Source organism: Durio zibethinus, chromosome 3, assembly GCF_047325235.1.
Source record: "Durio zibethinus cultivar Kanyao isolate XHJ-2024 chromosome 3, ASM4732523v1, whole genome shotgun sequence".
Classification (NCBI taxonomy): domain Eukaryota; kingdom Viridiplantae; phylum Streptophyta; class Magnoliopsida; order Malvales; family Malvaceae; genus Durio; species Durio zibethinus.
Window position 1 is genome coordinate 22274600 of NC_143164.1, and position 1153433 is coordinate 23428032.

Here is a 1153433-nt window from a genome sequence, read left to right on the forward strand (position 1 = left end):
ATTACATTGGCATGTTAAAAATATGAAGATGTTCTTGAACCCACCTACCACCCGTTCGATCCCCGGCTTGCGCATCCTGCCTGTTTGGTCGACTGAGCGCTCGCACGCTCGTTTTGTGGGTTGACTTCGGCATACGAAGTTCATCGCCAGTCTAAGCATACAGAGTTCATTCCCAGTCTAAGATCAGACCGAATTGAAGGTTGCGGTAGTAGGATTGACAGCACGCAGGGGGGACCGGGCCGATCCCTGACTTGCACATTTTGCCTCTCCGATCGGCTGAGCGCCTGTACGCCTATTTTGTGGGTTGGCTTAGGCATAGGGAGTTCATTCCATGTCTAAGCCCCAGCTGGACCTAGGGTTGTGGCAGTGGGACCGACAGCATGTAGAGGGGGATCGGGCCGATCCCCGGCTTGCGCATTATGCCTCTTCGATCGGCTCAGCGTTCGCACGCTCATTTCGTGGGTTGACTTATGCCTATGGAGTTCATTCCCAGTCTAATATCAGATAGGATTGAGGGTTGCAGCAGCAGGATCGATAGCACGCAGGGGACATCGGGCTGATCCTCGGCTTGTGCATTCTGCCTCTCCTGTCGGCTGAGCGCCCGCACGCCCGTTTCGTGGGTTGGCTTAGGCATAGGGAGTTCATTCCATGTCTAAGCCCCAGTCGGACCGAGGGTTGTGGCAGCGGGACCGGCAGCACGCAGAGGGGGATTGGGCCGATCCCCGGCTTGCGCATTATGCCTCTTCGGTTGGCTCAGCGCCTACACGCTCATTTAGTGGGTTGACTTAGGCATACGGAGTTCATTCCCAGTCTAAGATCGGATCAGACCGAGGGTTGTGGCAGTCGAATCGACAGCACGCAGGGGGGACCGGGCCGATCCCCGGCTTGCGCATTCTGCCTCTTCGGTCGGCTGAGCACCCGCACGCTCATTTCGTGGTTGGGTTAGGCATATGGAGTTCATTCCATGTCTAAGCCCCAGTCGGACCGAGGGTTGTGGCAGCGGGACTGGCAGCACGCAGAGGGGGATCGGGTCGATCCCTGGCTTGTGCATTATGCCTCTCTGGTCGGCTTAGCACCTGCACACTCATTTAGTGGGTTGGCTTAGGCATAGGGAGTTCATTCCATGTCTAAGCCCCAGCCGGACCGAGGGTTGTGGCAGCAGGATCGGCAACACGCAAAGGGGGACCGAGTCGATCGTCGGCTTGCGCATTATGCCTCTTTGGTCAGCTCAGCGCCCGCACGCTTGTTTCGTGGGTTGACTTATGCATACAGAGTTCATTCCCAATCTAAGATCAGACCAGACCGAGGGTTGTGGCAGCAGGATCGACAGCACGCAGGGGGGACCGGGACGATCCCTGGCTTGTGCATTCTGCCTCTCCGGCCGACTGAGCACCCGCACGCTCGTTTCGTAGGTTGACTTAGGCATACGAATTTCATTCCACGTCTAAGCATACGGAGTTCATTCCCAGTCTAAGATTTTGAGCCACGATGCACATGCTGGGCTTGGGCATGTGCTGGTGCCGCATTTTTTTTGCCCGGGGCACCATGGTCGGAGCATCATCGGAGAGCCTAACCGACGGCATTGGGGGTTCCGACGATTGGGGGGACAGGGGGTGTGCGCACATGGTGTACGATGGGTGCTGGTACTTGGCCCTTATATTGGCCCCCTATCCCTCATCAAACCTCGAGAACTCACACCCCCTTAAAGAGCATTTGAGATTTTATAGGTTTGCTGCCAGTAGCCATTAAAGTGTCTGAAATGGGGACACTTTTTTCAAACGGTCACAAAATCTTCTCCACTTCGAGTTTTTAGCTGAATTTTTTTATGCATGCCAACAAAAATACAAGGATTACCTCTACCAAATTTAGGGACAAAACTCTTTCTAAAAAAATTTTAAAAAATCCTGAACCGCAAAAAGTTTTGAAAATCATGAAAAATAGAAAACGGTCGTCTTGCCACGAAACTTCACATGAAGGCTTAGGGGACCATTGTATGAATTTACACGCCATAAAAATGGCATTGGCATGGCAGAAATATGAAGATGTGCTTGAACCCACCTACCACCCGTTCGATCCCCGACTTGTGCATCCTGCCTCTCCGGTCGACTGAGCATCCGCACGCTCGTTTCATGGGTTGACTTAGGCATACGGAGTTCATCCGTAGTCTAAACATACGAAGTTCATTCCCAGTCTAAGATCAGACCAGACCGAGGGTTGCGACAGTAGGATTGGCAGCACGTAAGGGGAACCGGGCCGATCCCTGGCTTGTGCATTCTACCTCTCCGGCCGACTGAGCACCTACACGCCCATTTTGTGGGTTGGCTTAGGCATAGGGAGTTCATTCCATGTCTAAGCCGCAGTCCGACCGAGGGTTGTGGCAGCGAGATTTACAGCACGCAGAGGGGGATCGGGTCGAACCCCAGCTGGCGCATTATGCCTATATGGCCGGCTTAGCACCCGCACGCTCATTTCGTGGGTTGACTTAGGCATACAGAGTTCATTCCCAGTCTAAGATCGGACCGGACCAAGGTTTGCGGTAGCAAGGTTGATAGCACACAGGGGGGACCGAGCCAATCTCCGACTTGCACATTCTGCCTACCCGGCCGGTTAAGCGCCCGCACGCTCATTTCGTGGGTTAGCTTAGGCATACGAAGTTCATTCCATGTCCAAGCATATGGAGTTCATTCCCAGTCTAAGATCGGACTAGACCAAGGGTTGCGACAGCAGGATCGATAGCATGTAAGGGGGGATCGGGCCGATCCCCGGCTTGCGCATTCTGCCTCTCCGACTGATTGAGCGCCAGTACGGTTGTTTCATGGGTTGGCTTAGGCATACGGAGTTCATTCCATGTCTAAGCTCGAGCCGGATCGAAGGTTGTGGCAGCAGGACCGAGAGTGGGATAGACGGTACGCAGAGGGGGACCAGGTTGATCCTCGGCTTACGTATTATGCCACTTCGATCGGTTGAGCGCCAGCACGCTCGTTTCATGTGTTAACTTAGGCATACGGAGTTCATCCCCAGTCTAAGCATACGTAGTTCATTCCCAATCTAAGATCAAACTGAACCGAGGGTTGCGGCAGCAGGATCGACAGCACGGAGGGGGGATCGAGCTGATCCCCGGGTTGCGCATTCTACCTCTCCGGTCGACTAAGCACCCGCACGCTCGTTTCGTGGGTTGGCTTAGGCATACGGAATTCAATTCATGTCTAAGCCCCAGCCAGACCGAGGGTTGTGGTAGCAAGACCGACAGCACGCAGAGGGTGATTGGGCTGATCCCTAGCTTGCGCATTATGCCTCTCCGATCGACTCAGTGCCCGCACGCTCGTTTCATGGGTTGACTTAGGCATACGAAGTTCATTCCTAGTCTAAGATCAGACTGGATCAAGGGTTGCGGTAGCAGGATTGACAGCACGCAAGGGGGATCGGGCTGATCCTCAGCTTGCACATTCTACCTCTCCGACCGGCTGAGCGCCCGCACGCTCGTTTCGTGGGTTGGCTTAGGCATACGGAGTTCATTCTATGTCTAAGCATACGGAGTTCATTCCCAGTCTAAGATCAGACCGGACTGAAGGTTGTGGCAGTAGGACCAGCAGTAGGATCAATAGCACGCAGGGGGGATCTGGCTAATTCCCGGCTTACGCATTCTACCTCTCCGGTCAGCTGAGTGCCCGCATGCTCGTTTCATGGGTTGGCTTAGGCATACGGAGTTAATTCCATGTCTAATCCCCACCCAGACTGAGGGTTGTGGTAGCAGGACCGGCAACGGGATCGACAGCATGGAGAGGGAGAGCTTGCTGATCCCCGGCTTGTGCATTATGCCTCTCTGACCGGCTAAGCGGCCGCATGCTCGTTTCGTGGGTTGACTTAGGCATACGGAGTTCATTCCCAGTCTAAGATCGGACCGGACCGAGGGTTGCGATAGCAAGATCGGTAGCACGTAGGGGGGACTGGGTCGATCCTCGACTTGCGCATTCTACCTCTCTAGCCAGCTGAGCGCCCGCACACCCGTTTCATGGGTTGGCTTAGGCATAAGGAGTGCATTCCATGTCTAAGCCCCAACCGGATCAAGGGTAGTGGCAGCAGGACCGGCAGACACAGAGGGGGATCGGGCCGATCCTTGGCTTGCACATTATGCCTCTTCGGCTGGCTCAGCACCTGCACGCTCATTTTGTGGGTTGACTTATGCATACGGAGTTCATTCCCAGTCTAAGATCGAACCGGACCGAGGGTTGCGGGAGCAGGATCGACAGCACGCAAAGGGGGATTGGGTCGATCCCTGACTTGCGCATTCTGTCTCTTTGGCTAGCTGAGCGCTCACATGCTCATTTCATGGGTTGGCTTAGGCATATGGAGTTCATTCCATGTCAAGCCCCAGTCGGACCGAGGGTTGTGGCAGCAGTACTGGTAGTGGGATCAACAGCACGCAGAGGGTGATCGGGCTGATCCCCGACTTGCGCATTATGCCTATTCGGCCGGCCTCTCCCACAGGTTGAGCGCCTGCATGCTCGTTTTGTGGGTTGACTTCGACATACAGAGTTCATCCCCAGTCTAAGCATACAGAGTTCATTCCTAGTCTAAGATCAGATCGGATCGAGGGTTGCAGCAGCAGGATCGGCAACACGTAGGGGGGACTGGGCCGATCCCCAGCTTGTGCATTCTGCCTCTTCAGTCGGCTGAGTGCCCGCACACCCGTTTCATGGGTTGGCTTAGGTGTAGGGAGTTCATTCCATGTCTAAGCCCCAGGCGGACCAAGGGTTGAGGCAGCGGGATCGACAACATGTAGAGGAGGATCGGGCTAGTCCCCAGCTTGCGCATTATGCCTCTCCAGCTGGCTCAGCGCCCACACGCTCATTTTGTGGGTCGACTTAGGCATGCGGAGTTCATTCCTAGTCTAAGATCAGATTGGACCGAGGGTTACGGTAGCAGGATCGACAGCACGCAGGGGGGGATCGGGCCGATCCTCGGCTTGCGCATTCTGCCTCTCCAGCCGTTGAGCGCCCGCACGCTCGTTTCATGGGTTGGCTTAGGCATACAGAGTTAATTCCATGTCTAAGCATATGAAGTTCATTCCCAGTCTAAGATTGAACCGGACTGAGGGTTGCGGTAGCGGACCAGCAGTAGGATCGACAGCACGCAGGGGGCGACCGGGCTGATCCTCGGCTTGCGCATCATGCCTCTTCGGCTGGCTGAGCGCCCGCACACTCGTTTTGTGGGTTAACTTAGGCATACGGAGTTCATCCCCAGTCTATGCATACGAAGTTCATTCCCAATCTATGATCGGACTGAACCGAGGGTTGCGACAGCAGGATTAGTTGACTGCAAGGGGGACCTGGTCGATCCCCGGCTTGCGCATTCTGCCTCTCCGGCCGACTGAGCACCTGCACGCCCGTTTCGTGGGTTGGCTTAGGCATAGGGAGTTCATTCCATGTATAAGCCCCAGCCAGACCGAGGGTTGTGGCAGCAAGACTGGCAGCACGTAGAGGGGGATCGGGCCACTCCCTGGCTTGCGCATTATGCCTCTTCAATCGGGTCAGTGCCCGCACACTTGTTTCGTGGGTTGACTTATGCATACGGAGTTCATTCCTAGTCTAAGATCAGATCGGATCGAGGGTTACGGTAGCAGGATTGACAGCATGTAAGGGGGCATCGGGCCAATCCTCGGCTTGCTCATTCTGCCTCTCCGATTGGCTGAACGCCCGCAAGCTCGTTTCGTGGGTTGGCTTAGGCATAAGGAGTTCATTCCATGTCTAAGCATACGGAGTTCATTCCCAATCTAAGATTTTGAGCCACGGTGCACATGCTGGGCTCGGCCATGTGCTGGTGCCGCATTTTTTTCACCCGGGGCACCATCATCGGAGCATCACCGGAGCACCGTCGGAGAGCCTAACCGGCAGCATTAGGGGTTCCGATGATTGGGGGGCCGGGGGGTGTGCGCACATGATGTGCGATGGGTGCTGGTACTTGGCCCTTATATTGGCCCCCTATCCGTCATCAAACCTCGAGAACTCATGCCCCCTTGAAGAGCATTTGAGATTTTATAGGTTTGCTGTCAGTAGCCATTAAAGCGTCTGAAATGGGGTCACTTTTTTCAAATGGTCACAAAATCTTCTCCACTTTGAGTTTTTAGCTGAATTTTTTTATGCATGCCAATAAAATACAAGGATCAAATCTACTAAATTTGGGGAAAAAACTATTTCTAGAAAAATTTTTAAAAATCCCGAACCGTAAAGAGTTTTGAAAATCGTGTAAAATAAAAAACGGGTCGTCTTGCCACAAAACTTCACATGAAGGCTTAGGGGACCATTGTATAAATTTACAAGCCATAAAAATGGCATTGGCTTGGCAAAAATATGAAGATGTGCTTGAACCCACCTACCACCCTTTCGATCCCCGGCTTGCGCATCCTACCTCTCTGGTCGACTGAGCGCCCGCACGCTTGTTTCGTGGGTTGACTTAGGCATACGAAGTTCATCCCTAGTCTAAGCATACGTAGTTCATTCCCAGTCTAAGATCAGACCGGATCGAGGGTTGTGACAGCAGGATCGGCAGCACGCAGGGGGGATCGGCCCGGTCCCCGGCTTGCTCATTCTGCCTCTCCGACCAGCTGAGCGCCCACACGCTCGTTTCATGGGTTGGCTTAGGCATACGAAGTTCATTCCATGTCTAAGCCCCAGCCAGACCGACGGTTGTAGCAGCGGGACCGACAGCACGCAGAGGGGGATCGAGCCGATGCCCGGCTTGCGCATTATGCCTCTCCGACCAGCTCAGCACCCGTACACTTGTTTTGTGGGTTGACTTAGGCATGCGGAGTTCATTCCCAGTCTAAGATCAGACCAGACTGAGGGTTGCGATAGCAGGATCAACAGCACGTAGGGGGGATCGGCCCGGTCCCCGGCTTGCGCATTCTGCCTCTCCGACCAGCTGAGCACCCGCACGCTCATTTCATGGGTTGGCTTAGGCATACGGAGTTCATTCCATGTCTAAGCATATAGAGTTCATTCCCAGTCTAAGATTTGAGCCACAGTGCACATGCTGGGCTTGGGCATGTGTTGGTGCCGCATTTTTTTTGCCCGGGGCACCATCACCGGAGCATCGTCGGAGAGCCTAAGCATCCGGAGCCCATGTCTTCGCATACAGAGTTCATTCCCAATCTAAGATCAGACCAAACCAAGGGTTGCAGCTGTAGGACCAGCAACAAGATCGGTAGCACGTAGCGGGGGACCAGGCCGATCCTCGGCTTGCGCATTCTGCCTCTCCGATCGGCTGAGCGCCCGCACGCTCGTTTGATGGGTTGGCTTAGGCATACGGAGTTCATTCCATGTCTAAGACCCAGTCGGATTGAGGGTTGTGGCAGTGGGACCGACAGCACGCAGAGGGGACTGGGCTGATCCCCGACTTGCGCATTATGCCTCTCCGGCCGGGTCAATGCCCACGCGCTCGTTTTGTGGGTTGAGTTAGGCTTACGGAGTTCATTCCCAGTCTAAGATCAGACCGGACCGAAGGTTGCGGTAGCAAAATCGACAACACGCAGGGGGGACCGGGCCGATCCCCGGCTTGCGCATTCTGCCTCTCCGACCGGTTGAGCACCCACACGCTCGTTTAATGGGTTGGCTTAGGCATACGGAGTTCATTCCATGTCTAAGCATCCGGAGTTCATTCCCAGTCTAAGATCGGATCAGATCGAGGGCTGCGGCAGTAAGACTAGTAGTAGGATCGATAGATGCAGGGGGGACCGGGCTGATCCCAAGCTTGCACATTCTGCCTCTCTGACCGGCTGAGCGCCCGCATGCTCGTTTCGTAGGTTGGCTTAGGCATACAGATTTCATTCCACGTCTAAGCCCCAATCGGATTGAGGGTTGTGGTAGCAGGATCGATAGCGAGATCGGCAGCACGCAGAGGGGGATCGGGCTGATCCCTGGCTTACGCATTATGCCTCTTTGGCCGATTGAGCGCCCGCACTCTCGTTTCGTGGGTTGACTTAGGTGTACGGAGTTCATCCCCAGTCTAAGCATACAGAGTTGATTCCCAGTCTAAGATCGGACCGGACCAAGGGTTGCGGCAGCAGGATCGGCAGCACGTAAGAGGGACCGAGCCGATCCCTGGCTTACGAATTTTGCCTCTCCGACTGACTGAGCGCCCACATGCCCGTTTCGTGGGTTGGCTTAGGCATATGGAGTTCATTCCATGTCTAAGCCCCAGCCAGACCGAGGGTTATGGTAGCGGGACCGACAGCACACAGAGGGGGACCGGGCTGATCCTTAGCTTGCGCATTATGCCTCTTCGGTCGGCTCAGTGCCCGTACTTTCGTTTCATGGGTTAACTTAGGCATATGGAGTTCATTCCCAGTCTAAGATCGGATCAGATCGATAGTACGTAGGGGGGACCGGGCTGATCTTCGGCTTACGCATTCTGCCTCTCCGACTGGCAGAGCGCCTGCATGCTCGTTTCGTGGGTTGGCTTAGGCATACGGAGTTCATTCCATGTCTAAGCATACAGAGTTCATTCCCAGTCTAAGATTTTGAGCCGTGGTGCACATGCTGGGCTCAGGCATGTGCTGGTGCCGCATTTTTTTCGCCCGACGCACCATCGTCGGAGCATCGTCGGAGAGCCTAACCGGCGGCATTGAGGGTTCCGACGATTGGGGGGCCGGGGGGTGTGCGCACATGATGTGCGATGGGTGCTGGTACTTGGCCCTTATATTGGCCCCCTATCCCTCATCAAACCTCAAGAACTCACACCCCCTTAAAGAGCATTTGAGATTTTATAGGTTTGCTGCCAGTAGCCATTAAAGTGTTTGAAATGGGGACACTTTTTTCAAACGGGCACAAAATCTTCTCCACTTCGAGTTTTTAGCTGATTTTTTTTGCGCATGCCAAGAAAAATACAAGGATCACCTCTAACAAATTTGGGGACAAAACTCTTTCTAAAAAAATTTAAAAAAATCCCGAACAGCAAAAAGTTTCAAAAATCGTGAAAAATAGAAAACGGTTCATCTTACCATGAAACTTCACATGAAGGCTTAGGGGACCAAATGTATGAATTTACAAGCCATAAAAATGGCATTGGCATGGCAGAAATATAAAGATGTGCTTGAACCCACCTACCACCCGTTCGATCCCTGGCTTGCGCATGCTGCCTCTCTGGTCGGTTGAGCACCCGCACGCTCGTTTTGTGGGTTGACTTAGGCATACGAAGTTGATCCCCAGCCTAAGCATACGGAGTTCATTCCCAGTCTAAGATCGAACCGAACCGAGTGTTACGGCAGTACGATCGACAGCACGCAGGGGGATCGGGCCGATCCTTCGCTTGCGTATTCTGCCTCTACGCCCGGTTGAGCGCCCGCACGCCCTTTTCATGGGTTGGCTTAGGCATAGGGAGTTCATTCCATGTCTAAGCCCCAGCTGGACCAAGGGTTGTGGTGCGCCAGGCACATCAGGTGCACCAGCAAGTGAGCCAGAGGTTAAGGCCCGCAGAGCAAGCGTGCTGGCGGGTATCTATGCGCAAAGCCTAGCAAACGAGTTCAGAACACCCGCCCAACTTGTAGGCCAGCCCGTGAGACCAAGGCCTGGCATACAAGCTGCCCGCACCACATCCAGAAGGGCCCAAGGTGCTGGACACGCAAGGGAAGCTTCTGGAAGCAGGCAGGATCAGTTGGAGCATCCTGGCAGATTTGGTTGACCTTGAAAATCAAGAGTTAGCATCCTGATTGATTGTAATTTGTATAATCCCATGATTTTAGCCTTTATTCTAGGGATATGCCATTAAGTTGTAGCTGGAGCCTCAACTATAAATAGAGGGCTGCTCCACCCTCATTTGTACACCATCAAACACTTCTATTTCAGTGAATACAAGAGCATTTCCAGAATTCTATCTTCTTATCCTATTTCTCTTTAACTTGCGTAATTAGCCCTTCCCATTGTTCTAGTGCCCGCACGCTTGTGTTCTCAGCTGACTTAGGCATAAAGGAGGAGATTCCAAGCCTAAGGTCACACGGTTTCTGAGTCTAAGGTCGGAGCCCGTGACAGTTGGTATCAGAGCAAGTTCGATTCTGCGTGTTTGTGTTGTGCAGGTTAGATCATGATTGAGGAGATGGCATCCCAAAGCAGCGTTGCTAGCCAACAACCAAAGGCCCCAGAATATGGGCATGGAAGAGGCAAGAAAGCCAGTTCTAGAGATATCTGGTCTACCATAGACAGTAGGCTGGCCAAGGTGGAGGTGATCGTAGGCAACATGGGAGAGAAGCTTGAAGAGGTAGAGACTCACATTGCATCGCTAGAATCCATGGGGGAAGAGATCCAAAGTGAGCTTGAAGCTGCTCTCAACAAAGGCATGGACGTGTTCACCTAAAAGAATCAGACCTTGGAGGCTGAAGTGCTGACCTTGCGTGATGGCATGGAGGCCATGCGCCAGCGGATGGAAGAGCTTGCCAGTAAGCTCGTTGCTTGCAATACTGCCATTGGGAATGGCATGTTTGTTGGAGTGTCCAAGTCCAGATTGGATGTCCCCAAGCCTAAGGAGTTAAAGGGGACTAGGGTAGCCAAGGAAGTAGACAACTACCTATAGGGTATGGAGCAGTACTTACAGGCCATGGGCATGCAAGACAAGGTGATAAAGGTAAGCACTGCTGCTATGTATCTCACTGATGTAGCCTTATTGTGGTGGAGGTGCAGGTGTGATGATGTCAGGCGTGGGAGCACCAAGATTGGAACCTAGGCAAAGTTCCAAAAGGAGTTCAGAGAACAATTTTAGCCAGAGTATGCCGATGATGAGGTGTGGGCAAAGTTGCGCAGGCTGAGCCAGTAAGGGGACATAAGGGAGTATGTCCAAAAATTCTCTGAACTGATTCTACAAATCTCGGATCTAGGTGAGAAGGATGCCTTACTTGCTTTCATGGATGGGCTGAAGCTATGGGTGAAGCATGAGCTACAAAGGAGAGGAGTTCATGACTTGGCTAAAGCCATGACTACTGCTGAGGCCTTGATAGAGTTCAAGCCTTTGGACAAGTTCGAGTCTACCAAGCCCAAGGGTAAGGGCAGGGATGATAGGGATCGAAAGAAACAGTCCAAAGGGAAGGATCGTGACCAGGAGTCCAAGGATGGAGTCCGAGACCATTCGACCAAGGATGGTGAGAGGAAGCCACCAGGAGGCAAGTGGAAAGCAAAAGGGGACCGAGAGCCACTAGTATGCTACCTATGTGGAGGGAGCCACATAGCATGCAATTGCCCGCAGAAGGGCAAACTGGTTGCTGTAGACAAGGAGTCTGACGAGGAGCCAGAGTCAGGGGCAGCAAAGCTTTGGTCGTTGGTGCTCAATGTTGTCCAAAGTAAGGGGAGCACCAACGCTTGTTTCGTGGGTTGGCTTAGGCATACGGAGTTCATTCCATGTCTAAGCATACAGAGTTCATTCCCAATCTAAAGATTTTGAGCCATGGTGCACATGCTGGGCTCAGGCATGTGCTGGTGCTGCATTTTTTTCGCCCGACGCACCATCGCCGGAGAGCCTAACCGACGGCATTGAGGGTTCCGACGATTGGGGGGCCGGGGGGTGTGCACACATGATGTGCGATGGGTGCTGGTACTTGGCCCTTATATTGGCCCCCTATCCCTCATCAAACCTCGAGAACTCACACCCCCTTAAAGAGCATTTGAGATTTTATAGGTTTGCTGCCAGTAGCCATTAAAGTGTTTGAAATGGGGACACTTTTTTCAAATAGGCACAAAATCTTCTCCATTTCGAGTTTTTAGCTAAATTTTTTTCTGCACGCCAAGAAAAATACAAGGATCACCTCTAACAAATTTGGGGACAAAGCTCTTTCTAAAAAAATTTTAAAAAATCCCAAACCGCAAAATGTTTCAAAAATCATGAAAAATAGAAAACGGGTCGTCTTGCCATGAAACTTCACATGAAGGCTTAGGGGACCAAATGTATGAATTTACAGGCCATAAAAATGACATTGGCATGGTAGAAATATGAAGATGTGCTTGAACCCACCTACCACCCGTTCGATCCCCGGCTTGCGCATCCTGCCTCTCTGGTCGGCTGAGCGCCCGCACGCTCATTTCGTGGGTTGACTTAGGCATACAAAGTTGATCCCCAGCCTAACCATACGGAGATCATTCCCAGTCTAAGATCGAACCAGACCGAGGGTTGCGGTAGTACGATCGGTAGCACGCAGGGGGATCGGGCCAATCCTTGGCTTGCGCATTCTGCCTCTACGCCCGGTTGAGCACCTGCACGCCCTTTTCGTGGGTTGGCTTAGGCATAGGGAGTTCATTCCATGTCTAAGCCCCAGCCAGACCGAGGGTTGTGGTGCGCTAGGCACATCAGGTGCACCAGCAGGTGAGCCAGAGGTTAAGGCTCGCAGACCGGGCGTGCTGGCAGGTATCTGTGCGCAAAGCCTAACAAACGAGTTCAGAACACCCGCCCAACTTGTAGGCCAGCCCGTGAGACCAAGGCCTGGCATACAAGCTGCCCGCACCACATCCAGAAGGGCCCAAGGTGCTGGACACACAAGGGAAGCTTCTGGAAGCAGGCAGGATCAGCTGGAGCATCCTGGCAGATTTGGTTGACCCTGAAAATCAAGAGTTAGCATCCTGATTGATTGTAATCTGTATAATCCCATGATTTTAGCCTTTATTCTAGGGATATGCCATTAAGTTGTAGCTGGAGCCTCAACTATAAATAGAGGGCTGCTCCACCCTCATTTGTACACCATCAAACACTTCTATTTCAGTGAATACAAGAGCATTTCTAGAATTCTATCTTCTTATCCTGTTTCTCTTTAACTTGCGTAATCAGCCCTTCCCATTGTTCTAGTGCCCGCACGCTTGTGTTTTAGGCTAACTTAGGCATAAAGGAGTAGATTCCAAGCCTAAGGCCGCACGATTTTTGAGTCTAAGGTCGGAGCCCGTGACAGTTGGTATCAGAGCGAGTTCGATTCTGTGTGTTTGTGTTGTGCAGGTTAGATCGTGATTGAGGAGATGGCATCCCAAAGCGGCGTTGCTAGCCAACAACCAGAGGCCCCAGAATATGGGCATGAAAGAGGCAAGAAAGCCAGTTCTAGAGATATCTGGTTTACCATGGACGGTAGGTTGGCCAAGGTGGAGGTGACCGTAGGCAACATGGGGGAGAAGCTTGAGGAGGTAGAGACTCACATTGCATCGCTAGACTCCATGGGGGAGGAGATCCAAAGTGAGCTTGAAGCTGCTCTCAACAAAGGCATGGACGTGTTCACCCAAAAGAATCAGACCTTGGAGGCTGAAGTGCTAACCTTGCGTGATGGCATGGAGGCCATGCGCCAGCGGATGGAAGAGCTTGCCAGTGAGCTCGTTGCTTGCAAGACTGCCATTGGGAATGGCATGTTTGTTGGAGTGTCCAAGTCCAAATTGGATGTCCCCAAGCCTAAGGAGTTCAAGGGGACTAGGGCAGCCAAGGAAGTAGACAACCACCTATAGGGTATGGAGCAGTACTTCCAGGCCATGGGCATGCAAGATGAGGCGATAAAGGTAAGCACCGCTGCTATGTATCTCACTGATTAGCCTTATTGTGGTGGAGGTGTAGGTGTGATGATGTCAGGCGTGGGAGCACCAATATTGGAACCTAGGCAGAGTTCCAAAAGAAGTTCAGAGAACAATTTTAGCCGGAGTATGCCGATGATGAGGCGTAGGGAAAGTTGCGCAGGCTGAGCTAGCAAGGGGACATAAGGGAGTATGTCCAAAAATTCTCTGAACTGATGCTACAGATCTCGGATCTAGGTAAGAAGGATGCCTTACTTGTTTTCATGGATGGGCTGAAGCCATGGGTGAAGCATGAGCTACAAAGGAGAGGAGTTCATGACTTGGCTAAAGCCATGACTACTGCTGAGGCCTTGATAGAGTTCAAGCCTTTGAACAAGTTCGAGTCTACCAAGCCCAAGGGTAAGGGCAGGGATGATAGGGATCGAAAGAAGCAGTCCAAAGGGAAGGTTCATGACCAAGAGTCCAAGGATGGAGTCCAAGACCATTCGACCAAGGATGGTGAGAGGAAGCCACCAGTAGGCAAGTGGAAAGCAAAAGGGGACCGAGAGCCACTAGCATGCTACCTATGTGGAGGGAGCCACATAGCACACAATTGCCCGCAGAAGGGCAAACTGGCTGCTGTAGACAAGGAGTCTGACGAGGAGCCAGAGTCAGGGGCAGCAAAGCTTGGGTCATTGGTGCTCAATGTTGTCCAGAGTAAGGGGAGCCGCAAGCCAAAGGGCTTGATGTTTACGGATCTAATGGTTGTGGGTCAGAAGGTGAATGCACTGGTGGACACAGGTGCCTCACATCTTTTTATTTTAGGTGATAGAGCCTGGAAGCTCAAACTAAAGGTGTAGAAAGGGATTGGTACCATTAAAATGGTGAACTCCAAAGAGGTTCCAACCATTGGAGTAGCACGGGGAGTGGAGTTGCAACTTGGAGACTGGAAAGGCAAGGAGACCATAGAGGTAATACCCCTTGATGACTATGAGTTTGTGATTGGGTTGGATTTCCTTGTTCGGATTAATGCCCTCCTTATGCCTTTTGTCGATTGTGTTTGCATCTTGGATGCACGGTGCCAATGCCTAGTGCCATTGAGGAGAGGGTCCGGAGTTAGGTCACGGGTGGTGTCAACCATCCAATTTGCCAAGGCGGTAAGTAGACAAGAAGACACCTTTTTGGCAGCCTTGAAATATGACGAGCCAAGGGAGAAAGAGACCGAGTCACCCATAGAGGTGCTAAAGGTGCTGAAGACCTTTAGTGATGTGATGCACGCAAAGCTGCCTAGCAAGCTACCACATAAGAGGGAGGTAGACCACAAGATCGAGTTGGTGTCTAAGGCCAAGCCACCAGCTAGAGCCCCTTACCGAATGTCTCCACCAGAGTTGGAGGAGTTGAGGAAGCAGCTCAAAGAGTTAGTTGATGCTGGCTTCATCAGGCCATTGAAGGTGCCCTATGGTGCACCGGTTCTATTCCAGCACAAGCATGATGGGTCGTTGTGATTGTGCATAGACTACCGAGCTTTGAACAAGCTAACCATCAAGAACAAGTACCCTATCCCACTCATTGCAGACTTGTTCGATCAACTTGGGAGCGCAAGGTGGTTCACTAAGCTGGATTTGAGGTCGGGCTACTATCAAGTCAGGATCGCGGAGGGAGATGAGCCAAAGACAGCATGTGTCACTCGATATAGTTTGTATGAGTTCTTGGTAATGCCTTTCGGACTCACGAACGCCCCAGTAACATTCTGCACCCTTATGAACAAAGTACTTCATTCGTTCCTTGATCGATTTGTTGTGGTTTATTTGGATGACATTGTGATCTACAGCCAGACTTTGGGAGAGCATGTAGACCACTTGAGACAGGTGTTCGAGGTGTTACGGGTGCACAAGCTGTTTGTCAAGAGGGAGAAGTGCTCATTCACCCAGCAAGAGATCCCGTTCCTAGGCCACATAGTGAGAGGTGGCAGGATACTCATAGATGAAGGCAAGATACACGCCATCCTAGAGTGGCAACCGCCAGCCAAGGTCACTGAGTTGAGATTGTTCCTTGGGCTGGTTAACTACTACAGGCGCTTCATCATAGGTCACTCAGCAATAGCCATGCCATTGACTGACTTGCTCAAGAAAGGGAGAGCATGGGAGTGGAGCGCAGGGTGCCAGGAAGCCTTTGATAGGTTGAAGTGGGCTATGACCGAGGAGCCAGTCTTGGCCTTGCCAGACTATGCCAAGTCGTATGAGTTATATACGGATGCATCATACTTTGCCATAGGGGGTGTGTTGATGCAGGAAAGACGTCCAGTCACGTTCGAGAGCAAGAAGCTGAATGAGACTGAACGCAAGTACACGGTCCAAGAGAAAAAGATGACTGTAGTGGTACACTGCTTAAGCACTTGGCACCATTACCTGTTGGGGTTGAGGTTCGTGGTGAGGACGGATAATGTGGTGACCAGCTACTTCCAGACACAGAAGAAGCTGTCCCCCAAGCAGGCGAGATGGTAAGATTTTCTTATAGAATTTGATTTTCAGAGAGAGTACAAGCCAGGACGGGCGAACCTAGTGGTAGACGCCCTGAGCAGAAAGGCTAACCTTGCTGCCATTAGCCAACCAGAGGGGTCATTGGTGCCGCGCATCAAGAAGGGACTTACGCATGATCCTATAGGCAAGGCTTTGATAGAGTACACCCAGCAAGGTAAGACTAGGCAGTTTTGGTTGTAGGATGGGTTGCTGTACACCAGGGGCAGTAGACTATTTGTGTCGTAGCACAGGAAGCTCCACAAGGAAGTTTTACAAGAATGCCATGATTCAAGATGGGTTGGACACCCCGGAGTGAGCCGTACCCTAGCGCTGATCGAGGATCGGTACTACTGGCCGCACATGAGGGACGATGTGGAGACCTATGTGAAGACTTGTCTTGTGTGCCAATAGGACAAGGTGGAGCTCAAGAAACCAGGGGGTCTTTTAGAGCCATTTCCAGTGTCAGAGCGACCATGGGAGAGTGTTTCTCTAGACTTTATAGTCGGTCTACCTAAAGCAGAAGGGTTTGGAAGCATCATGGTAGTGGTGGACAGGTTTTCAAAGTATGGAATCTTCATTCCAGCAACCAAGGAGTGCCCAGCCAAGGAGGCAGCTCGATTGTTCCTGAAGAACATGGTTAAGTACTGGGGAGTGCTGAGAACCATTGTTAGTGATCGAGACGGGCGTTTCACGGGTAGGTTCTAGACTGAGTTGTTCAAGCTGTTAGGGTCAGACTTAAACTTTTCCACCAGCATGCGTCTACAGACTGATGGGCAGACAGAGTGAGTAAATGGACTATTGGAGATTTACCTCAGGCACTATGTGAGTGCCACACAAAGGGACTAGCCAAAGCTGCTAGATATTGCGCAGTTTTCCTACAACTTACAAAGGAGCGAGGCAACGAACCAGAGCCCATTTGAGGTCGTGATAGGGCAACAACCACTAACACCCGATTCGATTGCTGCAGGTTATACAAGGCTGAATCCAGCAGCATACAAGTTTGCCAAGGCATGGCAGGAGCAAACTAACTTGGCCAGAGTTTGTCTAAACAAGGCGGCCAAGAGGTCAAAGAAGTGGGCAGACCAGAATAGGCGGGACGTGCAGTTCCAGGGTGGAGACTTGGTGTTTATGAAGCTGCATCCCATTGTGCGCCATAGGGGGCTGCACAAAGGCCTAGTCCGGAGGTATGAGGGACCTTTCCAAGTAGTCAAGAGGGTAGGCAAGGTTGCCTACAAGCTGGATATGCCACCTAAGCCGAGGGTACACCCGGTGTTCCATGTGAGCATGCTCAAGCCGTTCCATAAGGATGAGGGAGATCCAGGACAAGCAGAGTCAAAGCATGCACCATTGGGAGCAGGGGCCTCATATGAGAAGGAGGTCCATAGCATCATAGCTGATCGGGAGGTGAGACGAAAGAATTATCAGCCAAGACAAGAGTACCTGGTGCACTGGAAAGGACTTCCAGACAGTGAGGCAAGCTGGGAACCAGCAGATGACTTAGGGCAGTTCGAGGACCAGATCAGGCAGCACCATGTAGAAGACACAACGAGGGCGTTGCATAATCAGGTGGGGGAGAATGTCATGCCCTAGATGGGCACGCCAGGCACATCAAGCGCACCAGCAGGCAAGCTAGAGGTTAAGGTCCGTAGACCAGGCGTGCTGGCGAGTATCTGTGCGCAAAGCCTACCAAACGAGTTCAAAACGCCCGCCCAACTTGCAGGCCAGCCCGTGAGACCAAGGCCTGGCATACAAGCTGTCCGTACCACATCTAGAAGGGCCCAAGGTGCTGGACACACAAGGGAAGCTTCTGGAAGCAGGCAGGATCAGTTGGAGCATCCCGACAGATTTGGTTGACCCTGAAAATCAGGAGTTAGCATCCTGGTTGATTGTAATCTGTATAATCCAATGATTTTAGCCTTTATTCTAGGGATATGCCATTAAGTTGTAGCTGGAGCCTCAACTATAAATAGAGGGCTCCTCCACCCTCATTTGTACACCATCAAACACTTCTATTTCAGTGAATACAAGAGCATTTCCAAAATTTTGTCTTCTTATCCTGTTTCTCTTTAACTTGCGTAATCAGCCCTTCCCATTGTTCTAGTGCCCGCACGCTTGTGTTTTAGGCTGACTTAGGCATAAAAGAGGAGATTGAAAGCCTAAGATCGCACGGTTTCTGAGTCTAAGGTTGGAGCCCGTGACAGTTGGTATTAGAGCGAGTTCGATTCTGCGTGTTTGTGTTGTGCAGGTTAGATCGTGATTGAGGAGATGGCATCCCAAAGTGACATTTCTAGCCAACAACCAGAGGCCCAAGAGCATGGGCATGGAAGAGGGAAGAAAGCCAGTTTGTGCACGTAGGATCGGACTGGACCGAGGGTTACGACAGCAGGATCGATAGCACGTAGGTGGGACCGAGCCAATCCCTAGCTTGGGCATTCTACCTCTCCGGCCGACTGAGTGCCCGCACGCCCGTTTTATGCGTTGGCTTAGGCATAGGGAGTTCATTCCATGTCTAAGCCCCAGCTGGACCGAGGGTTGTGGCAGCAGGACCGAAGCACGTAGAGTGGGATCGGGCCAATCCCCAGCTTGCGCATTCTGCCTCTCCGGTCGGTTGAGCGCCCACACGCTCGTTTCGTGGGTTGGCTTAGGCATACGGAATTCATTCTATGTCTAATAGTTTGAGCCACGATGAGCATGCTGGGCTCAAGCATGTGCTGGTGCCGCATTTTTTTCGCTCGGGGCACCATCACCGGAGCATCACCGGAGAGCCTAACCGACTGCATTGGGGGTTACGACGATTGGGGGGGCCGGGGGGTGTGCGCACATGATGTGTGATGGGTGCTGGTACTTGGCCCTTATATTGGCCCCCTATCCCTAATCAAACCTCGAGAACTCACACCCCCTTAAAGGGTATTTGAGATTTTATAGGTTTGCTGCCAGTAGCCATTAAAGTGTCCGAAATGGGGACACTTTTTTCAAACGGTCACAAAATCTTCTCCGCTTCAAGTTTTTAGTTGAATTTTTTTATGCATGCCAAAAAAAATGGAAGGATCACCTCTACCAAATTTGGGTACAAAAATCTTTCTAAAAAAATTTCAAAAAATCCCAAATCATAAAAAGTTTCAAAAATCATGAAAAAATAGAAAACGGGTCATCTTGCCATGAAACTTCACATGAAGGCTTAGGGGACCATTGTAAGAATTTACAAGCCATAAAAATGGCATTGGCATGGCAGAAATATGAAGATGTGCTTGAACGCACCTACCACCCGTTCGATCCCTGGCTTCGGCATCCTGCCTCTCTGGTCGGCTGAGCGTCCGCATGCTCGTTTCATGGGTTGACTTAGGCATACAGAGTTCATCCCTAGTCTAAGCATACGAAGTTCATTCCCAGTCTAAGATTAGACCAGACCAAGGGTTGCGGTAGCAGGATCGACAGCACGCAGGGGGGATCGGACCGATCCCTGGCTTGTGCATTCTGCCTTTTCGATCGACTGAGCGCCCGCATGCCCGTTTCATGGGTTGGCTTAGGCATAGGGAGTTCATTCCATCTCTAAGCCCCAACTGGACCGAGGGTTGTGCCAGCGGGATCGACAGCACGCAGAGGGGGACCGGGCCGATCCCTGACTTGCGCATTATGCCTCTCCGATCGGCTCAGCACCCGAATGCTCGTTTCATGGTTTGGCGTAGGCATACGGAGTTCATTCCTAGTCTAAGATAGGATCAGACCAAGGATTGCGACAGTAGGATTGACAACACGTAGGGGTGGATCGAGCCGGTCCCCGGCTTACGCATTCTGCCTCTCCGGTCGACTGAGCGCCTGCTCGCTCGTTTCGTAGGTTGGCTTAGGCATACGGAGTTCATTCCTTGTTTAAGCATACGGAGTTCATTCCAAGTGTAAGATCGAACTAGACTGACGGTTACGGCAGTAAGACTAGCAGTAGGCTCGACAGCACGCAGGGGGGATCGAGACGATCCTCGGCTTATTCATTCTGCCTCTCCGGCCTGCTGAGTGCCCACACGCTCGTTTCGTGGGTTGACTTAGGCATACGGAGTTCATCCCCAGTCTAAGCATACGGAGTTCATTCCCAGTTTAAGATCGGACCAGACCGAGGGTTGCGATAGTAGGATCGACAGCACGTAGGGGGGACCGAGTAGATCCCCGGCTTGCGCATTCTGCCTCTCCGGTCGGCTGAGCACCCGCATGCCCATTTCGTGGGTTGGCTTAGGCATACGGAGTTCATTCCATGTTTAAGCATACGGAGTTTATTCATAGTCTAAGAGTTTGAGCCACAGTGCACATGCTGGGCTCAGGCATGTGCTGGTGCCGCATTTTTTTTGCCTGAGACACCATCACCTGAGCATCGTCGGAGAGCCTAACCGACGACATTGAGGGTTTCGGTGATTAAGGGGGCCGGGGGGTGTGCGCACATGATGTGCGATGGGTGCTGGTACTTGGCCCTTATATTGGCCCCCTATCCCTCATCAAACCTTGAGAACTCACACTCCCTTAAAGAGCATTTGTGATTTTATAGGTTTGTTGCCAGTAGCCATTAAAGTGTCTGAAATGGGGACACTTTTTTCAAACGGTCACAAAATATTCTCCACTTCGAGTTTTTAGCTGAATGTTTTTGTGCATGCCAAAAAAAATACAAGGATCACCTCTACCAAATTTGGGAACAAAACTCTTTCTAAAAAAATTTTAAAAAATCCTGAACCACAAAAAGTTTCAAAAATCGTGAAAAATAGAAAACAGGTCGTCTTGCCATGAAACTTCACATGAAGGCTTAGGGGACCATTGTATGAATTTACAAGCCATAAAAATGGCATTGGCATGGCAAAAATTTGAGAATGTGCTTGAACCCACCTACCACCCGTTCTATCCCCGGCTTGCACATCCTGCCTCTTTGGTCGGCTGTGCGTCTGTACGATCGTTTCATGGGTTGACTTAGGCATACGGAGTTCATCCCTAGTCTAAGCATACAGAGTTCATTCCCAATCTAAAATCAAACAGGACTGAGGGTTACAGTAGCAGGATCAGTAGCACGCAGGGGGGACCGGGCTGATCCTAGACTTGCGCATTCTGCCTCTCCGATCGACGGAGCGCCCGCACGCCTGTTTCGTGGGTTGGCTTAGGCATAGGGAGTTCATTCCATGTCTAAGCCCCAGCTGGACTGAGGGTTGTGGCAGCGGGACTGACAGCATGTAGAGGGGGACCAAGTCGATCCCCGGCTTGCGAATTATGCCTCTCCGGTCGGCTGAGCGCCCACACGCTCGTTTCGTGGGTTGGCTTAGGCATATGGAGTTCATTCCATGTCTAAACATACGGAGTTCATTCACAGTCTAAGAGTTTGAGCCACGGTGCACATGCTAGGCTTGGGCTTGTGCTGGTGCCACATTTTTTTTGCTCGGGGCACCATCACCGGAGCATCACCGGAGAGCCTAACCGACGACATTGGGGTTCCGGCGATTGGGGGGGCCGGGGGGTGTGCGCACATGATGTGCAATAAATGCTGGTACTTGGCCGTTACATTGACCCCCTATCCCTAATCAAACCTCGAGAACTCACACCCGCTTAAAGAGCATTTGAGATTTTATAGGTTTGCTGCCAGTAGCCATTAATGTGTCTAAAATGGGGACACTTTTTTCAAACGGTCACAAAATCTTCTCCGCTTTGATTTTTTAGCTGAATGTTTTTGTGCATGCCCAAAAAAATGCAAGGATCACCTCTACCAATTTTGGAGACAAAAATCTTTCTAAAAAAATTTTAAAAAATCCCAAACCATAAAAAGTTTTGAAAATCATGAGAAATAGAAAACGGGTCGTCTCACCGCGAAACTTCACATGAAGGCTTACGGGACCATTGTATGAATTTACACGCCATAAAAATGGCATTGGCATGGCAGAAATATCAAGATGTGCTTTAACCCACCTACCACCCGTTCAATCCCCAGTTTGCGCATCTTGCCCCTCTGGTCGGCTGAGTGCCCGCACGCTCGTTTCGTAGGTTGACTTAAGCATATGGAGTTCATCCCCAGTCTAAGTATATGGAGTTCATTCCCAGTCTAAGATTGGACTGGACCGAGGGTTGCGACAGCAGGATCGATAGAACGCAGGGGGGATCAGGCCGATCCCCGACTTGCGCATTCTGCCTCTCCGGTCGGCTGAGCGCCCGCATGCCCGTTTCGTGGGTTGGCTTAGGCATAGGGAGTTCATCCAATGTCTAAGCCCCAGTCGGACCGAGGGTTTTGGCAGCAAGATCGGCAGCACGTAGAGGGGGACCGGGTCGATCCCCGACTTGCGCATTATGCCTCTTCGGCTGGCTCAGCACGCGCACGCTCCTTTCGTGGGTTGAATTAGGCATACAAAGTTTATTCCCAGTCTAAGATCGGACCGAACCAAGGGTTACGACAGTAGGATTGACAGCACATAGGGGGGGATCAGGCCGATCCCCGGCTTGCGCGTTCTACCTCTCCAACCGGCTGAGCACCCACACGCCCATTTCATGGATTAGCTTAGGCATAGGGAGTTCATTCCATCTCTAAGCCCCAGCCGGACCGAGGGTTGTGGCAGCGGGACCGGTAGCACGTAGAGGGGGACCGGGCCGATCCCTGGCTTGCGCACGACACCTCTTCGATCGGCTTAGCGCCCGTATGCTCATTTTGTGGGTTGATTTATGCATATAGAGTTCATTCCCAATCTAAGATCGAACCGAACTCAGGGTTACGATAGCAAGATCGACAGCACACAATGGGGGACCGGGTCGATCCCCGACTTACACATTCTGCCTCTCCGACCGGCTGAGCACCTGCACGCTCGTTTCGTGGGTTGGCTTAGGCCTACGAAGTTCATTCCATGTCTAAGCATACGGAGTTCATTCCTAGTCTAGGATTTTGAGCCACGGTGCACATGCTGGGCTCGGGCATGTGCTGGTGCCGCATTTTTTTCACCCGAGGCACCATCATCGGAGCATCACCGGAGAGCCTAACCGACGGCATTGGGGGGGCCGGGGTGGTGTGCGCACATGATTTGCGATGGGTGCTGGTACTTGGCCATTATATTGGCCCTCTATCCCTTATCAAACCTCGAGAATTCACACCCCCTTAAAGAGCATTTGAGATTTTATAGGTTTGCTGCCGGTAGCCATTAAAGTGTCTGAAATGGGGACACTTTTTTCAAAAGGTCACAAAATCTCTCCACTTTGAGTTTTTAGCTGAGTTTTTTTTTGCATGCCAACAAAAATACAAGGATCACCTCTACCAAATTTGGGGACAAAAATCTTTCTAAAAAAATTTTAAGAAATCCCGAACCGCAAAAAGTTTCAAAAATCATGAAAAATAAAAAACGGGTCGTCTTGCCATGAAACTTCACATGAAGGCTTAGGGGACCATTGTATGAATTTACCAGCCATAAAAATGGCATTGGCATGGCAGAAATTTGAGGATGTGCTTGAACCCACCTACCACCCTTTCTATCCCCAGCTTGCATCCTGCCTCTCTGGTCGGCTGTGCATCTGCACGATCGTTTCATGGGTTGACTTAGGCATACGGAGTTCATCCCTAGTCTAAGCATACAGAGTTCATTCCCAATCTAAGATCAAACAGGACTGAGGGTTACAGTAGCAGGATCAGTAGCACACAGGGGGGATCGGGCTGATCCCCGGCTTGTGCATTTTGCCTCTCGATTGACTGAGTGCCCGCACGCCCGTTTCATGGGTTGGCTTAGGCATAGGAAGTTCATTCCATGTCTAAGCCCCAGTCGAACCAAGGGTTGTGCCAGTGGGACCGACAGTACGTAGAGGGGGATCGGGCCGATCCTCGACTTGCACATTCTGCCTCTTTGATCGGCTCAGCACCCACACGCTCGTTTCGTGGGTTGACTTACGCATACGGAGTTCATTCCTAGTCTAAGATCAGACTGGACGGAGGGTTACGGTAGCAGGATCGATAGCATGCAAGGGGGGACTTGGTCGATCCCCGACTTGTGCATTCTGTATCTCCGACCGACTGAGCATCTGCACGCACGGTTGTTTCGTGGGTTGGCTTAGGCATACGGAGTTAATTCCATTTCTAAGCATACGGAGCTCATTGCCAGTCTAAGATTGGATCAGACCGAGGGTTACGATAGCAAGACCAGGAGCAGGATCGACAGTACACAGGGGGGATCGGGCCGATCCCCAGCTTGCGCATTCTACCTCTCCGGCCAGCTGAGCGCCCGCACGCTCGTTTCGTGGGTTGGCTTTGGTATACGGAGTTCATTCTATTTCTAAGCCCCAGTCGGATCGAGGATTGTATTAGCAGGACCGGCAGCGGGATCGGCAGCACGCAGAGCGGGATCAGGCTGATCCCTGGCTTGTGCATTATGCCTCTTCGGCCGGCCACTCCGATCGATTCAACACCCGCACGCTCGTTTCATGGGTTGACTTAGGCATACGAAGTTCATTCCCAGTCTAAGATTGGACCAGATCGAGGGTTACGATAGCAGGATCGACAGCACATAGGGGGGACCGGGCCGGTCCCTGGCTTGTGCATTTTGCCTCTCCGGTCGGTTGAGCGCCCGTAAGCTCGTTTTATGGGTTGGCTTAGGCATATAGAGTTCATTCCATGTCTAAGCATACGGAGTTCATTACCAATCTAGCATTGGACCGGACCGAGGGTTGTGACAGCAGGACCAGCAACAGGATCGGTAGCATGCAGGGGAGATCGGGCCAATCCTCGGCTTGTGTATTTTCCCTCTCTGACCGGCTGAGCGCCCGCACGCTTGTTTCGTGGGTTGGCTTAGGCATACGGAGTTCATTCCATGTCTAAGCCCCAGTTGGACTGAGGGTTGTGGCAATAGGACCGACAGAGGGATCGGTAGTACGCAAAGGGGGACCAAGCTGAACCTCGGCTTGCCCATTATGCCTCTCCAGCCGGGCTCTCCGGTCGGTTAAACGCCCGCACGCTCGTTTCATGGGTTGACTTAGGCATACGGAGTTCATCCCCAATCTAAGCACACGGAGTTCATTCCCAGTCTAAGATTGGATCAGACCGAGGGTTGTGGCAGTAGGATCGATAGCACGCAGGGGGGGCCGAGCTGATCACCGGCTTGCACATTCTGCCTCTCCGATCGGTTGAGCACCCGCATGCCCGTTTCGTGGTTGGCCTAGGCATAGGTAGTTCATTCCATGTCTAAGCCCCAGCTGGACCGAGGGTTGTGCCAGCGGGATCGGCAGCACGCAGAGGGGGATCGGGCCGATCCCCGGCTTGCGTATTTTGCCTCTTCGGTCGGCTCAGCGCTCGTACACTCGTTTCGTGGGTTGACTTATGCATATGGAGTTCATTCCCAGTCTAAGATTGAACCGGACCGAGTGTTGCGTTAGTAGGATCGATAGCACGTAGGGGGGGATCGGGCCTATCCTTGACATACGCATTCTGCCTCTTCGGCCTGCTGAGTGCCCGTACGCTCCATTCATGGGTTGGCTTAGGCATACAGAGTTCATTCCATGTCTAAGCATACGGAGTTCATTCCCAGTCTAAGATTTTGAGCCACGATGCACATGCTGGGCTCGGGCATGTGCTGGTGCCGCATTTTTCTGGCCCGGGGCACCGTCGTCGGAGCATCGTCGGAGCATCATCGGAGCATCGCTGGAGAGCCTAATCGGCGGCATTGGGGATTCTGGCGATTGGGGGGGCCGGGGGGTGTGCGCACATGATGTGCAATGGGTGCAGGTACTTGGCCCTTATATTGGCCCCCTATCCCTCATCAAACCTCGAGAACTCACACCCCCTTAAAGAGCATTTGAGATTTTATAGGTTTGCTGCTAGTAGCCATTAAAGTATCTGAAATGGGGACACTTTTTTCAAATGGTCACAAAATCTTCTCCACTTCAATTTTTTAGCTGAATTTTTTTGTGCATGCCAACAAAAATACAAGGATCACCTCTACCAAATTTGGGGACAAAGCTCTTTCTAAAAAAATTTTAAAAAATCCCGAACCACAAAAAGTTTTGAAAATTGTGAAAAATAGAAAACGGGTCGTCTTGCCACGAAACTTCACATGAAGGCTTAGGGGACAATTGCATGAATTTACAAGAAATAAGAATGGCATTGGCATAGTAGAAATATGAAGATGTGCTTGAACCCACCTACCACCCGTTCGATCCCCGGCTTGCGCATCCTGCCTCTCTGGTTGGCTGAGTGCCCGCACGCTCGTTTTGTGGGTTGACTTAGGCATATGGAGTTCATCCCCAGTCTAAGCATACGGAGTTCATTCCTAGTCTAAGATCGAATCGAACCGAGGGTTACGGTAGCAAGATCGATAACACGCTAGGGGGACCGAGCCGGTCCCTGGCTTGCTCATTCTGCCTCTTTGGTCGGCTAAGCGCCCACACGCCCGTTTCATGGGTTGGCTTAGGCATAGGGAGTTCATTCCATGTCTAAGCCCCAGCCAGGCCGAGGGTTGTGGCAGTGGGACAGGCAACACGCAGAGGGGGACCAGGCCGATCCCCGGCTTGCGCATTATGCCTCTCCGACTGGCTCAACGCCCGCATGCTCGTTTCATGGGTTGACTTAGGCGTACGGAGTTGATTCCCAGTCTAAGATAGGACCAGACCGAGGGTTGGGGTAGCAGGATCGATAGCACGCAAGGGGGATCGAGCCAGTCCTCGGCTTGCGCATTCTGCCCCTCCGGTCGGTTGAGCACCCGCACGCTCATTTCATGGGTTGGATTAGGCATACGAAGTTCATTCCATGTCTAAGCATATATAGTTCATTCCCAGTCTAAGATTGGACCAGACTGAGGGTTGCGGCAGTAGGACCAGCAGTAGGAACGATAGTGCACAGGGGGGATCGGGCTGATCCCCGGCTTACGCATTCTGCCTCGTCGGTTGGCTGAACGCCTGCACGCTCATTTCATGGGTTGACTTAGGCATACGGAGTTCATTCCCAGTCTAAGATCGGATCGGATCGAGGGTTGTGGCAGCAGGATAGACAGCACTCAGGGGGGACCGGGTCGGTCCTCGACTTGCGCATTCTGCCTCTTCGACCGACTGAGCACCCGCATGCTCGTTTTGTGGGTTGGCTTAGGCATACGAGTTCATTCCATGTCTAAGCATACGGAGTTCATTCCCAGTCTAAGATCAGACCACACTGAGGGTTGCGGAAACAGGACCAGTAGCAGGGTCGACAACACGTAGGAGGGGATCAGGCCGATCCTCGGCTTGTGCATTCTGCCTCTTCGATAGGCTGAGCACCCGCACGCTCGTTTCGTGGGTTGGCTTAGGCATACGGAGTTTATTCCATGCCTAAGCTCTAGCCGGATCGAGGGTTGTAGTAGCAGGATTGGTAGCAGGATCGGTAGCATGCAGAGGGGGACCGGGCTGATCCCCAGCTTGCGCATTATGCCTCTTCGGTCGGCTGAGCTCCTGCATGCTCATTTTGTGGGTTGGCTTAGGCATACATAGTTCATTCCATGTCTAAACCCCAGCGGGACCGAGGGTTGTGGCAGCAAGACTAGCAGCAGGATAGGCAGCAGGATAGGCAGCATACAGAGGGGGACTGGGCTGATCCCCGGCTTGTGCATTATGCCACTCCGATCGGCCTCTCCGGCCAGTTGAGCACCCACACACTCATTTCGTGCGTTGACTTAGGCATACAGAGTTCATCCCCAGTCTAAGCATACGGAGTTCATTCCCAGTCTAAGATCGGACCGGATCGAAGGTTACGGGAGCAGGATCGGTAGCATGCAGGGGTCACCGGGCCGATCCCTGGCTTGCGTATTCTACCTCTCCGGCTGGCTAAGTGCCCGCATGCCCATTTCGTGGGTTGGCTTAGGCATAGGGAGTTCATTCCATGTCTAAGCCCCAACCGGACCGAGGGTTGTGGGAGCGGGATTGGCAGCACGCAGAGGGGGACGGATTGATCCCCGACTTGCGCATTATGCCTCTTCGGCCAGCTCAGCGCCTGAACGCTCTTTTCATGGGTTGACTTAGGCATACAGAGTTCATTCCCAGTCTAAGATCGAACCGGACTGAGCAATGCAGTAGCAAGATCGACAGCATGCAGGGGGGGCTCGAGTAAGTCCCCGGCTGGTGCATTCTACCTCTTCGACCGGCTAAGCGCCCGTACACTCGTTTCGTGGGTTAGCTTAGGCATACAGTGTTCATTCCATGTCTAAGCATACGGAGTTCATTCCCAGTCTAAGATCCGATCAGACCGAAGGTTGCAGCAGTAGGACTAGTAGCAGGATCGATAGCACGCAGGGGGACCGTGTCGATCCCTAGCTTTCCCATTCTGCCTTTCTGGCTGGCCTCTTCGGCCGACTGAGCATCGGCACGTTCGTTTCGTGGGTTGACTTAGGCATACAAAGTTCATCCCCTGTCTAAGCATATGGAGTTCATTCCCAGTCTAAGATCTAATCGGGCTGAGGGTTGCGATAGCAGGATCGGCAGCACGCATAGTGGATCGGGTCGATCCCCAGCTTGCGCATTCTGCCTCTACGGTCGACTGAGCGGCCGCACGCCCATTTCGTGGGTTGGCTTAGGCATAGGGAATTCATTCCATGTCTAAGCCCTAGCCAGACCGAGGGTTGTGGCAGCGGGACCGGTAGCATGCAGAGGGGGACTGGGCCAATCCCTGGGTTGCTCATTCTGCCTCTCCGACTGACTGAGTGCCCGTACGCTCGTTTCATGGGTTGGCTTAGGCATACGGAGTTCATTCCATGTCTAAGCATATGGAGTTCATTCCCAGTCTAAGAGTTTGAGCCACGGTGCACTTGCTGGGCTCAGCCATGTGCTGGTGCTGCATTTTTTTCACCTAGGGCACCATCACCGGAGCATCGTCGGAGAGCCTAACTGACGACATTGGGGGTTTCGGCGATTGGGGGGCCAGGGGGTGTGAGCACATGATGTGCGATGGGTGCTGGTACTTGGCCCTTATATTGGCCCCCTATCCCTCATCAAACCTCGAGAACTCGCACCCCCTCAAAGAGCATTTGAGATTTTATAGGTTTGCTGTCACTAGCCATTAAAGTGTCCGAAATAGGGACACTTTTTTCAAACGGTCACAAAATCTTCTCCACTTTGAGTTTTTAGCTGAATTGTTTTATGCATGCCAAAAAAAAAATACAAGGATCACCTCCACCAAATTTGGGGACAAAACTCTTTCTAAAAAAATTTAAAAAAATCTTGAACCGAAAAAGGTTTCAAAAATCATGAAAAATAGAAAATGGGTCGTCTTGCCATGAAACTTCGCGGGAAGGTGTAGGGGACCATTGTATGAATTTACAAGCCATAAAAAAGCCATTGGCATAGAAGAAATATGAAGATGTGCTTGAACCCACCTACCACTCGTTCAATCCCCGGCTTACGCATCCTGCCTCTCTGGTCGGCTGAGCGTCCGAACGCTCATTTTATGGGTTGACTTAGGCATACGAAGTTCATCCCCAGTCTAAGCATACGGAGTTCATTCCCAGTCTAAGATCAGATCGCATCGAGGGTTGCGGCAGCCAGACCAGCAGCAAGATCGACAGCACGCAGGGGGGGATCGAGCCGATCCTCGGTTAGTGCATTGTACCTTTCCGATAGATTGAGCGCCCGCACACTCGTTTCATGGGTTGGCTTAGGCATACGAAGTTCATTTCATGTCTAAGCCCTAGCCGGATCGAGGGTTGTGGTAGTAGGACCGGTAGCGGGATCAACAGCATGCAGAAGGGGATCGGGCTAATCCTCGGCTTGCGCATTATGCCTCTCCAGTCGGCCTATCTGATCGGCTGAGTGCCCGCACGCTTGTTTCGTGGGTTGACTTAGGCATACGGAGTTCATCCCCAATCTAAGCATACGAAGTTCATTCCCAGTCTAAGATCAGACCCGACCGAGGGTTGCAACAGTAGGATCGACAGCATGCAGAGAGGACTGAGCCGATCCTCGGCTTACGCATTCTGCCTTTTCGACTGACTGAGTGCCCACACGCCCGTTTCATGGGTTGGCTTAGGCATAGGGAGTTCATTCCATGTCTAAGCCCCAGCTGGACCGATGGTTGTGGCAACGGGACCGACAGCACGTAGAGGGGGACCGGGTTGATCCCCGGCTTGCGTATTATGCCTTTCCGGCTGGCTCAGCACCCGAACACTCGTTTCATGGGTTGACTTATGCATACGAAGTTCATTCCATGTCTAAGATCGGACCGGAACGAGGGTTGCTGCAGCAAGATTGACAGCACGTAGGGGGGACCGAACCGGTCCCTAGCTTGTGCATTCTACCTCCCCAGTCGGTTGAGCGCCCATACGCTTGTTTCATGGGTTGGCTTAGGCATACGGAGTTCATTCCCAGTCTAAGATCCGACCGGATCGAGGGTTGCGGTAGTAGGACCCGTAGCAGAATCGATAGTATGCAGGGGGGATCAGACCAATCCACGGCTTACGCATTCTGCCTCTCCGGTCGGTTGAGCAGCCCCACGCTCGTATCGTGGGTTGGCTTAGGCATACGGAGTTCATTCCATGTGTAAGCCCCAGCCGGACCAAGGGTTGTGGCAGAAGGACCGGCAGCGAGATCGGCAGCACGCAGAGAGGGATCGGGCTGAACCCTGGCTTGCGCATTATGCCTCTCCGACCGGCCTCTCCGATAAGCTGAGCGCCCGCACGCTCGTTTCGTGGGTTAACTTAGGCATAAGGAGTTCATCCCCAGTCTAAGCATGTAGAGTTCATTCCCAGTCTAAGATCAGACCGGACCGAGGGTTGCGGCAATAGGATCGGTAGCATGCAGGAGGGATCGAACCGATCCACAGCTTGTGCATTCTATCTCTGCAGCAGGCTGAGTGCCTGCACGCCCGTTTCATCAGTTGGCTTAGGCATAGGGAGTTAATTCCAATTCTAAGCCCCAGTCGGATCGATGGTTGTGGCAGCGGGATTGAGAGCACGCAGAGAGGGACCGGGTCGATCCCCGGCTTGCACATTATGCCTTTTCGGCCTACTCAGTGCCCAAACGCTAATTTCATGGGTTGACTTAGGCATACGAAATTCATTCCCAGTCTAAGATCAGACCGGACCAAGGGTTGCAGCAGTAGGATCGATAGCACGAAGGAGGGGATCGGGCCAGTCCCTGGCTTATGCATTCTACTCTCCGGCCAGCTAAGCGCCCGCACGCTCATTTCATGGGTTGGCTTAGGCATACGGAGTTTATTCCATGTGTAAGGATATAGAGTTCATTCCCAGTCTAAGATCAGACTGGACCAAGGGTTACAGCAGCAGGACCAGTAGCAGGACTAGCAGCAGGATCGACAGCACGCAAGGGGGATCGGGTCAATCCCTGGCTTATGCATTCTGCCTCTCAGGCCGACTGAGCGCCCGCACGCTCATTTCGTGGGTTGACTTAGGCATACGGAGTTCATCCCCCGTCTAAGCATACAAAGTTCATTCCCAGTCTAAGATCTAACTGGACTGAGGGTTGTGGTAGCAGGATCGACAGTACGCAGGGGGGAACGGGCCAATCCTCTACTTACGCATTCTGCCTTTCTGATCGGCTGAGCGCCTGCACGTCCGTTACATGGGTTGGCTTAGGCATACAGAGTTCATTCCATGTCTAAGCATACGGAGTTCATTCCCAGTCTAAGAGTTTGAGCCATGGTGCACATGCTGGGCTTGGGCATGTGCTGGAGCTGCATTTTTTATGCCCGGGGCACCATCGTCAGAACATCACCAAAGCATCACCGAAGAGCCTAACCGACGGTATTAGGGGTTCCGGTGATTGGGGGCCAGGGGGTGTGCGTACATGATGTGCGATGGGTGCTGGTACTTGGCCCTTATATTGGCCCCCTATCCCTCATCAAACCTCGAGAACTCACCCCCCCTTAAAGAGCATTTGAGATTTTATAGGTTTGCTGCCAGTAGCCATTAAAGTGTCTGAAATGGGGACACTTTTTTCAAACTGTCACAAAATCTTCTCCACTTCGAGTTTTTAGCTGAATTTTTTTGTGCATGCCAACAAAAGTACAAGGATCACCTCTACCAAATTTGGGACAAAACTTTTTCTAAAAAAATTTTAAAAAATCCCGAACCGCAAAAAGTTTGGAAAATCGTGAAAAATAGAAAACGGGTCGTCTTGCCACGAAACTTCACATGAAGGCCTAGGGGACCATTGTATGAATTTACAAGCCATAAAAATGGCATTGGCACACGTTCGTTTCGTGGGTTGACTTAGGCATACGGAGTTCATTCCCAGTCTAACATAAGACCGGATCGAGGGTTGCGATAGCAAGATCGATAGCACGTAGGGGTGGATCGGGCCGATCCCCGGCTTGCGCATTCTGCCTCTCCGGTTGGCTGAGCGCCTGCACGCTCGTTTCGTGGGTTGGCTTAGGCATACGGTGTTCATTTCATGTCTAAGCATACGGAGTTCATTCCCAGTCTAAGATCAGACCAGACCGAGGGTTGCGGCAGCAGGATCGGCAGCACGCAGGGGGGGACCAGGCCAATCCTCAGCTTGCGCATTCTGCCTCTTCGGCCGGCTGAGCACCCGCACGCTCGTTTCGTGGGTTGGCTTAGGCATACGGAGTTCATTCTATGTCTAAGCCCCAATCGGACTGAAGGTTTTGGTAGCAGGACCGACAGTGGGATCGGCAGCACGTAGATGGGGATCGGGCTGATCCCCGGGTTGCACATTATGCCTCTTCGGCTGGCCTCTCTGGTCGGTTGAGTGCCCACACCCTCGTTTCATGGGTTGACTTAGGCATACAAAGTTCATCCACAATCTAAGCATACAGAGTTCATTCCCAGTCTAAGATTGGATCGGACCGATGGTTACGACAGTAGGATCAGCAGCATGCTAGGCTTTGCGCGCAGATACCTGCCAGTACGCCTGGTTTGCGGGCCTCAACCTCTGGCTCGCTTGTTGGTGTGCTTGAGGTGCCTGTGCACCCCTCCTAGGTCATGACACTTGGCCCTTATATTGGCCCCCTATCCCTCATCAAACCTCGAGAACTCACACCCCCTTAAAGAGCATTTGAGATTTTATAGGTTTGCTACTAGTAGCCATTAAAGTGTCTGAAATGGGGACACTTTTTTCAAACGGTCACAAAATCTTCTCCACTATGAGCTTTTAGCTGAATTATTTTATGCATGCCAAAAAAAATACAAGGATCCTCTCTACCAAATTTGAGGACAAAACTCTTCCTAAAAAAATTTAAAAAAATCCCGAACCGCAAAAAGTTTTGAAAATCGTGAAAAATAGAAAACGGTCCAACTTGCCACGAAACTTCACATGAAAGCTTAAGGAACCATTGTATGAATTTACAAGCCATAAAAATGGCATTGTCACAGTAGAAATATGAAGATGTGCTTGAACCCACCTACCACCCGTTCGATTCCCGGCTTGTGCAACTTACCTTTCTGGTCGACTGAGCGTCCGCACGCTCGTTTCATGGGTTGACTTAGGCATATGGAGTTCATCCCCAGTCTAAGGTCGAACCGGACTGAGGATTGAAATAGCAGGATCGACAGCACGCAGGGGGGACCAGACCGGTCCCCAACTTGCACATTTCGCCTCTCCGATCAGCTGAGCGCCCGTAAGCTCGTTTCGTGGGTTGGCTTAGGCATACGGAGTTCATTCCATGTCTAAGCATATAAAGTTCATTCGTAGTCTAAGATCAGACTGGAAGGAGGGTTACGGTAACAGGACCTATAGCAGGATCGATAGCACGCAGGGGGGACCGAGCCAATCCTCGGCTTACGCATTCTACCCAATCGTCGGAGAGCCTAACCGACGGCATTTGGGGTTCCGACGATTGGGGGGGCTAGGGGGTGTGCGCACGTGATGTACGATGGGTGCTGGTACTTAGCCCTTATATTGGCCCCCTATCCCTCATCAAACCTCGAGAACTCACACCCCGCTTAAAGAGCATTTGAGATTTTATAGGTTTGCTGCCAGTAGCCATTAAAGTGTCTAAAATGGGGACACTTTTTTCAAACAGTCACAAAATCTTCTCCACTTCGAGTTTTTAGCTGAATATTTTTGTGCATGCCAAAAAAAATACAAGGATCACCTCTACCAAATTTGGGGACAAAAATCTTTCTAAAAAAATTTTAAAAAATCCTGAACCGTAAAAAGTTTTAAAAATTGTGAAAAATAGAAAACGGGTCGTCTTGCCACGAAACTTCACATGAAGGCTTAGGGGACCATTGTATGAATTTACAAGCCATAAAAATGGCATTGGCACAGCAAAAATATGAAGATGTGCTTGAACCCACCTACCACCCATTCGATCCCTAGCTTTCCATCCTGCCTCTCTGGTCGGCTGAGCGTCCGCACGCTTGTTTCATGGGTTGACTTAGGCATACAGAGTTCATCCCCAGTCTAAGCATACGGAGTTCATTCCTAGTAAAAGATTGGACCGGACTGAAGATTACGACAGCAGTATCGGTAGCACGCATGAGGGACCGGGTTGATCCCCGACTTGTGCATTCTACCTCTCCGGTCGGTTGAGCGCCCGAACGCCCGTTACGTGGGTTGGCTTAGGCATAGGGATTTCATTCCATGTCTAAGCCCCAGTCGGATCGAGGGTTGTGGTAGCAAGACTGGCAGCACGCAGAGGGGGATCAGGTCGATCCCTGACTTGCGTATTATGCCTCTCCGGCCAACTCAGCGCTCGCACGTTCATTTTGTGGGTTAACTTAGGTGTACAGAGTTCATTCCCAGTCTAAGATCAGACCGGATCGAGGGTTTTGGCAGTAGGATAGACAGCACGTAGGGGGGATCGGGTCGATCCTTGGCTTGCGCATTCTGCCTTTTCGACTGGCTAAGCGCCCGCACGCTCATTTCATGGGTTGGCTTAGGCATACAGAGTTCATTCCATGTCTAAGCATACGAAGTTCATTCCCAGTCTAAGATCATACTGGATCGAGGGTTACGATAGCAGGACCAGTAGCAAGATCGACAGCATGCAAGGGGGGATCGGGCTTGTCCCCGACTTGCGCATTCTGCCTCTCTGGCCGACTGAGCGCCCGCATGCTCGTTTTATGGGTTGGCTTAGGCATACGGAGTTCATTCCATGTCTAAGCATACGAAGTTCATTCCCAGTCTAAGATCAAACTGGATCGAGGGTTGCGGTAGCAGGACCAGTAGCATGATCAGCAGCACGTAGGGGGGACCGGGCGATCCCCAACTTGCGCATTTTGCCTCTCTACCGATTGAGCGCCCGCACGCTCATTTCGTGTGTTGGCTTAGGCATACGGAGTTCATTCCATGTCTATGTCCCAGTCAAACTGAGGGTCAATAGCACGCAGAGGGGGACTGGGCTGATCCCCGACTTGCGTATTATGCCTCTCTGGTCGGCCTCTATGGCCGTTTGAGTGCCCACACAGTCGTTTCATGGGTTGACTTAGGCATACGAAGTTCATCCCCAGTCTAAGCATACCGAGTTCATTCCCAGTCTAAGATCTAACCAGACCGAGGGTTGCGGCAACAGGATCGACAGAATGAAAGGGGGATCGGGCCAATCCCCGGCTTGCCCATTCTGCCTCTCTGGCCGACTAAGCCCCCGCACGCCCGTTTAATGGGTTGGCTTAGGCATAGGGAGTTCATTCCATGTCTAAGCCCCAGTCAGACCGAGGGTTGTGGTAGCGGGACCGACAGCACGCAAAGAGGGATTGGGTCGATCCCCAGCTTGCGTATTATGCTTCTCCGGCCAGCTCAGTGCCCGTACGCTCGTTCATGGGTTGACTTAGGTGTACAGAGTTCAGTTCATTCGCAGTCTAAGATCAGACCGGATCGAGGGTTTTGGTAGTAGGATCGATAGCACGTAGGGGGGATCAGGCTGGTCCTCGACTTGCGCATTCTACCTTTCCGACCGGCTAAGCGCCCGTACGCTCGTTTCATCGGTTGGTTTAGGCATACAGAGTTCATTTCATGTCTAAGCATACGAAGTTCATTCCCAGTCTAAGATCGGACCGGACTGAGGGTTACGATAGCAGGACCAGTAGCAAGATCGACAGCACGTAGGGGGGATCGGGCTGGTCCCCGGCTTGCACATTCTGCCTCTCCGGCCGATTGAGCACCCGCACGCTCGTTTCGTGGGTTGGCTTAGGCATACGGAGTTAATTCCATGTCTAAGCATACGGAGTTCATTCCCAATCTAAAATCGGATCGGACCAAGGTTGCGGTAGTAGGACCAGTAGCAGGATCGACAGCACGCAGGGGGGGCCAGGTCGATCCCTGACTTGCGCATTCTGCCTCTCCACCGGTTGAGTGCCCGCACGCTCGTTTCGTGGGTTGGCTTAGGCATACGGAGTTCATTCCATGTCTAAGCCCCAGTCGGACTGACAGTCGACAGCACGTAGCGGGGGACTGGGTTGATCCCCAACTTGCGCATTATGCCTCTCTGGCTGACCTCTCCGGTCGACTGAGCACCTGCACACTGGTTTCATGGGTTGACTTAGGCATACGGAGTTCATCTCCAGTCTAAGCATACAGAGTTCATTCCCAATCTAAGATCAAACCAGACTGAGGGTTGTGGCAATAGGATCGACAGAACGCAGGGGGGATCGGTCCAATCCCCGGCTTGCCCATTCTGCCTCTCCGGTCTGCTAAGCGCCCGCACACCCATTTCGTGGGTTGGCTTAGGCATGGGAGTTCATTCCTCTGGCTCACCTGTTGGTGCGCCTGAGGTGCATGTGCACCCCTCCCAGGTCGTGACACTTGGCGCTTATATTGGCCCCCTATCCCTCATCAAACCTCGAGAACTCACACCCCCTTAAAGAGCATTTGAGATTTTATAGGTTTGCTGCCAATAGCCATTAAAGTGTCTGAAATGGGGACACTTTTTTCAAATGGTCACAAAGTCTTCTCCACTTTGAGTTTTTAGCTGAATTTTTTTGTGCATGGCAAAAAAAATACAAGGATCACCTCTACCAAATTTTAGGACAAAAATATTTCTAAAAACATTTTAAAAAATCCCAAACCCCAAAAAGTTTCAAAAATCATGAAAAATAGAAAACGGGTTGTCTTGCCACGAAACTTCATATGAAGGCTTAGGGGACCATTGTATGAATTTACAAGCCATAAAAATGGCATTGGCACAACAGAAATATGAAGATGTGCTTGAACCCACCTACCACCCATTCAATCTCTAGCTTGCGCATCCTGCCTCTTTGGTCTGTTGAGCTTCCGCACGCTCTTTTCGTGGGTTGACTTAGGCATACGGAGTTCATCCCCAGTCTAAGCATATGAAGTTCATTCCCAGTCTAAGATCAGACCAGACTGAGGGTTGCGATAGCAGGATTGACAGTAAACAGGGGGACCGGGTCGATCCTCGGCTTGCGCATTCTACCTCTCCGACCGGCTGAGCGCCCGCACGCCCGTTTCATGGGTTGGCTTAGGCATAGGGAGTTCATTCCATATCTAAGCCCCGGTCAGACCGAGGATTGTGGCAGCAGGATCGACAGCACGTAGAGGGGGACCGGTCCGGTCCCTGACTTGTGCATTTGGCCTTTTCGATCGGCTCAGTGCTTGAACACTCGTTTCGTGGGTTGACTTAGGCATACGGAGTTCATCCCCAGTCTAAGCATACGGAGTTCATTCCCAGTCTAAGATCAGATCAGACCGAGGGTTGCGACAGTAGGATCGACAGCACGCAAGAGGGACCGAGTCGATCCCCGACTTGTGCATTGTGTCTCTCCGACCGGCTGAGCACCCGCACACCCGTTTCATGGGTTGGCTTAGGCATAGGGAGTTCGTTCCATGTCTAAGCCCTAGTGGCACCGAGGGTTGTGGCAGCAGGACTGGCAGCATGCAAAAGGGGATCGGGCCGATCCCTAGCTTGCTCATTATGCCTCTCCGACCAGCTCAGCGCCCGTACGTTCATTTAGTGGGTTGACTGAGGCATACAGAGTTCATTCCCAGTCTTAGATCAGACCAAACCGAGGGTTGCGATAGCAAGATCAACAGCACGCAGGGGGGATCGAGTCGGTCCTCGACTTGTACATTCTGCCTCTTCGGTCGGCTGAGCGCCCGCACGCTCGTTTCGTAGGTTGGCTTAGGCATACGAAGTTCATTCCATGTCTAAGCATACGGAGTTCATTCCCAATCTAAGATCAGACCAGATCGAGGGTTGCGGTAGCAGAAACAGTAGCAGGATCGGCAGCACGTAGGGGGGATCGGGCCGATCTCCAGCTTGTGCATTCTACCTCTCCGACTGCCTGAGCGCCCGTATGCTCATTTCGTGGGTTGGCTTAGGCATATGGAGTTCATTCCATGTCTAAGCCCTAATCGGACCGAGGGTTGTGGCAGTAAGACCGACAGCAGGATCGGCAGCATGCAGAGGGGGACCAAGGTGATCTTTAGCTTATGCATTATGTCTCTCTGGTCGGCCTCTCCGGTTGGTTGAGTGCCTGCACGCTCGTTTCGTGGGTTGACCTAGGCATACGGAGTTCATCCCCAGTTTAAGCATACCGGACCAAGGGTTGCGGTAGCAGGATCGGTAGCACGCAGGGGTACCGGGCCGATCTTCGACTTGCGCATTCTGCCTCTTCGGCCGGCTGAGTGCCCGCACGCCCGTTTCGTGGGTTGGCTTAGGCATAGGGAGTTCATTCCATGTCTCACCCCAGCCAGACCGAGGGTTGTGGCAGCGGGATCGGATGCACGCAGAGGGGGATCGGGCCGATCACAGACTTGTGCATTACGCCTCTTCGATTGGCTCAGCACCCGCATGCTCGTTTCATAGGTTGACTTATGCATACGGAGTTCATTCCTAGTCTAAGATCAGACTGGATCGAGGGTTACGGTAGCAGGATCGATAGCGCGTAGGGCGGGACCGAGTCGATCCCCGACTTGCGCATTCTACCTCTCCTATCAGCTGAACGTTCGTACGCTCGTTTCGTGGGTTGGCTTAGGCATACGGAGTTCATTCCATGTCTAAGCATACGGAGTTCATTCCCAGTCTAAGATTTTGAGCCACGATGCGCATGCTGGGCTCGGGCATGTGCTGGTGCCACATTTTTTTCGCCCGGGGCACCATCGCCGGAGCATCGTCGGAGCATCATCGAAGAGCCTAACCGACGGCATTTGGGGTTCTGACGATTGGGGGGCCGGGGGGTGTGCACACATGATGTGCGATGGGTGCTGGTACTTGGCCCTTATATTGGCCCCCTATCACTCATCAAACCTTGAGAACTCACACCCCCTTAAAGAGCATTTGAGATTTTATAGGTTTGTTGCCAGTAGCCATTAAAGTGTCGGATATGGGGACACTTTTTTCAAACGGTCACAAAATCTTCTCAACTTTGAGTTTTTTGCTGAATTGTTTTGTGCATGCCAACAAAAATACGAGGATCACCTCTACCAAATTTGGGGACAAAACTCTTTCTAAAAAAATTTAAAAAAATCTTGAACCACAAAAAGTTTTGAAAATCGTGAAAAATAGAAAACGGGTCGTGTTGCCACGAAACTTCACATGAAGGCTTAGGGGACCATTCTATGAATTTACAAGCCATAAAAATGGCATTGGCATGGCAGAAATATGAAGATGTGCTTAAACCCACCTACCACTCGTTCGATCCCCGGCTTCTGCATCCTGCCTCTCTGGTCGGCTGAGCATCCGGACGCTCATGTCATGGGTTGACTTAGGCAGACGGAGTTCATCCCCAGTCTAAGCATATGGAGTTCATTCCTACTCTAAGATTAGACCGGGCCGAGGGTTACGACAGTAGGATCGACAGCATGTAGGGGGGATCGAACCGATCCTTGACTTGCGTATTCTGCCTCTCCAGCCGGCTGAGGCCCCGCACACCCGTTTTGTGGGTTGGCTTAGGCATAGGGAGGTCATTCCATGTCTAAGCCCCAGCCAGACCGAGGGTTGTGGCAGCGGGACCGATAGCACGCAGAGGGGGACCGGGCCAATCCCTGACTTGTACATTATGCCTCTCCGGTCTGCTCAGCGCCTGTACGTTCGTTTCATGGGTTGACTTAGGTATACGGAGTTCATTCCCAGTCTCAGATCCGACCGAACAGAGCGTTGCAACAGTAGCATCGACAGCACGTAGGGGGGACCAGGCCGATCCCCGACTTAGGCATTCTGCCTCTCCGATCGGCTCAGAGCCCGCACGCACGCTCGTTTCGTGGGTTGGCTTAGGCATACGGAGTTCATTCCATGTCTAAGCATACGGAGTTCATTCCCAGTCTAAGATTGGATCGGACCGAAGGTTGCAGCAGCAGGATCAGCAGCACACAGGGGGGGACCGAACGGATCCCCGGCTTGCACATTCTGCATCTCTGGCCGACTGAGCACCCGCGCGCTCATTTCGTGGGTTGGCTTAGGTATACGGAGTTCATTCCATGTCTAAGCCCCAGTCGGACTGAGGGTTGTGGTAGTAGGATCGACAGCATGAAAAGGGGGATTGAGCTGATCCCTGAGTTACGCATTATTCCTCTCCGGTTGACTGAGCGCCTGTACGCTCGTTTCATGGGTTGACTTAGGCATACGGAGTTCATCCCCAGTCTAAGCATATGGAGTTCATTCCCATTCTAGGATTGGACCAGATCGAGGGTTACGACAGTAGGATCGATAGCACGCAGGGGGATCGAGCTAATCCCCGGCTTGAGCATTCTGCCTCTCTGGCAGGCTGAGAGCCCGCACGCCCATTTATTGGGTTGGCTTCGGTATAGGGAGTTCATTCCATGTCTAAGCCCCAGCCAAAATGAGGGTTGTGGCAGCGAGACCGACAGCACGCAGAGGGGGATCGGGCTGATCCCTGGCTTGCGCATTACGCCTCTTTGGCTGGCTCAGTGCCTGCACGCTCATTTCATGGGTTGACTTATGCATATGGAGTTCATTCATAGTCTAAGATCGAATCAAATGGAGGGTTGCGACAGTAAGATCGACAGCATGCAGGGGGGAACCAGGTCGATCCCCGACTTGCACATTCTGCCTCTCTGATCGGTTGACTGCTCGCACGCTCGTTTCATGGGTTGACTTAGGCATACGGAGTTCATCCCCAGTCTAAGCATACGAAGGTCATTCCCAGTCTAAGATTGGATCGGACCGAAGGTTACGACAGCAAGATCGACAGCACGCAAGAGGGATCGGGTCGATCCTCGACTTGCGTATTCTGCCTCTCTTGTCAGCTGAGCGCCTGCACGCCCGTTTCATGGGTTGGCTTAGGCATAGGGAGTTCATTCCATGCCTAAGCCCCAATCAGACCGAGGGTTGTGGCAGTGGGACCGACAGCACGTAGAGAGCGACTGGGCTGATCCTCGGCTTGCGCATTATGCCTCTTCGGTCGGCTCAACGCCCGCACGCTCGTTTCGTGGGTTGACTTATGCATACGGAGTTCATTCCCAGTCTAAGATTAGACCAGACTGAGGGTTGTGGCAGTAGGATCGATAGCACGTAAGGGGGATTGGGCCGATCCTCAGTTTACGCATTCTACCTCTATGGCTGGCTAAGTGCCCGTACGCTCGTTTCGTGGGTTGGCTTAGGCATACGGAGTTCATTCCATGTCTAAGCATACGTAGTTCATTCCCAGTCTAAGATCAGACTAGACCGAGGGTTATGGTAGCAGGACCAACAGCAGGATTGATAGCACACAGGGGGGACCGAGCCGATCCCCAGCTTGCGCATTCTGCCTCTCCGGTCGGCTGAGCGCCCGTACGCTCCATTCGTGGGTTAGCTTAGGTATACGGAGTTCATTCCATGTCTAAGCCCCAGTCGAACCGAGGGTTGTGGTAGCAGGACCAGCAGCGAGATTGGCAGCATGTAGAGAAGGACCTGGCTAATCCCCGGCTTACGCATTATGCCTCTCCAGTCGACCTTTTCGGTCGGTTGAGCACCCGTACGCTCGTTTCATGGGTTGACTTAAGCATACAGAGTTCAACCCCAGTGTAAGCATACAGAGTTCATTCCCAGTCTAAGACCAAACCAGATCGAGGGTTGCTGCAGTAGGATCAGCAGCAAACAGGGGGGATCAGGCCAATCCCTGGCTTGCGCATTCTGCCTCTTCAGCCAGCTGAGCACCCGTACACTCGTTTCGTGGGATGGCTTCATAGGGAGTTCATTCCATGTCTAAGCCCCAGCCAGACCAAGGTTTGTGGCAGCAGGACCAACGGCATGTAGAGGGTGACCGAACGGATCCTCGACTTGTGCATAATGCCTCTTCGACCAGCTCAGCGCCTGCACGCTCATTTCATGGGTTGGCTTAGGCATACGGAATTCATTCCATGTCTAGGCATACAGAGTTCATTCCCAATCTAAGATTTTGAGCCACGATGCACATGTTGGGCTCGAGCATGTGCTGCTACCGTATTTTTTTCACTCAGGGAACCATCGTCGGAGCATCGTCGGAGAGCTTAACTAAAGGCATTGGGGGTTCCGACGATTGAGGGGGTCGGGGGGTATGCGCACATGGTGTGCGTTGGGTGCTGGTACTTGTGTCACGGGCTCTGACCTTAGACTCAGAAACCGTGTGACCTTAGGCTTGGAATCTCCTCCTTTATGCCTAAGTCAGCCTAAAACACAAGTGTACGGGCACTAGAACAATGGAAACGACTGATTACGCAAGTTAAAGAGAAACAGGATAAGAAGGTAGAATTTTGGAAATGCTCTTATTTTCGCTAAAACAGAAGTGTTTGATGGTGTACAAATGTGGGAGGAGCAGCCCTCTATTTATAGTTGAGGCTCCAACTTACACTTAATGGCAATATCCCTAGAATAAAGGCTAAAATCATGGGATTATACAGATTACAATCAATCAGGATGCTAACTCCTGATTTTCAGGGTCAACCAAATCTGCCAGGATGCTGCTGATCCTACCTACTTCCAGAAGCTTCCTTTGCATGTCCAGCACCTTGGGCCCTTTTGGAGGTGGTACGAGCAGCTTGTATGCCAGGCCTTGGTCTCACGGGTTGGCCTATAAGTTGGGTAGGCGTTCTGAACTCATTTGCTAGGCTTTGCACGTAGATACCAGCCAGCATGCTTGGTCTACGGGCCTCAACCTCTGGCTCGCCTGCTGGTGCGCCTAATGTGCCTGGCGCGCTCTCCCAGGGTGTGACATTCTCCCCCACCTAATTGCACAATGCCCTCGTTGCATCTTCTGCATAGTACTGCCTGATTTGGTCCCCGAACTATCGTAAGTCATCTGCTGGTTCCCACCTCGCCTCACTATCTGGAAGTCCCTTCCAGCACATCAAGTACTCTTGTCTTGGCAGATAGTTCTTTCGTCTCACCTCCTGATCCGCTATGATGCTGTGGATCTCCTTCTCATATGAGGCCCTTGCTCTCAATGGTGCACGCTTTAACTCTGCTCGTCCTGGATCTCCCTCATCCTCATGGAACGGCTTGAGCATGCTCACATGGAACATCGGGTGTACCCTTGGCTTGGGTGGTATATCCAGCTTGTAGGCAATTTTGCCTACCCTCTTGACTACTCGAAAAGGTCCCTCATACCTCCAGACTAGGCCTTTGTGTAGCCCCCTATGGCGCACAATGGGATGCAGCTTCACCAACACCAAGTCTCCAACCTGGAACTACACGTCCCGCCTATTTTGGTCTGCCCACTTCTTCGGCCTCTTGGCCGCCTTGTGTAGACAAACTCTGGCCAAGTCAGTTTGGTCCTACCATGCCTTGGCAAACTTGTATACTACTGGATTCGACCTTGTATAACCTGCAGCAATCGAATCGTGTGTTAGTGGTTGTTGCCCTGTCATAACCTTAAATGGGCTCTGGTTCATTGCCTCGCTCCTTTGCAAGTTGTAGGAAAACTACGTAATATCTAGCAGCTTTGGCCAGTCCCTTTGTGTGGCACTCACATAATGCCTGAGGTAGACCTCCAATAGTCCATTCACTCTTTCTGTCTGCCCATCGGTCTGTGAATGCATGCTAGTGGAAAAGCTCAAGTCTGACCCTAATAGCTTGAACAACTCAGTCTAGAACCAACTCGTGAAATGCCCGTCCTGATCACTAACAATGGTCATCGGCACTCTCTAGTACTAAACCATGTTTTTCAGGAACAATCAAGCTACCTCCTCGGCTGGGCACTCTTTGGTTGCTGGAATGAAGATTCCATACTTGGAAAACCTATCCACCACTACCATGATACTTCCAAACCATTCTACTTTGGGTAGATCGACTATAAAGTCCAAAGAAACACTCTTCCATGGTCGCTCTGGCACTGGCAATGGCTCCAAGAGACCACCTAGTTTCTTGAGCTCCACCTTGTCTTATTGGCACACAAGACAAGTCTTCACATAGGCCTCCACATCATCCCTCATGTGCGGCCAGTAGTACCGGTCCTCGATCAGCACTAAGGTACGGCTCACTTCGGGGTGTCCAGCCCACCTTGAATCATGGCATTCTTGCAAAACTTCCTTATGGAGCTTCTCGTGCTCGACACAAACAGTCTACTACCCCTGGTGTACAGCAAGCCATCCTACAACTAAAACCACCTAGTCTTACCTTGCTAGGCGTACTCCATCAAAGCCTTGGTTGTAGGATCATGCGTAAGTCCCTTTTTGATGTACGGTACTAGTGACCCCTCTGGTTGCCTAATGGCAGCAAGGTTAGCCTTCCTGCTCAGGGCGTCTACCACTAGGTTCGCCCGCCCAAGCTTGTACTCCATCTGGAAATCAAATTCTGTAAGAAAATCTTACCATCTCGCTTGCTTGGCGGATAGCTTCTTCTGTGTCTGGAAGTAGCTGGTCGCCACATTGTCCGTCCTGACCATGAACCTCTACCCTAATAGGTAATGGCACCAAATGCACAAGCAGTGCACCACTGCAGTCATCTCCTTCTCTTGGACCGTATACTTGCACTCAATCTCGTTCAGCTTCCTATTCTCGAACGTGACTGGATGTCCCTCTTACATCAACATGCCCCCTATGGCAAAGTCTGATGCATCCATATGCACCTCATACGGCTTGGCATGGTCTGCCAAGGCCAAGACTGGCTCCTCGATCACAGCTGACTTCAACCTATCAAAAGCTTCCTGGCACCCTACGCTCCACTCCCATGCTTTCCCTTTCTTGAGCAAGTCAGTCAATGGCGTAGGTATTGTTGAGTGACCTTTGATGAAGCACCTGTAGTAGTTGACCAACCCAAGGAACGATCTCAACTCAGTGACCTTGGCTGGTGGTTGCCACTCCAGGATGGCATGTATCTTGTCTTCATCCATGCATATCCTGCCACCTCCCACTATATGGCCAAGGAACGGGATCTCCTGTTGGGCGAATAAGCACTTCTTCCTCTTGAGAAATAGCTTGTGCGCCCGTAACACCTCGAACACCTGTCTCAAGTGGTCTACATGCTTTCCCAAAGTCTGGCTGTAGATCACAATGTCATCCAAATAAATCACAACAAACTGATCAAGGAATGACTGAAGTACCTTGTTCATAAGGGTGCAGAATGTTGCTGGGGTGTTCATGAGTCCGAAAGGCATCACCAAGAACTCATACGAACCATACCAAGTGACACATGCTATCTTTGGCTCATTTCCCTTCGCGATCCTGACTTGATAGTAGCCTGACCTCAAATCAAGCTTGGTGAACCACCTGCACTCCCAAGTTGATTGAACAAGTCCGTAATGAGTGGGATGGGGTACTTGTTCTTGATGGTTAGCTTGTTCAAAGCCTGGTACTCTATACACAGCTACAACAACCCATCATGCTTACGCTGAAATAGAACTGATGCACCATAGGGTGCCTTCGATGGCCCGATGAAGCCAGCATCAACTAACTCTTTAAGCTACTTCCTCAACTCCTCCAACTCTGGTGGAGACATTCGGTAAGAGGCTCTAGCTGGTGGCTTGGTAGGTAGCTTTGCGGGCATCACATCACTAAAGGTCTTCAGCACCTTTAGCACCTCCAAGGGTGACTCGATCTCCTTCTCCCTTGGCTCATCATATTTCAGGGCTGCAAAGAAAGTGTCTTCTTGTCTGCTTACCACCTTGGCAAATTGGATGGCTGACACCACCCATGACCCAACTCTAGACCCTCTCCTCAATGGCACTAGGCATTGGCACCGTGCATCCAAGATGTAAACACAATCGATAAAAGGCACAAGGAGGGCATTAATCCGAACAAGGAAATCCAACCCAATCACAAACTCATAGTCGTCAAGGGGTATTACTTCAATGGTCTCCTTGCCTTTCCAGTCTCCAAGTTGCAACTCCACTCCCCGCGCTACTCCAATGGCTGAAACTTCCTTGGAGTTCACCGTTTTGATGGTACCAGTCCCTTTTTGCACCTTTAGTCCGAGCTTCTGGGCTCTATCACCTAAAATAAAAAGATGTGAGGCACCTATGTCCACCAGTACGCTCACCTTCTGACCTGTAACCATCAAATCCGTAAATATCAAGCCCTTTGGCTTAAAGCTCCCCTTACTCTGGACATCATTGAGCACCAACGACCGAAGCTTTGCTACCCCTGACTCTGGCTCCTCGTCAGACTCCTTGTCTACAGCAGCCAGCTTGCACTTCTACGGGTAATTGCATGCTATGTGGCTCCTTCCACATAGGTAGCATGCTAGTGGCTCTCGGTCCCCCATTGCTTTCCACTTGCCTACTGGTGGCTCCTCTCGCCATCCTTAGTTGAACGATCTCGATCTCCATCCTTGGACTACCGATCACGGTCCTTCCCATTAGATTGCTTTTTCTGATCCCTATCGTCCCTGCCCTTACCCTTGGGTTTGGTAGACTCGAACTTGTTCAGAGGCTTGAACTCTATCAAGGCCTCGGTAGTAGTCATGGCTTTAGCCAAGTCATGAACTCCTCTCTTTTGTAGCTCATGCTTCGCCCATGGCTTCAGCCCATCCATGAAAGCAAATAAGGCATCCTTCTTGCCTAGATCCGAGATCTGTAGCATCAGTTTAGAGAATTTCTGGACATATTCCCTTATGTCCCCTTACTGGCTCAACCTGTACAACTTTGCTCGTGCCTCATCATCGACATACTCCAGGTAAAATTATTCTCTGAACTCCTTTCGGAACTCTACCTAGGTTCCAATCTTGGCACTCCCATGCCTGACATCATCACACCTGTGCCTCTACCATAATAAGGCTACATCAGTGAGATACATAGCAGCGGTGCTTACCTTTATTGCCTTGTCTTGCATGCCCATAGCCTGGAAGTACTGCTCTATACCCCAAAGGTAGTTATCTACTTCCTTGGCCGCCCTAGTCCCCTTAAACTCCTTAGGCTTAGGGACATCCAATCTGGACTTGGACACTCCAGTAAACATGCCATTCCTAATGGCAGTCTTGCAAGCAACAAGCTCACTGGTAAGCTCTTCCATCCGCTGGTGCATGGCCTCCATGCCATCATGCAAGGTCAGCACTTCAGCCTCCAAGGTCTGATTCTTTTGGGTGAACACATCCAAGCCTTTGTTGAGAGCAGCTTGCAACTCACTTTGGATCTCCTCCCCCATGGAGTCTAGCGATGCAATGTGAGTCTCTACCCCCTCAAGCTTCTCCCCCATGTCGCCCATGGTCACCTCCACCTTGGCCAGCCTACCGTCCATGGTAGACCAGATATCTCTAGAACTGGCTTTCCTCCCTCTTCCACGCCCATGCTCTTGGGCCTCTGGTTGTTGGTTAGCAGTGTCACTTTGGGATGCCATCTCCTCTAACCTGCACAACACAAACACACAGAATCAAACTTGCTCTGATACCAACTATCACGGGCTCCAACCTTAGACTCAGAAACCATGCGACCTTAGGCTTGGAATCTCTCCTTTATGCCTAAGTCAGCCTAAAACACAAGCGTATGGGCACTAGAACAACAGGAAGGGCTGATTACGCAAGTTAAAGGGAAACAGGATAAGAAGGCAGAATTCTGGAAATGCTATTGTATTCACTGAAACAGAAGTGTTTGATGGTGTACAAATGAGGGAGTAGCAGCCCTCTATTTATCGTTGAGGCTCCAGCTTACACTTAATGGCTATATCCCTAGAATAGAGGCTAAAATCATGGGATTATACAGATTACAATCAATCAGGATGCTAATTCTTGATTTTTAGGGTCAACCAAATCTGCCAGGATGTTGCTACTGATCCTGCCTGCTTCTAGAAGCTTCCCTTGAGTGTCTAGCACCTTGGGCCCTTCTGAATGTGGTACGGGCAGCTTGTATGCCAGGCCTTGGTCTCACAAGCTGGCCTGCAAGTTGGGCGGGCGTTCTAAACTCGTTTGCTAGGCTTTGCGTGCAGATACCCGCCAGCACGCCTGGTCTGCGAGCCTCAACCTCTGTCTCACCTGCTGGTGCGCCTGATGTGCCTGGTACACCCACCCAGGGCATGACACTTGGCCCTTATATTGGCCCCCTATCCCTCATCAAACCTCGAGAACTCACACCCCCTTAAAAAGCATTTCAAACGATCACAAAATCTTCTCCACTTTGAGTTTTTAACTGAATTTTTTTGTTCATGCCAACAAAAATACAAGATCACCTCTACCAAATTTGGGGACAAAACTCTTTCTAAAAAAATTTTAAAAAATCCCGAACCATAAAATGTTTCTAAAATCATGAAAAATAGAAAACGGGTCGTCTTGCCATGAAACTTCACATGAAGGCTTAGGGGACCATTGTATGAATTTACAAGCCATCAAAATGGCATTGGCATGGCAGAAATATGAAGATGTGCTTGAACCGACCTACCACCCGTTCGATCCCCGACTTGCGCATCTTGCCTCTCTGGTCGACTGAGTGCCTACACGTTCGTTTCGTGGGTTGACTTAGGCATACGGAGTTTATCCCGAGTCTAAGCATACAAAGTTCATTCCCAATCTAAAATTGGACCAGACCGAGGGTTGCAACAACAGGATCGACAGCACGCAGAGGGGACCGAGCCAATCCCTGGCTTGCGCATTCTGCCTCTCTGGTTGGCTGAGCGCCCGTACGCCCGTTTCGTTGGTTGGCTTAGGTATAGGGAGTTCATTCCATGTCTAAGCCCTAGCCAGACCGAGGGTTGTAGCATTGTGACCGACAGCATGTAGAGGGGGATCGAACCGATCCTCGACTGGTGCATTATGCCTCTCTGGCCAGCTCAGCGCCCGCACGCTCGTTTCGTGGGTTGACTTAGGCATACGTAGTTCATTCCCAATCTAAGATCGGACCAGATCAAGGGTTGTGGCAGTAGGATTGACAGCACGTAAGGGGGAGATCGAGCTTGTCCCCGGCTTGCGTATTTTGACTCTCTGGTCGACTGAGCACTCGCATGCACGCTCGTTTCATGGGTTGGCTTACGTATATGGAGTTCATACCATGTCTAAGCATACGAAGTTCATTCCAAGTCTAAGATCGGATCGGACCAAGGGTTACGATAGCAGGACCAGCAGCAGGATCGGCAGCACATAGGGGGGGACCAGGCTGATCCCTAACTTGCACATTCTACCTCTCTGGCCGGCTGAGCGCCCGCACGCTCGTTTCGTGGGTTGGCTTAGGCATATTGAGTTCATTCCATGTCTAAGCCCCAACCGGATCGAGGGTTGTGGTAGCAGGACTGGTAGCAAAATTGACAGCACGCAGAGAGGGACCGGGTTGATCCCTGACTTGCATATTATGCCTTTTCGACCGGCTTCTCCGGTCGACTGAGCGCCTGCACGCTCGTTTCGTGGGTTGACTTAGGCATACGGAGTTCATCCCCAGTCTAAGCATATGGAGTTCATTCCCAGTCTCAGATTGGACTGGACTAAGAGTTGCGAGAGTAGGATCGACAGCACGCAGGGGGGACCGGGCTGATCCCTGGCTTGCGCATTTTGCCTCTCCGGCCAGCTGAGCCATTAAAGTGTCTGAAATGAGGACACTTTTTTCAAATGGTCACAAAATCTTCTCCACTTTGAGTTTTTAGCAAAAATTTTTTATGCATGCCAACAAAAATATAAGGATCACCTCTACCAAATTTGGGGACAAAACTCTTTCTAAAAAAATTTTAAAAAATCTGGAACTGCAAAAAGTTTTGAAAATCGTGAAAAATAAAAAATGGGTCATCTTGCCATGTAACTTCACATAAAGATGTCGGGGACCATTGTATGAATTTACAAGCCATAAAAATGGCATTGGCACGGCAGAAATATGAAGATGTGCCTGAACCCACCTACCACCCGTTCGATCCCCGGCTTGCGCATCCTACCTCTCTGGTCGGTTGAGGGTCTACACGCTCGTTTCATGGGTTGACTTAGGCATACGGAGTTCATCCCTAGTCTAAGCATATGGAGTTCATTCCTAGTCTAAGATCAGACCAGACCAAGGGTTGCGGCAACAGGATCGACAGCACGCAAAGAAGATCGTGCCGATCCTCGGCTTACGCATTCTGCCTCTCCAGCCGGCAAAGTGCCGCACGCACGTTTCATGGGTTGGCTTAGGCATAGGGAGTTAATTCCATGTATAAGCCTCTACCAGATCGAGGGTTGTGGCAGCGGGACCAGCAGCACGTAGAGGGGGACCGGGTCGATCCCCAGCTTGCGCATTTTGCCTCTCCAGCCGACTGAGCGCCCGCACGCTCATTTCGTGGGTTGGCTTAGGCATACGGAGTTCATTCCACGTCTAAGCATATGGAGTTCATTCCCAGTCTAAGAGTTTGAGCCACGGTGCACATGTTGAGCTCAGGCATGTGCTGGTGCCGCATTTTTTTCGCTCGGGGCACCATCGCCGGAGAGCCTAACCGACGGTATTGGGGGTTCCGGTGATTGGGGGGCCGGGGGGGTGTGCGCACATGATGTGCAATGGGTGCTGGTACTTGGCCCTTATATTGTCCCCCTATCCCTCATCAAACCTTGAGAACTCACACCCCCTTAAAGAGCATTTGAGATTTTATAGGTTTGCTGCCAGTAGCCATTAAAGTGTCATAAATGGGGACACTTTTTTCAAACGGTCACAAAATCTTCTCCACTTCGAGTTTTTAGCTGAATTTTTTTGTGCATGCCAAAAAAAATACATGGATCATCGCTAAACTATTTGGGGACAAAACTCTTTCTAAAAAAATTTTAAAAAATCTTGAATCGTAAAAATTTTCAAAAATCGTGAAAAATAGAAAATGGGTCGTCTTGCCACGAAACTTCACATGAAGGTGTAGGGGACCATTGTATGAATTTACAAGCCATAAAAATGGCATTGGCATGGCAGAAATATGAATATGTGCTTGAACCCACCTACCACCCGTTTGATCCTCAGCTTCGCATCCTACCTCTCTAGTCGGCAGAGCGTCCGTACGCTCGTTTCGTGGGTTAACTTAAGCATACGGAGTTCATCCCCAGTCTAAGCATACGGAGTTCATTCCCAGTCTAAGATCGAATCGGATCGAGGGTTACATCAGCAGGATCGGCAGCACGTAGGAGGGACCGATTCGATCCTCGGCTTGCGCATTCTGCCTCTCCGGCCTGCTGAGCACCCTTGCGCCCGTTTCGTGGGTTGGCTTAGGCATAGGGAGTTCATTCCATGTCTAAGGCCCACTAGGATCGAGGGTTGTGGAGCGGGACCAGCAGCACGCAGAGGGTTATGCCTCTTCGACTGGCTCAGCGCCCGCACGTTCATTTCGTGGGTTGACTTAGGCATACAGAGTTCATTCCCAGTCTAAGATTGGACCAGACTGAGGGTTGCAGTAGCAAGATCGATAGCACATAGGGGGCATCGGGCCGGTCCCCGACTTGCACATTCTACCTCTTCGGTCGACTGAGCACCCGCATGCTCGTTTCGTGGGTTGGCTTAGGCATACGGAGTTAATTTCGTGTCTAAGCATATGGAGTTCATTCCAAGTCTAAGATCAGACCGGATCGAGGGTTGTAGCAGTAGGACCTACAGTAGGATCGACAGCACGTAGGGGGGGATCGGGTTGATCCTCGACTTGCGCATTCTACCTCACTGGCCGGTTGAGCGCCCATACGCTCATTTCATGGGTTGGCTTAGGCATACGGAGTTCATTCCGTGTCTAAGCCCCAGTCAGACTGAGGGTTATGGTAGCAGGACTGGCAACGAGATCGACAGCATGCAGTGGAGGATCGAGCTGATCCCCGGCTTGCACATTATGCCTCTCTGACCGGCCTCTCCGATCAGCTGAGCGTCGCTCGCTCGTTTCGTGGGTTGACTTAGGCATATGGAGTTCATCCCCAGTCTAAGCATACGGAGTTCATTCCTAGTCTAAGATTGGACCGGATCGAGGGTTGCGGTAGCAGGATCGGTAGCATGCAGGGGGGACCGAGTCGATCCCCGGCTTACGCATTCTGCCTCTCTGGTCGGTTGAGCACCCGCACGCCCATTTCATGGGTTGGCTTAGCCATAGAGAGTTCATTCCATATCTAAGCCACAGCCAGATCGAGGGTTGTGGCAGTGGGACTGACAGCACGTGGAGAAGGATCAGGTCGATCCCTGGCTTACGCATTATGCCTCTCCGGTCGGCTCAGCACCCACACATTTGTTTTGCGGGTTGACTTAGGCGTACAGAGTTCATTCCCAGTCTAAGATCGGACTGGACCGAGGGTTGCGATAGTAGGATCGACAGAACGTAGGGGGGACCGAGTCGGTCCCCGACTTACGCATTCTGCCTCTTCGACCGATTGAGCGCTCGCACGCTCGTTTCATGGGTTGGCTTAGGCATACGGAGTTCATTCCATGTCTAAGCATACAGAGTTTATTCCCAGTCTAAGATCAGACCAGATTGAAGGTTACGACAGCAGGACCAGCAGCAGGATCGACAGCACGCAAGGGGTAATCGGGTCGATCCCTGGCTTGCACATTCTACCTCTCCGGCAGATTGAGCCCTTGCACGCTCGTTTCGTGGGTTGGCTTAGGCATGCGGAGTTCATCCCATGTCTAAGCCCCAGTCGGACTGAGGGTTGCGGCAGCAGGACCGGCAACGGGATCGACAGCACGTAGAGAGGGATCAAGTCGATCCCCGGCTTGTGCATTATGCCTCTCCGACTGGCCTTTCCGGCCGACTGAGTGCCCGTACGCTCGTTTCGTGGGTTGACTTAGGCATACGGAGTTCATCCCCAGTCTAAGCATACGGAGTTCATTCCCAGTCTAAGATCAGACTGGACCGAGGGTTGCAACAGCAGGATCGGCAGCACGTAGGGGGGACCGGGCCAATCCTCGGCTTGCCCATTCTGCCTCTCAGGCCGACTGAGCGCCCGCACGTCCATTTCATGGGTTGGCTTAGGCATAGGGAGTTCATTCCATGTTTAAGCCCCATTCAGATCGAGGGTTGTGGCAATGAGACCGACAGCACACAGAAGGGTACCAGGTCGATCCTCGGCTTGCGCATTATGCCTCTTCGATCGGTTCAGCACCCGAACGCTCGTTTCATGGTTTGGCTTAGGCATACGGAGTTCATTCCCAATCTAAGATCAGACCAAATCAAGGGTTGCGGTAGCAGGATCGACAGCACGTAAGGGGGGACCGAGCTGGTCTATGACTTGCACATTCTACTTCTCTGGTCGGTTGGCCGCCCGCACATTCCCAGTCTAAGATCGAACCGGATCAAGGGTTGCACCAGCAAGATCGACAGCACGCAGGAGGGGACCAGGTCGATCCTCAACTTGTGCATTCTACCTCTCCGACCGGCTGAGCACCCGTACTCTCGTTTCATGGGTTGGCTTAGGCATACGGAGTTCATTCCATGTCTAAGCATACGAAGTTCATTCCTAGTCTAAGATCGGACTGGACCGACGGTTGTGGCAGCAGGACTAACAGCAGGATCGACAACACGCAGGGGGGATCAGACCGATCCCCAACTTGCGCATTCTGCCTCTCTGACCGGCTTCTCCGGTCGGTTGAGCACCCGCATGCTCGTTTCGTGGGTTGACTTAGGCATATGGAGTTCATCCCCAATCTAAGAATATGGAGTTCATTCCCAGTCTAAGATCAGACCAGACTGAGGGTTGTGGCAGCAGGATCGGCAGCGCGCAGAGGGGACCGAGCCAATCCACGACTTTTGTATTCTGCTTCTTCAGCCGGCTGAGCGCCCGCACGCCTATTTCGTGGGTTGGTTTAGGCATAGGGAGTTCATTCCATGTCTAAGCCCCAGCCGGACCGAGGGTTGTGGGAACGAGATTGGTAGCACGTAGAGGGTGACCGAACCAATACCCGACTTGCGCATTCTGCCTCTCCGGCCTGCTGAGCGCCCACACGCTCATTTCGTGGGTTGGCTTAGGCATACGGAGTTCATTCCATGTCTAAGCATACGAATTTCATTCCCAGTCGAAGAGCTTGAGCCACGGTTCACATGCCGGGCTCGGGCATGTGCTGGTGCCGCATTTTTTTCGCCCGGGGCACCATCACCGGAAAGCCTAACCGGCGGCATTGGAGGTTCCGACGATTGGGGGGGCCGGGGGGTGTGCGCACATGATGTGCAAGGGGTGCTGGTACTTGGCCCTTATATTGGCCCCCTATCCCTCATCAAACCTCGAGAACTCACACCCCCTTAAAGAGCATTTGGGATTTTATAGGTTTGCTGCCAGTAGCAATTAAAGTGTCTGAAATGGGGACACTTTTTTCAAATGCTCACAAAATCTTCTCCACTTTGAGTTTTTAGCTGAATTTTTTTGTGCATGCCAAAAAAAATACAAGGATCACCTCTACCAAATTTGGGGACAAACTTTTTTTGAAAAAATTTTAAAAAATCCTGAATCGTAAAAAGTTTCAAAAATCGTGAAAAATAGAAAACGGGTCGTCTTGCCACGAACTTCACAACGGGATCGGCTTACGCATTCTGCCTCTTCGACCGGCCTCTCTGGCCAACTGATCACCCGCATGCTCATTTCGTGGGTTGACTTAGGCATACGGAGTTCATCCCCAGTCTAAGCATACGAAGTTCATTCCAGTGTAAGATTGGATCAGACCGAGGGTTGCGACAGTAAGATCGGCAACACGTAAGGGGGACTGGGCCGATCCCCGGCTTGCGCATTCTACCTCTCCGATCGGCTGAGCGCCCGCACGCCTATTTCGTGGGTTGGCTTAGGCATAAAGAGTTCATTCCATGTCTAAGCCCCAGCCGGATCGAGGGTTGTGGCAGCGGGACCGGCAGTACATAGAAGGGGATCGGGCTAATCCCCGTCTTGCGCATTCTGCCTTTTAGGCCGACTAAACGCCTCACACTTGTTTCATGTGTTGGCTTAGGCATACGGAGTTCATTCCATCTCTAAGCATACGGAGTCATTCCCAGTCTAAGATCAGACTGGACCGAGGGTTACGACAGCAGGATCAGTAGCATGCCGGGTGGATCGGGTCGATCCTCGGCTTGTGCATTCTACCTCTCTGGCCGGTTGAGCACCCACATGCCCGTTTCATGGGTTGGCTTAGGCATAGGGATTTCATTCCATGTCTAAGCCCCAGTCGGATCGAGGGTTATGGTAGCAGGACCAGCAACACGCAGAGGGGGATCGAGCCGATCCCCGGCTTGTGCATTATGCCTTTCCAGTCGGTTTAGCGCTTGCACGCTCGTTTCGTGGGTTGACTTAGGCAGACGGAGTTCATTCCCAGTCTAAGATTGGACCGGACTGAGGGTTACAGCAGCAGGATTGATAGCACACAAGCGGGGATCGGGTCGGTCCTCAGCTTGCGCATTCTACCTCTCTGACTAGCTGAGCACCCGTATGCTTGTTTCGTGGGTTGGCTTAGGCATACGTAGTTCATTCCCAGTCTAAGGTCAGACCGGATCGAGGGTTACGGTAGCAGGACCAACAGCAGGATTGGCAGCATGTAAGGGGGACCGGGCCGATCCTCGACTTGCACATTCTGCCTCCCCAGCCGGTTGAGCACCCGCTTGCTCATTTCATCGGTTAGCTTAGGCATACGGAGTTCCTTCCATGTCTAAGCCCTAACCGGACCAAGGGCTGTGGCAGCAGGACCGACAGCGGGATCGACTACACGCAGAGAGGGACCGGGCTAATCCCCAGCTTGAGCATTATGCCTCTCCAATCGACTGAGCACCCGCACGCTTGTTTCATGGGTTGACTTAGGCATACGGAGTTCATCCCCAGTCTAAGCATACGGAGTTTAATTCCAATCTAAGATCGGACCGAACTGAGGGTTGTGGCAGTAGGATCGGCTTAGGGAGTTCATTCTCGATCTAGGATCGAACTGGACCGAGGGTTGCGATAACAGGATCGACAGAATGCAAGAGGGCACCGGGCCGATCCTCGACTTACGCATTTTGCCTCTCCGGTGGACTGAGTGCCCATATGCTTGTTTTATGGGTTGGCTTAGGCATACGGAGTTCATTCCATGTCTAAGCATACGGAGTTCATTCCCAGTCTAAGATCAGATCGGATCGAGGGTTACCACAGCAGGATCGACAGCACGCAGGGGTGGACCTAACCGATCCCCGGCTTACAAATTCTGCCTCTTTGATCGGTTGAGTGCCCGCACGCTTGTTTTATGGGTTGGCTTAGGCATACAGAGTTCATTCCATGTCTAAGCATACGGAGTTCATTCCCAGTCTAAGATTGGATCGGACCAAGGGTTACGACAACAAGACTAGCAGCTAGACCGACAAGATGCAGGGGGAGACCGGGTCTATCCCCGGCTTACGCATTATACCTCTCCAGCTAGCTGAGCATCTGCACGCTCGTTTCGTGGGTTGGCTTAGGCATACGGAGTTCATTCCAAGTCTAAGCCCCAGCCGAATCGAGGATGGTGGCAGCAGGACCGACAGCAGGATCGACAGCACGTAGAGGGGGACCGGTTAATCCCCAACTTGCACATTATGCCTTTTCGATCAGCCTCTCCAGCCGGTTGAGTACCCGCATGCTCATTTCATGGGTTGACTTAGGCATACGGAGTTCATCCCCAGTCTAAGCATGCAGAGTTCATTCCCAGTCTAAGATCGAATCAGACCGAGGGTTGTGGTAGTAGGATCGTTAGCACGCAAGGGAGATCGGGGCAATCCCCGGCTTACGCATTTCGCCTCTCCGACCGACTGAGCGCCCACACGCCCGTTTCGTGGGTTGGCTTAGGCATAGGGAGTTCATTCCATGTCTAAGCCCTAGTCGGACTGAGGGTTGTGGCAGCGAGACCGACAGCACGCAGAGGGGGACCGAGCTGATCCCCGACTTACGCATTATGCCTCTCTAGTCGGCTCAGTGCCTGAACGCTCGTTTCGTGGGTTGAATTACGCATACGGAGTTCATTCCCAGTCTAAGATCAGATCGGACCAAGGGTTGTGGCAGCAGGACCAGCAGCAGGATCGAAAGGACACAGGGGGGACCAAGCCGATCCCCGACTTGCACATTCTACCTCTTCGTCGGCCTCTCCAGTTGGCTGAGCGCCCGCACGCTCATTTCATGGGTTGACTAAGTTATACTGAGTTCATCCCCAGTCTAAGCATACGAAGTCCATTCTCAGTCTAAGATTGAACCAGACCAAAGGTTGCGGCAGCAGGATCGATAGCACGCAGGGGGGATTGGGTCGATCCACGGCTTGCGCATTCTGCCTTTTCGGTCGGCTGAGCGCCCGCAAGTCCGTTTCATGGGTTGGCTTCGGCATAGGGAGTTCATTCCATGTTTAAGCCCCAGTCAGACTGAAGGTTATGGCAGCGGGATCGACAGCACATAGAGGGGGACCGAGCCAATCCACAGCTTGTGCATTCAGCCTCTCCGGTCGGCTGAGTGCCCGCACGCTTGTTTCATGGGTTGGTATAGGCATATGGAGTTCATTCCATGTCTAGGCATACGGAGTTCATTCCCAGTTTAAGAGTTTGAGCCACAGTGCACATGCTGGGCTCGGGCATGTGCTGGTGCCACATTTTTTTTGCCCGAGGCACCATTGTCGGAGCATCACCAGAGCATCGCTGGAGAGCCTAACCGGCGGCATTGGAGGTTCCGACGATTGGGGGGTCGGGGGGTTGTGCGCGCGTGATGTGCGATGGGTGCTGGTACGTCACATGAAGGCGTAGGGGACCAATGTATGAATTTACAAGCCATAAAAATGGCATTGGCATGACAAAAATATGAAGATGTGCTTGAACCCACTAACCACCCGTTCGATCCTCGGCTTGCGCATCCTGCCTCAGTGGTAGGCTGAGCGTCCGCACGCTCGTTTTCTGGGTTGACTTAGGCATACGAAGTTGATCCCCAGTCTAAGCATAGGGAGTTCATTCCCAGTCTAAGATCGGATCGGACCGAAGGTTGCGACAGCAAGATCGACAGCACGTCGGGGGGATCGGGTCGATCCCCGGCTTGCGCATTCTACCTCTCCGACTGGTTGAGCGCCCACACGCCCGTTTCATGGGTTGGCTTAGGCATAGGGAGTTCATTCCATGTCTAAGCATACGGAGTTCATTCTCAGTCTAAGATCGCATCAGATCGAGGGTTGTGGTAGCAGGACCAGCAGCAGGATCGGTAGCACGCAGGGGGGATCGGGCCGATCCCCAACTTGCGCATTCTACCTCTCCGGTCGGCTGAGCGCCCGGACGCTCGTTTCATGGGTTGGCTTAGGCATACGGAGTTCATTCCATGTCTAGGCATACAGAGTTCATTTCCAGTCTAAGATTGCACCGGATCGAGGGTTGCGGTAGCAGGACCAGCAGCAGGATCGGTAGCACGTAGGGGGGATCGGGTCGATCCTTGACTTGCGGATTCTGCCTCTCTGGTCGGTTGAGCGCCCGCACGCTCGTTTCGTGGGTTGGCTTAGGTATACAGAGTTCATTCCATGTCTAAGCCCTAGCCGGACCGAGGGTTGTGGCAGCAGGACCGACAACAGGATCAGCAGCACGCAGAGGGGGACCGGGCTAATCCCCGACTTGCGTATTATGCCTTTCTGGCCGGTTGAGTGCCTGTACGCTTGTTTCATGGGTTGACTTAGGCATACGGAGTTCATCCCCAGTCAAGCATACGGAGTTCATTCCCAGTCTAAGATCGGACCGAACCGAGGGTTGTTACAGTAGGATCGACAGCACGCTGGGGGGACCGGGCTGATCCCCGACTTGCGTATTCTGCCTTTCCGACCGACTGAGCACCCACACGCCCGTTTCATGGGTTGGCTTAGGCGTAGGGTGTTCATTCCATATCTGAGCCCTAGCCAGATCGAGAGTTGTGGTAGCGGGACTGGTAGCACGCAGAGGGGGTTCGAGCCGATCTTCGGCTTACGTATTATGCCACTCCGGTCGGCTCAGTGCCCGCACGCTCGTTTCTTGGGTTGACTTAGGCATACGAAGTTAATTGTCGGTCTAAGATCAGACCGGACCGAGGGTTGCGGCAGCAGGATTGACAGCACACAGGGGGGACCGAGCCGATCCCCGACTTACTCATTCTGCCTTTCCGACCGGCTGAGCGCCCGCACGCTCGTTTCGTGGGTTGGCTTAGGCATACAGAGTTCATTCCATGTATAAGCATATGGAGTTCATTCCCAATCTAAGATCGGACCAGACCGAGGGTTACGGCAATAGGATAGATAGCACGTAGGGATGGACCTGGCTAGTCCCCGGCTTACGGATTCTGCCACTCCGGCTGGCTGAGCGCCCGCACGCTTCTTTTGTGGGTTGGCTTTGGCATACGGAGTTCATTCCCAGTCTAAGATTGGATCGGACCAAGGGTTGTGGTAGCAGGACCAGCAGCAGGACCGACAGCATACAAGGGGAGACCGGGTCATTCCCTGACTTACGTATTTTGCCTCTCCGACTGGCTGAGTGCCCGCATGCTCGTTTCGTGGGTTGGCTTAGGCATACGGAGTTCATTCCATGTGTAAGCCCCAGCTGAACCGAGGGTGGTGGCAGCAGGACCGGTAGCGGGATCGACAGCACGTAGAGGGGGACTGGGCTGATCCCCGACTTGCGCATTATAACTCTCCGATCAACCTCTCTAGCCGGCTGAGCACCCGCACGCTCGTTTCATCGGTTAACTTAGGCATACGGAGTTCATCCCCAGTCTAAGCATACGGAGTTCATTCCCAGTCTAAGATCGGATCAGATCGAGGGTTGCGACGTAGGATCATCAGTACGCAGGAGGGACCGGGTCGATCCTCGGCTTACGCATTCGCCTCTCCGGCCGGTTGAGCACCCACACGCTTGTTTCATGGGTTGGCTTAGGCATAGGGAGTTCATTCCATGTCTAAGCCCCAGCCAGACTGAGAGCTGTGGTAACGAGATCGGTAGCACGCAGAAGGGGGCCAAGCTGATCCCCGACTTGCGCATTATGCCTCTCCGGCCGGCTCAACGCCTGAACGCTTGTTTCGTAGGTTGAATTAGGCATACGGAGTTCATTCCATGTCTAGGCATACAGAGTTCATTTCCAGTCTAAGATTGCACCGGATCGAGGGTTACAGTAGCAGGACCAGCAGCAGGATCGATAGCACGTAGGGGGGATCGGGTCGATCCCCGACTTGCGCATTCTGCCTCTCCGGTCGGTTGAGCGCCCGCACGCTCGTTTCGTGGGTTGGCTTAGGTATACAAAGTTCATTCCATGTCTAAGCCCTAGCCGGACCAAGGGTTGTGGCAGCAGGACCGACAGCAGGATCGACAGCACGCAGAGGGGGACCGGGCTAATCCCTAACTTATGCATTATGCTTCTCCGGTCGGCTGAGCACCTGCACGCTCGTTTCGTGGGTTTACTTAGGCATACGGAGTTCATCCCCAGTCTAAGCATACGGAGTTCATTCCCAGTCTAAGATCAAACCGGACCGAGGGTTTGGGCAGTAGGATCAACAGCACGCAGGGGGGATCGAGTTAGTCCTCGACTTACGCATTCTACCTCTTCGATCGACTGAGCGCCCGTACGCTCGTTTCATGGGTAGGCTTAGGCATACGGAGTTCATTCCATGTCTAAGCATACGGAGTTCATTCCCAGTCTAAGATCAAACCAGACCGAGAGTAACGGTAGTAGGACCAGCAACAGGATCGACAGCACGCAGGGAGGGACTGGGCCGATTGAGCACCCACACTCCCGTTTAGTGGGTTGGCTTAGGCATAGGGAGTTCATTCCATGTCTAAGCCCCAGTTGGACCGAGGGTTGTGGCAGCGAGATCAGTAGCACGTAGAGGGGGATCGAGTAGATCCTCGGCTTGCGCATTATGTCTGTCCGACCGGTTCCGTGCCTGCACACTCGTTCCATGGGTTGACTTAGGCATACAGAGTTCATTCCCAGTCTAAGATCAGACCGGACCGATGGTTGCGGCAGTAGGATCGACATCATGAAGGAGGGGACCGGGTCAGTCCCCGACTTGCGCATTCTACCTCTCTGATCGGCTGAGCACCGGCATGCTCGTTTCGTGGGTTAGCTTAGGCATACGGAGTTCATTTCCAATCTAAGATTGGACCGGACCAAGGGTTACGGCAGCAGGACCAGCAACAGGATCGGCAGCACGCAGGGGGGGATCAGGCCGATCCCTAACTTGCACATTCTACCTCTCCGATCGACTGAGCACCCGCAAGCTCGTTTCGTGGGTTGGCTTAGGTATATGGAGTTCATTCCATGTCTAGGCCCCAACCGGACTAAGGGTTGTGGCAGCAGGACCGGCAGCGGGATCGACAGCATGCAGAGGGGGACCGGGCTGATCCCCGTCTCATTTCGTGGGTTGACTTAGGCATACGGAGTTCATCCTCAATCTAAGCATATGGAGTTCATCCCCAGTCTAAGCATACAGAGTTCATTCCTAGTCTAAGCTTGGATCAGACCGAGGATTGCGGTAGCAAATCCAGCAGCAGGATCAGCAGCATGCAGGGGGGATTGGGTCGATCCCCGGCTTGCGTATTCTACCTTTCGGTCGGTTGAGAGCCTGCACGCTCGGTTCATGGGTTAGCTAAGGCATACGAAGTTCATTCCCAGTCTAAGATTTTGAGCCATGGTGCACATGCTGGGCTTAGGCATGTGCTGGTTCCACATTTTTTTCGCCTGGGGCACCACCGTCGGAGCATCGCCAGAGAGCCTAACCGACGGTAATGGTGGTTTCGACGATTGGGGGGCCGGGGGGTGCACGCACATGATGTGTGATGGGTGCTGGTACTTGGCCCTTATATTGGCCCCCTATCCCTCATCAAACCTTGAGAACTCACACCCCCTTAAAGAGCATTTGAGATTTTATAGGTTTGCTTCCAGTAGCCATTAAAGTGTCTGAAATGGGGACACTTTTTTCAAATAGTCACAAAATCTTCTCCACTTTGATCTTTTAGCTGAATTTTTTTGTGCATGCCGACAAAAATACAAGGATCACCTGTACCAAATTTAGGGACCAAACTCTTTCTAAAAAAATTTTAAAAAATCTCGAACCGCAAAAAGTTTTAAAAATCATGAAAAATAGAAAACGGGTCGTCTTGCCATGAAACTTCACATGAAGGCATAGGGGACCATTGTATGAATTTAAAAGCCATAAAAATGGCATTGGCAAGATAGAAATATGAAGATGTACTTGAACCCACCTACCACCCATTCGATCCTCGGCTTGCGCATCCTGCCTCTCGATCGGCTGAGCGTCCACATGTTCATTTTATAGGTTGACTTAGGCATACAGAGTTCATCCCAAGTCTAAGTAAATGGAGTTCATTCCCAGTCTAAAATCAAATCGGACCGAGGGATGCAACAGCAGTATCGACAGCACGCAGGGGGGACCGGGTCGATCCCCGACTTGTGAATTCTGCCTCTCCGGTAGGCTAAGTGCCTGCACGCCTGTTTCATGGGTTGGCTTAGGCATAGGGAGTTCATTCCATGTCTAAGACCCAGTTAGAGCTAGGGTTATGGCAGCGGGACCGACAGCACGCAGAGGGGGACCAGGCTGATCCCCTGCTTACGCATTGTGCCTCTCCAATCGACTCAGTGCCCGCACACTCGTTTCGTGGGTTGACTTAGGCATACGGAGTTCATTCCTAGTCTAAGATCGGATCAGACAGAAGGTTACGGCAGCAAGATCGACAGCATGCAGGGGGGATCGGGTCGGTCCCCAGCTTGTGCATTCTGCCTCTCTGACCAGCTGAGCGCCCGTACGCTCGTTTTATGGGTTGGCTTAGGCATACAGAGTTCATTCCATGTCTAAGCATACGAAGTTCATTCCCAGTCTAAGATCAGACCAGATCGAAGGTTGGGGTAGTAGGACCAGTAGCAAGATCGATAGCATACAGGGGGGATCGAGTCGATACCCAGCTTGCACATTCTGCCTCTCCAACCGGCTGAGCGTCCGCACGCTCGTTTCATGGGTTGGCTTAGGCATATGAATTTCATTCCATGTCTAAGCCCCAGTCGGACCGAGGGTTGTGGTAGCAGGACCGACAGTGGAATCAACAGAATGTAGAGGGGGCCTGGGTTGATCCTCAGCTTGCGCATTATGCCTCTCCGGCTGGCTGACGCCCACACGCTCATTTCTTGGGTTGACTTAGGCATATGGAGTTCATCCCTAGTCTAAGCATACAAAGTTCATTCCCAGTATAAGATCAAACTGGACCGAGGGTTACGGTAGCAGGATCGATAGCACGCAGGGGGGATCGAGTCGATCCCCGGCTTGTACAATCTGCCTATCTGACCGACTGAGCACCCGCACGCCTATTTCCTGGGTTGGCTTAGGCATAGGGAGTTCATTCCATGTTTAAGCCCCAGTCGGACCGAGGGTTGTGGTAGTGGGATCGACAGCACGCAGAAGGGGATCGGGTCGATCCCTGGCTTGCGTATTATGCCTCTCCAGCCGATTTAGCACCCGAACGCTTGTTTCATGGGTTGACTTAGGCATACGGAGTTCATTCCCAGTCTAAGATCAGACCGGACCGAGGGTTGTGGTAGCAGGATCAACAGCACGTAGGGGGGATCGGGCCGATCCCCGGCTTACGCTTTTGCCTCTCCAGTCGACTGAGCGCCCGCACGCTCGTTTCGTGGGTTGGCTTAGGCATACGAAGTTCATTCCATGTCTCAGCATACGGAGTTCATTCCCAGTCTAAGATCGAACCGGACTGAGGGTTACGACAGCAAGATCGACAGCATGTAGAAGGGACCAAGCTGATCCCCGGCTTGAGCATTCTGCCTTTCCGGCCAGCTAAGCACCCGCACACTCGTTTTGTGGGTTGGCTTAGGCATACGGAGTTCATTCCATGTCTAAGCCCCAGCAGGACCGAGGGGTGTGGCAGCAGGACCGACAACTGGATCGGTAGCACGTAGAGGGGGATCGGGCTGATCCCTGGCTTCCGCATTATGCCTCTCTGGCCGGCCTCTCCGACCGGCTGAGCGCCCGTAAGCTCCTTTCAAACGGTCACAAAATCTTCTCCACTTCTAGTTTTTAGCTGAATTGTTTTGTGCATGCCAACAAAAATACAAGGATCACCTCTACCAAATTTGGGGACAAAACTCTTTCTAAAAAAATTTTAAAAAATCTCAAACCGTAAAAAGTTTTGAAAATTGTGAACAATAGAAAACGGGTCGTCTTGCCATGAAACTTCACATGAAGGTGTAGAGGACCATTGTATGAATTTGCAAGCCATAAAAATGGCATTGGCATGGTAGAAATATAGAGATGTGGTTGAACCCACCTACCACCCGTTCGATCCCCGGCTTGCGCATCCTGCCTCTCTGATCGGCTGAGCATTCGCATGCTTGTTTCGTGGGTTGACTTAGGCATACGGAGTTCATCCCCAGTCTAAGCATGTGGAGTTCATACCCAGTCTAAGATCGGATCGGACCGAGGGTTGCGACAGCAGGATCGGCAGCACGCAGGAGGGATCGGGCCAATCCCCAGCTTGCGCATTCTGCCTCTCCGACCAGCTGAGCACCCGCACGCCTGTTTCATGGGTTGGCTTAGGCATAGCAAGTTCATTCCATGTCTAAGCCCTAGTCAGACTGAGGGTTGTGGCAGCGGGACCGGCAGCACGCAGAGGGGGATCGGGCCGATCCCCGGCTTGCGCATTATACCTCTCCGATTGGCTCGACACCCACACGCTCATTTCGTGGGTTGACTTAGGCATACGGAGTTCATTCCCAGTCTAAGATCAGACCGGACTGAGGGTTACGGTAGCAAGATCGACAGCACGCATGGGGGGACTGGGTCGGTCCCCGACTTGCGCATTCTGCCTCTCCGACCGGCTGAGCACCCACACGCTCATTTTGTGGGTTGGCTTAGGCATACGGAGTTCATTCCTAGTCTAAGATCGGACCAGACTGAGGGTTGCGGTAGCAAGACCAGCAGTAGGATCAGCAGCACGCAGAGGGGGACCAGGTCGATCCCCAGCTTGCGCATTCTGCCTCTCTGACAGGCCTCTCTAGCTGGCTGAGCATCCGCATGCTCGTTTCGTGTGTTGACTTAGCCATATGTAGTTCATCCCTAGTCTAAGCATACGGAGTTCATTCCTAGTCTAAGATCGAATCGGACCGAGGGTTAAGGTAGCAGGATTAGTAGCACACAGGGGGGACCGGGCCGATCCCCGGCTTGTGCATTCTGCCTTTCCGATCGGCTGAGCGCCCGCACACCCGTTTCGTGGCTTGGGTTAGGCATAGGGAGTTCATTCCATGTCTAAGCCCTAACCGGACTAAGGGTTGTGGCAGCAGGACTGACAGCACGCAGAGGGGGACCGTGCCGATCCCTGGCTTGCGCATCCTGCCTCTCCGGCCGGCTAAGAGCCCGCACGCTCGTTTCGTAGGTTGGCTTAGGCATACGGAGTTCATTCCATGTCTAAGCATACAGAGTTCATTCCCAGTCTAAAGTTTGAGCCACGGTGCACATACTGGGCTCAGGCATGTGCTGGTGCCGTATTTTTTTCGCCCAGGTCACCATCGTCGGAGCATCGCCGGAGAGCTGAACCGACGGTATTGGGGGTTTCGACGATTGGGGGGGCCGGGGGGTGTGCGCACATGATGTGCGAAGGGTGCTAGTACTTGGCCCTTATATTAGCCCCCTATCCCTCATCAAACCTCAAGAACTTAGACCCCCTTAAAGAGCATTTAAGATTTTATAGGTTTGCTGCTAGTAGCCATTAAAGTGTCTGAAATGGGGACACTTTTTTCAAACATACACAAAATCTTCTCCACTTCGAGTTTTTAGCTGTATTTTTTTGTGCAAGCCAACAAAAATACAAGGATCACCTCTACCAAATTTGGGGACAAAACTCTTTCAAAAAAATTTTAAAAAATCCCAAACCACAAAAAGTTTTGAAAATCATGAAAAATAGCAAACGGGTCCTCTTGCCACGAAACTTCACATGAAGGCGTAGGGGACCATTGTATGAATTTACAAGCCACAAAAATAACATTGGCACGGCAGAAATATGAAGATGTGCTTGAACCAGCCTACCACCCATTCGATCCACGGCTTGCGCATCCTATCTCTCTGGCCAGCTGAGCGTCCATATGCTCGTTTCATGGGTTGACTTAGGCATATAGAGTTCATCCCCAGTCTAAGCATACAAAGTTCATTTTGAATCTAAGATCAGACCGAATCGAGGGTTACGATAGCAGGATCGATAGCATGCAGGGAGGACCGGGCCGATCCTCAGCTTGCGCATTCTGCCTCTCCGGCCGACTGAGCGTCCGTACGCCCGTTTCATGGGTTGGCTTAGGAATAGGGAGTTCATTCCATGTCTAAGCCCAACCAGACCAAGGGTTGTGGTAGCGGGACCGACAGCACGTAAAGGGGGATCGGGTCGGTCCCCGGCTTGTGCATTATGCCTCTCTGGCTGGCTCAGTGCCCACACGCTCGTTTCATGGGTTGACTTAGGCATACGAAGTTTATTCCCAGTCTAAGATCGGATCAGACCGAGGGTTGTGGCAGCAGGTTCAACAGCATGCAGGGGGGACCGGGTTGGTCCCCGGCTTGCGCATTCTGCCTCTTCGACCGACTGACCGCCCGCACGCTTGTTTCGTGGGTTGGCTTAGGCATACGGAGTTCATTCCTAGTCTAAGACCGGATCGGACAGAGGGTTGCGACAGCAGGACCAGCAGCAGGATCGACAACACGCATGGGGGATCGAGCCGATCCCTAGCTTGCGCATTCTGCCATTCCGATCGACTAAGCACCCACACACTCATTTTGTGGGTTAGCTTAGGCATACGGAGTTCATTCCATGTCTAAGCCCCAGCTAGACCGAGGGTTGTGGTAGCAGGATCAGTAGAGAGATCATCAGCACACAGAGGGGGATCGAACTGATCCTTAGCTTGCTCATTACGCCTCTCCGACTAGCCTCTCCGGCCGGCTGAGCGCCCGCTAGCTCATTTCATGGGTTGACTTAGGCATACGGAGTTCATCCCAGTCTAAGCATACGGAGTTCATTCCCAGTCTAAGATTGGACCAAACTGAGGGTGGCGGTAGTCGGATCGATAGCACGCATGGGGGGCCCGATCGATCCCTGACTTGCGGATTCTGCCTCTCCGGCCGATTGAGCGTCCGCACGCCCGTTTCGTGGGTTGGCTTAGGCATAGGGAGTTCATTCCATGTCTAAGCCCCAGCCGGACGGATGGTTGTGGCAGCGGGACCGACAGCACATAGATGGTGATCGGGTCGATCCTCGGTTTACGCATTATGCCTCTCCGACCGACTCAGCGACCAAACCCTCATTTCATGGGTTGACTTAGGCATACGGAGTTCATTCCCAGTCTAAGATCGGATCGAACCGAGGGTTACGATAGTAGGATCGACAACACGCAGGGGGGACCGAGCTGATCACCGGTTTATGCATTTTGTCTTTTCGGCCGACTGAGTGCCCACACGCTCGTTTTGTGGGTTGGCTTTGGCATACGGAGTTCATTCCATGTCTAAGCATACGGAGTTCATTCCATGTCTAAGATCGGACCAGACTGAGGGTTGCGACAGTAGAACCAGTAGCAGGATCAGTAGCACGCAGAGGGGGATCGGGCCGATCCCCAGCTTGCACATTCTACCTCTCCGATCGGCTGAGCTCACGCACGCTCATTTCGTGGGTTGACTTAGGCATACAGAGTTCATCCCCAGTCTAAGCATACGGAGTTCATTCCCAGTCTAAGACCTAATCGGACCGAGGGTTACGATAGCAAGATCGACAGCACGCGGGGGGGACCAGGCCGATCCCCGGCTTACGCATTCTACCTCTCCGGCTGACTGAGCGCCCACATGCCTGTTTCATGGGTTGGCTTAGGCATAGGGAGTTCATTCCATGTCTAAGCCCTAGTCGGATCGAGGGTTGTGGCAACAGGACCGGTAGCACGCAAAGGGGGACCGAGTCGATCCCCAGCCTATGCATTCTACCTTTTCAACTGGCTGAGCGCCCGCACGCTTGTTTCATGGTTTGGCTTAGGCATACGGAGTTCATTCCATGTGTAAGCATATGGAGTTCATTCCCAATCTAAGATCGAACCGGACTGAGTGTTACGGTAGCAGGACCAGCAGCAGGATCGACAGCACAAAGGGGGGACCGGGCCGATCCCCGGCTTGCATATTTGCCTCTCCGGCCAGTTGAGCGCCCGCACGCTCGTTTCGTGGGTTAGCTTAGGCGTAGGGAGTTCATTCCATGTCTAAGCCCTAGTCGAACCGAGGGTTGTGGCAATGGGACCGGCAGCACGCAGAGGAGGACCGGGCCAATCCCCAGCTTGCGCATTCTGCCTCTCCGGTCTACTGAGCACTCGCACGCCCATTTCATGGGTTGGCTTAGGCATAGGGAGTTAATTCCTTGTCTAAGCCCCAGTCGGACTGATGGTTGTGGCAGCAGGACCAGCAGTATCTAGGGGGGACCAGCTCGATCCCTGGCTTACACATTCTACCTCTTCAACCAGCCTCTCCAGTCGGCTGAGCACCCGTACGCTCGTTTCGTGGGTTGACTTAGGCATATGAAGTTCATCTCCAGTCTAAGCATACGGAGTTCATTCCCAGTCTAAGATAGGATCAAACTGAGGGTTACGGCAGCAGGATCAGTTGCACGCAGGGGGGACTGGGTCGATCCCCAGCTTGCGAATTCTACCTCTTCGGTCGACTAAGCGCCTGCACACCCGTTTCGTAGGTTGGCTTAGGCATAGGGAGTTCATTCATGTCTAAGCCCCAACCAGAATGAGGGTTGTGGCAACGGGACCGGCAGCACGTAAAGGGGGACCGAGCCGATCCCGAATTGCACATTCTGCCTCTCCTGTCGGCTGAGCACCCACACATTCGTTTCGTGGGATGGCTTAGGCATATGGAATTCATTCCATGTATAAGCATACGGAGTTCATTCCCATTCTAAGAGTTTGAGCCACAGTGCACATGCTGGGCTCAGGCATGTGCTGGTGCCACATTTTTTTCGCCTGAGGCACCATTGCCGGAGCATCGTTGGAGAGCCTAACAGGAGGCATTGGGGGTTCCGGAGATTGGGGGGCTGGGGGGTGTGCGCACATGATGTGCAATGGGTGCTGGTACTTGGCCCTTATATTGGCCCCCTATCCCTCATCAAACCTCAAAAACTCACACTCCCTTAAAGAGCATTTGAGATTTTATAGGTTTGCTGCTAGTAGCCATTAAAGTGTCTGAAATGAGGACATTTTTTTCAAACGGTCGCCAAAATCCTCTCCACTTCAAGTTTTTAGATGAATTTTTTTATGCATGCCAACAAAAATACAAGGATCACCTCTACCAAATTTGGGAACAAAACTCTTTCTAAAAATATTTTAAAAAATCTTAAACCATAAAAAGTTTCAAAAATCATGAAAAATAGAAAATGGGTCGTCTTACCACAAAACTTCACATGAAAGCTTAAGGGACCATTGTATGAATTTACAAGCCATAAAAATGGCATTGGCATGATAGAAATATGAAGATGTGCTTGAACCCACCTACGACCTGTTCGATCGCCGGTTTGCGCATCCTGCCTTTCTGGTCGGCTGAGCGTTCGCACGCTCGTTTCGTGGGTAGACTTAGGCATACGGAGTTCATCCCCACTCTAAGCATACAAAGTTCATTCCCAGTCTAAGATCAGATCGGATCAAGGGTTGCAGCAGTAGGATCGACAGCACGCAGGGGGGACCCGATCAATCCTCGACTTGTGCATTCTACCTCTCCGACCGACTGAGTGCCCGCACGTCCATTTTATGGGTTGGCTTAGGCATAAGGAGTTCATTTCATGTCTACGCCCCAGCCCGACCGAGGGTTGTGGCAGTGGGACTGGCAGCACGCAGAGGGGGACCAAGCCGATCCCCGACTTGTGCATTATGCCTCTCCGGCTGGCTCAGCACCCGCACGCTCATTTCATGGGTTGACTTAGCCATACGAAGTTCATTCCCAGTCTAGGATCGGATCGAACTGAGGGTTGCTGCAGCAGGATCGATGCCCAGCTTGTGCATTCTGCCTCTTTGGCCGGCTGGTTGCCCACACGCTCGCTTCGTGGGTTGGCTTAGGCATACGGAGTTCATTCCATGTCTTAGCATACACAGTTCATTCCCAGTCTAAGATCAGACCGAACCGAGGGTTGCGACAGCAAGACCAGCAGCAGGATCGATAGCACGTAGGGGGGATCGGGTCGATCCCCGGCTTGTGCATTCTACCTCTCTGGTCGGTTGAGCACCCGCACGCGAATTTCATGGGTTGACTTAGGCATACGAAGTTCATTCCTTGTCTAAGCCTCAACTGGATCAAGGGTGGTGGCAGCAGGACCGACAGCGGGATCGATAGCACGCAGAGGGGGATCGGGCTGATCCTCGACTTGGGCATTATTCGTCTCTGACAGGTTGAATGCTCGCACACTCATTTCGTGGATTGACTTAGGCATACGGAGTTCATCCTCAGTCTAAGCATACGGAGTTCATTGCCTGTCTAAGATCAAACTGGATCGAGGGTTGTGGCAGCAAGATCGATAGCACGCAGGGGGGACTGGGCCGATCCCCGACTTGCGCATTCTGCCTCTCCGGTCGGTTGAGCACCCTCATGCCCATTTCGTGGGTTGGCTTAGGCATAGGGAGTTCATTCCATGTCTAAGCCCTAGCCGGACCGAGGGATGTGGCAGCGAGACTGGCAGCATGCAGAGGGGGATCGGGTCGATCCTCGGCTTGCGCATTATGCCTCTTTGGATGGCTTAGTACCCGAGCGTTCGTTTCGTGGGTTGACTTAGGCATACGTAGTTCATTTCTAGTTTAAGATCGAATCAAATCGAGGGTTGTGGCAGTAGGATTGACAGCACGCAGAGGGGATCAGGCCGATCCTAGGTTTACGCATTCTGCCTCTCCGGTCGACTAAGCGCCCGCACGCTCGTTTCGTGGGTTGGCTTAGGCAGAAGGGTTCATTCCATGTCTAAGCATACGGAGGCCATTCCATGTCTAAGCATGTGACAGCAGGACAAGCAGTAGGATCGGTAGCACGTAGGGGGATCGAGTCGATCCTCGGCTTGTGCATTCTGCCTCTCCGACCGGCCCTTCCGGTCGATTGGGCACCCGCACACTCGTTTCGTGGGTTGACTTAGGCATACGAAGTTCATCCCCAGTCTAAGCATACGAAGTTCATTCCCAGTCTAAGATCAGACCGGACCGAGGGTTGCAGCAGCAGCATCGACAGCTCGTAGGGGGGATCGAGCCGATCCTCGGCTTGCACATTCTACCTCTCCGACCGGCTGAGCGCCCGTACGCCTGTTTTGTTAGTTGGCTTAGGCATAGGGAGTTCATTCCATGTCTAAGCCCCAACCGGACCGAGGGTTGTGGCAGTGGGACCGACAGCACACAGAGGGGGACCGAACCGATCCCTGGCTTGTGCATTCTGCCTCTCCGATCGGTTAAGCGCCCGTACGTTCGTTTCATGGGTTGACTTAGACATACGGAGTTCATCCCATGTCTAAGCTTACGAAGTTCATTCCCAATCTAAGAGTTTGAGCCACGGTGCACATGCTGGGCTAGGACAGGTGCTGGTGTCGCATTTTTTTTGCTTGAGGTACCATTGAGGTACCAGAGAGCCTAACCGGCGGCATTGGGGGTTCTAGCGATTGGGGGGGCCGGGAGGGTGTGCGCACATGATCTACCTCTCCGATCGGTTGAGCGCCCGCCCACTCGTTTTGTGGGTTGGCTTAGACATACGGAGTTCATTCCATGTCTAAGCATATGGAGTTCATTCCCAGTCTAAGATCAGATCGGACCGAGGGTTGTAGTAGAGGACCAGTAGCAGGACCAGCAGCAGGATCAGCAGCACGCAGGGGGGACCGAGCCAATCCCCGACTTGCGGATTCTGCCTCTCCTTCCGGCTGAGCACCCGCACGCTCATTTCATGGGTTGGCTTAGGCATACAGAGTTCATTCCATGTCAAAGCCTAAGTCGGACCAAGGGTTGTAGCAGCAGGAACGGCAACAGGATCGATAGCACGCAGAGGGGGACTGGGCTGATCCCCGACTTGCGCATTATGCCTCTCCGGTTGGCTGAGCATCCACACACTAATTTCATGGGTTGACATAGGCATACAGAGTTCATCCCCAATCAAGCATACGAAGTTCATTCCCAGTCTAAGATCAGACTGGACCGAGGGTTGTGGCAACAGGATCGATAGCACGCTAAGGGGATCGGGTCGATTCCTGGCTTGTGCATTCTACCTCTCCGATCGACTGAGTGCCTGAATGCCCGTTTCATGGGTTGGCTTAGGCATAGGTAGTTCATTCCATGTCTAAGCCCTAGTTGGATCGAGGGTTGTGGCAGTGGGATCGGCAGTATGCAGAGGGGGACCGAACCGATCCCCAGCTTGCGCATTATGCCTTTCCGGCCAGCTCAGCGCCCGAACGCTCATTTCATGGGTTGACTTAGGCATACGGAGTTCATTCCCATTCTAAGATCGGACCGGACCGAAGGTTGCGGCAGCAGGATCGACAGCACGTAAGGGGGGACCAGATCGGTCCTCGGCTTACGCATTCTGCCTCTCCAGCAGGCTGAGCATCCATACGCTCGTTTCGTGGGTTGGCTTAGGTATACGGAGTTCATTCCATGTCTAAGCATACGGAGTTCATTCCTAGTCTAAGATCGGACTAGATCGAGGGTTACGGTAGTAGGACCAATAGCAGATTGACAGCACGCAGGGGGGGACTAGGCCGATCCCCGGCATGCACATTCTGCCTCTCCGGTCAGCCTCTGCGGTTGGTTGAGCGCCCGCACGGTCATTTCATGGGTTGACTTAGGCATACGGAGTTCATCCCCAGTCTAAGCACGTGGAGTTCATTCCTAGTCTAAGATCAGACTAGATCAAGGGTTGCGACAGCAGGATCGGCAGGACACAGGAGGGAGGGGGTCGATCCTCGGCTTGCGCATTTTGCCTCTCTGGCTAGTTGAGCGCCCGCACGCCCGTTTCTTGGGTTAGCTTAGCCATAGGGAGTTCCATCCATGTCTAAGCCCCAATCGGACCAAGGGTTGCCGCAGCGGGACTGACAGCACACAGAAGGGGACCAAGCCAATCCCCGGCTTGTGCATTCTACCTCTCCGGCCGGTTGAGTGCCCGCACGCTCGTTTCTTGGGTGGGCTTAGGCATATGGAGTTCATTCCATGTCTAAGCGTACGGAGTTCATTCCATGTCTAAGAGTTTCAGCCACGGTGCACATGCTGGGCTCGGGCATGTGCTGGTGCCACATTTTTTTCGTCCGAGGCACCATCACTGGAGCATCACCCGAGAGCCTAATCGACGGCATTTGGGGTTCCGACGATTGGGGGGCCCGGGGGGTGTGCGCACATGATGTGTGATGGGTGCTGGTACTTGGTCCTTATATTGGCCCCCTATCCCTCATCAAACCTCGAGAACTCACACCCTTTTAAAAAGTATTTGAGATTCTATAGGTTTGCTACCAGTAGCCATTACAGTGTCTGAAATGGGGACACTTTTTTCAAATAGTCACAAAATCTTCTCCACTCCGAGTTTCTTGCTGAATTGTTTTATGCATGCCAACAAAAATACAAGGATCACCTCTACCAAATTTGGGGACAAAACTCTTTCTAAAAAAATTTTAAAAAATCCTAAACCGTAAAAAGTTTCAAAAATCATGAAAAATAGAAAACGGGTCGTCTTGCCACAAAACTTCACATGAAGGCTTAGGGGACCATTGTATGAATTTACATGCCATAAAAATGGCATTGGCATGGCAGAAATATGAAGATGTGCTTGAACCCACCTACCACCAGTTTGATCCCCGGCTTACGCATCCTGCCTCTCTGGTCGGCTGAACGTTCGCACGCTCATTTCGTGGGTTGGCTTAGGCATACAGAGTTCATCCCCAGTCTAATCAAACAGAGTTCATTCCTATTCTAAGATCAGACCGGACCGAGGGTTATGGTAGTAGGATCGACAGTACGCTGGGGGGACCAAGCCAAACCATGGCTTGCATATTCTGCCTCTCCGACCGGCTGAGCGCCCGTATGCTCCTGTCGTGGGTTGGCTTAGGCATAAGGAGTTCATTCCATGTCTACACCTCAGCTGGACCAAGGGCTGTGGCAGCGAGACTGGCATCACGTAGAGGGGGATCGAGCCGATCCCCGGCTTGCGTATTATGCCTCTCCGACCGGCTCAGCACCCGCACGCTCATTTTATGGGTTGACTTAGGCATACGGAGTTCATTCCCAGTCTAAGATCAGATTGAACTGAGGGTTACGGTAGTAGGATCGACAGCACGCAGGTGGGGACCAAGCTAATCCCTGGCTTGCTCATTCTGCCTCTCCGACCGGCTAAGCACCCGTACGTTCAATTCGTGGCCTGGCTTAGGCATACGGAGTTCATTCCATGTTTAAGCATACGGAGTTCATTCCCAGTCTAAGATCGGATCGGATCGAGGGTTGTGGTAGCAGGACCAGCTGCAGGATCGACAGCACGCAGGGGGGACCGGGCCGATCCCCAGCTTGTGCATCTACCTCTCTGGCCAGCTGAGCTCCTGCACGCTCGTTTCGGGGTTGACTTAGGCATACGGAGTTCATCCCCAGTCTAAGCATACGGAGTTCATTCCCAGTCTAAGATCAGACTGGATCGAGGGTTGTGGCAGCAGGATTGGCAGCACGCAGGGGGGCTAGGTTGATCCCCGACTTACGTATTCTGCCTTTTCGACCGACCGAGCGCCTGCATGCCCGTTTCGTGGGTTGGCTTAGGCATAGGGAGTTCATTACATGTCTAAGCCCCAGTCGGATCGAGGGTTGTGGTATCGGGATCGGCAGCATGTAGAGGGGGACCGAGCTTATCCCCGACTTGTGCATTCTACCTTTCTGACCGGCTGAGTGCCCGCACGCTCGTTTCGTGGGTTGGCTTAGGAATACGGAGTTCATTCCATGTATAAGCATACGGAGTTCATTCCAGTCTAAGAGTTTGAGCCATGGTGCACATGCTGGTTTCGGGCCTGTGCTGGTGCCGTATTTTTTTCACACGGGGCACCATCGTTGGAGCATCGCAGGAAAGCCTAACCGGCGGTATTAGGGGTTTCGGTGATTGGGGGGGCCGAGGGGGTGTGCGTACATGATGTGCGATGGGTACTGGTACTTGGCCCTTATATTGGTCCCCTATTCCTCATCAAACCTCGAGAACTCACACCCCTTAAAGTGCGTTTGAGATTTTATAGGTTTGCTGCCAGTAGCCATTAAAGTGTCTGAAATGAGGACATTTTTTTCAAACGATCACAAAATCTTCTCCACTTTGAGTTTTTAGTTGAATTGTTTTGGGCATGCCAAAAAAAATATAAGGATCACCTCTACCAAATTTGGGGACAAAAATCTTTCTAAAAAAATTTTAAAAAATCCCGAACCATAAAAAGTTTTAAAAATCGTGAAAAATAGAAAACGGGTCGTCTTGCCACGAAACTTCACATGAAGGCTTAGGGGACCATTGTATGAATTTACAAGCCATAAAAATGGCATTGGCATGGCAGAAATATGAAGATGTGCTTGAACCCACCTACCACCCGTTCGATCCCCGGCTTGCGCATCCTGCCTCTCTGGTCGGTTGAGCGCCCGCACGTCGTTTAGTGGGTTGACTTAGGCATACGGAGTTCATCCCCAATCTAAGCATATGGGGTTCATTCCCAGTCTAAGATTGGATCGGACCAAGGGTTGCAGCAGCAGGATCGACAGCACCCAAGGGGGATCAGACCGATCCCTGGCTTACGCATTCTGCCTCTCCGACCGACTGACCGCCCGCACGCCTGTTTCATGGGTTGGCTTAAGCATAGGGAGTTAATTCAATGTCTAAGCCCCAGCTGGATCAAGGGTTGTGGCAGCGAGACCGGTAGCACGCAGAGGGGGATCGGGCTGATCCTCGGCTTGCGCATTATGCCTCTCGAGCCGGCTCAATGCCCACACGCCCGTTTCGTGGGTTGACTTTGGCATACGGAGTTCATTCCCAATCTAAGATCAGACTGGACCGAGGGTTGTGGCAGTAGGATTGACAACACGCAAGGGGGATCGGGTCGATCCTCGACTTGCACATTCTGCCTCTCCGGCCGACTGAGCACCTGCATGCTCGTTTCGTGGGTTGGCTTAGGCATATGGAGTTCATTCCATGTCTAAGCATATGGAGTTCATTCCCAGTCTAAGATCAGACCAGACCGAGGGTTGCGACAGCAGGTCCAGCACAGGATCGACAGCATGCAGGGGGAATCAGGCCGATTTGCAACTTGTACATTCTGCCTCTCCGGCCGGTTGAGCACCCGCACGCTCGTTTCGTGGGTTGGTTTAGGCATACAAAGTTCATTCCATGTCTAAGCCCCAGTCGGACCGAGGGTTGTGGCAGTAAGATCAGCAGCGGGATCGGCAGCACGGAGGAGGGGATCGAGCTGATCCTCGGCTTGCGTATTATGCCTCTTCAGCCGGCCTCTCTTGCTGGTTGAGCGCCCGCACGCTCGTTTCATGGGTTGACTTAGGCATATGGAGTTTATCCCCATTTTAAGCATACGGAGTTCATTCCAGTCTATGATCAGATCGGATAGAAGGTTGTGGCAACCAGACCAGCAGTAAGATCGACAGCACACAGGGGGGCCGAGCTGATCCCTGGCTTGTGCATTCTGCCTCTCTGGCCGACTGAGCACCCAGACGCTCGTTTTGTGGGTTGGCTTAGGCATACAGAGTTCATTCCATGTCTAAGCATACGGAGTTCATTCCCAGTCTAAGATTTTAAGTCACGGTGCACATGCTAGGCTCAGGCATGTGCTAGTGTCACTTTTTTTTGGCCCGGGCACCATCGACGGAGCATCGCCAAAGCATCACCAGAGAGCCTAACCGACGGCATTGGGGGTTTCGGCGATTGGGGGGTCGGGGGGTGTGTGCACACGATGTGCGATGGGTGCTGGTTCTTGTGTCACGGGCTCTGACCTTAAACTTAGAAACTGTATGGCCTTAGGCTTGGAATCTCCTCATTTATGCATAAGTTAACTTAAAACACAAGCATACGAGCACTAGAACAACAGGAAGGGCTGATTACACAAGTTAAAGAGAAACAGGATAAGAAGGCAGAATTCTGGAAATGCTCTTGTATTCACTAAAACGGAAGTGTTTGATGGTGTACAAATGAGGGAGGTGCAGCCCTCTATTTATAGTTGAGGCTCCAACTTACACTTAATGGCAATATCCCTAGAATAAAGGCTAAAATCATGGGATTATATAGATTACAATCAATCAGGATGCTAACTCCTAATTTTCAGGGTTAACCAAATCTGCCAGGATGCTGCTGCTGATCCTGCCTACTTCCAAAAGCTTCCCTTGCGTGTCTAGCACCTTGGGCCCTTCTGGATGTGGTACGCGCAGCTTGTATGCTAGGCCTTGGTCTTACGGGCTAGCCTGCAAGTTGGACGGGCGTTCTGAACTCGTTTGCTAGGCTTTGCATGTAGATACCCGCCAGCATGCCTGGTCTACGGGCCTCAACCTCTAGCTCACCTGTTGGTGTGCCTGATGTGCCTGGCGTGCCCACCCAGGGTGGGACATTCTCCTCCACCTGATTGCATAACACCCTCGTTGTGTCTTCTGCATGGTACTGCCTGATTTGGTCCCTGGACTGCCATAAGTCATCTGCTAGTTCCCAGCTCGCCTCACTGTTTGAAAGTCCCTTCTAGCACACCAAGTACTCTTGTCTTGGCTGATAGTTCTTTCGTCTCACCTCCCGATCAGCTATGATGCTATGGACCTCCTTCTCATATGAGGCCCTTGCTCCCAATGGCGCACGCTTTGACTCTGCCCGTCCTGGATCTCCCTCATCCTCATGGAACGGCTTGAGCATGCTCACATGGAACACCAGGTGTACCCTCGGCTTGGGTGGCATATCCAGCTTGTAGGCAACCTTGCCTACCCTCTTGACTACTTGAAAAGGTCCCTCATACCTCCAGACTAGGCCTTTGTGTCGCCCCCTATGGTGCACAATGGGATGCAGCTTCACCAACACCAAGTTTCCAACCTAGAACTCCACGTCCCGCCTATTCTGGTCTGCCCACTTCTTCGACCTCTTGGCCGCCTTATGTAGACAAACTCTGGCCAAGTCAATTTGCTTCTGCCATGCCTTGGCAAACTTGTATGTTACTGGATTCAGCCCTGTATAACCTGCAGCAATCGAACCGGGTGTTAGTTGTTGTTGCCCTGTCACAACCTCAAATGGGCTCTGGTTCGTTGCCTCGCTCTTTTGCAAGTTGTAGGAAAACTGCTCAATATCTAACAGCTTTGGCCAGTCCCTTTGTGTGGCACTCACATAGTGCCTGAGGTAGACCTCTAATAGTCCATTCACTCGTTCTGTCTGCCCATCGGTCTGTGGATGCATGCTGGTGGAAAAGTTCAAGTCTGACCCCAACAGCTTGAACAACTCAGTCCAGAACCTGCCCGTGAAATGCCCATCCCGATCACTAATAATAGTCCTCGACACTCCCTAGTACTTAACCATGTTCTTCAGGAACAATCGAGCTGCCTCCTCGGCTGGGCACTCCTTGGTTGCTGGAATGAAGATTCCATACTTGGAAAACCTGTCCACCACTACCATGATGCTTTTAAACCCTTTTACTTTGGGTAGACTAACTATAAAGTCCAGAGAAACACTCTCCCATGGTCACTCTGGCACTGGCAATGGCTCCAAGAGACCACCTGGTTTCTTGAGCTCCACCTTGTCCTGTTGGCACATAAGACAAGTCTTCACATAGGCCTCCACATCGTCTCTCATGTGCGGCCAGTAGTTTCGATCCTCGATTAACACCAAGGTACGGCTCACTCCGGGGTGTCCAGCCCACCTTGAATCATGGCATTCTTGCAAAACTTCCTTGCAGAGCTTCCCGTGCTGCGGTACAAACAGTCGACTTCCCCTGGTGTACAGCAAGCCATCCTGTAACCAAAACTGCCTAGTCTTACCTTGCTGGGCGTACTCCATCAAAGCCTTGGCTGTAGGATCATGCGCAAGTCCCTCCTTGATGCGCGACACTAGTGACCCCTCTAGTTGGCTAATGGTAGCAAGGTTAGCCTTCCTGCTCAGGGCGTCTACCACTAGGTTCACCCATCCCAGCTTGTACTCCATCTGGAAATCAAATTCCGCAAGAAAATCTTGCCATCTCGCCTACTTGGGGGATAGCTTCTTCTGCGTCTGAAAGTAGCTGGTCGTCACATTGTCCGTCCTAACCATGAACCTCGACCCCAACATGTAATGGTGCCAAGTGCGCAAGCAGTGTACCACTACAGTCATCTCCTTCTCTTGGACCTTGTACTTGCGCTCAGTCTCGTTCAGCTTCCTGCTCTTGAACACGACTGGACGTCCCTCCTGCATCAACAAGCCCCTTATGGCAAAGTCTGATGCATCCGTATGCACCTCATATGGCTTGGTATGGTCTGGCAAGGCCAAGACTGGCTCCTCGGTCACAACCTGCTTCAACCTATCAAAGGCTTCCTGGCACCCTGCGCTCCACTCCCATGCTTTCCCTTTCTTGAGCAAGTCAGTCAATGGCGTGGCTATTGCTGAGTGACCTTTGATGAAGCGCCTGTAGTAGTTGACCAGCCCAAGGAATGATCTCAACTTAGTGACCTTGGCTGGCGGTTGCCACTCCAAGATGGCATGTATCTTACCTTCATCCATGCGTATCTTGCCACCTCCCACTATGTGGCCAAGGAACAGGATCTCCATCTAGGCGAATGAGCACTTCTCCCTCTTGACAAATAGCTTGTGCACCCGCAACACCTCGAACACCTGTCTCAAGTGGTCTACATGCTCTCCCAAAGTTTGGCTGTAGATCACAATGTCATCCAAATAAACCACAACAAATTGATCAAGGAATGACTGAAGTACCTTGTTCATAAGGGTGCAGAATGTTGCTGGGGTGTTCGTGAGTTCGAAAGGCATCACCAAGAACATATACGAACCATACCAAGTGACACATGCTGTCTTTGGCTCATCTCCCTCCGTGATCCTGACTTGATAGTAGCCTGACCTTAAATCCAGCTTGGTGAACCACCTTACGCTCCCAAGTTGATCGAACAAGTCTGCAATGAGTGGGATGGGGTACTTGTTCTTGATGGTCAGCTTATTCAAAGCTCGGTAGTCTATGCACAATCACAACGACCCATCATGCTTGCGCTAAAATAGAATTGGTGCACCATAGGGTACCTTCGATGGCCTGATGAAACCAGCATCAACTAACTCTTTGAGCTGCTTCCTCAACTCCTCCAACTCTGGTGGAGACATTCGGTAAGGGGCTCTAGCTGGTGGCTTGGCCTCGGACACCAGCTCGATCTTATGGTCCACCTCCCTCTTAGGTGGTAGCTTGCTAGGTAGCTTTACGGGCATCACATCACTAAAGGTCTTTGGCACCTTTAACACCTCCAAGGGTGACTCGATCTCCTTCTCCTTTGGCTCATCATATTTTAGGGCTGCCAAGAAGGTGTCTTCTTGTCTGCTTATCGCCTTGGAAAATTGGATGGCTGACACCACCTGCAACCCAACTCCAGACCCTCTCCTCAATGGCACTAGGCATTGGCACCGTGCATCCAAGATGCAAACACAATCGACAAAAGGCACAAGGAGGGCATTAATCCGAACAAGGAAATCCAACCCAATCACAAACTCATAGTCGTCAAGGGTATTACCTCAATGGTCTCCTTGCCTTTCTAGTTTCCAAGCTGTAACTCCACTCCCCACGCTACTCCATTGGCTGGAACTTCCTTGGAGTTCACCGTTTTGATGGTACCGGTCTTTTTTTGCACCTTTAGTCTGACCTTTCGAGCTCTATCACCTGAAATAAAAAGATGTGAGGCACCATGTCCACCAGTGCACTCACCTTTTGACCCGTAACCATCAGATCCGTAAACATCAAGCCCTTTGCCTTGCTACTCCCCTTACTTTGGACAGCATTGCTACTCCTCATCAGACTCCTTGTCTACAGCAGCCAGCTTACCCTTTTGTTGGTAATTGCACGCTATGTGGCTCCCTCCACATAGGTAGCATGCTAGTGGCTCTCGGTCCCCTTTTGCTTTCCACTTGCTTGCTGGTGGCTTCCTCTCGCCATCCTTGGTTGAACGGTCTCAGTCTCTATCCTTGGACTCCCGGCCACGGTCCTTCCCCTTGGACAGCATCTTTCGATCCCTATCGTCCCTGTCCTTACCCTTGGGCTTGGTAGACTCGAACTTGTTCAGAGGCTTGAACTCTATCAAGGCCTCGACAGTAGTCATTGCTTTAGCCAAGTCATGAACTCCTCTCCTTTGTAGCTCATGCTTCACCCACGGCTTCAGCCCATCCATGAAAGCAAATAAGGAGTCCTTCTCACCTAGATCCGAGATCTGTAGCATCAGTTCAAAGAATTTCTAGACATACTCCCTTATGTCCCCTTGCTGGCTCAGCCTGCATAACTTTGCCCGCGCCTTATCATCGACATACTCTGGGTAAAATTATTCTCTGAACTCCTTTTGGAACTCTGCCCAGGTTCCAATCTTGGCGCTCCCATGCCTGACATCATCACACCTGTGCCTCTACCACAATAAGGCTACATCAGTGAGATACATAACAGCGGTGCTTACCTTTATCGCCTCATCTTGCATGCCCATGGCCTGGAAGTATTGCTCCATACCCTAAAGATAGTTATCTACTTCCTTGGCCATCCTAGTCCTTTTGAACTCCTTAGGCTTGGGGACATCCAATCTGGACTTGGACACTCCAACAAACAAGCCATTCCTAATGGCAGTCTTGCAAGCAATGAGCTCACTGGTAAGCTTCTCCATCCGCTAGCGCATGGCCTCCATGCCATCGTGCAAGGTCAGCACTTCAGCCTCCAAGGTCTGATTCTTTTGGGTGAACACGTCCAAGCCTTTGTTGAGAGCAGCTTGCAGCTCACTTTGGATCCCCTCCCCTATGGAGTCTAGCGATGCAATGTGAGTCTCTACCCCCTCAAGCTTCTCCTCCATGTTGCCCATGGTCACCTCTACCTTGGCCACCTACCGTCCATGGTAGACCAGATATCTCTAGAACTAGCTTTCCTCCCTCTTCCACGCCCATGCTCCTGGGCCTCTGGTTGTTGGTTAGCAGCGTCACTTGGGGATGCCATCTCCTCTAACCTGTACAACACAAACACGTAGAATCGAACTTGCTCTGATACCAATTGTCACGGACTCTGACCTTAGACTCAGAAACCGTGTGGCCTTAAGCTTGGAATCTCCTCCTTTAAGCCTAAGTCGGCCTAAAACACAAGCGTACGGGCACTAGAACAACAGGAAGGTCTGATTACGCAAGTTAAAGAGAAACAGGATAAGAAGGTAGAATTCTAGAAATGTTCTTGTATTCACTAAAATAGAAGTGTTTGATGGTGTACAAATGAGGGAGGAGCAGCCCTCTATTTATAGTTAAGGCTCCAGCTTACACTTAATGGCAATATCCCTAGAATAAAGGCTAAAATCATGGGATTATATAAATTATAATCAATCAGGATGCTAACTCCTGATTTTCAGGGTCAACCAAATCTGCCTGGATGCTGCTGCTGATCCTGCCTGCTTCCAAAAGCTTCCCTTGCAAGTCCAGCACCTTGGGCCCTTCTGGATGTGGTGCAGGCAGCTTGTATGCCAAGCCTTGCTCTCACGGGTTGGCCTGCAAGTTGGGCGGGCATTCTGAACTCATTCGCTAGGCTTTGCGTGTAGAAACCCGCCAGCACGCCTGGTCTGTGGGCCTCAACCTCTGGCTCTCCTGCTGGTGCACCTGATGTGCCTGGTGCGCCCACCCTGTGCATGACACTTGGCCCTTATATTGGCCCCCTATCCCTCATCAAACCTCGAGAACTCACACCCCCTTAAAGAGCATTTGAGATTTTATAGGTTTACTGCCAGTAGCCATTAAAGTGTCCAAAATGGGGACACTTTTTTCAAACGATCACAAAATCTTCTCCACTTCGAGTTTTTAGCTCAAGTGTTTTGTGCATGCCAACAAAAATACAAGGATCACCTCTACCAATTTGGGGACAAAACTCTTTTCAAAAAAATTTTAAAAAATCTCGAGCCACAAAATGTTTCAAAAATCGTGAAAAATAGAAAACGGGTCGTCTTGCCACGAAACTTCACATGAAGGCTTAGGGGACCATTATATGAATTTACAAGCCATAAAAATGGCATTGGCATGGCAAAAATATGAAGATGTGCTTGAACGCACCTACCACCCGTTCGATGCCTAGCTTACGCAACCTGCCTCTCTGGTCGGCTGAGCGCCCGCATGCTCGTTTTGTGGGTTGACTTGGCATACAGAGTTCATCCCCAGTCTAAGCATATGGAGTTCATTCCCAGTCTAAGATCGGACTGGATCAAGGGTTGTGGTAGCAGGATAGGCAGCACGCAGGGGGGATCGGGCCAATCCCCAGCTTGCACATTCTGCCTCTTCGGCCGACTGAGCACCCGCACGCCTGTTTCGTGGGTTGGCTTAGGCATAAGGAGTTCATTCCATGTCTAAGCCCCAGTAGGACCAAGGGTTGTGGCAGCGGGACTGGCAGCACGCAGAGGGGGACCGGGCCGATCCCTGGTTTACGTGTTATGCCTCCCCGGTCGGCTCAATGCTTGCACATTCATTTCATAGGTTGACTTAGGCATACAGAGTTCACTCCCAATCTAAGATCTGATCGGATCGAGGGTTGCGATAGCAGGATTGACAGCACGTAGGGGGGGACCGGGTCGATCCCTGGCTTACGCATTTTGCCTCTCTGACCGGCCGTAAGCTCGTTTTGTGGGTTGGCTTAGGCATACAGAGTTCATTCCATGTCTAAGCATACGAAGTTCATTCCCAATCTAAGATTGGACCGGATCGAGGGTTGCAGCAGCAGGACTAGTAGCAGGATTGGCAGCACGAAGGGGGGGATCGGGCCGATCCCCGATTTGCACATTCTGCCTCTCCGACCGACTGAGCACCCGCACGCTTGTTTCGTGGGTTGACTTAGGCATACAGAGTTCATCCCCAGTCTAAGCATACGAAGTTCATTCCCAGTCTAAGATCAGATCAAACTGAGGGTTACGGTAGCAGGATCGACAACACGCAGGCCGATTCCCGGCTTATGCATTCTGCCTCTTCGATCGGTTGAGCACCTGCACGCCCGTTTCATGGGTTCGCTTAGGTATAGGGAGTTCATTCCATGTCTAAGCCCCAACCAGACCGAAGATGTGGCAGCGGGACTGACAGCACACAGAGGGGGACCGGGCCGATCCCCAGCTTGTGCATTATGCCTCTTCAGCCTGCTCAGCGCCCGTACGCTCATTTCGTGGGTTGACTTATACGTACAGAGTTCAATCCCAGTCTAAGATCGAACTGAACAGAGGGTTGCGACAGCAAGATCGACAGCACGCAGGGGGCAACCGAATTGATCCCCTGCTTGCGCATTCTGCCTCTCCGGTCGACTGAGCGCCTGCACGCTCGTTTCGTGGGTTAGCTTAGCCATACGGAGTTCATTCCATGTCTAAGCAAACGGAGTTCATTCCCAGTCTAAGATTTTGGGCCACGGTGCACATGCTGGGCTCGAGCATGTGCTGGTGGTACATTTTTTCCGCCCGAGGCACCATCGTCGGAGCATCGCCTGAGCATCACCGGAGAGCCTAACCGACGACATTAGGGGTTCCGGCGATTGGGGGGGCCAGGGGGTGTGCACACATGATGTGCGAAGGGTGCTGGTACTTGGCCCTTATATTGGCCCCCTATCCCTCATCAAACCTCAAGAACTCACACCCCCTTAAAGAGTATTTGAGATTTTATAGGTTTGCTGCCAGTAGCCATTAAAGTGTCTGAAATGGGGACACTTTTTTCAAATGGTCACAAAATCTTCTCCACTTTGAGTTTTTAGCTGAATTGTTTTGTGCATGCCAACAAAAATACAAGGATCACCTCTACCAAATTTGGGGACAAAACTCTTTCTAAAAAAATTTTAAAAAATCCCGAACCGTAAAAAGTTTCAAAAATCACGAAAAATAGAAAACCAGTCATCTTGCCACGAAACTTCACATCAAGGCTTAGGGGACCATTGTATGAATTTACAAGCCATAAAAATGGCATTGGCATGGCAGAAATATGAAGATGTGCTTGAACCCACCTACCACCCGTTTGAATCTCGGCTTGCGCATCCTGCCTCTCTGGTCGATTGAGCACCCGCACGCTCGTTTCGTGGGTGGACTTAGGCATACGGAGTTCATCCCCAGTCTAAGATCAGACTGGACTGAGGGTTGCGACAGTAGGATCGACATCGCGGAGGGGGACTGGGCTGATCCCCGACTTGCGCATTCTACCTCTCCAGTCGGCTGAACACCCGCACGCCCGTTTCGTGGGTTGGCTTAGGCATAGGGAGTTCATTCCATGTCTAAGGCCCAACCGAACCGAGGGTTCTGGCAGCGGGACCAGCGGCACGCAGAGAGGGATCGAGCCGATTCCTGGCTTGCGCATTATGCCTCTTCGATCGGCTCAGTGCCCGTACGCTCCTTTCATGGGTTGACTTATGCATACGGAGTTCATTCCCAGTCTAAGATCAGACCGGATCGAAGGTTACAGCAGCAGGATCGACAGCACGTAGGGGGGACCGGGTCCATCCCTGGCTTGTGCATTCTGCCTCTCCGGTTAGTTGAACGCCCGCATGCTTATTCCCAGTCTAAGATTTTGAGGCACATTGCACATGCTGGGCTCGGGCATGTGCTGGTGCCGTAATTTTTTCGCCCGGGGCACCATCGCCGGATCATCATCGAAAAGCCTAACCGGCAGCATTGGGGGTTCTGGCGATTGGGGGGGCCGGGGGGTGTGCGCACATGATGTGTGATGGGTGCTGGTACTTGGCCCTTATATTGGCCCCCTATCCCTCATCAAACCTCGAGAACTCACACCCCCTTAAAGATAATTTGAGATTTTATAGGTTTGCTGCCAGTAGCAATTAAAGTGTCTGACATGGGGACACTTTTTTCAAACGGTCACAAAATCTTCTCCACTTCGAGTTTTTAGCTGAATTGTTTTGTGCATGCCAACAAAAATGCAAGGACAACCTCTACCAAATTTGGGGACAAAAATCTTTCTAAAAAAATTTTAAAAAATCCCGAACCGTAAAAAGTTTCAAAAATCATGAAAAATAGAAAACGGGTCGCCTTGCCACGAAACTTCACATGAAGGCTTAGGGGACCGTTGCATGAATTTACAAGCCATAAAAATGGCATTGGCACGGCAGAAATATGAAGATGTGCTTGAACCCACCTACCACCCATTCGATCCCCGGCTTGCGCATTCTGCCTCTTTGGTCAGCTGAACGCTCGCACGCTCATTTCATGGGTTGACCTAGGCATACGGAGTTCATCCCCAGTCTAAGCATATGGAGTTCATTCCCAGTCTAAGATTTTGAGCCACGGTGCATATGCTGGGCTAGGTCTTGTGCCGCTGCCACTTTGTTTTCACCCGGGACACCATCGCCAGAGCGTCGCCGGAGCATCGCTGGAGAGCCTAACCAGCAGCATTAGGGGTCCGACGATTGGGGGGTCGGGGGGTGTGCGCACATGATGTGCGATGGGTGCTGGTACTTGGCCCTTATATTGGCCCCCTATCCCTCATCAAACCTCGAGAACTCACACTCCCTTAAAGAGCATTTGGGATTTTATAGGTTTGCTGCCAGTAGCCATTAAAGTGTCTGAAATGGGGACACTTTTTTCAAACGGTCACAAAATCTTCTCCACTTCGACTTTTTAGCTGAATATTTTTGTGCATGCCAACAAAAATACAAGAATCACCTCTACCAAATTTGGATACAAAAAGCTTTCTAAAAAAATTTTAAAAAATCCCCAACCGTAAAATGTTTCGAAAATAATGAAAAATAGAAAACTATTCGTCTTGCCACGAAACTTCACATGAAGGCTTAGGGGACCATTGTTTGAATTTACAAGCCATAAAAATGGCATTGGCTCGGTAGAAATATGAAGATGTGCTTGAACCCACCTACCACTCGTTCGATCCCCGACTTGCGCATCCTGCCTCTTTGGCCAGCTGAGCCCCCGCACGCTCGTTTTGTGGGTTGACTTAGGCATACGGAGTTCATCCCCAGTTTAAGCATACGCCGTTCATTCCCAATCTAAGATCGAACCGGACCAAGGGTTGCGATAGCAGGATGGGTAACACGTAGGGGGGACCGAACCGATCCCTGACTTGAGCATTCTGCCTCTCCGACCGGCTGAGCGCCTGCACGCCCGTTTAGTGGGTTAGCTTAGGCATAGGGAGTTCATTCCATGTCTAAGCCCCAACGGGACCAAGGGTTGTGGCAGCAGGACCGACAGCACGCAGAGGGGGACTGGTCCAATCCCCAGCTTGCACATTATGCCTCTCCAGCCGGCTCAGCGCCGCAGGCTCGTTTCATGGGTTGACTTAGGCATACGGAGTTCATTCCCATTCTAAGATTAGACTAGACCGAGGGTTGTGGTAGCAGGATTGAAAGCACGCAGGGGGGACCGGGTCGGTCCCTGGCTTGTACATTCTACCTTTGCGACCGGCTGAGCACCCGCACGTTTGTTTCGTAGGTTGGATTAGGCATACGGAGTTCATTCCATGTCTAAGCATACGGAGTTCATTCCTAGTCTAAGATGGGATCGGATCGAGGGTTGTGGCAAAAGTACCAGCAGCAGGATCGGCAGCACGTAGGGGGTACCGGTCGATCCCCATCTTGTGCATTCTGCCTCTCCGGCCGGTTGAGCACCCGCACGCCCGTTTCGTGGGTTGGCTTAGGCATAGGGAGTTCATTCCATGTCTAAGCCCCAGTCGGACCAAGGGTTGTGGCAACGAGACCGACAGCACGTAGAGGGGGACTGGGCTGATCCCCGGCTTGTGCATTATGCCTCTTCGGCAGGCTCAGCATTCACATGCTCATTTCATGGGTTGACTTATGCGTACGAAGTTCATTCCCAGTGTAAGATCGAACCAGACCGAGGGTTGCGATAGCATAAACGATAGCATGCAATGGGGGACCGGGTCAATCCCCGGCTTACGCATTCTACCTTTCCGACCGACTGAGCGCCCGCACGCTTGTTTCATGGGTTAGCTTAGGCATACGGAGTTCATTCCATGTCTAAGCATACGGAGTTCGTTCCCAGTCTAAGATTGGATTGGATCGAGGGTTGCAGCAGTAGGATCGGCAGCTCGCAGGGGGGGATCGGGCCGATCCCCAACTTGTGCATTCTGCCTCTCTGACCGGCTGAGCTCCCGCACGCCTGTTTCATGGGTTGGCTTAGGCATAGGGAGTTCATTCCATGTCTAAGCCCAAGCCGGACCAAGGGTTGTGGCAGCGGGACCGGCAGCATGTAGAGGTGGACCGGGTCGATCCCCGAATTGCGCATTATGCCTTTTCGGTCGGCTCAGCGCCCGCACGCTCGTTTCGTGGGTTGACTTATGCATACAGAGTTCATTCCCAGTCTAAGATCAGACCAGACTGAGGGTTGCAGCAGCAAGATAGACAACATGCAAGGGGACCAGGCCGATCCTCGACTTGCGCATTTTGCCTCTCCGACCGGCTGAGCGCCCGTACGCTCATTTCGTGGGTTTGCTTAGGCATACGGAGTTCATTCCATGTGTAAGCATACAGAGTTCATTCCCAGCCTAAGATTTTGAGCCACAGTGCACATGCTGGGCTCGGGCAGTGCTGAAGCCACATTTTTTTCACCTGGGGCACCATCGTCGGAGCATCTCCGTAGCATTGCCGGAGAGCCTAACCAGTGGCATTGGGGGTTCCAGTGATTGGGGGGGCCGGGGGGTGTGCGCACATGATGTGCGATTGGTGCTGGTACTTGGCCCTTATATTGGCCCCCTATCCCTCATCAAATCTTGAGAACTCACACCCCCTTAAAGAGCATTTGAGATTTTATAGGTTTGCTGCCAGTAGCCATTAAAGTGTTTGAAATGGGGACACTTTTTTCAAACGGTCACAAAATCTTCTCCACTTTGAGTTTTTTGCTGAATTTTTTTGTGCATGCCAACAAAAATACAAGGATCAGCTTTACCAAATTTAGGGACAAAACTCTTTCTAAAAAAATTTTAAAAAATCCCGAACTGCAAAAAGTTTTGAAAATCATGAAAAATAGAAAACAGGTCATCTTGCCACGAAACTTCACATGAAGGCTTAGGGGACCATTGTATGAATTTACAAGCCATAAAAATGGCATTGGCATGGCAAAAATATGAAGATGTGCTTGAACCCACCTACCACCTTTTCGATCCCCGGCTTGTGCAACCTGCCTCTCTGGTCGACTGTGCGCTCGCATTCTCGTTTCGTGGGTTGACTTAGGCATACAGAGTTCATCCCTAGTCTAAGCATATGGAGTTTATTTCCAGTCTAAGATCGGACCGGACTGAGGGTTATGGTAACAGGATCAGCAGTAGGATCGACAGCACGCAGGGGGGATCGGGTCGATCCCCGGCTTGCACATTCTACCTTTTCGACCAACTGAGTGGCCGTACGCTCATTTCCTGGGTTGGCTTAGGCATACAGAGTTCATTCTATGACTAAGTCCCAGCCGGACCGAGGGTTGTGGTAGCAGGACCGACAGCGGGATCGGCAGCACGTAGAGGGGGATCGGGTTGATCCCCTACTTGCACATTATGCCTCTTCGGCCGACGTCTCCGACTGGCTAAACGCCCGCACACTCATTTCGTGGGTTGACTTAGGATACGGAGTTCATCCCCAGTCTAAGCATATGGAGTTCATTCCCAGTCTAAGATTGGATCGGATCGAGGGTTACGATAGTAGGATCGACAGCACGCAGGGGGGATCGGGTCGATCCCCGGCTTGCGCATTTTGCCTCTCCAACCGGCTGAGTGCCCGCACTCCCGTTTCGTGGGTTGGCTTAGGCATAAGGAGTTCATTCTATGTCTAAGCCCCAATCGGACCAATAGTTGTGGCAACGGGATCGGCAGCACACAGAGGGGCACCGGGTCGATCTCTGCTTGCGCATTATGCCTCTTCATGGGTTGACTTAGGCATACGAAGTTCATTCCCAATCTAAGATCGAACCGGACCGAGGGTTGCTGCAACAGGATCGATAGCATGCAAGGGGGCACTGGCCCTATCCCTGGCTTGCGCATTCTGCCTCTCCAATCGGTTGAGTGCCCACATGCTCATTTCGTGGGTTGGCATAGGCATACAGAGTTCATTCCATGTCTAAGCATAAAGAGTTCATACCCAGTCTAAGATCAAACGAGACCGAGGGTTACGATAGCAAGACCAGTAGCAGGATCGGCAGCACGCAGGGGGGGACTAGGTCGATCTCCGACTTGTGCATTCTGCCTCTCCGACCAGCTGAGCACCCGTACGCTCATTTCGTGGGTTGGCTTAGGCATACGGAGTTCATTATATGTCTAAGCCCCAGTCGGACTGAGGGTTGTGGCAGTAGGACCGGCAGTGGGGTCGACAGCACGCAGAGGGAGATAGGTTTGATCCCCGGCTTGTACATTATGCCTCTCCGATCGGCCTCTCCGGTTGGCTGAGTGCCTGCACACTCGTTTCGTGGGTTGACTTAGGCATACGGAGTTCATCCCTAGTCTAAGCATATGGAGTTCATTCCCAGTCTAACATCAGACTAGACCGAGGGTTGCGATAGCAGGATTGGTAGCACGCAGGGGGGATCGAGCCGATCCCTGGCTTATGCATTCTGCCTCTCCGACCGACTGAGCACCCGTACACCCGTTTCATGGCTTGGCTTAGGCATAGGGAGTTCATTCCATGTCTAAGCCTCGATCGGACTGAGGGTTGTGGCAGTGATACCGACAGCACGTAGAGGGGGACTGGGCTGATCCCCGGCTTGCGCATTATGCCTCTTCGACCGGCTCAGCGCCCCGCACGCTCTTTTCGTGGGTTGACTTTATGCATATGGAGTTCATTCCCAATCTAAGATCAGACCAGACCGAGGGTTGCGGCAATAGGATTGAGAGCACGCAGGGGGGGATTGGGTCGATCCCCAGTTGTGCATTCTGCCTCTTCGACCGGTTGAGCACCCGCACGCTCGTTTCATGGGTTGGCGTAGGCATACGGAGTTCATTCCATGTCTAAGCATATGGAGTTCATTCCCAATCTAAGATTTTGAGCCACGGTGCACATGCTGGGCTCGGGCATGTACTGGTGCCGCATTTTTTTTGCCCGGGGCACCATCGTCGGAGCATCATCGGAGAGCCTAACCGACGGCATTGGGGGTTCCTGCGATTGGGGGGGCCGGGGGGTGTGCACAAATGATGTGTGATGGGTGCTGGTACTTCGCCCTTATATTGGCCCCCTATCCCTCATCAAACCTTGAGAACTCACACCCCCTTAAAGAGCATTTGAGATTTTATAGGTTTGCTGCCTGTAGCTATTAAAGTGTCTAAAATGGGGACACTTTTTTCAAACGGTCACAAAATCTTGTCCACTTCAAGTTTTTAGCTGAATTTTTTTGTGCATGCCAACAAAAATACAAGGATCACCTCTATCAATTTTGGGGACAAAAATCTTTCTTAAAAAATTTGAAAAAATCCCGAACCGTAAAAATTTTTGAAAATCATAGAAAATAGAGAATGGGTCGTCTTGCCACGAAACTTCACATGAAGGCTCTGGGGACCATTGTATGAATTTACAAGCCATAAAAATGGCATTGGCATGGCAGAAATATGAAGCTGTGCTTGAACCCACCTACCACCTGTTCGATCCCTGACTTGCGCATCCTGCCTTTCTGGTCGACTGAGCACTCGCACGCTCATTTCGTGGGTGGACTTAGGCATATGGAGTTCATCTCCAGTCTAAGTATACGGAGTTTATTCCCAGTCTAAGATCAGATCAGACTGAGGGTTGCGATAGCAGGACCAGCAGCAGGATCGACAGCACGCAAGGAGGGACCAGGTCGATCCCTGGCTTGCGTGTTCTACCTCTTCGACCGGTTGAGTGCCCGCACGCTCGTTTTATGGATTGGCTTAGGCATACGGAGTTCATTCCATGTCTAAGCCCCAGCCGGACCGAGGGTTGTGGCAGCAGGACCGACAGCGGGATCGACAGCACGCATAGGGGGACCGGACTGATCCCCAGCTTGCGCATTATGCCTCTTCGGCTGGCTCAGCACTCGTACACTCGTTTCGAGGGATGACTTATGCATATGGAGTTCATCCCCAGTCTATGATCGGACCGGACCAAGGGTTGTGGCAGCAGGATCGACAACACGTAGGGGGGACCAGGCTCATCCTCGGCTTGCGCATTCTACCTCTTCGACCGACTAAGCGCCCGCACGCTCATTTCATGGGTTGGCTTAAACATACGGAGTTCATTCCATGTCTAAGCATACGGAGTTCATTCCATGTCTAACCGACGGCATTGTGGGTTCTGGCGATTGGGGGGGCCGGGGGGTTGTGCGCACATGATGTGCGATGGGTGCTGGTCCTTGGCCCTTATATTGGCCCCCTATCCCTCATCAAACCTCGAGAACTCACACCCCCTTAAATAGCATTTGAGATTTTATAGGTTTGCTGCCAGTAGCCATTAATGTGTCTGAAATAGGGACACTTTTTTTAAACGATCACAAAATCTTCTCCACTTTGAGTTTTTAGCTGAATTTTTTTGTGCACGCCAACAAAAATAAAAGGATCACCTCTACCACATTTTGGGACAAAACTCTTTCTAAAAAAATTTAAAAAATCCCAAACCGTAAAAAGTTTCAAAAATCATGAAAAATAGAAAACGGGTCGTCTTACCACGAAACTTCACATGAAGGCTTTGGGAACCATTGTATGAATTTACAAGCCATAAAAATTTCATTGGCAGGGCAGAAATATGAAGCTGTGCTTGAACCCACCTACCACCCGTTCGATCCTCGGCTTACGTATCCTGCCTCTCTGGTCGGCTGAGTGCCCGCACGCTCGTTTCGTGGGTTGACTTAGGCATACGGAGTTCATCCCCAGCCTAAGCATACGGAGTTCATTCCCAGTCTAAGATCTGACCAGACCAAGGGTTGCGGCAGCAAGATCGACAGCATGCAGAGAGGACCGAGCCGATCCCCAGAATGCGCAATCTGCCTCTCCGGTTGGCTGAGCGCCCGTACGCCCGTTTCGTGGGTTGGCTTAGGCATAGGGAGTTCATTCCATGTCTAAGCATACGAAGGTCATTCCCAGTCTAAGATTTTGAGCCACGGTGCAAATGCTGGGCTCAGGCATGTGCTGGTGCCGCATTTTTTTTGCCTGGGGCATGATCGCCGGAGCATCGTCGAAGCATCGCTGGAGAGCCTAACCGGCAGCATTGGGGGGGCCGGAGGGGTGTGTGCACATGATGTGCGATGGGTGCTGTTACTTGGCCCTTATATTGGCCCCCTATCCCTCATCAAACCTCAAGAACTCACACCCCTTAAAGAGCATTTGAGATTTTATAGGTTTGCTGCCAGTAGCCATTAAAGTGTCTAAAATGGGGACATTTTTTTCAAACGGTCACAAAATCTTCTCCACTGCGAGTTTTTAGCTGAATTGTTTTTTGAATGCCAACAAAAATACAAGGATGACCTCTACCAAATTTGGGGACAAAATTCTTTCTAAAAAATTTTTAAAAAATCCCGAGCCGTAAAAAGTTTTGAAAATCATGAAAAGTAGAAAACGGGTCATCTTGCCACGAAACTTCACATGAAGGCTTAGGGGACCATTGTATGAATTTAGAAGCCATAAAAATGGCATTGGCATGGCAGAAATATGAAGATGTGCTTGAACCCACCTACCACCCGTTCGATCCCCGGCTAGCGCATCCTGCCTCTCTGGTCGACTAAGCGCCCGTACGCTCGTTTCGTGGGTTGACTTTGGCATACGGAGTTCATCCCCAGTCTAAGCATACGGAGTTCATTCCCAGTCTAAGATCAGACTGGACCGAGAGTTGTGGTAGCAGGATCGGTAGCACACAGGGGGGACCGGACCTATCTCCGGGTTGCGCATTCTGCCTCTCCGGTCGGCTGAGCGCCCGCACGTCCGTTTCGTGGGTTGGCTTAGGCATAGGGACTTCATTCCATGTCTAAGCCCCAGCTGGGCCGAGGGTTGTGGCAGCGGGATCGGTAGCACGCAGAGGGGGATCGGGCCGATCCCCGATTTGTGCATTATGCCTCTCCAGCAAGCTCAGCGCCCGCACGCTCATTTTGTGGGTTGACTTAGGCATATGGAGTTCATTCCAAGTCTAAGACCAGACCAGACCGAGAGTTGTAGTAGCAGGATCGACAGCACGTAAGGGGGGACCGAGTCGATCCCCGGCTTACGCATTCTACCTCTCCGTCTGGTTGAGTGCCCACACGCTCGTTTCGTGGGTTGGGTTAGGCATACGGAGTTCATTCCATGTCTAAGCATACGGAGTTAATTTCCAGTCTAAGATCAAATTGGATCGAGGGTTACGGCACCAGGATCGACAGTACGCAAGGGGGGATCGGGCCGATCCCCGGCTTGTACGTTCTGCCTCTCCGACCGGCTGAGCACCCGCATGCTCATTTCATGGGTTTGCTTAGGCATACGGATTTGATTCCATGTCTAAGCCCCAGCCGGACCGAGGGTTGTGGCAGCAAGACTGGCAGTGGGATCAGCATCACGTAGAGGGAGATCGGGCTAATCCTCGGCTTGCACAATATGCCTCTCAATCGGCCTTTCCAGTCGACAGAGCACCCGCACACTCGTTTCATGGGTTGACTTAGGCATACGGAGTTCATCCCCAGTCTAAGCATACGGAGTTCATTCCTAGTCTAAGATCGGATCGGATCGAGGGTTGCGGCAACAGGATCGGCAGCACGCAGGACGGATCGGGCCGATCCCCGAATTGTGCATTCTGCTTCTCCGATCAGCTGAGCACCCGTACGCCTGTTTCGTGGGTTGGCTTAGGCATAGGGAGTTCATTCCATGTCTAAGCCCCAACCGGACAGAGGGTTGTGGCAGTGGGACGGACAACACACAGAGGGGGACTGGGCCGATCCCTGGCTTGCGTATTATGCCTCTTCGACCAGCTCAGCGCCCGCACGCTCGTTTCATGAGTTGACTTATGCATGCAGAGTTCATTCCATGTCTAAGATTGGACCGAATTGAGGGTTGCGGTAGCAGGATCAACAGCATACAGGGGGGATCGGGCCGATCCCCGGCTTGTGCATTCTACCTTTCCAGTCAGCTGAGCGCCCGCACACTCATTTCGTGGGTTGGCTTATGCATACGAAGTTCATTCCATGTCTAAGCATACGGAGCTCATTCCCAGTCTAAGATTTTGAGCCACGATGCACATGTTGGGCTTGGGCATATGCTGGTGCCGCATTTTTTTCACCTGGGGCACCATCATTGGAGCATCACCGGAGAGCCTAACCGGCGGCATTGGGGGTTCCGGTAATTGGGGGGGCAGGGGGTCCGCGCACATGATGTGCGATGGGTGCTGGTACTTGGCCCTTATATTGGCCCCTTGTCCCTCATCAAACCTCAAGAACTCACATCCCCTTAAAAAGAATTTGAGATTTTATAGGTTTGCTGCCAGTAGCCATTAAAGTGTCTCAAATGGGGACACTTTTTCAAACGGTCACAAAATCTTCTCCACTTCGAGTTTTTAGCTGAATTTTTTTTAGCATGCCAAAAAAAAATAAAAGGATCACCTCTACCAAATTTGGGAACAAAACGTTTTCTAAAAAAATTTTAAAAAATCCCGAAGGCAAAAAGTTTTGAAAATCATGAAAAATAGAAAACGGGTCGTCTTGCCACGAAACTTCAAAAGAAGGCTTAGGGGACCATTGTATGGATTTACAAGCCATAAAAATGGCATTGGCATGGCAGAAATATGAAGATGTGCTTGAACCCACTTACCACCCATTCGATCCCCGGCTTGCGCACCCTGCCTCTTTGGTCGACTGAGCGCCCGCACGCTCGTTTCGTGGGTTGACTTAGGCATACGGAGTTCATCCCTAGTCTAAGCATACGGAGTTCATTCCCAGTCTAAGATCAAACCGGATTGAGGGTTGCGACAGCAGGATTGACAGCACACAAGGGGGATCGGGCCGATCCCCAGCTTGCGCATTCTACCTCTCCGGCCGGTTGAGTGCCCCCACGCCCGTTTCGGGGGTTGGCTTAGGCATAGGGAGTTCATTCCATGTCTAAGCCCCAGTCGGACCAAGGGTTGTGGCAGCGAGATCAGCAGCACGCAGAGGGGGACTAGGCCGATCCTCCACTTGTGCATTATGCCTCTCCCGCCAGCTCAGCGCCCACACGCTCGTTTCGTGGGTTGGCTTAGGCATACGGAGTTAATTCCCAGTCTAAGATCAGATCGGACCGAGGGTTGCGACAGCAGGATCGACAGCATGCAGGGGGGATCGAGCTGGTCCCCGACTTGTGATTCTGCCTCTCCGACCGGCTGAGTGCCCGCACACTCGTTCTATGGGTTGGCTTAGGCACACGGAGTTCATTCTATGTATAAGCTTACGGAGTTCATTCCCAGTCTAAGATCGGACCGGACTGAGGGTTACGGCAGTGGGACCAGCAACAGGATCGGTAGCACGCAGGGAGGGACCAAGCTGATCCCCGGCTTGCACATTCTGCCTCTCCGGGCAGCTGAGCGCCCGTACGCTCGTTTCGTGGGTTGACTTAGGCATACAGAGTTCATCCCCAGCCTAAGCATACAGAGTTCATTCCCAGTCTAAGATAGGACCGAACCGAGGGTTACGGTAGCACGCAGGGGGGACCGGGTCGATCCTCAGCTTGTGCATTCTGCCTCTCCGACCGGCTGAGTGCTCGCACGCCCGTTTCGTGGGTTGGCTTAGGCATAGGGAGTTCATTCCATGTCTAAGCCCCAGCCAGACCGAGGGTTGTGCCAGTGGGACCGGCAGCAAGCAAAGGGGGATCGAGCCGATCCTCAACTTGCGCATTATGCCTCTCCAACTGGCTCAGCACCCGTACGCTCATTTCGTGGATTGACTTAGGCATACGAAGTTCATTCCCAGTCTAAGATCTGATCGGATTGAAGGTTACAGCAGCAGGATCGACAGCACGCAGGGGGGGATCGAGTTGGTCCACGGCTTGCACATTCTGCCTCTCTGACCGGCTGAGCACTCGCACGCACATTTTGTGGGTTGGCTTAGGCATACAGAGTTCATTCCTAGTCTAAGATCGGACCGGACCGAGGGTTGCAGTAGTAGGACCAGCAGCAGGATCGGTAGCACGTAGGGGGGATCGGGTCGATCCCCAGCTTACGCATTCTGCCTCTCCGGTCGACTGAGCGCCCGCACGCTCATTTCATGGATTGACTTAGGCATACGGAGTTCATCCCCAGTCTAAGCATATGAAGTTCATTCCCAGTCTAAGATCGATCCAGACCGAGGGTTGCGACAGTAGGATCGGTAGCACGCAAGGGGGACAGGGTCGATCCCCAGCTTGCGCATTCTGCCTCTCCGACCGACTGAGCGCCCGTACACCCGTTTCGTGGGTTGGCTTAGGCATAGGGAGTTCATTCCATGTCTAAGCCCTAGCCAGACCGAGGGTTGTGGTAGCGGGACTGGCAGCACACAGAGGGGGACTGGGCTGATCCCTGGCTTGCTCATTATGCCTCTTCGACCGGTTCAGCGCCCGCACGCTCGTTTCGTGGGTTGACTTATGCATACGGAGTTCATTCCTAGTCTAAGATCAGATCGGACTGAGGGTTGCAGCAGCAGGATTGATAGCACGTAAGGGGTGATCGGGCCGATCCTCGACTTGCGCATTCTGCCTTTCTAGCCGGCTGAGCGCCTGCACGCTCGTTTCATGCGTTGGCTTAGGCATACGGTGTTCATTCCATGTCTAAGCATACGGAGTTCATTCCCAGTCTAAGATTTTGAGCCACAGTGAACATGCTGGGCTTGGGCATGTGGTAGTGCTGCATTTTTTTCGCTCGAGGCACCATCGTCGGAGAGCCTAACCGACGGCATTGGGGGTTCCGACGATTGGGGGGGTCGGGGGGATATGCGCACATGATGTGCGATGGGTGCTGGTACTTGGCCCTTATATTGGCCCCCTATCTCTCATCAAACCTCAAGAACTCACACCCTCTTAAAGAGAATTTGAGATTTTACACGTTTGCTGCCAGTAGCCATTAAAGTGTCTGAAATGGGGACACTCTTTTCGAACGGTCACAAAATCTTCTCCACTTCGAGTTTTTAGTTGAATTTTTTTGTGCATGCCAACAAAAATACAAGGATCACCTCTATCAAATTTGGGGACAAAACTCTTTCTAAAAAAATTTTGAACAATCCCGAATTGTAAAAAGTTTCAAAAATCATGAAAAATAGAAAACGGGTCGTCTTGCCATGAAACTTCACATGAAGGCTTAGGGGACCATTTTATGAATTTACAAGCCATAAAAATGGCATTGGCATGTCAAAAATATGAAGATGTGCTTAAACCCACCTAACACCCGTTCGATCCCCGGCTTACGTATCCTGCCTCTCTGGTCGGTTGAGTGCCCGCACGCTCATTTCGTGGGTTGACTTAGGCATACAAAGTTCATCCACAGTCTAAGCATATGGAGTTCATTCCTAGTCTAAGATCAAACTGGACTGAGGGTTACGGTAGCAAGATTGGCAGCATGTATGGGGGATCGGGTCGATCCCCAGCTTGTGCATTCTGTCTCTCCGACCGGCTGAGTACCCGCACGTTCGTTTCATGGGTTGGCTTAGGCATATGGAGTTCATTCCATGTCTAACCCCCAACCAGACCGAGGGTTATGGTAGCATGACCGGTAGCACGCAGAGGGGGACCGGGCCAATCCTCGGCTTGCGTATTATGCCTCTTCGACTGGCTCAGCACCCGCATGCTTGTTTCATGGGTTGACTTAGGCATATGGAGTTCATTCCCAGTTAAGATCAGACCAGACCGAGGGTTACGACAGTAGGATCGACAGCACGCAGAGGGGACCCGGCCGGTCCCCGGCTTACGTATTCTGCCTTTCCGACCGGTTGAGCGCCCGCATACTCATTTCGTGGGTTGGCTTAGGCATATGGATTTCATTCCATGTCTAAGCATACAGAGTTCATTCCCAGTCTAAGATCAGATCGGATCGAAGGTTACGACAGTAGGACCACCAACAGGATCAGCTGCACGTAGGGAGGGACCGGACCAATCCCCGGCTTACGCATTCTGCCTCTCCGATCGGCTGAGCGCCCGTACGCTCAATTCGTGGGTTGGCTTAGGCATACAGAGTTCATTCCATATCTAAGCCCCAGCCAGACTGAGGGTTGTGGCAGCAGGACCGGCAGTGGGATCGGCAGCACGTAGAGGGGGACCGGGCTGATCCCCGATTTACGTATTATGCCTCTCCGACTGGGTGAGGGCCCGCACGCTTGTTTTGTGGGTTGACTTAGGCATATGGAGTTCATCCCCAGTCTAAGCATACGGAGTTCATTCCCTGTTTAAGATCGAACCAGACCGAGGGTTGCGATAGTAGGATCGACAGCACGTATTCTGTCGATCAGACTGATCCCCGGCTTGCGCATTCTGCCTCTCCAACTGACTGAGCGCCTGCACACCCGTTTCGTGGGTTGGCTTAGGCATAGGGAGTTCATTCCATGTCTAAGCCCCAGTCAGACTGAGGGTTGTGGCAACAGGACTGGTAGCACGCAGAGGGGGACCGACCCGATCCTCGACTTACGCATTATGCCTCTTCGGCCGACACAGCGCCCGCACGCTCGTTTCCTGGGTTGACTTATGCATACGGAGTTCATTCCCAGTGTAAGATCGGATCATATCGAGGGTTATGGCAGCAAGATCGACAGCATGCAGGGGGGATCGGGCTGATCCCCGGCTTCAGCATTCTGCCTCTCCGGTCGGCTGAGCACCCGCACGCTAGTTTCGTGGGTTGTCTTAGGCATATGGAGTTCATTCCATGCCTAAGCATACGGAGTTCATTCCCAGTCTAAGATTTTGAGCCACGGTGCACATGCTGGGCTCGGGCATGTGCTGGTGCCCCATTTTTTTCACCCGGGGCACCATCGCCAGAGCATCGTCGGAGAGCCTAATCGACGGCATTAGGGGTTCCGGCGATTGGGGGGGCCGGGGGGTGTGCGCACATGATCAATGATTGGTGCTAGTACTTGGCCCTTATATTGGCCCCCTATCCTTCATCAAACCTCAAGAACTCACACCCCCTTAAAGAGCATTTGAGATTTTATAGGTTTGCTACCAGTAGCAATTAAAGTATCTGAAATGGGGACACTTTTTTCAAACGATCACAAAATCTTCTCCACTTCGAGTTTTTAGCTGAATTGTTTTTGTGGATGCCAACAAAAATACAAGGATCACTTCTACCAATTTTGGGGACAAAACTCTTTCTAAAAAAATTTTAAAAAATCCCGACCGCAAAAAGTTTCAAAAATCATGAAAAATAGAAAACGGGTCGTCTTGCCACAAAACTTCACATGAATGCTTAGGGACCATTGTATGAATTTACAAGCCATAAAAATGGCATTGGTATGGAAGAAATATGAGGATGTGCTTGTACCCACCTACCACCCGTTCGATCCCCGGCTTGCGCATCCTACCTTTCCGGTCGGCTGAGCACCCGCACTTTCGTTTCGTGAGTTAACTTAGGCATACGGAGTTCATCCCCAGTCTAAGCATACGAAGTTCATTCCCAGTCTAAGATCAGACCGGATTGAGGGTTGCGGTAGCAGGATCAGCGGCACGCAGGGAGGACCGGGCCGATCCTTGGCATGCGCATTCTGTCAGAGCATCGCCGGAGAGCCTAACTGACGGCATTGTGGGTTCTGACGTTTGGAGGGGCCGGGGGGTGTGCGCACATGATGTGTGATGGGTGCTGGTACTTGGCCCTTATATTGGCCCCCTATCCAAACCTTGAGAACTCATACCCTCTTAAAGAGCATTTGAGATTTTATAGGTTTGCTGCCAGTAGCCATTAAAATGTCTCAAATGGGGACAATTTTTTCGAACGGTCACAAAATCTTCTCCACTTCGAGTTTTTAGTTGAATTTTTTTGAGCATGCCAAAAAAAATACAAGGATCAACTCTACCAAATTTTGGGACAAAAATCTTTCTAAAAAAATTTTAAAAAATCCCAAACCGTAAAAAGTTTCAAAAATCATGAAAAATAGAAAACGGGTCATCTTGCCACGAAACTTCACGTGAAGGCTTAGGGGACCATTGTATGAATTTACAAGCCATAAAAATGGCATTGGCACGGTATAAATATGATGATGTGCTTGAACCCACCTACCACCCATTCGATCCCCGACTTGCGGATCTTGTCTCTCTGGTTGGCTGAGCATCCGTACGCTCGTTTCATGGGTTGACTTAGGCATACAGAGTTCATCCCCAGTCTAAGCATACGGAGTTCATTCCCAGTCTAAGATCGAACTAGACCGAGGGTTGCGACAGCAAGATCGACAGCACGCAGGGGGGGACCAGGTCGATCCTCGACTTGCGCATTCTGCCTCTCCGACCGACTGAGCGCCCACACTCTCGTTTCATGGGTTGGCTTAGGCATACGGAGTTCATTCCATGTCTAAGCATATGAAGTTGATTCCCAGTCTAAGATTTTGAGCCACGGTGCACATGCTGGGCTTGGGCATGTGCTGGTGTGGTATTTTTTTCACTCGGGGCACCATCACTAGAGCATCGTCGGAGAGCCTAGCCAGCATTGGGGGTTTCGATGATTGGGGGGGCCAGGGTGGTGTGCGCACATGATGTGTGATGGGTGCTGGTACTTGGCCCTTATATTGGTGCCCTATCCCTCATCAAACCTCGAGAACTCACACCCCCTTAAAGAGCATTTTGAGATTTTATAGGTTTGCTGCCAGTAGCTATTAAAGTGTCTGAAATGGGGACACTTTTTTCAAAGGGTCACAAAATCTTCTCCACTTCGAGTTTTAGCTGAATTTTTTTATGCATGCCAACAAAAATACAAGGATCACCTCTACCAAATTTGGGGACAAAACTCTTTCTAAAAAAATTTTAAAAAATCCCGAGCCGCAGAAAGTTTTGAAAATCATGAAAAATAGAAAACGGGTCGTCTTACCACGAAACTTCACATGAAGGCCTATGGGACCATTGTATGAATTTACAAGCCATAAAAATGGCATTGTCATGGCAGAAATATGAAGATGTGCTTGAACCCACTTACCATCCATTCTATTTCCGGCTTGCGCATCTTACCTTTCCGGTCGGCTGAGCGCCCGTACGCTCGTTTCGTGGGTTGACTTAGGCATACAGAGTTCATCCCTAGTCTAAGCATATGAAGTTCATTCCCAGTCTAAGATTGAACCAGATCGAGGGTTGCAGCACCAGGATCGATAGCACACAGGGGGGATCGAGCCGATCCTCAGCTTGTGCATTCTGCCTCTCCGGTCGGTTGAGTGCCCCCACACCCATTTCGTGGGTTGGCTTAGGCATAGGGAGTTCATTTCATGTCTAAGCCCTAGCCAGAACGAGGGTTGTGGCAGCGGGGCCGGTAGCACGCAGAGGGGACCGGGTTGATCCCTGGCTTGCGTATTATGCCTCTCCGGTCGGCTCAGCACCCGCACGCTCATTTCATCGGTTGACTTAGGCATACAGAGTTAATTCCTAGTCTAAGATCGGATCGGACCGAAGGTTGCGGCAGCAGGATCGATAGCACGCAGGGGGGACTAGACCGATCCCTGACTTACGCATTTTGCCTCTCCGACCGGTTGAACGCCCGCACGCTCATTTCATGGGTTGGCATAGGCATACGGATCGAGGGTTGCAGCAGTAGGTCCAGCAGTAGGTCAAGCAGTAGGTCGGTAGCACGTAGGGGGGGAAGGGACCGATCCTCGGCTTACGTATTTTGCCTCTTCGATCGACTGAGCACCCGTACGCTCATTTCGTGGGTTGGCTTAGGCATACGAAGTTCATTCCATGTCTAAGCCACAGCCGGACCGAGGGTTGCGGTAGCAGGATCGATAGCGGGATCGGCAGTACGTAAAGGGGAACCGGGCTGATCCTCGGCTTACGCAATATGCCTCTCCGACCGGTTGAGCGCCCACACGCTCATTTTATGGGTTGACTTAGGCATACGGAGTTCATCCCTAGTGTAAGCAAACGAAGTTCATTCCCAGTCGAAGATCAGACCGGACCGAGGGTTACGGTAGCAGGATCGGTAGCATGTAGGGGGGATCGAGCCAATCCCTGGCTTGCGTATTCTGTCTCTCCGGCTGACCAAGCGCCCGCATGCCCATTTCATGTGTTGGCTTAGGCATAGAGAGTTCATTCCATGTCTAAGCCCTAACCGGACCGAGTGTTGTGGCAGCGGGACCGGTAGCACACAGAGGGGGACTGGGTTGATCCTCGGCTTACGTATTATGCCTCTTCGGTCGGCTCAGCGCCCGCACGCTCGTTTCGTGGGTCGACTTATGCATATGGAGTTCATTCCCAGTCTAAGATCAGACCAGACCGAGGGTTGTGGCAGCAGGATTGACAACAAGCAAGGGGGACTGGGTCGATCCTCGGCTTGCGCAATCTGCCTCTCTGGTCGGCTGAGCGCCCGTACGCTCGTTTCATGGGTTGGCTTAGGCATACAGAGTTCATTCCATGTCTAAGCATACGGAGTTCATTCCCAGTCTAAGATTTTGAGCCACGGTGCACATGCTGGGCTCGGGCATGTGCTGGTGCCGCATTTTTTTCACCCGGGGCACCATCGCCAGAGCATCATCGAAGAGCCTAATCGGCGGCATTGGGGGTTCCGACAATTGGGGGGGCCGGGGGGTGTGCGCACATGATCTACGATTGGTGCTAGTACTTGGCCCTTATATTAGCCCCCTATCCTTCATCAAACCTCAAGAACTCACACCCCCTTAAAGAGCATTTGAGATTTTATAGGTTTGCTACCAGTAGCAATTAAAGTATCTGAAATGGGGACACTTTTTTCAAACGGTCACAAAATCTTCTCCACTTCGAGTTTTTAGCTGAAATTTTTTGTGGTTGCCAACAAAAATACAAGGATCACTTCTACCAATTTTGGGGACAAAACGCTTTCTAAAAAAATTTTAAAAAATCCCGACCGCAAAAAGTTTCAAAAATCGTGAAAAATAGAAAACGGGTCGTCTTGCCACAAAACTTCACATGAATGCTTAGGGACCATTGTATGAATTTACAAGCCATAAAAATGGCATTGGTATGGCAGAAATATGAAGATGTGCTTGTAGCCACCCACCACCCGTTCGATCCTCGGCTTGCGCATCCTGCCTTTCCGGTCGGCTGAGCACCCACACTTTCGTTTCGTGAGTTAACTTAGGCATACGGAGTTCATCCCCAGTCTAAGCATACGAAGTTCATTCCCAGTCTAAGATCAGACCGGATCGAGGGTTGCGGTAGCAGGATTAGCGGCACGTAGGGGGATCGGGCCGATCCTTGGCATGCGCATTCTGTCTCTCTAGCCGACTGAGCACCCGCACGCCCGTTTCGTGGGTTGGCTTAGGCATAGGGAGTTCAATCCATGTCTATGCCCCAGTCAGATCAAGGGTTGTGGCAGCGGGTCTGGCAGCACGCAGAGAGGGATCGGGCCGATCCCCGGTGTCACGGACTAAGCTTTCTCTCAGCAAGTAATAGATCGTGCGGCACTTGAGTGGGCACTCCCAACCAAGTCAGCCTTCAATAGATCGATATCTAAACAAATAACCATAAGCCATGGTTAGTCCCAAGCATTCACAATAAGACACAATATATCGAGATCGATCTCAAGCACACACACAAGAAGGCATATTCACATCGAGAAAAAGAAAAACACATCAAGGCAACAATCGAGACATTCAATCGAGGTGAGTTTTATTATAGTCAGGAATCATACATCGAGACCTCCCACCATCAACAGGGCCAGGGGGCAGCCCTTGGTGGGTGGCCTAGGCTCGCATAGCAACCGATGAGACAGCCCAACACTACGCTGTCGGCTCACCCCCTAAAGAGCCTTAGAGATTTTAGAGCTATGCTACTAGTAACAATTAGAATGTTTGAAATGGGGACACTTTTCCTAGCACAAGGGATCTACCTGACCATGGCCCTATACATGGGTGGCTTATGGCAACCTAAGTCCCAGTCATAGCCCTATACAAGGTTGGCTCATGACATCTTCCCCCACCTATTCTATCGACGTCCTCGTCGACTTGCTGGCTTGAAATTCTTTGATCTTCCTTTGAAATCTTTGGAGGTCATGTTCTCTCTCCCAACTGGTTTTTTCTAGTCCTAATCCCTTCCACTTCACTAAGTACTCCCGAACTAGTCTTCGAGATATCTTGGTTTCCCTATCAGCTAAGATCTCTTCGACTTGATGCTTTGAGGGTGGCTTCATGGTGATGGCGGCTCTAGTTGGCTCCCTTTGGCTAGCATATGTAGGATCTGCATGGAAAGGTTTTAGGTTGCTCACATGAAATACTGGGTGCACCTTCATCCACTTTGGTGGGTCAATTTTGTAAGAAGCATTCCCCACCTTGGAAAGGACCCTTACTGGACCTTCATATTTATGCACCAGTCTATGATCTCTCTTTCTTAAGAACCTGGTTTGTTCAGGAACTAGTCGAACAAGAACCAAATCACCAACTTGAAATTATTGAGCCCTACGACCCTTGTCTACCCATTTTTTCATCCGTTTTGATGCTTTCTCCAGGTAGGCTTGTGCAATCTCTGTGTTTTGTTTCCACTCCTTGCTGAGATTGAAGGCTCTCAGATTTTTTCCTCCATATTGTTCCAAGAAAGTGTAGGGTAGCCTTGGTAATTATCTGGTGACCACCTCAAATGGGCTCTTATTGGTGAAAGAGCTTTTGTTGGAATTAAAGCAGAGTTGAGCCATGTCCAATAATGAAGGCAGTATTTCTGATTGGCTTGAACAAAGTGCCTCAAGTATTCCTCTAATAATCCATTGAACTATTCTGTTTGACCATCGATTTGAGGGTGATAGCTTAAGGAGATGTTGAGTTGGGACCCCAATATCTTGAAAAGTTCTCTCCAGAAGGACCCCGTGAATCTCAGATCTCGATCGCTGATAATGTTTTGAGGGAGGCCCCAATATTTGATCACATGTTTGAACAATAGTCGAGCTGTGTCTTCCACTGTGCAATACTTGTGAGCGAGAATGAATGTGGTGTACTTAGAGAACCGATCAATCACCACCAAAATAGCTCCAAGGTCACCAACCTTGGGTAGGCTCAAAATTAAATCGAGGAAGATGCTTTCCCATGATTTGGCAGGTACTGGTAGTGGTTCAAGCATGCCTGCAGGTTTCCTCCTTTCAACCTTGTCTTGTTGGAAAATGAGGCAAGTCTTCGTATAGTCCATCACATCTTGTCGCATGTGAGGCCAATAGTATCCCTGTTTCAATAACGCCAAAGTACGTTGCTAGCCCGAGTGTCCTACCCATGGTGTGTCATGACATTCCCTCATCAGCATCTGTCTCAGACCTTCTACTCTCGGCACAAACACTCGAGGCCCCTTAGTTCATAAGATCCCATTTTCTTGCCAGAAGTACTTGGACTTCCCTTCTTCCACTAGCTTTAGGATGGCACAAGCTTGCGGGTCCTTCCCTAAATGATCTCCAATCAACTTGTGAATGTCTGTAATGGCTCTGCTAGCTGCCATTAGGGTAATTCTTCTAAGGGCTGCTAAATTTGCTCGCCTGCTCAATGCATCGGCCACTTGATTGGTCTTTCCAGTGGTGTGCTCAAAATAAAAGTCAAACTCCGCTAAAAATTCCTGCCATCTAGCTTGTTTTGCCTAAGCCTTGGTTGGGTGAGAAAATGGCTAATGGCCGCATTGTCTGTCTTCGCGACAAAGTGTGAACCCAACAAGTAATGTCACCAAGCCCTCAAGCAGTGAACCACCACTAGGAGTTCTTTTTCTTGGGCCGTATATTTCCTTTCAGCTTCACTTAGCTTCTTACTTTCAAACACTACCGGTTCATGTTATTGCAAAAGCACTCCTTCAATAGCAAAATTAGATGCATCTATCTGAACTTCAAAAGGCTTTTCAATATCAGGGAGAGCTAAGATGGGATCCTTCATAATAGCATCTTTCAATCCCTCGAAGGCCTCTTGGCATTCACTCGTCCAACACCATTTATGCTTCTTCTTCAATAGCTCCGTGAGGGCCGTGGTCTTACAAGAGTACCCTTCCACAAACCTTCTATAATAGTTGGCTAGTCCCAAAAATGAACGGAGCTCACTAACGTTCTTCGGTGTTGTCCACTCCTTGATGGCCCTAACCTTTTCCATGTCCATTCGAATGTGGCCACGTTCAATAATGTGCCCGAGAAAATGGATTTGGGTCTGAGCAAATGCACACTTCTCCCTTTTTACGTATAACTGGTGGTCCTGTAATCTTTAAAGTACCTGGCACAGGTGTTCTTGATGTTCTTCCAAGGTGGAGCTATATACCACTATATCGTCTAAATAGATGACTACAAATTTGTTTAGGTAGTCATGGAATACCTGATTCATCAATGTACAAAATGTGGCAAGAGCATTGGTCAGTCCAAAGGGCATAACAAGAAATTCAAATGCACTATACCGTGTCACACAAGTGGTCTTTGGCTCATCTCCTTCAACGATTCTGACCTGATGGTAGCCAGATCTCAGGTTCAATTTGGAGAAGTACTTGGCCCGGCTCAATTGATCAAACAAGTCTGCTATAAAGGGGATGGGATATTTGTTTCTTACGGTGACTTTGTTCAGGGCCCTGTAGTCAACACATAATCGCAAACTTTCATCATGCTTCTTCTGAAATAGCACTGGCGCTCTGAAATGAGCCTTTGATGGTTTGATGAACCCGGCTTGTAGCAACTCATCTAACTGTTTCTTAATTTAGCCAACTCTGGTGGGGCCATGCAGTAAGGAGCTCTAGCAGGGGGTTTCACTCTTCGAAGGAGCTCAATTTCATGGTCCACTACTCGTCAAGGGGGTAGAACCTTAGGCAATATCTCTGGCATCACCTTTTCGAATTCTTCCAACACTTTTCCCACACCATCAGGTATTGGTTCTACTTTCGACCCTTCTTTATAGATCGACACAGCCACAAAGGAGGGTTCCTCTCTTTTTACCCTTTTTCTTGAACTGTAAAGTTGAAATCATTTTCTTCCCACTCTTTGGTAAGATGTTGGCTGGCACCACACATGGGTTTTCCCCTAAGAACAACAAGCAGCTAGCGGCGGGGATAGGGATGGCCTGAGCTAACATCATGAAGTCTAATCTGAGAACAACATCAAAGTCATCCATGGGAGAACTGTAAAGTCTACCTTTCCTTCCCATGGCCCTAATCGGGTTGTCACACTCTTGGAGCTTCCACTGATCGTAAAGGCTGGCGAGTTGACTGCCTTCATTTGTCCACAGTCTTTACTAATCTGAAGACCACACCTTTTTGCTTCTTCTGGTGTGATGAAAGTGTCGGTTGCACCCGTATCCGCCATAGCCTTAGTGGCTTTCTCATTGATCATCAAGTTCACATACATCAAGCTTCTACTCTGGTCTTTCTTTATAGTGTTTAATTGGGTACGGAGGGCATTGAGGAACCTTATTGAACCCATCCTGGCTGGCTCCTCTTCAGCTTCTTCAATGTTCTCTGGCGCTTTTATAGACTCTTGAGATGAGGTCCTTAAGGCATTAAGGGCTCCCCCGTACGGGCATTCAGCCACCCGATGCGGCCCCTTGCAAAGAAAGCAAGCTAGCGGTTGCCTAGGCTTGAAAATCCCTGTGTTGCTTGTCTTGGGTTGGGTGCTATCTTGACCAAAGGACCTCCTGTCTGATCCCCCACTGAAGGGCTGGTCTAACCTGGTCATCTTTCCCCCACTCTCAAAGTTGAAGCTACTACCAGCTGATGGAGGATTTTTTCATTTTGAAGAGCCATCATTGTAATCGTGGAGACGTTCAGCTGCAGCCATGGCCATGGCCACATCTTGCACTTTCTGCCTTTGTAGTTCTATCCTCGCCCAAGGCTTGAGGCCATCAAGAAAATAGAACATCTTGTCTTTTTCAAACATGTCTCGAATATCCAACATCAGGGTAGAAAAGCTCCTTACAAACTCTCACACCATTCCTGTTTGCACCAATTCTCGAAGTCTCTTTCGAGCCATATACTCCATATTCTTATGGAAAAATTGGTTTTTCAATTCTCGCTTTAGATCTGTCCAAGTCTTAATCGGGCACTCGTCATCAATAAACTTGGAGCACCACCATAGCTTGGCATCCCCTGCGAGGTACATCGATGCCATTGCTACCTTGTCTTCCTTTGAATCCATGTGTACAGCTCGAAAGTACTGCTCCATGTCAAACAAGAAATTTTCAAGTTCCTTAGCATCCCTTGCCCCTTCATAGCATCGAGGCTCCGGCACCTTGGGCCTTTTTCCTCTTTTCATCGAGCTTAAACCCGATCTGGCCATAGCCATTTGTAGGATGCTCACCTGTGCTCTGAGCTCCTCAAACTCCTTTTAGAGAATTTTCAAGGCATCTCTAGCCTCTTCGCTCACGTTGTGGAGAGTATTGGATAACTCCCGCTGGGTTGTCTTGATCTCCCTCACTCGGTCTTTAGTCACCATATGAGTTTTCATTGCGGCCATCACGGCCTCAAGTTCTTCAATTCTCTGTTGATTATTGGGTCTACCACTTGTGGCCATCCCATCCATTTTTCTAGCACTTCTCAATCGTGCTCTGATACCACGTGTCATGGACTAAGCTTTCTCTCAGCAAGCAATAGATTGTGCGACACTTGAATGGGTGCTCCCAACCAAGTCAGCCTTCAATAGATAGATATCTGAACAAATAACCATAAGCCATGGTTAGTCCCAAGCATTCACAATAAGACACAATATATCGAGATCGTTCTCAAGCACACACACAAGAAGGCATATTCGCATCGAGAAAAAGAAAAACACATCGAGGCAACAATCAGGACATTCAATCGGGGTGAGTTTTATTATAGTTGGGAATCTTACATCAGGACCTCCCACCATCACTAGGGCCAGGGGGCAGCCCTTGGTGGGTGGCTAGGCTCGTATAGCAACCGGTGAGACAACCCAACACTATGCTGCCGGCTCACCCCCCTAAAGAGCCTTAGAGATTTTAGAGCTATGCTACCAGTAACCATTACAATGTTTGAAATGGGGACACTTTTCCTAGCACAAGGGATCTACCCAGCCATGGCCTTATACATGGGTGGCTTATGGCAACCTAAGTCCCGGTCATGGCCCAATACAAGGTTGGCTCATGACACCCGGCTTTCGCATTATGCCTCTCCGGCTGGCTCAATGCCCGCACGCTCATTCCGTGGGTTGACTTAGGCATACAGAGTTCATTCCTAGTCTAAGATTGGACTGGACCGAGGGTTGCGGCAGCAGGATTGACAGCACGCAGGGGGGACCGGGCGATCCCTGGCTTGCGCATTCTACCTCTCCGACCGGTTGAGTGCCCGCACGCTCGTTTTATGGGTTGGCTTAGGTATATAGAGTTCATTCCATGTCTAAGCATATGGAGTTCATTCCCAGTCTAAGATTGGACCGGACCGAGCGTTGAGACAGCAGGACTAGCAGCAGGATTGGCAGCAGCAGGGGGGGACCGGGTCGATCCCCGGCTTGTGCATTCTACCTCTCCGGTCGGCTGAGAACCCGCATGCTCGTTTCGTGGGTTGACTTAGGCATATGGAGTTCATCCCTAGTCCAAGCATAGGAGGTTAATTCCCAGTCTAAGATCAGACCAGACCGAGGGTTGTGATAGAAGGATTGGCAGCACGCAACGGGGATCGGGCCGATCCCCGGCTTGCGCATTCTGCCTCTCCGGCCGACTGAGCGCCCGCACGCCCGTTTTGTGGGTTGGCTGAGGCATAGGGAGTTCATTCCATGTCTAAGCCCCAGCTGGACTGAGGGTTATGGCAGCGAAACCGGTAGCACGCAGAGGGGGATCGGGCTGATCCTCGGCTTGCGCATTATGCCTCTTCGGTCGGCTTAGCACCCGTACGCTCATTTTGTGGGTTGACTTATGCATACGGAGTTCATTCCCAGTCTAAGATCAGACCGGACCGAGGGTTATGGCAGCAGGATCGATAGCACGCAGGGGGGGACCATTCCGATCCCCGGCTTGCGCATTCTGCCTCTCCGGTTGGCTGAGCGCCCGCACGCTCGTTTCATTGGTTGGCTTAGGCATACGGAGTTCATTCCATGTCTAAGCATACGGAGTTCATTCCCAGTCTAAGATTTTGAGCCACGGTACACATGCTGGGCTTGGGCATGTGCTGGTGCTGCATTTTTTTCACCTGGGGCACCATCGCTGGAGCATTGCCGGAGCGTCGTCGAAGAGCCTAACCGACAGCATTGGGGGTTCCGGCGATTGGGGGGCCCGGGGGGTGTGCGCACATGATGTGCGATGGGTGCTGGTACTTGGCCCTTATATTGGGCCCCTATCCATCATCAAACCTCGAGAACTCACACCCCTTTAAAAAGCATTTGAGATTTTATAGGTTTGCTGCTAGTAGCCATTAAAGTGTCTGAAATGGGGACATTTTTTTCAAACGGTCACAAAATCTTCTCCACTTCGATTTTTTAGCTGAATTTTTTTTTGCATGCCAAAAAGAATACAGGGATCACCTCTACCAAATTTGGAGAAAAAAATCTTTCTAAAAAAATTTAAAAAAATCTCGAACCGCAAAAAGTTTCAAAAATCATGAAAAATAGAAAACAGGTCGTCTTGCCACGAAACTTCACATGAAGGCTTAGGGGACCATTGTATGAATTTAAAAGCCATAAAAATGGCATTGGCATGGTAGAAATATGAAGACATGCTTGAACCCACCTACCACCCATTCGATCCCCGGGTTGTGCATCCTGCCTCTCTGGTCGGCTGAGCGCCTACACGCTCGTTTCGTGGGTTGACTTAGGCATACGAAGTTCACCCCCAGTCTAAGCATACGGAGTTCATTCTTAGTCTAAGATCAGACCGGATCGAGGGTTGCGACAGCAGGATCGACAGCACGCTAGAGGGACCGGACTGATCCCCAGCTTACGCATTCTGCCTCTCCGACCGACTGAGCGCCCGAACGCCCGTTTCGTGGGTTGGCTTAGGCATAGGAAGTTCATTCCATGTCTAAGCCCCAGTTGGACTGAGGGCTGCGGCAGCGGGACCAGCAGCACATAGAGGAGGACCGAGCCGATCCCTGGCTTGCGTATTATGCCTTTCCGACCGGCTCAGCACCCGCACGCTCATTTTATGGGTTGACCTAGGCATATGGAGTTCATTCCCAGTCTAAGATCAGCCCAGACTGAGGGTTGCAGAAGCAGGATCGATTGGACGTAGGGGGGAATCGGGTCGACTGAACGCCCAAACGTTCATTTCATGGGTTGGCTTAGGCATACAGTGTTCATTCCATGGCTAAGCATACAAAGTTCATTCCCAGTCTAAGATCAGACCAGATTGAGGGTTGCGATAGCAGGACTAGCAACAGGATCGACAGCACGCATGGGGGATCGGGCTGATCCCCAGCTTGCGCATTCTATCTCTTCGACTGGCTGAGCGCCTGCACGCTCATTTTGTGGGTTGGCTTAGGCATACGGAGTTCATTCCATGTCTATGTCCCAATCGAATCGAGGGTTGTGGCAGCAGGACCGATAGCAGGATCGACAGCACGTAGAAAGGGGCCGAGCATTTCCTCGACTTACGTATTCTGCCTCTTCGGTCGGTTGAGCACCCGCATGCTCATTTCATGGGTTGGCTTAGGCATAGAAGTTCATTCCATGTCTAAGCCCCAGTCGGACCGAGGGTTGTGGCAGAGGATCGGCAGTGGGATCAGCATCATACAGAGGGGGACTGGGTTGATCCCCGGCTTTCGCAATACGCCTCTCCGACCGACTGAGCACCAGCACGCTCGTTTCATGGGTTGAATTAGGCATACGGAGTTCATCCCTAGTCTAAGCATATGGAGTTCATTCCCAGTCTAAGATCGGACCAGACCGAGGGTTGCGGTAGTAGGATCGGTCGCACGCAGGGGGGATCGAGTCGATCTTCGGCTTGCACATTCTACCTCTTCGGCTGGCTGAGTGCCCGCATGCCCATTTCGTGGGTTGGCTTAGGCATACAAAGTTCATTCCATGTATAAGCCCTAGCCAGACCGAGGGTTGTGGCAGTGGGACCGACAGCACACAGAGGGGGATCGGGCCGATCCTCGGCTTGCGCATTATGCCTCTTCAGTAAGCTTAGTGCCCGCACGCTCGTTTCGTTGGTTGACTTTTGCATACAGAGTTCATTCCCAGTCCAAGATTGGATCGGATCGAGGGTTGTGGCAGCAGGATTGACAATACACAGGGGGGAATCGGGCCGATCCCCGGCTTGCACATTCTACCTTTTCGATCGACTGAGCGCCCGCACGCTCGTTTCGTGGGTTGGCTTAGGCATACGGAGTTCATTCCATGTCTAAGCATACGGAGTTCATTCTCAGTCTAAGAGTTTGAGCCACGGTGCACATGCTGGGCTCGGGCATGTGCTTGTGCCACATTTTTTCACCCGAGGCAACATCGTCGGAGCATCGTCGGAGAGCCTAATCGGCGGCATTGGGGGTTCCGGTGATTGGGGGGGCCGGAAGGTGTACGCACATGATGTGCAATGGGTGCTGGTACTTGGCCCTTATATTGGCCCCCTATCCCTCATCAAACCTTGAGAACTCACACCCCATTAAAGAGCATTTGAGATTTTATAGGTTTGCTGCCAGTAGCCATTAAAGTGTCTAGAATGGGCACACTTTTTTCAAACGGTTACAAAATCTTCTCCACTTCGAGTTTTTAGCTGAATTTTTTTGTGCATGCCAACAAAAATACAGGGATCACCTCTACCAAATTTGATGATAAAACTCTTTCTAAAAAAGTTTTAAAAAATCTTGAACCGTAAAAAGTTTCAAAAATCATGAAAAATAGAAAACAGGTCGTCTTGCCATGAAACTTCACATGAAGGCTTAGGGGACCATTGTATGAATTTACAAGCCATAAAAATGGCATTGTCATGGCAGAAATATGAAGATGTGCTTGAACCCACCTACCACACGTTCAATCCTCGACTTACGCATCCTGCCTCTCTGGTCAGTTAAACGTCCGCACGCTCATTTCGTGGGTTGACTTAGGCATACGGAGTTCATCCCCAGTCTAAGCATACAGAGTTCATTCCCAGTCTAAGATCAGACCGGACCGAGGGTTGCGATCGAGTCAATCCCCGGCTTACGCATTCTGCCTCTTCGGCCGTCTGAGCACCCGCAAGCCCATTTCATGGGTTGGCTTAGGTATAAGGAGTTCATTCCATGTCTAAGCCCCAGCCGGACTGAGGTTTGTGGGAGTAGGACTGGCAGCACACAGAGGGGGATCGGGCCGATCCGCTGCTTGCACATTATGCCTCTCCGATTGGCTCAGCGCCCGAACGCTCGTTTCATGGGTTGGCTTAGGCATACGGAATTCATTCCATGTCTAAGCATACAGAGTTCATTCCCAATCTAAGATCAGACCGATGATAGTGACAGTAGGACCAGCAACAGGATCGACAGCATGCAGGGGGGATCGGGTCGATCCTCGGCTTACACATTCTGCCTCTTCGGCTGGCTGAGCGCCCGTACGCTCGTTTCATGGGTTGGCTTAGGCATACGGAGTTTATTCCATGTCTAAGCATACGGAGTTCTTTCCCAATCTAAGATTGGACCGGATCAAGGGTTGTGATAGCAGGACCAGCAGCAGGATCGGCAGCATGCAGGGGGGGACCGAGTCAATCCCCGACTTACGTGTTCTACCTCTTCGATCGGGCGAATGCCCGTACGCTTGTTTCATGGGTAGGCTTGGGCATACGGAGTTCATTCCATGTCTAAGCATACAGAGTTCATTCCCAGTCTAAGATCAAATCAGACCAAGGGTTACGGCAGCAGGACCAGTAGCAGGATCGATAGCACGTAGGGGGATCGGGCCAATCCCCGACTTACGCATTCTACCTCTCCAGCCGGCTGAGCACCCGCACTCTCGTTTCATGGGTTGGCTTAAGCATACAGAGTTCATTCCATGTCTAAGCATACGGAGTTCATTCCCAGTCTAAGATCGGATCGGACCAAGGGTTACGATAGCAGGACCAGTAGTAGGATCGACAGCACGTAGGGGGGATCAGATCGATCCCCAGCTTGTGCATTCTGCCTCTCCGGTCGACTGAGTGCCTGTACGTTCGTTTCGTGGGTTGGCTTAGGGATAGGGAGTTCATTCCATGTCTAAGCCCCAACCAGACCGAGGGTTGTGGTAGTAGGACCGACAGCGGGATTGGCATCACGCGGATGGTGACCGAGCTGATCCCCGACTTGTGCATTATGTCTCTCCGATCAACTGAACGCTCGCACGCTCATTTCATGGGTTGACTTAGGCATACGGAGTTCATCCCCAGTCTAAGCATATGGAGTTCATTCCCAATCTAGGATCAGATCGAACCGAGGGTTGCGGTAGCAGGATTGACAGCATGCATGGGGGACCGGGCCGATCCTCGGCTTACACATTCTGCCTCTCCGACCGGCTGAGTGCGTGCACACCCGTTTTGAGGGTTGGCTTAGGCATCGGGAGTTCATTCCATTCCTAAGCCCCAGTCAGACTGAAGGTTGTGGCAGTGTACCTACTGCACGTAGAAGGGGATCGGGTTGATCCCCGGCTTATGCATTATGCCTCTTCGATCGGCTCAGCGCCCGCACGCTCGTTTCGTGGGTTGACTTAGGCATACGGAGTTCATTCCCAGTCTAAGATTCGATAGGATCGAGGGTTGCACCAGCAGGATCGACAACACGTAAAGGGGATCGGGCCGATCCCTGGCTTGCGCATTCTGCCTCTCTGGCCGGTTGAGCACCCGTACGCTCATTTTGTGGGTTGGCTTAGGCATACGAAGTTCATTCCATGTCTAAGCATATGGAGTTCATTCCTACCCTAAGATCAGACCGGATCGAAAGTTACGATAGCATGACCAGCAGCAGGATCAGCAACACACAGGGAGGACCAGGTCGATACTCGATTTGCGCATTCTGCCTCTACGACCGGCTGAGCGCTCGCACGCTCGTTTCACGGGTTGGCTTAAGCATACGAAGTTCATTCCATGTCTAAGCCTAGTCAGACCGAGGGTTGTGGCAGCAGGACTCGCAGCGGGATCGATAACACGCAGAGGGGGACCGAGTTGATCCCCGACTTATGCATTATGTCTCTCCGATCGACCTCTTCCACCGGCTGAGAGCCCATACGCTCATTTCGAGGGTTGAGTTAGGCATACGGAGTTCATCCCTAGTCTAAGCATGTGGAGCTCATTCCCAGTCTAAGATCGGACCGGACCGAGGGTTGCGATAGTAGGATCGACAGCATGCAGGGGGATCGGGTCAATCCCCGGCTTACGCATTCTGCCTCTCCGGTCGGCTGAGCTCCCGCACTCCCGTTTCATGGGTTGGCTTAGGCATAGGGAGTTCATTCCATGTCTAAGCCCTAGTCGGACCGAGGGTTGTGGTAACAGGATCGACAGCACACAGAGGGGGACCGGGTCGATCCCCGGCTTGCGTATTATGCCTTTCCGGTGGGCTCAGCGCCTGAATGCTCGTTTCATGGGTTGACTTAGGCATACGAAGCTCATTCCCAGTCTAAGATCAGACGGGATCGAGGGTTGCGGTAGCAGGATCGATAGCACGCAGGGGGGGATCGGGTCGATCCTCGGCTTGCGCATTCTGCCTCTCCGATCGGCTGAGTGCCCGCACGCTTCTTTCATGGGTTGGCTTAGGCATACGGAGTTCATTCCATGTCTAAGCATACGGAGATCATTCCCAGTCTAAGATCAGATCGGATTGAGGCTTGCAGCAACAGGATCGACAGCACGCGGGGGGGACTGGGCCGATCCTCGGCTTGATCATTCTGCCTCTTTGGTCGGCTGAGCGCCCGCACGCTCGTTTCGTGGGTTAGGCATACAGAGTTCATCCCCAGTCTAAGCATACGAAGCTCCTTCCCAGTCTAAGATTGAACTGGACTGAGGGTTGCGGTAGTAGGATCAACAGTACGCAGGGTGGACCGAGCTGATCCCCAACTTGCGCATTCTGCCTCTCCGACCGGCTGAGCACCCGCATGCCCATTTCGTGGGTTGGCTTAGGCGTAGGGAGTTCATTCCACGTCTAAGCCCCATTCAGACCAAGAGTTGTGTCAACGAGACCGACAGCATGCAGAGGGGGACCGGGCCGATCCCTGGCTTGCGCATTCTGCCTCTCCGACTGGCTGAACACCCGTACACTCATTTCGTGGGTTGGCTTTGGCATACAGAGTTCATTCCTTGTCTAAGCATACGGAGTTCATTCCTAGTCTAAGAGTTTGAGCCATGGTGCAAATGCTGGGCTCGGGCATGTGCTGGTGCCGTATTTTTTTCACCTGAGGTACCATCGCCGGAGCATCACCGGATAGCCTAACCGGCGGTATTGGGGGTTCCGATGATCGGGGGGGCTGGGGGGTGTGCACATATGATGTGCGATGTGTGCTGGTACTTGGCCCTTATATTGGCCCCCTATCCCTCATCAAACCTCAAGAACTCATACCCCCTTAAAGAGCATTTGGGATTTTATAGGTTTGCAGCCAGTAGCCATTAAAGTGTTTGAAATGGGGACACTTTTTTCAAACGGTCAAAAAATCTTCTCCACTTCGAGTTTTTAGCTGAATTTTTTTGTGCATGCCAACAATTGTGAAAAGTGAAAATTGTGAAAATTGTGAAACTCTTTCTAAAAAAATTTTAAAAAATCCCGAACCGTAAAAAGTTTTAAAAATTGTGAAAAATAGAAAATGGGTCGTCTTGCCATGAAACTTCACATGAAGGGGTAGGGGACCATTGTATGAATTTACAAGCCATAAAAATGGCATTGGCACGACAAAAATATGAATATGTGCTTGAACCCACCTACCACCCGTTCGATCCCTGGCTTGCACGTCCTGCCTCTCTGGTCGGCTTAACGTCTGCACTCTTGTTTCCTGGGTTGACTTAGGCATACGGAGTTCATCTCTAGTCTAAGCATACGAAGTTCATTCCCAGTCTAAGATTGGATAGGATCAAGGGTTACGACTATAAGATCGGAAGCACACAGGGGGGTCCGCCCCGATCCTCAGCTCGCGCATTCTGCCTCTCAGACCGGCTGAGTACCCGCACGCTCGTTTCATGGGTTGGTTTAGGCATAGGGAGTTCATTCCATGTCTAAGCCCCAGCCGAACCGAGGGTTGTTGAAGTGGGACCGACAGCACACAAAGGGGGATTGGGTCGATCCCCGGCTTGCCCATTATGCCTCTTCGGTCGGCTCAGCACCCGCACGCTCGTTTTATGGGTTGACTTAGGCATACGGAGTTCATTCCCAATCTAAGATCAGATCGGACCGAGGGTTGCGGTAGCAAGATCGATAGCACACAAGAGGGAACCGAGCTGGTCCCTGGCTTGCATATTTTGCCTCTCCGGCCGATTGAGCCCCCGCATGCTCATTTCGTGGGTTGGCTTAGGCATACGGAGTTCATTCCATGTCTAAGCATATGGAGTTCATTCCCAGTCTAAGATTGGATCGGACCGAGGGTTGCGGTAGCATGACCAATAGTAGGATCGATAGCACGTAGGGGGGATCGGGCCGATCCCCGGCTTGCGCATTCTACATCTTTGGCCGGTTGAGCTCTCGCATGCTCGTTTCATGGCTTGGCTTAGGCATACGAAGTTCATTCCATGTCTAAGCCCCAGTTGGACCGAGGGTTGTGGCAGCAGGACCGGCCGCAGGATTGACAGCATGTAGAGGAGGATCGGGCTTATCCCAGGCTTGGGCATTATGTCTTTTCGGTTGACTTCTCCGACTGGCTGAGCGTCCGCACGCTCGTGTCGTGGGTTGACATAGGCCTACGGAGTTCATCCCCAGTCTAAGCATACGGAGTTCATTCCCAGTCTAAGATCGGACCGAACTAAGGGCTGCGACAGCAGGATCGACAGCATGCAGGGTGGACCAGGCCGATCCTCGGCTTGCGCATTCTACCTCTGCGGTCGGTTGAATGCCCGTATGCCCATTTCGTTGGTTGGCTTAGGCATAGGGAGTTCATTCCATGTCTAAGCCCTAGTCGGACCGAGGGTTGTGGTAGCGAGATCGACAGCAAACAGAGGGGGACCGAGCTGATCCCTGACTTGCGCATTATGCCTCTTCGGTTGGCTCAGCACCTGAACGCTCGTTTCGTGGGTTGACTTAGGCATATGGAGTTCATTCCCAATCTAAGATTGGATCAGATCGAAGGTTGCAATAGCACGCAGGGGGGATTTGGCCAGTCCCTAGCTTGTGCATTCTACCTCTTCGGCGGGCTGAGCGCCCGCACGCTCGTTTCATGGGTTGGCTTAGGCATACGGAGTTCATTCCATGTCTAAGCATATGGAGTTCATTCCCAGTCTAAGATCGGATCAGATCGAGGGTTACAGCAGCAGGATCGACAGCATGCAGGGGGGACCGGACCGATCCACGGCTTGCGCATTCTACCTCTCTGGCCGACTGAGCGCTCGCACGCTCGTTTCATGGGTTGGCTTAGGCATACGAAGTTCATTCAATGTTTAAGCCCCAGTCGGACTGAGGGTTGTGGCAGCAGAATCGACAGCAGGATCAACAGCACGCAAAGGGGGATCTGGCTAATCCCCGGCTTGTGCATTATGTCTCTCCGACCAGCCTCTTCGGTCGGCTAAGCATACGCATGCTCGCTTCGTAGGTTGACTTAGGCATACAGAGTTCATCCTCGGCTTGTGCATTTTGCCTCTCCGATCGGCTGAGCGCCCGCATGCTCGTTTCGTGGGTTGACTTAGGCATACGAAATTCATCCTCAGTCTAAGCTACGGAGTTCATTCCCAGTCTAAGATCAAATCGGACCGAGGGTTGCGATAGTAGGATCAGTAGCACGCAGGGGAGATCGGGTCGATCCCCGGCTTGCGCATTCTACCTCTCCGGTCGGTTGAGCGCCCGTACGTCCGTTTCATGGGTTGGCTTCGGCATAGGGAGTTCATTCCATGTCTAAGCCCCAGCCAGACCGAGGGTTGTTGTAGAGGGACCGGCAGCATGCAGATGGGGACCGGGCCGATCCCCAGCTTGCACATTCTGCCTTTCCAGCCGGGTGAGCGCCCGCACGCTCGTTTCATGGGTTGGCTTAGGCATACGGAGTTCATTCCATGTCTAAGCATACGGAGTTCACTCCCAGCGTAAGAGTTTGAGCCACGGTGCACATGCTGCGCTCGAGCATGTGCAGGTACCGCCTTTTTTTCGCTTGGGGCACCATCACCGGAGCACCGTCGAAGAGCCTAACCGGTGGCATTAGGGGTTCCGACGATTGGGGGGCCGAAGGGGTGTGCGCACATGATGTGCGATGGGTGCTGGTACTTGGCCCTCATATTGGCCCCCTATCCCTCATCAAACCTCAAGAACTCACACCCCCTTAAAGGGCATTTGAGATTTTATAGGTTTGCTGCCAATAGCCATTAAAGTGTTTAAAATGGGGACACTTTTTTCAAATGGTCACAAAATCTTCTCCACTTCGAGTTTTTAGCTGAATTTTTTTGTGCATGCCAACAAAAATACACGGATCACCTATACCAAATTTGGGGACAAATTTCTTTCCAAAAAAAATTTTAAAAAATCTTGAACCATAAAAAGTTTCAAAAATTGTGAAAAGTAGAAAACGGGTCGTCTTGCCATGAAACTTCACATGAAGGTGTAGGGGACCATTGTATGAATTTACAGGCCACAAAAATGGCTTTGGTAGGGCAGAAATATGAAGATGTGCTTGAACCCACCTACCACCCGTTCGATCCCTGGCTTGCGCATCCTGCCTCTCTGGTCGGCTGAGCGTCTGCACACTCGTTTCGTAGGTTGACTTAGGCATCCAGAGTTTATCCCCAGTCTAAGCATACGGAGTTCATTCCTAGTCTAAGATCAGACCAGACCGAGGGTTGCGACAGTAGGATCGACAGCACACGGGGGGGACCGGGTCGATCCCCGACTTGCACATTCTGCCTCTCTGACCGGCTGAGCTCCCACACACCCGTTTCATGGGTTGGCTTAGGTATAGGGAGTTCATTCCATGTCTAAGACCTAGTCGGACCGAGGGTTGTGACAGCACACAGAGGGGGATCGGGCCAATCTTCAGCTTACGCATTATGCCTCTCCGGTTGGCTCAGCACCCGTACACTCATTTCGTAGGTTGACTTAGGTATACGGAGTTCATTCCCAATCTAAGATCGGATCGGACCGAGGGTTGCGGTAGCAGGATCGACAGCACACAGAGGGGGATCGGGTCGGTCCCCGGTTTGCGCATTCTGCCTCTCCGATCGGCTAAGTGCCCACCCGTTAGTTTTGTGGGTTGGCTTAGGCATACGGAGTTCATTCCATGTCTAACCATATGGAGTTCTTTCCCATTCTAAGATCGGACTGGATCAAGGTTTGCGATAGCAGGACCAACAGCAGGATCGGTAGCACGTAGGGGGGGACCAGGCTGATCCTCGGCTTGTGCATTCTGCCTCTTCGACCAGTTGAGCACCCGCACACACATTCGTTTCATGGGTTGGCTTAGGCATACGGAGTTCATTCCATGTCTAAGCATACAGAGTTCATTCCCAATCTAAGATCAGACCAGACCGAGGGTTGCGGCAGTAGGATTGACAGCCCGCAGGGGGGACCGGGCTGATCCCTGACTTACGCATTCTACCTCTTCGATCGGCCGAGCGCCTGCACTCTCGTTTCGTGGGTTGGCTTCGGCATACGAAGTTCATTCCATGTCTAAGCCCCTGTCGGACCGAGTGTTGTGGCAGCAAGACCGGCAGCGGGATTGACAGCACGTAGAGGGAGATCGGGCCGATCCCCGGCCTGCCCATTATGCCTTTCTGGCCAGCTGAGAACCGCATGCTCGTTTCGTGGGTTGACTTAGGCATACAGAGTTCATCCCCAGTCTAAGCATACAAAGTTCATTCCCAGTCTAAGATTAGACCGGACCAAGGGTTACGGTAGTAGGATCGGTAGCATGCTGGGGGGACAGGGTCGATCCCCGACTTGCGCATTCTGCCTCTCCGATCGGCTGAGGGCTTGGACGCCCATTTCGTGGGTTGGCTTAGGCATAGGGAGTTCATTCCATGTCTAAGCCCCAGTCAGAGTGAGGGTTATGGTAGCGAGACCGGTAGCACGCAGAGGGGGATCAGGCCGATCCCCGGCTTGCGCATTATGCCTCTTTGGCCGGCTCAGTGCCCGCACGCTCGTTTCGTGGGTTGACTTATGCATATGGAGTTCAGTCCCAATCTAAGATCGGACCGGGCTGAGGGTTGGGGTAGTAGGATTGACAGCACGCAGGGGGGATCGAGCCGATCCTCGACTTGCGCATTCTGCCTCTCCAGTCGACTGAGCACCCTCACGCTTGTTTCGTGGGTTGGCTTAGGCATACGGAGTTCATTCCATGTCTGAGCATATGGATTGCTTTTCCAGTCAAATATTTTGAGCCACGGTGCACATGCTGGGCTCGAGCATGTGTTGGTGCCGTATTTTTTTCACTCGGGGCACCATCGTCGGAGCATCGTCGGAGGCATTGGGGGTTCCGACGATTGGGGGGACCGGTGGGGTGTGCACACATGATGTGCAATGGGTGCTGGTACTTGGCCCTTATATTGGCCCCCTATCCCTCATCAAACCTTGAGAACTCACACCCCCTTAAGAGCATTTGAGATTTTATAGGTTTGCTGCCAGTAGCCATTAAAGTGTCTGAAATGGGTACACCTTTTTCAAACGGTCACAAAATCTTCTCCACTTCGAGTTTTTAGCTGAATTTTTTTGTGCATGCCAACAAAAATACAAGGATCACCTCTACCAAATTTTGCGACAAAACTCTTTCTAAAAAAATTTAAAAAAACCCTGAACCACAGAAAGTTTCAAAAATCATGAAAAATAGAAAACGAGTCGTCTTGCCACGAAATTTCACATGAAGGCTTAGGGGACCATTGTATGAATTTACATGCCATAAAAATGGCATTGGCAAGGCAGAAATATGACAATGTGCTTGAACCCACCTACCACCCGTTCGATCCCCGGCTTGCGCATCCTACCTCTCTGGTCGGCTGAGCGCCCGCACGCTCGTTTCGTGGGTTGACTTCGGCATACGGAGTTCATCCCCAATCTAAGCATACGAATTTCATTCCCAGTCTAAGATTGGATCGGATCGGGGGCTGCGACAGCAGTATCGGTAGCATGTAGGGGGGAGCGGGTCGATCCCCGGCTTGTGCATTCTGCCTCTCCGGCCGACTGAGCACCCGTACGTCCATTTCATGGGTTGGCTTAGGGATAGGGAGTTCATTCCATGTCTAAGCGCCAGCCAGACTAAGGGTTGTGGCAGCGGGACTGGCGGCACACAGAGGGGGATCGGGCCGATCCCCGACTTGCGCATTATGCCTCTCCGACCGGCTCAACGCCCACACGCTCGTTTCGTGGGTTGACTTAGGCATACGGAGTTCATTTCAGTCTAAGATCGGACCAAACCGAGGGTTGCGAGAGTAGGATCGATAGCATGCAGGGGGGGACCCGGCCGGTCCCTGGCTTGTGCATTCTACCTCTCCGATCGTTTGAGTGCCCGTACGCTCGTTCCATGGGTTGGGTTAGGCATACGAAGTTTATTCCATGTCTAAGCATACGGAGTTCATTCCCAATCTAAGATCGGATCGGACCGAGGGTTGCGGCAGCAGGACCAGCAATAGGATTGGCAGTACGCAGAAGGGGTTCAGGTTGATCCTCGGCTTACGTATTCTACCTCTCCGACCGGCTGAACGCCCGCACGCTCATTTCGTGGGTTGGCTTAGGCATACGAAGTTCATTCCATGTCTAAGCCCCAGCCGAACCAAGGGTTATAGCAGTAGGACCGATAGCGGGATTGGCAGCACGTAGAGGGGGATCGGGCTGATCCCCGGCTTGCACATTATGCCTCTTCGGCCAGCCTCTCCGGCCAGCCTCTCTGGTCAACTGAGCACCCACACGCTCATTTCGTGTGTTGGCTTAGGCATACGGAGTTCATCCCCAGTCTAAGCATACGGAGTTCATTCCATGTCTAAGCATACGGAGTTCATTCCCAGTCTAAGATCAGACTGGACCGAAGGTTGCAGTAGCAGGACCAGCAGCAGGATCGACAGCACGCAGGGGGTGACCGGGCCGATCTCCAGCTTGCGCATTCTGCCTCTCCGGCCAGCTGAGCACCACACGCTCGTTTCATGGGTTGGCTTAGGCATACGGAGTTCATTCCATGTCTAAGCATATAGAGTTCATTCCCAGTCTAAGATTTTGAGCCACAGTACACATGCTGGGCTCGAGCAAGTGCTGGTACCACATTTTTTTTGCTCGGGGCACCATCATCGAAGCATCACCGAAGCATCATCGGAGAGACTAACCGGTGGCATTGGGGGTTCCGGCGATTGGGGAGGCCGGGGGGGTGTGCACATATCATGTGCGATGGTTGCTGGTACTTGGCCCTTATATTGCCTCCCTATCCCTCATCAAACCTCGAGAACTCACACCCCCTTAAAGAGCATTTGAGATTTTATAGGTTTACTGCCAGTAGCCATTAAAGTGTCTGAAATGGGGACACTTTTTTCAAACGATCACAAAATCTTCTCCACTTCGAGTTTTTAGCTGAATTTTTTTGTGCATGCCAACAAAAATACAAGGACACCTCTACCAAATTTGGGGACAAAACTCTTTCTAAAAAAATTTTAAAAAATCTCGAACCGTAAAAAGTTTCGAAAGTCATGAAAAATAGAAAATGGGTCGTCTTGCCATGAAACTTCACATGAAGTCTGAACGCCAGCACGCCCGTTTTGTGGGTTGGCTTAGGAATAGGGAGTCCATTCCATGTCTAAGCCCCAGCCAGACCAAGGGTTGTGGCAGCGGGACCGGCAGCACGCTGAAGGGGATCGGGTCGATCCTCGGCTTGCGTATTATGCCTCTTCGGTCGGCTCAGTGCTCGTACACTCGTTTCGTGGGTTGACTTATGCATACGGAGTTCATTCCTAGTCTAAGATTGGACAAGACCGAGGGTTGCGATAGTAGGATCAATAGCACGCAGGGGGGATCGGGCCATCCCCGACTTGCGCATTCTACCTCTCCGGTCGGCTAAGCGCCCGCACGCTCGTTTCGTGGGTTGGCTTAGGCATATGGAGTTCATTCCCAGTCTAAGATTTTGAGCCTCGGTGTACATGCTGGGCTCGGGCATGTGCGGGTGCCGCATTTCTTTTGCTCAGGGCACCATCGTCGGAGCATCGTTGGAGAGCCTAACCGACGGCATTGGGGGTTTCAGAGATTGGGGGGGCCGGGGGGTGTGCACACATGATGTGCGATGGGTGCTGGTACTTGGCCCTTATATTGGCCCCCTATCCCTCATCAAACCTCGAAAACTCACACCCCCTTAAAGAGCATTTGAGATTTTATAGCTTTGCTGCCAGTAGCCATTAAAGTGTCTGAAATGGGTACTCTTTTTTCAAACATTCACAAAATCCTCTCCACTTCGAGTTTTTAGCTAAATTTTTTTTTGCCTGCCAACAGAAATACAAGGATCACGAACCGAAAAAAGTTTTGAAAATCATGAAAAATAGAAAACAGGTCGTCTTGCCACAAAACTTCACATGAAGGCTTAGGGGACCATTGTATGAATTTACAAGCCATAAAAATGGCATTGGCATGGCAGAAATATGAAGATGTGCTTGAACCCACCTACCACGCATTCGATCTTAAGCTTGCGCATCCTGCCTCTCTGGTCGGCTGAGCGCCCGCACGCTCGTTTCGTGGGTTGACTTAGGCATACGGAGTTCATCCTTAGTCTAAGCATATGGAGTTCATTCCCAGTCTAGGATCAGATTGGATCGATGGTTGCGGTAGCAGGATCGGTAGCACGCAGGGGGGACCGAGCCGATTCCTGACTTGTGCATTCTGCCTCTCTGACAGGCTAAGCGCCTGTACGCCCGTTTTGTGGGTTGGCTTAGGCATACGGAGTTCATTCCATGTCTAAGCATATGGAGTTCATTCCCAGTCTAAGATTGGACCGGACCGAGGTTACGGCAGTAGGACCAGCAGCAGGATCGGTAGCACATAGGGGGGATCGGGCCGATCCCCGGCTTGCGTATTCTGCCTCTCCGACTGACTGAGTGCCTGCACGCTCGTTTTGTGGGTTAGCTTAGCCATACGGAGTTCATTCCATCTCTAAGCGCTAGCCGGACCGAGGGACGTGGTAGCAGGATCGGCGGCATGCAGAGGGGGATCGGGCTGATCCCCGGCTTGGGTATTATGCCTCTCCGATCGGCTGAGTGCCCGCACGCTCGTTTCATGGGTTGACTTAGGCACACGAAGTTCATCCCCAGTCGAAGCAAATAGAGTTCATTCCCGGTCTAAGATCAGATCGGATCGAGGGTTACGGTAGCAGGATCAAGGGTTACGGTAGTACACAGAGGGGATTGGGTCGATCCCTAGCTTACGCATTCTGCCTCTCCAGCTAGCTGAGTGCCCACACGCCCATTTCGTGGGTTGGCTTAGGCATAAGGAGTTCATTCCATGTCTAAGCCCCAGCCGGACCAAGGGTTGTGGCAGTGGGATCAGCAGAACGCAGAGGGGGATTGGGCTGAACCCTGGCTTGCGCATTATGCCTCTTCGGTCGGCTTAGCACCCATACACTCGTTTCGTGGCTTGACTTATGCATACAGAGTTCATTCCCAGTCTAAGATCAGACTGAACCGAGGGTTGCGGTAGCAGGATCGACAGCAAATAGGGGGGATCGAGCCGATCCCCGACTTGCGCATTTTGCCTCTTCGACCGATTGAGTGCCCGCACGCTTGTTTCGTGGCTTGGCTTAGGTATACAAAGTTCATTCCATGTCTAAGCATACGAAATTCATTCCCAGTCTAAGATTTTGAGCCACGGTGCACATGCTGGGCTAAGACATGTGCTGGTGCCGCATTTTTTTTGCCCGGGGCACCATCGTCGGAGCATCGTCGGAGAGCCTAACCGACGGCGTTGGGAGTTCCGACGATTGGGGTGGCTGGGGGGTGTGCGGACATGATGTTCGATGGGTGCTGGTACTTGACCCTTATATTGGCCCCATATCCCTCATCAAACCTCGAGAACTCACACCCCCTTAAAGAGCATTTGAGATTTTATAGGTTTGCCGCCAGTAGCCATTAAAGTGTCTGAAATCGGGACACTTTTTTCAAACGGTCACAAAATCTTCTCCAGTTTGAGTTTTTGGCTGAATTTTTTTGTGCATGCTAACAAAAATACAAGGATCATCTCTACCAAATTTAGGGACAAACATCTTTCTAAAAAAATTTTAAAAAATCCCGAACCGTAAAAAGTTTCAAAAATCATGAAAAATAGAAAACGGGTCATCTTGCCACGAAACCTCACATGAAGGCTTAGGGGACCATTGTATGAATTTAAAAGCCATACAAATGGTATTGGCATGGTAGAAATATGAAGATGTGCTTGGACACACCTACCATCCGTTTGATCCCCGACTTGCGCATCTTGCCTCTCTGGTCGGCTGAGGACTCGCACGCTCGTTTCGTGGGTTGACCTAGGCATACGGAGTTCATCCCCAGTCTAAGCATACAGAGTTCATTCCTAGTCTAAGATCAAACCGGGTCGAGGGTTGCGGTAGCAGGATCGATAGCACGTAGGGGGGACTGGGCCATCCCTGACTTGCACATTCTGCCTCTCCGGCCGGCTAAGCGCCCGCATGGTCGTTTCGTGGGTTGGCTTAGGCATATGAAGTTCATTCCATGTCTAAGCATATGGTGTTCATTCCCAGTCTAAGATTTTGAGCCTCGGTGTACATGCTGGGCTCGGGCATGTGCTGGTGCCGTATTTTTTTTGCTCGGGGCACTATCGCCGGAGCATCACTGGAGAGCCTAACCGGAGCATTGAGGGTTCTGGAGATTGGGGTGCCGGGGGGTGTGCACACATGATGTGCGATGGGTGCTGGTACTTGGCCCTTATATTGGCCCCCTATCCCTCATCAAACCTTGAGAACTCACACCCCCTTAAAGAGCATTTGAGATTTTATAGCTTTGTTACCAGTAGCCATTAAAGTGTTTGAAATGGGGACTCTTTTTTCAAACGGTCACAAAATCTTCTCCACTTCGAGTTTTTAGCTGAATTTTTTTGTGCATGCCAACAGAAATACAAGGATCACGAACCAAAAAAAGTTTTGAAAATTGTGAAAAATAGAAAACAGGTCATCTTGCCACGAAACTTCACATGAAGGCTTAGGGGACCATTGTATGAATTTACAAGCCATAAAAATGGCATTGGCACGACAGAAATATGAAGATGTGCTTGAACCCACCTACCACGCATTCGATCTTAGGCTTGCGCATCCTGTCTCTCTAGTCCGCTGAGCGTCCGCACGCTCGTTTCATGGGTTGACTTAGGCATATGGAGTTCATCCTCAGTCTAAGCATAAGGAGTTCATTCCCAGTCTAGGATCGGATCAGACTGATGGTTGCGGCAGCAAGAGCGGTAGCACGCAGAGGGGACCGAGCCAATTCCCGGCTTACGCATTCTGCCTCTCCGATCGACTGAGCGCCTGTACGCCCGTTTCATGGGTTGGCTTAGGCATATGGAGTTCATTCCATGTCTAAGCATATGGAGTTCATTCCCAGTCTAAGATCGAACCAGACCGAGGGTTACGACAGTAGGACTAGCAGCAGGATCGATAGCACACAGGGGGGGATCAGGCTGATCCCCGGCTTGTGCATTCTGCCTCTCCGACTGACTAAGCGCCTGCACGCTCATTTCGTGGGTTGGCTTAGCCAGACGGAGTTCATTCCATCTCTAAGCCCCAGTCAGACCGAGGGTTGTGGTAGCTGGACCGGCAGCACGCAGAGGGGGATCGGGCTGATCCCTGGCTTGCGTTTTATGCCTTTCCGGTCGACCTCTCCGGTCGGCTAAGTGCCCGCACGCTCATTTCGTGGGTTGACTTAGGCCCACAGAGTTCATCCCCAGTCGAAGCAAACAGAGTTCATTCCCACTCTAAGATCGAATCGGATCGAGGGTTATGGTAGCAGGATCGATAGTACGTAGAGGAGATCGGGCCGATCCCCGGTTTGCGCATTTTGCCTCTCCAGCCAGCTGAGTTCCCGCACGCTCATTTCATGGGTTGGCTTAGGTATAGGGAGTTCATTCCATGTCTAAGCCCCAACCAGACCAAGGGTTGTGGCAGTGGGATCAGCAGAACGTAGAAGGGGATTGGGTCGAACCCTGGCTTGCGCATTATGCCTCTTCGGTCGGCTCAGTGCCCACACACTCATTTCGTGGCTTGACTTATGCATACGGAGTTCGTTCCCAGTCTAAGATTGGACCAAACCAAGGGTTACGACAGCAGGATCGACAGCAAGCAGGGGGGATCAGGCCGATCCCCAGCTTGCGCATTCTACCTCTTCGGCCGGCTGAGCCCCCGCAAGCTTGTTTCGTGGGTTGGCTTAGGCATACAGAGTTCATTCCATGTCTAAGCATACGGAGTTCATTCGCAGTTTAAGATTTTGAGCCACGGTGCACATGCTGGGCTCGGGCATGAGCTGGTGCCACATTTTTTTTGCTCGGGGCACCATCGTCGGAGCATCGCCGGAGAGCCTAACCCACGGCATTGGGGGTTCCGACGATTGGGGGAGCCGGAGGGTGTGCAGACATGATGTGCGATGGGTACTGGTACTTGACCCTTATATTGGCCTCTTATCCCTCATCAAACCTCGAGAACTCACACCCCCTTAAAGAGCATTTGAGATTTTATAGGTTTGCTGCCAGTAGCATTAAAGTGTCTGAAATGGGGACACTTTTTTCAAACGGTCACAAAATCTTCTCCAGTTTCAATTTTTAGCTGAATTGTTTTGTGCATGCTAACAAAAATACAAGGATTATCTCTACCAAATTTGGGGACAAAACTCTTTCTAAAAAAATTTTAAAAAATCCTGAACCGCAAAAAGTTTCAAAAATCATGAAAAATAGAAAACGGGTCGTCTTGCCACGAAACTTCACATGAAGGCTTAGGGGACCATTGTATGAATTTAAAAGCCATACAAATGGTATTGGCATGGCAAAAATATGAAGATGTGCTTGGACACACCTACCATCCGTTTGATCCCCGGCTTGCACATCTTGCCTCTCTGGTCGGCTGAGGACTCGCATGCTCGTTTCGTGGGTTGACCTAGGCATATGGAGTTCATCTCCAGTCTAAGCATACAGAGTTCATTCCCAGTCTAAGATCAAACTGGATTGAGGGTTGCGGTAGCAGGATCGACAGCACGTAGTGGGGACCGGGCCGATCCCTGACTTGTGCATTCTGCCTCTTCGGTCGGCTGAGCGCTCGTATGTCCGCTTCATGGGATGGCTTAGGCATAGGGAGTTCATTCCATGTCTAAGCCCCAACCGGATCGAGGGTTATGGCAGAGGGGGATCGGGCCGATCCCCAACTTACGCATTATGCCTCTCCGACCGGCTCAACGCTCGCACGCTCGTTTCGTGGGTTGACTTAAGCATACGAAGTTCATTCCCAGTCTAAGATTAGACTGGATCGAGGGTTGCGACAGCAAGATCGACAGGACACAGGGGGGATCGGGTTGATCCCTGACTTACGGATTCTGCCTCTCCGACTGGCTGAGTACCCGCACATTCATTTCATTGGTTGGCTTAGGCATACGGAGTTCATTCCATGTCTAAGCATACGAAGTTCATTCCCAGTCTAAGATCGGATAGGACCGAGGGTTACGGTAGTAGGACCAACAGCAGGATCGACAGCACGTAGGGGGGATCGGGTCGATCCCCAGCTTGCGCATTCTACCTCTCCGGTCGACTGAGCGCCCCCACGCTCATTTCGTGGTTTGGCTTAGGCATACGAAGTTCATTCCATGTCTAAGCCCCATCCGAACCAAGGGTTGTGGTAGGACCGACAACGGGATCGACATGACGTAGAGGGGGACTGAGCTGATCCTCGGCTTATGCATTATGCCTCTCCGGTTGGCTCTCCGACCGGCTGAGTGCCCGCACGCTCATTTTGTGGGTTGACTTAGGCATACGGAGTTCATCCCCAGTCTAAGCATACAGAGTTCATTCCCTGTCTAAGATCAGACCGAACCGAGGGTTGTGGCAGTAGGATCGGTAACACGTAGGGGGACCGAGCCGATCCCTAGCTTGCGCATTCTACCTCTTCGGCCAGCTGAGCGCCCGTACGCCCGTTTCATGGGTTGGCTTAGGCATAGGGAGTTCATTCCATGTCTAAGCCCCAGCCAGACCAAGGGTTGTGGCAGCGGGACCGGCAGCATACAGAGGCAGACCGGGCTGATCCCTGACTTGCACATTATGTCTCTTCGGTCCACTTAGTGCCTACACGCTTGTTTCATGGGTTGACTTATGCATACAGAGTTCATTCCCAGTCTAAGATTGAACCGAACTGAGGGTTGAGGCAGCAGGATCGACAGCTCGCAGGGGAAACCGGGCCGATCCTCGACTTGCACATTCTACCTCTTCGATCGGCTGAGCGCCCGCACACTCATTTCATGGGTTAGCTTAGGCATACAGAGTTCATTCCATGTCTAAGCATACAGAGTTCATTCCCAGTCTAAGATTTTGAGCCACGATGCACATGCTGGGCTCGGGCATGTGCTGGTGTCGTATTTTTTTTGCTCGGGGCACCATCGTCGGTGCATCACCGAAGCATCACCGGAGAGCCTAACCGGCGGCATTGGGGGTTTCGATGATTGGGGGGGCGAGAGGGTGTGCGCACATGATCTACGATGGGTGCTGGTACTTGTGTCACAGGCTCTGACCTTAGACTCAGAAATCGTGTGGCCTTAGGCTTGAAATCTCCTCCTTTATGCCTAAGTCAGCCTAAAACACAAGCGTACGGGCACAAGAACAACGGGAAGGGCTGATTATGCAAGTTAAAGAGAAACAAGATAAGAAGGCAGAATTCTGGAAATGCTCTTGTATTCACTAAAAGAAAAGTGTTTAATGGTGTGCAAATGAGGGAGGAGCAGCCCTCTATGTATAGTTGAGGCTCCAACTTACACTTAATGGCAATATCCCCAGAATAAAGGCTAAAATCATGGGGTCATACGGATTACAATCAATCAAGATGCTAACTCCTAATTTTTAGGGTCAACCAAATCTGCCAGGATGCTGCTACTGATCGTGCCTACTTCCAGAAGCTTCCCTTGCGTGTCTAGCACCTTGGGCCCTTCTGGATGTGGTGTGGGTAGCTTGTATGCCAGGCCTTGGTCTCACGGGCTGGCCTGCAAGTTGGGTGGGCGTTCTAAACTCGTTTGCTAGGCTTTGCATGTAGATACCCACCAGCACGCCTGGTCTGCGGGCCTCAACCTCTGGCTCGCCTGCTGGTGCGCCTGATGTGCCTGGCGCGCCCACCCAAGGCATGACATTCTCCCCCACCTAATTACGCAATGCCCTCATTGCGTCTTCTGCATGGTACTGCCTGATTTGATCCTTGAACTACCATAAGTCATCTGCTAGTTCCCAGCTCACCTTACTATTTGGAAGTCCCTTCCAGTACACCAAGTACTCTTGTCTTAGCTGATAGTTCTTCCGTCTCACCTCTCGATCAGCTATGATGCTGAGGACCTCCTTCTCATATGAGGCCCTTGCTCTCAATGGTGCACGCTTTGACTCTGCCCGTCCTGGCTCTCCCTCATCCTCATAGAACGGCTTGAGCATGCTCACATGAAACACCGGGTGTACCCTCAGCTTAGGTGGCATATCCAACTTGTAGGCAACCTTGCCTACCCTCTTGACTACTCAAAAAGGTCCCTCATACCTCTAGACTAAGCCTTTGTGCAGCCCCCTATGGTGTACAATGGGATGAAGCTTCACCAACACCAAGTCTCCAACCTAAACTGCACGTCTCGCCTATTCTGGTCTACCCACTTCTTTGACCTCTTGGCCGCCTTGTGTAGACAAACTCTGGCCAAGTTAGTTTGCTCCTGCCATGCCTTGGCAAACTTGTATGTTGCTGTATTCGACCCTGAATAACCTGCAGCAATCGAATTGGGTGTTAGTGGTTGTTCCCTTGTCACAACCTCAAATGGGCTCTGGTTCGTTGCCTCGCTCCTTTGCAAGTTGTAGGAAAACTACGCAATATCTAGCAGCTTTGGCCAGTCTTTTTGTGTGGCACTCACATAGTGCCTGAGGTAGACCTCCAATAGTCCATTCACTCATTCTGTCTGCCCATCGATCTGCGAATACATGCTGGTGGAAAAGTTCAAGTCTGACCCTAATAGCTTGAACAACTCAGTCCAGAACCTACCCGTGAAATGCCTGTTCTGATCATTAACAATGGTCTTCGACACTCCCCAGTACTTAACCATGTTCTTCAGGAACAATCGAGCTACCTCCTGGGCTGGGCACTCTTTGGTTGCTGGAATGAAGATTCCATACTTGGAAAACCTGTCCTCCACTACCATGATGCTTCCAAACCCTTCTACTTTGGGTAGACCGACTATAAAGTCCAGAGAAACACTCTCCCATGGTCGCTCTGGCACTGGCAATGGCTCCAAGAGACCGCTTGGTTTCTTGAGCTCCATCTTGTCCTGTTGGCACATAAGACAAGTCTTCACATAGGCCTCCACATCGTCCCTCATGTGCGGCCAATAGTACCAATCCTTGATCAGCACCAAGGTACGGCTCACTCCGGGGTGTCCAACACACCTTGAATCATGGCATTCTTGCAAAACTTCCTTGTGAAGCTTCCCGTGCTACGACACAAATAGTCTACTACCCCTAGTGTACAGCAAGCCATCCTGCAACCAAAACTGCCTAGTCTTACCTTGCTAGGCGTACTCCATCAAAGCTTGGCTGTAGGATCATGCGCAAGTCCCTCCTTGATGCACAGCACCAGTGACCCCTCTGGTTGGCTAATGGCAACAAGGTTAGCCTTCCTGCTTAGGGCATCTGCCAATAGGTTTGCTCGCCTCGGCTTGTACTCCATCTAGAAATCAAATTTCGTAAGAAAATCTTGCCATCTTGCCTGCTTGGGGGATAGCTTTTTCTGTGTCTGGAAGTAGCTGGTCGCCACATTGTCCGTCCTAACCATGAACCTCGACCCCAACAGGTAATGGCACCAAGTGCACAAGCAGTGCACCCCTGCAGTCATCTCCTTCTCTTGGACCATGTACTTGCACTCAGTCTCGTTCAGCTTCTTACTCTCGAACGTGACTGGACGTCCCTCCTGCATCAACACGTCCCCTATGGCAAAGTCTGATGCATCCGTATACACCTCATATGACTTGGCATGGTCTGGTAAGGCCAAGACTGGCTCTTCGATCACAGCCTGCTTCAACCTGTCAAAGGCTTCCTGGCACCCTACGCTCCACTCCCATGCTTTCCCTTTCTTGAGCAAGTCAGTTAATGGCGTGGCTATTGCTGAGTGACCTTTGATGAAGCGCCTGTAGTAGTTGACCAGCCCAAGGAACGATCTCAACTCAGTGACCTTGGCTGGTGGTTGCCACTCCAGGATGGCATGTATCTTGCTTTCATCCATGCGTATCCTACCACCTCCCATTATGTGGCTAAAGAATGCGATCTCCTGCCAGGCACTTCTCTCTCTTGACAAACAGCTTGTGCACCTGCGACACCTTGAACACCTGTCTCAAGTGGTCTACATGCTCTTCCAAAGTTTGGCTATAGATCACAATGTCATCCAAATAAACCACAACAAACCGATCAAGGAATGACTGAAGTACCTTGTTCATAAGGGTGCAGAATGTTGCTGGGGCATTCTTGAGTCTGAAAGGCATCATCAGAACTCATACGAACCATACCGAGTGACACATACTATCTTTGGCTCATCTCTCTCCACGATCCTGACTTGATAGTAGCTTGACCTCAAATCCAGCTTGGTGAACCACCTTGCGGTCCCAAGTTGATCGAACAAGTCCGTAATGAGTGGAATAGGGTACTTGTTCTTGATGGTCAGCTTGCTCAAAGTCTGGTAGTCTATGCACAGTCACAACGACCCATCATACTTACGCTGAAATAGAACCGGTGCACCATAGGGAGCCTTCGATGGCCTGATGAAGCCAGCATCAACTAACTCTTTGAGCTACTTCCTCAATTCCTCCAACTCTGGTGGAGACATTCGGTAAGGGGCTCTAGCTGGTGGCTTGGCCTCAGACACTAGCTCGATCTTGTGGTCCACCTCCCTCTTAGGTGGTAGCTTGCTAGGTAGCTTTACGAGCATCACATCACTAAAGGTCTTCAGCACCTTTAGCACCTCCAAGAGTGACTCAGTCTCCTTCTCCCTTGGCTCATCATATTTTAGGGCTGCCAAGAAGGTGTCTTCTTATCTGCTTACCACCTTGGCAAATTGGATGGCTGACACCACCCGCGACCCAACTCCAGACCCTCTCCTCAATGGCACTAGGCATTGGCACCGTGCATCCAAGATGCAAACACAATCGGCAAAAGGCATAAGGAGGGCGTTAATCCGAACAAGGAAATCCAACCTAATCACAAACTCATAGTCATCAATGGGTATTACCTCAATGGTCTCCTTGCCTTTCTAGTCTCCAAGCTGTAACTCCACTCCTCACGATACTCCAATGGCGGGAACTTCCTTGGAGTTCACCATTTTGATGGTACCAGTCCCTTTCTGCACCTTTAGTCTGAGCTTCCGGGCTCCATCACCTGAAATAAAAAGATGTGAGGCACCTGTGTCCACCAATGTGCTCACCTTCTGACCTGCAACCATTAGATCCACAAACATCAAGCCCTTTGGCTTGTAGCTCCCCTTACTTTGGACAGCATTGAGCACCAATGACCCAAGCTTTGCTACCCCTGACTCTGGCTCCTCGTCAGACTCCTTGTCTACAGCAGCTAGCTTGCCATTCTACGGGTAATTACGCGCTATGTGGCTCCCTCCACATAGGTAGCATGCTAGTGGCTCTCGGTCCCCCTTTGCTTTCCACTTGCCTGTTGGTGGCTTCCTCTCGCCATCCTTGGTTGAACGATCTCGGTCTCCATCCTTGGACTCCAGGTCACAGTCTTTCCCCTTGGACTACTTCTTTCGATCCCTATCATCCCTGCCCTTACCCTTGGGCTTGGTAGACTCAAACTTGTTCAGAGGCTTGAACTCTATCAAGGCCTTGGCAGTAGTCATGGCTTTAGCCAAGTCATGAACTCCTCTCCGTTGTAGCTCATGCTTCACCCACAGCTTCAGCCCATCCATGAAAGCAAATAAGGTGTCCTTCTCACCTAGATACGAGATGTATAGCATCAGTTCAGAGAATTTCTGGACATACTCCCTTATGTCCCCTTGTTGGCTCAACCTGCGCAACTTTACCCGCCCCTCATCATCGGCATACTCCGGGTAAAATTGTTCTATGAACTCTTTCTGGAATCTTGCCCAGGTTCCAATCTTGGCGCTCCCACACCTGACATCATCACACCTATGCCTCCACCACAATAAGGCTACATCAGTGAGATACATAGCAATAGTGCTTACCTTTATCGCCTCGTCTTGCATGCCCATGGCCTGGAAGTACTGCTCCATACCCCAAAGGTAGTTATCTACTTCCTTGGCCACCCTAGTCCCCTTGAACTCCTTAGGCTTGGGGACATCCAATCTGGACGTGGACACTTCAACAAACATGCCATTCCTAATGGCAGTCTTGCAAGCAATGAGCTCACTGGTAAGCTCCTCCATCCGCTAGCGCATGGCCTCCATGCCATCGTGTAAGGTCAGCACTTCAGCCTCCAAGGTCTGATTCTTTTGGGTGAACACGTCCAAGCTTTTGTTGAGAGCAGCTTGCAGCTCACTTTGGATCTCTTCCCCCATGGAGTCTAGCGATGCAATGTGAGTCTCTACCCCCTCAAGCTTCTCCCCCATGTCACCCATGGTCACTTCTACCTTGGCCAGCCTACCATCCATGGTAGACCAGATATATCTAGAACTGGGTTTCCTTCCTCTTCCATGCCCATGCTCCTGGGCCTCTGGTTGTTGGTTAGCAGCGTCACTTTGGGATGCCATCTCCTCTAACCTGCACAATACAAACACGCAGAATTGAACTTGCTCTGATACCAACTGTCACGGGCTCCGACCTTAGACTCAGAAATCATGCGGCCTTAGGCTTGGAATCTCTTCCTTTATGCCTAAGTCAGCCTAAAACACAAGTGTACGGGCACTAGAACAACGGGAAGGGCTGATTATGCAAGTTAAAGAGAAATAGGATAAGAAGGCAAAATTCTGGAAATGCTCTTGTATTCACTGAAACAGAAGTGTTTGATGGTGTACAAATGAGGGAGGAGCAGCCCTCTATTTATAGTTGAGGCTCTAGCTTACACTTAATGGCAATATCCCTAGAATAAAGGCTAAAATCATGGGATTATATAGATTACAATCCATCAGGATGCTAACTCCTGATTTTTAGGGTCAACCAAATCTGCCAGGATGCTACTACTGATCTGCCTGCTTCTAGAAGCTTCCCTTGAGTGTCAAGCACCTTGGGCCCTTCTGGATGTGGTGGGGCAGCTTGTATGCCAAGCCTTGGTCTCACGGGCTGGCCTGCAAGTTGGGTGGGCGTTCTGAAGTCGTTTGCTAGGCTTTACACACAGATACCTGCCAGCACGCTTGGTCCGCGGGCCTCAACCTCTGGCTCACCTACTGGTGCACCTGATGCGCCTGGCGTGCCCCCCTAGGGCATGACACTTGGCCCTTATATTGGCCCCCTATCCCTCATCAACCCTTGAGAACTCACACCCCCTTAAAGAGCATTTGAGATTTTATAGGTTTGCTGCCAGTAGCCATTAAAGTGTCTGAAATGGGGACAATTTTTTCAAACGGTCACAAAATCTTCTCCATTTTGAGTTTTTAGCTGAATGTTTTTGTGCATGCCAACAAAAATACAAGGATCACCTATACCAAATTTAGGGACAAAACTCTTTCTAAAAAAATTTTAAAAAATCCTGAATTGCAAAATGTTTCAAAAATCATGAAAAATAGAAAACGAGTTGTCTTGCCACGAAACTTCACATGAAGTCTTAGGGGACCATTGTATGAATTTACAAGCCATAAAAATGGCATTGGCATGGCAGAAATATGAAGATGTGCTTGAACCCACCTACCATGCGTTCGATCCCTGGCTTGTGCATCCTGCCTCTCTGGTCGGCTGAGCGTCCGCACGCTCATTCCGTGGGTTGACTTAGGCATCCAAAGTTCATCCCCAGTCCAAGCATACAGAGTTCATTCATAGTCTAAGATCAGACCAGACCGAGGGTTACGGTAGCAGGATAGGTAGCACGCAGGGGGGATCGGGCCGATCCCCGGCTTGCGCATTCTGCCTCTTCGGTCGGCTGAGCGCCCATATGCCTGTTTTGTGGGTTGGCTTAGGCATAGGGAGTTCATTCCATGTCTAAGCCCCAAGCTGACCGAGGGTTGTGGTAGCGGGACCGGTAGCATGCAGAGGGGGACCGGGTCGATCTCTGACTTTCGCATTATGCCTTTTCGGCCTGTTCAACGCCCGCACGCTCATTTCGTGGGTTGACTTAGGCATACAGAGTTCATTCCCTATCTAAGATCGGACCAAACTAAGGGTTACGGCAGTAAGATCGACAGCACACGGGATGGACCGGGCCGATCCCCAACTTACGCATTCTGCCTCTCCGGCCGGCTGAGCACCCGCACGCTCGTTTCGTGGGTTGGCTTAGGCATATAGAGTTCATTCCATGTCTAAGGATACGGAGTTCATTCCTAGTCTAAGATCCGACCGGACCGAGGGTTGCGACAGCAGGACCAGTAGCAGGATCGATAGCACGCAGGGGGAGATCGAGCCGATCCTCGACTTGTGCATTCTACCTCTCCGGCCGATTGAGCACCTGCACGCTCGTTTCGTGGGTTGGCTTCGGCATACAGAGTTCATTCCATGTCTAAGCCCTAACCGGACCGAGGGTTATGGCAGTAAGATCGGTAGAGGGATCGATAGCACGTAGAAGGGGACCGGGCTGATCCCCGGCTTGAACATTATGCCTTTTCGATCGACCTCTCTGTCCGACTGAGTACCTGTATGCTCGTTTCATGAGTTGACTTAGGCATACAGATTTCATCCACAGTCTAAGCATACGGAGTTCATTCCCAGTCTAAGATCGGACCAGACCAAGGGTTGCGGCAGCAGGATCGATAGCACGCAGGGGGACCGGGCCAATCCCCGGCTTACGCATTCTGCCTCTCCGATCGGTTGGGAGCTCGCACGCCCGTTTCATGGGTTGGCTTAGGCATAGGGAGTTCATTCCATGTCTAAGCCCCAGCAGGACCGAGGGTTGTGGCAGCCGGACCGGCAGCACGCAGAGGGGGACCGAGCTGATCCCCAACTTGTGCATTATGCCTCTTCGGCTGGCTCAGCACCCGCACGCTCATTTCGTGGGTTGACTTATGCATACACAGTTCATTCCCAGTCTAAGATCGGATCGGACCGAGGGTTACGGTAGCAGGATCAATAGCATGCAAGGGGGACTGGGCCGATCCTTGGCTTACGCATTCTGGCCCTTTAGCCGGTGAAGCACCCGTACGCTCATTTCGTGGGTTGGCTTAGGCATACGGAGTTCATTCCATGTCTAAGCCCCAGCCGGAATGAAGGTTGTGGCACAGGACCGGCAGCAGGATTGGCAGCACGTAGAGGGGATCGGGCTGATCCCTGACTTGCACATTATGCCTCTCCGACTGGCTGAGTACCCACATGCTCGTTTCGTTGGTTGACTTAGGCATACGGAGTTCATCCCAGTCTAAGATACAGAGTTCATTCCCAGTCTAGGATTGGGTCGGACCAAGGGTTGCGGTAGCAGGATCGCCAGCACGCAGGGGGGACCGGGCCGATCCCTGACTTGCGCATTCTGCCTCTCCGGTCGGCTGAACACCCACACGTCCGTTTCATGGGTTGGCTTAGGCATAGGGAGTTCATTCCATGTCTAAGCCCTAGCCGGACTGAGGGTTGTGGCAGCGGGACCGGTAGCATGTAGAGGGGAACCGGGTCGATCCCCGAGTTGCGCATTATGCCTCTTCGTCTGGCTCAGCGCGCGCACGCTCTTTTTGTGGGTTGACTTATGCATACGGAGTTCATTCCCAATCTCAGATTAGACCGAACTGAGGGTTGTGACTACAAGATCGATAGCTCGCAAGGGGGGACTGGGGCGATCCCCGGCTTGTGCATTCTGCCTCTCTGACCGGCTGAGCGCCCGTACGCTCGTTCCGTGAGTTGGCTTAGGCATACGAAGTTCATTCCATGTCTAAGCATACGGAGTTCATTTCCAATCTAAGATTTTGAGCCACGGTGCACATGCTGTGCTCAGGCATGTGCTGGTGCTACATTTTTTTCGCCCAAGGCACCACCGTCGGAGCATCGTCGGAGCGTCGTCGGAGAGCCTAACCTACGGCATTGGGGGTTCCGGCGACTGGGGGGGGAAGGGGGTGTGCGCACATGATGTGTGATGGGTGCTGGTACTTGGCCCTTATATTGGCCCCCTATCCCTAATCAAACCTCGAGAACTCACACCCCCTTAAAGAGCATTTGAGATAGGTTTGCTGCCAGTAGCCATTAAAGTGTCCGAAATGAGGACACTTTTTTCAAACGGTCACAAAATCTTCTCCACTTCGAGTTTTTAGCTGAATTTTTTTGTGTAAGCCAAAAAAAATAAAAGGATCACCTCTACCAAATTTGGGGACAAAACACTTTCTAAAGAAATTTTAAAAAATCCCGAATCGTAAAAAGTTTCAAAAATCATGAAAAATAGAAAATCGATCATCTTGCCACGAAAATTCACATGAAGGCTGAGGGGACCATTGTATGAATTTACAAGTCATAAAAATGGCATTGGCATGACAGAAATATGAAGATGTGCTTGAACCCACCTACCACCCGTTCGATCCCCGGCTTGCGCATCCTACCTCTCTGGTCGACTGAGCACCTGCATGCTCGTTTTATGGGTTGACTTAGCCATACGGAGTTCATCCCCAGTCTAAGCATATGGAGTTCATTCCCAGTCTAAGATCCGACCAGATCGAGGGTTGAGCCAATAGGATCGACAGCATGCAGGAGGGACCGGGCCGATCCCCGGCTTGCGCATTCTACCTCTCCGATCGGCTGAGCGCCCACACGTCCATTTCATGGGTTGGCTTAGGCATAGGGAGTTCATTCCATTTCTAAGCCCCAGCCAGACTGAGGGTTGTGGCAGCGGGACCGACAGCACGTAGTGGGGGACCGAGCCGATCCCTGGCTTGTTCATTATGCCTCTCTGGCTGGCTGAATGCCCGCACGCTCGTTTCACAGGTTGACTTAGGCATGCGGAGTTCATTCCTAGTCTAAGATTAGACCAGACTGAAGGTTGCGATAACAGGATCGATAGCACGCAAGGGGGGTCCGGGCCGATCCCCAGCTTACGTATTCTGCCTCTTCGGCCGACAGAGCGAACGCACGCTCATTTCATGGGTTGACTTAGGCATACGGAGTTCATTCCATGTCTAAGCATACGGGGTTCATTCCCAGTCTAAGATCGAACCGGACCGAAGGTTGCGACAGCAGGACCAACAGCAGGATCGACAGCACGCATGGGGGGACCGTCGATCCCCAGCATGTGCATTCTACCTCTCCGGTTGGCTGAGCGCCCGCACGCTCGTTTCGTGGCTTGGCTTAGGCATATGGATTTCATTCCATGTCTAAGCCCCAGCCAGACTAAGGGTTGTGGTAGCAGGACCGACAGTGGGATCGATAGCATGCAGAGGGGGACCGGGTTGATCCCCAGCTTACGCATTATGCCTCTCCGACCGACTGAGCGCCCGTACGCTCATTTCGTAGGTTGACTTAGGCATACGGAGTTCATCCCTAGTCTAAGCATACGGAGTTCATTCCTAGTCTAAGATCGGACTGGATCGAGGGTTGCGACAGTAGGATCGACAGCACACAGGGTCGATCGGGCTGATCCCTGGCTTACGCATTTTACCTCTCCGATCGGTTGAGCGCCCGCACACCAGTTTCGTGGGTTGGAATAGGCATAGGGAGTTCATTCCATGTCTAAGCCCCAGCCAGACCGAGGGTTGTGGTAGCGGGACCAGCAGCACATAGAGGGGGATCGAGCTGATCCTCGGCTTGCGTATTATGCCACTTCGGTCGACTCAGCGGCCGCACGTTTGTTTCGTGGGTTGAATTATGCATACGGAGTTCATTCCCAATCTAATATCAGATCGGACCAAGGGTTGCAGTAGCAGGATCGACAGCACGCAGGGGGGAATCAGGTCGATCCCTGGCTTGTGCATTCTGCCTCTCTGGTCGGCTGAGCGCCCGCACGTTCGTTTCGTGGGTTGGCTTAGGCATACGAGTTCATTCCATGTCTAAGCAAACGGAGTTCATTCCCAATCTAAGATTTTGAGCCACGGTGCACATGCTGGGCTCAAACATGTGCTGGTGCCGTATTTTTTTCACCTGGGGCACCAACACCGGAGCGTCGTCGGAGAGCCTAACCGGCGGGATTACGGGTTTCGACGATTAGGGGGGCCAGGGGGTTTGTGCACATGATGTGCGATGGGTGCTGGTACTTGGCCCTTGTAGTGGCCCCCTATCCCTAATCAAACCTCGAGAACTCACACCCCCTTAAATAGCATTTGAGATTTTATAGGTTTGCTACCAATAGCCATTAAAGTGTCTGAAATGGAGACACTTTTTTCAAACGGTCACAAAATTTTTTCCACTTCGAGTTTTAGCTGAATTTTTTTGTGCATAACAAAAAAAAAAATACAAGGATCATCTCTACCAAATTTGGGGACAAAACTCTTTCAAAAAAAATTTTAAAAAATCCCGAACCGTCAAAAGTTTTAAAAATCATGAAAAATAGAAAACCGGTCGTCTTGCCACGAAACTTCATATGAAGGCTTAGGGGACCATTGTATGAATTTACAAGTCATAAAATGGCATTGGCATGGCAGAAATATGAAGATGTGCTTGACCCACCTACCACCCGTTCGATCCTCGGCTTACGCGTCCTGCCTCTCTGGTCGGCTGAGCACCCGCACGCTCGTTTCATGGGTTGACTTAGGCATATGGAGTTCACCCCAGTCTAAGCATACGGAGTTCATTTCCAGTCTAAGATCGAATCGGATTGAGGGTTGCGGTAGCTGGATCGACATCATGCAGGAGGGATCGAGCTGATCCCCGGCTTGCGCATTTTACCTCTGCGGTCGACTGAATGCCCGCACGCCCGTTTCGTGGGTTAGCTTCGGCATAGGGAGTTCATTGCATGTCTAAGCCCCAGTTGGACTGATGGTTGTGGCAGCGGGACCGACAGCACGCAGAGGGGGACTAGGTCGATCCCTGGCTTGCGCATTATGCCTCTTCGGTCAGCTCAGCGCCCGAACGCTCGTTTCGTGGGTTGAGTTAGGCATGCGGAGTTCATTCCCAGTCTAAGATCAGACCGGACTGAGGGTTGCAACAGCAGGATTACCAGCACGCAGGGGGGGTCCAGGTCGATCCCCGGCTTGCGCATTCTACCTCTCCGATCGACAGAGCATACGCACGCTCATTTCATGGGTTGGTTTAGGCATACAGAGTTCATTCCATGTCTAAGCATACGGGGTTCATTCCTAGTCTAAGATCAGGCCAAACCGAGGGTTATGACAGCAGGACCAGCAGCAGGATCGACAGCACGCATGGGGGGACCATGCCGATCCCCGACTTGTGCTTTCTACCTCTCCGATCAGTTGAACACCCTTACGCTCCTTTTGTGGGTTGGCTTAGGCATACGGAGTTCATTCCATGTCTAAGCCCCAGTCGTACAGAGGGTTGTGGCAGCAGGATTGGCAGCAGGATTGATAGCATGCAGAGGGGGATTGGGCTGATCCCCGGCTTGCGCATTATGCCTCTCCATCTGGCTGAGCACCCGCACACTCGTTTCATGGGTTGACTTAGGCATACGGAGTTCATCCCTAGTCTAAGCATACGGAGTTCTTCGGCTGGCTCAGCACACGCAGGCTCGTTTCGTGGGTTGACTTATGCATACGGTGTTCTTTCCTAGTTTAAGATCAGATCAGATTGAGGGTTGTGCCAGCAGAATCGACAGCACGCAGGGGGGATTGGGCCGATCCCCGGCTTGCGCATTCTACCTCTCCGACCGACTGAGCGCCCGCACGCTCGTTTCATGGGTAGTTCATTCCATGTCTAAGCATACGGAGTTCATTCCATGTCTAAGCATATGGAGTTCATTCCCAGTCTAAGATTTTGAGCCACGGTGCACATGCTGGGCTCGGGCATGTGCTGGTGCCGTATTTTTTTCGTCCGGGGCACCATCGTCGAAGCATCGTCGAAGCATCGTCGGAGAGCCTAACCGGCAGCATTGGGGGTTCCGACGATTGGGGGGGCCGGGGGGGTGTGCACACATGATGTGTGGTGGGTGCTGGTACTTGGCCCTTATATTGGCCCCCTATCCCTCACACCCCCTTAAAGGGCATTTGAGATTTTTTAGGTTTGCTGCCAGTAGCCATTAAAGTGTCTGAAATGGGACCACTTTTTTCAAATGATCACAAAATCTTCTCCACTTCAAGTTTTTAGCTGAACTATTTTGTGAATGCCAACAAAAATACAAGGATCACCTCTACCAAATTTGGGGACAAAACTCTTTCTAAAACAATTTTAAAAATTCCCGAACGGCTAAAAGTTTTGAAAATCGTGAAAAATAGAAAACCGGTCGTCTTGCCACGAAACTTCACATGAAGGCTTAGGGGACCATTGTATGAATTTACAAGCCATAAAAATGGCATTGGAACGGTAGAAATATAAAGATGTGCTTGAACCCACCTACCACCCGTTCGATCCCCGACTTGTGCATCCTGTCTCTTCGATCGACTGAGCGCCCGTACGCTCGTTTCATGGGTTGACTTAGGCATACAGAGTTCATCCCCAGTCTAAGTATATGGAGTTCATTCCCAGTCTCAGATCGAGGGTTGCGGCAGCAGGATCGACAGCATGCAGGGGGGACCGGGCCGATCCCCAGCTTGCGTATTCTGCCTCTCCGGCCGGCTGAGCACCCGTACGCCCATTTCATGCGTTGGCTTAGGCATAGGGAGTTCATTCCAAGTCTAAGCCCCAGTCGGACTGAGGGTTGTGGCAGCCGGACCGAGGGTTGATCCCTGGCTTGCGCATTATGCCTCTGCAGTCGGCTCAATGCCCGCACACTCGTTTCGTGGGTTGACTTAGGCATACGGAGTTCATTCCCAGTCTAAGATCAGATCGAACCGAGGGTTGTGGTAGTAGGATCGACAGCACGTAAGGGGGACCGAGTCGATTCTCGACCCAGACATTCTGCCACTCCGGTCGGTTGAGCGCCCGCACTCTCGTTTCGTGGGTTGGCTTAGGCATATAGAGTTCATTCCATGTTAAGCATACAGAGTTCATTCCCAGTCTAAGATCGAATGGACCGAGGGTTGTGGCAGTAGGGCCAACAGCTGGATCGGCAGCACACAAGGAGGGATCAGGCCGATCCTCGGCTTGCGCATTCTACCTCTCTGGCCGGCTGAGCTCCCACACGCTCGTTTTGTGGGTTGGCTTAGGCATACAAAGTTCATTCCACGTCTAAGCCCCATCCGGACCGAGGGTTGTGGTAACAGGACTGACAGCAGGATCGGCAGCACGTAGAGGGGGACCGGGCTGATCCCTGACTTACGCATTATGCCTTTCCAGTCGGCTGAGCGCCCGCATGCTCGTTTCATGGGTTGACTTAGGCATACGAAGTTCATCCCCAGTCTAAGCATACGGAGTTCATTCCTAGTCTAAGATCGGATCGAATCGAGGGTTACGATAGCAGGATTGGTAGCACGTAGGGGGGACCAGGCCAATCCTCGACTTACGCATTCTGCCTCGCCAGTCGGCTGAGTGCCCGCACGCCCGTTTCTTGGGTTGGCTTAGGCATAGGGAGTTCATTCCATGTCTAAGCCCTAGCCAGACCGAGGTTTGTGGCAGCGAGATCGACAGCACGCTGAAAGGGACCGGGCTGATCCCCGGCTTGCGCATTATGCCTCTTTGATCGGCTCAGCACCCGTACGCTTATTTTGTGGGTTCACTTAGGCATACAGAGTTCATTCTCAGTGTAAGATCAGACTGGATCGAGGGTTACGACAGCAGGATTGACAGCACACAGGGGGGATCAGATCGATCCCCGACTTGGGCATTCTACCTCTCCGGCCTGTTGAGCACCTGCATGCTCGTTTCGTGGGTTGGCTTAGGCATACAGAGTTCATTCCATGTCTAAGCATATGGAGTTCATTCCCAGTCCAAGATCGGATCAGACCGAGGGTTGCGGCAGCAGGATCAGCAGCATGTAGGGGAGGATTGGGCCAATCCCCGGCTTGCGCATTCTGCCTCTCCGGCCGGCTGAGCGCCCCCACGCTTGTTTCGTGGGTTGGCTTAGGCATACGGAGTTCATTCCATGTCTAAGCCCCAATCGGACCGAGGGTTGTGGCAGCACGATCGGTAGCGGGATCGACAGCATGCAGAAAGGGACCGAACTGATCCGCAGCTTGCATATTATGCCTCTTCGACCGGCCTCTCCGATCAGTTGAGCGCCCATACGCTCATTTCATGGGTTGACTTAGGCATACGGAGTTTATCCCCAGTCTAAGCATACGAAGTTCATTCCCAGTCTAAAATTAGACCGGATCGAGGGTTGCGGTAGCAGGATCGACAGCACGCAGAGGGGACCGGGCCGATCCCCGGCTTGCGCATTCTACCTCTCCGACGGGCTGAGCGACCGCACGCCTGTTTCGTGGGTTGGCTTAGGCATAGGGAGTTCATTCCATGTCTAAGCCCCAGCCGGACCGAGGGTTGTGGCAACGAGACCGACAACAATCAGAGGGGAAGCGGGCTGATCCACGGCTTGCGCATTATGCCTCTTCGACTGGCTCAGCGCCCGCATGCTCATTTCTTGGGTTGACTTATGCATACGGAGTTCATTCCCAGTCTAAGATCAGACCAGACAGAGGGTTGCAGCAGCAGGATCGACAGCACGCAGGGAGGGACCGAGCCGATCCCCGGCTTACACATTCTACCTCTCTGGTCGGCTGAGCGCCCACACGCTCGTTTCATGGGTTGGCTTAGGCATACGGAGTTCATTCCTTGTCTAAGCATACGGAGTTCATTCCCAATCTAAGATTTTGAGCGATGGTGGACATGCTAGGCTTGGGCATGTGCTGATGCCGCATTGTTTTCGCCCTGGGCACCATCGTCGTAGTATCGTCAGAGAGCCTAACCGGCGGTATTAGGGGTTCCGGCGATTGGGGGGGCCAGGGGGTGTGCGCACATGATGTGTGATGGGTGCCGGTACTTGGCCCTTATATTGGCCCCCTATCCCTCATCAAACCTTGAGAACTCACACCCCCTTAAAGAGCATTTGAGATTTTATAGGTTTGCTGCCAGTAGCCATTAAAGTGTCTGGAATGGGGACACTTTATTCAATTGGTCGCAAAATCTTCTCCACTTTGAGTTTTTAGCTGAATTTTTTTGTGCATGGCAACAAAAATACAAGGATCACCTCTACCAAATTTGGGGACAAAACGCTTTCTAAAAAAATTTAAAAAAATCACGAACTATAAAAAGTTTTGAAAATTGTGAAAAATAGAAAACGGGTCGTCTTGCCACGAAACTTCACACGAAGGTGTAGGGGCCATTGTATGAATTTACAAGCCATAAAAATGGCATTGGCATGGCAGAAATATGAAGATGTGCTTGAACCCACCTACCACCCGTTCGATTCTCGGCTTGCGTATCTTGCCTCTCTGGTCGATTGAGCGTCTGCACGCTCGTTTTGTGGGTTGACTTAGGCATACAGAGTTCATCCCTAATCTAAGCATACGGAGTTCATTCCCAGTCTAAGATCAGACCGGACCGAGGGTTGTGGCAGTAGGATTGGCAGCACGTAGGGAAGACTAGGCCAATCCCTGACTTGCGCATTTTGCCTCTCTGGTCGGCTGAGCGCCTGCACACCCGTTTCATGGGTTGGCTTAGGCATAAGGAGTTCATTCCATGTCTAAGCCCTAGCCGAACTGAGGGTTGTAGTAGTGGGACAGACAGCATGCAGAAGGGGATCGAGCCGATCCCTGGCTTGCGCATTATGCCTCTTCGGTCGGCTCAATGCCCACACGCTCGTTTCGTGGGTTGACTTAGGCATACGGAGTTCATTCCCAGTCTAAGATCGGATCAGACCGAGGGTTGCGGTAGCAGGATCGACAGCATGCGGGGGGGCGACCAGGATAGTCCGAAGCATCGTCAGAGAGCCTAGCCGGCGATATTAGGGGTTTCGACGATTGGGGGGGTTGGGGGGGTGTGCGCACATGATGTGCGATGGGTGCTGGTACTTGGCCTTTATATTGGCCGCCTATCCCTCATCAAACCTCGAGAACTCACACCCCTTTAAAGAGCATTTGAGATTTTATAGGTTTGCTGCCAGTAGCCATGAAAGTGTCTAAAGTGAAGACACTTTTTTCAAACGGTCACAAAATCTTCTCCACTTTGAGTTTTTAGCTGAATTTTTTGTGCATGCCAACAAAAATACAAGGATCACCTCTACCAAATTTGGGGACAAAACTCTTTCTAAAAAATTTTTAAAAAATCATGAACTGTAAAAAGTTTCAAAAATCATGAAAAATAGAAAAGGGGTCGTCTTGCCACGAAACTTCACATGAAGGCGTAGGAGACCATTGTATGAATTTACAAGCCATATAAATGGCATTGGCATGGCAGAAATATGAAGATGTGCTTGAACCCACCTACCACCCATTCGATCCCCGACTTGCATATCCTGCCTCTCTGGTCGGCTGAGCGTTCGCACGCTCATTTCGTGGGTTGACTTAGGCATACAGAGTTCATCCCCAATCTAAGCATACGAAGTTCATTCCCAATCTAAGATCGGACAGGACTGAGGGTTGTGGCAGTAGGATCGACAGCACGTAGGGAAGACTGGGCCAATCCTCGGCTTGTGCATTCTGCCTCTCTGGTCGGCTGAGTGCCCGCACGCCCATTTCGTGGGTTGGCTTAGGCATAGGGAGTTCATTCCATGTCTAAGCCCTAGCCGGACCGAGGGTTGTGGCGGCGGGACCGACAGCATGCAGAGGGGGATCGAGTTGATCCATAGCTTGCGCATTATTCCTCTCCGGTCGGCTCAACGCCCACACGCTCGTTTCGTGGGTTGACTTAGGCATACGAAGTTCATTCCCAGTCTAAGATCGGATCAGACCGAGGGTTGCGGCAGCAGGATTGACAGCACGCGGGGGGTGACCGGGCTGGTCTGAAGCATCGTCAAAGAGCCTAGCTGACGGTATTGGGGGTTCTAATGATTAGGGGGGCCGGGGGGTGTGCGCACATGATGTACGATGGGTGCTGGTACTTGACCCTTATATTGGCCCCCTATCCCTCAGTAAACCTTGAGAACTCACACCCCCTTAAAGAGCATTTGAGATTTATAGGTTTGCTGCCAGTAGCCATTAAAGTGTTTGAAATGGGGACACTTTTTTCAAACAGTCACAAAATCTTCTCCATTTCAAGTTTTAAGCTGAATTTTTTTGTGCATGCCAACAAAAATACAAGGATCACCTCTACCAAATTTGGGGACAAAATGCTTTCTACAAAAGTTTTACAAAATCTCGAACCGTAAAAAGTTTCAAAAATCATGAAAAATAGAAAACGGGTCATCTTGCCATGAAAGTTCACATGAAGGCGTAGGGGACCATTGTATGAATTTACAAGCCATAAAAATGGCATTGACACAGCAAAAATATAAAGATGTGCTTGAACCCACCTACCACCCGTTCGATCCCCGGTTTGCGCATCCTGCCTCTCTGGTCGGCTGAGCGTCCGCACACTCATTTTGTGGGTTGACTTAGGCATACGAGTTCATCCCCAATCTAAGCATACGGAGTTCATTTCCAGTCTAAGATCGAACCGGACCTAGGGTTGCGGAAGTAGGATCGACAGCACGTAGGGGAGACCGAGCCAATCCCCGGTTTATGCATTTTGCCTCTTCGGTCGGCTGAGCACCCGCACGCCCATTTCGTGGGTTGGCTTAGGCATACGGAGTTCATTCCATGTCTAAGGCCCAGCCAGACTGAGGGTTGTGGTAGTGGGACCGATAGCACACAGAGGGGGATTGAGCCGATCCCTGGCTTGCGCATTATGCCTCTCTGGTCGGCTCAACACCCATACACTCATTTCATGAGTTGACTTAGGCATACAAAGTTCATTCCCAGTCTAGGATCGGATCAAACTGAGGGTTGCGGTAGCAGGATCGACGACATGCAAGGTGCGATCGGGTCGGTCCCCGGCTTGCACATTCTACCCCTCCGGTCGGCTAAGCGTCGGCACGCTCATTTCATGGGTTGGCTTAGGCATACGGAGTTCATTCCATGTTTAAGCATACGGAGTTCATTGCCAGTCTAAGATTAGATCGAACCGAGGGTTGCATCGACAACATGCAGGGGGGACCGGGTCGATCCCCGACTTGCGCATTCTACCTCTTCGGCTGGCTCAGCGCCCGCACGCTGATTTCATGGGTTGGCTTAGGCATACGGAGTTCAATCCATGTCTAAGCCCTAGCCAAATCGAGGGTTGTGGTAGCAGGACTGGTAGTGGGATCGACAGCATGCAGAAGGGGACCGAAATAATCCTCGGGTTACGCATTATGCCTCTCCGACCGGCTGAGTGCCCGCACACTCATTTCATGGGTTGACTTAGGCATACGGAGTTCATCCTCAGTCTAAGCATATGGAGTTTATTCCCAGTCTAAGATCGGATCGGACCGAGGGTTACGACAGTAGGATCGACAGCACGTAAGTGGGACCGGGTTGATCCCCGACTTGTGCATTCTACCTTTCCGACGGGCTGAGCGTCCGCACGTCCATTTCATGGGTTGGCTTAGGCATAGGGAGTTCATTCCATGTCTAAGCCCCATAAGGAGTTCATTCCATGTCTAAGCCCCAGTCGGATCAAGGGTTGTGGCAGCGGGACCTTCAGCACACATAGGGGGACCGGGCCGATCCCCGACTTGCGCATTATGCCTCTCCGGGTGACTCAGTACCCGAACACTCGTTTCATGGGTTGACTTAGGCATACGGAGTTCATTCCCAGTCTAAGATCAGATTGGACCGAGGGTTACGATAGCAAAATCGATAGCACGCAGGGGGGACTGGGTCGATCCTCGGCTTACGCATTCTACCTCTTCGACCGGCTGAGCACCCACACGTTCTTTTCGTGGGTTGGCTTAGGCATACGAAGTTCATTCCATGTCAAGCATACGAAGTTCATTCCAAGTTTAAGATCAGATCGGACTGAGGGTGATGGCAGGAAGACTAGCAACAGGATCGGTAGCACGTTGGGGGGATCGGGCTGATCCCCGGCTTGCGCATTCTGCCTCTCCGGCCAGCCTCTTCGACTGGCTGAGCATCCGCACACTCGTTTTGTGGGTTGATTCCCAGTTTAAGCATACGGAGTTCATTCCCAGTCTAAGCATACGGAGTTAATCCCCAGTCTAAGCATACGAAGTTCATTCCCAGTCTAAGATTGAACCGGACCGAGGGTTATGGCAGCAGGATTGGCAACACACAGGGGGGATCGGGTCATTCCCCGGCTTGCGCATTCTGCCTCTCCGACTGGCTGAGCTCCCGCAGGCCAGTTTCATGTGTTGGCTTAGGCATAGGGAGTTCATTCCATGTCGAAGCCCCAGTCAGATCGAGGGTTGTGGCAGCGGGACCGGTAGCACGCAAAAAGGGACTGAGCTGATCCCCAGCTTGTGCATTCTGCCTCTCCGACTGGCTGAGCACCCGCACGTTCGTTTCGTGGGTTAGCTTAGGCATACGGAGTTCATTCCTTGTCTAAGCATACGAAGTTCATTCCTAGTCTAAGAGCTTGAGCCACGGTGCACATGCTGGGCTTGGGCATGTGCTGGTGCCACATTTTTTCCCCCGGGGCACCATCGTCGGAGCATCGCCGGAGCATCATCGGTGAGCCTTATCGGCGGCATTAGGGGTGCCGGTGATTAGGGGGCCGGGGGGTGTGCGCACATGATGTGCGATGGTTGCTGGTACTTGGGCCTTATATTGGCCCCCTATCCCTCATCAAACCTCGAGAACTCACACCCCCTTAAAGTGCATTTGAGATTTTATAGGTTTGCTGCCAGTAGCCATTAAAGTGTCTGAAATGGGGACACTTTTTTCAAACGGTCACAAAATCTTCTCCACTTCGAGTTTTTAGCTGAATATTTTTGGGCATGCCAACAAAAATACAAGGATCACCTCTACCAAATTTGGGACAAAACTCTTTCTAAAAAAATTTTAAAAAATCCCGAACCGTAAAAAGTTTTAAAAATCGTGAAAAATAGAAAACGGGTCGTGTTGCCACAAAACTTCACATGAAGGCGTAGGGGACCATTGTATGAATTTACAAGCCATAAAAATGGCATTGGCACTACAAAAATATGAAGATGTGCTTGAACCCACCTACCACCCATTAGATCTCCGGCTTGTGCATCCTGTCTCTCTGGTCGGTTGAGCATCCGTACGCTCATTTTGTGGCTTGACTTAGGCATACGGAGTTCATCCCTAGTCTAAGCATACGGAGTTCATTCCCAGTCTAAGCTCGAATCGGATCGAGGGTTACAGTAGTAGGATCTGCAGCACGCAGGGGGGACCGGGTCGATCCCCCACTTACGCATGTTTAAGCCCTAGCCGGATCGATGGTCATGGTAAAGGGACCAACAGCACGAAGAGGGGGATCGGGTCGATCCCCGGCTTACGCATTATGACTCTCCGGTCGGCTTAGCACCCGTATGTTCATTTCATGGGTTGACTTAGGCATATGGTGTTCATTCGCAATCTAAGATCAGACCGGATCGAGGGTTACGGTAGTAGGATCGACAACACGTAGGAGGGATCGAGCTGGTCCCCGGCTTGCGCATTCTATCTCTCCGGCCGACTGAGCACCCGCACGTTCGTTTCGTGGTTTGGCTTAGGCATACAGAGTTCAATCCATGCCTAGGCATATGGAGTTCATTCCCAGTCTAAGATTGGACTAGATCGAGGGTTACGATAGCAGGACCAGTAGTAGGATTGGCAGCATGTAGAGGGGGACCAGGCCGATCCCCGACTTACGTATTCTGCCTCTCTTATCAGCTGAGCACTCGCACGCTTGTTTCATGGGTTGGCTTAGGCATACGGAGTTCATTCCATGTCTAAGCCCCAATCGGAACGAGGGTTGTGGCAGCAGGACTGGCAGCGGAATCGACAGCATGCAAAGGGGGATCGAGTTGATCCTCGGCTTGTACATTATGTCTCTCCGGTCAGCCTCACCGTCGGCTAAGCGCCCGTACGCTCGTTTTGTGGGTTGACTTAGGCATACGGAGTTTATCCCCAGTCTAAGCATACGGAGTTCATTCCTAGTCTAAGATCAGACCGGACCGAGGGTTATGATAGTAGGATCGACAACATGCAAGGGGAACCAAGCCTATCCACGGCTTGCGCATTCTGCCTCTCCGGCCAGCTGAGCGCCTGTACGCTCGTTTCGTGGGTTAGCTTAGGCATAGGGAGTTCATTCCATGTCTAAGCCCCAGTCGGATCGAGGGTTGTGGTAGCGGGATCGGTAGCATGTAGACGGGGGCTGAGTCGATCCCCAGCTTGCGCATTATGCCTCTCCGATCAACTTAGCGCCTGAACGCTCGTTTCATCAGTTGACTTAGGCATACGGAGTTCATTCCCAGTCTAAGATCAGATCAGATCGAGGGTTGCAGTAGCAGGACCAGCAGCAGGATCGGTAGCATGCAGGGGACCATTGTACGAATTTACAAGCCATAAAAATGGCATTGGCATGGCAGAAATATGAAGATGTGCTTGAACCCACCTACCACCCGTTCGATCCCCGACTTGCGCATCCTGCCTCTCTGGTCGGCTAAGTATCCGCACGCTCGTTTCGTGGGTTAACTTAGGCATACGGAGTTCATCCCCAGTCTAAGCATACAGAGTTCATTCCCAATCTAAGATTGGACTGGACCGAGGGTTGCGGCAACATGATTGGCAGCACGCAAGGGGGACCGGGCCGATCCCCGACTTACGCATTCTACCTCTCCGGTCGGCTGATCACCCGCACGCTCGTTTCATGGGTTAACTTGGGCATACGAAGTTCATCCCCAGTCTAAGCATACGGAGTTCATTCCCAGTCTAAGATCAGACTGGACTGAGGGTTACGACAGCAGGATCGACAGCACGCAGGGGGGACCGGGTCGATCCCCGGCTTGCGCATTCTGCCTCTCCGACCGGTTGAGTGCCTGCACACCCGTTTCATGGGTTGGCTTAGGCATAGGGTGTTCATTCCATGTCTAAGCCCTAACCGAACCAAGGGTTCTGGCAGCGGGACCGACAGCACGCAGAGAGGGATCGGGCCGATCCCCGGCTTGCGCATTATGCCTTTTCGGCTGGCTCAGTACCCGCATGCTCATTTTGTAGGTTGACTTAGGCATACAGAGTTCATTCCCAGTCTAAGATCGAACAAGACTGAGGGTTGCGGCAGCAGGATCGACAGCACGTAAGGGGGACCGGGCCGATGCCCGGCTTGCGTTTTTTGCCTCTCCGACCAACTGAGCGCCCGCACGCTCATTTCGTGGGTTGGCTTAGGCAGACGGGGTTGATTCCATGTCTAAGCATATGGAGTTCATTCCCAGTCTAAGATCAGACTGGATCGAGGCTTACGACAATAGGACCAGCAGCAGGATCGGTAGCACACGGGGGGGGATCGGGTCGATCTCCAGCTTACGCATTTTACCTCTTCGGCTGGCTAAGTGCTCGAACGCTCGTTTCATGGGTTGGCTTAGGCATACGGAGTTCATTCCATGTCTAAGCATATCGAGTTCATTCCCAGTCTAAGATCAGATCAGATCGAGGGTTGCGATAATAGGACCAGTAACAAGATCGGCAGCATGCAGGGGAGGACCGAGTCGATCCCTCGCTTATGCATTCTGCCTCTCCGACCGACTAAGCGCCTGCACGCTCTTTTCATGGGTTGGCTTAGGCATACGAAGTTCATTCCATGTCTAAGCCCCAGTCGGATCAAGGGTTGTGGCAGTAGGACCGGTAGTGGGATCGACAACATGTAGAGGGTGATCGGGCTAATCCCCGGCTTGTGCATTATGTCTCTTCGATCGACCTCTCCGACCGGCTGAGTGTCCGGATGCTCATTTCATGGGTTGACTTAGGCATACAGAGTTCATTCCCAGTCTAAGATTGAATCAGACCGAGGGTTGCGGCAGTAGGATCGACAGCACGCAGGGGGATCGGGTCGGTCCCCGGCTTGCGCATTCTGCCTCTCTGGTCGGCTGAGCGCCCATACACTCATTTCGTGGGTTGACTTAGACATACGGAGTTCATTCCCAGTCTAAGATCGGACCGAACCGAGGGTTGCGGCAGCAGGATCGACAGCACGCAGGGAGGATCGGGTCGATCCCCGACTTGCGCATTCTACCTCTCCGGTCGATTGAGCGCCCGTATGCTCATTTCATGGGTTGGCTTAGGCATACGGAGTTCATTCCATGTCTAAGCATATGGAGTTCATTCCCAGTCTAAGATCGGATCAAATCGAGGGTTACGGCAGTAGGACCAGCAGCAGGATCAGCTGCATGCAGGGGGATCGGGCCAATCCCCGGCTTACGTATTTTACCTCTCTGGTCGACTGAGTGCCCGCACATTTTTTTTGTGGGTTAGCTTAGGCATACGGAGTTCATTCCGTGTCTAAGCCCCAGTCGGACCGAGGGTTGTGGCAGCAGGACTGGCAGCAGGATCGGTAGCACGTAGAGGGTGATCGGGATGATCCCCGGCTTGTGCATTATGTCTCTCCGGCTGGCCTCTCTGATCGACTGAGCACCCGTACGCTCGTTTCGTGGGTTGACTTAGGCATACGGAGTTCATCCCCAGTCTAAGCATGCAACGTTCATTCCCAGTCTAAGATCAGACCAGACCGAAGGTTGCGACAGTAGGATCGACAGCATGCAGGGGGGACTGGGCCGATCCCAGGCTTGCGTATTCTGCCTCTCCGGTCAGCTGAGCGCTCGCACACCCGTTTCGTGGGTTGGCTTAGGCATAGGGAGTTCATTCCATGTCTAAGCCCTAGCCAGATAGAGGGTTGTGGCAGCGGGACCGACAGCATGCAGATGGGGAACAGGTCAATCCTCAGCTTGCGCATTATGCCTCTCCGGTCGGCTTAGTGCCTGAACACTCATTTTGTGGGTTGACTTAGGCATACGGAGTTCATTCCCATTCTAAGATCGGATCGGACTGAGGGTTGCGATAGCAGAATCGATAGCACGCAGGTAGGGATCAGGTTGGTCCCTAGCTTACGCTTTCTGCCTCTCCAGTCGGCTGAGTGCTCGCATGCTCGTTTTGTGGGTTGGCTTAGGCATACGAAGTTCATTCCCAGTCTAAGCATACGGAGTTCATTCCCAGTCTAAGTTTGCATCGGACAAAGGGTTGCAGCAGCAGGACCAGTAGCAGGATTGGCAGCACGCAGGGGGGACCAGGCCGATCCTCGGTTTACGCATTCTACCTCTCTGGCCGGATGAGCGCTCGCATGCTCGTTTCGTAGGTTGATTTAGGCATACGGAGTTCATCCCAGTCTAAGCATACAGAGTTCATTCTAGTCTAAGATCAAACCGGACCGATGGTTGCGGTAGTAGGACCAACAACAGGATCGACAGCACGCAGGGTGGGATTAGGCCGATCCTCAGCTTGCGCATTCTATCTCTCTGGTTGGCTGAGCGCCCGCATGCTCGTTTCGTGGGTTGGCTTAGGCATACGGAGTTCATCCCATGTCTAAGCATACGAAGTTCATTCCCAATCTAAGATCAGATTGAACCGAGGGTTGCGGCAGTAGGACCAGCAGCAGGATCGGCAGTACGCAGGGGGGGACCAAACCGATCCTCGACTTGCACATTCTACCTCTCCAGTCGGCTGAGCGCCCGCACGCTCGTTTCATGGGTTGACTTAGGCATACGGAGTTCATCCCCAGTCTAAGCATACGAAGTTCATTCCCAATCTAAGATCGAATTGGACCGGAGGTTGCGGTAGTAGGATCGGCAGCACGCAAGCGGGATCGGGCCAATCCTTGGCTTGCACATTCTGCCTCTCCGACCGGCTGAGCGCCCGCACGCCCGTTTCATGGGTTGGCTTAGGCATAGGGAGTTCATTCCATGTCTGAGCTCCAGTCGGACTGAAGGTTGTGGTAGCAGATCGGCAACACACAGAGGGGGACCGGACCGATCCCCGGCTTGTGCATTCTGCCTCTTCGATCGACTGAGCGCTCGTAATCCCGTTTCATGGGTTAGCTTAGGCATACGGAGTTCATTCCATGTCTAAGCAAACGGAGTTCATTCCTAGTCTAAGATCGAACCGGATCGAGGGTTACGGTAGCAGGATCGGCAGCATACAAGCACGATCGGGGCGATCCCTGGCTTACGCATTCTACCTCTTCGACCGACTGAGTGCCCGCACACCTGTTTCGTGGGTTGGCTTAGGCATAGGGAGTTCATTCCATGTCTAAGCCCCAGCTGGACTGAGGGTTGTGGCAGCGGGATCGACAGCACGCAGAGGGGGACCGAACCGATCCCCGGCTTGTGCATTCTGCCTCTTCGACCGACTGAGCACCTGCACGCTTGTTCCATGGGTTGGCTTAGGCATACGGAGTTCATTCCCAATCTAAGATTGGACCGGACAGAGGGTTGTGGTAGCAGGACCAGCAGCAGGATCGACAGCACGTAGGGTGGGATCGAGCTGATCCTCAGCTCGATCATTCTGCCTTTCTGGTTGGCTGAGTGCTCGCACGGTCATTTCGTGGGTTGGCTTAGGCATACGGAGTTCATTCCATGTCTAAGCCCCAGTCGGACAGAAGGTTGTGATAGCAGGATCGACAGCGGGATCGACAGCACACAGAGGGAGATTGGGCTGATCCTCGGCTTGTGTATTATGCCTCTTCGACCGGTTGAGCGCCCGCATGCTCGTTTCGTGGGTTGGCTTAGGCATACGGAGTTCATCCCCAGTCTAAGCATACGAAGTTCATTCCCAGTCTAAGATTGGATCGGACCGAGTGTTGTGACAGCAGGATCGACAGCATGCAGGGGGGACTGGGCTGATCCCCGACTTTCGCATTCTGCCTCTCCGACCGGCTGAGCGCCCGCGCACCCATTTCATGGGTTGGCTTAGGCATAGGGAATTCATTCCATGTCTAAGCCCCAGCCAGACCGAGGGTTGTGGCAGCGGGACCGGTAACACGCAGAGGGGGACGGGTCGATCCCCGTCTTGTGCATTACGCCTCTCTGACTGGCTCAGCACCCGAACGTTCATTTCGTGGGTTGACTTAGGCATACAGAGTTCATTCCCAGTCTAAGATCGGATCGGACCGAGGGTTGCGGAGTAGGATCGACAGTACATAGGGGGACTGGGTTGGTCCCCGGCTTGCGCATTCTACCTCTCCAGTCGGTTGAGCACCCGCACGCTCTTTTCGTGGGTTGACTTAGGCATACGGAGTTCATCCCCGGTCTAAGTATACGGAGTTCATTCCCAATCTAAGATCGGACCAGACCGAGGGTTACGGCAGCATGCAGGGGGGATCGGGCCGATCCCCGACTTGTGCATTCTGCCTCTCCGGCTGGTTGAGAGCCCAGACACCCGTTTTGTGGGTTGGCATAAGCTTAGGGAGTTCATTCCATGTCTAAGCCCCAGCCGGACTGAGGGTTGTGGCAGCGGGACCGACAACACGCAAAGACGGACCGATCCAATCCCCGACTTGCGCATTATGCCTCTCCGGTCGGCTCAGTGCCCGAACATTAGTTTTGTGGGTTGACTTAAGCGTACGGAGTTCATTCCTAGTCTAAGATCAGACTGGACTGAGGGTTGCGGCAACAGGATCACAACATGCAGGAGGGTATCGGGTCGGTCCCCAGCTTGCGCATTCTGCCTCTCCGGTCGGCTGAGGGCCCACATGCTCATTCTATGAGTTGGCTTAGGCATACGGAGTTCATTCCATGTCTAAGCATATAGAGTTCATTCCCAGTCTATGATCGGACCGGACCGAGGCTTGCGACAGCAGGACCAACAGCAGGATCGACAGCACGCAGGGGGGATCGGGCAGATCCTTGGCTTGCGCATTCTACCACTCCAACCAGTTGAGCGCCCGCACGCTCGTTTCGTGGGTTGACTTAGTCATACGGAGTTCATCTCCAGTCTAAGCATACATAGTTCATTCCCAGTTTAAGATCAAACTGGACCGAGGGTTATGGCAGTAGGATCAACAGCACGCAGGGGGGACCAGGTTGATCCCTGGCTTGCGCATTCTGCCTCTCCGATCGGCTGAGCGCCCGCACGCCCGTTTCGTGGGTTGGCTTAGGCATAGGGAGTTCATTCCATGTCTAAGCCCCAGCCGAACCGTAGGTTGTGGCAGCGAGACCGACAGCATGCAGAGGGGGATCGGGCCGATCCCAGACTTGCGCATTCTACCTCTCTGGTCGGCTGAGCTCCTGCACGCTCGTTCCATGGGTTGGCTTAGGCATACGGAGTTCATTCCATGTCTAAGCATACAGAGTTCATTCCCAGTCTAAGAGTTTGAGCCATGGTGCACATGCTAGGCTCGAGAATGTGCTGGTGCCGCATTTTTTTCGCTCGAGCCACAATCGTCGGAGAGCCTAACCGACGACATTGGGGGTTCCAGCGATTGGGGGGCCAGGGGGTGTGCACACATGATGTGCGATGGGTGCTGGTACTTGGCCCTTATATTGGCCCCCTATCCCTCATCAAACATTGAGAACTCACACCTTCTTAAAGAGCATTTGAGATTTTATAGGTTTGCTGCCAGTAGCCATTAAAGTGTCTGAAATGGGGACACTTTTTTCAAACGGTCACAAAATCTTCTCCACTTCAAGTTTTTAGCTGAATTGTTTTATGCATGCCAACAAAAATACAAGGATCACCTCTACCAAATTTGGGGACAAAAATCTTTCTAAAAAAATTTTAAAAAATCCGAAACCGCAAAAAAGTTTCAAAAATTGTGAAAAATAGAAAACGGGTCATCTTGCCATGAAACTTCACATGAAGGTGTAGGGGACCATTGTACGAATTTACAAGCCATAAAAATGGCATTGGCATGGTAGAAATATGAAGATGTGCTTGAACCCACCTACCACCCGTTCGATCCCCGACTTACGCATCTTGCCTCTCTGGTCGTCTAAGCGTCTGCACGCTCGTTTCATGGGTTGACTTAGGCATACAGAGTTCATCCCCAGTCTAAGCATACAGAGTTCATTCCCATTCTAAGATCAGACCGGACCAAGGGTTGCGACAGCAGGATCGACAGCACGCAGGGGGGATCGGGCCGATCCCCGGCTTGCGCATTCTGCCTCTTCGATCGACTGAGCTCCCGCACGCCCATTTTGTGGGTTGGCTTAGGCATAGGGATTTCATTCCATGGCTAAGCCGTAGCTAGATCAAGGGTTGTGGCAGCGGGACTGACAGCATGTAGAGGGGGATCGGGCTGATCCCCGACTTGTGCATTATGGCTTTTCGATCGGCTCAGTGCTCGTACGCTCCTTTCGTGGGTTGACTTAGGCATACGGAGTTCATTCCCAGTCTAAGATCGGATCGGACAAAAGGTTGCGATAGCAGGATCGACAGCACATTGAGGGGATCGGGTCGGTCCCCGGTTTGCCCTTTTTGCCTCTCCGATCGGTTGAGCGCCCTCATGCTCCTTTTATGGGTTGGCTTAGGCATACGGGGTTCATTCCATGTCTAAGCATATGGAGTTCATTCCCAGTCTAAGATCGGACTGGACTGAGGGTTATGGTAGCAAGACCAGCAGCAGGATTGGCAGCACGTAGGGGGGACTGAGTCGATCCCCGACTTGCGCATTCTACCTCTCCGGCCGGCTGAGTGCTCGCACGCTCGTTTCGTAGGTTGGCTTAGGCATACAGAGTTCATTCCATGTCTAAGCCCTAGTCAGACCGAGGGTTGTGGTAGCAGGACCGACAGCGGGATCGACAGCACGCTGAGGGGGAGTGCCTATACGCTCGTTTCATTGGTTGACTTAGGCATACGGAGTTCATCCCCAGTCTAAGCATACGGACTTCATTCCTAGTCTAAGATCAGACTGGACCGAGGGTTACGACAGCAGGATCGGTAGCACATAGGGGGGACCGGGCCGATCCCTGACTTGCGCATTCTGGCTCTCTGACCGGTTGAGCACCCGCAAGCCCATTTCGTGGGTTGGCTTAGGCATAGGGAGTTCATTCCACGTTTAAGCCCCAGTCGGACTGAGGGTTGTGGCAGCGGGACCGACAGTATGCAAAAGGGGATCGAGCCGATCCCTGACTTGCGCATTATGCCGCTTCGACTGGCTCAGCACCCGCACGCTCATTTTGTGGGTTGACTTAGGCATACGGAGTTCATTCCCAGTCTAAGATTGGACCGAACCGAGGGTTGCGACAGTAGGATCGGTAGCACGTAAGGGGGGATCAGGTCAATCCCCGGCTTGCACATTCTGCCTCTCCGACCGACTGAGCGCCCGCACGCATGTTTAATGGGTTGGCTTAGGCATACAGACTTCATTCCATGTCTTAGCATACGAAGTTCATTCCCAGTCTAAGATCAGATCGGACCGAGGGTTGGGCAACAGGACCAGCAGGAAGATCGACAGCACGTAGGGGGGACCGGGTCGATCCCCGACTTACGCATTCTGCCTTTCCAATCGGCTGAGCGCCCGTACGCTCGTTTCATGGGTTGGCTTAGGCATACGGAGTTCATTCCATGTCTAAGCCCCAGCCAGACCGATGGTTGTGGCAGCAGGACCGACAACAGGATAGACAGCACGTAGAGGGGGACCAGGTTGATCCCCGGCTTACGTATTATGCCTCTCCGACGGCTCAGTGCCCGTACGCTCCTTTTGTGGGTTGACTTAGGCATACGGAGTTCATCCCCAGTCTAAGCATACAGAGTTCATTCCCAGTCTAAGATCAGATCGGACCAAGGGTTGCGACAGTAGGATCGACAGCACGTAGGAGGGACCGGGCTGATCCCCCACTTGCGCATTCTGCCTCTTCGATCGGTTGAGCACCCGCACGCCTATTTCATGGATTGACTTACGCATAGGGAGTTCATTCCATGTCTAAACCCCAGTCGGGCCGAGGGTTGTGGCAACTAGACCACCAGCATGCAGTGGGGGACCGGGTCGATCCCCGACTTGCGCATTGCGCCTCTCCGATCGATTGAGCGCCCGCACGCTTGTTTCGTGGGTTGGCTTAGGCATACGGAGTTCATTCCATGCCTAAGCATATGGAGTTCATTCCCAGTCTAAGATTTTGAGCCACAATGCACATGCTGGGCTCGAGCATGTGCTGGTGCTGCATTTTTTTCGCTCGGGGCACCATCACCGGAGAGCCTAACCGACGCCATTGGGGGTTCCGACGATTGGGGGGCCGGGGGATGTGCGCACATGATATGTGATGGGTGCTGGTACTTGGCCCTTATATTGGCCCCCTATCCCTGATCGAACCTCGAGAACTCACACCCCTTAAAGAGCATTTGAGATTTTATAGGTTTGCTGCCAATAGCCATTAAAGTGTCTGAAATGGGGACACATTTTTCAAATGGTCACAAAATCTTCTCCACTTCGAGTTTTTAGCTGAATGTTTTTTTGCATGCTAACAAAAATACAAGGATCACCTCTACCAAATTTAGGGACAAAACTCTTTCTAAAAAGATTTTAAAAAATCCTGAACCGCAAAAAGTTTTGAAAATCATGAAAAATAGAAAACGGGTTGTCTTGCCACGAAACTTCACATGAAGGCTTAGGGGACCATTGTATGAATTTAAAAGCCATAAAAATGGTATTAGCATGGCAGAAATATGAAGATGTGCTTGAACCCACCTACCACCCGTTCGATCCCCGGCTTGCGCATCTTGCCTCTCTGGTCGGCTGAGTGCCCGCACGCTCATTTCGTGCGTTGACTTAAGCATACAAAGTTTATCCCCAGTCTAAGCATACAGAGTTCATTCCCAATCTAAGATCAGACCGGACCAAGGGTTACGGCAGCAGGATCGACAGCACGCAGGGGGGACTGGGCCAATCCCTGGCTTGCGCATTCTGCCTACCCTGCTGGCTGAGCGGCTGTACGCCCGTTTCGTGGGTTGGCTTAGGCGTAGGGAGTTCATTCCATGTCTAAACCCCAGTCGGACCGAGGGTTGTGGCTTGCGCATTATGCCTCTTCGATCGATTCAATGCCCGCAGGCTCGTTTCGTGGGTTGACTTATGCATACGGTGTTCTTTCCTAGTCCAAGATCAGATCAGATTGAGGGTTGTGGTAGCAGGATCGACAGCATGAAGGGGGGATCAGGCCGATCCCCAACTTGCGCATTCTACCTCTCTGGCCGACTGAGCGCCCGTACGCTCGTTTCATGGGTTGGCTTAGGCATACGGAGTTCATTCCATGTCTAAGCATACGGAGTTCATTCCCAATCTAAGATTTTGAGCCATGGTGCACATGTTGGGCTCGGGCATGTGCTGGTGCCTCATTTTTTTCGCCCAGGGCACCATCGTCGGAGCATCGTCAGAGAGCCTAACCGGTGGCATTGAGGGTTCCGGCAATTGAGGGGGCCGGGGGGTGTGCACACATGATGTGCGATGGGTGCTGGTACTTGGCCCTTATATTGGCCCCCTATCCGTCATCAAACCTCAAGAACTCACATCCCCTTAAAGAGCATTTGAGATTTTATAGGTTTGCTGCCAGTAGCCATTAAAGTGTTTGAAATGGGGACATATTTTTCAAACGGTCACAAAATCTTCGCCACTTCGAGTTTTTAGCTGAATTTTTTTGTGCATGCCAAAAAAAATACAAGGATCACCTCTACCAAATTTGGGGACAAAACTCTTTCTAAAAAAATTTTAAAAAATCCCGAACCGCAAAAGTTTTGAAAATCATGAAAAATAGAAAACGGGTTGTCTTGCCACGAAACTTCACATGAAGGCTTAGGGGACCATTGTATGAATTTAAAAGCCATAAAAATGGTATTGGCACGGCAAAAATATGAAGATGTGCTTGAACCCACCTACCACCAATTCGATCCCCGGCTTGCGCATCCTGCCTCTCTGGTCGGCTGAGCGCCCGCACGCTCGTTTCATGGGTTGACTTAGGCATACGGAGTTTATCCCCAGTCTAAGCATACAGAGTTCATTCCCAATCTAAGATCAGACCGGACCGAGGGTTGCGGCAGCAGGATCGATAGCACACAAGGGGGATTGGGCCAATCCCCGGTTTACCTATTCTGCCTACTCGGCCAGCTGAGTGCCTGCACGCCCATTTCGTGGGTTGGCTTAGGCATAGGGAGTTCATTCCATGTCTAAGCCCCAGCCGGATCGAGGGTTGTGGCAGCGGGACCGACAGCACGTGGAGGGGGACCGGGCTGATCCCCGGCTTGCGCGTTATGCCTTTTCGGCCTGCTCAGCGCCTGCACGCTCATTTCGTGGGTTGACTTTGGCATACGGAGTTCATTCCCAGTCTAAGATTGGACTAGACCGAGGGCTGCGGTAGCAAGATCGATAGCATGCATGGGGGATCAGGTCGATCCCCGACTTGTGCATTCTGCCTCTCTGGCCGGTTGAGCGCCCACACGCTCATTTTGTGAGTTCATTCCATGTCTAAGCATACAGAGTTCATTCCCAGTATAAGATTTTGAGCCAGGGTGCACATGCTGGGCTCTGGCATGTGCTGGTGCTGCATTTTTTTCGCCCGGGGCACCATCATCGGAGCATCGTCGGAGAGCCTAACCGGCGGCATTGGGTGTTCCGGCGATTGGGGGGCCGGGGGGGTGTGCGCACATGATGTGCGATGGGTTCTGGTCCTTGGCCCTTATATTGGCCCCCTATCCCTCATCAAACCTCCAGAACTCACACCCCCTTAAAGAGCATTTGATATTTTATAGGTTTCCTACCAATAGCCATTAAAGTGTCTGAAATGGGGACACTTTTTTCAAACGATCACAAAATCTTCTCCACTTCGTGTTTTTAGCTAAATTTTTTTGTGCATGCCAAAAAAAAGACAAGGATCACCTCTTCCAAATTTGGGGATAAAACTCTCTCTAAAAAAATTTTAAAACATCCCGAACCGTAAAAAGTTTTAAAAATCGTGAAAAATAGAAAACGAGTCGTCTTGCCATGAAACTTCACATGAAGGCTTAGGGGACCATTGTATGAATTTACAAGTCATAAAAATGGCAATTGCATGGCAGAAATATGAAGATGTGCTTGAACCCACCTACCACTCGTTCGATCCCCGGCTTGTGCATCCTGCCTCTCTGGTCGGCTGAACGCCTGCACGTTCGTTTCGGGGGTTGACTTAGGAATACGAAGTTCATCCCCAGTCTAAGCATACAGAGTTCATTCCCAATCTAAGCATACAAAGTTCATTCCCAGTGTAAGATCAGACCGGACCGAGGGTTGCGGCAGCAAGATCGACAGCACGTAGGGGGGACCGGGCCGATCCCCGGCTTGCGCATTCTGCCTTTCCAGCCGACTGAGCGCCCATACGCCCGTTTCATGGGTTGGCTTAGGCATAGGGAGTTCATTCCATGTCTAAGCCCCAACCAGACCGAGGGTTGTGGCAGCAAGACCGACACCACGCAGAGGGGGATCGGGCCGATCCTCGGCTTGTGCATTTTGCCTCTCCGATCGGTTGAGCGCCCGCACGCTCGTTTCGTGGGTTGACTTAGGCATACGGAGTTCATTCCCAGCCTAAGATTGAACCTGACCGAGGGTTGCGATAGCAAGATCGACAGCACGCAAGAGGGACCGAGCCGATCCCCGTCTTGCACATTCTGCCTCTCCGGTCGGCTGAGCACCCGCACGCTCATTTCGTGGGTTGGCTTAGGCATAGTTCATTCCATGTCTAAGCATACGGAGTTCATTCCCAGTCTAAGATCAGACCAGACTGAAGGTTTCGGCAATAGGACCAGCAGCAAGATCTGCAGCACGCAAAGGGGGATCGGGCTGATCCTCAGTTTGTGCATTCTGCCTCTTCGCCCGACTGAGCACCCGTACGCTCGTTTAATGGGTTGGCTTAGGCATACGAAGTTCATTCCATGTCTAAGCCCCAGCCGGATCGAGGGTTGTGGCAGTAGGACTGGCAGCGGGATCAACAGCATGCAAAGGGGGACCAGACAGATCGTCGGCTTACGCATTATGCCTCTCTGGCCGGCTGAGTGCGCGCACGCTCGTTTCGTGGGTTGACTTAGCCATACGGAGTTCATCCCCAATCTAAGCATATGTAGTTCATTCCTAGTCTAAGATCAGGCTGAACTGAGGGTTACGACAGTAGGTTCGGCAGCATGCATGGGGGATTAGGCCGATCCCTGGCTTGCAGATTCTGCCTCTCCGGCTGGTTGAGCACCCGCACGCCCATTTCATGGGTTAGCTTAGACATAGGGAGTTCATTCCATGTCTAAGCCCCAACCAGATCGAGGGTTGTGGCAGCGGGACTGACAGCACGCAAGGGGGACCGGGTCGATCCCTGGCTTGTGCATTGTGCCTCTTCGATCGACTCAGCACCCGCACGCTCGTTTCGTGGGTTAACTTATGCATACGGAGTTAATTCTCAGTCTAAGATCGGACCGGACTGAGGGTTATGGCAGCAGGATCGACAGCATGCAGGGGGGACCGGGCTGATCCCCAGCTTGCGCATTCTGCCTCTCCGATCGGCTGAGCGCCCGCACGCCTGTTTCGTGGGTTGCATTAGGTATAGGGAGTTTATTCCATATCTAAGCCCCAGCCAGATCGAGGGTTGTGGTAGCGGGACCGGCAGCATGCAGAGGGGGACCGAGTCGATCCCCAGCTTGCACATTATGCCTCTTCGACTGGCTCAGCGCCCGTACGCTCATTTCACAGTTTGACTTATGCATATGGAGTTCATTTCCAGTCTAAGATCAGATCGGACTTAGGGTTGCGGCAGCAGGATTGGTAGCACGTAAGGGGGATCGGGTCGATCCCCGTCTTGTGCATTCTGCCTCTCCGGTCGGCTGAGCACCTGTACACCCATTTCATGGGTTGGCTTAGGCATAGGGAGTTCATTCCATGTCTAAGCCCTAGCCAGATCGATGGTTGTGGCAGTGGGACCAGCAGCACGCAGAGGTAGACCGGGCCAATCCCCGGCTTGCGCATTATGCCTCTTCGGCCGACTCAGTGCCCGCAGGTTCGTTTCGTGGGTTGACTTATGCATACGGTGTTCTTTCCTAGTCCAAGATCAGATCAGATTGAGGGTTGTGGCAACAGGATCGACAGCACACAGGGGGGATCGGGTTGATCCCCGGCTTGCGCATTCTACCTCTCCGGCCGATTGAGCGCCCGCACGCTCGTTTCATGGATTGGCTTAGGCATATAGAGTTCATTCCATGTCTAAGCATACGGAGTTCATTCCCAATCTAAGATTTTGAGCCACGGTGCACATGCTGGGCTCGGGCATGTGCTGGTGCCTCATTTTTTTCGCCCAGGGCACCATCGTCGGAGCATCGTCGGAGAGCCTAACCGGTGGCATTGGGGGTTCCGACGATTGGGGGGGCCGGGGGGTGTGCACAGATGATGTGCGATGGGTGCTGGTACTTGGCCTTTATATTGGCCCCCTATCCTTCATCAAACCTTGAGAACTCACACCCCTTTAAAAAGCATTTGAGATTTTATAGGTTTGCTGCCAGTAGCCATTAAAGTGTCTGAAATGGGGACACATTTTTCAAACGGTCACAAAATCTTCTCCACCTCGAGTTTTTAGCTGAATTTTTTTTTGCATGCCAAAAAAAATACAAGGATCACCTCTACAAAATTTGGGGACAAAAATCTTTCTAAAAAAATTTTAAAAAATCCCGAACCATAAAAAGTTTTGAAAATCATGAAAAATAGAAAACGGGTTGTCTTGCCACGAAACTTCACATGAATGCTTAGGGGACCATTGTATGAATTTAAAAGATATAAAAATGGTATTGGCATGGCAGAAATATGAAGATGTGCTTGAACCCACCTACCACCCGTTCGATCCCCGGCTTGCGCATCTTGCCTCTCTGGTCGGCTGAGCGCCCGCACGCTCGTTTCGTGGGTTGACTTAGGCATACGAAGTTTATCCCCAATCTAAGCATACGGAGTTCATTCCTAATCTAAGATCAAACCAGACCGAGGGTTGCGGCAGCAGGATCAACAGCACGCAGAGGGGACTGGGCCAATCCCCGGCTTGCGCATTCTGCCTACCCGACCGCTGAGCGCCTGCACGCCTATTTCGTGGGTTGGCTTAGGCATAGGGAGTTCATTCCATGTATAAGCCCCAGTCGGACCGAGGGTTGTGGCACCGGGACTGACAACACGTGGTGGGGGATCAAACCAATCCCCGGCTTGCACATTATGCCTCTCCGACCGGCTCAGTGCTTGCACGCTCATTTCGTGGGTTGACTTAGGCATACGGAGTTCATTCCCGGTCTAAGATTGGACCAGACCGAGGGTTGCGGCAGCAAGATCGATAGCATGCAGGGGGGACCAGGCCGATCCCCGGCTTGTGCATTCTGCCTCTTTGGCCGGTTGATCACCCACACGCTCATTTCGTGAGTTCATTCCATGTCTAAACATACGGAGTTCATGCCAACAAAAATCTTCTCCACAAAATCTTCTCCACTTCGAGTTTTTAGCTAAATTTTTTTGTCCATGCCAACAAAAATACAAGCATCACCTCTACCAAATATGGGGACAAAACTCTTTCTAAAAAAATTTTAAAAAATCCCAAACAGCAAAAAGTTTTAAAAATCATGAAAAATAGAAAACGGGTCGTCTTGCCAGGAAACTTCACATGAAGGCTTAGGGGACCATTGTATGAATTTACAAGCCATAAAAATGGCATTGGCAGGGTAGAAATATGAAGATGTCCTTGAACCCACCAACCACCCGTTCGATCCCCGGCTTACGCATCCTGCCTCTCTGGTCGACTGAGTGTCCGCACGCTCGTTTCGTGGGTGGACTTAGGCATACGGAGTTCATCCCCAATCTAAGCCTACAGAGTTCATTCCTAATCTAAGATCGGATCGGATTGACGGTTGCGATAGCAGGATCGGTAGCACGCAAGGGGGATCGGACCGATCCCCGGCTTGCGCATTCCGCCTCTCCAGGCGGCTGAGTGCCCGCACGCCCGTTTCATGGGTTGGCTTAGGCTTAGGGAGTTCATTCCATGTCTAAGCCCCAGTCGGACCGAAGGTTATGGCAGTGGGACCGGCAGCACGAAGCGAGGGACCAGGCCGGTTCCTGGCTTGTGCATTATTCCTCTCCGATCGGCTCAGCGTCCGTATGCTCATTTCATGGGTTGAATTAGGCATACGAAGTTCATTCCTAAAGTAAGATCAGACCTAACCGAGAGTTGCGGCAGCAGGATCAATAGCACGCAGGGGGACCGAGTTGGTCCTCGACTTACGCATTCTGCCTCTCCAACCGGTTGAGCACCCGTACGCTCGTTTCATGGGTTGGCTTAGGCATACGTAGTTCATTCCATGTCTAAGCATATGAAGTTCATTCCCAATCTAAGATTAGATCGGATCGAAGGATGCGATAGCAGGACCAGCAGCAGGATCTACAGCACATAGAGAGGATCTGACTGATCCCCAGCTTGTGCATTCTGCCTCTTCGATCGACCTTTCTGGTCGGCTGAGCGCAAACACGCTTGTTTTGTGGGTTGGCTTAGGCATACGGAGTTCATTCCATGTCTAAGCATACAGAGTTCATTCCCAGTCTAAGATCAGATTGAACCAAGGGTTGCGACAGTAGGATCAACAGCACGCATGAGGGGACCGGGCCAATCCCCTTATTGCGCATTTTGCCTCTTCGGCCCACTGAGTGCCCGCACGCTCGTTTCGTGGGTTGGCTTAGGCATACGGAGTTCATTCCATGTCTAAGCCCCAGCCGGACCGAGGGTTGTGGCAGCAGGACTGGCAGCGGGATTGCCAGCACGCAAAGGGGGACCAGGCTGATCCTCAGCTTGCACATTATGCCTCTCCGATCGGCTGAGCGCCTGTATCGAGGGTTGTGGTAGCATGATCGACAGCACGTAGGGGGGACCAGGCTGATCCCCGGCTTGTGCATTCTGCTTCTCCAACCGACTGAGCACCAGTACGCCCGTTTCGTGGGTTAGCTTAGGCATAGGGAGTTCATTCTATGTCTAAGCCCTAACCGAATTGAGGATTGTGGCAGTGGGACTAGCAGCACGCAGAGGGGGACCGAGCTGATCCTCGACTTGCGTATTATGCCTCTCCGACTGGCTCAACGCCCGGACGCTCATTTCATGGGTTGACTTAGGCATACGAAGTTCATTCCCAGTCTAAGATTAGATCAGATCGAGGGTTACGGTAGCAGGATCGACAGTAAGCAGGGGGGACTGAGACGATCCTTGGCTTACGCATTCTACCTCTCTGACCGACTGAGCGCCCGCTCGCTCGTTCCATGGGTTGGCTTAGGCATACGGAGTTCATTCCATGTCTAAGCATATGGAGTTCATTCCCAGTCTAAGATCAGACCGGTCCAAGGGTTGCGGTAGTAGGACTAGCAGCAGGATCAGTAGCATGCAGTGAGGGATCGGGCTGATCCCCTACTTGCGCATTCTACCTCTTCGGTCGGCTGAGCGCCCGCATGCTCGTTTCGTGGGTTGGCTTAGGCATACAGAGTTCATTCCATGTCTAAGCCCCAGTCGGATTGAGGGTTGTGGTAACAGGACCGACAGCGGGATCGACAAGACGCAGAGGGGGATCGGGCTGATCCCCGGCTTGCACATATGCCTCTCCGGTTGACCTCTCCGGTCGGTTGAGCACCCGCACACTCATTTCATGGGTTGACTTAGGCATACAGAGTTCATCCCCAGTTTAAGCATACGGAGTTAAATCTCAGTCTAAGATCAGACCAGACTGAGGGTTACGGTAGCATGATCGACAGCACGTAGGGGGGACCGGGCTGATCCCTGGCTTGCACATTCTGCCTCTCCGGCCGGCTGAGCGCCCGCATGCCCATCTCATGGGTTGGCTTAGGCATAGGGAGTTCATTCCATGTCTAAGCCCCAGTTAGACCAAGTGTTGAGGCAGTGGGATCGGTAGCACGAAGAGAGGGATCGGGTCGATCCCCGGCTTGCTTATTATGCCTCTTCGACTGGCTCAGTGTCTGAACACTCATTTCATGGGTTGACTTAGGCATACGGAGTTCATTCCCAGTCTAAGATCGGACTGGACTGAGGGTTGCGGTAGCAGGACCAGCAGTAGGATCTACAGCACGTAGGGGGATCGGGTCGATCCCTGACTTACGTATTCTGCCCCTCCAGTCAGCCTCTTCAGTCGGCTGAGCGCCCGCACGCTCGTTTCGTGGGTTGACTTAGCCATACGGAGTTCATCCCCAATCTAAGCATATGTAGTTCATTCCTAGTCTAAGATCGGGCTGAACTGAGGGTTACGGCAGTAGGTTCGGCAGCATGTATGGGGGATTAGGCCGATCCCTGGCTTGCAGATTCTGCCTCTCCGGCTGGTTGAGCACCCGCACGCCTGTTTCATGGGTTAGCTTAGAGATAGGGAGTTCATTCCATGTCTAAGCCCCAACAAGATCGAGGGTTGTGGCAGCGGGACTGACAGCACGCAGGGGGGACCGGGTCGATCCCTGGCTTGTGCATTGTGCCTCTTCGATCGACTCAGCACCCGCACGCTCGTTTCATGGGTTAACTTATGCATACGGAGTTAATTCTCAGTCTAAGATCGGATCGGACTGAGGGTTATGGCAGCAGGATCGACAGCACACAGGGGGGACCGGAACGATCCGCAGCTTGCGCATTCTGCCTCTCCGATCGGCTGAGCGCCCGCACGCTTGTTTCGTGGGTTGCATTAGGTATAGGGAGTTCATTCCATGTTTAAGCCCCAGCCAGATCGAGGGTTGTGGTAGCGGGACCGGCAGCATGCAGAGGGGGACCGAGCCGATCCCCAGCTTGCACATTATGCCTCTTCGACTGGCTCAGCGCCCGTACGTTCATTTCATGGTTTGACTTATGCATATGGAGTTCATTTCCAGTCTAAGATCAGATCGGACTTAGGGTTGCAGCAGCAGGATCGGTAGCACGTAGGGGGGATCGGGTCGATCCCCGTCTTGTGCATTCTGCCTCTCTAGTCGGTTGAGCACCTGCACGCCCATTTAATGGGTTGGCTTAGGCGTAGGGAGTTCATTCCATGTCTAAGCCCTAGCCAGATCGATGGTTGTGGCAGTGGGACCAACAGCACGTAGAGGCAGACTGGGCCAATCCCCGGCTTGCGCATTATGCCTCTTCGGCCGACTCAGTGCCCGCAGGCTCGTTTCGTGGGTTGACTTATGCATACGGTGTTCTTTCCTAGTCCAAGATCAGATCAGATTGAGGGTTGTGGCAACAGGATCGACAGCACACAGGGGGGATCGGGTTGATCCTCGGCTTGTGCATTGTGCCTCTTCGATCGACTCAGCACCCGCACGCTCGTTTCGTGGGTTAACTTATGCATACAGAGTTAATTCTCAGTCTAAGATCGGACCGGACTGAGGGTTATGGCAGCAGGATCGACAGCATGCAGGGGGGACCGGGCCGATCCCCAGCTTGCGCATTCTGCCTCTCCGATCGGCTGAGCGCCCGCACATCCGTTTCGTGGGTTGCCTTAGGTATAGGGAGTTCATTCCATGTCTAAGCCCCAGCCAGATCGAGGGTTGTGGTAGCGGGATCGGTAGCATGCAGAGGGGGACCGAGTCAATCCTCAGCTTGCGCATTATGCCTCTTCGACTGGCTCAGCGCCCGTACGCTCATTTCATGGTTTGACTTATGCATATGGAGTTCATTTGCAGTCTAAGATCAGATCGGACTTAGGGTTGCGGCAGCAAGATCGGTAGCACGTAGGGGGGATCGGGTCGATCCCCGTCTTGTGCATTCTGCCTCTCCGGTCGGTTGAGCACCTGCACACCCATTTCATGGGTTGGCTTAGGCATAGGGAGTTCATTCCATGTCTAAGCCCTAGCCAGATCGATGGTTGTCGCAGTGGGACCAGCAGCACACAGAGGCAGACCGGGTCAATCCCCGGCTTGCGCATTATGCCTCTTCGGCCGACTCAGTGCCCGCAGGCTCGTTTCGTGGGTTGACTTATGCATACGGTGTTCTTTCCTAGTCCAAGATCAGATCAGATTGAGGGTTGTGGCAACAGGATCGACAGCACACAGGGGGGATCGGGTTGATCCCCGGCTTGCGCATTCTACCTCTCCGACCGATTGAGCGCCCGCACGCTCGTTTCATGGATTGGCTTAGGCATACAGAGTTCATTCCATGTCTAAGCATACGGAGTTCATTCCCAATCTAAGATTTTGAGCCACGGTGCACATGCTGGGCTCGGGCATGTGCTGGTGCCTCATTTTTTTCGCCCAGGGCACCATCGTCGGAGCTTCGTCGGAGAGCCTAACCGGTGGCATTGGGGGTTCCGGCGATTGGGGGGGCCGGGGGGTGTGCACACATGATGTGCGATGGGTGCTGGTACTTGGCCCTTATATTGGCCCCCTATCCTTCATCAAACCTTGAGAACTCACACCCCTTTAAAGAGCATTTGAGATTTTATAGGTTTGCTGCCAGTAGCCATTAAAGTGTCTGAAATGGGGACACATTTTTCAAACGGTCACAAAATCTTCTCCACTTCGAGTTTTTAGCTGAATTTTTTTTGCATGCCAAAAAAAATACAAGGATCACCTCTACCAAATTTGGGGACAAAAATCTTTCTAAAAAAATTTTAAAAAATCCCGAACCACAAAAAGTTTTGAAAATCATGAAAAATAGAAAACGGGTTGTCTTGCCACGAAACTTCACATGAATGCTTAGGGGACCATTGTATGAATTTAAAAGATATAAAAATGGTATTGGCATGGCAGAAATATGAAGATGTGCTTGAACCCACCTACCACCCGTTCGATCCCTGGCTTGCGCATCCTGCCTCTCTGGTCGGCTGAGCGCCCGCACGCTCGTTTCGTGGGTTGACTTAGGCATACGGAGTTTATCCCCAATCTAAGCATACGGAGTTCATTCCCAATCTAAGATCAGACCAGATCGAGGGTTACGGTAGCAGGATCAACAGCACGTAGAGGGGACCGGGCCAATCCCCGGCTTGCGCATTCTGCCTACCCGACCGGCTGAGCGCCTGCACGCCTGTTTCGTGGGTTGGCTTAGGCATAGGGAGTTCATTCCATGTCTAAGCCCCAACCGGACCGAGGGTTGTGGCAGTGGGACTGACAGCACGTGGTGGGGGATCGAGCCAATCCCCGACTTGCACATTATGCCTCTCCGGCCGGCTCAGTGCTTGCACGCTCATTTCGTGGGTTGACTTAGGCATACGGAGTTCATTCCTAGTCTAAGATTGGACAAGACCGAGGGTTGCGGCAGCAAGATCGATAGCTTGCAAGGAGGATCGGGCTGATCCCCGACTTGTGCATTCTGCCTCTCTGGCCGGTTGAGCACCCACACGCTCATTTCGTGAGTTCATTCCATGTCTAAACGTACGGAGTTCATGCCAACAAAAATCTTCTCCACAAAATCTTCTCCACTTCGAGTTTTTAGCTAAATTTTTTTGTCCATGCCAACAAAAATACAAGCATCACCTCTACCAAATATGGGGACAAAACTCTTTCTAAAAAAATTTTAAAAAATCCCAAACAGCAAAAAGTTTTAAAAGTCACGAAAAATAGAAAACGGGTCGTCTTGCCAGGAAACTTCACATGAAGGCTTAGGGGACCATTGTATGAATTTACAAGCCATAAAAATGGCATTGGTAGGGTAGAAATACGAAGATGTCCTTGAACCCACCAACCACCCGTTCGATCCCCGGCTTACGCATCCTGCCTCTCTGGTCGACTGAGTGTCCGCACGCTCGTTTCGTGGGTGGACTTAGGCATACGGAGTTCATCCCCAATCTAAGCCTATAGAGTTCATTCCTAATCTAAGATCGGATCGGATTGACGATTGCGGTAGCAGGATCGGTAGCACGCAGGAGGGATCGGATCGATCCCCGGCTTGCGCATTCCGCCTCTCTCGGCGGCTGAGTGCCCGCACGGCCGTTTCATGGGTTGGCTTAGGCATAGGGAGTTCATTCCATGTCTAAGCCCCAGTCGGACTGAAGGTTATGGCAGTGGGACCGACAGCACGAAGCGAGGGACCAGGCCGGTCCCTGGCTTGTGCATTATACCTTTCCGGTCGGCTCAGCGTCCGTATGGTCATTTCATGGGTTGAATTAGGCATACGAAGTTCATTCCTAGTCTAAGATCAGACCTAACCGAGAGTTACGGCAGCAGGATCGATAGCACGCAGGGGGACCGAGTTGGTCCTCGACTTACGCATTCTACCTCTCCAACCGGTTGAGCACCCGTACGCTCGTTTCATGGGTTGGCTTAGGCATACGTAGTTCATTCCATGTCTAAGCATATGAAGTTCGTTCCCAGTCTAAGATTAGATCGGACCGAAGGATGCGATAGCAGGACCAGCAGCAGGATCAGCAGCACATAGGGGGGATCGGACTGATCCCCAGCTTGTGCATTCTCCCTCTTCGATCGGCCTTTCTGGTCGGCTGAGTGCAAACACGCTTGTTTTGTGGGTTAGCTTAGGCATACGGAGTTCATTCCATGTCTAAGCATATAGAGTTCATTCCCAGTCTAAGATCAGATCGAACCAAGGGTTGCGACAGTAGGATCAACAGCACGCATGGGGGGACTGGGCCGATCCCCTTATATCGCATTTTGCCTTTTCGGCCCACTGAGTGCCCGCACGCTCCTTTCGTGGGTTGGCTTAGGCATACGGAGTTCATTCCATGTCTAAGCCCCAACTGGACCGAGGGTTGTGGCAGCAGGACTGGCAGCGGGATTGACAGCACGCAAAGGGGGACCAGGCTGATCCTTAGCTTGCACATTACGCCTCTCCGATCGGCTGAGCGCTTGTATCGAGGGTTGTGGTAGCATGATCGACAGCACGTAGGGGGGACCAGGCTGATCCCCGACTTGTGCATTCTGCTTCTCTGATCGACTGAACGCCAGTACGCCCGTTTCGTGGGTTAGCTTAGGCATAGGGAGTTCATTCTATGTCTAAGCCCCAACCGAATCGAGGATTGTGGCAGTGGGACTGGCAGCACGTAGAGGGGGACCGAGCTGATCCCCGACTTGCGTATTATGCCTCTCCGACTGGCTCAACGCCCGAACGCTCATTTCATGGGTTGACTTAGGCATACAAAGTTCATTCCCAGTCTAAGTTTGGATCAGATCGAGGGTTGCGGCAGCAGGATCGACAGCACGCAGGGGGGACTGGGATGATCCTTGGCTTACGCATTCTACCTCTCTGACCGACTGAGCCCCCGCTCATTCGTTCCATGGATTGGCTTAGGCATACGGAGTTCATTCCATGTCTAAGCATATGGAGTTCATTCCTAGTCTAAGATCAGACCGGACCGAGGGTTGCAGTAGTAGGTCTAGCAGCAGGATCAGTAGCATGCAGTGAGGGATCGGGTCGATCCCCTACTTGCACATTCTGCCTCTTCGATCGGCTGAGCGCCCGCATGCTCATTTCATGGGTTGGCTTAGGCATACAGAGTTCATTCCATGTCTAAGCCCCAGTCGGATTGAGGGTTGTGGCAGTAGGACCGACAGCGGGATCGACAAAACGCAGAGGGGGATCGGGCTGATCCCCGGCTTGCACATATGCCTCTCCGGTTGACCTCTCCGGTCGGTTGAGCACCCGCACACTCATTTCGTGGGTTGACTTAGGCATACAGAGTTCATCCCCAGTTTAAGCATACGGAGTTAAATCTCAATCTAAGATCAGACCAGACTAAGGGTTGCGGTAGCAGGATCGACAGCACGTAGGGGGGACCGGGCCGATCCCTGGCTTGCACATTCTGCCTCTCCGGTCGGCTGAGCGCCCGCACGCCCATTTCATGGGTTGGCTTAGGCATAGGGAGTTCATTCCATGTCTAAGCCCCAGTCAGACCAAGTGTTGAGGCAGTGGGACCGGTAGCACGAAGAGAGGGATCGGGCCGATCCCCGGCTTGCGCATTATGCCTCTTCGACTGGCTCAGTGTCTGAACACTCATTTCATGGGTTGACTTAGGCATACGGAGTTCATTCCCAGTCTAAGATCGGACTGGACTGAGGGTTGCGGTAGCAGGACCAGCAGTAGGATCTGCAGCACGTAGGGGGATCGGGTCGATCCCTGACTTACGCATTCTGCCTCTCCGGTCAGCCTCTTCAGCCGGCTGAGCGCCCGCACGCTCGTTTCGTCGGTTGACTTAGGCATACGGAGTTCATCCCCAGTCTAAGCATACGGAGTTCATTTTCAGTCTAAGATCAGATCGAACTGATGGTTGCAGTAGCAAGACCAGCAGCAGGATCGATAGCACGCAGGGGGGACCAAGTTGATCCCCAACTTGTGCATTTTGCCTCTCCGGTCGACTAAGTGCCTGCACGCTCGTTTCGTGGGTTGGCTTAGGCATACGGAGTTCATTCCATGTCTAAGTATACATATTTCATTCCCAATCTAAGATTTTGAGCCACGGTGCACATGCTAGGCTCGGGCATGTGCTGGTGCCACCTTTTTTTCACTCGAGGCACCATCACCGGAGAGCCTAACCGATAGCATTGGGGGTTTCGATGATTGGGGGGGCTGGAGGGTGTGCACACATGATGTGCGATGGGTGCTAGTACTTGTGTCACGAGCTCCGACCTTAGACTCAAAAATCGTGCGGCCTTAGGCTTGGAATCTCTTCGTTTTTGCCTAAGTCAGCCTAAAACACAAGCGTTCAGGCACTAGAACAATGGGAAGGGCTGATTTTGCAAGTTAAAGAAAAACAGGATAAGAAGGCAAAATTCTAGAAATGCTCTTGTATTCACTGAAACAGAAGTGTTTGATGGTGTACAAATAAGGGAAGAGCAGCCCTCTATTTATAGTTGAGGCTCCAGCTTACACTTAATGGTAATATCCCTAGAATAAAGGCTAAAATCATGGGATTATACAGATTACAATCAATCAAGACCTCCTTCTCATATGAGGCCCTTCTCATCCTCATGGAACGGCTTGAGCATGCTCACATGGAACATCGAGTGTACCCTCAGCTTGGGTGGCATATGCAACTTGTAGGCAACCTTGCCTACCCTCTTGACTACTCGAAAAGGTCTCTCATACCTCCGGACTAGGCCTTTGTGCAGTTCCCTATGGTGCACAATGGGATGCAGCTTCACCAACACCAAGTCTCCAACCTGGAATTGCACATCCTTCCTATTCTGGTCTGCCCACTTCTTCGACCTCTTGGCTGCCTGGTGTAGACAAACTCTGGCCAAGTCAGTTTGCTCCTGCCATGCCTTGGCAAACTTGTATACTATTGGATTCGGCCCCGTATAACCTGCAGCAATCGAACCGGGTGTTAGTGGTTGTTACCCTGTCACAACCTCAAATGGGCTCTGGTTCGTTGCCTCGCTCCTTTGTAAGTTGTAGGAAAACTGTGCAATATCTAGCAGCTTTGGCCAGTCCCTTTGTGTGGCACTCACATAGTGCCTGAGGTAGACCTCCAATAATCCATTCACTCATTCTGTCTACCTATCGGTCTGCGGATGCATACTGGTGGAAAAGTTCAAGTCTGACCCCAACAACTTGAACAACTCAATCCAGAACTTGCCCGTGAAATGCCCGTCCCGATCAATAACAATGGTCCTCGGCACTCCTCAGTACTTAACCATGTTCTTCAAGAACAATCGAGCTGCCTCTTTGGCTGGGCACTCCTTGGTTGCTGGAATAAAGATTCCATACTTGGAAAACCTGTCCACCACTACCTTGATGCTTCCAAACCCTTCTGCTTTGGGTAGACAAACTATAAATTCTAGAGAAACACTCTCCCATGGTCGCTCTGGCACTGGCAATGGCTCCAAGAGACTACCTGGTTTCTTGAGCTCCACCTTGTCCTGTTGGTACACAAGACAAGTTTTCACATAGGCCTCCACATCGTCCCTCATGTCCGGCTAGTAGTATCGGTCCTCGATCAATGCCAAGGTACGACTCACTCCGGGGTGTCCAGCCTACCTTGAATCATGGCATTTTTACAAAACTTCCTTGCAGAGCTTCTCGTGCTGTGGCACAAATAGTCTACTTCCCTTGGTGTACAGCAAGCCATCCTGTAACCAAAACCGCCTAGTCTTACCTTGCTGGGCGTACTCCATCAAAGCCTTGGCTGTAGGATCGTGCGCAAGTCCCTCCTTGATGCGCGGCACCAGTGACCCCTCTAGTTGGCTAATGGCAACAAGGTTAGCCTTCCTGCTCAGGATGTCTGCCACTAGGTTCACCCATCCCGGCTTGTACTCCATATGGAAATCAAATTCTGTAAGAAAATCTTGCCATCTCGCCTGCTTGGGGGACAGCTTCTTCTGCATCTGGAAGTAGCTGGTCATCACATTGTCCATCTTAACCATGAACCTCGACCCCAATAGGTAATGGCACCAAGTGCGCAAGTAGTGCACCACTGCAGTCATCTCATTCTCTTGGACCGTGTACTTACGCTCAGTCTCATTCAGCTTCCTGCTCTCGAACGCGACTGGACGTCCCTCCTACATCAACACGCCCCTATGGCAAAGTCTGATGCATCCGTATGCACCTCATACGGCTTGGCATGGTCTGGCAAGGCCAAGATTGGCTCCTCGGTCACAGCCTGCTTCAACCTGTCAAAGGCTTCCTGGCACCCTGTGCTCCACTCTCATGCTTTCCCTTTCTTGAGCAAGTCAATCAATGGTGTGGCTATTGCTGAGTGACCTTTGATGAAGCGTCTGTAGTAGTTGACCAGCCCAAGGAATGATCTCAACTTAGTGACCTTGGCTGGCGGTTGCCACTCTAGGATGGCGTGTATCTTGCCTTCATCCATGCGTATCTTGCCACTTCCCATTATGTGGCCAAGGAACAGGATCTCCTGCTAGGTGAATGAGCACTTCTCCCTCTTAATAAATAGCTTGTGCACCCGCAACACCTCGAACACCTGTCTCAAGTGGTCTACATGCTCTCCCAAAGTCTGGCTGTAGATCACAATGTCATCCAAATAAACCACAACAAACCGATCAAGGAATGACTAAAGTACCTTGTTCATAAGGGTGCAGAATGTTGCTGGGGCATTCGTGAGTCCGAAAGGCATCACCAAGAACTCATACGAACCATACCAAGTGACACATGCTATCTTTGGCTCATCTCCCTCCATGATCCTGACTTGATAGTAGCCTGACCTCAAATCCAGCTTGGTGAACCACCTTGCGCTCCCAAGTTGATTGAACAAGTCCATAATGAGTGGGATGGGGTACTTGTTCTTGATGGTCAGCTTGTTCAAAGCACGGTAGTCTATGCACAGTCGCAACGACCCATCATGCTTGTGCTAAAATAGAATCGATGCACCATAGGCTGCCTTCGATGGCCTGATGAAGCCAACATCAACTAACTCTTTGAGCTGCTTCCTCAACTCTTCCAACTCTGGTGGAGACATTCGGTAAGGGGCTCTAGTTGGTGGCTTGGCCTCAGACACCAGCTCGATCTTGTGGTCCACCTCCCTCTTAGGTGGTAGCTTGCTAGGTAACTTTGAGGGCATCACATCACTAAAGGTCTTCAGCACCTTTAGCACCTCCAAGGGTGACTCGATCTCCTTCTCCCTTGGCTTATCATATTTCAGGGCTGCCAAAAAGGTGTCTTCCTATCTACTTACCACCTTGGTAAATTGGATGGCTGACACCACCCGTGACCCAACTCCAGACCCTCTCCTCAATGGCACTAGGCATTGGCACCATGCATCCAAGATGCAAACACAATCGACAAAAGGCACAAGGAGGGCATTAATCCGAACAAGGAAATCTAACCCAATCATAAACTCATAGTCGTCAAGGGGTATTACTTCAATGGTCTCCTTGCCTTTCCAGTCTCCAAGCTGTAACTCCACTCCCCGCACTACTCTAATGGTTGGAACTTCCTTGAAGTTCACCATTTTGATGGTACCAGTCATTTTCTGCACCTTTAGTCTGAGCTTTCGGGCTCTATCACCTGAAATAAAAAGATGTGAGGCACCTGTGTCCAGCAGTGCGCTCACCTTCTGACCCACAACCATCAAATCCATAAACATCAAGCACTTTGGCTTGCGGCTCCCCTTACTCTGGACAGCATTGAGCACCAACGACCCAAGCTTTGTTGCCCTTGACTCTGGCTCCTCGTCAGACTCCTTGTCTATAGTAGCCAGCTTGCCCTTCTACGGGTAATTACGTGTTATGTGGCTCCCTCCACATAGGTAGCATGCTAGTGGCTCTCGGTCCCCTTTTGCTTTCCACTTATCTACTGGTGGCTCCCTCTCGCCATCCTTGGTTGAACGGTCTTAGTCTCCATCCTTGGACTCCCGGTCACAGTCCTTCCCCTTGGACTGGTTCTTTTGGTCCCTATCGTCCCTACCCTTACCCTTGGGCTTGGTAGACTCGAACTTGTTCAGAGGCTTGAACTCTATCAAGGCCTCGGCAGTAGTCATGGCTTTAGCCAAGTCATGAACTCCTCTCTTTTGTAGCTCATGCTTCACCCACGGCTTCAGCCCATCCATGAAAGCAAATAAGGCATCCTTCTCACCTAGATCTGAGATCTGTAGCATCAGTTCAGAGAATTTTTGGACATACTCCCTTATGTCCCCTTGCTGGCTCAGCTTGCGTAACTTTGCCCGTGCCTTATCATCGGCATGCTCCAGGTAAAATTGTTCTCTGAACTCTTTTTGGAACTCTGGCCAGGTTCCAATCTTGGTGCTCCCACGCCTGACATCATCACACCTGTGCCTCTACCACAATAAGGCTACATCAGTGAGATACATAGCAGCGGTGCTTACCTTTATCGCCTCGTCTTGCATGCCCATGGCCTGAAAGTACTACTCCATACCCCAAAGGTAGTTATCTACTTCCTTGGCCGCCCTAGTCCCCTTGAACTCTTTAGGCTTGGGGACATCCAATCTGGACTTGGACACTCCAGCAAACATGCCATTCCCAATGGCAGTCTTACAAGCAATGAGCTCACTGGTAAGCTCCTCCATCCGCTGGTGCATGGCCTCCATGACATCGCGCAAGGTCAGCACTTCAGCCTCCAAGGTCTGATTCTTTTGGGTGAACACGTCCAAGCCTTTGCTAAGAGTAGCTTACAGCTCACTTTGGATCTCCTCCCCCATGGAGTCTAGCGATGCAATGTGAGTCTCTACCCCCTCAAGCTTCTCCCCTATGTCACCCATGGTCACCTCCACCTTGGCCAGCCTACCATCCATGGTAGACCAGATATCTCTAGAACTGGCTTTCCTCCCTCTTTCATGCCCATGCTCCTGGGCCTCTGGTTGTTGGTTAGCAGTGTCAATTTGGGATGCCATCTTCTCTAACCTGCACAACACAAACATGCAGAATCGAACTTGCTCTGATACCAACTGTCACGAGCTTCGACCATAGACTCAAAAAACCGTGCGGACTTAGGCTTGGAATCTCCTCCTTTATGCCTAAGTCAGCCTAAAACACAAGCGTACAGGTACTAGAACAATAGGAAGGGCTGATTACGCAAGTTAAAGAGAAACATGATAAGAAGGCAGAATTCTGGAAATGCTCTTGTATTCACTGAAACAAAAGTGTTTGATGGTGTACAAATGAGGGAGGAACAGCCCTCTATTTATAGTTGACACTCCAGCTTACACTTAATGGCAATATCCCTAGAATAAAGGCTAAGATCATGGGATTATACAGATTATAATCAATCAGGATGCTAACTCCTGATTTTTAGGGTCAACCAAATCTGCCAGGATGCTGTTGCTGATCCTGCTTGCTTCCAGAAGCTTCCCTCACGTGTCCAGCACCTTGGGCCCTTCTGGATGTAGTGCGGGCAGCATCTATGCCAGGCCTTGGTCTCACGGGCTGGCCTGCAAGTTGAGCGGCCGTTCTGAACTCGTTTACTAGGCTTTGCGCGCAGATACCCGCCAGCACGCCTGGTCTACAGGCCTCAACCTCTGGCTCGCCTGCTGGTGCACCTGTTGTGCCTGGTGCGCCCACCCAATGTGTGACACTTGGCATTTATATTGGTCCCCTATCCCTCATCAAACCTCGAGAACTCACACCCCCTTAAAGAGCATTTGAGATTTTATAAGTTTGCTACAAGTAGCCATTAAAGTGTCTAAAATGGGGACACTTTTTTCAAACGGTCACAAAATCTTCTCCACTTCGAGTTTTTAGCTGAATTTTTTTTTGCATGCCAACCAAAATACAAGGATCCCCTCTACCAAATTTGGGGACAAAAATATTTCTAAAAAAAGTTTAAAAAATCTCGAACCGTAAAATGTTTCGAAAATCGTGAAAAATAGAAAACGGGTCGTCTTGCCATGAAACTTCACGTGAAGGATTAGGGGACCATTGTATGAATTTACAAGCCATAAAAATGGCATTGGCATGGCAGAAATATGAAGATGTGCTTGAACCCACCTACCACCCGTTCGATCCCCGACTTGCGCATCCTGCCTCTCTAGTCGACTGAGCGCCCGCACGCTCGTTTCATGGGTTGACTTAGGCATATGGAGCTCATCCCCAGTCGAAGCATACAGAGTTCATTCCCAGTCTAAGATCGGACCAGATTGAAGGTTACGGCAGCAGGGTCGGCAGCACGCAGGGGGGACCGGGCCAATCCCCTGCTTGTGCATTCTGCCTCTCTGACCTACTGAGCGCCTGCACGCCCGTTTCGTGGGTTGGCTTAGGCATAGGGAGTTCATTCCATGTCTAAACCCCAACCGGACCGATGGTTCTGGAAGCGGGACTGACAGCACGCAGAGAGGGACCGGGTCGATCCTCGGCTTGCTCATTATTCCTCTTCGATCGGCTTAGCGCCTGCACACTCGTTTCATGGATTGACTTTGGCATACGGAGTTTAGTCCCAGTCTAAGCTCGGATCGGATCAAGGGTTACAGTAGCAAAACCAGTAGTAGGATCGGCAGCATGCAGGGGGGACCAGGTCGATCCCTGGCTTGCGCATTCTGCCTCTTCGCCCGGTTGAGCGCCTGCATGCTCGTTTCATAGGTTGGCTTAGGCATACGGAGTTCATTCCATGTCTAAGACCTAGCAAGACTGAGGGTTGTGGCAGCAAGACCGGCAGCGGGATTGGCAGCATGCAGAGGGGGATTGGGCTGATCCTCGGCTTGCACGTTATGCCTCTCTGGCCGGCTGAGTGCCTGCACGCTCGTTTCATGGGTTGACTTAGGATGCGGAGTTCATTCCATGTCTAAGCATATGGAGTTCATTCCCAGTCTAAGATTTTGAGCCATGGTGCACATGCTGGGCTCGGGCATGTGCTGGTGCCGCATTTTTTTTGCCCGGGGCACCATCACCGGAGCATCACTGGAGAGCCTAACCGGTGGCATTGGGGGTTCCGACGATTGGGGGGGCCGAGGGGTGTGCGCACATGATATACGATGGGTGCTGGTACTTGGGCCTTATATTGGCCTCCTATCCCTCATCATACCTCAAGAACTCAAACCCCCTTAAAGAGCATTTGAGATTTTATAGGTTTGCTGCCAGTAGCCATTAAAGTATCTGAAATGGGAACACTTTTTTCAAACGGTCATAAAATCTTCTCCACTTCGATTTTTTAGCTGAATTTTTTTGTGCATGCCAAAAAAAATACAAGGATCATCTCTACCAAATTTGGGGACAAAACTCTTTCTAAAAAAATTTTAAAAAATCCCAAACCGAAAAAAGTTTTGAAAATCATGAAAAATAGAAAACGGGTTTCTCTTGCCATGAAACTTCACATGAAGGCTTAAGGGACCATTGTATGAATTTAAAAGCCATAAAAATGGTATTGGCATGGCAAAAATATGAAGATGTGCTTGAACCCACCTACGACCCATTCGATCCCCGGCTTGCGCATCCTGCCTCTCTAGTCGGCTGAGCGCCCGCACGCTCGTTTCGTGGGTTGACTTAGGCATATGGAGCTCATCCCCAGTCGAAGCATACAGAGTTCATTCCCAATCTAAGATCGAACTAGATTGAGGGTTGCGGCAGCAGGATCGGTAGCACGCAGGGGGGACCAGGCCAATCCCCTGCTTGTGCATTCTGCCTCTCCGACCGACTGAGTGCCTGCGCGCCCATTTCGTGGGTTGGCTTAGGCATAGGGAGTTCATTCCATGTCTAAGCCCCTACCAGACTGATGGTTCTGGCAGTGGGACCGGCAGCACGCAGAGGGGGACCGGGTCGATCCTCGGCTTGCACATTATTCCTCTTCGACCGGCTCAGTGCCCGCACACTCATTTCGTGGGTTGACTTTAGAATACGGAGTTCATTCCCAGTCTAAGATCGGATCGGATCAAGGGTTACGGTAGCAGGACCAGCAGCAGGATCGAAAGCACGCAGGGGGGAACGAGCCGATCCCTGACTTGCGCATTCTGCCTCTTCGCCCGGCTGAGCGCCCGCACGCTCGTTTTGTGGGTTGGCTTTGGCATACGGAGTTCATTCCATGTCTAAGCCCTAGCTGGACCGAGGGTTGTGGTAGCAAGACCAGCAGCGGGATTGGCTGCATGCAGAGGGGGACCGGGCTGATCCCCGGCTTGCGCATTATGCCTCTCATACCGGCTGAGCACCCACACGCTCGTTTCGTGGGTTGACTTAGGCATACGGAGTTCATTCCATGCCTAAGCATATGGAGTTCATTCCCAGTCTAAGATTTTAAGCCATGGTACAGATGCTGGGCTCGGGCATGTGCTGGTGCCGCATTTTTTTTTTGCCTGGGGCACAATCGCCGGAGCATCACTGGAGAGCCTAACCGACGGCATCGGGGGTTCCGGCAATTGGGGGGGCTGGGGGGTGTGCGCACATGATGTGCGATAGGTGCTGGTACTTGGCCCTTATATCGGCCCCCTATCCCTCATCATAGCTCGAGAACTCACACCCCCTTAAAGAGCATTTGAGATTTTATAGGTTTGCTGCCAGTAGCCATTAAAGTATCTAAAATGGGAACACATTTTTCAAACGGTCACAAAATCTTCTCCACTTCGAGTTTTTAGCTGAATTTTTTTGTGCATGCCAAAAAAAATACAAGGATCACCTCTACCAAATTTAGGGATAAAATTCTTTCTAAAAAAATTTTAAAAAATCCCGAACCACAAAAAGTTTCAAAAATCATGAAAAATAGAAAATGGGTCGTCTTAACATGAAACTTCACATCAAGGCTTAGGGGACCATTGTATGAATTTACAAGCCATAAAAATGGCATTGGCATGGTAGAAATATGAAGATGTGCTTGAACCCACCTACCACCCGTTCGATCCCTGTCTTGCGCATCCTGCCTCTCTGGTCGGCTGAGCGCCCGCACGCTCGTTTCGTGGGTTAACATAGGCATACAGAGTTCATCCCCAGTCTAAGCATATGGAGTTCATTCCCAGTCTAAGATCGAACCAGAGCGAGGGTTGCGGCAGCAAGATCGACAGCTCGTAGGGGGGACCGGACCGATCCCCGGCTTGCGTATTCTGCCTCTCCGGTCGGTTGAGCGCCCGCATGCCCGTTTCGTCGGTTGGCTTAGGCATAGGGACTTCATTCCATGTCTAAGCCCCAGCCGGACCGAGGGTTGTGGCTGCAGGATCGAAAGCACGCAGAGGGGGACTGGGTCGATCCCCGACTTGCGCATTATACCTCTTCGGTCAGCTCAGTGCCCGCACGCTCGTTTCATGGGTTGACTTAGGCATACGGAGTTCATTCCCAGCCTAAGATCAGACCGGACTGAGGGTTGCGGTAGCAGGATTGATAGCACGCAGGGGGGATCGAGTCGATCCCCGGCTTGCGCATTCTGCCTCTATGGTCGGCTGAGGACCCGCACGTTCATTTCATGGCTAGGCTTTGGCATACAGAGTTCATTCCATGTCTAAGCCCCAATCGGACTGAGGGTTGTGGTAGTAGGACTGACAGCGGGATCGGCAGCACGCAGAGGGGGACTGGGCTAATCCCCGGCTTGCGCATTATGCCTCTTCGGCTGACCTCTCCGACTGGCTGAACGCCCACACACTCATTTTGTGGGTTGACTTAGGCATACGGAGTTCATCCCTAGTCTAAGCATACAGAGTTCATTTGCAGTCTAAGATCGGACTGGACCGAGGGTTGCGGTAGTAGGATTGGTAGCACGCAGGGGGGACCGGGCTGATCCCCGGCTTGGACATTCTGCCTCTCCGTCTGACTGAGCACCCACACGCCCGTTTCATGGGTTGGCTTAGGCATAGGGAGTTCATTCCATGTCTAAGCCCCAGCCAGACCGAGGGTTGTGGCAGTGGGACCGACAGCACGCAAAGGGGGACAGAGCCGATCCCCGACCTGCGCATTATGCCTATTCGATCGGCTCAGCGCCCGCACGCTCATTTCGTGGGTTAACTTATGCATACGGAGTTCATTCCTAGTCTAAGATCGGAATGGACCGTGGGTTGCAGTAGCAGGATCGACAGCACATAGGGGGGACCAGGCGATCCTCGGCTTATGCATTCTGCCTCTTTGGTCGGTTGAGCGCCCGCATGTTTGTTTTGTGGGTTGGCTTAGGGATACAGAGTTCATTCCATGTCTAAGCATACGGAGTTCATTCCCAGTCTAAGATTTTGAGCCACGGTGCATATGCTAGGGTCGAGCATGTGCTGGTGCCGTATTTTTTTCGCTCGGGGCACCATCGTCGGAGCATCGTCGGAGAGGCTAACCGACGGCAATGGGGGTTCCGGTGATTGGGGGGGCCGAGGGTTGTGCACACATGATGTGCGATGGGTGCTGGTACTTGAAAATTATATTGGCCCCCTATCCCTCATCAAACCTCGAGAACTCACACCCCCTTAAAGAGCATTTGAGATTTTATAGATTTGCTGCCAGTAGCCATTAAAGTGTCTGAAATGGGGATACTTTTTTCAAACGGTCACAAAATCTTCTCCACTTCAAGTTTTTTTATGCCAACAAAAATACAAGGATCACCTCTACCAAATTTGGGGACAAACCTCTTTCTAAAAAAATTTTAAAAAATCTCAAACCGTAAAAAGTTTCAAAAATCGTGAAAAATAGAAAATGGGTCGTCTTGCCATGAAACTTCACATGAAGGCTTAGGAGACCATTGTATGAATTTACAAGCCATAAAAATGGCATTGGCATGGCAGAAATATGAAGATGTGCTTGAACCCACCTACCACCCATTCGATCCTCAGTTTGTGCGTCCTGCCTCTCTGGTCGGCTGAGCGCCCGCACGCTCGTTTCGTGGGTTGACTTAGGCATACGGAGTTCATCCCCCATCTAAGCATACGGAGTTCATCCCCAGTCTAAGCATACGGAGTTCATTCCCAGTCTAAGATCAGACCAGACTAAGGGTTGCTAGGCATACGGAGTTCATCCCCCGTCTAAGCATACGAAGTTCATCCCCAGTCTAAGCATACAAAGTTCATTCCCAGTCTAAGATCAGACCAGACTGAGGGTTGCGACAGCAGGATCGGTAGCACACAGGGGGGATCGGGCCGATCCCTGGCTTGCGCATTCTACCTCTCCGGTCGGCTGAGTGCCTGCCCGCCCGTTTCGTGGGTTGGCTTAGGCATAGGGAGTTCATTCCATGTCTAAGCCCCAGTCGGATCGAGGGTTGTGGTAGCGGGACCGACAGCACGCAGAGGATGACCAGGCTGATCCTCGGCTTGCGTATTATGCCTCTCTAGTTGGCTCAACGTCCGCACGCTCATTTCATGGGTTAACTTAGGCATACGGAGTTCATTCCCAGTCTAAGATCAGACCAAACCGAGGGTTGCGATAGTAGGATCGACGGTACATAGGGGGGACCGGGCCGATCCCCGGCTTGCGCATTCTTTCTCCGCGGTCGACTGAGCGCCTGCACGCTCGTTTCATGGGTTGGCTTAGGCTTACGGAGTTCATTCCATGTCTAAGCATATGGAGTTCATTCCCAGTCTAAGATCGGATCAGATCGAGGGTTACGATAGTAGGACCAACAGCAGGATCGACAGCACGCAGGGGTGGATTAGGCCGATCCCCGGATTGTGCATTCTGCCTCTTTGACCGGCTGAGCACCCGCACACTCGTTTTGTGGGTTGGCTTAGGCATACAGAGTTCATTCCATCTCTAAACCCCAGCCGGATCAAAGGTTGTGGTAGCAGGATCGATAGCGGGATCGACAGCACGTAGAGAGGAATCGAGCTGATCCCCAGCTTGCGTATTATGCCTCTCCGACCGACCTCTCCGATCTACTGATCGCCCACATGCTTGTTTCATGGGTTGACATAGGCATACGGAGTTCATCCCCAGTCTAAGCATACAAAGTTAATTCCCAGTCTAAGATCGAATCGGATTAAGGGTTGTGGCAGCAGGATTGGCAACACGCAAGGGGGACCGGGCCAATCCCCGGCTTGTGCATTCTGCCTCTCCGATCGGTTGAGCGCCTGTATGCCCGTTTCCTAGTTTGGCTTAGGCATAGGGAGTTCATTCCATGTCTAAGCCCCAGCCGGACCGAGGGTTATGGCAGCGGGACCGACAACACATAGAGGGAGATCGGGCTGGTCCTCGGCTTGCGTATTATACCTCTTCGGTCGGCTCAGCGCCCATACACTCGTTTCGTGGGTTTACTTATGCATATGGAGTTCATTCCCAGTCTAAGATCAGATCAGACTGAGGATTGCAGTAGTAGGATCAACAGCACATAGGGGGGGATCAGGCTGATCCCTGGCTTGCGCATTCTGTCTCTCCGACCGACTGAGTGCCCGCACGCTCGTTTCGTGGGTTGGCTTAGGCACACGGAGTTCATTCCATGTCTAAGCATACGGAGTTCATTCCCAGTCTAAGATTTTAAGCCATGGTGCACATAATGGGCTCGGGCATGTGCTGGTGCCACATTTTTTTGACCCGAGGCACCATCGCCGGAGCATCGCTTGAGCATCGCCGGAGAGCCTAACCGACGGCATTAGGGGTTCCGACGATTGGGGGGACCGGTGGGTGTGCGCACATGATGTGAGATTGGTGCTGGTACTTGGCCCTTATATTGGCCCCCTATCTCTCATCAAACCTCGAGAACTCATACCCCCTTAAAGAGCATTTGAGATTTTATAGGTTTGCTGCCAGTAGCCATTAAAGTGTCTGAAATGGGGACACTTTTTTCAAACGGTCACAAAATCTTCTCCACTTCGAGTTTTTAGCTGAATTGTTTTGTGCATGCCAAGAAAAATACAAGGATCACCTCTACCAAATTTGGGGACAAAACTCTCTCTAAAAATATTTTAAAAAATCTTGAACCGCAAAAAGTTTCAAAAATCGTGAAAAATAAAAAACGGGTCATCTTGCCACAAAACTTCACATGAAGGCTTAGGGGACCATTGTATGAATTTACAAGCCATAAAAATGGCATTGGCATGGCAGAAATATGAAGATGTGCTTGAACCCACCTACCACCCATTCGATCCCCGGCTTGCGCATCCTACCTCTCTGGTCGGCTGAGCGCCCGCACGCTCGTTTCGTGGGCTGACTTAGGCATACGGAGTTCATCTCTAGTCTAAGCATACAGAGTTCATTCCCAGTCTAAGATCAGATCGGACCGAGGTTTGTAGCAGCAGGATCGACAGCACACAGGGGGGATCGGGCTGATCCCTGGCTTGCACATTCTGCCTTTCCGACCGATTGAGCACCAGCATGCCTGTTTCATGGGTTGGCTTAGGCATAGGGAGTTCATTCCATGTCTAACCCCCAGTTGAACCGAGGGTTGTGGTAGTGGGATCGACAGCACGCGGAGGGGGACCGAATCGATCCTCGACTTGCGCATTATGCCTATCCGGTCTGCTCAGGGCCCGCACGCTCGTTTCGTGGGTTGACTTAGGCATACGGAGTTCATTCCCAGTCTAAGATTGGATCGGACCGAGAGTTGCGGTAGTAAGATCGACAGCGCGTAGGAGGGGACCAGGTCGGTCCCCAGCTTGCGCATTCTACCTCTTAGGTCGGTTGAGGGCCCGCACGCTCGTTTCATGGGTTGGCTTAGGCATATGGAGTTCCTTCCATGCCTAAGCATACAGAGTTCATTCCCAGTCCAAGATCTGACCGGACTGAGGGTTACGGCAGCAGGACTAGCAGCAGGATCGACAGCGTGCAGGGGGACCGGGCTGATCCCCGGCTTGCGCATTCTGCCTCTCCGATCGGCTGAGCGCCCGCACGTTCGTTTCGTGGGTTGGCTTAGGCATATGGAGTTCATTCCATGTCTAAGCCCCAGCCAGACCAAGGGTTGTGGCAGTCGAACTGGCAGCAGGATCGATAGCTCGCAGAGGGGATCGAGCTGATCCTCGGCTTACGCATTATGCCTCTATGACCAATATTTTCGGTCGGCTGAGCGCCCGTTGGCTTAGGCATACGGAGTTCATCCCCAGTCTAAGCATGCAGAGTTCATTCCCAATCTAAGATCAGATCGGACCGAGGGTTGTGGCAGTAGTATCGACAACACATCGGGGGGACCGGGCTGATCCCTGACTTGCGCATTCTACCTCTACGATCGGGTAAGCACCCATACGCTAGTTTCGTGTGTTAGCTTAGGCATACGGAGTTCATCCCATGTCTAAGCCCCAACCGGATCGAGGGTTGTGGCAGCAGGACGGTAGCGGAATCGGTAGCATATAGAGTGGGATCGGGCTGATCCCTGGCTTGCGCATTATGCCTCTCCGGCCGGCTGAGTGCCCGCACGCTCGTTTCGTGGGTTGACTTAGGCAAACAGAGTTCATCCTCAGTCTAAGCGTACGGAGTTCATTCCTAGTCTAAGATTGGACTGGACTGAGGGTTGCGCAGGAGGATCGATAGCATGCAGGGGGGATCGGGCCTATCCCCGGCTTACGCATTCTACCCCTCTGACCGGTTGAGCACCCGCACGTCCGTTTCGTGGGTTAGCTTAGGCATACAGAGCTCATTCCATGTCTAAGTCCCAGCCAGAACCAGGGTTGTGGCAGCGGGACTGGCAGCACATAGAGGGGGACCAGGCCGATCCTCGGCTTGCGCATTATGCCTCTTCGGCCGGCTCAGTGCTCGCACACTCATTTTGTGGGTTGACTTATGCATACGGATTTCATTCCCAGTCTAAGATCAGATCGGACCGAGGGTTGAGGTAGCAGGATCGACAGCACGCAGTGGGGGACCGGGCTGATCCTCGGCTTGCGCATTCTGCCTCTCCGACCGGTTGAGCACCCGCACGCTCATTTCGTGGGTTGGCTGAGGCATACGGAGTTCATTCCATGTCTAACCATACGGGGTTCATTCCCAGTCTAAGATTTTGAGCCACGGTGCACATACTGGGCTTGGGCATGAGCTGGTGCCGCATTTTTTTCCCCCGGCGCACCATCGTCGGAGAGCCTAACCGATGGTATTGGGGGTTCCGGTGATTGGGGGGCTGGGGGGTGTGCACACCTGATGTGCGATGGGTGCTGGTACTTGGCCCTTATATTGGCCCATTATCCCTTATCAAACCTCGAGAACTCATACCCCCTTAAAGAGCATTTGAGATTTTATAGGTTTGCTGCCAGTAGCCATTAAATTGTCTGAAATGGGGACACTTTTTTCAAAGGGTCACAAAATCTTCTCCACTTCGAGTTTTTAGCTGAATTTTTTTGTGCATGCGAACAAAAATACAAGGATCACCTCTACCAAATTTGGGGACAAAAATATATCTAAAAAAATTTTAAAAAATCCAAAACCGTAAAAAGCTTTGAAAATCGTGATAAATAGAAAACGGGTCGTCTTGCCACGAAACTTCATATGAAGGCTTAGGGGACCATTGTATGAATTTACAAGCCATAAAAATGGCATTGGCATGGCAAAAATATGAAGCTGTGCTTGAACCCACCTACCACCCGTTCGATCCCCGGCTTGCGCATTCTGCCTTTCTGGCCGCTGAGCGCCCGCACGCTTGTTTCGTGGGTTGGCTTAGGCATATGGAGTTCATTCCATGTCTAAGCCCCAGCCGGACCGAGGGTTGTTGCAGCAGGACCGACAACGGGATCGACAGCACATAGAGGGGGATCGGGCTGATCCCCGGCTTATGCGTTATGCCTCTCTGGTCGACTGAGCACCCGCACGCTCGTTTTGTGGGTTGACTTAGGCATACGGAGTTCATCCCCAGTCTAAGCATACGGAGTTCATTCCCAGTCTAAGATCAGATCGGACCGAGGGTTACGGTAGTAGGATCGGCGGCACGCAGGGGAGAATGGGTTGATCCCCGGCTTGCGCATTCTACCTCTCCGATCGGCTGAACACCCGCATGCCCATTTCGTGGGTTGGCTTAGGTATAGGGAGTTCATTTCATGTCTAAGCCCCAGCCGGACTGAGGGTTCTGGCAACGGGACTGGCAGCACGCAGAGGGGGACCGACGGCATGCAGAGGGGGACCAGGCCGATCCTCGACTTGCGCATTATGCCTTTTCGACTGGCTCAGTGCCCGCACGTTCATTTTGTGGGTTAACTTATGCATACAGAGTTCTTTCCCATTCTAAGATCAGACCAGACCAAGGGTTGCGGTAGCAGGATCGACAGCACACAGGGGGGATCGAGCTGATCCCCAGCTTGCGCATTCTACCTTTCCAGTCGACTGAGCACCCGCACTCTCGTTTCGTGGGTTTGGCTTAGGCATACGGAGTTCATTCCATGTCTAAGCATGCAAAGTTCATTCCCAGTCTAAGATTTTGAGCCATGTTACACATGCTGGGCTCGAGCATGTGCTGGTGCCACATTTTTTTCGCCCAGGGCACCATCGTCGGAGCATCGTCGGAGAGCCTAACTGGTGGCATTGGGGGTTCCGGCGATTGGGGGGTCCAGGGGGTGTGCGCACATGATGTGTGATGGATGCTGGTACTTGGCCCTTATATTGGTCCCCTATCTCTTATCAAACCTTGAGAACTCACACCCCCTTAAGGAGCATCTGAGATTTTATAGGTTTGCTGCCAGTAGCTATTAAAGTGTCTGAAATGAGGACACTTTTTTCAAAGGGTCACAAAATCTTCTCCACTTCAAGTTTTTGGCTGAATTGTTTTGTGCATGCCAACAAAAATACAAGGATCACCTCTACCAATTTTGGGGACAAAACTCTTTCCAAAAAAATTTAAAAAAATCTTGAACCGTAAAAAGTTTCAAAAATCGTGAAAAGTAGAAAACAGGTCGTCTTGCCACGAAACGTCATATGAAGGCTTAGAGGACCATTGTATGAATTTACAAGCCATAAAAATGGCATTGGCATGGCAGAAATATGAAGATGTGCTTGAACCCACCTACCACCCGTTCGATCCCCAGCTTGCGCATTCTACCTCTCCGGTCGGCTGAGCGCCCGCACGCTCGTTTCGTGGGTTGGCTTAGGCATATGGAGTTCATTCCATGTCTAAGCCCCAGCCGGACCAAGGGTTGTGGCAGCAGGACCGACAATGGGATCGACAGCACATAGAGGGGGATCGGGCAGCACATAGAGGGGGATCGGGTTGATCCCCGGCTTGCGCATTATGCCTCTCTAGTCGGTTGAGCACCCGTACGCTTATTTTGTGGGTTGAATTAGGCAAACAGAGTTCATCCCCAGTCTAAGCATACGAAGTTCTTTCCCAGTCTAAGATCAGATCGGACCGAGGGTTGTGGTAGTAGGATCGAAGGCACGCAGGGTGGAATGGGCCGATCCCCGGCTTACGCATTCTACCTCTCCGATCGGCTGAACACCCGCACACCCATTTCGTGGGTTGGCTTAGGTATAGGGAGTTCATTCCATGTCTAAGCCCCAGCCGGACCGAGGGTTCTGGCAGCGGGACTGGCAGCACGCAGAGGGGGACCGACAGCATGCGGAAGGGGACCAAGCCGATCCCCAGCTTATGCATTATGCCTTTTCGACTGGCTCAGCGCCCGCACGTTCATTTCGTGGGTTGACTTATGCATACGGAGTTCTTTCCCAGTCTAAGATCGGACCGGATCGAGGGTTGCGGCAGCAAGATCGACAGCAGGCAGGGGGGATCGGGTTGATCCCCGGCTTGCGCATTCTACCTTTCCAGTCGACTGAGCACCCGCACTCTCGTCTCGTGGGTTTGGCTTAGGCATATGAAGATGTGCTTGAACCAACCGACCACCCGTTCGATCCCCGGCTTGCGCATTCTTCCTCTCCGTTCGGCTGAGCACCCGCACGCCCGTTTCGTGGGTTGGCTTAGGCATAGGGAGTTCATTCCATGCCTAACCGTAGCCAAATCGAGAGTTGTGGCAGCGGGATCAGCAGCACGTAGAGGGGGACTGAACCAATCTCCGGCTTGCGCATTATGCCTATCCAACCGGCTCAACGCCCGCACACTCGTTTTGTGGGTTGACTTAGGCATACGGAGTTCATTCCCAATCTAAGATTGAATCGGACCGAAGGTTGCAGTAGCAGGATCGACAGCACACTGGGGGGTATCGGACCGATCCCCGGCTTGCGCATTCTGCCTCTCTGGCCGACTGAGCGCCCGCATGCTCGTTTCGTGGGTTGGCTTAGGCATACAGAGTTCATTCCCAATTTAAGATCGGATCGGACCGAAGGTTGCGGTGGTAGGTCCAGCAGTAGGATCGATAGCACGCAGGGGGGATCGAGCCGATCCTCGACTTACGCATTCTGCCTCTCCGGCCAGCTGAGCACCCATACGCTCGTTTCGTGGTTGGCTTAGGCATACAGAGTTCGTTCCATGTCTAAGCCCCGGTTGGATCGAAGGTTGTGGTAGCAGGACCGACGACGGGATTGGCAGCATGCAGAGGGGGACCGACCTGATCCCCGACTTGCACATTATGCCTCTTCAGTCGGTTGAGTGCCTGCATGCTCATTTCGTGGGTTGACTTAGGCATACGGAGTTCATCCCCAGTCTAAGCATACGGAGTTCATTCCCAGTCTAAGATCAAACCGGACCGAGGGTTGCGGTAGCAGGATCGACAGCACGTAGGGGGGACCAGGTCGATCTTCGGCTTGCGTATTCTGCCTCTCCGGCCGGCTGAGCATCCGCACGCCCATTTCATGGGTTGGCTTAGGCATAGGGAGTTCATTCCATGTCTAAGCCCCAGCCGGACCGAGGCTTGTGGCAGCGGGACCGATAGCACACAGAGGGGGACCGGATCGATCCTCGGCTTGTGCATTACGCCTTTTCGGCCAGCTCAGTGCTCGCACGCACATTTCGTGGGTTGACTTATACATACAGAGTTCATTCCCAGCCTAAGATCAGACCAGACCGAGGGTTGCGATAGTAGGATCGACAGTACGATGGGGGGGACTGGGTCGATCCCCAGCTTGAGCATTCTGCCTCTCCGATCGGCTGAGCGCCCGCACACTCGTTTTTTGGGTTAGCTTAGGCATACGGAGTTCATTCCATGTCTAAGCATATGGAGTTCCTTCCCAGTCTAAGATTTTGCGCCACGGTGCACATGCTGGGCTCGGGCATGTACTGGTGCCACATTTTTTTCACCCGGGGTAGCACGCAGGGGTGATCAGGCTTATCCTCGGCTTGCGCATTCTGCCTCTCAAGCCAGCTGAGCACCCGTACGCTCGTTTTGTGGGTTGGCTTAGGCATACGGAGTTCATTCCATGTCTAAGCCCTAGCTGGCCCGAGGGTTGTGGTAGCAGGACCGGTAGCGGGATCGACAACACGTAGAGGGGGACCAGGCTGATCCCCGGCTTACGCATTATGCCTCTCCGATCGACCTCTTTGGCCGGTTGAGCACCCGCACACTCATTTTATGGGTTGACTTAGGCATACGGAGTTCATCCCCAGTCTAAGATCGGACCAGATCGAGGGTTGCGACAGCAGGATTGGCGGCATGCAGGGGGGACCGATCCAATCCCCGGCTTGCGCATTCTATATCTCCGGCCGGCTGAGCGCCCTCACACCTGTTTCATGGGTTGGCTTAGGCATAGGGAGTTCATTCCATGTCTAGGCCCCAGCCAGACTGATGGTTGCTGTAGCGGGATCGGTAGCACGCAGAAGGGGACCAGGCCGGTCCCCGGTGTCATGGACTAAGCTTTCTCTCAGCAAGCAATAGACCGTGCGGCACTTGAATGGGCGCTCCCAACCAATTCAGCCTTCAATAGATCGATATCTGAACAAATAACCATAAGCCATGGTTAGTCCCAAGCATTCACAATAAGACACAATATATCGAGATCGATCTCAAGCACACACACAAGAAGGCATATTCGCATCGAGAAAAAGAAAAACACATCGAGGCAACAATCGAGACATTCAATCGGGGTGAGTTTTACTATAGTCAAGAATCAGACATTGGGACCTCCCACCGTCACCAGGGCCAGGGGGCAGCCCTTAGTGGGTGGCCTAGGCTCGCATAGCAACCGGTGAGATAGCCTAACACTACGCTGTCGGCTCACCCCCCTAAAGAGCCTTAGAGAATTTAGAGCTATGCTACCAGTAACCATTACAATGTTTGAAATGGGGACACTTTTCCTAGCACAAGGGATCTACCCGACCATGGCCCTATACATGGGTGGCTTATGGCAACCTAAGTCCCAGTTATGGCCCTATACAAGGTTGGCTCATGACATCCTCCCCCACCTATTCTATCAACGTCCTCGTCGACTTGCTAGCTTGAAATTCTTTGATCTTCCTTTGAAATCTCTGGAGGTCATGTTCTCTCTCCCAGCTGGTTTTTTCTAGTCCTAATCCCTCCCACTTCACTAAGTACTCCCAAACTAGTCTTCGAGATATCTTGGTTTCCTTGTCAGCTAAGATCTCTTAGACTCGATGCTCTGAGGGTGGCTTCATGGTGATGGTGACTCTGGTTGGCTCCCTTTGGCTAGCATCTATAAGATCTACATGGAAAGGTTTTAGGTTGCTCACAGGAAATACTGGGTGCACTTTCATCCACTTTGGTGGGTCGATTTTGTAAGAAGCATTCCTCACCTTGGAAAGGACCTTACTAGACCTTCATATTTGTGCACCAATCTACAATCTCTCTTTTTTAAGAACCTGGTTTGTTCAGGAACTAGTCGGATAAGAACCAATCACCAACTTGAAATTGTTGAGCCCTACGACCCTTGTCTGCCCATTTTTTCATCCACTTTGATGCTTTCTCCAGGTAGGTTTATGCAATCTCTGTGTCTTGTTTCCACTCCTTGCTGAGATTAAAGGCTCTCGGATTCTTTCCTCTATATTGTTCCAAGGAAGTGTGGGGTAGCCTTGGTAATTATCTGGTGACCACCTCAAATGGGCTTTTATTGGTGGAAGAGCTTTTGTTGGAATTAAAGCAGAGTTGAGCCATGTCCAATAATGAAGGCCAGTCTTTTTGATTGGCTTGAACAAAGTGCCTCAAGTATTCCTCTAATAATCCATTGAACCGTTCCATTTGACCATCGGTTTGAGGTTGATAGCTTGAGGAGATGTTGAGTTGGGACCCCAATATCTTGAAAAGTTCTCTCCATAAGGACCCCGTGAATCTCGAATCTCGATTGCTGACAATATTTTGAGGGAGGCCCCAGTATTTGACCACATGTTTGAACAATAGTCAAGCTGTGTCTTTTGCTGTGCAATACTTGTGAGTGGGAATGAATGTGGTGTACTTAGAGAACCGGTCAATCACCACCAAAATAGCTCCAAGGTCACCAACCTTGGGTAGGCTCGAAATTGAATCGAGGGAGATGCTTTCCCACGATTTGGTGGGTACTGGTAGTGGTTCAAGCATGCCTACAGGTTTCCTCCTTTCAACCTTGTCTTGTTGGCAAATGACGCAAGTCTTCGTATAGTCCATCACATCTTGTCGCATGTGAGGCCAATAGTATCCCTGTTTCAATAACGCTAAAGTGTGTTGCTAGCCCGGGTGTCCCGCCCATGGTGTGTCATGACATTCCCTCATCAGCATCTATCTCAGACCTTCTGCTCTTGGCATAAACACTCGAGGCCCCTTAGTCCATAAGATCTCATTTTCTTGCCAGAAGTACTTGGACTTCCCTTCTTCCACTAGCTTCAGGATGGCACAAGCTTGCAGGTCCTTCCCTAAATGATCTCCAATCAACTTGTGAATGTCTGTAGTGGCTCTGCTAGCTGCCATTGGGGCAATTCTTCTAAGGGCCACTAAATCTACTCGCCTGCTCAATGCATTGGCCACTTGATTGGTCTTTCCAGCAGTGTGCTCAAAACAAAAGTCAAACTCTGCTAAAAATTCTTACCACCTAGCTTGTTTTGCCGTAAGCCTCAGTTGGGTGAGAAAATTGCTAACGACCGCATTGTCTATCTTCACGACAAAGTGTGAACCCAACAAGTAATGTCACCAAGCCCTCAAGCAGTGAACCACCACCAGGAGTTCTTTTTCTTGGGCCATATATTTCCTTTCAGCTTCACTTAGCTTCCTACTTTCAAATGCTACCGGTTGATGTTGTTGCAAAAGCACTCCTCTAATAGCAAAATCAGATGCATCCCTCTGAACTTCAAAAGGCTTTTCAATATTAGGGAGAGCTAAGATGGGATCCTTCATAATAGCATCTTTCAATCCCTCGAAGGCCTCTTGGCACTCACTCGTCCAACACCATTTATGCTCCTTCTTTAATAGCTCCATGAGGGCCATGGTCTTGCGAGAGTACCCTTCCACAAACCTTCTATAATAGTTGGCTAGTCCCAAAAATGAGCAGAGCTCACTAACATTCTTTGGTGTTGTCCACTCCTTGATGGCCCTAACCTTTTCCATGTCCATTCGAATGTGGCCACGTTCGACAATGTGATCGAGAAAATGGATTTGGATCTGAGCAAATGTACATTTCTCCCTTTTTACGTATAACTGGTGGTCCTATAATCTTTGAAGTACCTGGCGCAGGTGTTCTTGATGTTCTTCCAAGGTGGAGCTATATACCACTATATCGTCTAAATAGATGACTACAAATTTGCCTAGGTAGTCATTGAATACCTAATTCATCAATGTACAAAATGTGGCAGGAGCATTGGTCAGTCCAAAGGGCATAACAAGAAATTCAAATGCACGATACCGTGTCACACAAGTGGTCTTTGGCTCATCTCCCTCAACAATTCTGACCTGATGGTAGCCAGATCTCAGGTCCAATTTGGAGAAGTACTTGGCCCGGCTCAATTGATCAAACAAGTCTGCTATAAGGGGGATGGGATATTTGTTTCTTACGGTGACTTTGTTTAGGGCCCTGTAGTCAACACATAATTGCAAACTTCCATCATGCTTCTTTTGAAATAGCACCGATGCTCCAAAAAGAGCCTTTAATGGTCTGATGAACCCGGCTTGTAGCAGTTCATCTAACTATTTTCTTAGTTCAGCCAACTCTGGCGGGGCCATGCGGTAAGGAGCTCTAGCAGGGGGTTTCACTCCTGAGAGGAGCTCAATTTCATGGTCCACAGTTTGTCGAGGGGGTAGAACCTTAAGCAACATCTCTGGCATCACCTCTTCGAATTCTTCCAACACTTTTCCCACACAATCAGGTATTTGTTCTACTTCTGACCCTTCTTTGTAGATCGACACAGCCACAAAGGAGGGTTCCCCTCTCTTTACCCCTTTCTTGAACTACAAAGCTGAAATCATTTTCTTCCCACTCTTTGGTAAGATGTTGGCTGACACCACACATGGGTTTTCCCCTAAGAACAACAAGCAGCTAGCAGTGGGGATAGGGATGATCTGAGCCAACATCATGAAGTCCAATCTGAGAACAACATCAAAGTCATCCATGGGGGAAACTGTAAAGTCTACCTTCCCTTCCCATGGCCCCAATCGGGTTGTCACACTCTTGGAGCTTCCACTGATCGTAAAGGCTGGCGAGTTAACCGCCTTCATTCATCCATAGTTTTTACTAATCTAAATACCACACCTTTTTGCTTCTTCTGGTGTGATGAAAGTGTCGGTTGCACCCGTATCCACCATAGCCTTAGTGGCTTTCTCATTGATCATCAAGTTCACATACATCAAGCCTCGACTATGGTCTTTCTTTATAGTGTTCAATTGGGTGCGGAGGGCATTGAGGAACCTTATTGAACCCATCCTGGCTGGCTCCTCTTCAGCTTCTTCAATGCTCTTTGGCACTTTTACGGACTCTTGAGACGAGGTCCTTAAGGCATTAAGGGCTCCCCTGTACGGGCATTTAGCCACCCGATGCAGCCCCTTGCAAAGAAAGCAAGCTAGCGATTGTCTAGGCTTGAAAATCCCTGCGTTGCTTGTCTTGGGTTGGGTGCTATCTCGACCAAAGGACCTCCTATTTGATGCTACTGCCAGCTGATGGAGGATTTTTTCATTTTGAAGAGCCATCATTGTAATCGTGGAGACATTCAGCTATAATCATGGCCGTGGCCACATCTTGCACTTTCTGCCTTTGTAGTTCTATCCTCACCCAAGGCTTGAGGCCTTCAAGAAAATAGAACATCTTATCCTTTTCGGACATGTCTCGAATATCCAACATCAAGGTAGAAAAGCTCCTTACAAACTCTCACACCGTTCCTGTTTGCACCAATTCTTGAAGTCTCCTTCGAGCCATATACTCCACATTCTCAGGGAAAAACTGGTTTTTCAATTCTCGCTTCAGATCAGTCCAAGTCTTAATCGGGCACTCATCATCGACAAACTTGGAATGCCACCATAGCTTGGCATCCCCTGCAAGGTACATCGACGCCATTGCTACCTTGTCTTCCTCTAAATCCGTGTGTACAGCTCGAAAGTACTGCTCCATGTCAAACAAGAAATTTTCAAGTTCCTTAGCATCCCTTGCCCCCTCATAGCATCGAGGCTCTAACACCTTGGGCCTTTTTCCCCTTTCCATCGAGCTCAAACCCGATCTGGCCATAGCCATTTGTAGGATGCTCACCTGTGCTCTGAGCTCCTCAAACTCCTTTTGGAGAATGTTCAAGGCATCTCTAGCCTCTTTGCTCACGTTGTGGAGAGTATCAGACAACTCTCACTGGGTTGTCTCGATCTCCCTCACTCGATCTTTAGTCACCATATGAGTTTTCATTATGACCACCGTGGCCTCAAGTTCCTCAATTCTCTGTTGATGATTAGGTCCACCACTTGTTGCCATCTCATCCATTTTTCTATCACTTCTCAACCATGCTTTGATACCACGTGTCACGGACTAAGCTTTCTCTCAGCAAGCAATAAAACATGCGGCACTTGAATGGGTGCTCCCAACCAAGTCAGCCTTCAATAGATCGATATTTGAACAAATAACCATAAGCCATGATTAGTCCCAAGCATTCACAATAAGACACAATATATCGAGATCGATCTCAAGCACATACACAAGAAGGCATATTCGCATCAAGAAAAAGAAAAACACATCGAGGCAACAATCGGGACATTCAATAAGGGTGAGTTTTATTATAGTCAGGAATCATACATCAGGACCTCCCACCATCACCAGGGCCAGGGGGCAGCCCTTGGTGGGTGGCCTAGGCTCGCATAGCAACTGGTGAGACAGCCCAACACTACGCTACCGGCTAACCCCCCTAAAAAGCCGTAGAGATTTTAGAGCTATGCTACCAGTAACCATTACAATGTTTGAAATGGGGACACTTTTCCTAGCACAAGGGATCCACCCGACCATGGCCCTATACATGGGTGGCTTATGGCAACCTAAGTCCAGTCATGGCCCTATACAAGGTTGGCTCATGACACCCGGCTTACGCATTATGCCTCTCTGGTCAGCTTAATGCTCGGACGCTCGTTTCGTGAGTTGACTTAGGCATACGGAGTTCATTCCTAGTCTAAGATCGGATCGGATCGAGGGTTACGATAGCAGGATCGATAGCACGCAGGGGGGATTGGGTCGATCCCCAGCTTGTGCATTCTGCCTCTTCGGTCGGCTGAGCGCCCACACGCTCGTTTCGTGGGTTGGCTTAGGCATACGGAGTTCATTCAATGTCTAAGCATATGGAGTTCATTCCCAGTCTAAGATCGGACCAGGCCGATCCCCACCTTATGCATTTTGCCTCTCCAGTCAGTCGAGCGCCCGCACGTCTATTTCATGGGTTGGCTTAGGCATAGGGAGTTCAGTCCATGTCTAAGCCCCAGCCAGACTGAGGGTTGTGGCAGCGGGACCGACAGCACGCAGAGGGGGACCGAGTCGATCCTCGACTTGCGCATTATGCCTCTTCGATCAGCTCAACGCCCGAACACTCATTTTGCAGTTTGACTTAGGCATACAAAGTTTATTCCCAGTCTAAGATTGGATCGAACCGAGGGTTACGGTAGTAGGATCGACAGCACGTAGAGGGGGATCGGGTCGATCTCGAGTTGCGCATTCTGCCTCTCCGACCGGCTGAGCGCCCGCACGCTCGTTTCGTGGGTTGGCTTAAGCATACGAAGTTCATTCCATGTCTAAGCATATGGAGTTCATTCCCAGTCTAAGATCGGATCGGACCAAGGCTTGCGGTAGGAGGACCAGCAACAGGATCGACAACACATAGGGGGGATCGGGCCGATCCTCGGCTTGCGCATTCTGCCTCTCCGGCTAACTGAGTGCCCGCACGCTCATTTCATGGGTTGACTTAGGCATACGGAGTTCATCCCCAGTCTAAGCATACGAAGTTCATTCCCAGTCTAAGATCAAATCAGACCGAGTGTTGCGACAGCAGGATCGGTAGCACGCAGGGAGGATCGGGCCGATCCCCGGCTTGTGCATTCTGCCTCTCCGGCCGGCTGAGCGCTCGCACGCCTATTTCATGGGTTGGCTTAGGCATAGGGAGTTCATTCCATGTCTAAGCCCTAGCTGGACCGAGGGTTGTGGCAGCGGGACCGACAGCACGCAGAGGGGGACCGGGTCGATCCCCGACTTGCGCATTCTACATCTTCGACCGACTGAGCGCCCGCCTACCCATTTCATGGGTTGGCTTAGGCATAGGGAGTTCATTCCATGTCTAAGCCCCAGCCAAACCGAGGGTTGTGGCAGCAGGACCGGCAGCACGCAGAGGGGGACGAGCCGATCCCCGGCTTGCGCATTATGCCTCTCCGGTTGGCTCAACGCCTGAGCGCTCGTTTCTTGGGTTGACTTAGGCATACGAAGTTCATTCCCAGTCTAAGATCGAACCAGACCGAGGATTGTGACAGCAGGATTAACAGCACGTTGGGAGGGATCGGGCCGATCCTCGGCTTGTTCATTCTGCCTCTCCGGTTGGCTGAGCGCCCGCACGCTCATTTCATGGGTTGGCTTAGGCATACGGAGTTCATTCCCAGTCTATGATCGGATTGGACCGAGGCTTGCGGCAGCAGGACTAGCAGCAAGATCTGCAGCACACAAGGGGGGATCGAGTCGATCCCCGGCTTGCATATTCTGCCTCTCCAACCTTCTGACTGCCCGCACGCTCGATTCTTGGGTTGACTTAAGCATACAGAGTTCATTCCCAGTCAAAATCATTTTGTGGGTTGACTTATGCATACGGAGTTCATTCCCAATCAAAATTGAACCAGACCGAAAGTGGCGGTAGTAGGATCGACAGCTCGCAGGAGGGGACCGGGTTGATCCCTGGCTTGCGCATTCTGCCTCTCCGGTCGGCTGAGCGCCCGTACGCTCGTTTCATGGGTTGGCTTAGGCATACGGAGTTCATTCCATGTCTAACCATACGGAGTTCATTCCCAGTCTAAGATTTTGAGCCACGGTGTGCATGTTGGGCTCGGGCATGTGATGGTGCTGCATTTTTTCGCCAGGGGCACCATCATCGAAGCATCGTCGGAGAGCCTAATTGGCAGATTAGGGGTTCCGACAATTAGGGGGCAGCACGATCGACAGCACACAGGAGGGACCGGGCCGATCCCCGGCTTACGCATTCTACCTCTTCGGTCGGCTGAGCACCCGCACGCCCGTTTCGTGGGTTGGCTTAGGCATAGGGAGTTCATTCCATGTCTAAGCCCTAGCCGGACTGAGGGTTGTGGCAGCGAGATCGGTAGCACGCAGAGGGGGATCGGGTTGATCCCCGGCTTGCGCATTATGCCTCTTCGGCTGGCTCAATGCCTGTACACTCATTTTGTGGGTTGACTTATGCATACGGAGTTCATTCCCAATCTAAGGTCAGACCAGACCAAGGGTTACGACATCAGGATCGATAGCATCCAGGGGGGATGGGGCCGATCCTCGACTTACTTGTTCTACCTCTCCGACCGACTGAGCGCCCGCACGCTCATTTTTTGGGTTGGCTTAGGCATACGGAGTTCATTCCATGTCAAGCATACGGAGTTCATTCCAATTCTAAGATCGGATCGGACCGAGGGTTGCGGCAGTAGGGCTAGCAGTAGGATTAACAGCATGCAGGGGGGACCGAGCTGATCCCCGGCTTACGCATTCTGCATCTCCGACCGGCTGCGCACCTGCACGCTCATTTCGCAGATTGGCTTAGGCATATGGAGTTCATTCCATGTCTAAGCCCCAGTCGGACAGAAGGTTGTGGCAGTAGGATCGGCAACGGGATCGATAGCACACAGAGGGGGATCGGGCTGATCCTTGGCTTGCACATTATGCCTCTCCAGCTGACCTCTCTGGCCGGTTGAGCGCCTTCACGCTCGTTTCATGGGTTGACTTAGGCATACGGAGTACATCCCCAGTCTAAGCATACGGAGTTCATTCCCAGTCTAAGATCGAACTAGATCGAGGGTTACGGCAATAGGATCGACAGCACGCAGGGGGGACCGGGCCGATCTTCGGCTTGTGCATTCTGTCTCTCCGATCGGCTGAGCGCGCGCATGCCTGTTTCGTGTGTTGGCTTAGGCATAAGGAGTTCATTCCATGTCTAAGCCCCAGCAAGACTGAGGGTTGTGGCAGTGAGATCGACAGCACATAGAGAGGGACCGGGCTGGTCCCTGGCTTACGCTTTATGCCTATCCGATCAGCTTAGTGCCCGTACGCTCATTTCATGGGTTGACTTAGGCACACGAAGTTCATTCCCAGCCTAAGATCAGACCGGACCGAGGGTTGCGACAACAGGATCGACAGCACATAAAGGGGATCAAGCCGATCCCCAGATTATGCATTCTGCCTCTCCGGCTGACTGAGCATCCACACGCTCATTTCATTGGTTGGCTTAGGCATACGGAGTTCATTCCATGTCTAAGCATACGGAGTTCATTCCTAGTCTAAGATTAGACCAGACTGAGGGTTGCGGCTCTAGGACCAGCAGCAGGATCGACAGCACGTAAGAGGGGACCGGGCCGATCTTTGGCTTGCACATTTTGCCTCTCCGATCGGCTGAATGCCCACACGCTCGTTTCATGGGTTGGCTTAGGCATACGAAGTTCATTTCATGTCTAAGCCCCAGTCGGACCGAGGGTTATGGCAGCAGGATCGGCAGCATGTAGAGGGGGACTAGGCTGATCCCCAGCCTGCGCATTATGCCTCACCGATCGACCTCTCCAGTCGACTAAGTGCCCGCACCCTCGTTTCGTGGGTTGACTTAGGCATACGGAGTTCATCCCCAGTCTAAGCATACGGAGTTCATTCTGAATCTAAGATCGGATCAGATCGAGGGTTGTCATAGCAGGATTGGCAGCACACAGGGGGGATCGGGCTGATCCCCGGCTTACGCATTATGCCTCTCCGACGGGCTAAGTGCCCGCACGTCCGTTTCGTGGGTTGGCGTAGGCATAGGGATTTCATTCCATGTCTAAGCCCCAGCCAGACCGAGGGTTGTGGCAGCGGGCCCGACAGCACACAGAGGGGGATCAGGTCGATCCCCAGCTTGCGCATTATGCCTCTTCAACTGGCTCAGCGCCCGCACACTCGTTTCATGGGTTGACTTATGCATACGGAGTTCATTCCCAATCTAAGATAAGACCTGACTGAGGGTTGTGGTAGTAGGATCGACAACACATAGGGGGGACCAGGTTGATCCCCGGCTTGCGCATTTTGCCTCTCCTGCTGGCTGAGCACCCGCACGCTCGTTTCATAGGTTGGCTTAGGCATACGAAGTTCATTCCATGTCTAAGCATATGGAGTTCATTCCTAGTCTAAAATTTTGAGCTGCGATGCACATGCTAGGCTCGGGCATGTGCTGATGCCACATTTTTTTCACCCGGGCCACCATCACTGGAGAGCCTAAACGACGGCATTGAGGGTTTCGACGATTGGGGGTTTCGACGATTGGCGGTTTCGACGATTGTGCGCACATGATGTGAGATGGGTGCTGGTACTTGGCCCTTATATTGGCCCCCTATCCCTCATCAAACCTTGAGAACTCACACCCTCTTAAAGAGCATTTTAGATTTTATAGGTTTGCTGCCAGTAGCTATTAAAGTGTCTGAAATGGGGACACTTTTTTCAAATGGTCACAAAATCTTCTCCACTTCGATTTTTTAGCTGAATTTTTTTGTGCATCCCAAAAAAAATGCAAGGATCATTTCTACCAAATTTGGGGGCAAAACTCTTTCTAAAAAAAGTTTTAAAAATCCCATACCGTAAAACGTTTTGAAAATCATGAAAAATAGAAAACGGGTCGTCTTGCCACGAAACTTCACATGAAGGCTTAGGGAACCATTGTATGAATTTACAAGCCATAAAAATGGCACTGGCATGGTAGAAATATGAGGATGTGCTTGAACCAACCTACCACCCGTTCGATCCCCGGCTTACACATCCTGCCTCTTTGGTCGGCTGAGCGCCCGTACGCTCGTTTGGTGGGTTGACTTAGGCATACGGAGTTAATCCCCAGTCTAAGCATACAAAGTTCATTCCCAGTCTAAGATTGGACCAGACCAATCTAAGCCCCAGCCGGATGAGGGTTGTGGCAGCGAGATCGACAGCATGCATAGGGGGACCGGGCCTATCCCCGGCTTGCGCATTATGCCTCTCTGACCGGGTCAGCCCTTGCACGCTCATTTTGTGGGTTTACTTAAGCATACAGAGTTAATTCCCAATCTAAGATCGGCTCGGATAGAGGTTTGCAGCATCAGGATCGACAGCATGCAGGGGGACCGGGCCGGTCCTCGGCTTGCACATTCTGCCTCTCCGATCGACTGATCACCCGGACGCTCATTTCGTGGGTTGGTTTAGGCATACGGAGTTCATTCCATGTCTAAGCATACAGAGTTCATTCCCAGTCTAACATCAGAGTGGATCGAGGGTTACGGTAGTAGGACCAGTAGTAGGATCGACAGCAAGCAGGGGGGACCAGGCCGATCCCCCGCTTGCTCATCCTGCCTCTCCGGTCGGCTTGACCGTTCGCACGCTCGTTTCATGGGTTGACTTAGGCATACAGAGTTCATCCCCAGTCTAAGCATATGGAGTTCATTCCCAGTCTAAGATCGAACTAGATCGAGGGTTGCGACAGTAAGATCGATAGCACGCAAGGAGGATCGGGTCGAACCCCGGCTTGCATATTCTGCTTCTCCAGCTGGCTGAGCACCAACATGACCGTTTTGTGGGTTGGGTTAGGCATACGAGTTCATTCCATGTCTAAGCCCCAGTCGGATCGAAGGTAGTGGCAGCGGGATCGGCAACACATAGAGGGGGATCGGCCCCGATCCCCAGCTTGCACATTATGCCTCTCCGACCGGTTCAGCGCCCGCACGCTCATTTCGTGGGTTGACTTAGGGAAACGGAGTTCATTCCCAGTCTAAGATCAGACCGGACTAAGGGATGCAGCAGCAGGATCGACAGCACGTAGGGGGGAGCGAGCCGATCACGGGCTTGCACATTCTGCCTCTCCGACCGGCTAAGCTCCCGCACGCTCGTTTTGTGGGTTGGCTTAGCCATACGGAGTTCATTCCATGTCTAAGCATACGGAGTTCATTCCCAATATAAGATTTTGAGCCATGGTGCACATGCTGGTGTCACATTTTTTTTGCCTGGGGCACCATCGCTGGAGCATCGCCAGAGAGCCTAACCGGCGGCATTGAGGGTTCCGACGATTGGGGGGCTGGGGGTGGTGTGCGCACATGATGTACGATGGGTGCTGGTACTTGGCCCTTATATTGGCCTCCTATCCCTCATCAAACCTCAAGAACTCACACCCCCTTAATGAGCATTTGAGATTTTATACGTTTGCTGCCAGTAGCCATTAAAGCGTCTGAAATGGGGACACTTTTTTCAAACGGTCACAAAATCTTTTCCACTTTGAGTTTTTAGCTGAATTTTTTTGTGCATGCCAACAAAAATGCAAGGATCACCTCTACCAAATTAGCTGAGTGCCCGTATGCTCTTTTCATGGGTTGACTTAGGCATACGGAGTTCATCCCTAGTCTAAGCATACAGAGTTCATTCCCAGTCTAAGATGGGATCGGATCGAGGGTTGTGGCAGCAAGATTGGTAGCATGCAGAGGGGATCGAGCCGGTCCCTGGCTTGCGCATTCTGCCTCTCCGGCCAGCTGAGCGCCCGTACACCCATTTCATGGGTTGGCTTAGGCATAGGGAGTTCATTCCATGTCTAAGCCCCAACCGGACCGAGGGTTGTGGCAGCGGGATCGACAGCACATAGAGGGCGACCGGGTCGATCCTCGACTTGCGCATTATGCCTCTCCGGTCAGCTCAACACCCAAATGCTCGTTTCATGGGTTGACATAGGCATACGGAGTTCATTCCCTGTCTAAGATCGGACCGGACCGAGGGTTGCGGTAGCAGGATTGACAGCACGCAGGGGGGACCAGGTCAGTCCTTGACTTACGTATTCTGCCTCTCCAGCCGGTTGAGCGCCCGTACGCTCGTTTCGTGCGTTGGCCTAGGCATACGGAGTTCATTCCATGTCTAAGCATACGAAGTTCATTACCAGTCTAAGATCGGATCAGACCGAGGCTTGCGGTAGTAAGACCAGTAGCAGGATCGATAGCATGCAGGGGGGGACTGAGCCGATCCTCGGCTTACGTATTCTGCCTCTCCGACCTTCAGACCACCCGCATGTTTGTTTTGTGAGTTGACTTAAGCATACGGAGTTCATCCCCAGTCTAAGCATATGGTGTTCATTCCCAGTCTAAGATCAAACCGGATCGAGGGTTGCGGCAGCAGGATCGGCAACACGTAGGGGGACCGAGCCGATCCCCAGCTTACGCATTCGGCTTCTCCGGCCGGCTAAGCGCCCGCACTCCCGTTTCATGGGTTGGCATAGGGATAGGGAGTTCATTCCATGTCTAAGCCCCAGTCGGACCAAGGGTTGTGGCAGTGGGACCAGTAGCACGCAGAGGGGGATCGAGCCGGTCCCTGGCTTGTGCATTCTGCCTCTCCGACCGGCTGAGCACCTGCATGCTTGTTTTGTGGGTTGGCTTAGGCATACGAAGTTCATTCACAGTCTAAGAGTTTGAGCCATGGTGCACATTTTAGGCACGAGCATGTGCTGGTGCTGCATTTTTTTCACCCAGGGCACCATCACCGGAGCATCATCGGAGAGCCTAATCGGTGGTATTAGGGCTTCCGGCGATTGGGGGGGCCGGGGGGTGTGCGCACATGATGTGCAATGGGTGCTGGTACTTGGCCCGTATATTGACCCCCTATCCCTCATCAAACCTTAAGAACTCACATCCCCTTAAAGAGCATTTGAGATTTTATAGGTTTGCTACCAGTAGCCATTAAAGTGTCTGAAATGGGGACACTTTTTTCAAACGGTCACAAAATCTTCTCCACTTCGAGTTTTTAGCTGAATTTTTTTGTGCATGCCAAAAAAAAATACAAGGATCACCTCTACCAAATTTGGGGGAAAAATCTTTCTAAAAAAATTTTAAAAAATCCTGAACTGCAAAAAGTTTCAAAAATCATGAAAAATAGAAAACGGGTCGTCTTGCCACGAAACTTCACATGAAGGCGTAGGGGACAATTGTATGAATTTACAAGCCATAAAAATGGCATTGGCATGGCAGAAATATGAAGATGTGCTTGAACCCACCTACCTCCCGCTCGATCCCCAGCTTGCTCATCCTACCTCTCTGGTCGGCTGAGCGTTCACATGCCCGTTCCATGGGTTGACTTAGGCATACAGAGTTAATCTCCAATCTAAGCATATGGAGTTCATTCCCAGTCTAAGTTCAGACCGGACCGATGGTTGTGGCAGCAGGATCGGTAGCATGCAATGGGGATCGGGCCGATCCTCGACTTGCGCATTCTGCCTCTCCGGCTGGCTGAGCACCCGCACGCCCGTTTTTTGGGTTGGCTTAGGCATAGGGAGTTCATTCCATGTCCAAGCCCCGTCGGATCGAGGGTTGTGGCAGCGGGACCGACAGCACGCAAATGGGGACCGGATGGATCCTCGACTTGTGCATTATGCCTCTCCGATCGACTCAGCGCCCAAACACTCATTTCATGGGTTGACTTAGGTATACGGAGTTCATTCCCAGTCTAAGATCAGACCAGACTGAGGGTTGCGACAGTCGGATTGACAGCACGTAGGAGGGACTGGGCCAGTCCTCGGCTTATGCATTCTGCCTCTCCAGCCGACTAAACGCCCGCACGCTCGTTTCGTGGGTTGGCTTAGGCATACGGAGTTCATTCCATGTCTAAGCATATAGAGTTCATTCCCAGTCTAAGATCGGGTAAGATCGAGGCTTGCGACCGCAGGACCAGCAGCAAGATCGGCAACATGCATGGGGGATCGGGTCGATCCCCGGCTTACGCATTCTACCTCTCCGGCCGACTGAGCACCCACACGCTCGTTTTATGGGTTGACTTAGGCATACGGAGTTCATCCCCAATCTAAGCATACGAAGTTCATTCCCAGTCTAAGATTGAGCCGGACCAAGGGTTGCGGTAGCAGGATCGACAGCATGCAGGGGGATCGGGCCGATCCCCGGCTTGCGCATTCTGCCTCTTCGGTCGACTGAGTGCCTGGACGCCCGTTTCATGGGTTGGCTTAAGCATACAGAGTTTATTCCATGTTTAAGCCCCAGCTGGACCGAGGGTTGTGGCAGTGCGACTGGCAGCATGCAGAAGGGGACTGAGTCGATCCCCGGCTTACGCATTCTGCCTCTCCGGCCGGCTCAATGCCTGTAGGCTCGTTTCATGGGTTAACTTAGGCATATGGAGTTGATTCCCAGTCTAAGATCAGACTAGACCGAGGGTTACGACATAGGATCGACAGCACGTAGGGGGCACCGGGCCGATCCCCGGCTTGCGCATTTTGCCTCTCTGATCGACTGTGCGCCCGCAAGCTCGTTTCGTGGGTTGGCTTAGGCATACGGAGTTCATTCCATGTCTAAGCATACGGGGTTCATTCCCAGTCTAAGATTTTGAGCCACGGTGCACATGCTGGGCTCAGGCATGTGTCGGTGTCACATTTTTTTCACCCGGGGCACCATCGTCAGTGCATCGTTGGAGAGCCTAACCGACGGCATTGGGGGTTCCGGCAATTGGGGGGCCGGGGGGTGTGCACACATGATGTGAGATGGGTGCTGGTACTTGGCCCTTATATTGGCCCCCTGTCCCTCTTCAAACCTCGAGAACTCACACCCCCTTAAAGAGCAATTGAGATTTTATAGGTTTGCTGCCAGTAACTATTAAAGTGTTTGAAATGGTGACACTTTTTTCAAACGGTCACAAAATCTTCTCCACTTTGAGTTTTTAGTTGAATTTTTTTTTGCATGCCAACAAAAATACAAGGATCACCTCTACCAAATTTGGGGACAAAACTCTTTCTAAAAAATTTTTTAAAAATCTTGAACAGCAAAAAGTTTCAAAAATCATGAAACATAAAAAACGGGTCGTCTTGCCACAAAACTTCACATGAAGGCGTATGGGACCATTGTATGAATTTACAAGCCATAAAAATGGCATTGGCATGGCAGAAATATGAATATGTGCTTGAACCCACCTACCACCCATTCGATCCTCGACTTGCGCATCCTGCCTCTTAGGTCGGCGGAGCATCCGCACGCTCATTTCATGGGTTGACTTAGGCATACGGAGTTCATCCCCAGTCTAAGCATACAGAGTTCATTCTCAGTCTAAGATCAGACCGGATCGAGGGTTGCAGAAGCACGTAGGGGGGACCGGGTCGATCCCCGGCTTACGCATTCTGCCTCTCCAACCAGTTGAGCGCTCGCACGCCTGTTTCGTGGGTTGGCTTAGGCATAGGGAGTTCATTCCATGTCTAAGCCCCAGCCGGACCAAGGGTTGTGGCAGTGGGATTGGCGACACGCAGAGGGGGATCGGGCCGATCCTCGGCTTGCACATTATGCCTCTTCGACCGGCTTAGTGCTCGTACACTTGTTTCGTTGGTTGACTTAGGCATACGGAGTTCATTTCCAGTCTAGGATCGGACTGGAGTGAGGGTTGTGACAGCAAGATCAATAGCATGCAGGGTGGGACCAGGCCGATCCCTGGCTTGTGCATTCCGCCTCTCCAGCCGGCTGAGCGCCCGCACGCTCATTTCATGGGTTGGCTTAGGCATACGGAGTTCATTCCATGTCTAAGCATACGGAGTTCATTCCCAGTCTAAGATCAGATTGGACTGAGGGTTGTGATAGCACGACCAGCAGTAGGATCGATAGCATGCAGGAAGGATCGGGCTGATTCCCGACTTGCGCATTCTACCTCTCGGCTTGCTGAGCGCCCGCACACTCGTTTCGTGGGTTGGCTTAGGCATACGGAGTTCCTTCCATGTCGAATCCCTAGCCGAACCAAGGGTTATGGTAGCAGGACCGATAGCAGGATCGGTAGCATGTAGAGGGGACCGGGCTGATCCCCGACTTGCGCATTATGCCTCTCCAGCCGACCTATCCGACCGGTTGAGCACCTGCACGCTCATTTTGTGGGTTGACTTAGGCATACGGAGTTCATCCCTAGTCTAAGCATACGGAGTTCATTCCCAGTCTAAGATCAGACCAGGCTGAGGGTTACGGTAGCAAGATCGATAGCACGCAGGGTGGATCGGACGGTCCCCGGCTTGCGCATTCTGCGGTTCCGAACGGCTGAGCACCCGCACGCCCGTTTTGTGAGTTGGCTTATGCATAGGGAGTTCATTCCATGTCTAAGCCCCAACCAGACCGAGGGTTATGGCAGCAGGACTGGCAGCATGTAGAGGGGGACCGGTCTGATCCTCAGCTTGCGCATTATGCCTCTCCGATCGACTCAGTGCCCGAACGCTCGTTTCGTAGGCTGAGTTAGGCATACGGAGTTCATTCCTAATCTAAGATCGGACCAGATCGAGGGTTGTGGCAGTAGGATCGATAGCACGTAGGGGGACTAGGCCGGTCCCTGGCTTGTGCATTCTGCCTCTCCGACTGGTTGAGCACCTGCACGCTCGTTTCATGGGTTGGCTTAGGCATACGGAGTTCATTCCATGTCTAAGCATACGGAGTTCATTCCCAGTCTAAGATCGGACCAAACCGAGGGTTGCGACAGCAGGACCAGCAGCAGGATCGACCAGATGTATGGGGGGACCGGGCATTTGTGAACTCACACCCCTTTAAAGAGCATTTGAGATTTTATAGGTTTGCTGCCAGTAGCCATTAAAGTGTTTGAAATGGGGACACTTTTTTCAAACGGTCACAAAATCTTTTCCACTTCGTGTTTTTAGCTAAATTTTTTTGTGCATGCCAAAAAAAATACAAGGATCACCTCTACCAAATTTGGGGACAAAAGTCTTTCTAAAAAAATTTTAAAAAATCCCAAACTGCAAAAAGTTTCAAAAATCATGAAAACTAGAAAATGGGTCGTCTTGCAACGAAACTTCACATGAAGGCTTAGGGGACCATTGTATGAATTTGCAAGCCATAAAAATGGCATTGGCACTACAGAAATATGAAGATGTGCATGAACCCACCTACCACCCGTTCGATCCTCGACTTGTGCATCCTACCTCTCTGGTCAGCTGAACGTCCGCATGCTCGTTTCGTGGGTTGACTTAGGCATACGAAGTTCATCCCCAGTCTAAGCATACGGAGTTCATTCCCAGTCTAAGATCAGACTGGATCGAAGGTTGTAGCAGCAGGGGGAACCGGGTCGATCCCCGGCTTACGCATTCTACCTCTCTGGCCGGTTAAGCGCCCGTACGCCCGTTTCGTGGGTTGGCTTAGGCATAGGGAGTTCATTCAATGTCTAAGCCCCAGCTGGACCGAGGGTTGTGGTAGCGGGACCGACAACATGTGCATGCCAAAAAAAATCCCAAACCATAAAAAGTTTCAAAAATCATGAAAAATAGAAAACGGGTCGTCTTGCCACGAAACTTCACATGAAGGCTTAGGGGACCATTGTATGAATTTACAATCCATAAAAATGGCACTGGCATGGCAAAAATATGAAGATGTGCTTGAACTCACCTACCACCCGTTTGATCCCCGGCTTGCGCATCCTGCCTCTCTAGTCGGCTGAGCGTCCGCATGCTCGTTTCGTGGGTTGACTTAGGCATACGGAGTTCATCCCCAGTCTAAGCATATGGAGTTCATTCTCAATCCAAAATTGGATCGGCAGCATGAAGGGGGGGACCGGCTCGATCCTCGGCTTACGCATTCTGCCACCCCGGTCGGCCTCTCCAGTCGGCTAAGCGCCCGTACGCTCGTTTCGTTGGTTGACTTAGCCATGTAGAGTTCATCCCCAGTCTAAGCATACGGAGTTCATTCCCAGTCTAAGATCGGATCAGATCGAGGGTTGTGGCAGCAGGATCGACAGCACACAAGGGGGATTGGGCCGATCCCAGCTTACGCATTCTGCCTCTCTAGACGGTTGAGTGCCTGCACACTCGTTTCATGGGTTGGCTTAGACATAGGGAGTTCATTCCATGTCTATGCCCCAGCCAGGATGAGGGTTGTGGCAGCGGGACCAGAAGCACATGGAGGGGGACCGGGCCGATCTTCGGCTTGCGCATTCAGCCTTTCTAGCCAGCTGAGCGCCCGCACGCTCGTTTTGTGGGTTGGCTTAGGCATATGGCATTCATTCCATGTCTAAGCATACAGAGTTCATTCCCAGTCTAAGAGTTTGAGCCATGGTGCACATGCTGGGCTCAGGCATGTGCTGGTGCCACATTTTTTTCACCCGGAGCACCATCGCCGGAGCATCCCTGGAGAGCCTAACAGGAGGCATTGGGGGTTCCGATGATTGGAAGGGCCGGGGGGTGTGCACACATGATGTACGATGGGTGCTGGTACTTGGCCCTTATATTGGCCCCTATCCCTCATCAAACATTCAGAACTCACACCCCCTTAAAGAGGATTTGAGATTTTATAGGTTTGCTACCAGTAGCCATTAAAGTGTCTGAAATGGGGACACTTTTTTCAAATGACAACAAAATCTTCTCCATTTTGAGTTTTTAGCTGAAGTTTTTTATGCATGCCAACAAAAATACAAGGATCACCTCCACCAAATTTGGGGATAAAACACTTTCTAAAAAAATTTTAAAAAATCCCGAACCGTAAAAAAGTTTCAAAAATCATAAAAATAGAAAACGGGTCATCTTGCCACGAAACTTCACATGAAGGCTTAGGGGACCATTCTATGAATTTAAAAGCCTAAAAATGGCATTGGCATTGCAGAAATATGAAGATATGCTTGAACCCACCTACCACCCGATCGATCCCTGGCTTGCGCATCCTGCCTCTCTGGTCGGCTAAACGTCCGCATGCTGTTTCGTAGGTTGACTTAGGCATACGGAGTTCATCCCCAGTCTAAGCGTATAGAGTTCATTCCCAATCTAAGATCGGACCAGACCGAGGGTTACGGTAGCACGCATGGGGGATCGACCAATCCTCGGCTTGCGCATTCTGCCTCTCCAGCCGGTTGGGTGCCCTCACGCCTATTTCATGGGTTCGCTTAGGCATAGGGAGTTCATTCAATGTCTAAGCCCCAGTCGGATTGAGGGTTATGGTAGCAGGACCGACAGCATACAGAGCCAGACCAGGTTTATCCCTGGCTTACGTATTATGCCTCTCCGGCCGGCTCAGCCCTTGATCGCTCGTTTCGTGCGTTGACTTAGGCATATGGAGTTCATTCCCATTCTAAGATTAGACCGGACCGAGGGATGCGGCAGCAGGATCGAAAACATGTAGGGGGGACCGGGTCGATCTCCGACTTGTGCATTCTACCTCTCCAACTGGCTGAGCGCCCGCACACTCATTTCGTGGGTTGGCTTAGGCATATGGAGTTCATTCTATGTCTAAGCATACGGAGTTCATTCTATGTCTAAGATCGGACCAGATTGGACCGAGGGTTGTGGCAGTAGGACCAACAGTAGGATCAGTAGCATCGGAGGGGATCGGCTCGATTCACGACTTGTGCATTCTGCCTCCCCGGCTGGCCTCTCCAGCCGGTTGAGCGCCCGCACGCTCGTTTCATGGGTTGACTTAGGCATACGAAGTTCATCCCCAGTCTAAGCATATGGAGTTCATTCCCAGTCTAAGATCAGATCGGATCGAGGGTTGCAGCAGCAGGATCGACAGCACACAGGGGGGACCAGGCTGATCCCCAAATTGGGCATTCTGCCTCTCCGATCGACTGAGCACCCGCATGCCCGTTTCGTGGGTTGGCTTAGGCATAGGGAGTTCATTTGATGTCTAAGCCCCAACCGAACGGAGGGTTGTGGCAGTGGGACTAACAGCACACTGAGGGGGACCAAGCCAATCCTCGGCTTGCACATTCTGCCTCTCCAATTGGCTAAGCGCCTGCACGCTCGTTTCGTGGGTTAACTTAGGCATACGGAGTTCATTCCATGTCTAAGCATACAGAGTTCATTCTCAGTCTTAGAGTTTGAGCCATGATGCACATGCTGGGCTCAGGCATGTGCTGGTGCCACATTTTTTTGGCCCAGGGCACCATCGTCGGAGCATCATCGGAGCATCGCCGGAGAGCCTAACCAAAGGCATTGGGGGTTCCGACGATTAGGGGGCCGGGGGGTGTGCGCACATGATGTGCGATGGGTGCTGGTACTTGGCCCTTATATTGGCCCCCTATACCTCATCAAACCTCGAGAACTCACACCCCTTTAAAAAGCATTTGAGATTTTATAGGTTTGCTGCCAGTAGCCATGAAAGTGTCTAAAGTGGGGACACTTTTTTCAAACGGTCACAAAATCTTCTCCACATCGATTGTTTAGCTAAATATTTTTAACCATGCCAACAAAAATACAAGGATCACCTCTACCAAATTTGGGGACAAAACTCTTTCTAAAAAAATTTTAAAAAATCCCAAACTGCAAAAAGTTTCAAAAATCATGAAAAATAGAAAATGGGTCGTCTTGCAATGAAACTTCACATGAAGGCTTAGGGGACCATTGTATGAATTTGCAAGCCATAAAAATGGCATTGGCACTACAGAAATATGAAGATGTGCTTGAACCCACCTACCACCCGTTTGATCCCTGACTTGCGCATCCTACCTCTCTGGTCAGCTGAACGTCCGCATGCTCATTTCGTGGGTTGACTTAGGCATACGAAGTCCATCCCCAGTCTAAGCATACAGAGTTCATTCCCAGTCTAAGATCAGACTGGACCGAAGGTTGTAGCAGCAGGGGGAACCAGGCCGATCCTCGGCTTACGCATTCTACCTCTCCGACCGGTTAAGTGCCCGTACGCCCGTTTCGTGGGTTGGCTTAGGTATAGGGAGTTCATTCAATGTCTAAGCCCCAGCCGGACCGAGGGTTGTGGTAGCGGGACCGACAACATGCAGAGGAGGATCGGGCTGATCCTCGACTTGCGCATTACGCCTCTCCGACCAGCTCAGCACCCGTACGCTCGTTTCGTGGGTTGACTTAGGCATACGGAGTTCATTCCCAGTCTAAGATTGGATCGGACCAAGGGTTGCGACAGTAGGATCAACAGCACGTAGGAGGGATCGGGCCGGTCCTCAACTTGCACATTTTGCCTCTCCGATCGACTGAGCGCTCGCACGCTCATTTCATAGGTTGGCTTAGGCATACGGAGTTCATTCCATGTATAAGCATACGAAGTTTGATTCCCAATCTAATATCGAATCAGACTGAAGGTTACGGTAATAGGACCAGCAGTAGGATCGGTAGCACGTAAGGGGGGATAGGACTGATCCTCGGCTTGTGCATTCTGCCTCACCAATCGGTTGAGCGCCCGCACACTCGTTTCATGGGTTGGCTTAGGCATGCGGGGTTCATTCCATGTCTAAGCCCCAGCAGGATCGAAGATTGTGGTAGCAGGACCGACAGCGGGATCGACAGCACGCAGAGGGGGACCGAGTTGATCCCCAGCTTGCGCATTATGCCTCTCCAGCCGGCCTCTTCAGTCGGTTGAGTGCCCACATGCTTGTTTCATGGGTTAACTTAGGCATACGAAGTTCATCCCCAGTCTAAGCATATGGAGTTCATTCCCAGTCTAAGATCAGACCAAATCGAGAGTTACGATAGCATGCAAGGGGGCACAGGCCAATCCTCGGGTTACGTATTTCGTCTCTCCGGTCAGCTGAGCACCCGCACGCCCGTTTCATGGGTTGGCTTAGGCATAGGGAGTTCATTCTATGTCTAAGCCCCAGCGGGACCGACAACACATATAGGGGGATCGGGTCGATCCCCAGCTTGCGCATTATGCCTTGCCGATCAGCTCAACGCCCGAACGCTCATTTCGTGGGTTGACTTAGGCATACGGAGTTCATTCCTAGTCTAAGATCAGATCGGATCGAGGGTTACGACAGTAAGATCGATAGCATGCGAGGGGCGATCGGGCTGATCCCTAGCTTGCGCATTCTGCCTCTCCGACCGGTTGAGCACCCACACGTTCGTTTCATGGGTTGGCTTAGGCATACGGAGTTCATTCCATGTCTAAGCATACGGAGTTCATTCCCAGTCTAATATCAGACCAGATCGAGGGTTACGGTAGCAGGACCAGCAGCAAGATCGACAGCACGCAGTGAGGGATCGGGTTGATCCTCGGCTTACGCATTCTGCCTCTCTGATCGGTTGACCGCCCGCACGCTCGTTTCGTGGGTTGGCTTAGGCATATGAAGTTCATTCCCTATCTAAGCCCAGTCGGATCGAGGGTTGTGGCAGCAAGACCGATAACGGGATCGGCAGCACGTAAAGGAGGATCGGGCTGATCCTCGGCTTGTGCATTATGCCTCTCCGATCGACCTTTCCGATCGGTTGAGCACCCGCACGCTCATTTTGTGGGTTGACTTAGGCATATGGAGTTCATCCCCAGTCTAAGCATACGGAGTTCATTCCCAGTCTAAGATCGGACCGGACCGAGGGTTACGATAGCAGGATTGGCAGCGGGGGGGACCGGGCTGATCCCTAGCTTGCGCATTCTACCTCTCCGACTGACTGAGCACCCGCACATCCGTTTCATGGGTTGGATTAGGCATAGGGAGTTCATTCCATGTCTAAGCCCCAGCCGGACCAAGGGTTATGGCAGTAGGACCGATAGCACACAGAGGGGGATCAGGCCGATCCCTACTTGCGCATTATGCCTCTCCGACCGACCTCTTCAGTTGGCTGACTGCCCGCACGCTCGCTTCATGGGTTGACTTAGGCATACGGAGTTCATCTCCAGTCTAAGCATACAGAGTTTATTCCCTGTCTAAGATCGGACTGGACCGAGGGTTACGACAGTAGGATCGACAGCTCGTAGAGGGGACTGGGCTGGTCTCCGGCTTACGCATTCTGCCTCTCCGACCGGTTGAGTGCCCGCATGCACATTTCGTGGGTTAGCTTACGCATACGAAGTTCATTCCATGTCTAAGCATACAGAGTTCATTCCAGTCTAAGATCAGATCGAATCGAGGGTTGTGACAGCAGGATCGACAGCACACAAGAGGGGACCGAGCCGATCCTTGGCTTGCGCATTCTGCCTCTCCGGTCGGCTAAGCGTCCGCACGCTCATTTCGTGGGTTGGCTTAGGCATACAGGGTTCATTCCATGTCTAAGCCCTAGCAGGACTGAGGGTTGTCGTAGGAAGACCGGTAGTGGAATTGACAGCACGTAGAGGGGGACCGGGCTAATCCTCGACTTGCGCATTATGGCTCTCCAGTCGGCCTCATCAGTCGGTTGAGTGCCCGCACACTCGTTTCGTGGGTTGATGTAGGCATACGAAGTTCATCCCCAGTCTAAGCATACGGAGTTCATTCCCAGTCTAAGATCAGATCGGATCGAGGGTTGTAGCAGCACGCAGGGGGGATCGGGCCGATCCCCGGGTTGCGCATTCCACCTCTCCGGTGGGGCTGAGCACCCACACACCCGTTTCGTGGGTTGGCTTAGGCATAGGGAGTTCATTCTATGTTTAAGCCCCAACGGGATTGGCAACACGTAGAGGGGGACTGGGCCGATCCCCGGCTTGTGCATTATGCCTCTCTGATCGGCTCAACGCCCGAACACTTGTTTCGTGGGTTGACTTAGGCCCCAGTCGGATCGAGGGTTGTGGCAGCGAGATCGACAGCATGCAGAGGGGGATCGGGCCAATACTTGGCTTGCGCATTACGCCTCTCTGATCGGTTCAGCGCCCGTACGCTCGTTTCGTGGGTTGACTTAGACATACGGAGTTCATTCCCAGTCTAAGATTGGATCAGACCGAGGGTTGCGGCAGCAGGATCAATAGCACGTAGGGGGGATCGGGCCGGTCCCTGGCTTCCGCATTTTGCCTCTCCAGTCGACTGAGCGCCCGCACGCTCGTTTCATAGGTTGGCTTAGGCATACGGAGTTCATTCCATGTCTAAGCATACAGAGTTCATTCCCAGTCTAATATCGGATCGAACCGAGGGTTGTGACAGCAGGACCAGCAACAGGATCAACAGCGCAGTGCGAGATCGGGTCGATCCTCGGCTTGCGCATTCTGCCTCTCTAGTCGGCTGAGCACCTGCACGCTCGTTTCATGGGTTGGCTTAGGCATACGGAGTTCATTCCCTGTCTAAGCCCCAGCCGGATCGAGGGTTGTGGCAGCAAGACCGGCAGCGAGATCGACAGCACGCAAAGGGGGACCGGGTTGATCCCCGACTTGCACATTATGCCTCTCCGACCAACCTTTCCGATCGGCTGAGCCCCTGCACGCTCATTTCGTGGGTTGACTTAGGCATACGGAGTTCATCCCCAGTCTAAGCATACGGAGTTCATTCCCAGTCTAAGGTTGGATAAGACCGAGGGTTGCGACAGTAGAATTGGCAGCACGCAGGGGGGACCGGGCCGATGCCTAGCTTGCGCATTCTGCCTCTCCGGCCGGCTGAGCACCCGCACGCCCGTTTCATGGGTTGGCCTAGGCATAGGGAGTTCATTCCATGTCTAAGCTCTAGCTGGACCAAGGGATGTGGCAGCGGGACCGACAGCAGGCAAAGGGGGATCGGGTCGATCCCTGACTTGTGCATTATGCCTCTCTGGCTGGCGCAGCGCTTAAACGCTCATTTCGTGGGTTGACTTAGGCATACGGAGTTCATTCCCAGTCTAAGATCGGATCGAATCGAGGGTTGCGGCAGTAGGATCGATAGCATGCAGGGGGGACCGGGCCAGTCCCTAGCTTGTGTATTCTGCCTCTTCGACCGGTTGAGCACCCATACGCTCATTTTGTGGGTTAGCTTAGGCATACGGAGTTCATTCCATGTCTAAGCATACAGAGTTCATTCCCTGTCTAAGATCAGACTGGATCGAAGGTTGCGATAGCAGGACCAACAATAGGATCAACAGCATGTAGGAGGGGATCAGGTCGATCCCCGGCTTGTGCATTTTACCTCTCCGGCCGACTGAGTGCCTGCACGCTCGTTCCGTGGGTTGACTTAGGCATACGGAGTTCATCCCTGGTCTAAGCATACGAAGTTCATTCCCAGTCTAAGATTGGATCGGATCGAGGTTTGCAGTAGCAGGACCAGTAGTAGGATCGACTGCACACAAGGTGGAACGGGCCGATCCCCGACTTGCGCATTCTGCCTCTTCGGCCAGCTGAGCGCCCGCACGCTTGTTTCATGGGTTATCTTAGGCATACGGAGTTCATTCCGTGTCTAAGCATACGGAGTTCATTCCCAGTCTAAGATTTTGAGCCACGGTGCACATGTTGGGCTCGGACATGTGGTGGTGCCACTTTTTTTTCACCCAGGGCACCATCGTCAGAGCATCATTAGAGTGCCTAACCGGCGACATTGGTGGTTCTGACAATTGGGGGGGCCGGGTGGGTGTGCGCACATGATGTGCGATGGGTGCTGGTACTTGTGTCACAGGCTCCGACCTTAGACTCAGAAATTGTGCGAGCTTATGCTTGGAATCTCCTCCTTTATGCCTAAGTCAGCCTAAAACACAAGCGTATGGGCACTAGAACAACAGGAAGGACGGATTACGCAAGTTAAAAAGAAACAAGATAAGAAGGCAGAATTCTGGAAATGCTTTTGTATTCACTGAAACAGAAGTGTTTGATGGTGTACAAATGAGGGAGAAGCAGCCCTCTATTTATAATTTAGGCTTCAGCTTACATTTAATGGCAATATCCCTAGAATAAAGGCTAAAATCATGGGATTATATAGATTACAATCAATCAGGATGCTAACTCCTAATTTTCAGGGTCAACCAAATCTGTCAGGATGCTGCTGCTGATCCTGCCTGCTTCTAGAAGCTTCCCTTGCGTGTCCAGCACCTTGGGCCCTTCTGGATGTGGTGCGGGCAGCTTGTATGCTAGGCTTTGGTGTCACGGGTTGGCCTGCAAGTTGGGCAAGCGTTCTGAACTCGTTTGCTAGGCTTTGCGTGTAGATTCCCCCCAGCACGCCTGGTCTGCGGGCCTCAACCTCTAGCTCACCTGCTGGTGCGCCTGATATGCCTAGCGTGCCCGCCCAGGGTGTGACATTCTCCCTCACCTTATTGCACAACACCCTCGTTGTGTCTTCTGCATGGTACTACCTTATCTGGTCCCCGAACTACCATAAATCATCTGCTGGTTCCCAACTCGCCTCATTGTCTGGAAGTCCCTTCCAGTGCACCAAGTACTTTGTCTTGGCTGATAGCTCTTTCGTCTCACCTCCTAGTCAACTATGATGCTGTGGACCTCCTTCTCATATGAGGCCCTTGCTCCCAATGGTGCACGCTTTGACTCTACCAGTCCTGGATCTCCCTCATCCTCATGGAATGGCTTGAGCATGCTCACATGGAACATCGGGTGTACCCTCAGCTTGGGTGGCATATCCAGCTTATAGGCAACCTTGCCTACCCTCTTGACTACTCGAAAAGGTCTCTCATACCTCCGGACTAGGCCTTTGTGCAGCCCCCTATGGTGCACAATGGGATGCAGCTTCACCAACACTAAGTCTCTAACAAGGAACTGCATGTCCCGCCTATTCTGGTCTGCCCATTTCTTCGACCTCTTGGTCGCCTTGTGTAGACAAACTTTGGCCAAGTCAGTTTGCTCCTGCCATGCCTTGGCAAACTTGTATGCTGCTAGATTCGACCCTGTATAACCTGCAACAATCAAACCGGGTGTTAGTGGTTGTTACCCTGTCACAACCTCAAATGGGCTCTGGTTCGTTGCCTCGCTTCTTTGCAAGTTGTAGGAAAACTGCGCAATATCTAGCAGCTTTGGCCAGTCCCTTTGTGTGGCACTCACATAGTGCCTGAGGTAGACCTCCAATAGTCCATTCACTCGTTCTGTCTGCCCATCAGTTTGCGAATGCATGCTGGTGGAAAAGTTCAAGTCTAACCCCAACAGCTTGAACAACTCAGTCCAGAGCCTGCCCGTGAAATGCCTATCCCGATCACTAACAATGGTCCTCGACACTCCCCAGTACTTAACCATGTTCTTCAGGAACAATCGAGCTACCTCCTCGGCTGGGCACTCCTTGGTTGCTGGAATGAAGATTCCATACTTGGAAAACCTGTCCACCACTACCATGATGCTTCCAAATCCTTCTGCTTTTGGTAGACTAACTATAAAGTCCAGAGAAACACTCTCCCATGGTCGCTATGGCACTAGCAATGGCTCCAAGAGACCGCCTGGTTTCTTGAGCTCCACCTTGTCTTGTTGGCACACAAGACAAGTCTTCACATAGGCCTCCATATCGTCCCTCATGTGCGGCCAGTAGTATCGATCCTCGATCAACGCCAAGGTACGACTCACTCCGAGGTGTCCAGCCCACCTTGAATCATGGCATTCTTGCAAAACTTCCTTACGGAGCTTCCCGTGCTGCTGCACAAATAGTCTACTTCCCCTGGTGTACAGTAAGCCGTCCTGCAACCAAAACCGCCTAGTTTTACCTTACTGGGTGTACTCCATCAAAGCCTTGGCTGTAGGATCATGCGTAAGTCCCTCCTTGATGCATGGCACCAGTGACCCCTCTGGTTGGCTAATGGCAGCAAGATTAGCCTTCCTGCTCAGGGCGTCTACCACTAGGTTTGCTCGCCCTGACTTGTACTCCATCTGGAAATCAAATTCTGTAAGAAAATCTTACCATCTCGCCTGTTTGGGGGACAGCTTCTTCTGTGTCTGGAAGTAGCTAGTCACCACATTGTACTTCTTAACCACGAACCTCGACCCCAACAGGTAATGGCACCAAGTGCGTAAGCATTACACCACTGCAGTCATCTCTTTCTCTTGGACCGTGTACTTGCACTCAGTCTCGTTCAGTTTCTTGCTCTCAAACGCGATTGGATGTCCCTCCTGCATCAACACACCCCCTATGGCAAAGTCTGATGCATCCGTATGCACCTCATACGGCTTGGCATGGTCTGGCAAGGCCAAGACTGGTTCCTTGGTCATAGCCCACTTCAACCTATCAAAGGCTTCCTGGCACCTTGCGCTCCACTCCTATGCTTTCCTTTTCTTGAGCAAGTCAGTCAATGGCGTGGCTATTGTTGAGTGACCTTTGATGAAGCGCCTGTAGTAGGTGACCAGCCCAAGGAACGATCTCAACTCAGTGACCTTGGCTGACGGTTGCCACTCCAGGATGGCGTGTATCTTGCCTTCATCCATGCATATCCTGCCACCTCCCACTATGTGGCCAAGGAACGGGATCTCCTGCTGGGTGAATGAGCACTTCTCCCTCTTGACAAATAGCTTGTGCACCCATAACACCTCGAACACCTATCTCAAGTGGTCTACATGCTCTCCCAAAGTTTGGCTGTAGATCACAATGTCATCCAAATAAACCACAACAAACCGATCAAGGAATGACTGAAGTACCTTGTTCATAAGGGTGCAGAATGTTGCTGGGGCATTCGTGAGTCTGAAAGGCATCACCAAGAACTCATACGAACCATACCGACTGACACATGCTATCTTTGGCTCATCTCCCTCCGTGATCCTGACTTGATAGTAGCCTGAACTCAAATCCATCTTGGTGAACCACCTTGCTCTCCCAAGTTGATCGAACAAGTCTGCAATGAGTGGGATGGGGTACTTGTTCTTGATGGTCAGCTTGTTCAAAGCCCGGTAGTCTATGCACAGCTGTAATAACCCATCATGCTTGCGCTGAAATAGAATCGGTGCACCATAGGGTGCTTTTGATGGCCTGATGAAGCCAGCATCAACTAACTCTTTGAGCTGCTTCCTCAACTCCTCCAACTTTGGTGGAGACATTCGGTAAGGGACTCTAGCTGGTGGCTTGGCCTCGAACACCAGCTCGATCTTGTGGTCCACCTCTTTCTTAGGTGGTAGCTTGCTAGGTAGCTTTGTGGGCATCACATCATTAAAGGTCTTCAGCACCTTTAGCACCTCTAAGGGTGACTCAGTCTCCTTCTCCTTTGGCTCATCATATTTCAGGGCTACCAAGAAGGTGTCTTCTTGTCTGCTTACCGCTTTGGCAAATTGGATGGCTGACACCACTCGTGACCCAACTCTAGACCCTCTCCTCAATGGCACTAGGCATTGGCACCATGCATCTAAGATGCAAACACAATCGGCAAAAGGCACAATGAGGGCATTATTCCGAACAAGGAAATCCAACCCAATCACAAACTCATAGTCGTCAAGGGGTATTATCTCAATGGTCTCCTTGCCTTTCCAGTCTCCAAGCTACAACTCCACTCCCCGCGCTACTCTAATGGCTGGAACCTGCTCGGAGTTCATCGTTTTGATGGTACCAATCCCTTTCTGCACCTTTAGTCTGAGCTTCCGGGCTTTATCACCTGAAATAAAAAGATGTGAGGCACCTGTGTCCACCAGTGCACTCACCTTCTAACCCACAACCATTAGATCCGCAAACATCAAGCCCTTTGGCTTACGGTTCCCCTTACTTTGGACAACATTAAGCACTAACGACCCAAGCTTTGCTACCCCTGACTCTGGCTTCTCGTCAAACTCCTTGTATATAGCAGCCAGCTTGCCCTTCTGCGAGTAATTGCATGCTATGTGGCTCCCTCCACATAGGTAGCATGCTAGTGGCTCTTGGTCCCCTTTTGCTTTCCACTTGCCTACTGGTGGCTTCCTCTCACCATCTTTGGTTGAACGGTCTCGATCTCCATCTTTGGACTCCCGATCATGGTCCTTCCCCTTGGACTGCTTCTTTTGATCCCTATCGTCCCTGCCCTTACCCTTGGGCTTGGTAGACTCAAACTTGTTCAGAGGCTTGAACTCTATCAAGGCCTCGGCAGTAGTCATGGCTTTAGCCAAGTCATGAACTCCTCTCCTTTGTAGCTCGTGCTTCACCCACGGATTCAGCCCATCCATGAAAGCAAATAAGGCATCCTTCTCGCCTAGATCCGAGATCTGTAGCATCAGTTTAGAGAATTTTTGGACATACTCCCTTATGTCCCCTTACTGGCTCAGCCTGTGCAACTTTGCCCGGACCTCATCATCGACATACTCCAGGTAAAATTGTTCTCTGAACTCCTTTTGGAACTCTGCCCAGGTTCCAATCTTGGTGCTCCCATGCCTAACATCATCACACCTGCGCCTCTACCACAATAAGGCTACATTAGTGAGATACATAGCAGCGGTGCTTACCTTTATCGCCTCGTCTTGCATGCCCATGGCCTGGAAGTACTGCTCCATACCCCGAAGGTAGTTATCCACTTCCTTGGCCGCCCTAGTCCCCTTGAACTCTTTAGGCTTGGGGACATCCAATCTGGACTTGGACACTCCAGTAAACATGCCATTCCCAATGGCAGTCTTGCAAGCAACGAGCTCACTGGTAAGCTCCTCCATCCGCTGGCGCATGGCCTCCATGCCATCGCGCAAGGTCAGCACTTCAGCCTCCAAGGTCTGATTCTTTTGGGTGAACACGTCCAAGCCTTTGTTGAGAGTAGCTTGTAGCTCACTTTGGATCTCTTCTCCCATGGAGTCTAGCGATGCAATGTGAGTCTCTACCCCCTCAAGCTTCTCCCCCATGTCGCCTATGGTCACCTCCACCTTGGCTAGCCTACCGTCCATGGTAGACTAGATATCTCTAAAACTGGCTTTCCTCCCTCTTCCACACCCATGCTCTTAGGCCTCTGGCTGTTGGTTAGCAGCGTCACTTTGGGATGCCATCTCCTCTAACCTGCACAACACAAACACATAGAATCAAACTTGCTCTGATACCAACTGTCATGCGCTCCGACCTTAGACTCAGAAATCGTGCGGCCTTAGGCTTGTAATCTCCTCCTTTATGCCTAAGTCAGCCTAAAACACAAGCGAACGGCTACTAGAACAACAGGAAGGGCTGATTACGCAAGTTAAAGAGAAACAAGATAAGAAGGCAGAATTCTGGAAATGCTCTTGTATTCACTGAAATAGAAGTGTTTGATGGTGTACAAATGAGGGAGGAGCAGCCCTTTATTTATAGTTGAGGCTCCAGCTTACACTTAATGGCAATATCCCTAGAATAAAGGCTAAAATCATGGGATTATACAGATTACAATCAATCAGGATGCTAACTCCAGATTTTCAGGGTCAACCAAATCTGCCAGGATGCTGTTGCTGATCCTACCTGCTTCCAGAAGCTTCCCTTGCGTGTCCAGCACCTTGGGCCCTTCTGGATGTGGTGCGGGCAGCTTGTATGCCAGGCCTTGGTCTCACGGGCTGGCCTGCAAGTTGGACGGGTGTTCTGAACTCGTTTGCTAGGCTTTGCACGCAGATACCTACCAGCACGCCTGGTCTGCGAGCCCCAACCTCTGGCTCGCCTGCTGGCGCGCCTGATGTGCCTGGCACACCTGCCCAAGGTGTGACACTTAGCCTTTATATTGGCCCCCTATCCCTCATCAAACCTTGAGAACTCACACCCCCTTAAAGAGCATTTGAGATTTTATAAGTTTGCTGCCAGTAGCCATTAAAGTGTCTGAAATGGGGACACTTTTTTCAAACGGTCACAAAATATTCTCCACTTCAAGTTTTTAGCTGAATTGTTTTGTGCATGCCAACAAAAATACAAGGATCATCTCTACCAAATTTTGGGACAAAACTCTTTCTAAAAAAATTTTAAAAAACCCTGAACCGTAAAATGTTTCAAAAATCGTGAAAAATAGAAAACGGGTTGTCTTGCCACGAAACTTCACATGAAGGCTTAGGGGACCACTGTATGAATTTACAAGCCATAAAAATGGCATTGGCAAGGCAGAAATATGAAGATGGGCTTGAACCCACTTGCGCATCCTGCCTCTCTGGTCGGCTGAGCACCCGCACGCTCGTTTCGTGGGTTGACTTAGGCATACGGAGTTCATCCCTAGTCTAACCATATGGAGTTCATTCCCAGTCTAAGATCAGACCGGATCGAGGGTTGCGACAGTAGGATCAACAGCACGCAGGGGGGATCGGGCCAATCCCCGGCTTGCGTATTCTACCTCTCCGGTCGGCTGAGCACCCGCACGCCCGTTTCATGGGTTGCCTTGGCATAGGGAGTTCATTCCATGTCTAAGCCCCAGTCGGACTGAGGGTTGTGGCAGCGAGACCGACGGCATGCAGAGGGGGACCGGGTTGATCCCCAGCTTGCGCATTATGCCTCTCCGGTCGGTTCAGTGCCCGCACGCTCGTTTCGTGGGTTCACTTAGACATACGGAGTTCATTCCCAGTCAAATATCAGACCAGACCGAGGGTTACGGTAGCAGGATCGATAGCACGTAAGGGGGACCGGGTCGATCCCCGGCTTGCGCATTCTACCTCTCCGGCCGGTTGAGCGCCCGCACGCTCGTTTCATGGGTTGGCTTAGGCATACGAAGTTCATTCCATGTCTATGCCCCAGCCGAACTGAGGCTTGTGGCAGCAGGACTGAGGCTTGTTGCAGCAGGACCGACAGCGGAATTGGTAGCACGTAGAGGGGGACTGGGTTGATCCCCGGCTTACGTATTATGCCTCTCCGACCGACTGAGCACCCACACACTCATTTTGCGAGATGACTTAGGCATATGGAGTTCATCCCCAGTCTAAGCATACGGAGTTCATTCCCAGTCTAAGATCGAACCAAACCGAGGGTTGTGGTAGCAAGATCGGCAGCACGCAGGGGGGACCTGGCCGATCCACGGCTTGCGCATTCTGCCTCTCCGACAGGCTGAGCGCCCGCACGCCCGTTTCGTGGGTTGGCTTAGGCGTAGGGAGTTCATTCCATGTCTAAGCCCCAGCCAGATCGAGGGTTGTGCCAGTGGGACCGGCAGCACGTAGAGCGGGATCGGGCCGATCCCTGGCTTGCGCGTTATGCCTTTTCGATCGGCTCAGCACCCGCACGCTTGTTTCGTGGGTTTACTTATGCATATGGAGTTCATTCCCAGTCTAAGATTGGACCAGACCAAGGGTTGTGGCAGCAGGATCGACAGTACGCAGGGGGGACCATGCCTATCCGTTGCTTGCGCATTCTGCCTCTTCGGTCGGCTGAGCGCCCGAACGCTCGTTTCATGGGTTGGCTTAGGCATACGGAGTTCATTCCATGTCTAAGCATATTGAGTTCATTCCTAGTCTAAGATTTTGAGCCACGGTGCACATGATGGACTCAGGCATGTGCTGGTGCCGCATTTTTTTCACCCGGGGCACCATCGTCGGAGCATCGCCGGAGAGCCTAACCGACGGCATTGGGGGTTCCGGCGATTGGGGGGGCCAGGGGCTATGCGCACATGATGTGCGATGGGTGCTGGTACTTGGCCCTTATATTGGCCCCCTATCCCTCATCAAACCTTGGGAACTCACACCCCCTTAAAGAGCGTTTGTGATTTTATAGGTTTGCTGCCAGTAGCCATTAAAGTGTCTGAAATGGGGACATTTTTTTCAAACGGTCACAAAATCTTCTCCACTTCGAATTTTTAGCTGAATTTTTTTGTGCATGCCAAAAAAAATACAAGGATCACCTCTACCAAATTTTGGGACAAAAATCTTTCTAAAAAAATTTTAAAAAATCCTGAACCTTAAAAAGTTTCAAAAATCATGAAAAATAGAAAACGGGTAGTCTTGCCATGAAACTTCACAAGAAGGCTTAGGGGACCATTGTATGAATTTACAAGCCATAAAAATGGCATTAGCATGGCAGAAATATGAAGATGTACTTGAACCCACCTACCACCCATTCGATCCCCGGCTTGCGCATCCTGCCTCCCTGGTCGGTTGAGCGCCCGCACGCTCGTTTCATGGGTTGACTTAGGCATACGGAGTTCATCCCCAATCTAGGCATATGGAGTTCATTCCCAATCTAAGATCGGACCAGACCAAGGGTTGCGGTAGTAGGATCGGCAGCACGCCCGTTTTGTGGGTTGGCTTAGGCATAGGGAGTTTATTCAATGTCTAAGCCCCAGTCGGACCGAGGGTTGTTGCAACGAGACCGACAGCACGCAGAGGGGGATCGGGTCGATCCCCGGCATGCGCCTTATGCCTTTTCGGTCGGTTGAGCGCCTACACGCTCGTTTCGTGGGTTGACTTAGGCATATGGAGTTCATTCTCAGTCTAAGATTAGATCGGATCGAGGGTTACAGCAACAGGATCGACAACACGCAGGGGGGACCGGGTCGATCCCTGACTTGCGCATTCTACCTTTCTGACCGGCTGAGCGCCTGCACGCTCGTTTCATGGGTTGGCTTAGGCATACAGAGTTCATTCCCAATCTAAGATCAGATCGGATCGAGGGTTGCGACACTAGTATCGACAGCATGCAAGGGGGATCGGGTCAATCCTCGGTATACGCATTCTACCTATCCGGTCGGTTGAGCGCTCGCACGCTCATTTCATGGGTTGGCTTAGGCATACGGAGTTCATTCCATGTCTAAGCCCCAGCTGGACCGAGGGTTGTGGTAGTAGGACCGGTAGCAGGATCGGCAGCACGCAGAGGGGGACCGGGTTGATCCCCCGGCTTGTGCATTATGCCTTTCCGACCGGCCTCTCTGGCCGGCTGAGAGCCCGCACGCTCGTTTCGTGGGTTGACTTAGGCATACGGAGTTCATCCCCAGTCTAAGCATATGGAGTTCATTCCCAGTCTAAGATTAGACCGGGCCGAGGGTTGTGGTAGCAGGATCGGCAGCACGAAGGGGGGACCGGGCCGATCCCCGACTTGCGCATTCTGTATCTCCGATCGGCTGAGCACCCGGATGCCCGTTTCATGGGTTGGCTTAGGCATAGGGAGTTCATTCAATGTCTAAGCCCAAGCCAGATCAAGGTTTGTGGCAGTGGGACCGGTAGCACACAGAGGGGGACCGGGCCGATCCTCAGCTTGCGCATTATGCCTCTTCAGTCGGCTCAACGCCCGTACGCTTGTTTCGTGGGTTGACTTATGAATACAGAGTTCATTCCCAGTCTAAGATCAGATCAGATAGAGGGTTGTGGCAGCAGGATCGATAGCACGTAGGGGGGAACGGGCCGATCCCCGTGTTGCGCATTCTGCCTCTCCGGTCGGCTGAGCGCCCGCACGCTCGTTTCATGGGTTGGCTTAGGCATACGGAGTTCATTCCATGTCTAAGCATATGGAGTTCATTCCCAATCTAAGATTTTGAGCCATGATACACATACTGGGCTCGGGCATGTGCTGATGTCGTATTTTTTTCACTCGGGGCACCATCACCGGAGCATCACCAGAGAGCCTAACCGATGGTATTGGGGGTTCCGACGATTGGGGGGGCCGGGGGGTGTGCACACATGATGTACGATGGGTGCTGGTACTTGGCCCTTATATTGGTCCCCTATCCCTCATCAAACCTCGAGAACTCACACCCCCTTAAAGAGCATTTGAGATTTTATAGGTTTGCTGCCAGTAGCCATTAAAGTGTCTGGGGACACTTTTTTCAAATGGTCACAAAATCTTCTCCACTTCGAGTTTTTAGCTGAATTTTTTGGTGCATGCCAAAAAAAATACAAGGATCACCTCTACTAAATTTGGGGACAAAAGTCTTCCTAAAATTTTTTTAAAAAAATCCTGAACCGTAAAAAGTTTCAAAAATCATGAAAAATAGAAAATGGGTCGTCTTAACATGAAACTTCACATCAAGGCTTAGGGGACCATTGTATGAATTTACAAGCCATAAAAATGGCATTGTCATGGCAGAAATATGAAGATGTGCTTGAACCCACCTACCACCCATTCGATCCATGGCTTGTGCATCCTGCCTCTTTGGTCGGCTGAGCGCCCGTACGCTCGTTTCGTGGGTTGACTTAGGCATACAAAGTTCATCCCCAGTCTAAGCATACGGAGTTCATTTCCAGTCTAAGATCGAACCAGACCGAGGGTTACGGTAGCAGGATCGGTAGCACGCAGAGAGGATCGGGTCGATCTCCGGCTTATGCATTCTGCCTCTTCGGGCGACTGAGTGCTTGCACGCCCATTTTGTGGGTTGGCTTAGGCATAGGGAGTTCATTTCATGTCTAAGCCCTAGCCAGACCATGGATTGTGGCAGCGGGACCGGTAGCACGCAGAGGGGGACCGGGCCGATCCCCGGCTTGCGCATTATGCCTCTCCGGTTGGTTCAGCGCTCGCACGGCCATTTCATGGGTTGACTTAGGCATACGGAGTTCATTCCCAGTCTAAGATTGGACCAGACCGAGGGTTGTAGTAGTAGGATCGATAGCATGCAGGGTGGACATGGTCGATCCCCGACTTGCACATTCAGCCTCTCTGGTCGGCTGAGTGCCCGCACGCTCGTTTTGTGGGTTGGCTTAGGCATCCGGAGTTAATTCCATGTCTAAGCATATGGAGTTCATTCCCAGTCTAAGATTTTGAGCCACGGTGCACATGCTGGGCTTAGGCATGTTCTACTGCCACATTTTTTTCGCCCGGGGCACCATCACCGGAGAGCCTAAACGACGGCATTGGGGGTTTTGGCGATTGGGGGGGCCAGGGGGTGTGCGCACATGATCTGTGATGGGTGCTGGTACTTGGCCCTTATATTGGCCCCCTATCCCTCATCAAACCTCGAGAACTCACACCCCCTTAAAGAGCATTTGAGATTTTATATGTTTGCTGCCAGTAGCCATTAAAGTGTCTGAAATGGGGACACTTTTTTCAAATGGTCGCAAAATCTTCTCCACTTCGAGTTTTTAGCTAAATTTTTTCGTGCATGCCAAAAAAAATACAAGGATCAGCTTTACTAAATTTGGGGACAAAACGCTTTCTAAAAAAATTTAAAAAAATCCTGAACCACAAAAAGTTTCAAAAATCATGAAAAATAGAAAACGGGTTGTCTTACCACGAAACTTCACATGAAGGCTTAAGGGACCATTGTATGAATTTACAAGCCACAAAAATGGCATTGGCATGGTAGAAATATGATGATGTGCTTGAACCCACCAACCACCCGTTCGATCCTCGACTTACGCATCATGCCTCTCTTGTCAATCCCCATTACGGCAGCAGGATCGGTAGCAAGCAGGGGGGATCGGGTCGATCCCCGGCTTATGTATTCTGCCTCTCCGACTGGCTGAGCATCCGCACACCCGTTTCATGGGTTGGCTTAGGCATAGGGAGTTCATTCCATGTCTAAGCCCCAACCGAACCAAGGGTTGTGGCAGCGGGACCGGTAGCACGTAGAGGGGGACCGGGCTGATCCCCAGCTTGCGCATTATGCTGCTCCGGTCGGCTCAGCGCCCGCACGCTCATTTTATGGGTTGACTTATGCCTACGGAGTTCATTCCTAATCTAAGATCTGATTCGACCGAAGGTTGCGATAGCAGGATCGACAGCACGTAAGGGGGGACCGGGTCATTCCCTGGCTTGCGCATTCTGCCTCTCTGACTGGTTGAACAGCCACACTCTCGTGTCATGGGTTGGCTTTGGCATACGGAGTTCATGCCATGTCTAAGCATATGGAGTTCATTCCCAATCTAAGAACGGACCGGACTGAGGGTTGCAGCATAGGACCAGCAGCAGGATCGGTAGCATGTAGGGGGGACCGGGTCGATCCCCAGCTTACGCATTCTGCCTCTCAGTCGACTGAGCCCCCGCACGCTTGTTTCATGGGTTGGCTTGGGCATACGGAGTTCATTCCATGTCTAAGCCCCAATCAGACCGAGGGTTGTGGCAGTAGGATCGACAGCGGGATCGGCAGCATGCAGAGGGGGACCAGGTTGATCCTCGGGTAACGCATTATGCCTCTCCGGTCGGCTAAGCACCCGTACGCTCGTTTTATGGGTTGACTTAGGCATACGGGGTTCATCCCCAGTCTAAGCATAAGGAGTTCATTCCCAGTCTAAGATCGGGCCGGACCAAGGGTTACGGCAGCAGGATCGACAGCACGGGGGGGGGACCGAGCCGATCCCCGGCTTGCGCATTCTGCCTCTCTAGCCGACTGAGCGCCTACACGCTCGTTTTATGGGTTGGCTTAGGCATAGGGAGTTCATTCCATGTCTAAGCCTCAGTCAGACCAAGGGTTGTGGTAGTGAGACCGACAGCATGCAGAGGGGGACCGGGCCATTCCCCAACTTGCGCATTATGCCTCTCCGGTCGGCTCAACGCCCGCATGCTTGTTTTATGGGTTGACTTATGCATACGAAATTCATTCCTAATTTAAGATTGGGCCGGACTAAAGGTTACGGCAGTACGATCGATAGCATGTAGGGGGACCGGGTCGATCTTCAGCTTACGCATTCTGCCTTTTCGGCCGGCTGAGTGCACGCACTCTCATTTCATGGGTTGTCTTAGGCATACGGAGTTCATTCCATGTCTAAGCCCTAGCCAGATCGAGGGTTGTGGCAGCGGGACCGGTAGCATGTAGAGGGGGATCAGGTCGATCCTCGGGTTGCGCATTATGCCTCTCCGGTCTGCTCAACTCCCATACGCTCGTTTCATGGGTTGACTTAGGCACACGGAGTTCATTCCCAGTCTAAGATCGGACTAGACTGAGGGTTGTGGCAGTAGGATCGACAGCACGTAGGAGGGGTCAGGTCGGTCCCCGGCTTGTGCATTCTACCTCTCCGATCGACTGAGCGTCCGTACGCTCGTTTCATGGGTTGGCTTAGGCATACAGAGTTCATTCCATGTCTAAGCATACTGAGTTCATTCCTAGTCTAAGATCAGACCGGATCGAGGGTTACAGTAGCAGGACCAGCAGTAGGATCGACAGCATGCAGGGGGGATCGGATCGATCCCTGGCTTACGCATTCTGCCTCATCGGCCGGCTGAGCTCTCGTACGCTCGTTTCGCGGGTTAACTTAGGCATACAGAGTTCATCCCCCATCTAAGCATATGAAGTTCATTCTCAGTCTATGATCAGACTGGATCGAGGGTTGCGGCGGTAGGATCGACAGCACATACGGGGGGTCGGGTCGATCCCCAGCTTGCTCATTTTGTCTCTTTGACCGGCTGAGCGCCCGCACACTCATTTCGTGGGTTGGCTTAGGCATACGAAGTTCATTCCATGTCTAAGCACACTGAGTTCATTCCCAGTCTAAGATCAGATCAGATCGAGGGTTACAGCAGCAAGACCAGCAGCAGGATCGGCAGCACGCAGGGAGGGACCGGGCCAATCCCCGACTTATGCATTCTGCCTCTTCGACCGACTGAGCTCCTGCACGCTCGTTTCGTGGGTTGACTTAGGCATACAGAGTTCATCCCCAGTCTAAGCATATGAAGTTCATTCCCAGTCTAAGATCAGACTGAACCAAGGGTTGTGGCAGCAGGATCGGCAGCACGTAGGAGGGCCCGGGTCGATCCCCGGCTTGCGCATTCTACCTCTCCGATCGGTGGAGAACCCGCATGGTCGTTTCATGTGTTGGCTTAGGCATAGGGAGTTCATTCCATGTCTAAGCCCCAGCCAGACCGAGGGTTATGGCAGGGAGACTGACAGCACGCAGAGGGGGTCCGCACCCATCCCCGGCTTGCACATTATGCCTCTCCGACCGGCTCAGCACCCGCACGCTCATTTCATGGGTTGATTTAGGCATACGGAGTTCATTCCTAGTCTAAGATCGGAATGGATCGAGGGTTGCGATAGTAGGATTGACAGCACGCGGGGGGGACCGAGACAGTCCCCAGCTTCTGCATTCTACCTCTCTGACCGGTTGAGCACCCACACGCTCGTTTCATGGGTTGGCTTAGGCAAACAGAGTTCATTCTATGTCTAAGCATATTGAGTTCATTCCAGTCTAAGATTGAACCAGATCGAGGGTTATGATAACAGGACCAGCAACAGGATTGGTAGCACACAGAGGGGGATCGGGCCGATCCCTGGCTTACGCATTCTGCCTCTCTGGTTGGCTGAGCGCCCGCACACTCGTTTCATGGGTTGGCTTAGGCATATGGAGTTCATTGCATGTCTAAGCCCCAGTTGGATCGATGGTTGTGGCAGTAGGACCGGCAATGGGATCAGTAGCACGCAGAGAGGGACCGGGCTGATCCTCGGCTTACGCATTATGCCTCTCTGAACGGCCTCTTCGATCGGATAAGTGCCCGCACGCTTGTTTCGTGGGTTGACTTCGGCGTACTGAGTTCATCGCTAGTCTAAGCATACAGAGTTCATTCCCAGTCTAAGATCGGACTAGACTGAGGGTTGCGACAGCAGGATTGACAGCACATAGGCGGGACTGATCCGATCCCCAGCTTGCGCATTTTGGCTCTCCGGCCGGCTGAGTGCCTGCACAACCATTTCATGGGTTGGCTTAGGCATAGGGAGTTCATTCCATGTCCAAGCCCCAACCGAACCGAGGGTTAAGGTAGCGAGACCGACAGCACGCAGAGGGGGACCAAACTTATCCCTGACTTGTGCATTATGCCTCTCCAGCCAGCTCAGTGCCCGAACGCTCATTTCGTGGGTTGACTTAGGCATACGGAGTTCATTCCCAGTGTAAGATCGGATCGGATCAAGGGTTAGGGCAGCAGGATCGACAGCACGTAGGGGGACCGAGCCGATCCCCGGCTTACGTATTCTACCTCTCCGGTCGGTTGAGCGCCCATACCCTCGTTTCGTGTGTTGGCTTAGCCATACGGAGTTCATTCCATGTCTAAGCATATGGAGTTCATTCCTAGTCTAAGATCAGATCGGACTGAGGGTTGCGATAGTAGGACCAGCAGCAGGATTGACAGCACGCAGGGGGGACTAGGCTGATCCCCCTTTTGCACATTTTATCTCTCCGGCCGGCCTTTCCGGTCGATTGAGCGCCCGCACGCTCGTTTCGTGTGTTGACTTAGGCATACAGAGTTCATCCCCAATCTAATCATATGGAGTTCATTCCCAGTCTAAGATCGGACCGGACCGAGGGTTGCGGTAGCACGCAGGGGGGACTGGGTCGATCCCCGACTTACGCATTCTGCCTTTCCAGCCGACTGAGTGCCCGCACACCTGTTTCATGGGTTGGCTTAGGCATAGGGAGTTCATTCCATGTCGAAGCCCCCAGTTCGACTGAGGGTTGTGGCAGCGGGACCGACAGCATACAGAAAGGGACCAGGTCGATCCCCGGATTGCACATTATGCCTCTCCGACCGGCTCAACACCTGTACGCTCATTTCATGGGTTGACTTAGGCATACAGAGTTTATTCCCAGTCTAAGATTGGATCGGACCGAGGGTTCTGGCAGCAGGATCAGCAGCACGCATGGGGGGAGATCCCTGGCTTACACATTCTGCCTCTCATTCAGCTGAGCACCTGAATGCCTGTTTCGTGTGTTGGATGAGGCATAGGGAGTTCATTCCATGTCTAAGCCCCAGTCGGACCGAAGGTTGTGGCAGCGGGATTGACAGCATGCAGAGGGGGACCAGGCTGATCCCCGGCTTACGCATTATGCCTCTCCAGTCAGCTCAGTGCCCGAATGCTTGTTTCGTGGGTTGAATTAGGCATACGAAGTTCATTCCCAGTCTAAGATCGGACTGGACTGAGGGTTGTGGCAGCGGGATCGGTAGCACGCAAGGGGGGACCAGGACAATCCCCGGCTTGCACATTCTGCCTCCTTACTAGGCTCAGCAGAGAGTTTGAGTCACGGTGCACATGCTGGGCTCAGGCATATGCCGGTGCCACATTTTTTTCGGCCAGGGTACCATCGCCGGACCATCGTCAGAGAATCACCGAAGAGCCTAACCGGCGGCATTAGGGGTTCCGACGATTGGGGGGGTCGGGGGGTGTGTGCACATGATGTGCGATGGGTGCTGGTACTTGGCCCTTATATTGGCCCCCTATCCCTCATCAAACCTTGAGAACTCACACCCCCTTAAAGAGCATTTGAGATTTTATAGGTTTGCTGCCAGTAGCCATTAAAGTGTCTGAAATGGGGACACTTTTTTCAAACGGTCACAAAATCTTCTCCGCTCTAAGTTTTTAGCTGAATTTTTTTATGCATGTCAAAAAAATGCAAGGATCACCTCTACCAATTTTAGGGACAAAACTCTTTCTAAAAAAATTTTAAAAAATCTCGAACCCCAAAAAGTTTCAAAAATCGTGAAAAATAGAAAACGGGTCGTCTTGCCACGAAACTTCACATGAAGGCTTAGGGGACCATTGTATGAATTTACAAGCCATAAAAATGGCATTGGCACAGCAAAAATATAAAGATGTGCGTGAACCCACTTACCACCCGTTCGATCCTCGGCTTGCGTATCTTGCCTCTCTGGTCAGTTGAACGTTTGCACGCTCGTTTCGTGGGTTGACTTAGGCATACAAAGTTCATCCCAGTCTAAGCATACAGAGTTCATTCCCAATCTAAGATCAGACCAGATCGAGGGTTGCAACAGCAAGATCGATAGTACGTAGGGGGGACCGGGCCGATCCCCGACTTGCACAATCTGCCTCTCCGACCAATTGAACACCAGCACACCCGTTTCATAGGTTGGCTTAGGCATAGGGAGTTCATTCCATGTCTAAGCCCCAACCGGACTGAGGGTTGTGGCAGCAGGACCGACAGCACGCAGAGGGGGATCGGGTCGATCCCCGGCTTGCGCATTATGCCTCTCCATCCGGGTCAATGCCCGTACGCTCGTTTCATGGGTTGAGTTAGGCATACAGAGTTCATTCCTAGTCTAACATTGGATCGGACCGAAGGTTGTGGCAGCAGGATTGACAGCATGCAGGGGGGACCGGGTCGATCCTCGGCTTGCGCATTCTACCTCTCTGGTCGATTGAGCACCCGCACGCTCGTTTCGTGGGTTGGCTTTGGCATACGGAGTTCATTCCATGTCTAAGCATACGGAGTTCATTCCCAGTCTAAGATCGAACTAGATCGAGGGTTACGGTAGCAGAACCAGCAGTAGGATCGGTAGCATGCAGGGGGGATCAGGTCGATCCCCAACTTGCGCATTCTGACTCTCCAGCCGGCCTCTCCGACCGGCTGAGCGCCCGCAGGCTCATTTCATGGGTTGACTTAGGCATACGGAGTTCATCCCTGGTCTAAGCATACGAAGTTCATTCCCAGTCTAAGATCGGACCGGACCGAGGGTTGCGACAACAGGAGCAGCAGCACATAGGGGGGATCGGGCCGATCCCCAGCTTGCGCATTCTGCCTCTTCGGCTTGCTGAGCACCCGCACGCCCGTTTAATGGGTTGGCTTAGGCATAGGGAGTTCATTCCATGTTTAAGCCCTAGCCAGGCCGAGAGTTGTGGCAGCAAGACCGGTAGCATGCAGTGGGGGACCGGGCTGATCCTCGGCTTGCGCATTCTGCCTCTTCGGCCGATTGAGCGCCTACACGCTCGTTTCGTGGGTTGGCTTAGGCATACAAAGTTCATTCCATGTCTAAGCATACGGAATTCATTCCTAGTCTAAGAGTTTGAGCCACGATGCACATGCTGGGCTCGGGCATGTGCTGGTGCTACATTTTTTTCGCTCGGGGCACCACTGTCGGAGCATCACCGGCGCATCACCGGAGAGCCTAACCGGCAGCATTGGGGGTTCTGACGATTGTGAGGGTCAGGGGGTGTGCACACATGATGTGCGATGGGTGTTGGTACTTGGCCCTTATATTGGCCCCCTATCCCTCATCAAACCTCGAGAACTCACACCCCCTTAAAGAGCATTTAAGATTTTATAACTTTGCTGCCAGTAGCCATTAAAATGTCTGAAATGGGGACACTTTTTTCAAACGGTCACAAAATCTTCTCCACTTCGGTTTTTTTATGCCAACAAAAATACAAAGATCACCTCTACCAAATTTGGGGACAAACCTCTTTCTAAAAAAATTGTAAAAAATCCCGAACCGTAAAAAGTTTTGAAAATCGTGAAAAAGAGAAAATGGGTCGTCTTGCCATGAAACTTCACATGAAGGCTTAGGGGACCATTGTATGAATTTACAAGCCATAAAAATGGCATTAGCACGACAGAAATATGAAGATGTGGTTGAACCTACCTACCACCCATTCGATCCCCAGCTTGTGCATCCTGCCTCTCTGGTCGGTTGAGCGCCCGCACGCTCATTTCATGGGTTGACTTAGGCATACGGAGTTCATCCCCAGTCTAAGCACATGGAGTTCATCCCCAATCTAAGCATACGAGTTCATTCCCAGTCTAAGATCGGATCGGACCAAGGGTTGCGGCAGCAGGATCGACAGTAGGATTGACAGCCCGCAGTGGGGACCGGGCCGATCCCCGGCTTGCTTATTCTGCCTCTATGGTTGGCTGAGCACCCGCACGTTCATTTCGTGGGTTGGCTTAGGCATACAGAGTTCATTCCATGTCTAAGCCCTAACTAGACTGAGGGTTGTGGCAGCAGGACCGACAGCGGGATTGGCAGCACGTAGAGGCAGATCGGGCTGATCCTCGGCTAGCATATTATGCCTTTCCGGCCAACTGAGCACCCGCAAGCTCGTTTCATGGGTTGACTTAGGCATACGGAGTTCATCCCCAGTCTAAGCATATGGAGTTCATTCCCAGTCTAAGATCAGACCGGATCGAGGGTTGCGACAGCAGGATTGGCAGCACGTAGGGGGAACCGAGTCGATCCCCGACTTATGCATTTTGCCTCTCCTACCGGTTGAGCACCCGCATGCCCATTTTGTGGGTTGGCTTAGGCATAGGGAGTTCATTCCATGTCTAAGCCCTAGCCGGAATGAGGGTTGTGGTAGCGAGACCAGCAGCAAGCAGAGAGGGATCGGGTCGCTCCTCGGCTTGCGCATTATGCCTCTTCGGCTGGCTCGGCGCCCGCACGCTCGTTTCATGGGTTGACTTATGCATACGGAGTTCATTCCCAGTCTAAGATCAAACTAGACCGAGGGTTGTGGTAGCAGGATTGACAGCACGTAGGAGGGACCGGGCCGATCCCCAGCTTGCGCATTCTGCCTCTTCGATCGGCTGAGCGCCCGCACGCTCGTTTCATGGGTTGGCTTAGGCATACGGAGTTCATTCCATGTCTAAGCATACAGGGTTCATTCCCAGTCTAAGATTTTGAGCCACGATGCACATGTTGCGCTCGGGCATGTGCTCGTGCCACATTTTTTTCACCCAGGGCACCATCGTCGGAGCATCGTCGAAGAGCCTAACCGACGGCATTGGGGGTTCCGACGATTGGGGGGGCCGGGGGGTGTGTGCACATGATGTGCGATGGGTGCTGGTGCTTAGCCCTCATATTGGCCCCCTATCCCTCACCAAACCTTGAGAACTCACACCCCCTTAAAGAGCATTTCAGATTTTATAGGTTGGTTGCTAGTAGCCATTAAAGTGTCTGAAATGGGGACACTTTTTTCAAACGGTCACAAAATCTTCTCCACTTCGAGTTTTAAGTTGAACTTTTTTGTGCATGCAAAAAAAAATACAAGGATCACCTCTACCAAATGTGGTTACAAAACTCTATCTAAAAAAATTTTAAAAAATCCCGAACCGCAAAAGGTTTCAAAAATCGTGAAAAATAGAAAACGGGTCCTCTTGCCATGAAACTTCACATGAAGGCTTAGGGGACCATTGTATGAATTTACAAGCCATAAAAATGGCATGGCATGGCAGAAATATGAAGATGTGCTTGAACCCACCTACCACCCGTTCGATCCCCGGCTTGCGCATTCTGCCTCTCCAGTTGACTGAGCGTCCGCATGCTCGTTTCGTGGGTTGGCTTAGGCATACGGAGTTTATTCCATGTCTAAACCCCAGCCAGACTGAGGGTTGTGGCAGCAGGACCGGTAGCAGGATCGACAGAACGCGAAGAAAGATTGGGCTAATCCCCGGCTTACGCATTATGCCTCTCCGACGGGCCTCTTCGGTCGGCTGATCGCCCATACGCTCATTTCGTGGGTTGACTTAGGCATACAGAGTTCATCCCCAGTCTAAGCATACTGAGTTCATTCCCAATCTAAGATCGGATCGGATCGAGGGTTACGGCAGCAAGATCGGCAGCACGTAGGGGGGACCAGACCGATCCCTGACTTACGCGTTCTGCCTCTCCGACCGGCTGAGCGCCCGCACACCCGTTTCATGGGTTGGCTTAGGCATAGGGAGTTCATTCCATGTCTCAGCCCCAGCCGAACCGAGGGTTGTAGGAGCGAGACTGGTAGCACGCAGAGGGGACCGGGCCGATCCCTGGCTTGTGGGTTGACTTATGCATACAGAGTTCATTCCCAGTCTAAGATTTTGAGCCACGATGCTCATGTTGGGCTCGGGCATGTGCTGGTGCCGTATTTTTTTTACCCGGGGCACCATCGCCAGAGTATCGTCGGAGAGCCTAACCGGCGGCATTGGGGGTTTCGACGATTGGGGTGCCGGGGGGTGTGCGCACATGATGTACGATGGGTGCTGGTACTTGGCCCTTATATTGGCCCCTTATCCCTCATCAAACCTCAAGAACTCACACCCCCTTAAAGAGCATTTGAGATTTTATAGGTTTGCTGCCAGTAGCTATTAAAGTGTTTGAAATTGGGACATTTTTTTCCAACGGTCACAAAATCTTCTCCACTTCGAGTTTTTAGCTGAATATTTTTGTGCATGACAATAAAAAATACAGGAATCACCTCTACCAAATTTTGGGACAAAACCATTTCTAAAAAAATTTTAAAAAATCCCAAACCGCAAAAAGTTTCAAAAATCGTGAAAAATAGAAAATGGGTCGTCTTGCCACGAAACTTCACATGAAGGCTTAGGGGACCATTGTATGAATTTACAAGCCATAAAAATGGCATTGGCATGGCAGAAATATGAAGATGTGCTTGAACCCACCTGCCATCCGTTCGATCCCCGACTTACGCATCCTGCCTCTCCGGTCGGCTGAGCGCCCGTATGCTCGTTTCGTGGGTTGACTTAGGCATACAGAGTTCATCCCCAGTCTAAGCATACAGAGTTCATTCCTAGTCTAATATCAGACCAGACCGAGGGTTGCGGCAACAAGATCGACAGCACGTAGGGGGGACCGGATCGATCCCCGGTTTATGCATTCTTCCTTTCTGGCAGGCTGAGCGCCCATACGCCTGTTTTGTAGGTTGGCTTAGGCATAGGGAGTTCATTCCATGTCTAAGCCCTAACTGGACTGAGGGTTGTGGCAGCGAGACTGGTAACATGCAGAGGGGGATCGGGCTGATCCTCGGCTTACGCATTATGCCTATCCGATCGATTCAACGCCTGCACACTCGTTTTGTGGGTTGACTTAGGCATACGGAGTTCAATCCCAATTTAAGATCAGACCGGACCGAGGGTTACGGTAGCAGGATCGATAGCACGTAGGGGGTATCGGGTCGATTCCCGGCTTGTGCATTCTGCCTCTCCAATCGGTTGAGCGCCCATACGCTCGTTTCATGGGTTGGCTTAGGCATACAGAGTTAATTCCATGTCTAAGCATATGGAGTTCATTCCCAATCTAAGATCAGACCAGATTGAGGGTTGCGGTAGCAGGTCCAGCAACAGGATCGACAGCACACAGGGGGGATCGGGTCGATCCTCGGCTTGCGCATTCTGCCTCTCCGACTGGTTAAGCACCTGTTTGCTCGTTTCGTGGGTTGGCTTAGGCATATGGAGTTCGTTCCGTGTCTAAGCCCCAGTCGAACCGAGGGTTGGGGTAGCAAGACTGGTAGTGGGATCGGCAGCATGCAGAGGGGATCGGATTGATCCCGGTTTAAGCATTATGCCTCTCCAATCAGCCTCTCTGGTCGGTTGAGCGCCCGCACGCTCATTTCGTAGGTTGACTTAGGCATACGGAGTTCATCCCCAGTCTAAGCATACGGAGTTCATTCCCAGTCTAAGATCAGGCCGAATAGAGGGTTACGACAGTAGGATCGGTAGCATGCAGGGGGGACCGGGCCGATTCCTGACTTGCATATTCTGCCTCTCCAGCCGACTGAGTGCCTGCATGCCCATTTCGTGGGTTGGCTTAGGCATAGGGAGTTCCTTCCATGTCTAAGCCCCAACCGGACCGAGGGTTATGGCAGCGGGATCGACACCATGCAGAGGGGGACCGGGTTGATCCTCGGCTTATGCATTATGCCTCTTCGACCGGCTCATCACCCGCATGCTCATTTTGTGGGTTGACTTATGCATACGGAGTTCATTCCCAGTCTAAGATCAGATCGAACCGATGGTTGCTACAGCAGGATCGACAGCACGAAGGGGGGACTGGGTCGATCTGTAGCTTGCACATTCTGCCTCTCTGATCGACTGAGGGCCCGCACGCTCGTTTCGTGGGTTGGCTTAGGCATACGGAGTTCATACCATGTCTAAGCATACAGAGTTCATTCCTAGTCTAAGATTTTGAGCCACGATGCACATGCTGGGCTCGAGCATGTGCTGGTGTCACATTTTTTTTGCCCGAGGCAGCACGCAGGGGGGACCAGGTCGATCCTCGGCTTACGCATTCTGCCTCTCCGATCGACTGAGCACCCGTATGCTCGTTTCGTGGGTTGGCTTAGGCATACGGAGTTCGTTCCATGTCTAAGCCCCAGTCCAACCGAGGGTTGTGGTAGCAGGATCGGTAGCGGGATCGATAGCACACAGAGGGGGACCGGGCTGATCTTTTGCTTGCGCATTATGCCTCTCCGGCCAGCCTCTTCGGTCGGTTGAGCACCTGCAAGCTCATTTCATGGGTTGACTTAGGCATACGGAGTTCATCCCCAGTCTAAGTATACGAAGTTCGTTCCCAATCTAAGATCGGATCGAATCGAGGGTTGCGGTAGCAGGATCGATAGGATGCAAAGGGGATCGAGCTGATCCCCGGCTTACGTATTCTATCTCTCTGACCAGCTGAGCACCCGTACACCCATTTCATTGGTTGGCTTAGGCATAGGGAGTTCATTCCATGTCTAAGCCCCAGTCGAACCGAGGGTTGTGGCAGTGAGACCAACAGCACGCAGAGGGGGACCAGGCCGATCCCTTGTGTCACAGACTAAGCTTTCTCTCAGCAAGTAATAGACCGTGCTTCACTTGAATGGGCACTCCCAACCAAGTCAGCCTTCAATAGATCGATATCTGAACAAATAACCATAAGCCATGCTTAGTCCCAAGCATTCACAATAAGACACAATATATCGAGATCGATCTCAAGCACACACACAAAAAGGCATATTCGCATCGAGAAAAAGAAAAACACATCGAGGTAACAATCGGGACATTCAATCAGGGTGAGTTTTATTATAGTCGGGAATCATACATCGAGACCTCCCACCATCACCAGGGCCAAGGGGCAGCCCTTGGTGGGTGGCCTAGGCTCGCATAACGATCGATGAGACAGCCCAACACTACGCTACCGGCTTACCCCCTAAAGAGCCTTAGAGATTTTAGAGTTATGCTACCAAGAACCATTACAATGTTTGAAATGGGGATACTTTTCCTAGCACAAGGGATCTACCCGGCCATGGCCCTATACATGGGTGGCTTATGGCAACCTAAGTCCCGGTCAAGGCCCTATACAAGGTTGGCTCATGACATCCTCCCCCACCTATTCTATCGACGTCCTCGTTGACTCGCTGGCTTGAAATTCTTTTATCTTCTTTTAAAATCTCTGGAGGTCATGTTCTCTCTCCCAGCTGGTTTCTTCTAGTCCTAATCCCTTCCACTTCACTAAGTACTTTCGAACTAGTCTTTGAGATATCTTGGTTTCCCTGTCAGCTAAGATCTCTTCAACTCGATGCTCTAAGGGTGGCTTCATGGTGATGGCAGCTCTGGTTGGCTCCCTTTGGCTAGCATCTGTAGGATCTGCATGGAAAGTTTTCAGGTTGCTCACATGAAATACTGGGTGCACCTTCATCCACTTTGGTGGTTGATTTTGTAAGAAGCATTCCTCACCTTGGAAAAGACCCTTACTGGACCTTTATATTTGCGCACCAGTCTATGATCTCTCTTTTCAAGAAGCTGGTTTGTTCAGGAACTAGTCGGACAAGAACCAAATCACCAACTTGAAATTGTTGAGCCCTACGACCCTTGTTTGCCCATTTCTTTATCCGCTTTAATGCTTTCTCCAGGTAGGCTTGTGCAATCTCTGTGTTTTGTTTCCACTCCTTGCTGAGATTAAAGGCTCTTAGATTCTTTCCTCCATATTGCTCCAAAGAAGTGTGGGGTAACCTTGGTAACTGTCTGGTGACCACCTCAAATGGGCTCTTATTGGTGGAAGAGCTTTTGTTGGAATTAAAGTAGAGTTGAGCCATGTCCAATAATGAAGGCCAGTCTTTTTTATTGGCTTGAACAAAGTGCCTCAAGTATTCCTCTAATAATTTGTTGAACCATTTCATTTGACCATCGGTTTGAGGGTGATAGCTTGAGGAGATGATGAGTTGGGACCCCAATATCTTGAAAAGTTCTCTCCAAAAAGACCCCGTGAATCTCGGATCTCGATCACTGACAATGTTTTGAGGGAGGCCCTAGTATTTGACCACATGTTTGAACAATAGTCAAGTTGTGTCTTCTGCTGTGCAATACTTATGAGCGGGAATGAATGTGATGTACTTAGAGAATCGGTCAATCACCACCAAAATAGCTCCAAGGTCACCAACCTTGGGTAGGCTCAAAATTAAATTGAGGGAGATGCTTTCCCACGATTTGGTAGGTACTAGTAGTGGTTCAAGCATGCCTGCAGGTTTCCTCCTTTCAACCTTGTCTTGTTGCCAAATGAGGCAAGTCTTCGTACAGTCCATCACATCTTGTCGCATGTGAGGCCAATAGTATCTTTGTTTCAATAACGCCAAAGTGCGTTGCCAGTCCAGGTGTCCCGTCCATGGTGTGTCATGACATTCCCTCATCAGCATCTATCTCAGACCTTCTGCTCTTGGCACAAACACTCGAGGCCCCTTGGTCCATAAGATCCCATTTTCTTGCCAGAAGTACTTGGACTTCCCTTCTTCCACTAGCTTCAGGATGGCACAAGCTTGCGGGTCCTTCCCTAAGTGATCTCCAATCAACTTGTGAATGTCTGTAGTGGCTCTGCTAGCTGCCATTAGGGTAATTCTTCTAAGGGCCGCTAAATCTGCTCGCCTGCTCAATGCATCGGCCACTTGATTGGTCTTTCCAGCGGTGTGCTCAAAATAAAAGTCAAACTCTACTAAAAATTCTTGCCACCTAGCTTGTTTTGCCGTAAGCCTTGGTTGGGTGAGAAAATGGCTAACGGCCACATTGTTTGTCTTCACGACAAAGTGTGAACCCAACAAGTAATGTCGCCAAGCCCTCAAGTAGTGAACCACTGCTAGGAGTTCTTTTTCTTGGGTCGTATATTTCCTTTTAGCTTCACTTAGCTTCCTACTTTCAAACGCTACCAGTTGATGTTGTTGTAAAAGCACTCCTCCAATAGCAAAATCAGATGCATCCGTCTGAACTTCGAAAGGCTTTTCAATATCAGGGAGAGCTAAGATGGGATCCTTCATAATAGCATCTTTCAATCCCTCGAAGGCCTCTTGGCACTTACTCGTCCAACACCATTTATGCTCCTTCTTTAATAGCTCCGTGAGGGCCGTGGTCTTATGAGAGTACCCTTCCACAAACCTTCTATAATAGTTGGCTAGTCCCAAAAATGAGCGAAGCTCACTAACGTTCTTTGGTGTTGTCCACTCCTTGATAGCCCTAACCTTTTCCATATCCATTTAAATGTGGCCACGTTCAACAATGTGATCGAGAAAATGGATTTGGGTCTGAGCAAATGCACACTTCTCCCTTTTTATGTATAACGAGTGGTCCTGTAATCTTTGAAGTACTTGGCGTAGGTGTTCTTGATGTTCTTCCAAGGTGGAGCTATATACCATTATATCGTCTAAACAGATGACTACAAATTTGTCTAGGTAGTCATGGAATACATGATTCATCAATGTACAAAATGTGGCAAGAGCATTGGTCAGTCCAAAGGGCATAACAAGAAATTCAAATGCACCATACCGTGTCACACAAGTGGTTTTTGGCTCATCTCCCTCAATGATTTTGACCTGATGGTAGCCAGATCTTAGGTCCAATTTGGAGAAGTACTTGGCCCGGCTCAATTGATCAAACAAGTCTGCTATAAGGGGGATGGGATATTTGTTTCTTACGGTGACTTTGTTCAGGGCCCTATAGTCAACACATAATCGTAAACTTCCATCATGCTTCTTCCGAAATAGCACTGGCGCTCCGAAAGGAGCCTTTGATGGTCTGATGAACTCAGCTTGTAGCAGCTCATCTAATTATTTTCTTAGTTCGGCCAACTCTGGCAGGGCCATGCGGTAAGGAGCTCTAGCAGGGGGTTTCACTCCTGGGAAGAGCTCAATTTCATGGTCCACTGCTCGTCGAGGGGGTAAAACCTTAGGCAACATCTCTGGCATCACCTCTTCGAATTCTTCCAACACTTTTCCCACACCATCAGGTATTGGTTCTACTTCTGACCCTTTTTTGTAGATCGACACAACCATAAAGGAGGGTTCCCCTCTCTTTACCCCTTCTTTGAACTGCAAAGCTGAAATCATTTTCTTCCCACTCTTTCGTAAGATGTTGGCTAGCACCACACATGGGTTTTCCCCTAAAAACAACAAGCAGCTAGCAGCGGGGATAGGGATGACCTGAGCCAACATCATGAAGTCCAATCCAAGAACAACATCAAAGTCATCCATAGGGGAAACTATAAAGTCTACCTTCCCTTCCCATGGCCCCAATCGGGTTGTCACACTCTTAGAGCTTCCACTGATCGTAAAGGCTAGCGAGTTGACCGCCTTCATTCATCCATAATTTTTACTAATCTAAAAACCACACCTTTTTGCTTCTTTTGGTGTGATGAAAGTGTCGGTTGCACCTATATCCACCATAGCCTTAGTGGCTTTCTCATTGATCGTCAAGTTCACATACATCAAGCCTCTACTTTGCTCTTTCTTTATAGTGTTCAATTGGGTGCGGAGGGCATTGAGGAACCTTATTGAACCCATCCTGGCTGGCTCCTTTTTAGCTTCTTCAACGCTCTCTAGCACTTTTATGGACTCTTAAGACAAGGTCCTTAAGGCATTAAGGGCTCCTTTATGTGGGCATTCAGCCACCCGATGCGGCCTCTTGCAAAAAAAGCAAGCTAACGGTTGCCTAGGCTTGAAAATCCTTGCGTTGCTTGTCTTGGGTTGGGTGCTATCTCAACCAAAGGACCTCCTGTCTGATCCCTCACTGAAGGGTCGATCCAATCTGGTCATCTTTCCCCCACTCCCAAAGTTGAAGCTACTGCCAGCTGATAGAGGATTTTTCCATTCTGAAGAGCCATCATTGTAATCGTGGAGATAGTCAGCTGCAGCCATGGTCGTGGCCACGTCTTGCACTTTCTGCCTTTGTAGTTTTGTCCTCACCTAAGGCTTGAGGCCCTCAAGAAAATAGAACATCTTGTCCTTTTCGGACATGTCCCGAATATCCAACATCAGGGTAGAAAAGCTTTTTACAAACTCTCACACCGTTCCTGTTTGCACCAATTCTCGAAGTCTCTTTCGAGCCATATACTCCACATTCTCAGGGAAAAATTGGTTTTTCAATTCTCGTTCCAGATCCGTCCAAGTCTTAATCGGGCACTCGTCATCGACAAACTTGGAGTGCCACCACAGCTTGGCATCCCCTACGAGGTACATCGATGCCATTGCTACCTTATCTTCCTCTGAATCCATCTGTACAGCTGAAAGTACTGCTCCATTTCAAATAAGAAATTTTCAAGTTCCTGAGCATCCCTTGCCCCCTTATAGCATTGAGGCTCTAGCACCTTGGGCCTTTTTCCCCTTTCCATCGAGCTCGAACCCGATCTGGCCACAGCCATTTGTAGGATGCTCACCTGTGCTCTGAGCTCCTCAAACTCCTTTTGGAGAATGTTCAAGGCATCTCTAGCCTTTTCGCTCACGTTGTGGAGAGTATCGAACAACTCCCACTGGGTTGTCTCGATCTCCCTCACTCGATCTTTAGTTGCCATATGAGTTTTCATTATGACCACCGTGGCCTCAAGTTCTTCAATTCTCTGTTGATGATTGGGTCCACCACTTGTGGCCATCTCATCCATTTTTCTAGCACTTCTCAACCGTGCTCTGATACCATGTGTCACGGACTAAGCTTTCTCTCAACAAGCAATAGACCGTGCGGCACTTGAATGGGCGCTCCCAACCAAGTCAACCTTTAATAGATCAATATCTGAACAAATAACCATAAGCCATGGTTAGTCCTAAGCATTCACAATAAGACACAATATATCGAGATCGATCTCAAGCGCACACACAAGAAGGCATATTCGCATTGAGAAAAAGAAAAACACATTGAGGCAACAATCGGGACATTCAATCGGGGTGAGTTTTATTATAGTCGGGAATCATACATCGAGACTTCCCACCATCACCAGGGCCAGGGGGTAGCCCTTGGTGGGTGGCCTTGGCTCGCATAGCAACCGATGAGACAGCCCAACACTACGCTACTGGCTCACCCCCCTAAAGAGCCTTAGAGATTTTAGAGCTATGCCACTAGTAACCATTACAATGTTTGAAATGGGGACACTTTTCCTAGCACAAGGGATATGCCCGGCCATGGCCCTATACATGGGTGGCTTATGGCAACCTAAGTCCCGATCATGGCCCTATACAAGGTTGGCTCATGACACTCGGCTTGCGCATTATGCCACTTCGGTCGGCTCAGCGCCCTCACGCTCATTTCATGGGTTGACTTAGGCAAGCAAAGTTTATTCCCAGTCTAAGATCGGATCAAACCGAGGGTTGCGGTAGCAGGATCAGCAGCATGCAGAGGGGATCGGGCCGATCCTCGGCTTGCATATTCTGCCTCTCCGACTGGCTAAGCGCCCGTACGCTCGTTCGTGGGTTGGCTTAGGCATACGGAGTTCATTCCATGTCTAAGCATACAGAGTTCATTCCCAGTCTAAGATAAGACTGAACTGAGGGTTACGGCAGTAGGACCAGCAGCAGGATCGACAGCACGCAGGGGGGACCGGGCCGATCCCCGGCTTGCACATTCTACCTCTCTAGTCGGTTGAGTGCCCGCACGCTCGTTTCGTGGGTTGGCTTAGGCATACGGAGTTCATTCCATGTCTAAGCCCCAGTCGGACTGAGGGTTGTGGTAGTAGGACCGACAGCGGAATCGACAGCACGCAGAGGGGGATCAGGCTGATCCCCGGCTTGCGCATTATGCCTCTTCGGCCAGCCTCTCCGGCCCACTGAGCGCCCGCACGCTCGTTTCATGGGTTGACTTCGACATATGGAGTTCATCCCCAGTCTAAACATACGGAGTTCATTCCCAGTCTATGATCGGATCGGACCGATGGTTACGGCAGTAGGATCGGCATCATGCAAGGAAGACCGGGTCGATCCCCGGCCTGCATATTATGCCTCTCCGACTGGTTCAACGCCCGCACGCTCATTTCGTGGGTTGACTTGGGCATACGAAGTTCATTCCCAGTCTAAGATCAGATCGGACCGAAGGTTGTGGTAGCAGGATTGGTAACACGTGGGGGGGACTGGGCCGTTCCCCAACTTGTGCATTCTGCCTCTCCGACCGGCTAAGCGCCCGCACGCCCATTTCGTGGGTTAGCTTACGCACAGGGAGTTCATTCCATGTCTAAGCCCCAGTCGGACTGAGGGTTATGGCAGCGAGACCGGCAGCACATAGAGGGGGACCGGGCCGATCCCCGACTTGCGCATTCTGCCTCTCCGGTCGGCTGAGCGCCCGCACGCTCATTTCATGGGTTGGCTTAGGCATACGGAGTTCATTCCATGTCTAAGCATATGGAGTTCATTCCAATCTAAGAGTTTGAGCCACGGTGCACATGCTGGGCTCGTGCATGTGCTGGTGCCATATTTTTTTCGCTTGAGGCACCATCGCCGGAGCATCACCGGAGCATCGCTGGAGAGCCTAACGGGCGGCACTGGGGTTCAGGCGATTGGGGGGGCCGGGGGGTGTGCACACATGATGTGCGACGGGTGCTGGTACTTGGCCCTTATATTGGCCTTCTATCCCTCATCAAACCTCAAAAACTCACACCCCCTTAAAGAGCATTTGAGATTTTCTAGGTTTACTGCCAGTAGCCATTAAAGTGTCTGAATGGGGACACTTTTTTCAAACGGTCACAAAATCTTCTCCACTTCGATTTTTTAGCTGAATTTTTCTTTGCATGCCAACAAAAATACAAGGATCACCTCTACCAAATTTGGGGACAAAACTCTTTCTAAAAAAATTTTAAACTATCCCGAATCGTAAAACGTTTTGAAAATCATGAAAAATAGAAAACGGGTCATCTTGCCACGAAACTTCACATGAAGGCTTAGGGGACCATTGTATGAATGTATAAGCCATAAAAATGGCATTGGCATGGCAGGAATATGAAGATGTGCTTGAACCCACCTACCACCCGTTCGATCACCGGCTTACGCATCCTGCCCCTCTGGTTGGCTGAGCGCCCGCACGCTCATTTTGTGGGTTAACTTAGGCATACGGAGTTCATCCCCAGTCTAAGCATACGGAGTTCATTCCCAGTCTAAGATCGAACCGGACCGAGGGTTGCGACAGTAGGATCTGTAGCACGCAGAAGGGATCAGGTCGATCCCCGGCTTGCGCAATCTACCTCTCCGGTCGACTGAGCACCCGCACGCCCGTTTCGTGCATTGGCTTAGGCATAGGGAGTTCATTCCATGTCTAAGCCCCAGTCAAATCGAGGGTTGTGGCAGCGGGACCGGTAGCATGCAGAAGGGGATCGGATCAATCCCTGGCTTGGACATTATGCCTCTCTGATCGGCTCAGTGGCCGCACGCTCGTTTCATGGTTTAACTTAGGCACACGGAGTTCATTACCAGTCTAAGATCGAACCGGACTGAGGGTTGCGACAGCAGGATCGACAGCATGCATGGGGGGACTGGGTCGATCCCTGACTTGTGCATTCTGCCTCTTCGGCCGGCTGAGCACCAGCACGCTCGTTTCGTGGGTTGGCTTAGGTATACGGAGTTCATTCCATGTCTAAGCATATGGAGTTCATTCTCAGTCTAAGATCAGATCGAATTGAGGGTTGCTGCAGCAGGATCTACAGCACGTCGGGGGGGACCGAGCCGGTCCCCAGCTTGCGCATTCTACCTCTTCGGCCGACTGAGCGCCCGCACGCTCATTTCGTGGGTTGACTTAGGCATACGGAGTTCATCCCCAGTCTAAGCATACAGAGTTCATTCCCAGTCTAAGATCGGATCGGACCGAGGGTTGCGACAGCAGGATCGGCAGCACGCAGGGGGGACAGGGCTGATCCCTGGCTTCCGCATTCTACCTCTCCGGTCGGCTGAGCACCCGCACGTCCGTTTCGTGGGTTGGCTTAGGCATAGGGAGTTCATTCCATGTCTAAGTCCCAGCCGGACTGAGGGTTGTGGTAGCGGGACCAGCAGCACACAGATGGGGATCGAGCCAATCCCTGGCTTGCGCATTATGCCTCTTCGGCCAGCTCAATGCCTGCACGCTCGTTTTGTGGGTTGACTTATGCATACGGAGTTCATTCCCAGTCTAAGATCGGATAGGACTGAGGGTTGCGATAGCAAGATCGACAGCACACAGGGGGGGATCGGGTCGATCCTTGACTTGCGCATTCTACCTCTCTAATCGACTGAGCACCCGTACGCTCGTTTCGTGGGTTGGCTTAGGCATATGGTGTTCATTCCATGTCTAAGCATACGGAGTTCATTCCCAGCCTAAGATTTTGAGCCACGGTGCACATGCTGGGCTCAGGCATGTGCTGGTGCCATATTTTTTTTTGCCCGGGGCACCATCACCGGAGCATCGCTGGAGAGCCTAACCGGCGGCATTGGGGGTTCTGACGATTGGGGGGGTCGGAGGGTGTGTGCACATGATGTGCGATGGGTGCTGGTACTTGTGTCACGGGCTCCGACCTTAGACTTAGAAACCATGCGGCCTTAGGCTTGGAATCTCTTCCTTTATGCCTAAGTCAGTATAAAACACAAGCGTACGGGCACTAGAACAACGGGAAGGACTGATTACGCAAGTTAAAGAGAAACAAGATAAAAAGGCAGAATTCTAGAAATGCTCTTGTTTTCACTGAAACGAAAGTGTTTGATGGTGTACAAATGAGGGAAGAGCAGCCATCTATTTATAGTTAAGGCTCCAGCTTACACTTAATGGCAATATCCCTAGAATAAAGGCTAAAATCATGGGATTATACAGATTACAATCAATCAGGATGCTAACTCTTGATTTTTAGGGTCAACCAAATCTACCAGGATGCTACTGCTGATCCTGCCTGCTTTCAGAAGCTTCCCTTGCATGTCCATCACCTTGGGCCCTTCTGGATGTGGTGCAGGCTGCTTGTATGCCAGGCCTTGGTCTCACGGGCTGGCCTGCAAGTTGGGCGGGCATTCTGAACTCATTTGCTAGGCTTTGCGTGCGGATACCTACCAGCACGCCTGGTCTGTGGGCCTCAACATTTGGCTCACCTGTTGGTGTGCCTGATGTGCCTGGCGTGCCCGCCCAGGGCATGACATTCTCCCCCATCTGATTGCACAATGCCCTCATTGCATCTTCTGCATGGTACTGCCTGATCTGGTCCCCGAACTGCCATAAGTCATATGCTGGCTCCCAGCTCGCTTCACTGCCTGGAAGTCCCTTCCAGTGCATTAAGTACTCTTGTCTTGGCTGATAGTTCTTTCGTCTCACCTCCCGGTCAGCTATGATGCTGTGGACCTCCTTCTCATATGAGGCCCTTGCTTCCAATGGTGCACGCTTTGACTCTGCCCATCCTGGATCTCTTTCATCCTCATGGAACGGCTTGAGCATGCTTACATGGAACACCAAGTGTACCCTCGACTTGGGTGGCATATCCAGCTTATAGGCAACCTTGCCTACCCTCTTAACTACACCGTCCCAATCACTAACAATGGTCATCGGCACTCCCTAGTACTTAACCATGTTCTTCAGGAATAATCAAGCTGCCTACTCGACTGGGCACTCCTTGGTTGCTGGAATGAAGATTCCATACTTGGAAAACCTGTCCACCACTACCATGATGCTTCCAAACCCTTCTGCTTTGGGTAGACTAACTATAAAGTCCAGAGAAACACTCTCCCATGGTCACTCTGGCACTGGCAAAGGCTCCAAGAGACCGCCTGGTTTCTTGAGCTCCACCTTGTCCTGTTGGCACATAAGACAAGTCTTCACATAGGCCTCCACATCATCCTTCATGTGCAGCCAGTAGTACTAGTCCTCGATCAACGCTAAGGTACGGCTCACTCCGGGGTGTCCAGCCTACCTCGAATCATGGCATTCTTGCAAAACTTCCTTGCAGAGCTTTTTGTGCTGCGGCATAAACAGTCTACTTCCCCTGGTGTACAGCAAGCCATCCTGCAACCAAAATCGCCTAGTCTTACCTTGCTGGGCGTACTCCATCAAAGCCTTGGTTGTAGGATCATGCATAAGTCCCTCCTTGATGTGGGGCACCAGTGACCCCTCTGGTTGGCTAATGGTAGCAAGGTTAGCCTTCCTGCTCAGGGTGTCTGCCACCTGGTTCACCCCCCCAGCTTGTACTCCATCTAGAAATCAAATTATGTAAGAAAATCTTGCCATCTCACCTGCTTGTGGGATAGCTTCTTCTACATCTGGAAGTAGCTGGTTGCCACATTGTCCGTCCTAACCACGAACCTCGACCCTAACAGGTAATGGCACCAAGTGCGTAAGTAGTGCACCACTATAGTCATCTCCATCTCTTAGACCGTGTACTTACGCTCAGTCTCGTTCAACTTCCTGCTCTCGAACGCGACTGGACGTCCCTCTTGCATCAACATGCCCCCTATGGCAAAGTCTGATGCATCTGTATGCACCTCATATGGCTTGGCATGGTCTGGTAAGGCCAAGACTGGCTCCTCGGTCACAACCTGCTTCAAGCTATCAAAGGCTTCCTGGCACCCTGCACTCCACTCCCATGCTTTCCTTTTCCTGAGCAAGTCAGTCAATGGTGTGGCTATTGCTGAGTGACCTTTGATGAAGCGCCTGTAGTAGTTGACCAGCCCAAGGAACAATCTCAACTCAGTGACCTTGGCTGGTGGTTGCCACTCTAGGAAGGCGTGTATCTTGTCTTCATCCATGCGTATCCTGCCACCTCCCACTATGTGGCCAAGGAACGGGATCTCTTGCTGGGCGAATGAGCACTTCTCCCTTTTGACAAACAGCTTGTGTGCTCGCAACACCTCAAACACCTGTCTCAAGTCATCTACATGCTCTCCCAAAGACTGGCTGTAGATCACAATGTCATCCAAATAAACCACAACAAACCGATCAAGGAATGACTGAAGTACCTTGTTCATAAGGGTGCAGAATGTTGCTGGGGCATTCGTGAGTCTGAAAGGCATCACCAAGAACTCATACAAACCATACCGAGTGACACATGCTGTCTTTGGCTCATCTCCCTCCGCGATCTTGACTTGATAGTAGCCTGACCTCAAATCTAGCCTGGTGAACCACCTTGCGCTCCCAAGTTGATCGAACAAGTTCACAATGAGTGGGATGGGGTACTTGTTCTTGATGGTCAGCTTGTTCAAAGCCCGCTAGTCTATGCACAGTCGCAACAACCCATCATGCTTGTGCTGAAATAGAACCGGTGCACCATAGGGTGCCTTCGATGGCCTGATAAAGCCAGCATCAACTAACTCTTTGAGCTGCTTCCTCAACTCCTCCAACTCTAGTGGAGACATTTGGTAATGGGCTCTAGCTGGTGGCTTGGCCTTGGACACCAGCTCGATCTTGTGGTCTACCTCCCTCTTAGGTGGTAGCTTGCTAGGTAGCTTTGCGGGCATCACATCACTAAAGGTCTTCAGCACCTTTAGCACCTTTAAGGGTGACTCGGTCTCCTTTTCCCTTGGCTCATCATATTTCAGGGCTGCCAAGAAGGTGTCTTCTTGTCTATTTATCACCTTGGCAAATTGGATGGCTGACACCACCCGCGACCCAACTCCAGACCCTCTCCTCAATGGCACTAGGCATTGGCACCGTGCATCCAAGATGCAAACACAATCAACAAAAGGCACAAAGAGAGAGTTAATCCGAACAAGGAAATCTAACCCAATCATAAACTCATACTCGTCAAGGGGTATTACGTCAGTGGTCTCTTTGCCTTTCCAGTCTCCAAGCTGTAACTCCACTCCCCACGCTACTCCAATGGCTAGAACTTCCTTGGAGTTCACCGTTTTGATGGTACCAGTCCCTTTCTGCACCTTTAGTCTGAGCTTCCAGGCTCTATCACCTGGAATAAAAAGACGTGAGGCACCTGTGTCCACCAGTGCGCTCACATTTTGACCCACAACCATCAGATCCGCAAACATCAAGCCCTTTGGCTTACGGCTCCCCTTACCCTAGACAGCATTGAGCACCAACGACCCAAGCTTTGCTACCTTTGACTCTGGCTCCTCCTCAGACTCCTTGTCTATAGCAGCTACCATGCCCTTCTGTGGGTAATTGCACACTATGTGGCTCCCTCCACATAGGTAGCATGTTAGTGGCTCTCGGCCCCCCTTTGCTTTCCACTTGCCTGCTGGTGGCTTCCTCTTGCCATCCTTGGTTGAACGGTCTCAGTCTCCATCCTTGGACTCCCGGTCACGGTCTTTCCCCTTGGACTGTTTCTTTCGGTCCCTATCGTCCCTACCCTCACCTTTGGGCTTGGTAGACTCAAACTTGTTCAGAGGCTTGAACTCTATCAAGGCCTCGACAGTAGTCATAGCTTTAGCCAAGTCATGAACTCCTCTCCTTTGTAGCTCATGCTTCACCCATGGCTTCAGCCCATCCATGAAAGCAAATAAGGTGTCCTTCTCACCTAGATCCAAGATCTGTAGCATCAATTCAGAGAATTTCTGGACATACTCCCTTATGTCCCCTTGCTGGCTCAGCCTGCGTAACTTTACCCGTGCCTCATCATCGACATACTACGGATAAAATTGTTCTCTGAACCCCTTTTGGAACTCTGCCAGGGTTCCAATCTTGGCACTCCCACGCCTGACATCATCACACCTGCGCCTCTACCACAATAAGGCTACATCAGTGAGATACATAGCAGCGGTGCTTACCTTTATCACCTCATCTTACATGCCCATGGCCTGGAAGTACTGCTCCATACCCCAAAGGTAGTTATCTACTTCCTTAGCTGCCCTAGCCCCCTTGAACTCCTTAGGCTTAGGGACATCCAATCTGGACTTAGACACTCCAGCAAACATGCCATTCCCAATGGCAGTCTTGCAAGCAACGAGCTCACTGGTAAGCTCTTCCATCCGCTAGCGCATGGCCTCCATGCCATCGCGCAAGGTCAGCACATTAGCCTCCAAGGTCTGATTCTTTTAGGTGAACACGTCCAAGCCTTTGTTGAGAGCAGCTTGCAGCTCACTTTGGATCTCCTCCCCCATAGAGTCTAGCGATGCAATGTGAGTCTCTACCCCCTCAAGCTTCTCTCCCATGTCGCCCATAGTCACCTCCACCTTGGCCAGCCTACCGTCCATGGTAGACCAGATATCTCTAGAACTGGCTTTCCTCCCTCTTCCATGCCCATGCTCCTGGGCCTCTGGTTGTTGGTTAGCAGCGTCACTTTGGGATGCCATCTCCTCTAACCTGCACAACACAAACACACAGAATCGAACTTGCTTTGATACCAACTATCAAGGGCTCTGACCTTAGACTCAAAAACTGTGTGGCCTTAGGCTTGGAATCTCTTCCTTTATGCCTAAGTCAACCTAAAACACAAGCGTATGGGCACTAGAACAACAGGAATGACTGATTACACAAGTTAAAGAGAAACAGGATAAGAAGGTAGAATTTTGGAAATGCTCTTGTATTCACTGAAACAGAAGTGTTTGATGGCGTACAAATGAAGTAAGAGCAGCCCTTTATTTATAGTTGAGGCTCTAGCTTACACTTAATGGCAATATCCCTAGAATAAAGGCTAAAATCATGGGATTATACAGATTACAATCATTCAGGATGCTAACCCCTGATTTTCAGGGTCAACCAAATCTGCCAGGATGCTGCAGCTGATCCTGTCTGCTTCCAGCAGTTTCCCATGCATGTCCAGCACCTTGGACCTTTTTGGATATGGTGCGGGCAGCTTGTATGCCAGGCCTTGGTCTCACGGGCTGGCCTGCAAGTTGGGCGGGCATTCTGAACTCGTTTGCTAGGCTTTGCACGCAGATACCTACCAGCACGCCTAGTCTGCAGGCCTCAACCTCTGGCACGCCTGTTGGTGCGCCTGATGTGCCTGGCGCACCCACCCAAGGCATGACGCTTGGCCCTTATATTGGTCCCCTGTCCCTCATCAAACCTTGAGAACTCACAGCCCCTTAAAGAGCATTTGAGATTTTATAGGTTTGTTGCCAGTAGCCATTAAAGTGTCTGAAATGGGGACACTTTTTTCAAACAGTCACAAAATCTTCTCCACATCGAGTTTTTAGCTGAATGTTTTTGTGCATGCCAACAAAAATACAAGGATCACCTCTACCAAATTTGGGGATAAAACTCTTTCTAAAAAAATTTTAAAAAATCTCGAACCGCAAAAACCTTTGAAAATCGTGAAAAATAGAAAACGGGTCGTCTTGCCACGAAACTTCACATGAAGGCTTAGGGGAAAATTGTATGAATTTATAGGCCATAAAAATGGCATTGGCATGGTAGAAATATGAAGATGTGCCTGAACCCACCTACCACCCGTTCGATCCGCGGCTTGTGCATCCTGCCTCTCTAGTCGGTTGAGCGCCCGCACGCTCGTTTCGTGGGTTGACTTAGGCATACAGAGTTTATCCCCAGTCTAAGCATACAGAGTTCATTATGCCTCTTCGGCCGGCTCAGTGCCCGAATGCTCGTTTCGTGGGTTGACTTAGGCATATGGAGTTCATTCCTAGTCTAAGATCAGATCGGACTGAGGGTTGCAACAGTAGGATCGGCAGCACGCAAGGGGGATCGGACCGATCCCTGGCTTGTGCATTCGGCCTCTCTGATCAGCTGAGCGTCGGCACGCTCGTTTCATGGGTTGGCTTAGGCATACGGAGTTCATTCCATGTCTAAGCATACGGAGTTCATTCCCAGTCTAAGATGGGACCGGACTGAGGTTTGCGGTAGTAGGACCAGCAGCAGGATCGACAGTACGAAAGGGGAGACCGGGCCGATCCTCAGCTTGCGCATTCTGCCTCTCTGGCTGGCTGAGCGCCCGTACGCTTGTTTTGTGGGTTGGCTTAGGCATACGGAGTTCATTCCATGTCTAAGCCCAGTCAGACTGAGGGTTGTGGTAGCAGGACCAGCAGCGGTATCGGTAGCTTGCAGAGGGGGATCGAGCTGATCCTTGGCTTACGCATTATGCCTTTCTGACCGACCTCACCGGCTGGCTGAGCGCCCGCACGCTTGTTTCGTGGGTTGACTTAGGCATACGAAGTTCATCCCCAATCTAAGCATATGGAGTTCATTCCCAGTCTAAGATCGGACCAGACCGAGGGTTGCGATAGCAGGATCGGTAGCATGCAAGGGGGATCGGGTAGATCCTCAGCTTGCGCATTCTGTCTCTCCGATCGACTGAGCGCCCTGCATGCCCGTTTCGTGGGTTGGCTTAGGCATAGGGTGTTCATTCCATGTCCAAGCATATGGAGTTCATTCCCAGTCTAAGATCGGATCGGACCGAGGGTTGCGATAACAGGACCAGCAGTAGGATCGACAGCATGAAGGGGGGACCGAGCCAATCCCCGGCTTGTGCATTCTGCCTCTATGGCTAGCTGAGCATCCGTACGCTCGTTTTGTGGGTTGGTTTAGGCATACGGAGTTCATTCCACGTCTAAGCCCCAGCTAGATCGAGGGTTGTGGTAGCAGGACCGACTGCGATATTGACAGCACATAGAGGGGGATCGGGTTGATCCTCGGCTTGCGTATTATGCCTCTCCAGCCGACTGAGCACCCGCACGCTCGTTTCGTGGGTTGACTTAGGCATACGGAGTTCATCCCCAGTCTAAGCATACGGAGTTCATTCGCAGTCTAGGATCAGACCAGACCGAGGGTTGCGGTAGCAGGATCGACAGCACGCAGGGGGGACCAGGTCGATCCCCAGCTTAGGCATTCTTCCTCTCCGGCCGACTAATCGCTCGCACGCTCGTTTCATGGGTTGGCTGCATACGGAGTTCATTCCATGTCTAAGCATACGGAGTTCATTCCTAGTCCAAGATTTTGAGCCACGGTGCACATGCTAGGCTTGGGCATGTGCTGGTGCCACATTTTTTTTGCCTGGGGCACCATCGTCAGAGCATCATCAAAGAGCCTAACCGGTGACATTGGGGGTTCCGATGATTGGGGGGGCCGGGGGGTGTGCACACATGATGTGCAATGGGTGCTGGTACTTGGCCCTTATATTGGCCCCCTATCTCTCATCAAACCTCGAGAACTCACACCCCCTTAAAGAGCATTTGAGATTTTATAGGTTTGCTGCCAGTAGCCCTTAAAGTGTCTAAAATGGGGACACTTTTTTCAAACGGTCACAAAATCTTCTCCACTTCGAGTTTTTAGCTGAGTTTTTTTGTGCACGCCAACAAAAATACAAGGATCACCTCTACCAAATTTGGGGAGAAAAATCTTTCTAAAAAAATTTTAAAAAATCCCGAACCGAAAAAACTTTTGAAAATCGTGAAAAATAGAAAACGATTCGTCTTGCCACAAAACTTAACATGAAGGCTTAGGGGAAAATTGTATGAATTTTACAAGCCATAAAAATGGCATTGGCATGGCAAAAATATGAAGATGTGCTTGAACCCACCTACCACCCATTCGATCCCCGACTTGCGCATCCTGCCTCTCTGGTCGGCTGAGCGCCCGCACGCTCATTCCATGGGTTGACTTAGGCATACAGAGTTCATCCCCAGTCTAAGCTTATGGACTTGATTCCCAATCTAAGATCGGACCAGACCGAGGGTTGAGGTAGTAGGATCGGTAGCACGTAGGGGGGACCGGGACAATCCCCGACTTGCACATTCTGCCTCTCCAGCCGGTCGAGCGCCCGCATGCCCGTTTCATGGGTTGGCTTAGGCATAGGGAGTTCATTCCATGTCTAAGCCCCAGTCGGACCGAGGGTTATGGTAGTGGGACCGGCAGCAGGATCAACAGCACGCAGAGGGGGACCGGGCTGATCCCAGGCTTGCGATTATGCTTGCACACTCGTTTCGTGGGTTGGCTTAGGCATACGGAGTTCATTCCATGTCTAAGCATACGGAGTTCATTCCTAGTGTAAGATCAGACCAGACCGAGGGTTTCGGTAGTAGGACCAGCAGTAGGATCGGCAACACGTAGGGGGGATCGGGCCGATCCCTGTCTTGCGCATTCTGCCTCTCCGGTCGGCTGAGCACCTGCACGCTCATTTCGTTGGTTGGCTTAGGCATACAGAGTTCATTCTATGTCTAGCCCCAGTCAGACCGAGGGTTGTGGTAGCAAGCCTGGTAGCGGGATCGGCAGCACGCAGAGGGGGACAGAGCTGATCCCCGAGTTACAATTATGCCTCTCCGGCCGACTGAGCGCCCGCACGCTCATTTTGTGGGTTGACTTAGGCATACAGAGTTCATCCCCAGTCTAAGCATACGGTGTTCATTCCCAGTCTAAGATTGGACCAAACCAAGGGTTGCGGTAGCAGGATCGACAGCACGCAGGGGGGACCGGGCCGATCCCCGGCTTACGCATTCTGCCTCTCCGGCCAACTGAGCGCTCGCACGCCAATTTCGTGAATTGGCTTAGGCATAGGGAGTTCATTCCATGTCTAAGCCCTAGCCAGACCGGGGGTTATGGCAGCGGGACTGGCAGCACGCAGAGGGGGAACAGTCCAATCCCTAGCTTGCGCATTATGCCTCTTCTGTCGGCTCAGTGCCCGCACGCTCATTTCATGGGTTGACTTATGCATACGGAGTTCATTCCTGGTCTAAGATCGGACTGGACCGAAGGTTTCGACAGCATACAGCGATAGATCGAGCTGATCCTTAACTTACGCAATCTGCCTCTCCGACTGGCTGAGTGCCCGAATGCTTGTTTCGTGGGTTGGCTTAGGCATACGGAGTTCATTCCATGTCTAAGCATACGGAGTTCATTCCCAGACTAAGATTAGACCGGATCGAGGGTTGCGGTAGCAGGACCAGCAGCAGGATCGACAGCACGCAGGGGGACCGGGCTAATCCTCGGCTTACGCATTCTGCCTTTTCGGTCGACTGAGCGCCCGCACGCTCGTTTTGTGGGTTAGCTTAGGCATACGGAGTTCATTCCATGTCTAAGCATACAGAGTTCATTCCATGTCTAAGCATATGGAGTTCATTCTCGGTATAAGATTTTTAGCCACGGTGTACATGCTGGGCTCGGGCATGTGCTGGTGCTGCATTTTTTTCACCCTGGGCACCATTGTTGGAGCATCACCGGAAAGCCTAACCAACGACATTGGGGGTTTTGGCGATTGGGGGGCCGGGGGGTGTGCACACATGATGTGCGATGGGTGCGGGTACTTGGCCCTTATATTGGCCCCCTATCCCTCATCAAACCTCGAGAACTCAGACCCCCTTAAAGAGCATTTGAGATTTTATAGGTTTGCTGCCATAGGCATTAAAGTGTCTGAAATGGGGACACGTTTTTCAAACGGTTACAAAATCTTCTCCACTTCGGGTTTTTAGCTGAATTTTTTGTGCATTTCAACAAAAATACAAGGATCACCTCTACAAAATTTGGGGACAAAACCCTTTCTAAAAATATTTTAAAAAATCCTGAACCGTAAAAAGTTTCAAAAATCATGAAAAATAGAAAACGGGTCGTCTTGCCACAAAACTTCACATGAAGGCTTAGGCGACCATTGTATGAATTTACAAGCCATAAAAATGGCATTGGCATGGCAGAAATATGAAGATGTGCTTGAACCCACCTACCACCAGTTCGATCCCCGACTTGCACATCTTGCCTTTCTGGTCAGCTAAGCGCCCGCACGCTTGTTTCATGGGTTGACTTAGGCATACGGAGTTCATCCCCAGTCTAAGCATACAGAGTTCATTCCCAGTCTAAGATCAGACGGGACCAAGGGTTGTGGCAGCAGGATCGACAGCACGCAGGGTGGATCGAGCCGATCCCCGGCTGGCGCATTCTGCCTCTTCGGTCGGCTGAGCATCCGTACACACATTTTGTGGGTTAGCTTAGGCATAGGGAGTTCATTCCATGTCTAAGCCCCAGTCGGACCGAGGGTTGTGGCAGCAGGACTGGCAGCACGCAGAGGGGGACCGACCCGATCCCCGGCTTGCGCATTATGCCTCTTCGGTTGGCTCAGCGCCCCCACGCTCATTTTGTGGGTTAACTTAGGCATATGGAGTTCATTCCCAGTCTAATATTTGATCTGATTGAGGGTTACGTAGCAGGCTCGATAGCATGTAGGGGGGACCGGGTCGATTCCTGACTTGTGCATTCTACCTTTCCGATCAGATGAGCACCCGCACGCTCGTTTCATGGGTTGGCTTAGGCATACGGAGTTCATTCCATGTCTAAGCATACAGAGTTCATTCCCAGTCTAAGATTAGAGGGTTGCGATAGCAGAACCAGCAGCAAGATCGGCAGCACGTAGGGGGGACCGGACCGATCCCTAGCTTACGCATTCTGCCTCTTCGGCCGGCTGAGCACCTACGCGCTTGTTTCATGGGTTAGCTTTGGCATACGGAGTTCATTCCATGTCTAAGCCCAGCTGGATCGAGGGTCATGGCAGTGGGACCGACAGCACGCAGAGGGGGACCAGGTCGATCCCCTGTTGCGCATTATGCCTCTTCGGTCGGCTCGACGCCCGCACACTCATTTCGTGGGTTGACTTATGCATACGGAGTTCATTTCCAGTCTAAGATCAAAACGGACTGAGGGTTATGGTAGCAGGATCGACAGCACATAGGGGGGGACTGGGTCGATCCCCGGCTTGCACAATCTGCCTTTCCGGTTGGCTGAGTGCCCGTACGCTCGTTTCGTGGGTTGGCTTAGGCATACTGAGTTCATTCCATGTCTAAGCATACGGAGTACATTCCCAATCTAAGATTTTAAGCTACGGTGCACATGCTGGGCTCAGGCATGTGCTGGTGCCGCATTTTTTTTGCCTGGGGAACCATCGTCGGAGCATCGTTGGAGAGCCTAACCGACGGCATTGGTGGTTCCGACGATTGGGGGGGCCGAGGGGGTGTGCGCACATGATGTGCGATGGGTACTCATACTTGGCCCCTATATTGGCCCCCTATCCCTCATCAAACCTCGAGAACTCACACCCCCTTAAAGGGCATTTGAGATTTTACAGGTTTGCTGCCCGTAGCCATTAAAGTGTCTGAAATGGGGACACTTTTTTAAACGATCACAAAATCTTCTCCACTTTAAAGTTTTAGCTGAATTTTTTTGTGCATGCCAAAAAAAATACAAGGATCACCTCTACCAAAATTGGAGACAAAACTCTTTCTAAAAAAATTTTAAAAAATCCTGAACCGCAAAAGGTTTTAAAAATCATTAAAAATAGAAAACGGGTCGTCTTGCTACGAAACTTCACATGAAGGCTTAGGGGACCATTGTATGAATTTACAAGCCATAAAAATGGCATTGGTATGGCAGAAATATGAAGATGTGCTTGAACCCACCTACCACATGTTCGATCCCCGACTTGCGCATCCTGCCTCTCTGGTCGGCTGAGCGCCCGCACGCTCATTTCGTGGGTTGACTTAGGCATAAGGAGTTCATCCCCAGTCTAAGCATACGGAGTTCATTCCCAGTCTAAGATCGGACCGGATCGAGGAATGCGGCAGCAAGATCGGTAGCACGCAGGGGGGATCGAACCGATCCCCGGCTTGCGCATTCTGCCTCTCCAACCGGCTGAGTGCCCGCACGTTCATTTCATGGGTTGGCTTAGGCATAGGGAGTTCATTCCATGTCTAAGCTCCAGTCGACTGACGATTGTGGTAGTGGGACTGGCGGCACGTAGAGGGGGACCAGGCCGATCCCAGGCTTGCTTATTATGCCTCTCCGGTCAGCTCAGCGCCCGCACGCTCATTTTGTGGGTTGACTTAGGCATACGGAGTTCATTCCTTGTCTAAGATCAGACCAGATCGAGGGTTACGGCAGCAAGATCGACAGCACACAGGGGAGACCAGGCTGGTCCCCGGCTTGCACATTCTGCCTCTCCGACCGGCTGAGCGCCCGCACGCTCGCTTCGTGGTTTGGCTTAGGCATACGGAGTTCATTCCATGCCTAAGCATACGGAGTTCATTCCCATTCTAAGATCAAATCCGACTGAGGGTTGTGGCAGTAGGATCAACAGCACGCAAGGGGGATCGGGCCAATCCCCGACTTGCGCATTCTGCCTCTCCGGTCGGTTAATCGCCCGCACGCTAATTTTGTGGGTTGGCTTAGGCATATGGAGTTCATTCCATGTCTAAGCCCCAGCCGGATCGAGGGTTGTGGCAGCAGGACCGGCAGTGAGATTGCCAGCACGCAGAGGGTGACCGGGCTGATCCCCGGCTTGAGGAATTCCTGTCCGAACGACCTCTCCGACCGGTTGGGTGCCCGTACGCTCGTTTCATGGGTTGACTTAGACATACGGAGTTCATCCCCAGTCTAAGCATACGGAGTTCATTCCCAGTCTAAGATCGGACCGGATTGAGGGTTGTGGCAGCACGCAAGGGGGACTGGGCCGATCCCCAGCTTACGCATTCTGCCTCTCCAGCCGGCTGAGCGCCCGCACGCCCGTTTCATGGGTTGGCTTAGGCATAGGGAGTTCATTACATGTCTAAGCCCAAGCCGGATCGAGGGTTGTGGCAGTGAGACCAGCAGCACGTAGAGGGGGACCTGGCCAATCCCCAGCTTGTGCATTACGCCTCTTCGGTTGGCTCAACGCCCGCACGCTCGTTTCATGGGTTGACTTATGCATACGGAGTTCATTCCAATCTAAGATCGGGTCGGACGAGGGTTGTGACAGCATGATCGACAGCACGTAGGGGGACTGGGCCGATCCCTGGCTTGTGCATTCTGCCTCTCTGACAGGCTGAGCGCCTGGACGCTCGTTTCGTGGGTTGGCTTAGGCATACGAAGTTCATTCCATGCCTAAGCATACGGAGTTCATTCCCAGTCTAAGATTTTGAGCCACGGTGCACATGCTCAGCTCGGGCATGTACTGGTGTCACATTTTTTTCACATGGGGCACTATCGTCGGAGCATCACCGGAGAGCCTAACCGATGGCATTGGGGGTTCCGGTGATTGGGGGGTCGGGGGGGTGTGCGGACATGATGTGGGATGGGTGCTGGTACTTGTGTTACGAGCTCCGACCTTAGACTCAGAAACCATGCGGCCTTAGGCTTGGAATCTCCTCCTTTATGCCTAGGTCAGCCTAAAACACAAGTGTACGGGCACTAGAACAACGGGAAGGGCTGATTACGCAAGTTAAAGAGAAACTGGATAAGAAGGTAGAATTTTGAAAATGCTCTTGTGTTCACTGAAACGAAAGTGTTTGATGGCGTACAAATGCGGAAGGAGCAGCCCTCTATTTATAGTTGAGGCTCCAGCTTACACTTAATGGCAATATCCCTAGAATAAAGGCTAAAATCATGGGATTATACAGATTACAATCAATCAAGATGCTAACTCCTAATTTTCATGGTCAACCAAATCTGCCAAGATACTGCTGCTGATCCTGCCTGCTTCCAGAAGCTTCCCTTGTGTGTCCAGCACCTTGGGCCCTTTTGGATGTGGTACGGGCAGCTTGTATGCCAGGCTTTGGTCTCACGGGCTAGCCTGCAAGTTGGGCAGGCGTTCTGAACTGTTTGCTAGGCTTTGCACGTGGATACCCACTAGCACACCTGATCTGCGGGCCTCAACCTCTGGCTCACCTACTGGTGCACCTGATGTGCCTAGTGCACCCGCCCAGTGCATGACATTCTCCCCTACCTGATTGCACAATGCCCTCGTTGCTTCTTTTGCATGGTACTGCCTGATCTGGTCCCCGAACGGCCATAAGTCATCTGCTGGTTCCCAGCTTGCCTCACTATCTAGAAGTCCCTTTCAGCGTACCAAGTACTCTTGTCTTGGCTGATAGTTCTTCCGTCTCACCTTCCGGTCAGCTATGATGCTATGGACCTCCTTCTTATATGAGGCCCTTACTCCCAATGCTGCACGCTTTGACTCTGCCCATCCTGGATCTCCCTCATCCTGATGGAACAACTTGAGCATGCTCACATGGAACACTGGGTGTACCCTCTGCTCGGATGGCATATCCAGCTTGTAGGCAACCTTGTCTACCCTATTGATTACTCGAAAAGGTCCCTCATACCTCCAGACTAGGCCTTTGTGCAGCCCCCTATGGTGCACAATGGGATGCAGCTTCACCAATACCAAGTCTCCAACCTGGAACTGCATGTCCCCCCTATTCTGGTCTGCCCACTTCTTCGACCTCTTGGCCGCCTTGTGTAGACAAACTTTGGCCAAGTCAGTTTGCTCCTACCATGCCTTCGCAAACTTGTATGCTATTGGATTCGGCCCTGTATAACCTACAGCAATCAAACTGGGTGTTACTGGTTGTTGCCCTGTCACAACCTCAAATGGGCTCTGGTTCATTGCCTCGCTCCTTTGCAAGTTGTAGGAAAACTATGCAATATCTAGCAGCATTGGCCAGTCCCTTTGTGTGGCACTCACATAGTGCCTGAGGTAGACCTCCAATAGTCCATTCACTCTTCTGTCTACCCATCGGTCTGTGGATACATGCTGGTGGAAAAGTTCAAGCCTGACCCCAATAGCTTGAACAACTCAGTCTAAAACCTGCTCGGGAAACGCCCGTCCCGATCACTAACAATGGTCCTTGGCACTCCCCAGTACTTAACCATGTTCTTCAGGAACAATCGAGCTACCTCTTCGGCTGGGCACTTCTTGGTTGTTGGAATGAAGATTCCATACTTGGAAAACCTGTCCACCACTACCATGATGCTTCCAAACCCTTCTGCTTTGGGTAGACTGACTACAAAGTCCAGAGAAACACTCCCATGGTCGTTCTGGCACTGGCAATGGCTCCAAGAGATCACCTGGTTTCTTGAGCTCCACTTTGTCCTATTGGCACACAAGCAAGTCTTTACATAGGCCTCCACATCGTCCTCCATCTGCAGCCAGTAGTACCGATCCTCAATCAGCGCCAAGGTACGTCTCACTCCGAGGTGTCCAACCCACCTTGAATCATGGCATTCTTGCAAAACTTCCTTATGGAGCTTCCTATACTACGGCACAAACAGTCTACTGCCCCTGGTGTACAGCAAGCCATCCTGCAAACAAAACCACCTAGTCTTACCTTGTTGGGCATACTCCATCAAGGCCTTGGCTGTAGGATCATACGCAAGTCCCTTTTTGATGCATGACACCAGTGACCCCTCTGGTTGGCTAATGGCAGCAAGGTTAGCCTTCCTGCTTAGGGCATCTGCCACTAGGTTCGCCCGCCCCGACTTGTACTCCATCTGGAAAACAAATTTCGTAAGAAAATCTTGCCATCTCGCTTGCTTGGGGGACAGCCTCTTCTGCATCTAAAAGTAGCTGACCGCCACATTGTCCATCCTAACCATGAACCTCAACCCCAACAGGTAATGGTGCCAAGTGCGCAAGCAGTGCACCACTGCAGTCATCTCCTTCTCTTAGACCGTGTACTTACGCTCAGTCTCGTTCAACTTCCTGCTCTCGAATGTGACTGGACGTCCCTCTTGTATCAACACGCCCCCTATGGCAAAGTCTGATGCATTCGTATGCACCTCATACGGCTTGGCATGGTCTGGCAAGGCCAAGATTGGCTCCTCGGTCACAGCCCGTTTCAACCTGTCAAAGGCTTCCTGGCACCCTACGCTCCACTCCCATGCTTTCTCTTTCTTGAGCAAGTTAGTCAATAGCGTGGCTATTGCTGAGTGACCTTTGATGAAGCGCCTATAGTAGTTGACCAGCCCAAGGAATGATCTCAACTCAGTGACCTTGGCTGGCGGTTGCCACTCCAAGATGGCATGTATCTTGCCTTCATCTATGCGTATCCTGCCACCTCCTACTATGTGGCCAAAGAACGGGATCTCCTGCTGGGCAAATGAGCACTTCTCCCTCCTGACAAATAGCTTGTGCGCCCGCAACACCTCGAACACCTGTCTCAAGTGGTCTACATGCTCACCCAAAGTTTGGCTGTAGATCACAATGTCATCCAAATAAACCACAACAAACCGATTAAGGAATGACTGAAGTACCTTGGTCATAAGGGTGCAGAATGTTGCTGGGGTGTTCATGAGTCCAAAAGCCATCACCAAGAACTCATACGAACCATACCGAGTGACACATGCTGTCTTTGGCTCATCTCCCTCCGCGATCCTGACTTGATAGTAGCCTAACCTCAAATCCAGCTTGGTGAACCACCTTGTGCTCCCAAGTTGATCGAACAAGTCTGCAATGAGTGGGATGAGGTACTTGTTCTTGATGGTTAGATTGTTCAAAGCCCGGTAGTCTATGCACAGTCGTAACGACCCATCATGCTTGCAATGAAATAGAATCGATGCACCATAGGGTGCCTTCGATGGCCTGATGAAGCCAGCATCAACTAACTCTTTGAGCTGCTTCCTCAACTCCTCCAACTCTGGTGGAGACATTCGATAAGGGGCTCTAGCTGATGGCTTGGCCTCAGACACCAGCTCGATCTTGTGGTCCACCTCCCTCTTAGGTGGTAGCTTGCTAGGTAGCTTTGCGGGCATCACATCACTAAAGGTTTTCAGCACCTTTACCACCTCCAAGGGTGACTCGATCTCCTTCTCCCTTGGCTCATGATATTTCAGGGCTGCCAAAAAGGTGTCTTCTTGTCTGCTTACTGTCTTGGCAAATTGGATGGCTAACACCACCCATGACCAAACTCCAGACCCTCTCCTCAATGGCACTAGGCATTGGCACCGTGCATCCAAGATGCAAACACAATCGGCAAAAGGCACAAGGATAGCGTTAATCCAAACAAGGAAATCCAACCCAATCACAAACTCATAGTCGTCAAGGGGTATTACCTCAATGGTCTCATTGCCTTTCTAGTCTCCAAGCTACAACTCCAGTCCCCGTGCTACTCCAATGGCTGGAACTTCATTGGAGTTCCCTTTCTGCACCTTTAGTCTGAGCTTTCAGGCTCTATCACCTGAAATAAAAAGATGTGAGGCACCTGTGTCCACCAGTGCACTCACCTTCTGACTCGTAACCATCAGATCCGTAAACATTAAGCCCTTTGGCTTGCGGCTTCCCTTACTTTGGACAATATTGAGCACCAACGACCCAAGCTTTACTGCTCCTGACTCTGGCTCCTCGTCAGACTCCTTGTCTACAGTAGCCAGCTTACCTTTCTGTAGGCAATTGCGCGCTATATGGCTCTCTCCACATAGGTAGCATGCTAGTGGCTCTCGGTCCCCCTTTGCTTTCCACTTACCTGCTGGTGGCTTTCTCTCGCCATCCTTGGTTGAACGGTCTCGATCTCCATCCTTGGACTCCCGGTCACAGTCCTTCCCCTTGGACTGCTTCTTTCAGTCCCTATTGTCCCTGCCCTTACCCTTGTGCTTGGTAGACTCGAACTTGTTCAGAGGCTTGAGCTCTATCAAGGCCTCGGCAGTAGTCATGCCTTTAGCCAAGTCATCAACTCCTCTCCTTTGTAGCTCATGCTTCACCCACGGCTTTAGCCTATCCATGAAAGCAAATAAGGCATCCTTCTCACCTAGATCCGAGATCTATAGCATCAGTTCAAAGAATTTCTGGACATACTCCCTTATGTCCCCTTGCTGGCTCAGCTTGCGCAACTTTGCCTGTGCCTCATCATCGGCATACTCTAGGTAAAATTGTTCTCTGAACTCCTTTTGGAACTCTGCCCAGGTTCCAATCTTGGTTCTCCCACGCCTGACATCATCACACTTGTGCCGCTACCACAATAAGGCTACATCAGGGAGATACATAGCAGCAGTGCTTACCTTTATCACCTCGTCTTGTATGCCCATGGCCTGGAAGTACTGCTCCATACCCCAAAGGTAGTTATCTACTTCCTTGGCCGCCCTAGTCCCCTTGAACTCCTTAGGCTTGGGGATATCCAATCTGGACTTGGACACTCCAGCAAACATGCCATTCCCAATGGCAATCTTGCAAGCAACGAGCTCACTGGTAAGCTCCTTCATCCGCTGGCGCATGGCCTCCATGCCATCGCGCAAGGTCAGCACTTCAGCCTTCAAGGTCTGATTCTTTTGGGTGAACACATCTAAGCCTTTGTTGAGAGCAGCTTGCAGCTCACTTTGGATTTCCTCCCCCATGGAGTCTAGCGATGCAATGTGAGTCTCTATCCCTTCAAGCTTCTCCCCCATGTCGCCCATGGTCACCTCCACCTTGGCCAGCCTACCATCCATGGTAGACCAGATATCTCTAAAACTGGCTTTCCTCCTTCTTCCACACCCATGCTCCTGGGCCTCTGGTTGTTGGTTAGCAGCGTCACTTTGGGATGCCATCTCCTCTAACCTGCACAACACAAACACGCAGAATCGAACTTACTTTGATACCAACTGTCACAGGCTCCGACCTTAGACTCAGAAACCGTGTGGCCTTAGGCTTGGAATCTCCTCCTTTATGCCTAAGTCAACCTAAAACACAAGCGTACGGGCACTAGAACAACAGGAAGGGCTGATTCCACAAGTTAAAGAGAAACAGGATAAGAAGGCAGAATTCTAGAAATGCTCTTGTATTCACTGAAACAGAAGTGTTTGATGGTGTACAAATGAGGGAGGAGGAGCCATCTATTTATAGTTGAGGCTCCAGCTTACACTTAATGGAAATATTCCTAGAATAAAGGCTAAAATCATGGGATTATACAGATTACAATCAATCAGGATGCTAACTCCTGATTTTTAGGGTCAACCAAATCTGCCAGGATACTGCTGTTGATCCAGCCTGCTTCCAAAAGCTTCCCTTGCGTGTCCAGCACCTTAGGCCCTTCTGGATGTGGTGCGGGCAGCTTGTATGCCAGGCCTTGGTCTCACGGGCTGACCAGCAAGTTGGGCGGGCGTTCTAAACTCATTTGCTAGGTTTTGCGCGTAGATACCCGTCAGCACGCCTGGTCTGCAGGCCTCAACCTCTGGCTCGCCTGTTGGTGCACCTGATGTGCCTGGCGCGCCCACCCAGGGCGTGACACTTGGCCTTTATATTGGCCCCCTATCCCTCATCAAACAGCGAGAACTCACACCCGCTTAAAGAGCATTTGAGATTTTATAGGTTTGCTGCCAGTAGCCATTAAAGTGTCTAAAATGGGGACACTTTTTTCAAACGGTCACAAAATCTTCTCCACTTCGAGTTTTTAGCTGAACTTTTTTGCACATACCAACAAAAATACAAGGATCACCTCTACCAAATTTGGGAACAAAACTCTTTCTAAAAAAATTTTAAAACATCCAAAACCGTAAAATGTTTCGAAAATCATGAAAAATAGAAAATGGGTCGTCTTGCCACAAAACTTCACATGAAGGCTTAGGGGACCATTGTAAGAATTTACAAGCCATAAAAATGGCATTTGAATAGCAGAAAAATGAAGATGTGCTTGAACCCACCTACCACCCTTTCGATCCCCGCCTTGCGCATCCTGCCTCTCTGGTCGGCTGAGCACCCGCACGCTCGTTTCGTGGGTTGACTTAGGCATACGGAGTTCATCCCCAATGTAAGCATCCGGAGTTCATTCCCAGTCAAAGATCAGACCAGACCGAGGGTTCTGACAGCAGGATCGACAGCACGTAGGGGGGACCGGGCCAATCCCCAGCTTGTGCGTTTTGCCTCTCTGATCGACTGAGCGCCCGCACCCCCGTTTCGTGGGTTGGCTTAGGCATAGGGAGTTCATTCCATGTCAAAGCCCCAGCCAGACCGAGGGTTGTGGCAGCGGGACTGGCAGCACACAGAGGGGGATCGGGCCGATCTTCGGCTTGTGCATTATGCCTCTCCGGCCGGTTCAATGCCCGCACGCTCATTGCGTGGGTTGACTTAGGCATACGGAGTTCATTCCTAGTCTAAGATCGAACCGGACCGAGGGTTGCGACAGCAGGATCGACAGGACACAGGAGGGGACCAGATCGATCCCTGGCTTGCATATTTGCCTCTCCGGTCGACTGAGCACCCGTACGCTCCTTTCATGGGTTGGCTTAGGCATACGCAGTTCATTCCATGTCTAAGCATATGGAGTTCATTCCCAGTCTAAGATTAGATCAGATTGAGGGTTGTGGTAGCAGGACCAGTAGCAGTATCGACAACACGTAGGGGGACCGGACCGATCTTCGGTTTACGCATTCTGCCTTTCCGACCGACTGAGCGCCCGTATGCTCGTTTCATGGGTTGGCTTAGGCATACGGAGTTCATTCCATGTCTAAGCCCCAGCTGAACCGAGGGTTGTGGTAGCAGGACCGGCAGCACGCAGAGGGGGACCGGGCTGATCCCCAGCTTGCGCATTATGGCTCTCCGGCCGACTGAACGCCTGTACGCTCATTTTGTGGGTTGACTTAGGCATACAAAGTTCATACCCAATCTAAGCATACAGAGTTCATTCCCAGTCTAAGATCGGATCAGATCGAGGGTTACGGTTGCAGGATCGGCAGCACGCTAGGCTTTGTGCGTAAATACCCTCCAGCACACCTAGTCTGCGAGCCTCAATCTCTGGCTCGCCTGCTAGTGTGCTTGATGTGCCTGGTGCGCCCACCCAGGGTGTGACACTTGGCCCTTTCATTGGCCCCCTATCCCTCATTAAATCTCGAGAACTCACACCCCCTTAAAGAGCATTTGAGATTTTATAGGTTTGCTGCCAGTAGCCATTAATGTGTTTGAAATGGGGAAACTTTTTTCAAACGATCACAAAAGCTTCTCCACTTTGAGTTTTTAGCTGAATTTTTTTGTGCATGCAAACAAAAATACGCGGATCACCTATACCAAATTTGGGGACAAAACTCTTTCTTAAAAAATTTTAAAAAATCTCGAACCGTAAAAAGTTTCAAAAATCATGGAAAATAGAAAACGGGTCGTCTTGCCACGAAACTTCACATGAAGGCTTAGAGGACCATTGTATGAATTTACAAGCCATAAAAATGGCATTGGCATAGCAAAAATATGAAGATGTGCTTAAACCCACTTACCACCCGTTCGATCCCCGGCTTGCGTATCGTGCCTCTATGGTCAGCTGAGCGCCCGCACGCTCGTTTCGTGCGTTGACATAGGCATATGGAGTTCATCCCCAGTCTAAGCATACGGAGTTCATTCCCAGTCTAAGATCGGACAGGATCGAGGGTTACGATAGCAGGATCAGCAACATACAGGGGGGACCGGACCGATCCCCGGCTTGCGCATTCTGCCTCTTCGGCCGGTTGAGCACCCGCACACCCATTTCATGGGTTGGCTTAGGCATAGGGAGTTCATTCCAGTCTAAGCCCCAGCCAGATCGAGGGTTGTGGCAGCGGGATCGGAAGCACACAGAGGGGGACCAGGCCGATCCCTGTCTTGCGTATTATGCCTCTTCGGCCAGCTCAGCACCCGCACACTCGTTTCGTGGGTTGACTTATGCATACGGAGTTCATTCCCAGTCTAAGATCAAACTAGACTGAGGGTTGCAACAGCAGGATCAACAGCACGCAGGGGGAACCAGGCCGATTCCCGGCTTGCGCATTCTGCCTCTCTGACCGGCTGAGCGCCCGGACGCTCGTTTCATATGTTGGCTTAGGCATACGGAGTTCATTCCATGTCTAAGCATATGGAGTTCATTCCCAGTCTATGATTTTGAGCCACAGTGTACATGCTGGGCTCGGGCATGTGCTGGTGCCCCATTTTTTCACCTGGGGCACCATCATCGGAGCATCGTCGGAAAGCCTAACTGACGGCATTGAGAGTTCCGACGATTGGGGGTCCGAGGGGGTTTGTGCACATGATGTGCGATGGGTGCTGGTACTTGGCCCTTATATTGGCCCCCTATCCCTCATCAAACCTTGAGAACTCCCACCCCCTTAAAGAGCATGTGAGATTTTATAGGTTTGCTGCCAGTAGCAATTAAAGTGTCTGAAATGAGGACAGTTTTTCAAATGGTCACAAAATCTTCTCCACTTCGAGTTTTTAGCTGAATGTTTTTGTGCATGCCAAAAAAAATAAAAGGATCACCTCTACCAAATTTAGGGACAAAACTCTTTCTAAAAAAATTTTAAAAAACCTCGAACCACAAAAAGTTTCAAAAATCATGAAAAATAGAAAACGAGTCATCTTGCCGTGAAACTTCACATGAAGGTTTAGGGGACCATTGCATGAATTTACACGCCATAAAAATGGCATTAGCATGGCAGAAATATGAAGATGTGCTTGAACCCACCTACTACCCGTTCGATCCCCGACTTGCGCATCCTGCCCCTCTGGTCGACTGAGCGCCCGCACGCTTGTTTCATGGGTTGACTTAGGCATATGGAGTTCATCCCCAGTCTAAGCATACGAAGTTCATTCCTAGTCTAAGATCAGACAGGATCGAGGGTTGCGACAGCAGGATCGGTAGCACGTAGGGGGGATCGAGCCGATCCTCGGATTGTTCATTCTGCCTCTCCGGTCAGCTGAGCGCCCGCACGCCCGTTTTGTGGGTTGGCTTAGGCATAGGGAGTTCATTCCATGTTTAAGCCCTAACCAGACTGAGGGTTGTGACAGCAGGACTGACAGCACACAGAGGGGGACCGGGTCGATCCCTGACTTGTGCATTTTGCCTCTTCGGTCGGCTCAGTGCGCCCGTACGCTCATTTCGTGGGTTGAATTAGGCATACGAAATTCATTCCCAGTCTAAGATCAAACCAGACCGGGGGTTGCGGCAGCAGGATCGATAGCACGCAGAGGGGATCGGGTCGATCCTCAGCTTATGCATTCTGCCTCTCCGACTGGCTGAGTGCCCGCACGCTCGTTTCGTGGGTTGGCTTAGGCATACGGAGTTGATTCCATGTCTAAGCATACGGAGTTCATTCCTAGTCTAAGATTGGACTGGACAGAGAGTTGTGGCAGCAGGACCAGCAGCAGGATAGTCAACACGCAGAGGGGACCAAGTCGATCCTCGGCTTGCTCATTCTGCCTCTCAAGCTGGTTGAGCGCCCGTACGCTCATTTCGTGGGTTGGCTTAGGCATACGAAGTTCATTCCATGTCTATGCCCCAATCGGACAGAGGGTTGTGGTAGTAGGACCGGCAGCGGGATCGACAGCATGCAGAGGGGAACCGGGCTGATCTCTGACTTGCACATTATGCCTCTCCAACCGGCTGAGCACCCGCACGCTCGTTTTGTGGGTTGGCTTAGGCATACGGAGTTCATTCCATGTCTAAGCATACGTAGTTCATTCCCAGTCTAAGATTTTGAGCCACGGTGCAAATGCTGGGCTTGGGCATGTGCTGGTGCCACATTTTTTTCGCCCGAGCCACCATCGTCGGAGCATCGTCGGAGAGCCTAACCGGCGGCATTGGACGTTCTGACGATTGGGGGGGCCGGGGGGTGTGCGCACATGATGTACAATGGGTGCTAGTACTTGGCCATTATATTGGCCCCCTATCCCTCATCAAACATCTAGAACTCACACCCCCTTAAAGAACATTTGAGACTTTATAAGTTTGCTGCCAGTAGCCATTAAAGTGTCTGAAATAGGGACACTTTTTCCAAACAGTCACAAAATCTTCTCCACTTCGAGTTTTTAGCTGAATTGTTTTGTGCATGCCAACAAAAATACAAGGATCACCTCTACCAAATTTGGGGACAAAACTTTCTAAAAAAATTTTAAAAAATCCTAAACCATAAAAAGATTCGAAAATCGTGAAAAATAGAAAACGGGTCATCTTGCCACGAAACTTCACATGAAGGCGTAGGGGACCATTGTATGAATTCACAAGCCATAAAAATGGCATTGGCATGGCAGAAATATGAAGATGTGCTTGAACCCACCTACCACCCGTTCGATCCCCGGCTTGTGCATCCTGCCTCTCTGGTCGACTGAGCGTCTGCACGCTCGTTTCATGGGTTGACTTAGGCATACAAAGTTCATCCCCAGTCTAAGCATACGGAGTTCATTCCCAGTCTAAGATCAGACCGGATCAAGGGTTGCGGCAGTAGGATCAACAGCACGCAGGGGGGACCGGGTCGATCCCTGGCTTGCGCATTCTGTCTCTCCGGCTGACTTAGCACCCGCACGGCCGTTTTGTGGGTTAGCTTAGGCATAGGGAGTTCATTCCATGTCTAAGCCCCAGCCGGATCGAGGGTTGTGGCAGCGGGATCAGCAGCACGTAGAGGGGGATTGGGTCGATCCTCGGCTTGTGCATTAAGCCTCTCCGACCGGCTCAACGCCCGCACGCTCGTTCCGTGGGTTGACCTAGGCATATGGAGTTCATTCCCAGTCTAAGGTCGGACCGAACCGAGAGATGCAATAGCAGGATCGGTAGGACGCAGGAGGGACCGGCCTAATCCCCGACTTGCGCATTCTGCCTCTCTGGCTGACTGAGTGCCCGCACGACCGTTTCATGGGTCAGTTTAGGCATAGGGAGTTCAGTCTATGTCTAAGCTCCTGTCGGACCTAGGGTTGTGGCAGTGGGACAGGCAGCACGCAGAGGGGGACCGTGTCGATCCCCAGCTTACGCATTATGCCTCTCCGGCTGGCTCAGCGCCTGCACGCTCATTTAATGGGTTGACTTAGGCATACGAAGTTCATTCCCAGTCTAAGATCAGATGAGATCGATGGTCACGGCAGCAGGATCGACCGCACGCAGGGGGATCGGGTCAGTCCCTGACTTGCGCATTCTGCCTCTTCAGCCGGTTGAGCGCCCGCACGCTCATTTCGTGGGTTGACTTAGGCATACAGATTTTATCCCCAGTCTAAGATAGGATCAGATCAAGGGTTGTGACAGTAGGATCGACAGCACGTAGGGGGGATCGGGTCGATCCTCGGCTTGCACATTCTACCTCTCCAGCCGGCTGAGCGCCCGCACGCCTATTTCATGGGTTGGCTTAGGCATAGGGAGTTCATTCCATGTCTAAGCCCCAGCTGGACCGAGGGTTGTGGCAGCGGGACCGATAGCACGTAGAGAGGGACTAGGTCGATCCTCGGCTTGCGCATAATGCATCTACGACCGGCTCAACGCCCGCACGCTCATTTCATGGGTTGACTTAGGCATACGAAGTTAATTCCCAGTCTAAGATCGGACCGGACCGAGGGTTGTGGTAGTAGGATCGACAGCACGCAGGGGGGATCGGGTCGATCCTTGATTTGTTCATTTTGCCTTTCCAATCGACTGAGCGCCTGCACGCTCGTTTCATTGGTTGGCTTAGGCATACGGAGTTCACTCCATGTCTAAGCCCCAGCCGGACCGAGGGTTGTGATAGCAGGACCGATAGCGGGATCGATAGCATGCAGAGGGGGATTGGGCTGATTCACGGCTTACGTATTATGCCTCTTCGATCGACCTTTTCGGCCGACTGAGCACCCGCACGCTCATTTCGTGGGTTGACTTAGGCATACAGAGTTCATCCCCAGTCTAAGCATATGGAGTTCATTCCTAGTCTAAGATCAGACCGGACCGAGGGTTGCGACAGTAGGATCGGTAGCACGTAGGGGGGCCGAGTCGATCCCCGACGTGCGCATTCTGCCTCTCCGATCGGCTGAGCACCCGCAGGCCCGTTTCGTGGGTTGGCTTAGACATTGGGAGTTCATTCCATGTCTAATCCCCAGCCGGACCAAGGGTTGTGGTAGCGGGATTGGTAGCACGCAGAGAGGGACCAGGTCGATCCCCGGCTTGCGCATTATGCCTCTCCGACCGGTTCAGCTCCCAGACACTCATTTCATGGGTTGACTTATGCATACGGAGTTCATTCCCAGTCTAAGATCAGATCAGACCGAGGGTTATGGTAGTAGGATCGACAGCACGCAGGGGGGAACCGGACTGGTCCCTGGCTTACGCATTCTACATCTCCGATCGGTTGAGCGCTCGCACGCTCGTTTTGTGGGTTGGCTTCGGCATACGGAGTTCATTCCATGTCAAAGCAAATGGAGTTCATACCCAGTCTAAGATTAGATCAGATCAAGGGTTACGGTAGCAGGACCAGCAGCAGTATCGATAGCACGCAGGAGGGACCGACCAATCCCCGGCTTGTGCATTCTGCCTCTCGGTCGGCTGAGCGCCTGCACGCTCGTTCCGTGGGTTGGCTTAGGCATACGGAGTTCATTCCATGTCTAAGCCCCAGTTGGACCAAGGGTTATGGCAGCTGGACCGGCAGCAGGATTGGCAGCACGCAGAGGGGGACCGGGTTGATCCCTGACTTGCGCATTATGCCTCTCCGGCTGGCCTCTCCGGTCGACTGAGCGTCCACACGCTCATTTCATGGGTTGACTTAGGCATACGGAGCTCATCCCCAGTCTAAGCATACAGAGTTCATTCCCAGTCTAAGATCAGATCAGATCAGATCGAGGGTTGTGACAGCAGGATCGACAGCACACAGGGGGGATCGGGCCGATCCCCGACTTGCACATTCTGCCTCTCCGACCGACTGAGTGCCCGCACGTCCATTTCGTGGGTTGGCTTAGGAATAGGGAGCTCATTCCATGTCTAAGCCCCAGCCAGGTCTAGGGTTGTGGCAGCAGGACCGATAGCATGCAGAGGGGGACCGGGTCGATCCCCGGCTTGCGCATTATGCCTCTTCAACCGGTTCAGTGCCCATACGCTCATTTCATGGGTTGACTTATGCATATGGAGTTCGTTCCCAGTCTAAGATCAGACCAGATCGAGGGTTACGGCAGCAGGATTGACAACACACAGTAGGGGATCAGGCCGATCCTCGACTTGCGCATTCTGCCTCTCTGGCTGGCTTAGCACCCTCGGCCCATTCATTCCATGTCTAAGCATACGGAGTTCATTCCCAGTCTAAGATCAGACCGGACCGAGGGTTGTGGTAGCAGGATCGGTAACACGCCCGTTTCGTGGGTTGGCTTAGGCATAGGGAGTTCATTCCATGTCTAAGCCCTAGCCAGACCGAGGGTTGTGGCAGCGGGATCGGCAGCACGCATAGGGGGACCAAGCTGATCCCTGGATTGCGTATTATGCCTCTTCGACTGGCTCAGCACCCGCATGCTCGTTTCATGGGTTGACTTATGCATACGAAGTTCATTCCCAGTATAAGATCGGACTGGACCAAGGGTTGTGGCAGTAAGATTAACAACACGTAGGGGGGATCGAACCGATCCTCGACTTGCGCATTCTGCCTCTCTGGTCGGCTAAGCTCCCGCACGCTCGTTTCGTGGGTTGGCTTATGCATACAGAGTTCATTCCATGTCTAAGCATATGGAGTTCATTCCCAGTCTAAGATTTTAAGCCACGATGCACATACTGGGCTTGGGCATGTGCCGGTGCCATATTTTTTTTACTCGGGGCACCATTGCTGGAGCATCGCCGGAGAGCCTGAACGACGGCATTGGGGGTTCTGGCGATTGGGGGGGCCGGGGTGTGTGCGCACATGATGTGCGATGGGTGCTGGTACTTGGCCCTTATATTGGCCCCCTATCCCTCATCAAACCTCGAGAACTCACACCCCCTTAAAAAGCATTTGAGATTTTATAGGTTTACTGCCAGTAGCCATTAAAGTGTCTGAAATAAGGACACAAACAGTCACAAAATCTTCTCCACTTTGAGTTTTTAGCTGAATTTTTTTGTGCATGCCAAAAAAAATACAAGGATCACCTCTACCAAAATTGGGGACAAAACTTTCTAAAAAAAGTTTAAAAAATCCTGAACCGTAAAAAGTTTTGAAAATAATGAAAAATAGAAAATGGGTCGTCTTGCCATGAAACTTCACATGAAGGCTTAGGGGACCATTGTATGAATTTACAAGCCATAAAAATTTCATTGGCATGGTAGAAATATGAAGATGTGCTTGAACCCACCTAGCACCCGTTCGATCCCCGGCTTGCGCATCCTGCCTCTCTGGTCGGCTGATCAACCGCACGCTCGTTTCGTGGGTTGACATAGGCATATGGAGTTCATCCCAATCTAAGCATATGGATTTCATTCCCAGTCTAAGATCGAACCGGACCGAGGGTTGTGGTAGCAGGATCGGCAGCACGTAAGGGGGATCGGGCCGATCCCCCCTTACGCATTCTGCCTCTCCGATCGGCTGAGCACCCGTACACCCATTTTGTGGGTTGGCTTAGGCATAGGGACTTCATTCCATGTCTAAGCCCCAGTCAGATTGAGGGTTGTGGCAATGGGACCGGCAGCACACAGAGGGGGACCGGGTCGATCCTCGGCTTGCGCATTATGCCTCTTCGACCGGCTCAGCGCCCGCACGCTTGTTTCATGGGTTGACTTATGCATACGGAGTTCATTCCCAGTCTAAGATCAGACCGAACCAAGGGTTGTGGCAGTAGGATTGACAGCACATAGGGGGGATCGGGTTGATCCCCGACTTGCGCATTCTGCCTCTCCGACCGATTGAGCGCCCGCACGCTCATTCCGTGGGTTGGCTTAGGCATACGGAGTTCATTTCATGTCTAAGCAAACGGAGTTCATTCCTAGTCTAAAATTTTGTGCCACGGTGCACATGCTGGGCTCGAGGATATGCTGGAGCTACATTTTTTTTGCCCGGGGCACCATCGTCAGAGCATCGCCGGAGAGCTTAACCAGCGGCATTGGGGGCTTCGACGATTTGGGGGGCCGGGGGGGTGTGCACACATGATGTGCGATGAGTGCTGGTACTTGGCCCTTATATTGGCCCCCTATCCCTCATCAAACCTTGAGAACTCACACCCCCCTAAAGAGCATTTGAGATTTTATAGGTTTGCTGCCAGTAGCCATTAAAGTGTCTGAAATAGGGACACTTTTTTCAAATGGTCACAAAATCTTCTCCACTTCAAGTTTTAAGCTGAATTTTTTTGTGCATGCCAAAAAAATACAAGGATCACCTCTACCAAATTTGGGACAAAACTCTTTCTAAAAAAATTTAAAAAAATCCTGAACTGTAAAAAGTTTCAAAAATCATGAAAAATAGAAAATGGGTCGTCTTACCACGAAACTTCACATGAAGGCTTAAGGGACCATTGTATGAATTTACAAGCCATAAAAATGGCATTGGCATGGTAGAAATATGAAGATGTGCTTGAACCCACCTACCACCCGTTCAATCCCCGGCTTTCGCATCCTACCTCTCTGGTTGGCTGAGCGCCCGCATGCTTGTTTCATGGGTTGACTTAGGCATACAGAGTTCATCCCCAGTCTAAGCATATGGAGTTCATTCCTAGTCTAAGATCGGATCAGACCGAGGGTTGCGACAGTAGGATCGACAGCATGCAGGGGGGACCGAGCCGATCCTCGACTTACGCATTCTGCCTCTCCAGTCGGTTGAGTGCCCGCATGCCCGTTTCGTGGGTTGGCTTAGGCATAGCAAGTTCATATCATGCCTAAACCCCAATCAGACCGACGGTGGTGGCAGCGGTACTGGCAGCACGCAGAGGGGGACCGGGTCGATCCCCGACTTACGCATTATGCCTCTCCGGTCGGCTCAGTGCCTGCACGCTCGTTTTGTGGGTTAACTTAGGCATACAGAGTTCATTCCCAGTCTAAGATTAGACCAAAATGAGGGTTATTACAGCAGGATAGACAGCACATAGGAGGGGACCGAATTGGTCCCCGACTTGCGCATTCTACCTCTCCGATCGACTGAGCGCCCGCACGTTCGTTTCATTGGTTGGCTTAGGCATACGGAGTTCATTCCATGTCTAAGCATATGGAGTTCATTCCCAGTCTAAGATCAGACCGGACTGAGGGTTTCGACAGTCGAACTAGCAATAGTATTGGCAGCACGTAGGGGGACCGGGTCTATCCCCAGCTTGCACATTCTCCCTCTCCGGTCGGCTGAGCGCCCGCACGCTCATTTCGTGGGTTGGCTTAGGCATACGGAGTTCATTCCATGTCTAAGCCCTAGTCGGACTGTGGGTTGTGGCAGCAAGATCGGCAGCGAGATTGGCAGCACGCAGAGGGGGATTGGGCTGATCCTCGGCTTACGCATTATGCCTCTCCGACCGGCTGAGCGCCCGCATGCTCATTTTGTGGGTTGACTTAGGCATATGGAGTTCATCCCAAGTCTAAGCATACGGAGTTCATTCTTAGTCTAAGATCTGATCGAATCGAGGTTTGCGACAGGAGGATCGGTAGCACGTAGGGGGGATCGGGCCGATCCCCGGCTTGTGCATTCTGCCTTTCCGACCGGCTGAGCGCCCGTACACCCATTTCGTGGGTTGGCTTAGTCATAGCGAGTTCATTCCATGTCTAAGCCCCAACAGGCCCGATGGTTGTGGCAGCGGGATTGACAGCACACAGAGGGGGACCGAGCCGATCCCTGGCTTACGCATTATGCCTCTTCGACCGGCTCAGCGCCTGCACGCTTGTTTCGTGGGTTGACTTATGCATACGGAGTTCATTCCCAGTCTAAGATTGGACTGGACCGAGGGCTGTGGTAGCAGGATCGACAGCACGTAGGGGGGACTGGGTCGATCCCCAGCTTGCACATTCTACCTCTCCGGCCGGCTAAGCACCCGCACGCTCGTTTCGTGGGTTGGCTTAGGCATACGGAGTTCATTCCTTGTCTAAGCATACAGAGTTCATTTCGAGTCTAAGATTTTGAGCCATGGTTCACATGCTGAGCTCGAGCATGTGCTGGTGCTACATTTTTTTCGCCTGGGGCACCATCGTTAGAGCATCGTCGGAGCATCGTCGGAGAGCCTAACCTGTGGCATTGGGGGTTCCTGCAATTGAGGGGGCCGGGGGGTGTGCGCACATGATGTGCGATGGGTGCTGGTACTTGGCCATTATATTGGCCCCCTATCCCTCATCAAACCTTGAGAACTCACACCCCCTTAAAGAGCATTTGAGATTTTATAGGTTTGCTGCCAGTAGCCACTAAAGTGTCCGAAATAAGGACACTTTTTTCAAATGATCACCAAATCTTCTCCACTTTGAGTTTTTAGCTGAATTATTTTGTGCATGCCCAAAAAAATACAAGGATCACCTCTACCAAATTTGGGGATAAAACTCTTTCTAAAAAAATTTTAAAAAATCTCGAACCGCAAAAAGTTTCAAAAATCGTGAAAAATAGAAAACGGGTCGTCTTGCCTCAAAATTTCACATGAAGGCGTAGGGCACCATTGTATGAATTTCCAAGCCATAAAATGGAATTTGCAAATAGAAATATGAAGATGTGCTTGAATGCACCTACCACTCGTTCGATCCTCGACTTGCGCATCCTGCCTCTTTGGTCGACTGAGCATTCGTACGCTCATTTCGTGGGTTGACTTAGGCATATGGAGTTCATCCCCAGTCTAAGCATACGGAGTTCATTCCCAGTCTAAGATCGGATCGAATCGAGGGTTACGGCAGCAAGATCGACAGCACGTAGGGGGGACCAGGCCGATCCTTGACTTACGCATTCTGCCTCTTTGATCGGCTGAGCGCCCACACACCCGTTTTGTGGGTTGGCTTAGGTATAGGGAGTTCATTCCATGTCTAAGCCCCAGCCGGACCGAGGGATGTGGCAGTGAGACCAGCAGCATGTAGAGGGGGATCGAACGGGTCCCTGACTTGCTCATTATGCCTCTCCTGTCGGCCCAGTGCCCGTACGCTTATTTCGTGTGTTGACTTAGGCATACGGAGTTCATTCCCAGTCTAAGATCAGACCGGACCGAGCGTTGCTGTAGCAGGACCAGTAGCAGGATCGACAGCACGTAAGGGGGATTGGGTCGATCCCCGACTTGCGCATTCTGCCTCTCCGACTGGCTGAGCGCCCGCACGCCCATTTCGTGGGTTGGCTTAGGCATAGGGAGTTCATTCCATGTCTAAGCCCTAGCTGCACCTTGGGTTGTGGTTGTGGGACCCGCAGCATGCAGAGGGGGATCGGGTCGATCCTCGGCTTGCGTATTATGCCTCTCCTCTCAGCTCAGTGCACGTATGCTCCTTTCGTGGGTTGACTTAGGCATACGGAGTTCATTCTCAGTCTAAGATCAGATCGGATCGAGTGTTACGGTAGCAGGACCAGCAGCAGGATCGACAGCACGCAGGGGGGATCGAGCCGATCCTCGGCTTGTGCATTCTGCCTCTCCGATCGACTGAGCACCCGCACGCTCATTTCATGGGTTGGCTTAGGCATACGGAATTCATCCCCAGTCTAAGCATACAGAGTTCATTCCTAGTCTAAGATCAGATTGGATCGAGGGTTGCAGCAGCAGCATCGACAGCAAGCAAGGGGGACCAGGCTGATCCCCGGCTTGCACATTCTGTCTCTCCGACCGGTTGAGCGCCCGCACACCCGTTTCATGGGTTGGCTTAGGCATAGGGAGTTCATTCCATGTCTAAACCCCAGCTGGACCTTGGGTTGTGGCTACGGGACTGACAGCACGTAGAGGGGGATTGGGTCAATCCTCGGCTTGCGCATTATACCTCTTTTGCCTGCTCAGTGCCCGTACGCTCATTTCATGGGTTGACTTTTGCATACGGAGTTCATTCCCAATCTAAGATCAGATCAGACCGAGTGTTGTGGTAGCAGGACTAGCAGCAGGATCGACAGCATGCAAGGGGGACTGAGCCAATCCCCGACTTACGCATTCTGCCTATTCGACTGGCTGAGCACCCGCACACTCATTTCGTGGGTTGGCTTAGGCATACAGAGTTCATTCCATGTCTAAGCCCCAGCCGGACCGTGGGTTGTGGTAGCAGGATCGATAGCGGGATCGACAGCACGCAGAGGGGGATCGGGCTAATCCCTGGCTTGCACATTATGCCTCTTCGGCTTGTGCATCTTGCCTCTCTGGTCGACTGATCACCCGCACGCTCGTTTCATGGGTTGACTTAGGCATACGGAGTTCATCCCCAGTCTAAGCATATGGAGTTCATTCCCAGTCTAAGATTGGACCGAACCGAGGGTTACGGCTATAAGATCGGCAGCACGTAGGGGGTCGGGCCGATCCCAGGCTTGTGCATTCTGCCTCTCCGGTCGACTGAGCGCCCGCACACCCGTTTTGTGGGTTGGCTTAGGCATAGGGAGTTCATTCCATGTTTAAACCCCAGCCGGATCGAGGGTTACGACAACGGGATCGACAGCATGCAAAGAGGGACCGGGTCGGTCCCCGGCTTGCTCATTATGCCTCTCCGATCGGTTCAGTGCCTGAACGCTAGATTCGTGGGTTGACTTAGGCATATGGAGTTCATTCCTAGTCTAAGATCAGATCGGACCGAGGGTTACGGTAGCAAGATCGGTAGCACGTAGGGGGGATCGGGCCGGTCCCCAGCTTGCGCATTCTACCTCTCCGATCGGCTGAGCGCCCGCACGCTCGTTCTGTGGGTTGGCTTAGGCATACAGAGTTCATTCCATGTCTAAGAATAAGGTGTTCATTCACAGTCGAAGATCAGACTAGACCAAAGGTTATGGTAGCAGGACCAGTAGCAGGATCGACAGCACGCAGGGGGTCTGGGTTGATCCCCAGCTTACGTATTCTGCCTCCCAACTGGCCTCTCCAACTGGCTAAATGCCCACACACTCGTTTCGTGGGTTGACTTAGGCATACGGAGTCATCCCTAGTCTAAGTATACGGAGTTCATTCCCAGTCTAAGATCAAACCGGACCGAGGGTTGTGGCAGTAGGATCGGCAGCACGTAGGGGGGACTGGGCAGATCCCTGGCTTACGCATTCTACCTCTCCGACCGACTGAACGCCCGCACGCCCGTTTTGTGGGTTGACTTAGGCATACGGAGTTCATCCCCAATCTAAGCATACGGAGTTCATTCCCAATCTAAGATCGGACCGGACTGAGGGTTGTGGCAACACGATCGGTAGCACGAAGGGGGGACTGGGCTGATCCTCGACTTGCGCATTCTGCCTTTCCAACCAGCTGAGTACCTGCACGCACGTTTCATGGGTTGGCTTAGGTATAGGGAGCTCATTCCATGTCTAAACCCAAGCCGGATAGAGGGTTATGGTAGCAGGACCGACAGCACGCAGAGGGGGATCGAGCTGACCCTTGACTTGTGCATTATCCCTCTCCGGTAGGCTCAGCGCCAGCACGCTCATCTCATGAGTTGACGTAGGCATACGGAGTTCATTGCCAGTCTAAGATCGGACTGGACTGAGGGTTGTGGTAGCAGGATCGATAACACGCAGACGAGACTGGGTCGGTCCCCGGCTTGCTCATTCTGCCTCTCTGGCAGGCTGAGCGCCCGCACGCTCGTTTCAGGGGTTGGCTTAGGCATACGGAGTTCATTCCATATCTAAGCATACAGAGTTCATTCCCAGTCTAAGATCGGACCGGACCGAGGGTTCTGACAGTAAGACCAGTAGCAGGATCGGTAGCACGCAGGAGGGGACCGGGCCAATCCTCAGCTTGTGCATTCTACCTCTCCGGCCGGGTGAGCGCCCGCACGCTCGTTTCATGGGTTAGCTTAGGCATATGGAGTTCATTCCATGTCTAAGCCGCAGTGGACCGAGGGTTATGGCAGCAGGATCGGCAACGAGATCTGCAGCACATAAAAGGGGAACGGGCTAATCCCTGACTTACGCATTATGCCTCTTCGGTCGGCCTCTCCGGCTGGCGGAGCACCCGCACGCTCATTTCGAGGGTTGACTTAGGCATACTGAGTTCATCCCCAGTCTAAGCATACGAAGTTCATTCCCAGTCTAAGAGCGAACCAGATCGAGGGTTGCGGTAGTAGGATTGGCAGCATGCAGAGGGGATAAGGGCGATCCCCGGATTACGCATTCTGCCTCCCCGGTCGACTGAGCGCCCGCACGCTCGTTTCCTGGGTTGGCTTAGGCATAGGGAGTTCATTCCATGTCCAAGCCCCAGCTGGACCGATGGTTGTGGCAGCGGGACCGGTAGCACACAGAGGAAGATCGGGCCAATCCCCGACTTACGCATTATGCCTCTCCGGTCGACTCAGCACCCGAACGCTCGTTTCATGGGTCGACTTAGGCATACGGACTTCATTCCCAGTCTAAGATCGGACAAGACCGAAGGTTGCGGTAGCAGGATCGATAGCACGCAGGAGGGATCGGGTCACTCCCTGGCTTTCGTATTCTACCTCTTCAACGGTTGAGCGCCTGTATGCTCGTTTCATGGGTTGGCTTAGGCATACGGAGTTCATTCCATGTCTAAGCATACATAGTTCATTCCCAATCTAAGATCGGACCGAACCGAGGGTTACGACAGCAGGACCAGTAGCAGGATCGGTAGCACGCTAGGGGGGACCGGGCCGATTCCCGCAAGCTCGTTTCGTGGGTTGACTTAGGCATACGGAGATCATCCCCAGTCTAAGCATACGTAGTTCATTCCCAGTCGAAGATTAAACCGGATCGAGGGTTGTGGCAGTAGGATCGGTAGCACACAGGGTGGATCAGGTCGATCCCCGACTTGCGCATTCTGCCTCTTCGGCATGCTGAGCGCCCGTACGCCCGTTTCGTGGGTTGGCTTAGGCATAGGGAGGTCATTCCATGTCTAAGCCCCAGCTGGACCGAGGGTTGTGGCAGCGGGATCGACAGCATGTAGAGGGAGACCGGGCTGATCCTCGGGTTGCACATTATGCCTCTCCGATCGGCTTAGCACCCGAACGCTCATTTCGTGGGTCGACTTAGGCATACAGAATTCATTCCCAGTCTAAGATCAGACCAGACCGAGGGTTACGGTAGCAGGACCAGTAGCAAGATAGGCAGCACGCAGGGGAGACCAAGCCGATCTCTGGCTTACGCATTCTGCCTCTCTGTCTGCCTCTCTGGTTGGCTGAGCGCCTGCACGCTCATTTTGTGTGTTGACTTAGGCATACGGAGTTCATCCCCAGTCTAAGCATACGGAGTTCATTCCCAGTCTAAGATAGAACCGGACCGAGGGTTGCGGTAGCATGCATGGGGGATCGAGCTGATCCCCAGCTTGCGCATTCTGCCTGTTCCGTTGGCTGAGCGCCCGCACGTCTGTTTCATGGGTTGGCTTAGGCATAGGGAGTTCATTCCATGTCTAAGCCCCAATCGGACCAAGGGTTATGGCAGCGGGATCGGCAGCACGTAGAGGGGAACCGAGCTGATCCCCGGCTTGCGCATTCTGCCTCTCCGGTCGGCTAAGCGCCCGTACTCTCGTTTCGTTGGTTGGCTTAGGCATACGGAGGTCATTCCATGTCTAAGCATACAGAGTTCATTCCCAGTCTAAGAACCGAGGGTTACGGCAGCAGGATCGGTAGCATGTTGGGGGGAACAGGTCGATCCCCTCTTACGCAATCTACCTCTCCGGTCGGCCTTTTCGGTTGGCTGAGTGCCCGCACGCTCGTTTCGTGGGTTGGCTTAGGCATACGGAGATAATCCCCAGTCTAAGCATACGAAGTTCATTCCCAGTCGAAGATCGAACCAGACCGAGGGTTGGGGTAGCAGGATCGATAGCACCCAGGGGGGATCAGCCCGATCCCTAACTTGCATATTCTGCCTCTCCGACCTGCTGAGCGCCCGCACGTTCGTTTCGTGGGTTGGCTTAGGCATAGGGAGTTCATTCCATGTCTAGGCCCTAGCTGGACCGAGGGTTACGGCAGCGGGACTGGTAGCACGCAGAGGGGGACCGGGCCGATCCCCGACTTGCGCATTATGCCTCTTCGATCGGCTTAGCACCCGAACGCTCGTTTCATGGGTCAACTTAGGCATACGGAGTTCATTCCCAATCTAAGATCGGACCAGACTAAGGGTTATGGCAGCGGGACCAGCAGCAGGATCGACAGCACGTAGGGGGGACCAAGCCGATCTCTGGCTTACACATTCTGCCTCTTCAGTCAGCCTCTCTAGCTGACTGAGTGCCCGCACGCTCGTTTTGTGGGTTGACTTAGGCATGCGGAGTTCATCCCCAGTCTAAGCATACGGAGTTCATTCTCTGTCTAAGATAGAATCGGACCGAGGGTTGCAGTAGCATGTAGGGGGGACCGAGCCGATCCCTGGCTTACGCATTCTGCATCTTCGATTGGCTGAGCGCCCGTACGACCATTTCGTGGGTTGGCTTAGGCATAGGGAGTTCATTCCATGTCTAAGCCCCAGTCGGACTGAGGGTTGTGGTAGCAGGATCGGCAGAACGTAGAGGGGGACCAGGTCGATCCCCAGCTTGCGCATTCTGCCTCTCCGACTGGCTGAGCGCCCGCACGCTCGTTTCGTGGGTTGGCTTAGGTAAACGGAGTTCATTCCATGTCTAAGCATACGGAGTTCATTCCCAGTCTAAGAGTTTGAGCCACGGTGCACATGCTAGGCTCGAGCATGTGCTGGTGTCGCATTTTTTTTGCTCAGGGCACCATCGCCGAAGCATCACCGAAGAGCCTAACCGACGGCATTGGGGGTGCGCACATGATGTGCGATGGGTGCTGGTACTCGGCCCTTATATTGGCCACCTATCCCTCATCAAACCTCGAGAACTCACACCCCTTAAAGAGCATTTGAGATTTTATAGGTTTGCTGCTCTCCGGTCGGCTGAGCGCCTGCACGCTCATTTCGTTGGTTGTCTTAAGCATAGGGAGTTCATTCCATGTCTAAGCCCCAACCGGACTGAGGGTTGTGGCGGTGGGACAGGCAGCACGTAGAGGGGGATCGGGCCGATCCCCGGCTTGCGCATTATGCCTCTCCAGCCGGCTCAGTGCCCGCACACTCATTTCGTGGGTTGACTTAGGCATACGGAGTTCATTCCCAATCTAAGATCAGACTAGACCAAGGGTTGAGGCAGCAGGATCGACAACACGTAGGGGGGACCGGGTCGGGCCCCGACTTGCGCATTCTGCCTCTCTGACTGACTGAGCGCCGACACGTTCGTTTCATGGGTTGGCTTAGGCATACAGTGTTCATTCCATGTCTAAGCATATGAAGTTCATTCCCAGTCTAAGATCGGACCGGACCAAGGGTTATGGTAGCAGGACCAGCAGCATGATCGACAGCACGCAGGGGGGACCGGGCCAATCCTCGACTTGTGCATTCTTCCTCTTCGGCCGACCTCTCCGGTCGACTGAGCACCCACACGCTTGTGTCATCGGTTGACTTAGGCATACGGAGTTCATCCCCAGTCTAAGCATACGGAGTTCATTCCCAGTCTAAGATCAAACCGGACCGAGGGTTGCGGCAGCAGGATCGACAGCACGCAGGGGGGATCCGGCCGATCCTCGGCTTACGCATTTTGCTCTCCGATCGGCTGAGCGCCAGCACGCTCGTTTTGTGGTTTGGCTTAGGCATAGTGAGTTCATTTCATGTCTAAGCCCCAGTCGGACCGAGGGTTGTGGCAGCGGGACTTGCAGCACGTAGAGGGGGATCGAGCTGATCCCTAACTTACGCATTCTACCTCTTCGGCCGGTTGACCACCCGCACGCTCGTTTTGTGGGTTGACTTAGGCATACGGAGTTCATCCCTAGTCTAAGCATATGGAGTTCATTCCCAGTCTAAGATCGGACCGGACTGAGGGTTGCGACAGCAAGATTGACAGCACGTTAGGGGGGATCGGATTGGACCCCGGCTTGCGTATTTTGCCTCTCCGGTCGGTTGAGCACCCGCACGCTCGTTTCTTGGGTTGGCTCAGGCGTACGAAGTTCATTCCATATCTAAGCATACGGAGTTCATTCCCAGTCTAAGATCAGACCGGATCGAGGGTTGCGGTAGCAGGACCAGCGACAGGATCGACAGCATGTAGGGGGGACCGGGCTGATCCCCGACTTGCGTATTCTACTTCTCCGGCTGGCTGAGCACCCGCATGCTCGTTTCATGGGTTGGCTTAGGCATCGGACTTCATTCCATGACTAAGCCCCAGCCGAACCGAGGGTTGTGGCCGTAGGACCGACAGCGGGATCGACAGCACGCAGAGGGGGCCCTGGCTGATCCCCGACTTATGCATTATGTCTCTCCGGTCGGCCTTTCCGGTCGGTTGAGCACTCGTATGCTCATTTCGTGGGTTGACTTAGGCATATGAAGTTCATCCCCAGTCTAAGCATACGGAGTTCATTCCCAGTCTATGATAGGACCGGACCGAGGGTTATGGTAATAAGATCGGTAGCATGCATGGGGGATCAGGTCGATCCCCGACTTGTGCATTTTGCCTCTCCGACCAGCTGAGTGCCTGCACGCCCGTTTCATGGGTTGGCTTAGGCATGGGGAGTTCATTCCATGTCTAAGCCCCAACCGGACCGAGGGTTGTGGCAGTGGACCGGCAGCATGCAAAGCGGGACCAGGTCGATCCCCAGCTTGCGTATTCTACCTCTCCTGCCAGCTGAGCGCCCGTACGCTCGATTCGTGGGTTGGCTTAGGCATACGGACTTCATTCCATGTCTAAGCCCCGGCTGGATCAAGGGTTGTGGCAGCAAGAATGGCAGTGGGATCGGCAACACGCAGAGGGGGACCGGGCTTATCCCTGACTTGCGCATTATGCCTCTCCGATCGGCCTCTCCGGTCGACTGAGGGCCCGCATGCTCATTTCATGGGTTGACTTAGGCATACGGAGTTCATCCCCAGTCTAAGCATACAGAGTTTATTCCCAGTCTAAGATCGAACCGAATCGAGGATTGCGATACTGGATCGATAGCATGCAGGGGTGATTGGGCCGATCCCCGGCTTATGCATTCCGCCACTCCGACTGGCTGAGTGCCCGCACGCTCATTTCATGGGTTGGCTTAGGCATAGGGAGTTCATTCCATGTCTAAGCCCCAGCCAGATCGAGGGTTGTGGCAGTGAGACTGACAGCATGCAGAGGGGGATCGGGCTGATCATCGGCTTGTGCATTGTGCCTCTCCGACCGGCTCAACGCCCGAACGCTCGTTTCGTGGGTTAACTTAGGCATACGGAGTTCATTCCCAGTCTAAGATCAGACCGAGGATTGTAACAGCAGGATCGACAGCATGCAGGGGGGATCGGGCTGGTCCCTGACTTGTGCATTCTGCCTTTTCAACCGACTGAGCGTGCACACGCTCGTTTTGTGGGTTGGCTTAGGCATACGGAGTTCATTCCATGTGTAAGCATACGGAGTTCATTCCCAGTCTAATATCAGACCAGACCGAGGGTTATGGTAGTAGGACCAACAGAAGGATCGGCAACATGTAGGGGTGCCTAAGTCGATCCTCGACTTACGCATTCTGCCTCTCCAGTCGACCTCTCCGACCGGTTGAGCGCCCGCACACTCATTTCGTGGGTTGACTTAGGCATACGGAGTTCATCCCCAGTCTAAGCATACGGAGTTCATCCCCAGTCTAAGCATACAGAGTTCATTCCCAGTCTAAGATCGAACCGAATTGAGGGTTGCGGTAGTAGGATCGGCAGCACGTAAGGGGGACCGGGTCGATCCCCGGCTTGCGCATTTTGCCTCTCCGATCGGCTGAGCGCCCGCACGTTCATTTCGTGGGTTGGCTTAGGCATACGGAGTTCATTCCATGTCTAAGCATACGAAGTTCATTCCCAGTCTAAGAGTTTGAGCCACAGTGCACATGCTGGGCTTGGGAATGTTCTGGTCCCACATTTTTTTCGCCCGGGGCACCATCGCCGAAGCATCACCGGAGAGCCTAACCGATGGCATTGGGGGTTCCAGTGATTGGGGGGCCGGGGGGTGTGCGCACATGATGTGCGATGGGTGCTGGTACTTGGCCCTTATATTGGCCCCCTATCCCTCATCAAACCTCTTGAAGTCACACCCCCTTAAAGAGCATTTGAGATTTTATAGGTTTGCTGCCAGTAGGCATTAAAGTGTCTGGAATGGGGACGCTTTTTTCAAACGATAACAAAATCTTCTCCACTTTGAGTTTCTGGCTGAATTTTTTTGTGCATGCCAACAAAAATAAAAGGATCACCTCTACCAAATTTGGGAAGAAAACTCTTTCTAAAAAAATTTTAAAAAATCCCGAACCATAAAAAGTTTTGAAAATCGAGAAAAATAGCAAACGGGTCGTCTTGCCACGAAACTTCACATAAAGGCGTAGGGGACCATTGTATGAATTTACGAGCCATAAAAATGGCATTGGCATGGCAGAAATATTAAGATGTGCTTGAACCCACCTACCACTCGTTCTATCCCCGGCTTGTGCATCTTGCCTCTGTGGTCGGCTGAGCGTCCGCACGCTCGTTTCGTGGGTAGACTTAGGCATACGAAGTTCATCCCCAGTCTAAGCATACAGAGTTCATTCCCAGTTTAAGATCAGACCAGACCAAGGTTTGCGATAGCAGGATCGGCAGCAGGCAGGGGGGATCAGGCCTATCCCCGGCTTACGCATTCTGCCTCTTTGGTTGGCTGAGCGCCCGTATGCCTATTTCGTGGGTTGGCTTAGGCATAGGGAGTTCATTCCATGTCTAAGCCCCAGTCAGACCGAGGGTTGTGGTAGTAGGATCGACAGAACGTAGAGGGGGACCGGGTCAATCCCCGGCTTACGTATTCTGCCTCTCCGACCGGCTGAGCGCTCGTACGCTCGTTTCGTGGGTTGGCTTAGGCATACGAAGTTCATTCCATGTCTAAGCACCTGTCAAAGGCTTTCTGGCACCCTGTGCTCATCACAGCCCGCTTCAACCTGTCAAAGGCTTCCTGGCACCCTGTGCTCCACTCCCATGCTTTCTCTTTCTTGAGCAAGTCAGTCAATGGTGTGGCTATTACTGAGTGACCTTTGATGAAGTGCCTGTAGTAGTTGACCAGCCCAAGGAATGATCTCAACTCAGTGACCTTGGCTGGCGGTTGCCACTCCAGGATGGCATATATCTTGCCTTCATCCATGCGTATCCTGCCACCTCCCACTATGTGGCCAAGGAACGGGATCTCCTACTGGGTGAATGAGCACTTCTCCCTCTTGACAAATAGCTTATGCACCCACAACACCTCGAACACCTGTCTCAAGTGGTCTACATGCTCTCCCAAAGTCTGACTGAAGATCACAATGTCATCCAAATAAACCACAACAAACCGATCAAGGAATGACTAAAGTACCTTGCTCATAAGGGTGCAAAATGTTGCTGGGGCGTTCGTGAGTCTGAAAGGCATCACCAAGAACTCATACGAACCATACCGAGTGACACATGCTATCTTTGGCTCATCTCTCTCCGCGATCCTGACTTGATAGTAGCCTAACCTCAAATCCAGCTTGGTGAACCACCTTACGCTCCCAAGTTGATCGAACAAGTCTGCAATGAGTGGGATGGGGTACTTGTTCTTGATGGTCAGCTTGTTCAAAGCCCGGTAGTCTATGCACAGCCGCAACGACCCATCATGCTTGCGCTGAAATAGAACCGATGCACCATAGGGTGCCTTCGATGGCTTGATGAAGCCAGCATCAACTAACTCTTTGAGCTGCTTCCTCAACTCTTTTAACTCTGGTGGAGACATTCGGTAAGGGGCTCTAGCTGGTGGCTTGGCCTTGGACACCAGCTCGATCTTGTGGTCTACCTCCCTCTTAGGTGGTAGCTTGCTAGGTAGCTTTGCGGGCATCACATCACTGAAGGTCTTCAGCACCTTTAGCACCTCCAAGGGTGACTCGGTCTCCTTCTCCCTTGGCCCATCATATTTTAGGGCTGCTAAAAAGGTGTCTTCTTGTCTACTTACCACCTTGGCAAATTGGATGGCTGACACCACCCGTGACCCAAGTCCAGACCCTCTCCTTAATGGCACTAGGCATTGGCACCTTGCATCCAAGATGCAAACACAATCGGTAAAAGGCACAAGGAGGGCATTAATCCGAACAAAGAAATCCAACCCAATCACAAACTCATAGTCGTCAAGGGGTATTACCTCAATGGTCTCCTTGCCTTTCCAGTCTCCAAGCTGTAACTCCATTCCCCGCGTTACTCCAATGGTTGGAACTTCCTTGGAGTTCATCGTTTTGATGGTACCAGTCCCTTTCTGCACCTTTAGTTCAAGCTTTCGGGCTCTATCACCTGAAATAAAAAGATGTGAGGCACCTGTGTCCACTAGTGCGCTCACCTTCTGACCTACAACCGTCAGATTCGTAAACATCAAGCCCTTTGGCTTGCGGCTCCCCTTACTATGGACAGTATTGAGCACCAACGACCCAAGCTTTGCTACCCCTGACTCTGGCTCCTCGTCAGACTCCTTGTCTACAGTAGCCAGCTTGTCCTTTTGTGGGTAGATGCGTGCTATGTGGCTCCTTCCACATAGGTAGCATGCTAGTGGCTCTCGGTCCCCTTTTGCTTTCCACTTGCCTGCTGGTGGCTTCCTCTCACCATCCTTGGTTGAACGGTCTCGGTCTCCATCCTTGGACTCTCAGTCACGGTCCTTCCCCTTGAACTGCTTCTTCCGGTCCCTATCGTCCCTGCCCTTACCCTGAGGCTTGGTAGACTCGAACTTATTCAGAGGCTTGAACTCTATCAAGGCCTCGGCAGTAGTCATCGCTTTAGCCAAGTCATGAACTCCTCTCCTTTGTAGCTCATGCTTCACACACGGCTTCAGCCCATCCATGAAAGCAAATAAGGAGTCCTTCTCACCTAGATCTGAGATCTGTAGCATTAGTTTAGAGAATTTTTAGACATACTCCTTTATGTCCCCTTGCTGGCTCAGCCTGTGCAACTTTGCCCCGTGCCTCATCATCGGTATACTCTAGGTAAAATTGTTCTCTGAACTCCTTTTGGAACTCTGCCTAGGTTCCAATCTTGGTGCTCCCACGCCTGACATCATCACACCTGCGCCTCCACCACAATAAGGCTACATCAGTGAGACACATAGCAGCGGTGCTTACCTTTATCGCCTCATGTTGCATGCCCATGGCCTAAAAGTACTGCTCCATACCCCAAAGGTAGTTATCTACTTTCTTGGCACCCCTAGTCCCCTTGAACACCTTAGGCTTGAGGACATCCAATCTGGACTTGGACACTCCAGCAAACATGCCATTCCCAATGGCAGTCTTGCAAGCAACGAGCTCACTGGTAAGCTCCTCCATCCGCTGGCGCATGGCCTCCATGCCATCGCGCAAGGTCAGCACTTCAACTTCCAAGGTCTGATTCTTTTGGGTGAACACGTCCAAGCCTTTGTTGAGAGCAGCTTGCAGCTCACTTTGGATCTCCTCCCCCATGGAGCCTAGCGATGCAATGTTAGTCTCTACCCCCTCAAGCTTCTCCCCCATGTCGCCCATGGTCACCTCTACCTTGGCTAGCCTACCGTCCATGGTAGACTAGATATCTCTAGAACTGGCTTTCCTCCCTCTTCCACGCCCATGCTCTTGGGCTTCTGGTTGTTAGTTAGCAGTGTCACTTTGGGATGCCATCTCCTCTAACCTACACAACACAAACACGTAGAATCGAACTTGCTCTTATACCAACTGTCACGGGCTCTGACCTTAGACTCAGAAACCATGTGGCCTTAGGGTTGGAATCTCCTCCTTTAAGCCTAAGTCAGCCTAAAACACAAGCGTACGGGCACTAGAACAACAAGAAGGGCTGATTACGCAAGTTAAAGAGAAACAGGATAAAAAGGTAGAATTCTAGAAATGCTCTTGTATTCACTGAAACAGAAGTGTTTGATGGTGTACAAATGAGGGAGGAGCAGCCCTCTAAGGCTCCAGCTTACACTTAATAACAATATCCCTAGAATAAAGTCTAAAATCATGGGATTATACAAATTACAATCAATCAGGATGCTAACTCCTGATTTTCATGGTCAACCAAATATGCCAGGATGCTACTGTTGATCCTGCCTGCTTCCATAAGCTTCCCTTGCGTGTCCAGCTCCTTGGGCCCTTTCGGATATGGTGCGGGCAGCTTGTATGCCAGGCTTTGGTCTCACGGGCTAGCCTGCAAGTTGGGCGGGCATTCTAAACTCGTTTGCTAGGCTTTACGTGCAGATACCCACTAGCACGCCTGGTCTGCAGGCCTCAACCTCTGGCTCGCCTGCTGGTGTGCCTGATGTGCCTGGTGCACCCGCCCAGGGTGTGACACTTGGCCTTTATATTGGCCCCTTATCCCTCATCAAACCTCGAGAACTCACACCCTCGTAAAGAGCATTTGAGATTTTAAAGGTTTGCTGTTAGTAGCCATTAAAGTGTCTGAAATGGGGACACTTTTTTCAAATGGTCACAAAATCTTCTCCACTTCCAGTTTTTAGCTGAATTTTTTTGTGCATGCCAACAAAAATACAAGGATCACCTCTACTAAATATGGGGACAAAAATCTTTCTAAAAAAATTTTAAAAAATCTCGAACAATAAAAAGTTTCAAAAATCATGAAAAATAGAAACCGGGTCGTCTTACCACGAAACTTCACATGAAGGCTTAGGGGACCATTGTATGAATTTACAAGCCATAAAAATGGCATTGGCATCGTAGAAATATGAAGATGTGCTTGAACCCACCAACCACCTGTTCGATCCTTGGCTTGCACATCCTGCCTTTCTGGTCGACTGAGCATCCGTATGATCATTTCGTGGGTTGACTTAGGAATATGGAGTTCATCCCTAGTCTAAGCATACAGAGTTCATTCCCAGTCTAAGATTGGACCAGACCGAGGGTTGCGGCAGCACGCAAGGGGGATCGGGCCGATCCCTGCCTTGCACATTCTGCCTGTCCCTATCCCTTATATTGGCCCCCTATCCCTCATCAAACCTCAAAAACTCACACCCCCTTAAAGAGCATTTGAGATTTTATAGGTTTGCTGGCAGTAGCCATTAAAGTGTCTGAAATGGGGACACTTTTTTCAAATGGTCACAAAATCTTCTCCACTTTGAGTTTTTAGCTGAATTTTTTTGTGCATGCCAACAAAAATACAAGGATCACCTCTACCAAATTTTGGGACAAAACTCTTTCTAAAAAAATTTTAACAAATCCCAAACCACAAAAAGTTTCAAAAATCATGAAAAATAGAAAACGGGTCGTCTTGCCACGAAACTTCACATGAAGGCTTAGGGGACCACTGTATGAATTTGCACACCATAAAAATGGCATTGGCATGGCAGAAATATGAAGATGTGCTTGAACCCACCTATCACCCGTTCGATCCTCGGCTTGCGCATCCTGCCTCTCTGGTCGGCTGAGCGCCCGCATGCTCGTTTCGTGGGTTGACTTAGGCATACGGAGTTCATCCCTAGTCTAAGCATACGAAGTTCATTACCAGTCTAAGATCGGACTAGACCGAGGGTTGCGGCAATAGGATTGGTAACACGCAGGGGGGACCGGACCGATCCCCGGCTTTCGCATTCTACCTCTCCGGTCGACTGAGCGCCCACACGCACATTTCATGGGTTGGCTTAAGCATAGGGAGTCAATTCCATGTCTAAGCCCCAGCTGGATCGAGAGTTCTGGCAGTGGGACCGACAGCACGAAGAGGGGGACTGGGCTAATCCCCGGCTTGCGCATTATGCCTTTCCGACCGGCTCATCGCCTGCACGCTCATTTCATGGGTTAACTTAGGGATACGGAGTTCATTCCCTGTCTAAGATTGGAATGGACCGAGGGTTGCGGCAGCAAGATCGACAGCATGCAGGGGGGATCGAGCCGATCCCCGCTACGCATTCTGCCTCTCCGACCGGTTGAGCGCCTGCATGCTCTTTTCGTTGGTTGGCTTAGGCATACGGTGTTCATTCCATGTCTAAGCATACAGAGTTCATTCTCAGTCTAAGATTTTGAGCCACGGTGCACATGATGGGCTCGGGCATGTGTTGGTGCATCATTTTTTTCGCTCGGGGTGCCATCGTCGGAGCATCGCCAGAGAGCCTAACCGGTGGCATTGGGGGTTCCGACGATTGGGGGGCCGGGGGGTGTGCGCACATGATGTGCAATGGGTGCTGGTACTTGGCCCTTATATTGGCCCCCTATCCGTCATCAAACCTCGAGAACTCACACCCCCTTAAAGAGCATTTGAGATTTTATAGGTTTACTGCCAGTAGCCATTAAAGTGTCTGAAATGGGAACACTTTTTTCAAACGGTCACAAAATCTTCTCCACTTCGAGTTTTTAGCTGAATGTTTTTGTGCATGCCAACAAAAATACAAGGATCACCTCTACCAAATTTGGGGACAAAACTCTTTCTAAAAAAGTTTTAAAAAATCCCAAACCTCAAAAAGTTTCAAAAATCATGAAAAATAGAAAACGGGTCGTCTTGCCACGAAACTTCACATGAAGGCTTCGGGGACCATCGTATGAATTTACAAGCCATAAAAATGGCATTGGCATGGCATAAAATTGAAGATGTGCTTGAACCCACCTACCACCCGTTCGATCCCCGGCTTGGGCATCCTGCCTCTCTGGTCGGTTGAGCGCCCGCAAGCTCGTTTCATGGGTTGACTGAGGCTTACGGAGTTCATCCCCAGTCTAAGCATACGAAGTTCATTCCCAGTCTAAGGTCAGACTAGATCGAGGGTTGCAACAGCAGGATCGGTAGCACGTAGGGGGGATCAAGCTGATCCCCTACTTGCGCATTCTGTCTCTCCGACCGGCTGAGCGCCCGCATGCTTGTTTCATGGGTTGGCTTAGGCATAAGGAGTTCATTCCATGTCTAAGCCCCAGCCACACCGAGGGTTGTGGCAGTGGGACTGACAGCACGTAGAGGGGGATCGGGCCGATCCCCGGCTTGCGCATTATGCCTTTTCGACTGGCTCAGTGCCCACACGCTCGTTTCATGGGTTGACTTATGCATACGGAGTTCATTCCCAGTCTAAGATCGGAGCAGATCGAGGGTGAGGTAGCAGGATTGACCGCATGCAGGGGGGGATTGGGTCGATCCCCAACTTGCGCATTCTGCCTCTCCGACCGGCTGAGCATCCGCACACTCGTTTCGTGGGTTGGCTTAGGCATACGGAGTTCATTCCATGTATAAGCATATGGAGTTCATTCCCAGTCTAAGATTTTGAGCCATGGTGCACATGCTGGGCTCGGGCATGTGCTAGTGTCGTATTTTTTCCCCCGAGGTACCATTGTCGAATCATCGTTGGAGCATCACCGGAGAGCCTAACTGGCGGCATTAGGGGTTCCGGTGACTGGGGTGCCGGGGGGATGTGCATACATGATGTGCGATGAGTGCTGGTACTTGGGCCTTATATTGGCCCCCTATCCCTCATCAAACCTTGAGAACTCACACCCCCTTAAAGAGCATTTGAGATTTTATAGGTTTGCTGCCAATAGCCATTAAAGTGTCTGAAATGGGGACACTTTTTCAAACGGTCACAAAATCTTCTCCACTTCGAGTTTTTAGCTGAAATTTTTTGTGCATGCCAAAAAAAATACAAGGATCACCTCTCCCAAATTTGGGGACAAAACTCTTTCTAAAACAATTTTTAAAAATCCTGAACAGCAAAAAGTTTCAAAAATCGTGAAAAATAGAAAATGGGTCATCTTGCCACGAAACTTCACATGAAGGCTTAGGGGACCATTGTATGAATTTACAAGCCATAAAAATGGCATTGGAATGGCAGAAATATGAAGATGTGCTTGAACCCACCTACCACCCATTCGATCCCCAGCTTGCGCATCTTGCCTCTCTGGTCGGTTGAGCGTCCGCACGCTCGTTTCGTGGGTTGACTTACGCATACAGAGTTCATACCCCATCTAAGCATACGAAGTTCATTCCCAGTCTAAGATCGGATTAGATCAAGGGTTGCGACAGTAGGATCGACAGCACGTAAGGGGGATCAGGCCGATCCCCGACTTGTGCATTCTACCTCTCCGGTCGACTGAGCGCCCGCACGCTTGTTTCATTGGTTGGCTTAGGCATACGGAGTTCATTCGATGTCTAAGCATACGGAGTTCATTCCCAGTCTAAGATTGGACCGGACCGAGGGTTACGACAGTAAGACTAGCAGTGGGTTCGGTAGCACGCAGAAGGGGACCTGGCTGATCCCTGACTTGCGCATTATGCCTCTCCGTCTGGCCTCTTCAATCGATTGAGTGCCCACACGCTCGTTTCGTGGGTTGACTTAGGCATACAGAGTTCATCCCCAGTCTAAGCATACGAAGTTCATTCTAGTCTAAGATCAGACCGGACCAATGGTTACGACAGCGAGATTGGTAGCACGCAGGGGGACCGGGCCGTTCCTCGACTTACAGATTCTGCCTCTCCGATCGGCTAAGCGCCTGCACGCCCATTCCGTGGGTTGACTTAGGCATAGCGAGTTCATTCCATGTCTAAGCCCCAGCCAGATTGAGGGTTGTGGCAGCGGGATTGATAGGACGCAGAGGGGGATCGGGCTGATCCTCGCCTTGCGCATTATGCCTCTTCGACCAGCTCAGCGCCCGCACGCTCATTTCATGGGTTGACTTATGCATACGGAGTTCATTCCTAGTGTAACATCAGATCAGACCGAGGGTTGTTGCATCTGGATTGACAGCACGTAGGGGGGACGGGCCGATCTTTGGCTTGCGCATTCTGCCTCTCCGACCGACTGAACGCCCGCACGGTCGTTTCGTGGGTTGGCTTAGGCATACGGAGTTCATTCCATGTCTAAGCATATGGAGTTCATTCCCAGTCTAAGATTTTGAGCCACTGTGCACATGCTGGGTTCGGGCATGTGCTGGTGCCACATTTTTTTTACCTGGGGCACAATCATCGGAGCATCACCGGAGCATCGCCGGAGAGCCTAACCGATGGCATTGGGGGTTCCGACGATTGGGGGGGTCGGGGAGTGTGCACACATGATGTGCGATGGTTGCTGGTACTTGGGCCTTATATTGGCCCCCTATCCCTCATCAAACCTCGAAACTCACACCCCCTTAAAGAGCATTTGAGATTTTATAGGTTTGCTGCCAGTAGCCATTAAAGTGTTTGAAATGGGGACACTTTTTTCAAATGGTCACAAAATCTTCTCCACTTTGAGTTTTTAGCTGAATTTTTGGGATCACCTCTACAAAAATACAAGGATCACCTCTACAAAAAGTTTGGGACAAAACTCTTTCAAAAAAAATTTTAACAAATCCCAAATCGCAAAAAGTTTCGAAAATCATGAAAAATAGAAAACGGGTCGTCTTGCCACGAAACTTCACATGAAGGCTTAGGGGACCAATGTATGAATTTGCACACCACAAAAATGGCATTAGCATGGCAGAAATATAAAGATGTGCTTGAACCCACCTATCACCCGTTCAATCCCCGGCTTGGGCATCCTACCTCTCTGGTCGACTGAGCACCCGCATGCCCGTTTCATGGGTTGACTTAGGCATACGTAGTTCATCCCCAGTCTAAGCATACAGAGTTCATTACTAGTCATAGATCAGACTAGACCGAGGGTTGCGACAACAGGATTGACAGCACGCAGGGGGGATCGGGCCGATCCCCGACTTTCGCATTCTGCCTCTCCGGCCAGCTGAGCGCCCGCACGCCCGTTTCATGGGATACCTTAGGCATAGGGAGTTCATTCCATGTCTAAGCCCCAGCTGGACCGACGGTTGTGGCAATGGGATAGACAGCACGAAGAGGGGGACCGGGCTGATCCCCGGCTTGCGTATTATGCCTCTCCGGCTGATTCAGCGCCCGCACGCTCGTTTCGTGGGTTAACTTAGGCATACAGAGTTCATTCCCCATCTAAGATTGGAATGGACTGAGGGTTCCAGCAGCAGGATCGATAGCACATAGGGGGGATCGGGCTGATCCCCGACTTGCGCATTCTGCCTCTCCGGCCGATTGAGCGCCCGCATGCTTGTTTTGTTGGTTGGCTTAGGCATACGGAGTTCATTCCATGTCTAAGCATATGAAGTTCATTCCCAGTCTAAGATTTTGAGCCACGGTGCACATGCTGGGCTCGGGCATGTGCTGGTGCAGCATTTTTTTCACCCGGGGCACCATCGTCGGAGCATTGCCGGAGAGCCTAACTGGTGGCATTGGGGGTTCCGACGATTGGGGGGGTTGGGGGGTGTGTGCACATGATGTACGATGGATCGGCAGCACGCAGGGGGGACCGAGCCGATCCCCGGCTTACGCATTCTGCCTCTCCGGCTGGCTGAGCGCCCGCACGCGCATTTCATGGGTTGGCTTGGGCATAGGGAGTTCATTCCACGTCTAATTCCCAGTTGAATCGAGGGTTGTGGCAGCGGGACCGATAGCACGCAGAGGGGGATCGGGCCGATCCTCGGCTTGCGCATTATGCCTCTCCGGTTGGCTCAGTGCCTGCACGCTCGTTTCGTGGGTTGACTTAGGCATATGGAGTTCATTCCCAGTCTAAGAACAGACCAGACCGAGGGTTATGGCAGCAGGATCGACAGCATGTAGGGGGGATCGAGCTGATCCCCGGCTTGCGCATTCTGCCTCTTCAGTCGGTTGAGCGCCCGCGCACCTGTTTCATGGGTCAGTTTAGGCATGTGGAGTTCATTCCATGTCTAAGCATACGGAGTTCATTCCCAGTCTAAGATCAGACCGGATCAAGGGTTGTGGCAGCAGGATCGATAGCATGCAGGGGGGATCGGGCCGATCCTCGACTTGCGCATTCTGCCTCTTCGGCTGACTAAGCACCCGCACGCTCGTTTTGTGGGTTGGCGTAAGCATACAGAGTTCATTCCATGTCTAAGCGCCAGCCGAACCGAGGGTTGTGGTAGTAGGACCGACAGCGGGATCGGCAGCACGCAGAGGGGGATGGGCTGATCCCCGGCTTGCGCATTATGCCCTCTGGTTGGCCTTTACGATCGACTGAGCGCCCGCCGCTTGTTTCATGGATTGACTTAGGCATACAGAGTTCATCCCCAGTCTAAGCATACGAAGTTCATTCCTAGTCTAAGATCGGACGTGATCGAGGGTTGCGGTAGCTGGATCCGCAGCACGCAGGGGGGATCGAGCCGATCCCCGGCTTGTGCATTCTGCCTCTCCGATCGGTTGAGCTCCCGCACACCAGTTTTATGGGTTGGCTTAGGCATAGGGAGTTCATTCCATGTCTAAGCCCCAGCTGGATTGAAGGTTGTGGCAGCGAGACTGGCAGCACGTAAAGGAGGACCGGGTCGATCCTCGGCTTGAGCATTATGCCTCTTCGACCGACTCAGCACCCACACACTCATTTCGTGTGTTGACTTATGCATACGGAGTTGATTCCCAGTCTAAGATTGGATCGAACTGAGGGTTGCAGTAGCAGGATCGACAGCACACAAGGGGGATCAAGTCGATCCCCAACTTGCGCGTTCTACCTCTCCGGCTGACTGAGTGCCCGCACGCTCGTTTCGTGGGTTGGCTTAGGCATACGGAGTTCATTCCATGTCTAAGCATACGGAGTTCATTCCCAGCCTAAGATTTTGAGCCACGATGCACATGCTGGGCTCAAGCATGTGCTGGTGCCGTATTTTTTTTGCCCGGGGCACCATCATCGGAGCATCGCTGGAGAGCCTAACTGACGGCATTGGGGTTTTTAATGATTTGGGGGGCGGAAGGGGTGTACGCACATGATGTGCGATGGGTACTGGTACTTGTGTCATGGGCTCTGACCTTAGACTCAGAAACCATGTGGCCTTAGGCTTGGAATCTCCTCTTTTATGCCTAAGTCAACGTAAAACACAAGCGCACGGGCACTAGAATAATGGGAAGGGCTGATTAGCAAGTTAAAGAGAAATAAGATAAGAAGGTAGAATTCTGGAAATGCTCTTGTATTCACTAAAACGGAAGTGTTTGATGGTGTACAAATGAGGGAGGAGTAGCTCTCTATTTATAGTTGAGGCTCCAGCTTACACTTAATGGCAATATCCTTAGAATAAAGGCTAAAATCATGGGATTATACAGATTACAATCAATCAGGATGCTAACTCCTGATTTTTAGGGTCAACCAAATATGCTAGGATGCTGCTGCTGATCCTGCCTGCTTTCAGAAGCTTCCCTTGCATGTCCAGCACCTTGGGCCCTTCTGGATGTGGTACAGGCAGCTTGTATGCCAGGCCTTGGTCTCACAGGCTGGCTTGCAAGTTGGGCGGGCGTTCTAAACTTGTGTGCTAGGCTTTGCGTGTAGATACTCACCAGCATGCTTGGTCTGCGGGCCTTAACCTCTGGCTCTCCTGCTGGTGCACCTGATGTGCCTGGCATGCCCGCCAAAAGTGTGACATTCTCCCCTACCTGTTTGCACAACACCCTCATTGCATCTTTTGCATGGTACTGCCTGATTTAATCCTCGAACTACCATAAGTCATCTACTAGTTCCCAGCTCACCTCACTATCTAGAAGTCCCTTTCAACGTACCAAGTACTCTTGTCTTAGCTGATAGTTCTTCCATCTTACCTCCCGATCAACTATGATGCTGTGGACCTCCTTCTCATATGAGGCCCTTGCTCCCAATGGCGCACGTTTTGACTTTGCCCATCTTGGATCTCCCTCATCCTTATGGAACGGCTTGAGCATGCTCACATGGAACACCGGGTGTACCTTCATCTTGGGTGGCATATCCAGCTTGTAGGCAACCTTGCCTACCCTTTTGACTACTCGAAAAAGTCCCTCATACCTCTGGCCTAGGCCTTTGTACAGCCCTCTATGGTGCACAATGGGATGCAACTTCACCAATACCAAGTCTCCAACCTAGAACTGCGTATCTTGCCTATTCTGGTCTGCCCACTTTTTCGATCTCTTGGCCGCCTTGTGTAGACAAACTCTGGCCAAGTCAGTTTGCTCCTGCCATGCCTTGGCAAACTTGTATGCTACTGGATTCAGCCCTGTATAACCTGTAGCAATTGAACTGGGTGTTAGTGGTTATTGCCCTGTCACAACCTCAACTGGGCTCTGGTTCATTGCCTCGCTCCTTTGCAAGTTGTAGGAAAACTACGCAATATCTAGTAGCTTTGGCCAGTCCCTTTGTGTGGCACCCACATAGTGCCTGAGGTAGACCTTCAATAGTCCATTCACTCATTCTGTCTACCCATTGGCCTGCGGATGCATGCTGGTGGAAAAGTTCAAGTCTGACCCCAACAGCTTGAACAACTCAGTCCAGAACCTGCCCGTGAAACACCCGTCCCGATCACTAACAATGGTCCTTGGCACTCCCCAGTACTTAACCATGTTCTTTAGGAACAATCGAGCTGCCTCTTTGGCTGGGCACTCCTTGGTTGCTGGAATGAAGATTCCATACTTGAAAAACCTGTCCACCACTACCATGATGCTTCCAAACCCTTTTGCTTTGGGTAGACCGACTATAAAGTCCAGAGAAATACTCTCTCATGATCTCTCTGGCACTAGCAATGGCTCCAAGAGACCACCTAGTTTCTTGAGCTCCACCTTGCCTTGTTGGCACACAAGACAAGTCTTCATATAGGCCTCCACATCGTCCCTCATGTGCGACCAGTAGTACCGATCCTCGATCAACGCTAAGGTACGGCTCACTCCGGGGTGTCCAGCCCACCTTGAATCATGGCATTCTTGCAAAACTTCCTTGCGAAGCTTTCCGTGCTGTGGCACAAACAATCTACTCCCCTTGGTGTACAGCAAGCCATCCTGCAACCAAAATCGCCTAGTCTTACCTTGCTGGGTGTACTCCATCAAAGCCTTGGTTATAGGATCATGGACAATTCCCTCCTTGATGTACGGCACCAGTGACCCCTCTGGTTGGCTAATGGCAACAAGGTTAGCCTTCCTGCTCAGGGCATCTGCCACTAGGTTCACCCGCCCCATCTTGTACTCCATCTGGAAATCAAATTTCGTAAGAAAATCTTACCATCTCGCCTGCTTGGGGGATAGCTTCTTCTGCGTCTGGAAGTAGCTGGTCACCATATTGTCCGTCCTAACCATGAACCTCGACCCCAGCAGGTAATGGCACCAAGTGCACAAGCAGTGCACCACTGTAGTCATCTCCTTCTCTTGGACCGTGTACTTGTGCTCAGTCTCGTTCAGCTTCCTGCTCTCGAATGCGACTGGACGTCCCTCCTGCATCAACACGCCCCCTATGGCAAAGTCTGATGCATCCATATGCACCTCATACAGCTTGGCATGGTCTGGCAAGGCCAAGACTGGCTCCTCGATCACAGCCTGCTTCAACCTATCAAAGGCTTTCTGGCACCCTGCGCTCCACTCCTATGCTTTCCCTTTCTTGAGCAAGTCAGTCAATGGTGTGGCTATTGCTGAGTGACCTTTGATGAAGTGCCTGTAGTAGTTAACCAGCCCAAGGAATGATCTCAACTCAATGACCTTGGCTGGAGGTTGCCACTCCAGGATGGCATGTATCTTGCCTTCATCCATGCGTATCCTACCACCTCCCACTATGTGGCCAAGGAACGGGATCTCCTGCTAGACGAATGAGCACTTCTCCCTCTTAACAAACAGCTTGTGCACCCACAACACCTCAAACACCTGTCTCAAGTGGTCTACATGCTCTCCCAAAGTCTGGCTATAGATCACAATGTCATCCAAATAAACCACAACAAACCGATCAAGGAATGACTGAAGTACCTTGTTCATAAGGGTGCAGAATGTTGCTGGGGCATTCGTGAGTCTGAAAGGCATCACCAAGAACTCATACGAACCATACCGAGTGACACATGCTATTTTTGGCTCATCTCCCTCTGCGATCCTAACTTGATAGTAGCCTGACCTTAAATCCAGCTTAGTGAACCACCTTGCACTCCTAAGTTGATCGAACAAGTCCACAATGAGTGGGATGGCGTACTTGTTCTTAATGGTCAGCTTGTTTAAAGCCCGGTAGTCTATGCACAGTCACAACAACCCATCATGCTTGCGCTGAAATAGAATCGGTGCACCATAGGGTGCCTTCGATGGCCTGATGAAGCTAGCATCAACTAACTCTTTGAGCTGCTTCCTCAACTCCTCCAACTCTGGTGGAGACATTCGGTAAGGGGCTCTAGCTGATGGCTTAGCCTCGGACACCAGCTCAATCTTGTGGTCCACCTCCCTCTTAGGTGGTAGCTTGCTAGGTAGCTTTGCGGGCATCACATCACTAAAGGTCTTCAACACCTTTAGCACCTCCAAGGGTGACTCGTCTCTTTCTCCCTTGGCTCATCATATTTCAGGGCTGCCAAGAAGGTGCCTTCTTTTTTGCTTACCGCCTTGGCAAATTGGATGGCTGACACCACCCGTGACCCAACTCCAGACCCTCTCCTTAATGGCACTAGGCATTGGCACCGTGCATCCAAGATGCAAACACAATTGGCAAAAGGCACAAGGAGGGCGATAATCCGAAGAAGGAAATCCAACCTAATCACAAACTCATAGTCATCAAGGGGTATTACCTTAATGGTCACCTTGCCTTTCCAGTCTCCAAGCTGTAACTCCACTCCCCGCATACTCCAATGGCTGGAACTTCCTTGGAGTTCACCGTTTTGATGGTACCAATCCCTTTCTACACCTTTAGTCTGAGCTTTCGGGCTCTATCACCTGAAATAAAAAGATGTGAAGCACCTGTGTCCACCAGTGCACTCACCTTCTGACCCGTAACCATCAGATCCGCAAACATCAAGCCCCTTGGCTTGTCGCTCCCCTTACTCTAGACAGCATTGAGCACCAACGACCCAAGCTTTGCTGCCTCTGACTCTGGCTCCTCGTCAGACTCCTTGTCTACAGCAGCCAGCTTGCCCTTCTACGGGTAATTGCACGCTCTGTGGCTCCCTCCACATAGGTAGTATGCTAGTGGCTCTCGGTCCCCCTTTGCTTTCCACTTGCCTGCTGGTGGATTCCTCTCACCATCCTTGGTTGAATGATCTCGGTCTCCATCCTTGGACTCCCGATCATGATCCTTCCCCTTGGACTGCTTCTTCCGGTCTCTATCATCCCTGCCCTTACCCTTAGGCTTGGTAGACTCGAACTTGTTCAGAGGCTTCAACTCTATCAAGGTCTTGGCAGTAGTCATGGCTTTAGCCAAGTCATGAACTCCTCTCCTTTGTAGCTCATGCTTCACCCACGGCTTCAGCCCATCCATGAAAGCAATTAAGGCATCCTTCTCGCCTAGATCTGAGATCTATAGCATCAGTTCAGAGAATTTTTGGACATACTCCCTTATGTCCCCGTACTAGTTCAGCCTGTGCAACTTTGCCCGTGCCTCATCATCAACATACTCAGGGTAAAATTGTTCTCTGAGCTCCTTTTAGAACTCTGCCCAGGTTCCAATCTTGGTGCTCCCACGCCTGACATCATCACATCTACGCCTCTACCATAATAAGGCTACATCAGTGACATACATAGCAGCGGTGCTTACCTTTATCGCCTCGTCTTGCATGCCCATGGCCTGAAAGTACTGCTCCATACCCCAAAGGTAGTTATCTACTTCCTTGGCCACCCTAATCCCTTTGAACTCCTTAGGATTGGGGACATCCAATCTAGACTTGGACACTCCAGCAAACATGCCATTCCCAATGGCAGTCTTGCAATCAATGAGCTCATTGGTGAGCTCCTCCATCCGCTGGCGCATGGCCTCCATGCCATCACGCAAGGTTAGCACTTCAGTCTCCAAGGTCTGATTCTTTAGGGTGAACACGTCCAAGCCTTTGTTGAGAGCAGCTTGCAGCTCACTTTGGATCTTCTCCCCATGAAGTCTAGCGATGCAATGTGAGTCTCTACCCCCTCAAGCTTCTCCCCCATGTCGCCCATGGTCACCTACACCTTGGCCAGCCTACTGTCCATGGTAGACCAGATATCTGTAGAACTAGCTTTCCTCCCTCTTCCACACCCATGCTCCTGGGCCTTTGGTTGTTGGTTAGCAGCGTCACTTTGGGATGCCATCTCCTCTAACCTACACAGCACAAACACGTAGAATCGAACTTGCTTTGATACCAACTATCACGGGCTCTGACTTTAGACTCAGAAACCGTGCCGCCTTAGACTTGGAATCTCCTCCTTTATGCCTAAGTCAGCCTAAAACACAAGCGTACGGGCACTAGAACAACAGGAAGGGCTGATTACGCAAGTTAAAGAGAAATAGGATAAGAAGGCAGAATTCTGGAAATGCTCTTGTATTCACTGAAACAGAAGTGTTTGATGGTGTACAAATGAGGGAGGAGCAGCCCTCTATTTATAGTTGAGGCTCCAGCTTACACTTAATGGCAATATCCTTAGAATAAAGGCTAAAATCATGGGATTATACAGATTACAATCAATCAGGATGCTAACTCCTGATTTTTAGGGTCAACCAAATCTACCAGGATGCTGCTGCTGATCCTACCTGCTTCCAGAAGCTTCCCTTGCGTGTCCAGCACCTTGGGCCCTTCTGGATGTGGTGCAAGAAGTTTGTATGCCAGGCCTTGGTCTCACGGGCTGGCCTACAAGTTGGGCGGGCGTTCTGAACTCGTTTGCTAGGCTTTGTGCGCAGATATCGTCCAGCACGCTTGGTCTGCGCGCCTCAACCTCTGGCTCACCTGTTGGTACGCTTTATGTGCCTAGTGTGCCCGCCCAGGGTGTGACACATGGCCCTTATATTGGCCCCTTATCCCTCATCAAACCTCGAGAACTCACACCCCCTTAAAGAGCATTTGAGATTTTATAGGTTTGCTGTTAGTAGCCATTAAAATGTCTGAAATGGGGACACGTTTTTCAAACGGCCACAAAATCTTCTCCACTTCGAGCTTTTAGCTGAATGTTTTTGTGCATGCCAACAAAAATACAAGGATCACCTCTACCAAATTTGGGAACAAAACTCTTTCTAAAAAAATTTTAAAAAATCCCGAACCATAAAAAGTTTTGAAAATCATGGAAAATAGAAAACGAGTCGTCTTGCCACGAAACTTCACATGAAGGTTTAGGGGAAAATTACATGAATTTACAAGCCATAAAAATGGCATTGGCATGGCAGAAATATGAAGATGTGCTTCAACCCACCTACCACCCGTTCGATCCCCGGCTTACGCATCCTACCTCTCTGGTCGGCTGAGCGCCCGTACGCTCGTTTCATGGGTTGACTTAGGCATACGGAGTTCATCCCCAATCTAAGCATACAGAGTTCATTCCCAGTCCAGGATTGGACCAGACCGAGGGTTGCGACAGCAGGATTGGCAGCACACAGAGGGGACCGGGCCAATCCCCGGCTTGCGCATTCTGCCTCTCCGATCAGTCGAGTGCTCGCACGCCCGTTTCGTGGGTTCGCTTAGGCATAGGGATTCATTCCTTGTCTAAGCCCTAGCCGGACGGAGGGTTGTGGCAGCGGGACTGGCAGAACATAGAGAGGGATCAGGCCGATCCCCGGCTTGTGCATTATGCCTCTCCGGTCGGCTTAGTGCTCGGACGCTCGTTTCGTGGGTTGACTTAGGCATACGAAGTTCATTCCCAGTCTAAGATCGGATCGGATCGAGGGTTATGGCAGCATGATCAACAGCACGCAGGGGGGGATCGGGCCGATCCCTGGCTTACGCATTCTGCCTCTCCGGTCGGCTGAGCACCCGCACGCTCGTTTCATGGGTTGGCTTAGGCATACGGAGTTCATTCCCAGTCTAAGATCAGACCGGACCGAGGGTTGCGGCAGTAGGACCAGCAGTAGGATCGACAGCACGCAGGGGGGATCAGGCCGATACCTAGCCTGTACATTCTGCCTTTTCGGTCGGCTGAGCGTTCGCACTCTCATTTTATGGGTTGGCTTAGGCATACGGAGTTCATTCCATGTCTAAACCCCAGCTGGACTGAGGGTTGTGGCAGCAGGACCGACAGCGGGATCGGTAGCACGCAGAAGGGGATAGGGCTGATCCCCGATTTGTGCATTATGCCTCTCCGGTCGGTTGAGCGTCCACACGCTCGTTTCGTGGGTTGACTTAGGCATACGAAGTTCATCCCCAATCTAAGCATATGGAGTTCATTCCCAGTCTAAGATCAGACCAGATCGAGGGTTGGGGCAGCAGGATCAGCAGCACGCAGGGGGGACCGGGTCGATCCTCGGCTTGCACATTCTGCCTTTTCGATCGGTTGAGCACCCTGCATGCCCATTTCATGGGTTGGCATAGTCATAGGGAGTTCATTCCATGTCTAAGCCCCAGCCGAGCCGAGGGTTGTGGCAGCGGGATCGACAGCACATCGAGGGCACCGGGTCGATCCTCGACTTACGCATTCTGCCTCTTCGATCGGTTGAGCACCCGCACGCCCATTTTGTGGGTTCGCTTAGGCATAGGGAGTTCATTCCATGTCTAAGCCCCAGCCGAACCGAGGGTTGTGGTAGCGGGACCAACAGCACACAAAGGGGGATCGAGCCGATCCTCGGCTTGTACATTATGCCTTTCCGATTGGCTCAGTGCCCGCACTCTCGTTTCGTGGGTTGACTTAGGTATACGGAGTTCATTCCCAGTCTAAGATTGGACTGGACCGAGGGTTACGGTAGCAAGATCGACAGCACACATAGGGGGATCGGGCCGATCCCCGGCTTGTGCATTCTACCTCTTCGGCCGGCTGAGCGCCCGCACGCTCGTTTCATGGGTTGGCTTAGGCATACGGAGTTCATTCCATGTCTAAGCATATAGAGTTCATTCCCAGTCTAAGATCGGACCGGACTGAGGGTTGCGACAGTAGGACTAGCAGCAGGATCAAGAACACGTAGGGGGATCGGAGCGATCCCTAGCCTGCACATTCTACCTCTCCGACCGGCTGAGCGTTCGCACGCTCGTTTTGTGGGTTGGCTTAGGCATACAGAGTTCATTCCATGTCTAAGCCCTAGCTGGACTGAGGGTTGTGGCAGCAGGATCGACAGTGGGATCGGTAGCACACAGAGGGGGATAGGGCTGATCCCCGGTTTGTGCATTATGCCTCTCTGGTCGGCTGAGCGTCCACATGCTCGTTTCGTGGGTTGACTTAGGCATACGAAGTTCATCCCCAATCTAAGCATATGGAGTTCATTCCAATCTAAGATCAGACCAGACCGAGGGTTAGGGTAGCTGGATCGATAGCACGCAGGGGGGATCGGGCCAATCCTCGGCTTGCGCATTCTGCCTCTCCGGTCGGTTGAGCACCCTGCACACCGATTTCATGGGTTGGCTTAGTCATAGGGAGTTCATTCCATGTCTAAGCCTCAGCCGGGCTGAGGGTTGTGGCAGCGGGATCAGTAGCACGTCGGGGGGACCGGGCCGGTCCTCGGCTTACGCATTCTACCTCTTCGGCCGGCTGAGCGCCCGCACGCCCATTTTGTGGGTTGGCTTAGGCATAGGGAGTTCATTCCATGTCTAAGCCCCAGTCGAACCGAGGGTTGTGACAGCAGGATCGACAGCACGTAGGGGGGACCGAACCGATCCTCGGTTTATGCATTCTGGCTCTCCGGTCGGCTGAGTGCCCGCACGCTTATTTTGTAGGTTGGCTTAGGCATAAGGAGTTCATTCCACGTCTAAGCATATGGAGTTCATTCCCAGTCTAAGATTTTGAGCCACGATGCACATGCTGGGCTCGAGCATGTGCTGGTGCCGTATTTTTTTCACCCGGGGCACCATGGTCGAAGCACCACCGGAGAGCCTAACCGACGGCATTGGGGGGTTTCGACAAGTGGGGGGCCGGGGGGTGTGCGCACATGATGTATGATGGGTGCTGGTACTTGGCCCTTATATTGGCCCCCTATCCCTCATTAAACCTCGAGAACTCACACCCCCTTAAAGAGCATTTGAGATTTTATAGGTTTGCTGCCAGTAGCCATTAAAGTGTTTGAAATGGGGACACTTTTTTCAAACGGTCACAAAATCTTCTCCACTTCGAGTTTTTAGCTGAATTTTTTTGTGCATGCCAACAAACATACAAGGATCACCTCTACCAAATTTGGAGACAAAACTCTTTCTAAAAAAATTTTAAAAAATCTCAAACAGCAAAAAGTTTTGAAAATCGTGAAAAATAGAAAACGGGTCGTCTTACCACGAAACTTCACATGAAGGCTTAGGGGACCATTGTATGAATTTACATGCCATAAAAATGGCATTGGCGTGGCAGAAATATGAAAATGTGCTTGAACCCTCCTACCACCCGTTCGATCCCCGTCTTGTGCATCCTGCCTCTCTGGTCGACTGAGTGCCTGCACGCTCATTTCGTGGGTTGACTTAGGCATACGAAGTTCATCCCTAGTCTAAGCATACGAAGTTCATTCCCAGTCTAAGATCGGACTGGATCGAGGGTTGCGGCAGCAGGATCGACAATACGTAGGGGGGATCGAGTCGATCCCTGGCTTACGCATTCTACCTCTCCAACCGAATGAGCACCTGCACGCCCGTTTCATGGGTTGGCTTAGGCATAGGGAGTTCATTCCATGTCTAAGCCCCAGTCAGATCGAGGGTTGGGGCATTGGGACCGACAGCACGCAGAGGGGGACCAGGCCGAACCCCAGCTTGCGCATTATGCCTATCCGGTCGGCTTAGCGCCCGTACGCTCATTTCGTGGGTTGACTTAGGCATACAGAGTTCATTCCCAGTCTAAGATCAGATCAGACCGAGGGTTACGGCAGTAGGATCGATAGCATGCCGGGGGGATCGGGCCAGTCCCTGGCTTGCGAATTCTGCCTCTCCTGCCTGCTGAGTGCTCGCACGCTCGTTTCGTGGGTTGGCTTAGGCATACGGAGTTCATTCCATGTCTAAGCATATGGAGTTCATTCCCAGTCTAAGATTGGATCGGACCGAGGGTTGCCACAGTAGGACTAGTAGCAAGATCGACAGCACGCAGGGGGGGACTGGGCCGATCCTCGGTTTGCACATTCTACCTCTCCGATCGGCTGAGCGCCCGCACTCTCGTTTCGTGGGTTGGCTTAGGCATACGGAGTTCATTCCATGTCTAAGCCCTAGCCGAATCGAAGGTTGTGGCAGCAGGACCGGCAGCGGGATCGACGGCACGTAGAGGGAGATCGGGCTGATCCTCGGTTTACGTATTATGCCTCTTCGGTCGGCTGAGCGCCCGCATGCTCGTTTCATGGGTTGGCTTCGGCATACGGAGTTCATCCCCAGTCTAAGCATACGGAGTTCATTCCCAGTCTAAGATCGAACCGAACCGAGGGTTGCGGCAGCAGGATCGATAGCACGTAGGGGGATCGGGCCGATCCCCAACTTGCGCATTCTGCCTCTTCGATTAGCTGAGCGCCCGCATGCTCATTTTGTGGGTTGGCTTAGGCTTATGGAGTTCATTTCGTGTCTAAGCCCCAGTCAGACTGACAGTTGTGGCAGTAAGACCGGTAGTGGGTTCGACAGAACTCAGAAGGGGATCAGGCTGATCCCTGGCTTACGCATTATACCTCTTCGGTCGGCCTCTTCGATAAGCTAAGTACCCGTACGCTCGTTTCATGGGTTGACTTAGGCATACGAAGTTCATCCCCAGTCTAAGCATACGGAGTTCAATCCCAGTCTAAGATCAGACCGGACCAAGGGTTGCGACAGCAGGATCGGCAGCACGCAGGGGGGACCAGGCCAATCCTCGGCTTACGCATTCTGCCTCTTCGACTGGCTGAGCACCCACACACCCGTTTCGTGGGTTGGCTTAGGCGTAGGGAGTTCATTCCATGTCAAAGCCCCAGCCGAACCAAGGGTTGTTGCAATGGGATCAGCAACATGTAGAAGGGGACCGGACTGATCCCCAACTTGCGTATTATGCCTCTCTGATCGGCTCAGCGCCCGTACGCTCATTTCATGGGTTTACTTAGGCATACGGAGTTCATTCCTAGTCTAAGATCGGATCGGACCGAGGGTTACGGTAGCAGGATCGACAGCATGCAGGGGGATTGGGTCAATCCTCAGCTTATGCATTCTGCCTCTCCGGTCGGCTGAGCGCCCGCATGCTCGTTTCATGGGTTGGCTTAGGCATACATAGTTCATTCCATGTCTAAGCATGCAGAGTTCATTCCTAGTCTAAGATCAGACCAGACTGAGGGTTACGGTAGTAGCATCAATAGCACGCAGGGGGTGACCGGGCTGATCCCCGGCTTACGCATTATGCCTCTTCGATCGGCTGAGCACCCGCACACATGTTTCGTGGGTTGACTTAGGCATACGGAGTTCATCCCCTATCTAAGCATACGGAGTTCAATCCCAATCTAAGATCGGATCGGACCGAGGGTTGCGACAGTAGGATCAGAAGCACGCAGGGGGGATCGGGTCGATCCTCGGCTTACGCATTCTACCTCTCTGGCCGACTGAGTGCCCGTACGCCCGTTTTGTGGGTTGGCTTAGGCATAGGGAGTTCATTCCATGTCTAAGCCCCAGCCAGTCCTAGGGTTGTGGCAGCAGGACTGGCAGCACGTAGAGGGGGATCGGGTCGATGCTCGACTTACGCATTATGCATTTTCGGTCGGGTCAGTGCCCGCACGCTCGTTTCGTGGGTTGACTTATGCATACGGAGTTCATTCCCAGTCTAAGATCAGACCAGACCGAGGGTTGTGACAGTAGGATAGACAGCCCGTAGGGCGGCACCGGGCCGATCCCCAGCTTGCTCATTCTGCCTCTCCGGTCCGCTGAGCGCCCGCACGCTCGTTTCGTGGGTTGGCTTAGGCATACAGAGTTCATTCCACGTCTAAGCATACGGAGTTCATTCCCAATCTAAGTTTTTGAGCCATGGTGCACATGCTGGTCTCGGGCATTGTTGGTACCTCATTTTTTTCGCCCGGGGCACCATCGTTGGAGCGTCACCGGAGCACCGCCAGAGAGCCTAACCGGCGACATTGGGGGTTCCGGGGATTGGGGTGGCCAGGGGGTGTTCACACATGATGTACGATTGGTGCTGGTACTTGGCCCTTATATTGGCCCCCTATCCCTCATCAAACCTTGAGAACTCACACCCCCTTAAAGAGCATTTGAGATTTTATAGGTTTGCTGCCAGTAGCCATTAAAGCGTCCGAAATGGGGACACTTTTTTCAAACGGTCACAAAATCTTCTCCACTTCGATTTTTTAGCTAAATTGTTTTGTACATGCCAACAAAAATACAAGGATCACCTCTACCAAATTTGGGGACAAAACTCTTTCTAGAAAAATTTAAAAAAATCCCGAACCGTAAAAGGTTTCAAAAATCGTAAAAAATAGAAAATGGGTCATCTTGCCACAAAACTTCACATGAAGGCTTAGGGGACCACTGTATGAATTTACAAGCCATAAAAATGGCATTGGCACGGCAGAAATATGAAGATGTGCTTGAACCCACCTACCACCCGTTCGATCCCCGGCTTGCGCCTCCTGCCTCTCTGGTTGGCTGAGTGCCCACACACTCGTTTCATGGATTGACTTAGGCATACGGAGTCCATCCACAGTCTAAGCGTACGTAGTTCATTCCCAGTCTAAGATCAGACCGGATTGAGGGTTGCGACAGTAGGATCAACAGCACACAAAGGGATCGGGCCGATCCCCGGCTTGAACTTTCTGCCTCTCTGGCCAGATGAGCGCCCGCACGCCCGTTTCATGGGTTGGCCTAGGCATAGGGAGTTCATTCCATGTCTAAGTCCCAGCCAGATCGAGGGTTGTGGCAGCAGGACCGACAGCACGTAGAGGGGACTGAGCCGATCCTCGGCTTGCGCATTATGCCTCTCCGACCGGCTCAGCACCCATACGCTCATTTTGTGGGTTGACTTAGGCATATGAAGTTTATTCCCAGTCTAAGATCAGATAGGACCGACAGCACGCAAGGGGGATCGAGCCGGTCCCTGGCTTGTGCATTCTGCCTCTCCGGCCGGTTGAGCGCCCGTACGCTCGTTTCGTGGGTTGGCTTAGGCATACGGAGTTCATTCCATGTCTAAGCATACAGAGTTTATTCCCAGTCTAAGATTTTGAGCCACGGTGCACATGCTGGGCTCGGGCATGTGCTGGTGTCATATTTTTTTCACCCAGGGCACCATCACCGGAGCATCATCAGAGAGCCTAAGCATACGGAGCCCATGTCTAAGCATACGGAGTTCATTCCAAGTCTAAGATCGGATCGGACCAAGGGTTGCGATAGCAGAACCAGCAGCAGATCGATAGCATGCAGGAGGGACCAGGCCAATGCCCGACTTGCACATTCTGCCTCTCCAGTCGGTTGAGCGCCCGTACGCTCGTTTCATGGGTTGGCTAAGGCATAGGGAGTTCATTCCATGTCTAAGACCAAGCCAGACTGAGGGTTGTGGCAGCGGGACTGATAGCACGCAGAGAGGGACCGGGTCGATCCCCGATTTGCACATTATACCTCTTCGGCTGGCTCAGTGCCCGTACGCTTGTTTCATGGGTTGAGTTAGGCTTACGGAGTTCATTCCCAGTCTAAGATCAGATCAGACCGAGGGTTGTAGTAGTAGGATTGACAGCATGCAGGGGGGATCAGACCGGTCCCCAGCTTACGCATTCTGCCTCTCCGGCCAGCTGAGCACCCATACGCTCGTTTCATGGGTTGGCTTAGGCATACGAATTTCATTCCATGTCTAAGCATATGGAGTTCATTCCCAGTCTAAGATCGGACCGGACCGAGGCTTACGGCAGCAGGACCAGCAACAGGATCGGCAGCACGCAGAGGGGGATCGGGCCAATCCCCGACTTTGCGCATTCTACCTCTCCGGCCGGCTGAGCACCCGTACGCTCGCTTCGTGGGTTGGGTCAGGCATACGGGGTTCATTCCATGTCTAAGCCCCAGCTGGACCGAGGGTTGTAGCAACAGGACCAGTTGAGGGATCGGCAGCACGTAGAGAGGGACCGGGCTGATCCCCAGCTTGTGCATTATGCCTCTCCGACCGACCTCTCCGGCCGGCTGAGCACACGCACGCTTGTTTTGAGGGTTGTCTTAGGCATACGGAGTTCATCCCCAGTCTAAGATCGAACCAGACTGAGGGTTGTGGCAGCAGGATCGACATCACACAGGGGGGACTGGGCGGATCCCCGACTTACGCATTCTGCCTCTCTGACCGGCTGAGCGCCCGCACGCCCATTTCGTTGGTTGGCTTAGGCATAGGGAGTTCATTCCATGTCTAAGCCCCAGCTAGACCGAGGGTTATGGCAATGGGACCGGCAGCACATAGAGGGGGATCAGGCCGATCCCCGGCTTGCGCATTATGTCTCTTTGATCGGCTCAGCGCCTGCACGCTAATTTCGTGGGTTGACTTATGCATACAGAGTTCATTCCCAGTCTAAGATCAGACTGGACTGAGGGTTGTGGCAGCAGGATCGACAGCATGCAGGGGGAGATCGGGTCGATCCCCATCTTGCGCATTTTGCCTCGTCGGCCGGCTGAGCACCCGCACGCTCATTTCATGGGTTGGCTTAGGCATACGGAGTTCATTCCATGTCTAAGGATATGGAGTTCATTCCCAGCCTATGATTTTGAGCCACGGTGCACATGCTGGGCTCGGGCATGTGCTGGTGCCGCATTTTTTTGCCCGCGGCACCATCACCGGAGCATCACATGAGAGCGTAACCAACGGCATTGGGGGTTCCGACGATTAGGGGGCCGGGGGGTGTGCGCACACGATGTGTGATGGGTGCTGGTACTTGTCCCATATGTTGGCCCCCTATACCTCATCAAACCTCTAGAACTCACACCGCCTTAAAAAGCATTTGAGATTTTATAGGTTTGCTGCCAGTAGCCATTAAAGTGTCGGGAATGGGGACACTTTTTTCAAATGGTCATAAAATCTTCTCAACTTTGAGTTTTTAGCTGAATTTTTTTATGCATGCCACCAAAAATACAAGGATCACCTCTACCAAATTTGGGGACAAAAATTTTTCTAAAAAAATTTTAAAAAATCTCGAACCGTAAAAAGTTTCAAAAATCGTGAAAAATAGAAAACGGGTCGTCTTGCCACGAAACTTTACATGAAGGCTTAGGGGACCATTGTATGAATTTACAAGCCATAGAAATGGCATTGGCATGGCAGAAATATGAAGATGTGCTTGAACCCACCTACCACCTGGTCGATCCCCGGCTTGCGCATCATGCCTCTCTGGTCGGTTGAGCGCCCGCCCACTCGTTTCGTGGGTTAACTTAGGCATACGAAGTTCATCCCCAGTCTAAGAATACAAAGTTCATTCCTAGTCTAAGATCGGACCAGATCGAGGGTTGCGACAGTAGGATCGGCAACACGCAGGGGGGACCGGGCTGATCCCTGGCTTGCACATTGTGCCTCTTCGGTCAGCTGAGCACTCGCACGCCCATTTCATGGGTTGGCTTAGGTTGTGGCAGCCCTAGCTGGACTGAAGGTTGTGGCAACAGGACCGACAGCACAAAGAGGGGGATCGGACCGATCCCCAACTTATGCATTATGCCTCTCCGGCCAACTCAGTGCCCGCACACTCGTTTTGTGGGTTGAGTTAGGCATATGGAGTTCATTCCCAGTCTAAGATCGAACCAGACCAAAGGTTGTGAGAGCAGGATCGACAACACGCAGGGGGGACCGGGTCGGTCCCCGACTTGCGCATTCTACCTCTCTAATCGGCTGAGTGCCCACAAGCTCGTTTCGTGCGTTGGCTTAGGCATATGGAGTTCATTCCATGTCTAAGCATACGGAGTTCATTCCATGTCTAAGCATACGGAGTTCATTCCCAGTCTAAGATTAGATCGGACCAAGGGTTGCGGCAGCAGGACCAGTAGCAGGATTGGTAGCATGCAGGGGGGACTGAGCTGATCCCCAGCTTGCGCATTCTGCCTCTACGATCGGCTGAGCGCCTGCATGCTCATTTCCTGGGTTGGCTTAGGCATGCGGAGTTCATTCCATGTCCAAGCCCCAGTCGGACCGAGGGTTGTGGCAGCAGGACCGGTAGCGAGATCGGTAGCATGCAGAGGGGGATCAGGTTGATCCCCGACTTACGCATTATGCCTCTCCGACCGACCTCTTCGGCAGGCTAAGCACCCGCACGCTCGTTTCATGGGTTGACTTAGGCACACTGAGTTCATCCCCAGTCTAAGCATACGGAGTTCATTCCCAGTCTAAGATCAGACCGAACCGAGGGTTGTGGCAGTAAGATCGGTAGCACGCAGGGGGGACCGAGCCATCCCTGGCTTACGCATTCTACCTCTCCGGCTGACTGAGTGCCCGTACGTCCATTTCTTGGGTTGGCCTAGGCTTAGTGAGTTCATTCCATGTCTAAGCCCCAGTCGGATCGAGGGTTGTGGTAGCGGGACTGGCAGCACGCAGAGGGTGACTAGGCCAATCACTAGCTTGCGCATTATGCCTCTTCAGTCGGCTCAGCGCCCGCACGCTCATTTCGTTGGTTGACTTATGCATACGGAGTTTATTCCCAGTCTAAGATCGGATCAGACTGAGGGTTACGATAGCAGGATCGACAGCATGCAGGGGGGACTAGGTCGATCCCCGGCTTGCGCATTCTACCTCTCCGATCGGTTGAGCGCCCGCACACTCGTTTCTTAGGTTGGCTTAGGCATACGGAGTTCATTCCATGTCTAAGCATACGTAGTTCATTCCCAGTCTAAGATTTTGAGCCATGGTGCACATGCTGGGCTCAGGCATGTGCTGGTGACGCATTTTTTTTGCCCGAGGCACCATCGTCGGAGCATCGCAGGAGAGCCTAACTGACGGCATTGGGGGTTCTGGCGATTGGGGGGCCGGGGGTGTGCGCACATGATGTGCAATGGGTGCTGGTACTTGGCCCTTATATTGGCCCCCTATCCCTCATCAAACCTTGAGAAATCACACCCCCTTAAAGAGCATTTGAGATTTTATAGGTTTGCTGCCAGTAGCCATTAAAGTGTTCGAAATAGGGACACTTTTTTCAAACGGTCACAAAATCTTCTCCACTTTGAGTTTTTAGCTGAATATTTTTGTGCATGCCAACAAAAATACAAGGATCTTCGCTACCAAATTTGGGGATAAAACGCTTTCTAAAAAAATTTTAAAAAATCTCGAACCGTAAAAAGTTTTGAAAATCATGAAAAATAGAAAATGGGTCCTCTTGCCACGAAACTTCACATGAAGGCTTAGGGGACCATTGTATGAATTTACAAGCCATAAAAATGGCATTGGCATGGCAAAAATATGAAGATGTGCTTGAACCTATCTACCACTCGTTCGATCCCCGGCATATGCATCCTGCCTCTCTGGTTGGCTGAACGCCCGCACTTTCATGGGTTGACTTAGGCATACGGAGTTCATCCCCAGTCTAAGCTTACAGAGTTCATTCCCAACATAAGATCAGACCGGATTGAGGGTTGTGGTACCAGGATCGGTAGCACGCATGGGGGATCAGGTCGATCCCCAGCTTACGCATTCTGCCTCTTCGACCGACTGAACTCCCACACGCTCATTTCGTGGGTTGGCTTAGGCATAAGGAGTTCATTCCAAGTCTAAGCCCCAGTCGGACCGAGTGTTGTGGCAGTGGGACCGACAGCACGCAGAGAGGGACCGGGCCGATCCCTGGCTTGCGCATTATGCCTCTCCGGTCGGCTCAGTGCCCACACACTCGTTTCATGGGTTGACTTAGGCATATGGAGTTCATTCCCAGTCTAAGATCGGACCAGACCAAGGGTTCTGGTAGCAGGATCAATAGCACGTAGGGGAGACCGGGTCGGTCCCCGACTTGCGCATTCTGCCTCTCCAACCGGCTGAGCGCCCGCACGCTCGTTTCATGGGTTGGCTTAGGCATACGGAGTTCATTCCATGTCTAAGCATACGAAGTTCATTCCCAGTTTAAGATCGGACTGGATCGAGGGTTGCTGCAGTAGGACCAGCAGTAGGATCGGTAGCACGCAGGGGGGGACTGGGCTGATCCCCAGCTTGTGCATTTTGCCTCTCTGGCCGACTAAGCGCCCGTACGCTCGTTTCATGGGTTGGCTTAGGCATACGGAGTTCATTCCATGTCAAAGCCCCAATCAGACTAAGGGTTGTGGTAGCAGGACCGACAGCAGGATTGGCTACACGCAGAGGGGGATCGGGCTGATCCCCGGCTTGTGCATTATGCCTTTCCGGCTGGCAGAGCGCCCGCACACTCGTTTCGTGGGTTGAATTATGCATATGGAGTTCATCCCCAGTCTAAGCATACGAGTTCATTCCAAGTCTAAGATCGGATTGGACTGAGGGTTACAGTAGCAGGATCGATAGTACATAGGGGGGATCAGGCCGATCCCTGGCTTGCACATTTTGCCTCTCTGATCGGCTGAGCGCTTGCACGCCCGTTTCGTGCGTTGGCTTAGGCATAGGGAGTTCATTCCATGTCTAAGCCCTAGCCGGACCGAGGGTTGTGGCAGCGGGACCGGCAGCACGAAAAAGGGGATCAGGTCGATCCCTGACTTGCGGATTATGCCTTTTCGGTCGGCTCAGCGCCCGCATGCTCATTTTGTGGGTTGACTTATGCATACGGAGTTCATTCCCAGTCTAAGATTTTGAGCCATGGTGCACATGTTGGGCTCGGGCAAGTGCTGGTGTCGTATTTTTTTCACCCAGGGCACCATCACTGGAGCATCACTGAACTGGAGAGCCTAACCGTATTTTTTTTGCTTGGGGCACCATCGTCAGAGCATCGCAGGAGAGCCTAACCGGCGGCATTGGAGGTTCTGGCAATTGGGGGTCCGAGGGTGTGTACGCACATGATGTGTGATGGGTGCGGTACATAGCCCTTATATTGGCCCCCTATCCATCATCAAACCTCGAGAACTCACATCCCTTTAAAGAGCATTTGAGATTTGATAGGTTTGCTACCAGTAGCCATTAAAGAGTCTAAAATGGGGACACTTTTTTCAAACGGTCACAAAATCTTCTCCACTTCGAGTTTTTAGTTGAATGTTTTTGTGCAAGCCAACAAAAATAAAAGGATAACCTCTACCAAATTTGGGGACAAAACTCTTTCTAAAAAAATTTTAAAAAATCCCGAACCATAAAAAGTTTGGAAAATCGTGAAAAATAGAAAATGGGTCATCTTGCCACTAAACTTCACATGAAGGCTTAGGGGACCATTGTATGAATTTACAAGCCATAAAAATGGCATTGGCATGGTAGAAATATGAAGATGTGCTTGAACCCACCTACCACCTGTTCGATCCCCAGCTTGCGGATCCTGCCTCTCTGGTCGACTGAACGCTTGAACGCTCGTTTCGTGGGTTGACTTAGGCATACGAAGTTTGTTCCTAGTCTAAGATCAGACTGAACTGATGGTTGTGGCGGTAGGATCGACAGGACGCAGGGGGGACCGAGCCGGTCCCCGACTTGCGCATTTTGCCTCTCGACAGGCTGAGCTCCCGAACGCTCGTTCCATGGGTTGGCTTAGGCATACGGAGTTCATTCCGTGTCTAAGCATATGGAGTTCATTCCCAGTCTAAGATCGAACTAGACCGAGCGTTGCGACAGTAGGACCAACATTAGGACCAACAGCAGGATCATCAGCACACAAGGGGGACTGGGTCGATCCCTGAATTTTGCATTCTGCCTCTCCGACCGACCTCTCCGGTCAGAAGAGTGCCCGCACGCTCGTTTCATGGGTTGACTTAGGCATACGGAGTTCATCCCTAATCTAAGCATAGGGAGTTCATTCCCAGTCTAAGATCGAATCAGACCGAGGGTTGCGGCAGCAGGATCGGTAGCACGCAGGGGGGATCGGGCCGATCCCTGGCTTGTGCATTCTGCCTCCCCGATAGACTGAGCGCCTGCACGCCCGTTTCGTGGGTTGGTTTAGGCATAGGGAGTTCATTCCATGTCTAAGCCCCAGTCGGACTGAGGGTTGTGGCAGCGGGACTGACAAAACGCAGAGGGGGACCGGGTTGATCCCTGACTTACACATTCTGCCTCTCCGATCGGCTAAGCACCCGCACGCTCGTTTCGTGCGTTGGCTTAGGCAAACAGAGTTCATTCCCAGTCTAAAATCAGACCGGATAGAGGGTTATGACAGCAGGACCAGCAGCAGGATAGCAGTACGCAGGGGGGACCGGGCCGATCCCCGACTTTTGCATTCACCTCTCCGACCGGCCTCTCCGGTCTGAAGAGCGTCTGTATGCTCATTTCGTGGGTTGACTTAGGCATACGGAGTTCAACCCCAGTCTAAGCATACGGAGTTCATTCCCAGTCTAAGATGGAACTAGACTAACGGTTGCGATAGCAGGATTAGCAGCACGCAGGGGGGACCAAGCCGATCCCCGACTTGCGCATTCTGCCTCTCCGATCGAATGAGCACCCAGATGCCCGTTTCGTGGGTTGGCTTAGGCATAGGGAATTCATTCCATGTCTAAGCCCTAGCCGGATCGAGGGTTGTGGCAGCGGGACTGACAGAACGCAGAGGGGGATTAGGCCGATCCTCGGCTTCGTATTCCGCCTCTCTAGTCGGCTGAGTGCCCTCACGCTCATTTCGTGGGTTGGCTTAGGCATACGGAGTTCATTCCATGTCTAAGCATATGGAGTTCATTCTCAGTGTAAGAGTTTGAGCCATGGTGCACATGCTGGGCTCGAGCATGTGCTGGTGCCACATTTTTTTCGCCTGGGGCACCATCGCCGGAGCATCGACGGAGAGCCTAACCGACGGCATTGGGGGTTTCGACGATTGGGGGGGCCGAGGGGTGTGCGCACAGGATGTACGATGGGTGCTGGTACTTGGCCCTTATATTGGCCCCCTATCCCTCATCAAACCTCAAGTACTCACACCCCTTTAAAGAGCATTTGAGATTTTATAGGTTTGCTGCCAGTAGCCATTAAAGTGTCTGAAATGGGGACACTTTTTTCAAATGGTCACAAAATCTTCTCCACTCTGAGTTTTCGACTGAATTTTTTTGTGCATGCCAACAAAAATACAAGGATCACCTCTACAGAATATTGGGACAAAACTCTATCAAAAAAAATTTTAAAAAATCCCAGACCGTAAAAAGTTTCAAAAATCATGAAAAATAGAAAACGGGTCGTCTTGCCACGAAACTTCACATGAAGGCATAAAGGACCATTGTATGAATTTACAAGCCATAAAAATGGCATTGGCATGGCAGAAATATGAAGATGGGCTTGAACCCACCAACCACCCATTCGATCCTCGGCTTATGCATCCTGCCTTTCAGGTCGGCTGAGTGTCTGCATGCTCATTTCGTGGGTTGACTTAGGCATACGGAGTTCATCCCTAGTCTAAGCATACGGAGTTCATTCCCAGTCTAAGATCAGACCGGATCGAGGATTGCGAAAGCAGGATCGGCAGCACGTAGGAGGGACCGGGCCGATCCCCGTCTTGCGTATTCTGCCTCTCCGATCGGCTGAGCGCTCACACGCAAGTTTGTGGGTTGGTTGAGGCATAGGGAGTTCATTCCTTGTCTAAGCCCCAACCGGACCGAGGGTTGTGTCAGCGGGACCGGTAGCACGCAGAGAGGGATCAAGTCGATCCCCGGCTTGCGCAATATGCCTCTCCGGTCAGCTCAGCGCCCGCACGCTCGTTTCGTGGGTTAACTTAGGCATACAGAGTTTATTCTGAGTCTAAGATCAGGTTGAACCAAGGGTTGCAATAGCAGGATCGACAGCACGCAGGGGGGACCGAGCCGGCTCAGCGCCCCCACTCTCGTTTCGAGGGTTGGCTTAGGCATACGGACTTCATTCCATGTCTAAGCATACGGAGTTCATTCCCAGTGTAAGATCAAACCAGACAAAGGGTTGCGGCAGCAGGATCAGCAACAAACAGGGGGGGATCGGGCCGATCCTTGGCCTACACATTCTGCCTCTCTGGTCAGCTAAGCGCCCGCACGCCCACACGTTTGGTTGGAGAGGCATACGGAGTTCATTCCATGCCTAAGCCCCAGTCAGACCGAGGGTTGTGGTAGCAGGACTGGCAGCGGGATCAGTAGCACGCAGAGGGGGACCGGGCTGTTCCTTAGCTTGGACATTTTACCTTTCCGACCAGCCTTTCCGGTCGACTGAGCGCCCGTATGCTCGTTTCGTGGGTTGACTTAGGCATACAGAGTTTATCCCCAGTCTAAGCATACGGAGTTCATTCCGAGTCTAAGATTAGACTGGTCCAAGGGTTGCGATAGCACAATCGATAGCACGCAGGGGGAATCGAGCCGATCCTCGACTTGTGATTCTGCCTCTTCGATCGACTGAGTGCCCACATGCCCGTTTCATGGGTTGGCTTAGGCATAGGGAGTTCATTCCATGTCTAAGCCCAAACCGAATCGAGGGTTGTGGTAACAGGACCGACAGCACATAAAAGGGGACCGAGTCGATCCCCGGCTTGCGCATTATGCCTCTCCGGCCGGTTCAGTGCCCGAACGCTCATTTCATGAGTTGACTTAGGCATACGGAGTTCATTCCCAGTCTAAGATCAGATCGGACCGAGGGTTGCAGCAGTAGGATCGATAGCATGTAGGGGGGGCCGGGTTGGTCCTCAGCTTACGCATTCTGCCTCTCCGGTCAGCTGAGCGCCCGCACTCTCATTTTTTGGGTTGGCTTAGGCATACGGAGTTCATTCCATGTCTAAGCATACGGAGTTCATTCCCAGTCTAAGATCAGACCGGACTGAGGGTTGCTGCAGTAGGACCAGCAACAGGATTGGCAGTACGTAAGGGGGATCGAGTCGATCCCCGACTTACGCATTCTGCCTCTCTGACTGGGTGAGCGCCCGCACGCTCATTTCGTGGGATGACTTAGGCATACGGAGTTCATTCCCAGTCTAAGTTTGAACCGGACCGAGGGTTGCAGTAGCAGGATTGGTAGCACACAGGGGGGACCGGGTCGATCCCCAGCTTGTGCATTCCACCTCTCTGACCGATTGAGCGCTTGCACGCCCGTTTCGTGGGTGGGCTCAGGCATAGGGAGTTCATTCCATGTCTAAGCCCTAGCAGGATCGAGGGTTGTGGCAACCAGACTGGCAGCACATAGAGGGGGATAGGGTCAATCCCCGGTTTACGCATTCTGCCTCTCCGGCAGCTGAGCGCCCACACGCTCGTTTTCTGGGTTGGCTTAGGCATACGGAGTTCATTCCATGTCTAAGCATACAAAGTTCATTCCCAGTCCAAGATTTTGATCCACGGTGCATATACTGGGCTCGAGCATGTGCTGGTGCCACTTTTTTTTCGCTCGGGGCACCATCGTCGAAGCATCGTCGGATAGCCTAACCGGTGGCATTGGGGGTTTCGACGATTAGGGGGCTAGGGGGTGTGCGCACATGATGTGTGATGGGTGCTGGTACTTGGCCTTTATATTGGCCCCCTATCCCTCATCAAACCTCGAGAACTCACACCCCCTTAAGGAGCATTTGAGATTTTATAGGTTTGCTGCCAGTAGCCATTAAAGTGTCTGAAATGGGGACACTTTTTTCAAACGATCACAAAATCTTCTCCACTTCGAATTTTTAGCTTTTTTTTTTGCACATGCCAAAAAAAATACAAGGATCACCTCTACCAAATTTGGGGACAAAACTCTTTCTAAAAAATTTTTTAAAAATCCCGAACCTTAAAAGGTTTTGAAAATCATGAAAAATACAAAACGGGTCGTCTTGCCACGAAACTTCACATGAAGGCATAGGGGACCATTGTATGAATTTACAAGCCATAAAAATGGCATTGGCAAGGCAGAAATATGAAGATGTGCTTGAACCCACCTACCACCCATTCGATCCTCGACTTACGCATTCTGCCTCTCTGGTCGGCTAAGCGTTCCCACCCTCGTTTCGTGGGTTGACTTATGCATACGATGTTCATCCCCAGTCTAAGCATACGGAGTTCATTCCCAATCTAAGATCGGATCAGACCAAGGGTTACGACAGTAGGATCGACAGCACGCAGGGGGGACCGGGCCGATCCTCGACTTGCTCATTTTGCCTCTCCGACCGGCTGAGCACCCGCATGCCCATTTTATGGGTTAGCTTAGGCATAGGGAGTTCATTCCATGCCCTAGCCGGACCGATGGTTGTGGCAGCGGGATCGGCAGCACGTAGAGGGGGATCGGGCTGATCCCTGACTTGTCATTATGCCTCTCCGACCAGCTCAACGCCTGCACGCTCGTTTTGTGGGTTGACTTAGGCATACGGAGTTCATTCCCAGTCTAAGATCAGACTGGACCGACGGTTGCGGCAACAGGATCGATAGCATGCTGGTCTCGGGCATTGTTGGTACCTCATTTTTTTCGCCCGGGGCACCATCGTTGGAGCATCACCGGAGCACCGCCAGAGAGCCTAACCGACGACATTGGGGGTTCTGGGGATTGGGGTGGCCGGGGGGTGTTCACACATGATGTACGATTGGTGCTGGTACTTGGCCCTTATATTGGCCCCCTATCCCTCATCAAACCTTGAGAACTCACACCCCCTTAAAGAGCATTTGAGATTTTATAGGTTTGCTGCCAGTAGCCATTAAAGCGTCCGAAATGGGGACACTTTTTTCAAACGGTCACAAAATCTTCTCCACTTCGAGTTTTTAGCTAAATTGTTTTGTACATGCCAACAAAAATACAAGGATCACCTCTACCAAATTTGGGGACAAAACTCTTTCTAGAAAAATTTAAAAAAATCCCGAACCGTAAAAAGTTTCAAAAATCGTAAAAAATAGAAAATGGGTCATCTTGCCACAAAACTTCACATGAAGGCTTAGGGGACCACTGTATGAATTTACAAGCCATAAAAATGGCATTGGCATGGCAGAAATATGAAGATGTGCTTGAACCCACCTACCACCCGTTCGATCTCTAGCTTGCGCATCCGGCCTCTCTAGTCGGTTGAGCGTCCGCACGCTCGTTTCGTGGGTTGACTTAAGCATACGAAGTTCATCCCCAGTCTAAGCATACAGAGTTCATTCCCAGTCTAAGATCAGATTCGATCGAGGGTTGCGGCACCAGGATCAACAGCACGTAAGGGGGACCGGGCCGATCCCTGACTTGCGCATTCTGCCTCTCCGACTGGCTGAGCACCCACACGTCTGTTTCATGGGTTGGCTTAGGCATAGGGAGTTCATTCCATGTCTAAGCCCCAGTCAGACCGAGGGTTGTGGCAACGGGACAGACAGCATGCAGAAGGGGACCGTGTTGATCCTTGGCTTTCGCATTATTCCTCCCCGGTCGACTCAGCGCCCGAACGCTCATTTTGTGGGTTGACTTAGGCATACGGTGTTCATTCCTAGTCTAAGATCAGACCGGCTTGAGGGTTGCGATGGTAGGATCAACAGCATGCAGGGGGGATCGGGCCGGTCCTCAGCCTGCGCATTCTGCCTCTCCGGTCGGTTGAGCGCCCGTATACTCATTTCATGGGTTGGCTTAGGCATACAGAGTTCATTCCTAGTCTATGATTGAACCAGATCGAGGCTTGTGATAGCAGGACCAGCAATAGGATCGGCAGCACACAGGGGGGGATTGGGTCGATCCTCGGCTTGCACATTCTGCCTCTCCGGTCGGCTGAGCACCCACATGCTCGTTTCGTGGGTTGACTTAAGCATACGGAGTTCATCACTAGTCTAAGCATACGGAGTTCATTCCCAGTCTAAGATCAAACTGGACCGAGGGTAGCGGCAGCAGGATCGACAACATGTAGGGGGGACCAGGCCGATCCCCGGCTTGCGCATTTTGTCTCTCCGACCGGCTGAGCACCCGCACGCCCATTTCGTGAATTGGCTTAGGCATAGGGAGTTCATTCCATGTCTAAGCACCAGCCGGACCAAGGGTTGTGGCAGTGGGATCGGAGCATGCAGAAGGGGATCGGGTCGATCCCCGGCTTGTGCATTCTGCTTCTCTGACCAGCTGAGCGCACGCACGCTCGTTTCATGGGTTGGCTTAGGCATACAGAGTTCATTCCATGTCTAAACATACGGAGTTTATTCACAGTCTAAGAGTTTGAGCCACGGTTCACATGCTGGGCTCGAGCATGTGCTGGTGCCACATTTTTTTCGCCTGAGGCACCAACACCGGAGCATCATCGAAGAGCCTAACTGGCGGCATTGGGGGTTTCGACGATTGGGGGGCCGGGGGGTGTGCACAGATGATGTGCGATGGGTGCTGGTACTTGGCCCATATATTGGCCCCCTATCCCTCATCAAACCTCGAGAACTCACACCCTCTTAAAGAGCATTTGACATTTTATAGGTTTGCTTCCAGTAGCTATTAAAGTGTCTGAAATAGGGATACTTTTTTGAAATGGTCACAAAATATTCTCCACTTTGAGTTTTTTGCTGAATATTTTTGTGCAAGCCAAAAAAAATACAAGGATCACCTCTACCAAATTTGGGGACAAAATGCTTTCTAAAAAAATTTTAAAAAATCTCGAACCGCAAAAAGTTTCAAAAATCATGAAAAATAGAAAACGGGTCGTCTTACCACAAAACTTCGTATAAAGGCTTAGGGGACCATTGTATGAATTTACAAGCCATAAAAATTACATTGGCACGGCAGAAATATGAAGATGTGCTTGAACCCACCTACCACTCGTTCGATCCCCGGCTTGCGCGTCCTGCCTCTCTGGTCGGCTGAGCGTCCGCAGTTCATCCCCAGTCTAAGCATACGGAGTTCATTCCCAGTCTAAGATCGTATCAGACTGAGGGTTGCGATAGCAGGATCAGTAGCACGCAGGGGGGACTAGGCCGATCCCCGGCTTGCGCATTCGACCTCTCTGGTCGGCTGAGCACCCACATGCCCGTTTTGTGGGTTGGCTTAGGCATAGGGAGTTCATTCCATGTCTAAGCACCAGCCGGATCGAGGGTTGTGGCAGCGAGACCGGCAGTACGCAGAGGGGGACGGGATCGATCCCCAGCTTCCACATTATGCCTCTCCGGTCGGCTCAGCACACGCACGCTCATTTCATGGGTTGACTTAGGCATACGGAGTTCATTCCCAGTCTAAGATCAGACCGGATCGAGGGTTGTGGCAGCAGGATCAACAGCACGTAGGGGGGACTGGGTCGGTCCCCGATTTATGCATTCTGCCTCTTTGATCGACTGAGTGCCTGTACGCTCGTTTTGTGGGTTGGCTTAGGCATACGGAGTTCATTCCATGTCTAAGCCCCAACCGAATCGAGGGTTGTGGCAGCAGGACCGACAGCGGGATTGGTAGCATGCAGAGAAGGACTGGGCTGGTCCTCGGCTTGTGCATTATGCCTCTCCGGCTGGCCTCTCCAGCTGGCTGAGCACCTACACATTCGTTTCATGGGTTGACTTAGGCATACGGAGTTCATCCCCAGTCTAAGCATATGGAGTTCATTCCCAGTCTAAGATCATACTGGACTAAGGGTTACGACAGCACACAGAGGGGGATCGAGCCGATCCCCGACTTGTGCATTCTACCTTTCCTGCCGGCTGAGTGCCCGCACGCTCGTTTCGTGGGTTGGCTTAGGCATACGGAGTTCATTCCATGTCTAAGCATACGGAGTTCATTCCGAGTCTAAGATCGGACCGGACCGAGGGTTGCGACAGCAGGATCGACAGCACGCAGGGGGTCCCGGTCGATCCCCGACTTGTGCAGTCTGCCTCTCTGGCCAGCTGAGCGCCTGCATGCCCGTTTCGTGGGTTGGCTTAGGCATACAGAGTTCATCCCCAGTCTAAGCATATGGAATTCATTCTGAGTCTAAGATCGGACCGGACTGAGGGTTGCGGTAGCAGGATCGACAGCACGTAGGGGGTCCGGGTCCATCCTCGACTTACGCATTCTGCTTCTCCGGCCGGCTGAGCACCCGCACGCCCGTTTCATGGGTTGGCTTATGCATAGGGAGTTCATTCCATGTCTAAGCCCCAGCCGAACCAAGGGTTGTGGTAGCGGGACTGGCATGACACAGAGGGGGACCGGATTGATCCCCGGCTTGCGCATTATGCCTCTTCGGCTGGCTCAGCACCCGAACGCTCATTTCATGAGTTGACTTAGGCATACAAAGTTCATTCCCAGTCTAAGATCAGATCAGATCGAGGGTTACGACAGCAGGATTGATAGCTCGTAGGGGCAGACTGGCTCGGTGCCCGGCTTGCGCATTCTGCCTCTCTGACCGGTTGAGTGCCCGCACGTCCGTTTCATGGGTTGGCTTAGGCATAGGGAGTTCATTCTATGTCTAAGCCCCAGTCAAACAGAGGGTTGTGGCAGCGGGACAGGCAGCACATAGAGGGGGACCGAGCCGATCCCTGGCTTGCGCATTATGCCTCTCCGACCGACTCAGCGCCCGCACGCTCGTTTCATGGGTTGACTTAGGCATACGGACTTCATTCCCAGTCTAAGATCGGATCGGACCGAGGGTTGTGGCAGCAGGATCAATAGCACGTAGAGAGGGATCGGGCTGGTCCCTGGCTTGCACATTCTGCCTCTCCTACCGACTGAGCGCCCGCATGCTCGTTTCGTGGGTTGGTTTAGGCATACGGAGTTCATTCCATGTCTAAGCCCCAGCCGGACCAAGGGTTGGGGCAGCAGGACCGGCCATGGGATCGGCAACATGCGGAGGGGGATCGGGCTGGTCCATGGCTTGCACATTATGCCTCTTCGATCGACCTCTCCGGTCGACTGAGCGCTCGTTTCGAATCGTAAAAAGTTTTAAAAATCGCGAAAAATAGAAAACGAGTCGTCTTGCCACGAAACATCACATCAAGGCTTAGGGGACCAGTGTATGAATTTACAAGCCATAAAAATGGCATTGGCATGGCAGAAATATGAAGATGTGCTAGAACCCACCTACAACCCGTTCGATCCCCGACTTGCGCATCCTGCCTCTTTGGTCGGCTGAGCGCCCGCATGCTCGTTTCATGGGTTGACATAGGCATACGGTGTTCATCCCCAGTCTAAGCATATGGAGTTCATTCCCAGTCTAAGATCAGACTAGATCGAGGGTCACGGCAGCAGGATCGATAGTAGGATCGACGGCATGTAGGAGGGATCGGGCCGATCCTCGACTTGCGCATTCTGCCTCTCCGATCCGCTGAGTGCCCCTACACCCGTTTCGTACGTTGGCTTAGGGATAGGGAGTTCATTCCATGTCTAAGCCCCAGCCAAACCGAGGGTTATGGCAGTGGGGTCGACAGCACGTAGAGGGGGATCGGGTCGATCCTCAGCTTGCGCATTCTGCCTCTCCGACCGGCTCAGCACCCGCACGCTCGTTTCATAGGTTGACTTAGGCATATGGAGTTCATTCCCAATCTAAGATCGGACCAGACCGAGGGTTGTGGGAGCAGGATCCACAGCACGCGGGGGGGAATGGGCCAATCCCCGACTTGCGCATTCTGCCTCTCTGGTCGACTGAGCGCCTGCACGCTCGTTTCATGGGTTGGCTTAGGCATACGAAGTTCATTCCATGTCTAAACATACAGAGTTCATTCCCAGTCTAAGATTTTGAGCCACAGGGCACATGCTGGGCTCGGGCATGTGCTGGTGCCACATTTTTTTCGCCTGGGGCACCATCGCCGGAGCATCGCTAAAGAGCCTAACCGACAGCATTGGGGGTTTCGGCGATTGTGGGGGTCGGGGGGTGTGCGCACATGATGAGAGATGGGTGCAGGTACTTGGCCCTTATATTGGCCCCCTAACACTCATCAAACCTCCGAAACTCACACCCCCTTAAAGAGCATTTGAGATTTTATAGGTTTGCTGCCAGTAGCCATTAAAGTATTTGAAATGGGGACACTTTTTTCAAACGGCCACAAAATCTTCTCCACTTCGAGTTTTTAACTGAATTGTTTTGTGCATGCCAACAAAAATACAGGGATCACCTCTACCAATTTTGGGGGCAAACCTCTTTCTAAAAAAATTTTAAAATAGCCCGAACCATAAAAAGTTTCAAAAATTGTGAAAAATAGAAAATGGGTCACGTTGCCATGAAACTTCACATGAAGGCTTAGGGGAACATTGTATGAATTTACAAGCCATAAAAAAGGCATTGGCATGGCGGAAATATGAAGATGTGCTTGAACCCACTTACCACCCATTCGATCCCCGGCTTACGCATCCTGCCTCTCTGGTCGGCTAAGCACCCGTACGCTCGTTTCATGGGTTGACTTAGGCATACGGAGTTCATCCCCAGTCTAAGCATACAGAGTTCATTCCCAGTCTAAGATCGGACCGAACCGAGGGTTACGACAGTAGGATTGGCAGCACGCAGGGGGGATCGAGCCGATCCCTAGCTTATGCATTCTGCCTCTCCGATCGGCAGAACGCCCGTACGCTCGTTTCATGGGTTGGCTTAGGCATACAGAGTTCATTCCATGTCTAAGCAGATGGAGTTCATTCCCAGTCTAAGATCAGATCGGACCGAGGGTTGCGACAGCAGGACCAACAGCAGGATCTGCGTCACGCAGGGGGGACCAAGCCGATCCCCGGCTTATGCGTTCTACCTCTCCGGCCGATTGAGTGACCGTACACTTTTTTCATGGGTTGACTTAGGCATACGGAGTTCATCCCCAGTCTAAGATCGAACCGGACTGAAGGTTGCGGCAATAGGATCGACAGCACGTAGGGGGGACCGGGCCGATCCCGGCTTGCTCATTTTGCCTCTCCGGCCGGCTGAGCACCTGCACGCCGATTTAGTGGGTTGGCTTAGGCATAGGGAGTTCATTCCATGTTTAAGCCGCAACCGGACCAAGGGTTGTGGCAGTGGGATCGACAGACGCAGAGGGGGATCGAGCCGATCCCTGGCTTGCACATTTTGCCTCTCCGGTTGGCTAAGCAGCAGCACACTCGTTTCGTGGGTTGGCTTAGGCATACGAAATTGATTCCATGTCTAAGTCCCAGTTGGACCGAGGGTTACGGCAACAGGATCGGCAGCACACAGAGGGGGACAGGGTTGATCCCTGACTTGCGCATTATGCCTCTCCGACCGACTCAGTGATTGAACGCTCATTTCGTGGGTTGACTTAGGCATACGGAGTTCATTCCCAGTCTAAGCACGCGGAGTTCATTCCCAGTCTAAGATCGGACCAGACCAAGGGTTGAGGCAGCAGGATCGACAAGACGCAGGGGGGACCAAGCCGATCCCCGGCTTGCGTATTCTGCCTCTCCGGTCGGCTAAGCACCCACACGCCCTTTCATGGGTTGGCTTAGGCATAGGGAGTTCAGTCCATGTCTAAGCCCCAGCTGGACTGAGGGTTGTCGTAGCAGGACCAATAGCACGTAGAGGGGGACCGGGCCGATCCCCGGCTTGCGCATTATGCCTTTTCGACTGGCTCAGCACCCGCACGCTTGTTTAATGGGTTGACTTATGCATATGGAGTTCATTCCTCATCTAAGATTGGACCGGATCGAGGGTTGTGATAGCGGGATCGACAGCACGCAGGGGGGGATCAGGCCGATCCCCAGTTTGTGCATTCTGCCTTTCTGGCTGGCTGAGCATCCGCACGCTCATTTCGTGGGTTAGCTTAGGCATACGGAGTTCAATCCATGTCTAAGCATACAGAGTTCATTCCCAGTCTAAGATTTTGAGGCACGGTGCACATGCTGGGCTCAGGCATGTGCTGGTGCCACATTTTTTTTGCCTAGGGCACCATCGTCGGAGCATTGCCGGAGAGCTTAACCGATGGCATTGAAGGTTCCGGCCATTGGGGTGGTCGGGGGGGTGTGCGCACATGATGTGCGATGGGTACTGGTACTTGGCCCTTATATTGGCCCCATATCCCTCATCAAACCTTGAGAACTCACACCCCCTTAAAGAGCATTTGAGATTTTATAGGTTTGCAGCCAGTAGCCATTAAAGTGTCTGAAATGGGGACAATTTTTTAAAATGGTCACAAAATCTTCTCCACTTCGAGTTTTTAGCTGAAGTTTTTTGTGCATGCCAACAAAAGTACAAGGATCACCTCTACGAAATTTGGGGCAAAACTCTTTCTAAAAAAATTTTAAAAAATCCTGAACCGCAAAAAGTTTCCAAAATCATGAAAAATAGAAAACGGGTCGTCTTGGCACGAAACTTCACATGAAGGCTTAGGGGACCATTGTATGAATTTACAAGCCACAAAAAAGGCATTGGCATGGCTGAAATATGAAGATGTGCTTGAACCCACCTACCACCCGTTCAATCCCCGGCTTGCGCATCTTGCCTCTCTGGTCGGCTGAGCGCCCGTACTCTCATTTCGTGGGTTGACTTAGGCATACGGAGTTTATCCCCAGTCTAAGCATACGGAGTTCATTCCCAGTCAAAGATCAGACTGAACCGAGGGTTGCGACAGCAGGATCGGCAGCACGCATGGGGGACAGGGCTGATCCCCGGTTTGCGCATTCTGCCTCTTCGGTCGACTGAGAGCCCGCATGCCCGTTTCGTGGGTTCGCTTAGGCATAGGGAGTTCATTCCATGTTTAAGCCCCAGTCGGACCGAGGGTTGTGGCAACGGACCGGCAGCACGCAGAGGGGGATCGAGCCGATCCCCGACTTGCGTATTATGCCTCTCCTACCGGCTAAGCACCCCCACGCCCATTTCATGTGATGGCTTAGGCATAGGGAGTTCGTTCTATGTCTAAGCCCCAGCCGGATCGAGGGTTGTGGCAGCAGGATCGACAGCACGCAGAGAGGGACTCAGTCGATCCTCGGCTTACGTATTCTGCCTTTCCGGCTGGCTGAGCGCCCGTACGCTCGTTTCATGGGTTGACTTAGGCATACGGAGTTCATTCCATGTCTAAGCATACGAAATTCATTCCCAGTCTAAGATTTTAAGCCACGGTGCACATGCTAGGCTCGGGCATGTGCTGGTGCCGCATTTTTTTTGCCCAGGGCACCATCGTCAGAGCATCGTCGAAGAGCCTAACCGGTGGCATTAGCGGTTCTGACGATTGTGGGGGCCGGGGGGTGTGCGCACATGATGAGCAATGGGTGCAGGTACTTGGCCCTTATATTGGCCCCCTATCGCTCATCAAACCTCTAGAACTCACACCCCCTTAAAGAGCATTTGAGATTTTATAGGTTTGCTGCCAGTAGCCATTAAAGTGTCTGAAATGGGGACACTTTTTTAAAATGGTCACAAAATCTTCCCCACTTCGAGTTTTTAGCTGAAGTTTTTTGTGCATGCCAACAAAAATACAAGGATCACCTCTACCAAATTTGGGGCAAACCTCTTTCTAAAAAAATTTTAAAAAATCCTAAACCGCAAAAAGTTTCCAAAATCATGAAAAATAGAAAATGGGTCGTCTTGGCACGAAACTTCACATGAAGGCTTAGGGGACCATTGTATGAATTTACATGCCACAAAAAAGGCATTGGCATGGCAGAAATATGAAGATGTGCTTGAACCCACCTACCACCCATTCGATCCCCGACTTGCGCATCCTGCCTCTCTGGTCGACTGAGCGCCCGTACTCTCATTTCGTGGGTTGACTTAGGCATACGGAGTTTATCCCCAGTCTAAGCATACGAAGTTCATTCCCAGTCAAAGATCAAACCGGATCGAGGGTTACGGCAGCAGGATAGGCAGCACGCACGGGGGACGGGGCTGATCCCCGGCTTACGCATTCTGCCTCTTCGATCGACTGAGAGCCCGCATGCCCGTTTCGTGGGTTCGCTTAGGCATAGGGAGTTCATTCCATGTCTAAGCCCCAGCCGGACCGAGGGTTGTGGCAATGGACCGGCAGCACGCAGAGGGGGACCGGGTCGATCCCCGACCTGCGCATTATGCCTCTCCGGCCGGCTGAGCACCCCCACGCCCATTTCATGGGATGGCTTAGGCATAGGGAGTTCATTCTATTTCTAAGGCCCAGCCGGACCGAGGGTTGTGGCAGTGGGATCGGCAGCACGCAGAGAGGGACCAGGTCGATCCTCGGCTTGCATATTCTGCCTCTCCGGTCGGCTGAGCGCCCGCATGCTCGTTTCATGGGTTGGCTTAGGCATACGGAGTTCATTCCATGTCTAAGCATACGGAATTCATTCCCAGTCTAAGATTTTGAGCCACGGTGCACATGCTGGGCTTAGGCATGTGCTAGTGTTGTATTTTTTTTGCCTGGGCACTATCGTTAGAGCATCGTCGAAGAGCCTAACCGGTGGCATTGGTGGTTCTGACGATTGTGGGGGCCAGTGGGTGTGCGCACATAATGAGCAACAGGTGCGGGTACTTGGCCCTTATATTGGCCCCCTATCGCTCATCAAACCTCTAGAACTCACACCCCCTTAAAGAGCATTTGAGATTTTATAGGTTTGCTGCCAGTAGCCATTAAAGTGTCTGAAATGGGGACATTTTTTTCAAAAGGCCACAAAATCTTCTCCACTTCAAGTTTTTAACTGAATTGTTTCGTGCATGCCAACAAAAATACAGGGATCACCTCTATCTAAAAAATTTTTAGAAAATCTTGAACCGTAAAAAGTTTCAAAAATCTTGAAAAATAGAAAACGTGTCATCTTGCCACGAAACTTCACATGAAGGCTTAGGGGAACATTGTATGAATTTACAAGCCATAAAAATGGCATTGGCATGGCAGAAATATGAAGATGTTTTTGAACCCACTTACCACCCATTCGATCCCCGACTTGCGCATCCTGCCTCTCTGGTCGGCTAAGCGCCCGCACTTTCGTTTTATGGGTTGTCCTAGGTATACGGAGTTCATTCTCAGTCTAAGATCAGACCGGACCGAGGGTTACGACAGTAGGATCGGTAGCACGCAGGAGGGATCAGACCGATCCCTGGCTTGTGCATTTTGCCTCTCCGGTCGGCTGAGCGCCCGCACGCTCATTTCGTGGGTTGACTTAGGCATACAGAGTTTATTCCATGTCTAAGCATACGGAGTTCATTCCCAGTCTAAGATCAGATCAGACCGAGGGTTGCGACAGCAGGACCAGCAGTAAGATCTGCATCACCCAGGCGAGACTGGGTCGATCCCCGGCTTACGCATCTCCCTCTCCAGTCAGCCTCTCTGATCGGTTAAGCGGCCGCACGCTCGTTTCGTGGGTTGACTTAGGCATACGAGGTTCATCCCCAGTCTAAGCATACGGAGTTCATTCCAGTCTAAGATTGAACCGGATCGAGGGTTGCGGTAGCAGAATCGATAGCACGCAGAGGGGATTAGGCCAATCCCCAGCGTGCGCATTTTGCCTCTCCGATGGACTGAGCGCCCGCATGCCCGTTTCGTGGGTTGGCTTAGGCATAGCGAGTTCATTCCAAGTCTAAGCCCCAATCGGACCTAGGGTTGTGGCAGCAGGACCGACAGCACGTAGAGGGGTATCGAGCCAATCCCCGGCTTGCGCATTCTGCCTCTTCGGTCAGCTAAGCGCCCGCACGCTTGTTTCGTGGGTTGGCTTAGGCATACGAACTTCATTCCATGTCTAAGCCCTAGCCAGACCGAGGGTTATGGCAACAGGATCGGTAGTACGTGGAGAGAGATCGGGTCGATCCCTGGCTTGCGCATTATGCCTCTCTGGCTGACTCAGCAGTTGAACAGTCGTTTCGTGGGTTGACTTAGGCATGCGGAATTCATTCCCAGTCTAAGATCGGACCGGACCAAGGGTTACGGTAGCAGGATCAACAGCATGCAGGGGGGATCGAGTCGGTCCCTGGCTTGCACATTCTGCCTCTTCGACCGGTTAAGTGCCCATACGCTCGTTTCGTGAGTTGGCTTAGGCATATAGAGTTCATTCCATGTCTAAGCATACGGAGTTCATTCCCAGTCTAAGATCTGATCAGACCGAGGGTTGTGGTAGCAGGACCAGCAGTAGGATCGATAGCACAAAAGGGGTGATCGGGCCGATCCCCGGCTTATGCATTCTGCCTCTCCGATCGGCCTATCCGATCAGCTGAGCGCCCGCATGCTCATTTCATGGGTTGACTTAGGCATACGTAGTTCATCCCCAGTCTAAGCATACGAAGTTCATTCCCAGTCTAAGATCTAACTGGACCGAAGGTTGCGGTAGTAGGATCAATAGCACGCAGGAGGGACCGGGCTGTTCCCTGGCTTGCGCATTCTGCCTCTCCGGTCGACTGAGCACCCGTACATCCATTTCATGGGTTGGCTTAGGCATAAGGAGTTCATTCCATGTCTAAGCCCTAGTTGGACCGATGGTTGTGGTAGCGGGACCGACAGCATGCAAAGGGGGACCCGGTCGATTGGGGGTTTTGACGATTGGGGGGCTAGGGGGGTGTGCGCACATGATGTGCGATGGGTGCTGGCACTTGGCCCTTATATTGGCCCCCTATCCCTTATCAAACAGCATTTGAGATTTTATAGGTTGGTTGCCAGTAGCCATTAAAGTGACTAAAATGGGGACACTTTTTTCAAACGATCACAAAATCTTCTCCACTTCGAGTTTTTAGCTGAATTGTTTTGTGCTTGCCAACAAAAATACAAGGATCACCTATACCAAATTTGGGGACAAAACTCCTTCTAAAAAAATTTTAAAAAATCTCGAACCGTAAAAAGTTTCAAAAATTATGAAAAATAGAAAATGGGTCGTCTTGCCACGAAACTTCACATGAATGCGTAGGGGACCATAGCATGAATTTACAAGCCATAAAACTGGCATTGGCATGGCAGAAATATGAAGATGTGCTGGAACCCACCTACCACCCGTTCGATCCCTAGCTTGCGCATCCTTCCTCTTTGGTCGGCTGAGTGTCCGCACGTTAATTTCGTGGGTTGACTTAGGCATACGGAGTTCATCCCCAGTCTAAGCATACAGAGTTCATTCCCAGTCTAAGATCAGACTAGATCGAGGGTTGCGACAGCAGGATCGACAGCACGTAAGGGGGATCGAATCGATCCCCGGCTTACGCATTCTACCTCTCCGACTGACTGAGCGCCCGCACGCCTGTTTCGTGGGTTGGCTTAGGCATAGGGAGTTCATTCCATGTCTAAGCCCTAGCCAGACCGAGGGTTGTGGCAGCGAGATCAGCAGCACACAGAGGGGGATTGGGCTGATCCCCGGCTTGTGCATTATGCCTCTTCGGTCGGCCTCTCCGACCGGTTGAGCGCCCATATGCTCGTTTCATGGGTTGACTTAAGCATACAGAGTTCATCCTCAGTCTAAGCTTACGGAGTTCATTCCCAGTCTAAGATCAGATTGGACCGAGGGTTGCGACAGCAGGATCAGCAACACGTAAGGGGGACCAGGCTGATCCTCGGCTTACGTATTCTACCTCTCCGGCCGGTTGAGCGCCTGCATGCCCGTTTCGTTGGTTGGCTTAGGCATAGGGAGTTCATTCCATGTCTAAGCCCTAGCCGGACCGAAGGTTTTGGCAATGGGACTGTAGCATGCAGTGGGGGACCGGGCCGATCCCTGGCTTGCGTATTATGCCTCTCGACTAGCTTAGTGCCTGCACGCTCATTTCGTGGGTTGACTTAGGCATACGGAGTTCATTCCCAGTCTAAGATCAGACCGGATCGAGGGTTGCGGTAGTAGGATCGACAGCACGCAGAGGGGATCGGGCTGATCCCCGGCTTGCGCATTCTACCTCTCCGGTCGGTTGACCACCCGCACGCTCGTTTCGTGGGTTGCCTTAGGCATACAGAGTTCATTCCATGTCTAAGCCCCAGCCGGACCAAGGGTTATGGTAGCAGGACTGGCAACAGGATCGGCAGCACGCGGAAAGGGATAGGGCTGATCCCCAGCTTATACCTTATGCCTCTCCGGTCAGCCTATCCCGTCAGTTGAGCGCCCGTAGGCTCGTTTCATGGGTTGACTTAGGCATACGGAGTTCATCCCCAGTCTAAGCATACAGAGTTCATTCCCAGTGTAAGATCAGATCGGACCGAGGGTTACGGCAGCACGTAGGGGGGATCGGGTCGATCCCTGGCTTGGTCATTCTGCCTTTCGACCAGCTGAACGCCTGCACGCCCTTTTCGTGGGTTGGCTTAGGCATAGGGGGTTCATTCCATGTCTAAGCCCCAGTCGGAGTGAGGGTTGTGGCAGCGAGATCGGTAGCACGCAGAGGAGGACCGGGTCGATCCTCGGCTTGCGCATTATGCCTTTTCGATCGGCTCAGCGCGTGCACGCTCATTTCGTGGGTTGACTTATGCATACGAAGTTCATTCCCAGTGTAAGATCAGATCGGACTGAGGGTTGCGACAGCAGGATCGACAACATGCAGTGAGGGATCGGCCTCTCCGACCGCCTAAGTGCCCGGACACTCGTTTCGTCTGTTGGCTAAGGCATACGGAGTTCATTCCATGTCTAAGCATACGGAGTTCATTCCCAGTCTAAGATTTTGACGGTGCACATGCAGGGCTCGGGCATGTGCTGGTGCCTTATTTTTTTCGTCGGGGGCACCATCCCCGAAGCATCGTTGGAGAGCCTAACCGGCGGCATTGGGGGTTCCGACGATTGGGGGAGCAAGGGGGTGTGCGTACATGATGTGCGATGGGTGCTGGTACTTGGCCCCTATATTGGTCCCCTATCCCTCATCAAACCTCGAGAAATCACACCACCTTAAAGGGCATTTGAGATTTTATAGGTTTGCTGCCAGTAGCCATTAAAGTGTCTAGAATGGGGACACTTTTTTCAAACGGTCACAAAATCTTCTCCACTTCGAGTTTTTAGCTGAATTGTTTTGTGCATGCCAACAAAAATATGAGGAGAACCTCTACCAAATTTAGGGACAAAACTCTTGCTAAAAAAATTTTAAAAAATTCGGAACCGTAAAAAGTTTCAAAAATCTTGAAAAATAGAAAATGGGTCGTCTGGCCATGAAACTTCACATGAAGGCTTAGGGGACCATTGTATGAATTTACAAGCCATAAAAATGGCATTGGCATGGCAGAAATATGAAGATGTGCTTAAGCCCACCTACCACCCGTTCGATCCCCGACTTGCGCATCCTGCCTTTCTGGTCGACTGAGTGCCTACACGTTCGTTTCATGGGTTGACTTAGGCATACGGAGTTCATCCCCAATCAAAGCATACGGAGTTCATTCCCAATCTAAGATCGAATCAGACCGAGGGTTACAGCAGTAGGATCGACAGCATGCAGGGGGGATCGGGTCGATCCCCGGCTTACGCGTCTGCCTCTCTGACTGACTGAGCACCTGCACGCCCATTTTGTGGGTTGGCTTAGGCATAGGGAGTTCATTCCATGTCTAAGCCCCAACCAGACCGAGGGTTGTGGCAACGGGACCGACAGCACGCAGAGAGGGACGGGGTCGATCCCAGGCTTGCGAATTCTGCCTCTCCGATCGGTTGAGCACCCGCATGCTCGTTTTGTGGGTTGGCTTAGGCATACGAAGTTCATTCCATGTCTAAGCCACAACCGAACCAAGGGTTATGGCAGCAAGACCGGTAGCGGGATTGGCAGCACGCAGAGAGGCACCGGGCCGATCCTCGAGTTGCACATTATGCCTTCGATTGGCCTCTCCTGCCAGCTGAGTGCCTGCACGCTCGTTTCCTGGGTTGACTTAGGCATACTGAGTTCATTCGAAGTCTAAGCATACAAAGTTCTTTTCCAGTCTAAGATCGGATCAGACCGAGGGTTGCGGTAGCAGGATCGACAGCACACAGGAGGGACCAAGCTGATCCTTGTCTCACGCATTCTGCCTCTCTGGCCAACTGAGCACCCGCCCGCCCGTTTTGTGGGTTGGATTAGGCATAGGGAGTTCATTCCATGTCTATGCCCCAGCAGGACTGAGGGTTGTGGCAGCGGGACTGGCAGCATGCAAAGAGGGATCGGGTTGATCCTCGGCTTGCGCATTACGCCTTTCTAGCCGGCTCAGCGCCCGCACACTCATTTCATGGGTTAACTTAGGCATTCAAAGTTCATTCTCAGTCTAAGATCAGACCGGATCGAGGGTTGCGGTAGCAGGATCGACAGCATGCAGGGGGGGACCTAGCCGATCCCCGGCTTACACATTCTGCCTCTCTGACCGGTTGAGTGCCCGCACGCTCGTTTCATGGGTTGGCTTAGGCATACGGAGTTCATTCCATGTCTAAGCATACGGAGTTCATTCCCAATCTAAGATCGGACCGGATCGAGGGTTGCGATAGCAGGACCAGCACCACAATCGGTAGCATGCAGAGGGGGTCGAGCTGATCCCCAGCTTACGCATTCTGCCTCTTCGGCCGGTTGAGCGCCCGCACGCTCATTTCGTGGGTTGGCCTAGGCGTACAGAGTTCATTCCATGTCTGAGCCCTAGCCAAACTGAGGGTTATGGCAGCAGGACCGACAGCGGGATCGATAGCACGCAGAGGGGGATTGAGCTGATCCTCGACTTGCGCATTATGCCTATTCGATCGGCCTCTCCGGTCGGCTGAGCGCCCGCACGCTCGTTTCGTGGGTAGACTTAGGCATATAGAGTTCATCCCCAGTCTAAGCATATGGAGTTCATTTCTAGTCTAAGATCGAGCTGGACCGAGGGTTACAGTAGCAGGATCAACAGCACGTAGAGGGACCAGGTCGATCCCCGGCTTATGCATTTTGTCTCTTCAGCTAGCTGAATGCCCGCACGCCCATTTCATGTGTTGGCTTAGGCATAGGGAGTTCATTCCATGTCAAGCCTAGTTGGACCGAGGGTTGCGACAGCAGGACCAGCAGCACGTAGAGGGGGACCGGGCTGATCCCTGGCTTGCGCATTATGCCTCTTCGGTCGGCTCAGCGCTTGTAGGCTCGTTTCATGGGTTGGCTTATGCATACGGAGTTCATTCCCAATTAAAATCAAATTGGACCAAGGGTTGCAGCTGCAAGATTGAAAGCACGTAGGGTGAGACCGAGCCAATCCCTGGCTTACACATTCTGCCTCTCTGGTCGACTGAGCACATGCACGCTCGTTTCGTGGGTTGGCTTAGGCATACGGAGTTCATTCCATGTCTAAGCATACAGAGTTCATTCGCAGTCTAAGATTTTGAGCCACGGTGCACATGCTGGGCTCAGGCATGTGCTGGTGCCACATTTTTTTCACCCGGGGCACTAATGCCGGAGCATCATCGGAGAGCCTAACCGGTGGCATTGAGGGTTTCGACGATTGGGGGGGCCAGGGGGTGTGCGCAATTGATGTGGGATGGGTGCTGGTACTTGGCCCTTATATTGCCCCCTATCCCTCATCAAACCTCGAGAACTCACAACCCTTTAAAGAGCATTTGAGATTTTATAGGTTTGCTGCCAGTAGCCATTAAAGTGTCTAAAATGGGGACACTTTTTTCAAATGGTCGTAAAATCTTCTCCACTTTGAGATTTTAGCTGAATTTTTTTGTACATGCCAAAACAAATACAAGGATCACCTCTACCAAATTTGGGGAAAAAAATCTTTCTGAAAAAATTTAAAAAAATCTCGAACCGTAAAAAGTTTTGAAAATCATGAAAACTAAAAAATGGGTCGTCTTGCCACGACACTTCACATGAAGGCTTAGGGGGCCATTGTTTGAATTTAAAAGCCATAAAAATGGCATTGGCATGGAAAAATATGAAGATGTGCTTGAACCCACCTACCACCTGTTCGATCCCCGGCTTGCACATCCTGCTTCTCTGGTCGGCTGAGAGCTCACACGCTCGTTTCATGGGTTGACTTAGGCATACGGAGTTCATCCTCAGTCCAAGCGTACGGCGTTCATTCCTAGTCTAAGATCGAATTGGACAGAGGGTTGCGACAGCAGGATTGAAAGCACGCAGGAGGGATCGGGTCGATCCCCAGCTTGCACATTCTGCCTCTTCGGTCGGCTGAGCGCCCGTATGCCCGTTTCGTGGGTTGGCTTAGGCATAGGGAGTTCATTCCATGTCTAAGCCCCAGCCGGACCAAGGGTTGTGGCAGCGGGACTGGCACCACGTAGAGGCACACTGGGTCAATCCCCGGCTTGTGCATTATGCCTTTTCGATCGGCTCAGCACCCGCACGCTCGTTTCGTGGGTTGACTTAGGCACACGGAGTTTATCCCCAGTCTAAGATCAATCCAGACTAAGGGTTGCAGTAGCAGGATCGACAGCACATAGGGGGGACCGGGCCGATCCCCGACTTGCGCATTCTGCCTCTCCGACCGGTCGAGTGCCCGCACACTCATTTCGTGGGTTGCCTTAGGCATACGGTGTTCATTCCATGTCTAAGCATACGGAGTTCATTCCCAGTCTAAGATTTTGAGCCATGGTGCACATGCTGGGCTCGGGCATGTGCTGGTGCCGCATTTTTTTCGCCCGTGGCACCATCGTCGGAGCATCGTCAGAGAGCCTAACCGACGGCATTGGGGCTTTCAGTGATTGGGGGAGCCGGGGGGTGTACGCACATGATGTGCGATGAGTGCTGGTACTTGGCCCTTATATTGGCCCCCTATCCCTCATCAAACCTCGAGAACTCATACCCCTTAAAGAGCGTTTGAGATTTTATAGGTTTGCTGCCAGTAGCCTTTAAAGTGTCTGAAATGGGAACACTTTTTTCAAACGGTCACAAAATCTTCTCCATTTAGAGTTTTTAGCTGAATTTTTTTATGCATGCCAACAAAAAAACAGGGATCATTTGCCAAATTTGGGGACAAAACTCTTTCTAAAAATATTTTAAAAAATCTCGAACCGTAAAAAGTTTCAAAAATCGTGAAAAATAGAAAATGGGTCGTCTTGCCACGAAACTTCACCTGAAGGCTTAGGGGACCATTATATGAATTTACAAGCAATAAAAATGGCATTGGCATGGCAAAAATATGAAAATGTGCTTGAACCCACCTACCACCCATTCGATCCCCGGCTTGCGCATCCTGCCTCTCTGGTTGGCTGAGTGCCCGCACGCTTCTTTCGTGGGTTGACTTAGGCATACAGAGTTCATCCCCAGTCTAAGCATACGGAGTTCATTGCCAGTCTAAGCATACGGAGTTCATTGCCAGTCTAAGATCGAACCGGACCGAGGGTTGCGGCAACAGGATCGATAGCACGCAGGGGGGACCGGGCTGATCCTCGACTTAAGCATTCTGACTCTCCGGTCGACTGAGCGCCCACACGCCCGTTTCATGGGTTGGCTTAGGCATAGGGAGTTCATTCCATGTCTAAGCCTCAGCCAGACCAAGGGTTGTGGCAGCGGGACCGGTAGCACACAGAGGGGGACCGGGCCAATCCCCGGCTTGCGTATTATACCTCTTCAGCCAGCTCAGCGCCCGCACACTCGTTTCGTGGGTTGACTTATGCATATGGAGTTCATTCCCAGTTTAAGATCAGACCAGACCGAGGGTTGTGATAGTAGGATCGATAGCACATAGGGGGGGACCGAGCCAATCCCCAGCTTGCTCATTCTGCCTCTCCAATCTGCTGAATGCCTGCACGCTCGTTTCGTGGGTTGGCTTAGGCATACGGAGTTCATTCCATGTCTAAGCATACGGAGTTCATTCCCAGCCTAAGATTTTGAGCCATGACACACATGCTGGACTCAGGCATGTGATGGTGCCACATTTTTTTCACCCGGGGCACCATCGTCGGAGCATCATCGGAGAGCCTAACCGATGACATTAGGGGTTTCGATGATTGGGGGGCCGGGGGGTGTACGCACATGATGTGCAATGGGTGCTGGTACTTGGCCCTTATATTGGCCCCCTATCCCTCATCAAACCTCGAGAACTCACACCCCCTTAAAAAGCATTTGAGATTTTATAGGTTTTCTGCCAATCGGCATTAATGCATCTGAAATGGGGACACTTTTTTCAAACTGTCACAAAATCTTCTCCACTTTGAGTTTTTAGCTGAATTTTTTTGTGCATGCCAACAAAAATAAAAAGATCACCTCTACCAAATTTAGGGACAAAACTCTTTCTAAAAAAATTTAAAAAAATCCTGAACCACAAAAAGTTTCAAAAATCGTGAAAAATAGAAAATGGGTCGTCTTGCCACGAAACTTCACATGAAGGCTTAGGGGACCATTGTTTGAATTTACAAGCCATAAAAATGGAATTGGCATGGCAGAAATATGAAGATGTGCTTGAACCCACCTACCACCCATTCGATCCTCGGCTTGCGCATCCTACCTCTCTGGTCGGCTGAGCGCCCGCGCGCTCGTTTTGTGGGTTGACATAGGCATACGGAGTTCATCCCCAATCTAAGCACATGGAGTTCATTCCTAGTCTAAGATCGGACCAAATCGAAGGTTACAGCAGCAAGATCAGCATCATGCAGGGGGGACCGAGTCGATCCCAGCTTGCGCATTCTGCATCTCCAGTCGGCTGAGTGACCGCACGCCCGTTTCGTGGTTTGGCTTTGGCATAGGGAGTTCATTCCATGTCTAAGCCCCAGCTGGACCGAGCGTTGTGGCAGTGGGATCGGCAGCATGCAGAGGGGGACCGGGTCGATCCCTGACTTGCGCATTATGCCTCTTCGGTCTGCTCAGCGCTCGTACGCTCATTTCTTAGGTTGACTTATGCATACGGAGATCATTCCTAGTATGTGATTGGGTCAGATCGAGGGTTGCGGTAGCAGGATCGACCACACGCAGGGGGATCGGCTTGCGCATTCTGCCTCTTCGACCAGTTGAGCCCCCGCATGCTCGTTTCGTGGGTTGGCTTAGGCATACAGAGTTCATTCCATGTCTAAGCATACGGAGTTCATTCCCAGTCTAAGATCGGATCGAACTGAGGGTTGTACCAGTAGGACCAGCAGTAGGATCGATAGCACACAGGGGGGACCAGGTCGATCCCCGACTTACGTATTCTACCTCTCCGGTCGACTGAGCACCCGTACGCTTGTTTCGTGGGTTGCTTAGGCATACAGAGTTCATTCCATGTCTAAACCCCAGTCGGACCGAGGGTTGTGGCCGCAGGACCGATAGCGAGATCGACAGCACGTAGAGGTGGACCAGGCTGATCCTCAGCTTACGCATTATGCCTCTCCGATCGGCCTCTTCGGTCGACTGAGCGCCCTCACGCTCATTTCATGGGTTGACTTAGGCATACGGAGTTCATCCCCAGTCTAAGCATATGGAGTTCATTCCCAGTCTAAGATCGGACCGGACCGAGGGTTTCGGTAGCAGGATCGACAGCACATAGGGGGGATCGGGCTAATCCCCGACTTGCGCATTCTGCCTCTCCGACCGGTTGAGCGCCCGCACGCCCCGTTTCGTGGGTTGGCTTAGGCATAGGGAGTTCATTCCATGACTAAGCCCCAGCCGAACTGAGGGTTGTGGCAGCAGGACTGGCAGCACGCAGAGGGTGATCGGGCCGATCCCCGGCTTGCATATTATGCCTCTCCAATCGGCTCAACGCCCGAACGCTAGTTTCGTAGGTTGACTTAGGCATACAGAGTTCATTCCCAGTCTAAGATCTGACCAAACCGAGGGTTGCGGCAGCAGGATCGACAGCATCAAGGGGGGACCAAACCGGTCCTCGGCTTGCGCATTTTGCCTCTCCGACTGGCTGAGCACCCGTACGCTCGTTTCATGGGTTGGCTTAGGCATACGGAGTTCATTCCATGTCTAGGCATACGGAGTTCATTCCATGTCTAGGCATACAGAGTTCATTCCTAGTCTAAGATCAGACCAGACCGAGGGTTGCGGCAGCAGGACCAGTAGTAGGATCGACATCATGCAGGGGGGTCAGACCGATCCCCGACTTACGCATTCTGCCTCTCCGACCGGCTGAGTGGCCGCACGCTCGTTTCGTGGGTTGGCTTAGGTATACAGAGTTCATCCCCAGTGTAAGCATACGAAGTTCATTCCCAGTCTAAAATCAGACCAGATCGAGGGTTACGGTAGTAGGATCGACAGTACGTAGGGGGGACCAGGCCGATCCACGACTTGCGCATTCTGCCTCTCTGGCCGGCTGAGCACCCGTACGTCCATTTCATGGGTTGGCTTAGGCATAGGGAGTTCATTCCATGTCTAAGCCCCAGTCAGACTGAGGGTTGTGGCAGTGGGACCGACAGCACACAGAGGGGGACCGAGTCGATTCTGTCTTGCGTATTCTACCTCTCCGGCCGGTTGAACGCCCGGACGCTCGTTTCGTGGGTTGGCTTAGGCATCCGGAGTTCATTCCATGTCTAAGCATATGGAGTTCATTCCCAGTCTAAGAGTTTGAGCCACAGTGCACATGCTGGGCTCAAGCATGTGCCGGTGTCGCATTTTTTTTGCTAGGGCACCATTCCCGAAGCATCGTCGGAAAGCCTAACCGGTGGCATTGGGGGTTTTGACGATTGGAGAGCTGGTTGGTGTGCGCACATGATGTGTGATGTGTGATGGGACTGATCCCCGGCTTGAGCATCCTGCCTCTCTGGTCGACTGAGCGTCTGCACGCTCGTTTCATGGGTTGACTTTGGCATACGGAGTTCATCCCCAGTCAAAGCATACGGAGTTCATTCCCAGTCTAAGATCAGACCGAATGAAGGGTTGTGGTAGTACGATCAACAGCACACAGGAGGGACCGAGCTGATCCCCGGCTTGCGCATTTTCCCTCTCTAGTCAGTTGAACACCCGCACGCCCGTTTCTTGGGTTGGCTTAGGCATAGGGAGTTCATTCCATGTCTAAGCCCCAGCTGGACCGAGGGTTGTGGCAGCGGGACTGACAGCATGCAAAGGGGGATCGGGCTGATCCTCGATTTGCGCATTATGCCTCTTCGACTAGCTCAGCGCCTGCATGCCCGTTTCATGGGTTGACTTAGGCATATGGAGTTCATTCCCAGTTTAAGATCGGATCAGATCGAATCAGATCGAGAGTTGCATCAGCAGGATTAACAGCATGCATGGGGGGATCGGGCCGGTCCCCGACTTGCGCATTCCGCCTCTCCGACTGGTTGAGCGCTCGCACGCTCGTTTCATGGGTTGGCTTCGGCATAAGGAGTTCATTCCATGTCTAAGCATACAAAGTTAATTCCCAGTCTAAGATCGGACCGGACCGAAGGTTACGATAGCAGGACCAGCGCAGGATCGACAGCACGCAGGGGGGACCAGGTCGATCCCCGACTTGCACATTCTGCCTCTCCGGCCGACTGAGCCCCTGTCCGCTTGTTTCGTGGGTTGCTTAGGCATATGGAGTTCATTCTATGTCTAAGCCCTAGCCGGACCGAGGGTTGTGGTAGTAGGACCGACAGCGGGATCGGTATCACGCAGAGGGAGACCAAGCTAATCCCCGGCTTGCACATTATGCCTCTCCGACAGGCCTTTTTGGTTGGTTGAGTGCCTGCACACTCATTTCATGGGTTGACTTAGGCATACGGAGTTCATCCCCAGTCTAAGCATACGGAGTTCATTCCCATTCTAAGATCGGACCGGAACGAGGGAAGTGGTAGCAGGATCGGTAGCACGTAAGATGGATCGGGTCGATCCCCGACTTGCGCATTCTGCCTCTCCGACTGGTTGAGCGCCCGCACTTCCGTTTCTTGGGTTGGCTTAGGCATAGGGAGTTCATTCCATGTCTAAGCCCCAGCCAAACCGAGGGTTGTGGCAACGGGACCGGTAGCATGCAGAGGGGTACCAGGCCATCCTCGGCTTACGCATTATGCCTCTTCGGCTGGCTCAGCGCCCACACGCTCATTTCCTGGGTTGACTTATGCATACGGAGTACATTCCTAGTGTAAGATTGGACCGGAGCGAGGGTTGTGATAGCAAGATCGACAACACACAGAGGGGGACCGGGCTGATCCCTGACTTGCAGATTTTGCCTCTTCGGCCTGCTCAGCGCCCTCACACTCGTTTCATGGGTTAACTTATGCATACGGAGTTCATTCCATGTCTAAGATCGGACCGGACCGAGGGTTGCGACAGCAGGATCGACAGCATATAGGGGGGATTGAGCCGATCCCCGGCTTGTGCATTCTGCCTCTTCGGTCGGCTGAGCGCCCGCATGCTCGTTTCGTGGGTTGGCTTAGGCATACGGAGTTCATTCCATGTCTAAGCATATGGAGTTCATTCCTAGTCTAAGATTTTAAGCCACGGTGCACATGCTAGGCTCACGCATGTGCTGGTGCCACATTTTTTTCGCCCGGGACACCATCGTTGGACCATCATCGGAGTGCCTAACGGGCGACATTAAGGGTTCCGGTGATTGGGGGGGCCGGGTGGGTGTGCGCACATGATGTGTGATGGGTGCTGGTACTTGGCCCTTGTATTGGACCCTTATCCCTCATCAAACCTTGAGAACTCACACCCCCTTAAAGAGCATTTGATATTTTATAGGTTTGCTGCCAGTAGCCATTAAAGTGTCTAAAATGGGGATACTTTTTCAAACAGTCACAAAATCTTCTCCACTTCGAGTTTTTAGCTGAATTTTTTTGAGCATGCCAACAAAAATAGAAGGATCACCTCTACCAAATTTGGGGACAAAACTCTTTCTAACAAAATTTTTAAAAATCCCGAACCATAAAAAGTTTCGAAAATCATGAAAAATAGAAAACGGGTCGTCTTGCCACGAAACTTCACATGAAGGCTTAGGGGACCATTGTATGCATTTACAAGCCATAAAAATGGCATTGGCATGGCAGAAATATGAAGATGTGCTTGAACCCACTTACCACCCGTTCGATCCCCGGCATGCGCATCCTGCCTCTCTGGTCGGCTGAGCGGCCACACGTTCGTTTCGTGGGTTGACTTAGGCATACGGAGTTCATCCCCAATCTAAGCATACGGAGTTCATTCCCAGTCTAAAATCGAACCGGACTGAGGGTTGCGGCAGCAGGATCGGCAACACGCAGGGGGGACTGGGCCGATCCCCAGCTTGGGCATTCTGCCTCTCCAACCGACTGAGCGCCCGCATGCCCGTTTCATGGGTTGGCTTAGGCATAAGGAGTTCATTCCATGTCTAAGCCCCAGTCGAACCGAGGGTTGTGGCAGCGGGATCGACAGCACGTAGAGGGCGATCGGGTCGATCCCCGACTTGCGCATTATGCCTCTCCGACCGGCTTAGCATCCACACGCTCGTTTCATGGGTTGGCTTAGGCATACAGAGTTCATTCCTAGTCTAAGATCGGATCAGACCGAGGGTTGTGGCAACAGGATCGACAGCACGTAGGGGGGACTGGATCGGTCCCCAGCTTGCGTATTCTGCCCCTCCGGCCGGCTGAGCGCTTTTACGCTCATTCTGTTGGTTGGCTTAGGCACACGGAGTTCATTCCATGTTTAAGCATACAGAGTTCATTCCCAGTCTAAGATTGAACCGGATCGAGGGTTACGGCAGCGGGACCAGCAGCAGGATCTGTAGCATGCAGGAGGGATCAGGTCGATCTCTGGCTTACGCATTCTGCCTCTCCGACCGACTAAGCGCCCGCACGCTCATTTCGTGGGTTGACTTAGGCATACGGAGTTCATCCCCAGCCTAAGAATATGAAGTTCATTCCCAGTCTAAGATTGGACTAGACTGAGGGTTGCGACAGCAAGATCGGTAGCACGTAGGGGGGATCGGGCCGATCCTCAGCTTGTGCATTCTGCCTCTCCGGTGGGCTGAGCACCCGCACACCCGTTTCGTGGGTTGGCTTAGGCATAGGGAGTTCATTCTATGTTTAAGCCCCAACCGGATCGAGGGTTGTGGCAGCGGGACCGGCAGTAAGCAGAGGGGGATCGGGCCAATCCTCGGCTTGCGCATTATGCCTCTCCGACCAGCTCCGTGCCCGCACGCTCGTTTCGTGGTTTGACTTAGGCATACGGAGTTCATTCCCAGCCTAAGATCAGATCAGACCGAGGGTTGTTACAGTAGGATCGACAGCACGTAGGGGGGATCGGGCCGGTCCCCGGCTTGTGCATTCTACCTTTCTAAACTGCTAAGCAACCGCACGCTCGTTTTGTGGGTTGGCTTAGGCATACGGAGTTCATTCCATATCTAAGCATACGGAGTTCATTCCTAGTCTAAGATCGGACCAGACCGAGGGTTGCAGAAGCAGGACCAGCAGCAGGATCATAGCACGTAGGGGGGACCGGGTCGATCCCCGGCTTGTGCATTCTGCCTCTCCGATCGGTTGAGCGCCCGCACGCTCGTTTAATGGGTTGACTTAGGCATACGAAGTTCATCCCTAGTCTAAGCATACGATGTTCATTCCCAGTCTAAGATCGGATCGGAGCGAGGGTTGCGGCAACAGGATCGACAGCACGCAGGGGGGATCGGGTCGATCCCCGGTTGCGCATTCTGCCTCCTCGATCGGCTGAGCGCCCGCACGCCCATTTCGTGGGTTGGCTTAGGCATAGGGAGTTCATTCCATGTCTAAGCCCCAACCGGACCAAGGGTTATGGTAGCGGGACTGGTAGCACATAGAGGGGGATCGGGCTGATCCATTGCTTGAGTATTATCCCTCTTCGGTCGGTTCAGCACCTGTACGCTCGTTTCATGGGTTGACTTATGCATACGGAATTCATTCCCAGTCTAAGATCGGATCGGACCGAGGGTTACGGTAGCGGGATCGACAGCACGCAGTGGGGACCGGGTCGATCCCTGGCTTGGGCATTCTACCTTTCCGGTCAGCAGAGCGCCCGCACGCTTGTTTCGTGCGTTGGCTTAGGCATACGGTGTTCATTCCATCTCTAAGCATACGAAGTTCATTCCTAGTCTAAGATTTTGAGCCACGGTGCACATGCTAGGCTTGGGCATGTGCTAGTGTCACATTTTTTTCGCCCGAGGCACCATCGTCGGAGCATCGCCGGAGAGCCTAACCGACGACATTAGGGATTCCGATGATTGTGGGGGCCGAGGGGATGTGCGCACATTTTGTGCAATGGGTGCTGGTACTTGGCCCTTATATTGGCCCCCTATCCCTCATAAAACCTCAAGAACTCACACCTTCTTAAAGAGAATTAGAGATTTTATAGGTTTGCTGCCAGTAGCCATTAAAGTGTCTCAAATGGGGACACTTTTTTCAAACAGTCAAAAAATCTTCTCCACTTCGAGTTTTTAGCTGAATTTTTTTGTGCATGCCAACAAAAATACAAGGATCACCTCTACCAAATTTGGGGACAAAACTCTTTGTAAAAAATTTTTGAACAATCCCGAACCTTAAAAAGTTTCAAAAATCATGAAAAATAGAAAACGGGTCATCTTGCCATGAAACTTCACATGAAGGCTTAGGGGACCATTGTATGAATTTACAAGCCATAAAAATGGCATTGGCACGTCAGAAATATGAAGATGTGCTTGAACCCACCTACCACCCGTTTGATCCCCAGCGTGCGCATCCTGCCACTCTGGTCGGCTGAGCGCCCGCACGCTCGTTTCGTGGGTTGACTTAGGCATATAGAGGTCATCCCTAGTCTAAGCATACAGAGTTCATTCCCAGTCTAAGATTCGACCAGACCGAGGGTTACGGCAGTAGGATCAGCAGCACGCAGGGGGAGTCGGGCTGATCCCCGGCATGCGCATTCTGCCTCTCCGATCGGTTGAGCACCCGCACGTCTGTTTTGTGGGTTGGCTTAGGCATAGGGAGTTCATTCCATGTATAACCCCCAACCGGATCGAGGGTTGTGGTAGCTGGACCGGTAGCACACAGAGGGGGACCGGGCCGATCCCCGGCTTCCGCATTATGCCTCTTCGACCGGTTCAGCACCCGCATGCTTGTTTCGTGGGTTGACTTAGGCATACAAAGTTCATTCCCAGTCTAAGATCAGACCAGACTGAGGGTTACAGTAGCAGGATCGATAGCACGTAGGGGGGACCCGGTCGGTCCCCGGCTTGTCCATTCTACCTCTCCAATTGGCTGAGCGCCCACACGCTCGTTTCGTGGGTTGGCTTAGGCATACGGAGTTCATTCCTTGTCTAATTCCCAGTCTAAGATTTTGAGCCACAATGCACATGCTGGGCTTGGGCATGTGCTGCTGTCGTATTTTTTTCACCCGGGGCACCATCACTAGAGCATTGTCGGAGAGCCTAACCGACGGCATTGTGGGTTCCGGCGATTGGGGGGCCGGGGGGTGTGTGCACATGATGAGTGATGGGTGCTGGTACTTGGCCCTTATATTGGCCCCCTATCCCTCATCAAACCTCGAGAACTCACACCCCCTTAAAGAGCATTTGAGATTTTATAGGTTTGCTGCCAGTAGCCATTAAAGTGTCTAAAATGGGGACACTTTTTTCAAACGGTCACAAAATCTTCTCCACTTCGAGGTTTTAGCTGAATTTTTTTAAGCATGCCAACAAAAATACAACGATCACCTCTACCAAATTCGTTGACAAAAATCTTTCTAAAAAAATTTAAAAAAATCCCGAACCGTAAAAAGTTTAAAAAGTTATGAAAAATAGAAAATGGGTCGTCTTGCCACAAAACTTCACATGAAGGCTTAGGGGACCATTGTATGAATTTTCAAGCCATAAAAATGACATTGGTACGGTAGAAATATGAAGATGTGCTTGAGCCCAGCTACCACCCGTTCAATCCCTGAGTTACGCATCCTGCCTCTCTGGTTGGCTGAGCGCCCGCACGCTCGTTTCATGGGTTGACTTTGGCATACAAAGTTCATCCCCAGTCTAAGCATATGGAGTTCATTCCCAGTCTAAGATCGGACTGGACTGAGGGTTGCGGCAGTAGGGTCGACAGCACACAGGGTGGACCGGGTCAATCCTCGACTTGCACATTTTGTCTCTCCTGCCGGTTGAGCACCCACAAGCCCATTTCATGGGTTGGCTTAGGCATAGGGAGTTCATTCCATGTCTAAGCCCCAGTCGGATCGAGGGTTGTGGCAACGGGACTGGCAGCACACAGAAGGGGACCGGGTCGATCCCCTGCTTACGCATTATGCCTCTTCGATCGGTTCAACACCCGCATGCTCATTTCATGGGTTGGCTTAGGCATACGGAGTTCATTCCATGTCTAAGCATACGGAGTTCATTCCTAGTCTAAGATTGGACCGGACTGAGGGTTACGGGAGCAGGACCAGTAGCAGGATCGACAGCACGTAGGGGGGATCGGGCCGGTCCCTGGCTTACGTATTTTGCCTCTCCGACCGGCTAAACGCTCGCACTTTCATTTCGTGGGTTGGCTTAGGCATACGGAGTTCATTCCATGTCTAAGCATACAGAGTTCATTCCCAGTCTAAGATCGGATTGGATCGAGGGTTACGGTAGTAGGACCAGTAGCAGGATCAGCAGCACGCAGGGGGGTATCGGGTCGATCCCTGACTTACGTGTTCTACCTCTCCGGCCGGTTGAACGCCCGCACGCTCGTTTCGTGGGTTGGCTTGGGCATACGGAGTTCATTCCATGTCTAAGCATACAGAGTTCATTCCCAATCTAAGATCGGATCGGATCGAGGGTTGTGGCAGTAGGACCAACAGTAGGATCGACAGCACGTAGGGGGGACCGAGCCGGTCCTCGGCTTGCACATTCTGCCTCTTCGACCGGCCGAGCACCCGCACGCTCGTTTCATGGGTTGACTTAGGCATATGGAGTTCATTCCTAGTCTAAGATCGGATCGGACTGAGGGTTGCGATAGTAGGATCGACAGCATGCAGGGGGGATCGAGCCGATCCTTGACTTACACATTCTACCTCTCCGACCGACTGAAAGCTCGTACGCTCGTTTCATGGGTTAGCTTAGGCAGACGGAGTTCATTCCATGTCTTAGCATACGGAGTTCATTCCCAGTCTAAGATCAGACCGGACTGAGGGTTGCGGCAGTAGGACCAGCAACAAGATTGATAGCACGTAGGGGGGATCGAGCCGATCCTCGGCTTGCGTATTCTACCTCTTCAGTTGGTTGAGTGCCTGAACGCTCATTTCATAGGTTGACTTAGACATACGGAGTTCATCCCCAGTCTAAGCATACAGAGTTCATTCCTAGTCTAAGAACGAACCGGATCGATGGTTGCGGCAGCAGGATCGATAGCACGTAGGGAGATCGAGCTGATCCCCAGCTTGTGCATTCTGCCTCTCCGATCGGTTGAGCACCCGCACGCCCATTTCGTGGGATGGCTTAGGCATAGGGAGTTCATTCCATGTCTAAGCCCCAGCCAGACCGAGGGTTGTGGCAGCAAGATCGACAGCACGCAGAGGGGGACCAGGCCGATCCACGGCTTGCACATTTTGCCTCTCCGACCGGCTGAGCACTAGTGTCACACCCTGGGCGGGTGCGCTATGCACATCAGGTGGACCAGCAAGTGAGCCAGAGGTTGAGGCCCGTAAACCAGGTGTGTTGGTAGGTATCTGTGCGTAAAGCCTAGCAAATGAGTTCAGAACGCCTGCCCAATTTGCAGGCCAGCCCGTGAGACCAAGGCCTGGCATACAAGCTGCCCGTACCACATCCAGAAGGGCCCAAGGTGCTGGACACACAAGGGAAGCTTCTGGAAGCAGGCAGGATCAGCAGGAGCATCCTGGCAGATTTGGTTGACCCTGAAAATTAGAAGTTAGCATCCTGATTGATTGTAATCTGTATAATCCCATGATTTTAGCCTTTATTCTAGGGATATTGCCATTAAGTTGTAGCTGGAGCCTTAACTATAAATAGAGGGTTGTTCCACCCTCATTTGTACACCATCAAACACTTCTGTTTCAGTGAATACAAGAGCATTTCTAGAATTCTGTCTTTTTATCCTGTTTCTCTTTAACTTGCGTAATCAGCCCTTCCAATTGTTCTAGTGCCCACACCCTTGTGTTTTAGCTAACTTAGGCATAAAGGAGGAGATTCCAAGCCTAAGGCCGTACAGTTTCTGAGTCTAAGGTTAGAGCCCATGACAGTTGGTATCAAAGTAAGTTTGATTTTGTGTGTTTTTGTTGTGCAGGTTAGATTGTGATTGAGGAGATGGGATCCCAAAGCGACGTTGCTAGCCAACAACCGGAGGCCCAGGAGCATGGGCGTGGAAGAGGCAAGAAAGCTAGTTCTAGAGATATCTGGTCTACCATGGACGGTAGGCTGGCCAAGGTGTAGGTGACCGTAGGCAACATGGGGGAGAAGATTGAGGAGGTAGAGACTCACATTGCATCGCTAGACTCCATAGGGGAGGAGATCCAAAGTGAGCTGGAAGCTACTTTCAACAAAGGCTTGGACGTGTTCACCTGAAAGAATTAGACCTTGAAGGCTGAAGTGCTGACCTTGCATGATGGCATGGAGGCCATGCACCAGCGGATGGAAGAGCTCGCCAGTGAGCTCGTTGCTTGCAAGACTGCCATTAGGAATGGCATGTTTGTTGGAGTGTCCAAATCCAGATTGGATGTCCCCAAGCCTAAGGAGTTCAAGGGGACTAGTGCGGCCAAGGAAGTAGACAACTACCTATGGGGTATAGAGCAGTACTTCCAGGCCATGGGCATGCAAGATGAGGCAATAAAGGTAAGCACTGCTACTATGTATCTCACTGATATAGCCTTATTGTGGTGGAGGCGCAGGTGTGATGATGTCAGGCGTGGAAGTGCCAAGATTGGAACCTGGGCAGAGTTCTAAAAGGAGTTCAGAGAACAATTTTACCTGGAGTATGTCGATGATGAGGCACGGGTGGTGTCAGCCATCCAATTTGCCAAGGCGGTAAGCAGACAAGAAGACACGTTCTTGGCAGCCCTTTAATATGATAAGCCAAGGGAAAAGGAGACTGAGTCACCCTTAGAGGTGCTAAAGGTGCTGAAGACCTTTAGTGATGTAATGCCCGTAAAGCTGTCTAGCAAGCTACCACCTAAGAGGGAGGTGGACCACAAGATCGAGCTGGTGTCTGAGGCCAAGCCACCAGCTAGAGCCCCTTACCGAATGTCTCCACCAGAGTTGGAGAAGTTGAGGAAGCAGTTCAAAGAGTTACTTGATGCTGGCTTCATCAGGCCATTGAAGGCGCCCTATGGTGCACCAGTTCTATTCCAGTGCAAGCATGATGGGTCATTGTGGCTGTGCATAGACTACCGGGCTTTGAACAAGCTGACCATCAAGAACAAGTACCCCATCCCACTCATTGCAGACTTGTTCGATCAACTTGGGAGCGCAAGGTGGTTCACCAAGCTGGATTTGAGGTTGGGCTACTATCAAGTCAGGATCGCGGAGAGAGATGAGCCAAAGACAGCATGTGTCACTCGGTATGGTTTGTATGAGTTCTTGGTGATGCCTTTCAGACTCATAAATGCCCCAGCAACATTCTGCACCCTTGTGAACAAGGTACTTCAGTCATTCCTTAATCGGTTTGTTGTGATTTATTTGGATGACATTGTGATCTACAACCAGACTTTGGGAGAGCATGTAGACCACTTGAGACAGGTGTTTGAGGTGTTGTAGGTGCACAAGCTATTTTTCAAGAGGGAAAAGTGCTCATGTGCCCAACAGGAGATCCCATTCCTTGGCCACATGTGGTAGGTGGTAGGATACGCATGGATGAAGGCAAGATACACGCCATCTTGGAGTGGCAACCACTAGCCAAGGTCATCGAGTTGAGATTGTTCCTTGGGCTGGTTAACTACTACAGGCGCTTAATCAAAGGTCACTCAGCAATAGCCACGCCATTGACTGACTTGCTCAAGAAAGAGAGAGCATGGGAGTGGAGCGCAGGGTGTTTGACAGGTTGAAGCGGGCTGTGATCGAGGAGCCAGTCTTGGCCTTGCCAGACCATGCCAAGCCGTATGAGGTGCATACGGATGCATCAAACTTTGCCATAGGGGGCGTGTTGATGCAGGAGGGACGTCCAATCACATTTGAAAGCAGAAAGCTGAACGAGACTGAGCGTAAGTACACGGTCCAAGAGAAGGAGATGACTGCAGTGGTGCACTACTTGTGCACTTGGTGCCATTACCTGTTGGGGTGAGGTTCGTGGTGAGGACGGACAATGTGGTGACCAGCTACTTCCAAACGCAGAAGAAGCTGTCCTCCAAGTAGTCTAGATGGCAAGATTTTCTTGCAGAATTTGATTTCTAGATGGAGTACAAGCCAGGACGATCGAACCTAGTGGCAGACGCCCTGAGCAGGAAGGCTAACCTTGCTGCCATTAGCCAACCAGAGGGGTCACTGGTGTCGGGCATCAAGGAGGGACTTACGCATGATCCTACAGCCAAGGCTTTGATGGAGTATGCCTAGCAAGGTAAGACTAGGTGGTTTTGGTTACAGGATGGCTTGCTATACACCAGGGGTAGTAGACTATTTGTGCCGTAGCACGAGAAGCTTCGCAAGGAAGTTTTGCAAGAATGCCATGATTCAAGGTGGGCTGGACACGCCGGAGTGAGCCGCACCTTGGCGCTGATCGAGGACCAGTACTACTGGCCTCACATGAGGGATGATGTGGAGACCGAAAACTTGCCTTGTGTGCCAATTGGACAAAGTGGAGCTCAAGAAACCAGGTGGTCTCTTGGAGCCATTGCCAGTGCCAGAGTGACTATGGGAGAGTGTTTCTCTGGACTTTATAGTCAGTCTACCCAAAGCAGAAGGGTTTGGAAGCATCATGGTAGTGGTGGACAAGTTTTCCAAGTATGGAATCTTCATTCCAGCAACCAAGGAGTTCCCAGTCGAGGAGGCAGCTCGATTGTTCCTGAAGAACATGGTTAAGTACTAGAGAGTGCCGAGGACCATTGTTAGTGATCGGGACGGGCAGGTTCTGGACTGAGTTGTTCAAGCTATTGGGATCAGACTTGAACTTTTCCACCAGCATGCATCCGCAGACCGATGGGCAGACAGAGCGAGTAAATGGACTATTGGAGGTCTACCTCAGGCACTATGTGAGTGCCACACAAAGGGACTGGCCAAAGCTGCTAGACATTGCGTAGTTTTCCTACAACTTGCAAAGGAGTGAGGCAACGAACCAGAGCCCATTTGAGGTTGTGACAGGGCAACAACCACTAACACCCGATTCGATTGCTGCAGGTTATACACTAACCGTAAAAAGTTTTGAAAATCGTGAAAAATAGAAAACGGGTCATCTTGCCACGAAACTTCACATGAAGGCGTAGGGGACCATTGTATGACTTTACAAGCCATAAAAATGGTATTGGCACGGCAGAAATATGAAGATGTGCTTGAAACCACGTACCTCCCGTTCGATCCCCGACTTACGCATCCTACCTCTCTGGTCGGCTGAGCATCCACACGCTCGTTTCGTGGGTTCACTTAGGCATACGAAGTTCATCCCCAGTCTAAGCATACAGAGTTCATTCCTAGTCTAAGATCGGACCAAAGCGAGGGTTGCGATAGTAGGATCGATAGCACGCTAGGGGGACCGGGTCGATCCTCGGCTTGGGCATTCTGCCTCTCCGGTCGACTGAGCACCCGCAAGCCCATTTCATGGGTTGGCTTAGGCATAGGGAGTTCATTCCATGTCTAAGCCCAAGCTAGATCGAGGGTTGTGGTAGCGAGACTAACAACACGTAGAGGGGGATCAGGTCGATCCCTAGCTTGCGCATTATGCCTCTTCGGTGGGCTCAATGCCTGCACGCTCGTTTCGTGGTTGACTTAGGCATACAGAGTTCATTCCCAGTCTAAGATCATGCAGGAGGGACCGGATCGGTCCCCGACTTACGCATTCCACCTGTCCGGTCGATTGAGCGCCTACACGCTCGTTTCATGGGTTGGCTTTAGCATACGGAGTTCATTCCATGTCTAAGCATACGAAGTTCATTCCTAGTCTATGATCGAACTGAATCAAAGGTTGCGGTAGCAAGATTGGCAGCACGCAAGGGGGATCGAGCTGATCCCCGGCTTGCGCATTCTGCCTCTCCGGTCGGCTGAGCACTTACACGTTCATTTCATTGGTTGGCTTAGGCATACGGAGTTCATTCCATGTCTAAGCCCCAACTGGACTGAGGGATGTGGCAGTAGGACCAGCAGCGAGATCGACAACACGCACAGGGGGACCAGGATGATCCTCGGCTTGCACATTATGCCTCTCAGGCCGGCTAAGCGCCCGCATGCTTGTTTTGTGGGTTGACTTAGGCATACGAAGTTCATCCCCAGTCTAAGCATACGGAGTTTATTCCCAGTTTAAGATCGGACCAGACCGAGGGTTGCGACAACAGGATCGGTAGCACACAAGGGGGACCAGGCCGATCTCCGACTTACGCATTCTGCCTCTCTGGGTGGCTGAGCACGTGCACGCCCATTTCATGGGTTGGCTTAGGCATAGGGAGTTCATTCCATATCTAAGCCCCAGCGGAACCGAGGGTTGTGGCAGAGGGGGACCGGGCCGATCCCCGGCTTGCGCATTATGCCTCTCCAATTGGCTCAGCGCCCGAACACTCGTTTCATGGGTTGACTTAGGCATACGGAGTTCATTCCCAGTCTAGGATCAGACCAGATCGAGGGTTGCGGTAGCAGGATCAACAGCACGCAGGGGGGACCGGGCCGATCCCCAGCTTAAGCATTCTACCTCTCCGATCGTCTGAGCGCCCGCACGCTCGTTTCGTGGGTTGGTTTAGGCATACAAAGTTCTTTCCATGTCTAAGCATACAGAGTTCATTCAAGTCTAAGATCAGATCGGACCGAGGGTTACGGTAGTAAGACCAGTAGCAGGATCGACAGCACATAGGGAGGACTGGGTTGATCCCTGGCTTGTGCATTCTGCCTCTTCGACCAGCCTTTTCGACTGGCTGAGGCCCATACGCTTGTTTCATGGGTTGACTTAAGCATACGGAGTTCATCCCCAGTTTAAGCATATGGAGTTCATTCCCAGTCTAAGATCAAACCGGATCAAGGGTTGTGGCTGCAGGATCGGTAGCACACAGGGGGGACCGGGCCAATCCCTGGCTTGCGTATTCTAGCTCTTTGGCTGGCTGAGCGGTCGCACGCCTGTTTTGTGGGTTGGCTTAGGCATAGGGAGTTCATTTCATGTCTAAGCATACAGAGTTCATTCCCAGTGTAAGATTGGATCGGACCGAGGGTTATGGTAGCAGGACTAGTAGCAGAACTAGTTGCAGGATCGATAGCACGTAGGGGGGATCGGGTCGATCCCCGGCTTGCGCATTCTGCCTCTTCGATCGGCCTCTCCGATCGATTGAGTGCCTGCAGGCTTCTTTCATGGGTTGACTTAGGCATACAAAGTTCATCCCCAGTCTAAGATTGAACTGGATCGAGGGTTGCGGCAGCAGGATCGGTAGCACGCAGGGGGGACGGGGCCAATCCCCAACTCGCGCATTCTGCCTCTTTGGCCGACTGAGCGATCGCACGCCCATTTTGTGGGTTGGCTTAGGCATAGGAAGTTCATTCTATGTCTAAGCCCCAGCTAGACCGAGGGTTGTGGTAGCAGGACTGGCAGCACACAGAAGGGGACCGGGTCGATCCCCGACTTGCATATTCTACCTCTCTGATCAGCTGAGCACCCGCACACTCATTTCGTGGGTTGGCTTAGGCATATGGAGTTCATTCCATGTCTAATCATACGGAGTTCATTCCCAGTCTAAGAGTCTGAGCCACGGTGCACATGCTAGGCTCGGGCATGTGCTGGTGCCACATTTTTTTCACACGGGGCACCATCATCGGAGCATTGTCGGAGCATCGCTAGAGAGCCTAACCGGTGGCATTGGGGGTTCTGACGATTTGGGGGGTCAGGCGGTGTGCGCACATGATGTACGATGGGTGCTGGTACTTGGCCCTTATATTGGCCCCCTATCCCTCATCAAACCTCGAGAACTCACACCCCCATAAAGAGCATTTGAGATTTTATAAGTTTGCTGCCAGTAGCCATTAAAGTATCTGAAATGGGGACACTTTTTTCAAATAGTCACAAAATCTTCTCCACTTCGAGTTTTTAGCTGAATTTTTTTGTGCATGCCAACAAAAATACAAGGATCACCTCTACCAAATTTGGGGTGAAAAATCTTTCTAAAAAAATTTTAAAAAATCCCGAATTGCAAAAACTTTCAAAAATCACGAAAAATAGAAAACGGGTCGTCTTGCCATGAAACTTCACATGAAGGTGTAGGGGACCATTGTATGAATTTACAAGCCATAAAAATGGCATTGGCATGGCAGAAATATGAAGATGTGCTTGAACCCACCAACCACTCGTTCGATCCCCGGCTTACGCATCCTGCCACTCTGGTCGGCTGAGCGTCCGCACGCTAATTTCGTGGGTTGACTTAGGCATATGGAGTTCATCCCTAGTCTAAGCATACAGAGTTCATTCACTGTCTAAGATCGGACCGGACCGAGGGTTGCGATAGTAGGATCAACAGTACGTAGGGGGGACCGGGTCAATCCCTGGCTTGCGCACGCCCGTTTCGTGGGTTGGCTTAGGCATAGGGAGTTCATTCCATGTCTAAGCCCCAGCTAGACTGAGGGTTGTGGCAGTGGGACCGACAGCACGTAGAGGGGGATCAGGTCGATCCTCGGCTTGCACATTATGCCTCTTCGGCTGGCTCAGTGCCAGCACGCTCGTTTCGTAGGTTAACTTAGGCATACGGAGTTCATTCTAGTCTAAGATCGAGCCAGACTGAGGTTACGACAGCAGGATCGACAGCACGTAGAGGGGGATCGGGCCGGATCCCGGTTTGCGCATTCTGCCTCTCCGGGCGGTTGAGTGCCCGTACGCTCGTTTCGTGGGTTGGCTTAGGCGTACAGAGTTCATTCAATATCTAAGCATATGGAGTTCATTCCCAGTCTAGGATAAGACCAAACTGAGGGTTACGACAGCAGGACCAGCAACAGGATCAACAGCATGCAAGAGGGACAGGGCTGATCCTCAGCTTGCGCATTCTGCCTCTCTGGCCTGCTGAGCGCTCGTACGCTCGTTTCGTGGGTTGGCTTAGGCATACAGAGTTCATTCCATGTCTAAACCCTAGCCAAATCAAGGGTTGTGGCAGCAGGACCGGTAGTGGGATCAACAGCATGCAGAAGGGGACTGGGCTGATCCCCGGATTGGGCATTATGCCTCTCCGATCGACTCAGTGCCTGAACACTTGTTTCGTGGTTGACTTAGGCATACGATGTTCATTCCCAGTCTAAGATCAGACCAAAACGAAGGTTGTGGTAGTAGGAACGACAGCACACTGGGGGGGACCGGGTTGATCCCCGGCTTGTGCATTCTGCCTCTCTGACCGACTGAGCGCCCGCATTCTCGTTTCGTGGGTTAACTTAGGCATACAGAGTTCATCCCTAGTCTAAGCATACGGAGTTCATTCCCAGTCTAAGATCAGACCGGACCGAGGGTTGTGGTAGTAGGATCGCCAGCACGTAGGGGGGATCGGGTCAATCCTCGACTTGTGCGCGCCCGTTTCATGGGTTGGCTTAGGCATAGGGAGTTCATTCCATGTCTAAGCCCTAGCCGGATCGAGGGTTGTGGTAACGGGACTGACAGCACGTAGAGGAGGATCGGGCTGATCCCCGGCTTGCGCATTTTACCTCTCCGGTCGGCTCAGCACCCGCACGCTCATTTCATGGGTTGACTTAGGCATACGGAGTTCATTCTCAATCTAAGATTGGACCGGACCCAGGGTTGCGATAGCAGGATCGATAGTACACAGTGGCGGATCGGGTCGTATCCCGGCTTGCGCATTTTGCCTCTCCGGTCAGTTGAACGCCCATACGCTTGTTTCATGAGTCGGCTTAGGCATACGGAGTTCATTCCATATCTAAGCATATGAAGTTCATTCCCAGTCTAGGATCGAACCAAACCGAGGGTTGCGGTAGTAGGACCAGCAACAGGATCGACAGCATGCAAGGCAGACAGGGCCGATCCTCGGCTTGCGCATTCTGCCTCTCCGGCCTGTTGAGCACTCGCACGCTCATTTCATGGGTTAGTTTAGGCATACAGAGTTCATTCCATGTCTAAACCCCAGCCGAATCGAGGGTTGTGGCAGCAGGATCGACAGTGGATCCACAGCACGCAAAGGGGGACCGCGCTGATCCCCAGCTTGGGCATTATGCCTCTTCGGTCAACTCAGTGCCTGAATGCTTGTTTCGTGGTTGACTTAGGCATACGATGTTTATTCCTAGTCTAAGATCAGACCGGACCGAGGGTTGCGGCAGCAAGATCGACAGCATGCTGGGGGGACCGGGTTGATGCCCAACTTGTGCATTCTGCCTCTCTGACCGGCTGAGCGCCCGTACGCTCATTTAGTGGGTTAGCTTAGGCATACGGAGTTAATTCCATGTCTAAGCATACGGAGTTCATTCCCAGTCTAAGATTGGACCAGATCGAGGGTTACGGCAGTAGGATCGACAATAGGACTAGCAGCAGGATCGACAGCACGCAGGGGGACCGAGTTGATCCCTGACTTGCGCATTCTACCTCTCCGATCGACTGAGCACCCGTACGCTCATTTTATGGGTTGACTTAGGCATACGGTGTACATCCCCAGTCTAAGCATACGAAGTTCATTCCCAGTCTAAGATTGAACCAGACCAAAGGTTGTGGCAGTAGGATCGGTAGCACGTAAGGGGGATCGGGCCGATCCCCGACTTGCGCATTCTACCTCTCCAACCGGCTGAGCGCTTGCACGCCCGTTCCATGGGTTGGCTTAGGCATAGGGAGTTCATTCGATGTCTAACTCCCAGTCGGATCGAGGGTTGTGGCAGCGGGACCGGCAGCACACAGAGGGGGACTGGGCCAATCCCTGGCTTGTGCATTCTGCCCCTCCGGCCGGCTGAGCGCCCGTACGCTTGTTTCGTGGGTTGGTTAGGCATACAGAGTTCATTCCAGTCTAAGAGTTTGAGCCATGGTGCACATGCTGGGCTAGGCCATGTGCTGGTGTCATATTTTTTTCACCTGGGGCACCATCATCGGAACATCGCTGGAGAGCCTAACCAGCGGCATTGGGGGTTCCGGTGATTGGGGGGCCGGGGGGGTTTGCGCACATGATGGGCGATGGGTGCTGGTACTTGGCCCTTATATTAGCCCCCTATCCCTCATCAAACCTCGAGAACTCACACCCCCTTAAAGAGCATTTGAGATTTTATAGGTTTGCTGCCAGTAGCCATTAAAGTGTCTGAAATGGGGACACTTTTTTCAAACGGTAACAAAATCTTATCCACTTCCAGTTTTTAGCTGAATGTTTTTGTGCATGCCAAAAAAAAACAAGGATCACCTCTACCAAATTTAGGGACAAAACTCGTTCTAAAAAAATTTTAAAAAATCTCCAACCGCAAAATGTTTCAAAAATCGTGAAAAATAGAAAACGAGTCGTCTTGCTACGAAACTTCACATGAAGGCGTAAGGGACCATTGTATGAATTTACAAGCCATAAAAATGGCATTGGCCTGGCAGAAATATGAAGATGTGCTTGAACCCACCTACCACTTGTTCGATCCCCAGCTTGCGCATCCTGCCTCCCTGGTCGTCTGAGCGTCCGCACGTGTGTTCGTGGGTTGACTTAGGCATACGGAGTTCATCCCCAGTCTAAGCATATGGAGTTGATTCGTAGTCTAAGATCGGACTGGACCGAGGGTTACGACATTAGGATCGACAGCACGTAGGGGGGATAGGGCCGATCCCTGGCTTGTGCACTCTGCCTCTCCGACCGACTAAGTGCCCGTACGCCTATTTCATGGTTTGGCTTAGGTATAGGGAGTTCATTCCATGTCTAAGCCCCAGCCAGATCGAGGGTTGTGGCAGCTGGGCCGACAGCACGTAGAGGGGGATCGAACCGATCCCCGGCTTGCGCATTATGCCTCTCCGACCGGCTCAGCGCCTGCAGGCTCGTTTCGTGGGTTGACTTAGGTATACGGAGTTCATTCCTAGTCTAAGATCAGATCGGAATGAGGGTTGTGGCAGCAGGATTGATAGCACGTAAGGGGGATCAGGTCAGTCCTCGGCTTACGCATTCTGCCTCTCCGACCGGCTGAGCACCCGCATGCTTGTTTCGTGGGTTGGCTTAGGCATACGGAGTTCATTTCATGTCTAAGCATATGGAGTTCATTCCCAGTCTAAGATTGGATCGAACCGAGGGTTACAGCAGTAGGACTAGCAACAAGATCGACAACACGCAGGAGGGGACCGGGCTGATCCCCGACTTGCATATTCTACCTCTTCGGCCGGCTTTGCACCCGCACGCTTGTTTCATGGATTGGCTTAAGCATATGGAGTTCATTCCATGTCTAAGCCCCAGCCAGACTGAGGGTTGTGGTAGCAGGACCGACAGCAGGATCGACAGCATGTAGAGGGGGACTGAGTTGATCCCCAGCTTATGCATTATGCCTCTCCGATCGGCCTCTCCGGCCCACTGAGCGCCTGCATACTTGTTTCGTGGGTTGACTTAGGCATACAGAGTTCATCCCCAGTCTAAGTATATGGAGTTCATTCCCAGTCTAAGATCGGACCGGACCGATGGTTACGGTAGCAGGATCTACAGTATGCAGGGGGAATCGGGCCGATCCTTGACTTACGCATTTTACCTCTCCGACCGGCTGAGTGCCCGCACGCCCATTTCATGGGTTGGCTTAGGCATAGGGAGTTCATTCCATATCTAAGCACCTGTCAGACCGAGGGTTGTGGCAGTGGGACCGGTAGCACATAGAGGGGGACCGGGTCGGTCCCTGGCTTGTGCATTATGCCTCTTCGGTCGGCTCAGTGCCCGAATGCTCGTTTTGTGCGTTGACTTTAGCATACGGAGTTCATTCCCAGTCTAAGATCGGACCGGACCGAGGGTTGCGATAGTAAGGGGGATCGAGCCGGTCCCCAGCTTGCACATTCTACCTCTCCGATCGACTGAGCGCTCGCATGCTCGTTTCATTGTTGGCTTAGGCATACGGAGTTCATTCCATGTTTAAGCATACGGAGTTCATTCCCAGTCTAAGATCGGACTGGACTGAGGCTTGTGACAACAAGACTAGCGATAGAATCGGTAGCACGCAGAAGGGATCGAGCTGATCCTCGACTTACGCATTCTGCCTCTCCGACCGGCTGAGCGCCTGTACACTCATTTCATGGGTTGACTTAGGCATACGGAGTTCATCCCCAATCTAAGCATACGGAGTTCATTCCCAGTCCAAGATCGAACCGGACCGAGGGTTGCGGTAGCAGGATCGACAGCGTGCAGAGGGGGATCGGGTCGATCCCCGGCTTGCTCATTCTACCTCTTCGATCAACGGAGCACCCGCACGCTCATTTCGTGGGTTGACTTAGGCTTACAAAGTTCCTTCCATTTCTAAGCCCCAGCCAGACCGAGGGTTATGGCAGAAGGATCGACAGCGAGATCGACAGCACGTAGAGGGGGATCGAGCTGATCCCCGGCTTACGTGTTATGCCTGTTCGGCTGACCTCTCCGGTCGGCTGAGCGCTCGCACGCTTGTTTCGTGGGTTGGCTTAGGCATACGGAGTTCATTCCATTTCTAAGCCCTAGCCAGATCGAGGGTTGTGGCAGCAGGACCGATAGCAAGATCGACAGCATGTAGAGGAGGACCAGGCTGATCCTCAACTTGTGCATTGTGTCTCTCCGGTCAGCCTCTCCGACCGATTGAGCGCCTGCACGCTCGTTTCGTGGGTTGACTTAGGCATATAGAGTTCATCCCCAGTCTAAGCATACGAAGTTCATTCCCAGTCTAAGATCGGACCGGATCGAGGGTTGGGGTAGCACGATCGACAGCATTCTACCTCTTCGACCGACTGAGCACCCTTACGCCCATTTCATGGGATGGCTTAGGCATAGGGAGTTCATTCCATGTCTAAGCCCCAACGAAACTGAGGGTTGTGGCAATGAGACCGACAGCATGCAGAGGGGGAGCGAGTCGATCCCCGGCTTGCGCATTACGCATCTTCAGTCAGCTCAACGCCCGAACGCTCGTTTCGTGGGTTGACTTAGGCTTACGAATTTAATTCCCAGTCTAAGATCAGACTGGACCGAGAGTTGCGGTAGTAGGATCGACAGCACGTAGGGGGGACCGAGCCGATCCCTAGCTTGCACATTCTGTCTCTCCGACCGGCTGAGCACCCGCACGCTCGTTTTGTGGGTTGTCTTAGGCATACGGAGTTCATTCCATGTCTAAGCATACGGAGTTCATTCACAGTCTAAGATCAGACCGGATCTAGGCTTGCGGCAGCAGGACCAGTAGCAGGATCGACAGCACGAAGGGGGGACCGGGCCGATCCCTGACTTACGTATTTTGCCTCTCTGGCCAGTTGAGCACCAGCACGCTCGTTTCGTGGGTTGACTTAGGCATACGGAGTTAATCCCTAGTCTAAGCATACGGAGTTCATTCCTAGTTTAAGATCAAACCAGGTCAAGGGTTGTGACAGTAGGATCGGTAGCACAGAGGGGGGACCGGGCCGATTCTCGGCTTACGCATTCTGCATCTCCGATCGGCTGAGCGCCCGCATGCCTGTTTCATGGGTTGGCTTAGGCATAGGGAGTTCATTCCATGTCTAAGCCCTAGCCGAACCGAGGGTTGTGGCAGCGGGATCGCACCATGCAGAGGCGGATCGGGCCGATCCTCGGCTTGCTCATTCTGCCTCTCCGACCGGCTAAGTGCCCGCACACTCGTTTCATGGGTTGGCTTAGGGATATGGAGTTCATTCCGTGTCTAAGCATACGGAGTTCATTCCCAGTCTAAGAGTTTGAGCCATGATGCACATGCTGGGCTCAGCCATGTGCTGGTGCCACATTTTTTTCGCCCGGGCCACCATCGTCGGAGCATCATTAGAGAGCCTAACCGGCGGGATTGAGGGTTCCAGCGATTAGGGGGCCGGGGGTGTGCGCACATGATGTGCGATGGGTGCTGGTACTTGGCCCTTATATTGGCCCCCTATCCCTCATCAAACCTCGAGAACTCACACCCCCTTCAAGAGCATTTAAGATTTTATAGATTTGCTGCCAGTAGCCATTAAAGTGTCTGAAATGGCGACACTTTTTTCAAATGGTCACAAAATCTCCTCCACTTTTGCGTTTTTAGGTGAATTTTTTTGTGCATGCCAAAAAAAATACAAGGATCACCTCTACCAAATTTGGGGACAAAAATCTTTCTAAAAAAATTTTAAAAAATCCTGAACTGTAAAAAGTTTTAAAAATCGTGAAAAATAGAAAACGAGTCATCTTGCCACGAAACATCACATGAAGGTGTAGGGGACCATTGTATGAATTTACAAGCCATAAAAATGACATTGGCATGGCAGAAATATGAAGATGTGCTTGAACCCACCTACCCCCCGCTCGATCCTCGGCTTGCGCATCCTGCCTCTCTGGTCGGCTGAGCGTCCGCATGCTCGTTTCATGGGTTGACTTAGGCATACGGAGTTCATCCCCAGTCCAAGCATACAGAGTTCATTCCCAGTCTAGGATCGAACCAAACCGAGAGTTACGGTAGCAGGATCGACAGCACGCAGGGGGGACCGGGTCGATCCCTAGCTCACACATTCTACCTCTCCAACTGGCTGAACGTTCGCACGCCTATTTCGTGGGTTGGCTTAGGCATAGGGAGTTCATTCCATGTCTAAGCCCCAGTCGGACTGAGGATTGTGGTAGCAAGATCGACAGCATGCAGAGAGGGATCGGGTCGATCCCCGACTTATGCATTATGCCTCTCCGACCGACTCAGCACCTGCAGGCTCGTTTCGTGGGTTGACTTAGGCATACGGAGTTTATTCCTAGTCTAAGATCAGATCGGACCGAGGGTTGCGATAGCAAGATCGATAGCATGTAGGGGGGATCGGGTCGGTCCCCGGCTAGCACATTCTGCCTCTTCAGTCGGTTGAGCGTCCACACGCTCGTTTCATGGGTTTGCTTAGGCATACGGAGTTCATTCCCAGTCTAAGATCGGACCAGATCGAGGGTTACGGTAGCAGGACCAGCAGCAGGATCGATAGCATGCAGGGGCGATCGGGTCGATCCCCAGCTTTCGTATTCTGCCTCTTCGACCGACTGAGCGCCCGTACGCTCGTTTTGTGGGGTGGCTTAGGCATACGGAGCTCATTCCATTTCTAAGCCCTAGCCGGACCAAGGGTTGCGATAGCAAGACCGATAGTAGGATCGGTAGCACGCAGAGGGGGATCGAGCTAATCCCCGGCTTGCGCATTATGGCTCTCCGGCCAGCTGAGCGCCCGCACGCTCGTTCTGTGGGTTGACTTAGGCATACGGAGTTCATCCCTAGCCTAAGCATACGGAGTTTATTCCCAATCTAAGATCGGACCAGACCGAGGGTTACGACAATAGATCGGTAGCACACAGGGGGGATCAGGCCGATCTCCGGCTTGCGCATTCTGCCTCTCCGGCTGGCTGAGCGCCCATACGCCCGTTTCATGGGTTGGCTTAGGCATAGGGAGTTCATTCCATGTCTAAGCCCCAGCCAGACCGAGGGTTGTGGCAGTGGGATTGGCAGCACGCAGAGGGGTACTGGGTCGATCTTTAGCTTGTGCATTATGCCTCTCCAGTTGACTCAGTAGCCGAACGCTCATTTCATAGGTTGACCTAGGCATACAGAGTTCATTCCCAGTCTAAGATCGAATCGGACTGAAGGTTGCGATAGTGGATCGATAGCACGCAAGAGGGACCGAGCCGATCCCCGGCTTGCGCATTCTGCCTCTCCGGTCGGCTGAGCACCCGTACGCTCGTTTTGTAGGTTTGCTTAGGCATACGGAGTTCATTCCATGTCTAAGCATACGGAGTTCATTCCCAATCTAACATCAGATCAGACCGAGGGTTGCGATAGTAGGACCAATAGTAGGATCGGCAACACGTAGGGGGGATCGGGTCGATCCCCGGCTTGTGCATTCTGTCTCTCCAACCGACCTCTCCGACCGACTGAGTGCTTGCCCGCTCGTTTCGTGTGTTGACTTAGGCATACGGAGTTCATCCCCAGTTTAAGCATATGGAGTTCATTCCCAGTCTAAGATTGAACCAGATCGAGGGTTGCGGCAGCAGGATCGGTAGCACGCAGGGGGGACCGAGCCGATCCTTGGCTTGCGCATTCTGCCTCTTTGACCGGCTGAGTGCCCGCACACCCATTTCATGGGTTGGCTTAGGCATAGGGAGTTATTCCATGTCTACGCCCCAGCTGAAACGAGGGTTGTGGCAGTAGGACAGGTAGCACGCAGAGGGGGACTGGGTCGATCCCTGGCTTGTGCATTCTGCATCTCTAGCCGACTGAGCGCCTGCATGCTCGTTTCATGGGTTGGCTTAGGCATATGGAGTTCATTCCATGTCTAAGCATACGGAGTTCATTCCCAGTCTAAGAGTTTAAGCCACGTTGCACATGCTGGGCTCGGGCATGTGCTGGTGCCACATTTTTTTTGCTCGGGGCACCATCGTTGGAGCATCGTCGGAGCATCACCAGAGAGCCTAACCGACGGCATTGGGGGTTTCGACGATTGGGGGGGCCGGGGGATGTGCGATGGGTGCTGGTACTTGGCCATTATATTGGCCCCCTACCCCTCATCAAACCTCAAGAACTCACACCCCCTTAAAGAGCATTTAAGATTTTATAGGTTTGCTACCAGTAGCCATTAAAATGTCTGAAATGGGGAAACTTTTTTCAAATGGTCACAAAGTCTTCTCCACTTCGAGTTTTTAGCTGAATTTTTTTGTGCATGCCAACAAAAATACAAGGCTCACCTCTACCAAATTTGGGGACAAAATTCTTTCTAAAATAATTTTAAAAAATCTCGAACCGTAAAAAGTTTCAAAAATCATGAAAAATAGAAAACGGGTCGTCTTGCCACGAAACTTCACATGAAGGCACAGAGGGGGATTGGGCTGCTCCCCAACTTGCTCATTATGGCTCTCCGATCGGCTTAGTGCTTGCACACTCGTTTCGTGGGTTGTGTTAGGCATACAGAGTTCATTCCCAATCTTAGATCGGACCGGACCAAGGGTTGCAATAGCAGGATCGATAGCACGCAGGCGGTGATCAAGCCGGTCCCTGACTTGTGCATTCTGCCTCTTTGGTCGACTGAGCACCCGCACGCTCGTTTCATGGGCTGGCTTAGGCATACAGAGTTCATTCCATGTCTAAGCATACGGAGTTCATTCCCAGTCTAAGATCGGACCAGACCGAGGGTTGCGGCAGCAGGACCAGCAGTAGGATCGGTAGCATACAGGGGGCATCGAGCTGATCCCCGACTTATGCATTCTGCCTCTTCGGCCAGCTAAGCGTCCGCATGCTCATTTCGTGGGTTGGCTTAGGCATACGAAGTTCATTCCTTGTCTAAGCCCTAGCCTGACCGAAGGTTGTGGCAGCTGGATCGACAGCAGGATCGACAGCACGTAGAGAGGGATCGGGCTGATCCCCGGCTTACGTATTCTGCCTCTCCGATCGGTTGAGCACCCGCACGCCCGTTTTATTGGTTAGCTTAGGCATAGGGAGTTCATTCCTTGTCTAGGCCCCAGTCAGACCGAGGGTTGTGGCAATGGGACCGACAGCACGCAGAGAGGGATGGGCCGATCCTCGGCTTATGCATTATGCCTCTCTGGCTGGCTCAGTGCCCGCATGCTTATTTCGTGCGTTGACTTAGGCATACGAGCTCATTCCCAATTTAAGATCAGATCGGACTGAGGGTTGCATAGCAGGATCGACAGCACGCAAGGGGACCAGGCCGGTCCTCGACTTACGCATTCTGGCTCTTCGGTCGACTGAGTGCCCGTAAGCTCGTTTAATGGGTTGGCTTAGGCATATAGAGTTTATTCCATGTCTAAGCATACGAAGTTCATTCCCAGTCTAAGATCAGACCGAATCGAGGGTTGCGACAGCAGGACCAACAGTAAGATTGGCAGCACACAGGGGGGATCGAGCTAATCCCCGACTTGCGCATTCTGCCTCTCCGGCCGGTTGAGCGCCCGTACGCTTATTTCATGGGTTGGCTTAGGCATACGGAGTTCATTCCATGTCTAAGCCCCAGCTGGACCGAGGGTTGTGGCAGTAGGACTGGCAGCGGGATCGGTAGCTTGCAGAGGGGGACCAGGCTGATCTCCAGCTTGTGCGTTATGCCTCTCTGGCCAGTTGAATGCCTGCACGCTCATTTCATGGGTTGACTTAGGCATACGGAGTTCATCCCCAGTCTAAGCATACGGAGTTCATTCCCAGTCTAAGATCGGACCGGACCAAGGGTTGCGGTAGCAGGATCGACAGCAAGCAGGAGGGACCGGGTCGATCCCCGGGTTGTGCATTCTGCCTCTTCGGCCGGTTGAGTGCCCGCTCGCCCGTTTCGTGGGTTGGCTTAGGCATAGTGAGTTCATTCCATGTCTAAGCCCCAGTCGAACCAAGGGTTGTGGCAGCAAGACCGATAGCACGCAGAGGGGGATCGGGCCAATCCCTGACTTGCGCATTCTACCTCTCCGGCCAGCTGATCGCCTGCACGCACGTTTCGTCGGTTAACTTAGGCATACGGAGTTCATTCCCAGTCTAAGATCAGATCGGATCGAGGGTTGCAATAGCAGGATCGACATCACGCAGCGGATGGATCGACCCGGTCCTCGGCTTACGCATTCTGCCTCTCCAGCCGGTTGAGCACCCGCACGCTCGTTTTATGGGTTGGCTTAGGCGTACGGAGTTAATTCCATGTCTAAGCATACAGAGTTCATTCCCACTCTAAGATCGGATTGGACAGAGGCTTGCGGCAGCAGGACCAGCAGCAGGATTGGTAGCACATAGGGAGGGATCGAGTCGATCCTCAGCTTACGCATTCTGCCTCTTCGGTCGGCTGAGCGCCTGTACGCTCGTTTCATGGGTTGGCTTAGGCATACGGAGTTCATTACATGTCTAAGCATATGGAGTTCATTCCCAGTCTAAGATCGAACTAGACCGAGGGATGCGACAGCAGGACCAGCAGCAGGATCGGCAGCACGTAGGGGGGATCGGGTCGATCCCCAGCTTACACATTTTGCCTCTCTGGCCAACCTCTTCGGCTGACTGAGCACCCGCACGCTCGTTTCGTGGGTTGACTTAGCCATACAGAGTTTATCCCCAGTCTAAGCATACGGAGTTCATTCCCAGTCTAAGATTGAACCAGATCGAGGGTTGCAGCAGCAGGATCGATAGCACATAGGGGGGACCGAGCCGATCCCTATCTTGCGCATTCTGCCTCTCTGGCCGGCTGAGCGCCCGCACACCTGTTTCGCAGGTTGGCTTAGGCATCGGGAGTTCATTCCATGTCTAAGACCTACGCAGACCGAGGGTTGTGGCAGCGGGACAGGTAAGCACGTAGAGTGGGACCAGACAGATCCCCGGCTTGCGCATTCTGCCTCTCCAGCCGGCTAAGCGCCCGCACACTCATTTCGTGGGTTGGCTTAGGCATACGGAGTTCATTCCATGTCTAAGCATACGGAGTTCATTCCATGTCTAAGCATACAGAGTTCATTCCCAGTCTAAGAGTTTGACCCACGGTGCACATGCTGGGCTAGGGCATGTGCTGGTGCCATGTTTTTTTTCCTCGGGGCACCATCGGCAGAGAGCCTAACAGGTGGCATTGGGGGTTCTGGTAATTGGGGGGGCCGGGGGGTGTGCGCACATGATGTGCGATGGGTGCTGGTACTTGGCCCTTATATTGGCCCCCTATCCCTCATCAAACCTCGAGAACTCACACCCCCTTAAAGAGCATTTGAGATTTTATAGGTTTGCTACCAGTAGCCATTAAAATGTCTGAAATGGGGACACTTTTTTCAAATGGTCACAAAATCTTCTCCACTTCAAGTTTTTAGCTGAATTTTTTTGTGCATGCCCACAAAAATACAAGGATTACCTCTACCAAATTTGGGGACAAAATTTTGAAACATCCCGAACCATAAAAAGTTTCAAAAATCGTGAAAAATAAAAAATGGGTTGTCTTGCCACGAAACTTCACATGAAGGCTTAGGGGACCATTGTATGAATTTACAAGCCATAAAAATGGCATTGGCACGGCAAAAATATGAAGATGTGCTTGAACTCACTTACCACCCGTTCGATCCCCGGCTTACGCATCCTGCCCCTCTGGTCGGTTGAGAGTCCACACGCTCATTTCGTGGGTTGACTTAGGCATACGGAGTTCATCCCCAGTCTAAGCATACAGAGTTCATTCCCAGTCTGAGATCGAACCGGACCGAAGGTTGCGACAGCAGGATCGGCAGCACGCAAGGGGGACCGGGCTGATCCCTGGCTTACACATTCTACCTCTCCGGTTAGCTGAGCGCCCGCACGCCCGTTTCGTGCGTTGGCTTAGGGATAGGGAGTTCATTCCATGTCTAAGCCCCAGTCGGACCGAGGGTTGTGGCAGCGGGATCGACAGCATGCAGAGGGGGACTGGGCCAATCCCCAGCTTGCGCATTATGCCTCTCTGACCGGCTCAACGCCCACACGCTCGTTTCATGGGTTGACTTAGGCATACCAAGTTCATTCCCAATCTAAGATCAGACCAGACCGAGGATTGTAACAGCAGGATCGACAGCACGTAAGGGGGATCAGATCGTTCCCCGACTTGCTTATTCTGCCTCTCCGATCGGTTGAGCACCCGCACGCTCATTTCATGGGTTGGCTTAAGCATACGGAGTTTATTCCATGCCTAAGCATACAGAGTTCATTCCCAGTCTAAGATTGGACCGAACTGAGGGTTGCAGCAGTAGGACCAGCATCACGTAGGGGGGACTGGACTGATCCCAACTTGTGCATTTTGCCTTTACGGCCGACTGAGCGCCCGCACGCCCATTTCATGGGTTGGCTTGGGCATAAGGAGTTCATTTCATGTCTAAGCCCCAGCCGGACGAAGGGTTGTGGCAGTGGGACTGGCAGCACGCAGAGAAGGACCGGGTCGATCCCCGACTTGCGCATTATGCCTCTCCGACTGGCTCAGCGCCTGCACGCTCGTTTCGTGGGTTGACTTAGGCATACAGAGTTCATTCCCAGTCTAAGATCAGATCGGATCGAGGGTTGCGGCAGCAGGATCGACAGCACGTAGGGGTGGACTGGGCCAATCTCCGGCTTGCGCATTCTGCCTCTCCGATCGACTGAGCGCCTGCACACCCATTTCGTGGGTTGGCTTAGGCGTAGGGAGTTTATTCCATGTCTAAGCCCCAGCTAGACCGTGGGTTGTGGCAGCAGGACCGGCAGCACGTAGAGGGGGACCGGGCCGATCCCAGGCTTGCGTATTATGCCTCTCTGGCTGGCCTAGCGCCCTCACGCTCGTTTCATGGGTTGACTTAGGCATAAGGAGTTCATTCCCAGTCTAAGATCAGCTGGACCGAGGGTTACGATAGTAGGATCAACAGCACACAGGGGGGGATCGGGTCAGTCCCTGGCTTGCGCATTCTGCCTCTTCGATTGGCTAAGCGCCCGCACGCTCATTTCGTTGGTTGGCTTAGGCATACGGAGTTCATTCCCAATCTAAGATTGGATCGGACCGAGGGTTATGGCAGCAGGACTAGCAACTGGATCGACAGCACGCAGGGGTGGACCGAGCTGATCCCTGACTTACGCATTCTGCCTCTCTGGCTGGCCAAGCACTCGCACGCTCATTTCATGGGTTGGCTTAGGCATACGGGTTCATTCCATGTCTAAGCCCCAGTCGGATCGAGGGTTGTGGCTACAGGACCGATAGCAAGATCAGCAGCACGCAGAAGGGGATCGGGCTATTCCTTGGCTTGCGTATTATGCATCTCTAACCGGCCTCTCTGGCCGGCTCAACGCCCGTACACTCATTTCGTGGGTTGGTTTAGGCATACGGAGTTCATTCCATGCCTAAGCATACGAAGTTCATTCCCAGTCTAAGATTGGATTGGACTGAGGGTTACAGTAGTAGGACCAATAGTAGGATCGACAGCACGTAGGGGGGACTGGGCTGATCCCTGACTTGCGCATTCTGTCTCTTCGACTGGTTGAGCACCCACACGCCCGTTTCCTAGGTTGGCTTAGGCATACAGAGTTCATTCCCAGTCTAAGATTAGACCGGACCGAGGGTTACGACAGCAGGACCAGCACAGGATCGACAGCACGCAAGGGGACCGGGCTAATTCGCGACTTGCACATTCTGCCTCTCCGGCCGGGTGAGCGCCCGCATGCTCGTTTCGCGGGTTGGCTTAGGCATACAAAGTTCATTCCATGTCTAAGACCCAACTGGACCAAGGGTTATGGCAGCAGGATCGGCAGCGAGATCGATAGCATGCAGAGGGGGACCGAGCCGATCCCCGGCTTGTGCATTATGCCTCTCCGGCCGGCTCAACGCCCGCACACTCGTTTCGTGGGTTGACTTATGCATACGAAGTTCATTCCCAGCCTAAGATCAGACCAGACCAAGGGTTGCGACAGCAGGATCAATAGCACGCATGGGGAGATCGGGCCGGTCTTCGGCTTGTGCATTTTGCCTCTCCGGTCGACTAAGCACCCGCACGCTCGTTTCGTGGGTTGGCTGAGGCATACAGAGTTCATTCCATGTCTAAGCATACGGAGTTCATTCCCAATCTAAGATCGGACCGGTCTAAGGGTTGCGGCAATAGGACCAGCACAGCTTCGACAGCACGCAGGGGGACCGGGCCAATCCACCGCTTGCGCATTCTACCTCTCCAGTCGATTGAGCACCTGCACGCTCATTTCATGGTTTGGCTTAGGCATATGAAGTTCATTCCATGTCTAAGCTCTAGCCGGACTGAGGGTTGTGGTGACAGGACCGGCAGCGGGACCGACAGCACGCAAAGGGGGATCGGGCCGATCCTCGGCTTGCGCATTATGCCTCTCTGGCCGGCTCAGGGCCCGCACGCTCGTTTCATGGGTTGACTTATGTATACGGAGTTCATTCCCAGTCTAAGATCAGACCGGATCGAAGGTTGCGATAGTAGGATCGACAGTACCTAGAGGGATCGGGTCGAACCCTGGCTTGCACATTCTGCTTCTCCGGTCGACTGAGCGCCCGCACGCTCATTTAATGGGTTGACTTAGGCAAACGGAGTTCATCCCCAGTCTAAGCATACAGAGTTCATTCCCAGTCTAAGATTGGATAGAACTGAGGGTTGCAGCAACAGGATTCGCAGCACGCAGGGGGGATCGGGCCAATCCCCAGCTTGTGCATTCTGCCTCTCCTGTCGACTGACCGCCCGCACGCCCGTTTCGTAGGTTGGCTTAGGCATAGGGAGTTCATTCCATGTGTAAGCGCCAGCCGGACCGAGGGTTGTGGCAGTGGGACCGATAGCATGCAAAGGGGGATCAGGCTGATCCCTGGCTTGTGCATTATGCCTCTTTGGCCGGCTCAACGCCCGCACGCTCGTTTCATGGGTTGACTTATGCATACGGAGTTCGTTCCCAATCTAAGATCGGATCGGATCGAGGGTTGCAGCAGTAGGATCGACAGCACGCAAGGGGGGATTAGGTCGATCCCCGACTTGCACATTCTACCTCTCTGGCCAGTTGAGTGCCCGCGCGCTCGTTTCGTGGGTTGGCTTAGGCATATGGAGTTCATTCCATGTCTAAGCATACGGAGTTCATTCCCAGCCTAAGATTTTGAGCAACGGTGCACATGCTGGGCTTGGGCATGTTCTGGTGCCGTATTTTTTTTGCTTGGGGCACCATCGTCGGAGCATCGCCAGAGAGCCTAACTGGCGGCATTGGGGGTTCCAACAATTGGGGGGGCCGGGGGGTTTGTGCACATGATGTGCGATGGGTGCTAGTACTTGCGTCACGGGCTCCGACCTTAGACTCAGAAACCGTGTGGCCTTAGGCTTGGAATCTTTTCCTTTATGCCTAAGTCAGCCTAAAACACAAGCGTATGGGCACTAGAACAACGGGAAGGGCTGATTACTCAGGTTAAAGAGAAACAGGATAAGAAGGCAGAATTCTAGAAATGCTCTTGTATTCATTGAAACGTAAGTGTTTGATGGTGTACAAATGAGGAAGGAGCAGCTCTCTATTTATAGTTGAGGCTCCAACTTACACTTAATGGCAATATCCTTAGAATAACGGCTAAAATCATGGGATTATACAGATTACAATCAATCAGGATGGTAACTCCTAATTTTCATGGTCAACCAAATCTGCCAGGATGCTACTGCTGATCCTGCCTGCTTTTAGAAGCTTCTCTTGCATGTCCAGCATGTTGGGCCCTTCTGGATGTGGTACGGGCAGCTTGTGTACCAGGCCTTGGTCTCACAGGCTGGCCTGCAAGTTGAGCGGGTGCTCTGAACTCGTTTGCTAGGCTTTATGTGCAGATACCCACCAGTACGCCTGGTCTGTGGGCCTGAACCTTTGGCTCACCTGCTGGTGCACCTGATATGCCTGGCGTGCCCGCCCAGGGCTTGACATTCTCCCCCACCTAATTGTGCAATGCCCTCATTGCGTCTTCTACATGGTACTACCTGATCTGGTCCCTGAACTACCATAAGTCATCTGCTGGTTCCCAACTTGCCTCACTGTCTGGAAGTCCCTTCCAGTACACTAAGTACTCTTGTTTTGGCTTATAGTTCTTTTGTCTCACCTTCCGGTCAACTATGATACTGTGCACCTCTTTCTCATATGAGGCCCTTGCTCCCAATGGTGCACGCTTTGACTCTGCCCATCCTGGATCTCCCTCATCCTCATGGAACAGCTTGAGCATGCTCACAATAGGTTTGCTGCCAGTAGCCATTAAAGTGTCTGAAATGGGGACACCTTTTTCAAACGGTCACAAAATCTTCTCCACTTTGAATTTTTAGCTGAATTTTTTTTTTGCATGCCAATAAAAATACAAGGATAACCTCTACCAAATTTGGGGACAAAACTCTTTCTAAAATAATTTTAAAAAATCTCGAACCGCAAAAAGTTTTAAAAATCGTGAAAAATAGAAAACGGTTCGTCCTGCCACGAAACTTCACATGAAGGCATAGGGTACCATTGTTTGAATTTACAAGTCATAAAAATGGCATTGGCATGGCAGAAATATGAAGATGTGCTTGAACCCACCTACCACCCGTTTGATCCCCAGCTTGCACATCCTGTCTCTCTGGTCAGCTGAGCGTCTGCACGCTTGTTTCCTGGGTTGACTTAGGCATACAGAGTTCATCCCCAGTCTAAGCATACGAAGTTCATTCCCAATCTAAGATCGGACCAAACCGAAGGTTGCGGCAGCAGGATCGACAGCACGCAGAGGGGATCGGGTCGATCCCCAGCTTGCGCATTTTGCCTCTTCGATCGGCTGAGCACCCACACGCCCATTTCGTGGGTTGAGTTAGGCATAGGAAGCTCATTCCATGTATAAGCCCTAGCCGGACTGAGGGTTGTGGCAGTGGGACCGACAGCATGCAGAGGGGGATTGAGCCGATCCTCGACTTGCACATTATGCCTCTCTGACTGGCTCAATGCCTACACGCTCGTTTCGTGGGTTGATTTAGGAATACAGAGTTCATTTTCGGTCTAAGATTTGACCGAACCGAGGGTTGTGATAGCAAGATCGATAGCACATAGGGGGATCGGGTCGGTCCCTAGCTTGCACATTCTGCCTCTCCGATCGGCTGAGTGCCCGCACGCTCGTTTCATTGGTTGGCTTAGGCATACAGAGTTTATTCCATGTCTAAGCATACGGAGTTCATTCCCAATCTAAATCGGACCAGACCGAGGGTTACGGTAGTAGGACCAGCAGCAGGATCGACAGTATATAGGGGGTGACTGGGTCGATCCTCGGCTTGCGTATTCTGCCTCTTCGACCAACTGATCACCCGTACGCTCGTTTTGTGGGTTGGCTTAGGCATACGGAGTTTATTCCACTTCTAAGCCCCAGCCGAACCGAGAGTTGTGGCAGCAAGACTGGCAGCGGGATCAGCAGCACGCAGAGAGGGATCGGGCTGATCCTTGGCTTGTGCATTATACCTCTCCGGCCTACCTCTCCGGTCGGTTGAGCGCCCGCACGCTCATTTCATGGGTTGACTTAGGCATACGGAGTTCATCCCCAGTCTAAGCATACGAAGTTCATTCCCAGTCTAAGATCGGACCGGACCGAGGGTTACGGCAGCAGGATTGATAGCACACAGGGGGGACCGGGCTGATCCCTGACTTATGTATTATGCCTCTCCGATCGACTCAATGTCTGAACGCTCGTTTCATGGGTTGACTGAGGCATACGAAGTTCATTCCCAGTCTAAGATCGAACCGGACCAAGGGTTGCAGCAACATGATCGATAGTAAGTAGGAGGGATCGGGTCGGTCCCCAGCTTACGCATTCTGTCTCTCCGACCGGTTTAGCACCCGCATGCTCATTTCGTGGGTTGGCTTAGGCATACGGAGTTCATTCCATGTCTAAGTATACGAAGTTCATTCCCAGTCTAAGATCGGATCGAACCGAGGGTTGCGACAGCAAGACCAGCAGTAGGATCAGCAGCACGTAGGGGTGGACCAGGTCGATCCTCGACTTAGGCATTCTGCCTTTTCGACTGGCCTCTCTGACCGACTGAGCGCCTACACGGTCGTTTCGTGGGTTGACTTAGGCATACGGAGTTAATCCTCAGTCTAAGCATACGAAGTTCATTCCCAGTCTAAGATCAAACAAGACTGAGGGTTGCGACAGTAGGATCGGTAGCACGTAAGAGGGATCGGGCCAATCCTCGACTTGTGCATTCTGCCTTTTCGACCGACTGAGCACCCGCACACCCGTTTCGTGGGTTGGCTTAGGTATAGGGAGTTCATTCCATGTCTAAGCCCCAGTCAGACCGAGGGTTGTGGTAGCAGGACTGGCAGCATGCAGAGGGGGACCGGGCCAATCCCCAGCTTGCACATTCTGCCTCTTTGACTGGCTGAGCGCCCGTACGCTCGTTTCATGGGTTGGCTTAGGCATACGGAGTTCATTCCATGTCTAAGCATACAGAGTTCATTCCCAGTCTAAGAGTTTGAGCCACGATGCACATGTTGGGCTCGGGGCATATGCTGGTGTGGCATTTTTTTCGCTCGGGGCACCATCACTGGAGCATCGTCGGAGCACGCAGGGGGGACCAGACTGATCCCCGACTTGCGCATTCTGCCTCTCTGGTCGACTGAGCGCCCGCACGTTCGTTTCGTGGGTTGGCTTAGGCATAGGGAGTTCATTCCATGTCTAAGCCTCAGTTGGATTGAGGGTTGTGGCAGCAAGATCGGTAGCGGGATCGGCAGCACGCAGAAGGGGACCGATCTAATCCTCAGCCTGCGCATTATGCCTCTCCGACCGGCGGAGCGCCTGCACACTTGTTTCATGGGTTGACTTAGGCATACGGAGTTCATCCTCAGTCTAAGCATACTGAGTTCATTCCCAGTCTAAGATCAGATCTAAACGAGGGTTGCGACAGCAGGATCGACAGCATGTAGAGCTGACCGAGATGAGCCTCGGCTTGTGCATTCTGCCTTTCCAGCCGGCTGAGCACCCGTATGCCCATTTCATGGGTTGGCTTAGGCATAGGGAGTTCATTCCATGTTTAAGCCCCAGCTGAACCAAGAGTTGTGGTAGCGGGACCGGTAGCACACAAAGGGGGATCGGGCTGATCCTTGGCTTGCGTATTATGCCTCTCCGATCGACTCAGCACTCGAACGCTCGTTTCATGGGTTGACTTAGGCATACAGAGTTCATTCCCAATCTAAGATTGGATCAGACCGAGGGTTGCGACAACGGGATCGACAACACACAGGGGGGATCAAACCGATCCCCGGCTTACGCATTCTACCTCTTCGGTCGATTGAGCGCCCGCACGCTCGTTTTGTGGGTTGGCTTAGGCATACAGAGTTCATTCCATGTCTAAGCATACGGAGTTCATTTCCAGTCTAAGATTAGATCAGACTGAGGGTTATGGTAGCAGGACCAGCAACAAGATCGACAGCATGCAAGGTGGACCTAGCTGAACCTCAGCTTGCGCATTATGCCTCTCCAGTTGGCTGAGCGCCCGCACGCACGTTTCGTGGGTTGACTTAGGCATACGGAGTTCATCCCCAGTCTAAGCATACGGAGTTCATTCCCAGTCTAAGATCAAACTAGACCGAAGGTTGCGGCAGCAGGATCGGTAGCACGATGGGGGATCGGGCTGATCCCCGACTTGCGCATTCTGCCTCTCCGGTGGCTGAGTGCTCGCATGCCCGTTTCGTGGCTTGGCTTAGGCATAGGGAGTTCATTCTATGTCTAAGCCCCAACCAGACCGAGGGTTGTGGTAGCGGGGCTGGCAGCACGTAGAGGGGGACCGGGTCGATCCTCGACTTGCGCATTATGCCTCTCCGATCGACTCAGTGCCCGAACGCACATTTCATGGGTTGACTTAGGCATACAGAATTCATTCCCAGTCTAAGATCGGATTGGACCGAAGGTTACAGTAGCAGGATCGATAGCACTCGGTCCCTGCAGGCTCGTTTCGTGGGTTGGCTTAGGCATACGGAGTTCATTTCATGTCTAAGCATACGGAGTTCATTCCCAGTCTAAGATCAGACCAGATCGAGGGTCGCGACAGTAGGACCATCAGCAGGATCGGTAGCACGTAGGAGGGATCGGATCGATCCCTGGCTTACGTATTCTACCTCTCTGATCGGCCTCTCCAGTCGGTTGAGCTCCCGCGCACTCGTTCCATTGGTTGACTTAGGCATACGGAGTTCATCCCCAGTCTAAGCATACGAAGTTCATTCCCAGTCTAAGATCGGACCGGACTGAGGGTTTTGACAATAGGATCGACAGCACGCAGAGGGGACCGGGCTGATCCTTGGCTTGCGCATTCTGCCTCTTCGATCCACCCACACACTTGTTTCATGGGTTGGCTTAGGCATATGGAGTTCATTCCATGTCTAAGCCCCAACCGGACCAAGGGTTATGGTAGCGGGATCGGTAGCATGCAGAGGGGGATTGGGCTGACCCCCAGCTTGCGCACTATGCCTCTTCGGCCGGTTCAGCGCCCGCACGCTCGTTTTGTGGGTTGATTTAGGCATATGGAGTTCATTCCTAGTGTAAGATCGGACTAGACCGAGGGTTGCGATAGCAGGATCGACATAACGTAGGGGGGATCGGGTCGGTCCTCGACTTACGCATTCTACCTTTTCGGCCAGCTGAGCGCCCGCACGCTCATTCCATGGGTTGGCTTAGGCATACGGAGTTCATTCCATGTCTAGGCATACGGAGTTCATTCCCAGTCTAAGATCAGATCGGACCGAGGGTTACGACAGCAAGACCAGCAGCAGGATCTACAGCACACAAGAGGAGACCAGGTCGATCCCCGGCTTGCGTATTCTGCCTCTCTGACCGACTGAGCGCCCGCACGCTCGTTTCGTGGGTTGACTTAGGCATACGGAGTTCATTCCCAGTGTAAGATCGGACCAGACCGAGGGTTGTGACAGTAGGATCGACAGCACGCAGGGGAGATCGGGTCGGTCCCCGACTTATGCATTCTACCTTTTCAGCCAGCTGAGCACCCGCACGCTCATTTCGTGGGTTGGCTTAGGCATACGGAGTTCATTCCATGTCTAGGCATACGAAGTTCATTCCCAGTCTAAGATCGGATCGGACCGAGGGTTACGACAGCAGGACCAGCTGCAGGATCTGCAGCACACAGGGGGAGACTGGGCCGATCCCTGGCTTACGTATTCTACCTCTCCGACTGGCTGAGCGCCCGCACGCTCGTTTCGTGGGTTGGCTTAGGCATACGGAGTTCATTCAATGTCTAAGCCCCAGCTGGACCGAGGGTTGTGGTAGCAGGACCGGCAGCGAGATCGGCAGCACATAGTAGGGGACCAGGCTGATCCCCAGCTTGCGCATTATGCCTCTCCAGTCGGCCTCTCCGACCGGCTGAGCATCCGCACACTCGTTTCATGGGTTGACTTAGGCATACGGAGTTCATCCCTAGTCTAAGCATACGGAGTTTCATTCCCAGTCTGAGATTGAACCAGACAGAGGGTTGCGGTAGCAGGATCAGCAGCACGTAGGGGGGATCGAGCCGATTCTCGACTTGCGCATTCTGACTCTCCGATCGACTGAGCGCCCACACGCCCGTTTCATGGCTTGGCTTAGGCATAGAGAGTTCATTCCATGTCTAAGCCCCAGTTGGATCGATGGTTGCGGTAGCGTGACCGACAGCACATAGAGGGGGATCGGGTCGATCCTCGAACTGCGCATTATGCCTCTCTGGTCGGCTCAGTGCCCGAACGCTCATTTCGTGGGTTGACTTAGGCATACGAAGTTCATTCCCAGTCTAAGATCAGACCGAACAGAGGTCCCCAGCTTGCACATTTTGCCTCTCCAACTGGCTGAGCGCCCGCACACTCGTTTCATGGGTTGGCTTAGGCATACGGAGTTCATTCTATGTCTAAGCATACGGAGTTCACTCCCAGTCTAAGATCAGACCGGACCTAAGGTTGCAACAGCAGCACCAGTAGCAGGATCAGCAACACGCAGGGGGGGATCAGGCCAATCCCTGGCTTACGCATTATGCCTCTCTAGTCAGCTTCTCCGGCTGGCTGAGTGCCCGCACACTCGTTTCATGGGTTGACTTAGGCATATGGAGTTCATCCCTAGTCTGAGATCTAACCAGACCAAGGGATACGGCAGTAGAATTGGCAGCACGCAGGGGGGATCGAGCAGATCCCCGACTTGTGCATTCTGCCTCCCCGGCCTTCTGAACGCCCGCATGCTCGTTTCGTGGGTTGGCTTAGGCATACGGAGTTCATTCCATGTCTAAGCATACGGAGTTCATTCCTAGTCTAAGAGTTTGAGCCAAAGTGCACATGCTGGGCTCGGGCATTTGCTGGTGCTACATTTTTTTCGCTCGGGGCACCATCGTCGGGGCATCGCCGGAGAGCCTAACCGGCGGCATTGGGGGTTCCGACGATTGGGGGGCCGAGGGGGTGTGCGCACATGATGTGCGATGGGTGCTGGTACTTGGCCCTTATATTGGCCCCCTATCCCTCATCAAACCTTGAGAACTCACACCCCCTTAAAGAGCATTTGAGATTTTATAGGTTTGCTGCCAGTAGCCATTAAAGTGTCTGAAATGGGGACACTTTTTTTAAACGGTCACAAAATCTTCTCCACTATGAGTTTTTAGCTGAATTTTTTTGTGCATGCCAAAAAAAATACAAGCATCACTTCTACCAAATTTGGGGACAAAAATCTTTCTAAAAAAATTTTAAAAAATCTTGAACCGTAAAAAGTTTCGAAAATTGTGAAAAATAGAGGACGGGTCGTCTTGCCTCAAAACTTCACATGAAGGCGTAGGGGACCATTGTATGAATTTACAAGCCATAAAAATGGCATTGGCATGGCAGAAATATGAAGATGTCCTTGAACCCATCTACCACCCGTTCGATCCCTAGCTTGCGCATCCTGCCTCTCTGGACGACTGAGTGTCCCCACGCTTGTTTCATGAGTTGACTTAGGCATACAAAGTTCATCCCCAGTCTAAGCATACGAAGTTCATTCCCAGTGTAAGATCAGATAGGATCGAGGGTTGCGACAGCAGGATCGGTAGCACGCAGTCGGGATCGGGTCGATCCCCGACTTACGCATTCTGCCTCTCCGGCCGGTTGAGCGCCCGCTCGCCCGTTTCGTGGGTTGGTGTAGGCATAGGGAGTTCATTCCATGTCTAAGCCCCAGCCGAACTTAGGGTTGTGGTAATGGGACCGACAGCACGCAGAGGGGGATCGGGTCGATCCCTGGCTTGCGCATTATGCCTCTCTGGTCGGCTCAGCGCCCGAACGCTCATTTCGTGGGTTGACTTAGGCATACGAAATTCATTCCTAGTCTAAGATCAGACCGGATCGAGGGTTGCGGCAGCTGGATCGATAGCACGTAGGGGGGGCCGGGTTGATCCTTGACTTGTGCATTATGCCTCTTAGGCTGGCTGAGCACCCGCACACTCGTTCCATGGGTTGGCTTAGGCATACGGAGTTCATTCCATGTCTAAGCATACGGAGTTCATTCCCAGTCTAAGATCAGACTGGACGGAGGGTTACGGTAGTAGGACTAGTAGCAGGATCAGCAGCACGCAGGGGGGACAGGGCCAATCCCCGACTTGTGCATTCTGCCTCTCTGACTGGCCTCTCTGGCTGGTTGAGCGCCCGTACGCTCATTTCTTGGGTTGACTTAGGCATACAGAGTTCATCCTCAGTCTAAGCATATGGAGTTCATCCCCAGTCTAAACATATGGAGTTCATTCCCAGTCTAAGATCAGACCAAATCGAGGGTTACGATAGCAGGATCGATACCACACAGGGGGGACCGGGCCTATCCCCGACTTACGCATTCTGCCTCTCTGATCGGTTGAGCACCGTACGCCCGTTTCGTGGGTTTGCTTAGGCATAGGGAGTTCATTCCATGTCTAAGCCCCAACCGAACTGAGGGTTGTGGCAACGGGATTGGCAGCATGCAGAGAGGGACCGGGCCAATCCCTGACTTGCGCATTCTACCTCTTCGGCTGGCTGAGCGGCCGCACGCTCATTTCATGGGTTCGTTTAGGCATATGAAGTTCATTCCTTGTCTAAGCATACGGAGTGCACATGTTGGGCATGAGCATGTACTAGTGCCGCATTTTTTTCGCTCGGGGGACTATCGTCAGAACATCGTCAGAACATCGTCGGAGAGCCTAACCGGTGGCATTGGGGGTTCCGGCGATTGGGGGGGCCGGGAGGTGTGCGCACATGATGTGCGATGGGTGCTGGTACTTGGCCCTTATATTGGCCCCCTATCCCTCATCAAACCTCGAGAACTCACACCCCCTTAAAGAGCATTTGAGATTTTATAGGTTTGCTGCCAGTAGCCATTATAGTGTCTGAAATGGGGACCCTTTTTTCAAAAGGTCACAAAATCTTCTCCACTTTGAGTGTTTAGGTGAATTTTTTTGTGCATGCCAACAAAAATACAAGGATCACCTCTACCAAATTTGAGGACAAAACACTTTCTAAAAAATTTTTAAAAATCCCAAACCGTAAAAAGTTTCAAAAATCGTGAAAAATAGAAAATGGGTCGTCATGCCAAAAAACTTCACATGAAGGCTTAGGGGACCATTGTATGAATTTACAAGCCATAAAAATGGCATTGGCATGGCAAAAATATGAAGATGTGCGTGAACCAACCTACCACCCGTTCGGTCCCCCACTTACGCATCCTCTGGTCGGCTGAGCGTTCGCACGCTCGTTTCGTGGGTTGACTTAGGCATGCAGAGTTCATCCCCAGTCTAAGCATATAGAGTTCATTCCCAGTCTAAGATCAGACCAGACCGAGGGTTGTGGCAGCAGGATCGACAGCACGCAGGAGGGATCAGGCCTATCCTCGACTAGCGCATTCTGCCTCTCTGACCTGTTGAGCGCCCGCACGCCCATTTCGTGGGTTGGCTTAGGCACAGGGAGTTCATTCCATGTCTAAGCCCCAATCGGACCGAGGGTTACGGTAGTAGGATCGACAGCACGTAGGGGGAACCGGGCCGATCCTCAGCTTACGCATTCTGCCTCTCTGGTAGGCTGAGCACCCACACGCTCATTTCATGGGTTGGCTTACGCATACGGAGTTCATTCCCAGTCTAAGATCAGACTGGATCAAGGGTTGCAGTAGCAGGATCAACAGCACGTAGGGGGGATTGGGTCGATCCCCGACTTGTGCATTCTGCCTCTTCGACAAGCTGAGCGCCCGCACGCTTGTTTCATGGGTTAGCTTAGGCATACCGAGTTCATTCCTTGTCTAAGCCCCAGTCGGTCCGAGGGTTGTGGCGATAGGACCGACAGTGGGATCGGCAGCACGTAGAGGGGGATTGGGTTGATCCCCGGCTTGTGCATTATGCCTCTCCAATCGACCGTTCCAACTGGCTGAGCGCCCACACGCTCATTTCGTGGGTTGACTTAGGCATACGGAGTTCACCCCTAGTCTAAGCATAAGGAGTTCATTCCCAGTCTAAGATCGGATCGGATCGAGGGTTGCGACAGTAGGATCGATAGCACGTAGAGGGGATCAGGTCGATCCCCGACTTGTGCATTTTACCTCTCCGATCGACTGAGTGCCTGCTCACCCGTTTCATGGGTTGGCTTAGGCATAGGGTGTTCATTCCATGTCTAAGCCCCAGCTGGACCGAGGGTTGTGGCACTGGGACCGACAACATGCAGAGGGGATCGAGTCGATCCCTGGCTTGCGTATTATGCCTCTCTAGCTTGCTCAGCGATCGAACGCTCATTTCATGGGTTGACTTAGGCATACGAGTTCATTCCTAGTCTAAGATCAAACTGGACCGAGGGTTGCGGCAACAGGACCGATAGCACACAGGGGGGACAGGGCTGGTCGCCGGCTTGCGCATTCTACCTCTCCAGCCGGTTGAGCGCCCGCACGCTCGTTTCGTGGGTTGGCTTAGGCATACGGAGTTCATTCCATATCTAAGCAAATGGAGTTCATTCCTACTCTAAGATCAGGCCGGACCTAGGGTTGCGACAGTAGGACCAGCAGCAGGATTGACAACTTGCAGGGAGGATTGGGCCGATCCCTGGCTTGCGCATTCTATCTCTCCGATCGGCCTCTCCGACCGGCTAAGCTCCCGCATGCTCATTTCATGGGTTAACTTAGGCATACGAAGTTCATCCCCAGTCTAAGCATACGGAGTTCATTCCCAGTCTAAGATCGGATCAAACTGAGGGTTATAGCCACAAGATCGGTAGCACGCAGGGGGGACTGGGTTGATCCTCGGCTTGTGCATTCCACCTTTCCGACCGGCTGAGCACCCATACGCTCATTTCATGGGTTGGATTAGGCATACGGAGTTCATTCAATGTCTAAGCCCCAGCCAGACCGAGGGTTATGGCAGCAGGACCGACAGCAGGATTGGTAGCACGCAGAGAGGGGTCAGGCTGATCCCTGGCTTGTGCATTATGCCTCTCCTGTCGGCCTCTCCAACTGACAGAGCACCCGTACGCTCGTTTCATGGGTTGACTTAGGCATACAGAGCTCATCCCCAGTCTAAGCATACGGAGTTCATTCCCAGTCCAAGATCAGACCAGACTGAGGGTTGCGGCAGCAGGATCGATAGCACACAGGAGGGACCGAGCCGATCCTCGGCTTGCGCATTCTGCCTCTCCATCCAGCTGAGCACCCGCATGCCTGTTTCGTGGGTTGGCTTAGGCATAGGGAGTTGATTCCATGTCTAAGCCCCAGCTGGACCGAGGGTTGTCACAGTTGGACCGACAGCACGCAGAGGGGGACCGGGCCGATCCCCAGCTTGCACATTATGCCCCCCTGGCTGGCTCAGCCCCCGAACGCTAGTTTCTTGGGTTGACTTAGGCATACGGAGTTCATTCCCAGTCTAAGATCAGACCGGCTAAGGGTTGCGGCAGCAGGATCGACAACACGCAGGGGGGACCGGGCTAGTCCTCGGATTACGCATCTGCCTCTCTGGTCGGCTGAGTGTCTGCATGCTCATTTTGTGGGTTGACTTAGGCATACGGATTTCATCCCCAGTCTAAGCATATAGAGTTCATTCTGAGTCTAAGATCAGGCCAGACTGAGGGTTATGGTAACAGGATCGATTGCACGCAGTGGGGACCAGGCCGATCCCCAGCTTGCGCATTCTGCCTCTTCAGTCGGTTGAGTGCCCGTATGCTCGTTTTGTGGGTTGGCTTAGGCATACGGAGTTCATCTGCAGTCTGAGCATACGGAGTTCATTCCCAGTCTAAGATCATATCGGTCCGAGGGTTGCGATAGCAGGATTGGCAGCATGCGGGGGGGACTGGGCCGATCCCCAGCTTACGTATTCTGCCCTCCGGTCGGCTGAGCGCCCGCACGCCCGTTTCGTGGGTTGGCTTAGGCATAGGGAGTTCATTCCATGTCTAAGCCTCAGCTTGATCGAGGGTTGTGGCAGCGGGACCCTTTTTCCTAAATTGGACCCATTCTGAGGCTTAGGCATACAGAGTTCATCCCAGTCTAAGTATACGGAGTTCATTCCCAGTCTAAGATCAAATCAGACCGGGGGTTGCAACAGCAGGATTGGCAGCACACAGAGGGGATCGGGCCGATCCCTGGCTTGTGCATTCTGCCTTTTCGTGGGTTGGCTTAGGCATAGGGAGTTCATTCCATGTGTAAGCCCCAGTCGGATCGAGGGTTGTGGCAGTAGGACCAGCAGCACGCAGAGGGGGACCGAGCCGATCCCCGGCTTACGCATTATGCCTCTTCGACCGGCTCAACACCTGTACGCTCATTTCATGGGTTAACTTATGCATACGAAGTTCATTCCCAGTCTAAGATCAGAGTAGACCGAGGGTTGCGACAGCAAGATCGATAGCACGCAGGAGGGATCGGGCCGATCCCTGGCTTGCACATTTTGCCTCTCTGGCCAGCTAAGCGCCCGCACACTCGTTTTGTGGGTTGGCTTAGGCATACGGAGTTCATTCAATGTCTAAGCATATGGAGTTCATTCCCAGTCTAAGATTTTGAGCCACGGTGCACATACTGAGCTTGAGGCTTGTGCTGTTGCTGCATTTTTTTTGCCCAGGGCACCATCGCTGGAGCATTGTCGGAGAGCCTAACCGACGGCATTGGGGGTTCCGGGGATTAAGGGGGCCGGGGGTTGTGCACACATGATGTATGATGGGTGCTTTTACTTGGCCCTTATATTGGCCCCCTATCCCTCATTAAACCTCGAAAACTCACACCCCCTTAAAAAGAATTTGAGATTTTATAGGTTTGCTGCCAATAGCCATTAAAGTGTCTAAAATGGGGACACTTTTTTCAAACGGTCACAAAATCTTCTCCACTTCAATTTTTTTGCTGAAGTTTTTTGGGCATGCCAAAAAAAATACAAGGATCACCTCTACCAAATTTGGGGACAAAACGCTTTCTAAAAAAATTTTAAAAAATCTCGAACCATAAAAAGTTTGAAAAATCGTGAAAAATAGAAAACGGGTTGTCTTGCCACGAAACTTCACATGAAGGCTTGGGGGACCATTGTATGAATTTGCAAGCCATAAAAATGGCATCGGCATGGCAGAAATATGAAGATGGCTTGAACCCACTTACCACCCGCTCGATCCCCAGCTTGCGCATCCTGCCTCTCTGGTCGGCTCAACGCCCGCACGCTCGTTTCGTGGGTTGACTTAGGCATACGGAGTTCATCCCCAGCCTAAGCATACGTAGTTCATTCCTAGTGTAAGATCGGACCGGGCCGAGGGTTACGGCAGCTGGATCGACAGCACGCAGGAAGGACCGGGTCGATCCCCAGCTTACGGATTCTGCCTCTCTGGCCAGCTGAGCGCCCGCACACCCATTTCATGGGTTGGCTTAGGCATAGGGAGTTCATTCCATGTCTAAGCCCCAGCCGGACTGAGGGTTGTGGCAGCGGGACCGACAGCACGCAGAGGGGGATCGGGTCGATCCCCGACTTGTGCATTATGCCTCTTCGATAGGCTTAGTACCCGCACGCTCGTTTCGTGGGTTGACTTATGCATACGGAGTTCATTCCCAGTCTAAGATCAGATCGGACCGAGGGTTACGGTAGTAGGACCGAGCCCATCCCCGGCTTACGCATTCTGCCTCTCCGACCGGCTGAGCGCCGGCACGCTCGTTTCGTGGGTTAGCTTAGGCATACGGAGTTCATTCCATGTCTAAGCATACGGAGTTCATTCCCAATCTAAGATTTTGAGCCACAGTGCACATGTTGGCTCAGGCATGTGCTGTGCCACATTTTTTTCACCCGGGGCACCATTGTCGGAGCATCACCGGAGAGCCTAACCGACGGCATTGGGGTTCCGGCAATTAGGGGGCCGGGGGTGTGCGCACATGATGTGTGATGGGTGCTGGTACTTGGCCCTTATTTTGACCCCCTATCCCTCATCAAACCTCGAGAACTCATACCCCCTTAAAGAGCATTTGAGATTTTATAGCTTTGCTGCCAGTAGCCATTAAAGTGTCTGAAATGGGGACACTTTTTTCAAACGGTCACAAAATCTTCTCCACTTCGTGTTTTTAGCTGAATTTTTTTGTGCATGCCAACAAAAAATACAAGGATCACCTCTGTTTAATTTGGGGACAAAACTCTTTCTAAAAAAATTTAAAAAAATCCCAAACCGCAAAAAGTTTCAAACATCATGAAAAATAGAAAACGGGTCGTCTTGCCGTGAAACTTCACGTGAAGGCTTAAGGGACCATTGTATGAATTTACATGCCATAAAAATGGCATTGGCATGGCAGAAATATGAAGATGTGCTTGAACCCACCTACCACCTGTTTGATCTCCAGCTTGCGCATCCTGCCTCTCTGGTCGGCTGAGCGCCTGCACGCTCGTTTCATGGGTTGACTTAGGCATACGGAGTTCATCCCCAGTCTAAGCATACGGAGTTCATTCCCAGTCTAAGATGGAACTCGGTCGAGGGTTGCGGTAGCAGGATCAGCAGCACATAGGGGGGATCGGGCCGCCCCGGCTTACGCATTCTGCCTTTCCGGTCGACTGAGCGCCCGTGCGCCCGTTTCACGGGTTGGCTTAGACATAAGGAGTTCATTTCATGTCTAAGCCCCAGTCAGATCAAGGGTTGTGGCAGCGGGACCGGCAGCAAGCAGAGAGGGACCGGGCCGATCCCCGGCTTGCTCATTATGCCTCTCTAGTCGGCTCAGTATCCGTACGCTCATTTCGTGGGTTGACTTAGGCATATAGAGTTCATTCCCTAACTAACATCAGACCGGACCGAGGGTTACGATAGTAGGATCAACCGCACACAGGGGGGATCGGGTCGATCCCCGGCTTGCGCAATCTGCCTCTTCGGCCAGCTGAGCGCCCGCATGCTCGTTTCGTGGGTTGGCTTAGGCATACGGAGTTCATTCCATGTCTAAGCATACGGAGTTCATTCCCAGTCTAAGATTTTGAGCCACGGTGCACATGCTGGGCTTGGGCATGTATGGGTGCCACCTTTTTTTCACCCCGGGCACCATCGTCGGAGCATCACCGAAAAGCCTAACAGGCGACATTGGGCGTTCTAACGATTGGGGGGCAGGGGGCGTGCGCACATGATGTTCGATGGGTGCTGGTACTTGGCCCTTATATTGGCCCCCTGTCCCTCATCAAACCTTGAGAACTCACACCCTCTTAAAGAGCATTTGAGATTTTATAGGTTTGCTGCTAGTAGCCATTAAAGTGTTTGAAATGGGGACACTTTTTTCAAATGGTCACAAAATCTTCTCCACTTCGAGTTTTTAGCTAAATGTTTTTGTGCATGCCAAAAAAAATTCAAGGATTACCTCTACCAAATTTGGGGGTAAAAATCTTTCTAAAAAAATTTTAAAAAATCCGGAATCGTAAAAAGTTTCAAAAATCGTGAAAAATAGAAAACGGGTCATCTTGCCATGAAACTTCACATGAAGGCTTAGGGGACCATTGTACGAATTTACAAGCCACAAAAATAGCATTGGCATGGCAGAAATATGAAGATGTGCTTGAACCCACCTACTACCCGTTCGATCCCCGGCTTGCGCATCCTGCCTCTCTGGCCAGTTGAGCGTCCGTACGCTCGTTTCATGGGTTGACTTAAGCATACGAAGTTCATCTCCAGTGTAAGCATACAAAGTTCATTCCTAGTCTAAAATCAAACCGGACCAAGGGTTGCGGTTGCAGGATCGGCAACACACAGGGGGGACCGGACCGATCCCCGGCTTACGCATTATGCCTCTCCGACCGACTGAGCGCCCGGACGCTCGTTTCGTGGGTTGACTTAGGCATATGGAGTTCATCCCCAGTCTAAGCATACAGAGTTCATTCCCAGTCTAAGATCGAATCGGACCTGGAGTTGCGGCAGCAGGATTGATAGCACGCAGGGGGGATCGAGCTGAACCTCGGCTTACGCATTTTGCCTCTCTGGCCGGCTGAGCGCCCGCACGCCCATTTCGTGGGTTTGCTTAGGCATAGGGAGTTCATTCCATGTCTAAGCCCCAGCCGGACTGAGGGTTGTGGTAACGGGACTAGCAGCACGCAGAGAGGGGTCGGGCCGATCCCCGACTTGCGCATTATTCTTTTTCGGCCGACTCAGCGCCCGCATGCTCATTTCATGGGTTGACTTATGCTTACGGAGTTCATTCCTAGTCTAAGATCGGACTGAACTGAGGGTTGCAGCAGCAGGATCAACAACACACAGGAGGGGACTGGGTCGATCCCTTACTTACGCATTCTGCCTCTCCGGCCGGTTGAGCGCTCGCACGCTCGTTTCGTGGGTTGGCTTAGGCATACGGAGTTCATTCCATGTGTAAGCGTACGGAGTTCATTCCCAGTCTAAGATTTTAAGCCATGGTGCACATGCTGGGCTCAGGCACATGCTGGCACTGCATTTTTTTTGCCCGAGGCACCATCGCCAGAGCATCGCCGGAGCATCGCCGGAGAGCCTAACCAGTGGCATTGGGGGTTCCGTCCATTGGGGGCCGGGGGGTTGTGCGCACATGTTGTGCGATGGGTTCTGGTACTTGGCTCTTATATTGGCCCCCTATCCCTCATCAAACATCGAGAACTTACACCCCCTTAAAGAGCATTTTAGATTTTATAGGTTTGCTGCCAGTAGCCATTAAAGTGTCTAAAATGAGACACTTTTTTCAAATGGTCACAAAATCTTCTCCACTTTGAGTTTTTAGCTGAATTTTTTTGTACGTGCCAACAAAAATACAAGGATCACCTCTACCAAAATTTTGGGACAAAACACTTTCTAAAAAAATTTTAAAAAATCCCAAACCGTAAAAAGTTTCAAAAACTGTGAAAAATAGAAAACGGGTCGTCTTGCCACGAAACTTCATATGAAGGCTTAGGGGACCATTGTATGAATTTACAAGCCATAAAAATGGCATTGGCAAAGCAGAAATATGAAGAAGTGCTTGAACCCACATACCACCCGTTCGATCCCCGGCTTGCGCATCCTGCCTCTCTGGTCGGTCGAGCGCCCACACGCTCGTTTCATGGGTTGACTTAGGCATACGGAGTTCATCCCCAGTCTAAGCATACGAAGTTCATTCCCAATCTAAAATCGAACCGGACTGAGGGTTGCGACAGCAAGATTGGTAGCACGCAGGAGGGACCGGCCGATCAACGACTTGCGCATTCTACCTCTCCGACTGACTGAGCGTTTGCACGCCCATTTTGTGGGTTGGCTTAGGCATAGGGAGTTCATTCTATGTCTAGGCCCCAGCCAAATCGAGGGTTGTGGCAGTGAGACCGACAGCACGCAGAGGGGGATCGGGCTGATCCTCGGCTTGCACATTATGCCTCCCTGACCGACTCAGCGCCCGAATACTCGTTTCATGGGTTGACTTAGGCATACGGAGTTCATTCCCAGCCTAAGATCGAATCAGACTGAGGGTTACGGCAGCGGGATCGACAACATGTAGGGGGGACCAGGTCGATCCTTGGCTTGCACATTCTGCCTCTCCGATCGGTTGAGCATCTGTACGCTCGTTTCGTGGGTTGGCTTAGGCATACGGAGTTCATTCCATGTCTAAGCCCCAGCCGGACCGAGGGTTGTGGCTACAGGACCAACAGCGGGATCAACAGCACGTAGAGAGGGACCGGGCTGATCCCCGACTTGTGCATTATGCCTCTCCGACCGGCCTCTCCGGTCGGTTGAGCGCCCGCACTCTCGTTTCATGGGTTGACTTCGACATACGGAGTTCATCCCCAGTCTAAGAATACAAAGTTCATTCCCAGTCTAAGATCGAACTGGATCGAGGGTTGCGGCAGTAGTATCGACAGCACGCAGGAGGGACTGGGCCGATCCCCGGCTTGCGCATTCTATCTCTCCGACCGGTTGAGCACCCGCAGGCCCGTTTCATGGGTTGGCTTAGGCATAGGGAGTTCATTCCATGTCTAAGACCCAGCCGGACCGAGTGTTGTGGCAGCGGGACTGGCAGCACACTGAGGGGGATCAGGCCGATCCCTGGCTTGCGCATTATGCCTCTTCGATCGGCTCAATGCCCGTACGCTCGTTTCATTGGTTGACTTATGCATATGAAGTTCATTCTCAGTCTAAGATCGGCCCAGACCAAGGGTTCCGACGACAGGATCGACAGCACGCGGGAGGGACCGGGTCGATCCCCGACTTGCGCATCTGCCTCTCCGATCGACTGAGCGCCCGCACGCTCATTTCGTGGGTTGACTTAAGCATACGGAGTTCATCCTCAGTCTAAGCATAAGGAGTTCATTCCCAGTCTAAGATCGAACTGGACTGAGGGTTGTGGCAGTAGGATCGACAGCAAGCAGGGGGGATCGAGCCGATCCCCGGCTTGCGCATTCTGCCTTTCCGACCTGCTGAACACCCACACGGCCGTTTCGTGGGTTGGCTTAGGCATAGGGAGTTCATTCCATGTTTAAGCCCCAGCTGGACCGAGGGTTGTGGCAGCGGGATCGGCAGCACGCAGAGGGGGAGCGGGCCGATCGCTGGCTTGCGCATTATGCCTCTCCGGCCGGCTCAGCGCCCGTACGCTCATTTTATGGGTTGACTTAGGCATACGAAGCTCATTCTAGGTCTAAGATCAGACCAGACCGAGGGTTATGGCAATAGGATCGATAGCACACAGGGGCGACCGAACCGATCCTCGGCTTGCGTATTCTGCCTCTCCCGCCGGTTGAGTGCCCACACGCTCGTTTCATGGGTTGGCTTAGGCATACAGAGTTCATTCCATGTCTAAGCCCCAGCTGAACCGAGGGGTGTGGCAGCGAGACTGACAGCACACAGAGGGGGACTGGGCCAATCCTCGGCTTGCACATTATGCCTCTCCGACCGGCTTAGCACCCGCACACTCGTTTCGTGGGTTAACTTAGGCATACGGAGTTCATTCCCAATCTAAGATCAGACCGGATCGAGGGTTGCAGCAGCAGGATCAACAGCACGCAAGGTGGATCGGGTCGATCCCTGGCTTACGCATTCTGCCTTTCCAGCCGGCTGAGCGCCCGCATGCTCATTTCAGGGGTTGGCTTAGGCATACGAAGTTCATTCCATATCTAAGCGTATGGAGTTCATTCCCAGTCTAAGATCAGACCGAGGGTTACGGTAGCAGGATCGACAACACGCAAGGTGGACCGGGTCGATCCCCGGCTTATGATTTTGCCTCTCCGGCCAGCTGAGCACCCGCACGCTTGTTTCGTGGGTTGGATTAGGCATACGGAGTTCATTCCATGTCTAAGCATACGAAGTTCATTCCTAGTCTAAGATCAGACCGGATCGAGGGTTACGATAGTAGGACCAGCAACAGGATCGGTAGCACGCAAAGGGGGACCGGGTCGATCCCTAGCTTGTGTATTCTGCCTCTCCGATCGGCCTCTCTGGCCGGCTGAGCACCCGCACGCTCGTTTCATGGGTTGACTTAGGCATACGAAGTTCATCCCTAGTCTAAGCATATGGAGTTCATTCCCAGTCTAAGATCGAACCGGACCGAGGGTTCTGGTAGCAGGATCGACAGCATGTAGTCGATCCTTGACTTGCACATTCTATCTCTCCGACTGACTGAGTGCCCGCACACTCGTTTCATGGGTTGGCTTAGGCATACGGAGTTCATTCCATGTCTAAGCATACTGAATTCATTCCCAGTCTAAGATCAGACCGCACCGAAGGTTGCAGTAGCAAGACCAGCACAAGACTAATAGCATGAAGGGAGGGACCGGGCCAATCCACAGCTTATGCATTCTGCCTCTTTGATCAGTTTAGGCATAAGAAGTGCATTCCATGTCTAAGCCCCAGTAGGACTGAGGGTTGTGGTAGTAGGACCGACAGCGGGATCGGTAGCATGCAGAGGGGGACAGAGCTGATCCCCGGCTTGCGCATTATGCCTCTTTGACTAGCCTCTTCTATCTGCTGAGTGCCCGCATGCTCGTTTCATGGGTTGACTTAGGCATACGAAGTTCATCCCCAGTCTCATTCCTGGTCTAAGATCGGACCAGACCGAGGGTTGTGGTAGCGGGACTAGTAGTAGGATCGGTAGCACGCAGGGGGGGACTGTATCGTTCCCCGACTTGCATATTCTGCCTCTCTGGTGGATTGAGCGCCCGCACGCTCGCTTCGTGGGTTGGCTTAAGCATACAGAGTTCATTCCATGTCTAAGCCCCAGTCGAACCGAGGGTTGTGGCAGTAGGATCGGTAGCACACAGAGGGGGACCGGGCTGATCCCTGACTTGCCCATTATGCCTCTCCGGTTGGCCTCTCCGGTTGGCTGAGCACCCTCACCCTCATTTCGTGTGTTAACTTAGGGATATGGAGTTCATCCGCAATCTAAGCGTACGGAGTTCATTCCCAGTCTAAGATCGGATCGGATCGAGGGTTGCGACAGTAGGATCGACGGCACGCAAGGGGGACTGGGCAGATCCCCGGCATATGCATTCTGCCTCTCTGGCCCGTTGAGTGCCCAGACGCCCGTTTCATGGGTTGGCTTAGGCATAGGGAGTTCATTCCATGTCTAAGCCCCAGCCAAAATGAGGGTTGTGGTAGCGGGACCGACAGTATGCAGAGGGGGATCGGGCCATTCCTCGACTTGCGCATTATGCCTCTTCGGCCTGCTCAGCGTCAATACGCTCATTTCGTGGGTTGACTTATGCATACAGAGTTCATTCCCAGTCTAAGATCAGATCGGTGTGAGGGATACGACAGCAGGATTGATAGCACATAGGGGGGATCGGGCTAATCCCCAACTTGCGCATTCTGCCTCTCCGACCGACTGAGCGCCCGCACGCTCGTTTCATGGGTTGGCTTAGGCATACAGAGTTCATTCAATGTCTAAGCATACGGAGTTCATTCCAGTCTAAGATTTTGAGCCACGGTGCACATGCTGGGGTTGGACATGTGCTGGTGCCGTATTTTTTTTGCCCGAGGCACCATCGTCGAAGTATTGCCGAATAGCCTAACCAGCGGCATTGGGGGTTCCGACGATTGGGGGGGTCGGGGGGTGTGCGCACATGCTGTGCGATGGGTGCTGGTACTTGGCCTTTATATTGGCCCCCTATCCCTTATCAAACCTCAAGAACTCATACCCCCTTAAAGAGCATTTGAGATTTTATAGGTTTGCTGCCAGTAGCCATTAAAGTGTCTGAAATGGGGACACTTTTTTCAAACGATCACAAAATCTTCTCCACTTCGAGTTTTTAGCTGAATGTTTTTGTGCATGCCAATAAAAATACAAGGATCAGCTCTACCAAATTTGGGGATAAAACTCTTTCTAAAAAAATTTTAAAAAATCTTGAACCGCAAAAAGTTTTGAAAATCATGAAAAATAAAAAACAGGTCGTCTTGCTACAAAACTTCACATGAAGGCTTAGGGGATCATTGTATGAATTTAGAAGCCATAAAAATGGCATTGGCATGGCAGAAATATGAAGATGTGCTTGAACCCACCTACCACCCATTCGATCCCCGACTTGCGAATCCTGCCTCTCTGGTCGGCTGAGCATCCGCATGCTCGTTTCGTGGGTTGACTTAGGCATACGGAGTTCATCCCCAGTCTAAGCATATGGAGTTCATTCCCAGTCTAAGATCAAACTGGACCGAGGGTTGTGCAGTAGGATCGGTAGCACGCAGGGGGACTGGGTCGATCCCCGGCTTACGCATTCTGCCTTTCTGGCTGGCTGAGTGCCCACACGCCCGTTTCGTGGGTTGGCTTAGGCATAGGGAGTTAATTCCATGTCAAAGCCCCAGTCGGACCGAGGGTTGTGGCAGTGGGATCGGTAGCACGCAAAGGGGGATCGGGCTGATCCCCGACTTGCGCATTATGCCTCTCTGACTGGCTCAGTGCCTGCACGCTCGTTTCGTAGGTTGACTTAGGCATACAAAGTTTATTCCTAGTCTAAGATCAGACCAGACCGAAGGTTGCGGTAGCAGGATCGATAGCACAAAGGGGGGGATCGAGTAGATCCTTGGCTTGCACATTCTGCCTCTCTAGCCAACTGAGCGCCCGCACACTCATTTCATGGGTTGGCTTAGGCATTCGAAGTTGATTCCATGTCTAAGCATACGGAGTTCATTCCTAGTCTAAGATTAGACCGATCCCTGGCTTGTGTATTCTGCCTCTCCGGCCGGTTGAGCACCTGCACGTTCATTTTGTGGGTTGGCTTAGGCATACGGAGTTCATTCCATGTCTAAGCCCCAGCTGGACCGAAGGTTGTGGCAGCAGGATTGACAGTGGGATCGACAGCACGTGGAGGGAAACTGGGCTGATCCTCGGCTTGTGCATTAGGCCTCTCCGATCGGCTAAGCACCCGTACGCTCGTTTCATGGGTTGACTTAGGCATACGAAGTTCATCCCTAGTCTAAGCATACAGAGTTCATTCCTAGTCTAAGATCAGACCGGACTGAGGGTGGCGACAGTAGGATCGGTAGCACGTAGGGGGGACCGGGCCAATCCCCGGCTTGCACATTCTGTCTCTCCGGTCGGCTGAGCGCCCGTATGCCCGTTTCATGGGTTGACTTAGGCATAGGGAGTTCATTCCATGTCTAAGCCCTAGCCGGATCGAGGGTTGTGGTAGCGGGACTGGCAGCACGCAAAGAGAGACCCGACCGGTCCCCGGTGTCACGGACTAAGCTTTCTCTCAGCAAGCAATAGACCGTGCGGCACTTGAATGGGCACTTCCAACCAAGTCAGCCTTCAATTGATCGATATCTGAACAAATAACCGTAAGCTATGGTTAGTCCCAAGCATTCACAATAAGACACAATATATCGAGATTGATCTCAAGCACACACACAAGAAGGCATATTCGCATCGAGAAAAAGAAAAACACATCGAGGCAACAATCGGAACATTCAATCGGGGTGAGTTTTATTATAGTTGGGAATCATACATCGGGACCTCCTACCATCACCAGGGCTAGGGGGCAACCCTTGTTGGGTGACCTAGGCTCGCTTAGCAACCGGTGAGACATTCCAACACTATGCTGTCGGCTCACCCCCCTAAAGAGCCTTAGAGATTTTAGAGCTATGCTACCAGTAACCATTACAATGTTTGAAATGGGGACACTTTTCCTAGCACAAGGGATCTACCCAGCCATGGCCCTATACATGAGTGGCTTATGGCAACCTAAGTCTCGATCATGGCCCTATACAAGGTTGGCTCATGACATCCTCCCCCACCTATTCTATCGACGTCCTCGTCGACTTGCTGGCTTGAAATTCTTTGATCTTCCTTTGAAATCTTTGGAGGTTGTGTTCTCTCTCCCAGCTGGTTTCTTCTAGTCCTAATCCCTTCCACTTCACTAAGTACTCCCGAACTAGTCTTCGAGATATCTTGCTTTCCCTGTCAACTAAGATCTCTTTGACTCGACACTCTGAGGGTGGCTTCATGGTGATGGCAGCTCTCGTTGGCTCCCTTTGGCTAGCATCTGTAAGGTCTGCATAGAAAGATTTCAGGTTGCTCACATGAAATACTGGGTGCACCTTCATCCACTTTGGTGGGTCAATTTTGTAAGAAGCATTCCCCACCTTGGAAAGGACCCTTACTGGACCTTCATATTTGTGCACCAGTCTACGATCTCTCTTTCTCAAGAACCTGGTTTGTTCAGGAACTAGCCGAACAAGAACCAAATCACCAACTTGAAATTATTGAGCCCTATGACCCTTGTCTGGCCATTTCTTCATCTGCTTTGATGCTTTCTCCAGGTAAGCTTGTGCAATCTCTATGTTTTGTTTCCACTCCTTGCTGAGATTGAAGGCTCTTGGATTTTTTCCTCCATATTGTTCCAAGGAAGTGTGGGGTAGCCATGGTAATTGTCTAGTGACCACCTCAAATGGGCTCTTATTGGTGGAAGAGCTTTTATTGGAATTAAAGTAGAGTTAAGCCATGTCCAATAATGAAGGCCAATCTTTCTGATTGGCTTAAACAAAGTGCCTCAAGTATTCCTCTAATAATTCATTGAACCGTTTCATTTGACCATCGGTTTAAGGGTGATAGCTTGAGGAGATGTTGAGTTGGGACCCCAATATCTTGAAAAGTTCTCTCTAGAAAGACCTCGTGAATCTTGAATCTCGATCGCTAACAATGTTTTGAGGGAGGCCCCAGTATTTGACCACATGTTTGAACAATAGTCGAGCTGTGTCTTTCGCTGTGCAATACTTGTGAGCGGGAATGAATGTGGTGTACTTAGAGAACCGGTCAATCACCACCAAAATAGCTCCAAGGTCACCAACCTTAGGTAGACTCGAAATTAAATCGAAGGAGATGCTTTCCCACGGTTTGGTAGGTACTGGTAGTGGTTCAAGCATGCCTGCAGGTTTCCTTCTTTCAACCTTGTCTTGTTGGCAAATGAGGCAAGTCTTCGTATAGTCCATCACATCTTGTCGCATGTGAGGCCAATAGTATCCCTGTTTCAATAACGCCAAAGTGTGTTGCCAGCCCGAGTGTCCCGCCTATGGTGTGTCATGACATTCCCTCATCAGCATCTGTCTCAGACCTTCTGCTCTTGGCACAAACACTCGAGGCCCTTTGGTCCATAAGATCCCATTTTCTTGCCAGAAGTACTTGGACTTCCCTTCTTCCACTAGCTTCAGGATGGCACAAGCTTGCAGGTCCTTCCCTAAGTGATCTCTAATCAACTTGTGAATGTCTGTAGTGGCTCTGCTAGTCACCATTGGGGTAATTCTTCTAAGGGCCGTTAAATCTACTCACCTGCTCAATGCATCGGCCACTTGATTGGTCTTTCCAGCGGTGTGCTCAAAACTAAAGTCGAACTCCACTAAAAATTCCTGGCACCTAGCTTGTTTTGTCATAAGCCCTGGTTGGGTGAGAAAATGGCTAACGGTCGCATTGTCTGTCTTCACGACAAAGTGTGAACCCAACAAGTAATGTCGCCAAGCCCTCAAGTAGTGAACCACCGCCAGGAGTTCTTTTTCTTGGGTCGTATATTTCCTTTCAGCTTCACTTAGCTTCCTACTTTCAAATGCTACCGGTTGATGTTATTGCAAAAGCACTCCTCCAATAGCAAAATCAGATGCATCCGTCTGAACTTCAAAAGGCTTTTCAATATCAGGGAGAGCTAAGATGGGATCCTTCATAATAGCATCTTTCAATCCCTCGAAAGGCTCTTGGCACTCACTCGTCCAACATCATTTGTGCTTCTTCTTCAATAGCTCCATGAGGGCCGTGGTCTTGCGAGAGTACCCTTCCACAAACCTTTTATAATAGTTGGCTAGTCCCAAAAATGAGCAAAGCTCACTAATGTTCTTCGATGTTGTCAACTCCTTGATGGCCCTAACCTTTTCCATGTCCATTTGAATGTGGCCACGTTCGACAATGTGACCGAGAAAATGGATTTGGGTTTGAGCAAATGCACACTTCTCTTTTTTTACGTATAATTGGTGGTCCTGTAATCTTTGAAGTACCTGGTGCAGGTGTTCTTGATGTTCTTTCGAGGTGGAGCTATATACCACTATATCGTCTAAATAGATGACTACAAATTTTTCTAGGTAGTCATGGAATACCTGATTCATCAATGTACAAAATGTGGCAAGAGCATTGGTCAGTCCAAAGGGAATAACAAGAAATTCAAATGCACCATACCGTGTCACATAAGTGGTTTTTGGCTCATCTCCCTCAACGATTCTGACCTGATGGTAGCCAGATCTCAGGTCCAATTTGGAGAAGTACTTGGCCTGGCTCAATTGATCAAACAAGTCTGCTATAAGGGGGATGGGATATTTGTTTCTTACGGTGACTTTGTTCAGGGCCCTATAGTCAACACATAATCGTAAACTTCCATCATGCTTCTTCTGAAATAGCACTGGTGCTCCGAAAGGAGCTTTTGATGGTCTGATGAACCCGACTTGTAGCAGCTCATCTAACTGTTTTCTTAGTTCGACCAACTCTAGCGGGGCCATGCGGTCAAGAGCTCTAGCAGGGGGTTTCGCTCCTGGAAGGAGCTCAATTTCTTGGTCCACTGCTCGTTGAGGGGGTAGAACCTTAGACAACATCTCTGGCATCACCTCTTCGAATTCTTCCAACATTTTTGCCACACCATCAGGTATTGGTTCTATTTTTTACCCTTCTTTGTAGATCGGCACAGCCACAAAGGAGGGTTCCCCTCTTTTTACCCCTTTCTTGAACTGTAAAGCTGAAATCATTTTTTTCCCACTCTTTGGTAAGATGTTGGCTGGCACCACACATGGGTTTTCCCCTAAGAACAACAAGCAGCTAGCGGCGGGGATAAAGATGACCTAAGCCAACATCATGAAGTCCAATCCAAGAACAACATCAAAGTCATCCATGGGGGAAATTGTAAAGTCTACCTTCCCTTCCCATGGCCCCAATCGGGTTGTCACACTCTTGGAGCTTCCACTGATCATAAAGGCTAGCGAGTTGACCGCCTTCATTCATCCACAGTCTTTACTAATCTGAAGACCACATCTTTTTGCTTCTTTGGTGTGATGAAAGTGTCGGTTGCACTCGTATCCACCATAGCCTTAGTGGCTTTCTCATTGATCGTCAAGTTCACATACATCAAGCCTCTACTCTACTTTTTCTTTATAGTGTTCAATTGGGTGCGGAGGGCATTAAGGACCCTTATTGAACCCATCCTAGCTGGCTCCTCTTTAGCTTCTTCAACGCTCTCTGGCACTTTTGCGAACTCTTGAGACGAGGTCCTTAAGGCATTAAGGGCTCCCTTGTGTGGGCATTCAGCCACCCGATGCGGCCCCTTGCAAAGAAAGCAAGCTAGTGGTTGCCTAGGCTTCAAAATCCCTACGTTGCTTATCTTGGGTTAGGTGTTATCTCGACCTAAAGACCTTCTATCTGATCCCCCACTGAAGGGCTGGTCCAACCTGGTCATCTTTCCCCCACTCCCAAAGTTGAAGCTACTGCCAGCTGATGAAGGATTTTTCCATTTTGAAGAGCCATCATTGTAATCATGGAGACGTTCAGCTGTAGCCATGGCCGTGGCCACATCTTGCACTTTCTGCCTTTGTAGTTCTGTCCTCGCCCAAGGCTTGAGGCCTTCAAGAAAATAGAACATCTTGTCCTTTTCAGACATGTCCCGAATATCCAACATCAGGGTAGAAAAGCTCCTTACAAACTCTCGCACCGTTTCTGTTTGCACCAATTCTCGAAGTCTCCTTCGAGCCATATACTCCATATTCCCAGGGAAAAACTAGTTTTTCAATTCTCACTTCAAATCCATCCAAGTCTTAATCGGGCACTCGTCATCGACAAACTTGGAATGCCACCACAGCTTGGCATCCCCTGCGAGGTACATCAATGCCATTGCTACCTTATCTTTCTTTAAATCTGTGTGTACAGCTCGAAAGTACTGCTCCATGTCAAACAAGAAATTTTCAAGTTCCTTAGCATCCCTTGCCCCCTCATAGCATCGAGGCTCTGGCACCTTGGGCCTTTTTCCCCTTTCCATCGAGCTCAAACTTGATCTAGCCACAGCCATTTGTAGGATGCTCACCTGTGCTCTGAGCTCCTCAAACTCCTTTTGGAAAATGTTCAAGGCATCTCTAGCCTCTTCGCTCACGTTGTGGAGAGTATCGAATAACTCCTGCTGGGTTGTCTCGATCTCCCTCACTCGATCTTTAGTCGCCATATGAGTTTTCATTGCGACCACCGCGACCTCAAGTTCCTCAATTCTCTGTTGATGATTGGGTCCACCACTTGTGGCCATCTCATCCATTTTTCTAGCACTTCTCAACCGTGCTCCGATACCACGTGTCACGGACTAAGCTTTCTCTCAGCAAGCAATAGACTGTGTGACACTTGAATGGGTGCTCCCAACCAAGTCAACCTTCAATAGATCGATATCTGAACAAATAACCATAAGCCATGGTTAGTCCCAAGCATTCACAATAAGACACAATATATCGAGATCGATCTCAAGCACACACACAAGAAGGCATATTCGTATTGAGAAAAAGAAAAACACATCGAGGCAATAATTGGGACATTCAATCGAGGTGAGTTTTATTATAGTCAGGAATCATACATCGGGACCTCCCACCATCACCAGGGCCAGGGGGCAGCCCTTGGTGGATGGCCTAGGCTCGCATAGCAATCGGGGAGACAGCCCAACACTACGCTGCCGGCTCACCCCCTAAAGAGCCTTAAAGATTTTAGAGCTATGCTACCAGTAACCATTACAATGTTTGAAATGGGGACACTTTTCCTAGCACAAGGGATCTACCCGGCCATGGCCCTATACACATGGGTGGCTTATGGCAACCTAAGTCCGATCATGGCCCTATACAAGGTTGGCTCATGACACTCGGCTTGCGCATTATGCCTCTCAGGCCGGCTCAACGCTTGCACGCTCGTTTCGTGGGTTGACTTAGGCATACGGAGTTCATTCCCAACCTAAGATCAGACTGGATCGAGGGTTACGGCAGCAGGATCGACAGCACGCATGAAAGATCGGGCCGATCCCCAGCTTACGCATTCTACCACTCCGACCGACTGAGCACCCGCACGCTCGTTTTGTGGGTTGGCTTAGGCATACGGTGTTCATTCCATGTCTAAGCATACGGAGTTCATTCCCAGTCTAAGATTGGACCGGACTGAGGGTTGTGGCAGTAGGACTAGTAGCAGGATCAGTAGCACGTAGGGGGGGACCAAGCCGATCCCCGGCTTGCGCATTCTACCTCTCCGGTCGGCTAAGCACCCACGCGCTTGTTTCATGGGTTGGCTTAGGCATACGGAGTTCATTCCATGTCTAAGCCACAGTCGGACCGAGGGTTGTGGCAGCAGGACTAGTAGCGGGATCGACAGCACGTAGAGGGGGACCGGGCTGATCCCCAGCTTGTGCATTATGCCTCTTCGGTCAGCCTCTTCAGCTGGCTGAGCGCCCACACGCTCGTTTCATGGGTTGACTTAGGCATACGGAGTTCATCCCCAGTCTAAGCATATGGAGTTCATTCCCAGTCTAAGATCGGACCAGACTGAGGGTTACGAAAGCAGGATCGTTAGCATGCAGGGGGGACCGGGCCGATCCTCGACTTGCGCATTCTGCCTCTCCGGCAGACTGAGCGCCCGCACGCCCATTTCGTGGGTTAGCATAGGTATAGGGAGTTCATTTCGTGTCTAAGCCCCAGTCGGACTGAGGGTTGTGGTAGCGAGACCGACAACACGCAGAGGGGGATCAAGCCGATCCTCGGCTTACGCATTATGCCTCTTCGATCGGCTCAGTGCCCGCATGCTCGTTTCGTGGGTTGACTTATGCATACGGAGTTCATTCCCAGTCTAAGATCAGACCGAACCAAGGGTTATGATAGCCGGATCGACAGCACGTAGGGGGGACCGAGCCGATCCCCGGCTTGCACATTTTGCCTCTCCGAATGGCTGAACGCCCGCACGCTCATTTCATTGGTTGGCTTAGGCATACGGAGTTCATTCCATGTCTAAGCATACAGAGTTCATTCACAGTCTAAGATTTTGAGCCACAGTGCACATGCTGGGATCGGGCATGTGCTAGTGCCACATTTTTTTCGCCCGTGGCACCATCGTCGAGCATCACCGAGAGCCTAACCGGCGGCATTGGGGGTTCTGGTGATTGGGGGGGCTGGGGGGTGTGCGCACATGATGTGTGATGGGTGCTGGTACTTGGCCCGTATATTGGCCCCCTATCCCTCATCAAACCTCGAGAACTCACACCCCCTTGAAGAGCATTTTAGATTTTATAGGTTTGCTACCAGTAGCCATTAAAGTGTTTGAAATGGGGACACTTTTTTCAAACGGTCACAAAATCTTCTCCACTTCGAGTTTTAAACTGAATTATTTTGTGCATGCCAAAAAAAATACAAGGATCACCTCTACCAAATTTGGTGTCAAAACACTTTCTAAAAAAATTTTAAAAAATCCCAAACCGTAAAAAGTTTCAAAAATCTTGAAAAATAGAAAACGGGCCGTCTTGCCACGAAACTTCACATGAAGGCGTAGGGGACCATTGTATGAATTTACAAGCCATAAAAATGGCATTGGTATGGCAAAAATTTGAAGATGTGCTTGAACCCACCTACCACCCGTTCGATCCCCGGCTTGCGCATCCTGCCTCTCTGGTCGACTGAGCATCCGCACGCTCGTTTCATGGGTTGACTTAGGCATACGGAGTTCATCCCCAGTCTAAGCATATGGAGTTCATTCCCAATCTAAGATCGGACTAGACTGAGGGTTACGGCAGCAGGATCGACAGCACGCAGGGGGTACCGGGCCGATCCCTAGCTTACGCATTCTGCCTCTTCGGCCAGCTGAGCACCCGCACACTCGTTTCATGGGTTGGCTTAGGCAGAGGGAGTTCCTTCCATGTCTAAGCCCCACCCGAACCGAGGGTTGTGGCAGCAGGACAGGCAGCACGTAGAGGGGGAATGGGCCGATCCACGGCTTGCGCATTATGCCTCTCCGATCGGCTCAACACCCGTACGCTCGTTTCATGGTTTGACTTAGGCATACAGAATTCATTCCTAGTCTAAGATCGGACCGGACCGAGGGTTGCGGTAGCAGGATCGACAGCACATAGGGGGGATCGGGTCTGACCCCGACTTGGGCATTCTACCTCTCCTGTCGGTTGAGCGCCTGCACGCTTATTTCGTGGGTTGGCTTAGGCATACGGAGTTCATTCCAAGTCTAAGCATACAGAGTTCATTCCTAGTCTAAGCATATAGAGTTCATTCCCAGTCTAAGATCTGACCAGACCGAGGGTTACGGTAGCAGGACCAGTAGTAAGATCGATAGCACACAGGGGGGCCGGACCGATCCTCAACTTGCGCATTCTACCTCTCCGATCGACTGAGCGCCCGCACGCTCGTTTCGTGGGTTCGCTTAGGCATACGGAGGTCAATCCATATCTAAACCCCAACCAGACCGAGGGTTGTGGCCGTAAGACCGGCAGCGGGATCGGTTGCACGTAGAGGGGGACTGGGCTGTTCCTTGGCTTACGCATTATGCCTCTCCAGTCGGCCTCCCTGATCGGCTGAACGTCCGTACGCTCATTTCATGGGTTGACTTAGGCATACGGTGTTCATCCACAGTCTAAGCATACGGAGTTGATTCCCAATCTAAGATCGGATCAAATCGAGGGTTGCGGTAGCAAGATCGGCAGCACGTAGGGGGGACCGGGCTGATCCTCGGCTCACGCATTCTGCCTCTCCGGCCGGCTGAGCGCCCGCACGCCTTTTTCATGGGTTGGCTTAGGCATAGGGAGTTCATTCCATGTCTAAGCCCCAGCCGAATCGAGGTTTGTGGCATCGGGACTGACAGCATGTAGAAGGGGACCGGGTCGATCCCCGGCTTGTGCATTATGCCTCTCCGGTCAGCTCAGCGCCCGAACGCTCATTTCATGGGTTGACTTAGGCATACGGAGTTCATTCCCAGTCTAAGATCAGACTGGATCGAGGGTTGTGGCAGCAGGATCGACAGCACGCAGGGGGCGTCGGGCCAATCCCCGACTTTCGCATTTTGCCTCTCCAGCCGGCTGAGCGTCCGCATGCTCGTTTCGTTGGTTGGCTTAGGCATACGGAGTTCATTCCATGTCTAAGCATACGAAGTTCATTCCTAGTCTAAGATCTGACCAGATCGAGGGTTACGGTAGTAGTACCAGCAGCAAGATCAGCAGCACGTAGGAGGGATCGGGTCGATCTTCGGCTTGCGCATTCTGCGTCTCCGATCGACTGAGCGCCCGCATGCTCGTTTCGTGGGTTGGCTTAGGCATAGGGAGTTCATCCCCATTCTAAGCATACAGATTTCATTCCCAATCTAAGATTGAATCGGACCAAGGGTTGCAGCAGCAGGATCGGCAGCATGCAGGGGGGACCGGGTCGATGCCTGGCTTGCGCATTCTGCCTCTCCGGTCGGCTGAGCGCCCACATGCCTATTTCGTGGGTTGGCTTAGGCATAGGGAGTTCATTCCATGTATAAGCCCCAGTCGGACCAAGGGTTGTCACGGTGAGACTGGTAGCACGTAGAGGGGGACCGGGCCGATCCCCGGCTTGCGTATTCTGCCTCTCCGTTCGGCTGAGCGCCTGTACGCTCATTTTATGGGTTGGCTTAGGCATACGGAGTTCATTCCATGTCTAAGCATACGGAGTTCATTCCCAATCTAAGAGTTTGAGCCACGGTGCACATGCTGGGCTTGGGCATGTGCTGGTGCTGTATTTTTTTCGCATGGGCCACCATCGTCGGAGCATCACCGGAGAGCCTAACCGACAGCATTGGGGGTTCCGACGATTGAGGGGGCCAGGGGGTGTGCGCACATGATGTGCGATGGGTGCTGGTACTTGGCCCTTATATTGGCCCCCTATCCCTCATCAAACCTCGAGAACTCACACCCCCTTAAAGAGCATTTTAGATTTTATAGGTTTGCTGCCAGTAGCCATTAAAGTATCTGAAATGGGGACACTTTTTTCAAACGGCCACAAAATCTTCTCCACTTTGAGTTTTTAGCTGAATTTTTTTGTGCATGCCAAAAAAAAATACAAAGATCACCTCTACCAAATTTGGGAACAAAATTCTTTCTAAAAAAATTTTAAAAAATCCCAAACCGCAAAAAGTTTCAAAAATCGTGAAAAATAGAAAATAGGTCGTCTTGCTACGAAACTTCACATGAAGGCGTAGGGAACCATTGTATGAATTTACAAGCCATAAAAATGGCATTGGCATGGCAGAAATATGAAGATGTGCTTGAACCCACCTACCGCCCATTCGATCCCCGGCTTGCGCAACCTGCCTCTCTGGTCGGCTGAGCGTCCGCACGCTCGTTTCATGGGTTGACTTAGGCATACGGAGTTCATCCCCAGTCTAAGCATACATACTTCATTCCAGTCTAAGATCGGACCAGACCGAGGGTTGACGCAACAGGATTGCCAGCACGCAAGGGGGATCGAGCCGATCCCCGGCTTGCGCATTCTACCTTTCTGGCCGGCTGAGTGCTCGCACTCCTGTTTCATGGGTTGGCTTAGGCATAGGGAGTTTATTCCATGTCTAAGAACCTGTCGAATCGAGGGTTGTGGCAGTGGGATCGGTAGCACACAGAGTGGGATCCGATTGATCCTCGGCTTGTGCATTATGACTCTCCGGCCGGCTCAACGCCCGCACGCTCATTTCGTGGGTTGACTTAGGCATACAAAGTTCATTCCCAGTCTAAGATCAGACCAAACCAAGGGTTGCAGCAGCAGGATCGATAGCACGCAGGGGGGACCAGGCTGATCCCCAGCTTACACATTCTGCCTCTCCGGTCGGTTGAGTGCCTGCACACTTGTTTCATGGGTTGGCTTAGGCATATGGAGTTCATTCCATGTCTAAGCATACGAAGTTCATTCTCAGTCTAAGATCGAACCAGACCGAGGGTTGTAGCAGTAGGACCAGTAGCAGGATCGGTAGCACACAGAGGGGACCGAGCCGGTCCCTGGCCTGTGTATTCTACCTCTCCGACCGACTGAGTGCCCACACGCTCATTTCATGGGTTGGTTTAGGCATACAGAGTTCATTCCATGTCTAAGCCCTAGCCGGACCGAGGGTTGTGGCAGTAGGACCGGCAGCGGGATCGACAGCGGGATTAACAGCACACAGAGGGGGATCGGGCTGATCCCGAACTTGCGCATTATGCCTCTCCGACCGGCTGAGCACCCACATGCCCGTTTTGTGGGTTGGCTTAGGCATAGGTAGTTCATTCCATGTCGAAGCCCCAGTCAGACAGAGGGTTGTGGTAGTGGGACCGACCGTACGTAGAGGGGGAACGGGTGGATCCTCGGCTTGCGTATTATGCTTCTCCAGCTGGCTCAGCACCCGAACGCTCATTTCGTGGGTTGACTTAGGCATACGGAGTTCATTCCCAGTCTAAGATCAGACCAGACCAAGGGTTGCGACAGTAGGATCGACAGCACGTAGGGTGGACCGGGCCGATCCCCTGCTTGCGCATTCTGCCTCTTCGATCTGTTGAGCACCCACACGCTCGTTTTGTGGGTTGGCTTAGGCATACGGAGTTTATTCCATGTCCAAGCATATGGAGTTCATACCCAGTCTAAGATCAGACAGGACCGAGGGTTATGGTAGTAGGACTAGCAGCAGGATTGGCAGCATGCAGGGGGGATAGGGCCGACCCCCGACTTGCGCATTCTATCTCTCCAGTCGGTAGAGCGCCCGCACGCTCATTTCGGGGGTTGACTTAGGCATACGGAGTTCATCCCCAGTCTAAGCATACAAAGTTCATTCCCAGTCTAAGATTAGACCGGACCGAGGGTTGCGACAGCAGGATCAAAAACACGCAAGCAAGATCTGGCCGATCCTTGACTCACGCATTCTGCCTCTCCGATCGACTGAGTGCCCGCACACCTTTTCGTGGGTTGGCTTAGGTATAAGGAGTTCATTCCATGTCTAAGGCCCAGCCAGACCGAGGGTTGTGGCAGCTGGATTGGCAGCATGCAGAGGGGGATCGGGCCGATCCCTGACTTGCGCATTATCCCTCTCCGGTCGGCTCAGCGCCCCGCACGCTCGTTTCATGGGTTAACTTAGGCATACGGAGTTCATTCCCAATCTAAGATCGAAATGGACCGAGGGTCATGACAGTAGGATCGATAGCACGTAAGGGGGTACTGGGCCAGTGCTCGACTTGCGCATTCTGCCTCTCCGGCCAGTTGAGTGCTCACACACTCGTTTTATTGGTTGGCATAGGCATACAGAGTTCATTCCATGTCCAAGCATACGGAGTTCATTCCCAGTCTAAGTTTGGACCAGATCGAGGGTTGCGACAGCAGGCCTAGCAGCAAGATCGTCTGCTCGTAGGGGGGATCGGGTCGATCCCCGGTTTATGCATTCTGCCTCTCCTGCTGGCTGAGCGCCCGTATGCCCGTTTCATGGGTTGGCTTAGGCATAGGGAGTTCATTCCATGTCTAAGCCCTAGCCAAACTGAGGGTTGTGGCAGTGGGATCGGCAGCATGCAGAGGGGGACCATCCGATCCCTGGATTTCGCATTTTGCCTCTCCGACCGACTGAGCGCCCGCACGCTTGTTTCGTGGTTTAGCTTAGGCATACGAAGTTCTTTCCATGTCTAAGCATACAAAGTTCATTCCCAGTCTAAGAGTTTGAGCCACGGTGCACATGCTGGGCTCGGGCATGTGCTTGTGCCGCATTTTTTTTGCCTGGGGCACCATCATCGGAGCATCATCGGAGAGCCTAACCGGCGATATTGGTGGTTCCAGCGATTGGGGGGGCCGGGGGGTGTACGCACATGATGTGTGATGGGTACTGGTACTTGGCCCATATATTGGCCCTTTATCCCTCATAAAACCTCAAGAACTCACACCCCCTTAAAGAGCATTTGAGATTTTATAAGTTTGCTGCCAGTAGCAATTAAAGTGTCTGAAATGGGGACATTTTTTTCAAACGGTCACAAAATCCTCTCCACTTTGATTTCTTTTCTGAATTGTTTTGTGCATGCCAATAAAAATACAAGGATCACCTCTACCAAATTTGGGGACAAAACTCTTTCTAAAAAAATTTTAAAAAATCCCGAACCGTAAAAAGTTTCGAAAATCGTGAAAAATAGAAAACAAGTCATCTTGCCACGAAACTTCACATGAAGGCGTAGGGGACCATTGTATGAATTTACAAGCCATAAAAATGGCATTGCATGGCAGAAATATGAAGATGTGCATGAACCCACCTACCACTCGTTCGATCCTTGGCTTACGCATCCTGCCTCTCTGGTCGGCTGAGCGTCCGCACGCTCGTTTGGTGGGTTGACTTAGCCATATGGAGTTCATCCCCAGTCTAAGCATACGGAGTTCATTCCTAGTCTAAGATCAGATCGGACCGAGGGTTACGACAGCAGGATCGACAGCACGCAAGGGGGACCTGGCCGATCCCCGACTTGCGCATTCTGCCTCTCCGACCGACTGAGCGCCCGCACGCCCGTTTCGTGGGTTGGCTTAGGCATAGGGAGTTCATTCTATGTCTAAGCCCCAGCTGGAGCGACGGTTGTGGCAGCGGGACCGGCAGCACGCAGAGGGGGATCGATCGATCCTCGACTTACGCATTATGCCTCTCCGACTGGCTCAGTGCCTGCACGCTCGTTTCATGGGTTGACTTAGGCATATGGAGTTCATTCCCAGTGTAAGATCAGATCAGACTGAGGGTTGTGGTAGCAGTACCAGTAGCAGGATCGGCAGCACGCAGGGGGTACCTGGCCGATCCTCGGCTTGTGCATTCTGCCTCTCTGGTCGGCTGAGCGCCCAGACGCTCATTTCGTGGGTTGGATTAGGCATACGGAGTTCATTCCATGTCTAAGCCCTAACCGGACCGAGGGTTACGATAGTAGGACCGGCAGTGTGATTGACAGCATGTAATGGGGGACCGGGTTGATCCCCGGCTTACGCATTATGCCTCTCCGGTCAGCCTCTTCGGTTGGCTGAGCACTCGCACGCTCATTTCATGGGTTGACTTAGGCATACGGAGTTCATCCCCAGTCTAAGCATATGGGGTTCATTCTAGTCTAAGATCAGACCGGATCGAGGGTTACAACAGAAGGTTCGGTAGCACGCAGGGGGGATCGGACTGATCGTCAGCTTACGCATTCTGCCTCTCCGACCAGCTTAGCACCCACATGCCCGTTTCATGGGTTGGCTTAGGCGTACGGAGTTCATTCCATGTCTAAGTGTACGGAGTTCATTCCCAGTCTAAGATCAGACCGGACCGAAGGTTGCGACAGTAGGATCGATGGCACGAAAGGGGGCCCAGGCCTATCCCCGGATTACGTATTTTGCCTCTCCGGTCGACTGAGGGCCCGCACACCCATTTCGTGGGTTGGCTTAGGCATAGGGAGTTTATTCCATGTCTAAGCCCCAGCCAGACCGAGGGTTGTGGCAGCGAGACCGACAGCACCCAGAGACGGATCGGGTCGATCCTCGACTTACCCATTATGCCTTTTCGGCCAGCTCAGCGCCCGCACGCTCATTTCATGGGTTGACTTAGGAATACGGAGTTCATTCCCAGTCTAAGATCAGACCGGACCGGGGGTTACGATAGCAGGATCGATAGCACGCAGGGGAGGACCGGACCGGTCCCCGGCTTGCGCATTCTGCCTCTTCCATCGGTTGAGCACCCGCACACTTGTTTCATGGGTTGCCTTAGGCTTACAGAGTTCATTCCCAGTCTAAGATCAGATCAGACCAAAGGTTGTGGCAGCAGGACCGACTTACGCATTCTGCCACTCCGGCCAGCTTAGCACCCACACGCCCGTTTCGTGGGTTGGCTTAGGCATACGGAGTTCATTCCTTGTCTAAGCATACGGAGTTCATTCCTAGTCTAAGATCAGACTGGATCGAGGGTAGCGACAGTAGGATCGATAGCACGCAGGGGGGCCCAGGCCTATCCCCGGCTTGCGTATTCTGCCTCTCCAGTCGGCTGAGCGCCCGCACACCCATTTCGTGGGTTGGCTTAGGCATAGGGAGTTCATTCCATGTCTAAGCCCCAGCCAGACCGAGGGTTGTGGCAGCGAGACCGACAGCACGTAGAGAGGGATCGAGCCGATCCTCGGCTTAGGCATTATGCCTTTCCGACCAGCTCAGCACCCACATGCTCGTTTCATGGGTTGACTTAGGCATACGGAGTTCATTCCCAGTGTAAGATCGGACCGGATTGAGGGTTGCGATAGTAGTACCAACAGCAGGATCGACAGCACGCAGGGGGGATCGGATCGATCCTCGGCTTGCGTAGTCTGCCTCTCTAGCCGGCTGAGCACCCAGACGCTCATTTCATGGGTTGGCCTAGGCATACAGAGTTCATTCCATGTCTAAGCCCTAATCAGATCGAGGGTTACGGGAGTAGGACTGGCAGTGGGATTGATAGCACGTAGAGGGGGATCGAGCTGATCCTCGACTTGCGCATTATGCCTCTCCGGCTGACCTCTTTGGCTGGTTGAGCACTCGCACGCTCATTTCATGGGTTGACTTAGGCATACGGAGTTCATCCCCAGTCTAAGCATATGGAGTTCATTCCAGTCTAAGATCAGATCGGATCAAGCATTGCGATAGAAGGTTCGGCAGCACGTAAGGGGGATCGGGCTGATTGTCAGCTTACGCATTTTGCCTCTCCGGCTAGCTTAGCACCCACATGCCCATTTCGTGGGTTGGCTTAGGCATACGCAGTTCATTCCATGTCTAAGCATATGGAGTTCATTCCCAGTCTAAGATCTGACCAGACCAAGGGTTACGACAGTAGGATCGGCAGCACGCAAGGGGGCCCAGGCCTATCCTCGGCTTACGCATTTTACCTCTCCGATCGGCTGAGGGCCCGCACACCCATTTCGTGGGTTGGCTTACGCATAGGGAGTTCATTCCATGTCTAAGCCCTAGCCAGACCGAGGGTTGTGGCAGCAGGACTGATAGCACACAGAGAGGGATCGGGTCGATCCCTGACTTACGCATTATGCCTTTCCGGCCAGCTCAGCGCCCGTACGCTCATTTCATGGGTTGACTTAGGCATACAGAGTTCATTCCCAGTCTAAGATTAGACCGGACCGAGGGTTGTGATAGCAAGATCGACAGCACGTAGGGGAGGACCAGACCGGTCCCCAGCTTGCACATTCTGCCTCTCCGACCGGCTGAGCACCCGCACGCTTGTTTCATGGGTTGCCTTAGGCATATAGAGTTCATTCCCAGTCTAAGATCAGATCAGACCGAAGGTTGTGGCAGCAGGACCGACAGCGGGATCGACAGCACGCAAAGTAGGATCGGGCTGATCCCCAGCTTGTGCATTATGCCTCTCCGGTCGGCTGAGCGCCTGCACGCTCATTTCATGGGTTGACTTAGGCATATGGAGTTCATCACTAGTCTAAGCATATGGAGTTAATTCCCAGTCTAAGATCAGACCGGATCGAAGGTTGCGACAGTAGGATTGACAGCAAGCATGGGGGACTGAACCGATCCCTGGCTTACGCATTCTGCCTCTCCGGTCGACTGAGCACCCGCACGCCCGTTTCATGGGTTGGCTTAGGCATAGGGAGTTCATTCCATGTCTAAGCCCCAGTCGGACTGAGGGTTGTGGCAACGAGATCGATAGCACATAGAGGGGGACCGAGCCGATCCTCAGCTTGTGTATTATGCCTCTCCGGTGGGCTCAATGCCCAATCACTCATTTTAAGGGTTGACTTAGGCATACGAAGTTCATTCCCAGTCTAAGATCGGACCAGACCGAGGGTTGTGGTAGCAGGATTGACAGCACGCAGGGGGGATCGGGTCAGTCCCCAGCTTGCGGATTCTACCTCTCCAGCCAGCGAAACACTTGCATGCTCGTTTCGTGGGTTGGCTTAGGCATACGGAGTTCATTTAATGTCTAAGAGTATGAAGTTCATTCCCAATCTAAGATCGAACCGGACCGAGGCTTGCGACAGTAGGATCGGCAGCAGGACCAGCAGCAGGATCGACAGCACGTAGAGGGGGATCGGCCGATCCCCGGCTTGCGCATTCTACCTCTCCGACCGGCTGAGCGCTCGCATGCTCATTTCATGGGTTAACTTAGGCATACGGAGTTCATCCCCAATCTAAGATTGGATCAGACCGAGGGGGACCAAGCTGATCCCAGGCACGCAGAGGGGGATCGACTGATCCCCAACTTGTGCATTATGCCTTTTCGATCGACCTCTCCGATCGACTGAACGCTTGTACGCTCATTTCGTGGGTTGACTTAGGCATACGGAGTTCATCCCCAGTCTAAGCATAAGGAGTTCATTCCCAGTCTAAGATCGAATCGGATCGAAGGTTGCGGTAGTAGGATCAGTAGCATGCAGGGTAGACTAGACTGATCCCCGGCTTGCGTATTCTACCTCTCCAATCGGTTGAGCACCCGTACGTCCATTTTGTGAGTTGGCTTAGGCATAGGGAGTTCATTCCATGTCTAAGCCCCAACGGAACTGAGGGTTGTGGTAGCGGGATTGGCAGCATGCAGAAGGGGACCGAATTGATCCCTGACTTACGGATTATGCCTTTTCGATCGGCTCAACACCTGAACGCTCATTTCGTGGGTTGGCTTAGGTATACGGAGTTCATTCCCAGTCTAAGATCACATCGGACCAAGGGTTACGATAGCAAGATCGATAACACACAGGGGGGATTGGGTGCTCGCACACTCGTTTCATGGGTTGACTTAGGCATACGGAGTTCATTCCATGTCTAAGCATACAGAGTTCATTACCAGTCTAAGATTAGACCGGACTGAAGGTTACGGTAGCAGGACCAGCAGCAGGATCGACAGCACGTAGGGGGGATCGGGCTGATCCTCTACTTGCGCATTCTGCCTCTTCAGTTGGCTAAGTGCCCGCACTCTCATTTCGTGGGTTGGCTTAGGAATACGGAGTTCATTCCATGTCTAAGCCCCAGTCAGACTGAGGGTTGTGGCAGCGGGACTGGCAGCAGGATCGACAGCACATAAAAGGGGGTCAGGCTGATCTCCGACTTACGCATTATGCCCCTCCAGCCTGCTGAGCGCCCGCACACTCTTTTCATGGGTTGACTTAGGCATACGGAGTTCATCCCCAGTCTAAGCGTACGAAGTTTATTCCCAGTCTAAGATCAGACCTGACCGAGGGTTGCGACAGCAGGATTGATAGCACGCAATGGGGACCGGGTCGATCCCCGGCTTACGCATTCTGCCTCTCCAGCTGACTGAGTGCCGACACGTCCGTTTTATGGGTTGGCTTAGGCATAGGGAGTTCATTCCATGTCTAAGCCCCAGTCAGACCGAGGGTTATGGTAGTAGGACTGGCAGCACGTAGAGAGGGACCGGGCCGATCGTCGACTCAGCGCTCATTATGCCTCTCCTGTCGGCTCAGTGCTCGAACGCTCGTTTCGTGGGTTAACTTAGGCATACAAAGTTCATTCCCAGTCTAAGATAGGATCGGATCGAGGGTTGCGATCGTAGGATTGATAGCACGCAGGGGGACTGGGCCGATCCCCAGCTAGCGCATTCTGCCTCTCCGATAGGCTGAGTGCCCGCACTCTCATTTCGTGGGTTGGCTTAACCATGCGGAGTTCATTCCATGTCTAAGCGTACAGAGTTCATTCCCAGTCTAAGATCAGATCGGACCAAGGGTTGTGGCAGTAGGACCAGCAGCAAGATCGACAGCACGTAGGGGGATTGGGTTGATCCTCGACTTACGCATTCTGCCTCTTCGACCGACTGAGCGGCCACACGCTCCTTTCGTGGGTTGGCTTAGGCATACGGAGTTCATTCCATGTCTAAGCATATGGAGTTCATTCCCAGTCTAAGATCAGATCAGACCAAGGGTTGCGACAGCAGGACCAATAGCAGGATCAGTAGCACATAGGGGGGATTGGGTGGATCCCCAGCTTGCGCATTCTGCCTCTCCAGCCTCCGATCAGTTGAGTGCCCGCACGCTCGTTTCGTGGGTTGACTTAGGCATATAGAGTTCATCCCCAGTGTAAGCATACGGAGTTCATTCCCAGTCTTAGATAGAACCGGACCGAGGGTTGCGACAGCAGGATCAACAGCACGCAAGGGGGACCGGGTCGATCCTCAGCTTGTGCATTTTACCTCTCTGACCGGTTGAGCGGCCGCACGCCCGTTTTGGTGGGTTGGCTTAGGCATAGGGAGTTCATTCCATGTCTAAACCCCAGTCGGACTGAGGGTTGTGGCAGCAGGACCGACAGCACGCAGAGGGGCACCGGGTCGATCCCCGGCTTGCGTATTATGCCTCTCCAGCCAGCTCAGCGCTCGGACGTTTGTTTCAGGAGTTGACTTAGGCATACGGAGTTCATTCCCAGTCTAAGATCAGACTAGATCGAGGGTTACGGTAGCAGGATCGACAGCACGCAAGGGGGACTGGGCCTGTCCCCTACTTACGCATTCTGCCTCTCCGATTAGCTGAGCGCACGGAGGCTCGTTTCATGGGTTGGCTTAGGCATACGGAGTTCATTCCATGTCTAAGCATATGGAGTTCGTTCCCAGTCTAAGATCGGATCGGATCGAGGGTAGCGGCAGCAGGACCAGCATGCTCATTTCATGGGTTGACTTAAGTGTACAGAGTTCAATCCCAGTCTAAGATAGAACCTAACTGAGGGTTACGGCCGTAGGATCAACAGCACACAGGAGGGACCGAGCCAGGCCATGGCTTGTGCATTCTACCTCTCCGACCGGCTGAGCGCTTGCACACTCATTTCATGGGTTGGCTTAGGCATACGGAGTTCATTCCATGTATAAGCATATGGAGTTCATTCCCAGTCTAAGATCGAACCAGATCGAGGGTTGCAATAGTAGGATCGGTAGCACGCAGGGAGGGACCGGGTCGATCCCCGGCTTGCGCATTCTGCTTCTCCGACCGGCTGAGCACCCGCACGCTCGTTTCGTGGGTTGGCTTAGGCATACGGAGTTCATTCCATGTCTAAGCCCCAGTCAGACCAAGGGTTGTGGTAGCAAGACCGGCAGTGGGATCGACAGCAAGTAGAGAGGGATCGAGCTGATCCCTGGCTTGCGTATTATGCCTCTCCGGCCGGCCGCTCCGACCAACTGAGTGCCCGCACGCTTGTTTCATGGGTTGACTTAGGCATCCAGAGTTCATCCCCAGTCTAAGCATACGGAGTTCATTCCCAGTCTAAGATCGGACCGGACCGAGGGGTGCGATAGCAGGATCGGTAGCATGCTGGGGGGACCGAGCCAGTCCCCGACTTGTGCATTCTGCCTCTCCGACTGGCTGAGCACCTGCACGCCCGTTTCATGGTTTGGCTTAGGCATACGGAGTTCATTCAATGTCTAAGCCCCAGCCAGATTAAGGGTTGTGGCAGCAGGACCGACAGCACGTAGAGGGGCATTGGGCCGATCCCCGGGTTTGCATTATGCCTCTCCGATCAGCTCAGCGCCCGAACGCTGGTTTCGTGGGTTGACTTAGGCATATGGAGTTCATTCCTAGTCTAAGATCAGACCGGACCGAGGGTTGCGGTAGTAGGATCGACAGCATACAAGGGGGACTGGGCTGATCCCCGGCTTGCGCATTCTACCTCTCCGTCCGACTGAGCGCCCGCACGCTCGTTTCGTGGGTTGACTTAGGCATACGGAGTTCATCCTCAGTCTAAGCATACGGAGTTCATTCCCAGTCGAAGATCGGATTGGACTGAGGGTTACGATAGTAGGACCAGCAGCACGCAGGGGGGACTCAGCCGATCCCTGCTTGCGCATTCTACCTCTCCGACTGGCCTCTCCGACCGGCTGAGCGCCCGCACGCTCGTTTCGTGGGTTGACTTAGGCATATGGAGTTCATCCTCAGTCAAAGCATACAGAGTTCTTTCCCAATCTAATATCGGATCGGGCCAAAGGTTGCGGCAGTAGTATCGATAGCACGTAGGGGGGATCGAACTGTTCCCCGACTTACGCATTCTGCCTCTCCGATCGGCTAAGCGCCCGCACGCCCGTACGCCCGTTTTGTGGGTTGGCTTAGGCATAGGGAGTTCATTCCATGTCTAAGCCCCAGCTGGACCGAGGGTTGTGGCAGCGGGACCGACGGCACGTAGAGGGGGACCAAGCTGATCCCCGGCTTGCGCATTATGCCTCTCCGACTGACTCAACGCCCATACGCTCGTTTCATGGGTTGACTTAAGCATACAGGGTTAATTCCCAGTCTAAGATCGGATCAGATCGAGGGTTGTGCCAGTAAGATCGGTAGCACGCAGGAGGGACCAGGCCGATCCTCAGCTTACGCATTCTGCCTCTCCGATCGACTAAGCGCCTGCACGCTTGTTTCATGGGTTGGCTTAGGCATACAGAGTTCATTCCCAGTCTAAGACCGAGGGTTGTGGCAGTAGGACCAGTAGCAAGATAGGCAACACGTAGGGGGGACCGGGCCGATCCCCGGCTTTCGCATTCTACCTCTTCGACTGGCTGAGCCCCCGCACGCTCATTTCATCGGTTGGCTTAGGCATACGGAGTTCATTCCATGTCTAAGCCCCAGCCGGACTGAGGGTTATGGTAGCAAGAACGGTAACAGGATCGACAGCACGCAGAGAAGGATCGGGCTGAACCCCAGCTTGCACATTATACCTCTCCGACCGACTTTTTCAGCTGGATGAATGCCCGCACGCTCATTTCATGGGTTGACTTAGGCATACGGAGTTCATCCCCAGTCTAAGCATACGAAGTTCATTCCCACTCTAAGAACGAACCGGATCGAGGGTTGTAACAACAGGATTGACAGCACGGAAGGGGGACCAGGCTGATCCTCGGCTTACGCATTCTGCCTCTCCGATCGGCTGAGCACCCGCAAGCACGTTTCACGGGTTGGCTTAGGCATAGGGAGTTCATTCCATGTCAAAGCCCCAGTCGGACCTATGGTTGTAGCAGCAGGATAGATAGCACGTAGAGGGGTACCGGGCTGATCTTGGCTTGCGCATTAGGTCTCTCCGATCGGTTCCGTGCCTAAATTCTCATTTCATGGGTTGACTTAGGCATACGGAGTTCATTCCCAGTCTAAGATCGGATCGGATCGAGGGTTGCGACAACAGGATTGATAGCATGTAGAAAGGGATTGGGCCGGTCCCCGACTTGGGCATTCTGCCTCTCAGGCCGTCTGAGCGCCCGCACACTCATTTCATGGGTTGGCTTAGGCATACAGAGTTCATTCCATGTCTAAGCATACGGAGTTAATTCCCAGTCTAAGATCGGACCGGACCGAAGGTTGTGGTAGTAGGACCAGTAGCAGGATCGACAGTACGCAGGGGGGATGGGGCTGATCCCTGGCTTATGCATTCTACCTCTTCGACCGGTTTAGCACCCGCACGCCCGTTTCATGGGTTGGCTTAGGCATAGGGAGTTCATTCAATGTCTAAGCCCCAGCCGGACTGAGGGTTATGGCAGCGGGACCGATAGTACGCAGAGGGGGACCTGGTCGATCCCTGGCTTGCGCATTATGCCTCTCCGGTCGGCTCAGTACCCGAACGCTCATTTCATGGGTTGACTTAGGCTTACGGAGTTCATTCCTAGTTTAAGATAAGACCGGACCGAGGGTTGTGGCAGTAGGATTGACAGCACGCAGAGGGGACCGAGTCGATCCCCAGCTTGCGCATTCTGCCTCTTCGATCGGTTGAGCACCCGCACGCTCGTTTCTTAGGTTAGCTTAGGCATACAGAGTTCATTCCATGTCTAAGGATGCGGAGTTCATTCCCAGTCTAAGATCGGATTAGACCGAGGGTTGCGACAGCAGGACCGGTAGTAGCATCGGCAGCACACAGGGGGGACTAGACCAATCACCAGCTTGCGTATTCTACCTCTCCGATCGGCCTTTCCGGTTGCCTAAGCACCCGCACGCTCCTTTCGTGGGTTGACTTAGGCATATGAAGTTTATCCCCAGTCTAATGATATGGAGTTCATTCCCAGTCTAAGATCGGACCAGATCGAGGGTTGCCACAGTAGGACCAACAGCACGCAGGGGGGACTAGGTCGATCCCCGGCTTGCGTATTCTGCCTCTTCGGTCAGCCTCTCCGACCGATTAAGCCCCCGCACGCTCGTTTCGTGGGTTGACTTAGGCATATGGAGTTCATCCCCAGTCTAAGCATACGGAGTTCATCCCCAGTCTAATATCAGACCGGACCGAAGGCTGCGACAACAGGATCGACAGCACATAGGGGGGACCGGGTCATTCCCTGGCTTGCGCATTCTGCCTCTCCGATCGACTGAGCGCCCGCATGCCCGTTCCGTGGGTTGGCTTAGGCATAGGGAGTTCATTCCATGTCTAAGCCTAGCCGGACCGAGGGTTGTGGTAGTGGGACAGGCAACATGCAGAGGGGGATCGGGCTGATCCTCGACTTACGCATTATGCCTCTCCGGCCAGCTCAGCTCCCGCACGCTCGTTTCATGGGTTGGCTTAGGCCTAGGGAGTTCATTCCATGTCTAAGCCCCAGCCTGATCGAGGGTAGTGGCAGCGGGATCCGTACCACATAAAGGGGGACCGGGCCAATCCCCGGCTTGCGAATTCTGCCTCTCCGGTCGGCTGAGCACCCGCACGCCCATTTTGTGGGTTGGCTTAGGCACAGGGAGTTCATTCCATGTCTAAGCCCTAGCCAGACCGAGGGTTGTGGCAACGGAGCCAGCAGCACGCAGAGGGGGACCAGGTTGATCCTCAGCTTCCGTATTATGCCTCTCTGACCGGCTTAGCGCCTGCACGCTCGTTTTGTGGGTTGACTTAGGCATACGGAGTTTATTCCCAGTCTAAGATCGAATCGGACCGATGGTTGGGGCCGCAGGATCGACAGCACGCAGGCGGGACCAGGTCGATCCTCGACTTGTGCATTCTGCCTCTCCGGTCGGCTGAGTGCCCGCACGCTCGTTTCATGGGTTGGCTTAGGCATACGGAGTTCATTACATGTCTAAGCATACGGTGTTCATTCCCAATCTAAGATCAGACCGGATCGAGGGTTGCGACAGCACGACCAGTAGCAAGATCGGTAGCATGCAGGGGGGTCAGGTCGATCCCCGACTTGCGCAGTCTGCCTCTCCCACCGGCTGAACGCTCGCACGGTCGTTACGTGGGTTGGCTTAGGCATACGAAGTTCATTCCATGTCTAAGCCCCAACCAGACTGAAGGTTGTGGCAGCAGGACCGACAGCCGGATCGGTAGCACGCAGAGGGGGACCGGGCTAATCCCCGGCTTACGCATTATGCCTCTCCGACCGACCTCTCTGGCCGACTGAGCGCCCACACGCTGATTTCATGGGTTGACTTAGGCATGCAGAGTTCATCCCCAGTCTAAGCATACGGAGTTCATTCCCTATCTAAGATCAGATCGGATCGAGGGTTACGGCCACAGGATCAGTAGCACGTAAGGGGGATCGGGCCGATCCCCGGCATGCCCATTCTGCCTCTCCGACCAGCTAAGCACCCGCGTGCCCGTTTGTGGGTTGGCTTAGGCATAGGGAGTTCATTCTATGTCTAAGCCCCAGCTGGACCGAGGGTTGTGGTAGCGGGATCGACAGCACGCAGAGGGGGACCAGGCCGATCCCCGGCTTGCGCATTATGCCTCTTCGGCCGGCTCAGCGCCCTTATGCTCGTTTCGTGGGTTGACTTAGGCATACGAAATTCATCCCCAGTCTAAGCATACAGAGTTCATTCCAAGTCTAAGATCGGACCGGACTGAGGGTTGCGACAACAGGATCGACAGCACGTGCGGGGGGACCGGGCTGATCCCCGGCTTGCTCATTCTGCCTCTTCGGCCGGTTGAGCTCCCGCACGCTCATTTCATGGGTTGGCTTAGGCATACGGAGTTCATTTCATGTCTAACCATACGGAGTTCATTCCTAGTCTAGGATTTTGAGGCATGGTGCACATGCTGGGCTTGGGCATGTGCTGGTGCCGTATTTTTTTCGCCCGGGGCATCATCATCGGAGCATCGTCGGAGAGCCTAACCGACGACATTGGTGGTTCTGGCAATTGGGGGGGCTGGGGGTGCTAGTAGTTGGCCATTATATTGGCCCCCTATTCCTGAACAAACCTTTAGAACTCACACACCCTTAAAGAGCATTTGAGATTTTATAGGTTTGCTGCCAGTAGCCATTAAAGTGTCTGAAATGGGGACACTTTTTTCAAACGGTCACAAAATCTTCTCCACTTCGAGTTTTTAGCTAAATATTTTTGTGCATGCCAAAAAAAATACAAGGATCACCACTACCAAATTTGGGGACAAAACACTTTCTAAAAAAATTTTGAAAAATCCCGAACCGCAAAATGTTTCAAAAATTGTGAAAATTAGAAAACGGGTTGTCTTGCCATGAAACTTCACATGAAGGCTTAGGGGACCATTGTATGAATTTAAAAGCCATAAAAATGGCATTGGCATGGCAGAAATATGAAGATGTGTTTGAACCCACCTACCACCCGTTCGATCCCCGGCTTGCGCATCCTGCCTCTCTCGTCGGGCTGAGCGCCCGCACGCTCGTTTCGTGGGTTGACTTAGGCATACGGAGTTCATCCCCAGTCTAAGCATATGGAGTTCATTCCCAGTCTAAGATCGGACCGGACAGAGGGTTACGGTAGCAGGATCGATAGCACGCAGGAGGGACCAGGCCGATCCCCGGCATGCGCATTCTGCCTCTCCGGTAGCTTGAGCGCCCGCACGCCCATTTTGTGGGTTGGCTTAGGCATAGGGAGTTCATTCCATGTCTAAGAAACAGCCAGATCGAGGGTTGTGGCAGCGGGATCGGTAGCACGCAGGGGGGGACCAGGCTGATCCCCAACTTACGCATTATGCCTCTCTGGCCGGCTCAACGCCTGCACACTCGTTTCGTGGGTTGACTTAGGCATACAGAGTTCATTCCCAATCTAAGATTAGACTAGATCGAGGGTTGCGATAGCATCATTGATAGCACGTAGGGGGGATCGGGCCGGTCCCCGGCTTGCACATTCTGTCTCTCCGGTTGGCTGAGCGCCCGCACGCTCGTTTTGTGTGATGGCTTAGGCATACGGAGTTCATTCCATGTCTAAGCATACGGAGTTCATTCCCTATCTAAGATCAGATCGGACTGAGGGTTGCGGTAGCAGGACCAGTAGCAGGATCGATAGCATGCAGGGGGGATCGGGCCGATCTCTGACTTGCGCATTCTGCTTCTCCGACCGACTGAGCGCCCGTACGTTCATTTCGTGGGTTGGCTTAGGCGTACAGAGTTCATTCCATGTCTAAGCATACAGAGTTCATTCCCAATCTAAGATCAGACCGGATCGGGGGTTGCGACAGTAGGACCAGCAGCAGGATTGGTAGCACGTAGGGGGGATCGGGTCGATCCTCGACTTTCATATTCTACCTTTTCGGCCAGCTGAGTGCCTGCACACTCGTTTCATGGGTTGGTTTAGGCATACGGAGTTCATTCCATGTCTAAGCATATAGAGTTCATTCCAGTCTAAGATCGGACCGGATTGAGTTTTGCGACAGTAGGACCAACAGCAGGATTGGTAACACGCAAGGGGGATTGGGTCAATCCCCGGCTTCTGTATTCTGCCTCTCCGACCGACTGAGCACCGACACACTCATTTCGTGGGTTGGTTTAGGCATACGGAGTTCATTCCATCTCTAAGCCCTAGTCGGATCGAGGGTTGTGGTAGCAGGACCGACAACGGGATCGGTAGCACACAGAATGGGATCGAGTTGATCCTCGGCTTGCACATTATGCCCCTTCGACTAGCCTCTCCGGCCTGCTGAGCGCCCGCATGCTCGTTCCATGGGTTGACTTAGGCATACGGAGTTCATCCCCAGTCTAAGCATACAGAGTTCATTCCCAGTCTAAGATTAGACCGGACCGAGGGTTGCGATAGCAGGATCGATAGCACGCAAGGAGGATCGAGCCGATCCCTAGCTTTCGCATTCTGCCTCTCTGGTCGGTTGAGCACCCATACGCCTGTTTCGTGGGTTGGCACAGGCATAGGGAGTTCATTCCATATCTAACCCCCAGCCAGACCGAGGGTTGTGGCAACGAGATGGTAGCACGTAGAGGGGGACCAGGCCGATCCCCGACCTGCGCATTATGCCTCTCCGACCAGCTCAGCACCCAAACGCTCGTTTCATGGGTTGACTTAGGCATACAGAGTTCGTTCCTAGTCTAAGATCGAACCAGACCGAGGGTTGTAGTAGCAGGATAGACAGCACGTAGGGGGGACCGATCCGATCCCCGACTTGAGCATTCTACCTCTCCGATCGGTTGAGCGCCCGCATGCTCGTTTCGTGGGTTGGCTTAGGCATACAGAGTTCATTCCATGTCTAAGCATACGGAGTTCATTCCTAATCAAAGATCGGACCGAACTAAGGGTTGTGGTAGCAGGACCAGTAGCAGGATCGGTAGCATGTAGGGGTGATCGGGTCAATCCTTGGCTTACGCATTCTGCCTCTCCAGTCGACTGAGCGCTCGCACGCTCGTTTCATGGGTTGACTTACGCATACGGAGTTCATCCCCGGTCTAAGCATACAAAGTTCGTTCCCAGTCTAAGATCAGATCGAATCGAGGGTTGTGACAGCAGGATCGATAGCACATAGGGGGGATTAGGCGAAACCCTGGCTTACAGATTCTGCCTCTTCGGCCGGCTGAGCACCCGCACGCCCGTTTCATGGGTTGGCTTAGGCATAGGGAGTTCATTCCATGTCTAACCCCCAGTCAGACCGAGAGTTGTGGCAGCGGGATCGATAGCATACAGAGGGGGACTGGGCTAATCCCCAGCTTACGCATTCTACCTCTCTGGTCGGTTGAGCACCCGCACGCTCGTTTCGTGGGTTCGCTTAGGCGTACGGAGTTCATTCCCAATCTAAGAGTTTAAGCCACGGTGCGCATGCTGGGCTTAGGCATGTCCTGGTGCCACATTTTTTTCGCCTGGGCACCATCGCTGAAGCATCGCCGGAGCATCACCGGAGAGCCTAACCGACGGTATTAGGGGTTTCAACGATTGGGGGGCCCGGGGGGTGTGCGCACATGATGTGCGATGGGTGCTGGTACTTGGCCCTTATATTGGCCCCTATCCCTCATCAAAACCCCAGGAACTCACACCCTCTTAAAGAGCATTTGAGATTTTATAGGTTTGCTACCAGTAGCCATTAAAGTGTCTAAAATGGGGACACTTTCTTCAAACGGTCACAAAATCTTCTCCACTTTGAGTTTTTAGCTTAAGTTTTTTGTGCATGCCAACAAAAATACAAGGATCACCTCTACCAAATTTGGGGACAAACCTCTTTCTAAAAAAATTTCAAAAAATCTCGAACTGTAAAAAGTTTCAAAAATCATGAAAAATAGAAAACGGGTCGTCTTGCCACAAAACTTCACATGAAGGCTTAGGGGATCATTGTATGAATTTAAAAGCCATAAAAATGGCATTGGCATGGCAGAAATATGAAGATGTGCTTGAACTCACCTACCACATGTTCGATCCCCGACTTGTGCATCCTGCCTCTCTGGTCGATTGAGCGTCCGCACGCTCGTTTCGTGGGTTGACTTAGGCATACGGAGTTCATCCCCAGTCTAAGCATACGAAGTTCATTCCCAGTCTAAGATCGAACCGCACTGAGGGTTGCAGTAGCAGGATCGGCAGCACGCAGGGGGGAACGGGTTGATCCCCAGCTTACGCATTCTACCTCTCCGGTCGGCTAAGCGCCCGCATGCCCATTTCGTGGGTTGGCTTAGGCATACGGAGTTCATTCCCAGTCTAAGATCGAACCAGAATGAGGGTTGTGGTAGCAGGATCGACAGCACATAGTGCGGACTGGGCCAGTCCCCGGCTTGCACATTCTGCCTCTCTGACCGACTGAGCACCCGCACGCTTGTTTCATGGGTTGGCTTAGGCATATGGAGTTCACTCCATACCTAAGCATACAGAGTTCATTCCAAGTCTAAGCAGGATCGATAGCACGTAGGGGGGATCGGGTCAATCCCTGACTTGTGCATTATACCTCTTCGGTCGACTGAGCGCTTGCATGCTCGTTTCCTGGGTTGGCTTAGGCATACGGAGTTCATTCCATGTCTAAGCCCTAGTCGGATCGAGGGTTGTGGTAGCAGGACTAGCAGCGGGATCGGTAGCACGTAGAACGGGATCGGCCTGATCCTCGGCTTGCACATTATGCCTCTTTGACTGGCCTCTCCGGTCGGTTGAACGCCTGCACACTCATTTCGCAGGTTGACTTAGGCATCGGAGTTCATCCCAAGTGTAAGCATACAGAGTTCATTCCCAGTCTAAGATCAGACCGGACCGAGGGTTACGACAACATGATAAGTAGCACATAGGGGGGACCGGGTCGATCCCCTATTTTCACATTCTGCCTCTTCGATCGGTTGAGCACCCGTACGCCCGTTTCACGGGTTGGCTTAGGCATAGGGAGTTCATTCCATGTCTAAGCCCTAGCCGGATTAAGAGTTGTGGCAGTAGGACTGACAGTTCGTAGAGGGGGACCGGGCTGATCTCGACTCGCACATTATGCCTTTCCGACCGGCTCAGCATCTGAACACTCGTTCGTGGGTTCACTTAGGCATATGGAGTTCATTCCCAGTCTAAGATAGGACCGGACCGAGGGTTACGATAGTAAGATCGATAGCATACGGGGGGGGATTGAGTCGGTCCCTGACTTGTTCATTTTGCCTTTTCGATCAGCTGAGCGCCCGTACGCTGGTTTCATGGGTTGGCTTAAGCATACGGAGTTCATTCCATGTCTAAGCATACGGAGTTCATTCCCAGTCTAAGATCGGACTGGACCGAGGGCTGTGACAGTAGGACCAGTAACAGGATCGGCAGCACGTAGGGGGGGACCAGGCTGATCCCCGATTTACATATTCTACCTCTTCGACTGCCCTCTCCGATCGGTTGAGTGCCCTTATGCTCATTTCGTGGGTTGACTTAGGCATACGGAGTTCATCCCCAGTCTAAGCTTACGGAGTTCATTCCCAGTCTAAGATTAGATCGGACCAAGGGTTGTGACAGCAAGATCGACAGCATGTAGGGGAGACTGGGCCGATCCTCGACTTACGCATTCTGCCTCTCCGACTGGCTGACCGCCCGCACATTCGTTTTGTGGGTTGGCTTAGGCCTAGGGAGTTCATTCCATGTCTAAGCCCCAGCCTGATCGAGGGTAGTGGCAGCGGGATCCGTACCACATAAAGGGGGACCGGGCCAATCCCCGGCTTGCGCATTCTGCCTCTCTTGCCAGCTGAGCGCCCGCAAGCTCGTTTCGTGGGTTGACTTAGGCAAATAGAGTTCATCCCTAGTCTAAGCATATGGAGTTCATTCCCAGTCTATGATTAAATCGGACCGAAGTTGCGACAGTAGGATCGACAGCACATAGGGGGGACCGGGCCGATCCCTGACTTGTGCATTCTACCTCTCCGGTCGGCTGAGCGCCCGCATTCCCGTTTCATGGGTTGGCTTAGGCATAGGGAGTTCATTCCTTGTCTAAGCCCTAGCTGGACCGAGGGTTGTGGCAGCGGGACCTGCAGCATGCAGAAGGGGACCAGGTCGATCCCCAATTTGTGCATTATGCCTCTTCGGTCGGCTCAGCACCCGCACGCTTGTTTCGTGGGTTGACTTAGGCTTACGGAGTTCATTCCCAATCTAAGATCAGACCGAAGTGAGGGTTGCGGCAGCAGGATTGACAGCATGTGAGGGGGATCAAGCCAGTCCCTGACTTACGCATTCTGTCTCTCCAATCGGCTAAACACTCGCATGCTCGTTTCGTGGGTTAGCTTAGGCATACGGAGTTCATTCAATGTCTAAGCATAAGGAGTTCATTCCCAGTCTAAGATCAAATCAGACAGAAGGTTGTGACAGTAGGACCAGCAGCAGGATTGGCAGCATGCAGGGGGGATTGGGCCGATCCCCGGCTACGCATTCTACCTCTCCGATCAGCTAAGCGCCCGCACGCTCGTTTGGTGGGTTGGCTTAGGCATACGGAGTTCATTCCATGTCTAAGCCCCAGTCCGACTGAGGGTTGTGGCAGTAAGAGCATCAGCGGGATCGACAGCACACAGAAGGGGACCAGGCTGATCCCCGGCTTGCGCATTATGCCTCTCCGATCGGACTGAGCGCCCACATGCTCATTTCATGGGTTCACATAGGCATACGGAGTTCATCCCCAGTCTAAGCATACGGAGTTCATTCCCAGTCTAAGATCGGTCCGGACCGAGGGTTGCGGTAGTAGGATCAACAGCACGCAGGGGGGACCGGGCCGATCCCCACCTTGCATATTTTACCTCTCTGACCTACTGAGCACCCGCTCGCTCGTTTCATGGGTTGGCTTAGGCATAGGGCGTCCATTCCATGTCTAAGCCCCAGCCGGACTGAGGGTTGTGGCAGCGGGACCGGCGGCAATCAGAAGGGGACCTAGCCGATCCTCAGCTTACGCATTCTACCTCTCCGGCCGGCTGAGCACCCGTGTCACGGACCTAAGGGGGAGTCTTAAATCCCACATCGAACATAATAGGAGGGTCACTGGGGTATAAAAGGGTTCACACCATCTCCACTTTATGAGGCACCTTTTGTAGGATAAAACCGTAAGGCAAGGGGGGCCAGAACGGACAATACCTCAAAAGGTGTGAACCGTGGCGATCAAGCTGATTCGAGACACCGGAAGGGTGATGCCCGAGTCTCAGAGCCACACGGGTTTGAAGCTTGAGTCTCGACCCGTGACACCTGCACGCTCATTTCGTGGGTTGGCTTAGGCATACGGAGTTCATTTCATGTCTAAGCCCCACCCGGACCGAGGGTTGTGGTAGCAGGATTGGCAACAGGTTTGACAGCACGTAGAGGGAGACTGAGCTGATCCCTATCTTGTGTATTTTGCCTCTCTGGCCGGCTGAGCGCCCGCACGCTCATTTCGTGGGTTGACTTAGGCATACGGAGTTCATTCCCAGTCTAAGCATACAGAGTTCATTCCCAGTCTAAGATCAAACCAGATCGAGGGTTGCAGTAGCAGGATCGACAGCACGCAGGAGGGATCGGGCCAATCCCCGGCTTACGCATTCTGCCTCTCCGGCCAGCTGAGCGCCCGTACACCCGTTTCGTGGGTTGGCTTTGGCATAGGGAGTTCATTACATGTCTAAGCCCCAGTCGGACCGAGGGTTGTGGCTGCGAGACCGACAGCACACAGAGGGGGATCAGGTTGATCCCCGGCTCATGCATTCTGCCTCTCTGGCCGGCTGAGCGCCCGCACACTCGTTTCGTGGGTTGGCTTAGGCATACGGAGTTCATTCCATGTCTAAGCATACAGAGTTCATTCCCAGTCTAAGAGTTTGAGCTAGGGTGCACATGCTGGGCTTAGGCATGTGCTGGTGCCACATTTTTTTTGCTCGGGGCACCATCGTCGGAGCATCGTCGAAGAGCCTAATCGGCAGCATTGGGGGTTCCGACGATTGGAGGGGCCGGGGGGTGTGCGCACATAATGTGCGATGGGTGCTGGTACTTGGCCCTTATATTCGCCCCCTATCCCTCATCAAACCTCGAGGACTCACACCCCCTTAAAGAGCATTTGAGATTTTATAGGTTTGCTGCCAGTAGCCATTAAAGTGTCTGAAATGAGGACACCATTTTCAAACGGTCACAAAATCTTCTCCACTTTGGGTTTTTAGCTGAATTTTTTTGTGTGTGCCAAAAAAAATACAAGGATCACCTCTACCAAATTTGGCGCCAAAACGCTTTCTAAAAAAATTTTAAAAAATCTTGAACCGTAAAAAGTTTTGAAAAGCATGAAAAATAGAAAACGGGTCGTCTTGCCACAAAACTTCACATGAAGGCGTAGGGGACCATTGTATGAATTTACAAGCCATAAAAATGGCATTGGCATGGAAAAAATATGAAGATGTGCTTCAACCCACCTACCACCTGTTCGATCCTCGGCATGCGCATCCTGCCTCTCTGGTCGGCTGAGCGTCCACACGCTCGTTTCGTCGATTGACTTAGGCATACAGAGTTCATCCCTAGTCTAAGCATATGGAGTTCATTCCCAGTCTAATCTTGAATTGGACCGAGGGTTGCGACAACAGGATCGACAGCATGCAGGGGGGACCAGACCAATCTTCGGCTTGCGTATTCTGCCTCTCCGACCAACTGAGCACCCATACACCCGTTTCGTGCGTTGGCTTAGGTATAGGGAGTTCATTCCATGTCCAAGCCCCAGCCGGACTGAGGGTTGTGGCAGTAGGACCGGTAGCACGTAGAGTGGGATCGGGTCGATCCTCGGCTTGCGCATTATGCCTCTCCGGCCGGTTGAGTGCCTGCACGCTCATTTCGTGAGTTGACTTAGGCATACGGAGTTCATTCCCAGTCTAAGATTGGAATGAACCAAGGGTTGCGACAGCAGGATTGACAGTACATAGGGGGGACCAGATCGGTCCTCGGCTTGTACCTTCTGTCTCTCTGGTCGACTGACCACCCGCACGCTCGTTTCATGGATAGGCTTAGGCACACAGAGTTCATTCCATGTCAAAGCATACGGAGTTCATTCCTAGTCTAAGATCGGACAAGATCAAGGGTTGTGATAGTAGGACCAGCAGCAGCATCAATAGCATGCAGGAGGGACCGGGTCGATCCCCAACTTATGCATTCTGCCTCTCCGACCAGCTTCTCCTACTGGTTGAGCACCCATATGCTCGTTTCATGGGTTGACTTAGGCGTACGGAGTTCATCCCAGTCTAAGCATACGAAGTTCATTCATAGTCTAAGATCTAATTGGACTGAGGGTTGAGGTAACAGGATCGGCAGCACGCAGGGGGGACTGGGTCGAGCCCCAGCTTGCGCATTCTGCCTCTCCGATCGACTGAGCGCCTGCACGCCCGTTTTGTGGGTTAGCTTAGGCATCGGGAGTTCATTCCATGTCAAAACCCCAGCCAGACCGAGGGTTGTGGTAGCGAGACCGACAGCACACAGAAGGGGTTTGGGCCGGTCCCCGGCTTACGCAGTCTGCCTCTCCGGTCGGTTGAGGGCCCGCATGCTCGTTTCGTGGGTTGGCTTAGGCATAGGGAGTTCATTCAATGTCTAAGAATAAGAAGTTCATTCCCAGTCTAAGAGTTTGAGCCACGGTACACATGCTGCGCTCAGGCATGTGCTGTTGCTGCATTTTTTTTGCTCGGGGCACCATCGCTGGAGCATCATCGGAGCATCGCCGGATAGCCTAACCGACGGCATTGAGGGTTCCGGTGATTGGGGGGCCGGGGGGTGTGCGCACATGATGTGCGATGGATGCTGGTACTTGGCCCTTATATTGGCCCCCTATCCCTCATCAAACCTCGAGAACTCACACCCCCTTAAAGAGCATTTGAGATTTTATAGGTTTGCTGCCAGTAGCCATTAAAGTGTCTGAAATGGGGACAATTTTTTCAAACGGTCCCAAAATCTTCTCCACTTTGAGTTTTTAGCTGAATTGTTTTGTGGATGCCAACAAAAATACAAGGATCACCTCTACCAAATTTGGGGACAAAACTCTATCTAAAAAAATTTAAAAAAATCTCGAACCGTAAAAAGTTTCAAAAATTGTGAAAAATAGAAAATGGGTCTTCTTGCCACGAAACTTCACATGAAGGTTTAGGGGACGATTGTATGAATTTACAAGCCATAAAAATGGCATTGGCGCAGCAAAAATATGAAGATGTGCTTGAACCCACCTACCACCCGTTCGATCCTCGGCTTGTGCATCCTGCCTCTCTGGTCGGCTGAGCACCCGCCTGCTTGTTTCATGGGTTGACTTAGGCATACGTAGTTCATCCTTAGTCTAAGCATACGGAGTTCATTCCCAATCTAAGATCAGACCAGACTGAGGGTTACGGCAGTAGGATCGGTAGCATGCAGAGGGGATCGAGCTGATCCTTGGCTTGCGCATTCTGTCTCTCTGGCCAGCTGAGCGCCCGCACACCCGTTTCCTGGGTTGGCTTAGGCATAGGGAGTTCATTCCATGTCTAAGCCCCAACCGAACTGAAGGTTGTGGTAGCGGGACCGATAGCATACGTAGGTTGATCGGGCCGATCCCCGGCTTGCGCATTCTCCCTTTTCGGTCAACTGAGTGCCCGCACGCTCGTTTCGTGGGTTGGCTTAGGCATACGGAGTTCATTCCATGTCTAAGCGTATGGAGTTCATTCCCAGTCTAAGATCAGACCAGACCAAGGGTTGCAGTAGCAAGACTAGCAGCAGGATCGACAGCATACAGGGGTGGACCGAGTTGATCCCCAACTTTTGCATTCTGCCTTTCCAGCTGGCCTTTTCGGCCTACTAAGCACCCGCACGCTCGTTTCATTGGTTGACTTAGGCATACAGAGTTTATCCCCAGTCTAAAATCGGATCGGACCAAAGGTTGTAGTAGCAGGACTAGCAGCAGGATCGACAGCATGTAGGGGTGGACCGAGCCGATCCCTGGCTTTGATATTCTGCCTCTCCAACCGGCCTCTCCAGCCTGCTGAGCGCTCGCACGCTCGTTTCATGGGTTGACTTAGGCATACGAAGCTCATCCCCAGTCTAAGATCGGATCGAGCCGAGGGTTGCGATAGCAGGATCGACAACACGCAGGAGGGGACCGAGCCAGTCCCTGACTTGCACATACTGCCTCTCCGGTCGGCAAAGCACCCGCACGCTCGTTTCGTGGGTTGACTTAGGCATACGGAGTTCATCCCCAGTCTAAGCATACGGAGTTCATTCCCAGTCTAAGATCGGACAGGACCGAGGGTTACGGCAGTAGGATCGGTAGCACGCAGGGGGGATCGAGCCGATCACTGACTTGCACATTTCGCCTCTCCGGTCGGTTGAGCGCCCGTATGCCCGTTTCGTGGGTTGGCTTAGGCATAGGGAGATCATTCCTTGTCTAAGCCCTAGTCAGATCGAGGGTTGTGGTAGCGGGATCAACAGCACGTAAAGGTGGATCAGACCGAGGGTTGCAACAGCAGGATCAACAGCACGTAGGGGGGGATCGGGCTGATCCTCGCCTTATGCATTCTGCCTCTCCGGTCGGTTGAGTGCCCGCACGCTTGTTTCGTGGGTTGGCTTAGGCATATAGAGTTCATTCCATGTTTATGCATACGGAGTTCATTCCTTGTCTTAGATCAGATCGGACTGAGGGTTACAGTAGAAGGACCAACAGTAAGATTGGCAGCACGTAGGGAGGATCGAGCCGATCCCCGGCTTGCACATTCTACCTCTCCGACCAACCTCTCCTGTTAGCTGAGTGCCCGCACGCTCGTTTCATGGGTTGAACTAGGCATACGGAGTTCATCCCCAGTCTAAGCATATGGAGTTCATTCCCAGTCTAAGATCGGACCGGACCAAGGGTTACGGCAGCAGGATCGACAGCACGTAGGGGGACTGGGTCGATCCCCAGCTTGCGCATTCTGCCTCTCCTGTCGGCTGAGCGCCCATACGCCCATTTCATGGGTTGGCTTAGGCATAGGCAGTTCATTCCATGTCTAAGCCCCAACCGAATCGAGAGTTGTGGCGGTGAGATCGGTAGCATGCAGAGAGAAACCGGGTCGATCCCTGGCTTGTGCATTCTGCCTCTCCGATCGGTTGAGTGCCCGCACGCTCGTTTCGTGGGTTGGCTTAGGCATACGGAGTTCATTCTTTGTCTAAGATCAGACTAGACCGAGGGTTCCGGTAGCTGGATCGATAGCACGTAGGGGGGACCGGGCTGATCCCCGGCTTGTGCATTCTGCCTCTTTGGTCGGCTAAGCACCCGCATGCACGCTCGTTTCATGGGTTGGCTTAGGCATACGGAGTTCATTCATTGTCTAAGCATACGGAGTTCATTCCCAACCTAAGATCGGACTAGACCGAGGGTTATGGCAGTAGGACTTGCAATAGGATCGACAGCACGTAAGGGGGGACCAAGCCAATCCCTGGCTTGCGCATTCTGCCTCTCCGATCGACTGAGTGCCTGCACGCTCATTTCGTGGGTTGGCTTAGGCATATGGAGCTCATTCCATGTCTAAGCCCCAACCAGACCGAGGGTTGTGGCAGCAGGACCGGCAACGGGATCGACAGCACGCAGAGGGGGATCGGGCTGATCACTGGCTTGTGCATTATGCCTCTTCGATCGGCCTTTCCGACTGACTGAGTGCCCGCATGCTCATTTTGGGGGTTGACTTAGGCATACGGAGTTCATCCCCAGTCTAAGCATACAGAGTTCATTCTCGGTCTAGGATCAGACCGGACCGAGTGTTGCGACAGCAGGATCGGCAGCACGCATGGGGGATTGGGTCGATCTTCGGCTTCCGCATTCTGCCTCTCTGGTCGGCTGAACGCCCGCACGCCCATTTCATGGGTTAGCTTAGGCATAAGGAGATCATTCCATGTCTAAGCCCCAGCCTGACCGAGGGTTGTGGCAGCTGGACCAGCAGCACACAGAAGGGGATCGAGCCAATCCCCGACTTGCGCATTATGCCTCTTCGGCTTGCTCAGCGCCCGCACGCCCGTTTCGTGGGTTGGCTTAGGCATAGGGAGTTCATTCCATGTCTAAGCCCCAGTCAGACAGACAGTTGTGGCAGTGGGATCAGCGGCACGTAGAGGGGGATCGGGCCGATCCCTGGCTTGCGCATTATACCTCTTCGGTCGGCTCAGCGCCCGCACCCTCGTTTCGTGGGTTGACTTATGCATACGGAGTTCATTCCCAGTCTAAGATTGGATCGGATCGAGGGTTGTGGCAGCAGGATCGACAGTACGCAGGGGGGACCGGGTCGATCCCCCGCTTATGCATTCTGCCTCTCCGGCCGGCTAAACGCCCGCACACTCGTTTCATGGGTTGGCTTAGGTATACGGAGTTCATTCCATGTCTAAGCATACGAACTTCATTCCCAGTCTAAGATTTTGAGCCATGGTGCACATGCTGGGCTCGGGCATGTACGGCTCCCACATTTTTTTCGCCCGGGGCACCATCGTCGGAGCATCGTCGGAGAGCCTAACCAGCAACATTGGAGGTTTCGGCGATTGGGGGGGTCAGGGGGTGTGTGCACATGATGTGCAATGGGTACTGGTACTTGGCCCTTATATTGGCCCCCTATCCCTCATCAAACCTCGAGAACTCACACCCCCTTAAAGAGCTTTTGATATTTTGTAGGTTTGCTACCAGTAGCCATTAAAGTGTTTGAAATGGGGACACTTTTTTCAAACGATCACAAAATCTTCTCCACTTCGTATTTTAAGCTGACTTTTTTTGTGGATGCCAACAAAAATACAGGGATCACCTCTACCAAATTTGGGGACAAAACTCTTTCTAAAAAAATTTTAAAAAATCCCGAGCCGTAAAAAGTTTCAAAAATCATGAAAAATAGAAAACGGGTCGTCTTGCAACGAAACTTCACATGAAGGCTTAGGGGACCATTGTATGAATTTACAAGCTATAAAAATGGCATTGGCATGGTAGAAACATGAAGATGTGCTTGAACCCACCAATCACCCGTTCGATCCTCGACTTACGCATCCTGCCTCTCTGGTCGGCTGAGCGCCCGCATGCTCGTTTCGTGGGTTGACTTAGGCATACGGAGTTCATTCCCAGTCTAAGATCAGACCGGACCGAGGGTTACGACAGCAGGATCGGCAACACGTAGGGGGGATCGGGCCGATACCTGGCTTGCGCATTATGTCTCTTCGGTCGGCTGAGTGCCCGCACGCACATTGGTTTTGTAGGTTGGCTTAGGCATACGGAGTTCATTTCATGTCTAAGCATACAGAGTTCATTCCCAGTCTAAGATCGGATCGGATCGAGGGTTGTGATAGTAGGACCAGCAACAGGATCGGCTGCACGTAGGGGCGATCAGGCTGATCCCTGGCTTGCGCATTCTGTCTCTCCGGCTGGCTGAGGCTTGCACACTCATTTCATGGGTTGGCTTAGGCATACGGAGTTCATTCCATGTCTAAGCCCCAGTCAGACCAAGGGTTGTGGCAGCAGGACCGACAGCGGGATCGACACCACGTAGAGGGAGACCGGGCTGATCCCTGGCTTGCGCATTATGCCTCTTCGACTGACCTCTTCGGTCGACTGAGCGCCCGTACGCTCGTTTCATGGGTTGACTTAGGCATACGGAGTTCATCCCTAGTCTAAGCATACGAAGTTCATTCCCAGTCTAGGATCGAACCGGATCGAATGTTGCGACAGCAGGATCGACAGCACGCAGGGGGGATTGGGCTGATCCCCAGCTTATGCATTCCGCCTCTCTAGCCGACTGAGCACCCGTACGCCAGTTTCGTGGGTTGGCTTAGGCATAGGGAGTTCATTCCATGTCTAAGCCCCAGCCGGACCGAGGGTTATGGCAGCTGGACCAGCAGCACGCAGAGGGGGATCGGGCCGATCCCTAGCTTACGCATTATGCCTCTTCGGCTTGCTCAGCACCCGCACGCCTGTTTCGTGGGTTGTCTTAGGCATAGGGAGTTCATTCCATGTCTAAGCCCCAGTCGGACTAAGGGTTGGGGCAGCAGGACCGGCAGCACATGTAGGGGGACCGGGTCGATCCTCGGCTTGCGCATTATGCCTTTTCAGCCGGCTCAACGCCCACACGCTTGTTTCGTTGGTTGACTGATGCATATGAAGTTCATTCCCAGTCTAAGATCGAACTGGATCGAGGCTTGTGGCAGCAGGATCGACAGCATGCAGGGAGGGACCGGGCCGATCCCCAGCTTGCACATTCTGCCTCTCTGGCCGGTTGAGCGCCCGTAAGCTCGTTTCGTGGGTTGGCTTAGGCATACGGAGTTCATTCCATGTCTAAGCATATGGAGTTCAATCCCAGTCTAAGATTTTAAGCCACGGTGCACATGCTGGGCTTGGGCATTTGCTGGTGCAGCATTTTTTTAGCCCGGGGCACCATCGTCGGAGCATCGTCGGAGAGCCTAACCGACGGCATTGGGGGGCAGAGGGCAATGCGCACATGATGTGCGATGGGTGCTGGTACTTGGCCCTTATATTGGCCCTTATCCCTCATCGAAACTTGAGAACTCACACCCCCTTAAAGAGCATTTGAAATTTTATAGGTTTGCTGCCAGTAGGCATTAAAGTGTCTGAAATGGGGACACTTTTTTCAAACGGTCACAAAATCTTCTCCACTTTGACTTTTTAGCTGAATTGTTTTATGGATGCCAAGAAAAATACAAGGATCACCTCCACCAAATTTGGGGACAAAACTCTATCTAAAAAAATTTTAAAAAATATCAAACCGTAAAAAGTTTTAAAAACTGTGAAAAATAGAAAATGGGTCTTCTTGCCACAAAACTTCACATGAAGGCTTAGGGGACCATTGTATGAATTTACAAGCCATAAAAATAGCATTGGCACAGCAGAAATAGGAAGATGTGCTTGAACCCACCTACCACCCGTTCGATCCTCGGCTTGCGCATCCTGCATCTCTGGTCGGTTGAGCGTCCGCATGCTTGTTTCGTGGGTTGACTTAGGCATACGTAGTTCATCCCCAGTCTAAGCATACGGAGTTCATTCCCAATCTAAGATCAGATCGGACCGAAAGTTACGACAGCAGGATCAGTAGCATGCAGGGGGGACCGAGCTGATCCCCGGCTTGCACATTCTGCCTCTCTGGCCAGCTGAGCACCTGCACGCCCGTTTCTTGGGTTGGCTTAGGCATAGGGAGTTCATTCCATGTCTAAGCCCTAGCCAAACCAAGCATTGTGGTAACGGGACCGACAGCACACAGAGGGGGATCGGGTCAATCCCCGGCTTGCGCATTATTTCTCTCCGATTGGCTCAGGGCCCGCACGCTCGTTTCATGGGTTGACTTAGGCATACGGAGTTCATTCCCAGTCTAAGATCGGACCGAATTGAGGGTTGCAGCAGCAGGATCGACAGCACGTAGGGGTGACCGGGCCGACCCTGGCTTGTGCATTCTACATTTTCGACTGGCTAAACGCCCGTACGCACGCTCGTTTCATGGGTTCGCTTAGGCATAAGGAGTTCATTCCATGTCTAAGCATACAGAGTTCATTCTCAGTCTAAGATTGGACCGCACCGAGGGTTGGGGCAGCAAGACCAGCAGCAGGATTGGCAGAACGCAGGGGGGGACCAGGCCGATACCTGGCTTGCGCATTCTGCCTCTTCGGTAGGCTGAGCGCCCGCACGCTCATTTCATGGGTTGGCTTAGGCATACGCAGTTCATTCCATGTCTATGCCCCAGTCGGACTGAGGGTTATGGCAGCAGGACCGGCAGCGGGATCGACAGCACGCAGAGGGGGACCGGGCTGATCCCTGACTTGCGCATTATGCCTCTCTGACCGGTTGAGTGCCCGCACGCTCGTTTTGTGGGTTGACTTAGGCATACGGATTTCATCCCCAGTGTAAGATCGGACTGGGCTGAGGTTTGCGGCAGTAGGATCGACAGCACACAGAGGGGATCGGGCTAATCCCCGATTTATGCATTCTGCCTCTCTGGTTGGCTGAGCACCCGCATGCCCGTTTCATGGGTTGGCTTAGGTATAGGGAGTTCATTCCATGTCTAAGCCCCAGCTGAATCGAGGGTTATGGCAGCGGGACCGACAGCATGCAGAGGGGGACCGGGCTGATCCCCAGCTTGCGCATTGTGCCTCTTCGGCCGGCTCAGCACCCGCACGCTCGTTTCATGGGTTGACTTATGCATACAGAGTTCATTCCCAGTGTAAGATTAGACCAGACCGAGGGTTGTGGCAGCAGGATCGACAGCACGTAGGGGGGACCGGGTCGATCCCCGGCTTGCGCGTTCTACCTCTTCGACCGGTAGAGCGCCCGCACGCTCGTTTCATGGGTTGGCTTAGGCATGCGGAGTTCATTCCATGTCTAAGCATACGGAGCTCATTTCCAGTCTAAGATTTTGAGCCACGGTGCAAATGCTGTGGTCAGGCATGTGTTGGTGCCGCATTTGTTTTGCACGGTGCACCATCCTGGAGCATCGTCGGAGCATCGCTGGAAAGCCTAACCGACGGCATTGGGTGTTCCGACGATTGGGGGGTTGGGGGGTGTGCGCACATGATGTACGATGGGTACTGGTACTAGGCCCTTATATTGGCCCTCTATCCCTCATCAAACCTCGAGAATTCACACCCCCTTAAAGAGCATTTAAGATTTTATAGGTGTGCTGCCAGTAGCCATTAAAGTGTCTGAAATGGGGACATTTTTTTCAAACGGTCACAAAATATTCTCCACTTCGAGTTTTTAGCTGAATTTTTTTGTGCATGCCAACAAAAATACAAGGATCACCTCTACCAATTTAGGGACAAAAATCTTTCTAAAAAAATTATAAAAAATCCCGAACCGTAAAAAGTTTCAAAAAATTATGAAAAATAGAAAACGGGTCGTCTTGCCACGAAACTTCAGATGAAGGCTTAGGGGACCATTGCATGAATTTACAAGCCATAACAATGGCATTGGCATGGTAGAAATATGAAGATTGGCTTGAACCCACCTACTACCCGTTCGATCCCCGGCTTGCGCATCTTGCCTCTCTGGTCAGCTGAGCGCCCGCACGCTCGTTTCGTGGGTTGACTTAGGCATACGGAGTTCATCCCCAGTCTAAGCATACAGAGTTCATCCCCAATCTAAGCATACAGAGTTCATCCTCAGTCTAAGATCGGATCAGAGCGAGGGTTGGACAGTAGGATCGGCAGCACACAAGGAGGACCGAAACGATCCCTGGCTTGCACTTTCTGCCTTTCCAGCCGGTTGAGTGCCTGCACGCCTGTTCCATGGGTTGGCTTAGGCATAGGGAGTACATTCCATGTCTAAGCCCCAGCCAGACCGAGGGTTGTGGCAGCGCAACCAGCAGCACGCAGAGGGGGACCGGGCTGATCCTCGGCTTGCGCATTATGTGTCTCCGGTCGGTTCAGCACCCGCACGCTCGTTTCGTGGGTTGACTTAGGCATACGAAGTTCATTCCCAGTCTAAGATTGGACCGGACTGATGGTTGCGGCAGCAGGACCGACAGCACGCAGGGGGGACCGGATTGGTCCTCGGCTTATGCATTCTGCCTCTCCGGTCGGTTGAACGCCCACACGCTCATTTCATGGATTGGCTTAGGCATATGGAGTTCATTCCAGTCTAAGATTTTGAGCCATGGTGCACATGCTGGGCTCGGGCATGTGCTGGTGCCGCATTTTTTTTGCCCGGAGAATCGTCGGAGCATCGTTAGAGAGCCTAGCTGGTGGCATTGGGAGTTCCGGCGATTGGGGGGGTCGGGGGGGTGTGCATACATGATGTGCGATGGGTGCTGGTACTTGGGTCTTATATTGGCCCCCTATCCCTCATCAAACCTTGAAAAATCACTCCCCCTTAAAGAGCATTTGAGATTTTATAGGTTTGCTGCCAGTAGCCATTAAAGTGTCTGGAATGGGGACACTTTTTTCAAACGGTCACAAAAACTTCTCCACTTCGAGTTTTTAGCTAAATTTTTTTGTGCATGCCAAAAAAAATACAAGGATCACCTCTTCCAAATTCTGGGACAAAAATCTTTCTAAAAAAATTTTAAAAAATCTCAAATCGTAAAAAGTTTCAAAAATCGTGAAAAATAGAAAACGAGTCGTCTTGCCACGAAACTTCACATGAAGGCTTAGGGGACCATTGTTTGAATTTACACTCCATAAAAATGGCATTGGCATGGCAGAAATGTGAAGATGTGCTTGAACCCACCTACCACTCATCCGATCCCCAGCTTACGCATCCTGCCTCTTTGGTCGGCTGAGCGCCCGCACGCTTGTTTCGTGGGTTGGTTTAGGCATACGAAGTTCATTCCATGTCTAAGCATATGGAGTTCATTCACAGTCTAAGATTTTGAGCCACGGTGCACATACTGGGCTCGGGCATGTGCTGGTGCCGCATTTTTTTCACCCGAGGCACCATCGCCGGAGCATCGCCAAAGAGCCTAACCGGAGGCATTGGGGGTTCCAACGATTGGGGGACCGGGGGATGTGCGCACATGATGTGTGATGGGTGCTGGTACTTGGCCCTTATATTGGCCCCCTATCCCTCATCAAACCTTGAGAACTCACACCCCCTTAAAGAGCATTTGAGATTTTATAGGTTTGCTGCCAGTAGCTATTAAAGTGTCTGAAATGGGGACACTTTTTTCAAAAGATCACAAAATCTTCTCCACTTCGAGTTTTTAGCTGAATGTTTTTGTGCATGCCAACAAAAATACAAGAATCACCTCTACCAAATTTGGGGACAAAACTCTTTCTAAAAAAATTTTAAAAAATCCCGAACCGTAAAAAGTTTCAAAAATCGTGAAAAATAGAAAACGGGTCGTCTTGCCATGAAACTTCACATGAAGGCTTAGGGGACCATTGTATGAATTTACAAGCCACAAAAATGGCATTGGCATGGCAAAAAAATGAAGATTTGCTTGAACCCACCTACTACCCGTTTGATCCCCAGCTTTCGCATCCTGCCTCTCTGGTCAGCTGAGTGCCCGTACGCTTATTTCGTGGGTTGGCTTAGTTATACGGAGTTCATCCCCAGTCTAAGCATACAAAGTTTATTCCCAGTCTAAGATCAGACCGGACCGAGGGTTACGATAGAAGGATCGGCAGCACGCAGGGGGGACCGGGTTGATCCCCAGCTTGCGCATTCTGCCTCTCCGACCGGCTGAGCGCCTGCACATCCATTTCTTGGGTTGGCTTAGGCATAGGGAGTTCATTCAATGTCTAAGCCCCAGCTGAACCGAGGGTTGTGGTAGTGGGATCGATAGCATGCAGAAAGGGACCGGGCCGATCCCCTGCTTGCGCATTATGCCTCTTTGACCGGCTCAGCGCCCGCACGCTCATTTCGTGGGTTGACTTATGCATACGGAGTTCATTCCCAGTCTAAGATCAGACCGGACCGAGGGTTGCGGTAGCAGGATCGACAGCACGCAGGGGGGACGGGTCGATCCGCAGCTTGTGCATTCTGCCTCTCCGGCTGGCTGAGCGCCCGCACACTCGTTTCTTGGGTTGGCTTAGGCATACGGAGTTCATTCCAAGTCTAACCATATGGAGTTCATTCTCAGTCTAAGATTTTGAGCCACGGTGCATATGTTGGGCTCGGGCATGTATTGGTGCCTCATTTTTTTAGCTCGGGGTACCATCGCCAGAGCATCATCGGAGAGCCTAACCGACGGGATTGGGGGTTCTGACGATTGGGGGGGTCGAGGGGTGTCCACACATGATGTGTGATGGGTACTGGTACTTGTGTCACGGGCTCCGACCTTAGACTCAGAAACCGTGCGGCCTTAGGCTTGGAATCTCCTCTTTTATGCCTAAGTCAGCCTAAAACACAAGTGTACGGGCACTAGAACAATGGGAAGGGCTGATTACGCAAGTTAAAGAGAAACAGGATAAGAAGGCAGAATTCTGGAAATGCTCTTGTTTTCGCTGAAATGGAAGTGTTTGATGGTGTACAAATGAGGGAGGAGCAGCCCTCTATTTATAGTTGAGGCTCCAGCTTACACTTAATGGCAATATCCCTAGAATAAAGGCTAAAATCATGGGATTATATAGATTACAATCAATCAGGATGCTAACTCCTGATTTTCAGGGTCAACCAAATCTGCCAGGATGCTACTGCTGATCCTGCTTGCTTCCAGAAGCTTCCCTTGCCTGTCCAGCACCTTAGGCCCTTTTGGATGTGGTGCGGGCAGCTTGTATGCTAGGCCTTGTCTCACGAGTTGGCCTGCAAGTTGGGCAGGCGTTCTGAACTCTTTTGCTAGGCTTTGCATGCAGATACCCGCTAGCATGCCTAATCTGCAGGCCTCAACCTCTGGCTCACCTGTTGTGCACCTGATGTGCCTGGCGTGCCCGCCCAGGGCGTGATATTCTCCCCCGCCTGATTGCACAATGCCTCATTACGTCTTTTGCATGGTACTGCCTGATTTGGTCCCTGAACTACCATAAGTCTTCTACTGGTTCCCAGCTCACCTCACTGTCTAGAAGTCCCTTCCAGTGCACCAAGTACTCTTATCTTGGTTGATAGTTTTTTCGTCTCACCTCCCGATCAGCTATGATGCTGTGGACCTCCTTCTCATATGAGGCCTTTGGTGCACGCTTTGACTCTGCCCGTCCTGGATCTCCCTCATCCTCATGGAACAGCTTGAGCATGCTTACATGGAACACCGGGTGTACCCTCGACTTGGGTGGCATATCCAGCTTGTAGGCAACTTTGCCTACCCTCTTGACTACTCGAAAAGGTCCCTCATACCTCCGGACTAGGCCTTTGTGCAGCCTCCTATGGTGCACAAAGGGATGCAACTTCACCAATACCAAGTCTCCAACCTGGAACTGCACGTCCCGCCTATTCTGGTCTACCCACTTCTTCGACCTCTTGGCCGCCTTGTGTAGACAAACTCTAGCCAAGTCAATTTGCTCCTGCCATGCCTTGGCAAACTTGTATGTTGCTAGATTCGGCCCTGTATAACCTGCAGCAATCGAATCGGGTGTTAGTGGTTGTTGCCCTATCATAACCTCAAATGGGCTCTGGTTCGTTGCCTCGCTCCTTTGCAAGTTGTAGAAAAACTGCGTAATATCTAGCAGCTTTGGCTAGTCCCTTTGTGTGGCACTCACATAGTGCCTGAGGTAAACCTCCAATAGTCCATTCACTCATTCTGTCTGCCCATTGGTCTAGGGATGCATGCTGGTGGAAAAGTTCAAGTCTGACCCCAACAGCTTGAACAACTCAGTCCAGAACCTGCCCGTGAAATGCCCGTCCCGATCACTAACAATGGTCCTCGGCACTCCCCAGTACTTAACCATGTTCTTTAGGAACAATCGAGCTGCCTCTTTAGCTGGGCACTCCTTGGTTGCTAGAATGAAGATTCCATACTTGGAAAACCTGTCCACCACTACCATGATGCTTCCAAACCCTTCTGCTTTGGGTAGACCGACTATAATGTCTAGAGAAACACTCTCCCATGGTTGTTTTGGCACTGGCAATGGCTCCAAGAGACCGCTTGGTTTCTTGAGCTCCACCTTGTCCTGTTGGCACACAAGACAAGTCTTCACATATGCCTCCACATCATCCCTCATGTATGGCCAGTAGTACCAGTCCTCGATCAGCGCCAAGGTATGGCTCACTCCGGGGTGTCCAGCCCACCTTGAATCATGGCATTCTTGCAAAACTTCCTTGCAGAGCTTCCCGTGCTACGGCACAAACAGTCTACTGCCCTGGTGTACAGTAAGCCATCCTACAACTAAAACTGCCTAGTCTTACCTTGCTGGGTGTACTCCATCAAAGCCTTGGCTGTAGGATCATGCGCAAGTCCCTCCTTGATGTGCGGCACTAGTGACCCCTCTGGTTGGCTAATGGCAGCAAGGTTAGCCTTCCTGCTCAGGGCGTCTGCCACTAGGTTCACCCGCCCCAGCTTGTACTCCATCTGGAAATCAAATTTTGCAAGAAAATCTTACCATCTCGCCTGCTTGAAGGATAGCTTCTTCTGCGTCTGGAAGTAGCTGGTCACCATATTGTCCGTCCTAACCACGAACCTCGACCCCAACAGGTAATGGCGCCAAGTGTGCAAGCAGTGCACCACTGCAATCATCTCCTTCTTTTGGACCGTGTACTTGCGCTCAGTCTCATTCAGCTTTTTGCTCTCGAACGTGACTGGACGTCCCTCCTGCATCAACATGCCCCCTATGGCAAAGTCTGATGCATCCGTATGCACCTCATATGACTTGGCATGGTCTGGCAAGGCCAAGACTGGCTCCTCGATCACAGCTCGCTTTAACCTGTCAAAGGCTTCCTGGCACCCTGCGCTCTACTCCCATGCTTTCCCTTACTTGAGCAAGTCAGTCAATGGCATGGCTATTGCTAAGTGAGCTTTGATGAACACTTGTAGTAGTTGACCAGCCCAAGGAACGATCTCAACTCAGTGACCTTGGCTGGTGGTTGCCACTCCAGGATGGTGTGTATCTTGCCTTAATCCATGCGTATCCTGCCACCTCCCACTATGTGGCTAAGGAACAGGATCTCCTGTTGGGCGAATGAGCACTCCTTCCTCTTGACAAACAGCTTGTGCACTCGCAACACCTTGAACACCTGTCTCGAGTGGTCTACATGCTCTCTCAAAGTCTGGCTGTAGATCACAATGTCATCCAAATAAACCATAACAAACCGATTAAGGAATGACTGAAGTACCTTGTTCATAAGGGTGCAGAATGTTGCTGGGGCGTTCGTGAGTCCGAAAGGCATCACCAAAAACTCATACGAACCATACCGAGTGACACATGCTGTCTTTGGCTCATTTCCCTCAGTGATCCTGACTTGATAGTAGCCTGACTCAAATCCAGCTTGGTGAACCACCTGCGCTCCCAAGTTAATCGAACAAGTTCACAATGAGTGGGATGGCGTACTTGTTCTTGATGGTTAGCTTGTTCAAAGCTCGGTAGTCTATACACAGCCGTAATAACCTATCATGCTTGCGCTGAAATAGAACCGGTGCACCATAGGGTGCCTTCAATGGCCTGATGAAGCCAACATCAACTAACTCTTTGAGCTACTTCCTCAACTCTTCCAACTCTGGTGGAGACATTCAGTAAGGGGCTCTAGCTGGTGGCTTGGCCTTGGACACCAGCTCGATCTTGTGGTCCACCTCCCTCTTAGGTGGTAGCTTGCTAGGTAGCTTTGTGGGCATCACATCACTAAAGGTCTTCATCACCTTTAGCACCTCCAAGGGTGACTCGGTCTCCTTCTTCCTTGGCTCATCATATTTCAGGGCTGCCAAGACGGTGTCTTCTTATTTGCTTATCACCTTGGCAAATTGCATGGTTGACACCACCCGCGACCCAACTCTAGACCCTCTCCTTAATGGCACTAGGCATTGGCACCGTGTATCCGAGATGCAAACACAATCGGCAAAAGGCACAAGGAGGGCGTTAATCCGAACAAGGAAATCCAACCCAATCACAAACTCATAGTCGTCAAGGGGTATTACCTCAATGGTCTCCTTACCTTTCCAGTCTCCAAGCTACAACTCCACTCCCCGCACTACTGCAATGGCTGGAACTTCCTTGGAGTTCACCATTTTGATGGTACCAGTCCCTTTCTGCACCTTTAGTCTGAGCTTGCGGGCTCTATCACCTAAAATAAAAAGATGTGAGGCACATGTGTCCACCAGTGCGCTTACCTTTTGACCCACAACCATCAGATCTGCAAACATCAAGCCCTTTGGCTTGTGACTTCCCTTACTCTAGATAGCATTGAGAACTAATGACCTAAGCTTTGCTGCCCCTGACTCTAGCTCCTTGTCAGACTCCTTGTCTATAGCAGCCAGCTTGCCCTTCTGTGGGTAATTACGTGCTATGTGGCTCCCTCCACATAGGTAGCAAGTTAGTGGCTCTCGGTCCCCCTTTGCTTTCCACTTGCCTGCTGGTGGCTTCCTCTCACCATCCTTGGTTGAACGGTCTCGATCTCCATCCTTGGACTCCCGATCACGGTCCTTCCCCTTGGACTATTTCTTTCGGTCCCTATCATCCCTGTCCTTACCCTTGGGCTTGGTAGACTCAAACTTGTTCAGAGGCTTGAACTCTATCAAGGCCTCGATAGTAGTCATGGCTTTAGCCAAGTCATGAACTCCTCTCCTTTGTAGCTCATGCTTCACCCGCGGCTTCAGCCCATCCATGAAAGCAAATAAGGAGTCCTTCTCACCTAGATCCTAGATCTGTAGCATCAGTTCAGAGAATTTCTGGACATATTCCCTTATGTCCCCTTGCTGGCTCAGCCTATGCAACTTTGCCCGTGCCTCATCATCGGTATACTCCGAGTAAAATTGTTCTCTGAACTCCTTTTGGAACTCTACCCAGGTTCCAATCTTGGCGCTTCCATGCCTGACATCATCACACCTACACCTCTACCACAATAAGGCTACATCAGTGAGATACATAGCAGCGGTGCTTACCTTTATCGCCTCGTCTTGCATGCCCATGGCCTGGAAGTTCTGCTCCATACCCCAAAGGTAGTTATCTACTTCCTTGGCCACCCTAGTCCCCTTGAACTCCTTAGGCTTGGGGACATCCAATCTAGACTTGGACACTCCAGCAAACATGCCATTCCCAATGGCAGTCTTGCAAGCAACGAGCTCACTGGTAAGCTCTTCCATCCGCTGGGGCATGGCCTCCATGCCATCACCCAAGGTCAGCACTTCAGCCTACAAGGTCTGATTCTTTTGGGTGAACACATCCAAGCCTTTGTTGAGAGTAGCTTGCAGCTCACTTTGAATCTCCTCCCCCATGGAGTCTAGCGATGCAATGTGAGTCTCTACCCCCTCAAGCTTCTCCCCCATGTCGTCCATGGTCACCTCCACCTTGGCCAGCCTACCATCCATGGTAGACCAGATATCTCTAGAACTGGCTCTCCTCCCTCTTCCATGCCCATGGTCCTGGGCCTCTGGTTGTTGGTTAGCAGTGTCACTTTGGGATGCCATCTCCTCTAACCTGCATAACACAAACACGCAGAATCAAACTTGCTCTGATACCAACTATCATGGGCTCTAACCTTAGACTCAAAAACCGTGTGGCCTTAGGCTTGGAATCTCCTCCTTTATGCCTAAGTTAGACTAAAACACAAGCGTACGGGCACTAGAACAACAGGAAGGGCTGATTATGCAAGTTAAAGAGAAACAGGATAAGAAGGCAGAATTCTGGAAATGCTCTTGTATTCATTGAAAATAGAAGTGTTTGATGGTGTACAAATGAGGGAGGAGCAGCCCTCTATTTATAGTTGAGGCTCCAGCTTACACTTAATGGCAATATCCCTAGAATAAAGGCTAAAATCATGGGATTACACAGATTACAATCAATCAAGATGCTAACTCCTGATTTTTAGGGTTAACCAAATCTGCCAGGATGCTGCTGCTGATCCTGCTTGCTTCCAGAAGCTTCCCCTGCGTGTCCAGCACCTTGGGCCCATCTGGATGTGGTGCGGGTAGCTTGTATACCAGGCCTTGGTCTCACGGGCTGGCCTGCAAGTTGGGCGGACGTTTTGAACTCGTTTGCCAGGCTTTGCGTGCAGATACCGGCCAGCACGCCAGGTCTGTAGGCCTCAACCTCTGGCTCGCCTGCTGGTGTGCCTGATGTGCCTGGCACACCCACCTAGGGTGTGACACTTGGCCCTTCTATTGGCCCCCTATCCCTCATCAAACCTTGAGAACTCACACCTCCTTAAAGAGCATTTGACATTTTATAGGTTTGCTGCCAGTAGCCATTAAAGTGTCTGAAATGGGGACACTTTTGTCAAACGGTCACAAAATCATCTCCACTTCGAATTTTTAGCTGAATTTTTTTTTGCATGCCAAAAAAAATACAAGGATCACCTCTACCAAATTTAGGGGCAAAATGCTTTATAAAAAAATTTTAAAAAACCCCAAACCGCAAAATGTTTTGAAAATTATGAAAAATAGAAAACGGGTCGTCTTGCCACGAAACTTCACATGAAGGCTTAGGGGACTATTGTATGAATTTACAAGCCATAAAAATGGCATTGGCATGGCATAAATATGAAGATGTGCTTGAACCCACCTATCACCTGTTCGATCCCCGGCTTGCGCATCCTGCCTCTCTGGTCAGCTGAAAGCCCGCACGCTCGTTTCATGGGTTGACTTAGGAATACAGAGTTCATCCCCAGTCTAAGCATACAAAGTTCACTCCCAATCTAAGATCGGACCGGACCGAGGGCTGCAACAACAGGATCGACAGCACGCAGGGGGGACCGATCCAATCCCCGGCTTGTGCATTCTGCCTCTCCGGTCGATTGAGCGCCCGTACGCCCATTTCGTGGCTTGGCTTAGGCAAAGGGAGTTCATTCCATGTCTAAGCCCCAGCCAAACCGAGGGTTGTGGCAGTGGGATCGACAACCCGTAAAGGGGGACCGGGCCGATCCCCGGCTTACGCATTATGCCTCTCCGGCCGACTTAGCACCCGCACACTTGTTTTGTGGATTGACTTAGGCATATAGAGTTCATTCCCAATCTAAGATCAGACCGGACTGAGGGTTGCAGTAGCAGGATCGACAGCACGCGGAGGGGGACCGAGCCGATCCTCGGCTTGCGCATTCTGCCTCCCTGGCCGGTTGAGTGCCCGCACGCTCGTTTCGTGGGTTGGCTTAGGCATACGGAGTTCTTTCCATGTTAAAGCATGCGAAGTTCACTCCCAGTCTAAGATCGGATCGGACTGAGGGTTGCGGCAGTAGGACCAGTAGTAGGATCAGCAGCACACAGGAGGGACCGGGCCGATCCTCGACTTGCGCATTTTGCCTCTCCGACCGGCTGAGCGCCTGCACGCTCGTTTCGTAGGTTGGCTTAGGCATACGGAGTTCATTCCATGTCTAAGCCCCAGTCGGACCGAGGGTTGTGGCAGTAGGACCGACAGCACGCAGAGAAGGACCGGGCTGATCCCCGGCTTATGCATTATGCCTCTTCGGCCGGTTGAGCGCCCGCACGCTCGTTTCGTGGGTTGACTTAGGCATACGAAGTTCATCCCCAATCTAAGCATACAGACTTCATTCCCAGTCTAAGATCAGATTGGATCGAGGGTTGCAGCAGTAGGATCGACAGCACACAGGGGGGACCGGGCTGATCCCTAGCTTACGCATTTTACCTCTCCATCCGGTTGAGCACCCGCATGCTCGTTTCGTGGGTTGGCTTAGGCATAGGGAGTTCATTCCATGTCTAAGCCCAGCCGAACCGAGGGTTGTGGTAGTGGGATCGACAGCACGCAGGGGGGACCGGACCGATCCCCAGCTTGCATATTCTGCCAGAGTTCTGCCTCTCCGACCGGCTGAGTGCCCGTACGCCCGTTTCGTGGGTTAGCTTAGGCATAAGGAGTTCATTCCATGTCTAAGCCCCAGCTGGACCAAGGGTTGTGGTAGTGGGACCAGCAGCACGCAGAGGGGGATCGGGCCGATCCCCAACTTGCGCAATATGCCTCTTCGACCGGCTCAATGCCCACACGCTCGTTTCATGGGTTGAGTTATGCATACAGAGTTCATTCTGAGTCTAAGATCGGACCAGACCGAGGGTTACGGTAGCAGGATCAATAGCACGTAGGGGGGACCGGGTCGATCCCTTGCTTGCCCATTCTGCCTCTCCGATCGGTTGAGCGCCCGTACGCTCGTTTCGTAGGTTGGCTTAGGCATACAGAGTTCAATCCATGTCTAAGCATATGGAGTTCATTCCCAATCTAAGATTTTGAGCCACGGTGCACATGCTGGGCTCAGGCATGTGCTAGTACTCTATTTTTTTTGCCCGGGGCACCATCGTCGTAGCATCGTCGGAGAGCCTAACCGACGGCATTGGGGGTTCCGGTGATTGGGGGGTCGGGGGGTTGTGCGCACATGATGTGCGATGGGTGCTGGTACTTGGCCCTTACATTGGCCCCCTATCTCTCATCAAACCTCGAGAACTCACACCTCCTTAAAGAGCATTTGAGATTTTATAGGATTGCTGCCAGTAGCCATTAAAGTGTCTGAAATGGGGACACTTTTTCAAACGGTCACAAAATCTTCTCCACTTCGAGTTTTTAGCTGAATGTTTTTGTGCATGCCAAAAAAAATACAAGGATCACCTCTACAAATTTGGGGACAAAACTCTTTCTAAAACAATTTGAAAAAATCCCGAACCGTAAAAAGTTTTGAAAATCGTGAAAAATAAAAAACGGGTCGTCTTGCCACGAAACTTCACATGAAGGCTTAGGGGACCATTGTATGAATTTACACACCATAAAAATTGCATTGGCACGGCAGAAATATGAAGATGTGCTTGAACCCACCTACCACCCGTTTGATCCCCGGTTTGCGCATCCTGCCTCTCTGGTCGACTGAGCGATCGTACGCTCGTTTCGTGGGTTGACTTAGGCATACAAATTTCATCCTCAGTCTAAGCATATGGAGTTCATTCCCAGTCCAAGATCAGACTGGACTGAGGGTGGCGGCAGTAGGATCGGCAGCACGCAGGAGGGATCGGGTCGATCCCTGGCTTGCGCATTCTGCCTCTCTGGCCGGTTGAGCACCCGCACACCCGTTTCGTGGGTTGGCTTAGGCATAGGGAGTTCATTCCATGTCTAAGCCCCAGTTGGACCGAGGGTTGTGGCAGTGGGATCGACAGCATGCAGAGAGGGACCGGGTCGGTCCCCGACTTATGCATTATGCCTCTCCGGCCAGCTCAGCGCCCGCACGCTCATTTCGTGGGTTGACTTAGGCATACGAAGTTCATTTCCAGTCTAAGATCGGATCGGACCAAGGGTTGCGACAGTAGGATTGACAGCATGCAGGGGGGACCAGACCGATCCCCGGCTTACGCATTCTACCTCTCTGGCTGGCTGAGCACCCGTACACCCATTTCATGGGTTGGCTTAGGCATAGGGAGTTCATTCCATGTCTAAGCCCCAGTCAGACCGATGGTTGTGGTAGCGGGACCGACAGACGCAGAGGGGGACCGGGCCGATCCTCGGCTTGTGCATTATGTCTCTCCGACTGGCTCAGCGCCTGCACGCTCATTTCATGGGTTGACTTAGGCATACGGAGTTCATTCCTAGTCTAAGATCGGACCAGATCGAGGGTTGCGGCAGCAGGATCGATAGCACGCAGGAGGGGACTGGGTCGATCCCCGACGTACGTATTCTGCCTTTTCGACCGGCTGAAAGCCCGCACGCTCGTTTCGTGGGTTGGCTTAGGCATACGGAGTTCATTCCATGTCTAAGCATACGGAGTTCATTCCTAGTCTAAGATCAGACCGGACCGAAGGTAGCGACAGCAGGACCAGCAGCAGGATCGGCAACACACAAGGGGGGACCGGGCTGATCTCCGACTTGCGCATTCTATCTCTCCGGTCGACTGAGCGTCCGCACTTTCATTTCGTGGGTTGGCTTAGGCATACGGAGTTCATTCAATGTCTAAGCCCCAGCTGGACCGAGGGTTGTGGCAGCAGGACCTGCAGCGGGATCGATAGCACGCAGAGGGGGATCGGGCTAATCCTCGGCTTGTGTATTATGCCTCTCCGACCGGCCTCTCCGGCTGGTTGAACGCCCGCATGCTCGTTTCGTGGGTTGACTTAGGCATACGGAGTTCATCTCCAGTCTAAGCATACAGAGTTCATTCCCAGTCTAAGATCGGATCAGACCGAGGGTTGCAGTAGCAGGATCGACAGCACGTAGGGGGATCGGGTCGGTCCCCGTCTTGCTTATTCTACCTCTCTATTCGGCTGAGCGCTCATACGCTCGTTTCGTGGGTTGGATTAGGCATACGAAGTTCATTCCATGTCTAAGCATACGAAGTTCATTTCCAGTCTCAGATTAGACCGGACCAAGGGTTGAGATAATAGGACCAATAGCAAGATCGACAGCACATAAGAGGGGATCGGGCCGATCCCCGGCTTGCACATTCTGTCTCTTTGATCAGTTGAGCACCCACACACTCGTTTTATGGGTTGACTTAGGCATACGGAGTTCATCCCCGGTCTAAGCATACGGAGTTCATTCCCAGTCTAAGATTGAACCGGATCGAGGGTTGCGGTAGCAGGATAGGCAGCACGTAGGGGGGATCGAGTCGATCTCTTGCTGGCGCATTCTGCCTCTCTGGCAGGTTGAGCGCCCGCACGCCCGTTTCGTGGGTTGGCTTAGGCATAGGGAGTTCATTCCATGTCTAAGCCCCAGCGAGACCGAGGGTTGTGGCAGCGAGACCGACAGCACTTAGAGGGGGACTGGGTCGATCCTCGGCTTGCGCATTCTGCCTCTCTGATTGGTTGAGCGCCCACACGCTCATTTCATGCATTGACTTAGGCATACAGAGTTCATCACCAGTCTAAGCATACGGAGTTCATTCCCAGTCTAAGATCAAACCGAATTGAGGGTTGTGGCAGCAGGATCGACAGCACGTAGGGGGGACCGGGCTGATCCCCGGCTTACGCATTCTACCTCTCTGACCGACTGAGCGCCCGCACACCTATTTCGTGGGTTGGCTTAGGCATAGGGAGTTAATTCCATGTCTAAGCCCCAGCCGGATCAAGGGTTGTGGCAGTGGGACCGACAGCAAGCAGAAAGGGACCGGGCCGATCCCTGGCTTACGCATTCTGCCTCTCCGACTGATTGAGCACCCGCACGTTCGTTTCATGGGTTGACTTAGGCATACGGAGTTCATCCCCAATCTAAGCATACGGAGTTCATTCCCAGTCTAAGATCAGACCGGATCGAGGGTTACGACAGCAGGATCGATAGCACGTAGGGGGGCCAGGCCGATCCCCGGCTTACGCATTCTACCTCTTCGGTTGGTTGAGTGCCCGCATGCTCATTTCATGGGTTGGCTTAGGCATAGGTAGTTCATTCCATGTCTAAGCCCCAGCCGGATTGAGGGTTGTGGTAGCAGGACCGGGCTAATCCCCGACTTGCGCATTATGCCTTTCCGACTAGCTCAACGCCCGAACACTCATTTCGTGGGTTAACTTAGGCATACGGAGTTCATTCCCAGTCTAAGATCAGACCAAATCGAGGGTTACAGCAGCAGGATCGACAGCAAGCAACGAAAGACCGGGCCAATCCCCGGCTTGCACATTCTGCCTCTCTGACCGACTGAGGGCCTACACGCTCGTTTCATGGGTTGGCTTAGGCATACGGAGTTCATTCCATGTCTAAGCATACGGAGTTCATTCCCATTCTAAGATCAGATCAGACCTAGGGTTACGACATAGGACCAGCAGCAGGATCGATAGCACATAGGGGGGACCGGGCTGATCGTCGGCTTACGCATTCTGCCTCTCCGACTGGCCTCTTCGACCGACTGCGCGCTCGCATGCTCATTTCGTGGGTTAACTTAGGCATACGGAGTTCATTCCTAGTCGAAGATTGAATCGGACTGAGGGTTGCGACAGTAGGATAGGCAGCTCGCAAGGGGATCGGGTCGATCCCCGACTTGCGCATTTTGCCTCTCCAACCGGTTGAGCGCCTGCACGCCCAGTTTATGGGTTGGCTTAGGCATAGGGAGTTCATTCCATGTTTACGCCACAGCCAGACTGAGGGTTGTGCCAGTAGGATCGATAGCACGTAGAGGGGGACTGGGTTGATCCCTGGCTTGCGCATTCTGCCTCTCCGACCGGTTGAGCGCCTGCACGTTCGTTTCATGGTTTAGCTTAGGCATACGAAGTTCATTCCATGTCTAAGCATACGGAGTTCAATCCCAGTCTAAGAGTTTGAGCCACGGTGCACATGCTAGGCTCAGGCATGTGCTAGTGCCGCATTTTTTTCGCCCAGGGCACCATCGTTGGAGCATCGTCAGAGAGCCTAACCGGCGACATTGGGGGTTCTGGTGATTGGGGGGCCGGGGGTTGTGCGCACATGATGTACGATGGGTACCGGTACTTGGCCCTTATATTGGCCCTCTATCCCTCATCAAACCTCGAGGACTCACACCCCCTTAAAGAGCATTTGAGATTTTATAGGTTTGTTGCCAGTAGCCATTAAAGTTTCTGAAATGGGGACTCTTTTTTCGAACGATCACAAAATCTTCTCCGCTTCGAGTTTTTTGCTGAATTTTTTTGTGCATGCCAACAAAAACACAAGGATCACTCTACCAAATTTGGGGACAAAACTCTTTCTAAAAAAATTTTAAAAGATCTCAAACCGTAAAAAGTTTCAAAAATCATGAAAAATAGAAAACGGGTCGTCTCGCCACAAAACTTCACATGAAGGCATAGGGGACAATTGTATGAATTTACAAGCCATAAAAATGGCATTGCCATGGCAGAAATATGAAGATGTGCTTGAACCCACCTACCACCCGTTCTATCCCCGGCTGGCGTATCCTGCCTCTTTGTTCGACTGATCGTCCGTACTCTCATTTCGTGGGTTAACTTAGGCATATGAAGTTCATCCAAAATCTAAGCATACAGAGTTCATTCCCAGTCTAAGATCGAACCGGACAGAGGGTTACGGTAGTAGGATCGATAGCACGCAAGAGGGACCAGGCCTATCCCCGGCTTGCACATTCTGCCTCTCCGATCGACTGAGCGCCCGTACGCCCGTTTCGTGGGTTGGCTTAGGCATAGGGAGTTCATTCCAAGTCTAAGCCCCAGCCAGACTGAGGGTTGTGGTAGCGGGACCGACAGCACGCAGAGGGGGATCGAGTAGATCCCCAGCTTGTGCATTACGCCTCTCCGATCGACTGAGTGCTCGCACGCTCATTTCGTGGGTTGACTTAGGCATACGGAGTTCATTCCCAATATAACATCAGACCAGACTGAGGGTTGTGGTAGCAGGATCGACAGCACGCAGGGGGGATCGGGTCGGTCCCCGGCTTGTGCATTCTGCCTCTCCGATCAGCTGAGCGCCCGTACGCTCGTTTCATGGGTTGCCTTAGGCATACGGAGTTCATTCCATGTCTAAGCATATGGAGTTCATTCCCCATCTAAGATCAGACCGGACCAAGGCTTACGGTAGCAAGACCAGCAGTAGGATCGATAACACGCAGGGGGGACTGGGTCGATCCCCAGCTTGCGTATTCTGCCTCTTCGACCGGTAAGCGCCCGTACTCTTGTTTCGTGGGTTGACTTAGGCATACGGAGTTCATCCCCAGTCTAAGCATATGGAGTTTATTCCCAACCTAAGATCAAACCGGACTGAGGGTTGCGGTAGTAGGATCGACAGCACGCAGGGGGGACCGGGCCGATCTCCGGCTTGCGCATTTTACCTCTCCCTTCGGCTGAGCGCCCGGATGCCCGTTGCGTGGGTTGGCATAGGTATACGGAGTTCATTCCATGTCTAAGCCCCAGTCGGACCGAGGGTTGTGGCAACGGGACCAGTAGCATGCAGAGGGGGACCGGGCTGATCCCTAGCTTGCACATTCTGCCTCTCCGATCGGCTGAGCGCCCGCACGCTCGTTTCGTGGGTTGGCTTAGGCATACGGAGTTCATTCCATGTCTAAGTACATAGAGTTCATTCCCAGTATAAGAGTTTGAGCCACGGTGCACATACTGGGCTCAGGCATGAGCTGGTGTCGTAATTTTTTTCACCCAGGGCACCATCGCTGGAGCATCGTCGAAGAGCCTAACTAGCAGCATTGTGGGTTCTGGTGATTGGGGGGGCCGGGGGGTGTGCGCACACGATGTGTGATGGGTGTTGGTACTTGGCCCTTATATTGGCCCCCTATCCCTCATCAAACCTCAAGAACTCACACCCCCTTAAAGAGCATTTGAGATTTCATAGGTTTGCTGCCAGTAGCCATTAAAATGTTTGAAATGGGGACACTTTTTTCGAACGATCACAAAATCTTCTCCACTTTTTTCACCTCTACCAAATTTACGGACAAAACTCTTTCTAAAAACATTTTAAAAAACCCCGAACCGTAAAAAGTTTTGAAAATCGTAAAAATAAAAAACGGGTCATCTTACCACGAAACTTCACATGAAGGCATAGGGGACCATTGTATGAATTTACAAGCCATAAAAATGGCATTGCCATGGCAGAAATATGAAGATGTGCTTGAACCCACCTACCACCCGTTCGATCCCCGACTGGCGTATCCTGCCTCTCTGTTCGGCTGAGCGTCCGTACGCTTATTTTGTGGGTTAACTTAGGCATACGAAGTTCATCCCCAATCTAAGCATACAGAGTTCATTCCCAATCTAAGATCGAATTGGACAGAGGGTTGAGGCAGTAGGATCGGTAGCACGCAAGGGGGACCAGGCTTATCCCCGGCTTGCACATTCTGCCTCTCCGATCGACTGAGTGCCCGCACTCCCGTTTCGTGGGTTGGCTTAGGCATAGGGAGTTCGTTCCAAGTCTAAGCCCCAGCCAGACTGAGGGTTGTGGTAGCGGGACCGATAGCACGCAAAGGGGGATCGGGTCGATCCCCAGCTTGTGCATTATGCCTCTCCGACCGGCTGAGTGCCCGCACGCTCATTTCATGGGTTGACTTAGGCATACGGAGTTCATTCCCAATTTAACATCAGATCGGACCGAGGGTTGTGGTAGCAGGTTCGACAGCACGCAGGGGGGATCGAGACGGTCCCCGGCTTGTGCATTCTACCTCTCCGATCGACTGAGCGCCCATACGCTCGTTTCATGGGTTGCCTTAGGCATACGGAGTTCATTCCATGTCTAAGCATACGGAGTTCATTCCCCATCTAAGATCAGACTGGACCAAGGCTTACGGTAGCAAGACCAGTAGCAGCATCGACAGCACACAGAGGGGATCGAGTTGATCCCCGGCTTGCGTATTCTGCCTCTTCGACCGGTAAGCGCCCGCACGCTCGTTTCGTGGGTTGACTTAGGCATACGGAGTTCATCCCCAGTCTAAGCATATGGAGTTTATTCCCAGTCTAAGATCAAACCAGGCCGAGGGTTGCGGCAGTAGGATCGATAGGACGCAGGGGGGACCGAGCCGATCTCCGGCTTGCGCATTCTACCTCTCCCGTCGGCTGAGCGCCCGGACGCCCGTTGCGTGGGTTGGCTTAGGTATAGGGAGTTCATTCCATGTCTAAGCCCCAGTCGGACCGAGGGTTGTGGCAACAGGACCGGTAGCACGTAGAGGGGGACCGGGCTGATCCCCAGCTTGCGCATTCTGCCTCTCCGACCGGCTGAGCGCTTGCACGCTCGTTTCGTGGGTTGGCTTAGGCATACGGAGTTCATTCCATGTCTAAGCATATAGAGTTCATTCCCAGTATAAGAGTTTGAGCCACGATGCACATGCTGGGCTCAGGCATGAGCTGGTGTCGTAATTTTTTTCACCCGGGGCACCATCACCTGAGCATCGTCGAAGAGCCTAACCGGCGGCATTGTGGGTTCTGGCGATTGGGGGGGCCGGGGGGTGTGCGCACACGATGTGCGATGGGTGTTGGTACTTGGCCCTTATATTGGCCCCCTATCCCTCATCAAACCTCAAGAACTCACACCCCCTTAAAGAGCATTTGAGATTTTATAGGTTTGCTGCCAGTAGCCATTAAAATGTCTGAAATGGGGACACTTTTTTCGAACGATCACAAAATCTTCTCCACTTTTTTCACCTCTACCAAATTTGCGGACAAAACTCTTTCTAAAAAAATTTAAAAAAATCTCGAACTGTAAAATGTTTTGAAAATCGTGAAAAATAAAACACGGGTCATCTTACCACGAAACTTCACATGAAGGAATAGGGGACCATTGTATGAATTTACAAGCCATAAAAATGGCATTGGCAAGGTAGAAATATGAAGATGTGCTTGAACCCACCTACCACCCGTTCGATCCCCGGCTTGCGCTTCCTGCCTCTCTGGTCGACTGAGCGTCTGCACGCTCATTTCGTGGGTTGACTTAGGCATATGGAGTTCATCCCCAGTCTAAGCATATGGAGTTCATTCCCAGTCTAAGATTGGACCGGATCGGGGGTTGAGGTAGCACGCATAGGGGACTGGGTTGATCCTTAACTTGCAAATTCTGCCTCTCCGGTCGGCTCAACGCTCGTACGCCCGTTTCATGGGTTCGCTTAGGCATAGGGAGTTCATTCCATGTCTAAGCCCCAGCCGGACCGAGGGTTGTGGCAGTGGGATTGGCAGCACATAGAGGGGAATCGGGTCGATCCTCGGCTTACGCATTATGCCTCTCCGATTGGCTCAGCACCCGTACGCTCGTTTCGTGGGTTGACTTAGGCATACGAGTTCATTCCCAGTCTAAGATCAGACCAGACTGAAGGTTGAGGTAGCAGGATCGACAGCACGCAGGGGGGATCAGGCCGGTCCCCGGCTTACGCATTCTGCCTCTCTTGTCGGCTGAGCGCCTGCACGCTCGTTTCGTGGGTTGGCTTAGGCATACAAACTTCATTCCATGTCCAAGCCCCAGTTGGACCGAGGGTTGTGGTAACAGGACCGACAGCGAGATTGGCAGCACGCAGAGAGGGACCGGGCTGATCCCCGGCTTGTACATTATGCCTATCCGGTCAACCTCTTCGACCTGCTGAGTGCCCATAAGCTGGTTTCATGGGTTGACTTAGGCATACGAAGTTCATCCCCAGTCTAAGCATACGGAGTTTATTCCCAGTCTAAGATCAGACTAAATTAAAGGTTGTGACAGTAGGATCACAGCATGTAAGGGGGATCGGGCTGATCCCTAGCTTGTGCATTCTGCCTCTCTGGCTAGCTGAATGCCTACACGCCCGTTTCATGGGTTGGCTTAGGCATAGGGAGTTCATTCCATGTCTAAGCCCTAGCCGGACCGAGGGTTGTGGCAGTGGGACCGACAGAACATAGAGAGGGATCGAGCTGATCCTCGGCTTACGCGTTATGCCTTTCTGGCTGGCTCAGCGTCCGAACATTCGTTTCATGGGTTGACTTAGGCATACGGAGTTCATTCCCTGTCTAAGATTTGACCGTACCGAGGGTTGCGATAGCAGGATAGATAGCACGCAAGGGGGACCGGATCGATCCCTGGCTTACGCATTCTACCTCTCCGGTTGGCTGAATGCCCGCATGCTCGTTTCGTGGGTTGGCTTAGGCATACGGAGTTAATTCCATGTCTAAGCATACGGAGTTCATTCCCAGTCTAAGATCAGACCGGATCAAGGGTTGCAGCAGTAGGATTGACAACACGCATGGGGGACCGGGCTGAACCCCAGCTAGCGCATTCTGCCTCCCCTATCGACTGAGTGCCCGCACGCCCGTTTCGTGGGTTGGCTTAGGCATAGGGAGTTAATTCCATATCTAAGCCCCAACCGAACTGAGGGTTGTGGCAGCAGGACCACAGCACGCAGAAGGGGACTGGGCCGATCCCTAGCTTACGCATTATGCCTCTCCAGCCAGCTCAGCGCCCAAACGTTTGTTTTGTGGGTTGACTTAGGCATACGGAGTTCATTCCCAATCTTAGATCGAATCGGACCGAGGGTTGCGGTAGTAGGTTCAACAGCACGTAGGGTGGGATCGGGTCGTTCCTCAGCTTATGCATTCTGCCTCTCTGACCAACTGAGCGCCCGTACGCTCGTTTTATGGGTTGGCTTAGGCATACAGAGTTCATTCCATGTCTAAGCATACGGAGTTCATTCCTAGTCTAAGATCGGACCGGACCGAGGCTTACGGTAGCAGGACCAACAGCAGGATCGACAGCATGCAAGGGCAAACCAGGCCGATCCTCAGCTTGCATATTTTGCCCCTCCGACCGGCTGAGCGCCCGCACACTCGTTTTGTGGGTTGACGTAGGCATACGGAGTTCATTCCCAGTCTAAGATCAGATCAGACCGAGGGTTACGGCTGCAGGATCGATAGCACGCAGGGGGGACTGGGCCGGTCCCCAGCTTACGCATTCTGCCTTTTCGATTGGCTGAGCGCCCGCACACTCGTTTTTTGGGTTGGCTTAGGCATATGGAGTTCATTCCATGTCTAAGCATACGAAGTTCATTCCATGTCTAAGATCAGACCGGATCGAGGGTTACGGTAGCAGGATCGACAGCACACAAGGGCGATCGGGCCGGTCCCCGGCTTGTGCATTCTGCCTCTCCTACCGGCTGACTGCCCGCACGCTCGTTTCATGGGTTAGCTTAGGCATACGGAGTTCATTCCATGTCTAAGCCCCAGCCAGATGAGGGTTGTGACAGCAGGACCGGCAGCGGGATCGGCAGCACGCAGAGAAGGATCAGGCTGATCCCTGGCTTGTGTATTATGCCTCTCCGGTCGGCCTCTCCGGTCGGCTGAACGCCCGCACGCTCGTTTCGTGGGTTGACTTAATTATACGGAGTTCATCCCCAGTCTAAGCATACGAAGTTCATTCCTAGTCTAAGATCGGACCGGATCGAGGGTTACGATAGCAGGATCGGGAGCATGCAGGGGGGATTTGGCCGATCCTTGGCTTGTGCATTCTGCCTCTCCGGTTGACTGAGCACCCGCATGCCCATTTCGTGGATTGGCTTAAGCATAGGGAGTTCATTCCATGTCTAAGCCCAAGCCAGACCGAGTGTCGTGGCAGCGGGACTAGCAGCACACAGAGGGGGACAGGGTCGATCCCTGGCTTCTGCATTATGCCTCTCCAGCCGGCTCAGCGCCCAAACGCTCATTTCGTGGGTTGACTTAAGCATACAGAGTTCATTCCTAGTCTAAGATCGGATCGGACCGAAGGTTGCGGCAGCAGGACCAACAACAGGATCGATAGCATGCAGGGGGGACCGGGTCGATCCCCAGCTTACGCATTTTGCCTCTCCGATCAGCACCTCCGACCGGTTGAGTGCCTGCACGCTCGTTTCGTGGGTTGACTTAGGCATAAGGAGTTCATCCCCAGTCTAAGCATATGGAGTTCATTCCCAGTCTAAGATCAAACCAGACCAAGGGTTGCGACAGCAAGATCGGCAGCACGCAAGAGGGACCGGACTGATCCTCGACTTATGCATTCTACCTCTCCGATCGACTTGCGCATTCTGCCTATCTGGTTGACTGAGCACCCGCACGCTCATTTTGTGGGTTGGCTTAGGCATACGGAGTTCATTCCATGTCTAAGCCCCAGTCAGACCAAGGGTTGTGGCAGTGGGACCGCAGCACGTAGAGAGGGACTAGGCTGATCCCTAGCTTGCGCATTATGCCACTCCGGCCAGCTCAGCGCCCAAACGTTCGTTTCATGAGTTGACTTAGGCATACGGAGTTCATTCCCAATCTTAGATCAGATCGGATCGAGGGTTGCGATAGTAGGATCGACAGCACATAAGGTGGGACTGGGTCAGTCCTCGGCTTATGCATTTTGCCTCTTCGATTGGCTGAGCGCCCGTACGCTCGTTTTATAGGTTGGCTTAGGCCTACAGAGTTCATACCATGTCTAAGCATACGGAGTTCATTCCTAGCTTAAGATCGGACCGGACTGATGCTTGTGGTAGCAGGATCAACAGTAGGATCGACAGCATATAGGGGCGAACCGGGCCAATCACCGGCTTACGCATTCTACCTCTCCGACCGGCTAAGCGCCCGCACACTTGTTTCATGGGTTGACTTAGGCATACGGAGTTCATTCCTAATCTAAGATCAGACCGAACCAAGGGTTGCGACAGTAGGATCGACAGCATGCAGGGGGGACCGAGCAGATCCCCGGCTTGTGCATTTTACCTTTTCGATTGGCTGAGCGCCCGCACGCTCGTTTCGTGGGTTGGCTTAGGCATACGGAGTCCATTCCATGTCTAAGCATATGGAGTTCATTCCCAGTCTAAGATCGGACCGGACCGAGGGTTGTGGTAGCAGGATCGACAGCACGCAGGGGGGATCGGGTATTCCATGTCTAAGCATATGGAGTTCATTCCCAGTCTAAGATCGGACCGGACCGAGGGTTGTGGTAGCAGGATCGACAGCACGCAGGGGGGATCGGGTCGATCCCCAGCTTGCGCATTCTACCTCTCCTACCGGCTGAGCGCCCGCACGCTCGTTTCGTTGATTGGTTGAGGCATACGGAGTTCATTCCATGTCTAAACCCCAGCCAGACTGAGGGTTGTGGCAGCAGGACGACCGCAGGATCGGCAGCACGCAGAGAAGGATCGGGCTGATCACCGACTTGTGTATTATGCCTCTTCGACCGGCCTCTCTGGTCGGCTGAGCTCCCGTACGTTCGTTTCATGGGTTGACTTAGGCATACGGAGTTCATCCCCAGTCTAAGCATACGGAGTTCATTCCTAGTCTAAGATCGGATCAAATCGAGGGTTACGATAACAGGATCGGGAGCATGTAGTGGGGACCGGGCCGATCCTCGGCTTGTGCATTCTGCCTCTCCGGTCGACTGAGTGCCCGCATGCCCGTTTCATGGATTGGCTTAGGCATAGGGAGTTCATTCCATGTCGAAGCCCCAGCCGGATCGAGGGTTGTGGTAGCGGGATCGGCAGCACACAGAGGGGGACAGGGCCGATCCCTGGATTGTGAATTATGCCTCTCCAGCCGGCTCAGTGCCCAAACGCTCATTTCGTGGGTTGACTTAGGCATACGAAGTGCATTCCTAGTCTAAGATCGGATTGGACCGAGGGTTGTAGCAGCAGGATCGACAGCACGTAGGGGAGGATCGGGCCGATCCCTGACTTACGCATTCTGCCTCTCCGACTGGCCTCCTTGGCTGGTTGAGTGCCTACATGCTCGTTTCGTGGGTTGACTTAGGCATACAGAGTTCATCCCCAGTCTAAGCATAAGGAGTTCATTCCCAGTCTAAGATCAAACTGGATCGAGGGTTGCAGCAATAGGATCGGCAGCACACAAGGGGGACCGAGCTGATCCTTGACTTGCGCATTCTACCTCTCCGACCAGCTTGCAGATTTTGTCTCTCCGGCCGACTGAGCTCCCGCATGCTTGTTCCATGGGTTGGCTTATGCATACGGAGTTCATTCCCAGTCTAAGATTGGATCGGACCGAGGGTTGCGGTAGCATGATCGATAGCATGCAAGGAGGGACCGGGTCGGTCCCCTGCTTGCGCATCCTACCTCTCTGGCCGACTGAGCACCCGCACGCTCGTTTCGTGGGTTGGCTTAGGCATACGGAGTTCATTCCATGTCTAAGCCCCCAGCCAGACCTAGGGTTGTGGTAGCAGGACCGGCAGCAGGATTGACAACACTCAGATGGGGATCGGGCTAACCCCTAACTTGTGCATAATGCCTCTCCAGCCAGTTGAGCGCCCACATGCTCGTTTCATGGGTTGGCTTAGGCATACGGAGTTCATTCCATGTCTAAGCATATGGAGTTCATTCCCAGTCTAAGAGTTTAAGCCACGGTGCACGTGCTGGGCTCGGGCATGTGCTGGTGCCGCATTTTTTTCGCTCGGGGCACCATCACTAGAGCATCACCGGAGAGCCTAACCGATGGCACTGCGGGTTCCGACGATTGGGGGGGCCGGGGGGTGTGCGCATATGATGTGCGATGGGTGTTGGTACTTCACCCTTATGTTGGCCCCCTATCCCTCATCAAACATTGAGAACTCACACCCCCTTAAAGAGCATTTGAGATTTTATAGGTTTGCTGCTAGTAGCCATTAAAGTGTCTGAAATGGGGACACTTTTTTCAAACGTTCACAAAATCTTCTCCACTTTGAGTTTTTACCTGAATTTTTTTGCGCATGCCAACAAAAATTCAACGATCACCTCTACCAAATTTAGGGACAAAAATCTTTCTAAAAAAATTTTAAAAAATCCCGAACCGCAAAAAGTTTCAAAAATCATGAAAAATAGAAAATGGGTCGTCTTGCCACGAAACTTCACATGATATCGTAGGGGAACATTGTATGAATTTAGAAGCCATAAAAATGGCATTGGCATGGCAGAAATATGAAGATGTGCTTGAACCCACTTACCACCCATTCGATCCCCGGCTTGCGCATCTTGCCTCTCTTGTCGGTGAGCGTCTGCACGCTCATTTCGTGGGTTGACTTAGGCATACGGAGGTCATCTCTAGTCTAAGCATATGGAGTTCATTCCCAATCTAAGGTTGGACTGGACCGAAGGTTGCGACAGCAGGATCGATAGAATGGAGGGGGGACCGGGCCGATCCCCGGCTTACGCATTCTGCCTCTCCGACTGGCTGAGCATCCCCCCGCTTGTTTCGTGGGTTGGCTTAGGCATACGGGGTTCATTCCATGTCTAAGCATACGGAGTCCATTCCCAGTTTAAGAGTTTGAGCCACGGTGCATATACTGGGTTCGAGCATGTGCTGGTGCCACATTTTTTTCGCCTGGGGCACCATCACCGGAGCATCGTCGGAGCATCACCGGAGCATCACCGGAGAGCCTAACCGGCGGCATTGGGGGTTTCGGCGATTGGGGGGGCCAGGGGGTGTGTGCACATGATGTGCTATGGGTGCTGGTACTTGACACTTATAATGGCTCCCTATCCCTCATCGAACCTCGAGAACTCACACCCCCTTAAAGAGCATTTGAGATTTTATAGGTTTGCTGTCAGTAGCAATTAAAGTGTTTGAAATGGGCACACTTTTTTGAAACGATCACAAAATCTTCTCCACTTTGAGTTTTTAGCTGAATTTTTTTATGCATGCCAACAAAAATACAAGGATCACCTTTACTAAATTTGGGGACAAAAATATTTCTAAAAAGATTTTAAAAAATCTTGAACCACAAAAAGTTTCAAAAATCATGAAAAATAGAAAACGGGTCGTCTTACCACAAAACTTCACCTGAAGGTGTAGGGGACCATTGTATGAATTTACAAGCCATAAAAATGGCATTGGCATGGCAGAAATATGAAGATGTGCTTGAACCCACCTACCACCTATTCAATCCCCGGCTTGCGCATCCTGCGTCTCTGGTCGGCTGAGCGTCCACACGCTCGTTTCTTTGGTTGACATAGGCATATGGAGTTCATCCCCAGTCTAAGCATATGGAGTTCATTCCCAATCTAAGGTTGGACCAGACCGAGGGTTACGGTAGCAGGATCGATAGCACGCAGGGGGGATCGGGCCGATCCCCGGCTTATGCATTCTGCCTCCCCGACCGACTGAGTGCCCGCACGCTTGTTTCATGGGTTGGCTTAGGCATACAGAGTTCATTCCATGTCTAAGCCCTAGCTGGACCGAGGGTTGTGGTAGCGGGACCGGTAGCACGTAGAGGGGGATCGAGCCGATCCTTGGCTTACGCATTCTACCTCTCCGGCCGGCTCAGAGCCCGTACGCTCGTTTTGTGGGTTGGCTTAGGAATACGAAGTTCATTCCATGTCTAACCCCCAACCAGACCGAGGGTTGTGGCAGCAGGACCGGCAGCGTGATCGACAGCACGCAGAGGGGGACTGAGCTGATCCCCGGCTTGCGCATTATGCCTCTACGACCGGTTGAGCGCCCGCATGCTCGTTTCATGGGTTGACTTAGGCATACGGAGTTCATCCCCAGTCTAAGCATACAGAGTTCATTCTCAGTCTAAGATCAGACTAGACCGAGGGTTGCGACAGCAGGATCGGTAGCACGTAGGGGGGATCGGGCCGATCCCCGTCTTACGTATTCTACCATTTCGACTGGCTGAGCGCCCGCACGCTCGTTTTGTTGGTTGGCTAAGGCATAGGGAGTTCATTCCATTCCTAAGCCCCAGCCAGACTGAGAGTTAGGGCAACGGGACCGACAGCACACAAAGTGGGACCGAGCTTATCCCCGGCTTGCGCATTATCCGTCCCCGATCGGTTCAGCGCCCGAACGCTCGTTTCGTGGGTTAACTTAGGCATACAGAGTTCATTCCCACTCTAAGATCAGATCGGACCAAGGGTTGTGGCAACAAGATCGACAGCATGCAGGGTTACGGTAGCAGCATCGACAGCACACATGGGGGATCGGGCCGATCCCTGGCTTGCGCATTCTACCTCTCCGGCCGGCTGAGCGCCTGCACGCTCATTTCGTGGGTCGGCTTAGGCATAGGGAGTTTATTCCATGTCTAAGCCCCAGTTGGACCGAGGGTTGTGGCAGCAGGACCGGTAGCACGCAGAGGGGGATCGAGCCGATCCCCAACTTGCGCATTCTGCCTCTTCGGCCAGCTGAACGCCCGCACACTCGTTTCATGGGTTGGCTTAGGCATACAGAGTTCATTCCAAGTCTAAGCATACGGAGTTCATTCCCAGTCTAAGAGTTTGAACCATGATGCACATGCCGGGCTCGACCATGTGCTGGTACCGTATTTTTTTCGCTCGGGGTACCATCATCGGAGAATCGTCGGAGAGCCCAACCGACGACATTGGGGGTTCCGACGATTAGGGGGCCGGGGTGTGCTCACATGATGTGCGATGGGTGCTGGTACTTGGCCCTTATGTTGGCCCCCTATCCCTCATCAAACCTTGAGAACTCGCACCCCCTTAAAGAGCATTTGAGATTTTATAGGTTTGCTGCTAGTAGCCATTAAAGTGTCTGAAATGGGGACACTTTTTTGAAATGTTCACAAAATCTTCTCCACTTCGAGTTTTTAGCTGAATTTTTTTGTGCATGCCAAAAAAATACAAGGATCACCTCTACCAAATTTGGGGACAAAATTCTTTCTAAAAAAATTTAAAAAAATCCTAAATCGTAAAAAGTTTCAAAAATCGTGAAAAATAGAAAACCGATCGTCTTGCCACGAAACTTCACATGAAGGCGTAGGGGAAAATTTTATGAATTTACAAGCCATAAAAATGGCATTGGCATGGCAGAAATATGAAGATGTGCTTGAACCCACCTACCACCCGTTCGATCCCCAACTTGCGCATCCTGCCTCTCTGGTCGGCTGAGCACTCGCACGCTCGTTTTATGGGTTGACTTAGGCATACAGAGTTCATCTCCAGTCTAAGCATATGAAGTTCATTCCCAGTCTAAGATCAGACCAGATCGAGGGTTGCGGCAACAGGATCGACAGTATGCAGGGGGACTGGGCCAATCCCTGGCTTGCGCATTCTGCCTCTCCGATCGGCTGAGCAGTCGCACGCCCATTTCCTGGGTTGGCTTAGGCATAGGGAGTTCATTCCATGCCTAAGCCCCAGCCAGACCGAGGGCTGTGGCAGCGGGACCAGCAGCATGCAGAGGGGGTCCGGGCCGATCTTTAACTTGTGCATTATGCCTCTTCGGCCAGCTCAGCGACCGTACGCTCGTTTGGTGGGTTGACTTAGGCATACGGAGTTCATCCCCAGTCTAAGCATACGAAGTTCATTCCCAGTCTAAGATTGGATCAGGCCGAGGGTTGCGGCAGCAGGATCGGCAGCTCGCAGGGAGTTCGGGCCGATCCCCGCTTGCGCATTCTGCCTCTCCGGCCGGCTAAGCGCCTGCACGCTCATTTCGTGGGTTTGCTTAGGCATATGGAGTTAATTCCATGTCTAAGCATACGGAGTTCATTCCTAGTCTAAGATTTTGAGCCACGATGCACATGCTGGGCTCGAGCATGTGCTGGTGCCTCATTTTTTTCGCTCGGGGCACCATCGTCGGAGCATTACCAGAGAGCCTAACTGGCGGTATTAGGGGTTCCGGCGATTGGGGGGGCCGAGGGGTGTGCGCACATGATGTGCAATGGGTGCTGGTACTTGGCCATTATATTGGCCCCCTATCCCTCATCGAACCTCGAGAACTCACAACCCCTTAAAGAACATTTGAGATTTTATAGGTTTGCTGCCAGTAGCCATTAAAGTGTCTGAAATGGGGACACTTTTTTCAAACGGTCACAAAATCTTATCCACTTCGATTTTTTAGCTGAATTTTTTTGTGCATGCCAACAAAAATACAAGGATCACCTCTACTAAATTTGGGGAGAAAACTCTTTCTAAAAAAGTTTTAAAAAATCCAAACCCCAAAAAGTTTCAAAAATCATGAAAAATAGAAAACGGGTCATCTTGCCACGAAACTTCACATGAAGGCTTAGGGGACCATTGTATGAATTTACAAGTCATAAAAATGGCATTGGCATGGCAAAAATATGTAGATGTGCTTGAACCCACCTACCACCCGTTCGATCCCTGGCTTACGCATCCTGCCTCTCTGGTCGACTGAGCACCCGCATGCTCGTTTCAAGGGTTGACTTAGGCATACGGAGTTCATCCCCAGTCTAAGCATATGAAGTTCATTCCCAGTTTAAGATCAGACCAGACCAAGGGTTGCGGTAGTAGGATCAGCAGCACGCAGAGGGATCGGGTCGACTGAGTGCCCGCACGCCCGTTTCGTGGGTTAGCTTAGGCATAGGGAGTTCATTCCATGCCTAAGCCCCAGCCGGACCGAGGGTTATGGTAGTGGGACTGATAGCACGCAGAGGGGGATCGGGCCGATCCTCGACTTGTACATTCTACCTCTCCAACCGGCTCAGTGCCCACACGCTTGTTTCGTGGGTTGACTTAGGCATACGGAGTTCAATCACGTCTAAGATCAGACTGGACCGAGGGTTGCGGTAGCAGGATCAACAGAACGCAAGGGGGGATCTGGTCGATCCCTGGCTTGCACATTCTGCCCCTTCGACCGGCTGACCGCCCGGACGCTTGCTCGTTTCATGGGTTGGCTTACGCATACAGAGTTCATTCCATGTTGAAGCATAGGGAGTTCATTCCTAGTCTAAAATTGGATCGGACCGAGGGTTGCGACAGCAGGACCAGCAATGGGATCGACAGCACGCAGAGGGGGATCGAGCCAATCCCCGGCTTGCGCATTTTGCCTCTCCGGTCGGTTGAGCACCAGTACTCTCGTTTCGTGGGTTGGCTTAGGCATACGGAGTTCATTCCATGTCTAAGCCCCAGTCGGACCGAGGGTTGTGGTAGTAGGACCAGCAGCGGGATCGACAGCATGTAGATGGGGACCGGGCTGATCCCCAGCTTACGCATTATGCCTCTCCAGCTGGTTGACCGCCCGTACACTCATTTCATGGGTTGACTTAGGCATACGGAGTTCATCCCCAGTCTAAGCATACAGAGTTCATTCCCAGTCTAAGATCAGACCGAACCGAGGGTTGCGACAGCTGGATCGACAGCACGCAGGGGGGACCAGGCCAATCCCCGGCTTGCGCATTCTGCCTCTCCGATCGGCCGAGTGCCCGCACCCCCATTTCATGGGTTGGCTTAGGCATAGGGAGTTCATTCCATGTCTAAGCCCCAGCCGAACCGAGGGTTGTGGCAGTGGGACTGGCAGCACGCAAAGGGGGAGCGGGCCGATCCCCAGCTTGCGTATTATGCCTCTCCAGCCGACTTAGTGCCCGCACGCTCGTTTCATGGGTTGACTTATGCATACAAAGTTCATTCCTAGTCTAAGACCAGACCGGACTAAGGATTGTGGCAGCAGGATCGACAGCACGCAGGGGGGATCAGGCCGATCCCCGGCTTGCGCATTCTGCCTCTCTGACTGGCTGAGCACCCGCACGCTCGTTTCGTGGGTTGGCTCAGGCATATGGAGTTCATTCCATGTCTAAGCATACGAAGTTCATTCCCAGTCTAAGATTTTGAGTGACGGTGCACATGCTAGGCTCGGGCATTTGCTGGTGACGTATTTTTTTTGCTCGGGGCTCCATCGTCGGAGAGCCTAACCGGCGACATTGGGGGTTCTGACGATTGGGGGGCTGGGGGGGTGCGCACATGATGTGCGATGGGTGCTGGTACTTGGCCATCATATTGGCCCCCTATCCCTCATCAAACCTTGAGAACTCACACCCCTGTAAAGGGCATTTGAAATTTTATAGGTTTGCTGCCAGTAGCCATTAAAGTGTCAGAAATGGGGACACTTTTTTCAAACGATCACAAAATCTTCTCCACTTCAAGTTTTTAGCTGAATTTTTTTATGCGTGGTAAAAAAAATACAAGGATCACCTCTACCAAATTTGGGGACAAAACTCTTTCTAAAAACATTTTAAAAAATCCTGAACCGCAAAAAGTTTAAAAATCATGAAAAATAGAAAATGGGTCGTCTTGCCATGAAACTTCACATGAAGGCTTAGGGGTACATTTTATGAATTTACAAGCCATAAAAATGGCACTGGCATGGCAGAAATATGAAGATGTGCTTGAACCCACCTACCACCCATTCGATCCCTGGCTTGCGCATCCTGCCTCTTTGGTCGGCTGAGTGCCCGTACGCTCGTTTTGTGGGTTGACTTAGGCATACGGAGTTCATCCCCAATCTAAGCATATTAAGTTCATTTCTAGTCTAAGATCGAATCGAACCGAGGGTTGCAGCAGCAGGATCGATAGCACGTAGGAGGGACTGGGTTGATCCCCAGCTTGCACATTCTACCTCTTCGGCTGGCTGAGCACCCGCATGCCTGTTTCATGGGTTGGCTTAGGCATAGGGAGTTCATTCCATGTCTAAGCCCTAGCCGAACCGAGGGTTGTGGCAGCGGGATCGGTAGCACGTAGAGGAGGACCAGTCCAATCCCCGGTTTACGCATTATGCCTCTCCGACTGGCTCAGCACCCGCACGCTCATTTCATGGGTTGACTTAGGCATATGAAGTTGATTCCCAGTCTAAGATCAGACCGGTCGATCCCTGACTTACGCATTATGCCTCTCCGGTCGGCTGAGTGCCCGTACACTCGTTTCGTGGGTTGGCTTAGGCATACAGAGTTCATTCCATGTCTAAGCATACGGAGTTCATTCCCAATCTAAGATCGGACTGGACCGAGGTTGCAGCAGCAGCATCGGTAACACACAAGAGGGGATCGGGCCGATCCCTGGCTTGTGCATTCTACCTCTCTGGCCGATTGAGCACCCGCACACTCGTTACGTGGGTTGGCTTAAGCATATGGAGTTCATTCCATGTCTAAGCCCCAGTTGAACTGAGGGTTGTGGTAGTATAACTAGTAGTGGGATTGGCAGGACGCAGAGGGGGACCGGGCTAATCCTCGGCTTGCGTATTATGCCTCTCCAACCGGCCTCTCCAGCCGGCTGAGCACCTGCACGCTCGTTTCATGGGTTGACTTAGGCGTACGGAGTTAATCCCTAGTCTAAGCATATGGAGTTCATTCCCAGCCTAAGATCAGACCGGACTGAGGGTTGTGGCAGTAGGATTGGTAGCACGCAGAAGGGACCGGGCTGATCCCCGACTTGCACATTCTGCTTCTCTAGTCGACTGAGCACCCGAACGCCCGTTTCGTGGGTTGGCTTAGGCATAGGGAGTTTATTCCATATCTAAGCCCCAGCCAGACTAAGGGTTGTGGCAGCGGGACCGACAGCACGTAGAGGGGGACCAGGTCGATCCCTGGCTTACGCATTAAGCCTCTTCAGCTGGCTCAATACCCACACGCTCATTTTGTGGGTTGACTTATGCATACGAAGTTCATTCCCAGTCTAAGATCGAACTAGATCGAGGGTTGCAACAACAGGATCGATAGCACGTAGGGGGGTCAGGCCGATCCCCTGCTTGATCATTCTGCCTCTTCGGTAGACTGAGTGCCCACACGCTTGTTTCCTGGGTTGGCTTAGGCATATGGAGTTCATTCCATGTCTAAGCATACGGAGTTCATTCCCAGTCTAAGATTTTGAGCCACGATGCACATGCTGGGCTCGGGCATGTGCTGGTGCCGTATTTTTTTCACCTAGGGCACCATCGTCGGAGCATCGTCGGAGAGCCTAACCGGCGGCATTGGGAGTTTCGACGATTAGGGGGCCGGGGGGGTGTGCGCACATCATGTACGATGGGTGTTAGTATACAGATTTCATTCCATGTCTAAGCCCCCAAATCGAGGGTTGTGGCAGCAGGACCGGTAGCGAGATCGGTAGCATGCAGAGGGGGACCGGGCTGATCCCCGGCTTACGCATTATGCCTCTCCAGCCAGCTGAGCGCTCGCACGCTCGTTTCGTGGGTTGACTTAGGCATACGAAGTTCATCCCCAATCTAAGCATATGGAGTTCATTCCCAGTCTAAGATCAGATCGGATCGAGGGTTGGGGCAACAGGATCGACAGTACGTTGGGGGGACCGGGCCGATCCTCGACTTACGCATTCTGCCTCTCCGACCGACTGAGTATCCGCATGCCCGTTTCACGGGTTGGCTTAGGCATAGGGAGTTCATTCCATGTCTAAGCCCCAGCCGGACTGAGGGTTCTGGCAGCGGGACTGACAACATGCAGAGTGGGATCGGGTCGATCCCCAGCTTGCACATTATGCCTCTCCGGCCAGCTCAGCGCCTGCACGCTCGTTTCGTGGGTTGACTTAGGCATACGAAGTTCATTCCCAGTCTAATATCAGACCAGATCGAGGGTTGCGGTAGTAGGATCGACAGCATGCAGGGGGACCGTGCCAGTCCCCGGCTTGCACATTCTACCTTTCCGACCGGCTGGGCGCCCGCACGCTCATTTCGTGGGTTGGCTTAGGCATACGGAGTTCATTCCATGTCGAAGCATAAGGAGTTCGTTCCCAGTCTAAAATTGGATCGGACCGAGGGTTGCGACAGCAGGACCAGCAACGGGATCGTCAGCATGCAGGGGGGGATCGGGCCGATCCCCGGCTTTCACATTTTGCCTCTGCGGTCGGTTGAGTGCCAATATGCTCATTTCGTGGGTTGGCTTAGGCATACGGAGTTCATTCTATGTCTAAGCCCCAGTCAGACCGAGGGTTGTGGTAGTAAGACCGGCAGCGGGATCGACAACATGTAGAGGGGGACCGGGCTGATCCTCGGCTTACGCATTATGCCTCTCCAGCTGGCTGACCACCCGTACACTCGTTTCATGGGTTGACTTAGGCATACGGAGTTCATCCCCAGTCTAAGCATATAGAGTTCATTCCCAATCTAAGATCAGACCGGACCGAGGGTTGCGGCAGCTGGATCGGCAGCACGCAGGGGGGACTAAGCCAATCCCCGGCTTGCACATTCTGCCTCTCCGACTGGCCGAGTGCCCACACGCTCGTTTCATGGGTTGGCTTAGGCATAAGGAGTTCATTCCATGTCTAAGCCCCAGCCGGATCGAGGGTTGTGGCAGTGGGACTGGTAGCACACAAAGGGGGAGCGGGTCGATCCCCAGCTTGCGTATTATGCCTCTCCGACAGGGTCAGTGCCCGCACGCTCGTTTCGTGGGTTGACTTATGCATACAAAGTTCATTCCTAGTCTAAGACCAGACCAGACTAAGGATTGTGGCAATAGGATCGACAGCACGCAGGGGGGGACCGGGCCAATCCCCGGCTTGTGCATTCTACCTCTCCGACTGGCTGAGCACCCGTGCGCTCGTTTCGTGGGTTGGCTCAGGCATATGGAGTTCATTCAATGTCTAAGCATACGAAGTTCATTCCCAGTCTAAGATTTTGAGTGACGGTGCACATGCTGGGCTCGGGCATGTGCTGGTGCCGTATTTTTTTTGCTCGGGGCTCCATCGTCGGAGAGCCTAACCGGCGACATTGAGGGTTCTGACGATTGGGGGGCCGGGGGGTGTGCACATGATGTGCGATGGGTGCTGATACTTGGCCATCATATTGGCCCCCTGGTCGATTGAGCACCCGCACACTCGTTACGTGGATTGGCTTAAGCATATGGAGTTCATTCCATGTCTAAGCCCCAGCCGAACTGAGGGTTGTGGCAGCAGAAATAGTAGCGGGATTGGCAGCACGTAGAGGGGGACCGGGCTGATCCTTGGCTTGCGCATTATGCCTCTCCAACCGGCCTCTCCAACCAGCTGAGTGCCCGCACGCTCGTTTCGTGGGTTGACTTAGGCGTACGGAGTTCATCCCAAGTCTAAGCATATGGAGTTCACTCCCAGCCTGAGATCAGACCAGACCGAGGGTTGCGGTAGTAGGATTGGCAGCACGCAGAGGGGACTGGGCTGATCCCCGACTTGCGCATTCTGCTTCTCTAGCCAGCTGAGCACCCGAACGCCCGTTTCGTGGGTTGGCTTAGGCATAGGGAGTTCATTCCATATCTAAGCCCCAGCCAGACTGAGGGTTGTGGCAGTGGGACCGACAGCACGCAGAGGGGGATCGGGCCGATCCCTGGCTTGCGCATTATGCCTCTTCAGCTGGCTCAGCACCCACACGCTCATTTTGTGGGTTGACTTATCCATACGAAGTTCATTCCCAGTCTAAGATCAAACTGGATCGAGGGTTGCGACAGCAGGATCGACAGCACGTAGGGGGGGTCGGGCCAATCCCCGACTTGATCATTCTGCCTCTCCGATAGACTGAGTGCCCACACGCTCGTTTGCTGGGTTGGCTTAGGCATATGGAGTTCATTCCGTTTCTAAGCATACAGAGTTCATTCCCAGTCTCAGATTTTGAGCCACGATGCACATGCTGGGCTCGGGCATGTGCTGGTGCCGTATTTTTTTTGCCTAGGGCACCATCGTCGGAGCATCGTCGGAGAGCCTAACCGGTGACATTGGGAGTTTCATCGATTGTGGGGTCGGGGGGGGGTGTGCGCACATCATGTGTGATGGGTGCTAGTATACGGAGTTTATTCCATGTCTACGCCCCCGAACTGAGGGTTGTGGCAGCAAGACCGATAACGGGATCGACAGTACGCAGAGGGGGACCGGGCTGATCCCCGGCTTGCGCATTATGCCTCTCCGGCCAGCTGAGCACTCGCACGCTCGTTTCGTGGGTTGACTTAGGCATACGAAGTTCATCCCCAATCTAAGCATATGGAGTTCATTCCCAGTCTAAGATCAGATCAGACCGAGGGTTGGGGCAACAGGATCGGCAGCACGTTGGGGGGACCGGGCCGATCCTCGACTTATGCATTCTGCCTCTCCGACCTACTGAGCATCCGCATGCCCGTTTCACGGGTTGGCTTAGGCATAGGGAGTTCATTCCATGTCTAAGCCCCAGCCGGACTGAGGGTTCTCACAGCGGGACTGACAACATGCAGAGTGGGATCGGGTCGATCCCCAGCTTGCGCATTATGCCTCTCCGGCCAGCTCAGCGCCCGCACACTCGTTTCGTGGGTTGACTTAGGCATACGGAGTTCATTCCCAGTCTAATATCAGACCAGATCGAGGGTTGCGATAGTAGGATCGACAGCATGCAGGGGTACCGTGCCAGTCCCCGGCTTGCACATTTTACCTTTCCGACCGGCTGAGCGCCCGCACGCTCGTTTCGTGGGTTGGCTTTGGCATACGGAGTTCATTCCATGTCTAAGCATACGGAGTTCTTCCCAGTCTAACATCAGACCAGACCGAGGGTTACGGTAGCAGGACCAGCAGCATGATCGACAGCACACAGGGGGGATCGGGCCGATCCCCGGCTTGAGCATTCTGCCTCTCCGACCGGCTGAACGCCCGCACGCTCGTTTCATTGGTCGGCTTAGGCATACAGAGTTCATTCCATGTCTAAGCCCTAGCCAGACCAAGGGTTGTGGTAGTAGGACTGGCAGTGGAATCGACAGCACGTAGAGGGGGACCGGACTGATCCCCGGCCTACGCATTATGCATCTCTGGTCAACTGACCCCCCGCAAGCTCGTTTTATGGGTTGACTTAGGCATACAGAGGTCATCCCCAGTCTAAGCATACGGAGTTCATTCCCAGTCTAAGATTGGACCGGACCGAGGGTTGCGATAGCAGGATCGGTAGCACGCAGGAGGGATCGGGCTGATCCTCGACTTGCGAATTCTGCCTCTCCGACCGGCTGAGCGCCCGCACGCCCTTTTCCTGGGTTGGCTTAGGCATAGGGAGTTCATTCCATGTCTAAGCCCTAGTCGGACTGAGTGTTGTGGCAGCGGGACCGGCAGCACATCGAGGGGGATCGGGCAATTCCCCGACTTGCAGATTATGCCTCTCCGACCGGCTCAACGCTCGAACGCTCATTTCGTGGGTTGACTTAGGCATACGGAGTTCATTCCCAGTCTAAGATTGAACTAGACTGAGGGTTGCGGTAGCAGGATCGACAGCATGCAGGGAGGGACCGGGTCATCCCCAACTTACGTATTCTACCTCTCCTGCCGATTGAGCGCCCGCACACTCTTTTCGTGGGTTGGCTGAGGCATATAGAGTTCATTCCATGTCTAAGCATACGGAGTTCATTCCAGTCTAAGCTCGGACCGGACCGACGGTTGCGGCAGCAGGACCAGCAGCAGGATCGGTAGCAGGACCAGCAGCAGAGGGGATCGGGTCGATCCCCGGCTTGCGCATTCTGCCTCTCCGGCCAGCTGAGTGCCCGCACGCTCATTTTGTGGGTTGGCTTAGGCATACGAAGTTCTTTCCATGTCTAAGCCCCTGTCGGACTGAGGGTTGTGGCAGTAGGATCGACAGCGGGATCGATAGCACGCATAGGAGGACCGGGCTGATCCCTGGCTTGCGCATTATGCCTCTTCGATCGACCTCTCCGATCGGCTGAGTGCCCGCATGCTTGTTTCGTGGGTTGGCTTAGGCAAATGGAGTTCATCCCCAGTCTAAGCATACGGAGTTCATTCCCAGTCTAAGATGGAACCGGACCGAGGGTTGCGGCTACAGGATCGGTAGCACGCAGGGGGGATCGGGCCGATCCTCAGCTTGCACATTCTGCCTCTTCGGCCGACTGAGCACCCGTACGTCCGTTTCATGGGTTGGCTTAGGCATAGGGAGTTCATTCCATGTCTAAGCCCCAGTTGGACTGAGGGTTATGGCAGCGAGACTGGCAGCACGCAGAGGGGGACTGGGCCAATCCCTGTCTTGCGTATTATGCCTCTTCGGCCGGCTTAGCGCCCACACGCTCGTTTCATGTGTTGACTTATGCATACGGAGTTCATTCCCAGTCTAAGATCAGACCAGACCGATGGTTCTGATAGCAGGATTGATAGCACGCAGGGGGGGACCGGGTCGATCCCCGACTTGCGCATTCTACCTCTCCAACTGGCTGAGCACCCGCACGCTCGTTTCTTGGGTTAGGTTAGGCATACGGAGTTCATTCCATGTCTAAGCATATGGAGTTCATTCCCAGTCTAAGATTTTGAGCCACGGTGCACATGCTGGGCTAGGGCATGTGCTGGTGCCACATTTTTTTCGCTCGAGGCACCATCGTCGGATAGCCTCACCGATGGCAATGGGGGTTCCGATGATTAGGGGGGTCGGGGGGTATGTGCACATGATGTGCGATGGGTGCTGGTACTTGGCCCTTATATTGGCCCCCTATCCCTCATCAAACCTCGATAACTCACACCCCCTTAAAGAGCATTTGAGATTTTATAGGTTTACTGCCAATAGCCATTAAAGTGTCTGAAATGGGGACACTTTTTTCAAACGGTCACAAAATCTTCTCCACTTTGAGTTTTTAGCTGAATTTTTTTGTGCATGCCAAAAAAAATACAAGGATCACCTCTACCAGATTTGGGGACAAAACTCTTTCTAAAAAAATTTTAAAAAATCTTGAACCGTAAAAAGTTTCAAAAATCATTAAAAATAGAAAACGGGTCGTCTTGCCACGAAACTTGACATGAAGGCTTAGGGGACCATTGTATGAATTTACAAGCCATAAAAATGGCATTGGCATGGTAGAAATATGAAGATGTGCATGAACCCACCTACCACCGTTCGATCCCCGGCCTGCGCATCCTGCCTCTCTTGTCAATTGAGCGCTCGCATGCTCATTTTGTGGGTTGACTTAGGCATACAGAGTTCATCTCTAGCCTAAGCATATGGAGTTCATTCCCAGTCTAAGATCGGATCAGACCGAGGGTTGAGGCAGCAGGATCGACAGCACGTAAAAGGGATTGGGTCGATCCCCGGCTTACGTATTCTGCCTCTCCGATCGACTGAGCGCCTGCACGCCCGTTTCATGGGTTGGCTTAGCCATAGGGAGTTCATTCCATGTCTAAGCCCCAGCCGGACCGAGGGTTATGGCAACGAGACCGACAGCACGCAGAGGGGGAACGGGTCGATCTTCGGCTTACGCATTACGCCTCTCCGATCGGCTCAACGTCCGCACGCTCATTTCATGGGTTGAGTTAGGCATACGGAGTTCATTCCCAGTCTAAGATCGGATCGGACCGAGGGTTGCTGCAGCAGGATCGATAGCACGTAGGGGGGATCAGGTCGATCCCCGGCTTGTGCATTCTACATCTTTAGCCGGCTGAGCACCCGTACGCTCATTTCGTTGGTTGGCTTAGGCATACGAAGTTCATTCCATGTCTAAGCATACGGAGTTCATTCCCAGTCTATGATCAGACTGAACCGAGGGTTGCAGTAGTAGGACCAGCAGTAGGATCGTTAGCACACAGGAGGGGACCAGGCTGATCCCCTGCTTATGCATTCTACCTCTCCGATCGGCTGAGTGCCCGCACGCTTGTTTCATGGGTTGGCTTAGGCATACGGAGTTCATTCCATGTCTAAGCACCAGCCGAACTGAGGGTTCTGGCAGCAGGACTGGCAACGGGATCGACAGCACGCAGAGAGTGATCGGGCTGATCCTCAACATGCGCCTTATGCCTCTCTGATTGGCCTCTCCGATCGGCTGAGCGCTCGCATGATCGTTCATGGGTTGACTTAGGCATACTGAGTTCATCCCCAGTCTAAGCATACGGAGTTAATTCCCAGTCTAAGATCAGACCGAATCGAGGGTTATGGTAGCAGGACCGGTAGCAGGATTGGCTGCACACAGAAGGAGACCGGGCTGATCCCCGACATGCGCATTATGCCTCTCCGACCGGCCTCTCTAGTCGGTTGAACGCCCGCATGCTTGTTTCGTGGGTTGACTTAGGCATACGGAGTTCATCCCTAATATAAGTGTACAGAGTTCATTCCCTTTCTAAGATCAGACTGGACCAAGGGTTGCGACTACAGGATTGACAGTACGCAGGAAAAACCAGGCTGATCCCCAACTTCTGCATTCTGCCTCTTCGATCGGCTGAGCGCCCGCACGCCCATTTACGGGTTGGCTTAGGCATAGGGAGTTCATTTCATGTCTAAGCCCTAGCCGGTTCGAGGGTTGTGGCAATGGGACCGGCAGCACGTAGAGGGGGACCATTCCGATCCCCAGCTTATACATTATGCCTCTCCGGTCAGCTCAGCTCCCAAACACTCGTTTTGTGGGTTGACTTAGGCATACGGAGTTCATTCACAGTCTAAGATCGGACTGGACTGAGGGTTGCGGTAGCAGGATTGACAGTGCACAGAGGGGACCGGGCCAGTCCCTGGCTTGCACATTCTGCCTCTCCGATCGACTGAACGCTCGCACGCTTGTTTCATGCGTTGGCTTAGGCATACGGACTTCATTCCATGTCTAAGCATACGGAGTTCATTCCCAGTCTAAGATCGGACCGAACCGAGGGTTACGGTAGTAGGACCAGTAGCAGGATCGACAGCATGTAGGGGGGATCGGGTCGATCCCCGACTTACGCATTCTGCCTCTCCGGTCGGCCTCTCCAACCGGTTGAGCACCCGCACGCTCGTTTCGTGGGTTGAATTAGGCATACAGAGTTAATCCCCAGTCTAAGCATACGGAGTTCATTCCCAGTCTAAGATCGAACCAAACCGAGGGTTGCGGCAATACGATCGATAGCACACTAGGGGGATCGAGCCGATCCCTGGCTTACGCATTCTGCCTCTCCGGTCGGCTGAGCGCCCATACGCCCATTTCGTGGGTTGGCTTAGGCATAGAAAGTTCATTCCATGTCTAAGCCCCAGTTGGACCGAGGGTTGTGGCAGCAAGACCGGTAGCATGCAGAGCGGGATCGAGCTGATCATCGGCTTGCACATTCTGCCTCTCCGGCCAGCTAAGCGCCTGCACGCTCGTTTCGTGGGTTGGCATAGGCATACGGAGTTCATTCCATGTCTAAACATACAGAGTTGATTCCAAGTCTAAGAGTTTGAGCCACGGTGCACATCCTGGGCTCAGGCCTGTGCTGGTGCTGCATTTTTTTCACCCGGGGAACCATCACCAGAGCATCGTCGGAGCATCGTCGGAGAGCCTAATCAGTGGCATTGGGGGTTTCGACTATTGGGGGGCCAGGGGGTGTGCGCACATGATGTGCGATGGGTGCTGGTACTTGGCCCTTATATTGGCCCCCTATCCCTCATCAAACCTCAAGAGCTCACACCCCCTTAAAGAGCATTTGAGATTTTATAGGTTTGCTGCTAGTAGCCGTTAAAGTGTCTGAAATGGGGACACTTTCTTCAAACGGTCACAAAATTTCTCCACTTTGAGTTTTTAGCTGATTTTTTTTTTTTGCATGCCAACAAAAATACAAGGATCTCCTCTACCAAATTTGAGGGCAAAACTCTTTCTAAAAGAATTTTAAAAAATCCCGAACGCAAAAAGTTTTGAAAATCATGAAGAATAGAAAACGGGTCGTCTTGCCACGAAACTTCACATGAAGGCTTAGGGGACCATTGTATGAATTTACAAGCTATAAAAATGGCATTGGAATGGCAGAAATATGAAGATCAGCTTGAACCCACCTACCACCCATTTGATCCCTGGCTTGCGTATCCTGCCTCTCTGGTCGACTGAGCGTACGCACGCTCGTTTCGTGGGTTGACTTAGGCATACGGAGTTCATCCCCAGTCTAAGCATAAGGAGTTCATTCCCAGTCTAAGATTGGACAGGATCGAGGGTTACGGTAGTAGGATCAGCAGCACGCAGGGGGACCGAGCCGATCCCCGGCTTGCACATTCTGCCTCTCCTATCGGCTAAGCGCCCGTACGCCTATTTCATGGGTTGGCTATAGGGAGTTCATTCCATGTCTAAGCCCCAGCCGGATCGAGGGTTGTGGTAGCAGGACCGACAGTGGGATTGGCAGCACGTAGAAGGGGACCAGGCTGATCCTCGGCTTATGCATTATGCCTTTTCGGTCGAATGAGTGCCCGCACGCTCGTTTCATGGGTTGACTTAAGCATACGGAGTTCATCCCCAGTCTTAGCATACGGAGTTCATTCCCAGTCAAAGATGGGACCGGACCGAGGGTTGTGGTAGCAGGATCGACAGCACGCAGGGGGACCGAACCGATCCCCACCTAACGCATTCTGCCTCTCCGACCGACTGAGCGTCCGCACGTCCGTTTCATGGGTTGGCTTAGGCATAGGGAGTTCATTCCATGTCTAAGCCCTAACCGGACTGAGGGTTGTGGTAGCAGGACCGGTAGCACACAGAGGGGGATCGGGTCGATCCCCGACTTGCGCATTATGCCTCTCCGACCAACTCAGCGCCCGTACGTTCGTTTTGTGGGTTCACTTAGGCATACGGAGTTCATTCCCAGTCTAAGATCAGACTGGATCGAGGGTTGCGACAGCAGGATCGACAGCATGCAGGGGGGACCAGGCCAGTCCCTGGCTTGTGCATTCTGTCTCTTCGGCCAGTTGAACACCCGCTGCAGCAGTGCTCGTTTCATGGGTTAGCTTAAGCAGACGGAGTTCATTCCATGTCTAAGCATACGAGGTTCATTCCCAGTCTAAGATCGGATCGAACCAAGGGTTGTGGTCGTAGGACCAGCAGCAGGATCGGTAACACGCAGGGGGGGATCGGACTGATCCCCGGCTTGCACATTCTGCCTCCCCGACCAACTGAGCACTCGCACAATCATTTCATGGGTTGACTTGGGCATACGACGTTCATCCCCAGTCTAAGCATACGAATTTCATTCCCAATCTAAGATCTAATCAGATCAGGGGTTGCGATAGCAGGATCAACAGCATGCAGGGGAGACCGGGCCGATCCCCAGCTTGCGCATTCTACCTCTTCGACCGATTGAGCGCACGCACGCCCGTTTCATGGGTTTACTTAGGCATAGGGAGTTCATTCCTTATCTAAGCCCCAGTCGGATTGAGGGTTGTGGTAGCGAAACCGGCAGTACACAGAGGGGGATCGGGTCAATCCCCAGCTTGCGCATTCTGCCTCTCCGATCGGCTGAGCGCCCACACGCTCATTTCATGGGTTGGCTTAGGCATAAAGATTTCATTCCATGTATAAGCATACGAAGTTCATTCCCAGTCTAAGAGTTTGAGCCACGGTGCACATACTAGGCTCGGGCATGTGCTGGTGCTGCATTTTTTTCGCCTGGGGCACCATCGCCGGAGAGCCTAACCGGCGGCATTAGGGGTTCTGACGATTGGGGGGCCAGGGGGTGTACGCACATGATGTGCAATGGGTACTAGTACTTGGCCCTTATATTGGCCCTCTATCCCTCATCAAACCTTGAGAACTCACACCCCCTTAAAGAGCATTTGAGATTTTATAGGTTTGCTGCCAGTAGCCATTAAAGTGTCTGAAATGGGGACATTTTGTTCAAACGGTCACAAAATCTTCTCCACTTCAAGTTTTTAGCTAAATGTTTTTGTGCATGCCAACAAAAATACAAGGATCACCTCTACCAAATTTGGGGACAAAACTCTTTCTAAAAAATTTTTAAAAAATCCCGAACCACAAAAAGTTTTAAAAATCGTGAAAAATAGAAAAGGGGTCATCTTGCCACGAAACTTCACATGAAGGCTTAGGGGCCTATTGTATGAATTTACTAGCCATAAAAAAGGCATTGCCATGGCAGAAATATGAAGATGTGCTTGAACCCACCTACCATCCGTTCGATCCCTGGCTTGCGCATCCTGCCTCTCTGGTCGGCTGAGCGCCCGTACACTCATTTCGTGGGTTGACTTAGGCATACGGAGTTCATCCCCAGTCTAAGCATACGAAGTTCATTCCCAGTCTAAGATTGGATCAGACCAAGGGTTACGGTAATAGGATCGGCAACACGCAAGAGGGATCGGGTCGATCCCTAGCTTGCACATTCTGCCTCTCCGACCAGCTGAGTGCCCGCACGCCCGTTTCGTGGGTTGGCTTTGGCATACGAAGTTCATTCCATGTCTAAGCCCCAGTCGGACCGAGGGTTGTGGCAGCGGGACCGGTAACACGTAAAGAGGGACCGAGTCGATCCCGGCTTGCGCATTATGCCTCTTTGCCCGGCTCAGTGCCCGCACACTCGTTTCCTGGGTTGACTTAGGCATATGGAGTTCATTCCCAGTCTAAGATCGAATCAAACCGAGGGTTGCGATAGCAGCACCAACAGCACGCAGGAGGGGATCAGGCTGGTCCCCGACTTGCGTATTCTATCGTTTCGGTCGGTTGAGTGCCCAGACGCTCGTTTCGTGGGATGGTTAGGCATACAGAGTTCATTTCATGTCTAAGCATATGGAGTTCATTCCCAGTCTAAGATTGGACCGGACCGAGGGTTGCGATAGTAGGACCAGTAGCAGGATCGACAGCACGTAGGGGGGATCGGGTCGATCCTCGGCTTGTGTATTTTGCCTTTTCGATCGGCCTCTCTGACCGGCTAAGCACCCACACGCTCGTTTCGTGGGTTGAATTGGGCATACAGAGTTAATCCCCAGTCTAAGCATACGAAGTTCATTCCCAGTTTAAGATCGGACCGGACCGAGGGTTACGATAGTAGGACCAGTAGCAGGATCGATAGCATGCAGGAGGGATCGGGCCGATCCCCGGCTTGTGCATTCTACCTTTTCGATCAGCTGAGCACCCACACGCCCGTTTCATGGGTTGGCTTAGGCATAGGGAGTTCATTCCATGTCTAAGCCCCTATCGAACTGAGGGTTGTGGTAGCGAGACTAGCAGCACGCAGAGGGGGATCGGGTCGATCCCCGGCTTGTGCATTATGCCTCTCTGGCCGGCTCAACGCCATATGCTCGTTTCGTGGGTTGACTTAGGCATACGGAGTTCATTCCCAGTCTAAGATCTAATCGGATCGGGGGTTGCGGTAGCAGGATCGACAGCATACAAGGGGGGACCGGTTTGATCCTCGGCTTATGCATTTTGCCTCTCCAGCTGGCTAAGCTCCCGCACGCTCATTTCGTATGTTGGCTTAGGCATACGAAGTTCATTCCATGTCTAAGCCCCAGCCAGACCGAGGGTTGTGGCAGCAGGACTGACAGCGGGGTCGACAGCATGTAGAGGGGGATCGGGCTGATCCCCGGCTTGCGCATTATACCTTTTCGGCCAACTGAGTGCCCGTATGCTCATTTCGTGGGTTGGCTTAGGCACACGGAGTTCATTCCATGTTTAAGCATACGGAGTTCATTCTCAGTCTAAGATCAGACTAGATCGAGGGTTGCAGCAGTAGGATCGGTAGCACGTAGAAGGGACCGAGCAGATTCTCGGCTTGCACATTCTGCCTCTCCGGTCAGCTGAGCACCCGTACGCCCGTTTCGTGGGTTGGCTTAGGCATAGGGAGTTTATTCCATGTCTAAGCCCCAATCGGACAGAGGGTTGTGGTAGCGGGACTGGCAGCACGTAGAGCGGGACCGGGTCGATCCTCGGCTTACGCATTATGCCTCTTCGACTGGCTCAGGGCCCGTACGGTCGTTTCGTGGGTTGACTTATGCAAATGGAGTTCATTCCCAGTCTAAGATCAGACCAGACTAAGGATTGCGGCAGTAGGATCGACAGTATGCAGGGGGGACCAGGCCGATCCCCGACTTGCACATTCTGCCTCTTCGGTTGGCTGAGCGCCCGTACGCTTGTTTCGTAGGTTGGCTTAGGCATACGTAGTTCATTCCAAGTCTAAGCATACGGAGTTCATTCCTAGTCTAAGATTTTGAGCCACGGTACACATGTTGGGCTCGGGCATGCACTGCTACCGCATTTTTTTTGCCTAGGGCACCATCGCCGCAGCTTCGTCGGAGCATCGTCGGAGCATCGTCGGAGAGCCTAACCGAAGGCATTGGGGGTTCCAACGATTCAGGGCCCGGGGGGGTGTGCGCACATGATGTGCGATGGGTGCTGGTACTTGGCCCTTATATTAGCCCCCTATCCCTCATCAAACCTCGAGAACTCACACCCCCTTAAAGAGCATTTGAGATTTTATAGGTTTGCTGCCAGTAGCCATTATAGTGTCCGAAATGGGGACACTTTTTTCAAACGACCACAAAACCTTCTCCACTTCGAGTTTTTAGCTGAATTTTTTTGTGCATGCCAAAAAAAATACAAGGATCACCTCTGCCAAATTTGGGGACAAAACTCTTTGTAAAAAAATTTTAAAAAATCTTGAACCGTAAAAGTTTGTAAAATCGTGAAAAATAGAAAACGGGTCATCTTGCCACGAAACTTCACATGAAGGCTTAGGGGACCATTGTATGAATTTAAAACCATAAAAATGGCATTGGCATGGCAGAAATATGAAGATGTGCTTGAACCCACCTACCACCCGTTCGATCCCCGGCTTGCGCATCCTGCCTCTTTGGTCGGCTGAGCGCCTGCACGCTAATTTCGTGGGTTGACTTAGTCATACAGAGTTCATCCCCAGTCTAAGCATAGGAAAATCATTCCTAGTCTAAGATCGGACCCGACTGAGGGTTGTGGTAGCAGGATCGATAGCATGCAAGGGGGATCGGGCCGATCCCTAGCTTGCGCATTCTACCTCTCCAGCCGGTTAAGCGCTTACATGCCCATTTTGTGGGTTGGCTTCGGCATACAGAGTTCATTCCATGTCTAAGCCCCAGCCAGACCAAGGGTTGTGATAATGGGACCGACAGCACGCAGAGGGGGACCGGGTCGATCCCCGACTTGCGCATTATGCCTCTCCGGCCAGCTCAACGCCCACACGTTCGTTTCATGGGTTGACTTAGGCATACGGAGTTCATTCCTAGTCTAAGATCATACCAAATCAAGGGTTGCAGCCACAGGATCGACAGCATGTAGGGGGGATCGAGCCGATCCCCCGCTTGCGCATTCTGCTTTTCCGACCGATTGAGCGCTCGCACGCTCGTTTCATGGGTTGGCTTAGGCATACGGAGTTCATTCCATGTCTAAGCATATAGAGTTCATTCCCAGTCTAAGATCGAATCGGATCGAGGGTCATGGCAGTAGGACCAATAGTAGGATCGGTAGCACGCTGGGGGGACCGGGGTGATCCTTGACTTGTGCATTCTACCTTTCCGGCCGATTGAGCGCCCGCACGCTCATTTCATGGGTTGGCTTAGGCATACGGAGTTCATTCCATGTCTAAGCCCCAGCCGGACCAAGGGTTGTGGTAGCAAGACCGGCAGCGAGATCGACAACACGCAGAGGGGGACCGGGCTGATCCCCGACTTGCGCGATATGCCTCTCCGGCCTGCCTCTCCAGCCAGTTGGGTGCCCGCATGCTCGTTTCATGGGTTGACTTAGGCATACGAAGTTAATCCCCAGTCTAAGCATACGGAGTTCATTCCTAGTCTAAGATCGGATCGAACCAAGGGTTACGGCAGCAGGATCGATAGCACGCAGGGGGACCGGGCCGATCCTCGGCTTACGCATTCTGCCTCTTCAGGTAGCTGAGCGCCCGAATGCCCATTTTATGGGTTGGCTTCGTAGGGAGTTCATTCCATGTCTAATCCCCAGCCAGACTGAGGGTTATGGCAGCGGGACCAGTAGCACGCATAGGGGGACCGGGCTGATCCCCTGCTTGCGCATTATGCCTCTTCAATTGGCTCAGCGCCCGTACGCTCGTTTCGTGGGTTGACTTATGCATACAAAGTTCATTCCCAGTCTATGATCAAACCAGACCGAGGGTTACGGTAGCAGGATCAATAGCACGCAGGGGGGATCGGGCCGATCCCCAGCTTGTGCATTCTTCCTCTTCGACCGGTTGAGCGCCCACACTCTCGTTTCGTGGGTTGGCTTAGGCATACGGAGTTCATTCCATGTCTACGCATACGGAGTTCATTCCCAGTCTAAGATTTTGAGCCACAGTGCACATGCTGGGCTCGGGCATGTGTTGGTGTCGCATTTTTTTCGCTCGGGGCACCATCATCGGAGCATCACTGGAGCATCTTCGGAGAGCCTAACCGATGGCATTGGGGGTTCCGACGATTGGGGGGGCCGGGGGGGTGTCACATGATGTGCGATGGGTGCTGGTACTTGTGTCACGGGCTCCAACCTTAGACTTAGAAATTGTGTGGGCTTAGGCTTGGAATCTCCTCCTTTATGCCTAAGTCAGCCTAAAACACAAGCATACGAGCACTAAACAACGAGAAGGGCCGATTATGAAAGTTAAAGAGAAACAGGATAAGAAGGCAGAATTCTGGAAATGCTCTTGCATTCATTGAAACGAAAGTGTTTGATGGTGTACAAATGAGGGAGGAGCAGCCCTCTATTTATAGTTGAGGATCCAGCTTACACTTAATGGCAATATCCCTAGAATAAAGGCTAAAATCATGGGATTATATAGATTACAATCAATCAGGATGCTAACTCATGATTTTCAGGGTTAACCAAATCTGCCAGGATGCTGCTGCTGATCCTGCCTGCTTCCAAAAGCTTCCCTTGCGTGTCCAGCACCTTCGGCCCTTCTGGATGTGGTGCGGGTAGCTTGTATGCCAGGCCTTGGTCTCACGGGTTGGCCTACAACTTGGGCGGGCGTTCTGAACTTGTTTGCTAGGCTTTATCCGTAGATACCCACCAGCACGCCTGGTCTGCGGGCCTCAACGTCTGGCTTGCTTGCTGGTGTGCCTGATGTACCTGGCGCGCCTGCCCAGGGTGTGACATTCTCCCCCACCTGATTGTGTAATTCTCTCGTTGCATCTTCTGCATGGTACTGCCTAATCTGGTCCCCGAACTGCCATAAGTCATCTGCTAGTTCCCAGTTCACCTCACTGTCTAGAAGTCCTTTCCAGTGCACCAAGTACTTTTTCTTGGTTGATAGTTCTTCCGTCTCACCTCCCGATCAGCTATGATGTTGTGGACCTCCTTCTCAAATGAGGCCCTTGCTCCCAATGGTGCATGCTTTGACTCTGCCCGTCCTGGATCTCCCTCATCCTTATGGAACGACTTGAGCATGCTCACATGGAACATCGGGTGTACCCTCGGCTTGGGTGGCATATCCAGCTTGTAGGCAACCTTGCCTACCCTCTTGACTACTCGAAAAGGTCCCTCATACCTTTGGGCTAGGCCTTTGTGCAGCCCCTTATGGCACACAATGGGATACAGCTTCACCAACACCAAGTCTCCAACCTGGAACTACACGTCCCGGCTATTCTGGTCTGCCCACTTCTTCGGCCTCTTGGCCACCTTGTGTAGACAAACTCTGGCCAAGTCAGTTTGCTCCTGCCATGCCTTGGCAAACTTGTATGCTACTGGATTCGACCCTGTATAACCTGCAGCAATTGAACCGGGTGTTAGTGGTTGTTGCCCTGTCATAACCTCAAATGGGCTCTGGTTCATTGCCTCGTTTCTTTGCAAGTTGTAGGAAAACTATGCAATATCTAGCAGTTTTGGCCAGTCCCTTTGTGTGGCACTCACATAGTGCCTGAGGTAGACCTCTAATAGTCCATTCACTCATTCTGTCTGCCCATCGGTCTGCAGATGCATGCTGGTGGAAAAGTTTAAGTCTGACCCCAACAGCTTAAACAACTCATTCTAGAACCTGCCCGTGAAATGCCCGTCTCGATCACTAACAATGGTCTTCGGCACTCCCCAGTACTTAACCATGTTTTTCAGGAACAATCGAGCTGCCTCCTTAACTGGGCACTCCTTGGTTGCTAGAATGAAGATTCCATACTTGGAAAACCTGTCCACCACTACCATGATGCTTCCAAACCCTTCTGTTTTGGGTAGACCGACTATAAAGTCTAGAGAAACACTCTCCCATGGTCGCTCTGGCACTGGCAATTACTCCAAGAGATCGCTTGGTTTCTTGAGCCCCACCTTGTCCGGTTGGCACACAAGACAAGTCTTCACATAGGCCTCCACATCGTCCCTCATGTGCGGCCAGTAGTATCAGTCCTCGATCAGCGCCAAGGTATGGCTCACTCTGGGGTGTCTAGCCCACCTTGAATAATGGCATTCTTGCAAAACTTCCTTGTAGAGCTTCCCGTGCTACGGCATAAACAGTCTACTGCCCCTGGTGTACAGCAAGCCATCCTGTAACCAAAACCGCCTAGTCTTACCTTGCTGGGCGTACTCCATCAAAGCCTTGGCTGTAGGATCATACGCAAGTCCCTCTTTGATGCACGGCACTAGTGACCCCTCTCGTTGGCTAATGGCAGCAAGGTTAGCCTTCCTACTTAGGGTGTCTGCCACTAGGTTCACCCGCCCCAGCTTGTACTCCATCTGGAAATCAAATTTCTTAAGAAAATCTTACCATCTTGCCTGCTTGGGGGATAGCTTCTTCTGCGTCTGGAAGTAGCTAGTCGCCACATTATCCGTCCTAACCACGAACCTCGACCCCAACAGGTAATGGCACCAAGTGCGCAAGCAGTGCACCACTGCAGTTATCTCCTTCTCTTGGACCATGTACTTGTGCTCAGTCTCATTCAGATTCTTGCTCTCAATGCAACTGGACATCCCTCCTGCATCAACACGCCCGCTATGGCAAAGTCTGATGCATCCATATGCACCTCATATGGCTTGGCATGGTCTGGCAAGGCCAAGACTGGCTCCTCGGTCATAGCCCATTTCAACCTGTCAAAGGCTTCCTAGCACCCTGCGCTCCACTCCCATGCTTTCCCTTTTTTGAGCAAGTCAGTCAATGGCGTGGCTATTGCTGAGTGACCTTTGATGAAGCGCCTGTAGTAGTTGACTAGCCCAAGGAACGATCTCAACTCAGTGACCTTGGTTGGCGGTTGCCACTCCAAGATGACATGTATCTTGCCTTCATCCATGCGTATCTTGCCACCTCCCACTATATGGCCAAGGAACGGGATCTCCTTTTAGGCAAATGAGCACTTCTCCCTCTTGACAAACAGCTTGTGCACCCACAACAACTCGAACACCTATCTCAAGTGGTCTACATGCTCTCCCAAAGTCTGGCTGTAGATCACAATGTCATCCAAATAAACCACAATAAACCAATCAAGGAATGACTGAAGTACCTTGTTCATAAGGGTGCAGAATGTTGCTGGGGCGTTCGTGGGTCCGAAAGGCATCACCAAGAACCCATACGAACCATACTGAGTGACACATGCTGTCTTTGGCTCATCTCCCTCCGGGATCCTGACTTGATAGTAGCCTGACCTCAAATCCAGCTTGGTGAACCACCTTGCGCTCCCAAGTTGATCGAACAAGTCCGCAATGAGTGGGATGGGGTACTTGTTCTTGATGGTCAGCTTGTTCAAAGCCCGGTAGTCTATGCACAGTCACAATGACCCATCATGCTTGCACTGAAATAGAACCAGTGCACCATAGGGTGCCTTCGATGCCCTGATGAAGCCAGTATCAACTAACTCCTTAAGCTGCTTCCTCAACTCTTTCAACTTTGGTGGAGACATTCGGTAAGGGGCTCTAGCTGGTGGCTTGGCCTCGGACACCAGCTCGATCTTGTGGTCCACCTTCCTCTTAGTTGGTAGCTTGCTAGGTAGCTTTGCGGGCATCACATCACTAAAGGTCTTCAGCACCTTTAGCACCTCCAAGGGTGACTCGGTCTCCTTCTCGCTTGGCTCATCATATTTCAGGGCTGCTAAGAAGGTGTCTTCTTATCTGCTTACTGCCTTGGCAAATTGGATGGTCGACACCACCCGTGACCCAACTCCAGACCCTCTCCTCAATGGCACTAGGCATTGGCACCGTGCATCCAACATGTAAACACAATCGACAAAAGGCACAAGGAGGGTGTTAATCCAAACAAGGAAATCCAACCCAATCACAAACTCATAGTCATCAAGGGGTATTACCTCAATGGTCTCCTTGCCTTTCTAGTCTCCAAGCTGCAACTCCACTCCCCGCGCTACTCCAATGGCTGGAACTTCCTTGGAGTTCACTGTTTTGATGGTACCAGTCCCTTTTTACACCTTTAGTCCGAGCTTTCAGGCTCTATCACCTAAAATAAAAAGATGTGAGGCACCTGTGTCCACCAGTGCGCTCACCTTCTGACCCGTAACCATCAGATCTGCAAACATCAAGCCCTTTGGCTTGCGGCTCCCCTTACTTTGGACAGCATTGAGCACCAATGACCCAAGCTTTACTGCCCCTGACTCTGGCTCCTCGTCAAACTCCTTGTCTACAGCAGCCAGCTTGCCCTTCTGCAGTAATTGCGCGCTATGTGGCTCCCTCCACATAGGTAGCATGCTAGTGGCTCTCAGTCCCCCTTTGCTTTCCACTTGCTTGCTGGTGGCTTCCTCTTGCTATCCTTGGTTGAATGGTCTCGGTCTCTATCCTTGGATTCTCGGTCATGATCTTTCCCTTTGGACTGCTTCTTTCGGTCCCTATCATCCCTGCCTTTACCCTTGGGCTTGGTAGACTCGAACTTGTTCAGAGGCTTGAACTCTATCAAGGCCTCGACAGTAGTCATGGCTTTAGCCAAGTCATGAACTCCTCTCCTTTGTAGCTCATGCTTCACCCACGGCTTCAGCCCATCCATGAAAGCAAATAAGGTGTCCTTCTCACCTAGATCCGAGATCTATAGCATCAGTTCAGAGAATTTCTGGACATACTCCCTTATGTCCTCTTGCTGGCTCAACCTATGGAACTTTGCCCGCGTCTCATCATCGGCATACTCCGGGTAAAATTATTCTCTGAACTCCTTTTGGAACTCTTCCCAGTTCCAATCTTGGCGTTCCCACGCCTGACATCATCACACCTGCACCTTTACCACAATAAGGCTACATCAGTGAGATACATAGCAGCGGTGCTTACCTTTATCACCTCCTCTTGCATGCCCATGGCATGGATACCAACTGTCACGGGCTCTGACCTTAGACTCAGAAACCGTATGGCCTCAGGCTTGGAATCTCCCCCTTTAAGCCTAAGTCAGCCTAAAGCACAAGCGTACGGGCACTAGAACAACAGGAAGGGCTGATTACGCAAGTTAAAGAGAAACAGGATAAGAAGTCAAAATTCTGGAAATGCTCTTGTATTCACTGAAACAGAAGTGTTTGATGGTGTATAAATGAGGGAGAAGCAGCCCTCTATTTATAGTTGAGGCTCCAGCTTACACTTAATGGCAATATCCCTAGAATAAAGGCTAAAATCATGGGATTATACAGATTACAATCAATCAGGATGCTAACTCCTGATTTTCAGGGTCAACCAAATCTGCCAGGATGCTGCTGCTGATCCTGCCTGCTTCCAGAAGCTTCCCTTGCTTGTCCAGCACCTTGGGCCCTTCTGGATGTGGTACGGGCAGCTTGTATACCAGGCCTTGGTCTCACGGGCTGGCCTCCAAGTTGGGCAGGCATTCTGAACTCGTTTGCTAGGCTTTGCGCGCAGATACCCGCCAGCACACCTGGTCTGCGGGCCTCAACCTCTGGCCCGCTTGTGCATCCAATGTGCCTGGCGCGCCCGCCTAAGGGGTGACACTTGGCCCTTATATTGGCCCCCTATCCCTCATCAAACCTTGAGAACTCACACCCCCTTAAAGAGTAGTTGAGATTTTATAGGTTTGCTGCCAGTAGCCATTAAAGTGTCTGAAATGGGGACACTTTTTTCAAACAGTCACAAAATCTTCTCCACTTTGAGTTTTTAGCTGAATTCTTTTGTGCATGCCAACAAAAATACAAGGATCACCTCTACCAAATTTGGGAACAAAACTCTTTCTAAAAAAATTTTAAAAAATCTCGAACTGTAAAATGTTTCGAAAATCATGAAAAATAGAAAACGGGTTGTCTTCCCATGAAACTTAACATGAAGGCTTAGGGGACCATTGTATGAATTTACAAGCCATAAAAATGGCATTGGCATGGCAGAAATATTAAGATGTGCTTGAACCCACCTACCACCCGTTTGATCCCCGACTTGCGCATCCTGCCTCCCTAGTGGGTGAGCGCCCGCACGCTCGTTTCGTGGGTTAACTTAGGCATACGGAGTTCATTCTCAATCTAAGATTGGACTGGACCGAGGGTTGCGGCAATAGGATCGATAGCACGTGGGGGGGATCGGGCCAATCCCTGGTTGGCGCATTCAGCCTCTCCGACTGATTGAGCGCCCGTACGCCCATTTCGTGGGTTGGCTTAGGCATAGGGAGTTTATTCCATGTCTAAGCCCCAACCGGACCGAAGGTTATGGCAGTGGGACTGGTAGCATGCAGAGGTGGACCGGGCTGATCCCTGGCTTGCGTATTATGCCTTTTCGGCCTACTCAGTGCCCACACGCTCGTTTCACGGGTTGACTTAGGCATACGGAGTTCATTCCTAGTCTAAGATCGGATCGGACCGAGGGTTGTGGTAGCAAGATCGACAGCACGCAGGGGGGACCGGGCCAATCCCTGGCTTGCGTATTCTGCCTCTCCGACAGCTGAGCACCCACACTCTTGTTTCATGGGTTGGCTTAGGCATACGGAGTTCATTCCATGTCTAAGCATACGGAGTTCATTCGTAGTCTAAGATTGAATCGAACTGAGGGTTGCAGTAGCAGGACCAGTAGCAGGATCGATAGCACGCAGGAGGGATCGGGTCGATCCCCAGCTTGCGCATTCTATCTCTTCGGCCGGCTGAGCGCCCGCACACTTGTTTCGTGGGTTGGCTTAGTCATACAGAGTTCATTCCATGTCTAAGCCCCAGTCGGACTGAGGGTTGTGGTAGCAGGACCGGCATCGGGATCAACAGCACGTAGAGGGAGATCGAGCTGATCCCCGACTTGCACATTATGCCTCTATGGTCGACCGCTTCGACTGACTGGGTGGCCGCATGCTCTTTTCGTCGGTTGACTTAGGCATACGAAGTTCATCTGCAATCTAAGCATACGGAGTTCATTCCCAGTCTAAGATCGAACCAGACCGAGGGTTGCGGTAGAAGGATCTACAGCACGCAAGGGGACTAGGCCGATCCCCGACTTACGCATTCTGCCTCTCCGACCGGTTGAGTGCCCGCATGCCCGTTTCGTAGGTTGGCTTAGGCATAGGGAGTTCATTCCATGTCTAAGCCCCAACTGGATCGAGGGTTGTGGCAGCGGGATCGGCAGCACGCAGGGGGGATCGGGTCGATCCTCGGCTTATGCATTCTGCCTCTTTGACCGGATGAGTACCCGCATGCCCGTTTTGTGGGTTGGCTTAGGCATAGGGAGTTCATTCCATGTCTAAGCCCCTAGCTAGACTGAGGGTTGTGGCAGGGGGACTGACAGCACGCAGAGGGGGAGTGGGTCTATCCCTGGCTTGCGCATTATGCCTCTTCGGCCGGCTCAGCGCCCGTACGCATGTTTCATGGGTTAACTTATGCATACGAAGTTCATTACCGGTCTAAGATCAGACCAGATCAAGGGTTACGGCAGCAGGATCAACAGCACGCAGTTGGGGATCGAGCCGATCCCCGAATTGAGCATTCTGCCTCTCCGGCCGACTGAGCGCCCGCATGCTCATTTCGCAAGTTGGCATAGGCATACGGAGTTCATTCCATATCTAAGCATATGGAATTCATTCCCAGTCTAATATTTTGAGCCACGGTGCACATGTTGGGCTCGGGCATGTGCTGGTGCCGCATTTTTTTCACCCGGGGCACCATCGTCGGAGTATCGTCGGAGAGCCTAACCGACGGCAGTTGGGGTTCCGGCGATTGGGGGGCGGGGGGGTGTGCGCACATGATGTGCGATGGGTGCTGGTACTTGGCACTTATATTGGCCCCCTATCCCTCATCAAACCTCAAGAACTCACACCCCCATAAAGAGCATTTGAGATTTTATAGGTTTGTGGCCAGTAGCCATTAAAGTGTCTGAAATGGGGACACTTTTTTCAAACGGTCACAAAATCTTCTCCACTTCGAGTTTTTGGCTGAATATTTTTGTGCATGCCAACAAAAATACAAGGATCACCTCCACCAAATTTGGGGACAAAATTCTTTCTAAAAAAATTTTAAAAAATCCAGAACCGTAAAAAGTTTTAAAAATCGTGAAAAATAGAAAATGGGTCGTCTTGCCACGAAACTTCACATGAAGGCTTAGGGGACCATTGTATGAATTTACAAGCCATAAAAATGGCATTGGCATGGCAGAAATATGAAGATGTGCTTGAACCCACCTACCATCCGTTCGATCCCCGGCTTGCGCATCCTGCCTCTCTGGTCAGCTGAGCACCTGCACGCTCGTTTCGTGGGTTGACTTAGGAATACGGAGGTCATCCCTAGTCTAAGCATACGGAGTTCATTCCTAGTCTAAGATTGGACTAGACCGAGGGTTACGGTAGCAGGATCGGCAGCACGTAAGGGGGATCGAGCCTATCTTCGGCTTACGCATTCTGCCTCTCCAACCGACTGAGCGCCCGCACGCCCGTTTCGTGGGTTGGCTTAGGCATAGGGAGTTCATTCCATGTCTAAGCACCAGTAGGATCGAGCGTTGTGGTAGCGGGACCGACAGCATGTAGAGGGGGACCAGGCTGATCCCTGGCTTGTGCATTCTGCCTCTTCGATCGGCTCAGCACTTGCACGCTCGTTTCTTGGGTTGACTTAGGCATACGAAGTTCATTCCTAGTCTAAGATCGGATCGGGCCGAGGGTTGTGGCAGCAAGATCGATAGCACGCAGGGGGGGACCGGGTTGGTCCTTAGCTTGCGCATTTTGCCTCTCCGATCGGCTGAGCGCCCGCACGCATGCTCGTTTCATGGGTTGGCTTAGGCATACGGAGTTCATTCCATGTCTAAGCATACGAAGTTCATTCTAGGACTAAGATCAGATCAGACCGAGGGTTGTAGTAGTAGGACCAGCAGTAGGGTCGGCAGTATTCATGGGGGACCGTGTCGATCCTCGGCTTGTGCATTCTGCCTCTCCGGCTGGCTGAGCGCCCACACACTTGTTTCGTGGGTTGGCTTAGGCGTACGGAGTTCATTCCATATCTAAGCCCCAGTCAGATCGACGGTTAGGGTAGAAAGACCGACAGCGGGATCGACAGTACACAAAGAGGGACCGAGCTGATCCCTGACTTACACATTATGCCTCTCAAAATGGCCTCTTCTGCCTGCTGAGCACCCGCACACTCGTTTCGTGGGTTAACTTAGGCATACGGAGTTCAGCCCCAATCTAAGCATATGGAGTTCATTCCCAGTCTAAGATCAGACCGGATCAAAGGTTATGGTAGCAGGATCGGTAGCACGCATGGAGGACCGGGCTGATCTTCAGCTTGCGCATTCTACCTGTCTGGCCAACTGAACAACCGCACGTCCGTTTCATGGGTTGGCTTCGATGTAGGGAGTTCATTCCATGTCTAAACCCCAACCAGATCGAGGGTTATGGCAGCCGGACCAGCAGCACGCAGAGGGGGACCAGGTCGATCCTCGGCTTACGCATTATACCTCTTTGGGGGGCTCAACGCTCGGACACTCGTTTCGTGGGTTGCCTTATGCATACAGAGTTCATTCCTAGTCTAAGATTGGATCGGACTGAGGGTTGTGGCAGCAGGATCGATAGCACCAGGAGGGGACCGAGCTGATCCTTGGCTTGCACATTCTGCCTCTCCGACCGGCTGAGAGCCCGCACGCTTGTTTCGTGGGTTGGCTTAGGCATACGGAGTTCATTCCATGTCTAAGCCCCAGCCGGATCGAGGGTTGTGGTCATAGGACCGGTAGCAAGATTGGTAGCACGCAGAGGGGGATCGAGCTGATCCCTGGCTTACGCATTATGCCTCTCCGATCGGCTGAGCGCCTACACCCTCGTTTCATGGGTTGACTTAGGCATACGGAGTTCATCCTCAGTCTAAGATCGGATCGGACCGAGGGTTGTGGCAGCATGATCGACAGCACGCAGGGGGAGCCTGGGCCGGTCCTTGGCTTGTGCATTCTGGCCGGCTGAGCGCCCGTACGCTCGTTTCGTGGGTTGGCTTAGGCATACGGAGTTCATTCCAAGTGTAAGCATACAGAGTTCATTCCCAGTCTAAGATCGGACCGGACCGATGGTTGTGACAGCAGGACCAGCAGTATGATCGACAGCATGCAGGGGAGACCGAGCCGATCCTCGGCTTGTGCATTCTGCCTCTCTGGCCGATTGAGTGGCCACACGCTTATTTCGTGGGTTGGCTTAGGCATACGGAGTTCATTCCATGTTTAAGCATTTGGAGTTCATTCCCAGTGTAAGATTTTGAGCCACGGGGCACATGCTGGGCTCGGGCATGTGCTGCTGCCTCATTTTTTTTGCCCGGGGCACCATCACCGGAGCATCGCCGAAGAGCCTAACCGACGGCATTTGGGGTTTCAGCGATTGGGGGGGCCGGGGGGTGTGCGCACATGATGTGGGATGGGTGCTGGTACTTGGCCCTTATATTGGCCCCCTATCCCTCATCAAACCTCGAGAACTCACACCCCCTTAAAGAGCATTTGAAATTTTATAGTTTTGCTGCCAGTAGCCATTAAAGTGTATGAAATGTGGACACTTTTTTCAAACGATCACAAAATCTTCTCCACTTCGAGTTTTTAGCTGAGTTTTTTTTGTGGATGCCAACAAAAATACAAGGATCACCTCTACCAAATTTGGGGACAAAACTATTTCTAAAAAAATTTAAAAAAATCCCAAACCGTAAAAAGTTTCAAAAATCATGAAAAATAGAAAACGGGTCATCTTGCGATGAAACTTCACATGAAGGCTTAGGGGACCATTGTATGAATTTACAAGCCATAAAAATGGCATTGGCATGGCAAAATATATGAAGATGTGCTTGAACCCACCTAGCATCCGTTCGATCCTCGGCTTACGTATCCTGCCTCTTTGGTCGACTGAGCACCCGATTGCTCATTTTGTGGGTTGACTTAGGCATACGAAGTTCATCCCTAGTCTAAGCATACAAAGTTCATTCCTAGTCTAAGATCAGATCGAACCGAGGGTTACGGCAGCAGGATCGACAGCATGCAAGGGGGACCGAACCGATCCCCGACTTGCGCATTATGCCTCTCTGGTAGGCTGAGCGCCCGCACGCCCGTTTCATGGGTTGGCTTAGGCATAGGGAGTTCATTCCATGTCTAAGCCCCAACCGGATCAAGGGTTGTGGCAGCGGGATCGGCAGCACACAGAGGGGGACCGGGTCGATCCCCGACTTGCGCATTATGCCTATCCGTTCAGCTCAACACTCGTACGTTCATTTCATGGGTTGACTTAGGCATACGGAGTTCATTCCCACTCTAAGATCGGATCGGACTGAGGGTTGTAGCAGCAGGATCGACAACACATTGGGGGGATCGGGCCGATCCTCGGCTTGCGCATTCTGCCTTTTCGACCGGCTGAGCACCCGCACGCACGCTCGTTTCGTGGGTTCGCTTAGGCATACGGAGTTCATTCCAAGTCTAAGCATACGGAGTTCATTCTCAGTCTAAGATCGGATCAGACCGAGGGTTGCGACAGTAGGACCAACAGCAGGATCGACAGCACGCAGGAGGAGATTGGGCCAATCCCCGGCTTATGCAATCTACCTCTCCGGCCGATTGAGTGCCTGTACGCTCGTTTCATGGGTTTGCTTAGGCATACGGAGTTAATTCCATGTCTAAGCCCAGCCGGACTGAGGGTTGTGGCAGCAGGATCGGTAGCGGGATCTACAGCACGCAGAGGGGGATCGAGCTGATCCACGGCTTGTGCATTACGCCTCTCCTGCTGACTGAGTGGCCACACGCTCATTTTGTGGGTTGACTTAGGCATACAGAGTTCATCCTCAGTCTAAGCATACGGAGTTCATCCCCAGTCTAAGATCAGACCGGACCGAGGGTTGCGGTAGCAGGATTGACAGCACGCAGGGGGGACCGGGCCAATCCCCGGTTGGCGCATTCTGCCTCTTTGGCCGACTGAGCGCCTGGATGCCCGTTTCGTGGGATGGCTTAGGCATAGGGAGTTCATTCCATGTCTAAGCCCTAGCAGAATCGAGGGTTATGGCAGCGGGATCGATAGCACGGAGAGGGGGGACCAAGCTGATCCTCGGCTTTCGCATTATGCCTCTTTGACCGACTCAGCGCCCGCACGCTCGTTTAATGGGTTGACTTATGCATACGGAGTTCATTCCTAGTCTAAGATCAGACCAGACCGAGGGTTATGGTAGCAGGATTGACAGCACACAGGGGGGGATCAGGCCAATCCCCGACTTGCCAATTCTGCCTCTTCGGTCGACTGAGCGCCCGGACGCTCGTTTCGTGGGTTGACTTAGGCATACAGAGTTCATTCCATGTCTAAGCATATGGAGTTCATTCCCAGTCCAAGATTTTGAGCCACGGTGCACTTGCTGGGCTCAGGCATGTGCTGCTGCTGCATTTTTTTTGCCTGGGGCACCATCGTCGGAGAATCGTCGGAAAGCATAATCGACGGCATTGGGGGTTCCGACGATTGGGGGGGCCGGGGGTGTCCACACATGATGTGTGATGGTTGCTGGTACTTGGCCCTTATATTGGCCCCCTATCCCTCATTCAACCTTGAGAATTCACACCACCTTAAAGAGCATTTGAGATTTTATAGGTTTGCTGCCAGTAGCCATTAAAGTGTTTGAAATGGGGACACTTTTTTCGAACGATCACAAAATTTCTCAACTTCGAGTTTTTTGTGTATGCCAACAAAAATAAAAGGATCACCTCTACCAAATTTGGGGACAAAACTCTTTCTAAAAAAGTTTTAAAAAATCTCGAACCGCAAAAGGTTTCAAAAATCGTGTAAAATAGAAAATGGGTCGTCCTGCCACGAAACTTCACATGAAGGCTTAGGGGACCATTGTATGAATTTACAAGACATAAAAATGGCATTGGGAGGGCAGAAATATGAAGATGTGCTTGAACCCACCTACCATCCGTTCGATCCTCGGCTTGCGCATCCTGCCTCTCTGGTCAGCTGAATGCCCGCATGCTCGTTTCATGGGTTGACTTAGGCATACAGAGTTTATCCCCAGTCTAAGCATACGGAGTTCATTCCCAGTCTAAGATCAGATTGAATCGAGGGTTACGACAGTAGGATCGACAGCATCCAGGGGGGACTGAACCGATCCCCGACTTGCGCATTCTACGTCTCTGGCCAGCTGAGCACCCGCACACCCGTTTCGTGGGTTGGCTTAGGTATAGGGAGTTCATTCCATGTCTAAGCCCCAGCCGGATTGAGGGTTGTGGCAGCAGGACCGGCAGCACACAGAGGGGGATCGGGCCGGTCTTCGGCTTGCGCATTATGCCTCTTCGGTTGGCTCAACGCCCGCACGCTCCTTTCATGGGTTGACTTAGGCATACGAAGTTCATTCCCAATCTACGATCAGACCGGACTGAGGGTTGCAGCAACAGGATCGACAGCACGTAGGGGGAACCGGGTCGATCCCGTCTTGCGCATTCTACCTTTCCGTCCGGTTGAGCGCCCGCGCGCACGTTCATTTCGTGGGTTGGCTTAGGCATACGAATTTCATTCCATGTCTAAGCATACGGACTTCATTCCCAGTTTAAGATCGAACCGGACCGAGGGTTGCGGCAGCAAGACCAGTAGCAAGATCGACATCATACAGGGGGGGACCGAATCGATCCCCGGGTTGTGCATTCTGCCTCTCCGACTGGCTGAGCGCCCACACGCTCGTTTCGTGGGTTGAGTAAGGCATACGGAGTTCATCCCCGTCTAAGCATACGGAGTTCATTCCCAGTCTAAGATCAGACCAGATCGAGGGTTATGGCAGCAAGATCGACAGCACATAGGGGGGGATCAGGCCAATCCCCGACTTGCGAATTCTACCTCTCTGGCCGGCTGAGCGCCCGGACGCTCGTTTCATGGGTTGACTTAGGCATACGGAGTTAATTCCATGTCTAAGCATACGGAGTTCATTCCCAGTCTAAGATTTTGAGCCACGGTGCACTTGCTAGGCTCAGGCATGTGCTGCTGCCACATTTTTTTTGCCTGGGGCACCATCGTCGAAGCATCGTCGGAAAGCATAATCGACGGCATTGGGGGTTCCGGGGCCGGGGGGTGTTCGTACATGATGTGTGATGGTTGCTGGTACTTGGCCCTTATATTGGCCCCCTATCCCTCATCAAACCTTGAGAATTCACACCCCCTTAAAGAGCATTTGAGATTTTATAGGTTTGCTGCCAGTAGCCATTAAAGTGTCTGAAATAGGGACACTTTTTTCAAACGATAACAAAATCTTCTCAACTTCGAGTTTTTAGCTGAACTTTTTTTTGCATGCCAACAAAAATAAAAGGATCACATCTACCAAATTTGGGGACAAAACTCTTTCTAAAAAAGTTTTAAAAAATCTCGAACCGTAAAAGGTTTCAAAAATCGTGTAAAATAGAAAATGGGTCGTCCTGCCACGAAACTTCACATGAAGGCTTAGGGGACCATTGTATGAATTTACAAGACATAAAAATGGCATTGGCACGGCAGAAATATGAAGATGTGCTTGAACCCACCTACCATCCGTTCGATCCTCGACTTACGCATCCTGCCTCTCTGGTCGGCTGGGTGCCCGCATGCTCGTTTCGTGGGTTGACTTAGGCATACGGAGTTCATCCCCAATCTCAACATACGGAGTTCATTCCCAGTCTAAGATCGGATCGAATCGAGGGTTACGACAGCAGAATCGACAGCATGCAGGGGGGACTGAGCTGATCCCCAGCTTGCGCATTCTACCTCTCTGATCGGCTGAGCGCCCGCACACCTATTTCATGGGTTGGCTTAGGCATAAGGAGTTCATTCCATGTCTAAGCCCCAGCCGGACTAAGGGTTGTGGCAGCAGGATCGGTAGCACACTGAAGGGGACCGGGTCGGTCCTCGACTTGCGCATTATGCCTCTTCGGTCGGCTCAACGCCCGCACGTTTCTTTCATGGGTTGACTTAGGCATACGAAGTTCATTCCCAATCTATGATCGGACCGGACTGAGGGTTACAGCAACAGGATCGATAGCACGTAGGGGGAACCGGGTCGATCCCCATCTTGTGCATTCTACCTTTTCATCCGGTTGAGCACCCGCACGCACGCTCATTTTGTGGGTTGGCTTACGCATACGAATTTCATTCCATGTCTAAGCATACGAAGTTCATTCCCAGTCTAAGATCGGACCGGACCGAGGGTTACGACAGCAGGACCAGTAGCAAGATCGACATCATACAGGGGGGGACCGAGTCGATCCCTGGTTTGTGCATTCTGCCTCTCCGACTGGCTGAGTGCCCACACAGTCGTTTCGTGGGTTGGCTTAGCCATACGGAGTTCATTCCATGTCCAAGCCCCAACCGACTAAGGGTTGTGGCAGCAGGACCGGCAGCGGGATCGACAGCACATAGAGGGGGATCGAGCTGATCCCTGGCTTGCGCATTATGCCTCTCCAGTCGGCTGAGCGCCCGCATGCTCTTTTCGTGGGTTGACTAAGGCATACGGAGTTCATTCCCAGTCTAAGTTTGGACTAGATTGAGGGTTGTGGTAGCTGGATCGGCAGCATGCAGGGGGGATCGGGTCGATCCCCGGCTTGCGTATTCTGCCTCTTCGGCTCACTGAGAGCCTGCACGCTCATTTCATGGGTTGGCTTAGGCATAGGGAGTTCATTCCATGTCTAAGCCCCAACTGGAATGAGGGTTGTGGTAGCAGGACCAACAGTAGGTAGAGGGGGATCGGGCTGATCCTCGGCTTGCGCATTATGCCTCTCTGGTACGCTTAATGCCCGTACACTCATTTCGTGGGTTGACTTAGGCATACAGAGTTCATTCCCAGTCTAAGATCGGACCAGACCGAGGGTTACGGTAGCAGGATCGAGAGCACGCATGGGAGATTGGGTCGATCCCCGGCTTATGCATTCTACCTCTACGGACGTCCGTTTCATGGGTTGGTATAGGCATAGGGAGTTCATTCCATGTCTAAGCCCTAGCCGGATCGAGGGTTATGGTAGCGGGACCGACAGCACGTAGAGGGGGACCGGGCTGATCCCTAGCTTGCGCATTATGCCTTTTTGGCCGGCTCAGTGCCCGCACGCTCGTTTCATGGGTTGACTTACGCATACGGAGTTCATTCCCAGTCTAAGATCGAACCGGACCCAGGTTTGCGACAGTAGGATCGACAGCACGCAAGGGGAGACCGGGCCAATCCCCAACTTGCGCATTCTGCCTCTCCAGCCGGCTGAGCACCCGCACGCTCGTTTCATGGGTTGGCTTAGGCATACGGTGTTCATTCCATGTCTAAGCATACAGAATTCATTCCCATTCTAAGATCAGTCTGGACTGAAGGTTGCGGTAAGAGGACAAGGAATAGGATCTATAGCAAGCAAGGGGGAATCAGGCCAATCCTCGGCTTGCGCATTTTGCCTCTTCGGCGGGTTGAGCGCCCGTACGCTCGTTTCGTGGGTTGGCTTAGGCTAGGGAGTTCATTCCATGTCTTGCCCCAGTCGAACTTAGGGTTGTGGCAGTAGGACCGGTAGCACGCATCGGGGGATCGGGCTGATGCCCGGCTTGCGCATTACGCCTCTCAGGCTAGTTGAGCGCCCTCATGCTCATTTTGTGGGTTGACTTAGGCATACGGAGTTCATCCCCAGTCTAAGCATACAAGTTCATTCCCAGTCTAGGATCAGATTGGATCAAGGGTTGCAGTAACAGGATCGATAGCACGCAGGGGGGATCAGGTCGATCCCTGGCTTACGCATTCTGCCTCTCCGGCCGACTGAGCACCCGCACGCCTGTTTCGTGGGTTGGCTTAGGCATAGGGATTTCATTCCATGTCTAAGCCCCAGTCGGACCGAGTGTTGTGGCAATGGGATCGACAGCATGCAGAGGGGGACCGAGCCAATCCTCGACTTGCGTATTATGCCTCTTCGATCGGCTCAGCACCCGTACGCTCGTTTCATGGGTTGACTTATGTAAACGGAGTTCATTCCTAGTCTAAGATAAGATCGGACTGAGGGTTGCGGCAGCAAGATTGACACCACGTAGGGGGGATCAGGCCGATCCCCGACTTGAGCATTCTGCCTCTCCAGCCGGCTGAGCGCCTGCAAGCTCGTTTCGTGGGTTGGCTTAGGCATAGGGAGTTCATTCCATGTCTAAACCCCAGCCAGACTGAGGGTTGTGGCAGTGGGACCACCCACAGTTAGAAGGGGATCGGGCCCATCCCCGGCTTGCGCATTATGCCTCTCTGGCCGGCTCAACGCCCGCACACTTGTTTCGTGGGTTGACTTAGGCATACGAAGTTCATTCCCAGTCTAAGCATACGGAGTGCATTCCTAGTCTAAGATCCGATCGGAACGAGGGTTACGGCAGCATGATCGATAGCACGTAAGGGGGACCGGGCCGAACCCCGGTTGAGCGCCCGCACGCCTATTTCATGGGTTGGCTTAGGCATAGGGAGTTCATTCCATGTCTAAGCCCCAGACGGATCGAGGGTTGTGGCAGCGGGATTGGTAACAGGTAGAGGGGGACCGGGTTGATCCCCGGCTTGGGCATTATGACTCTCTGGTAGGCTCAACGCCCGCACACTCGTTTTGTGGGTTGACTTAAGCATACAGAGTTCATTCCCAGTCTAAGATCGGACTAGACCTAGGGTTATGGCAGCAGGATCGACAACACGTAGGGGGGACTGGGTCGATCCCCGACTTATGCATTCTGCCTATCCGACTGACTGAGCGCCTGCACGTTCGTTTCATGGGTTGATTAGGCATACAGAGTTCATTCCATGTCTAAGCATACAGAGTTCATTCCATGTCTAAGCATACAGAGTTCATTTCCAATCTAAGATCAGACCAAACCGAGGGTTGCGGTAGCAGGACCAGCAGCAAGATCAGTAGCACGTAGGGGTGGATCGAGCCAATCCTTGGCTTGTGCATTCTGCCTCTCCGACTGACTGAGCACCCGCATGCTCGTTTCGTGGGTTGGCTTAGGCATACGGAGTTCATTCCATGTCTAAGCCCCAGCCGAACTGAGGGTTATGGCAGCAGGACCGGTAGCGGGATCGACAGCATGCAGAGGGGGTCTAGGTCAATCCTTGGGTGGCACATTATGCCTCTCTGGCCGATTGAGCACCCGCACGCTCGTTTCGTGGGTTGACCTAGGCATATGGAGTTTATCCCTAGTCTAAGCATACGCAGTTCACTCCCAGTCTAAGATCGGACCGGACTGAGGGTTGCATAGCAGCATCGGCAGTACACAAGGGGGATCGAGCCGATCCCCAGCTTACGCATTCTACCTCTCAAGTCGGTTGAGCGCCTGCACGCCTATTTCGTGGGTTGGCTTAGGCATAGGGAGTTCATTCCATGTCTATACCACAGTCGGACCGAGGGTTGTGGTAGCAGGATCGACAGCATGCAGAGGGGGATCGAGCCGATCCCCGACTTACGCATTACACCTCTCCAGCCGGCTCATCACCCGCACGCTCGTTTTGTGGGTTCGCTTAGGCATACGGAGTTCATTCCATGTCTAAGCATGCGGAGTTCATTCCCAGTCTAAGATTGGATTGGACCGAGGGTTGCGACAGCAGGACTAGCAGTAGGATCGACACCACGCAGGGGGGACCGGGCTGATCCCCGACCTGCACATTCTACCTCTCCAGCCGGTTGAGCACCCACACGCTTGTTTCGTGGTTTGGGTTAGACATACGGAGTTCATTCCATGTCTAAGCCCCAGCCAAACCGAGAGTTGTGGCAGCAGGACCGAAAACGGGATCGGCAGCACGTAGAGGGGGATCGGGCTGATCCCCGCCTTGCGCATTATGCCTCTCCGACCGGCATCTCCGATCGACTGAGTGCCCACATGCTCGTTTCATGGGTAGACTTAGGCATACGGAGTTCATCCCTAGTCTAAGCATACAGAGTTCATTCCCAGTCTAAGATCGAACCGGATCGAGGGTTGCGGTAGCAGGATCGACAGCACACAGGGGACTAGGTCGATCCCCAGTTTGCGTATTCTGCCTCTCCTGTCGGTTGAGAGCCTGCACACCCGTTTCATGGGTTGGCTTAGGCATACAGAGTTCATTCCATGTCTAAGCCCCAGCCAAACCGAGGGTTGTGGCAGTAGGACGGTAGCATGCAGAAGGGGACCAGGTCGATCCCCGACTTACGCATTATGCCTCTTCGGTCGGCTCAGCACCCGCACGCTCATTTTGTGGGTTGACTTATGCATACGGAGTTCATTCCCAGTCTGAGATCAGACCAGACCGAGGGTTGTGGCACTAGGATTGACAGCACGTAGGGGGGACCCGGTGGATCTCCGGCTTGCGGATTCTACCTCTCTGACCTGCTGAGTGCCCACACACTCGTTTCGTGGGTTGCCTTTGGCATACGAAGTTCATTCCCAGTCTAAGATTTTGAGCCACAGTGCACATGCTGGGTTTGGGCATGTGTCGATGCCGTATTTTTTTCCCTCGAGCACCATCACCGGAGCATCGTCGGAGAGTGTAACCGGCAGCATTGGGGGTTTCGGCGATTGGGGGGGCCGGGCGGCATGCGCACATGATATGCGATGGGTGCTGGTACTTGGCCCTTATATTGGCCCCCTATCCCTCATCAAACCTTGAGAACTCACACCCCCTTAAAGAGCATTTGAGATTTTATAGGTTGCTGCCAGTAGCCATTAAAGTGCCTGAAATGGGGACACTTTTTTCAAACGGTCACAAAATCTTCTCCACTTTGAGTTTTTAGCTGAATTTTTTTGTGCATGCCAACAAAAATACAAGGATCTGCTCTACGAATTTTGGGGATAAAAATCTTTCTAAAAAAATTTTAAAAAATCCCGAACTGCAAAACATTTCGAAAATCATGAAAAATAGAAAACAGGTCGTCTTGCCATGAAACTTCACATGAAGGCTAGGGGACCATTGTTTGAATTTACAAGCCATAAAAATGGCATTGGCATGGCAAAAATATGAAGATGTGCCTGAACCCACCTACCACCCGTTCGATCCCCGGCTTGCGCATCCTACCTTTCTGGTTGACTGAGCGCCCGCACGCTTGTTTCGTGGGTTGACTTAGGCATACGGAGTTCATCCCCAGTCTAAGCATATGGAGTTCATTCCCAGTCTAAGATCGGACCAGACTGAGGGTTGCGACAGTAGGATCGATAGCACGTATAGGGGACTAGGTTGATCCCCGGCTTGCACATTCTGCCTCTCCGACCAGCTGAGTGCCCGCATGCTCGTTTCGTGGGTTGGCTTAGGCATAGGGAGTTCATTCCATGTCTAAGCCCTAGCCAAACCGAGGGTTGTGGCAACGGGATCGACAGCACGCAGAGGGGGACCGGGCCAGTCTCTGGCTTGCGCATTATGGCTCTTCGACCGGTTCAGCACCCGCACGCTCATTTCGTGGGTTGACTTAGGTATACGAAGTTCATTCCCAATCTAAGATTGGATCGGACCAAGGTTTGAGCCAGCAGGATCGACAACATGCAGGGGGGACCATGCCGATCTCCGGCTTGCGCATTTTGCCTCTCCAGCCAACTGACCAGAGTTCATTCCCAGTCTAAGATCGGACCGGACCGAGGTTACGGCAGCAGAACCAGCAGCAGGATCGGCAGCACGAAGGGGGGGACTAGGTCGATCCCTGACTTGTGCATTGTGCCTCTTCGGTCGGGCTCTCCGATCAGTTGAGCGCCCACACGCTCGTTTCGTGGGTTGACTTAGGCATACAGAGTCCATCCCTAATCTAAGCATACGGAGTTCATTCCCAGTCTAAAATCGGACCAGAACGATGGTTGTGGCAGTATCGATAGCACGCAAGAAGGGACAGGGTCGATCCCCAGCTTCCACAATCTGCCTCTCCGACAGGCTAAACACCCGCATGCTCATTTTGTGGGTTGGCTTAGGCATACGGAGTTCATTCCATGTCTAAGCCCCAGCCAGACCGAGGGTTGTGGTAGCAGAACCGGCAGCGGGATTGGCAGCACACAGAGGGGGATCAGGCTGATCCTTGGCTTACGCATTAGGCCTCTCCGACCGACCTCTTCGACCGACTGAGGGCCCACACGCTCGTTTCATGGGTTGACTTAGGCATTCGGAGTTCATCCCTGGTCTAAGCAAATAGAGTTCATTCCTAGTCTAAGACCGGACGGGACCGAAGATTGCGACAGCAGGATCGGTAGTATACAGGGGGGACCGAGTCGATCCCCGACTTGCGCATTCTGCCTCTCTGGCTGACTGAGCGCCTGTACGCCCGTTTCATGGGTTAGCTTAGGCATAGGGAGTTCATGCCATGTCTAAGCTCTAGCCGGATTGAGGGTTATGGCAGTGGGACTGGCAGCACGCAGAGTGGGACCGAGCCAATCCCCGACTTGCGCATTATGCCTCTTCTGTCGGCTCAGCACCCGCACGCTCATTTCATGGGTTGACTTATGCATTCGGAGTTCATTCCCAGTCTAAGATCAGACCGAACTGAGGGTTGCAGTAGTAGGATCGACAGCACGCTGAGGGGATCGGGCCGATCCCCGGCTTGCGTATTCTACCTTTCCGATCGACTGAGCACTCGCATGCCCGTTTCATGGGTTGGCTCAGGCATAGGGCGTTGATTCCATGTCTAAGCCCCAGTCGGACCGAGGGCTGTGCCAGCAGGACTGGCAGCACGCAGAAGGGGATCAGGTCGATCCTCGACTTGCGCATTATGCTTCTTCGGCCGGCTTAGTGCCCACACGCTCGTTTCATGGGTTGACTTATGCATACGGAGTTCATTCCAGTCTAAGATAGGATCGGACCGAGGGTTACAGCAGCAGGATCGATAGCACGTAGAGGGGGACCCGACTGATCCCTGGCTTACGCATTTTGCTTCTCCGACCGGCTAAGTGCCCGCACGCTCGTTTCGTGGGTTGGCTTAGGCATATGGAGTTCATTCCATGTCTAAGCATACGGAGTTCATTCCCAGTCTACAATTTTGAGCCAGGTGCACATGCTGGGCTCGGGCATGTGCTGGTGTCGTATTTTTTTTGCCCGGGGCACCATCGCCGGAGAGCCTAACCGGTAGCATTGGTGGTTCCGACGATTGGTGGGGCCGGGGGGTGGCGCACATGATGTGCGATGGGTGCTGGTACTTGGCCCTTATATTGGCCCCCTATTCCTCATCAATCCTCAAGAACTCACACCCCCTTAAAGAGCATTTGAGATTTTATAGCTTTGCTGCCAGTAGCCATTAAAGTGTCACAAAATCTTCTCCACTTTGAGTTTTTAGCTGAAGTTTTTTGTGCATGCCAACAAAAATACAAGGATCACCTCTACCAAGTTTGGGGACAAAAGTCTTTCTAAAAAAATTTTAAAAAATCCCGAATCGCAAAAGGTTTCGAAAATCGTGACAAATAGAAAACGGGTTGTCTTGCCACGAAACTTCAGATGAAGGCTGAGGGGACCAATGTATGAATTTACAAGCCATAAAAATTGCATTGGCATGGCAGAAATATGAAGATGTGCTTGAACCCACGGCTTACGCATTCTACCTCTCTTGTCGGCTGAGTGCCCGCACGCTCGTTTCGTTGGTTGGCTTGGGCATACAGAGTTCATTCCATGTCTAAGCATACGAAGTTCATTCCCAGTCTAATATTTTAAGCCACGATGCATATGCTGGGCTCGGGCATGTGCTGGTGCTGCATTTTTTTCGCCCGGGGCACCATCGCCGGAGCATTGCCGGAGAGCCTAACCGACAGCATTGGGGGTTCCGACGATTAGGGGGGCCGGGGGATGTGCGCACATGATGTGCGATGGGTTCTGGTACTTGGCCCTTATATTGGCCCCCTATCCCTCAGCAAACCTCGAGAACCCACACCCCCTTAAAGAGCATTTGAGATTTTATAGGTTTGCTGCTAGTAGCCATTAAAGTGTCTGAAATGGGGACACTTTTTTCAAACGGTCAAAAAATCTTCTCCACTTCAAGTTTTCAGCTGAAATTTTTTGTGCACGCCAACAAAAATATAAGGATCACCTCTACCAAATTTGGGGTCAAAACTCTTTCTAAAAAAATTTTAAAAAATCCCAAACCGCAAAAAGTTTCAAAAATTGTGAAAAATAGAAAACGGGTCATCTTGCCACGAAACTTCACATGAAGGCTTAGGGAACCATTGTATGAATTTACATGTCATAAAAATGGCATTGGCATAACAGAAATATGAAGATATGCCTGAACCCACCGACCACTCGTTCGATCCCCGGCTTGCGCATCCTACCTCTCTGGTCGGCTGAGCGCCCGCGCGCTCATTTCGTGGGTTTACTTAGGCATATGGAGTTCATCCCCAGCCTAAGCATACGGAGTTCATTCCCAGTCTATGATCGAACTGGTCCGAGGGTCACGGCAGTAGGATCGGTAGCACGCAGGGGGGACCGAACCGGTCCCCGGCTTACGCATTCTGCCTCTTCAGCCGGCTAAGCGCCCGCACGCCCGTTTCGTGGGTTGGCTTAGGCATATGGAGTTCATTCCATGTCTAAGCCCCAGCCAGATCGAGGGTTGTGGTAGCGGGACCGACAGCACGCAGAGGGGGACCTGGTCGATCCCCGGCTTGCGCATTATGCCTCTTCTGTAGGCTCAGTACCCGTACGCTCGTTTCGTGGGTTGACTTATGCATAAGGAGTTCATTCCCAGTCTAAGATCAGACCGGACCGAGGGTTACGGCAGTAGGACTGGGCCCATCCCTGGCTTACGCATTCTGCCTCTCCAATCGACTGAGCGCCCGCACGCTCGTTTCGTGGGTTAGCTTATGCATACGGAGTTCATTCCATGTCTAAGCATACGGAGTTCATTCCCAATCTAAGATTTTCAGCCACAGTGCACATGCTGGGCTCGGGCATGTGCTGGTGCCACATTTTTTTCACCCGGGGCACCATTGTCAAAGCATCACCGGAGAGCCTAACCGACGGCATTGGGGTTCCGGCAATTGGGGGGCAGGGGGGTGTGCGCACATGATGTGCGATGGGTGCTGGTACTTGGCCCTTATTTTGACCCCCTATCCCTCATCAAACCTTGAGAACTCACACCCCCTTAAAGAGCATTTGAGATTTTATAGCTTTGCTGCCAGTAGCCATTAAAGTGTCTGAAATGGGAACACTTTTTTCAATCGGTCACAAAATCTTCTCCACTTCGTGTTTTTAGCTGAATTTTTTTGTGCATGCCAACAAAAATACAAGGATCACCTCTGTTTAATTCGGGGACAAAACTCTTTCTAAAAAAATTTTAAAAAATCTCAAACTGCAAAAAGTTTCAAAAATTGTAAAAAATAGAAAACGGGTCGTCTTGCCACGAAACCTCACATGAAGGCTTAGGGGACCACTATATGAATTTACAAGCCATAAAAATGGTATTGGCATGGCAGAAATATGAAGATGGCTTGAACCCACTTACCACCCGCTCGATCCCCGGCTTGCGCATCCTGCCTCTCTGATCGGCTCAACGCCCGCACGCTCGTTTCGTGGGTTGACTTAGGCATACGGAGTTCATCCCCAGTCTAAGCATACGGAGTTCATTCCTAGTGTAAGATCGGACCGAACCGAGGGTTGAGGCAGCAGGATCGACAGCACGCAGGAAGGACCGGGTCGATCCCCAGCTTACGGATTTTGCCTCTCCGGCCAGCTGAGCGCCCGCACACCCATTTCATGGGTTGGCTTAGGCATAGGGAGTTTATTCCATGTCTAAGCCCCAGCCAGACTGAGGGTTGTGGCAGCGAGACCGGCACACGCAGAGGGGGACCGGGTCGATCCCCGACTTGCGCATTATGCCTCTTCGATAGGCTTAGTACCCGCACTCTCGTTTCGTGGGTTGACTTATGCATACGGAGTTCATTCCCAGTCTAAGATCAGACCGGACCGAGGGTTACGGTAGTAGGACCGAGCCCATCCCTGGCTTACACATTCTGCCTCTCCGACGGGCTGAGCGCCCGCACGCTCGTTTCGTGGGTTAGCTTAGGCATACGGAGTTCATTCCATGTCTAAGCATACGGAGTTCATTCCCAATCTAAGATTTTGAGCCACAGTGCACATGTTGGCTCAGGCATGTTCTGGTGCCACATTTTTTTCACCCGGGGCACCATTGTCGGAGCATCACCGGAGAGCCTAACCGACGGCATTGGGGTTCCAACAATTAGAGGGCCGGGGGTGTGCGCACATGATGTGTGATGGGTGCTGGTACTTGGCCCTTATTTTGACCCCCTATCCCTCATCAAACCTCGAGAACTCACACCCCCTTAAAGAGCATTTGAGATTTTATAGCTTTGCTGCCAGTAGCCATTAAAGTGTCTGAAATGGGGACACTTTTTTCAAACGGTCACAAAATATTCTCCACTTCGTGTTTTTAGCTGAATTTTTCTGTGCATGCCAACAAAAAATACAAGGATCACCTCTGCTTAATTTGGGGACAAAACTCTTTCTAAAAAAATTTTCAAAAATCCCAAACCGTAAAAAGTTTCAAAAATTGTGAAAAATAGAAAATGAGTCGTCTTGCCACGAAACCTCACATGAAGGCTTAGGGGACCGCTGTATGAATTTACAAGCCATAAAAATGGCATTGGCATGGCAAAAATATGAAGATGGCTTGAACCCATCTACCACCCGTTCGATCCCCGGCATGCGCATCCTGCCTCTCTGGTCGGCTCAACGCCCGCACGCTCGTTTCGTGGGTTGACTTAGGCATACGGAGTTCATCCCCAGTCTAAGCATACGGAGTTCATTCCCAGTGTAAGATCGAACCGGGTCGAAGGTTGCGTCAGCAAGATCAACAGCACGCAGGAAGGACCGGGTCGATCCCCAGCTTACGGATTCTGCCTCTCCGACCAGCTGAGCGCCCGCACACCCATTTCATGGGTTGGCTTAGGAATAGGGAGTTCATTCCATGTCTAAGCCCCAGTTGGACCGAGGGTTCTCGTAGCGGGACCGGCAGCACGCAGAGGGGGACCGAGCCAATCCTCGGCTTACGCATTACGTCTCTTCGGCCGACTCAGCCCCTGCACGCTCGTTTCATGGGTTGACTTAGGCATATGAAGTTCATTCCCAGTCTAAGGATACGGAGTTCATTCCTAGTCTAAGATCAGACCGGGCTGAGGGTTGCGGTAGCAGGATCGACAGCACACAGGGGGGATCGGGCTGATCCTCGGCTTACGCATTCTTCCTCTCCGGTCGGTTGAGCACCCGTACACCTGTTTCATGGGTTGGCTTAGGCATAGGGAGTTCATTCCATGTCTAAGCCCCAGCCGAACCGAGGGTTGTGGCAGTGGGACCAGCAGCACGTAAAGGGGGACCGAGCTTATCCCCGGCTTACGCATTATGCCTCTCCGATCGACTCAGCCCCCGCACGCTCGTTTTGTGGGTTGACTTAGGCATACAGTGTTCATCCCCAGTCTAAGCATACGAGTTCGTTCCAAGTCTAAGATCAGACCGAGCTGAGGGTTGCGGCAGCAGGATCGACAGCACGCAGGGGGGATCGGGCCGATCCCTGGCTTGCGTATTCTGCCTCTCCAGCCGACTGAGCGCCCGCACCCTCGTTTCGTGGGTTGGCTTAGGCATATTGAGTTCAATCCATATCTAAGCATACGAAGTTCATTCCCAATCTAAGATTAGATCAAACTGAAGGTTGCGGCAGCAGAGCCAACAGCAGGATCGGTAGCACGCAGGAGGGACCGGGCCGATCCTCGGCTTACGTATTCTACCTCTCCGATAGGATGAGCGCCCGTACCCTCATTTCGTGGGTTGGCATAGGCATACAGAGTTCATTCAATGTCTAAGCCCCAGCTGGACCAAGGGTTGTGGCAGCAGGGCCGACTGCGAGATCGGCAGCACGCAGAGGGGGACCGGGCTGTTTCGTAGCTTGCGCATTATGCCACTCCGACCGACCTCTCTGGTTGGCTGAACGCCTGCATGCTCGTTTCACGGGTTGACTTTGGCATACAGAGTTCATCCCCAGTCTAAGCATACGGAGTTCATTCCCAGTCTAAGATCAGATCGGACTGAGGGTTGTAGCAGTAGGATCGACAAGAAGCAGGGGGGACCGGGTCGATCCCCGGCTTACGCATTCTGCCTCTCCGATAGGGCGAGCGCCCGTACACCTGTTTCGTGGGTTGGCTTAGGCGTAGGGAGTTCATTCCATATCTAAGCCCCAACCAGACCGAGGGTTGTGGCAGTGAGATCGGTAGCACGCAGAGGGGGACTGGGTCGATCCTCGGCTTGCGCATTATGCCTCTTCGATCGACTCAGCGCCCGTTCGCTCGTTTCGTAGGTTGACTTATGCATACGGAGTTCTTTTCCAGCAAAAGATCGGACCAGACCGAGGGTTGCGGTAGCAGGATCGACAACATGTAGGAGGTACCAGGCCGATCTTCATTTTATGTATTTTGCCACTTCGACCGGTTGAGCACCCGCACGTTCGTTTCGTGGGTTAGCTTAGGCATACGGAGTTCATTCCATGTCCAAGCATATGGAGTTTATTCCCAATCTAAGATTTTGAGCCACGGTGCACATGCTGGGATCGGGCATATCTTGGTGCCACATTTTTTTCGCCCAGGGCACCATCGTCGGAGCATCACCTGGAGCCTAGCCAACGGCATTAAAGGTTCCGACGAATGGCAGGGCCGGGGAGTGTGCGCACATGATGTGCGATGGGTGCTGGTACTTGGCCCTTATATTGGCCCCCTATCCCTCATCAAACCTCAAGAACTCGTACCCCCTTAAAGAGTATTTGAGATTTTATAGGTTTGCTGCTAGTAGCCATTAAAGTGTTTGAAATACAGACACTTTTTTCAAACGGTCACAAAATCTCCTCCACTTTGAGTTTTTATGTGAATTTTTTTGTACATGCCAACAAAAATAGAAGGCTACCAAATTTGGGGACAAAACTCTTTCTAGAAAAATTTTAAAAAATCCCGAACCCTAAAAAGTTTCAAAAATTGTGAAAAATAGAAAATGGGCCGTCTTGCCACGAAACTTCACAAGAAGGCTTAGGGGAGCATTGTATGAATTTACAAGCCATAAAAATGGCATTGGCATGGCAGAAATATGAAGATGTGCTTGAACCCACATACCACCCGCTCGATCCTCGGCTTGCGCATCCTGCCTCTTTGGTCGGCTGAGCGCTCGCACGCTCGTTTCATGGGTTGACTTAGGCATACGGAGTTCATCCCCAATCTAAGCATATGGAGTTCATTCCCAGTCTAAGATTAGACTGAACCGAGGATTGTGACAGTAGGATCGACAGCACGCAGGGGGGACCGGGCCGATCCCCAGCTTGCGCATTCTGCCTCATCGACCGGCTAAGCGCCCGCACACCCATTTCATGGGTTGGCTTAGGCATAGGGAGTTCATTCCATGTCTAAGCCCCAGCCGGACTGAGGGTTGCGGTAGTGGGACCGACAGCACGGAGGGGGGACCGGGCCGATCCCTGACTTACGCATTATGCCTCTCCGATCAGTTCAGCGCCCGTACGCTCGTTTCGTGGGTTGACTTAGGCATACGGAGTTCATTCCAGTCTAAGATCGGACCAAACTGAGGGTTACGGTAGCACGTAGGGGGGACCGGGTCGATCCCCGACTTACGCATTCTACCTCTTCACCCGACTGAGTGCCCGCACGCTCGTTTCGTGGGTTGGCTTAGGCATACGGAGTTCATACCATGTCTAAGCATACGGAGTTCATTCCGAGTCTAAAAATGGACCAGACCTAGGGTTGTGATAGCAGGACCAGCAGTAGGATCGACAGCACACAGGGGGGATCGGGTTGATCCCCGACTTGCACATTCTACCTCTTCGGTCGGCCTCTCCAATCGACTAAGCGCCTGTATGCGCATTTCGTGGGTTGACTTTGGCATACGGAGTTCATCCCCAGTCTAAGCATATGGAGTTCATTCCCAGTTTAAGATAAGACCAGAATGAGGGTTGCGACAGTAGGATCAGTAGCACGCAGGGGGGATCGGACTGATCCCCAGCTTGCGCATTCTGCCTCTCTGGCCGACTGAGCACCTGCACGCCCATTTCATGGGTTGGCTTAGGCATAGGGAGTTCATTCGATGTCTAAGCCCCAATCGGACCGAGGGTTCTGGCAGTAGGACTGGCTGCACGCAGAGGGGGACCGGCCTATCCTCAACTTGCGCATTTTGCCTCTCTGGCCGGCTGAGCGCCCGCACGCTCGTTTCATGGGTTGGCTTAGGCATATGGAGTTCATTCCATGTCTAAGCATATGGAGTTCATTCCCAGTCTAAGATCGGACAGGACCGAGGATTAGGGTAGCAAGACCAGTAGCAGGATCGATAGAATGCAGGGGGGATCGGGTCGATCCCTGACTTGCGTATTCTGCCTCTTCGGTCGACCTCTCAGGCCGACTGAGCTCTCGCACACTCGTTTCGTGGGTTAACTTAGGCATACGGAGTTCATCCCCAGTCTAAGCATACGTAGTTCATTCCCAGTCTAAGATCCAATTGGATCGAGGGTTACGGTAGCAGGATCGACAGCACACCGGTGGGACCGAACCGATCCCCAGCTTGTGCATTCTGCCTCTTCGGCCGGCTAAGTGCCCGCAGGCCCGTTTCGTGGGTTGGCTGAGGCATAGGGAATTCATTCCACGTCTAAGCCCCAGGCAGACCGAGGGTTGTGGCAGCGGGACCAACAACATGCAGAGGGGGACCGGGCCGATCCCCAGCTTGCGCATTCTGCATCTTTGGCCGGCTTAGCTCCCGCACGCTCGTTTCGTGGGTTGGCTTAGGCATACGGAGTTCATTGATTGTCTAAGCATACGGAGTTCATTCCCAATCTAAGAGTTTGAGCCACGGTGCACATGATGGGCTCAGGCATGTGCTGGTGTCACATTTTTTTCGCCCGGGCACCATCGTCGGAGCATCGTCGGAGAGCCTAACCGGCGGCATTAGGCGTTCCGACGATTGGGTGGGCCAGGGGGTGTGCGCACATGATGTGAGATGGGTGCTGGTACTTGGACCTTATATTGGCCCCCTATCCCTCATCAAACTTCGAGAACTCACACCCCCTTAAAGAGCATTTGAGATTTTATAGGTTTGCTGCCAGTAGCCATTAAAGTGTCTAAAATGGGGATACTTTTTTCAAACGGTCACAAAATCTTCTCCACTCCAAGTTTTTAGCTAAATATTTTTTTGCATGGCAACAAAAATACAAGGATCACCTCTACCAAATTTGGGGACAAAAATCTTTCTAAAAAAATTTTAAAAAATCTCGAACCACAAAAAGTTTCAAAAATCATGAAAAATAGAAAACGGGTCGTCTTGCCACGAAAAATCACATGAAGGCGTAGGGGACCATTGTATGAATTTACAAGCCATAAAAATGGCATTGGAATGGTAGAAATATGAAGATGTGCTTGAACCCACCTACCACCCGTTCGATCCCCGGCTTGCGCATCCTGCCTCTCTGGTCGACTGAGCGTCTGCACGCTCGTTTCATGGGTTAACATAGGCATACAGAGTTCATCCCTAGTCTAAGCATACGGAGTTCATTCCGAGTCTAATATCAAACTGGACCGAGGGTTGTGACAGCAGGGTCGACAACATGCAAGGGGGGATGGGTTAGTCCCCGGCTTGCGCATTCTGCCTCTCTGACTGGCTAAGCGTCCGCACGCTCGTTTTGTGGGTTGGCTTAGGCATACGGAGTTCATTCCATGTCTAAGCATAAGGAGTTCATTCCCAGTCTAAGAGTTAGAGCCACGGTGCACATGCTGGGCTTGGGCATGTGCTGGTGCTACATTTTTTTCGCCCGGGGCACCATCGTCGGAGCATCGTCGAAGCATCGCCAGAGAGCCTAACCGACGACATTAGAGGTTCCGACGATTGGGGGGCCGAGGGGTGTGCGCACACGATGTGTGATGGGTGTTGGTACTTGGCCCTTATATTGGCCCCCTATCCCTCATCAAATCTCGAGAACTCACACCCCCTTAAAGAGCATTTGAGATTTTATAGGTTTGCTGCCAGTTGCAATTAAAGTGTCTAAAATAGGGACACTTTTTTCAAACGGTCACAAAATCTTCTCCACTTCGAGTTTTAGCTAAATGTTTTTGTGCATGCCAACCAAAATAGAAGGATCACCTCTACCAAATTTGGGGACAAAACACTTTCTAAAAAAATTTTAAAAAATCCCGAACCGTAAAAAGTTTTGAAAATCGTGAAAAATACAAAACGGGTCGTCTTGCCACGAAACTTTACATGAAGGCGTAGGAGACCATTGTATGAATTTACAAGTCATAAAAATGGCATTGGCATGGCAGGAATATGAAGATGTGCTTGAACCCACCTACCACCCGTTCGATCCCCGGCTTGCACATTTTGCTCCTCTGGCCGGCTAAGCGCTCGCACGCTCGTTTCGTGGGTTGGCTTAGGCATACGGAGTTCATTCCCTGTCTAAGCATATGGAGCTCATTCCTAGTCTAAGAGTTTGAGCCATGGTGCACATGCTGGGCTCAGGCATGTGCTGGTGCCACATTTTTTTCGCCTGGGGCACCATCGTCGGAGCATCACTGAGAGACTAACCGATAGCATTGGGGGTTCCGGCTATTGGGGGCCGGGGGGTGTGCGCACATGATGTACGATGGGTGCTGGTACTTGGCCCTTATATTGGCCCCCTATCCCTCATCAAACCTCGAGAACTCACACCCCCTTAAAAAGCATTTGAGATTTTATAGGTTTGCTGCTAGTAGCCATTAAAGTGTTTGAAATGGGGACACTTTTTTCAAATGGTCACAAAATCTTCTCCACTTTGAGCTTTTAGCTGAATTTTTTTGTACATTCCAACAAAAATACAAGGATCACCTCTACCAAATTTGGTGACAAAAAACTTTCTAAAAAAATTTTAAAAAATCTCGAACAGTAAAAAGTTTTGAAAATCGTGAAAAATACAAAACGGGTCGTCTTGCCACGAAACTTTACATGAAGGCATAGGAGACCATTGTATGAATTTACAAGTCATAAAAATGGCATTGGCATGGCAGGAATATGAAGATGTGCTTGAACTCACCTACCACCCGTTCGATCCCCGGCTTGCGCATCCTGCCTCTTTGGTCGGCTGAGTGTCCGTACGCTCGTTTCATGGGTTGACTTATGCATACGGAGTTCATCCCCAATCTAAGCATACGAAGTTTATTCCCAGTCTAAGATAAGACCGGACTGAGGGTTGCGGCAGCAGCATCCGCAGCACGCAGGAGGGACCGGATCGATCCCTGACTTGCGCATTCGACCTCTCCGGCCGGCTGAGCACCCGCATGCCCATTTCGTGGGTTGGCTTAGGCATAGGGAGTTCATTCCATGTCTAAGCCCCAGTCAGACTGAGGGTTGTGGCAGCCGGACTAGCAGCACGCAGAGGGGGATCGGGCCGATCCCCGGCTTACACATTATGCCTCTCCAGTCGGCACAACGCCCGCATGCTCATTTCGTGGGTTGACTTAGGCATACGGAGTTCATTCCTAGTCAAAGATCAGACTGGATAGAAGGCTGCAGCAACAGGATGAACAGCACGCAGGAGGGATCGGGCCGATCCCCGGCTTACGCATTCTGCCTCTCCAACCGACTGAGTGCCCGAACGCTCGTTTCGTGGGTTAGCATAGGCATACAAAGTTCATTCCATGTCTAAGCATACGAAGTTTATTCCTAGTCTAAGATTGGATCGGATCGAGCATTGCGACAGCAGGATTGGTAGCACACAGGGGGGGATCGGGCCGATCCCCGACTTGCGTATTCTACCTCTTCGGCTGACTGAGCGCCTGCACGCTTGTTTCATGGGTTGGCTTAGGCATACGGAGTTCATTCCATGTCTAAGCCCCAGTCAGACCGAGGGTTTTTGTAGCGGGATCGGTAGCACGTAGAGGGGGACTGGGCTGATCCTCGGCTTGTGCATTATGCATTTCCGATCGGCCTCTCTAGCAGGTTGAGCGCCCGCACGCTTGTTTCATGGGTTGACTTAGGCATACGGAGTTCACCCCAGTCTATGCATACGGAGTTCATTCCCAGTCTAAGATCAAATCAGACCGAGAGTTGCTGCAGCAGGATCGGTAGCACGCAGGGGGGACCGGGCCGATCCCTCGCTTGTGCATTCTGCCTCTCCGGCCTGCTGAGTGCCCGCACGCTCATTTCGTGGGTTGGATTAGGCATAGGGACTTCATTCCATGTCTAAGCCCCAGTCAGACCGAGGGTTATGGCAGCAGGACTGGCAGCATGTAGAGAGGGACCGAGCTGATCCTCGACTTGCGCATTCTGCCTCTCCGACCGACTGAATGCCCGCACACTAGTTTCATGGGTTGGCTTAGGCATACGGAGTTTATTCCATGTCTAAGCATATGGAGTTCTTTCCCAGTCTAAGAGTTTGAGCTACGGTGCACATACTGGGCTTGGTCATGTGCTGCTGCTACATTTTTTTCGCTTGGGGCACCATCGTCAGAGCATCGTCGGAGAGCCTAACCGACGGCATTAGAGGTTCCAGCGATTAGGGGGGCCGGGGGGTGTGCGCACATGATGTGTGATGGGTGCTGATACTTGGCCCTTATATTGGCCCCTTATCCCTCATCAAACCTCGACAACTCACACCCCCTTATAGAGCATTTGAGATTTTATAGGGTTTCCTGCCAGTAGCCATTAAAGTGTCTGAAATGGGGACACGTTTTTCAAACAGTCACAAAATCTTCTCCACTTTGAGTTTCTAGCTGAATTTTTTTTTGTATGCCAAAAAAAATACAAGGATCAGCTCTGCCAAATTTGGTGACAAAACTCTTTCTAAAACAATTTTAAAAAATCCCAAACCGTAAAAAGTTTTGAAAATTGTGAAAAATAGAAAACGGGGTCATCTTGCCACGAAAATTCACATGAAGGCGTAGGGGACCATTGTATGAATTTACAAGCCATAAAAATGGCATTGGCACGGCAGAAATATGAAGATGTGCTTGAACCCACCTACCACCTGTTTGACCCACGGCTTGCGCATCCTACCTCTCTGGTCGACTGAGCGTCCGCACGCTCGTTTCGTGGGTTGACTTAGGCATACGGAGTTCATCCCCAGTCTAAGCATACGGAGTTCATTCCCAGTCTAAGATCAGACTGGACCAAGGGTTGCGGTAGCAGGATCGACAGCACGCAGGGGTGAACCGGGCCGATTCCCAGCTTGCGCATTCTGCCTCTCCGATCGGCTGAGTGCCTGTACGCTCATTTTGTGGGTTGCCTTAGGCATACGGAGTTCATTCCATGTCTAAGCATACGTAGTTCATTCCCAGTCTAAGATCGAATCGGATCGAGGGTTCCGACCGCAGGACTAGCAGCAGGATCGATAGCACATAGGGGGGATCGGGCCGATCCCCAGCTTGCGTATTCTGCCTCTCCGGTCGGTCTCTCCGGCTGGCTAAGTGCCTGCACGCTCATTTTGTGGGTTGACTTAGGCATACGGAGTTCATCCCCAGTCTAAGCATATGGAGTTCATTCCTAGTCTAAGATCTAACCAGACCGAGGGTTGCGACAGCAGGATCGGTAGGACGTAGGGGGGACCACGCCGATCCTCGACTTACGCATTCTGCTTTTCTGGCCGGCTAAGCACCCGCACGCCCGTTTTGTGGGTTGGCTTAGGCATAGGGAGTTCATTCCATGTCTAAGCCCCAACCGGATTGAGGATTGTGGCAGCAAGTCTGGTAGCACGCAGAGGGGTATCGAGTCGATCCCCGGCTTGCGCATTCTGCCTCTCTAGTCGGCTGAGCGACCGCACGCTCATTTCGTGAGTTGGCTTAGGCATACGGAGTTCATTCCATGTCTAAGCATACGGAGTTCATTCCTAGTCTAAGAGTTTGAGCCGTGGTGCACATGCTGGTTTTGGGCATGTGCTGGTGCCGCATTTTTTTTGCTCGGGGCACCATCATCGGAGCATCGTCGGAGAGCCTAACCGGTGGCATTGGGGTTTCTAGCGATTGGGTGGGTCGGGGGGGTGTGTGCACATGATGTACGATGGGTGCTGGTACTTGGACCTTATATTGGCCCCCTATCCCTCATCAAACCTCGAGAACTCACACCCTCTTAAAGAGCATTTGAGATTTTATAGGTTTGCTGCCAGTAGCCATTAAAGTGTTTAAAATGAGGGCACTTTTTTTCAAATGGTCATAAAATCTTCTCAATTTTGAGTTTTTAGCTGAATTTTTTTGTGCATGACAACAAAAATACAAGGATCACCTCTACCAAATTTGGGGACAAAACTCTTTCTAAAAAAATTTTAAAAAATCTCGAACCGCAAAAAGTTCAAAAATCATGAAAAATAGAAAACGGGTCGTCTTGCCACGAAACTTCACATGAGGGTGTAGGGGACCATTGTATGAATTTACAAGCCATAAAAATGGCTGAAATATAAAGATGTGCTTGAACCCACCTACCACCCGTTCCATCCCCGGTTTACGCATCCTGCCTCGCTGGTCGACTGAGTGTCCGCACGCTCGTTTCATGGGTTGACTTAGGCATACGGAGTTCATTCCCAGTCTAAGATCAGACCGAATTGAGGGTTGCGGTAGTAGGATTAGCAGCACGCAGGGGGGACCGGGCCGATCCCCGACTTACGCATTCTGCCTATCCGGTCGGCTGAGCACCCGCATGCCCATTTCATGGGTTGGCTTAGGCATAGGGAGTTCATTCCATGTCTAAGCCCCAGCCAGACCGATGGTTGTGGCAGCGGGACCTACAGCACGCAGAGGGGGATCGGGCCGATCCCTGGCTTGCGCATTATGCCTCTCTGATTGGCTTAGTGCCTGCACGCTCATTTCATGGGTTGGCTTAGGTATAGGGAGTTCATTCCTAGTGTAAGATTAGACCGAACTGAGGGTTGTGACAGTAGGATCGATTGCACATAGGGGTAGACTGGGTCGATCCCCGTCTTGCACTTTCTACCTCTTCGGCCGGCTGAGTGCCCGCACGCTTGTTTCATGGGTTGGCTTAGGCATACGGAGTTCATTCCATGTCTAATCATACAGAGTTCATTCCCATTGTAAGAGTTTGAGCCACGGTGCACATGCTGGGCTCAGGCATGTGCTGGTACTACATTTTTTTTGCCTAGGGCACCATCGTTGGAGCATCGTCGGAGAGCCTAACCGGCGGCATTGGGGGTTCCGACGATTGGGGGGCCAGGGGGTGTGCGCACATGATGTGTGATGGGTGCTGGTACTTGGCACTTATATTGGCCCCCTATCCCTCATCAAACCTCAAGAACTCACACCCCCTTAAAGAGCATTTGAGATTTTGTAAGTTTGCTGCCAGTAGCCATTAAAGTGTCTGAAAAGGGGACACTTTTTTCAAACGGTCACAAAATCTTCTCCACTTCAAGTTTTTAGCTGAATGTTTTTTTGCATGCTAAGAAAAATACAAGGATCACCTCTACCAAATTTGGGGATAAAAATATTTCTAAAAGAATTTTAAAAAATCTCGAACCACAAAAAGTTTTGAAAATCATGAAAAATAGAAAACGGGTCATCTTGCCACGAAACTTCACATGAAGGCTTAGGGGACCATTGTATGAATTTACAAGCCATAAAAATGGCATTGGCATGGCAAAAATATGAATATGTGCTTGAACCCACCTACCACCCTTTTGATCTCCGGCTTGCGCATCCTGCCTCTCTGGTCGGCTGAGCGTTCGTACGCTCATTTCATGGGTTGACTTAGGCATAGGGAGTTCATCCCCAGTATAAACGTACGAAGTTCATTCCCAGTCTAAGATCAAACCAGATCGAGGGTTGCGGCAACAGGATCGGTAGCACGTAGGGGGGATCGGGCCGATCCCCGGCTTGCACATTCTGCCTCTTTAGCCGGCTGAGTGCCTGCACGCCCATTTCGTGGGTTGGCTTAGGCATAGGGAGTTCATTCCATGTCTAAGCCCTAGTCGGATCAAAGGTTGGGGCAGTGGGACTGGCAGCATGCAGGGGGGATCAGGCCGATCCCCAACGTGCGCATTATGCCTCTCCGACCGACTTAGCGCCCGCATGCTCATTTCATGGGTTGACTTAGGCATACGAAGTTCATTCCATGTCTAACCATACGGAGTTCATTCCCAGTCTAAGAGTTTGAGCCACGGTGCATATGCTGGGCTCGGGCATGTGCTGGTGCCACATTTTTTTCACCCGGGGCACCATCGTCGGAGCATCCCCGGAGCATCATCGGAGCATCATCGGAGAGCCTAACCGAAGGCATTGGGGGTTCAGACGATTAGGGGGGCCGGGGGATGTCCGCACATGATGTGCGATGGGTGCTGGTACTTGGCCCTTATATTGGCCCCCTATGCCTCATCAAACCTCAAGAACTCACACCCCGTTAAAGAGCATTTGAGATTTTATAGGTTTGCTGCCAGTAGCCATTAAAGTGTCTGAAAATGGGGACATTTTTTTCAAAGGGGCACAAAATCTTCTCCACTTCGAGTTTTTAGCTGAATTTTTTTATACGTGCCAAAAAAAATACAAGGATCATCTATACCAGATTTGGGGAAAAAATTCTTTCTAAAAAAATTTTAAAACATCCCGAACCGCAAAAAGTTTTGAAAATCGTGAAAAATAGAAAGCGGGTCGTCTTGCCACGAAACTTGACATGAAGACTTAGGGGACCATTGTATGAATTTACAAGCCATAAAAATGGCATTGACATGGCAGAAATATGAAGATGTGCTTGAACCCACCTACCACCCGTTCGATCCCTGGCTCGCGCACCCTGCTTCTCTGTTCGGCTGAGCGTCCGCATGCTCGTTTCGTGGGTTGACTTATGCATATGGAGTTCATCCCAAGTCTAAGCATGCAGAGTTCATTCCCGGTCTAAGATCAGATCGGACCGAGGGTTGAGGTAGCAGGATCGGTAGCACGTAGGGGGGATCGGACCGATCCTCAGTTTACGCATTCTGTCTCTCCGGTCAGCTGAGCGCCTGCATGCCCATTTTGTGGGTTGGCTAAGGCATAGGGAGTTCATTCCATGTCTAAGCCCTAGCCGAACCGAGGGTTGTGGCAGTGGGATCGGCAGGACGTAGAGGGGGACCGGGTCGATCCCCGAATTGCGCATTATGCCTCTCCAGTCGGCTCAGCACCCACACGCTCATTTCATTGGTTGACTTAGGCATACGAAGTTCATTCCCAGTCTAAGATCAGATCAGACCGATGGTTGCGGTAGCAAGATCGATAGCACGCAAGGGGGGACCGGGTCGGTCCCCGACTTGTGCATTCTACCTCTCCGGTCGGTTGAGCGCCCGCACGCTCATTTCGTGGGTTGGCTTAGCCATACGGAGTTCATTCCATGTCTAAGGATACGGAGTTCATTCCTAGTCTAAGATCGAACCGGACCGAGGGTTGCGGTAGTAGGACCAGCAGTAGGATCGGCAGCATGCAAAGGGAAACAAGGCCGATCCCCGGCTTGCGCATTCTACCTCTCCGACCGATTGAGTGCCCGTACGCTCGTTTCGTTGGTTGGCTTAGGCATACGAAGTTCATTCCATGTCTAAGCTCCAATCGGATCGAGGGTTGTGGCAGCAAGATTGACGACGGGATCGACAGCACGTAGAGGGGGACCAGGCTGATCCCCGGCTTGCGAATTATGCCTCTCCGACCGACCTCTCAGGCTAGCTGAATGCCTGTAGTCTCTTTTCGTGGGCTGACTTAGGCATACGTAGTTCATCCCTAGTCTAAGCATACGAAGTTCATTCCCAGTCTAACATCGGACCGGACTGAGGGTTGTGGCAGCAGGATCGACATCATGCAGGAGGGACCGGGTCGATCCCTGGCTTACGCATTCTACCTCTCCAGCCGGCTAAGCTCCTGCACGCCCGTTTCGTGGGTTGGCTTAGGCATAGGGAGTTCATTCCATGTTTAAGCCCAGCTAGACCGAGGGTTGTGGCAGTGGGATCGGTAGCACATAGAGGGGGACCGGGTTGATCCCCGACTTGCGCATTATGCCTCTTCGACCGGCTTAGCGCCCGAATGCTCGTTTCGTGGGTCGACTTACGCATATGGAGTTCATTCCCAGTCTAATATGGGACCGGACCGAGGGTTACGGTAGCAAGATCGACAGCACGCAGGAGGGATCGGGCCGATCCCCAGCTTGCATATTTCACCTCTTCGACTGGCTGAGCACCCTCACGCTCATTTCATGGGTTGGCATAGGCATACAGAGTTCATTCCATGTCTAAGAATACGGAGTTCATTCCCAATCTATGATCGGACCGGACCGAGGGTTGCAGCAGCAGGACCAGCAGTAGGATCGACAGCACGCAGGAGGGACCGGACCGATCCCTGACTTGCGCATTCTGTCTTTCCAGCCGACTGAGCGCCCGCACGCTCATTTCGTGGGTTGGCTTAGGCATACAGAGTTCATTCCATGTCTAAGCATACGGAGTTCATCCCCAGTCTATGAGTTTGAGCCACGGTACACCTGCTGGGCTCAGGCATGTACTGGTGCCACATTTTTTTCCCCGAGGCACCATCGCCGGAGCATCATCAGAGAGCCTAAATGGTGGCATTGGAAATTCATCCCCAGTCTAAGCATACAGAGTTCATTCCCAGTCTAACATCAGATCGGATCGAGGGTTGCGGTAGTAGGATTGGCAGCACGAAAGGGGGACCGGGCCGATCCCCGACTTGCGCATTTTTCCTCTCCATCCGACTGAGCGCCCACACGCCCGTTTCATGGTTTGGCTTAGGCATAGGGTGTTCATTCCATGTCTAATCCCCAGCCGGATCGAGAGTTGTGGTAGCGGGACCGACAGCACGCAGAGGGGGACTGGGTCGATCCCCAGCTTGCGCATTCTGCCTCTCTGGCTGGCTGAGCACCCGCACGCTCATTTCGTGGTTTGGCTTAGGCATATGGAGTTCATTCCCATTCTAAGAGTTTGAGCCATGATGCAAATGCTGGGCTTGGGCATGTGCTGGTGCCGCATCGTCGGAGAGCCTAACCGGCGGCATTGGGGGTTCCGACGATTGGGGGGCCAGGGGGTGTGGGCATATGATGTGCGATGGGTGCTGGTACTTGGCCCTTATATTGGCCCCCTATCCCTCATCAAAACTCAAGAACTCACACCCACTTAAAGAGCATTTGAGATTTTATAGGTTTGCTGCCAGTAGCCATTAAAGGGTCTGAAATGGGGACACTTTTTTCAAACGATCACAAAATCTTCTCCACTTCGAGTTTTCAGCTGAAGTTTTTGGTGCATGCCAAAAAAAATACAAGGATCACCTCTACCAAATTTGGGGACAAAACTCTCTCTAAAAAAATTTTAAAAAATCCCAAACCGTAAAAAGTTTCAAAATTTGTGAAAAATAGAAAATGGGTCGTCTTGCCACGAAACTTGACATGAAGGCTTAGGGGACCATTGTATGAATTTAAAAGCCATAAAAATGGCATTGGCATGGCAGAAATATGAAGATGTGCTTGAACCCACCTACCACCCGTTCGATCCCTAGCTTGAGCACCCTACCTCTCTGGTCGGCTGAGCGTTCGCAAGCTCGTTTCGTGGGTTGACTTAGGCATACAGAGTTCATCCCCAGTCTAAGCATGCGAAGTTCATTCCCAGTCTAAGATCGAATCGGATCGAGGGTTACGGCAGCAGGATCGACAGCACGCAAGGGGACCAGGTCGATCCCCGATTTACGTATTCTGCCTCTCTGGTCGGTTGAGCACCTGCACGCCCGTTTCGTGGGTTGGCTAAGGCATAGGGAGTTCATTCCATGTCTAAGCCCCAGCCGGACTGAGGGTTGTGGCAGCGGGATCGACAAGACGCAGAGGGGGACCGGGCCGATCCCTAGTTTGCGCATTTTGCATCTTCGGCCGACTAAGCGCCCGTACGCTCGTTTCGTGGGTTGGCTTAGGCATACGGAGTTCATTCCATGTCTAAACATACAGAGTTCATTCCCAGTCTAAGATTGGACCGGATCGAGGGTTGCGGTAGTAGGACTAGTAGCAGGATCGACAACATGCAGGGGGGACCTAACCGATCCCCGACTTGCGTATTTTGCCTCTCCAGTCAGCTGAACGCCCGTACGCTCATTTCGTGGGTTGGCTTTGGCATACGAAGTTCATTCTATGTTTAAGCCCCAGTCGAACGTAGGGTAACGGTAGCAGGACCGATAGCGAGATTGGCAGTACATAGAGGGGGATCGGGCTGATCCCCGGCTTGTGCATTATGCCTCTCCGATCGGCTGAGCGCCCGTACGCTCATTTCATGGGTTGGCCTAGGCATACGGAGTTCATTCCATGTCTAAGCATACGGGGTTCATTCCTAGTCTAAGAGTTTGAGCCACGATGCACATGCTGGGCTCGGGCATGTGCTGGTGTCGCATTTTTTTTCGCTCGGGGCACCATCGCCGGAGCATCATCGAAGAGCCTAACCGGTGGCATTGGGGGTTCCGATGATTGGGGGGGCCGAGGGGGTGTGCGCACATGATGTGCAATGGGTGTTGGTACTTGGCCCTTATATTGGCCCCCTATCCCTCATCAAACCTCGAGAACTCACACCCCCTTAAAGAGCATTTGAGATTTTATAGGTTTGCTGCCAGTAGGCATTAAAATGTCTGAAATGGGGACAATTTTTTCGAACGGTCACAAAATCTTCTCCACCTCGAGTTTTTGGCTGTCTTTTTTTGTGCATGCCAACAAAAATACAAGGATTACCTCTACCAAATTTGGGGACAAATCTCTTTCTAAAAAAATTTAAAAAAATCTCGAACCTCAAAAAGTTTCAAAAATCATGAAAAATAGAAAACGGGTTGTCTTTCCACGAAACTTCACGTGAAGGCTTAGGGGACCATTGTATGAATTTACAACCCATAAAAATGGCATTGGCATGGCAGAAATATGAAGATGTACTTGAACCCACATACCACCCGTTCGATCCCCAGCTTGCGCATCCTGCCTCTCTGGTCGGCTGAGCGTCTGTATGCTCGTTTTGTGGGTTGACTTAGGCATACGGAGTTAATTCCCAGTCTAAGATCAGACCAGACCAAGGGTTGCGACAGTAGGATTGGCATCACGCAGGGGAGATCGAGCCAATCCTCGACTTACACATTATGCCTTTCCGGCCGGCTCAGCACCCTCACGCTCATTTCGTGGGTTGACTTAGGCATACGAAATTCATTCCCAGTCTAAGATTGGACTAGACCGAGGGTTGTGGTAGCAGGATCGACTGCAAGCAGGAGGGGACCAAGTCGATCCCCGGCTTACGCATTCTACCTCTCCGGTCGGCTAAGCACCCGCACGCTCGTTTCATGGGTTAGCTTAGGCATACGGAGTTCATTCCACGTCTAAGCATACGGAGTTCATTCCATGTCTAAGATCAGACCGGATCGAGGGTTGCGGTAGCAGGACCAGCAGTAGGATTGGTAGCACGTAGGGAGGGACCGAGTCGATCCCCGGCTTGCACATTCTACCTTTTCGATAGGCTGAGTGCCCGGACGCTCATTTCTTGGGTTGGCTTAGGCATACGGAGTTCATTCCATGTCTAAGCCCCAGCCGAACCGAAGGTTGTGGTAGAAGGACCGACAACAGGATCGACAGCACGCAGAGGGGGACCGGGCTGATCCCTAGCTTATGCATTATGCCTCTTCGGTCGGTTGAGTGCCCGTACGCTCGTTTCATAGGTTGACTTAGGCATACGGAGTTCATCCCCAATCTAAGCATACGAAGTTCATTCCCAGTCTAAGATCAGACCAGACCAAGGGTTACGGCAGCAGAATCGATAGCACGCAGGGGGGACCGGGTCAATCCCCGGCTTACGCATTCTGCCTCTCCGGCCGGTTGAGTGCCCGTACGCCCATTTCGTGGGTTAGCTTAGGCATAGGGAGTTCATTCCATGTCTAAGCCCCAGCCGGACCGAGGGTTGTCGCAGCGGGACTGGCAGCATGCAGAGGGGGATCGAGCCGATCCCCGACTTGCGTATTATGCCTCTCCAGCTGGCTCAGCACCCGTACACTCGTTTCGTGGGTTGACTTAGGCATATGGAGTTCATTCCAAGTCTAAGATCAGACCGGACCGAGGGTTACGGCAGCAGCATCGACAGCACGTAGGGGGAGACAAAGTCGGTCCCCGACTTGCGCATTCTGCCTCTCCGGCCGGCTGAGCACGCTCGTTTCGTGGTTTGATTTAGGCATACGGAGTTCATTCCATGTCTAAGCATACGGAGTTCATTCCTAGTCTAAGATTTTGAGCCACGGTGCACATGCTGGGCTCGAGCATGTGCTGCTACCGTATTTTTTTTTGCACGGGGCACCATCGCTGGAGCATTGTCGAAAAGCCTAACCGGCGGAATTGGGGGTTCCAGCGATTGGGGGGGCCGGGGGCTGTGCGCACATGATGTGTGATGGGTGCTGGTAGTTGGCCCTTATATTGGCCCCCTATCCCTCATCAAACCTCGAGAACTCACACCCCCTTAAAGAGCATTTGAGATTTTATAGGTTTGCTGCCAGTAGCTATTAAAGTGTCTAAAATGGGGACACTTTTTTCAAACGGTCACAAAATCTTCTCCACTTAGATTTTTTAGCTGAAGTTTTTTGTGCATGCCAACAAAAATACAAGGATCACCTCTAACAAATTTGGGGACAAAACTCTTTCTAAAAAAATTTAAAAAAATCCCGAACTGTAAAAAGTTTCAAAAATCGTGAAAAATAGAAAACAGGTCGTCTTGCCACGAAACTTCACATGAAGGCTTAGGGGACCATTGTATGAATTTACAAGCCATAAAAATGGCATTGGCATGGTAGAAATATGAAGATATGTTTGAACCCACCTACCACCCGTTCGATCCCCGGCTTACGCATCCCGTGTCTCTGGTCGGCCGAGCGCCCGTACACTCGTTTCATGGGTTGACTTAGGCATACAGAGTTCATCCCCAATCTTAGCATATGGGTTGCGGTAGCAGGATCGGCAGCACGCAGGGGGGACCGGGCCGATCCCCGGCTTGCGCATTCTACCTCTCCGACCGACTGAGCGCTCGCATGCTCGTTTCATCGGTTGGCTTAGGCATAGGGAGTTTATTCCATGTTTAAACCCAGCCAGACTGAGGGTTGTGGTAGCGGGATCGACAGCACACAGAGGGGGATCGGGCCAATCCCTGGCTTGCGCATTATGCCTCTCCGGCCGGCTCAGCACCCGCACGCCCATTTCATGGGTTGACTTAGGCATACGGAGTTCATTCCCAGTCTAAGATCAGACCGGACCGAGGGTTGCGACAGCAGGACCGATAGCACGTGGGGGGGATCAGGCCGGTCCTCAGCTTGTGCATTCTTCCTCTTCGGTCGGCTGAGCACCCGCACGCTCGTTTCGTGGGTTGGCTTAGGCATACGGAGTTCATTCCATGTCTAAGCATACGGAGTTCATTCCTAGTCTAAGATCGAACCGGACCGAGGGTTGCAGCAGCAGGACCAACAGCAGGATCGGTAGCACGCAGGGGTAATTGGGCCGATCCCCGACTTGCAGATTCTACCTCTCCGGCTGGCTGAGCACCCACATGCTCATTTCGTACGTTGACTTAGAAATACGAAGTTCATCCCTAGTCTAAGCATACGGAATTCATTCCCAGTCTAAGATCGGATCGGATTGGATCAAGGGTTACGGTAGTAAGATCGGTAGCACGCAGGGGGAACCGAGCCAATCCCCAGCTTGCGCATTCTGCCTCTCCGACCGGTTGAGTGCCCACACCCCCATTTCGTGGGTTGGCTTAGGCATAGGGAGTTCATTCCATATCTAAGCCCTAGCCGGATCGAGGGTTGTGGCAACGAGACCGACAGCACATAGAGGGGGACTGACATTTTTGGTGCATGCCAAAAAAAATACAAGGATCACCTCTACCAATTTTGGGGACAAAACTCTCTCTAAAAAAATTTAAAAAAATCCCAAACCATAAAAAGTTTCAAAAATCGTGAAAAATAGAAAACGGGTCGTCTTGCCACGAAACTTGACATGAAGGCTTAGGGGACCATTGTATGAATTTACAAGCCATAAAAATGGCATTGGCGTGGCAGAAATATGAAGATGTGCTTGAACCCACCTACCACCCGTTCGATCCCTGACTTACGCATTCTGCCTCTCTGGTCGGTTGAGCGTCCGCACGCTCGTTTCATGGGTTGACTTAGGCATACGGAGTTCATCCCCAGTCTAAGCATACGGAGTTCATTCCCAACCTAAGATCGAACTGGATCGAGGGTTGCGGTAGCAAGATCGACAGCACGCAGGGGGACCGGACCGATCCCCGGCTTGCTCATTCTGCCTCTCCGGTTGGCTCAGCGCCCGTACACTCGTTTTGTGGGTTGACTTAGGCATACGGAGTTCATTCCCAGTCTAAGATCGGATCAGACCGAGGGTTGCGATAGCAAGATCGACAATAAGCAGGGGAAGACTGGGCTGGTCCCTGGCTTACGCATTCTACTTCTTCGGTCGGTTGAGCGCCCGCACGCTCGTTTCGAGGGTTGGCTTAGGCATACGGAGTTTATTCCATGTCTAAGCCCCAACCGGATCGAGGGTTATGGTAGCAAGACAGGTAACGGGATCAGTAGCACGCAGAAGAGGATCGGGCTGATCCCTGGCTTGCGCATTATGCCTCTCCGGTCGGTTGAGTGCCCGTACGCTCGTTTCGTGGGTTGACATAGGCATACGGAGTTCATCCATAGTCTAAGCATACGGAGTTCATTCCAGTCTAAGATCAGACCGGACTGAGGGTTGCCACAGCAGGACCAGCAGTAGGATCGGTAGCACGCAGGGGGATCGGGCTGATCCCCGACTTGCGCATTCTGCCTCTTCAGCTGGCTGAGTGCCCGCACGCTCGTTTTGTAGGTTGACCTAGGCGTAAGGAGTTCATTGCATGTCGAAGCCCCAGTCGGATTGAGGGTTGTGGCAACAGGACCGACAACGGGATCGACAGCACGCAGAGGGGGGTCGGGTTGATCCCTGACTTACGCATTATGCCTCTCATGCCGGCATCTCTTGCCGACTGGGTGCCCACACGCTCGTTTCATGGGTTGACTTGGGCATATGGAGTTCATCCCCAGTCTAAGCATACGGAGTTCATTCCCAGTCTAAGGTTGGATCGGACTGAAGGTTGCGGTAGTAAGATCGATAGCATGCAGGGAGGACCAGGCTGATCCTCAGCTTGCGTATTCTGCCTCTCCGACCGGCTGAGTGCCCGCACGCCCGTTTCGTGGGTTGGCTTAGGCATAGGGAGTTCATTCCAAGTCTAAGCCCCAGCCGGATCGAGGGTTATGGCAGGGAGACCGGTAGCACGCAGAGGGGGACCAGGCCGATCCCCGGCTTGTACATTATCCCTCTTCAGCCAGCTCAGCGTCCAAATGCTCATTTCATGGGTTGACTTAGGCATATGGAGTTCATTCCCAGTCTAAGATCAAACCGGATCAAGGGTTACAGCAGCAGGATCGACAGCACACAGGGGGGATCGGGTCGATCCCTGGCTTGTGCATTTTGCCTCTCCCGTCGGCTGAGCGCCCGCACACTCGTTTCATGGGTTGGCTTAGGCATACGGAGTTCATTCCATGTCTAAGCATACGGAGTTCATTCCCAGCCTAAGATCGGATCGGACTGAAGGTTACGGTAGTAGGTCCGGTAGTAGGATCGATAGCACACAGGGGAGACCAGGCCGATCCCCGACTTGCACATTCTGTCTCTTCGACCGGCTGAGCGCCCGCATGCTCGTTTCGTGGGTTGACTTAGGCATGTAGAGTTCATCCCCAGTCTAAGCATACGAAGTTCATTCCCAGCCTAAGATCGAACCGGACCGAGGGTTGCGCTAGCAAGATCGACAGCACGTAGGGAGGATTGAGCCGATCCTCGACTTGCTCATTCTGCCTCTTCGACTGGCTCAACACCCATTTTGTGGGTTGACTTAGGCATACGGAGTTCATTCCCAGTCTATGATTGGATCGGAACGAGAGTTACGGTAGTAGGATTGACAACAAGTAGAAGGGGACTGGGCTGGTCCCCATCTTACGCATTCTGCCTCTCCGGTCGGTTGAGCGCCTGCACGCTCATTTCATGGGTTGGCTTAGGCATACGGAGTTCATTTCATGTCTAAGCCCCAGATGGACCGAGGGTTGTGGCAGTAGGGCCGACAGCGAGATCAGCATCATGCAGAAGGGGATCGAGCTGATCCCTGGCTTGCGCATTATACCTCTCCGATCGGCTGAGCACCCGTACTCTCGTTTCATGGGTTGACATAGGCATAAGGAGTTCATCCCCAGTCTAAGCATACGAAGTTCATTCCCAGTCTAAGATTGGACCGGACCGAGGGTTGCAGCAGCAGGATCAACAGCACGCAGGGGGGACCAGGCCGATCCCCGGCTTGCGCATTCTGCCTCTTTGGCTGGCTGAGTGCCCGCATGCTTGTTTCGTGGGTTGACCTAGGCGTACAGAGTTCATTCCATCTCGAAGCCCCAGTCGGACCAAGGGTTGTGGTAGCAGGACCGACAGCGGGATCAACAGCACGTAGAAGGGGATCGGGCTGATCCCCAGCTTGCGCATTATGCCTCTCCGGCCGGCCTCGCTTGTCGACGGAGCGCCCAGACGCTCGTTTCGTGGGTTGACTTGGGCATACGGAGTTCATCCCCAGTCTAAGCATACAAAGTTCATTCCTAGTCTAAGATTGGATCGGATCGAGGGTTACGACAGTCGGATCGGTAGCACGTAGGGGGGACCAAGCCGATCCTCGACTTACGCATTCTGCCTCTCTGACCGGCTGAGTGCCCGCACATCCATTTCATGGGTTGGCTTAGGCATAGGGAGTTCATTCCTTGTCTAAGCCCCAGTCGGATCGAGGGTTATGGCAGTGAGACCGACAGCACGAAGAGGGGGACCAGGCCGATCCCCGGCTTGCGCATTATCCCTCTTCGGTCGGTTCAACGTCTGAACGCTCATTTTGTGGGTTGACCTAGGCATACAGAGTTCATTCCCAGTCTAAGATCGAGCTGGACCAAGGGTTGTGGCAGCAAGATCGACAGCATGTAGGAAGGACCGGGCCAGTCCCCGACTCACACATTTTGCCTCTCTGATCGACTGAGCACCCGCACGTTTGTTTCCTGGGTTGGCTTAGGCATACGAAGTTCATTCCATGTCTAAGCATACGGAATTCATTCCCAATCTAAGATCAGACCGAATCGAGGGTTGCGGTAGCAGGTCCGATAGCAGGATCGACAGCACGCAGGGGGGACCAGGCCGATCCCCGACTTGCGCATTCTGCCTCTCAGATCGGCTGAGTGCCTGCACGCTCATTTCATGGGTTGACTTAGGCATACAGAGTTCATTCCCAGCCTAAGATCGAACCGGATCAAAGGTTGCGGTAGTAAGATCGACAGCACGCAGAGGGGACCGGGCCAATCCCTGGCTTGCTCATTCTGCCTCTTCGATTGGGACGCTCATTTTATGGGTTGATTTAGGCATATGAAGTTCATTCCCAGTCTAAGATCGGATCGGATCGAGGGTTGCGGCAGTAGGATCGATAACAAGCAGGGGGGATTGGGCTGGTCCCCGGCTTGCGCATTCTGCCTCTCCAGTCAACTGAGCGCCCGCACGCTCATTTCGTGGGTTGCCTTAGGCATACGGAGTTCATTCCATGTCTAAGCCTCAGCCGGACCGAGGGTTGTGGTAGTAGGACCGACAACGGGATCAGCAGCACGCAGAAGGCGATCGAGTTGATCCATAGCTTGCGCATTATGCCTCTCCGACCGGCTGAGCGCCCGTACGCTCGTTTCATGGGTTGACATAGGCATACGGAGTTCATCCCCAGTCTAAGCATACGGAGTTCATTCCCAGTCTAAGATCGGACCGGACCGAGGGTTGCGGCAGCAGGATCGATAGCATACAGGGGGGGACCAAGTCGATCCCTGACTTGCGCATTCTGCCTCTCCGGCTGGCTGAGTGCCCGCACGCTCGTTTCGTGGGTTGACCAAGGCGTACGAAGTTCATTCCATGTCCAAGCCCCAGTCGGACCGAGGGTTATGGTAGCAGGACCGGCAGCGGGATTGACAGCACGCAGAGGGGGATCGGGCTGATCCACAGCTTGCGCATTATGCCTCTCCGACTGGCCTCTCTTGTCGGCTGAGCGCCCACACGCTCATTTCATTGGTTGACTTGGGCATACGGAGTTCATCCCCAGTCTAAGCATACGGAGTTCATTCCCAGTCTAAGATCGGATTGGATCGAGGGTTGCGGTGGCAGGACCAGCAGCAAGATCGATAGCACGCAGGGGGGGATCGGGCTGATCCCTGGCTTGCGCATTCTTCCTCTTCGGTCGACCTCTTGCCCGCACGCTCGTTTCGTGGGTCAGCTTAGCCATACAAAGTTTATTCCATGTCTAAGCCCCAGTCGGACCGAGGGTTATCGCAGTGGGATCAGCAGCATGTAGAGGGGGACCGAGTCGATCCCCGGCTTGCGCATTATGCCTCTTTGGTCGGCTCAGTGCCCGTACGCCCATTTCGTGGGTTGGCTTAGGCATAGCGAGTTCATTCCATGTCTAAGCCCCAGCCGGACCGAGGTTGTGGCAACAGGATCGACAGCACGCAGAGGGGGATCGGGTCGATCCCCGGCTTGCGCATTATTCCTCTTCGGCTGGCTCAGTGCCTGAACATTCGTTTCATAGGTTGACTTACGCATATGGAGTTTATTTCCAGTCTAAGATTGGATCGGACTAAGGGATGCCACAACAGGATCGACAACACGCAGGGGGGATCGGGTCGATCCTCGATTGGTGCTTTCTGCCTCTTCGGCCGGTTGAGCGCCCGTGCGCTCATTTCATGGGTTGGCTTAGGCATACAGAGTTCATTCACAGTCTATGCATGCGAAGTTCATTCCTAGTCTAAGATCGGACTGGACCGAGGGTTGCTATAGTAGGACCAGCAGTAGGATCGACAGTACGCAGGGAGGGATCGGGCCGATCCCCGACTTGTGCATTCTGCCTCTCCGGTCGGCCTCTCACCTGCACTCTCATTTCGTGGGTTGGCTTAGGCATACGGAGTTCGTTCCATGTCTATGCCCTAGTCGGATCTAGGGTTGTCTTGGCACGAAACTTCACATAAAGGCTTAGGGGACCATTGTATGAATTTACACGCCATAAAAATGGCATTGGCATTGCAGAAATATGAACACGTGCTTGAACCCACCTACCACCCGTTCGATCCTCGACTTACGTATCCTGCCTCTCTGGTCGACTGAGCGCCCGCACGCTTGTTTCGTGGGTTGACTTAGGCACACGGAGTTCATCCCCAATCTAAGCATAGGAGTTCATTCCCAGTCTAAGATTGGACTGGACCAAGGGTTGCAGTAGCAGGATCGGTAGCACGCAGGGGGGACCAAGCTGATCCCTGGCTTGCGCATTCTGCCCCTCCGGTCGGTTGAGCACCCGCACGCTTATTTCGTGGGTTGGCTTAAGCATACGGAGGTCATTCCATGTCTAAGCCCTAGCCGGACCGAGGGTTGTGGTAGCACGCAGAAGGGGACCAGGCTGATCCCCAGCTTATGCATTATGCCTCTCCGACCGGCCTCTTCGGTCGATTGAGCGCCCGGACGCTCGTTTCATGGGTTGACTTAGGCATATGGAGTTCATCCCCAGTCTAAGCATATGGAGTTCATTCCCAGTCTAAGATCAGACCGGACCGAGGGTTACGACAGCAGGATCGATAGCTTGTAGGGGGGGACCGGGCCGGTCCCTGGCTTACGGATTGTGCCTCTTCGGCCGGCTGAGTGCCCACACGCACACTCATTTCATGCGTTCATGTCAAAGCATACGGAGATCATTCCCAATCTAAGATAGAACCAGACCGAGGGTTGCGGCAGTAGGACCAACAGCAGGATCGGCAGCACGCAAGGTGGACCAGGTCGATCCCCGGCTTGCACATTCTGCCTCTCCAGCTGACTGAGTGCCCGCACGCTCATTTCGTGGGTTGGCTTAGGCATACAGAGTTCATTCAATGTCTAAGCCCCAACCGGATCGAGGATTGTGGCAACATGCAGAGGGGTATCGGGCTGATCCCCGGCTTGCGCATTATGCCTCTCCGGCCGGCCTCTCCGGCTGGCTGAGCGTATGCACGCTCGTTTCATGGGTTGACTTAAGCATACGGAGTTCATCCCCCCTCTAAGCATATAGAGTTCATTCCCAATCTAAGATCGGACTGGACCGAGGGTTGTGGCAGCAGGATCGGCATTACGCAGGGGGACCGGGTCGATCCCCGGCTTGCACTTTCTTGCTCTTCGATTGACTGGGCGCCTGTACACCCGTTTCGTGGGTTGGCTTAGGCATAGGGAGTTCATTCCATGTCTATGCCCCAGCTGGACCAAGGGTTGTGGCAGCGGGACCGACAGCACGCAGAGGGGGATCAAGCTGATCCCCTGCTTGTGCATTATGCCTCTCCGGTCGGCTCAGCGCCCGCACGCTCGTTTCGTGGGTTGACTTAGGCATACGGAGTTCATTCCTAGTCTAAGATCGGATCAAACCAAGGGTTGCAGCAGCATGATCAACAGCACACAGGGGGCATCGGGTTGAACCCCGGCTTGCGTATTTTACCTCTCCGACCGACTGAGCACCCGCACGCTCGTTTCATGGGTTGGCTTAGGCATACGGAGTTCATTCCATGTCTAAGCATACAGAGTTTATTCCTAGTCTAAGATTTTGAGCCACAGTGCACATGCTGGGCTCGGGCATGTGCTGGTGCCGCATTTTTTTCGCCCGGGGCACCATCGTCGGATCATCATCGGAAGCTTAAATGGTGGCATTGGGGGTTCCGGTGATTGGGGTTCCGGGGGGGTGTGCGCACATGATGAGTGATGGGTGGTGGTACTTGGCCCTTATATTGGCCCCCTATCCATCATCAAACCTCAAGAAGTCACACCTCCTTAAAAAGCATTTGAGATTTTATAGGTTTGCTGCCAGTAGCCATTAAAGTGTCTAAAATGGGGACACTTTTTTCAAACGATCACAAAATCTTCTCCACTTCGAGTTTTTAGCTGAATTTTTTTGTGCTTGCCAAAAAAAATAAAAGGATCATCTCTACCAAATTTTGGGACAAAACGCTTTCTAAAAATATTTTAAAAAATCCAAAACCCCAAAAAGTTTCAAAAATCGTGAAAAATAGAAAACAGGTTGTCTTGCCACGAAACATCATATGAAAGCTTAGGGGACCATTGCATGAATTTACTAGCCATAAAAATGGCATTGGCATGGCAAAAATATGAAGATGTGCTTGAACCCACCTACCACCCGTTGATCCCCGGCTTGCGCATCCTGCCTCTTTGGTCGACTGAGCGCACGCACGCTCGTTTCGTGGGTTGACTTAGGCATACGGAGTTCATCCCCAGTCTAAGCATATGGAGCTCACTCCCAATCTAAGATCGGATCAGATCGAGGGTTACGGCAGCAGGATAGACAGCACGCAGTGGGACCGGGCCAATCCCTGACTTACACATTCTGCCTCTTCGGCCGGCTGAGCGACCGCACGCCTGTTTCATGGGTTGGCTTAGGCATAGGGAGTTCATTCCATGTCTAAGCCTCAACCGGACTGAGGGTTGTGGCAGCGGGACTGGCAGCACGTAGAGGGGGATCGGGCCGATCCCTGGTTTGCGCATTTGCCTCTCGACCGGCTCAACACCCGCACGCTCATTTCGTGGCTTGACTTAGGCATACGGAGTTCATTCCTAGTCCAAGATCAGAACGGACCGAGGGTTGCGACAGCAGGATCGACAGCACACAGGGGGGGACCAGGCTGATCCCCAGCTTGCGCATTCTGCCTCTCCGGTCGGCTGAGCGCCCGTACACTCGTTTCATGGGTTGGCTTAGGCATACAGAGTTCATTCCCAGTCTAAGATCAGATCGGACTGAGGGTTGTGGTAGCAGAACCAGCAGCAAGATTGGAGCATGCAGGTGGGGATCGAGTCGATCCCCAGCTTGCGCATTCTACCTCTCCGGCCGACCGAGCGCCCGTACGCTCATTTCATGGGTTGGCATAGGCAAACGGAGTTCGTTCCATGTCTAAGCCCCAGTCGGACTGAGGGTTGTGGCAGTAAGACCGGCAGCGGGATAAACAGCACGTAATGAGGGATCGGGCTGATCTTCAGCTTGCGCATTATGCCTTTCAGGCCGGCCTCTCCGATCGGCTGAGCACCCATACGCTCATTTCATAGGTTGACTTAGGCATACGAAGTTCATCCCCAATCTAAGCATACGAAGTTCATTCCCAGTCTAAGATCGGACCAGATCGAGTGTTACGGCAGCAGGATTGGCAGCACGCAAGAGGGACCGCATCGATCCCCAGCTTGTGCATTCTGTCTCTCCGGTCGGCTGAGTGCCCGCACACCCGTTTCATGGGTTGGCTTAGGCATAGGGATTCAGTCCATGTCTAAGCCCCAACCAGACCGAGAGTTATGGCAGCGGGACCAGTAGCACGCAGAGGGGGATTGGGTCGATCCCTGGTTTGCGCATTATGCCTCTCCGACCGGCTCAGCGCCCGCACGCTCATTTCGTGGGTTGACTTAGGCATACGGAGTTCATTCCCAGTCTAAGATCGGACCGGACCAAGGGTTACGGTAGCAGGATCGATAGCACACAGGAGGGGATTGGGCCGATCCCCGGTTTACGCATTTTGCCTCTTTAGTCGGCTGAGCGCCCGCACGCTCATTTCATGGGTTGGCTTAGGCAGACAGAGTTCATTCCATGTCTAGGCATACGGAGTTGATTCCCAGTCTAAGATCAGACCGGACCGAGGGTTGTGGCAGTTGGACCAGCAGCATGCAGGGGGGACTGGGCTGATCCCCAGCTTGCGCATTCTACCTTTCCGGCCGATCGAGCACTCGCAGATCATTTCATGGGTTGGCTTAGGCATACGGATTTCATTCCATGTCTAAGCCCCAGCTGGACCGAGGGTTGTGGCAGTAGGACCGGCAGCGGGATCAACAACATGTAGAGGGGGATCGGGCTGATTTTCGGCTTGCGCATTATGCCTCTCAGGTTGGCCTCTCCGGTCGGTTGAGCAGCTGCACGCTCGTTTTGTGGGTTAACTTAGGCATACGAAGTTCATCCCCAATCTAAGCATACGGAGTTCATTCCCAATCTAAGATCAGACCGGATCGAGTGTTGCGGCAGCAGGATCGACAGCATGCAGGGGGGATCGAGTCGATCCCCGGCTTGCGCATTCTACCTCTCCGACCTGCTGGATACCCGCACGCTCATTTCGTGGGTTGGCTTAGGCATACGAAGTTCATTCCATGTCTATGCCCCAACCGGACCGAGGGTTGTGGCAGCAAGACTGACAGCAGGATCGACAGCACGCAGAGGGGGACCGAGCTGATCCTCGACTTACGTATAATGCCTCTTCGACCAACCTCTTCGGCCGGTTGAGCGCCCGCACGCTCGTTTTGTAGGTTGACTTAGGCATACGGAGTTCATCCCCAGTCTAAGCATACAGAGTTCATTCCCAGTCTAAGATCAGATAGGACTGAGGGTTGCGGTGGTAGGATCGACAGCATGCAGGGGGGACCGGCCAGATCCCCGGCTTTCGCATTCTACCTCTCCGACCAACTGAGTGCCCGTACATCCGTTTCGTGGGTTGGCTTAGGCATATGGAGTTCATTCCATGTCTAAGCCCCAGCCAGATCGAGGTTTGTGGCAGCAGGACCGATAGCATGCAGAGGGGGACCGGGCTGATCCCCGGCTTGGGCATTATGCCTCTTCGGTCGGCTCAGCGCTCGCATGCTCGTTTCATGGGTTGGCTTAGGCATACGGAGCTCATCCCCAGTCTAAGCATATAGAGTCCATTCCCAGTCTAAGATCGGACCGGACCGAGAGTTGTGGCAGCAGGATCGACAGCACACAGGGGGGGATCGAGCCGATCCTCGGCTTGTGCATTCTGCCACTTCGACTGGCTGAGCACCCGCATGCTCATTTCATGGGTTGGCTTAGGCATACAAAGTTCATTCCACATCCAAGCATACGAAGTTCATTCCTAGTCTAAGATTTTGAGCCACGGTGCACATGCTGCGCTCGGGCATGTGCTGGTCCCGCATTTTTTTCGCCCGGGGGGTGTGTGCACATGATGTGCGATGGGTGCTGGTACTTGGCCCTTATATTGGCCCCCTATCCCTCATCAAACCTCGAGAACTCACACCCCCTTAAAGAGCATTTGAGATTTTATAGGTTTGCTACCAGTAGCCATTAAAGTGTCTGAAATGGGGACACTTTTTTCAAATGGTCACAAAATCTTCTCCACTTCGTGTTTTTAGCTCAATTTTATTATGCATGCCAAAAAAAATACAAGGATCACCTCTACCAAATTTGGGGACAATAGTCTTTCTAAAATAATTTTAAAAAATCCTGAACTGTAAAAAGTTTCAAAAATCGTGAAAAATAGAAAACGGGTCGTCTTGCCACGAAACTTCACATGAAGGCTTAGGGGACCATTGTATGAATTTACAAGCCATAAAAATAGCATTGGCATGGCAGAAATATAAAGATGTGCTTGAACCCACCTAGCACCCGGTCGATCCCTAGCTTGTGCATCTTGCCTCTCTGGTCGGCTGAACGCCCGCACGCTTGTTTCATGGGTTGACTTAGGCATAGGGAGTTCATCTCCAATCAAAGCATATGGAGTTCACTCCCAGTCTAAGATCAGACCAGACCAAGGGTTGCGACAGCAGGATCGATAGCTTGTAGGGGGGACCGGGCCGATCCACGACTTGAGCATTCTGCCTCTCCGACAGGCTGAGCGCCCGTACGCCTGTTTCATGGGTTGGCTTAGGCATAGGGAGTTCATTCCATGTCTAAGCCCCAGTTCGACCGATGATTGTGGTAGCAGGACCGGCAGCACGTAAAGGGGGATCGGGTTGATCCCCGGTTTGCGCATTATGCCTCTCTGATCGGCTCTGCGCCCGTACGTTTGTTTCATGGGTTGACTTAGGGATACGGAGTTCAATCTCAGTCTAAGATCGAACTGAACCGAGGGTTGTGGTAGCAGGATCGACAGCACGTAGTGGCGCCCTGAGCCGATCCCTGGCTTGCGCATTCTGCCTCTCCGGTCGGCTGAGCGCCCGCACGCTCGTTTCATGGGTTGGCTTAGGCATACGGAGTTCATTCCATGTCTAAGCATACGGTGTTCATTCCCAGTCTAAGATCAGACCAGATCAAGGTTTACGATAGCAGGACCAGGAGCAGGATCGACAGCACGCAGGGGGGACCGGGTCGATCCTCGGCTTACGCATTCTGCCTCTCCGACTGTCTGAGTGCTCGCATGCTCGTTTCGTGGGTTGACTTGGGCATACGGAGTTCATCCCCAGTCTAAGCGTACGGAGTTCATTCCCAGTGTAAGACCGGATTGGACCAAGGGTTGTTGCATTTTTTTCGCTCGAGGCACCATCGCCGGAGCATCGTCGGAGCATCACCGGAGAGCCTACCCGATGGCAATGGGGGTTCCGATGATTGGGGGGCGGGGGGTGTGCACACTTGATGTGCGATGGGTGTTGGTACATGGTCCTTAAAAGGCCCCCTATCCCTCATCAAACCTCGAGAACTCACACCCCCTTAAAGAGCATTTGAGATTTTATAGGTTTGCTGTCAGTAGCCATTAAAGTGTCTGAAATGGGGACACTTTTTTCAAACGATCACAAAATCTTCTCCACTTTGAGTTTTTAGCTGAATTTTTTTGTGAATGCCAACAAAAATACAAGGATTGCCTCTATGAAATTTGGGGACAAAAATCTTTCTAAAAAAATTTAAAAAAATCCCGAACAGCAAAAAGTTTTGAAAATCGTGAAAAATAAAAAAAACGGGTCGTTTTGCCCCGAAACTTCACATGAAGGCTTAGGGGACCGTTGTATGAATTTACAAGCCATAAAATTGGCAATGACACAGCACAAATGTGAAGATGTGCATGAACCCACCAACCAATCGTTCGATCGCCGACTTCCGTATCTTGCCTCTTTGGTCGGCTGAGCGCCTGCACGCTCGTTTTGTGGGTTGACTTAGGCATACGGAGTTCATCCCTAGTCTAAGCATACAGAATTCATTCCCAGTCTAAGATCAAACCGGATCGAGGGTTGCGGCAGCAGGATCGACAGCACGCAAGGGGGACCAGGCCGATCCCGACTTACGCATTCTGCCTCTCCGACCGGCCGAGCACCCGCACGTCTGTTTCGTGGTTTGGCTTAGGCATAGGGAGTTCATTCCATGTCTAAGCACCAGCCAGACCGACGGTTGTGGCAGCGGGACCGAAAACATGTAGAGGGGAACCGGGCCGATCCCCAGCTTGCGTATTATGCCTTTCTGGCCAGCTCAACGCCCGTACGTTTGTTTCGTGTGTTGACTTAGGCATACGGAGTTCATTCCCAGTCTAAGATCGGATCGGACCGAGGGTTGTGGCAGCAAGATCGACAGCACGCAGGGGTGGACCGAGCTGATCCCCAACTTACGTATTCTGCCTCTCCGGTCAGCTAAGCGCCCGTATGCTCATTTCATGGGTTGGCTTAGGCATACGGAGTTCATTCCATGTCTAAGCATACGAAGTTCATTCCCAGTCTAAGATAAAACCAGACCGAGGATTGCGGCAGCAACACCAGCAACAGGATCGACAGCACGTAGGGGGGACCGGGCCGATCCTCGACTTGTGGATTCTGCCTCTTCGATCGGCTGAGCGCCCGCACGCTTGTTTCGTGGGTTGGCTTAGGCATACGGAGTTCATTCCAAGTCTAAGCCCCCGTCGGACCGAGGGTTGTGGCAGCAAGACCGGTAGCGGGATCGACAGTACGTAGAGGGGGATCGGGCTGATCCCCGGCTTGCGCATTATGATTCTCCAACCGACCTCTCTGGCCGGTTGAGCGCCCGTACGCTCATTTTGTGGGTTGACTTAGGCATACGAAGTTCATCCCTAGTCTAAGCATACGGAGTTCATTCCTAGTCTAAGATCGGACCGGTCTGAGGGTTGCGGCAGTAGGAACGACAGCACGCAAAGGGGATCGGGCGAATCCTCGGCTTGCGCATTCTGCCTCTCTGATCGACTGAGCGCTCGCACGCCCGTTTCATGGGTTGGCTTAGGCATAGGGAGTTCATTCTATGTCTAAGACCCAACCGAACTGAGGGTTGTGGCTGTGGGACCGACAGCATGCAGGGGGGACCGGGTCGATCCCAGGCTTGCGCATTATGCCTCTCTGGTCAGCTGAGCGGCCGCACGCTCGTTTTATGGGTTGGCTTAGGCATACGGAGTTCATTCCATGTCTAAGCATATGGAGTTCATTCCCAGTCTAAGATCAGACCGGAACGAGGGTTGCGACAGCAGGACCAACAGCAGGATCGGTCGCACGCAGGGGGGACCGAGGCGATCCTCGGCTTGTGCATTCTGCCTCTCCGCCCGGCTGAGTGCCCGCACGCTCGTTTCATGGGTTGCCTTAGGCGTAGGGAGTTCATTCCATGTCTAAGCCCCAGTCGGACCAAGGGTTGTGGCAACGGGACCGGCAGCACGCAGAAAGGGACCGAGTCGATCCTCGGCTTGCGCATATGCCTCTTCGATCGGCTCAGTGCCCGCATGCTCGTTTCGTGGGTTTACTTAGACACACGGAGTTCATTCCCAATCTAAGATCAGATCGGACCGAGGGTTGTGGCAGTAGGGTCGACAGCACGTAGGAGGGACTGGGCTGATGCTCGACTTACGCATTTTGCCTCTTCGGTCGGCTAAGCGCCCACACGCTCATTTCCTGGTTAGCTTAGGCGTATGGAGTTCATTCCATGTCTAAGCATACGGAGTTCATTCCCAGTCTAAGATTGGATCGGACCAAGGGTTGCAGTAGCAGGACCAGTAGCAGGATTGACAACACGTAGGGGGGACCAGGCCGATCCCCGGTTTGCGCATTCTACCTCTCCAACCGCCTGAGGGCCCGTACGCTCATTTTGTGGGTTTGCTTAGGCATACGGAGTTCATTCCATGTCTAAGCATACGGAGTTCATTCCCAGTCTAAGATTTTAAGCCATGATGCCCATGCTGGGCTCGGGCATGTGCTGGTGCCACATTTTTTTTGCCCGGGGCACCATCGTCGGAGCATCGTCGGAGAGCCTAACCGGCGGCATTTGGGGTTTCGATGGTTGGGGGGGTCGGGGGGTGTGCGCACATGATGTGTGATGGGTGCTGGTACTTGGCCCTTATATTGGCCCCCTATCCCTCATCAAACCTCAAGAACTCACACACCCTTAAAGAGCATTTGAGATTTTATAGGTTTGCTGCCAGTAGCCATTAAAGTGTCTGAAATGGGGACACTTTTTTCAAACGGTCACAAAATCTTCTCCACTTTGAGTTTTTGGCTGAATTGTTTTGTGCATGCTAACAAAAATACAAGGATCATCTCTACCAAATTTGGGGACAAAACTCTTTCTAAAAAAATTTAAAAAAATCTCGAACCGCAAAAAGTTTCAAAAATCGTGAAAAATAGAAAACGAGTCGTCTTGCCACGAAACTTCACATGAAGGCTTAGGGGACCATTGTATGAATTTACAAGCCATAAAAATGGCATTGGCAGGGCAGAAATATGAAGATGTGCTTGAACCCACCTACCACCCATTCGATCCTCGACTTGCGCATCCTGCCTCTCTGGTCGGTTGAGCGACCGAACGCTCATTTTGTGGGTTGACTTAGGCATACGAAGTTCATCCCCAATCTAAGCATACGGAGTTCATTCCCAGTCTAAGATCGGATCGGATTGAGGGTTACCACAGTAGGATCGATAGCACGCAGGGGGGACCGAATCGATCCCCAGCTTGTGCATTCTGCCTCTCCGACCGGCTAAGCGCCTGCACGCCCGTTTCATGGGTTGGCTTAGGCATAGGGAGTTCATTCCATGTCTAAGCCCCAGCTAGACCGAGGGTTGTGGTAGCAAGACCGACAGCGGGATCGGCAGCACGCAGAGGGGGACCGGGCTGATGCTCGGCTTGCGGATTATGCCTCTCCGATCAGCTGAGCACTCGTACACTCGTTTCGTGGGTTGACTTAGGCATACAGAGTTTATTACTAGTCTAAGATTGGACCAGATCGAGGGTTGCGACAGCAGGATCGACAGCACGCAGGGGCGCACCGGGCCGATCCCTGGCTTGCGTATTCTGCCTCTCCGACCGGTTGAGCGCCCGCATGCCCGTTTCATGGACTGGCTTAGGGATAGGGAGTTCATTCCATGTCTAAGCCCCAGTCGGACCGAGGGTTGTTGCAGCGGGACCGGTAGCATGCTGAGGGGGATCGGGTCGATCGTCGGCTTGCACATTATGCCTCTCCGGTCTGCTCAGTGCCCGCATGCTCATTTCATGGGTTGACTTAGGCATACAGAGTTCATTCCCAGTCTAAGATCGAACCGAACTGATGGTTGCGGTAGCAGGATCGATAGCATGCAGGGGGGACTGGGCCGATCCCTGACTTATGCATTCTGCCTCTCCGATCGGGTGAGCGCCCACACGCTCGTTTCATGGGTTGGCTTAGGCATACGGAGTTAATTCCATGTCTAAGCATACGAAGTTCATTTCCAATCTAAGATCAGACCGGACCGAGGGTTGCGACAACAGGACCAGTAGCAGGATCGGCAGCGCGCAGGAGGGACTGGGCCAATCCCCGGCTTGCATATTCTTCCTCTCAAGTCGGCTGAGCGCCCGCACGCTTGTTTCATGGGTTGGATTAGGCATACAAAGTTCATTCCATGTCTAAGCCCCAGTCGGATCGAGGGTTGTGGCAGCAGGACCGGCAGTAGGATCGAAAGCACGGAGAGTAGGACCGGGCTGATCCCCGACTTGCACATTATGCCTCTCCGACTGACTGAGTGCTCGCATGCTTGTTTTGTGGGTTGACTTAGGCATACAGAGTTCATCCCTAGTCTAAGCATAAAGAGTTCATTCCCAGTCTAAGATTGGACTAGACCGAGGGTTTTGGCAGCAAGATCGGCAACACGCAGGGGGGATCGGGCTGATCTTTCACTTTCGCATTCTGCCTCTTTGGCTGACTGATCGCCCGCATGCCCGTTTCGTCGGTTGGCTTAGGCATAGGGAGTTCATTCCATGTCTAAGCCCCAACCGGACTAAGGGTTGTGCAGTGGGACCGGCAGCATGAAGAGAGGGATCGGGTCGATCCCCGACTTGCGCATCATGCCCCTTCGGGCGGCTCAGTGCCCGCATGCTCATTTCATGGGTTGACTTAGGCATACGGAGTTCATCCCTAGTCTAAGAATACGGAGTTCATTCCCAGTCTAAGATCAGACTGGACCGAGGGTGGCGGTAGCAGGATCGACAGCATGCAGGGGGGACCGGGCCGATCCCCGACTTGAGCATTTTACCTTTTCGACTGACTCGACGCCCGTACGCCCGTTTCGTGGGTTGGTTTAGGCGTAGGGAGTTCATTCCATGTCTAAGCCCCAGTCGGACCGAGGGTTGTGGCAACGGGACTGGCAGCACGCATAGGGGGATTGGGTCGATCCCCGACTTTCGCATCATGCCTCTTCGACCGGCTCAGCACCCGCACGCTTATTTCATGGGTTGACTTAGGCATACGGAGTTCATTCCCAGTCTAAGATCAGACCGGACCGAGGGTTTCGACAGCAGGATCGATAGCACGCAGGGGGGGACTGGGCCAATCCCCGGCTTACGCATTCTGCCTCTCCGACCGGCTGAGTGCCCGCACTCTCATTTCGTGGGTGGGCTTAGGCATACGGAGTTCATTCCCTGTCTAAGCATACGGAGTTCATTCCCAGTCTAAGATCAGACCGAACCGAGGGTTACGATAACAGGACCAGCAGCAGGATTGGCGAAATGCAGGGGGGACCGGACCGATCCCCGACTTGAGCATTTTACCTCTTCGACTGACTCGACGCCCGCACGCCCGTTTCGTGGGTTGGTTTAGGCGTAGGGAGTTCATTCCATGTCTAAGCCCCAGTCGGACCGAGGGTTGTGGCAACGGGACCGGCAGCACGCATAGGGGGATTGGGTCGATCCCTGACTTTCGCATCATGCCTCTTCGACCGGCTCAGCACCCGCACGCTTGTTTCATGGGTTGACTTAGGCATACGGAGTTCATTCCCAGTCTAAGATCAGACCGGACCGAGGGTTTTGACAGCAGGATCGATAGCACGCAGGGGGGACTGGGCCAATCCCCGGCTTGCGCATTCTGCCTCTCTGACCGACTGAGCGTCCGCACGCTCATTTCATGGGTTGGCTTAGGCATACAGAGTTCATTCCATGTCTAAGCCCCAGTCGGACTGAGGGTTGTGGCAGCAGAACCAGCAGCGGGATCGATAGCACGTAGAGGGGGATCGGGCTGATCCTCGGCTTGCTCATTGTGCCTCTCCGACCGGCCTCTCTGGCCGACTGAGTGCTCGCACCTCGTTTCGTTGGTTGACTTAGGCATACGAAGTTCATCCCCAGTCTAAGCATACAGAGTTCATTCCCAGTCTAAGATCGGATCGGATCGAGGGTTGCGGTAACAGGATCGACAGCACGCAGGAGGGATCGGGTCGATCTCCAGCTTACATATTCTGTCTCTTCAACCGGATGATTGCCCTCACGCCCGTTTTATGGGTTGGCTTAGGCATAGGGAGTTCATTCCATGTCTAAGCCCCAGCCGGACCGACAGCACGCAGATTGGGACTGGGTCAATCCCTAGCTTGCGCATTATGCCTCTCCGATCAGCTCAGCTCCCAGACACTCGTTTCATGGGTTAACTTAGGCATACGGAGTTCATTCCCAGCTAAGATTAGACCAGACCGAGGGTTGCGACAGCAAGATCGACAGCACGTAGGGGGGACAGGGTCGATTCTCGGCTTGTGAAATTCTGCCTCTTCGGCCTGCTGAGCGCCCGCACGCTTGTTTCATGGGTTGGCATAGGCATACGAAATTCATTCCATGTCTAAGCATACAGAGTTCATTCCCAGTATAAGATTGGACCAAACCGAGGGTTACGGTAGCAGGACCAGTAGCAGGATCGACAGCACGCAGGAGGGGACTGAGCTGATCCCTGGCTTGCGCATTCTGCTTCTACGACCGACTGAGCACCCGTAAGCTCGTTTCGTGGGTTAGCTTAGGCATACGGAGTTCATTACATGTCTAACCCCCAGCCGGATCAAGGTTTGTGGTAGGAGGATCGACAGCTGGATTGGCAGTACGCAAAGAGGGATTGGGCTGATCCCAAGCTTACGTGTTATGCCTCTTCGGTCGGCCTCTCCAGCCGGCTGAACGCCCGCACGCTCGTTTCATGGCTTGGCTTAGGCATACGGAGTTCATTCCATGTATAAGCATACGGAGTTCATTCCCAGTCTAAGATCGGACCGGACCGAGGGTTGCGATAGCAGGACCAGTAGCAGGATCGACAGCATGCAGAGGGGAACCGGGCCGATCCTCGGCTTGCTCATTCTGCCTCTCCGGCCGGCTAAGTGCTCGCACGCTCATTTCATGGGTTGACTTAGGCATATGGAGTTCATTCCTTGTCTAAGCCCCAGCCGGATCGAGGGCTGTGGTGGCAGGACAGCCAGCGAGATTAACAGCACGCAGAGGGGGACCGGGTTGATCCCCGACTTGCGCATTACGCCTCTCCGGCCGGTTGAGCACCCGTACGCTCGTTTCGTGGGTTGACTTAGGCATACGGAGTTCATCCCCAGTCTAAGCATATGGAGTTCATTCCCAGTCTAAGATCTGATCGGACCGAGGGTTGTGGTAGCAAGATCAACAGCATGCAGGGGGGACCGGGCGATCCCAGGCTTGCACATTCTACCTCTCTGGCCGGCTGAGCGCCCGCTTAGGCATACGGAGTTCATTCCATGTCTAAGCCCCAGTCGGATCGAGGGTTGTGGCAGTAAGACCGGTAGCGGGATCAACAGCACGTAGAGGGGGATCGGGCTGATCCCGAGCTTGTGCATTATGCCTCTCTGGCTGGCCTCTCCTGCCGGTTGAATGCCCATACGCTCGTTTCATGGGTTGACTTAGGCATACGGAGTTCATCCCCAGTCTAAGCGTACGGAGTTCATTCCCAGTCTAAGATCGGATCGGACCGAGGGTTGCGGCAGCACGCTAGGGGGACTGGGCCAATCCCCAGCTTGTGCATTCTACCTCTCTGACCGGCTGAGCACCCACACGCCCGTTTCATTGGTTGGCTTAGGCATAGGGAGTTCATTCCATGTCTAAGCCCTAGCCAGACCTAGGGTTGCGACAGTGGGACCGACAGCTCGCAGAGGTGGATCGGACCGATCCTTGGCTTGCGCATTATGCCTCTTCGGCCAGCTCAGCGCCCGTACACTCGTTTCGTGGGTTGACTTAGGCATACGGAGTTCATTCTTAGTCTAAGATCGGATCGGACCAAGGGTTGCGCCCGCAGGATCGACAGCACGTAGGAGGGGACCGGGCTGATCTTTGATTTGTGCATTCTACCTCTCCGGTCTACTGGGCTCCCGCACGCTCATTTCATGGGTTGGCTTAGGCATACGGAGTTCATTTCATGTCTAAGCCCCAATCGGACCGAGGGTTGTGGTAGTAGGACCAGCAACGGGATCGACAGCACGCTTAGAGGGACCGGGCTGATCCTTAGCTTACGGATTATGCCTCTCCGACCGACCTCTCAGGTCGGCTAAACATTCGTACGCTTGTTTCATTGGTTGACTTAGGCATACGGAGTTCATTCCCAGTCTAAGATCGAACCGGACTGAGGGTCACGGCAGTAGGATCCGCAGCACGCAGGGGGGACTGCGTCGATCCCTGGCTTACACATTCTGCCTCTCTGGCCGGCTGAGCGCCCGCACACCCGTTTCATGGGTTGGCATAGGCATAGGGATTTCATTCCATGTCTAAGCCCCAGCTGGACTGAGGGTTGTGGCTGCGGGACCGGCAGCACGCAGAGGGGGACCAGGTCGATCCCCAGCTTGCGCATTATGCCTCTCCGACCAGCTCAGCGCCCGCACGCTCGTTTCGTGGGTTGACTTATGCATACGGAGTTCATTCCCAGCCTAAGATCAGATCGGACTGAGGGTTGCAGCAGCAAGATCGATAGCACACAGGGGTGGACCGGGCCGATCCTCAGCTTGTGCATTCTGCCTCTCTGGCCAACTGAGCGTCCGCATGTTGGTTTCGTGGGTTGGCTTAGGCATACGGAGTTCATTCCATGTCTAAGCATACGGAGTTCATTTCGAGTCTAAGATTTTGAGCCACAGTGCACATGCTGGGCTTGGGCATGTGCTGGTGCCGCATTTTTTTCGCCCGGTGCACCATCGTCGGAACACCCCTGGAGAGCCTAACCGACGGCTTTGGGGGTTCAGGCGATTGGGGGAGCCGGGGGGTATGCGCACATGATGTGCGATAGGGGCTGGTACTTGGCCCTTATATTGGCCCCCTATCCCTCATCAAACCTTGAGAACTCACACCCCCTTAAAGAGCATTTGAGATTTTATAGGTTTGTTGCCACTAGCCATTAAAGTGATTGAAATGGGGACACTTTTTTCAAACGGTCACAAAATCTTCTCCACTTCGAGTTTTTAGCTAAATTTTTTTGTGCATGCCAACAAAAATACAAGGATCATCTCTACCAAATTTGGAGACAAAAATCTTTCTAAAAAATTTTTAGAAAATCCTGAACCGTAAAAAGTTTCAAAAATCATGAAAAATAGAAAACGGGTCATCTTACCACGAAACTTCACATGAAGGCTTAAGGGACCATTGTATGAATTTACAAGCCATAAAAATGGCATTGGCATGGTAGATATATGAAGATGTGCTTGAACCCACCTACCACCCGTTCGATCCCCGGCTTGCGCATCCTGCCTCTCTGGTCGGCTAAGCGCCCGCACGCTCGTTTTGTGGGTTGACTTAGGCATACGGAGTTCATCCCCAGTCTAAGCATATGGAGCTCATTCCTAGTCTAAGATCGGACCGGACCGAGGGTTGCGACAGCAGGATCGACAGCACGCAGGGGGAATCAAGCCGATCCCCTGCTTACGCATTCTGCCTCTCCGATCGGCTGAGCGCCCACATGCCTGTTTCATCGGTCGGCTTAGGCATAGAGAGTTCATTCCATGTCTAAGCCCAGTCAGACCGAGGGTTGTGGCAGCGGGATCAACAGCACATAAAGGGGGACCGAGTTGATCCCTGGCTTGCGCGTTATGCCTCTTCGACCGACTCAGCACCCACATGCTCTTTTCATGGGTTGACTTATGCTTACAAAATTCATTCCCAGTCTAAGATTGGATCGGGCCATCCCTGGCTTATGCATTCTACCTCTCCGACCGACTGAGCATCTGCACGCTCGTTTCGTGGGTTGGCTTAGGCATACGGAGTTCATTCCATGTCTAAGCATATGGAGTTCATTCCCAGTCTAAGATTTTGAGCCACAGTGCACATGTTGGGCTCTGGCATGTGCTGGTGCCATATTTTTTTCGCCCGGGGCACCATCGTCAGAGCACCCCCGGAGAGCCTAACTGGCGGTTTTGGGGGTTCCAACGATTGGGGGGCCGGGGTTTGCGCACATGATGTGCGATGGGGGCTGGTACTTGGCCCTTATATTGGCCCCCTATCCCTCATCGAACCTCAAGAACTCACACCCTCTTAAAGAGCATTTGAGATTTTTTAGGTTTGCTGCCACTAGCCATTAAAGTGTCTGAAATGGGGACACTTTTTTCAAATGGTCACAGAATCTTCTCTGCTTCGAGTTTTTAGCTAAATTTTTTGTGCATGCCAAAAAAAATACAAGGATCATCTCTACCAAATTTGGGGACAAAACTCTGTCTAAAAAATTTTTAAAAAATCTCGAACCGCAAAAAGTTTCAAAAATCATGAAAAATAGAAAACGGGTCGTCTTGCCACGAAACTTCACAAGAAGGCTTAGGGGACCGTTGTATGAATTTACAAGCCACAAAAATGGCATTGGCATGGCAAAAATATGAAGATGTGCCTGAACCCACCTACCACCCATTCGATCCTTGGCTTGCGCATCCTGCCTCTTTGGTTGGCTGAGCGCCCGCACGCTCGTTTCATGGGTTGACTTAGGCATGGAGTTCATTCCCAATCTAGGATCAGACCGGACCGAGGGTTGCGGCAGTAGTATCGATAACATGCAGGGGGGACCGAGCCGATTCCTGGCTTGCGCATTCTGCCTCTCCGACTGGCTGAACGCCCGTACGCTCGTTTCGTTTGTTGGCTTAGGATACGGAGTTCATTCCATGTCTAAGCATACAGAGTTCATTCCCAGTCTAAGATTTTGAGCCACGGTGCACATACTGGGCTCAGGCATGTGCTGGTGTTGCATTTTATTCGCTCGGGGCACCATCACCGGAGCATCGCCGGAGAGCCTAACCGGCGGCTTTGGGGGTTTCGGCGATTGGGGGGGCCGGGGGGTGTGCGCACATTATGTGCGATGGATGCTGGTACTTGGCCCTTGTATTGGCCACCTCTCCCTCATCAAACCTCAAGAACTCACACCCCCTTAAAGAGCATTTGAGATTTTATAGGTTTGCTACCAGTAGCCATTAAAGTGTCTAAAATGGGGACACTTTTTTCAAACGGTCACAAAATATTCTCCACTTTGAGTTTTTAGCTGAATTCTTTTGTGCATGCCAACAAAAATACAAGGATCACCTCTACCAAATTTGGGGACAAAACTCTTTCTAAAAAAATTTTAAAAAATCCCGAACTGTAAAAAGTTTCAAAAATCATGAAAAATAGAAAACGGGTCATCTTGCCATGAAATGTCACATGAAGGTTGTGGCAGCTGGACCGACAGCACGCAGAGGGCGATCGAGCCGATCCCTGGCTTGCGTATTATGCCTCTTCGGCCAGCTCAGTGCCTGCACGCTCGTTTCGTGGGTTGACTTAGGCGTACAGAGTTTATTCCCAGTCTAAGATCGGATCGAACCGAGGGTTATGGCAGCAGTATCGACAGCACACAGGGAGGACCGAGATTCTACCTTTTCGACCGGATGAGCACCCGCACGTTGGTTTCATGGGTTGGCTTAGGCATACGGAGTTCATTCCATGTCTAAGCATACGGAGTTCATTCCAGTCGAAGATCGGACCGGATCACGGGTTACGGTAGCAGGACCAGCAGTAGGATCGGTAGCACGTAGGGGGGATCAATCCGATCCCCGGCTTGTGCATTCTGCCTCTCGGCCGGTTGAGTGCCTGCACGCTCGTTTCGTGGGTTGGCTTAGGCATACGAAGTTCATTCCATGCCTAAGCCTCAATCGAACTGAGGGTTGTGGTAGTAGGACCGGCATCGGGATCGGCAGCATGCAGAGGGGGATCGGGCTAATCCCCGGCTTGCGTATTATGCCTCTCCGTTCGGCCTCTCCGACCGGTTGAGCACCTGTACGCTCGTTTCATGGGTTGACTTAGGCATACGGAGTTCATCCGTAGTCTAAGCATACGGAGTTCATCCGTAGTCTAAGCATACGGAGTTCATTCCCAGTCTAAGATCGGATCGGACTGAGGGTTACGATAGCAGGATCGGTAGCACGTAGGGGGACCGACCTGATCCCTGGCTTGCACATTCTGCCTCTCCGGTCGACTGAGCGCCCGCACGCCCATTTCGTGGGATGGCTTAGGCATAGGGAGTTCATTCCATGTCTAAGCCCCAGCCGGATCTAAGGTTGTGGCAGCGGGATTGACAGCACGCAGTAGCGGATCGGGCCGATCCCCGACTTGCGCATTATGCCTCTCCGGTCGGCCCAACGCCCGCACGCTCATTTCATGGGTTGCCTTAGGCATACGAAGTTCATTCCCAGTCTAAGATTGGACCGGACCGAGGGTCACGGTAGCAAGATTGACAGCACGCAGGGGAGACCGGGCCGATCCCCGGCTTGTGCATTCTACCTTTCCGACCGACTGAGCCCCCGCACGCTCATTCTGTGGGTTGGCTTAGGCATACGGAGTTCATTCCATGTCTAAGCCCCAGTTGGACCAAGGGTTGTGACAGCAGGATCGACAGCGGGATCGACAGCACGCAAAGGGGGACCGAGCTGATCCCCGGCTTACACATTATGCCTCTCCATCCGGCCTCTTTGGTTGGCTGAGCTCCCGCACGCTTGTTTCGTGGGTTGACTTAGGCATACGGAGTTCATCCCCAGTCTAAGCATACGAAGTTCATTCCCAGTCTAAGATCAGACCAGACCGAGGGTTATGGCAGTAGGATCGGTAGCACGCAGGGGGGATCGGGCTGATCCTCGGCTTGTGCATTCTGCCTCTCTGGCCGGCTGAGTTCCCACACGCCTGTTTCGTGGGTTGGCTTAGGCATAGGGAGTTCATTTCATGTCTAAGCCCCTGTCGGACCGAAGGTTGTGGCTGCGGGATCGATAGCACGTAGAAGGGGACCAGATCGATCCTCGGCTTGCGTATTATGCCTCTCCGGCTGGCTCAATGCCCGCACGCTCATTTCGTGGGTTGACTTAGGCATACTGAGTTAATTCCCAGTCTAAAATCAGACCGGACCAAGGGTTGCAGCAGCAGGATCGACAACACGTAGGGGGCACCGGGCTAATCCTCGGCTTGTGCATTCTACCTCTCTGGCTGACTGAGCCCCTGCACGCTCATTTCATGGGTTGGCTTAGGCATACGGAGTTCATTCCATGCCTAAGCATACGAAGTTCATTCCAAGTCTAAGATCAGATCGGACTAAGGGTTGCGACAGCAGGACCAGCAGCAGGATCGATAGCACACAGGAGGGGATCGAGCTGATCCTTGGCTTACGTATTCTGCCTCTCCGATCGGCTAAGTGCCCGTACGCTTGTTTCGTGGGTTGGCTTAGGCTTACAGAGTTCATTCCATGTCTAAGCCCTAGTTAGACCTAGGGTTGTGGCAGTAGGACTAGTAGAGGGATCGATAGCACGCAGAGGGGGATCGGGCTGATCCCTTACTTATGCATTATGCCTCTCCGACCGGCCTCTCCGGTCGGCTGAGCTCCCGCACGCTCGTTTGATGGGTTGACTTAGGCATACGGAGTTCATCCCCAGTCTAAGCTTACAGAGTTCATTCCCAGTCTAAGACTGGACCGGACTGAGGGTTGCGACAGCAGGATCAACAGCACGTAGGGGGGATCGGGTCGATCACCGGCTTGCGCATTCTACCTCTCCGGCCCGCAAGCGCCCGCACGCCTGTTTCATAGGTTGGCTTAGGCATAGGGAGTTCATTCCATGTCTAAGGCCCAGCTGGACCAAGGGTTGTGGCAGCGTTACTGGTAGCATGTAGAGGGGGATCGGGTCGATCCCCGACTTACGGATTATGCCTCTTCGGCTGGCTCAGTGCCCGCACGCTCGTTTCGTGGGTTGACTTATGCATAGGAGTTCATTCCCAATCTAAGATCAGATCGGATCGATGGTTTCGATAGTAGGATCAATAGCACGCAGGGGGGAGCCCTCCAGCCGGCTGAGCGCCCGTACGCTCGTTTCATGGGTTGGCTTAGGCATACAGAGGTCATTCCATGTCTAAGCATACGGAGTTCATTCCCAGTCTAAGATGTTGAGCCATGGTGTACATGCTGGGCTCGGGCATGTGCTGGTGCCACATTTTTTTTGCCCGGGGCACCATCATCGAAGCATAGCTGGAGAGCCTAACCGGTGGCATTAGGGGTTTCGATGATTACGGGGGCCGGGGGGTATGCGCACATGATGTGCGATGGGTGCTGGTACTTGGCCCTTATATTGGCTCCCTATCCCTCATCAAACCTCGAGAACTTACACCCCCTTAAAGAGCATTTGAGATTTTATAGGTTTGCTGCTAGTAGCCATTAAAGTGTCTGAAATGGGGACACTTTTTTCAAATGGTCACAAAATCTTCTCCACTTTGAGTTTTTAGCTGAAATGTTTTGTGCATGCCAAAAAAAATACAAGGATCACCTCTAGCCAATTTTGGGGCAAAACTATTTCTAAAAAAATTTTAAAAAATCTCGAACCGCAAAAAGTTTTGAAAATCATGAAATATAGAAAACGGGTCGTCTTGCCATGCGTTCGATCCCAAGCTTGTGCATCCTGCCTCTCTGGTCGGCTGAGCGTGTGGCGCATCTTGCCTCTCTGGTCGGCTGAGCGCCCATACGCTCGTTTCATGCGTTGACTTAGGCATACGGAGTTCATTCCCAATCTAGGATCAGACCGGACTGAAGGTTACGGCAGTAGGATCGGTAACACGCAGGGGGGACCGAGTCGATTCCCGACTTGCGCATTCTGCCTCTCCGACCAGCTGAGCGCCCCCACACCCGTTTCCTGGGTTGGCTTAGGCATACGAAGTTCATTCCATGTCTAAGCATACGGAGTTCATTCCCAGTCTAAGATCGGACCAGACCGGGGGTTACGACAGCAGGACCAACAGCAGGATCGGTAGCACGCAAGGAGGATCGGGCCGATCCTCGGCTTGCGCATTCTACCTCTCCGACCGACTGAGCACCCGCACGCTCATTTCATTGGTTGGCTTAGCCATACAGAGTTCATTCCATCTCTAAGCCCCAGTCGGACCGAGGGTTGTGGTAGCAGGACCAGCAGCAAGCAGAGGGGGATCGGGCTGATCACCGATTTGCTCATTATGCCTCTCCGATCGGCCTCTCCGGTCTGCTGAGCGCCCGCACGCTCGTTTTGTGGGTTGACTTAGGCACACAGAGTTCATCCCCAATCTAAGCATACAGAGTTCATTCCCAGTCTAAGATCAGACTGGATCGAGGGTTGCGACAGCAGGATCGGTAGTACACAGGGGGGACCGGGCCGATCCTCGGCTTACGCATTCTACCTCTCCGGTCGGCTAAGAACCTTATGCCCATTTCATGGGTTGGCTTAGGCATAGGGAGTTCATTCCATGTCTAAGCCCCAGCCGGACCGAGGGTTGTGGCAGCGGGATTGGCAGCACACAGAGGGGGATCGGGCCGAACCCTGGCTTGCCCATTATGCCTCTTCGACCGGCTCAGTGCTTGTACACTCATTTCGTGGGTTGACTTATGCATAAGGAGGTCATTCCCAGTCTAAGATCAGACCAAACTGAGGGTTGCGGTAGCAAGATCAACAGCAAGCAAGGGGACCGGGTCGGTCCTTGGCTTGCACATTCTGCCTCTCTGGCTGGCTGAGCACCCGCACGCTCATTTTGTGGGTTGGCTTAGGCATATGGAGTTCATTCCCAGTGTAAGATTTTGAGCCACGGTACACATGCTGGGCTCGGGCATGTGCTGGTGCCACATTTTTTTTGCCCAGGGCACCATCGTCGGAGCATCGTCGGAGAGCCTAACCGACGGCGTTGGGGGTTCGACGATTGGGGGGGCCGGGGGGTGTGCGCACATAATGTGCGATGGGTGCTGGCACTTGACCCTTATATTGGCCCCCTATCCCTCATCAAACCTTGAGAACTCACACCCCCTTAAAGAGCATTTGAGATTTTATAGGTTTGCTGCCAGTAGCCATTAAAATGTCTGAAATGGGGACAGTTTTTTCAAATGGTCACAAAATCTTCTCCACTTCAAGTTTTTAGCTGAATTTTTTTTTGCATGCTAAAAAAAATACAAGGATCATCTCTTCCAAATTTGGGAACAAAAGTCTTTGTAAAAAAATTTTAAAAAATCCCAAACCGCAAAAAGTTTCAAAAATCAAGAAAAATAGAAAACGGGTCATCTTGCTACGAAACTTCACATGAAGGCTTAGGGGACCATTGTATGAATTCACAAGCCATACAAATGGTATTGGCATGGCAGAAATATGAAAATGTGCTTGAACCCACAGACCACCCGTTTGATCTCCGGCTTGCGCATCCTGCCTCTCTAGTCGGCTAAGGGCTCGCACGCTCGTTTCGTGGGTTGACTTAGTCATACGGAGTTCATCCCCAGTCTAAGCATACAGAGTTCAATCCCATTCTAAGATCGGACTGGACCAAGGGTTGCGATAGCAAGATCGACAGCATCTAGGGGGGACCGGGTCGATCCCTGACTTGCGCATTCTGCCTCTCTGACTGGCTGAGCACCCGCACGCCCATTTCATGGGATGGCTTAGGCATAGGGAGTTCATTCCATGTCTAAGCCCCAGCCGGACTGAGGGTTATGGCAGCGGGACCGATAGCACGCAGCGAGGGACTGGACCGATCCCCGGCTTGTGCATTATGCCTCTCCGACTGGCTCAGCGCCCGCACACTCGTTTTGTGGGTTAACTTAGGCATACGGAGCTCATTCCCAGTCTAAGATCGGACCAGACCGAGGGTTACGATAGCAGGATCGACAGCACGCAGGGAGGACCGGGTCGATTCTCGGCTTGCGCATTCTACCTCTCCGACTAGTTGAGCGCCCACACGCTCGTTCCGTGGGTTGGCTTAGGCATAGGAGTTCATTCCATGTCTAAGCATATGAAGTTCATTCCTAGTCTAAGATCAAACCGGACTGAGGGTTGTGGCAATAGGACCAGCAACAGGATCGACAGCACGTAGGAGGGGATCGGACCGATCCCTGGCTTGCGCATTCTGCCTCTCCGATCGACTGAGCACCCGCACGCTCATTTCGTGGGTTGGCTTAGGCATACGGAGTTCATTCCATGTCTAAGCCCCAGCCAGACCGAGGGTTGTGGCAGTAGGACCGGCAGCGGGATCGACAGCATGCAGAGAGGGACGAGGTTGATCCCCGGATTATGCATTTTGCCTCTCTGGCTGGCCTCTCCGATTGGCTGAGTGCCCGCACGCTCGTTTCATGGGTTGACTTAGGCATACAGAATTTATCCCCAGTCTAAGCATACAGAGTTCATTCCCAGTCTAAGATCGAATCGGACCGAGGGTTACAACGACCGGATTGGTAGCACGTAGGAAGGACCGAGCTGATCCCCAGCTTGCGCATTCTGCCTCTTCGACCTGTTGAGCACCGACACGCCCATTTCATGGATTGGCTTAGGCATAGGGAGTTCATTCCATGTCTAAGCCCCAGGCAGATCGAGGGTTGTGGCAGTGGGATCGGTAGCATACAGAAGGGGACCAGGCCGATCCTCGGCTTGCACATTATGTCTCTTTGGTCGGCTCAACACCTGCATGCTCGTTTTGTGGGTTGACTTAAGCATACGGAGTTCATTCCCAATCTAAGATCGGACCGAACTGAGGGTAGCGATAGTAGGATCGATAGCTCGTAAGGGGGACCGGGTCGATCCTCGACTTGCGTATTCTACCTCTCTGACTGGCTGAGCACCCGCACGCTCGTTTCATGGGTTGGCTTAGGCATACGGAGTTCATTCCATGTTTAAGCATACAGAGTTCATTCCCAGCCTAAGATTTTGAGCCACGGTGCACATGCTGGGCTCGGGCATGTGCTGGTGTAGCACTTTTTTTGCCCAAGACACCATCGTCGGAGCATCACCAGAGCATCATCGGAGAGCCTAACCAGCGACATTGGGGGTTCCAACAATTGGGGGGGTCGGGGGGGTGTGCGCACATGATGTGCGATGGGTGCTGGTACTTGTGTCTCGGGCTCCGACCTTAGACTCAAAAACCTTACGGCCTTAGGCTTGGAATCTCCTCCTTTATGCCTAAGTCAGCCTAAAACACAAGCGTACGGGCACAGGAAGAGCGGGAAGGGCTGATTACGCAAGTTAAAGAGAAACAGGATAAGAAGATAGAATTTTGGAAATGCTCTTGTATTCACTGAAATAGAAGTGTTTGATGGTGTACAAATAAGGGAAGAGCAGGCCTCTATTTATAGTTGAGGCTCCAGCTTACACTTAATGGCAATATCCCTAGAATAAAGGCTAAAATCATGGGATTATACAGATTACAATCAATCAGGATGCTAACTCCTGATTTTTAGGGTCAACCAAATCTGCCAGGATGCTGCTGCTGATCCTGCCTGCTTCCAAAAGCTTCCCTTACGTGTCTAGCACCTTGGGCCCTTCTGGATGTGGTGCGAGTAGCTTGTATGCCAAGCCTTGGTCTCACGGGCTGGCCTGCATGTTGGGCGACCGTTCTGAACTCGTTTGCTAGGCTTTGCGTGTAGATACCCGCCAGCACGCCTGGTCTGTGGGCCTCAACCTTTGGCTCTCCAGCTGGTGCGCCTGATGTGCCTGGCGCACCCGCCCAGGGTGTGACATTTCCTGTACCTGATTATGCAATGCCCTCATTACGTCTTCTGCACGGTACTGCCTGATTTGGTCCTCGAATTACCATAAGTCATCTGCTAGTTCCTAGCTCACCTCACTATCTGGAAGTCCCTTCCAGCGTACCAAGTACTCTTGTCTTAGCTGATAGTTCTTCTGTCTCACCTCTCGGTCAGCTATGATGCTATGGACCTCCTTCTCATATGAGGCCCTTGCTCCCAATGGCGCACGTTTTGACTCTGCCTGTCCTGGATCTCTCTCATCCTTATGGAACGGCTTGAGCATGCTCACATGGAACACCGGGTGTACCCTTGGCTTAGGTGGTATATCCAACTTGTAGGCAACCTTGCCTACCCTCTTGACTACTCGAAAAGGTCCCTCATACCTCTGGACTAAGCCTTTGTCCAGCCCCCTATGGCGTACAATGGGATGTAGCTTCAACAATACAAAGTCTCCAACCTGGAACTGCACGTACCGCCTATTCTGGTCTGCCCACTTCTTTGACCTCTTGGCCGCCTTGTGTAGACAAACTCTGAACAAGTCAGTTTGCTCCTGCCATGCCTTAGCAAACTTGTATGCTGCTGGATTCAGCCCTGTATAACTTGCAGCAATCGAACCAGGTGTTAGTGGTTGTTGCCCTGTCACAACCTCAAATGGGCTCTGGTTCGTTGCCTCGTTCCTTTGCAAGTTGTAGGAAAACTGTGCAATATCTAGTAGCTTTGGCCAGTCCCTTTGTGTGGCACTCACATAGTGCCTGAGGTAGACCTCTAATAGTCCATTCACTCGTTCTGTCTGCCCATCGATCTACGGATGCATGCTGGTGGAAAAGTTCAAGTCTGACCCTAACAGCTTGAACAACTCAGTCCAGAACCTGCCCGTGAAACGCCCATCCCAATCACTAACAATGGTCCTCGGCACTCTTCAGTACTTAACCATGTTCTTCAGGAACAATCGAGCTGCCTCCTCGGCTGGGCACTCCATGGTTGCTGGAATGAAGATTCCATACTTGGAAAACCTGTCCACCACTACCATGATGCTTCCAAACCCTTTTGCTTTGGGTAGACTGACTATAAAGTCCAGAGAAACACTCTCCCATGGTCGCTCTGGCACTGGCAATGGCTCCAAGAGACCACCTGGTTTCTTGAGCTCCACCTTGTCCTGTTGGCACACAGGACAAGTCTTCACATAGGCTTCCACATCATCCCTCATGTGCGGCCAGTAGTACCGGTCCTCGATCAGCACCAAGGTACGACTCTCTCTGGGGTGTCCAGCACACCTTGAATCATGGCATTCTTGCAAAACTTCCTTGCAGAGCTTCCCATGCTGCGGCACAAACAATCTACTGCCCCTGGTGTACAGCAAGCCATCCTGCAACCAAAACCGCCTAGTCTTACCTTGCTGGGCGTGCTTCATCAAAGCCTTAGCTGTAGGATCATGCGTAAGTCCCTCCTTGATGCATGACACCAATGACCCCTCTGGTTGGCTAATGGCAGCAAGGTTAGCCTTTTTGTTCAGGGCGTCTACCACTAGGTTTGCCTGCCTCAGCTTGTACTCATCTGAAAATCAAATTCTATAAGAAAATCTTGCCATCTCGCCTACTTGGGGGACAACTTCTTCTGCGTCTGGAAGTAGATGGTCGCCACATTGTTCGTCCTAACCATGAACCTCGACCCTATCAAGTAATGGTGCCAAGTGCGCAAGCAGTGCACCACTGCAGTTATCTCCTTCTTTTAGATCATGTACTTGCACTCAGTCTCGTTCAGCTTCCTGCTCTCAAACGCGATTGGACGTCCCTCCTGCATTGACACGCCCCCTATGGCAAAGTCTGATGCATCCATATGCACCTCATACGGCATGGCATGGTCTGGCAAGGCCAAGATTGGCTCCTCGATCACAGCTCGCTTCAACCTGTCAAAGGCTTCCTGGCACCCTGCACTCCACTCCCATGCTTTCCCTTTCTTGAGCAAGTCAGTCAATGGCATGGCTATTGCTGAGTGACCTTTGATGAAGCGCCTATAGTAGTTGACCAGCCCAAAGAACGATCTCAACTCAGTGACCTTGGCTGGCGGTTTCCACTCCAAGATGGCATGTATCTTACCTTCATCCATGCATATCCTACCACCTCCCACTATGTGGCCAAGGAACGGGATCTCCTGCTGGGCGAATGAGCACTTCTCCCTCTTCACAAACAGCTTGTGCACCCGCAACACCTCAAACACCTGTCTCAAGTTGTCTACATGCTCTCCCAAAGTTTGGCTGTAGATCACAATGTCATCGAAATAAACCACAACAAACTGATCAAGGAATGACTAAAGTACCTTGTTCATAAGGGTGCAGAATGTTGCTAGGGCATTCGTGAGTCCGAAAGGCATCACCAAGAACTCATACGAACCATACCGAGTGACACATGCTGTCTTTGGCTCATCTCCCTCCGTGATCCTGACTTGATAGTAGCTTGACTTCAAATCCAACTTGGTGAACCACCTTGCGCTCCCAAGTTGATCGAACAAGTCCGCAATGAGTGGGATGGGGTACTTGTTCTTGATGGTCAGCTTGTTCAAAGCTTGGTAGTCTATGCACAGCTGTAACGACCCATCATGCTTACGCTGAAATAGAACCAGTGCACCATAGGGTGCCTTCAATGGCCTGATGAAGCCAGCATCAACTAACTCTTTGAGCTGCTTCCTCAACTCCTCCAACTTTGGTGGAGACATTCGATAAGGGGCTCTAGCTGGTGGCTTGGCCTCAGACACCAGCTCGATCTTGTGGTACACCTCCCTCTTAGGTGGTTGCTTGCTAGGTAGCTTTGCGGGCATCACATCACTAAAGGTCTTCAGCACCTTTAGCACCTCCAAGGGTGACTCAATCTCCTTCTCCCTTGGCTCATCATATTTCAGGGCTGCCAAGATGGTGTCTTCTTGTCTGGTTACCACCTTGGCAAATTGGATGGCTGACACCACCCGCGACCCAACTCCAGAGCCTCTCTTCAATGGCACTAGGCATTGGCACCGTGCATCCAAGATGCAAACACAATCGGCAAAAGGCACAAGGAGGGCATTAATCCGAACAAGGAAATCCAACCCAATCACAAACTCATAGTCATAAATTGCAACTCCACTCCCCGTGCTACTCCAATGGCTGGAACTTCCTTGGAATTCACCGTTTTATGGTACCAATCCCTTTTTGCACCTTTAGTCTGAGCTTTTGGGCTCCATCACCTGAAATAAAAAGATGTGAGGCACCTGTGTCCACCAGTGCGCTCACCTTCTAACCCGCAACCATCAGATCCGTAAACATCAAGCCCTTTGGCTTGCGGCTCCCTTACCCTGGACAGCATTGAGCACCAACGACCCAAGCTTTGCTGCCCCTGACTCTGGCTCCTCGTTAGACTCTTTGTCTATAGCAGCCAGCTTGCCCTTCTATGGGCAATTACGCGCTATGTGGCTCCCTCCACATAGGTAGCATGCTAGTGGCTCTCGGTCCCCCTTTGCTTTCCACTTGCCTGTTGGTGGCTTCCTCTCGCCATCCTTGGTTGAACGGTCTCGATCTCCATCCTTGGACTCCGGGTCACAGTCCTTCCTCTTGGACTACTTCTTTCGATCCCTATCATCCCTGCCCTTACCCTTGGGCTTGGTAGACTCGAACTTGTTCAGAGGCTTGAACTCTATCAAGGCCTTGGCAGTAGTCATAGCTTTAGCCAAGTCATGAACTCCTCTCCTTTGTAGCTCATGCGTCACCCACGGCTTCAGCCCATCCATGAAAGCAAATAAGGCATCCTTCTCACCTAGATCCGAGATCTATAGCATTAGTTTAGAGAATTTCTGGACATACTCCCTTATGTCCCCTTACTGGCTCAGCCTGCGCAACTTTGCCGCGCCTCATCATCGGCATACTCCAGGTAAAATTGTTCTCTAAACTCTTTTTGGAACTTTGCCTAGGTTCCAATCTTGGTGCTCCCACGCCTGACATCATCACAGCTGCGCCTCCACCACAATAAGGCTACATCAGTGAGATACATAGCAGCGGTGCTTACCTTTATTGCCTCGTCTTGCATGCCCATAGCCTGGAAGTACTGCTCCATACCCCAAAGGTAGTTATCTACTTCCTTGGCTGCCCTAGTCCTCTTGAACTCCTTAGGCTTGGGGACATCCAATCTAGACTTGGACACTCCAGCAAACATGCCATTCCCAATGGCAGTCTTGCAAGCAATGAGCTCATTGGTAGCTCCTCCATCCGCTGGCGCATGGCCTCCATGCCATCACGCAAGGTCAGCACTTTAGCCTCCAAGGTCTGATTCTTTTGGGTGAACTCATCCAAGCCTTTTTTGAGAGCAGCTTGCAGCTCACTTTGGATCTCCTCCCCCATGGAGTCTAGCGATGCAATGTGAGTCTCTACCCCCTCAAGCTTCTCCCCCATGTCACCCATGGTCACCTCCACCTTGGCCAGCCTACCGTCCATGGCAGACCAGATATCTCTAGAATTGGCTTTCCTCCCTCTTCCATGCCCATGCTCCTGGGCCTCTGGTTGTTGGTTAGCAGCGTCACTTTGGGATGCCATCTCCTCTAACCTGCACAATACAAACACGCAGAATCAAACTTGCTCTGATACCAACTGTCACGGGCTTCGACCTTAGACTCAAAAATCGTGCGGCCTTAGGCTTGGAATCTCCTCCTTTATGCCTAAGTCAGCCTAAAACACAAGCGTACGGGTACTAGAACAACCAGAAGGGCTGATTATGCAAGTTAAAGAGAAACAGGATAAGAAGGTAGAATTCTGGAAATGCTCTTGTATTCACTGAAACAGAAGTGTTTGATGGTGTACAAATAAGGGATGAGCAGCATTCTATTTATAGTTGAGGCTCCAACTTACACTTAATGGCAATATACCTAAAATAAAGGCTAAAATCATGGGATTATATAGATTACAATCCATCAGGATGCTAACTTCTGATTTTCAGGGTCAACCAAATCTGCCAGGATACTGCTGCTGATCCTGCTTGCTTCTAGAAGTTTCCCTTGCATGTCCAGCACCTTGGTCCCTTCTGGATTTGGTGGGGCAGCTTGTATGCCAGGCCTTGGTCTCACGGGCTGGCCGGCAAGTTGGGCGGGTGTTCTGAACTAGTTTGCTAGGCTTTGCGCGCAGATACCCGCCAGCACGCCTAGACTGCGGGCCTCAACCTCTGGCTTGACTATTGGTGCTCCTGATGTGCCTGGCGCGCCCCTCAGGGCATGACACTTGGCCCTTATATTGGCCCCCTATCCTTCATCAAACCTCGAGAACTCACACCCCCTTAAAGAGCATTTGAGATTTTATAGGTTTGCTGTCAGTAGCCATTAAAGTGTCTGAAATGGGGACACTTTTTTCAAACGGTCACAAAATCTTCTCCACTTCGAGTTTTTAGCTGAATTTTTTTGTGCATGCCAACAAAAATACAAGGATCACCTCTACCAAATTTGGGGACAAAAATATTTCTAAAAAATTTTTAAAAAATCCTGAACTGCAAAATGTTTCGAAAATCATGAAAAATAGAAAATGGGTCGTCTTGCCATGAAACTTCAAATGAAGGCTTAGGGGACCATTGTATGAATTTACAAGCCATAAAAATGGCATTGGCATGGCAGAAATATGAAGATGTGCTTGAACCCACCTACCATGCGTTCGATCCCCGGCTTGTGCATCCCGCCTCTATGGTCGACTGAGCGCCAGCACGCTCGTTTCAATGGTTGACTTATGCATATCGACTTCAACCCAGTCCAAGCATACAGAGTTCATTCATAGTCTAAGATCGGACCAGACCGAGGGTTGCGACAGTAGGATCGGTAGCACGCAGTGGGGATCGGGCCGATCCTTGGCTTGCGCATTTTACCTCTCTGGTCGGTTGAGCTCCCGCACGTCTGTTTTGTGCGTTGGCTTAGGCATAGGGAGTTCATTCCATGTCTAAGCCCCAGCCCGATCGAGGGTTGTGGCAGCAGGACCGGTAGCACGCAGAGGGGGACCGGGCTGATCCCCAGCTTGCGCATTATGCCTCTCCGGCCAGCTCAGCGCTCGCATGCTCGTTTCGTGGGTTAACTTAGGCATACGGAGTTCATTCCCTGTCTAACATCAGACCAAACCGAGGGTTGCGGTAGCAAGATCGACAGCACGTAGGGGAGACCGGATCGGTCCCCGGCTTGTGCATTCTACCTCTCCGGCTAGCTGAGCACCGACACGCTCGTTTCGTGGGTTGGCTTAGGCATACGGAGTCCATTCAATGTCTAAGCATACGGAGTTCATTCCCAGTCTAAGATCAGACCGGACGGAGGGTTGGGGTAGCAGGACCAGCAGCAGGATCGGTAGCACGCAGGGGGGGACCGGGTCGATCCCCGACTTGCACATTCTACCTCTTCGGTCGACTGAGCACCCGTACACTCAGTTCGTGGGTTGGCTCCAGTATACAGAGTTCATTCCATGTCTAAGCCCCAGTCGAACTGAGGATTGTGGCAGCAGGACCAGCAGCGGGATCGACAGCACACAAGGGGGACCGGGTTGATCCCTGGCTTGCGTATTATGCCTCTCTGGTCGGCCTCTCTGACCGGCTGAGTGCCCGCACGCTCGTTTCATGGCTTGACTTAGGCATACAGAGTTCATTCCCAGTCTAAGATCGGACCAGATCGAGGGTTGCGACAGTAAGATCGATAGCACGCAGGGGGGACCCGGTTGATCCCTGGCTTGCGCATTCTACCTCTTCTACCGGCTGGGCACCCGCACGTCCGTTCCGTGGGTTGGCTTAGGCATAGGGAGTTCATTCCATGTCTAAGCCCCATCTGGATCGAGGGTTGTGGTAGCGGGACAGGCAGCACGCAGGGGGGGACCGGGGCGATCCCTGGCTTGTGCATTATGCCTCTTCGGTCGGCTCAGCACCCGCACGCTCATTTTGGGGGTTGACTTATGCGTATAGAGTTCATTCTCAGTCTAAGATCAGATCGGATCGAGGGTTACGGTAGCAGGATCGATAGCACGTAGGGGGGACCGAGCTGATCCCCGGCTTGCGCATTCTACCTCTCCGACCAGCTGAGCACCCTTATGCCCGTTTCGTGGGTTGGCTTAGGCATAGGGAGTTCATTCCATGTCTAAGCCCCAATCGGATCGAGGGTTGTGGCAACGGGACCGACAGCACACAGAGGGGGACCGAGCCAATCCCCAGCTTGCGCATTATGCCTCTTCAGCCAGCTCAGTGCCTGCACGCTCGTTTTGTGGGTTGACTTATGCATACAGAGTTCATTTCCAGTCTAAGATCAGATCGGACTGAGGGTTGTGGCAGCAGGATCGGCAGCACGCAAGGGGGATCAGGCTGATCCCCGGCTTGCGCATTTTGCCTCTTCGGTCGGCTGAGCGCCTGCACGCCCATTTCATTGGTTGGCTTAGGCATAGGGAGTTCATTCGATGTCTAAGCCCCAGTCGGATCGAGGGTTGTGGCAGCGGGACCGGTAGCACGTCGAGGGGGATCGGGTCGATCCTTGGCTTGTGCATTATGCCTCTTCGATCGGCTCAGTGCCTGTACGCTCGTTTTATGGGTTGACTTAGGCATACAGAGTTCATTCCCAGTCTAAGATCAGACCAGACCGAGGGTTGCGGCAGCAAGATCGACAGCACGCAAGGGGATCGGGTCGATCCTCGGCTTACGCATTCTGCCTCTCTGATCCGCTGAGTGCCCGCACGCCTGTTTCGTGGGTTGGTTTAGGCATAGGGAGTTCATTCCATGTCTAATCCCTAGCCGGATCGATGGTTGTGGCAGTGGGATCGGTAGCATGCAGAGGCAGATCGGGCCGATCCCCAGCTTGCACATTTTGCCTCTTCGGCCGGCTCAGTGCCCGTACGCTCGTTTCATGGGTTGACTTATGCATACAGAGTTCATTCCTAGTCTAAGATCAGATCGGACTAAAGGTTGTGGCAGTCGGATCGACAGCACGCAGGTGGGATTGGGCCGATCCCCGGCTCGCGCATTCTACCTCTTCGATCGGCTGAGCGCCTGCACCCTCGTTTCGTGGGTTGACTTAGGCATACGGAGTTCCTTCCATGTCTAAGCATATGGAGTTCATTCCCAGTCTAAGATTTTGAGACATGGTGCACATGCTGGGCTCGGGCATGTGCTGGTGTCGCATTTTTTTCACTCGGGGCACCATCGCTGGAGCATCATCGGAGAGCCTAACCGGTGGCATTGGGGGCTCCGACGATTGGGGGGGCCGGGGGGTGTGCGCACATGATGTGCGATGGGTGCTGATACTTGGGCCTTATATTGGCCCCCTATCCCTCATCAAACCTCGAGAACTCACACCCCCTTAAAGAGCATTTGAGATTTTATAACTTTGCTGCCAGTAGCCATTAAAGTGTCTAAAAAGGGAACACATTTTTCAAACGGTCACAAAATCTTCTCCACTTCGATTTTTTAGCTGAATTTTTTTGTGCATGCCAATAAAAATACAAGGATCACCTCTACCAAATTTGGGGACAAAACTCTTTCTAAAAAAATTTTAAAAAATCCCGAACTGCAAAAAGTTTTGAAAATCATGAAAAATAGAAATGGGTCGTCTTGCCGCGAAACTTCACATGAAGGCTTAGGGGACCATTGTATGAATTTACAAGCCATAAAAATGGCATTGGCATGGCAAAAATATGAAGATGTGCTTGAACCCACCTACCACCCGTTCGATCCCCGACTTGCCCATCCTACCTCTCTGGTCGGCTGAGCGCCCGCACCCTCATTTCGTGGGTTGACTTAGGTATATGGAGTCCATCCCCAGTCTAAGCATATAGAGTTCATTTCCAGTCTAAGATCGAATCAGATCGAGGGTTGCGGTAATAGGATCGGTAGCATGCAGGGGGGATCGGGCCGATCCCCGGCTTGCGTATTCTGCCTCTTCGGTTGGCTTAGCGCCTGCACGCCTATTTCGTAGGTTGGCTTAGGCATAGGGAGTTCATTCCATGTCTAAGGCCCAGTTGGACTGAGGCTTGTGGCAGTGGGACCGACAGCCCGCAGAGGGGGATCGGTACGATCCCCAGCTTGCGTACTATGCCCCTACGGCCTGTTCATCACCCGAACGCTCGTTTCAGGGGTTGACTTACGCATACGAAGCTCATTCCCAGTCTAAGATCAGACCAGACCGAGGGTTGCGACAGCAGGATCGATAGCACGCAGGGGGATCGGGCCAGTCCCTGGCTTGCTCATTTTGCCCCTCCGGCCGACTGAGCGCCTTCACGCTCGTTTCGTGGGTTGGCTTAGGCATATCCATGTTTAAGCATACGGAGTTCATTCCCAATCTAAGATCATATCGAACCGAGGGTTGTGGCAGCAGGACCAGCAGCAAGATAGACAGCACGTAGGGAGGGACAGGGCCGATCTCCGGCTTGTGCATTCTGCCTCTCCGGTCGACTGAGCACCCGTACGCTCGTTTCGTGGGTTGGCTTAGGCATATGAATTTCATTCCATGTCTAAGCCCCAGCCAGACTGAGGGTTGTGGCAATAGGACCGACAGCGAGATTACCAGCACGCAGAGGGGGACTGGGCTGATCCACGGATTGTGCATTATGCCTCTCCGACCGACTGAGCACCTGCACGCTTGTTTCATGGGTTGACTTAGGCATACGGAGTTCATCCCCAGTCTAAGCATACAAAGTTCATTCCCAGTCTAAGATCGGATTGGATCGAGGGTTGCGTTAGCAGGATAGGTAGCACGTAGGCGGGACCAGGCCGATCCCCGGCTATCGCATTCTATCTCTCTAGCGACTGAGCGCCCGTACGCCCGTTTCGTTGGTTGGCTTAGGCATAGGGAGTTCATTCCATGTCTAAGCCCTAGCCAGACCGAGGGTTGTGGTAGCCGGACCGGCAGCACGTAGAGGGGGATCGGGCCGATCCCTGGCTTGCGCATTATGCCTCTCCATCCGGCTCAGTGCCCGAACTCTCGTTTCGTGGGTTGACTGAGGCATACAGAGTTCATTCCCAGTCTAAGATAGAACTGGACCGAAAGTTGCAACAGCAGGATCGACAGCACGTAGGGGGGATCGGGTGGTCCCTAGCTTGCGTATTCTGCCACTCCGGCTGGCTAACCGCTCGCACACTTATTTCGTGGGTTGGCTTAGGCATATGGAGTTCATTCCATGTCTAAGCCCCAGTCGGACTGAGGGTTGTGGCAGCAGGACCGATAGCGGGATCAGCAACATACAGATGGGGATTGGGCTAATCCCCGGCTTGTGCATTACGCCTCAACGATTGGCCTCTCCGACCGATTGAGCACCCATACACTCGTTTCGTGGGTTGACTTAGGCATACGGAGTTCATCCCCAGTCTAAGCATACGAAGTTCATTCCCAGTCTAAGATCAGACCAGACCGAGGGTTACGGTAGCAGAATCGATAGCACGTAGAGGGGATCGGGTGGTCCCTGACTTACGCATTCTGCCTCTTCGGATGGTTGAGCGCCCTCACACCCATTTTGTGGGTTGGCTTAAGCATAGGGAGTTCATTCCATGTCTAAGCCCCAACCAGACCGATGGTTGTGGCAGCGGGACCGACAGCACGCAGAAGGGGATTGATTTGATCCTTGACTTACACATTCTACCTCTCCGACTGGCTAAGCGCCCGCACACTCGTTCATGGGTTGACTTAGGCATATGGAGTTCATCCCCAGTCTAAGCATACGGAGTTAATTCCCAGTCTAAGATCGAACCGGATCGAGGGTTACGACAGCACGTAGGAGGGACTGGGTCGATCTCCGGCTTGCGCATTCTGCCTCTCTGACTGGTTGAGCACCTGCACACCCATTTCGTTGGTTGGCTTAGGCATAGGGAGTTCATTCCATGTCTAAGCCCCAGCTAGACCGAGGGTTGTGGCAGCGGAACCAGCAGCACGCAGAGGGGGATCGGATCGATCCCCGGCTTGCGCATTTTGCCTCTTCGACTGGCTGAGCACCCGTACATTCATTTTGTGGGTTGGCTTAGGCATACAGAGTTCATTCCATGTCTAAGCATACGTCGGAGCATCGTCGGAAAGCCTAACCAAAGGCATTGGGGGTTCTGACGATTGGGGGGGCTGGGGGGTGTGCGCACATGATGTGCGATGCGTACTGGTACTTGGCCCTTATATTGGCCCCCTATCCCTCATCAAACCTTGAGAACTCATACCCCCTTAAAGAGCATTTGAGATTTTATAGGTTTGCTGTCAGTAGCCATTAAATTGTCTGAAATGGGGAAACTTTTTTCAAAGTGTCACAAAATCTTCTCCACTTCGAGTTTTTAGCTAAATTTATTTGTGCATGCCAACAAAAATACAAGGATCACCTCTACCAAATTTGAGGACAAAACTCTTTCTAAAAATTTTAAAAAAATCCTGAATCGCCAAAAGCTTTGAAAATCATGATAAATAGAAAATGGGTCGTCTTGCCATGAAACTTCACATGAAGGCTTAGGGGACCACTGTATGAATTTACAAGATATAAAAATGGCATTGGCACGGCTGAAATATGAAGATGTGCTTGAATCCACCTACCACCCGTTCGATCCCCGGCATGCGCATTCTGCCTCTCCGACTAGCTGAGCACCCGCACGCTCATTTCGTGGGTTGGCTTAGGCATACGGAGTTCATTCCATGTCTAAGCCCCAGCCAGACTGAGGGCTGTGGTAGCAGGACAGGTAGCGGGATCGACAGCACGCATAGGGGGACCGGGCTGATCCTCGGCTTACGCATTATGCCTCTCAGGCCGACTGAGCGCCCATACACTCATTTCGTGGGTTGACTTAGGCATACAGAGTTCATCCCCAGTCTATGCATATGAAGTTCATTCCCAATCTAAGATCAGATTGGACCGAGGGTTACGATAGTAGGATCGGCAGCACACAGGGGGGAACGAGCCGATCCCCAGCTTGCGCATTCTACCTCTCCGACCGGCTGAATGCCCGTACGCCCATTTCGTGGGTTGGCTTAGGCATAGGGAGTTCATTCCATGTCTAAGCCCCAGCTAGACCGAGGGTTGTGGCAGCGGGATTAGCAGCACGCAGAGGGGGACCGGGCCAATCCCCGGCTTGTGCATTCTACCTCTCCGGCCGACTGAGCACCCACACTCTCGTTTCATGGGTTTGGCTTAGGCATACGGAGTTCATTCCATGTCTAAGCATACGGAGTTCATTCCTAGTCTAAGATTTTGAGCCACGGTGCACATGCTGGGCTAGGGCATGTGCTGGTGCCGCATTTTTTTCGCCCGGGGCACCATCGCCAGAGCATCGCCGGAGAGCCTAACCGACGGCATTGGGGGTTCCGAAGATTGGGGGGGCCGGGGGGTGTGCGCACATGATGTGCGATGGGTGCTGGTACTTGGCCCTTATATTGGCCCCCTATCCATCATCAAACCTCGAGAACTGACACCCCCTTAAAGAGCTTTTGAGATTTTATAGGTTTGCTGCCAGTAGCTATTAAAGTGTCTGAAATGGGGACACTTTTTTCAAAGGGTCACAAAATCTTCTCCATTTCGATTTTTTAGCTGAATTTTTTTGTGCATGCCAAAAAAAATACAAGGATCACCTCTACCAAATTTGGGGACAAAAATCTTTCTAAAAAAATTTTCAAAAATCTCAAACCGTAAAACGTTTCAAAAATCATGAAAAATAGAAAACGGGTCGTCTTGCCACGAAACTTCATTTGAAGGCTTAGGGGACCATTGTATGAATTTACAAGCCATAAAAATGGCATTGGAATGGTAAAAATATGAAGATGTGCTTGAACCAATCGACCACCCGTTCGATCCCCGGCTTACGCATCCTGCCTCTCCGATCGGTTGAGCGCCAGCACGCCCGTTTCATGGGTTGGCTTAGGCATAGGGAGTTCATTTCATGTCTAAGCCCCAGTCAGACTGACGGTTGTGGCAGCGGGACTGGCAGCACACAGAGGGGGACTGGGCCGATCCTGGCTTACGCATTATGCCTATCCGACCGACTCAGCGCCCGCACACTCGTTTCGTGGGTTGACTTAGGCATACAGAGTTCATTCCCAATCTAAGATTAGAACGGACTGAGGGTTGCGGCAGCAAGATCGACAGCACACAGAGAGGTACCGAGCCGATCCCCAGCTTACGCATTCTGCCTCTCTGGTCGGTTGAGTGGCCGCATGCTCGTTTCATGGGTTGGCTTAGGCATACGGAGTTCATTCCCAATTTAAGATCGGACCAGACTGAGGGTTACGACAGTAGGTCTAGCAGTAAGATCGATAGCACGCAGGGGGGATCGGCTAATCCTCGGCTTATGCATTCTACCTCTTCGACCGGTTGAGCACCCGTACGCTCGTTTATGGGTTGGCTTAGGAATATGGAGTTCGTTCCATATCTAAGCCCCAACCAGACTGAAGGTTGTGGTAGCAGGACCGACAGTGAGATTGGCAGCACGCAGAGGGGGATCGGGCTGATCCCCGGCTTGCTCATTATGCCTCTCCGACCGGTTGAGTGCCCGCACGCTCATTCGTGGGTTGACTTAGGCATACGGAGTTCATCCCCAGTCTAAGCATACGGAGTTCATTCGTAGTCTAAGATTGGATCGGACCGAGGGTTGCAGCAGTTGGATCGACAGCATGCAGGGGGGACTGGGTCGATCTTCGGCTTGCGTATTCTGCCTCTCTGGCCGGCTGAGTGCCCGCACGCCCATTTCGTGGGTTGGCTTAGGCATAGGGAGTTCATTCCATGTCTAAGCCCCAGCCGGACCGAGGGTTGTGGCAGCGGGACTGGCAGCATGCAGAGGGGGACCAGGTCAATCCTCGGCTTGCGCATTATGCCTCTTCGGCCTGCTCAACGCCTGCACGCTCATTCCGTGGGTTGACTTATGCATACGGAGTTCAGTTCATTCCCAGTCTAAGATCAGACCAGACCGAGGGTTGCGATAGCAGGATCGACAGCATGATGGGGGGGACTAGGCCTATCCCCAGCTTACGCATTCTACCTCTCCGGTCGGCTGAGCATCTGCACACTTGTTTTGTGGGTTGGCTTAGGCATACAGAGTTCATTCCATGTCTAAGTATATGGATTTCATTCCCAGTCTAAGATGTTGAGCCACGGTGCACATGCTGGGCTTGGGCATGTGCTGGTGTCACATTTTTTTCACCCAGGGCAGCACGCAGGGGGGATCGGGCTGATCCTCAGCTTGCGCATTCTGCCTCTCCGACCGGCTGAGCACCCGTACGCTTGTTTCGTGGGTTGGCTTAGGCATACGAAGTTCATTCCATGTCTAAACCCTAGCCAGATCGAGGGTTGTGGCAGCAGGACCGGCAGTGGGATCGACAGCACGTAAAAGGGGATCGGGCTAATCTCCGGCATGCATATTATGCCTCTCCGATCGGCCTCTCCAATCGGTTAAGCGCCCACACGTTCATTTCGTGGGTTGAGTTAGGCATAGTAGTTCATCCCCAGTCTAAGCATACAAAGTTCATTCCCAGTGTAAGATCAGACCAGATCGAGGGTTGCGACAATAGGATCGATAGCACGTAGGGGGGACCGATCCAATGCCCAGCTTGCGCATTCTATCTCTTCACCCGGTTGAGCCCCCGCACGTCCATTTCGTGGGTTGGCTTAGGCATAGGGAGTTCATTCCATGTCTAAGCCCTAACCGGACTGATGGTTGTGGCAGCGGGACCGGCAGCATGTAGAGGGGGACCAGGCCAGTCCCCGGTGTCACGGACTAAGCTTTCTCTCAGCAAGCAATAGACTGTGTGGCACTTGAATGGGCGCTCCTAACCAAGTTGGCCTTCAATAGATCGATATCTGAACAAATAACCATAAGCCATGGTTAGTCCCAAGCATTCACAATAAGACACAATATATCGAGATCGATCTCAAGCACACACACAAGAAGGCATATTCGTATCAAGAAAAAGAAAAACACATCGAGGCAACAATCGAGACATTCAATCGGGGTGAGTTTTATTATAGTCGAGAATCATACATCGGGACCTCCCACCATCACCAGGGCCAGGGGGCAGCCCTTAGTGGGTGGCCTAGGCTCACATAGCAACCGGTGAGACAGCCCAACACTACGCTATCGGCTCACCCCCTAAAGAGCCTTAGAGATTTTAGAGCTATGCTACCAGTAACCATTACAATGTTTGAAATGGGGACACTTTTCCTAGGACAAGGGATCTACCCGACTATGGCCCTTTACATGGGTGGCTTATGGCAACCTAAGTCCCAGTCATGGCCCTATACAAGGTTGGCTCATGACATCCTCCCTCACCTATTCTATCGATGTCCTCGTCGACTTGCTGGCTTGAATTTTTTTGATCTTCCTTTAAAATCTCTGGAGGTCGTGTTCTCTCTCCCAGCTAGTTTCTTCTAGTCCTAATCCCTCCCACTTCATTAAGTACTCCTGAACTAGTCTTCGAGATATCTTGGTTTCCCTGTCAGCTAAGATCTCTTCGACTCGATGCTCTGAGGGTTGCTTCATGGTGATGGCGATTCTGGTTGGCTCCTTTTGGCTAGCATCTGTAGGATCTACATGGAAAGGTTTCAGGTTGCTCACATGAAATACTGGGTGCACCTTCATCCACTTTGGTGGGTCGATTTTGTAAGAAGCATTTCCCACCTTAGAAAGGACCCTTACTGGACCTTCATATTTGTGCTCCAGTCTACGATCTCTCTTTCTTAAGAACCTGGTTTGTTCAGGAACTAGTCGGATAAGAACCAAATCACCAACTTGAAATTGTTGAACCCTACGACCCTTGTCTGCCCATTTCTTCATCTGCTTTAATGCTTTCTCCAGGTAGGCTTGTACAATCTCTGTGTCTTGTTTCCACTCCTTGCTGAGATTGAAGGCTCTCAGATTTTTTCCTCCATATTGTTCCAAGGAAGTGTGGGGTAGCCTTGCTAATTGTCTGGTGACCACCTCAAATGGGCTTTTATTGGTGGAAGAGCTTTTGTTGAAATTAAAGCAGAGTTGAGCCATGTCCAATAATGAAGGCCAGTCTTTCTGATTGGCTTGAACAAAGTGCCTCAAGTATTCCTCTAATAATCCATTGAACCGTTCCGTTTGACCATCGGTTTGAGGGTGATAGCTTGAGGAGATGTTGAGTTGGGACCCCAATATCTTGAAAAGTTCTCTCCATAAGGACCCCGTGAATCTCGGATCTCGATCGCTGACAATGTTTTGAGGGAGGCCCCAGTATTTGACCACATGTTTGAATAATAGTCGAGCTGTGTCTTTCACTGTGGAATACTTGTGAGTGGAAATGAATGTGGTGTACTTAGAGAACCAGTCAATCACCACCAAAATAGCTCCAAGGTCACCAACCTTAGGTAGGCTTGAAATTAAATCGAGGGAGATGCTTTCCCACGGTTTGGCGGGTACTAGTAGTGGTTCAAGCATGCCTGCAGGTTTCCTCCTTTCAACCTTGTCTTGTTGGCAAATGAGGCAAGTCTTCGTATAGTCCATCACATCTTGTCGCATGTGAGGCCAATAGTATCCCTGTTTCAATAACACCAAAGTCCGTTGCTAGCCCGGGTGTCCCGTACATGGTGTGTCATGACATTCCCTCATCAGTATTTGTTTAAGACCTTCTACTCTTGGCACAAACACTCGAGGTCCCTTGGTCTATAAGATCCCATTTTCTTGCCATAAGTACTTGGACTTCCCTTCTTCCACTAGCTTCAAGATGGCACAATCTTGTGGGTCCTTCCCTAAGTGATCTCCAATCAACTTGTGAATGTCTGTAGTGGCTCTGCTAGCTGCCATTGGGGCAATTCTTCTAAAGGCCACTAAATCTGCTCGCCTACTCAATGCATCGGCCACTTGATTGGTCTTTCCAGCAGTGTGCTCAAAACAAAAGTCAAACTCCATTAAAAATTCCTGCCACCTAGCTTGTTTTACCGTAAGCCTTGGTTGGGTGAGAAAATTGCTAACGGCCGCATTGTCTGTCTTCACGACAAAGTGTGAACCCAACAAGTAATGTCACCAAGCCCTCAAGTAGTGAACCACTGCCAGGAGTTCTTTTTCTTGGGCTGTATATTTCCTTTTAGCTTCACTTAGCTTCCTACTTTCAAACACTACCGGTTGATGTTGTTGCAAAAGCACTCCTCCAATAGCAAAATCAAAAGCATCCGTCTGAACTTCAAAAGGCTTTTCAATATCAAGGAGAACTAAGATGGGATCCTTCATAATAGCATCTTTCAATCCCTCAAAGGCCTCTTGGCACTCACTCGTCCAACACCATTTATGCTCTTTCTTCAATAGCTCCGTGAGGGCCATGGTCTTGCGAGAGTACCCTTCCACAAACCTTCTATAATAGTTGGCTAGTCCCAAAAATGAGCGAAGCTCACTAACATTCTTCGGTGTTGTCAACTCCTTGATGGCCCTAACCTTGTCCATGTCCATTCGAATGTGGCCACGTTCAACAATGTGATCGAGAAAATGGATTTGGATCTGAGCAAATGTACACTTTTCCCTTTTTACGTATAACTGGTGGTCCTGTAATCTTTGAAGTACCTGGCACAGGTGTTTTTGATGTTCTTCCAAGGTGGAGCTATATACCACTATATCATCTAAATAAATGACTACAAATTTGTCTAGGTAGTCATGGAATACCTGATTCATCAATGTGCAAAATGTGGCAGGAGCATTGGTTAGTCCAAAGGGCATAACAAGAAATTTAAATGCACCATACCGTGTCACACAAGTGGTCTTTGGCTCATCTCCCTCAACAATTCTGACCTGATGGTAGCCAGATCTCAGGTCCAATTTGGAGAAGTACTTGGCCCGACTCAATTGATCAAACAAGTCTGGTATAAGGGGGATGGGATATTTGTTTCTTACGATGACTTTGTTCAGGGCCCTGTAGTCAACACATAATCGTAAACTTCCATCATGCTTCTTCTGAAATAGCACTGGTGCTCCAAAAAGAGCCTTTGATGGTCTGATGAACCCGGCTTATAGCAGCTCATCTAACTATTTTCTTAGTTCGGCCAACTCTGGCAGGGCCACACGGTAAGGAGCTTTAGCAGGGGGTTTCGCTCCTGGAAGGAGCTCAATTTCATGGTCCATTATTCGTCGAGGGGGTAGAACCTTAGGCAACATCTCTGGCATCACCTCTTCAAATTTTTCCAACATTTTTCCCACACAATCAGGTATTGGTTCTACTTTCGACCTTTCTTTGTAGATCGACACAGCCACAAAAGAGGGTTCCCCTCTCTTTACCCCTTTCTTGAACTGCAAAGCTGAAATCATTTTCTTCCCACTCTTTGGTAAGATGTTGGCTGGCACCACACATGGGTTTTCCCCTAAGAACAACAAGCAGCTAGCAGCAGGGATAGGGATAACCTGAGCCAACATCATAAAGTCCAATCCGAGAACAACATCAAAGTCATCCATGGGGGAAACTGTAAAGTCACCTTCCCTTCCCATGGCCCCAATCGGGTTGTCACACTCATGGAGCTTCCACTGATCGTAAAGGCTGGCAAGTTGACCGCCTTCATTCATCCATAGTCTTTACTAATCCAAAGACCATACCTTTTTACTTCTTCTGGTGTGATGAAAGTGTCGGTTGCACCCGTATCCACCATAGCCTTAGTGGCTTTCTCATTGATCATCAAGTTCACATACATCAAGCCTCTACTCTGGTCTTTCTTTATAGTGTTCAATTAGTGCGGAGGGCATTAAGGAACCTTATTGAACCCATCCTGGCTGGCTCCTCTTCAGCTTCTTCAATGCTCTCTGGTGCTTTTACGGACTCTTGAGACGAGGTCCTTAAGGCATTAAGGGCTCCCCTGTACGGGTATTCTGCCACCCGATGCGGCCTCTTGCAAAGAAAGCATGCTAGTGGTTGCCTAGGCTTGAAAATCCCTGCATTGCTTGTCTTGGGTTGGGTGCTATCTCGACCAAAAGACCTCCTATCTGATCCCCCACTGAAGGGTCGATCCAACCTGATCATCTTTCCCTCACTCCCAAAGTTGAAGCTACAGCCAGCTGATGGAGGATTTTTCTGTTTTGAAAAGCCATCATTGTAATCGTGGAGACGTTCAGCTACAGCCATGGCCGTGGCCACATCTTGCACTTTCTGCCTTTTTTTGTTCTATCCTCGCCCAAGGCTTGAGGCCCTCAAGAAAATAGAACATCTTGTCCTTTTCGAACATGTCTCGAATATCCAACATCAGGGTAGAAAAGCTCCTTACAAACTCTCGCACCATTCCTGTTTGCACCAATTCTCGAAGTCTCCTTCGAGCCATATGCTCCACATTCTCAGGGAAAAATTGGTTTTTCAATTCTCGCTTCAGATCCATCTAAGTCTTAATCAGGCACTCGTCATCGACAAACTTAGAGCACCACCATAGCTTGGCATCCCCTGCGAGGTACATCGACACCATTGCTACCTTGTCTTCCTCTAAATCCGTGTGTACAGCTCGAAAGTACTGCTCCATGTCAAACAAGAAATTTTCAAGTTCCTTAGTATCCCTTGCCCTATCATAGCATCGAGGCTCCGGCACCTTGGCCTTTTTCCTCTTTCCATTGAGCTTGAACCCGATCTGGCCACAGCCATTTGTAGGATGCTCACCTGTACTCTGAGCTCCTCAAACTCCTTTTGGAGAATGTTCAAGGCATCTCTAGCCTTTTCACTCACGTTGTGGAGAGTATCGGACAACTCCCGCTGGGTTGTCTCGATCTCCCTCACTCGGTCTTTAGTCTCCATATGAGTTTTCATTGCGGCCACCATGGCCTCGAGTTCCTCAATTCTCTGTTGATGATTGGGTCTACCACTTGTGGCCATCTCATCCATTTTTCTAGCACTTCTCAACCGTGCTCTGATACCACGTGTCACAGACTAAGCTTTCTCTCGACAAGCAATAAACCATGCGGCACTTGAATGGGCAATCCAACCAAGTCAGCCTTCAATAGATCGATATCTAAACAAATAACCATAAGCCATGGTTAGTCCCAAGCATTCACAATAAGACATAATATATCGAGATCGATCTCAAGCACACACACAAGAAGGCATATTCGTATCGAGAAAAAGAAAAACACATCGAGGCAACAATCGAGACATTCAATCGGGTTGAGTTTTATTATAGTCGGGAATCATACATCGGGACCCCCCACCATCACTAGGGCAGGGGGCAGCCCTTGGTGGGTGGCCTGGCTCGCATAGCAACCGGTGAGACAGCCCAACACTATGCTACCGGCTCACCCCCCTAAAAAGCCTTAGAGATTTTAGAGCTATGCTACCAGTGACCATTACAATGTTTGAAATGCGGACACTTTTCCTAGCACAAGGGATCTACCCGGCCATGGCCCCATACATGGGTGGCTTATGGCAACCTAAGTCCCGGTCATGGCCCTATACAAGGTTGGCTCAAGACACCTGGCTTGCGTATTATGCCTCTCCGATCGGCTCAGCGCCCGCACGCTCGTTTCGTGGGTTGACTCCGGCATACGAAGTTCATTCCCAGTCTAAGATCGGATCGAACCGAGTGTTACGGTAGTAGGATCGACAGCATGCAGGGGGGACCGGGTCGATCCCCAGCTTGCGCATTCTGCGTCTTCGGCCGGCTGAGTGCCGGCACGCTCGTTTCATGGGTTGGCTTAGGCATACGGAGTTCATTTCATGTCTAAGCATATGGAGTTCATTCCCAGTCTAAGATTGGACCGGACTGAGGGTTCCGGTAACAAGACCAGCAGCAGGATCGACAGCACGCAGGGGGGATCAGGTCGATCCCCGACTTGCGCATTTTGCCTCTCCGACCGACTGAGCACCTACACGCTTGTTTCGTGGGTTGGCTTAGGCATACGGAGTTCATTCCATGTCTAAGCCCCAGTCGGACCAAGGGTTGTGGCAGTAGGACAGGCAGCGGGATTGACAACACACAGAGGGGGACCAGGCTGATCCTTGGCTTACGCATTATGCCTCTTCGGCTAGCCTCTCCGACCAGCTGAGCACCCGCACTCTCATTTCGTGGGTTGATTTAGGCATATAAAGTTCATCCCCAATCTAAGCATACGAAGTTCATTCCCAGTCTAAGATCGGATCGGACCGAGGGTTGTCGTAGTAGGATCGATAGCACGCAGGGGGGAACGAGCCGATCCCCGGCTTGCGCATTCTACCTCCCCGATAGGCTGAACGCCCGCACGCCCGTTTTGTGGGTTGGCTTAGGCATAGGGAGTTAATTCCATGTCTAAGCCCTAGTCGGACCGAGGGTTGTGGCAGCGGGATCGACAGCACATAGAGGGGGACTGGGCCGATCCCCGGCTTGCGCATTATTCCTCTTCGACCGGCTCAGCGCCTGTACGCTCATTTCGTGGGTTAACTTTTGCATACAGAGTTCATTCCCAGTCTAAGATCAGACCAGACTGAGAGTTGTAGTAGCAGGATTGATAGCATGTAGGGGGGACCGGGCCGATGCCCGGCTTACGCATTCTGCCTCTCCGGCCGGCTGAGCGCCCGCACGTTCATTTCGTGGGTTGGCTTAGGCATATGGAGTTCATTCCATGTCTAAGCATACGGAGTTCATTCCCAGTCTAAGAGTTTGAGCCATGGTGCACATGCTGGGCTTGGGCATGTGCTGGTGCCGCATTTTTTTCGCCCAAGGCACCATCGTCGGAGCATCGTCGAAGAGCCTAACCAGCGGCATTAGGGGTTCCTATGATTGGGGGGGCCTGGGGGTGTGCGCACATGATATGCAATGGGTGCTGGTACTTGGCCCTTATATTGGCCCCCTATCCCTCATCAAACCTCGAGAACTCACACCCCCTTAAAGAGCATTTGAGATTTTATAGGTTTGTTGCCAGTAGCCATGAAAGTGTCTGAAATGGGGACACCTTTTTCAATCGGTCACAAAATCTTCTCCACTTTGAGTTTTTAGCTGAATTGTTTTGTGCATGCCAACAACAATACAAGGATCACCTCTACCAAATTTTGGGAGAAAACTCTTTCTAAAAAAATTTTAAAAAATCCCGAACCGCAAAAAGTTTTGAAAATCATGAAAAATAGAAAACGGGTTGTCTTGCCACGAAACTTCACATGAAGGCTTAAGGGACCATTGTATGAATTTGCAAGCCATAAAAATGACATTGGCATGGCAGAAATATGAAGATGTGCTTGGACCCACCTACCACCCATTTGATCCCCGGCTTGCGCATCCTGCCTCTCTGGTCGGCTGAGCGCCCGCACGCTCGTTTTGTAGGTTGACTTAGGCATACGAAGTTCATCCCTAGTTTAAGCATACAGAGTTCATTCCTAGTCTAAGATCGGACCAGATCGAGGGTTGCGGCAGCAGGATCGACAACACGCAGGGGGGACCGGGCCGATCCTCGACTTACGCATTCTGCCTATCCGACCGGCTGAGCGCCCGCACGCCTGTTTCGTGGGTTGGCTTAGGCATAGGGAGTTAATTCCATGTCTAAGCCCCAGTCGGATCGAGGGTTGTGGCAGCGGGACCGATAGCACGCAGAGGGGGATCAGGCTGATCCCCGGCTTGCGCATTATGCCTCTTCGACCGACTTAGCGTCCGTTCGCTCATTTTGTGGGTTGACTTACGCATATGGAGTTCATTCCCAGTCTAAGATTAGACCGAATCAAGGGTTGCAGTAGCAGGATTCACAGCACGCAGGGGGGCAGCGGGTCGATCCCTGGCTTGCACATTCTGCGTCTCCGGTCAGCTGAGTGCCCGTACGCTCGTTTCGTGGGTTGGCTTAGGCATACAGAGTTCATTCTATGTCTAAGCATAGGAGTTCATTCCCAGTCTAAGATTTTGAGCCACGGTGCACATGCTAGGCTCGGGCATGTGCTGGTGCCACATTTTTTTCACCCGGGGCACCATCGTCAGAGCATCGCCGGAGAGCCTAACCGGTGGCATTGGGGGTTCCGACGATTGGAGGGGCTGGGGGGTGTGCACTTATGATGTGCGATGGGTGCTGGTACTTGGCCCTTATATTGGCCCCCTATGCATCATCAAACCTCGAGAACTCACACCCCCTTAAAGAGCATTTGAGATTTTATAGGTTTGCTGCCAGTAGCCAAGAAAGTCTCTGAAATGGGGACACTTTTTTCAAACGGTCACAAAATCTTCTCCACTTGGAGTTTTTAGCTAAATGTTTTTTTGCATGCCAACAAAAATACAAGGATCACCTCTGCCAAATTTGGGGAGAAAACACTTTCTAAAAAAATTTTAAAAAATCTCGAACCGTAAAAAGTTTCAAAAATTATGAAAAATAGAAAACGGGTCATCTTGCCACGAAACTTCACATGAAGGCCTAGGGGACCATTGTATGAATTTACAAGCCATAAAAATGACATTGGCATGGCAAAAATATGAAGATGTGCTTGAACACACCTACCACCCGTTCGATCCCCGACTTACGCATCCTGCCTCTCTGGTCGACTGAACACCCGCACGCTCGTTTCGTGGGTTGACTTAGGCATACGGAGTTCATCCATAGTCTAAGTATACAGAGTTCATTCCCAATGTAAGATCAGACCAGATCCAGGGTTGCGTAGTAAGATCGATAGCACACAGGGGGGATCGGGTCGATCCCCGGCTTGCGCATTCTGCCTCTCCGATCGGCTGAGCGCCAGCAAGCCCGTTTTATGGGTTGGCTTAGGCATAGGGAGTTCATTTCATGACTAAGCCCCAGTCGGACCGAGGGTTGTGGCATCGGGACCGACAGCACGCAGAGGGGGACCGGGCCGATCCCCGACTTGTGCTTTATGCCTCTCTGACCGGTTCAGCACCCGCACGCTCATTTCGTGGGTTGACTGAGGCATATGAAGTTCATTCATAGTCTAAGATCGGACCAAACCAAGGGTTGCGATAGCAGGAGCAGCAGTAGGAATGACAGCAGGCAAGGTGGGACCGGGCTGATCCCCGACTTGCGCATTCTGCCTCTCCGGCCGGTTGAGCGCCCGTACGCTTGTTTCATGGGTTGGCTTACGCATACGGAGTTCATTCTATGTCTAAGCCCCAGTCAAACTGACGGTTGTGGTAGCAAGACCGACAGCGAGATCAACAGCACGTAGAGGGGGACCGACCTGATCCCCTGCTTATGCATTACGCCTCTCTGGCTGGCTAAGCGCCCGCATCTCGTTTCATGGGTTGACTTAGGTATACGGAGTTCATCCCCAGTCTAAGCATATGGAGTTCATTCCCAGTCTAAGATCAGACCAGATCGAGGGTTGTGGCAGTAGGATCGACAGCACGCAGGGGGGATCGAGCTGATCTCCGGCTTGCACATTCTGCCTCTCCGGCAGACTGAGCGCCCGCACGTCTATTTCATCAGTTGGCTTAGGCATAGGGAGTTCATACCATGTCTAAGCCCCAGCCGGACTGAAGGTTGTGGCGATGGGACCGGCAGCACACAGAGGGGGATCGGGCTGATCCCCGACTTGTGCATTATGCCTCTTCGACCGGCTCAGCGCCCGTACGCTCGTTTCGTGGGTTGACTTTTGCATACGGAGATCATTCCCAGTCTAAGGTTAGATCAAACTGAGGGTTGAGGTAGCAGGATCGACAGCACGTAGGGGGGACCAGGTTGATCCCTGGCTTGCGCATTCTGCCTCTCCGACCGGCTGAGCACCCGCACGCTCATTTTATGGGTTGGCTTAGGCATACAGAGTTCATTCCTATCTAAGCATATGGAGTTCATTCCCAGTCTAAGAGTTTGAGCCACGGTGCACATGCTGGGCTCGGGCATGTGCTGGTGCCGCATTTTTTTCGCCTGGGGCACCATCATCGGAGCATCGCCGGACAGCCTAACCAACGACATTAGGGGTTCCGATGATTGGGGGGGCCAGGGGGTGTGCGTACATGATGTGCAATGGGTGCTGGTACTTGGCCCTTATATTGGCCCCCTATCACTCATCAAACCTCGAGAACTCACACCCCCTTAAAGAGCATTTGAGATTTTATAGGTTTGCTGCCAGTAGCCATGAAAGTGTCTGAATTTTTAAACGGTCACAAAATCTTCTCCACTTCGAGTTTTTAGCTGAATTTTTTTGTGCAGGCCAAAAAAAATACAAGGATCACCTTTACCAAATTTGGGGACAAAAATCTTTCTAAAAAAATTTTAAAAAATCCCGAAACTCAAAAAGTTTCAAAAATCGTGAAAAATAGAAAACGGGTCGTCTTGCCACGAAACTTCACATGAAGGCTTATGAGACCATTGTATCAATTTACAAGCCATAAAAATGACATTGGCATGGCAGAAATATGAAAATGTGCTTGAACCCACTTACCACCCGTTCGATCCCCGGCTTGCGCATCCTGCCTCTCTGGCTGGTTGAGTGCTCTCACGCTCGTTTCATGGGTTGACTTAGGCATACGGAGTTCATCCCCAGTCTAAGCATATGGAGTTCATTCCCAATCTAAGATCAGACTAGACCGAGGGTTGCGGCAGCAGGATCAACAGCACGTAGGGAGGATCGAGTCGATCCCCGGCTTACGCATTCTGCCTCTTCGACCGACTGAGCACCCGTAAGCCCGTTTCGTGCGTTGGCTTAGGCATAGGAAGTTTATTCCATGTCCAAGCCCCAACCAGACCGAGGGTTGTGGCAGCGGGACCGGTAGCACTCAGAGGGGGATCGAGTTGATCCCCAGCTTACGCATTATGCCTCTCCGACCGGCTCAGCACCCGCCCGCTCATTCGTGGGTTGACTTAGGCATACAGAGTTCATTCCCAGTCTAAGATCAGACCAGACCGAGGGTTGTGATAGCAGGACCAGTAGCAGTAGGACCAGCAGCAGCATCGACAGCACGTAGAGGGGACCGGGCCGATTTTCAGCTTGCACATTCTGCCTTTCCGACCGGCTGAGCGCCCGTATGCTCATTTCATTGGTTGGCTTAGGCATACGAAGTTCATTCCATGTCTAAGCCCCAGCAGACCGAGGGTTGTGGTAGCTAGACCGGCAGTGAGATCGGTAGCACGCAGAGGGGGAATGGGCTAATCCCCGGCTTGGGCATTACGCCTCTCCGGCCGACCACTCCGGCTGGCTGAGAGCCTGCACACTCGTTTCGTGGGTTGACTTATGCATACGGAGTTCATCCCCAGTCTAAGCATATGGAGTTCATTCTCAGTCTAAGATCAGACCGGACCGAGGGTTGCGGTAGCAGGATTGGTAGCATGCAGGGGGGACCGGGTCGATCCCCGGCTTGCACATTATGCCTCTCCGACCGGTTGAGTGCCCGCACGCCTGTTTCATGGGTTGGCTTAGGCATAGGGAGTTCATTCCATATCTAAACCCCAGCCGGACTGAGGGTTGTGGCAGCAGGACTGGTAGCACGCAGAGGGGGACCGGGCCGATCCCCGGCTTGTGCATTTTACCTCTTCGGCCTGCTTAGTGCCCGCATGCTCGTTTCGTGGGTTGACTTATGCATACAAAGTTCATTCCTAGTCTAAGATCAAACCAGACCGAGGGTTGTGGCAGCAGGATCGACAGCACATAGGGGGGACCAGGCCGATCCCCAACTTGCGCATTTTGCCTCTCCGACCGGTTGAGCGCCCGCACGCTCGTTTCATGGGTTGGCTTAGGCATACGGAGTTCATTCCATGTCTAAGCTTACGGAGTTCATTCCCAGTCTAAGATTTTGAACCACGGTGCACATACTGGGCTCGGTCATGTGCTGGTGCCCCATTTTTTTCACCCGGGGCACCATCGTCGGAGCATCACCGGAGAGCCTAACCAGCGGCATTGGGGTTCTAACGATTGGGGGGGCCGGGGGGGTGTGCGCACATGATGTACGATGGGTGCTGGTACTTGGCCCTTATATTGGCCCCCTATCCCTCATCAAACCTCGAGAACTCACACCCCCTTAAAGAGCATTTGAGATTTTATAGGTTTGTTGCAAGTAGCCATTAAAGTGTCTGAAATGGGGACACTTTTTTCAAACGATCACAAAATCTTCTCCACTTCGAGTTTTTAGCTGAATTTTTTTGTGCATGCCAACAAAAATACAAGGATCACCCCTACCAAATTTGGGGAGAAAATTTTTTCTAAAAAAATTTTAAAAAATCCTGAACCATAAAAACTTTAAAAAATCCCGAACCACAAAATAGAAAACGGGTCATCTTGCTATGAAACTTCACATGAAGGCTTAGGGGACCATTGTATGAATTTACAAGCCATAAAAATGGCATTGGCATGGCAGAAGTATGAAGATGTGCCTGAACCCACCTATAACCCGTTTGATCCTAGCTGACGCATCCTACCTCTCTGGTCGGCTGAGCGCCCGCACGTTCGTTTCATGGGTTGACTTAGGCATACGGAGTTCATCGCTAGTCTAAGCATACGGAGTTCGTTCCCAGTCTAAGATCGGATCGAACCGAGGGTTGCAGCAGTAGGATCGACAGCACGTAGGGGGATCGGGTCGATCCTCGGCTTGCGCATTCTACCTCTCCGGTCGGCTGAGTGCCCGCACGTTCATTTCATGGGTTGGCTTAGGCATATGGAGTTCATTCCATGTCTACGCCCCAGTCGGACCGAGGGTTGTGGCAGTGGGATCGGCAGCAAGACCGACAGCGGGATCGATAGCACGCAGAGGGGGATCGAGCTGATCCCTGACTTGTGCATTATGCCTCTCTGGCTGGTTGAGCGCCTGTACGCTCGTTTCGGGGGTTGACTTAGGCACACAGAGTTCATCCGTAGTCTAAGCATATGGAGTTCATTCCCAGTCTAAGATTGGACCGGATCGAGGGTTGCGGTACCATGCAGGGGGGATCGAGTCGATCCCCGCCTTGCGCATTTTGCCTCTCCGATCAACTGAGCACTCGCACGCCCATTTCATGGGTTGGCTTAGGCATAGGGAGTTCATTCCATGCCTAAGCCCCAACCGGACCGAGGGTTGTGGCAGCAGGACCGACAGCATGCAGAGGGGGACCGAACCGATCCCCGACTTGCGCATTATGCCTCTTCTGTCAGCTCAGCGCCCGAACACTCGTTTCGTGGGTTGACTTAGGCATACGAAGTTCATTCCCAATCTAAGATCAGATCGGACCGAGGGTTATAGCAGTAGGATCGATAGCATGCAGGGGGGACCTGGCTGACCCCGGCTTACGCATTCTGCCTCTCCGATCGGCTGAGTGCCCGCATGCTCGTTTCATGGGTTGGCTTAGGCATACGGAGTTCATTCCATGTCTAAGCATACCGAGTTCATTCCCAGTCTATGATTGGATCGGACCGAGGCTTGCGATAGCAGGACCAGCAGCAGGATCAACAGCACGCAGGGGGGTACCGGGCCGATCCTCGACTTACGTATTCTGCCTCTCTGGCTGACTGAGTGCCCGCACACTCGTTTCGTGGGTTGACTTAGGCATACGGAGTTCATCCCCAATCTAAGCATACGGAGTTCATTCCCAGTCTAAGATCAAACCAGACTGAGGGTTACGACAGCAGGATCGGCAGCACGCAGGGGGGATCGGGCCGATCCCCGGCTTGTGCATTCTGCCTTTCCGGCCGGTTGAGTGCCCGCACGCCCATTTCGTGTGTTGGCTTAGGCATAGGGAGTTGACTCAATGTCTAAGCCCCAGCTGGACCGAGGGTTGTGGTTGCGGGATCGGCAGCACGTAGAGGTGGACCAGGCCGATCCCCAGCTTGGGCATTTTGCAGCTTTGACTGGCTCAGCACTCGTACACTCGTTTTGTGGGTTGACTTAGGCATACGGAGTTAATTCCCAGTCTAAGATCGGACCAAACTGAGGGTTGCAGTAGCAGGATCGACAGCACGCAAAGGGGATCGAGCCGTTCCTTGGCTTACGTATTCTGGCTCTCTGGTTGGCTGAGCACCCGCACGTTTGTTTCGTAAACTAGCTTAGGCATAGAGAGTTCATTCCATCTCTAAGCATACGGAGTTCATTCCCAGTCTAAGATCGGACCGGACTGAGGGTTATGGCCATAGGACCAGCTGCAGGATCGACAGCACGTAGGGGGGATCGGGTCGATCCCTGACTTGCGCATTCTGCCTCTCCAACCGGCTGAGCGCCCACATGCTCGTTTCCTGGCTTGGCATAGGCATACGAAGTTCATTCCATGTCTAAGCCCTAGCCTGACCACGGGTTGTGGCAGCAGGACTGGCGGCGGGATCGACAGCACGCAGAGGGGGACCGGGCTGATCCTCGACTTACGCACTATGCCTCTCCGACCGGTTGAGTGCCCGTACGCTTGTTTCATGGGTTGACTTAGGCATATGGAGTTCATCCCCAGTCTAAGCATACGAAGTTCATTCCCAGTCTAAGATCGAATCGGACCGAGGGTTGCGGCAGCAAGATCGGTAACACGCAAGGGGGACCGGGCCGATCCCCGGCTTACGCATTCTGCCTCTCCGGCCGACTAAGCGCCCGCACGCCCATTTCGTGGGTTGGCGTAGGCATAGGGAGTTCATTCCATGTCTAAGCCCTAACCAGACCGAGGGTTGTGGCAGCGAGACTGACAGCATGCAGAGGGGGACCGAGCCGATCCCCGGCTTAAGATTATGCCTCTCCGACTGGTTCAGCGCCAGCACGCTCGTTTCGTGGGTTGACTTATGCATACGAAGTTAATTCCCAGTCTAAGATCAGACCGGACCGAGGGTTGTGGCAGCAGGATCAACAGCACACAGGGGGGACTGGGCCGATCCTCAGCTTACGTATTTTGCCTCTCCGGTCGACTGAGCACCTGCATGCTTGTTTCGTGGGTTGGCTTAGGCATACAGAGTTCATTCCATGCCTAAGCGTACGGAGTTCATTCCCAATCTAAGATTTTGAGCCACGGGGCACATGCTGGGCTCGGGCATGTGCTGTGCCACTTTTTTTTGCCTGGGGCACCATCGTCGGAGAGGCTAACAGACGACATTGGGGGTTCCGATGATTGGGGGGGCCGGGGGGTGTGCGCACATGATGTGCGATGGGTGCTGGTACTTGGCCCTTATATTGGCCCCCTATCCCTCATCAAACCTCGAGAACTCACACCCCCTTAAAGAGCATTTGAGATTCTATAGGTTTGTAGCTAGTAGCCATTAAAGTGTCTGAAATGGGGACACTTTTTCAAACTATCACAAAATCTTCTCCACTTCGAGTTCTTAGCTGAATTTTTTTGTGCATGCCAATGAAAATACAAGGTTCACCTTTACCAAATTTGGGGACAAAACTCTTTCTAAAAAAATTAAAAAAATCCCGAACCGTTAAAAAGTTCAAAAATTATGAAAAATAGAAAACGGGTCGTCTTGCCATTAAACTTCACATGAAGGCTTAGGGGACCATTGTATGAATTTACAAGCCATAAAAATGGCATTGGCATGACAGAAATATGAAGATGTGTTTGAACCCACCTACCACCCCTTCGATTCCCGGCTTGCACATCCTGTCTCTCTGGTCGGCTGAGCGCCCGCACACTCGTTTTGTGGGTTGACATAGGCATACAGAGTTCATTCGCAGTGTAAGATTAGATCGGACTGAGGGTTACGACAACAGGATCGGCAGCACGCAGGAGGGACCGAGTCGATCCCTGACTTACGCATTCTGCCCTCCAGCCGGCTGAGCGCCCGCACGCTAATTTAGTGGGTTGGCTTAGGCATACGAATTTCATTCCATGTCTAAGCATACGGAGTTCATTCCTAGTCTAAGATCGGAGCAGACTGAGGGATACGGCAGCAGGACCAGTAGCAAGATCGACAGCACGTAAGGGGTGGCCGGGCCGATCCCACCGGTTGAGCGCCCGCATGCTCATTTCATGGGTTGGCTTAGGCATAAGGAGTTCATTCCATGTCTAAGCCAGACCAAGGGTTATGGTAGTAGGACCGGCAGCGGGATCACCAGCACACAGAAGGGGATCGAGCTGATCCCCGGCTTACGTATTATGCCTCTCCGATTGGCCTCTCTGGTCGACTGAGCGTCCACATGCTCGTTTCATGGGTTGACTTAGGCATACGGAGTTCATCCCCGTTCTAAGCATACGGAGTTCATTCCCAGTCTAAGATCAGATCGGACTGAGGGTTGCAGCAGTAGGATCAGCAACACGCAGGAGGGGATCAGGCTGATCCCCGACTTGTGCATTCTGCCTCTCCGACTGACTGAGCGCCCTCACGCTCGTTTCGTGGGTTGGCTTAGGCATATAGAGTTCATTCCATGTCTAACCCCCAGTCGGACCGAGGGTTGTGGCAACAGGATCGGAAGCGGGATCGATAGCACACAAAGGGGGATCTGGCTGATCCCTAGCTTGCGCATTATGCCTCCCCGGCCGGCTAAATGCCCGCACGCTCGTTTCGTGGGTTGACTTAGGCATACGGAGTTCATCCCCAGTATAAGCATACGGAGTTCATTCCCAGTCTAAGATCAGATCGGATTGAGGGTTGCGACAGTAGGACCGACAAGACGGAGGGGTGACTGGGTCGATCCCCAGCTTGCGCATTCTACCTCTCCGGCCGATTGAGCGCCCACACGTCCGTTTCGTGGGTTGCTTAGGCATAGGGAGTTCATTCCATGTCTAAGCCCAGTCGGACCGAGGGTTGTGGTAGCAGGATCGGCAACACGTAGAGGGGGACCGGGCCGATCCTCGGCTTACGCATTATGTTTCTTCGGCCAGCTCAGTGCTCGCACGCTCATTTCGTGGGTTGACTTAGGCATACGAAGTTCATTCCCAGTCTAAGATCAGGCCATACCAAGAGTTGTGGTAGTAAGATCGACAGTACGCAGGGGGGACCGGGCCGATCCCTGGCTTACACATTTTGCCTCTCTGGCCGGTTGAGCGCCCGTATGCTCATTTCACGCGTTGGCTTAGGCATACAGATTTCATTCCATGTCTAAGCATACGAAGTTCATTCTCAGTCGAAGATTAGATGGATCGAGGGCTATGGCAGCAGGACCAGTAGCAGGATCGACAGTATGTAGGGGGATTGGACCGATCCTTGACTAGCGCATTCTGCCTCTCCGATCGGTTGAGCGCCCGTATGGTTGTTTCGTGGGTTGGCTTAGGCATACAGAGTTCATTCCATGTCTAAGCCCCAACCGGATCGAGGGTTGTGGCAGCAGGATTGGCAACGAGATCGACAGCACGTAGAGGGGGACCAGGCTGATCCCTGGCTTACGCATTATGCCTCTCCGGTCGACTGAGCACCCGTACGATCATTTCGTGGGTTGACTTAAGCATACGAAGTTCATCCCTAGTCTAAGCATACGGAGTTCATTCCCAGTCTAAGATCGGACCAGACAGAGGGTTGTGGCAGCAAGATCGATAGCATGTAGGGGGGACCGGGCCGATCCCCGACTTGCGCATTCTACCTCTCCGGCCGGCTGAGCGCCCGCACGCCTGTTTCGTGGGCTGGCTTAGGCATAGGGATTTCATTCCATGTCTAAGCCCCAACCAGACCGAGGGTTGTGGCAGCGGGTCCTGCAGCAAGCAGAGGGGGATCAGGCTGATTCTGGGCTTGCACATTATGCCTCTTCGACCTGCTCAGTGCCCGCACGCTCGTTTCGTGGGTTGACTTATGCATACGGAGTTCATTCCCAGTCTAAGACCAGATCGAACTGAGGGTTGCAGCAGCAGAATCGACAGCACGCAGGGGCGGACCGGGTCAATCCCTGGCTTGCACATTCTGCCTCTCTGGCCGGCTGAGCGCTCACACGCTCGTTTCGTGGGTTGGCTTAGGCATACGGAGTTCATTCCATGTCTAAGCATACGGAGTTCATTCCCAATCTAAGAGTTTGAGCCACGATGCACATGTTGGGCTTGGGCATGTGCTGGTGCCACATTTTTTTCGCTCAGGGCACCATCGTCAGAGCATCATCGGAGAGCCTAACCGGCGGCATTGGGGGTTCCGACGATTGGGGGGGCCGGGGGGTGTGCACACATGATGTGCAATGGGTGCCGGTACTTGGCCCTTATATTGGCCCCCTATCCCTCATCAAACCTCAAGAACTCACACCCCCTTAAAGAGTATTTGAGATTTTATAGGTTTGCTGCCAGTAGCCATTAAAGTGTCTAAAATGGGGACGCCTTTTTCAAACGGTCACAAAATTATCTCCACTTCGATTTTTTAGCTGAATATTTTTGTGCATGCCAAAAAAAATACAAGGATCACCTCTACCAAATTTAGGGACAAAAATCTTTCTAAAAAAATTTTAAAAAATCTCGAACCGCAAAAAGTTTCAAAAATCATGAAAAATAAAAAATGGGTCGTCTTGCCACGAAACTTCACATGAAGGCGTAGGGGACCATTGTATGAATTTAAAAGCCATAAAAATGGCATTGGCATGGAAGAAATATGAAGATGTGCTTGAACCCACCTACCACCCGCTCGATCCCCGGCTTGCTCATCCTGCCTCTCTGGTCGGCTGAGCGTCCGCACGCTCGTTTCATGGGTTGATTTAAGCATATGGAGTTCATCCCCAGTCTAAGCAGATGGAGTTCATTCTCAGTCTAAGATCGACCCGGACAGAGGGTTGCGACAGCAGGATCAGTAGCACGCAAGGGGATCGGGCCGATACTCAGCTTGTGCATTCTGCCTCTCCGGTCGACTGAGTGCCCGTACGCCAGTTTCATGGGTTGGCTTAGGCATAGGGAGTTCATTCCATGTCTGAGCCCCAGTCGGACCGAGGGTTGTGGCAGTGGGACCGACAGCACACAGAGGGAGATCGAGCCGATCCCTAGCTTGCGCATTATGCCTCTCTGACCGGCTCAGCACCCATACGCTCATTTCGTGGTTGACTTAGGCATATGGAGTTCATTCCCATCTAAGCTCAGACCGGACCAAGAGTTGCAACAACAGGATCAACAACACACTGAGGGGACCGGGCCGATCCCCAGCTTACTTATTTTGCGTCTCCAGCTGGCTAAGCGCCCGTACGCTTGTTTCGTGGGTTGGCTTAGGCATACGGAGTTCATTCCATGTCTAAGCATATCGAGTTCATTCCAGTCTAAGATCAGATCGGATCGAAGGTTACGGTAGCAGGACCAACAGCAGGATCGACAGCACGAGGGGGGATCGGGCCGGTACCCGGCTTACGTATTCTGCCTCTCCGACTGGTTGAGTGCCCGCACGTCCGTTTCATGGGTTGGCTTAGGCATAGGAAGTTCATTCAATGTCTAAGCCCCAACCGGACCGAGGGTTGTGGCAGCGAGATCGACAGCACACAGAGGGGGACCGACAGCATGCAGATTCAGACCGGACGGATCCCCGGCTTGTAGATTATACCTTTCCGGCCAGTTCAGCGCCCGAACGCTTGTTTCATGGGTTAACTTAGGCATACAGAGTCCATTTCTAGTCTAAGATCAGACCGGATCGATGGTTGCGGTAGCAGGATCGATAGCACGCAGGGGGGATCGGGTCGTTCCCCGAGTTGCACATTCTACCTCTCCGACCGGCTGAGTGCCCATACGTTCGTTTCGTGGGTTGGCTTAGGCATACAGAGTTCATTCCATGTATAAGCATACGGAGTTCATTCCCAGTCTAAGATCGGACCGGACCGAGGCTCACGGCAGCAGGACCAGTAGCAGGATCGGTAGCACATAGGAGGGACCGGGGTGATCCTCGGCTTGTGCATTCTGCCTCTCCAATCAGCTGAGCGCCCGCACGCTCATTTCATGGGTTAACTTAGGCATATGGAGTTCATCCCCAGTCTAAGCATACAGAGTTCATTCCCAATCTAAGATCGGATAGGACTGAGGGTTCTGGTAGCAAGATCGGTAGCATGCAGGCAGGATCGGGCCGATCCCCGGCTTACTCATTCTGCCCCTCTGACAGGCTGAGCGCTCGTACGCCCGTTTTGTGGGCTGGCTTAGGCATAGGGAGTTCATTCCATGTCTAAGCCTAAGCCAGACTGATGGTTGTGGCAGCGGGACCGATAGCACGCATAGGGGGACCGGGTCGATCCCCGACTTGCGCATTATGCCTCTTCGGTCAGCTCAGTGCCCGAACGCTCATTTCGTCGGTTGACCAAGGCATACGAGTTCATTCCCAGTCTAAGATTAGACCGAACTGAGGGTTACGGCAGTAGGATCGATAGCACACAGGGGGCATACGGAGTTTATCCCCAGTCTAAGCATACGAAATTCATTCCCAGTCTAAGATCGAACCGGACCGACGGTTGTGGTAGTAGGATAGACAACACATAGGGGGGACCGAGTCGATCCCCGGCTTGCGCATTCTACCTCTCCGATTGCTTGAGCGCCCGCACACCCGTTTCATGGTTGGCTTAAGCATAGGGAGTTCATTCCATGTATAAGCCTTAACCGGACCGAGGGTAGTGGCAGTGGGACCGACAGCACGTAGAGGGGGACCGGGCCGATCCCCAGCTTATGCATTCAGCCTCTCCGGTCGGCTGAGCACCAGCACACTTGTTTCATGGTTGGCTTAGGCATACGGAGTTCATTCCATGTCTAAGCATACAGAGTTCATTTCCAGTATAAGAGTTTGAGCCACGGTGCACATGCTGGGCTCGGGCATGTACTGGTGCCAGATTTTTTTCACCCGGGGCACCATCGTCGAAGCATCACCGGAGAGCCTAACCGATGGCATTGGGGGTTCCGATGATTGGGGGGCCAAAGGGTGTGCACACATGATGTAGATCGGCACCGGTCCCCCCTGCGTGCTGTCGATCCTACTGCTGGTCCTGCTGCGTACTTGGCCCATATATTGGCCCCCTAGTGCCTGAGGTAGACCTCCAATAGTCCATTCACTCGTTCTGTCTGCCCATAGATCTACGGATGCATGCTGGTGGAAAAGTTTAAGTCTGACCCCAACAGCTTGAACAACTCAGTCCAGAACCTGCTCGTGAAACGCCCGTCCCGATCACTAACAATGGTCTTCGGCACTCCTCAGTACTTAACCATGTTCTTTAGGAACAATCGAGCTGCCTCCTCGGCTGGGCACTCCTTGGTTGCTAGAATGAAGATTTCATACTTGGAAAACCTGTCCACCACTACCATGATGCTTCCAAACCCTTCTGCTTGGGTAGACTGACTATAAAGTCTAGAGAAACACTCTCCCATGGTCGCGCTAGCACTGGCAATGGCTCCAAGAGACCGCCTGGTTTCTTGAGCTCCACCTTGTCCTATTGGCACACAAGACAAGTCTTCACATAGGCCTCCACATCGTCCCTTATGTGCGGCCAATAGTACTAGTCCTCGATCAGCGCCAAGGTACGGCTCACTCTGGGGTGTCCAACCCACCTTGAATCATGGCATTCTTGCAAAACTTCCTTGCGGAGCTTTTCATGCTACGGCATAAATAGTCTACTGCCCTTGGTGTACAGCAAGCCATCCTGCAACCAAAACCACCTAGTCTTACCTTACTGGGCGTACTCCATCAAAGCCTTGGTTGTAGGATCATGCACAAGTCCCTCCTTGATGCACGGCACCAGTGACCCCTCTGGTTAGCTAATGGCAGCAAGGTTAGCCTTCCTGCTCCGGGCGTCTGCCACTAGGTTCACCTGCCCCGGCTTGTACTCCATCTGGAAATCAAATTTTGTAAGAAATCTTGCCATCTTGCCCGCTTGAGGGATAACTTCTTTTGCGTCTGGAAGTAGCTGGTTGCCACATTATCCATCCTAACCACGAACCTCGACCCCAACAGGTAATGGTGCCAAGTGTGCAAGTAGTGCACCACTGCAGTCATCTCTTTCTCTTGGACCATGTACTTGCACTCAGTCTCGTTTAGCTTCTTGCTCTCGAATACGACTGGACATCCCTCCTACATCAACATGCCCCCTATGGCAAAGTCTGATGCATCTGTATGCACCTCATATGGCTTGGCATGGTCTGGCAAGGCCAAGACTGGCTCTTCGATCACAGCCCACTTCAACCTATCAAAGGCTTCCTGGCACCCTGCGTTCCACTCCCATGCTTTTTCTTTCTTGAGCCAGTCAGTCAATGGTGTGGCTATTGCTGAGTGACCTTTGATGAAGCGCCTGTAGTAGTTGACTAGCCCAAGGAACGATCTCAACTCAGTGACCTTGGTTGGCGATTGCCACTCTAGGATGGCATGTATCTTGCCTTTATCCATGCGTATCCTACCACCTCCCACTATGTGGCCAAGGAACGGGATCTCCTGCTGGGCGAATGAGCACTTCTCCCTCTTGACAAATAGCAGGTACGCCCGCAACACCTCGAACACCTGTCTCAATTGGCCTACATGCTCTCCCAAAGTCTGGCTGTAGATCACAATGTCATCCAAATAAGCCATAACAAACCGATCAAGGAATGACTGAAGTACCTTGTTCATAAGGGTGCAGAATGTTGCTAGGGTGTTCATGAGTTCAAAAGGCATCACCAAGAACTCATACGAACCATACTGAGTAACACATGCTATCTTTGGCTCATCTCTCACCGCGATCCTGACTTGATAGGAGCCTGACCTCAAATCCAACTTGTGAACCACCTTGCGCTCCCAAGTTGATCAAACAAGTCCGCAATGAGATGGGGTACTTGTTCTTGGTGGTCAGCTTGTTCAAAGCTCGGTAGTCTATGCACAGTCGCAACGACCCATCATGCTTGCACTGAAATAGAACCAGTGCACCATAGGGTGCCTTCGATGGCCTGATGAAGCCAGCATCAACTAACTTTTTGAGCTGCTTCCTCAACTCCTCCAACTTTGGTGGAGACATTTGGTAAGGGGCTCTAGCTAGTGGCTTGGCCTCAGACACCAGCTCGATCTTGTGGTCCACCTCCCTCTTAGGTGGTAGCTTGCTAGGTAGCTTTGCGGGCATCACATCACTAAAGGTCTTCAGCACCTTTAGCACCTCCAAGGGTGACTCGGTCTTCTTCTCCCTTGGCTCATCATATTTCAGGGCTGTCAAGAAGGTGTCTTCTTGTCTACTTACCGTCTTGGCAAATTGGATGACTGGCACCACCCGGACCCAACTCCAGACCCTCTCCTCAATGGCACTAGGCATTAGCACCATGCATCCAAGATGCAAACACAATCGACAAAAGGCACAAGCAGGGCGTTAATTTGAACAAGGAAATCCAACCTAATCACAAACTCATAGTCGTCAAGGGGTATTACCTCAATGGTCTCCTTGCCTTTCCAGTCTCCAAGCTGCAACTCCACTCCCCACGTTACTCCAATGGCTGGAACTTCATTGAAGTTCACCATTTTGATGATACCAGTCCCTTTTTGCACCTTTAGTCTGAGCTTCTGGGCTCTATCACTTGAAATAAAAAGATGTGAGGCACCTATGTCCACCAGTACGCTTACCTTCTGACCCGCAACCATTAGATCCATAAACATCAAGCCCTTTGGCTTCATTTACCCCTAACTCTGGCTCCTCGTCAGACTCCTTGTCTAGAGCAGCCAGCTTGCCCTTCTGTGGGTAATTGTGTGCTATGTGGCTCCCTCCACATAGGTAGCATGCTAGTGGCTCTCGATCCCCCTTTGCTTTCCACTTGCTTGCTAGTGGCTTCCTCTCGCCATCCTTGGTTGAACGGTCTCGATCTCCATCCTTGGACTCCCGGTCATGGTCCTTCCCCTTGGACTGCTTCTTTCGATCCCTATCATCCCTGCCCTTACCCTTGGGCTTGGTAGACTCGAACTTGTTCAGAGGCTTGAACTCTATTAAGGCCTCGACAGTAGTCATGGCTTTAGCCAAGTCATGAACTCCTCTCTTTTATAGCTCATGCTTCACCCACGGCTTTAGCCCATCCACGAAAGCAAATAAAGCATCCTTCTTACCTAGATTCGAGATCTATAGCATCAGCTCAGAGAATTTTTGGACATACTTTCTTACGTCCCCTTGTGGCTCAACCTGGGCAACTTTGCCAGCTCCTCATCATCGGCATATTCTGGGTAAAATTGTTCTCTGAACTCCTTTTGGAACTCTACCCAGGTCTCAATCTTGGCGCTCCTATGCCTGACATCATCACACCTGCGCCTTTACCATAATAAGGCTACATTAGTGAGATACATAGCAGCGGTGCTTACCTTTATTGCCTCGTCTTGCATGCCCATGGCCTGGAAGTACTACTCCATACCCCAAAGGTAGTTATCTACTTCTTTGGCTGCCCTAGTCTCCTTGAACTCCTTAGGCTTGGGGACATCCAATCTGGACTTGGACACTCCAGCAAACATGCCATTCCCAATGGCAGTCTTGCAAGCAACGAGCTCACTGGTAAGCTCCTCCATCCACTGGCGCATGGCCTCCATGCCATCACGCAAGGTCAGCACTTTAGCCTCCAAGGTCTGATTCTTTTGGGTAAACACGTCCAAGCCTTTGTTGAGAGTAGCTTGCAGCTCACTTTGGATCTCCTCCTCCATAGAGACTAGCGATGCAATGTGAGTCTCTACCCCCTCAAGCTTTTCCCCCATGTCGCCCATGGTCACCTCCACCTTGGCCAGCCTACCGTCCATGGTAGACCAGATATCTCTAGAACTGGCTTTCCTCCCTCTTCCACGCCCATGCTCCTAGGCCTCTGGTTGTTGGTCAGCAGCGTCACTTTGGGATGCCATCTCCTCTAACCTGCACAACATAAACACGTAGAATCGAACTTGCTCTGATACCAACTGTCACGGGCTCTGACCTTAGACTCAGAAACTATGTGGCGTTAGGCATGGAATCTCCTCCTTTATGCCTAAGTCAGCCTAAAACACAAGTCTATGGGCACTAGAACAACAGGAAGGGCTGATTACACAAGTTAAAGAGAAACATGATAAGAAGGAAGAATTCTAGAAATGTTCTTGTATTCACTGAAACAGAAGTGTTTGATGATGTAAAAATAAGGGAGGAGCAGCCCTCTATTTATAGTTGAGGCTCCAGCTTACACTTAATGGTAATATCCCTAGAATAAAGGCTAAAATCATGGGATTATACAGATTACAATCAATCGAGATGCTAACTCCTGATTTTCAGGGTCAACCAAATCTGCCAGGATGCTACTGCTGATCCTGCCTGCTTCCAGAAGCTTCCCATGCATGTCCAGCACGTTTGGCCCATCTGGATGTGGTGCGGGCAGCTTGTATGCCAGGCCTTGATCTCACGGGCTGACCTGCAAGTTGGGCGGGTGTTCTGAACTCGTTTGCTAGGCTTTGTGTGCAGATACCCGCCAGCACGCCTGGTCTACGGGCCTTAACCTCTGGCTCACCTGCTGGTGCGCCTGATGTGCCTAGCACGTCGGCCTAGGGTGTGACACTTTGCCTTTATATTGTCCCCCTATCCCTCATCAAACCTCAAGAACTCAGACCCCTTAAAGAGCATTTGAGATTTTATAGGTTTGCTGCCAGTAGCCATTAAAGTGTCTGAAATGGGGACACTTTTTTCAAACAGTCACAAAATCTTCTCCACCTCGAGTTTTTAGCTGAATTCTTTTGTTCATGCCAAAAAAAATACAAGGATCACCTCTACCAAATTTGGGGACAAAACTCTTTCTAAAAAAATTTTAAAAAATCCTGAACCGTAAAATGTTTTGAAAATCGTGAAAAATAAAAAACGGGTCATCTTGCCACGAAACTTCACATTAAGGCTTAGGGGACCATTGTATGAATTTACAAGCCATAAAAATGGCATTGGCATGCCAGAAATATGAAGATGTGCTTGAACCCACCTACCACCAGTTCGATCCCCGGCTTACGCATCCTGCCTCTCTGGTCAGCTGAGCGTCCATACGCTTGTTTCGTGGGTTGACTTAGGCATACAGAGTTCATCCTCTGTCTAAGCAAATGGAGTTCATTCCCAGTCTAAGATTGTATCGGATCGAGGTTACGATAGAAGGATCGGTAGCATACAAGGGGGATCGGGCCGATCCCCAGCTTGTGCATTCTACCTCTCCGACCTGCAGAGCACCTTCACGCCCGTTTTGTGGGTTGGCTTAGGCATAGGGAGTTCATTCCATGTTTAAGCCCTAGCCGAACTGAGGGTTGTGGTAGCGGGACCAACAGCACGTATAAGGGGATCAGGAGGATCCCCAGCTTACGTATTATGCCTCTCCGATCGACTTAGTGCTCAAACGCTCGTTTCGTGGGCTGACTTAGGCATACGGAGTTCATTCCCAGTCTAAGATCGGACCAGACAGAGGGTTGCGGTAGAAGGATCGACAGCACGTAGGGGGGACCGAGTCGATCCTCGGCTTGTGTATTCTGCCTTTCCGACTGGCTGAGCGTCCGCACGCTCATTTTGTGGGTTAGCTTAGGCATACGGAGTTCATTCCATGTCTAAGCATACGGAGTACATTGCCAGTCTAAGATCGGACCAGACTGAGGGTTGCGACAGCAGGAACAGTAGCAGGATCGATAGCACACAGGGGGTACCGGGATGATCCTCGGCTTGCATATTCTACCTCTCCAACTGGCTTCTCCGGCCGGTTGAATGCCCGTACGCTCGTTTCATGGGTTGACTTAGTCATACGGAGTTCATCCCAAGTCTAAGCATACGAAGTTCATTCCCAGTCTAAGATTGAATTGGACCGAGGGTTGCGGCAGCAGGATCGATTGCACGCAGGGGGGACAGGGCCGATCCTTGGCTTACGCATTCTGCCTCTCCGACCGGCTGAGCGCCTGCAAGCCCGTTTCGTGGGTTGACATAGGCATACGGAGTTCATCCCCAATCTAAGCATACAAAGTTCATTCCCAATCTAAGATCAGATCGGACTGAGGGTTGTGGTAGCAGGATCAACAGCACGGAGGGGGGACTAGGTCGATCATCGGCTTGTGCATTCTGCCTCTCTGGCCGGCTGAGCGTCTGCGCGCCCATTTCATGGGTTGGCTTAGGCATAGGGAGTTCATTCCATGTCTAAACCCTAGCTGGACCGAGGGTTATGGTAGCAGGACTGGTAGCACGTAGAGAGGGATCGGGCTGATCCCCGACTTACGCATTATGCCTGTTCGGTCGGCTCAACGCCAGCATGCTCATTTCGTGAGTTGACTTAGGCATATGAAGTTTATTCCCAATCTAAGATTAGACCGGATCGAGGGTTGCGGCAGCAGGATCGACAGCACGTAGATGGGATCGGGTCAGTCCCTTGCTTGCGCATTCTGTGTCTTCAGTTGGCTGAGCACCCGCACGCTTGTTCCGTGGGTTGGCTTAGGCATACGGAGTTCATTCCATGTCTAAGCATACGGAATTCATTCTCAGTCTAAGATCAGATTGGATCAAGGGTTGTGACTGTAGGACCAGTAGCAGGATCGACAGCACGCAAGGGGGACCGGGCCGGTCCCCGGCTTACTTATTCTGCCTCTCCGGTCGGTTAAGCGCCCGCATGCTCGTTTCGTAGGTTGGCTTAGGCAGACGGAGTTTATTCCATGTCTAAGCCCCAGTCGGACCAAGAGTTATGGCAGCAGGACTAGCAATGGGATCGACAGCACACAGAGGGGGAACAGGCTGATCCTCGACTTACGCATTATGCCTCTCCGATCGGCCTCTCTGATTGGTTGAACACCCGCACGCTCATTTCATGGGTTGACTTAGGCATACGGAGTTCATCCCCAGTCTAAGCATACGGAGTTCATTCCCAGTCTAAGAGCAGAGCAGACCGAGGGTTACGGCAGCAGGATCGATAGCATGCAGGGTGGATTGGGCCGATCCCTGAATTACACATTCTACCTCTCCGACCGGATGAGTGCCCGTACGTCTGTTTCATGGGTTGGCTTAGGCATAGGGAGTTCATTCCATGTCTAAGCCCCAACCGGACCAAGGGTTGTCGCAGCAGGACCGGCAGCACACAGAGGGGGACCGAACCGATCCCCGACTTACGCATTATGCCTCTCCGACCGGCTCAACACCCGAACGCTCGTTTCATGGGTTGACTTAGGCATACGGAGTTCATTCCTAGTCTAAGATCAGACCAGACTGAGGGTTGCTGCAGTAGGATCGACAGCACACAGGGGGGATCGAGCTAGTCCCTGGCTTGCACATTCTGCCTCTCTGGATGGCTGAGCACCCGCACACTCATTTCATGGGCTGGCTTAGGCATACGGAGTTCATTCCATGTCTAAGCATACAGAGTTCATTCCCAGTCTAAGATCGGATCAGCAGGACCAGCAGTAGGATCGGTAGCACGATGGGAGGGATCGGGCCAATCCTCGACTTGCGCATTCTGCCTCTCCGGTCGGCCTTTTCGACTGGCTGAGTGCCTGCACGCTCATTTCATGCGTTGACTTAGGCATACGGAGTTCATCCCCAATCTAAGCATACGAAGTTCATTCCCAGTCAAAGATGAAACCGGATCGAGGGTTACGGCAGTAGGATCGACAGCACGTACGGGGATTGGGATGATCCCCGACTTGCGCATTCTGCCTCTCCGACCTACTGAGTGCCCGCACGTCTGTTTTGTTGGTTGGCTTAGGCATAAGGAGTTCATTCCATGTCTAAGCCCCAGCCGAACCAAGGGTTGTGGCAGCAGGACCGGTAGCATGCAAAGGGGGATCGGGCCAATCCTCGGCTTGTGCATTATGCCTCTCCGATCGGCTCAATGCTCGAACGCTCATTTCATGGGTCGACTTAGGCATACGGAGTTCATTCCCAGTCTAAGATCGGACCGGACCAAGGGTTACGGCAGTAGGACCAGTAGCAGGATTGGCAGCACGTAGGGGGGATCGAGCCAATCTCTGACTTATGCATTCTACCTCTCCGACCGGCATCTCTGGCCGGCTGAGCACCCACACGCTCATTTTATGGGTTGAATTAGGCATACGGAGTTCATTCCCAGTCTAAGATAGAATCGAATCGAGTGTTTCGGCAGCACGCAGGGAGGATTGGCCTGATCCCCGGCTTGAGCATTCTGCCTCTCTGACCGGCTGAGCACACGCACGCTCATTTCGTGGTTTGGCTTAGGCATACAGAGTTCATTACATGTCTAAGCATAAGAAGTTCATTCCCAATCTAAGAGTTTGAGCCACGGTGCACATGTTGGGCTCGAGCATGTGCTGGTGCCGTATTTTTTTCGCTCAGGGCACCATCACCGGAGCATCGTCGGAGAGCCTAGTCGGCGGCATTGGGGGTATGCACATGATGTGCGATGAGTGCTGGTACTTCGCCCTTATATTGGCCCCCTATCCCTCATCAAACCTCGAGAACTCACACCCCCTTAAAGAGCATTTGAGATTTTAAGGTTTGTTGCTAGTAGCCATTAAAGTGTCTGAAATTGGGACACTTTTTTCGAATGGTCACAAAATCTTCTCAACTTCGAGTTTTTAGATGAATTTTTTTGTACAAGCCAAAAAAAATGAAAAGATCACCTCTACCAAATTTGGGGACAAAACTCATTCTCAAAAAATTTTAAAAAATCCCGAACCGTAAAAAGTTTTAAAGATCGTGAAAAATAGAAAACGGGTCGTTTTGCCACAAAACTTCACATGAACGCGTAGGGGGCCATTGTATGAATTTACAAGCCATAAAAATGGCATTGGCACTATAGAAATATGAAGATGTGCTTGAACCCACCTACCACCCCTTCGATCCCCGACTTGCGCATCCTGCCTCTGTGGTAGACTGAGCGTCCGCATGTTCATTTCGTGGGTTGACTTAGGCATACAGAGTTCATCCCCTGTCTAAGCATACGACGTTCATTCCCAGTCTAAGATCGGATCAGATCGAGGGTTGCGATAGCAAGATCGATAGCATGCAGGGGGGACCGGGTAGATCCCCAGCTTGCGCATTCTGCCTCATTGGTTGGCCTATTCACCCGCACGCCCGTTTCATGGTTTGGCTTAGGCATAGGGAGTTCATTCCATGTCTAAGCCCCAGCCAGACTGAGGGTTATGGCAGCAGGACCGACAGCACGCAGAGAGGGATCGGACTGATCCCTGGCTTACGCATTATGCCATTCCTGCCGGCTCAGCGCCCGCACGCTCGTTTCGTGGGTTGACTTAGGCATACAGAGTTTATTCCCAATCTAAGATCAAACCAGACTAAAGGTTGAGGCAGCAGGATCGGCAACACGCAGGGGGGACCGGGTCGATCCCTGGCTTACGCATTCCGCCTCTTCAACCGGCTGAGCGTCGGCACGTTCGTTTTGTGGGTTGGCTTAGGCATACAGAGTTCATTCCATGTCTAATCATACGGAGTTCATTCCTAGTCTAAGATTAGACCGGACTGAAGGTTGCAGCAGTAGGACTAGCAGTAGGATCAACAGCATGCAGGGGGACCGAGCCAATCCCCGACTTACGCATTCTCCCTCTCCGACCCGCTGAGCACCCGCACGTTCATTTTATGGGTTGACTTAGGCATACAGAGTTCATCCCCAGTCTAAGCATTCGGAGTTCATCCCTAGTCTAAGATCAAACTGGATCGAGGGTTGCAGCAGTAGGATCGGTAGCACGCAGGGGGGATCGGGCTGATCCTCGGCTTGCGCATTCTGCCTTTCCGGTCAACAGAGCGCCCGTACACCCATTTCGTGGGTTGGCTTAGGCATAGGGAGTTCATTTCATGTCTAAGCCCCAGTCGGATCGAGGGTTGTGGTAGCGGGACTGGCAGCACGTAGAGGGGGACTGGGCTGATCCTCGGCTTGCGCATTTTGCCTCTCCGGTCGACTGAGCGCCCACATGCTTGTTTTGTGGGTTAACTTAGGCATACGGAGTTCATCCCCAGTTTAAACATACAGAGTTCATCCCCAGTCTAAGCATACGAAGTTCATTCCCAGTCTAAGATCGGACTGGACCGAGGGTTGCGACAGCAGGATCGACAGTACGTTGGGTGGGACCGGGTCGATCCCCGGCTTGCGCATTCTGCCTCTCCGATCGGTTGACCACCTGCACGCTCGTTTCGTGGGTTGGCTTAGGCAGACGAAGTTCATTCCATATCTAAGCATACGGAGTTCATTCCCAGTCTAAGATCAGACCGGACTGAGGGTTGAGACAGTAGGACCAGCAGTAGGATCGATAGCACGCAGGGGGGATCGGGCCAATCCTCGACTTGCACATTCTACCTCTCTGGCCGATTGAGTGCCCACATGCTCGTTTCATGGGTTGGCTTAGGCATCGGACTTCATTCCATGTCTAAGCCCCAGCCAGACCGAGGGTTGCGGCAGCAGGACCGACAGTGGGATCGGCAGCATGCAGAGTGGGATCGGGTTGATCCCCGGCTTGTGCATTATGTCTCTCTGGTTGGCCTCTCCAATCGGATGAGCGCCCGCACGCTTGTTTCATGGGTTGACTTAGGCATACGGAGTTCATCCCCAGTCTAAGCATACGGAGTTCATTCCCAGTCTAAGATCAGACCGGACCGAGGGTTCCGGCAGTAGGATCGATAGCACGCATGGGGGACCGGGCCGATCCCTGACTTGTGCATTCTGCCTCTCCGGCCGACTGAGCGCCTGCATGCCCGTTTAGTGGTTTGGCTTAGGCATAGGGAGTTCATTCCATGTCTAAGCCCTAGCCGGACTGACAGCATGCAGAGGGGGACCGGATTGATCCCCAGCTTGCGTATTTTACCTCTCTGACCGGCTGAGCGCCCGCACGCTCGTTTCATGGGTTGGCTTAGGCATATAGACTTCATTCCATGTCTAAGCCCCAGTCGAACCGAGGGTTGTGGCAGCAGGACCGGCAGTGGGATTGGCAACACGCAGAGGGTGATCGTGCTGATCCCTGACTTACGCATTATGCCTCTCTGATCGGACTCTTCAACCGACTGAGCGCCCGCACGCTCATTTCATGGGTTGAATTAAGCATACGGAGTTCATCCCCAGTCTAAGCATACGGAGTTTATTCCCAGTCTAAGATCGGACTGGACTGAGGATTGCGATAGCTGGATCGACAGCACGCTGGGGGGATCGGGTCGATCCCTGGCTTGCGCATTCTGCCACTCCGGCTGGCTGAGATCCCGCACACCCGTTTCATGGGTTGGCTTAGGCATAAGGAGTTCATTCCATGTCTAAGCCCAAGTCAGACCAAAGATTGTGGTAGTGGGAGCTGCAGCATGCAGAGAGGGATCGGGCCGATCACTGGCTTACGCATTTTGCCTCTCCGATCGGCTCAACGCCCGAACGCTCATTTCGTGGGTTAACTTAGGCATACGGAGTTCATTCCCAGTCTAAGATCAGACCGAGGATTGCGGTAGTAGGATCAACGGCATGCAGGGGGGACCAAGCCAATCCCCGGCTTGCGTATTCTGCCTCTCCGACGGACTGAGCACCCGCACGCTAGTTTCGTGGGTTGGCTTAGGCGTACAGAGTTCATTCCATGTCTAAGCATACAGAGTTCATTCCCAGTCTAAGATCAGACCGGATCGAGGATTGTGGTAGTAGGACCAGCAGTAGGATCGACAGCACACAGTAGGGAACGGGTCGATCACTGGTTTGTGCATTCTGCCTCCTTGGTAGGCCTCTTCGATCGACTGAGCATCCATAGACTCCTTTTATGGGTTGAGTTAGGCATACGGAGTTCATCCCTCGTCTAAGCATGCGAAGTTCATTCCCAGTCTATGATCAAACTGGACCGAGGGTTGCGGTAGTAGGATCCACAGCACGCAAGGGAGATCGGGCCGAGGGTTGAGCGCCCGCACGCCCGTTTCGTGGGTTGGCTTAGGCATAGGGAGTTCATTCCATGTCTAAGCCCCAGTCGGACTGAGGGTTGTGGTAGCGGGATCGATAGCACGCAGAGGGGGTCTGGGCCAATCCTCGGCTTGCACATCCGAACGCTCATTTTGTGGGTTGACTTAGGCATACGAAGTTCATTCCTAGTCTAAGATCAGACCGGACCGAGGGTTGTGATAGTAGGATCGACAGCACGTAGGGGGGACCGAGTCGGTCCTCGACTTATACATTCTGCCTCTCCGATCGACTGAGCGCCCGTACGCTCATTTCATGGGTTTGCTTAGGCATACAGAGTTTATTCAATGTCTAAGCATACGGAGTTCATTCCTAGTCTAAGATTGGACAAGACCAAGAGTTACGGCAATAGGACCAGCAGTAGGATCGGCAGTAAGCAGGGGGGACGCAGCTGATCCACGACTTGCGCATTCTGCCTCTCCGGCTGGCTGAGCACCCCCACGCTTGTTTAGTGGGTTGGCTTAGGCATAGGGAGTTCATTCTATGTCTAAGCCCCAGTCGGACCAAGGTTTGTGGCAGCGGGACCGGCAGCACATAGGGGGGATCGGGTAGATCCCCAACTTGTGCATTATGCATGTCCGACTGGCTCAGCGCCCACATGCTCGTTTCATGGGTTGACATAGGCATACGGAGTTCATTCCCAGTCTAAGATTGGATCGAACCGAGGGTTTCAATAGCAGGATTGACAACACGTAAAGGGCGATCGGGTCGGTCCCCGGCTTGCACGTTTTGCCCCTCCGATTGGCTGAGCACCCGCATGCTCGTTTCGTGGGTTGGCTTAGGCTTACAAAGTTCATTCCCAGTCTAAGATCAGACCGGACCGAGGGTTGTGGCAGCAGAACCAGCAGCAGGATCGACAGCACGCAGGAGGGGATCGGGTTGATCCCCAGCTTGCGCATTCTGCCTCTCCGGTCAGCTGAGCACCCGCACGCTTGTTTCGTGGGTTGGCTTAGGCATACGGAGTTCATTCCATGTCTAAGCCCCAGCCTAATCGAGGGTTGTGGCAGCAGGACCAGCAACGAGATCAGTAGCACACTGAGGGGGACCGAGCTAATCCCTGGCCTGTGCATTATGCCTATCCAACCGGTTAAGCGCTCGCACGCTCGTTTCGTGGGTTGACTTAGGCATACGGAGTTCATCCCCAGTCTAAGCATACGGAGTACATTCCCAATCTAAGATTGGACTAGACTATGGGTTGTGATAGTTGGACTAGCAGTAGGATCAGCAGCACACAGGAGGGGACTAGGCCGATCCCCAGCTTGCGTATTCTGCCTTTCGGCCGGCTGAGCACTCGCACGCTCATTTCGTGGGCTGGTTTAGGCATACGGAGTTCATTCCATCTCTAAGCATACAGAGTTCATTCCCAGTCTAAGAGTTTGAGCCATGGTGCACATGCTGGGCTCAGGCATGTGCTGGTGCCGTATTTTTTCGCCTAGGGCACCATCGTCGGAGCATTGCCGAAGAGCCTAACCGATGACATTGGTGGTTCCGACGATTGAGAGGGCCGGGGGGTGCACGCACATGATGTGCAATGGGTGCTGGTACCTGGCCCTTATATTTGCACCCTATCCCTCATCAAACCTTGAGAACTCACACCACGTTAAAGAGCATTTGAGATTTTATAGGTTTGCTACCAGTAGCCATTGAAGTGTCCGAAATGGGGACACTTTTTTCAAACGGTCACAAAATCTTCTCCACTTTGAGTTTTTAGCTAAATGTTTTTGTGCATGCCAAAAAAAATACAAGGATCATCTCTATCAATTTTGGGGATAAAACTCTTTCTAAAAAAATTTTAAAAAATCCTGAACCGTAAAAAGTTTCAAAAATCATGAAAAATAGAAAATAGGTCGTCTTGCCACGAAACTTCACATGAAGGTGTAGGGGACCATTGTATGAATTTACAAGCCATAAAAATGGCATTGGTATGGTAGAAATATGAAGATGTGCTTGAAACCACCTACCACCCGTACGATCCCTGGCTTGCGCATCTTGCCTCTCTGGTAAGCTGAGCGTCCGCACGCTCGTTTCGTGGGTTGACTTAGGCATACGGAGTTCATCCCCAGTCTAAGCAAACGGAGTTCATTCCCAGTCTAAGATCAGATCGAATCGAGGGTTACGACAGCAGGATCGGCAACATGTAGGGGGGACCAGATCGATCCTTGACTTGCGCATTCTGCCTCTCCGGTCAGCTGAGCGCCTGCACGCCCATTTTGTGGGTTGGCTTAGGCATAGGGAGTTCATTCCATGTCTAAGCCCCAGTCGGACCAGGGGTTATGGCAGCGGGACTGACAACACGTAAAGGGGGACCGCACCAGTCCCCGACTTGCGTATTATGCCTCTCCGATCGGCTCAGCACCTGCACGCTCATTTCATGGGTTGGCTTAGGCATACGGAGTTCATTCCCAGTCTAAGATCAGATTGGACTGAGGGTTACGGCAGTAGGATCGATAGCACGGAGGGGGGACTGGGTCAGTCTCCGACTTGCGTATTCTGCCTCTATGTTCGGCTGAGCGGCCGCACGCTCGTGTCTTGGGTTGGCTTAGGCATATGGAGTTCATTCCATGTCTAAGCATACGAAGTTCATTCCCAGTCTAAGATCAAATCGGACTGAGGGTTGTGGTAGTAGGACCAGCAGCAGGATCGACAGCATGCAAGGGGCGATCGGGTCGATCCCCGGGTTGTAAAATCTGCCACTACGATCGGTTGAGCATCCGCACGCTCATTTTGTGGGTTGGCTTAGGCATACGGAGTTCATTCCATGTCTAAGCCCTAGCCGGACCGAGGGTTGTGGTAGCAGGACCGGCAGCGAAATCGACAGCACACAGAGGGGGACCAGGCTGATCCCCAGCTTGTGCATTATGCCTCTCTGACCGACCTCTTCGATCGACTGAGCGCCCGCACGCTCGTTTCATGAGTTGACTTAGGCATACGAAGTTCATCCCCAGTCTAAGCATACGGAGTTCATTCCCAGTCTAAGATCGGATTGGAACAAGGGGTGCGACAGCAGGATCGATAACACTGGGGGGATCGGGTCGATCCCCTGCTTGCGTATTCTACCTCTTCAGCTGGCTAAGCGCCCGCACGCCCGTTTCGTGGGTTGGCTTAGACATAGAGAGTTCATTCCATGTCTAAGCCCCAGCTGGACCGAGGGTTGTGGCAACGGGATCGACAGCACGCAGAGGGGGACCGGGCCAATCCCTGACTTATGCATTATGCCTCTCCGACCGGCTTAGCACCTGAAAGCTCGTTTCGTGGGTTGACTTAGGCATACAGAGTTCATTGCCAGTGTAAGATCGGACCAGACCGAAGGTTGTGACAGCAAGATCGATAGCACGTAAGAGGGATCGAGCCGGTCTTCGGCTTGTGCATTTTGCCTCTCTGGTCGACGAGCACCCGCACGCTCGTTTCGTGGGTTGGCTTAGGCATACGGAGTTCATTCCATGTCTAAGCATACGGAGTTCATTCCCAGTCTAATATCGGACCGGACCGAGGGTTGCGATAGCAGGATCGGCAGCAGGCGGGGGGGATCGGGCCGATCTTCAGCTTGTGCATTCTGCCTCTCTGACCGGCTGAGTGCCCGCACGCTCGTTTCATGGGTTGAATTAGGCATAAAGTGTTCATCCCTAGTCTAAGCATACGGAGTTCATTCGCAATCTAAGATCGGACCGGACCGAGGGTTACGACAGCAAGATCGATAATACGCAGGGAGGACCGTGCCGTTCCTCGACTTACGCATTCTGCCTCTCCGGTCGGCTGAGCGCCCGCACGCCCGTTCTGTGGGTTGGCTTAGGCATAGGGAGTTTATTCCATGTCTAAGCCCCAGTCGGATCGAGGGTTGTGGCAGCGGGATCGGTAACACGCAAAGGGGGACTGGGCCGATCCTTTGCTTACGCATTTGCCTCTCCGGTCGGCTCAACGCCCGAACGCTCGTTTCGTGGGTTGACTTAGGTATGAGGAGTTCATTCCCAGTCTAAGATCAGACCGGACCGAGCGTTACGGTAGCAAGATCGACAGCAAGCAAGGGGGACCGGGTCGATCCTCGGCTTGCGCATTCTACCTCTCTGATCAGTTGAGCGCCCATACACTCGTTTCGTGGGTTAGCTTCGGCATACGGAGTTCATTTCATGTCTAAGCATATGGAGTTCATTCCTAGTCTAAGATTGGACTGGACCTAAGGTTGTGGTAGCAGGACCAGCAGCAAGATCGGCAGCACGTAGGGGGGGACCGGGTCGGTCCTCGGCTTGCGCATTCTGCCTCTCCGGTCGGCTGAGCGCTCGCTCGCTCGTTTCATGGGTTGGCTTAGGCATACAGAGTTCATTCCATGTCTAAGCCCCAGTTAGACTGAAGGTTATGGCAGCAGGACGGGTAACATGCAGAGAGGGACCGGACCGATCCCTGACTTACGCATTATGCCGCTACGGTCGGCTCAGCACCCGAACGCTTGTTTCGTGGGTTGACATAGGCATACGGAGTTCATTCCCAATCTATGATCAGACCAGACCGAGGGTTGCAACAGCAGGATGACAGCACGCAGGGGGGACCGGATCGGTCCTCGACTTGTGCATTCGACCTCTCCGGCAGGCTGAGCACCCGCATGCTCATTTTATGGGTTGGCTTAGGCATACGGAGTTCATCCCCAGTCTAAGCATACAGAGTTCATCCCCAGTCTAAGCATACGGAGTTCATTCCCAGTCTAAGATCAGATCGGACCGAGGTTTGCAGCAGTAGGATCGGCAACACGCCGGGGGGCCGAGCTGATCCCCAGCTTGCGCATTCTGCCTCCTCGATCGACCTCTGTAGTCAGCTGAGCGCCCGCATGCTCATTTCATGGGTTGACTTATGCATACGGAGTTCATCCCTAGTCTAAGCATATGGAGTTCATTCCCAGTCTAAGATCAGATCAGACTGAGGGTCGCAGCAGCAGGATCGGCAGCACGCAGGGGGGACCGGGCCAATCCCCAGCCCGTATGCCCGTTTTGTGGGTTGGCTTAGTCATACAGAGTTCATTCCATGTCTAAGCCCCAGTCGGAATGAGGGTTGTGGCAGCAGGATCGACAGTACGCAGAGGTGGACTGGGTCGATCCCTGGCTTGCGCATCTACCTCTCCTGCCGACTGAGCGTCCGCACGCTCGTTTCATGGGTTGGCTTTGGCATACGGAGTTCATTCCATGTCTAAGCATACAAAGTTTTTTCCCAGTCTAAGGGTTTGAGCCATGGTGCACATGCTGAGCTCAGGCATGTGCTGGTGCCACATTTTTTTCGCCCGGGGCACCATCGTCGGAGCATCATCGGAGAGCCTAACAAGAGGCATTGGGGGTTCCGGTGATTGGGGAGCCGGGGGGTGTGCGCACATGATGTGCGATGGGTGCTGGCACTTGGCCCTTATATTGGCCCCCTATCCCTCATCAAACCTCGAGAACTCACACCCCCTTAAAGAGCATTTGGGATTGTATAAGTTTGCTGCCAGTAGCCATTAAAGTGTCTGAAATGGGGACACTTTTTTCAAATGATCACAAAATCTTCTCCGCTTCAAGTTTTTAGCTGAATTTTTTTATGCATGCCAACAAAAATACAAGGATCATCATAAAAAGTTTCAAAAATCATGAAAAATAGAAAACAGGTCGTCTTGCCACGAAACTTCACATGAAGGCTTAGGGGACCATTGTATGAATTTACAAGCCATAAAAATGGCATTGGCATGGCAAAAATATGAAGATGTGCTTGAACCCACCTATCACCCGTTCGATCCCCGGCTGAGCGTTCACACGCTCATTTCGTGGGTTAACTTAGGCATACGGAGTTCATTCCCAGTCTAAGAATGGACTGGACCGAGGGTTGCAATAGTAGGATCGGCAGCACGTAGGAGGGACCGGGTCGATCCCTGACTTACGCATTCTGCCTCTTTGGCTGGCTGAGTACCGTCACGCCCATTTCATGGGTTGGTTTAGGCATAAGGAGTTCATTCCATGTCTAAGCCCAACTGGACCGAGGGTTGTGGCAGCAGGATCGACAGCATGCAGAGGGGGACTGGGCCGATCCCTGGCTTGCGCATTATGCCTCTCCGGCTAGCTCAGTGCTCGAATGCTCATTTCGTTGGTTGACTTAGGCATACAGAGTTCATTCCTACTCTAAGATCGAACCGAACTGATGGTTACGGTAGCAGGATCGACAGCATGCAGGGGGGATCGGGCCGATCTCTGACTTGCGCATTCTGCCTCCCCAGTAGGCTGAGCGCCCGCACGCTCGTTTCATGGGTTGGCTTAGGCATACGGAGTTCATTCCGTGTCTAAGCATACAGAGTTCATTCCCAATCTAAGATCGGATCAGATCGAAGGTTGCGACAGCAGGACCAGCAGCAGGATCGACAGCATGCAGGGGGGACCGACCCGATCCCCAGCCTGCGTATTTTGCCTTCCCGATCGGCCTCTCCAGCCGGTTGTGCACCCGCACGCTCATTTCATGGGTTGACTTAGGCATACAGAGTTTGTCCCCAGTCTGAGCATACGGAGTTCATTCCCAGTCTAAGATCAGATCGGACCGAGGGTTGTGGCAGCAGGATAGGCAGCGCGTAGGGGGGATCGAGCTGATCCCCAGCTTACGCATTCAGCCTCTCCGATCGGCTGAGCGTCCGCACGCCCGTTTCATGTTTTGGCTTACGCATAGGGAGTTCATTCCATGTCTAAGCCCCAGTCGGACCGAGGGTTGTGGCAGCGGGACCTGCAGCACGTAGAGGGGGACCGGGCTGATCCCCGACTAGCGCATTATGCCTCTCCGACTGGTGCAGCACCCACACACTCCTTTCGTGCGTTGGCTTAGGCTTACGGAGTTCATTCTCAGTCTAAGATTAGACCAAATCGAGGGTTGCAGCAGCAGGATCGACAACACGCAAGGGGGACCAAGTTGGTCCCCGGAGTACGCATTCTGCCTTTCCGACCGGCTGAGCGCCCGCATGCTCGTTTCGTGGGTTGGCTTAGGCATACGGAGTTCATTCCATGTCTAAGCATACGCAATTCATTCCCAATCTAAGATCAAACCGAACTGAGGGTTGCGATAGTAGGACCAACAGCAAGATCGGCAGCATGTAGGGGGGACCGGGCTGATCCCCGGCTTGAGCATTCTACCATTCTGGTCGATTGAGCACCCGGACGGTTGTTCCGTGGGTTGGCTTAGGCATACGGAGTTCATTCCTTGTCTAAGCCCCAGTCGGACCTAGGGTTGTGGTAGTCGGACTGGCAGCAGAATCGGCAGCACGTAGAGGGGGATTGAACTGATCCCCGGCTTGCACATTATGCGTCTCCGGTCGGCTGAAAGCTCGCACGCTCATTTCGTGGGTTGAATTAGGAATACGGAGTTCATCCCCAGTCTAAGCATACGGAGTTCATTCCCTGTCTAAGATCGGACTGGACCGATGGTTACGGTAGCAGGATCGACAGCACGTAGGGAGGATCGGGTCGATCCTCGGCTTACGCATTCTGCATCTCCGGTCGGTTGCCCGCACGTCCATTTCGTGGGTTGGCTTAGGCATAGGGAGTTCATTCCATGTCTAAGCCCCAGCCGGACTGAGTGTTGTGGCAGTGGGACCTACAGCATACAGAGGGAGACCGGGTCGATCTTCGGCTTACGCATTATGCCTCTCTAGCTGGCTCAGCGCCCGAATGCTCATTTCGTGGGTTGACTTAGGCATACGAAGTTCATTCCCAGTCTAAGATCAGACCAAACCGAGGGTTGCGGTAGTAGGATCGACAGCACGTAAGGGGGGACCAAGCCGGTCCCAGGCTTTGCATTCTGCCTCTCCGATCAGCTGAGCACCCGTACACTCGTTTCATGGGTTGGCTTAGGCATAAGGAGTTCATTCCATGTCTAACCATACGGAATTCATTCCTAGTCTAAGATCAAATCGGACCAAGGGTTGCGGTAGCAGAACCAGTAGCAGGATCGGTGGCTCTAACAGCCATTAACCCGTATGGGTGATGAGTGTTGAGGAGTGCCATACAAGAAAGAGGTGAGAAAGATGTTTCCGAGCAGCGCACTCGACTTGTGCATTCTACCTCTCTGGTCGACCTTTCCGGTCGGCTGAACGCCCGCACACTCATTTCGTGGGTTGACTTAGGCATACAGAGTTCATCCCCAGTCTAAGCATACGGAGTTCATCCCAGTCTAAGATCGGACCGGACCGAGGGTTGTGGTAGTAGGATCCACAGCATGCAAGGGGGATCGGGCCGATCCTCGGCTTATGCATTCTACCTCCCCGACTGGTTGAGCGCCCGCACGCCTATTTCGTGGGTTGGCTTAGGCATAGGGAGTTCATTCCATGTCTAAGCCCCAGTCGGACCAAGGGTTATGGCAGCGGGACCGACAGCACGCAAAGGGGGACCGACTCGATCCTCGACTTGTGCATTCTGCCTTTCCGGTAGGCTGAGCGCCCGCACGCTCATTTCGTGGGTTGGCTTAGGTATACGGAGTTCATTCCATGTCTAAGCTTACGGAGTTCATTCCCAGTCTAAGAGTTTGAGCCACGGTGCACATGCTGGGCTCGGGCATGTGCTGGTGCCGTATTTTTTTCACCTGGGGTACCATCGTCGGAGAGCCTAACAGGCAGCATTGGGGGTTCCGATGATTGGAGGGGTCGGGGGGGTGTGCGCACATGATGTGCGATGGGTTGGCTTAGGCATATGGAGTTCATTCCATGTCTAAGCCCCAATCGGACCAAGGGTTGTGGCAGCAGGATGGGCAACGGGATTGGCAGCACGCAGAGAGGGATCGGGTTGATCCCCAGCTTGTGCATTCTGCCTCTCCGGTCGACCTTTTCGGTCAATCGAACGCCCGCACCCTCGTTTCATGGGTTGACTTAGGCATACGGAGTTCATTCATAGTCTAAGATCGGACCGGACCAAGGGTTGTGGTAGCAGGATTGACAACACGCAGGGGGGATCGGGCCAGTCCCCGACTTTCACATTCTGCCTCTTCGACTGGCTGAGCGCCCACACGCTCGTTTCGTGGGTTGGCTTAGGCATACGAAGTTCATTCCATGTCTAAACATACGAAGTTCATTCCCAGTCTAAGATCAGTTCGAACCGAGGGTTGCGACAGCAGGACTAGCAGCAGGATCGACAGTACACAGGGGGGACTGGGCCGATCCCCAGCTTACGCATTTTACCTCTCCTACTGGCTGAGCACCCGTACACTCATTTCGTGGGTTGGCTTAGGCATACAGAGTTCATTCCATGTCTAAGCCCCAATCGGACCGAGGGTTGTGGCCAGCTCAGTGCCCAAACGCTCGTTTCGTGGGTTGACTTAGGCATACGGAGTTCATTCCCAATCTAAGATCAGACCAAATTGAGGGTTGTGACAGCTAGATCGACAGCACGCAGGGGGACCAAGTCAGTCCCCAGCTTATGCATTCTGCCTCTCCAGCCAGCTGGCGCCTGTACGCTCGTTTCGTGGGTTGGCTTAGGCATACAGAGTTCATTCCATGTCTAACCATACGGAGTTCATTCCCAGTCTAAGATCGGACCAGACCAAGGGTTACGATAGCAGGACTAGCAGCAGGATCGGTAGCACGCAGGGAGGGATCGAGCTGATCCCTGGCTTGCACATTCTGCCTCTCCGATCGGTCTCTGCGACCGGCTGAGCGCCCGCATGGTCGTTTTATGGGTTGACTTAGGCATACGGAGTTCATCCCCAATCTAAGCACACAGAGTTCATTCCCAATCTAAGATCAGACTGGATCGAGGGTTGCGACAGTAGGATCGACAGCATGCAGGGGGGATCGGGCTGATCTCCGACTTGCGTATTCTGCCTCTCTAGTCGGCTGAGCGCCCGTACGCTCATTTCATGGGTTGGCTTAGGCATAGGGAGTTCATTCCATGTCTAAGCCCCAGTCGGGCCGAAGGTTGTGGCAGCGGGACCGGCAGCACGCAGAGGGGGACCGAGCCAATCCCCAGCTTGTGCATTTTACCTCTCTAGCTGGCTGATCGCATGTATGCTCGATTCGTGGGTTGGCTTAGACATACGAAGTTCATTCCTTGTCTAAGCATACGGAGTTCATTCCCAGTCTAAGAGTTTGAGCCAAGGTGCACATACTGGGCTCGGGCATGTGCTGGTGCCACATTTTTTTACCCAGGGCACCATTGCTGGAGCATCGTCGGAGCATCGCCAGAGAGCCTAACCGACGACGTGGGGGTTCCGACGATTGGGGGGGCCGGGGGGTGTGCGCACATGATGTGCGATGGGTGCTAGTACCTGGCCCTTATATTGGCCCCCTACCCCTCATCAAACCTCAAGAACTCACACCCCCTTAAAGAGCATTTGAGATTTTATAGGTTTGCTGCCAATAGCCATTAAATGGGGACACTTTTTTCAAACGATCACAAAATCTTCTCCACTTTGAGTTTTTTACTGAATTTTTTTGTGCATGCCAACAAAAATAAAAGGATCACCTCTACCAAATTTGGGGACAAAATTCTTTTTAAAATAATTTTAAAAAATCCCGAACCATAAAAAGTTTCAAAAATCGTGAAAAATAGAAAGCGGGTCGTCTTGCCACAAAACTTCACATGAAGGCTTAGAGGACCATTGTATGAATTTACAAGCCATAATAATGGCATTGGCATGGCAGAAATATAAAAATGCGCTTGAAACCACATACCACCCGTTCGATCCCCGGCTTGCGCATCCTGCCTCTCTGGTCGACTAAGCGTCCGTACGCTCGTTTCGTGGGTTGACTTAGGCATACGGAATTCATTTCCAGTCTAAGATTAGACCAGAATGAGGGTTGCGGTAGCAAGATCGGCAACACACAGGGGGGATCGGGCTGATCCCTGGTTTACGCGTTCTACCTCTCCGGCAAGCTGAGTGCCCGCACGCCCATTTCGTGGGTTGGCTTAGGCACAGGGACCGCATTCCATGTCTAAGCCCTAGCCAGACCGAGGGTTGTGGTAGCTGGATCGGCATCACATAGAGGGGGACGGGGCCGATCCTCGACTTGCGCATTCTGCCTCTCCGGCCGGTTGAGCGCCCGCACGGTCGTTTCGTGGGTTGGCTTAGGCATACGAAGTTCATTCCAGTCTAAGAGTTTGAGCCATGACGCACAAGCTGGGCTCGGGCATGTGCTAGTGCCACATTCTTTTCGCCCGAGGCACCATCGCCGAAGCATCGCCGGAGAGCCTAACCAGCGGCATTGGGGGTTCCGGTGATTGGGGGGGCCGGGGGGTGTGCGCACATGATGTGTGATAGGTGCTGGTACTTGGCCCTTATATTGGCCCCCTATCCCTCATCAAACCTCGAGAACTCACACCCCCTTAAAGAGCATTTGAGATTTTATAGGTTTGCTACCAGTAGCAATTAAAGTGTCTTAAATGGGGACACTTTTTTCAAATGGTCACAAAATCTTCTCCACTTCGAGTTTTTAGCTGAATTTTTTGGTGCATGCCAAAAAGGATACAAGGATCCCCTCAACCAAATTTGGGGACAAAACTCTTTCTAAAAAAATTTTAAAAAATCTCGAACCGTAAAAAGTTTTGAATATCGTGAAAAATAGAAAACAGGTCGTCTTGCCATGAAACTTCACATGAAGGCTTAGGGGACCATTGTATGAATGTACAAGCCATAAAAATGGCATTGGCATGGCAGAAATATGAAGATGTGCTTGAACCCACCTACCACCCGTCTGATCCCCGGCTTGCGCATCCTGCCTCTCTGGTTGGCTGAGTGTCCGCGCGTTCGTTTCATCGGTTTAATTAGGCATACGGAGTTCATCCCCAATCTAAGCATACAGAGTTCATTCCCTGTCTAAGATCAGACTGGACCGAGGGTTGTGACAGCAGGATCGACAGCACCCAGGGGGGACCGGGCCGATCCCGGATTTACGCATTCTGTCTCTCTGGTCGGCTGAGCACCCGCACGTCCGTTTCGTGGGTTGGCTTAGGCATAAGGAGTTCATTCCATGTCTAAGCCCTAGCCGGACCATGGGTTGTCGCAGCGGGATCAGTAGCATGCAGAGGGGGACCAAGTCGGTCCTCGGCTTACGCATTATGCCTCTCTAGCTGGCTCAATGCTCGCACGCTCGTTTCGTGGGTTGACTTACGCACACGGAGTTCATTCCAAGTCTAAGATCAGACTGGACGGAAGGTTGTGACAATAAGATCGATAGCACGTAGGGGAGATCGGGCCGGTCCTCGGCTTACGCATTTTGCCTCTCCGGTTGGCTGAGCGCCTGCACGCTCGTTTCGTGGGTTGGCTTAGGCATACGGAGCTCATTCCCAGTCTAAGGTTGGACCAGACCGAGGGTTGCGGTAGCAGGACCAGCACAAGATCGACAGCACGTAGGAGGGACGGGGTCGATTCGTGGCTTGCACATTCTACCTCTCCGATCGGTTGAGCACCCACACGCTCGTTTAATGGGTTGGCTTAGGCATATGGAGTTCATTCCATGTCTAAGCCCCAGTCGGACCAAGGGTTGTGGTAGCAAGATCGACAATAGGATCAACAGCATGAAGAGAGGGATCGAGTTGATCCCCGGCTTGCGCATTATGCCTCTTCGGCCAGCCTCCCCAACCGACTGAGCACCCATACGCTTGTTTCGTGGGTTGACTTAGGCATACAAAGTTCATCCCCAGTCTAAGCATACAGAGTTCATTCCCAGTCTAAGATCGGACTGGACTGAGGGTTGTAGCAATAGGACCAGCAGAAGGATTGACAGCATACAGGGGGGACCGGGTCGATCCCCGGCTTGTGCATTCTGCCTCTCCGACCTACTGAGCGCCCACACGCTCGTTAAGTGGGTTGGCTTAGGCATACGATGTTCATTCCCAGTCTAAGATTTTGAGCCACGGTGCACATGCTGGGCTCAGGCATGTGCTGGTGCTGCTTTTTTTTCGCCTAGGGCACCATCGTCAGAGCATCGTCGGAGCATCGCCGGAGAGCCTAACCGGCGGCATTGGGGGTTCTGGCGATTGGGGGGGCTGGAGGGGTGTGCGCACGTGATGTGTGATGGGTGCTGGTACTTGTGTCACGGGCTCCGACCATAGACTTAGAAATCGTGCGGCCTTAGGCTTGGAATCTCCTCCTTTATGCCTAAGTCAACCTAAAACACAAGCGTACGGGCACTAGAACAACGGGAAGGGCTGATTACGCAAGTTAAAGAGAAACAGGATAAGAAGGCAGAATTCTGGAAATGCTTTTGTATTCACTGAAACGGAAGTGTTTGATGGTGTACAAATAAGGGAGGAGCAGCCCTCTATTTACAGTTGAGGCTCCAGCTTACACTTAATGGCAGTATCCCTAGAATAAAGGCTAAAATCATGGGATTATACAGATTACAATCAATCAGGATGCTAACACTTGATTTTTAGAGTCAACCAAATCTGCCAGGATGCTGCTGCTGATCCTACCTGCTTCCAGAAGCTTCCCTTGCATGTCCAGCACCTTGGGCCCTTCTGGATGTGGTGCGGGCAGCTTTGTGCCAGGCCTTGGTATCACGGGCTGGCCTGCAAGTTGGGCGGGCGTTCTGAACTCGTTTGCTAGGCTTTGTGCACAGATACCCCCCAACACACCTGGTCTGCGGGCCTCAACCTCTAGCTCACTTGCTGGTGCGCCTGATATGCCTGGCATGCCCACCCAGGGCATGACATTCTCCCCCACCTGATTGCACAACACCCTTGTTACGTCTTCTGCATGGTACTGCCTGATCTGGTCCCCAAACTACCATAAGTCATCTGTTGGTTCCTAGCTCACCTCACTATCTGGAAGTCCCCTCCAGCGCACCCAGTACTCTTGTCTTGGCTGATAGTTCTTCCGTCTCACCTCCCGGTCAGCTATGATGCTGTGGACCTCTTTCTCATATGAGGCCCTTTCCCAATGGCGTACGCTTTGACTCTGCCCGTCCTGGATCTCCCTCATTCTCATGGAACGGCTTGAGCATGCTCACATGGAACACCGGGTGTACCCTCGGCTTGGGTGGCATATCCAGCTTGTAGGAACCTTGCCTACCCTCTTGACTACTCAGAAAGGTCCCTCATACCTCCAGACTAGGCCTTTGTGCAGCCCCCTATGGTGCACAATGGGATGCAGCTTCACCAACACCAAGTTTCCAACCTGGAACTGCACGTCTCGCCTATTCTGGTCTACCCACTTCTTCGACCTCTTGGCCGCCTTGTGTAGATAAACTTTGGCCAAGTCAGCTTGCTCCTGCCATGCCTTGGCAAACTTGTATGCTGCTGGATTTGGCCCTGTATAACCTACAGCAATCGAACCGGGTGTTAGTGGTTGTTGCCCTGTCACAACCTCAAATGGGCTCTGGTTCATTGCCTCGCTCCTTTGCAAGTTGTAGGAAAACTACGCAATATCTAGCAGCTTTGGCCAGTCCCTTTGTATGGCACTCACATAGTGCCTGAGGTAGACCTCCAATAGTCCATTCACTCATTCTGTCTGCCCATCGGTCTGCAGATGCATGCTGGTGGAAAAGTTCAAGTTTGACCCCAACAGCTTGAACAACTCAGTCCAGAACCTACCCGTGAAATGCCCGTCTTGATCACTAACAATGGTCCTCGGCACTCCCCAGTACTTAACCATGTTTTTCATGAATAATCGAGCTGCCTCCTCGACTGGGCACTCTTTGGTTGCTGGAATGAAGATTCCATACTTGGAAAACTTGTCCACCACTACCATGATGCTTCCAAACCCTTCTGCTTTGGGTAGACCAACTATAAAGTCTAGAGAAACACTCTTCCATGGTCGCTCTGGCACTGGCAATGGCTCCAAGAGACCACCTGGTTTCTTGAGCTCTACCTTGTCCTATTGCCACACAAGACAAGTCTTCACATAGGCCTCTATATCGTCCCTCATGTGCGGCCAGTAGTACCGATCCTCGATCAACACCAAGGTACGGCTCACTCCGGGGTGTCCAGCCCATCTTGAATCATGGCATTCTTGTAAAACTTCCTTGCGAAGCTTCCCGTGCTGTGGCACAAACAGTCTACTTCCCCTGGTGTATAGCAAGCCATCCTATAACCAAAACCGCCTAGTCTTACCTTACTGGGTGTACTCCATCAAAGCCTTGGCTATAGGATCATACGCAAATCCCTTCTTGATGTGCGGCACCAGTGACCCCTCTGGTTGGCTAATGGCAGCAAGGCTAACCTTCCTGCTCAGGACGTCTGCCACTAGGTTCGCCCGCCCCGGCTTGTACTCCATCTGGAAATCAAATTCCGCAAGAAAATCTTGCCATCTCGCCTACTTGGGGGATAGCTTCTTCTACGTCTGGAAGTAGCTAGTCACCACATTGTCTGTCCTAACCATGAACCTTGACCCCAACAGGTAATGGTGCCAAGTGTGCAAGCAATGCACCACTGCAGTCATCTCCTTCTCTTGGACCGTGTACTTACGCTCAGTCTCGTTCAGCTTCTTGCTCTCGAACGTGACTGGACGTCCCTCCTACATCAACATGTCCCCTATGGCAAACTCTGATGCATCCATATGCACCTCATACGGCTTGGCATGGTCTGGCAAGGCCAAGACTGGCTCCTCGGTCACAGTCCACTTCAACCTGTCAAAGGCTTCCTGGCACCCTGTGCTCTACTCCCATGCTTTCCCTTTCTTGAGCAAGTCAGTCAATGGCATGGCTATTGCTGAATGACCTTTGATGAAGCGCCTGTAGTAGTTGACCAACCCAAGGACCGATCTCAACTCAGTGACCTTGGCTGGCAGTTGCCACTCTAGGATGGCATGTATCTTGTCTTCATCCATGCGTATCCTACCACCTCCAACTATGTGGCCAAGGAACGGGATCTCTTGCTGGGCGAATGAGCACTTCTCCTTCTTGACAAATAGCTTGTGCACCCGCAACACCTCGAACACCTGTCTCAAGTGGTCTACATGCTCTCCCAAAGTCTGATTGTAGATCACAATGTCATCCAAATAAATACAACAAATCGATCAAGGAATGACTAAAGTACCTTGTTCATAAGGGTGCAGAATGTTGCTGGGGCGTTTGTGAGTCTGAAAGGCATCACCAAGAACTCATACGAACCATACCGAGTGACACATGCTATCTTTGGCTTATCTCCTTCCACGATCCTGACTTGATAGTAGCCTGACCTCAAATCCAGCTTGGTGAACCACCTTGCGCTCCCAAGTTGATCGAACAAGTCTGCAATGAGTGGGATGGGGTACTTGTTCTTGATGGTCAGCTTGTTCAAAGCCCGGTAGTCTATGCACAACCGCAACAACCTATTATGCTTGCGCTGAAATAAAACCGGTGCACTATAGGGTGCCTTTGATGGCCTAATGAAGCCAGCATCAACTAACTTTTTGAGCTGCTTCCTGAACTCCTCCAACTCCGGTGGAGACATTTGGTAAGGGGCTCTAGCTAGTGGCTTGGCCTCGGACACCAGCTCAATCTTGTGGTCCACCTCCCTCTTAGGTGGTAGCTTTGCAAGCATCACATCACTAAAGGTCTTCAGCACCTTTAGCACCTCCAAGGGTGACTCGGTCTCCTTCTCCCTTGGCTCATCATATTTCAGGGCTGCCAAAAAGGTGTCTTCTTGTTTGCTTACCGCCTTGGCAAATTGAATGGCTGACACCACCCACGACCCAACTCCAGACCCTTTCCTCAATGGCACTAGGCATTGGCACCGTGCATCCAAGATGCAAACACAATCGGTAAAAGGCACGAGGAGGGCATTAATTCGAACAAGGAAATCCAACCTAATCACAAACTCATAGTCGTCAAGGGGTATTACCTCAATGGTCTCCTTGCCTTTCCAGTCTCCAAGCTGCAACTCCACTCCTCATGCTACTCCAATGGCTGGAACTTCCTTGGAGTTCACCGTTTTGATGGTACCAGTCCCTTTCTGCACCTTTAGTCTGAGCATTCGGGCTCTATCACCTAAAATAAAAAAATGTGAGGCACCTGTGTCCACCAGTGCGCTCACCTTTTGACCTGCAACCATCAGATCTGTAAACATCAAGCCCTTTGGCTTGCGGCTCCCCTTACTCTGGACAACATTGAGCACCAACGACCCAAGCTTTGCTGCCCCTGACTCTGGCTCCTCGTCAGACTCTTTGTCTATAGCAGCCAGCTTGCCCTTCTGTGGGTAATTGCACGCTATGTGGCTCCCTCCACATAGGTAGCATGCTAGTGGCTCTCGGTCCCCTTTTGTTTTCCACTTGCCTGCTGGTGGCTTTCTCTCGCCATCCTTGGTTGAACGGTCTCAATCTCCATCCTTGGACTCTCGGTCACGGTCCTTCCCCTTGGACTGCTTTTTTCGATCCCTATCGTCCCTGCCCTTACCCTTGGGCTTGGTAGACTCGAACTTGTTCAGAGGCTTGAACTCTATCAAGGCCTCGGCAGTAGTCATGGCTTTAGTCAAGTCATGAACTCCTCTCCTTTGTAGCTCATGCTTCACACATGGCTTCAGCCCATCCATGAAAGAAAATAAGGAGTCCTTCTCACCTAGATCTGAGATCTGTAGGATCAGTTCAGAGAATTTTTGGACATACTCCCTTATGTCCCCTTACTGGCTCAGCCTGCGCAACTTTGCCCGCGCCTCATCATCGGTGTACTCTAGGTAAAATTGTTCTCTGAACTCCTTTTAAACTCTGCCCAAGTTCCAATCTCGGTGCTCCCACGCCTGACATCATCACACCTGTGCCTCTACCACAATAAGGCTACATCAGTGAGATACATAGCAGCGGTGCTTACCTTTATCGCCTCGTCTTGCATGCCCATGGCCTGAAAGTACTGCTCCATACCCTAAAGGTAGTTATCTACTTCCTTGGCACCCCTAGTCCCTTTGAACTCCTTAGGCTTAGGGACATCCAATCTGGACTTGGACACTCCAGCAAACATGCCATTCCCAATGGCAGTCTTGTAAGCAACGAGCTCACTACTAAGCTCTTCCATCCGCTGGTGCATGGCCTCCATGCCATCACGCAAAGTCAACACTTTAGCCTCCAAGGTTTGATTCTTTTAGGTGAACACGTCCAAGCCTTTGTTGAGAGCAACTTGCAGCTCACTTTGGATCTCCTCCCCCATGGAGTCTAGTGATGCAATGTGAGTCTCTACCCCCTCAAACTTCTCCCCCATGTCGCCCATGGTCACCTCCACCTTGGCCAGCCTACCGTCTATGGTAGACCAGATATTTCTAGAACTGGCTTTCTTCCCTCTTCCATGCCCATGCTCCTGGGCCTCTAGTTGTTGGTTAGTAGTGTCACTTTGGGATGCCATCTCCTCTAACCTGCACAACACAAACACGCATAATCGAACTTGCTCTGATACCAACTGTCACGGGCTCCAACCTTAGACTCAGAAACCATACGGCCTTAGGCTTGGAATCTCCTCCTTTAAGCCTAAGTCAACCTAAAACACAAGCATACAGGCACTAGAACAATAGGAAGGGCTGATTACGTAAGTTAAAGAGAAACAGGATAAGAAGGTAGAATTCTAGAAATGCTCTTGTATTCACTGAAACAGAAGTGTTTGATGGTGTACAAATGAGGGAGGAGCTGCCCTCCATTTATAGTTAAGGCTTCAGCCTACACTTAATGGCAATATCCTTAGAATAAAGGTTAAAATCATGGGATTATACAGATTACAATCAATCAGGATGCTAACTTCTAATTTTCAGGGTCAACCAAATCTGCCAGGATGCTACTGCTGATCCTGCCTGCTTCCATAAGCTTCCCTTGCGTGTCCAGCACCTTGGGCCCTTCTGGATGTGGTGCAGGCAGCTTGTATGCTAGGCCTTGGTCTCACGGGCTGGTTTGCAAGTTGGACGGGTGTTCTGAACTCGTTTGCTAGGCTTTGTGTGCAGATACCGCCAGCACGCCTGGTCTACGGGCCTCAACCTCTGGCTCGCCGTTGGTGTGCCTGATGTGCCTGGCATGCCCGCCCAGGGTGTGACACTTGGCCCTTATATTGGCCCCCGATCCCTCATCAAACCTCGAGAACTCAGACCCCCTTAAAGAGCATTTGAGATTTTATAGGTTTGCTGCCAGTAGCCATTAAAGTGTTTGAAATAGGAACACTTTTTTCAAACAGTCACAAAATCTTCTCCACTTCGAGTTTTTAGCTAAATTTTTTTCATGCAAGCCAACAAAAATACAAGGATCACCTCAACCAAATTTAGGGACAAAACTCTTTCTAAAAAAATTTTAAAAAATCTCGAACCGCAAAAAGTTTTAAAAATCATGAAAAATAAAAAACGGGTCGTCTTGCCACGAAACTTCACATGAAGGCTTAGGGGACCATTGTATGAATTTACAAGCCATAAAAAAGGTATTGGTATGGCAGAAATATGAAGATGTGCTTGAACCCACCTACCACCCGTTCGATCCCCGGCTTACGCATCCTGCCTCTCTGGTCGGCTGAGCGCCCGTACGCTCGTTTCATGGGTTGACTTAGGCATACGGAGGTTATCCCCTATCTAAGCATACGAAGTTCATTCCCAGTCTAAGATCGGACAGGATCGAAGGTTACGACAATAGGATCGGTAGCACACAGGGGGGACCGGGCCAATCCTCGACTTGCGCATTCTGCCTCTCCGGCCAGCTGAGCACCCGTACGCCCATTTCATGGGTTGGCTTAGGCATAGGGAGTTCATTCCATGTCTAAGCCCTAGCCGAATCGAGGGTTGTGGCAGCGGGACTGGTAGCACATAGAGGGGGATCGGACCGATCCCCGACTTTCACATTATGCCTCTCTGACCGGCTCAGCACCCGCATGCTCATTTGTGGGTTGACTTAGTTATACGAAGTTCATTTCAGTCTAAGATCGGACCGGACCGAGGGTTATGGCAGCAGGATCGATAGCACGCAAGGGGGACCAGGTCGATCCTCGGCTTGTGCATTCTGCCTCTCCGACCAGCTGAGTGCCCCCACGCTTGTTTCGTAGGTTAGCTTAGCCATACGAAGTTCATTCCATGTCTAAGCATACGGAGTTCATTCCCAGTCTAAGATCGGACTGGACCGAGGGTTACAGCAGCAGGACTAGCAGCATGATCAGTAGCATGCAGGGGGGATCGGGCCGATCTCCAACTTGTGCAATCTGCCTCTTCGATCGACTGAGCGCCCGCACGCTCTTTTTGTGGATTGACTTAGGCATACGGAGTTCATCCCCAGTCTAAGCATACGGAGTACATTCCCAGTCTAAGATCGGACCGGATCGAGGGTTGCGACAGTAGGATCGACAGCACGCAGGTGGGACCGGACCGATCCCTGGCTTGCGCATTCTACCTCTTTGACCGGTTGAAGACCCGTACGCTTGTTTCGTGGGTTGGTTTAGGCATACGGAGTTCATTCCATGTCTAAGCATATGAAGTTCATTCCATGTCTAAGCATACGAAGTTCATTTTGAGCCACGGTGCACATTCTGTGCTCAAGCATGTGCTGGTGGCGTATTTTTTTTGCCTGGTGCACCATCATCGGAGTATCACCGAAGAGCCTAACCGACAGCGTTGGGGGTTCCGGCGATTGGGGGGCCGGGGGGTGTGTGCACATGATGTGCGAAGTGTGCTGGTACTTGGCCCTTATATTGGCCCCCTATCCCTCATCAAACCTCGAGAACTCACACCCCCTTAAAGAGCATTTGAGATTTTATAGGTTTGCTGCTAGTAGCCATTAAAGTGTCTAAAATGGGGACACTTTTTTCAAATGGTCACAAAATCTTCAAAGGCCAATCCCCGGCTTGCGCATTCTGCCTCTCCGGCCTGCTGAGTGCCCGCACACCCATTTCATGGTTTGGCTTAGGCATAGGGAGCTCATTCCATGTCTAAACCCCAATCGGACCGAGGGTTGTGGCAGCTGGACCGGCAGCATGCATGGGGGGACCAGGCCGATCCCCGGCTTGCGCATTATGCCTCTCCGATCGGCTCAGTGCCCGTACGCTCATTTCATGGGTTGACTTAGGCATAGGAGTTCATTCCCAGTCTAAGATTGGACCGGACCGAGGGTTGTGGCAGCAGGATCGACAGCATGCAAAGGGGGATCGAGTCGATCCCCGGCTTACGCATTCTGCCTGTCCGGTTGGCTGAGCGCCCGTACGCTCGTTTCGTGGGTTGACTTATGCATACGGAGTTCATTCCCAGTCTAAGATCGGACTGGACCGAAGGTTTCGGCAATAGGATTGATAGCACGCAGGGGGTATCGAACCGATCCCCTGCTTGCGCATCTGCCTCTCCGGCTGGCTGAGCGTCCGCACGCTTGTTTCGTGGGTTGGCTTAGGCATACGGAGTTCATTCCATGTCTAAGCATACAAAGTTCATTCCTCGTCTAATATTTTGAGCCACGGTGCACATGCTAGGCTCGGGCATGTGCTGGTGGCGTATTTTTTTGCCCAGGGCACCATCGCCGGAGCATCGTCAGAGAGCCTAACAGGCGGTGTTGGGGGTTCCGACGATTAAGGGGGTCGGGGGGTGTGTGCACATGATGTGCGAAGGGTGCTGGTACTTGGCCCTTATATTGGCCCCCTATCCCTCATCAAACCTCGAGAACTCACACCCCTTAAAGAGCATTTGAGATTTTATAGGTTTGTTGCCAGTAGCCATTAAAGTGTCTAAAATGGGGACACTTTTTTCAAACGGTCACAAGATCTTCAAAGGCCGATCCCCGACTTGCGCATTCTGCCTCTCCGGTCGGCTGAGCGCCCGCACGCCTGTTTCATGGGTTGGCTTAGGCATAGGGAGCTCATTCCATGTCTAAGCCCCAGTCGGATCGAGGGTTGTGGCAGCGGGACTGGCAGCACACAGAGGGGGACCGAACTAATCCCCAACTTGTGCATTATGCCTCTCCGATCGGCTCAGTGCCCGTACGCTCGTTTCGTGGGTTGACTTAGGCATACGGAGTTCATTCCCAGTGTAAGATCGGACCGGACCGAGGGTTGCGGCAGCAAGATTGACAGCACGTAGGGGGGACCGGGTTGATCCCCGACTTACGCTTTCTGCCTCTCCGGCTGGCTGAGCGCCCGCACACTCGTTTCGTGGGTTAGCTTAGGCATACAGAGTTCATTCCATGTCTAAGCATACAGAGTTCATTCCCAGTCTAAGATCGGACCGAACTGAAGGTTGTTGCAGTAGGACCAGTAGTAGGATCGGCAGTACACATGGGGGGACCGGGATGATCCCCGACTTGCGCATTCTACCCTTCAGCCAGTTGAGCGCCCGTACGCTTGATCCATGGGTTGGATTAGGCATACGGAGTTCATTCCATGTCTAAGCCCCAGCCAAAACAAGGGTTGTGGCAGCAGGACTGGCATCGGCATCAACAGCACGCAGAGGGGGATCGGGTCGATCCCCGGCTTGCGCATTACGCATCTCTGGCCAGCTGAGCGCCCGCACACTCATTTCGTGGGTTGACTTAGGCATACGAAGTTCATCTGTAGTCTAGGCATACGAAGTTCATTCCCAGTCTAAGATCAGAGCAGACTGAGGGTTACAGTAGCAGGATCGATAGCACGCAGGGGGGACCAGGCCCATCCCCGGCTTGCGCATTCTATCTCTCTGGCCGGTTGAGCACCCGCACGCCCGTTTCGTGGGTTGGCTTAGGCATATGGAGTTCATTCCATGTCTATGCCCCAGTCAGACTGAGGGTTGTGGCAGCAGGACCGGCAGCATGCAGAGGGGGATCGGGCTGATCCCCAGCTTGCGCATTATGCCTCTCCCATCGGCTCAGCGCTCGCACGCTCGTTTCGTGGGTTGACTTAGGCATACGAAGTTCATTCCCAGTCTAGGATCGGACTGGACCGAGAGTTGTGGTAGCAAGATCGGCAAAACATAGGGTGGGATCGGGCCGATCCTCGGCTTACACATTCTGCCTCTCCGACCGACTGAGCGCCTGTATGCTCGTTTCATGGGTTGGCTTAGGCATAGGGAGTTCATTCCATGTCTAAGCATACGGAGTTCATTTACAATCTAAGATCGGATTGAACTGAGGGTTGCTATAGTAGGACCAGTAGCAGGATCGGTAGCATGCAGACGGGTATAGAGCCGATCCTCGACTTACGCATTCTGCCTCTCCGACTGGCTGAGCACCCGTACTCTCATTTCGTGGGTTGGCTTAGGCATACGGAGTTCATTCCATGTCTAAGCCCCAGCCAGACCGAGGGTTGTGGCACCAGGATCGGTAACGGGATTGGCAGCATGTAGAAGGGGATCGAGCTGATCCCCAGCTTGCGTATTATGCCTCTTCGATCGTCCTCACCGACCAACTGAGTGCCCACACGCTCGTTTCGTGGGTAGACTTAGGCATACAGAGTTCATCCCCAGTCTAAGCATACGGAGTTCATTCCCAGTCTAAGATCAGACCGGACCGAGGGTTGTGGCAGCAGGATTGACAGCACACAGGGGGGACCGGGCCGATCCCAGGCTTGCGCATTCTGCCTCTTCGGCCGACTGAGAGCCCGCACGCCCGTTTCATGGGTTGGCTTAGGCATAGGGAGTTCATTCCATGTCTAAGCCCTAGTTGGACCGAGGGTTGTGGCAGCGGGACCGGCAGCACGCACACTCGTTTTGTGGGTTGACTTATGCATACGGAGTTCATTCCCAGTCTAAGATCGAACCGACCAAGGGTTGCTGCCGTAGGATTGACAGCACACAGAGGCAGACCGGGTCGATCACCGGCTTACGTATTTTGCCTCTCTGACCTGCTGAGCACTTGCATGCTTGTTTCGTGGGTTGGCTTAGGCATACAGAGTTCATTCCATGTCTAAGCATACGGAGTTCAATCCCAATCTAAGATTTTGAGCCATGGTGCACATGCTGGGCTCAGGCATGTGCTGGTGCCGCATTTTTTTCGCTCGGCGCACCATCGTCGGAGCATCGTCAGAGAGCCTAATCGACGAAATTGAGGGTTCTGACGATTGGGGGGCCGGGGGTATGCACACATGATGTGCGATGGGTGCTGGTACTTGGCCCTTATATTGGCCCCCTATCCCTCATCAAACCTCGAGAACTCACACCCCCTTAAAGAGCATTTGAGATTTTATAGGTTTGCTAGCAGTAGCCATTAAAATGTCTAAAATGGGGACACTTTTTTCAAACGATCACGAAATCTTCTCCACTTGCAGTTTTTAGTTGACTTTTTTTGTGCCTTCCAAGAAAAATACCAGGATCATCTCTACCAAATTTGGGGACAAAACTCTTTCTTAAAAAATTTTAAAAAATATCGAACGTTAAAAAGTTTTGAAAATCGTGAAAAATAGAAAATGGGTCGTCTTGCCATGAAACTTTACATGAAGGCTTAGGGGACCATTGTATGAATTTACAAGCCATAAAAATGGCATTGGCACAGCAGAAATATGAAGATGTTCTTGAACCCACCTACCACCCGTTCGATCCCCGGCTTGCGCATCCTACCTCTCTGGTCGACTGAGCGTCCGCACGCTTGTTTCGTGGGTTGACTTAGGCATACAGAGTTCATCCCAAGTCTAAGCATACGGAGTTCATTCCTAGTCTAAGATCAGACCGGATCGAGGGTTGAGACAGCAAGACCCGCACGCCCATTTCGTGGGTTGGCTTAAGCATAAGGAGTTCATTCCATGTCTAAGCCCCAACCGGACCGAGGGTTATGGTAGCGGGACCGACAACATGCAAAGGGGGACCAGGCCAATCCCTGGCTTGCGTATTATGCCTCTTCGACCGACTCAACGCCCACACGCTCGTTTCGTGGGTTGACTTAAGCATACAAAGTTCATTCCCTGTCTAAGATCGGACCGGACCGAGGGTTGCGGCAGCAGGATTGATAGCACGTAGGGGGGACCGGGATGATCCTCGACTTACGCATCTGCCTCTCCGACCTGCTGAGCGCCCGTACGCTCGTTTCGTGGGTTGGCTTAGGCATACCGAGTTCATTCCACATCTAACCATACGGAGTTCATTTCCAGTCTAAGATCAGATCGGACCACGGGTTGCAGTAGCAGGACCAGCAATAGGATCGACAGTACGCAGGGGGGATCGGGTCGATCCCCGGCTTGCACATTCTACCTCTCCGACTGGTTGAGCGCCCGCATGCTCGTTTCGTGGGTTGGCTTAGGCACACAGAGTTCATTCCATGTCTAAGCCCCAACCGGACAGAGGGTTGTGGCAGCAGGACCGGCAGCGAGATCGACAGCACGCAGAGGGGGACCGGGCTAACCCTCGGCTTATGCATTATGCCTCTCTGGCCAGCCTCTCTGACCAGCTGAGTGTCCGCACGCTCGTTTCGAGGGTTAACTTAGGCATATGGAGTTCATCCCCAGTCTAAGATCAGATCGGACTGAGGGATACTCCAGTAGGATCAGTAGCACACAGTGGGGACCGGGCCAATCCCTGGCTTGTGCATTCTGCCTCTCCGCCCGACTGAGCGCACGCACACTCGTTTCATGGGTTGACTTAGGCATATAGAGTTTATCCCCAGTCTAAGCATACGGAGTTCATTCTCAATCTAAGATCAGATCGGATCGAGGGTTGCGGCAGTAGGATCGGTAGCACGCAAGGGGGACCGAGCCGATCCCTGGCTTACGCATTCTGCCTTTTCGGTCGGTTGAGCGCCTGCACGCCCGTTTCGTGGGTTGGCTTAGGCATAGGGAGTTCATTCCATGTCTAAGCCCCAGCTGGACCGAGGGTTGTGGTAGCGGGACCGGCAGCACGTAGAGGGGGACCAGGCCGATCCCTGGCTTGCGCATTATGCCTCTTCGATCGGCTCAGCACCTGCACTCTCGTTTCATGGGTTGACTTATGCGTACGGAGTTCGTTCCTAGTCTAAGATTGGATCGGACTGAGGGTTGTAGCAGTAGGATCGACAGCACGCAGGGGGTTCGAGCCGATCCCCGGCTTGCGCATTCTGCCTCTTCGGTCGGCTGAGCACCCGCACGCTCTTTTCGTGGGTTGGCTTAGGCGTACGGGTTCATTCCATGTCTAAGCATACGAAGTTCATTCCCAGTCTAAGATTTTGAGCCACGGCGCACATGCTGGGCTCAGGCATGTGCTGGTGTCGTATTTTTTTCACACGGGGCACCATCGTCGGAGCATCACCGGAGAGCCGAACAGACGGCATTAGGGGTTCTGGCGATTGGGGGGGCCGGGGGGTGTGCGCATATGATGTGCGATGGGTGCTGGTGCTTGGCTCTTATATTGGCCCCCTGTCTCTCATCAAACCTCAAGAACTCACACCCCCTTAAAGAGCTTTTGAGATTTTATAGGTTTGCTGCCAGTAGCCATTAAAGTGTTTGAAATGGGGATACTTTTTTCAAACAGTCACAAAATATTCTCCACTTTGAGTTTTTAGCTGAATTTTTTTGTGCATGCCAAAAAAAATACAAGGATCACCTCTACCAAATTTTGGAACAAAACTCTTACTAAAAAAATTTAAAAAAATCCCGAATGGCAAAAAGTTTTGAAAATCATGAAAAATAGAAAACGGGTCGTCTTGCCATGAAACTTCACATGAAGGCTTAGGGGACCATTGTATGAATTTACAAGCCATAAAACTGGCATTGGAGTGGTAGAAATATGAAGATGTGCTTGAATCCACCTACCATCCGTTCGATCCCCAACTTACGCATTCTACCTCTCCGGCCGGCTAAGCGCCCGCATGCTCGTTTCGTGGGTTGACTTAGGCATACAGAGTTCATTCCATGTCTAAACCCTAGCCATACTGAGGGTTGTGGCAACGGGACCGACAGCACGCAGAGGGGGACTGAGTCGATCCCCGGCTTGCGCATTATGCCTCTCTGATGACTTAGCGCCCACACGCTCGTTTCGTGGGTTGACTTTGGCATACGGAGTTCATTCCCAGTCTAACATCAGACCAGACCGAGGGTTGCGGCAGCAAGATTAACAGCACCAGGGGGGATCGGGTCGATCCTCAGCTTATGCGTTCTGCCTCTTTGGCCGGCTGAGCACCCGCGCACTCGTTTCGTGGGTTGGCTTAAGCATACGGAGTTCATTCCATGTCTAAGCATACGGAGTTCATTCCCAGTCTAAGATCGGATCAGACCGACGGTTGCGATAGCAGGACCAGCAGTAGGATCGACAGCACGTAGGGGGGATCGAGCCGATCCCTGGCTTGCGCATTCTACCTCTCCGATCGGCTGAGCGCCCGCACGCTCGTTTCGTGGGTTGGCTTAGTCATATGGAGTTCTTTCCATGCCTAAGCCCTAGTCGGACCGAGGGTTGTGATAGCAGGACCGGCAGCAGGATTGACCGCACGTAGAGGGGGACTGGGCTGATCCTCGACTTATGCATTATGCCTCTCCGGTCGGTTGAACGCGTGCACGCTCGTTTCAAGGGTTAACTTAGGCGTACGGAGTTCATCCTCAGTCTAAGATTAGATCGAACTGAAGGATGCGACAGTAGGATCGACAGCACACAGGGGGGACCGGGCCAATCCCTAGCTTGCGCATTCTGCCTCTCCGACCGGTTGAGCGCCCACACGTCCATTTCATGGGTTGGCTTAGGCATAAGGAGTTCACTCCATGTCTAAGCCCTAATCGGACAGAGGTTGTGGCAGTAGGACTGGCAGCACGCTGAGGGGGATCGGGCCGATCCCCGACTTGCGCATTTTGCCACTCTGGTCGGCTGAGCACCCGCACGCTCGTTTTGTGGGTTGGCTTAGGCATACGAAGTTCATTCCATGTCTAAGCATACGAAGTTCATTCCATTCTAAGATTTTGAGCCATGGTGCACATGCTGGGCTCGGGCAGGTGCAGGTGCCACATTTTTTTCACCTAGGGCAGCATCGTCGGAGAGCCTAACCGGCGGCATTGGGGGTTCCGATGATTGGGGGGGCTGGGGGGTGTGCGCACATGATGTGCAATGGGTGCTGGTACTTGGCCCTTATATTGGCCCTCTATCCCTCATCAAACCTCGAAAACTCACACCCCCTTAAAGAGCATTTGAGATTTTATAGGTTTGCTGCCAGTAGCCATTAAAGTGTGAAATGGGGACACTTTTTTCAAACGGTCACAAAATCTTCTCCAATTCGAGTTTTTAGCTGAATTTTTTTGTGCATGCCAAAAAAATATACAAGGATCACCTCTACCAAATTTGGGGGCAAAACTATTTCTAAAAGAATTTTAAAAAAATTCCAAACCGTAAAAAGTTTCAAAAATCGTGAAAAATAGAAAACGGATCATCTTGCCACGAAACTTCACATGAAGTCTTAGGGGACCATTGTATGAATTTACAGGCCATGAAAATGGCATTGGCACGGCAGAAATATGAATATGTGCTTGAACCCACCTACCACCCATTCGATCCCCAGCTTGCGCATCCTGCCTCTATGGTCGACTGAGCGCTCGCACGCTCGTTCCGTGGGTTGACTTAGGCATACGGAGTTCATCCCTAGCCTAAGCATACGGAGTTCATTCCCAGCCTAAGATCGGACCAGACCGAGGGTTGCGATAGCAGGATCGGTAGCACGTAGGGGGTATCGGGCCGATCCTCGACTTGCGCATTCTATCTCTCCGACCGGCTGAGCGCCCGCACGCCTGTTTCGTGGGTTGGCTTAGGCATAGGGAGTTCATTCCATGTCAAGCCCTAACCAGACCGAGGGTTGTGGCAACGAGACTGACAGCACGCAGAAGGGGATCGAGCTGATCCTCGGCTTGCGCATTATGCCTCTCCGACTGGCTGAGCGCCCGCACGCTCGTTTCATGGGTTGACTTAGGCGTACAGAGTTCATTCCCAGTCTAAGATCGGACCAGACCGAGGGTTGTGGCAGTAGGATCGATAGCACACAGGAGGGACCGTGTCGATCCCCAGCTTGCGCATTCTACCTTTCCAGCCGACTGAAGACCCGCATGCTCGTTTCATGGGTTGGCTTAAGCATACGGAGTTCATTCCATGTCTAAGCATATGAAGTTCATTCCCAGTCTAAGATCGGACCGGACCAAGGGTTACGGTAGCAAGAATAGCAGTAGGATCGGTAGCACGCAGTGGGGGATCGGGTCGATCTCTGGCTTGTGCATTCTGCCTCTCCGGTCGGCTAAGTGCCCGCATGCTCGTTTCGTAGGTTGGCTTAGGCATATGGAGTTTATTCCATCTCTAAGCCCCGGTCGGACCATAGGTTGTGGCAGCAGGACTGACAGTGGGATAGGCAGCATGCAGAGGGGGACTGGGTTGATCCTTGGCTTATGCATTATGCCTCTCCGGTTGGCCTCTTCGTTCGGCTTAGCGCCCGCACGCTCGTTTCCAGGGTTAACTTAGGCATACAGAGTTCATCCCTAGTCTAAGATCGAACCCGACTAAGGGTTGCGTCAGTAGGATTGGCAGTACGCAAGGGGGACAGGGCCAATCCCTGGGTTACGCATTCTGGCTCTCTAGCCGGCTGAGCGCCCTCACGTCCATTTTGTGGGTTGGCTTAGGTAGAGGGAGTTCATTCCATGTCTAAGCCCCAGCCGGACCGAGGGTTGTGGCAGCAAGATCGGCAGCACGCAGAGAGGGATCGAGCCGATCCCCAGCTTGCGCATTATGCCTCTTCGGTTGGCTCAGTGCCCGCACGCTCGTTTCATGGGTTGACTTACGCATACGAAGTTCATTCCCAGTCTAAGATCGGACCGGACCGAGGGTTACAGTAGCAGGATCGATAGCACGCAAGGGGGGACCGAGCCGATCCCTAGCTTGCGCATTCTGCCTCTCTGACCGTTGAGAGCCCGTACGCTCGTTTCATGGGTTGGCTTAGGTATACAGAGTTCATTCCATGTCTAAGCATATGGAGTTCATTCCCAGTCTAAGATTTTGAGCCATGGTGCCCATGCTGGGCTCGGGCATGTGCTGGTGCCGTATTTTTTTCGCCAGGGCACCATCGTCGGAGCATCTCTGGAGCATCATCGAAGAGCCTAATCGACGGCATTGGGGGTTCTGGTGATTGGGTGGGCCGGGGGGGTGTGCGCACATGATGTGCAATGGGGGGATCGAGCCGGACTGAGGGTTGTGGTAGCAGGATCGATAGCACGTAGGGGGCACCGGGTCGATCCCCGGCTTACGCATTCTACCTCTGCGACTAGTTGAGCCCCCGCATTTTATGGGTTGGCTTAGGTATACAGAGTTCATTCCATCTCTAAGCATACAGACTTCATTCCCAGTCTAAGATCGAGTCAGACCGAGGGTTGCCGTAGCATGATCGACAGCATGCAGGGGTGGATCGGGTCTATCCCCGGGTTGCACATTCTACCTCTCCGGCCTGCTGAGCGCCCGCACGCTCGTTTCATGGGTTCGCTTAGGCATATGGAGTTCATTCCATGTCTAAGCCCCAGCCGGACCGAGGGTTATGGTAGCAGAACCGACAGCGGGATCGGCAACACGCAGAGGGGGATCGGGCTGATCACCGGCTTTCGCATTATGCCTCTTCGACCGGCCTTCCTGTCGGTTGAGCACCTGCACGCTCGTTTCATGGGTTGACTTAGGCATACGGAGTTCATCCCCAGTCTAAGCATACGGAGTTGATTCTCAATCTAAGATCAAACCAGATCGAGTGTTACGGCAGTAGGATCGGCAGCACGTAAGGGGGGACCGAGTCGATCCCTGACTTGTGCATTCTGCCTCTCCGGCCGGTTAAGCACCCGCATGCTCGTTTCATGGGTTAACTTAGGCATACAAAGTTTATCCCCAGTCTAAGCATACGAAGTGCATTCCTAGTCTAAGATCGAACTGAACTGAGGGTTGTAGTAGCAGGATCAGTAGCATGTAGGGGGGACCGGGCTGATCCCCGGCTTATTCATTCTGCCTCTTCGACTGGCTGAGCCCTCGCACGCCCGTTTCGTGGGTTCGCCTAGGTATACGGAGTTCATCCCCAGTCTAAGCATACGGAGTTCATTCCCAGTCTAAGATCGGACCGGATTGAGGGTTGCGATAGCAGGATCGACAGCACACAGGAGGGACTGGGCCGATTCCCAACTTGCGCATTCTGCTTCTCCGGTCGGCTGATCACCCGCACGCCCATTTCGTGGGTTGGCTTAGGCATAGGGGGTTCATTCCATGTCTAAGCCAAGTCAGATAGATGGTTGTGGCAGTGAAACCAATAGCACGCAGAGGGGGACCAGGTCGATCCCAAGCTTGCGCATTATGCCTCTCCGACCGACTCAGCGCCCGAACGCTTGTTTCGTGGGTTGACTTAGGCATACGGAGTTCTTTCCTAGTCTAAGATCAGACTGGACCGAGGGTTATGCCAGCAGGATCGATAGTACGTAGGGGGGATCGGGCTGGTCCCCGACTTCCGTATTCTACCTCTCCGGTCGACTGAGGGCCCACACGCTCATTTTATGGGTTGGCCTAGGCATACGAAGTTTATTCCATGTTTAAGCATTTGGAGTTCATTCCCAGTCTAAGATCAGACTGGACCGAGGGTTGCGATAGCAGGACCAGCAGCAGGATCGACAGCACATAGGGGGGGTCAGGCTGATCCCCGACTTGCGCATTCTGCCTCTCCGGTTGGCTTTTCCGACCGGCTGAGCGCCCGTACGCTCGTTTCGTGGGTTGACATAGGCATACGGAGTTTTTCCCCAGTCTAAGTGTACAGAGTTCATTCCTAGTCTAAGATCGAACCAGACCAAGCATTGCGACGGTAGGATCAACAGCACATAGGGGGGAACCAACTGATCCCCGGCTTGCGCATTCTACCTCTCCAGCCTGCTGAGCGCCCGCACGCCCATTTAGTGGGTTGGCTTAGGCATAGGGAGTTCGTTCCATGTCTAAGCTCCAGCCGGACCAAGGGTTGTGGCAGCGGGATCGGCAGCACGTAGAGGGGGATTAGGCCAATCCTCAGCTTGCGCATTCTACCTCTCTGGCCAGCTGACCGCCCGCACGCTCGTTCCATGGGTTGGCTTAGGCATACGGATTTCATTCCACGTCTAAGCATACGGAGTTCATTCCCAGTCTAAGAGTTTGAGCCACGGTGCACATGCTGGGCTCGGGCATGTGCTGGTGCCGCATTTTTTTTGCCCGGGGCACCATCATCGAACCATCGTTGGAGCATCATCGGAGAGCCTAACCGGCGGCATTGGGGGTTTCGGTGATTGGGGGGGCCAGGGGGTGTGCGCACATGATGTGCGATGGGTGCTGGTACTTGGCCCTTATATTAGCCCCCTATCCCTCATCAAACCTCGAGAACTCACACCCCCTTAAAGAGCATTTGAGATTTTATAGGTTTGCTGCCAGTAGCCATTAAAGTGTCTAAAATGGGGACACTTTTTTCAAACGGTCACAAAATCTTCTCCACTTTGATTTTTTGGCTGAATTTTTTTGTGCATGCCAACAAAAATACAAGGATCACCTCTAATAAATTTGGGGATAAAACTCTTTCGAAAAAAATTTAAAAAAATCTCGAACCACAAAAAGTTTCAAAAATCGTGAAAAATATAAAACGGGTCGTCTTGCCATGAAACTTCACATGAAGGTGTAGGGACCATTTTATGAATTTAAAAGCCATAAAAAATGGCATTGGCATGGCAAAAATATGAAGATGTACTTGAGCCCACCTACCAGTCGTTCGATCCTCAGCCTGCGCATCCTGCCTCTCTGGTCGACTGAGCGTCCACACGCTCATTTCGTGGGTTGACTTAGGCATACAGAGTTCATCCCTAGTCTAAGCATGCAGAGTTCATTCCCAGTCTAAGATAGGACTGGATCGAGGGTTGCAACAGTAGGATCGGTGCACGCATAAGGGATTGGACCGATCCCCGGCTTGCGCATTCTGCCTCTCCGATCGTCTGAGCACCCGCACACCCATTTTATGGGTTGGCTTAGGCATAGGGAGTTCATTCCACGTCTAAGCCCCAGCCAGATCGAGGGTTGTGGCAGTGGGATCGACAGTACGTAGAAGGGGATCAGGCTGATCCCCGGCTTGCGCATTATGCCTCTCCGATCGGCTCAGTGCCCGTACACTCGTTTCATGGGTTGACTTAGGCATACGGAGTTCATTCCCAGTCTAAGATCAGATCAGACCGAGGGTTGCGGCAGCAAGACCAGCAGCAAGATCGGCAGCACGCAGGGGGGACTGGGCCGATCCCCAGCTTATGCATTCTGCCTCTCCGACCGACTGAGCGCCCACACGCTCGTTTCGTGGGTTGGTTTAGGCATACAGAGTTCATTTCATGTCTAATCCCTAATCAGACCGAGGGTTGTGGCAGCAAGATCGGAAGCGAGATTGGTAGCACGCAGAGGGGGATCGAGCTGATCCCCGACTTGCGCATTCTGCCTCTCTGGCCGACTGAATGCCCGCATGCTCGTTTCGTGGGTTGGCATAGGCATACGCAGTTCATTCTATGTCTAAGCTGGATCGAGGGTTATGGCAGTAGGATCGGCAGTAGGACCGACAGCAGGATCAGCAGCATGCAGAGGAAGATCGGGTTGATCCTTGGTAAACGCATTATGCCTTTTCGATCGGCATCTTTGGCCAGCAGAGCGCCCGTAGGCTCGTTTCATGGGTTGACTTAGGCATATGGAGTTCATCCCCAGTCTAAGCATACGGAGTTCATTCTTAGTCTAAGACCGGACCGGACCAAGGGTTGTTGTAGTAGGATCGGTAGCACGCAAGGGGGGTCGGGCTGATCCCTGGCTTACACATTCTACCTTTTCGATCGGCTGAGCACCCGCACGCCCATCTCGTGGGTTGGCTTAGGCATAGGGAGTTCATTCCATGTCTAAGCCCCAGCCGGACCGAGGGTTGTGGTAGCGAGACTGGCAACATACAGAGGGGGATCGGGTCGATCCCTGACTTGCGCATTATGCCTCTCCGGCCAGCTTAGCACTTGAATGCTCGTTTTGTGTGTCGACTTAGGCATACGGAGTTCATTCCCAGTCTAAGATCAAACCGGACTGAAGTTTGCGGTAGCAGGATCTACAGCACGTAAGGGGAACCCGACTGATCCCCGACTTACGCACTCTGCCTCTCTGATCGGCTAAGCACCCATACACTCGTTTTGTGGGTTGGCCTACGCATACGATTTTATTTCATGTCTAAGTATATGGAGTTCATTCCCATCTAAGATCAGACCGAACTGAGGGTTACGGTAGTAAGACCAGCAGCAGGATCGGTAGCACGCAGGGGGGGATCGGGTTGATCCTCGACTTGCGCATTCTGCCTCTCCGGTCGGCCTCTCCGACCGGCTGAACGTTCGCACGCTCATTTCGTGGGTTGACTTAGGCATACGGAGTTCATCCCCAGTCTAAGCGCACAGAGTTCATTCCCAGTCTAAGATCGAATCGGACTGAGGGTTGTAGCAGCAAGATCGACAGCACGCAGGTGGGACCGGGCCAATCCCTGGCTTGCGCATTCTGCCTCCCCGACCGACTGAGCACCCGCACGCCCGTTTTGTGGATTGGCTTAGGCATAGGTAGTTCATTCCATGTCTAAGCCTCAACCGGACTGAGGGTTGTGGTAGCGGGTCGACAGCACGCACAGGGGATCGGGTCGATCCTCGGCTTGCGCAATCTACCTCTCCGATCGGTTGAGCACCGTACGCTCGTTTCATGGGTTGGCTTAGGCATACAGAGTTCATTTCATGTCTAAGCCCCAGCCGAACAGAAGGTTCTGGCAGCAAGACCGACAGCAAGCAGAGGGGAACCGGGCTGATCCCCGACTTGCACATTATGCCTCTCTGCACGCTCTTTTCGTGGGTTGACTTAGGCATATGGAGTTCATCCCTAGTCTAAGCATACGGAGTTCATTCCCAGTCCATGATCGGACTGGACCAAGGGTTGCGACACCAGGATCGGCAGCACGCAGGGGGGATCGAGCCGATCCCCAGCTTGCGCATTCTGCCTCTCCGGCCGGCTAAGTGCCCGCACGCTTGTTTCATGGGTTGGCTTAGGCATAGGGAGTTCAATTCATGTCTAAGCCCCAACCGGATCGAGGGTTGTGGCAGCGGGACCGACAGCACGCAAAGGGGGACCGGGCCTCTCCCCGGCTTGCACATTAAGCCTCTCCGATCGGCTCAATGCTCGAATGCTTATTTCATGGGTTGACTTAGGCATACAGAGTTCATTCCCAGCCTAAGATCGGACTGGATCGAGGGTTACAGTAGCAGGATCGATAGCATGTAGGAGGGGATCGAGCCAGTCCCCGGCTTATGCATTCTGCCTCTCCGACCGGCTGAGTGCCCGCACGCTCGTTTCGTGGGTTGGCTTAGGCATACGGAGTTCATTCCATGTCTAATTATACGGAGTTCATTCCTAGTCCAAGATCGGACCAGACCGAGGGTTGTGACAGCAGAATCGACAGCACGCAGGGGGGATCGGGCTGATCAACGACTTGAGCATTCTACCTCTCTGGTCGGCCTCTCCGGCCGACTGAGCACCCGCACACTCGTTTCGTGGGTTGACTTAGGCATACGGAGTTCATCCTAAGTCTAAGCATACGGAGTTCATCCCAAGTCTAAGCATATGGAGTTCATTCCTAGTCTAAGATCGAATTGGATCGAGGGTTGCGGCAGCAGGATCGGCAGCACGCAGGGGGGACCGGGCCGATCCCCGACTTACGCATTATGCCTCTTTGGCCAGCTCAGCACCCGCACGCTCGTTTCGTGGGTTGACTTATGCATATGGAGTTCATCCTCAGTCTAAGCATACGAAGTTCATTCCAGTCTATGATCGGACCGGACTGAGGGTTGCGGTAGCAGGATCGACAGCACGTAGGGGGGACCAGGCCGATGCCCGACTTGCGCATTCTACCTCTCCTGCCAGCTGAGCGACCGCACGCTCGTTTCATGGGTTGGCTTAGGCATAGGGAGTGCATTCCATGTCTAAGCTCCAGTCAGACTGAGGGTTGTGGTAGCGGGACCGGTAGCACGCAGAGGGGGATCGGGCTGATCCTCGGCTTACGCATATGCCTCTTCGATCGGCTCTGCACCCGCGCGCTCGTTTTGTGGGTTGACTTATGCATACGGAGTTCATTCCCAGTCTAAGATCAGACCAAACCGAGGGTTACGGTAGCAGGATCGATAGCACTCTGGAGGGTACCGGGTCCCCGGCTTGCGCATTCTACCTCTCCGGCCAGCTGAGCGCCCGCACGCTAGTTTCGTGGGTTGGCTTAGGCATACGAAGTTCATTCGATGTCTAAGCATGCAGAGTTCATTCCCAGTCTAAGATCAGACCAGACCGAGGGTTGCGGCAGTAGGACCAGCACAGGATCGACATTACACAAGGGGGACCGAGCCAATCCGCGGCTTGCACATTCTACCTCTCTGATCGGTTGAGCACCCGCAAGCTCGTTTCATGCGTTGGCTTAGGCATACAGTGTTCATTCCATGTCTAAGCCCCAGTCGGACTGAGGGTTGTGGCAGCAGGACCGATAGCGGGATCTGCAGCACGCAGAGGGGGACCGAGCCGATCCCTGGCTTGCGTATTATGCCTCTCCGACTGGCTCAGCACCCGCACGCTCATTTTATGGGTTGACTTATGCATACGGAGTTCATTCCCAGTCTAAGATCGGATCAGGTCGAAGCTTACGATAGCAGGATCGACAGCACGCAGGGGGGGATCGGGTCGGTCCAACTTGGGCATTCTGCCTCTCCGGTCGGCTGAGTGCCTGCACGCTCGTTTCGTGGGTTCGCTTAGGCATACGGAGTTCATTCCATGTCTAAGATCGAACTGGACCGAGGGTTACGGCAGTAGGACCAGCAGCAGGATCGACAGCACGCAGAGGGGACCGGGTCGATCCTGGGCTTACACATTCTGCATCTCCAATCGATTGAGTGCCCGGACGCTCATTTTGTGGGATGGCTTAGATCCCCGACTTGCGCATTATGCCTCTCCGGTCGGCTGAGCACTCGCACGATCGTTCGTGGGTTGACTTTGGCATACGAAGTTCATCCCCAGTCTAAGCATACAAAGTTCATTCTGAGTCTAAGATTGGACCGAACCGAGGGTTGCGGCAGCAGGATCGGCAGCACGCAGGTGGGACCAGATCGATCCCCTGCTTGAGCATTCTGCCTCTCCGGTCGGCTGAGCACCCGCACGCCCGTTTAGTAGGTTGGCTTAGGCATAGGGAGTTCATTCCATGTCTAAGCCCCAGCTGGACCGAGGGTTGTGGCAGCGGGACCGGTAGCACACAGAGGGGTACCGAGCCAATCCCCGGCTTGCGCATTATGCCTCTTCGATCGGCTCAGTACCTGTACGCTCGTTTCATGGGTTGACTTATGCATACGGAGTTTATTCCCAGTGTAAGATCAGACCAGACCGAGGGTTACCACATCTGGATTGACAACACGCAGGGGTGGATTGGGCTGATCTTTGACTTAGCATTCTGCCTCTCCGGCCAGCTGAGCGCCCGCACGCTCGTTCCGCTGGTTGGCTTAGGCATACGGAGTTCATTCCATGTCTAAGCATACGGAGTTCATTCCCAGTCTAAGATTTTGAGCCACGGTGCACATGCTAGGCTCGGGCATGTGTTGGTGTCGCATTTTTTTCGCCCGGGGCACAATCGTCGGAGCATCACCGGAGAGCCTAACCGACGACATTGGGGGTTCCGACGATTGGGGGGGCCGGGGCAGTGTGCACACATGATGTGCGATGGTTGCTGTTACTTGGCCCTTATATTGGCCCCCTATCCCTCATCAAACCTTGAAAACTCACACCCCCTTAAAGAGCATTTGAGATTTTATAGGTTTGCTGCCAGTAGCCATTAAAGTGTCTGAAATGGGGACACTTTTTTCAAACGGTCACCAAATCTTCTCCACTTTGAGTTTTTAGCTGAATGTTTTTATACATGCCAAAAAAAATACAAGGATCACCTCTACCAATTTTTGGGACAAAACACTTTCTAAAAAAATTTTAAAAAATCCCAAACCGTAAAAAGTTTCAAAAATCGTGAAAAATAGAAAACGGGTTGTCTTGCCACGAAACTTCACATGAAGGCTTAGGGGACCATTGTATGAATTTGCATGCCATAAAAATGGCATTGGAATGGCAGAAATATGAAGATGTGCTTGAACCCACCTATCCCCCGTTCGATCCCCAACTTGCGCATCCTGCCTCTCTGGTCGGCTGAGCGCCCGCATGCTCGTTTCATGGGTTGACTTAGGCAAATGGAGTTCATCCCCAGTCTAAACATACGGAGTTCATTACCAGACTAAGATCGAACTAGACCGAGGGTTACGGCAACAGGATCGACAGCGCGCAAGGGGGACCGGGCTGATCCCCGGCTTTTGCATTCTGCCTTTCCGACCGGCTGAGTGCCCGCACGCTCGTTTCATGGGTTGGCTTAGGCATAGGGAGTTCATTCCATGTCTAAGCCCCAGCCAGACCAAGGGTTGTGGCAGTGGGACCGGTAGCACGAAGAGGGGGATCGGGCTGGTCCTCGGCTTGCGCATTATGCCTCTCCAACCAGCTCAGCGCTCGCACGCTCGTTTCATGGGTTAACTTAGGCATATGGAGTTCATTCCCCATCTAAGATCGGATCGGACTGAGGGTTACGACAGCAAGATCGACAGCACGTAGGGGGGACCGGGCCGATCCCCGGCTTGTGCATTCTGCCTCTCGGATCGGTTGAGCGCCCGCATGCTCGTTCCATTGGTTGGTTTAGGCATACGCAGTTCATTCCATGTCTAAGCATACAAAGTTCATTCCCAGTCTAAGATTTTGAGCCATGGTACACATGCTGGGCTCGAGCATGTGCTGGTGCAGCATTTTTTTCGCTCGGGACACCATCGTCGGAGCATCGCCGGAGAGCCTAACCGGTGGCATTGGGGGTTCCGACAATGGGGGGGGCTGGGAGGTGTGCGCACATGGGTGCTGGTACTTGGCCCTTATATTGGACCCCTATCCCTCATCAAACTTCGAGAACTCACACCCCTTAAAGAGCATTTGAGATTTTATAGGTTTGCTGCCAGTAGCCATTAAAGTGTCTGAAATGGGGACACTCTTTTCAAACGGTAACAAAATCTTCTCCACTTTGAGTTTTAAGCTGAATCCTTTTGTGCATGCCAACAAAAATACAAGGATCACCTCTACAAAATTTGGGGACAAAACTCTTTCTAAAAAAATTTTAAAAAATCCCAAATCACAAAAAGTTTCAAAAATTGTGAAAAATAGAAAACGGGTCATCTTGCCACGAAACTTCACATGAAGGCTTCGGGGACCATTGTATGAATTTACAAGCCATAAAAATGGCATTGGCACGGCAGAAATATGAAGATGTGCTTGAACCCACCTACCACCTGTTCGATCCCCGGCTTGCGTATCCTGCCTCTCTGGTCGGCTGAGCGCCCGCACGCTCGTTTCATGGGTTGACTAAGGCATACAGAGTTCATCCTCAGTCTAAGCATATGAAGTTCATTCCTAGTCTAAGGTCGGACCGGATCGAGGGTTGCAGCAGCAGGATCGACAGCACGCAGAAGGATCGGGTCGATCCCCGACTTGCGCATTCTACCTCTCCAGCCGGTTGAGCGCCCGAACGCCTGTTTCATGGGTTGGCTTAGGCATAGGGAGTTCATTCCATGTCTAAGCCCCAGCCGGACCGAGGGTTGTGGCAGCGGGACCGGCAGCACTCAGAAGGGGATCGGGTCGATCCCTGACTTGCACATTATGCCTCTCCGATCGGCTCAACACCCGCATGCTCGTTTCGTGGGTTGACTTAGGCATACGGAGTTCATTCCTACTCTAAGATTGGATTAGACTGGGGGTTACAGTAGCAGGATTGACAGCACGCAGGGGGGACTGGGCCGATCTCCGGCTTATGCATTTTGCCTCTCCGACCTGCTGAGCACCCGTACACTCGTTTCATGGGTTGGCTTAGAAATACGAAGTTCATTCCATGTCTAAGCATACGGAGTTCATTCCCAGTCTAAGATCAGATTAGACTGAGGGTTGCAGTAGCAGGATCGGCAGCACGTAGGGGGGACCAAGACGATCCCCGGCTTGTGCATTCTACCTCTCCGGCTGGCTGAGCGCCCGTCCACTCGTTTCGTGGGTTGGCTTGGGCATACGGAGTTCATTCCATGTCAAGCCCCGGCTGGACTGAGGGTTGTGGCAGCAGGACCGGCAGCGGGATCGACAGCGGGATCGGCAGCCCGCAGAGGGGGATCATGCTGATCCTCGACTTACGCATTATGCCTCTCTAGCCGACTGAGCGCCTGTACGCTCGTTTTGTCGGTTGACTTAGGCATACGGAGTTCATCCCCAGTCTAAGCATACGAAGTTCATTCCCAATCTAAGCTCAGACCGGACTGAGGGTTGCGACAGCAAGATAGGCAGCACGCAAGGGGGACCGGGTCGATCCCCGGGTTGCTCATTCTGCCTCTCTGGCCGGCTAAGCACCCGTACGCCCATTTCATGGGTCGGTTGAGGCATAGGGAGTTCATTCCATGTCTAAGCCCCAGTCAGACCGAGGGTTGTGGCAGCGGGACCGATAGCACGTAGAGGGGGATCGGGCCAATCCCCGGCTTGCGCATTATGCCTCTTCGGTAGGCTCAACGCCCGTACACTCGTTTCGTGGGTTGACTTATGTATACGGAGTTCATTCCTAGTCTAAGATTGGACCGGACCAAAGGTTGCGACAGCAAGATCGACAGTACGCAGGGGAAAATGGGCCAATCCCCGGCTTGTGCATTCTACCTCTCCGGCTGGCTGAGCGCCCGCACGCTCGTTCCGTGGGTTGGCTTAGGCATACGGAGTTCATTCCATGTCTAAGCATACAGAGTTCATTCCTAGTCTAAGATTTTGAGCCACGGTGCACATGCTGGGCTCTGGCATGTGCTGGTGCCGCATTTTTTTCACCCAGGGCACCATCGCCGGAGCATCGTCGGAGCATCGCCGGAGAGCCTAACAAACAGATTTGGGGTTCTGATGATTGGGGCGGCCAAGGGAGTGTGTGCACATGATGTGCGATGGGTGCTGGTTCTTGGCCCTTATATTGGCCCCTTATCCCTCATCAAACCTCGAGAACTCACACCCCCTTAAAGAGCATTTGAGATTTTATAGGTTTGCTGCCAGTAGCCACTAAAGTGTCTGAAATGGGAACACTTTTTTCAAATGGTCACAAAATCTTCTCCACTTTGAGTTTTGAGCTGAATTGTTTTGTGCATGCCAACAAAAATACAAGGATTACCTCTACCAAATTTGGGGACAAAACTCTTTCTAAAAAAATTTTAAAAAATCCCGAACCGCAAAAAGTTTCAAAAATCGTCAAAAATAGAAAACGGGTCGTCTTGCCACGAAACTTAACATGAAGGATTAGGGGACCATTGTATGAATTTACAAGCCATAAAAATGGCATTGGCATGGCAGAAATATGAAGATGTGATTGAACCCACCTACCACCTGTTCGATCCCCGGCTTACGCATCTTGCCTCTTTGGTCGGTTGAGCGCCCGTACACTCGTTTCGTGGGTTGACTTAGGCATACGAAGTTAATCCCTAGTCTAAGCATATGGAGTACATTTCCAGTCTATGATCGGATTGGACCGAGGGTTACGGTAGCAGGATCAGCAGCATGCAGGGGGGACCGAGCCGATGCCCAGCTTGCTCATTCTGCCTCTCCGGCCAGCTGAGTGCCCGTACGCACATTTCGTGGGTTGGCTTGGGCATAGGGAGTTCATTCCACGTCTAATTCCTAGCTAGATCGAAGGTTGTAGCAGCGGGACCGATAGCATGCAGAAGGGGACCGGACCGATCCCTGGCTTGCGTATTATGCCTTTCTGTCCGACTCAATGCCCACACGCTCATTTCGTGGGTTGACTTAGGCATATGGAGTTCATTACCAGTCTAAGATCAGATCAGACTGAGGGTTGCGGCAGCAGGATCGATAGCACGCAGGGGGGATCAGGCCAATCCCTGGCTTACGCATTCTGCCTCTCTGATCGGCTGAGCGCCCGCACGCTCGTTTCGTGGGTTGGCTTAGGCATACGGAGTTCATTCCATGTCTAAGCATACGGAGTTCATTCCCAGTCTAACATCAGATCATATCGAGGGTTGTGGTAGTAGGACCAGTAGCAGGATCGACAGTACGCAGGGGGGACCGGGTCGATCCCCGGCTTACGCATTCTGCCTCTCCGATCGACTGAGCGCCCGCATGCTCATTTCGTGGGTTGGCTTAGGCATACAGAGTTCATTCCATGTCTAAGCCCCAGTCGGACCGAGGGTTGTAGCAGTAGGACCGACAGCGGGATCGACAGCACGCAGAGGGGGACCGTGCTGAACCCTGGCTTAGGCATATGGAGTTCATCCCCAGTCTAAGCATACAGAGTTCATTCCTAGTCTAAAATTGGATGGGACTGAGGGTTGTGACAGCAGGACCCGTAGCATGCAGGGGGGACCTAGTCGATCCCCGGCTTGTGCATTCTGCCTCTCCGACCAGCTGAGCGCCTGCACGACCGTTTCGTGGGTTGGCTTAGGCATAGGGAGTTCATTCCATGTCTAAGCCCTAACCGGATCGAGGGTTGTGGCAGCGGGACTGGCAGCACACAGAGGGGGACTGGGCCGATCCTCGACTTGCGCATTATGCCTCTTCGGCTGGCTCAGCACCTGCACGCTCGTTTCGTGGGTTGACTTATGCATATGGAGTTCATTCCTAGTCTAAGATCGGATCAGACCGAGGGTTGTGGCAGCAGAATCAACAGCACGCAGGAGGGATCAGATCGATCCCTGACTTGCGCATTCTACCTCTCTGGCCGGTTAAGCACCCGTACGCTCATTTCGTGGGTTGGCTTAGGTATACGGAGTTCATTCCATGTCTAAGCATACGGAGTTCATTCCCAGCCTAAGATTTTGGGCCACGGTGCACATACTGGGCTCGGGCATGTGCTGGTGCCACATTTTTTTTGCCCGAGGCACCATCGTTGAAGCATCCCTAGAGAGCCTAACCGACGGCATTGGTGGTTTTGACGATTGGGGGGGCCGAGGGGATGTGTGCATATGATGTGCGATGGGTGCTGGTACTTGTGTCACGGGCTCCGACCTTAGACTCAGAGACCGTGCGGCCTTAGGCTTGGAATCTCCTCCTTTATGCCTAAGTCAGCCTAAAACACAAGCGTACGAGCATTAAAACAACGGGAAGGGCTGATTACACAAGTTAAAGAGAAACAGGATAAGAAGGCAGAATTCTGGAAATACTCTTGTATTCACTAAAATGGAAGTGTTTGATGGTGTACAAATGAGGGAAGAGTAGCTTTTTATTTATAGTTGAGGCTCCAGCTTACACTTAATGGCAATATCCTTAGAATAAAGGCTAAAATCATGGGATTATACAGATTACAATCAATCAGGATGCTAACTCTTGATTTTCAGGGTCAACCAAATCTGCCAGGATGCTGCTGCTGATCCTGCTGCTTCCAGAAGCTTCCCTTACGTGTCCAGCACCTTGGGCCCTTCTGGATATGGTGCGAGCAGCTTGTATGCCAGGCCTTGGTCTCACAGGCTGGCCTACAAGTTGGGCAGGCGTTCTGAACTCGTTTGCTAGGCTTTGCGTGCAGATACTCACCAGCACGCCTGGTCTGCGAGCCTCAACCTCTGGCTCACCTGCTGGTGCGTCTGATGTGCCTGGCGTGCCTGCCCAGGGCATGACATTCTCCCTCATCTGATAGCACAACGCCCTCATTGCATCTTTTGCATGGTACTGCCTGATCTGGTCCCCGAACTGCCATAAGTCATCCACTGGTTCCCAGCTTGCCTCACTATCTGGAAGTCCCTTCCAGTGCACCAAGTACTCTTGTCTTGGCTGATAGTTCTTCCGTCTCACCTTCTGCTTAGCTATGATGCTGTGGACCTCCTTCTCATATGAGGCCCTTGCTCCCAATGGCGCACGCTTTGACTCTGCCCATCCTAGATCTCCCTCATCCTCATGGAACAGCTTGAGCATGCTCATATGGAACACCAGGTGTACCCTCAACTTGGGTGGCATATCCAGCTTGTAGGCAACCTTGCCTACCCTCTTGACTACTCAGAAAGGTCCCTCATACCTCCGGACTAGGCCTTTGTGCAGCCCCCTATGGCGCACAATGGGATGCAGCTTCACCAATACCAAGTCTCCAACCTGGAACTGCACGTCCCGCCTATTCTGGTCTGCCCACTTCTTCGACCTCTTGGCCGCCTTGTGTAGACAAACTCTGGCCAAGTCAGTTTGCTCCTGCCATGCCTTGGCAAACTTGTATGCTGTTGGATTCGACCCTGTATAACCTGCAGCAATCAAACCGGGTGTTAGTGGTTGTTGCCTTGTCACAACCTCAAATGGGCTCTGGTTCGTTGCCTCGCTCCTTTGCAAGTTGTAGGAAAACTACGCAATATCTAGTAGCTTTGGCCAGTCCCTTTGTGTGGTACTCACATAGTGCCTGAGGTAGACCTTCAATAGTCCATTCACTCGTTCTGTCTGCCCATCGGTCTGCGGATGCATGCTGGTGGAAAAGTTAAAGTCTGACCCCAATAGCTTGAACAACTCAGTCCATAACCTACCCATGAAATGCCCGTCCCGATCACTAACAATGGTCCTTGGCACTCCCCAGTACTTAACCATGTTCTTCAGGAACAATCGAGCTGCCTCCTCGGCTGGGCACTCCTTGGTTGCTGGAATGAAGATTCCATACTTGAAAAACCTGTCCACCACTACCATGATGCTTCCAAACCCTTCTGCTTTGGGTAGATCGACTATAAAGTCCAGAGAAACACTCTCCCATGGTCGCTCTGGCATTGGCAATGGCTCCAAGAGACCACCTAGTTTCTTGAGCTCCACCTTGTCCTATTGGCACACAAGACAAGTCTTCACATAGGCCTCCACATCATCCCTCATGTGCGGCCAGTAGTACCGATCCTCGATCAACACCAAGGTACAGCTCACTCCGGGGTGTCCAACCCACCTTGAATCATGGCATTCTTGCAAAACTTCCTTACGAAGCTTCCCATGCTACGGTACAAACAGTCTACTTCCCCTGGTGTACAGCAAGCCATCCTGCAACCAAAACCGCCTAGTCTTACCTTGCTGGGCATACTCCATCAAAGCCTTGGCTATAGGATCATGGACAATTCCCTCCTTGATGTGCGGCACCAGTGACCCCTCTGCTTGGCTAATGGCAACAAGGTTAGCCTTCCTACTCAGGGCATCTACCACTAGGTTCACCTGCCCCAGCTTGTACTCCATCTGGAAATCAAATTTCGTAAGAAAATCTTGCCATCTCGCCTGCTTGAGGGACAGCTTCTTCTGCATCTGAAAGTAGCTAGTCGCCACATTGTCCGTCCTAACCATGAACCTCGACCCCAACAGGTAATGGCGCCAAGTGCACAAGCAGTGCACCACTGCAGTCATCTCCTTCTCTTGGACCATGTACTTATGCTCAGTCTCGTTCAGCTTCCTGCTCTCAAACGTGACTGGACGTCTCCCTGCATCATCATGCCCCCTATGGCAAAATCTGATGCATCCGTATGCACCTCATACGACTTGGCATGGTCTGGCAAGGCCAAGACTGGCTCCTCGATCACAGCCTACTTCAACCTATCAAAGGCTTCCTGGCACCCTGTGCTCCACTCCCATGCTTTCTCTTTCTTGAGCAAGTCAGTCAATGGCGTGGCTATTGCTGAGTGACCTTTGATGAAGCGCCTTTAGTAGTTGACCAGCCCAAGGAATGATCTCAACTCAGTGACCTTGGCTGGCGGTTGCCACTCCAGGATGGCGTGTATCTTGCCTTCATCCATGCGTATCCTGCTACCTCCCACTATGTGGCTAAGGAACGGAATCTCCTGCTGGGCGAATGAGCATTTCTCCCTCTTGAAAATTAGCTTGTGCGCCCACAACACCTCGAACACCTATCTCAAGTGGTCTACATGCTCTCCCAAAGTCTAGCTATAGATCACAATGTCATCCAAATAAACCACAATAAGCCGATCAAGGAATGACTGAAGTACCTTGTTCATAAGGGTGCAGAATGTTGCTGGGGTGTTTGTGAGTCTGAAAGCCATCACCAAGAACTCATACGAACCATACCGAGTGACACATGCTGTCTTTGGCTCATCTCCCTCTACAATCTTGACTTGATAGTAGCCTGACCTTAAATCCAGCTTGGTGAACCACCTTGCGCTCCCAAGTTGATCGAACAAGTCTGCAATGAGTGGGATGGGGTACTTGTTCTTGATAGTCAGCTTGTTCAAAGCCCGATAGTCTATGCACAGCCGTAACAACCCATCATGCTTGTGCTGAAATAGAATCGGTGCACCATAGGGTGCCTTCGATGGCCTGATGAAGCCAGCATCAACTAACTCTTTGAGCTGCTTCCTCAACTCCTCTAACTTTGGTGGAGACATTCGATAAGGGGCTCTAGCTGGTGGCTTGGCCTCGGACACCAGCTCGATCTTGTGGTCCACCTCCCTCTTATGTGGTAGCTTGCTAGGTAACTTTGCGAGCATCACATCACTAAAGGTCTTCAGCACCTTTAGCACCTCCAAGGGTGACTCGGTCTCCTTCTCCCTTGGCTCATCATATTTCAGGGATACCAAGAAAGTGTCTTCTTGTCTGCTTATCGCCTTGGCAAATTGGATGGTTGACACCACCTGCGACCCAACTCCAGACCCTCTCCTTAATGGCACTAGGCATTGGCACCGTGCATCTAAGATGCAAACACAATCGGTAAAAGGCATTAGGAGGGCATTAATCCGAACAAGGATCGACAGCACACAGGAGGGACCGAGCCGATTCTCGACTTGCACATTCTACCTCTCTGATCGGCTGAGCGCCTGTACGCTCGTTTCATGGGTTGGCTTAGGCATACGGAGTTCATCCGTGTCTAATCCCCACCCGGACCGAGGGTTGTGGTAGCAGGACTGGCAATGGGATTGGCAGCACGGAGAGGGGGACCTTGCTGATCCCTGGCTTGCGCATTATGCCTCTCCGATTGGCTGAGTGCCCGTACGCTCATTTCATGGGTTGACTTAGGCATACGGAGTTCATCCCCATTCTAAGCATACAGAGTTCATTCCCAGTCTAAGATTGGACCGGACTGAGGGTTACGATAGCAAGATCGGCAGCACGCAGGGGGGACCGGGCCGATCCCCGGCTTGCGCATTCTGCCTCTCTAGCAAGCTGAACGCCCGCACGCCCATTTCATGGGTTGCTTTAGGCATAAGGAGTTCATTTCATGTCTAAGTGCCAGCTGGACCGAGGGTTGTGGTAGCGGGACCGACAGTACGAGAGGGGGACCGGGCCGATCCTCGGCTTGCACATTATGCCTCTTCAGCTGGCTCAGCGCCCGCACGCTCATTTCATGGGTTGACTTATGGATACGGAGTTCATTCCCAGTCTAAGATCAAATCGGATCGAGGGTTGCGGCACTAGGATCGACAGCACGCAAGGGCGGATCGGGTTGATCCCTGACTTGCGCATTCTGCCTCTCCGACTGGCTGAGCGCCCGCATGCTCATTTCGTGGGTTGGCTTAGGCATATGGAGTTCATTCCATGTCTAAGCCCCAGTCGGATCGAGGGTTGTGGCAGCAAGATTGGCAGTGGGATAGACAGCACGTAGAGGGGGATCGGGTTGACCCCCAACTTGTGCATTATGCCTCTTCGGCCGGCCTCTCCAACAGGCTGAGCGCCTGCATGCTCGTTTCGTGAGTTGACTTAGGCATACGGAGTTCATCCCCAGTCTAAGCATACGGAGTTCATTCCCAGTCTAAGATCAGACTGGACCGAGGGTTACGGCAGCAGGATCGACAACACGTAGGGGGGATTGGGCCAATCCCCGGCTTGTGTATTCTGCCTCTTTGACCGATCGAGTGCCCGCACGCCCGTTTCGTGGGTTGGCTTAGGCATAGGGAGTTCATTCCATGTCTAAGCCCCAGCCGGACCAAGGATTGTGGCAGCAGGATCGGCAACATGTAGAGGGGGATCGGGCTGATCCCCAGCTTGCGCATTATGCCTCTCCAGCCAACTCAGTGCCCACACGCTCATTTTGTGGGTTGACTTAGGCATACGGAGTTCATTCCTAGTCTAAGATCGGACCAGATCGAGGGTTCCGGTAGCAGGATCGACAGCATGCAAGGGGGGATTGGGTCGATCCTCAGCTTACGCATTCTGCCTCTCCAGCTGGTTGAGCGCCCACACGCTCATTTCATGGGTTGGCTTAAGCATACAGAGTTCATTCCATGTCTAAGCATACGGAGTTCATTCCCAGTCTAAGATCGAACCGGACTGAGGGTTGCGGTAGTAGGATCGACAGAACACAGAGGGCAATTGGGCTGATCCTCGGCTTACGTATTTTGCCTCTTCGACCGACTGAGTGCCCGCACACTCGTTTCATGGGTTAATTTAGGCATACGAAGTTCATCCCCAGTCTAAGCATACAGAGTTCATTCCCAATCTATGATTGGATTAGACCGAGGGTTGCGGCAGCAGGATCAGTAGACTGTAGGGGGGACCTGGTCGATCATCGGCTTGCGCATTCTGCCTCTCCGGTCGACTAAGTGCCCGCACGCCCATTTCGTGGGTTGGGTTAGATATAGGGAGTTCATTCCAAGTCTAAGCCACAGTCGGACCAAGGGTTGTGGCAGCGGGACTGCCAGCACATAGAGGGGGACCGGGCCGCTCCCCGGCTTGCGCATTATGCCTCTTCGACCGAGTCAGTGCCCGCACACTTTTTTCGTGGGTTGACTTATGCATACGGAGTTCATTCCCAGTCTAAGATCAGACCAAACTGAGGGTTGCAGCAGCAGGATCGACAGCACATAGGGGGCACCGGATCAATCCCCGGCTGGCTCATTCTACCTCTCCGGTCGGCTGAGCACCCGCACGCTCGTTTCATGGGTTGGCTTAGGCATACGGAATTCATCCCATGTCTAAGCATACGGAGTTCATTCCCAATCTAATATTTTGAGCCACAATGCACATGTTGGGCTCGAGCATGTGCTGGTGCCATATTTCTTTCGCCCGGGGCACCATCGTCGGAGCATCACCGGAGCACCGTCGGAGAGCCTAACCAGTGGCATTGGGGGTTCCGACGATTGGGCGGGCCGGGGGGGTGTGCGCAGATGATGTGCGATGGGTGCTGGTACTTGGCCCTTATATTGGCCCCCTATCCATCACCAAACCTTGAGAACTCATGCCTCCTTAAAGAGCATTTGAGATTTTATAGGTTTGCTGCCAGTAGCCATTAAAGCGTCTGAAATGGGGACACTTTTTTCAAATGGTCACAAAATCTTCTCCACTTCTAGTTTTTAGCTGAATTTTTTTGTGCATGCCAATAAAAATACAAGGATCACCTCTACCAAATTTGGGGACAAAATTCTTTCTAGAAAAATTTTAAAAAATCTCAAACCATAAAAAGTTTCGAAAGTCGTGTAAAATAGAGAACGTGTTGTCTTGCCACGAAACTTCACATGAAGGCTTAGGGGCCCATTGTATAAATTTACAAGCCATAAAAATGGCATTGGCACAGCAAAAATATGAAGATGTGCTTGAACCCACCTACCACCTGTTCGATCCCCGGCTTGCGCATCTTGCCTCTCTGGTCGGCTAAGCACCCGCACGCTCGTTTCGTGGGTTGACTTAGCATACGAAGCTAATCCCTAGCTAAGCATATGTAGTTCATTCCCAGTCTAAGATCAGACCGGACCGAGGGTTACGACAGCAGGATGGACAGCATGCAGGGGGGATCGAGCCGATCCTCGGCTTTCGCATTCTGCCTTTCTGGCTGGCTGAGCGCCCGTACGCCCGTTTCGTGGGTTGGCTTAGGCATAGGGAGTTCATTCCATGTCTAAGCCCCAGCCAAACCAAGGGTTATGGCAATGGGATCGGTAGCACACAGAGGGGGATCGGGCCGATCCCCGGCTTGCGCATTATGCCTCTCCGGCTGGCTCAGCACCCGTACGCTCGTTTTGTGGGTTGACTTAGGCATGCGGAGTTCATTCCTAGTCTAAGATTGGATCGGACCGAGAGTTACGGTAGCAAGATCGACATCACGCAAGGGGGGATCGACCTGATCCCCGGCTTACGCATTCTGCCTCTCCGATCGACCGAGCGCCCGCACGCTCGTTTCGTGGGTTGGCTTAGGCATACAGAGTTCATTCCATGTCTAAGCATACGGAGTTAATTCCCAGTCTAAGATTTTGAGCCACAGTACACATACTGGGCTTGGGCATGTGCTGGTGCCACATTCTTTTCACCCGGGGCACCATCATCGGAGCATCGCCGGAGAGCTTAAGCATCCGGAGCCCATGTCTAGGCATACGGAGTTCATTCCTAGTCTAAGATCAGACCGGACCAAGGGTTGCGACAGTAGGACCAGCAGCAGGATCGGTAGCATGCAGGGGGGACCAGGTCGATCCCCGGCTTGCGCATTCTACCTCTCCGGTTGGCTGAGCCCCCGCACGCTCGTTTCATGTGTTGGCTTAGGCATAGGAAGTTCATTCCATGTCTAAGACCCAACCGGATCGAGGGTTGTGGCAGCGGGACCGATAGCACGCAGAGGGGGATCGGGCCGATCCTCGACTTGCGCATTATGCCTCTCCGGTCGGCTCAGTGCCCATACACTCGTTTCGTGGGTTGAGTTAGGCTTACGGAGTTCATTCCCAATCTAAGATCGGACCAGACCAAGGGCTACGGTAGCAAGATCGACAGCACGTAGGGGGGACCGGGTCAATCCCCGGCTTACGCATTCTGCCTCTTCAGTCGGCTAAGTGCCCACACACTCGTTTCGTGGGTTGGCTTAGGCATACGGAGTTCATTCCATGTCTAAGCATCTAGAGTTCATTCCTAGTCCAAGATCGGATCGGACCGAGGGTTGCGGTAGTAGGACCGACAGCAGGATTGACAGCCTGCAGGGGGATCGGGTCGATCCTCGACTTGCGCATTCTACCTCGTCGGCTGGTTGAGTGCCCGCACGTTCATTTCATGGGTTGGCTTAGGCATATGGAGTTCATTCCATGTCTAAGCCCTAGCTGGATCGAGGGTTGTGGTAGCAGGACCGGTAACGAGATCAACAGCACGCAGAGGGGGACCGGGCTGATCCCCGGCTTGTGCTTTATGCCTCTCCGGTCGGCTGAGCGCCCGCACGCTCATTTTGAGGTTGACTTAGGCATATGGAGTTCATCCCCAGTCTAAGATCGGATCAGACTAAGGGTTGTGGTAGCAGGATCGACAACACCCAGGGGGAACTTGGCCGATCCCCGGCTTACGCATTCTGCCTCTCCGATCGGCTGAGCACCCGCACACCCATTTCATGGGTTGGCTTAGGCATAGGGAGTTCATTCCATGTCTAAGCCCCAGCCGAACCGAGGGTTGTGGCAGCGGGACCGACAGCACGTAGATGTGGATCGGGCTGATCCCCAACTTGCGCATTATGCCTCTTCGGCCTATTCAGCGCCCGCACGCTCGTTTCATGGGTTAACTTATGCATATGGAGTTCATTCCCAGTCTAAGATCGGATCGAATTGAGGGTTGCAGCAGCATGATCGACAGCACGTAGGGGGGACCGGGCCGATCCCCATCTTGCTCTTTCTGCCTCTTCGACCAACTGAGCGCCCGCACGCTCATTTCGTGGGTTAGCTTAGGCATACGGAGTTCATTCCATGTCTAAGGATATGGAGTTCATTCCCAATCTAAGATTTTAAGCCACGGTGCACATGCTGGGCTCGGGCATGTGCTGGTGCCGCATTTTTTTGCCCGGGGTACCATTGCCAGAGCATCGTCAAAGAGCCTAACCGACGACATTGGGGGTTCCGGCGATTGGGGGGCCAGGGGGTGTGCGCACATGATGTGCGATGGGTGCTGGTACTTGGCCCATATATTGGCCCCCTATACCTCATCAAACCTCAAGAACTCACACCCCCTTAAAAAACATTTGAGATTTTATAGGTTTGCTGCCAGTAGCCAATAAAGTGTCTAAAATGGGGACACTTTTTTCAAACGGTCACAAAATCTTCTCGACTTTGAGTTTTTAGCTGAATATTTTTTCCCATGCCAACAAAAATACAAGGATCACCTCTACCAAATTTGGGGACAAAACTCTTTCTAAAAAATTTTTAAAAAATCCCGAACCGCAAAAAGTTTTGAAAATCATGAAAAATAGAAAACGGGTCGTCTTGCCATGAAACTTCACATGGAGGCTTAGGGGACCATTGTTTGAATTTACAAGCCATAAAAATGGCATTGGCATGGCAGAAATATGAAGATGTGCTTGAACCCACCTACCACCCATTCGATCCCCAGCTTGCGCATCCTGCCTCTCTAGTCGGCTGAGCGCCAGCACTTTCGTTTCGTGGGTTGACTTAGGCATACGGAGTTCATCCCCAGTCCAAGCATATAGAGTTCATTCCCAACATAAGATAGGACCGGATCGAGGGTTGCGGTAGCAGGATCGACAGCACGCAGGGGGGATCGGGTCGATCCTCGACTTACGCATTCTGCCTCTCCGGTCGGCTGAGCGCCCGCACGCTCGTTTCGTGGGTTGGCCTAGGCATAGGGAGTTCATTCCATGTCTAAGCCCCAGCCAGACCGAGGGTTGTGGTAGCGGGACCGACAGCACGCAGAGGGGGACTGGGCCGATCACTGGCTTGTGCATTATGACTCTTCGATCGGCTCAACGCCCGCACTCTCGTTTCGTGGGTTTACTTACGCAGAGGGGGATTGGGCCGATCACTGGCTTGCGCATTATGACTCTTCGATCGGCTCAACGCCCGCACTCTCGTTTCGTGGGTTTACTTATGCATACGGAGTTCATTCCCAGTCTAAGATCAGATTGGACTGAGGATTGTGGCAGCAGGATCAACAACACGCAGGGGGGATCGGGCCGATCCCCGACTTGCGCATTCTACCTCTTCGGCCGGCTGAGCGCCCGCACGTTCGTTTCGTGGGTTGGCTTAGGCATACGGAGTTCATTCCATGTCTAAGCATACGGAGTTCATTCCCAGTCTAAGATTTTGAGCCACGGTGCACATGCTGGGCTCGGGCATCTGCTGGTTTCACATTTTTTTTGCCCGGGGCACCATCGTCGGAACATCGTCAGAGAGCCTAACAAGCGGCATTGGGGGTTTCGGCGATTGGGGGGGTTGGGGGGTGTGCGCACATGTTGTGCGATGGGTGCTGGTACTTGGCCCTTATACTGGCCCCCTATCCCTCATCAAACCTCGAGAACTCACACCCCCTTAAAGAGCATTTGAGATTTTATAGGTTTGCTGCCAGGAGCCATTAAAGTTTCTGAAATGGGGATACTTTTTTCAAACGGTCACAAAATCTTCTCTACTTTGAGTTTTTAGCTGAATATTTTTATGCATGCCAAAAAAAATACAAGGATCACCTCTACCAAATTTGGGGACAAAACTCTTTCTAAAAAAATTTTAAAAAATCCCAAACTGCAAAAAGTTTCAAAAATCATGAAAAATAGAAAACGGATTGTCTTGCCACGAAACTTCACATGAAGGCTTAGGGGACCATTGTATGAATTTACAAGCTGTAAAAATGGCATTGGCATGGCAGAAATATGAAGATGTGCTTGAACCCACCTACCACCCGTTCGATCCCTAGCTTACGCATCCTGCGTCTCTGGTCGGCTAAGTGCCCGCACTTCCGTTTTGTGGGTTGACTTAGGCATACGAAGTTCATCCCCAGCCTAAGCATACAGAGTTCATTCCCAACGTAAGATTAGACCGGACCGAGGGTTGCGGTAGCAGGATCAGCAGCACGTAAGGGGGATCGGGTCGATCCCCGGCTTACGCATTCTGCCTCTCCGACCGGCTGAGCTTGTGCACTCTCATTTCATGGGTTGACTTAGCCATATGGAGTTCATCCCAATCTAACCATACGAGTTCATTCCTAGTCTAAGATCGGACCAGACCGAAGGCTGCAGTAGCAGGATCGACAGCACACAAGGGGGATCGGGTCGATCCCCGACTTGCACATTCTGCCTCTCCGGCCGACTGAGCAGCCACAGACCTGTTTCATGGGTTGGCTTAGGCATAGGGAGTTCATTCCAAGTCTAAGCCCCAGCCGGACAAAGGGTTGTGGCAGCGGGATAGGCAGCATGCAGAGGGGGACCGGCCCGGCTTGCGCATTATGCCTCTACAGTCGGCTCAGTGCCGCACGCTCATTTCGTGGGTTGACTTATGCATACGGAGTTCATTCCCAGTTTAAGATCAGACCGGACTGAAGGTTGTGGCAGCAGGATCGACAGCACGCAGGAGGGGACTGGGTCGATCCCCGGCTTGGCATTCTGCCTCTCCGGCTGGCTGAACACCCGCACGCTCATTTCGTGGGTTGGCCTAGGCATATAGAGTTCATTCCATGTCTAAGCATACGGAGTTCATTCCCAGTCTAAGATTTTAAGCCACGGTGCACATGCTGGGCTCGGGCATGTGCTGGTGCCACATTTTTTTCACCCGGGGCACCATCGTTGGAGCACTGTCGAAGCATCGCTGGAGAGCCTAATCACCGGCACTGGGGGTTCCGACGATTGGGGGTCCGGGGGGTGTGCGCACATGATGTGTGATGGGTGCTGGTACCTGGCCCTTATATTGGCCCTCTATCCATCATCAAGCCTCGAGAACTCACCCCCCCTTAAAGAGCATTTGACATTTTATAGGTTTGCTGCCAGTAGCCATTAAAGTGTCTAAAATGGGGACACTTTTTTCAAACGGTCACAAAATCTTCTCCACTTCGAGTTTTTAGCTAAATTTTTTTGTGCAAGCCAACAAAAATGCAAGTATCACCTGTACCAAATTTGGGGACAAAACTCTTTCTAAAAAAATTTTAAAAAATCCCGAATCGTAAAAAGTTTTGAAAATCATGAAAAATAGAAAACGGGTCGTCTTGCCACGAAACTTCACATGAATGCTTAGGGGACCATTGTATGAATTTACAAGCCATAAAAATGGCATTGGAATGGCAGAAATATGAAGATGTGCTTGAACCCACCTACCACCCGTTCGATCCTCGGCTTGTGCATCCTGCCTATCTGGTCGACTGAGTGCCTGCACGCTCGTTTCATGGGTTGACTTAGGCATATGGAGTTCATCCCCAGTCTAAGCATACAGAGTTCATTCCTAGTCTAAGATCGGATCAGACCGAGGGTTGCGGCAGCAGGATCGACAGCACACAGGGGGGACTGGGCCGATCCCCGACTTGTGCATTCTGCATCTCCGGCCGACTGAGCGTCCGCACACCCGTTTCATGGGTTGGCTTAGGCATAGGGAGTTCATTCCATGCCTAATCTCTAGCTGGACCAAGGGTTGTGGCAGCGGGAACGGCAGCATGTAGAGGTGGACCGGGTCGATCCCCGACTTGCGCATTATGCCTCTCCGGTCGGCTCAGCGCCCGCACGCTCGTTTCATGGGTTGACTTTGGCATACGGAGTGAATTCCCAGTCTAAGATTGGACCAAACTGAGTGTTGCAGTAACAGGATCGATAGCACGCATGGGGGACCAGGTCCCCGACTTGCGCATTCTACCTCTCTGGCCGACTGAGCGCCCGTTCGCTCGTTTCGTGGGTTGGCTTAGCTATACGAAGTTCAATCCATGTCTAAGCATATGGAGTTCATTCACAGTCTAAGGTCAGACTGGATCGAGGGTTGCGGCAGCAGGCAGGGGGGGACCGGGTCGATCCCAGGCTTGCACATTCTGCCTCTCTGACTGGCTGAGCGCCCGCAAGCTCATTTCATGGGTTGGCTTAGGCATACAGAGTTCATTCCATGTCTAAGCCCCAGCCGGACCGAGGGTTGTGGCAGCAGGATCGGCAGCACGTAGAGGGGGATCGGGTTGATCCCCGGCTTACGCATTATCCCTCTCTGGCTGGCTGAGCGCCCGCACTCTCGTTTCATGGGCTAACTTAGGCATACAAAGTTCATCCCCAGTCTAAGCATACAAAGTTGATTCCCAGTCTAAGATCAGACCGGACCGAGGGTTGTGGCAGTAGGATCGGCAGAACGCAGGGGGGATTGGACCGATCCCTGGCTTACGAATTCTGCCTCTCCGATCGACTGAGCACCCACACGCCCGTTTCATGGGTTGGCTTAGGCATAGGGAGTTCATTCCATGTCTAAGCCCCAGCTGAACCGAGGGTTGTGGCAGCGGGATCGGTAGCACGCAGAGGGGGACCGGGCTGATCCCCAGCTTGCGCATTATGCCTCTTCGGCCAGCTCAGCGCCCGCACGTTCGTTTCATGGGTTGACTTAGGCATATGGAGTTCGTTCCCGGTCTAAGATCAGACCGGACCGATGGTTGCGGCAGCAAGATCGATAGCACACAGGGGGGGACTGGGCTGATCTCCGACTTGCTCATTTTGCCTCTCCGACCGGCTGAGCGCCCGCACGCTCGTTTCGTGGGTTGGCTTAGGCATACGGAGTTCATTCCATGTCTAAGCATACGGAGTTCATTTGCAGTCTAAGATTTTGAGCCATGGTGCACATGCTAGGCTCAGGCATGTGCTGGTGCCGCATTTTTTTCGCCCAGGGCACCATCGCCGGAGCATCGTCGGAGAGCCTAACCGACGGCATTGAGGGTTCCGGCGATTGGGGGGGCGGGGGTGTGCGCACATGATATGCGATGGGTGCTGGTACTTGGCCCTTATATTGGCCCCCTATCCCTCATCAAACCTCGAGAACTCACACCCTCTTAAAGAGCATTTGAGAATTTTTGGGTTTGCTGCCAGTAGCCATTAAAGTGTTTGAAATGGGGACACTTTTTTCAAACGGCCACAAAATCTTCTCCAGTTCGAGTTTTTAGCTGAATTTTTTTGTGCATGCCAAGAAAAATACAAGGATCACCTCTAACAAATTTGGGGACAAAACTCTTTCTAAAAAAATTTTAAAAAATCCTGAACCGTAAAAAGTTTAAAAAATCACGAAAAATAGAAAATGGGTCATCTTGCCATGAAGCTTCACATGAAGTCTTAGGGGACCATTGTATGAATTTACAAGCTATAAAAATGGCATTGGCATGGCAGAAATATGAAGATGTGCTTGAACCCACCTACCACCCATTCGATCCCCGGCTTGCGCATCCTGCCTCTCTGGTCGGCTGAGCGTTCGCACGCTCGTTTCATAGGTTGACTTAGGCATATGAAGTTGATCCCCAACCTAAGCATACGGAGTTCATTCCCAGTCTAAGATCGAACCGGACCGAGGGTTGCGACAGTACGATCGGTAGCACGCAGGGGGACCGGGTCGATCCTTAGCTTGCGCATTCTGTCTCTACGCCCGGTTGAGCACCCGCACACCCTTTTCGTGGGTTGGCTTAGGCATAGGGAGTTCATTCATGTCTAAGCCCCAGTCGGACCGAGGATTGTGGCACGCCAGGCACATCAGGTGCACCAGCAGGTGAGCTAGAGGTTAAGGCCCGCAGACCAGGTGTGCTGGCGGGTATCTGTACATAAAGCCTAGCAAACGAGTTCAGAACACCCGCCCAACTTGCAGGCCAGCCCGTGAGACCAAGGCCTGGCATACAAGCTGTCCGCACCACATCCAGAAGGGCCCAAGGTGCTGGACATGCAAGGGAAGCTTCTGGAAGTAGGCAGGATTAGCTGGAGCATCCTGGCAGATTTGGTTGACCCTGAAAATCAGGAGTTAGCATCCTGATTGATTGTAATCTGTATAATCCCATGATTTTAGCCTTTATTCTAGGGATATGCCATTAAGTTATAGTTGGAGCCTCAACTACAAATAGAGGGCTGCTCCACCCTCATTTGTACACCATCAAACACTTCTATTTCAGTGAATACAAGAGCATTTCCAGAATTCTGTCTTCTTATCCTGTTTCTCTTTAACTTGCGTAATCAGCCCTTCCCATTGTTCTAGTGCCCACACGCTTGTGTTTTAGGCTAACTTAGGCATAAAGGAGGAGATTCCAAGCCTAAGGCCGCACGGTTTCTGAGTCTAAGGTCGAAGCCTGTGACAGTTGGTATCAGAGTGAGTTCGATTATGCGTGTTTGTGTTGTGCAGGTTAGATCGTGATTGAGGAGATGGCATCCCAAAGCAGCGTCGCTAGCCAACAACCAGAGGCCTCGGAGCATGGGCGTGGAAGAGGCAAGAAAGCCAGTTCTAGAGATATCTGGTCTACCATGGACGGTAGGTTGGCCAAGGTGGAGGTGACCGTAGGCAACATGAAGGAGAAGCTTGACGAGGTAGAGACTCACATTGCATCGCTAGACTCCATGAGGGAGGAGATCCAAAGTGAGCTGAAAGCTACTCTCAACAAAGGCATGGATGTGTTCACCCAAAAGAATCAGACCTTAGAGGCTGAAGTGCTGACCTTGCGCGATGGCATGGAGGCCATGCGCCAGTGGATGGAAGAGCTTGCCAGTGAGCTCATTGCTTGCAAGACTGCCATTGGGAATGGCATGTTTGTTGGAGTGTCCAAGTCCAGATTGGATGTCCCCAAGCCTAAGGAGTTCAAGGGGACTAGGGCAGCCAAGGTAGTAGAGAACTACCTATAGGGTATGGAGCAGTACTTCCAGGCTATGGGCATGCAAGACGAGGCGATAAAGGTAAGCACCGCTGCTATGTATCTCACTGATGTAGCCTTATTGTGGTGGAGGTGCAGGTGCGATGATGTCAGGCGTGGGAGTGCCAAGATTGAAACCTAGGCAGAGTTTCAAAAGGAGTTCAGAGAACAATTTTACCTGGAGTATGCTGATGATGAGGCGTGACAAAGTTGCGTAGGCTGAGCCAGCAAGGGGACATAAGGGAGTATGTCCAAAAATTCTCTGAACTGATGCTACAGATCTCAGATCTAGGTGAGAAAGATGCCTTACTTGCTTTCATGGATGGGCTGAAGCCGTGGGTGAAGCATGAGCTACAAAGGAGAGGAGTTCATGACTTGGCTAAAGCCATGACTACTGCTGAGGCCTGGATAGAGTTCAAGCCTTTGAACAAGTTCGAGTCTACCAAGCCCAAGGGTAAGGGCAGGGACGATAGGGATTGGAAGAAGCAGTCCAAGGGGAAGGACCATGACCAAGAGTCCAAAGATGGAGACCGAGACCATTCGACCAAGGATGGTGAGAGGAAGCCACCAGCAGGCAAGTGGAAAAAAAAAGGGGACCGAGAGCCACTAGCATGCTACTTATGTGGAGGGAGCCACATAGCACGTAATTGCTCGCAGAAGGGTAAACTGGCTGCTGTAGAGAAGGAGTCTGACGAGGAGCCAGAGTCAGGGGCAGCAAAGCTTGGGTCATTGGTGCTCAATGCTGTCCAGAGTAAGGGGAGCCGTAAGCCAAAAGGCTTGATGTTTACGGATCTAATGGTTGTGGGTCAGAAGGTGAACGCACTGGTGGACACAGGTGCCTCACATCTTTTTATTTCAGGTGATAGAGCCCGAAAGCTCAGACTAAAGGTGTAGAAAGGTATTGGTACCATCACAACGGTGAACTCCAAGGAGGTTCCAGCATTGGAGTAGCACGAGGAGTGGAGTTGCAACTTGGAGACTGGAAAGGCAAGGAGACCATAGAGGTAATACCCCTTGATGACTATGAGTTTGTGATTGGGTTGGATTTTCTTGTTTGGATTAATGCCCTCCTTGTGCCTTTTGTCGATTGTGTTTGCATCTTGGATGCACGGTGCCAATGCCTAGTGCCATTAAGAAGAGGGTCCAGAATTGGGTCGCGGGTGGTGTCAACCATCCAATTTGCCAAGGCGGTAAGTAGACAAGAAGACACCTTCTTGGCAGCCTTGAAATATGATGAGCCAAGGGAGAAGGAGACTGAGTCACCCTTGGAGATGCTAAAAGTGCTGAAGACCTTTAGTGATGTGATACGCGCAAAGCTGCCTAGCAAGCTACCACCTAAGAGAGAGGTGGACTACAAGATCGAGCTGGTGTCCAAGGCCAAGCCACCAGCTAGAGCCCCTTACAGAATGTCTCCACCAGAGTTGGAGGAGTTGAGGAAGTAGCTCAAAGAGTTAGTTGATGCTGGCTTCATCAGGCCATCGAAGGCACCCTATGGTGCACCGATTCTATTCCAGCACAAGCATGATGGGTCGTTGCAGCTGTGCATAGACTAATGAGCTTTGAACAAGCTAACCATCAAGAACAAGTACCCCATCCCACTCATTACGGACTTATTCGATCAACTTGGGAGCGCAAGGTGGTTCACCAAGCTGGATTTGAGGTCGGGCTACTATCAAGTCAGGATCGTGGAGGGAGATGAGCCAAAGACAACATGTGTCACTCGGTATGGTTCGTATGAGTTCTTGGTGATGCCTTTCGGACTCACGAACGCCCCAGCAACATTCTACACCCTTATGAACAAGGTACTTCAGTCGTTCCTTGATCGATTTGTTATGGTTTATTTGGATGACATTGTGATCTACAGCCAGACTTTGGGAGAGCATGTAGACCACTTGAGACAGGTGTTCGAGGTGTTACGGGTGCACAAGCTGTTTGTCAAGAGGGAAAAGTGTTCATTCGTCCAGTAAGAGATCCCGTTCCTAGGCCACATAGTGGGAGGTGGCAGGATACTCATGGATGAAGACAAGATACACGCCATCCTAGAGTGGCAACCGCCAGCCAAGGTCACTGAGTTGAGATCATTCCTTGGGTTGGTTAACTACTATAGGCACTTCATCAAAGGTCACTCAGCAATAGCCACGCCATTGACTGACTTGCTCAAGAAAGGGAGAGCATGGGAGTGGAGCGCAGGGTGCCAGGAAGCCTTTGATAGGTTGAAGCAGGCTATGACCAAGGAGCCAGTCTTGGCCTTGCCAGACCATGCCAAGTCGTATGAGGTACATACGGATGCATCAAACTTTGCCATATGGGGCGTGTTGATGCAGGAGGGACGTCCAGTCGCGTTCGAGAGCAAGAAGCTGAACGAGACTGAACATAAGTACACGGTCCAAGAGAAAAAGATGATTGCAGTGGTACACTGCTTGAGCACTTGGCACCATTACCTGTTGGGGTTGAGGTTCGTGGTGAGGACGGACAATGTGGTGACCAGCTACTTCCAGACGCAGAAGAAGCTGTCCCCCAAGCAGGCGAGATGGTAAGATTTTTTTATAGAATTTGATTTTCAAATAGAGTACAAGCCAGGACGGGCGAACCTAGTGGCAGACGCCCTGAGTAGAAAGGCTAACCTTGCTGCCATTAGCCAACCAGAAGGGTCACTGGTGCCGCGCATCAAGAAGGGACTTACGCATGATCCTATAGCCAAGGCTTTGATGGAGTACGCCTAGCAAGGTAAAACTGGGTGGTTTTGGTTATAGGATGGGTTTCTGTACACCAGGGGTAGTAGACTGTTTGTGTCGCAGCACAGGAAGCTCCACAAGGAAGTTTTACAAGAATGCCATGATTCAAGATGGGCTGGATGCCCCGGAGTGAGCCGTACCCTAGCGTTGATCGAGGATCGATACTACTGGTCGTACATGAGGGACGATGTGGAGGCCTATGTGAAGACTTGTCTTATGTGCCAATAGGACAAGGTGGAGCTCAAGAAACCAGGGGGTCTCTTAGAGCCATTGCCAGTGCCAGAGCAACCATGTGAGAGTGTTTCTCTAGACTTTATAGTTGGTCTACCTAAAGCAAAAGGGTTTGGAAGCATCATGGTAGTGGTGGATAGGTTTTCCAAGTATGGAATCTTCATTCCAGCAACTAAGGAGTGCCCAGCCGAGGAGGCAGCTCGATTGTTCCTGAAGAACATGGTTAAGTACTGGGGAGTGCCGAGGACCATTGTTAGTGATCGGGATGGGCGTTTCACAGGCAGGTTCTGGACTAAGTTGTTCAAGCTGTTCCGATCAGACTTGAACTTTTCCACTAGCATGCATCTACAGACTGATGGGCAGACAGAACGAGTAAATGGACTATTGGAGATTTACCTCAGGCACTATGTGAGTGCCACACAAAGGGACTGGCCAAAGCTGCTAGATATTGCACAGTTTTTCTACAACTTACAAAGGAGAAAGGCAACGAACTAGAGCCCATTTAAGGTTATGATAGGGCAACAACCACTAACACCCGATTCGATTGCTGCAGGTTATACAGGGCCGAATCAAGCAGCATACAAGTTTGCCAAGGCATGGTAGGAGCAAACTAACTTGGCCAGAGTTTGTCTACACAAGGCGGCTAAGAGGTCGAAGAAGTGGGCAGACCAGAATAGGCAGGACGTGCAGTTCCAGGATGGAGACTTGGTGTTGGTGAAGCTGCATCCCATTGTGCACCATAGGGGCTGCACAAAGGCCTAGTCCGGAGGTATGAGGGACCTTTTCGAGTAGTGAAGAGGGTAGGCAAAGTTGCCTACAAGCTGGATATACCACCCAATCTGAGGGTACACCCGATGTTCCATGTGAGCATGCTCAAGCCGTTCCATAAGGATGAGGGAGATCCAGGATAGGCAGAGTCAAAGCGTGCACCATTGGGAGCAAGGGCCTCATATGAGAAGGAGGTCCACAGCATCATAGCTGACCGGGAGGTGAGATGAAAGAATTATTAGCCAAGACAAGAGTACTTGGTGCACTGGAAGGGACTTCCAGACAGTGAGGTGAGCTGGGAACCAGCATATGACTTAGGGCAGTTCGAGGACCAGATCAGGCAGCACCATGTAGAAGATGCAACGAGGGCATTGCGCAATCAAGTGGGGGAGAATGTCACACCCTGGATAGGCACGCCAGGCACATCAGGTGCACCAGCAGGCAAGCCAAAGGTTAAGGTTCGTAGACCAGGCGTGCTGGCGGGTATCTGTGTGCAAAGCCTAGCAAATGAGTTTAGAACGCCCGCCCAACTTGCAGGCCAGCCTGTGAGACCAAGGCCTGGTATACAAGCTGCCTGTACCACATCCAGAAGGGCCCAAGGTGCTGGACACACAACAGAAGCTTCAACTAGTAGCAGGATCAGCTAGAGCATCCCGACAGATTTGGTTGACCCTAAAAATCAGGAGTTAGCATCCGGGTTGATTGTAATCTGTATAATCCCATGATTTTAGCCTTTATTCTAGGGATATGCCATTAAGTTGTAGCTGGAGCCTCAACTATAAATAGAGGGCTGCTCCACCCTCATTTGTACACCATCAAACACTTCATTTCAGTGAATACAAGAGCATTTCCAGAATTCTGTCTTCTTATCCTGTTTCTCTTTAACATGCATAATCTGCCCTTCCCATTATTCTAGTGCCCGCACGCTTGGGTTTTAGGCTGACTTAGGCATAAAAGAGGAGATTCCAAGCCTAAGACCGTACGTTTTCTGAGTCTAAGGTCAGAGCCCGTGACAGTTGGTACCAGAGTGAGTTCGATTCTGCATGTTTGTGTTGTGCAGGTTAGATCGTGATTGAGGAGATGGCATCCCAAAGCGACATTGCTAGCCAACAACTAGAGGCCCAAGAGAATAGGTATGGAAGAGGCAAGAAAGCCAATTTATGCACGTAGGATCAGACTAGACCGAGGGTTACGACAGTAGGATCGACAACACGTAGGTGGGACCGAGCCGATCCCCAGCTTGGGCATTCTGCCTTTCCGGTCGGCTGAGCACCCGCACGCCCATTTCGTACGTTGGCTTAGGCATAGGGAGTTCATTCCATCTCTAAGCCCCAGCCAGACTGAGGGTTGTGGCAATGGGATCGGAGCATGTAGAGGGGGACCGAGCCAATCCCCAGCTTGCGCATTCTGCCTCTCTGACCGACTGAGCACCCACACGCTCGTTTCATGGGTTGGCTTAGGCATACGGAGTTCATTCCATGTCTAAGCATATGGAGTTCATTCACAGTCTAAGAGTTTGAGCAACTGTGTGCATGCTGGGCTTGGACATGTGCTGGTGCCGCATTTTTTTCGCTCGGGGCACCATCACCGGAGCATCACCGTAGAGCCTAACCGGCGGCATTGGGGGTTTCGACGATTGGGGGGGCCGGGGAGGTGTGCGCACATGATGTGCGATGAGTGCTGGTACTTGGCCCTTATATTGGCCCCCTATCCCTAATCAAACCTCGAGAACTCACACCCCTTAAAGAGCATTTGAGATTTTATAGGTTTGCTGCCAGTAGCCATTAAAGTGTCTGAAATGGGGACACTTTTTTCAAACGGTAAGAAAATCTTCTCCGCTTCAAGTTTTTAGCTGAATTTTTTTGTGCATGCTAGCAAAAATGGAGGGATCACCTCTACCAAATTTAGGGACAAAACTCTTTCTAAAAAACTTTAAAAAAAATTCCAAATCGTAAAAAGTTTCAAAAATCATGAAAAATAGAAAACGGGTCGTCTTGCCATGAAACTTCACATGAAAGCTTAGGGGACCATTGGATGAATTTACAAGCCATAAAAATGGCATTGGCATGGCAGAAATATGAAGATGTGCTTGAACCCACCTACCACCCGTTCGATCCCTGGCTTGTGCATCCTGCCTCTCTAGTCGGCTGAGCGTCTGCACGTTCGTTTCGTGGGTTGACCTAGGCATACAGAGTTTGTCCCCAGTCTAAGCATACAGAGTTCATTCCCAGTCTAAGATTAGACCAGACCGAGGGTTGCGGCAGCAGGATCGGTAGCATGCAGGAGGGACCGAGCCGATCCCTAGCTTGCGCATTCTGCCTCTCCGATCGGCTGAGCACCCACACACCCGTTTCGTGGGTTAGCTTAGGCGTAGGGAGTTCATTCCATGTCTAAGCCCCAACCGGACCGAGGGTTGTGCCAGCGGGATCGATAGCACGCAGAAGGGGATCGGGTCGATCCCCGACTTACGCATTATGCCTCTCCGACCGGCTCAGTGCCCGAATTCTCATTTCGTGGTTTAACTTAGGCATACGAAGTTCATTCCCAGTCTAAGATCAGATCAGACCGAGGGTTGTGGCAGCAGGATCGACAGTACGCAGGGGGGATCGGGTCAGTCCTCGACTTACGCATTCTGCCTCTCCGATCAGCTGAACGCCTGTACGTTCGTTTCATAGGTTGGCTTAGGCATACAGAGTTCATTCCATGCCTAAGCATACGGAGTTCATTCCCAGTCTAAGATCGGACTGGACTGATGGTTGCGGCAGTAGGACTAGCAGCAGGATCGGTAGCACACAGGGAGGATCGAGACGATCCTCGGCTTGCTGATTCTGCCTCTCCGGCCTGCTGAGTGCCCACACGCTCATTTCATGGGTTGACTTAGGCATACGGAGTTCATCCCCAGTCTAAGCATACGAAGTTCATTCCCAGTCTAAGATCGGACCGAACCGAGGGTTGTGGCAGCAGGATCGATAGCACGCAGGGGGGACTGGGTCAGTCCCTGACTTTTACGTTCTGCCTCTTTGATCGACTGAGCTCCCGCACGCTCATTTCGTGGGTTGGCTTAGGCATACGAAGTTCATTCCATGTCTAAGCCCTAGTCGGACTGAGGGTTGTGGCAGCAAGATCGACAGCAGGATCGATAGCATACAGAGGGTTATCGGGTTGATCGTCGGCTTGCGCATTATGCCTTTTCGATTGGTTGAGCACCCACACGATCGTTTCATGGGTTGACTTAGGCATACGGAGTTCATTCCCAGTCTAAGATCAGATCGGACCGAAGGTTGCGACAACAGGATCGATAGCACACAGGGGGGACCGAGTTGGTCCCCGGCCTACGCATTCTACCTCTTCGGCTGGCTGAGCGCCCGCACGCTCGTTTCGTGGGTTGGCATAGGTGTAAAGAGTTCATTCCACGTCTAAGCCCCAGTCGGACTGAGGGTTGTGGTAGCAGGACCGGCAGCGAGATCGGTAGCACACAAAGGGGGACTGGGTTGATCCCCGACTTACACATTATGCCTCTCCTGTCGGCCTCTGCGGCTGGCTGAGCACCCGCACGCTTGTTTCATGGGTTGACTTAGGCATACGAAGTTTATCCCTAATCTAAGCATACGGAGTTCATTCCTAGTCTAAGAACGGTCCGAACTGAGGGTTACGGCAGCAGGATCGACAGTATGCAGGGGGTACCGGGCCGATCTCTGGCTTAAGCATTCTGCCTCTCTGGCCGACTGAGCACCCGCACGCCCGTTTCGTGGGTTGGCTTAGGCATAGGGAGTTCATTCCATGTCTAAGCCCCAGCCGGACGAAGGGTTGTGGCAGTGGGACTGGTAGCACGCAGAGGGGGATCGAGTCTATCCCCGACTTGCACATGATGCCTCTTTAGTCGGCTCAGCACCCGCACGCTCGTTTCATGGTTTGACTTATGCATACGAAGTTCATTCCCAGTCTAAGATCGGATCAGACCAAGGGTTGCGACAGTAGGACCTATAGCACCCAGAAGGGACCGGATCGATCCTCGGCTTACGCATTCTGCCTCTTCGATCGGTTGGGTACCCACACGCTTGTTTCGTGGGTTGGCTTAGGCATACGGAGTTCATTCCATGTCTAAGCATACGAAGTTCATTCCCAGTCTAAGATCGGACTGGACTGAAGGTTGCTGCCGCAGGACCAGTAGCAGGATTGGCAGCACGCAGGGGAGGATCAGGTCGATCCTCGGCTTGCGTATTCTGCCTCTCCACCCGGTTGAGCTCCTGTACACTCGTTTCATGGGTTGGCTTAGGCATACGAAGTTCAGTCCATGTCTAAGCCCCAGTCGGACTAAGGGTTGTGGTAGCGGGACTGGCAGTACGCAGAGGGGGACCAGGCTGATCCCTGGCTTGCGCATTATGCCTCTCCGACCGGTGCAATGCCTGTACGCTCGTTTCGTGGGTTGACTTAGGCATACAGAGTTTATTCCTAGTCTAAGATCGAATCAGACCGATGGTTGCAGTCACAGGATCGACAGCACACAGGGGGAACCGAGCCGATACCCGGCTTGCGCATTCTGCCTCTCCGACCGACTGAGTGCCCGCACGTTCGTTTCGTAGGTTGGCTTAGGCATACGGAGTTCATTCCATGTCTAAGCATACAGAGTTCATTCCCAGTCTAAGATCGGATCTGACCAAGGGTTAGGGCAACAAGTCCAGCAGTAGGATCGACAGCACATAGGGGGGGTCAGGCCGATCCCCGGCTTGCGCATTCTGCCTCTCCGACTGGCTGAGCGCCTGCACGCTCATTTCGTGGGTTGGCTTAGGCATACAGAGTTCATTCCATGTCTAAGCATACGGAGTTCATTCCTAGGCTAAGATTTTGAGCCGTGGTGCACATGCTGGGCTCGAGCATGTGTTGGTACCACATTCTTTTTGCTCGGGGCACCATCGCCGGAGCATCGTCGAAGCATCGCCAGAAAGCCTAACTGGCGGCATTGGGGGTTCCGACGATTAGGTGGGCCAGAGGGGTGTGCGCACATGATGTGCGATGGGTGCTGGTACTTGGCCCTTATATTGGCCCCCTATCCCTCATCAAATCTTTCTAAAAAAATTTTAAAAAAATCCCGAACCGCAAAAAGTTTCAAAAATCACAAAAAATAGAAAATGGGTCGTCTTGCCATGAAACTTCACATGAAGGCTTAGGGGACCATTGTATGAATTTACAAGCCAAAAAAATGGCATTGGCACAGCAGAAATATGAAGATGTTCTTGAACCCACCTACCACCCGTTTGATCCCCGGCTTGCGCATCCTGCCTCTCTTGTCGGCTGAGCGCCTGCACGCTCATTTTGTGGGTTCACTTAGGCATTCGGAGTTCATCCCCAATCTAAGCATACAGAGTTCATTCCCAGTCTAAGATCGGATCGGACCGAGGGTTGCGACAGCAGGATCGACAGCACGCAAGGGGGATTGGGCTGATCCCCGGCTTATGCATTCTGCCTGTCCGACCGACTGAGCACCCGTACGCCCGTTTTGTGGGTTGGCTTAGGCATAGGGAGTTCATTCCATGTCTAAGCCCCAGTCAGACCGAGGGTTGTGGCAGCGGGACCGACAGCACGAAAAAGGAGACTGAGTCGATCCCCGACTTGCGCATTATGCCTCTTCGGTCGACTCAGCGCCCGCACGCTCATTTCGTGGGTTGACTTAAGCATACCGAGTTCATTCCCAGTATAAGATCAGACTGGACTGAGGGTTGCAACAGTAGGATCGATAGCACGTAGGGGGGACCAGGTCGATCCTCAGCTTGTGCATTCTGCCTCTCCGGTCGGCTGAGCTCCCGCACGCTCATTTCGTGGGTTGGCTTAGGTATACGGAATTCATTCCACGTCTAAGCCCCAGCCAAACAGAGGGTTGTGGCAGCAGGATTGGTAGCAGGATCGACAGCATGCAGAGGGGGATCGGGCTGATCCCCGGCTTGAGCATCATGCCTCTCCGATCGGCTAAGCGCTCGCATGCTCTTTTCGTGGGTTGACTTAGGCATACAAAGTTCATCCCCAGTCTAAGCATACGGAGTTCATTCCCAGTCTAAGATCGAACCGGACCGAGGGTTACGATAGTAGGATCGGCAACATGCAAGGGGGACCGAGCCGATCCCCGGCTTACGCATTCTGCCTGTTCGGCAGGTTGAGCGCCCGTACACCTGTTTCGTGGGTTGGCTTAGGCATAGGGAGTTCATTCCATGTCTAAGCCCCAGTCAGATCGAGGGTTGTGGCAGCGGGACCGACAGCACGAAGAGAGGGACCGGGCCGATCCCCAGCTTGCGCATTATGCCTCTCTGGCCAGCTCAGTGCCCGCAAGCTCATTTCATGGGTTGACTTAGGCATACAGAGTTCATTCCTAGTATAAGATCAAACTGGACTGAGCGTTGCAGTAGCAGCATCGACAGCACGTAGGGGGGATCGGGCTGATCCCCGACTTACGCATTTTGCCTCTTCGGTCGGCTGAGTTCCCGCACACTCATTTTATGGGTTGGCTTAGGCATACGGAGTTCATTCCATGTCTAAGCCCCAGTCGGACCGAGGGTTGTGGTAGCAAGATCGATAGCAAGATCGACAGCACGCAAAAGGGGACAGGGCTGATCCCCGGCTTGAGCATCATGCCTCTTCAACCGGTTAAGCACCCGCACGCTCGTTTTGTGGGTTGACTTAGGCATACAGAGTTCATCCCCAGTCTAAGCATACGGAGTTCATTCCCAGTCTAAGATCAGATCGGACCGAGGGTTGTGGCAGTAGGATCGGTAGCACACAGGGGGGACCAGGCCGATCCCGGCTTACGCATTTTGCCTCTCCGATCGACGGAGCGCCCGTACACCTGTTTCATGGGTTGGCTTAGGCATAGGGAGTTCATTCCATGTCTAAGCCCCAACCGGACCGAAGGTTGTGGTAGCGGGACCGACAGCACGTAGAGGGGGATCGGGCCGATCCCTGGCTTACGCATTATGCCTCTTTGGCCGGCTCATTTGTGGGTTGACTTATGCATACAGAGTTCATTCCCAGTCTAAGATCAGATCGAACCGAGGGTTGCGGCAGCAGGATCGACAGCACGTAGGGGGATCGGGCTGATCCCCAGCTTGCGCATTCTGCCTCTTCGATCGATTGAGCGCCCGCACGCTCGTTTTGTGGGTTGGCTTAGGTATACGGAGTTCATTCCATGTCTAAGCATACGGAGGTCATTCCCAGTCTAAGATTTTGAGCCTCAGTGCACATGTTGGGCTCGGGCATGTACTGGTGCCACATTTTTTTCGCCCATGGCACCATCGTCGGAGCATCGTCGGAGAGCCTAACCGGCGGCATTGGGGGTTTCGATGATTGGGGGGGCCGGGGGGTGTACGCACATGATGTGTGATGGGTGCTGGTACTTGGCCCATATATTGGCCCCCTATGCCTCATCAAACCTCGAGAACTCACACCCCTTAAAAAGCATTTGAGATTTTATAGGTTTGCTGCGAGTAGCCATTAAAGTGTCTGAATTGGGGACACTTTTTTCAAACGGTAACAAAATCTTCTCCACTTCGAGTTTTTAGCTGAATTTTTTTGTGCATGCCAAAAAAATACACGAATCACCTTTGTCGAATTTGGGGTCAATAGTCTTTCTAAAAAAATTTTAAAAAATCCCGAACCGTGAAAAGTTTCAAAAATCATGAAAAATAGAAAACGGGTCGTCTTGCCACGAAACTTAACATGAAGGCTTAGGGGACCATTGTATGAATTTACAAGCCATAAAAATGGCATTGGCATGGCAGAAATATGAAGATGTGCATGAACCCACCTACCACCCGTTCGATCCCCGGGTTGCGCATCCTGCCTCTCTGGTCGGCTGAGTGTCAGCACGCTCGTTTCATGGGTTGACTTAGGCATACGGAGTTCATCCCTAGTCTAAGCATACGGAGTTCATTCCCAGTCTAAGATTGGATCGGACCGAGGGTTGCCACAGCAAGACCAGCAGCAGGATCGACAGCACGTAGGGGTGATCGGGCTGATCCTCGGCTTACGCATTCTACCTGTCCGGTCGGCCTCTCCGATCGACTGAGCGCCCACACGCTCGTTTCAAGGGTTGACTTAGGCATACAGAGTTAATCCCCAGTCTAAGGATATAGACTTCATTCCCAGTCTGAGATCGAACCGGACCGAGGGTTACGACAGCAGGATCGACAACACGTAGGGGGGATCGGGTTGGCTGAGCGTCCGCACGCCCATTTCATGGGTTGGCTTAGGCATAGGGAGTTCATTCCATGTCTAAGCCACAGCTGGACCGAGGGTTGTGATAGCGGGACCGACAGCACGTAGAAGGGGATCGAACCGATCCCGACTTGCACATTATGCCTCTTCGACCAACTCAGTGCCCGCACGCTCGTTTCATGGGTTGACTTAGGCATACGAAGTTCATTCCCAGTCTAAGATCAGACCAGACTGAGTGTTGTGGCAGCAGGATCGACAGCACATAGGAGGGACCAGGCCGGTCCCCGGCTTGCGCATTCTACCTCTCCATTCGGTTGAGCGCCCGCACACTCGTTTCGTGGGTTGGCTTAGGCATACGGAGTTCATTCCATGTTTAAGCATACGGAGTTCATTCTCAGTCTAAGAGTTTGAGCCACGGTGCACATGCTGGGCTCAGGCATGCGCTAGTGCCACTTTTTTTTCGCTGGGCCACCATCGTCGGAGCATCGTCGGAGAGCCAAACCGACGGCGTTGGGGGTTCCGACGATTAGGGGGTCCGGGGGGTGTGCGCACATGATGTGCGATGGGTGCTGGTACTTGGCCCTTATATTGGCCCCCTATCCCTCATCTAACCTCGATAACTCACACCCTCTTAAAGAGCATTTGAGATTTTATAGGTTTGCTGCCAGTAGCCATTAAAGTGTCTGAAATGGGGACATTTGTTTCAAACAATCACAAAATCTTCTCCTCTTCGAGTTTTTCGCTAAATTTTTTTGTGCATGCCAAAAAAAATACAAGGATCACCTCTACCAAATTTAGGGACAAAACACTTTCTAAAAAAATTTTAAAAAACCCTGAACCCCAAAAAGTTTTGAAAATTGTGAAAAATAAAAAACGGGTCGTCTTGCCACGAAACTTCACATGAAGGCGTAGGGGACCATTTTATGAATTTACAAGCCAGAAAAATGGCATTGGAATGGTAGAAATATGAAGATGTGCTTGAACCCACCTACCACCCGTTCGATCCCCGGCTTGCGCATCCTGCCTCTCTGGTCAGCTAAGCATCTGCACGCTCGTTTCATGGGTTGACTTAGGCATACAGAGTTCATCCCCAGTCTAAGCATATAGAGTTCATTCCTAGTCTAAGATCGAGCCAGACTGAGGGTTGCGGCAGCAGGATCAACAGCACGCAGGGGGGACCAGGCTGATCCCCGACTTGCGCATTCTACCTCTCTAGCCGACTGAGTGGCCGCACGCCCTTTTTGTGGGTTGGCTTAGGCATAGGGAGTTCATTCCATGTCTAAGCCCCATCTGGACCGAGGGTTATGGTAGCGGGACCGGCAGCACGCAGAGGGGATCCAGTCAATCCCTGGCTTGCGCATTATGCCTCTCCGGTCGGCTCAGCACCCACACACTCGTTTCGTGGGTTAACTTAGGCATACAGAGTTCATTCCAAGTCTAAAATCGGGTCGGACCGAGGGTTGCGACAGCAGGATTGATAGCACGCAGGGGGATCGGGTCGGTTTAGCGCCTGCTCGCTCATTTTGAGAGTTGGCTTAGGTATACGAACTTCATTCCGTGTCTAAGCATACGGAGTTCATTCCCAGTCTAAGATTGGATCGGACTGAGGGTTGAGGCAGCAGGACCAGTAGCAAGATCGGCAGCAAACAGGGGGGGACCAAGCCAATCCTTGGCTTGCGCATTCTGCCTCTCCGATCGGCTGAGCGCCCGCACGCTCATTTCATGGGTTGGCTTAGGCATACGGAGTTCATTCCATATCTAAGCCCCAGTCGGACCGAGGGTTATGGTAGCAGGACTGGCTTGCGCATTATGCCTCTTCGACCAGCCTCTTCGGCCAACTAAGCATCCGCACGCTCGTTTCGTGGGTTGACTTAGGCATACAGAGTTCATCCCCAGTCTAAGCATATGGAGTTCATTCCCAGTCTAAGATCAGACCAGTCTGAGGGTTGCGGTAGCAGGATCGACAGCACGCAGGGGGGATCGAGCCTATCCTCGACTTACGCATTCTGCCTCTCCAGTCGGCTGAGTGCCCACACTCCCGTTTGATGGGTTGGCTTAGGCATAGGGAGTTCATTCCATGTCTAAGCCCCAGTCGGATCGAGGTTGGTGGTAGCGGGACTGGCAGCACGTAGAAGGGGACCGAGCCGATCCCCGGCTTGCGCATTATGACTCTCCAGCCAGCTCAGCGCCCGAACGCTCGTTCCATGGGTTGGCTTAGGCATACGGAGTTCATTCCCAATCTAAGATCAGACCAGACCAAGGGTTATGATAGTAGGATTGACAGCATGCAAGGGGGATCGGGCCGATCCCCGGATTGCGCATTCTACCTCTCCGGTCGGTTGAACGCCCGCACGCTTGTTTCGTGGGTTGGCTTAGGCATACGGAGTTCATCCCCATTCTAAGCATACAGAGTTCATTCCCAGTCTAAGATCAGACCAGACCAAGGGTTGCGGCAGCAGGATCGGCAGCACACAGGGGGGACCGGGTCGATCCCCGGATTGCGCATTCTGTCTCTCCGACCGGTTGAGCGCCCGCACGCCTGTTTCGTGGGTTGGCTTAGGCATAGGGAGTTCATTCCATGTCTAAGCCCCAGCAAGACAAAGGGTTGTGGCAGTCGGACCGACAGCACATAGAGGGGGATTGGGCCGATCCCCGGCTTGCGCATTCTGCCTCTCCGATCGGCTGAACGCCTGCATGCTTGTTTGGTGGGTTGGCTTAGGCATATGAAGTTCATTCCATGTCTAAGCATACGGAGTTCATTCCCAGTCTAAGAGTTTGAGCCATGGTGCACATGCTAGGCCTGGGCATGTGCTGGTGCCGTTATTTTTTAGCCCGGGGCACCATCGTCGGAGCATCGTTAGAGAGCCTAACCGACGGCATTGGGGGTTCTGACGATTGGGGGACCGGGGTGGGCGCACTTGATGTGCGATGGGTGCTGGTACTTGGCCCTTATATTGGCCCCCTATCCCTCATCAAACTTTGAGAACTCACACCCCCTTAAAGAGCATTTGAGATTTTATAGGTTTGCTGCCAGTAGCCATTAAAGTGTCTAAAATGGCGACACTTTTTTCAAATGGTCACAAAATCTTCTCCACTTTGAGTGTTTAGCTGAATTTTTTTATACATGCCAACATAAATACAAGGATCATCTCTACCAAATTTGGGGACAAAACTCTTTCTAAAAAAATTTTAAAAAATCCGTAACCGTAAAAAATTTCAAAAATCGTGAAAAATAGAAAATGAGTCGTCTTGCCATGAAACTTCACATGAAGGCGTAGGGGACCATTATATGAATTTACAAGCCATAAAAATGGCCTTGGCATGGCAGAAATATGAAGATGTGCTTGAACCCACCTACCACCTGTTCGATCCCCGGCTGAGCGCCCGCACGCTTGTTTCGTGGGTTGGCTTAGGCATACGGAGTTCATTCCATGTCTAAGCCCCAGTCGGACTGAGGGTTATGGTAGTAGGACTGGCAACGAGATTGACAGCACACAGAGGGGGATTGGGCTGATCTTTGGCTTATGCATTATGCCTCTCTGATCGGTTGAGCGCTCGCACGCTCGTTTCGTGGGTTGACTTAGGCATACGTAGTTCATCCATAGTCTAAGCATATGGAGTTCATTCCCAGTCTAAGATCGAACTAAACTGAGGGTTGCGACAGTAGGATCGGTAGCATGCAGAGGGGACCGGGTCGATCCTCCGCTTGTGCATTCTGCCTCTCCAGTCGGTTGAGTGCCCACACGCCCGTTTCGTGGGTTGGCTTAGGCATAGGGAGTTCATTCCATGCTGAAGCCCCAGTCAGACCGAGGGTAGTGGCAGCAAGACTAGCAGCATGCAGAGGGGGATCGGGCTGATCCTCGACTTACGCATTATGCCCCTTCGACCGGTTCAGCATCCGAACGCTCGTTTCGTGGGTTAACTTAGGCATACGAAGTTCATTCCCAGTCTAAGATTGGATCAGACCAAGGGTTGCACAGTAGGATCAACAGCACACAGTGGGGACCGGGCCGATCCCTGACTTACGCATTTTGCCTTTCCGATCGGCTGAGCACCCGCACGCTCGTTTCATGGGTTGGCTTAGGCATACGGAGTTCATTCCATGTCTAAGCATATGGAGTTCATTCCCAGTCTAAGATCAGATCGGATCGAGGGTTGCGGTAGTAGGACCAGTAGCAGGATCGGTAGCATGTAGGGGGATCGGGCCAATCTTCGGCTTACGCATTCTGCCTCTTCGATCGGTTGAGTGCCTGCACGCTCGTTTTATGGGTTGACTTTGGCATACGGAGTTCATCCCCAATCTAAGCATACGGAGTTCATTCCCAGTCTAAGATCAAACCAGATTGAGGGTTACAGCTACAGGATCGGTAGCACGCAGGGGGGACCAGGCTGATCCCGGCATGCACATTCTACCTCTCCGACCGATTGAGCGCTCGTACGCCCATTTCATGGGTTGGCTTAGGCATAGGGAGTTCATTCCACGTCTAAGCCCCAGTCAGACTGAGGGTAGTGGTAGTGGGACCGGTAGCACGCAGAGGGGGATCGGGTCGATCCTCAGCTTGCGCATTCTGGCTCTCCGACCGACTGAGTGCCCGCACGTTCATTTCGTGGGTTGGCTGAGGCATACGGAGTTCATTCCATGTCTAAGCATATGGATTTCATTCCCAGTCTAAGAGTTTGAGCCACGATGCACATGCTGGGCTCGGGCATGTGCTGGTGCCACATTTTTTTCGCACGGGGCACCATCGTCGAAGCGTCGTCGGAGAGCCTAACCGACGGCATTGGGGGTTCCGATGATTGGCGGGCCGGGGGGGTTTGCGCACATGATCTGCGATGGGTGCTGGTACTTGGCCCTTATATTAGCCCCCTATCCCTCATCAAACCTCGAGAACTCACACCCCTTAAAGAGCATTTGAGATTTTATAGGTTTGCTGCCAGTAGCCATTAAAGTGCCTGAAATGGCGATACTTTTTTCAAATGGTCACAAAATCTTCTCCACTTCGAATTTTTAGCTGAATTTTTTTACACATGCCAAAAAAAATACAAGCATCACCTCTACCAAATGTGGGGACAAAACTCTTTCTAAAAAAAATTTAAAAAATCCCAAACCGTAAAAAGTTTTAAAAATCGTGAAAAATAGAAAACGGGTCGTCTTGCCACGAAACTTCACATGAAGGCATAGGGGGCCATCGTTTGAATTTACAAGCCATAAAAATGGCATTGGCAATGCAAAAATATGAAGATGTGCTTGAACTCACCTACCACCCGTTTGATCCCCGGCTTGTTCATCCTGCCTCTCTGGTCGGCTGAGCATCCGCACGCTTGTTTCGTGGGTTGACTTAGGCATACGGAGTTCATCCCCATTCTAAGTATACGAAGTTCATTCCCAGTCTAAGATCGGATCGGATCGAGGGTTGCAACAGCAGGATCGATAGCACGTAGGGGGGACCGGACCGGTCCCTGACTTGTGCATTATGCCTCTCCGACCGACTAAGCGCCCACGTGCTTGTTTCATGGGTTGGCTTAGGCATAGGGAGTTCATTCCATGTCTATGCCCCAGTCGGGCCGATGGTTGTGGCAGCGGGATCGACAGCACGCAGAGGGGGATCGGGCTGATCCCCGACTTGTGCATTATGCCTCTCCGACTGGCTCAACGCCTGCACACTCATTTCGTGGGTTAACTTAAGCATACGGAGTTCATTCCCAATCTAAGATTGAACCAGACCGAGGGTTACGGTAGCAGGATCAACAACATGCAGAGAGGGACCAGGCCGGTCCTCGACTTACGCATTCTGCCTCTTCGACCGGCTGAGCGCCCGTACGCTCGTTTCATGGGTTGGCTTAGGCATACGGAGTTCATTCCATGTCTTAGCATACGGAGTTCATTCCCAGTCTAAGATCGGATCAGACCGAGGGTTGCAGCAGTAGGACCAACAGCACGCAAGGGGGGACCAGGCTGATCTCAGCTTACGCATTCTGCCTCCCTGACCGGCTGAGCGCCCGCATGCTCACTTCATGGGTTGGCTTAGGCATATGGAGTTCATTCCATGTCTAAGCCCCAGCCGGATCAAGGGTTGTGGTAGCAGGACCGGTTGTGGGATCGACAGCATGCAGAGAGGGACCGGGCTGATCCCCACTTGCACATTATGCCTCTCTGACCGACTGAGTGCTCACACGCTCATTTCGTGCTTTGACTTAGGCATACGGAGTTCATCCCCAGTCTAAGCATACGGAGTTCATTCCCAGTCTAAGATTGAACCAGACCGGTGGTTACGGCAGTAAGATCGGTAGCATGCAGGGGGGACCGGGCTGATCATCGACTTACACATTCTACCTGTCCGATCGGTTGAGTGCCCGCACACCCGTTTCGTGATTTGGCTTAGGCATAGGGAGTTCATTCCATGTCTAAGCCCCAACCAGACTGAGGGTTGTGGCAGTGGGATCTGTAGCACATAAAAAGGGACCGGGCCAGTCCCTAACGTGCGCATTATGCCTCTCCAGCCGGCTCAGTGCTCGAACGCTCGTTTCGTGGGTTGTCTTAGGCATACAGAGTTCATTCCAAGTCTAACATTGGACCGGACTGAGGGTTGCGATAGCAGGATCGACAGCACATAGGAAGGATCGGGCGAATCCCCGGCTTGCGCATTCTGCCTCTCCGGTCGACTGAGTGCCCGTACGCTCGTTTCATGGGTTGGCTTAGGCATAGGGAGTTCATTCCTTGTTTAAGCATACGGAGTTCATTCCCAGTCTAAGATCAGACCGAACCGAGAGTTACAGCAGCAAGACCAGTAGCAGGATTGGTAGCATGCAGGGGGGACCAGGCCCATCCTCGACTTGTGCATTCTGCCTCTCCGGCCGACTTCTCTAGTCGGCTGAGCGCCTGCACGCTCCTTTCGTGGGTTGACTTAGGCATACGGAGTTCACCCCTAGTCTAAGCATACGGAGTTCATTCCTAGTCTAAGAGTTTGAGCCTCAGTGCACATGCTGGGCTCAGGCATGTGTTGGTGTCGTATTTTTTTCACCCGGGGCACCATCGTCGGAGCATCACCGGAGAGCTTAACCGGCGGCATTGGGGGTTGCAATGATTGGGGGGGCCGGGGGGTGTGCGCACATGATGTGCGATGGGTGCTGGTACTTGGCCCTTATATTGGCCCCCTATCCCTCATCGAACCTCGAGAACTCACACCCCCTTAAAGAGCATTTGAGATTTTATAGGTTTGCTGCCAGTAGCCATTAAAGTGTCTGAAATGGGGACACTTTTTTCAAATGATCACAAAATCTTCTCCACTTTGAGTTTTTAGCTAAATTTTTTGGTGCATGCCAAGAAAAATACAAGGATCACCTCTACCAAACTTGGGGACAAAACTTATTCTAAAAAAATTTTAAAAAATCCTGAATCGCAAAAAGTTTCAAAAATTGTGAAAAATAGAAAACGGGTCATCTTGCCACGAAACTTCACATGAAGGCATAGGGGACCATTGTATGAATTTACAAGCCATAAAAATGGCTTTGGGATGGCAAAAATATGAAGATGTGCTTGAACCCACCAACCACCCGTTCGATCCCTGGCTTATGCATCCTGCCTCTCTGGTCGGCTGAACGTCCGCACGCTCGTTTCGTGGGTTGAGTCTAAGCATACGAAGTTCATTCCCAGTTGAAGATCAGATCAAACCATGGGTTGCGGCTGTATCAGAATGTCTAGATCTGGGGATCTTTCGTTAGGCATTGACTTTTATGAGTCGCCACCAATCTTTTTTTATCTAGGTGCGATTGGCCACCTATGGAATCTGTCTTTTTAGGGAACACCTAAGTTTAAGGGTCCCTAAAAGAATAGGTTTAGGTCTACTAACCAGAACAGGATTCGAGAGTTCGGTTACGTGTGAGAAAGGTTATAGCACCATCACAGCACCCATCAAAAGATGGTACCAGCTGAAATTTGTGTTATCCAATGAGCCTTAAAATTTTACCAAGTAATTAATTATTGGAAATTATTCTCAATTGACTCTAATACTTTTAGCAAAAAATTGAGAAAATCCCCTTACCTCAAGAGTATGCAAGAAAGACTACTGTCTCACTTGCAGAGGCTCCATCGTTGGATTATTTAAAAAAAAATCAAAATCAAAATCAAAATAAAAAGGAAGGAAAGAATGATTGTTTTTGTGCAGGGAAAATTGATACTTTCAACTTTTCTCTAAAAATATTTTTTTTGAAACTTCAATTTCGAGGAAAATTGATACTTTCAACTTTTCCTCAAAAATTGATTTTTTTGAAAATTTATTTTTAAGGAAAATTGATACTTTCAACTTTTCCCCAAAAATATTTTTTGGAAACTTTTATTTTCAAGGAAAATTGATACTTTCAACTTTTCCTCAAAAACCTTTTTTTGAAAATTTATTTTTAAGGAAAATTGATACTTTCAACTTTTCTCCAAAAATATTCTTTTTTTATTTTTATTTAAAGAAAATAAAATAATAAAACAAAATAAAAGTGAAAATAAAAAAAATAAAATAAAGAAAAGTAAAACCAAGATAAAAAATAAAATAAAGGTAAAAAGGATACTAAATAAACCTAATCTAATAAATAAATAAACAAATAATAAAAAAAAACCCTGGAGCGGCTCGGAGTACGGCTCGGCTCGACTCGGCTCAAGGAAGAAAAAACGACTCGGAGAAGCGGCTTTGGAGCTCGGCTCGGCTCGGAGGGGGCAGACACACGTGGGTCAGGAAGCGGGTCGACGCTCGGGTCAGGTCGAATCTCAGTAAAACACGTGGATCTTCTGGGTCACTTATGGCAAAAATGATGTCGTTTTGGGAGGGTATATAAGGCTCTTCCCTCTGTTTTTCGGCAGAAAGCTCCTTCCCTCTCTCTCTCTTCTTCCCCTTCTCTCCCGTTTCTCTCTAAACTACTGAAGAACTTCAATTGAATGTACGTCGAATTCTGGAAAATTTCACTGGAATCTGGATTTTTGGCCGAAAGTTGGCCGAAAGGTGGTCGATTTCTGGGAAAGGTCACCGAAAATTGGGCAGCTCGCCAGAAACTTCAAAGTTGGCCAAAATTTCTGTCGAAAAATTCAACTTTCGCCAGAAAATTCAACCGAAATCTGGAATTTTCTAGAAATTACAAGAAAAAAATCACCCAAAATCTTCAAAAAAATTCCTACTAACTCCCAGAGTACTTCTTAGCCTTCTATACTCTTCTATCTCTCAAATCAGTAGCTTTGCTCACTTTTTTTCTCTCTGTGTGTTTTTGTTCCAGAAGGTCCCTTTTATAGGGATTGATCAGGAGTTTCTGATCAATCCCAATTCCTCTTTGGATGTGGATTCAATCTTTGAATCCAATCTGGACTCTTCTGATTGAATCCTCATTCCCAGTAGGATTCTTCAACCTTCAATCTCAACCTTCCAAAATAAAAATCAAATAAAAAAATAATAGATAATTAGAAAAGATAAATAAAAAAAATATTATAGGATAAATAAAAAAATAATAATAATAACAAATATATAATTAGATAAATAAAAATACAAAAATAAATAAAATAAAAAATAAAAAAAATATATTTTAATAATAGTAATAATAAATAAATAATAAATACATAGGATTTAAAGGAAAATATATACATAAAATATAGAATAAAAAAATAAAAAAAATAAAAAATAACAAAAATAAAATTGGACTTACCCATTTGGACCAGGCCCAATTGATCCGGGCCTGGACCAAATTGGGTGTTTACAGCTGCCCCTCTTTGCACATTTTTTGTAAAACAGAAATTGTGCAAAGACGTAGACACCCAATCAAAATTCAACTCAATATTTTCATTTTTTTATTTTTTTTATAATTTTTGTTTTTTTTTGTTTGCTTTTGTTTTTGGTTTTGTTTTTTTTTTTTAACCAAAGCTCATCTAACCAGAGGCTCAACGACTTTGAAAAAATAAATTGCTCCTCTAAACAGAGGCTCAACAACTTTGGAAAAATAAATTGCTCTTCTAAACAGAGGCACCACGACTTTGAAAGTAAATTGCTCATCAAAATAGAGGCACCACGACTTTTGAAAGTAAATTGCTCCTCTAAACAGAGGCACCACGACTTTGAAAAGTAAATTGCTCCTCTAAACAGAGGCACCACGATTTTTGAAAAAATAAATTGCTCCTTAACAATCATGTCCAAAGTAGTTGAAAGTTGTGTTTGAAGGAATTTCAGGAGATTACACCCAAAGGTCTTATAAATCAACCCTGATACCAAAAGACATCCTATTTCAAGGATTAGGAACTTACCTGACAAGCTTTTCCTTTTTCAATTTTGCAAAATATCTTGATATCTATCTTCTCTATGTGGGATGTTGGAACACCCCTGCTTCTTGAATCTATACACTATACTTTCCTGAAAGTAGTGTATGCTATGCAAATGCATATGAATTTCAATGCATGCTATGCAAATGTTGGCCAATTAATTCCTGTTCAATGTATGGTACTCAAGTTTCTCAAGCTTTCTCTTGGGCATCAAGCCTTTTGATTCTTCAGAGATCCAATTACACTACTCTTCTAAGATTGAACCAATGTAGCTCTTAATTGTTTCTTCCACTCATAATCTTCCTGTAAAAAAATCTCTTCCCAGATTCAATGTCCTAATTAGGAACTGAACATCTCGATTCTGCCTTTATCACTCTTGATTTATTCAATGTAATGTAAAAAATCTTTTTATGTTGTTATTCATTCATCAATCATTATTTCAAACTCAAAAAGTAAGAATGTATTTGCACATTTCTTCCATGGTGGGGTACTAAGAAGAAAGGAATATGAATGGTTGGGAACAGTTATCAGAAAAAGGCACAAAGAATGAAATAAAATGTTTTTTTTATTAGCAAAATGTTGGCAAACTTTGGCCAAGAAAGAATTACAAGGATAGGTATGGGGACAAAGCCCAAAATGAACAATCAGATAATCATGATAACACATCTCTAAGTTCTTTCTGAAAACTCAATCCTCTGATGTATTTAACAACTTGGAACTCTTTCGAATTTGCTAGCCTCCATATCAGCGGACTTTTAAATTCAATGTTGTATTCTCCTTATCTAAGCTGCCTTTTCAGGTTTTCAACTTAGACAAACCCCCTATGACTTAAATCACCCTTTTAGGGTTTTTGCTTTAAGTCCTCCTTTTTCACTTTTTCTTTTTTCATTTTTTTCTATTTTTTCATTTTTTTCATTTTTTCTCTTTTTTTTATTTCATCATTTTTTTCTTTTTTTCATTTTTTTCAAGCATAGTATTTCTTCACAGCATCAGAATTTATAGGATAGAGTAAATCATTTCCATCCATCTTAGTCAGTATCAGCGCTCCACCCGAAAAAGCCCGTTTCACCACATACGACCCTTCCCAATTTAGAGTCCATTTTTCTCTACTATCATGCTGGATTGGGAGAATTCTTTTCAAAACCAACTCTCTTTCTCGAAAGCAACGGGGCCGAGCCTTCTTATCATGAGCCCTCATCATTCTCCTTTGATATAGCTGACCATGGCACAATGCGGTCAATCTCTTTTTTTCTATGAAGTTTAACTGCTCATAATGTTCTCGGATCCATTCAGCTTCTTCCAACTCAACTTCTTTTAAAACTTTCAAAGAGGGGATCTCTACTTCCACTGGTAGTACAGCTTCCATCCCATAAACCAAAGAAAATAGGGTTGCCCCAGTAGAGGTGCAAACTGACGTTCGATATGCATGCAATGCAAATGGCAACTTCTCATGCCAATCTTTGTAAGTCTCGGTCAACTTTTCCAAAATCCTCTTTATGTTCTTATGGGCTGCCTCAACTGCCCTATTCATTTTTTAACGGTATGGTACCAAGTTATGATGCTTGATCTTGTATTGAGCACATATTTCTTGCATCATCTTACTATTTAGATTCTTAGCATTATCAAAAATAATTCTCTCCAGAAGTTCATATCTACAGATGATCTCTTTTTTATGAACTTGCAAACCACGGAACGTGTCACATTTGCATATGATGCTACTTCTACCCATTTTGTGAAATAATCTATCATCACAAAAATGAATCTGTGCCGGTTAGAGGCCTTTGGGGTGATTGGGCCAATGACATCCATGCCCCACATTGAAAATGACCATGGTGGTGCCATAACATGTAAAGCAGATGGTGGAGCATGGATCTTATCAGCATATATCTGGCATTTAATAGTCAATGCAATCATTCTCCATCGTCAACCAGTAATATCCCGCTCTCATGATCTGTCTTGCCATCACATGTCCACTAGTATGTGCCCCACATATTCCATCATGCACCTCTTTAATGATTTTCTTCGCTTCAGTCTCATTTAAGCACCTCAGTAATACTTGATCCTTGCTTCTTTTGTACAGGACATCCTCGTCCAGGAAAAAGCTCATAGCCAATCTTCGAATGACCCTTTTATCATTTTTTGTTGCTTAAACTGGATACTGCTGATCCTTGACATACTGTAAGATGTCATAATACCAGGGCTTTCCATTTTCTTCTCTCTCTACATTAGAATAATAAGCTGGTATATCCTTAACATCTAACTTGATGGGCTGAATGTCGGTATTATCATTAACTCGAATCATTGCAGCCAGAGTAGCCAATGCATCAGCAATCAAATTCTCTTCTCGAGGTAAGTGATCAAACTGGATATCTTTAAATTGTTTCATCAACTCTAGAATATACTTATGATACGAAACGAGTTTTGAATCTCTCATCTCCCATTCTTCTTTCAACTGATATATGACTAGAGCTAAGTCTTCAAACACTTTCGGTACTTTCACTCTTCTATCTATAGCAGCTTGCAAGCCCAGGACACATGCCTCATATTCAGTGATGTTATTTGTGCAATTAAAATTTAACCTCGCTGTTACAGGACAGTATTGTTCTTCTGGAGAAATTAGAATTGCCCCAATTCCATGCCCCAAGGCATTAGCAGCTCCATCAAAGTACATTCTCCAACATTTTTCTACATGTTCCCCTTCCTCCGATTGGGAAATAGTCATTAAGTCTTCGTCAGGGAATTTCAGCTTCATCGACTCATAGTCTTCAGTAGCACGATCTATAAGAAATTCTACTATAGCGCCTCCTTTTATTGTTTTTTGGCTCACGTATATAATATCGTATTCGGAGAGCATTACTTGCCATCTAGCGATTCTCCCAGATAAAGAAAGTTTCTCGAAGATATACTTAATTGGATCCAGTTTCGCTATGAGCCATGTAATATGATAGAGCACATACTGTCTGAGTCTTTTGGCAGTCCACGCTAATGCACAACACATTTTCTCCAATGAAGAATACTTGGATTCATATTCAGTGAACTTTTTACTCAGATAGTAAATAGCTCTCTCCGTTCGATTGGCCTCGTCTTGCTGTCCTAGCACACATCTCATTGAATTTTCACATACGGTTAAGTATAAGATTAAAGATTTCCCTGGAACAGGTGGCACCAATACTGGAGGGTTCGATAAATATTGCTTAATTTTATCAAACGCCTCTTGACATTCTGCATTCCATTTCCCAAGATTATTCTTACGGAGAAGCTTAAATATGGGATCACATTTGTAAGTAAGCTGAGAGATGAATCGAGAAATGTAGTTCAATCTCCCCAGAAAACCTTGAACTTCTTTTGGTGTGCTGGGAGGTGACAAATTCTGGATGGCCCGTATCTTATCGGGATCGACTTCAATTCCTCTTTCACTGACCACAAAGCCTAACAACTTCCCTGACTTTACCCAAAAGGTGCACTTGGCTGGGTTTAATTTGAGCTAAAATTTTCTCAATCTTTCAAATAACTTTTTGAGGCTGGTAACATGATCTTCATCCTCACAAGACTTTGCAATCATATCGTCTACATACACCTTAATCTCTTTGTGCATCATGTCATGAAAGAGTGTTACCATGGCTCTTTGATATGTTACCCCAGCATTCTTTAGCCCGAAAGGCATGACTTTATAGCAGAAGGTTCCCCACATGGTCACAAAAGTAGTCTTTTCCATATCCTCTGCAGCCATTTTTATCTGATTATACCCCAAAAAACCATCCATAAAGGAGAAAATCGAATGCTTAGCCGTGTTATCTACCAGTGTGTCAATATGAGGTAAAGGAAAGTTATCCTTTGGACTAGCCTTATTCAAGTCCCGATAGTCTACACACATTCATACTTTTCCATCTTTCTTAGGAACTGGGACTATATTGGCTACCCATTCTGGATACTTAGCCACTTGTAGAAAACCTACATCAAATTGTTTCTTCACCTCCTATTTAATCTTTAGTAGCATTTCAGGCTTCATCCGTCTCAATTTTTGCTAAACTGGCTTACATTCTGGCTTTAAAGGTAACCTGTGCTCCACTATTTCTGTGCTCAGCCCTGGCATATCCTGGTAAGACCAAGCAAATATATCTACAAATTCTTGAAATAGGTATGCCAATCGTTGCCTATCTCCAGATGAAAGTGAAGTGCACATTCTAACCTCTTTCTTATTTTTTTCATCTCTTAGATTCACTAAGTCCACTACCTCCTGATGAGGCTCAATTAGCTTATTCTCTTGTTCAATCATCCTCATTAGGTCCGGAGGCATAACTATTCTTCAGAATTTTCTTCATTGTCAAGTTCATCAGTGTTAATTGAATTCTCAAAGCTAACCTCTTGATTGTTATCATGATTATCTTCATGTTCATTTAAAGACCTGCAATTGAATGAAATAGGATATGTTGGCAAGATGTGCTTGGAAAGATGAAAATAATGAAGACACAAGAAGAAATGAATGAAAATGCATACTTCCTAATTTTTATTAAAAATAATAAATGATGAATAGCCCAAACAAAAAAGATCACCCCAATGCCTTGGGCAATAACTGTTGGGATGTTACAATTACATTGTATCAAAATCAAAAGTGAAAGGCATCTCGATGGCACTCCAATTATTGAGCTCAAAATCTGGTGGACAAAGATGAACCCACTCCTCTTGATTAACCCTCACTTTATCTTTAACAGCATTAATGGCTAACTGGGCAAAATCATCTTCCACACTTTTGCTTGCATCTGGGTACATAAATCCTCTAGGTCTGAAGGTTTCATACAAGTATGGGATAAACATCAGTCTTGCTGTCTTTCTTGATGGCCTTCTTTTGACTTCCCACTCTGCCATCTCATAGCCTAGGCCCACCCTGTCACTATTGTCTATTATTGTTGGAGGTTCTTTAATTCCCTACAAGTTTTTGCCTAGCCCAAGTCTTGGATACCAGCCCTTGTTGATGACTTGGCTCACCACTATCTTTGAAAAAAGCTGACTTTGAAATCCTTCCCCTATAGAATTGACCAATTCAAAAGATCGATAGGAGCATTCCAATGCTTCTTCGGTAGCCTCTACGTATGGAGTGTTCAATGGTTGGGTCACTAGCATGTCTTCCTCCCCAACTAACACTACCAATTGACCTTTTACATTGAACTTGATCTTCTGGTGCAAAGTAGAAGGCACAGCTCCTGCCATGTGAATCCATGGTCTTCCTAATAGACAGCTGTAAGATGGAAAGATATCCATCACTTGAAATTTTATATTAAAAGTGCAAGGACCAATTTGTAAAGGCATTTCAATATCCCCCAAGACTTCTTTTCTGGTCCCATCAAAGGCTCTCACAATCATCTGACTATCCCTCATATGGGAATAATCAATGGGTAGCCTTGCCAAAGTTGACATAGGCATGACGTTGATAGCAGAGCCATTATCGATAAGGACCTTGGCTATAATATGGCTCTTGCACTTGACTGTGATATGTAGAGCCTTGGCATTTTTTTTCCCTCCAAAGGAATCTCATCATCACTGAATGAAATGTGATTTGGCATGACTAAATTTCCAGCCAGGTGATTCACATATTCAATAAATACATTATGTGCCACGTATTCCTGATTCAACACTTTCAGTAGGGCATTTCGGTGTGGCTCTGAGTTCAGCAACAGTGATAATAATGAGATTCTAGCTGGCATTTTATTCAACTGTTCCATAACAGAATACTCACTATGTTTTACCAGCTTCAAAAATTTACAAACCTCTCTTTCTGATACTAGCTTTGGCTGATCTTTTTCAGGTTCTATCTCAGGATTATTTCATCTTTTTCCTTCTTTAGCTTTCTCCTTTCTAGCTTTCTCTAACATTTTTGGAGTGTAACATCTCCCACTTCAGGTAATGCCTCTTACACCAGTTATATTGGAAGCATCGACTTTGGAAACCTCTTCTTTCTGCCCCTGAACTACAGTGTCACAGCCATATCTCCAGGGTACAGCTTTATCATCTTTGTATGGAAAAGGAGTCAGGACTTTAAAAGTTATCGACCTGGGGAAGAGTTTATCTATGACTGACTTTGGTTTGTTTCCACACTGAATTGTCACTAGTTTTGGAAATAACTTTACAGGCCTATCAGTCATGTACACTTCAGCATTCATCAAGTCTTTTCTTTCTTCATAAATCTCCATTTGATGTGAATCCAAGAGTTTTTGCACCTCTTGGTGAAACTGCTCATAGGTCTCAATGGAATGGCCCATTGCCCCACTATGATACTTACAACTGGTGCCAGCTATATATGCTCCATGATAGCTGTGTGGACTTACTAGTTGTATCATGTCTGCTCTTCGTAAAATATCGAACAGTTGGCTGAGAGGTGTCTTAATATTTGCCACTTCCTTCTTTACATGGTGCTCCTGTTCTTCACCTAAGCATTCACATTATGATTTGGCAAAAGATTGCCACTAACATTCGGCGCAGTCATCCCTCCAGTATCAAAGCAAATCATCCCATCCTTGATCAACCGTTGCACTTTATGTTTCAGGGTAGTGCAATTTTCGATAAAGTGACCAGTAATCCCATAATGGTAGTCATAGTGGGCGGTGGGATCATACCACTTGGGGTAAGGTGGCTTGAGGGGTTTCAATTTACTTGGAGTAATCAAATGATTGTTGTAGAGCTCCTTATATAATTTCGAATAAGTCATTGGAATTGGGTCAAAAATAGGTTTCTCACGAGTAGTTCGTTGCTCCCGTGAGCCACCAATAGGGTTAGTTGGGCGATTTTGGGGTCTTTGAATGTTAGGACTGTACATGGTATTTTGGGGTCTATGAGGGGCTTGATATGTTTGGGGGTATGGTGGTTGTGTAAATGGTTGATATGGGTGAAAGGAAGTGTTATTTATAGCGGGGTGATATGGCAGATATTCTGGTGGTGGGTAAGGTGAATAACCTCTAAGTTACTGTCTATCAAAGCTCACAGCCTGAGCTTCAGTTTCTTTTTTCTTCGGGACTCTTTTGCTAGATGCTTCATTTCCTTCTAGCTTGCCATTTTTGATGGCACTCTCAATGATTTCTCCTGAGATTACCATATCAGCAAAATTTTTTGTTACATTCCCTATCATTTTTTCATAATAGGGAGGTTTTAAAGTGCTAACAAATAGCACTATAGTTTCTTTCTCAGTCAGAGGAGGTTGTACCTGATAAGCAACATCCCTCCATCTCTGGGCATACTTTTTAAAAGACTCGTTTGCCTTTTTCTCCAGATTTTGTAAAGATAAACGATCAAGGGCCAAATCAATGATATGTCGATATTGACTGATAAAGTCATGTGCCATATCGCTCCAAGAGTGAATGCGAGTCCTGTCCAACTGAACATACCATCTGGCCACAGAGCCAGTAAGACTGTCCTGGAAAACATGCATAAATAGTTTTTCATCATGCGCATGAGCTGCCATCTTTCTATAATACATGGTGATGTGGGTTTTGGGGCACTTTGTACGATCATATTTTTCAAATTTCGGTGCTTTAAACTTATAGGGGATAACCACATCAGGAACTAAGCAGAGCCCAGTAGCATCAATCGACCCATAAAAGCTAAATCCTTCCACAGCCCTTAGCCTTTGCTCTAGCATGCTAATCTTGGAACTTTCCTGAACTTCCACTCTCATTTTTTCCTTCTCCTTCTCTTTTAAATCATCTAGATCAGGAATTAGTTCTGCTGCCTTTTCAATGAAGATAGGATTTATATAACTATTATACTGCCCTGGGTTGAAAGTTGATGGCATTCCAGGATATGTTGGATATGAGAAGTGTTGTGGCGGGACCTCTTGGGCAGACTGGGCCTGAGGTGGGCCAAAACTTAGAGGGTACAAAGGGTCAGCCACTTCTTGTAATGGGGGAACTTGCTGGCTTGTATTTTTTACAAATCATTTTCCTTTATTCATATTATTAAGAGCCTCTAGAATCTTGCTTAGCTCACTTTCAATCTTCTCTTGTGCTTTTTCTATCTTTTCAAATCTGTGGGAACTTTCTTCCTCTATTTGCCTTGCTCTAGATCTTGTGTTGTATTGATAGGCAAGATTTTCACTAGATGGAGCTATCTTGGGACCTTGAGTACCATATCTCAGAATTAGTAAATTTGCATGATCATCACATAGTTGCTTTGTTAAGTGTAATGAATGAGAATGCAATGAATGAAAAATGCATGTATGCAAAGAACATTTGCCTTAAAACGGTATTCAACTAAAAATTTTTATTTATTCCAAAAAAACTTTGATCTACATTAAGTTTATCATCCTAGAATTATAACCATAAAATTGTTTGATCTGTTCATACTGGGCCTTGGCTTTTTCTATGAAGTTCAAGAGACGCTGTCCATGTTCTCCTACTGGGCCACCACTTGTCTTAATGCCTCTGCCTCTTCCACCATCTCTCTTGCCTTACACACCCCTTTATGAATTTGGGTTGTTAAGTGCTCAATGTATTTTTGCCTGCCTAGGTTCTCTCTTTTACCACACCAGACTTGGTATGATAATTCTCTATGTTCTCTAACTAATGAAGTGATATGGTCTCCTTGTTCATCCAACTTTTGACTTAACCTGCTCAAATAACTGTTTAGCATGTTAATTTCTGCCTGTGCTTCGATACTTTCTTCTTCCAATTCAGCATACTCTTGTTTTAATCTTGTATTTTCCTCAGTCAGCTCAACAATGGTTATTTCTTTGGCCCTTTCTCTCACACATAGCCTCTTATGCTCCTGGTGTAACTTTGCTAGATCTTTAGTAGTTGTATCACACTCTCTAGCAATCTTGTGAACTTTAACTTCATAACTTTCGGCTCTACCTTTTTGCTGGGCTTTTTCTTCTTGAAGTTCCTAAATTTCTTTCTTTAACTTGATCTTTTCAAACTCAAATTCTTTTGTTGCCAACTCTAACTCTGATGGTGTCTCTTCAAGTTTTTCTTCTGTTGGTGTTGAGAGATTTCATAAGTGAATACCATTTCTTGTCTTTTCTTTGTTCTCCAAACCAAGTACCCTGGGGTGACTTTTTTAGTGAACGGTCCAGGACTCACTCTTTGGGGATTTTTCCATGCTTTAATCATCTCATTCATCCTTTGAAATGCTTTGGGCTCACTGTAAGAGAAGTCTAACTGATGAAGCCCATAAGTCATAGGAATAAACTGTTCTCCCCCTAATTACCTTCTCACTAAGAGTGGTGCATAATTTGTTACTCCCCATAAACCTAGAAGTGGAACCACTTTACTATCCCCACATTGATACAACATAGACTCACGATTCATCCATGGGGCCAACCATCTCACCCTGGCACTTTCCAACTTTTGTAAGAAAGTTATCCATTCTTGTTTAGACTTCCACTTTGAGCACCCACTTTCACAGAATTCTTTGATCGAAAAATGATTACGGATATAAAGCTTCGAGAAAGCACCATTTCCTTATTCAAAATGGCTTTTTATCTACAAGTACAATAACTGTATGCATCCTATGAAGTGCCCTCCATTCCGATGACAATAACTCAAAGATCTGATAGTCTCTGCTAATATTACCGTTGAAGGATTACAACCATTGATCACACTCTCGAAGAAATCAACCACCGCTATTTCAACATACCCCAAAACCTTTGGAAAGATTACTAGTCCGTATATAGCCAAGGCAAATATGTCTAACCCCCGTTCTTCATTGGCATGCTGTATTAGAAACTCATGAAAGAACTTCCAAGGTAGGCAGACCTGTTCTTGTTTCTTCTTTGTATGAGAATCCACAACTTCCTTGTCTATCCCTATGAGTTGAGCCAGACTTTTACGAAATCCTGACTTATGTTTTTTGACATATATCTTGTCAGGAGTCTTGAGGTGTAGACCCAACAAAATCGAGTATTCTTCAATGGTGGGAGTCATATCAGCTTCATTAAAGATGAAGCACTTGTATGTAGGATCCCAGAATTGTGTTGCAGCTCTAATTAGTTGATCATCAACAACCACTGCTAGAAGTTGTGCTATATGCCCATGTTTCTGACAAAACTGCTCTTGTCTTGATAGACTCATCTTCTTCCAGATATCAACCAAATCTTCTAACTTATTCTGTTTGAGGAGGATAGATGTTTCTTGAGATAGGGTAGAGTCATACCCAATTGGCAAGCAATCTCCCATCTTCAGTTCAATCTTTTCTAACTGGGCCCTTACTTCATTAGGTGTCCCACAGGGTGTTAATACTGATGAAGAACAAACTAAGCGTTCATTGGCGTCCATGAAAAAAAATTTGTTGAAGACCATTTTTCAAGCAAATGTTTTTTATGCAACTTTATGATATGCATATGAACCAATGCAAAAGAATAAGAAAAATGTTAGTATACCCAAAAAAAAGAACAAATAACTAAGTAAATTTAAACATCACACAAAGTAAAAGGAATGAATCCTATGCTTTTGGTCAATTCTAAAAGGGAAGAGTGATGGCTCTATCTATAGGTTAGGCACTCTTAAGGTTCACTATATGCGGTTTTAGGGTCAAAGTCTAAAGGTCCTCAAATTGTTCCTTACATCCTTGTCCATCACAGACTAGTAAGGCATCCTAATCCTCACCTGTTACAGGCTACAAGCGAAAAAGGTTCAATTTGAGTGGGAGTATTTCGCTAGCCACTGCGGAGGCATTAGACCTCACGAAAGCAATAGGTACTTTACTCCCTCCTAGAGGGACGGAGCTCGGGTATAGAGCTCATGTTATGCACATGCACATGAATGACATAATTAATAAAGTAAATAAACATGAATGAATAATAATACATATATACAAAAAGGTTCAATTTTATTAGGCTTTTGGATAACACAAATTATTTGCTGGCCTGACTCTCAAAGTCCCCAGTGGAGTCACCAAGCTATATCAGAACGTCTAGATCTGGGGATCTATCGCTAGACATTGACTTTTAGGAGTCGCCACCAATCTTTTTTTATCTAGGTGCGATTGGCCACCTATGGAATCTATCCTTTTAGGGAACACCTAAGTTTAAGGGTCCCTAAAAGAATAGGTTCAGGTTTACTAACTAGAACAGGGTTCGGGAGTTCGGTTACGTGTGAGAAAGGTTATAGCACCCTCACAACGCCCATCAAAAGATGGTACCAGCTGAAATTTGTGTTATCCAATGAGCCTTAAAATTTTACCAAGTAATTAATTATTGGAAATTATTCTCAATTGACTCTAATACTTTTAGCAAAAAATTGAAAAAAATCCCCTCACCTGAAGAGTATGCAAGAAAGACTACTGATTCACTTGCAAAGGCTCCATCGTTGGATTATTTAAAGAAAAAATTGAAATCAAAATCAAAATAAAAAGGAAGGAAAGAATGATTGTTTTTGTGCAGGGAAAATTGATACTTTCAACTTTTCCCTAAAAATATTTTTTTTGAAACTTTAATTTCGAAGGAAATTGATACTTTCAACTTTTCCTCAAAAATTGATTTTTTTGAAAATTGATTTTTAAGGAAAATTGATACTTTCAACTTTTCCCCAAAAATTGATTTTTTTGAAAATTTATTTTTAAGGAAAATTGATACTTTCAATTTTTCCCCAAAAATATTTTTTTTGGAAAATTTTGATCTTCAAGGAAAATTGATACTTTCAACTTTTCCCCAAAAATATTCTTTTTTTATTTTTATTTAAAGAAAATAAAATAATAAAACAAAATAAAAATGAAAATAAAATAAAATAAAATAAAGAAAAGTAAAACCAAGATAAAAAATAAAATAAGGGTAAAAAGGATACTAAATAAACCTAATCTAATAAATAAAAAATAAAAAAATAAAAAAACAAATAAAAAAAAACCTAGAGTGGCTCGGAGTACGGCTCGGCTCTGCTCGGCTCGGCTCAAGGAAGAAAAAATGACTCGGAGAAGCGGCTTTGGAGCTCGGCTCGGCTCGACTCGGCTTGGAAGGGGCAGACACGGGTGGGTCAGGAAGCGGGTCGACGCTCAGGTCGGGTCAGAACTTGGCAAAATACGCGGATCCTCTGGGTCACTTAAGGCAAAAACAACGTCGTTTTGGGAGGGTATATAAGGCTCTTCCCTCTGTTTTTTGGTAGAAAGCTCCTTCCCTCTCTCTCTCTTCTTCCCCTTCTCTCTAAACTGTTGAAGAACTCCGGTTGAATGTACGTCAGATTCTAGAAAATTTCACTGGAATCTAGATTTTTGGCCGAAAGTTAGCCGGAAGTTGGCCGGAAGGTGGTCGGTTTCTGGGGAAGGTCGTCGGAAACTGGGCAACTCACCGGAAACTTCAAAGTTGACCGGAATTTTCATCAAAAAGTTCAAATTTCGTGAAATATTCAATCGGAATATGGAATTTTCTAGAAATTCCCAGAAAAAAATCGCCCAAAATCTTCAAAAAAATTCCTACTAACTCCCAGAATACTTCTTAGCCTTCTATACTCTTCTATCTCTCAAATCAGTAGCTTTGGTCACGTTTTTTCTCTCTGTGTGTTTCTGTTCTAAGAGGTCCCTTTTATAGGGATTGATTAGGAGTTTCTGATCAATCCCAATTCCTCTTTGGATGGGGATTCAATCTTTGAATCCAATTTGGACTCTTCTGATTGAATCCCCATTCCCAGTAGGATTCTTTAGCCTTCAATCTCAACCTTCTAAAATAAAAATCAAATAAAAAAAATAGATAATTAGAAAAGATAAATCAAAAAAATATTATAGGATAAATAAAAAAATAATAATAATAACAGATATATAATTAGATAAATAAAAATACAAAAATAAATAAAATAAAAAATAAAAAAATATATTAATAAATAGTAATAATAAATAAATAATAAATACATAGGATATAAAGGAAAATATATACATAAAATATAGAATAAAATAATAAAAAAAATAAAAAATAACAAAAATAAAATTGGACTTACCCATTTGGACCAGGCCCAATTGATCCGGGCCTGGACCAAATTAGGTGTCTACAGCGGCAGTAGGATCGGCAGCACGCAAGGGGGACTGGGCCGATCCCCGGCTTGTGCATTCTGCCTCTCCGATCGGCTGAGCGCCCGCACGCTCATTTCGTGGGTTGGCTTAGGCATACGGAGTTCATTCTAAGTCTAAGCCTCAGCCGGACCGAGGGTTGTGGCAGCAAGACCTGCAGCAGGATCAGCAGCACGTAGATGGGGATCGGGTTGATCCCTGACTTACGCATTATGCCTCTCCAACTGGCCTCTCCGACCAGCTGAGCGCCCGCACGCTCATTTCATGGGTTGACTTAGGCATACGGAGTTCATCCCCAATCTAAGCACATTCCCAGTCTAAGATCGGACCGGATCGAGGGTTATGGCAGCAGGATCGACAGCATGCAGGAGGGATCGGGCCGATCCCCGACTTACGCATTCTGTCTCTCCGATCGGCTGAGCGCCCGTTCGCCCTTTTCGTGGGTTAGCTTAGGCATAGGGAGTTCATTCCATTTCTAAGCCCCAACCGGACCGAGGGTTGTGACAACGGGATCGACAGCACGCAGAGGAGGACCGAGTCAATCCCCAGCTTAAGCATTATCCCTCTCCGACCGGCTCAGCATCTGAACGCTCGTTTCATGGAATGACTTAGGCATACAGAGTTCATTCCCAGTCTAAGATCGGATCGAACCGAGGGTTACAGAAGTAGGATCGACAACACGCAGGGGGGGATTGGGCCGGTCCCCGGCTTGTGCATTTTGCCACTCCGGACGGCTGAGCGCTTGTACGCTCGTTTCATGGGTTGGCTTAGGCATACTGAGTTCATTCCATGTCTACGCATACAGAGATCATTCCTAGTCTAAGATCAGACCGGACCGAGGGTTACGGCAGTAGGACCAGCAGCAAGATCGGTGGCACCCTGGGGGGGACTGGGCTAATCCCCGGCTTGCGCATTCTACCTCTCTGGCCGGCCTCTCCGGTCGGCTGAACGCCCGTACGCTCATTTCGTGGGTTGACTTAGGCATACAAAGTTATTCCCAGTCTAAGCATAAGATCGAATCCGATCAAGGGTTGCGGTAGCAGCATCGATAGCATGCAGGGGGGATGCGTCGATCCCCGACTTGCGCATTCTGCCTCTCCGGTCGGCTGAGCGCCCGCACGCCCATTTCGTAGGTTGGCTTAGGCATAGTGAGTTCATTCCATGTCTAAGCCCCAGCCGGATCGAGGGTTGTGGCAGCGAGATTGGCAGCACGCAAAGGGGGAACAGGCCGATCCCCGGCTTGCGCATTCTGGCGCTCTGGTCGGCTGAGCGCCCGCACGCTCGTTTCGTGTGTTGGCTTAGGCATACAGAGTTCATTCCATGTCTACGCATACGGAGTTCATTCCCAGTCTAAGAGTTTAAGCCACGGTGCACATGCTGGGCTCGGGCATGTGCTGGTGCCACATTTTTTTCACTCGGGGCACCATTGTCAGAGCATTGCTGGAGAGCCTAACCGACGGCATTGGGGGTTCCGACGATTGGGGGGGCCGAGGGGGTGTGCGCACATGATGTGCGATGGGTGCTGGTACTTGGCCCTTATATTGGCCCCCTATCCCTCATCAAACCTCAAGAACTCACACCCCTTTAAAGAGCATTTGAGATTTTATAGGTTTGCTACCTGTAGCCATTAAAGTGTTTGAAATTGGGACATTTTTTTCAAACGATCACAAAATCTTCTCCACTTCATTTTGTTAGCTGAATTTTTTTGTGCATACCAACAAAAATACAGGCATCACCTCTACCAAATTTGGGGACAAAAATCTTTCTTAAAAAATTTTAAAAAATCTCGAACCGAAAAAAGTTTTGAAAATCATGAAAAATAGAAAACAGGTCGTCTTGCCACGAAACTTCACATGAAGGCGTAGGGGACCATTGTATGAATTTACAAGCTATAAAAATGGCATTGGCATGGCAGAAATTTGAAGATGTGCTTGAACCCACCAACCACCCGTTCGATCCCCGGCTTGCTCATCCTACCTCTGTGGTCGGCTGAGCGTCTGCACGCTTATTTCGTGGGTTGGCTTAGGCATACGGGGTTCATCCCCAGTCTAAGCATACGGAGTTCATTCCCAGTCAAAGATTAGATCGGACTGAGGGTTGCGGCAGCAGGATCGATAGCACGTAGGGGGGACCGACTGATCTTCGGCTTGTGCATTCTGTCTCTCCGGCCGACTGAGCGCCCGCACGCCCATTTCATGGGTTGGCTTAGGCATAGGGAGTTCATTCCATATCTAAGCCCCAGTCGGATCGAGGGTTGTGGTAGTGGGACCGGTAGCACGCAGAAGGGGATCGAGCTGATCCTCGGCTTGCGTATTATGCCTCTCCGATCGACTCAACGCTCGCACGCATGTTTCGTGGGTTGACTTAGGCATATGGAGTTCATTCCTAGTCTAAGATCAGACCGGACCGAGGGTTGCGATAGCAGGATCGATAGCACGTAGAAGGGATCGGGCCGGTCCCTGGCTTGCGCATTCTGCCTCTCCGATCGACTGAGCGCCCGCACGCTTGTTTCGTGGGTTGGCTTAGGCATACGTAGTTCATTCCCAGTCTAAGATCAGACCGGACTGAGGGTTATGGCACCAGGACTAGCAGTAGGATCGATAGCATGCAGGGGGGACCGGGCCGATCCCTGGTTCACACATTATGGCTCTCCGGCCGACTGAGCACCCGCACGCTCGTTTCATGGCTTGGCTTAGGTATACGGAGTTCATTCCATGTCTAAGCCCCAACCGAACCAAGGGTTGTGCCAGTAGGACCGACAACGAAATCGGCAGCACATAGAGGGGGACCAAGTTGATCCCCAGCTTACGCATTATGCCTTTCCGACCGACCTCTCTGACCGACTGAACGCCCGTACGCTCGTTTCATGGGTTGACTTAGGCATACGGTGTTCATCCCTAGTCTAAGTATACGAAGTTCATTCCTAGTCTAAGATCAGACCAGACCGAGGGTTGCGATAGCAGGATCAGTAGCACAAAGGGGGGACCGGACTGATCCTTGGCTTGCACATTTTGCCTCTTTAGCCAGCTGAGTGCCCGTACCCCCGTTTCGTGGGTTCGCTTAGGCATAGGGAGTTCATTCCATGTCTAAGCCCCAGTCGGACCGAGAGTTGTGGCAGCGGGATCGACAGTACGCAAAGGGGGACCGGGCCGATCCCCAGTCTAAGCATACAGAGTTCAACCCTAGTCTAAGCTTATGGAGTTCATTCCTAGTCTAAGGTCAGACCAAATTGAGGGTTGCGACAGTAGGACAGGCAGCACGTAGGGGGGACCAGGTCGATCCCCGACTTGCGTATTTTACCTTTTCGGCCGGTTGAGCACCCGCATGCCTGTTTCATGGGTTGGCTTAGGCATAGGGAGTTCATTCCATGTCTAAGTCCCAGCTGGACCGAGGGTTGTGGTAGCGGGACCGACAGCACGCAGAGGGGGATCGGGTCGATCTCCAGCTTCGTATTATGCCTCTCCGGCTGGCTCAATGCCCGAACGCTTATTTCGTGGGATGACTTAGGCATACAGAGTTCATTCCCAGTCTCAGATCGGACCGGATCGAGGGTTACGGTAGCAGGATCGACAGCACGTAGGGGGGACCGAGTCGATCCCCGATTTGTAAATTCTACCTCTCCGGCCGACTGAGTGCCCGCATGCTCATTTTGTGGGTTGGCTTAGGCATACAGAGTTCATTCCATGTCTAAGCGTACGGAGTTTATTTCCAGTCTAAGATCGGACCGGACCGAGGATTGCGGTAGTAGGACCAGCAGCAGGATCAACGGCATGCAGGGGGGACCAAGTCGATCCCTGACTTGCGCATTCTGCCTCTCCGGTAGGCTTCTCCGACCGACTGAGCATCTGCACGCTCGTTTCATGGGTTGACTTAGGCATACGGAGTTCATCCCTAGTCTAAGCATACGAAGTTCATTCCCAGTCTAAGATCAAACCGGATCGAGGGTTGCAGAAGTAGGATCGACAGCACGCAGGGGGGACCGGGCCGATCCCCGGCTTGCGGATTCTACCTTTTCGACCGAATGAGCTCCCGCATGCCCGTTTCATGGGTTGGCTTAGGCATAGGGAGTTCATTCCATGTCTAAGTGCCAACCAGACCGAGGGTTGTGGTAGCGAGATCGACACCATGCAGAGGAGGACCGGGCCGATCCTCGGCTTGCGTATTCTGCCTCTCTGGCTGGCTGAACGCCCGCACGCCCATTTCGTGGGTTGGCTTAGGCATAGGGAGTTCATTCCATGTCTAAGCCCCAACCGGACCTAGGCTTGTGGTAGCGGGACCGACAACTTGCAGAGGGGGATCGGGCCGATCCCCATCTTGCGCATTATGCCTCTCCGACCAGCTCAGCGTCCGCACGTTCGTTTCGTGGGTTGACTTTGGCATACAAAGTTCATTCCTAGTCTAGGATCAGACCGGACCGATGGTTGCGATAGCAGGATCGACAGCACGCAGAAGGGGACCAGGCCGATCCCTGGCTTGTGCATTCTGCCTCTCCGGCCGGCTGAGCACCCGCATGCTAATTTCGTGGGTTGGCTTAGGCATACGGAGTTCATTCCATGTCTAAGCATACGGAGTTCATTCCCAGTCTAAGAGTTTAAGCCACGATGCACATACTGGGCTCGGGCATGTGCTGGTACCGCATTTTTTTCATCCGGGGCACCATCACTGGAGCATCGTCGGAGAGCCTAACCGACGGCATTGGAGGTTCTGATGATTGGGGGGTCAGGGGGTGTGCGCACATGATGTGCGATGGGTGCTGGTACTTGGCCCTTATATTGGCCCCCTATCCCTCTTCAAACCTTGAGAACTCACACCCCCTTAAAGAGCATTTGAGATTTTATAGGGTTGACTTAGGGATACAGAGGGTTGCGGCAACGGGATCAACAGCACGCAGAGGGGACCGGGTCAATCCCCGGCTTGCGCATTCTGTGTCTCTGACCGACTGAGCGCTTGCACACTCGTTTCGTGGGTTGGCTTAGGCATACGAAGTTCATTCCATGTCTAAGCATACGGAGTTCATTCCTAGTCTGAGATCGGACTAGACCGAGGCTTGCGGTAGCAGGACCAGCAGCAGGATCGACAGCATGCAGGAGGGGACTGGGCTGATCCTCAGCTTACGCATTCTACCTCTCTGATCGGTTGAGCGCCCGCATGCTCGTTTCATGGGTTGACATAGGCATACGGAGTTCATCCTCAGTCTAAGCATACGGAGTTCATTCCTAGTGTAAGATCAAACCGGACTGAGGGTTGCAGCTACAGGATCGATAGCACACAGGGGGAATCGAGCTGATCCCTGGCTTACACATTCTGCCTCTCCGACCGGCTGAGCAACCGCACGCTCGTTTCTTGGGTTGGTTAGGCATAAAGAGTTCATTCCATGTCTAAGCCCCAGTCGGATCAAGGGTTTTGGTAGCAGGACCGACAACACGCAGAGGGTTGTGGTAGCACATAGCCCTTATATTCGCCCCCTATCCCTCATCAAACCTCGAGAACTCACACCCCCTTAAAGAGCATTTGAGATTTTATAGGTTTACTGCCAGTAGCCATTAAAGTGTCTGAAATGGGGACACTTTTTTCAAACGGTCACAAAATCTTCTCCACTTTGAGTTTTTAGCTGAATTTTTTTTTTGCATGCCAACAAAAATACAGGGATCACCTTTACCAAATTTGGGGATAAAACTCTTTCTAAAAAAATTTTAAAAAATCCCAAACCACAAAAAGTTTCAAAAATCGTGAAAAATAGAAAATGGGTCGTCATGCCACGAAACTTCACATGAAGGCGTAAGGGACCATTGAATGAATTTACAAGCCACAAAAATGGCATTGGCAAGGCAGAAAAATGAAGATGTGCTTGAACCCACCTACCACCCGTTCGAACCCCGGCTTGCGCATCCTGCCTCTCCGACCGGTTGAGCGCCCACACACCCATTTTGTGGGTTGGCTTAGGCATAGGGAGTTCATTCCATGTCTAAGCCCTAGTCAGACCAAGGGTTGTGGCAGCACGACCGACAGCATGCAAAGGGTGATCGGGCTGATCCCCGGCTTGCGCATTATGCCTCTCCAGTCGACTCAGCACCCGCACGCTCGTTTTGTGGGATGACTTAGGCATACGAAGTTCATTCCCAGTCTAAGATTGGACCGGACTGAGGGTTATGACAGCAGGATCGACAGCACTTAGAGGGGGACCGGGTTGATCTACGACTTACGCATTCTGCCTCTCCGGTCTGCTGAGCGCCCGTACACTCATTTCGTGGGTTGGCTTAGGCATACAGAGTTCATCCCTAGTCTAAGCATACGAAGTTCATTCCCAGTCTAAGATTGGACTGAATCGAGGGTTGCGGCAGCAGGATCGACAGCACATATGGGGGAACCGGGCCGATCCCTGGCTTGCACATTCTGCCTCTCTGACCAGTTGAGCACCCGTATGCTCGTTTCATGGGTTGGCTTAGGCATAGGGAGTTCATTCCATGTCTAAGCCACATCTGGACCGAGGGTTGTGATAGCGGGACCTGCAGCATGCAGAAGGGGATCGGGTCGATCCTCATCTTGTGTATTCTACCTCTTCGATCGACGTAGCACCCGCACGCTCGTGTCATGGGTTGGCTTAGGCATACGGAGTTCATTCCATGTGTAAGCATACAGAGTTCATTCCTAGTCTAAGATTGGATCGGACCGAGAGTTGCGACAGCAGGACCAGCAGCAGGATCGGTAGCACATAGGGGGGACCGGGCCAATCCATGGCTTGCGCAGTCTGCCTCTCCGACCGACTGAGTGCCCGGACGTTCATTTTATGGGTTGGCTTAGGCATACAGAGTTCATTCCATGTCTAAGCCCTAGTCGGATTGAGGGTTGTGGCAGCAGGACCGGCAGCGGGATCGACAGCACCCAGAGGGGGACCAGGTTGATCCCCTACTTGCGCATTATGCCTGTTCAGCGAGCCTCTCCGGTCGACTGAATGCCCGCACGCTCGTTTCGTGGGTTGACTTAGGCATACGGAGTTCATCCATAGTATAAGCATACGAAGTTCATTCCCAGTCTAGGATCGAACCGAACCGAGGGTTGTGACAGCAGGATCGGTAGCACGCAGGGGGGACTGAGCTGATCCTCGGCTTGCGCATTCTGCCTCTCCGGTCGACTGAGTGCCCGCACGCCCATTTCGTGGGTTGGCTTAGCCATAGGGAGTTCATTCCATGTCTAAGCCCCTGCCAGACCGAGGGTTGTGGTAGCTGGACCAGCAGCACGCAGAGGGGGATCGGGGCGATCCCCGGCTTGTGCATTATGCCTCTTCAGTTGGCTCAGTGCCCGCACGCTCGTTTCGGGGGTTGGCTTATGCATACAAAGTTCATTCCCAGTCTAAGATCAGACCAGACTGAGGGTTGTGGCAGCAGGATTGACAGCACGTAAGAGGGGACTGGGTTGATGCCTAGCTTGCGCATTCTGTCTCTTTGGTCGGCTGAGCACCCGTACGCTCGTTTCATGGGTTGGCTTAGGCATATGGAGTTCATTCCATGTCTAAGCATACAGAGTTCATTCCCAGTCTAAGATTTTGAGGCACGATGCACATGTTGGGCTCAGGCATGTGCTGGTGCCGCATTTTTTTAGCCTGGGGCACCATCACCGGAGCATCGTCGGGAGCCTAACCGACGGCATTGAGGGTTTCGACGATTGGGGGGGTCGGGGGGTGTGTGCACATGATGTGCGATGGGTGCAGGTACTTGGCCCTTATATTGGCCCCTTATCCCTCATCAAACCTAGAGAACTCACACCCCCTTAAAGAGCATTTGAGATTTTATAGGTTTGCTGCCAGTAGCCATTGAAGTGTCTGAAATGGGGACACTTTTTTCAAACGGTCACAAAATCTTCTCCACTTTGAGTTTTTAGCTGAATTGTTTTGTGCATGCCAACAAAAATACAAGGATCACCTCTACCAAATTAGGGGACAAAACTCTTTCGAAAAAAATTTTAAAAAATCCCGAACCATAAAAAGTTTCAAAAATCGTGAAAAATAGAAAACAGGTTGTCTTGCCACAAAACTTCACATGAAGGCTTAGGGGACCAATGTATGAATTTACAAGCCATAAAAATGGCATTGGAATGGCAGAAGTATGAAGATGTGCTTGAACCCACCTACCACCAGTTCGATCCTCGGCTTGCGCATCCTACCTCTCTGGTCGGCTGAGCGCCCGCATGCTCGTTTCGTGGGTTGACTTAGGCATACGGAGTTCATCCCCAGTCTAAGCATATGGAGTTCATTCCTAGTCTAAGATCGGATCGGACTGAGGGTTGCGACAGTAGGATCGATAGCACGCAGGGGAGACTAGCCCGATCCCCAGCTTGCGCATTCTACCTCTCCGATCGGCTGAGCTCCCGCACGCCCGTTTCGTGGGTTAGCTTAGGCATAGGGAGTTCATTCCATGTCTAAGCCCCAGCTGGACCGAGGGTTGTGGCAGCAGGACCGGCAGCACGCAGAGGGGGACCGGGTCGATCCCCAGCTTGTGCATTATGCCTCTTCGGTCGGCTCAGGGCCCGCACGCTTGTTTCGTGGGTTGACTTATGCATACGGAGTTCATTCCCAGCCTAAGATCAGACCGGACCGAGGTTTGTAGCAGCAGGATCGATAGCACGCAGGGGGGAACTGAGCCAATCCCTGGCTTGCGCATTCTGCCTCTCCGGTTGGCTGAGCGCCCACACGCTTGTCTCATGGGTTGGCTTAGGCATACGGAGTTCATTCCATGTCTAAGCATACGAAGTTCATTCCCAATCTAAGATTTTGAGCCACGGTGCACATACTGCGCTCGGGCATGTGCTAGTGCCGTATTTTTTTACCTGGGGCACCATCGTCGGAGCATCACCGGAGAGCCTAACCGACGGCATTGGGGGTTCCGACAATTAGGGGGCCGGGGGTGTGCGCACATGATGTGTGATGGGTGCTGGTACTTGGCCCTTATATTGGCCCCCTATCCCTCATCAAATCTCAAAAACTCACACCCCCTTAAAGAGCATTTGAGATTTTATAGGTTTGCTACCAGTAGCCATTAAAGTGTTTGAAATGGGGACACTTTTTTCAAACGATCACAAAATCTTCTCCACTTCGAGTTTTTAGCTGAATTTTTTTGTGCATGCCAAAAAAAATACAAGGATCACCTCAACCAAATTTTGTGACAAAACTCTTTCTAAAAAAAGTTTAAAAAATCCCAAACCGCAACAAGTTTTAAAAATCATGAAAAATAGAAAACAGGTCGTCTTGCCATGAAACTTCACATGAAGGCTTAGGGAACCATTGTATGAATTTACATGCCATAAAAATGGCATTGGCATGGCAGAAATATGAAGATGTGCTTGAACCCACCTACCACTCGTTTGATCCCTAGCTTGCACATCCTACCTCTCTGGTCAGCTGAGCGCTCGCATGCTCGTTTCGTGGGCTGACTTAGGCATACGGAGTTCATCCACAGTCTCAGCATATGGAGTTCATTCCCATTCTAAGATCAGACTGGACCGAGGGTTGCGACAGCAGGATTGACAACACGCAGGGGGGACCGGGTCGATCCCCGGCTTGCTTATTTTGCCTCTCCGATCTACTGAGCGCCCGTATGCCCGTTTTATGGGTTGGCTTAGGCATAGGGAGTTCTTTCCATGTCTAAGCCCCAGCCAGACTGAGGGTTGTGGCAGCGGGACTGACAGCACACAGAGGGGGATCGGGTCGATCCTCAGCTTGCGCATTCTGCCTCTCCGACCGGCTGAGCACCCGTACACTCGTTTCGTGGGTTGGCTTAGGCATACGGAGTTCATTCCATGTCTAAGCATATGGAGTTCATTCCCAATCTAAGATTTTGAGCCACGGTGCACATGCTGGGCTCGGGCATGTGCTGGTGCCACATTTTTTTCGCTCAGGGACCATCGTCGGAGCATCGTCAGAGAGCCTAAGTGGCGGCATTGGGGGTTCCGACGATTGGGGGGGCCGAGGGGGTGTGCGCAAATGATGTGTGATGGGTGCTGATGCTTGGCCCTTATATTGGCCCCATATCCTTCATCAAACCTTGAGAACTCACACCCCCTTAAAGAGCATTTGAGATTTTATAGGTTTGCTGCCAGTAGACATTAAAGTGTCTGAAATGGGGACAATTTTTTCAAACGGTCACAAAATCTTCTCCACTTCAAGTTTTTTGCTGAATGTTTTTGTGCATACCAACAAAAATACAAGGATCAGCTCTACCAAATTTGGGGACAAAAATCTTTCTAAAAAAATTTTAAAAAATCCCGAACCGTAAAAATTTCAAAAATCATGAAAAATAGAAAACGGGTCGTCTTGCCACGAAACTTCACGTGAAGGCTTAGGGGACCATTGTATGAATTTACAAGTAGTAAAAATGACATTGGCATGGCAGAAATATGAAGATGTGCTTGAACCCACCTACCGCCCATTCGATCCCTAGCTTGCGCATCCTACCTCTCTAGTCAGCTGAGCGCCCGTACGCTCATTTCGTGGGTTGACTTAGGCATATGAAGTTCATCCCCAGTCTAAGCATACGAAGTTCATTCCCAGTCTAAGATCAGATCGGATCGAAGGTTGCGGCAGCAGGATCGACAGCACCCAGGGGGGACCGGGCCAATCGCCGACTTGCGCATTCTGCTTCTCCAGCCGACTGAGCACCCACACGCCTGTTTCATGGGTTGGCTTAGGCATAGGCAGTTCATTCCATGTCTAAGCCCCAACTGAACTGAGGGTTGTGGTAGCGGGACCGACAGCACGCAGAGGGGGACTAAGCCAATCCCCGGCTTGCGCATTATGCCTCTCCGGTTAGCTCAGCACCCGTACGCTCGTTTCATGGGTTGACTTAGGCATACGGAGTTCATTCACAGTCTAAGATCAGACCAGACCAACGATTGTGATTGCAAGATCGATAGCACATAGAGAGGGATCGGGCCGATCCCTAGCTTACGCATTCTACCTCTCCGATGAGCTGAGCACCCGTACGCCATTTCGTGGGTTAGCTTAGGCATACGGAGTTCATCCCATGTCTAAGCCCAAGTCAGACCAAAGGTTGTGCCAGTAGGACTAGTAGTGGGATCAACAGCAAGCAGAGGTGGATTGGGCTGATCCCTGACTTGCGCATTATGCCTCTCCAGTCAGCCTCTTTGATCGACTGAGCGCCTGCACGCTCATTTCGTGGGTTGACTTGGCCATATGGAGTTCATCCCCAATCTAAGCATACGGAGTTCATTCTCAGTCCAAGATCAGATTGGACCGAGGGTTGTTATAGCAGGATCGACAGCACGTAAGGGGGATCGAGCCGATCCCCGGTTTGTGCATTCTACCTCTTCGGTCGACTAAGCGTCCGTACGTCCGTTTCGTGGGTTGGCTTAGGCATACGGAGTTCATTCCATGTCTAAGCATACGGAGTTCATTCCCAGTCTAAGATTTTGAGCCACCGTGCACATGCTGGGCTCGGGCATGTGCTGGTGCCGCATTTTTTCACTCGGGGCACCATCACCGGAGCATCGTCGGGGAGCCTAACCGACGGCATTGGGGGTTCCGACGATTGGGGGGGCCGAGGGGGTGTGCGCAAATGATGTGTGATGGGTGCTGGTGCTTGGCCCTTATATTGGCCCCATATCCCTCATCAAACTTTGAGAACTCACACCCCTTAAAGAGCATTTGAGATTTTACAGGTTTGCTGCCAGTAGCCATTAAAGTGTCTGAAATGGGGACACTTTTTTCAAGCGGTCAGAAAATCTTTTCCACTTAGAATTTTTAGCTGAATTTTTTTGTGCATGCCAAAAAAAATACAAGGATCACCTTTACCAAATTTGGGGACAAAACTCTTTCAAAAAAAATTTTAAAAAATCTCGAACCGTAAAAAGTTTCCAAAATCATGAAAAATAGAAAACGGGTCGTCTTGCCACGAAACTTCACATGAAGCCTTAGGGGACCATTGTATGAATTTACAAGCCAAAAAATGGCATTGGTGTGGCAGAAATATGAAGATGTGCTTGAACCCACTTATCACCCGTTCGATCCCCGATTTACGCATCCTGTCTATCTGGTCGGCTGAGTGCCCGTATGCTCATTTCATGGGTTGACTTAGGCATACGAAGTTCATCCCCAGTCTAAGCATACGGAGTTCATTCCCAATCTAAGATCGGATTGGACCGAGGGTTGCGACAGCAGGATCGACAGCACGTAGAGGGGACTAGGCCAATCCCTGGCTTACGCATTCTGCCTCTCCGACCGGCTGAGCGCCCACACGCCCGTTTCTTGGGTTGGCTTAGGCATAGGGAGTTCATTCCATGTCTAAGCCCCAGCCACATCGAAGGTTGTGGTAATGGGACCGACAGCACGCAGAGGGGGACTGGAGCAATCCCCGGCTTGCGCATTATGCCTTTTCGGATGGCTCAGCGCCCGCACGCTCGTATCGTGCGTTGACTTAGGCATACGGAGTTCCTTTCCAATCTAAGATTGGACTAGATCGAGGGTTGCGATAGCAGGATCGATAGCACGTAAGGGGGATCGGGTCGATCCCTGGCTTGTGCATTCTGCCTCTCTGACCGACTGAGCGCCCTCATGCTTGTTTCGTGGGTTGGCTTAGGCATACGGAGTTCATTCCATGTCTAAGCATATAGAGTTCATTCCCAGTCTAAGATCAGATCGGATCGAGGGTTGTGGCAACAAGACTAGCATCAGGATTGGCAGCACGCTGGGGGGACTGGGCCGATCCCCGGCTTGCGCATTCTGCCTCTCCGATCGGCTGAGCTTCCGTACGCTCATTTTGTGGGTTGGCTTAGGCATACTGAGTTCATTCCATGGCTAAGCCCCAGCCAGACCGAGGGTTATGGCAGCAGGACCGGTAGTGGGATCGGCAGCACGTAGAGGGGGATCGGGCTGATCCCCGGCTTACTCATTATGCCTCTCCGACCAGCCTCTCCGGCCAGTTGAGCGCCTGTACGCTCGTTTCATGTGTTGACTTAGGCATAAAGAGTTCATCCCCAGTCTAAGCATACGGAGTTCATTCCCAGTCTAAGATCGGACCGGATCGAGTGTTACAGCAGTAGGATCGGCAGCATGCAGGGGGGACCGGGCCGATCCCCAGCTTACGTATTCTGCCTCTCCGACTGGTTGAGCGCCCGCACGCCTGTTTCTTGGGTTGGCTTCATAGGGAGTTCATTCCATGTCTATGCCCCAGCCAGATTGAGGGTTGTGGTAGCAGGATCGACGGCATGTAGAGGGGGATCGGGCTGAACCTCGGCTTACGTATTATGCCTCTTCGACCGGCTCAGCACCCGCATGCTCTTTTCGTGGGTTGACTTATGCATGCGGAGTTCATTCTCAGTCTAAGATCGGATCAAACCGAGGGTTGTGGCAACAGGATCGACAGCTCGCAGGGGGGGACCGGGCTGATCCCTAGCTTGCACATTCTACCTCTCTGGCTGGCTGAGCACCCGCACGCTCATTTCGTGGGTTAGCTTAGGCATACGGAGTTCATTCCATGTTTAAGCATATGGTGTTCATTACCAATCTAAGATTTTGAGCCACGGTGGACATGCTGGGCTCGGGCATATACTAGTGCCATATTTTTTTCACCTGAGGCACCATCGTCAGAGCATCACCGGAGCATCACCGGAGAGCCTAATCGATGGCATTGGGAGTTTCGGCAATTGGGGGGGCCGGGGGGTGTACGCACATGATGTGCGATGGGTGCTGGTACTTGTGTCACTATCTCCAACCTTAGACTCAAAAATCGTGCGGCCTTAGCTTGGAATCTCCTCCTTTATGCCTAAGTCAGCCTAAAACACAAGCGTACGGGTACTAGAACAACGGGAAGGGCTGATTATGCAAGTTAAAGAGAAACAGGATAAGAAGGTAGAATTCTGGAAATGCTCTTGTTTTCGCTGAAACGGAAGTGTTTGATGGTGTACAAATAAGGGAGGAGCAGTGCTCTATTTATAGTTGAGGCTCCAGCTTACACTTAATGGCAATATCCCTAGAATAAAGGCTGAAATCATGGGATTATACAGATTACAATCAATCAGGATGCTAACTCCTGATTTTTAGTGTCAACCAAATCTACCAGGATGCTACTGCTGATCTTGTCTGCTTCAAGAAGCTTCCAATTGCGTGTCCAGCACCTGGGGCCCTTCTGGATGTGATGCAGGTAGCTTGTATGCCAGGCCTTGGTCTCATGGGTTGGCCTGCAAGTTGGGCGGGCATTCTGAACTCATTTGCTAGGCTTTGTGCATAGATACCTGCCAGTACGCCTGGTCTATGGGCCTCAACCTCTGGCTAGCCTGCTGGTGTGCCTGATGTGCCTGGCGCTCCCGCCCAGGGTGTAACATTCTCCCCCACCTGATTGCGCAACACCCTCATTGTGTCTTCTGCATGGTACTGCCTGATCTGGTCCCCGAACTGCCATAAGTCATCTACTGGTTCCCAGCTCACCTCACTGTCTAGAAGTCTCTTCCAGTGCACCAAGTACTCTTGTCTTGGCTGATAGTTCTTCCGTCTTACCTCTCGGTCAGCTATGATGCTGTAGACCTCCTTTTCATATGAGGCTCTTGCTCCTAATGGCGCACACTTTGACTCTGCTCATCCTAGATCTCCCTCATCCTCATAGAATGGCTTGAGCATGCTCACATGGAACACCGGGTGTACCCTCGGCTTGGGTGGCATATCCAGCTTGTAGGAAACTTTGCCTACCCTTTTGACTACTCAGAAAGGTCCCTCATACCTCCAGACTAGGCCTTTGTGCAGCCCCCTATGGTGCACAATGGGATGCAGCTTCACAACACCAAGTCTCCAACCTGAAACTGCACGTCCCGCCTATTCTGGTCTGCCCACTTCTTCGACCTCTTGGCCGCCTTGTGTAGACAAACTCTGGCCAAGTCAGTTTGCTTCTACCATGTCTTGGCAAACTTGTATGCTGCTAGATTCAGCCCTATATAACCTGCAGCAATCGAACCGGGTGTTCATGGTTGTTACCCTGTCATAACCTCAAATGGGCTCTAGTTTGTTGCCTCGTTCCTTTGCAAGTTGTAGGAAAACTATGCAATATCTAGCAGCTTTGGCCAGTCCCTTTGTGTGGCATTCACATAGTGCCTGAGGTAGACCTCCAATAGTCCATTCACTCGTTCTGTCTGCCCATCGGTCTGCGGATGCATGCTAGTGGAAAAGTTCAAGTCTGACCCCAATAGCTTGAACAACTTAGTCCAGAACCTGCCTGTGGAACACCCGACCCGATCACTAACAATGGTCCTCAGCACTCCCTAGTACTTAACCATGTTCTTCAGGAACAATCGAGCTGCCTCCTCGACTGGGCACTCCTTGGTTGCTAGAATGAAGATTCCATACTTGGAAAACCTGTTCACCACTACCATGATGCTTCCAAATGCTTCTGCTTTGGTTAGACCGACTATAAAGTCCAGAGAAACACTCTCCCATGGTCGCTCTGGCATTCGCAATGGCTTCAAGAGATCACCTGGTTTCTTGAGCTCCACCTTGTCCTGTTGGCATATAAGACAAGTCTTCACATAGGCCTCCACATCGTCCCTCATATGCGGCTAGTAGTACCGATCCTCGATCAGTGCCAAGGTACGACTCACTTCGGGGTGTCCAACCCACCTTGAATCATGGCATTCTTGTAAAACTTCCTTACGGAGCTTCCCGTGCTGTGACACAAATAGTCTACTACCCCTGGTGTACAGCAAGCCATCCTGTAACTAAAACTGCCTAGTCTTACCTTGCTGGGCATACTCCATCAAAGCCTTGGCTGTAGGATCATGCGTAAGTCCCTCCTTGATGCTCGGCACCAGTGACCCCTCTGGTTGGCTAATGGCAGCAAGGTTAGCCTTCCTGCTCAGGGCATCTGCCACTAGGTTCACCCGTCTCAGCTTGTACTCCATCTGGAAATCAAATTCTGCAAGAAAATCTTACCATCTCGCCTGCTTGGGGGACAACTTCTTCTACGTCTGGAAATAGCTGGTAGCCACATTGTCCATCCTAACCATGAACCTTGACCCCAATAGGTAATGGCACCAAGTGTGCAAGCAGTGCACCACTACAACCATCTCCTTCTCTTGGACCATATACTTGCACTCAATCTCGTTCAGCTTCCTGCTCTCGAACGCGACTGGACATCCCTCTTGCATCAACATGCCCCCTATGGCAAAGTCTGATGCATCCATATGCACCTTATACGGCTTGGCATGGTCTGGCAAGGCCAAGACTCGCTCCTCAGTCACAGCCCGCTTCAACCTGTCAAAGGCTTCCTGGCACCCTGCGCTCCACTCCCATGCTTTCCCTTTCTTGAGCAAGTTAGTCAATGGCGTGGCTATTGCTGAGTGACCTTTGATGAAGCGCCTGTAGTAGTTGACCAGCCCAAGGAACGATCTCAACTTAGTGACCTTGGCTGGCGGTTGCCACTCTAGGATGGTGTGTATGTTGCCTTCATCCATGCGTATCCTGCCACCTTCCACTATGTGGCCAAGGAATGGGATCTCCTGTTGGGCGAATGAGCACTTCTTCCTCTTGACAAATAGCTTCTGCGCCTGCAACACCTCGAACACCTATCTCAAGTGGTCTACATGCTCTCCCAAAGTCTGGCTGTAGATCACAATGTCATCCAAATAAACCACAACAGACCGATTAAAGAATGACTGAAGTACCTTGTTCAAAAGGGTGCAGAATGTTGTTGGGGCATTCGTGAGTCTGAAAGGCATCACCAAGAACTCATACGAACCATACCGAGTGACACATGCTATCTTTGGCTCATCTCCCTTCGTGATCCTGACTTGATAGTAGCCTGACCTCAAATCTAGCTTGGTGAATCACCTGCGCTCCCAAGTTGATCGAACAAGTCTGCAATGAGTGGGATGAGGTACTTGTTCTTGATGGTCAGCTTGTTTAAAGCCCGATAGTCTATACACAGCCGCAACGACCCATCATGCTTGCGCTGAAATAGAACTGGTGCACCATAGGGAGCCTTCGATGGCCTGATAAAGCCGGCATCAACTAACTCTTTGAGCTGCTTCCTCAACTCCTCCAACTCTGGTGGAGACATTCGGTAAGGGGCTCTAGCTGGTGGCTTGGCCTCGGACACCAGCTCGATCTTGTGGTCTACCTCCCTCTTAGGTGGTAGCTTGCTAGGTAGCTTTACGGGCATCACATCACTAAAGGTCTTCAGCACCTTTAGCACCTCCAAGGGTGACTCGATCTCTTTCTCCCTTGGCTCATCATATTTCAGGGCTACCAAGAAGGTGTCTTCTTGTCTGCTTACCACCTTGGCAAATTGGATGGCTGACACCACCCACGACCCAACTCCAGACCCTCTCCTCAATGGCTCTAGGCATTGGCACCGTGCATCCAAGATGCAAACACAATCGGTAAAAGGCACAAGGAGGGCGTTAATCCAAACAAGGAAATCCAACCTAATCACAAACTCATAGTCGTCAAGGGGTATTACCTTAATGGTCTCCTTGCCTTTCCAGTCTCCAAGCTGCAACTCCACTCCCTACGCTACTCCAATGGCTAGAACTTTCTTGGAGTTCACCGTTTTGATGGTACCAGTCCCTTTCTGCACCATTAGTCTGAGCTTTCAAGCTCTATCACCTGAAATAAAAAGATGTGAGGCACCTGTGTCCACCAGTGTGCTCACCTTCTGACCCGTAACCATCAGATTCGTAAACATCAAGCCCTTTGGCTTGTGGCTCCACTTACTCTGGACAGCATTAAGCACCAACGACCTAAGCTTTGCTGCCCCTGACTCTGGCTCCTTGTCAGACTCCTTGTCTAGAGCAGCCAGCTTGCCCTTCTGTGGGTAATTGCACGCTATGTGGCTCCCTCCATATAGGTAGCATGCTAGTGGCTCTCGGTCCCCTTTTGCTTTCCACTTGCCTGCTAGTGGCTTCCTCTCGCCATCTTTGGTTGAATAGCCTCGGTCTCCATCCTTGGACTCCTGGTCACGATCCTTCCCCTTGGACTACCTCTTCCAATCCTTATCATCCCTGCCCTTACTCTTGGGCTTGGTAGACTCGAACTTGTTCAGAGGCTTGAACTCTATCAAGGCCTCGGTAGTAGTCATGGCTTTAGCCAAGTCATGTCATGAACTCCTCTCCTTTGTAGCTCATGCTTCACCCACGGCTTCAGCCCATCCATGAAAGCAAATAAGGCATCCTTCTCACCTAGATCCGAGATCTGTAGCATCAGTTCAGAGAATTTCTAGACATACTCCCTTATGTCCCCTTGCTGGCTCAGCCTGTGCAACTTTGCCCGCGCCTCATCATCGGCATACTTCGGGTAAAATTGTTCTCTGAACTCCTTTTGGAACTCTGCCTAGGTTCCAATCTTAGTGCTCCCACGCTTGACATCTTCATACCTACGCCTCTACCACAATAAGGCTACATCAGTGAGATACATAGCAGCGGTGCTTACCTTTATCGCCTCATCTTGCATGCCCATGGCCTGGAAGTACTGCTCCATACCCTAAAGGTAGTTATCTAATTCTTTGGCCGTGCTAGTCCCCTTGAACTCCTTAGGCTTTAGGACATCCAATCTGGACTTGGACACTCCAGCAAACATGCCATTCCCAATGGTAGTCTTGCAAGCAACGAGCTCACTGGTAAGCTCCTCCATCTGCTGGCACATGGCCTCCATGCCATCGCGCAAGGTCAACACTTCAGCCTTCAAGGTCTGATTCTTTTGGGTGAACACATCCAAGCCTTTGTTGAGAGTAGCTTACAGCTCACTTTGGATCTCCTCCCCCATGGAGTCTAGCGATGCAATGTGAGTCTCTACCCCTTCAAGCTTCTCCCCCATGTCGCCCATGGTCACCTCCACCTTGGCCAGCCTACCGTCCGTGGTAGACCAGATATCTCTAGAACTGGCTTTCCTCCCTCTTCCACACCCATGCTCCTGGGCCTCTGGTTGTTGGTTAGCACGTCACTTTGGGATGCCATCTCCTCTATCCTGCACAATACAAACACGTAGAATCAAACTTGCTTTGATACCAACTGTCACGGGCTCTGACCTTAGACTCAGAAACTGTGTGGCCTTAGGCTTGGAATCTCCTCTTTTATGCCTAAGTCAGCCTAAAACACAAGCGTACGGGCACTAGAACAATAGGAAGGGCTGATTATGCAAGTTAAAGAGAAATAGGATAAGAAGGTAGAATTCTGGAAATGCTTTTGTATTCACTGAAATAGAAGTGTTTGATGGTGTACAAATGAGGGAGAAGCAGCCCTCTATTTATAGTTGAGGCTCCAGCTTACACGTAATGGCAATATCCCTAGAATAAAAGCTAAAATCATGGGATTATATAGATTACAATCAATCAAGATGCTAACTCCTGATTTTCAGGGTCAACCAAATCTGCTAGGATGTTGCTGCTGATCCTGCCTGCTTCCAGAAGCTTCCCTTGCGTGTCCAGCACCTTGGGCCATTCTGGATGTGGTGTGGGCAGCTTGTATGCTAGGCATTGGTCTCATGGGCTGGCCTGCAAGTTGGGCAAGCATTCTAAACTCGTTTGCTAGGCTTTGCGTGTAGATACCCGCCAGCACACCTGGTCTGTGGGCCTCAACCTCTAGCTCGCCTGCTGGTGCACCTGATGTGCCTGGCACACCCACCCAAGGCATGAAACTTGGCCCTTATATTGGCCCCCTATCCCTCATCAAACCTCGAGAACTCACACCCCCTTAAAGAGCATTTGAGATTTTATAGGTTTGCTGCCAGTAGCCATTAAAGTGTTTGAAATGGGGACACTTTTTTCAAACAGTCACAAAATCTTCTCCACTTCGAGTTTTTAGCTGAATGTTTTTGTGCATGCCAACAAAAATACAAGGATCACCACTACCAAATTTGGGGACAAAACTTTTTCTAAAAAAATTTTAAAAAATCTCAAACCGTAAAATGTTTCAAAAATCATGAAAAATAGAAAACAGGTTGTCTTGCCATGAAACTTCACTTGAAGGCTTAGGGGACCACTGTTTGAATTTACACGCCATAAAAATGGCATTGGCATGGCAGAAATAGGAAGATGTGCTTGAACCCACCTACCACCCGTTCGATCCCCGACTTGCGCATCCTGCCTCTCTGGTCGACTGAGTGCCCGCACGCTCTTTTCGTGGGTTGACTTAGGCATACGGAGTTCATCCCCAGTCCAAGCATACGGAGTTCATTCCCAATCTATGATCAGACCGGACCGAGGGTTGCGACAACAGGATCGACAACACACAGGGGGGACCGGGCCAATCCTTGGCTTGCACATTCTACCTCTTCGGCCGGTTGAGCACCCGTATGCCCATTTCGTGGGTTGGCTTAGGCATAGGGAGTTCATTCCATGTCTAAGCCCCAGCCGGATGGAGGGTTGTGGCAGGGGGACCGATAGCACGTAGAGGGGGACCGGGCTGATCCCCGGCTTATGTATTATGCCTCTCTGACCGGTTCAGCGCCCACACGCTTGTTTCGTGGGTTGACTTAGGCATACGGAGTTCATTCTCAGTCTAAGATCAGACTGGACAGAGGGTTACAGCAGCAGGATAGACAGCACGCAGGGGGGGATCGGGTCGATCCCTGGCTTGCCTATTCTGCCTTTCCGATCGACTGAGTGCCTGCACGCTTGTTTCATGGGTTGACTTAGGCATACGGAGTTCATCCCCAATCTAAGCATACGGAGTTCATTCCCAGTCTAAGATTGGATCGGACCGAGGGTTACGGCAGTAAGATTGACAGCACGCAGGGGGACCGGGCTGATCCCTGACTTACGCATTCTGCCTCTCCGGTCGACTGAGTGCCTGCACACCCGTTTCGTGGGTTGGCTTAAGCATATGGAGTTCATTGCATGTCTAAGCCCCAGTCAGATCGAGGGTTGTGGTAGTGGGATCGACAGCACGCAGGGGGGATCGAACCGATCCTCGGCTTGCACATTCTGCCTCTCCGGCCGGCTGAGCACCCACACACTTGTTTCATGGGTTGGCTTAGGCATAGGGAGTTCATTCCATGTCTAAGCCCCAGCCAGACCAGGGGTTGTGGCAGCGGGACTGGCAGCACGCAGAGGGGGACCGGGCTGATCCTCGGCTTGCGCATTATTCCTCTTCGACCGGCTCAACGCCCGTACGCTCATTTCATGGGTTGACTTATGCATATGGAGTTCATTCTGAGTCTAAGATCAGACTGGACCGAGGGTTACGGTAGTAGGATTGACAGCACGTAAGGGGGACCAAGCCGATCCCCGGCTTTCGCATTCTGCCTCTCTGGCCGGTTGAGTGCCCGCACGCTCGTTTCGTAGGTTGGGTTAGGCATACGGAGTTCATTCCCAATCTAAGATTTTGAGCAATAGTGCATATACTGGACTCAGGCATGTGCTGGTGCAGCATTTTTTTCGCTCGGGGCACCATCGCCGGAGCATCGTCGGAGCATCACTGAAGAGCCTAACCGGCGGCATTAGGGTTTCGGCGATTGAAGGGGTCGGGGGGCTGTGCGCACATGATGTGCGATGGGTGCTTGTACTTGGCCCTTATATTGGGCCCCTATCCCTCATCAAACCTCAAGAACTCACACCCCCTTAAAGAGCAATTGAGATTTTATAGGTTTGCTGCTAGTAGCCATTAAAGTGTTTGAAATGGGGACACTTTTTTCAAATGGTCACAAAATCTTCTCCACTTTGAGTTTTTAGCTGAATTGTTTTGGGCATGCTAACAAAAATACAAGGATCACCTCTACCTAATTTGGGGACAAAACTCTTTCTAAAAAAATTTTAAAAAATCCTGAACCGCAAAAAGTTTTGAAAATCATGAAAAATAGAAAACGGGTTGTCTTGCCACGAAACTTCACATGAAGGCTTAGGGGACCATTGTATGAATTTACACACCATAAAAATGGCATTGAAATGGCAGAAATATGAAGATGTGCTTGAACCCACCTACCACCCGTTCGATCCCCGGCTTGTGCATCCTGCCTCTCTGGTCAGCTGAGCGCCCGCACACTCGTTTCGTGGGTTGACTTAGGCATACGGAGTTCATCCCCAGTCTAAGCATACAGAGTTCATTCCCAGTCTAAGATCAGATCAGACCGAGGGTTGCGGTAACAGGATCGACAGCACACAGGGGGGATTCGACTGATCCCCAGCTTGCGCATTCTACCTCTTCGGCAGTTGAGCGCCCGCATGCCCATTTCATGGGTTGGCTTAGGCATAGGGAATTCATTCCATGTCTAAGCTCCTGCTGGACCGAGGGTTGTGGTAGCGGGACTAGCAGCACACAGAGGGGGATCAGGCCGATCCTCGGCTTGCACATTATGCCTCTCCGACTTGCTCAGCACCTGCACGCTCGTTTCATGGGTTGACTTAGGCATGCAGAGTTCATTCCCTATCTAAGAGTGGACCAGACTGAGGATTACGGCAGCAAGATCGAGAGCACGTAAGGGGGGACCGGGCTGATCCCCGACTTGCGCATTCTGCTTCTTCAACCGGCTGAATGCCCGTACGCTCATTTCATGGGTTGGCTTAGGCATACGGAGTTTATTCCACGTCTAAGCATACGGAGTTCATTCCCAGTTTAAGATCGAATCGGATCGAGGGTTGCGGCAGCAGGATCGGCAGCACGCAAGGGGGACCGGGCTGATCCCCGACTTGCGCATTCTCCCTCTTTGTCCGGTTGAGCCCCCGCACGCCCGTTTCGTGGGTTGGCTTAGGCATAGGGAGTTCATTCCATGTCTAAGCCCCAATCGGACCAAGGGTTGTGGTAATGGGACCGACAGCACGCGGAGGGGGACCAAGCTGATCCTCGATTTGCGTATTATGCCTCTCCGACCGATTGAACGCCCGTACGCTCGTTCCTTAGGTTGACTTAGGCATACGGAGTTCATTCCCAGTCTAAGATCAGATCAGACCGAGGGTTGTGGTAGTAGGATCGACAGCACGCAGGGGGGGATCGGGTTGATCCCCAACTTATGCATTTCGCCTCTCCGGTTGGTTGAGCGCCCACACGCTCGTTTCGAGGGTTGTCTTAGGCATACGGAGTTTATTCCATGTCTAAAGATACGGGGTTCATTCCCAATCTAAGATCAGATCGGACCGAGGGTTGCGGTAGCAAGATCGACAGCACACAGGGAAGGACCGAGCCATTCCCTGACTTGCGCATTCTGCCTCTTCGGTCGGCTGAGCGCCCGTACGCTCGTTTCGTGGGTAGGCTTAGGCATACGGAGTTCATTCCATGTCTAAGCCCCAGCCAGACCGAGGGTTGTGGTAGCAGGACCGACAGCATAAGGAGTTCATCCCCAGTCTAAGCATATGGAGTTCATTCCCAATCTAAGATTGGACTAGACCTAGGGCTGTGACAGCAGGATTGGCAGCACACAGGGGGACCAGGCCGATCCCCAGCCTACGCATTCTGCCTCTCTGACTGGCTGAGCGCCCGCACACCCGTTTCATGAGTAGGCTTAGGCATAGGGAGTTCATTCCATGTCTAAGCCCCAACCGGACCGAGGGTTGTGGCAGCGGGACTAGCAGCATGCAGCAGGGGATCGGGCTAATCCCCGGCTTGCGCATTATGCCTCTCTGGTTGGCTGAGTGCCCACACGCTCATTTTCGTGGGTTGACTTACATATACAGAGTTCATTCCCAGTCTAAGATCAGACCGGACCAAACGTTGCGGCAGCAAGATCGACAGCACGCAGGGGTGACCAGGTCGATCCCTAGCTTACGCATTCTACCTCTCCGGCTGGCTGAGCGCCCAGACACCTATTTCGTGGGTTGGCTTAGGCGTAGGGAGTTCATTCCAGCTCTAAGCCCCAGCCAGATCAAGGGTTGTGGCAGCGGGATTAACAGCACACAGAGGGGGACCGAGCTGATTCCTTGCTTACGCATTATGCCTTTTCGACCGGCTCAGCACCCGCACGCTCGTTTCGTGTGTTGACTTACGCATACGAAGTTCATTCCCAGTCTAAGATCAGATCAGACCGAGGGTTGTGGCAGCAGGATCGACAGCACATATAAGGGACCGGGCTGATCCTCAGCTTGTGCATTCTGCCTCTCCGACCGGCTGAGCGCCCGCACGCTCGTTTCGTGGGTTGCCTTAGGCATACGAAGTTCATTCCATGTCTAAGCATACAGAGTTCATTCCCAGTCTTTGATCGGTTCGGATCGAGTGTTGCGGTAGTAGGACAGGCAGTAGGATCGACAGCACACAGGAGGGGATCGAACCGATCCCCGGCTTACGCATTCTGCCTGTCTCACCGACTGAGCGCCTGTACGCTCATTTCGTGGGTTGGCTTAGGAATAGGGAGTTCATTCCATCTCTAAGCCCCAGCCAGATCGAGGGTTATGGCAGCGGGATCGACAGCACGCAGAGGGGGACCAGGCTGATTCCTGGCTTGCACATTATGCCTTTTCGACCGGCTCAGTGCCCGCACGCTCATTTCGTGTGTTGACTTACGCATATGGAGTTCATTCCCAATCTAAGATTAGATCAGATCGAGGGTTGCGGCAGCAGGATCGACAGCACATAGGGGGGACTGAGCCGGTCCCCGGCTTGCGCATTCTGCATCTTCGACCGGCTGAGTGCCCAGATTTTGCCTCTCTAGTCGACTGAGCGCCCGTACGTTCATTTCGTGGCTTGGCTTAGGCATACAGAGTCCATTCCATATCTAAGCATACGGAGTTCATTCCCAGTGTAAGATTTTGAGCCACGGTGCACATGTTGGGCTCGGGCATATGCTGGTGCCGCATTTTTTTCGCCCGGGGCACCATCGCTAGAGCATTGTCGAAGAGCCTAACCGACAGCATATGAAGTTCATCCCCAGTCTAAGCATACGGAGTTCATTCCCAGTCTAAGATTAGACCGGACAAAGGGTTGTGGCAGCAGGATCGACAGCACATAGGGGGGACCGGGCCGATCCCCGGCCTCCGCATTCTGCCTCTCCGGTCGACTGAGCGCCCGCACGCTCGTTTCACGGGTTAACTTAGGCATACGGAGTTCTTTCCACGTCTAAGCATACAGAGCTCATTCCCAGTCTAAGAGTTTAAGCCACGGTGCATATGCTAGGCTCAGGCATGTGCTGGTGTCGCATTTTTTTTGCCCGGGGCACCATCGCAAGAGAGCCTAACCGACAATTGGGGGGGCCGAGGGGTGTGCGCACATGATGTGCGATGGGTGCTGGTACTTGGCCCTTATATTGGCCGCCTATCCCTCATAAAACCTTGAGAACTCACACCCCCTTAAAGAGCATTTGAGATTTTATAGGTTTGCTGCCAGTAGCCATTAAAGTGTCTAAAATGGGTATACTTTTTTCAAACGGTCACAAAATCTTCTCCACTTCGAGTTTTTAGCTGAATTTTTTTGTGCATGCCAATAAAAATACAGGGATCACCTCTACCAAATTTGGGGACAAAACGCTTCCCAAAAAAATTTTAAAAAATCCCGAACCGCAAAAAGTTTCAAAAATCATGAAAAATAAAAATCGAGTCGTCTTGCCACGAAACTTCACATGAAGGCTTAGGGGACCATTGTATGAATTTACAAGCTATAAAAATGGCATTGGCATGGCAGAAATATGAAGATGTGCTTGAACCCACCTACCACTCGTTCGATCCCCGGCTTGCGCATCCTGCCTCTCCGTCCGGTTGAGCGCCCGCACGCTCGTTTTATGGGTTGACTTTGGCATACGGAGTTCATCCCCAATCTAAGCGTATGGAGTTCATTCCCAATCTAAGATTGGATTGGACAGAGGGTTGCGACAGCAGGATCGACAGCACGTAGGGGGGACCGGGCCGATCCTCGGCTTGCGTATTCTGCCTCTCCGGCTGGCTGAGCGCCCGCACACTCGTTTCGTGGGTTGGCTTAGGCATAGGGAGTTCATTCCATGTCTAAGCCACAGCCAAACCGAGGGTTGTGGTAGCGGGACCGGCAGCACGCAGAGGGGGATCGGGCCAATCCCTAGCTTGCGCATTATGCCTCTTCGATCGGCTCAGCTCCTGCACGCTCATTTCGTGAGTTGACTTATGCATACGGAGTTCATTCCTAGTCCAAGATCAGACATGACCGAGGGTTGTGGCAGCGGGATCGACAACACACAGGGAGGATCGGGCCGATCCCTGACTTACGCATTCTACCTCTCCGGTCGGCTGAGCGCCCGCACGCTCGTTTCGTGGGTTGGCATAAGCATATGGAGTTCATTCCATGTCTAAGCATAAAGAGTTCATTCCCAGTCTAAGATTTTGAGCCACTGTGCACATCCTAGGCTCGAGCATGTGCCGGTGTCACAATTTTTTTGCCCGAGGCACCATCATCGGAGCATCATCGGAGAGCCTAACCGACGGCATTGGGTGTTCCGACGATTGGGGGGCCAGGGGGTGCACACATGATGTGCGATGGGTGCTGGTACTTGGGCTTATATTGGCCCCCTATCCCTCATCAAACCTCGAGAACTCACACCCCCTTAAAGAGCATTTGAGATTTTATAGGTTTGCTGTCAGTAGCCATTAAAGTGTCTAAAATGGGGACACTTTTTTCAAATGATCACAAAATCTTCTCCACTTTGCGTTTTTAGCTGAAATTTTTTTTGCATGCCAACAAAAATACAAGGATCACCTCTACAAATTTAGGGACAGAACTCTTCCTAAAAAAATTTTAAAAAATCCCGAACCGTAAAAAGTTTCCAAAATCGTGAAAAATAGAAAACGGGTTGTCTTGCCATGAAACTTCACATGAAGGCTTAGGGGACCATTGTATGAATTTACAAGCCATAAAAATGGCATTGGCATGGCAGAAATATGAAGATGTGCTTAAACCCACCTACCACCCGTTCGATCCCCGGTTTGCGCATCTTGCCTCTCTGGTCAGCTGAGCACCCGTACGCTCGTTTCGTGGGTTGACTTAGGCATACAGAGTTCATCCCCAGTCTAAGCATACAGAGTTCATTCCCAGTCTAAGATCGGACCGAATCGAGGGTTGCGATAGCAGGATCGGTAACACGCAAGGGGGATCGGGCTGATCCCTGGCTTGCACATTCTGCCTCTCCGACCGGTTGAGCGCCCGCACGCCCATTTCGTGGGTTGGCTTAGGCATAGGGAGTTTATTCCATGTCTAAGCCCCAGCTGAACTGAGGGTTGTGGCAGTGGGGCCAGCAGAACACAGAGGGGGACCAGGCCGATCCCTGACTTTTGCATTCTGCCTCTTCGATCGGCTCAGCGCCCGCACGTTCGTTTCGTGGGTTAAATTATGCATACGGAGTTCATTCCCAGTCTAAGATTGGACCGGACCGAGGGTTGCAGCAGTAGGATCGACAGCACGCAGGGGGGACCGAGTCGATCCTTAGCTTGCGCATTCTTCCTCTTCGATCGGCTGAGCGCCCGCACACTCATTTCATGGGTTGGCTTAAGCATACGGAGTTCATTCCATGTCTAAGCGTACGGACAGTCTAATATTTTGAGTCACGGTGTAGATGCTAGGCTTGAGCATGTGCCGGTGCCGCATTTTTTTTGCCTGGGGCACCATTACCGGAGCATCACCGGAGATCCTAACCAACGGTATTGTGTGTTCTGACGATTGGGGGGCCGGGGGCGGTGTGTGCACATGATGTGCGATGGGTGCTGGTCCTTGGCCCTTATATTGGCCCCCTATCCCTCATCAAACCTCGAGAACTCACAACCCCTTAAAGAGCATTTGAGATTTTATAGGTTTGCTGCCAGTAGCCATTAAAGTGTCCGAAATGGGGACACTTTTTTCAAACGATCACAAAATCTTCTCCACTTCGATTTTTTAGCTGAATTTTTTTGAACATGCCAAAAAAAATACAAGGATCACCTCTACCAAATTTTGGGACAAAAATCTTTCTAGAAAAATTTTAAAAAATCTCGAACCCCAAAAAGTTTCAAAAATCATGAAAAATAGAAAACGGGTCGTCTTGCCACGAAACTTCCCACGAAGGCTTATGGGACCATTGTATGAATTTACAAGCTGTAAAAATGGCATTGGCATGGCAGAAATATAAAGATGTGCTTTAATCCACTTACCATCCGCTCGATCCTCGACTTGCGCATCCTACCTCTCTGGTCGGCTGAGCGCCCGCACGCTCGTTTCGTGGGTTGACTTAGGCATATGAAGTTCATCACCAGTCTAAGCATACAGAGTTCATTCCCAGTCTAAGATCAGATCGGACTGAGGGTTACGACAGGAGGATCGGTAACACGCAACGGGGACCGGGTCGATCCTTAGCTTACGCATTCTGCCACTCTGATCGGTTGAGCGCCCACATGTCGGTTTCATGGGTTGGCTTAGGCATAGGGAGTTTCCATGTCTAAGCCCCAGTCGGACCGAGGGTTGTGGCAGCAGGACGGGTAGCACGCAGAGGGGGATCGAGTCGATCCCTGGCTAGCGCATTATACCTCTCCGATCGGCTCAGTGCCCGCACGCTCGTTTCATGGGTTGCCTTAGGCATACGGAGTTCATTCCCAGCCTAAGATCAGACCGGACCGAGGGTTGCGGTAGCAGGATCGACAGCACGCACGGAGGGATCGGGTCGGTCCCCGACTTGCGCATTCTGCCTCTCCGACTGGCTGAACGCCCGCACGCTCGTTTCATGGGTTGGCTTAGGCATACAGAGTGCATTCCATGTCTAAGCATATGGAGTTCATTCCAAGACTAAGATCAGATCGAACCGAGTGTTGCGGTAGCAAGACCAGTAGCAGGATCGGTAGCACGCAGGAGGGATCGGGCCGATCCTCGACTTGCACATTCTACCGCTCTGACCGACTGAGGTCGGTTGAGTGCTAGCACACTCGTTTCGTGGGTTTGCTTAGGCATACGGAGTTCATTCCATGTCTAAACCCTAGTCGGACTGAAGGTTGTGGCAGTAAGACTGCAGCGAGATCGACAGCACGTAGAGGGGGACCGGGCTGATCCTCGACTTGCATATTATGCCTCTCTGGCCAGCCTGTTCTGTCGGTTGAGCGCCCGTACGCTCATTTTATGGGTTGACTTAGGCGTACGGAGTTCATCCCCAGTCTAAGCATACAGAGTTCATTCCCAGTCTAAGATCAGACTGGACCAAGGGTTGCGGTAGTAGGATCAACAGCACATAGGAGGGATCAGGCCGATCCTTGGCTTACGCATTCTGCCTCTCCGATCGACTGAGCACCCGCACGCCTGTTTCATGGGTTGGCTTAGGCATAGGGAGTTTCCATGTCTAAGCCCCAACCGGACCGAGGGTTGTGGCAGTAGGACCGGTAGCACGCAGAGGGGGATCGGGCCAATCCCTGGCTAGTGCATTGTGCCTCTCCGATCAGCTCAGTGCCCACACACTCGTTTCATGGGTTGGCTTAGGCATACGGAGTTCATTCCCAGCCTAAGATCAGACCGGACTGAGGGTTACAGTAGCAAGATCGACAGCACGCACAAGGGGATCGGGCCGATCCCCGACTTACGCATTCTGCCTCTCCGGCTGGCTGAGTGCCCGCACACTCGTTTCATGGGTTATCTTAGGCATACGGAGTTCATTCCATGTCTAAGCATATGGAGTTCATTCCTAGACTAAGATCGGATCAGACCGAGGGTTACGGGAGCAGGACCAGCAGTAGGATCGACAGCACGTAAGGGGGACCGGGCCAATCCTCGACTTGCACATTTTGTCGCTTCAGCTGACTGAGGTCGGCTGAGCGCCCGCACGCTCATTTCATGGGTTTGCTTAGGCATACGGAGTTCATTCCATGTCTAAGCCCCAGCCGGATCGAAGGTTGTGGCAACAAGACCGGCAGCGAGAACGGCAGCACGTAGAGGGGGATCGGGTTGATCCCTAACTTGCATATTATGCCTCTCTGGCCAGCCTCTTCGACCGGTTGAGCGCCCGTACGCTCATTTTGTGGGTTGACTTAGGCATACGGAGTTCAACCCCAGTCTAAGCGTACGGAGTTCATTCCTAATCTAGGATCAGACTGGACCGAGGGTTGCGACAGTAGGATCGATAGCACAAATAGGGGATCGAGCCGATCCTCGGCTTACGCATTCTGCCTCTCCGACCGACAGAGCACCCGCACGCCCGTTTCATAGGTTGGCTTAGGCATAGGGAGTTCATTCCATGTCTAAGCCCTAGTCGGCCCAAGGGTTGTGGTAGCGGGATCGACAACACGCAGAGGGGGACCGGGCCGATCCCCGGCTTATGCATTATGCCTCTCCGATCGGCTCAGCACCCAAACGCTCGTTTCGTGGGTTGACTTAGGCATACGGAGTTCAGTCCCAGTCTCAGATCAGACTGAATCGAGGGTTGCGGTAGTAGGATCGACAGCATGCAGGGAGGGACTGGGCAGGTCCCGACTTGTACATTTTGCCTCTCCGATCGACTGAGCGCCCGCACGCTCGTTTCGTGGGTTGGTTTAGGCATACGGAGTTCATTCCATGTCTAAGCATACGGAGTTCATTCCCAGTCTAAGATCAGATCGAACCGAGGATTACAATAGTAGGACCAGCAGCAGGATCGATAGCACGCAGGGGGGACCGGGCCGATCCCCGACTTGCACATTCTACCTCTCCGGTCGACTGAGCGCCCACACGCTCGTTTCATGGGCTGACTTAGGCATACGGAGTTCATCCCCAGTCTAAGCATATAGAGTTCATTCTCAGTCTAAGATCGGACCAGACCGAGGGTTGCTGCAGCAGGTTCGACAGCACGCAGGGGGGATCGGGAGATCCCTGGCTTGTACAGTCTACCTCTTTGGTCGACTGAGTGCCCGCATGCTTGTTTCGTGGGTTGGCTTAGGCATAAGGAGTTCATTCCATGTCTAAGCCATGACCGGACCGAGGGTTGTGGCAGTGGCATCAGCAGCACGCAGAGGGTGACCGAGCTGATCCTCGGCTTGCGCATTTTACATTTTCAGCCAGTTGAACGCCCGCACGCTCGTTTCATGGGTTAGCTTAGGCATACGGAGTTCATTCCATGTCTAAGCATACAGAGTTCATTCCCAGTCTAAGAGTTTAAGCCACGATGCACATGCTAGGCTCGGGCATGTGCTGGTGCCGCATTTTTTTCGCTCGAGGCACCATCGTCGGAGCATCGTTGGAGAGCCTAACCGGCGGCATTGGGGGTTCCGGTGATTGGGGGGGCCAGGGGGGTGTGCGCACATGATATTTGATGGGTGCTGGTACTTGGCCCTTATATTGGCCCCTATCCCTCATCAAAACTTGAGAACTCACACCCCCTGAAAGAGCATTTGAGATTTTATAGGTTTGCTACCAGTAGCCATTAAAGTGTCTGAAATGGGGACACTTTTTTCAAACGGTCACAAAATCTTCTCCACTTCGAGTTTTTAGCTAAAGTTTTTTGTGCATGCCAAAAAAAATACAAGGATCACCTCTACCAAATTTTGGGACAAAACTCTTTGAAAAAAATTTTAGAAAATCTTGAACTGTAAAAAGTTTCAAAAATCATGAAAAATAGAAAACGGGTCATCTTGCCACGAAACTTCACATGAAGGCTTAGGGGACCATTGTATGAATTTACAAGCCATAAAAATGGCATTGGCACGGCAAAAATATGAAGATGTGCTTGAACCCACCTACCACTCGTTCGATCCCTGGCTTGTGCATCCTGCCTCTCTAGTCGGCTGAGCGTCCGCACGCTCTTTTCATGGGTTGACTTTGGCATACGGAGTTCATCCCCATTCTAAGCATACAAAGTTCATTCCCAGTCTATGATCGGATCAGACCGAGGGTTGCGACAGTAGGATCGGCAGCACGAAGGAGGGACCGAGCCGATCCTCAGCTTACGCATTTTACTTCTCTAGTCGGCTGAGCGCCCGCGCACCCATTTTGTGGGATGGCCTAGGCATAGGGAATTCATTCCATGCCTAAGCCCCAGCTCAACCGAGGGTTGTGGCAGCGGGACCGGCAGCACGCAGAGGGGGACCGGGCCAATCCCCTGCTTGCGCATTATGCCTCTCCGGTTGACTCAGCGCCCGCTCGCTCGCTTCATGGGTTGACTTAGGCATACGGAATTCATTCCTAGTCTAAGATCGGATCAGACCGAGGGTTACGACAGCCGAATCGATAGCATACAGGGGGGATCGGGTCGGTCCCCGACTTTCGTATTCTACCTCTTCGACCGGCTGAGTGCCCGCACGCTCGTTTCGTGGGTTGGATCGGACCGGACCGAGGGTTGCGGTAGCAGGACCAGTAGTAGGATTGGTAGCACGCAAGGGGGGACTGGGCCGATCCCTGACTTGTGCATTATGCCTCTTCGGTCGGCCTCTCCAGTCGACTGAGCGCCCGCACGCTTGTTTCGTGGGTTGACTTAGGCATACGAAGTTCATCCCCAGTCTAAGCATATGGAGTTCATTCCCAATCTAAGATCAGACCGGACCGAGGGTTGCGACAGCAGGATCGGTAGCACGCCGTGCGAACCAGCCCGATCCCCGACTTATGCATTCTGCCTCTCCGACTGGCTGAGGCCCCGTACGCCCGTTTCAAGGCTTGGCTTAGGCATAGGGAGTTCATTCCATGTCTAAGCCCCAGTTGGACCAAGGGTTGTGGCAGCGAGACCGGTATCACGTAGAGGGGGACCAGGTCGATCCCCAGCTTGTGCATTATGCCTCTCCAGTCGGCTCGGCTCTCAAACGCTCGTTTCGTGGGTTGACTTAGGCATACGAAGTTCATTCCTAGTCTAAGATCGAACCGGACCAAGGGTTGCGACAGTAGGATCGACAGCACGTAGGTGGGACCAGGTCGGTCCCCGACTTGTGCATTCTACCTCTCTGGCCGGTTGAGCACCTGCACGCTCGTTTCATGGGTTGGCTTAGGCATACAGAGTTCATTCCATGTCTAGGCATACCGAGTTCATCCCCAGTCTAAGATCAAACTGGACCGATGGTTGCGGCAGCAAGACCAGTAGTAGGACGGTAACACACAGGGGGACCGGGTAGATCCCCGACTTGTGCGTTCTACCTCTTCGTTCGGCCTCTCCGATCGGTTGAGCGCCCGCACGCTCGTTTCGTGGGTTGACTTTGGCATACGGAGTTCATCCCCAGTCTAAGCATACGGAGTTCATTCCCAGTCTAAGATTTTGAGCCACGGTGCACATGTTGGGCTCGGGCATGTGCTGCTGTCGCATTTCTTTCACCCAGGGCACCATCTTCGAAGCATCACCGAAGAGCCTAACCTACGCCATTCGGGGTTCTGACGATTGGGGGGCCGAAAAGGTGTGCGCACATGATGTACGATGGTTACTGGTACTTGGCCCCTATATTGGGCCCCTATCCCTCATCAAACCTCGAGAACTCACACCCCTTAAAGAGCATTTAAGATTTTATAGGTTTGCTGCTAGTAGCCATTAAAGTGCCTAAAATGGGAACACTTTTTTCAAACGGTCACAAAATCTTCTCCACTTCGAGTTTTTAGCTAAATTTTTTTGTGCATGCCAACAAAATTAAAAGGATCACCTCTACCAAATTTGGGGACAAAACTCTTTCTGAAAAAATTTTAAAAAGTTGGCTTAAAATTAAAAGTTGCCTTATGCATAAGGAGTTCATTCCATGTCTAAGCCCCAGCCGGATCGAGGGTTGTAGCGGTGGGACCAGTAGCACGCAGAGGGGGATCGGGCTGATCCTTGGCTTGTGCATTATGCCTCTCTAATCGGCTCAGTGCCCGAACGCTCGTTTCATGGGTTGAATTAGGCATACAGAGTTCATTCCCATTTTAAGATCAGACCGGGCCGATCCTCGGTTTACGCATTCTACCTCTTCGACCGGCCTCTCCGGTGGGCTGAGCGCCCGTACGCTCATTCCGTGGGTTAACTTAGGCATACGGAGTTCATCCCCAGTCTAAGCATACGGAGTTCTTTCCCAGTCTAAAATCAAACTGGACCGAGGGTTACGGCAGCAAGATCGACAGCACACAAGGGGGACCAGGCTGATCCCCGGCTTGCGCATTCTACCTCTTCGGCCAGCTAAGCGCCCGCATGGCCATTTCGTGGGTTGGCTTAGGCATAGGGAGTTGATTCCATGTCTAAGCCCCAGTCGGATCGATGGTTGTAGCAGCGGGACCGACAGCATGCAGAGGGGGACCGGACCGATCTTCAGGTTACACATTCTGCATCTTCGATCGGCTGAGCACCCGCACGTTCGTTTCATGGGTTGGCTTAGGCATACAGAGTTCATTCCATCTCTAAGCAAACGAGTTCATTCCCAGTCTAACAGTTTGAGCCACGGTGCATATGATGGGCTCGGGCATGTGCTGGTGCCACATTTTTTTCGCCCGAGCACCATCGTCAGAGCATCATCGGAGCATCATCGGAGAGCCTAACTAGTGCCATTCGGGGTTTCGGTGCATATAAAGATGTGCTTGAACCCACCTACCACCCGTTCGATCTCTGGCTTGTGCATCTTGCCTCTCTGGTCGGCTGAGCGTTCGCACGCTCGTTTTGTGGGTTGACTTAGGCATACGGAGTTCATCCCTAGTCTAAGCATATGGAGTTCATTCTCGGTCTAAGATCAGACCAGACCGAGGGTTGCGGTAGCAGGATCGATAGTACACAGGGGGGATCGATCTGATTCTCAGCTTGCACATTCTGCCTCTTCGACTGATTGAGTGCCCGTACGCCCGTTTCATGGGTTGGCTTAGGCATAGGGAGTTCATTCCATGTTTAAGCCCCAGCCAGAACGAGGGTTGTGGCATCGGGATTGGCACCACACAGAGGAGGACCGAGCTGATCCTTGACTTGTGCATTATGCCTCTCCGACTGGCTCAGCGCCTGTACGCTCGTTTCATGGGTTGACTTAGGCATACGGAGTTCATCCCCAATCTAAGATCAGATCGGACCGAGGGTTGCAGCAAGATCAATAGCGAGATTCGCAGCAAGCAGAGGGGGACCGGGTAAATCCTCGACTTACGCATTATGCCTCTCCGATCGGCCTCTCCGACCGACTGAGCGCCCGTACGCTTATTTCGTGGGTTGACTTAGGCATACAGAGATCATCCCCAGTCTAAGCATACAGAGTTCATTCCCATTCTGAGATGGGACTGGACCGAGGGTTACGGCTGCAGGATCGATAGCACGCAAGGGGGACCGGTCCGATCCCCAGCTTACGCATTCTGCCTCTCCAGTCGATTGAGCGCCCGCACATCCATTTCGTGGGTTGGCTTAGGCATAGGGAGTTTATTCCATGTCTAAGCCCCAGTCGGACCGAGGGTTGTGGGAGTGGGACCGGGTCGATCCCCGGTTTACACATTATGCCTCTCCGACCAGCTCAGTGCCCGAACGCTCGTTTCATGGGCATACGGAGTTCATTCCCAGTCTAAGATCAGACCGGACCAAGGGTTGCGACAGCAGGATCGACAGCACGCAGGGGGGACTGGGTCGGTCCCCGGATTATGCATTCTGCCTCTCCGACCGGTTGAGCGCTCGTAGGCTCATTTCGTGGGTTGGCTTAGGCATACGAAGTTCATTCCATGTCTAAGCATACGGAGTTCATTCCTAGTCTAAGAGTTTGAGCCACGGTGCACATGCTGGGCTCGGGCATTTGCTGGTGCTACATTTTTTTCCCTCGAGGCACCATCGTCAGAGCATCGTCGGAGAGCCTAACCGGTGGCATTGGGGGTTCCGATGATTGGGGGTCCGGGGGGTGTGCGCACATGATGTGTGATGGGTGCTAGTACTTGGCCTTTATCTTGGCCCCCTATCCCTCATCAAACCTCGAGAACTCATACCTCCTTAAAGAGCATTTGAGATTTTATAGGTTTGCTGCCAGTAGCCATTAAAGTGTCTGAAATGGGGACATTTTTTTCAAATGATCACAAAATCTAAGCATACGGAGTTCATTCCCAGTCTAAGATCAAACCGAACCGAGGGTTGCGATAGTAGGACTAGCAACCAGATCGGTAGCACGTAGTGGGGACCGAGCCAATCCCTAACTTATGCATTTTGCCTCTCTGACCGACCTCTCCGGTTGGCTGAGTGCCCGCACGCTTGTTTCATGGGTTGACTTAGGCATACGGAGTTGATCCCCAGCCTAAGCATACGGAGTTCATTCCCAGTCTAAGATCGAATCGGACTAAGGGTTGCGACAGCAGGATCGGCAGCACGAAGGGGGGATCGGCTTGAGCATTCAGCCTCTTCGACTGGCTGAGCACCCATTGACTCGTTCCATGGGTTGGCTTAGGCATACAGAGTTCATTCCATGTCCAAGCCCTAGCCGGACCGAGGGTTGTGGCAGCTGGACCAGCAGTGGGATCGATAGCACGCAGAGGGGGACCGAGCTGATCCTCGATTTGCTCATTATGCCTCTCCGACCGACCTCTTCGATCTGCTGAGTGCCCGCACGCTCGTTTCGTGGGTTGACTTAGGCATACGGAGTTCATCCCCAGTCTAAGCATACGGAGTTCATTCCCAATCTAAGATCGGATCGGATAGAGGGTTGCAGCAGTAGGATCGACAGCATGCAGGCAAGACTGGGTCGATCCCCAGCTTGTGCATTCTGCCTCTCGGGTCGGTTGAGCACCCGCACGTCCGTTTTGTGGGTTGGCTTTGGCATAGGGAGTTCATTCCATGTATAAGCCCCAGCCAGACCGAGGGTTGTGGCAGCAGGATCAGCAGCACGTAGAGGGGGACTGGGTCGATCCCCAGCTTGCGCATTATGCCTCTTCGGTCAGCTCAGCGCCCGCACGCTCATTTCATCGGTTGACTTATGCATACGGAGTTCATTCCCAGTATGAGATCGAGCCAGACTAAGGGTTGTGGCAACAGGATCGATAGCATATTGGGGGGACCGGGCCGACCCCTGGCTTGCGCATTCTGCCTCTTCGATCGACTGAGCGCCCGTACGCTCGTTTCGTGGGTTGGCTTAGGCATACGGAGTTCATTCCATGTCTAAGCATATGGAGTTCATTCCAATCTAAGATTTTCAGCCATGGTGCACATGTTGGGCTCGGGCTTGTGCTGGTGCCACATTTATTTCGCTCGGGGCACCATCGTCGAAGCATCGTCGGACAGCCTAGCTGACGACATTGAGGGTTCTGGTGATTGGGGGGGCCAGGGGGTGTACGCACGTGATGTGCGATGGGTGCTGGTACTTGGCCCTTATATTGGCCCCCTATCCCTCATCAAACCTCGAGAACTCATACCCCCTTAAAGAGAATTTGAGATTTAATAGGTTTGCTGCCAGTAGTCGTTAAAGTGTCTAGAATGGGGACACTTTTTTCAAACGGTCACAAAATCTTCTCCACTTTGAGTTTTTAGCTGAATTTTTTTGTGCATTCCAAAAAAAATACAAGGATCACTTCAATTTTGGGGACAAAAGTCTTTCTAAAAAAATTTTAAAAAATCCCAAACTACAAAAAGTTTCAAAAATCATGAAAAATAGAAAAACGGGTTGTCTTGCCACGAAACTGCACATGAAGGATTAGGTGGCCATTGTATGAATTTACAAGCCATAAAAATGGCATTGGCATGGCAAAAATATGAAGATGTGCTTGAACCCACCTACCACCCGTTCGATCCCCGGCTTGCGCATCCTACCTCTCTGGTCGGCTGAGCGCCTGCATGCTCGTTTCGTGGGTTGACTTAGGCATATGGAGTTCATCCACAGTCTAAGCATACATGGTTCATTCCTAGTCTAAGATCAGACCAGACCGAGGGATGCGACAGCAGGATCGGCAGCACGCAGGGGGGACAGGGCCAATCCATGACTTTCGCATTCTGCCTCTCCGATCGGTTGAGTACCCGCATGTCTGTTTTGTGGGTTGGCTTAGGCATAGGGAGTTCATTCCATGTCTAAGCCCTAGCCGGACTGAGGGTTGTGGTAGCAGGACTGACAGCACGCAGAGGGGGATCGGGTCGATCCCCGACTTGCGCATTATGCCTCTCTAATCGGCTCAACACCTGCACGCTCGTTTCGTGGGTTTACTTAGGCATACGGAGTTCATTCCCAGTCTAAGATCGGATCGAATCGAGGGTTGCGACAGTAGGATCGACAGCATGCAAGGGGGATTGGGTTGATCCTTGGCTTGCGCATTCTGCCTCTCCAGCCAGCTGAGCGCCCGCATGCTTGTTTCATGGGTTGGCTTAGGCATACGGAGTTCATTCCATGTCTAAGCATACGGAGTTCATTCCCAGTCTAAGATCAGACCAGACCGAGAGTTGCGGCAGTAGGACCAGCAACAGGATCGACAGCACGCAGGGGGGACTGGGTCGATCCCCGGCTTCAGCATTCTGCCTCTCCGGCCGACTGAGCGCCCGTACGCTCATTTCGTGGGTTGGCTTAGGCATACGGAGTTCATTCCATGTCTAAGCCCTAGCCGGATAGAGGCTTGTGGCAGCAAGACCAGCAGCGGGATCGACAGTATGTAGAGGGGGATCGGGTTGATCCTTGACTTATGCATTATGCCTCTCCGACCGGCCTCTTCGATCGGTTGAGCGCCCGTACGCTCATTTCATGGGTTGACTTAGGCATACGAAGTTCATCCCCAGTCTAAGCATAAGGAGTTCATTCCCAGTCAAAAGATCAGACCAGACCAAGGTTTGCGACAGCAGGATGGGCAGCATGCAGGGGGGACCAGACTGATCCCTGGCTTGCGCATTCTGCCTTTCCGGCTGGCTAAGCTCCTGCACGCCGGTTTTGTGGGTTGGCTTAGATATATGGAGTTCATTCGATGTCTAAGCCCCAGCCAGACTGAGGGTTGTGGCAGCAAGACCGGCAGCACGTAGAGGGGGGTCGGGTCGATCCTCGGCTTGCGCATTATGCCTCTTCGACCGGCTGAGTGCCTGCACGCTTATTTCGTGGGTTGGCTTAGGCATACGGAGTTCATTCCATGGCTAAGCATACGGAGTTCCTTCCCAGTCTAAGATTTTGAGCCACGGTGCACATGCTGGGCTCCGGCATGTGCTGGTGTCGCATTTTTTTCGCTCGGGGCACCATCGTTGGAGCATCATCGGAGAGCCTAACCGACGGCATTGGGGGTTCCGGTGATTGGGGGGGCCGGGGGGATGTGCGCACATGATGTGTGATGGGTGCTGGTACTTGGCCCTTATATTGGCCCCCTATCCCTCATCAAACCTCGAAAACTCACACCCCCTTAAAGAGCATTTGAGATTTTATAGGTTTGCTCCCAGTAGCCATTAAAGTGTCTGAAATGAGGACACTTTTTTCAAATGGTCACAAAATCTTCTTCACTTCGAGTTTTTAGCTAAATGTTTTTGTGCATGCCAAAAAAAATATAAGAATCACCTCTACCAAATTTGGGGAGAAAACTCTTTCTAAAAAAATTTTAAAAAATCCCAAACCGTAAAAAGTTTCAAAAATTGTGAAAAATAAAAAATGGGTCGTCTTGCCACGAAACTTCACATGAAGGCTTAGGGGACCATTGTATGAATTTATACGCCATAAAAATGGCATTGGCATGGCAGAAATATGAAGATGTGCTTGAACCCACCTACCACCCGTTCGATCCCCGACTTACGCATCCTGCCTTTCTAGTCGGCTGAGTGCCTGCACGCTCGTTTCATGGGTTGACTTAGACATATAGAGTTCATCCCTAGTCTATGCATACAGAGTTCATTCCCAATCTAAGATCGGACTGGATCGAGGGCTGCAGCATCAGGATAGGTAGCACGCAGGGGGGACCGAGCTGATCCCTGGCTTGCGCATTTTGCCTCTCCAGTCGGTTGAGCGCCCGCACGCCCGTTTCATGGGTTGGCTTAGGCATAGCAAGTTCATTCCATGTCTGAGCCCCAGCTGGACTGACAGTTGTGGTAGTGGGACCGACAGCACGCAGAGGGGGACCAGGCTGATCCCTGGCTTACGCATTATGCCTCTCCGGTTGGCTCAACGCCCGCACGCTCGTTTCATGGGTTGACTTAGGCATACGAAGTTCATTCCTAGTCTAAGATGGACCTGATCGAGTGTAGGATAGTAGGATCGATAGCACGCAGGGGGGACCAGGCTGATCCCTGACTTGCGAATTCTACCTCTCCAGTCGGCTGAGCGCCTGTACGCTCATTTCGTGGGTTGGCTTAGGCATACGGAGTTCATTCCATGTCTAAACATGCGAAGTTCATTCCCAGTCTAAGATTTTGAGCCACGGTACACATGTTGGGCTCGGGCATGTGCTGGTGCTGCATTTTTTTCACCTAGGGCACCATCGTCGGAGCATCGTCGGAGAGCCTAATCGGCGACATTGGGGGTTTCGACGACTGGGGGGGTTGGGGGGTGTGCGCACATGATGTGCGATGGGTGCTGGTACTTGTGTCACGGGCTCCGACCTTAGACTCAGAAACCTTGCGGCCTTGGCTTGGAATCTCCTCCTTTATGCCTAAGTCAGCCTAAAACTCAAGCTTACGGGCACTAGAACAACGGGAAGGGCTGATTACGCAAGTTAAAGAGAAACAGGATAAGAAGGCAGAATTCTGGAAATGCTTTTGTATTCACTGAAACAGAAGTGTTTGATGGTGTACAAATGAGGGAGGAGCAGCCCTCTATTTATAGTTGAGGCTTCAACTTACACTTAATGGCAATATCCCTAGAATAAAGGCTAAAATCATGGGATTATACAAATTACAATCAATCAGGATGCTAACTCTTGATTTTCAGGGTCAACCAAATCTGCCAGGATGCTATTGCTGATCCTGCCTGCTTCCAGAAGCTTCCCTTACGTGTCCAGCACCTTGGGCCCTTTTGGATGTGGTGCGGGCAACTTGTATGCCAGGCCTTGGTCTCACAGGCTGGCCTGCAAGTTGGACGGGTGTTTTGAACTCATTTGCTAGGCTTTGCGTGCAGATACCCGCCAGCACGCCTGGTCTGCGGGCCTCAACCTCTGGCTCGCCTGCTGGTGCACCTGATGTGCCTGGCGCGCCCACCCAGGGTATGACATTCTCCCCCACCTGATTGCATGATGCCCTCATTACGTCTTCTGCATGGTGCTGCCTGATCTGGTCCTCGAACTACCGTAAGTCATCTACTGGTTCCCAGCTTGCCTCACTATCTGGAAGTCCCTTCCAACGCACCAAGTACTCTTATCTTGGTTAATAGTTCTTCCGTCTCACCTCTTGATTAGCTATGATGCTGTGGACCTCCTTCTCATATGAGGCCCTTGCTTCCAATGGTGCACACTTTGACTCTGCCCGTCCTGGATCTCCCTCATCCTCATGGAACGGCTTGAGCATGCTCACATGGAGCACCGGGTCTACCCTCAGCTTGGGTGGCATATCCAGCTTACAGGCAACCTTGACTACCCTCTTGACTACTCGGAAAGGTCCCTCATACCTCTGGACTAGGCCTTTGTGCAACCTCGTATGGCGCACAATAGGATGCAGCTTCACCAACACCAAGTTTCCAACCTGGAACTGCACATCCCGCCTACTCTGGTCTGCCCACTTCTTTGACCTCTTGGCCACCTTGTGTAGACAAACTCTGGCCAAGTTAGTTTGCTCCTGCCATGCCTTGGCAAACTTGTATGCTACTGGATTCGGCCCTGTATAACCTGCAGCAATTGAACGAGGTGTTAGTGGTTGTTGCCCTGTCACAACCTCAAATGGGCTCTGGTTCGTTGCCTCGCTCCTTTGCAAGTTGTAAGAAAACTATGCAATATCTAGTAGCTTTGGCCAGTCCCTTTGTGTGGCACTCACATAGTGCCTGAGGTAGACCTCCAATAGTCCATTCACTCATTTTGTCTGCCCATCGATCTGCAAATGTAAGCTGGTGGAAAAGTTCAAGTCTGACCCTAATAGCTTGAACAACTCAGTCGAGAACCTACCCGTGAAACGCCCGTCCCGATCACTAACAATGGTCCTCGACACTCCCCAATACTTAACCATGTTCTTCAGGAACAATCGAGCTGCCTCTTCGGCTGGGCACTCCTTGGTTGCTAGAATGAAGATTCCACACTTGGAAAACCTGTCCACCACTACCATGATGCTTCCAAACCCTTCTGCTTTGGGTAGACCAACTATAAAGTCCAGAGAAACACTCTCCCATGGTCACTCTGGCACTGGCAATGGCTCCAAGAGATCTCCTGGTTTCTTAAGCTCCACCTTGTCTTGTTGGCACACAAGACAAGTCTTCACATAGGCCTTCACATCATCCCTCATGTGCGGCCAGTAGTACTGGTCCTCGATCAGCGCCAAGGTACGGCTCACTCCGAGGTGTCCAGCCCACCTTGAATCATGGCATTCTTGCAAAACTTCCTTGCGGAGCTTCCCGTGCTGTGGCACAAATAGTCTACTACCCCTGGTGTACAGCAAGCCATCCTACAACCAAAACTGCCTAGTCATACCTTGCTGGGCGTACTCCATCAAAGCTTTGGTTGTAAGATCATGCGCAAGTCCCTTCTTCATGCGCGGCACCTGTGACCCCTTTGGTTGGCTAATGGCAACAAGGTTAGCCTTCCTACTCAGGGCGTCTGCCACTAGGTTCACCCACCCCGGCTTGTACTCCATCTGGAAATCAAATTTTGTAAGAAAATCTTGCCATCTCGCCTGCTTGGGGGATAGCTTCTTCTGCGTCTAGAAGTAGCTGGTGGCCACATTGTCCGTCCTAACCATGAACCTCAACCCCAACAGGTAATGGCATCAAGTGCATAAGCAGTGCACCACTGCAGTTATCTCCTTCTCTTGGACCATGTACTTTTGCTCAGTCTCATTCAGCTTCCTGCTCTCGAACACAACTGGATGTCCCTCCTGCATCAACACGCCCCTATGGCAAAGTCTAATGCATCCGTATGCACCTCATACGGCTTGGCATGGTCTGGCAAGGCCAAGACTAGCTCCTCGATCACAGCCCATTTCAACCTGTCAAAGGCTTCCTGGCACCCTACGCTCCATTCCCATGCTTTCTTTTTTTTTAGCAAGTCAGTCAATGGCGTGGCTATTGCTGAGTGACCTTTGATGAAGCACCTGTAGTAGTTGACCAGCCCAAGGAATGATCTCAACTCAATGACCTTGGCTGGTGGTTGCCATTCCAGGATGGCGTGTATCTTGCCTTCATCCATGCGTATCCTGTCACCTCCCATTATGTGGCCAAGGAACAGGATCTCGTGCTGGGCAAATGAGCACTTCTCCCTCTTAAGAAACAACTTGTGCGCCCGTAACACCTAGAACATCTGCCTCTAGTGGTCTACATGCTCTCCCAAAGTCTGGCTGTAGATCACAATGTCATCCAAATAAACCACAATAAACCGATCAAGGAATGACTGAAGTACCTTGTTCATAAGGGTGCAGAATGTTACTGAGGCATTCGTGAGTCTGAAAGGCATCACCAAGAACTCATACGAACCATACCAAGTGACACATGCTGTCTTTGGCTCATCTCCCTCTGTGATCCTAACTTGATAGTAGCCTGACCTCAAATCCAGCTTGGTGAACCACCTTGCGCTCCTAAGTTGATCAAACTAGTCCGCAATGAGTGGGATGGGGTACTTGTTCTTGATGGTCAGCTTGTTCAAAGCTCGGTAGTCTATGCACAGCCGCAACGACCCATCATGCTTGCACTGAAATAGAACTGGTGCACCATAGGGTGCCTTCGATGGCCTGATGAAGCCAGCATCAACTAACTCTTTGAGCTGCTTCCTCAACTCCTCCAACTCTGGTGGAGACATTCGGTAAGGGGCTCTAGCTGGTGGCTTGGCCTCAGACACCAGCTCGATCTTGTGGTCCACCTCCCTCTTAGGTGGTAGTTTGCTAGGTAGCTTTACGGGCATCACATCACTAAAGGTCTTCAGCACCTTTAGCACCTCTAAGGGTGACTCGATCTCTTTCTCCCTTGGCTCATCATATTTCAGGGCTGCCAAGAAGGTATCTTCTTGTCTGCTTACCACCTTGGCAAATTGGATGGCTGACACCACCCGCGACCCGACTCTAGACCCTTTCCTCAATGGCACTAAGCATTGGCACCGTGCATCCAAGATGCAAACACAATCGGCAAAAGGCACAAGGAAGGTGTTAATCTGAACAAGGAAATCCAACCCAATCACAAACTCATAGTCATCAAGGGGTATTACCTCAATGGTCTCCTTGCCTTTCCAGTCTCCAAGCTGTAACTCCACTCCTCGCGCTACTCCAATGGCTGGAACTTCATTGGAGTTCATCATTTTGATGGTACCAGTCCCTTTCTGCACCTTTAGTCCAAACTTTCAGGCTCTATCACCTGAAATAAAAAGATGTGAGGCACCTGTGTCCACCAGTGTGCTCACCTTTTGACCCGTAACCATCAGATCCGCAAACATCAAGCCCTTTGGCTTGTGGCTCCCCTTACTCTGGACAGCATTGAGCACCAATGACCCAAGCTTTGCTGCCCCTGACTCTAGCTCCTCATCAGACTCCTTGTCTACAGCAGCCAGCTTGCCCTTCTATGGGCAATTGCGTGCTACATGGCTCCCTCCACATAGGTAGCATGCTAGTGGCTCTTGGTCCCTTTTTGCTTTCCACTTGCCTGCTGGTGGCTTTCTCTCGCCATCCTTGGTTGAACGATCTCAATCTCCATCCTTGGACTCCCAATCATGATCCTTCCCCTTGGACTGCTTCTTTCGATCCCTATCATCCTTGCCCTTACCCTTGGGCTTGGTAGACTCGAACTTGTTAAGAGGCTTGAACTCTATCAAGGCCTCGACAGTAGTCATGGCTTTAGCCAAGTCATGAACTCCTCTCTTTTGTAGCTCATGCTTCACCCATGGCTTCAGCCCATCCATGAAAGCAAATAAGGCATCCTTCTCACCTAGATCTGAGATCTATAGCATCAGTTCAGAGAATTTCTGGACATACTCCCTTATGTCCCCTTGCTGGCTCAGCCTGCGCAACTTTGCTCGTGCCTCATCATCGACATACTCTGGGTAAAATTATTCTCTGAACTCCTTTTGGAACTTTGCCCAGGTTCCAATCTTGGTGCTCCCATGCCTGACATCATCACACCTGTGCCTCTACCACAATAAGGTTACATCAGTGAGATACATAGTAGCGGTGCTTACCTTTATCGCCTCGTCTTGCATGCCCATGGCCTGGAAGTACTGCTCCATACCCCAAAGGTAGTTGTCTACTTCCTTGGCCGCCCTAGTCCCCTTGAACTCCTTAGGCTTGGGGACATCCAATCTGGACTTGGACACTCTAGCAAACATGCCATTCCCAATGGCAGTCTTGCAAGCAATGAGCTCACTAGTAAGCTTCTCCATCCGCTGGCGCATGGCCTCCATGCCATCGCACAAGGTCAGCATTTCAGCCTCCAAGGTCTGATTCTTTTGGATGAACACGTCCAAGCCTTTGTTGAGAGCAGCTTGCAGCTCACTTTGGATCTCTTGCCTCATGGAGTCTAGCGATGCAATGTAAGTCTCTACCCCCTCAAGCTTCTCCCCCATGTCGCCCATGGTCACCTCCACCTTGGCCAGCCTACTATCCATGGTAGACCAGATATATCTAGAACTGGCTTTCCTCCCTCTTCCATGCCCATGCTCCTGGGCCTCTGGTTGTTGGTTAGCAGCGTCACTTTGGGATGCCATCTCCTCTAACCCGCACAACACAAACACGCAGAATCGAACTTGCTCTGATACCAACTGTCACGAGTTCTGACCTTAGACTCAGAAACCGTGCGACCTTAGGCTTGGAATCTCCTCTTTTATGCCTAAGTCAACCTAAAACACAAGTGTACGGGCACTAGAACAATAGGAAGGGCTAATTACCCAAGTTAAAGAGAAACAGGATAAGAAGGCAGAATTCTGGAAATGCTCTTGTATTCACTGAAACAGAAGTGTTTGATGGTGTACAAATGAGGGAGGAGCAGCCCTCTATTTATAGTTGAGGCTCCAACTTACACTTAATGGTAATATCCCTAGAATAAAGGCTAAAATCATGGGATTATACAGATTACAATCAATTAGGATGCTAACTCCTGATTTTTAAGGTCAACCAAATCTGCCAGGATGCTACTGCTGATCCTGCTTGCTTTCAGAATCTTTCCTTGCATGTCCAGCACCTTGGGCCCTTCTGGATGTGGTGCGGGCAGCTTGTATACCAGGCCTTGGTCTCATGGGCTGGCCTGCAAGTTGGGCGGGCGTTCTAAACTCGCTTGCTAGGCTTTGCGCGTAGATACCCGCCAGCACACCTGGTCTGCGGGCCTCGACCTCTGGCTCGCCAGCTGGTGCGCCTGATGTGCCTGGCGCACCCCTTCTAAGGCGTGACACTTGGCCCTTATATTGGCCCTCTATCCCTCATCAAACCTCGAGAACTCACACCCACTTAAAGAGCATTTGAGATTTTATAGGTTTGCTACCAATAGCCATTAAAGTGTCTGAAATGGGGACACTTTTTTCAAATGGTGACAAAATCTTCTCCACTTTGATTTTTTAGCTGCATTTTTTTGTGCATGCCAACAAAAATACAAGGATCACCTCTACCAAATTTGGGGACAAAACTCTTTCTAAAACAATTTTAAAAAATCCCGAACCGTAAAATGTTTCAAAAATAGAAAACAAGTCGTCTTGCCACGAAACTTCACATGAAGGCCTAGGGGACCATTGTATGAATTTACAAGCCATAAAAATGGCATTGGCACGACAAAAATATGAAGATGTGCTTGAGCCCACCTACCACCCGTTCGATCCCCAGCTTACGCATCCTGCCTCTCTGGTCGACTGAGCGCCCGCACGCTCATTTCATGGTTTGACTTAGGCATACGGAGTTCATCCCCAGTTTAAGCATACGAAGTTCATTCCCAGCCTAAGATCGGATCGGATCGAGGGTTACGGTAGCAGATCGGTAGCACGCAGGGGCGATCGAGCCAATCCTCGACTTACGCATTCTGCCTCTCCGACCGACTGAACGACCGCACGCCCGTTTCGTGGGTTGGCTTAGGCATAGGGAGTTCATTCCATGTCTAAGCCCTAGCCAGACCGAGGGTTGTGGCAGTGGGACCGGCAACACACAGAGAGGGATCGGGCCAATCCCCGATTTGTGCATTATGCCTTTCTGGTCGACTCAGCGCCCGTACGCTCATTTCGTGGGTTGACTTAGGCATACAGAGTTCATTCCCAGTCTAAGTTTAGACTGGACAGAGGGTTGCAGCAGTAGGATCGATAGCACACAGAGGTGGACCGAGCCGATCCTCGGCTTGCGCATTCCGCCTCTCCGATTGGCTGAGCGCCTGCATGCTTGTTTCGTGGGTTGGCTTAGGCATACGATGTTCATTCCATGTCTAAGCATACGGAGTTCATTCCCAGTCTAAGATCAGACCGGACCGAGGGTTGTGACAGTAGGATCGGCAGCACGCAGGGGGGACCGGGCCAATCCTCAGCTTGCGCATTCTGCCTCTCCGGCCGGCCGAGCGCCCGCACGCTTGTTTCGTGGGTTGGCTTAGGCATACGGAGTTCATTCCATGTCTAAGCCCTAATTGGACTGAGGGTTGTGGTAGCAGGACCGACAGTGGGATCGACAGCACGCAGAGGGGGATCGGGCTGATCCTCGGCTTACGCATTATGCCTCTCTGACTGGCCTCTCTGGTCGGTTAAGTGCCCGTACCCTCGTTTCGTGGGTTGACTTAGGCATACGAAGTTCATCAGCAATCTAAGCATACGAAGTTCATTCCTAGTCTAAGATCGGATCGGACCAAGGGTTGCGACAGCAAGATCGGAAGCATGCTAGGCTTTGCGCGCAGATACCCGCCAGCACGCCCGATTTGCGAGCCTCAACCTCTGGCTCGCCTGTTGGTGCGCCTGATGTGCCTGGTGCACCCTCCCAGGGTGTGACACTTGGCCCTTATATTGGCCCCCTGCCCCTAATCAAACCTCGAGAACTCACACCCCCTTAAAGAGCATTTGAGATTTTATAGGTTTGCTGCTAGTAGCCATTGAAGTGTCTAAAATGAGGGCACTTTTTTCAAACGGTCACAAAATCTTCTCCACTTTTTTCAAATGTGCATGCCAAAAAATACACAAGGATCGCCTCTACCAAATTTGGGGACAAAACTCTTTCTAAAAAAATTTTAAAAAATCCCAAATCGCAAAAAGTTTCGAAAATCATGAAAAATAGAAAATGGGTCGTCTTGCCACGAAACTTCACATGAAGGCTTAGGGAACCATTATATGAATTTACAAGCCATAAAAATGGCATTGGCAATGCAAAAATATAAAGATGTGCTTGAACCCACCCACCCACCACCCGTTCGATCCTCGGCTTAAGCATCCTGCCTCTCTAGTCGGCTGAGCGCCCGTTCGCTCGTTTTGTGGGTTGACTTAGGCATACGGAGTTCATCCCCAGTCTAAGCATACAGAGTTCATTCCCAGTCTAAGATTGGACTGGATCGAGGGTTACGGCAGCAGGATCGACAGCACATAGGGGGGATGGGGCCATTCCCTGACTTGCACATTCTGCCTCTCCGACCGGCTAAGCACCCGCACGCCCGTTTCATGGGTTGGCTTAGGCATAGGGAGTTCATTCCATGTCTAAGCCCCAATTGGAACAAGGGTGGTGGCAGCGGGACCGACAGCACGCAGAGGGGGATCGGGTCGATCCTCAATTTGCGCATTATCCCTTTCCAGTCGGCTCAGCGCCCCTATGCTCATTTCAAGGGTTGACTTAGGCATACGGAGTTCATTCCCAGTCAACGATTGAACTGGACCGAGGGTTGTGGTAGCAGGATTGACAGTACGTAGGGGGGATCGAGCTGATCCCCGACTTGCATATTTTGCCTCTCCGGTCGGCTGAGCGCCCGCACGCTCGTTTCATGGGTTGGCTTAGGCATACGGAGTTCATTCCATGTCTATGCATACAGACTTCATTCCTACTATAAGATCAGACCAGACCAAGGGTTGTGGCAGTAGGACTGGTAGTAGGACTAGCAGCAGGATCGACAGCACGTAAGAGGGACCAGGCAGATCCCTGGCTTACGCATTCTGCCTCTCCAGCCGGTTGAGTGCCCGCACACTCGTTTCATAGGTTGGCTTAGGCATACGGAGTTCATTCCATGTCCAAGCCCCAGCCGGACCGAGGGTTCTCATAGCAAGACCGACAGCGGGATCGACAGCACGTAGAGGGGGATCAGGTTGATCCCCGACTTGCGCATTATGCCTCTCGGCCGGCCTTTCCGATCGGCTGAGCGCCCGCATGCTCATTTCGTGGGTTGACTTAGGCATACGGAGTTCATCCCTAGTCTAAGCATACGGAGTTCATTCCCAGTCTAAGATCAGATCGGACCGAGGGTTGCGACAGCAGGATCGACAGCACGCAGGGGGGTCGGGCCGATCCCCGGCTTGCGCATTCTGCTTCTTTGGCCGGTTCAGCACCCACACGCTCGTTTCATGGGTTGGCTTAGGCATAGGGAGTTCATTCCATGTCTAAGCCCCAGCCAGACCGAGGGTTGTGGCAACGGGACCAACGGCACGTAGAGAGGGATCGGGCTGATCCCCGGCTTGCGCGTTATGCCTTTTCGGCCAGCTCAACGCCTGCACGCTCATTTCATGGGTTGACTTATGCATACGAAGTTCATTCCTAGTCGAAGATTAGACTGGATCGAGGGTTGTGGCAGCAGGATCGAGAGCACGTAGGGGGGGATCGGGCCGATCCCTAGCTTGCGCATTCTGCCTCTCCGGCCGGCTGAGTGCCCGCACGCTCGTTTCGTGGGTTGGCTTAAGCATGCGGAGTTCATTCCATGTCTAAGCATACGGTGTTCATTCCTAGTCTAAGATTTTGAGCCATGGTGCACATGCTGGGCTCGAAGATGTGCTGGTGCCGCATTTATTTTGCCCGGGGAACCATCGTCGGAGCATCACCGGAGAGCCTAACCAGCGGCATTGGGGGTTCCAACGATTGGGGAGCCAGGGGTTGTGCGCACATTATGTGCGATGGCTACTAGTACTTGGCCCTTATATTGGCCCCCTATCCCTCATCAAACCTCGAGAACTCACACCCCCTTAAAGAGCATTTGAGATTTTATAGGTTTGCTGCCAGTAGCCATTAAAGTGTCCGAAATAGGGACACTTTTTTCACACAATCACAAAATCTTCTCCACTTTGAGTTTTTAGCTAAACTTTTTTGTGCATGCTAAAAAAAATAAGAGGATCACCTCTACCAAATTTGGGGACAAAAATCTTTCTAAAAAAATTTTAAAAAATCTTGAACCGCAAAAAGTTTCAAAAATCATGAAAAATAGAAAACGGGTCGTCTTGCCACGAAACTTCACATGAAGGCTTAGGGGACCATTGTATGAATTTACAAGCCATAAAAATGGCATTGGCAAGGTAGAAATATGAAGATGTTCTTGAACACACCTACCACCCGTTCAATCCCCCGCTTGCGCATCCTGCCTCTCTAGTCGATTGAGCGCCCGCACGCTCGTTTCATGGGTTGACTTAGGCATACGGAGTTCATCCCCAGTCTAAGCATACAGAGTTCATTCCCAGTCTAAGATCAGACCAGACCGAGGGTTGCAGTAGCAGGATCGACAGCACGTAAGGGGGATCGGGTCGATCCCGAGCTTACGCATTCTGCCTCTCCACCGGTTGAGATCTCGTACGCTCATTTCGTGGGTTGGCTTAGGCATAGGGAGTTCATTCCATATCTAAGCCCTGGCCGGACTGAGTGTTGGGGTAGCGGGACTGGTAGCACGCAGAGGGGGACCGGGCCGATCCCCGGCTTGCGCATTATGCCTCTCCGGTCGGCTCAGCGCCCGTACGCTCGTTTCGTGGGTTGACTTAGGCATACGGAGTTCATTCCCAGTCTAAGATCGGATCAGACCGATGGTTACGCAGCAGGATCGACAGCATGTAGGGGGGACAGGCCGATCCCCGGCTTACGCATTCTGCCTCTTCGGTCGGTTGAGTGCCCGCATGCTCGTTTCGTGGGTTGGCTTAGGCATAGGGAGTTTATTCCATGTCTAAGCATACAAAGTTCATTCCCAGTCTAAGATCGGATCGGATCGAGGGTTGCGATAGCAGGACCAGTAGCAGGATCAACAACACATAGGGGGGATCGGGCCGATCCCTGGCTTGTACATTCTGCCTCTCCAGTCGGCTAAGCACCCGTTGGCCCGTTTTGTGGGTTGGCTTAGGCATAGGGAGTTCATTCCATCTCTAAGCCCCACCTGGACCGAGGGTTGTGGTAGCGGGACCGACTGCACATAGAGGGGGATCGGGTCGATCCCTGGCTTGCGTATTATGCCTCTTCGACCAGCTCAGCGCCCGCACGCTCGTTTCGTGGGTTGACTTATGCATACATGGTTCATTCCCAGTCTAAGCTCGGACCAGACCGAGGGTTGCGTTAGCAGGATCGACAGCACACAGGGAGGATCGAGCCTGATTTTATAGGTTTACTACCAGTAGCCATTAAAGTGTCTAAATGGGGACATTTTTTTCGAATGGTCGTAAAATCTTCTCCACCTCGAGTTTTTAGTTGAATTTTTTTGTGCAACCCAAAAAAAATACAAGGATCACCTCTATCAAATTTGGGGACAAAAATCTTTCTAAAAAAATTTTAACAAATCTCGAACCGTAAAAAGTTTCAAAAATCGTGAAAAATAAAAAATGGGTCGTCTCACCACTAAACTTCACATGAAAGCTTAGGGGACCATTGTATGAATTTACAAGAAATAAAAATGGCATTGGAATGGTAGAAATATGAAGATGTGCTTGAACCCACCTACCACCCGTTCGATCCCCGGCTTGCGCATCCTGCTTCTCTGGTCGGTTGAGCGCCCGTACGCTCTTTTCGTGGGTTGACTTAGGCATACGAAGATCATCCCTAGTCTAAGCATACAGAGTTCATTCCCAGTCTAAGATCAGACTGGATCGAGGGTTACGGTAGCAAGATCGACAGCACGTAAGAGGGACCAGGTCGATCCCCGGCTTGCGCATTCTGCCTCTTCGGTCGGCTGAGTACCCGCATGCCCATCTCATGGGTTGTCTTAGGTATAGGGAGTTCATTCCATGTCTAAGCCCCAGCCAGACTGAGGGTTGTGGCAGCAAGACCGGCAGCACATAGAGGGGGATCGGGTCGATCCTCGGCTTGCGCATTATGCCTCTCCAACCAGCTCAGCGTTCGCACACTCATTTCATGGGTTGACTTAGGCATACAGAGTTCATTCCCAGTGTAAGATCAGACCAGACTGCAGGTTGCGGTTGCAGGATCAGTAGCATGCAGGGGGGACTGGGCCAGTCCCCGGCTTGCGCATTCTGCCTCTCCGACTGGCTGAGCGACCGCACGCTCGTTTCGTGGGTTGGCTTAGGCATACGGAGTTCATTCCAAGTCTAAGCATACGGAGTTCATTCCCAATCTAAGATCGGACCGGACCAAGGGTTGCGACAGCAAGACTAACAGCAGGATCGACAGCACGCAGTTCATTCCCAGTGTAAAATCGGGCCGACGAAGTTCATTCCCAGTGTAAGATTGGATCAGACTACGGGTTACGGTTGCAAGATCGGCAGCACGCAGGAGGGATCGGGCCAGTCCCCGACTTGCGTATTCTGCCTCTCCGGCTGGCTGAGTGCCCATACGCTCGTTTCATGTGTTGGCTTAGGCATACGGAGTTCATTCCATGTCTGAGCCCCAATTGGGCTGAGGGTTCTGGTAGCAAGATCGGTAGCACACAGTGGGGGATCGGGTTGATCCCCAGCTTGTGTATTATGCCTCTCCGACTGGCTGAGTGACCGTACGCTCGTTTCGTAGGTTGACTTAGGCATACGAAGTTCATTCCAAGTCTAAGATTAGATCGGACTGAGGGTTGTGGCAGCAGGATCGACAGCATGCAGAGGGGACCAAGCCGATCCCCGGCTTACACATTCTACCTCTCTGGTCGACTGAGCACCTGCACGCCCATTTCGTGGGTTGGCTTAGGCATAGGGAGTTCATTCCAAGTCTAAGCCCCAGCCAGACCAAGGGTTGTGGCAACGGGATCGATAGCACGTAGAGGGGGATCGGGCTGATCCCCGGCTTGCGCATTATGCCTCTTCGACCAGTTCAACACCCGCACGCACGTTTCGTAGGTTGACTTATGCATACGGAGTTCATTCCCAATCTAAGATTGGATCGGACGGAGGGTTGCGGTAGCAGGATCAATAGCATGCAAGGGGGACTGGGCCGATCCCTGGCTTACGTATTCTGCCTCTCCGATCGGCTAGCGCCCGTACACTCGTTTCGTGGGTTGGCTTAGGCATACAGAGTTCATTCCCAGTCTAAGATTGGATCAGACCAAGCATTGCGGTAGCAAGATCGACAGCACGCAGAGGGGGACCGGGTCGATCCTCGACTTTCGCATTCTGCTTCTCTGACAAACTGAGCACCCGCACGCTTGTTTCGTGGGTTGGCTTAGGCATACGGAGTTCAATCCATGTCTAAGCATATAGAGTTCATTCCTAGCCTAAGATCGGATCGGATCGAGGGTTGCGGCAACAGGATCGGTAGCACACAGGGGGGGACCGGGCCGATCCTCGGCTTACGCATTCTGCCTCTCCGGCCAGCTGAGTGCCCGCGCGCTCCTTTTGTCGATTGACTTAGGCATACGGAGTTCATTCCCAGTCTAATATCGGATTGGACCGAGCGTTTAGGCAGCAGGATCGACAACACGTAGGGGTGATCGGGCCGATCCTCGACTTGCACATTCTGCCTCTCCGACCGACTGAGCACTCGCACGGCCATTTTGTGGGTTTGCTTAGGCATAGGGAGTTCATTCCAAGTATAAGCCCTAGCAAGACTGAGGGTTGTGGCAGTGGAGCTGGCAGCAGGCAGAGGGGGATCGGGCCGATCCCCGGCTTGCACATTTTGCCTCTCCGACTGCTTGAGCACCCACACGCTCGTTTCATGGGTTGGCTTAGGAATACGGAGTTCATTCCACGTCTAAGCATGCGGAGTTCATTCCCAGTCTAAGAGTTTGAGCCATGGTGCACATGCTAGACTCGGGCTTGTGCTGGTGCCTCACTTTTTTCGCCCGGGGCATCATCACCGGAGCATCGTCGGAGAGCCTAACTGGTGGCATTGGGGGTTCTGGCGATTGGGGGGGCTGGGGGGTGTGCGCACATGATGTGCCATGGGTACTGGTACTTGGCCCTTATATTGGCCCCCTATCCCTCATCGAACCTCAAGAAGTCACACCCCCTTAAAGAGCATTTGAGATTTTATAGGTTTGCTGCCAGTAGCCATTAAAGTGTCTGAAATGGGGACACTTTTTTCAAATGGTCACAAAATCTTCTCCACTTTGAGTTTTTAGCTGAATATTTTTATGCAAGGCAACAAAAATACAAGGATCACCCCTACCAAATTTGAGGACAAAAATCTTTCTAAAAAAATTTTAAAAAATCCTGAACCGCAAAAAGTTTCAAAAATCATGAAAAATAGAAAACGGGTCGTCTTGCCACGAAACTTCACATGAAGGCTTAGGGGACCATTGTATGAATTTACAAGCCATAAAAAATGGCATTGCCATGACAGAAATATGAAGATGTGCTTGAACCCACCTACCACCCATTCAATCTCCGGCTTGCGCATTCTGCCTCTTTGGTTGACTAAGCGTCCGCATGCTCGTTTCATGGGTTGACTTAGGCATACGGAGTTCATCCCCAATCTAAGCAATAGAAGTTCATTCCCAATCTAAGATCAGATCGAATCGAGTGTTGCGACAGTAGGATCGATAGCACACAGGGGGATCAGGCTGATCCTCGGCTTACGCATTCTACCTCTCCGGTCGGCTGAGCGCCCGCACATCCATTTCATGAGTTAGCTTAGGCATAGGGAGTTCATTCCATGTCTAAGCCCCAGTCAGACCGAGGATTGTGGTAGCAGGACCGGCAGCACACAGAGGGGGACCGGGCCAGTCCCCGACTTGCACATTATGCCTTTCCGGTCGGCTCAGTGCCCAAACGCTCGTTTCGTGGGTTGACTTAGGCATACGGAGTTCATCCGTAGTCTAAGCATACGGAGTTCATTCCTAGTCTAAGATCAGATCGGACCGAGGGTTGCGACAGCAGGATCTACAGCATGCAGAGGGGATCGGGATGATACTCGGCTTACGCATTGTGCCTCTCCGATCGGTTGAATGCCCGCATACCCGTTTCGTGGGTTGGCTTAGGCATAGGGAGTTCATTCCATGTCTAAGCCCCAGCGGGACCGAGGGTTGTGGCAGCGGGATCAGCAGCATGCAAAAGAGGATCGGGCCAATCCCTGGCTTGCGCATTATGCCTCTCCGACCGGCTCAGCACCCGTACGCTCATTTAGTGGGTTGACTGAGGCATACGGAGTTCATTCCCAGTCTTAGATCGGATCAGACCAAGGGTTGCGACAGCAGGATCGACAGCACGTAGGGGGGACTGAGCTGGTCCCCGAGTTATGCATTCTGCCTCTCCGATCGGCTGAGCGCCCGCACGCTCGTTTCATGGATTGGCTTCGGCATACGGAGTTCATTCCATGTCTAAGCATACGGAGTTCATTCCCAGTCTAAGATCGGACCAGATCGAGGGTTACGGTAGCAGGACCAGCAGCACGATCGGTAACACGCAGGGGGGATCGGGTCGATCCCAGCTCACGCATTCTGCCTCTCCGACTGGTTGGGTGCCCGCACGCTCATTTCATGGGTTGGCTTAGGCATATAGAGTTCATTTCATGTCTAAGCCCCAGCCGGACCGAGGGTTGTGGCAGTAGGACCGACAGCAGGATCGACAGCACACAGGGGAGGACCGGGGTGATCCTCGGCTTACGCATTATGTCTCTCCGGCCGGCCTCTCCGGTCGGGTGAGAGCTCGCATGCTAATTTTGTGGGTTGACCTAGGCATACGGAGTTCATCCTCAGTTTAAGGATATGGAGTTCATTCCCAATCTAAGATCGAATCGGACCAAGGGTTGCAGTAGCAGGATCGACAGCACGCAAGGGTACCGGGTCGATCCCCAACTTACGCATTCTGCCTCTTCGATCGGCTGAGCGCCCGCACACCCGTTTCATGGGTTGGCTTAGGCATAGGGAGTTCATTCCATGTCTAAGCCCCAGCCGGACCGAAGGTTGTGGCAGCGGGATCGGACGCACGCAGAGGGGGACCGGGCCGATCCCTGACTTACGCATTATGCCTCTTCGATCGGCCCAACGCCCGTACGCTCATTTTGTGGGTTGACTTATGCATACGGAGTTCATTCCTAGTCTAAGATCGACAGCACGAAATGAGTCGATCCCCGACTTGTGCATTCTGCCTCTCCGGTCGGCTGAGTGCCCGCACGCTCGTTTCGTGGGTTGGCTTAGGCGTACGGAGTTCATTCCATGTCTAAGTATATGGAGTTCATTCCCAGTCTAGGATTTTGAGCCATGGTGCGCATGATGGGCTCGGGCATGTGTTGGTGCCACATTTTTTTCGCCTGGGGCACCATCGTCGGAGCATCGTCAGAGCATCATCGGAGAGCCTAATCGGCGACATTTGGGGTTTCCACGATTGGGGGGCCGGGGGGCTGTGCGCTCATGATGTGCAATGGGTGCTGGTACTTGGCCCTTATATTGGCCCCCTATCACTCATCAAACCTCGAGAACTCACACCCCCTTAAAGAGCATTTGAGATTTTATAGGTTTGCTGACAGTAGCCATTAAAGTGCCTGATATGGGGACACTTTTTTCAAATGGTCACAAAATCTTCTCCACTTCGAGTTTTTCACTGAATTGTTTTGTGCATGCCAACAAAAATACGAGGATCACCTATACCAAATTTAGGGACAAAAATCTTTCTAAAAAAATTTTAAAAAATCCTGAACCATAAAAAGTTTTAAAAATCGTGAAAAATAGAAAACGGGTCGTCTTGCCACAAAACTTCACTTGAAGGCTTAGGGGACCATTGTATGAATTTACAAGCCATAAAAGTGGCATTGGCATGGCAGAAATATGAAGATGTGCTTGAACCCACCTACCACTCGTTCGATCCCCGGCTTTCGCATCCTGCCTCTCTCGTCGGCTGAGCGTCCGCACGCTCGTGTCATGGGTTGACTTAGGCATACGGAGTTCATCCCCAATCTAAGCATATGGAGTTCAATCCTAGTCTAAGATCAGACCTGACCGAGGGTTGCGACAGCAGGATCGGCAGCATACAGGAGGGACCGAGCTGATCCTCGACTTGCGTATTCTACCTCTCCGGTCGGCTGAGGCCCCGTACACCCGTTTTGTGGGTTGGCTTAGGCATAGGGAGTTCATTCCATGTCTAAGCCCCAGCCGGACCGAGGGTTGTGGTAGCGGGACCGATAGCACGCAGAGGGGGACTTGGCCAATCTTCGGCTTGCACATTATGCCTCTCCGGTCTGCTCAGTGCCCGTACATTTGTTTGTGGGTTGATTTAGGCATACGGAGTTCATTCCCAGTCTAAGATCGGACCGAATGGAGGGTTACGACAGCAGGATCGACAGCACGTAGGGGGGACCAGGTCGATCCCCGACTTGGGCATTCTGCCTCTCCGATTAGCTGAGCGCCCGCACGCACGCTCGTTTCATGGGATGGCTTAGGCATACGGAGTTCATTCCATGTCTAAGCATACGGAGTTCATTCCCAATCTAAGATTGGATCGGACCGAGGGTTGCAGCAGCAGGACCAGTAGCAGGATCGGCAGCACATAGGGGGGACCGGACCGATGCCTGACTTGCACATTCTGCATCTTCGATTGGCTTAGCACCCGCACACTCGTTTCGTGGGTTGGCTTAGGCATACGGAGTTCATTCCATGTCTAAGCCCCAGCTGGACTGAGGGTTGTGGTAGTAGGATCGACAGCATACAGAGGGGGACCGGGCTGATCCTCGACTTACGCATTATGCCTCTTCTACCGGTTGAGCACCTGCACGCTCGTTTCATGGGTTGACTTAGGCATACGGAGTTCATCCCCAGTCTAAGCATACGGAGTTCATTCCTAATCTAACATCGAATCAGACCGAGGGTTACGACAGTAGGATCGATAGCACGCAGGAGGGATCAGGCTGATCCCTAGCTTGAGCATTCTGCCTGTCTGGCAAGCTAAGTGCCCGCTCACCCGTTTCATGGGTTGGCTTAGGCATAGGGAGTTCATTCCATTTCTAAGCCCCAGCCGAAACAAGGGTTGTGGCAGCGGGACCGACAACACACAGAGGGGGACCGGGCTAATCCTTGACTTACGCATTATGCCTCTTTGGCTGGGTCAGTGCCTGCACGCTCGTTTCATGGGTAGACTTATGCATACGAAGTTCATTCGTAGTCTAAGATCAAATCGGACCGAGGGTTGCGACAGCATGATCGGTAGCACGCAGGAGGGATCAGGCTGATCCTCGACTTACGCATTCTACCTCTCTTGTCGGTTGAGTGCCTGCACGCTCGTTTCATGGGTTGGCTTCGGCATAGGGAGTTCATTCCATGTCTAAGCCCCAGCTAGATCGAGGGTTGTGGCAGTGGGTCCGGTAGCACGTAGAGGGGGACTGGGTTGATCCCTGGCTTGCACATTAGGCCTCTTCGGCCGGCTCAGCACCCGCACACTCTTTTCATAGGTTGACTTATGCATACAGAGTTCATTCTCAGTCTAAGATCGGACCGAACCGATGGTTGCAGCAGCAGGATCGATAGCACGCTGGGGGGGATCAGGCCGATCCCCGGCTTGTACATTCTGCCTCTCTGGCCGGTTGAGCGCCTGTACGCTCATTTCGTGGGTTGGTTTAGGCATACGGAGTTCATTCCATATCTAAGCATACGGAGTTCATTCCCAGTCTAAGATCAGACCAAACCGAAGGTTGTGGCAATAGGACCAGCAGTAGGATCGACAGCATGTAGGGGGGATCGAGTCGATCCCCAGCTTGCGCATTCTGCCTCTCCGGTCGGTTGAGCGCCCGCACACTCGATTCATGGGTTAGCTTAGGTATACAGAGTTCATTCCATGTCTAAGCCCCAACCGGACTGAGGGTTGTGGCAGCAGGACCGGCAGCGAGATCGGCAGCATGTAGAGAGGGACCTGGCTGATCCCTGACTTGCGCATTATGCCTCTCTGATCAGCTTTTTCGATCGGCTGAGCGCCCGCACGCTCGTTTAATGGGTTGACTTAAGCATACAGTGTTCATCCCCAATCTAAGCATACGGAGTTCATTCCCAGTCTAAGATCAGATCAGATCGAGGGTTGCTACAGCAGGATCGACAGCAAGTAGGAGGGGATCAGGCGAATCCCCGACTTGCGCATTCTGCCTCTCTGGTCGGCTGAGTGCCCATACGCCTGTTTCATGGGTTGGCTTCATAGGGAGTTCATTCCATGTCTAAGCCCCAGCCAGACCGAGGTTTGTGGCAGTAGGATCGATGGCACGTAGAGGGGGACCGAGCCGATCCTTGGCTTGTGCATAATGCCTCTTCGATCGGCTCAGCGCCTGCACTTTCATTTCGTGGGTAAGCTTAGGCATACAGAGTTCATTCCATGTCGAAGCATACGGAGTTCATTCCCAGTCTAAGATTTTGAGCCACGGTGCACATGCTGGGCTCGGGCATGTGCTGCTGCCATATTTTTTTTGCCCGAGGCACCATCGTCGGAGTATCACCGGAGAGCGGCATTGGAGGTTTCGACGATTGGGGGGCCGGGGGGCGTGCGGAAATGATGTGCGATGGGTGCTGGTACTTGTGTCACGGGCTCCGACCTTAGACTCAGAAATCGTGCGACCTTAGGCTTGGAATCTCCTCTTTTATGCCTAAGTCAGCCTAAAACACAAGCGTACGGGCACTAGAACAACAGAAAGGGTTGATTACGCAAGTTAAAGAGAAATAGGATAAGAAGGCAGAATTCTAGAAATGCTCTTATTTTCGCTAAAACGGAAGTGTTTGATGGTGTACAAATAAGGGAGGAGCAGCCCTCTATTTATAGTTGAGGCTCCAGCTTACACTTAATGGCAATATCCCTAGAATAAAGGCTAAGATCATGGGATTATACAGATTACAATCAATCAGGATGTGAACTCCTGATTTTTAGGGTCAACCAAATCTGCCAGGATGCTGCTGATCCTGCCTACTTCCAGAAGCTTCCTTTGCATGTCCGGCACCTTGGGCCCTTTTGGATGTGGTGCAGGCAGCTTGTATGCCAGGCCTTGGTCTCACGGGTTGGCCTACAAGTTGGGCGGCCGTTCTGAACTCATTTGCTAGGCTTTGTACGTAGATACCAGCTAGCATGCCTGGTCTACAGGCCTCAACCTCTGGCTCACCTGCTGGTGCACCTAATGTGCCTGGCGCGCTCACCCAGGGCATGACATTCTCTCCCACCTAATTATGCAATGCCGTCATTGCATCTTCTGCATGGTACTACCTGATCTGGTCCCTGAACTGCCATAAGTCATCTGCTAGTTCCCAGCTCGCCTCACTGTCTGAAAGTCTCTTCCAGCGCACCAAGTACTCTTGTCTTGGCTGATAGTTCTTCCATCTCACCTCCCGATCAGCTATGATGCTGTGGACCTCCTTCTTATATGAGGCCCTTGCTCCCAATGGCGCACGCTTTAACTCTGCCTATCCTGGATCTCCATTATCCCCATGAAACGGCTTGAGCATGCTCACATGGAACATCGGGTGTACCCTCAGCTTGGGTGGCATATCTAGCTTGTAGGCAACTTTGCCTACCCTCTTGACTACTCGAAAATGTCCCTCATACCTCCGGACTAGGCCTTTGTGCAGCCCCCTATGGCACACAATGGGATGCCGCTTCACCAACACCAAGTCTCCAACCTGGAACTGTACGTCCTGCCTATTTTGGTCTGCCCACTTCTTCGACCTCTTGGCCGCCTTGTGTAGACAAACTCTGGCCAAGTCAGTTTGCCCCTGCCATGCCTTGGCAAACTTGTATGCTGCTAGATTCGGCCCTGTATAACCTGCAGCAATCGAACCGGGTGATAGTGGTTGTTGCCCTGTCATAACCTCAAATAGGCTCTGGTTCATTGCCTTGCTCCTTTGCAAGTTGTAGGAAAACTACGTAATATCTAGCAGCTTTGGCCAGTCCCTTTGTATGGCACTCACATAGTGCCTGAGGTAGACCTCCAATAGTCCATTCACTCATTCTGTCTGCCCATCAGTCTACGAATGCATGCTAGTGGAAAAGTTCAAGTCTGACCCTAATAGCTTGAACAACTCAGTCTAGAACCTGCCCATGAAACGCCCGTCCCGATCACTAACAATGGTCCTCGGCACTCCCCAGTACTAAACCATGTTTTTTAGGAACAATCGAGCTACCTCCTCGGTTGGGCACTCCTTGGTTGCTGGAATGAAGATTCCATACTTGGAAAACCTATCCACCACTACCATGATGCTTCCAAACCATTCTGCTTTGGGTAGACCGACTATAAAGTCCAGAGAAACACTCTTCCATGGTCGTTCTAGCACTGGCAATGGCTCCAAGAGACCGCATGGTTTCTTGAGCTCCACCTTGTCTTGTTGGCACACAAGACAAGTCTTCACATAGGCCTTCACATCATCCCTCATATGCGGCCAGTAGTATCGGTCCTCGATCAGCACCAAGGTACGACTCACTTCGAGGTGTCCAACCCACCTTGGATCATGGCATTCTTGCAAAACTGCCTTACGGATTCTCATGCTGCGACACAAATAGTCTACTGCCCCTGGTGTACAGCAAGCCATCCTGTAACTAAAACCACCTAGTCTTACCTTACTGGGCGTACTCCATCAAAGCCTTGGATGTAGGATCATGCGTAAGTCCCTTCTTGATGTACGGCACCAGTGACCCCTCTGGTTGCCTAATGGCAGCAAGGTTAGCCTTCCTGCTTAGGGCATCTGCCACTAGGTTCACCCGCCTTGGCTTGTACTCCATCTGGAAATCAAATTCTGCAAGAAAATCTTGCCATCTCGCCTACTTAGGGGACAGCTTCTTCTATATCTAGAAGTAGCTGGTCACCACATTGTCCATCCTAACCACGAACCTCGACCCTAACAGGTAATGGCACCAAGTGCACAAGCAGTGCACCACTACAGTCATCTCTTTCTCTTGGACAGTGTACTTGCACTCAGTCTCGTTTAGCTTCCTGCTCTCGAACGTGACTGGACGTCCCTCCTACATCAACACGCCTCCTATGGCAAAGTCTGATGCATCCGTATGCACCTCATATGGCTTGGCATGGTTTGGCAAGGCCAAGATTGGCTTCTCAATCACAGCCCGCTTCAACCTATCAAAGGCTTCCTGGCATCCTGCGTTCCATTCCCATGCTTTCCCTTTCTTGAGCAAGTCAGTCAATGGCGTGGCTATTGCTGGGTGACCTTTGATGAAGTGCCTGTAGTTGTTGACCAGCCCAAGGAACGATCTCAACTCAATGACCTTGGCTGGCGGTTGCCACTCCAGGATGGCATGTATCTTGCCTTCATCCATGCATATCTTGCCACCTCCCACTATGTGGCCAAAGAACGGGATCTCCTGTTGGGTGAATGAGCACTTCTTCCTCTTGACAAACAGCTTGTGCGCCCACAACACCTTGAACACCTGTCTCAAGTGGTCTACATGCTCTCCCAAAGTCTGGCTGTAGATCACAATGTCATCCAAATAAACCACAACCAACCGATCAAGGAATGACTGAAGTACCTTGTTCATAAGGGTGCAGAATGTTGCTGGGGTGTTCGTGAGTCTAAAAGGCATCACCAAGAACTCATACGAACCATACGGAGTGACACATGCTATCTTTGGCTCATTTCCCTCCACGATCCTGACTTGATAGTAGCCTGACCTCAAATCCAGCTTGGTGAACCACCTGCGCTCCCAAGTTGATCAAACAAGTCCGTAATGAGTGGGATGGGGTACTTGTTCTTGCTGGTCAGCTTGTTCAAAGCCTGGTAGTCTATACACAGCCATAACAACCCATCATGCTTGCGCTAAAATAGAACCGATGCACCATAGGGTGCCTTCGATGGCCCGATGAAGCCAGCATCAACTAACTCTTTAAGCTGCTTCCTTAACTCCTCCAACTCTAATGGAGACATTCGGTAAGGGGCTCTAGCTAGTGGCTTGGCCTCAGACACCAGCTCGGTCTTGTGGTCCACCTCTCTCTTAGGTGGTAGCTTGCTAGGTAGCTTTGTGGGCATCACATCACTAAAGGTCTTCAGCACCTTTAGCACCTCCGAGGGTGACTCGGTCTCCTTCTCCCTTGGCTCATCATATTTCAGGGCTGCCAAGAAGGTGTCTTCTTGTCTGCTTACCGCCTTGGCAAATTGGATGGCTGACACCACCCATGACCCAACTCTAGACCCTCTTTTCAATGGCACTAGGCATTGGCACCGTGCATCCAAGATGCAAACACAATCGACAAAAGGCACAAGGAGGGCATTAATTCGAACAAGGAAATCCAACCCAATCACAAACTCATGGTCGTCAAGGGGTATTACCTCAATGGTCTCCTTGCCTTTCCAGTCTCTAAGCTACAACTCCACTCCCCGTGCTACTCCAATGGCTGAAACTTCCTTGGAGTTCACCGTTTTGATGGTACCAGTCCCTTTCTGCACCTTTAGTCTGAGCTTCTGGGCTCTATCACCTAAAATAAAAGGATGTGAGGCACCTGTGTCCACCAGTGCGCTCACCTTTTGACGCACAACCATCAGATCCGTAAACATCAAGCCCTTTGGCTTACGGCTCCCTTTACTCTGGACAGCATTGAGCACCAACGACCCAAGCTTTGCTACCCCTGACTCTGGCTCCTCGTCAGACTCCTTGTCTACAGTAGCAGGCTTATGCTTTTATAGGTAATTGCATGCTATGTGGCTCCCTCCACATAGGTAGCATGCTAGTGGCTCTCGGTCCCCTATTGCTTTCCACTTACCAGCTGGTGGCTCCTCTCGCCATCCTTAGTTGAACGATCTTGATCTCCATCCTTAGACTACCAATCACGATCCTTCCCCTTGGATTGCTTCTTTCGGTCCCTATCATCCCTGCCCTTACCCTTGGGTTTGGTAGACTCAAACTTGTTCAGAGGCTTGAACTCTATCAAGGCCTCGGCAGTGGTCATGGCTTTAGCCAAGTCATGAACTCCTCTCTTTTGTAGCTCATGCTTCACCCACGGCTTCAGCCCATCCATGAAAGCAAATAAGGCATCTTTCTCACCTAGATCCAAGATCTGTAGCATCAGTTCAGAGAATTTTTGGACATACTCCCTTATGTCCCCTTACTGGCTCAGCTTGCACAACTTTGCCCCGTGCCTCATCATCGGCATACTCCGGGTAAAATTGTTCTCTGAACTCCTTTTGGAACTCTACCCAGGTTCCAATCTTGGCGCTCCCATGCCTGACATCATCACACCTGCGCCTCTACCACAATAAGGCTATATCAGTGAGATACATAGCAGCGATGCTTACCTTTATTGCCTTGTCTTGCATGCCCATAGCCTGGAAGTACTGCTCCATACCCCAAAGGTAGTTATCTACTTCCTTGGTCGCCCTAGTCCCCTTAAACTCCTTAGGCTTGGGGACATCCAATCTAGACTTGGACAATCCAGCAAACATGCCATTCCCAATGGTAGTCTTGCAACCAACAAGCTCACTGGTAAGCTCTTCCATCCGCTGGCGTATGGCCTCCATGCCATCGTGCAAGGTCAGCACTTCAGCCTCTAAGGTCTGATTCTTTTGGGTGAACACATCCAAGCCTTTGTTGAAAGCAGCTTGCAGCTCACTTTGGATCTCCTCCCCCATGGAATCTAGTGATGCAATGTGAGTCTCTACCTCTTCAAGCTTCTCTCCCATGTCGCCGCCCATGGTCACCTCCACCTTGGCCAGCCTACCGTCCATGGTAGACCAGATATCTCTAGAACTGGCTTTCCTCCCTCTTTCATGCCCATGCTCCTGGGCCTTTGGTTGTTGGTTAGCAGCGTCACTTTGGGATGCCATCTCCTCTAACCTGCATAACACAAACACACGGAATCGAACTTGCTCTGATACCAACTGTCACGGGCTCTGACCTTAGACTCAGAAACCATGCGGCCTTAGGCTTGGAATCTCTCCTTTATGCCTAAGTCAGCCTAAAACACAAGCGTACGGGCACTAGAACAACAGGAAGGGCTGATTACGCAAGTTAAAGAGAAACAGGATAAGAAGGCAGAATTCTAGAAATGCTCTTGTATTCACTGAAACAGAAGTGTTTGATGGTGTACAAATGAGGGAGGAGCAGCCCTCTATTTATCGTTGAGGCTCCAACTTACACTTAATGGCAATATCCCTAGAATAAAGGCTAAAATCATGGGATTATACAGATTACAATCAATCAGGGTGCTAACTCCTGATTTTTAGGGTCAACCAAATCTACCAGGATGCTGCTGCTGATCCTGCCTGCTTCTTGAAGCTTCCCTTGCGTGTCCAGCACCTTGGGCCCTTCTGGATGTGGTACGGGCAGCTTGTATGCTAGGCCTTGGTCTCACAGGCTGGCCTGCAAGTTGGGTGGGCGTTCTGAACTCGTTTGCTAGGCTTTACGCGTAGATACATGCCAACATGCCTGGTCTGCGAGCCTCAACCTCCGGCTCACCTACTGGTGCTCCTGATGTGCCTGGCACGCCCACCTAGGGTGTGACACTTGGCCCTTATATTGGCCCCCTATCTCTCATCAAACCTCGAGAACTCACACCCCCTTAAAAAGCATTTCAAATAGTCACAAAATCTTCTCCACTTCGAGCTTTTAGCTGAAATTTTTTGTTCATGCCAACAAAAATACAAGATCACCTCTACCAAATTTAGGGACAAAACTCTTTCTAAAAAAATTTTAAAAAATCCCAAACCACAAATTGTTTCAAAAATCATGAAAAATAGAAAACGGGTCGTCTTGCCATGAAACTTCACATGAAGGCTTGGGGGACCACTGTATGAATTTACAAGCCATAAAAATGGCATTGGCATGGCAGAAATATGAAGATGTGCTTGAACCCACCTACCACCCGTTGGATCCCCGGCTTACGCATCCTGCCTCTCTGGTCGACTGAGTGCTCGCACGCTCGTTTCGTGGGTTGACTTAGGCATACGGAGTTCATCCCCAGTCTAAGCATACAGAGTTCATTCCCAATCTAAGATCAGACCGAATCGAGGGTTGCGACAACAGGATCGATAGCACACGGAGGGGACCGAGCCAATCCCCGACTTACGCATTCTGCTTCTCCAGTTGGCTGAGCGCCCGAACGCCCGTTTCGTGGGTTGGCTTAGGTATAGGGAGTTCATTCCATGTCTAAGCCCTAGCCAGATCGAGGGTTGTGGCAGTGGGATCGGCAGCACATAGAGGGGGACCGAGCCGATCCCCGGCTTATGCATTATGCCTCTCCGGCCGGCTCAACGCCCGCACGCTCATTTCGTGGTTGACTTAGGCATACAGAGTTCATTCCCAGTCTAAGATCAGATCGGACCGAGGGTTACAGCAACAGGATCGATAGCACGCAGGGGGGACCAGGCCAATCCTCGGCTTACGCATTCTACCTCTCCGACCGACTGAGCGCCTGCACGCTCATTTCATGGGTTGGCTTAGGCATATGGAGTTCATTCCGTGTCTAAGCATACGGAGTTCATTCCGTGTCTAAGATCAGACCAGACTGAGCGTTGCAACAGTAGGACCAGTAGCAGGATCGGCAGCACGCAGGAGGGACCGGGCTAATCCCCAGCTTGTGCATTCTGCCTCTTCGACCGGCTGAGCACCTGCATGCTCGTTTCGTGGGTTGGCTTAGGCATACGAAGTTCATTCCATGTCTAAGCCCCAGTTGGATCGAGGGTTGTGGCAGTAGGACCGACAGTGGGATCGGCAGCACGCAGAGGGGGACCGGGCTGATCCCCGGCTTGTGCATTATGCCTCTCTAGCCTCCTCTTCGACCGGCTGAGCTCCCGTAGGCTCGTTTCGTGGATTGAATTAGGCATATGAAGTTCATCCCCAATCTAAGCATACGAAGTTTATTCCCAGTCTAAGATCAGACCGGACCGAGGGTTGCGGCAGTAGGATCGGCAGCACGCAGGGGGCATCGGGTCGATCCCCAACTTGTTCATTCTGCCTCTCCGATCGGCTGAGCGCCCGCATGCCCGTTTCGTGGGTTGGCTTAGGCATAGGGAGTTCATTCCATGTCTAAGCCCCAGTCGGACCGAGGGTTGTGGCAGCGGGATCGGCAGCACGCAAGGGGGACAGGGGCCAATCCCCGACTGCGCATTCTACCTCTCCGGTCGGTTGAGTGCCCGCACGCCTGTTTCGTGGGTTGAATTAGGCATAGGGAGTTCATTCCATGTCTGAGCCCCAGCCAGACCGAGGGTTGTGGCAGCGGGGCCGGCAGCACGCAGAGAGGAAACAGGCCGATCCTCAGCATGCGCATTATGCCTCTTCGATCGGCTCAGCGCCCGCACGCTCGTTTCGTGGGTTGACTTATGCATACGGAGTTCATTTTGAGTCTAAGATCAGATCGGATCAAGGGTTACAACAGCAAGATCGACAGCACGCAGGAGGGATAGGGCTGATCCCTGGCTTGCGCATTCTACCTCTCCGACCGACTGAGCGCCTGCACGCTCGTTTTGTAGGTTGGCTTAGGCATGCGGAGTTCATTCCATGTTTGAGCATACAGAATTCATTCCCAATCTAAGATTTTAAGCCACGGTGCACATGCTGGGCTCGGGCATATGCTAGTGCCGCATTTTTTTCGCCCGGGGTACCATCGTCGAAGCATCGTCGGAGAGCCTAACTGGCAGCATTGGAGGTTTTGCGATTGGGGGGGCCGGGGGGTTGTGCGCACATGATGTGCGATGGGTGCCGGTACTTGACTCTTATATTGCCCCCTATCCCTCATCAAACCTCGAGAACTCACACCCCCTTAAAGAGCATTTCAGATTTTATAGGTGTGCTGCCAGTAGCCATTAAAGTGTCTGAAATGGGGACACTTTTTTCAAATGGTCACAAAATCTTCTCCACTTCGAGTTTTTAGCTGAATGTTTTTATGCATGCCAACAAAAATACAAGGATCACCTCTACCAAATTTGGGAACAAAACTCTTACTAAAAAAATTTTAAAAAATCTCGAACCGCAAAAAGTTTTGAAAATCATGAAAAATAGAAAATGGGTCGTCTTGCCACGAAACTTCACATGAAGGCTTAGAGGACCATTGTATGAATTTACACGCCATAAAAATGGCATTGGCATGATAGAAATATGAAGATGTGCTTGAACCCACCTACCACCCGTTCGATCCCCAGCTTGCGCATCCTGCCTCTCTGGTCGGCTGAGTGCCCGCACGCTCATTTCATGGGTTGACTTAGGCATACAGAGTTCATCCTTAGTCTGAGCATACGGAGTTCATTCTTGTCTAAGATCGAACTGGACCGAGGGTTGCGGTAGTCGGATCGGGAGCACACAGGGGGGACCGAGTCGATCCCTGACTTGCGTATTCTGCCTCTCTGGTCGGCTGAGTGCCCGCATGCGCATTTCATGGGTTGGCTTAGGCAGAGGGAGTTCATTCCATATCTAAGCCCCAGTCGGACCGAAGGTTGTGGCAACGGGACCGACAGCATGCAGAAGGGAACCGAGCCGATCCCCGGCTTGCGCATTATGCGTCTCCGGCCGACTCTGCGCCCGCACGCTCATTTCGTGGGTTGACTTAGGCAAACGGAGTTCATTCCCAGTCTAAGATCAGACCAGACCGAGGGTTGCGGCAGCAGGATCGATAGCCCATAAGTGGGGATCGGCCCGATCCCCGGCTTGCGCATTCTACCTCTCTGGCCGGCTGAGTGCCCGCACGCTCGTTTCGTGGGTTTGCTTACGCATACGGAGTTCATTCCATGTCTAAGAATACGGAGTTCATTCCAAGTATAAGATCGGACCAGACCGAGGGTTGCGGCAGCAGGACCAATAGCAGGATCGACAGCATGCAGCGGGGATCGGGCCGATCCCTAGCTTAGGCATTCTGCCTCTCTGGCCGACTGAGCGCCCCCACGCTCATTTTGTGGGTTGGCTTAGGCATATGGAGTTCCTTCCATGTCTAAGCCCCAGTCGAACCGAGGGTTGTGGTAGCAGGACCGACAGCGGGATTAGCAGCACGTAGAGGGGGACCGGGCTGATCCTCGACTTACGTATTATGCTTCTTCGATCGGCCTCTCTGATTGGCTGGGCGCCCACACGCTCGTTTCGTGGGTTGACTTAGGCATACGGAGTTCATCCTCAGTCTAAGCAGACGGAGTTCATTCCCGTCTAAGATCGGACCGGACCGAGGATTGCGACAGTAAGATCAACAGCACGCAGGGGGGACCAAGTCGGTCCCCGATTTACGTATTCTACCTCTTCGGCCGACTGAGTGCCTGCACGCCCATTTCGTGCATTGGCTTAGGCATAGGGAGTTCATTCCATGTCTAAGCCCCAGTCGAACCGAGGGTTGTGGCAACAGGACAGGTAACACGCAAAGGGTGATTAGGTCGATCCCAGACTTGTGCACTATGCTTCTTCAGTCTGCTCAGCGTTCGTACGCTCGTGCATGTGCACATGGTGCACATGCTGGGCTCGGGCATGTGCTGGTGCTGCATTTTTTTCTCCCGGGGCACCATCGTCGGAGCATTACCGGAGAGCCTAACCGGCATCCTTGGGGGTTCCGACAATTGGGGGGTTAGGGGGTGTACGCACATGATGTGCGATGGGTGCTGGTACTTGGCCATTATATTGGCCCCTTATCCCTCATCAAACCTCGAGAACTCACACCCCCTTAAAGAGCATTTGAGATTTTATAGGTTTGCTGCCAGTAGCATTTAAAGTGTCTGAAATGGGGACACTTTTTTCAAACGGTCACAAAATCTTCTCCACTTCGAGTTTTTCACTGAATTTTTTTGTGCATGCCAACAAATATACAAGGATCATCTCTACCAAATTTGGGGACAAAACGCTTTCATAAAAAATTTTAAAAAATTCGGAACCACAAAAAGATTCAAAAATTGTGAAAAATAGAAAACGGGTCGTCTTGCCACGAAACTTCAGAAGAAGGCTTAGGGGACCATTGTATGAATTTAGAAGCCATAAAAATGGCATTGGCATGACAGAAATATGAAGATGTGGTTGAACCCACCTACCACCCGTTCGATCCCCAACTTGTGCATACTGCCTCTCTGGTCGGCTGACCACCCGCACGCTTGTTTTGTGGGTTGATTTAGGCATATGGAGTTCATCCCCAGTCTAAGCATACAGAGTTCATTCCTAGTCTAAGATCAGACCAGACCAAGGGTTACGGCAGCAGGATCGACAGCACGTAGGGGGGATCGGGCCGATCCCCGGCTTGTGCAATCTGCCTCTCCGACCGGCTGAGCGCCTGCACGTCCGCTTCGTGGGTTGGCTTAGGCATAGGGAGTTCATTCCATGTCTAAGCCCCAGCTGGGCTGAGGGTTGTGGCAACGAGACCGACAGCATGCAGAGGGTGACTGGGCTGATCCCTGACTTACGCATTCTGCCTCTCCGACCTACTCAGTGCTCGCACGCTCGTTTAGTGGGTTAACTTAGGCATACATAGTTCATTCCCAATCTAAGATTGGACCGGACTGAGGGTTGTAGCAGCAGGATTGACAGCACGTAGGAGGGATCAGGCCAGTCCCCAGCTTGCGCATTCTAACTCTCCGATCGACTGAGCGCTCGCATGCACGCTCGTTTCATGGGTTGGCTGAGGTATATGGAGTTCATTCCATGTCTAAGCATACGGAGTTCATTCCCAGTCTAAGATCAGACCAGACCGAGGGTTGTGATAGCAAGACTAGCAGCAGGATTGGCAGCACATAGGGGGGGACCAGGCTGATCCCCGACTTGCGCATTCTGCCTCTTCGGCCGGTTGAGCGCCCACACGCTCATTTCATGGGTTGGCTTAGGCATACGGAGTTCATTCCATGTCTAAGCCCTAACCGGATCGAGGGTTGTGGTAGCAGGACTGGCAGCGGGATTGACAGCATGTAGAGAGGGACCGGGTTGATCCTTGGCTTACGTATTATGCCTTTTCGACTGACTTCTTCGGCCGACTGAGTGCCTGCACGCTCGTTTCGTGGGTTGACTTAGGCATACGGAGTTCATCCCCAGTCTAAGCATATGTAGTTCATTCCCAATCTTAGATTGAACTGGACCGAGGGTTGCGACAGCAAGATCGATAGCATGCGGGGGGGACCGGGCTGATCCCCGACTTGCGCATTTTCCCTCTCCGACCGGCTGAGCCATTAAAGTGTTTGAAATGAGGACACTTTTTTCAGATGGTCACCAAATCTTCTCCACTTTGAGTTTTTAGCAAAATTTTTTTGTGCATGCCAACAAAAATATAAGGATCACCTCTACCAAATTTGGGGACAAAACTCTTTCTAAAAAAATTTTAAAAAATCCGAAACTGCAAAAAGTTTCAAAAATTGTGAAAAATAAAAAACGGGTCGTCTTGCCATGAAACTTCACATGAAGGCGTCAGGGACCATTGTACGAATTTCCAAGCCATAAAAATGGCATTGGCATGGTAGAAATATGAAGATGTGCTTGAACCCACCTACCATCCATTCGATCCCCGGCTTGCGCATCCTACCTCTCTGGTCGGCTGAGCGTCTGCACGTTCATTTCTTGGGTTGACTTAGGCATACAGAGTTCATCCCTAGTCTGAGCATATGGAGTTCATTCCCAGTCTAAGATTGGACCAGACCAAGGGTTGCGGCAACAGGATCGACAGCACGCAGGGGGGACCAGGTCGATCCTCGGCTTATGCATTCTGCCTCTCTAGCCGGCAGAGTGCCGCACGCATGTTTTGTGGGTTGGCTTAGGCATAGGGAGTTCATTCCATGTCTAAGCCTCAACCGGACCGAGGGTTGTGGCAGCAAGACCAGCAGCATATAGAGAGGGATCGGGCCAATCCCTGGCTTGCGCATTTTGCCTCTCCAACCGGTTGAGCACCCGCATGCTCGTTTCGTGGGTTGGCTTAGGCATACGGAGTTCATTCCATGTCTAAGCATACGGAGTTCATTCCATGTCTAAGCATACGGAGTTCATTCCTAGTCTAAGAGTTTGAGCCACAGTGCACATGTTGAGCTCAGGCATGTGTTGGTGCCGCATTTTTTTCGCCCAGGGCACCATTGTCGGATCATCGCCGGAGAGCCTAACAGCGGCATTAGGGGTTCTGACGATTGGGGGGCAGGGGGATGTGCGCACATGATGTGCAATGGGTGCTGGTACTTGGCCCTTATATTGGCCCCCTATCCCTCATCGAACCTCGAGAACTCACACCCCCTTAAAGAGCATTTGAGATTTTATAGGTGCAATGGGTGCAATGGGGACGCTTTTTTCAAACGATCACAAAATCTTCTCCACTTTGAGTTTTTAGCTGAATTTTTTTGTGCATGCCAACAAAAATACATGGATCACCTCTAAAATATTTGGGGACAAAACTCTTTCTAAAAAAATTTTAAAAAATTTCGAACCGTAAAAATTTTCAAAAATCATGAAAAATAGAAAACGGGTCGTCTTGCCACGAAACTTCACATGAAGGCATAGGGGACCATTGTATGAATTTACAAGCCATAAAAATGGCATTGCCATGGCAAAAATATGAAGATGTGCTTAAACCCACCTACCACCCGTTCAATCTTCGGCTTACGCATCCTGCCTTTCTAGTCGGCTGAGCGTTTGCACGCTCATTTCGTGGGTTAACTTATGCATACAGAGTTCATCCCCAGTCTAAGCATATGAAGTACATTCCCAGTCTAAGATCAAATCAGATCGACGGTTGCGTCAGTAGGATCGGTAGCACGCAAGGGGGACCGGGTCGATCCTCGGTAGGTGTATTCTGCCTCTCCAACCTGCTGAACGCCCGCACGCCCTTTTGGTGGGTTGGCTTAGGCATAGGGAGTTCATTCCATGTCTAAGCCCCAGCAGGACCGAGGGTTGTGGCTGCGGGACCAGCAACACGCAGAGGGTTATGCCTCTCCGGTCGGCTCAGCGCCCGTACGCTCATTTCATGGGTTGACTTAGGCATACGGAGTTCATTCCCAGTCTAAGATTGAACCAGATCGAGGGTTGCAGTAGCAAGATCGACAGCACGTAGGGGGCATTGGGCCGATCCTCGGCTTGCGCATTCTACCTCTTCGGCCGGCTGAGCACCCGCATGCTCGTTTCGTGGGTTGGCTTAGGCATATGGAGTTCATTCCATGTCTAAGCATACGAAGTTCATTCCCAGTCTAAGATCAGACCAGATCGAGGGTTGTATTAGCAGGACCAGCAGCAGGATCGACAGCACGTAAGGGGGACCGGGCTGATCCTCGGCTTGTGCATTCTACCTCTCCGGTAGGTTGAGCGCCCGTATGCTCATTTCATGGGTTGGCTTAGGCATACGAAGTTCATTCCATGTCTAAGCCCCAGCCGGACCGAGGGTTGTGGTAGCAAGACTGGCAGCAAGATCGACAGCACGTAGTGAGGGACCGAGCTGATCCCCGGCTTACGCATTATGCCTCTCCAGTTGGCCTTTCTGGCCGGCTGAGCATCGTACGCTCGTTTCATGGGTTGACTTAGGCATATGGAATTCATCCCCAGTCTAAGTATACGAAGTTCATTCCCAGTCTAAGATCAGACCGGACGGAGGGTTGCGACAGCAGGATCGACAGCATGTAGGGGGGACCGGGTCGATCCTCAGCTTGCGTATTCTGCCTCTCTGGCCAGTTGAGCACCCGCACACCCATTTCGTGGGTTGGCTTAGGCATAGAGAGTTCATTCCATGTCTAACCATAGCCAGACCGAGGGTTGTGGCAGCGGGACCAGCGACACGCAGAGGGGGATCGGGCCGATCCCCGACTTGCGCATTATTCCTCTCCGGTCGGTTCAGCACCTGCACGCTCGTTTCGTGGTTTGACTTAGGCATACAGAGTTCATTCTTAGTCTAAGATCGGATCGGATCGAGGGTTACGGTAGTAGGATCGATAGCACGTAGGGGGGACCGGATCGGTCCCCGACTTATGCATTCTACCTCCCTGATCGGTTGAGCGCTCGATGCTCGTTTCGTGGGTTGGCTTAGGCATACGGAGTTCATTCCATGTCTAAGCAGACGGAGTTCATTCCCAGTCTAAGATCAGACCAGATCGAGGGTTACGATAGTAGGACCAGCAGCAGGATCGACAGCACACAGGGGGTGACCGGGTCGATCCCTGGCTTGCACATTCTGCCTCTTCGACCGATTGAGCCCTCGCACGTTCGTTTCGTAGGTTGGCTTAGGCATGCGAAGTTCATTCCATGTCTAAGCCCCAGTCAGACCGAGGGTTGTGGCAGCAAGACCGGCAGCGGGATCGATAGCACGCAGAGGGGGATCGAGCTGATCCTCAGCTTGCATATTATGCCTCTTCGATCGGCCTTTTCGACCGACTGAGTGCCTACACGCTCATTTTATGGGTTGACTTAGGCATACGGAGTTCATCCCTAGTCTAAGCATATGGAGTTCATTACCAGTCTAAGATTGGACCGGACCGAAGGTTACGATAGCAAGATCGGCAGCACATGGGGGGGACCAGGCCAATCCTCAGCTTGCCCATTCTGCCTGTCGAGCCAGCTGAGTGCCCACATGCCCGTTTCATGGGTTGGCTTAGGCATAGGGAGTTCATTCCATGTTTAAGCCCCAGCCAAACCGAGGGTTGTGGCAGTGAGACCGACAGTACGCAGAGGGGTACCGAGCCGATCCCCGGCTTACGAATTATGCCTCTTCGGCTGGCTCAGTGCCCGAATGGTTGTTTCGTGGGTTGACTTAGGTATACGGTGTTCATTCTCAATCTAAGATCAGACCGGACCGAGGTTGCGGTAGCAGGATCGACAGCATGTAGGGGGGACCGAGCTAGCCCGTGACTTGCACATTCTACTTTTCCGACCGGTTGGGCACCTGTACACTCGTTTCGTGGGTTGGCTTAGGCATACGGAGTTCATTTCATGTTTAAGCAAATGAAGTTCATTCCTAGTCTAAGATCGAACTGGACTGAGGGTTGCGACAATAGGACTAATAGCAGGATCGACAGCACGCAGGGGGGACGGGGCCGATCCCCAGCTTGCACATTTTGCCTCTCTAATCGACCTCTCCGGTCGGTTGAGCACCCACAAGCTCATTTTATGGGTTGACTTAGGCATACAGAGTTCATCCCCAGTCTAAGAATACGGAGTTCATTCCCATTCTAAGATCGGACCAGACCGAGGGTTGTGTCTGAAATGGGGACACTTTTTTCAAACGGTCACAAAATCTTCTCCACTTTAAGTTTTAACTGAATTTTTTTGTGCATGCCAACAAAAATACAAGGATCAGCTCTACCAAATTTGGGGACAAACTCTTTTGTAAAAAAATTTTAAAAAATCTCGAACTGCAAAAAGTTTCCAAAATTGTGAAAAATAGAAAACGGGTCATCTTGCCACAAAACTTCACATGAAGTCTTAGGGGACCATTGTATGAATTTACAAGCCATAAAAATGGCATTGGCATGCCAGAAATATGAAGATGTGCTTGAACCCACCTACCACCCGTTCGATCCCCAGCTTGCGCATCCTGCCTCTCTGGTCGACTGAGCGTCCGCATGCCTGTTTCATGGGTTGGCTTAGGCATACAGAGTTCATCTCCAGTCTAAGCATACGGAGTTCATTCCCAGTCTAAGATCAGACCGGACCGAGGGTTGCGACAGTAAGATCAACAGCACGCAGGGAGGACTGGGTCGATCCCTGACTTACGCATTCTGCCTCTCCGATCGGCTGAGTGCCCGCACGCTCGTTTCATGGGTTGGCTTAGGCATAGGGAGTTCATTCCACGTCTAAGCCCTTGCGGGATCGAGGGTTGTGGCAGCGGGACTGACAGCACGTAGAGGGGAACCAGGTCGATCCTCGGCTTGCGCATTCTGCTTTTCGGTCGGCTCAGTGCCCGCACACTCATTTCGTGGGTTGACTTAGGCATATGGAGTTCATTCTAGTCTATGATCAGATCAGACCGATGTATGCAGGTGAGGACCGGGTCGATCCTCGGCTTACGCATTCTGCCTCTCCGATCGGCTGAGCGCCCCGGACACTCATTTCATGCGTTGGCTTAGGCATACGGTGTTCATTCCATGTCTAAGCATAGGGAGTTCATTCCCAGTCTAAGATTGGACTGGACTGAGGGTTGCGACCGCAGGATTGATAGCACACGGGGAGGGATCGGGCTAATCCCCGGCTTGCGCATTCTGTCTCTCCGATCGGCTGAGCACCCGTACGCTCGTTTCGTAGGTAGGTTTAGGCATATAGAGTTCATTCCTTGTCTAAGCATACGGAGTTCATTCCTAGTCTAAGATCAGACCAGACCGAGGGTTGCTGTATCAGGACCAGCAGCAGGATCGACAGCACGTAAGGGGGGATCAGGTCAATCCCCGACTTGCGAATTCTACCTCTTCGACCGACAGAGCGCCCGCACGCTCGTTTCATGGGTTGACTTAAGCATACGAAGTTCATTCTCAGTCTATGATCAGACTGGATCGAGGGTTACGTAGCACGTAGGGGGGACCGAGCCGATCCTCAGCTTGTGCATTCTGCCTCTCCGATCGACTGAGCAGCCGCAGCCCGTTTCGTGGGTTGGCTTAGCCATAGGGAGTTCATTCCACGTCTAAGCCCCAACCAGACCGAGGGTTGTGGCAGCGGGACTGACAGCACGTAGAGAAGGACTGGGTTGATCCCCGGCTTGTGCATTCTGCCTCTTCGGTCGACCTCTCTGACCGACTGATCGCTCGCATGCTCATTTCGTGGGTTGACTTAGGCATATGGAGTTCATCCCAGTCTAAGATTGGACCAGACCGAGGGTTGCGACAGCAAGATTGACAACACGTAGGGGGAATGGGCCGATCCCCGGCTTGCGCATTCTATCTCTCCGACCGGCTAAGCACCCGCACGCCCGTTTCATGGGTTGGCTTAGGTATAGGGAGTTGATTCCATGTCTAAGCCCCAGCCAAACCGAGGGTTGTGGCAGCGGGATCAGCAGCACGTAAAGGGCGACCGGGCCAATCCCTGGCTTGCGCATTCTTCCTCTTCGGTCGACTGAGCGCCCGCACGCTTGTTTCATGGGTTGGCTTAGTCATACGGAGTTCATTCCATGTCTAAGCATACGGAGTTCATTCCCAGTCTAAGATCGAACCAGACCGAGGGTTACGACAGCAGGATCGACAGCACACCGGGGGGATCGGGTCGATCCCCAGCTTGTGCATTCTACCTCTCCGACCGGTTGAGTACCCACACGCCCGTTTCATGGGTTGGCTTAGGCATAGAGAGTTCATTTCATGTCTAAGCCCCAACCAGACCGAGAGTTGTGGCAACGGGACTGGCAGTACGTAGAGGGGGATCGGGTCGATCCCCGGCTTACGCATTATGCCTCTCCGATCGGCTCAACGCCTGTACACTCGTTTCATGGATTGACTTAGGCATACGGAGTTCATTCCCAGTCTAAGATTGGACTGGACTGAAGGTTACAGTAGTATGATCGACAGCACACAGGGGGGATCGGGTCAGTCCTCGACTTGCGTATTCTACCTCTCTGGCCAGCTGAGCACCCGCACGCTCGTTTCATGGGTTGGCTTAGGCATACGTAGTTCATTCCCAGTCTAAGATCGGATCGGACCGAGGGTTGTGGTAGCAGGACCAGCAGCAGGATTGGCAACATGCAGGGGGGACCGGATTGATCCCCGACTTTTGCATTCTACCTTTCCGGCTGGCTGAGCACCCGCACGCTCGTTTCATGGGTTGGCTTAGGCATACGGAGTTCATTACATGTCTAAGCATACAGAGTTCATTACCAGTCTAAGATCAGACCAGATCGAGGGTTGCAGTAGCAGGACCAGCAGCACGATCGGTAGCACGCAGGGGGGATCGGGTCGATTCCCGACTTGCACATTCTGCCTCTTCGGTCGACTGAGCGCCCGCACACTCATTTCATGGGTTGGCTTAGGCATACGGAGTTCATTCCATGTCTAAGCCCTAGCTAGACCAAGGGTTGTGGCAGCAAGACCGACAGAGGGATCAGCTGCACGCAGAGGGGTCCGAGCTAATCATCGACTTATGCATTATGCCTCTCCGGCCGGCTGAGTGCTCGTACGCTTGTTTCATGGGTTGACTTAGGCATACGGAGTTCATCCCCAATCTAAGCATACGGAGTTCATTTCCAGTCTAAGATCGAACTGAACCGAGGGTTGCAACAGTAGGCTCGATAGCACGCAGGGGGGACCGAGCTGATCCCCGGCTTGCATATTCTACCTTTCCAACAAGCTGAGTGCCCGTACGCCCGTTTCACGGGTTGGCTTAGGCATAGGGTGTTCATTCCATGTCTAAGCCCTAGCCAGATCGAGGGTTGTGGCAGCAGGACTGGCAGCACACAGAGGGGGATTAGGTCGATCCTCGACTTACGCATTATGCCTCCCCGATCGGCTCAGCACCCGCATGCTCATTTCGTGGGTTGACTTAGGCATACGGAGTTCATTCCCGGTCTAGGATCGGATCAGACTGAGGGTTGCAGTAGTAGGATCGACAGCACGCAGGGAGGGATCGGGCCGATCCCTGACTTACGCATTCTGCCTCTCCGACAGACTGAGCGCCCGCACGCTCGTTTCGTGGGTTGGCTTAGGCATACGGAGTTAATTCCTTGTCAAAGATCGGATCGGACCAAGGGTTATGGCAGCAGGATCGACAGCATGCAGGGGTTGACCTTATCGATCCTCGACTTATGAATTCTGCCTCTCCGATCGGTTGAGCGCCCACACGCTTATTTTGTGGGTTGGCTTAGGCATACGGAGTTCATTCCATGTCTAAGCATACAGAGTTCATTCCCAGTCTAAGATTGGACCAGACCAAGAGTTGCGATAGCAGGACCAGCAGCTGGACCGGTAGCATGCAGGGGGAGATCGGGTCTATCCTCGGCTTACGTATTCTACCTCTCCGGCTGGCTGAGCGCCCGCACGCTCGTTTCATAGGTTGGCTTAGGCATACGGAGTTCATTCCATGTCTAAGCCCCAGCTGAACCAAGGGTAGTGGTAGCAGAACCAGCAGCGGGATCGGTAGCACATAGAGGGGGACCGACTGATCCCTGACTTACGCATTATGCCTCTTCAATCAGCCTCTCCAGTCGACTGAGCGCCCGCATGCTCGTTTCGTGGGTTGACTTAGGCATACGGAGTTCATCCCCAGTCTAAGCATATGGAGTTCATCCCCAGTCTAAGCATACGGAGTTCATTCCCAGTCTAAGATTGGATCAGACTGAAGGTTACGACAGTAGGATCGTCAGCACGTAAGAGGGATCGGGATGATCCCCGGCTTACGCATTCTGCCTCTCCGGTCGGCTGAGCGCCCACACGTCCATTTCGTGGGTTGGCTTAGGCATAGGGAGTTCATTCCATGTCTAAGGCCTAGCCGGATTGGGGGTTGTGGTAGTGAGACCGACAGCATGCAGAGGGGGACCAAGCTGATCCCTGACTTACGTATTATGCCTCTCCGGTCGGCTCAGCGCCTGAACACTCATTTCGTGGGTCGAATTAGGCATACGGAGTTAATTCCCAGTCTAAGATAAGATCGAACCGAGGGTTGCAGTAGTAGGACTAGTTGCAGGATCAGAAGGATGCAGGGGGGACCAGATTGATCCCCGGCTTACACATTCTGCCTCTCCGTCAGCCTCTCCAGCCAGCTGAGCGCCTGCACGCTTGTTTCGTGGGTTGACTGAGTTATACTGAGTTTATCCCCAGTCTAAGCATACGGAGTCCATTCCCAGTCTAAGATCGAACTGGACTGAGGGTTACGGTAGTAGGATCGGTAGCACACAGGGGGGATTGGGCCGATCCCCGGCTTGCGCATTCGACCTTTCCGATCGGCTGAGCGCCCTCACGTCCGTTTCATGGGTTGGCTTCAGCATAGGGAGTTCATTCCATGTCTAAGCCCCAGTCGGACTGAAAGTTGTGGCAACGAGATTGACAGCACATAGAGGGGGACCGGGCCAATCCTCGGCTTGTGCATTCTGCCTCTCCAGTCGACTGAGTGCCCGCACGCTTGTTTTGTGGGTTGGCATAGGCATATGGAGTTCATTCCATGTCTAGGCATACGGAGTTCATTCCCAGTTTAAGAGTTTGAGCCACAGTGCACATGCTGGGCTCGGGCATGTGCTGGTGCCGCATTTTTTTCGCCCGAGGCACCATTGTCGAAGCATCACCGGAGCATCATTGGAGAGCCTAACCGGCGGCATTGGGGGTTCCGACAATTGGGGGGGTCGGAGGGTGTGCGCTAGTGATGTGCAATGGGTGCTAGTACATCACATGAAGGCATAAGGGACCATTGTATGAATTTACAAGCCATAAAAATGGCATTGGCATGACAAAAATATGAAGATGTGCTTGAACCCACCAACCACCCGTTCGATCCCCGGCTTGCACATCCTGCCTCTGTGGTCGACTGAGTGTCCGCACGCTTGTTTCATGGGTTGACTTAGGCATACGAAGTTGATCCCTAGTCTAAGCATACGGAGTTCATTCCCAGTCTAAGATCGAACCGGACTGTGGGTTGCGACAGCAGGATCGGTAGCATACCGGGGGGATCGGGTCGATCCTCGGCTTACGCACTCTACCTCTCTGGCCGGTTGAGCACCCACACCCTTGTTTCATGGGTTGGCTTAGGCATAGGGAGTTCATTCCATGACTAAGCCCCAGCTGAACCGATGGTTGTGGTAGCGGGACTGACAGCACGCAGAGGGGGATCGGGCCGATCCCCGACTTGCGCATTATGCCTCTTCGATCGATTCAGCACCTGCACGCTCATTTTATGGGTTGACTTAGGCATACGGAGTTGATTCCCAGTCTAAGATCGGATCGAACTAAGGGTTGCGGTAGCAGGATCGACAGCACACATAGAGGGATTGGGTCGATCCCCGGCTTGCGCATTCTGCCTCTCTGGCCAGCTGAGCACCCGCATGCTTGTTTCATGGGTTGGCTTAGGCATACGTAGTTCATTCCCAGTCTAAGATCGGATCGGACCAAGGGTTGCAGTAGCAGGACCAGCAGCAGGATCAACAGCACATAGGAGGGGACCGGGTCGATCCCCGGCTTGCGCATTCTGCCTCTCTGGCCGGCTGAGCACCCGTTCGCTTGTTTCATGGGTTGGCTTAGGCATACGGAGTTCATTCCATGTCTAAGCCCTAGCTGGATCGAGGGTTGTGGCAGCAGGATCGACAGTGGGATCAGCAGCATGCAGAGGGGGACCGGGCTAATCCCCGGCTTGCGCATTATGCCTTTCTGGGCGGCTGAACGCCCGTACGCTTGTTTCGTGGGTTGACTTAGGCATACGGAGTTCATCCCCAGTCTAAGCATATGGAGTTCATTCCCAGTCTAAGATCAGATCGAACCGAGGGTTACGACAGTAGGATCGACAACATGCAGGGGGTACCAAGCTGATCCACGGCTTGTGCATTCTGCCTTTCTAGTCGGTTGAGCACCCGCACGCCTGTTTCGTGGGTTGGCTTAGGCGTAGGGTGTTCATTCCATGTCTAAGCCCTAGCCAGATCGATAGTTCTGGCAGTGGGACTGGCAGCACGCAGAGGGGGATCGGGCCGATCCTCGGTTTATGCATTATGCCTCTCTGGTCGGCTCAACGCCCGCACGCTCATTTTGTGGGTTGACTTAGGCATACAGAGTTCACTCCCAGTTTAAGATCAGACTGGATCGAGGGTTACGACAGCAGGATCTACAGCACGCAAGGGGGATCGGGTCGATCCTCGACTTACGCATTTTGCCTCTTTGGCCGGCTGAGCGCCCGCATGCTCGTTTCGTGGGTTGGCTTAGGCATACAGAGTTCATTCCATGTCTAAGCATACGGAGTTCATTCCCAATCTAAGATCGGATCGGACCGAGGGTTACGACAGCACGCAGGGGTGGACCTGGCCGGTCCCCGACTTACGAATTCTGCCTCTTCGGCCGGCTGAGCGCCCGCACGCTTGTTTTGTGGGTTGGCTTAGGCATACAGAGTTCATTCCATGTCTAAGCATACGGATTTCATTCCCAGTCTAAGATTGGACCGGACCTAGGGTTGCGGTAGTAGGACCGGCAGCATGCAGGGGGAGACCGGGTCGATCCCCGACTTACACATTCTGCCTCTCCGGCTGGCTGAATGCCTGCACACTCATTTCATGGGTTGGCTTAGGCATACGGAGTTCATTCCATGTCTAAGCCCTAGTCGAACCGAGGGTGGTGGCAGGAGGATCGGTAGCACATAGAGGGGAACCGAGCTGATCCCTGACTTGCGCATTATACCTCTTCGATCAGCCTCTCCAGCCAGTTGAGCGCCCGCACGCTCGTTCCATGGGTTGACTTAGGCATACGGGGTTCATCCCTAGTCTAATCATACGAAGTTCATTCTCAGTCTAAAATCGGACCGGACCGAAGGTTGCGACGTAGGATCATCAGCACGCAGGGGGACCGGGCTGATCCTTGGCTTACGCATTCTACCTCTCCGGCTTGCTGAGCACCCACATGCTTGTTTTGTGGGTTAGCTTAGGCATAGGGAGTTCATTCCATGTCTAAGCCCTAGCCGGACCGAGGGTTGTGGCAGTGATACTGGTAGCATGCAGAAGGGGGTCGAGCTGATCCCCGACTTGTGCATTATGCCTCTCCAGCCGGTTCAGCGCCTGAATGCTTGTTTCATGGGTTGAATTAGGCATACAGAGTTCATTCCCAGTCTAAAATCGGATTGGACAGAGGGTTATGGTAGCAGGACCAGCAGCAGGATCGACAGGACGCAAGGGGACCAGGCTGATCCCCGACTTGCGCATTCTGCCTCTCCATCGACCTCTCTAGCTGGCTGAGCTCCCGCACGCTCGTTTCATGGGTTGACTTAGGCATACTGAGTTCATCCCTAGTCTAAGCATACAAAGTTGATTCCCAGTCTAAGATCAAATCGGACTGAGGGTTGCGGCAGCAGGATCGGCAGCATGCATGGGGGATTGGGCCGATCCTCGACTTACGCATTCTACCTTTTCGGTCGACTAAGCTCCCGCACACCCGTTCCGTGGGTTGGCTTCGGCATAGGGAGTTCATTCCATGTCTAAGCCCCAGTCAGACTGAAGGTTGTGGCAGCGGGACTGACAGCACGTAGAGGGGGACCGGGCCAATCCCTGACTTACGTATTCGACCTCTCTGGCCAGCTGAGCACCCGCGCGCTTGTTTCTTGGGTTGGCATAGGCATACGAAGTTCATTCCATGTCTAGGCATACGGAGTTCATTCCCAGTTTAAGAGTTTGAGCCACAGTGCACATGCTAGGCTCGGGCATGTGCTGGTGCTGCATTTTTTTCATTCAGGGCACCATCACCGAAGCATCGCTTGAGAGCCTAACCGACGGCATTAGGGATTTCGACGATTGGGGGGACTGGGGGGTGTGCGCACGTGATGTGCGATGGGTGCTGGTACTTCACATGAAGGCGTAGGGGACCATTGTATGAATTTACAAGCCATAAAAATGGCATTGGCATGACAAAAATATGAAGATGTGCCTGAACCCACCAACCACCCGTTCGATTCCCAACTTGCGCATCCTGCCTCTGTGGTCGCCTGAGCGTCCGCACGCTCGTTTCATGGGTTGACTTAGGCATACGGAGTTTATCCCCAGTCTAAGCATACGAAGTTCATTCCCAGTCTAAGATCGGGCCGGATTGAGGGTTGCGACAACAGGATCGACAGCATGCCGAGGGGATCGGGTCGATCCCCGACCTGCGTATTCTACCTCTCCGGCCGGTTGAGCGGCCGCACGCCCGTTTCATGGGTTGGCTTAGGCATAGGGAGTTCATTCCATGTCTAAGCCCCAGCCAGACCGAGGGTTGTGGCAGCAGGACCGACAGCACGCAGAGAGGGATCAGGTCGATCCCCGGCTTACGCATTATGCCTCTCCGGTCGGCTCAGCGCTTGCACGCTCGTTTCATGGGTTGACTTCGGCAAACGAAATTCATTCCCAGTCTAAGATTGGACCAGACCGAGGGTTGTGGTAGCAAGATCGACAGCACACAGGAGAGGATCGGGCCGGTCCCCGACTTGCGCATTCTGCCTCTCTGGCCAGCTGAGCACCCGCACGCTCGTTTCATGGGTTGGCTTAGGCATACGTTGTTCATTCCCAGTCTAAGATCGAACCGGACCAAGGGTTGCGGTAGCAGGACCAGCAGCAGGATCGGTAGCACACAAGGGAGGATCGGGTCGGTCCCCGGCTTACGCATTCTGCCTCTCTGGCTGGTTGAGTGCCTGCACGCTCGTTTCGTGGGTTGGTTTAGCCATACAGAGTTCATTCCATGTCTAGGGATATGGAGTTCATTCCCAGTCTAAGATCAGATCGGACCGAGGGTTGCGATAGCAGGACCAGCAGCAGGATCGGTAGCACGCAAGGGGGATCGAGCCAATCCCTGACTTGCGCATTCTGCCTCTCCGATTAGCTGAGTGCCCACACGCTCATTTCATGGGTTGGCTTAGGCATACGGAGTTCATTCCATGTCTAAGCCCTAGCCGGACCAAGGGTTGTGGTAGCAGGATCGACAGTGGGATCGACAGCACGCAGAGGGGGATCGGGCTAATCCCCGGCTTGCACATTATGCCTCTCCGGTTGGCTGGGCACCCACACGCTTGTTTCATGGGTTGACTTAGGCATACGGAGTTCATCCCCAGTCTAAGCATACGGAGTTCATTCCCAGTCTAAGAGCAGACCAAACCGAGTGTTGCGGTAGTAGGATCAGAAGTATGCAGGGGGGATTGGGCTGATCCCCAGCTTGTGCATTCTGCCTTTTCGCCCAGCTGAGCGCCCGCACGCCCATTTCGTGGGTTGGTTTAGGCATAGGGTGTTCATTACATATGTAAGCCCTAGCCAGATCGAGCGTTGTGGCAGTGGGACTGACAGCATGCAGAGGGGGATCAGGTTGATCCTCGGCTTACGCATTATGCCTCTTTGGTCGGCTCAGTGCCCGCACGCTTGTTTCGTGGGTTGACTTACGCATACGGAGTTCATTCCATGTCTAAGCATACGGAGTTCATTCCCAGTCTAAGATTGGATCGGACGAAGGGTTGCGGCAGCAGGACCAGCAGTAGGACCGACAGCATGTAAGGGGAGACCGGGTCAATCCCTGGCTTGCGCATTCTACCTCTCCACCTAGCTGAGCACCCGCACGCTTGTTTTGTGGGTTGGCTTAGGCATACGGAGTTCATCCCATGTCTAAGCCCCAGTCGAACCGAAGGTGGTGGCAGCAGGACCGGCAGCGGGATCGACAGCACGTAGAGGGGGACCGGACTGATCCCCAACTTGTGCATTATGCCTCTCAGATCAACCTCTCCAGCTGGCTGAGCGATCGCATGCTCGTTTCGTGGGTTGACTTAGGCATACGGAGTTCATCTCCAGTCTAAGCATACGGAGTTCATTCCCAGTCTAAGATCAGATCGGACCAAGGGTTGCGACAAGAGGATCGTCAGCACGCAAGGGGGACTGGGCTGATCCCCAGCTTGCACATTCTACCTCTCTGGGCGGTTGAGCACCCACACGCCCATTTCATGGGTTGGCTTAGGCATAGGGGGTTCATTCCATGTCTCAGCCCCAACCGGATCGAGGGTTGTGGCAGTGAGACTGACAGCACGCAGAGGGGGACCGGGCTAATCCTTGACTTGCGCAATATGCCTCTCCGGCCGGCTCAGCACCTAAACGCTCATTTTATGGGTTGAGTTAGGCATACGAAGTTCACTCCCAGTCTAAGATCGGATCGGATCGAGGGTTACGACAGTAAGACCAGCAACAGGATCGGCAGGACGCAGGGGGGACCAGGCCCATCCCTGGCTTGCGCATTTTGCCTCTCTGTCAGCCACTCTAACCAACTGAGCGCCCACACGCCCATTTCGTGGGTTGGCTTAGGCATAGGGAGTTCATTCCATGTCTAAGCCCTAGTCGGACTGAGGGTTGTGGCAGCGGGACCAGCAGCATGCAGAGGGGGATCAGGTCGATCCCTGACTTGCGCATTATGCCTCTCCAGCTGGATCAGCGCCTGTATGCTCGTTTCATGGGTTGACTTAGGCATATAGAGTTCATTCCCAGTCTAAGATCGGATCGGACCGAGGGTTACGGTAGTAGGATCGACTGCACACAGGGGGGATCGGGCCGATCCCCGACTTGCGCAATCTGCCTCTCTGGCTAGCTGAGCACCTGCACGCTCATTTCATGGGTTGGCTTAGGCATACGTAGTTCATTCCTAGTCTAAGATCAGACCGGACTGAAGGTTGCGGTAGCAGGACCAGCAGTAGGATCAGTAGCACAAAGGAGGGATCGGGTCAATCCCCGACTTGCGCATTCTACCTCTCCGGCCGGCTGAGCGCCCGTACGCTCGTTTCGTGGGTTGGCTTAGGTATACGGAGTTCATTCCATGTCTAAGCCCCAACCGGACCGAGGGTTGTGGCAGCAGGACCGGCAGCAGGATCAGCAACACGTAGAAGGGGATCGACGGATCCTCGACTTGTGCATTATGCTTTTTCGACCGGCTGAGCGCCTGCACGCTTGTTTCATGGGTTTACTTAGGCATACGGAGTTCATCCCCAGTCTAAGCATACGGAGTTCATTCCCAGTCTAAGATCAGATCGGATTGAGGGTTACGGTAGCAAGATTGACAGTACGCAGGGGGGATTGAGTCGATCCTCGGCTTACGCATTCTGCCTCTCCGACCGACTGAGCGTCCGTACGTTCATTTCATGGGTAGGCTTAAGCATACAGAGTTCATTCCATGTCTAAGCATACGGAGTTCATTCCCAGTCTAGGATCGGACCAGACTGAGAGTTACGGTAGTAGGACCAGTAACAGGATCGGCAGCACGCAGGGGGGACTGGGTTGATCCCCGACTTACGCATTCTGCCACTCCGATAGGCCTCTTCGGCCGACTGAGCACTCGCACTCCCGTTTAGTGGGTTGGCTTAGGCATATGGAGTTCATTCCATGTCTAAGCCCCAGTCGGACCGAGGGTTGTGGCAGCGAGATCGGCAGCACATAGAGGGGGATCGGGTAGATCCCTGGCTTGCGTAATATGCCTGTCCAACTGGCTCAGCACCTGCACACTCATTTCATGGGTTGACTTAGGCATACGGAGTTCATTCCCAGTCTAAGATCAGACCAGATCGAGGGTTGCGGTAGCAGGATCGACAGCATGAAGGAGGAGATCGGGTCAGTCCCCGGCTTGTGCATTCTGCCTCTCCGGCCGACTGAGCACCCGCATGCTCATTTAATGGGTTGGCTTAGGCATACGGAGTTCATTCCCAATCTAAGATTGGACCGGATCGAGGGTTACGGTAGCAGGACCAGCAGCAAGATCGGCAGCACGTAGGGGGGATCGGGTCGATCCCCGGCTTACGCATTCTGCCTCTCTGATCGGCTGAGCACCCGCACGCTCGTTTCGTGGGTTAGCTTAGGCATAAGGAGTTCATTCCATGTCTAGGCCCCAACTGAATCGAGGGTTATGGCAGCAAGACCGACAGCGGGATCGATAGCACGCAGAGGGGGACCGGGCTGATCTTCGGCTCGTTTCATGGGTTGACACAGAGTTCATCCCCGGTCTAAGCATACGGAGTTCATCCCCGATCTAAGCATACGGAGTTCATTCCTAGTCTAAGATCGAACCAAACTGAGGGTTGCGGTAGCAGGACCAGCAGCAGGATCAGTAACACGCAGGGGGGATCAGGCCGATCCTCGGCTTGCGTATTCTGCCTTTCAACCGGCTGAGAGCCCGCACGCTCGATTCGTTGGTTGGCTTAGGCATAGGAGTTCATTCCTAGTCTAAGATTTTGAGCCACGGTGCACATGCTGGGCTCGAGCATGTGCTGGTGCCACATTTTTTTCACCCGAGGCACCATCATCAGAGCATCGCCAGAGAGCCTAACCGACGGCATTGGTGGTTCCGACGATTGGGGGGGCCGGAGGGGTGCGCGTACATGATGTGTGATGGCTGCTACTTGGCCCTTATATTGGCCCCCTATCCCTCATCAAACCTTGAGAACTCACACCCCCTTAAAGAGCATTTGAGATTTTATAGGTTTGCTTCCAGTAGCCATTAAAGTGTCTGAAATGGGGACACTTTTTTCAAACAGTCACAACATCTTCTCCACTTTGATCTTTTAGCTGAATTTTTTTGTGCATGCCGACAAAAATACAAGGATCACCTCTACCTAATTTAGGGACCAAACTCTTTCTAAAAAAATTTTAAAAAATCCCGAACCGTAAAAAGTTTCAAAAATCTTGAAAAATAGAAAACGGGTCGTCTTGCCACGAAACTTCACATGAAGGCATAGGGGACCATTGTATGAATTTACAAGCCATAAAAATGGCATTGGCAGGACAGAAATATGAAGATGTGCTTGAACCCACCTACCACCCGTTCGATCCCCGGCTTGCGCATCTTGCCTCTCGGTCGGCTGAGCGTCCGCACGCTTGTTTTGTGGGTTGACTTAGGTATACGGAGTTCATCCCCAGTCTAAGCAAATGGAGTTCATTCCCAGTCTAAGATTGGATCGGACCGAGGGCTACGGCAGCAGGATCGGCAGCACGCAGGGGGGACCGGACTGGTCCCCGACTTGTGAATTTTGCCTCTCCGGTTGGTTAAGTGCCTGTACGCCTGTTTCATGGGTTGGCTTAGGCATAGGGAGTTCATTCCATGTCTAAGACCCAGCTAGAGCTAGGGTTATGGCAGCGGGACCGACACACGCAGAGGGGGACCAGGCTGATCCCTTGCTTGTGTATTATGCCTCTCCGATTGGCTCAGTGCCCGTACGCTCATTTCGTGGGTTGACTTAGGCATATGGAGTTCATTCCCAATCTAAGATCGAACCGAATCGAGGGTTGCGGTAGCAGGATCGATAGTACACAGGGGGGATTGGATTGGTCCCCAGCTTATGCATTCTACCTCTCTGATCGACTGAGCGCCCGTAAGCTCATTTTGTGGGTTGGCTTAGGCATACGGAGTTCATTCCATGTCTAAGCATACGGAGTTCATTCCAAGTCTAAGATCAAACCAGACTGAGGGTTGCCATAGTAAGACCAGTAGCAGGATCGATAGCATACAAGAGGGACCAGGCTAATCCCTGGCTTGCACATTCTGCCTCTCCGACCAGCTGAGCGTCTGCACGTTCGTTTCGTGGGTTGGCTTAGGCATACGGAGTTCATTCCATGTCTAAGCCCCAGTCGGACTGAGGGTTGTGGTAGCAGGACCGACAGTGGAATCGGCAGCTTGCAGAGGGGGGCTGGGTTGATCCCCAGCTTGTGCATTATGCCTCTCTGATCGGCCTCTCCAATTGGCTGAGCGCCTGCACGCTCGTTTCGTGGGTTGACTTAGGCATACGGAGTTCATCTCCAATCTAAGCATACGGAGTTCATTCCCAGTCTAAGATCGGACCGGATCGAGGGTTGCAGCAGTAGGATCGGTAGCACGCAGGGGGGATCGGGCTGATGCCCGGCTTACGCATTCTACCTCTCTGGCCGGCTGAGCACCCCGCACACCTATTTCGTGGATTGGCTTATACATATGGAGTTCATTCCATGTCTAAGCCCCAGCTAGACTGAGGGTAGTGGCAGTGGGATTGACAGCACGCAGAAGGGGACTCGGTCGATACCCGACTTGCTCATTATGCCTCTCTAGCCGGCTTAGCACCCGAACGCTTGTTTCATGGGTTGACTTAGGCATATGGAGTTCATTGCCATTTCGTGGGTTGGCTTAGGCATAGGGAGTTTATTTCATGTCTAAGCCCCAGCTGGACCGAGGGTTGTGGCAGCGAGACCAACAGTTCGTAGAGGTGGACCAGGTCAATCCCCAGCTTGTGCATTATGCCTCTCCAGTCAGCTCTGTGCCTGAATGCTCATTTCGTGGGTTGACTAAGGCATGCGGAGTTCATTCCCAGTCTAAGATCGGATTGGACCGAGCGTTGCGATAGTAGAATCGACAGCATGCAGGGGGGATCGGACTGGTCCCCAGCTTACGCATTCTGCCTTTCCGCCTGACTGAGCACCCGCACGCTCGTTCTGTGGGTTGGCTTAGGCATATGGAGTTCATTTCATGTCTAAGCATACGAAGTTTATTCCAGTCTAAGATCAGATCGGATTGAGGGTTGCGACAGCAGGACCAGTAGCAAGATCGGTAGCACGTAAGGGGGGACTGGGCCGATCCCCAGCTTGCGCATTCTGCCTCTTCAACCGGCTGAGCGCCCGTACAGAGTTCATTCCATGTCTAAGCCCCAGCCGGACCAAGGGTTATGGGAGCAGGATCGACAGTGGGATCGGCAGCACACAGAGGGGGACCGGGTTGATCCCCAGCTTACGCATTACGCCTCTTTGGTCGGCCTCTCCGGTCGACTGAGCGCCCGCACGCTCATTTCGTGGGTTGAGTTAGGCATACGGAGTTCATCCTCGGTCTAAGCATACGGGGTTCATTCCCAGTCTAAGAACGAATTGGACCGAGGGTTGCGACTGTAGGATCGACAGCACGCAGAGGGGACCGGGCTAATCCCTGGCTTGCGCATTCTGCCTCTCCGACCGACTGAGCGTCCACATGCCCGTTTCATGGGTTGGCTTAGGCGTAGGGAGTTCATTCCATATCTAAGCCCCAGCCGGACCGAGGGTTATAGTAGTGGGATCGACAACATGCAGAAGGGGACTAGGCCTATCCTCGACTTACGCTTTCTGCCTCTCCAGCCGACTGAGCGCCCATACGCTCATTGCATGGGTTGGCTTAGGCATATGGATTTCATTCCACGTCTAAGCATACGAAGTTCATTCCCAATCTAAGAGTTTAAGCCACAACGCAAATCCTGGGCTCGGGCATGTGTTGGTGCCATATTTTTTTTGCCCGGGTCACCATTGTCAGAGCATCGTCGGAGAGCCTAACCGGCGGCATTGGGGGTTCCGACGATTGCGGGGGCCGAGGGGGGTGCGCACATTATGTGCGATGGGTGCTGGTACTTGGCCCTTATATTGGCCCCCTATCCCTCATCAAACCTTGAGAACTAACACCCCCTTAAAGAGCATTTGAGATTTTATAGGTTTGCTACCAGTAACCATTAAAGTGTCTGAAATGGGGACACTTTTTTCAAATGGTCACAAAATCTTCTCCACTTCGAGTTTTTAGCTGAATTGTTTTGTGCATGCCAACAAAAATACAAGGATCACCTCTACCAAATTTGGGGACAAAACTCTTTCTAAAAAAATTTTAAAAAATCTCAAACCGCAAAAAGTTTTGCAAAACGTGAACAATAGAAAACGGGTCGTCTTGCCACGAAACTTCACATGAAGGCGTAGGGGACCATTGTATGAATTTGCAAGCCATAAAAATGGCATTGGCATGGTAGAAATATGAAGATGTGGTTGAACCCACCTACCACCCGTTTGATCCCCGGCTTGCGCATCCTGCCTCTCTGGTCGACTGAACGTTCACATGCTCGTTTCGTGGGTTGACTTAGGCATACGGAGTTCATCCCCAATCTAAGTATACGAAGTTCATTCCCAGTCTAAGATCGGACCAGACCGAGGGTTGCAAAGCCGGATCGACAGCACGCAGGAGGGATCAGCCAATCCTCGGCTTGTGCGTTCTGCCTCTCCGGCCGGCTGAGCTCCCGCACGCTCGTTTCATGGGTTGGCTTAGGGATAGCGAGTTCATTCCATGTCTAAGCCCCAGCTGGACTGAGGGTTGTGGCAGTGGGACTGACAGCACGCAGAAGGGGATCGGGCCGATCCCCGGCTTGTGCATTATACCTCTCCGACCGGCTCAGCTCCCGCACGCTCGTTTCGTGGGTTGACTTAGGCATACGGAGTTTATTCCCAGTCTAAGATCAGACCAGACCGAGGGTTGCAAAGCAGGATCGACAGCATGTAGGGGGAACCAGGCCAATCCCCGGCTTGCGCATTCTACCTTTCTGGCAGGCTGAGCGCCCGCACACCCGTTTTATTGGTTGGCTTAGGCATAAGGAGTTCATTCCATGTCTAAGCCCCAACCGGACTAAGGGTTGTGGCAGCAAGACCGACAACACATAGAGAGGGATCGTGCCATTCCCCGGCTTGCGCATTCTGCCTCTCCGCCCGACTGAGAGCCCGCACGCTCGTTTCGTGGGTTGGCTTAGGCATACGAAGTTGATTCCATGTCCAAGCATACAAAGTTCATTCCCAGTCTAAGAGTTTGAGCCATGGTGCACATGCTGGGCTCAGGCATGTGCTGGTGCCGTATTTTTTTCACCCGGGTCACCATGTCAGAGCATCGCCGGAGAGCCTAACCGGTGGCATTAGAGGTTCCAGCGATTGGAGGGGTCGGGGGTGTGCGCACATGATGTGCGAAGGGTGCTGGTACTTGGCCCTTATGTTGGCCCCCTATCCCTCATCAAACCTCAAGAACTTACACCCCCTTAAAGAGCATTTGATATTTCATAGGTTTGCTGCTAGTAGCCATTAAAGTGTCTGAAATGGGGACACTTTTTTCAAACATACACAAAATCTTCTCCACTTCGAGTTTTTAGCTGAATTTTTTTGTGCATGCCAAAAAAAATACAAGGATCACCTCTACCAAATTTGGGGACAAAACTCTTTCAAAAAAAATTTAAAAAATCTCAAACCACAAAAAGTTTTGAAAATCGTGAAAAATAGAAAACGGTTCATCTTGCCATGAAACTTCACATGAAGGCGTAGGGGACCATTGTATGAATTTACAAGCCATAAAAATAACATTGGCATGGCAGAAATATGAAAATGTGCTTGAACCCACCTACCACATGTTCGATCCACGGCTTGCGCATCCTACCTCTCTGGCAGGCTGAGCGTCTGTACGCTCGTTTCGTGGGTTGACTTAGGCATATGGAGTTCATCCCCAGTCTAAGCATACAAAGTTCATTCTGAATCTAAGATCAGACCGGACCGAGGGTTACGGCAGCAGGATCGATAGCATGTAGGGAGGACTGGGTCGATCCCCAGCTTGCGCATTCTGCCTCTTCGGCCGGCTAAGCGCCCGCACGCCCGTTTCATGGGTTGGCTTAGGCATAGGGAGTTCATTCCATGTCTAAGCCCCAGCTGGACCAAGGGTTGTGGCAGCGGGACCAGCAGCACATAAAGGGGGATCGGGCCGATCCCCGACTTGTGCATTATGCCTCTCCGGCCGGCTCAGCGCCCACACGCTCGTTTCGTGGGTTGACTTAGGCATACGAAGTTCATTCCCAGTCTAAGATCGGATCAGACCAAGGGTTGTGGTAGCAGGATGACAGCACGCAGGGGGGACGGGCCAGTCCCCAGCTTGCGCATTCTACCTCTCTGACTGACTGACCGCCCGTACGCTCGTCTCGTGTGTTGGCCTAGGCATATGGAGTTTATTCCATGTCTAAGCATATGGAGTTCATTCCCAGTCTAAGACCGGATCGGAGAGAGGGTTGCAGTAGTGGGACCAGTAGCAGGATCGGTAGTAGGACTAGCAGCAGCATGTAGGCAGGACCGAGCCGATCCTTATTTTACTCATTCTGCCTCTCTGGTCGACTGAGCACCCGCACGCTCATTTCGTGGGTTGGCTTAGGCATACGGAGTTCAATCCATGTCTAAGCCCCAACCGGATCGAGGGTTGTGGCAGCAGGATCAGTAGCGGGATCGGCAGCACATAGAGGGGGATCGAACTGATCCTCGGCTTGCCCTTATGCCTCTCCGACTGGCCTCTCTGGTCGACTGAGCACCCTTCAGCTCATTTCGTGGGTTGACTTAGGCATACGGAGTTCATCCCAGTCTAAGCATACGGAGTTCATTCCCAGTCTAAGATCGAACCAGACCGAGGGTTGCGGTAGTCGGATCGGCAGCACGCATGGGGGACCGGGTCGATCCCTGACTTGCGCATTCTGCCTCTCTGGCCGACTGAGCATCCGCACGCCCGTTTCGTGGGTTGGCTTAGGCATAGGGAGTTCATTCCATGTCTAAGCCCCAGCTGGACCAAGGGTTGTGGCAGCGAGACCGACAGCACGTAGAGAGGGATCGGGCCGATCCTCGGCTTACGGATTATGCCTCTCCGACCGGCTCAGCGACCGAACCCTCATTTTGTGTGTTGACTTAGGCATGCAAAGTACATTCCCAGTCTAAGATTGGATCAGACCGAGGGTTACGACAGCAGGATTGATAGCACGCAGGGGGATCGGGCCGGTCCCTGGCTTATGCATTCTACGTCTTCGATCGACTGAGTACCCGCATGCTCGTTTCGTGGGTTGGCTTAGGGATACGGAGTTCATTCCATGTCTAAGATTGGATCGGACCGAGGGTTGCGATAGCAGGACCAACAGTAGGATCAGTAGCACGCAGGGGGGGACCGGGTCGATCCCAGCTTATGCATTCTGGCTATCCGACTGGCTGAGCACCCGCACGCTCATTTTGTGGGTTGACTTAGGCATACGGAGTTCATCCCCAATCTAAGCATACGGAGTTCATTCCCAGTCTAAGATCTAACCGGATCGAGTGTGGTGATAGCAAGATCGACAGCACGCATGAGGGACCAGGTCGATCCCCGGTTTGCGCATTCTACCTCTCCGACCGACTGAGCACCCACATGCCCGTTTCGTGGGTTGGCTTAGGCATAGGGAGTTCATTCCATGTCTAAGCCCCAGCCGGATCGAGGGTTGTGGCCGTAGATCAGGCAGCATGTAGAGAGGGATCGGGCTGATCCCCGGCTTACGCATTATGCCTCTCCGACTGGCTCAGCGCCCGTACGCTCGTTTCATGGGTTGACTTAGGCATACGGAGTTCATTCCCAGTCTAAGATCAGACTGAACCAAGGGTTGGGACAGTAGGATCGACGTCACGCAGGAGGGACCAGGCCGATCCCTGACTTGTGCATTTTGCCTCTCCGACCGGCTGAGTGCCCGCACGCTCGTTTCATGGGTTGGCTTAGGCATACGGAGTTCATTCCATATCTAAGCCCTAGTCGGACCGAGGGTTGTGGTAGCAAGACCGGCAGCGCGATCGACAACACACAGAAAGGGATCGGGCTGATCCTCAGCTTGCGCATTATGCCTCTCCGACCGCCTCTCCGGTCGGCTGAGCGCTCGCACGCTCGTTTCATAGGTTGACTTAGGCATATGGAGTTCATCCCAAGTCTAAGCATACGGAGTTCATTCCCAGCCTAAGATCGGACCAGATCGAGGTTACCACAGCAGGATCGACAGCACGCAGGGGGGATCGGGCTGATCCCCGGCATGTGCATTCAGCCTCTCCGGTCGGTTGAGTGCCCGCACGCCCGTTTCGTGGCTTGGCTTAGGCATAGGGAGTTCATTCCATGTCTAAGCCCCAGTCGGACAGAGGGTTGTGGCAACGGGACTGGCAGCACCCAGAGAGGGACCGGGCTGATCCCCGGCCTGCGCATTCTACCTCTCTGGCTGGCTGAGCTCCCGCACGTTCGTTTCGTGGGTTGGCTTAGGCATACGGATTTCATTCCCAGTCTAAGATCGGATCAGACCGAGGGTTACGGTAGCAAAACCAACAGTAGGATCGACAGCACACAGGGGGGACCGGGTCGATCCCCAGCTTGTACATTTGCTTCTCCGACCTGCTGAGCGCCCGTACGTTCGTTTCATGGGTTAGCTTAGGCGTAGGGAGTTCATTCCATGTCTAAGCCCCAACCGAATTGAGGGTTGTGGCAACGGGACCGACAGCATGCAAAGGAGGATCTGGCTAATCCCCAGCTTGCGCATTCTGCCTCTCCGGCCGGCTGAGCACCCGCACGCTCGTTTCGTGGGTTGCCTTAGGCATACGGAGTTCATTCCATGTCTAAGCCCCAGTCGGACCGAGGGTTGTAGCAGCAAGACCGGCAGCGAGATCGGTAGTACGTAGAAGGGGATCGGGTTGATCCTCGGCTTGTGCATTATGCCTCTCTGGCTGGCTGAGTGCCCGTAGGCTCGTTTCTTGGGTTGACTTCGGCATACGAAGTTCATCCTCAGTCTAAGCATATGGTGTTCATTCCCAATCTAAGATTGGATTGGACTGAGGGTTGTGGCAGCACGCAGGAGGGACCGGTCAATCCCCTGCTGAGCACCCGCACGCCCGTTTCGGGGGTAGACTTAGGCATAGGGAGTTCATTCCATGTCTAAGCCCCAGTCAGACCAAGGGTTGTGGCAGCGGGACTGGCAGCACGCAGAGGGGGACCGAGCATTATGCCTCTCCGGTTGGTTCAACGTCCGAACGCTCATTTCGTGGGTTGACTTAGGCATACAGAGTTCATTCCCAGTCTAAGATCAGACCGGACCGAGGGTTACAGCAGCAGGATCGATAGCATGTAGGGGGGACAACATCGGTCCCTAGCTTACGCATTCTGCCTCTCAGGCCGGCTGAGCGCCCGCACACTCGTTTTGTGAGTTGGCTTAGGCATATGGTGTTCATTCCATGTATAAGCATATGGAGTTCATTCCCATTCTAAGATCGGGCTGGACCGAGGGTTATGGTAGTAGGACCAGTAGCAGGATCGGTAGCACACAGTGGGGATTGGGTCGATCCTCGGCTTGTGCATTCTGCCACTCCGGTTGGTTGAGCACCCGCACGCTCGTTTCGTGGGTTAGCTTAGGCATACGAAGTTCATTCCATGTCTAAGCCCTAGCAGGGCCGAGGGTTGTGGCAGCAAGACCAGTAGCGGGATTGGCAGCACACAGAGGGGAACCAAGCTAATCCCCGGCTTGTGCATTATGCCTCTCCGGCAGGCCCCTCCATAGATTTTATAGGTTTGCTGCCAGTAGCCATTAAAGTGTCTGAGATTGGGACACTTTTTTCAAACGGTCACAAAATCTTCTCCACTTCGTGTTTTTAGCTAAATTTTTTTGTGCATGCCAGTAAAAATCCAAGGATCACCTCTACCAAATTTGGGGACAAAACTCTTTCTAAAAAAATTTTAAAAAATCCCAAACTACAAAAAGTTTCAAAAATCGTGAAAAATAGAAAATGGGTCGTCTTGCCATGAAACTTCATATGAAGGTGTAGGGGACCATTGTATGAATTTACAAGCCATAAAAAAGGCATTGGAATGGCACAAAATATGAAGATGTTCTTGAACCCACCTACCACCCGTTCTATCCCCGACTTGCGTATCCTGCCTCTCTAGTCGGCTGAGTGTCCGCACGCTCGTTTCGTGGGTTGAGTTAGGCATACGGAGTTCATCCCCAGTCTAAGCATACGAAGTTTATTCCTAGTCTAAGATCAGATCGGACAGACGATTACGGCAGTAGGATCTGCAGTACGTAGGGGGACCGGGCCGATCCCTGGCTTGCGTATTCTGCCTCTCCGGTTGCCTAAGCGCCCGCACACCCGTTTTGTGGGTTAGCTTAGGCATAAGGAGTTCATTCCATGTCTAAGCATACGGAGTTCATTCCCAGTCTAAGAGTTTTAGCCACGGTGCACATGCTGGGCTTGGGCATGTGCAGGTGCCGCATTTTATTTTGCTCGGGGCACCATCGCCAGAGCATTGTCGGAGAGCCTAACCGGCGGCATTGGGGGTTCCAACAATTGGGGGGCCGGGGGGGTGTGCAGACATGATGTACGATGGGTGCTGGTACTTGGCCCTTATATTGGCCCCCTATCCCTCATCAAACCTTGAGAACTCAAACTCCCTTAAAGAGCATTTGAGATTTTATAGGTTTGCTGCCAGTAGCCATTAAAGTGTCAAAAATGGGGACACTTTTTTCAAACGGTCACAAAATCTTCTCCACTTCGAGTTTTGAGATGAATTTTTTTGTGCATGCCAAAAAAAATACAAGGATCACCTCTACCAAATTTGGTGACAAAACTCTTTCTAAAAAATTTTTAAAAAATCTTGAACCGCAAAAAGTTTCAAAAATCGTGAAAAATAGAAAACGGGTCGTCTTGCCACGAAACTTCACATGAAGGCTTAGGGGACCATTGTATGAATTTAAAAGCCATAAAAATGGCATTGGCATGGCAGAAATATGAAGATGTGGTTCAACCCACCTACCACCTGTTTGATCCCCGACTGGCGCATCCTGTCTCTCTGGTCGGCTGAGCGTCTGCACGCTCATTTTATGGGTTGGCTTAGGCATACGGAGTTCATCCCCAGTCTAAGACGAGGGTTACGGTAGTAGGATCGATAGCACGCAGGGGGACCGAGTCGATCCCCGACTTACGCATTCTGCCCCTCCGGTCGGCTGAGCCCCTGTACGCCCATTTCGTGGCTTTACTTAGGCATAGGGAGTTCATTCCATGTCTAAGCCCCAGTCGGACTGAGGGTTGTGGCAGCTGGACCAGCAGTACATAGGGGGGACCGGCCTGATCCCTGGCTTATGCATTCTACCTCCTCGATCGGCCTCTCCAACCGGCAGTGCGCCCGTACGCTCGTTTCGTGGGTTGACTTAGGCATACGGAGTTCATCCCCAGTCTAAGCATACAGAGTTCATTCCCAGTCTAAGATAGGATCGGATTGAGGGTTGCGGCAGTAAGATCGGTAGCACGCAGGGGGGACTAGGCCGATCCCCAGCTTGCGTATTCTGCCTCTCCGGTCAGCTGAGTGCCCGCACGCCCGTTTCGTGGGTTGGCTTAGGCATAGGGAGTTCATTCATGTCTAAGCCCCAACCAAAATGAGGGTTATGGCAACAGGACCGGCAGCACGTAGAGGAGGACCGAGCCGATCCCCGACTTGCACATTCTATCTCTCTTGTCGGCTGAGCGCCCGCACGCTCGTTTCGTGGGTTGGCTTAGGCATACGGAATTCATTCCATGTATAAGCATACAGAGTTCATTCCCAGTCTAAGAGTTTGAGCCACGGTGCACATGCTGGGCTCAGGCATGTGCTGGTACCACATTTTTTTTCGCTCGGGGCACCATTGCTGGAGCATCGTCGGAGAGCCTAACAGGAGGTATTAGGGGTTCCGGTGATTGGGGGGGCCGGGGTGTGTGTGCACATGATGTGCGATGGGTGCTGGTACTTGGCCCTTATATTGGCCCCCTATCCCTCATCAAACCTCGAGAACTCACACTCCCTTAAAGAGCATTTGAGATTTTATAGGTTTGCTGCCAGTAGCCATTAAAGTGTCTGAAATGGGGACACTTTTTTCAAACGGTCACAAAATCCTCTCCACTTCAAGTTTTTAGCTGAATGTTTTTGTGCATGCCAACAAAAATACAAGGATCACCTCTACCAAATTTGGGAACAAAACGCTTTCTAAAAATATTTTAAAAAATCTCAAACCGTAAAAAGTTTCAAAAATCATGAAAAATAGAAAATAGGTCGTCTTGCCACAAAACTTCACATGAAGGCTTAGGGGACCATTGTATGAATTTACAAGCCATAAGAATGGCATTGGAATGATAGAAATATGAAGATGTGCTTGAACACACCTACCATCTGTTCAATCCCCGGCTTGCGCATCCTGCCTCTCTGGTCGGTTGAGCGTCCGCACGCTTGTTTCATGGGTTGACTTAGACATACGGAGTTCATCCTCACTCTAAGCATACAGAGTTCATTCCCAGTCTAAGATCAGATCGGACCGAGGGTTGCGGTGTAGGATCGACAGCACGCAGGGGGGACCCGATCGATCCCCGACTTGCACATTCTGCCTCTCCAGCCGGTTGAGCTCCCGCACGCCCGTTTCATGGGTTGGCTTAGGCATAGGGAGTTCATTCCATGTCTAAGCTCCAGCCGGACCGAGGGTTGTGGTAGTGGGACCGACAGCACGCAGAGGGGGACCGAGCCAATCCTCGACTTGTGCATTATGCCTCTCCTGCTGGCTCAGCACCCGCACGCTCGTTTCATGGGTTGACTTAGGCATACGGAGTTCATTCCCAGTCTAGGATCAGACCAGACTAAGGGTTGCGGTAGCAGGATCGATGCCCAGCTTGCGTATTCTGCCTCTCCGGCCAGCTGGGTGCCCACACGCTCGTTTTATGGGTTGGCTTAGGCATACAGAGTTCAATCCATGTCTAAGCATATGTAGTTTATTCCCAGTCTAAGATCAGACAGAACTGAGGGTTACGACAGCAAGACTAGCAGCAGGATCGGCAGCACATAAGGGGGGACCGGGTCGGTCCCCGGCTTGTGCATTCTACCTCTCCGGTCGATTGAGTGCCCGCACGCTCATTTCATGGGTTGGCTTAGGCATACGGAGTTCATTCCTTGTCTAAGCCCTAGCTGGATCAAGGGTTGTGGCAGCAAGATCGGTAGCGGGATCGATAGCACGTAGAGGGGGATCGGGCTGATCCCTGACTTGCGCATTATTCGTCTCTGGTCGACTGAACGCTTTTACGCTCGTTTTGTGGGTTGAGTTAGGCATACGGAGTTCATCCCCAGTCTAAGCATACAGAGTTCATTCCCTATCTAAGATCGGACTGGATCGAGGGTTGCGGCAGCAAGATCGACAGCACGCAGGGGGGACCGGGCCGATCCCCGGCTTGCGCATTCTACCTCTCTGGTCGGTTGAGCGCCCGCACGTCCATTTCGTGGGTTGGTTTAGGCATAGGGAGTTCATTCCATGTCTAAGCCCCAATCGAACAGAGGGTTGTGGCAGCGGGAGTGGCAGTATGTAGAGGGGAATCGAGCCGATCCCCGGCTTGCACATTATGCTTCTCCGGCTGGCTCAGTGCCCGAATGTTCATTTCATGGGTTGACTTAGGCATATAGAGTTCATTCCTAGTCTAAGATCTGATCGAATCGAGGGTTGTGGTAGCAGGATCGACAGTACCAAAGGGGGATTAGGTCGGTCCCAGGCTTACGCATTCTGCCTCTCCGGTCGGCTAAGTGCCCGCACGCTCGTTTCATGGGTTGGCTTAGGCATAAGGAGTTCATTCCATGTATAAGCATACGAAGTTCATTCCTAGTCTAAGATCGGATCGGACCGAGGGTTACGACAGTAGGACCAGCAGTAGGATCGATAGCACGTAGGAGGGATCGGGTCAATCCTCGGCTTGTAGATTCTGCCTCTCCGATCGGCCCCACTGGCTGACTGAGCCCATGCACGCTCATTTCATGGGTTGACTTAGGCATACGAAGTTCATCCCCAGTCTAAGAATACGGAGTTCATTCCCAGTCTAAGATCAGACCAAACCGAGGGTTGCGGCGTAGGATCGACAGCTCACAGGGGGGGATCGAGGCGATCCTCGGCTTGCACATTCTACCTCTCCGACTGGCTGAGCACCCACACGCCTGTTTTATGGGTTCGCTTAGGCATAGGGAGTTCATTCCATGTCTAAGCCCTATTCGGACCGAGGGTTGTGGCAGCGGGACCGACAGCATGCAGAGGGGGATCGAACCGATCCCCAGTTTGTGCATTCTGCCTCTCCGATTGGCTAAGCGCCCGTACGCTCATTTCATGGGTTGACTTAGACATACGGAGTTCATTCCATGTCTAAGCTTATGGAGTTCACTCCAAGTCTAAGAGTTTGAGCCACGGTGCACATGCTGAGTCGGGCAGGTGCTGGTGTCGTATTTTTTTTGCTCGAGGTACCATCGTCGGAGCATCGCCAGAGAGCCTAATCGGTGGCATTGGGGGTTCCAGCGATTGGGGGGGCCGGGGGGTGTGCGCACATGATGTGCAATGGGTTGGCATAGGCATACGGAGTTCATTTCATGTCTAAGCCCCAACAGAACTGAAGGTTGTGGTAGCTAGACCGGTAACAGGATCGACCGCAAGCAGAGGGGGCCCGGGCTGATCCCCAGCTTGTGCATTATGCCTCTCCGATCAGCCTCTTCGGTCGGCCGAGCACCCGCACGCTCATTTAATGGGTTGACTTAGGCATACGGAGTTCATTCCCAGTCTAAGATCAGACCGGACCAAGGGTTGTGGCAGCAGGATCGACAGTACATAGGGGGGATCGGGTCGGTCCCCGGCTTGCGCATTCTACCTCTTCGATCGACTGAGCGCCCGTACGCTCGTTTTGTGGGTTGGCTTAGGCATACGGAGTTCATTCCATGTCTAAGCATACGAAGTTCATTCCCGATCTAAGATCAGATCGAACCGAGGGTTGCAGTAGTAGGACCAGTAGCAGGATCAACAGCACGTAGGGGGGATCGGGCCGATCCCCGACTTGCGTATTTTGCCTCTCCTGCCGGTTTAGCACCCACACACTCGTTTCATGGGTTGGCTTAGGCATACGAAGTTCATTCCATGTCAAAGCCTAAGTCAGACCAAGGGTTGTGGCAGCAGGAATGGCAACGGGATCGATAGCACGTAGAGGGCAACCGGGTTGATCCTCGGCTTGCGCATTATGCCTCTTCGATCGGCTAAGCGTCCGTACACTCGTTTCATGGGTTGACATAAGCATACGGAGTTTATCCCTAGTCTAAGCATATGAAGTTCATTCCCAGTCTAAGATCAGACCGGATCGAGGGATGTGGCAACAGGATCGGTAGCACGCAGGGGGGATCGAGTCAATTTTTGGCTTGCGCATTCTGCCTCTCCGATCGATTGAGCGCCCGCATGCCCGTTCTGAGGGTTGGCTTAGGCATAGGTAGTTCATTCCACGTCTAAGCGCTAGCCGGACCGAGGGTTGTGGCAACGGGACCGGCAGCACATAGAGGGGGACCGGACCGATCCCTGGCTTGCGCATTATGCCTCTCTGGCCAGCTCAGTGCCCGAACGCTCGTTTCATGGGTTGACTTAGGCATACGGAGTTCATTCCCAATATAAGATCGGACCGATCCGAGGGTTACGGTAGCAGGATCGATAGCACACAAGGGGGGACCAGGTCGGTCTCCGGCTTGCGCATTCTACCTCTCCAGCAGGCTGAGCGTCCGTACGCTCGTTTCGTGGGTTGGCTTAGGCATACAAAGTTCATTACATGTCTAAGCATATGGAGTTCATTCCCAGTCTAAGATCGGACCAGACCGAGGGTTACGATAGCAGGACCAACACCAGGATCGACAGCACGCAGGGGGAGACTGGGTCGATCCCCAGCATGCGCATTCTGCCTCTCCGGTCGACCTCTGCGGCTGGTTGAGTACCCGCACGCTCGTTTCGTTGGTTGACTTAGGCATACGAAGTTCATCCCCAGTCTAAGCATATGGAGTTCATTCCCAGTCTAAGATTAGACCGGACCGAGGGTTGCGGCAGCAGGATCGACAACACGCAGGAGGGACGGGGTCGATCCTCAGCTTGCGCATTCTGCCTCTCCGACCGGTTGAGCACCCACACGCCCCTTTCGTGGGTTGGCTTAGCCATAGGGAGTTCATTCCATGTCTAAGCCCTAGCCAGAACGAGGGTTGTGACAACGGGATTGACAGCACGGAGAAGGGGACCGAGCCAATCCTTGGCTTGTGCATTCTGCCTCTCCAGTCGACTGAGTGCCTGCATGCTCGTTTCATGGGTGGGCTTAGGCATATGGAGTTCATTCCACGTTTAAGTGTACGGAGTTCATTCCCAGTCTAAGAGTTTAAGCCACGGTGCACATGCTAGGCTCGGGCATGTGCTGGTGCCACATTTTTTTCACCCGAGGCACCATCACTGGAGCATCACCGGAGCATCACCGGAGATTCTAACCGACGGCATTTGGGGTTCTGACGATTGGGGGGCCCAGGGAGTGTGCGCACATGATGTGCGATGGGTGCGAGTACTTGGCCCTTATATTGGCCCCCTATCCCTCATCAAACCTCGAGAACTCACACCCCCTTAAAAAGTATTTGAGATTCTATAGGTTTGCTGCCAGTAGCCATTAAAGTGTCTGAAATGGGGACACTTTTTTCAAACGGTCACAAAATCTTCTCCACTTCGAGTTTCTTGCTGAATTGTTTTGTGCATGCCAAGAAAAATACAAGGATCACCTATACCGAATTTGGGGACAAAACTCTTTCTAAAAAAATTTTAAAAAATCTTGAATCGTAAAAAGTTTCAAAAATCGTGAAAAATAGAAAACGGGTCGTCTTGCCTTGAAACTTCACATGAAGGCTTGGGGGACCATTGTATGAATTTACTTGCCATAAAAATGGCATTGGCACGACAGAAATATGAAGATGTGCTTGAACCCACCTACCACCAGTTCGATCCCCAGCTTGTGCATCCTGCCTCTCTGGTCGACTGAGCGTCCAGACGCTCGTTTCGTGGGTTGACTTAGGCATACGGAGTTCATCCCCAGTCTAAGCAAACAAAGTTCATTCCCATTCTAAGATCAATCGGACCAAAGGTTACGGTAGCAGGATCGACCGTACGCAGGGGGGACCGGGCCGATCCCCCGCTTACGTATTCTGCCTTTTCGATCGGCTGAGCGCCCGCATGCTCCTATCGTGCATTGGCTTAGGCATAGGGAGTTCATTCCATGTCTAAGCCCCAATCGGATCGAGTGCTGTGGTAGGGGGACTGGCATCACGCAGAGGGGGACCGAGCCGATCCCCAGCTTGCGCATTATGCCTCTCCGGTCGGCTCAGCACTCGCACACTCGTTTTGTGGGTCGACTTAGGCATACGGAGTTCATTCCCAGTCTAAGATCAGATCAAACTAAGAGTTGTGGTAGCAGGATCCACAGCACGCAGGTGGGGACTGGGCCAATCCCTGGCTTGCTCATTCTGCCTCTCCGACCGGCTGAGCGCCCGCATGCTCGTTTCATGGGCTGGCTTAGGCATACGGAGTTCATTCCATGTCTAAGCATATGGAGTTCATTCCCAGTCTAAGATTGGATTGGACCGAGGGTTGCGGTAGCAGGATCAGCCGCAGGATAGGCAGCACGCAAGGGGGACCGGGCCAATCGTCGACTTGTGCATCTACCTTTCCGATCGGTTGAGCGCCCGCACGCTTGTTTCGTGGGTTGACTTAGGCATACGGAGTTCATTCCCAATCTAAGATTAGACTGGATCGAGGATTGTGGCAGCAGGATTGGCAGCACGTAGGGGGGACCGGGCCGATACCCGACTTACGCATTCTGCCTCTCCGACCGACTGAGCGCCCGTACACCTGTTTCATGGGTTGGCTTAGGCATAGGGAGTTCATTACATATCTAAGCCCCAGTAGGACCGAGGGTTGTGGTAATGGGATCGGCAGCACGCAGAAAGGGACTGGGTCGATCCCCGGCTTGAGCATTCTGCCTCTCTAACCGAGTGAGCGCCTGCACACTCGTTCCGTGGGTTGGCTTAGGCATACGGAGTTCATTCCATGTCTAAGCATATGGAGTTCATTCGAGTCTAAGAGTTTGAGCCATAGTGCACATGCTGGATTCGGGCCTGTGCTGGTGCCGCATTTTTTTCGCACGGGGCACCATCGTTGGAGCATCGCCGAAAAGCCTAACCGACGACATTGGGGGTTCCGGCGATTGGGGGGGCCGGGGGGTGTGCGCACATGATGTGTGATGGGTGCTGGTACTTGGCCCTTATATTGGCCCCCTATCCTTCATCAAACCTCGAGAACTCACACCCCCTTAAAGAGCGTTTGAGATTTCATAGGTTTGCTGCCAGTAGCCATTAAAGTGTCTGAAATGGGGACATTTTTTTCAAACGATCACTAAATCTTCTCCACTTCAAGTTTTTAGCTGAATTTTTTTGGGCATGCCAACAAAAATACAAGAATCACCTCTACCAAATTTGCGGTCAAAAATCTTTCTAACAAAATTTTAAAAAATCTCGAACTGCAAAAAGTTTTAAAAATCGTTAAAAATAGAAAACGGGTCGTCTTGCCATGAAACTTCACATGAAGGCTTAGGGGACCATTGTATGAATTTACAAGCCATAAAAATGGCATTGGCATGGTAGAAATATGAAGATGTGCTTGAACCCACCTACCACCCGTTCGATCCCCGGCTTACGCGTCCTGCCTCTCTGGTCGGCTGAGCGCCCGTACGCTCGATTAGTGGGTTGACTTAGGCATACGGAGTTCATCACCAGTCTAAGCATACGGAGCTCATTCCCAGTCTAAGATTGGACCGGACCAAGGGTTGCGGCAGCAGGATTGACAACACCCAGGGGGGACCGGGTCGATCCCCGGCTTACGCATTCTACCTCTCCGGTCGACTGAGCGCTCGCACGCCCGTTTCATGGGTTGGCTTAGGCATAGGGAGTTAATTCCATGTCTAAGCCCCAACCGGATCAAGGGTTGTGGCAGCGGGATCGGCAGCACGCAGAGGGGGACCGGGTCGATCCTCGGCTTGCGCATTATGCCTCTCCGATCGGTTCAATGCCCAAACGCTCGTTTCATGGGTTGACTTTGGCATACAGAGTTCATTCCCAGTCTAAGATCAGACTGGACCGAGGGTTACGATAGCAGGATCGGCAGCATGCAGGAGAGATCGGGCCGGTCCCCAGTTTGCGCATTCTACCTCTTCGGTCGACTGAGCGCCTGCACGCTCATTTTGTGGGTTGGCTTAGGCATACAGAGTACATTCCATGTCGAAGCATATGGAGTTCATTCCCAGTCTAAGATCAGACTAGGCCGAGGGTTACGGTAGTAGGTCCAGCACAGGATCGACAGTATGTAGGGGGGACGGACCGATCCGTAGCTTATGCATTCTGCCTCTCCGGCCGGTTGAGTGCCCACACGCTCGTTTCATGGGTTGGCTAAGGCATAAGGAGTTCATTCCATGTCTAAGCCCCAGCCGGACCGATGGTTGTGGTAGCAGGATCGACAGCGGTATCGGCAGCACGCAGAAGGGGACTGAACTGATCTCTGGCTTACGCATTATGCCTCTTCGGTCGGCCTCTCCGGCCGACTGAGTGCTCGCACGCTCATTTCATGGGTTGAATTAGGCATACAGAGTTCATCCCCAGTCTAAGCATACGGAGTTCATTCCCAGTCTAAGATCAGACCGGACCGAAGGTTGTGACAGCAGGACCAGCAGCAAGATCGACAGCACGTAGGGGGGACCGAGGCGATCCCCGGCTTGTACATTCTGCCTCTCCGGCCGACTGAGCACCCACACGCTTGTTCCGTGGGTTGGCTTAGGCATACGGAGTTCATTCCATGTCTAAGCATACGGAGTTCATTCCCAGTCTAAGATTTTGAGCCACGGTGCACATGCTAGGCTCGGGCATGTGCTGGTGTCACTTTTTTTGGCGATGGGTGCTGGTTCTTGTGTCACGGGCTCCAACCTTAGACTTAGAAACTGTACGACCTTAGGCTTGGAATCTCCTCCTTTATGCCTAAGTCAACTTAAAACAGAAGCATACGGACACTAGAACAACGGGAAGGGCTGATTACGCAAGTTAAAGAGAAACATGATAAGAAGGCAGAATTCTGTAAATGCTCTTGTATTCACTAAAATAGAAGTGTTTGATGGTGTACAAATGAGGGAGGTGCAGCCCTCTATTTATAGTTGAGACTCCAGCTTACACTTAATGGCAATATCCCTAGAATAAAGGCTAAAATCATGGGATTATATACATTACAATCAATCAGGATGCTAACTCCTGATTTTCAGGGTTAACCAAATCTGCCAGGATGCTGCTGCTGATCCTGCCTACTTCCAGAAGCTTCCCTTGCGTGTCCAGCACCTTGGGCCCTTTTGGATGTGGTACGAGCAGCTTGTATGCCAGGCCTTGGTCTCACGGGCTAGCTTGCAAGTTGGGCGGGCGTTCTAAACTTGTTTGCTAGGCTTTGTATGCAGATACCCGCCAGCACGCCTGGTCTGTGGGCCTCAACCTCTAGCTCACCTGCTAGTGCACCTGATGTGCCTGACGTGCCCGTCCAAGGCGTGACATTCTCCCCCACCTAATTGCACAACACCCTCATTATGTCTTTTGCATGGTACTGCCTGATCTGGTCCCTGAACTGCCATAAGTTATCTGTTAGTTCCTAGCTCACCTCACTGTCTGAAAGTCCCTTCTAGCGCACCCAGTACTCTTGTCTTGGCTGATAGTTCTTTCATCTCACCTTCCGGTCAACTATGATGCTGTGGACCTCCTTATCATATGAGGCCCTTGCTCCCAATGGCGCACGCTTTGACTCTGCCCATCCTGGATCTCTCTCATCCTCATGGAACAGCTTGACCATGCTCACATGGAACACCAGGTGTACCCTCGGCTTGGGTGGCATATCCACCCTATAGGCAACCTTGCCTACCCTCTTGACTACTCGAAAAGGTCCCTCATACCTCCGGACTAGGCCTTTGTGCGGTCCCCTATGGCACACAATGGGATGCAGCTTCACCAACACCAAGTTTCCAACCTGGAACTGCACGTCCCGCCTATTCTGGTCTGCCCACTTCTTCGACCTCTTGGCCACCTTGTGTAGACAAACTCTGGCCAAGTCAGTTTGCTCCTGCCATGCCTTGGCAAACTTGTATGCTGCTAGATTCAACCCTGTATAACCTGCAACAATCGAATTGGGTGGTAGTTGTTGTTGCCCTGTCACAACCTTAAATGGGCTTTGGTTCGTTGCCTCACTCCTTTGCAAGTTGTAAGAAAACTGCGTAATATCTAGCAGCTTTGGCCAGTCCCTCTGTGTGGCACTCACATAGTGCCTGAGGTAGACCTCTAATAGTCCATTCACTCATTTTGTCTACCCATCGATCTGCAGATGTATGCTGGTGGAAAAGTTCAAGTCTCACCCCAACAGCTTGAACAACTCAGTCCAGAACCTGCCCATGAAATGCCCATCTTGATCACTAATAATGGTCTTCGGCACTCCCCAGTACTTAACCATGTTCTTTAGGAACAATTGAGCTGCCTCCTCGGTTGGGCACTCCTTGGTTGCTGGAATGAAGATTCCATACTTGGAAAACCTGTCCACCACTACCATGATGCTTCTAAACCCTTCTACTTTGGGTAGACCGACTATAAAGTCCAGAGAAACACTCTCCCATGGTCGCTCTGGCAGTGGCAATGGCTCCAAGATACCGCTTGGTTTCTTGAGCTCGACCTTGTCCTGATGGCACACAAGACAAGTCTTCACATAGGCCTCCACATCGTCCTTCATGTGCGGCCAGTAGTATTGATCCTTGATCAACGCCAAGGTACGGCTCACTCCGGGGTGTCCAGCCCACCTTGAATCATGGCATTCTTGCAAAACTTCCTTGCAGAGCTTCTCGTGCTGCGGTATAAATAATCTACTTCCCTTGGTGTACAGCAAGCCATCCTGTAACCAAAACTGCCTAGTCTTACCTTGCTGGGCGTACTCCATCAAAGCCTTGGCTGTAGGATCATGCGCAAATCCCTCCTTGATGTGCGGCACCAGTAACCCCTCTAGTTGGCTAATGACAGCAAGGTTAGCCTTCCTGCTCAGGGCGTCTGCCACTAGGTTCGCCCACCCCAGCTTGTACTCCATCTGGAAATCAAATTCCGCAAGAAAATCTTGCCATCTCGCCTACTTAGGGGATAGCTTCTTCTGCGTCTGGAAGTAGCTGGTCGCCACATTGTCCATCCTAACCACGAACCTTGACCCCAACAGGTAATGGCACCAAGTGTGTAAGCAGTGCACCATTACAGTCATCTCCTTCTCTTGGACCGTGTACTTGCACTCAGTCTCATTCAGCTTCCTGCTCTCGAACATGACTGGACGTCCCTCCTGCATCAACACGCCCCCCATGGCAAAGTCTGATGCATCCGTATGCACCTCATATGGCTTGGCATGGTCTGGCAAGGCCAAGACTGGCTCTTCGGTCACAGCCTGCTTCAACCCATCAAAGGCTTCCTGGCACCCTCCGCTCCACTCCCATGCTTTCCCTTTTTTGAGCAAGTCAGTCAATGGCGTGGCTATTGCTGAGTGACCTTTGATGAAGCGCCTGTAGTAGTTGACCAGCCCAAGGAACAATCTCAACTCAATGACCTTGGCTGGCGGTTGCCACTCCAGGATGGCATGTATCTTGCCTTCATTCTTGCGTATCCTGCCACCTCCCACTATGTGGCCAAGGAACAGGATCTCCTACTGGGCGAATGAGCACTTCTCCCTCTTGACAAATAGCTTGTGCACCCGTAACACCTTGAACACCTGTCTCAAGTGGTTTACATGCTCTCCTAAAGTCTGGCTGTAGATCACAATGTCATCCAAATAAACCACAACAAATCGATCAAGGAATGACTGAAGTACCTTGTTCATAAGGGTGCAGAATGTTGCTGGGGCGTTCGTGAGTCCGAAAGGCATCACCAAGAACTCATACGAACCATACCAAGTGACACATGCTATCTTTGGCTCATCTCCCTCCGTAATCTTGACTTGATAGTAGCCTGACCTCAAATCCAGCTTGGTGAACCACCTTATGCTCCCAAGTTGATCGAATAAGTCCACAATGAGTGGGATGGGGTACTTGTTCTTGATGGTCAGCTTGTTCAAAGCCCGGTAGTCTATGCATAGCCACAACGACCCATCATGCTTGCACTAAAATAGAATCGGTGCACCATAGGGTGCCTTCGATGGCCTGATGAAGCCAGCATCAACTAACTCTTTGAGTTGCTTCCTTAACTCCTCCAACTCTGGTGGAGACATTCGGTAAGGGGCTCTACCTGGTGGCTTGGCCTTGGACACCAGCATGATCTTATGGTCCACCTCCCTCTTAGGTGGTAGCTTGCTAGGTAGCTTTGCGGGCATCACATCACTAAAGGTCTTCAGCACCTTTAGCACCTCCAAGGGTGACTCGATCTCCTTCTCCCTTGGCTCATCATATTTCAGGGCTACCAAGAAGGTGTCTTCTTGTCTGCTTACCGCCTTGGCAAATTGGATGGCTGACACCACCCGCGACCCAACTCCAGACCCTCTCCTTAATGGCACTAGGCATTGGCATTGTACGTCCAAGATGCAAACACAATCGACAAAAGGCATAAGGAGGGCATTAATCCGAACAAGGAAATCCAACCCAATCACAAACTCATAGTCGTCAAGGGGTATTACCTCAATGGTCTCTTTGCCTTTCCAGTTTCCAAGCTGTAACTCCACTCCCCGCGCTACTCCAATGGCTAGAACTTCCTTGGAGTTCACCGTTTTGATGGTACCAGTCCCTTTCTGCACCTTTAGTCTGACCTTTCGAGCTCTATCACCTGAAATAAAAAGATGTGAGGCACTATGTCCACCAGTGCACTCACCTTCTGACCCGTAACCATCAGATCCACAAACATCAAGCCCTTTGGCTTGCTGTTCCCCTTACTCTGGACAGCATTGAGCACCAATGACCCAAGCTTTGCTACCCCTGACTCTGGCTCCTTGTCAGACTCCTTGTCTACAAGAGCCAGCTTGCCCTTCTGTGGGTAATTACATGCTATGTGGCTCCCTCCACATAGGTAGCATGCTAGTGGCTCTCGGTCCCCTTTCGCTTTCCACTTGCCTGCTGGTGGCTTCCTCTTGCCATCCTTGGTTGAATGGTCTCAATCTCCATCCTTGGACTCCTGGTCACGGTCCTTCCCCTTGGACTGCTTCTTTCGATCCCTATCATCCCTGTCCTTACCTTTGGGCTTGGTAGACTCGAACTTGTTCAGAGGCTTGAACTCTATCAAGGCCTCGACAGTAGTCATGGCTTTAGCCAAGTCATGAACTCCTCTCCTTTGTAGCTTATGCTTCACCCATGACTTCAGCCCATCCATGAAAGCAAATAAGGAGTCCTTTTCACCTAGATCTGAGATCTGTAGCATCAGTTCAGAGAATTTCTGGACATACTCCCTTATGTCCCCTTGCTGGCTCAGCCTGCACAACTTTGCCCATGCCTCATCATCGGCATACTCTGAGTAAAATTATTCTCTGAACTCCTTTTGAAACTCTGCCCAGGTTCCAATCTTGGTGCTCCCATGCCTGACATCATCACACCTATGCCTCTACCACAATAAGGCTACATCGGTGAGATACATAGCAGTGGTGCTTACCTTTATCGCCTCGTCTTGCATGCCTATGGCCTGGAAGTACTGCTCCATACCCTAAAGGTAGTTATCTACTTCCTTGGCCGCCCTAGTCCCCTTGAACTCCTTAAGCTTGGGGACATCCAATCTGGACTTGGACACTCCAGCAAACAAGCCATTCCTAAAGGCAGTCTTGCAAGCAACGAGCTCACTGGTAAGCTTCTCCATCCTCTGGCGCATGGCCTCCATGCCATTGCGCAAGGTCAGCACTTCAGCCTCCAAGGTCTGATTCTTTTGGGTGAACACGTCCAATCCTTTGTTGAGAGTAGCTTGCAGCTCACTTTGGATCCCCTCCCCCATGGAGTCTAGCGATGCAATGTGAGTCTCTACCCTTTCAAGCTTCTCCTCCATGTCACCCATGGTCACCTCCACCTTGGCCAACCTACCATCCATGGTAGACCAGATATCTCTAGAACTAGCTTTCCTCCCTCTTCCATGCCCATGCTCTTGAGCCTCTGGTTGTTGGTTAGCAGCGTCACTTTGGGATGCCATCTCCTCTAACCAGCATAACATAAACACGTAGAATCGAACTTGCTCTGATACCAACTGTCATGAGCTCGTACCTTAGACTCAGAAACCGTGCGACCTTAGGCTTGGAATCTCCTCCTTTATGCCTAAGTCAGCCTAAAACACAAGCGTATGGGCACTAGAACAATAGGAAAGGCTGATTATGGAAGTTAAAGAGAAACAGGATAAGAAGGTAGAATTCTAGAAATGCTCTTGTATTCACTGAAATAGAAGTGTTTGATGGTGTACAAATAAGGGAGGAGCAGCCCTCTATTTATAGTTAAGGCTCCAGCTTACACTTAATGGCAATATCTTAGAATAAAGGCTAAAATCATGGGATTATATAGATTATAATCAATCAAGATGCTAACTCCTGATTTTCAAGGTCAACCAAATCTGCCTGGATGCTGCTGCTGATCATGCCTGCTTCTAGAAGCTTCCCTTGCATGTCCAGCACCTTGGGCCCTTCTGGATGTGGTGTAGGCAGCTTGTATGCTAGGCCTTGGTCTCACAAGCTGCCCTGCAAGTTGGGTGGGCATTCTGAACTCATTTGCTAGGCTTTGCGTGCAGATACCCGCCAGCACGCCTGGTCTGCGGGCCTCAACCTCTGGCTCTCCTGCTGGTGCGCCTGATGTGCCTGGTGCGCCCGCCCTGGGCATGACACTTGGCCCTTATATTGGCCCCCTATCCCTCATCAAACCTCGAGAACTCACACCCCCTTAAAGATCATTTAACATTTTATAGGTTTGCTGCCAGTAGCCATTAAAGTGTCTGACATGGGGACACTTTTTTCAAGCGGTCACAAAATCTTCTCCACTTCGAGTTTTTAGTTGAATTTTTTTGTGCATGCCAACAAAAATGCAAGGACCACCTCTACCAAATTTGGGGACAAAACTCTTTCTAAAAAAATTTTAAAAAATCTCAAACCGTAAAAAGTTTTAAAAATCACGAAAAATAGAAAACGGGTTGTCTTGCCATGAAACTTCACATGAAGGCTTAGGGGACACTTTTTTTAAACGGTCATAAAATCTTCTCCACTTCGAGTTTTTAGCTCATTTTTTTTGTGCATGCCAAAAAAAATACAAGAATCACCTCTACCAAATTTGGATACAAAACACTTTCTAAAAAAATTTTTAAAAATCCCGAACCGTAAAAATTTTGAAAATAAGGAAAAATAGAAAACGGTTTGTCTTGCCACGAAACTTCACATGAAGGCTTAGGGGACCATTGTATGAATTTACAAGCCATAAAAATGGCATTGGCATGGCAGAAATATGAAGATGTGCTTGAACCCATCTACCACCCGCTCGATCCCCGGCTTGCGCATCCTGCCTCTCTGGCCGGCTGAGCCCCCGTACGCTCGTTTTGGGGGTTGACTTAGGTATACAGAGTTCATCCCCAGTCTAAGCATATGTAGTTCATTCCCAGTTTAAGATTGGATCGGAATGAGGGTTGCGACAGCAAGATCAGCAGCACGTAGGGGGGACCGGGCTGATCCCCGGCTTACGCATTCTGCCTCTCTGACCAGCTGAGCGCCTGCACGCCCGTTTCATGGGTTGGCTTAGGCATAGGGAGTTCATTGCATGTCTAAGCCCCAGCGAGACCGAAGGTTGTCGCAGCGGGACCGACAGCACATGGATGGGGACCGGTCCGATCCCCAGCTTGCGCATTATGCCTCTCCAACCGGCTCAGCACCCGCACGCTCATTTCGTGGGTTGACCTAGGCATACGGAGTTCATTCCCAGTCTAAGATCGGACCGGACTGAGGGTTGCGATAGTAGGATCGAAAGCACGCAGGGGGGACCGGGTCCATCTCCAGCTTGCGCATTCTACCTTTCCGACCGACTGACCAACCGCACGTTTGTTTCGTGGGTTGGCTTAGGCATACAGAGTTCATTCCATGTCTAAGCATACGGAGTTCATTCCTAGTCTAAGATGGGATCGGACCGAGAGTTGCGGTAGCAGTACCAACAGTAGGATCGACAGCACGCATGGGGTACCAGGTCGATCCCCATCTTGTGCATTCTACCTCTCCGGCCGACTGAGCGCCCGCACGCCAGTTTCGTGAGTTGGCTTAGGCATAGGGAGTTCATTCCATGTCTAAGCCCCAGTCGGACCAAGGGTTGTGGTAGCGGGACCGACAGCACGAAGAGGGGGACTGGGCCGATCCCCAGCTTGCGCATTATGCCTCTTCGGCACGCTCATTTCGTGGGTTGACTTATGCATACGGAGTTCATTCCCAGTCTAAGATCGAACTAGACCGAGGGTTGCGATAGCATAAACGATAGCACGCAAGGGGGGACCGGGTCGGTCCCTGACTTACGCATTCTGCCTCTCAGGCCGACTGAGTGCCCGCACGCTCATTTCGTGGGTTGGCTTAGGCATACGGAGTTCATTCCATGTCTAAGCATACGGAGTTCATTCACAGTCTAAGATTGGATCAAACCGAGGGTTGCAGCAGTAGGATCGGCAGCTCGCAGGGAGGACCGAGTCGATCCCCGACTTGTGCATTCTGCCTCTCCGGCCGGCTGAGCGCCCGCATGCCCATTTCGTGGGTTGGCTTAGGCATAGGGCGTTCATTCCATGTCTAAGCCCAAGCCGGACCAAGGGTTGTGGCAGCGGGACCAGCAGCACATAGAGGGGGACCGGGCCGATCCCTGACTTGCGCATTATGCCTTTTCGGTCGGCTCATCGCCTGCACACTCGTTTCGTGGGTTGACTTATGCATACGGAGTTCATTCCCAGTCTAAGATCGGACCAAACTGAGGGTTGTGGCAGTAGGATCAACAACACGCAGGGGGGACTAGGCCGATCCCCGGTTTGTGCATTCTACCTCTCCGATCGGCTGAGCGCCCGAACGCTCGTTTCATGGGTTTGCTTAGGCATACGGAGTTCATTCCATATCTAAGCATACGGAGTTCATTCCCAGCCTAAGATTTTAAGTCACGGTGCACATGCTGGGCTCGGGCATGTCCTGATCCGCATTTTTTTCATCCGGGGCACCATCGTCGGAGCATCTCCGTAGCATCGCCGGAGATCCTAACCGGTGGCATTGGGGGTTCCAGTGATTGGGGGGGCTGGGGGTGTGCGAACATGATGTGCAATTGGTGCTGGTACTTGGCCCTTATATTGGCCCCCTATCCCTCATCAAACCTCAAGAACTCACACCCCCTTAAAGAGCATTTGAGATTTTATAGGTTTGCTGCCAGTAGCCATTAAAGTGTTTGAAATGGGGCCCTTTTTTTCAAACGATCACAAAATCTTCTCCACTTTCAGTTTTTTGCTGAATTTTTTTATGCATGCCAACAAAAATACAAGGATCAGCTTTACCAAAATTGGGGACTAAACTCTTTCTAAAAAAATTTTAAAAAATCCCAAACCGCAAAAAGTTTTGAAAATCATGAAAAATAGAAAACGGGTCGTCTTACCACGAAACTTCACATGAAGGCTTAGGGGACCATTGTATGAATTCACAAGCCATAAAAATGGCATTCTCATGGCAGAAATATGAAGATGTGCTTGAACCCACCTACCACCCTTTCGATCCCCGGCTTGCGCAACCTGCCTCTTTGGTCAGCTGAGCGCTCGCATGCTTGTTTCGTGGGTTGACTTAGGCATACGGAGTTCATCCCCAGTCTAAGCATATGGAGTTCATTTCCAGTCTAAGATCGGACCGGACCGAGGGTTACGGTAGCAGGATCAGTTGTAGGATCGACGGCACGCAGGGGGGACCGGGCCGATCCCCGGCTTGCGTATTCTACCTCTTCGGCCAGCTGAGCGCCCGCATGCTCATTTCGTGGGTTGGCTTAGGCATACGGAGTTCATTCTATGACTAAGCCCCAGTCGGACCGAGGGTTGTGGTAGCAGGATCAACAGCGAGATTGACAGCACGTAGAAGGGGATCAGGCTGATCCCCAGCTTGCACATGATGCCTCTCTGGCTGACCTCTCCGACCGGCTGAGCGCCCGTACACTCGTTTCTAGGGTTGACTTAGGATACGGAGTTCATCCCTAGTCTAAGCATACGGAGTTCATTCCCAGTCTAAGATCGGATCGAATCGAGGGTTACGACAGCAGGATCGACAGCACGCATGAGGGGATCGGGTCGATCCCCGACTTGAGCATTTTGCCTCTCCGATCGGCTGAGCCCCCGCACGCTTGTTTCGTGGGTTGGCTTAGGCATAGGGAGTTCATTCTATGTCTAAGCCCCAGCCGGACTGAGGGTTGTGGTAACGGGATCGACAGCACGCAAAGGGGGAACGAGTCGATCCCCAGCTTGCGCATTATGCATCTTTGGCTGGCTTAGCACCCGCACGCTCGTTTCGTGGGTTGACTTAGGCATACGAAGTTAATTCCCAGTCTAAGATCTGACCGGATCGAGGGTTGCTGCAGCAGGATCGATAGGACACGGGGGGGGCACTGGGCCTATCCCCGGCTTGCGCATTCTGCCTCTCCAACCGGTTGAGTGCCCACACGCTCGTTTTATGGGTTGGTATAGGCATACGGAGTTCATTCCATGTCTAAGCATATGGAGTTCATTCCCAGTCTGAGATCGGACCAGACCGAGGGTTACGACAGCAGGACCGGTAGCAGGATCGGTAGCATGCAAGGGGGGACCAGGCCAATCTTTGGCTTGCGCATTTTGCCTCTCCGGGCAGCTAAGCACCCTCACGCTCATTTTGTGTGTTGGCTTAGGCATACGGAGTTCATTCTATGTCTAAGCCCTAGCCAGACTAAGGGTTGTGGCAGCAGGATTGACAGCGGGATCGACAGCACGCAGAGGGAGACCAGGCTGATCCCCGGCTTGTACATTAAGCCTCTCCGACCGGCCTCTCCGGCTGGCTGAGTGCCCGCACACTCGTTTCGTGGGTTGAGTTAGGCATACGGAGTTCATCCCTAGTCTAAGCATACGAAGTTCATTCCCAGTCTAACATCAGACTAGACCAAGGGTTACGACAGTAGGATCGACAGCACGCAGGGGGGATCGAGCTGATCTCCGGCTTATGCATTCTGCCTCTCCGACCGACTGAGCGCCCGTACACCAGTTTCGTGGGTTGGCTTAGGCATAGGGAGTTCATTCCATGTCTAAGCCCCAGTCGGATCGAGGGTTGTGGCAGTGGTACCGACAGCACACAAAGGGGGACCGGGCTGATCCTCGGCTTACGCATTATGCCTCTTCGGCTGGCTCAGCGCCCGTACACTCTTTTCGTGGGTTGACTTATGCATACAGAGTTCATTCCCAATCTAAGATCGGACCAGACCGAGGGTTGCGGTAGTAGGATTGAGAGCACGCAGGGGGGATCGGGTCGATCCCCAGCTTGTATATTCTGCCTCTCCGGTCAATTGAGCACCCGCACGCTCGTTTCGTGGGTTGGCGTAGGCATACGGAGTTCATTCCATGTCTAAGCATATGGAGTTCATTCCCAGTCTAAGATTTTGAGCCACGGTGCACATGCTGGGCTCAGGCATGTACCGGTGTCGCATTTATTTTGCCTGGGGCACCATCGCCAGAGCATCGTCGGAGAGCCTAACCGACGGCATTAGGAGTTCCGGTGATTGGGGGGGCCGGGGGGTGTGCGCAAATGATGTGCGTGGGTGCTCATACTTGGCCCTTATATTGGCCCCCTATCCCTCATCAAACCTCGAGAACTCACACCCCCTTAAAGAGCATTTGAGATTTTATAGGTTTGCTGCCAGTAGCCGTTAAAGTGTTTGAAATGGGGACACTTTTTTCAAACGGTCACAAAATCTTGCCCACTTTAAATTTTTAGCTGAATGTTTTTGTGCATGCCAAAAAAAATACAAGGATCACCTCTACCAAATTTGGGGACAAAAGTCTTTCTAAAAAAATTTTAAAAAATCCTGAACCGTAAAAAGTTTTGAAAATCATGGAAAATAGAGAATGGGTCGTCTTGCCACGAAACTTCACATGAAGGCTCAGGGGACCATTGTATGAATTTACAAGCCATAAAAATGGCATTGGCATGGCAGAAATATGAAGATGTGCTTGAACCCACCTACCACCCGTCCGATCCCCGGCTTGCGCATCCTGCCTCTATGGTCAACTGAGTGCCCGCACGCTCATTTCGTGGGTGGACTTAGACATACAGAGTTTATCCCCAGTCTAAGCATACGGAGCTTATTACCAGTCTAAGATCGGACTAGACTGAGGGTTACGGTAGTAGGATCGACAGCACGTAGGGGGGGACCAGGCTGATCCCTGGCTTGCGCATTTTACCTCTCCGATCGGTAGAGCGCCCGCACGCTCGTTTCGTGGATTGGCTTAGGCATACGGAGTTCATTCCATGTCTAAGCCCCAGCCGAACCGAGGGTTGTGGCAGCGGACCGGTAGCAGGATTGATAGCATGCAAAGGGGGACCGGGTTGATCGCTGGCTTGCGCATTATGCCTCTTCAGCTGGCTCAACTCCCGTACGCTCGTTTTGTGGGATGACTTATGCATTAGAAGTTCATCCCCAATCTAAGATCGGACCAGACCGAGCGTTGTGGCAGTAGGATCGACAACACGTAAGGGGGGACCAAGCTGATCCTCGGCTTATGCATTCTACCTCTCCGGCCGACTAAGCACCCACACACTCATTTCGTGGGTTGGTTTTGGCATACGGAGTTCATTCCATGTCTAAACATACGGAGTTCATTCCATGTCTAACCGACGGCATTGTGTGTTCTGGCGATTGGGAGGGCTGGGGGTGTGCGCACATGATGTGCGATAGGTGTTGGTACTTGGCCCTTATATTGGCCCCCTATCCCTCATCAAACCTCGAGAACTCACACCCCCTTAAATAGCATTTGAGATTTTATAGGTTTGCTGCCAGTAGCCATTAAAGTGTCCGAAATGGGGACACTTTTTTCAAACGGTCACAAAATCTTCTCCACTTCGAGTTTTTAACTGAATTTTTTTGTGCACGCCAACAAAAATAAAAGGATCACCTCTACCACATTTCGGGACAAAACTCTCTCTAAAAAAATTTTAAAAAATCCCAAACCGTAAAAAGTTTCAAAAATCATGAAAAATAGAAAATGGGTCGTCTTACCACGAAACTTCACATGAAGCCTTTGGGGACCATTGTATGAATTTACAAGCCATAAAAATTTAATTGGTAGGGTAGAAATATGAAGATATGCTTGAACCCACCTAGCACCCGTTCGATCCCCAGCTAGCGCATCCTGCCTCTCTAGTCGACTGAGCGCCCGCACACTCATTTCGTGGGTTAACTTTGGCATACGGACATCCCCAGTCTAAGCATACAGAGTTCATTCCCAATCTAAGATCGGACCAGACCGAGAGTTGCGATAGCAGGATCGGCAGCACACAGGGGGGACCGGGCCTATCTTCGGCTTGTATATTTTGCCTCTCCGATCGGCTGAGCGCCCGCACGCCCGTTTCATGGGTTGGCTTAGGCATAGGGACTTCATTCCATGTCTACGCCCCAGCTGGACCGAGGGTTGTGGCAGCGAGACCGGTAGCACGTAGAGGGGGATCGGGTCGATCCCCGATTTGCGCATTATGCCTCTCCAACTAGCTCAGCGCCCGCACGCTCATTTTGTGGGTTGACTTAGGCATATGGAGTTCATTCCCAGTCTAAGATCGGATCGGACTGAGAGTTGTGGCAGTAGGATCGACAGCACGCAAGGGGGACTGGGTCGATCCCCGACTTACGCATTCTGCCTCTCCGTCCGGTTGAGCACCCGCACGCTCGTTTCGTGGGTTGGCTTAGGCATACGGAGTTCATTCCATGTCTAAGCATACGGAGTTCATTCCCAGTCTCAGATCAGACTGGAGCGAGGGTTGCGGTAGCAGGACCAGCAGCAGGATCGATAGCATGCAATGGGGGATCGAGTCGATCCCCGGCTTGTGCGTTCTGCCTCTCCAGTCGGCTAAGCGCCCACATGCTCATTTCGTGGGTTGGCTTAGGCATACGGAATTGATTCCATGTCTAAGCTCCAGCCGGACCAAGGGTTGTGGTAGTAGGACCGGCAGTGGGATCGGCATCACGTAGAGGGAGATCGGGCTGATCCCCGGCTTGTGCAATATGCCTCTCCGATCGGCCTTTCCGACCGGCTGAGCAATCGAACACTCGTTTCATGGGTTGACTTAGGCATACAGAGTTCATCCCTAGTCTAACCATACGGAGTTCATTCCCAGTCTAAGATCGGATCGGACCGAGGGTTATGGCAGCAAGATCGGCAGCACGCAGGATGGATCAGGCCAATCCTTGGATTATGCATTCTGCCTCTCTGGCCGGCTGAGCGCCCGTACGCCCGTTTCGTGGGTTGGCTTAGGCATAGGGAGTTCATTCCATGTCTAAGCCCCAGCCGGATCGAGGGTTGTGGTAGCTGGACTGACAGCACACGAGGGGGATTGGGCCGATCCCCGGCTTGCGTATTATGCCTCTTCGGCCAACTCAACGCCCGTACGCTTGTTTCATGGGTTAACTTATGCATACGGAGTTCATTCCATGTCTAAGATCAAACCAGACTGAGGGTTGCGGCAATAGGATTGATAGCATATAGGGGGGATTGGGCCGATCCCCGGCTTGTGCATTCTGCCTCTCCGGTCAGCTGAGCGCCCACACGCTCGTTTCGTGGGTTGGCTTAGGCATACGGAGTTCATTCCATGTCTAAGCATATGGAGTTCATTCCCAGTCTAAGATTTTGAGCCACGGTGCACATGCTGGGCTCGGGCATGTGCTGGTGCCGCATTTTTTTCACCCAGGGCACCACCGTCGGAGCATCGTCGAGAGCCTAACCGACGGCATTGGGGGCTCCGACGATTAGGGGGCCGGGGGGATGTGCGCACATGATGTGTGATGGGTGGTGGTACTTGGCCCTTATATTGGCCCCCTATCTCTCATCAAACCTCAAGAACTCACACCTTCTTAAAGAGAATTTGAGATTTTATAGGCTTGCTGCCAGTTGCTGTTAAAGTGTCTGAAATGGGGACACTTTTTTCAAACGGTCACAAAATCTTCTCCACTTCGAGTTTTTAGTTGAATTTTTTTGTGCATGCCAAAAAAAATACAAGGATCACCTCTACCAAATTTGGGGACAAAACTCTTTCTAAAAAAATTTTGAACAATCCCGAACTGTAAAAAGTTTCAAAAATCATGAAAAATAGAAAACAGGTTGTCTTGCCATGAAACTTCACATGAAGGCTTAAGGGAGCATTGTATGAATTTACAAGCCATAAAAATGGCATTGGCACGTCAGAAATATAAAGATGTGCTTGAACCCACCTACTACCCGTTCGATCCCCGACTTGCGCATTCTGCCTCTCTGGTTGGCTGAGCGCCCGTATGCTCCTTTCGTGGGTTGGCTTAGGCATAGGAGTTCATCCCCAGTCTAAGCATATAGAGTTGATTCCCAGTCTAAGATCGGATCGGACCGAGGGTTGCGGCAGCAGGATTTGCAGCATGTAGGGGGGATCGGGCCGATCCCCGGCTTGCGCATTCTGTCTCTCCGACCGGCTGAGTACCCGCACGTTCGTTTCATGGGTTGGCTTAGGCATAGGGAGTTCATTTCATGTCTAACCCCCAACCAGACCGAGGGTTGTGGCAGCAAGACCGGCAGCACGCAGAGGGGGACCGGCCCGATCCTCGGCTTGTGCATTATGCCTCTCTAGCTGGCTTAGCACCCACACGCTTGTTTCGTGGGTTGACTTAGGCATACGGAGTTCATTCCCAGTCTAAGATCAGACCAGACCAAAGGTTACAGCAACAGGATCAATAGCACGCAGGGGGGACCCGGTCGGTCCCCGGCTTACGCATTCTACCTCTTCGACCGGCTGAGCACCCGCATGCTCATTTCTTGGGTTGGCTTAGGCATATGGAGTTCATTCCATATCTAAGCATACAGAGTTCATTCCCAGTCTAAGATCAGATCAGACCGAGGGTTACGGTAGCAGGACCACCAGCAGGACCAGCAGGACCAGCAGCAGGATCAGTAGCATGTAGGGCGGATCGGACCGATCCCCGACTTACGTATTCTACCTCTCCGGCTGGCTGAGCGCCCGTACGCTCAATTCGTGGGTTGGCTTAGGCATACAGAGTTCATTCCATATCTAAGCCCAAGCCAGACTGAGGGTTGTGGCAGCAGGACTGGCAGTGGGATCGACAGCACGTAGAGGGGGACCGGGCTGATCCCCGGCTTGCGCATTATGCCTCTCCGACCGGGTGAGTGCCCGCACGCTTGTTTTGTGGGTTGACTTAGGCATATGGAGTTCATCCCAAGTCTAAGCATACGGAGTTCATTCCCAGTCTAAGATGGAACCAGACCGAGGGTTGCGACAGCAGGATCGACAGCACGCAGGAGGGACCGGGCCGATCCCCGACTTGCGCATTCTGCCTTTCCGGCTGGCTGAGCGCCCGCACGCCCATTTCGTGGGTTGGCTTAGCCATAGGGAGTTCATTCCATGTCTAAGCCCCAGCCGAACCGAGGGTTGTGGTAGCAAGATTGGCAGCACGTAGAGGGGGACCGGCCCGATCCTCGGCTTACGCATTATGCCTCTTCGACCGGCTCAGCGCCCGCATGCTCATTTCCTGGGTTGACTTATGCATACGGAGTTCATTCCCAGTGTAAGATCAGATCAGACCGAGGGTTACGGTAGCAAGATCAACAGCACGCAGGGGGGACCAGGCCGATCCCCGGCTTTAGCATTCTGCCTCTCCGACCGACTGAGCGCCCCACGCTAGTTTCGTGGGTTGTCTTAGGCATACGGAGTTCATTCCATTTCTAAGCATACGGAGTTCATTCCCAGTCTAAGATTTTGAGCCACAGTGCACATGCTGGGCTCGGGCATGTGATGGTGCCACATTTTTTTCACCCGAGGCACCATCGTCGGAGCATTGCCAAAGAGCCTAACCGACGGCAATATGGGTTCGGCGATTGGGGGGGCTGGGGGGTGTGCACACATGATGTGCGATGGGTGCTGGTACTTGGCCCTTATATTGGCCCCCTATCCCTCATCAAACCTCGAGAACTCACACCCCCTTAAAGAACATTTGAGATTTTATAGGTTTGCTACCAGTAGCCATTAAAGTGTCTGAAATGGGGACACTTTTTTCAAACGGTCACAAAATCTTCTCCACTTCAAGTTTTTAGCTGAATTTTTTTGAGCATGCCAAAAAAAATACAAGGATCACCTCTACCAAATTTGGGGACAAAACTCTTTCTAAAAAATTTTTAAAAAATCCTGAGCCGTAAAAAGTTTCAAAAATCATGAAAAAAATAAAACGGGTCATCTTGCCACGAAACTTCACATGAAGGCCTAGGGGACCATTGTATGAATTTACAAGCCATAAAAATGGCATTGGCATGGTATAAATATGAAGATGTGCATTAACCCACCTACCACCCGTTCGATCCTCGACTTGCGCATCCTGCCTCTCTGGTCGGCTGAGTGCCTGTACGCTCGTTTCTTGGGTTGACTTAGGCATACAGAGTTCATCCCTAGTCTAGGCATACGAAGTTCATTCCCAGTCTAAGATCGGATCGAACCGAGGGTTACGGCAGTAAGATCGACAACATGCAGGGGGGACCAGGTCGATCCCCGACTTGCGCATTCTGCCTCTCCGACCGGCTAAGTGCCCGCACTCTCGTTTCGTGGTTTGGCTTAGGCATACGGAGTTCATTCCATGTCTAAGCATACGGAGTTCATTCTCGGCCTAAGATTTTGAGCCACGATGCACATGCTGGGCTTGGGCATGTACTGGTATCGTATTTTTTTCGCTCGACGCACCATCATAAGAGCATCATTGGAGAGCCTAGCCAGCATTGGGGGTTCCGACGATTGGGGGGGCCAGGGTGGTGTGCGCACATGATGTGCGATGGGTGCTGGTACTTGGCCCTTATATTGGCCCTCTATCCCTCATCAAACCTCAAGAACTCACACCCATTTAAAGAGCATTTGAGGTTTTATAGGTTTGTTGTCTGTAGCTATTAAAGTGTCTGAAATGGGGACACTTTTTTCAAAGGGTCACAAAAACTTCTCCACTTTGAGTTTTAGCTGAATTTTTTTATGCATGCCAACAAAAATACAAGGATCACCTCTACCAAATTTGGGGACAAAAAATCTCGAGTCGTAAAAAGTTTAGAAAATCGTGAAAAATAGAAAATGGGTAATCTTACCACGAAACTTCACATGAAGGCCTATGGGACCATTGTATGAATTTACAAGCCATAAAAATGGCATTGGCATGGCAGAAATATGAAGATGTGCTTGAACCCACCTACCACCCGTTCGATCCTCGGCTTGCACATTTTACCTCTCCAGTCGGCTGAGCGCCCATACGCTCGTTTCGTGGGTTGACTTAGGCATACAGAGTTCATCCCTAGTTTAAGCATACGGAGTTCATTCCCAGTCTAAGATCAAACCGGATCAAGGGTTGCAGCAGCAGGATCAGCAGCACATAGGGGGGACCAGGCCGATCCCCGACTTGCGCATTCTGCCTCTCTTGTCGGTTGAGTGCCCTCACGCCCATTTTGTGGGTTGGCTTAGGCATAGGGAGTTTATTCCATGTCTAAGCCCTAGTCAGACCAAGGGTTGTGGCAGCGGGACCGACAGCACGCAGAGGGAACCGGGCCGATCCCCGGCTTGCGCATTATGCCTCTTCGACCGGTTCAGTGCCTACACGCTCGTTTCATCGGTTGACTTAGGCATACAGAGTTTATTCCCAGTCTAAGATCAGACCAGACCAAAGGTTGCGGTAGCAGGATCGACAGCACGCAGGGGGGATCGGGCTGATCCCTGACTTGCACATTTTGCCTCTCCGATCGGCTGAGCGCCCGCACGCTCATTTCATGGGTTGGCTTAGGCATACGGAGCTCATTCCATGACTAAGTATATGGAGTTCATTGCCAGTATAAGATCGGATCAGACTGAGGGTTACAGCAGTAGGTTCAGCAGTAGGATCGACAGCATGCAGGGAGAACCGGGCCGATCCTCGGCTTGCGCATTTTGCCTCTTCGATCGGTTGAGCACCCGTACTTTTGTTTCATGGCTTAGGCATACGGAGTTAATTCCATGTCTAAGCCACAGCCAGACCGAGGGTTGTGGTAGCAGGACCGACAGCGGGATCGGCAGCACGCAGAGGGGAACCAGGCTGATCCCCAGCTTGTACATTATGCCTCTCCGGTCGGCCTCTCCGGCCGATTGAGCGCCCGCACCCTCATTTCATGGGTTGGCTTAGGCATACAGAGTTCATCCCTAGTCTAAGAAAACGAAGTTCATTCCCAGTCTAAGATCGAACCAGATCGAGGGTTGCGACAGCAGGATCGACAGCATGCAGGGGGGATCGGGCTGATCCCCGGCTTGCGTATTCTGCCTCTCCAGCCGGCTGAGCGCCCGCACGCCCATTTCATGGGTTGGCTTAGGCATAGGGAGTTCATTCCATGTCTAAGCCCTAACCAGACTGAGTGTTGTGGCAGCGGGACAGGCAGCATGCAGAGGGGGACCGGGTCGATCCTCGGCTTGCGCATTATGCCTCTTTGGTTGGCTCAGCGCCCGCACGCTCGTTTCGTGGGTTGACTTATGCATACAGAGTTCTTTCCTAGTCTAAGATCAGACCAGACCGAGGGTTGCGGTAGCAGGATTGACAACACGCAGGGGGGGATTGGGTCGATCCTCGGCTTGCGCATTCTGCCTCTCCGACCGGCTGAGCGCCCGCACGCTCATTTCGTGGGTTGGCTTAGGCATACGGAGTTCATTCCATGTCTAAGCATACGGAGTTCATTCCAAGTCTAAAATTTTGAGCTACGGTGCACATGCTGGGCTCGGGCATGTGCTGGTGCCGCATATTTTTCACCCAGGGCACCATCACCAGAGCATCGTAGGAGAGCCTAATCTGCAGCATTGGGGGTTCCGACGGTTGGGGGGGCCGGGGGTGTGCGCACATTATCTGCGATGGGTGCTGGTACTTGGCCCTTATATTGGCCCCCTATCCTTCATCAAACCTCAAGAACTCACACCCCTTAAAGAGCATTTGAGATTTTATAGGTTTGCTACCAGTAGCAATTAAAGTATCTAAAATTGGGACACTTTTTTCAAATGGTCACAAAATCTTCTCCACTTCCAATTTTTAGCTGAATTTTTTTGTGGATGCCAACAAAAATACAAGGATCACCTCTACCAATTTTGGGGTCAAAACTCTTTCTAAAAAAATTTTAAAAAATCTAGAACTGCAGAAAGTTTCAAAAATCGTGAAAAATAGAAAATGGGTCATCTTGCCACGAAACTTCACATGAATGCTTAGGGACCATTGTATGAATTTACAAGCCATAAAAATGGAATTGGTATGGTAGAAATATGAAGATGTGCTTGAACCCACCTACCATCCGTTCGATCCCCGACTTGCTCATCTTGCCTGTCCGGTCGACTGAGCACCCGCATGCTCGTTTCGTGAGTTAACTTAGGCATACGAAGTTCATCCCTAGTCTAAGCATATGGAGTTCATACCCAGTCTAAGATCGGACTGGACCGAGGGTTGCGACAGCAGGATCAGCGACACGCAGGGGGGACCCGGCCGATCCTTGGCATGCGCATTCTGTCTCTCTAGCTGACTGAGCGCCCGTACGCTCGTTTCATGGGTTGGCTTAGGCATACGGAGTTCATTCCATGTCTAAGCCCAGTTGGATCAAGGGTTGTGGTAACGGGATCGGCAGCACGCAGAAGGGGATCGGGCCGGTCCTCGGTGTCACAGACTAAGCTTTCTCTCAGCAAGTAATAGATCGTGTGGCACTTGAATGGGTGCTCCCAACCAAGTCAGCCTTCAATAGATCGATATCTGAACAAATAACCATAAGCCATGGTTAGTCCCAAGCATTCACAATAAGACACAATATGTCAAGATCGATCTCAAGCACACACACTAGAAGGCATATTCGCATCGAGAAAAAGAAAAACACATCGAGGCAACAATCGAGACATTCAATCGGGGTGAGTTTTATTATAGTTAGGAATCATACATCGAGACCTCCCCCATCACCAGGGCCAGGGGGCAACCCTTGGTGGGTGGCCTAGGCTCGCATAGCAACCAATGAGACAGCCCAACACTATGCTGGCGACTCACCCCCCTAAAGAGCCTTAGAGATTTTAGAGCTATGCTACTAGTAACCATTACAATGTTTGAAATGGGGACACTTTTCCTAGCGCAAGGGATCTACCCAACCATGGCCCTATACATGGGTGGCTTATGGCAACCTAAGTCCCAGTCATGGCCCTATACAAGGTTGGCTCATGACATCCTTCCCCACCTATTCTATCGACATCTTCGTCGACTTGTTGGCTTGAAATTCTTTGATCTTCTTTTGAAATCTCTGGAGGTTGTGTTCTCTCTCCCAACTGGTTTCTTCTAGTCCTAATCCCTTCCATTTTACTAAGTACTCCCGAAGTAGTCTTCGAGATATTTTGGTTTCCCTATCAGCTAAGATCTCTTCGACTCGACGCTTTGAGGGTGGCTTCATGGTGATGGTAGCTCTGGTTGGCTCCCTTTGGCTAGCATCTGTAAGATCTGCATGGAAAGGTTTCAGGTTGCTCACATGAAATACTGGGTGCACCTTCATCCACTTTGGTGGGTTGATTTTGTAAGAAGCATTCCCTACCTTGGAAATGACCCTTACTGGAGGTTCATATTTACGCACCAGTCTATGATCTCTCTTTCTTAAAAACCTGGTTTGTTCAGGAACTAGTCGGACAAGAACCAAATCACCAACTTGAAATTGTTGAGCCCTACGACCCTTGTCTGCCCATTTTTTCATCCGTTTTGATGCTTTCTCCAGGTAGGCTTGTGCAATCTCTGTGTTTTGTTTCCACTCCTTGCTGAGATTGAAGGCTCTCAGATTTTTTCCTTCATATTGTTCCAAGAAAGTGTGGGGTAGCCTTGGTAATTGTTTAGTGACCACCTCAAATGGGCTCTTATTGGTGGAAGAGCTTTTGTTGGAATTAAAGCAGAGTTTAGCCGTGTCCAATAATGAAGGCCAGTCTTTCTGATTGGCTTGAACAAAGTGCCTCAAGTATTCCTCTAATAATCCATTGAACCATTCTGTTTGACCATTGGTTTGAGGGTGATAGCTTGAGGAGATGTTGAGTTGGGACCCCAATATCTTGAAAAGTTTTCTCCAGAAGGACCCCGTGAATCTCGGATCTCGATCACTGATAATGTTTTGAGGGAGGCCTCAGTATTTGACCACATGTTTGAACAATAGTCGAGCTGTGTCTTCCACTGTGCAATACTTGTGAGCGAGAATGAATGTGGTGTACTTAGAGAATCGGTCAATCACCACCAAAATAGCTCCAAGGTCACAAACCTTAGGTAGGCTCGAAATTAAATCGAGGGAGATGCTTTCCCATGATTTGGCAGGTACTGGTAGTGGTTCAAGCATGCCTGCAGGTTTCCTCCTTTCAACCTTGTCTTGTTGGCAAATGAGGCAAGTCTTCGTATAGTCCATCACATCTTGTCACATGTGAGGCCAATAGTATCTCTGTTTCAATAATGCCAAAGTGCATTGCTAGCCCGGGTGTCCCATCTATGGTGTGTCATGACATTCCCTCATCAGCATCTATCTCAGACCTTCTACTCTCGGCACAAACACTCGAGGCCCCTTGGTCCATAAGATCCCATTTTCTTGCCAGACGTACTTGGACTTCCCTTCTTCCACTAGCTTTAGGATGGCACAAGCTTGTGGGTCCTTCCCTAAATGATCTTCAATCAACTTGTGAATGTCTGTAGTGGCTCTGCTAGCCGCCATTGGGGTAATTCTTCTAAGGGTCGCTAAATTTGCTCGCCTGCTCAATGCATCGGCCACTTGATTGGTCTTTCTAGCAGTGTGCTCAAAACAAAAGTCAAACTCTGCTAAAAATTCCTGCCACCTAGCTTGTTTTGCCGTAAGCCTTGGTTGGGTGAGAAAATGGCTAATGGTCGCATTGTCTGTCTTCACGACAAAGTGTGAACCCAACAAGTAACATCGCCAAGCCCTCAAGCAGTGAACCACCTCCAGGAGTTCTTTTTCTTGGGCCGTATATTTCCTTTCAACTTCACTTAGCTTTTTACTTTCAAACGCTACCGGTTGATGTTGTTGCAAAAGCACTCCTCCAATAGCAAAATTAGATGCATCCGTTTGAACTTCGAAAGGCTTTTCAATATCAGGGAGAGCTAAGATGGGATCCTTCATAATAGCATCTTTCAATCCCTCTAAGGCCTCTTGGCACTCACTCATCCAACACCATTTATGCTCCTTCTTCAATAGCTCCGTGAGGGCTGTGGTCTTACGAGAGTACCCTTCCACAAACCTTCTATAATAGTTGGCTAGTCCCAAAAATGAGCAGAGCTCACTAACGTTCTTCGGTGTTGTCCACTCTTTGATGGCCCTAACCTTTTCCATGTCCATTCGAATGTGGCCACGTTCAACAATGTGACCGAGAAAATGGATTTGGGTCTGAGCAAATGCACACTTCTCCCTTTTTACGTATAACTGGTGGTCCTGTAATCTTTAAAGTACCTGGCACAGGTGTTCTTGATGTTCTTCCAAGGTGGAGCTATATACCACTATATCGTCTAAATAGATGACTACAAATTTGTTTAGGTAGTCATGGAATATCTGATTCATCAATGTACAAAATGTGGCAGGATCATTGGTCAGTCCAAAGGGCATAACAAGAAATTCAAATGCAGCATACCGTGTCATACAAGTGGTTTTTGGCTCATCTCCTTCAACGATTCTGGCCTGATGGTAGCCAGATCTCAGGTCCAATTTGGAGAAGTACTTAGCTCGGCTCAATTGATCAAACAAGTCTGCTATAAAGGGGATGGGATATTTGTTTCTTACGGTGACTTTGTTCAGGGCCCTGTAGTCAACACATAATCGCAAACTTCCATCATGCTTCTTCTAAAATAGCACTGGCACTCCGAAATGAGCCTTTGATAGCCTGATGAACCCGGCTTGTAGTAGCTCATTTAACTATTTTCTTAGTTCAACCAACTCTGGTGGAGCCATGCGGTAAGGAGCTCTAGCAGGGGGTTTCACTCCTGGAAGGAGCTCAATTTCATGGTCCACTACTCGTCAAGGAGGTAAAACTTTTGGCAACATCTCTGGCATCACCTCTTCGAATTCTTCCAACACTTTTCCCACACCATCAGGTATTGGTTCTACTTTCGACCCTTCTTTGTAGATCGGCACAGCCACAAAGAAGTGTTCCCTTCTTTTTCCACCTTTCTTGAACTACAAAGTTGAAATCATTTTCTTCCCACTCTTTGGTAAGATGTTGGCTGGCACCACACATAGGTTTTCCCCTAAGAACAACAAGCAGCTAGCGGCGGGGATAGGGATGACCTGAGCTAACATCATGAAGTCCAATCCGAGAACAACATCAAAGTCATCCATGGGGGAAACTGTAAAGTCTACCTTCCCTTCCCATGGCCCCAATCGGGTTGTCACACTCTTGGAGCTTCCACTGATCGTAAAGGCTGGTGAGTTGACTGTCTTCATTTGTCCACAGTCTTTACTAATCTGAAGACCACACCTTTTTGCTTCTTCTGGTGTGATGAAAGTGTCGGTTGCACCCGTATCCACCATAGCCTTAGTGGCTTTCTCATTGATCGTCAAGTTCACATACATCAAGCTTCTACTCTGGTCTTTCTTTATAGTGTTCAATTGGGTGCGGAGGGCATTGAGGAACCTTATTGAACCCATCCTGGCTGGCTCCTCTTCAGCTTCTTCAACGTTCTCTGGTGCTTTTACAGACTCTTGAGATGAGGTCCTTAAGGCATTAAGGGCTCCCCTGTACGGGCATTCAGCCACCCGATGCGGCCCCTTGCAAAGAAAGCAAGCTAGCGGTTGCCTAGGCTTGAAAATCCCTATGTTGCTTGTCTTGGGTTGGGTGCTATCTTGACCAAAGGAGCTCATGTCTGATCCCCCACTGAAGGGTCGGTCCAACCTGGTCATCTTTCCCCCACTCCCAAAGTTGAAGCTACTACCAGCTGATGGAGGATTTTTTCATTTTAAAGAGCCATCATTGTAATCGTGGAGATGTTTAGCTGCAGCCACGGCCGTGGCCACATTTTGCACTTTCTGCCTTTGTAGTTCTATCCTCGCCCAAGGCTTGAGGCCCTCAAGAAAATAGAACATATTTTTCTTTTCGGACATGTCTCGAATATCCAACATTAGTGTAAAAAAGCTCCTTACAAACTCTCGCACCATTCCTATTTGCACCAATTCTCGAAGTCTCTTTCGAGCCATATACTCCACATTCTTAGGGAAAAATTGGTTTTTCAATTCTCGCTTTAGATCTGTCCAAGTCTTAATCGCACAAACTTGGAGTGCCACCACAGCTTGGCATCCCCTGCGAGGTACATCAATGCCATTGCTACCTTGTCTTCCTCTGAATCCGTGTGTACAGCTCGGAAGTACTGCTCCATGTCAAACAAGAAATTTTCAAGTTCCTTAGCATCCCTTGCCCCCTCATAGCATCAAGGCTCCGGCACCTTGGGCCTTTTTCCTCTTTTCATCGAGCTCAAACCCGATCTGGCCATAGCCATTTGTAGGATGCTCACCTGTGCTCTGAGCTCCTCAAACTCCTTTTGGAGAATGTTCAAGGCATCTCTAGCCTCTTCGCTCACATTGTGGAGAGTATCGGATAACTCCTGCTGGGTTGTCTCGATCTCTCTCACTCGGTCTTTAGTCGCCATATGAGTTTTCATTGCGACCACCACGGCCTCAAGTTCCTCAATTCTCTGTTGATGATTGGGTCCACCACTTGTGGCCATCTCATCCATTTTTCTAGCACTTCTCAACCGTGCTCTAATACCACGTGTCACGGACTGAGCTTTCTCTCAGCAAGCAATAGACCGTGCGGCACTTGAATGGGTGCTCCCAACCAAGTCAGCTTCAATAGATAGATATATGAACAAATAACCATAAGCCATGGTTAGTCCCAAGCATTCACAATAAGACACAATATATCGAGATCGATCTCAAGCACACACACAAGAAGGCATATTCACATTGAGAAAAAGAAAAACACATCGAGGCAACAATCGGGACATTCAATCGGGGTGAGTTTTATTATAGTTGGGAATCATACATCGGGACCTCCCACCATCACCAGGGCTAGGGGGTAGCCTTTGGTGGGTGGCCTAGGCTTGCATAGCAACCGGTGAGACAGCCCAATACTATGCTACCGGCTTACCCCCTAAAGAGCCTTAGAGATTTTAGAGCTATGCTACCAGTAACCATTACAATGTTTGAAATGGGGACACTTTTCCTGGCACAAGGGATCTACCCAGCCATGGCCTTATACATGGGTGGCTTATGGCAACCTAAGTCCCGATCATGGCCCAATACAAGGTTGGCTCATGACACCCGGCTTGCGCATTATGCCTCTCCGGCCGGCTCAGCGCCGCACGCTCATTTCATGGGTTGACTTAGGCATACGGAGTTCATTCCCAGTCTAAGATCGGATCAGACCGAGGGTTGTGGCAGTAGGATCGACAGCACATAGGGGGGACCGGGCCGATCCCCGACTTACGCATTCTGCCTCTCCGGTCGGCTAAGCGCCCGCACGCTCGTTTTATGGGTTGGCTTAGGCATACAGAGTTCATTCCATGTCTAAGCATACGGAGTTCATTCCCAGTCTAAGATTGGATCGAACCGAAGGTTGCGCCAGCAGGACTAGCAACAGGATTGGCAGCACGTAGGGGGGACCGGGTCGATCCCCGGCTTGCGCATTCTGCCTCTCCAGTCGGCTGAACGCCCGCATGCTCGTTTCGTGGGTTGACTTAGGCATACGGAGTTCATCCCCAGTCTAAGCAAATGGAGTTCATTCCCAGTCTAAGATCGGATCGGACCAAGGGTTGCGGTAGTAGGACTCGTAGCACGCAGTGGGGACTAGGCCGATCCTCGGCTTACGCATTCTGCCTCTCTGACCAGTTGAGTGCCCGCACGCCCGTTTTGTGCATTGGCTTAGGCATAGGGAGTTCATTCCATGTCTAAGCCCCAGCCAGACTGAAGGTTGTGGTAGCGAAATCGGCAGCACGCAGAGGAGGACCGGGCCGATCCTCGGCTTGCGCATTATGCCTCTTCGGCTGGCTCAACACCCACACGCTCGTTTCGTGGGTTGACTTATGCATACAGAGTTCATTCCCAGTCTAAGATCAGACCGGACCGAGGGTTATGGCAGCAGGATCGACAGCACGTAGGGGGGGACCGGGCCGATCCCCGGCTTGCGCATTTTGCCTCTCCGATCGGCTGAGCGCCCGCACACTCGTTTAGTTGGTTGGCTTAGGCATACGGAGTTCATTCCCAGTCTAAGATTTTGAGCCACGGTGCACATGCTGGTGCCGCATTTTTTTCACCTGGGGCACCATCGCCGGAGCATCGTCGAAGAGCCTAACCGGCGGCATTGGGGGTTCCGGCGATTGGGGGGCCGAGGGGGTGTGTGCACATGATGTGTGATGGGTGCTGGTACTTGGCCCTTATATTGGCCCCCTATCCCTCATCAAACCTCGAGAACTCACACCCCCTTAAAGAGCATTTGAGATTTTATTGGTTTGCTGCCAGTAGCCATTAAAGTGTCTAAAATGGGGACACGTTTTTCAAACGGTCACAAAATCTTCTCCACTTCGAGTTTTTAGATGAATTTTTTTGTGCATGCCAAAAAAAATACAAGGATCACCTCTACCAAATTTGGAAAAAAAATCTTTCTAAAAAAATTTTAAAAAATCCCGAACCGTAAAAAGTTTCAAAAATCGTGAAAAATAGAAAATAGGTCGTCTTGCCACGAAACTTCACATGAAAGCTTAGGGGACCATTGTATGAATTTAAAAGCCATAAAAATGGCATTGGCATGGTAGAAATATAAAGACATGCTTGAACCCACCTACCACCCATTAGATCCCCGGCTTGCGCATCCTGCCTCTCTGGTCGGCTGAGCGCCTGAACGCTTGTTTTACGGGTTGACTTAGGCATACGGAGTTCATCCCTAGTCTAAGCATACGGAGTTCATTCCTAGTCTAAGATCAGACCGGATCGCGGGTTGCGACAGCAGGATCGGTAGCACGTAGGGGGGACCGGGCTGATCCCCAGCTTGCGCTTCTGCCTCTCTGACCGACTGAGCGCCCGAATGTTCGTTTTGTGGGTTGGCTTAGGCATAGGGCGTTGATTCCATGTCTAAGCCCCAGTCGGACCGAGGGTTGTGGCAGCGGGATCGGCAGCACGCAGAGAGGGACCGAGCCGATTCCCGACTTACGCATTATGCCTCTCCGACTGGTTCAGCACCCGCACGCTCATTTTGTAGGTTGACCTAGGCATACGGAGTTCATTCCCAGTCTAAGATCAGACCAGACTGAGGGTTGCAGTGGTAGGATCGACAGCATGTAGGGGAAAATCGGGTCGATCCCCGGCTTGCGTATTCTGCCTCTTCAGTCGGCTGAATGCCCGCACGCTCGTTTCATGGGTTGGCTTAGGCATATGGAGTTCATTCCATGGCTACGCATACAGAGTTCATTCCTAGTCTAAGATCAGACCAGATCGAGGGTTGTGGCAACAGGACCAGCAACAGGATCGACAGCACGCAGGGGGGATCGAACCGATCCCCAGCATGCGCATTCTGCCTCTTCGATTGGTTGAGCGCCTGCATGCTCATTTTGTGGGTTGGCTTAGGCATACAGAGTTCATTCCATGTCTAAGCCCCAGTCGGACCGAGTGTTGTGGCAGCAGGACCGGCAACGGGATCGACAGCACGTAGAGGGGGGTCGAGCCGATCCTCAGCTTGCACATTCTGCCTTCTCGATCGGTTGAGCACCCACACGCTCATTTCGTGGGTTGGCTTAGGCATACGGAGTACATTCCATGTCTAAGCCCTAACCAGACCGAGGGTTGTGGCAGCAAGACCGGCAGCGAGATCAGCAGCATGCAGAGGAGGACTGGGATGATCCTTGACTTTCGTAATACATCTTTTTGATCGGTTGAGCACCCGCACGCTCGTTTCATGGGTTGACTTAGGCATACGGAGTTCATCCCTAGTCTAAGCATATGAAGTTCATTCCCAGTCTAAGATCGGATCAGATCGAGGGTTACGGCAGTAAGATCGGTAGCACGCAAGACGGACTGGGCCGATCCCCGGCTTACGCATTCTGCCTCTTCGACCGGCTGAGCGCCCGTACGCCCGTTTCGTGGGTTGGCTTAGGAATAGGGAGTTCATTCCATATCTAAGCCCCAACCAGACTGAGGGTTGTGGCAGCAGGACCGACAGCACACAGAGGGGGATCGGGCCAATCCTCGGCTTGCTCATTATGCCTCTTCGGTAGGCTCAGCACCCGCCAGCTCATTTTGTGGGTTGACTTTTGCATACGGAGTTCATTCCCAGTCTAAGATTGGACCGAACCAAGGGTTACAGCAGCAGGATTGACAACACACAAGGGGGGATCGGGCCGATCCTCGGCTTGCGCATTCTACCTTTTCGACCTACTGAGTACCCGCACGCTCGTTTTGTGGGTTGGCTTAGGCATATGGAGTTCATTCCATGTCTAAGCATACAGAGTTCATTCCCAGTCTAAGAGTTTGAGCCACAGTGCACATGCTGGGCTCAGGCATGTGCTCGTGCTGCATTTTTTTCGCCCGGGGCACCATCGTCGGAGCATCACAGAAGAGCCTAACCGACGGCATTGGGGTTCCGACGATTGGGGGTGCCGGGGGGGTGTGCACCCATAATGTACGATGGGTGCTGGTACTTGCCCTTATATTGGCCCCCTGTCCCTCATCAAACCTCGAGAACTCACACCCTCTTAAAGAGCATTTGAGATTTTATAGGTTTGCTGCCAGTAGCCATTAAAGTGTCTGAAATGGGCACACTTTTTTCAAACGGTCACAAAATCTTCTCCACTTTGATTTTTTAGCTGAATTGTTTTGTGCATACCAAAAAAAATACAAGGATCACCTCTACCAAATTTGGGGACAAAACTCTTTCTAAAAAAATTTTAAAAAATCCTTAACGGCAAAAAGTTTCAAAAATCATGAAAAATAGAAAACGGGTCGTCTTGCCACGAAACTTCACATGAAGGCTTAGGGGACCATTGTATGAATTTACAACCCATAAAAATGGCATTGCCAACACACAAATATGAAGATGTGCTTGAACCCACCTACCACACGTTCAATCCTTGACTTACGCATCTTGCCTCTCTGGTCGGCTAAGCGCCCCCACGCTCATTTCCTGGGTTGACTTAGGCATACGAAGTTCATCCCCAGTCTAAGCATATGGAGTTCATTCCTAGTCTAAGATTGGATCGGACCGAGGGTTGTGACAGCAGGATCGAAAGCACGCAGAGGGAACTGGGTCTATTCCCGGCTTGTACGTTCTGCCTCTCCGGCCGTCTGAGCACCCACAAGCCTATTTTGTGGGTTGGCTTAGGCATAGGGAGTTCATTCCATGTCTAAGCCCCAGTCAAACCGAGGGTTATGGCAGTGGGATCGATAGCACACAGAGGGGGATTGGGCTAATCCCCTGTTTACTCATTATGCCTCTCCGGTTGGCTCAGCGCCCGAACGCTCGTTTTATGGGTTGGCTTAGGCATACGGAGTTCATTCCATGTCTAAGCATACAGAGTTCATTCCTAGTCTAAGATCGGGCCGAACCGAGGGTTGCGATAGCAGGACCAGCAGAAGGATAGACAGCACGTAGGGGGATCAGATCGGTCCTCGGCTTACGCATTCTGCCTCTTCAGCTGGCTGAGCACCCGTACGCTCGTTTCGTGGGTTGGCTTAGGCATACAGAGTTTATTCCATGTCTAAGCATACGGAGTTCATTCCCAATCTAAGATCAGACCGGATTAAGGGTTACGGTAGCAGGACCAGTAGTAGGATCGACAGCCCGCAGGGGGGACCAGGTCATTCCCCAGGTTACACGTTCTACCTCTTCGATCGACCGAGTGCCCGTACGCTCATTTCGTGGGTAGGCTTGGGCATACGGAGTTTATTCCATGTGTAAGCATACAGAGTTCATTCCCATTCTAAGATCAGATCGGATCAAGAGTTGCGGTAGTAGGACCAGTAGTAGGATCGACAGCACGTAGGGGGGGACCGGGCCAATCACCGGCTTATGCACTCTGCCTCTTCGGTCGGCTGAGCACCCGCACTCTTGTTTCATGGGTTAGCTTAGGCATACGGAGTTCATTCCACGTCTAAGCATACGGAGTTCAATCCCAGTCTAAGATCGGACCGGACTAAGGGTTATGGCAGCAGGACCAGCAGTAGGATTGACAGCATGCAGAGGGGATCAGACTGATCCCCGACTTACGCATTCTACCTGTCCGATCGATTGAGTGCCCATACGCTCGTTTCGTGGGTTGGCTTAGGCATACGAAGTTCATTCCATGTCTAAGCCCCAATCGGATCGAGGGTTGTGGCAGCATGACTGGCAGTGGGATCGGCAGCACAAAAAAGGGGACTGGGCTGATCCTTGGCTTACGCATTATGCCTCTCTGACCGGCCTTCCGGTCGGTTAAGTGCCCGCACGCTCATTTCATGGGTTGACTTAGGCATACGGAGTTCATCCCCAGTTTAAGTATACGAAGTTCATTCCCAGTCTAAGATCAGACCGGACCGAGGGTTGCGACAGCAGGATCAGCAGCATGCAGGGAGGACCGAGCCAATCCCCAACTTGTGCATTCTGCCTATCCGGTCGGCTGAGCACCCGCATGCCCGTTTCATGGGTTGGCTTAGGCATAGGGAGTTCATTCCATGTCAAGCCCTAGCTGGACCGAGGGTTGTGGTAGTAGGACCGGTAGCACGCAGAGAGGGACCAAGCTGATCCTCGACTTACGTATTATGCCTCTCCGATTGGCTCAGTGCCCAAACGCTCGTTTCGTGGGTTAACATAGGCATACGGAGTTCATTCCCAATCTAAGATCGGACCAGACCAAGGGTTGCCACTGCAGGATCGATAGCACGCAGGGGGGATCGAGCCGGTCCTCGACTTACACATTCTGCCTCTCCGATTGGCTGAGTGCCCGCACGCTCGTTTTGTGGGTTGGCTTAGGTATACGGAGTTCATTCCATGTCTAAGCATACGGAGTTCATTCCCAATCTAACATCGGACCAGATCGAGGGTTGCGGCAGCAGGACCAACAGCAGGATCGACAGCACGCAGGGGGGATCAGGCCGATCCCCAGCTTGCGCATTCTGTCTCTCCGGTCAGCTGAGTGCCCACACGCTCGTTTCGTGGGTTGGCTTAGGCATATGGCGTTCATTCCATGTCTAAGCCCCAGCAGGATTGAGGGTTGTGGCAGCAGGACCTGCAGCGGATCGGCAACACGTAGAGGGGGACCGGACTGATCCTCGGCTTTCGCATTATGCCTCTTTGGCCGACTGAACGCCTGTATGCTCGTTTTGTGGGTTGACTTAGGCATACGGAGTTCATCCCCAGTCTAAGTATACGGAGTTCATTCCCAGTCTAAGATCAGACCGGACCGAGGGTTGCGATAGCAAGATCGACAGCATGCAGGGAGGACCGGGTCAATCCCTAGCTTGTGCATTCTGCCTATCCGGCCGGTTGAGCACCCGCACGCCCGTTTTGTGGGTTGGCTTAGGCATAGGGAGTTCATTCCATGTCTAAGCCCCAGCCGGACCAAGGGTTGTGGCAGCATGACTGGTAGCACGCAGAGGGGGACCGGGCCGATCCTCGACTTGCGTATTATGCCTCTCTGACCAGTTCAATGCCCGAACGCTAGTTTCGTGGGTTGACTTAGGCATACGGAGTTCATTCCCAGTCTAAGATTGGACCGGACTGAGGGTTGCGACTGCAGGATCGACAGCACGTAGGGGGGACCGGGCCGATCCTCAGCTTGCACATTCTGCCTCTCCGGCCTGCTGAGCGCCTGCACGCTCATTTCATGGGTTGGCTTAGGCATACGAGGTTCATTCCATGTATAAGCATACGGAGTTCATTCCTAGTCTAAGATTGGATTGGACCGAGGGTTACGACAGCAGGACCAGCAGCAGGATCGACAGCACATAGTGGGGACCGAGCCGATCCCCAGCTTGCGCATTCTACCTCTCCGATCGGTTGAGTGATCGCACGCTCGTTTTGTGGGTTGACTTAGGCATACGGAGTTCATCCCCAGTCTAAGCATACGGAGTTCATTCTCAACCTAAGATTGAATCGGACCGAAGGTTGCGGCAGCAGGATCGATAGCACGCAGGGGGGATCGGGCCGATCCTCGACTTGTGCATTCTGCCTCTCTGACCGACTAAGCGCCCGCACGCCCGTTTCGTGGGGTGGCTTAGGCATAGGGAGTTCATTCCATGTCTAAGCCCCCGTCAGATCGAGGGTTATGGCAGCATGCAGAGGGGGATCGGGCCGATCCCCGGCTTGCGTATTCTGCCTCTCCGATCGGCTGAGCACCTATGTCACACCCTGGCAGGCGCGCCAAGCACATCAGGAAGACCAACAGGCGAGCCAAAGGTTGAGGCCCTCAAACAAGGCATGCTGGCGGGTATCTGTGCTCAAAGCCTAGTAAATGAGCTCAGAATGCCCGGCCAACTTGCGGGCCAGCCCGTGAGACCAAGGCCTCACATACAAGCTGCCCGCACCACATCCAGAAGGGCCCAAGGTGCTAGACACGCAAGGAAAGCTTCTGGAAGTAGGCAGGATCAGTAAGAGCATCCTGGCAGATTTGGTTGACCCTGAAAATAAGGATTTAGCATCCTGATTGATTGTAATCTGTATAATCCCATGATTTTAGCCTTTATTCTAGGGATATTGCCATTAAGTTGTAGTTGGAGCCTTACCTATAAATAGAGGGCTGCTCCACCCTCATTTGTACACCACCAAACACTTTTGTTTCAGTGAATACAAAAGCATTTCTAGAATTCTATCTTCTTATCCTATTTCTCTTTAACTTGCATAATCAGCCCTTCCCATTGTTCTAGTGCCCGCACGCTTGTGTTTTAGGCTGACTTAGGCATAAAGGAGGAGATTCCAAGCCTAAGGCTGCACGATTTCTGAGTCTAAGGTCAGAGCCCGTGACAGTTGGTATCAGAGCAAGTTCGATTCTACGTGTTTGTGTTGTGCAGGTTAGATTGTGATTAAGGAGATGGCATCCCAAAGCGACGTTGCTAGCCAACAACTAGAGTCCTAGGAGCATGAGCGTGGAAGAGGCAAGAAAGCCAGTTTTAGAGATATCTGGTCTACAATGGATGGTAGGTTGGCCAAGGTGGAGGTGACCGTAAGCAACATGGGGGAGAAGCTTGAGGAGGTAGAGAATCACATTGCATCGCTAGACTCCATGGGGGAGGAGATCTAAAGTGAATTGGAAGCTGCTTTCAATAAAGGCTTGGACGTGTTCACCCAAAAGAATCAGACCTTAGAGGCTGAAGTGCTGACCTTGCGCAATGGCATGGAGGCCATGCACCAGCAGATGGAAGAGCTTGCCAGTGAGCTCATTGCTTGCAAGACTGCCATTGGGAATGGCATGTTTATTGGAGTGTCCAAATCTAGATTAGATGTCCCCAAGCCTAAGGAGTTCAAGGGGACTAGGGTAGCCAAGGAAGTAGACAACTACCTATGGGGTATGGAGCAGTACTTCTAGGCGATGGGCATGTAAGACGAGGCAATAAAGGTAAGCACCGCTGCTATGTATCTGACTAATGTAGCCTTATTGTGGTGGAGGCGCAGGTGTGATGATGTCAGGTGTGGGAGCGCCAAGATTGGAACTTGGGCAGAGTTCCAAAAGGAGTTGAGAGAACAATTTTACCTGAAGAATGCTGATGATGAGGCGTGGGTGGTGTCAGCCATCCAATTTGCCAAGGCGGTAAGCAGACAAGAAGACACCTTCTTGGCAGCCCTGAAATATGATGAGCCAAAGGAGAAGGAGACTGAGTCACCCTTGGAGGTGCTAAAGGTGCTGAAGACCTTTAGTGATGTGATGCCCGCAAAGTTGCCTAGCAAGCTACCACCTAAGAGGGAGGTAGACCACAAGATCGAGCTGGTGTCTGAGGCCAAGCCACCAGCCAGAGCCCTTTACCGAATGTCTCTACCAGAGTTGGAGGAGTTGAGGAAGTAGCTCAAAGAGTTAGTTGATGTTGGCTTCATCAGGCCATTGAAGGCACCTTATGGTGCACCGATTTTATTCCAGCGTAAGCATGATGGGTTGTTACGATTGTGAATAGACTACCGAGCTTTGAACAAGCTGACCATCAAGAACAAGTACCCCATCCCACTCATTACGGACTTGTTTGATCAACTTGGGAGCGCAAGGTGGTTCACCAAGTTGGATTTGAGGTTGGGCTACTATCAAATCAGGATCACGGAGGGAGATGAGCCAAAGACAGCATGTGTCACTCGGTATGGTTCGTATGAGTTCTTGGTGATGCCTTTCGGACTCACGAACGCCCCAGCAACATTCTGCACCCTTATGAACAAGGTACTTCAGTCATTCCTTGATTGGTTTGTTGTGGTTTATTTGGATGACATTGTGATCTACAGCCAGACTTTGGGAGAGCATGTAGACCACTTGAGACAGGTGTTCGAGGTGTTACGGGCGCACAAGCTGTTTGTCAAGTGGGAGAAGTGCTCATTCGCCCAGCAGGAGATCCCGTTCCTTGGCCACATAGTGGGAGGTGGCAGGATACGTATGGATGAAAGCAAGATACACGCCATCCTAAAGTGGCAACCACCAGCCAAGGTTATCGAGTTGAGATCGTTCCTTGGGTTGGTTAGCTATTACAGGCACTTCATCAAAGGTCACTCAGCAATAGCCATGCCATTGACTGACTTACTCAAGAAAGGGAGAGCATGGGAGTGGAGCGCAGGTTGCTAGGAAGCCTTTGACAAGTTGAAGCGGGCTGTGATCGAGGAGCCAATCTTGGCCTTGCCAGACCATGCCAAGCTGTATGAGGTGCATACGGATGCATCAAACTTTGCCATAGGGGGCATGTTGATGCAGGAGGGACGTCTAGTCGCATTTGAGAGCAGAAAGCTGAATAAGATTGAGTGCAAGTACACGGTCCAAAAGAAGGAGATGACTGCAGAGGTGTACTGCTTGCGCACTTGGTGCCATTACCTATTGGAGTAGAGGTTCGTGGTGAGGACGGACAATGTGGCGACCAGCTACTTCCAGAAGCAGAAGAAGCTGTCCCCCAATAGGCTAGATGGCAAGATTTTCTTGCAAAATTTGATTTCCAGATGGAGTACAAGCCAGGATGACCAAACCTAGTGGCAGACACCCTGAGCAGGAAGGCTAACCTTGCTGCCATTAGCCAACCAGGGGGGTCACTGGTGCCATGCATCAAGGAGGGACTTACACATGATCCTACAGCCAAGGCTTTGATGGAGTACGCCCAACAAGGTAAGACTAGGTGGTTTTGGTTACAGGATGGCTTGCTATACACCAGGGGGAGTAGACTGTTTGTGTCGCAGCACGGGAAGCTCCGCAAGGAAGTTTTGCAAGAATGCCATGATTCAAGGTGGGTTGGACACCCCGAAGTGAGCCGCACTTTGGCACTGATAGAGGACCAGTACTACTGGCCGTATATAAGGGACGATGTGGAGGCCTATGTGAAGACTTGTCTTGTGTGCCAACAGGACAAGGTGGAGCTTAAGAAACCCGACAGTCTCTTGGAGCCATTGCCAGTGCCAGAGCGACCATGGGAGAGTGTTTCTCTGGACTTTATAGTCGGTCTACCCAAAGCAAAAGTGTTTGGAAGCATCATGGTAGTGGTGGACAGGTTTTCCAAGTATGGAATCTTCATTCCAGCAACCAATGAGTGCCCAGCCAAAGAGGCAGCTCGATTGTTCCTGAAGAACATGGTTAAGTACTAGGGAGTGTTGAGGACCATTGTTAGTGATCAGGACGGGCGTTTCACAGATAGGTTCTGGACTGAGTTGTTCAAGCTATTGGGATCAGACTTGAACTTTTCCACTAGCATGCATCTATAGACTGATGGGCAGACAGAGTGAGTAAATGGACTATTGGAGGTCTACCTTAGGCACTATGTGAGTGCCACACAAAGGGACTGGCCAAAGCTACTAGACATTACATAATTTTCCTACAACTTGCAAAGGAGCGAGGAAACGAACCAGAGCCCATTTGAGGTTGTGACAAGGCAACAACCACTAACACTCGGTTCGATTGCTGTAGGTTATACAGGGCCAAATCCAGCAGCATAAAAGTTTGCCAAGGCATGGCAGGAGCAAACTGACTTGGCTAGAGTTTGTCTACACAAGGCGACCAAGAGGTCGAAGAAGTGGGTAGACCAGAAGAGACGGGATGTGCAGTTCCAGGTTGGAGACTTGGTGCTGGTGACGCTGCATCTCATTGTGCACCATAGGGGGTTGCACAAAGGCCTAGTCCGAAGGTGTGAGGGACCTTTCTGAGTAGTCAAGAGGGTAGGCAAGGTTGCCTACAAGCTGGATATGCCACCCAAGCTGAGGGTACACCCGGTGTTCCATACGAGCATGCTCAAGCCGTTCCATTAGGATGAGGGAGATCCAGGATGGGCAAAGTCAAAGCGTGCACCATTGGGAGCAAGGGCCTCATATGAGAAGGAGGTCCACGGCATCATGGCTGACCGGGAGGTGAGACGAAAGAACTATCAACCAAGACATGAGTACTTGGTGCATTGGAAGGGACTTTCAGACAATAAGGTGAGCTGGGAACCAGCAGATGACTTATGGCAGTTTGGGGACCAGATCAGGTAGTACCATGCAGAAGATGCAATGAGGGCATTGTACAATCAGGTGGGGGAGAATGTCACACCCTGGGCAGGTGCGCCAGGCTCATCAGGCGGACCAGCAGGCGAGTCAGAGGTTGGGCCTGCAGACCAGGCGTACTGGCGTGTATCTGTGCACAAAGCGTAGTAAATGAGTTCAGAATGCCCGTCCAACTTGCAAGCCAGCCCGTGAGACCAAGGCCTGGCATACAAGATGCCTGCACTACATCTAGAAGGGCCCAAGGTGCTGGACACACAAGGGAAGCTTCTAGAAGCAGGCAGGATCAGCAGGAGCATCCTGGCAGATTTGGTTGACCCTAAAAATCAGGAGTTAGCATCCTGATTGATTGTAATCTGTATAATCCCATGATTTTAGCCTTTATTATAGGGATATTGCCATTAAGATGTAGCTGGAGCCTCAACTATAAATAGAGGGCTGCTCCACCCTCATTTGTACACCATCAAACACTTCTGTTTCAGTGAATACAAGAGCATTTCCAGAATTTTGTCTTCTTATTTTGTTTCTCTTTAACTTGCGTAATCAGCCCTTCCCATTGTTCTAGTGCCTGCACGCTTGTGTTTTAGGCTGACTTAGGCATAAAGGAGGATATTCCAAGCCTAAAGCCGCACGGTTTCTGAGTCTAAGGTCAGAGCCCATGACACTTGCACGCTCGTTTGGTGGGTTGGCTTAGGCATACAGAGTTCATTACATGTCTAAGCATATGGAGTTCGTTCCCAATCTAAGAGTTTGAGCCACGGTGCACATACTGGGCTAGGGCATGTGCTGGTGTCGCATTTTTTTCGCCCCGGGCACCATCGTCGGAGAGCCTAACCGGTGGCATTGGGGGTTCCGACGATTGGGGGGGCCGAGGGGTGTGCGCACATGATATGCGATGAGTGCTGGTACTTGGCCCTTATATTGGCCCCCTATCCCTCATCAAACCTTGAGAACTCACACCCCCTTAAAGAGCATTTGAGATTTTATAGGTTTGCTGCCAGTAGCCATTAAAGTGGCTGAAATGGGACACTTTTTTCAAATGGTCACAAAATCTTCTCCACTTCGAGTTTTTAGCTGAATTGTTTTGTGCATGCCAAAAAAAATACAAGGATCACCTCTACGAAATTTGGGGACAAAACTCTTTCTAAAAAAATCTAAAAAAATCCCAAACCGTAAAAAGTTTCGAAAATCATGAAAAATAGAAAATGGGTCGTCTTGCCACGAAACTTCACATGAAGGCGTAGGGGACCATTGTATGAATTTACAAGCCATAAAAATGGCATTGGCATGGTAGAAATATGAAGATGTGACTGAACCCACCTACCACCCGTTCGATCCCCGACTTACGCATCCTGCCCCTCTGGCCGGCTGAGCGTCTACACGCTTGTTTCGTGGGTTGACTTAGGTGTACGGAGTTCATCCCCAGTCTAAGCATATGGAGTTCATTCCCAGTCTAAGATTAGATGGATCGAGGGATGCGGCAGCAAGATCGACAGCACGCAGGGGGGACCGAGCCGATCCCCGGCTTACGCATTCTGCCTCTCCGGTCGACTGAGTGCCCGCATGCCTGTTTCATGGGTTGGCTTAGGCATAGGGAGTTCATTCCATGTCTAAGCCCCAGCTGGATCGAGGGTTGTGGCAGCGGGACAGGCAGCACGCAGAGGGGGACCGGGCCCATCCCCGGCTTGTGCATTATGCCTCTCCGGTCGTTCAGTGCCCGAACGCTTGTTTCGTAGGTTGACTTAGGCATACAGATTTCATTCCCAATCTAAGATCAGACCGGACTGAGGGTTGTGGTAGCAAGATCGACAGCACACAGAGGGGGATCGAGCCGGTCCTTCGCTTGCTTATTATACCTCTTCGGTCGGCTGAGTGCCCGCACGCTCGTTTCGTGGGTTGGCTTAGGCGTACGGAGTTTATTCCATGTCTAAGCATATGGAGTTCATTCCCAATCTATGATTGAACTGGACCGAGGGTTGTGGCAGTAGGATAGGCAGCACGCAAGGGGGACCGGGCTGATCCTCGGCTTGCGCATTCTACCTCTCCGGCCGGCTAAGCCCCCCACGCCCGTTTCATTGCTTGGCTTAGGCATAGGGAGTTCATTCCATGTCTAAGCCCCAGCCAGATCGAGGGTTGTGGCAGTGAGACTGACAACACACAGAGGGGGATAGGGCTGATCCCCGGCTTGCACATTCTGCCTCTCCGATCGACTGAGCGCCCGCACGCTCGTTTCGTGGGTTGGCTTAGGCATACGGAGTTCATTCCATGTCTAAGCATACGGAGTTCATTCCAGTCTAAGTGTTTGAGCCACGGTGCACATGCTGGGCTTGAGCATGTGCTGGTGCCACATTTTTTTCGCTCGGGGCACCGGAGCATCACCGGAGAGCCTAACCGGCGACATTGGGGGTTCTGGTGATTGCAGGGGCCGGGAGGGTGTGCGCACATGATGTGCGATGGGTGCTGGTACTTGGCCCTTATATTGGCCCCTATATTGGCCCCCTATGCCTCATCAAACCTCGAGAACTCACACCGCCTTAAAGAGCATATTAGATTTTATAGGTTTGCTGCCAGTAGCCATTAAAGTGTTTGAAATGGGGACATTTTTTTCAAATGATCACAAAATCTTCTCCACTTCGAGTTTTTAGCTGAATTTTTTTGTGCATTCCAAAAAAAATACAAGGATCACCTCTACCAAATTTGGGGACAAAACTCATTCTAAAAAAATTTTAAAAAATCCAGAACCGCAAAAAGTTTTGAAAATCATGAAAAATAGAAAACGGGTCGTCTTGCCACGAAACTTCACATGAAGGCGTAGGGGACCATTGTATGAATTTACAAGCCATAAAAATGGCATTGGCATGGCAGAAATATGAAGATATGCTTGAACCCACCTACCTCCCGTTCGATCCCTGGCTTACGCATCCTGCCTCTGCGGTCGGCTGAGCGTCCGCACGCTCGTTTCATGGGTTGACTTAGGCATACGAAGTTCAACCCTAGCCTAAGCATACAGAGTTCATTCCCAGTCTAAGATTGGACTAGACCGAGGGTTGCGATAGTAGGATCGGTAGCACGCAGGGGGGATCGGGCCGATCCTCGGCTTGGGCATTCTGCCTCTCCGGCCGACTGAGTGACTGCACGCCCATTTTGTGGGTTGGCTTAGGCATAGGGAGTTCATTCCATGTCTAAGTCAAAGCTGGACCGAGGGTTGTGGCAGTGGGACTGACAGCACGCAGAGGGGGATTGGGTCGATCCCCGGCTTGTGCATTAGGCCTCTCCGGTCGACTCAACGCCCGCACGCTCGTTTTGTGGGTTGACTTAGGTATACGGAGTTCATTCGCAGTCTAAGATCAGACTGGACCAAGGGTTGCGGCAGCAGGATCCATAGCACGCAGGGGGGGAACGGGCTGGTCCCCGGCTTGCGCATTCTACCTCTCTGATCGGCTGAGCACCCGTACGCTCGTTTCATGGGTTGGCTTAGGCATACGGAGTTCATTCCATGTCTAAGCCCTAGCTGGACCGACGGTTGTGGCAGCAGGACTAGCAGCGGGATCGACAGCACACACAGGGGGACCGAGATGATCCCCGGCTTTCACATTATACCTCTTCGACCGGCTGAGTGCCCGCATGCTCATTTCGTGGGTTGACTTAGGCATACGGAGTTCATCCCCAGTCTAAGCATATGGAGTTTATTCCCAGTTTAAGATCAGACCAGATCGAGTGTTGCGACAACAGGATCGGTAGCACATAGGGGGGACCAGGCTGATCTTCGGCTTGCACATTCTGCCTCTCCGACTAGCAGAGTGCCCGCACGCCCGTTTCGTGGGTTGGCTTAGGCATACGGAGTTCATTCCATGTCTAAGCGTACGGAGTTCATTCCAAGTCTAAGATTGGACTGGACCGAGGGTTGTAACAGCAGGATCGACAGCACACAGAGGGGGACCGGGCCGATCCCCGACTTGCGCATTCTGCCTCTTCGATCGACTGAGCACCTGCACGCTCGTTTCATTGGTTGGCTTAGGCATACGGTGTTCATTCCATGTCTAAGCCCTAGCTGGACCGACGGTTGTGGCAGCAGGACTAGCAGCGGGATCGACAGCACACACAGGGGGACCGAGATGATCCCCGGCTTGCACATTATACCTCTTCGACCGACTGAGTGCCCGCATGCTCATTTCGTGGGTTGATTTAGGCATACGGAGTTCATCCCCAGTCTAAGCATATGGAGTTTATTCCCAGTTTAAGATCAGACCAGATCGAGTGTTGCGACAACAGGATCGGTAGCACATAGGGGGGACCAGGCTGATCTTCGGCTTGCACATTCTGCCTCTCCGACTGGCAGAGCGCCCGCACGCCCGTTTCGTGGGTTGGCTTAGGCATAGGGAGTTCATTCCATATCTAACCGCCAGCCGGACCGAGGGTTGTGGTAGTGGGACTGGTAGCATGCAGAGGGGGACCGAGCCGATCCCCGACTTGCGCATTATGCCTCTCTGATCCACTCAGTGCCCGAACGCTCGTTTCGTAGGTTGTCTAAGCATACAGAGTTCATTCGCAGTCTAAGATAGGACCGGACCGAGGGTTAGGTAGTAGGACCAGTAGCAGGATCGGTAGCACGCAGGGGGGATCGGGTCGATCCTCGGCTTGTGCATTCTGCCTCTCCGGTCGGTCGCTCCGATAGGTTGAGCGCCTGCACGCTCATTTTGTGGGTTAACTTAGGCATACAGAGTTCATCCCCAGTCTAAGCATACGGAGTTCATTCCCAATCTAAGATTGAATCGGACGGAGGGTTGTGGCAGCAGGATCAGCAGCATGCAGGGGGGACCGGGCTGATCCTTGGCTTACGCATTCTGCCTCTCTGGTCGGCTGAGCACCCGCACGCCCGTTTCATGGGTTGGCTTAGGCATAGGGAGTTCATTCCATTTCTAAGCCCCAGTCAGACTGAGGGTTGTGGTAGTGGGACCGACAGCATGCAGAGGGGGACCAGGCTGATCCCCCGCTAACACATTCTGCCTCTCCGGCCAGCTGAGCGCCTGCACGCTCGTTTCATGGGTTGGCTGAGGCATACGGAGTTCATTCCATATCTAAGCATACGGAGTTCATTCCCAGTCTAAGAGTTTGAGCCACGGTGCACATGCTGGGCTCAGGCATGTGCTGGTGCAGCATTTTTTTTTGCCTGAGGCACCATCATCGGAGTATCACCGGAGCATCACCGGAGAGCCTAACCGCAGCATTGGTGTTCCGACGATTGGGGGGCCGGGGGGGTGTGCGCACATGATGTGCGATGGGGGCTGGTACTTGGCCCTTATATTGGCCACTTATCCCTCATCAAACCTCGAGAACTCAAACCCCCTTAAAGAGCATTTGAGATTTTATAGGTTTGCTGCCAGTAGCCATTAAAGTGTCTGAAATGGGGACATTTTTTTCAAACGGCCACAAAATCTTCTCCACTTTGAGTTTTTAGCTGAATTTTTTTGTGCGTGCAAAAAAAAAAACAAGAATCACCTCTACCAAATTTGGGGACAAAACTCTTTCTAAAAAAATTTTAAAAAATCCCGAACCGTAAAAAGTTTCAAAAATCGTGAAAAATAGAAAACGGATCGTCTTGCCACGAAACTTCACATGAAGGTGTAGGGGACCATTATATGAATTTGTAAGCCATAAAAATGGCATTGGCATGGCAGAAATATGAAGATGTGCTTGAACCCACCAACCACCCGTTCGATCCCCGGCTTGCGCATCCTACCACTCTGGTCGGCTGAGTGTCTGCATGCTCATTTCGTTGGTTGACTTAGGCATACAGAGTTCATCCCTAGTCTAAGCATACGAAGTTCATTCCCAGTTTAAGATAGGATCAGACCGAGGGTTGCGGCAGTAGGATCGACAGCACGTAGGGGGGATCGGGCCGATCCCCGGCTTGCGCATTCTGCCTCTCCGACCGACTGAATGCCCGCACGCCCGTTTCATGGGTTGGCTTAGGCATAGGAAGTTCATTCCATGTCTAAGCCCCAGTCGAACTGAGGGTTGTGGCAGCGGGACCGACAGCACGCAGAGGGGGATCGGGCTGATCCCCGGCTTGCACACTATGCCTTTCCGGCTGGCTCAACGCCCGCATGCTCATTTCGTGGGTTGACTTGGCATACGGAGTTCATTCCTAGTCTAAGATCAGATCAGACCAAGGGTTGCAACAGCAGGACTGATAGCATGCAGGGGGACCAGGCCGGTTCCCGGCTGTGCATTCTGCCTCTCTGGCTGGCTGAGCGCTGGCACGCTCGTTTCGTGGGTTAGCTTAGGCATATAGAGTTCATTCCATGTCTAAGCATATGGAGTTCATTCCCAGTCTAAGATCAGACCGAACTGAGGGTTGCGGCAGCAGGACCAGTAACAGGATCGACAGCATGCAGGGGGGATCAGGCCGATCCTCGGCTTGCGCATTCTACCTCTCCGGCCTGCTGAGCGCTCACATGCTCGTTTCATGGGTTGGCTTAGGCATACGGAGTTCATTCCATGTCTAAGCCCCAGTCAGACCGAGAGTTGTGGTAGCAGGACCGACAGTGGGATCGACAGCACGCAGAGGGGGACCAGGTTTATCCCTGGCTTTGGCATTATGCCTCTCCAGTTGACTCAGTACCCAAACGGTTATTTCACGGGTTGACTTAGGCATATGGTGTTCATTCCCAGTCTAAGATCGAACTGGACCAAGGGTTGCGGTAGTAGGATCGACAGCACGTTTGGGGGGACTAGGTCGGTCGCTGGCTTGTGCATTTTGCCTCTCTGACCGACTGAGCGCCCGTACGCTCGTTTCGTGGGTTGACTTAGGCATACGAAGTTCATTCCATGTCTAAGCATATGGAGTTCATTCCCAATCTAAGATCAGACCAGACCGAGGGTTATAGTAGTAGGACCAGCAGCAGGATCGATAGCATGTATAGGGAGGACCGGGTCAATCTCTGACTTGCGCATTCAACCTCTCCGGCCGGCTGAGTGCCCGTACGCTCGTTTTGTGGGTTGACTTAGGCATACGGTGTACATCCCCAGTCTAAGCATACGGAGTTCATTCGTAGTCTAAGATCGAATCAGATCGAAGGTTGTGGCAGCAAGATCAGTAGCAGGTAGGGGGATCGAGCCGATCCCCGGCTTGCGCATTCTACCTCTCTGGCCGGCTGAGCAACCGCACGCCCGTTTCGTGGGTTGGCTTAGGCATAGGGAGTTCATTCCATGTCTAAGCCCCAGCCAAACCGAGGGTTGTGGCAGCCGGACCGACAGCACGCAGAGGGGGACCGGGCCAATCCCCGACTTGTGCATTCTGCCTCTTCGGTCGACTGAGCGTCCGCACACTCATTTTGTGGGTTGGCTTAGGCATACGGAGTTCATTCCATGTCTAAGCATACGAAGTTCATTCCCAGTCTAAGAGTTCGAGCCACGGTGCACATGCTGGTCTAGGGCATGTGCTGGTGCCGCATTTTTTTCGCCCGGGGCACCATCACCGGAACATCGTCGGAGAGCCTAACTGTCGACATTGGGGGTTTCGACGATTGGGGGGGATGTGCGCACATGATGTGCGATGGGTACTGGTACTTGGCCCTTATATTGGCCCCCTATCCCTCATCAAACCTTGAGAACTCACACCCCTTAAAGAGCATTTGAGATTTTATAGGTTTGCTGCCAGTAGCCATTAAAGTGTCTAAAATGGGGACACTTTTTTCAAACGGTCACAAAATCTTCTCCACTTTGAGTTTTTAGCAGAATTTTTTTGTGCATACCAAGAAAAAAACAAGGATCACCTCTACCAAATTTCGGGACAAAACTCTTTCGAAAAAAATTTTAAAAAATCTCAAACCACAAAAAGTTTTGAAAATCATGAAAAATAGAAAACGGGTCGTCTTGCCATGAAACTTCACATGAAGGCGTAGGGGACCATTGTATGAATTTACAAGCCATAAAAATGGCATTGGCATGGCAAAAATATGAAGATGTGCTTGAACCCACCTACCACCTGTTCGATCCCCGGCTTACGCATCCTGCCTCTCTGGTCGGCTGAGCGCCTGCATGCTCGTTTCATGGGTTGACTTAGGCATACGGAGTTCACCCCTAGTCTAAGCATACGAAGTTCATTCCTAGTCTAAGATCGGACCAAGCCGATCCCCGGCTTGTGCATTCTGCCTCTCCGGCCGGCTGAGCACTCGCACGCCAATTTCGTGGGTTGGCTTAGGTATAGGGAGTTCATTCCATGTCTAAGCCCCAACCAGACCGAGGGTTGTGGCAGCGGGACCGACAGCACGTAGAGGGGGATCGAGGCGATCCCCAGCTTGCGCATTATGCCTCTCCGACCAGCTCAGTGCCTGCACGCTCGTTTCGTGGGTTGACTTAGGTATACGGAGTTCATTCCCAGTCTAAGACCAGACCGGATCGAGGGTTGTGGTAGCAGGATTGACAGCACGCAGGGAGGGACCGGGTCGGTCCCCGACTTGTGCATTCTACCTCTCCGGTCGGCTAAGTGCTCGCACGCTTGTTTCGTGGGTTGGCTTAGGCATACGGAGTTCATTCCATGTCTAAGCATACGGAGTTCATTCCCAGTCTAAGATCGGATCGGACCGAGGGTTGTGGCAGCAAGACCAGCAGCAGGATCGATAACACGCAGGAGGAGATCGGGCCGATCCCCGGCTTACGCATTCTACCTCTCCGACCGGCTGAGCGCCCGCACGCTTGTTTCGTGGGTTGGCTTAGGCATACAGAGTTCATTCCATGCCTAAGCCCCAGCCGGACCGAGGGTTGTGGTAGCAAGACCGGTAGCGGGATTGGTAGCACGCAGAAGGGGACTGGGCTGATCCCTAGCTTATGCATTATGCCTTTCTGATCGGCCTCTCCGGTCAGCTGAGTGCCTGCACGCTCGTTTCATGGGTTGACTTAGGCATACGGAGTTCATCCCTAGTCTAAGTATACGAAGTTCATTCCCAGTCTAAGATCAGACCGGACTGATGGTTGCGATAACAGGATCTACAACATACAGGGGGACCGAGCTGATCCTCGGCTTATGCATTCTGCCTCTCCAGCCGGCTGAGTGCCCGCACGCCCATTTCGTGGGTTGGCTTAGGCATAGGGAGTTCATTCCATGTCTAAGCCCCTGCCGAACCAAGGGTTGTGGCAGCGGGATCGGTAGCACACAGAGGGGGACCGGGTCGGTCCTCGGCTTGCGCATTATGCCTCTTCGGTCGGCTCAGTGCTCGAACGCTCATTTCATGGGTTGACTTAAGCATACGGAGTTCATTCCCAGTCTAAGATCAGACTAGATAGAGGGTTGCGGCAGCAGGATCGACAGCACACAGGGGGGATGGGGTCGGTCCCTGACTTGCGCATTTTGCCTCTCCGATCGATTGAGCGCCCGCATGCTCGTTTCATGGGTTGGCTTAGGCATGCGGAGTTCATTCTATGTCTGAGCATACAGAGTTCATTCCCAGTCTAAGATCAGATCGAACCAAGGCTTGCGACAGTAGGACCAACAGTAGGATCGATAGCACCCAGAAGGGATCAAGCCGATCCTCTGCTTGCGTATTCTGCCTCTTTGGTCGACTGAGTGCCCGTACACTCGTTTCGTGGGTTAACTTAGGCATACGGAGTTCATCCCCAGTCTAAGCATATGGAGTTCATTCCCAGTCTAAGATCGAACCGGACTGAGGGTTGCGACAGCAGGATCGACAGCACGTAGAGGGGGACCAAATCGATCCCCGACTTGCTCATTCTGCCTCTCTGGCCGAATAAGCACCCGCACGCTCGTTTCGTCGGTTGGCTTAGGCATACGGAGTTCATTCCATGTCTAAGCCCCAGCCGGACCGAGGGTTGTGGCAGCAGGCCCGGCAGCAGGATCGACAGCACGTAAAAGGGGATCAGACTGATGCTCGACTTGTGCGTTATGCCTCTCCGATCGGCCTCTCCGGTCGACAGAGTGCTCGCACGCTCGTTTCGTGGGTTGGCTTAGGCATACGAAGTTCATTCCATGTCTAAGCCTCAGCCAGACCGAGGGTTGTGGCAACAGGACCGGCAGCGGGATCGACAGCCCACAGAGGGGGACTGGGCTGATCCATAGCTTGTGCGTTATGCCTCTCTGACCGGTTGAGTGTCCGAACGCTCGTTTCATGGGTTGACTTAGGCATACGAAGTTTATCCTCAGTCTAAGCATACAGAGTTCATTCCCAGTATAAGATTGGATCGGATCGAGGGTTGCGGTAGCAGGATCGATAGCATACATGGGGGATCGAACGGATCCCCGGCTTACGTATTCTGCCTCTCCGGTCGGCTGAGTGCCCGTACGCCCTTTTCGTGGGTTGGCTTAGGCATAGGGAGTTCATTCCATGTCTAAGCCCCAGCGGAACTGAGGGTTGTGGCAGCGGGACTGGCATTACGTAGAGGGGGATCGAGTCGATCCCTGGCTTGCGCATTATGCCTCTTCGGTTGGCTCAGTGCCCGAACGCTTGTTTCGTGGGTTGACTTAGCATACGGAGTTCATTCCCCGTCTAAGATGGGACTGGACTGAGGGTTGTAGTAGCAGGATCGATAGCACGCAGGGGGGACCGGCCTGGTCCCCAGCTTGCACATTCTGCCTCTCCGACCGGTTGAGCACCCGCACGCTCGTTTCGTGGGTTGTCTTAGTCATACGGAGTTCATTCCATGTCTAAGCATACATAATTCATTCGCAGTCTAAGATCAGACAGGATCAAGGCTTGTGGTAGCAGGACCAGCAACAGGATCTGCAACACACAGGGGGGATCGGGTTGATCCCCGTCTTGCGCATTCTGCCTCTTCGACCGGCTGAGCGCCCATACGCTCGTTTCATGGGTTGACTTAGGCATACGGAGTTCATCCCCAGTCTAAGCATACAGAGCTCATTCCTAGTCTAAGATTGAACCAGTCCGAGGGTTACGACAGTAGGATCGACAACATGCAGGAAGGATCGGGCCGATCCCCGGCTTGCTCATTCTGCCTCTCCGGCCGGTTGAGCGCCCGCATGCCCGTTTCGTGGGTTCGCTTACGCATAGGGAGTTCATTCCATGTCTAAGCCCCAGCTGGACTGAGGGTTGTGGTAGCAGGATTGGCAGCACGCAGAGGGGGACCGGGCCGGTCCCCGGCTTGCGCATTCTGTCTCTCTGGCTGACTGAGCGCCCGCACGCTCGTTTCTTGGGTTGGCTTAGGCATATGGAGTTCATTCCATGTCTAAGCATACGAAGTTCATTCCCAGTCTAAGAGTTTGAGCCACGGTGCACATGCTGGGTTCTGGCATGTGCTGGTGCCGCATTTTTTTTACCCGAGGCACCATCGTCAGAGCATCGTCGGAGAGCCTAACCGACGGTATTGGGGGTTCCGGCGATTGGGGGGCGGGGGGTGTGCGCACATGATGTGCGATGGGTGCTGGTACTTGGCCCTTATATTGGCCCCCTATCCCTCATCAAACCTCGAGAACTAACACCGCCTTAAAGAGCATTTGAGATTTTATAGGTTTGCTGCCAATAGCCATTAAAGTGTTTGAAATAGGGACACAAAATACAGGGATCACCTCTACCAAATTTGGGGACAAAACTCTTTCTAAAAAAATTTAAAAAAATCCCGAATTGTAAAAAGTTTTGAAAATCATGAAAAATAGAAAATGGGTCGTCTTGCCACGAAACTTCACATGAAGGCGTAGGGGACCATTGTATGAATTTAAAAGCCATAGAAAAGGCATTGGCATGGCAAAAATATGAAGATGTGCATGAACCCACCTACCACCCGCTCAATCCCCGGCTTGCGCATCTTGCCTCTCTGATCGACTGAGCGTCCGCACGTTCATTTCATGGGTTGACTTAGGCATATGCAGTTCATCCACAGTCCAAGCATACGGAGTTCATTCCCAGTCTAAGATCAAACCAAACTGAGGGTTACGGTAGCAGGATCAGCAGCACGTAGGGGGGATCGGGTCGATCCCTGACTTACGCATTCTGCCTCTCCGGCTGGCTGAGTGCCCGCACGCCCGTTTCGTGGGTTGGCTTAGGCATAGGGGGTTCATTCCATGTCTAAGCCCCAGCCAGACTGAGGGTTATGGTAGCAGGACTGGCAGCATGCAGAGGGGGATCGGGCCGATCCCCGACTTGTGCATTATGCCTCTTCGGTCGGCTTAGCACCCGCACGCTCGTTTCATGGGTTGACTTAGGCATACGGAGTTCATTCCCAGTCTAAGATCGGATCGAATCGAGGGTTGCGACTGTAAGATCGACAACATGCAGGGGGGACCAAGCCGGTCCTCGACTAGCACATTCTGCCTCTCTGGTCGGTTGAGCATCCACACGCTCATTTCATGGGTTGGCTTAGGCATACGGAGTTCATTCCATGCCTAAGCATACGGAGTTCATTCCCAGTCTAAGATCAGACTGGACCGAGGGTTGCGATAGCAGGAACAGCAGCAGGATCGACAGTACGCAGGGGAGACCGAGTCGATCCCCAGCTTGCGTATTCTACCTCTTCGATCGGCTGAGTGCCCGTACACTCATTTCATGGGGTGGCTTAGGCATATAGAGCTCATTCTATGTCTAAGCCCTAATTGGATCGAGGGTTGTGGTAGCAGGATCGGTAGCACGCAGAGAGGGATCAGGCTGATCCCCAGCTTGAGCATTATGGCTCTCCATTCTGCCTCTCCGGCCAGCTGAGCGCCCGTACGCTCATTCCGTGGGTTGACTTAGACATACGGAGTTCATCCCCAGTCTAAGCATACGGAGTTTATTCCCAATCTAAGATCGGTCAGGATCGAGGGTTGCAGTAGCAAGATTGGTAGCACACAGGGGGGATCGGCCCGATCCCCGGCTTGCGTATTCTGCCTCTCCGACTGGCTGAGCACCCGCACGCCCGTTTCGTGGGTTGGCTTAGGCATAGGGAGTTCATTCCATGTCTAAGCCCCAGTCGGATCAATGGTTGTGGCAGCGAGACTGGCAGTATGCAGAGGGGGACCGAGCCGATCCTCGGCTTGCGCATTATCCCTCTCCGACTGACTCAGCAGCCAAACGCTCGTTTCATGGGTTGACTTAAGAATACAGAGTTCATTCCCAGTCTAAGATCAGACCGGACCGAGGGTTGCGGTAGTAGGATCGATAGCATGCAGGGGCCATCGGGCCAGTCCCCGACTTACGCATTCTGCCTCTCCAGTCGGCTGAGCACCCGCACGCTCATTTCTTGGGTTCGCTTAGGCATATGGAGTTTATTCCATGTCTAGGCATACAGAGTTCATTCCCAGTCTAAGATTGGACCGGACCAAAGGTTGCGGTAGTACGACCGGTAACAGGATTGGCAGCATGCAGGGGGGACTGAGCCGATCCCTAGCTTTCGCATTCTACCTCTCTGGCCGACTGAGCGCCCGTACGCTCATTTCATGGGTTGGCTTAGGCATACGGTGTTCATTCCATGTCTAAGCCCCAGCCGGATTGAGGGTTATGGTAGCAGGATCGGTAGTGAGATCGGTAGCACACAGAAGGGGATCAGGCTAATCCCCAGCTTGCACATTATGCCTTTCCGACCGGCCTCTCTGGTCGGCTCAACACCCGCACGCTTGTTTCATGGGTTGACTTAGGCATATGGAGTTCATCCATAGTCTAAGCATACGAAGTTCATTCCCAATTTAAGATCGAATTGGACCGAGGGTTGTGGCAACAGGATCGACAACATGCAGAGAGGATCGAGCAGATCCTCGGCTTGCTTATTCTGCCTCTTCGGTAGGCTGAGTGGCCGCATAATCGTTTCGTGGGTTGGCTTAGGCATACGGAGTTCATTTCGTGTCTAAGCATATGGAGTTCATTTCGAGTCTAAGATTTTGAGCCACGATGCACATACTGGGCTCGGGCATGTGCTGGTGTCGCATATTTTTTGCCCGGGGCACCATCGTCGGAGTATCGTCGGAGAGCCTAACCGACGGCATTGTAGGTTTCGACAATTGGGGGGGCCGCCTGGTTTCTTGAGCTCCACCTTGTCCTGTTGGCACATAAGACAAGTCTTCACATAGGCCTCCACATCGTCCCTCATGTGTGGCCAGTAGTACCGGTCCTCGATCAGCGCCAAGGTATGGCTCTCTCTGGGGTGTCCAGCCCACCTTGAATCATGGCATTCTTGCAAAACTTCCTTACGGAGCTTCCCGTTCTATGGCACAAACAGTCTACTGCCCCTGGTGTACAGCAAGCCATCCTGCAACCAAAACTACCTAGTCTTACCTTGCTGGGCGTACTCCATCAAAGCCTTGGCTGTAGGATCATGCGTAAGTCCCTTCTTAATGCGCAGCACCAATGACCCCTCTGGTTGGCTAATGGCAGCAAGGTTAGCCTTCGTGCTCAGGGCGTCTGCCACTAGGTTCGCCCGCCCCGGCTTGTACTCAATCTGGAAATCAAATTCTGTAATAAAATCTTGCCATCTCGCCTGTTTGGGGGATAGCTTCTTCTGCGTTTGAAAGTAGCTAGTCGCCACATTGTTCGTCCTAACCATGAACCTCGACCCCAACAGGTAATGGTGCCAAGTGCACAAGCAGTGCACCACTGCAGTCATCTCTTTCTCTTGGACCGTGTATTTACGCTCAGTCTCGTTCAGCTTCCTGCTCTCGAACGTGACTGGACATCCCTCCTGCATCAACACGCCCCCTATGGCAAAGTCTGATGCATCCGTATGCACCTCATACGGTTTTACATGGTCTGGCAAGGCCAAGACTAGCTCCACGATCAAAGCCCTTTTCAACCTGTCAAAGGCTTCCTGGCACCCTGCGCTCCACTCCCATGCTTTCCCTTTCTTTAGCAAGTCAGTCAATGGCATGGCTATTGTTGAGTGACCTTTGATGAAGCGCCTGTAGTAGTTGACCAACCCAAGGAACGATCTCAACTCAGTGACCTTGCTTGACGGTTGCCACTCCAGGATGGCGTGTATCTTGCCTTCATCCATGCGTATCCTGCCACCTCCCACTATGTGGCCAAGGAACGGGATCTCCTGCTGGGCGAATGAGCACTTCTCCCTCTTGACAAATAGCTTGTGTACCCACAACACCTCGAACACCTGTCTCAAGTGGTCTACATGCTCTCCCAAAGTCTGGCTATAGATCACAATGTCATCCAAATAAACCACAACAAACCGATTAAGGAATGACTGAAGTACCTTGTTCATAAGGGTGCAAAATGTTGCTGGGGCGTTCGTGAGTCCGAAAGGCATCACCAAGAACTCATACGAACCATACCGAGTGACACATGCTGTCTTTGGCTCATCTCCCTCTGTGATCCTGACTTGATAGTAGCCTAACCTCAAATCCAGCTTGGTGAACTACCTTGCGCACCCAAGTTTATCGAACTAGTCCGTAATGAGTGGGATGGGGTACTTATTCTTGATGGTCAGCTTGTTCAAAGCCTGGTAGTCTATGCACAGCCGCAACGACCCATCATGCTTGCGCTGAAATAGAATCGGTGCACCATAGGGTGCCTTCAATGGCCTAATGAAGCCAGCATCAACTAACTTTTTGAGTTGCTTCCTCAACTCCTCCAACTCTGGTGGAGACATTCGGTAAGGGGCTCTAGTTGGTGGCCTTGCCTCGAACACTAGCTCGATCTTGTGGTCCACCTCCCTCTTAGGTGGTAGCTTGTTAGGTAGCTTTGCGGGCATCACATCACTAAAGGTTTTCAGCACCTTTAGCACCTCCAAGGGTGACTCGGTCACTTTTTCCCTTGGCTCATCATATTTCAGGGCTGCCAAGAAGGTGTCTTCTTGTCTGCTTACTGCCTTGGCAAATTGGATGGTTGACACCACCCGCGACCCAACTCCAGACCCTCTCTTCAATGTCACTAGGCATTGGCACCGTGCATCCAAGATGCAAACATAATCGGTAAAAGGCACAAGAAAGGCGTTAATCTAAACTAGGAAATCCAACCCAATCACAAACTCATAGTCGTCAAGGGGTATTACCTTAATGGTCTTCTTGCCTTTCCAGTCTCCAAGCGGCAACTCCACTCCCCGCGCTACTCCAATGGCTGGAACTTCATTAGAGTTCACCGTTTTGATGGTACCAGTCCCTTTCTGCACCTTTAGTCTGAGCTTCCGGGCTCTATCGCCTAAAATAAAAAGATGTAAAGCACCTGTGTCCACTAGTGCGCTCACCTTCTGACCCACAACCATCAGATCTGCAAACATCAAGCCTTTTGGCTTGCGGCTCCCCTTACTCTGGACAATATTGAGCACCAACGACCCAAGCTTTGCTGCCCTTGACTCTGGCTTCTCGTCAGACTCCTTGTCTACAACAGCCAGCTTGCCCTTCTACGGTAATTACGTGCTACGTGGCTTCCTCCACATAGGTAGCATGCTAGTGGCTCTCGATCCCCCTTTGCTTTCCACTTGCCTGCTGGTGGCTTCCTCTCGCCATCCTTGGTTGAACAGTCTCGGTCTCCATCCTTAGACTCTCGATCGCGGTCCTTCCCCTTGGACTGCTTCTTTCAGTCCCTATCATCCCTGCCCTTACCCTTGGGCTTGGTAGACTCAAACTTGTTCAGAGGCTTGAACTCTATCAAGGCCTCGACAGTAGTCATGGCTTTAGCCAAGTCATGAACTCCTCTCTTTTATAGCTCATGCTTCACCCATGGCTTCAACCCATCCAAGAAAGCAAATAAGGTGTCCTTCTCACCTAGATCCAAGATCTGTAGCATCAGTTCAGAGAATTTTTGGACATACTCCCTTATGTCCCTTTGCTGGCTCAGCCTGCGTAACTTTGCCCACGCCTCATCATCTGCATACTCTAGGTAAAATTGTTCTCTGAACTCTTTTCGAAACTCTGCCCAGGTTCCAATCTTGGTGCTCCTATGCCTGACATCATCACACCTGTGCCTCTACCACAATAAGGCTACATCAGTGAGATACACAGTAGCGGTGCTTACCTTTATCACCTCGTCTTTCATGCCTATGGCCTGGAAGTACTGCCCCATACCCCAAAGGTAGTTATCTACTTTCTTGGCCACCCTAGTCCCCTTGAACTCCTTAGGCTTGGGGACATCCAATCTAGACTTGGACACTCTAGCAAACATGCCATTCCTAATGGCAGTCATGCAAGCAACGAGCTCACTGGTAAGCTCCTCCATCCACTGGCGCATGGCCTCCATGCCATCGCGTAAGGTCAGCATTTCAGCCTCCAAGGTCTGATTCTTTTGGGTGAACACGTCCAAGCCTTTGTTGAGAGCAGCTTGCAGCTCACTTTGGATCTCCTCCCTCATGGAGTCTAGTGATGCAATGTGAGTCTCTACCCCTTCAAGCTTCTCCCCCATGTCACCCATGGTCACCTCCACCTTGGCCAGCCTACCGTCCATGGTAGACCAGATATCTCTAGAACTGGCTTTCCTCCCTCTTCCATGCCCATGCTCTTAGGCCTCTAGTTGTTGGTTAGCAGCGTCACTTTAGGATGCCATCTCCTCTAACCTGCACAACACAAACACGTAGAATCGAACTTGCTCTGATATCAACTGTCACGGGCTCCGACCTTAGACTCAGAAACCGTGCGGCCTTAGGCTTGGAATCTCCTCCTTTATGCCTAAGTCAGCCTAAAACACAAGTGTATGGGCACTAGAACAATAGGAAGGGCTGATTACCCAAGTTAAAGAGAAACAAGATAAGAAGGCAGAATTCTGGAAATGCTCTTGTATTCACTGAAACATAAGTGTTTGATGGTGTACAAATGAGGGAGGAGCAGCCCTCATTTATAGTTGAGGCTTCAGCTTACACTTAATGGCAATATCCCTAGAATAAAGGCTAAAATCATGGGATTATACAGATTACAATCAATCAGGATGCTAACTCCTGATTTTCAGGGTCAACCAAATTTGCCAGGATGCTACTGCTGATCCTGCCTGCTTCCAGAAGCTTCCCTTGCATCTCCAGCTCCTTGGGCCCTTCTAGATGTGGTGCGGGCAGCTTGTATGCCAGGCCTTGGTCTCACGAGCTGGCCTGCAAGTTGGGCGGGCGTTCTAAACTCGTTCACTAGGCTTTGCGTGCAGATACTCGCCAGTACGCCTAGTTTGCGGGCCTCAACCTCTGGCTCACCTGCTGGTGTACCTGATGTGCCTGGCGTGCCCCTCTCAGGGCATGACACTTGGCCCTTATATTGGCCCCCTATCCCTCATCAAACCTTGAGAACTCACACCCCCTTAAAGAGCATCTGAGATTTTATAGGTTTGCTGCCAGTAGCCATTAAAGTGTCTTAAATGGGGACACTTTTTTCAAACGGTCACAAAATCTTCTCCACCTCGATTTTTTAGCTGAATTTTTTTGTGCATGCCAACAAAAATACAAGGATCACCTCTACCGAATTTGGGGACAAAAATCTTTCTAAAACAATTTTAAAAAATCCTGAACCACAAAATGTTTCAAAAATAGAAAATGAGCCGTCTTGCCACGAAACTTCACATGAAGGCTTAGGGGACCATTGTATGAATTTACAAGCCATAAAAATTGCATTGGCATGGCAGAAATATGAAGATGTGCTTGAACCCACCTACCTCCCATTCAATCCCCGATTTGCACATCCTGCCTCTCTGGTCGGTTGAGTGCCCGCACGCTCATTTCATGTGTTGACTTAGGCATACGGAGTTCATCCCCAGTCTAAGCATACGGAGTTCATTCCGAGTCTAAGATCGGATCGGACCGAGTGTTGCGGCAGCAGGATCGACAGCACGCAGGGGTGACCGGCTTGCGCATTCTACCTCTCCGACCGACTGAGCACCCGTACACCCATTTCGTGGGTTGGCTTAGGCATAGGGAGTTCATTCCATGTCTAAGCCCCAACCGGGCCGAGGGTTGTGGCAGTGGGACCAACAACACGCAGAGGGGGACCAGGCCAATCCCCGACTTGGGCATTATGCCTCTCCGATCGGCTCAGCGCCCGCAAGCTCGTTTCGTCGGTTGACTCAGGCATACGGAGTTCATTCCTAGTCTAAGATCAGACTGGACCGAGGGTTGTGGCAGCAGGATCGATAGCATGCAGGGGGGACCGGGTCGATCCTCGGCTTGCGCATTCTGCCTCTCCGGTCGGCTGAGTGCCTACACGCTCGTTTCATGGGTTGGCTTAGGCATACAGAGTTCATTCCATGTCTAAGCATACGGAGTTCATTCCCAGTCTAAGATCGGACCAGACTGAGGATTGTGGTAGTAGGACCAGTAGCAGGATTGACAGCACGTAAGGGGGACCAGGTCGATCCTCGGATTACGCATTCTGCCTCTCCGGTCAGTTGAGTGCCGTACACTCGTTTCGTGGGTTGGCTTAGGCATACGAAGTTCATTCCATGTCTAAGCCCCAGCCGAACTAAGGGTTGTGGTCGTAAGACTGGTAGCGGGATTGGCAGCACGCAGAGGGGGATCGGGCTGATCCCCGGCTTGCGCATTATGCCCTCCAATCGGCCTCTCTGGTCGACTGAGAGCCCGCACCCTTGTTTCATGGGTTGACTTAGGCATACGAAGTTCATCCCCAATCTAAGCATACGGAGTTCATTCCCAATCTAAGATCGGACCGAACCGAGGGTTTCGATAGCAAGATCGGTAGCACGCTAGGCTTTACGCGTAAATACCTGCCAGCACGCTTGGTCTGTGGGCCTCAACCTCTGGCTCGCCTGTTGGTGCGCCTGATGTGCCTGGTGAGCCCCTCCCAGGGCATGACACTTGGCCCTTATATTGGCCCCCTATCCCTCAACAAACCTCGAGAACTCACACCCCCTTAAAGAGCATTTGAGATTTTATAGGTTTGTTGCCAGTAGCCATCGAAGTGTCTTAAATGGAGAGACTTTTTTCAAACGATCACAAAATCTTCTCCATTTCGAGTTTTTAGCTGAATTTTTTTATGCATCCCAACAAAAGTACAAGGATCGCCTCTACCAAATTTGGGGACAAAAGCCTTTCTAAAAAAATTTTAAAAAATCCCAAACCGTAAAAAGTTTCAAAAATCATGAAAAATAGAAAATGGGTCATCTTGCAATGAAACTTCACATGAAGGCTTAGGGGACCGTTGTATGAATTTACAAGCCATAAAAATGAGATCGGCATGGTAGAAATATGAAAATGTGCTTGAACCCACCCCCCACCCATTCGATCCGTGACTTGCGCATCCTGCCTCTCTAGTCGGCTGAGCGCCCGCATGCTCGTTTCGTGGGTTGACTTAGGCATATAGAGTTCATCCCCAGTCTAAGCATATGGAGTTCATTCTCAGTCTAAGATTGGATTGGACCAAGGGTTGCGGTAGTAGGATCGATAGCACGGAAGGGGGACTAGGCCATTCCCTGGCTTACGCATTCTACCTCTCCGGTCGGCTGAGCACCAGCACGTCCGTTTTGTGGGTTGGCTTAGGCATAGGGAGTTCATTCCATGTCTAAGCCCCAGCCGAATTGAGGGTTGTGGCAGCGGGACAGATAGCACGCAGAGGGGGACCAGGCCGATCCCCGGCTTGTGCATTATGCCTCTCCAGTCAGTTCAGTGCCCGCACACTCATTTCGTGGGTTGACTTAGGCATACAGAGTTCATTCCTAGTCAAAGATCAGACCAGACCAAGGGTTGCGGTAGCAAGATCGACAGCACGCAGGGGGGATTGAGCTGATCCCTGGCTTGCGCATTCTGCCTCTCTGATCGACTGAATGCCCACATGCTCGTTTCGTGGGTTGGCTTTGGCATAGTGAGTTCATTCAATGTCTAAGCCCCAGCCAGACTGAGGGTTGTGGCAGTAGAACCGACAGCACGTACAGGGGGATCGGGTTGATCCTCGGCTTGCGAATTATGCCTCTTTGGCCGGCTCAACGCCCGCACGCTCATTTCGTGGGTTGACTTATGTATACAGAGTTCATTCCTAGTCTAAGATCAGACTAGACCGAGGGTTACGGTAGCAGGATCGATAGCATGCAGGGGGGACCGAGCCGATCCCCAGCTTGCGCATTCTGCCTCTTCGATCGACTGAGTGCCACACGCTCATTTCGTGGGTTGGCTAAGCATACGGTGTTCATTCCTAGCTAAGATTTTGAGCCACGGTGCACATGTTGGGCTTGGGCATGTGCTGGTGCCGCATTTATTTTGCCTGGGGCACCATCGTCGGAGCATCATCGGAGAGCCTAACCGGTGGCATTGGGGGTTCCGACGATTGGGGGGGTCGGGGGGTGTGCGCACATGATGTGTGATGGCTGCTAGTTCTTGGCCCTTATATTGGCCCCCTATCCCTCATCAAACCTCGAGAACTCACACCCCCTTAAAGAGCATTTAAGATTTTATAGGTTTGCTGCCAGTAGCCATTAAAGTGTCCGAAATGGGGACACTTTTTTGAAACGGTCACAAATCTTCTCCACTTCAAGTTTTTAGCTGAAAGTTTTTGTGCATGCTAACAAAAATACAAGGATCCCCTCTACCATATTTGGGGACAAAACTCTTTCTAAAAAAATTTTAAAACATATTGAACCGTAAAAAGTTTCAAAAATCATGAAAAATAGAAAACAGGTCATCTTGCCATGAAACTTCACATGAAGGCTGAGGGGACCATTGTTTGAATTTATAAGCCATAAAAATGGCATTGGCATGGCAGAAATATGAAGATGTGCTTGAACCCACCTACCACCCATTCGATCCCCGACTTGCGCATCTTGCCTCTCTGGTTGGCTGAGCACCCGCACGCTCGTTTCATGGGTTGACTTAGGCATACGAAGTTCATCCCCAGTCTAAGCATACGGAGTTCATTCTCAGTCTAAGATCAGACCGGATCGAGGTTTGCAACAGCAGGATCGATAGCACGTAGGGGGGACCGGGTCGATCCCCGGCTTGCGTATTCTACCTCTCTGGCCGGTTGAGCGCCCATACGTCAGTTTCATGGGTTGGCTTAGGCATAGGGAGTTCATTCCATGTCTAAGCCCTGGTCAGACCGAGAGTTGGGGCAGCGGGACTAGCAGCACGTAGAGGGGGACTAGGCCGGTCCCCAGCTTGCGCATTATGCCTCTCCGGCTGGCTCGACGCCCGCACGCTCGTTTCGTGGGTTGACTTAGGCATACGGAGTTCATTCCCAGTCTAAAATTGGATCGGACCGAGGGTTGCGCAATAGGATCGATAGCACGCAGGGGGGATCGGGCCAATCCCTAGCTTACGCATTCTGCCTCTCCGGTCGGTTGAGCGCCCGCACGCTCATTTTGTGGGTTGGCTTACGCCTACGGAGTTTATTCCATGTCTAAGCATACGAAGTTCATTCCCAGTCTAAGATCAGATCGGATCAAGGGTTGCGACAGCAGGACTAGTTGCAGGATCGACATCACGCAGGGGGGACTGGGCCGATCCCTGGCTTGTGCATTCTGCCTATCCAACCGGCTGAGCGCCCGCACGCTCGTTTCGTGGGTTGGCTTAGGCATATGGAGTTCATTCCATGTCTAAGCCCCAGCTGAATCGAGGGTTGTGGTAGCGGGACTGGCAACACGCAGAGGGGGATCGAGCCGATCCCTAGCTTGCGCATTATGCCTCTTCAGCCGGCTCAGCACCCGGACACTCGTTTCATGGGTTCACTTATGCATACGGAGTTCAATCCCAGTCTAAGATCGGATCAGACCAAGGGTTGCATTAGCAAGATCGACAGCACGTGGGGGATCGGGCCGATCCCCGGCTTGCGCATTCTGCCTCTCCGATCGGCTGAGTGCCCGCACGCTTGTTTCATGGGTTGGCTTAGGCATACGGAGTTCATTCCATGTCTAAGAATATGGAGTTCATTCCCAGTCTAAGATTTTGAGCCACAGTGCACATGCTGGGCTCGGGCATTTGCTGGTGCCGCATTTTTTTTGCCTGGGGCACCATCACCGGAGCATCGCCAGAGAGCCTAACCGGCGGCATTGGGGGTTCCGGCGATTAGGGGGATTGGGGGGTGTTCGCACTTGATGTGCAATGGGTTCTGGTACTTGGCCCTTATATTGGCCGCCTATCCCTTATCAAACCTCAAGAACTCACACCCCCTCAAAGAGCATTTGAGATTTTATAGGTTTGCTGCCAGTAGCCATTAAAGTGTCTGAAATAGGGACACTTTTTTCAAACGGTCACAAAATCTTCTCCACTTCGAGTTTTTAGCTGAATTTTTTTGTGCATGCCAACAAAAATTTGGGGACAAAACACTTTCTAAAAAAATTTTAAAAAATCTCGAACCGTAAAAAGTTTCAAAAATTGTGAAAAATAAAAAACAGGTCGTCTTGCCAAGAAACTTCACATCCAGGCTTAGGGGACCATTGTATGAATTTACAACAAATAAAAATGGCATTGGCATGGTAGAAATATGAAGATGTGCTTGAACCCACCTACCACCTGTTCGATCCTCGGCTTACGCATTCTGCCTCTCTGGCCGACTGAGCGCCCGCACGCTCGTTTCATGGGTTGGCTTAGGCATACGGAGTTCATTCCATGTCTAAGCATACGGAGTTCATTCCAGTCTAAAAGTTTGAGGCACGGTGCACATGCTGGGCTCAGGCATGTGCTGGTGCTACATTTTTTTCGCCCGAGCACCATCGCCGGAGAGCCTAGCTGACAGCGTTGGGGGTTCTGACAATGGGGGGTCGGGGGGTGTGCGCACATGATGTGCGATGGGTGCTGGTACTTGGCCCTTATATTGGCCCCCTATCCCTCATCAAACCTTGAGAACTCACACCCCCTTAAAGAGCATTTGAGATTTTATAGGTTTGCTGCCAGTAGCTATTACAGTGTCTGAAATGAGGACACTTTTTTCAAACGGTCACAAAATCTTCTCCACTATGAGTTTTTAGCTGAATTTTTTTTGCATGCCAACAAAAATACAAGGATCACCTCTACCAAATTTGGGGACAAAAGTCTTTCTAAAAAAAATTTAAAAAATCCTGAACCGCAAAAAGTTTCAAAAATCGTTAAAAATAGAAAATGGGTCGTCTTGCCATGAAACTTCACATGAAGGCTTAGGGGACCATTGTATGAATATACAAGGCATAAAAATGGCATAGGCAGAAATATGAAGATGTTCTTGAACCCACCTACCACCCGTTCGAACCTCGGCTTGCGCATCCTGCCCCTCTGGTCGGCTGAGCGTCCGCACGCTTGTTTCATGGGTTGACTTAGGCATACGGAGTTGATACCCAGTCTAAGCATATGGAGTTCATTCCCAGTCTAAGATTGGACTGGACTGAGGGTTACGGCAGTAGGATCGATAGCACGTAGGGGGGACCGGCCGGTCCCTGGCTTGCGCATTATATCTCCCCGACCGATTGAGTGCCCGCACGCTCGTTTCGTGGGTTGGCTTAGGCATAGGGAGTTCATTCCATGTCTAAGCCCCAGCTAGATCGAGGGTTGTGGTAGCGAAATTGACAGCACGCAGAGGGGGACTGGGTCGATCCTCAGCTTACGCATTATGCCTCTCTGGTCAGCTCAGTGCCCGTATGCTCGTTTTGTGGGTTGACTTAGGCATACAGAGTTCATTCCTAGTCTAAGATCGGATCGGACCGAGGGTTGTGGCAGCAGGATCGACAGCACGTAGGGGGGACTAGGCCGGTCCCTGGCTTGCGCATTCTGCCTCTCTGGTCGGCTGAGCGCTCGCACGCTCGTTTCGTGGGTTGGCTTAGGCTTACGGAGTTCATTCCATGTCTAAGCATACGGAGTTCATTCTCAGTCTAAGATCAGATTGGACCAAGGGTTGCGGTCGCAGGATCGACAGCATGCAGGGGGGACCGGGTCGATCCCTAGCTTGCACATTCTACCTCTCCGGTCGGTTGAATGCCTGCACGCCCATTCCATGGGTTGGCTTAGGCTTAGGGAGTTCATTGCATGTCTAATTCCCAGCCGGGCTGAGGGTTGTGGCAGTGGGACCGACAACATGCAGAGGGGCACCGGGCCGATCCCCAGTTTGTGCATTATGCCTCTCCGACCGGCTCAGTGCTCGAACGCTCGTTTCGTGGGTTGACTCAGGCATACGGAGTTCATTCCATGTCTAAGCATACGGAGTTCATTCCCAGTCTAAGAGTTTGAGCCATGATGCACATGCTGGGCTCGGGCATGTGCTGGCATCGCATTTTTTTCACCTGGGGCACCATCACCGGGGGGCCGGGGGGTGTGCGTACATGATGTGTGATGGGTGTTGGTACTTGGCCCTTATATTGGCCCCCTATCCCTCATCAAATCTCGAGAACTCACACCCGCTTACAGAGCATTTGAGATTTTATGGGTTTGCTGCCAGTAGCCATTAAAGTGTCTGAAATGGGGACACTTTTTTCAAACGGCCACAAAATCTTCTCCACTTCAAGTTTTTAGCTGAATTGTTTTGTGCATGCCAACAAAAATACAACGATCACCTCTACCAAGTTTGGGGACAAAACTCTTTCTAAAAAAATTTTGAAAATCCTGAATCATAAAACCTTTCCAAAATCGTGAAAAATAGAAAACGGGTCTTCTTGCCCCGAAACTTCACATGAAGGCTTAGGGGACCATTGTATGAATTTACAAGCCATAAAAATGGCATTGGCATGGAAGAAATATGAAGATGTGCTTGAACCCACCTACCACCCGTTCGATCTTCGACTTGCGCATCCTGCCTCTCTGTTTGGTTGAGCGCCCGCACGCTCATTTCATGGGTTGACTTGGGCATACGGAGTTCATCCCCAGTCTAAGCAAAGGAGTTCATTCCCAGTCTAAGATCGGGTCGGACCGAGGGTTGCGACAGTAGGATCAACAGCATGCAGGGGGGATCGGGCCGGTCCCCGGTTGCGCGTTCTACCTCTTCGATCGGTTGAACGCCCGCACGCCCATTTCATGGGTTGGCTTAGGCATAGGGAGTTCATTCCATGTCTAAGCCCCAGTTGGACTGAGGGTTGTGGCAGCGGGACCAGCAGCACGAAGAGCGGGATCGGGCCGATCCCCAGCTTGCGCATTATGCCTTTTCGACCGGCTCAGTGCCCGCACGCTCATTTCGTGGGTTGACCTATGCATACGGAGTTCATTCACAGTCTAAGATCAGACTGAACTGAGGGTTATGACAGCAGGATTGACAGCATGCAAGGGGGACCGGGTCGATCCCCGACTTGCGCATTCTGCCTCTCCGATCGGGTGAGCACCTGCGCGCTCGTTTCGTGGGTTGGCTTAGGCATACGGAGTTCATTCCATGTCTAAGCATACGGAGTACATTCCCAGTCTAAGATTTTGAGCCACGGTGCACATGCTGGGCTTGGGCATGTGCTGGTGCCACATTTTTTTCACCCGGGGCACCATCGTCGGAGCATCATCGGAGAGCCTAACCGGCGACATTGGGGGTTCGGGCGATTGGGGGGCCAGGCGGGTGTGCGCACATGATGTGCGATGGGTGCTGGTACTTGGCCCTTATATTGGCCCCCTATCCATCATCAAACCTTGAGAACTCACACCCCCGTAAAGAGCATTTGAGATTTTATAGGTTTGCTGCTAGTAGCCATTGAAGTGTCTAAAATGGGGACACTTTTTTCAAACGATCACAAAATCTTCTCCACTTCGAGTTTTAAGCTGAATTTTTTTGTGCATGCCAACAAAAATACAAGGGCCACCTCTACCAAATTTGGGGACAAAACTCTTTCTAAAAAAATTTAAAAAAATCTCGAACCGCAAAATGGTTTGAAAATCATGAAAAATAGAAAACGGATCGTCCTGCCACGAAACTTCAAATGAAGTCTTAGGGGACCATTTTATGAATTTACAAGCCATAAACATGGCATTGGCATGGCAGAAATGTAAAGATGTGCTTGAACCCACCTACCACCCGTTCGATCCCCGGCTGCGCATCCTGCCTCTCCGATAGGCTGAGCGCCCGCACGCTCGTTTTGTGGGTTAACTTAGGCATATAGAGTTAATCCCCAGTCTAAGCATACGGAGTTCATTCCCTGTCTAAGATCAGACCGGACCGAGGGTTGCGGCAGCAGGATCGACAGCGCCCAGGGGGGACCGAGCCGATCCCCGGCTTGCGCATTCTGCCTCTCCGACTGGCTGAGCACCCACATGCCCGTTTCGTGGGTTGGCTTAGGCATAGGGAGTTCATTCCATGTCTAAGCCCCATTCAGACCAAGGGTTGTGTCAGCGGGACCGACAGCATGCAGAGGGGGACCAAGTCGATCCCCGATTTGTGCATTATCCCTCTCCGGCTAGCTCAACGCCCGCACGCTCGTTTCATGGGTTGACTTAGGCATATGGAGTTCATTCCCAGTCTAACATCGGATCGGAGTGAGGGTTACGACAGCAGGATCGATCGCATGCAAGGGGGGATCGAGTCGGTCCCCGACTTGTACATTCTGCCTCTCTGGCCGATTGAGCGCCCGCATGCTCGTTTCATGGGTTGGCTTAGGCATAAGAAGTTCATTCAATGTCTAAGCGTACGGAGTTCATTCCCAGTCTAAGATTAGACCGGATCGAGGGTTGCGGTAGCAAGACCAACAGCAGGATCGACAGCACGCAGGAGGGCAGCGGACTGATCCTCGACTTGCACATTCTACCTCTGTGGCCCGCTGAGCGCCCGTACGCTCGTTTCATGGGTTGGCTTAGGCATACAGAGTTCATTCCATGTATAAGCCCCAGCCAGACCGAGGGTTGTGGTAGCAGGACCAGCAGCGCGATCGACAGCACGTAGAGGGGGACCGGGCTGATCCCCAGCTTGCGCATTATGCCTCTCCGGCTGGCTGAGCTCCTGCACGCACGATTCGTGGGTTGACTTAGGCATACAGAGTTCATCCCCAGTCTAAGCATATGGAGTTCATTCCCAGTCTAAGATCGGACCAGATCGAGGGTTGCGACAACAAGATCGGTAGCACGTAAAGGGGATCGGGCCGATCCTCGGCTTGCGGATTCTACCTCTCTGGTAGGCTGAGCGCCTGCACACTTGTTTCGTGGGTTGGCTTAGGCATACAGAATTCATTCCATGTCTAAACGCTAGTCGGACCGAGTGTTGTGGTAGCAGGATCGACAGCAGGATCGATAGCATGCAGAGGGGGACGGGCTGAGCCCCAACTTGCATATTATGCCTCTTCGATCGACCTCTCCGATCGGCTGAGTGCCCGTACACTCGTTTCGTGGGTTGACTTAGGCATACGGAGTTCATCCCCAGTCTAAGCATACAGAGTTCATTCCCAGTCTAAGATCAGACCAGACCGAGGGTTGCAGCAGTAGGATCGATAGCACGCAGGGGGGACCGGGCCGACACGCTTGTTTCGTGGGATGGCTTAGGCATGTGGAGTTCATTCCATGTCTAAGCTCCAGCCGAACCGAGGGTTGTGGCAGCAGGACCGGTAACGGGATCGACAGCACGCAGTGGGGGATCGAGCTGATCCCTGACTTACGCGTTATGCCTCTCTGACTGCCCCTCCGTTCGGTTGAGCACCTGCACGCTCGTTTCGTGGGTTGACTTAGGCATACAGAGTTCATCCCTAGTCTAAGCATACGGAGTTTATTTTCAGTCTAAGATCGGATCAGATCGAGGGTTACGGCAGTAAGATAAATAGCATGCAGGGGGGACCGAGTAGATCCTCGGCTTGCGCATTCTGCCTCTCCCACCGGCTGAGTGCCCGCACGTCCGTTTCGTGTGTTGGCTTAGGCATAGGGAGTTCATTCCATGTCTAAGCCCCAGTCGAACCAGGAGTTGTGGTAGCGGAACCGACAGCACGTAGAAAGAGACTGGGCCGATCCCCGACTTGCGCATTATGCCTCTTCGATCGGCTCAGCGCCCGCATGCATGTTTCGTGGGTTGACTTAGGCATACGGAGTTCATCCCCAGTCTAAGCATACGAAGTTCATTCCCAGTCTAAGGTCAGACCGGACCGAGGGTTACAGTAGCAGGATCGACAGCACGCAGGGGGGATCTGCCTCTCCGGTCGGTTGAGCCCCCGCACGCCCGTTTCATGGGTTGGCACGCAGGATCGACAGCACGCAGGGGGGACTGGGCCGATCCCCGACTTGCGCATTCTGCCTCTCCGACCGGCTAAGCACCCACACACTCGTTTCATGGGTTGGCTTAGGCATACGAAGTTCATTCCGTGTCTAAGCATATGGAGTTCATTCCCAATCTAAGATTTTGAGCCACGGTGCACATGCTGGGCTCGAGCATGTGCTGGTGCCGTATTTTTTTCGCCCGGGGCACCATCGTTGGAGCATCGGGAGAGAGCCTAACTGGCGGCATTGGGGTTTCTGACGATTGGGGGGGCCGGGGGGGGTGTGCGCACATGATGTGCGATGGGTGCTGGTACTTGGCCCTTATATTGGCCCCCTATCCCTCATCAAACCTTGAGAACTCACACCCCTTTAAAGAGCATTTGAGATTTTATAGGTTTGCTGCTAGTAGCCATTAAAGTGTCTGAAATGGGGTCACTTTTTTAAACGGTCACAAAATCTTCTCCACTTCTAGTTTTTAGCTGAATTTTTTTTATGCATGCTAACAAAAATACAAGGATCACCTCTACCAAATTTGGAAAATCCCCAACCACAAAAAGTTTGGAAAATCATGAAAAATAGAAAACAGGTCGTCTTGCCACGAAACTTCCCATGAAGGCTTAGGGGACCATTGTATGAATTTACAAGCCATAAAAATGGCATTGGCATGGCATAAATATGAGGATGTGCTTGAACCCACCTACCACTCGTTCGATCCCCGGCTTGTACATCCTGCCTCTCTGGTCGGCTGAGTACCCACTCGCTTGGGTTGACTTAGGTATACAGAGTTCATCCCCAGTCTAAGCATACGAAGTTCATTCCCAGTCTAAGATTAGACCGGACTGAAGGTTGCGACAGCAGGATCGATAGCACGTAAGGGGGATTGGGTCAATCCCCGGCTAGCGCATTCTGCCTCTCCGGTCGGCTGAGAGCCCGCACACCCGTTTTATGGGTTGGCTTAGGCATAGGGAGTTAATTCCATGTCTAAGCCCCAGTCGGACCGAGGGTTGTGGTAGCGAGACTGGCAGCACACAGAGGGGGACCAAGTCGATCCTCGGCTTGCGCATTATGCCTCTTCGGCTGGCTCAATGCCCGTACGCTCGTTTCATGGGTTGACTTATGCATATGGAGTTCATCCCCAGTGTAAGCATATGGAGTTCATTCCCAGTCTAAGATTGAACCGAACCGAGGGTTGCAACAGTAGGATCGGTAACACGCAGGAGGGACCGGGTCAAGCCTTGACTTGCGCATTCTACCTCTCCGACTGGCTGAGCACCCGCACGCCCGTTTCATGGGGCAGCATGCAGAGAGGGACCAAGCTAATCCTCAGCTTGCGCATTATGCCTCTTCAGCCGGCTCAGCACCTGCACACTCATTTCATTGGTTGACTTATGCATACGGAGTTCATTCCCAGTCTATGATCAGACCGAACCAAGGGTTACGATAGCAGGATCAACACACGTAGGGGGGACCGGGCCTATCCTCGACTTGCGAATTTTGCCTCTCCGATCGGCTGAGCGCCCGCATGCTTGTTTCGTGGGTTGGCTTAGGCATATGGAGTTCATTCCATGTCTAAGCATACGTAGTTCATTCCCAGTCTAAGATTTTGAGCCACGGTGCACATGCTGGGCTCGGGCATGTGCTGGTGCCGTATTTTTTTTGCCCAGGGCACCATCGCCGGAGCATCGCCGGAGAGCCTTACCGGTGGCATTGGGGGTTTCGACAATTGGGTGGCCGGGGGGGTGTGCACACATGATGTGCGATGGGTGATGGTACTTGGCCCTTATATTGGCCCCCTATCCCTCATCAAACCTCGAGAACTCACACCCCCTTAAAGAGCATTTGAGATTTTATAGGTTTGCTACCAGTAGCCATTAAAATGTCTAAAATGTGGACACTTTTTTCAAACGATCACAAAATCTTCTCCACTTCGAGTATTTTGTGCATGCCAACAAAAATACAACGATCACCTCTACCAAATTTGGGGACAAAACTCTTTCAAAAAAATTTTTAAAAAATCTCGAACTGTAAAAAGTTTGGAAAATCATGAAAAATAGAAAACGGGTCGTCTTGCCACGAAACTTCACATGAAGGCTTAGGGGACCATTGTATGAATTTACAAGCCATAAAAATGGAATTGGCATGGCAGAAATATGAAGATGTGCTTGAACCCACCTACCACCCGTTCATTCCCCGGCTTACGCATCCTGCCTATCTGGTCAACTGAGCACCCGCACACTCGTTTCGTGGGTTGACTTAGGAATATGGAGTTCATCCCAGTCTAAGCATGCGGAGTTCATTCCCAGTCTATGATCAGACCAGACCGAAGGTTGCGGTAGTAGGATCGAAGGACGCAGGGGGGACCGGGCTGATCCCCGGCTTTCGTATTTTGCCTCTCCGATCGGCTGAGCGCCCGCACGCCCATTCCATGGGTTGGCTTAAACATAGGTTGTTCATTCCATGTCTAAGCCCCATCCGATATGAGGGTTGTGGCAGTGGGACCGGTAGCACGCAGAGGGGGATCGGGCCGATCCCCGACTTGCGCATTATGCCTTTCCAGTCGGCTCAGCGCCCACACACTCGTTTTGTAGGTTGACTTAGGCATACGGAGTTCATCCCTAGTCTAAGCATACGGAGTTCATTCCCAGTCTAAGATCGGATCGGACCAAGGGTTACGGTAGTAGGACCAGCAGCAGGATCGGTAGCACACAGGGGGGGATTGGGCCAATCCCCGACTTGCGCATTCTACCTCTCCAACCGGCTGAACACCCATGTCATGCCCTGGGTGGGCGCGTCGGGCACATCAGGTGCACCAACGGGTGAGCCAGAGGTTAAGGCCCGTAGACCAGGCATGTTGGCAGGTATCTGTGCGCAAAGCCTAGCAAACGAGTTCAAAATGCTCGCCCAACTTGCAGGCCAGCCCGTGAGACCAAGGCCTGGCATACAAGCTGCCTGCACCACATCCAAAAGGGCCCAAGGTGCTGGACACGCAAGGGAAGCTTTTGGAAGCAGGCAGGATCAGCTGGAGCATCCTGGCAGATTTGGTTGCCCCTGAAAATCAAGAGTTAGCATCCTGATTGATTGTAATCTATATAATCCCATGATTTTAGCCTTTATTCTAGGGATATGCCATTAAGTTGTAGCTGGAGCCTCAACTATAAATAGAGGGCAGCTCCACCCTTATTTGTACACCATCAAACACTTATGTTTCAGTGAATACAAGAGCATTTCCAGAATTCTATCTTCTTATCCTATTTCTCTTTAACTTGCGTAATCAGCCCTTCCCATTGTTCTAGTGCCCGTACGCTTGTGTTTTAGGCTGACTTAGGCATAAAGGAGGAGATTCCAAGCCTAAGGCTGCACGATTTCTGAGTCTAAGGTCGGAGCCCATGACAGTTGGTATCAGAGAGAGTTCGATTCCGCGTGTTTGTGTTGTGTAGGTTAGATCATGATTGAGGAGATGGCATCCCAAAGTGACGTTGCTAGCCAACAACTAGAGGCCCAAGAGCATGGGTGTGGAAGAGGCGAGAAAGCTAGTTCTAGAGATATCTGGTCTACCATGGACGGTAGGCTGGCCAAGGTGGAGGTGACCGTAGGCAACATGGGGGAAAAGCTTGAGGAGGTAGAGACTCACATTGCATCGCTAGACTCCATGGGGGAGGAGATCCAAAGTGAGCTGGAAGCTGCTCTCAACAAAGGCATGGACGTGTTCACCTGAAAGAATCAGACCTTGAAGGCTGACGTGCTGACCTTGTGCGATGGCATGGAGGCCATGCACCAGCGGATGGAGGAGCTTGCCAGTGAGCTCGTTGCTTGCAAGACTGCCATTGGGAATGGCATGTTTGCTGGAGTGTCCAAGTCCAGATTGGATGATCCCAAGCCTAAGGAGTTCAAGAGGACTAAGGCAGCCAAGTAAGTAAACAACTACCTATGGGGTATGGAGTAGTACTTCCAGGCCATGGGCATGCAAGACGAGGCGATAAAGGTAAGCACCGCTGCTATGTATCTCACTGATGTAGCCTTATTGTGGTGGAGGTGCAGGTGTGATGATGTCAGGTGTGGAAGTGCCAAGATTGGAACCTGAGTAGAGTTCCAAAAAGAGTTCAGAGAATAATTTTACCCGGAGTATGCCGATGATAAGGCGTGGGCAAAGTTACGTAGGCTGAGCCAGTAAGGGGACATAAGGGAATATGTCTAGAAATTCTCTGAATTGATGCTACAGATCTCAGATCTAGGCGAGAAGGATGCCTTATTTGCTTTCATGGATGGGCTGAAGCCGTGGGTGAAGCATGAGCTACAAAGGAGAGGAGTTCATGACTTGGCTAAAGCCATGACTACTGCTGAGGCCTTGATAGAGTTCAAGCCTCTGAACAAGTTTGAGTCTACCAAGCCCAAGGGTAAGGGCAGGGATGATAAGGACCAAAAGAAATAGTCCAAAGGGAAGGACCGTGATCGGGAGTCCAAAGATGGAGATTGAGACTGTTCAACCAAGGATGGCGAGAGGAAGCCACAAGCAGGCAAGTGGAAAGCAAAAAGGGACCGAGAGCGATTAGCATGCTACCTATGTGGAGGGAGCCACATAGCACACAATTGCCCGCAGAAGGGCAAACTGGCTACTGTAAACAAGGAGTCTGACAAGGAGCCAGAGTTAGGGCTAGCAAAGCTTGGGTCGTTGGTGCTCAATGCTATCCAAAGTAAGGGGAGCCGCAAGCCAAAGGGCTTGATGTTTACGGATCTAATGGTTGTAGGTCAGAAGGTGAGCGCACTGGTGGACACAGGTGCCTCACATCTTTTTATTTCAGGTGATGGAGCCTGAAAGCTCGGACTAAAGGTGTAGAAAGGGATTGGTACCATCAAAACGGTGAACTCCAAAAAGGTTCCAGCCATTAGAGTAGCACGAGGAGTGGAGTTGCAGCTCGGAGACTGGAAAGGGAAGTAGACCATAGAGGTAATATCCCTTGATGACTATGAGTTTGTGATTGGGTTGGATTTCCTTGTTCGGATTAACGCCCTCTTTGTGCCTTTTACCTATTGTGTTTGCATCTTGGATGCACGGCACCAATGCCTAGTGCCATTGAGGAGAGGGTTCGAATTTGGGTCACAGGTGGTGTCAGCCATCCAATTTTCCAAGGCGATAAGCAGATAAGAAGACACCTTCTTGGCAGCCCTAAAATATGATGAGCCAAGGGAGAAAGAGATTGAGTCACCCTTGGAGGTGCTAAAGGTGCTGAAGACCTTTAGTGATGTGATGCCCGCAAAGCTGCCTAGCAAGCTACCACCTAAGAAGGAGGTGGACCATAAGATTGAGCTGGTGTCCAAGGCCAAGCCACCAGCTAGAGCCCCTTACTGAATGTCTCCACCAGAGTTGGAGGAGTTGAGGAAGCAGCTCAAAGAGTTAGTTGATGCTGGCTTCATCAGGCCATCGAAGGTGCCCTATGGTGCATCGGTTATATTCCAGTGCAAGCATGATGGGTCATTACGGCTATGCATAGACTACCGGGCTTTGAACAAGCTAACCATCAAGAACAAGTACCCTATCCCACTCATTGTGGACTTGTTTGATTAACTTGGGAGTGCAAAGTGGTTCACCAAGCTAGATTTGAGGTCGGGCTACTATCAAGTCAAGATCGCAGAGGGAGATGAGCCAAAGATAGCATGTGTCACTCGGTATGGTTTGTATGAGTTCTTGGTGATGCCTTTCGGACTCACGAACGCTCCAACAACATTCTGCACCCTTATGAACAAGGTACTTCAGTCATTCCTTGATCGATTTGTTATGGTTTATTTGGATGACATTATGATCTACAGCCAGACTTTGGGAGAGCATGTAGACCACTTGAGACAGGTGTTCAAGGTGTTACAGGTGCACAAGCTATTTGTCAAGAGGGAGAAGTTCTCATTAGCCCAGCAAGAGATCCCGTTCCTAGGCCACATAGTGGGAGGTGGCAGGATACGCATGGATGAAGGGAAGATACACGCCATCCTGGAGTGGCAACCTCCAGCCAAGGTCATTGAGTTGAGATCATTCCTTGGGCTGGTTAACTACTATAGGCGCTTCATCAAAGGTCACTCAGCAATAGCCATGCCATTGACTAACTTGCTTAAGAAAGGGAGAGCATGGGAGTGGAGTGCAGGGTGCCAGGAAGCCTTTGATAGGTTAAAACAGGCTGTGACTGAGGAGCCAGTCTTGGCCTTGCTAGACCATGCCAAGCCGTATGAGGTACATAGAGGGCGTGTTGATGCAGGAGGGACGTCCAGTCGCATTCGAGAGCAAAAAGCTGAACGAGACTGAATGCAAGTACATGATCCAAGAGAAGGAGATGACTACAGTGGTACACTGCTTGTGCACTTGGCACCATTACCTGTTGGGGTCGAGGTTCATGGTGAGGACGGACAATGTGGTGACCAGCTACTTCCAGACACAGAAGAAGTAGTCCCCCAAGCAGGCAAGATGGTAAGATTTTCTTGTAGAATTTGATTTTTAGATGGAGTACAAGCCAGGACGGGCGAACCTAGTGACAGACGCCTTAAGCAGAAAGGCTAACCTTGCTGCCATTAGCCAACCAGAGGGGTCACTGGTGTCGTGCATCAAAGAGGGACTTACGCATGATCCTACAGCCAAGGCTTTGATGGAGTACGCCCAGCAAGGTAAGACTAGGCGATTTTGGTTGTAGGATGGGTTGCTATGGTTTGTGCCACAGCACGAGAAGCTCCGCAAGGAAGTTTTGCAAGAATGCCATGATTCAAGGTGGGCTGGACACCCCGGAGTGAGCCGTACCCTGGCACTGATCGAGGACTGGTACTACTAGCCGCACATGAGGGACGATGTGGAGACCTATGTGAAGACTTGTCTTGTGTGCCAACAGGACAAGGTGGAGCTCAAGAAACCAGGGGGTCTCTTAGAGCCATTGCCAGTGCTAGAGCGACCATGGGATAGTGTTTCTCTGGACTTTATAGTCAGTCTACCCAAAGCAGAAGGGTTTGGAAGCATCATGGTAGTGGTGGACAGGTTTTCCAAGTATGGAATCTTCATTCCAGCAACCAAGGAGTGCCCAGCCGAGGAGGTAGCTCGATTGTTCCTGAAGAACATGGTTAAGTACTGGGGAGTGTCGAGGACCATTGTTAGTGATCGGGACGAGCGTTTCACGGGCAGGTTTTGGACTGAGTTGTTCAAGCTGTTGGGGTCAGACTTGAACTTTTCCACCAGCATGCATCCGCAGACCGATGGGCAGACAGAGTGAGTAAATGGACTATTGGAGATCTACCTTAGGCACTATGTGAGTGCCATACAAAGGGACTGGCCAAAGCTACTAGATATTGCATAGTTTTCCTTCAACTTGCAAAGGAGCGAGGCAACGAGCCAGAGCCCATTTGAGGTTGTGACGGGGCAACAACCACTAACACCCAATTTGATTACTGTAGGTTATACAGGGCCGAATCTAGCAGCATTCAAGTTTGCCAAGGCATGGCAGGAGCAAACTGACTTGGCCAGAGTTTGTCTACACAAGGCAGCCAAGAGGTCAAAGAAGTGGGCAGACCAAAATAGGCGGGACGTGCAGTTCCAGGTTGGAGACTTGGTGTTGGTGAAGCTGCATCCCATTATGCACCATAGGGGGCTGCACAAAGGCCTAGTCCGGAGGTATGAGGGACCTTTCCCAGTAGTCAAGAGGGTAGGCAAGGTTGCCTACAAGCTGGATATGCCACCCGAGCCGAGGGTACACCCGATGTTCCATGTGAGCATGCTTAAGCCGATGAGGGAGATCCAGGACGGGCAGAGTCAAAGCATGCACCATTGGGAGCAAGGGCCTCATATGAGAAGGAGGTCCACAGCATCATAGCTGATCGAAAGGTGAGACAGAAGAATTATAAGCCAAGACAAGAGTACTTGGTTCGCTGGAAGGGACTTATGGCGAGTTGGGAACCAGCAGATGACTTATGGCAGTTTGGGGACTAGATCAGGCAGTTCCATGTAGAAGATGCAACGAGGGCGTTGCGCAATTAGGTGAGGGAGAATGTCACACCCTAGGTGGGCACGCCAGGCACATCAGGCGCACCAGCAGGCAAGCCAGAGGTTAAGGCCCGCAGACCAGGCATGCTGGTGGGTATCTGTGCGCAAAGCCTAGCGAACGAGTTCAGAACGCCCGCCCAACTTGTAGGCCAGCCTGGACCAAGGCCTGGCATACAAGCTGCCGCATTACATCCAAAAGGGCCCAAGGTGCTAGACACGCAAGGGATGCTTCTGGAAGCAGGCAGGATCAGCTAGAGCATCCTGGCAGATTTGGTTGACCCTAAAAATCAAGAGTTAGCATCCTGATTGATTGTAATCTGTATAATCCCATGATTTTAGCCTTTATTCTAAGGATATGCCATTAAGTTGTAGCTGGAGCCTCAACTATAAATAGAGGGTAGCTCCACCCTCATTTGTACACCATCAAACACTTCTGTTTCAGTGAATACAAGAGCATTTCCAGAATTTTGTCTTTTTTATCCTGTTTCTCTTTAACTTGCGTAATCAGCCCTTCCCATTGTTCTAGTGCCTACACGCTTGTGTTTTAGGCTGACTTAGACATAAAGGAGGAGATTCCAAGCTTAAGGCTACATGGTTTCTGAGTTTAAGGTCAGAGCCCATGACACCCGCACGCTCGTTTCGTGGGTTGGCTTAGGCATATGGAGCTCATTCCATGTCTAAGCCCCAGCCAGACCGAGGGTTGTGGTAGTAGGACTGGTAGTGGGATCGACAGCATGCAGAGGGGGATTGGGTTGATCCTTGGCTTGCTCATTATGCCTCTTCGACTGGCCTCTCCGGCCGACTGAGCACCCGTACACTCATTTCGTGAGTTGACTTAGGCATACGGAGTTCATCCCTAGTCTAAGCATACAGAGTTCATTCCTAGTCTAAGATCAAACCAGACTGAGCATTTTGGCAGTAGGATCAACAGCACACAGGGGGGGATCGGGCCATCCCCGGCTTGCGCATTCTGCCTCTCCGACCGGTTGAGCACCCACACGCTCGTTTCGTGGGTTGGCTTAGGCATACGGAGTTCATTCCATGTCTAAGCATATGGAGTTCATTCCCAGTCTATGATTTTGAGCCACGGTGTGCATACTAGGCTCGAGCATGTGCTCGTACCACATTTTTTTCACCCGGGGCACCATCGTCGGAGTATCATCAAAGCATCACCGGAGAGCCTAACCGACGGCATTGAGGGTTCCGACGATTGAGGGGGCCAGGGGGTGTGCGCACATGATGTGCGATGGGTGCTGGTACTTAGCCCTTATATTGGCCCCTTATCCCTCATCAAACCTCGAGAACTCACACCCCCATAAAGAGCATTTGAGATTTTATAGGTTTGCTGCTAGTAGCCATTAAAGTGTCTGAAATGGGGACACTTTTTTCAAACGGTCACAAAATCTTCTCCACTTCGAGTTTTTAGCTGAATTTTTTTGTGGTTGCCAACAAAAATACAAGGATCACCTTAACCAAAATTAGGGACAAAACTCTTTCTAAAAAAATTTTCAAAAAATATCAAACCATAAAAAGTTTCAAAAATCGTGAAAAATAGAAAACGGGTCGTCTTGCCACAAAACTTCACATGAAGGCTTAGGGGACCATTGTATGAATTTACAAGCCATAAAAATGGCATTGGCATGGTAGAAATATGAATATGTGCTTGAACCCAGCTACCACCCGTTCGATCCCCGACTTACGCATCCTGCCTCTCTAGTCGGCTAAGCGTCCACATGCTCGTTTCATGGGTTGACTTAGGCATATGGAGTTCATCCCCAGTCTAAGCATATGGAGTTCATTCCTAGTCTAAGATAGGACCGGACTGAGGGTTGCGATAGCAAGATCAACAGCACATAAGGGGGACCGAGTCAATCCCCGGCTTGCGCATTCTGCCTCTCCGGTCGGCTGAGCCCCCGCACGCCCATTTCGTGGGTTGGCTTAGGCATAGGGAGTTCATTCCATGTCTAAGCCCCAACCGGACCGAGGGTTGTGGCAGTGGGACCGGCAGCACGCAGAGGGGGATCGGGTCGATCCCCAGCTTGTGCATTATGCCTCTACGGTCGGCTCAGCGCCTGAACGCTCGTTACATGGGTTGACTTAGGCATACGGAGTTCATTCCTAGTCTAAGATTGGACCAGACCGAGTGTTGCGGTAGCAAGATTGATAGCACGTAGGGGGGATCGGGTCGGTCCTTGACTTATGCATTCTGCCTCTTCGGTCAGCTGAGCGCCCGCACGCTCATTTTATGGGTTGGCTTAGGCATACGGAGTTCATTCCATGTCTAAGCCCCAGTCGGACCGAGGGTTATGGTAGTAGGACCGACAGTGGGATCGACAGCACGTAGAGGAGGATAGGGCTGATCCTTGGCTTGTGCATTATGCCTCTCCGTCTGACCTCTCTGGCCGGCTGAGTGCCCGCATGCTCATTTCATGGGTTGACTTAAGCATACGGAGTTCATCCCCAGTCTAAGCATACGGAGTTCATTCCCAGTCTAAGATCGGACCGGACCGAGGGTTGCGGTAGTAGGATCGACAGCACGTAGGGCGGATCGGGCCAATCCCCGGCTTACGCATTCTACCTCTCCGGCCAGCTAAATGCCCGCACGCCTGTTTCATGGGCTGGCTTAGGCATAGAGAGTTCATTCCATGTCTAAGCCCCAGCCGAACCGAGGGCTATGGTAGCGGGACCGACATCACGTAGAAGGGGATCGAGCCGATCCCCGGCTTGTGCATTATGCCTCTCCGATCGGCTCAGTGCCTGAACGCTCATTTAATGGGTTGACTTAGACATATGGAGTTCATTCCCAGTCTAAGATCGGACTGGATCGAGTGTTGTGGCAGCAGTATCGATAGCACACAGGGGGGATCGGGCCGATCCTCAGCTTGCACATTCTGCCTTTCCAGCTGGCTGAGCGCTCGTATGCTCGTTTCGTGGGTTGGCTTAGGCATACGAAGTTCATTCCATGTCTAAGCATACAAAGTTCATTCTCAGTCTAAGATTGGACGAAACCAAGGTTTACAGTAGTAGGACCACCAACAGGATCGGTAGCACATAGGGGGGCAGCTGGCCAATCCTCAGCTTGCGCATTCTGCCTCTCTGGCCGGCATTTCTGATTGGCTAAGTGCCCGTACATTCATTTCATGGGTTGACTTAGGCATATGGACTTCATCCCCAGTCTAAGCATATAGAGTTCATTCCCAGTCTAAGATCGGACCAGACCAAGGGTTGCGGTAGCAGGATCGACAGCACGCAGGGGGGACTGAGCCGATCTTCGCATTGCGCATTCTACCTCTCCGACCGGCTGAACGCCCGCACGTCCATTTCATGGGTTGGCTTAGGCATAGGGAGTTCATTCCATGTCTAAGCCCCAGCCAGAATGAGGGTTGTGGTAGCGGGACCGACAGCACACAGAGAGGGATCGGGCTGATCCCTGGCTTGCACATTATGCCTCTTCGGTCGGTTCAGTGCCCGTACGCTCGTTTCGTGGGTTGACTTAGGCATACAAAGTTCATTCCCAGTCTAAGATCAAACTGGATCGAGGGTTGTGGCAGTAGGATCGACAGCACACAGAGGGGACCAGGTCAGTCTCTGGCTTACGCATTCTACCTCTCCGACCGGTTGAGCGCCCGTACGCTCATTTCATGGGTTGGCTTAGGTATACGGAGTTTATTCCATGTCTAAGCATACAGAGTTCATTCCCAGTCTAAGATCGGATCGAACCGAGGTTTACGATAGCAGGACCAGCAGCAGGATCGACAGCATGCAGGAGGGATCGAGTCGATCCCGGCTTGAGCATTCTGCCTCTCCGACCAGCCTCTCCGGTCGACTGAGTGCTCACACGCTTGTTTCATGGGTTGACTTAGGTATACGGAGTTCATCCCCAGTCTAAGCATACGGAGTTCATTCCCAATCTAAGATCAGACTGGACCGAGTGTTGTGGAGAAGTATCGATAGTACGCAGAGGGGACCGGATCGATCCCCAGCTTGCGCATTCTGCCTCTCCGACTGGCTGAGCGCCCGCACGCTCGTTTCGTGGGTTGGCTTAGGCATACAGAGTTCATTCCATGTCTAAGCATACAGAGTTCATTCCCAGTCTAAGATCGAACCTAACCGAGGTTTACGGTAGCAGGACCAGCAGCAGGATCGACAACACACAGGGAGGAAGCGGGCTAATCCCCAGCTTGCGCATTCTGCCTCTCTGGCCGGCATTTTCGGTTGGCTAAGCACCCGCACGTTCATTTCATGGGTTGACTTAGGCATACGGACTTCATCCCCAATCTAAGCATACGGAGTTCATTCCCAGTCTAAGATCGGACCAGACCAAGGGTTGCGGTAGCAAGATCGACAGCACGCAGGGGGGACCGAGTCGATCCCCGGCTTGTGCATTCTGCCTCTCCGACCGATTGAGCGCCCGTACACCCATTTCATGGGTTGGCTTAGGCATAGGGAGTTCATTCCATGTCTAAGCCCCAGCTGGAACGAGGGTTGTGGCAGTGCGATCGACAACACCCAGAGGGGGATCGGGCTGATCCCTGGCTTGCGTATTATGCCTCTTCAGTCAGTTCAGCACCCGCACACTCGTTTCGTGGGTTGACTTAGGCATACGGAGTTCATTCCCAGTCAAAGATCAGACCGAACTGAGGGTTGTGGCAGCAGGATCGACAGCACGCAGAGGGCACCGGGTCGGTCCTCGGCTTGCGCATTTTGCCTCTGCGATCGGTTGAGCAACCGCATGCTCGTTTCATGGGTTGGCTTAGGCATACAGAGTTCATTCCATGTCTAAGCATACAGAGTTCATTCCCAGTCTAAGATCAGACCGAACCGAGGTTTACGGTAGCAGGACCAGCAGTAGGATCGGCAGCACACAGGGGGGACCAGGTCGATCCTCAGCTCGAGCATTCTACCTCTTCGACCGGCTGAATGCTCGCATGCTCATTCCGTGGGTTGACTTAGGCATAGGGAGTTCATCCCCAGTCTAAGCATACGGAGTTCATTCCCAGTCTAAGATCAGACTGGACCGAGGGTTAGGCAGCAGGATCGACAGCACGTAGGGGGGACCGGGCCGATCTCTAGCTTGCGTATTCTGCCTCTCCGACCGACTGAGCGTCCGCACGCCCGTTTCATGGTTTGGCTTAGGCATAGGGAGTTCATTCCATGTGTAAGCCCTAGCCGGATCGAGGGTTGTGGCAGCGGGATCGAAACACACAGAGGGGGACCGGGTCGATCCCCGACTTGCGCATTCTGCCTCTCCGACCGGCTGAGCGCCCGCACGCTCGTTTCATGGGTTGGCTTAGGCATACGGAGTTCATTCCATGTCTAAGCATATGGAATTTATTCACAGTCTAAGAGTTTGTGCCACGATGCACATGCTGGGGTCGGGCATGTGCTGGTGCCACATTTTTTTCGCTCGAGGCACCATCACCGGAGCATCGTCAGAGTATCGTCGGAGAGCCTAACTGATGGCATTCAGGGTTCCGACGATTGGGGCGGCCGGGGGGTGTGCGCACATGATGTTTGATGGGTGCTGGTACTTGGCCCTTATATTGGCCCCCTATCCCTCATCAAACCTCGAGAACTCACACCACCTTAAAGAGCATTTGAGATTTTATAGGTTTGCTGCCAGTAGCTATTAAAGTGTCTGAAATGGGGACACTCTTTTCAAACGGTCACAAAATCTTCTCCACTTCGAGTTTTTAGCTGCATATTTTTGTGCATGCCAATAAAAATACAAGGATCACCTCTACCAAATTTGGGGACAAAACGCTTTCTAAACAAATTTTAAAAAATCCCGAACCGTAAAAAGTTTCAAAAATCATGAAAAATCAAAAAGGGGACGTCTTACCACGAAACTTTGTGTGAAGGCTTAGGGGACCATTGTATGAATTTACAAGCCATAAAAATTGCATTGAAATGGCAGAAATATGAAGATGTGCTTGAACCCACCTACCACCCGTTCGATCCCCGGCTTACGCATCTTACCTCTCTGGTCGGCTGAACGTCCACACGCTCGTTTAATAGGTTAACTTAGGCATACGGAGTTGATCCCCAGTCTAAGCATATGGAGTTCATTCCCAGTCTAAGATTAGATCAGACCGAGGGTGGCAGCAGCAGAATCAGTAGCACGCAAGGGGGATGAGGTCGAACCCTAGCTTGCACATTCGGCCTCTTCGGTCGGTTGAGCACCCGCCCTCCCATTTCATGGGTTGGCTTAGGCATAGGGAGTTCATTCCATGTATAAGCCCCAGTCAGATCGAGGGTTGTGGTAGCGGGACTAATAGTACACAGAGGGGGACTGGACCGAACCCCGGCTTGCACATTATGCCTCTCCAGCCAGCTCAACACCCACACGCTCGTTTCATGTGTTGACTTAGGCATACAGAGTTCATTCCCAGTCTAAGATGGGATCAGACCAAGGGTTGTGGCAGCAAGATTGACAACACGTAGGGGGGACTGGGGTGGTCCCCGACTTACACATTCTGCCTCTCCGATCCGCTGAACGCCCGCATGCTTGTTTCATCGGTTGGCTTAGGCATACGGAGTTCATTCCATGTCTAAGCATATGGAGTTCATTCCCAATCTAAGATCAGACCGGATCGAGGGCTACAGTAGCAAGATCGGTAGCATGCAGGGGGGACCAAGCTGATCCTCGGCTTGCGCATTCTGCCTCTCCGGTCGGCTGAGCACCTGCTTACTCGTTTCGTGGGTTGACTTAGGCATACAGAGTTCATCCCTAGTCTAAGCATACGGAGTTCATTCCCAGTGTAAGAGTTTGAGCCATAGTGCACATGCTGGGCTTGGGCATGTGCTGGTGCCACATTTTTTTTGCCTGGGGCACCATCGTCGGAGCATCACCGGAGAGCTTAACCAACGGCATTGGGGGTTTCGACGATTGGGGGGGCCGAGGGGTGTGCGCACATGATGTGCAATGGGTGCTGGTACTTGGCCCTTATATTGGTGCCTTATCCCTCATCAAACCTCAAGAACTCATATGCCCTTAAAAAGCATTTGAGATTTTATAGGTTTGCTGCCAATAGCCATTAAAGTGTCTGAAATGGGGACACTTTTTTCAAACGATCACAAAATCTTCTCCACTTCAAGTTTTTAGCTGAATTTTTTTGTGCATGCCAAAAAAAATACAAGGATCACCTCTACCAAATTTGGGGATAAAACACTTTCTAGAAAAATTTTAAAAAATCCCAAACCGTAAAACGTTTCAAAAATCGTGAAAAATAGAAAACAGGTCGTCTTGCCACGAAACTTCACATGAAGGCTTAGGGCACCATTGTATGAATTTACAAGCGATAAAAATGGCATGGCATGGTAGAAATATGAAGATGTGCATGAACCCATCGACCACCTGTTTGATGCAATGCTTGCTCATCTTGGCTCTCTGGTCGGCTGAGCGTCTGCACGCTCGTTTCATGGGTCGACTTAGGCAGATGGAGTTCATCTCCAGTCTAAGCATTTGGAGTTCATTCCAGTCTAAGATCGGATCAGACCGAGGGTTGCGGCTGCAAGATCGGTAGCACGCAGGGGGGACCAGGTCGATCCCCGGCTTACGCATTCTGCCTCTCCGACCAGCTAAGTGCCCGCACGCCCATTTCGTGGGTTGGCTTAGGCATAGGGAGTTCATTCCCAGTCTAAGCCCCAATCGGACCAAGGGTTGTGGCAGCGGGACCGACAGCACATAGCGGGGGACCGGGCTGATCCCCGGCTTGCGTATTATGCCTCTCCAGCCTGTTCAGCGCCCGCACGCTTATTTTGTGGGTTGACTTAGGCATACAAAGTTCGTTCCTAGTCTAAGATCAGATCGAACCGAGGGTTACGATAGCAGGATCGACAGCACGCAGGGCAGGATCGGGTCGATCCTCGACTTGTGCATTCTGCCTCTGCGGTCGGCTGAGCGCCCGTACGCTCGTTTCGTGGGTTGGCTTAGGCATACGGAGTTCATTCCATGTCTAAGCATACGGAGTTCATTCCCAATCTAAGATCGGACCGGACTGAGGGTTGCAGCAGCAGGATCGACAGCACGCAAGGGGGATCGGGCTGATCCCCGACTTGAGCATTCTGCCTCTCTGGTCAGTTGAGCACCCGCACGCTTGTTTCGTGGGTTGTCGGACCGAGGGTTGTGGCAACAGGACCAGCAGCGGGATCGACAGCACGCAGAGGGGGATCGGGCTGATCCCCAGCTTATGCATTATGCATCTCTGATCGGCTGAGCGCCCGCATGCTCATTTCATGGGTTGACTTAGGCATACAGAGTTCATCCCCAGTCTAAGCATACGGAGCTCATTCCCAGTATAAGATCAGACCGGACTGAGGGTTGTAGCAATAGGATCGGTAGCACGCAGGGGGGATCGTGTCGATCCCCGACTTACGCATTCTGCCTGTCCGGCCGACTGAGTGCTGTATGCCCATTTCATGGGTTGGCCTAGGTATACGGGGTTCATTCCATGTCTAATCCCTAATCGGATCGAGGGTTGTTGCAGCGGGACTGACAGCACGCAGAGGGGGACCAGGCTGATCTTCGATTTGTGCATTATGACTCTTCGGTCGACTCAGTGCCTGAACACTTGTTTCGTGGGTTGACTTAGGCATATGGAGTTCATTCCTAGTCTAAGATCAGACCAGACCGAGGGTTATGATAGTAGGATCGACAGCACGCAGGGGGGGCCGGGCCGATCCCCAGCTTACGCATTCTGCCTCTCCGATCGGCAGAGCGCCCGCACGTTCATTTTGTGGGTTGGCTTAGGCATACGGAGTTCATTCAATGTCTAAGCATACGAAGTTCATTCCTAGTCTAAGAACGGATCAGACTGAGGGTTATGACAGCAGGATCGACTGCACGTAGGGGGATCGGGCCGATCCCCGGCCTGTGCATTCTGCCTCTCCGGTCGGTTGAGCACCCGTACCCCCGTTTCATTGGTTGGTTTAGGCATAGGGAGTTCATTCCATGTCTAAGCCCCAGCCAGACCGAGGGTTATGGCAGCGGGATCGACAGGACACAGAGTGGGACCGGGTCGATCCCCGGCTTGCGCATTATGGCTCTCTGATTGGCTCAACGCCCGAACGCTCGTTTCGTGGGTTGACTTAGGCATACGAAGTTCATTCCCAGTCTACCATCGAATCGGATCGAGGGTTGCGGCAGCAGAATCGGCAGCAAGCAGGGGGGACCGGGTCGATCTCTGGCTTACGCATTCTGTCGCTCCGACCGGTTGGGTGCCCGCACGCCCGTTTCGTGGGTTGGCTTAGGCATACGGAGTTCATTCCATGTCTACCAAATTTGGGGACAAAACTCTTTCTAAAAAAATTTTAAAAAATCTTGAACCATAAAAAGTTTCACAAATCATGAAAAATAAAAAACGGCAGTAGTAGGATCATTGTATGAATTTACAAGCCATAAAAATGGCATTGGCATGGCAAAAACATGAAGATGTGCCGCACGCTCATCCTTGTCGATTCTCTTCTTACGCATCCTGCCTCTCTGGTTGGCTAAGCATCCGTACAGTCATTTTGTGGGTTGACTTAGGCATACGGAGTTCATCCCCAGTCTAAGCATATAGAGTTCATTCCCAGTCTAAGATCGGACCGGATCGAGGGTTGCAGCAGTAAGATCGGCATCACGTAGGGGGGATCAGGTTGATTACCGGCTTGCGCATTCTGCCTCTCCAGCCGGCTGAGCGCCCGCGCGCCCGTTTCGTGGGTTGGCTTAGGCATAAGGAGTTAATTCCATGTCTAAGCCCTAGTCGAACCGAGGGTTGTGGTAGTGGGACCGACAGCACGCAGAGTGGGATCGAGCCGATCCCCGGCTTGCGCATCCTGCCTCTCTGGTCGGATGAGCGCCCGTACGCTCGTTTCGAGGGTTGACTTAGGCATACGGAGTTCATTCCCTATCTATGATTAGATCAGACCGAGGGTTATGATAGCAGGATTGGTAGCACACATGGGGGGACCGGGCCGATCCCCGGCTTGCGCATTCTACCTCTCCGACCGACTAAGCGCCCGTACGCTCGTTTCATGGGTTGGCTTAGGCATACAGAGTTCATTCCATATCTAAGCATATGGAGTTCATTCCCAGTCTAAGATTGGACCGGACCAAGGGTTGCAACAGCAGGACTAGTAGCAGGATCGATAACACAGGGGGGATCAGGCCGATCCCTGGCTTACGAATTCTGCCTCTTCGATCGATCGCTCCAGCCGGCTGAGCACCCATACGCTCATTTCATGGGTTGGCTTAGGCATACAGAGTTCATTCCATGTCTAAGCATACAGAGTTCATTCCCAGTCTAAGATCAGATCGGACCGAGGGTCGCGACAGCAGGACCAGAAGCAGGATCGACAGCACGCAAGGGGGACCGAGTCGATCCTTGGCTTGCGTATTCTGCCTCTCCGATAGGCTGAACGCCCGTACACCCATTTCGTGGGTTGGCTTAGGCATAGGGAGTTAATTCCATGTCTAAGCCCCAGCTGGACCGAGTGTTGTGGCAACGAGACTGACACACACAGAGGGGGACCGGGCTGATCCTCGGCTTGCTTATTATGCCTCTCCGGCTAGCTCTGTGCCCGAACGCTCGTTTCGTGGGTTGACTTAGGTATACAGAGTTCATCCCCAGTTTAAGCATACGGAGTTCATTCCCAGTCTAAGATCAGACCAGACCAAAGGTTGCGGTAGCAGGATCAACAGCACGTAAGGGGGACCAGGTTGATCCTCGACTTACGCATTCTGCCTCTCCGATCGGCTGAGCGCCCGCACGCCCGTTTCGTGGGTTGGCTTAGGCATAGGGAGTTCATTCCATGTCTAAGCCCTAGTCGGACCGAGGGTTGTGGCAACGGGACTGGCAGTACATAAAGAAGGACCGAGTCGATCCCCGACTTGTGCATTCTGCCTCTCCGACAGGCTGAGCGCCCGCACGCTCATTTTGTGGGTTGGCTTAGGCATACAGAGTTCATTCCATGTCTAAGCATACAGAGTTCATTCCATACTAAGAGTTTGAGCCATGGTGCACATGCTGGGCTCAGGCATGTGCTGGTGCCATATTTTTTTCGCCCGGGGCACCATCGTCGGAGCATCGTCGGAGAGCCTAACCGGCGGTATTGGGGGTTCTTGCGATTGGGGGGGTTGGGGGGTGTGCGCAAATGATGTGTGATCGGTGCTGGTACTTGGCCCTTATATTGGCCCCCTATCCCTCATCAAACCTTGAGAACTCACACCCCTTTAAAAAGCATTTGAGATTTTATAGGTTTGCTGCCAGTAGTCATTAAAGTGTCTAAAATGGGGACACTTTTTTCAAACGGTCACCAAATCTTCTTCACTTCGAGTTTTTAGCTGAAGTTTTTTGTGCATGCCAACAAAAATACAAGGATCACCTCAACCAAATTTGGGGACAAAACTCTTTCTAAAAAAATTTTAAAAAATCCAGAACCGTAAAAAGTTTTGAAAATCGTGAAAAATAGAAAACGGATCGTCTTGCCACGAAACTTCACATGAAGGCTTAGGGGACCATTGTATGAATTTACAAGCCATAGAAATGGTATTGGCATGGCAGAAATATGAAGATGTGCTTGAACCCACCTACCACTCGTTCGATCCTCGGCTTGCGCATCCTGCCTCTCTGGTCTGCTGAACATCTGCACGCTCGTTTTGTGGGTTGACTTAGGCATACGGAGTTCATCCCCAGTCTAAGCATACGAAGTTCATTCCCAGTCTAAGATCAGAGTGGATTAAGCGTTGCGGTAGCAGGATCGGCAGCTCGCAGGGGGGACCGGGCCGATCCCGTACTTGCGCATTCTGCCTCTCCGGCCGGTTGAGCTCCCGCACGCCTGTTTCATGGGTTGGCTTAGGCATAGGGAGTTCATTCCATTTCTAAGCCCCAGCCAGACTGAGGGTTGTGGCAGTGGGACAAGCAGCACGTAGAGGGGGACCGTACCGATCCTTGACTTGCGTATTATGCCTCTTCGGTCGGCTCAGCGCCCGTACGCTCGTTTCATGGGTTCAATTATGCATACGGAGTTCATTCCTAGTCTAAGATCAGACCAGACTGAGGGTTGTGATAGCAGGATCGACAACACGCAGGGGGGATCGGGTCGATCCCCAGCTTGTGCATTCTGCCTCTCTGGTTGGCTGAGCACCCGCACGCTCGTTTCGTGGGTTGGCTTAGGCATACGGAGTTCAATCCATGTCTAAGCATACGGAGTTCATTCCCAATCTAAGATTTTGAGCCATGTTGCACATGTTGGGCTCGAGCATGTGCTGGTACTGCATTTTTTTACCCGGGGCACCATTGTTGGAGCATCATCGGAGAGCCTAACCGGCGGCATTGGGGTGGCCGGGGGGGTGTGCGCACATGATGTATGTTGGGTGCTGGTACTTGGCCCTTATATTGGCCCCCTATCCCTCTTCAAACCTCGAGAACTCACACCCCCTTAAAGAGCATTTGAGATTTTATAGGTTTGCTGCTAGTATCCATTAAAGTGTCTGAAATGGGGACACTTTTTTCAAACGGTCATAAAATCTTCTCCACTTTGAGTTTTTACGTGAATTGTTTTGTGCATGCCAACAAAAATACAAGGATCACCTCTACAAAATTTGGGGACGAAATATGAAGATGTGCTTGAACCCACCTACTACCCGTTCGATCCCCGGCTTGCGCATCCTACCTCTCTGGTCTCGTACGCTTATTTCGTGGGTTGACTTAGGCATACGGAGTTCATCCCCAGTCTAAGCATACGGAGTTCATTCCCAGTCTAAGATCAGACTGAACCGAGGGTTGCGACAGCAGGATCGGTAGCACGCAGGGGGGACCGGGTCGATCCCCGACTTGCGCATTCTGCCTCTCCGAGCGATTGAACGCCCGCAAGCCCGTTTCGTGGGTTCGCTTAGGCATAGGGAGTTCATTCCATCTCTAAGCCCAAGCCGAACCGAGGGTTGTGGTAGCGGGATCGGCTGCACGCAAAGGGGGACCGAGCCGATCCCCGGCTTGCGCATTATGCCTCTTCGGTCGGTTAAGCGCCCCCACGCCCATTTCGTGGGTTAGCTTAGGCATAGGGAGTTCATTCTGTGTCTAAGCCCCAACCGGACTGAGGGTTGTGGCAGCGGGACCAGCAACACGCAGAGGGGGACCAGGACGATCCCCGGCTTACGCATTCTACCTCTCCGACTGGCAAAGCGCCCGCAGGCTCGTTTCATGGGTTGGCTTAGGCATACGAAGTTCATTCCATGTCTAAGCATATGGAGTTCATTCCCAGTCTAAGATCAAACCGGACCGAGGGTTACGATAGTAGGACCAACAGTAGGATCTGCATCACGCAGGAGGGATCAGGCCGATCCCTGGCTTGGACATTCTGCCTCTCTGGTTGACCTCTACGGTAGGCTGAGCGGCCATACACTCGTTTTATGGGTTCACTTAGGCACACGGAGTTCATCCCCAGTCTAAACATACGGAGTTCATTCCTAGTCTAAGATCGAACCGGACTGAGGGTTACGACAGTAGGATCGACGGTACGTAGATCGGGTCGATCCCTAGCTTGCTCATTCTGCCTCTCCGGCCGGTTGAGCACCCACACGCCCGTTTCATGGGTTGGCTTAGGCATAGGGAGTTCATTCCATGTCTAAGCCCCAATCGGACCGAGGGCTGTGGCAGCGGGACCGATAGCATGCAGAGGGGGACCGGGCTGATCCTTGGCTTACGTATTGTACCTCTTCGGCCGGTTGAACACCCGTACACTTGTGTCGTGGGTTGGCTTAGGCATACGGAGTTCATCCCATGTCTAAGCATACGGAGTTCATTCCATGTCTAAGATCGGACCGGACCAAGGGTTGCGAAAGCAGGACTAGTAGCAGGATCGGTAGCGCGTAAGGGGGGATCGGGTCGATCCCTAACTTGCACATTCTGCCTCTCCGACCGGCCTCTCCGGTCCACTGAGCACCCGAATGCTCGTTTGATGGGTTGACTTTGGCATACGGAGTTCATCCTCAGTCTAAGCATACGGAGTTCATTCCCAGTCTAAGATCGAACCGGACCGAGGGTTGCGGTAGTAGGATCGATAGCACGCAGGGGGACCAGGCCGATCCCCAGCTTGTGCATTCTACCTCTCCGGCTGGCTGAGTGCCCGCATGTCCGTTTCATGGGTTGGCGTAGGCATAGGGAGTTCATTCCAAGTCTAAGACCCAACCGGGTCAAGGGTTGTGGCAGTGGAACAGCAGCACGCAGAAGGGGATCGGGTCAATCCCCGACTTGCGCATTCTGACTCTCCGGCCGGCTGAGCACCCGCACGCTCGTTTCGTGAGTTGGCTTAAGCATACAGAGTTCATTCCATGTCTAAGCATACGGAGTTCATTCCCAGTCTAAGAGTTTAAGCCACGGTGCACATGCTGGGCTTGGGCATGTGCTGGTGCCGCACTTTTTTTGCCCGGGGCACCATCGTCGGAGCATTGCCGGAGAGCCTAATCGATGGCATTGGGGGTTCCAGCGATTGGGGGGGCTGGGGGGTGTGCTCACATGATGTGCGATGGGTGCTGGTACTTGGCCCTTATATTGGCCCCCTATCCCTCATCAAACCTCGAGAACTCACACCCCCTTAAAGAGCATTTGAGATTTTATAGGTTTGCTGCCAGTAGCCATTAAAGTGTCTGAAATGGGGACACTTTTTTCAAACGGTCACAAAATCTTCTCCATTTCGAGTTTTTAGCTGAATTTTTTTGTCCATGCCAACAAAAATACAAGGATCACCTCTACCAAATTTGGGGACAAAACTCTTTCTAAAAGAATTTTAAAAAATCCCAAACCGTAAAAATAGAAAATAGGTCTTCTTGCCATGAAACTTCACATGAAGGCGTAGGGGACCATTGTATGAATTTACAAGCCATAAAAATGCCACTGGCACAGTAGAAATATGAAGATGTGCTTGAACCCACCTACCACCCGTTCGATCCCCTGCTTGCGTATCCTGCCTCTTTGGTCGACTGAACGTCTGCACGCTCGTTTCATGGGTTGACTTAGGCATATGGAGTTCATCCTCAGTCTAAGCATAGGAGTTCATTCCCAGTCTAAGATTGGATCAGACCGAGGGTTGCGACAGTAGGATCGACAGCACGCAGGGGTGACTGGGCCGATCCCCAGCTTGCGTATTCTGCCTCTTCGACCGGCTGAGCACCCACACACCCGTTTCATGGGTTGGCTTAGGCGTAGGGAGTTCATTCCATGTCTAAGCCCCAGCCGGACCGAGGGTTGTGGCAGCGGGACCGGCAGTACGCAGAGGGGGATCGGGTCGATCCCTGGCTTGCGCATTATGCCTCTTCGATCGGCTCAGTGCCTGTACGCTCATTTCGTGGGTTGACTTAGGCATACAGAGTTCATTCCCAGTCTAGGATCGGACAAGATCGAGGGTTGCGGTAGTAGGATCGATAGCACGCAGGGGGGACCGAGCTGGTCCCCGACTTGTGCATTCTGCCTCTATGGCAAGCTGACCGCCCGCACGCTCATTTCGTGGGTTGGCTTAGGCATACGGAGTTCATTCCATGTCTAAGCATACAGAGTTCAGTCCCAGTCTAAGATCGGACCAGACCGAGGGTTGTGATAGCAGGAGCAGTAGCAGGATCGGCAGCACGTAGGGGGGACCGGGTCGATCCTCAGCTTGCGCATTCTGCGTCTCCAGCCGCTAAGCACCCGCACACCCATTTCGTGGGTTGGCTTAGGCATAGGGAGTTCATTCCATGTCTAAGCCCCAGTCGGATCGAGGCTTGTGGTAGCGAGACCGACAGCATGCAGAGGGGGACCAAGTCGATCCCCGGCTCGCACATTATGGCTCTCCGGTTGGCTCAGTGCCCGAACGCTCATTTCATGGGTTGACTTAGGCGTACGGAGTTCATTCCCAGTCTAAGATTGGACCGGACCGAGGGTTGCGACAGTAGGATCGATAGCACGTAGGGGGGATCGGGTCGGTCCCCAACTTACACATTCTGCTTTTCTGAGCTGCTGAGCACCAGCACACTCATTCCATGGGTTGGATTAGGCGTACGGAGTTCATTACATGTCTAAGCATATGGAGTTCATTCCCAGTCTAAGATCAGATTGGACCGAGGGTTTCAGTAGTAGGACCAGCAGCAGGATCATCAGCACATAGGGGGGGACTGGGCCAATCCCCGGCTTGCGCATTCTGCCTCTCCGGTCGGTTAAGCGCCCGCACGCTCATTTCGTGGGTTAACTTAGGCATACGGAGTCCATCCCCAGTCTAAGCATACGGAGTTCATTCCCAGTCTAAGATCTAACCAAACCGAGGGTTACAGTAGCAGGATCGGCACCACGCAGGGGGGATCCGGTCGATCCTCAGCTTACGCATTCTGCCTCTTCGCCCGGCTTAGCGCCCGCGCGCCCATTTCATGGGTTGGCTTAGGCATAGGGAGTTAATTCCATGTCTAACCCCCAACCGAATCGAGGGTTGTGGCAGTGGGACCGATAGCACGCAGAGGGAGACTGAGCCAATCCCCGGCTTGTGCATTTTGCCTCTTCAACCGACTGAGCGCCCGTACGCTTATGTCTTGGGTTGGCTTAGGCATACGGAGTTCATTCCATGTCTAAGCATACAGAGTTCATTCCCAGTCTAGGAGTTTGAGCCACGGTGCACATGCTGGGCTCGGGCATGTGCTGGTGCTGCATTTTTTTCGCCCGGGACAGCATCACCGGAGAGCCAAATCGATGGCATTGGGGGTTCCGACGATTGGGGGATCAGGGGTGTTTACGCACATGATGTGTGATGGGTGCTGGTACTTGGCCCTTATATTGGCCCCCTATCCCTCATCAAACCTCGAGAACTCACACCCCCTTAAAGAGCATTTGAGATTTTATACGTTTGCTGCCAGTAGCCATTAAAGTGTTTGAAATGGGAACACTTTTTTCAAACAGTCACAAAATCTTGTCCACTTCGAGTTTTTAGCTGAATTTTTTTGTGCATGCCAAAAAAAATACAAGGATCACCTCTACCAAATTTGGGGACAAAACTCTTTCTAAAAAAAGTTTAAAAAATCCCGAACCGTAAAATGTTTCAAAAATCATGAAAAATAAAAAACGGGTCGTCTTGCCACGAAACTTCACATGAAGGCGTAGGGGACCATTGTATGAATTTACAAGCCATAAAAATGGCATTGGCATGGCAGAAATATGAAGATGTGCTGGAACCCACCTACCACCTATTCGATCCCCGGCTTGCGCATCCTGCCTCTCTGGTCGGCTGAGCGTCCGGACGCTCGTTTCATGGGTTGCCTTAGGCATACAAAGTTCATCCCCAGTCTAAGCATATAGAGTTCATTCCCAGTCTAAGATCAGACCAGACCGGACCGAGGGTTGCGGCAGCAAGATCGACAGCACGCAAGGGGGATCGAGCTGATCCTCGGCTTAGGCATTCTACCTCTCCTTCTGACTGAGCGCCCGTAAGCCCATTTCATGGGTTGGCTTAGGCACAGGGAGTTCATTCCATGTCTAAGCCCCAGTCGGAGCAACGGTTGTGGCAGCGAGACCGGCAGGACGTAGAGAGGGACCGGGCTGATCCCCAGCTTGCCCATTATGCCTCGATGACCTACTCAACGCCCGAACGCTCATTTTTTAGGTTGACTTAGGCATACAGAGTTCATTCCCAATCAAAGATTGGACCAGAACGAGGGTTGTGGCAGCAGGATAGACAGCACGCAGGGAGGATCAAGCTGGTCCCCGGTTTACGCATTCTACCTCTTCAACCGGCTAAGCGACCGCACGCTCGTTTCGTGGGTTGGCTTAGGCATATGGAGTTCATTCCATGTCTAAGCATATAGAGTTCATTCCTAGTCTAAGATCAGATCGGACTGAGGGTTGCTGCAGCAGGACCGACAGCAGGATCGGTAGCACGCGAGGGGTCCGGGCTGATCCCCGGCTTGTGATTTCTGGCTTTCCGATTGGCTTCTTCAGCCCGCATGCTCATTTCGTGGGTTGACTTAGGCATACGGAGTTCATCCCCAGTCTAAGCATAAGGAGTTCATTCCCAGTCTAAGATCGAATCGGATCGAGGGTTGCGGTCATAGGATCGACAGCACGCAGGAGGGATCGAGGCGATCCCTGACTTGCGCATTCTGCCTCCCCGGTCAGCTGAGTGTCCACACGCTCATTTCATGGGTTGGCTTAGGCATAGCGAGTTCATTCCATGTCTAAACCCCAGTCAGACCGAGAGTTGTGCTAGCCGGTCCTGCAGCACACAGAGGGGGATCAGGTCGATCCCCGGCTTGCGCATTATGCCTCTCCAGCTGGCTCAGCTTCCACACGCTCATTTCATGGGTTGACTTAGGCATACGGAGTTCAGTTTCAGTCTAAGATTGGATCAGACCGAGGGTTGTGGCAGCAGGATCGACAACACGCAGGGGGGACCGGACCGATCCCCAGCTTGCGCATTCTACCTCTCCGAGCGGTTGAGTGCTCGTACGCTCGTTTCATGGGTTGGCTTAGGCATACTAAGTTCATTCCATGTCTAAGCATACAGAGTTCATTCCCAGTCTAAGATTGGATCGAATCGAGGGTTGATGTAGTAGGACCAACCGCAGGATCGACAGCATGCAGAGGAGGATCGGGCTAATCCTCGGCTTACGCATTCTGCCTTTTCGATCGGTTGAGCACCCATACGCTCATTTCGTGGGTTGGCTTAGGCATACAAAGTTCATTCCATGTCTAAGCCCCAGCCAGACCGAGGGTTATTGCAGCAGGATGAGCAGCGGGATCGGTAGCACACAGAAGGGGACTGGGCTGATCCCCGACTTGCTCATTATGCCTCTCCAGTCGGCCTCTCCGGCCGGCTAAGCGCCCATACGCTCATTTCGTAGGTTGACTTAGGCATGCGGAGTTCACCCCTAGTCTAAGCATACGAAGTTCATTCCTAGTCTAAGATCGGACCAGACCAAGGGTTGCGACAACAAGATCGACAGCACGCAACGGGGAACGGGCCGATCCCCAGCTTGCGCATTCTGCCTCTCTGGTCGGCTGAGCGCCCGTACGCCCATTTCGTGGGTTGGATTAGGCATAGGGAATTCATTCCATGTCTAAGCCCCAGTCGGACCGGGGGTTGTGGCAGCGGGATCAGCAGCACGCAGAGAGGGACCAAGCCGATCCTCAGCTTACGTATTATGCCTCTCCGATCGGCTCAGTGCCCAAACGCTCATTTCGTGGGTTGACTTAGGCATACGGAGTTCATTTCCAATCTAACATTGGACCAGACCGAGGGTTGCGACAGCAGGATCGACAGCATGCAGGGGGGACCGGGTCGATCCTTGACTTGCGCATTCTGCCTCTCCGATCGACTGAGTGCCCGTACACTCATTTCGTGGGTTGGCTTAGGCATACATAGTTCATTCCATGTCTAAGCATACGGAGTTCATTCCCATTCTAAGATCGGCTCGGACCAAGGGTTGCGACAGCAGGACCAGCAGCAAGATCGGTAGCATGTAAGGGGGGACCGGGTCAATCCTCGGCTTATGCATTCTACCTTTTCGATCGACCTCTCTGATCGACCTGTCCGGCTGGTTAAGTGCCCGCACGCTCATTTCATGGGTTGACTTAGGCCTCCGGGGTTCATCCCCAGTCTACGCATACGGAGTATATTCCCAGTCTAAGATCTAATCGGACCAAGGGTTGTGGCAGCTCGCAGGGGGATCGGGCCGATCCCCGGCTTGCGCATTCTGCCTCTCCGCCCGCACGCCCGTGGGTTGGCTTAGGCATAGGGAGTTCATTCCATGTCTAAGCTCCAGCCAGACCAAGGGTTGTGGCAGCGGGACCGATAGCACTCAGAGGGGGATCGGGTTGATCCTCGGCTTGTGGATTATGCCTCTCCGGCCGGCTCAGCACCCGAACGCTCATTTTGTGGGTTGACTTAGGCATACAGAGTTCATTCCCAATCTAAGATCGGACCGAACGGAGGGTTGTGGTAGCAGGACCGACAGCGCGCAAAGGGGGACCGAGTCGATCCCCGACTTGTGCATTATGCCTCTTCGGCCAGCTAAACACCCCCACGCCCATTTAGTGGGTTGGCTTATGCATAGGGAGTTCATTCTATGTCTAAGCCCCAGCCAGACTGAGGGTTATGGTAGCGAGACTAGCAACACGTAGAGGAGGGACCAGGACGATCCCCGGCTTGCACATTCTGCCTCTCCGACTGGCAAAGAGCCCACACGCTCGTTTCATGGGTTGGCTTAGGCATACGAAGTTCATTCCATGTCTAAGCATATGGAGTTCATTCCCAGTCTAAGATCAAACCAGAGCGAGGGTTACGACAGTAGGACCAGTAGCAGGATCTGCATCACGTAGGAGGGATCGGGCCGATCCCTGGTTTGCACATTCTGCCTCTCTGGCTGACCTCTACCGTCGGTTGAGCGGCCGTACGCTCGTTTCATGGGTTGACTTAAGCATACGGAGTTCATCCCCAGTCTAAGCATACGGAGTTCATTTCTAGTCTAAGATCGAATCAGACCAAGGGTTACGGCAGTAGAATCGATGGTACGTAGATCAAGTCGATCCCCAGCTTGCACATTCTGCCTCTCTGACCGGCTGAGCACCCACACACCCGTTTCATGGGTTGGCTTAGGCATAGGGAGTTCATTCCATGTCTAAGCCCCAGCCGAACTGAGGGTTGTGGCAGCAGGACCGGCAGCACGCAGAGGGGGATCGAGTCGATCCCCGGCTTGCGCATTATGCCTCTCCGATCGGCTCAGTGCCCATACGCTCATTTCGTGGGTTGACTTATGCATACGGAGTTCATTCCCAGTCTAAGATTAGACAAGACCGAGGGTTACGGTAGTAGGATCAACAGCACGCAGGGGGGACCGGGCTGGTCCCCGACTTGTGCATTCTGCCTCTATGGCAAGCTGACCGCCCGCACGCTCATTTCGTGGGTTGGCTTAGGCATACGAAGTTCATTCCATGTCTAAGCATACAGAGTTCAGTCCTAGTCTAAGATCGGACCGGACCGAGGGTTGTGATAGCAGGAGCAGTAGCAGGATCAGCAGCACGTAGGGGGGACCGGGTCGATCCTCGGCTTGCGCATTCTGCCTCTCCAGCCGCTGAGCGCCCGCACGCCCGTTTCATGGGTTGGCTTAGGCATAGGGAGTTCATTCCAAGTCTAAGCCCCAGTCGGATCGAGGCTTGTGGTAGCGAGACCGGTAGCATGCAGAGCAGGACCAGGCCGATCCCTGGCTTACGCATTATGGCTCTCCGATCAGCTCAGCGCCCAAACGCTCATTTCATGGGTTAACTTAGGCATACGAAGTTCATTCCAAGTCTAAGATTGGACTGGACCGAGGGTTGCGACAGTAGGATCGACAGCACGTAGGGGGGACCGGGCTGGTCCCCAGCTTATGCATTCTTCCTTTTCGGCCTGCTAAGTGCCAGCACACTCATTCCATGGGTTGGATTAGGCGTACGGAGTTCATTACATGTCTAAGCATATGGAGTTCATTCCTAGTCTAAGATCGGACCGGACCGAGGGTTTCGACAGTAGGACCAGTAGCAGGATCAGCAGCACATAGGGGGACTAGGTTGATCCCCGGCTTGGGCATTCCGCCTCTCCGGTCGGCTAAGCGCCCGCATGCTCATTTCGTGGGTTGACTTAGGCATACGGAGTCCATCCCCAATCTAAGCATACGGAGTTCATTCCCAGTCTAAGATCTAACCAAATCGAGGGTTACGGTAGCAGGATCGGCACCACGTAAGGGGGATCGGGCCGATCCTCGGCTTACGCATTCTGCCTCTCCGACCGGCTTAGCGCCTGCACGCCTATTTCATGGGTTGGCTTAGGCATAGGGAGTTGATTCCATGTCTAAGCCACAACCGAATCGAGGGTTGTGGCAGCGGGACCGACAGCACGCAGTGGGAGACCGTGCTGATCCTCGGCTTGCACATTTTGCCTCTCCGATCGGCTGAGCGCCCGTACGCTCGTGTCGTAGGTTGGCTTAGGCATACGGAGTTCATTCCATGTCTAAGCATACAGAGTTCATTCCCAGTCTAAGAGTTTGAGCCACGGTGCACATGCTGGGCTCGGGCATGTGCTGGTGCTGCATTTTTTTCGCCCGGGGCACCATCACCGGAGAGCCTAATCGACGACATTGGGGGTTCCGGCGATTGGGGGGCCGGGGGGGTTTACGCACATGATATGCGATGGGTGCTGGTACTTGGCCCTTATATTGGCCCCCTATCCCTCATCAAACCTTGAGAACTCACACCCCCTTAAAGAGCATTTGAGATTTTATACGTTTGCTGCCAGTAGCCATTAAAGTGTTTGAAATGGGAACACTTTTTTCAAACAATAACAAAATCTTCTCCACTTCGAGTTTTTAGCTGAATTTTTTTGTGCATGCCAAAAAAAATACAAGGATCACCTCTACCAAATTTGTTGACAAAACTCTTTCTAAAAAAAGTTTAAAAAATCTTGAACCGTAAAATGTTTCAAAAATCATGAAAAATAAAAAATGGGTCGTCTTGCCATGAAACTTCACATGAAGGTGTAGGGGACCATTGTATGAATTTACAAGCCATAAAAATGGCATTGGCATGGCAGAAATATGAAGATGTGCTGGAACCCACCTACCACCTATTCGATCCCCGGCTTGCGCATCCTGCCTCTCTGGTCGGCTGAGCGTCCGCACGCTCGTTTCATGGGTTGGCTTAGGCACAGGGAGTTCATTCCATGTCTAAGCCCCAGCCGAACCAACGATTGTGGCAGCGAGACCGGCAGCACGCAGAGGGGGATCGAGCCGATCCTCGGTTTACGCATTATACCTCGATGACCTACTCAACGCCCGAACGCTCGTTTTGTGGGTTGACTTAGGCATACAGAGTTCATTCCCTGTCTAAGATTGGACCAGAACGAGGGTTGTGGCAGCAGGATAGACAGCACGGAGGGAGGATCGGGCTGGTCCCCGACTTATGCATTTTACCTCTTCGACCGGTTGAGCGACCGCACGCTCGTTTCGTGGGTTGGCTTAGGCATATGGAGTTCATTCCATGTCTAAGCATATAGAGTTCATTCCTAGTCTAAGATCAGATCAGACTGAGGGTTGTTGCAGCAGGACCGACAGTAGGATCGGTAGCACGCGGGGGGTCCGGGCTGATCCCCGACTTGTGCTTTCTGGCTCTTCGATCGACTTCTTCAGCCCGCATGCTCATTTTGTGGGTTGACTTAGGCATACGGAGTTCATCCCCAGTCTAAGCATATGGAGTTCATTCCCAGTCCAAGATCGAATCGGACCGAGGGTTGCGGCCACAGGATCGGCAGCACACAGGAGGGATTGAGCCGATCCTTGACTTACGCATTCTGCCTCCCCGGTCAGCTGAGCGCCCGCACGCCCATTTCATGGGTTGGCTTAGGCATAGCGAGTTCATTCTATGTCTAAACCCTAGTCAGACAGAGAGTTGTGCTAGCGGGTCCTGCAGCATGCAGAGGGGGATCGGGCTGATCCACAGCTTGCGCATTATGCCTCTCCGACCTGCTAAACTTCCACACGCTCGTTTTGTGGGTTGACTTAGGCATACAGAGTTCAGTCCCAGTCTAAGATCGGATCAGACCGAGGGTTGCGGCAGCAGGATCGACAGCACGCAGGGGGGATCGGGTCGGTCCCCAGCTTGCGCATTCTACCTCTCCTAGTGGTTGAGTGCCCGTACGCTCGTTTCATGGGTTGGCTTAGGCATACCGAGTTCATTCCATGTCTAAGCATACAGAGTTCATTCCCAGTCGAAGATTGGATCGAATCGAGGGTTGAGGTAGCAGGACCAATCGCAGGATCGACAGCATGCAGGGGAGGATCGGGCTGATCCTCGGCTTACGCGTTCTGCCTTTCCGACCAGCTGAGCACCCGCACGCTCATTTCGTGGGTTGGCTTAGGCATACAAAGTTCATTCCATGTCTAAGCCCCAGTCGGATCGAGGGTTATGGCAGTAGGACAAGCAGCGCGATCGGTAGCACACAGAGGGGGACTGGGCTGATCCCCGACTTGCGCATTATGCCTCTCCAGTCGGCCTCTCCTGCCGACTAAGCGCCCATATGCTCATTTCGTAGGTTGACTTAGGCATGCGGAGTTCACCCCTAGTCTAAGCATACGAAGTTAATTCCTAGTCTAAGATCGGACCAGACCAAGGGTTGCGGGAACAGGATCGACAGCATGCAACGGGGAATGGGCCGATCCCTAGCTTGTGCATTCTGCCTCTCTGGTCGGCTGAGCGCTTGTACACCCGTTTTGTGGGTTGGCTTAGGCATAGGGAGTTCATTCCATGTCTAAGCCCCAGTCGGACTGGGGATTGTGGCAGCGGGATCGGTAGCACGCAGAGGGGGACCAGGCTGATCCTCGACTTGCGATTATGCCTCTCCGACCGGCTCAACGCCAAACGCTCATTTTGTGGGTTGACTTAGGCATACGGAGTTCATTCCCAATCTAACATTGGACCAGATCGAGGGTTGCGGCAGCAGGATCGATAGCATGCAGGGGGGATCGGGTCGATCCTTGACTTACGCATTCTGCCTCTTCGACCGGCTGAGTGCCCGCACGCTCGTTTTGTGGGTTGGCTTAGGCATACATAGTTCATTCCATGTCTAAGCATACGGAGTTCATTCCCATTCTAAGATCGGCTCGGACCAAGGGTTGCGATAGCAGGACCAGCAGCAGGATCGGCAGCACGTAAGGGGGGACCGGGTCAATCCTCGACTTATGCATTCTACCTCTCCGATCGACCTCTCCGGCCGGTTGAGCACCTGCACGCTCATTTCGTGGGTTGACTTAGGCCTACGGAATTCATCCCCAGTTTAAGCATACGAAGTATATTCCCAGTCTAAGATCTAATCGGACCAAGGGTTATGGCAGCACGCAGGGGAATCGGGCCGATCCCCGGCTTGCTCATTCTGCCTCTCCGATCGGCTGAGAGCCCGCACGCCCGTGGGTTAGCTTAGGCATAGGGAGTTCATTCCATGTCTAAGCTCCAGCCGGACTGAGGGTTGTCACAGTGGGACCGACAGCACTCAGAGGGGGATCGGGTCGATCCCCGGCTTGTGCATTATGCTTCTCCGGCCGACTCAGCACCCGAACGCTCATTTCGTGGGTTGACTTAGGTATACAGAGTTCATTCCCAGTCTAAGATCAGACCGAACCGAGGGTTGCGATAGCAAGATCGACAGCACGCAGGGGGGATCGGGCCGGTCCCCGGCTTGTGCATTCTGCCTCTCCGATCGGTTGAGCACCCACACGCTCGTTTCATGTGTTGGCTTGGGCATACGAAGTTCATTCCCAATCTAAGATCAGACCGGACTGAGGGTTGCGGCAGTAGGACCAATAGCAGAATCGACAGCACGCTTGGGAGGACCAGGCTAATCCCCGGCTCGCGCATTCTGCGTCTCCGTCCGATTGAGCTCCTGTATGCTCGTTTCGTGGGTTGAATTAGGCATACATAGTTCATCCCCAGTCTAAGCATACGAAGTTCATTCCAAGTCTAAGATCGAACTGGATCGAGGGTTGCGGCAGCATGTTCGACAGCACGCTAAGCGCCCGCACGCCTAGTTCATGGGTTGGCTTAGGCATAGGGAGTTCATTCCATGTGTAAGCCCTAGCCAGGCCGAGGGTTGTGGCAGCGGGACCAGTAGCATGCAGAGGGGGATCAGGCCAATCCCCGGCTTGCGCATTTTACCTCTTCGATCGGCTGAGTGCTCGCACGCTCGTTTCGTAGGTTGGCTTAGGCATACGGAGTTCATTCCATGTCTAATCATACGGAGTTCATTCCCAGTCTAAGAGTTTGAGCTACGGCAGCAGGATCGACAGCATGCAGGGTGGGACCAGGCCGGTCCCCGGCTTGCGCATTCTGCCTCACCGGTCGACTGAGCGCCCGCATGCTAGTTTCATGGGTTAGCTTTGGCATACGGAGTTCATTCCATGTCTAAGCATACGGAGTTCACTCCAGTCTAAGATCAGACTAGCAGCAAGATCGTTAGCATGCAGGGGGGACTGAGCCGATCCTCAGCTTATACATCTGCCTCTCCAGCCGGCTGAGCGCTTGCACGCTCGTTTCGTGGGTTGGCTTAGGCATATGGAGTTCATTCCACGTCTAAGCCCCAGCTGGACCGAGGGTTGTGGTAGCGGGACTGGCAGCATGAATAGGGGGATCGAGCTGATCCTCGGCTTGTGCATTATGCCTCTCTGGCCGGCTCAGCACCCGCATGCTCGTTTCGTGGGTTGACTTAGGCATACAGAGTTCATTCCCAGTCTAAGATCGGATCGGACCAAGGGTCACAAAATCTTCTCCACTTCGAGTTTTTAGCTGAATATTTTTATGCATGCCAACAAAAATACAAGGATCACCTCTACCAAATTTGGGGACAAAACTCTTTCTAAAAACATTTTAAAAAATCCCAAACCGCAAAAAGTTTTAAAAATCATGAAAAATAAAAAATGGGTCGTCTCGCCACGAAACTTCACATGAAGGTGTAGGGGACCATTGTATGAATTTACAAGCCATAAAAATGGCATTGGCATGGCAGAAATATGAAGATGTGCTTGAACCCACTTACCACCCATTTGATCCTTGACTTGCGCATCCTGCCTCTCTGGTCGGCTGAGCGTCCGTACGTTTGTTTCACGGGTTGACTTAGGCATACGGAGTTCATCCCTAGTCTAAGCATATAGAGTTCATTCCCAGTCTAAGATCAGACCGGACCGAGGGTTGCGATAGTAGGAACGATAGCACGTAAGGGGGATCGGGTCGATCCCCGGCATGCGCATTCTGCCTCTCCGACCGGCTAAGCGCCCACACGTCCGTTTCGTGGGTTGGCTTAGGCATAGGGAGTTCATTCCTTGTCTAAGCCCCAACCGAATCAAGGGTTGTGGCAACGGGACCGGCAGTACGCAGAGGGGGACCAGGCCGATCCCCAGCTTGCGCATTCTGCCCCTCCGGTCGACTGACCGCCCGTACACTCGTTTCATGGGTTGGCTTAGGCATACGGAGTTCATTCCATGTCTAAGCATACGGAGTTCATTTTATGTCTAAGCATACAAAGTTCATTCCCAGTCTAAGAGTTTGAGCCACGATACACATGCTGGGCTTGGGCATGTGCTGGTGCTGTATTTCTTTCGCTTGGGGTGCCATCGTCGGGCATCGCCAAAGCATCACCGGAAGCCTAACCGGTGGCATTGGGGGTTCCGACATTGGGGCGCCGAGGGGGTGTGCGCACATGATATCCGATGGTTGCTAGTACTTGGCCTTATATTGGCCCCTTATCCCTTATCAAACCTCAAGAACTCACAGCCCCTTAAAGAGCATTTGAGATTTTATAGGTTTGCTGCCAGTAGCCATTAAAGTGTCTGAAATGGGGACACTTTTTTCAAACAGTCACAAAATCTTCTCCACTTCGAGTTTTTAGCTGAATATTTTTGTGCATGCCAACAAAAATACAAGGATCACCTTTACCAAATTTAGGGACAAAACTCTTTCTAAAAACATTTTAAAAAATCCCAAACGGTAAAAAGTTTTGAAAATCGTGAAAAATAAAAAATGGGTCGTCCCGCCACGAAACTTCACATGAAGACGTAGGGGACCATTGTATGAATTTACAAGCCATAAAAATGGCATTGGCATGGCAGAAATATGAAGATATGCTTGAACCCACTTACCACCCATTCGATCCTCGGCTTACGCATCCTACCTCTTTGGTCGGCTGAGCGTCCGTACGCTCGTTTCGTGGGTTGACTTAGGCATACGGAGTTCATCTCTAGTCTAAGCATATAGAGTTCATTCCCAGTCTAAGATCAGACTGGACCGAGGGTTACAGTAGCAGGATCGGCAACACGCAAGGGGGACCGAGCCGATCCCCGGCATGCGCATTCTGCCTCTCCGATCGACTGAGCGCCCGCACGTTCGTTTCATGGGTTGGCTTAGGCATAGGGAGTTCATTCCATGTGTAAGCCCCAGCCGGATCAAGGGTTGTGGCAGCGGGACTGGTAATACCCAGAGGGGGACCGGGCCGATCCCCGACTTGTGCATTCTGCCTCTCCGACCGCCTGAGCGCCCGTACACTTATTTCGTGGGTTGGCTTAGGCATACGGAGTTCATTCCATGTCTAAGCATACGGAGTTCATTCCCAGTCTAAGAGTTTGAGCCACGATGCACATGCTGGGCTCGGGCATGTGCTGGTGCTGCATTTCTTTTGCCCGGGGTGCCATCATCGGAGCATCGCCAGAGCATCACCGGAGAGCCTAACCGGTGGCATTGGGGGTTCCGACGATTGGGGGGCTGAGGCGGTGTGCGCACATGATGTGCGATGGGTGCTAGTACTTGGCCCTTATATTGGTCCCTTATCCCTCATGAAACCTCAAGAACTCACACCCCTTTAAAGATCATTTTAGATTTTATAGGTTTGCTGCCAGTAGCAATTAAAGTGTCTGAAATGGGGACACTTTTTTCAAATGATCACAAAATCTTCTCCGCTTCGAGTTTTTAGCTAAATTTTTTTATGCATGCCAACAAAAATACAAGGATCACCTCTACCAAATTTGGTGACAAAACTCTTTCTAAAAACATTTTAAAAAATCCCAAACCGTAAAAAGTTTTGAAAATCGTGAAAAATAGAAAACAGATCGTCTCACCACGAAACTTCACATGAAGGTGTAGGGGACCATTTTATGAATTTACAAGCCATAAAAATGGTAATGGCATGGTAGAAATATGCAGATGTGCTTGAACCCACTTACCACCCCGTTCGATCCCCAGCTTTCGCATCCTGCCTCTCTGGTCGACTGAGCGTTCGCACGCTCGTTTCTCGGGTTGACTTGGGCATACGGAGTTCATCCCTAGTCTAAGCATATGGAGTTCATTCCCAGTCTAAGATCAGACCGAACAGAGGGTTGCGGCAGCAGGATCAGCAGCACCCAGGGGGGACCGGGCCGATCCTCGGCTTGCACATTTGCCTCTCCGGCCAGCTGAGCGCCCATATGCACGTGTCGTGGGTTGGCTTAGGCATAGGGATTTCATTCCATGTCTAAGCCCCAGCCAGATCCAAGGTTGTGGCAACGGGACCAGCAGTACACAGAGGGGGACCGGGCCAATCCCTAACTTGCGCATTCTGCCTCTCTGGTCTGCTGAGCACCCGCATGTTCGTTTCGTGGGTTGGCTTAGGCATACGGAGTTCATTCCATGTCTAAGCATACGGAGTTCATTCCCAGTCTAAGAGTTTGAGCCACGGTGCACATGCTGGGCTCATGCATGTGCTGGTGCTTCATTTTTTTCACCTAGGGAACCATCGTCGGAGCATCGTCGGAGCATCGTCGGAGAGCCTAACCGACGGCATTGGGGGTTCCGACGATTGGGGGGGCCGAGGGGGTGTGCGCACATGATGTGTGATGGGTGCTGGTACTTGGCCCTTATATTGGCCCCCTATCCCTCATCAAACATTGATAACTCACACCCCCTTAAAGAGCATTTGAGATTTTATAGGTTTGCTGCCAGTAGCCATTAAAGCGTCTTAAATGGGGTCACTTTTTTCAAACGGTCACAAAATCTTCTCCACTTCGAGTTTTTTCTTGAATTTTTTTTTGCATGCCAACAAAAATACAAGGATCACCTCTACCAAATTTGGGGACGAAAATCTTTCTAAAAATATTTTAAAAAATCCCAAACCGTAAAAAGTTTTGAAAATCGTGACAAATAGTAAACAGGTCATCTTGCCACGAAACTTCACATGAAGGCATAGTGGACCATTGTATGAATTTACAAGCCATAAAAATGGCATTGGCATGGAAGAAATATGAAGATGTGCTTGAACCCACCTACCACCCGTTCGATCTCCGGCTTGCACATCCTGGCTCTCTGGTCAGCTGAGCGTCTGTACGCTCGTTTCGTGGGTTGACTTAGGCATACGGAGTTCATCCCCAGTCTAAGCATATGGAGTTTATTCCCAGTCTAAGATCAGACTAGACCGAGGGTTGCGGTAGCAGGATCAACAGCACGTAGGGGGGATCGGGCTGGTCCCCGACTTGCACATTTTGCCTCTCCGGTTGGTTGAGTGCCCGTATGTTCGTTTCATGGGTTGGCTTAGGCATACGGAGTTTATTCCATGTCTAAGCATACAAAGTTCATTCCCAGTCTAAGATCAAACCGGATCGAGGGTTGCGACAGCAGGACCGATAGCAGGACCAGCAACAGGATAGGCAGCATGCAAGGGGGGACTGAGCCGATCCTCGACTTGTGCATTCTACCTCTCCGACCGACTGAGCACCCGCACGCTCATTTCGTGGGTTGGCTTAGGCATACGGAGTTCATTCCATGTCTAAGCCCTAGCTGGACCGAGGGTTATGGCAGCAGGACCGGCAACGGGATCGACAGCACGCAGAGAGGGACCGAGTTGATCCCCATCTTGCGTATATGCCTTTCCAGCCGGCTGAGCGCCCATATGCTCATTCCATGGGTTGACTTAGGCATACGGAGTTCATCCCCAGTCTAGGCATATGGAGTTCATTCCCAGTCTAAGATCAAACTGGACCGAAGGTTGCAACAGCAGGATTGACACACGTAGGGGGGACCGAGTCGATCCCCGTCTTGTGCATTCTGCCTCTCCGACCCACTGAGCGCCTGCACGCCCATTTCGTGAGTTGGCTTAGGCATAGGGAGTTCATTCCATGTCTAAGCCCCAACCGGACCGAGGGTTGTGGCAGCGAGACCGGTAGCACACAAAGTGGGACCGGGCTGATCCCCGACTTGTGCATTATGCCTCTCCAACTGGCTCAGTGCCCGAACGCTCGTTTCGTGGGTTAACTTAGGCATACATAATTCATTCCCAATCTAAGATTGGATCAGACTGAGGGTTGCAGCAGTAGGATCGATAGCATGCAGGAGGGACTGAGCCGGTCCTCGACTTGCGCATTTTGCCTCTCAAGCCGGCTAAGCGCCCGTACGCTCATTTCGTGGGTTGGCTTAGGCATACGGAGTTCATTCCATGTCTAAGCATATGGAGTTATTCCCAGTCTAAGATCGGACCAGATCGAGGGTTGTGACAACGGGACCAACAGCAGGATCGGTAGCACGTAGGGGGGGACCGGGTTGATCCCTAGCTTGCGCATTCTGCCTCTCCGGTCGACTGAGCACCTGCACGCTCATTCCATGGGTTGACTTAGGCATACGGAGTTTATCCCCAGTCTAAGCTTACGGAGTTCATCCCCAGTCTAAGATCTAACTGGACCGAGGGTTGCGACAGTAGGATCGGTAGCACACAGGGGGGCTCGGGCCGATCCCCGACTTGCACATTCTGCCTCTCCGGTCAGGTGAGCGCCGCACGCCCTTTTCGTGGGTTGGCTTAGGCATAGGGAGTTCATTCCATGTCTAAGCCCCAGCCAGACCGATGGTTGTGGCAACGAGACCGACAGAACGTAAAGGGGGACCGAGCCGATCCCCGGCTTGCGCATGCTGCCTTTCCGGTCGGCTGAGCGCCCGCACGCTCGTTTCGTGGGTTGGCTTAGGCATACGGAGTTCATTCCATGTCTAAGCATACGGAGTTCATTCCTAGTCTAAGAGTTTGAGCCACGGTGCACATGCTGGGCTCGGGCATCTGCTGGTGCTGCATTTTTTTGGCCTGAGGCATTTTTTTTGCCAAAGCATTGCCGGAGAGCCTAACCAACGGCATTGGGGGTTCCAGCGATTAGGGGGCCGTGGGGGTGTGTGCACATGATGTGCGATGGGTGCTGGTACTTGGCCCTTATATTGGCCCCCTATCCCTCATCAAACCTCAAGAACTCACACCCCCTTAAAGAGCGTTTGAGATTTTATAGGTTTGCTGCCAGTAGCCATTAAAGTGTCTGAAATGGGGACACTTTTTTCAAACGGTCACAAAATCTTCTCCACTTCGAGTTTTTAGCTGAATTTTTTTGTCCATGTCAACAAAAATACAAGGATCACCTCTACCAAATTTGGGGACAAAAATCTTTCTAAAAAAGTTTTAAAAAATCCCAAACCGCAAAAAGTTTCAAAAATCGTGAAAAATAGAAAGCGGGTCATCTTGCCACGAAACTTCACATGAAGGCGTAGGGGACCATTGCATGAATTTACAAGCCATAAAAATGGCATTGGCATGGCAGAAATATTTTGATTTTCTTGAACCCACCTACCACGCGTTCGATCCCCGGTTTGCGCATCCTACCTTTCTGGTCGGTTGAGCATCCGCACGCTCGTTTCGTGGGTTGACTTAGGCATACAGATTTCATCCCCAGTCTAAGCATACAGAGCTCATTCCCAGTCTAACATCAGACCGGACGGAGGGTTGTGGCAGCAGGATCGACAGCATGTAGGGGGGACCGGGGTCGATCCTTGGCTTGCACATTCTGCCTCTCCAGCCAACTGAGCGCTCTCACGCCCATTTCATGGGTTGGCTTAGGCATAGGGATTTCATTCCATGTCTAAGCCCCAGTTGAACCGAGGGTTGTGGTAGCGGGACCGGTAGCACGCAGAGGGGGATTGAGCCAATCCCCGACTTACGCATTATGCCTCTCCGGCTGGCTCAGCGCCCACACGCTAATTTCATGGGTTGACTAAGGCATACGGAGTTCATTCCTAGTAGCAGGACCATCAGCAGGATTGGCAGCACATAGGGGGGGATCGGGCCGATCCTCGACTTGCGTATTCTGCCTCTCCGGTCGACTGGGTGCTCGTATGCTCGTTTCGTGGGTTGGCTTAGGCATACGGAGTTCATTCCATGTCTAAGCCCCAATCGAATCGAGGGTTATGGCAGAAGGACCGGTAGCGGGATCGGCAGCATGAAGAGGGGGATCGAGCCAATCCCCGGCTTATGCATTATACCTCTCTGGCTGGCTCAGCATCATAAATCTCATTTCGTGGGTTGACTTTGGCATACGGAGTTCATTCCCAGTCTAAGATCAGACTGGACCGAGGGTTGTGGTAGCAGGATTGACAGCACGCAGGGGGGACCAGGTCGGTCTTTGACTTGTGCATTCTACCTCTTAGGTCGGCTGAGCGCCCGCACGCTCGTTTCGTGGGTTGGCTTAGGCATACGGAGTTCATTCCATGTCTAAGCATATGGAGTTCATTCCCAGGCTAAGATCGGATAGGGCCGAGGGTTGCAGTAGTAGGACCAGTAGTAGGATTGACAACACACTGTGGGGGACAGGGCCGATCCCCGGCTTACGCATTCTGCCCTCCGACCGACTAAGTGCCCAGACGCCTGTTTCGCGGGTTGGCTTAGGCATAGGGAGTTCATTCCATGTCTAAGCCCTAGTCAGACCGAGGGTTGTGGTAGTGTAACCGATAGCACACAGAGGGGGACTAGGCCGATCCCCAGCTTGCGCATTCTGCCTCTTCGATCGGCTGAGCGCCCGTACGCTCGTTTCATGGGTTGGCTTAGGCATAGGAGTTCATTCCATGTCTAAGCATACAGAGTTCATTCCATGTCTAAGCATACGGAGTTCATTTCATGTCTAAAAGTTTGAGCCACAGTGCACATGCTAGGCTCGGGCATGTGCTGGTGCCACATTTTTTTCACTCGGGGCACCATCGTCGGAACATTACTAGAGCATCATCGGAGAGCCTAACCGGCGGCATTGGGGCTTTCGACGATTGGGGGGGCCGGAGGGGTGTTCGCACATGATGTGTGATGGGTGCTGATACTTGGCCCTTATATTGGCCCCCTATCCCTCATCAAACCTTGAGAACTCACACCCCTTTAAATAGCATTTGAGATTTTATAAGTTTGCTGCCACTAGCCATTAAAGTGTCTGAAATGGGGACACTTTTTTCAAACGGTCACAAAATCTTCTCCACTTTGAGTTTTTTGCTGAATGTTTTTGTGTATGCCAACAAAAATACAATGATCACCTCTACCAAATTTGGGGACAAAACTATTTCTAAAAAAATTTTAAAAAATCCTGAACCATAAAAAGTTTTGAAAATCGTGAAAATAGAAAACTGGTCGTCTTGCCACGAAACTTCACATGAAGGTGTAGGGGACCATTGTATGAATTTACAAGCCATAAAAATGGCATTGGCTGGTAGAAATATTAAGATTTTCTTAAACCCACCTACCACCCGTTCGATCCCCGGCTTACGCATCCTGCCTCTCTAGTCGGCTGAGCGTCCGTATGCTCGTTTCGTGGGTTGACTTAGGCATACAGATTTCATCCCCAGTCTAAGCATACGGAGTTCATTCCCAGTCTCACATCAGACCGGATCGAAGGTTGCGGTAGCAGGATCGGCAGCACGCAGGGGGGACTGAGCCGATCCCCGACTTGCACATTCTACCTCTCCGATCGGCTGAGCACCCGCACATCCGTTTCATGGGTTGCTTAGGCATAGGGAGTTCATTCCAGGTCTAAGCCCCAACCGAATCGAGTGTTGTGGTAGTGGGACTGGTAGCACGCAGAGGGGGATTGGGCCGATCCCCGGCTTACGCATTATGCCTCTCCGACCGGCTCAGTGCCCACACACTTGTTTCATGGGTTGACTTAGGCATACGGACTTCATTCCTAGTAGCAGGACCAATAGCAGGATTGGCAGCATACAGGGGGGGACCAGGTCGATCCCCGGCTTGCGTATTCTATCTCTCCAGCTAACTGAGCACCCGCACGCTCGTTTCGTGGGTTGGCTTAGGCATACAGAGTTCATTCCATGTCTAAGCCCCAGCCAGACCGAGGGTTGTGGCAGCAAGACCAACAGCAGGATCGGCAGCACGCAGAGAGGGACCAGGCTGATCCTCAGCTTGCACATTATACCTCTTCGACTGGCCTCTCTGGTCGGTTGAGCGCACGCACGCTTGTTTCATGGGTTGACTTAGGCATACGAAGTTCATCTCTAGTCTAAGCATACAGAGTTCATTCGCAGTCTAGGATCAGACCGGACTGAGCGTTACGGTAGTAGGATCGACAGCACGCAGGAGGGATCGGGCTGATCCCCGACTTGTGCATTCTGCCTCTCTGGCCAGTTGAGCACTCGCACGTCCGTTTCATAGGTTGGCTTAGGCATAGGGAGTTCATTCCATGTCTAAGCCCCAGCCGGACCGAGGGTTGTGGCAGTGGGACTGGCAGCATGCCGAGGGGGATCAGGATGATCCCGGCTTACGCATTATGCCTCTTCGACCAGCTCCATGCCCAAACGCTCGTTTCGCGGGTTGACTTTGGCATACAGAGTTGATTCCCAGTCTAAGATTGGACTGGATCAAGGGCTGTGGCAGCAGGATCAACAACATGCAAAGGGGACCAGGCCAGTCCCCGGCTTACGCATTCTACTTCTAAGGCCGGTTGAGCGCCCGCACGCTCGTTTCATGGGTTGGCTTAGGCATACAGAGTTCATTCCATGTCTAAGCATACGAAGTTCATTCCTAGTCTAAGATCAGATCAGATCGATTGAGCACCCACACGCCTATTTCATGGGTTGGCTTAGGCATAGGGAGTTCATTCCATGTCTAAGCCCCAGTCGGACAGAGGGTTGTGGTAGCGGGATCGGTAGCACACAAAGGGGGACCGGGTCGATCCCCAGCTTGCGCATTCTGCCTCTTCAACAGGCTGAGCGCCCGCACGCTTGTTTCGTGGGTTGGCTTAGGCATACGAAGTTCATTCCATGTCTAAGCCCTACCCGAACCGAGGGTTATGGTAGCAAGACCGACAGCGGGATCGACAGCAGGCAGAGGGGGACCGAGATGATCCCCGACTTGCACATTATACCTCTCCGATCGGCCTCTCTGTCCGGTTGAGCGCTCGCACGCTCATTTTATGGGTTGACTTAGGCATACGAAGTTCATCTCTAGTCTAAGCATACGGAGTTCATTCCCAGTCTAGGATCGGACCGGACCGAGAGTTACAGTAGCCGGATCGACAGCACGCAGGGGGGACCGAGCTAATCCCTGAGTTTTACATTCTGCCTCTCCGGCCAGCTGAGCGCCCGCATGTCCATTTCGTGGGTTAGCTTAGGCATAGGGAGTTCATTCCATGTCTAAGCCCCAGTCGAACCGAGGGTTGTGGCAGTGGGACCGACAGCATGCAGAGGAGGACCGGGTCGATCCCTGGCTTGTGCATTATGCCTCTTTGGCTGACTCCGCGCCCGAACGCTCGTTTTACGAGTTGACTTTGGCATACAGAGTTCATTCCCAATCTAAGATCGGACCAGACCGAGGGCTGTGGCAGCAGGATCGATAGCTTGTAAGGGGGACCGGGCTGGTCCTCGGCTTACGCATTCTACCTCTAAAGTTAGCTAAGCGTCCGCACGCTCATTTCTTTGGTTGGCTTAGGCATACGGAGTTCATTCCCAGTCTAAGATCAGACCAGACCAAGGGTTACGGTAGTAGGACCAGCAGCAGGATCGACAGCACGTAGTTGGGGACCGGGCCGGTCCCCGGCTTACGCATTCTGCCTCTTCGAATGGTTGAGTGCCCACACGCCTGTTTCGTGGGTTAGCTTAGGCATAGGGAGTTCATTCCATGTCTAAGCCCCAGCCGAACCGAAGGTTGTGACAGTGAGACTGGCAGCACACAAAGGGGACCGACTGATCCCCAGCTTGCGCATTCTACCTCTTCGATCGGCTGAGCGCCCGCACGTTCGTTTCATGGGTTGGCTTAAGCATAGGAGTTCATTCTATGTCTAAGCATATGGAGTTCATTCCATGTCTAAAAGTTTGAGCCACGATGCACATGCTGGGCTCAGGCATGTGCTGGTGTCACATTTTTTTCACCCGGGGCACCATTGTCAGAGCATTGCGAGAGCAGCGTCGGATAGCCTAACCGGCGGCATTGGGGGTTCCGACGATTGGGGGGGCCGGGGGGTGTGCGCACATGATGTGTGATGGGTGCTGGTACTTGGCCCTTATATTGGCCCCCTACCCTCATCAAACCTCAAGAACTCACACCCCCTTAAAGAGCTTTTGAGATTTTATAGGTTTGCTGCCAATAGCCATTAAAGTGTCTGAAATGGGGACACTTTTTTCAAACGGTCACAAAATCTTCTCCACTTCGAGTTTTTAGCTGAATTGTTTTGTGCAAGCCAAAAAAAATACAAGGATCATATCTACCAAATTTGGGGGCAAAAATCTCTCTAAAAAAATTTTAAAAAATCCTGAACTGCAAAAAGTTTTGAAAATCGTGAAAAATAGAAAACGGATCGTATTGCCACAAAACTTCACATGAAGGTGTAGGGGACCATTGTATGAATTTACAAGCCATAAAAATGGCATTGGTATGCCAGAAACAAGAAGATGTGCTTGAACCCAGCTACCATCCGTTCGATCCTCGACTTGCGCATCCTACCTCTCTGGCCGGCTGAGAATTTGCACGCTCGTTTTATGGGTTGACTTAGGCATACAGAGTTCATCCCCAGTCTAAACGTACGGAGTTCATTCCCAGTCGAGGATTGGATCGGATCGAGGGTTGCGATAGCAGGATCAGTAGCACGTAAGAGGGATCGGGCTGATCCCCGGCTTGTGCATTCTGCCTCTCTGGCCAGCTGAGCGCCCGCACACCCGTTTCGTGGGTTGGCTTAGGCAAAGGGAGTTCATTCCATGTCTAAGCCCCAGCCGGATCGAGGGTTGTGGTAACGGGACCGATAGCACGCAAAGAAGGATCGGGTCGATCCCCAGCTTGCGTATTATGCCTCTCTGATCGGCTCAGCGCCCGTAAGCTCGTTTCATGGGTTGACTTAGGCATACGGAGTTCATTCGCAGTCTAAGATCAGACCAGACCGAGGGTTGTGGCAACAAGATCGACAGCATGCAGGGGGGATCGGGCTGGTCCTCGACTTATGCATTCTGCCTCTTCGGTCAGCTGAACGCCCGCACGCTCGTTTCGTGGGTTGGCTTAAGCATACGGAGTTCATTCCGTGTCTAAGCATACGAAGTTCATTCCCAATCTAAGATCAGATCGGATCGAAGGTTACGATAGTAGGACCAGTAGTAGGATCGGCAGCACGTAAGGGGTGACCAGGCCAATCTCCGACTTGTGCATTCTGCCTCTCCGGCCGGCTGAGCACCCGCATGCTTGTTTCGTGGGTTGACTTAGGCATACGGAGTTCATTCCATGTCTAAGCCCCAGCCAGACCGAGTGTTGTGGTAGTAGGATCGACAGCACGTAGATGGGGATCGGGCCGGTCCTCAGCTTGTGCATTCTGCCTTTCCGACCAGCTAGACATCCGGAAGCTCATTTCGTGGGTTGGCTTAGGTATATGGAGTTCATTCCATGTCTAAGCATACAGAGTTCATTCTCAATCTAAGATCAGACTGGACTGAGGGCTGTGGTAGCAGGACCAACATCAAGATCGGTAGATACAAAGGGGGATCGGGTCGATCCCCAGCTTACGCATTTTGCCTTTCTGATCGGCTGAGCGCCCGTACGCTCATTTCATGGGTTGACTTAGGTATACAAAGTTCATCCCCAGTCTAAGCATACGGAGATCATTCCCAGTCTAAGATCGGACCAGACCGAGGGTTGCGACAGTAGGATTGATAGCACCCAGGGGGGACTGGGTCAATCCCCGGCGTGTGCATTCTGCCTTTCCGGTCGACTGAGCACCCGCACGCCCATTTCGTGGGTTGGCTTAGCCATAGGGAGTTCATTCCATGTCTAAGCCCCAGCTGGAAAGAGGGTTGTGGCAGCGGGACCAGCAACACGCAGACGGGGACCGAGCCGTTCCTCGACTTACGCATTACGCCTCTCCAACCGGCTCAGCGCCCGCACGCTCATTTCGTGGAATGACTTAGGCATACGGAGTTCATTGCCAATCTAATATCAGATCAGACCGAGGGTTGCAATAGCAAGATCGATAGCACGCAGGGGAGGACCGGGCCAGTCCTCGGCTTGTGCATTCTGCCTCTTTGATCGGCTGAGTGCCCGAACGCTCGTTTTGTGGGTTGGCTTAGGCATACGGAGTTCATTCCATGTCTAAGCATACAGAGTTCATTCCTAGTCTAAGATCGGACCGGATCGAGGGTTACGATAGCAAGACTAGCAATAGGATTGACAGCACGTAGGAGGGACCAAACTGATCCCTGACTTGCGCATTCTGCCTCTCCGACCAACTGAGCACCCGCACGCTCGTTTAATGGGTTGGCTTAGGCATACAGAGTTCATTCCATGTCTAAGCCCCAACCGGACCGAGGGTTGTAGCTGCAAGACCGGCAATGGGATCGACTCTTTTCAGCTGAGTGCCCGCACGCTCATTTCATGGGTTGACTTAGGCATACGGAGTTCATCCCCAATCTAAGCATACGGAGTTCATTCCTAGTCTAATATCGAACCAGATCAAGGGTTACGGTAGCAGGATCAGCAGCATGCAGGGGGGACTGGGTTGGTCCCCGGCTTGTGCATTCTGCCTCTCCGGCTGACTGAGTGCCCGCATGCTCGTTTCGTGGGTTGGCTTAGGCAGACGGAGTTTATTCCATGTCTAAGCATACGGAGTTCATTCCCAGTCTAAGATCAGACCGAACTGAGGGTTGCGGTAGTAGGACTAGCAGCAAGATCGATAGCACGTAGAGGCAGACCGGGCTGATCCTCAGCTTGCGCATTCTGCCTCTCTGACTGGCTGAGCGCCCGCACGCTCATTTCGTGGGTTGGCTTAGGCATATGGAGTTCATTCCTTGTCTAAGATCAGACCAGACTAAGGGTTGCAATAGTAGGATCGACAGCACGCAGGGGGGACGGGGCCGATCCCCAGCTTGTGCATTCTGCGTCACCGGCCGGCTGAGCGGCCGCATGCCCGTTTCGTGGGTTGGCTTAGGCATAGGGAGTTCATTCCATGTCTAAGCCCTAGCTGAACCGAGGGTTGTGGTAGCGGGACTGGCAGCACGCAGAGGGGGATCGAGCCCATCGTCGACTTGCGCATTATGCCTCTCCGACTGGCTCAGTGCCTGCCCGCTCATTTCATGGGTTGACTTAGGCATACGAAGTTCATTCCCAATCTAAGATTGGATCGGACTGAGGGTTGGGGCAGCAGGATCGACAGCATGCTGGGGGGGATCGGGTCAGTCCCCGACTTGTGCATTCTGCCTCTCTGGCCGACTAAGCGCCCGCACGCTTGTTTCGTGGGTTGGCTGAGGCATACGGAGTTCATTCCATGTCTAAGCATATGGAGTTCATTCCCAGTCTAAGATCAAACCGGATCGAGGGTTGCGGCAGCAGGACCAGCAGTAGGATTGACAGCACGCAGGGGGACTAGGCCGATCCTCGGCTTACGCATTCTGCCTGTCCGACCAGCTGAGTGTCCGTACGCTCGTTTCGTGGGTTGGCTTAGGCATACGGAGTTCATTCCATGTCTAAGCCCCAGTCGGACCGAGTGTTGTGGCAGCAGGACCAGCAACGGGATCGGTATCACGCAGGAGGGCACAGGGCTGATCCTTGACTTACGTATTTTACCTCTCCGACCAGCCACTCCGATCGGCTGAGTGCCCGCACACTCGTTTCATGGGTTGACTTAGGCATACGGAGTTCATCCCCAGTCTAAACATACGGAGTTCATTCCTAGTTTACGATCGAAACGAACCGAGGGTTGCAGCAGCAGGATCGACAGCATGCAGGGGGGATCGGGCGGATCCTTAGCATGCACATTCTACCTCTCTGGCATGTGAGTGCCCGCACGCCCGTTTCGTGGTTGGCTTAGGCATTCGGAGTTCATTCCATGTCTAAGCCCCAGTCAGACCGAGGGTTGTGGCAGTGGGACCGGTAGCACGTAGAAAGGGACCGGGCCGATCCTTGACTTGCACATTATGCCTCTTCGACCGGCTCAACTCCCGAACGATCGTTCCGTGGGTTGACTTAGGCGTACGAAGTTCATTCGCAGTCTAAGATTAGACTGGATTGAGGGTTACGGTAGCAGGATCAACAACATGTAGGGGGAATCGGGCTGATCCTCGGCTTGCGCATTCTGCCTCTACGGCCGGCTGAGCACCTGCACGCTCGTTTCATGGGTTGGCTTAAGCATACGGAGTTCATTCCATGTCTAAGCCCTAGCCAGACCGAGGGTTGTGGCAGAAGGACTGACAGCGGGATCGACAGCACGTAGAGGGGGACCAGGTTGATCCCCGGCTTGCTCATTATGCCTCTCTGGTCGGTTGAGCGCCCGTACGCTCGTTTCGTGGTTTGAATTAGGCATACGGAGTTCATCCCCAGTCTAAGCATACGGAGTTCATTCCCAGTCTAAGATCAGACCGGATCAAGGGTTACTGTAGCAGGATCGACAGCACCCAGGGGGGACCGGGTCGATCCCCAGCTTACGCATTCTGCCTCTCCGACCGACTGAACGCCCGCACGCCCGTTTCGTGGGTTGGCTTCATAGGGAGTTCATTCCATGTCTAAGCCCCAGCTAGACCGAGGGTTGTCATAGTAGGATTGACAGAACGCAGGGGGGACCAGGCCGGTCCCCGACTTGTTCATTCTGCCTCTCCGACCGACTGAGCACCCGCACATTCGTTTCGTGCGTTGGCTTAGGCATACGGAGTTCATCCCATGTCTAAGCATATGGAGTTCATTCCCAGTCTAAGATCAGACTGGACCGAGGGTTGCCACAACGAGATCGATAGCACGTAGGGGGACCGGACCGATCAGTTGAGTGCCCGTACGCTCGTTTCATGGGTTGACTTAGGCATACGGAGTTCATCCCCAGTCTAAGCATACGGAGTTCATTCCCAGTCTAAGACTAAACCAGATTGAGGGTTACGGTAGCAGGATTAGCACGCAGGGGGGACCAAGTCGATCCCTGACTTACACATTCTGCCTCTCCGATCGACTGAGCACCCGCATGCCCGTTTCGTGGTTTGGCTTAGGCATAGGGAGTTCATTCCATGTCTAAGCCCCAGCCGGATCGAGGGTTGTGGCAGCGGGATCGGTAGCATGCAGAGGGGGACCGAGTCGATCCCTGGCTTGTGCATTATGCCTCTCCAGTCGGCTCAATGCCTGAAAGCTCATTTCATGGGTTGACTTAGGCATACGGAGTTTATTCCCAGTCTAAGATCGGACCGGACTGAGGGTTATAGCAACAGGATCGACAGAACGCAGGGGGGGACCGAGCCAGTCCCCGACTTGTGCGTTTTGCCTCTCCAGATGACTGAGCACCTGCACGCTTGTTTTGTGGGTTGGCTTAGGCATACAGAGTTCATTCCATGTCTAAGCATACAAAGTTCATTCCTAGTCTAAGATCAGACCGGAGTGAGGGTTGCGGTAGTAGGATCCGTCGCACGTAGGGGGGACCGGGTCGATGCCAGGCTTACATATTCTGCCTCTCCGACCGGCCTCTCCGACCAACTGAGCACCCGCACACTTATTTAATGGATTGACTTAGGCATATGGAGTTCATCCCCAGTCTAAGCATACGGAGTTCATTCCCAGTCTAAGATCGAATCGGATCGAGGGTTGTGGCAGCAGGATCGACAGCATGCAGGAGGGATCAGGCCGATCCTCGGCTTACGCATTCTACCTCTCCGACTAGCTGAGCACCCGTATGTCCGTTTCGTGGGTTGGCTTAGGCATAGGGAGTTCATTCTATATCAAAGCCCTAGTCGGACCGAGGGTTGTGGCAATGGGATCGGTAGCACGCTGAGCGCCCACACGCTCGTTTCGTGGGTTGGCTTAGGCATACGAAGTTCATTCCATGTCTAAGCATACGAAGTTCATTCCCAGTCTAAGATTGAATCGAACTGAGTGTTATGATAGCAGGACCAGTAGTAAGATCGACAGCACATAGGGGGGATCGAGCCGATCATCGTCTTACGCATTCTGCCTCTCCAGCCAGCTGAGCGCCCGCACGCTCGTTTCGTGGGTTGGCTTAGGCATACGGTGTTCATTCCATGTCTAAGCCCCAGTCGGACCGAGGGTTGTGGCCGCAGGATTGGCAGTGAGATTGGCAGCACGCAAAGGGGGATCGGGCTAAACCCCGACTTACGCATTATGCCTCTTCGGCTAGCTGAGCGCCCGCACGCTCGTTTCATGGGTTGACTTAGGCATATGGAGTTAATCTCCAGTCTAAGCATACGGAGTTCATTCCCAGTCTAAGATCGGACTGGACAGAAGGTTGCGACAGCAAGATCGACAGCAAGCAGGGGGACCAAGCCGATCCCCTGCTTCTGCATTTTGCCTCTCCAGCCGGCTGAGCGCCCGCACGCTCGTTTCATGGGTTGGCTTAGGCATAGGGAGTTCATTCCATGTCTAAGCCCCAGCCGGACCGTGGGTTGTGGCAGTGGGACTGGCAGCACGTAGAGGGGGATTGGGCTGATCCCCAACTTGTGCATTATGTCTCTCCGGCCGACTCAGTGCCCGAACGTTCGTTTCGTGGGTTGACTTAGGCATACGGAGTTCATTCCCATTTTAAGATCAGACCGAACTAAGGGTTACGGTAGTAGGATCGACAACATGCAGGAGAGATCGGGCCGGTCCTTGGCTTGTGCATTCTACCTCTTCAACTGGCTGAGCGCTCACACGCTCGTTTCGTATGTTGGCTTAGGCATACGGAGTTCATTCCATGTCTAAGCATATGGAGTTCTTTCCCAGCCTAAGATCAGATCGGATCGAGGGTTGTGGCAATAGGACTAGTAGCAGGATCAACAACACGCAGGGGGGACCGGGCTGATCCTCGGCTTATGCATTATGCCTCTTCGGTCGGTTCAACGCCCGAACGCTCATTTCATGGATTGATTTCAGCATACGGAGTTCATTCCCAGTCTAAGATCCAATCGGACTGAGGGTTGCGGTAGCAGGATCGATAGTACACAGGGGGGGATCAAGTCGATCCCCGTCTTGTGCATTCAGCCTTTCCGACCGGTTGAGTGCCCGTACGCTCATTTCGTGGGTTGGCTTAGGCATACGGAGCTCAACCCCAATCTAAACATATCGAGTTCATTCCCAGTCTAAGATCGGACTAGACCAAGGGTTGCGACAGTAGGATCGGTAGCACGTAGGGGGGACCGGGCTAATCCCCAGTTTACGCATTCTGCCTCTCCGGCCGGCTGAGCACCCGTACACCCATTTTGTGGGTTGGCTTAGGCGTAGGGAGTTCATTCCATGTCAAAGCCCCAGTCGGACCGAGGGTTGTGGCAATGGGACCGACGGCATGGAGAGGGGGTCGGGCCGATCCCCGATTTGTGCATTATGCCTTTTCGGTCGGAACAGTGCCCACACGCTCATTTCGTAGGTTGACTTAGGCATACAGAGTTCATTCCCAGTCTAAGATTGGCCCGAACCAAGGGTTGCGATGACCAGATTGACAGCACGCAAGGGGGGAACTGGTCTACCCCCGGCTTGCGCATTCTGCCTCTCCGACCGGTTGTCTGCCCGCACACTCATTTTGTAGGTTGGCTTAGGCATACGGAGTTCATTCCATGTCTAAGCATATGGAGTTCATTGCCAGTCTAAGATCAGACCAGATCGAGGGTTCTGGCAGCAGGACCAGCAGCAGGATCGGTATCACGCAAGGGGGACCACGTCGATCCCCGATTTACGCATTCTACCTCTCTTACCGGCTGAGCGCCCGCAAGCTCATTTCATGGGTTGGCTTAGGTATACGGAGTTCATTCCATGTCCAAGCCCCAAGTGGACCGAGGGTTGTGGCAGCAAGACTGGCAGCATGATCGACAGTACGTAGAGGGGGATCGGGTTGATCCCCGACTTGTGCATTATGCCTCTCCGATCGACTGAGTGCCCGCACGCTCATTTCATGGGTTGACTTAGGCATATGGAGCTCATTCCCTGTCTAAGCATACAGACTTCATTCCCGGTCTAAGATCAGACTGGACCGAGGGTTACGATAGCAGGATCGGTAGCACGTAGGGGGGACTGGGCCAGTCCCTGACTTACGCATTCTACCACTCCGGCCGACTGAGTGCATGCACGCCCACTTCGTTGGTTGGCTTCGGCATAGGGAGTTCATTCCATGTCTAAGCCCCAGTCGGACTGAGGGTTGTGGCAACGAGACCGACAGCACGCAGAGGGGGACCGGGACGATCCCCGACTTACACATTATGCCTCCTCGGCCTGCTTAGTGCCCAACGCTCGTTTCATGGGTTGACTTAGGCGTACAGAGTTCATTCCCAGTCTAAGATCAGACTGGACCGAGGGTTACGACAGCAGGATCGACAACACGCAGGAGGGACCGGGCCGATCCCTGACTTTCGCATTCTACCTTCCGGTCAACTGAGTGCCCACACACTTGTTTCATGGGTTGGCTTAGACATACGGTGTTCATTCCTTGTCTAAGTGTACGGAGTTCATTCCCAGTCTAAGATCAAATCGGACCGAGGGTTGCTGCAGTAGGACCAGTAGCAGTGTCACGGACTAAGCTTTCTCTCAACAAGCACTAGCTCGTGTGGCACTTGAATGGACGCTTCCACCCAAGTCAGCCTTCAATAGATCGAGATCTGAACAAATAACCATAAACCATGTTAGTCTCAAGCATTCACAATAAGGCACAATATATCGAGGTCAATCTCAAGCATACACACAACAAGGCACATTTACATCGAGAAAGAAAGAAACACATCGAGACAACAATCGGGCATTCAATCGAGGAATTATATTCTAAATGGGAATCATACATCGGGACCTCCCACCATCACCAGGGCCAGGGGGCAGCCCTTGGTAGGTGGTCTAAGCTCGCATAGCAACCGGTGAGACGGCCCAACACTACGCTACCGGCTCACCCCCCTAAAGAGCCTTAGAACTTTTAGAGCTATGCTACCAGTAACTGTTACAATGTTTGAAATGGGGACACTTTTCCTAGCACAAGGGATCTACCCGGCCATGGCCCTATTCATGGGTGGCTCATGGCAACCTAAGTCCTGGTCATGGCCCTATACAAGGGTGGCTCATGACATCTTCCCCCACCTATTCTATCGACGTCCTCGTCAACTTGCTGGCTTGAAATTCTTTAATCTTCCTTTGAAATCTCTGGAGGTTGTGTTCTCTCTCCCAGCTGGTTTCTTCTAGTCCTAAGCCATCCCACTTCACTAAGTATTCCCGAACTAGTCTTCGAGATATCTTGGTTTCCCTGTCAGCTAAGATCTCTTCGACTCGACGCTCTGAGGGTGGCTTCATGGTGATGGCGGCTCTGGTTGGCTCCCTTCGACTAATATCTGTAGGATCTGCATGAAAAGGCTTCAGGTTGCTTACATGAAATACTGGGTGCACCTTTATCCACTTCGGTGGGTCAATTTTGTAAGAAACATTCCCCACCTTGGAAATGACCCTTACTGGACCTTCATATTTGCGCACCAGTCTATGATCTCTCTTTCTTAAGAACCTGGTTTTTTCTGGAACTAGTCGGACCAAAACCAAATCACTAACTTGGAATTGCTGAGCTCTGTGATTCTTGTCTGCCCATTTCTTCATCCACTTTGATGCCTTCTCCAGGTAAGCTTGTGCAATCTCTGTGTTTTGTTTCCACTCCTTGCTGAAGTTAAAAGCTCTCGGATTCTTTCCTCCATATTATTCCAAGGAAGTGTGGGGTAGCCTTGGTAGTTGTCCAGTGACCACCTCAAATGGGCTCTTGTTAGTGGAAAAGCTCTTGTTGGAATTGAAGCAGAGTTGAGCAACGTCCAACAATGAAGGCCAGTCCTTTTGATTGGCTTGGACAAAGTTTCTCAAATATTCCTCCAACAATCCATTGAAACGTTCCGTTTGGCCATCGGTCTGAGGATGGTAGCTCAAAGAGATGTTGAGTTGGGACCCCAAAATCTTGAAAAGTTCCCTCCAAAAGGACCCCGTGAATCTCAGATCTCTATCACTGACGATGTTTTGAGGGAGGCCCCAATATTTGACCACATGTTTGAACAATAGTCAAGCTGTGTCTTTTGCTGTACAATACTTGTGAGCGGGGATGAATGCGGCATACTTGGAGAACCGATCAATTACCACCAAGATAGTTCCAAGATCCCTAACCTTAGGTAGGCTCGAAATGAAATCGAGGGAGATGCTTTCCCATGGTTTGGTGGGTACCGGTAATGGTTCCAGCATGCCTGCAGGTTTCCTCTTTTCAACTTTATGTTGTTGGTAAATAAGGCAAGTCTTCGTCTACTCCATCACATCTTGTCGCATGTGGGGCCAATAGTATCCTTGTTTCAGTAACGCTAAAGTGCGTTGCCAGCCTGGGTGTCCCGCCTATGGGGTGTCATGGCATTCCCTCATCAGCATCTGTCTCAGCCCTCCTACTCTTGACACAAACACTCGCGGCCCCTTGGTCCACAAGACACCATTTTCTTGCCAGAAGTATTTGGATTTCCCTTCTTCCACTAGCTTCAAGATGGCATAAGCTTCCAGGTCCTTCCCTAGATGATCTCCAATCAACTTATGAATGTTCGTAGTGGCTCTACTAGTTGCCATTGGGGCCATTCTTCTGAGGGCCGCCAACTCTGGTCGCCTGTTCAATGCATCCGCCACTTGATTGGTCTTTCCAGCGGTATGCTCAAGGTGAAAGTCGAACTCCGCTAAGAATTCCTGCCACCTAGCTTGTTTCGCCATAAGCCTTGGTTGGGTGAGAAAATGGCTAACGGCTACGTTGTCCGTCTTCATGACAAAATGTGAACCTAACAAGTAATGTCGCCAAGCCCTCAAGCAATGAACCACCGCCAGGAGCTCTTTTTCCTGGGCCGTATATTTCCTCTCCGCTTCACTTAGCTTCTTACTTTCAAATGCTATCGGGTGATGTTGTAAAAGCACACCTCCAATAGCAAAATCTGATGCATCTGTCTGAACTTCAAAAGGCTTTTCAATGTCAGGGAGAGCTAAGATGGGATCTTTCATAATAGCATATTTCAATCTCTCAAAGGCCTCCTGGCACTCTTGGTCCAACACCATTTATGCTCCTTCTTCAATAACTCCGTGAGGGCCATGGTCTTGTGAGAGTACCCTTCCACAAACCTTCTATAATAGCTGGCTAGTCCCAAAAATGAGCGAAGTTCACTAACATTCTTTGGTGTAGTCCACTCTTTAATGGCCCTAACCTTTTCCATGTCCATTCGAATGTGGCCACGTTTGACAATGTGACCGAGGAAGTGGATTTAGGTCTGAGCAAACGTGCATTTCTCTCTTTTTACATATAACTGGTGGTCCTGCAGCCTTTCAAAAACCCGGCGTAGGTGTTCTTGATGTTCTTCCAAGGTGGAGTTGTGCACCACTATATCGTCTAAATAAATGACTACAAATTTTTCAAGGTAGTCATGGAACACCTGATTCATCAATGTACAAAATATGGCAGGAGCATTGGTTAGTCCAAAGGGCATAACAAGAAATTCAAATGTGCTATACCGTGTTACACAAGTGGTCTTTGGCTCATCTCCCTCAACGATTCTGACCTGATGGTATCCAGATCTCAGGTCCAGTTTGGTGAAGTACTTGGCCCGGCTCAATTGATCAAATAAGTCGGCTATAAGCGGGATAGGATATTTGTTTCTTACGGTGACTTTGTTCAGGGCCCTGTAGTCAACACATAAGCGCAAACTCCCATCTTGCTTCTTCTGGAATAACACTGGCACTCCGAAAGGAGCCTTTGATGGTCGGATGAACCCGACTTGTAGAAGCTCATCTAACTGTTTTCTCAGCTCAGCAAACTCTGGTGGGGCCATGCGATAGGGAGCTGTAGCAGGGGATTTTGCTCTTGGGAGGAGCTCAATTTCGTGGTCCACTGCTTGTCGAAGGGGTAGAACCTTAGGCAACATCTCTGGCATCACCTCTCTGAATTCTTCCAACACTTTCTTTACGCCATCGGGTATTGGTTCTACTTCTGACCCTTCTTTGTAGATCGGCATGACCACAAACGAGGGTTCCCCTCTCTTTACCCCTTTCTTGAATTGCAAAGCTGAAATCATTTTCTTCCCACTCTTTGGCAAGATATTGGCTGGCACCACACATGGGTGTTCTCCTAAGAACAACAAGCAGCTAGCAGTGGGGATAGGGATCGCCTGAGCCAACATCATGAAGTCTAATCCAAGAATGACATCAAAGTCATCCATAGGGGAGACTGTGAAGTCTACCTTCCCTTCCCATGGCCCCAATCGGGTTGTCACACTTTTCGAGCTTCCACTGATCGCAAAGGCTGGCGAATTGACCGCCTTCATTCACCCACAATCTTTACTAATCAGAAGACCACACCTTTTTGCTTCTTCTGGTGTGATGAAAGTGTCGGTTGCACCCTTATCCACCATGGCCTTGGTGGCTTTCCCATTGATCATCAAGTTCACATACATCAAGCCTCTACTTTGCTCTTTCTTTATAGTGTTCAATTGGGTGTGGAGGTCACTGAGGAACCTTATTGAGCCCATCCTGGTTGGCTCCTCTTCAGCTTCTTCAACGCTCTCTGGCACTTTTACGGACTCTTGGGATGAGGTCCTTAAGGCATTAAGGGCTCCTCGGTGTGAGCATTCAGCCACTCGATGCGGCCCCTTGCAAAGAAAGCAAGCTAGCAGTTGTCTGGGCTTGAAAATCCCTGCGTTGTTTGTCTTGGGCTGGGTGCTATCTTGCCCAAAGGACCTCCTGTCTGATCCCCCACTGAAGGGTCGGTCCAACCTAGTCATCTTTCCCCCACTCCCAAGGTCAAAGCTACTGCCAATTGATGGAGGATTTTTTCTTTTTAAGGAGCCATCATTGTAATCATGAAGACGTTCCGCTGCAGCCATGGTCGTGGCCACATCTTGCACTTTCTGCCTTAGTAGCTCTGTCCTCGCCCACGGCTTGAGGCCCTCGAGAAAATAGAACATCTTGTCCTTTTCAGACATGTCTCGAATATCTAGCATCAAGGTAGAAAAGCTCCTTACGAACTCTCACACCGTTCCGGTTTGCACCAACTCTCGAAGTCTCTTTCGAGCCATATACTCCACATTCTCCGGAAAAAATTAGTTTTTCAGTTCTCGCTTCAGATCCATCCAAGTCTTAATCAGGCACTAGTCATCGACAAACTTGGAGAGCCACCACAACTTGGCATCCCCTGCGAGGTACATCAATGCCATTGTCACTTTGTCTTCCTCTGAACTTGTGTGTACAGCTCGGAAGTATTGTTCCATGTCAAACAAGAAGTTCTCAAGTTCCTTAGCATCCCTCGCCCCCTCATAGCATCGAGGCTCCGGCACCTTGGGCCTTTGTCCCCTGTCCATCGAGCTCAAACCTGATCTGGCCACAGCCATTTGTAGGATGCTCACCTGGGCCCTGAGCTCTTCAAACTCCTTTTGGAGAATGTTCAAGGCATCTCTAGCCTCTTCGCTCACATTGTGGAGAGTATCGGATAACTCCCGCTGGGTTGTCTCGATCTTCCTCACTCGGTCTTTTGTCACCATATGAGTTTTCATTACGGCCACTGCGGCCTCTAGTTCCTCAATTCTCTACTGATGATCTGGTCCATCATTTGTGGCCATCTCATCCATTTCTCTAGCACTTCTCAACCGTGCTCTGATACCACGTGTCACGGACTAAGCTTTCTCTCAACAAGCACTAGCCCGTGTGGCACTTGAATGGACGCTTCCACCCAAGTCAGCCTTCAATAGATCGAGATCTGAACAAATAACCATAAACCATGGTTAGTCTCAAGCATTCACAATAAGGCACAATATATCAAGGTCAATATCAAGCATACACACAACAAGGCACATTCACATCGAGAAAGAAAGAAACACATCGAGACAACAATCGGGCATTCAATCGAGGAATTATATTATAAATGGGAATCATACATTGGGACCTCCCACCATCACCAGGGCCAGGGGGCAGCCCTTGGTGGGTGGCCTAAGCTCGCATAGCACCCGGTGAGACGGCCCAACACTACGCTGTCGGCTCACCCCCCTAAAGAGCCTTAGAACTTTTAGAGCTATGCTACCAGTAACCGTTACAATGTTTGAAATGGGGACACTTTTCCTAGCACAAAGGATCTACCCGGCCATGGCCCTATACATGGGTGGCTCATGGCAACCTAAGTCCTGCTCATGGCCCTATACAAGGGTGGCTCATGACAAGCAGCATCAGTAGCATGTAAGGGGGATCGGACCGATCCCCGGCTTGTGCATTCTACCTCTTCGACCAGCCTCTTCGGCCAGCTGAGCGCCCTCACGCTCGTTTCATGGGTTGACTTAGGCATACGGAGTTCATCCCTAGTCTAAGCATACAGAGTTCATTCCTAGTCTAAGATCAGACCAGATTGAGGGTTGCGGTAGTAGGATCGGTAGCACGTAGGGGGGACCAGGCTGATCCCTTACTTACGCATTCTGCCTCTCCGACCAGCTGAGCGCCCGTACACCTATTTCATTGGTTGGCTTAGGCATAGGGAGTTCATTCCATGTCTAAGCCCCAGCCAGAACGAAGGTTGTGGTAGCGGGATTGGCAGCATGCTGAGGGGGACCGGGTCGATCCCTGGCTTGAGCATTCTGCCTCTCTGGTCGGTTGAGCGACCGCATGCTTGTTTCAGGGGTTGGCTTAGGCATACGGAGTTCGTACCATGTCTAACCATACGGAGTTCATTCCCAGTCTAAGAGTTTGAGCCACGGTGCACATGTTGGTCTTGGGCATGTGCTGGTGTCATATTTTTTTCGCTCGAGGCACCATCGTCGGACCATTGCCAGAGCATCACCGGAGAGCCTAACCGACTGCATTGGGGGTTTCGACGATTGGGGGGGCCGAGGGGGTGCACACATGATGTTCGATGGGTGCTGGTACTTGGCCCTTATATTGGCCCCCTATCCCTCATCAAACCTCGAGAACTCACACCCCCTTAAAGAGCATTTGAGATTTTATAGGTTTGCTGCCAGTAGACATTAAAGTGTCTAAATGGGGACACTTTTTTCAAATGGTCACAAAATCTTCTCCACTTCGATTTTTTAGCTGAATTTTTTTGTGCATGCCAACAAAAACACAAGGAGAGGCCGATCGGCTGAGCACCCACATGCTCGTTTCATGGGTTGGCTTAGGCATACAAAGTTTATTTTGAGTCTAAGATCAGACCGAACTGAGGGTTGCTGTAGTAAGATCGACAGCACGCAGGGGGATCGGGCCAGTCCCCGACTTGCACATTCTGCCTCTCTGGTCAGCTGAGCATCCGCATGCCCATTTCGTAGGTTGACTTAGGCATGCGAAGTTCATCCCCAGTCTAAGCATACGGAGTTCATTCCCAGTCTAAGATAGGACCGAACCGAGGGTTATGGTAGCAGGATCGATAGCACGCAGGAGGGACCGAGCCAATCCCCGGCTTGTGCATTCTACCTCTTCGACCGACTGAGCGCCCGCACGCCCGTTTCGTGGCTTGGATTAGGCATAGGGAGTTCATTCCATGTCTAAGCCCCAACCAAATCGAGGGTTGTGGCAGCAGGACCAACAGCACGTAGAGGGGGATCGGGCCGATCCCCGACTTGCGCATTATGCCTCTCTGGTCGGCTCAGCGCCCGCACACTCATTTCATGGGTTGACTTAGGCATATGAAGTTCATTCCCAGTCTAAGATCAGACCAGACTGAGGGTTACAGTAGTAGGATTGATAGCATGCAGGAGGGATTGGGCTGATCCCCGACTTGTGCATTCTGCCTCTCCAATCGACTGAGCGCCCGAACGCTCGTTTCATGGGTTGGCTTAGGCATACAGAGTTCATTCCATGTCTAAGCATACAGAGTTCATTCCCAGTCTAAGATTGGACTGGACCGAGTGTTGCAGTAGTAGACTAGCAGCAGGATTGCCAGCACGTAAGGGGGGATCGGGCCGATCCCCGGCTCGCGCATTCTGCCTCTCCGATCGGTTGAGCGCCCACACGCTCGTTTCGTGGGTTGCCTTAGGCATACAGAGTTCATTCCATGTCTAAGCCCCAGCTGGAGTGAGGGTTGTGGCAGCAGGTCCAGCAGCCCGATTGACAGCACGTAAAGGGGTATCGGGTTGATCCCCAGCTTGTGCATTATGCCTCTCCGACCGGCCTTTCCCGTCGGCTGAGCCCCCGCACGCTCGTTTCTTGGGGTTGACTTAGGCATTCGGAGTTCATCCCTAGTCTAAGCATACGGAGTTCATTCCCAATCTAAGATTTTGAGCCATGGTGCACATGTTGGGCTCGGGCATGTGCTGGTGCCGTATTTTTTTCGCCCGGGGCACCATCGTCGAAGCATCGTCGGAGAGCTTAACCGGCGGCATTGGGGGTTCCGGCAATTAGGGGGTCGGGGGGGTGTGTGCACATGATGTGCGATGGGTGCTGGTACTTGGCCTTTATATTGGCCCCCTATCCCTCATCAAACCTCGAGAACTCACACCCCCTTAAAGAGCATTTGACATTTTATAGGTTTGCTGCCAGTAGCCATTAAAGTGTCTAAAATGGGGACACTTTTTTCAAACAGTCACAAAATCTTCTCCACTTTGAGTTTTTAGCTGAATTTTTTTGTGCATGCCAACAAAAATACATGGATCACCTCTACCAATTTTGGAGACAAAACTCTTTCTAAAAAAATTTTAAAAAAATCCTGAACCGTAAAAAGTTTCAAAAATCATGAAAAATAGAAAATGGTTCGTCTTGCCACGAAACTTCACATGAAGACTTAGGGGACCATTGTATGAATTTACAAGCCATAAAAATGGCGTTGGCATGGCAGAAATATGAAGATGTGCTTGAACCCACCTATCACCCTTTCGATCTCCGGCTTGCACATCCTGCCTCTCTGGTCGGCTGAGCGCCAGCACGCTCGTTTTATGAGTTTACTTAGGCATACGGAGTTCATCCCCAGTCTAAGTATACAGAGTTCATTCCCAGTCTAAGATCGAATCGGACTGAGGGTTGCGACAGCAGGATCGGCAGCACACAAGGGGGATCAGGCTGATCCCCGACTTGCGCATTTTGCCTCTCCAATCAGTTGATCGCCCGTACGCTTGTTTCGTGGGTTGTCTTAGGCATAGTGAGTTCATTCCATGTCTAAGACCCTTTCAGACCAAGGGTTATGGCAGCAGGACCGATAGCGGGATTGGCAGCACGCAAAGGAGGACCTGGCTGATCCCCAGCTTGCACATTATGCCTCTCCGACTGGCCTCTTCGGCCAGCTGAGTACCCACACGCTCGTTTCGTGGGTTGACATAGGCATAGGGAGTTCATTCCATGTCTAAGACCCAGTCCGACCGAGGGTTGTGGCAGCGGGACCAACAGCACGTAGAGGAGGACCGGGTCGATCCCTAACTTGTGTATTATGCCTCTCCGATCGGCTCAGCGCCCGCACGCTCATTTCGTGGGTTGGCTTAGGCATACGGAGTTCATTTCCAGTCTAAGATCGGATCAGACCGAGGGTTGTGGCAGCAGGATTGACAGCACGTAGGTGAAGACCGGGTCGATCCCCGGCTTACGCATTCTGCCTCTCCGATCGACTGAGTGCCCACACTCTCATTTTGTGGGTTGGCTTAGGCATACGAAGTTCATTGCATGTCTAAGCATATGGAGTTCATTCCTAGTCTAAGATTTTGAGCCATGGTGCACATGCTGGGCTCAAGCATGTGCTGGTGCCTTATTTTTTTCTCTCGGGGCACCATCGTTGGAGCATCGCTGGAGAGACTAACCGGTGGCATTAGGGGTTCTGGTGATTAGGGGCTGGGGGGTGTGCGCACATGATGTGCGATGGGTGCTGGTATTTGGCCCTTATATTGCCCCTTATCCCTCATCAAACCTCGAGAACTCACACCCCCTTAAAGAGCATTTGAGATTTTATAGGTTTGCTGCCAATAGCCATTAAAGTGTCTGAAATGGGGACCGAGGGTTGTGGCAGTGGGACCGGTAACACGTAGAGGGGGACCGAGCTGATCCCTGACTTGCACATTATGCCTCTCCGGTCTGTTCAGCACCCACATGCTTATTTTGTGGGTTGACTTAGGCATACGGAGTTCATTCCCAGTCTAAGATCAGACTAGACTAAGGGTTGTAACAGTAGGATCGGCAGCATGCAGGGGGGACCGGGCCGATCCCCGGCTTGCGCATCTGCCTCTCCAACCGCTTGAGCGCCCGTACACCCATTTTGTGGGTTGGCTTAGGCATAGGGAGTTCATCCCTAATCTAAGCACCAGCCGGACTGAGGGTTGTGGCAGCAGGACCGACAGCACGCAGAGGGGGATCGGGTTGATCCCCGGCTTGCGCATTATGCCTCTCCGATCGACTCATCGCCCGCACGTTCGTTTCATAGGTTGACTTAGGCATACGGAGTTCATTCCATGTCTAAGCATATGGAGCTCATTCCCAGTCTAAGATCGGATCGGACCGAGGGTTGCGGTAGTAGGACCAGCAGTAGGCCAGTAGTAGGATCGATAGCATGCAGGGAGGGACCGGGCCAATCCCCGGCTTGCACATTCTGCCTCTCTGGTCGGCTGAATGCCCATACGCCCGTTTCGTGGGTTGGCTTAGGCATAGGGAGTTCATTCCATGTCTAAACCCTAGCCAGACCGAGGGTTATGGCAATGGGACTGGCAGCACTCAGAGGGGCACTGGGCCGATCCCCGACTTGTGCATTATGCCTCTTCGATCGGCTCAGCGCCCGCACTCTCGTTTTGGGTTAACTTATACATATGGAGTTCATTCCAGTCTAGGATCGGATCGGACCGAGGGTTGCGGCATCAAGATTGATAGCATGCAGGGGGGACCAAGCTGATCCCCGGCTTACGCATTCTGCCTCTCCGATAGGCTGAGCGCCCGCACGCTCGTTTTATAGGTTGGCTTAGGCATATGGAGTTCATTCCATTTCTAAGCATACGGAGTTCATTCCCATTCTAAGATTTTGAGCCATGGTGCACATGCTGGGCTCAGGCATGTGCTGGTGCCATATTTTTTTCGCTTGGGGCACCATTGTGGGAGCAACGTCGAAGCATCGCCGGAGAGCCAAACCGGCGGCATTAGGGGTTCCGACGATTGGGGGGCCAGGGAGGTGTATGCACATGATGTGCGATGGGTGCTGGTACTTGGCCCTTATATTGGCCCCCTATCCCTCATCAAACTTCAAGAACTCACACCCCCTTAAAGAGCATTTGAGATTTTATAGGTTTACTGCCAGTAGCCATTAAAGTGTCTGAAATGGGGACACTTTTTTGAAACAGTCACAAAATCTTCTCCACTTTGAGTTTTTGCTGAATTTTTTATGCTTTTCAACAAAAATACAAGGATCACCTCTACCAATTTTGGGGACAAAACTCTTTCTAAAAAAGTTTTCAAAAAATCCCGAACCGTAAAAAGTTTCAAAAATCGTTAAAAATAGAAAACAGGTCGTCTTGCCACGAAACTTCACATGAAGGCTTAGGGGACCATTGTATGAATTTACAAGCCATAAAAATGGCATTGGCACAGCAGAAATATGAAGATGTGCTTGAACCCACCTTCACATCAAGATTGATAGCATGCAGGGGGGACCAAGCCGATCCCCGGCTTGCGCATTCTGCCTCTCTGGTAGGCTGAGCACCCGCACACTCGTTTCATGGGTTGGCTTAGGCATACGGAGTTCATTCCATTTCTAAGCATACGGAGTTCATTCCCAGTCTAAGATTTTGAGCCATGGTGCACATGCTGGGCTCGGGCATGTGCTGGTGCCATATTTTTTTCGCCCAGGGCACCATTGCCGGAGCAATGTCGGAGCATCGTCGGAGAGCCAAACTTGCAGCATTGAGGGTTCCGACGATTGGGGGGCTAGGGAGGTGTGTGCACATGATGTACGATGGGTGCTGGTACTTGGCCCTTATATTGGCCCCCTATCCCTCATCAAACCTCGAGAACTGACACCCCCTTAAAGGGCATTTGAGATTTTATAGGTTTGCTACCAGTAGCCATTAAAGTGTCTGAAATAGGGATCGAGGGTTGTGGCAGTGGGACCAACAACACGTAGAGGGGGATTGAGCTGATCCCTGACTTGCAAATTATGCCTCTCCGATCGGCTCAGCGCTCACATGCTCATTTTGTGGGTTGACTTACGCATACGGAGTTCATTCCCAGTCTAAGATCAGACCAGATCGAGGGTTGTAACAGCAGGATCGACAGCATGTAGAAGGGACTGGGTCGATCCCCGGCTTGCGCATCTGCCTCTCCAGTCGGCTGAGCACCCGTAAGCCCATTTTGTGGGTTGGCTTAGGCATAGGGAGTTCATTCCATGTCTAACCCCCAACCAGACCGAGGGTTGTGGCAGCGGGACCGGCAGCACACAAAGGGGGATCGGGTCGATCCCCGGATTACGCATTATGCCTCTCCGGTCGACTCATCGCCCGCACGCTCGTTTCATGGGTTGACTTAGGCATACGGAGTTCATTCCATGTCTAAGCATACGGAGTTCATTCCATGTCTAATATCAGACCGAATCGAGGGTTGCCATAGTAGGACCAGCAGTAGGATCGGTAGCATGTAGGGGGGATCGGGCCGATCCTCGGCTTGCACATTCTGCCTCTCTGGTCGGCTGAACGCCCGTACGCCCATTTTATGGGTTGGCTTAGGCATAGGGAGTTCATTCCATGTCTAAACCCTAGCCAGACCGAGGGTTACGGCAACGGGACTGGTAGCACTCAAAGGGGGACCGGGCCGATCCTCGACTTGTGCATTATGCCTCTTCGGTCGGCTCAGCGCTCGCACTCTCGTTTCATGGGTTGACTTATACATACGGAGTTCATTTCCAGTCTAGGATCGGATCAGACCGAGGGTTGCAGCATCAAGATTGATAGCACGCAGGGGGGATCGAGCCGATCCCCAGCTTGCGCATTCTGCCTCTTCGGTCGGTTGAGCGCCCGCACGCTCGTTTCATGGGTTGGCTTAGGCATACAGAGTTCATTCCATTTCTAAGCATATAGAGTTCATTCCCAGTCTAAGATTTTGAGCCATGGTGCACATGCTGGGCTCAGGCATGTGCTGGTGCCATTTTTTTTCGCCTGGGGCACCATTGTGGGAGCAACGTCGGAGCATCGCCGGAGAGCCAAACCGGCGGCATTAGGGGTTCCGACGATTGGGGGGCCAGGGAGGTGTATGCACATGATGTGTGATAGGTGCTGGTACTTGGCTCTTATATTGGCCCCCTATCTCTCATCAAACTTCAAGAACTCACACCCCCTTAAAGAGCATTTGAGATTTTATAGGTTTGCTGCCAGTAGCCATTAAAGTGTCTGAAATGGGGACACTTTTTTGAAATAGTTACAAAATCTTCTCCACTTTGAGTTTTTAGCTGAATTTTTTTATGCTTGCCAACAAAAATACAAGGATCACCTCTACCAATTTTGGGGACAAAACTCTTTCTAAAAAAGTTTTCAAAAAATCTCGAACCGTAAAAAGTTTCAAAAATTGTTAAAAATAGAAAACGGGTCGTCTTGCCACAGGAAAAATATGAAGATGTGCTTGAACCCACCTACCACCCATTCGATCCCCGACTTACGCATCCTGCCTTTCTAGTCGGTTGAGCACCCGCATGGTCGTTTCGTGGGTTGACGTAGGCATATGAAGTTCATCCCCAGTCTAAGCATACAGAGTTCATTCCCAGTCTAAGATCAGACTGAATCGAGGGTTGCGGTAACAGGATCGACAGCACGCAAGGGGGATCGAGTCGATCCCCGACTTGCGTATTCTGCCTCTCCGACTGGCCTCTCTGGTCGGCTAAGTGCCCGCATGCTTGTTTCATGGGTTCACTTAGGCATACGGAGTTCATCCCCAATCTAAGCATGCGGAGTTCATTCCCAGTCTAAGATCGGATTGGACCGAGGGTTGCAGCAGTAGGATCGACAGCACGCAGAGGGGACCGGGCTGATCCCCGACTTGTGCATTTTGTCTCTCAGATCGGCCTCTTCGGCCGGCTGAGCGCCCGCACGCTCGTTTCATGGGTTGACTTAGGTATACGGAGTTCATCCCTAATCTAAGCATACGGAGTTCATTCCCAGTCTAAGATTAGACTGGACGGAGGGTTGTGGTAGCAGGATCGACAACACGCAGGGGGGACCGAGTTGATCCTCGGCATGTGCATTATGTCTCTCTGATTGGCCTTTTCGACCGGCTCAGCACCCGCACGCTTGTTTCATGGTTTGACTTAGTCATACGGAGTTCATCCCCAGTCTAAGCATACGAAGTTCGTTCCCAGTCTAAGATCAGACCAAATCGAGGATTGCGGTAGCAGGATCGACAGCATGCAAGGGGGACCGGGCTGATCCCCGACTTACGCATTCTGCCTCTCCTACCGGTTGGGCACCCGCTCGGCCATTTCGTGGGTTGGCTTAGGTATAGGGAGTTCATTCCATGTCTAGGCCTCAGCCGGACAGAGGGTTGTGACAGCGGGACCGACAGCACTAAAAGGGGCACCGGGTTGATCCCCGGCTTGCGCTTTATGCCTCTCTAACTCAGTGCCCATGCTATCGTTTCATGGGTTGACTTATGCATACGGAGTTCATTTCAAGTCTAAGGTCAGACCAGATCGAGGGTTGCGGCTGCATGATCGACAGCACGCAGGGGGGACCAGGCTGATCCTCGGCTTGCACATTCTGCCTCTCCGGTCGGCTGACCGCCCGCACGCTCTGCCTCTCGGGTCGATCCTTGGCTTGCGCAGTATGCCTCTCCGGTCGGCTCAGTGCCCGTACGCTTGTTTCGTGGGTTGAGTTAGGCATATGGAGTTCATTCCCAGTCTAAGATCGGACTGGACTGAGGGTTGCGACAATAGGATCGATAGCACGTAGGGTGGATCGGCCGATCCCGGGCTTGCGCATTCTGCCTCTCCGATCGATTGAGCACTTGCACGCTCGTTTCATGGGTTGGCTTAGGCATACGGAGTTCATTCCATGTCTAAGCATACAGAGTTCATTCCCTGTCTAAGATCAGACTGGACCGAGGGTTACGATGGCAGGACCAGCAGTAGGATCGGCAGCACATAGGGGGAACCGAGTCGATCCGTGGCTTGCACATTCTGCCTGTCCGGCCAGCCTCTCCGGTCGGTTGAGCGCGCACACCCTCATTTCATGGGTTGACTTAGTCATACTTCATCCCCAGTCTAAGCATACAGAGTTCATTCCCAGTCTGAGATCGAACCAGACCGAGGGTTGCGGCAGTAGGATCGACAGCACGCAGGGGGGACCAGGTCGATCCCTATCTTGCGCATTCTGCCTTTTCGATCGGTTGAGTGCCCGCACGCCCGTTTCATGGGCTGGCTTAGGCATAGGGAGTTCATTCCATGTCTAAGCCCCAGCTGGACCAAGGGTTGTGGCGGTGGAACTGACAGCACGCAGAGGGGGATCGAGCCGATCCTCGGCTCGTGCATTATGCCTCTCCGACCAGCTCAGCGGTCGTACGCTCATTTCGTGGGTTGAGTTAGGCATACGGAGTTCATTCCCAGTCTAGGATCGGATCAGACCGAGGGTTGTGATAGTAGGATCAACAGCACGCAAGGTGGATCGATCGATCCCCAGCTTGCGCATTTTGCCTTTCCGACCAGCTGAGCACCCGCACGCTCGTTTCATGGGTTGGCTTAGGCATACAGAGTTCATTCCCAGTCTAAGATCAGATCAGACCGAGGGTTAGGGCAGTAGGACCAGCAGCAGTATCGGCAGCACATAGGGGGGATCGAGTCGATCCCTGGCTTCCACATTCTGCCTCTTCGGCCAGCCTCTTTGATCGATTGAGTGCCCGTACGCTCATTTCATGGGTTGACTTAGGCATACGGAGTTCATCCCTAGTCTAAGCATACGGAGTTCATTCCCAGTCTAAGATCGAACCAGACCGAGGGTTGCGGCAGTAGGATCAGCAGCACGCATGGGGGATCGGGCTGATCCCCGCCTTGCGATTCTGCCTCTCCGACCGTCTGAGCGCCCGCACGCCCGTTTCGTGGGTTGGCTTAGGCATAGGGAGTTCATTCCATGTCTAAGCATACGGAGTCCATTCCCAGTCTAAGATTAGACTGGACCAAGGGTTGCGATAGTAAGACCAGTAGCAGGATCGGTAGCATGTAGGGGGGACCGGGCCGATCCCCAGCTTACGCATTCTACCTCTCTGGTCGGCCTCTCCGATCGATTGAACGCCCGTACGCTTGTTTCATGGGTTGACTTAGACATACAGAGTTCATCCTAGTCTAAGCATATGGAGTTCATTCCCAGTCTAAGATCGAACTGGAGCGAAGGTTACGGTAGCAGGATCGGCAGCACGTAGGGGGACCTGGCCGATCCCCACCTTACGCATTTTGCCTCTTCGGTCGGTTGAGCACCCGCACACCCGTTTTGTGGGTTGGCTTAGGCATAGGGAGTTCATTTCATGTCTAAGCCCCAGCCGGACCGAAGGTTGTGGCAGCGGGACCGACAGCACGCAGAGGGGGACCGGGCAGATCCTCGACTTGTGCATTCTACCTCTTCGGCCGGTTGAGCGTCTGCACGCTCGTTTCGTGCGTTGGCTTAGGCATACGGAGGTCATTCCATGTCTAAGCCCCAGCCAGACTGAGGGTTGTGGCAGTAGGACCGACAGCGGGATCGGTAGCACGCAGATGGGGACCTGGCTGATCCCCGGCTTACGCATTATGCCTCTCCGATCGGCCTCTCCGACCGACTGAACGCTCGTATGCTCGTTTCGTGGGTTGACTTAGAAAAACAGAGTTCATTCCCAGTCTAAGATCAGATTGAATTGAGGGTTGCAGCATCAGGATCGACAGCATGTGAGGGGACCGGGCCGATCCTTGACTTACGCATTCTGCTTCCCCAGCTGGTTGATCACCCGCACGCTCATTTCATGGGTTGGCTTAGGCATAGGAGTTCATTCCATGTCTAAGCCCCAGCCGGACCGAGGGTTGTGGCACCGAGACCAGTAGCACGCAGAGAGGGACCGAGCTGATCCCTGGCTTGCGCATTATGCCTCTTTGATCAGCTCAGTGCCCGAACGCTCGTTTCGTGGGTTGACTTAGGCATACGGAGTTCATTCCCAGTCTAAGATCGGATCAGACCGAGGGTTGCGGCAGTAGGATCGACAGCACGTAGGGGGGACTGGGACCATCCTCGACTTACGCATTCTGCCTTTCCGGTCGGTTGAGCACCCGTACACTCGTTTCATGGGTTGGCTTAGGCATACGGAGTTAATTTCATGTGTAAGCCCCTGCCGAACTGAGGGTTGTGGTAGTAGGACCGCCAACGGGATCAGCAGCATGCAGAGGGGGATCGGGCTGATCCTCAGCTTACCCATTATGCCTCTCCGATCGGCCTCTCCGGCTGGTTGAGCTCCCGCACGCTCTTTTCGTGGGTTGACTTAGGCATACGGAGTTCATTCCCAATCTAAGATCAGATTGAACCGAGGGTTACGGTAGCAGGATCGACAGCACGCAAGTGGACCGGGCCTATCCCCCACTTGCGCATTCTATCTCCCTGGTCGACTCATCGCTCGCACTCCCATTTCATGGGTTGGCTTAGGCATAGGAGTTCATTCCATGTCTAAGCCCCAGTCGGACCGGGGGTAGTGGCACCGATACCAGCAGCACGCAGAGAGGGATCAAGCTGATCCCCGACTTGTGCATTATGCCTCTCCGGTCGGCTCAGTGCCCTAACGCTCATTTCATGGGTTGACTTAGGCATACGGAGTTCATTACCAGTCTAAGATCAGACCGGACCAAGGGTTGCGATAGTAGGATCAATAGCACACAGGGGGGGACCGGGCTGGTCCCCAACTTGCGTATTCTGCATCTCCAGCCGGTTGAGCACTTGTACGCTCATTTTGTGGGTTGGCTTAGGCATACGGAGTTCATTCCCAGTCTAAGATCGGACCGGACCGAGGGTTGCGGTAGCAGGACTAGCAGTAGGATTGGTAGCACGCAGAGGGGGATTGGGCCGATCCCCAGCTTACGCATTCTGCCTCTCCGACCGGTTGAGCGCCCGCATGCTCGTTTCGTGGGTTGACTTATGCATACGGAATTCACCCCAGTCTAAGCATACGGAGTTCTTTTCTAGTCTAGGCATACGGAGTTCATTCCCAGTCTAAGATCAAACAAGACTGAGGGTTGCGATAGCAGGATCGGCAGCATGCAGGGGGACTGAGTCGATCCCCGACTTGCGCATTCTACCTCTCCGGTCGGCTGAGCGCCCGCACGTTCGTTTCATGGGTTGGGTTAGGCATACGGAGTTCATTACATGTCTAAGCATACGGAGTTCATTCCCAGTCTAAGAGTTTAAGCCACGGTGCACATGCTGTGCTCGGTTATGTGCTGGTGCCATATTTTTTTCGCATGGGGCACCATCGTCGGAGCATCATCGGAGAGCCTAACCAACGGTATTGGGGGTTCCGGCGATTGGGGGGGCCGGGGGGTGTGCACACTTGATGTGCGATGGGTGCTGGTACTAGGCCCTTATATTGTCCCCCTATCCGTCATCAAACCTTGAGAACTCACACCCCTTTAAAGAGCATTTGAGATTTTATAGGTTTGCTGCCAGTAGCCATTAAAGTGTCTGAAATGGGGACACTTTTCTCAAACGATCACAAAATCTTCTCGACTTCGAGTTTTAAGCTGAAATTTTTTGTGCATGCCAAGAAAAATACAAGGATCACCTCTACCAAATTTGGGGACAAAAATCTTTCTAAAAAAATTTTAAAAACTCCCGAACCGTAAAAAGTTTTGAAAATCTTGAAAAATAGAAAATGGGTCATCTTGCCGCAAAACTTCACATGAAGGCGTAGGGGACCATTGTATGAATTTACAAGCCATAAAAATGGCATTGGCATGGCAAAAATATGAAGATGTGCTTGAACCCACCTACCACCTGTTCGATCCTCGGCTTACGCATCCTGCCTCTCTGGTTGGCTGAGCATCCGTACGCTCGTTTCATGGGTTGACTTAGGCATACGGAGTTCATCCCCAGTCTAAGCATATGGAGTTCATTCCCAGTCTAAGATTGGATCGGACCGAGGGTTGCGACAACAGGATCGACAGCACGCAGGGGGGACCAGGTCGATCCCTGGCTTACGCATTCTGCCTCTCTGACCGGCTGAGTGCCCGCACGCCCGTTTCATGGGTTGGCTTAGGCATAGGTAGTTCATTCCATGTTTAAGCCCTAGCTGGACCGAGGGTTGTGGTAGTGGGACGGGCAGCACGCAGAGGGGCAACGGGCCGATCCTCGAATTACGCATTATGCCTCTCCTACCGGCTTCACGCCCGTACGCTCGTTTCGTGGGTTAACTTAGGCATATGGAGTTCATTCCCAGTCTAAGATCGGACCAGACCATGGGTTGCGGCAGCAAGATTGACAGCACGCAGGAGGGGATCGGGCTAGACCCCGGCTTGCACATTCTACCTCTTCTACCGGCTGAGCACCCACACGCTCGTTTCATGGGTTGGCTTAGGCATACGGAGTTCATTCCAAGTCTAAGCATACAGAGTTCATTCCCAGCCAAAGATCAGACTGGACCGAGGGTTGAGACAGCAGGACCAGCAGCAGGATCGACAGCATGCAGGGGAGGATTGGGTCGATCCTCAGCTTGCGCGTTCTGTCTCTCTGACTGACTGATCGCCTGCACGCTCATTTCATGGGTTAGCTTAGGCATACGGAGTTCATTCCATGTCTAAGCACCAGTCGAACCTAGGGTTATGGCAGCAGGACTGACAACGGGATCGGTAGCACGTAGAGGGGGACCGGGCTGATCCTCGGCCTACGTATTATGCCTCTTCGATCGGCCTCTTCGACCGGCTGAACGCTCGCATGCTCGTTTCGTGGGTTGACTTAGGCATACAGAGTTCATCTCCAGTCTAAGCATACAGAGTTCTTTCCCAGTCTAAGATCAGACCGAACTGAGGGTTGCGGTAACAGGATCGGCAGCACGTAGGGGGGACCGAGCTGATCCCCGACTTGTGCATTCTACCTCTTCGGTCGGCTGAGGGCTCGTACGCCCATTTCATGGGTTGGGCATAAGGAGTTCATTCCATGTCTGAGCCCCAGCCAGATCGAGGGTTGTGGCAGCGGGACCGATAGCACGCAGAGGGGGACCGGGCCGATCCCAGGCTTGCGCATTATGCCTCTCCGACCGGTTCAGTGCCCGAACGCTTGTTTCGTGGGTTAACTTCGGCATACGGAGTTCATTCCCAGTCTAAGATCAGACAGGACCGAGGGTTGTGGCAGTAGGATCGACAGCACGCAAGGGGGACTGGGCCGGTCCCCGACTTACGCATTCTACCTCTCCGACCGGTTGAGTACCCGTACGCTCGTTTCGTTGGTTGGCTTAGGCATACGGAGTTCATTCCATGTCTAAGCATACGAAGTACATTCCCAATCTAAGATCAGACCGAACCAAGGGTTCCAGTAGCAGGACCAGTAGCAAGATCGGTAGCACGTAGGGGGGGATCGGGTCGATCCTCGGCTTATGCATTCTACCTCTCCGACCGACTGAGCGTCTGCACGCTCGTTTCGTGGGTTGACTTAGGCATATGGAGTTCATCCCCAGTCTAAGCATACGGAGTTCATTGCCAGTCTAAGATCGAACTAGACCGAGGGTTGTGGTAGCAAGATCGATAGCACGTAGGGGGGACTAGGCCGATCCCCGACTTAAGCATTCTGCCTTTCTGATCGGTTGAGCGCCCGCACGCTCATTTAATGGGTTGGCTTAGGCATATGGAATTCATTCAATGTCTAAGCATACGAAGTTAATTCCCAGTCTAAGAGTTTGAGCCATGGTACACATGCTGGGCTCGGGCATGTACTGGTGCCGTATGTTTTTTGCACGAGGCAGCATCGTCGGAGCATCACCGGAGAGCCTAACCGGTATCCGACGATTGGGAGGGCCAGGGGGTATGCGCACATGATGTGTGATGGGTGCTGGTACTTGGCCCTTATACTGGTCCCCTATCCCTCATCAAACCCTGAGAACTCACACCCCTTAAAGAGCATTTGAGATTTCATAGGTTTGCTGCCAATAGCCATTAAAGTGTCTGTAATGGGGACAATTTTTTCAAATAGTCACAAAATCTTCTCCACTTTGAGTTTTTAGCTGAATTTTTTTGTGCATGCCAAAAAAATTACAAGGATCATCTCTGACAATTTTGGGGACAAAACTCTTTCTAAAAAAATTTTAAAAAATCCCGAATTGAAAAAAGTTTCAAAAATCATGAAAAATAGAAAACAGGTCGTCTTGCCACGAAACTTCACATGAAGGTGTAGGGGACCATTGTATGAATTTACAAGCCATAAAAATGGCATTGGCAGGGCAGAAATATGAAGATGTGCTTGAACTTACCTACCACTCGTTCGATCCCCGACTTGCGCATCCCGCCTCTCTGGTTGGCTGAGCGTCCGCACGCTCATTTCGTGGATTGAATTAGGCATACGGAGTTCATCCCCAGTCTAAGCATACAGAGTTCATTCCTAGTCTAAGATCGGATTGGACCGAAGATTGCGACAGCAGGATTGACAGCACGCAGGGGGGATCGGACCGATGCCCAGGTTACGAATTCTGCCTTTTCGGCCGGCTGAGTGCCCGCACGCCCATTTCGTGGGTTGACTTAGGCATAGGGAGGTCATTTCATGTCCAAGCCTCAGCCGGACCGGGGGTTGTGGCAGTGGGATCGGTAGCACGCAGAGGGGGATCGGGTCGATCTCTGGCTTGCGCATTATGCCTCTCCGACCGGCTCAACGCCCTCATTCTCGTTTCGTGGGTTGACTTAGGCAGACAGAATTCATTCCTAGTCTAAGATCGAACCGAACCAAGGGTTACGACAACAGGATCGATAGCACGCAAGGGGGATCGGGTCGATCCCCAGCTTGCGCATTCTGCGTCTCTGGTCGGCTGAGCGATCGCACACTCATTTCGTGGGTTGGCTTAGGCATATAGAGTTCATTCCATGTCTAACCATACAGAGTTCATTCCCAGTCTAAGATCGGATCGGACCGACGGTTGCGAAAGTAGGATCAGCAGCACGCAGGGGGGACCGAGTCGATGCCCGGCTTGTGCATTCTACCTCTCCAGCCGACTGAGTGCCTGCACGCTCGTTTCGTGGGTTGGCTTAGGCATACGAAGTTCATTCCATGTCTAAGCCCTAGCCGGACCGAGGGTTGTGGCAGCAGGACTGGTAGCAGGATCGGCAGCATGCAGAAGGGGACCGAGCTAATCCCTGGCTTGTGCATTCTGCCTCTCCGGCCAACTGAACGGCTGCAGGCCCGTTTCGCGGGTTGGCTTAGGCATAGGGAGTTCATTCCATGTCTAAGGCCCAGTCAGACCGAAGGTTATGGCAATGGGGCCGGTAGCACGCAGAGGGGGAACGGGTCAATCCCCGGCTTGCGCATCATGCCTCTCCGATCGGCTCAGTGCCCGAACACTCGTTTCATGGGTTAACTTAGGCATACGGAGTTAATTCCCAGTCTAAGATCAGATCGGACCGAGGGTTGCGACAGCAGGATCGATAGCATGCAGGGTAGACTGGGTCGGTCCCCGACTTGCACATTCTACCTCTCCAACCAGCTGAGCGCCCGCACGCTCATTTCGTGGGTTGGCTTAGGCATACGGAGTTCATTCCCAGTCTAGGATCGGACCGAACCAAGGGTTACGGTAGTAGGACCAATAGTAGGATCGACAGCATACAGGGGGGGATCGGGTCGATCCCCAACTTGCGCATTCTATCTTTTCGATCGCCCTCTCCAACCAGTTGAGCACCCGTACCCTCGCTTCGTGGGTTGACTTAGGCATACGGAGTTCATCCCCAGTCTAAGCATACAGAGTTCACTCTCAATCTAAGATCAGATCAGACTGAGGGTTGCGGCAGCAGGGTCGGCAGCACGCAGGGGGGACCGAGCTGATCATCAGCTCACGCATTCTGCCTATCCAGTCGGCTGCGCGCCCGCACACCCATTTCATGGGTTGGCTTAGGCATAGGGAGTTCATTCCATGTCTAAGTCCCAGCCGGACTAAGGTTTGCGGCAATGGGACTGGCAGCTCGTAGAGGGGGATCGGGCTGATCCTCGGCTTGCGCATTATGCCTCTCCGACCGGCTCAGCACCCGCACTCTCATTTTATGGGTTGACTTAGGCGTACAAAGTTCATTCCCAGTCTAAGATCGGACTAGACCAAGGGTTGCGATAGCAGGATTGACAGCACGCAGGGGTGCACCGAGCTGATCCCCGGCTTATGCATTCTGCCTCTCCGGTAGGCTGAGCGCCCGCACGCCCGTTTCATGGGTTGGCTTAGGCATAGGGAGTTCATTCCATGTCTAAGCCCCAACCGGACCAAGGGTTGTGGCAGCGGGACCGGCAGCAAGTAGAGGGGACCGAGTCAATCCCTGACTTACAGATTATGCCTCTCCGACTAGCTCAGTGCCCGCACTCTCGTTTCGTGGGTTGACTTAGGCATACGGAGTTCATTCCTAGTCTAAGATCAGACCAGACTGAGGGTGACGGCAGTAGGATCGATAGCACGCAGGGGGGGACCAAGCCGGTCCCCGACTTGTGCATTCTGCCTCTCCGGTCGGCTGAGTGCCCCCACGTTCATTTCGTTGGTTGGCTTAGGCATACGGAGTTCATTCCCAATCTAAGATTGGACTGAATCGAGGGTTGCGGTTGTAGGACCAGCAGCAGGATCGGTAGCACGTAAGGGGATCGGGCTGATCCCCAGCTTGCGCATTCTGCCTCTCCGACTGGCTGAGCTCCCGCACGCTCGTTTCGTGGGTTGGCTTAGGCATACGGAGTTCATTCAATGTTTAAGCCCCAGCCGTATCGAGCGCTGTGGTAGCAAGACTGATAGCGAGATCAACAGCACACAGAGGGGGATCGGGCTGATCCCCAGCTTGAGCATTATGCCTCTCTGGCCGACTGAACACCCGCACGCTCGTTTCATGGGTTGACTTAGGCAACGGAGTTCATCCCCAGTCTAAGCATATAGAGTTCATTCCCAGTCTAAGATCAACAACATGTAGAAAGGGATCGGGCCGATCCCTGACTTACGCATTCTGCCTCTCCGGCCAGTTGAGCACCCGCACGCTCGTTTCGTGGGTTGGCTTAGGCATACGGAGTTCCTTCCCAGTCTAAGAGTTTGAGCCATGATGCACATGCTGGGCTCGGGCATGTGCTGGTGTGGCATTTTTTTTGCTTGGGGCACCATCGCCGGAGCATTGTCGGAGAGCCTAACCGAAGGCATTGAGGGTTCCGGTGATTGGGGGGCCGAGGGGTGTGCGCACAAGATGTGTGATGAGTGCTGGTACTTGGCCCTTATATTGGCCCCCTATCCCTCATCAAACCTCGAGAACTCACCCCCCTTAAAGAGAATTTGAGATTTTATAGGTTTGCTGCCAGTAGCCATTAAAGTGTCAAAAATGAGGACACTTTTTTCAAACGATCACAAAATCTTCTCCACTTCACGTTTTTAGCTGAATTGTTTTGTGCATGCCAACAAAAATACAAGGATCACCTCTACCTAATTTTGGGAGAAAACTCTTTGTAAAAAAATTTAAAAATAAAAATGGCATTGGCACAACAGAAATATGATGATGTGCTTGAACTCACCTACCACCCGTTCGATCCTCGGCTTTTGCATCTTGCCTATCTGGTCGACTGAGCGTCCGTACACTCGTTTCGTGGGTTGACATAGGCATACGGAGTTTATCCCCAGACTAAGCATACGGAGTTTATCCCCAGACTAAGCATACGGAGTTCATTCCCAGTCTAAGATTGGATTAGACCGAGGGTTGTGGCAGTAGGATCGGCAGCATGTAGGGGTGACCGGGCCGATCCTCGGCTTGCGCATTCTGCCTTTCCGGTGGGCTGAGTGCCCGCACGCTCGTTTTGTGGGTTGGCTTAGGCATAGGGAGTTCATTCTGTGTCTAAGCCCCAACCAGATTGAGGGTTGTGGTACCGGGACCGATAGCACACAGAGGGGGATCGGCCCGATCCCCGACTTGCGCATTATGTCTCTCCGATCGGCTCAGCGACCGTACGCTCATTTCATGGGTTGACTTAGGCATACGGAGTTCATTCCCAGTCTAAGATCAGATTGGACCGAGGGTTACGACAGCAAGATCGATAGCACGCAGGGGGGACCGGGCCAATTCCCGGCTTGCACATTCTGCCTTTCCGGTCGACTGAGTGCCCGTATGCTTGTTTTGTGTGTTGGCTTAGGCATACGGAGTTCATTCCATGTCTAAGCATACAAAGTTCATTCCCAGTGTAAGATGAGACCGGACCAAGGGTTGCGATAGCAAGACCAGCAGTAGGATCGACAGCACGCAGGGAGGGATCAGGCTGATCCCCAGCTTGTGCATTCTGCCTCTCCGACCGACTGAGTGCCCGCACGCTCGTTTCGTGCATTGGCTTAGGCATACGGAGTTCATTCCATTTCTAAGCCCCAGCTGCATCGAGGGCTGTGGTAGCAGGATCGGCAACGGGATCGACAGCACGCTTAGAAGGATCAGGCTGATCCCCGACTTACGCAATATGCCTCTCTGACTAGCCTCTCTGATCAGCTAAGAACCCACATGCTCATTTTGTGGGTTGACTTAGGCATACAGAGTTCATCCCCAGTCTAAGTATGCGGAGTTCATTCCCAGTCAAAATCAGACCGAATCGAGGGTTACAGCAGCAGGATCGACAGCACATATGGGGGACCGAGCTGATCCCCAACTTGCGCACTCTGACTCTCTGACCGACGGAGCACCCGCACGCCCGTTTCGTGGGTTGGCTTAGGCATAGGGAGTTCATTCCATGTCTAAGACCCAACCGGACCGAGGGTTGTGGTAGCGGGACTGGCAGCACGCAGAGGGGGATCGGGCCAATCCCTGGCTTGTGCATTACGCTTCTCCGGTTGGCTCAGCCCCCGAACACTCGTTTTGTTGGTTGACTTAGGCATACGGAGTTCATTTCCAGTCTAAGACCAGACCAGATCAACGGTTACGACAGCAGGATCGACAGCACGCAGGGTGGGATCGGGTCGGTCCCCGGCTTGTGCATTTTGCCTCTCCGATCGACTGAGCGCCCGTACGCTCGTTTCGTGGGTTGGCTTAGGCATGCGGAGTTCATTCCATGTCTAAGCATACGGAGTTCAATCCCAATCTAAGATCGAACTCAACCGAGGTTTACGGCAGTAGGACCAGCAGTAGGATCGGAAGCACGTAGGGGGGATTGGCTTAATCCCCAACTAGCGAATTCTACCTCTCTGATTGGCTGAGTTCCAGCACGCTCGTTTCGTGGGTTGACTTAGGAATACGGAGTTCATCCCCAGTCTAAGCATACGGAGTTCATTCCCAGTCTAAGATCGGACTGGACCGAGGGTTGTGGTAGCAAGATCGGCAGCACGCAAGGGAGACAGGGCCGATCCCCGGCTTGCGCAGTCTGCCTCTCCGGCCGATTGAGCACCCATACGCCTGTTTCGTGGGTTGGCTTAGGCATAGGGAGTTCATTCCATGTCTAAGCCCCAGCCAGGTCGAGGGTTGTGGCAGCAGGATCAGTAGCACGTAGAGGGGGATCGGGTCGATCCCCGGCTTGCGCATTATGCCTTTCCGGCAGGCTCAGCGCCCGTACACTTGTTTCATGGGTTGACTTAGGCATACAGAGTTCATTTCCAATCTAAGATCAGATCAGATTGAGGGTTGCGGCAGCAGGATCGACAGCACCCAGAGGGGATCGAGTCGGTCCCCGACTTGCGCATTCTGCCTCTCCGATCGGCTGAGTGCCCGCAAGCTCATTTCGTGGGTTGGCTTAGGCATACGGAGTTCATTCCATGTCTAAGCCCCAGTCGGACTGAGGGTTGTGGTAGCAGGCTACAGGATTGGCAGCACGTAGAAGGGGACCGGGCTGGTCCCTGACTTGCGCATTCTGCCTCTCCGGCGGTTGAGCGCCTGCACACTCGTTTCGTGGGTTGGCTTAGGCATACGGAGTTCATTCCATGTCTAAGCATACAGATTTCATTCTCAGTATAAGATCGGATCGAACCGAGGGTTGCGGTAGCAGGATCGACAGCACGCGGGGGCAACAGGGGCAATCCCCGACTTGCACAATCTGCCTCTCTGACCGGCTAAGTGCCCGCACGCCCATTTCATTTGTTGGCTTAGGCATAGGGAGTTCATTCCATGTCTAACCCCAGCCAGACCAAGGGTTGTGGCAGCGGGACCGGCAGCACGCAGAGGGGGACCGGGCCGATCTCGGGCTTACGCATTATGCCTCTCCTACTGGCTCAGCGCCCGCATGCTCATTTCGTGGGTTGACTTAGGCATACAGACTTCATTCCCAGTCTAAGATCAGACCGGACAGAGGGTTACGACAGTAGGATCGACAGCACACATGGAGGGACCTGGCCGGTCCCCTGCTTATGCATTCTGCCTCTCTGGCTAGCTGAGTGCCGGCACGCTTGTTTCGTGGGTATGCTTAGGCGTACGGAGTTTATTCCATGTATAAGCCTACGGAGTTCTTTCCCAGTCTAAGATCGGATTGGATCGAGGATTACGGTAGCAGGACTAGCAGTAGGATCGGCAGCACGCAGGGGGGACTAGGCCGATCCCCGACTTGCGCATTCTGCCTCTTCAACTGGCTGAGTGCCTGCACGCTTGTTTCGTGGGTTGACTTAGGCATACGAAGTTCATCCCCAGTCTAAGATCGGATCGGATCGAGAGTTGCGGCAGCAGGATCGACAGCACATAAGGGGGGACCGGACTGGTCCCCGGCTTGTCCATTCTGCCTCTCCGATCGGTTGAGCGCCCGTACGTTCGTTTCGCGGGTTGGCTTAGGCATATGCAGTTCATTCTAAGTCTAAACCCCAGTCGAACCGAGGATTGTGGCAGCAAGACCAGTAGCGGGATCGGCAGGACACAGAGGGGGACCGGGCTGATCCTCTGCTTGTGCATTATGCCTCTTCGACCGGCCTCTCCGGTCGGTTGAGCACCCACATGCTCGTTTCGTGGGTTGACTTAGGCATACGGAGTTCATCCCCAGACTAAGCATATGGAGTTCATTCCCAGTCTAAGATTGGATCGGATCGAGGGTTGTGGTAGCAGGACCATTAGCAGGATCGACAGCACGTAGAGGGGATCGGGCCGATCCCCGACTTACGCATTCTGCCTCTCCGGTCGGCTGAGCGCCCGCACACTCATTTCGTGGGTTGGCTTAGGCATACGGAATTCATTCCATGTCTAAGCCCCAGCCGAACCAAGGATTGTGGTAGCAGGACCGGTAGTGGGATCGGTAGCACGTAGAAAGGGGTCAGGCTGATCCCCGGCTTGCACATTATGCCTCTCCGATCGATTGAGCCCTTGCACGCTCGTTTCGTGGGTTAACTTAGGCATACGAAGTTCATCCTTAGTCTAAGCATACGAAGTTCATTCCCAGTCTAAGATCAGATCGGACCAAGGGTTGTGGCAACAGGATCGACAGCACGCAGGGGGATCGGGTCGATCCCCGACTTGCGCATTCTGCCTCTCCGACCGGCTGAGCGCCTGCACGCCCGTTTCATGGGTTGGCTTAGGCATAGGGAGTTCATTCCCAGTCTAAGATTGGACCAGATCGAGGGTTGTGGCAGCAGGATCAACAACATGCAGGGGGGACCGGGCTAATCCCCGACTTGCGCATTTTGCCTCTCCGACTAGCTGAGTGCCCACACGCTCGTTTCGTGGGTTGGCTTAGGCTTATGGAGTTCATTCTCAGTCTAAGATTTTGAGCCATGGTGCACATGTTGGGCTAGGGCATGTACTAGTACCACATTTTTTTCCCTCGGGGCACCATCTCGGAGCATCGTCGGAGAGCCTAATCGACGACATTGGGGGTTCCGACGATTGGGGGGCCGGGGGGTGTGCGCACATGACGTGCGATGGGTGCTGGTACTTGGCCCTTATATTGGCCCCCTATCCCTCATCAAACCTCGAGAACTCACACCCCCTTAAAGAGCATTTGAGATTTTATAGGTTTCCTGCCAATAGCCATTAAAGTGTCTGAAATGGGGACACTTTTTTGAAACGGTCACAAAATCTTCTCCACTTCGATTTTTTAGCTGAATTGTTTTGTGCATTCCAACAAAAATACAAAGATGACCTTTACCAAATTTAGGGACAAAACTCTTTCTAAAAAAATTTAAAAAAATCCTGAACCGTAAAAAGTTTTGAAAATCGTGAAAAATAGAAAACGGGTCATCTTGCCACGAAACTTCACATGAAGGCTTAGGGGACCATTGTATGAATTTACAACCCATAAAAATGGCATTGACACAGTAGAAATATGAAGATGTGCTTGAACCCGCCTACCACCTATTCGATCTCCGGCTTACGCATCTTGCCTCTCTGGTCGGCTGAGCGCCCGCACGCTCGTTTCGTGGGTTGACTTAGGCATACAGAATTCATCCCCCGTCTAAGCATACGGATTTCATTCCCAGTCTAAGATGGACTGGACTGAGGGTTGCGGCAGTACGATCTACAGCACGCAGGGGGGACCGGGCCGATCCCCGGCTTGCCCATTCTACCCCTTTGGCCGACTGAGCGCCCGCACGCCCGTTTCGTTGTTGGCTTAGGCATAGGGAGTTCATTCCATGTCTAAACCCCAGCCAGACCGAGGGTTGTGGCAGTAGGATCGGTAGCACGCAAAAGGGGACCGGGCCAATCCCCGGCTTGCACATTATGCCTCTCCGACCAGCTCAGCGTCCGCACGCTCGTTTCGTGGGTTGGCTTAGGCATACGAAGTTCATTCCCAGTCTAAGATCGGACCGGACCGAGGGTTGTGGCAGCAAGATCAACAGCACGCAGGGGGGACCAGACCGAGGGTTGCAGTAGCAGGATCGATAGCATGCAGGGGGGACCGGGCTGATCCCCGACTTGTGCATTTTGCCTCTCCGACCGGTTGAGTGCCCGCACGTTCGTTTCATGGGTTGGCTTAGGCATACGGAGTTCATTCCATGTCTAAGCATACGGAGTTCATTCCCTTTCTAAGATCAGATCGGATCGAGGGTTGCGGTAGCAGGACCAGCAGCAGGATCGGCAGCACACAGGGGGGACCGAGCCGATCTCCGGCTTGCGCATTTTGCCTCTTCGACCGGCTGAGCGCCCGCACGCTTGTTTTGTTGGTTGGCTTAGGCATACGGAGTTTATTCCATGTCTAAGCCCTACCCGGACCGAGGGTTGTGGTAGCAAGACCGACAGCAGGATCGAGAGCACGCAGAGGGGGACTTGGCTGATCCCTGACTTGCACATTATGCCTCTCTGGCCGGCCTCTCCGGTCGGCTGAGCGCCCACACACTCGTTTTATGGGTTGACTTAGGCATACGGAGTTCATCCCCAGTCTAAGCATACGAAGTTCATTCCAGTCTAAGATCAGACCAGAACGAGGGTTACGACAGTAGGATCGACAGCACATAGGGGGGACCGAGCCGATCCTCGGCTAACGCATTCTGCCGCTCCAACTGGCTGAGCGCCCGTACGCCCGTTTCGTGGGTTGGCTTAAGCATAGGGAGTTCATTGCATGTCTAAGCCCCAGTCGGACTGAGGGTTGTGGCAGCGGGACCAACAGCACGCAGCGGGGGATTGGGCCGATCCCTGCCTTGCGCATTATGCCTCTTCGGCCGGCTCAATGCCCACACGCTCGTTTCATGGGTTGACTTATGCATACGGAGTTCATTCCTAGTGTAAGATCAGATCGGACCGAGGGTTACACAGTAGGATCAACAACACGTAAGGGGGGACTGGGTTGATCTCCGGCTTGTGCGTTCTGCCTCTCCGGCCTGTTGAGCGCGTGCACGCTCGTTCCGTGGGTTGGCTTAGGCATACGGAGTTCATTCCATGTCTAAGCATACAGAGTTCATTCCCAGTCTAAGATTTTGAGCCACGGTGCACATGCTGGGCTCAGGCATGTGCTGGTGCCACTTTTTTTTCACCCGGGGAACAATCGTCGGAGCATCGCCAGAGAGCCTAATCGACCTCATTAGGGGTTCTGACAATTGGGAGGGCCGAGGGGGTGTGCACAATGATGTGCGATGGGTGCTGGTACTTGGCCCTTATATTGGCCCCCTATCCCTCATCAAACCTCGAAAACTCACACCCCCTTAAAGAGCATTTGAGATTTTATAGGTTTGTTGCCAGTAGCCATTAAAGTGTCTGAAATGGGGACAATTTTTTCAAACGGTCACAAAATCTTCTCCACTTCGAGTTTTTAGCTGAATTTTTTTGTGCACGCCAACATAAATACAATGATCACCTCTACCAAATTTTGGGACAAAACTCTTTCTAAAAAACTTTAAAAAATCCTGAACCATAAAAAGTTTCAAAAATTATGAAAAATAAAAAATGGGTCGTCTTGCCACGAAACTTCACATGAAGGCTTAAGGGACCATTGTATGAATTTACACACCATGAAAATAGTATTTGCATGGCAGAAATATGAAGATGTGCTTGAACCCACCTACCACCTGTTCGATCCCCAGCTTGCGCATCCTGCCTCTCTAGTCGGCTGAGCGCCCGCATGCTCGTTTCGTGGGTTGACTTAGGCATACGAAGTTCATCCCCAGTCTAAGCATACGAAGTTCATTCCCAGTCTAAGATCAGACTGGAACGAGGGTTGTGGCAGCAGGATCGGTAGCACACAGGGGGCGCCGGGCCGATCCCTAGCTTGCGCATTATGCCTCTCCAGCCGGCTGAGCGCCTGCATGCCTGTTTCGTGGGTTGGCTTAGGCATAGGGAGTTCATTCCACGTGTAAGCCCCAGCCGGACTGAGGGTTGTGGTAGCAGGACCGACAGCACGAAGAGGGGGACCGGGCCGATCCTTGGCTTGTGCATTATGCCTTTCCACCGACTCAGTGCCCGCACGCTCCTTTCGTGGGTTAAGTTAGGTATATGAATTCATTCCCAGTCTAAGATCGGACCAGACCGAGGGTTGTGGCAGAAAGATGAATAGCACGCAGGGGGGACCGGGCCGATCCCTGGCTTGCGCATTCTGCCACTCCGATTGGCTGAGCGCCCGCAAGCTCATTTCGTGGGTTGGCTTAGGCATACAGAGTTCATTTCATGTCTAAGCATACGGAGTTCATTCCCAGTCTAAGGTCGGATTGGATCGAGGGTTGCAGTAACAGGATCGAGAACACGCAGGGGGGATCGGTGCGATCCCTGACTTGTGCATTCTGCCTCTCCGGTCAGCTGAACGCCCGCACGCCCATTTCATGGATTGGCTTAGGCATAGGGAGATCATTCCATGTCTAAGCCCAACCGGACCGAGGGTTGGGGCAGCGGGACTGGCAGCATGCAGAGGGGGACCAGGCTGATCCCTGACTTACGCATTATGCCTCTCCGACCGGCTCAGTGCCCGCATGCTTGTTTCGAGGGTTGACTTAGGCATACGGAGTTCATTCCCAGTCTAAGATTGGACCGGACTGAGGGTTGTAGCAGTAGGATCAACAGCACGCAGGGGGGACCGTGCCATCTCTGGCTTACGCATTCTGCCTCTTCGGTCGGCTGAGCACCCGCACGCTCGTTTCATGGGTTGGCTTAGGCATACGGAGTTCATTCCATGTCTAAGCATACAGATTTCATTCCCAATCTAAGATCAAACCGGACCGAGGATCGAGACAGTAGGATCGACAGCACGTAGGGGGACTGGGCCGATCCTCGACTTGCGCATTCTGCCTCTCCGATCGGTTGAGCGCCCGTACGCCCGTTTCATGGGTTGGCTTGGGCATAGGGAGTTCATTCCATGTCTAAGCCCCAGCCAGGCTGAGGGTTACGGTAGCGGGACTGACAGCACGTAGAGGGGGATCGGGTTGATTCCCAACTTGCGCATTATGCCTCTTCGGTAGGCTCAGCGCCCGCACGCTCGTTTCGTGGGTTGACTTAGGCATATGGAGTTCATTCCCAGTCTAAGATCAGACCGGATTGAGGGTTGTGGCAGCAGGATTGACAGCACACAAGGGGGGAACGGGCCGATCCCCAGCTTGCGCATTCTGCCTCTTTGGCCGGCTGAGCGCCTGCACGCTCATTCCGTGGGTTGGCTTAGGCATACGAAGTTCATTACATGTCTAAGCATACGAAGTTCATTCCCAATCTAAGATTTTGGGCCACGGTGCACATGCTGGGCTTGGGCATGTGCTGGTGCCACATTTTTTTTGCTCGGGGAACCATCGTCGGAGCATCGTCGGAGAGCTTAACCGACGGATCTGGGGTGTTGGCGATTAGGGGGCCGGGGGGTGTGCACACATAATGTGCGATGCGTGCTGGTACTTGGCCCATATATTGGCCCCCTATCCCTCATCAAACCTTGAATACTCACACCCCCTTAAAGAGCATTTGAGATTTTACAGGTTTGCTGACAGTAGCCATTAAAGTGCCTGAAATGGGGACACTTTTTTCAAATGGTCACAAAATCATCTCCACTTCGAGTTTTTAACTGAATTTTTTTGTGCATGCCAAAAAAAATAAAAGGATCACCTCTACCAATTTTGGGGACAAAAATCTTTCTAAAAAAATTTTAAAATATCCCGAACCGCAAAAAGTTTTCAAAAATCATGAAAAATAGAAGACGGGTCGTCTTGCCACGAAACTTCACATGAAGACTTAGGGGACCATTGTATGAATTTACAAGCCATAAAAATGGCATTGGCATGGCAGAAATATGAAGATGTGCTTGAACCCACCTACCACCCGTTCGATCCCTGGCCTGCGCATCCTGCCTTTCTAGTCGGCTGAGCGCTCGCACGCTCGTTTCGTGGGTTGACTTAGGCATACGAAGTTCATCCCCAATCTAAGCATACGGAGTTCATTCCTAGTTTAAGATCGGACCAGACCGAGGGTTACGGCAGCAGGATTGGCAGCACGCAAAAGGGACTGGTTGATCCCAGGCTTGCGCATTTTGCCTCTTCGATCGACTGAGCGCCCGCACGCCCGTTTCATGGGTTGGCTTAGGCATAGGGAGTTCATTCCATGTCTAATTCCCAGCCGATCTGAGGGTTGTGGCAGCGGGACCGACAACGCGCAGAGGGGGACCGAGCCGATCCCCGGCTTGCGCATTATACCTCTCCGACCTACTCAGCGCCCGCATGCTCGTTTCATGGGTTGACTTAGGCATACGGAGTTCATTTCCAGTCTAAGATTAGATCAGACCGAGGGTTGTAGTAACAGGATCGACATCACGTAAGGGGGATCGAGCTGGTCCTCGATTTTTTATTCTACCTCTCCGACCGATTGAACGCCCGCACGCTCGTTTCATGGGTTGGCTTAGGCATACGGAGTTCATTCCATGTCTAAGCATATGGAGTTCATTCCCAATCTAAGATCAGATCGAACCAATGGTTGTGGCAGTAGGACAGCAGTAGGATCAACAGTAGGACCAATGGTCCTCGGCTTGCGCATTCTGCCTCTCCGACCGGCTGAGCGCCTGCACATTCGTTTTGTGGGTTGGCTTAGGGATACGAAGTTCATTCTATGTCTAAGCCCCAGCCTGATCGAGGGTTGTGACAGCAGGACCGACAGCGAGATCGGTAGACGTAGAAGGGGATCAGGCTGATCCCCGGCTTACGTATTATGCCTCTCCGATCGGCCTCTCCCGCCGGTTGAGCATTCGTACGCTCGTTTCACGGGTTGACTTAGGTATACGAAGTTCATCCCCAGTCTAAGCATACAAAGTTCATTTCCAGTCTAAGATCGAACCGGACTGAGAGTTATGATAGCAGGATCGGTAGCACACATGAGGGTTCGGGCCGATCCCCGGCTTACGCATTCTACATCTCCGGCAGGTTGAGCGCCCGCACGCCCGTTTCATGGGTTGGCTTAGGCATAGGGAGTTCATTCCATGTCTAATTCCCAGTCGGTCTGAGGGTTGTGATAGCGGGACCGGCAGCACGCAGAGGGGGACCGGGTCGATCCTCGACTTGCGCATTAGGCCTCTCTGGCCGACTCAGCACCTGTACGCTCGTTTGATGGGTTGACTTAGGCATACAGAGTTCATTCCCAGTCTAAGATCAGATCGGACCGAGGGTTGCGGTAGCAGGATCGACAGCACGCAAGGGGGATCGGGTCGATCCCCAGCTTACGCATTCTGCCTCTCCGATCGGTTGAACGCCCGAACGCTTGTTTCATGGGTTGGCTTAGGCATACGTAGTTCCTTCCATGTCTAAGCATACGGAGTTCATTCCCAGTGTAACATCAGACCGGACCAACGGTTGTGGCAGCAGGGCCAGCAGCAAGATCGACAGCACACAGGAGGGATCGGTTCGATCCCCGGCTTGCGCATTCTGCCTCTTCGATCGGTTGAGCACCCGTACGCTCGTTTCATGGGTTGGCTTAGGGATACGAAGTTCATTCCATGTCTAACCCCCAACCTGGCTGAGGGTTGTTGCAGCAAGACCGGCAGCGGGATCGGTAGCTCACAGAAGGGAACCGGGTTGATCCCCGGCTTGTGCATTATGCCTCTTCGGTCAACCTCTCCGGCCGGCTGAGCATCCGTACGCTCGTTTCACGGGTTGGCTTAGGCATAAAGAGTTCATCCCCAGTCTAAGCATACAGAGTTCATTCCCAATCTAAGATCGGACCGGATCGAGGGTTGCGACAGCAGGATTGGCGGCATGCAGGGGGGACCAGGTCGATCCCTGGCTTGCGCATCCTACCTCTCTGGTCGGTTGAGCGCGCGCATGCTCGTTTCGTTAGTTGACTTAGGCATACGGAGTTTATCCCTAGTCTAAGCATATGGAGTTCATTCCCAGTCCAAGATCGGATCGAACCAATGGTTGCGGTAGTAGGAACAACAGCACGCATGGGAGATTATGCCGATCCCCAGCTTGCGCATTCTGCCTGTCCGACTGATTCAGTGCCCACACGCCCGTTTTATGGGTTGGCTTAGTCATAGGGAGTTCATTCCATGTCTAAGCCCTAGCCAGATCGAGGGTTGTGGCAGCGGGGCTGGTAGCACACAGAGGGAGATCGGGTCGATCCTCAGCTTATGCATTATGCCTCTCCGGTCAGCTCAGCGCCCGTACACTCATTTCGTGGGTTGACTTAGGTATACGGAGTTCATTCCCAATATAAGATCGGACCGGACCGAGGGTTGCAGTAATAGGATCGATAGCATGTAGGGGGGATCGAGCTGGTCCCTAGTTTTTTATTCTACCTCTCCGGTCGGTTGAACGCCCGCACGCTCGTTTCATGGGTTGGCTTAGGCATACAGAGTTCATTCCATGTCTAAGCATATGGAGTTCATTCCCAGTCTAAGATTGGACCGGATCGAGGGTTGCGAAAGCAATACCAACAGCAGGATCGGCAGCACGAAGAGGGGGACCGGGTCAATCCCCGGCTTGCGCATTTTGCCTCTCCGACCTGCTGAGCGCCCGCACGCTCGTTTTATGGGTTGGCTTAGGTATACGAAGTTCATTCCATGTCTAAGCCCCAGCCGGACTGAGGGTTGTGGTAGCACATAGAGGGGGATCGAGCTGATCCTCGGCTTGTGCATTATGCCTCTCCGGCTAGCCTCTCTGGTCGGTTTGGAGCCCGCACGCTCGTTTCGTGGGTTGACTTAGGCATACGGAGTTCATCCCCAGTCTAAGCATACAAAGTTCATTCCTAGTCTAAGATTAGATCAGACTGAGGGTTGCGACAGCAGGATCGGCAGCATGCAGGGGGGACCGCGTTGGTCCCCGACTTGTGCTTTCTGCCTCTCCAGTCGGTTGAGTGCCCGCATGCCCATTTCATGGGTTGGCTTAGGCATAGGGAGTTCATTCCATGTCTAAACCCCAGTCGGACAGAGGGTTGTGGTCGCAGGATCGACAGCGGGATCGGGAGCACGCAGAGGGGGATCGGGCTGATCCTTGGCTTGCACATTATGCCTTTCTGGCCAGCCCCTCAGGCTGGTTGAGCGCCCTCATGCTCATTTCATGGGTTGACTTAGGCATACAGAGTTCATCGCCAGTCTAAGCATACGGAGTTCATTCCCAGTCTAAGATCAGACCGGATTGAGGGTTGTGGCAGCAAGATCGACAGTACATAGGGGGGATCGGGTCGATCCTCAGCTTACACATTCTGCCTCTCCGACTGATTGAGCGCCCGTACACCCGTTTTATGGGTTGGCTTAGGCATAAGGAGTTCATTCCATGTCTAAGCCCCAGCCGGATCGACGGTTGTTGTAGTCGGACCATCAGCACGCAGAGGGGGACCGGGGTAATCCCTGACTTGCGCATTATGCCTCTTCGACCGGCTCAGCACTCGTACGCTCGTTTCATGGGTTGACTTATGCATACAGAGTTCATTCCCAGTCTATGATTGGCCTGGACTGAGGGTTGCGGCAGTAGGATCGACAGCACGTAGGGGGCGATCGAGCCGATCCCCGGCTTGAGCATTCTGCCTCTTCGATTGGCTGAGCGCCCGTACGCTCGTTTCGTAGGTTTGCTTAGGCATACGGAGTTCATTCCATGTCTAAGCATACGGAGTTCATTCCCAGTCTAAGATTTTGAGCCATGGTGCACATGCTGGGCCCCGACATGTGCTGGTGCCACATTTTTTTCGCTCGGGGCACCATCGCTGGAGCATCACTGGAGCATCACCGGAGAGCCTAATCAGCGACATTAGGGGTTCCGACGATTGGGGGCCGGGGGGTGTGCTCACATGATATGCCATGGGTGCTAGTACTTGGCTCTTATATTGGCCCCTTATCCCTCATCAAACCTCGAGAACTCACACCCTTTTAAAGAGCATTTGAGATTTTATAGGTTTGCTGCCAATAGCCATTAAAGTGTTTGAAATAGGGACACTTTTTTCAAATGGTCAAAAAATATTCTCCACCTTGAGCTTTTAGCTGAATTTTTTTGTGCATGCCAACAAAAATACAAGGATCACCTCTACCAAATTTGGAGACAAAAAGCTTTCTAAAAAAATTTTAAAAAATCTCAAACCGTAAAAAGTTTCAAAAATCATGAAAAATAGAAAATGGGTTGTCTTGCCATGAAACTTCACATGAAGGCTTAGGGGAACATTGTATGAATTTACAAGCCATAAAAATGGCATTGGCATGGTAGAAATATGAAGATGTGCTTGAACCCACATACCACCCGTTCGATCCCCGGCTTGCGCATCCTGCCTTTGTGGTCGGCTGAGCGCGCGCACGCTTGTTTCATGGGTTGCCTTAGGCATACGGAGTTCATCCCTAGTCTAAGCATACAGAGTTCATTCCCAGTCCAAGATCGGATCGGACCGAGGGTTGTGGCAGTAGGATCGACGGCACGCAGGGGGGACCGATCGATCCCCGACTTGCGCATTCGGCCTCTTCGGCCAACTGAGCGCCCGCAAGCCCGTTTTATGGGTGGCTTAGTCATAGGTAGTTCATTGCATGTCTAAGCCCCAGTCAGACCGAGGGTTGTGGCAGTGGGACCGACAACACGCAGAGGGGGACCGGGTCGATCCTTAACTTACGCATTACGCCTCTCCAGCCAGCTCAGCGCCTGCATGCTCGTTTCATGGCTTGACTCAGGCATACAGAGTTCATTCCCAGTCTATGATCAGACCGGACTGAGGGTTACGACAGCAAGATCGATAGCTCGTAGGAGAGGATCGGGTCGATCCCTGGCTTACGCATTCTACCTATCCGGCCAGTTGAGTGCCCACATGCTTGTTTTGTGGGTTGCTTAGGCATACGAAGTTCATTCCATGTCTAAGCATACGAAGTTCATTCCCAGTCTAAGATCGGATCGGACCGAGGGTTACGGCAGTAGGATCGACAGCATGCAGGGGGACCGGGCCGATCCTTGACTTGCGCATTCTGCCTTTCCAGCCGGTTGAGCGCCCGCACGCTCGTTTCGTGGGTTGACTTAGGTAGACGGAGTTCATTCCATGTCTAAGCCCCAGCCAGACCTAGTGTTGTGGTAGCAGGACTGGCAGCGAGATCGACAGAACATAAAAGGGGATTGGGCTGATCCCAAAATTATGCATTATGCCTCTCCTGTCTGCCTCTCCGACTGGCTGAGCGCCCGCACGCTTGTTTCATGGGTTGACTTAGGCATACGGAGTTCATCCCAGTCTAAGCATATGGAGCTCATTTCTAGTCTAAGATCGGATTGGATCGAGGGTTGCGGCAGCAGGATCGGTAGCACGCAGGGGGGATCAGGCCGATCCCTGACTTACGTATTCTGCCTTTCCGGCCAGCTGAGCACCTGCACACCCGTTTCGTGGGTTGGCTTAGGCATAGGGAGTTCATTCCATGTCTAAGCCCCAGCTAGACTGAGGGTTGTGGCAGCGAGACCGACAGCACGCAAAGGGGGACCAGGCTGATCCCCGGCTTGTGCATTATGCCTCTCCGACCGGCTCAATGCCCGAACGCTCGTTTCGTGGGTTGACTTAGGCATACAGAGTTCATTCCCAGTCTAAGATCGAACCGGACTGAAGGTTGTGGCAGCAAGATCGACAGCACACAGGGGGGATTAGGCCGATCCTCGGCTTCTGCATTCTGCCTCTCCGGTCAGCTGAGCACCCACACGCTCGTTTCATGGGTTGGCTTAGGCATACAGAGTTCATTCCATTTCTAAGCATACGGAGTTCATTCCCAGTCTAAGATCATATCGGATCGAAGGTTGCGAAAGTAAGACCAGTAGCAGGATCAACAGCACGCAAGGAGAGACTGGGTCGATCCCCGGCTTACGCATTCTGCCTCTCCGGCCAGCCTCTAGTCCGTACGCTCATTTCGTGGGTTGGCTTAGGCATACGGAGTTCATTCCATGTCTAAGCCCCAGCCGAACCGAGGGTTGTTGCAGCAGGACTAACAGCGGGATCGACAGCATGTAGAGAGGGATCGGGTAGATCCCCAGCTTGTGCATTATGGCTCTTCGGCCGACCAGAGAGGTCGGCCGAGCGCCCGCACGCTCGTTTCGTGGGTTGACTTAGGCATACAGAGTTCATCCCCAGTCTAAACATATGGAGTTCATTCCTAGTCTAAGATCGGACCGGACCAAGGGTTGCGACAGTAGGATCGGTAGCACAGAGGGGGGGACTGGACCGATCCTCGGCTTGCGCATTTTGCTTTTCGACTAGCTTAATGCCCGAACGCTCGTTCCGTGGGTTGACTTAGGCATACAGAGTTCATTCCCAGTCTAAGATCGGATTGGACCGAGTGTTGCGATAATAGGATCGACAGCATGCAGGGGGGACCGGGTCGGTCCCCAGCTTGCGCATTCTGCCTCTTCGATCGGTTGAGCGCCCGCACGTTCATTTCATGGATTGGCTAAGGCATATGGAGTTCATTCCATGTCTAAGCATACGAAGTTCATTTCCAGTCTAAGATCGGACTGGATCGAGGGTTGCGATAGCAGGACTAGCTGTAGGATTCATTCCATGTCTAAGCCTCAGTCGGATCGAGGGTTGTGGCAGCAGGACCGGCAGCGGGATCGACAGCACACAGAAAGGGACTAGGCTGATCCTTGACTTGCGCATTATGCCTCTCCGGTTGACCTCTTCGGTCGGTTGAGCACCCGTACGCTCGTTTCGTGGGTTGACTTAGGCAAATCGAGTTCATCCCCAGTCTAAGCATACAGAGTTCATTCCTCGTCTAAGATCGGATCGGACCGAGGGTTGCGACAGCAGGATCAGCAGCATGTAGGGGGGACCGAGCCGATCCCCGACTTGCGCATTCTACCTCTTTGGTCGACTGAGCGCCCGCACGCTCGTTTCATGGGTTGGCTTGGGCATAGGAAGTTCATTCCATGTCTAAGCCTCAGCCGAACCGAGGGTTATAGTAATGGGACCGACAGCACGCAGAGGGGGACTGGGCCAATCCTTGGGTCACGCATTATGCCTCTTCGGCTGGCTCAATGCCTGCACGCTCGTTTCGTGGGTTGACTTATGCATATGGAGTTCAATTCCAGTCTAAGATCAGACCGGACTGAGGGTTGCAACAGCAGGATCGATAGCACGTAGGGAGGGGCCAGGTCGATCCTCGCCTTACGCATTCTGCCTCTCCGACCTGTTGAGTGCCTGCACACTCATTTCGTGGGTTGGCTTAGGCATACGGAGTTCATTCCATGTCTAAGCATATGGAGTTCATTCCTAGCCTAAGATTTTGAGCCACGGTGCACATGCTGGGCTCGGGCATCTGCTAGTGCCACATTTTTTTTGCCCGAGGCACCATCGTCGAAACATCACCAGAGCATCATCGGAGAGCCTAACCGGTGGCATTGGGGGTTTCGACGATTGGGGGGGTCGAGAGGGTGTGCACACATGATGTGTGATAGGTGCTGGTACTTGTGTCACAGGCTCTGACCTTAGACTCAGAAACCATGCGACCTTAGGCTTGGAATCTCCTTCTTTATGCCTAAGTCAGCCTAAAACACAAGCGTACGGGCGCTAGAACAACGGGAAGGGCTGATTATGCAAGTTAAAGAGAAACCGGATAAGAAGTTAGAATTTTGGAAATGCTCTTGTATTCACTGAAACGAAAGTGTTTGATGGAGTACAAATAAGGAAGGAGCAACCCTCTATTTATAGTTGAGGCTCCAGCTTACCCTTAATAGCAATATCTCTAGAATAAAGGCTAAAATCATGGGATTATACAGATTACAATCAATCAGGATGCTAACTCCTGATTTTTAGGGTCAACCAAATCTGCTAGGATGCTGCTGCTGATCCTGCCTACTTCCAAAAGCTTCCCTTGCATGTCTAGCACCTTGGGCCCTTCTGGATGTGGTGCGGGTAGCTTGTATGCCAGGCCTTGGTCTCGTGGGCTAGCCTGCAAGTTGGGCGGGCGTTCTGAACTATTTGCTAGGCTTTATGTGCAGATACCTGCCAGCACGCTTAGTCTATAGGCCTCAACCTCTAGCTCACTTGCTGGTGCACCTGATGTGCCTGGTGTGCCCGCCTAGGGCATGACATTCTCCCCCACCTGATTGCGTAATGCCCTCGTTGCATCTTCTGCATGGTACTACCTGATCAGGTCTCCAAACTACCATAAGTCATCTGTTGGGTCCCAGCTCACCTCACTATCTGGAAGTCCCTTCCAGCACACCAAGTACTCTTGTCTTGGCTGATAGTTTTTTCGTTTTGCCTCTCGGTCAGCTATGATGCTGTGGACCTCTTTCTCATATGAGGCCCTTGCTCCCAATGGCGTACGTTTTGACTCTGCCCATCCTGGATCTCCTTCATCCTTATGGAACGGCTTGAGCATGCTTACATGGAACACCAGGTGTACCTTCTGCTTGGGTGGCATATCCAGCTTGTAGGCAACCTTGCCTACCCTCTTGACTACTCGAAAAGGTCCCTCATACCTCCAGACTAGGGTTTTGTGCAGCCTCCTATGGTGCACAATGGGATGCAGCTTCACTAACACCATGTCTCCAACCTGGAACTGCACGTCCCACCTATTCTGGTCTACCCACTTCTTCGACCTCTTGGCTACCTTGTGTAGACAAACTCTGGCCAAGTTAGTTTGCTCCTGCCATGCCTTGGCAAACTTGTATGCTGCCGGATTTGACCCTGTATAACCTGCAGCAATCGAACCGGGTGTTAGTGGTTGTTACCCTGTCACAACCTCAAATGGGCTCTGGTTCGTTGCCTCGCTCCTTTGCAAGTTATAGGAAAATTGTGCAATATCTAGCAGCTTTGGCCAGTCCCTTTTTGTGGCACTCATATAGTGCTTGAGGTAGACCTCCAATAGTCCATTCACTCGTTCTATCTGTCCATCAGTCTGTGGATGCATGCTGGTGGAAAAGTTCAAGTCTGACCCCAACAGCTTGAACAACTCAGTCCAGAACCTGCCCGTGAAATGCCCGTCCTGATCACTAACAATGGTCCTCGACACTCCCCAGTACTTAACCATGTTCTTCAGGAACAATCGAGCTACCTCTTCGGCTGGGCACTCCTTGGTTGCTGCAATGAAGATTCCATACTTGGAAAACCTGTCCACCACTACCATGATGCTTCCAAAGCCTTCTGCTTTAGGTAGACCAACTATAAAGTCCAGAGAAACACTCTCCCACGGTCGCTCTGGCACTGGCAATGGCTCCAAGAGACCGCCTGGTTTCTTGAGCTCCACCTTGTCCTGTTGGCACACAAGACAAGTCTTCATATAGGCCTCCACATCATCCCTTATGTGTGGCTAGTAGTACCGATCCTTGATCAGCGCTAAGGTATGGCTCACTCTGGGGTGTCCAGCCCACCTTGAATCATGGCATTCTTGCAAAACTTCCTTGCAGAGCTTCTCGTGCTACGGTACAAACAGTTTACTACCCCTGGTGTATAGCAAGCCATCCTACAACCAAAATCGTCTAGTCTTACCTTGCTGGGTGTACTCCATCAAAGCCTTGGCTGTAAGATCATGCGCAAGTCCCTCCTTGATGTGCGACACTAGTGACCCCTCTGATTGGCTAATGGTAGCAAGGTTAGCCTTCCTGCTTAGGGCGTCTACCACTAGGTTTGCCCACCCCGGCTTGTACTCCATCTGGAAATCAAATTCCGTAAGAAAATCTTACCATCTCGCCTGCTTGGGGGATAGCTTCTTCTATGTCTGGAAGTAGCTGGTTGCCACATTATCCATCCTAACCATGAACCTCGACCCCAATAGGTAATGGTGCCAAGTGCACAAGTAGTGCACCACTACAGTCATCTCTTTCTCTTCGACCATGTACTTACGCTCAATCTCGTTCAGCTTCCTACTCTCAAACACGACTGGACGTCCCTTCTGCATCAACACGCCCCCTATGGCAAAGTCTGATGCATCCGTATGCACCTCATACGGCTTGGCATGGTCTGGCAAGGCCAAGACTGGCTCATCGATCACAGCCCGTTTCAACCTGTCAAAGGCTTCCTGGCACCCTGCGCTCCACTCCCATGCTTTCCTTTTCTTGAGCAAGTCAGTCAATGGCATGGCTATTGCTGAGTGACCTTTGATGAAGCGCCTGTAGTAGTTGACCAGCCCAAGGAACGATCTCAACTCAATGACCTTGGCTGGTGATTGCCACTCCAGGATGGCGTGTATCTTGCCTTCATCCATGCGTATCCTACCACCTCCCACTATGTGGCCAAGGAATGGGATCTCCTGCTGGGCGAATGAGCACTTCTCCCTCTTGACAAATAGCTTGTGCACCTGTAACACCTCGAACACCTGTCTCAAGTGGTCTACATGCTCTCCCAAAGTCTGGCTATAGATCACAATGTCATCCAAATAAACCACAACAAACCGATCAAGGAATGATTGAAGTACCTTGTTCATAAGGGTGCAGAATGTTGCTGCGGCGTTCATGAGTTTGAAAGGCATCACCAAGAAACTCATACGAACCATACCGAGTGACACATGCTGTCTTTTGCTCATCTCCCTCTGCGATCCTAACTTGATAGTAGCCTGACCTCAAATCCAGCTTGGTGAACCACCTTGCACTCCCAAGTTGATCGAACAAGTCCGCAATGAGTGGGATGAGGTACTTGTTCTTGATGGTCAACTTGTTCAAAGCTCGGTAGTCTATGCACAGCTGTAACGACCCATCATGCTTGCGCTGAAATAGAATCGGTGCACCATAGGGTCCCTTCGATGGCCTGATGAAGCCAGCATCAACTAACTCTTTGAGCTGCTTCCTTAACTCCTCCAACTCTGGTGGAGACATTCGATAAGGGGCTGTAGCTGGTGGCTTGGCCTCAGACACCAGCTCGATCTTGTGGTCCACCTCCCTCTTAGGTGGTAGCTTGCTAGGTAGCTTTTTGGACATCACGTCACTAAAGGTATTCAGCACCTTTAGCACTTTCAAGGGTGACTCGGTCTCCTTCTCCCTTGGCTTATCATATTTCAGTGCTGCCAAGAAGGTGTCTTCTTGTCTGCTTATCACCTTGGCAAATTGGATGGCTGACACCACCCGCGACCCAACTCCAGACCCTCTCCTCAATGGCACTAGGCATTGGCACCGTGCATCCAAGATGCAAACACAATCGGCAAAAGGCACAGAGTCATCAAGGGGTATTACCTCAATGGTCTCCTTGCCTTTCTAGTCTCCAAGCTACAACTCCACTCCTTGCACTACTCCAATGGCTGAAACTTCATTGGAGTTCACCGTTTTGATGGTACCAATCCCTTTCTGCACCTTTAGTCTGAGCTTCTGGGCTCTATCACCTGAAATAAAAAGATGTGAGGCACTTGTGTCCACCAGTGCGCTCACCTTCTGACCCGTAACCATCAAATCCGTAAACATCAAGCCCTTTGTTTTGAGGCTCGAACTCTATCAAGTCCTCGGTAGTAGTCATGGCTTTAGCCAAGTCATGAACTCCTCTCTTTTGTAGCTCATGCTTCACCCACGGTTTCAGCCCATCCATGAAAGCAAATAAGGTGTCCTTCTTACCTACATCTGAGATCTGTAGCATCAGTTCAGAGAATTTCTGAACATACTCCCTTATGTCCCCTTGCTGGCTCAGCCTGCGTAAGTTTGCCTGTGCCTCATCATCGGCATACTCTGGGTAAAATTGTTCTCTGAACTCCTTTTGGAACTCTACCCAGGTTCCAATCTTGGCGCTCCCATGCCTGACATCATCACACTTGTGCCTTTACCATAATAAGGCTACATCAGTGAGATACATATTTGCGGTGCTTGCCTTTATCGCCTCGTCTTGCATGCCCATGGCTTGAAAGTACTGCTCTATACCCCAAAGGTAGTTATCTACTTCCTTGGCCACCCTAGTCCCCTTGAACTCCTTAGGCTTGGAGACATCCAATTTGGACTTGGACACTCTAGCAAACATGCCATTCCCAATGGCAGTCTTGCAAGCAATGAGCTCACTGGTAAGCTCCTCCATCTGCTGGCACATGGCCTCATGCCATCATGCAAGGTCAGCACCTCAGCCTTCAAGGTCTGATTCTTTTGGGTGAAAATGTCCAAGCCTTTGTTGAGAGTAGCTTACAACTCACTTTGGATCTCCTTCCCCATGGAGTCTAGCGATGCAATGTGAGTCTCTACCCCTTCAAGCTTCTCCCCCCTGTCACCCATGGTCACCTCCACCTTGGCCAGCCTACCGTCCGTGGTAGACCAGATATCTCCAGAACTGGCTTTCCTCTCTCTTCCATGCCCATGCTCTTGGGCCTCTAGTTGTTGGTTAGCAACGTCACTTTGGGATGCCATCTCCTCTAACCTGCATAACACAGACACACAGAATCAAACTTGCTCTGATACCAACTATCACGGGCTCCGACCTTAGACTTAAAAACCGTGCGGCCTTAGGCTTGGAATCTCCTCCTCTATGTCTAAGTCAGCCTAAAACAAAAGCGTACGGGCTAGAACAACAGGAAGGGCTGATTACGCAAGTTAAAGAGAAATAGGATAAGAAGGCAGAATTCTAGAAATGCTCTTGTATTCACTGAAACAGAAGTGTTTGATGGTGTACAAAAAAGGAAGGAGCAGCCCTCTATTTGTAGTTGAGGCTCCAGCCTACACTTAACAGAAATATCCCTAGAATAAAGGCTAAAATCATGGGATTATACAGATTACAATCAATCAGGATGCTAACTCCTGATTTTCAAGGTCAACCAAATCTGCCAAGATGCTGCTGCTGATCCTGCCTGCTTCTAGAAGCTTACCTTGCGTGTCCAGCACCTTGGGCCCTTCTGGATGTGGTGCGGGCAGCTTGTATGCCAGGCCTTGGTCTCACGGGCTGGCCTGCAAGTTGGGCGGGCGTTCTGAACTTGTTTGCTAGGCTTTGCGCGCTGATACCCCCCAGCACACCTGGTCTGCGGGCCTCAACCTCTGGCTCGCCTACTGGTGCGCCTGATGTGCCTGGCGCGCCCGTTCAGAGTGTGGCACTTAGCCCTTATATTGGCCCCCTATCCCTCATCAAACCTCGAGAACTCACACCCCCTTAAAGAGCATTTGAGATTTTATAGGTTTGCTGCCAGTAGCCATTAAAGTGTCTGAAATGGGGACACTTTTTTCAAACGCTCACAAAATCATCTCCACTTCGAGTTTTTAGCTGAATTTTTTTGTTCATGCCAATAAAAATACAAGGATCACCTATACCAAATTTGGGGACAAAACTCTTTCTAAAAAAATTTTAAAAAATCTCGAACCGTAAAAAGTTTCAAAAATCGTGAAAAATAGAAAACAGGTCGTCTTGCCACGAAACTTCACATGAAGGCTTAGGGGACCATTGTATGAATTTACAAGCCATAAAAATGGCATTGGCATGGCGGAAATATGAAGATGTGCTTGAACCCACCTACCACCCGTTCGATCCCCGGCTTACGCATCCTGCCTCTCTGGTCAGCTGAGTGCCCGCACGCTCGTTTCATGGGTTGACTTAGGCATACGGAGTTCATCCCCAGTCTAAGCATATGAAGTTCATTCCCAGTCTAAGATTGGACCAGACCGAGGGTTGCGACAGTAGGATCGACAGCACGCAGGGGGGACCGCATCGATCCCCGGCTTGCCTATTCTGCCTCTTCGGCCGACTGAGCACCCGGACACCCGTTTCATGGGTTGGCTTAGGCATAGAAGTTCATTCCATGTCTAAGCCCCAGCCAGACCGAGGGTTGTGGCAGCGGGACCGGCAGCACGCAGAGGCAGACCGGGTCGATCCCTGGCTTGTGCATTATGCCTCTTCGATCGACTCAGCGCCCGTACGCTTGTTTCATTGGTTGACTTAGGCATACGGAGTTCATTCCCAGTCTAAGATCAAGCCAGACCGAGGGTTGCGACAGCAGGATCGACAGTACGTAGGAGGGATCGGGTCGATCCCCGGCTTATGCATTCTACCTCTCCGACCGACTGAGCACCGGTGCGCTTGTTTCATGGGTTGGCTTAGGCATACAGAGTTCATTCCATGTCTAAGCATACAGAGTTCATTCCTAGTCTAAGATCAGACTGGACTGAGGGATGCGGTAGCAGGACCAGTAACAAGATCTACAGCATGCAGGGGGTATAGGGCCAATCCCCGTCTTGCGCATTCTACCTCTTCGGCTGGCTGAGCGCCCGCACGCTCGTTTCGTGGGTTGGCTTAGGCATACGGAGTTCATTCCATGTCTAAGCCCTAGTCGGACCGAGGGTTGTGGCAGCAGGACTGGTAGCGGGATCGACAGCACGAAGAGGGGGACCGAGCTGATCCCCAGCTTGCACATTACGCCTCTCCGGTTGGCTGAGTGCCCGCATGCTCATTTTGTGCGTTGACTTAGGCATACAGAGTTCGTCCCCAGTCTAAGCATACGGAGTTCATTCCCAGTCTAAGATCAGACCAGACCGAGGGTTGGGGCAATAGGATCGACAGCACGCAGGGGGGACCGGGCCGATCCCCGGCTTGCACATTCTCCCTCTCTGGCCGACTAAGTGCCCGCACGCCCGTTTCATGGGTTGGCTTAGGCATAGGGAATTCATTCCATGTCTAAGCCACAGTCGGGCCGAGGGTTGTGGCAGCGGGACTGGCAGCACACAGAGGGGGTCGGGCCGATCCCCGACTTGCACATTATGCCTTTCCGACCGGCTCAGCACCCGAACATTCATTTCATAGGTTGACTTACTCATAAGAAGTTCATTCCTAGTCTAAGATTGGACCGGATCGAGGGTTGCAGCAGCAGGATCGATAGCACGTAAGGAGGACCAGATCGGTCCTTGATTTACGCATTCTGCCTCTCCCATTGACTGAGCGCTCGCACGCTCATTTCGTGGGCTGGCTTAGGCATACGGAGTTCATTCCATGTCTAAGTATATAGAGTTCATTCCCAGTCTAAGATCAGACCAGACCGAGGTTTGAGGCAGCAGGACCAGCAGCAAGATCGACAACACGCAAGGAGGGATCGGTCGATCCCCGGCTTGCGCATTCTGCCTCTCAGGTCGGCTGAGCACCCGCATGCCCGTTTCTTGGGTTGGCTTAGGCATAAGGATTTCATTCCATGTCTAAGCCCCAGCCGGACCGAAGGTTGTGGCAGCGGGACCGAAAGCACTCAGAGGGGGACTGGGCCGATCCCTGACTTGCGCATTATGCCTCTCCAGCTGGCTCAGTGCCCGAACGCTCATTTCATGGGTTGACTTAGGCATACGGAGTTCATTCCCAGTCTAAGATCATACCGGATCGAGGGTTGCGACAGTAGGATCGACAGCACGTAGGGGGGACCGGACTGGTCCTCGCTTGCACATTCTATGTTTTCGATTGGCTGAGCGCCCACATGCTCGTTTCTTGGGTTGGCTTAGGCATACGAAGTTCATTCCATGTCTAAGCCCCAGCCGGACCGAGGGTTGTGGCAGCGAGACTGACAGCAGGCAGAGGAGGATCGAGCCGATCCTCAGCTTGCGCATTATGCCTCTCCGGTCGGTTCAATGCCCGCACACTCATTTCGTGGGTTGACTTAGGCATATGGAGTTCATTCCTAGTCTAAGATCGGACCAGACCGAGGGTTGCGACAGCAGGATCGACATCACGCAAGGGGGACCGGGCCGATCACCGGCTTGCGCATTCTACCTTTTCGGTCGACTGAGCACCCGCACGTTCATTTCGTGGGTTGGCTTTAGCATACGGGGTTCATTCCATGTCTAAGCATATGAAATTCATTCCCAGTCTAAGATCAGACTGGATCGAGGGTTGCGGTAGCAGGACCAGTAGCAGGATCGGTAGCACGCAAGGGGGGACCGAGCTGATCCCCGGCTTGCGCATTCTACCTCTCCAGTCGACTGAGTGCCCACACGCTCGTTTCGTGGGTTGGCTTAGGCATACGGAGTTCATTGCATGTCTAAACCCCAACTGGACCGAGGGTTGTGGCAACTGGACTGATAGCACGCAGAGTGGGCTAGGGTTGATCCCCGGCTTGCATATTCTACCTCTCCGGCCGGCTGAGCGCCCGCACGCTCGTTTCGTGGGTTGGCTTAGGCATACGGAGTTCATTTTATGTCTAAGCATACGGAGTTCATTCCCAGTCTAAGAGTTTGAGCCATGGTGCACATGCTGGCCTCGGGCATGTGCTGGTGCCGTATTTTTTTCGCCCGGGGCACCATCACCGGAGCATTGTCGAAGCATCGCCGGAGATCCTAACCGACGGCATTTGGGGTTTCGGCGATTGGGGGGATCGGGGGGTGTGCGCACATGATGTGCGATGGGTGCTGGTACTTTGCCCTTATATTGGCCCCCTATCCCTCATCAAACCTCGAGAACTCACACCCCCTTAAAGAGCATTTGAGATTTTATAGGTTTGCTGCCAGTAGCCATTAAAGTGTCTGAAATGGGGACATTTTTTTCAAATGATCACAAAATCTTCTCCGCATCGAGTTTTTAGCTGAAGTTTTTAGTGCATGCCAACAAAAATACAAGGATCACCTCTACCAAAGTTAGGGATAAAACTCTTTCTAAAAAAATTTTAAAAAATCTCGAACCGCAAAAAGTTTCAAAAATCATGAAAAATAAAAAACGGGTCGTCTTGCTACGAAACTTCACATGAAGGCTTAGGGGATCATTGTATGAATTTACAAGCCATAAAAATGGCATTGGCATGGCAGAAATATGAAGATGTGCTTGAACTGACCTACCACCCATTCGATCCCCGGCTTGCGCATCCTGCCTCTCTGGTCGGCTGAGCGTTCGCATGCTCGTTTCGTGGGTTGACTTAGGCATACAGAGTTCATCCCCAGTCTAAGCATACGGAGTTAATTCCCAGTCTAAGATTAGACCGGACTGAGGGTTGCGGCAGCATGCAAGAGGGACCGGGCTGATCCCCGGCTTACGCATTCTGCCTCTCCGGTCGGCTGAGCGCCCGCACGCCTGTTTTGTGGGTTGGCTTAGGCATAGGGAGTTCATTCCATGTCTAAACCCCAGCCAGACCAGGGGTTGTGGTAGCGGGACCTGCAGCATGCAGAGGGGGATCGGGCCGACCCCCGACTTGCGCAATCTGCCTCTCTGACCGGCCGAGCGCCCGTACGCTCGTTTCGTGGGTTAGCTTAGGCATACGGAGTTCATTCCATGTCTAAGCATACAGAGTTCATTTCCAGTCTAAGAGTTTGAGCCACGGAGCACATGCTGGGCTCAGGCATGTGCTGGTGCCACATTTTTTTCGCCCGAGGCACCATCACCGAAGCATCGCCGGAGAGCCTAACCGGCGGCATTAGGTGTTCCAGTGATTGGGGGGCTGGGGGGGTGTGCGCACATGATATGTGATGGGTGCTAGTACTTGGCCCTTATATTGGTCCCCTATCCCTCATCAAACCTCGAGAACTCACTCCCCCTTAAAGAGCATTTGAAATTTTATAGGTTTGCTACCAGTAGCCATTAAAGTGTCTTAAATGGGGACAATTTTTTCAAACGGTCACAAAATCTTCTCCACTTAGAGTTTTTAGCTGAAATGTTTTGTGCATGCCAACAAAAATACAAGGATCACCTCTACCAAATTTGGAGACACAAGTCTTTCTAAGAAAAATTTTAAAAAATCTCGAACTGTAAAAAGTTTCAAAAATCATGAAAAATAGAAAACGGGTCGTCTTGCCACGAAACTTCACATGAAGGCTTAGGGGACCATTGTATGAATTTACAAGCCATAAAAATGGCATTGGTAGGGCAAAAATATGAAGATGTTCTTGAACCCACCTACCACCCGTTCGATCCTCGACTTGCGCATCCTGCCTCTCTGGTCGACTGAGCGTCCGCACGTTCGTTTCGTGGGTTGACTTAGGCATACGGAGTTCATCCTCAGTCTAAGCATATGGAGTTAATTCCCAGTCTAAGATCAGACTGGACCGAGGGATGCGATAGCATGCAAGAGGGACCGGGGTGATCCCCGGCTTGCGCATTCTGCCTCTCCGATTGGCTGAGCGCCCGTACGCCCGTTTTGTGGGTTGGCTTAGGCATAGGGAATTCATTCCATGTCTAAGCCCCAGCCAGATCGAGGGTTGTGGCAGCGGGACCGGCAGCATGCAGAGGGGGACCGAGTTGATCCTCAGCTTGTGCTTTATGCCTCTCCGGCCGGCTCAGTGCCCGCACGCTCGTTTCGTGGGTTGACATAGGCATACGGAGTTCCTTCCCAGTCTAAGATCGGACCAGACCGAGGGTTGCGGAAGCAAGATCGATAGCACACAGGGGGGACCGGACCGATCCCCGACTTACGCATTCTGCCTCTCCGGTTGGTTGAGCACCTGCACGCTCATTTCGTGGGTTGGCTTAGGCATACGAAGTTCATTCCATGTCTAAGCCCTAGCCAAACCGAGGGTTGTGGCAGCAAGACCGACAGTGGGATCAACAGCATGTAGAGGGGGACCGGACTGATCCCCAGCTTGCGCATTCTGCCTCTTCGGTCGACTGAGCGCCCGCATGCTCATTTCATGGGTTGACTTAGGCAAACAGAGTTCATCCCAAGTGTAAGCATACGGAGTTCATTCCCAGTCCGAGATCAGACCGGATCGAGGGTTGTGACAGCAGGATCGATAGCACGCAGGGGAGTTTGGGTCAATCCTGGCTTGCGCATTTTGCCTCTCCGGTAGGCTGAGCGCCCGTACGCCCGTTTCATGGGTTGGCTTAGGCATAGGGAGTTCATTCCATGTCTAAGCCCTAGCCGGATTGAGGGTTGTGGCAGCGGGACTGGCAGCATGCAGAGGGGGACCGGACTGATCCTCGGCTTGCGCATTATGCCTCTTCGACCAGCTCAATGCCCGAACGCTCATTTTGTGGGTTGACTTAGGCATATGGAGTTCATTCCCAGTCTAAGATCAGATCAGACTGAGGGTTGCGACAGCAGGATCGACAACACCCTGGGGGGATTGAATCGGTCCTCGACTTGTGCATTCTGCCTCTCTGGTCGGTTGAGCACCCACACGCTCATTTTCTGCGTTGGCTTAAGCATACGGAGCTCATTCCATGTCTAAGCATACGGAGTTCATTCCCAGTCTAAGATCGGACCGGACCGGACCGAGGGTTACGACAGTAGGACCTGTAGCAGGATCGGTAGCACACAGGGGGGACCGAGCCGATCCTCGACTGAGCACCCACACATTCGTTTCATGGGTTGACTTAGGCATACGAAGTTCATCCCCAATCTAAGCATACGAAGTTCATTCCTAGTCTAAGATCAGACCAGATCGAGGGTTGCAACAGCAGGATTGGCAGCACGTAGGGTGGACCAGGCCGATCCCCGACTTGCGCATTCTACCTCTCCGGCCGGTTGAGCGCCCGTACACCCGTTTCGTGGGTTGGCTTAGGCATAGGGAGTTCATTCCATGTCTAAGCCCCAGCCAAACTGAGGGTTGTTGCAACGGGACTGATAGCATGCAGAGAGGGATCGGGTCGATCCCTGGCTTGTGCATTTGCCTCTCCGACTGGTTGAGCGCCTGTACGCTCGTTTCATGGTTTGGCTTAGGCATACAGAGTTCATTCCATGTCTAAGCATATGGAGTTCATTCCCAATCTAATAGTTTGAGCCACAGAGCACATGCTGGGCTCAAGCATGTGCTGTTGCCGTATTTTTTTCACCCGGGGCACCATCGCCAGAGCATCATCTAAGAGCCTAACCGGCGGCATTGGGGGTTCCGACGATTGGGGGGCCGGGGGGGTGTGCACACATGATGTGCGATGGGTGCTGGTACATGGCCCTTATATTTGCCCCCTATCCCTCATCAAACCTTGAGAACTCACACCCCCTTAAAGAGCATTTGAGATTTTATAGGTTTGCTGCCAGTAGCCATTAAAGTGTCTGAAATGGGGACACCTTTTTCAAACGGTCACAAAATCCTCTCCACTTTGAGTTTTTAGATGAATTTTTTTATGCATGCCAACAAAAATACAAGGATCATCTCTACCAAATTTGGGGACAAAAGTCTTTCTAAAAAAATTTTAAAAAATCCAGAACCGTAAAAAGTTTTGAAAATCGTGAAAAATAGAAAATAGGTCGTGTTGCCACGAAACTTCACATGAAGGCTTAGGGGATCATTGTGTGAATTTACAAGCCATAAAAATGGCATTGGCATGGCAGAAATATGAAGATATGCTTGAACCCACCTACCACCCGTTCGATGCTCAGCTTTCGCATCCTGCCTCTCTGGTCAGCTGAGCGTCCGCACGCTCGTTTTGTGGGTTGACTTAGGCATACGGAGTTCATCCCTAGTCTAAGCATATGATGTTCATTCTCAGTCTAAGATCAGACTGGACCGAGGGTTTCGACAGCACGCGGGGGGGATCTGGTCGATCCACGGCTTACGTATTCTGCCTCTTCGGCCAGCTGAGCGCCCGCACGCCCGTTTCGTGGGTTGGCTTAGGCATAGGGAGTTCATTCCATGTCTAAGCCCCAGCCGGACCGAGGGTTGTGGCAGCAGGGCCGGCAACACGCAGAGGGGGATCGGGCTGATCCCCGACCTACGCCTTCTGCCTCTTCGATCGGCTCAGCGCCCGCATGCTTGTTTCATGGGTTGGCTTAGGCATACGGAGTTCATTCTCAGTTTAAGAGTTTGAGCCACAGTGCACATGCTAGGCTTGAGCATGTGCTGGTGCCGCATTTTTTTCTCCCAGGGCACCATCATCGGAGCATCATCGGAGAGCCTAACCGACGGCATTAGGGGTTCCGGCGATTGGGGTGCCGGGGGTTGTGCGCACATGATGTGCGATGGGTGCTGGTACTTGGCCCTTATATTAGCCCCCTATCCCTCATCAAACCTCGAGAACATAGGGGGGGATCGGGCCGGTCCCCGACTTACGCATTCTGCCTCTCCGACCGGCTGAGCACCCGCATGCTCGTTTCGTGGGTTGGCTTAGGCATACGGAGTTCATTCCCAGTCTTAGATTTTGAGTCACGGTGCACATGCTGGGCTCAGGCATGTGCTGGTGCCACATTTTTTTCGCCCGAGGCACCATCATCGGAGCATCGCCGGAGAGCCTAACCGGCGGCATTGGGGGTTCCGGTGATTGGGGGGGCCAGAGGGTGTGCGCACATGATGTGCAATGGGTGCTGGTACTTGGCCCTTATATTGGCCCCTTATCCCTTATAAAACCTCGAGAACTCACACCCCCTGAAAGAGCATTTGAGATCTTATAGGTTTGCTACCAGTAGCCATTAAAGTGTTTGGAATGGGGACATTTTTTTCAAACGGTCACAAAATCTTCTCCACTTCGAGTTTTTAACTGAAGTTTTTTATGCATGCCAAAAAAAATACATGGATCACCGCTACCAAATTTGGGGATAAAACTTTCTCTAAAAAAATTTTAAAAAATCCCGAACCACAAAAAGTTTCAAAAATCATGAAAAATAAAAAACGAGTCATCTCGCCACGAAACTTCACATGAAGGCTTAGGGGACCATTGTATGAATTTACAAGTCATAAAAATGGCATTGGCATGGCAAAAATATAAAGATGTGTTTGAACCCACCTACCACCCGTTCGATCTCTAGCTTGCGCATTCTGCCTCTCTGGCCGGCTAAGCGGCCGCACGCTCGTTTCGTGGGTTGGCTTAGGCATACGCAGTTCATTCCATGTCTAAGCCCCAACCGGATCGAGGGTTATGGCAGCAGGACCGGCAGCAGGATCAGTAGTACGCAGAGAGGGATCGAGCTGATCCCCGACTTGTGCATTATGCCTCTCCAACCAGCCTCTACCGGTTGAGCGCCCGCACGCTGGTTTCGTGGATTGACTTAGGCATACAGATTTCATCCCCAGACTAAGCATACGAAGTTCATTCCCAGTCTAAGATTGGATCAAATCAAGGGTCACGGCAGCAGGATCAGCAGCACGCAGGGGGGACCGGGTCGACCTTGCTTACGCATGACTGGCTGAGTGCCCGCACGTCCGTTTTGTGGGTTGGCTTAGGCATAGGGAGTTCAGTCCATGTCTAAGCCCTAGCCGGACCGAGGGTTGTGGCAGCGGGACCGACCACGCGTAGAGGGGGACCGGGCCGATCCCCGGCTTGCGCATTATGCCTCTTCGGTTGGCTTAGTGCCTGCACGCTCATTTCGTGGGTTGACTTATGCATACAGAGTTCATTCCTAGTCTAAGATCAGACCAGACCGAGGGTTACGGTAGCGGGATCTACAGCACGTAGGGGAGGACCAGGTCGATCCCCGACTTGTGCATTCTGCCTCTCCTGCCGGCTGAGCGCCCGTTCCGTGGGTTGGCCAAGCGCCCGTACGCCCGTTTCGTGGGTTGGCTTAGGCATAGGGAGTTCATTCCATGTCTAAGCCCCAGCCAAACTGAGGGTTGTGGCAATGGGACCGACAGCACGCAGAGGGGGATCACGCCGATCCCTGGCTTGTGCATTCTGCCTCTCCGACCGGGTTGAGCACCCGTACGCTCATTTCGTGGGTTGGCTTAGGCATACGGAGTTCATTCCATGTCTAAGCATACGGAGTTCATTTCCAATCTAAGATTTTGAGCCACAGTGCACATGCTGGGTTTGGGCATGTGCTGGTGCCACATTTTTTTTGCCCAGGGCACTATCGCTAGAGCATCATCGGAGAGCCTAACCGACGACATTGGGGGTTCCGACGATTGGGGGGCCGGGGGGTGTGCGCACATGATGTGTGATGGGTGCTGGTACTTGGCCCTTATATTGGCCCTATATCCCTCATCAAACCTCAAGAACTCACACCCCTTAAAGAGCATTTGAGATTTTATAGGTTTGCTGCCAATAGCTATTAAAGTGTCTGAAATGGGGACACTTTTTTCAAACGATCACAAAATCTTCTCCACTTCGAGTTTGTAGCTGAATTTTTTTGTGCATGCCAAAAAAAATACAAGGATTACCTCTACCAAATTTGGGGAAAAAACTCTTTCTAAAAAAATTTTAAAAAATCTCGACCCGTAAAAAGTTTCAAAAATCGTGAAAAATAGAAAACGGGTCGTCTTGCCACGAAACTTCACATGAAGGCCTATGGGAACATTGTATGAATTTACAAACCATAAAAATGGCATTGGCATGGCTGAAATATGAAGATGTGCTTGAACCCACCTACCACCCATTCGATCCCCGACTTGGGCATCCTGCCTCTTCGGTCGGCTGAGCGCCCGCACGCTCGTTTTGTGGGTTGAGTTAGGCATACGGAGTTCATCTCAAGTCTAAGCATACAGAGTTCATTCCCAGTCTAAGATCAGATCGGACCGAGGGTTGCGGCAGCAGGATCGACAACACGTAAGGGGGACCGGGCCGATCCCCGGCTTGAGCATTCTGCCTCTCCGGCTGGCTAAGGGCCCACACTTCCGTTTCGTTGGTTGGCTTAGGCATAGGGAGTTCATTCCATGTCTAAGCCCCAGCCGGATCGAGGGTTGTTGTAGCGGGACCGACAGCACGTAGAGGGGACCGAGTCGATCCCTAACTTACGCATTATGCCTCTCCGGCCAGCTGAGTGCCCGCACGCTCGTTTCATGGTTTGGCTTAGGCATACGGAGTTCATTCCATGTCTAAGCATATGGAGTTCATTCCAGTCTAAGATCGGACCAGATCAAGGGTTGTGGTAGTAGGTCCAGCAGTAGGATCGATAGCACGCAGAGGGGGACTGAGCTGATCCTCGGCTTGCGCATTCTACCTCTTCGATCGATTGAGCACCCGTATGATTGTTTCGTGGGTTGGCTTAGGCATATAGAGTTCATTCCATGTCTAAGCCCCAGCCGAACTGAGGGTTATGGCAGCAGGACCGATGATGGGATCGGTAGCATGCAGAGGGGGATCGGGCTGATCCCCGGCTTGTGCATTATGCCTCTCCGATCGGCCTCTCCGACCAGTTGAGCGCCCATACGCTTATTTCATGGGTTGACTTAGGCATACGGAGTTCATCCCTAGTCTAAGCATACGACGTTCATTCCCAGTCTAAGATAAGACCGGATCGAGGGTTACGACAGCAGGATCAACAGCATGCAGAGGGGATCGGGTCGAGGGTTACGACAGCAGGATCGGTAGCACGCATGGGGGACTGGGTCGATCCCCGGCTTGCGTATTCTACCTCTTGGCCGGTTGAGCTTTCGCACACCTATTTCATGGGTTGGCTTAGGCATAGGGAGTTCATTACATGTCTAAGCCCTAATCAGATCGAGGGTTGTGGCAGCGGGATCAGTAGCACGTTGAAGGGGATCAGGCCAATCCCCGATGTCACGGACTACGCTTTCTCTCAGCAAGTAATAGATCGTGCGGCACTTGAATGGGTGCTTCCAACTAAGTCAGCCTTCAATAGATCGATATCTGAACAAATAACTATAAGCCATGGTTAGTCGCAAGCATTCACAATACGACACAATATATCGAGATCGATCTCAAGCACACATACAAGAAGGCATATTCGCATCGAGAAAAAAAAAACACATCGAGGCAACAATCAGGACATTCAATCGGGGTGAGTTCTATTATAGTCGAGAATCATACATCGAGACCTCCTACCATCACCAGCGCCAGGGGGTAGCCCTTGGTGGGTGGCCTAGGCTCGCATAGCAACCGATGAGACAGCCCAATACTACGCTGTCGGCTCATCCCCCTAAAGAGCCTTAGAGATTTTAGAGCTATGCTACCAGTAACCATTACAATGTTTGAAATGGGGACACTTTTCCTAGCACAAGGGATCTACCCGGCCATGGCCCTATACATGGGTGGCTTCTGGCAACCTAAGTCCCGGTCATGGCCCTATACAAGCTTGGCTCATGACATCCTCCCCCACTTATTCTATTGACGTCCTCATCGACTTGCTGGCTTGAAATTCTTTGATCTTCCTTTGAAATCTCTGGAGGTCGTGTTCTCTCTCCCAGTTGGTTTTTTCTAGTCATAATCCTTCCCACTTCACTAAGTACTCCCGAACTAGTCTTCGAGATATCTTGGTTTCCCTATCAGCTAAGATCTCTTCGATTCGACGCTCTAAGGGTGGCTTCATGGTGATGGAGGCTTTGGTTGGCTCCCTTTGGCTAGCATTTGTAGGATCTACATGGAAAGGTTTTAGGTTGCTCACATGAAATATTGGGTGCACCTTCATCCACTTTGGTGGGTTGATTTTGTAAGAAGCATTCCCCACTTTGGAAAGGACCCTTACTGGACTTTCATATTTACGCACCAGTCTACGATCTCTCTTTCTCAAGAACTTGGTTTGTTTAGGAACTAGTCGGACAAGAACCAAATCACCAACTTGAAATTGTTGAGCCTTACGACCCTTGTCTGCCCATTTCTTCATCCGTTTTGATGCTTTCTCCAGGTAGGCTTGTGCAATCTCTGTGTTTTGTTTCCACTCCTTGCTGAGATTGAAGGCTCTCAGATTTTTTCCTCCATATTGCTCCAAGAAAGTGTGGGGTAGCCTTGGTAATTGTCTAGTGACCACCTCAAATGGGCTCTTATTGGTGGAAAAGCTTTTGTTGGAAGAGTTGAGCCATGTCCAATAATGAAGGCCAGTCTTTCTGATTGGCTTGAACAAAGTGCCTCAAGTATTCCTCTAATAATCCATTGAACCGTTTCGTTTGACCATCGATTTGAGGGTGATAGCTTGAGGAGATGTTGAGTTGGGACCCCAATATCTTGAAAAGTTCTCTCCAAAAGGACCCCGTGAATCTCGGATCTCGATCGCTGACAATGTTTTAAGGGAGGCCCCAATAATTGACCACATGTTTGAACAATAGTCGAGCTGTGTCTTCCGTTGTGCAATACTTGTGAGCGGGAATGAATGTGGTGTACTTAGAGAACCGGTCAATCACCACCAAAATAGCTCCAAGGTCACCAACCTTGGGTAGGCTCAAAATTAAATCGAGGGAGATGTTTTCCCATGGTTTGGCGGGTACTGGTAGTGGTTCAAGCATGCCTACAGGTTTCCTCCTTTCAACCTTGTCTTGTTGGCAAATGAGGCAAGTCTTCGTATAGTCCATCACATCTTGTTGCATGTGAGGCCAATAGTATCCCTGTTTCAATAACGCCAAAGTGCGTTGCTAGCCCGGGTGTCCCGCCTATAGTGTGTCATGACATTCCCTCATCAGCATCTGTCTCAGACCTTCTGCTCTTGGCACAAACACTTGAGGCCCCTTGGTCCATAAGATCCCATTTTCTTGCCAGAAGTACTTGGACTTCCCTTCTTCCACTAGTTTCAGGATGGCATAAGCTTGCGGGTGCTTCCCTAAGTGATCTCCAATCAACTTGTAAATGTCTGTAGTGGCTCTACTAGTCGCCATATGGGGTAATTCTTCTAAGGGCCGCTAATTCTGCTTGCCTGCTCAATGCATCGACCACTTGATTGGTCTTTCCAACGGTGTGCTCAAAACAAAAGTCGAACTCCACTAAAAATTCTTGCCACCTAGCTTGTTTTGCCGTAAGCCTTGGTTGGGTGAGAAAATAGCTAACGGCTGCATTGTCTGTCTTCACGACAAAGTGTGAACCCAACAAGTAATGTCACCAAGCTTTCAAGCAGTGAACCACCGCCAGGAGTTCTTTTTCTTGGGTCATATATTTCTTTTCAGCTTCACTTAGCTTCCTACTTTCAAACGCTACCGGTTGATATTGTTGCAAAAGCACTCCTCCAATAGCAAAATTAGATGCATCCATCTGAACTTTGAAAGGCTTTTCAATATCAGAGAGAGCTAAGATAGGATCCTTCAAATAGCATCTTTCAATCCCTCAAAGGCCTCTTGGCATTCACTCATCCAACACCATTTATGCTCCTTCTTTAATAGCTCCATGAGGGCCGTGGTCTTGCGAGAGTACCCTTCCATAAACCTTCTATAATAGTTGGCTAGTCCCAAAAATGAGCGGAGCTCACTAACGTTCTTTGGTGTTGTCCACTCTTTGATGGCCCTAACCTTTTCCATGTCCATTCGAATGTGGCCACGTTCAACAATGTGACCGAGAAAATGGATTTGGGTCTGAACAAATGCACACTTCTCCCTTTTTACGTATAACTGGTGGTCCTGTAATCTTTGAAGTACCTGGCGTAGGTGTTCTTGATGTTCTTCCAAGGTGGAGCTATATACCACTATATCGTCTAAATAGATGACTACAAATTTGTCTAGGTAGTCATGGAATACCTGATTCATCAATGTACAAAATGTGTCAGGAGCATTGGTCAGTCCAAAGGGCATAACAAGAAATTCAAATGCACCATACCGTCTCACACAAGTGGTCTTTGGCTCATCTCCCTCAACGATTCTGACCTGATGGTAGCCAGATCTCAGGTCCAATTTGGAGAAGTACTTGGCCTGGCTCAATTGATCAAACAAGTCTGCTATAAGGGGGATGGGATATTTGTTTCTTACAGTGACTTTGTTCAGGGCCCTGTAGTCAACACATAATCGCAAACTTCCATCATGCTTCTTCTGAAATAGCACTGGCACTCCGAAAGGAGCCTTTGATGGTCTGATGAACCCGACTTGTAGCAGCTCATCTAACTATTTTCTTAGCTCGGCCAACTCTGGCGGGGCCATGCGGTAAGGAGCTCTAGCAGGGGGTTTCGCTCCTAGGAGGAGCTCAATTTCATGGTCCACTGCTCGTCAAAGGGGTAGAACCTTAGGCAACATCTCTGGCATCACCTCTTCAAATTCTTCCAACACTTTTCCCACACCATCAGGTATTGGTTCTACTTTCGACCCTTCTTTGTAGATCGGCACAGCCACAAAGGAGGGTTCCCCTCTTTTTACCCCTTTCTTGAACTGCAAAGCTGAAATCATTTTCTTCCCACTCTTTGGTAAGATGTTGGCTGGCACTACACATGGGTTTTCCCCTAAGAACAATAAGCAGCTAGCGGCAGGGTTAGGGATGACCTGAGCCAACATCATGAAGTCCAATCTGAGAACAACATCAAAGTCATCCATGGGGGAAACTGTAAAGTCTACCTTCCCTTTGCATGGCCCCAATCGGGTTGTCACACTCTTGGAGCTTCCACTGATCGTAAAGGCTGGCGAGTTGACTGCCTTCATTCGTCCACAGTCTTTACTAATATGAAGACCACACCTTTTTGCTTCTTCTGGTGTGATGAAAGTGTCAGTTGCACCCGTATCCACCATAGCCTTAGTGGCTTTCTCATTGATCATCAAGTTCACATACATCAAGCCTCTACTCTGGTCTTTCTTTATAGTGTTCAATTGGGTGCGGAGGGCATTGAGGAACCTTATTGAACCCATTCTGGCTGGCTCCTCTTCAGCTTCTTCAACGTTCTCTGGCGCTTTTATGGACTCTTGAGATGAGGTCCTTAAGGCATTAGGGGCTCCCCTGTGTGGGCATTCAGCCACCCGATACGGCCCCTTGCAAAGAAAGCAAGCTAGCGGTTGCTTAGGCTTGAAAATCCCTGCGTTGCTTGTCTTGGGTTGGGTGCTATCTTGACCAAAGGACCTCCTGTCTGATCCTCCACTGAAGGGCCGATCCAACTTGGTCATCTTTCCCCCACTCCCAAAGTTGAAGCTACTGCCAACTGATGGAGGATTTTTCCATTTTGAAGAGCCATCATTATAATCATGGAGACGTTCAGCTGTAGCCATGGCCGTGGCCATATCTTGCACTTCTGCCTTTGTAGTTCTGTCTTCGCCTAAGGCTTGAGGCCCTCAAGAAAATAGAACATCTTGTCCTTTTTGGACATGTCTCAAATATCCAACATCAGGGTAGAAAAGCTCCTTACAAACTCTCGCACCATTCCTTTTTGCACCAATTCTCGAAGTCTCTTTCAAGCCATATACTCCACATTCTTAGGGAAAAACTAGTTTTTCAATTCTCGCTTCAGATTTGTCCAAGTCTTAATCGAGCACTCGTCATTGACAAACTTGGAGTGCCACCACAGCTTGGCATCCCTTGTGAGGTACATCGACGCCATTGCTACCTTGTCTTCCGCTGAATTCATGTGTACAGCTCGGAAGTACTACTCCATGTCAAACAAGAAATTTTCAAGTTCCTTAGCATCCCTTGCCCCTTCATAGCATCGAGGCTCTGGCACCTTGGGCCTTTTTCCTCTTTCTATCGAGCTCGAACCCGATCTGGCCACAGCCATTTGTAGGATGCTCACTTGTGCTCTGAGCTCCTCAAACTCCTTTTAGAGAATGTTCAAGGCATCTCTAGCCTCTTCGCTCACATTGTGGAGAGTATCGGACAACTCCCGCTGGGTTGTCTCGATCTCCCTCATCGGTCTTTAGTCACCATATGAGTTTTCATTGCGGCCACTGTGACCTCAAGTTCCTCAATTCTCTGTTGACGATTGGGTCTACCACTTGTGGCCATCTCATCCATTTTTCTAGCACTTCTCAATCGTGCTCTGATACCACGTGTCACGGACTAAGCTTTCTCTCAGCAAGTAATAGACCGTGCGACACTTGAATGGGTGCTCCCAACCAAGTCAGCCTTCAATAGATAGATATCTGAACAACTAACCATAAGCCATGGTTAGTCCCAAGCATTCACAATAAGACACAATATATCGAGATCGATCTCAAGCACATACACAAGAAGGCATATTCGCATCGAGAAAAAGAAAAACACATCGAGGCAACAATCAAGACATTCAATCGGGATGAGTTTTATTATAGTCAGGAATCATACATCAGGACCTCCCACCATCACCAGGGCTAGGGGGCAGCCCTTGGTGGGTGGCCTAGGCTCGCATAGCAACCGGTGAGATAGCCCAACACTACGCTGCCGGCTCACCCCCCTAAAAAGCCTTAGAGATTTTAGAGCTATGCTACCGGTAACCATTACAATGTTTGAAATGGGGACACTTTTCCTAGCACAAGGGATCTACCCAGCCATGGCCCTATACATGGGTGGCTTATGGCAACCTAAGTCCTGGTCATGGCCCTATATAAGGTTGGCTCATGACACTCGGCTTGCGCATTACGCCTCTCGGACCGGCTGACCGCCCGCACGCCCGTTTTGTGGGTTGGCTTAGGCATAGGGAGTTCATTCCATGTCTAAGCCCCAGCTGGATTGAGGGTTGTGGCAGCGGGACTGGCAGCACACAGAGGGGGACCGGGCTGATCCTTGGCTTGCACATTATGCCTCTTCGGCCGGTTCAGCGTCCGCATGCTTGTTTCATGTGTTGACTTATGCATACAGAGTTCATTCCCAGTCTAAGATCAGACCAGACCGAGGGTTACAGCAGTAAGATCGACAGCACGTAGGGGGGACTGAGCCGATCCCCGACTTGCGAATTCTGCCTCTCCGGGCGGCTGAATGCCCGCACGCTCATTTCGTTGGTTGGCTTAGGCATACGGAGTTCATTCCTTGTCTAAGCATACGGAGTTCATTCCCAGTCTAAGATTTTGAGCCACGGTTCACATGCTGGGCTTAGTCTTGTGCTGGTGCCGCATTTTTTTCACCTTGGGCACCATCGCCAGAGCATCGCCGGAGCATCACCGGAGAGCTGAACTGGTGGCATTGGGGGTTCCGACGATTGGGGGGCCGGGGGTGTGCGCACATGATGTGCGATGGGTGCTGGTACTTGGCCCTTATATTGGCCCCCTATCCCTCATCAAACCTCAAGAACTCACACCCCCTTAAAGAGCATTTGAGATTTTATAGGTTTGCTATCAGTAGCCATTAAAGTGTTTGAAATGGGGACACTTTTTTCAAACATTCACAAAATCTTCTCCACTTCGAGTTTTTAGCTGAATTTTTTTGTGCATGCCAAAAAAAAATACAAGGATCACCTCTACCAAATTTGGGGACAAAACCCTTTCTAAAAAAATTTTAAAAAATCCCGAACCACAAAAATTTTCAAATATTGTGAAAAATAGAAAACGGGTTGTCTTGCCACGAAACTTCACATGAAGGCTTAGGGGACCATTGTATGAATTTAAAAGCCATAAAAATGGCATTGGCATGGCAAAAATATGAAGATGTGCTTGAACCCACCTACCACCCGTTCGATCTCCGGCTTGCGCATCCTGCCTCCCTGGTCGACTGAGTGCCCGCACGCTCGTTTCGTTGGTTGACTTAGGCATACGGAGTTCATCCTTAGTCTAAGCATAGGGAGTTCATCCCCAGTCTAAGATCAGATCGGACCGAGGGTTGCGACCGTAGGATCGACAGCACGCAGAGAGGACCGGGCCGATCCCCGGCTTGCTCATTCTACATCTCCGGCCGGCTGAGCGCCCGCATGCCCGTTTCGTGGGTTGGCTTAGGCATAGGGAGTTCATTCCATATCTAAGCCCCAGTCGAACCGAGGGTTGTGGCAGTGGGACCGGTAGCACGTAGAGGGGGACCGGGTCGATCCCCGACTTGCGCATTATGCATCTCCGACTAGCTCAGTGCCCGCACGCTCATTTTATGGGTTGACTTGGGCATACGGAGTTCATTCCCAGTATAAGATTAGACCAGATCGAGGGTTGCAGCAGCAAGATCGACAGCACGCAGGAGGGACCAAGCTGATCCCTGACTTGCGCATTCTGCCTCTCCGGTCGGCTGAACGCCCACACGCTCATTTCATGGGTTGGCTTAGGCATACGGAGTTCTTTCCATGTCTAAGCATACAGAATTCATTCACAATCTAAGATCGGACCGGACCGAGGGTTGCGACAGTAAGACCAGCAACAAGATCGACAGCACGCAGGGGGGATCAGGCCAATCCCCGGCTTGCGCATTCTGCCTCTCCTACCGGCTAAGTACCCGCACGCTCGTTTTGTGAGTTGGCTTAGGCATACGGACTTCATTCCATGTCTAAGCCCCAGTCGGACTGAGGGATGTGGCAGCAGGACCGGCAGCGAGATCGGTAGCACGTAGAGGGGGATCGGGTCGATCCTCGACTTGCAAATTCTGCCTCTCCGACCGGCTGAGCGCCCGTACTCTCGTTTCATGGGTTGACTTAGGCATACGGAGTTCATCCCCAGTCTAAGCATATAGAGTTCATTCTCAGTCTAAGATCGGACCGAATCGAGGGTTGCGACAATAGGATCGATAGCACATAGGGAGGACCGGGTCGATCCCTGACTTGCGCATTCTGCCTCTCCGGCCGACTGAGCGCCCGCACGCCCGTTTCATGGGTTAGCTTAGGGGTAGGGAGTTCATTCCATGTCTAAGCCCCAACTAGACCGAGGGTTGTGGCAGCGAGACCAGTAGCACGCAGAGAAGGACCGAGCCGATCCCTGGCTTGCACATTATGCCTCTTCGACCGGCTCAGCACCCGCGCGCTTGTTTTGTGGGTTGACTTTTGCATACGGAGTTCATTCCCAGTCTAAGATCAGACTGGACCAAGGGTTGCGGTAGCAGGATCGGCAGCACGCAGGGGTGGATCGGGCCGATCCCTTACTTGCGCATTCTGCCTCTCCGACCGGCTGAGCGCCTGCACACTCGTTTCATGGGTTGGCTTAGGCATACGGAGTTCATTCCATGTCTAAGCATACGGAGTTCATTCCCAGTCTAAGAGTTTGAGCCACGGTGCACATGCTGGGCTCGGGCATGTGCTGGTGCCGTATTTTTTTCGCCCGAGCACCATCGTCGGAGCATCGTCGGAGCATCATCGGAAAGCCTAACCGACGACATTTATGGTTCTGGCGATTGGGGGGCCGGGGGGTGTGCGCACATGATGTGCGATGGTTGCTGGTACTTGGCCCTTATATTGGCCCCCTATCCCTCATCAAACCTCCAGAACTCACACCCCCTTAAAAAGCATTTAAGATTTTATAGGTTTGCTGCCAATAGCCATTAAAGTGTCTGAAATGGGGACACTTTTTTCAAACGGTCACAAAATCTTCTCTACTTCGAGTTTTTAGCTGAATTGTTTTATGCATGCCAACAAAAATACAAGGATCACCTCTACCAAATTTGGGGACAAAACTCTTTCTAAAAAAATTTTAAAAAATCTCGAACCGTAAAAAGTTTCAAAAGTCGTGAAAAATAGAAAACGGGTCGTCTTGCCACAAAACTTCACATGAAGGCTTAGGGGACCATTGTATGAATTTTCAAGCCATAAAAATGACATTGGCATGGCAAAAATATGAATATGTGCTTGAACCCACCTACTACCCATTCGATCCTCAGCTTGCGCATCCAGCCTCTCTGGTCGACAGAGCGCCCACATGCTTATTTCGTGGGTTGACTTAGGCATACGAAGTTCATCTCCAGTCTAAGCATATGGAGTTCATTCCCAGTCTAAGATCAGACTGGACTGAGGGTTACGGCAGTAGGATCGACAGCACGTAAAGGGGATCGGGTCGATCCCTGGCTTACGTATTCTACCTCTCCGATCGACTGAGTGCCCGTAAGCCCGTTTCATGGGTTGGCTTAGGCATAGCGAGTTCATTCCATGTCTAAGCCCCATCAGACTGAGGGTTCTGGCAGCGAGACCGACAGCACGCAGAGGAGGACCGGGCCGATCCCCTGCTTGTGCATTATACCTCTTCGGTCGACTCAATGCCCATACGCTCGTTTCGTGGGTTGGCTTAGGCATACAAAGTTCATTCCCAGCCTAAGATCGGACCGGACTGAGGGTTGTGGCAGCAGGACCAGCAGCAGGATCGGTAGCATGTAGGGGGGGATCGGGTCAATCCTCGACTTACGCCTTCTACCTCTCCGGCCGACTGAGCGCTCGCACGCTCGTTCCGTGGGTTGGCTTAGGCATATGGAGTTAATTCCATGTCTAAGCATACGGAGTTCATTCCCAGTCTAAGATCGGACTAGACTGAGGGTTGTGACAGCAGGACCAGTAATAGGATCGACAGCGCACAGGGGAGGACCAGGCCGGTCCCCGACTTGCGCATTCTGCCTCTCTAGTCGGTTGAGCGCCCGCACGCTCATTTCGTGGGTTGGTTTAGGCATACGGAGTTCATTCCATGTCTAAGCATACAGAGTTTATTCCCAGTCTAAGATCAAACCAGACCGAGGGTTGCGGTAGCAGGATTGATAGCACGCAGGGGGGATCGAGCCGATCCCCATCTCGCGCATTCTGCCTCTCCGGCCGGCTAAGCGCCTGCACGCTCGTTTCATGGGTTGGCTTAGGCATACAGAGTTCATTCCATGTCTAAGCCCCAATCGAACTGAGGGTTGTGGTAGCAAGACTGGCAGCGGGATCAACAGCACGCAGAGGGGGATCGGGCTAATCCCTGACTTGCACATTATGCCTCTCCGGTCGGCCTTTCGGTCGGTTGAGCACTCGCACGCTCGTTTCGTGGGTTGACTTAGGCATACGGAGTTCATCCCCAGTCTAAGCAGATGTAGTTCATCCCCAGTCTAAGATCAGACCAGACCGAGGGTTACGACAGTAGGATTGATAGCATGTAGGGGGGACCAAACCGATCCCCAGCTTGTGCATTCTGCCTATCCGACCAACTGAGTGCCCGCACGCCTGTTTCGTGGGTTGGCTTAGGCATAGGGAGTTCATTCCATGTCTAAGCCCTAGCCGGACTAAGGGTTGTGGCAGCGGGACCAGTAGCACGTAGAAAGGGATCGAGTCGATCCTCGACTTGCGTATTATGCCTCTCTGGCCAGCTCAGTGCCCGAACGCTCGTTTCGTGGGTTGACTTAGGCATAAGGAGTCAATTCCCAGTCTAAGATCGAACCAGATCGAAGGGTTGCAGTAGCAGGATCGACAGCAAGCAGGAGGGGACCGAGCCGATCCCCGACTTGTGCATTCTGCCTCTCCGACCGGTTGAGCGCCCGCACGCTCGTTTCGTGGGTTGGCTTAGGCATACGGAGTTCATTCCATGTCTAAGCATACAGAGTTCATTCCCAGTCTAAGATCGAATCGGATCGGGGTTGCGGCAACAAGACCAGCAGTAAAATCGACAGTACGCAGAGGGGACCGGACCGATCCTCGGCTTGTGCATTCTACCTCTCCAATCGGTTGAGCACCCGTACGCTCGTTTCGTGGGTTGACTTAGGCATATGGTGTTCATCCCCAGTCTAAGCATACGGAGTTCATTCCCAATCTAAGATTGTACCAGACTGAGGGTTACGACAGAAGGATCAGTAGCACGTAAGGGGGATCGGGCCGATCCCCAGCTTGCGCATTCTGCCTCTCCGACCGGCTGAGCACCCACGCGCCTGTTTCATGGGTTGGCTTAGGCATAGGAGTTCATTCCATGTCTAAACCCCAGCCGGACCGAGGGTTGTGGCAGCAGGATCTGCAGCACGCAGAGGGGGACCGGGCTGATCCTCGGCTTGCACATTCTGCCTTTCCGATCGACTAATCACCTGTATCACGCCCTGGGTGGGTGCGCCAGGCACATCAGGCGGACCAACAGGTGAGCCAGAGGTTGAGGCCCGCAAACCAGGCGTGCTGGCAGGTATCTGTGTGCAAAGCCTAGTAAATGAGTTCAAAACGCCCGCCTAACTTGCAAGCTAGTTCGTGAGACCGAGGCCTGGCATACAAGCTGCTCGCACCACATCCGGAATGGCCCAAGGTGCTGGACACACAAGGGAAGCTTCTGGAAACAGGCAGGATGAGCAGGAGCATCCTGATTGATTGTAATCTATATAATCCCATGATTTTAGCCTTTGTTCTAGGGATATTGCCATTAAGTTGTAGCTGGAGCCTCAACTATAAATAGAGGGCTACTCCACCCTCATTTGTACACCATCAAACACTTCTGTTTCAATGAATACAAGAGCATTTCCATAATTCTATCTTTTTATCCTGTTTCTCTTTAACTTGCGTAATCAGCCCTTCTCATTGTTCTAGTGCCCGCACGCTTGTGTTTTATGCTGACTTAGGCATAAAGGAGGAGATTCCAAGCCTAAGGCCACACGGTTTTTGAGTCTAAGGTCAGAGCTCGTGACAGTTGGTATCAGAGCAAGTTTGATTCTACGTGTTTGTGTTGTGCAGGTTAGATCATGATTGAGGAGATGGCATCCCAAAGAGACGTTGCTAGCCAACAACCGAGGCCCAGGAGCATGGGCGTGGAAGAGGCAAGAAAGCCAGTTCTAGAGATATCTGGTCTACCATGGACGGTAGGCTGGCTAAAGTGGAGGTGACCGTAGGCAACATGAGGGAGAAGCTTGAGGAGGTAGAAACTCATATTGCATCGCTAGACTCCATAGGGGAGGAGATCCAAAGTGAGCTGGAAGCTGCTTTCAACAAAGGCTTGAACGTGTTCACCTGAAAGAATCAGACCTTGGAGGCTGAAGTGCTGACCTTGCACGATGGCATGGAGGCCATGCGCCAGCGAATGGAAGAGCTTGCCAGTGAGCTTGTTGCTTGCAAGACTGCCATTGGGAATGGCATGTTTGCTGGGGTGTCCAAATCCAGATTGGATGTCCCCAAGCCTAAGGAGTTCAAGCGGACTAGGGCGGCCAAGGAAGTAGACAACTACCTATGGGGTATGGAGTAGTACTTCTAGGCCATGGGCATGCAAGACGAGGCGATAAAGGTAAGCACCGCTGCTATGTATCTCACTGATGTAGCCTTATTGTGGTGGAGGCGCAGGTGTGATGAGGCACGGGTGGTGTCAGCCATCCAATTTGCCAAGGCGGTAAGCAGACAAGAAGACACCTTCTTGGCAGCCCTGAAATATGATGAGCCAAAGGAGAAGGAGACTGAGTTACCCTTGGAGGTGCTAAAGGTGCTGAAGACCTTTAGTGATGTGATGCCCACAAAGCTGCCTAGCAAGCTACCACCTAAGAGGAAGGTGGACCACAAGATCGAGCTGGTGTCCGAGGCCAAGCCACCAGCCAGAGCCCCTTCCCGAATGTCTCCACCAGAGTTAAAGGAGTTGAGGAAGCAGCTCAAAGAGTTAGTTGATGCTGGCTTCATCAGGCCATCGAAGGCCCCTTATAGTGCACCGATTCTATTCCAACGCAAGCATGATGGGTCGTTACGGCTGTGCATAGACTACCGGGCTTTGAACAAGCTGACCATCAAGAACAAGTACCCCATCCCACTAATTGCGGACTTGTTCGATCAACTTGGGAGCGCAAGGTGGTTCACCAAGTTGGATTTGAGGTCGGGCTACTATCAAGTCAGGATCACGGAGGGAGATGAGCCAAAGACAGCATGTGTCACTCGGTATGGTTCGTATGAGTTCTTGGTGATGCCTTTCGAACTCATGAATGCCCCAGCAACATTCTGCACCCTTATGAACAAGGTACTTCAGTCATTCCTTGATCGGTTTGTTGTGGTTTATTTGGATGACATTGTGATCTACAACTAGACTTTAGGAGAGCATGTAGACCACTTGAGACAGGTGTTCGAGGTGTTACGGGTGCACAAGCTATTTGTCAAGAAAGAGAAGTACTCATTCGCCCAGCAGGAGATCCCATTCCTTGGCCACATAGTGGGAAGTGGTAGGATACGCATGGATGAAGGCAAGATACACGCCATCCTGGAGTGGCGACTACCAACCAAGGTCACCGAGTTGAGATCGTTCCTTGGGCTGGTTAACTACTACAGGCACTTCATCAAAGGTCACTTAGCAATAGCCATGCCATTGACTGACTTGCTCAAGAAAGGGAGAGCATGGGAGTGGAGCGTAGGGTGCCAGGAAGCCTTTGATAGGTTGAAGTGAGCTGTGACCGAGGAGCCAGTCTTGGCCTTGCCAGACCATTCCAAGCCGTATGAGGTGCATACAGATGCATCAGACTTTGCCATAGGGGGTGTGTTGATGCAGGAGGGACGTCCAGTCGTGTTTGAGAGTAGGAAGTTGAATGAGACTGAGCACAAGTACATGGTCCAAGAGAAGGAGATGACTGCAGTGGTGCACTGCTTGCGCACTTGGTGCCATTACCTGTTGGGGTCGAGGACGTGGTGAGGATGGACAATGTGGCAACCAGCTACTTTCAAACACAGAAGAAGCTATCCCCTAAGTAGGCTAGATGGTAAGATTTTCTTGTAGAATTTGATTTCTAGATGGAGTACAAGCCAGGACAGGCGAACCTAGTGGCAGATGCCCTGAGCAGGAAGGCTAACCTTACTGCCATTAGCCAACCAGAGGGGTCACTGGTGCCGTGCATCAAGCAGGGACTTGCGTATGATCCTACAGCCAAGGCTTTGATGGAATATGCCCAGTAAGGTAAGACTAGGCGGTTTTGTTTACAGGATGGCTTGCTATACATCAGGGGCAGTAGACTGTTTGTGCCGCAACACGGGAAGCTCCGTAAGGAAGTTTTGCAAGAATGCCATGATTCAAGGTGGGCTGGACACCTCGGAGTGAGCTGCACCTTGGCGCTGATCGAGGACTAGTAGTACTGGCTGTACATGAGGGACGATGTGGAGGCCTATGTGAAGACTTGTCTTGTGTGCCAACAAGACAAGGTAGAGCTCAAGAAGCCAGGCGGTCTCTTAGAGCCATTGCAAGTGCCAAAGCGACCATGGGAGAGTGTTTCTCTGGACTTTATAGTCAGTCTACCCAAAGTAGAAGGGTTTGGAAGCATCATGGTAGTAGTGGATAGGTTTTCCAAGTATGGAATCTTCATTCCAGCAACTAAAGAGTGCCCAGCCGAGGAGGCAGCTCGATTGTTCCTAAAGAACATGGTTAAGTACTGGGGAGTGCTAAGGACCATTGTTAGTGATCCGAATGGGTGTTTCACGGGTAGGTTCTGGACTGAGTTGTTCAAGCTGTTGGGATCAAACTTGAACTTTTCCACTAGCATGCATCTGCAGACCGATGGGCAGATAGAGCGAGTAAATGGACTATTGGAGGTCTACTTTAGGCACTATATGAGTGCCACACAAAGGGACTGGCCAAAGCTGCTAGACATTGTGAAATTTTCCTACAACTTGCAAAGGAGCGAGGCAACGAACCAGAGCCCATTTGAGGTTGTGATAGGGCAACAACCACTAACACCCGATTCGATTGCTGCAGGTTATACAGGGCCGAATCCAGCAGCATACAAGTTTGCCAAGGCATAGCAGGAGCAAACTGACTTGGCTAGAGTTTGTCTACACAAGACGGCCAAGAGGTCGAAGAAGTGGGTAGACCAGAAGAGGTGGGATATGTAGTTCCAAGTTGGAGACTTGGTGTTGGTGAAGCTGCATCCCATTGTGTGCCATAGGGGGCTGCACAAAGGCCTAGTCTGGAGGTATGAGGGACCTTTTCGAGTAGTCAAGAGGGTAGGCAAGGTTGCCTACAAGCTGGATATGCCACCCAAGTCGAGGGTACACCGGGTGTTCCATGTGAGCATGCTCAAGCCGTTCCATGAGGATGAGGGAGATCCAGGATGGGCAAAGTCAAAGTGTGCACCATTGGGAGCAAGGGCCTTATATGAGAAGGAGGTCCACAGCATCATGGCTGATCGAGAGGTGAGACAGAAGAACTATCAACCAAGACATGAGTACTTGGTGCACTGGAAGGGACTTTCAGACAGTGAGGCAAGCTGGGAACCAGCAGATGACTTATGGCAGTTTGGGGACCAAATCAGGCAATACCATGAGAAGACGCAATGAGGGCATTACGCAACAGGTGGGGGACCGAGGGTTACGGTAGCAGGATTGACAGCACGAAGGGGGGGACCGAGCCGATCCCCAGCTTACGCATTCTGCCTCTCCGACTGGCTGAGCGCCCGCACGCTCGTTTCGTGGGTTGGCTTAGGCATACGGAGTTAATTCCATGTCTAAGCATATGGAGTTCATTCCCAGTCTAAGATGGGACCGGATTGAGGGTTGCAGTAGCAGGACTAGCAGCAGGATCGATAGCACGCACGGGGGACCGGGTCGATCCCCGGCATACACGTTCTGCCTCTCCGGTCGATTGAGCGCCCGTACGCCCGTTTCATGGGTTGGCTTGGGCATAGGGAGTTCATTCCATGTCTAAGCCCCAACCGGACCAAGGGTTGTGGCAGCTGGACCGACAGCACGCAGAGGGGGATCGGATCGATCCTCGACTTGCGAATTATGCCTCTTCGGCCCGCTCAACGATCGTACGCTCGTTTAATGGGTTTACTTAAGCATACAGAGTTCATTCCCAGTCTAAGATCAGACCGAACCGAGGGTTGGGACAGTAGGATCGACAACACGCAGGGGGGAACGGGCTGATCCCTGGCTTGCACATTCTAGCTTTTCGATCGACTGAGCGCCCGCACGCTCATTTCGTGGGTTGGCTTAGGCATACGGAGTTTATTCCATGTCTAAGCATATGGAGTTCATTCTCAGTCTAAGATCGGACCAGACCGAGGGTTGCGGCAGCAGGACCAACAGCAGGATCGGTACCATGCAGAGAGGATTGAGCCGATCCCCGGCTTGTGCATTCTGCCTCTCCGACCAGTTGAGCAACCCCAAGCTCATTTCGTGGGTTGGCTTAGGCATACGGAGTTCATTCCATGTCTAAGCCCCAGTCGGACCGAGGGTTATGGTGGCAAGATCGGCAGCGAGATTGACAGCACGCAGAGGGGGATCGGGCTGATCCTCGACTTACGCATTATGCCTCTCCGACCGGTTGAGCGCCCGCACACTCGTGTCATGGGTTGACTTAGGCATACGGAGTTCATCCAAAGTCTAAGCATACGAGTTCATTCATAGTCTAAGATCGGACCGAATAAAGGGTTGCGGCAGCAGGATCGGTAGCACGCAGGTGGGACTGGGTCGATCCCCAGCTTCCGCATTCTGCCTCTCCGATCGGCTGAGCGCCCGCACACCCGTTTTATGGGTTGGCTTAGGCATAGGGAGTTCATTCCATGTCTAAGCCCCAGTCGGATCGAGGGTTGTGGTAGCGGGACCGGTAGCATGCAGAGGGGGACCGGGCCGATCATCGACTTGTGCATTATTCCTCTCCGATCGGCTCAGCACCCGAACGCTCATTTTGTGGGTTGACTTAGGCATACGAAGTTCATTCCCAGTCTAAGATCGGACCAGACCGAGGGTTGCGGCAGCAGTATCGACAGCACGCAAGGGGGGCCAGGTCGATCCCCGGCTTACGCATTTTGCATCTCCGACCGTCTGAGCGCCTGCACGCCCGTTTCGTAGGTTGGCTTAGGCATAGGGAGTTCATTCCATGTCTAAGCCCCAGCCGGATCGAGGGTTGTGGCAGCGGGACCGACAGCACATAGAGGGGGACCGGACCGATCCCCGACTTGCGCATTATGCCTCTCCGGCTGGCTCAGCGCCCCCACGCTCGTTTCGTGGGTTGACTTAGGCATACAGAGTTCATTCCCAGTCTAAGATCAGACCAGACTGAGGGCTGCGGTAGCATGATCAACAGCACGTAGGAGGGGACCAGGCCGATCCCCGGCTTGTGCATTCTACCTCTCTGGCCGACTGAGTACCCGCACGCTCGTTTCGTGGGTTGGCTTAGGCATGCAGAGTTTATTCCATGTCTAAGCATACGGGGTTTATTCCCAGTCTAAGATCAAACCAGACCAAGGGGTGCGACAGTAGGACCAACAGTAGGATCGGTAGTACACAAGGGGGATCGGGCTGATCCTCGACTTATGCATTCTACCTCTTCGATCGACCTCTTCGACCGGCTAAGCGCCCACTTGCTTGTTTCATGGGTTGACTTAGGCATACAAAGTTCATCGCCAGTCTAAGCATATGGAGTTTATTCCCAGTCTAAGATCGAACTAGACTGAGGGTTGCGGCAGCAGGATCGGCAGCACACAGGGGGGACTGAGCCGATCCCCGGCTTACGCATTCTGCCTCTCCGACCGGCTAAGTGCCCGTACGCCCATTTCGTACGTTGGCTTAGGCATAGGGAGTTCATTCCATGTCTAAGCCCCAGTCGGACCAAGGGTTGTGGCAGCGGGATGGGCAGCACACAGAGGGGGACCGGGTCGATCCCCAGCTTGCGCATTCTGCCTCTCCAACCGGCTGACCGCCCGCACGCTTGTTTCGTGGGTTGGCTTAGGCATACGGAGTTCATTCCATGTCTAAACATACGGAGTTCATTCCCAGTCTAAGAGTTTGAGCCATGGTGCACATGCTGGGCTCGGGCATGTGCTGGTGCCGCATTTTTTTCGCCCGTGGCACCATCACCGGAGCATCGTCGGAGAGCCTAACCGGTGGCATTGACGTTCCGACGATTGGGGGGGCTGGGGGTGAGCACAGATGATGTGCGATGGGTGCTGGTACTTGGCCCTTATATTGGCCCCCTATCCCTCATCAAACCTTGAGAACTTACACCCCTTTAAAGAGCATTTGAGATTTTATAGGTTTGCTGCCAGTAGCCATTAAAGTGTCTGAAATGGGGGCACTTTTTTGAAACGGTCACAAAATCTTCTCCACTTCGAGTTTTTAGCAGAATTATTTTGTGCATACCAACAAAAATACAAGGATCACCTCTACCAAATTTGGGGACAAAACTCTTTCGAAAAAAAATTTTAAAAAATCCCAAAGTGTAAAAAGTTTTAAAACTCATAAAAAATAGAAAACGGGTCGTCTTGCCATGAAACTTCACATGAAGGCATAGGGGACCATTGTATGAATTTACAAGCCATAAAAATGGCATTGGCATGGCAGAAATATGAAGATGTGCTCGAACCCACCTACCAACCATTTGATCCCCGGCTTACGCAGCCTGCCTCTCTGGTCGGCTGAGCGTCCGCACGCTCGTTCTGTGGATTAACTTAGGCATACAGGGTTCATCCCTAGTCTAAGCATATGGAGTTCATTCCTAGTCTACGATCAGATTGGATCGAGGGTTGCGGCAGTAGGATCAACAGCACGTAAGGGGGACCGGGCAGATCCCCGTATTGCGCATTCTGCCTCTCCGACCGGCTGAGCGCCCGCATGCCCATTTCGTGGGTTGGCTTAGGCATAGGGAGTTCATTCCATGTCTATGACCCAGCCAGACTGAGGGTTGTAGCAGCTGGATCGGCAGCACGCAAAGGTGGATCGGGTCGATCCCCGACTTGCGCATTATGCCTCTCCGGCCGGCTCAGTGCCCACACGCTCGTTTCATGGGTTGACTTAGGCATACGGAGTTTATTTCCAGTCTAAGATTGGATCAGACCAAGGGTTGTGGTAGCAGGATTGACAGCACGCAGGGGGGATCGGGTCGGTCCCTGGCTTGCGCATTCTGCCTCTCCGACCGGCTGAGCGCCCGTATGCTCATTTCGTGGGTTGGCTTAGGCATACGGAGTTCATTCCATGCCTAAGCATATGGAGTTCATTCCCAGTCTAAGATCAGACTGGCCTAAGGGTTATGATAGCAGGATTGACAGCACGCAGGGAGGGACCAGGCCGATCCCCGGCTTATGCATTCTGCCTCTCTGACCGGTTGAGCACCGCACGCTTATTTCGTGGGTGGGCTTAGGCATACAGAGTTCATTCAAGGTCTAAGCCCCAGCCAGATCGAGGGTTATGGTAGTAGGACCGACAGCGGGATTGACAGCATGCAGAGAGGGACCGGGCTCATCCCCAGCTTGCGCATTATGCCACTCCGCACGCTCGTTTTGTGGGTTGACTTAGGCATATGGAGTTCATCCCCAGTCTAAGCATACGACGTTCATTCTCAGTCTAAGATCGGATCGGATCGAGGGTTGCGATAGTAGGACCAGTAGCAGGATCGACAGCACACAGTGGGGGACCAGGTCGATCCCTGGCTTGAGTATTATACCTCTCCGGTCGGCCTCTCCGATCGACTGAGCGCCCGCACGCTCGTTTCGTGGGTTGACTTAGGCATACGAAGTTCATCCCCAGTCTAAGCATACGAAGTTCATTCCCAGTCTAAGATCGAACCGGTCCAAGGGTTGTGGCAGTAGGATCGACAGCACGCAGGGGGGACCGGGCTGATCCCCGACTTGCACATTTTGCCTCTCCGGCGCGTTGAGCGCCCGCACGTCCGTTTCATGGGTTGGCATAGGCATAGGGAGTTCATTCCATGTCTAAGCCCCAGCTGGACTGAGGGTTGTGCCAGCGAGACCAGCAGCATGCAAGGGGGACCGGGCTAATCCCTAACTTGCATATTTCGCATCTCCAACTCGCTGAGCGCCCGCACGCTTGGTTCGTGGGTTGGCTTAGGCATATGGAGTTCATTCCATGTCTAAGCATACGGAGTTCATTCCCAGTCTAAGAGTTTAAGCCACGGTCCACATGCTGGGCTCGGGCATCTGCTGGTGTCACATTTTTTTTGCCCGGGGCTCCATCGTCGGAGCATCGCCGGAGAGCCCAATTGACACCATTGGTGGTTTCGGTGATTGGGGGGGCCGGGGGGTGTGCACACATGATGTGTGATGGGTGCTAGTATTTGGCCCTTATATTGGCCCCCTATCCCTCATCAAACCTCGAGAACTCACACCCCCTTAAAGAGCATTTGAGATTTTATAGGTTTGCTGTCAGTAGCCATTAAAGTGTCTGAAATGGAGACACTTTTTTCAAATGATCACAAAATCTTCTCCACATCGAGTTTTTAGCTTAATTTTTTTGTGCATGCCAACAAAAATACAAGGATCACCTCTACCAAATTTGGGGACAATACTCTTTCTAAAAAGATTTTAAAAAATCCCGAGCCGTAAAAAGTTTTGAAAATCATGAAAAATAGAAAACGGGTTATCTTGCCATGAAACTTCACATGAAGGTGTAGGGGACCATTGTATGAATTTACAAGCCATAAAAATGGCATTGGCATGGCAGAAATATGCAGATGTGCTTGAACCTACCTACCACCCGTTCGATCCCCGACTTGCGCATCCTGCCTCTCTGGTCGGCTGAGCGTCTGCACGCTCGTTTCGTGGGTTGACTTAGGCATACGGAGTTCATCCCCAGTCTAAACATACGGAGTTCATTCCCAGTCTAAGATCAGACTGGACCAAGGGTTGCGACAGCAGGATTGGCAGCACGCAGAGGGGACCGAGTCGATCCCTAGCTTGCGCAATCTGCCTCTCCGGTCGGCTAAGCACCCGCACGCCCGTTTCATGGGTTGGCTTAGGCATAGGGAGTTCATTCCATGTCTAAGCCCCAGCCGGACCGAGTGTTGTGGCAGCGGGATCGACAGCACACAAAGGGGGATCGGGCCAATCCCTGGCTTGCGCATTATGCCTCTTCGATCGGCTCAACGCCCGCACGCTCATTTTGTGGGTTGACTTAAGCATACGGAGTTCATTCCTAGTCTATGATCAGATCGGATCGAGGGTTGCAGCAGCAGGATCGACAGCATGCAGGGGGGACTGGGCCGGTCCTCGGCTTGCTCATTCTACCTCTCCGGTCGACAGAGCACCCGTGCGCTCGTTTTGTGGGTTGGCTTAGGCATACGAAGTTCATTGCATGTCTAAGCATACAAAGTTCATTCCCAGTCTAAGATCGGACTGGACCAAGGGTTACGGTAGCAGGACCAGCAACAAGATCGACAGCACACAGGGGTGATCGGGTCGATCCCCGGCTTGCGCATTCTGCCTCTCCGGTCGACTGAGCACCAGCACGCTCGTTTCGTGGGTTGGCTTAGGCATATAGAGTTCATTCCATGTCTAAGCATACGAGTTCAATCCCAGTCTAAGATCGGACCAGACCGAGGGTTACGATAGTAGGACCAAAGCAGGATCGATAGCACACAGGAGGGATCGAGTCGATCGCCGGCTTGCGCATTTTTCCTCTCCAGTCAGTTGAGCGCCCGCACACTCATTTCGTGGGTTGGCTTAGGTATACGAAGTTTATTCCATGTCTAAGCCCCAGCCGAATAGAGGGTTGTGGCAGCAGGATTGGCAGCGGGATCGACAGCACGTAGAGGGGGACCTGGTTGATCCCTGACTTGCGCATTATGCCTCTCCGGCCGACTGAGCGTCCGTACGCTCGTTTCGTGGGTTAACTTAGGCATACGGAGTTCATCCATAGTCTAAGCATACAAAATTCATTCCCAGTCTAAGATCGGACTGGACCGAGGGTTACGATAGCAGGATCGACAGCACGAAGGGGGGACCGGGCCGATCCTTGACTTACGCATTCTGCGTCTCCGATCGGCTGAGCACCCGCACGCCCGTTTCGTGGGTTGGCTTAGGCATAGGGAGTTCATTCCATGTCTAAGCCCCAGCCGAACCGAGGGTTGTGGCAACGGGACCGACAGTACGTAGAGGGGGACCGGCTCAGCGCCCGCACGCTCGTTTCATGGGTTGACTTATGCATACAGAGTTCATTCCCAGTGTAAGATCGGATCGGACCGAGGGTTGTGGCAGCAAGATCGACAGCACACAGGGGGGACCGGGCCTATCTCCGGCTCATGCATTTTGCCTTTCCGACCGGCTGAGCACCTGCATGCTCGTTTCATGGGTTGGCTTAGGCATACGAAGTTCATTCCATGTCTAAGCATACGGAGTTCATTCCTAGTCTAAGATTTTGACCCACGGTGCACATGCTGGGCTTGGGCATGTGCTGGTGCCGTATTTTTTTCACTCGGGGCACAATCAACGAAGCATCACCGGATAGCCCAATCGACGGCATTGGGGGTTCGAACAATTGGGGGGGCCGGGGGGTGTGCACACATGATGTGCGATGGGTGCTGGTACTTGGCCCTTATATTGACCCCCTATCCCTCATCAAACCTTGAAAACTCACACCCCCTTAAAGAGCATTTGAGATTTTATAGGTTTGCTGCTAGTAGCCATTAAAGTGTCTGAAATGGGGACACTTTTTTCAAACGGTCACAAAATCTTCTCCACTTTGAGTTTTTAGTTGAATTTTTTTATGCATGCCAACAAAAATACAAGGATCACCTCTACCAAAATTTTGGGACAAAAGTCTTTCTAAAAAAATTTTAAAAAATCCCAAACCATAAAAAGTTTCAAAAATTGTGAAAAATAGAAAATGGGTCGTCTTGCCACAAAACTTCACATGAAGGCTTAGGGGACCATTGTATGAATTTGCACACCATAAAAATGGCATTGGCATGGCAAAAAATATGAAGACGTGCTTGAACCCACCTACCACCCGTTCGATCCCCGGCTTGCGCATCTTGCCTCTCTGGTCAGCTGAGCGCCCGCATGCTCATTTCGTGGGTTGACTTAGGCATACGAAGTTCATCCCCAATCTAAGCATACAGAGTTCATTACCAGTCTAAGATTAGATCGAACCAAGGGTTGCGACAGCATGATTGACAGCACGCAGGGGGGACCGGGCTGATCCTCGGCTTGTGCATTCTGCCTCTCCGACCGGCTGAGCGCCCGCACGCCCGTTTCATGGGTTGGCTTAGGCATAGGGAGTTCATTCCAGGTCTAAGCCCCAGCCGTACTGAGGGTTGTGGCAGTGGGATTGGCAGCACGAAGAGGGTGACAGGGCTGATCCCCGGCTTGCGCATTATGCCTCTCCGACCGGCTCAGTGCCCGCATGCTCCTTTCGTGGGTTCACTTAGGCATACGAAGTTCATTCCTAGTCTAAGATTTTGAGCCAGGGTGCACATGCTAGGCTCAGGCATGTGCTGGTGCAGCATTTTTTTCGCCCGGGGCACCATCACCGGAGCATCATCGGAGAGCCGAACCGGTGGCATCGGGGGTTCCGGTGATTGGGGGGCCGGGGGGTGTGTGCACATGATGTGCGATGGGTGCTGGTACTTGGCCCTTATATTGACCCCCTATCCCTCATCAAACCTCGAGAACTCACACCCCCTTAAAGAGCATTTGAGATTTTATAGGTTTGCTGCCAGTAGCCATTAAAGTGTCTGAAATGGGGACACTTTTTTCAAACGGTCACAAAATCTTCTCCACTTTGAGTTTTTAGCTGAATTTTTTTATGCGTGCCAACAAAAATACAAGGATCACCTCTACCAAATTTGGGGACAAAAATCTTTCTAAAAAAGTTTTAAAAAATCCCAAACCGCAAAAAGTTTCAAAAATCATAAAAAATAGAAAACGGGTCATCTTGCCATGAAACTTCACGTGAAGGCTTCAGGGACCATTGTATGAATTTACAAGCCATAAAAATGGCATTGGCATGGCAGAAATATGAAGATATGCTTGAACCCACCTACCACCCGTTCGATCCCCGGCTTGCGCATCCTCCCTCTCTGGTCAGCTGAGCACCCGCACGCTCGTTTCGTGGGTTGACTTAGGCATACGGAGTTCATCCCCAGTCTAACATTGGATCGGACTGAGGGTTGTAGTAGCAGGATCAACAGCACGCAGGGGGGATCGGGTCGATCCCCGACTTGCGCATTCCACCTTTTCGACTGGTCGAGGGCTCGCACGCTCATTTTGTGGGTTGGCATAGGCATACGGAGTTCATTCCATGTCGAAGCATATGGAGTTCATTCCCAGTCTAAGATCGGACCGAACCAAGGGTTGTGGCAGCAAGACCAGTAGCAAGATCGACAGCACGCAGGGGGGACCGAGTCGATCCCCGGCTTACGCATTCTGCCTCTCTGACCGATTGAGTGCCCGCACGCTTATTTTGTGGGTTGGCTTAGGCATACGGAGTTCATTCCATGTCTAAGCCGAAGTCGGACCGAGGGTTGTGGCAGTAGGATAGGCAGCGGGATCGACAGCATGCAGAGGGGGATCGGGCTGATCCCTGGCTTGTGCATTATGCCTCTCCGATCGGCCTCTACGACCGACTGAGCACCCGCATGCTCGTTTTGTGGGTTGACTTAGGCATACGCAGTTCATTCCCAATCTAAGATCGGACGAGATCGAGGGTTGTGGGAGCAGGATCCGTAGCACGCAGGGGGGATTGGGTCGATCCCTGGTTTGTGCATTCTGCCTCTTCGGTTGGCTGAGTGCCTGCACGTCTGTTTCGTGGGTTGGCTTAGGCATAGGGAGTTAATTCCATGTCTAAGCCCCAGCCAGACTGAGGGTTATGGCAGCGGGAACGACAGCATGCAGAGGGCGATCGAACCGATCCCCGACTTGCGCATTATGCCTCTTCGGTCGGCTCAGCGGCCGGACACTCGTATCGTGGGTTGACTTATGCATACGAAGTACATTCCCAGTCTAAGATTGGATCGGACTGAGGGTTACGGCAGCAGGATCGACAGCATGCAGGGGGGGATTAGGCCGATCCCTGACTTACGCATTCTACCTCTCCGGCTAACTGAGCGCCCGCACGCTCATTTCGTGGGTTGGGTTAGGCATACGGAGTTCATTCCATGTCTAAGCATACGGAGTTCATTCCCAGCGTAAGATTTTGAGCCACGTTCACATGCTGGGCTCAGGCATTTGCTGGTGCCACATTTTTTTCGCCCGGGGCACCATTGTTGAAGCATTATCGGAGCATCGTCGGAGAGCCTAATCGGTGGCATTGGGGGTTCCGACGATTGGAGGGGTCGGGGGGGTGTGCGCACATGATGTGTGATGGGTGCCGTTACTTGTGTCACGGGCTCTGACCTTAGACTCAAAAACCGTGCGGCCTTAGGCTTGGAATCTCATCCTTTATGCCTAAGTCAGCCTAAAACACAAGCGTACGGGCACTAGAACAATGGGAAGGGCTGATTATGCAAGTTAAAGAGAAACAAGATAAAAAGGCAGAATTCTAGAAATGCTCTTGTATTCACTGAAACAGAAGTGTTTGATGGTGTACAAATGAGGGAGAAGCAGCTCTCTATTTATAGTTGAGGCTTCAGCTTACACTTAATGGCAATATCCTTAGAATAAAGGCTAAAATCATGGGATTATACAGATTACAATCAATCAGGATGCTAACTCCTAATTTTTAGGGTCAACCAAATCTGTCAGGATGCTACTGCTGATCCTGCCAGCTTCCAGAAGCTTCCCTTGTGTGTCCAGCACCTTGGGCCCTTCTAGATGTGGTGCGGGCAGCTTGTATGCCAGGCCTTGGTCTCACGGGCTGGCCTGCAAGTTGGGTGGGTGTTCTAAACTCATTTGCTAGGATTTGCACGTAGATACCCGCCAGCACGCCTGGTCTGTGGGCCTCAACCTCTGGCTCACCTGCTGGTGCGCCTGATGTACCTGGCGTGCCCACCCAGGGTGTGACATTCTCCCCCACCTGATTTTGCAATGCCCTCATTGTGTCTTCTGCATGGTACTGCTTGATCTGGTCCCCGAACTGCCATAAGTCATCTGCTAGTTCCCAGCTCGCCTCACTGTCTGAAAATCCCTTCCAGCGCACCAAGTACTCTTGTCTTGGCTGATAGTTCTTCCGTCTCACCTCCCGATCAGCTATGATGCTGTGGACCTCCTTCTCATATGAGGCCCTTGCTCTCAATGGCACACGCTTTGACTCTGCCCATCCTGGATCTCCCTCATCCTCATGGAACGACTTGAGCATGCTCACATGGAACATCGGGTGTACCCTCGACTTGGGTGGCATATCCAGCTTGTAGGCAACCTTGCCTACCCTCTTGACTACTCGGAAAGGTCCCTCATACCTCTGGACTAGGCCTTTGTGTAGCCCCTTATGGCGCACAATGGGATGCAGCTTCACCAATACCAAGTCTCCAACCTGGAACTGCACGTCCCACCTATTCCAGTCTGCCCACTTTTTTGACCTTTTGGTCACCTTATGTAGACAAACTCCGGCCAAGTCAGTTTGCTCCTACCATGCCTTGACAAACTTGTATGCTACTGGATTCGGCCCTGTATAACCTGCAGCAATCGAACCGGGTGTTAGTGGTTGTTGCCCTATCACAACCTCAAATGGGCTCTGGTTCATTACCTCGCTCCTTTGCAAGTTGTAGGAAAACTGCACAATATCTAGCAGCTTTGGCCAGTCCCTTTATGTGGCACTCACATAGTGCCTGAGGTAGACCTTCAATAGTCCATTCACTCGTTCTGTCTGCCCATTGGTCTGTGGATGCTTGCTGGTGGAAAAGTTCAAGTCTGACCCCAATAGCTTGAACAACTCAATCCAGAACCTGCCCGTGAAACACCCATCCTGATCACTAGCAATGGTCCTCGGCACTTCCCAGTACTTAACCATGTTCTTTAGGAACAATCAAGCTGCCTCCTCAACTGGGCACTCTTTGGTTGCTGGAATGAAGATTCCATACTTGGAAAACCTATCCACCACTACCATGATGCTTCCAAAACTTTCTGCTTTGGGTAGACTCACTATAAAGTCCAGAGAAACACTCTCCCACGGTCACTCTAGCACTAGCAATGGCTTCAAGAGACCGCCTGGTTTCTTGAGCTCCACCTTGTCCTGTTGGCACACCAGACAAGTCTTCACATAGGCCTCCACATCGTCCTTCATGTGCGGCCAGTAGTATCGGTCCTCGATCAATGCCAAGGTACGGCTCACTCCGGGGTGTCCAACCCACCTTGAATCATGGCATTCTTGCAAAACTTCCTTGCGGAGCTTCCCGTGCTACGACACAAATAGTCTACTTCCCCTGGTGTACAGCAAGCCATCCTGCAACCAAAATCGCCTAGTCTTACCTTGCTGGGCGTACTCCATCAAAGCCTTGGTTGTAAGATCATGCATAAGTCCCTCCTTGATGTACGGCACCAGTGACCCCTCTGGTTGGCTAATGGCAGCAAGGTTAGCCTTCCTGTTCAGGGCATCTACCACTAGGTTCACCCACCCCGGCTTGTACTCCATCTGGAAATCAAATTCTATAAGAAAGTCTTGCCATCTCGCCTGCTTGGGGGATAGCTTCTTCTGCGTCTAGAAGTAGCTGGTCGCCACATTGTCCGTCCTAACCATGAACCTCGACCCTATCAGGTAATGGCACCAAGTGCACAAGCAGTGCACCACTGCAATCATCTTCTTCTCTTGCACCGTGTACTTGCGCTCAGTCTCGTTCAGCTTCCTGCTCTCGAACATGACTGGATGTCCCTCCTGCATCAACATGCCCCCTGTGGCAAAGTCTGATGTATTCGTATGCACCTCATACGGCTTGGCATGGTCTGGCAAGGCCAACACTGGCTCCTCGATCACAGTCCGCTTCAACCTGTCAAAGGCTTCCTGGCACCCTGCGCTCCACTCCCATGCTTTCCCTTTCTTGAGCAAGTCAGTCAATGGCGTGGCTATTGCTAAGTGACCTTTGATGAAGCGCCTGTAGTAGTTGACCAGCCCAAGGAACGATCTCAACTCAGTGACCTTGGCTAGCGGTTGCCACTCCAGGATGGCGTGTATCTTGCCTTCATCCATGCGTATCCTACCACTTCCCACTATGTGGCCAAGGAACGGGATCTCCTCTGGGTGAATGAGCACTTCTCCCTCTTGACAAATAGCTTGTGTGCCCGCAACACCTCGAACACCTGTCTCAAGTGGTCTACATGCTCTCCCAAAGTTTGGCTGTAGATCACAATGTCATCCAAATAAACCACAACAAACCGATCAAGGAATGATTGAAGTACTTTGTTCATAAGGGTGCAGAATGTTGCTGGGGCATTCGTGAGTCTGAAAGGCATCACCAAGAACTCATACGAACCATACCGAGTGACACATGCTATCTTTGGCTCATCTCCCTCTACGATCCTGACTTGATAGTAGCCTGACCTCAAATCTAGCTTGGTGAACCATATTGCGCTCTCAAGTTGATCGAACAAGTCCACAATGAGTGGGATGGGGTACTTGTTCTTGATGGTCAGCTTGTTCAAAGCCCAGTAGTCTATGGATAGCCACAACAACCCATCATGCTTACGCTGAAATAGAACTGGTGCACCATAGGGTGCCTTCGATGGCCTGATGAAGCCAGCATCAACTAACTCTTTGAGCTGCTTCCTCAACTCTTCCAACTCTGGTAAAGACATTCGGTAAGGAGCTCTAGCTGGTGGCTTGGCCTCGAACACCAGCTCGATCTTGTGGTCTACCTCCCTCTTAGGTGGTAGCTTGCTAGGTAGCTTTGTAGGCATCACATCACTAAAGGTCTTCAGCACCTTTAGCACCTCTAAGGGTGACTCAGTCTCCTCCTCCCTTGGCTCATCATATTTCATGGTTGCCAAGAAGGTGTCTTCTTGTCTACTTACCGCCTTGGCAAATTGGATGGCTGACACCACCCGTGACCTAACTCTAGACCCTCTCCTTAATGGCACTAGGCATTGGCACCGTGCATCCAAGATGCAAACACAATCGGCAAAAGGCACAAGGAGGGCATTAATCCGAACAAGAAAATCCAACCCAATCACAAACTCATAGTCGTCAAGGGGTATTACCTCAATGGTCTCCTTGCCTTTCCAGTCTCCAAGCTACAATTCCACTCCCCGCGCTACTCCAATGGCTGGAACTTCCTTGGAGTTCACCGTTTTGATGGTACCAATCCCTTTCTGCACCTTTAGTCTGAGCTTCCGAGCTCTATCACCTGAAATAAAAAGATGTGAGCACCTGTGTCCACCAGTGCACTCACCTTCTGACCCGTAACCATCAGATCCACAAACATCAAGCCCTTTGGCTTGCGGTTCCCCTTACTCTGACAGCATTGAACACCAACGACCCAAGCTTTGCTGCCCCTGACTCTGGCTCCTCATCAGACTCCTTGCCTACAGCAGCCAGCTTGCCCTTCTGTGGGTAATTGCGCTCTATGTGGCTCCCTCTACATAGGTAGCATGCTAGTGGCTCTCGATCCCCTTTTGCTTTCCACTTGCCTACTGGTGGCTTTCTCTCACCATCATTGGTTGAACGGTCTCGGTCTCCATCCTTGGACTCTCGATCACAGTCTTTCCCCTTGAACTGCTTCTTCCGGTCTCTATCATCCCTGCCCTTACCCTTGGGCTTGGTAGACTCAAACTTGTTCAGAGGCTTGAACTCTATCAAGGCCTCGGTAGTAGTCATGGCTTTAGCCAAGACATGAACTCCTCTCCTTTGTAGCTCATGCTTCACCCACAGCTTCAGCCCGTCCATGAAAGCAAATAAGGTGTCCTTCTCACCTAGATCCGAGATCTGTAGCATTAGTTCAGAGAATTTCTAGACATACTCCCTTATGTCCCCTTCCTGGCTCAGCCTGCGTAACTTTGTCCGTGTCTCATCATCGGCATACTCCAAGTAAAATTGTTCTTTAAACTTTTTTTGGAACTCTGCCCAGGTTCCAATCTTGGTGCTCCCACACCTGACAACATCACACATGTGCCTCTACCACAATAAGGCTACATCAGTGAGATACATAGCAGTGGTGCTTACCTTTATCGCCTCATCTTGCATGCCCATGGCCTGAAAGTACTGCTCCATACCCCAAAGGTAGTTATCTACTTTCTTGGCCGCCCTAGTCCCCTTGAACTCCTTAGGCTTGGGGACATCCAATCTGAACTTCGACACTCTAGCAAACATGCCATTCCCAATGGCAGTCTTGCAAGCAACGAGCTCACTGGTAAGCTCCTCCATCCGCTGGCACATGGCCTCTATGCCATCACGCAAGGTCAGCACTTCAGCCTCTAAGGTCTGATTTTTTTGGGTGAACACGTCCAAGCCTTTGTTGAGACCAGCTTGCAGCTCACTTTGGATATCCTCCCTCATGGAGTCTAGCGATGCAATGTGAGTCTCTACCCCCTCAAGCTTCTCCCCCATGTCACCCATGGTTACCTCCACCTTAGCCAGCCTACCGTCCATGGTAGACCAGATATCTCTAAAATTGGCTTTCCTCCCTCTTCCACACCCATGCTTCTGGGCCTTTGGTTGTTGGTTAGCAGCGTCACTTTGGGATGCCATCTCCTCTAACCTGCACAACACAAACACACAGAATCGAAACTTGCTCTGATACCAACTGTCACGGGCTCTGACCTTAGACTCAGAAACCGTGCGGCCTTAGGCTTGGAATCTCCTCCTTTATGCCTAATTCAGCCTAAAACACAAGTGTATGGGCACTAGAACAACAGGAAGGGCTGATTACATAAGTTAAAGAGAAACATGGTAAGAAGGTAGAATTTTGGAAATGCTCTTGTATTCACTGAAACAGAAGTGTTTGATGGTGTACAAATGAGGGAGAAGCAGCCCTCTATTTATAGTTGAGGCTCCAGCTTACACTTAATGGCAATATCCCTAGAATAAAGGCTAAAATCATGGGATTATACAGATTACAATCAATCAAGATGCTAACTCATGATTTTCAGGGTCAACCAAATCTGCCAGGATGCTACTGCTGATCCTGCCTACTTCCAGAAGCTTCCCTTGCATGTCTAGTACCTTAGGCCCTTTTAGATAAGGTGTGGGCAGCTTGTATGCCAGGCCTTTATCTCACGGGCTGGCCTGCAAGTTGGGCGGGCGTTCTGAACTCATTTGCTAGGCTTTGCGTGCAAATACCCACTAGCATGCCTGGTCTGCGGGCCTCAACCTTTGGCTCACCTGCTGGTGTGCCTGATGTGCCTAGCACGCCCACCTAGGGTGTGACACTTGGCCCTTATATTGGCCCCCTATCCCTCATCAAACCTCAAGAACTCACACCCCCTTAAAAAGCATTTGAGATTTTATAGGTTTGCTGCCAGTAACCATTAAAGTGTCTGAAATGGGGAAACCTTTTTCAAACGGTCACAAAATCTTCTCCACTTCTAGTTTTTAGCGGAATTTTTTTGTGCATGCCAAAAAAAAATACAAGGATCACCTCTACCAAATTTAGGGACAAAACTCTTTCTAAAAAAATTTTAAAAAATCCCGAACCACAAAAAGTTTTGAAAATCATGAAAAATAAAAAACGGGTCATCTGGCCACGAAACTTCACATGAAGGCTTAGGGGAAAATTGTATGAATTTATAAGCCATAAAAATGGCATTGGCGTGGTAGAAATATGAAGATGTGCTTGAACCCACTTACCACCCGTTCGATCCCCTGGCTTGCGCATCCTGCCTCTCTGGTCGGCTGAGCGCCCGCACGCTTGTTTCGTGGGTTGACTTAGGCATACGGAGTTCATCCCCAGTCTAAGCATACGGAGTTCATTCCCAGTCTAAGATCGGACCAGACCGAGGGTTGCGACAGCAGGATCGGTAGCACGCAGGAGGCGATCGGGCTTATCCCCGGCTTGCGCATTCTGCCTCTTCGACCGGCTGAGCACCCGCACGCTCATTTCATGGGTTGGCTTAGGCATACGGAGTTCATTCCATGTCTAATCCCCAGCCGGATCGAGGGTTGTGGCAGCAGGACCGACAGCGGGATCGACAGCACGCATAGGGGGATCGGGCTGATCCTCAGTTTGTGCATTATGCCTCTCCGACCGGCCTCTCCGGCCGACTGAGCCCCCGTACGCTCCTTTCATGGGTTGACTTAGGCATACGAAGTTCATCACCAATCTAAGCATACGAAGTTCATTCCCAGTCTAAGATCGGACCAGGCCGAGGGTTGCGGTAGCAGGATCGACGCACGCAGGAGGGACCAGGCCGATCCTCGGCTTGCGTATTCTGCCTCTCCGGCCTGCTGAATGCCCTGTATGCCTGTTTTGTGGGTTGGCTTAGTCATAGGGAGTTCATTCCACGTCTAAGCCCCAGCCAGATCGAGGGTCGTGGCAGCAGGATCAACAGCACGTAGGGGGGACTGGACTGATCCTCGGCTTTCGCATTCTACCTCTCCGGCTGGCTGAGCACCCGCACGTCCGTTTCGTAGGTTGGCTTAGGCATAGGGAGTTCATTCCATGTCTAAGCCCCAGCCAGACTGAGGGTTATGGTAGCAGGATCGGCAGCACGCAGAGGGGGACCGGGCCTATCCCCAGCTTATGCATTATGCCTGTTCGACTGGCTCAGCACCCACACGCTCGTTTCATGGGTTAACTTATGCATACGGAGTTCATTCCTAGTCTAAGATTGGACCGAGCCGAGGGTTGTAGCAGCAGGATCGATAGCACGTAGGGGGGACTGGGTCGATCACCGGCTTGTGCATTCTGCCTCTCTGACTGGCTGAGCGCCCGCACATTCATTTCGTAAGTTGGCTTAGGCATACAGAGTTCATTCCACGTCTAAGCATACAGAGTTCATTCCCAGTCTAAGATTTTGAGCCACGATGCACATGCTAGGCTCGGGCATGTGCTGGTGCCACATTTTTTTCACCCGGGGCACCATCATTGAAGCATCGTCGGAGCATCACCGAAGAGCCTAACAGGTGGCATTGGAGGTTCTGACGATTGGGGGGGCCGAGGGGGTGTGCGCATGTGATGTGCGATGGGTACTGGTACTTGGCCTTTATATTGGCCCCTATCCCTCATCAAACCTCCAGAACTCACACCCCCTTAAAGAGCATTTGAGATTTTATAGGTTTGCTGCCAGTAGCCATTAAAGTGTCTAAAATGGGGACACTTTTTTCAAACTGTCACAAAATCTTCTCCACTTCCAATTTTTAGTTGAATTTTTTTGTGCATGCCAAAAAAAATACAAGGATCACCTCTACGAAATTTGGGGACAAAACTCTTTCTAAAAAAATTTTAAAAAATCCCGAATAGCAAAAAGTTTTGAAAATCATGAAAAATAGAATATGGGTCGTCTTGCCACGAAACTTCACATGAAGGCTTAGGGGACCATTGTATGAATTTACACACCATAAAAATGGCATTGGCGTGGCAAAAATATGAAGATGTGCTTGAACCCACCTATCACCCGTTCGATCCCCGGCTTGCGCATCTGCCTCTTTGGTCGGCTGAGTGCCCGTACACTCGTTTCATGGGTTGACTTAGTCATACGGAGTTCATCCCTAGTCTAAGCATACAGAGTTCATTCCCAGTCTAACATCAAACTGGACAGAGGGTTGCGATAGCAGGATCGACAGCATGCAGGGGGGACCGGGTCGATCCTCGGCTTGTGCATTCTGCCTCTCCGACCGGGTAAGGGCCTGCACGCCCGTTTCGTGGGTTGGCTTAGGCATAAGGAGTTCATTCCATGTCTAAGCCCCAGTCGGATCGAGGGTTGTGGCAGCGGGATCGACAGCACGCAGAGAAGGACCGGGTCAATCCCCGGGTTGCGCATTATGCCTATCCGGTCGGCTCAGTGCCCGTACGCTCATTTCGTGGGTTGACTTAGGCATACGGAGTTCATTCTCAGTCTAAGATCAGACCGGACCAAGGGTTGCGGTCGTAGGATCGACAGCACGTAGGGGGGACCGGGCCAATCCCCGACTTACGCATTCTGCCTTTCTGACCGGCTGAGCGCCCGCACGCTCGTTTTGTGGGTTGGCTTAGGCATGCGGAGTTCATTCCATGTCTAAGCTTACGGAGTTCATTCCTAGTCTAAGATTGGACTGGATCAAGGGTTGCGACAGTAGGACCAGCAGCAGGATCGACAGCATGCAGGGGGGACCGAGTCGATCCCCAGCTTGCGCATTCTGCCTTTTCGACCCATTGAGTGCCTGCACGCTTGTTTTGTGGGTTGGCTTAGGCATACAAAGTTCATTCCATGTCTAAGACCCAGCCAGACCGAAGGTTGTCGTAGTAGGACCGGCAGCAGGATCGACAGCATGTAGAGGGGGACCGGGCTAATCCCCAGCTTACGTATTATTCCTCTCCGGCCGACTGAGCGCCCGCACGTTCGTTTCGTGGGTTGACTTAGGCATATGGAGTTCATCCCCAGTCTAAGCATATGGAGTTCATTCCCAGTCTAAGATCGGACTGAACCGAGGGTTGCGACAGCATGCAGGGGGGACCAGGCTGATCCCTGGCTTGCGTATTCTACCTCTCCGGCCGGCTGAGTGCCCGCACGTTATTTTTGTGGGTTAGCTTAGGCATACGGAGTTCATTACATGTCTAAGCCCCAACCGGACCGAGGGTTGTGGCAGCGAGACCGACAGCACGCAGAGGGGGACTGAGTCGATCCCCGGCTTGCGTATTATGCCTCTCTGGCTGGCTCAGCGCCCACACGCTCGTTTCGTGGGTTGACTTAGGCATACAGAGTTCATTCCTAGTCTAAGATCGGGTCAGACCGAGGGTTGCAGTAGGAACGACAGCACGCAGGGGGGGATCGGGTTGATCCTCGGCTTACGCATTTTACCTCTCTGACCGGTTGAGCGCCCGCACGCTCGTTTTGTGGGTTGGCTTAGGCATACGTAGTTCATTCCATGTCTAAGCATATGGAGTTCATTCCCAGTCTAAGATCGGACCGGACTGAGGGTTGCGGCAGTAGGACCAACAGCCGGATCGACAGCACGTAAGGGGGACCGACCCGATTCTCGGCTTGCGCATTCTACCTCTTCGGTTGGCTGAGCACCCGCACGCTCATTTTGTGGGTTGGCTTAGGCATACGGAGTTCATTCCATGTCTAAGCCCCAGCCGGACTGAGGGTTGTGGCAGCAGGACCGGCAGCGGGATCAATAGCACACAGAGAGGGACCTTGCGCATTATGCCTCTCCGATCGGCTGAGCACCCGCATGCTCGTTTCGTGGGTTGACTTAGGCATACGAAGTTCATCCCCAGTCTAAGCATACGGAGTTCATTCCCACTCTAAGATCAAACCGGACTAAGGGTTGCAGTAGCAGGATTGACAGCACGCGGGGGGGACCGAGCCGATCCCTGGCTTGTGCAATCTACCTCTCCGGCCGGCTCAGCTCCCGCATGCCCATTTCATGGGTTGGCTTAGGCATAGGGAGTTCATTCCATGTCTAAGCCCTAGCTGGATCGAGGGTTGTGGTAACAGGACCGACAGCGCGCAGAGGGGGACCGGGCCGATCCTCGGCTTGTGCATTATGCCTCTTCGATCGGCTCAGTGCCCACACACTCATTTCATGGGTTGACTTATGCATACGGAGTTCATTCCCAGTCTAAGATCAGACCAGACTGAGAGTTACGATAGCAGGATCGACAGCATGCAGGGGTGAACCGGGTCGATCCCTGATTTTCACATTCTACCTCTCCGACTGGCCGAGCGCCAGCACACTCGTTTTGTGGGTTGGCTTAGGCATATGGAGTTCATTCCATGTCTAAGCCCTAGCCGGATCGAGGGTTGTGGCAGCAGGACTGGCAGCGGGATCGATAGCATGCAGAGGGGGACCGGGCTGATCCCCGACTTGCGCATTATGCCTCTCCGGCCGGCTAAGCACCCGCACGCTCGTTTCGTGGGATGACTGGCATACGGAGTTCATCCCCAGTCTAAGCATACCAAGTTCATTCCCAGTCTAAGATCAGACCGGATCAAGGGTTGCGGCAGCAGGTTCGACAGCACGCTGGGGGGATCGGGTCGATCCCCGTCTTGCACATTCTGCCTCTCTGGTTGGCTAAGCGCCCGCACCCCAGTTTCTTGGGTTGGCTTAGGCATAGGGAGTTCATTCCATGTCTAAGCCCCAACCGGACCAAGGGTTGTGGTAGCGGGATCAGCAGCATGTAGAGGGGATCGGGCTGATCCCTAGCTTGCGTATTATGCCTCTCCAGTCGACTGAGTGCCCGCACGCTTGTTTCATGGGTTGACTTAGGCGTACGGAGTTCATCCCCAGTCTAAGCATACGGAGTTCATTCCTAGTCTAGGATCGTATCAGATCGAGGGTTCTGGCAGCAGGATTCACAGCACACAAGGAGAACCAGGCCGATCGTCGGCTTGCGCATTATGCATGTCCGGTCAGCTGAGCGCCCGCATGCTCGTTTCGTGGGTTGGATTAGGCATACGGAGTTCATTCCATGTCTAAGCATACGAAGTTCATTTGCAGTCTAAGATTTTGGGCCATGATGCACATGCTGGGCTCGGGCATGTGCTAGTGCTGCAATTTTTTCGCCCGGGGCACCATCGTCGGAGCATCACCGCAGAGCCTAACAGGCGGCATTGGGGGTTTCGACGATTGGGGAGGTCAAGGGGGTGTGCGCACATGATGTGCAATGGGCGCTGGCACTTGGCCCTTATATTGGCCCCCTATCCCTCATCAAACCTCGAGAACTCACACCCCCTTAAAGAGCATTTGAGATTTTCTAGGTTTGCTGCCAGTAGCCATTAAAGTGTCTGAAATGGGGACACTTTTTTCAAACAGTCACAAACTCTTATCCACTACGAGTTTTTGTCTGAATTTTTTTTGTGCATGCCAACAAAAATACAAGGATCACCTCTACCAAATTTGGGGACAAAACTCTTTCTAGAAAAATTTTAAAAAATCTCGAACCGTAAAAGGTTTCAAAAATCGTGAAAAATAGAAAATGGGTCATCTTGCCACGAAACTTCACATGAAGGCTTAGGGGACCATTGTATGAATTTACAAGCGATAAAAATGGAATTGGCACGGCAGAAATATAAAGATCTGCTTGAACCCACCTACCACCCGTGGGTTGACTTAGGCATATGGAGTTCATCCCTAGTCTAAGCATACGGAGTTCATTCCCAGTCTAAGATCGAACTGGATCGAGGGTTGCAGCAGCAATATCGGCAGCATACAGGGGGGACCAAGCCGATCCCCAGCTTACGCATTCTGCCTCTTCAGCCAGCTGAGCACCCATACGCCCGTTTCGTGGGTTGGCTTAGGCATAGGGAGTTCATTCCATGTCTAAGCCCCAGTCGGACTGAGGGTTGTGGCAGTGGGACCGGCAGCATGTAGAGGGGGACCGGGTCGATCCCCGACTTGCGCATTATGCCTCTTCGACTGGCTCAGCGCCCACACGCTCGTTTCATGGGTTAACTTATGCATACGGAGTTCATTCCCAATCTAAGATTGGACCGGACCGACTGTTGCAGCTGCAGGATCAACAGTACATAGGGGGGACCAGGCCAATCCCCGACTTGTGCATTCTGCCTCTCCAGCCGACTGAGCGCCCGCACGTTCGTTTAATGGGTTGGCTTAGGCATACGAAGTTCATTCCATGTCTAAGCATATGGAGTTCATTCCCAGTCTAAGATTTTGAGCCATGGTGCACATGCTGTGCTTGGGCATGTGCTGGTGCCACATTTTTTTCACCCGGGGCACCATCGCCGGAAAATCACCGGAGATCCTAACTGGCGGCATTGGGGGTTCCGAAGATTGGGTGGGTCGGGGGGTGTGCGCACATGATGTGCGATGGGTACTAGTACTTGGCCCTTATATTGGCCCCCTATCCCTCATCAAACCTTGAGAACTCACACCCCCTTAAAGAGCATTTGAGATTTTATAGGTTTGCTGCTAGTAGCCATTAAAGTGTCTAAAATGGGGACACTTTTTTCAAACGGTCACAAAATCTTCTCCACTTCGAGTTTTTAGCTGAATTTTTTTGTGCATGCCAAAAAAAATACAAGGATCACCTCTACCAAAGTTGGGGACAAAAATCTTTCTAAAAAAATTTTAAAAAATCCCGAACCCAAAAAGTTTCAAAAATCGTGAAAAGTAGAAAACGGGTCGTCTTGCCACGAAACTTCACATGAAGGCTTAGGGGACCATTGTATGAATTTACAACCCATAAAAATGGCATTGGCATGGGAGAAATATGAAGATGTGCTTGAACCCACCTACCACCCATTCGATCCCCGGCTTGCGCATCCTGCGTCTCTCTTCGGCTGAGCGCCTGCACGCTCGTTTCGTGGGGGGACTTAGGGATACGGAGTTCATCCCCAGTCTAAGCATACAGAGTTCATTCCCTATCTAGGATTGGATCAGACCAAGGGTTGCGACAGTAGGATCGACAGTACGTAAGGGGGATCGGACCGATCCCTGGCTTGCGTATTCTGCCTTTCCGGCCGACTGAGCGCCCGCATGCCCGTTTCATGGGTTGGCTTAGGCATAGGGAGTTCATTTCATGTGTAAGCCCCAGCCAGACTGAGGGTTGTGGTAGCTGGACCGGCAGCACACAGAGGGGGACCGGGTCGATCCCTGGCTTGCGCATTATGCCTCTCCGGCCGGCTCAGCACCTGCACACTTGTTTCATGGGTTGACTTGGGCATACGGAGTTTATTCCCAATCTAAGATCAGATCGGATCGAGGGTTGCGGCAGCAGGATCGACAGCTCGCAGAAGGGGATCGGGTCCATCCCCAGCTTGCACATTCTACCTCTTCGACCGACAGAGCGCCCGTATGCTCATTTCGTGGGTTGGTTTAGGCATACGGAATTCATTCCATGTCTAAGCATACGGAGTTCATTCCTAGTGTAAGATCAGACCGGACCAAAGGTTGTGACAGCAGGACCAGCAGCAGGATGGACAGCACGCAGGGGACAACCGAGCTGATCCTCGGCTTGCGCAATCTCCCTCTCCGACTGATTGAGCACCTGGACACTCGTTTTGTGGGTTGGCTTAGGCATACAGAGTTCATTCCATGTCTAAGCCCCAGTCGGACCAAAGTTTGTGGCAGCAAGACCGACAGCAGGATCGGTAGCACGTCGAGGGGGACTTGGCTGAGTGCCCGCACGCTCGTTTCATGGGTTGGCTTAGGCATAGGGAGTTCATTCCATGTCTAAGCCCCAGCCGGACTGAGGGTTGTGGCAGCGAGACCGGCAGCACGCAGAAGGGGACCGGACTGGTCCCCGGCTTGTACATTATGCCTCTTTGGTCGGCTCAGCGCCCGCACACTCGTTTCATGGGTTGACTTATGCATACAAAGTTCATTCCTAGTCTAAGATCAGACCGGATCAAGGGTTGCGGTAGAAGGATCGATAGCACACAGGGGGGGATCAGGTCGATCCCCAGCTTGCGCATTCTGCCTCTCCGGTCGGTTGAACGCCCGCACGCTCATTTCGTGGGTTAGCTTAGGCATATGTAGTTCATTCCCAGTCTAAGATTTTGAGCCACGGTGCATATGCTGGGCTTGGGCATGTTCTGGTGCCGCATTTTTTTTCGCTCGGGGCACCATCGCCGGAGCATCGTCGGAGAGCCTAACCGGCGGCATTGGGGGTTCCGGCAATTGGGGGGCCCGGAGGGGTGTGCGCACATGATGTGCAATGGGTGCTGGTACTTGGCCCTATATTGTGGGTTGGCTAAGGCATAGGGAGTTCATTCCATGTCTAAGCCCCAGCCGGATCGAGGGTTGTGGCAGCGGGACTAGCAGCACGTAGAGGGGGACCAGGTCGATCCCCAGCTTGCGCATTATGCCTCTTCGATTGGGTCAGCACCCGTACGCTCGTTTCGTGGGTTGACTTATGCATACGGAGTTCATTCCTAGTCTAAGATCAGACCAGACCGAGGGTTGCGACAGCACGCAGGGGGGACCGGGCCGATCCCTGGCCTATGCATTCTGCCTCTTCGATCTGCTGAGCCCCCGCACGTTCGTTTCCTGGGTTGGCTTAGCCATGCAGAGTTCATTCCATGTCTAAGCCCCAGTCAGACCGAGGGTTGTTACAGTGGAACCGACAGCATGCAGAGGTGGACTGGGCCGATCCCCGGCTTGCGCATTATGCCTCTTCAGTCGGTTCAGTGCCCGCACACTCGTTTCATGGGTTGAGTTAGGCATACAGAGTTCATTCCCTGTTTAAGATCGGATCGGATCGAGGGTTGCGACAGTAGGATCGATAGCATGCAGGAGGGGACCGAGCCGGTCCTCGGCTTGCGCATTCTACCTGTCTGGCTGACTGAGCAACCGCACGCCCGTTTTGTGGGTTGGCTTAGGCATAGGGAGTTCATTCCATGTCTCAGCCCCAGTCAGACCGAGGGTTGTGGTAGTGGGATCGACAGCACGCAGAGGGGGACCGTGCCGATCCCCAGCTTAGGCATACAGAGTTCATTCCATGTCTAAGCATACGGAGTTCATTCCCAACCTAAGGTCGGATCAGACCGTGGGTTGCGGTAGCAAGACCAGTAGAAGGATCGACAGTACGCCGGAGGGACCGGGCAAATCCCCGGCTTACACATTCTACCTCTCCGGTCGATTGAGCACCCGTACGCTTGTTCCATAGGTTGGCTTAGGCATACAGAGTTCATTCCATGTCTAAGGCCCAGCCGAACTAAGGGTTGTGGCAGCAGGACCGGCTACGGGATCGGTAGCACGTAGAGGGGGACCGAGCTGATCCCCAACTTGCGCATTACGCCTCTTCAGTCGGCCTCTCCGACAGGCTGAGCGCCCGTACGCTCATTCCGTGGGTTGACTTAGGCATACGAAGTTCATCACCAGTCTAAGCATACGGAGTTCATTCCCAGTATAAGATTAGATCAGACCGAGGGTTGCGACAACAGGATCGACAGCATGCAGGAGGGGTCAGGCTGATCCCCATATTACGTATTATGCCTCTCCGATCGCCTGAGCGCCCGCATGCTCGTTTCGTGAGTTGACTTCGGCCCCAGTCTAAGCATACGAAGTTCATTCCGAATCTAAGATCAGATCGGATCGAGGGTTGCGATAACAGGATCGGTAGCACGCAGGGGGGATCAGGCCGATCCCCGACTTGCGCATTCTACCTCTTCGACTGGCTGAGCGCCGGCACGCCCGTTTCATGGGTTGGCTTAGGCATAAAGAGTTCATTCCATGTCTAAGCCCCAACCGAACCGAGGGTTGTGGCAGCGAGACTGGCAGTATGTAGAGGGGGACCGGGTCGATCCCCGGCTTGCCCATTATGCCTCTTCGACCGGGTCAGTGCCCGCACGCTCGTTTCGTGGATCGACTTATGCATACGGAGTTTATTCCCAGTCTAAGATCAGACCGAACCGAGGGTTGCAGCAGCAAGATTATAGCACACAGAGGGGGACCGGGCCGATCCCTGGCTTACGCATTCTGCCTCTCCGGTCGGTTGAGCGCCCGCACGCTCGTTTCGTGGGTCGGCTTAGGCATATGGAGTTCATTCCATGTCTAAGCATACAGAGTTCATTCCCAATCTAAGATTTTGAGCCAGGTGCACATGCTGGGCTAGGGCTTGTGCTGGTGCCGCACTTTTTTCGCTCGGGGCACCATCGTCGAAACATCGTCAGAGATCCTAACCAGCGGAATTGGGGGTTCCGACGATAGGGGACTAGGGGGTGTGCGCACATGATGTGCGGTGCGTGCTGGTACTTGGCCCTTATATTGGCCCCCTATCCCTCATCAAACCTCCAAAACTCACACCCCCATAAAGAGCATTTGAGATTTTATAGGTTTGCTGCCAGAAGCCATTAAAGTGTCTGAAATGGGGACACTTTTTTCAAACGGTCACAAAATCTTCTCTGCTTTAAGTTTTTAGCTGATTTTTTTTTTGCACGCCAACAAAAATACAAGGATCACCTCTACCAATTTTGGGGACAAAACTCTTTCTAAACAAATTTTAAAAAAACCCGAACCGCAAAAGGTTTTGAAATAGTGAAAAATAGAAAACGGGTCGTCTTGCCACGAAACTTCACATGAAGGCTTAGGGGACCATTGTATGAATTTACAAGCCATAAAAATGGCATTGGCATGGCAGAAATATGAAGATGTGCTTGAACCCACCTACCACCTGTTCGATCCCCGGCTTGCACATCTTGCCTCTCTGGTCGGCTGAGCGCCTACACTTTCGTTTCGTGGGTTGACTTAGGCATACGGAGTTCATTCCCAGCCTAAGAGCAGATCGGACCGAGGGTTGCGACATAGGACCAGCAGCACGCAGGGGGGATCGGGTTGATCTTGACTCGTGCATTCTGCCTCTCCGACCGGCTGAGTGCCCGCACGTCCGATTCGTGGGTTGGCTTAGGCATATGGAGTTCATTCCATGTCTAAGCATACAGAATTCATTCCTAGTCTAAGATTTTGAGCCACGATGCACATACTGGGCTCGGGCATATGCTGGTGCCGCATTTTTTTCGCCTGGGGCACCATCGTCGGAACATTGTTGGAGATCCTAACCAGCGGCATTGGGGGTTCCGGCGATAGGGGGCTTGGGGGTGTGCGCACATGATGTGCGGTGGGTGCTGGTACTTGGCCCTTATATTGGCCCCCTATCCCTCATCAAACCTCCAGAAATCATAGCCCCTTAAAGAGCATTTGAGATTTTATAGGTTTGCTGCCAGAAGCCATTAAAGTGTCTGAAATGGGGACACTTTTTTCAAACGGTCACAAAATCTTCTCCGCTCTAAGTTTTTAGCTGATTTTTTTTTTGCATGCCAAAAAAAATACAAGGATCACCTTTACCAATTTTGGGGACAAAAATCTTTCTAAACAAATTTAAAAAAAACCCGAACCGCAAAAGGTTTTGAAATAGTGAAAAATAGAAAACGGGTCGTCTTGCCACGAAACTTCACATGAAGGCTTAGGGGACCATTGTATGAATTTACAAGCCATAAAAATGGCATTGGCATGGCAGAAATATGAAGATGTGCTTGAACCCACCTACCACCCGTTCGATCCCCGGCTTGCACATCTTGCCTCTCTGGTCGGCTGAGCGCCCACACTTTCGTTTCGTGGGTTGACTTAGGCATACAGAGTTCATCTCCAATCTAAGCTTACGGAGTTCATTCCCAGCCTAAGAGCAGACCGGACCGAGGGTTGCGACATCTGGACCAGCAGCATGCAGGGGGGATCGGGTTGATCTTGACTCGCGCATTCTGCCTCTCCGGCCGGCTGAGCGCCCGCACGTCCGATTCGTGGGTTGGCTTAGGCATATGGAGTTCATTCCATGTCTAAGCATACGGAGTTCATTCCTAGTCTAAGATTTTGAGCCACGATGCACATGCTGGGCTCGGGCATATGCTGGTGCCGCATTTTTTTCGCCTGGGGCACCATCGTCGGAACATCGTTGGAGATCCTAACCAGCGGCATTGGGGGTTCCGGCGATAGGGGCTTGGGGGTGTGCGCACATGATGTGCGGTGGGTGCTGGTACTTGGCCCTTATATTGGCCCCCTATCCCTCGTCAAACCTCCAGAACTCACAACCCCTTAAAGAGCATTTGAGATTTTATAGGTTTGCTACCAGAAGCCATTAAAGTGTCTGAAATGGGGACACTTTTTTCAAACGGTCACAAAATCTTCTCCGCTTTAAGTTTTTAGCTGATTTTTTTTTTGCATGCCAACAAAAATACAAGGATCACCTCTACCATATTTGGGGACAAAACTCTTTCTAAACAAATTTTAAAAAAACCCGAACCGCAAAAGGTTTTGAAAATAGTGAAAAATAGAAAACAGGTCGTCTTACCACGAAACTTCACATGAAGGCTTAGGGGACCATTGTAAGAATTTACAAGCCATAAAAATGGCATTGGCATGGCAGAAATATGAAGATGTGCTTGAACCCACCTACCACCCGTTCGATCCCCGGCTTGCACATCTTGCCTCTCTGGTCGGCTGAGCGCCCACACTTTCGTTCCGTGGGTTGACTTAGGCATACGAAGTTCATCCCCAGTCTAAGCTTACGGAGTTCATTCCCAGCCTAAGAGCAGACCGGACCAAGGGTTACGACAGCAAGACCGATAGCACGCAGGGGGGATCGAGTTGATCTTGACTTGCGCATTCTGCCTCTCCGGCCCGCTGAGCGCCCGCACGTCCGATTCGTGGGTTGGCTTAGGCATATGGAGTTCATTCCATGTCTAAGCATACGGAGTTCATTCCTAGTCTAAGATTTTGAGCCACGATGCACATGCTGGGCTCGGGCATATGCTGGTGCCGCATTTTTTTGACCTGGGGCACCATCGTCGGAACATCGTTGGAGATCCTAACCAGTGGCATTGGGGGTTTCGACGATAGGGGGCTTGGGGGTGTGCGCACATGATGTGCGGTGGGTGCTGGTACTTGGCCCTTATATTGGCCCCCTATCCCTCATCAAACCTCCAGAACTCACACCCCCTTAAAGAGCATTTGAGAATTTATAGGTTTGCTGCTAGAAGCCATTAAAGTGTCTGAAATGGGGACACTTTTTTCAAACGATCACAAAATCTTCTCCACTTTAAGTTTTTGGCTGAGTTTTTTTTTTGCATGCCAACAAAAATACAGGGATCACCTCTACCAAATTTGGGGACAAAACTCTTTCTAAACAAATTTTAAAAAATAGTGAAAAATAGAAAACGGGTCGTCTTGCCATGAAACTTCACATGAAGGCTTAGGGTACCGTTGTATGAATTTACAAGCCATAAAAATGGCATTGGCATGGCAGAAATATGAAGATGTGCTTGAACCCACCTACCACCCAGTCGATCCCTAGCTTACGCATCCTGCCTCTCTGGTCGACTGAACGCTCGCACTTTCATTTCGTGGGTTGACCTAGGCATACGGAGTTCATCCGCAGTCTAAGCATACAGAGTTCATTCCCAGCCTAAGATCAGATTGGATCGAGGGTTGCGACAGCAGGACCGGCAACACACAGGGGATCGGGTTGATCTCGACTTGCACATTCTACCTCTCCGGCCGACTGAGTGCCCGCACGCCCGATTCGTGGGTTGGCTTATACATAGGGAGTTCATTTCAAGTCTAAGCCCCAGCCAGACCGAGGGTATGCAGAGGGGGATTGAGCCAATCCCCGGCTTGCGCATTATGCCTCTCCGGTTGGCTCAGTGCCTGCACGCTTGTTTCATGGGTTAACTTAGGCATACGAAGTTCATTCCCAGTCTAAGATCGGACCGGACTGAGGGTTGCGACAGTAGGATCAACAGCACATAGGGGGGACCGGGTCGGTCCTCGGCTTACGCATTCTACCTCTCCGACCGACTGAGCGCCCGCACGCTCGTTTCTTGGGTTGGCTTAGGCATACAGAGTTCATTCCATGTCTAAGCATATGGAGTTCATTCCTAATCTAAGATTGGATCAGACCGAGGGTTGCTGCAGCAGGACCAGCAGCAGGATCGGCAGTACGCATGGGGGGACCGGGCCGATCCCCGACTTGCGCATTCTGCCTTTTTGGCCGACTGAGTGCCCGCACGCTCGTTTCGTGGGTTGGCTTAGGCATACGGAGTTCATTCCATGTCTAAGCCCCAGCCAGACCGAGGGTTGTGGTAGCAGGACCAGCAGCGGGATCGACTGCACGTAGAAGGGGATCGGGCTGATCCCTGACTTGCGCATTATGCCTCTTCGGCTGGCAGAGCGCCCGCACGCTCGTTTCGTAGGTTGACTTAGGCATACGGAGTTCATCCCCACTCTAAGCATACGAGTTCATTCCCAATCTAAGATCGGACTAGACCGAGGGTTGCGGTAGCACGATCGACAGCACGTAGGAGGGACCAGGCCGATCCCCGGCTTACGCATTCTGCCTCTCTAGCTGGCTGAGCACCCGCACGCCCATTTCGTGGGTTGGCTTAGGCATAGGGAGTTCATTCCATGTCTAAGCCCCAGCCGGACCGAGGGTTGTGGTAGTGGGACCGGTAGCACATAGAGGGGGACTGGGTCGATCCCTGACTTGCGCATTATGCCTCTTCGATCGACTCAGTTCCCACATGCTCGTTTCGTGGGTTGACTTATGCATACGGAGTTCATTCCCAGTCTAAGATCAGACTGGACCTAGGGTTGCGGTAGCAAGATCGACAGCATGCAGGGGGGGACCGGGTCGATCCTCGACTTGCACATTCTGCCTCTCCGACCGGCTGAGCACCCGCACGCTCGTTTCGTGAGTTGGCCTAGGCATACGGAGTTTATTCCATGTCTAAGCATACGGAGTTCATTCCCAGTCTAAGTTTTTGAGCCACAGTGCACATGCTGGGCTTGGGCATGTGCTGGTGCTGCATTTTTTTCACCTGGGGCACCATCGCTGGAGCATCGCCGGAGCATCATCGGAGAGCCTAACCGGCGGTATTAGGGGTTTCGATGATTGGGGGTCCGGGGGGTGTGCGCACATGATGTGCGATGGGTGCTGGTACCTGGCCCTTATATTGGCCCCCTATCCATCATCAAACCTCAAGAACTCACACCCCCTTAAGGAGCATTTGAGATTTTATAGGTTTGCTGCCAGTAGCCATTAAAGTGTCTAAAATGGGGACACTTTTTCCAAACGGTCACAACATCTTCTCCGCTTCGAGTTTTTAGCTGAATTTTTTTGTGCAAGCCAAAAAAAATACAAGGATCACCTCTACCAAATTTAGGGGGAAAACTCATTCTAAAAAAATTTTAAAAAAATCCCAAACCGTAAAAAGTTTTGAAAATCGTGAAAAATAGAAAACGGGTCGTCTTGCCACGAAACTTCACATGAACGCTTAGGGGACCATTATATGAATTTACAAGCCATAAAAATTTCATTGGCAGGGCAGAAATATGAAGATGTGCTTGAACCCACCTACCACCCGTTCGATCCCCGGCTTACGCATCCTGCCTCTCTGGTCGACTGAGCACCCGCACGCTCGTTTCGTGGTTGACCTAGGCATACGGAGTTCATCCCCAACCTAAGCATACGGAGTTCATTCCTAGTCTAAGATCGGACCAGACCGAGGGTTGCAGCAGCAGGATCGATAGCACACAGGGGGGATCGGACCGATCCCCGGCTTGTGCATTTTGCCTCTCCGATCGGCTGAGCGCCCGCACGCCCGTTTCATGGGTTGGCTTAGGCATAGGGAGTTCATTCCATGTCTAATCCCCAACTGGACTGAGGATTGTGGCAGCGGGACCGACAGCAAGCAGAGAGGAACCGGGCCGATCCTCGACTTGCGCATTATGCCTCTCCGGTCGCCTCAGCGCCCACACGCTCGTTTCATTGGTTAACTTAGGCATACGGAGTTCATTCCCAGTCTAAGATCAGACCAGACCGAGGGTTACAGTAGCAGGATCGACAGCACACAGGGGGGACCGCGTTGATCTCTGGCTTGTGCATTCTGCCTTTTCGACCGACTGAGCGCCGGCACGCTCGTTTCGTGGGTTGGCTTAGGCATATAGAGTTCATTCTATGTCTAAGCATACGGAGTTCATTCCCAGTCTAAGATCAGACCGGACCGAGGGTTGCAGTAGTAGGATCGATAGCACGCAGGGGGAGACCGCACCGATCTCTGGCTTGTGCATTCTGCCTCTCCGATCGACTGAGCGCCTGCACGCTCGTTTCATGGGTTGGTTAAGGCATACTGAGTTCATTCCTTGTCTAAGCATACAGAGTTGATTCCCAGTCTAAGATCAGACTGGATTGAGGGTTGCGACAGCAGGACCAGCAGCAGGATAGGTAGCACACAGGAAGGATCAGACCGATCCTCGGCTTGCGCATTCTACCTCTTCAGTCGGCTGAGCGCCCGCACACTCGTTTTGTGGGTTGACTTAGGCATACGAAGTCCATCCCCAGTCTAAGCATAGGAAGTTCACTCCCAGTCTAAGATCGGACCAGACCGAGGGTTGCGATAGCAAAATCGACAGCACGCAGGGGAACTGAATTGATCCCCAACTTACGGATTCTGCCTCTCCGATCGGCAGAGCGCCCGCACGCCCGTTTCATGGGTTGGTTTAGGCATAGGGAGTTCATTCCATTTCTCAGCCCCAGTCGGATCGAGGGTAGTGGCAGCTGTACCGGTAGCACGCTGAGGGGGATCGGGCCAATCCCTGGGTTGCGCATTATGCCTCTCCGACCGACTGAGCGCCCACACGCTCATTTTATGGGTTGACTTAGGCATACAGAGTTCATCCATAGTCTAAGCATACGGAGTTCATTCCTAGTTTAAGATTGGATAGGACCGAGGGTTGCGACAACAAGATCAGCATCACGCAGGGGGGACCGGGTCGATCCCCGGCTTATGCATTTTGCCTCTCCGATCGGCTAAGCGCCCGTACGCCCGTTTCATGGATTGGCTTATGTATAAAGAGTTCATTCCATGTCTAAGCCCCAGCCAGATTGAGGGTTGGGGCAGCAGGACCAGCAGCACGTAGAGGGGGACCGGGTCGATCCCCGGCTTGTGCATTATGCCTCTTCGATCGGCTCAGCGCCCGTACGCTTATTTTGTGGGTTGACTTATGCATACGAAGTTCATTCCTAGTCTAAGTTCATTCCATGTCTAAGCATACGGAGTTCATTTCCAGTCTAAGATTTTGAGCCACGATGCACATGCTGGGCTCAGGCTTGTGCTGGTGTCACATTTTTTTCACCCGGGGCACCATCACCGGAGCATCGCTGGAGAGCCTAATCGGCGACATTGGGGGTTCCAACGATTGGGGGGGCCGGGGGGTGTGCGCACATGATGTGCGATGGGTGCTAGTACTTGGCCCTTATATTGGCCCCCTATCCCTCATCAAACCTCAAAAACTCACAGCCCCTTAAAGAGCATTTGAGATTTTATAGGTTTGCTGCCTGTAGACATTAAAATGTCTGAAATGAGGACACTTTTTTCAAACGGTCACAAAATCTTCTCCACTTCGAGTTTTTAGTTGAATTTTTTTGTGCATACCAAAAAAAATATGGGGATCACCTCCACAAAATTTGGGGACGAAACACTTTCTAAAAAAAGTTTAAAAAATCTCGAACCTCAAAAAGTTTTGAAAATTGTGAAAAATAGAAAACGGGTCGTCTTGCCATGAAACTTCACATGAAGGCTTAGGGGACCATTGTATGAATTTACAAGCCATAAAAATGGCATTGGCATGGCAGAAAAATGAAGATGTGCTTGAACCCACCTACCACCCGTTTGATCCCCGGCTTGCGCATCCTACCTCTCTGGTCGGTTGAGCGCCCGCACGCTCATTTCATGGGTTGACTTAGGCATACGGAGTTCATCCCTAGTCTAAGCATATAGAGTTCATTCCTAGTCTAAGATCAGACCAGACTGAGGTTTGCGACAGTAGGATCGGTAGCACGCAGGGGGGATCGGGTCGATCTTCGGCTTGCGCATTCTGCCTCTCCGACCGACTGAGCGCCCACATGCCCGTTTCGTGGGTTGGCTTAGGCATAGGGAGTTCATTCCATGTCTAACCCTGGTCGGAGTGAGGGTTGGGGCAGCGGGACCAGTAGGACGCTAGAGGGACCAGGCTGATCCCCGGCTTGCGCATTCTACCTCTCCGATCGGCTGAGTGCCCGTACGCTCATTTCATGGGTTGGCTTAGGCATACAGAGTTCATTCCATGTCTAAGCATACGGAGTTCATTCCCAGTCTAAGATCAGATCGGACTGAGGGTTGCAGTAGCAAGACCAGCAGCAGGATCGACAGCACGCAGGGAGGGATCGGGTCGATCCCCGGCTTACGCATTCTGCCTCTTCGACTAGCTAAGCGCCCGTACGCTCGTTTCGTGGGTTGATTTAGGCATACGGAGTTTATTTCCAATCTAAGCATAAAGAGTTCATTCCCAATATAAGATCTAACTAGACCAAGGGTTGCAACAGTAGGATCAGAAGAATGTAGAGGGGATCAGGCCGATCCTCGACTTGCGCATTCTGCCTCTCTGATCGGCTAAGCGCCCGCACGCCCGTTTCGTGGGTTGGCTTAGGCATAGGAAGTTCATTCCATGTCTAAGCCCCAGCCTAATTGAGGGTTATGGTAGTGGGACTGGCAGCACATAGAGGGGGACTGGGCCGATCCTCGACTTGCCCATTCTGCCTCTCCGGTTGGCTGAGCGCCCGCACGCTCGTTTCATGGGTTGGCTTAGGCATACGGAGTTCATTCCATTTCTAAGCATACGAAGCTCATTCCCAGTCTAAGAGTTTGAGCCACAGTGCACATGCTGGGCTTGGGCATGTGCTGGTGCTGCATTTTTTTCACCCGAGGAACCATCGCTGGATAATCGCCGGAGCATCGTCGGAGAGCCTAACTGGCGGTATTGGGGGTTCCGACGATTGGGGGGCCAGGGGGTGTGCGCACATGATGTGCGATGGGTGCTGGTACTTGGCCCTTATATTGGCCCCCTATCCCTCATTAAACCTTGAGAACTCATGCCCCCTTAAAGAGCATTTGAGATTTTATAGGTTTGCTGCCAATAGCCATTAAAGTGTCTGAAATGGGGACACTTTTTTCAAATAGTCACAAAATCTTCTCCACTTTTAGTTTTTAGCTGAATTTTATTTTGCATGCCAAAAAAAGTATAAGGATCTCCTCTACCAAATTTGGGGACAAAACTCTTTCTAAAAAATTTTTAAAAAATCCCAAACCTCAAAAAGTTTCAAAAATCATGAAAAATAGAAAACGGGTCATCTTGCCACGAAACTTCACATGAAGGCATAGGGGACCATTGTATGAATTTACAAGCCATAAAAATGGCATTGGCATGGCAGAAATATGAAGATGTGGTGGAACCCACCTACCACCCGTTCGATCCCCGGCTTACGCATCTTGCCTCTCTGGTCCGCTGAGTGTCTGCACGCTCGTTTTGTGGGTTGACTTAGGCATACGAAGTTCATCCCCAGTCTAAGGATACAAAGTTCATTCCCAGTCTAACATCGGATCGGATCAAGGGTTACGGTAGTAGGATCGGTAGCATGCAGGGGGGACCGGGCTGATCCTCGACTTACGCATTCTATCTATTCGATCGGCTGAGCGCTCGCACACCCGTTTCGTTGGTTGGCTTAGGCATAGGGAGTTCATTCCATGTCAAAGCCCCAGCTGGACCGAGGGTTGTGGCAGTAGGACCGACAGCAAGCAGAAGGAGATCGAGCCGATCCCTCTCTTGCACATTATGCCTCTCCGGCCTGTTCAATGCCTGAATGCTCATTTCGTGGGTTGACTTAGGCATACAGAGTTCATTCTCTATCTAAGATCGGACCAGATCGAGGGTTGTGGTAGTAGGATCGCGAACACGTAAGAGGGACCGGGCCGGTCCCCGGCTTGCGCATTCTGCCTCTCTGATCAACTCAGCGCCCGCACGCTCGTTCGTGGGTTGGCTGAGGCATACGGAGTTCATTCCATGTCTAAGCGTACAGAGTTCATTCCCAGTCTAAGATCGGACCGGACTGAGGGTTGCAATAGTAGGACCAGCAGTAAGATCGACAGCATATAGGGGGTTCGAGTTGATCCTCGGCTTGTGTATTCTACCTCTCCGACCAGCCTCTCCGGCCGGCTGAGCACCCGTACGCTCATTTCGTGGGTTGACTTAAGCATACGGGGTTCATCCCTAGTCTAAGCATATGGAGTTCATTCCCAGTCTAAGATCGAACCGGACCGAGGGTTGCAGTAGCAGGATCGGTAGCACGTAGGGTGGATCTGGCCGATCCCCAGCTTACGCATTCTGCCTCTCCGGTCGATTGAGTGCTCGTATGCCCGTTTCATGGGTTGGCTTAGGCATAGGGAGTTCATTCCATGTCTAAGCCCCAGTCGGACCGAGGGTTGTGGCAATGGGTCTGGCAGCATGCAGAGAGGGATCGGGTAGATCCCCGGGTTTCGCATTATGCCTCTCCGGCCGGCTTAGCTCCGAGACTCTCATTTTGTGGGTTAACTTAGGCATACGGAGTTTTTTCCCAGTCTAAGATCAGACCAGACCAAGTATTACGGTAGCAGGATTGACAGTATGCAGGAGGGACTGGGCCGGTCCCCAGCTTATGCATTCTGCCTCTCCGACCGGCTGAGTGTCCGCATGCTCGTTTCATGGGTTGGCTTAGGCATACCGAGTTCATTCCATGTCTAAGCATACGGAGTTCATTCCTAGTCTAAGATCAGACTGAATCGAGGGTTGCAACTGTAGGACCACTAGCAAGATTGGCAGCACGCAAGGGGGGATCGGGTCGATCCCTGGCTTGCGCATTCTACCTCTCTGGTCGACTGAGCACCCGCACGCTCCTTTCATGGGTTGGCTTAGGCATACGGAGTTCATTCCATATCTAAGCCCCAGCCGGACCGAGGGATGTGGCAGCAGGACCGACAGCAGGATCGACAACACGTAGAGGGGGACCAGGCTGATCCCTGGCTTACGCATTATGCCTTTCCGACCAGCCTCTCCGGTCAGCTGGGCGCCCGCACGCTCATTTCGTGCGTTGACTTAGGCAAACAGAGTTCATCCCCAGTCTAAGCATATGAAGTTCACTCCTAGTCTAAGATTAGATCTGACCGAGGGTTACCGCAGCAGGATTGACAGCACGTAGGGGGGACCAGGCCGATCCCCGGCTTACGCATTCTGCCTCTCTAGCCGGTTGAACGCCCGCACTCTCGTTTCATGGGTTGGATTAGGCATAAGGAGTTCATTCCATGTCTAAGCCCCAACTAGATCGAAGGTTGTGGCAACGGGATCGGTAGCACACAGAGAGGGATCGGGCTGATCCCCGGCTTACGCATTATGCCTCTCCGACCGACTCAGCGCCCAAACGTTCATTTCGTGGGTTGAGTTAGGCATACGGAGTTCATTCCCAGTCTAAGATCGAACCGGACCGAGGGTTACGGCAACAAGATCGATAGCACACAGAGGGGACCGAGCTGATCCTCGACATGTGCATTTTGCCTCTTCGGCCTGCTGAGCGCCCGCACGCTCATTTCATGGGTTGGCTTAGGCATATAGAGTTCATTCCTTGTCAAGCATACGGAGTTCATTCCCAGTCTAAGATCGGATCGATCTGAGGGTTACGATAGCAGGACTAGTAGCAGGATCGACAGCACGCAAGGAGGGACCGGGCCGATCCCCGGCTTGCGCATTTTGCCTCTCTGGCTGGCCGAGTGCCCGTACGCTCGTTTCGTGGGTTGGCTTAGGCATTCGGAGTTCATTCCATGTCTAAGCCGTAATCGGACTAAGGGTTGTGGCAGCAGGATCGGCAGCATGCAGTGGGGGATCGGACTGATCCTCTGCTTACGGATTATACCTCTCCGGTCGGCGTTTTTGGTCGACTGAGCACCCGCACGCTCGTTTCATGGGTTGACTTAAGCATACGGAGTTCATCCCCAATCTAAGCATATGGAGTTCATTCCCAGTCTAAGATTACACTAGGCCGAGGGTTGCGGCAGCAGGATCGGTAGCACGCAGGGGGGACCGAGTCGATCCCCGGCTTGCGCATTCTACCTCTCCGACTGGCTGAGCATCCGCATGCCCCTTTCGTGGGTTGGCTTAGGCATAGGGAGTTCATTCCATGTCTAAGCCCCAGCTGGACTGAGGGTTGTGGCAGCGGGACCGGTAGCACGTAGAGAGGGACCAAGTCCATCCCCGGCTTGCGTATTATGCCTCTCCGATCGGCTCAGCGCCCGCACGCTCGTTTCGTGGGTTGACTTAGGCATACGGAGTTCATTCCCAGTCTAAGAGCAGACTGGACTGAGGGTTGCGACAGCAGGATCGACAACACGTAGGGGGGACCGGGCCGGTCCCCAGCTTGCGCATTCTGCCTCTTCGACTGGCTGAGTGCCCGCACGCTCATTTCATGGGTTGGCTTAGGCATACGGAGTTCATTTCATGTCTAAGCATACGGAGTTCATTCCCAGTCTAAGATCGTATCAGACCGAAGGTTGCGATAGCAGGACCAGCAGTAGGATCGACAGCACGCACAGGGGGACCGAGTCGATCCTCAGCTTGTGAATTCTCCCTCTCTGGTTGGCTGAGCGCCGGCACGCTTGTTTCATGGGTTAGGTTAGGCATACGGAGTTCATTCCATGTCTAAGCCCTAGCGGGACCGAGGGTTGTGGCAGCAGGACTAGTAGCGGGATCGGCAGCACGCAGAAGGGGACGGGGCTGATCCCTGGCTTACGCATTATGCCTCTCCGACCGGCTGAGTGCCCACACGCACGTTTCATGGGTGGACTTAGGCATACGAAGTTCATCCCCAGTCTAAGCATATGGAGTTCATTCCCAGTCTAAGATCAGATCAGACTGAGGGTTGCGACAGCAGGATCGACAGCACGCATGGGGGATCGACCCAATCCCCGGCTTGCGCATTCTACCTCTACTGTCGGCTGCACGCCCTTTTCATGGGTTGGCTTAGGCATAGGGAGTTCATTCCATGTCTAAGCCCTAGCTGGACCAAGGGTTGTGGCAGCGGGACCGACAGCACGCAGAGAGGGATCGGGCAGATCCCCGGCTTACGCATTATGCCTCTTCGGTCGGCTCAGCGCCTGCACGCTCGTTTCATGGGTTGACTAATGCAAACGGAGTTCATTCCCAGTCTAAGACCGAATTGGACTGAGGGTTGCAGTAGCAGGATTGATAGCATGTAGAGGGGGATCGGGCTGATCCCCGACTTGTGCATTCTGCCTCTCCGGCCGACTGAGCGCCCGCACGCTCGTTTGGTGGGTTGGCTTAGGCATACGTTGTTCATTCCATGTCTAAGCATATGGAGTTCATTCCTAGTCTAAGATTTTTAGCCACGGTGCACATGTTGGGCTCAGGCATGTGCTGGTGCCGTATTTTTTTCACCCGGGGGCACCATCACCGGAGCATCACCGAGCATCGACGGAGAGCCTAATCGAGGTATTGGGGGTTCCGACGATTGGGGGCGCTGGGGGGTGTCCGGACATGATGTACGATGGGTGCTGGTACTTGGCCCTTATATTGGCCCCCTATCCCTCATCAGACCTCGAGAACTCACACCCCCTTAAAGAGCATTTGAGATTTTATAGGTTTACTGCCAGTAGCCATTAAAGTGTCTGAAATGGGGACACTTTTTTCAAATGGTCACAAAATCGTCTCCACTTCGAGTTTTTAGCTAAAGTTTTTTGTGCATGCCAAAAAAAATATAAGGATCACCTCTACCAAATTTGGGGACAAAACTCTTTCTAACAAAATTTTAAAAAATCTTGAACCGCAAAAAGTTTCAAAAATCGTGAAAAAAAGAAAACGGGTCGTCTTGACATGAAACTTCACATGAAGACTTAGGGGACCATTGTATGAATTTACAAGCCATAAAAATCGCATTGGCATGACAGAAATATGAAGATGTGCTTGAACCCACCTACCACCCGTTCGATCCCCGACTTGCGCATCCTGTCTCTCTGGTTGGCTGAGCGCCCGCACACTTGTTTCATCGGTTGACTTAGGCATACGGAGTTTATCCCCAGTCTAAGCATACGGAGTTCATTCCCAATCTAAGATCAGATCGGACCGAGGGTTGCGGCAGTAGGATCGGCAGCACGCAGGGGGGATCAGACCGATCCCCGACTTGCGCATTCTGCCTCTCCGATCGGCTGAGCGCCCCCACGCCCGTTTCGTGGGTTGGCTTAGGCATAAGGAGTTCATTCCATGTCTAAGCCGTAATCAGATTGAGGGTTGTGGCAGCGGGACTGGCAGCACGTAGAGGGGAACCGGGCCGATCCCCGGCTTGTGCATTATGCCTCTTCGACCGGCTCAGCGCCCGCACGCTTGTTTTGTGGGTTGACTTAGGCATACAGAGTTCATTACCAGTCTAAGATTGGATCGGACCGAGGGTTGAGGCAGCAGGATCAATAGCACACAAGGGGGGACCGGGTCGATCCCTAGCTTGCACATTTTGCCTCTCCGACCGGCTGAGCTCCCGCAAGCTTGTTTCATGGGTTGGCTTAGGCATACGGAGTTCATTCCATGTCTAAGCATACGGAGTTCATTCCCAGTCTAAGATCGGACCAGATCGAGGGTTGCGACAGCAGGACCAGCAGTAGGATCGGCAGCATGTAGGGGGGACCGGACCGATCCCAGGCTTACGCATTATGCCTCTTTGGCTGGCTCAGCACCCGCACGCTTGTTTCGTGGGTTAACTTATGCATACGGAGTTCATTCCCAGTCTAAGATCAGACCGGGTTGAGGGTTGCGACAGCAGGATCAACAGCACGCAGGGGGGATTAGGTCGATCTCTGACTTGCGCATTATGCCGCTCCGATCGGTTGAGCGCCCGCACAGTCATTTCGTGGGTTGGCTTAGGCATACGGAGTTCATTCCATGTCTAAGCCCCAGTCAGACCGAGGGTTATGCCAGCAGGACCGGTAGTGGGGTCGGCAGCAGGCAGAGGGGGATCGGGTTGATCCCCGGCTTGCGCATTATGCCTTTCCGGCCGACAGAGCACCCGTACGCTCGTTTCGTAAGTTGACTTAGGCATACGGAGTTCATCCCCAGTCTAAGCATACGGAGTTCGTTCCCAGTCTAAGATCGGATCAGACCAAGGGTTGCGACAGCAGGATCGACAGCACGTATGGGGGACCGGGTCGATTCCTGGCTTGCGCATTCTACCACTCTGGCTGGCTGAGCGCCCGCACACCCATTTCATGGGTTGGCTTAGGCATAGGGAGTTCATTCAATTTCTAAGCACTAGCTAGATCGAGGGTTGTGGCAGTGGGACCGACAATACGTAGAGAGGGACCGGGCCGATCCCCTGCTTGCGCATTATGCCTCTTTGGCCGGCTCAGCACCCGCACGCTTGTTTCGTGGGTTGACTTTGCATAAGGAGTTCATTCCCAGTCTAAGATCAGACCGGGCCGAGGGTTGCGGTAGTAGGATCAACAGCACGCAGGGGGGATCGGGTCGATCCCTGACTTGCGCATTCTACCTCTCCGGTCGGCTGAGTGCCCACACGCTCGTTTTGTGGGTTGGCTTAGGGATATGGAGTTCATTCCATGTCTAAGCATACGGAGTTCATTCCCAATCTAAGATTTTGAGCCACGGTGCACATGTTGGGCTCGGGCATGTGCTGGTGCGGCATTTTTTTCGCTCGGGGCACCATCGTCGGAGCATCACCAGAGAGCCTAACTGGCGGCATTGGTGGTTCCGACGATTGGAGGGGTCGAGGGGTGTGCGCACATGATGTGCGATGGGTGCTAGTACTTGTGTCACGGGCTTCGACCTTAGACATAGAAACCGTGCAGCCTTACGCTTGGAATCTCCTCCTTTATGCCTAAGTCAGCCTAAAACACAAGCGTACGGGCACTAGAAGAACAGGAAGGGCTGATTACGCAAGTGAAAGAGAAATAGGATAAGAAGGCATAATTCTGGAAGTGCTCTTGTATTCACTAAAGTGGAAGTGTTTGATGGTGTACAAACGAGGAATGAGCAGCCCTCTATTTATAGTTGAGGCTCCAGCTTACACTTAATGGCAATATCCCTAGAATAAAGGCTAAAATCATGGGATTATATAGATTACAATCAATCAGGATGCTAACTCTTGATTTTCAGGGTCAACCAAATCTACCAGGATGCTGCTGCTGATCCTGCCTACTTCCAGAAGCTTCCCTTATGTGTCCAGCACCTTGGGCCCTTCTGGATGTGGTGCGACAGCTTGTATACCAGGCCTTGGTCTCATGGGCTAGCCTGCAAGTTGGGCGAGCATTCTGAACTCGTTTGCTAGGCTTTGCGCGTAGATACCCGCCAGCACGCCTGGTCTACGGGCCTCAACCTCTGGCTCACCTGCTGGTGCGCCTGATGTGCCTGGCACGCCTGCCCAGGGTGTGGCATTCTTCCCCACCTGATTGCGCAATGCCCTCATTGTGTCTTCTGCATGGTACTACCTATTCTTGTCCCTAAACTTTCATAAGTCATCTGCTGGTTCCCAGCTCACCTCACTGTCTGGAAGTCCCTTCCAGTGCACCAAGTACTCTTGTCTTGGCTGATAGTTCTTCTGTCTCACCTCTCGATTAGCTATGATGCTGTGGACCTCCTTCTCATATGAGGCCCTTGCTCCCAATGGCGCACGTTTTGACTCTGCCCATCCTGGATCTCTCTCATCCTCATGGAACGGCTTGAGCATGCTCACATGGAACACCAGGTGTACCCTCGGCTTGGGTGGCATATCCAGCTTGTAGGCAACCTTGCCTACCCTCTTGACTACTCGAAAAGGTCCCTCATACCTCTGGACTAGGCCTTTGTGCAGCCCCCTATGGCGCACAATAGGATGCAACTTCACCAACACCAAGTTTCCAACCTGGAACTGCACGTCCCACCTATTTTGGTCTGCCCACTTCTTCGACCTCTTGGCCGCCTTGTGTAGACAAACTCTGGCCAAGTCAGTTTGCTTCTGCCATGCCTTGGCAAACTTGTATGTAGCTGGATTTGACCCTGTATAACCTGCAGCAATCGAACCGGGTGTTAGTGGTTGTTGCTCTGTCACAACCTTAAATGGGCTCTGGTTCGTTGCCTCGCTCCTTTGCAAGTTGTAGGAAAACTACGCAATATCTAGCAGCTTTGGCCAGTCCCTTTATGTGGCCTCACATAGTGCCTGAGGTAGACCTCCAATAGTCCATTCACTCGTTCTGTCTGCCCATCAGTCTGCAGATGCATGCTGGTGGAAAAGTTCAAGTCTGACCCCAACAGCTTGAACAACTCAGTCCAGAACCTACCTGTGAAACGCTCGTCCCGATCACTAACAATGGTCCTCGACACTCTCCAATACTTAACCATGTTCTTCAGGAATAATCGAGCTGTCTCCTCGGCTGGGCACTCCTTGGTTGCTGGAATGAAGATTCCATACTTGGAAAACCTATCCACCATTACCATGATGCTTCCAAACCCTTCTACTTTGGGTAGACCGACTATAAAGTCCAAAGAAACACTATCCCATGGTTGCTCTGGCACTGGCAATGGCTCTAAGAGACCGCCTGGTTTCTTGAGCTCCACCTTGTTCTATTGGCACACAAGACAAGTCTTCACATAGGCCTCCACATCGTCCCTCATGTGCGGCCAGTAGTACCGGTCCTCGATCAGTGCCAAGGTACGACTCACTTCGGGGTGTCCAGCCCACCTTGAATCATGGCATTCTTGCAAAACTTCCTTACGGAGCTTCCCGTGCTATGGCACAAGCAGTCTATTGCCCCTGGTGTACAGCACGCCATCCTACAACCAAAATCGCCTAGTTTTACCTTGCTGGGCATACTCCATCAAAGCCTTGGCTGTAGGATCATGCGCAAGTCCCTTCTTGATGCGCGACACTAGTGACCCTTCTGGTTGGTTAATGGCAGTAAGGTTAGCCTTCTTGCTCAGGGCATCTGCCACTAGGTTCACAAACCCCAGCTTGTACTCCATCTGGAAATCAAATTCCATAAGAAAATCTTGCCATCTCACATGCTTGAGGGATAGCTTCTTCTGCGTCTGAAAGTAGTTGGTCGCCACATTGTTCATCCTAACCATGAACCTCAACCCCAACGGGTAATGGCACCAAGTGTGTAAGTAGTGCACCATTGCAGTCATCTCCTTCTGTTGGATCGTGTACTTGCGTTCAGTCTCGTTCAGCTTTCTACTCTCGAATGTGACTGGACGTCCCTCCTACATCAACACGCCCCCTATGGCAAAGTTTGATGCATCCGTATGCACCTCATAAGGCTTGGCATGGTCTGGCAAGGCCAAGACTGGCTCCTCAGTCACAGCCCACTTCAACCTATCAAAGGCTTCCTGGCACCCTGCGCTCCACTCCTATGCTTTCTCTTTCTTGAGCAAGTCAGTCAACGGCGTGGCTATTGTTGAGTGACCTTTGATGAAGCACCTATAGTAGTTGACCAGCCCAAGGAACGATCTGCCATTCCAGGATGGCATGTATCTTGCCTTCATCCATGCATATCCTACCACCTCCCACTATGTGGCCAAGGAACGGGATCTCCTGCTGGGAGAATGAGCACTTCTCCCTCTTAACAAACAGCTTGTGCACCCGCAACACCTCAAACACCTGTCTCAAGTGGTCTACATGCTCTCCCAAAGTTTGGCTGTAGATCACAATGTCATCCAAATAAACCATAACAAACTGATCAAGGAATGACTGAAGTACCTTGTTCATAAGGGGGCAGAATGTTGCTGGGGCATTCGTGAGTTTGAAAGGCATCACCAAGAACTCATACGAACCATACCGAGTGACACATGCTGTCTTTGGCTCATCTCCCTCCGCGATCCTGACTTGATAGTAGCCTAACCTCAAATCCAGCTTGGTGAACAACCTTGCGCTCCCAAGTTGATCGAACAAGCCTGCAATGAGTGGGATGGGGTACTTGTTCTTGATGGTCAGTTTGTTCAAAGCCCGGTAGTCTATGCATAGTCGCAACGACCCATCATGCTTGTGCTAAAATAGAATCGGTGCACCATACGGTGCCTTCGATGGCCTGATGAAGCCAGCATCAACTAACTCTTTGAGCTGCTTCCTCAACTCTTCCAACTCTAGTGGAGACATTCGGTAAGGGGCTCTAGCTGGTGGCTTGGCCTCGAACACCAGCTCGATCTTGTGGTCCACCTCCCTCTTAGGTGGTAGCTTGCTAGGTAGCTTTACAGGCATCACATCACTAAAGGTCTTCAGCACCTTTAGCACCTCCAAGGGTGACTCGATCTCGTTCTCCCTTGGCTCATCATATTTTAGGGCTACCAAGAAGGTGTCTTCTTGTCTGCTTACCACCTTGGCAAATTGGATGGCTGGCACCACCCATGACCCAACTCCAGACCCTCTCCTCAATGGCACTAGGCATTGGCACCGTGCATCCAAGATGCAAAGACAATCGGCAAAAGGCACAAGGAGGGCATTAATCCGAACAAGGAAATCCAACCCAATCACAAACTCATAGTCGTTGAGGGGTATTACCTCAATGGTCTCCTTGCCTTTCCAGTCTCCAAGCTGTAACTCCACTCCCCGCGCTACTTCAATGGCTGGAACTTCATTGGAGTTCACCGTTTTGATGGTACCAGTCCCTTTCTACACCTTTAGTCTGAGCTTCCGGGCTCTATCACCTGAAATAAAAAGATGTGAGGCACCTGTGTCCACTAGTATGCTCACCTTCTGACCCACAACCATCAGATCCATAAACATCAAGCCCTTTGGCTTGCGGCTCCCCTTACTCTGGACAGCAATAAGCACCAACGACCTAAGCTTTGTTACCCCTGACTCTGGCTCCTTGTCAGACTCCTTGTCAACACCAGCCAGCTTGCCCTTTTATGGGTAATTATGCGCTATGTGGCTCCCTCCACATAGGTAGCATGCTAGTGGCTCTCGGACCGCCTTTGCTTTCCACTTGCCTACTGGTGGCTTCCTCTCACCATCCTTGGTTAAACGGTCTTGATCTCTATCCTTGGACTCTCGGTCACGATCCTTCCCCTTGGACTACTTCTTCTGATCCCTATCATCCCTGCCTTTACCCTTGGGCTTGGTAGACTCAAACTTTTTCAGAGGCTTGAACTCTATCAAGGTCTCGGTAGTAGTCATGGCTTTAGCCAAGTCATGAACTCCTCTGCTTTGTAGCTCATGCTTCACCCACGGCTTTAGCCCATCCATGAAAGCAAATAAGGCATCCTTCTCACCTAGATCTGAGATCTATAGCATCAGCTCAGAGAATTTTTGGACATACTCCCTTATGTCCCCTTGCTAGCTCAGCCAGCGTAACTTTGCCCGCACCTCATCATCGGCATACTTCGGGTAAAATTGTTCTCTGAACTCCCATTGAAACTCTGCCCAGGTTCCAATCTTGGCGCTCCCATGCCTGACATCATCAGACCTGCGCCTCTACCATAATAAGGCTACATCAGTGAGATACATAGCAGTGGTGCTTACCTTTATCGCCTCGTTTTACATGCCCATGGCCTGGAAGTACTGCTCCATACCCCAAAGGTAGTTATCTACTTCCTTGGCTGCCCTAGTCCCCTTGAACTCCTTAGGCTTGGGGACATCCAATCTAAACTTGGACACTCCAGCAAACATGCCATTCCTAATGGCAGTCTTGCAAGCAACAAGCTCACTGGTAAGCTCCTCCATCTGCTAGCACATGGCTTCCATGCCATCGCGCAAGGTTAGCACTTCAGCCTCCAAGGTCTGATTCTTTTGGGTGAACACGTCCAAGCCTTTGTTGAGAGCAGCTTGCAGCTCACTTTGGATCTCCTCCCCCATAGAGTCTAGCGATGCAATGTGAGTCTCTACCCCCTCAAGCTTCTCCTTCACGTCGCCCATGGTCACCTCCACCTTGGCCAGCCTACCATCCATGGTATACTAAATATCTCTAGATCTGGCTTTTCTCCCTCTTCCACACCCATGCTCCTGGGCCTATGGTTGTTGGTTAGCAGCGTCACTTTGGGATGCCATCTCCTCTAACCTGCACAACACAAACACACAGAATCGAACTTGCTCTGATACCAACTGTCACGGGCTCCGACCTTAGACTCAGAAACCGTGCGACCTTAGGCTTGGAATCTCCTCCTTTATGCCTAAGTCAGCCTAAAACACAAGCGTACGGGCACTAGAAGAATAGGAAGGGCTGATTACGCAAGTTAAAGAGAAACAAGATAAGAAGGCAGAATTTTGGAAATGCTCTTTTATTCACTGAAACAGAAGTGTTTGATAGTGTACAAATGAGGGAAGAGCAGCCCTCTATTTATAGTTGAGGCTCCAGCTTACACTTAATGGCAATATCCCTAGAATAAAGGCTAAAATCATGGGATTATATAGATTACAATCAATCAGGATGCTAACTCCTGATTTTTAGGGTCAACCAAATCTGCCAGGATGCTGCTGTTGATCCTGCCTGCTTCCAGAAGCTTCCCTTGCGTGTCCAGCACCTTTGGCCCTTCTGGATGTGGTGTGGGCAGCTTGTATGCCAGGCCTTGATCTTACGGGCTGGCCTAAAAGTTGGGCGGGCGTTCTGAACTCGTTTGCTAGGCTTTACGCACAAAAACCTGCCAGCACACCTGGTCTACGGGCCTCAACCTCTGGCTCACTTGCTGGTGCGCCTGATGTGCCTGGCGCGCCTGCCCAAGGTGTGACACTTGGCCCTTATATTGGCCCCCTATCCCTCATCAAACCTCGAGAACTCACACCCCCTTAAAAAGCATTTGAGATTTTATAGGTTTGCTACCAGTAGCCATTAAAGTGTCTGAAATAGGGACAATTTTTTCAAACGGTCACAAAATCTTCTGCACTTCGAGCTTTTAGCTGAATGTTTTTATGTATGCCAAAAAAAATACAAGGATCACCTTTACCAAATTTGGGGACAAAACGTTTTCTAAAAAAATTTTAAAAAATCCCGAACCGTAAAATGTTTCGAAAATCGTGACAAATAGAAAACAGGTCGTCTTGTCACGAAACTTCACATGAAGGCTTAGGGGACCATTGTATGAATTTACAAGCCATAAAAATGGCATCGGCATGGCAGAAATATGAAGATGTGCTTGAACAGACCTACCACTCGTTCGATCCTTGGCTTGCGCATCCTGCCTTTTTGGTCGGGTGAGCGCCCGCATGCTCGTTTCGTGGGTTGGCTTAGGCATACGGAGTTCATCCCCAGTCTAAGCATACGGAGTTCATTCCCATTCTAAGATCGGTCCGAATCGAGGGTTAGGCATACGGAGTTCATTCCATGTCTAAGCATACGGAGTTCACTCTCAGTCTAAGATCAGACCAGATCGAGGGTTATGGTAGTAGGACCAGTAGCAGGATCAGCAGCACGTAGGGAGGGACCGAGTCGATCCTCGGCTTACGCATTCTACCTCTCCGGCCGGTTGAGCACCCGCACACTCGTTTCGGGGGTTGGCTTAGGCGTACGGAGTTCATTCCATGTCTAAGCCCCAGCCGGACCGAGGGTTGTGGCAGCAGGACCGGTAGCGGGATCAGCAGCATGCAGAGAGGGACTAGGCTGATCTCTGGCTTGTGCATTATACCTCTCCGACTGGCCTCTCTGGCTAGCTGAGCACCCACACGCTCGTTTCGTGGGTTGACTTAGGCATACGAAGTTCATCCCCAATCTAAGCATACAGAGTTCATTCCCAGTCTAAGATCAGTCCAGATCGAGGGCTGCGACAATAGGATCAACAGCACACAAGAGGGATCGGGCCGATCCCCGGCTTACGCATTCTGCCTCTCCGATCGACTGAGCGTCCGTATGCTCGTTTCATGGGTTGGCTTAGGCATACGGAGTTCATTGCATGTCTAAGCCCTAGCCGGACTGGAGGTTGTGGCAGCAGGACTGGCAGCGGGATCGACAGCATGCAGAGGGGGACCGGACTGATCCCCGGCTTACGCATTATGCATCTTCGGTTGGCTGAGCACCCGCACACTCATTTCATGGGTTGGCTTAAGCATACGGAGTTCATTCCATGTCTAAGCATATGGAGTTCATTCCCAGTCTAAGATCAGACCGGACTGAGGGTTGCGACAATAGGACCAGCAGCAGGATAGGCAGCACACAGGAGGGACCGGGCCAATCCCTGACTTATGCATTCTGCCTCTTCGACGGGTTGAGCACTCGCACGCTCGTTTCGTGGGTTGGCTTAGGCATACGAAGTTCATTCCATGTCTAAGCCCTAGCTAGACCGAGGGTTGTGGCAGCAGGACTGGCAGCGGGATCGGTAGCATGCAGAGGGGGACTGGGCTGATCCCAGGCTTGCACATTATGCCTCTCCGGTCTGCCTCTTCGACCGGATGAACGCCTACACGCTCGTTTTGTGGGTTGACTTAGGCATACAAAGCTCATCCCAAATCTAAGCATACGGAGTTCATTCCCAGTCTAAGATCGGTCCGGACTGAGGGTTGCAGCAATAGGATCGGCAGCACGCAGGGGGGATCGGGCCGATCCCCAGCTTGCGCATTATGCCTCTCCGACCGGCTGAGTGCCCGCACGTCCATTTTGTGGGTTCGCTTAGGCATACGGAGTTCATTCCATGTCTAAGCCCCAGCTGGACCGAGGGTTGTGGCAGCGGACCGACAGCACGTAGAGGGGGATCGAGCCGATCCCTGTCTTGCGCATTATGCCTCTTCGGCTGGCTGAGCACCCGCACGTTCGTTTCATGGGTTGACTTATGCATACAGAGTTCATTCCTAGTCTAAGATCCAACCAGACGGAGGGTTGTGGCAGTAGGATCGATAGCACGTAGGGGGGACCGGGCTGATACCCGACTTGCGCATTCTGCCTCTCTAGTCGGCTGAGCACCCGCACGCTCATTTCATAGGTTGGCTTAGGCATATGGAGTTCATTCCATGTCTAAGCATACAGAGTTCATTCCCAGTCTAAGATTTTGAGCCACGGTGCACATGCTGGGCTTGGGTATGTGCTGATGCCATATTTTTTTCACCCGAGGCACCATCATCGGAGCATCACCGGAGAGCCTAACCGGAGGCATTGGGGGTTCCGATGATTGGGGGGCCGGGGCATGTGCACACATGATGTGCGATGGGTGCTGGTACTTGGCTCATATATTGGCCCCCTATCCCTCTTCAAACCTCGAGAACTCACACCCCCTTAAAGAGCATTTGAGATTTTATAGGTTTGCTGCCAGTAGCCATTAAAGTGTCTAAAATGGGGACACTTTTTTCAAACGGTCACAAAATCTTCTCCACTTCGACTTTTTAGCTAATTTTTTTTTGCATGCCAACAAAAATAAAAGGATCACCTCTACCAAATTTGGATACAAAACTCCTTCTAAAAAAATTTTAAAAAATCTCAAACCGTAAAAAGTTTCAAAAATCATGAAAAATAGAAACGGCTCGTCTTGCCACTAAACTTCACATGAAGGCTTAGGGGACTATTGTATGAATTTACAAGCCATAAAAATGGCATTGGCACAGCAAAAATATGAAGATGTGCTTGAACCCACTTACCACCCATTCGATCCCCGGCTTGCACATCCTGCCCCTCTGGTCGGCTGAGCGCCCGCACGCTCATTTCGTGGGTTGACTTAGGCATACGGAGTTCATCCCCAGTCTAAGCATATGGAGTTCATTCCCAGTCTAAGATAGGATTGGACCGAGGATTGTGGCAGCAAGATCGATAGCACGCAGGGAGGAACGGGTCGATCCCCGGCTTGCGCTTTTTGCCTCTCTGATTGGTTGAGCACCCGCACGCCCATTTCGTGGGTTGGCTTAGGCATAGGAAATTCATTCCATGTCTAAGCCCCAGCCAGACCGAGGGTTGTGGCAGTGGGACCGGTAGCACGCAGAGGGGGACCGGGCCGATCCCTGGGTTGTGCATTATGCCTCTCCGGCCAGCTTAGCACCCGGACGCTCATTTCGTGGGTTGATTAGGCATACGGAGTTCATTCCCAGTCTAAGATCAGACTGGACCGAGGGTTACGGTAGCAGGATCGATAGCACGCAAGGGGGGATCGGGCTGAACCCCGGCTTGCGCATTCTGCCTCTCCAGCTGGTTGAGTGCCTGTACGCTTGTTTCATGGGTTGGCTTAGGCATACGGAGTTCATTCCATGTCTAAGCATGCAGAGTTCATTTCCAGTCTAAGATCGGACCGGATCGAGGGTTGCGGTAGTAGGACTAGCGGCAGGATCGACAGCATGTAGGGGGGATCGGGCCGATCTCCGGCTTGCGCATTCTGCCTCTTCGATCGGTTGAGCGCTCGCACGCTCGTGTCATGGGTTAGCTTAGGCATACAGAGTTCATTCCATGTCTAATCCCCAATCGGACCAAGGGTTGTGGCAGCAAGACCGGCAGTGGGATCGACAGCACGCAAAGAGGGACCGAGCTGATCCCCGGCTTGCGTATTATGCCTCTCCGGCAGGTTGAACGCCCGTGCGCTCATTTCGTGGGTTGACTTAGGCATGCGGAGTTCATCCCCAGTCTAAGCATACGGAGTTTATTCCCAGTCTAAGATTGGACCGGATCGAGGTTGCGACAACAGGATCGACAGCATGTAGGGGGGACCGGGCCGATCCCTAGCTTGCGCATTCTGCCTCTCCGACCGGCGGAGCACCCGCACGCCCGTTTCATGGGTTGGCTTAGGCATCGGGAGTTCATTCCATGTCTAAGCCTCAGCCAGACCGAGGGTTATGGCAGCGGGATCGACGGCACGCAGAGGGAGACCGAGCCGATCCCCAGCTTGCGCATTATGCGACTTCGGCTAGCTCAGTGCCTGAACACTCATTTCATGGGTTGACTTAGGCATACGGAGTTCACTCCTAGTCTAAGATCAGACCGGATCGAGGGTTGCGGCAGCAGGATCGATAGCACGTAGGGTGGGATCAGGTCAGTACTCGACTTGTGCATTCTGCCTCTCCGGCCGATTGAGCGCCCGTACGCTCATTTCGTGGGTTGGCTTAGGCATACAGAGTTCATTCCTTGTCTAAGCCCCAGCCTGACCAAGTGTTGTGGCTACGGGATCGGTAGCTCGTAGAGGGGGATCGGGCCCATCCCCGACTTGCCCGTTATGCCACTTCGGCCGGCTCAGCTCCTGCACGCTCGTTTCATGGGTTGACTTAGGCATACGCAGTTCATTCCTAGTCTAAGATCGGATCAGACCGACGGTTGCAGTAGCAAGATCGACAGCACGTAGGGGGACCGAGCTAGTCCCCAGCTTTCGCATTATGCCTCTCTGGCCGACTGAGCGCCTGCACGCTCGTTTCGTGGGTTGACTTAGGCATACGGAGTTTATCCCCAGTCTAAGCATACAGAGTTCATTCCCAGTCTAAGATCAGACCGGATCGAAGGTTGCGGCAGCATGCAGGGGGGATTGAACCGATCCCTGGCTTGTGCATTCTGCCTCTCTGACCAGCTGAGCGCCCGCACGCCCGTTTTGTGGGTTGGCTTAGGCATAGGGAGTTCATTCCATGTCTAAGCCCCAGCCGGACCGAGGGTTGTGGCAACGGGACCGGCAGTACGCAAAGGGGGACCGGGCCGGTGCTCGGCTTGTGCATTATGCCTCTCCGATCGGTGCAGCGCCCGAACGCTCGTTCCGTGGGTCGACTTAGGCATACGGAGTTCATTCCCAGTCTAAGCATACGGAGTTCAACCCTAGTCTAAGCATACGGAGTTCATTCCCAGTCTAAGATCGGACCGGACCGAGGGTTGCGGTAGTAGGATCGACAGCACACAGGGGGGATCGGGCCCACCCTCGACTTAAACATTTTGCCTCTCCAGCCGACTGAGTGCCCGTACGCCTGTTTCACGGGTTGGCTTTGGCATAGGGAGTTCATTCCATGTCTAAGCCCCAGCCGAACCAAAGGTTGTGGTAGTGAGACCGGCAGTACGCAGAAGGGGTCCGGGCCGATCCCCAGCTTGTGCATTATGCCTCTCCGATAGGCTCAGTGCTCGAATGCTCGTTGTGTGGGTTGCCTTAGGCATACAGAGTTCATTCCCAGTCTCAGATCGGAGTGGATCGAGGGTTACGATAGTAGGATCGACAGCACGTACGGGGGGATCGGGTCAGTCCCTGGCTGGCACATTCTACCTCTCCGACCGACTGGCTCGATCCCTGGCTTGTGCATTTTGTCGCTCCGATCGGCTGAGGGTTATGGCATAGGGAGTTAATTCCATTTCTAAGCCCCAGCCAGACCAAGGGTTGTGGCAGCGGGACCGGTAGCACGCAGAGGGGGATTGGGTCGATCCCTGACTTGCGCATTATGCCTCTCCGACCGGCTCAGCGCCCGCACGCTCATTTAGTGGGTTGACTTAGGCATACAGAGTTCATTCTTGGTCTAAGATCAAACCAGACCGAGGGTTTGCAACAGCAGGATCGACAGCATGCAGGAGGGAACAGGTCGGTCCCCAACTTGCGCATTCTGCCTCTCCGGCCAGTTGAGCACCCGTACGCTCATTTCATCAGTTGGCTTAGGCATACGGAGTTAATTCCATGTCTAAGCATAGGGAGTTCATTCCCAGTCTAAGATTGGATCGGATCGAGGTTTGCAGTAGCATGACCAGCAGCAGGATCAGCAGCACGCTGGGGGGGACCGGGTCAATCCCCAACTTGTGCATTCTGCCTCTCCGGCTGGCTGAGCCCCCACACGCTCGTTTCGTTGGTTGGCTTAGGCATACGGAGTTTATTCCATGTCTAAGCCCTGGCCAGACCGAGGGTTGTCATAGCAGAATCGACAGCGAGATCAGCAGCACGTAGAGGGTGACCAGGCTGATCCTCGGCTTGTGCATTATGCCTTTTCGGTCGGTCGAGCACCCGTACACTCGTTTTATGGGTTGACTTAGGCATATGGAGTTCATTCCCATTCTAAGATCAGACCAGAGCGAGGGTTGTGGTAGCAGGATCGACAGCATGTACGGGGGATCGAGTCGATCCCCGGCTTGTGCATTCTGCCTCTCTAGCCGGTTGAGCTCCCACACGCTCGTCTCGTGGGTTGGCTTAGGCATATGGAGTTCATTCCATGTCTAAGCATACGGAGTTCATTCCCATTCAAAGATCTGATCGGACCGAGGGTTACGACTGCAGGACCAGCAGCAGGACCGACAGCACGCAGAGAGGGATCGGGCTGATCCCTAACTTGCGAATTCTACCTTTCCTGCCGGCTGAACACCCACACGCTCATTTCCTGGGTTGGCTTCGGCATGGGAAGTTCATTCCATGTCTAAGCCCCAGCCGGACCGAGGTTTGTGGCAGCAGGACCGACAATCGGATCGGTAGCACACAGAGTGGGACCGGGCTGATCCCTGACTTGCCCATTATGCCTCTTCGACCGACCTTTCAGGCCGACTGAGCGACCGCACGCTCGTTTCATGGGTTGACTTAGGCATACGGAGTTCATCCCCAGTCTAAACATACGGAGTTCATTCCCAGTCTAAGATCAGACCGGATCGAGGGTTGCCGCAGCAGGATCGAAGCACGCAGGGGGGACCGAGCCAATCCTCGGCTTGCGCATTCTACCTGTCCGGTCGGTTGAGTGCCCGCACGTCCGTTTCATGGGTTGGCTTAGGCATAGGGAGTTCATTCCATGTCTAAGCCCTAGTCGGATCGAGGGTATTGGCAACCGGATCGATAGCACGCAGAGGGGTACCAGGTTGATCCCTGGCTTGTGCATTATGCCTCTTCGGTCGGCCTCTCCAGTCGGCTGAGCGTCCGCACGCTCGTTTCATGGGTTGACTTAGGCATACGGAGTTCATCCCAAGTCTAAGCATATCGAGTTCATTCCCAGTCTAAGATCAAATTGGACCGAGGGTTATGACAGCAGGATCGATAGCATGTAGGAGGGACTGGCCGAATCCCTGGCTTGCGCATTCTACCTCTTTGGTCGGCTGAGTGCCCGCACGTCCATTTCGTGGGTTGGCTTAGGCATAGGGACTTCATTCCATGTCTAAGCCCCAGTCAGACCGAGGGTTGTGGCAGTGGGACCAGTAGCACGTAGAGAGGGATCAGACCGATCCCCGACTTGCGCATTATGCCTCTTCAGTCGGCTCAGCGCTCGCACGCTTATTTCGTTGGTTGACTTATGCATACGAAGTTCATTCCCAGTCTAAGATCAGATCGAACCGAGGGTTGCAGCAGCAGGATCAACAGCACATAGGGGGGACCGGGCTGATCCCCGACTTGCGCATTCTACCTCTCCAGTCGATTGAGCGCCCGCACACTCGTTTTGTGGGTTGACTTAAGCATACGGAGTTCATTCCTTGTTTAAGCATATGGAGTTCATTCCCAGTCTAAGATTTTGAGCCACGGTGCACATGCTGTGCTCGGGCATGTGCTGGTGCTGTATTTTTTTGATCGGGGCACCATCTCGGAGCATCGCCGGACAGCCTAACCGACGGCGTTAGGGGTTTCGACGATTGGGGGGGCCGGGGTGGTGTGCACACATGATGTGCAATGGGTTCTGGTACTTGGCCCTTATATTGGCCCCCTATCCCTCATCAAACCTTGAGAACTCACACCCCCTTAAAGAGCATTTGAGATTTTATAGGTTTGCTGCCAGTAGCCATTAAAGTGTCTAAAATGGGGATACTTTTTTCAAACGGTCACAAAATCTTCTCCACTTCGATTTTTTAGCTGAATGTTTCGGTGCATGCCAAAAAAAATACAAGGATCACCTCTACCAATTTTGGGGACAAAACTCTTTCTAAAAAAGTTTTAAAAAATCTCGAACCGTAAAAAGTTTGAAAAATCATGAAAAATAGAAAAATGGTCGTCTTGCCACGAAACTTCACATGAAGGCTTAGGGGACCATTGTATGAATTTACAAGCCATAAAAATGGCATTGGCATGGCAAAAATATGAAGATGTGCTTGAACCCACCTACCACCCGTTTGATCCCCGGCTTGCGCATCCTGCCTCTCTGGTCGGCTGAACGCCCGCACGCTCATTTCATGGGTTGACTTAAGCATACGAAGTTCATCCCCAGTCTAAGCATACGAAGTTCATTCCCAATCTAAGATCGGATCGGACCGAGGGTTGCGGTAGCAGGATAGACAGCACCCAAGGGGGACCGGGCCGATCCCCGACTTACGGATTTTGCCTCTCCGGCTGACTGAGTGCCCATGCGAACGTTTCATGGGTTGGCTTAGGCATAGGGAGTTCATTCCATGTCTAAGCCCCAGCCGGACCGAGGGTTGTGGCAGCGAGACCGATAGCACGCATAGGGGGATCGGGCTGATCCTCGGCTTGTGCATTATGCCTTTTCGATCAGCTCAACGAATGTACGCTCATTTCATGGGTTGACTTAGGCATACGGAGTTCATTTCCAGTCTAAGATCGGATCGGAATGAGTGTTGCAGTAGCAGGATTGACAGCATGCAAGGGGGGATCGAGCCGATCCCCAGCTTGTGCATTCTTCCTCTTCGAGCGACTGAGTGCCTGTGCGCTCGTTTCGTGTGATGGCTTAGTCATACGGAGTTTATTCCATGTCTAAGCATACGGAGTTCATTCCCAGTCTAAGATCGTACCGAACTGAGGGTTATGGTAGCAGGACCAGCACAGGGTCAACAGCACACAGGGGGGACCAGGCCGATCCAGCACTTTGTTCATTCTACCTCTCCGACCGGTTGAGCACGCTTGTTTCGTGGGTTGGCTTAGGCATACGGAGTTCATTCCATGTCTAATCCCCAGTCGGACCGAGGGTTGTGGTAGCAGGATCGGTAGCGGGATCGACAACACGCAGAGGGGGACCGAGCTGATCCCTGGCTTACGTAATATGCCTCTTCGACCGACCTTTTCGACCTGCTGAACGCCCGCACGCTTGTTTCGTGGGTTGACTTAGGCATATGAAGTTCTTCGCCAGTCTAAGCATAAGGAGTTCATTCCCAATCTAAGATCGGACCGGATCGAGGGTTGCGGCAGCAGGACCAGTAACAGATCAACAGCGTGCAGGGGGGACCGGGCCAATCCCCGGCTTGTGCATTCTACCTCTCCGATCGGCTGAGTGCCCGCACACTTGTTTCATGGGTTGGCTTAGGCATACGGAGCTCATTCCATGTCTAAGCATACGGAGCTCATTCCCAGTCTATGATTTTGAGCCACGGTGCACATGCTGGGCTCGGGCATGTGCTGGTGCCATTTTTTTTTCCCAGGGCACCATTGTCGGAGCATCATCGGAGAGCCTAACCGGCAGCATTGGGGGTTTCGGTGATTGGGGGGTGTGTGCACATGATGTGCGATGGGTACTAGTACTTGTGTCACGGGCTTCGACCTTAGACTCAGAAACCGTGCGGCCTTAGGCTTGAATCTCCTCCTTTATGCCTAAGTCAGCCTAAAACACAAGCATACGGGCACTAGAACAACGGGAAGGGCTGATTACGCAAGTTAAAGAGAAACAGGATAAGAAGGTAGAATTCTAGAAATGCTCTTGTATTCACTGAAATGAAAGTGTTTGATGGTGTACAAATGAGGGAGAAGCAGCCCTCTATTTATAGTTGAGGCTCTAGCTTACACTTAATGGTAATATCCCTAGAATAAAGGCTAAAATCATGGGATTATACAGATTACAATCAATCAGGATGCTAACTCCTGATTTTCAGGGTCAACCAAATCTACCAAGATGCTGTTACTGATCCTGCCTGCTTCCAGAAGCTTCCCTTGCGTGTCCAGCAACTTGGGCCCTTCTGGATGTGGTGCAGGTAGCTTGTATGCCAGGCTTTGGTCTCACGGGCTAGCCTGCAAGTTGGTCAGGCGTTCTGAACTCGTTTGCTAGGCTTTGCGCGTAGATACCCGCCAGCACACCTGATCTGCAGGCCTCAACCTCTGGCTCACCTACTGGTGCACCTGATGTGCCTGGCGTGCCTGCTCAGGGTGTGACATTCTCCCCCACCTGATTGCATAATGCCCTCATTATGTCTTCTGCATGGTACTACCTGATCTGGTCCTCGAACTGCCATAAGTCATCTGCTAGTTCCCAGCTCGCCTCACTATCCGAAAGTCCCTTCTAGCGCACCAAGTACTCTTGTCTTGGCTGATAGTTCTTCCGTCTCACCTCCCGATCAGCTATGATGCTGTGGACCTCCTTCTCATATGAGGCCCTTGCTCCCAATGGCACACGTTTTGACTCTACCCGCCTTGGATCTCCCTCATCCTCATGGAACGGCTTGAGCATGCTTACATGGAACACCGGGTGTACCCTCAGCTTGGGTGGCATATCTAGCTTGTAGGCAACCTTGCCTACCCTCTTGACTACTCGGAAAGGTCCCTCATACCTCTAAACTAGGCCTTTGTGCAGCCCCCTATGGTGCACAATGGTATGCAGCTTCACCAACACCAAGTCTCCAACCTGAAACTGCACGTCCCGCCTATTCTGGTCTGCCCACTTCTTCGACCTCTTGGCCGCCTTGTGTAGACAAACTCTGGCCAAGTCAGTTTGCTCCTGCCATGCCTTGGCAAACTTGTATGCTGCTGGATTCAGCCCTGTATAACCTGCAGCAATCGAACCAGGTGTTAGTGGTTGTTGCCCTATCACAACCTCAAATGGGCACTGGTTCATTGCCTCGCTCCTTTGCAAGTTATAGGAAAACTATGCAATATCTAGCAGCTTTGGCCAGTCCCTTTGTATGGCACTCACATAGTGCCTGAGGTAGACCTCCAATAGTCCATTCACTCGTTCTATCTACCCATCGGTCTACGGATGCATGCTGGTGGAAAAGTTCAAGTTTGACCCCAACAGCTTGAACAACTCAGTCCAGAACCTGCCCGTGAAATGCCCGTCCCGATCACTAACAATGGTCCTCAGCACTCCCCAGTACTTAACCATGTTCTTTAGGAACAATCGAGCTGCCTCCTCGGCTGGGCACTCCTTGGTTGCTGGAATGAAGATTCCATACTTGGAAAACCTGTCCACCACTACCATGATGCTTTCAAACCCTTCTGCTTTGGGTAGACCGCCTATAAAGTCCAAAGAAACACTCTCCCATGGTCGCTCTAGCACTGGCAATGGCTCTAAGAGATCGCCTGGTTTCTTGAGTTCCACCTTGTCCTGTTGGCACACAAGACAAGCCTTAACATAGGCCTCCACATCGTCCCTCATGTGCGGCCAGTAGTACCAGTCTTCGATCAACGCCAAGGTATGGCTCACTCTGGGGTGTCCAGCCTACCTTGAATCATGGCATTCTTGCAAAACTTCCTTGCGGAGCTTCCCGTGCTATGGCATAAACAGTCTACTTCCCCTGGTGTATAGCAAGCCATCCTGTAACCAAAATTGCCTAGTCTTACCTTGCTGGGCGTACTCCATCAAAGCCTTGGCTGTAGGATCATGCACAAGTCCTTCTTTGATGCGCGGCACCAGTGACCCCTCTGGTTGGCTAATGGCAGCAAGGTTAGCCTTCCTGCTCAGGGCGTCTGCCACTAGGTTCTCCCACCCCGGCTTGTACTCCATCTGAAAATCAAATTCTGTAAGAAAATCTTGCCATCTCGCCTGCTTGGGGGATAGCTTCTTCTGCGTCTGGAAGTAGCTGGTCACCACATTGTCCTTCCTAACTACAAACCATGGCCCCAACAGGTAATGGCACCATGTGCGCAAGTAGTGCACCACTGTAGTCATCTCTTTCTCTTGGACCGTGTACTTGCACTCACTCTCGTTCAGCTTCTTGTTCTCAAACACAACTGGACGTCCCTCCTACATCAACACGCCCCCTATGGCAAAGTCGGATGCATCCGTATGCACCTCATACGGCTTGGCATGGTCTGGCAAGGCCAAGACTGGCTCCTCGATCACAGCCCACTTCATCCTATCAAAGGCTTCTTGGCACCCTGTGCACCACTCCCATGCTTTCCCTTTCTCGAGCAAGTCAGTCAATGGCGTGGCTATTGCTGAGTGACCTTTGATGAAGTGCCTATAGTAGTTAACCAGCCCAAGGAACGATCTCAACTCAGTGACCTTGGCTAGCGGTTGCCACTCCAGGATGGCATGTATCTTGCCTTCATCCATGCATATCCTGCCACCTCCCACTATGTGGCCAAGGAACGGGATCTCCTGCTGGGTGAATGAGCACTTCTCCCTCTTGACAAATAGCTTGTGCACCCGTAACACCTCGAACACCTGTCTCAAGTGGTCTACATGCTCTCCCAAAGTTTGGCTGTAGATCACAATGTCATCCAAATAAACCACAACAAACCGATCAAGGAATGACTGAAGTACCTTGTTCATAGGGGTGCAGAATGTTGCTGGGGCGTTCGTGAGTCCGAAAGGCATCACTAACAACTTATACGAACCATACCGAGTGACACATGCTGTCTTTGGCTCATCTCCCTCCGCGATCCTGACTTGATAGTAGCTTGACCTCAAATCCAGCTTGGTGAACCACCTTGCGCTCCCAAGTTGATCGAACAAGTCCGCAATGAGTGGGATGGGGTACTTGTTCTTGATGGTCAACTTGTTCAAGGCCCGATAGTCTATGCATAGCCGCAACGACCCATCATGCTTACACTGAAATAGAACTGGTGCACCATAGGGTGCCTTCAATGGCCTGATGAAGCCAACATCAACTAACTCTTTGAGCTATTTCCTCAACTCCTCCAACTCTAGTGGAGACATTCGGTAAGGGCTCTAGCTGGTGGTTTGGCCTCGAACACTAGCTCGATCTTCTGGTCCACCTCTCTCTTAGGTGGTAGCTTGCTAGGTAGCTTTGCAGGCATCACATCACTAAAGGTTTTCAGCACCTTTAGCACCTTCAAGGGTGACTCGGTTTCCTTTTCCCTTGGCTCATCATATTTCAGGGCTGCCAAGAAGGTGTCTTCTTGTCTACTTATCGCCTTGGCAAATTGGATGGCTGACACCACTCGCGACCCAACTCCAGACCCTCTCTTCAATGGCATTAGGCATTGGCACCGTGCATCCAAGATGCAAACACAACCGGTAAAAGGCACAAGGAGGGCATTAATCCGAACAAGGAAATCCAACCCAATCACAAACTCATAGTCGTCAAGGTGTATTACCTCAATGGTCTCCTTGCCTTTCCAGTCTCCAAGCTACAACTCCACTCCCTGCACTACTCCAATGGCTGGAACTTCCTTGGAGTTCATCGTTTTGATGGTACCAGTCCTTTTCTACACCTTTAGTCTAAGCTTTCGGGCTCTATCACCTGAAATAAAAAGATGTGAGGTACCTGTGTCCACCAATGCGCTCACCTTCTAACCCACAACCATCAGATCCACAAACATCAAGCCTTTTGGCTTGCGACTCCCCTTACTCTGGACAGCATTGAGCACCAACGACCTAAGCTTTGCTACCCTTGACTTTGGCTCCTCATCAGACTCCTTGTCTACAATAGCCAGCTTGCCCTTTTGCGGGTAATTGTGCGCTATGTGGCTCCCTCCACATAGGTAGCAGGCTAGTGGCTCTCGATCCCCTTTTGCTTTCCACTTGCTTGCTGGTGGCTTTCTCTCGCCATCTTTGGTTGAACTGTCTCGATCTCCATCTTTGGACTCCCGATCACGGTCCTTCCCCTTGGACTGCTTCTTTCAATCCCTATCATCCCTACCCTTACCCTTAGGCTTGGTAGACTCGAACTTGTTCAGAGGCTTGAACTCTATCAAAGCTTTGGCAGTAGTCATGGCATTAGCCAAGTCATGAACTCCTCTCCTTTGTAGCTTATGCTTCACCCATGGCTTCAGCCCATCCATGAAAGCAAATAAGGTATCATTCTCACCTAGATCTGAGATCTGTAGCATCAGTTCAGAGAATTTTTTGACATACTCCCTTATGTCCCCTTGCTAGCTCAGCCTGTGCAACTTTACCCGCGCCTCATCATCAGCATACTCTGGGTAAAATTGTTCTCTGAACTCCTTTTGGAACTCTATCTAGGTTCCAATCTTAGCGCTCCCACGCCTGACATTATCACACCTACGCCTCTACCACAATAAGGCTACATCAGTGAGATACATAGCAGCGGTGCTTACCTTTATCGCCTCGTATTGCATGCCCATGGCCTGGAAGTACTGCTCCATACCCCAAAGGTAGTTATCTACTTCCTTGGCCACCCTAGTCCCCTTGAACTCCTTAGGCTTGGGGACATCCAATCTGGACTTGGACACTCCAGCAAACATGCCATTCCCAATGGCAGTCTTGCAAGCAACGAGCTCACTGGTAAGCTCTTCCATCCGCTGGCACATGGCCTCCATGCCATCGTGCAAGGTCAGCACTTCGGCCTCCAAGGTCTGATTCTTTTGGGTGAACACATCCAAGCCTTTGTTGAGAGCAGCTTGCAGCTCACTTTTGATCTCTTCCCCCATGGAGTCTAGCAATGGAATGTGAGTTTCTACCCCCTCAAGCTTTTCCCCCATGTCACCCATGGTCACCTCCACCTTGGCCAGCCTACCGTCCATGGTAGACCAGATATCTCTAGAACTGGCTTTCCTCCCTCTTCCACGCCCATGCTCCTGGGCCTCTGGTTGTTGGTTAGCAGCGTCACTTTGGGATGCCATCTCCTCTAACCTGCACAACACAAACATGCAGAATCAAACAACACAAACATGCACAAGGATCACCTCTACCAATTTTGGGGACAAAACTCTTTCTAAAAAAGTTTTAAAAAATCTCGAACCGTAAAAAGTTTGAAAAATCGTGAAAAATAGAAAACTGGTCATCTTACCATGAAACTTCACATGAAGGCTTAGGGGACCATTGTATGAATTTACAAGCCATAAAAATGGCATTGGCATGGTAGAAATATAAAGATGTGCTTGAACCCACCTACCACCCGTTCGATCCATGGCTTGCGCATCCTGCCTCTTCGGTCGGCTGAAAGCCCGCACGCTCATTTCGTGGGTTGACTTAGGCATACAGAGTTCATCCCCAGCCTAAGCATACAGAGTTCGATCCCAGTCTAAGATCAAACTGGACCGAGGGTTTCGACAGCAGGATCGGCAGCATGCAGGGGGACCGGGCTGATCCTCGACTTGCGCATTCTGCCTCTACGACCGGCTGAGCACCCGCACGCCCATTTCGTGGGTTGGCTTAGGCATATGGAGTTCATTCCTAGTTTAAGATTGGACCGGACCAAGGATTACGGTAGCGGGATCAACAGCACGTAGGGGAAGACCGGGCCCGTCCCCGGCTTGTGCTTTTCTGCCTCTCCAGCTGGTTGATCGCCCGCACGCTCGTTTCATGGGTTGGCTTAGGCATACGGAGTTCATTCCATGTCTAAGCATACGGAGTTCATTCCCAGTCTAAGATCAGATCAGACTGAGGGTAGCAGCAGCAGGATCGACAACGTGCAGAGGGGGAGGGCGCGCCAGGCACATCAGGCCCACCAACAGGCGAGCCAAAGGTTAAGGCCCATAGACCAGGCATGCTAGAGGGTATCTGTGCGCAAAGCCTAACAAACGAGTTCAGAACGCCCGCCCAACTTGCAGGCCAGCCCATGAGACCAAAGCCTGGCATAAAAGCTGCTCGCACCACATCCAGAAGGGCCCAAGGTGCTGGACATGCAAGGGAAGCTTCTGGAAGCAGGCAGGATCGGCTAGAGCATCCTGGCAGATTTGGTTGACCTTGAAAATTAGGAGTTAGCATCCTGATTGATTGTAATCTGTATAATCCCATGATTTTAGCCTTTATTCTAGAGATATGCCATTAAGTTGTAGCTGGAGCCTCAACTATAAATAGAGGGCTGCTTCACCCTCATTTGTACACCATGAAACACTTCCGTTTCAATGAATACAAGAGCATTTCCAAAATTCTGTCTTCTTATCCTGTTTCACTTTAACTTGCGTAATCAACCCTTCCCATTGTTCTAGTGCCCTCACGCTTGTGTTTTAGGCTGACTTAGGCATAAAGGAGGAGATTCCAAGCCTAAGGCCACACGGTTTCTAAGTCTAAGGTCAGAGCCCGTGACATCCGCACGCTCATTTCGTGGGTTGGCTTAGGCATACGGAGTTCATTCCATGTCTAAGCCCCAGCTGGACTGAGGGTTGTGGCAGTAGGACCGGCAGTGGGATCGGCAGCACATAGAAGGGGATTGAGCTAATCCCTGACTTACGTATTATGCCTCTCCGGTCAGCCTCTCCAGCCAGCTGAGCGCTCGTACGCTTATTTCATGGGTTGACTTAGGCATACAGAGTTCATCCCTAGTCTAAGCATACGGAGTCAATTCCCAGTCCAAGATCAGACCAGACCGAGGGTTGCTGTAGTAGGATCAACAGCACGTAGGAGGGATCGAGCCAATCCCCGACTTGCACATTCTGCCTTTCTGACCGGTTGAGCACCCGCACACCCGTTTCGTGGGTTGGCTTAGGCATAGGGAGTTCATTCCATGTCTAAGCCCCAGTCGGATCGAGGGTTGTGGTAGCGGGACCGACAGTACGCAGAGGGGGATCGAGTCGATTCTTGGCTTGCGCATTATGCCACTTCAATCGGCTCAGTGCCCGTACAATTGTTTCATGGGTTGACTTATGCATACGGAGTTCATTACCAGTCTAAAATCATACCAGACCAAGGGTTACGATAGCAGGATTGACAGCACGCAAGGGGGGACCGGGCCGATCCTCGACTTGCGCATTCTGCCTCTCCTACCGGCTGAGGGCCCGCACGCTTGTTTCGTGGGTTAGCTTAGGCATACGAAGTTCATTCCATGTCTAAGCCCAGGTCAAACCGAGGGTTGTGGCAGTAGGACCGACAGCGGGATCGGTAGCACACAAAGGGGGATCGGGCTGATCCCCGGCTTACGCATTATGCCTCTCCGACCGACTGAGCACCCGCATGCTCATTTTGTGGGTTGACATAGGCATACGGAGTTCATACCCAGTCTAAGCATACGGAGTTCATTCCCAGTCTAAGTTTAGACTAGACTGAGCATTGCGACAGCAGGATCAACATCACGTAGGGGGGACCGGGCTGATCCCCGGCTTGCACATTCTGCCTCTCCGACCGGCTGAGTGCCCGCACGCTCGTTTCGTGGGTTGGCTTAGGCATACGAAGTTCATTCCATGTCTAAGATTTTAAGCCACGGTGCACATGCTAGGCTCAAGCATGTGCTGGTCCCGCATTTTTTTCGCCTGGGGCACCATCGACGGAGCATCGTCGAAGCATCGCCGGAGAGCCTAACTGGCGGCATTGAGGGTTCTGACGATTGTGGGGGCTAGGGGGGTGTGCGCACATGATGTGCGATGGGTGCTGGTACTTGGCCCTTATATTGGCCCCCTATCCCTCATCAAACCTCGAGCCCTTAAAGAGCATTTGAGATTTTATAGGTTTGCTGCCAGTAGCCATTAAAGTGTCTGAAATGGGGACACTTTTTTCAAATGGTCACAAAATCTTCTCCACATCGAGTTTTTAACTGAATTATTCTATGCTAGCCAACAAAAATACAAGGATCACCTCTACCAAATTTAGGGACAAAACTCTTACTAAAAGAATTTTCAAAAAATCTCGAACCGTAAAAAGTTTTAAAAATCGTGAAAAAAAGAAAACGGGTCATCTTGCCACAAAACTTCACATGAAGGCTTAGGGGACCATTGTATGAATTTACAAGCCATAAAAATGGCATTGGCATGGCAGAATATGAAGATGTGCTTGAACCCACCTACCACCCGTTCGATCCCCGGCTTGCGCATCCTACCTCTCTAGTCGACTGAGCGTCCGCATGCTTGTTTCATGGGTTGACTTAGGCAAATGGAGTTCATCCCCAGTCTAAGCATATGGAGTTCATTCCTAGTCTAAGATCGGACCGGACCAAGGGTTACGGTAGCAAGATCAGCAGCACGCAGGGGGGACCGAATCGATCCTCAACTTGCGCATTCTGCCTCTCCGGCTGGCTGAGCGCCCGCACGCCTGTTTCGTGGGTTGGCTTGGGCATAGGGAGTCATTCCATTTCTAAGCCCCAGCCGTATCGAGGGTTGTGGTAGTAGGACTGGTAGCATGCGGAGGGGGATAGGGTCGATCCCCGACTTGTGCATTATGCCTCTCCGACCGGTTCAATGCCCGAACGCTCGTTTTGTGGGTTGACTTAGGCATACGGAGCTCATTCCCAGTCTAAGATCAGACCGGACCGAGTGTTGCGACAGTAGGATCGACAGCATGCAAGGGGGACCGGGTCGATCCCCGGCTTACGCATTCTACCTTTCTAGTCGGCTGAGCGCCCACACGCTCATTTTGTGGGTTGGCTTAGGCATACGGAGATCATTCCATGTCTAAGCCCCAACCAGACCGAGGGTTATGGTAGCAAGACCAACAGCGGGATCGGCAGCACGCAGAGGGGGACCCAGTTGATCCCTAGTTTACGCATTATGCCTCTCCGACCGGCTGAGTTCCCGCGCGCTCGTTTCGTGTGTTAACTTAGGCATACGGAGTTCATCCCCAATCTAAGCATATGGAGTTCATTCCCAATCTATGATCGGATCAGATCGAGGGTTGCGACAACAGGATTGGTAGCACGTAGGGGGATCGGGCCGATCCCCAGCTTGTGCATTCTGCCTCTCCAACCGGCTGAGCACCCGCACGCTCATTTCGTGGGTTGACTTAGGCATAGGGACTTCATTCCATGTCTAAGCCCCAGCCAGATCGAGGGTTGTGGCAGCAGGACCGACAGCATGCAGAGGGGGATCGGGCCGATCCCCGGCTTGTGCATTATGCCTCTCCGACCGGCTCTGTGCCCGAACGCTCATTTCGTTGGTTGACTTAGGCATACGTAGTTCATTTCCAGTCTAAGATCGGACCGGACGGAGTGTTGTGGCAGCAGTATTGATAGCACGCAGGGGGGATCGGACCGATCCCCGACTTATGCATTCTGCCTCTCCGGCCAACAGAGTGCCTGCACGCTCGTTTTATGGGTTGGCTTAGGCATACGGAGTTCATTCCCAGTCTAAGATTGGACCGGATTGAGGGTTACGGTAGCAGAACCAGCAGCAGGATCGGCAGCACGTAAGGGGGAATGGACCAATCCCCAGCTTGTGCATTCTACCTTTCCGGTCGGCTGAGTGCCCGCATGCTCATTTCATGGGTTGACTTAGGCATACGAAGTTCATCCCCAGTCTAAGCATACGGAGTTCATTCCCAGTCTAAGATCGGACCAGACCAAGGGTTACGGTAACAGGATCGATAGCACGCAAGGGGACCGAGTCGATTCTCGGCTTATGCATTATGCCTCTCCGACCGGCTAAGCGCCTGCACACCCGTTTCGTGGGTTGGCTTAGGCATAGGGAGTTCATTCCATGTCTAAGCCCTAGACGGACCGAAGGTTGTGGCAGCGGGATCGGCAGCATGCAGAGGGGGACTGGGCTGATCCTCGACTTACGCATTATGCCTCTTCGGTTGGGTCAGCGCCCGTACGCTCATTTCGTGGGTTCACTTAGGCATACGGAGTTCATTCCCAGTCTAAGATCAGATCGGATCGAGGGTTGCGGCAGTAGGATTGACAGCACACAGGGGGGATCGGGCTGGTCCCCGGCTTGTGCATTCTGCCTCTCTGGCCGGTTGAGAGCCCGCATGCTCGTTTCTTGGGTTAGCTTAGGCATACAGAGTTCATTCCATGTCTAAGCATACAAAGTTCATTCCCTGTCTAAGATCAGACCGGACCGAGGTTTGCGGTAGTAGGACCTGTAGTTGGATCAGTAGCACGTAAGAGGGGATCGGACCGATCCCTAGCTTGCGCTTTTTGCCTCTCTGGCCGGTTGACCACCTGTACGCTCATTTCATAGGTTGACTTAGGCATACGGAGTTCATCCCCAGTCTAAGCATACGAAGTTCATTCCCAGTCTAAGATCGGACTGGACTGAGGGTTACGGCAGCAGGATCGACAGCATATAGGGGGGACCGGGCCGATCCCTAGCTTGCACATTCTGCATCTCCAACCGGTTGAGCGACCGCACGTCCGTTTCATGGGTTGGCTTAGGCATACGGAGTTCATTCCATGTCTAAGATTGGACCGGACCAAGGGTTACGGTAGCAAGATCAATAGCACGTAGGGGGGACCGGGTCGGTCCCTGACTTGTGCTTTCTGCCTCTCTGGCTGGTTGATCACTCGCACGCTCGTTTCATGGGTTGGCTTAGGCATACGGAGTTCATTCCATGTCTAAGCCTACGGAGTTCATTCCCAGTCTAAGATTAGACCGGATCGAGGGTTGCGACAACAGGACTAGCAGCAAGATAGACAACACGCAGAGGGGGATCAGGCTGATCCCCAGCTTGCGCATTCTGCCTCTTCAGCCGACTGAGCACCCGCACGCTCCTTTCATGGGTTGGCTTAGGCATACAAAGTTCATTCCATGTCTAAGCCCCAGCTAGACCAAGGGTTGTGATAGCGGGACCGACAGCGAGATCGACAGCACGAAGAAGGGGATCGGGCTGATCCCCGACTTGCGCATTATGCCTCTCCAACCGACTGAGCGCCCGCACGCTCGTTTCGTGGGTTGACTTAGGCATACGGAGTTGATCCCCAGTTTAAGCATAAGGAGTTCATTCCCAGTCTAAGATCGGACTGGACCAAGGGTTGCGGCAGCAGGATCGACAACACACACGGGGGACCAGGCCGATCCCAGGCTTGTGTATTATGCCTCTCCGGTCGGCTAAGCGCCCGCACGCCCGTTTCATGAATTGGCTTAGGCATAGGTAGTTCATTCCATGTCTAAGCCCCAGTCGGACCGAGGGTTGTGGCAACAAGACCGGCAGCACGCAGAGGGGGATCGGGTCGATCCCCGGCTTGCGCATTATGCCTCTCCGACCGGCTCAGCACCCACACGCTCGTTTTGTGGGTTGACTTAGGCATACGGAGTTCATTCCCAGTCTAATATCGGACCGGACCAAGGGTTACGGTAGTAGGATCGATAGCACGGAGGGAGGGACTGGGCCGGTCCCCAACTTGCAGTTTCTGCCTCTCCGACCGGCGGATCACCCGCATGCTCGTTTCGTGGGTTGGCTTAAGCATACGGAGTTCATTCTATGTCTAAGCATACGAAGTTCATTCCCAGTCTAAGATCAGACCGGACTGAGGGTTAAGGTAGTAGGACCAGCAGTAGGATCAATAGCACACAGAAGGGGATCGAGCCAATCCCCAGCTTACGCATTCTACCTCTCCGTCTGGCTGAGCACTCGCACGCTCGTTCCATGGGTTGGCTTAGGCATACAGAGTTCATTCCATGTCTAAGCCCTAGCCCGACCGAAGGTTGTGACAGCAAGACCGACAGCGGGATTGGCAGCACATAGAGAGGGACCGGGTTGATCCTCTACTTGCGCATTATGCCTCTCTGGCTGGCCTCTTCGGCCGGTTGAGCGCTCGCACGCTCGTTTCATGGGTTGACTTAAGCATACAAAGTTCATCCCCAGTCTAAGCATAAGAAGTTCATTCCCAGTCTAAGATCAAACCAGATCGAGGGTTGTGACAGTAGGATCGGCAGCATGCAGAGGCAACCGAGCCAATCCCCAGCTTACGCATTCTACCTCTCCGGTCGGTTGACTGCCCGCACGCTCGTTTCATGGGTTGGCTTAGGCATAGGGAGTTCATTCCATGTCTAAGCCCCAGTCAGACCGAGGGTTGTGGCAGCGGGACCGACAGCACGCAGAGGGGGATCGGGCCGATCCTCGGTTTACGCATTATGCCTCTCCGATTGGCTTAGCGCCCGAACGCTCGTTTGGTGGGTTGACTTAGGCATACGGAGTTGATTCCCAGTCTAAGATCGGACCGGACCGAGGGTTGCAGCAGCAGGATCGACAGCACGTAAGGGGGATCGAGCCAATCCTTGACTTATGCCTTCTGCCTCTCTGGTTAGCTGAACGCCCGCACGCTCATTCCCAGTCTAAATTCGAATCGAACCGAGGGTTGCGGTAGCAGGATCGACAGACGCAAGGGGGGCCAAGCCGATCCCCGGCTTGCACATTCTACCTCTCCTATCGACCTCTCCGGCGGACTGAGCGCCCGCACGTTCGTTTCATGGGTTGACTTAGGCATATGGAGTTCATCCTCAGTCTAAGCATACGGAGTTCATTCTCAGTCTAAGATCTAATCGGATCGAGGGTTGCGGTAGCAGGATCGACAGCACACAAGGGGGACCGAGCCGATCCCCGGCTCGCGCATTCTGCCTCTTTGACCGGCTGAGTGCCCGCATGCCCATTCCATGGGTTGGCTTAGGCATAGGGAGTTCATTCCATGTCTAAGGCCCAGCCAGACTGAGGGTTGTGGTAGCGAGACTGACAGAAGATAGAGGGGGACCGAGTCGATTCCCGGCTTACACATTCTACCTCTCCGGCTGGCTGAACGCCCGCACGCTAGTTTCGTGGGTTGCCTTAGGCGTACGAAGTTCAGTCCATGTCTAAGCATACGAAGTTCATTCCCAGTCTAAGAGTTTGACCCACAATGCACATGCTGGGCTCGAGCATGTGCTGGTGCTGGTGCTGCATTTTTTTCGCCCGGGGCACCATCGCCATAGCATCGTCGGAGCATCGTCGGAGCATCGTCGGAGAGCCTAACCGGCGGCATTAGGGGTTCCGGCGACTAGGGGGGCCGGGGGGTGTGCGCACATGATGTGCGATTGGTGCTAGTACTTGGCCCTTATATTGGCCCCCTATCCTTCATCAAACCTCAAGAACTCACACCCCTTTAAAGAGCATTTGAGATTTTATAGGTTTGCTGCCAGTAGCCATTAAAGTGTCTGAAATAGGGACACTTTTTTCAAACGGTCACAAAATCTTCTACACTTTGAGTTTTTATCTGAATTGTTTTATGCATGCCAAAAAAAATACAAGGATCACATCTACCAAATTTGGGGACAAAACTCTTTCTAAAAAAATTTTAAAAAATCCCTAACCGCAAAAAGTTTCAAAAATCGTGAAAAATAGAAAAAGGGTCGTCTTGCCATGAAACTTCACATGAAGGTGTAGGGGACCATTGTATGAATTTACAAGCTATAAAAATGGCATTGGAATGGTAGAAATATGAAGATGTGCTTGAACCCACCTACCACCCGTTCGATCCCCGGCTTGCGCATCCTGCCTCTCTGGTTAGCTGAGCGTCCGCACGCTCGTTTCGTGGGTTGACTTAGGCATACGAAGTTCATCCCTAGTCTAAGCATACGGAGTTCATTCCCAGTCTAAGATTGGATCGGACTGAGGGTTACGGCAACATGATCAGCAGCACACAGGGGGGATCGGGCTGATCCCCAGTATGCGCATTCTGCCTCTCCGGCCGGCTGAGGCCCCACACGCCCGTTTCATGGGTTGGCTTAGGCATAGGGAGTTCATTCCATGTCCAAGCCCCAGTCGGACCAAGGGTTGTGGTAGCAGGATCGACAGCACGTAGAGGGGGATCAGGACGAGCCCCGACTTGCGCATTATGCCTCACTGGCTGGCCCAGCGCCCACACGCTCGTTTCGTGGGTTGACTTAGGCATACGAAGTTCATTCCTAGTCTAAGATCAGACCAGACTGAGGGTTGTGGTAGTAGGATTGATAGCACGCAGTGGGAGACCGGGTTGGTCCCTGGCCTGTGCATTCTGCCTCTTCGATCGACTGAGCGCCCGCATGCTCTTTTCATGGGTTGGCTTAGGCATACGGAGTTCATTCCACGTTTAAGCATACGGAGTTCATTCCCAGTTTAAGATCGGACCGGACCGAGGGTTGCGGTGGTAGGACCAATAGCAGGATCGACAGCACGCAGAGGGGGACCGAGTTGATCCTCGGCTTACGTAGTCTACCTCCCAGGCTGGCTGAGCACCCACATGCTCATTTCGTGGGTTGGCTTAGGCATACAGAGTTCATTCCATGTCTAAGCCCCAGCCGGATCGAGGGTTGTGGTAGCAGGACCGGCAACGGGATCAACAGCACGCAGAAGGGGACTGGGCTGATCCCCAGCTTGTGCATTATGCCTCTCCGGTCGGTTGAGTGCCCGCACACTCGTTTCGGGAGTTGACTTAGGCATACGGAGTTCATTCCCAGTCTAAGCATATGGAGTTCAGTCCCAATCTAAGATCAGACTAGACCGAGGGTTGCGGCAGCATGATCGACAGCAAGCAAGGGGATCGAGCCGATCCCCGGCTTGCGTATTCTACATCTCTGGCCGGCAGAATGCCCGCACGCCCATTTCGTGGGTTGGCTTCGGCATAGGGAGCTCATTCCATGTCTAAGCCCCAGCCAAACTGAGGGTTGTGGCAGCGGGACCGACAGCAATCAGAGGGGGATCGAGCCGATCCTCGACTTGCGCATTATGCCTCTCCGACCGGCACAGTGCCCGAACTCTCGTTTCCTGGGTTGACTTAGGCAAACGGAGTTCATTCTCAGTCTAAGATCAGATCGGACCGAGGGTTACAGTAGCCGGATTGACAGCACATAGGGGGGATCGGGTCGATCCCTGACTTGCGCATTCTGCCTCTCCGACCGGCTGAGCACCCACATGCTCGTTTTGTGTGTTGGCTTAGGCCTACGGAGGTTATTCCATGTCTAAGCATATGGAGTTCATTCCCAGTCTAAAATTTTGAGCCATGGTGCACATGATGGGCTCGAGCATGTGCTGGTGCCATATTTTTTTTGCTCGGGGCACCATCGTCGGAGCATCGTCGGAGAGCCTAATCGGCGGCATTGAGGGTTCCAGCGATTGGGGGGCCGGGGGGTGTGCGCACATGATGTGCGATGGGTGCTGCTAGTTGGCCCTTATATTGGCCCCCTATGCATCATCAAACCTTGAGAATTCACACCCCCTTAAAGAGTATTTGAGATTTTATAGGTTTGCTGCCAGTAGCCATTAAAGTGTCTGTAATGGGGACACTTTTTTCAAACGGTCACAAAATCTTCTCCACTTCGAGTTTTTAGCTGAATTTTTTTGTGCATGCCAACAAAAATACAAGGATCACCTCTACCAAATTTGGGGACAAACTCTTTCTAAAAAAATTTTAAAAAATCTCGAACCGTAAAAAGTTTCAACAATCATTAAAAATAGAAAATGGGTCGTCTTGCCATGAAACTTCACATGAAGGATTAGGGGACCATTGTATGAATTTACAAGCCATAAAAATGGCATTGGCACGACAAAAATATGAAGATGTGCTTGAACCCACCTACCACCCATTTGACGGCTTACACATCCTGCCTTTCTGATCGGTTGAGCACTCGCACACTCGTTTCGCGGGTTGGCTTAGGCATAGGGAGGTCATTCCATGTCTAAGCCCCAGTCAGATCAAGGGTTGTGGCACGGGATCGGTAGCACGCAGAGGGGATCGGGCCGATCCTCGGCTTGCGCATTATGCCTCTCCAGCCAGCTCAGCGCCTGCATGCTTGTTTCGTGGGTTGACTTAGGCATACGGTGTTTATTCCCAGTCTAAGATTAGATCGGATAGAGGGTTGTGGCAGCAGGATCGATAGCACGCAGAGGGGCACCGAGCCGATCCCCGGCTTGCACATTCTGCCTCTCCGATTGGCTAAGTGCTCGCACGCTCGTTTCATGGGTTGGCTTAGGCATACGGAGTTCATTCCATGTCTAAGCCTACGGAGTTCATTCCCAGTCTAAGATCAGACAGGACCGAGGGTTACGGTAGCAGGACCGTAGCAGGATCGACAGCACGTAGGGGGGACCGGACTGATCCCCGGCTTGTGCATTTGCCTCTTCGGTCGGCTGAGCGCCCGCACGCTCGTTATGTGGGTTGGCTTAGGCATACGGAGTTCATTCCATGTCTAAGCCCCAGCCGGATCGAGGGTTGTGGTAGCAGGACTGACAGTGGGATCGACAGCACGCATAGGGGGACCGGGCTAATCCTCGGCTTACGAATTATGCCTCTCCGACTAGCTGAGCGCCCTTACGCTCGTTTCGTGGGTTGACTTAGGCATACGGAGTTCATCCCCAGTCCAAGCATACGGAGTTCATTCCCAGTCTAAGATCAGACTGGATCGAGGGTTACGGCAGCAGGATCGGTAGCACGCAGGGGGGACCGGGCTAATCCTTAGCTTGCGCATTTTGCCTCTCCGGTCGATTGAGCACCCACACGGCCGTTTCATGGGATGGCTTAGGCATAGGGAGTTCATTCCATGTCTAAGCCCCAGCCAGTCTGAGGGTTGTGGCAACGGGGCTGGCAGCACAGAGGGGGATCGGGCTGATCCCTGACTTGCGCATTATGCCTCTCCGGTCGGCTCAGCGCTTGCACGCTCGTTTCGTGGGTTGACTTAGGCATACGGAGTTCATTCCCAGTCTAAGATTGAATCAGACCAAGGGTTGCGGTAGCAGGATCGACAACACCAGGGGGGATCGGGTTGATCCTCAGCTTGCGCATTCTGCCTCTCCCACCGGCTGAGCCCCTGTACGCTCGTTTCGTGGGTTGTCTTAGGCATACGGAGTTCATTCCTTGTCTAAGCATATGGAGTTCATTCCCAGTCTATGATTTTGACCCACGATGCACATGCTGGGCTCTGGCATGTGCTAGTGCCACATTGTTTTTGCCTGGGGCACCATCGCTGGAGCATCGTCGGAGAGCCTAACTGGCGGCATTGGGGGTTCTGACGATTGGGGGGGCCGGAGGTGTGCGCACATGATGTGCGATGGGTGCTGGTACTTGGCCCTTATATTGGCCGTCTATCCCTCATCAAACCTCGAGAACTTACACCCCCTTAAAGAGCATTTGAGATTTTATAGGTTTGCTGCCAGTAGCCATTAAAGTGTCTGAAATGGGGACACTTTTTTCAAACGGTCACAAAATCTTCTCCACTTCGAGTTTTTAGCTGAATTTTTTTGTGCATGCCAAAAAAAATAAAAGGATCACCTCTACCAAATTTGGGGACAAAACTCTTTCTATAAAAGTTTTAAAAAATCCTGAACCTTAAAAAGTTTTAAAATTCATGAAAAATAGAAAACGTGTCGTCTTGCCACGAAACTTCACATGAAGACTTAGGGGACCATTGTATGAATTTACAAGGCATAAAAATGGCATTTCCATGGCAGAAATATAAAGATGTGCTTGAACCCACCTACCACCCATTCGATCCCTGGCTTGCGCATCCTACCTATTTGGTCGGCTGAGCGCCCGCACGCTCGTTTCGTGGGTTAACTTAGGCATACGGAGTTCATTCCATGTCTAAGCATACGGAGTTCATTCCCAGTCTAAGATCGGATCAGAGCGAAGGTTGTGGCAGCAGGATCAGCAGCACGTAGGGGGGACTAGGCCGATCTCCGGCTTGTGCATTCTGCCTCTTCGGTCGACTGAGCGCCCGAATGCCTGTTTCGTGGGTTGGCTTAGGCGTAGGGAGTTCATTCCATCTCTAAGCCCCAACTGGATCGAGGGTTGTGGCAGCGGGACCGACAGCACGTAGAGGGTGACTAGGCCGATTCCTAGCTTGCGCATTATGCCTTTTCGGCTGGCTCAGCGCCCGCACACTCGTTTAATGGGTTGACTTACGCATACGAAGTTCATTCCCAGTCTAAGATCGGATCGGACCGAGGGTTGTGGCAGTAGGATCGATAGCATGTAGGGGGACCGGGTCGATCACTGGCTTAGGCATTCTGCCTCTCCGGTCGGCTAAGTGCCTGCACGCTCGTTTCATAGGTTGGCTTAGGCATACAGATTTCATTCCATGTCTAAGCATACAGAGTTCATTCACAGTCTAAGATCGGTCCGGATCGAGGGTTGTTACAGCAGGATCGACATCACGCAGGAGGGGACCGGACCAATCCCCAGCTTGCACATGTTGCCTCTCCGGTCGACTGAGCACCCACATGCTCGTTTCGTGGGTTGGCTTAGGCATAAGGAGTTCATTCCATGTCTAAGCCCCAACTGGACCGAGGGTTGTGGCAGCGAGACCGGTAGCACGCAACGGGGGATCGGGCTGATCCCCGACTTTCGCATTATGCCTCTCCGACCGACTGAGTGCCCACACGCTTATTTCGTTGGTTGACTTAGGCAAGCGGAGTTCATCCCCAGCCTAAGCATACGAAGTTCATTCTTAGTCTAAGATCGGACCGGACTAAGGGTTGCGGCAGCAGGAACGACAGCACGTAGGGGGATCAGACCGATCCCTGGCATGCGCATTCTGCCTCTCCGACCGGCTAAACGCCCGCATGCCCATTTCGTGGGTTGGCTTAGGCATAGGTAGTTCATTCCATGTCTAAGCCCTAGTCGGACTGAGGGTTGTGGCAGCGTAACTGACAGCACACAGCGGGGGATCGAGCTGATCCTCGACTTACGCATTATGCCTCTCCGACCGGTTGAGCGCCCCGACGCTCATTCCGTGGGTTGACTTAGGCATACGGAGTTCACCAACAGTCTAAGCATACGGAGTTCATTCCGCATCTAAGATCGAGCCAGATCGAGGGTTGCTACAGTAGGATCGACAGCACCTAGGGGGGATCGGGTCGATACCCGGCTTGTGCATTCTGCCTCTCCAACCCATTGAGCACCCGTATGCCCGTTTCGTGGGTTGGCTTCTACATAGGGAGTTCATTCCATGTCTAAGCCCCAGCCGGATCGAGGGTCATGGCAGCGGGATTGGCAGCATGCAGTAGGGGACCGAGCTAATCCCCGACTTATGCATTATGCCTCTCTGGCTGGCTGAGCGCCCACACACTCATTTCGTGGGTTGACTTAGGCATACGGAGTTCATCCTCAGTCTAAGCATACGAAGTTCATTCCTAGTCTAAGATTGGACCAGATCGAGGGTTACGGTAGCAGGATCGATAGCACACTGGGGGGGACCAGGCTGATCCCCGGCTTTCGCATTCTGCCTCTCCGACCGGCTGAGCGCCCGCATGCCCGTTTCGTGGGTTGGCTTAGGCATAGGGAGTTCATTTCATGTCTAAGCCCCAGTCGGACCGAGGGTTGTGGTAGCGAGACTGGCAGCAGGCAGAGGGGGACTGGGCTGATCTTCGGCTTGTGCATTATGCCTCTTCGACTGGCTCAACGCCCGTACGCTCGTTTTGTGGGTTGACTTATACATACGGAGTTCATTCCTAGTGTAAGATCAGACCGGACCGAGGGTTGCGGTAGCAGGATCGACAGCACACAGAGGGGGATCGAGCTAATCTTCAGCTTGTGCATTCTACCTCTCTGGCCGGCTAAGTGCTCGCACGCTCGTTTCGTGGGTTGGCTTAGGCATATGGAGTTCATTCCATGTCTAAGCATACGAAGTTCTTTCCCAGTCTAAGATTTTGAGCCACGGTGCACATGTTGGGCTCGGGCATGTGCTGGTGCCATATTTTTTTTGCCCAGGGCACCATCGTCGGAGCATCACTGGGGAGACTAACCGATGACGTTGGGGGTTCCGATGATTGGGGGGCCGAGGGGGTGTGCGCACATGATGTGCGATGGGTGCTGGTACTTGTGTCACGGGCTCCGACCTTAAACTTAGAAACCATGCGGCCTTAGGCTTTGAATCTCCTCCTTTATGCCTAAGTCAGCCTAAAGCACAAGCGTACGGGCACTAGAACAACGGGAAGGGCTGATTACGCAAGTTAAAGAGAAACAGGATAAGAAGGTAGAATTCTAGAAATGCTCTTGTATTCACTGAAACGGAAGTGTTTGATGGTGTACAAATGAGGGAGGAACAGCCCTCTATTTATAGTTGAGGCTCCAGCTTACACTTAATGGCAATATCCCTAGAATAAAGGCTAAAACCATGGGATTATATAGATTACAATCAATCAGGATGCTAACTCCTGATTTTCAGGGTCAACCAAATCTACCAGGATGCTACTGCTGATCCTACTTGCTTCCAGAAGCTTCCCTTGCATGTCCAGCACCTTGGGCCCTTCTGAATGTGGTACAGGCAGCTTGTATGCCAGGCCTTGGTCTCATGGGCTGGCCTGCAAGTTGGGCGGGCATTCTGAACTCGTTTGCTAGGCTTTGCGTGCAGATACCTGCCAGCACGCCTGGTCTGCGGGCCTCAACCTTTGGCTCGCCTGCCGGTGCACCTAATGTGCCTAGCACGCCTGCCCAGGGCATGATATTCTCCCCCACCAGATTACGCAATGCCCTCGTTGTGTCTTCTGCATGGTACTGCCTGATCTGGTCCCTGAACTGCCATAAGTCATCTGCTGGTTCCCAGCTCACCTCACTATCTGGAAGTCCCTTCCAACGTACCAAGTACTCTTGTCTTGGCTGATATTTCTTTCATCTCACCTTCCGGTCAGCTATGATGCTGTGGACCTCATTCTTATTTAAGGCCCTTGCTCCCAATGGCACACACTTTGACTTTGCCCGTCATAGATCTCCCTCATTCTTATGGAATGGCTTGAGCATGCTCACATGGAACATCAGGTGTACCCTTGGCTTGGGTGGCATATCCAGCTTGTAGGCAACCTTGCCTACCCTCTTGACTACTCGGAAAGGTCCCTCATACCTTCAGACTAGGCCTTTGTGTAGCCCCCTATGGCACACAATGGGATGCAGCTTCACCAATACCAAGTCTCCAACCTGGAACCGCACGTCCCACCTATTCTGGTCTGCCCACTTCTTCAACCTCTTGGCCGCCTTGTGTAGACAAACTCTGGCCAAGTCAGTTTGCTCCTGCCATGCCTTGGCAAACTTGTATGCTACTGGATTCAGCCCTGTATAACCTATAGCAATCGAACCGGGTGTTAGTGGTTGTTGCCCTGTCACAACCTCAAATGGGCTCTGGTTCGTTGCCTCGCTCTTTTGCAAGCTGTAGGAAAACTATGCAATATCTAGTAGCTTTGGCCAGTCCCTTTATGTGGCACTCACATAGTGCCTGAGGTAGACCTCCAATAGTCTATTCACTCGTTCTGTCTGCCCATCGGTCTGTGAATGCATGCTAGTGGAAAAGTTCAAGTCTAACCCCGATAGCTTGAACAACTCAGTCCAGAACTTGCCCCTGAAACGCCCATCCCGATCACTAACAATGGTCCTCAGCACTCCCCAATACTTAACCATGTTCTTCAGGAACAATCAAGCTGCCTCCTCAGTTGGGCACTCCTTGGTTGCTGGAATGAAGATTCCATACTTGGAAAACATGTCCACCTCTACCATGATGCTTCCAAACCTTTCTGCTTTGGGTAGACCGACTATAAAGTCCAGAGAAACATTCTCCCATGGTCGCTCTGGCACTGGCAATGGCTCCAAGAGACAGCCTGGTTTCTTGAGCTCCACCTTGTCTTGTTGGTACACAAGACAAGTCTTCACATATGCCTCCACATAGTCCTTCATGTACGGCCAGTAGTACCGGTCCTCGATCAGCACCAAGGTACGGCTCACTCCGGGGTGTCCAGCCCACCTTGAATCATGGCATTCTTGCAAAACTTCCTTGCAGAGCTTCCCGTGCTGTGGCACAAATAGTCTACTGCCCCTGGTGTACAGCAAGCCATCCTGCAACCAAAATCGCCTAGTCTTACCTTGCTGGGCATACTCCATCAAAGCCTTGGCTGTAGGATCATGCGTAAATCCCTTCTTGATGTGCGGCACCAGTGACCCCTCTGGTTGGCTAATGGTAGCAAGGTTAGCCTTCCTGCTCAGGGCGTCTGCCACTAGGTTCACCCGTCCCAGCTTGTACTCCATCTGGAAATCAAATTCTGTAAGAAAATCTTACCATCTCGCCTGTTTGGGGGACAGCTTCTTTTACGTTTAGAAGTAGCTGGTCACCACATTGTCCATCTTAACCATGAACCTCGACCCTATCAGGTAATGGCACCAAGTGCACAAGTAGTGCACCATCGCGTCATCTTTTTCTCTTGGACCATGTACTTGCGCTCAATCTCGTTTAGTTTTCTGTTCTCGAAAGCAACTGGACATCCCTCCTGCATCAACACGCCCCATATGGCAAAGTCTGATGCATTCGTATACACCTCATATGGCTTGGCATGGTCTGGCAAGGCCAAGACTAGCTCCTCGATCACAGCCCACTTCAACCTATCAAAGGTTTCCTGGCACCCTGCGCTCCACTCCCATGCTTTCCCTTTCTTTAGCAAGTCAGTCAATGGCATGGTTATTGCTGAATGACCTTTGATGAAGCGCCTGTAGTAGTTGGCCAGCCCAAGGAATGATCTCAACTCAGTGACCTTAGCTGGCGGTTGCCACTCTAGGATGGCATGTATCTTGCCTTCATCCATGCATATCCTGCCACCTCCCATTATATGGCCAAGGAACGGGATCTCCTACTGGGCGAATGAGCACTTCTCCCTATTGAAAAACAGCTTGTCCACCCACAACACCTCGAACACCTGTCTCAAGTGGTCTACATGCTATCCCAAAGTCTGGCTATAGATCACAATGTCATCCAAATAAACCACAATAAACCGATCAAGAAATGACTGAAGTACCTTGTTCATAAGGGTGCAGAATGTTGTTGGGGCATTCGTGAGTCCAAAAGGCATCACCAAGAACTCATACGAACCATACCGAGTGACACATGCTGTCTTTGGCTCATCTCCCTCCGTGATCCTGACTTGATAGTAGCCTGACCTGAAATCTAGCTTGGTGAACCACCTTGCGCTCCCAAGTTGATCGAACAAGTCCGCAATGAGTGGCATGGGGTACTTGTTCTTGATGGTCAGCTTGTTCAAAGCCCGATAGTCTATGCACAGTCACAATGACCCATCATGCTTGTGCTGAAATAGAATCGGTGCACCATAGGGTGCCTTCGATGGCCTGATGAAGCCAGCATCAATAAACTCTTTGAGCTGCTTCCTCAACTCCTCCAACTCTAGTGGAGACATTCAGTAAGGGGCTCTAGCTGGTGGCTTGGCCTCGGACACTAGCTTGATCTTGTGGTCCACCTCCCTCTTAGGTGGTAGCTTGCTAGGTAGCTTTCCGGGCATCACATCACTAAAGTTCTTTAGCACCTTTAGCACCTCCAAGGGTGACTTGGTCTCTTTCTCCCTTGGCTCATCATATTTCAGGGCTACCAAGAAGGTGTCTTCTTGTCTGCTTACCGCCTTGGCAAATTGGATGGCTGACACCACCCGTGACCCAACTCCAGACCCTCTTTTCAATGGCACTAGGCATTGGCACCGTGCATCCAAGATGCAAACACAATCAGCAAAAGGCACAAGGAAGGCATTAATCTGAACAAGGAAATCCAACCCAATCACAAACTCATAGTCGTCAAGGGGTATTACCTCAATGGTCTCCTTGCCTTTCCAGTCTCCAAGCTACAACTCCACTCCTCGCGGTACTCCAATGGCTGGAACTTCATTGGAGTTCATCGTTTTGATGGTACCAATCCCTTTCTGCACCTTTAGTTCGAGCTTCTGGGCTCTATCACCTAAAATAAAAAGATGTGAGGCATCTGTGTCCACCAGTGCACTCACATTCTGACCCGTAACCATCAAATCCATAAACATCAAGCCCTTTGGCTTACGACTCCCCTTACTATGGATAGCATTGAGCACCAACGACCTAAGCTTTGTTGCCCCTGACTCTGGCTCCTCGTCAGACTCCTTGTCTATAGCAGCCAGCTTGCCCTTCTGCAGGTAATTACGCGCTATGTGGCTCCCTTCACATAGGTAGCATGCTAGTGGCTCTCGGTCCCCCTTTGCTTTCCACTTGCCTGCTGGTGGCTTCCTCTCGCCATCTTTGGTTGAACGGTCTCGATCTCCATCCTTGCACTCCCGGTCACGGTCCTTCCCCTTGGACTGCTTCTTTCGGTCCCTATCGTCCTTGCCCTTACCCTTGGGCTTGGTAAACTTGAACTTGTTCAGAAGCTTGAACTCTATCAAGGCCTCGGCAGTAGTCATGGCTTTAGCCAAGTCATGAACTCCTCTCCTTTGTAGCTCATGCTTCACCCATGGCTTCAGCCCATCCATGAAAGTAAATAAGGCATCCTTATCACCTAGATCTGAGATCTGTAGCATCAGTTCAGAGAATTTTTGGACATACTCCCTTATGTCCCCTTGCTGGCTTAGCCTGCACAACTTTGCCTGTGCCTCATCATCGGCATACTCCGGGTAAAATTATTCTCTGAACTCCTTTTGGAACTCTGCCCAGGTTCCAATCTTGGCACTCCCACGCCTGACATCATCACACCTGTGCCTCTACCATAATAAGGCTACATCAGTGAGATACATAGTAGCGGTGCTTACCTTTATCGCCTCGTCTTGCATGCCCATGGCTTGGAAGTACTGCTCTATAACTCAAAGGTAGTTATCTACTTCCTTGGCCACCCTAGTCCCCTTGAACTCCTTAGGCTTAGGGACATCAATCTGGACTTGGACACTCCAGCAAACATGCCATTCCTAATGGCAGTCTTGCAAGCAACGAGCTCACTGGTAAGCTCCTTCATCCGCTCAGACATGGCCTCCATGCCATCGTGCAAGGTCAGCATTTTAGCCTCCAAGGTCTGATTCTTTTGGGTGAACACATCCAAGCTTTTGTTGAGAGTAGCTTGCAGCTCACTTTGGATCTCCTCCCTCATGGAGTCTAGCGATGCAATGTGAGTCTCTACCCCCTCAAGCTTCTCCCCCATGTCGCCCATGGTCACCTCCACCTTGCCCAGCCTATCGTCCATGGTAGACCAGATATCTCTAGAATTGGCTTTTCTCCCTCTTCCACACCCATGCTCCTGGGCCTCTGGTTGTTGGTTAGCAGCGTCACTTTGGGATGCCATCTTCTTTAACCTGCACAACACAAACATGTAGAATCGAACTTGCTCTGAAACCAACTATCACGGGCTCTGACCTTAGACTCAGAAATCGTGCAGCCTTAGGTTTGGAATCTCCTCCTTTTTGCCTAAGTCAGCCTAAAACACAAGTGTACGGGCACTAGAACAATAGGAAGGGCTGATTACGTAAGTTAAAGAGAAACAGGATAAGAAGGTAGAATTCTGGAAATGCTCTTGTATTCACTGAAACAGAAGTGTTTGATGGTATACAAATGAGGGAGGAGTAGTCCTCTATTTATAGTTGAGGCTCCAACTTACACTTAATGGCAATATCCCTAGAATAAAGGCTAAAATCATGGGATTATACAGATTACAATCAATCAGGATGCTAACTCCTGATTTTCAGGGTCAACCAAATCTGCTAGGATGCTACTGCTGATCCTGCCTGCTTCTAGAAGCTTCCCTTGTGTGTCCAGCACCTTGGGCCCTTCTGGATGTGGTGTGGGCAGCTTCTATGCCAGGCCTTGGTCTCACGAGCTGGCCTGCAAGTTGGGCAGATGTTCTAAACTCGTTTGCTAGGCTTTGCGCGTAGATACCCGCCAGCACGCCTGGTCTACGGGCCTCAACCTCTGGCTCGCCTGCTGGTGCGCCTGATGTGCCTGGCGTGCCCCTCCCAAGGCATGACAATTGGCCCTTATATTGGCCCCCTATCCCTCATCAAACCTCGAGAACTCACACCCCCTTAAAGAGCATTTGAGATTTTATAGGTTTGCTGCCAGTAGCCATTAAAGTGTCTGAAATGGGGACATTTTTTTCAAACGGTCACAAAATCTTCTCCACTTCGATTTTTTAGCTGAATTTTTTTGTGCATGCCAACAAAAATACAAGGATCACCTTTACCAAATTTGGGGACAAAACTCTTTCTAAAACAATTTTAAAAAATCTCGAACTGCAAAATGTTTTGAAAATCGTGAAAAATAGAGAACGAGTCATCTTGCCATGAAACTTCACATGAAGGCTTAGGGGACCGTTGTATGAATTTACAAGCCATAAAAATGGCATTGGCATGGCAGAAATATGAAGATGTGCTTGAACCCACCTACCACCCATTCGATCACCGGCTTACGCATCCTGCCTCTCTGGTCGGCTGAACGTCGCACGCTCGTTTCATGGGTTGACTTAGGTATACAGAGTTCATCCCCAGTCTAAGCATACGGAGTTCATTCCCAGTCTAAGATCGAACTGGATCGAGGGTTGCGGCAGTAGGATCGACAACACGCAGGGGTGACCGGGCCAATCCCTGGCTTGCGCAATCTACCTCTTCGACTGACTGAACACCCGCACGCCCGTTTCATGGGTTGGCTTAGGCATAGGGAGTTTATTTATGTCTAAGCCCCAATCGGACCGAAGGTTGTCGCAGTGGGACCGGCAGCACGCAGAGGGGGACCAAGCTGATCCCTGGCTTGCGCATTATGCCTCTCCGACCGGCTCAGCACCTGCACACAAGTTTTGTGGGTTGACTTAGGCATACAAAGTTCATTCCCAGTCTAAGATCAGATCGGACCGAGGGTTGCGGTAGCAGGATCGATAGCACGCTGACTGCCTGCACGCTCATTTCGTGGGTTGGCTTAGGCATACAGAGTTCATTCCATGTCTAAGCATATGGAGTTCATTCCCAGTCTAAGAGTTTGAGCTACGGTGCACATGCTGGCCTCGGGCATGTGTTGGTGCCACATTTTTTTCGCTCGGGGCACCATCGCCGGAGCATCGCTGAAGAGCCTAACCCTCATCATGATGTGCAATGGCTGCTAGTACGTGGCCCTTATATTGGCCCCCTATCCCTCATCAAATGTCGAGAACTTACACCCCCTTAAAGAGCATTTGAGATTTTATAGGTTTGCTGCCTGTAGCCATTAAAGTGTCCGGAATGGGGACATTTTTTTCAAACGATCACAAAATCTTCTCCACTTCGAGTTTTTAGCTGAATTTTTTTATGCGTGCAAAAAAAATACAAGGATCACCTCTACCAAATTTGGGGACAAAACTCTTTCTAAAAAAATTTAAAAAAATCTTGAACCGCAAAAAGTTTTGAAAATCGTGAAAAATAGAAAACGGGTCGTCTTGCCACGACACTTCACATGAAGGCTTAAGCGACCATTGTATGAATTTACAAGCCATAAAAATGGCATTGGTATGGCAGAAATATGAAGATGTGCTTGAACCCACCTACCACCCGTTCGATCCCCGGCTTACGCATCTTGCCTCTCTGGTCGGCTGAGCGCCCGCACGCTCGTTTCGTGGGTTGAATTAGGCATACGGAGTTCATCCCCAGTCTAAGCATACGGAGTTCATTCCCAGTGTAAGATCAAACTAGACCAAGGGTTGTAGCAGTAGGATCGACAGCATGAAGGGGGATCGGGCCGATCCTTGGCTCGCGCATTCTGCCTCCTCGATCGATTGAGCGCCCATACGCCCATTTCATGGGTTGCCTAGGCATAGGGAGTTCATTCCATGTCTAAGCCCTGGTCGGACTGAGGGTTGGGGCAGCGGGATCGACAGCACGTAGAGGGGGACCGGGTCGATCCCCGGCTTGCACATTATGCCTCTCCGGTTGGCTTAGTGCCCATACACTCGTTTCGTGGGTTCACTTAGGCATATGGAGTTCATTCCCAATCTAAGATCGGACCGAACCGAGGGTTGCACAGTAGGATCGACAGCATGCAGGGAGGGACCAGGCCGATCTCGGACTTACGCATTCTGCCTCTCTGACCGGTGGAGCACCCACACACTCGTTTCGTGGGTTGGCTTAGGCATACGGAGTTTATTCCATCTCTAAGCATACGAAGTTCATTCCTAGTCTAAGATCAGATTGGATCGAGGGTTGCGACAGTAGGACCAGCAGCAGGATCGATAGCACGCAGGGGGGACCGGGCAGATCCCCGGCTTGTGCATTCTGCCTCTCCAACCGGCTGAGCGCCCGCACACCCGTTTCATGGGTTGGCTTAGGCATAGGGAGTTCATTCCATGTGTAAGCCCCAGCCGAACAGAGGGTTGTGGCAGTGGGACCGATAACTCACAGAGGGGGACTGGGCCAATCCCTGGCTTGCGCATTATACCTCCTCGGCCGGCTCAGTGCCCGTACGCTCATTTTGTGGGTTGACTTATGCATACGGAGTTCATTCTCAGCCTAAGATCGGATCGAACCAAGGGTTGCATTAGCAGGATCAACAGCACATAGGGGGGACCGGGCCGATCCCCAGCTTGTGCATTCTGCCTCTTCGGTCGGCAGAGTGCCCGCATGCTCCTTTCGTGGGTTGGCTTAGGCATACGAAGTTCATTCCATGTCTAAGAATACGGAGTTCATTCCCAGTCTAAGATTTTGAGGCATGATGCACATGCTGGGCTCGAGCATGTGCTGGTGCCACATTTTTTTTGCCTGGGGCACCATCGTCGGAGCAATGCCAGAGCATCGCTGGAGAGCCTAACCGGCGACATTAAGGGTTTCGACGATTGGGGGGACTGGGGGGTGTGCGCACATGATGTGCGATGGGTGCTGGTACTTGGCCCTTATATTGGCCGCCTATCCCTCATAAAACCTCAAGAACTCACACCCCCTTAAAGAGCATTCCCAGTGTAAGATTGAATCAGATCGAGGGTTGCGGCAGCAGGGTTGGTAGCACGCAAGGGGGACCGGGCTGATCCCCGGCTTGCACATTCTGCCTCTCCGGTAGGCTGAGCACCCGCACACCCGTTTCGTGGGTTGGCTTAGGCATAGGGAGTTCATTCCATGTCTAAGCCCCATCCGGATCGAGGGTTTTGGCAGCGGTTTCGACAGCACACAGAGGGGGAATGGGCCGATCCCCGACTTGCACATTCTGCCTCTCCGGTCGGCTGAGCGCCCGAACGCTCGTTTCGTGGGTTGGCTTAGGCATACGGAGTTTATTCCATGACTAAGCATACGGAGTTCATTCCCAGTCTAAGAGTTTGAGCCACGATGCACAAGCTGGGCTTGGGCATGTGCTGGTGCTACATTTTTTTCTTCTGGGGCACCATCGTCGGAGCATCATCGGAGAGCCTAATCGGTGGCATTAGGGGTTCTGATGATTGGGGGGTCGGGGGGTGTGCGCACATGATGTGCGATGGGTGCTGGTACTTGGCTCTTATATTGGCCCCCTATCCATCATCAAACCTCAAGAACTCACACCCCCTTAAAGAGCGTTTGAGATTTTATAGGTTTGCTGCCAGTAGCCATTAAAGTGTCTGAAATTGGGACACTTTTTTCAAACGGTCACAAAATCTTATCCACTTCGAGTTTTTAGCTGAATTTTTTTGTGCATGCCAAAAAAAATACAAGGATCACCTATACCAAATTTGGGGACAAAACACTTTCTAAAATTTTTTTCAAAAATCCAGAACCGTAAAAAGTTTTAGAAATCGTGAAAAATAGAAAACAGGTCGTCTTGCCAAGAAACTTCACATGAAGGCGTAGGGGACCATTGTATGAATTTACAAGCCATAAAAATGGCATTGGTATGGCAGAAATATGAAGATGTGCTTGAACCCACCTACCACCCGTTCGATCCCCAGCTTGCGCATCCTACCTCTCTGGTCGGCTGAGCGTCCGCACGCTCATTTCATGGGTTCGCTTAGGCATACGGAGTTCATCCCCAGTCTAAGAGTACAGAGTTCATTCTGAGTCTAAGATCGGACCGAACCGAGGGTTGCGATAGTAGGATCGACAGCACGTAGGGGGACTGGGCCGATCCCCGACTTGCGCATTCTGCCTCTCCAGCTGGCTGAGCGCCCGTACGCTCGTTTCGTGGGTTGACTTAGGCATGCGGAGTTCATTCCTAGTCTAAGATTGGATTGGACCGAAGGTTGCGACAGTAGGATCGATAGCACGCAGGGGGGACGGGGCTGGTCCCTGGCTTATGCATTCTACCTCTCTGGTCAGCTGAGCACCCGTACGCTCATTTCATGGGTTGGCTTAGGCATACAGAGTTAATTCCATGTCTAAGCATATGGAGTTCATTCCTAATCTAAGATCGGACCGGACCGAGGGTTGTGGCAGCAGGACCGGTAGTAGGATCGGTCGCACATCGGGAGGAACTGGGTCGATCCCCGACTTGCGCATTCTGCCTCTCCGGCTAGCCTCTTCGACCGGCTGAGCGCTTGCATGCTTATTTCGTGGGTTGACTTAGGCATACGGAGTTCATCCCCAATCTAAGCATACGGAGGTCATTCCCAGTTTAAGATTGAACCAGACCGAGAGTTACGGTAGCAGGATCGACAGCACGCAGGGGGATCGGGCCGATCCCCGGCTTACGCATTCTGGCTCTCCGGTCGACTGAGCACCCGCACGTTCGTTTCGTGGGTTGGCTTAGGCATAGGGAGCTCATTCCATGTCTAAGCCCCAGTCGGACCGAGGGTTGTGGCAGCGGTATCGGTAAGACGCAGAGGGGCATCAGGTCGATCCTCGGCTTGCACATTATGCCTCTCCGGTCGGTTCAGCGCTGCACGCTTGTTTCTTGGGTTGACTTAGGCATATAGAGTTCATTTCCAGTCTAAGATCAGACCGGATCGAGGGTTGCGGTAGTAGGATCGACAGCACACAGAGGGGATCAGGCTGGTCCCTGGCTTGCACATTCTGCCTCTCTGGCCGGTTGAGCACCCGTACGCTCGTTTCTTGGGTTGGCTTAGGCATACGAAGTTCATTCCATGTCTAAGCATACAGAGTTCATTCCCAGTCTAAGATCAGATCGGACTGAGGGTTGTGGCAGTAGGACCAGTAGTAGGATCGACAGTACGCAGGAGGGGACTGGGTCGATCCTCGACTTGCGCATTCTGCCACTCCGGCTGGCTGAGCGCCCGCACCATGGTTTCATGGGTTGGCTTAGGCATACAGAGTTCATTCCATGTCTAAGCCCCAACCGGACCGAGGGTTGTGGCAGCGGGATCGGTAGCATGCAGAGGGGGACCGGGACGATCCCTGGCTTATGCATTATGCCTCTCCGACCAGCTCAGCGCCTGAACGCTCATTTCATGGGTTGGCTTAGGCATACGGAGTTCATTCCCAGTAAAAGATCAGATCAGATCAAGTGTTGTGATAGCAGGATCGACAGCACGCAGGTGAGGATCGAGACAATCCTCGGCTTGTGCATTCTGCCTCTCTGGCCGGCTGAGCGCCCGTACGCTCGTTTCGTGGGTTGGCTTAGGCATACGGAGTTCATTCCATGTCTAAGCATACAAACTTCATTCCCAGTCTAAGATCAAACCGGACCGAGCATTACGGCAGCAAGACCAACAGCAGGACCGGCAGCATGCTGGAGGGGATCGGGTCGATCCCCAGCTTATGCATTCTACCTCTCCGACCTACCTTTCCGACCAGCTAAGCACCCGTACTCTCGTTTCATAGGTTGACTTAGGCATACAAAGTTCATCCCCAGTCTAAGCATGCGGAGTTCATTCCCAGTGTAAGATCAAACTAGACCGAGTATTGCGGCAACAGGGGGTACCATGTCGATCCCCAGCATGCGCATTCTGCCTCTCCGGCCGGCTGAGCGCCCGCACGCCCGTTTTGTGGGTTGGCTTAGGCATAGGGAGTTCATTCCATGGCTAAGCCCCAGCCGGACTGAGGGTTGTGGCAGCGGGATCGACAGCACGCGGAGGGGGACCGGGTCGATCCCCGTCTTGTGCATTCTGCCTCTCCAGCAGGCTGAGCGCCCGCACGCTCGTTTCGTCGGTTGGCTTAGGCATACGGAGTTTATTCCATGTCTATGCATACAGAGTTCATTCCCAGTCTAAGAGTTTGAGCCATGATGCACATGCTGGGCTCGGGCATGTGCTGGTGCCGCATTTTTTTCGCTCAGGGCACCGTCACCAGAGCATCGTCGGAGAGCCTAATCGACGGCATTGGGGGTTCCGGTGATTGGGGGTGCAGGGAGTGTGCCCACATGATGTGTGATGGGTGCTGGGACTTGGCCCTTATATTGGCCCCCTATGCCTCATCAAACCTCGAGAACTTACACCCCCTTAAAGAGCATTTGAGATTTTATAGGTTTGCTGCCAGTAGCCATTAAAGTGTCTGAAATGGGGACATTTTTTTCAAATGGACACAAAATCTTCTCCACTTCGAATTTTTTGCTGAATATTTTTGTGCATGACAACAAAAATACAAGGATCACCTCTACCAAATTTGGGGACAAAAAACTTTCTAAAAAAATTTTAAAAAATCCCGAACTGCAAAACGTTTTGAAAATCATGAAAAATAGAAAACGGGTCGTCTTGCCATGAAACTTCACATGAAGGCGTAAGGGACCATTGTATGAATTTACAAGCCATAAAAATGGCATTGGCATGGCAGTAATATGAAGATGTGCTTGCACCCACCTACCACTCGTTCGATCCCCAGCTTGCGCATCCTGCCTCTCTGGTCGGCTGAGCGTCCGCACGTTCATTTCATGGGTTGACTTAGGTATACAGAGTTTATCCCTAGTCTAAGCATACTGAGTTCATTCTCAGTCTAAGATTGGATTGAATCGAGGGTTACGGTAGTAGGATCGGCAGCACGCAGGGGGGACCGGACCGATCCCCGGCATGCGCATTTTACCTCTCCGACCGGCTGATCGCCCGCACGCCCGTTTCGTGGGTTGGCTTAGGCATAGGGAGTTCATTCCATGTCTAAGCCCCAACTGGACCGAGGGTTGTGGCAATGGGACCGGCAGCACGCAGAGGGGGATCGGGCCTATCCCCGGCTTGCGCATTATGCCTCTCCGGCAGGCTCAACGCCCGTACGCTTGTTTCATGGGTTGACTTAGGCATACGGAGTTCATTCCCAGTCTAATATCGGACCGGACTGAGGGTTATGGCAGTAGGACCAGCAGCAGGATCGACAGCACGCAGGGGGGGACCGGGTCGATCCCCGACTTGCGCATTCTGCCTCTCCGACTGGCTGAGCACCCACACGCTCGTTTTGCGGGTTGGCTTAGGCATACGGAGTTCATTTCATGTCGAAGCCCTAGCTGGACCGAGGGTTGTGGGAGTAGGACCGATAGTGGGATCGACAGTATGCAGAGGGGGATCGGGCTGATCCCCGGCTTGCGCATTATGCCTCTTCGGTCGGCCTCTTCGATCAGCTGAGCACCTGCACACTTGTTTCGTGGGTTGAGTTAGGCATATGGAGTTCATCCCCAGTCTAAGCAAACGGAGTTCATTCACAGTCTAAGATCGAAAGCACGCAGGGGGGAACCAGGCCGATCCTCGGCTTACGCATTCTGCCTCTCCGACCGGTTGAGCGCCTGCATGCCCGTTTCGTGGGTTGGTTTAGGTGTAGGGAGTTCATTCCATGTCTAAGCCCCAGCCAGACCGAGGGTTGTGGCAATGGGACCGACAGCACGCAGAGGGGGATCGGGCTGATCCTCGACTTGCACATTATGCCTGTCCGATCGGCTCAGCACTCGAACACTCATTTCATGGGCCAGCTTAGGCATACAGAGTTCATTCCCAATCTAAGATCAGACCGGATCGAGGGTTGCAGCAGCAGGATTGACAGCACACAAGAGAGGACCCGGTCAGTCCCTGGCTTGTGCATTCTGCCTCTCTGGCCGGTTGAGCACCCGCACACTCATTTCATGGGTTGGCTTAGGGATACGGAGTTCATTCCATGTCTAAGCATACGGAGTTCATTCCCAGTCTAAGATCGGACTGGACCGAGGGTTACGGTAGCAGGACCAGCAGTAGGATCAACAACACACAGGGGGGATGGGCTGATCCCCAGCTTGCACATTTTGCCTCTCCGACCGGCCCCTCCGGTCGGCTAAGCGCCCGTACGCTCATTTTGTGGGTTGACTTAGGCATACAGAGTTCATCCCTAGTCTAAGCATACGGAGTTCATTCCCAGTCTAAGATCGGACTGAGGGTTGCGGCAGCAGGATCGATAGCACGCAGGGGGGACTGGGCTGATCCCCAGCTTGCACATTATGCCTCTCTGGCTGGCTGAGCGCCCGTACGCCCGTTTCGTGGGTTGGCTTAGGCATAGGGAGTTCATTCCATGTCTAAGCCCCAGCTGGACTGAGGGTTGTGGCAGTGGGACCGACAGCACACAGAGGGGGACCGAGCCGATCCACTGCTTGCGCATTCTGCCTCTCCGGTCGACTGAGCGCCCGAACGCTAGTTTCGTTGGTTGGCTTAGGCATACGGAGTTCATTCCATGTCTAAGCATACGGAGTTCATTCCCAGTCTAAGAGTTTGAGCCAAGGTGCACATGCTGGGCTCGGGCATGTGTTGGTGCTGTGTTTTTTTTGCCCGGGGCACCATCGCCAGAGCATCATCGGAGAGCCTAATCGGCGGCATTGGGTGTTCCAACGATTGAGGGGGCCGGGGGGGTGTGCGCACATGATATACGATGGGTGCTGGTACTTGGCCCTTATATTGGCCCCCTATCCTTCATCAAACCTTGAAAACTCACACCCCCTTAAAGAGCATTTGAGATTGTATAGGTTTGCTTCCGGTAGCCATTAAAGTGTCTGAAATGGAGACACTTTTTTCAAACGGTCAAAAAATCTTCTTCACTTCGAGTTTTTAGCTGAATTTTTTTGTGCATGCCAGCAAAAATAAAAGGATCACCTCTACCAAAGTTGGGGACAAAACTCTTTCTAAAAAATTTTTAAAAAATCCCGAACCTTAAAAAGTTTCAAAAATCGTGAAAAATAGAAAACGGGTTGTCTTGCCACGAAACTTCACATGAAGGCGTAGGGGACCATTGTATGAATTTACAAGCCATAATAATGGCATTGGCATGGCAGAAATATGAAGATGTGCTTGAACCCACCTACCACCCGTTCGATCCCCGACTTATGCATCCTGTCTCTCTGGTCGGTTGAGTGTCCGCACGCTCGTTTCATGGGTTGACTTAGGCATACGGAGTTCATCCCCAGCCTAAGCATACGGAGTTCATTCCCGATCTAAAATTGGATCAGACCGAGGGTTACGGTAGCAGCATCGATAGCACGCAGGGGGGAACCAGCTGATCCCTGACTCGCACATTTTACCTCTACAGTCGGCTGAGCGTCTGCACGCCCGTTTCGTGGGTTGGCTTAGGCATAGGGAGTTCATTCCATGTCTAAGCCCCAACCGGACTGAGGGTTGTGGTAGTGGGATCGGTAACACGCAGAGAGGGATCGGACCGATCCCCGACTTGCGCATTATGCATCTTCGACTGGCTCAGCGCCCGCACACTCATTTCATGGGTTGACTTAGGCATACGGAGTTCATTCCCAGTCTAAGATTGGATCGGACCGAGGGTTGCGGCAGCAGGATCGACAGCATGTAGGGGGGATCGGTGGGTCCCCGGCTTGTGCATTCTACCTCTCTGTTCGGTTGAGCACCCGCACACTCATTTCGTGGGTTGGCTTAGGCATACGGAGTTCATTCTAAGTCTAAGCCCCAGCTGGATCGAGGGTTGTGGCAACATTACCGACAGTGGGATCGGCAGCATGCAGAGAGGGATCCGGTTGATCCCTGGCTTGCACATTATGCCTCTCCGACCGATTGAGCACCGCACGCTCGTTTCGTGGGTTAACTTAGGCATACGGACTTCATCCCCAGTCTAAGCATATGGAGTTCATTCCCAGTCTAAGATCGGACAAGGGTTGCAGCAGCAGAATCGGTAGCATGAAGGGGGACAGAACCGATCCCCGGCTTGCGTATTCTACCTCTCCGACCGGCTAAGCACCCGCACACCTATTTCGTGGGTAGGCTTAGGCATAGGGAGTTCATTCCAAGTCTAAGCCCTAGCCAAACCGACGGTTGTGGTAGCGGGACCGATAGCACGCAGAGGGGGATCGGGCCGATCCTCGGCTTACGCATTATGCCTCTCCGGTTGGCTCAACGCCCGAACGCTTATTTCATGGGTTGACTTAGGCATACGGAGTTCATTCCCAGTCTAAGATCGGGCCAGACCGAGGGTTACGGTAGAAGGATCGACAGCACGCAGGGGGGATCGGGCCGATCCATGGCTTGTGTATTCTACCTCTCTGGTCGGTTGAACGCCCGCACGCTCGTTTCATGGGTTGGCTTAGGCATACGGAGTTCATTCCATGTCTAAGCAGACGGAGTTCATTCCCAGTCTAAGATCGATTCGGATCAAAGGTTGCGATAGTAGGACCAGTAGCAGGATCGATAGCACGTAGGGGGGATCGGGCCGATCTTCGGCTTGTGCATTCTGTCTCTCCAACCAGCTGTGCACCCGCACGCTCATTTTATGGGTTGACTTAGGCATACAGAGTTCATCCCCAGTCTGAGCATACGGAGTTCATTCCCAGTCTAAGATCTAATCGAACTGAGGGTTGCAGCAGTAAGATCGATAGCACGCAGGGCGGACCGAACCGATCCCCGACTTGCGCATTCTGCCTCTTTGGCCGGTTGAGTGCCCGCACGCCTGTTTCATGGGTTGGCTTAGGCATAGGGAGTTCATTCCATGTCTAAGCCCCCGTCGGATTGAGGGTTGTGGTAACGGGACTGGCAGCATGCAGAGGGGGACTAGGCCGATCCCCGACTTGCGCATTATGACTCTCTGGCCGGCTCAACGCCTGCACGCTCGTTTCGTGAGTTGACTTAGGCATACGGAGGTCATTCCCAGTCTAAGATCGGATCGGACTGAGGGTTACAGCAGTAGGATCGACAGCACATAGGAGGGACCGGGCCAGTCCCAGCTTGTGCAATTCTGCCTCTCCGATCGACTGAGCTCTCGCACGCTCGTTTCATGGGTTGGCTTAGGCATACGGAGTTCATTCCATGTCTAAGCATACGGAGTTCATTCCTAGTCTAAGATCGTACCAGACCGACGGTTGTGGCACCAGGATAGGTAGCACACAGGGGGGATCGGGCCGATCCTCGGCTTGCACATTCTGCCTCTTCGACCGGTTGAGCGCCCGCACGCTCGTTTCGTGGGTTAGCTTAGGCATACGGAGTTCATTCCATATCTAAGCCCCAACCGAAATGAGGGTTGCGGTAGCAGGACCGATAGCAGGATCGACAGCACGCAGAGGGTGATTGGGTTGATCCCCGGCTTGCACATTATGCCTCTCTGGTCGACCTCTCTGGTTGGCTGAGCGCCCACACACTCATTTCGTGGGTTGACTTAGGCATACAGAGTTCATCCCCAGTCTAAGCATATGGAGTTCATTCCTAGTCTAACATCAACCGGATTGAGGGTTGCGGCAGCAGGATCGGTAGCATGCAGGGGCGACCAGGCCGATCCCTGGCTTGCGCATTCTACCTCTCCAATCGGTTGAGCACCCGGACGCCCGTTTTGTGAGTTGGCTTAGGCATAGGGAGTTCATTCCATGTCTACACCCCAGCTGGACCGAGGGCTGTGGCAGCGAGACTAGCAGCACGCAGAGGGGGACCGAGTCGATCCCCGACTTGCGCATTATGCCTCTCCGGCCGGCTCAACGCCAGAACGCTCGTTTCATGGGTTGACTTAGGCATACGAAGTTCATTCCCAGTCTAAGATCAAATTGGACCAAGGGTTGCGATAGTAGGATCGACAACACGCAGGGGGGATCGGGCAGGTCCCCAGCTTATGCATTTTACCTCTCCGGTCGACTGAGTGCCCGCACGCTTGTTTTGTGGGTTGCCTTAGGCATACGGAGTTCATTCCATGTCTAAGCATATGGAGTTCGTTCTCAATCTAAGATCGGATCGGACTAAGGGTTGCGGTAGCAGGACCAGTAGTAGGATCGACAGTACGTAAGAGGGGACCAGGTCGATCCCCGACTTGCATATTCTGCCTCTCCGACCGACCTCTTCGGTCGGTTGAGTGCCCACACGCTCGTTTCATGGGTTAACTTAGGCATACGGAGTTTATCCACAGTCTAAGCATACGGAGATCATTCCCAGTCTAAGATCGAACTGGGTCGAGGGTTACGGTAGCAAGATCAATAGAACGTAGGAGGGATCAGGTCGATCCTCAATTTTCGCATTCTGCCTCTCCGACCGACTGAGTGCCTGCACGCCCGTTTCGTGGGTTGGCTAAGGCATAGGGTGTTCATTCCATGTATAAGCCCCAGTCGGACCGAAGATTGTGGCAGCGGGATCGGTAGCATGCAGAGGGGGATCGGGCTGATCCCCGGCTTGCGCATTCTGCCTCTCCATCTGACTGAGCGCCCGTACGCTCGTTTCATGGGTTGGCTTAGGCATACAGAGTTCATTCCTAGTCTAAAAGTTTGAGCCATGGTGCACATGCTGGTGCTGCATTTTTTTCGGCCAAGGCACCATCGTCGAAGCATCGTCGAAGAGCCTAACCGACGGCATTGGGGGTTCCGGTGATTGGGGGGCCGGGGGGGTGTGCGCACATGATGTGCGATGGGTGCTGGTACTTGGCCCTTATATTGGCCCCCTATCCCTCATCAAACCTCGAGAACTCACACCCCCTGAAAGAGCATTTGAGATTTTATAGGTTTACTGCCAGTAGATATTAAAATGTCTGAAATGGGGACACTTTTTTCAAATGGTCACAAAATCTTTTCCACTTCGAGTTTTTAGCTGAATTGTTTTATGCATGCCAAAAAAAATACAAGGATCACCTCTACCAAATTTGGGGACAAAACTCTTTCTAAAAAAATTTTAAAAAATCCCAAACCGAAAAAGGTTTCGAAAATCATGAAAAATAGAAAACAGGTCATCTTCCCACGAAACTTCACATGAAGGTGTATGGGACCATTGTATGAATTTACAAGCCATAAAAATGGCTTTGGCACGGTAGAAATATGAAGATGTGCTTGAACCCACCTACCACCCGTTCGATCCCCGGCTTGCGCATCCTGCCTCTCTGGTCGGCTAAGGGTCCGCACGCTCGTTTCGTGGGTTGACTTAGGCAAACAGAGTTCATCCCCGGTCTAAGCATACAGAGTTCATTCCCAGTCTAAGATCGGATCAGATCGAGGGTTGCGGTAGCAGGATCAACAGCACGTAGGGGGGACCGAGTCGATCCCCGACTTGCGCATTCTGCCTCTCCGGCCGACTGAGTGCCTGTACGCCTGTTTCATGGGTTGGCTTAGCCATAGGGAGTTCATTCCATGTCTAAGCCCCAGTCGGACCGAGGGATGTGGCAGCGGGACCCATAGCATGCAGAGGGGGATCGGGCTGGTCTCCGACTTACGCATTATGCATTTTCGGCCGGCTCAGCCCCCGAACGCTTGTTTCCTGGGTTGACTTAAGCATACGGAGTTCATTCCCAGTGTAAGATCGGATTGGATCGAGGGTTGTGATAGCAGGATCGACAGCACACAGGGAGGGACCAGGTCGATCCCTGACTTACGCATTCAGCCTCTCCGACCGACTAAGCGCTCGTACGCTCGTTTTGTCGGTTGGCTTAGGCATATGGAGTTCATTCCATGTCTAAGCATATGGAGTTCATTCCCAGTCTAAGATTGGACCGGACCGAGGGTTGCAATAGTAGGACCAGCAGCAGGATCGACAGCACGTAGGGGGATCGGGTCGATCCCTAGCTTGTGCATTCTACCTCTCTGGTCGGCTGAACGCCCGTACACTCATTCCGTGGGTTGACTTAGGCATATGGAGTTAATCCCCAGTCTAAGAATACAGAGTTCATTCCTAGTCTAAGATCTAATCGGACTGAGGGTTGCGGCAGCAGGATCAGCAGCACGCAGAGGGGACCGGGCTGATCCCCGACTTGCGCATTCTGCCTTTCTGGCTGATTGAGCGCCCGCACACCCGTTTCGTTGGTTGCTTAGGCATAGGGAGTTAATTCCATATCTAAGCCCTAGCTGAACCGAGGGTTGTGGCAGCGGGACCGACAGCACGCAAAGGTGGATTGGGCTGATCCTCAGCTTGCGCATTCTGCTTCTCCAACCGACTGAGCGCCCACACGCTCGTTTCGTGGGTTGGCTTAGGCATATGGAGTTCATTCCATGTGCATTGTATGAATTTACATGCCATAAAAATGGCATTGGCATGGCAGAAATATGAAGATGTGCTTGAACCCACCTACCAGCCGTTCGATCCCCAGCTTGCGCATCCTGCCTCTCTGGTCGACTGAGCGTCCACACGCTCGTTTCGTGGGTTGACTTAGGCATACGAAGTTCATCCCTAGTCTAAACATATGGAGTTCATTCCCAATCTAAGATCGGACCGGACCGAGGGTTGCGGCAGCAGGATTGGCAACACGCAGGGGGGACCGGGCTGATCCCCGACTTACGCATTCTGCCTCTCCAGCCGGCTGAGTGCCCACACGCACATTTCGTGGGTTGGCTTAGGCATAGGGAGTTCATTCCATGCCTAAGCCCCAGCCGGACCAAGGGTTGTGGCAGCAGGACCGACAGCACGCAGAGGGGGATCGAGTCGATCCCGACTTGCGCATTATGCCTCTCCGGCTGGCTCAGCGCCCGCACGTTCATTTTATGGGTTGACTTAGGCATACGGAGTTCATTCCCAGTCTAAGATCGGACCGGACCGAGTGTTACGGCAGCAGGATCGATAGCACGCAGGGGCAATCGAGCCAGACCCAGACTTACGTATTCTGCCTCTCCGGCCAGCTGAGTGCCCGCATGCTTATTTCATGGGTTGGCTTAGGCATACGGAGTTAATTCCATGTCTAAGCATATGGAGTTCATTCCCAGTCTAAGATTGAATCGGATCGAGGGTTGCGGTAGCAGGACCAGCAGCAGCATCGATTGCACACAGGGAGGGACCGGGTTGATCCTCGACTTACGCATTTTGCCTCTCTGGCCGGCTGACTGCCCACACGCACGTTTCATGGGTTGGCTTAGGCATAGGGAGCTCATTCCATGTCTAAGCCACAGTCGGATCGAAGGTTGTGGCAAAGGGACCGGCAGGACGCAGAAGGGGATCGGGGCGATCCCTAGCTTGCCCATTCTGCCTCTCTGGCCGACTGACTGCCCGTACGCACGTTTCGTGGGTTGGCTTAGGCATAGGGAGTTCATTCCATGTCTAAGCCCCAGTCGAATCGAGGGTTGTGGCAGCAGGATCGACAGCACGCAGGGGCGACCGGGCCGATCCTCGACTTACGCATTTTGCCTCTTCGACCGGCTGAGCACCCGCACGCTCGTTTCGTGCGTTGGCTTAGGCATACAGAGTTCATTCCATGTCTAAGCATACGAAGTTCATTCCCAGTCTAAGATCAGACCAGATCGAGGGTTACGACAGTAGGACCAGCAACAGGATCAGTAGCACACAAAGCGGCAGTAGGACCAGCAACAGCCCGTTTCATGGGTTGGCTTAGGTATAGGGAGTTCATTCCATGTCTAAGCCCCTGCCAGATCGAGGGTTGTGGTAGCGGGACCGGTAGCACGTAGAGGGGGATCGGGTCGATCCCTGACTTATGCATTCTACCTCTCTGGCCGGTTGAGCACCCGCATGCTCGTTTCGTGGGTTGGCTTAGGCATACGGAGTTCATTCCCAATCTAAGAGTTTGAGCCACGGTGCACATGTTGGGCTCGGGCATGTGTTGGTTCCACATTTTTTTCGCCCAAGGCATCATCGTCGGAGCATCGCTGGAGAGCCTAACCGACGACATTGGGGGTTCCGACGATTATGGGGGCTAGGGGGGTGTGCGCACATGATGTGCGATGGGTGCTGGTACATGGCCCGCACGCTCGTTTCGTGGGTTGGCTTAGGCATACAGAGTTCATTCCTAGTCTAAGATTGGACCAGATCAAGGGTTACGACATCAAGACCAGGAGCAGGATCGACAGCATGCAGGGGGGATCGGGTCAACCCCCAGCTTATGCATTCTGCCTCTTCGATAAACCTCTCCGGTTGACTGAGTACCCGCACGCTCATTTTGTGGGTTGACTTAGGCATACAGAGTTCATCCCCAGTCTAAGCATACAGAGTTCTTTCCCAGTCTAAGATCGAACTGGACCAAGGGTTGCGACAGCAAGATCGACAGCATGCAGGGGGGATCGGGCGGATCTGGCTTGCGCATTCTGCCTTTTCGACCGACTGAGTGCCCGTACGCCCGTTTCGTTGGTTGGCTTAGGCATAGGGAGTTCAGTCCATGTCTAAGCCCTAGCCGGACCGAGGGTTGTGGTAGTGGGACCAGCAGCATGCAGAGGGGGATCGGGTTGATCCCCGGCTTGCGCATTCTGCCTTTCTGGCCGGCTAAACGCCCGCACACACGTTTCATGGGTTGGCTTTGGCATACGGAGTTCATTCCTAGTCTCAGAGTTTGAGCCAAGGTGCACATGCTGGACTCGGGCATGTGCTGGTGCCGCATTTTTTTCGATCGGGGCACCATTGCCGAAGCATCGCCAGAGAGCCTAACCGACGGCATTGGTGGGTTCCAACGATTGGTGTGGTCGGGGGGGTGTGCGCACATGATGTGCGATGGGTGCTGGTACTTGGCCCTTATATTGGCCCCCTATCCCTCATCAAACCTCGAGAACTCACACCCTCTTAAAAAGCATTTGAGATTTTATAGGTTTGCTACCAGTAGCCATTAAAGTGTCTGAAATGGGGACACTTTTTTCAAACGGTCACAAAATCTTCTCCACTTCTAGTTTTTACCTGAATTTTTTTGTGCATGCCAAAAAAAATACAAGGATCACCTCTACCAAATTTGGGGACAAAAGTCTTCTAAAAAAATTTTAAAAAATCTCGAACCTTAAAAAGTTTTGAAAATCGTGAAAAATAGAAAATGGGTCGTCTTGCCACGAAACTTCACATGAAGGCTTAGGGGACCATTGTATGAATTTAAAAGCCATAAAAATGGCATTGGCATGGCAGAAATATGAAGATGTGCTTGAACCCACCTACCACCTGTTCGATCCCTGGCTTGCGCGTCCTACCTCTCTAGTCGGCTGAGCATCCGCACGCTCGTTTCATGGGTTGACTTAGGCATACAGAGTTCATCCCTAGTCTAAGCATACGAAGTTCATTCCCAGTCTAAGATCAGATTGGACTGAGGGTTGCGACAGTAGGATCGACAGCACGCAGGGGGGAGTGGGCTGATCCCCGACTTACGCATTCTGCCTCTCCAACCAGCCGAGCACCCGCACGCCTGTTTCATGGGTTGGCTTAGGCATAGGGAGTTCATTCCATGTCTAAGCCCCAGTCGGACCAAGGGTTGTGGCAGCGAGACCGACAGCATGCAGAGAGGGACCGGGTCGATCCTCGACTTGCGCATTATGCCTCTTCAACCAGCTCAGTGCCTGCACGCATGTTTTATGGGTTGACTTAGGCATACGAAGTTCATTCCCAATCTAAGATCGGACCGAAATGAGGGTTGCAGCAGTAAGATCGAAAGCATGCTGGGGGGCACCGAGCCGGTTCCCAGCTTACCTATTCTGGCTCTACGACCGGCTGAGCGCCCGTACGCTCATTTTATGGGTTGGCTTAGGCATACAGAGTTCATTCCATGTCTAAGCATACGGAGTTCATTCCTAGTCTAAGATCGGACCGGACTGAGGTTTACGACAACAAGACCAGCAGCAGGATCGACAGCACACAGGGGGGATTGAGTCGATCCCTGGCTTACGCATTCTACCTCTCCAGCCGACTGAGCGCCCGTACGCTCATTCCGTGGGTTGGCTTAGCCATACAAAGTTCATTCCATGTCTAAGCCCCAGTCGAACCGAGGGTTATGGTAGTAGGACCAGCAACAGGATCGGCAACATGCAGAGGGGGATTGGGCTGATCCCCAGCTTGTACATTTTGCCTCTTCGATCGGCCTCTCCGGTCGACTGAGCGCCCGCACGCTCGTTTCGTGGGCTGACTTAAGCATACGGAGTTCATCCCCAGTCTAAGCATACGGAATTCATTCCCAGTCTAAGATCAGACCAGACTGAAGGTTGCGACAGCAGGATCGGTAGCACGCAGAGGGGACCGAGCCAATCCCCGGCTTGCGCATTCTGTCTCTCCAGTCGGCTGAGTGCCCGCATGCCCGTTTCATGGGTTGGCTTAGGCATAGGGAGTTCATTCCATGTCTAAGCCCCAGTCAGATTGAGGGTTGTGGCAGCGGGACCGGCAGCACACAGAGGGGGACCGAGCCGATCTCGGCTTGCGCATTATGCCTCTCCAGTCAGCTCAACGCCCGTACACTCGTTTCATGGGTTGACTTAAGCATACGGAGTTCATTCCCAGTCTAAGATCAGACTAGACCGAGGGTTGTGGCAGTAGGATTGACAGCACGCAGGGGGGATCAGATCGGTCCCCGGCTTGCGCATTCTGCCTCTTCGGCCGGCTGAGCACCCGCACACTCGTTTCGTGGGTTGGCTTAGGCATACGGATTAATTCCATGTCTAAGCATATGGAGTTCATTCCCAGCATACGGAGCCCCAGCTGGACTGAGTGTTGTGGCAGCAGGACTGGTAGCTGGATCGGTAGCACGTAGAGGGGGATCGAGCTGATCCCCGGCTTATGCATTATGCCTTTCCGACCGACTGAACACCCGTACGCTCATTTCGTGGGTTGAGTTATACATATGGAGTTCATCCCTAGTCTAAGCATACGAAGTTCATTCCCAGTCTAAGATCAGACTAGACCGAGGGTTTTGACACTTGGATCGACAGCACGCAGGGGGGATCGGGTCGATCCCCGGCTTGTGCATTCTGCCTCTCCGACCAACTGAGCGCCTGTACGTCCGTTTCATGGGTTGGCTTAGGCATAGGGAGTTCATTCCATGTCTAAGACCCAGCCAAACCGAGGGTTGTGGCAGCGGGACCGACAGCATGCAGAGGGGGATCGTGCCGATTCCCGGCTTGCACATTATGCCTCTCCGGCCAGCTCAGCCCCCGAATGCTTGTTTCGTGGGTTGATTTAGGCATACAAAGTTTATTCCCAGTCTAACATTAGATCGGACCGAAGGTTGTGGTAGCAAGATCGATAGCACGTAGGGGGGACCAGGTCGGTCCCTGGCTTGCACATTCTACATCTTCGACCGACTAAGCACCCGCACGCTCGTTTCGTGCGTTGGCTTAGGCATACGGAGTTAATTCCATGTCTAAGCATATGGAGTTCATTCCCAGTCTAAGATCAGACCTGACCAAGGGTTGCGATAGCAGGACCAGCAGCAGGATCGGTAACTCACAGGGGGGATCGAGCTGATCCCCGGTTTGTGCATTTTGCCTCTCCGGCCTACTGAGCGCCCGCGCACTCGTTTTGTGGGTTGACTTAGGCATACAGAGTTCATCCCCAATCTAAGCATACAGAGTTCATTCCCAGTCTAAGATCTAATCAGACCGAGGGTTGCGGTAGCAAGATCAATAGCACGCAGGGGGGACCGAGCTGATCCCCGGCTTGCGCATTCTGCCTCTCCGACCGATTGGGCACCTGCACACCCGTTTCGTGGGTTGGCTTAGGCATAGGGAGTTCATTCCATGTCTAAGCCCCAGTCGGACCGAGGGTTGTGGCAGCGGGACCGACAGCACACAGAGGTGGACCAGTCCAATCCTCGACTTATGCATTCTACCTCTCCGACCGGTTGAGCGCCCGCACGCTCGTTTCGTGGGTTGGCTTAGCCATAAGGAGTTAATTCCATGTCTAAGCATACGGAGTTCATTCTAAGAGTTTGAGCAATGGTGCACATGGTGGGCTCGGGCATGTGCTGGTGCTGTATTTTTTTCGCTCAGGGCACCATCACCGGAGCATCGCCGGAGAGCCTAACCGACGGTATTAGGGGTTCCGACGATTGGGGGGGCCGAGGGCTGTGCGCACATGATGTACGATGGGTGTTGGTACTTGGCCCTTATATTGGTCCTTTATCCCTCATCAAACCTTGAGAACTCACACTCTCTTAAAGAGCATTTGAGATTTTATAGGTTTGCTGCCAGTAGCCATTAAAGTGTCTGAAATGAGGACACTTTTTTCAAATGGTCACAAAATCTTCTCCACTTCTAGTTTTTAGTAAAATTTTTTTGTGCATGCCAAAAAAAATATAGGGATCACGACTACCAAATTTGGGGACAAAACTCTTTCTAAAAAAATTTTAAAAAATCTCGAACTGCAAAAAGTTTCAAAAATCAGGAAAAATAGAAAACGGGTCGTCTTGCGATGAAACTTCACATGAAGGCGTAGGGGACCATTGTATGAATTTACAAGCCATAAAAATGGCATTGGCATGGTATAAATATGAAGATGTGCTTGAACCCACCTACCACCCGTTCGATCCACGGCTTGCGCATCCTGCCTCTCTGGTCGACTGAGCGTCTGCATGCTCGTTTCATGGGTTAACTTAGGCATACGAAGTTCATTCCCAGTGTAAGATCAGATCGAACTGAGGGTTGTGGTAGTAGGATCGACAGCATGTGAGGGGGATTGGGTCGGTCCCCGACTTGTGCATTCTGCCTCTCTGGTCGGCTGAGCGCCCGTACGCCCATTTCGTGGTTGGCTTAGGCATAGGGAGTTCATTCCATGTCTAAGCCCCAGCCAAACCGAGGGTTGTGGTAGCGGGATCGGTAGCAGGTAGAGGGGGATCGGGTCGATCCTCGGCTTGCACATTATGCCTTTCCAGTCAACTCAGCGCCCAAACACTCGTTTCATGGGTTGACTTAGGCATACGGAGTTCATTCCCAGTCGAAGATAAGACCAAACTGAGAGTTACGGCAGCAAGATCGACAGCACACAGGGGGGATCGGGCCGGTCCCCGGCTTGCGCATTCTGCTCTCCGACTGGCTAAGCGCCAGCACGCTCGTTTCATGGGTTAGCTTAGGCGTACAGAGTTCATTCCATGTCTAAGCATACGAAGTACATTCCCAATCTAAGATCGGATCAGACTAAGGGTTGAGGCAGCAGGACCAGTATCACGTAAGAGGGGATCGGGCTGATCCCTGACTTGCACATTTTGCCTCTCCGGTCGGCTGAGCGCTTGCATGCTCGTTTCGTGGGTTAGCTTAGGCATATGGAGTTCATTTCATGTCTAAGCATACGGAGTTCATTCCCAATCTAAGATCGGACTGGACCGATGGTTACGGTAGCAGGAGCAGCAGCAGGATCGATAGCACGTAAGGGGGATCGGGTCGATCCCCGGCTTGTGCATTCTACCTCTCCAGTCGGCTGAGCACCCACACGCTTGTTTTGTGGGTTGGCTTAGGCATACAGAGTTCATTCCTTGTTTAAGCCCCAGCCGGACCGATGGTTGTGGCAGCAGGACCGGTAGTGGGATCGACAGCATACAGAGGAGGACCAGGCTGATCCTCGACTTACGCATTATGCCTCTTCAGTCGGCCTCTAAAGCCGACTAAACGTCCGCACGCTCGTTTCGTGGGTTGACTTAGGCATACGGAGTTCATCCCCAGTCTAAGCATACGGAGTTCATTCCCAGTCTGAGATCGGACCGGACCGAGGGTTGTGGCAGCAAGATCGACAGCATGCAGGGGGGACTGGGCGGATCCACGGCTTGTGCATTCTACCTCTTCGGCCGGCTGAGCGGCCGCATGCCCATTTCATGGGTTGGCTTAGGCATAGGGAGATCATTCCATGTCTAAGCCCCAGGCGGACCGAGGTTTGCAGGTCGATCCCGGCTTGCGCATTATGCCTCTCCGATCGGCTCAACACCCGAACGCTCATTTCGTGGGTGGACTTAGGCATATGAAGTTTATTCCCAGTCTAAGATCAGACCGGACTGAGGATTACGGCAGTAGGATCGACAGCAGTCAAAGGGGACTGGGTCGGTCCCCGAATTGCGTATTCTGCCTCTTCGATTAGCTGAGTGCCCGTACGCTCGTTTTGTGGGTTTGCTTAGCATACAGAGTTCATTCCAAGTCTAAGCATCTGAAGTTCATTCCCTGTCTAATATCGAACCGGACTGAGGGTTCCGGCAGTAGGACCAGTAGCAAGATCGGCAGCACGCAGGGGGGATCAGGCCGATCCCCGACATGCGCATTCTACCACTCCAGTCGACTGAGTGCCCACACGCCCGTTTCATGGAGTTCATTCCACGTCTAAGCCCCAACCGGACCGAGGGTTGTGGCACGGGATCGGCAACATGTAAAGGGGGACTGGGCCGATCCCCGACTTATGCATTCTGCATCTCCGACCGGTTGAGTGCCCGCACGCTCATTTCGTGGGTTGGCTGAGGCATACGTAGTTCATTCCATGTCTAAGCATATGGAGTTCATTCCCAGTCTAAGAGTTTGAGCCACAATGCACATGCTGGGCTCGGGCATGTGCTGGTGCCACATTTTTTTCGCCCGGGGCACCATCGTCGGAGCATCACCGGAGAACCTAACCGGCGGCATTGGGGGTTCCGACGATTGGGGGAGCCAGGGGGTATGCGTGCATGATGTGTGAAGGGTCAAACCTCATGAACTCACACCAGGGGCACCATCATCGGAGCATCACCGAAGCATCACCGGAAAGCCTAACCGACGACATTAGGGGTTCCGACGATTGGGGGCCAGGGGGTGTGCGCACATGATGTGCGATGGGTGCTGGTACTTGGCCCTTATATTGGCCCCCTATCCCTCATCAAACCTCGAAAACTCACACCCCTTAAAGAGTATTTGACATTTTATAGGTTTGCTGCCAGTAGCCATTAAAGTGTCTGAAATGGGGACACTTTTTTCAAACGGTCACAAAATCTTCTCCACTTCGAGTTTTTATTTAAATATTTTTGTGCATGCCAAAAAAAATACAAGGATCACCTCTACCAAATTTGGGGACAAAAGCCTTTCTAAAAAAGGTTTAAAAAATCCTGAACCGTAAAAAGTTTTGAAAATTGTGAAAAATAGAAAACGGGTCGTCTTGCCACGAAACTTCACATGAAGGCTTAGGGGACCATTGTATGAATTTACAAGCCATAAAAATGGCATTAGCATGGCAAAAATATGAAGATGTGCTTGAACCCACATACCACCCGATCGATTCCCGGCTTGTGCATCCTGCCTCTCTGGTCGACTGAGCATCCGCACGCTCGTTTTGTTCGTTGACTTAAGCATACAGAGTTCATCCCCAGTGTAAGCATATGAAGTTCAGTCCCAGTCTAAGATCGGACCGGACTGAGGGTTGCGGTAGCAAGATTGACAGCACGCAGAGAGGATCAGGCCGATCCCCAGCTTGCGCATTCTGCCTCTCTAGCTGGCTGAGCGACCGTACTCCCGTTTCATGGGTTGGCTTAGGCATAGGGTCTTCATTCCATGTCTAAGCCCCAACCGGACCGAGGGTTGTGGCAGCGGGATCGGCAACACGCAGAGAGGGACCAGGCCGATCCTCGGCTGGCGCATTATGCCTCTCCGCCTGACTCAGTGCCCGTACGCTTGTTTCGTGGGTTGACTTAGGCATACTGAGTTGATTCCTAGTCTAAGATCGGATCAGACCGAGGGTTGTGACAGCAAGACCGATAGCACGTAAGAGGGATCGGGTCGGGCCCCGGCTTCCGCATTCTGCCTCTCCGGTCGGTTGAGCACCCGTAAGCTCGTTCCGTGGGTTGGCTTAAGCATACGGAGTTCATTCCACGTCTAAGCCCCAACCGGACTGAGGGTTGTGGCAGTAGGACCGACAGCGGGATCGGCAGCACACAGAGGAGGATCGAGCTGATCCTCGGCTTACGCCTTATGCCTTTTCAACCGGCCTCTCTGACCGGCTCAGCACCCGTACGCTCGTTTCGTGAGTTGACTTAGGCATACGGAGTTCATCCCCAGTCTAAGCATATGAAGTTCATTCCCTGTCTAGGATCGGACCGAACCGAGGGTTATAGCAGTAGGATCGGCAGCACACAGGGGGGATCGGGTCGATCCCTAGCTTATGCATTCTGCCTCTCCAGCTGGCTGAGCCCCCGCAAGCTTGTTTCGTGGGTTGGCTTAGGCATAAGGAGTTGATTCCATGTCTAAGCCCTAACCGGACCGAGGGTTGTGGCAGCGGGACCGACAGCACGCAGGGGGGGACTGGGCTGATCCCCAGCTTGCGCATTCTGCCTCTCTAGTCGATTGAGCGCCCAGATGCTCGTTTCATGTGTTGGCTTAGGCATACGGAGTTCATTCCATGTCTAAGCCCCAGTCGGACAGATGGTTGTGGTAGCAAGACCGCCAGTGGGAAGAGGGGGATCGGGCCGATCCCTGGCTTGCGCATTATGCCTCTCCAGCTGGCTTAGCACCCGAACGCTGATTTCGTGGGTTGACTTAGGCATACGTAGTTCATTCCCAGTGTAAGATCGGACCGGACTGAGGGTTGTGACAGCAGGATCGACAGCACGTAGGGAGGGATCGGGCCGATCCCTGGCTTGCGCATTATGCCTCTCCAGTCGGTTCAACACCCGAACACTGATTTCATGGGTTGACTTAGGCATACGTAGTTCATTCCCAGTGTAAGATCGGACCGGACTGAGGGTTGCGACAGCAGGAACGACAGCACGTAGGGGGGATCGGGCCGGTCCCTGGCTTACGCATTTTACCTCTCCGATCGGCTGAGCACCCGCACGCTCATTTCATGGGTTGGCTTAGGCATACAGGGTTCATTCCATATCTAAGCATACGAAGTTCATTCCCAGTCTAGGATCAGACTGGAAAGAGGGTTGCGACAGCAGGACCAGCAGTAGGATCGACAGCACATAGCGGGGATCGGGCCGATCCCCAGCTTGCGCATTCTGCCTCTCCGACCGACCTCTCCGATCGCCTGAGTGCCCGCAAATTCATTTCATGGGTCGACTTAGGCATACAGAGTTCATCCCCAGTGTAAGAATACAAAGTTCATTCCCAATCTAAGATCAGACCAGACCGAGGGTTGCGGTAGCAGGATCGACAACATGCAAGCTGAGCGGCCGCACGCCCGTTTCATGGGTTGACTTAGGCATAGGGAGTTCATTCCATGTCTAAGCCCCAACCAGACCAAGGGTTGTTACAGTGGGACCGACAGCACCCAAAGGGGGACCGGGTCGATCCCCGGCTTGTGCATTCTACCTTTTCGATCGGCTGAGCGCTCGTATGCTCGTTTCATGTGTTGGCTTAGGCATACGGAGTTCATTCCATGTCTAACCATAGGGAGTTGATTCCCAATCTAAGAGTTTGAGCCACGGTGCACATACTGGGCTTGGGAATGTGCTGGTGCCGCATTTTTTCACCCGGGGCACCATCTTCGGAGCATCGTCGGAGAGCTTAACCGATAGCATTAGGGGTTCCGACGATTGGGCGGGCCAGGGGGTGTGCGCACATGATGTGCGATGGATGCTGTTACTTGGCCCTTATATTGGCCCCCTATCCCTCATCAAACCTAGAGAACTCACAACCCCTTAAAGAGCATTTGAGATTTTATAGGTTTGCTGCCAGTAGCAATTAAAGTGTCTGAAATGGGGACACTTTTTTCAAACGGTCACAAAATTTCTCCACTTCGAGTTTTTAGCTAAATTGTTTTGTGCATGCAAACAAAAATAAAAGGATTACCTCTACCAAATTTGGGGACAAAACTCTTTCTAAAAAAATTTTAAAAAATCCCTAACTGCAAAAAGTTTAAAAAATCATGAAAAATAGAAAACGGGTCATCTTGCCACGAAACTTCACATGAAAGCTTAGAGGACCATTGTATGAATTTACAGGCCATAAAAATGGCATTGGCATGACAAAAATATGAAGATGTGCTTGAACCCACCTACCACCCGTTCGATCCTCGGCTTGCGCATCCTACCTCTTTGGTTGGCTGAGCATCCGCACGTTCGTGCCATGGGTTGACTTAGATAAACGGAGTTCGTCCCTAGTCTAAGCATATAGAGTTCATTCCCAGTCTAAGATCAAAGCAGACCGAGGGTTGCGACAGCAGGATCGGTAGCACGCAGGGTGGATCGGGCTGATCCTTGGCTTGCGCATTCTGCCTCTCCGATCGGCTTAACGCCCGCATGCCCGTTTCATGGGTTGGCTTAGGCATATGGAGTTCATTCCATGTCTAAGCCCCAGTCGGACCAGGGGCTGTGGCAGCGGGACCGACAGCATGGAGAGTGGGTCCGGCCAATCCCCGGCTTGCGCATTATGCCTCTTCGGTCGGCTTAGTGCCCGCACGCTAATTTCATGGGGTGACTTATGCATACAGAGTTCATTCCCAGTCTAAGATCGATCGAACCGAGGGTTACGGCAGTAGGATCGACAACATGCAGGGGGGACCAGGCCGATCCCCGACTTGTGCATTCTGCTTCTCCGGCCAACTGAGCGCTCGCACGCTCGTTTCGTGAGTTGGCTTAGGCATACGAAGTTCATTCCATGTCTAAGCATACGGAGTTGACTCCCATTCTAAGATTTTGAGCCACGGTACACATGCTGGGCTCGGGCATGTGCCGGTGCTATATTTTTTTCGCTCGGGCACCATCGTCGGAGAGCCTAACCGACGGCATTGGGGTTTCCAACGATTGGGGGGGCCGGGGGGTGTGTGCACATGATGTGCAATGGGTGCTGGTACTTGGCCCTTATATTGGACCCCTATCCCTCATCAAACTTCGAGAACTCACACCCCCTTAAAGTGCATTTGAGATTTTATAGGTAAATCTTCTCCACTTCGAGTTTTTAGCTGAATTTTTTTATGCATGCCAACAAAAATACAGGAATCACCTCTACCAAATTTGAGAACAAAACTCTTTCTAAAAATATTCTAAAAAATCCCGAACCGTAAAAAGTTTTGAAAATCATGAAAAATAGAAAACGGGTCGTCTTGCCATGAAACTTCACATGAAGGCTTAGGGGACCATTGTATGAATTTACAAGCCATAAAAATAGCATTGGCATGGCAGAAATATGAAGATGCACTTGAACCCACCTACCACCTGTTCGATCCCCGACTTACGCATCTTGCCTATCTGGTTGGCTGAGCGCCCGCACGCTCATTTCATGGGTTGACTTAGGCATACAGAGTTCATCCCCAGTCTAAGCATATCGAGTTCATTCCCAGTCTAAGATCAGACTGGATCGAGGGTTGTGGTAGCAGGATCGATAGCACGCAGGGGGGACCGGGTCGATCCCCGACTTGCGCATTCTGCCTCTCCGATCGGCTGAGTGCCTGCACGCCCTTTTGTGGGTTGGCTTATGCATAGGGAGTTAATTCCATGTCTAAGCCCCAGTCGGATCGAGGGTTCCGACAGCGGGACCGGCAGCACGCAGAGGGGGACCGGGTCGATCCCCGACTTGCTCATTATGCCTCTTCGATCGGCTCAGCGCTCGTACGCTCGTTTCACGGGTTGACTAATGCATATGGGGTTCATTCCCAATCTAAGATAGGACCAGATCGAGGGTTGCAGTAGCAGGAATGACAACACACAGGAGGGGACCAGACCGATCCCCAACTTGCGCATTCTGCCTCTCCGGTCGGCTGAGCGCCTGTACGCTCATTTCGTGGGTTAGCTTAGGCATACGGAGTTCATTCCAAGTCTAAGCATACGGAGTTCATTCCCAATCTAAGATTTTGAGCCACGGTGCACATGTTGGGCTTGAGCATGTGCTGGTGCCACATTTTTTTCGCCCGAGGCACCATCGTCGGAGCATCGCCGGAGAGCCTAACCGGGGGCATTGGTGGTTCCGACGATTGGGGGGGCCGGGGGGTGTGTGCACATGATGTGCGATGGGTGCTGGTACTTGGCCCTTATATTGGCCCCCTATCCCTCATGAAACCTCGAGAACTCACACCCCCTCAAGAGCATTTGAGATTTTATAGGTTCACTGCCAGTAGCCAATAAAGTGTCTAAAATGGGGACACTTTTTTCAAACAGTCACAAAATTTTCTCCACTTCGAGTTTTTAGATGAATTGTTTTGTGCATGCCAACAAAAATACTAGGATCACCTCTACCAAATTTGGGGACAAAACTCTTTCTAAAAAAATTTTAAAAAATCCCAAATCGCAAAAAGTTTTGAAAATCATGAAAAATAGAAAACGGGTCGTCCTGCCACGAAACTTCACATGAAGGCTTACGGGACCATTGTATGAATTTACAAGCCATAAAAATTGAATTGGCATGGCAGAAATATGAAGATGTGCTTGAACCCACCTACCACCCATCGATCCCCGGCTTGCGCATCCTACCTCTTTGGTCGGCTGAGCACCTGCACACTCGTTTCGTGGGTTGACTTAAGCATACGGAGTTCATCCCCAGTCTAAGCATACAAAGTTCATTCCTAGTCTAACATCGGACTAGACCGAGGGTTACGGTAGTAGGATCAGCAGCACGCAGGGGACCTGGCCGATCCCCGGCTTGCGCATTCTGCCTCTTCGACCGGTTGAGTACCCGTACGCTCGTTTCGTGGGTTGGCTTAGGCATACGGAGTTCATTCCATGTCTAAGCATGCGGAGTTCATTCCCAGTCTAAAATTTTGAGCCACGGTGCACATTCTGGGCTCAGGCATGTGCTGGTGCTACATTATTTTCACCCGAGGCACCATCGTCGGAGCATCGCTGGAGAGCCTAACCGACGGCATTGGGGGTTCCGGGGATTGGGGTGGCCGAGGGGGTGTGGCCCATGATGTGCGATGGGTGCTGGTACTTGGCCCTTATATTGGCCCCCTATCCCTCATCAAACCTCGAGAACTCACACCCCCTTAAAGAACATTTGAGATTTTATAGGTTTGCTGCCAGTAGCCATTAAAGTGTCTGAAATGGGGACACTTTTTTCAAACGGTCACAAAATCTTCTCCACTTTGAGTTTTTAGCTGAATATTTTTGTGCATGCCAAAACAAATACAAGGATCACCTATACCAAATTTGGGGAGAAAACTCTTTCTAGAAAAATTTTAAAAAATCCCAAACCGTAAAAAGTTTCAAAAATCGTGAAAAATAGAAAACGGGTCGTCTCGCCACGAAACTTCACATGAAGGCTTAGGGGACCATTGTATGAATTTACAAGCCATAAAAATGGCATTGGAATGGCAGAAATAAGAAGACGTGCGTGAACCCACCTACCACCAGTTCGATCCCCGACTTGCGCATCTTACCTCTCTAGTCGGCTAAGCACCCGCATGCTCGTTTCGTGGGTTGACTTAGGCATACATAGTTCATCCCCAGTCTAAGTATACAGAGTTCATTCCCAATGTAAGATCAGATTGGAACAAGGGTTACGATAGTAGGATCGATAGCATGCAGGGGGGATCGGGCCGATCCTCGGGTTGCGCATTTTGCCTCTCCGGCCAGTTAAGCCCCCGCACGCCTGTTTCGTCAGTTGGCTTAGGCATAGGGAGTTGATTCCATGTCTAAGCCCCAGCCAGACCGAAGGTGGTGGCAACGGGACCGACAGCACGCTAAGGGAGACCGAGCCGGTCCCTGGCTTGCTCATTATGCCTTTCCGACCGGCTCAGCGCCCGCACGCTCGTTTTGTGGGTTGACTTAGGCATACGGAGTTCATTCCCAGTCTAAGATCAGACCGGATTGAGGGTTGCGGCAGTAGGATTGATAGGACGCAGGGGGGACTGGGTCGATCCTCGGCTTGCGGATTCTGCCTCTCTGACCGGCTGAGCGCCCACACGCTCATTTTGTGGGTTGGCTTAGGCATACGGTGTTCATTCCAGGTCTAAGCATACGGTGTTCATTCCAGGTCTAAGCATACGGAGTTCATTCCCAGTCTAAGATCAGACCGAACCAAGGGTTACGATAGTAGGATCGGCAGCACATAGGGGGACTGGATCGATCCCCAACTTGCGCATTCTGCCTCTCCGTCCGGCTGAGCGCCCGCACGCTCGTTTCGTGGGTTGGCTTAAGCATACGGAGTTAATTCCATGTCTAAGCATACGAAGTTCATTCCCTGTCTCAGATTTTGAGCCATGGTGCACATTCTAGGCTCGAGCATGTGCTGGTGCCGCATTTTTTTCGCCAGGGGCACCATCGCCGGAGTATCGTTGGAGAGCCTAACCGGCGGCATTGGGAGTTTCAGTGATTGGGGGGCCGGGGGGTGTGCGCACATGATGTGCGATGGGTGCTGGTACTTGGCCCTTATATTGGCCTTCTATCCCTCATCAAACCTCGAGAACTGACACCCCTTTAAAGAGCATTTGAGATTTTATAGGTTCGCTGCCAGTAGCCATTAAAATGTCTGAAATGGGGACACTTTTTTCAAATGGTCACAAAATCTTCTCCATTTCGAGTTTTTAGCTGAATTTTTTTGTGCATGCCAAAAAAAATAAAAGGATCAGCTCTACCAAATTTGGGGGCAAAAATCTTTCTAGAAAAATTTTAAAAAATCTCAAACCGTAAAAAGTTTTGAAAATCATGAAAAATAGAAAACGGGTCGTCTTGCCACGAAACTTCACATGAAGGCTTAGGGGACCATTGTATGAATTTACAAGCCATAAAAATGGCATTGGCACAGCAGAAATATGAAGATATGCTTGAACCCACCTACCACCCGATCGATCCCCGACTTGTGCATCCTGCCTCTCTGGTCGATTGAGCGTCCGCACGCTTGTTTCGTGGGTTGACTTAGGCATACGGAGTTCATCCCCAGTCTAAGCATACGAAGTTCATTCCCAGTCTAAGATCGAACTAGACCGAAGGTTACAGTAGTAGGATCGGCAACACGTAGGGGGGATCGGACCGATCCCCAGCTTGCGCGTTCTGCCTCTCCGGTCGACTGAGCGCCCGCACGCCCGTTTCATGGGTTGGCTTAGGCACAGGGAGTTCATTCCATGTCTAAGCCCCAGTCGAACTGAGGGTTGTGGCAATGGGACCGGTAGCACATAGAGGGGGACCGGGCTGATCCCCGGCTTGCGCTTTCTGCCTCTTCGACCGGCTGAGTGCCCATATGATCATTTCATGGGTTGGCTTAGGCAAACAGAGTTCATTTCATGTCTAGGCATACGGAGTTCATTCCAGTCTAAGAGTTTGAGCCATGGTGCACATGCTGGGCTCGAGCATGTGCTGGTGCAGCATTTTTTTTGGCTGAGGCACCATCGCCGGAGCATCGTCGAAGCATCACCGGAGAGCCTAACTGATGACATTAGGGGTTCTGGCGATTGGGGGGACCGGGGGGGTGTGCGCACATGATGTGCAATGGGTGCTGGTACCCCTTATATTGGCCCCCTATCCCTCATCAAACCTCTAGAACTCACACCCCCTTAAAGAGCATTTGAGATTTTATTGGTTTGCTGCCAGTAGCCATTAAAGTGTCTGAAATGGGGACACTCTATTCAAACGGTCACAAAATCTTCTCCACTTCAAGTTTTTAGCTGAATTGTTTTGTGCATGCCAACAAAAATACAAGGATCACCTCTACCAAATTTGGGGAAAAACTATATCTAAAAAAATTTTAAAAAATCCCAAACCGTAAAACGTTTTGAAAATCGTGAAAAATAGAAAACGGGTCGACTTGCAATGAAACTTCACATGAAGGCTTAGGGGACCATTGTATGAATTTACAAGCCATAAAAATGGTATTGGCATGGCAGAAATAAGAAGATGTGCTTGAACCCACCTACCACCCGTTCGATCCCCGGCTTGCGCATCCTGCCTCTCTGATCGGTTGAGCGCCCGCACGTTCGTTTTGTGGGTTAACTTAGGCATACGAAGTTCATCTCCAGTCAAAGCATACGGAGTTCATTCCTAGTCTAAGATCAGACCGGATCGAGGGTTGCGATAGCATGATCGACAGCATGCAAGGGCGATCGGGTCGATCCCCGGCTTACACAATCTGCCTTTTCGGCCGGTTGAGCACCCGCACGTTCGTTTCGTGGGTTGGCTTAGGCATAGGGAGTTCATTCCATGTCTAAGCCCCAGTTGAATCGAGGGTTGTGGTAGCAGGACCGGTAGCACGCAGAGGGGGACCAGATCGATCCCCAGCTTGCACATTATGCCTCTTCGACCGGTACAGCGCCCGCATGCTCATTTCGTGGGTTGACTTAGGCATACGGAGTTCATTCCCAGTCTAAGATCAGACCAAACCATGGGTTACGGTAGAAGGATCGATAGCATGAATGGGGGGACCGGGTCGATCCCCGACTTGTGCATTCTACCTCTCCGACCGACTGAGCGCCCGTACACTCGTTTCGTGGGTTGGCTTAGGCATACGGAGTTCATTCCGTGCCTAAGCATATAGAGTTCATTCTCAGTCTAAGATTGAACCAGACCGAGGGTTACGGTAGTTGGATCGACAGCACGTCGGGAGGGACCGAGCCGATCCATGGCTTGCACATTCTACCTCTCCGGCCAACTGAGTGCCCACACGCTTGTTTTGTGGGTTGACATATGCATACGGAGTTCATCCCCAGTCTAATCATACGGAGTTCATTCCTATTTTAAGATCGGACCAGACCGAGGGTTGCGGCAGTAGGATCGACAACACGGATAAGGGTTTGGGTCGATCCCCAGCTTGCGCATTCTGCCTCTCCGACCGGCTGAGTACCCGCATGCCCGTTTCATGGGTTGGCTTAGGCATAGGGAGTTCATTCAATGTCTAAGCCCCAGCCAGACCGAGGGTTGTGGCAACAGGACCAGCAGCACGTAGAGGGTTACCGAGCCAATCCCCGACTTGTGCATTATGCCTCTTCGGCCGGCTCAGCGGCCGCACGCTCATTTCGTGGGTTGACTTATGCATACGGAGTTCATTCCCGATCTAAGATCGAACCAGACCGAGGGTTACGGCAGCAGGATCGACAGCACGCAGGGGGGGATCGAGCCGATCCCCAACTTGTACATTCTACCTCTCCGGCCGAATGAGCGCCTGCATGCTCGTTTCGTGGGTTGGCTTAGGCATACGGTGTTCATTCCATGTCTAAGCATACGGAGTTCATTCCCAGCCTAAGATTTTGACCCATGGTGCACATGCTAGGCTCGGGCATGTGCTGGTGTCGCATTTTTTTTACCCGAGGCACTATCGTTGGAGCATCACCAGAGCATCGCTGGACAGCCTAACCGGTGGCATTGGGGGTTTCGGTGATTGGGGGGCCAGAGGGGTGTGTGCACATGATGTGCGATTGGTGCTGGTACTTATGTCACGAGCTCTGACCTTAGACTCAGAAACCGTGCGGCCTTAGGCTTGGAATCTCCTCTTTTATGCCTAAGTCAGCCTAAAACACAAGCGTACGGGTGCTAGAACAACGAGAAGGGCTGATTACGCAAGTTAAAGAGAAACATGATAAGAAGGCAGAATTCTGGAAATGCTCTTATATTCACTGAAATGAAAGTGTTTGATGGTGTACAAATGAAGGAGGTGCAGCCCTCTATTTATAGTTGAGGCTCCAGCTACACTTAATGGCAATATCCCTAGAATAAAGGCTAAAATCATGGGATTATATAGATTACAATCAATCAAGATGCTAACTCTTGATTTTCAGGGTCAACCAAATCTGCCAAGATGCTGCTGTTGATCTTGCCTGCTTCCAGAAGCTTCCCTTGTGTGTCCAGCACCTTGGGCCCTTTTGGATGTGGTGCGGGCAGCTTGTATGCCAGGCCTTGGTCTCACCAGCTGGCTTACAAGTTGGGCAGGTGTTTTGAACTTGTTTGCTAGGCTTTGCATGTAGATACCTGCTAGCACGCCTGGTCTGCGGGCCTCAACCTCTGGCTCACCTGCTGGTGCGCCTGATGTGCCTGGTGTGCTTGCCCAGGGCATGACATTCTCCCCCACCTAATTGCGCAATGCCCTCATTGCATCTTCTGCATGGTACTACCTGATCTGGTCCCCAAACTGCCATAAGTCATTTGCTGGTTCCCAGCTCACCTCACTGTCTGAAAGTCCCTTCCAACACACCAAGTACTCTTGTCTTGGCTGATAGTTCTTCCATCTCACCTCCTGGTCAGCTATGATGCTATGGACCTCCTTCTCATATGAGGCCCTTGCTCCCATTGGCGCACGCTTTGACTCTGCCCATCCTGGATCTCCCTCATCCTCATGGAATGGCTTGAGCATGCTCACATGGAACACCGGGTGTACCCTCAGCTTGGGTGGCATATCCAGCTTGTAGGTAACCTTGCCCACCCTCTTGACTACTCGAAAAGGTCCCTCATACCTCCAGACTAGGCCTTTGTGTAGCCCCCTATGGCGCACAATGGGATACAGCTTCACCAATACCAAGTCTCTAACCTGGAACTGCACGTCCCACCTATTCTGGTCTGCCCACTTCTTCGACCTCTTGGCCGCCTTGTGTAGACAAACTCTGGCCAAGTCAGTTTGCTCCAGCCATGCCTTGGCAAACTTGTATGCTACTGGATTTGGCCCTGTATAACCTACAGCAATCGAACTAGGTGTTAGTGGTTGTTACCCTGTCACAACCTCAAATGGGCTCTGGTTCATTGCCTCGCTCCTTTGCAAGTTGTAGGAAAACTTTGCAATATCTAGCAGCTTTGGCTAGTCCCTTTGTGTGGCACTCACATAGTGCTTGAGGTAGACCTCCAATAGTCCATTCACTCATTCTGTCTGCCCATCGGTCTGCAAATGCATGCTGGTGGAAAAGTTCAAGTCTGACCCCAACAGCTTGAACAACTCAGTCCAGAACCTACCCGTGAAACGCCCGTCCCGATCACTAACAATGGTCCTCAGCACTCCCCAGTACTTAACCATGTTCTTCAGGAACAATTGAGCTGCCTCCTCGGCTAGGCACTTCTTGGTTGCTGGAATGAAGATTTCATACTTGGAAAACCTGTCCACCACTACCATGATGCTTCCAAACCCTTCTGCTTTAGGTAGACTGACTATAAAGTCCAGAGAAACACTCTTCCATAGTCGCTCTAGCACTGGCAATGGCTCTAAGAGACCACCTAGTTTCTTGAGCTCCACCTTATCCTGTTGGCACACAAGATAAGTCTTCACATAGGCCTCCACATCGTCCCTCATGTGCGGCCAGTAATACTGATCCTCGATCAACGCTAAGGTATGGCTCACTCCGAGGTGTCTAGCCCACCTTGAATCATGGCATTAAACTTCCTTGCGGAGCTTCCGTGCTGTGGCACAAACAGTCTACTTCCCCTGGTGTACAGCAAGCCATCCTACAACTAAAATCACCTAGTCTTACCTTGCTGGGCGTACTCCATCAAATCCTTGGCTGTAGGATCATGCACAAGTCCCTTCTTGATGTACGACACTAGTTACCCTTTGGTTGGCAAATGGTAGCAAGGTTAGCCTTCCTGCTCAGGGGTGTCTGCCACTAGGTTCACCCACCTTGGCTTGTACTCCATCTAGAAATCAAAATCTACAAGAAAATCTTGCCAGCTCACCTGCTTGAGGGACAGCTTCTTTTGCGTCTGGAAGTAGCTGGTCGCCACATTGTCCGTCCTAACCATGAACCTCGACCCCAATAGGTAATGGTGCCAAGTGCGCAAGCAGTGCACCACTGCACTCATCTCTTTCTCTTGGACCGTGTACTTGCGCTCAATCTCATTCAGCTTCCTACTCAAGAACACGACTGGACATCCCTCCTGCATCAACACGCCCCCTACGACAAAGTCTCATACGGCTTGGCATTGTCTGGCAAGGCCAAGACTGGCTCCTCGATCATAGCCTGCTTCAGCCTGTCAAAGGCTTTCTGGCACCCGACGCTCCACTCCCATGCTTTCCTTTTTTCAAGCAAGTCAATCAATGGCGTGGCTATTGCTGAGTGACCTTTGATGAAGCGCCTGTAGTAGTTGACCAGCCTAAGGAACGATCTCAACTCAGTGACCTTGGCTGGTGGTTGCCACTCCAGGATGGCGTGTATCTTGCCTTCATCCATGCATATCCTGCCACCTCCCACTATGTGGCCAAGGAATGGGATCTCTTACTGGGTGAATGAGCACTTCTCCTTCTTGACAAACAGCTTGTGCGCCCGTAGCATCTCGAACACCTGTCTCAAGTGGTCTACATACTCTCCCAAAGCCTGGCTGTAGATCACAATGTCATCCAAATAAACCATAACAAACCGATCAAAGAATGACTGAAGTACCTTGTTCATAAGGGTGCAAAATGTTGCTGGGGCGTTCGTGAGTCTGAAAGGCATCACAAGAACTCATACGAACCATACCGAGTGACACATGCTGTCTTTGGCTCATCTTCCTCCGCGATCCTGACTTGATAGTAGCCTGACCTCAAATCCAGCTTGGTGAACCACCTTGTGCTCCCAAGTTGATCGAACAAGTCCGCAATGAGTGGGATGGGGTACTTTTTCTTGATGGTCAGCTTGTTCAAAGCCCGGTAGTCTATGCACAGCCGTAACAACCCATCATGCTTGCACTGAAATAAAACTGGTACACCATAGGGTGCCATCGATTGCCTGATAAAGCCAGCATCAACTAACTCTTTGAGCTGTTTCCTCAACTCCTCCAACTCTGATGGAGACATTCGATAAGGGGCTCTAGCTGGTGGCTTGGTCTCGGACACCAGCTCGATCTTGTGGTCCACCTCCCTCTTAGGTGGTAGCTTGCTAGGTAGCTTTGTGGGCATCACATCACTAAAGGTCTTCAGCACTTTTAGCACCTCTAAGGGTGACTCGGTCTCCTTCTCCCTTGGCTCATCATATTTCAAGGCTGCCAAGAAGGTGTCTTCTTGTCTGCTTACCGCCTTCGCAAATTGGATGGCTGACACCACCCGCGACCCAACTCCAGACCCTCTCCTCAATGGCACTAGGCATTGGCACCGTGCATCCAAGATGCAAACACAATCGGCAAAAGGCACAAGGAGGGCATTAATCTGAACAAGGAAATCCAACCCAATCACAAACTCATAGTCATCAAGGGGTATTACCTCAATGGTCTCCTTGCCTTTCCAGTCTCCAAGCTGTAACTCCACTCCCCGCGCTACTCCAATGGCTGCAACTTCCTTGGAGTTCACCGTTTTGATGGTACCAGTCCCTTTCTGCACATTTAGTCTGAGCTTTCAGGCTTTATCACCTAAAATAAAAAGATGTGAGGCACCTGTGTCCACCAGTGCGCTCACCTTCTGACCCGCAACCATCAGATCCGCAAACATTAAGCCCTTTGGCTTGTGGCTCCCCTTACTCTGGACAGTATTGAGCATCAATGACCCAAGCTTTGCTGCCCCTAACTCTGGCTCCTCATCAGACTCCTTGTTTATAGCAGCCAGCTTGCCCTTCTGTGAGTAATTACACGCTATGTGGCTCCCTCCACATAGGTAGCATGCTAGTGGCTCTTGATCCCCCTTTGCTTTCCACTTGCCTGCTGGTGGCTTCCTCTCAGCATCCTTGGTTGAAAGGTCTCGATCTCCATCCTTGGATTCCCGGTCATGATCCTTCCCCTTGGACTGCTTCTTTCGGTCCCTATCATCCCTGCCCTTACCCTTGGGCTTGGTAGACTCAAACTTGTTCAGAGGCTTGAACTCTATCAAGGCCTCAACAGTAGTCATGGCTTTAGCCAAGTCATGAACTCCTCTCCTTTGTAGCTCATGCTTCACCCACGGCTTCAGCCCATCCATGAAAGCAAATAAGGCATCCTTCTCACCTAGATCCGAGATCTGTAGCATCAGTTCAGAGATTTTCTGGACATACTCCCTTATGTCCCCTTGCTAGCTCAGCCTGCGCAACTTTGCCCGTGCCTCATCATCGGCATACTCTGAGTAAAATTGTTCTCTAAACTCTTTTTAGAACTCTGCCTAGGTTCCAATTTGGTGCTCCCACGCCTGACATCATCACACCTATACCTCTACCACAATAAGGCTACATCAGTGAGATACATAGCAGCGGTGCTTACCTTTATCACCTCGTCTTGCATGCCTATGGCCTGGAAGTACTGCTCCATAGCTCAAAGGTAGTTATCTACTTCCTTGGCTGCCCTAGTCCCCTTGAACTCCTTAGGCTTGGGGACATCCAATCTGGACTTGGACACTTCAGCAAACATGCCATTCCCAATGGCAGTCTTACAAGCAAGGAGCTCACTGGTAAGCTCCTCCATCCGCTGGCACATGGCCTCCATGCCATCGCGCAAGGTCAGCACTTTAGCCTCTAAGGTTTGATTCTTTTGGGTGAACAAATCCAAGCCTTTGTTGAGAGCAGCTTGCAGCTCACTTTGGATCTCTTCCCCCATGGAGTCTAGCGATGCAATGTGAGTCTCTACCCCCTCAAGCTTCTCCCCCATGTCGCCCATGGTCACCTCCACCTTGGCCAGCCTACTGTCCATGGTAGACTAGATATCTCTAGAACTGGCTTTCCTCCCTCTTTCATGCCCATGCTCCTAGGCCTCTGGTTGTTGGTTAGCAGCGTCACTTTGGGATGCCATCTCCTCTAACCTGCACAACACAAACACGCAGAATCGATCTTGCTCTGATACCAACTGTCACGGGCTCTGACCTTAGACTCAAAAACCATGCGGCCTTAGGCTTGGAATCTCCTCCTTTATGCCTAAGTCAGCCTAAAACACAAGCGTACAGGCACTAGAACAACAGGAAGGGCTAATTACGCAAGTTAAAGAGAAACAGGATAAGAAGGCAGATTTCTGGAAATGCTCTCGTATTCACTGAAACAGAAGTGTTTGATGGTGTACAAATGAGGGAGGAGCAGCCCTCTATTTATAGTTGAGGCTCCAGCTTACACTTAATGGCAATATCCCTAGAATAAAGGCTAAAATCATGGGATTATATAGATTACAATCAATCAGGATGCTACTTCTGATTTTCAGGGTCAACCAAATCTGCCAGGATGCTGCTGCTGATCCTACCTGCTTCCAGAAGCTTCCCATGCGTGTCCAGCACCTTGGGCCCTTTTGGATGTGGCACAGGCAGCTTGTATGCCAGGCCTTGGTCTCACGGGCTGGCCTGCAAGTTGGTCGGCCGTTCTGAACTCGTTCGCTACAATTTGTGTGCAGATACTCGCCAGCACGCCTGGTCTGCAGGCCTCAACCTTTGGCTCGCCTGCTGGTGCACCTGATGTGCCTGGCGTGCCCGCCCAGGGCATGACCCTTGGCCTTGATATTGGCCCCCTATCCCTCATCAAACCTTGAGGACTCACACCCCCTTAAAGAGCATTTGAGATTTTATAGGTTTGCTGCCAGTAGCCATTAAAGTGTCTGAAATGGGGACACTTTTTTCAAACGGTCACAAAATCTTCTCCACATCGAGTTTTTAGCTGAATTTTTTTGTGCATACCAAAAAAAATACAAGGATCACCTCTGCCAAATTTAGGGACAAAATGCTTTCTAAAAAAATTTTAAAAAATCCCGAACCACAAAAATTTTGAAAATCATGAAAAATAGAAAACGGGTCATCTTGCCACGAAACTTCACATGAAGGCTTAGGGGAAAATTGTATGAATTTACAAGCCATAAAAATGGCATTGGCATGGTAGAAATATGACGATGTGCTTGAAGCCACCTACCACCCGTTCGATCCCTAGCTTGCGCATCCTGCCTCTCTGGTCCGCTGAGCGCCTGCACGCTCGTTTTGTGGGTTGACTTAGGCATACGGAGTTCATCCCTAGTCTAAGCATACGGAGTTCATTCCCAGTCTAAGATCAGACCGGATCGAGGGTTGCGGTAGTAGGATCGATAGCATGCAGGGGGTACCGAGCCAATCCCCGGCTTGCGCATTCTGCCTCTCCGACCGGTCGAGCGCCCGCACGTCCATTTCATGGGTTGGCTTAGGCATAGGGAGTTCATTCCATGTATAAGCCCCAGTCGGACCGAGGGTTGTGGCAGCGGGATCGACAGCACACAGAGGGGGATCAGGCCGATCCCTGGCATGCTCATTATGCCTTTTCGGTCGGTTCAGCGCCCGCACGCTTGTTTCGTGGGTTGACTTAGGCATACGGAGTTCATTCCTAGTCCAAGATCGGACCGGACCGAGGGTTGCGGTAGTAGGATCGACAGCATACAGGGGGGATCGGGTCGAGCCCCGGCTTGTGCATTTTGCCTCTCTGGCCGGTTGAGTGCCCGCACACTCGTTTCATGGGTCAGCTTAGGCATACGGAGTTCATTCCATGTCTAAGCATACGGAGTTCATTCCCAATCTAAGATTATACTGGACCGAGGGTTGCGGTAGCAAGACCAGTAATAGCATCGACAGCACGTAGGGGGGGACCGAACAGATCTCCAGCTTGCATATTCTACCTCTTCGGCTGGCTGAGCACCCGCACGCTCATTTCGTGGGTTGGCTTAGGCATACGGAGTTCATTCCATGTCTAAGCCCCAGCCAGACCGAGCGTTGTGGCAGCAGGACCGACAGCGGTATCGACAGCACGCAGAAGGGGATCGGGCTGATCCCTGGCTTGCACATTATGCCTCTCCAACCGGCCTTTTCGGCCAGCTGAGCACCCACATGCTCCTTTCGTGGGTTGACTTAGGCATACGAAGTTCATCCCCAATCTGAGCATATGGAGTTCATTCCCAGTCTAAGATCAGACCAGACCGAGGGTTACGGTAGCAAGATTGGCAGCACGCAAGGGGGATCGAGCCGATCCTCGGCTTGCGTATTTTACCTCTCCGGCCGGATGAGCGCCCTGCACGCCCGTTTCGTGGGTAGGCTTAGGCATAGGGAGTTCATTCCATGTCTAAGCCCCAGTCGGACCAAAGGTTGTGGTAACGGGATCGACAGCACGCGAAGGGGATCGGGCCTATCCCCGGCTTGCGCATTCTACCTCTCCAGCCGGTGAGCGCCCGCACACCTATTTTATGGGTTGGCTTAGGCATAGGGAGTTCATTCCTTGTCTAAGCCCCAGCCGGACCGAGGGTTGAGGCAGCGGGATCGGTAGCACGCAGAGGGGGACTGGGCCGATCCCCAGTTCGGGCATTATGCCTCTTCGGCCGGATCAGCACCCGCACACTCTTTTCGTGGGTTGACTTATGCATACGAAGTTAATTCCCAGTCTAAGATCGGACCTGACTGAGGGTTGCAGCAGCAGGATCGGCAGCACGCAGGGGGCAGGGCCGGCTTGCACATTCTGCCTCTCCGGTCGGCTGAGCGCCCACACGCTCATTTCGTAGGTTGGCTTAGGCATACGGAGTTCATTCCACCTCTAAGCATACGGAGTTTATTCCCAATCTAAGATTTTGAGCCATGGTGCACATGTTGGGCTCGAGCATGTGCTAGTGCCGTATTTTTTTTGCCCGGGGCACCATCGCCGGAGCATCACCGAAGAGCCTAACCGACGGTATTGGGGGTTCCGATGATTGGGGGGCCAGGGGGTGTGTGCATAAGATGTGCGATGGGTGCTGGTACTTGGCCCTTATATTGGCCCCCTATCCCTCATCAAACCTCGAGAACTCACACCCCCTTAAAGAGCAATTGAGATTTTATAGGTTTGCTACTAGTAGCCATTAAAGTGTCTGGAATGGGGACATTTCTTTCAAACGGTCACAAAATCTTCTCCACTTCGAGTTTTTAGCTGAATTTTTTTGTGCATGCTGAAAAAAATACAAGGATCACCTCTACCAAATTTGGGGACAAAAAGTTTTCTAACGAAATTTTAGAAAATCCTGAACCGTAAAAAGTTTCAAAAATCGTGAAAAATAGAAAACGGGTCGTCTTGCCACGAAACTTCACATGAAGGCTTAGGGGACCATTGTATGAATTTACACACCATAAAAATGGAATTGGCATGGCAGAAATATGAAGATGTGCTTGAACCCACCTACCACCCGTTCGATCCCCGGCTTGCGCATCCTGCCTCTCTGGTCGACTGAGCGCCCGCACGCTCATTTCGTGGGTTGACTTAGGCATATAGAGTTCATCTTTAGTCTAAGCATACGAAGTTCATTACCAGTCTAAGATCAGACTGGATCGAGGATTGCGGCAGCAGGATCGACAGCACGCAGGGGGGATCGGGCCGATCCCCGGCTTGTGCATTCTGCCTCTTCGGCCGGCTGAGCGCCTGCACGTCCATTTCATGGGTTGGCTTAGGCATAGGGAGTTCATTCCATGTCTAAGCCCCAGCCGGATCGAGGGTTGTGGTAGCAAGACCGGTAGCATGCAGACGGGGACCGGGCTGATCCTCGTCTTACGTATTATGCCTCTCCAGCCGGCTTAGCGCCCGCACGCTCATTTCGTGGGTTGACTTAGGCATACGAAGTTCATTCCCAGTCTAAGATTGGATCGGATCGAGGGTTACGATAGCAGGATCGACAGCACGGTGGGGGTGACCAGGCCATTCCCCGACTTGCGCATTCTGTCTCTCCGGCCGGCTGAGCGTCCGCACGCTCGTTTCGTGAGTTGGCTTAGGCATACGGAGTTCATTCCATATCTAAGCATACGAAGTTCATTCCTAGTGTAAGATTAGACTGAGGATTGCGGCAGCAGGACCAGCAGTAGGATCAGAAGCACGTAGGGGGACCGGGCCGAGGGTTGTGGCAGTAGGATCGGCAGCACATAGGGGGGGACCGGGCCGATCCTGACTTGCGCATTCTACCTCTCCGATCGGCTTAGTGCCTGCATGCTCATTTCATGGGTTGGCTTAAGCATACAGAGTTCATTCCATGTCTAAGTCCCAGTCGGATCGAAGGTTGTGGCAGCAGGACCGGCAACGGGATCGATAGCACGCAGAGGGGGTCGAGCTGATCCCCGGCTTACGCATTATGCCTCTCCGGCTGGCTGAGCACCCGTACACTCATTTCATGGGTTGACTTAGGCATACGAAGTTCATCCCCAGTGTAAGCATACGGAGTTCATTCCCAGTCTAAGATCGGACCGGATCGAGGGTTGCGACATCAGGATCGACAGCACGTAGGGGGGATCGGGTCGATCCCCAGCTTGCGCATTCTACCTCTCCGACTGGCTGAGTGCCTGTACGCTCATTTCATGGGTTGGCTTAGGCGTACGTAGTTCATTCCATGTCTAAGCACACAGAGTTCATTCCTAGTCTAAGATTTTGAGCCACGGTGCACATGCTGGGCTTGGGCATGCGCTAGTTTCGCATTCCCAGTCTAAGATTGGATCGGACCGAGGGTTGCGGTAGTAGGATTGATAGCACGTAGAGGGGGATCGAGCCGGTCCCCGACTTACAAATTCTGCCTCTCCGATCGGTTGAGCACCTGCACGCTCGTTTCGTGGGTTGGCTTAGGTATACAGAGTTTATTCCATGTCTAAGCCCCAGCCAGACCGAGGGTTGTGGCAGCAGGATCGACAGTACGCAGAGGGGGACCGGGCTAATCCTCGACTTGCGCATTATGCCTCTCTGGCTGGCCTCTCCGATCGGCTGAGCGCTCGCACATTCGTTTTGTGGGTTGACTTACGCATACGGAGTTCATCCCCAATCTAAGCATACAGAGTTCATTCCCAGTCTAAGATCGAACCAAACCGAGGGTTACGACAATCGAACCGTCAGCACGTAAAGGGGGATCGGGCCGATCCCCGGCTTACGCATTATGCCTCTTTGATCAGCTCAGCACCCGCACGCTCGTTTCGTGGGTTGACTTACGCATACGGAGTTCATTCCCAGTCTAAGATCAGACCGGACCAAGGGTTATGGCAGTAGGATCGACAGCACGCAGGGGCGGATCAGACCGGTCCCTGGCTTGCACATTCTGCCTCTCTGCTCGACTGAGTGCCCGCACGCTCGTTTCGTAGGTTGGCTTAGGCATACGGAGTTCATTCCATGTCTAAGCCCTAGCCGGACCAAGGGTTGTGGCAGCAGGACCGGCAGCGGGATCGACAGCATGCAGAGGGGTACCAGGCTGATCCTCGGCTTGTGCATTATGCCTCTCCGATCGGCTCAGTGCTCGCACACTCATTTCATGTGTTGACTTAGGCATACGGAGTTCATTCCCAGTTTAAGATTGGATCGAACCGAGGTTTGTGGCAGCACGATTGACAGCACGCAGGGGGGATCAGGTCAGTCCCCAGCTTGCGCATTATGCCTCTTTGGCCGGCTGAGTGCCCGCACACTCGTTTCGTGGGTTGACTTAGGCATACGGAGTTCATTCCTAGTCTAAGATCGGACAGGACCGAGGGTTACAGCAGCAAGATCAGCAGCACAGAGGGGGGATCGGACTGATCCCTGGCTTGCACATTCTACCTCTCCGGTCAGTTGAGCACCCGCACACCCGTTTTGTGGGTTCGCTTAGGCATACGGAGTTCATTCCCAGTCTAAGATTGGACCGGATCGAGGGTTACGGCAGCAAGATCGACAACACGCAGGGGATGACCGGGCCGGTCCCCGGCTTGCGCATTATGCCTCTCCGATCGGCTGAACGCCCGCACGCTCATTTAGTGGATTGACTTAGGCATACGAAGTTCACCCCCAGTCTAAGCATATGGAGTTTGCCCGGGGCACCATCGTCGGAGCATCACCGGAGAGCCTAACCGGTGGCATTGGGGGTTCTGAGGATTGGGGGGGTCGGGGGGTGTGCGCACATGATGTGCGATGGGTGCTGGTACTTAGCCCTTATATTGGCCCCCTATCCCTTATCAAACCTTGAGAACTCACAACCCCTTAAAGAGCATTTGAGATTCTATAGGTTTGCTGGCAGCAGCCATTAAAGTGTCTGAAATGGGGACACTATTTTCAAACGGTCACAAAATCTTCTCCACTTTGAGTTTTTAGCTGAATTTTTTTGTGCGTGCCAACAAAAATACAATGATCACCTCTACCAAATTTGGGGACGAAACTCTTTCTCAAAGAATTTTAAAAAATCTCGAACTGCAAAAAGTTTCGAAAATCATGAAAGATAGAAAACAGGTCGTCTTGCCACGAAACTTCACATGAAGGCTTAGGGGACCATTGTATGAATTTACAAACCATAAAAATGGCATTGGCATGGCAGAAATATGAAGATGTGCTTGAACCCACCTACCACCCGTTTGATCCCCGACTTGCGCATCCTACCTCTCTGGTCGGCTAAGCGCCTGCACACTCGTTTCGTGGGTTGACTTAGGCATACAAAGATCATCCCTAGTCTAAGCATACGAAGTTCATTCCTAGTCTAAGATCAGATCGGACCAAGGGTTACGGTAGTAGGATCTGTAGCACGTAGGGGGGATCGGACCGATCCCCAGCTTATGCATTCTACCTCTCCGGTCGGCTGAGCGCCCGCTCGCCCGTTTCATGGGTTGGCTTAGGCATAGGGAGTTCATTCCATGTCTAAGCCCCAGCCGGACCGAGGATTATGGCAGCGGGATCGACAGCACGCAGAGGGGGACCAGTCCGATCCCCGACTTGCGCATTACGCCTCTCCGGTCGGCTCAGCACCCGTAGGCTCGTTTCATGGGTTGGTTGACTTAGGCATATGGAGTTCATTCCCAGTCTAAGATTGGACTGGATCGAGGGTTGCGACAGCAGGATCAACAGGACGCAGGGGGGACCAAGACGGTCCCCAACTTGCGCATTCTGCCTCTTCGGCCGACTGAGCGCCCGCACACTCGTTTCATGGGTTGACTTAGGCATATGGAGTTCATTCCATGTCTAAGCATATGGAGTTCATTCCCAGTCTAAGATCGGACCGAACTGAGGGTTACGGCAGTAGGATCGGCCACACGCAGGGGGGATCGGGCTGATCCTCGACTTGCGCATTCTGCCTCTTTGGTCGATTGAGCGCCCGCACGCCCGTTTCATGGATTGGCTTAGGCATAGGGAGTTCATTCCATGTCTAAGCCCCAGTCAGACCGAGGGTTGTGGCAGCGAGACTGGCAGCACGCAGAGGGGGACCGGGCCGATCCCCGGCTTGCGCATTATGCCTCTTCGACCGGCTCTACACCCGCACGCTCGTTTCTTGGGTTGACTTATGCATACGGAGTTCATTCACAGTCTAAGATCAGACCAGACGGAGGGTTACGGTAGCAGGATTGACAGCACACAGGGGAGGACCAGGCCAATCCCTAGCTTGTGCATTCTGCCTCTCAAGCCGACTGAGCGCCCGCATGCTTGTTTCGTGGTTTGGCTTAGGCATACGAAGTTCATTCCATGTCTAAGCATACGGAGTTCATTCCAGTCTAAGATTTTGAGCCACGTTACACATGTTGGGCTTGGGCATGTGCTGGTGCCGTATTTTTTTCACCCGAGGCAGCATCGTCGGAGAGCCAAATCGGCGGCATTGGGGGTTCTAACGATTGGGGGGGCCGGGGGGTGTGCGCACATGATGTGCAATGGGTGCTGGTACTTGGCCCTTATATTGTCCCCCTATCCCTCATCAAACTTCGAGAATTCACACCCCCTTAAAGAGCATTTGAGATTTAATAGGTTTGCTGCCTGTAGCCATTAAAGTATCTGAAATGGAGACACTTTTTTCAAACGATCACAAAATCTTCTCCACTTCGAGTTTTTAGCTGATTTTTTTTGTGCATGCCAAAAAAAATACAAGGGTAACCTCTACCAATTTTGGGGACAAAAATCTTTCTAAAAAAATTTTAAAAAATCCCGAACCGCAAAAATTTTCAAAAATCATGAAAAATAGAAAACGGGTCGTCTTGCCACGAAACTTCACATGAAGGCTTAGGGGACCATTGTTTGAATTTGCAAGCCATAAAAATGGCGTTGGCATGGCAGAAATATGAAGATGTGCTTGAAGCCACCTATCACCTGTTCGATCCCCAGCTTGCGCATCCTGCCTCTCTGGTCGGCTGAGCACCCGCACGCTCGTTTTGTGGGTTGACTTAGGCATACGGAGTTCATCCCCACTGTAAGCATACAGAGTTCATCCCCAGCCTAAGATCAGATCGGATCGAGGGTTGTGACAGTAGGATCAGCAGCACGTAGGGGGGATCGGATCGATCCCCGGCTTGCGCATTTTGCCTCTCCGGCCAGTTGAGCGCCCGCACGCCCGTTTCATGGGTTGTCTTAGGCATAGGGAGTTCATTCCATGTCTAAGCCCCAGTTGGACCAAGGGTTGTGGCAGCGAGATCGGTAGCACACAGAGAGGGATCGGGCCGATCCCCGGCTTACGCATTATGCCTCTCCGACCGGCTCAACGCCCGTACGCTCGTCTGTGGGTTGACTTAGGCATACGGAGGTCATTCCATGTCTAAGCATACGGAGTTCATTCCCAGTCTAAGATCGGATCAGACCAAGGGTTGCAGTAGCAGGACCAGCAGCAGGATCGGTAGCACGCAGGGGGTGATCGGGTCGATCTCCGACTTGTGCATTCTGTCTCTCCTACCGGCTGAGCGCCCGCATGCTCGTTTCGTGGCTTGGCTTAGGCATACGAAGTTCATTCCATGTCTAAGCCCTAGCCAGACCGAGGGTTGTGGTAGCATGACCAGCAGTGGGATTGGCTACATACAGAGGGGGATCGGGTTGATCCCCGACTTGTGCATTATGCCTCTTTGGCTGGGTGAGCGCCCGCACGCTCGTTTCGTAGGTTGACTTAGGCATATGGAGTTCATCTCCAATCTAAGCATACAAGTTCATTCCCAATCTAAATCAGATCGGATCGAGGGTTGCGATAGCAGGATCGGTAGCACGCAGGAGGGACCGGGTCGATCCCCGGCTTGCTCATTCTGCCTCTCCAACCGACTGAGCACCCGCACACCTGTTTCGTGGGTTGGCTTAGGCATAGGGAGTTCACTCCATGTCTAAGCCCCAACCGGACCAAGGGTTGTGGCAGCGGGACCGACAGCACACAGAAGGAGACCGGTCCGATCCTCGGCTTGCGCATTATGCCTCTTCGACCGGCTCAGTGCCCGTACGTTTGTTTCGTGGGTTGACTTATGCATACGGAGTTCATTCCCAGTTTAAGATCAGACCAGACCGAGGGTTGCGATAGTAGGATCAACAGCATGCAGGGGGGATCGGGTCGATCCTCGGCTTGCGCATTCTTTCGCTCTTACCGGCTGAGAGCCCGCACGCTCGTTTCGTGGGTTGGCCTAGGCATATGGAGTTCATTCCATGTCTAAGCATACAGAGTTCATTCCCAGTCTAAGATTTTGAGCCACGGTGCACATGCTGGGCTCAGGCATGTGCTGGTGCCGCATTTTTTTCACCCGGTGCACCATCGCCAGAGCATCATTGGAGAGCCTAACCTGCGGCATTGGGGGTTTCGATGATTGGGGGCCGGGGGGTGTGCGCACATGATGTACGATGGGTGCTGGTACCTGGCCCTTATATTGGCCTCTTAGCCCTCATCAAACCTCGAGAACTCACACTCTCTTAAAGAGCATTTGAGATTTTATCAGTTTGCTGCCAGTAGCCATTAAAGTGTCTAAAATGGGGACACTTTTTTTAAATGGTCACAAAATCTTCTCCACTTGGAGTTTTGCATGCCAAAAAAAATACAAGGATCACCTCTACCAAATTTGGGGTCAAAACTCTTTCTAAAAAAATTTTAAAAAATCTCGAACCACAAAAAGTTTTGAAAATCGTGAAAAATAGAAAACGGGTCGTCTTGCCACGAAACTTCACATGAAGGCTTAGGGGACCATTGTATGAATTTACAAGCCATAAAAATGGCATTGGCACTGCAGAAATATGAAGATGTGCTTGAACCCACCTACAACCTGTTCGATCCCCAGCTTGCGCATCTTGCCTCTCTGGTCGGCTGAACGCTCGTACGCTCGTTTCATGGGTTGACTTAGGCATACGGAGTTCATCCCCAGTCTAAGCATATAGAGTTCATTCCCAGTCTAAGATCAGACCGGATCGAGGGTTGCGGCTGCAGGATCAACAGCATGCAGGGGGGATCGAGCCGATCCCTGGCTTGCGCATTCTGCCTCTCTGGCCAGCTGAGCACCCACATGCCCGTTTCGTGGGTTGGCTTAAGCATAGGGAGTTCATTCCATGTCAAGCCCCAGTCGGACCAAGGGTTGTGGTAGCGGGACTGGCAGCACGTAGAGGGGGACCAGGCCAATCCCCGTCTTATGCATTATGCCTCTCCGGTTGGCTCAGTGCCCGTACGCTCGTTTCGTGGGTTGACTTAGGCATACGGAGTTCATCCCCAATCTAAGATCGGACCGGATCGAGGGTTGCATTAGCAAAACCAGCAGCAGGATCGACAGCACGTAGGGTAGGATCAGGCCGATCCTCGACTTGCGTATTCTACCTCTCCGACTGGCTGAGCACCCGTGTCACACCCTGGGTATCTGTGCTGGTGGCTATCTATGTGCAACTTATCCTGTGTGCTGGTGAGCCAGAGGTTAAGGCCCGCAGACCAGGCGTGCTGGCGGGTATCTGTGCGCAAAGTCTAGCGAACGAGTTCAGAACACCCGCCCAACTTGCAGGCCTGCCCGTGAGACCAAGGCCTGGCATACAAGCTGCCCACAAAACATCCAAAAGGGCCCAAGGTGCTGGATAGGCAAGGGAAGCTTCTGGAAGCAAGCATGATCAGTTGGAGCATCCTGGCAGATTTGGTTGACCCTAAAAATCAGGAGTTAGCATCCTGATTGATTGTAATTTGTATAATCCCATGATTTTAGCCTTCATTCTAGGGATATGCCATTAAGTTGTAGCTGGAGCCTCAACTATAAATAGAGGGCTGCTCCACCCTTATTAGTACACCATCAAACACTTCTATTTCAGTGAATACAAGAGCATTTCTAGAATTCTGTCTTTTTATCCTGTTTCTCTTTAACTTGCGCAATCAGCCCTTCCCATTGTTCTAGTGCCCGCACGCTTGTGTTTTAGGCTGACTTAGGTATAAAAGAGGAGATTCCAAGCCTAAGGCCGCATGGTTTCTGAGTCTAAGGTCGGAGCCCATGACAAATGGTATCATAGCGAGTTTGATTCTGCATGTTTGTGTTGTGCAGGTTAGATCGTGATTGAGGTGATGGCATCCCAAAGCGACGTTGCTAGCCAACAACCAAAGGCCCAGGAGCATGGGCATGGAAGAGGCAAGAAAGCCAGTTCTAGAGATATCTGGTCTACCATGGACGGTAGGCTGGCCAAGGTGGAGGTGACCATAGGCAACATGGGGGAGAAGCTTGAGGAGGTAGAGACTCACATTGCATCGCTAGATTCTATGGGGGAGGAGATCCAAAGTGAGTTGGAAGCTGCTCTCAACAAAGGCATGGACGTGTTCACCCGAAAGAATCAGACCTTGGAGGCTGAAGTGCTGACCTTACACGATGGCATGGAGGCCATGCGCCAGTGGATGGAAGAGCTTACCAGTGAGCTCGTTGCTTGCAAGACTGCCATTGGGAATGGCATGTTTGCTGGAGTGTCCAAATCCAGATTGGATGTCCCCAAGCCTAAGGAGTTCAAGGGGACTAGGGCAGCCAAGGAAGTAGACAACTACCTATGGGGTATGGAGCAGTACTTCCAGGCCATGGGCATTCAAGACGAGGCGATAAAGGTAAGCATCGCTGCTATATATCTCATTAATGTAGCCTTATTGTGGTGGAGGCACAGGTGTGATGATGTCAGGCGTGAGAGAGCCAAGATTGGAACCTGGGCAGAGTTCCAAAAAGAGATCAAAGAATAATTTTATCCAGAGTATGCCGATGATGAGGCACGGGCAAAGTTATGCAAGCTGAGCCAGTAAAGGGACATAAGGGAGTATGTCAAGAAATTCCCTGAACTGATGTTATAGATCTCAGATCTAGGTAAGAAGGATGCCTTATTTGCTTTCATGGATGGGCTGAAGCCGTACGTGAAGCATGAGCTACAAAAGAGAGGAGTTCATGACTTGGCTAAAGCCATGACTACTGTCGAGGCCTTGATAGAGTTCAAGCCTCTGAACAAGTTTGAGTCTACCAAGCCCAAAGGTAAGGACAGGGACGATAGGGACCGAAAGAAGCAGTCCAAGGGGAAGGACCGTGACCAGGAGTCCAAGGATGGAGATCGAGACCGTTCAACCAAGGATGGCGAGAGGAAGCCACCAGCAGGCAAGTGGAAAGCAAAAGGGGACCGAGAGCCACTAGCATGCTACCTATGTGGAGGGAGCCACATAGCACGTAATTACCCGCAGAATGGCAAACTGCCTACTATAGACAAGGAGTCTAACAAGGAGCCAGAGTCAGAGGCAGCAAAGCTTGGGTCATTGGTGCTCAATGCTGTCTAGAGTAAGGGGAGCCGTAAGCCAAAGGGCTTGATATTTGTGGATCTAATGGTTGCGGGTCAGAAGGTGAGCACACTGGTGGACACAGGTGCCTCACATCTTTTTATTTTAGGTGATGGAGCCTAGAAGCTCAAACTAAAGGTGCAGAAAGGGACTAGTACCATCAAAACGGTGAAACTCCAAGAGGGTTCCAGCCATTCAAGTAGCACAGGGAGTGGAGTTGCAGCTTGGAGACTGGAAAGGTAAGGAGACTATAGAGGTAATACCCCTTGACGACTATGAGTTTGTGATTGGGTTGGATTTCCTTTTTCAGATTAACGCCCTCCTTATGCCTTTTGCCGATTGTGTTTGCATCTTGGATGCAGGTGTCAAAGCCTAATGCCATTGAGGAGAGGGTCTGGAGTTGGGTCACGGGTGGTGTCAGCCATCCAATTTGCCAAAGCGATAAGCAGACAAGAAGACACCTTCTTGGCAACCCTGAAATATGATGAGCCAAGGGAAAAGGAGACCGAGTCACCCTTGGAGGTGCTAAAGGTGCTGAAGACCTTTAGTGATGTGATACCTGCAAAGCTGCCTAGCAAGCTACCACCTAAGAAGGAGGTGGACCACAAGATCAAGCTGGTGTGTGAGGCCAAGCCATCAGCTAGAGCCGCTTACCGAATGTCTCCACCTGAGTTGGAAGAGTTGAGGAAGCAGCTCAAAGAGTTGGTTGATGCTAGCTTCATCAGGCCATCGAAGGTGCCTTAGGGTGCACCGGTTCTATTCCAGCACAAGCATGATGGGTCGTTGTGGCTGTGCATAGACTATCGAACTTTGAACAAGCTAACCATCAAGAATAAGTACCCTATCCCACTCATTGCTGACTTGTTCGATCAACTTAGGAGTGCAAGGTGGTTCACCAAGCTAGATTTGAGGTCGGGCTACTATCAAGTCAGGATCGTGGAGGGAGATAAGCCAAAGACAACATGTGTCACTCGGTATGGTTCATATGAGTTCTTGGTGATGCCTTTCGGACTCACAAATGCCCCAACAATATTCTGCACCCTTATGAACAAGGTACTTCAGTCGTTCCTTGATCGATTTGTTGTGGTTTATTTAGATGACATTGTGATCTACTGCCAGACTTTGAGAGAGCATGTAGACCACTTGAGATAGGTGTTCAAGGTGTTGTGGGTGCACAAGCTATTTGTCAAGAGGGAGAAGTGTTCATTCACCCAGCAGGAGATCCCGTTCCTAGACCACATAGTGGGAGGTGGTAGGATACGCATGGATGAAGGCAAGATACACGCCATCCTGGAGTGGCAACCACCAGCCAAGGTCACTGAGTTGAGATCATTCCTTGGGCTGGTTAACTACTACAAGTGCTTCATCAAAGGTCACTCAGCAATAGCAACACCATTGACTGACTTGCTCAAGAAAGAGAGAGCATGGGAGTGGAGTGCAGGGTGCCAGGAAACCTTTGATAGGTTGAAGTGGGCTGTGATCGAGGAGCTAGTCTTGGCCTTGCCAGACCATGCCAAGCCATATGAGGTACATACGAATGCATCAGACTTTGCCATAGGGGGTGTGTTGATGCAGGAGGGACGTCCGGTCACGTTCAAGAGCAGGAAGCTGAACGAGACTAAACGTAAATACATGGTCCAAGAAAAGGAGATGACTGCAGTGGTACACTGCTTGTGTACTTGGTAGCATTACCTGTTGGGGTTGAGGTTCATGGTGAGGATGGACAATGTGGCGACCAGCTACTTCCAGACGCAGAAGAAGCTGTCCACCAAGCAGGCGAGATGGTAAGATTTTCTTACAGAATTTGATTTTTAGATGGAGTACAAGCCAGGATGGGCAAACCTAGTGGCAGACGCCCTGAGCAGAAAGGCTAACCTTGTTGCCATTAGCCAACTAGAGGGGTCACTGGTGCCATGCATCAATGAGGGACTTGTGCATGATCCTACAGCGAAGGCTTTGATGGCGTATGCCCAGCAAGGTAAGACTAGGCGGTTTTGGTTACAGGATGGGTTACTGTACACTAGGGGTAGTAGACTGTTTGTGCCACAGCACGGGAAGCTCCGTAAGGAATTTTTGCAAGAATGCCATGATTCAAGGTGGGCTGGACACCTCAAAGTGAGCCGCACCCTGGCGTTGATCGAGGATCAGTACTATTGGCCATACATGAGGGACGATGTGGAAGCCTATGTGAAGACTTGTCTTGTGTGCCAACAGGACAAGGTGGAGCTCAAGAAACCAGGGGGTCTCTTAGAGCCATTGCCAGTGCCAGAGTGACCATGGGAGAGTGTTTCTCTGGACTTTATAGTCGGTCTACCCAAAGCAGAAGGGTTTGAAAGCATCATGGTAGTGGTGGATAGGTTTTCCAAGTATGGAATCTTCATTCCAGCAACCAAGGAGTGCCCAGCCGAGGAGGTAGCTTGATTGTTCCTGAAGAACATAGTTAAGTACTGGAGAGGGCCGAGGACCATTGTTAGTGATCGGGACGGACGTTTCACGGGCAAGTTCTGGACTGAGTTATTCAAGCTATTAGGGTCAGACTTGAACTTTTCCACTAGCATGCATTCGCAGACCGATGGGCAGACAGAGTGAGTAAATGGACTATTGGAGATCTACCTCAGGCACTATATAAGTGCCATACAAAGGGACTGGCCAAAGCTGCTAGATATTGCACAGTTTTCCTACAACTTGTAAAGGAGCGAGGCAACGAACCAGAGCCCATTTGAGGTTGTGACAGGGCAACAACCACTAACACCCAGTTTGATTGCTGTAGGTTATACAGGGCCGAATTCAACAGTATAAAAGTTTGCCAAGGCATGGCAAGAGCAAACTGACTTGGCCAGAGTTTGTCTACACAAGGCGACCAAGAGATCGAAGAAGTGGGCAGACCAGAATAGGTAGGATGTGCAGTTCCAGGTTGGAGACTTGGTGTTGGTGAAGCTATATCCCATTGTGCACCATAGGGGGCTACACAAAGGCCTAGTCTGGAGGTATGAGGGACCTTTTTGAGTAGTCAAGAGGGTAGGCAAGGTTGCCTACAAGCTAGATATGCCACCCAAGCTGAAGGTACGCTCGATGTTCCATGTGAGCATGCTCAAGCCATTCCATGAGGATGAGAGAGATCCAGGACAAGCAGAGTCAAAGCATGCACCATTGGGAGCAAGGGCATCATTTGAGAAGGAGGTCCACAGCATCATAGCTGATCGGGAGGTGAGACGGAAGAATTATCAGCCAAAACCAGAGTACTTGGTGCACTGGAAGGGACTTCCAGACAGTGAGGCAAGCTGGGAACCAGCAAATGACTTATGGCAGTTTGGGGACCAAATCAAGTAGTACCATGCAGAAGATGCAACGAGGGCATTGTGCAATCAGGTGGGGCAGAATGTCATGCCCTAGGTGGGCACGCCAGGCACATCAGGCACACCAGCAGGTGAGCAAGAGGTTAAGGCCCGCAAATCAGGCGTGCTGGCGGGTATCTGTGCGCAAAGCCTAGCAAACGAGTTCATAACGCCTGCCCAACTTGCAGGCCAGCCCGTGAGACCAAGGCCTGGCATACAAGCTGCCCGCACCACATCCAGAAGGGCCTAAGGTGCTGGACAGGCAAGAGAAGCTTCTGGAAGTAGGCAGGATCAGCTGGAGCATCCTGGTAGATTTGGTTGACCTTGAAAATCAGGAGTTAGCATCCTGATTGATTGTAACCTGTAAAATCCCATGATTTTAGCCTTTATTCTAGAGATATGCCATTAAGTTGTAGCTGGAGCCTCAACTATAAATAGAGGGCTGCTCCACCTTCATTTGTACACCATCAAACACTTCTGTTTCAGTGAATACAAGAGCATTTCCAGAATTCTGTCTTCTCATCCTGTTTCTCTTTAACTTGCGTAATCAGCCCTTCCTATTGTTCTAATGCCCGCACAATTGTGTTTTAGGTTGACTTAGGCATAAAGGAAGAGATTCCAAGCCTAAGGCCGCACGGTTTTTGAGTCTAAGGTCGGAGCCCGTGACACCTGCACGCTCGTTTCGTGGGTTAGCTTAGGCATATGGAGTTCATTCCATGTCTAAGCCCCAGTCGAACCGAGGGTAGTGGCAGCAGGACCGATAACGGGATCGGTAGCACGCAGAGAGGGATCGGGCTGATCCTCGACTTGCGCATTATACCTCTCCGGTTGGCCTCTCCGATCGGCTGTGTGCTCGTACACTCGTTTCGTGGGTTGACTTAGGCATACGGAGTTCATCCCCAGTCTAAGGATACGGAGTTCATTCCTAGTCTAAGATCAGACCGGACCGAGGGTTGTGGCAGCAGGATCGGCAGCACGCAGAGGAAACTGGGCCGATCCCTGGCTTACGCATTCTGCCTCTCCCACCGGCTGAGTGCCCGCACACTCGTTCTGTGGGTTGGCTTAGGCATAGGGAGTTCATTCCATGTCTAAGCCCCAGTCAGACCGAGGGTTGTCGCAGCGGAACTGGCAGAATGTAGAGGGGGACCAGGCCAATACCCAGTTTGTGCATTATGCCTCTTCGGTCGGCTCAATCCCCGTATGCTCATTTCATGGGTTGACTTATGCATATGAAGTTCATTCCCAGTCTAAGATCAGACCGAACTGAGGGTTATGATTGTAGGATCGACAGCACGCACGATAGACCGGGCTGATCCTTGGCTTGCGCATTCTGCCTCTCCGATCGGTTGAGCGCCCACACGCTCGTTTCGTGGGTTGGCTTAGGCATACGAAGTTCGTTACATGTCTAAGCCCAAGTCAGACCTAGGGTTGTGGTAGCAGGACCGGTAGCGAGATCGGTAGCACGTATAGGGGGATCGGGCTGATCCCAAGCTTGCGCATTATGCCTCTTCGATCGGCCTCTACGGCCGACTGAGCGCCCACACGCTCGTTTCGTTGGTTGACTTAGGCATACGGAGTTCATCCCTAGTCTAAGCATACGGAGTTCATTCCCAGTCTAAGATCAGACCAGACCGAGGGTTGCATTAGCAGAATCGACAGCACGTAGGGGGAACCGGGCTGATCCCCGTCTTGTGCATTCTGCCTCTCCGGCCAGCTGAGTGCCCGCCCGCCCGTTTCGTGGGTTGGCTTAGGCATAGGGAGTTCATTCCATCTCTCAGCCCAAGCCGGATAGAGGGTTGTGGCAGTGGGATCGGTAGCACACAGAGGGTGACCGGGTCGATCCTCGACTTGCGCATTATGCCTCTTTGGTCGGCTCAGCGTCCGAACGCTCGTTTCGTGGGTTAACTTAGGCATACGGAGTTCATTCCCAGTCTAAGATCGGATCAAACCGAGGGTTACGGCAGTAAGATCGACAGTATGTAAGGGGAAACGGGCCAGTCCTCGGCTTGCGCATTCTACCTCTCCGATCGGCTAGGCGGCCGTACGCTCGTTCCGTGGGTTGGCTTAGGCATACAGAGTTCATTCCATGTCTAAGCATACGAAATTCATTCCCAGTCTAAGATCAGACCGGACCGACGGTTGTGACAGCAGGACCAGTAGTAGGATCGACAGCACATAGGGGGGACCGGGCCGATCTTCGGCTTATGCATATACGTCTCTGACCGGCTGAGCGCCCGTATGCTCGTTCCATGGGTTGACTTAGCCATATGGAGTTCATCCCCAGTCTAAGCATACGAAGTTCATTCCCAGTCTAAGATCAGATCAGATCAAGGGTTACGGTAGCAGGATCAGCAGCACACAGGGGGGATCGGGCTGATCCCCGGCTTGCACATTCTGCCTTCCCGACCGGTTGAGCGTCCGCATGCCCATTTCATGGGTTGGCTTAGGCATAGGGAGTTCATTCCATGTCTAAGCCCCAGCCAGACCGAGGGTTGTGGCAGTGGGACCAGCAGCACACAGAGGGGGATCGGGCCGATCCCTGGCTTGCGCATTCTGCCACTCCGACCGGCTGAGCGCCTGCACGCTCGTTTCATGGGTTGGCTTAGGCATACGGAGTTCATTTCGTGTCTAAGAATACGGAGTTCATTCCAGTGTAAGAGTTTGAGCCACGATGCAAATGCTGGGCTCAGGCTTGTGCTGGTGCCGTATTTTTTTCACCCGGGGCACCATCGTCGGAGCATCACCGGAGAGCCTAACCGACGGCATTGGAGGTTTCAGCGATTGGGGGCCGGGGGGTGTGCGCACATGATTTGCGATGGGTGCTGGTACTTGGCCCTTATATTGGCCCCCTATCCCTCATCAAACCTCGAGAACTCACACCCCCTTAAAGAGCATTTGAGATTTTATAGGTTTGCTGCCAGTAGCCATTAAAGTGTCTAAAATGGGGGCACTTTTTTCAAATAGTGACAAAATCTTCTCCACTTCAAATTTTTAGCTGAATTGTTTTATGCATGCCAATAAAAATATAAGGATCACCTCTACCAAATTTAGGGACAAAAATCTTTCTAAAAAAATTTTAAAAAATCCCGAACCGTAAAAAGTTTCAAAAATCTTGAAAAATAGAAAATGGCTTGTCTTGCCACGAAACTTCACATGAAGGCTTAGGGGACCGTTGTATGAATTTACAAGCCCTAAAAATGGCATTGGCATGGCAGAAATATGAAGATGTGCTTGAACCCACCTACCACCCGTTCGATCCCTGACTTGCGCATCCTGCCTCTCTGGTCGGCTGAGCACCCGCACGCTCGTTTCGTGGGTTGACTTAGGCATACGAAGTTCATTACCAGTCTAAGATCAGATCGGATAGAGGGTTGTGATAGCAAGATCGACAGCATGCAGGGGGGATCGGGTCGGTCCCCGGCTTGCGCATTCTGCCTCTTCGATCGGCAGAGCACCCGCACACTCGTTTCGTGGGTTGGCTTAGGCATACGGAGTTCATTCCATGTCTAAGCATACGGAGTTGATTCCCAGTCTAAGATCAGACCAGACCGAGGGTTGCGCAGCAGGACCAGCTATAGGATGGACAGCACGTAGGGGGACCGGGCCAATCCCCGGCTTGTGCATTCTGCCTCTCTGGTCAACTGAGTGCCCGTACACTGGTTTCATGGGTTGGCTTAGGCATACGAAGTCCATTCCATGTCTATGC